Source organism: Rana temporaria, chromosome 10 (genome assembly GCF_905171775.1).
Source record: "Rana temporaria chromosome 10, aRanTem1.1, whole genome shotgun sequence".
Lineage (NCBI taxonomy): Eukaryota > Metazoa > Chordata > Amphibia > Anura > Ranidae > Rana > Rana temporaria.
In genome coordinates this window covers 128,076,060-129,123,529 of record NC_053498.1, presented here as the reverse complement: position 1 = coordinate 129,123,529, position 1,047,470 = coordinate 128,076,060, and the positions used below count along the sequence as shown (strand labels likewise).

Here is a 1,047,470-nt window from a genome sequence, read left to right as displayed (position 1 = left end):
CTTTTTCAGATTTAGTGCGATGGGGTTAATATGATCAGTGTTATACAGTTATTCCTTTTTTCCCTCAGTTGGCCATTGGATTATAGTATTATGTATTGCCCACGTCAACTTAGACCGTGGTGTATGTTAGTACATCTAATAACAGGTAGTGTCTGGTTTACATTTTCCTTGTCAGCATAGTGACACACACAAGTATTGTATACGCTGGTGTCAGTTGGAAATGATATTTGTCTTCCTTTGAAAATAGTATCAGATCCCTTCCTTACTCTGTTTCCTTTTTTCAAGGAACACATCTACTCGTATTCCTAAGCTGAATTCACTTAATTTTATTTTAAGATGTTATATTCGGCAGTCTTGATGAGGGTCTAATATCTGTACATTTGCCCTTATCTAGTTCTAATACCTATGTAGTAATAACATAAGGTTTTATATATTAAGATATATGGGGGCAGATTCACAGAGCAAGTACGCCGGCGTATCTACTGATACGCCGGCGTACTTTCAAATTTCCCGCGTCGTATCTTTAGTTTTAATCCTCAAACCAAGATACAACGGCATCTGTGTAAGATCCGATAGGCGTACGGCTTCGTACACCTTCGGATCGTAGATGCAATACTTCGGCGTCCGCTGGGTGGAGTTCGCGTCGTTTTCCTCGTGGGGTATGCAAATGAGCTTTTTCCAACAATCCACGAACGTACACGCAGTCGTCGCATTCTCTTACGTCGTCTGTAGTCGGCTTTTTCCGGCGTATAGTTAAAGCTGCTATTTTGTGGCGTACAGTTAGATTTGCCATGTTAAAGTATGGCCGTCGTTCCCGGGGCTGAAAAGCTTTGTGGATCTCCGTAAGTGCTAATTTGCATACCCGAGGCTGCATTTCGACACGAAATGCCCCCAGCGGCGGATGCGGTACTGCATCCTAAGATCCGGCAGTGTAAGTCCCTTACACATGTCGGATCTTCTGTCTAACTATGGGAAACTGATTCTGTGGATCAGTTCCATAGTTAGAAACAGGGATACGACGGCGTAACAGCAGTTACGCCGGCGTATCCCTTTTGAGGATCTGGCCCATTGTATATTCATAGTCCCACATGCAGAAGATGCACGCTGGTAAGTATCTTGTCTGTTTTAGATCCTGCCAGCTCCTATGTAGTTGTGATTTTAGGACAAAGAGGGAATTTTTGTATATAACGTTTATCAATCTATCAAAGGTCTGGCCCTCAGGGACAGTACTGGATAGTTTTGTTTCTGCTCATATCCAGTGTTCTATATCAAGTCATTGGATCATTTTCTGTGATCTTCTCACCTTACAGGACTCTGTTGTGACTTTAACAGAAGAGTGACTTTGTGAGAGTTGTGGTGCTGCCTCCTCTGTGTTCCCTTTCAGGATATTATTAGCTGTGACATCATCATGATGACATAAAGATATGATATTCTTTCCGAACTTTACAATGTATCCATATCAGAGCATCAGCGTTGTACGTGGTTGGCCCCAACCTGTGCCCGGGACCAGAATTCTCTTGCCTTTTTCTTTACTCAGCTCGCCCATCTGTAGAAACACCAACACAAATGCAGAAATAGCTTTGTGATTCATTTTTCACTAGAATAGCAGAACAGTGTAAATAAAGCTATTTATTACTGGGAACTCACAAGCTGCACAGTGCCCCCCTCCAGCATCACACCGGGTCTCATACTTTGTAGACAAAAGAATGAAATTGTGTAATAAATGGGGACTGTGAGGTGGGATCTATACAGCGGTGAGGTATAATAATACCTGCACAGGTTACAGCCTTTGTGTGCCTTCATTTTGAGTACCATGCACAAAAAAATTATTGCCCCGCTGGGTATTATATAGTTCCCATTTAATTTGTAATATGTACTTACCTCTATCTGGACCTGCTCTGATTTCGGCCCATAGTGGATCCACAGGTTCTGTTATATTTATTCCTAGACATATCCACTGATACCCCCCATTTGCATCTTACAACTTCACCCCTAGACAAGCCTTTCTTAACCTTTTTAACATTGAGGGCCTCACAATAAAACTTTCTAGTCCCAGGAAATCTATGCTAACAGCTATTCACAGCTTACTGTACATTAGTTTGGTGGTTATCGTGAGAAATGCCCCTTACACTTGTGGCCAGTTGGAAAAATCCCACACTTATGCCGCGTACACACGACCGTTTTTCGGGTTGTAAAAAATAAATTTTTTAATGGTCTAGAAAAACGGCCTTGCCTACACACCATTGTGAAAAAAAAATGCTCTAGCAAAGCGCGGTGACGTTCAACACGTACGACGGCACTTTAAAGGGGAAGTTCCATTCGGATGGCGCCACCCTTTGGGCTGCTTTTGCTGATTTCGTGTTAGTAAAAGACAATTCATGCTTTTTAGTCTGTTACAGCGTTAAAGCCCACACACGACCCTGTTTTACGACGTTAAAAACATCAACGTTAACAACATTGTGAAAAATTAGAGCATGTTCGAAATTTTTAATGCCCATTTTTTACATCGTGAAAAATGCTCTGGAGCCCACACACGATCGTTTTTAATGACATTAAAAAAAAAACGTAATTTTTTACAACACGCAGAATTGCGGCGGTATTTGGCTAGTGGCCGAAAAAGGGTTAATACCGCGGTGTCCCATTGTTTTCAATGGGAAGGAGCGGTGAAGGAGCGTTATACATACCGCTCCTCTCACCGCTCCAAGATGCTCCTTGCATGAGATTTTGTTTTTCTCTCGCCAGCGCATTGCCTCAGTGTGAAAGCCCTTGGTTTATTTGGTTTATGTTGTCAAGTGGACCAAACCTCCAAAATAATTAGGATTTTCTACATTGTAAATAGCATCTAGACATGTTATTTGTGCCTAAGCAGTACCCACTTTGTCTTAAAATCCTCCTTAAATTAGAACTTTAAAGCCTCGTACACACGACCGGACAGGAAAACTGCCAGGAGAGCTTCCGGATGTGTGTATGCTTCCTCATCAGGAAAACAGCCGGGAATCCCAGCGGGAAAATAGAGAACCTGCTCTCTATTTTCCCGTCGGGATTCCCAGCATTTTTTTCCCCCCCAGATCTACTACTTTTCCGATGGAGCATACACATGGGCGGGATTCCCGGCCAAAGCTCCATGGCAGTTTTCCTGCCGGGTTCTCGGCTTTCCCCTCGGTTTTCTCGGTGGACTTTTTACCGCCGAGAAAACCAAGCGTGTGTACAGGGCTTAAGCAAACTTTTTTTTTTCATTTGGAATAGAGTAAGGGAGGGTTATAACTAGAGGTCGACCGATATGGGTTTTTCTCTGTCCGATGAAGATATTTAGAAATTGCGGTGGCCGGTGGCTGATATATGATGCCGATTTTTTGGGGGCGATATTTTTCCTTTTCTACTTCATCTCATAAAATCTAAGGCCCCGTACACACGAGCGAGTTTCTCGGCAGAATTCAGCCAGAAACTCGATCGGAGCTGGATTCTGCCGAGAAACCTGGTCGTGTGTACACTTTTCACTGAGGAAGCCGACGAGGCCCGTCGGGCCAAATAGAGAACATGTTCTCTATTTCCTCATTGTTCAATGAGGAAAGTTGGCCCGCCGAGATCCTCGGCGGCTTCAACACAGAACTCGACGAGGAACTCGATGTGTTTGGCACGTCGAGTTCCTCGGACGTGTGTACGGGGCCTAACAGTTAGACTGGGGCTTTTTTCAGGCGCTTTTGGGCTAAAAATAGCACCTGTAATGAACCTGAAAAAACGGCTCCCCTGCAGTCTCAGTGTGAAAGTCCCAGTGCTTTCACACTGAAGCAATGTGCTGGCAGGACATTAAAAAAAGTACTGCAAGTAGCATCTTTGGAGAGGTGTATACCGCTCCTCCACCACTCCTACCAATTGAAATGAATGGGCACCTGCAAAGCGCTTCGGTGCTACACAGGCGCATTGAACCCCTTCATTAGCCGATAGCTGGGTTTAAATGCTGCATCCACCAAGGTTAGTAGGACTAGGAAAAAAAAAAAATACCAGACTTCTCTTTTAAGGGAATTCCTTGGGGACCCCCATGTCATCAGAATTAGTGTCACCAATGGAAGATTATTTATCATACTTTCAATGATAATGGTACACAGGACAAATAGAAGAGGGTGAATCTCACTGACGAGGACACAGACAGCAATAAAAACTGACAGGTGTTCTAAACCTTCTCCACTCCTATCCAAAAAAAAAAAAAGGTTGGCATTTTATTTTGGACTTTAAAACTAGCAGGGCACTTCAAGTCAATGTTGTAATCCTGAAGAGATGTAAGAGACCAATTGATAATTTTTGTTGTCAAACCCAGTGCCGATCCTGACCTTCCTGGGGTCCTAAGCAAAATTACATGTCACGGTGGGGGGGGGGGGGGGGGGGCTGCCGAAAATGACATGTCACATTAAAGTTGAGAAGGGGCGGGGGGGCGCTGCCGACAGTGACATGTCACATTAAAAAAGGGGTGTTGTCGGGAATTACATCTTACATTAAAGTGAGAAGCCGGGGGTGCTGACTTCTTACCTCTTCTCCCATGCAGCCAGCGAGTTGAGAAGCGGGGTGAGGGGCCTCTAGTAATTTGGGGGGCCCTCCACAGCTTTGCGGGGCCCTAAGTAGCTTGCATAGTGAGTCTATAGGGTGGATCGGCCCTGGTCAAACCCCCCCCCCAAAATTATTTCTGGATGGGGTGGTCCTTTAAGGAGGTAAAGAAACAGTTTATCTGGTTGCAATCACAGTAAAATGACAGGAACAGCCTGCAGGGGAGCAGAAAGTTTCAGAGAGCTGTAGTCATACATGGAATGAGTTGCCTCACATTGTCCTCACATAAAGCTGTAGGAGTCGGATCACTCAGCTCTCTCATACGTTTCATACGTGTTGATGATGAAACACAGGGACCCGTTTACTGCACCCCCTCACATTCTGTGCACACCGTGTGGGTGGTGTCTGAGCAAGGGCCTTGTCTGACAAATGCAGGTGAATCACACTCGTCTGGAGTTCTGTAGATGGCAAACAGATTGATATGAACAGCACAGCAGCATTCTCAAAGATCTGTGTGGCATCTTCTTGGAAGGACCAATGGGATCTTCTAGAAACGTCTATTCAGATGTGTCCTGAATCCTCCACAGGTTTACACTGAATATCACAGTTGTATGTGTTATCTGGGCAAAGCTCCAAGAATGGGCCTCTGTTATCTCCCCCTGGCTTCTGGAACTGACTAGTTCAGTGATAGCGAACCTTGGCACTCCAGATGTTTTGGGACTACATTTCCCATGATGCTCAACTACACTGCAGAGTGCATGAGCATCATGGGAAATGTAGTTCCAAAACATCTGGGGTGCCAAGGTTCACCATTACTGGACTAGCTGATTCTAGAAAAAATAAAAAAAATAACTGCCAAATACGTCCAGGGCTCAGTGGTCCTCAACAGAGAAATGGCCAAACCCTTAGCTCCCAACTGTCCCGGATTTTGAGGGACTGTCCCTGATTCTGAGAAATGTCCCTCATTCCTCCTCATTTGTCCCTCATTTTGGTCTGCTCTATATAGTACGGTATATAAAATGCACTTTTTATCTTTCAACATTTTTTCCAGCACTAAACCTTTCATCCAAATTCTAAATTGCTGCATTTCTAAATTTTAAAAGCCAATATAAAGGAATAGTAAGAGTAAAAAAAAAACACTTGTGGATTTAATTAAAGCGGGAGTTCACCCGAATTTTTTTTTTTAACATTAGATTGAGACTCATTTTGTGAAGAAGAATCTGGTGTGTTTTTTTAAAACAAAGCAGTACTTACCGAGTTCTCCGCCGCTTCCGGGTATGGGCTTCGGGACTGGGCGTTCCTATTTGATTGACAGGCTTCCGACGGTCGCATACATCGCGTCACGAGTAGCCGAAAGAAGCCGAACGTCAGTGCGGCTCTATACAGCGCCTGCGCACCGACGTTCAGCTACTTTCGGAAAATCGTGATGCGCTGTATGCGACCGTCGTAAGCCTGTCAATCAAATAGGAACGCCCAGTCTCGCAGCCCATACCCGGAAGCGGCGGAGAAGATCGCTCTCTAAAACGGTAAGTACTGCTTTGATTTAAAAAAACACACCTGATTCTTCTTCACAAAATGAGCATCAATCTAATGTTAAAAATTGAGTTTTTGGGTGAACCTCCACTTTAACCTTTTTCTTTGGTTAGTTCTCCTTTAAGTGGGTGTGGCAGGGGACGTGTCCTATGCCAACATGCATTTTAAGTTGATGTCCCTCATTCCTATCTCAAAATGTTGAGAGGTATGGCCAAATCAGTGACACATGCATGCTCGGTCCTAAGCCCCATAGATGCAGCCCTCCTCGTATGAGGGGTATCCAGTGCGAAAGAAAAAAAACAAAAAAGGGAAGGCGCAGGTACCTAGTGCATTACCCAAGTAAAAAGATATTTATTAAAATAAAAGGAAGCCAATAAAATGCATACTCGCAAAAATACCAAGCTGTATAGCCGGTGCTTCTAAAACCTCACATGGAGGACGCTGATGTGTTTCGGGGGCGCACCCCCTTCTTCAGAGCTGTGCAGAAAGAAGGAGCCTCAGCTAGGCTTAGCTGAAGGCTGTACTTAGCTGAAGGCTACCCTGACAGTCAGGAGCAGGGCCTGTTCAGCAGGAAGCCTGTGCAGCAGCCATCTGGTCTTCAGGATTTACTCAAGAGGGACTATGTAACCTTTATTCTTCACCATAGGCGTGCGCACAGGGTGTGTCAGGTGTGCCCAGGCACACCCTAATCACCCTGTGCAGCACAGATTCCCACTACTGCCCAGTTTCCCCCCTCCTTCCCCCTGCAGCGCTTCCAGCTTCCCTACTCTCCTCTCCCTCCAGCTGTTGCTACGGGTATGTTTTAGGATGAGTGTGGGTAGTGGTCGGTAAATATGTAACTTACTGGGCCCTTCCCTTTCATCATGAGTGATTGCTATTATGTGTTTGATCTTTGGGGTGCACACCCTAATGCATTAGGCTGCGCACACCTATGTTCTTAACCCAGAACCTTTGACAGAGGATGGGAAGCAAGGTGCAATACTCTGCTAGCCCGTAACCAGGAGATAGCTTAAAGACAGTTTACAGTCCTTAAAGCCATCCTACACCTCTAGCTTGGGTCCAAAGACAGACAGGTGCATTAGCATTTCCTTACGGATCGGCAACTGCACTTGTTGGGACTTTATTTTGCTATTGAGTGGGCTGATTCATCAATTCTACAGGAGGACAGCATATTGACACCAATTTCTAGCAGCCAGAGACAGAATCAGGTCCTCAAGTTTGTTTTCAAGTTTCACGGTTCTGGGCACCCCATTCTTCCATAAGAGCCAGTTCACACCAAAGCGACTGGTCAGGCGACTCAGCCGCCTGACAAGTCGCGCTCCGCTCTGTACAATGGAACCGTTCTAATAGGAACGACATAGAAAAAGGTTCTTGTACGACTTTGGGGGCGACTCGGGCGACTTGCATTGACTTCTATACAGAAGCCATTTTGCAAATCGCCTCTGAAGTCGTCTTGAGATCACTTGCCGAGTCCCCCCCAAAGTCGTGCCGTCCCTGTGTGAACCGGCTCTTACCCATCCAAGTTTTAACCCCTTAAACAAACAATAACAAAATACCCTAAACTGGTTCTTGAAGTCTGTGCTAATGTTGCAAAACCCCTGTTGCCTGGCTGTGTGTGCAAGGGAGAATGCAAAAATCCAGCGGCCCTTACGGGGGTTGCGCTACATCTTCAACCTGGATGTTTGCACAGAGCCCACAAATAAAATGTCCCAGGCAAGGGGAGAGATTATTACATTGATTGAACTTTCATCCTCATTTTGCTCAGGATGAGATGTGACAATTCTTCTTCCTGTCACAGCCAGGTGACAACACAAGGGATTTTTTTTCTGCAACTAGATCATTGTACAATCTGTGTGCCAGGAGAGGTCACAGTATATTTAAATAATATAACAAAATAACAGCGCCACTGATACGTATGTGTGTGCAATAATCTAAATGGACTGCAGCTTTTTCAATTATTGATGATACCAATAATAATTAGATAGGCGAACGAGAGATTAGCGCAAGTCCTCTACGTCACAGGTGTCAAACACAAGGCCCGCGGGCCGAATCTGGCCCTCCTGGCCATTTCATGCGGCCCTCTACCCTCTCCTGCAGCTGCAGGAGAGCTCCTGCCCTCCTCTAGTCCTCCTCCAGACCCCTACTTTCTGCTTTCAAGCAATGCATCAAGCTTATTCCCAGCAGCAGCATAAGGAAAGGGAGTGCACTGTGATGTAAGGGAGAGTGGGGGACTCAACTTCTGATGGTGGGTGGCTCTTAACATCTAATGTAAGGGGAGGGGATACGCTGGACATCTAATCTTACCGATACAACCGGCCCTTTTGAGGGCAATCATAGTGCTGATGCGGCCCAGGATGAAATTGAGTTTGACACCCCTGCTCTACACCATACAAAACATTCAGTGTTATACTATAAATATGTAGCGCCTGTGTACTTTATGGTACCGGTGCTAGTCAAATGTAAGGGTAAGATCAGAGTGTAGTTCGACTCTGATCCAGATTGTTAAGTGCAAAACAGAGTCTCTGTCTCAGCTTGGCTGTGCTGCGGGCTTATTCTGTTGTACTGGGGTGTTCTTCCAGCCCCAGTGCTGCAGGTGGCAGCAGTGGAGTCAAGGTTCGGGTGCTCTTTCCCAGCAGCCAATCAGGAGGGTTTGACCTCGCTGTGCATGCTGGGGAGGGGTATTTATGGGGCAGACACCATTGGTTCTGGGTCTTCTTCGTCCAGTGTGACACCCACCTTTTGGGTGGCCACGTCACGGCGCCCCGGTGTTATGGCCTACCTGGCCGAGGTGTGCGTGCTGCGCACACGGCACACCTATGCCCATCAAGCACTGAAATACAGCACTGTCTGTCCATTCTGCTGTCTGCTGTGACTTATCTGCAGTTGCCGCACTGCCAAACTTGCTGCATTTTTAGACGTTTAGGTCACGCTTTTAAAAACACAGTGCGTTTGTGTGTGCAAGAACTGCAGGTAAGTAGCATGGTGCAAAAAGAGAATGGATTTCAAGGCAACTGTATTTTTAAAATGCTGAATGCATCTTTTTTCTGCAGGAAACAAAGGCATGGCAGCCCATTCAAATCAATGGACTGCTGTACCTGCACAAATGAGGGCCGCCAAAACACATACATGTGAACCAGCCAGGCCCAAAATAAGCTGGAGGGGGGCCCAAAAAAAATGTTTGCCCAGGGCCCAAACCATATTAAAGACGGCCCTTGCTGAAAAGACAGAAAAGCGCAAATCGTCTTTAACTAACACGAAAGCAGCCCAAAGGGTGGCGCCATCCGAATGGAACGTCCCCTTTATAGTGCCGTTGTACGTCACCGCGCTTTGCTAGAGCATTTTTTTTAATGATCGTGTGTGGGCAACGTCGTTTTAATGATGAAGTTGGAAAAAAAACGTTTTTTCTAGAGGCTGAAAAACGTTGTTTTTTACAGGCCGAAAAATTATCGTGTGTACGCGGTAAACAGATGTGAACAGGAGCCATTTAAATAAATGGGATTTTGCTTGTTGGGCTTTTGGAACTTTAGAGATGAGCGTTTTACGAGCTGAAAACGCTCAGGTGTGAATGCAGCCTTAAGGACTCCAATTAACCTTCATTTAGTGACATTGTTGTGTTCTGCTGTGTACTTTTGACTGTAAATGTCACACTGCTTTCTAAGCCTAAAGCTCCACAAATCCCTAAAAAGATAAAAATACTGACAATTCTTTGAAAGAAAACACTCAGCTTTTCTAAAGACTTGCTGAGATGAGCTTGACAAATATCTGAGGATGACAATGAGGGTAATTTTCACATTATGTCATAAGCAATAGTAGCGCACATAATACGGAAACCAGCACAAAATTATACTTTTCGGCTAATCATTTTCGTGGTCTGATTATAAATACAAACAAATCTTTCACGGACTGATGAATTATAATGAATGAATAAATGAATGAACACACAAACCTCTTTCTCCTAGATATCTATGAGCTGCAGATTTACAGCAGTTGATGACCATTTAATTATTTTTAGTAGCCAGAAAAGCAGAAACTATTCCTGTGAATCATATTGTATAATTATTATTTTCAGCAACAAGGGCCAAAGGCTAAAAATAACAATAAAAAGGCTTAAAATAATAATTATAATGGAAAGAAACACATTTATTATCTTAGTGAACTGAGCCTTTTAATAAGATAAAATAAAGATTCATGACAAAACATGGCATTCAAGAAAAAATTGTCCAGCTCATGCAAAACAAGAAAACAATTATTCACGCTTAAACAATGTTTATGTTTGTGAAATAAACATGATATATGAAAATAATCATAAGATGAAATGATATGATTGTATTATATGATGGTGGTATAACAAATGGTTGTAAGAACATATCACACCATAACAGCAAATTACACCGACAAGCAACAATAAATGATATCATCACACGACATATGGGCTAGTGCAGGGGTGACCAACCTTTTGAAGAACGAGGGCCACTTAAGCAACTTGGTAATCAGTCGTGGGCCACAATGAGCGGAGCGGGCAGATGACAGGTCACGGCTACTCTATAGGCCCTCCGATCCACCCTGATGGAAGGGGACGAATTCCCTTCTGTTTTTCAGATTGGTGGTAGGCAGGCGTAAACGGACACCTGTCGGTCTATAGAGATGAATTGAGGGTCCCATTTGGTCGGGGGTAATCGTTTGAAAAGGGCCTAAGACTGCTTTCACACTGATGTGCTGTGGTTTACCCACACCGCGGGCGCAGCGTAGTGCACCTGTGTCTATCCTGCGGGTTAACTGAAATCTGCCATAGACTCCGCCTGTGGCCAAAGCCAGCGCTGTAGAGGAAGCATCGGCTTATGGGGCTCTGCTCCGCAACCACTTTCTTCCTCTACGACCAGCTTCGTTCACAACACTGATGCTCTGGGATGGTGGGTCTGCAACCCGCCATTCCAGATCAGGAGGTCGCGGGCCACATCAGAGGGCTCCGCGGGCCACATGTGGCCCCCGGGCCGCTGGTTGGCCACCCCTGGGCTAGTGTGATTGTGGACTGTCTGGGCAGTCTGCACAATTGGTGAAGGTGTGAGCCCTAAAAAATGTCCAAAAAAAATAAAAAGTACTGCTTGGTATTCACCAGTGCAGTCCACAAGGGGGAATGAGCTTTTCTGCGTGCGGATCCCAGGGTGACCCTTGAACACAACTGTGCAGATGGTAGCTGACCAGGGTAAGAACGAAAACGACATGCCAAAGTGATAAGCAATCTCTGAAATGTGGACAGGCCAAAGGTTAGGGCAGGCAACAGACCAGTGAGGTCAGATACAAGGCAGTGGTTGATAACTAAAGCGACAAGAACAAGGGACCTTTGGGACACCTGAACTCAGATACACTAGGGGGACACATGGGTCACCAGAGGCACAGAGTGCAGGGGTTACTGGAGACAGTGGGGTCACAGGGGTGTACAGAGTCAATGAAAGCACTGAGATGCTAGAATCACATTAGCACAGGGGTGAGGGTCTCTTGCAGCACTGGTGTGTTGGGAACACAGGAGTGAGGGAATAACAAAGTCACTGGAGTCATGGAGGTACAGGGATCACTGGAGGCTCATGGATAACTACTAACCTTAGTGTCACAGGAATGCTTGAGGACACAGAAACTAGGAACTCAAACTTGGGGTCAGTCAGAAGTTGGAGTCAGTCAAAAACTCTGGAGCAGGGACCTGCAACTACAAATATAACTTATTGCTCAGGCATTGGATGGCAGTCTGAGTACAGTGTAAATAAAACAGGAGATTGTAAGCCTGCACATTAAAGTGAAATTTCCACTTTCCTCCTCCTTTTTTAGGGGGGGCGTTTGTGATTACCTGATTTTTAGAGGTACCCACTGTCCCTTTTGATCGGATCCAGACAGAGAATCAACTACCCCCACACAGGCTCTTCGGACACATCACAGGTCCCAGGAGACTACGGGACCATTCATGGGGCACAGCACAGCTCGCTCATGTGCAGTGGGCAGCCGGCTGTAAGGCCACAGGGAGTCACCGATGACTGCCCACAGTAAAGATGCTGGTGCCTGGACCCAAAGGCAAAGAGCCAGGTAGGGTGAGGACATTGCTGTTGTTTTTTAAATGTCAGCAGCTACAGTCAGGAATAAGGGTGGTGGGGGCCCCTGGGCTTGAGTCACTTTCGGGCCCTACCTTCTATACATTACTTTAAATAGAACAAAATGATACATACACATACCTCCCAACTGTCCCTGATTTTGAGGGACTGTCCCTGATTTGGAGCAATGTCCCTCTGTCCCTCATTCTCCTCATTTGTCCCTCATTTTGGTCTGATCTATAGAGTTGTATATAAAATGCACTTTTTATCTATCAAAAAGTGTTTCCCAGTGCTAAACCTTTCATCTGATTTCCAAATTGCTGCATTTGTAAATTCCAAAAGCCAATATAAAGAAATAGTAAAGGGAAAAAAAGCACTTGTGGGTTTAACCAATCTTATTTTTTGTACAATTCTCCTTTAAGGGGGCGTGGCAAGGGGTGTGTCCGATGCCTACATACTTTTGCTGATAGGTGTCCCTCATTCCCATCTCAGAAAGTTGGGAGGTATGCATACACAAGCTATGTATTCTCCCACTTAAAAAGGGAATGCCTAGGGAATCAAAACAGAATACAATTAATGTGTGTATGGGGATAAATAACCCAATATCACCACAAAGAGCCTGTCAAGGAAAGAGCTTCCACTGTACCTGTCAGATGGAGAGGGATCATATAATTCCGTTGTACAAGCCGTCACATCTGTCCATCGGTAGCCGCCGCAGCTATAAATAGTGTCATTCGGATTCCCTCACATGCGCAGAAGAATGACCGGGTGTAATGATGTCATCGCGACCGCGTCGCATAATGATGACGCATAATCATCAATAGTAAACATAGCGTTGTCCCGAAGGACATGATATATACTGCGCATGGGCACAAAAAAGCACTGACACAAGTCAGAGTTCAATGTATTCAAAGGGCATATCCAGCAATTGGAGTCAAAGTAACATCATGCCACATCCAGCAAAAGGACAGACACCGGGCATAATATTGCAAAAATAGCTTCACAAGGGTAATGATAAAAGAAAGACAGTTTGTCCACTTGGACGGAGGACAAAAAGGATCAATGTCCTTAGAACAGGTAAAAATGCTAGACCAATCAACACACTTTAAATGAAAAATTAAATGACTGGCACATTATTGAAAACACTTAAATGGGAGGGCCCATGGGCTTGAGCCCAGTCAAGCCCAATGGTAAGTCCGGCCCAGGCTATTTGTAGCTACTGACTTTTAGGCCTTGTACACAGGACCAGACATGTCCGATGAAAACGGTCCGCGGACCGTTTTCATCGGACATGTCTGCTGGGAGGTTTTGGTCTGATGTGTGTACACACCATCAGACCAAAATCCCCGCGGACAGAGAACGCGGTGACGTATACTACACCGACGTTCTCTGACACGGAAGTACAATGCTTCCAAGCATGCGTCAAATCAATTTGACGCATGCGCGGGATTTCGGGCCGCTGGTTATACGTCATAACCAGCGGACATGTCCGATGAGTCATACTAACCATCGGACATGTCCGACGGACAGCTTTCCAGCAGACAAGTTTCTTAGCATGCTAAGAAGCTTTTGTCCGCTGGAAACCTGTCCGCTCGGCCGGAAAACTGTCCGCTAGGCCCTACACACGGTCGGACATGTCCGCGGAAACTGGTCCGCGGACCAGTTTCAGCGGACATGTTCGGTCGTGTGTACGAGGCCTTACAGTTTTGTTTACAGGGTGAAGATCCTCTTTAAGTGGCCATGAAGCAAAGCTATATTAATCGACATATAAAAGAGGGGGGAATGCCTTGAACTTTCAGTCTTGTGCAACAAGCAAGTAAGACCAGACCATATGTTTGTAGAACTACAAGTGACAAAACAGCCTTGCACGTTTTAGGAACTACCCATGAAAGGATAGCCATGCTGCTGATCTGTGGAACCACAAGTACCAGATCAGCTACAAAGCTGATCCATGACACCCCAACAGTATATTAGATCATCCAGTAAGAACAAATATAATAATTCATCACAACAGTACATTATATATCAAAGAAGCTCTACTACCAGTCTCTAACGTGAAGCCCTTTCAAACTGATGCAGTATATTTAGCCCCCCTTAATTCAATCCCCAGATACAATTGTATCAGTGGAGTATCCCTCACTTCATTGTTTTTATATTACATATTTGCCATGTTGAAAAAAGATACAAGTCCAGTCACGTTAATCCAATAATAGAAAACCTCCATCAGCAGAACCTTTTACCCACAGTTGGTCTGGAGGAAGGCAACAAAAACATACAAAGCATGGGCCAATTTACTCCAATAGAGAAAAAAATCTTACCTGATCTTCTAAAGGCAGGAGTCCCCAACCCCAGGCCCATGGAGCGGTCCATGGCCAATTGCTGACCGGGCGACACATGGCTATCACAGACCGTGGTTGCCACTCATCTCCTGCTGTGTGGCCATGAAACCAATTCCTGGTGCCAAAAAGGTCGGGGACCACTGCTCTAAGGCAACTGGATATGCCCTGGATCAACTACCTCTGGCGTTAGAATCCAGTTACATTCTGTGCATTTGGGAATGCATTCAGTTTTTTTTTAAAGCATTTACCAATTCATAAAGAAGCCTATTGCACAGTTTCAGAACTGTGAAGTAGTCTTGATCTATGCAAAGTTTAAGGGCCTATTCACACCAGATGCAGTTTGTTGCATTTTTGACTGCAAAATCCAGGTTATCCTATGGAAATAGTTCACATAGTTACAGTGCAGTGCAAAAAAAGTACAGCAAGTTGCATTTCTCCACACATTAAATGTGCATACATGCATGCAAATGCGCAAAAGTGCACTGCAACACGGTGCAGTGCACATAAAAACCCATAGAAGAAAGAAGACGGAATTGATGTCAAAGGAAATGCAAGCTTAGGAGTAATGCACTGCAAATATGCGTAAAATGCACATTACCACACATGCAAAAACCTGCCGTTTCTGGTGTGAATGGGCCCAAATCTTTTTTTCTTCAGACGCAAAGACCTTAAAGTGAATAAATTTGCACTAAGTTCACTAGATAGTGCATTAATGTATTTATACATGGTGAGCAAATCCTGCTTAATGGCATCTTCTCAAGGGAAATTAAATTCAGTTCAGATAATCTTTACTTATAGCTGAGCTCCACCACGTCTCTTATCAGTTTAGTTGCTTTTCTCTAAACTCGATCGGGTTCCTTAGCATCATTTTTGTGAACTGCTGCCCAAAACCAAACTGAACTGCATATTCCAGATGAGGTCTTACCAAGGCTTTGTACAGGGGCAAGATTGTGCTATTCTCTCTGGCATCTATACCTCTATTACTTTACCTCTATTACTATACCTCTTTTACTTTACCTTGCTTTAGAAACTGCAGGTTGGCATTGCATGCTATTATTAAAGCAACACTAAAGTTAAATATTTTTTTTAAAATAACACGTGTGTGGCTAGTTTTGCACACAGTGGCACCGATCCACGTCTTCTGGGGTCCCTCGGCGGCTGTCATGGCTCCCCCTCCGCAAGAGCTTTCCACCTTCATGCGAGCGAGCCTAGCCTCCGACTGCATCACTCGGCCCCGCCCCCCGGCGCGCTGCATCGTTGGATGTGATTGACAGCAGCGCCAGCCAATGGCTGCGCTGCTATCAATCCGTCCAACCGAGCCAATCAACGAAGAGGCTGGGAACCGAAGAGGATGACGGGGACGAGCGCGGGACTTTCGAGGGGAGAGGTAAGTAAAACGGGGGCTCGGGTGCTGTCGGATGTTTTTTCACCTTAGTGAATAGGATGCATTAAGGTGAAAAAACATTTACCTTTACAACCCCTTTAAGCTTAGGATCTACCAGAACACACACAGTCTTCTTCACCATTGACTCTCCCAGCTGACCTCTTCCTAGTATGTATGATGCATGCATGTGTTTAGCACCCAAGTGTATAACTTTACATTTAGCAATAAAACGAAATTTGCCACACAGTTGTCATCTTGTAAGAACTTTATGCCACTCCCTAGCTTGGTGTCATCTTCGAACACTTAAATGGTACTTTTAATCCCAAACGCTAAACAATTTATTTATATACAGGTTAAAAAGTAAGGGTCCCAACACTAAACCTTGAGGTACAGTACTAATAACTCTAGACCATTCAGAGTATGAATCATTGAACACTATTTTCTGAATACAGTTTTAAGCCAAATGTATATCTATTTACAGACTGAATTTTTGAAACCTAAAGATTTGAATTTACACAAATGCTTTTGCAGAGTCCAAGTATACTATATCCATAGCCACTTCTCTGTCTGGGTTTTTGCTTACTATCTAATAAAGAAAAAGTCGATTTGTCTGACAATTTCAGTCTCTTTTGCTTATATTGCTTTCTAGCAAAAAATGTATCTATGTAGTCCCTGATCTAACAGTCAAGTATCTTCCAGATTATAGAAGATAAGCACACAGGTTTGTACTTACTGGTACTTGATAAAGCATTTGATCCCTTTTTAGAGATAGGCACCACATTGGCCTTGCGCCAATCCATTGGTACCAAGCCTGCCATTTAAGATTCTCTAAAAAATTTAAACAATGACTTTGAAATAACAGAGCTCGACTCTTTGAAGCCACTTGGGTGTTAAGCCATCTGGTCCTGGCTGTGGTCCTACATCTTCACTACGGACTTGAGCTTCACCATTTTATTTGTATACACAGAGCTGAAGAAGGTATTTAATACATTTGCCTTCTCTTTGTCCCCAATAACTAACTTTGAGTTATTTTGTAGGAGGCCTATCTGCCCAGACCTGATCTTTTTACTATCATTTTACTTAAATACATTTTGGGGATTTGTCTTACTCTGTTTTGCAACCTATTGTACATTTTTCGTTTTTACGATCTTGATTTCCTTTTCACATAATTTGTTATATTGTTTGTAGCTTTCAAGTGACGAAAGCATTTTTTCATTTTGTTATATTTGAAAGTCGCTTTTAGCTTTTTAAACTTATTGCCCAAGCAAATATATTATGCAGTGTGTTTGCAAATATTCAATTTGAAACATTTACATTTGTGTTCTGTGTTCTTTGAGAACAATATTCAAACAATTGACGATTGATTGACTTTTGTTGAAGGGACAGACTAAAAAACTTTTGTTAATCAGTGGCTGCAGCCAGTGGTCAGTGTATTGTGGCAGTAGTGGATCCCACTATCAGAATGCAATGTCTCAGCAGAGTGGGGGGGTGCCCTCCCCTCCACCTCTTTTATGTTGATGTAGTAAAAAAATAAAACATATTGCCAGCTTAAAGCGGTGGCTCACCCTAATAAAACATTTTATTTTTCTATCATTAAATTAGGCATAGTAGCGCGAGCTACAGTATGCCTGTATTTATTTTTTTAGCCCGGTACTCACTGTGCAATCCTAGCGAGACGATTCCAACTCCCCGCGGGGAATGGGCGTTCCTATCCAGAGGCAGCATGATTGACGGCCGGCTATGGCGCGTCACGCTTCTCCGGAAATAGCCAAAATAGGACTTGGCGCTTCACGGCGCCTGCGCATAGTCTGTGCGCAGGCGCCGTGAAGAGCCGAGACCTACTCCGGCTATCTTCGGGAAGCGTGACGTGCCATAGCCGGCCGTCAATCATGCTCCCTCTGGATAGGAACGCCCATTCCCCGCGGGGAGTCGGAATCGTCTCGCTAGGATTGCACAGTGAGTACCGGGCTAAAAAAATAAATACAGGCATACTGTAGCTTGCGCTACTATGCCTAATTTAATGATGGAAAGTTGTCAATAAGGGTGAACCACCGCTTTAAGTCTTGGAAGGAAGCCCTCAGCATTGGAAATCTTTCTCTTAAAGTTAATTACTTATCTTTTTAGTGTGTGCTGGTTGTTAACATTTTTAAATTACATTAAATCATTTTATAGTCGCCGCTAACCAGAATTTCCTTTATATGTACAAATGTAAAAATCTCAACATTGTTTGAGATTAACAGATCCAGCAGAGAATCATTTCTAGTTGGGGCTTCTATAAATTGTACCATGAAATTGCCTTCTATTAGCTTTTTACATTTCCACCCTTTTACTGTTTTACCACCACACCCTTGTGAAGTCCTTATCATGAGCTGTTAGTAAGGTGGAGTCCTCTGTCCCCTGGTTTGGCTCCTTTTTTGAAGGGATCTGATGGGAAGATATCATAGATTTCCAATTTCATAGACATAAGTGAAATTATGAAGCACGTTCAGACATGTGGTGATGGATGGCAGATTCCAGCACACTTTCTCATCTTCTAGAGAGAAAAACAGACCCATTTGTGACCGTTTTACAAATTTTTCCCTGCCCGACAGCTTGTTCCATTATTATTAGAGGAATTCAGATCAATACATGTAACACCAGATCTGCATCGGATGACCAAAGGTTCATTTGGTTGTTTCTTTGTGAACCTGATACCTACATAATTCTTGGTCGCTTTTTTAGTGAATAAATGCTCAATACATTTTCTGAAGGTTCCTGAAACTTTCTGCCTGTCTGTCAGCCAGTGTCTGTTTGCTAAATGATCCTTTGCTGGATGAGGTAAAATGGAGAAGCAAATCATTCCATGACATGGTTTTACTACTGCCTTTTATTTATACTTGTTGAGGTGACTAATGCAAAATTAGTTTTTTGGAACCATACTGAGAGAAACTTACACAAATTTTTAAAAGTTAAATATGGCATGTACGGACAGACCTGCTGAGAGGAGAGTTGTTTGCTAATCAGAGATGTTTGGTCATCCCCGTATTGCACCCCAATACTGGTTTCCTATTTCTCCAATACTTCTCTACCTACTGTCCTCATACTCCTTTCCAAAACTCTTGTCCATACTCCCCCTATATTACCCTCATACTGTGTCAGCACCTGGGCTTGAACCTGGGACCTCTTCTGTGTCTGGCATTGACTCTTCCCATTGAGCTATCTGGGATGCTAGACAGCTCCATGTCTGATCTGCTGGACAAACCTACCTGATCCATTGGAATACTCTGCCCTGTGTCTTGATTGTTGTTGAACCTAAACCCCTAGCTCCTCCCATGAACTTCCTATGAAAGCCTTGTCTCAGCACTTCCCCATTGCCAGGTTATTGTGCCTTTCCAGCCAGTGCCTTGCGATTTGTCTGCTCTGCTGCCATTTGTACCTGCAACCACCCGTGTTTGATCCTCAGCCTGTTCCTGGACTACTCTTCTGCCTGATCCTAATCTGCAACCACCCGTGTTTGACCCTCGGCCTGTTCTTTGACTACTCTTCTGCCCAGAGCTTTTTTTCTCAGAATATAGGTGCAGGAACTCAACCATGACCCCGTTCAGATTTCACAAACAGTAGAAGGGTCTTAAAGGGGCATTAAATACCAGGATTGCATTACATACAGAGTGCAGAGTTCAGGGGGGGTTACACACAGTGGTTACAGTGCAGAGCTGTCACATGTAAACACAGAAACCGGACTTATGTGTTTACAAGTGATTGTGGTGAGCAGGCACCAAAGGGTCTGAGCCAGAGGTGGTGGAACTGAGTTCCCCCAAGTTCCCCCTGAAAAAAAGCCCTGCTTCTGCCTGATCCCAACCTGCAGCCACTCGTGATTGATCCCTTGGCTTGTTTACTGACCACGCTGCTGTTTCATCCTTGTCTGCTCATCCGCTACTGTACCCCGGCTTGTTCACACCCTGGTGGGGCAAACTTGAGGACTACGACCTGGTACTAGCTTGCAGCTAAATCCATCTCCACCATCAGGAGCTCTGGGGAAAACCAGCTAGTACTTAGACTCTGCACCTCAGGGGAGCCTGTATTATCTGCCAGAAGTGACTGTCTGAATACCTGTCCTGTCGCTGCTATAGCTATTGGCCTCTGAGCCTGATTCCAGATCGTGACATACTGTCTTCATACTGCCCCCCAATCACCATCTCAAAACTCCTCCCTGCCTCATACTGCCCCAGGTCACCACTCACCATCTATGCTTAGTGTATTTCTAACATTAATCCTAAAACAGGATTTATTGCAATTTTGGGAATGCAACAGGCATTTCTTTATCCTCAATTATGACAGCATCGCCTGTGTCCAGCAAGCTGGGAGAGAAATCAGAAATGTGCCTGAAATAAAAGCTGGGAGAGTTTAATATCTTACCTTATCTACTGGGAGCATAGCAGGCTATATATAGTCTCTATTTCTGGGGCAGATAACAGAACCTTCTTCCTCTGATCAGACAAGTCTCTCCGGCCCAGAAAAGCTACAGCTTCCCACTGCGATCAGAGTGATTGAGAGATTCCTCCCTACACAGAGAGACCTTTTTATATATTTCCTCAGCTAGAGGCCCTACAGTCTCACTGCGGGGTGTCTGTGTCACATTACCTGCACTGACACAACAGGCAACCCCTCCCACACACTGATATGTATGAAGTGTCACATGATCTGCACTGATGCCACTGATAGCCCTTCCCACACACTGATATGTTTGAAGTGTCACATGAACAGCACTGACATCACAGACAGCCCCACACACACACACATGTATGTATAACGTGTCACATGGCCTGGATTGTCTTAGCATTTAATATAGGTCACCCATAGGGTCAATTGACTAATCTTTATTCAGAGAGGAGACTGTTATACCTGGAAGGAGGTATTTTTTCATGTTCGCTCACACGAGTGGGCTGTTGGCAGTGTTCCTTCCTGGGGGATATTGAGTGTTATTTGTTTGCAGAGTTGATGCAAGGACAGTTTCTGATCCCCCCTAAACAAGAATAAATTGCGGGGTTGCAACTCTGACTTTTTCACACTGGGCAGAGGCACTCTTCAGGGATGTCCCCTGTCACCTTTATTATTCGTCCTAGCCTTGGAACCCCTAGAAATCGCTATTAAACAACAACCGGACATATCCGGGTATCCTATTGAATCTTCTCACTTTAAACTTTGCATGAATGCGGACGACGTTATGCTCTTTTTGACTCAACCCCGAATCTCCCTGCACAATTTATCCTCCATATTATCTAAATTCGCCTCTATCTCTGGACTTACAGTAAATATTACAAAATCTACTGCTCTCCCCATTAATATACCCGCTGCTCAGTGTGAGACTCTGAGGATCCTTCCCATTCTATTGGTTAATTGATAAACTTCCCTATCTAGGCATTTATATTACACCACAATTGTCTTCCATCTTCGCTGCAAACTATCCAGCATGTGCATCCCGACTTCGGAACTTGCTTAAAGTCTGGAGTTCCTATCGTATTTTATTTTTGGGAAGAGTCACGGCAGTTAAAATGACCCTGTTACCAAAACTCCTATATTTATTTAGAGCCCTCCCCATCACTATGCCAAAAACTTTTATTGACAAGCTGCAACAAGAATTTCAAAGATTTATCTGTCAGAACAAAAGACCTAGTTATTCTAGACACATATTGTATATATATCTCAAGCTACATGGGGACTCAGTGGTGTATTTAGGTCTTGTGCTGCCTTGTGCAACCCCTAATTTAAATATGATCCACCCCTTCCTGTCAAGGTCACACCCCTTCCTGTTTAAGACCTGCCCTGAAATTTTCCAGTGGGAACACTAGTTCTGAGAGCCTTGGGGGGACTCCCTTAATCTGCAGAGATTTCCTCTCAATTCCCGTTTGGCTACGGGGCAGGAAATAAAGAGAAATGAACAGATGGCAAATAAAAAATAAAAATAAAAATTAACAGGGACTATAACCATCACTTACTCTATCCAAATTAGAAAAAAAGTGTTGCCTATAGTTCTACTTTAAGCACACATTTCTGCTAAATTTATGGAGGACAAAGAGGATATAACCATGCCAGTGGTGTAGCAGAAAACATATAGCACAGAGATGAAGGTATGAAGGTATGTGGTCCAGGCAGTGAGCAAATGAAGGATTGGGGGCAAAAACAAATAAATCCATCTGTTTCTTTTTCTCATCAGCAATCAACAGAAATAAAATTAAGATTCCCTAATATGTACAACTGACACTAGCAAAGGATTGCAGGAGAGTCCTACTACCTACCGTGTTTCTCCGAAAAAAAAGCCCGGGTCTTATATTAATTATGCCAACAAAAGACACAGTAGGGCTTATTTTCGGGGTAGGTCTTACTATGTAATGTGATGTCTTCTCTCCCCCTCTTTATCCCTGCCTGTCAGGAATCCCCAGTGTGAACTGAGTTAAAATGCTTGTAAAATCCTATAATCCACTCTATTACAGTATTATATAATGTACAATGTGTGTGTTTCTGTAATATAATTGTGCCAAATACCTTTGTTATAGAGCCGCTCTGTGCTTCTGTTACCCGCCGGAGCTCTCTTCCCCCGCAATTATATTACAGAAACACACACATTTTACATTATATACTACTATAATAGAGTGGATTATAGGATTTTACAAGCATTTTTAACTAGGGCTTATTTTCAGGGTAGGGCTTATATTGCAGCCCTCCTGTAAAATAATGCTAGGTCTTATTTTCAGGGTAGGTTTTATTTTTGGGGAAACAGGGTACATGCCAGGTGACCATGTCAGTGTCTGCGCCATCTATATCATACCGGCAGCAGTGCGGCTGCTTTATGGGGGCACCAGACCGATTTGTCTTTGCGGCCCAGTCCACCTTATAAGACTGGCGCTGCACTAAAAGTGTAGCACAAGTCGGCGGGGACTCCTTTCATGCTGCCCCCCTTCTAAGAGCTGCCCTAGGCCCTAGATACAACGTTGCTAGGACTACCTAATCTTTGCTTTTATTTTTAGCAGCCTGCTTTTCACAGATAGCTCAATGGAATATCCCGGATTCAAAGGTGCCCTGGGTGATGTTTGAATCCAACTTCATCCGACCATTGCCTCTCATATATATTATGGTCACCCTCCAACTCTGCAAATAAACGTACCTCCCTTAATTGTTTCGTAACGCAATCTTTAATCCTCTAGAACTGCTATAAAAGTAAAATTGGCCTGATTTCATCAGCACCCCAAGGTTCATCCTTTCTAGGAGAACCCTTATTTACCACAGCTTTTGACTGTCCGGAAAGCTTCTCATGGTGGAAAACGAATTCCCTAGTCACCTTAGCAGATCTCCAATTAGGAGGTACATTCGCCATGTTTGATCTCCTCCGTTCACAGAAACAAATCCCACTTCGGGAAAATTATCACTATATGCAAATAAGACACTTTTATATCTCCCATTATAGTCTTACCCCATCCTCCCCACCTACATCCTTTGAACAGATCTAATGTGACTCTCCCATAGGTAAGGGCCTCATTTCAGTTCTCTATAAAATGACATTGGCTTCATAATTCTATAGTGAGCTTCTATATAGGATTAAATGGGAAAATGACTGTGATGCACAGTTCGCTCCGGAGGATTGGGATACAATGCTGGATAAAGCTATAAGCCTCGGAGTCATCTTTGACTCAGATATGACAATGGATGCATAAATAGGACCAGTAGTCAGTGGATCTCACCACCTTCTTCGCCTGTTGCATAGACTCATCCCCTTCATCCCAGAAGGAGAGATACAGCAGCAGTAGTTGGAACGATCATCAATTCCCGACTCGACTAAGGAAACTCCCTCTACCTAGGACTTCCCAGATACCAAATTTCACATCCACAAGTTATCCAGAACACAGCTGCCAGATTGGTAACTGGAAAAAACCTGAGGACCCTCCATTGGCTAGCCGTGAAGGATCCGGTTATATTTAAGACCCTTTGCCTCACTCACAAATGTACACAAGGAAAAGCCCAGCAATACCTCTGCGACAAAATAAAGCACTACACCCCAAGTCGCCCCCTCCGGTCAACTAACCAGAACCTCCTCCACATCCCCAAGACCCGCTACAAATCAAAAGGCGAACGAAGATTTGCAGTCCAAGGACCCCCGGTTATGGAATGCTCTACCCGCGGACATCCGCTCGGAAGAAAACCATCTGGCCTTCAGGAAGAAGCTTAAGACCCATCTCTTCTGAAGACACAGGCGGACACTGGCTGCAAAAGCGCCTTGAGGCAATTTAGTTTGTGTTTGTAGCGCTATACAAGTTACTCATTCATTGATAACCTACGCAAATGTACAAAGTCCCTGGCAGTTGGGACACAGCCTATAAGGTATTGACCAGATGGTATTATACTCCTTCCAGACTCCATGCCATCTTCCCGGGAAAGTCTGGACCATGTTTCAGGGGATGCCAGCTCCTAGGTATCTTCAAACACATATTTTGGGAGTGTGGGCTGCTTGCTCCAGTGTGGAAGAAAGTGTCTGCTATAGCTTCTGTGATTTCAGGTACTCCCCAACAGCTCACAATCTCAATGTGTCTCTTTGGAGCATCAATCCCAGGTATCTGCCGCAAGGCGGAATGTCTTATACACACTGGCCCAGATTCAAGTAGAATCGCGCAATATTTGCGTGGGCAAAGAGCAAATTTTTTTCTCTGCGCCCACGCAAATATTGCGCTTTGCCCGCGATTCACGGAGCAGTTGCTCCGTAAATTGCGCGGGCAATATGCTAAACAGCCGGGCGCAAGGCTGCCTAATGTAAATGATCCCGCTGGGGGCGGGAATCATTTAAATTAGGCGCGCTCCCGCGCCGAGCGAACAACGCATGCTCCGTCGGGAAACTTTCCCGACGTGCATTGCGGCAAATGACGTCACAAGGACGTCATTTTCTTGTAAGTGAACGTGAATGGCGTCCAGCGCCATTCACGGTTCACTTACGTAAACGACGTGAAATTTAAACGTCGCGAGCGGGAGGCGCAGCTATACTTTAGCATTGGCTGCGCCTGCTATTAGCAGGAGCAACCTTATGCGAAAGGCGCCGTACGGAAACTCCGTACCTTGCGTACGCAGGGCCCGCGCAACTTTTGTGAATCGGTGGTAGTATGCAATTTGCATACTACACGCCGATCACAAAGGCCGCGCCCCCTAGCGGCCAACGCAAGAATGCAGCCTGGGATGTGAAGGCATAAGGAGGCTTATGTTTGTCACATCCTAGGCTGCATTCGGTGTAACGAGGTTCCTGAATCAGGAGCACTCGTTACACCGGAGCAAGTAAGCACTTGCGCCGCGCAACTATGGTTGCGCAGGCGCAAGTGCTTCTTGAATCTGGGCCACTATTTGCATATCCACCTTATGGGCTATTGCCCTACATTGGAAGTCCCCAGTGGTACCCCTATCCTCCATTTTAGATAAGAGTTGATTCTGTGATGCTAATGAAGAGGATGTTGTATACCCTGTTTGAGCGTAGATGGGAAGCTTGGAAAACTCATAGGCATATTTTGCTATCACAGGACTTAGTACCAGTTTAAGTTGCCATGCCTCGCATGAACAATACTCTCAGGTATACCCCCCTCCTGCTTCTTTATATATTCGTTATTTTAGACAGTGATTAATCAGTATTTTCTAATGACTCTTCTGTATGCTTCGGAATTGTCCTTTATTTTTGGTTTTAGAACATATCCTCATGATGACAATTTTATGATGTATATTGTCACATAAGATTGTATAGTTTATATACCTCAATAAACAAAAACATATGTAAACGAAAAAATGCTGCTGACGAAATCTTTGACTAAAACTTTTTAATTGAGGAAATTATATACTGTATACTGGGGAAGAGGATCTGTTCATAGAGGGAAAACAGTTCTGTTTATAATAGTAATGCCTCGTACACACAATCGGAAATTTCCGATGGAAAAAGTCAGACAGAAGTTTTTCAGCGGATATTCCGACCGCGTGTATGCCCGATCGAACATTTTCCGTTGGAAATTCCGACGGAGTTAGAAAGAGAACATGTTCTCTTTTTTTCAGACGGAAAAGATTTCTATCAGAAATTCCATTCGTCTATATGGAACTCCGACGGAGAAAATAACACGCATGCTTGGAAACAATTTGACGCATGTTCGGAAGCATTGGACTTCGTAGTGTTGTACGTCACCACGTTTTGACAGTTGGAATTTGGTGTGTCCGTGTGTATGCAAGACAGCTTGAACGGAATTCCGTTGGAAAAAACAGTTGGAGTTTATCCCGATGGAAACTCTGATCGTGTGTACAGGGTATAAGAATGTTCTGTTTAAACTGGTGAGGAGGTTATGTTTAAACTAGTTAAGGTAGTGTAGGTTTGGTTTATCCTGGGGGTGAAATTATGTCTATACAGGGGCAGAGGTTCTGTAAATAACAAGAGATGAGGTTCTGTATATATTTGGAAGAATGCTCTGTTTATACTGGAGGGTGATTCTTTTTAAACTGGCGGGAAGGCTCTGTTTAGAGCTGGTTCACACTAGGGCGACTTGGAATCCGACTTGAAGTCGCCTCAAGTCGTCCCAAGTCGCGCTGTCGAGAAAAACAATGCAAGTGAATGGGAGCGGTTTTAATACACACGACTTGCGTCGCTCCGACTTCAAAAGAAGTTCCTGTACTACTTCAATCCGACTTGTAGGCGATTTGTACCCATTGATTTCAATGGAAGTCTGATCCAAGTCTGATCACTGTCTTAACTGAAGCGACTTTCCAGGAAGATAACATACATTTCTCAGGCAAACCTCTCCCTCCCCTCCCTCTCCCAGAGCTGATTGTTGTTTGATTGGCCACTGGAAAGACTCCTGTCCTGGAGACGACTTCAAGTTGTGTTGTAAATCTCCCCAGATCGCTCTGTGGTTCATGCTCAAGTCGTGTCGGAGTCGCCTCTGAAAGTCGTCGCTGGAAGTCGTGTCAACCCTAGTGTGAACCGACTCTTAGTCTGAGGAGAGGCTCTGTTTATATTTAGGAGGATGTTCTGCTTTTACAGGGTACAAGGTACAAGGTACTAGAGAAGGGTTTTGTTTATACCGGGAGGAGCTTCTATTCAATCCAGAGACCAGTTTCTGTTTATACTGGGAAAAGGGTTTTGTTTATAATAGGGGGGGGGGGGGTCCAGTTTTTTTAAATTGGGGATGAGGTTCTTATTACATCAGAGAGGAGATTATTACATAAGAGGACGAAGGTTCTGTTCATACTGGAAAGAAGGTTCTGTTTATAAAGGGACGAAGATTCTGTTCATACTGGAAAGAAGGATCTGTTTATAACAGGGCAGGGGTTCTGTTCATACTGGAAAGAAGGTTCTGTTTATAAAGGGACGAAGGTTCTGTTCATACTGGAAAGAAGGATCTGTTTATAACAGGGCAGGGGTTCTGTTCATACTGGAAAGAAGGTTCTGTTTATAAAGGGACGAAGGTTCTGTTCATACTGGAAAGAAGGATCTGTTTATAACAGGGCAGGGGTTCTGTTCATACTGGAAAGAAGGTTCTGTTTATAAAGGGACGAAGGTTCTGTTCATACTGGAAAGAAGGATCTGTTTATAACAGGGCAGGGGTTCTGTTCATACTGGAAAGAAGGTTCTGTTTATAAAGGGACGAAGGTTCTGTTCATACTGGAAAGAAGGATCTGTTTATAACAGGGCAGGGGTTCTGTTCATACTGGAAAGAAGGTTCTGTTTATAAAGGGACGAAGGTTCTGTTCATACTGGAAAGAAGGATCTGTTTATAACGGCAGAGGTTTTGTTTATTGCAGACAGGAGGTTTATTTTTATAATAGGGCTGAGTTTATACTGCTTTGGATGTTGCTTTTCTTGTTATGTGAAATGTGTATTTATTTTTGTGGATTTCTTTTTACAATGGTACTAATGAGAGGCCTGTTTAGTGTTTTATACCTTTTGTTCTTGTCTGTAATTTTGAGTCGTGGCCAGCACGCAGGGTGTTTGATCCTGGTGCAGTTGTATGGCTTTAGCATATTGCAGTATGAGGAAATGGAAAATCCCTGCTTGTTATGCATATTGCTGGAAGTGTGTCAGTATGACAGTATAGCAGTATGCAAAGCACTAATGTTAAAAATAAAGATGTGATCGGCAAGGTTTCATGCCCTGGGGTCCTTGTCTCAGATTCTGTGTCTATATTGTCGAATAGAAGAGGACAGGTTTGGTAAAACAAGGACAGAACAAGGTTTTCTTGTACACACTTTGATGGCATTATCTATGACCCAATACAACCTTTATCAGCCTCCTGGCGGCACACCTCTGTATGCACAGGTGTAGGCAGGTGCCGTTTATCTCCCCTCTATAGGCGGCGCTGTGTTGCTGGCCTCTGTACAGAAGGAATGGAGGATAAGAGGAGCCTCGTTCCTCTGAAGCTTCTGTAGGTGTCACCAGGGGAGCTGCAGTCTGACTAGGGTGACCGCATTTCCAATCTACCATTCAGGGACACCCCCCTTTTCAAAAATCAGCTTGTGCTGTAACAAATCACAGCCCAGTGATTGGACACAAGAGTCGGGATTTATGATTTCTCCAATCACAAGCAGGGGGCGGGGATTGTGCTTCTCCAGACATTCCCGGCCAGGACAAGTACTGTCAGTAAGTAAAGCGGTGAAGTGGCGGCCTTTTTTGGAAGCATCAGATTGGCCCAGGGGGTGGCTGTGTCAGTTTCATTCCGGGACACTATATTGTCCAGGAATAAAGTTGCCTGGAACAGACCAGCAAAATGCGGGACTGTCCCGGGCAATCCGGGACACATGGTCACCCTAAGTCTGACTGGACTCTGCAACCCCCGGGCGGCCATTTATAGTGGGGCATTGCTAATAAATAGCACTGCCCCATTGCAGTTGGTGCTTATTTGCGTAGTGTATAGTGTAGGGACAGGATCCACACTGGATAAGGGCAGTGTAACTAGCCTGAGGGAAAGGATCCTGATAAGGAGGAACTAAACAGGGTTCTTTCTGCTGGTTACACTATTGCTGGGACTCTAGAGCTGTGACAATGATCTGGTCATCGGTCTTCTAAGTGCTTCTTATACTACTACTCTGCCTAACAGCCACCCAACTACTTAAATGCTGCTCTGCTAATTGTTTATTTAGTGACAATTTTTAGTGCTTGGGTTACTCCAATGTGCTGCTAACATTACTGAGAGCCCTTGTACCTGTGATATTGAGACTCTGGCATTGCATTCCTTTGGAAGTGTGAAGTTAGTACCTTGCCACTGGTTTCCAAGTGTTAATTATCCCCACAAAACTAAGGAATAACTGTGCCATTTCCCATGGCCTCTGTGTGTCTTTCCTCCATCTCTGGTACCAATCAACTGGCCCCGCCTACACAGGGATCTGTCAATTGCACTGAAAGCGAAGAAGGGAATTCGATTTGGACACATGAGGTGGGGATTCAAGGCGTGAATTGCGTCAGTCAGGGCCTCCTCGACTGCGTTTTGTGAACAACTTGTGTGAAAACAATTTTAACCCTCCAACTGCTAAACAGTGCTGGAAATCTCATTTAGATGCAGCTCTGACAGCAGTCTCATCCTCCACCATTGTCACTCTGGAGTCTGTGCGCAGAAAATGTGGCCTGGAGACAGCCTGGTGCGGTGTATTAATAAAAACTGCTCACTTGTGGGGGGGGGGGGGTTTGCTGCTGCAGAGATTCCGGCAATGAGGTGTGAGGTAGAGGAATACCTCATAATATCTTCCTGAGATCCAAAACAGTTAAGAGATTTACACTGAATCAGTCTGCAGGCCAGCCGACCATTGCCTACCCAGAATCCATTGTGCTACAGCTCAGGAGACTGCTCACAGCAGGCATCTTTTCGGAGCCATATGGGCCTGTGAAGAATGGCAGCTAATCTGAATGAATATAAAGCAGTTACCTTACCTCCTCCCGCTAAATAATTCATGGAAATACGTAAAAAACCCAAACCAGATTTGTTTTTAGTGAGCCTAGGGAGAGACGTCTTGCTGTCTGGGTACATTAGTATATATCATGCATTGTGTCGTGTTAGATACCCAACAGCTGATTTTACAGTTAAGTCTTTCCTGTTATTTATCAAAAGTGGACCACACAGTGGCTGACCGATATCACAGACATGTCCCCATGGCCGGACAAGCTCAGGATTGCTCACCATATAATCTTACTTTACTAGGTCTAAATGCAAAATGTGAGGGTCGTCATCTGTCATTAGTACTGGATCCACTATGTGAGGGCCATCATCTGTCACTAGGACTAAATCCAGTATATGGGGACCGTCCTCTGTCACTAGGACTGATTCCATTGAGAACTGTCACTAGAAGCTAATCCTTTATGTAAGGACTGACATCTGTCACTAGGCCTGAATCCAGCATTTGAGAACCATCGTCTGTCAAGGTGTCTGGACAATCATGCTTAATTCTTTAATGGATTCTTATAAGACACAAACAACTGACGAAGAACAATTAGGGCCTTACTAAACATCATCCTCACAAACTAGAGTCAGACCGTCTGTAACTAGGTCTGAATCCAGTATAGGATGGCAGTATTTTTAATATGAAGCCAAGATCAAGAACATGGGAAAATTACTTCAAACTAGTAGGAGGAAAGTACAAAACTATACTTGGAAAGTATTATTTTACAGAAAGGGGATTTGATGCTTGGAATGGACTACCAAAAGAGTAGGCAAATGAGTCAACAGTTCATGTACACGGGACATTTTTACAACCTCTCCTAAACGATTTAACTTGACAGATAGTAACCCATGTTTAAAACTTCAGTTTTGCCGCGTTTACATGCCGCGTTTGCGTTTAGAAGACTTTAAAAAAAAAAAGGGAGAACGCCTGTAGATGAAACACGGCTAAAAGCAGGTTACTGCGTTTAGCCGCGTTTGAGTTTAGAGGCATTTCAAACGCCAGCGTCTGAACACATTTTTTTGCTTTCCAAAAAAGGCCTGTAAACTCAACTGCCTAGAAACTACTACAAACGACCCTGTGTACATGGACAGATAAGATAACATAGAGGAGAGTTCAGGGGCAGTTGAATAAAATGCCCAACCGCTCCTAAATGTCCGTTTACAAGCAGCAGTGTACATGAGGCTTAAGTGGATGCAAACATGCTTGGGACAAATTGTGATCTATACTCTGACAAAATGTTAACAAAACAATCCGTATATTAAGAAAAATAAAATGGGGCAGACTTGATGGACCACTTGGAATTCAGTTCAAGCTGTCTTGCATACACACTGTCACACCAAATTCCGACCGCCCAAAACGTGGTGACGTACAACACTACGACAAGCCGAGAAAAATGAAGTTCAATGCTTCCGAGCACGCGTCGACTTGATTCTGAGCATGCGTGTTTTTTCTCCGTCGGAGTTCCATACAGACGAACGGAATTTCCAAGAAATTTTTTTTTCATCGGAAAAAAAGACAACATGTTCTCTTTCTAAGTCCGTCAGGACTTTCCGATGGGAAAATCTCAGATGGGGCACACACATGGTCGGAATATCCGATGAAAAAATTCTGTCTGACTTTTTCCATTGTAAATTCCGATCGTGTGTACAAGGCATAAGACTGAATTTCAACATGTGATAACTGTCATCTTTCACTAGGACCGACTCCAGTATGTGTGATTTGTCACTAAGACTGAATACAATGTTGGAGGACTCTTTTACTAGGATTTAGTGCAGTATGTAAGTGGGTCTGACTCTGCTTACATAAGGGTCCAAATGTCTGTCTGTCACACTGGTAGGCACCTGCCTGTCTATAGGTGAGACTCTGGAAATTGATTTATACATTAATGTGGAACTTTGACTTTCATCCTCATCTCTGTGAGTGCCTACCAAGTACCTTTGTGGCATATCATTGATCTACAGATCCCTTAGGAAAGGTACGTGACTTTACCTATCCATCAGAGATGATGTAGATGTGTGACAGATTGCTGCTTCATATCATTAAAATGTATTTGTAAGGTGGAGTTTATTAATAGAGATAAAACTTGTGAACTGGATGTTAATTAAAAAGGTGTTTTATTTTTCACATCAATGTTGATGATGTAATGGGATCAGCGGTGAAGAGGTGGGGCGGCATATTTTAATTACCCTGGAGGAGGTCACTGCTGCATGGTGGAGCCACTATAAGTAAATAGTCCCACTGTCTCCAAACCTGTAATTGTGCTCTTATAGGGGACGCACAGACAAAGAATATGGCAGATCTTCACTACTGTACCCCACCTCTTAAGGTGTTAGCAGACATTGTACATCACACGGGCAGATGACCAGGAAGGCAACTTAGTGGATACATGATGATAGTGTGACAGTCTGGGGACTGTTCACCATACAGCATCCAGAAAGAGGGCTGAAACGCATCTGGCATGCAGCGCTGACCTGATGACGTCACCAGAAAGAGCAACGTGTCTCCGTGCATGCGTAGTGACCTTGATCAGGTATGCATGCTCCTTCACGGAACATGTATGCTCAATCTTGGCACTGCGCATGCTCGGAAATGCATTGCTCTTTCCAGTGACATCATCATGCTAGCGTTGTGTTCCAGCTCTCTTTCTGGCGGGTATGGTGGACCGGTCTTGGCTGGCGTCCTCATCACTCATAGCTGGAATATGAATCTCCTGTGGCATTTTTTTCTCCCTAGAGAAAGTATTCATACCCCTTGAAATTTTCCACATTTTGTCATGTTACAACTAAAAACATAAATGTATTTTATTGGGATTTTATGTGATAGATCAACACAAACTGTCATATAATTGTGAAGTGGACAGAAAATGATAAATGTTTTTTTTTAAATTTTGTACAAATAAAAGTGTGGGTTGCATTTGTATTCAGCCCCTCTGAGTCAACACTTTGTAGAACCCCCTTTTGTTGCATTTACAAGTCTTTTTGGGGATGTCTCTACCAGCTTTGCACATCTAGAGAGTGACATTTTTGCCCATTCTTCTTTGCAAAATAGCTTAAGCTCTGTCAGATTGGATGGACTTATAGGGCTTATCATGCCCCCCCCCCCCCTTCCACCTTGGACTCATTTTGATTGTTTTTATATATTTAGTGTATTTTTTGCCTTTACTAGGTGTTGTTTTAGGTGTACTGATCCTATTGTGCATAGCTCAGTTTGGTTTATTAGTATCACAGGGTACAAAGAGGAAACTAACTTACTGATACCTTATAAGTGTGTACAGAACATTGGGCCAGATTCACAAAAGAGATACGACGGCGTATCTCCTGATACGCCGTCGTATCTCTGTGATCCGCCCGTCCTAACTATGCGGCTGATTCATAGAATCAGTTCCGCATAGATAGCCCTAAGATCCGACAGGTGTAATTGAATTACACCGTCGGATCTTAGGATGCAATTCTAGGCCGGCCGCTAGGTGGCGAGGCCATTGCGGTCGGCGTAGAATATGCAAATGACTACTTACGGCGATCCACGAACGTCCGCGTTACCCGTCGCTCTAACTTTACGTTGTTTCCGTCGAGATACGCGTCGTAAAATTAGGGCTGAGCCCTAGGTGTTCTAAGCAATGTTAAGTATGGCCATCGTTCCCGCGTCAAAATGTAAAAAATCACGTCGTTTGCGTAAGTCGTCCGTGAATGGCGCTGGACGCCATTTACGTTAACGTCTAAACAAATGACGTCCGTGCGACGTCATTTAGCGCAATGCACCCGACGGAGCATGCGCAGTACGTTCGGCGCGGGAACGCGCCTAATTTAAATGGTGCCCGCCCCATTTGAATTAGGCGGGCTTGCGCCGAGCGGATTTACGTTACACCGCCGCAAGTTTACAGGTAAGAGCTTTGTGAATCAGGCACTTACGCTGTAAACCTGCGGCGGTGTAACGTAAATGGGATACGTTACGCTGCCGTGTAGCAACGTAAATGTATCTGAATCTGGCCCATTGTTAGTAACACTGGTACAGCCATAGATGGCTGATAAATTTAAAAAAGTGCAGGTGTGGAGACTATAGGCCATGCTCTTGGGGGAAATGTATGTAAATAACCTTCTTTAACCTCTTTCCGACTGCCGCCTGTAGATATACGTCGGCAGAATGGCAGGGTGGCGCAAAGCAACGTACCTGTACATTGCTTCGATTTTGTCGCCTCGTGGGTGTGCGCCCCTGCCACGAGCTCTGTGACCGGGGGACCCGCGTGACCGACGCAGCTGCAGAACAGGGAGATGTAAACAAGGCATTTCCCTCTTCTGCCTAGTGACAGGAAAGTGATCTACTGCTCCCTATCATCGGGAGCATTGATCAGTGTCGTGTCACTCCTAGCCCAGCCCCCACACAGAATCACTCCCTAGGACACACTTAACCCCTTCCTCGCCCCCTAGTGATTAACCCCTTCCCTGCCAGTGTCATTTACACAGCAATCAGTGCATTTTTTAAAGCACTGATCCCGGTATAAATGACAATGGTCCCAAAATAGCGTCAAAAGTGTCCGATGTGTGCGCCACAATGTCGCAGTCATGATAAAAATCGATGATCGCCGTCATTACTAGTAAAAAAAAAAAAAAATATTATTAAAAATGCTATAAATCTATCCCCTATTTTGTAGATGCTATAACTTTTGTGCAAACTAATCTATATACGCGTATTGCGATTTTTTTATCAAAAATATGTAGGGATATTAATTATAGCAAAAGAAAAAAAATATTGCTGTTTTTTCAAAATTGTCGCTCTTTTTTTGTTTATAGCTCAAAAAATAAAAACCACAGAGGTGATCAAATACTACCAAAAGAAAGCTCTATTTGTGGGGAAAAAAGGGACGCCAATTTTTTTTGAGTGCAAATTCACAAGACTGTGCAATTGTCAGTTAAAGCGACGCAGTGCCTAAATCGCAAAAATGGCCCAGTCATCGGGCAGCCAAATCCTCTGGGGCTGAAGTGGCTAAGATGATAAAGAAACTCTGGTGATATAGTCCTTTCATGTAAGCCTAACCTTCTGACCCTGAACAATGATCATGAACATGACCTTGAACACAGTTACCATCTGGACCTCACCAGAACACGGCTGATGGTTCCAGCTACAAGAGTTGCTAATGAATGGTGGATATTAGTCAAATGTATTTTCCAAAGTGACAAATTATTCCTTGCAGACGTATCATATAGTAATTATCTGGACTGCAGGGCAATTTCTGGCTAAAAGATATCTGCTACTTTTCAAAGCACAAACAACCACCAATGATCACACAATCTTACAAGTTTGTTTCCTTCTAATCTGAATCAACGATATATTCTGAAAAATCTTCCCGTCCTTCTCCTTATATTGCTTCAAGAAAACCACATTCATAAAAGTGCGGAAGGTTCTGGTTTGGCGCCAGTTTATACTGAAATCATCCAATCATGTCACAAGATTTCATGTAAATAGAGCCTGCAGAAATTTCTTGTGAAAAAAATAAAGCCTGCAGAAAGGGACTTCCTCATACATGGCACTGCAAACCTCTCATTACGTGATTGGATAATATGAGCCTCTTCATTGGCACTAATTATACACACACGCCTCCCTTCTGGAGAATGGTGGGGGGGGGGGGGATTATACAATTAGACATTGAGCCCCTCGGAACTGGCACAGCACACAAATCCTACAAACCTCTTGGTCAGCCACCCTGCTGGACTGTTTATTTCATTCATACAGTATATGGAACCAGGCAGACAACCACCCTCCAGGCCTAGAGAGCGACAGACAAATTGTGAGCGAGATTTTCTAAAGAAATGGATTATAAAAGGAATGAAAACAATTATGGCATCACAATCTGGCAGTTGAACAAAAAAATTCAAACGCTAGTAACTTTTTCATCTAGACCCGTGTTTCTCAACCGGGGGAAAGCTACATTATGACGGATGTATACCACTAAAAAAAAATTTGCCAAATGTCGTCCAAATTGTCCTTAATGCACATTGACACTGATAGCTGGATTCAGGTAGATGGGTGCATCTTTCAGGCGGCGTAGCGTATCGTATTTACGCTATGCCACCTTAAGTCAGAGAGGCAAGTGCTGTATTCACAAAGCACTTGCCTCCTAAGTTACGGCGGTGTAGCGTAAATGGGGCCGGCGTAAGCGTGCCTAATTCAAATGAGGATGAGGGGGGCGTGTTTTATGTAAATGATTGGTGACCCGACGTGATTGACGTTTTTTACGAACGGCGCATGCGCCGTCCGTGTACATATCCCAGTGCGCATTGCTACAAAGTACGCCGCAAGGACGTATTGGTTTCGACGTGAACGTAAATTACGTCCAGCCCCATTCACGGACGACTTACGATGTAAAAATTTCAAATTTCGACGCGGGAACGACGCCCATACTTAACATTGACTAGGCCAGCTATTTGTTCGACTAACTTTACGCCGGAAAAACCCGTACGTAAACGACGTAAAAAAATGCGCCGGGCGCACGTACGTTTCTGAATCGGCGTATCTAGTCATTTACATATTCTACGCGGAACTCAACGGAAGCCCCACCTAGCGGCCAGCGTAAATATGCACCCTAAGATACGACCGCGTAGGAGACTTACGCCGCTCGTATCTTAGCCTAATTTAAGCGTATCTGGTTTCCAGAATACGCTTAAATTTATGACGGCGTAGATTCAGAGTTCAGTGCGCATGAATACCTGATGGTACCTCTGTAGTTCCGGTGTTCTGTCGAGAAGTGCCCCCTATCAAATAGTGCCCGCGTATTCTCAGGACGGAGCCGCACTCCAGCTGAGTTGCCGATCAGCCGGAGTGACGTGACCAAGCCGCATGCTCCCATCGTAGGAGGTATCTCTCGATAGGAGATACCATTTCACGGGCACAATTGAAACCTATCCAAACACCGGGGGGGGGGGGAGACCGTAGTTCTCACATTGTGCCTCGCTGTTGTGGGGTGGCTTTACAGTGTGCTGATGGTCCGGTTTCCCCGCTGTTTGTATAGGTTTAAATTGTGACTGTGAAATGGTATCTCCCATCGAGAGATACCTTCTACGATGTGCACATGCGCCATGGTCATGTCAGCCCAGCTGATAGGCAAATCAGCAGGTCGTGCTATGACGTATGGCGCATGCGCCGTTCGTCCCGGACACTATTCGATGGGGGGGCACTTTGACAGAACACTGGATCCTATAAGGTCAGGGGGCGGAGCAGGGGAGGAGTGCAGAGAGCGGGAACGGGAGCCGAAGAAGGAGGATGATTTCTGTATATGGCAGCGCTGACCGGGCAGGAACATGTGACACAATCTGAAGATGACCCTTCATGGGCTCTCTCCCTCCCCTTGCACTGTGCAATGTGCTCCAATGGCTCTCCGTTTCCCCTGTGCTCTGCATTACCACAGCAATAAGAGTCTTATAGCAGCAGCAATGCAGATTGCAGGAGGGACAGGGAGCCATTGAAGCACATGGCTGGAGGTTAGAGATGGGGGGCGGGGGGGGGGGGGTGAATGGACAGAACCGGCAGAGGCACATGGCTGCTTTGGGACATGAGAGCTGCAGGAGGCACAGAGCCAGCAGGGACACAAAGCATGGATCAGGAGGTGAGAGCTGCCAGCCAGAGCAATGTGTGTCTCAGAGATAGAGCATATGTCTGGATTAGGAGGGGAATGCCCGATCTGTAGCGAAATCCTGTGTATGGCCCCGTCCAATAATGCAGGCTGGGGGGGTTAAGCAGAGACATGGAGCATGGACATGGATGAGCGAGTTTGGGGAGGAGGAACTTGACTAGCCTGCACTGAGTCCTGACCTTAACCAGATAAAACACATTTGGGATAAAATAAAGTGGAGATTGTGAGCCAGGCCTTTTCATCCACATCAGTGCCTGACCTCAAATATTCCCATAGACACACTCCTGAACCCTGTGGATAGCCTTCCCAGAAGAGTTGACGCTGTTACAGCTGTAAAAGGGTGGGCCAACTTAATATTGAACCCTACGGTCTAATGCTGGCCATACACTATACAAAAAAATCGTCCGAAATTCGGTCGTTCAGACAGTTTGTTCGTTTTTCGAACAGTTAATGGGCACAAGATCGATAATCGTCGGGACGTTTTTGAGCTAAAAAAACGAAGGACAAGTTTGGAAATGTTCTGCCGAACGAACGATAAATCGGAAGGTTAATGTTTTTCTCGTCAGAACTTTCTGCACTAGGTATATGTAAAAAAAAAAACGAACCAAATTTTTTATATTTATGTCCACTGAACGATTTATTGGTCATTACATGATGGCACTATCGTTTGCACTCACGACCGAACTTTCGTTTTTCTTAAGTACGTTCGGACGATTTTTCGTAGAGTGTATGGCCAGCATTAGACTGGGATGTCATTAACGTTCATGTGCATGTAAAGGCAGATGTCCCAATACTTTTGGTAATATAGTATATTTGACTTTGTGCAGTCTGTGGAGCATAGGATGAGCTTCCATGAGGGTGACCCAATTCAGGGCTTGAGAGCAGCATACCCTATACTTATGCCAGCAGCTGTAATGATCAGCCTTGAACCTTTGAATTCTGTTGGTCAATATCGAACACTGCAACTCAGGTCTCTGCTCTACACATGAACCTCATTAACCTCCCTGGCGGTATCCCCGGCGTGACTCGGGGTGGATTTTCGATGCTAGGATCGGTATCCCCGAGTCACGCTCGGGGTAGATGTGCAGAGTGTGCAGCGGCGCGGCTTACCTGCTCGCAGCATCCACAGACAAGTTACTCACCTTGTCCCTGGATCCAGCAATGCCACCGCGCTGTGTGAGCGAGCGGGTCCTCGCTCGATTCACAGTGTCCCCCGTGTGCCGCCAATCTCCGTTCCCTGCGACGTTACGACGCACGGGGGCGGAGAACGGCGCCAAATTCAAAAAAGTAAACAAACACATTACATACAGTATACTGTAATCTTATAGATTACAGTACTGTATGTAAAAAATACACACACCCTTGTCCCTAGTGGTCTGCCCAGTGTCATGCATGTACTTTTATATAATAAAAACTGTTCTTTCTGCCTGAAAACTGTAGATTGTCCAAAAGTGTCTTTTTATGTCAAAAATGGTTTTAGATCAGCTAGAAAACAGCGATAATAAATTATAATCACTTGCAGAATTGTGCGATAGCAATTTGTGGGGAAATTCGTCATAAAAAAATAAAAGTAATGACAGCGACAATTCTGCAACTGAGCAAATTTCAGTGATTTTGATTTGATTACATTATTGAATAATTTTTATTATAATTATATTATTATTTGTTATAATTATTTATTATATTATCATTTATAATTTTGTTTTAAAAAAAAAATCATACCCGGGATGCCTAATAGACTCTTGTTTGGTCAGATTTAAGTGAGTTATTCCTAAAAATTACAGGCCTACAGTATAAAACGCCAAATTTTATTTTTTTACCGCTTTTGGTACGTAATTCCAGACAGAACCATACCGCCAGGGAGGTTAACAGCCTATAAAGAGAACTTAGAACTAAAGCCCCCATACACACTATTAGATTTTCTGCAGATTTTTGTCTTCATGTTATATGGTTTTGGTAAATATGAGGTCAAAACTTAAAGCGGAGCTCCACCCTAAAGTGGAACTCCCGCTGATCGGAACCCTCCCCCCTCCGGTGTCACATTTGACATCTTTCAGGGGGAGGGGGGTGCAGATACAGATACCTGTGTGCACCCACTTCCGGCCACACAGTCTCGGGCAGACTGCAGGCATGACGTCACCTCCTGCCCCCCCCCCCCCGTTGTGTTCTGGGAACACTCGGCTCCCAGTACACAGCGGGAGGCAATCGGCAGGTGTAGAGCGACTCGTGCATGCGCCGCATGAAACCGGGCAGTGAAGCTGGAGCGCTTCACTTCCTGGTTCCCTCACCGAGGATGCCGGGGGGGGGGGGGGAGGGACAGCAGAGTGACGAGCGGTCGCTCGTCCTCTGCTGAGGACGGCGCTGGACTCCAGGACAGGTAAGTGTCCTAATATTAAAAGTCAGCAGCTGCAGTATTTGTAGCTACTGGCTTTTAATATTTTTTTTTTCAGCTGACATCCTCTTTAAGAGTTTCGATTTGTATGCAACCAGGCAGGCCCCTTACACTACATGGTTTTGGTAAATCTCAAGACAAAAATCTGCATTGTATACCTGTAAGTGTGTATTGGGGTTAGGATGCGCCTTCTAAAGTATAAATACAATTTTTTCAGACTACCAAACCCAATTCATTGTTATTTCCTTAAAATCCACATTGTGACTAATTGTTTTGTGTAAAAGAAGGATACTGATAGTGTCTATAGCAACAGCTCACATGGAGGTTCATTTACTAAAACTGGAGAGCGCAAAATGTGGTGAAGCTTGCCTTAGGCTGGCTTCACACCTTTGGCATTTTTAGTACTTTTTGGGGCAGATCCTCGTAGAATTTCATGGGCGCAGCGTATGTGAGATACGCTACGCCGCTGTAACTTACTTTTTAAATCTTTGAATCCACAAAGAATTTGCGCCGTAAGTTACGGCGGCGTAGTGTATCTCTTGCGGCGTACATGCGCGTAATTCAAATCGGCGAGTAGGGGGCGTGTTTCATTTAAATGAAACGCGTCCCCACGCCGAACGAACTGCGCATGCGCTGTCCCTAAATTTCCCGCCGTGCATTGCGCTAAATGATGTCGCAAGGAAGTCATTGTTTTCACGTGAACGTAAATTACGTCCAGCCCCATTCACGGACGATTTACGCAAACAAAATAAAATATTTTCAAATTTGACGCGGGAACGACGGCCATACTTAACATTGCGTACGCTACCAAATAGCAGCTTTAACTATACGCCGAAAAAAGCCGAACGGAAACGACGTAAAAGAATGCAACGGCCGCTCGTACGTTCGTGGATCGTCGGAAATAGCTAATTTGCATATTCGACGCGGAATACAACGGGAACGCCACCCAGCGGACGCCGAAGAATTGCATCTAAGATCCGAAGGCGTACAAAGACGTAAGCATGTCGGATCTAACCCAGATGCCGTTGTATATTGTTTTGAGGATTCAAAACAAAGATACGACGCAGGAAATTTGAAAGTACACCGGCGTATCACTAGATACGCCGGCGTACTCTCTTTGTGGATCTGCCCCTTTGTATTTTGCAGATTTGCACTACAGAACGTATTCCATAGGAAACCATGTTAAATGGACTGTAGTGCAAATCTGCACAATGCAAAAGGCACTAAAACTGCCTAGGTGTGAATCCAGCCTTAGAAGCCATATTTTCACAGCTTAAAGGGGTTGTAAAGATACAATTTTTTTTTCCTAAATAGCTTCCTTTACCTTGGTGCAGTCCTCCTTCACTTACCTCATCCTTCCATTTTGCTTTTTAAACCAGGACAGAGTCAGGACGCCCACTAACACACAGCTCCTTTCTCTATCTGCAACGTAGTACTCTCCAGTAGTCCAAGGGAGGGGGCAAGCACAACACTCCACACCAGGGAGAAAGCCTCGCATTACTGTGTGGAGTTACAGACAGAAGAACAGGAAGTGAGGATTTCTCAGAAGAAATAAGGACATTTAAAAGCAAAATGGAAGGATGAGGTAAGTGAAGGAGGACTGCACTAAGGTAAAGGAAGATATTTAGGGAAAAAAAAATTGTACAACCTCTTTAATTGAACAAACTAAAGTTAGAAGCTGATTGGCTACCATGCACAACTACACCAGATTTTGTACTCTCCAGGATTAGTAAATCAACCTTAAAGGGTCACTAAAGGAATTTTTTTTTTTAGCTAAATAGCTTCCTTTACCTTGCTGCAGTCCTGGTTTCATATCCTCATTGTTCGTTTTTGCTTTCATGTTGCTGTAAATCCTCTCTGTTCTGGACACTTCCTGGTTGCCTGTTTCCTGATAACCACAGTACTGGGAGATTTCTCACGGTGGTCACTAATCAAGGAGGTGTGATTACTGTGTGTAAAACGAAACTGGATTGGTGCTGAGGAGTTTTAGACAAAGTATCACTGCTCTCTATTGGCTGACTGCCCTCTAGTGGCTCTCTGTACATCAGAGAACCAGCAAACAACAGCAAAAACGAAACTACACTGCAGGCACATTATATGATTGTTTTTTTATCTATTTTTAATCATTTTTAAAAGGAATCAGTTAACTATTATGTCTCTATGCCCTGTAAACAGTCATTTCAGCTAAAAAATTTTTTTCCTTTAGTGACCCTTTAATGGTGTCATTCTAAAACAATTTGTCTTTTGTGGTTTCTCCAGTAAATAGAGACAATGTGTCTTTTTTCCACTTTGGTGACGGTCGCTGGTTTATGTAAATAGATGAACCACAGCTCAATTCACTAAGCTATAACGATTATAAACTGCCATGACAACCGTTATTTTTAGTAATGGGAACTGCAAATAAAGATCATTATGACATGTACACATGCATTATATCTTAGTAAATTAAGCCCAAAGGCATCCTCTGTGTATGGTGTATAGATAGTTCAGTTTTTTCCCTGACAAGTTGGCACTATGATCAGGAGCATGGTAAAGGTATGTCCAATCTCAATAAAAATATTTTAGTGCTAAAAAACATGTCTTCCTATCAAGGATTGCAGCCACAGCATTCAGTACACATCATACAAAATAGGTGCAGTCAATCAAACAAGGTACACACCACATACATGCCACCCAGACCTATACACAGTATGGGATCCTCTCTATCCTTCTCTTCTACCACCGTCTGTATAATTGCCTGTCGTCTGTCAAGCTTCAGGAACTCAATGCACAGATCTTCTCTCCTTCTCCTTAACATTTCATTTTCTAGTTCAAAGCCCCGAATTCCTCCGCTCTTCTGTAACTGCTAACCTCTTATTATTGTAACATGTCATTTTTCCATCAGTGCGCAGTGTACCTGAAAACACACTGTCACATCAGTGTGATAAAATGTTATTTCCTGACAGCAAAGACTGTGTGTTTGTGTGCGTATGCCTACAAGTATGTGTACTTCTACAAATGTGTGTACATTTACAGGTGTGTGTACTTCTACAAATGTGTGTACTTTTACAGGTGTGCGTACTTCTACAAGGTTGTGTACATTTACAGGTGTGCGTACTTCTACAAGGTTGTGTACATTTACAGGTGTGCGTACTTCTACAAAGGTGTACTTTTACAGGTGTGTGTACTTCTACAAATGTGTGTACATTTACAGGTGTGTGTACTTCTACAAATGTGTGTACTTTTACAGGTGTGCGTACTTCTACAAGGTTGTGTACATTTACAGGTGTGCGTACTTCTACAAATGTGTACTTTTACAGGTGTGTGTACTTCTACAAATGTGTGTACATTTACAGGTGTGTGTACTTCTACAAATGTGTGTACATTTACAGGTGTGTGTACTTCTACAAATGTGTGTACATTTACAGGTGTGTGTACTTCTACAAATGTGTGTACTTTTACAGGTGTGCGTACTTCTACAAATGTGTACTTTTACAGGTGTGTGTACTTCTACAAATGTGTGTACATTTACAGGTGTGTGTACTTCTACAAATGTGTGTACATTTACAGGTGTGTGTACTTCTACAAATGTGTGTACATTTACAGGTGTGTGTACTTCTACAAATGTGTGTACTTTTACAGGTGTGTGTACTTCTACAAATGTGTGTACTTTTACAGGTGTGTGTACTTCTACAAATGTGTGTACTTTTACAGGTGTGTGTACTTCTACAAATAGGTGTACATTTACAGGTGTGCGTACTTCTACAAATCTGTACTTTTTCAGGTGTGTGTACTTCTACAAATGTGTGTACTTTTACAGGTGTGTGTACTTCTACAAATGTGTGTACATTTACAGGTGTGCGTACTTCTACAAATGTGTACTTTTGCAGGTGTGTGTGTGTGTGTGCATATACTGATAGACAAACGTCTGTACATACACAGACCTATCAACAAGTGTGTAAATATATATATATATATTTTACAGGTGCACGTGTGTATCTACAGATGTATAATTATAGGTTTGGATCCACTGGTGTGTGCATATATTTATTAGTATTTAGCTACCGGTGCATGCATATACTTAAGCCTCTTTCACACGGGGGCCTCCGTGTAGTGGATTCTGCTTGCTCAGCGGGGGATCTCTCCGATGAGCAGGCGGATGAAAGGTCTGTATCCGCTCAGCTGTGTAGAGTAGACATGGACACAGTCCCGCTCTCCTCTATGGGAAAATCGGATGTCATGTCCGTTTCCATCCAATCCGATGGGCTGATGGAAAATAGGACTACCATCTGCCTGTTCTTTTGCGGGCAGGATTGGATCGGATGGCGGATTACATGTGTCCGCTGACATCTGTTGCTCGATAGGGGAGACTGGAGGGCCTGATCAGGACAGTCCGTGTGAGAGGGCCCTTATACCTGTGCATCTCCAGATGTGCGTGCACATATTTATAGATGTATAAATTCACAACAATAGACAATTACAGTCTGCTTAAACTCATAACACACAAAGAATTACATGTTACCATGTTTTTATTGAACACACCATGTAAACATTCACAGTGCAGGTGGAAAAAGTATGTGAACCCCTAGACTAATGACATCTCCAAGAGCTAATTGGAGTGAGGTGTCAGCCAACTGGAGTCCAATCAATGAGATGAGATTGGAGGTTTTGGTTACAGCTGCCCTATAAAAAAAACACACACCAGTTCTGGGTTTGCTTTTCACAAGAAGCATTGCCTGATGTGAATGATGCCTCGCACAAAAAACTCTCAGAAGACCTATGATTAAGAATTGTTGACTTGCATAAAGCTGGAAAGGGTTATAAAAGTATCTCCAAAAGCCTTGCTGTTCATCAGTCCACGGTAAGACAAATTGTCTATAAATAGTGAAAGTTCAGCGCTGCTGCTACTCTCCCTAGGAGTGGCCGTCCTGTAAAGATGACTGTAAGAGCACAGCACAGACTGCTCAATGAGGTGAAGAAGGAAAAATTAATTCCCAAGTTTATCAAGACATTTTGCAGGAGAACTTAAGGCCATCTGTCCACCAGCTGAAGCTCAACAGAAGATGGATGTTGTAACAGGACAGCGACCCAAAGCATAGAAGTAAATCAACAACAGAATGGCTTAAACAGAAGAAAATACGCCTTCTGGAGTGGCCCAGTCAGAGCCCTGACCTCAACCCGAATGAGATGCTGTGGCATGAACTCAAGAAAACGATTCACACCAGACATCCCAAGAATATTGCTCAGCTGAAACAGTTCTGTAAAGAGGAATGGTCAATAATTACTCCTGACCGTTGTGCACATCTGATTTGCAACTACAGGAAATGTTTGGTTGAAGTTATTGCTGAAAAAGGAGGTTCAACAAGTTATTAAATCCAAGGGTTCACATACTTTTTCCACTTGCACTGTGAATGTTTACATGGCGTGTTCAATAAAAACATGGTAACATTTAATTATTTGTGTGTTATTAGTTTAAGCAGACCGTGATTGTCTATTGTTGTGACTTAGATGAAGATCAGATCACATTTTATGACCAATTTGTGCAGAAATCCATATCATTCCAAAAGGGTTCACATACTTTTTCTTGCAACTGTGTGTGTGTGTATATATATATATATATATATATATATATATATATATATATATATATGTGTGTGTGTACCTATAGGTGTATGTGTATAATTTTTAGACGTGCATCTACAGATGTATGATTATATTTATAGGTATGTGTCCATAGGTGTGTGTATATCTACAGGTGTATATTTATAGGGGTGTATGTACCGGCGTGTATCTTCAAGGGTGTGTGTACCCCTAGAAATATTTTAGCATGCATGCATCTGACTGGTGGCTATCAGTGATCCAGAACAAAAACACTTGTATAGTACAACATCCTGCACTGTTGACTGTCCATCTAGGTCATTGGACTTCCATTGCGTTCAGTGTTGCCTGCTGTGCCCAAAGCTAGCTCAGCTCTGTGTACCAGGTATGAGACTACACATTTGTATTCTGGTAGCTCAGCGAAGGGTCTGAGAAGCTCCTGGCTTTGCCACGGAGAATGGTAACTCATTCCAAATATTGGAGAGAAAAAAAATTAGACTTCAGCAAGGAGAGGCCTTGTTCCTCCTCGGCTCCCATCAATTAGTCAGCGTAAGAAGCTTTGCCAGTCTGTCTCATAGAGTCGTGCTAGAAATATTACCGAATGTCTCCCCGCAGCAGCTGCCTATTCTTTCTTTCATTCGGTGTCTTGTTTATTTTTAATGTTGCCACCCAGTGCATTGAATCGTGCCGTATTTTGAGGCTCAGTGGGTGCCAGAACACTGACTATTAGCACACACTGTGCCCTAGAAGTGAATCACAGCCAGAATCTCCTCATACGGCCCAGCCAGGAGGAGTCAATTCAGGAGAGCCAGATAGAAACCTGCCACAAGTTTTCCCCAGCTGGAGGATGCAAGAGGACTGTGAACATTAATGGTTACCAGTAAGAGCAAATTCTAAAAGAATATACTTTCACCTATAAGGTTGTGTGTACATTGGTGATAATCCTTCTGTGCTCAATAACAGTAAACAATAAAAGCAACAGTCAGCACACAAATAATACAGTTAAACTAAAAATATTGCAAGCTGAACACAAAAAAGGTAATCACGACCTCAAATGTAGCAAATGAAAAAATATGTAAGTGCAGCGCAATAAAAGTCCATATAAAAGTAACTGAAGATGACACCCAGTGATACAGCGAAAACTCTTCAAACAAAAGTGATATAACCGCCACCAACAAGAGAAATCCTTCCTTACCAGATGGGATGGACCATTTGCGTTAACAATTGGTCAAAACAGCTTGGTCTCACCATAGGAGAGAAGACACGGATGGATCCAGCAAAGTGGTAAGTAATCCGATCAGATGGGATGGGCCATTAGCATTACCAACTGGTCAAAACAGCTTGGTCTCACCATAGGAGAGAAGACACGGATGGATCCAGCAAAGTGGTAAGTAATCCGATCAGATGGGATGGGCCATTAGCATTACCAACTGGTCAAAACAGCTTGGTCTCACCATAGGAGAGAAGACACGGATGGATCCAGCAAAGTGGTAAGTAATCCGATCAGATGGGATGGGCCATTAGCATTACCAACTGGTCAAAACAGCTTGGTCTCACCATAGGAGAGAAGACACGGATGGATCCAGCAAAGTGGTAAGTAATCCGATCAGATGGGATGGGCCATTAGCATTACCAACTGGTCAAAACAGCTTGGTCTCAGCATAGGAGAGAACATGTGGATGGATCCAGCAGAATGGTAGGTAATTCGATCAGATATAAAAAACAACAGAAAACACGATCTCAGTGTAGACTGTTTGTATTTTATTCCAAGGGTAAAAAAGTTCACTATACAGCAAAAATCCTGGACTGGACAATAGGCACAGGGAAATCCACTGGAGGACTACCGCCTGGTTTAGAGAATGAGATTAAAATCATAAAAAAGCATGGCATGTAGCCGTGGTGTACAGCTGCAAACAGCAATGGAAAGGACGCGGGTGGCATCACGGGGAGGAGCTTTGTGACGTCACCCGCGTCCTTTCCATTTTGACCATCTTCTCTCCTATGCTGAGACCAAGCTGTTTTGACCAGTTGGTAATGCTAATGGCCCATCCCATCTGATCGGATTACTTACCACTTTGCTGGATCCATCCGTGTCTTCACTCCTATGGTGAGACCAAACTGTTTTGACCAGTTGTTAACGCAAATGGTCCATCCCATCTGGTAAGGAAGCATTTCTCTTGTTGGTGGCGGTTACATCACATTTGTTTGAAGAGTTTTCGCTGTATCACTGGGTGTCATCTTCAGTTACTTTTATATGGACTTTTATTGCGCTGCACTTACATATTTTTTTCAATCCTTTTGTGCTGCATGCATATTTTTAAAAGCATTTCCACAATTCCTCTTTGCTTTTCAGCTGGTATGTTTGGGACTTTCCATCACTACAGATTTAATTCTGCCATTCAGTAAGCCAAGGATATAGGAAATGATATTATAGAACCTAACATACAGGATGACCTCTAACCTATTTGATGTAACATACTGCAGTGACCACTTGGCACCTTAGTGTTTGTTATAATGGGTAGGCTTGGGGTCCTCTTAGTGTTGTAACTCTTTCAGTGTAGCGTTAATGTCTCCCATGTCCTGTCTATCTCCAAATTCCCAACCCCAGGCTTGGTAAAGTGTTCACTGCCATACTGTGAAAGTATAGGAAATCAGCACATCTTTATTACCCCCACTTTACCATATATCTTCCCGAGTATTGTTTCCTGTGCTTCCTGTGGATGGATGGACAGAATTCTTACTTGCATCTACTGTTGAAAGACCAGCCTCTCCCCCACTATAAAAAGGTGAAGAATAATAGAGATGTGTGAATGTCTTCCCCAGTGTGATTGGGATTTGCCCCACTTAATGCCACTGTTGTTCCAGGGACAGATAAAACACATGTGGTTAAGTATGGCATACATTTTCTTCATTAACCTACCCTAACAAGCTATACAAATTGGTAATAACAAAAGTTGTGAAATGTTTCCCTTCCCTAAAGCAAGATGGGTCAAGTATCCAGAGACAATGGCAATATACTGTACTAAAATTCTGCTCATCATACTGAAATATTGTGCTCGTGTTTTGGGATGGGATCTTCGTCTACTGGAGGCTTTAGCTAAAATATATAATGGACAAATGTCTGCCCCCAACACATGACTTTCTAAAAAACACCATTGCAAAAAAGTCTAAAAACTAAGTTGCCCGGTAAAACAAATGTTGCACAATGGCACCTAAAACTTGTAGTAGACCAGTATCCTTATGGATACTGAAAACATGATATTATTTCTGTTTTACATGCTCTGGATTCACCCATATGATGTTCATTCTTGTGATTGTCTATCTGGTGCAATTTGGTTGTTGGGTGTGAAGCATTCTTGCGTCCACGGCTCCCTGCTGTCTTATCCCCCTGTTAGGATTTGTGCAACTTCCTTTGCTGATCATGCAGCTTCCTGGTTGTTGTTGCACATTGTATCCTTCCATGTGCCTAATAGAAGGTTTTGCAAAAGGCTCCTGAAATAAAGTATTTGCTGAACCTGCTTGTTTCAGCCATACTTGTAATCCACCTAGCCTGACCTTACTCCAACCCTTGGCCATGACATTGAGCTGTGTTTATCTTTGATGCACAGTTTTGTGATCTACTGCTGAGCCTTGTCGAACTCCGACCTTGCTTCCTCCTTAACCTTTGGCAATGTTTTCACTCAGCTAGTTTGATCTTTCACTGACCCAAGGACGCTCTTTGTGTTTCTCACACTAGTCCTGAATTACTTGATGTGGCTTTAGCATGTTCTGACCAATCGCTTGTCCTTCCCCTGAACCCTGTGGGTGATCAGTCACTCTGCCCAGCTCCTATATGTGCCAGAGTACTGAACCCCATATATTTCAGAACATGGCTTGCTATGGGTCAGGTTTTGGGAAGAATGTCTTACAGATTATCAAAGCTCTTTAGTAGTTGGGCAAGAGATCGTCAATCTTTCCATCCTGTGCAGTGCCAAAATCGGTGTCATGTTTATTTATCATATTGCGGCCTTTAGCATGGTGTCACCTCTCTGTAGACTCCAATCTGCTCTTCACCCAAGCTTCAGACAGAACTAAAACTATTTCCTCAGTTATTGATCTGGCTGGAAATCAATGTCAGGCATAATCACATCTGATCAGGAAAAATTGATTCCCGTCTCTCAGATCACAAAAAGTCAACCCATAAAGACATGTGAGGTTAGAGGAGTGCGCACCTCTTAGATGTCAGTTTTGGGTGGACCAGGCATTTTACCAGAGTTAGGCCCCATACACACGAGAGGATTTATCCGCGAATACGGTCCAGCGGACCGTTTCCACGGATAAATCCTCTCGAGGATTTCAGCGGATTTCTCTGTGATGGAGTGTACTCACCATCGCATTGAAATCTGCGCCGAAATCCTCTGGCGATGACGTCGGCGCGATTATGACGCGGCGACGTGCGCGACACTGTCATATAAGGAATTCGACGCATGCGTCAAATCATTACGACGCATGCGGGGGATCCCTTCGGACGGATGGATCCGGTGAGTCTATACAGACCAGCGGATCCATCCGTTGGGATGGATTCCAGCGGATAGATTTGTTTAGCATGTCAGCGAATATTCGATCTGCTGGAATCCATCCCAGGGGATAAATATCCGCGGAAACAGATCCGCTGGAGTGTACACACCATAGGATCTATCCGCTGAAACCCATTCACTGGGATTTTTCAGCGGATGGATTCTATTGTGTGTATGGGGCCTAAGATTAGCTGCTGGAACTTAAACTGCAAAGCCTTCCTATATGAATCCATTGATTAACATTAAGAAATTCTTAGATATTTTAGGTCTTAGATATCACATTTTTATATCAGAAGAGACATTTAATTGCTTTTAATTTTTAGATATTTCTGCATAGTTACAATGGTGAATATTGTTGGCGAGTGTCAAAATTCAAAATTTCGAAAATTCAAAAATGTGAAAAAAAAAACGAAAAACATTTTCGTGTTTCCGAAAATCCGAATTTCGGAAATACGAAAATTCGGAAATACGAAAATTCGGAAATTCGGAATTTCGGAAGTCCTATAATTCAGAAATACGGAAATTCGAAATTTTCGGAAGTCCGAAAATTTGAAAATAACGAATTTCCGAATTTTTGTTAAAAAACAAATTAGAAACTAAACAAATTGCACATGTCTAGAAACAACCCTGAGAACACATCCTATCCATTCACTATAAACAACCCTGAGAATACATCCTATCCATTCACCGGAAACAACCCTGAGAATACATCCTATCCATTCACCGGAAACAACCCTGAGAATACATCCTATCCATTCACCGGAAACAACCCTGAGAATACATCCTATCCATTTACCGGAAACAACCCTGAGAATACATCCTATCCATTCACCGGAAACAACCCTGAGAATACATCCTATCCATTCACCGGAAACAACCCTGAGAATACATCCTATCCATTTACCGGAAACAACCCTGAGAATACATCCTATCCATTCACCGGAAACAACCCTGAGAATACATCCTATCCATTCACCGGAAACAACCCTGAGAATACATCCTATCCATTCACCGGAAACAACCCTGAGAATACATCCTATCCATTTACCGGAAACAACCCTGAGAATACATCCTATCCATTCACCGGAAACAACCCTGAGAATACATCCTATCCATTCACCGGAAACAACCCTGAGAATACATCCTATCCATTTACCGGAAACAACCCTGAGAATACATCCTATCCATTCACCGGAAACAACCCTGAGAATACATCCTATCCATTCACCGGAAACAACCCTGAGAATACATCCTATCCATTCACCGGAAACAACCCTGAGAATACATCCTATCCATTCACCGGAAACAACCCTGAGAATACATCCTATCCATTCACCAGAAACAACCCTGAGAATACATCCTATCCATTCAACATTAAAGCGGACATTCAGTCATTTTTTTCATCTTTCTATCTATTAAATCGTTTGCCTTTGTTGTTTAACCACTTGCTTACTGGGCACATATACCCCCCTCCTGCCCAGGTGAAATTTCAGCTTTCGGCACTGCATCGCTATAACTAACAATTGCGCGGTCGTGCGACGTGGCTCCCAAACAAAATTGACGTCCTTTTTTCCCCACAAGTAGAGCTTTCTTTTGGTGGTATTTGATCGCCTGTGCGGTTTTTATTTTTTGCGCTATAAACAAAAAAGTGAGACAATTTTGAAAAAAATACAATATTTTTTACTTCTTGCTATAATAAATATCCCAATTTAAAAAAAAAAAAACATTTTTTTTTCTCAGTTTAGGCCGATACGTATTCTTCTACATATTTTTGGTAAAAAAAATAAAAAAAATCGCAATAAGCGACTGGTTTGCGCAAAAGTTATAGCGCTTACAAAATAGGGGACAGAATTATTTTTTTTTAATTATTTTTTTTTAATAGAAATGGCGGCGATCTGCGATTTTTAATGGGACTGCGACGTTATGGCGGACACATCGGACACATTTTTGGCGCCATTCACATTTATACTGCGATCAGTGCTATAAATATGCACTAATTACAGTATAAATGTGACTGGCATTGAAGGGGTTAACACTAGGGGGTGAGGAAGGGGTTAAATGTATCCCTGCTTAGTGTTCTAACTGTGGGGGAGGGGGGGTGACTGGGGGGGGTGACCGATCTGTGTCCCTATGTACAAGAGACACAGATCCGTCTCCTCTCCAGAGACAGCACCGCTGTCTCTGTGTAAAACGGCAATGAGAGATGATCTCATATGTTTACATATGAGATCCTCTCTCATTGGCCGCACAGATCGCCTCGCGAACGGCCACTCTGATTGGCCGTTCGCGGCGATCTGTAATTGGCTGTGTCCGAGGGACACGGCCAACACAGATTTTCCCCGCAGCGCGCTCTGGAGCGCGCGCGGGGACCGCCCTAAGGGGCGGCCGTCAATTGACGGCAGTTTGGAAATTGGGATCCGCACTGTAGCCGTCAATTGACGGCAGGCGGATCCCAAGTGGTTAACCTTTGGATACTAAAACATATCTTTCTGCCAGTAAATACCTTATACAGCCCATTTCCTGTTTCTTGTCTGGACATTAGCCTAGGCTTATGACATCATGTACAGCTCTCTCTCTCTCTCACTCTTGTTTAGAGTTTGCCAGGAAGGGAGGGGGGATGAGTCATAAGCGGGCCAACGAGAGCTGCAGGTGTGTCTCTGTGTGTCTGTGTAAATCCAGGAAGTGAACAGGCAACACCTTCAGCTGCCCACAGTTAGAATGGCTGCAGCCAGACTTAGTAGAAGGAGATTTCTGCAGCATATTTGGCAGGTACAGAATCACAGTATATATAAAATAATATGCAAAGTGGTTGAAGGGAAGCTTCAGAATGGCAAAGATGTTTTTATTACAAATTATGTGAGCAGACTGCAGATCCTCTTTAAAAATACAGCCTATCTATTCACTGGAGACAACTCTGAGAATACATCCTATCAGTGGCGTCACTAGGTTTGGTGTCACCTGGTGCGGTAAAACATGGTGTCACTCCCCCCCCCCCCCGAATGGTGTCACCCAAGGCTCAACCACGTCCCCCCCCCCCCCACAGGGGGAGAGCACACCACATTAAAGGGTAGATGTGGCCAAAGGACCATACAAAGGCATTGTTAAATACCATGAGTGCATTATGCCAGGGTTCAGAAGTACACTACATACAGAGTGCAGCATTCAGGAATGTGATACAAACAGGGTGCATACATTTTCTATGTACAGGGCGCAAGGATCGCTATGTACAGGGTGCAAGGATCGCTATGTACAGGGTGCAGGGGTGGCTATGTACAGGGTGCAGGGGTGGTTAGGACAGGGTGCAGGGGTGGCTATGTACAGGGTGCAGGGGTGACTATGTACAGGGTGCAGGGGTGGTTAGGACAGGGTGCAGGGGTGGCTATGTACAGGGTGCAGGGGTGGCTATGTACAGGGTGCAGGGGTGGTTAGGACAGGGTGCAGGGATGGTTAGGACAGGGGGCAGGGATGGTTAGGACAGGGGGCAGGGGTGGCTATGTACAGGGTGCAGGGGTGGTTAGGACAGGGTGTAGGGGTGGCTATGGACAGGGTGCAGGGGTGGCTATGGACAGGGTGCAGGGGTGGCTAGGACAGGGTGCAGGGGTGGTTAGGACAGGATGCAGGGGTGGCTATGGACAGGGTGCAGGGGTGGCTATGGACAGGGTGCAGGGGTGGTTAGGACAGGGTGTAGGGGTGGCTATTGACAGGGTGTAGGGGTGGCTATGGACAGGGTGCAGGAGTGGTTAGGACAGGATGCAGGGGTGGCTATGTACAGGGTGCAGGGGTGGCTATGGACAGGGTGCAGGGGTGGCTATGGACAGGGTGCAGGGGTGGCTATGTACAGGGTGCAGGGGTGGTTAGGACAGGGTGCAGGGGTGGTTAGGACAGGGTGCAGGGGTGGCTATGTACAGGGTGCAGGGGTGGTTAGGACAGGGTGCAGGGGTGGCTAGGGACAGGGTGCAGGGGTGGTTAGGACAGGGTGCAGTGGTGGTTAGGACAGGGTGCAGTGGTGGTTAGGACAGGGTGCAGGGGTGGTTAGGACAGGGTGCAGGGGTGGCTATGTACAGGGTGCAGGGGTGGTTAGGACAGCGTGCAGGGGTGGCTATGTACAGCGTGCAGGGGTGGTTAGGACAGGGTGCAGGGGTGGCTAGGGACAGGGTGCAGGGGTGGACAGGGTGCAGGGGTGGTTAGAACAGGGTGCAGGGGTGGTTAGGACAGGGTGCAGGGGTGGTTAGGACAGGGTGCAGGGGTGGCTATGTACAGGGTGCAGGGGTGGCTATGTACAGGGTGCAGGGGTGGCTATGGACAGGGTGCAGGGGTGGCTATGGACAGGGTGCAGGGGTGGCTATGGACAGGGTGCAGGGGTGGCTATGGACAGGGTGCAGGGTGGCTTTGGACAGGGTGCAGGGGTGGCTATGGACAGGGTGCAGGGGTGGCTATGGACAGGGTGCAGGGGTGGCTATGGACAGGGTGCAGGGGTGGCTATGGACAGGGTGCAGGGGTGGCTTTGGACAGGGTGCAGGGGTGGCTATGGACAGGGTGCAGGGGTGGCTATGGACAGGGTGCAGGGGTGGCTTTGGACAGGGTGCAGGGGTGGCTTTGGACAGGGTGCAGGGGTGGTTAGGACAGGGTGCAGGGGTGGCTATGGACGTCACATCATCACAGTGCAGTGTGACAGGCAGGCACAGGCTGAACTCTGCTGAGGCTCGCCTCGCCGCTCGCTGGTGGCTGGCTTAGGGGAGCGGAGGAAGAAAAAGTACACAGACACAGTCCAGATGGATGGACACACACTCGGCGGCGCTGGGCATGTCATCTAAAAAAAAATATATATATTTTTTTTTAAATCCTCAATGTCAGGATGGTGTCACCCCTCTAGCGGGTGTCACCCGGGTGCGGACCGCACCCCCCCGCACCCCCCTAGCAACGCCTCTGCATCCTATCCATTCATCAGAGACAACACTGTGAATGCAGCCTATCCATTCATCAGAGACAACACTGTGAATGCAGCCTATCCATTCATCAGAGACAACACTGTGAATGCAGCCTATCCATTCATCAGAGACAACACTGAGGATTCAGCATGTCTGTTCACTAAAAGCTGTCAAGGGTCTAAAGAAGACAACACTTCCAGCTTCCTACACATCAGGAGAACTTGTTTGGCCTGCAGGTTTGTCACACTACAAAGGGACAAGGAAATATGTTCCTGTAATCTCCTCTTTAGTCTATTTCTATTTTAAAGCAGTCCTAAACCCTACTAGTAAAACTTATCTTTTAATTAAAGCAACTTTAAGCCCTCAGTTTTTAAGCACTTTCAGCAGCTGTTTTAATCACTGAGTATGCGGGCTCAATCTTTTAATCCTTGCCTATGTTACAGTTTAAGCTGGTGCCATGACCGCTGCCCCATGTCTCCTGTTTCAGGGCGGCTCTTTTCTTCTGCAGAGTTATATGGAGCCACCTTTGCATGCAGGAAGTTGTCTCACTACACTGTGTGCATCAATAGATACACACAACCCTGTATCCTAAAAAGGCAAGGCACTCCCCTGCTCCTCCTTCCTTCAAGCTAACATACTGGCTCAAGACTGAACTATTATTAAAAGCAGAAGTATAACCAAAGCTTTTTTGCCTGTGCTTTCTCTCACAGAGTGCAGTTCGTTCTGCAGAATCTGTACTCCCGTTAAGAATCTGTACTCCAGTTTTCACGTGACATGGCCGCTCCAGGCTCTTAAAGGGGTTGTAAAGGTTTGTTTTTTATTTTCTAAATAGGTTCCTTTAAGCTAGTGCATTGATGGTTTACTTACCTTTTCCTTCCATTTCCCTTCTAAATTTTTTTTTTCTTTGTCTGAATTTCTCACATCCTGTTCCTCCTCAGTAAGCTGTTCAGTAAGTTGCTCTGGCTGACTAACCACCGCTCGGATGATGGTGGCAAGTTTACTGAGGAGGAACAGGAAGTGAGAAATTCAGACAAAGAAAAAAAACATTTAGAAGGGAAATGGAAGGAAAAGGTAAGTGAACCAAACAATGCACTAGCTTAAAGGAAGTTATTTAGAAAATAAAAAACTAACCTTTACAACCCCTTTAAGGCTCACCCAAATGGCATCAAATGCATTTTTTTGGCGCGCTAAAAACTTGCATTTTTGATGCTTCTGTTGCCTCTCCTTCTGTCCCTCCCAGCTATGTCCTTGAACTTCCTTTAGGGGGAGCTCCTTGTGTGCATCAGTAGGGACTGGCATGTGCACAGTAGGAACCACTGATGCTGCATGCACAGCGGAGGAAGCATTCCTAAAGCCTCGTACACACGACCGAGAAACTCGGCAGAATCCATCAAGAAACTTGGTGGGAGAGCTTTTTTGCCGAGGAAAACAGTCGTGTGTACGTTTTTCATCGAGGAAACTGTCGAGTAACTCGACGAGAAAAAAAGAGAACAAGTTCTCTTTTTCCTCGATGGGAGTCTCAATTTCCTCGTCGTGTTCCTCGTCGGGCTGGTTTTCGACGAGAAACTCAAGCATGTGTATGCTAAGAAACCCGCGCATGCTCAGAATAAAGTATGAGACGGGAGTAAAAGTAGCATTTGTAATGGAGATAACAGACTGAAAAGTGCAAATCGTCTCTCACCAAAATTTTACTTAACACGCAAACACATGAGATTAGCAAAAGCAGCCCCAAGGGTTGTGCCAGTGGAATTGAACTTCCCCTGCCGTTGTATGTGTTGTACGTCACGGCGTTTGAGAACGAGGAGATTTGGTCTTGACCGTGTGTACGCAAAGCAAGCTTGTCGAGTTCCTCCACAAGCCTAACAAGGAACTCGTCGAGGAAAACGATGTGTCTTTTCCGACGAGTTCCTCGGTCGTGTGTACGCGGCCTAATGCCGCATACACACGGTCGTTTTTTGTGATGAAATAAAACAACGTTTTTTAACATGAAACAAAACAACGTTTTTCGAACTTAATTTTAAAAAACGACGTTGCCTACACACCATCGTTTTTTCAAAATGCTCTAGCAAAGCGCGGTTACGTTCAGCACGTACGACGGCACTCTGTTCCATTCAAGCTCGCGTCATAACTTGCTTCTGAGCATGCACGGGTTTAAAAACGTAGTTTTACCCACACACTATCATTTTAAATGACACAAAAAACAACCGTGTGTACGTGGCATTAGTCTGCTTTTGCACTGTGCTTGCACATTATACTATATACTATATATTATAATTTTGCCCCTGTACAAATCATTAGTAAGACCTCATCTGGAATATGCAGTTCAGTTTTGGGCTCCAGTTCTCAAAAAGGATATCGGAGAACTGGAGAAAGTGCAGAGAAGAGCAACCAAACTGATAAGAGGCATGGAGGAGCTCAGCTATGAGGAAAGATTAGAAGAACTAAATGTATTCACTCTTGAGAAGAGGAGAATAAGGGAGGATATGATCAACATGTACAAATATATAAGAGGTCCATACAGTGAACTTGGTGTTGAGTTATTCACTTTACGGTCAACACTGAGGACAAGACTCTTTACGTCTAGAGGAAAAGAGATTTCACCTCCAAATACGGAAAGGTTTTTTCACAGTAAGAGCTGTGAAAATGTGGAACAGACTCCCTCCAGAGGTGGTTCTGGCCAGCTCAGTAGATTGCTTTAAGAAAGGCCTGGATTCTTTCCTAAATGTACATAAAATAATTGAGTACTAAGATTTGTAGGTAAAGTTGATCCAGGGTAAATCCTATTGCCTCTCGGGGGATCAGGAAGGAATTTTTTCCCCTGCTGTAGCAAATTGGATCATGCTCTGCTGGGGTTTTTTGCCTTCCTCTGGATCAACTGTGGGTATGGAGTTGGGTGTATGGGATTGTACTGTGTTTTTTATTTTGTTTGTTTATTTTTTTGTGGTTGAACTGGAGGGACTTGTGTCTTTTTCCAACCTGACTAACTATGTAACTATTATGGGGGGCTGCTGCTGCTTTGCCAGGCACATGTGTAGTGCAGTCACTGGTCTTTTTAAGCTCTGAAGTTGTACCCATTCAGCACATGCATGGTAACACTGTTAGAAACACTAAGCAATACAAATGCCCCAGACATAGCAGCCACACTGTTTTTACACACATGTGGGCACATGGGCACACACAGAAGAGCTGCCCTAGCATATGCACCAATAGGATGGCACCAGTGGCCCTAATGTGCATGAATCTACCAAAGCTATGAGGCAGCGGGAGCATGCACATCCGGGTAGACCCCAAGGAGACACTGGAGGACAAGGGGGTACCCTAAAGGCAGAAACAGCACACTGCAACTTTCAGAGGCTCGGAATGCTGGAATGACTGCACAAAACAAGGAACAGGTGGCAATGGTGTACAACGGTATGTAGTTACGTTTACAGTTTGATTTTTACATAGAGGGTTTAATATCACTTTAATTCACAGCAGGGACTTCTCAGTCCTTGTCAGACAGCTGAGAAAAGTGCTGTATTGATTTCTGTATTTCAGCGCTGCTCTGATCCTATTTGAAAACAGTTTTGCTTCCTTCCTGTCTCCTGCTCATACTAATCACATTAATCAACAAAGACATACAATCAAATGCTGCAGTCCTGTATGGATAACCCCAGGTGAGGCTCATAGACTGGCTGGGCTCCAGCTTCTCTTCCCTATTGCAGTTGCTGAACTACAGTGCCTTGAACAAATATTCACACCCCTTGAAATTTCCCACATTTTGTAATGTTACAACCAAAAACATAAATGTATTTTTTTAGGGATTTTATGTGAAGTGATAATTGTGAAGTGGAAGGAAAAGGATAAATGGTCTTCAAATGTTTTACAAATAAATATCTGAAAAGTGCATTTGTATTCGGCCCTTTACTCTGATACCCCCAACTAAAATCTAGTAGAACCAATTGCCTTCAGAAGTCACCTGATTATTAAATAGAGTCCACCTTGTACTTTGATCTCAATATAAATACAGCTGTTCTGTTAATCCCTCAGAGGTTTGTTAGAGAACCTTTGTGAACAAACAGCACCATGAAGGCCAGGGAACACACCAGACAGGTCAGGGTTAAAGTTGTGGAGAAGTTTAAATTAGGGTTAGGTTATAAAAAAAAATATCCCAAGCTTTGAACATCTCATAGAGCAATGTTCAATCCATCATCTGAAAATGGAAAGAGTATGGCACAACTGCAAACCTACCAAGACATGGCAGTCCACCTAAACTGACAGGCCGGGCAAGGAGAGCATTAATCAGAGAAGCAGCCAAGAGGTCCATGGAAACTCTGGAGAAGCTGCAAAGATCCACAGCTCAGGTGGGAGAATCTGTCCACAGGACAACTATTAGGCCCCGTACACATGACCGAGTTTCTCGGCAGAATTCAGCCAGAAACTGGGTCGGAGCTGGATTCTGCCGAGAAACTCGGTCGTGTGTACACTTTTTCAGCGAGGAAGCCGACGAGGAACTCGTCGGGCCAAATAGAGAACATGTTCTCTATTTCCTCGTTGTTCAATGAGGAAAGTCGGCCCGCCGAGATCCTCGGCGGCTTCAACACTGAACTCGACGAGGAACTCGATGTGTTTGGCACATCGAGTTCCTCGGACGTGTGTACGGGGCCTGAGTCGTGCTCTCCACAAATCTGGCCTTTACGGAAGAGTGGCAAAAAAAAAGCCATTGTTGAAAGAAAGCCATAAGAAGTCCGGTTTGTAGTGTGGAAGAAGGTGCTCTGGTCAGGTGAGTCCAAAACTGAATTTTTTGGCCTAAAGGCAAAACGCTATGTGTGGTGGAAAACTTACACTGCACATCACCCTGAACACACCATCCCCACTGTGAAACATGGTGGTGGCAGCATCATGTTGTGGGGATGTTTTTCTTCAGCAGGGACTTCTCAGTCCTTGTCAGACAGCTGAGAAAAGTGCTGTATTGATTTCTGTATTTCAGCGCTGCTCTGATCCTATTTGAAAACAGTTTTGCTTCCTTCCTGTCTCCTGCTCATACTAATCACATTAATCAACAAAGACATACAATCAAATGCTGCAGTCCTGTATGGATAACCCCAGGTGAGGCTCATAGACTGGCTGGGCTCCAGCTTCTCTTCCCTATTGCAGTTGCTGAACTACAGTGCCTTGAACAAATATTCACACCCCTTGAAATTTCCCACATTTTGTAATGTTACAACCAAAAACATAAATGTATTTTTTTAGGGATTTTATGTGAAGTGATAATTGTGAAGTGGAAGGAAAAGGATAAATGGTCTTCAAATGTTTTACAAATAAATATCTGAAAAGTGCATTTGTATTCGGCCCTTTACTCTGATACCCCCAACTAAAATCTAGTAGAACCAATTGCCTTCAGAAGTCACCTGATTATTAAATAGAGTCCACCTTGTACTTTGATCTCAATATAAATACAGCTGTTCTGTTAATCCCTCAGAGGTTTGTTAGAGAACCTTTGTGAACAAACAGCACCATGAAGGCCAGGGAACACACCAGACAGGTCAGGGTTAAAGTTGTGGAGAAGTTTAAATTAGGGTTAGGTTATAAAAAAAAATATCCCAAGCTTTGAACATCTCATAGAGCAATGTTCAATCCATCATCTGAAAATGGAAAGAGTATGGCACAACTGCAAACCTACCAAGACATGGCAGTCCACCTAAACTGACAGGCCGGGCAAGGAGAGCATTAATCAGAGAAGCAGCCAAGAGGTCCATGGAAACTCTGGAGGAGCTGCAAAGATCCACAGCTCAGGTGGGAGAATCTGTCCACAGGACAACTATTAGGCCCCGTACACATGACCGAGTTTCTCGGCAGAATTCAGCCAGAAACTGGGTCGGAGCTGGATTCTGCCGAGAAACTCGGTCGTGTGTACACTTTTCAGCGAGGAAGCCGACGAGGATCTCGTCGGGCCAAATAGAGAACATGTTCTCTATTTCCTCGTTGTTCAATGAGGAAAGTCGGCCCGCCGAGATCCTCGGCGGCTTCAACACTGAACTCGACGAGGAACTCGATGTGTTTGGCACATCGAGTTCCTCGGACGTGTGTACGGGGCCTGAGTCGTGCTCTCCACAAATCTGGCCTTTACGGAAGAGTGGCAAAAAAAAAGCCATTGTTGAAAGAAAGCCATAAAAAGTCCGGTTTGTAGTGTGGAAGAAGGTGCTCTGGTCAGGTGAGTCCAAAACTGAATTTTTTGGCCTAAAGGCAAAACGCTATGTGTGGTGGAAAACTTACACTGCACATCACCCTGAACACACCATCCCCACTGTGAAACATGGTGGTGGCAGCATCATGTTGTGGGGATGTTTTTCTTCAGCAGGGACAGGGAAGCTGGTCAGAGTTGATGGGAAGATGGGTGAAGCCAAATACAGGGCAATCTTAGAAGAAAACCTGTTGGAGTCTGCAAAAGATTTGAGACTGGGGCAGAAGTTCACCATCCAGCAGAACAATGACTCTAAACATACAGTCAAATCTAATTGAGAATCTGTGACAAGACTTGAAAATGTCTGTTCACAGACACTCTCCATAAAATCTGACAGAGCTTGAGCTATTTTGCAAAGAATGAGAAAAACAATTTAAAAATCATTTATCATTTTCCTTCCACTTCACAATTATGTGCCACTTTGTGTTGGTCTATCACATAAACTCCCAATAAAATAAATGTACGTTTTTGTTTGTAACATGACAAAATGTAAACATTTTTAAGGGGGGTGAATACTTTTTCAATGCACTTTAAAGGTAAACCAGATGTTTTATATTGTGTGACCAGACATGTGATGAGAATTCAGGCTTCTCATCTGTACGCAAAAACTGTAATTGAGATCACTGCCACAGAAAGAATTCACCCAACACTGCTCACCTACTGTACATCTACCAACCAAATTCTAAATCATCCCCTAACACAGTGGTCACCAACCCTGTCCTCAGGGCCCACTAACAGGCCAGATTTTATGTATTACCTTGAGGAGATGCAGACTAGAATACTGCAATCACTGAGCAGCAAATGATATCACCTGTGATGTATTTCAGTTATCTTGAAAACCTGGACTGTTAGTGGGCCCTGAGGACAGGGTTAATGACCACTGCCCTAACACACACAACACTATCCCTGCTCACCCACCACATTCTACACAAGGGGGTCTGTAAACTTTCTAAAGAAAGGGCCAGTTTCCTGTCATTCAGACTTTAGGGGGCTGGACTGTGCCAAGTAGGTGTACACAATGCCGATATTAGGGGAAGGAATAGTGCCCAATTTTTGTTGTCAGTGGAAGGAATTATGATCCATCGTTGGTGTCAGTGGAAGGAATAACGCCTTAAAGGGGTTGTAAAGGTAAAAGTATTTTTTAACTTAATGCATCCTATGCATCCTATGCATTAAGGTAAAAAAACATCTGACAGCACCGCCCCCCCCCCCCCCCCGAGCTACCGTTTTATTTTATTTACCTCACCTTTTGAAAGTCCCGGGCGTGTGCTTGTCATCCTGTTCGGTTCCCAGCCTGGCCGTTGATTGGCTAGGCTGGGCGGATTGATAGCAGCGCAGCCATTGGCTGGCGCTGCTGTCAATCACAGCGGATGGCGCGGCGTGGCGGGGGGCGGGGCCGAGTGATACAGTCGGCGGCTATGTATCACGGGAGCGCGCTCGCAAAAGCTTTCCACCATGCAAGCTCGCTCGCATGAAGGTGGAAAGCTTTTGCGAGGAGGAGCCGAGACAGCCGCCGAGGGACCCCAGAAGACAGGGTTAGGGGACACTCTGTGCAAAACAAGCTGCACAGCGGTAAGTATAACATGTTTGTTATTATCACTTACCACATTCTATATCATCATCATAATCATCATTCATCACCTACACTCTACATCATCCCCACTCACCAACCACATGCTACATCATCCCTGCTCCCTTACTGCAGTCTGCATAATGCCCGCATGCATATCGCATTCTATATCATCCCTGATCACCTACCTCACTCTACATCATCCCTGCCCAATGCCCACCTATCACATTCTATACCATCCCTGATCACCTACCTCACTCTACATCATCCCTGCTCACCTACTGCATTCTATGTCATCCTCCCTCAAATACCCACTCTACCTTATCCCTGCTCACCTACCACAATCCCTATCCACCGCACTCTCATTATCACTGCTCATCTACAGCACTCTGCATCATCCCCACTCAGCTACTGAACTTTACATCATCCCTGCCCAGTGCTCCCCTATCACATTCTATGTCATCCCTGATCACCTACCTCACTCTACATCATCCCTGCCCAGTGCTCCCCTATCACATTCTATGTCATCCCTGATCACCTACCTCACTCTACATCATCCCTGCCCAGTGCTCCCCTATCACATTCTATATCATCCCTGATCACCTACCTCACTCTACATCATCACTGCCCAGTGCCCCCCTATCACCTTCTATATCATCCCTGATCACCTACCTCACTCTACATCATCCCTGCCCAGTGCCCCCCTATCACATTCTATATCATCCCTGATCACCTACCTCACTCTACATCATCCCTGCCCAGTGCTCCCCTATCACATTATATGTTATCCCTGATCACCTACCTCACTCTACATCATCCCTGCCCAGTGCCCCCCTATCACATTCTACATAATCTCTGATTACTTACCTCACTCTACATCATCCCTGCCCAGTGCCCCCCTATCACATTCTATATAATCCCTGATCACCTACCTCACTCTACATCATCCCTGCCCAGTGCCCCCCTATCACATTCTATGTCATCCCTGATCACCTACCTCACTATACATCATCCCTGCCCAGTGCCCACCTATCACATTCTACATCATCCCTGATCACCTACCCCACGCTAGACAATCTCTATCCACTGCACTCGCATCATCACTGCTCATCTACAGCACTCTTCATCATCCCCACTCAGCTACTTCACTCTACATCATCCCACATATCATATTTAACCACATACCTGATCACCTTGCACACTTTACATCATCCCTGCTCACCTACTGTCATCCTCCCTCAAATACCCACTCTACAGTACCTCATCCCTACTCACCTACCACACTCCCTATCCACTGCACTGTCATCACCACTGCTCATCTACAGCACTCTTCATCATCCCCACTCAGCTATTGCACTCTACATCAGTGGTTCTCAACCTCAGTCCCCAAGTACCCCCAACAGGCCATGTTTGTAGGTTTTCCTTTATCTTTCACAGGTGCTTTATATCAGAGTCAATGACTTGGTATTTTGGACAGCAATTTTATCTAAGAGAAAGTCCCAAAACATGGCCTGTTGTGGGTACTTGAGGACTGAGGTTGAGAACCACTGCTCTACATCATCCCTGCCCAGCGCCCACCTATCACATTCTACATCATGCCTGATCACCTACCTCACTCTACATCATCCCTGCTCACCTACTGCATTCTATGTCACTCTCCCTCAAATACCCACTCTACCTTATCCCTGCTCACCTACCACACTCCCTATCCACCGCACTATCATCATCATTGCTCATCTAGAGCACTTCACTCTACATCATCCCTTCCCACCTACCACATTCTGCATCATCTCTGATCACCTACCTCACTCTACATCATCCCTGCTCACCTACTGCATTCTATGTCACTCTCCCTCAAATACCCACTCTACCTTATCCCTGCTCACCTACCACACTCCCTATCCAATCCACTATCATCATCATTGCTCATCTAGAGCACTTCACTCTACATCATCCCTTCCCACCTACCACATTCTGCATCATCTCTGATCACCTACCTCACTCTACATCATCCCTGCTCACCTACTGCATTCTATGTCACTCTCCCTCAAATACCCACTCTACCTTATCCCTGCTCACCTACCACACTTCCTATCCACCGCACTATCATCATCATTGCTCATCTAGAGCACTTCACTCTACATCATCCCTTCCCACCTATCACATTCTGCATCATCTCTGATCACCTACCTCGATCTACATCATCCCTGCTCACCTACTGCATTCTATGTCACTCTCCCTCAAATACCCACTCTACATCATCCCTTCCCACCTATCACATTCTGCATCATCTCTGATCACCTACCTCGATCTACATCATCCCTGCTCACCTACTGCATTCTATGTCACTCTCCCTCAAATACCCACTCTACATCATCCCTTCCCACCTACCACATTCTGCATCATCTCTGATCACCTACCTCACTCTACATCAACCCCACTCACCTACCACATTCTGCATCATCTCTGATCACCTACCTCGATCTACATCATCCCTGCTCACCTACTGCATTCTATGTCACTCTCCCTCAAATACCCACTCTACATCATCCCCACTCACCTACCACATTCTGCATCATCTCTGATCACCTACCACATTCTAGAATATTTTATAATAAGGACAATGGAAAATTTAAATATTTGAACCAGCCAGTTATGGGATGAAAGTGGCCTCTTATCTTTCAATATACCTCAGAAGCTGCCGAGAGATCTCAGGCTTCTTTTACTTATGGTCATCCCACAATCCCTCTCTTCAGCCCTGTCCTCTGGAATGGTGGGAGAGAGATCTGCCAAGGAACTATTAATATCTTCCCAGTGCCAGAGCTGCAGAGAGCGACAATAACTCTTTATGTATCCATGGTGGAAGAGGACCTGTATAATTTTATCCTGAAAAAAATAAATAAAAGGTATGCTGGTTTTTGTAGTTCAGCAGCATTGTAACGTTCCTCACATAGTCATGGCAGCAGCTAATTGCATTGCAGTCATTGTGAGGATTTTTACCATATAATAGTCACATAGACACAGACCCTTAACACAAACTCTAAACATATATCTTCTATAATATGTTTCTTTACAATAGATCTTATAAGTAATTAGCCATATCCAAAAAGAACAAAAGACTTCTGTCAAAGGTTAACCACTTGCCAACCGCTGCACACCGATATACGCCGGCACAATGACAGCGGTGGGCAAATGGGCAGACAGGTACGTCCCCTTTATTTTGCCACGCTGCGCAAACTCAATGTTTGCCGGCGGCCCACGATCGTGTCACGGAGAGGCAGAACGGGGAGATATAAACAAGGCATTTCCCTGTTTTGCCGAGTGACAGGACAGTGATCTACCACTCCCTGTCATCAGTAACAGTGATCTCTGTCATGTCACTGGTAGCTCAAACCCCCCACAGTTAGAATCACACCCTTGGACACACTTAACCACTTGATTTTTTTTTATCAATAATATGTAGAAGAATACATATCGGCCTAAACTGAGGAAAAAAATGTTTATATATTTTTTGGGGGATATTTATTTTAGGAATAAAAGTTAAATATATATACATTTTTTAAAAAAATGGTTGCTATTTTTTGGTTTATAGCGCAAAAAAATAAAAACCACAGAGGTTATCAAATACCACCAAAAGAAAGCTCTGTTTGGGTACAGCATCGCACGACCGCGCAATTGTCAGTTAAAGTGAGGCAGTGCCGTTTCGCAAAAAGTGCTCTGGTCAGGAAAGGGGTAAATTCTTCCGGGGCTGAAGCGGTTAATTGAACAAGCTAAAGTTAGAAGCTGATTGGCTACCATGCACAGCTGCACCAAATTTTTCACTCTCCAGTTTTAGTAACTCAACCCCACTGTCTCTTCATGGCTACGCTTAGACCCCTTTCACACTGAGGAGTTTTTCAGGCGGTACAGCGCTAAAAATAAATAGCGCTGCTATACCGCCTGAAAAACTCCTTCACTGCAAACTCAATGTGAAAGCCAGAGGGCTTTCACACTGAGGCGATGCGCTGGCGGGAGAGAAAAAAATCTCCTGTCAGCAGCATCTTTGGAGCGGTGAGAGGAGCGGCGTGTATACGGCTCCTTCACTGCTCCTTCCCATTTAAAACAATGGGAAACCGCGGCAATACCGCCCGCAATGTGGCTCTGCAGAGGCGCATTGCGGGCGGTATTAACCCTTTATTGGCCGCTAGCGGGGGTTAATACCGCACCGCTAGCGGCCGATTCCCACGGCAATCCCGGCGGTATAGCGCCGCTATTTTTAGCAGCGCTATACCGCCACCGCGGCTCCCGCTCCAATGTGAAAGGGGCCTTACTCTTCCACTGTAGCTATGGAGGGGCCATGGTTGTCACTAGGGATGAGCTCCGGCGTGTTCGCACAGTCCGCGTGCGAACACGCCGGGGCAGCACAGTGGTGTAGTGAGTAGCACTTTCGCCTAGCAGCAAAAGGGTCGCTGGTTCGAATCCCGACCACGACACCATCTGCCTGGAGTTTGCATGTTGTCCCTGTGCCTGCGTGGGTTTCCTCCGGGAACTCCAGTTTCCTCCCACACTCCAAAGACATCCTGGTAGGTAAAATTTGATCTTATCCAAATTGGCCCAGTATATATACAGTGAGGAAAATAAGTATTTGAACACCCTGCTATTTTGCAAGTTCTCCCACTTGGAAATCATGGAGGGGTCTGAAATTGTCATCGTAGGTGCATGTCCACTGTGAGAGACATAATCAAAAAAAAAATCCAGAAATCACAATGTATGATTTTTTTAACTATTTATTTGTATGATACAGCTGCAAATAAGTATTTGAACACCTGAGAAAATCAATGTTAATATTTGGTACAGTAGCCTTTGTTTGCAATTACAGAGGTCAAACGTTTCTTGTAGTTTTTCACCAGGTTTGCACACACTGGAGGAGGGATTTTGGCCCACTCCTCCACACAGATCTTCTCTAGATCAGTCAGGTTTCTGGGCTGTCGCTGAGAAACACGGAGTTTGAGCTCCCTCCAAAGATTCTCTATTGGGTTTAGGTCTGGAGACTGGCTAGGCCACGCCAGAACCTTGATATGCTTCTTACAGAGCCACTCCTTGGTTATCCTGGCTGTGTGCTTCGGGTCATTGTCATGTTGGAAGACCCAGCCTCGACCCATCTTCAAAGCTCTAACTGAGGGAAGGAGGTTGTTGCCCAAAATCTCGCAATACATGGCCCCGGTCATCCTCTCCTTAATACAGTGCAGTCGCCCTGTCCCATGTGCAGAAAAACACCCCCAAAGCATGATGCTACCACCCCCATGCTTCACAGTAGGGATGGTGTTCTTGGGATGGTACTCATCATTCTTCTTCCTCCAAACATGGTTAGTGGAATTATGACCAAAAAGTTCTATTTTGGTCTCATCTGACCACATGACTTTCTCCCATGACTCCTCTGGATCATCCAAATGGTCATTGGCAAACTTAAGACGGGCCTTGACATGTGCTGGTTTAAGCAGGGGAACCTTCCGTGCCATGCATGATTTCAAACCATGACGTCTTAGTGTATTACCAACAGTAACCTTGGAAACGGTGGTCCCAGCTCTTTTCAGGTCATTGACCAGCTCCTCCCGTGTAGTCCTGGGCTGATTTCTCACCTTTCTTACGATCATTGAGACCCCACGAGGTGAGATTTTGCATGGAGCCCCAGTCCGAGGGAGATTGACAGTCATGTTTAGCTTCTTCCATTTTCTAATGATTGCTCCAACAGTGGACCTTTTTTCACCAAGCTGCTTGGCAATTTCCCCGTAGCCCTTTCCAGCCTTGTGGAGGTGTACAATTTTGTCTCTAGTGTCTTTGGACAGCTCTTTGGTCTTGGCCATGTTAGTAGTTGGATTCTTACTGATTGTATGGGGTGGACAGGTGTCTTTATGCAGCTAATGACCTCAAACAGGTGCATCTAATTTAGGATAATAAATGGAGTGGAGGTGGACATTTTAAAGGCAGACTAACAGGTCTTTGAGGGTCAGAATTCTAGCTGATATACAGGTGTTCAAATACTTATTTGCAGCTGTATCATACAAATAAATAGTTAAAAAATCATAAATTGTGATTTCTGGATTTTTTTTTTTTGATTATGTCTCTCACAGTGGACATGCACCTACGATGACAATTTCAGACCCCTTCATGATTTCCAAGTGGGAGAACTTGCAAAATAGCAGGGTGTTCAAATACTTATTTTCCTCACTGTATGTATATCTGTGTGTATGACTGTGTGTCCCAAGCGTGTCGAGATCCTACGGGGTAAAATGACCGCACCAGCCAAGCAGACACTGGCTGGAAAAAGCGCCTAGAGGCGATTCAGTTCGCATGTGTAGCGCTAATCAAGTCATTCATTCATTCATTCACGTGCAGAGCCCGCCAGAAAGTCTGCACGGCGCTGCGCTAATCACAGGCAGGGAGACATTGTCCCGATGCTCGGGTGCAGAGATCGGGAAATGTCTCCCTGCCTGTGATTAGCGCAGTGCCGTGCAGACTTTCTGGGAGGCTCTGCACCTGGACTGTGCGAACACCCTGAAGTAAATCCCTAGTTGTCACACAGGCTGGAATGCACATTATTGCTTTTGTACATCTCAGTTAGCTGGTGGATTGATGGTAATTCGTCGTTTACACAATAATGAGAATGCTGCTTGTGCTTTCTTTTTTTTTCTCACAGGAAGTGACAATGACATTGCTTTTCTGGCAGGATCAACAGCTAAATTTTGTACTTGCTAAAAATGATCTTAGCCTGAAAAGATAAAACTAGAATTCCATAGGCATACTAGGTAAAGTTCTGATTTTCATATGAATGATGAAGTGATGCACAGTGCATGGAGTACTAAGAAATAGCTCCATATTTGGTGATGAAGGTAACGGCTCATATTTAGTGAACAATGGTATCAATTATAGTACTTGATATCTAGGACACATGCATGAGCGTTAGCCTGACAATGCTAAGCGATGAACAATCCTTCGCCTCTTGTACAACCCACAGGTGAATGACAGGTGCACTGACACATACTGTACAGCTTGTTATCCAATTATTAGTCATCACACAGGGGCTTGGAGGCGTTCAATCCCCCGCACAGGAATGCCCACCAAACCTCCGCATAAATGTTCTTCTCGACCTTCAGCATTTCTTCACCTCCTGCTGGGCCTGGAAGATGATGTCAGTGTGAGCCCGGCTCTTTCAGCCTTGCGACGATGAAAGGAATTCATAAGATGCTGCATATAGATACAGATGGGAAGTAAAACTAGGTGGCCCCCTGCTGGTGTCAGAGATGTGCTGCAGGGTACCAGGCTCGGAGGTTCACAGCAGTCTCTCTGGCAACGTAAAGCATCTTGCTAGAGACTCTGGAAGCCCATACAGATCTCAACGAATTGGCTCCTTGTTACTCTGCCCCACGTATGCGGTATCCATAGAAACCTTCTCATCATAGTGGATGGGTCATCAGACGGGAGTTCCATGTCCCCCATGTGAGTCGTGTGCTCATTGGATATCATCACGTAATTCACTAATAACTGACGTGCGATACTCACCCTGCTGATTGCATCTTCCTACACGGACAGAATACAGAGAATCAAGGTCCCTGTGCAAACCAGCTTCTACAGCATGCCGCACACAGCGCCCACATTGCCTGTGATTACGTCATACACCGTATTCAGGCGCCTCTGGTTATATGACACGCTGTTATTTCAGCACGCAAGAGTCTGAAATATGAAACATTCCTGATGGGAAAATATTCCTGTCCAACAGTCAGTATTTAGAGCATAGGTGTGCGCAGCCTATTGCATTAGGGTGTGCACACCAAAGCTAAAACACACATGCATGTGTAATTTACCATATATGGCAGTGGGCAAGCCAGTAGGGCAGAGATCAGTGTCAGTAGTTTATCTTTATTTGTATTATTATTTTTTTTTTTACAATTTTATTTTTATTATTATTATTTTTTAATATTATTATTATTTTTTTAGGAGCCCTGTTTGGGGGCTTTGGTGAAATATCAGTGGTCTAAACAGACCCCTGATTTCTAACTTTTGAGACAGAGTAAGGGACTGAGGACAGAGATTCCCCTGTCCCTTTCTCTGCAGCCAGGCAGCAGGGGGAATCTGCATAGTACAGGGGGATTAGGGTGTGCCCAGGCACACCTTACACCCTATGTGCGCATGCCTATGATTTAGAGCAGGGATCTTCAAACTACGGCCCTCCAGTTGTTCAGGAACTACAATTACCATCATGCCTAGTCATGTCTGTGAATGGCAGTGTGTTACAATGCCTCATGGGATGTGTAGTTCCGCAGCAGCTGGAGGGCCGTAGTTTGAGGATCCCTGATTTAGAGGCACCCCCAGACTGATCTGTGAGCGCAGGGGGGGGGGGGATCTCTCTCTTGACCTAAGTCAAATTAACCACTTAAGCCCCGGACCATATTGCTGGTCAAAGACCAGAGCATTTTTTGCGATTCGGGACTGCGTCGCTTTAACTGACAATTGCGCGGTCGTGCGACGTGGCTTCCAAACAAAATTTTTTTCCCACAAATAGAGCTTTCTTTTGGTGGTATTTGATCACCTCTGCGGTTTTTAGTTTTTGCGCTATAAACAAAAATAGAGCGACAATTTTGAAAAAAAATATATATTTTTTTACTTTTTACCATATTAAATATCCCTCCAAAAATATATAAAAAATATATTTTTTTCCTCAGTTTAGGCCGATACGTATTCTTCTACATATTTTTCGTAAAAAAAAAAAAAATATCGCAATAAGCGTTTATTGATTGGTTTGCGCAAAAGTTATAGCGTTTACAAAATAGGGGGTAGTTTTATGGCATTTTTATTAATATTTTTCTTTTACTAGTAATGGCGGCGATCAGCGATTTTTTTTCGGTACTGCGACATTATGGCGGACACTTCAGACACATTTTTGGGACCATTGGCATTTTTATAGCGATCAGTGCTATAAAAATGCAATGATTACTATAAAAATGCCACTGGCGGGGAAGGGGTTAACACTAGGGGGCAGGGAAGGGGTTAAGTATGTTCTCTGGGTGTGTTCTAACTGTAGGGGGGGTGGACTCACTAGGGGAAATGACTGATCGCTGTTCATACATTGTATGAACAGACGGTCAGGCATTTCTCCCCTGACAGGACCGGGAGCTGTGTGTTTACACCCTGCTCTGTAACAAGTGATCAGGGGTGCCCGGCGGTGATCGCGACTGCCGGGCACACGCGCGGGAGTCAGGAGCGAGCGGGGGGCGGCGGCGACCCCTAGTGGCCGATTCGAGAGCCGACGTTATACTACGTGCTCTCGCGCAGGAGAGCTGGTCGGCATGTAGTTAATAAAGACAGAGGCTTTGCATATCTTCTGGCCAATCACCACCTGTACAGCAGCACTCCTCTGAGTGGCTATCATCGATTACTGCTCATTGAAAAAAATAAAATAAAACATTCCCCCATCAAAACAGGTTAGGTGGATAGAGGAATGCTAGCCGCTGTGCTATTTCATTCTGACAGCGGGGACACCTCTGCTGTCATCACTGATCAGAGCTGCAGCTGATTGGCTACAGCCACCGATCAAATAAAAGTTTTACCAACAGTCCCTGCTAAACTCGCTAAATCTGCTAAATGTTGATCAATCTACGGCCAGCGTAAGTGATCGGAATAAATAAACAGTCTTATTTAACAAAATCTGATGTTCTACTATTAAAAAAATAAAAAATAAACATCCCTTACAAAAGATGAAAAGGTTCCTATGACCTCAGCAATTATCAGCTACAACTCAGGGGTGCCTCTTTCTCTTCTGACCATCATGTTGGCCTTAACCAAAAAAATTAAACAAAGTAAAAAAATATATATATATAATTTGAAAATGAAAATGCATGGAAATTTCATGTGGCCTACTGGTCCTTGAACCGGAGGTCCACCCTAAAAACAAAAAATAGCCAAAAAGGCTACAAATTTTTTTTTTTTCATACTTACCAGAAGTGGCTGTTACTAGGCAGATCTCCTAATCTGCCTCTTCCTTGTCCACGGTGGCTCTTCTTTCTTCTCCTCATCGCGCTGCCTCCTGGGAAATGGGGAGAGGTGTCTTCTGGGACCCTGTGTGTGTCCCAGGAGATATAAGCCCATTCACATAGCGCCGCGCGGTTCGCGCATGCGCAGTAGGGAATCGGCAGTGAAGCCAGATATGTGCAAACAAATAGTACACATATATATATATATATATATATATATATATATATATATATATATATATATATAATTAAAAAAATATAAATTGCATAAAAAAATCACATCACACTAAGGTGCACAAGTGCATAAACATGCATAATAAATAATAGTGGTAAACAGTTCAATCCTTAAAAAAATTAATGAAAAATTCCACAGTGCTTTAGTGCATGTAATCAGTAGCAGCAATCCAAGGGTGATGTATAATACAGTTCATACAGCAAAACACAGCCCAGTGAGTGATCCAAAAGTCATGCCAAAGTGTAGTCACACAGGTGCTCCCCTATGGTAATGGCCGCTCACCTTAGACCCCTTTCACACTGAGGAGTTTTTCAGGCGGTACAGCGCTAAAAATAACGCTGCTATACCGCCTGAAAAACTCCTACCCAGCAACCTCAATGTGAAAGCCGGAGAGAAAAAAATCTCCTGCTAGCAGCATCTTTGGAGCGGTGAGAGGAGCAGTATGTATACCGCTCCTTCACCGCTCTTTCCCATTTAAAACAATTGGAAACCGCGGTTTCCCATTGTTTTAAATGGGAAGGAGTGGTGAAGGAGCTAGAGGGAGTTAATACCGCACCGCTAGTGGCCGAATCCCGCGGCAAATCCGACGGAATAGCGCCGCTATTTTTAGCGGAACTATACCGCCACCGCGGCTCCTGCCCCAGTGTGAAAGGGGTCTTAGAGCGTGCGACCTTGCAGCTAAGCTTGGTCTGTGCAAGGGGATATACATCCAGCATCTGCCACATTTGGTAAAGGACTTATAACACTTCTTTATGAGAACACCATTACCCAGTATACAGATGCTGAAAACTGAGAAAATTTGCCTGCCAATTTTCCATGGCTGGGATGTGGATAGTGAACAGGGCCACAGTATGCAGTTCTGCCCATGTTAGTATCAGGTCTGCTTCTCAATAAGTGGTTTGACTTTTGGTGCCTCCTTGATGGTTAGTGTAGGTTTCATGGCATCTGACTGTTTTTTGGTCAGGTGACCAAATAGCGGAAAGGCCCAGCATTGGAATGACAACTAAACTTCCCTGAGTTCCAGTATGTTGATAGGAAGTTGAGCTTGCTTCGAAAACCAAGTCCCCAACATCAACATCCAGGTGTGTCATCTCCAGCCTGACAGTCTGTAATCTGTTGCAAGAACATTCCAAATTTTTTGGGGAAAGGGATTTTTCCAGGCTCCGGCTCCGGGTTGGAAATCTACCACATCAGGGAGAGTCTGGTCTTGCAGGTGTATAGGGCAGAATAAAGGCGAGTGTCAGGACTTGGATCACCTGCTGTTGGCACTGTGCTTCCCAAAGTGGAAGGTTATAGTTCTGGTTTCCACCAGCAGCTGTCTCCCAGCAGCCAGCAGATCCCAGTTGGGAGGGTATTTAGGTCCACCCCTACTAGTGCTTCGAACTCCAGTGTTTTGCTGCTGCCAGATACAGTTTGCCATCAATCGTGATCTTGCGCCTGCCCTGTACCCGTTCCCCCTTGTTCCTGATTCCAGTTTTGGTTCCCCCTTCCCATCCGCTCCTGCACCTCCAGTTTTCCCCGCATTCTCTGGGTTCCCCATTTTGTATAAAGTTAGTTGCTAGTTAGGCTGTTTGTTAGGTTGTTTAGTTAGGTATTCTGTCACTGGATTTTTGGTTCACTTGTAGTTTTATGTTTGCTGTCTGCTGGTGTTTGGATGGATTCTGGTTTACTGTAAATAAATCTTACTTTAAATAGATATGGCGAGGTCCCAGTTTTCTGAGCGCAGATTTGGCCATAATGCTGCTGATTCCTGACACAGAGTCTGTTTTTCTTGCTGTCACAAATATTTCTAATTGCAATATTTTTTAATTATAATAATAAACATCTTATACTTACACCATTACAAAGAGCAGCCCCGAACTTCCTCTTCTGGGGTTGCCCACCGGCGCTGTCAGCTCCCTCTCTTCTGTCTAAACAACAAGAAACTGCGCTTAGTGCTTCCCAAGTGTGTAAAATGAATCAAATAATCAACGATTCTCACAGCTGCACTCAGAAAGATAAAAATACAAATGCATAATATATAAATAAATCCCAATACGCGTGTGAATGTTAAATAAATAGTGAAACTCAGGGGCGGACTGACAACTCATGGGGCCCCTGGGCAATAAGATTATGAGGCCCCCGGGCAATAGATTATGGGGCCACACAGTATACACACATAAAGTATATATACACACACACACAGAATACACATACACACACTGAAAAGGTACTGTAGAGGCAGGGCAGGTAAAAAAAGACAGATTTTTACATACTGTACCTGGTCTTACTGAGGCTGGCAACCCTGATGGGGGACCCCTAGTGGCATGGGGCCCTCGGGCAGTGTTTGAGTGCCTAAATGGTCAGTCCGCCCCTGGTGAAACTAAATGATAAATTATGTTCATAAATTATACAGTAAGTTAATGTCCATTACAAGTGTTGCAAAAATACCAAAAACAATGAATAAGTCTGCCAAATTATATGAAGTGACAAAGTGGATAAAGTTATTCCTTTATGATCACAATAATAAAGTGTCCGTCATATCCTTAATAAAACCCAACAGAGTGTGTTCAGTGAGTCCACCACATCAACACATACAGCCGCTTATCAAATTGCCAGACCCTAACTGATAGGAGATCTAGCATAACGTGAAGCTGCGTGGGTCTTGAATCATGGATCATCCAACATTGGAATACATGCAGCAACTGTGATAGGAACTCCACTGTAATCTCCCTCTCCTGCCCCATGGAACAGCTTGGCAAAAAAGATAAGCCTCCAAAGGTGTAGTACTGTAAAATATTTATTAATTATCAAGCAAAAAAATACCTACAGAACATCTTTTTGTAAGAGCATAAAACAATAAAAACACTGCTGGTGCCATCTGCAGCAAAGCATTGGTGACGTCAGCACAAGCTCCGCCCCACCCCGACATATGTTTCATTCAAACAGACTTTGTCAAGGGGATTAGCTTGATGTGCTGATGTGCTAGAGATAGAATGTATAGGAACCGCTTCCCTACCAAAGCCAACAATATACTTTATAAGAAGATGCATTCAACAAATGCCCAATTGATAACGAAATTAAGTTTTAAACATATGTTTAAAAAAAAATCTAAAATAAATGTATTAATTAACCAACGATGTATTATCAATCAAGGGGGTATTGTCTCTTCTGTGCCTGTCCCCATAGCAAACAGCTTGCTTTGGAGGCAGACGTGTGGGCTCGATCTCCAGCGAGGCTGTGCATGTCCACAGACACACACAGTGTGGCTGAGGCCCCACCCCCACTCCCTCCTCATAGCATTTTCTTGACAGCAGCAGATGCCAATGGCTCCAACTGCTGTTTCAGAGGGGTGAGGAGAAATGCAGCTGTGCACAGCGCTGGATTGACTGAAGTGTTTAGGGAGGTGGGGGAGCACAGCAAGTTGTAAAACATTTTCACCATAATGCAGGGAATGCATTAAAGGATAAGATCACCTTAAAAGAAAAAAAAAAAAGAATAAATGCACATCTTTTTGCAGGTAAAAAAAAATGTGCATGTATTTATTTTTTTATTTGTAGTCTGGAAAGCATTGCACTCACAATCAATAAATATTATTTGCGCGATCAGCAGATCGTGGGTGCAATGCAGGATTTCTGCAGACTTGTTAAAGTGTATCTAAAATAAAAAAATATAGAATTGCGCTAGATCAATATTCCACAAAACAATCTTTCAGATTTGTCAATATAGGGGCAGATCCTCGTAGAATTGCATGGGTGCAGCGTATGGGAGATACGCTACGCCGCTGTAACTTACTTTTTGAAGCTTCGAATCCACAAAGAATTTGCGCCGTAAGTTACGGCGGCGTAGTCTATCCCTCGCGGCGTAATGGCGCGCAATTCAAATGCGGCGAGTAGGGGGCGTATTTCATTTAAATTAAGCGTGTCCCTGCGCCGTCCCTAAATTTCCCGCCGTGCATTGCGCTAAATGACGTTGCAAGGTTGTCATTGTTTTGACGTGGACGTAAATTACGTCCAGCCCGATTCACGGACGACTTACGCAAACGAAATAAAAAAAATTAAATTATAAGCGGGAACGACGGCCATACTTAACATTGCGTACGGCACCAGATAGCAGCTTTAACTATACGCCAAAAAAAGCAGACTAGAGACGACGTAAAAAAATGCGACGGCCGCTCGTACGTTCGTGGATCGTCGGAAATAGCTAATTTGCATACTCGACGCGGAAAACGACGGGAACGCCACCCAGCGAACGCCGAAGAATTGCATCTAAGATCCGAAGGCGTACGAAGACGTACGCCTCTCGGATCTAACCCGTATCTTGCTTTGAGGATTCAAAACAAATATACAACGCGGGAAATTTGAAAGTACGCCGGCGTATCAGTAGATACGCCGGTGTACTCTCTTTGTGGATCTGCCCCATAAAGTTCATAAAAGTCAGAAAGTGCGTTTAGCATAAATCCAGGCCAGGTCTTTCTCTCAATGCAAGCGTGCATCTGCACCTCTCATTCACTCATAAGGTTTATTGAATTGATTTATGTGAAAGATAAAAAAAAGCTCCATATAGCGTAAAACCTTTTTAGGATTTATAAAAAAAAAAAACACAGTATTGCACTTACATGTAGATGTACATTTAAAAGCCTTTAAGTCTGGCGTGCCGGCCGGTTCACAAACAGACAAACCTGTTCTCCGGGACACGTCGGAAAACACGAGGTGATGCCAGCGTGTCGCTATACCTTACGTGTTTCGTCAGAGACGCCGTCGTTCTGGTGCCCCTGGACACTCGTGTTTTCCTTCTTGTCCCGGAGAACAGGTTTGTCTGTTTGTGTACCGGCCGGCACACCAGACTTAAAGGCTTTTAAATGTACATCTACATGTAAGTCCAATACTGTGTTTTTTTAATAGATTCTAAAAAGGTTTTACGCTATATGGAGCTTTCTTATCTTTCACATAAATCAATTCATCCAACCTTATGAGTGAATGAGAGGTGCAGATGCACGCTTGCATTGGGAGAAAGATCTGGCCTGGAATTATGCTAAATGCACTTTCTGATCCTCTGTAGCGGGGGATCATTTGGAGCTGGTAAGATGTAAATCGTATTACTTGGTAGTGGATTCCTCACATAGGGTGGTACCCGGTGGACCATTTCATCATGAATTGTGAAATGCTTCTAGTTACAAGCACTGGTGGACTTTCATATGAACTTTATATTGACAAATCTGAAAGATTGTTTTGTGGAATATTGATCTAGCACGATTTTTTTTTATTCTATAAAGCTTTTTGTTGGCCCTACTTCTCCTATGGATCACAGGAGTGCGGGCTAAAGCCTGATGTTGGCTGACATCGCTCAGTCAGTCCAGGCTGGGGAAAGATTTTGACGTTACAGTTGGAATCCACCCATATGCCTGGACCAGCACCTGGCTCAGCCTTTCAGCGGCGCTGCTGAGAGACTGAGCCAGCTGCTTCCTCCCCAGCCCAGTGCTCCAGTGAGCCCTGGAGGGGCAGAGCAGAGAGCCAGTAACTGGCAGTCATGGCCGTCTGCTCAGAGTGGAAGGAAGAATTGAGTGATCAGTTTTGTTTGATTGCTCAGTCCCTAGTGCAGAAGTGGCAGGGGGTCAATGTTGCAGCCACCTAGGTAAGTATACGGTACTTTTACTTTATTTTCACTTTCCATGTTACAATGGTAAACATGACAAATACTGTAGAGTGCAAAAGGGATTAGAATGCTCATCAGCTTTTATTGCTGTCTGTGCACCTCTCTATTTGTCCTGTTTACTATTATCATTGAAAGTGAATGTAAAAGAAAACCCCAAATCCCGTAGAAAAGTAATAGAGGGGGAATCTTTCAATGGGAACACTAGTACTGGGGGTCCCCAAGGAATTCCCTTAATTTGCAGGGATTTCCTCTTTTTGGATTTCCTGTTTGGCTATGGGACAGGAAGGGATGGGAAATCTCCACAATGGGACATAGATGGAGGGGGGAAAAAAAAAATCGGACAGGGGTTATAACTCTCCCTTGCTCTAAAAAAAAAAGTTGTGCCTATAGTTCTAATTTAAATTGGTTCAATAGCAGCATGAAAGTATATCAAACTTTACTCACGTTTTCCTACAATCCATATGGCCACCACACGAGCACTGTGGGGGCTTCCAGGAAGAAAGTGCTGAGGGAACATTGTGGTAATACTTGAAGTCCTCCAGGAGCCCATCTGTAATCCGTATAACGTGTCATCTGCAGCAGCTCACGGAATTTATCCAATACATAACATCAACTTTACATGATTCACTTGGATGTCTCACTGACTTTATCCTGAAAAACAGCCATATTCACACAAGCCTTCCATTACAGCTACAGTAGTTGTGTGATACTTCATAAAAACACACGTGGTCGTCTATGCCTTATGCTCACATGCTACAATACAACCTTCAAATCAGAAATAAATGAATGCCTAATTTTCCTCATTTTAAACCTCTTGGTGATTGTGCTGCTCTGATTTAAAGCGGTGGTTCACCCTCCTTAACATCAGTTTAGCATTACATTCGGCATCGTAGCGCGAGCTACAGTATGCCGGTCTTACATTTTTTATCCCCGTACTCACAGTGCTATTGTACATTGAAGAATCCGACTCCCGCGGGGAATGGGCGTGCCTATGGAGAGGGAGGATGATTGACGGCCGGCTCTGGCACGTCACGCTCCCCGAAGACAGCCGGAGTAGGTCTCGGCTCTTCACGGCGCCTGCGCACAGGCTATGCGCAGGCGCCGTGAAGAGCCAAGCCTATTTTGGCTATTTCCGGAGAAGCGTGACGTGCCAGGGCCGGTCGTCAATCACCTTCTCTCACCATAGGAACGCCCATTCCCCGGAATCTTCAATGTAGAATAGCACAGTGAGTACGGGGATAAAAAATGTAAGACCGGCATACTGTAGCTCGCGCTACAATGCCGAATGTAATGCTAGAATACATTTTTATTTTTTTTTTATTTTTAATAGGGTGAACCCCCGCTTTAAGGATTTTTGACTTATCTGCAACTACGGAAGCACTTTTCTTTCGTTTTGGATAGAGCGTAAAGGGATTTGAACAGCTGTCAGGTTTGTATTGCTGTCTTTGCCTCCATTAGGGAGAGTCACCCTCTGGATTTGTCCTGTTTGCCGTTATCACTAAAAGAGAAAGTAAAAGAAAATCTTAAATTTTGGATTATTCTCAGAACAGGAATAGAGGGGAAATCCTCCAATGAAAACACTAGTTCTGGTGACCCTGACAACCAGGGATTTCCTCTTGTTTTGGCAATTGGACAGGGAATGGAAGGAAAATCTCAACAATGGTACACAGATGGGAAAATGAAACAAATTATGGGTTATAATCTTCCTTTACTCTATCCAAAATAAAAAATGTAGTTTTCTCTTTGGTTCCGGTCAAATGCCAGGAAATGTAAGTAGTGTGACGTCTATCATAGAAGCTGGTCCAGGAGGTGGGAGTTTGAGAGCAGAGTTCCACTCTGTGTGATCTGGCCGGCCGGCTCCTCTCTCCTCTCCCTTCCCCCTAGTTTCCTGGCCAATAGGCTACATTAATAGGCACTGATGAGGCTGCACTGATGGAGTTGTTTTTTTATATTTATTTTTGTAATTGAATTCTGCATAAAACATTTAACAGTGTAATTTCTTGAGATAATTTAGAAAGGGTGTGTTTAGGGGCGGGGAAGGGTAGGGATTGTGGGGCAACTGGTGGTGAGTAACTCTTAGGCCTCACACGACCGGATCTATCCGCTGGGATTGATCCGCGGATCAGTTCCAGCGGGCAAATCCAGTCGTCTGTACGGCCTAGCGGTTATTTATCCGCGGAGATTCGTCCGGCCGATCGATTTCAAGCGGATAGAAATTTCTTAGCATGCTAAGAAATCTATCCGCTTGAATCGTGTCCAGCGGATTGATCCGGTCGTCTGTACAGACTCACCGGATCAATCCGTCCGCTCCCCTCCCTCGCATGCGTCGTAATGATTCGACCCATGCGTGGAAGTATTTACCTTCCAGCGGCGCACACGTCGCCGCGTCATCGTCGCGGCGATGGCGCGACACATCACCGCGGATGTATTCCGCGCGGATTTTGATCCGATGGTGTGTACAAGCCATCGGATCAAAATCCGGAGGAGGAATCTCCGCTGGAAACGGTCTTATTGACCCTGCATCTCACCATAAAGAGTACCTGTCACAAACCATTCCTATTACAAGGGATGTTTACATTCCTTGTAATAGGAATACAAGTGATCAAAAAAAAAAAAAGACAAAAAAAGTGTAAAAATAAAATAAATTGAGTAAAATACAAAATAAAATAATAAAAAAAAAAATTGTAAACGCCCCTATCCCCGGTAGCTCGTGTTTAGAAGCGAACACACACGTAAGTCCCGCCCACATATGTAAACGCCGTTCAAACCACACATGTGAGGTATCTCCGCGTGCGTTAGAGCGCCAGCAACAATTCTAGCACTAGATCTACTCTGTAACTCTAAATTTGGAACTTGTAAAAAATAAAATAAGCGACGCCTATGGAGATTTTTAAGTACTGACGTTTGGCGCCATTCCATGAGTGTGCGCAATTTTAAAGCGTGACATGTTAGGTATCTATTTACTCGGCATAACTTCATCTTTCACATTATACACAAAAATTGGGCTAACGTTACTGTTTTGTTATTTTTTAATTCACAAAACCATTTTTTCCCCCAAAAAAAGGCGTTTAAAAAATGATTGCGCAAATACTGTGCGAAATAAAACGTTGCAATGGCCGGCATTTTATTCCCTAGGGTGTCTGCTAAAAAAAATATATAGTATTTGGGGGTTCTGAGTAATTTTCTAACAAAAAAATTATGATTTATGCATGTAGGAGAGAAGTGCCCAAATAGGCCCGGTATGGAAGTGGTTAATAAAAATGCCATAAAACCATCCCCTATTTTGTAAACGCAAAAAATTATGCGCAAACCAATCGTTAAATGCCTATTGCGATTTTTTTTTACTAAAAATAGGTAGAAGAATACGTATCGGCCTAAACTGAAAAAAAAAAAATTTGTTTTTATATCTTTTTTGGGGGTATTAATTATAGCAAAAGGTAAAAAATATAGATTTTTTTTCAAAATGTTCGCTCTATTTTTGTAGCGCAAAAAATAAAAACCGCAGAGGCGATCAAATACCACCAAAAGAAATCTCTATTTGTGGGGAAAAAAAAGGACACCAATTTTGTTTGGGAGCCACATCGCACGACCGCGCAATTGTCAGTTAAAGCGATGCAGTGCCGAATCGCAAAAACTGGCCAGGTCCTTTACCTGCATAATGGTCAGGGTCTTAAGTTGTTAATCAAGTCTATGGGTCATATGCTGCCACGTTTAGGGGAGGATACTGGCAAACAAATCTGTATATGGGATAGCCCATATATCCCCTCTGATTAACAGTAACCCTCATTTTTTTTAGCAAATAATAAGAGGATACACTAGGAGTGGATAACAGTTTGTAATAGTGATTTTAATAAAATCCCTGTAATCGACGTATGGATGCAAGGTGGAGCAATTTTTCAACAAAAAAACAGGGATGCCCCTGCAGAAGACATGAGCTCAATTCACAAAGAGGTATTTTCCTCTTTGAAATCTGAGATAAAATAGCGCATATCATTTTTCAAAACCTTTCTTGCAATTCACAAAAAAAGCTACTAAAATAAAGCAAAAGAGTTCTTTTTTCAAAATGTGAGATATTTCGCTCATGAAACCATTTGGTATTTTATTTCATGATGTGATATTCAGTCGAATGGATACAGTGGAGAAGGATTAGAATCCCTGTCAGTTTTTAGTGCTACGAAACAGGTAAAATGGTTTAACCACTTGCCTACTGGCCACTTTTACACCCTTCCTGCCCAGGTCAATTTTCATAGTTTATTAGAAAATTTCGCAGTCAGGTAATTTTTCACCTTCGCTGGATTCCAACAAAATCACTGAACCCAGACGTGGTTCATATGCGTGTTCTGACCAGGCTGAATTGCAGGGTCACACGCTCTAAGGTAAGCGCATATACAGAAGGGGGGGGGGCACCAGAGTGGACACAAGGACACGTTTTGCTATCATCATCACCAGTTGCTTTGGATTTTTTTGAACTGTGAATGGACTGTATATATTATGCTTGTCAGTTTGTAAATCAAGCAAAATAGCACTTTGCGCATAGCACTTTTGTAGTGCATGGGAACACTTTTGTGAATATTTTGAGCACAAATATACTGGATGTTTTTTTTATGACAGATGTTATTTAAGCATTAATGCATATCATTTTTATTTGAGGCACAAAATCACTTTAATTAGCATTAAGTTGTGACACTAATTAGCACTTTATGCATGTGATCTTCTATAGGCAATTAATTGAGTGTGGATACATGGATAAGTAGAGAAACTACGGTAATTCATTAATAGTTCACATGCTGCACTATAATTGAGCAGACTTACACTAATTTGAGTTAGTGGTGTCATTATAATATTTCTTATGTGGTTTTCTACAGACATTGGGGTAGATCCACAAAAAAATTACGCCGGCGTATCTCTTGATACGCCGCGTAATTTCAAATTTTGCGCGTCGTATCTTTGTTTTGTATCTACAAAACAAGATACGACGGCATCTCGGATGGATCCGACAGGCGTACGTCTTAGGATCTTTTTCGGCAGGCGCTAGGTGGCGTTTCCGTTGAATTCCACGTCGAGTATGCAAATTAGCTAGTTACGGCGATCCAGGAACGTACGTCCGGCCGGCGAATTTTTTTACGTCGTTTGCGTTTGGCTTTTTCCGGCGTATAGTTAAAGCTACTGTTATGAGGCGTACTCAATGTTAAGTATGGCCGTCGTTCCCGCGTAGAAATTCTAATTTTTTACGTTGTTTGCGTAAGTCGTTCGCGAATAGGGATTTGCGTAGAATGACGTCACCGTCGTGAGCATTGGCTTGTTCAGGGTTAATTTCGAGCATGCGCACTGGGATACCCCCACGGACGGCGAATGCGCAGTTAAAAAAAAACGTTGTTTACGTCGGGTCACGACGTATTTACATAAAGCACGCCCCCATCACAGAGATTTGAATGGTGCGCCCTTACGCCGCCAAAGATACACTACGCTGCCGTAACTTACGGTGCAAATTCTTTGAGGATTCGGAAAAAAAAAAGTTACGGCGGCGTAGTGTATCTTAGATACGCTGCGCCCGCCAGATTCTTGCGCGAAGGTACGTGGATCTGCCCCATAGTCTAGCGTGTGTATAAAACACAAAGGACGGCCTTATTGGGATGTGATCAGTGCTAGCAGCTGATTATATTAGAATTGACAATTTGTGTATGGTAGCTCGCAAGATCACCATTTTTTAGCTGCAATTACAGCTGCAAGTTTTTTTGGGGTATGTCTCTACCAGTGAAATGTTTGCCAATTCTTCTTTGCAATATACACTGCTCCAAAAAAAATAAAGGGACACTTTTGAATCAGAACTCCTGTAATATTGATCTGTTCAGTTAAGTAGCAGAGGGGCAGGGGTGTATACAGAGGGGGTTGTTAATCATGAAATTAACAACAGGTACACTAGATGAGACGACCTCCAAAACAGAAATGTTTTTTCAGGTGGAGGTACCTGACATTTTTTTCCCTACTCATTTTTTCTGACTGTTTTTCACTAGTTTTGCATTTGGCTAGGGTCAGTGTCACTACTGGTAGCACAAGGCCATACTTGGACCCTATAAAGGTTGCACAGGCAGTCCAACTCCTCCAGGATGGCACATCAATACGTGTCATTGCCAGAAGGTTTGCCGTGTCTCCCAGCACAGTCTCAAGAGCATGGAGGAGATTCCAGAAGACAGGCAGTTACGTCCTCTAGTGTACTCTGTGCTCACTACCGGACACTGTGGAGCGCAATTGGCATTTTCCATTGAACACCAGAATTGGCAGGTCCGCCACTGGTGCCCCACACTTTTCACAGATGAGAGCAGGTTCACCCTGAGCATATGTGACAGACATGAAAGGGTGTGGAGAAGCCGCAGAGAACTTTATGCTGCCTGTAACATCGTTCAGCATGACCGGTTTGGTGGTGGGTCAGTGATGGTCTGGGGAGGCATTTCCATGGAGGGACGCACAGACCTCTACACGCTACACAATCGCACCCCGATTGCCATTAGGTATCGGGATAAAATCCTTGGACCCATTGTCAGACCCTATGCTGGTGCAGTGGGTCCTGGGTTCCTCCTGGTGCACGACATAAATACGATACCATTGAATGGCCCCCACGCTCACCTGACCTAAATCCATAAGAACACCTCTGGGACATTATGTTTCAGTCCATCCGGCACCGCCAGGTTGCACCTCAGTCTGTTCAGGAGCTCAGTGATGCTCTGGTCCAGATCTGGGAGAAAATACCCCAGGACACCATCCGTCGTCTCATTAGGAGCCTAATAAAAAGGTGGTTTTCGCCCCAAAAATTAAATTACGTGTTGTAAAAGACAAGTGATAAATAAATAAATCAATACAAAAATAGGTGTATTTGATTCTAAGCTGGTCCCCTGTGAAATTGAGTGTATACCTCCTATTTAATGAATGTTTGGGTGATAGGGGGCGCTGTGGGAGATGAAAGTCACTGAAGTGATCTAGTGGTTAATAAAGTGGTGGGTGTAACATATACTTAGTAATCCCAAGCAGGTGAATTCAAACCAATTAGTGAAATTAATTGCTAACAGTGGGTTAAATAAAAGTAAAATTAATAACCAAATACTAATTATTACAAGTGCAAATAAGTCAAAGAAAATGACTATAGAGTTAAATGAATTGCAAGTGACCGATCACTATGCAAACATAAAAAACTCGACATAAGAGAAAGAAAAGTCCAAAATGAATGGTGGATTCCTTGAAGAGAACAGTTTGAGACTGTTCTCTTCAAGGTCCCCTGCAATGGAAAGACATTTATAGCACGTGCTGCCCAGTTAACAAATGGATTATGGGTAGAAAACCAAGGAATGCCCAGGGTGATGCAATCAGTTGAAAACTGATAGTCTCATGATGGTTGACCTTAAATTTGAATTTCTGAAGAACAGTTTCATGGGTAACAGGTCCTGAAGAGAAAGGGGAACCTTCATCAGCTGTCTTCATATCAATAGAGACAGGTTTATTTCTCATTTGAATATTATTGCTTTGGGTGAATTCTGTGTCCTTAAATTCAGGTCCTGGAGTCCAATTTATAGCAGAGTAAGGAATTTCACAGCCCTCATTGATAAGTTTAATAGGGATGACAAAATGAGATAGTAGAGAATTAACTTTATTTTCTTCATGAATCAATGGTGAGACAGACTGAGTAATGGAATTTATTTGTTCAGGCACTATAACATCAGTCGCAGCAATTGTTCTTTTAACTTTCACAGAGCAATTAACTGTGTAATGCCCAGAGTCCCCATGATATAGACATAAGTTATCTGAATGTCTTCTCTCTTTCGCCTAAATAGAAATGGATGTTTTAATAGCATCAATCTGTATAGGTTCAGGAGTTTTAAAATCCAGAGGAACTTTTGGATTTTTCTGAAGAAACGGACTAGCAGGGAAACGCATTACTTCCAATTATTCCTAGTCTCTCCTTCCTCCTTTCTTTAAGTCTCTGATCAATTTGGATACATAATTGGATAAAAGCCACGAGATTGATAGTCGGGCAAGTTTGGATTTTACCTGTTCCGAGAGCCCATGGCGAAGCTGACTCTTTTGCACTGCTGTGTTTCAAGTGGTACCTGATATCGAACGTTGGAATTCATAGGTATTCTTTCCATTTCTCATGAAAAAATTGTTTATGTCATTAATGTCATATACCAATTCATTCCTTTAGGAAGAAAGAAAAACACTTACCCAAAATGGATGTAGTATTGTTACTACAATGCACAGTACCAATTATCTTGTCCTGTATGCTGGGTATAATTCTGGATATTTTTTTAGCCAAGACCTTTGGATTTAGTGATGCTCCCTTTTGACTTCACTCCCTTATCATGCTATACACTATTCATTCTTATTGTGTTTGTTTTGGAGGTGAGCAAATAAGGCAGCTGCCTTGATCTTTTTGAAAAAAAAAAAAAAAGGAGGGGCAAAAAGCACATGGGCAGGGCAATATACAAAACAGTACAGTAGAAGTCTTCAGCACAATTTCAAGCTAGCCAAATAGGGACCCCATTGTACCTATTTGTATATTGCCCTGCCCATAAATACCTTTTCAAAAACATTTTTTTTTCATTTTTAAGCAGCTCAGAGAGTTTGTCGTATTAGATTTTTTGGATCTGGTGCAGACACACCAGACAAAGACCAGTGTCGCCAACCGGCCATGAATTTACGGGCAGGGTGATGACTGGGAGAGTGACACTGACTGTGTGGGGGGGGGGGGGTAGCAAAAAGGGGGCAGAGGAGGATATTACTGGGTGGGGAGGTGAAGCCGTGCAGTGGACAGAGGAGGACACTGATGTGCTGCCCTGTGGAGAGGTAAAAGGAGCACAGAAGGACACACTGATGTGGAGAGGTAATGTAGGTGGACAGAGGAGAAAACTACTGTGAGGGGGCGACGAGGATACTACCATGTCCACCTCCTGTATTATGTCCGCAGCCTCTGTCCACCTTCTGTACCATGTCCGCAGCTTTTGTCCACCTCCTGTGTTATTGTATCATGTCCGCAGCCTCTGTCCACCTTCTGTATCTTTGTATCATGTCTGTAACCTCTGACCATCGCTTGTCTTTTATCATGTCTAGAGTCTCTGAGGGGGAGTCTGGAGAGGAGAGCGCCGCTGCCGGGATGGGGGTCACATGAGGAGTCAGACGTGTGTGGACTGTGGAGAGGACACTATAGGATAAAACCAGAGTTGCCAATATGTAGCCATCTGAGCCCTGCACGGTGCACCTGAGAGGAGGTCAGTGACAGCGCCATCAGGCCAGTCTGAGGGGGCAGGAGGGGGTTGTTGATGTAAGGGGGGAGTGAATACAATAATGTAAGGGGGCGCTGATATAAAGGTTTTCCCCTATATTAGTACCCCCCCCCCCTTACTGTATTCACGCTGCGGAATGTGGTCACTAGTCACAGAGTTTCCCCATGATCGGCAGAGTTACCCTTTACATAAGAGTTCCCTTTCACTGCAAAGGGGAATCCTGCAGACTCTGATGTAATGGGGTTATAGTATCTTGACCTTCATGTCAATGGAGAAATATGGTTTTTGACTTTTGTTTAACTAGTACTAGCTATGTGTTTATAGTTTAAATATTTATATTTTCACTGTTTAGCACTGAAAACATTTTAGGTATGTTTTTGCCGTGCCAGTGAAAAATGTGGCTCAGTCAGTGAATTTCATGATTTTTTCCAGCCCCCAAAAAATTGGTCCTGTTTGTAAACTTTTGGCGTCCTGTCAGTAAACTTCACTTCGGGGGGGTTGGTAACACTGATGAAGACTCACATATCTTATAGTGTTACATATTTTTAATAATCTATAAGAAACATTAACCGAGTGATCAACGAATGAGGAAGAGTGATGGCATAGAGATCTTAAGAGTAGAACAGTTAACATGGCAGAAGACTGGGCATCAACAGCACCAGATTTGGTGAAAAAAAGTTGAATAAATGGGTTACGGTAAAAAAACTCCAACTTCTCCAGCCTGCCAATTCTTATCTGAGGTTGCCATCTGGTGGTTGAGAGGAAAGCTGTATAAAATCATTCCATCATCCGTGAAAAGGGGATGTTTAAAGTGTATCTAAAGCCAGTTTTTAATTTTTGGATGAAGTAGGAGAGGGTTAAAACTGTTGTTGAGTTATTGCCATCTTTGTGCCATAAGTATTTTCTTAACTTCCCATCCTATAGACACAACAGGAATTGAGCAAATCCCCTTGTCACTATCACATGTGCCCCCATCTAAATGTTTCCCATCTATTCCTGATGTGGTGACAATTCAAAATGTTAGATTTTCGATTACTTTCAGTCTTGGTGACACCAGGACAAATAGAGGGAATCAAAGGAGAGACAAAAAACAATAACCTGACTGAGTGTCTAACCCTTCAACCAAAAAATAAATAAAACATTTATGCCCCGTACACACGATCAGATTTTCTGACATCAAAAGTCCGATGTGAGCTTTTAAGCGGAAATTCTGACCGTGTGTATGCTCCATCAGACTTTTGCTGTCGGAATTTCCGCCAACAAAAGATTGAGAGTTGGTTCTCAATTTTTCTGACGGAAAAAATTCCTGTTCGGGAAATCCAATCGTCTGTAGCAATTCCGACGCGCAAAATTTCGACGCACAAAATTCCGACGCATGCTCAGTAACAATTCAACGCATGCTTGGAAGCATTGAACTTCATTTTCTCGGCTTGTCGTAATCTTGTACGTCACTGCGTTTTTGATGGACGAAAGTTCAGAGAACTTTTGTGTAACCGTGTGTATGCAAGCCAAGCTTGAGCGGAATTCCGTCGAAAAAAAAACCATCCGACGGAAAATCCAATCTTGTGTACACGGCATTAGTCACAGATACACTTTAAGCTTTGGGTTGCTGGTGATAAAGTTTCACATACAGGTTGAAAGATATCATTCCCTCATCTTCAGATTTAGAACACTTTCAGGTCTGTGGAAGGAGAATGAGGAACTTAATTGAAGACGGTTCCTACCATGCTGGAATCTTTTGGAATATGAAAGGTAATGATGCTGGAGAAATGGAGGACAGCTGTAGAAATGCCAGATGGCTGGAACCTTGGTCTGGAAGAATGGAGGATGGCTGGGATCTTGGTTTAAAGAATGCAGGATTTCTGGTACCTCAGTCTACAGAGAAATGGAGAATGGCAACAAAACAGAAATATGGAGGACAGCTGGGACTTTGGCCTTCTGTAATATGGTGGAATGGAGGACAACAAGGACCTTGGTCTTCAATAATTTTGAGAAATGGTTGGCTGTGACCTTGGTTTGAAGGATGGTTTGGATCTTGGTCTGGAGGACTGAAGGATGGCTAGGACCGCAGTCTAGGGAGGTCAGCTGGGACTATGGTCTTCTGTGATAAAGAGGACAGCGGGGAGCTTGGTTTTCATTTAAGATAATATTAAAGTCATGAGAATTGGATGTGGTGAAATGGTTAGATAAATGTTCCAGAAAAGTGAATTGAAGTGTTTGAGGTACATTAAGGGGTAAAACTTCAGTTGGTTGCAGAGGGAATCTTACACATTGCTGTGGTGGACTGCACAATATGGGTGCCCCATACAGTAGATTCTTCAGAGCACTCATCCAGCTACAGGTGGTGGCAGAAGGATTCATCCATAATGGTGTGGTGGACTGCACATTATAGGTAGGCCATACAATGGATTCCTTGGTGGATTGAACATTATGAGGGCTCCCAGGGTACTCACCCAGCTCTGGTGCTCTACTAAAAGGTCAGAAAAATGTCAATTTATAAAGGATGCAGAGAATTATCCCAGATTGCCTTCATATGTGCAGCAAGCTGCAAACATGTGCATTATTGTAATAAAGTGGCAAAATCTTTATATTAGCAAATACCACATCAAGGATACAACGTTTAGATTGTGCTGGAAGGATGAAAGTGTTTTTTCTTGCAAAAATTAGATAAAACAGCCAAAGCTTGTTGGCTGTACTTCTCCAATGGATCACAGGATTTGAGGTTCGTTCCTATTTTCAGCAGACAGTGGGCTTCAGCCCGCTGTCAGCTAATGTCACTGAGCCGGTGGAGGCTGGAAAAAGATCACAACCATATGGTCGGGATCTACCCACATGCCTGACCCAGCACCCGGCTCAGCCTCTCAACAAGCTGCTAAAAGCCTGAGCCGACCGCTCCCATCTCCTCCACAGCCCTGCACTGAGCACAGGGGCAGAACAAATAGTTGGTGATTAATAGTCACCAGCTCTCTGCTCAGAGCTGTGAGAACCGAGCAATTGGCGACGTTTGATCTCAGTGTTAGAGCCAGCGGGGGATCGATGCTGCATCCATCTAGGTAAGTATGATTAAAAAAAAAACTATTCCCATACTTCTCTTAAGTAGCTAAGACTGTCCAGCAAACACTGCAGCTGTACTAAAGTATGAAGTTCACTCAATTTATCTTCAAGACCAACTCCAGCTAAGGCCCCTTTCACACTTGTGCGGCTTTTCCTGCGACTTTGGACATCAGAGTCGCATGACAAGTCATACCCCTGATTCCCAATGATAACCAATCATATCTGTGCGACTTAAATTTGCACGACTTCTAAGTAGTCCCTGAACTACGTTAGTCCGACTTTGATGAGACTTGAGGTCCATAGACCTCAAGTGTACACAGGCATTGCCTGATATTGCCGCAAAATCGCGTCCTAAGTACGACCACAAAATTCCAGCAAAATTGCACAACTTTCAAGTTGCGGCAGTGCAAAAGGGACCTAAAGCATTTTTTGGAGAATTTCCATAAAATATAAGCAATTGGAAGCACACAGAAGCAAAAATCCATTTTAAGCAGAGTAGAGAAGAGGTAAACAATGGTTTATTGCTGTCTGTGTGTGATTGTCCCGGTGACACCTTCTCCCTCTGTTCTTTTAATGGGTGTCACAGGGACAATAGAGAGAAAATCTCTCCAGTAGGGTCACAGGCAGAAATATAAGCCCAACAGTGAATTTTCCTTCTTTCAATAATTTTTTATAGAAAATTATCAAAAAGATAGTGAACAATATAAACAATAATCAAAAACTGACATAAGAGTACAGCGATATGTGATGTATATATACAGAGCTCCAAGCATACATGAGGTGGAGGAAATAAACAGCATAATATAGCATATAGCGGTCGCTCCCAGGGCCCTAATACACCACCCGGGGAAAAGTGTTGAGGGGCAGGAATCACTGAGGTAATGGTTGCAAAACATACAAGCCTTGGGAGTCCAACCAGCGTAGAGTCTATTGAGCCCAGAATGAAGGTGAACCGGGGTACTCTTGAGCGACCAAGTAGCAAGCGCATAGGATTCATTGATGGAGTTTCAGATTGGGACTTTGATGTGACCAAGATCCCAATGAAGTCGGGAGAGACTATGAGAAGAGTTCCCTCCTGGACCTGCTAGTAAGAGGAAAGAATATGGGAAGTCGCTTTGAGTAAAACATGTCAGACAGTGACGTTTCCCAACTCCATCCAGAAATAAGAAACAAAATCTGAGTTCACTACAATCCACTGCAGCCAAATTACAGAAAATATAAACCTGACAGGAGTCTTAAAGCCGACCTCTAGGGACATTTTGAAATGATGCATTCCAAGGGTTGTAGACTAGTTTTTGCCTGATGTACCATTAAAAAGCATTTTTTTTTACCTTGTTTGCGCATACACATTTTCCGTCGGAAAAAACTTGGATGGTTTTTCCAACTGAATTTCGTTCAAGCTTGGCTTGCATACAAACGGTCACACAAAAGTTCTCTGAACTTTCGACTGTCAAGAACACGGTGACGTACAACACTACGCCGAGCCGAAAAAATGAAGTTCAATGCTTCCGAGCATGGGTCGGAATTTTGCACGTCTGAATTGCTACAGACGATCGGATTTTCCAAAAGGAATTTTTTTCCGTTGCAAAATTTGAGAACCAGCTCTCAATCATTTGTTGGCGAAAATTCCAACAGCAAAAGTTCGATAGAGCATACACACGGTCGGAATTTCCATTCAAAAGCTCACATCGGACTTTTGCTGTCGGAATTTCCGATCGTGTGTACGGGGCCTTATCCCTTGCTGCCCCGACAGCTGGCTCTCCATGGTTTGGACGGACCTGCAGTGTCCTCACTTACAGTGCAAGACTAATGGTCCTGTGTGGCATGTGAGGATGTCAGAGTGCTACTGGCAGTGCACCAGAGTGAAGCAGCTTTGAGCGACCAGTCATATTAAAGTGTGTGTCGGGGGGACCCACTGCAAGAGTTGTTTTTAAGATTACTTGGCGTTCTGTTGTATCCTTTCCATACTCCATCCATAACTACACAAAAGAAAAATGGTCCATACACTTGCTTCTCTCCAATGGCATTAATGGATATGTAGTGGATCAGGTCTTTGTAGGAGCTCATATCATCATCATGATCAGAGGATGAAGAGGACAATAAAAACGGCTTTTGTCTGTGACTGAATCCATTACTGACCGTCCAACCCAGTGACCCCACAGTCCCTTTCTTTCTTGACAATAACTCTATTGATCTCACCTTCAGTATGTGTGCTACAATTCTTCACTGATACTCTAGATGGCAGCAACACTGCATCTGACTGCTGAAGGCAATTGTAGAAATAAATACAATTTCTCTGTTTTTCTTCGTTCATCCCTTTAACTTGTTTTAAAAAGGTGTGGATATTCCCAGACACCCATTGCGTGTCGTTATCACAATGTTGCCATGGCAGTCATTTTACTAAAGATTTTAATTATCTTGACCAATTTATAAGCAGGGACAATCTGTACCCCCCACTCCAGACCAGGGACAAACTACACCCCTTCTCCAGACCAGGGACAATCAACACCCCCACTCCAGACCAGGGACTTTTTGTATCTCCCACTCCAGATCAGGGACTTTTTGTATCTCCCACTCCAGACCAGGGGCAACTTACACCCCCACTCCAGACCAGGGACAATTCTCAAGATGAACACCTTACACTTTCTCTCTGAACCAAACAGGGCACAGGGAATAAACAGATATGATAAGAGGTGTGTTTGGGGTACAGGAACTGGACAGCAATGATATGAGCTTGATTTATTTGTTTACCACAAATCATTTTTATTATTAATAATTTTGGCCTGACAGTACAAAAACTCAGAAAAAGAGCATAGATTGAGAAAAAAATAACAACAGAAATATATATATATATATATGCATAACAAATGTGTATGTCCAGTGTATAATAAAAAGTCGGGTAGGTTCCTGGGTGGCAGAGAGAAAAAATGTGTATCTAAGGTAGTGTAGATGGGATTTGGCTTTATTCTAAGAGCCTGTTTAGGGTTTAGTTGGCTTTGAATTCACTTTAGGTCTGTTGCCTTCAAATACAATATCTGAATGTATACACAGTGCCTTGAAAAAGTATTCATACCCCTTGACATTTTCCACATTTTGTCATGTTTCAACCAAATACATAAATTTATTTTATTGTGATTTTATGTGATAGACCAACACAAAGTGGCACATAAATTGTGAAGTGGAAGGACAATGATAAATGGTTTTCAAAATGTTTTACAAATAAATATGTGAACAGTGTTAGCGTGCATTTGTATTCAGCCCAGAGTCAATACTTTGTAGAAACACCTTTCGCTGCAATTACAGCTGCAAGTCATAGCTTTGCTCATCTAGAGAGTGACATTTTTGCCCATTCTTCTTTGCAAAATAGCTCAAGCTCTGTCAGGTTGGACGGAGAGCGTCTGTGAACAGAAATTTTCAAGTCGTGACACTGATATTAGAGTCACCGGAGTCATTTAGACTAGAAACTTTAGACCTTTTGTAGACTATTTAGACTAGAGTTCTGTAACTTTGAAGTGAGGTCAGTCCTTAGATCACATAAGAGTTAGGCCCAGGGATCAACCATTGGACCAATACTCTAAGTTCATATGGGGGGGCCACAGCTGCGGTCAGTCTTTGAACCACATTGGGGTTATCCCCTGGGGTTACTGCCTTTGGACCAATACTCTAACTTTACACTGGGTTCAGACTTTGGACCAATACTCTTTTTGCCTCACATTGGGGTTACGCCTAGGGTCTCTCTTTGGACTACATTAGGGTTATCCCCTGGGGTTACCACCATTGGACCAATACTCTGATTTCACACTGGGTTCAGGCTTTGGACCAATACTTAGTTCACATTGGGGTCAGTCTTTGGACCATTACTTGTAGCTTCACACTAGGGTCATCTTTTGGACCACAACTCTGTAGCTTTACATTAGGGTTACCTCTTTGGATCCTTCTTTGGACCAACACTCTAACTTCACATTGGAGGCCCTCCCAGTGTCAGTATTTGGACCAAAATCACATTAGAGTCACACTGGGGTCAGTTTTTGGACCATTTCTTTGTAGCTTCATATTAGGTTTACCGCTAGGGTCAGTCTATAGACCAAAACTTTATAACTTCTCTGCCAACGACATAAAGGTCAGTGCACTGCAGGATACCATGTGCTCTTTTGATTACACACCATTATCTACAAATTATTATAACTGAAAATTAGGTTTTTAATTTACTTAAACCTTTACCGCACAGATCAGCTGAATTTACCACAGACTTATTAAAATATTGATTTTATATATAAAAAAATGTATTCACAAAAATGATCACACAGGTTTCTGCTTCTTCAAAAATTGCAGCTTCTGACTAGCAATAATGAAGAGTAAGCAATAATGAAGTGTATGAGGAGAGCAAAAAGGAAAGTTGCTGGATGCAGATGAGAAATATTGAGATATGAGAAAATTATCTGAATGTGAAATCAAACTAGACCCCCATCAGACATATTCCCTTATGTTAAATTCATGCATGTTCATTAGAATGGTACATTTGCTAAAGGAATAAACATGTTCACTATGCCAAGTAAATATCATCTTAATTTGGGAAAAGAAGTGAGGCTGTGTTCACTTTGAATACCCCATGTGTATGGAAAATAAAAAAAAGAAGGAATATTACAAGTAAACAAAAAATTGTTACAATTAAAGAATAATCCTGAATCAAAGCATTGTACTTCATTTTTTCTGCACTTTTACTAGCAGTTTTTAAGCTGTTACAGGGTCTCTTGAATCACTTTTTAGAAGGCTCCTTAATTTTGGTTACCTGAGGATTCTGACTGGGGCATGCAGCATTTATGTACCTGATAGAGCTGAATACCTTTATGAAGACAAAGAGACGTATGAAAAAAACAATTTCACTGTTCAGTAAATCGGAAGAGGGGAAATCGGAGGAAATTCAGGCTCCATTTTGCTCTCTGATCCTTCATTTTCATTTGAACTCGCTCCTTTAAATGTCATATGACATTTTTGTTTGAAATTAAATTATCTAAAGTTAAAACCATTTCCCTTAAAGTGGTACTAAAGGTTCAGTAAAAAAAAAAATATATATATATGTCACCTCCACTGTGCAGCTCGTTTTGCACAGAGTGGCCCCGTTCGTCCTCTTATGGGGTCCCACAGAGGCTCTCGCAGCTCCTCCCCGCAATAGCTAGCCCCCTCTGGGAAGCTCTCTCCCTCTCGAGGGGTTACCTTGTGGTCATGCTCCCGTGTCATACACTCGGCGTAGAGTGTATGAGTTGGCCCCGCCCCCGCATCATTGGATTTGATTGACAACAGTGGGAGCCAATGGCTACCCTGCTATCAACCTATCCAAGGAAGAGCCGACAAGACGTGGGGAAAGCGACGTGGGATCGCGCCCACGGAAATTCGGGGCTCAGGTAAGTAAAACGGGGGCTCGGGGGGCCAGGCACAGCACGGTGTATTTTCATAATGCATAGGATGCATTAAGGAAAAAAAAAAACACAAGCCTTTACAACCCCTTTAAGCTTTGGACTGTGTAGCGAAGGTTCATATCCTCTAGAGCAGGGGTCTCCAAATTGCGGCCCGATGGCCACATGTGGCCCTTTGCTAGCCTTTATCCGGTCCTTGGGGCACAATTCTTCCCACTGACATGAGGCACTATTCCTCCCATTGACACCAACAATGGGGCACTATATTATCCATTGATACCAATGATGGGATACTATTCCTCCTACTAATAGAGGGAATACTCCTCCTCCTACTGACCACCAACCCTGAGGCCATATTTGTTCTCACTGATGCCAGGCCCGTGACACTTTCTTCCCTTGCTGGCCCCAATCCGGCCTTCCTAAAGTCTCAAGGGCAATAAAGTGGCCCTTTGTTTGAAAAGTTTGGAGACCCCCTGGTCTAGAGGGTTCCACGGCCACAACATGAAGTGAGAGGAAATCTCTCCAAAAATGTAACTTCTAACGGTTGTCACCAGAACCATGTCCCACACTGGGGGTTAATGATAGAGTACAGGGGATAAGGGAGAGAAGAACAATGTACAAGATATTACCTTCTTGTGTTCACCCTAGGAAATTGATCATCATGCTAGTAAATTATCGCTACATAGCGACTGGAAACACGACAATACACAAAGACATACACACTAATATCTAAACTATAACTAACCACACATTTTAAGCTGGCTGGAAATCATGCTCCTGACACATCCATTTAATACACTCAGCTGTTAACCTTCATTCAGCTCATTTCCCTACACCCGATTAAGTGAAATATGTAGAATCCCATTCTAATTGTCCATTTTCATACTGTGCATTCTGTCGCCCCACACACACACACAAATACACACACACAGGGGGAGAGTTACTCAAATTGGAGCACTCAGAATCTGGTACAGCTGTGCACAGATACCAATCTGCTTCTAACTTCAGCTTGTTCAATTAAGCTTTGACGATAATGCTGGCCATACACTCCACGAAAAATCGTCCGAACGAACTTTCGAAAAACGAACGTTCGGTCCTGAGCGCAAACGATAGTACCATCATGTAATGACCGATAAATTGTTCAGTGGACATAAATAAAATCGGCTCAAAAACGTCCCAACGATTTTCGATTTTTTTCGATTTTGTGCCCATTAACTGTTCGAAAAACGAAAGATCTTTCTGAACGACCGAATTTCGGCCGAATTTTCGTATAGTGTATTGCCAGCATTAGTCTCCGTTCACATTGAGCCTATTTGACATTTGATTTGATATGTCAAATCGCTGCCTAATGCCGGCAATGGCACTGTTTGAACTTGCACAATTTTAAACTGGTATTTCAGTCCAACTTCAGGGGCTATTTGACATCTGTGTGTGTTCATGCACATTTGTCTATTAAAGTGCAGAATCTACTTTCGGGAATTGGTGCGGCGCCGCAAAGTCTGCGTCACACCGATTCAGACTGTGCCGTTACCGGCAGTAGGCTCAGATTTGGCATGCAAAATGTCCAATCTCATTCCAAATCGGGTCAACGTGAAAATGGGCTAAAACCTGGAAGCTGATTGGTTAGACTTTTCATGCTCCAGTTTTAGTAATTCTCCCCCACAGTCTCAGCCTGAAATGTTGCTGGCTGCCAACTCATCCAAATCTGGATGAGCCCAAGTTACATATGATGGGCCCTGGTGAGGCTGCTGGCCACTGAAAAGCTGCATATGATGGGCCCTGGTGAGGCTGCTGGGAACTTGCATATGATGGGCACTGGCAGGCTGCATATGACAGGCATTGGTGGGGCTGCTGGGCACTGGCAGGCTGCATATAACAGGCATTGGTGGGGCTGCTGGGCACTGGCAGGCTGCATATGATGGGCACTGGTGGGGCTGCTTATAATGGGCACTGTTGAGGCTGCATATGATGGGCACTGTTGAGGCTGCATATGACGGGCACTGGTGGGGCTGCTTATGATGGGCACTGGTGAGGCTGCAGGGCACTGGCAGGCTCCATATGACGGGCACTGGTGAGGCTGCAGGGCACTGGCAGGCTGCATATAACAGGTACTGATGGGGATGCTGGGCATTGGCTGTCTGCATATGACAGGCACTGGTGGGGCTGCTTATGATGGGACTGGTGAGGCAGCATATGAAGGGCACTGGTGGGGCTGCATTTGACGGGCACTGGTGGGGCTGCATATAATGGGCACTGGTGAGGCTACAGGGAACTGGCAGGCTGCATATGATGGGCACTGGTGAGGCTGCATATGATGGGCACTGGTGAGGCTGCAGGTGACAGGCACTGGTGAGGCTGCAGGTGACGGGCACTGGTGAGGCTGCAGGTGACAGGCACTGGTGAGGCTGCTAGGCATTGGCAGGCTGCATATGACGGGCACTGGTGGAGCTGCTTATGATGGGCACTGGTGAGGCTTTTTGGTATAATAAATATCCCCAAACAATATATATATAAAAAAAATATGTTTTCCTCAGTTTAGGCCGATACGTATTCTTCTACATATTTTTGGTAAAATAGGGGATAGTTTTATGGATTTTTTTTTTTTTACTAGTAATGGCGGCGATCAGCGATTTTTATCGTGACTGCGACATTATGGCGGACACATCGGACACTTTTGACACATTTTTGGGACCATTGGCATTTTTACAGCGATCAGTGCTAAAAAAATGAACTGATTACTGTAAAAATTTCACTGACAGGGAAGGGGTTAACACTAGGGGACGATTAAGGGATTAATTATGTTCCCTAAAGTGTGTTCTAACTGAAGGGGTGGGACTGACTAGTGGAAATGACAGATCGCTGTTCATACATTGTATGAACATACGATCAATAATTTCTCCCCCTGAAAGAACCGGGAGCTGTGTGTTTACACACACAGCTCCTGGTTCCCGCTCTGTAACAAGCGATCGCAGGTGTCCAGCGGTGATCACGCCACAGAGCGACATCACGTTATATTATGTGATTTTGCGCAGCCGAGCCAACCTGCCGCAGTAAAACTGCGGCGGTCTGTCGGCAAGCGATTAAAAATTAAAAAAAAATATCCACTAAGCATTTTTTTGTGACTGTTTTTTAATGCAGGGTTATTTAGTCAGGCATTAATTTCTCCAAATCCTGAAAATTTCACATATCAGAGAATTTCTGAAGAATTACAAGGATGAGGGAGGACCAATCAATGCATGCTGTATCGCTGTCCATCACTTATCCTTGGATATTGACTATTAAAGGATAAGTTCACCTTTTCGGGCAGAATTTCATTTTTCATAATAAATAGAAACATTTTCCAATGCCATTTCTGACCCAGCCACCCCAACGTCCTGTTCTCTCACTTACCTAATCCACGGGAGGTTTAAAATCTTGTCAGTTTATTTGAATTCTAAAATGATTTTCACATTCAATCACTTCCTGTAGAATGTCTCTCAGCATTCACTTCCTGTAGAATGTCTCTCAGCATTCACTTCCTGTAGAATGTCTCTCAGCATTCACTTCCTGTAGGTCATCTTCTGGAAGGCTTCACTTCCTTGCTGCATCACAGAAGAGGGTGTGAGAGGGTGTGTTTACCACTCTACCACACCTCTTTTATTACAATACTAAATTCCACCAGGGTTGCCAACCGCCAGTGGGCCGGATTCAGAAAGATGCAACTGTAACTTTGGGCGCAAGTTCTGTATTCAGAAAGAACTTGTGCCCTTAGTTATGGCGGCGTAACGTATGTGTGGCGGCGTAAGCCTGCCTAATTCAAATGGGGATGTTGGGGGCGTGTTTTATTAAAATTTGACTTGACCCCGCGTTTTTGACGTTTTGTTTTGAACGGCCCATGCGCCGTCTGTAAAATATCCCAGTGTGCATTGCTCTAAAGTACGCCGCAAGGACGTATTGGATTCGACGTGAACGTAAATGACGTACAGCCCTATTCGCGAACGACTTACGCAAACGACGTATAAGTTCAAAACTCGGCGCGGGAACGACGGCCATACTTAACATTAGCTAAGCCTCATATAGCAGGGGTAACTATACGCCGAAAAAAGCCCAACGTAAACTACGTAAAAAATTTCGCCGGCCGAACGTACGTTTCTGAATCACCGTATCTACCTAATTAGCATATTCCTCGCGTAAACATACGGAAGCGCCACCTAGCGGCCAGCCTGGAAATGCAGCCTAAGATACGACGGTGTAAGACACTTACACCTGTCGGATCTTAGGGATATCTATGCGTAACTGATTCTCTGAATCAGGCGCATAGATACGACAGCCCGCACTCAGAGATACAACGGCGTATCAGGAGATACAACGGCGTATCTTGTATCTGAATCCAGCCCAGTAAATTTACTGACAGTTTGTAAAAATCAGTGATTTTTTTTTTTACAACTGCCAGTAAATATCAGGGGCTGATAATGTCATGCTGTGTTGACTTTTTACGTTTAAATCAGCAAATTACTTTGTTATAGGTATTGTCAGTGTTTCCATATCATGTTTATACTGTTCAAATATTCACTGTGTTAGTTTTCAATAGGAGTTCTGCAATTTCTCAGGTTGTCAGTAAAAAAAATGTGCTTCCCAAGTAAATCTTCCATGTTTTGTCAGTAAAAAATGCTGCAGGAGGTTGGCAACCCTGCCTTCCACCTACTTTCTACACAATCTGATTGTACAATCTCCTTTAGATTTCCAACAGCTATGTAGGACAAGGGCATGCCTGATTTGATATAAATTGAAGAGACTGGTGAGGTGGGTCCGCCTATTCCATAGTTCTGGTAAATCTAAAGTATATTGTACAGAGATTATACAATCAGATTGCATAGTGTATGGCCATCTTTATACCAGCACATAGGACGGAATGAATTGAGACACTGAGTTGTCAGGCTTTGTTCACATCTCTACGTATGGAAAACTCATTCCTGCATGCGTTCTTTTGGGTGTTTTGGAGCATTTTTTCTTGTCAAGCATATGGCAGCCTATTCACTAGAATGGGCTACCCTATGCGTGCCAATCATGCCAGAGAAGCTCCAGCAGAGCATGGTGCATTACCACAGTTTTTAGTGCATTTGCTGCTCTTGGGGAGCCTTTAACCACTTAAGCCCCGGACCATATTGCTGGTCAAAGACCAGAGCACTTTTTGCGATTCGGCACTGCGTCGCTTTAACTGACAATTGCGCGGTCGTGCGATGTGGCTCCCAAACAAAATTGGCGTCCTTTTTTTCCCCACAAATAGAGCTTTCTTTTAGTGGTATTTGATCACCTCTGCGGTTTTTAGTTTTTGCGCTATAAAACAAAAATAGAGCCACAATTTTGAAAAAAAATATTTTTTACCTTTTACCATAATAAATATCCCCCAAAAATATATATTTAGGCCGATACGTATTCTTCTTCATATTTTTCGTAAAAAAAATTGCAATAAGCGTTTATTGATTGGTTTGCGCAAAAGTTATAGCGTTTACAAAATAGGGAGTGGTTTTATGGCATTTTAATTAATATTTTGTTTTTACTAGTAATGGCGGCAATCAGCAATTTTTTTCGGTACTGCGACATTATGGCGGACACTTCGGACACTTTTGACACATTTTTGGGACCATTGCATTTTTATAGCTATCAGTGCTATAAAAATGCATTGATTACTATAAAAATGCCACTGGCAGGGAAGGGGTTAACACTAGGGGGCGGAGAAGGGGTTAAGTATGTTCCCTGGGTGTGTTCTAACTGTAGGGGGGGTGGACTCACTAGGGGAAATGACTGATCGCTGTTCATACATTGTATGAACAGACGGTCAGGCATTTCTCCCCTGACAGGACCGGGAGCTGTGTGTTTACACACACAGATCCCGGTTCTCGCTCTGTAACTCGCGGGTGCCCGGCGGTGATCGCACGCGCGTCGGGATCAGGGACGAGCGGGCGGCGTGCGCGCCCCTAGTGGCCGCTTCCCGAGGTGACGTAGAGCTACGGGCTCTCGCGCAGGGGAGCCAACCTGCCGCCGGCGGCTGGTCGGCAAGTAGTTAAAGAGGAAGTAAACACTCTTAAAAAAAAAAAGAAAAAAAAACACCTGCAAGAGAAAGGCATGAGCTAGTATGCATAGCATACTAGCTCATTATGTGGCACTTACCTGAAATCGAAGCCCCCGAAGTGCTCCTTGTTAACCCCTCTGCCACCATGTCCCCTCGGAGCTTCTTCCTGGTATCGCCGCTCCAGCGCTGTGATTGGCCGGAGCGGCGATGACGACGTCACTCCCGCGCATGCGCGCGCGACTGGCATAATCCCATTCATTATGCCGGGACGCTCAGTGCGCCTGCGCCGTAGACATCGGTGCATTTTTGTCTGCAAATATTTCCTTAACCGTGTTGGTCTAGAAGATATTTCTTGCACCTACAGGTAAGCCTTAATCTAGGCTTACCTGTAGGTGCAAGTTGTCAAAGTGGGTTTACAACCACTTTAACATGTAATGACAACACAAACACGATGCACATTTGCTGCATTTCTGAAGCGCATGGCAAAGCGCACATTTTCTGTGCAGTTTGCAATGCATCTGGAAACACACTTTAATTATTTTTGTGCAAATGCACCAATTTCACGCCCCATTCACACCTAGAGACAAACATAGGGCAGACTGTTTATTTCAGTGGGCTGCACTACACGTGGCAAAGTAGCTCATATGACATTTTGGCATAGTGCGAGTTGCACTTTTTTTACTTGTGCATTTTGCTGCATTTGTCACCCATTTTCCATCTGGCAAAATGTATGTTTGCTTCTGTAATCTGTGTGACGTTAACAATTAAGGATACTGAAAGCCCAACTAGGTCTGTGGCGATCTACGACATCTCGGACCCCTCCTCTGTCCCCCCGCTGTCTTCTGGGAGTCACACAGGTTCCAGAAGACAGCAAGGACCAATTAGAACGCAAATCGAGACTCACGCATGCGCAGTAGGGAACCTTACTGAAGATGCTGGTTGCCTCAACCCAGAGCCGAGGGACGGGTCGCTTCGGGTGAGGACATCGTGGGCGCCCTGGACAGGTGTTCTTATTTTAAAAGTCAGCAGCTGCAGTATTTGTAGCTGCTGATTTAAAAAAAAAATATTGGAGTTACTCCACTTTAAGCAGACAAATCACACATACTGCTCTCTCTAGCAGTTACAAGTAAGCTGAATCAGGCAATACCATTTATTGAGTTAATTTAAATACACACATACAGTCTCTACCTGCAATATCACTGGTCGCCACTGGAGGGTGATCCTCCCATATCTTGCAGGTTGAACACACACAGGTATACGCAAATCGCGTATAAAATCTGGTGCACTCTAAGGGGTTGTTCACACTAGCAGTTGAGGGGTGGTAAAACTCTACAAATTAGCCAAGTTTCTATTTTTTTAGTGCCCTCAAACTGATGCCCCTTTAGCTGTAAAGGCAGCAGCTGTACACATGCCATGCCCACGATGCAGCAGGAATTATACCCGTTACTTTTGGCAGCCTGCCAAGTGCGACTCGTTCAAGTGAATGGGGCAATCTCTGTAAGCACACATGGTTGTGGTGCACTAGTGCAGTGATTGAAGGTTTTAAAGTAGAAGTCCATTCAAATACTATCCTGCTTGAACCTTCTCCCACCCCTAAGCCCTAGCTACTCTGTAAAGGAAGAATGTCGATACTTACTATACTGAGCGAACTCCAGTCTGTTCACATTATTGGCTCCCAGCTCCGGCTTCAGTATAGAGGAAGGACATTTGAGAAAGGATGCCCCATAATTTATGGGTGACGTCACTGCATAGTCATTGCAGCCATTGTCGGCAATCTCTCCTTTTCACTGAAGCTGGCTGCTTGGGAGATCATGTGACCAGGCCAAAGTGCCTTCAGAATGGGTAAGTATAGACATCTTTCTTCTGCTTCTTGACTTTGATAGGGAATGTTGACTATAACCCCACAAAATCAATAGTGCCCATCAGGCATGACAAGGAGTTGATCTCAGATCTTCCTTGTTATACCCTACAAGACAAAAGTGAAGTGCCACACAATCAGAAGAGAAAATTGGATGGAAGGCGTTGGGCACTGCCTATTTATCTAAATAATAGATCAACTGTATCATAAAATAAGAGCAACCGTCTCAGCAGTTCTGCTTTGTGTAGGATGCAAACTGTTACTGCTACTCTACCAGTGGTGGTCACTCATAAGGAGCGCAGCGCCCCTAATCTCCAAGCAGGGTGCCGGACTCATAGATTTCATTTTTTTTTAAGCACATGATTACAGCCTGAGGCTCTAATTGGCTTGTGTCACTTCTATGACATTAGCAAAATAATATTCGCTAATATCTTCCTGCTTGTGCCGGCCAATCAGGAAGCGGGTCCTGAGACCCAATTGGCCAGGAGTCCTAAGAACCGATTGGCCAGGGGGGATAAGCAACTTCCAGGACATGGAAGGAGATGCAGGGGTGAAGCCGAAGCCACAACCTAGATGGGGTAAGTGCGGTGCTGGTGGGCGGCGAGCAGGCGAACAAAGTGGTGATCGATCAAGTGACCAGGGGGACCGATGGCTGCGAGTATTGAGGGGGCCAAGTTTTTTTGCTTCCCCACCCAAAAAAAAACAATTGAGCACCATCCGCCACTAACTCTACCACTACCAGAGCCAGTAGTATCAGAAAAGTACCCAAACCACCCCATATTTTAGCATAAAACTTGCATGTTTGATGCCACACAGCTTGTCTTTGCACCAACATGAAGGCCTCTTATACCCCCTTAGGGAAAGAGATCCTCGACTGATGGGGGCATGGCCAGGTGTAGGACAAGGTGGCTGAGTGGTCACCAGGGATTGGTTGTTTATGGGGGATGGGCTGGGCCTGAGCTCAAAAAAAGTATTGCCCCCAGGGAATTCTGGGTCATTCAAAGAACGTGGTGGAAGAACTGACAGAACCGACGACCCTGTCCCTCAGCCATGGATACCGAGCTCCTGTTGGCCAGGATCCTCGAACTGGCTCTGCAAGGTCAGGCAGACTGGCTGTTTGCCCTCCTCTCCCCTGAGATGGCTCCCCCCCAGGCACCTGCAGACTCTGCTGTGCGGTCCCTGGCACCTAGGGCCCAGAGGCGGACCCGCCCTCCATCTCGTTTGAGCCCCAGTCCTTCAAGGGCCTCCTATATGACTGCCTCGGTCTGCTGCACGGCATAGTCTCCCTTCACCCGGAAGGGCGGTAGACTCCTACTCCAGTCCCAGGGTGTCGACTGTACCTGCCACAGATCCTCTGGAGTCCACGGTTGTTCTTGTTGCTGCTCCGCTGCTGTCCTTGGCCGCTCGGTCAGTCAGAAGTTCGAAGCTACGGGAAGAATTTGGGTTTCACCTCTGATATTGCCAGGATCCGCTGGCTTGGGCTCCGTGAGTTACGCTGGCCCCAGGTTCTTCCGGAATGTTTGTGCCTTCGTGCTCATGTTCCGGGCCCCATCATCTTGATTCTTCATGCTGGTGGGAATGACGTTGGTTATACACGTTCCGTGGACTTAATTTCAGCTATCAAGTGAGACATCGCCCAGTGTTATGCAGCCTGTACCAACTTGGTCCTCATCTGGTCTGAAATCATGCCTCGCTTACAATGGGCTCGAGAGATACCTGGCCCACACCTGGAATGCTTCCGTCGCAAAGTTAACGCCCATGTCGCCAAGTTTGTTCAGCAGATCGGGGGGTTTGTGATCCGGTGCAAGGATTTGGAGGGTGCTAATGATTATCTGCTGAGATCGGATGGCGTTTACCTTAATGATATCGGTTTGGATATCTTTAACCTTGGCCTTCAGCGAGGTGTGGAACAGGCGCTGGCTGCGGTGGGGCGCCCATCAGTTATCCACTGACAGGCGTTTGGCGGTTTCTTGACCTTGCCAGCATAAACTGTCTGTAATGGGCTATGCCTTTGATTTAAATCGGAAGTACGGGGCCTGTCCAGCACTTATGGTAAGGACAGGCTCCACCCCCTTATGGATTTGTGTGCTCACAGTGCAACTGGCACCGGTTGAAAGGTGTTCACGTTATGCGTTGGATTTTTATAAAGCTGTGGCCTTGCCCTTTCCACCCTAATGGTTGTAAGTGTGTTTATTTAATGGGGTGAGGGGGCAAGGGGGCAGGTTTGGTTATACATCTCTGTTACATTTAATTGTACCATTGTGTCTCAACAGTCATACTTTTACAGAGGGTTTCATGATTGTCTGCTGCATGGGATGTAAGGGATATTACCCATTTTAAGATTTTATTTTTCTCTAAAACAGATTTACACATGCTCTTGGGGTTAGGAGAGGATTTCACACTAGTCTGCCAATTTTAGGAAGCAGACACTTTGGCTGGAGTTTCCGGGAAGAACACACAGGGTCTAATGAATTCCTGCTGGGCTGGTCACACACATTAAGTATTTGACCTCCCTTTCACACTGTAACGCTAAAATGCTTATGAAGATTGTTAATTAACCTTTTGGACACTGTTTCTGTATATCTGAATTAATCTTTCCCTGGATGATAAAAAATGTTTACGCTCATAAGCAAAAAAAAATATCAAAACCTATGCTCTTTTGACAGTAACATGTCACATTTTGAACATGATTATAAACCACTTAAAAACTTGACTTTCTTTAAACATAACCTTCTTCCACCCATAACCTTCACCTCCACTTTAAACTTTACAGCCTCCACTCATAACCTTCATTTCATTCTAATACAACCTTCAACCCCTCCATTTATAACCTTAATCTCCTTTTCTTCTAATTTTTACCTCATCCACATACAACCTTTATCTCTCCTGCTGTAATCTTTACTTTCTCAGCTTAAAACGATCACCTCCTCAAGTTATAATCTTTACCTTCATCTTCTCCTCTTAACCTTTGGCTCCCCCACCTACAACCTTCACCTCCTCTATTTATAACCTTCACCTCTTCCATATATAAGCCTCATCTCCTCCACTTTATAACCTTCACTTCCTCTGCTTATAATGTTCACCTCCTACACGGTTGTAAACCAATTTTATTTTTCCCAAGATAAAAAAAACATGTTATTTATTCTTGCGCTGTGCAATGGTTTTTGGCATAGAGTGGCCCTGAACCTCCTCTTCTGGGTTCCCAAACTGGCACTGTCCTCTCTTCCTCTTCTGTGAGTGCCCCCATTGAAAGCCGCTTACTTTGCGGGCACTCTTGCTAGAGCTGTGTGTGTCTATAAATAAACAATAGTGTAGATCTCAGATAAAAAAATGCATAAGACAAAGAACATATTATTATCTGATGGTACAGAGATATCGCTCTCGATACCACAGAGTTCTAAAATAAACCACTTTGACCAATATGGGAGATCAGGAGCAGTCTAAACGTGATAATCAAGTGGTAAAAAAAGTAAAAACAAAAAGTTTATGAAAACAAGTCAATAGTCCAATGAACAATAGTCCTTGTTGTGCAAGATAATCAGATGATGTCAACTGGGATGAAACGTGTTGGATGGAGTTCGTGTTCATGACCCTTTTATTTAATAATCCATGGAATTGATGTTTATTTGTTTAGCGCTATTTACAAGTGGACCTATGTAAGTGTACATTTATGTTTTAAATAAATTGTTTTAAACCGTTTTACACTATGTGTGGATGCTTGCTGTCTCCCACATGTATCTGTGAATTTAACTAATGAGGTTATTGTCCTTTGAGGATTGATTTCTTCTACTTATTTACAGTTCCATTGGATATCCATAACCGCCACTAGGAAGTGTTGGATAGGGTCGGAGTGATCTAGTTCCTTTAAAGCGTAACTTTTGTTGAGAAAAAAAACATTCCACTCTGGGTGATCTTTGTACATTGCAAAGATTATAACAACCTTTGCTGCAGATTCCTACCTTTTGTTACTCTGAAGAAATCCCTGTGTGTTTGTCTGTGCCTCTGGGTACAGTGGGTCTAATGGGAGTGGTTTCATAATTATCAGTCAGCTGTGGCAGCTGCAGGGCACTAATGAGGAAAGCTGCTGGGCCTGCATGCCTTTAGACGTGTTCCTATTGGAAATATCTCACCAAAAATGACATTTTTGTTGCAGGGGATGCCTGAAATCTGACTTGTATTTTAGGCAGACTTCTGTGAAAATGTGTGAGCCAATCACACAAGCAGGAAATTATGTTTCTGGGGAGTGGCCAGTACACATTCTGTGTGCAGAACAACTCCAGGTAGTCATAGATTTTTTCTTTATTTGCCATCTTTCATCCCCACAAAAGTGGAGTTACCCTTTAACTGCGTGTTTGACTCAATACTTGTAGTATATGAGTCCACATTTTCTGGTAAGCGTGCTGGCTTTGCACATTAGTGGTGGATCCCAGATTGATGGTGGAGTCTTTCGGTATTCCATTACCTCACGGGTGATATTAATCTAATACTTTATTGTTCATTGGACTATTGACCTTTTGTATTTATTAACTTTTTTTTTCACTTTATTACCACTTGATTATTATGTTTAGACCGCTCTTGATATCTCATATTGGTCTGAGTGGTTTATTTTATAACTTTGTGGTATCAAGAGCGATATCTCTAAACCACCAGCTAATAATACGTTTTTTTAATCTTTTGCATTTTTTTTTATTTCAGTGCTGCACTATTGTTTATGTACTATATGTCTAGTGAAGTTCCAGCAGCTACGCTCAGTGCAGTTCTATTACACATTTTCTTTATGTGTGTGTCTATAGATACAGTGCGGCTTGGCACCACACTCGGCTCTCTCCTCACAGGATTTGATTGACAGCAGCAAGAGCCATTGACTCCTGATGCTATCAGCAAAGCCTGTGTGACCAGGATGGGACAGTGCTGGATCGAGAATAGACTCAGCTAAGAGTTTGGGAAGGGGGGGGGGGTGCTGGTATTGAAAGGTATTATAGAGAATGTATAGAGAATGCATTAAAGTAAAAAACCTCTTTCCTTTGAACCACTTTAAACCTTCATCTCCTCCACCAATAACCTTAACCTTCTCAACTTGTAACCTTCATCTCTTCCACCTATAACCATCACCTCCTTTACCCCTCCGCCCATCACCTTCTCCACTTATAATCTTCATCTCCTCTGCTCAAAATCTCCTCAACTTCATCTCCTCCATTTCATCTTCCATACTTATAACCTTAATTTCCTCCACCTATAACCTATCTACTCTGCTTTTAAGTTTTGACTCCTCTACCTAGAAAAGTTTCATCTCCCCTGCTTATAACCTTCACCTCTTCAGCTTATAACTTTCATCTCTTCCACTTAAAACGTTCACCTCCTCCTCTACTTGTATATAACATTAATTTCCTCAATTTATTATCATCCCCCTCTTCCACTTTTAAACTTAATCTGTTCCACCTATAACTGTTACCCACTCTATTTATAACTTTCACCTCCTCCAATTATAATCTTCACCTTCTCCATTTATAACCCTAACCTACTCCTCCTCTTATATCTTTTATTTCCTCCACATGTAACTTTCACCTCCTCTACAAACAATCTTGTCTGTAGAGGAGGTTAACCTTTCATTTCCTCTGCTTATATTTGTCACTTCCTACTCTTATAACTTTCACCTCCTAAGACTTATAAACTTCACCTCCTCCACTTATAACCTTCAGCTCCTCCTCCATTTTTAATCTTTATCTCCTTCCACCTAGAACGATCTCTTCCTTCACTTACGACCTTCACTTCCTCTGCTTATAACCTTCACCTCCTCCACTTATAACCTTGGACTCCTCCACTTATGACCCTTGACTCCTCCACTTTTGACCCTTGACTCCTCCAGCTATACCCTTTAACGCCTTCATCTATAAACTTCACCTTTTCTGCTTATAACATTTACCTTCTCAACTTAGGACCCTTAAGTCACTCAACTATAACCTTTACCTCCTTTGCATATAATCTTTATCTCCTGCACTTATAATCGTTCAGTCCTTCACTTAGAACCTTCACCTCCTCTGCTTTTAGCCTTCACCTCCCCCACTTATAACCTTAAGACTCCTCCATCTAGAACCTTCACCTTCACTTATGACAATTAGACTCCCCCATCTATAACCTTGACCTCCACTTATGACCCTTGACTCTAAACTAAAACCTGTTCTTCTTCTGCTTATGACCTTCACCTCCTTCAATTATAAGCTTCAACTCCTTCACCTATAACCTTCACCTCCTCCACTTATAACCTTCATCTCCCCCATTTATACCCATCATCTTCTCCATTATAACCTTTACCTCCTCCATTCAAAACCTTTTACTCCTCCATCTATAACCTTCACCAACTCTGCCTATACATTTTTATTTCTGAACACTTAAACAACACTTAAACAATTGTGTACTGTCATGACACTTTTTTTTATTTGCACTAGCATTCAGATTTTCAGGACAAACTTTTAAGGAGTTCCTCCTTTCAAGGTTGAAGCAGTACTAATAAACAACATTTTAGCAGAATGTTAAAGTGATATTAAACCCAAAAGAAAACAATTATTACATTGTAGTTTACTAATTCTTCGGGGGAAGCACCGGAGGGTGGCTGGAGGGAACGTCTACCCCACCCCCCACCTGTAAAAGCAATCAGCTTGCAGGGAATCACCTGCTTAAAAAAAGCATCATCCAAATATTGCGACTTCAATCCCCGACGTCATATGACGCCAACTAGGGGGGAGTGGTTAATACAGGAAGCATCTTACTGGCCGGATCACTAGGTGAAAACAAAGGGAAAAAGCCTAAAAAAGAAAAACGAATACAGCCACAACATCTGATGATTGGTAAGCTGCAATATATTACATTTGTGGTTTGGGGTTTTATACTGCTTTACGTAGGACAATCACTGAGAAAAAGAAAAACACAGCAATGGTAATTAAACTTGAATAATAGCGAGAAAAGGAAAGCAGAGGACTATGGAATGGCTTGTCCTGAAAATTAAAATGTAAGTGCAAATAAAACAACACAGACAGTACACATATGTTTTTAATGTAAGTGCACTAACAAGGCCACAATATACTCAACGTATAACCTTAACCTCTTCAACATATAACCTTCATCTTCCCCACTTACAGCCTTTATTTCCTCCACCTATACCCATCAACTCCTCTGCTTATAGCCTTCACTTCCTCCATTTATACCTTTCACCTTCTCCTCCACTTCTAACCTTTATCTCCAACACTTACAATAATCTTCACCTCCTTCTTCATGTGTAACCTTCATCTCCAACACCTATAACAATCACCTCCTACAGTTAGAACTGTAACTTGCTCTGCTTATAACCTTCATTCCTCAACTTATAACCTTCAACTTCATCTTCCCCACTTAAAACCATCACTCCCTCCACTTATATATCTCATATCCTCCACTTCTGATAGCCTTTGACTCCACCTTTAACTTTTACTTCCACCATTTAGAATCTTCACTACCTCCACTTGTAATCTCCATGGTTATAATTAGAGGTGGTGAAAGGGAAGCTTATACACCTATAAACATAGCTTTCTCTACTTATAACCTTCATCTTCTCCACTCATGACCATCATCTCCTACATTTATAACTGTCACTTCCTCCTCCTGTAAACAATTGGATATTAACACTCTGCCCTAATTATTTCTACAATCTAACCCTGCAGCTGCTCCTTAGAGTATAATACTGTCAATACACCTACATCTTAAAACCATAAAACAATGCTGCAGCGCTATAAATAAACACCCTCTTCACACATATTTTATCATTTATTTATATTGTTCTTTTCGATTCCTCCACTTATATCTTTCACCTCCTCAATGCAGACCCTTCATTTAGAACAAATTTAGCCAAACCATTATGGGCTGAGAGGCTTGTGCTCTTAAAAATGTTAACCTTCCCGAAAATGTTATTCTTTTTTTTAAAACATATACACCGTTTCATGCTTTGTAATGTACTAAATCCCAATGAGCCCTTAGATTTGGAAAGCCATGTAAGATAGCAAGCTAAGCTTATTAATAAACAAATAAAGAGACAGAGTACAGATTTTGGATAACTTTCACAAATTAACTTTAGTTGACAAAATAAAAAATAAATTTCACCACATTTCCAGCCAATTATGGTCAAAATTGGAAACTTTAAAGGAGAAGTAGTGCCAAACAAAGCCTGTTTGGCTGTACTTCTCATGTGGATCACAGGAGTGTAATTACGGTAGTTTTGGACTCCTGTGACCCATTTTCAGCAGAGAGTGGGCTGAAGTCCGCTCTCTGCTGACGTCACAGAAGACAGTCCAGGCACTGCATCATCACAACAATGGAGTCTGGATCCGCCAGGTGCCTGGACTGACACACGGCTCGGCCTCTCAGGAAACCGGGTTACATACGTTTCCAAAATGTTAGAGACATTTCTCTGCCCACATAGGACTTTAGGACCAAAAATGTCTCTTTCTTTTCCAATTGAGATCTAGAAATTGATAGTTCCAGTAATATGAAATGTATACTTCCTGATTTTTTATTTATTTTTCTTAAAATCAGAATGATCTGATTTAACACAACTAATAACATTTTAAATACCATCAAATGTAAGCTTTTCTTAAAAACAAACTGCATTCAGATCTTGTTTTTCTGTAATAAAAGCGTCAGCCAGGTTATTGCTTTATTTCCCCATATTGTCAGCAGTAAATGACCCTTTTAAAAGTCATAATTGGAACTTGGTAAATAAGAACCATTATCGCATACAAATTGTTTTATTGCCCTACTGGGAGATTATTTAAAAAGTGGTACTCAACCCTTTATATCATGAGATTTATTCTCTATTTGAGGGAATGAGACTAAACTGGGAAATTATACTACTGTATAGGTATATTTATAAGGATGTAAACAATTGAAAAATATCCAGGCTTTAGTTTTTAGAACAATCTCAGAAAGAATATGAATATTTGTGAAACCTCAATTCAGAGCTAGCAATACTCAGATCTAGTACAAAAAATGTTCTCATGCCGCGTACACACGACCATTTTTAATGGTCTAGAAAATAAGTTTTTTTCAACCCGATTCTTGTTAAGCCGGCCTTGCCTACACACGATCATGAAAATAAAAAATGCTCAAGCAAAGCACGGTGACGTACAACATGTACGACGGCACTATAAAGGGGAAGTACCATTTGGATGGCGCCACCCTTGGGGCTGCTTTTGCTGATTACGTGTTAGTAAAAGTTTGGTGTGAGATGATTCGCGCTTTTCGGTCTTTGTGCTTTTCAGTCTGTTACAGCGTGACGAATGTGCTATATCCATTACGAACGCTAGTTTTACCAGAACGTTTACCAGCGTTTTTTTCACGTCGTTAAAGCCTATACACGACCATTTTTTACGACGTGAAAAACGACAATGTGAAAAACGACGTGAAAAAATAGAGCACGTTCTACATTTTTAATGGCCATTTTTCACGTCATGAAAAATGCTCTGGAGTCCACACATGATCGTTTTTAATGGGAAAAAAAATGTAATTTTTCACATCAAGAAAAACGGTTGTGTGTGTACGCGGCATGATAGTCTGTAGAGATGTGATCTCTGAGAGCAGCCAGACAAATATGTACAGTGCATCAGGAAAGTATTCACAGAGCTTCACCTTTTCCACATTTTGTTATGATACAGCCTTATTCCAAAATGGATTAACCTCCCTGGCGGTATGATTATTTCAGATTTTAGGTCCTGAAAGCGGTACCATTATTGTGCAAGGAAATTTGGCGTTTTACATTGTAGGCCTGCAATTCTTAGGAATAACTCACTTAAATCTGTCCAAACAAGAGTCTAGTAGACATCTCGGGTATGAAAAAGTTTGAAAAACAAAATCATAAATCATAAATTATAATATAATAAATATTTATAACAAATAATAATATAATTATAATAAAAATTATTCAATAATGTAATCAAAACAAATACACTGAAATTTGCTCAGTTGCAGAATTGTCGCTGTCATTACTTTTATTTTTTTATGATGAATTTCCCCACAAATCACTATCGCTCATTTCTGCAAGTGATTATAATTTATTATCGCTGTTTTCTAGCTGGTCTAAAATCACTTTTGACATAAAGGGACACTTTTTGGTTGCTATGGACAATCTCCAGTTTGCAGGCAGAAAGAACAGTTTTTATTATATAAATGTGCATGTAGGACACTGAGCAGACCACTAGGGACAAGGGGGATGTGTATTTTTTACATACAGTACTGTAATCTGTAAGATTACAGTATACTTTATGTATTGTGTTTATTTACTTTTTTGAATTTGGCGCCGTTCTCCGCCCCCGTGCGTTGTAACGGCGCAGGGAACGGAGCTCGGTGGCACACAGGGACACTGTGAATGGAGTGAGGAGGCACCGCTCGATCACACAGCGGAGAGGCATCGCAGGATCCAGGGACAAGTAAACCATGCCTGTGGCTGCTGCGAGGCGTTCCCGAGTCTGGCTCGGGGTTACCGCTTTTGGTTCTGAAATTCCACCCCGAGCCAGACTCGGGAATACTGCGAGGGGGGTTAAAATAATGATTTTCCTCAAAATTCTACAAACAATACCCCATAATGACAACGTGAAAGAAGTTTGTTTGAAATCTTTGCAAATTTATTACAAATTAAGGAAAAAAAAAATCAATACTCCATACTTTGTTGAAGCACTTTTGGCAACAATTACAGCATCAAGTTTTTTTTAAATACGATCCTACAAGCTTTGCACACCTATTTTTGGGTAGTTTCTCCTATTCTTCTTTGCAGAACCTCTTAAGCTCCATCAGGTTGGATGGGGAGCGCCAGTGACAGACATTTTCAGAATTCTCCAGAGATGTTCAATCGGGTTCAAGTGTGGGCTCTGGCTGGGCCACTCAAGCACATTTACAGAGTTATCCTGTAGCTATTCCTTTGTTATATTGTCTGTGTGCTTAGGGTCATTGTCCTGTTGGAAGGTGAACCTTCACCCCAGTCTGAGGTCCAGAGCGCTCAAGAGCAGGTTTTCAAGGATGTCTCTTCTCATTAATTCTGCATAAATTTTTTCCTCAATCCTGACTAGTTTCCCAGTTTCTGTTGCTGAAAAACATTCTGACAGAATGATGCTGCCACCACCATGCTTCACTGTAGGGATAGTATTGGCCAGGTGATGAGTGGTGCCTGGTTTCCTTCAGACATGACGCTTGCCATTCAGGTGAAAGAGTTCAATCTCTGTTTCATCAGACCAAAGTATTTTGTTTATCATGGTCTGAGATTAATTAAGGTGCCTGTTGGCAAACACCAAGCGGGCTGTCATGTGCCTTTCACTGAGGAGTGGCTTCCGTCTGGCCACTCTGCAATACAGGCCTGATTGGTGGAATGCTGCAGAAATGGTTGTTCTTCTGGATAGTTTACTTCCCTCCACAGAGAACCGCTGGAGCTCTGTCAGAGTAATCAACAGGTTCTTGGTCACCCGCTTCTCCCCCACTCAGTATGGCCGGGCAGCCCACTTTAGGAAGAGTCCTGGTGGTTCCAAACGTATTCTATTTATGGATGATGGAGGCCGCTGTGCTCATTGGGACCTTCAATGCTGCAGACATTTTTCTGTACCCTTCCCCAGATTTGTGTCTCGATACAATCCTGTCTCGGAGGTCTACAGACAATTCCTTGGACTTTATGGCTTGGTTTGTGCTCTGACATGCACTGTTAACTCTGTGTGCCTTTCCAAATCATGTTCAATCAACTGAATTTACCACAGCTGGACTCCAATAAAGTTGTAGAAACATCTCAAGGATGATCAGTGGAAACAGGATGCACCTGAGCTCAACTTTGAGTGTCAAGGCAAAGGCTGTGAATACTTATGAACATGTGATTTTTTTTGTTTTTTATTTTTAATAAATTTGCAAAGTTTTCAAACAAACTTCTTTCACGTTATCAATATGGGGTATTGTTTGTAGCATTTTGAGGAAAATTATAAATGTAATCCATTTTGGAGTAAGGCTGTAACAAAATGTGGAAAAAGTGAAGCGATGTGAATACTTTCCGGATGCACTGTAAGTAATGAAGAGATTCTGGGTGCTCTAACTTCTCATCACGTAGATGAGAGTAGTTGCCATCTGTAACACGGGGCAAATGGGGAAGCTGTCCCGGGCCCAGTCATTGTTGTGGGGGACAAAGCAGCTGCCCTTTGAGCCCCTTGTCTTGGAGTGTCCCGGTCGGGTGGTGGTGGGAGCAGGGGGAAGGCGAGCATTGAGGGCAGCTAGGATTAAGAGCTCTGGAGGGAAAAGACCTCCACTGCCTCCCTGACCCCCTGAGCGGCAAACAGCAGCATCCCCGGCTCCTCCCAGATCATGGACTCCTCCAACCTTATTGCTTGCAGGTCTGACAACAACAACAGGAGTAGACACCTGGAAGACAGGCTAACCAGCTAACCTGAAGGACAAGGACAGATGGAAGCACAGACAGCCAGGGACCACAGAGCAGAGGAAGGAGCAGATCACCTAGAATGAGAACGGACTTTGCCTGCTGCTGGCATGCCAGGTACCTGGCATCACACACACTTACCCACACACAGACAGGGAGAGACTGCAGACAGGGCTAGGGGGTCTGTCTCTAATCCTCCCCTTGTCACCCCGTCATCCCTCTCCCGCTTCTCTATCACCCACCTCTTTCTCACCCCCTTACTCTCTTACCCCTTTCACCCCCTTCTCTCTCTTGCCCCTCTCACCCCCCATCCCATACAGGCAGAAGGAACTGTGTGGACACTGACTGACAGATGACAGAAAGTGTCGCTGCTTCCATCCTCACACATCATTGCCACTGATCCCACCCCCCAAGCACCACCACTGATCCTATCCCCCCTCCCAAGCACTGCCACTCATCCAACCCCCCACCAGCACTGCCCCTCATCCAACCCCCACCAGCACTGTCCCTTATCCAACACCCCCAGCACTGCCACTCATCCCATTTACCCCCCACCGCCACTATTGCCACTGATCAGACTCTACACCCCCCCCTTAGCAACCAATCAGTAAGTGGTAATGATGTGCAGTAACCTCTAGCAACCAACCAGCAAACAGTAATGATGTGTTCTCTGGCAATTAATCAGTGAGTGGTAATAATATGCTGTAACCTCTGGCAACCAATCATCGCAATCACTGCCTGATCTGCTGCAAATAGTCTCAGATAGAGTATAGAATGATTAGAAGACATGATAGTTTTTTAATGCTGCCTGTGGCCCTGTTTTAGACCCCTTTCACACTCAGGCCTGCAAAGCGCCATGAAAGAGCGGCTCCATTCACTCCAGTGTGAAAGCCTGAGGAAAAATGTTCTGCTAGCCACATCTTTGAGGTCCTGTAGGAGCGGTGAATACACTGCTCCTACAGCACCCCTGCCCACTTTAATCAATGGGTCGAACCGCTGGCAGCAGTGCTTTGCCGGCGGTTTTAACCCTTTCTCGCCGCTAGCGGAGGTTAAAAGTGCCCCGCTAGCGCCCGAATAGTGCTGCGAAAACGCCCCCACCGCCACAGTTTGAAAGGGCTCTTAGTAGGTTTCTTGTTTTTAGGCTTTTTCTTATCTTTCTTCCACCATTGCTCACTTGTTCCCCGGCTGACTTTTGTAAGCGATTGTAAATTATGACATTGATAACTAAGGAACAGCTAATGCGTCCATTATCTTGAAAGGGTTTAATTATGTGGAAATTTCATATTTGCATAGCTTGCTGTCGGATCTTTTTTTCACTTTGGAATGTTTTATACCCCATTATGTGCATCAGTCTATTGTCAAAAGATATCTATGTTTGTTATATGCCCTAATCTCTCTGAAGAGATACCGTGATAAAACAGAGGATTATCTTTGTTTCATGACTGCTCTGTATTCTTTTATACTTCTTGTTTAACTAAGACCATCAAAGAAAAGATTCAGAGGCCCCAGCATCTAACATAGCAGAGAAGGATGGCCAGGCAGAGCCCTCTTTTTATACAGACACTCTTACCTAGATTCAGGTAGGTCGCCGCATCTTTAAGGCGGCGCAGCGTATTGTATTTACGCTACGCCGCCTTAAGTCAGAGAGGCAAGTACTGTATTCACAAAGTACTTGCCTCCTAACAGCCATACTTAACATTGACTACGCCTCCTAGGGGCAGCTTTATCTTTACGCGGCGTATCTCTTATGGAAACGGCGTATCTTTACTGCAACGGGCAATCGTACGTTCGTGAATCGGCGTATCTAGTCATTTACATATTCTACGCCGAACTCAACGGAAGCGCCACCTAGCGGCCAGCCTAAAAATTACACTTTAAGATACGACGGCGTAGGAGACTTACGCCGCTCGTATCTTAGCCTAATTTAAGTGTATCTGGTTTCCAGAATACGCTTAAATTAACGCCGGCGTAGATTCAGAGTTACGACGGCGTATCTACTGATATGCCGGCGTAACTCACTCTGAATCTGCCTATCTGAGTAGTTGCTTAAGGCAGAGCCAGGACACCTTTGGGGGTAATTTAAAAGGGTGTCATAGACAGCCATTGGAAACCTGTTGAGGTGCACCACTGACATTTTCAGTGCTACCACCAGATTCATGCACCTGTCCCAGATCAATAGCTGAATCTGTCTGTGTCCAGACTAAGAAAAGATTGTCTACACTGGACATCCATCCCTCCCTCCCCAGCCACTGCACTCATCACACTGACAGGCGCATGACCGAGAAACTTTGTACTAAAGTGGGCAAAGCATGATATTCAGTCCAATAGTGGCTTTTGAATCCACCCACTGCCATTAGGGTGACCACGTGTCCCGGATTGCCCGGGACAGTCCCGCATTTTGCAGGTCTGTCCCGGGCACATTTATTCCAGGACAATACAGTGTCCCGGAATGAAACGGACAAAGCCACTCCCCGGGCCGATCTGATGCCCCCCAAAAAAAGGGCGCCACATCACCGCTTTACTCACTGACAGTACTTGTCCTGGCCGGGAATGCCTGGAGGAGCTCAATCCCCGCCCCCTGCTTGTGATTGGAGAAATCATAAATCCCTCCTCTTGTGTCCAATCACTGTGCTCTGATTCGTAGACCTGAAGGTGAATTAGTCCCTTAATTCTCCCCATCAGGCTCTGCCTACCCAGTGACAATACACATTACCAAAGATTTACCCTCATAGGTCCTAAGAATATGAGAACTTCCGGTGAGGTAACTCTTTAAAATCAATAAAATGCAAAAGAAAACCAATATAAAATTGCTTTGTGCTCTACCTGTCACCATACTTATTAAATTGTCATCTATGGCTATTGTATGAAACATACCACTTATACCTCTCTAAATATATAGATATGTTAGCATATGACATCCACTCATCAGCAAGATATATCCAGGATTATTCAGCACTGAAAGTCCATAGAAATCCACAATCAGATGTATTTCCCATACAGCCAATGAAAAGGGGTTTAAACTTCAGAAGATAGCGTATATGTCACTTGTAAAAAGCGTACAGTATAAACAATTCTCATGAAGAAAAGTTCAATACTTATCAAATAGTATCAATTTCATCCAGTATATCCTTTGTTCAATAGGTGGAGGAGGGCAGCGGGATAGTCATGTCTGACCAGTTTTGCTGGCATACATGGCTGCTTCAGATATTCAAAAAAAAGGGGGAAGGACACAACAAACATGTAGTGCGGGACTTGTGACGCGTTTTGCGGACTTCCGCTTCTTTAAACCTATACAAGCAAATAATATGTGTGACTTCAATACATGTGTGTAGCTCACACCCACATAATTGTGATAAAAACGTAAAATGATGTAGATAGAATATATATGTATATGTGTCAGGAACCATGAATCAGACTGAGACATAAGAGCCGGTTTACACTGGGGCGACTCAGTCGCCTGACAAGTCGCGTCCCATTCTATTCAATAGAACCGTTCTAATAGGAGTGACGCAAGTCGCTTCGACTTAGAAAAAGGTTCTTGTATGACTTTGGGGGTGACTCGGGGCGACTTGCATCTATACAGAAGTCATTTTGCAAGTCGCCTCTTAAGTCGTCTTCAGGACGCCTTGCCGAGTCGCCCCCAAAGTCATGCCGCCCCAGTGTGAACCGGCTCTCAGTGTCGTAAAAATCACACTATTTAATAAAAAATTGTATAAACAAAGCAAGAGTAGTCAAAACATAGCCAGAGTTCGGTAACCAGGACAGGTAGTCAGAACAAGCCAGAGAAACAGGAGTCCAGAGATCACCAAAGTCTGGTGCAGCAAACAGGATCAGGAACCAGAAGGGAAGTTAGCCAAGCAAAAGTCTTTCACAGAAAAAAACAGCAGAGAGAGTCCGGATATGTTGACCAAAGGCAAAGGCACCGAAGATCTGATCCACAGAGTTTATTTAACCAGCAGCTCTAGCTGACGAGGAGGAAGTGAAGAGCAGGTCAATCACTGTGGAAGGAAGATACTTTGGCAATTAACCGACAGGTGAGCACAGAGCTCTGAGAAGGAATGGCTGACTGAGCCCAGCCCTGACAATATGTATGCTGTCAAGCTCTGGATACAGATATGCGCCCACCGGCCCAAGGGAACACAACACCAAGATATTGTAAACATCAGATATATATCAAATAATCCTATTATATCCTGAAAGCTGAGTATTCCAGAGATATTCTCAAGATTATATTCCCATCTCATTCGTTCATTGCTCTACATGACCACAATCTACATCACACCAGGGATAGCCAAAAACTATCCCTGGTATGATGTAGATAGTGGCCGTGAAAAGCAATGAACAAATGAGATGGGAATATAATCTTGAGAATATCTCTGGAATACTCAACTTTCCAGATATAATAGGATTAAGTGGATATATATATAATTTTTACATTACCCTGGTGTTGTGTTCCAATGGGTCGGTAGGCGCATATCTGTATCCGGAGCTTGACAGCATACATATACATGTATATACTATCTACATCATTTTACGTTTTTATCACAATTTTATCACAATTATGCTGGTGTGAGCTACACACATGTATTAAAGTCACACATAATATTTGCTTGTATGGTTTTGAAGAAGCGGAAGTCCGTGAAACGCGTCACCAGATCAAGCGTACCTAAGAAATATACATAATCATGTAACTGTCCAGTATTTTTTATCTATGTATTAAATTCAATAAAAATATATCTTGTTATCATATCCTTGGCATTCTATGTTCTTAGAGGCATATGTAAAGTCCCGCACTACATTTTTGTAGTGTCATTCCCCCCTTTTTTTTCGAAAATACGTTTATAGGATGATTCATCCTTAGACTACATCACATTACCTACTACTGCTTCAGATATTCTCTCTGGTGGCCACATCAAGCTATGAATAGGCACTAAAGTTTGGTGTGAAACACGTCAGCTTTTTACCCCGTCTGATGTGGCATGCTTTTTGTGTGTTTTTTTGATTTTACAATAAAAGCTATTTATTTTTGGAGTGCGGCTGTCCAGAACGTTTTTTCCTTCATTGTGCTTCTCTCCAATTTTTACTTCACTCTGTCCTTCCTCTATACCCCAACCCATTCTTCCTTCATTTCCTCTATTGTACCCTGTGAATCCTTTCCCCTCCTCCCTGCTTTATCCCATTCTTCCCTCTCTTCTCTCTGTCCCACCTGATCTTTTCTTCTCTTCATTTATCTTTGCCCTACCCTATCCACGCTTCTCTTTTTTTCTGTCAATCTCTTCTCTGCCATATCCTATGCTTCCTTCTCCTCTCTGCCCCACCATGTTCTTTCTTTTCTCTCCTTTCTACCCCATCTTATCCATTAATCCCTCTCCTCTATCATGCCTCCCATTCTCTCCTCTGCCTCATCCTGTACTTGTTTCCCTCTCCTTCCACCCCTCTCCCCCCCAGCCTATTCTGTCCTCCATTACTTTCCCCTCTGCCAAATCCCATTCTTTCTTATACAAGCTGTACACTCACTTCTTTACATTGTAGCAAAGTGTAATTTCTTCAGTGTTGTCACATGAAAAGATATAATAAAATATTTATAAAAATGTGAGGGGTGTACTCACTTTTGTGATATACTGTATGCATAGAGGAACAAAAGTAGGATGCACTAGCCTAGTGAATTAGTATCTTTAGACACCATTATAAAAGTGGAAATAGGTAATTATACTCACAAACCAATATAAAGGACATGCTCATCAATTATTCAAATATAAAGATAATACACTTGGCTGGTGCACCCTCTTTTTTGTTCTTCTATACATAGTGTTTGGACCACCCCAGTTGGAGGAGGGCATCAAGGCATGGTGAACACTAGAGAGTGAAAGTGGATCTGAAATAGTGAAAGTTTGTCTCTAAATTGGGCACCACACCTGAGCGCAAGAGGTTATATTCTGCTCTATAACTACTTATATATGCATCCCATATTCTTGGAATTCCCATTATTCTGTAAATTCTTAGCATCCTTTAATTGACTAACATTCCTAACTACTGATATTCCTAAAATTCAAATAGGGTTTTAATCTTGGAAATCTAGACAATTCCTAATACATACTACAAGAAACACTGAAGATATAAAAAGTTTCTTCCTAGGTCTCCTTGATTCCACAATATATTTGATAATAAATGATTCTTTCTTGACTACCCATTTAGAAGTTAGAATCAGAATCGGGGGTAACCCAAAGCCATGGTTACACTGCTTAGACTAATTACAAATCTTTTCTTTGACTGCTGTGAGATGATCCGGAAATCAGTACCTGACCCCTTATAGAATTTTTATTTCTCCTAGGGGTGATAAGACCAAACTGGGACCTTACTACAAGTTTTATAGAAATGGATAGATTTTGAAAGCAACAATATGAAAAACTGCAAAACCCTGACCCCAAACCAGTGATACCCAGGACTAAAGTAAAACTATGCACATACTGTATACATTTTTTTTTTATTCACCCTGTAGGCTGAACAAAAACATTTAAACACCAATCCATTCATGCTCTACAGCATGAATGAATGGATTTCCCATCCCTTCTGGCTGTGAAAATACCTGAGCAGTGGCTGCACCTGAGTGGATCCAGTTGCTGTTTTTCTCCCAGCAAATTAGTTTTTTCAATCAATAGATGTTAAGCAGGAGGCAGCCAAGGGGTCCCTCATTGAGTGAATTTCAAATGGTTGCCTGAAATTTGTTCTGTAAATGGCCGGCTTACTAATGAAAATAGTCTGTAGTGGCATGAAATGTGTTAGCATTAAGATATTAGGAGATTCTAGCTGCTTTAACTTTTGAGAGCTAATATATAACTCAAAATCTAAGGATAACTTGTTCAGTTTCCAAACATCAGGGTTTCCCCATTGACCTCCACCCCACACTATCACAATTGCTAAAATATGTTACATGATTGGGTTCTGAGAAGGGATTGTGCTCACTTATCTGGTTCTTTAATATTCCACGCTTTGATACACAACCTACTTAAAGGAAATGCAACAATCATTGCTATGATACAAAACATCCTTATAAAGAAGATGTATGCCCTATACTAGTTCTGGGACAATGTAGATGCTGCATGAGAACCTTCTCATAGATCAGTGGTTCTCAACCTTCTAGTGCCATGATCCCTTGATAACATTTCCCAAGTTGTGGGGACCCCTAACAGTAAAATTATTTTCATAGCATAGTGTGGGTTGAAAGCACCCAAGGCACGACAAGTAATTTGCGCCCCTAACCCACGGACATTTAGCGCTCCCTGAGTGCCCTCCACTCGTACAATATTAAAACCCTTAGGGTACATTTTAGGATGAACCACTCTTTCTCTTTGTTCTCCTTTCTTTCGCTTTCATCTCTCTCTATCCTAATTCCTTGTTTTTTCCCCCATTCCTCCTTTTAAATGTCTTTCTTGATCTCTCTTTTTTTATTTTCTCTCCTTTTTTCTTTGTTCCTTTATCTCTTATCTCCCTTCCTGGAAGAACAGTGCCGGCTTCAGGAACAGCCCAGGATTTGGTGACCCCTGGCAAATAATCATTTGACCCCCAGGTTGAGATCCACTTTCATAAATGTTAGTGCCCTTATTATTGTCTATGCTTTTTGTAGCTGTTTGTAATGATCTAAGGTCCACCACTCTCTACAATCGTGTTATCAGAAATGTTGGGACTGTGGGGGCACCTCACTGTTCTTCATAGAATGGTGCGCAGGTCCATACAGGATAAAAAAAAAAACATTTACATGCCATGACTGTCCTCCGGGATAATAAATACAGGAAAACCAATAATGGGAAATTTCAAAAACATTAGTGAGATAATTTTTTTACACTAACGCTTCTGAACTACATGTTTTTTTTTACATGCTATCTTTATTAGCAGAACTGAACTGCACCCTGAGAATAAAGAAAACGCAAAGGAAACAACATCTTCTTCCACTCCAGATTTATTAATACAGATACAAAATTCATTCATAGATTAAGTGTTGGATGGGGGAAGGGACCTGGTGGTCCACCATAGCCGTTACTCACCCTTCTTGGTGACAGAAGCTTCTAATACTTGTTGGATAATGATATCTACCTGTGCCAGCCCACCACACCCAACTCTCACTGTATCCTGACCAAAACATTCCCGGCAAGGCTGGAGGCAACTGTTAACAATTTAGTCCACCTGCTGCTCCTTACAGTACTCTCAGGGGGTTAAACAAAATATTTAATCAACATATAATTTACACACATGTACAATAAATTCTACAGCAGGCACTGTGACCCATATGAGCGCTGGCAGGGTTCTTGAAGATTACAGGTGGAAATGGCCTATTGGTCTTGATTTCAGTAAGAAAGTACAGCTACGTCCTAATGCTTAAGGGTTATAAGTAATTCATAATTACTCTGTGCATATTACTTACACATCATACTCATTCCTACTCAAGTGCTCCACAATCAGGAAATTCTTCATACACCAAGTACACAGCAGATGACACCCCCCTCCCTCCCCCTAACAAAAAAAAAAAAGATGACACCATGCTGTACTTGTGACTAGTGGCACATCCTGGCATTTATCCATAGACCGCCAAGAAAAGGGGCATTTGGGTAATGCTATCACTCCAAGTCACATTGTAAATGTCAGAAGACAGAAGAGTTCTTACTGTGGAGGGCAGCCAACCTCCTGTACTGCAGCAGAAACAGTAAAAGAGAAATCAGATTTTTTTTTTGTTATGGGCAGCAAGAATTGTTCTGTCGTCAGACACTTGTGCGAACCTCAAGGTAAGGAGATGCTCAATGCCTCAAGAAAAAAAAAAATGCAAAGAACCTTCTAAAATGGTGTCTTTCCACGTATGTTGGTATATGTATCAATGACCGTACAGCACCAGCGAATTATCAGATTACTAAATACATGAGGCTGAAACATTTTGTTCCTTTGTTCTCAGTGTGCATTTAAACAATTCAAAAGTCTTGTTGCTGAAATACAAAGTGTGGACATTTAGACTGATTGTCGGGAACAGAATATCTGCACTGTGGTCATATCTTCAGGGACGCCTCCATTAAAAACACAACAAACCGTTTAATCATGCCAATATGACTCTACTCAGGAGAGAACATTAAGACAGGGCAACTTTACACAGCATTGTGGTTTTGAAATTAAACATACACGTGGAGCTTTGCACATGACATTCATTTTAAAACACTCAGACATAAATGATATTGTGTGCAGAATATTTGTACAGCACTGATACATATACCCGATGTATGAACACCTATGTTTAACATGCCAGACTGTTTACACCAGATCTTCATCCTAGGGAGTATCTTTATCTGTGGGTAAGTAGACCCAAATACACAGAAACGTCTCCTTAACAGCCAAGCTTACTTTTCTGCTCGCTACGTCAAATGTCATACATGGGTAAACTTGTGCTGGTGTAAACAACTGACTTCATGTGCTTATTTCTGTAGATGGCAGTCACTGCAAAGTCACACTAGTGTCAAACACTGATCCCAAGCATCGTGAAACATTTAATATAACTGATGTCATCACACTGGATGCTGCTTTTCACCCTGCACATTGTCACTGTGGGTCTGGGTTCATGCATATATTTTCTAGCTGTTTCCATTTTTTTTTTCAAAGAGGGAATCTTAATTTACATTCAGTTGTGGACATCATGCAGTCAGCCCATTGCTTCCGTTTTTTCAGACAGTAGTCTATCCATCCCATTACAATCTTACAAGCATTGTCAACATAATCAATAGATTCTAATCTGTCTGAAGAGCGAGAGAATCGGGGCTCACCCAACAATTACAGGTGCTCTGTTCTTTACAAGAGATGTTCTTGGAGTAACTGAGAAGCCCCAACAATATACAAATCTCCCATTTTCCACCTCTTCCAGCACATGAAGGAAACCCCCATCAGATACCAAATTTCCTAAGCAGCATCCTAGCACATGACGGCACACATTCCACGCTAATAATCAACACAGTCCAGCAAAGGAAATGGAACCCCCTCAGCCCCAAAAAAAGACCTGCAGGTGACAGCTCAGAAAGTCGCAGTCACACCAGAGAGAAATATATCTTGTTGCTATGTCTCCCCCCAGCACTGCAAAGGGTAAGTATTGCTCTGCTGGATTCCCAGCAAATAATTTGACTTGAGCTATTGTCTGCAGGTGTCGTGGTTGCAGTAAGGGTGTTGACAATGAGGGTCACCCAGCAGTCCAAGGGTAATAAAGCGGATTTGATGAGATGGATTGACACTGTCCATGTCTCTATCAGATTGTGCGATTTCCTTGTGAGAATTTGCGATGAACAGAACAAAGTCACATGTTTTTGTTTTATGAGCGTCGGCTTTTGGCAAGTCAACCGGCGCAGCTCAGTCCTTGGCTCCGCCCTCCGTTCAACCTGGCCATTTTCTGCAAGAGTCCCTTCACACAGAAGGTGCAGCATGTGGTGTTTTCCCTTTTCATGATCCTTTTTTTTAACAATCTGTTGCAGTTGTGTTTTTTTTTTTTTTGTTGAGTTTTTTTGCTTATTTTTAATACTCCATAAATTTTTCGACATCAGATTTTGTAAATTCTTTTAATTACATTTGTTTTACTTTTAAGATTGTTGTTTCCCTCTTAAGAGGCTGGGCGCTGATGCTTGCATGTGTCAGAACTGAGCAGATGAAAGGAGCAGAGACAGAGGAAGCAAGAAGAGGAGAAGTAGGAGAGGTGCGCAGAGAAGACACGGAGGTGAGCCGCTGTTTCCATCGTGGACGGCTCCTGGGCCTAGAAAGAAAGAAAGACAGAGTAAAACTTTAGACACCAGTGAAGACTTAAAGAGTCACCAGGGGATACAGATCAAAAGCAAAGGCAGTCAAGGCAGCATGCAGCAAGAGAAAGAACATTAATATGAATCAAAAGGATGTGCAAGTGATAACATGGGATCTCCAGTTTGCTGCCCTTTGACAGATCTAGTGTTAAATGAAATAGAAAAGTAACAGGAAAAAAAATTGCAAATGAGAGAAAATGGCAAAAATTCAAGAAAGTGTCCAAATTATCACTTCATACCAAAAGCGGGATTGACCAAAACTGTAAAAAAAAACTCTGATTATAGCTGAGAACAAGGCATCTGATACATATCCCAAGACATTTCTTCTAAATGTATTGATAATCAGTGGAGTGATTCAAAAACTGACATGTACACATGATCTACACTTCTACATAAACGTTCCATCCTCTGCGGACAATTCCCACAACATCAGCGCCAACATCACTACTACTGAACCATTAGACACACATTACAGGACAACAGCTACTTCATGTATATTACAGATACTGTGGGAGTCATTCAGAGCTGTCAGTGAGGTTGAAACCATCTGGAAGCTAAATAAAAATCCCAGTATGCTTCCGGGAACACCTGAGTCAATCTCACAATCTGAACCCCAATCATCGGAAAGGTGTAAGCAGAATAATACTCAGAGGGTATATAAAAAGCGATTGCAGAATTATAGGGTGCAAGAAGACGGTACAAGACCGGTGAGGTTACTTGTAAGTGAATGCAGGACTTGGGGTGAAGAACAGACAAATGTTATTCTTACCGGCGAGAAATGGAGACTTTGTAGGATCAGTATGACTGACAGGTGAGATGAAAACATATTTCTTACATAATGGAGACATGGAAATGTACTGCAAGTGAGTTAAATGTAATTTATAAAGGCACTACAAGACTATTTATCCCAATCAATACAATTATCCACAATATCAAGTGATAAATGTCTCCAGCAGGAAGGACAATGTAGTGTCTCCACCATACAAGATCCAAGGCAGCTAGATACTAAAATCTATCAACCTATTGTACCTAATAAACTGGGGGGTAGATCCACAGAGCAACTACGCCAGCGTATCTACTGATAGGCCGGCGTACTTTCAAATTTCCTGCGTCGTATCTTTAGTTTGAATCCTCAAACCAAGATACGACGGCATCTGGGTAAGATCCAACAGGCGTATGGCTTCGTACGCCTTTGGATCTTAGATGCAATACTTCGGCGCCCGCTGGGTGGAGTTTGCATCGTTTTCCGCGTTGGGTATGCAAATTAGAGATTTACGACGATCCACGAACGTACGCGCGGCCGTCGCATTTTCTAAGGTAGTCTGTAGTCGGCGTTTTCCGGCGTATAGTTAAAGCTGGTATTTTGCGGCGTATAGATAGACTTGCCATGTTAAGTATGGCCGTCGTTCCCGTGTCGAAATTTGAATTATTTTTTTTGCGCAAGTCGTCCGTGAATCGGGATGGACGTAACTCACGTCTAAGTTAAAAAAATTACGTCCTAGCGACGTCATTTAGCGCAATGCACGGCGGGAAATTTCGGACCGACGCATGCGCAGTTCATTCGGCGCGGGGACGCGCTTCATTTAAATGAAATCCGCCCCCAACCCGCCCAATTTGAAATCCGCCGCCAGAAATACACTACGCCGCCGTAACTTACGGCGCGAACTCGCTAAGGATTCGAAAATAAGCCAGGTAAGGTACGGCGGCGTAGTGTATCTCTGATACGCTGCGCCGATCTATTTGTATGTGGATCTGGCCCTGGAATATTATGTCTACACATTTGTTGTGTATTACTTTATTACAATACAGTGAAAATTGTGCCTTTTTTCACAGTTCTGTAATAGAGATTTTTTTTGTAAAATTCAGAAATTACAGTTTTCAACCTATATAAGTATATAGACACCCCCTAACATGTAATTTGAAATTGCAAGTGATGTCTGATATAAGGGGAAGTGAAGTTCCATAAATGAACAAATCTATAGGAACCATAGGAGCCCCCCGCAGTCTTGCAGAAGCTTGGGTGCAATCATAGAAGGACAAACATAGAGAACCATAGAGAAGGTAGTAGGCCAGTCTGGTATAAAACCGTTTTTTATCTCTGTGTAAAGAATTCCATCTCCAGGGTTACAGACCAAATAAAATATGATTACCAGTATCACAGGGAACATGATGATCAGAGAATATAACAGGGGACAGCCTGGTCACATGACAAAAAATTCCCCTCTGATGTGAACTTTCTATTAGTATACATTTAGCCAGATTCAGATACGCTTAAATTAGGCTTAGATATGAGCAGCGTAAGTCTCCTACGCCGTCGTATCTTAGAGTGCAATTTTCCCGCTGGCCGCTAGGTGTCGCTTCCGTTGAGTTCGGCGTAGAATATGTAAATGACTAGATACACCGATTCATGAACGTACGTGCGCCCGGCGCATTTTTTTTACGTCGTTTACGTATGGCTTTTTCCGGCGTAAAGTTATTCCAATAAATAGCTGGCCTAGCCAATGTTAAGTATGGCCGTTGTTCCCGCGTCGAAATTTGAAAATGTTACGTCGTTTGCGTAAGTCGTCAGTGAATGGGGCTGGACGTAATTTACGTTCACGTCGAAACCAATGCGTCCTTGCGGCATACTTTGGAGCAATGCACACTGGGATATGTACACGGACGGCACATGCGCCGTTCGTAAAAAATGTCAATCACGTCGGGTCACCAATCATTTACATAAAACACGCCCCCTCATCCTCATTTGAATTAGGTGCGCTTACGCCGGCCCCATTTACGCTACACCACCGTAACTTAGGAGGCAAGTGCTTTGTGAATACAGCACTTGCCTCTCTGATTTACGACGGCGTAGCGTAAATACGATACGCTACGCCGCCTTAAAGATGCGCCCGGCTACCTGAATCCAGCTATTTATGTTTTTGCCTCTGTCTGTAGCCCTGATGAAGGAGATTTTTTAAAAAAATAACTGAAACACGTTGGCACCAGATTGGCCCACTAACTTTTCTTAGGTGATCTATGTTTCTTGCCCTCTCCTATTCCCCTATCAGTTGGTAATAACCCTGGAAAGAGTTCAGCCTTTCTAGTCAGTGCCATTTCCTCTGCACCGCATGCAACATGTTTCTTCTATGCTAGAGCTTATCGGTGGAAAACAGAAAAGTGTATAACCCTCTGATATTCAGGGATTGGAGCCTATTGAAAGGATCCAGATGCGTAACTATGTTAAAGACTACAATAAATACACAATGTGGTTGATTTACTAAAACTGGAGAGTTCAAAATTTGTTGCAGATCTGCATTGAAACCAATCTGCTTACAGTTTTTTTTTTGTCAAAGCTTAACATGGTATTAAAGTCTTGCTTTTTTTGTTTAAAAATAACAAACACGTCATACTTACCTCCTACAGGTGAAACTCGAAAAATTAGAATATCGTGCAAAAGTTATTTTTTATTTAAGAAAATTCGAATATTGTGAAAAGGTGCAATAATCTAGGTCAATAATCAAAGTGTCCCACTCTAGTCAGCTAATTAAGCCATAACACCTGCAAAGGGTTCCTGAGCCTTTAAATGGTCTATCAGTCTGGTTCAGTAGGAATCACAATCATGGGAAAGACTGCTGACCTGACAGTTGTGCACAAAACCATCATTGACACCCTCCATAAGGAGGGAAAGCCTCAAAAAGGTAATTGCAAAAGAAGTTGGATGTTCCCAAAGTGCTGTATCAAAGTAGATCAAATAGAAAGTTATGTGGAAGAGAAAAGTGTGGAAGAAAAAGGTGCAAAAGCAGCAGGGATGACCGCAGCCTGGAGAGGATTGTCAGGAAAAGACCATTCAAAAGTGATGGGGACTTTCACAAGGAGTGGACTGAGGCTGGAGTCCGTGCATCAAGAGCACCACACACAGACGGATCCTGGACATGGGCTTCAAATGTCGTATTCCCTTTGTCAACCTCCTGAACAACAAACAACGTCAGAAGCATCTCACCTGGGCTAAAGAAAAACAGACCTGGTCTGTTGCTCGGTGGTCCAAAGTCCTCTTTTCTGATGAGAGCAAATTTTGTATCTCATTTGGAAACCAAGGAGCTGGAGTATGGAGGAAGAATGGAGACACACACTGCAAGATGCTGGAAGTCCAGTGTGAAGTTTCCACAGTCTGTGGCGATTTGGGGAGCCATGTCATCTGCTGGTGTTGGTCCACTGTGCTTCATTAAGTTCGGGGTCACCACAGTAGTCTACCAGGAGATTTTGGAGCACTTCATGCTTCCTTCCGCAGACGAGCTCTATGGGGATGCTGACTTCATTTTCCAACAGGTCATGTTTTTAGGATTTCCCTCAGATGAAAAGGCTGTGGTAATTACTAAAGCAATGAAACTGATCAAATCACCTGTGCAAAATAATGGAAATCCTGAAAACACGACCTGTTGGGGCGCCTTGAAGACTGGAGTTGAGAAACGCTGGTCTATCTCATATATTCGTTTCACATTTTTAAGTTACATTAGTAAAATTATTGAACTTTTGCATGTTATTCAAATTTTTCGGGTTTCACCTGTATGTGCAGTGGTTTTGCACAGAGTAGCCCAGATCCTCCTCTTGGCCCCTCCCTCCTGCCGAGTGCCCCCACAGCCCCTATGGGGGCACCCAAGCCAAGCCACTGCTCTGTGTGTCCATTCAGACACAGAGCCACAGCTCAGCCCTGCCCCCTTTCTCTCCTTATTGGCTCATTGACTTTGATTGACAGCAGCGGGAGTGAATGGGGTCCGCTGTGTGTCTCAGCTAATCAGGAAGGAGAGTCCAGGTCAGACGATTCATGCAACATCGCTGGATCGAGATGGGGCTCGGGTAAGTATTAGGGAGGCTGAGGGGGGCTGCTACACACTGAAGGTTTTTATTTTAATGCATATGTAGCGCCCCCTTGCTTTCAGCATGGGCACTACGCTAAAGTTAATGGGGAATGGGAGAGTTACGTTGCTCCCATTCATGATTTGTTCAAATTCCGGGACCTCTGTCATTCCAGAATTGTCCACTGGGTCAGTCTGTGGTCCAGGTTTGCAGTGCCATCCCTGGCCGGCAGTTGCCACTAGAGGGGTTCTGGTGGAGCATGCTTTCCCAGCAGCCAATTAGAGGAGTTTTTCCCTCGCAAGGCATGCTGGGGGAGAGTATATCTGGGACAGGTGTCATGTGTTCCAAAAACCTTTGCGGGGTCCCTGTTCCAGGTGCGGTACCCACCTTCAGGGTACGCGCATCCATGGACCCCGCCAGCGCGGCCCGCCTGGCCAAAGCTCGAGATTGCATTGACCCTCATCCTGAGGAGAAAGGGGACTCCAGTGTTTCGCTGGGTTCCAGGATCTATTGAGAGAATCCCAGTCTGGGATCGGGTGTCCGGACCACTGACAGGTATAATTGCTGTCATCGGGGGGCCTGTTTAGGAAAAAGTCTGCTGGGAGGAGTTGCTCTTTTTTCACCTAAGTCCTTTATTGAAATTGGCCTGTAGCAGAGGCCCTAGAGCAAGGTCTGTGAGACAGACCTGTTCCTCCCAGACAGTTCAGAGTGACACTTCGGCTGCCAGGCCTATCATAGGTGTCTGTCCGGGGGCACTTTACCCACTCTAAGTAGAGTGGCGACGAGTTATAGAAGTTGGTGCTATACAGAGCAGTACTGACTGCTCCACTGATATCCAGGCCTGATACTGCAAGGTTTTTGTCCCTCTATCCTTTTCATCAACCTTGTCCTTCCAAACTGATGTTGATGTTGGCCGTGTTGGCCTGGAAATAAAGCATTGAAAACTCTTTAATCACTGTCTGGACCTTCGCTCACTATTTGTTTTACCACCGCACCCCCCTGGAGCCATGTCAGGGTAACTTAATTTGCCGATCCCAAATCAATCAGCGGCTCCTTCGGGGGTACACATAGAATGCATTAGGATGAAAAAACTTCTGCCTTTAAAACCATTTTACCTAAAAAAGCTGAAATTATAAGCCAATTGGATACTACGTACAGCTGCACCAAATTTTGCCTTCTCCAGTTTTAGCAAATCATCCCCTGTGTCACTGGGCTTACTTGTGACTATAAAACACCATAAAACAATTGTTTCACACATTTCCTGCATCATGAACTGAACATAATGAAAATATCTACCACACGATAAACTAGTAGAAAAAAATCAATGCAGCTTTTCCTTTCCACTTTCCACACTAACATCCTCTGCTGTAGTTTATAGAATTTTCCTACAAGTGTCTAAATCTTGCTGGGTTAAAAGGTGTATTCGGTACAACTGGTCAAATATAGTGCTCTGTGATAGGTTGTCTGGCCTTGTTGTGGTGTCCATCTCCTTTGATATCACTGACTAATTATCTTTTCTACTCTTTCAGGAAGGTGTACTGGAGGTTTACATGGTAAAAACGAGGGGGTCGACCAATACTGTTTTTTCAGGCCCGATACCGATCTTTTTGGCTGCCTTTCAGGCCGATATCAGGTGTACATTTAAAGTTTTGAAAACTGCTGTGGGTGGGTGGTTGGCTAGCTGGCATCCTGCTGTGGGTAAGTGGGTGGCTGGCACCCTGCTGTGGGTAACTGAATGGCAGGCACCCTGCTGTGGGTGGTTGGTTGGCTGGCACCCTGCTGTGGGTGGCTGCTGGCTGGCATGTCCTCTCTGGTCCAGACGTGGCGCGCACTGTCCGAGGCAAGGGGGGCAGCGCCCTTTGTTCTATCCTAGTAGAAGAAGCCTTCTGTGTACTGGCTTCTTCTACCCAGGCCGATGACATAGCGGGCCCCAAGATGATCACCGTGGTAGGGGGAGACCAGCATCGATAATATCGTTAAGTTTGTGACAATACCGACTCTTTAAAAAAAGTGAATATTGCCCCCCCGATAATCGGCCGCACCGATTATCAGTCGACCCCTAGTGAAGACCAATACAATTACATACAAGTGTGCACAGCTCAGTCTAGAGGTCATGGCTGATTGGTTTCTGCACATTATTACATTGTGTACCTCATAGTGACTGAGCCCAGTGATGGTGCTTAACACAATTCTGGACATAATAAAACAAGGACTCCCGATGCTGAATTCACCTCCTTGAATGGACACCATGATAAAAACATCAGAGATCACAGACAGATCATGTGACTAGAACCGAGCAAGCTAAATCATTCACAGACTGTTAATTCATAGCTGCCTGACATGCTAAAGGGTCGTACACGCTTTGGGCGGCATTGGCCCGGTTTAATAGCAACCAGCTGTCATTCAGCCCGTGTGTACAGCAGCGGTCCGACAGAAGCTGCCCGTTTCGCCGGTGTTCGGTCGGTAAGGGTCCCCCGTCGGATAATGCCCAGGCTGGACTGCGCAGGCGCAGCTCATGCACAAACGGAGCCGCCAAAAATCTCTGAGGATGAACAGCTGTTTTGTACCTGTAGACGGCGCATGCGCAATCAACACGCCGCTCGCTTCCGATGCTTGGGGCGGGTTATTCATTGCATACAACAAGGGACGGAAAACAACAAGGAGGCGGATGCTTTTCTCAAAGGGGTGGATGTATTTTTCAGCAGTGCTCTTTTAGGGAATGGTTTTCTCAAAAAACTACACGTCTTTGCGGGGCAGATTCTTTGAAGGACCCTCTTATTTGCACACTTTTGTAGGTACACTATTACACGCCCCGCAAAGACGTGTAGATTATTGAGAAAACCATTCCCCAAAAGAGCACTGCTGAAAAAAACCTCCACCCCTTTGAGAAAAGTATCCGCCCCTTGTTGTATGAAATGAATGACCCACCCCGAGCTTCGGGAGCGAGCGGCGTGTTGATTGCGCATGCACCGTCTACAGGTACAGAACAGCTGTTCATCCTCTGACATTTTTGGAGGCTCCGTTTGCGCATTCGCTGCGCAGTCCAGCCCAGGCATTATCCGACGGGGGACCCATACCAACAGCACTCCGGCTTCTGACAAGGGGGCATGACTGGAAAAGGTCTGCTGATCGGCATCCAATCAGTGCTCTCAGATATTGGTTGGTGTGTTCTGGCAGTGGGGGTACCGTTACCCCTGTCAAAACACAATAGCACATTGCATAGTTCGTACATCGGCTCCCCCTGAGCTGTCAGGGTTTTTTTTTCATTCAGCTTGCTGGGTTGAACGGAAAAAAAATATAGTGTGTAGCAGGCATAACTCTTTGACTCCAGTACTTTCTCTGACATGGAACGAATTTGCAGATAAGGAGTTTGGACATCAACATGCTTACATCAAGTAAGTGAAAGTACTGAAGTGTAAAGATCAGCCAAACAACCAGCATTTTCAGAAGGAAGGCTCAGAAAATTGCACATCTGGAGTTTCACTTATGCCGCATACACACGATCGGTTAAACCGATGAGAATGGTCTGATGGACCGTTTTCATCGGTCAAAACCGATCGGGTGTGGGCGCCATCAGTTATTTAACCATTGGTTAAAAAAAAGCCAACTTGCTTTAAATTTAACCGATGGATTCCTAACCGATAGAACAAAACCGATCGTTAGTAGGCACGAACCATCGGTTAAAAATCCACGCATGCTCAGAATCAAGTCGACGCATGCTTGGAAGCATTTAACTTAGTTTTTTTCAGCACGTCGTTGTGTTTTACATCACCGCGTTCTGACATGATCGGTTATTTAACCGATGGTGTGTAGGCGCGACGGACCATCAGTCAGCTTCATCGGTCCGTTCTCATCGGATGGACTGATCGTGTGTACGCGGCATTAATGTTTGTGAAATCAGACAATGGCAATGTGGATTAATTGCAGCATCAGGTGAGAATGTAACACCACAGAAATGCCAACCAGGTAATGGTAATGTCTTCAGGATATGCAGAGATCGGCCAACACGCTTTGTAGTTTAGCACGGCTCACCCATTTTAGCAACCAAACTGACACTATATATGAATGTTTATACTGCAAATTCACCCCCTCTGTGATAATCTGGTATGAGAAGATTCTAGTGATCTATGCACCAACAGATCCCATCTCAGCCTGTCCATGTCCTCAGCCCAGGAATTCATTGTCTGACTGGTGGAATGCTACCGGATGGTATTTGTGTACAAAGGCAGCAAAGCTGCAGATTTCATGCAGGTCAGAGGTCCGATGGTCGGGCGCCCTCATTATACTATTTAATGAATATTGATTACCTGATTGCTAAGTGACATTTCCTAAGATGATTTAGCTGTGATGATTCCAGTCGGGGGGCAGAGGGGGGTCACATCGGCACTAAGAAGTTTAAAGCTGGTAATGACATTATTTAATTCAAAGTCTCAGCTGCGTTTTTATTATTATTTATCTGTTTTATTTATAGAGGAAGGGGCAAAGCTGCATTGTAATACCGATACTTTTTTTCCCAAGTACTCGCCGATACCGATTACCGACACTTTTTTTTAATGTCATGTGACAGTGGCACCAATATGCAGCACTGATGATGTGTGAACTGTGTCAGTCGTTTTTATTTATAATTTATTTTTTGTATTATTTTTGTTGTTTTTACAATGCTGTCTTTTGGAGGTACATAAAAATAATATATAATAATATAATGTAAAGGGGGGTCAGACAATCACAATAATATAATATTATAATGTAAGAAGGGGTCAGAGGTTTGAATCATAATAATGTATGGGGGTTGGGGATCTCACAATCACAATATAATGTACAGTTAAAGGAAAGTGAAAATATAACGCTAGACTCATAAGGTTATCTCATAGATTTTGCCATCTTAAAGTATTGATTTTAATGTAAATAATTTAGTTTCCAGGCAGGCAGCTTCTACACCCCAGAGGATCTCTACGGTCTCCTTTGCTTGTAGTGTAATGTAACAAAAATGGAAACTAAAACATCACATCACTGCTAAGAAGTCCAGATACAACTGCATTCAAAAAAAGGCCAGGAGTTCAATCCAAAGAGTGTCCTACACATTTTGGGGGTCCAACAAATGCCCCCTTTATCAGGGCTTGATTGAACATGATGCAAAATGGATTGCACATGTAAACAGACTAGAAGTGAGCTGGACCTTTAAAGTTATTTCTTCCAGTGTGATTACAAGCACATGCCTTGTCTGCATGACAATAATGACATGACATAATGTACAGACGATCTTAATATAATGTATAGGATTGGTCAGAAGTTCACAATAGAAAAAAAAGTACAAGGATAGGTGGGGATTGGAGGTTTACATTATAAATATAGTGTACGGGGGGAGGAGGTGGGCAACACTGCCATTGGTGGCAATCTGAAAGCCGAGCAAGTGCGGGCGTGTGCCCCCCGAACGCCTGTAGAACACCTGTACCTGCATGGCTGTAAAAACGGCACAAGGGGCTGTGTCTGAGTCTGCCTGCACGTGGATGCATGGGACATCTGTGCATCCAATGCTGATAATCACCACCCTTCACACAGATGTACGCTTAAAGCGGAGTTCCACACAAAAGTGGAACTTCCGCTTAATCCACTCCTCGCCCCCTTACATGCCACATTTGGCATGTAATTTTTTTTGGGGGGGAGTGGGGGCTTCAGGAGGAGTGGGAATTCCTGTCCCACTTCCTCCTTCCGCCGAGGGGCTGCTAAGGCGAATAAGCCTAATCGCCTTTCTGCAGCCCCTCCCTGTAGGCGATCAGCTGCTGACTTTTAATAAACATGAAAACTGACTGCAACACCCCTTTAAGTATGACCGTGTGAATGAGGCCTAATATAATGTAGGGCTTAGAGGTTTACAATATTAATATAATGTACAGGTGGGTCAGAGGTTCACAATAATAATAACATGTATGGTGATTGGGTGGGGGAGGGGGGTTCAGAGATTTATAATAATAATAAAAATAATAAAGTGTACAAGGGGGTGTGGAGGGTTAGAGGGTCACAATAATAATATAATCATTGGGGAAAGAAGGGGGGTATACATATAGAATACAGTACTAGGAAATATAGTACTGCATATTGATGAAAAAGTAGCATATAGAACAGTATATAATATGAAAGATCTACCACTGAGTTTAGAGGATACAGTATAGAGCATACTGTTTGGATACAGTGTAGAATTAGTGAGAATGTGGTATTACTGTATGGTATATAAAGGGTATATTATACAGATGATCTGATTATATATATATATACAGGGCTTTTTTCAGGGGGAACTTGGGGGAACTCAGTTCCACCACCTCTGGCTCAGACCCTTTGGTGCCTGCTCACCACACATCACTTGTAAACACAGAAGTCTGGTTTCTGTGTTTACAATTGACAGCTCTGCACTCTGTGTGTAACCCCCTGAACTCTACACTCTGTATGTAATGCAATCCTGGTATTTAATGCCCCTTTAAGACCCTTCTACTGTTTGTGAAATTTGAATGGGGTCGTGGTTGAGTTCCTGCACCTATTTTTTGAGAAAAAAAGCTCTGTATATATATTTATTTTTTCATGCAAACCTTTTAGGCAAGTGTGAAAAAAAAGCTGTACATTAAAGTGGAACTTTAGGTTCTACTGTAGAAATTTGGCCATGCCGAAGCTGATGCAAATCCCGCACATTCGCAGGAGTGACGTCATCCCTGACCAGCCAATGAAAGCGGCTGGCATTTGATACCCAGAAGCCGGCCACTGTATGTTCCCTGGGTGTGTTCTAACTGTAAAGGGGGGGGGGGTGGACTCACTAGGGGAAATGACTGATCGCTGTTCATACATTGTATGAACAGGCATTTCTCCCCTGACAGGACCGGGAGCTGTGTGTTTACAGCGCGCAGGAGTCGGGGGCGAACGTGCGCGCGCCCCTATTGACGTATAGCTACGTGATCTCTCCCAGCAGAGCCAACCTGCCGCCGTATAACTGCGGCGGCTGGTCGACAAGCAGTTAAGCATACACACGACTGGTTTTCTCATCATAAAACAGTCCGACGTGAGAATCCCAACAAGAAAATAGAGAGCAGATTCTCTGTTTTTCTCGTTGAGATTCCAGGCAGTTTTCTCGACAAAAAAACATACACAAGAAAGGTTTTCTCGGCAAAATTCTCTGCCAGCAGTTTTCTTGCGGTTTCTGTCCGTGCGTATGTACGAGGCTTAAGAGTTGATACAGGTTTGAAGCCAAAGGGTAGTCACACCAAATATTGATTTGATTTAGTTTTTTCTCCTGTTCCCTCAATGCATATTGCTAAAAATAAAAATAAATAATGAAAATATATACTTTTGAAAGCATTCTTACTTTACAGCGTTACTTCACACCTGCCCACAACTTTTGTACAGTACCATATACACACACACACACATATAGGGAAGGGGAAGACTCATGTGTGGCTCACACATTATATTGGGTGGGTGCTCTGGGAATGTTTTTAGAGGCTTCAAGCAGAGACAAGTGACAAATGGCATAAAGTGGCGAAGACAAAGCCGCCTGTGTGCAAGGAGACCAAAGGCCTCCAATGTGTGAAAAGCATAGTGTGTCAGGGAAAGGGAGCGTGGAAAGTGTAAAATAGAGAGACTGTTAGAAGTGATAGATCTAAAAATATAATCAGAGGTATGGAGATTTCATACACCATGTATTCTAAAACAATCAGCCAGCCAACTAAGATCATGCAAGAGATTGTCAGCACATGCACAAAACTGTTATATCATGCGCCAGATATGACAGCTCTGCCAAAAGAGGAAGCACCATCGTCCAGAAACAGGCCTGATATTCTACCCAAATATAGACTGTTCTTTCTAAGGACTGAATCCTACTAAAGGAGAAGTCAATGTACTGCATAATAATTCAGTTAAGACAGCAGCTCATTATATTTTCTATCAGTGATTAACACCACTGTTAGCCAAAAACTTCACACGGAGAGTAGTAGAATAGAATTATGGTGTAGCTGAAGCAGGTCATACTGCGCAGGAGGTGAAAGAGAAGATATGCAGGAAGCCCAAAAGAAAAGGGGGAGCTGAGCGTTTAGCAATACTAACCTTTAAAGGGGGTCAAGGCAGCTGTGGTCTCTTCTAAAAATTAAAAACAATTCTTGATTAGGGAAGAGAGCAATAATGCTTGGCTATAGAAATAAATCAGCGTGACACTAGAGTTATATCAGCATTGATCCCTCCCCTGAGGTCATCAGAAATTGAGCCCGCCCCAAAGAGCTTGCGCCACACCCACACGGAGCACCATCACTGTACCCTTTATTTTGTATATGGACTCCTCCATTCTAAATACACAAGCATGGCCTGCCATCACCTTTCTACATATTCAATCTACACTTCTTATCACTGCTGGAAAGACCTTATGTACATCAGCACTCCTCCCTTCCGCCCTCGATACCAAGAGATGGTGAGTCTGACCAGTTAATGTTCTTCAGAAGAGAGGGTGTTAATGAATAGCAATGGAAATGTCTCACCACTGTATATGAAACTGCTTGATCAAACTATTTCCCTGTGGAGCGGATGAGCAAACCACATTCAGCCATAGTAAAGTGTTCGAAATATGGACAGAGTGCGTTAATCCTGCCCTGTAGAACAACCTTTGGAGAATGAAATTTAATTTAGATTGGTTGCTCTAGTGCAATACGGTTCATTTTTGTATCAGACACTTAGATGCATAAGAAAGCATTGAATCTGTCTGTATTGTTTTCCTGGGCAAGTCTGAAACTGACAAAGCAGCATTTTTAGTTCTTATTTCATATAAAATAGAAGATAAATAGGCATCTCTCAGTATAGACTGTTAACTGATTTATTAAATAAAAGATGTTTAAATACATTCACATTTTGTGATGTGTAATTAGGCACATCAACAATTCATGTTTGGTGTTGGGGAAGACGGGTGCTCATGCTGCAGATGGTCTGCCGCCGCTCTGTATGATCCTTAGCTGGTTGGATGTTAAGAAAGGACCAGGAACGAAAGCTGGAACACTGGTCAGGTGCAACAACGGGCGTGATGTAACTGGCGCGTTTTGGAGCATGGACACCAAGCAGTGGGAAATCAGGTGCACTCCTTTAGTCAAGCTTGGCAAAGGAACGCACCTGATTCCCCACTGCTAGGAATAAAGGAGCGCACCTGATTCCCAACTGCTCGGAATACATGCTCCTAAACATGTCGTGACCACATCTGGTGATGTCACCCCTGATGCTGCACCTCACCAGCGTTCCAGCTCTCGCTCCTGGTCCTTTCTTACTATCCAGCCGTTTAAGGTTCCTAGAGAGTGGTGGCAGATCATCCGCAGCATGAGCACCTGACTCCCCCAACACCGAACATGGACTGTTGATGTGCCTGATTACACATCACAAAATATGAGTGTAATTTAACATATTTTATTTATCAAATCAGTTAACAGTCTAGGCACTTCTTTATCTTCTATTTTACATGTTCTTTGGAGACCACTTCTACTCTCTACTAGAAGGTTTGCCCCGAAGTGTTGATTTTATTCCCTTCTCCTGCAACCCTATTCCCTGATGAACTTGCTTTCTCTTATTCGGCATTAAACCCTTGGAATTTCATAAAGACATTAAATACCCCTAATGCCTCATACATAAGGTCAGACTTTCCGAGAAAAAAAGTCAGATGGGCTTTTTTTCTCGGAAAGTCCGGCCGTGTGTAGCTTCCATCAGACTTTTTTTGTCGGAAGTCCAATGGACCTAAGATAGAGAACCTGTCAATAGTCCGATTGTGTGTACGAGGCATAAGGGTCATTCATTTGCGCTAAACAGCCTTGTGTAGTTCTTATTTCATACTCTTAAATAACTAGGTATGAAATACAAAGGTGTGAAGGTGAGAACCCTTGTTGTCTTTTACAACCAACCAGCATTTGGCTGATGGCAATCTGAGACATGGATACTTTGTTCCACCGTTTACACATGAGCTCCACAGTAGCACATCACCTCATCCATCAAGGATGAGATGTCTGGTGAGCAGCCACTTTAGATAGGGAATCCTAAGATTCCCTATCTAACTAATGCTGTACTCAGGTAAAGCTAGTTTCCTGTTCCAGGTGTATGGAGCTCTCTGAAGGTTACATGAAGGCCCAGATTGTAGCATTAAAACAACTGTTAAATAACTTTAAATTATTTATTTCAGCAGGAGGATTACTTAGGAATGATCCTGGTTCATAAGGATGTAGCTGTACAACCCTTATTTAGATTGGAAAAGCGAATGATAAAAAGAATGGGCTGACGTCTGAATAGCCACTGTGGATACAATTACAGCTACATTCCATGTAAATAGCCCAAGCGGATGTACAGTAAGTCATGGGACTATCAATAAAACATGCATGTTGTGACGGAGAGGATCTAGATCATTCTTCCCATATACGCAACACAAACATCTCCCATATTAATTTCTAGACTTTGAATGCTAACATGAGCCACATTTCCCAGATTCTTCCAGGGGAAGGACACACATGTCTGTACTGGTCTTCATCTCCATCCTTGTTATAATCTATAAAGATCCATCTCCTGTAGCCTCCTCTACAACTGATATTCTCCAGCACAAGTAAATATGAAAACCCAAATTGTGATTCATACAGCAATACAAAATAAATGTGAGAGAAAAGAGCTAAAAAAACAAAAAGCGATGGAAGGAGTAAAATCAATAAAGAAAAACATAAAAGAGAAGGAACATACAAATAAAGGAATTTTTTAGCAGTACTGGAGAATAAGGACGAAGACACCAAACACACGGACTGACCGGTTACACAACTACAATAATAGCTACAGAGGATCAACTGAAACAGTACAATCAGGTTGGGGGGCTTTGTGCTGGTCATACAGACAACAATGGGTTAAATTAGTTAATGGTCACCAACACATCAAATTAACCTTTCAAAATAAAACCCCATTGTACACACAGGTTAGAGCAAAGCATTATGGGAGACTGTGGCACAGGCAGCACACATGGGCCCACACATGGGCCCACACAGGGGAGGACACACGGTGGGGACATCAGATGGACAGACACAGCAACTCTGTACTGACCTTGCAGTAAGGGTGAGCTGGTAGGCTGTAATATCTCTACAAGTGGCAGGAGATACGGGGTGGGGAAAATAAAAGGGTCGACTTTACACAACAGAATTCAAGACTAAATCAAAACAAAGTGATTTTAAAATATAATAAAACAGGTATAAAAAATTGTTTAAGGATAGAACATTGCAAATAAAAAGCTTGTAGCAGATGACTTCATATCATAGCCTCAGTAAGATATGAATTTGTATCTACTTGCAGCAAAATGTGATGATCCCCTGGATATGGCTTGCAGAAATTGTCTACCTTGTGACATGACGATGCTGTAACAGATGATGGAAAAGCAAAAGACCTTCCAAATGTACAGAGACCATCACTACCACCCACTGCTCTTCCATTACCCAAGGGTTTCTCTCTTTCCAGCATCCTCCAGTTCTCCAACCACCACTAAGGACCACACATAAAGATGATGCTGAGATCCCTGCATTCTGCTCATGGAAGGTTCTTAGCAACTTCTTATAAAAGAGATATGACAGAGGACCGCAAGAGACACCAAGGGCGGTGAAGTCATATTGGGGACACCTGGATAGGTCTTCTTGGCCCTCAATGGCTTTATTCACCAGCCCAAGAAAAAAAGCTGAGGGGAGCCACTGTGTAGATGAATAAATGCCCAACATTCCAATTCATATGCCAGCATTTGTAAACTGAATTCAAAATAAGGACCCTCCACTAAACCCCAGCCAAAATCTGAGCTAAAACAATTCCAATCATCAAATATTTCAATCATTATATAAATTATATATACACACACACACACACACACAAACATACGTACGTACGTGCCCTAAAATCCCGTGAGATGCCGGGGAACAGCACACAGTGTGAAATCATGCAGCGCTCCTGTCTTTGTACTAATTATGATCGCCAATCATACTGAACTCTATGCAGATTGCACGCAGTGAGCAGCGGAGCGGAAAGAGGTGCAAATGATTGGAGGCTACAAATGGACTGATGATGTAGACAAAGTGAGTTTTCACAAATGTCATCAGGGATTGAACAGTACAAAGATAAACAAGTAACATAAACCTGTGAGTCAATGTATGAAATTGTCTTTTTTGGCTGTAGGTCGGAGAAGCTCTGGGGATTGTAAAATATCCGACTTGAGCCGAGCTCTGTGTGTAAGCCTCAACACCCAGAAATAAATTAGCCTTCATTGTCCACAGCTCTGCCTGACAAACCTCTTTCATCCATTCACATTTCCTCCAAATGACAAGGCAGCGAGGCTTGACCAGGCATATAGAAGTTTGATTCACATGTATAAAGGCCTGTGTGTGTGCAGACGAGCCTGTCAGTGTGGGATTAGCGTACAGTGGAGCGTGGCTGAAGACAATATAAGATGGTCGCTGTCATATATAGAATTGCTTACAGGATTTAAAGGGTTTTTGTAACACTGATCAGTGTGGGACATGACTGGAAGAGATGGTTGTCTGTGTAGAAAACTGCATTCAACAGCAATGAATGGATAAGGAGTATACCAAAATGGACAGTGGAAGATGGAAGAGGCCTAGTGTGCTTCTATGCATGACCAGTGTGAACTTTTCCTACACACTCACCGAACAAGATGACGCTGGCATTGCTGTGACCCAATCGGTTCATGGCTACACATGTATAGTTGCCGTAGTCTTGCTCAGATACATTAAAGAAAGTGACACGTGAATAGGTTTCCCGATTCTCCACCTTCATGCCTTTCCGTGACTCACTCAACCTGCCAGATATAAAACACATGTCATATGATAATCATACAAAAATGTCAGCCTACCAGCTATTTGAATAGCTCTATACCTGTGAAGTGATCGTGTACAAAGAACAGAAATCCGTTATCACCTTTCATCAATTTAGAACAGAACAAGAGCTTTTTATACCATAATCTCTGTTTTTTACTCTGATGTATTTCTATACCTGTGTACTCATGTACCCTTCGTAATCCACCCCCTCCCCCTATATCATACTCCCTTCTGAACCTGTGCTTGTGGCTATCTAACCATACACTGTACCCCCTTGTCCATGGGTATTGAGCTTTTTTTTTTTTATTCCCTTGTCCATGAGTCTTGTGCTCTCCTCTGTACCCCTATTTATGGCTAGTGGGATCCCCTCTGTTTGTCCCTTATCTGTTATGGGTATCTGGCTTCCCTCAGTAACCTTCCTCATGTGCATCTGACTTACCTTCATAGCCCTCACCCTTGAGTATCTGGTTCCCCTTGGTAGTTCCTGCCCATGAGTATCTGGTCCCCCTTAGAAGCTCCTGCCCATTAGTATCTTGTCCTTTTGGTAGCTCCTACTCCCACCTCCCATAGGTACGTGATCCCTTGGCAGATCCCACCCATATGTGTCTGAGTGCCCTCAGAATCCACTATTGGTATCTGCCTTCACTTGATAGCCCCCAACCATCAGTGGCTGACTCCCCTTGGCCCCTATCAATGAGTATCTGGCTCCTCTAGGTAGCTCCTGCCCATAAATATCAGACTTTCTTTAGTAGCTTCCCCCAATAGGTATCTCTCTCCCCTTGGTAGCTTCAGTTTATGGGTATTCTGATCCTTTCTGTATGGCATCTACTAGGTATAACAGATATGCTCAGCAGGGTTTAAGGTACCAAACAAGGCTAATTTTATAGGAATAGATACAATGTGACAGAGTACCTTTTCTCTTCCTTGTACCAGGAGAAGTCTGCTGCTGGAACAGCCAATGCATCACATTGCAAGATACCTTGATGGCCCAAGGGAACCCCGATATTCCGAGCATCCAGAATGTATGGGGGGTCTGTAAGGACACGCAGCGTTAAACAACACCCAGCAGAAAACTCCGGGGAACATATATGGATGGATTGATGCTTTCTGGGTTTCCTAGATTGTTAAACACATTCAGGTATTGTAGTTCTGTTGACACACATTTACATGTATTTATGCAAGCAAAAACTATTTTCAGCTTTCTTGCAGAGAGGAAGGTGGCAGGGGTTACTAAAAATACAGATACAGCACATCACATGCAAAGTAAAAAAAGTAGTAAGCATTGGGGCTGGATATATAATTTCTGCCTTCCTAGGCCAACTGTCAGGTCTTACACATGAGAATGTCAGAAAACTGATATGTGGAAGGCTATATGTTGCCCTGGGAGTCCTGCCCCCCTAGGCTACGGCCTATCTTGGATATGCAAAAAACTTGCCTTGATGAGCATAGATCTCTCAATGGAGAAATACATATGGGTCCATAATTATATGGTGTGTGTATAAGAACATATGGAACATCTCGTGGAAAATGATGCTTAATGTTCTGACTAAGTATACAATCCATCAATGATTTTATATTTTTTAAATATAATCAGTTTCACCATAAAATAAAGTTATATATATTTTTAACTAAACTACATAAAGAAAAAGTCAGTTGCCTAATATGTGTCACAACTTTTAAACATCATAGATGTGCAAATCTTGTAAGTGCGGCATCTGCGAGGTAGATGCGTGCTGATGATACACAATCAATATGCTAATGTACGCAGTACATGGAGAGCCGCTTGTCAAAATGCCGTACAGGCATACTAACAAGACATCTGAAACATGGGCAATAACAGACAAAAGATTAACACGGAATACCTTAATATGCTGGTAATGCGAGCTAGTGGAGCCTGAACACAATTAACATGCAGAAAGAAGCAAAATTCCTGAGCTGCATTCTAACACATCATACCTCTAATGTCTGGTACACAATTCCTAAAAGCGGGAGATAAGCTTGTGCCGGTCCCTAGAGGCATGTAGACTATGATCTCAAAGTGAAGCCATGTGCAGGGCTATAAGGTCACCCTTCTGTCATTTAAATACAGCACATTTTATCTCTGTTCTGTTAGAAAATCACCAAAAAGGTGCATGGGGAAAATATTCCCCAAAATCTCATCTTGTGTTCTCTTCCTGGTTCTGATTGAAAAATCCTAGAAGAGGTTTCATGGAAGTATTACAGTCAGTCCTGGCTTTCTTTTTCCAAACTCTAATCTTATCCTGAAATCTAAATGTACAGATCTGCAATTCAGATAATCACCCAAAGAGTCCTGGCAAGAAAACACAACCCACCTAACTGCAGTTTGAACCAAATCACTACTTGACACAGCCACATTTCCACGGCATTTGCCACTACAGAGAACAACTCACATTTCTTATACCATCATTGAGAATAGTCCAGTGTCCCCATACTGCCACCATATACAGCCCATTTTCTCTATTGTTACCATCACTGAGAACATCCCATCATTATAGCACTACAATCCAACACAGACCTCTCTCCCTGTACCACCGCTGAGAACAGTCCACCCTCATTGTACCATAACCAGGAACAACGAACTCACATTCCCTATACCACCACTGAGAACAGTTCTCTCTCCCTGTACCACTGCTGAGAACATTCCACCCTCATTGTACCATAACCAAGAAATACGCACATCCCCCATACCACCACTAAGAACAGTCCACCCTCCTTGTACCATACCCAAGAACAACGCACATCACCCATACCACCACTGAGAACAGTCCACCCTCCTTGTACCATACCCAAGAACAACGCACATCCCCCATACCACCACTGAGAACAGTCCACCCTCATTGTACCATACCCAAGAACAACGCACATCCCCCATACCACCACTGAGAACAGTTCTCTCTCCCTGTACCACCACTGAGAACAGTCCACCCTCCTTGTACCATACCCAAGAAATACGCACATCCCCCATACCACCACTGAGAATAGTTCTCTCTCCCTATACCACCACTGAGAACAGTTCTCTCTCCCTGTACCACCACTGAGAACAGTCCACCCTCATTGTACCATAACCAATACGCACATCCCCCATACCACCACTGAGAATAGTTCTCTCTCCCTGTACCACCACTGAGAACAGTCCACCCTCCTTGTATTATACCCAAGAGCAATGCACATCCTCCATACCACCACTGAGAACAGTTCTCTCTCACTATACCACCACTGAGAACAGTCCACCCTCCTTGTACCATACCCAAGAGCAATGCACATCCTCCATACCACCACTGAGAACAGTTCTCTCTCACTATACCACCACTGAGAACAGTCCACCCTCCTTGTACCATACCCAAGAACAACGCACATTCCCCATACCACCACTGAGAACAGTTCTGTCTCCCTGTACCACCACTGAGAACATTCCACCCTCCTTGTACCATACCCAAGAACAACGCACATTCCCTATACCACCACTGAGAACAGTCCACCCTCCTTGTACCATACCCAAGAACAACGCACATTTCCTATACCACCACTGAGAACAGTCTACTTTCCCCATGCAACCAATCAGAACAGAGCACTCCCCCATTACCACCACTGAGAACTGTCTACTCTCCTCATGCAATCACCCAGAACAGAACATCCCCCATTACCACCATCAAGAACAGTCTACTCTACTCTCTCCCTATCACTAAAGTCAGGATGTATTTTTGTATGTCAGAAGGAAATACTTTTCTTGTGGCCCCATAGTAACAGTACTTACCAGCCGATGCTTTGTTTTATTTTTGCAGTAAAAAATAAAAAGGAGATCTGAATGGATGATATGAGCAGCACACTCAGGACTTGTTTTAGAAATATTTGGCTATATAAGGCCCAGTCACCAAAAGCAGTCTGTTACTCTTCTGCTCTTTAAACCAGGGGTCTTCAAACTATGGCCCTCCAGTTGTTCAGGAACTACAATTCCATTCATGCCTACTCCTGTCTGTGAATGTCCGAGTTTCACAATGCCTCATTGGATGTGTAGTTCCACAACAGAGGGCCTAGGTTTGAAGATCCCTGCTTTAAACAGATGGGTTCCAATCCGCCCTAATGGTGTATTGAGGCAAATGGTTTTATCTCCTTTATTTGTTGGAACACAAAAAACAACTGAGCTTTTCCTCAAGACAAACATACTTGTTGCCTCAGAAAAAGCAGCCATTTCTCTCCCTGTCTACGCCAGGATCAGATACCATTACATCACATTCTGACTTTCCATGCAGTGTTTTACTAACACAGAACACTAGAAATCCAACAAAACAAACTAATCCAACAAAAGATTTCCTTTCTCGTTATTACATGTACATGCCCCCAGCTGAGATTATGACAGCCGCAGGACCCCAAAAAAGACACACGCTGCATCCTGAGGAAGGCAAATGGCACCTCCAAATAGCTCTTCTCCTTATCCAGACATAAAATTGGGGTCATTCCCCATTTAACCTACTGGAGAATCCATGAATAATGAACACCAGAAACCTAACTGCCTGACCCAATAAAAGGAGGAGATGGGAAAATTACAGCAGTCATTCTATTGATTATTCAATGGCGACTCAGTGTGTTTACTGAGATAAGGCTGGCGGCCTTCTAGGCTTATCTCTTTATGAGCTCATCCTAAATATTTAACTAGAGCTCTGAATGTCTTTCCTGCATGAGTCAGTAATTTCACTTACAGTTCACTGTGACTTTAACCCTTCGGACATCCGGAGAAGAGACATCATTGGCCGCGCTGCACTCATATAGCCCAGACTGTTCCCGTGTGATTCCTGTTATTTCCAGGTACTCATCTTCACTCATGAAGCCATGTGCTAGAAGAGAAGAACATACGTGAACAAAGTATTTACATGGCAAACAATATACAGAGATCCAAGGCACCCAACACACAACTGTCAAACTAACACTGTCCACAACTTGTCAAATGTAAGATACAATGTGGTCCCAGGTTTTCATTTCACTCCTTTATACTCCATTCCGTAGGTTCCCAACCAGAGATATATCCTGTGGCACTAGTGACAGGCTTAGGGTGGATTTCTGCTTGCTAACGTTATACACATATAGTATTATATTTCATATACAAAACAGAAGTAAATAAGTATTTTGGTTCTTTAAAACGTTAGGACAATGCTTGATATAATGTACACAATGCAATTATGTTGTGCAGCCAATAAATGGACACATATCTAATATTTACTTTTTTTGCGGGTTTTACAATGTGAATTACAATAGGTTCATACAGTCACTGGCCCTTTGATGTTACCAGTGTCTCTAAAAAGCAAAACTAGGAGACTTAGGCCGGGTACACACGGACAAACATGTATGGTGAAAGCGGTCCGTCGGACCGTTTCCACCATACATGTCTGCCAGAGGGCTTCTGTACGATGGTTGTACACACCATCGTACAGAAGTCCGCGCGTAAACAATACGCGGGGCGTGTCCGCGGTGTCGCCGCGTCGATGACGCGGTGTCGCCGCGACAATGACGCGGCGACGTGGGCGGCCCGCCTTTAAAATGCTTCCACGCATGCGTCGAAGTCATTCGACGCATGCGAGGGACGGCGGGCGCCTGGACATGTACGGTAGGTCTGTACTGACGACCGTACATGTCCGAGCGGGCTGAATTCCAGCGGACTGTTTTAAAACAAGTCCAGGAATATTTGTCTGCTGGGAAAAGGCCCGGCGGGCAAATGTTTGCTGGAATTCGGCCCGCTCGCGCCCACACACGACCAAACATGTCTGCTGAAACTGGCCTGCGGGCCAGTTTCAGCAGACATGTTTGCTCGTGAGTATGGGGCCTTAAAGAGGAGAAGAAAGGTGAAACTAGCATGAGCTGCTACAAGAGACATACAGGGTGGACTGTATGGGAAACATCAAACCCAGCATCCTACTGCAAGAAAAGGCTTTATTACTGGTATGTAGTTAAGATAAGAAAGGAAGCGGTTAAAGTGGGACTAAACTGAAAACGTGAAGATTTTCCATGTTATAGGGAACATAATGAGAAATGTTAATTGTGCCTAAGTGGTGTTTAGAAAATAAGTAAATAAATCTTTTGTCTGAAATTCCCCCTGAAAATAGCAGAGCACTTCCTATGCCTTGGCACTCTTGTTCTGTTGCCTCATAGCTGTATATCTGCAGTGTGAGATCATCTAAGACACTGCTGCCTCTGACCATTACTCCCACCAGATATGGAGTGAGATTTGGTAATACGATTACAGTGTTACTCACTGTTCTCCTTGCTGTAGTGGAAGCTGTACCTAAGGACCTGCAGTGCAATAATCTTTCTGTGTTTGCTTCAACCATTCTCTAGATCTGTGCTAACTCCACCTCAGACGTTACCAGACAAGTCATCAGAGGGCAGCTCTGATATGAGGAAGCAAAGCACAATCTTTACCAAGTTAGCCACTTCTACACAGAGTCACAGTGCAGAACAAGCCATGTGTAATCATTAATGGGCAAATAATCAGGAGCACGGAGATCACAGGCAATACCGGTGAGTACTTGTCCTCAATTTATCCTCTAATTGCCCTTTTTTGCAACAGCTTCCAAAGTTTGAGTTGACTTTAATATACCTTCGTCTCCCCTTGCTATTGCAAGAGAAGGAGTTAGTTACCCCTGATCTTCCCTGATCCTGGAAAGGAAATGTTAGAAAGCTCTGGCCTCCCATCGAGGTTAGTAAAGTCCTGATCTTCCTTGGTACTGGAAGGGGTTAGGAAGCTGGGGTCTTCCAGAATCAAGGGATACCAGAACTTAATTTGTCCTTTAAGGATAGTCTCTTCTAATTCTGAATGAGAAGAGGTTAGAAAGCTGTTCTCCCCGGTACCAAAAGGAAAAGGGTTAGGAAGCTCTGGTCTCTTAATGTTACTGGAAGGAAGGGGTTGGAAAGACGTGGCCTTCACCTGTTACTGGAAGGGAAGGCATTAGCAGGTCCTGGTCTCCTACTGGCACTGGAAGGCAGGGGTTAGGAAGCTATGGTCTCCTCCTATAATTGGAGGGGAAGGAATTAGCAGGTCCTAGTTTATTCCTGGTACTGGACAGGAAGAGCTTAGTAGGCCTTGGTATCACCCTGGTGAGTGAGTGAGTGAGTGAGAAACTTGTAAAGCGCAACACATGCGAACTGAATCGCCTCTGGGCGCTGTATCCATTTCATGGGTAAGGAACCCCTTAACCTAGAAGAGATGGGTTTTAAATCTTTCTCCTGAAAGCCAAGTGGTCCGACTCCAGTCAGATGGTGGTTGGTAGTGCATTCCACAGGCGAGGTCCCTGGACTGCAAATCTTCGATCTCCTTTGGACTTGTATCTGGCTTTGGGTATCTGGAGTAGGTTTTGATTGGTGGATAGCAGAATGCGATTGGGGTTATGGGCTTTTATTTTTTCGCATAGATATTGGGGGGCGTTGCCTTGAATACACTTATGTATTAGGCAGAGTGCCTTGAAAGTGATTCTGTCTTTTACTGGCAACCAATGAAGGGATCTGAGTGAAGGTGAGATTGAAGAGAAGGGTTTAGTGGGCTCAGGTCTTTCCTTTGTCCTGGAGGTTAGACAGCTCTGGTCTTCCATGGTACTGGAAGGGGTTAGACAGCTCTGGTTTCCCATTGTACTGGAAGGGAAGGAGTTATTAGACCCTGGTACAAAAAGGGAACGAGATAGGAAGCTGTGGCCTCCCCTGGTACTAAAAGGGGCTAGCATATCCTTGTTCTCTGGTACTGGAAGGGAAGAGGGTAGGAAAATGTGCCCCCCCCGGTACTGAAAGAAAAGGGGTTATTAGATTCTGCTCTTCTCCTTGTAGTGGAAGTGAAGGAGTTAGTAAGCTCTGGTCTCTCCCTGTTATTGGACGAGAAGGGGTTAGTAGGTCCTGCTCTTCTTTTGGTACTGGAAGGGTTTAGCAGGCCCCCTCCCGCTTTTAGCTGTCAGGGTAATTCTAGGTTAGAAGCGGGAAGCAGAAGATGTTCTCAAGCTATAAAAAGATCGGAGAAGTAAAATAACATTTTCTCTGTCTTAGAATTATACTTCTGCTGCTTCTGCCATTCCGTGTTTAACTCTCTCTAGACTGGGCATGTATGACTTAACTGTCTATCTGCACTAATGTTAGGTGGATAAAACAGATTTTCTTGGAGGGGCCCCCGATTACATCAAGTGGCACCTTTGTTAATCCATGAAAACCTCTTAACCCCCCCGCCCCCCACTCCCCCTGTAGCTGTCAGACTTAACCTTGAATGCTGTCTGTATTTACTTATATATTAGACTAAAATGTTGTCTTTAACGGTTCATACAGCCAATTAAAATGATGGAAACTCACATTTATCCTGTGTATAATGTAAAGTGCTGTATGGATATAATAATGGAAGAAGCCATTATGATTGGGCTCCCCTGAACCTATGGGCCCTTGGACCGCTTACCCATCTACACCCTTGTAGTTTTGCTCTGGCTGAAGGTTCAACGCACAGAGCCATCACTGTAGGTTAGGTTAGAGGTACAGGGCAGCAGTGTTAATTTCATCAACTAAAATATTTTTGTTGACAAAATTAACACTTTTAGCCTACGAAAATACGGCTAAAACTAAAACAATTCAGATGACTAAAATACGACTAAAACTAAAATGGCTTTTTAGTCAAAAGACTGACTAAAACTAAAATTAAATTTTACGTCAAAATTAGCACTGCACTACCAAATAAGAATAAGTAGGGGACATCTACTAAGCTGCTCAAAGAAAAAAATAAATAAGAAAAAGGCTTTTCTTATTTTTTTCTTAATATTTAAAGTTGGTAATATATCCAGGTAATGTGTAATGGCATTGAAGCCAATAGAGTTTACAGTTTTTGGGGCTTTTTTATATTTTAAAATGCCACTCCTGTTTGTCAAAAAGCAATATGTTGTTTTGTTCATGAAACTTGGTTTTATTCATAAGGACGTTATATATCACAACAGCTAAATCTGTGTCTGTAGTGCGTGTTCAAATCATAATACCATAAATAATAACATGTTATTCGATTTTTACTTCAGGAGTATATAATGAGTTTGGCAATTCTAGAGAAATGCTTTTTGCATTACAATTTACCTTAACCCATACGATTTTAGTAGCGCAAGGCAGCCCATTCAAATGAGCTGGGTCGAGAGAGGACTCAAGCAAGCGTTTAGTGGAAAGAACAGTCAGTGGAATTTTTTTATATCTTAATGTAGAGAATGCACTAAGGTAGAAAGCCTTTAAAGTTCAGAATCGCTGATGACTGGATGCTTTAGACAAGAAGTAGATTTGCATTTCATCCAAACAATGGAAAGCAATCATTTTAGGTGAAAGGAAGAGACCACCTTGGGTAAAAAGGAGGCCAGATTCAAAACAAACTTATTCGTGTGTTGTGGGGTTCCTTATGGGATAAAGCTGCCAACTTGAAAGACCTACAAGCCAAAGAAATGGCAACAAGGACAGCTTTTAAGAGGGTAGGGATGACCAAATCCAAAAGACCCCTGTCCTTCAGAACCTGGGCTTCAACAGATATGCTGTTAAAACCTGCCATGAAGCAGGATGGTACATGGCCCCTCAAGACAGTAGGCTGGAAAATCTGGGTTATCATTCTCAATCTGTCAAGCAATCTAGTTTGTCAGGAGTTCGCCGCTGACTCAGTACCACACCCTCCTGGGCCAATTCAATTCAATGAAAATCACTGGGATGCCCCACCCCTATCCTGCAAAGGAAGCGAGAAAGGAGCTTGGGGGGGCATACATGAGGTTCTACTGATCCCAGAGAGTCCCCAGGGCATCCACGGCAAAATCCCCAGAATCCCTAGTCCTGGAAAGTAAAGCCACAACCAGTGCCGGAAATATGGTGAAAATCCAGGGTGCTGTGGATAGGTTAAAGGGCAGAGCCACAAACTCAAAATACTGCTCGTTCGTGGCAAACTGCAGATAGAGCTGTGGGGACTGAAAAACAGGAAGGTGCATATAAGCAGCCTTCATGTCCACAGAGGCCAGAAAATCCCCTAGACCAGTGGTTCTCAACCTGGGGGTCGGGACCCCCTTGGGGGTCGAATGACAATTTGCCAGGGGTCACCGAATCCTGGGCTATTCCTGAATCCCGCACCGCTCTCCCAGCCTTTTCATGGCTACCCAGCAGGGCTGTCCCTGGAGCTTGCGGTGGCCCACTCAGCCTCTTCGCAGCCACCCATTCAGTTCACGGCATGGCTGGGGGGCAGAGACTAGATGTCAGCTGGCTGTGAGGAATGTGAAGTGGGAGGGGCTGGAGGAGACCCTATCTCCTGATTTTGGCATAGGTGTCACTGCTGCGGAGACACAGTGAGTACCATAAGGGGTTTTAATACTGTACGAGTGGAAGGGACTGAGGGAGTGCCAAGTATCCGTGGGTTAGGGGTGCAAATTACTTGTCTTGCCTTGGGTGCTGACAACCCACGCTACAAAAATAATTTTACTGTTAGGGGTCCCCACAACTTGGGAAATTTTATCAAGGGGTCACGGCACTAGAGGGTTGAGAACCACTGCCCTAGACAATGAGAGAACCACTGACAGGAGAGACCTGCGCTAATCACAGGCAGTGAGACATTTCCAGATCTCTGCAGCCGCGGATTGGGACAGTGTCTCACTGCCTGTGATTAGCGCAGCGCAGTGCCGGTGGGTTTGAAACCAGCACACAACTATCAGAATGCAGCAGCTTGTAATCAAGATTTTCATCTGCTTGTGTGTCTAGCCAGCTCGATTGTGAAGCCTCTGTGCTAGTTTGTCTCAGTGCAGAGTTTATTAGTTAAAATGTCAGAAGCAAGGTATTCCCTATGTCTGTAAGTTTTGGCTGGTGGCAGCCAGAGCTGGGACAGCTGCCTTGGGCTCATGCTAGGAGTGGTGATTTGAGGGGAATTGTGTTGGGAGGGGGAATGGGGAAAGAATATTGAAGGGGAGAGGGGATTTGTGCTAGGAGGGGATTTGTGCTAAAATAGGGGATTGGGGAGAATTTGTGCTGGGAGAGGGGAAATTTGAGAGGGGGAAATTTTTTGGGGGCAAGGATTCAAGCTGGGAAGTGGATCTCAGCAGGGGGTGGATTTGTATTGAGAGGTGGGGGAATTCATGTTTAGGAGGTAAGCATGCAGATTAGTGCTCAAATTGGCATGGTCGCCATTGTCCCGGAACTGGTGGCAGCGTAGCTATAGTGCATGTGTCGTCGTGTTTTCTCAGCTAGCTACCTAGGGCCAGATTCACGAACGACTTACGCTGACGTATCTGTTGATACGCAGCGTAAGTTGTAGTATGCGCCGTCGTATCTATGCGCTGTATTCAGGAAACCAGATACGCCTGAATTTCTGCTTGATCCGACCGACGTAAGTCTCCTTACGCCGTCGTATCTTGGGTGCATATTTACGCTGGCCACTAGGGGCGCTTCCGTTGATTTACGCGTCGAATATGTAAATGATCTACATACGCCGATTCACGAACGTACTTGCGGAAAAAGGAATAATTGCGCTAAACCCAAACGTGCACTAGAGATTAAACTAATAACCAAGTGTATGTGTAAAACCACTGTGTCCGTGTCTAACACACAAACTCAGTGGAATCAGGGGGCCAGATGGCCTCTCTGCTAGCAATAATATATATGAACCAAGTGGTCAAGGGGCTTGGTTAGTGAAATCAATTGATTGTTTGATTGTTATTGTGTTTTTATATAAAGGGGTGGCGTCCCACGCCACTCGTACCCCGAGACGAAGTGATCTTGTCACGAAACGCGTCGGGTGGAGTGAGTGACGTGTGGACGCCATCCCTTGCATTACTCCAACGAGTGGCTCTTTGGTTCCTGATACGACCGGCCGGCGTTACAGGCCAATTGCTGTCTTTTTTCAACTGAATTGTGAGTTGTTTGTACATAGTTTTACTATTATTTTAATAAATCAACCGGATTTTATGCCATGTGGAGCTCTGTCTTATTTTCTATGTCCATCGTTGAGTACGGATTGGTTCTAGTACAAGTGGAGGACTTACTGCTGCCTTAAATCTTTGGTTGAGAAATATGCTGATAGTGGTCCGGCAGGACCCAGAGTTCTGGTAAGCAGCTGCACGACTGGTGGAGGATTCACGTTTGGTGTTTGATTACTACATTTCTGGAATCTTCACGGGTGTCTTATTTGCTATATGGACCTACAACTTACCTTCCAAAAATTATTTTGGACCATATGGACTTTATATTAATATATTAATATATGTTTTGTTAATTTCTTTAACAATTATTGTGGTTATGGTTCACCATCATTTATGTTATTGACCACTTGGTTCATATATATTATTGCTAGCAGAGAGGCCATCTGGCCCCCTGATTCCACTGAGTTTGTGTGTTAGACACGGACACAGTGGTTTTACACATACACTTGGTTATTAGTTTAATCTCTAGTGCACGTTTGGGTTTAGCGCAATTATTCCTTTTTCCGTTATTTCTTTGTTTATACACAATCTAATTGCTGCTTATTAATCCCAATTATTTACCTTAGCGCAGTTGTTCCCAAACCTTTTTTCTTTATTATCTGTATACCTTCAATTGCAGCTTGGTTTGGTGACTTTTTATAAGGTCACCATGGATATTTTTGACTTTCGTTCAAAGAGGGTAGTCAATACAGTGGGGGTGTTTGATTCCACCCCATTACCCACCACTTCTGAAGTAAGTGGGCTCTTCATGAGATTGAAAAATCTTATGACAGCAGAAATACATACCCAGTGGGACGTTGTTTTTTTGGAAACGTATGTCAAGAGTGGGATGGTTCCTAGGAGCCTACGGTGGGAGGTCAGCCCTCAGACAGACGAGTCTGACTTGATCGGTTGGGCCAAATATTTCAATGATGCTGGCACTTCCTTCTTGCGCTTTCTAGCGGAGAGGAAGAGAGACAAACTGATCAAGTTAGACTCTGAGATTAAATTGGTTAAGGAATCATTGATTCCTCACAAAAAGGAGGAGGAATATCAGGATTACTCCGCCAACCTCCAAAAAAATCTCGAAAAAGAGGAGAAAGACCAAAAAGTGAAGAAGAAAAAGAAATACAACCGCGACTTAGAGGACTATCAGTCGAAGTTGGTATTTAAATGGCAGAAAAAAATTGCCACAGATGCTGAGGATAGGGAGACAATGGATACGACTCCGCAAGTTTCTGTTGCCCCTCTTGTGCCCTCACAGCGTACACTGGTTTCAAACCATAGGATGGACCAACCTAGCACCTCAACATCTTCCCAGGTCCAACAGAAACCTAGGGTTAAGGTTAAAAACTCGAAAAAGGACATGGTTCAGTCCAATACTCCCACCAGAGTCAGACAGAAGTTTAAAGGCCATAGATCGGAGTCCCAATTCCAACATTATAGGACTGACTCTCCAGTAGGTCGAGACCAAACAACCTCGTTTAGAAATTCCACACAAATGGAATTTAACCCTCAGGGTAGAAGAGATAGTACCTATGACTTTAATATCCCAACACAGAATCGCTTCTTCCCTTTATTAGATCCTATGGGGCCCTATGGGCTTGGACCCAGGGATGCTCCATATAATAATTGGGAAAGATGCTTTCCCCCACCTGGGTTTGGATCACAGGATAGGGGCTATGGGTATCTCAGACCCGAAAGTATACAGGGGCCTCCTCCATCCCGCTCTCCCTATAATTGGGGTTTTCCCAGGAGCCATCACGGCCCAGTATGGCCTACAGAACCAAGAGAGGGACCAGAGGGGGGAGGAGAGCCCAAGCATCCAAAGAGAAGAAGAGTGTAGGAGTTGGCATCTACAATCTAAGCCAACAAACACTCACAGATTCTGAAAAAGAGCTGTTAGATAAGGGTTTGAAGTTTGCACCTCCGAGAAATCTGAGCAAATTTCAAACCTTTATGGATGTTCATAAGTTCTCTAGAAAATTGAGTATTAGGAGACACTTCTTAACGAATCCTATTAATGAGGGGCCTCAGTGTGCTTCAGAATATAGGCATTCTAATTTGTCCAACGCCTCTCTGTTCAATCCCGGGACCCTACCTGCTAGCATTAGGGTCTTCAGGGACGTTGTACTTAAGGACTTGGATAAAATGAAGTTTAAGAAGGCTAGATTGAACAAAGCTCTCGAGACAGGATTAGATTCGTTGTGTTCCAACAAATCACTTGTCATCAGGCCGGCAGATAAGGGGGGTGGCATCGTCGTCCTAGATAGATGCGATTATGTTGCAGAAATGCATCGCATCGTGGACGACGATGCCACCTACACCCCTCTAAACCGTGACCCAGTCGTTAAGTATAAACGAGACCTGGAGGTCCTGGTAGATCAGGGCCTCCAGAAAGGGATTTTAAATAAAAAGGAGAGTCTATTCCTGGTGCCGGTGGCGCCTCGCACACCGGTAATATACTATCTCCCGAAAATCCATAAGAATCAAACTTGCCCCCCGGGACGTCCCATTGTCAGTGGGATTGATTCCATCACGTCCCGGGTGGGCAAGTACATTGATTTTTACTTGCAGCCTCTGGTGCGCAAGATACCGTCCTTTATTGGAGACACAAAGCAGGTGATTAATCTGCTGTCGGGATTATCCCCTAGGGAAGGTGTGTGGATGGTCACAGCCGATGTGACATCCCTGTACACCATAATTCCCCACGATCTTGGCCTTGAGGCTGTGAGATTTTATCTGACCAGAGACTCAACTCTGGCCTCGGAACAGATCGAGTTCATCATGACCCTGCTTCAATTTGCAGCGAGTCACAACTATTTTTGGTTCGACAATTGTTTTTTTTCGCCAGGATAGGGGAGTGGCTATGGGGGCTAAATATGCCCCCAGCCTGGCTAATCTTTTCATGGCCAAGTGGGAGGAGGACGCCGTCGATGATTGCCGAAGACCTGAGGTAACACTCTGGGTTAGGTATATCGACGACGTCCTCCTCCTATGGGATGGAGAGAGAGATGACTTAGATCTGTTCATGAGTTCCCTCAATGACAATTCTAGAGGCATTAGATTCACTTTTTCTGCAAGTCAGACTTTGGTGAATTTTTTGGATTTGAATATTGGCATAGTGGACAATAAGTTTGTCACCAGCACATTTTTCAAACCGACTGATAGGAACTCGTTCATTCCTCTGGACAGTTGCCATTATGGTCCATGGTTGAAGGCAGTCCCTCAAGGACAATATACCAGGATCAGACGCAACTGTACAGATGTTGACGTTTTTGATGTTCAGGCTGCTGTTTTATCAAACAAGTTCCTAGAGAAGGGTTATGATCCTTCGACATTGGACCGGGCGGTACAATCTGCCCGAGATACTAATAGGGAATCCTTGTTAAAGGTTCAAACCAAACAAGATGCGATATCAGATGCGCTACGCCGCTCTAAAGATATGCCGATCTCTCTGAATCTGGCCCCTAGTGCCTGGATTGGGGCCGTGAGGTTTCCAAGTGTTTGCCAGTGTGGCGATCGATTTCCAGGGATGGCAATTGTTGGCCGTCCCCGTAGTTCCTAGGAAACTCCAATCGGCAATCGGTGATAGAGGGTGAGTCTCCCAGCAGGGACATGGACAGCAATATAAATCTGTCAGGGGTTCCAAACCTTTCACATTCTACCCATCCAAAAAAAAAATGGCTGCAGATACACTTCAAGGAGCCCCTGGTAGGGGTCTATTTTACAGCTCAAATACTAATGATTTAATTGTTGGATCGGGAAAATTTCCCCTTCTATTAAAAAAGAGGCCATTATCATTATTTTTTTCTTTTATAATGCCTGTAAGTTGCTATTTAAGACGAAAGATGTTTATAGTCTGTAATCAATAACGACAATGAGTTATTATTTGTGGATTTGTGTTCATTTCTTCTCAGTATTATGTTTTCAGCCCTGCCATGCTGGTCTCATCATTGGCAGGCCCAGTCAGCTGTGTTATCGATGCTTTCAGGAAGAGTTTCAATGAGCGCTCATGTATACAGCAATATACGTGCTCAGTCGCAGTATCAGGGTTATGTGTAGCAGGTGTGAGGAATGCATGAAAGGAGACACTTTCTGGAGCCCAAAAAGTTACTTGTTCCTGTTTTATCTCTTTTCCCCTATTGAGTTTAGTGCCCAAAGTTTTATAAATACTAACCCTCTACCAGCTTGAAGTATACACACGTCTCATGTATTGTGTGACTGCCCCCCATGGCACCTGAATACACCAGAATAAGGATTCTTCAAGGACCTGTCCCCATTGCACTGTGGGACCATATAGCCTTCATGTGGTCTGCACTAGCGACAGCAGGAGAAAAAGATAATGAACTAGAACAATAAAATGGATGTGCATGAAGCTTCAACTCCCATCATATGGCATGTGACACAGAACATGTATGTCAGGGACACTCCAAGCGCCCTCCTGCCATCACAAAGCTGTCAGAGGACGCAGTACACCTGGGCCTGAGGCGGTGCACTCAATTAGTATGCACAGCTAGAAGGACATTTCACGGCAGGTGGAGCACAGTCATCCAGAAATGAAAATTGTCTTTCACAGCAACGCTACGGATGAAAATGCCAGAAAATACTTATTCTGCTTCATTAACCTCCTCAACGCTCAACCTCCAAGACAGAAAGGGTTAATATGTTCAGCATTCAGTGGGTTACAGAATAGATGGTGAAGGGTTAACGGGTTAATGGACAGTCACACAGAACATACAAATAGCAATGGTGGTGGGGGGGAATTATTATTTTAATCCTAGTCTAGACCTAGTCTAGACCCAAGATTCCATAGAAAGGAAGGCCTCCGCCCTATACTGATATGTCAGAGGGTAATGGTGGGAGAATAGGGACACACTGACCACACAGCATATTTATACAACTCAACTATATTGCTGAAAAGGTTGAATGCAGCATCAACAATGATAATAACCAATAAAGTCAATGAACCCAAGCTGCCTCCATAAAGGGGAACAGAAAGCACCCCGATAATCCATACAATGTAGAGAGCACACTAGTGATTGTATATAGTGTAAAGAACAGTGATAGGTATTTAATGCAGCGAGCACCCCAATGATCAGTAAACAATATAAAGGACACCCCTGTGATTGGTATACAATATAAATAGTGCAGTGATGATCAGCTTACAATGTACAAAGTGACCTAGTAATCAGTATATAATGCAGAGAGCACTCCAGTGATCAATATACAATGTTGAGAGCACCGCAGTGGTAAACAAGGTAGAGAGCCCCCTGCTGATATGTATAGAAGGTAGAGAGCACCTCAATGATTGTTATACAATGTAGAGAGCACCCTGCTGATATGTATAGAAGGTAGAGAGCACCTCAATGATTGTTATACAATGTAGAGAGCACCCTGCTGATAGGTAAACAATGCATAAAGCACCTTAATAAATGGTTTACAATGCACAGAGCATCCTGGTAATTGGTGTATAATGCAGAGAGCACCACAGTGATGGGTAGACATTATAGAGAGCACCCCAGTAAACGATATACAAACAGATAGGAGAGACTGCCGCTCCAGGTGAGCACACCTAAGGCAATCAGTGTCCACTCAAGAACCAACGGGTGCTGGCAATGCACGAAGCATGGAAGGAAAGAGAATGTATATGGACAGCCGCACTCCAGGAAGTCTAAAAAAAGACGTGCCCTTTATTGGGTAAAAGAAAAAGCACTACAAAAAAACAGCATACAGTGGGAAATGAACAGCTGACGCGTTTCACATTGAAATACAATGCTTAGTCATAGCTATAAACGATATACAAAGTAGAGGACACCCCAGTGATTGGTAGAGCAGTGTTTCCCAACTTTTTGTTATTATTTTTATTTATTTATTTTATTTTAGATAAGGTACCCTTTATTCTGCACAAGCTCAAGACACCCTGTTCTAAAATGTAAAAAACAAAACTAGTCTTGCATAATGCAGCAACATTAACACACGTAGGACACCTTATGTTAGATGTGATTTATTCCTCCAAAGGAAACATACCTTTGCACACTAGTACCGACTAGTATTCCCATGTTTCTCTTCTCCCTCAGTTTCTCTCCCTCACTCAGCTAATATGACCCCAGTGCTGAGAAGGGCGCAGGGGCAAACAAGGATTCGCCACGCCAGTCAGTAAACATTATAGAAAGCACCCAGTGATCAATATATACTGCACAGAACATAGTGATCAGTATACAAGTACAACCCCAATTTCCATAAAGTTGGGATGCAGTGTAAAGTCTACATAAAAACTGAATACAATAGAAAATATATCAAATTTTTTAAAACTAAGAAAATTTACCATTTTAAGATGGTCATTTTGAAATTGATGGCAGCAACACATCTCAAAAATGTTGGGAAAGGGCCATGTTTTTTGATTTTATTATTTTCATTACAAGGTTTTTCAGGGAAAGGGCCATGTTTACCACGGTGTAGAATCAGCCCTTATTTTAACAACACTGTGTAAACCTATGGGAAGGGAGGAGACCAGTTTCTGGAGTTTTGGAAGAGGAATGTTCTCCCATTCTTGTCTGATATAGGATTGTAACTGCTCAACAGTCCTGGATCTTCCTTGTCATATTTCTTGTTTCAGGCTGGGTTTACACTGGTATGACAGTCGTACTACTTTGGATCTGACTTTGCCCTGCGACTTGAAGTCTGACTTCAGTGAACAAGGATCCGACTTTGATCCCAACAATACCAGACACTACATTTGGTATGAATCTTTAGGAGGAACTCCACGCCAAATAATAATAATAAAAAAAAAAACATCACAGGTTCCCCCTCCAAGAGCATACCAGGCCCTTCGGTCTGGTCTGGATTTTAAGGGGAACACCAACGTTGAAAAAAGTGTAAAGATCCCCCCAAAATCCATACCAGACCCTTAGCAAACAACCTGGCAGGTCAGGAAAGGGGGTGGGGACGAGCAAGCGCCCCCCCTCTCTCCTGAACCGTACCAGGCCCCATGCCCTTAACATAGGAGGGGTGGGTGCTTTGGGACAGGGGGACACTGCGCCCTCCACCCCAAACCACCTTGTTCCCATGTTGATGAGGACAAGGGCTTCTTTCTGACAACCCTGGCTGTTGGTTGTCGGAGTCTGCGAGCGGGGAGGATTATCGGAATCTGAGAGCCCCTTTAACAAGGGTGCCCCCAGATCCCGGCTCCTCACCCTATGTGAATGAGTATGGGGAACACTGTACCCATTCACCTAAAAAAAAGTGTTGATTTTTTTATTTTTTTGAAAGATGAGAATTACTTACCGGAGTGGTGGGTTCAGGGTATAGGGTTTGTCCATTAGTGAGTAGAGGAGAGGGACCTTGACGGAGCTTCAGTCAAGGCTTGTGCCAGCACCAGACAGGTTTCCCCTACCCACCTTCCCTTCTTTTGGTATGTGAGAGCTTCCTGCCTTTTTTGAGGTGCTGGATTAAATTGTGTGTGTTCCCTGGCCTACGTTTTAGCTTGTTCTCCAGTTTTTTGGTCTTTTCTTGTATCTTGTCATAGCAGCTTTCAGGAGGTGTATTGGGTCTTTGAAGGCAATGTTGGTTCAAAATTAGGGGTTGTACATGGTAGTATGTAAGTAGTTATTTGTCCCCAAGGTGGTGTAGTAACAGCTGGGGGCCTGTTTATTGGGTGGCAGATACAACAGGTTTTTGTTGTGATTATATCTCCATCAAAGACCTTAGACCTGGCAGAAACAATTCCAATGTTTGTTTATTTGTAATACATTGACTATATTATCTGCAATCAATTTTGTTCTCTTGAATATTGTATGTAAATGGTTTTGTAAAATAAATGGGCTTTTATGGCCCATCGACTCCAAATAAATGGTATCGTCTGGTCATTTTGGGTAATGGCGAGGGGTCTAGTATTATTTCTTTCTACATAATATGAGCCCTGTCACTCTGCAAGTCCCTCAGTCAAGTACATTCTAGCCAATCATTTCTACATAATTTGAGCCTCAACACTCTGCAAGTCCCTCAATCAAGTACTAGCAAATCATTATTTTATGTGACAAAGCTGAACAAAGTGGACAGAGTCATAGAAAGAAACCAGACATCTCCACTCTATACTGCAGGACTCATATTTCAGGATACAAGATGAGACTTTCACCTCATTCTGCAAATAGGTTTTGTCCTGAGGCCACCAAAGGCTTCTTTATGTTGGCTTCACCTCCTATATGAGCCACCATTACTTATGACGACAGACGTGCCGCCAGGAAGCCATTAACTCCTCATAAATCACAGGTAATTTCTTGTGTTAAATTTGCTGAAGCTTAATTAACTTATCAAGTACAACAACGTGAAAAGTTCACAGTGGCCCACAGCTCTCTCTGTTAGGTGGAAGTACTGGAACAGCATGGATGCCACCAGCCAGCACTACGTGTGTACAGAACCACTTTACTCCAATCATATTATTAGCAGAATATCAGAGAGGATGCCGAGAATAAGCCCCTTAATTAGGATCACAGATCCAAGTTTCAGTTCAATTAAAATTGTAAATCAAGCAAATGCCATACATGGTGATAAAGAGTGAGATCATAAATTAATATTTAAATATTATTATTATACAGGATTTATATAGCGCCAACAGTTTACATGGCTCTTTACAATATTAGAGGGGGACAGTGCAAATACAATACAGTTAAATACAGAAGGAATAGGAAAGCCCTGTTCATGGAGCTTACACTATAAAGGGAGGGAGAGGTGGTACAAAAGGCAATAGCTGCAGGCAGGGGATGATGTGATGGATATGACTTGGGTAAAGATCTTAGGTGGAGGTAGAGTAGGTTTCCCTGAATAAGTGAGTTTTGAAGGCGGGCAGGTTAGGAGCTGACTGGACATACTGGGCCAAGGAGTTCCATAGGATAGGAGAAGCTCTGGAGAAGTCCTGGAGGCAAGCATGGGAGGAGGTAACAAGGGCACTAAAGAGCAGGATGTCTTGGGAGGAGCGGTGAGGACAGTTTGGGCGATATCTGCAGTGGAGGTTGGTGATGTAGCTGGGGGCAATGTTGTGGATAGCATAGCCTTGTATGTTGTGGTTAGCATTTAGAATTTTATACAATTGAGTAGGGGAAGCCAGTAAAGGGATTGGCAGAGAGAATCAAATAATGACATAAATTGTTCACAGAACACAGTACTGCCATACACAGGGTGATCTGAGGTTGGGTCAAAAGTCAGCAGTTCATCATAGAATACCACACTTATTCCTGGGGTGACCACTGCTGGAAATCATCTTGTATATAGCACAGTATAAAGTATATGTACAGACACACAGGGGCTGACCAGCTGCAGACAATGTTGGGCTGATACGGCCAATGTTCTACTGGCAGCCAGCACAGATGAACAGTAATAACACAATGTGACACTACGGCTCCAGGCTGAACACTCAGCAGGAAGTGGCCTCTATAAACATCACAAGTTTTGTAAATAAATCATCAAAGCTCGACACGTCAGCCTCATCTTGCGAGATGAAATATGCAAAGCGCGGCTGGGTGTTCATGGGAGCTGGTTCTGAGGGGAAGTATAACCTTCAGAGCGAGATGAGAGCCATCGCTGATCAAACCATGATAACTGTAATCTTCCTGGAAGCATCTTCGCCAAATTACACATTGTTCCCCCCGAAGAGACGACTCAGGCGATGATAGCGGCAACATCTGATTACCTGAGCGTTCTCCAACACCTTTCTGCGTTACTCCACACAGATATACATTATTAATGAGCACCATTGCTACTAAGTATAAACGTGAAAAGTACTGTAGTGCTACCCCCATAGGGGCCACTGGTAATAGCTGGTATTTTCCAATTAGTAAAATGGCTGCCCATCCTCACAAGCACCAGTCCATGCCCACCGGCTCCAATAACTCAGTCTAGGGGATGTCTTATTAATATTTATTGCTGAAAGAACTTTAAACAGGAGAGGGGTTAGGGCATGAGCTACTCAAAAACAGTAACAGGTGAACACAATTCCCTAAGCTCCCATACATGGATTCTGCTGAGGGCACAGGGGAATGGCCAATACTCTGAGACCCTATGGGAGTTATTTCAGTCCATAGCTATCACTGGCACTTAAATCCCAAAAGCACACAGTCATCCAGGATCACTGTTCAGGGTCAGTACTCACAGGTACCAGGACAGTTGCACACCTTCCCACTTCCATCTGTATTTCTGTTCAATAAACAGTCATTCCTTTGGTTTTGCATCACCATGTTGTCTGTGTATGATGTTTGGGGTAAAAGGACTGGTATTAGCTCTTGGTCTGCTGAAAGGGTTTGGAGGGCAGGAGGCACTGTTTGGCAGAAGCACCCAAGCGGGTGCCAAGCGGTCAGTCACATTTGGTCCAGTGGTGGGTGCTTACTGCAGTCTGGGACATCCAAACCACCACCGAGGTCTGGATAGCAGAAGAGGAGAGGTACAGATACCAGCAGCCATCGAAGAGGAATTTGGAAGGTGGCTGCAAGAGATGCGGATGCAGCACAGGGAACCAGTATCAGTGCAGGTCCTGCAGGGTTGGTATGATTCTGTCTGGCAACTCTGGAAGGAAGCGCTAGACCGAGAGCAGCACCACCAGGGAAAGCATTTTCCCTCCACCCAGGAAAGGTACTGGTCACAGTATGTAGTGCAAATGCTGTTACATACTGCGACAGCACAAGGAGTGGACAGCTTAAGCAGGCTGTTCTAGGCAGAGATGCGGCTGGACAAGAGCTACAGAGCCCGCTGCCAAGTGTTCCAGTGGACAACAACCCGACAGAAAGCTTTGGCTACGGCAGCCTGGGGCTGTTATACGAGAGGCTATCCAAGGACTCTGACTTTGGGAACGATCTGGAGTGGCGTTCGGAGGATATCATGGAGTACAGAGACTGGATGCTGAATGTCTCGGAAGTGCTCTGTGCACAGGAGGATTTGGAGGTTCTAGCTGTTCAGGAATGGGATCTGGAGACCACCTACAGACAGCTGCTGGACTCTGCCAAGCCACTGTGCTGGGCACCCTTTGCCCGGGACTATCGGAAAGTAACAGCTGACAGCTCTGAAACCCCAGCTGAAGTGTCGGCAATGGGGCAGAGTAACAGTGTGCTTTGCGCACCTCCACCTGAAGCTATGGATGGGAAGCTCTTATGGCCGATTGATAGCTGTGCCTCTCCTCTTCTGCTATCCGGACCTCTGATCCTGGTGGTGGCTTGGATGTCCTAGACTGCGGGAAGCCTGCCACCGCTGCCACCAAATGTGATGGAATGTTTGGCACACCGCTTGGGTGCTTCCGCCAAACAGTGCCTCCTGTCCTTCAAACCCTTCCAGCAGACGGAGAGCCAATACCAGCCCTTTTAAACAAAGAATCACACACAGACAAGACGTTGAGGTAAAGCCAAAGGAATGACTGTTTATTGAACAGAAATACAGGTTTTTATACACTTCAAATGTAGGACAGTCACCACATGAACAATAAAACCAAATATGACCCAAAACATCACACAATGGCTAGATAATGAGGTAGAGTTGACATTAGCTAATCTCATCATGTAGGAACCTCCAAAAGGATTAGCCAACATAAACATAAACCGTGATCTAGTAAGCTAATTAACTAGCCACCTAGACAAGCCTTTGATTAATCAAGGATCCAAGGCAGTCCGATAACAGTCTACAACAGTCTGTGAGACAAAACTCATACAATGTTCTAGCAGCCTGAAAAAGTGGAATTAAATTATCGTCATAGATTTCTTGAGGGATATTGTTGATAAATACTTCTGTCTCAAGTGGAGGAGCATCTCCAACCCAGTCTGCAGGAGGGTCACCATATTTCCACTGACCATTAACCTGTACAAGATTAATAGAATTAATATTCCTTCAACTCCAGAAGGGAATCTTTGTGGTCTTTATTCAGAGAATTAATCCAAGCCTCGCTCTCAGCGTTCATCACCTTGTTGTGCGTCATTGTAGAATTATCTGCTTTCTCCATGGGATCAGAGGCTGAATTGAGCTATTTTCCATGCTCTGACGGGAAGAAGCAGACAAAATCCCCGGTCTCCTTTATGGGTCATAATCAGTATGTAGGAGGCTTGCCCCTAGCTCCCTCCAAAAAACTCTGTCCTGGTTGGGTCTGCCACAGTCTGTACACCAACCGCGAGCCTGCTTTATACAAAGACCCTTGGGAGAGGATTTCTTGGGAGAACTATACATAAAAGGCCCCAACTTCTGTATCCCAGATAAACCCCCAATAATAAGGAACCCCTCTCCCGTCTTTCATTATCTAAATCAGCCAGACTGTCCCAACCGTGGATTATATGTTATGAGCATCTTTGGAAGCATACAAATGATTGCCTGCTCTAGGGAACACAGACAGGTCTTCTTGCAGACAAATTGATGAATAGGCCTTGGGGGTGTGTGAAGTGCAGCGGGTTAGTCAATGGAGTTGTCACGGGGAGAAGTTGTCAGCGCAGTGCTGTAGGGTGGGTATAATATATGAGTCGCAGAGGCCTCATCGATTTATAGAATGAAGTGATTAAGGGTAATAAGTCTTCTGTCTCCAGCAAGGTCACCCAGAAAGAGAAAAGCAGCTATAGAGAATGCCGGTGCGACTGTGAATAGCCGGAGGGGGAACCTGCAACTTATACCACTTGACACACCAGGACTTTCACTGCAGAAAATTCACCGTAACGCGGTTATATGCAGAGCGATTTATTAATACTCACCAATAATCTACTTTACATATAGCAAACACAGTGTCACCCAGAATGATAACTCAGGGCCATTATTCCCCACTGTATGTCTGCTATTTATACTGAAAACTTCACCCACCTGACAGCCCAATGGCATCACATACAGCAGTAGAGGAACAGTTCATATAATGGAGATAGAATAAAAATTAAGATACATGTTTCAGGAGATTCTCAGCAATAAAGACAGTCATTCTGACACTAGCATATTGAGGGGAAACATTTCCCTGAACACAGCTGACTTCCTCTCCACTCATCCGTTTCCTCTAATGGGAGCTCATAATGATCCAAATAGAGATTTTCATTTTCCATATGAAGTCAAAATCAGGGCTAGAAGATCCTCTCTTCAAAGGAAAATGTTTGTTTAGGTTTATTGGTCCTTTACATTTATTTTACTGTAAATTAAATAAAAATATAGGTCTGAACAAACCCTGGACCATGGTATTTGATCAAAAATGTTTCTACAAATGCGGGGTTAGCAACTGTGGCAATTGCACACATATGTGTCATCAGAAAAAGGAGGTTACCAAAGTGGATGGCAAAAGTCACAAGATCAAAAAGTTCATCAACTGCGACACTTAAAGCGGGGGTTCACCCTAGAAACCCCCAAAAAAAATTTTTTTTCTTCTACCATAAAATCAGGCATTGTAGCGCGAGCTACAGTATGCCTGTCCCAATTTTTTTATCCCCGTACTCACCGTGTACTCGTACATCGAAGATACCGACTCCCCTCGGGGAATGGGCGTGCCTATGGAGACGGAGGATGATTGACGGCCGGCTCTGGCGCGTCACGCTTCTCTGGAAATAGCCGAAATAGGCTTGGCTCTTCACGGGGCCTGCGCATAGCCTGTGCGCAGGCGCCGTGAAGAGCCGAGACCTACTCCGGCTGTCTTCGGGGAGAGTGAAGTGCCAGGGCCGGCCGTCAATCATCCTCCCTCTCCATAGGCACGCCCATTCCCCGCGGGAGCCGAAATCTATAATGTACGAGTACACAGTGAGTACGGGGGTAAAAAAATCGGGACAGGCATACTGTAGCTCGCGCTACAATGCCTGTCTCGATGGTAAAATCGTGTCACTGAGGGTGAACCACCGCTATAATATGTTATATACTGTATGGCCTCCTCTGCCCCTGTGGACTCTTATATGTTGGTCGCACTTCGTGACCCATGAGGACAAGAATGGGGGTGCATAGGAGTAGTATCACAACAGAAAAAGAGAACTACTCCATACAACACTTTAACCACTTAGTACCCCGCCCGCCGTTGTTATACGTCACTATTTTGAAGAGGAATACCGTTGTTATGGTGGCAGCTAGCTACCATAACCCCGATACCCTCTTCAAGAGTGGGCGGTCCTTTTTCAGATAAAAGTGGTCTCTGTGGTGGATACGCCGCAAGATCACTTTTATTGGCGGCGGGAGAGGGCTCCCCCTCCCTCCGGTGCTGTCGGCAGCGGCGGAGGTGATCGGATCCTCTCATGTCAGTGGCCTGGAGACGAGTGAGGGGAAGATGGCTCCATCCCATCTCCATACCATTTCAGGGTGGAAGCGATGTCAAAACGCCATTTCCACCGAATGCTCTTAAAGGGCCATTTTTTATTAGAATGACTTAAAAATGTATTCCTTTTTTTTCTATTGCAATTAGTCTAAATATGAGACATTTTTAAATACATTTTATCTTTGATAATGCTCAAGGTCGGTGCGCCCTCCTTTTTTCTCTATATGTTTCAGATCTAAGGATACACATTGTTCTGAGGAGGGCAGAAAGACTATTGACATTCCACCTATAGACTAAGCCCCCAAGCGCAGGAGATTGTGTTGTGTTGTTTGGACTTACTATTTTACTTCCAACCATTCTGCTATACAATATTCCTTCACAGGGTAACAGTCCAGACTTAAGATGGAAACTCAGGGCCAGATCCACAAAAGGGATACGACGGCGTATCTACTGATACGCCGTCGTATCCCTGTTTCTATCTTTGGAACTGATCCACAGAATCAGTTTCCAATAGATAGGCAGAAGATCCGACATGTGTAAGGGACTTACACTGTCGGATCTTAGGATGCAGTACCTCGGCCGCCGCTGGGGGCATTTCTCGTCGAAATGCCGCTTCGGGTATGCAAATTAGCACTTACGGAGATCCAGGAAGCTTTTACGCTTCGTTTTTTCTCCGTAAGCATTAGTTTGCAAACGCAAAATTAGGGCTGCTTTTACAAGGCCTAAACTGTTTAGGCCTTGTAAAAGTAGACCCTTCTATCCCGCGTCGCCGTCTTTTTTTTTTCAATTTTTTTTTTCCCCGCCGCAATTCGTATTTTTTTTTTTACGCCCGTCGCGATTCTCAAAACCCGGCGCAATGTAAAAACCGCGCAAAGCACGTCGGGAAAATGACGTCGTGAGCATGCGCAGTACGTCCGGCGTGGGAGCGTGCCTAATTTAAATGGGACTCGCCCCATTTGAATAGGAACGCCTTGCGCCGGCCGGATTTAAGTTACACAGCCGAAAATTTCTAGGTAAGTGCTTTGTGGATCGGGCACTTAGGTAGAAATTTTGCGGCGGTGTAATTTAAATGGGAATATTTAAGTTACGGCGGCTGGCTGTGGATCTGGCCCTCAGTCTATAGTTGGTCCTAAGAATGGGTGCCAAGATAGGGTGCTGCATCGCTCCATATCACTTCAGATCCTGCCATGTTCGTTCCTCACAAGAAGGAATGCCTCCTGCAACAGCACACTACTGCATATTCTATTTTTTCTGGTGCCTACAGACCCCTTCCTCCCTCATTTTGAGCTAGTTTGCAGACCTTCATACCAAGTGAGTAGAACAGACCCAAGAGGACAGTAAACCTTTGTTACAAGCAGAGAGGACTAGGATAGATTCAGCAGAGGGGACGCAATGACCGCACATCTGTACCCATCTCTGAGGAGGAAAATTAACTGAATCTCAGTACCTTTTCTGACCTAAATTCTGCTTCATACTATGAAGGACTGGGACATAAAAAGGACAGTGCAGGTAAGAATAGTGCCTCCTCCTTCCTGGCTGTGACGAGTAGCTTGTTTGTAGTGATAAATAATATATTAACTGCAAGGACTTACATCATTCATAACAATAAGAGGCTGTAAAGTTTTCCAATAAACAGATTCACTATATGCTGTGGAAATCTGAGCTACCGCCAGGCGCAGAGCTCTCATCGGGGAATCACACGTCTCTCTTATTATTCACATTTAACATTTCACACAGACAAAAGCCTCATGATGACTGAAAATACGCAAATTCCAATACAGAAAAAGAGAGATGCTTAATATTTAATGTGTTGGGACCCAACAGCCAGCAATCAAAATATGTTCAGGCACCAGAGCAGCACTTTTTAACAAGACAACCTCAGATGCATGCTGCCATCTGTCCTTCAGAAGATATAAGGTTGTGTTATAAGTCATTGTACACAGCTACGGATGAGGCTACCGAAGCAGAGAGAGATCTGAAATGGCATGTTCACAATCTTGACCATTCAGTAACCCACAGCAACCAGAGCTCATCTCCCTTTCAACTGACTGCAGGACATACAATGAATTGGTTGCCATTGCTTGTAGGCATTCACTGCTGATTTGCAGTGAAACATGGGTATGTATCACAGCCCCATTGAGGAAATTTTACATGAAGAAACTGGCGAGCATTAACCACTTCCTTACTGGGCACTTAAACCCCTTCCTGAACAGAGGACTTTTTGCGATTCGGCACTGCGTCGCTTTAACAGACAATTGCGCGGTCGTGCGACGTGGCTCCCAAACAAAATTAACGTCCTTTTTTCCCCACAAATAGAGCTTTCTTTTGGTGGTATTTGATCACCTCTGCGGTTTTTATTTTTTGCTCTATAAACAAAAATAGAGCGACAATTTTGAAAAAAAAAAACATTTTTTACTTGTTGCTATAATAAAAATAGCTCAATTTTTTTTTTCCGTTTTTTTTTTTTATCCTCAGTCTAGGCCGATACGTATTCTACATATTTTTAGTAAAAAAAAAAAAAAAAAAAATCGCAATAAGCGACTGGTTTGCGCAAAAGTTATAGCGCCTACAAAATAAGGGACAGAATTATTATTTTTTTTTTTTTTTACTAGAAATGGCGGCGATCTGCGATTTTTATTGGGACTGCGACATTATGGCGGACACATCGGACACATTTTTGGCGCCATTCACATTTATACTGCAATCAGTGCTATAAATATGCACTAATTACTGTATAAATGTGACTGGCAGGGAAGGGGTTAACACTAGGAGGTGAGGAAGGGGTTAAATGTGTACCCTAATATTAGTGTTCTAACTGTGGGGGGAGGGGGGTGACTGGGGGAGGTGACCGATCTGTGTCTCTATGTACAAGAGACACAGATCCGTCTCCTCTCTCCCCTGACAGCACCGCTGTCTGCGAGAGCCGGGAATGAGAGATGATCTCATATGTAAACATATGAGATCATCTCTCATTGGCCGCACAGATCGCCTAGGAAACGGCCGCTCCGATTGGCCGTTCACGGCGATCTGTGACTGGCTGTGTCCAAGGGACACGGCCAGCACAGCAGTTCCCCGCTGCGCGCTCGGGAGCGTGCGCGGGGAATGTGCAAAGGGGCGGCCGTAAAAAGACGGCCTGTTAGAGATTGGGAGCCGCGCTGCGGCCGTACAAAGTCGTACGGCCGTCAGCAAGTGGTTAAGAATACAAACAAGGGCCCCTACTGATCACCAGTGCAATGTCATGTGCTCCACTCATATTCCAGCAGATTGCAAGCTTTTGAATCACATAATGAAGATCAGAGTCAGGCTACAGCCTCGTACACACGATCGGAATTTCTGACCGTTTGTGCGCTCCATCAGACAATTGTTGTCCAACTTTCCGCCGACAAATGTTGAATGGCAGGCCAATACATTTTCCACGGACAACGGTCTGTTGTCGGGTTTTCCTGACGTGCGTTTACAAGTCCATCACACAAAAGTACAAACATGCATGCTCAGAAGCAATGCTCAAGAGCTGAAATTTCACATAGTACATCACTACGTTCGTATTTGTTGCCCCGACAATTGTGTGCCATTTGTATGCAAGACAAGTTCATGGCCAACGCCAGGGATGGACTGGCCATTGGGACTACAGGGAGTTTCCCGGTGGGCCGATGGCTCAGTGGGCCAGCTTCAGTGACAGCGGACCGCCGCCCCCCTCTGCTCCTATGTCTCTCCCTCCCTGCAGCGCTCACCTGGGGGGAACAGAGAAGCAGGGGGGGGACCAGAGGAGCAGGGGGGAAGGGACAGACAGCTGACTCAACAGCTATGGGCCTGGGAGTTTCTCACTTCTGCCTAATCTTGTCCCATAAGGAGGAGCACCAAACTGATTGAAATAATGTCTAGCTTCCCCACTGGTACTGCCTATAAGAGTACCAGTATCTAATAAAGTAGAACGGCTAGTGGCTAGTGAAGGGGGAGAGGGGGCTTGGGTGGCCGGGGGGGGGGGGGGGGGGAGTGCGGGAGGTGTCCGGCCGCCATGGGAGAGACCTGTCAAAGTGGGCCAGTCTGGATGAAGTCCAGGGCCAAATTTTTGTCCCAGTCCAGCCCTGGCCAGCGCCCTTCGGACAAAAGTCTGACGCTTTGTCTGCGGAAAATCCGATCGTGTGTACGAGGCTATAAACTCCTTGGTGGGGGTGATCTATCCTTTCAGAGTCACTAAGAACCGACCACCAGAATATTGGTACAAACTGTCTAGCGGTTGGGTTCCTAGTGTGCAGATCTGGAGTACTCAGTCCAAGATTCCACCAACAAAAATGTAATAGCCAGGACTCAGCTGGACTGCTGTGGAAGGCAGCAGCCTGGAGACTTCTATTGTTACTGATCATCAGCTTTATGATCGGTGGGAGGCTGAGCCACACCCCTGGCTGCTTCTTCATTTTAAACCACATGTAAAGGGGGGGGTTCACCCTCCAAGTATCTGGTGTATCGGCCCCTTGCATGGTCAGGGTTTGGATGGAGGAAGGTTTGTTGTCCAGAGTATCTGATAAAGATGTAGGACATGCATTAGGAACTGATGTATATGTTGTACCCTTTCACTTTGTTACAGGCCTTTGGAACTATCCGGGACAACTACAAGAGATTAGACACCACTCCTGGAGAGCATCAGCCTAATGGGAGAAGTACATAACTTGTAGCAGTGCAGTAAACTCTTCCTTCTTAGCTTTGATGGTGCAGAATCAATACTAGCACTGCCAATATTCGGAATTGGGACTTCTGAAGTTTTCAATTGGTTATATCTATGCCAATGGTATGGACTTGAACTGCATCAATAATTATGATAATTTGCAATAAATGTATTAAAAAAAATAAAAATACAAATGTGTCCTATTAATGTGTCACACAACAGCGGTACTGGACTAGGTCTCAATAAGGAAGTGAACAGAGCCTATATCGGAAAGTGTAATAGCAGCCGGCTTGGTTTAGAAGTGGGTGGTTATCAGGTGACCTGGTGGCCCTAGCAGTGGCATGTGGCAGGTTTCACAAGTGCACTTGCTAGGATGTCTGGGCCACCATTTTGGGATCCTCAGACATGGAACAGGGCTTGTCCATGGACCAGATCTGGAACCATCACCAAGGAAGCAAGATCTCATAAGGTATAAAGTGAAATGTACTCCTTATTAGGCCTATGGGCCAGAGAAGTCCTGGAGCCTGAAATAAAGCTGGTGGGAAAGAGTTGAATCACATTGCTTCATCCATGCAAAACTGTGTTTTGTTGTCACTTGGTCCAGGCACTGGCTGAACAACCTGTCCTTGGGTAGTCCATTGCATGGAACTACGTCAGCAATGCAGGAATCTGGCCCCAATGGCCCTTTCGCTCCGGTTACTAATCAGTGCAGAGCCCATTGTTCACTCCAGAGAAGTTTGTGTCTTCTAGACTCTGGGTCATGTGATCCATTACAGAGCAGCCACTATACTTTGAAGGAGATCTGTGTGAAGATTAGCATTACGTGCTGACAGTGCAGGGCTTTGAGCAGCGTAACCTGCAGCCTTAAACTGACTGAGCTTAGTAGTAATCATAAAACACTACACCAACAGCAGTCATTGCAATGACTAAAGCATCCCTATAGTCCCCAGGAGTCATTTGTGACCTCTGCATTCCCTCTTATAAACCACTGTAAACAGCTGGGCAATCATCCCATTATAACAGACACATCAGTCCCCTGCACCGGTTTCCCCCTAAATCCTCACTGCCTGTTACAAGCCACTGCGTCTCTCTGTAGCTGGAAGATAGGGCTCTGTAAAAATTGCAATGTGAACCGCAGAGTCCTGGATTCTGATTTGTTCTCACTGTAGGTGTGCAGTACAAATTGCATGGGAGAGGATATGGGGCTTAACTTTACGCCGGAAGTACGACTTACGCAAACCACGTATATTATGCGCCGGGCGCAAGTACGTTCGTGAATCGGCGTATCTCCCTCATTTGCATATGCGCATAGAGAATCCATGGGAGCGGTCAATGCGTCCAGCGTAAATATGCGCCTACGATACGCCGGCGTAGGAAAGTTACGTCGGTCGGATAAAGCCTATTTTCAGGCGTATCTAGTTTTGTGGGCACGGCGCATAGATACGACGGCGCATATTTACACTTACGCGGCATATCCCGAAATACGTCGGCGCAAGTGCTTTGTGAATCCGGGCCCAGGTCTTTTCTGGCACTTTTGTCTACACATTTAAATCAGTAATGTTTGATAGAAAATGTATTCTAATAACCCCCAAACATTATATATATTTTTTTTAACAGAGACCCTATGGAATAAAATGGCAATCCTTGCAATGTTTTATGTCACATCGTATTTGCGCAGCAGTTTTCCAAATGCAATTTTTTGGGAAAAAAATAATTTAAATGGATTTAAAAAAGCAAAACACAATATTATACCACATTTATTTATTTTTTTTGTAAAATATGAAAGATGATGTTACGCTAAATAAATAGATACTGAACATGTCACTCTTTAAAATTGTGCACAATTTGTGGAATAGTGACAAACTACAATGCTTAAAAATCTCCATAGGTGACTTTTTAAAAAATCTTTACAGGTCACCTGTTTAGACTTCCCCTCCCGATGCTTCTGAAAGTGATCCAGCAGCTAATGAGCCGCTCGGACCACTTTCGCAAAAAAGCCAGCCACTGGCTGAAAAAAATAAAATAAATACTAGGGTTATGGCTAATCGCTTTAGCCATAACCCTGGTAAACCACAATATATAAAGCAGGGAAAATAATTATTTAGTCCCCTTCCAATTTTGTAGGTTTGCCCACTTGCAAAGAAATGAAGGGTCTATAATTTTTATCATAGGTGTATTTTAAATAATAGAGACAGAATATCAACCAAACCCCCCCCCCCCCCCAAAAAAAAAAACATAAAACAAATGGTATAAATTAAGTTGCAGTTCGGTGAGTAAAATAACTATTTGATCCCCAAGAAAAACAGGACTTAGTACTTGGTGGAGAAACCCTTGTTGGCAAGCACAGAAGTAAGACATTTCTTGTAGTTGGTGATCAGGTTTGCACACATTTTAGGAGGAATTTTGGTCAACTCTTCTTTACAGATCTTCTCTAAATCCTTAAGAGTTCCTAGCTGTCTCTTTGCAGCTAGAAGTTTCAGCTCCCTCCATACATTTTCTATAGGATTAAGGTCTGGAGACTAACCAGGCCACGCCATGACCATAATAAGCTTTTTCTTGAGCCACTCTTTTTTTCCCTTCGGAGGTATATTTTGGGTCATTGTCATGCTGAAAGACCCAATCACGACATATCTTCAGTGTTCTGGCTGAGGGAAGAAGGTTCTCATCCAAGATTTTACAATACATGGCCCCTCAATGCAGAAAAGTCAGCCTGTACCTTTAGCAGAGAAACAGCCCCAAAACATAATGTTTTCACCTTTGTGCTTGACTGTAGGGATGGTGTTCTTGGGGTCATAGTCAGCATTTTTCTTCCTCCAAACATGGCAAGTCGAGTTAATGCCAAAGAGCTCAATTTTGGTCTCATCTGAGCACAGCACTTTCTCCAAATCCTTCCCTGAATCATTTAGATATTCAGTGGCGTGACTGTACATGTGCCTTCTTGAGGAGAGGGACTCGGTGTGTTTGGAGGAAGAAAAATGCTGACTATGACCCTAAGAACACATCCCTACAGTCAAGCATGGAGGTGGAAACATTATGCTTTGGGGCTGTTTCTCTGCTAAATGTACAGGCTGACTTTACTGCATTGAGTGGCCAATGGATGTGGCCATGTATTGTAAAATCTTGGATGAGAACCTTCTTCCTTCAGCCAGAACACTGAAGAAGGGTCATGGATGGATCTTCCAGCATGACAATGACCCAACACATACCATCAAGGCAACAAAGGAGTGGCTCAAGAATAAGCACATTAAGGTCATGGAGTGGCCTAGTCAGTGTCCAGAAATTAATTCTATAGAACATTTAAGGAGGGAGCTGAAACTTTGAGTTTCCAAACGACAGCCAAGTAACCTTAAGAATTTAGAGAAGATCTGTAAAGAATCTGTAAAGAAGAGTGGACCAAAATCCCTCCTGAGACGTGTGCAAACCTGGTAACCAACTACAAGAAACGTCTTACCTCTGTGCTTGCCAACAAGGGTTTCTCTACCAAGTACTAAGTCGTGTTTTGTTAGGGGAATTAAATTACTCACTGAACTGCATTTTATTATATATCATTTGTTTTATGTCTTTTTTCCAGGATTTTTGGTCGATATTCTGTCTCTATCATTTAAAATACACCTATGATAAAAATCATAGACCCTTCGGGCCAGATCCAGAGAGAGAGTACGCTGGCGTATCTACTGATACGCCGGCGTACTTTCAAATTTCCTGCGTCGTATCTTTAGTTTGAATCCTCAAACCAAGATACAACGGCATCTCGGTTCGATCCGACAGGCGTATGGCTTCATACGCCTTCGGATCGTAGATGCAATACTTCGGCGTCCGCTGGGTGGAGTTTGCGTCGTTTTCCACGTCGGGTATGCAAATTAGCTTTTTCCGACGATCCACGAACGTACGCGCGGCCGTAGCATTCTCTTACGTCGTCTCTAGTCGGCTTTTTTCGGCGTATAGTTAAAGCTGGTATTTTGCGGCGTATAGTTAGGCTTGCCATGTTAAGTATGGCCGTCGTTCCCGCGTCGAAATTTAAATTTTTTTTTTTGCGTAAGTCGTCCGTGAATAGGGATGGACGTAAGTCACGTCTAAGTTTAAAAAATGACGTCGTTGCTACGTCATTTCACGCAATGCACGGCGGGAAATTTCGAAACGGAGCATGCGCAGTTCATTCGGTGTGGGGACGCTCTTCATTTAAATGAATCACGCCCCCTAATCGCCGATTTGAATTCCGCCGCCAGAAATACACTATGCCGCCGTAACTTACGGCGCAAAATCTTTGAGGATTTGAAAGAACGCCAGGTAAGGTACGGCGGCGTAGCGTATCTCTGATCCATTTCTATGTGGATCTGGCCCTTCATTTCTTTGTAAGTGGGCAAACTTACAAAATCTGCAGGGGATCAATTAATTAATTGTCCCCACTTTATATGTATAGCAGTCAGCAACAACCTAGTGGAAAATGTAACCTCTTCCATTTCTCACCACATTCTGAACATATATATTTTTATAAAGTAACACTTAGCAGGTTAAACATTTGGTAAAAACAGTACCTAACACCTACAAAGTAAATAAAAGGCCATGTGTATTAACTTCCTGCAATGCTAAATCTACATTATGCCACATTGATGTCATGGTGTCAGCCCGTCACATCTATGCCATTGCCTAGAACTGGATGATGCTGCTACAACCAGAGCCAGGAAATCTCACACCTGATCCTTAATGTGTCGCTTTTCTCTCTAATACAAGGAATTAATTATGTGATTTACAGAACTGCCTACTAAATAGAGTCATCTATCTTTCACAGCCACCGGAGGCATGCAATCAAACGCTCTCATTAAAAATACATGTTTATTTCATAAATTGTTAAAAACAGAACAACACGCATCAAAAGTGGCAGAAGAGAGAGCGGAACCTGAGAAGAAAACAAGACACTCCAACTGGCCTCTGTGCGACACCCAGACCCCATCCTTCTGCTCAATTCATGGTGAAATATTTCACTGCCGGAGAAAAGTCTTAGCAGGCTGTGCCAAACCAACACTGCTAGCAAGACATCCAAGAGAATCAGAATGTCCTTGGCAGAATCCCTGGTGCCCCATCAGCGGACGGCACCATTTCTTTGGGCAGAAATGCTCGCACACTGATTACAGTACAATCCTTGTACAAAACCCATTATACAACATATCAGCAAAGCAAACATGTTCTCATGACGGGACCGTGGCCTCCTACATTGTTCAGATGCCTTCATAAAGATCTTTTGTCATTCACTGCAGTCTTAGCAGTGCCCTCCAGAGCTCTGGCATGGCACCTCCACCCTAAATGATGTGCATGAATGTGCTCCAAGCAGAAACTCCTCCAAGCAGACACCCCTCCAAGCACCCCACAGCCGGGAAAGGATGCAAGCAGGTGGTAGTAATGTCATTCCCACATCTGGAAATGTTTTCTGGAGGGCCGATCAACTCAAAATGGACAATTGACAGAAAAAATTGACAGTTCACCTTACTGATCATATAATATGTATTGCAGGGGTTGACAAATTTGTTTGGAATCTAGGAGCCAGCTAAAAAAGTTAGGAGCCAGAAAACGTGCCCCGTCCCGACGAGCTTGCGCGCAGAAGCGAACACATACGTGAGCAGCGACCGCTTATGTAAACGGTGTTCAAACCACACATGTGAGGTATCGCCGCGATTGGTAGAGCGAGAGCAATAATTCTAGCCCTAGACCTCCTCTGTAACTCAAAACATGTAACCTGTAGAGTTTTTTAAACGTCGCCTATGGAGATTTTAAAGGGCGAGCGGACGTAATTTTGAAGCATGACATGTTGGGTATCAATTTACTCGGCGTAACATTATCTTTCATAATATTAAAAAATTGCGCTTGTAAGACCGCTGCGCAAATACGGCGTGACAGAAAGTATTGCAATGATGGCCATTTTATTCTCTAGGGTGTTAGGATAAAAAATATATAAAATGTTTGGGGGTTCTAATTAGAGGAAAGAAGATGGCAGTGAAAATAGTGAAAATAGTGAAAAATTACATTAGAATTGCTGTTTAACTTGTAATGCTTAACTTGTAATACCAACGGCCACCACCAGATGGCGTCAGCTTTTTTTTTGCCCCCCTTCCTGGCGCCCGGGATTTGTTGGGCCCTGATGTATTGTATGTACAGTAAGGGGCATTCCTACATTAGGCCCGGGAGACATACTTTAGACCTCAGCACTCTGACAGCTGCCACCTAACATACTGGCACCGTTCTTCATGTTCAGATGATATAACCAAAAAAGTGACTTAGTTACATGCAGGAAAAAATCTTTATTCCATTCTTATCGGACAACACCTAATGACTATTTTTTCCAGAAGGTCTTCAAATTCCTGGAAAGTTGGTGACCTCTCTTCCTATTCTCTCCTGTACCTGCATTCAGGGCAGATATCATGGTACGCCTGCCCACCAACTTGTTTTTTCCTGCCTGAGACAGACGGACGGGGAGAAATTATTCACAACAGCAGCACTGCAGGAGGGGACTTATCTACAAATGACTCCAAATCTTCACACATAATAAATCTACCAGTGCCAACCAATAATTCCAGCTAATAGGGGTCATCATACTCTGCGCTTCCAGAATAGCCGTCAGAGGAAAAAGAAATATAATAGAAGAAAATTAAACTTCACAAACAAACTAAAATAACACAACAACTCTGTGTATGATGACTGAAAGTGTACAGATTGCAGGTAACAGGACCGACATCCTCTGCACAGAGTTGAGGAAATGTGAACACAGCTACAACGTATAACAAATGTGTAGTGTAAAGGGTTAGCTCGGTAGCGGGGTGTGTGACCCCTTGGATGGGGTCACTACACACTGAATTTATACAGACAGCCAGTCGAAGACGGTTGAAAACAAAGATTTTGGTTTATTCTTCCATCTTGCTGGAAACAAGTGCAAGCATCCAAAACAGCATAAACAAAATCAAACATAAAATAAACCCTGGTCACTTGGGGCATCTATCTTCACCACACAGGAACCTATCTAATGAAGTCTGGCACAGCCTAGTGCTGGGCAGACACTGCTGGTCATACAGCAGTAAAACAATAGTCTTTTGATTTTTATCACACAGAAAAATCAATCCTCTCCTCACCTCCTCAGAAGACTTTCTGGTACTGCTCTCCTTACTCACAAAGACTCAGGATGCTGCAACAATTCAGTGGTAATCCTCTGGACTACTTATAAAGGCCTTAATTGTCTCATTCTGAACAGCTGAAGTTTTTCAACGGCCTTTAGCCTTTTCTGGCTACTGTTGCAGCCGACGCCTAATAACAATTGGTGTATTGTCTAAACAAGGCAGAAATGTATGTCCCGTCTGTGACAACACCCACAGATTTACCTGACTTCCTGTCACAGTAGTCATCTCTTTAAAATCCACAGGACGTAATTTCTGAGTGTGACTGTCTCTAGTACTACCAGGACACCTTTGCAGGTATGCTGGCACAGCACACAAGCCTGTAATCATAGTTAGGGAACTAGGAAAGTATTATGTCTTGCCTGTTTGACTGTGAAATGTCTATTTTTGCACTTTTTTCAGTTAGAGATGAATGTACATCATGTACACTGACATTACAAGAGTGGAGGTCCACCTTATGGTTAAGTATTCCCCCACGGCAGTATCAGCCTCGTTTCTAGGCACTGGTGAAAACAACACAGAGCCTTGTTTCTCGAGGCAGAGGCTGCCGTGGGGGAATACTCAACCATAAGGTGGAGGTACCCCAAGTGTGTGTGTAAAGTGACCCTGTAACAAATTGCCTAACGTAGCCCAGAGAACCCCACCCCGGTGGGTAGGCCTCACAAGCGACTTTTGCTTAGCGCCCAACAAGGAGGGAAACAACCACCACCCTGCCCCTTACATCCTTTGTAAACTGGGTAGTTGGTGGTCGATAGTCCAAATGAAGATACGGCACCTCATCCCTTGGTTGAGTTAAAAGAGGGAATGGAGGAGTATGGGATTATTGCGGTGCCAACAAATAGGAACCAAACACAATACATTTATAAAAGTAAAAAAGATTTATTAATTGCAAAGGGTAAAAAATCAGTTCAAACATATAAGCAGTACATCAGAAATGTGGGAGCATAACATCAAAGTACAGGCCAGTGGTCAGATCTTCCCTTCCCTCTGACCACTGGCCTGTACTTTGATGTTATGCCCCCACATTTTTGATGTACTGCTTATATGTTTGAACCAATTTTTTACCCTTTGTAATTAATAAATCTTTTTTACTTTTATACATTTATTGTGTTTGGTTCCTATTTGTTGGCACTCCTCCATTCCCTCTTTATGCTTTGTAAACTGTTTATTCAGCCGATGTACTTTGTTTAAAACAGAAATTCAGCTGAGAACTATTTATGGAAGACAGTCATGGATCACATTGTCATTATGGCTGGGTTCACACTACTACACTACTTTCATCCTACTTTGCTCTGCTACATTGGTCCTACATTTATCCTACATTGGTCCTACATCCATCCTACTTTCATGAACAGGATACTACTTTGGTCCGACTTCAATGATATTCAATGGGCCTGAAGTAGGATCAATGTAGGACCAAAAGTAGTACAGGGAGCATTTTCAAAGTCGGACCGACTTGTGTAGGACGCTACAAGACGCTCTCATAGGGAAACATTGAACACAGAGCAAAGTAGGATGAAAGTAGTGTAGTAGTGTGAACCCAGCCTATACATAAACTTCAGCCATTTTGCCCAGGTGTGGGAAGCTTTTAGAGTGTTTCATTTCCTCCGACATCCAGACATGCAGGGATGTGATTTCCTGTTTCTGTGCATGGCCATGTTTTGGCTTGTTCTCACTGAACTGCCATGATGCAACACACAAAGCTGCACGAGTCAGTCAGACGAGGTGATATGAAGAGGGTGAGTAAAGCCACAGCATTTTTCAGGGTGTCTGGCAGTAGACCCACAACAGGTTTTTCTCCCATTATGGAGTGTTTTGTGCTTGTGCTTCTACTGCTCAGTATACATCCACCCTCCAGATCTCCCCTGAAAATATCAGAACACTCACTGTAATGGAATAAAACCTTCCAGCACTTGCTTCCCGTCCTCACAGATAAGGATTTGAACTATGAAAGGCTGTGTGTAATCCTACAGTCACAGAAAATCCCAAAGAAAAGATAAAGTCCTGGAGAAAGTCAGTGGAAATCCTATTAAATAAATCACATTCTGGATATCTGTCACCAAACTCTGAACAAAAAATCAGTTTTATACTGCACAGAATACAGCAAAACTGTCGACCTTTGTGCCCAAAGGGGATACAACCCTCTGCCATGTCCCAACAACCCCCTTTATCCACCTGCCATGTCCTTACACCCCCTTCGGACCCCCAACGCCTCTTTGTCTTTCTGCCATGCCCCAACACTCCCCTTTGTCTCTCTGTCAAGCCCAAAACCACCCTCCATCTCAAAAGACCCCTTTTATCTCTCTGCCATTCCAACATCCCTTCATTACCCTGCTGTCCCAAACACCTTCTCTGTCCACCTGCTATGCCCCAAAACTCGTATCATCCACTTGCTGTGTCCCGATATGCCCCCACTAAAATGTCCCAATGCCCCCTCCAACACCCTGTTGTGCTCTAATATCCCCCTCCGACCCTCTGCCATACGCTAATCTCCCCCTTCATCTCTTTGTCATGCCCAGTTACCTTCTTTGTCTCCCTGCTATGTGCCAACATTTATCTCCGTACCTCTGCCATGCCCCAACACCCCCCTCTGTCCCTCTGCTGTGCTCCCAATATCCCCTCCTGTCCGTCTGCTACAATATGCCCCATTATCCACTCCCCGCTCTAATATACAGGTGATACTCAAAAAATTTGAATATAGTGCAAAAGTTCAGTTATTTCACTAATGCAACTTAAAGGGTGAAACTAATATCTGAGATAGACTCATTACATGCAAAGCAAGATAGTTCAAACCGTGTATTGTCATAATTGCGATGATTATGGCTTACAGCTCATGAAAACCCCAAATCCATAATCTCAGAAAATTAGAATATTACATGCAATCAATAAAACAAGGATTGTACATAGAACAATATCGGACCTCTGAAAAGTATAAGCATGCATATGTATTCAGTACTTAGTTTGGGCCCCTTTGGCAGTAATTACTGCCTCAGTGTGGCGTGGCATGGAAGCTATCAGCCTGTGGCACTGCTGAGGTGTTATGGAAGACCAGGATGCTTCAATAGCGGCCTTCAGCTCTTCTGCATTGTTCGGTCTCATGTCTCTCATCTTTCTCTTGGCAATGCCCCCTAGAATCTCTAAGGGGTTCAGGTCAGGCGAGTTTGCTGGCCAATCAAGCACCGTAATCCCACAGTCATTGAACCAGGTTTTGGTGCTTTTGGCACTGTGAGCAGATGCCAAGTCCTGCTGGAAAATGAAGTCAGCATCCCCATAGAGCTCGTCTGAGGAAGGAAGCATGAAGTGCTCCAAAATCTCCTGGTAGACGGCTGCGGTGACCCTGGACTTATTGAAGCACAGTGGACCAACACCAGTAGGTGACATGGCTCCCCAAATCAACACAGACTGGAAACTTCACACTGGACTTCAAGCATCTTGCAGTGTGTGCCTCTCCATTCTTCCTCCATACTCTGGGTCCTTGGTTTCCAAATGAGATGCAAAATTTGTTCTCATCAGAAAAGAGGACTTTGGACCACCGAGCAACAGAGCGGGTCTGTTTTTTTTCTTAGCCCAGGTAAGATGCTTCTGACGTTGTTTGTTGTTCAGGAGGCTTGACAAGAGGAATACGACATTTGAAGCCCATGTCCAGGATCCGTCTGTGTGGTGGCTCTTGATGCACTGACTCCAGCCTCAGTCCACTCCTTATGACAGTCCCACTTTTGAATGGCCTTTTCCTGACAATCCTCTGCAGGTCATCCCTGCTGCTTGTGAACCTTTTTCTTTCACACTTTTCCCTTCCACATAACTTTCTATTAATGTGCTTTGGTACAGCACTTTGGGAACATCCAGCTTCTTTTGTAATTACCTTTTGAGGCTTTCCCGCCTTATGGAGGGTGTCAATGATGGTTTTCTGCACAACTGTCAGGTCAGCAGTCTTTCCCATAATTGTGATTCCTACTGAACCAGACTGAGAGACCATTTAAAGGTTCAGGAACCTTTTGCAGGTGTAATAGCTGATTAGAGTGGGACACCACTTTGAGCCTAGAATATTGCACCTTTTCACAATATTCAAATTTTCTGAGATTGTGGATTTGGGGTTTTCATGAGCTGTAAGCCATAATCATCACAATTATGACAAATCACGGCTTGAACTATCTTGCTTTGCATGTAATGAGTCTATCTCATAAATTTATTTCACCTTTTAGGTTGCATTAGTGAAATAAACTTTTGCATGATATTCTAATTTTTCAAGTATCACCTGTACATTTCTTTTCTGTTGCCATGCCCTAATTGCCCCCTTTATCCCTGTACTATGTCCCAATAATCCCTCTATTACCCTGCTGTGTCTATTGATCCCCTCTGTAATGTACTAACAACCCCACTGTCCCCTAACCATGCTCCATTGTGCCTTTTCACTTCATTCCTCTACTGTGCCCCAATAGTCCCTATTATTTGGCTGTGACTTAGTATCTAATAAGCCACAACTCCCTCTCTGTCCCTTTACCATTTCTCAACACCCTCCCTTGTCACTCTAACATGCACAAATTACACTTCTGTCCCTCTACCATGCCTCAACATGCCCCAATACTCCCGTATCTGTCTTATGTACCCTAATACCCTCTCTGTCCCAAATCTATTCCCACATGCCTCTTTATTGTGCCACAAAAACCTCTTCATTCCTCTATTGTATTCCAACACCCCTTCCATGTCTTTATCTTCCATCCCTTTACCATGCCCCAATAACTCACCTGTCCCTCTACCATGCGCCAAAACCCCCCAATCCCTCTATGTTGCCCCATTTTCCTGTCTGTGACTATGTTTTACCTTTGCACTCCTCTACTGTACCCCCAAAACATTCCAATACTCCTTTTCTGTTCCCACATGTCGTCCCTCTGCCATACACTAACCCCATCAAACACTTCTGTTTCTCGTTTGTGTGCAATGGTCCTCTAAACCTCTATTGTGTCCCAATAACCCCTTTGTTTCTCTACCATACATGCCTATATACCTCTACTCTTCCTGAATTTGTCCTGTGTTGGAGAAGTTACACAGCTTGTTATGTGAACTTCCTGACTTTAACACAGCTGCAGTGTTTCCTGGAGACCATCGGCAGTTCACTGACTCATTTCCAGGGAAGTAAGATGGATCTGAGGAGGAGAAAGTTCTGTCTACCTCAGATGACACTGGAGGATGAAATCTGTCAGTATTTCATAACTGTCACCATGTCCAAACTGAATTCTTTCTTCACTTCCACTTAATAATAGCATTTTTTTTGTCCCTGCCGCCCATTACAGAGACTTTTATTGACAAAAAAAATATGATTACAGCAAATAACATTGTACGCTGATCTCTCCGGCGCTTCATAAATAGAAATGTCCCAGAACTAGGACAAAGCAGATAAACAGCATAATGGAGTAAAATGGCTTCTGGGGCCACCAAGAGCTCAGTGCAAGAGGCAAAATGCCAGGCGAGGGAATGTTAATGGTAAGACATAAAGCGCTATGCATGCATGCTGGCTAATGTTAAATGCAAGGAGCCGAGCGCAGTCAGTGCAGGAGGCTGAAGAACAGCTCAGGCATAAATATTTCTATCAAAAACTTCAAACACTTCTATACAATTCAGCTCTTGTAAGCCAGTGGCTCGAGATCCTCATTCTGCTATGATGTTGCTTGGAAAAGCCCTTTAGCTTGTATCAATTAGACCAAAAGACTAAGAGCTCCATTAACAATGTATCCATTTCAAAGGTGACCTGTACACATGTCACTATGTACCGCCTTCTTTCTCTCCGTATAAACAGGATTTTCCCTCCATTCCTCAGATAACGCCAAACCCTTCATGTCTGGCATGTAATGAAAGCACTAATTATTTATACAGAATCTAAGGGCTTAATTGTTTTCTTTCTGCTTTAATTTATATACTGCTAATCATATTTTGCCTTTGTGGATAAATAGTGAATCCATTTCCAGGCGGCACTTTGAAATATTCAGCCTGCGTTGGCGAATTGTTGGATTTAGGAGGCATATGAGATTTGGCCCCCTACCAGAATTTCCTGAATAACCGGGGGTGGGGGAGGTGGGTATTGGGAACCTTTTTTTTTACAACCTCCCACATAAAACATACAGACCAATGAAACTTTCAGCAGACATATCACCAAGCCAACACTAAGGGCCAAATCCACAAAGACCCGGCGTAACAGCGAAATTCTAATTTAAGTTACACTGCCTTAAAATTTCTACCTAAGTGCCCGATCCACAAAGCACTTACCTAGAAATTTCTGGCTGTGTAACTTAAATTCCGCCGGCGCAAGGCGTTCCTCATTTCATGGGGGCGATTCCCATTTAAATGAGGCGCGCTCCCGCGCCGGCCGTACTGCGCATGCTCGTGACGTCATTTTCCCGACGTGCATAGCGCGAAATTACGTTACGCCGGGCTTTGTGGATTGCGACGGGTCAATAAAGTTGCGTCGAAAAAAAAAAAAAGATACGTCGCGAAAAAAAAATTCAAATTCGAAAAAAAACCGCGTCGCTAGACAGAAGGGTCTGCTTTTACATGGTGTACTAACTTTACACCATGTAAAAGCAGCCCTAATTTTGCGTATGCAACTTAATACTTACGGAGAAAAAACGAAGCAGAAAAGCTTCGTGGATCTCCGTAAGTGCTAATTTGCATATCCGAGGCGGCATTTCGACACGAAATGCCCCCAGCGGCGGATGCGGTACTGCATCCTAAGATCCGGCACTGTAATTCAATTACACATGCCGGATCTTCTCCCTAACTATGGAAAACTGATTCTGTGGATCAGTTCCATAGTTAGGACCAGGGATACGACAGAGTAACAGCAGTTACTCCGTCGTATCTCTTTTGAGGATTTGGCCCTAAGCTCCCACAGTGATATTTAAAGCCCAGTGTTTGGTGGTGCCGATTTACTGGTATGGTTTGGGTAGTGAAATACCGAGGGGTATTGACCGAGGTTCCAAGGAGGAAATCATAAAGAGTCTGAGGTTCTGAGAAGTGACTGATGTCCAGTGGGACAGTGCCTGAGGTTCTGAACAAGAAGTGACAGAGGATATGAGGAACATGTCACCAAGGTTCTGAGAGGGGAGTGACAAATTCTACAGGCAACATCATCAAGGTTCTTATAGGAAGTGACAGGGGTTCGGAGAGATAGTGACTGGGGTTCGGAGAGAGAGTGACAGGGGTTCGGAGGGAGAGTGACAGAGGTTCGGAGGAAGAGTGACAGGAGTTCGGAGGGAGAGTGACAGGGGTTCGGAAGGAGAGTGACAGGGGTTCGGAAGGAGAGTGACAGGGGTTCGGAAGGAGAGTGACAGGGGTTCGGAGAGAGAGTGACAGGGGTTCGGAGGGAGAGTGACAGGGGTTCGGAGGGAGAGTGACAGGGGTTCGGAGGGAGAGTGACAGGGGTTCGGAGGGAGAGTGACAGGGGTTCGGAGGGAGAGTGACTGAGGTTCGGAGGGAGAGTGACTGAGGTTCGGAGGGAGAGTGACTGAGGTTCGGAGGGAGAGTGACTGAGGTTCGGAGGGAGAGTGACAGGGGTACGGAGGGAGAGTGACAGGGGTTCGGAGGGAGAGTGACTGGGGTTCGGAGGGAGAGTGACTGAGGTTCGGAGGGAGAGTGACAGGGGTTCGGAAGGAGAGTGACAGGGGTTCGGAGGGAGAGTGACTGAGGTTCGGAGGGAGAGTGACTGAGGTTCGGAGGGAGAGTGACAGGGGTTCGGAGGGAGAGTGACTGAGGTTCGGAGGGAGAGTGACTGAGGTTCGGAGGGAGAGTGACTGAGGTTCGGAGGGAGAGTGACTGAGGTTCGGAGGGAGAGTGACTGAGGTTCGGAGGGAGAGTGACAGCTTCTAAAGAAGACGTCATAAAGGTTCCGACAGTAAAGTGACAGATGTTCTGATGGAGAAGGCATCATGGTTCTGATAGGCGAGCAAAAGAGGTTCTGAGGAGGACTGACTGAGGTTCAAATGGAGATCGCCTGTGGTTCTAAAAGGGAAAGAGGTTCTGAGAGAGAAGTCATCAAGGTAGGGAAAGGGCTACGAGGTTGACTGAGGTTTGGTCAGGGAGTGATTGAGGTCCATCAAGGTATATATAGGGAAGCAGCTAAGGTTTAGAAGAGCAGCAACAGAAGTTCAGAGGGAGAGTGCCTGAGGTTCTGGGGGGAAGTGATAGAGGTTCTGGGGGGAAGTGATAGAGGTTCTGAGGGGGAAATGATAGAGGTTCTGAGGGGGAAGTGATAGAGGTTCTGAGGGGGAAGTCATCAAGGGATTTAGAGGGCATCACATGAGGCTCAGAAAAGGAGGGACTAAGGTTCAAGGGGTGGGGTGAGACTAGGGTTTCAAGGGGGAGTGATTAAGAATTTGAGGAGGAGTCATTAAGATCCAGCAGAGAAGTAACCAAAGTTTGGAAGGGTAGTGGCCATTGTTCTGACAGGGAGTGACTGAGGTTTCTGAGAGTGGCCAGCACATGCGACACCTTGGTGACAGCAGGGTTTAGTCAATGCTCCTCATAGTGAAGTGGCCTGTCTGGGTCTTTGGGTTATTCATATTGTTTAACCTAAAGTCGCTGAAAATGCTAAAATATGATGATAATTATAATCCATCTGACTGCAGAAGGCTGAAGACATTCTTTCTCCAGTATATACATTATTAAAATATGATAAACAACTGCACAAGTCTTATTTATTTCTGAACGACAGCAAGACTCAGGGTGGGAAATATTTACAGCATACAGTACTGAGGGAAAAACAAATAAAAATCAGACAACACTGTTATATAACAGAATGCGGAGAGGAGGGGGCAAAAGAGAGGAGAGGGGGCAAAAGGGCCAGAGGAGGCAACAAAGATAGAAGATGGTCAGCAGAGGTAACAAAGGAGGTAACAGAAAGAGAAAAGGCAGGCAGCATTGGCAGAAGGGGTAATATAGAGACCAGAGGGGTAGCAGGGACAGAGGGGGCAACAGAGAGAAGGGAAGGCAGAAAGGCAGAGCAAGGCAGCAGAGGGAAGAGGTGCAGTAATTGGGGGGGGGGGGGGGTGTTGAACAGAAGAGTGGAAGCAGACACTATGATACTATAAAAAAAGTGTGACCAAACAGAGAGAAACAGTACTGAAAAAAAGAGAGTGGCAATAAAGACCAATGGGTACCAATTGTAGAAGAGAGGGAAAGTAGAGATAAAAGAGGGGCAGCATACCTGGAAGTAGGCAATTGTGCGTATAGGTTAGACCTTACAATAGGTGGTCCTGTCAGAAGATTATTGGAGAAAACTGTAATGATCACATTCTAGTGGTCTGTATTTTATGCTCACAGTGTTTAGTAAAGAAAAACAAAGCAAAAAAAAAAAAAACAATCCCCAAATAGCATCCCTTCCAGAGGCAACACAATGCAGTGTACACAGAGGACAGTTCCTCTTGTACATGAAATATAATGGGTAAAATATGCAATATTTCTACTGCTTGGATGGTGAGTTGCTGACCTGCAAGGAGGAATTGGGGTGTCCATGTCTTCCTACAAAAGAAATTAGAAACTCTATTTTGCAGCCCCCTATTTTGTCTCCATCCACATTACATTCAGTTCTTTATTATACGCTATTTTATATGTTGTACTACATTGCTCCTGGTTTTGTTTTATACATATAGCACTCTATATTCAGGCAGCACAGTAGCTAAGTGGTTAGCACTTCGATCTACCGGCACTAGGGTTATCGGTTCAAATCTCAACCACAGCACTTCCTGCCTGAGTCTGCATGTTCTCCCTGTGCCTGCGTGAGTTTCCCCAGGTACTCTGGATTCCTCCCTCACTCCAAAGATGCTGGTAGGTTAATTGGCCCTAGTATGTGCTTTTATGAATGTGAGTTAGGGACCTTAGCTTGTAAGCTCCTTGAGGGCGGGGACTGATGTGAATGTACAATATATATGTGAAAGGGCTGCATAAATTAACAGCGCTATATATATATATTTATGTACCTGAAATAAATAAATATTACACATCCAGAATATAGGACTTTTTCGCGTACATCACATTCATAATCTAGGTACAAAAATATATCTTTTTATTTACAACACATTAGACCAGGGGTGCCCAACCAGTGGCCCGGGGGCCACATGTGGACCGCGAAGCCCTCTGATGTGGCCCACGATCTACTGCTCTGGGATGGAATAAAATAGAATTCTGTTATTAAAGGTACGTTTATTACTAAAATCACAGTGTATATATGGGCATATCTGTTCTGCAGTGGTTACTGGGCTGCTTTCAAACTGATCCACAGGTACAGAGAAGTGCACCTGAGGGTTACCTGCACCGAGCCATAGACTTCTATTACCTGCGAGTTTGGTGTGCTCAAAGTAGAGTGGGCTCTATAGAGCAGAGTGGGCTGCCATCCACCCGCTCCGCTCATTGTGGCCCGTGACTGGTTACCCAGTTGCTTAAGTGGCCCTTGCTCTTCAAAAGGTTGGGCACCACTGCATTAGACCAATAATATCTAAAAATACATATTCAGGCTGGCAATTCAATTACAGTGCCTTGAAAAAGTACTCATAACCCTTGAAATTTTAATTTTGTCATGTTACAACCAAAACATAAAATGTATTTTATTAGGATTTTATTTGATAGACCAACACAAAGTGGCACATAATTGTGAAGTGAAAGGAAAATGATAAATGGTTTTCAACATTTTTTACAAGTAAAAATGTGACAAGTGTGGCGTGCATTTGTATTCAGTCCGCTTTACTCTGATACCCCGAACTAAAATCTAGTGAAAACAATTGCCTTCCGAAGTCAACAAATTAGTAAATGGAGTCCACTGATAAGTAATTTAACTACTTGCCGACCAGCCGCCGTCATTGTACGGCGACAGGTTGGCAGGGCTGCGCAAATCACTGTAGGTGTACAACAGTCGCTTTAAGAGTTATAGGGGGGCCGGCACGCTGCCAGAGCAGATGCGTATGGCTGGCGGCCGCAATGTCTGCCGGTGATGTCTCCTCAGAGATCCAGAACGGGGATCTTTTAATGTAAACAGACAGATCCCCGTTCTGTCAAAGAAGTAGAGGGAGATCTGCTGTTCCTAGTGATCAGGAACAGCGATTCCTCTCTACTCCGTCAGTCCACTCCCCCCACAGGTAGAAATACCTCCCTAAGGTAAACGTAACCCCTTGATCACCCCCCTAGTGTTATCCCCTTCCCTGCCAGTGACATTTATTCAGTAATCAGTGGCTATTTTTAGCTCTGATCGCTGTATAAATGTCAGAGGGCCCAAACAAGTGTCAAAAGTGTCTGATCTGTCAAGCCCTGGTCAGGACCTACCAAAAACTGCTCAGATGAAGGAAAACAACAGGGTTATGCTCAGTCAAGGCTCACTAATGCAAAAGGGGGGTGAAAGCTGGCCAGTGTGGTTCGATCCAATAGAAATGCTACTGTAGCTCAAACTGCTGAAAAAGTGGAAGTAAACCCTCCTATCATTTTCAACCAAGAAAGCTGCCATCTTGGCCTCTGTTTAATCTGCAACTGCCATGATGCTGCACATGTGATCAGTTATGAAACCAGCCATTGGATGGTTTGACAGTTTGGTTGAGAGCACAAGCACATGTGACAGCTAGCATTTCTGACATGCCGGGAATGTTAACTGTTTTTTGAAACTATCAAATGGGTTTACTTCCGCTTTAATGCTGGTTCAGATAGAAAGGTATCAAAACACATAGTGCATCACAGTTTTTTTTTTCCGTATGGTGCTATGTAGATGCAGACCAGCCATGGTGCCCATGCTGACCTATGTACACAACCAAATGCGTCTACAATAGGCACGTGAGCATCACAACTGAACCATCGAGCAATGAAAAAAGTTTGCCTGGTCTAATGAATTCAAGAATGGGTTGGGGAACACCATGATGAATTCACCAGATCTCAATCTAATCAAGCATCTGTAGGATGTGCTGGAAAAACAAGAGTCATGGAGATCCCACCTCTCAACTTACAGGACTTAAAGGATCTGTTACTATCAGCTTGGTGCCAGATACCATACCATACCTTCAGAGATCTAGCGGGGTCCATGGTTTGATGAGTTATGGTGGGCAGTAATGATGTTATGGTTGATTGGTATAGAACTCTATATTACAGCTCCATCTAAATTGTATACCACTCTACATTACCCCCATCTTATATACTGTTTTTATATTATGCCTCGTTCTACATTATATACTACCCTATATTACCCCTTATTTTATATTGTATGCCACTGGTCTTGACCTTGACCACCTCATTCTACAGATCACACCTCACTATATTATGCCTCATTCTAACTTATATAATGCTTTTTATTACACCTTGTTCTAAATTATAGCTCTTTATTATACTTTTCTCTAATATATTCAAATCTATATTATGCCCATTTCTATATTATATACCACGTATTATTACGCCTTGTTCTATTATATTCTTAACCCTCTATATTGCTCCCCAGGCCCTCGTACAGGAGAAGATGGAAATGCTTTTATCAAGTACCCAAATATTGCTAATTGCTCTATGAAGCTATAATGTCAGCCAAGCTGTTTATCCATTAATGACGAATTTTGGAGCACATTAGATGGGCAAGAGATGGGTGCCCTGGGAGCCGTTTTGTTGGGGGCATGTTAAATGGGGCTCAGCCATAATAATTATCCCACAATACACAGGCTGAATGCAGCCGATTGCCAGTTTATTCTCATTTTCTCTCCCGTAAATTAGTCAGATGCTTAAGAGGCCCCAATGAGGCGCCCGGAGCCACTTTACAGCGTAACGACCTCGTCTGGTGACACTTTGCATAGACTTACTATAACTCATCCAGTGATTTCGGGAAGTGCAGAGCGGCCTCCAGTGTCCCCCACGTGCCACGCATGGTCCCTACAGTCCTCTTCTGCAGTGAGAAATGGGCAGCGGGGACACATCGACAGTGCAGGGCTGATATATGGGGGATCTAGGAGGCAGCTACTGCAGCCCGGAGTGTCATTTACTTTATTATAACTGCTCACAAGTATCATTACAGCGTGATTCTCACTGGAGGTATCTGTATGATAAGTGCCATGTGGTCATCGAACACAGATTATATTATACTGTCAGAATTATTGTATGACTTCCTAATGCCGGGGGAGGTGTGAGGCCCACAAAGACTCCTGAATTGTCATTCACAGCATTAGGAGGGTGACTAGCATAACTTGCTATTTCTTATCTCCTTGTTTCACAGCCTAGGGAATCTCTCCAAGTATTTCCTTAATCCAGGCAAAGACAATCCAGACACAACTGTAGCATGGATGGCCTCCCTATTTTATAGCAACCTCTCCCCCATTTATTTGGCTCAATCCTAAACTTGTGTATTTTCAGAGGTGGAATTTCAATTGCTGATCACTGAGTAGTATAATTTAATTTCATCTAATGGCTGTGGGGACCTTTAATTAGTTGACATGATCTCTGATATCAGATCCCACAGTGTCCACCAGGAGCCAAGTATGTTATTTCCAAAAGATAAAAACAACAATGCAAAACTAAAACTTGAGATTATGGCCTAAAATGAATAGAATTCAAGCTCCAGTGTCAAAAGACTCTTCTACTGTATAATACGTGGTGTCTTCCTTCACTTTTGTCATTTTGTTTGCTGTCCATCTGTGGAAAATGTATAAAGACAGAACATATATTGTATACAAGGATGTACACACATACTTAGAGCACTGACCAACTCCCAGCATGTATTTAAAGGGTCACTAAAGGAAAACATTTTTTTGGCTGAAATGACTGTTTACAGGGTATAGAGACATAAAAGTTAACTGATTCATTTAAAAAATTATTAAAAATAGATTAAATTCAATCATATAATGTGCCTACAGTTTCACTTTAGTTTTTAAACTGGTTTCATGTTTCTGTGAAGTAAAGAGACCCACAGAACAAAAACAAACAAATCCAGGGCAGTGTTTTGTTTTTAAAATGCATCTGATTGGTTCTGTTAAGTTTTAGACACACAGTAATGACAGCTTAGACCACTGTGAAAAGCTCCCAGTACTGTGGTTATAAGGAAACAGACAACCAGGAAGTGTGGAGATCAGAGCAGTTTTACAGCAACATCAAAGCAAAAACGAGCAATGAGGACATGAAACCAGTACTGCAGTAAGGTAAAGGAAGCTATTTAGCTAAAAAAAAAATCCTTTAGTGATCCTTTAAAGGATGTGTTTATTCTGGGCACTGGAGGTATGGGGATGATGAAGGGGGCACAGGAGACAAAGACATTCTGGACTCAGCAGGACAGGGAAGGTGAAGACATTATTCTGAGCACAGGGATGATAAAAGAGTTAATCTGGGCACAGGAGGAACAGGAATGCTGAAGGGGTTATTCTGGGCATAGGAAGGACAGAGATGAGTGAGTTCGTCTGGGCAAAGCAGGGACAGGGAAGATGGTGTTATTGTGGATATAGAAGGGACAGAAATGAGAAATGTGATATTCTGTACACAGAAACGGGGATAATGAAGGCGATCCACTTTGTGTAGACCAGAGGGATACACAAAGATGGCCGATGGGGAACAGTTTTCAAGATCTATCTTTTGTTGCTCTTACAGTAAGGAAGCCTTTCACAGCTCTTACAAATAGGAACCATTTCAAAGGTCAACTAAAGAACAAAGCCATGTGCTGAAGTTCTGATCATGAAGCAATGAGATGGAGGAGCTTAGCTATGAGGAAAGATTAGAGGAACTGAATTTATTGACTCTTGAGAAGAGGAGATTAAAGGAGTTCTCTGACCTAAAAGTTTTAACCCCCGCTGTGCCCGGGCTGTAAAAAAATAGAAAATAAACTGTCACTTACCTGCCTACGATCCCCCGTTGTTCCGATATCGCCGTCCCGTTCTCCGGTCCCGGTCTCTTCCACTTCCTGGGGGTCGGTGACTCATAGTGCGCTCAGCCTATCAGTGGCCGCGACGGGACATTGCTGCGGCCGCTGATAGGCTGAGCGCACTATGAGTCACCGACACACAGGAAGCGGAAGGGGCCCGGGACCGGAGAACGGGACGGCGATATCGGAACAACGGGGGATCGTAGGCAGGTAAGTGACAGTTTATTTTCTATTTTTTTACAGCCCGGGCACAGCGGGGGTTAAAACTTTTAGGTCAGAGAACTCCTTTAAGGGGGGATATGATCAACATGTACAAATATATAAGGGGTTCATATAGTGAACTTGGTGTTGAGTTATTCACTCCACAGTCAAGACTGAGGACAAGGGGGCACTCTTTACGTCTAGAGGAAAAGAGATTTCGGCCCGGATTTAGAAACAATTTACGTTGGCGTATATATTGATACGCCGCGTGAATTCTAGCATGCGCCGGCGTATCTTCTTTCTGTATTCAGAAAGCAAGATACGCCGAAATTTGGCTAAGATACGACTGACGTAAGTCTCTTACGCCGTCGTATCTTAGTTGCATATTTACGCTGGCCGCTAGGTGGCGCTTCCGGAGATTTACGCGTAGAATATGCAAATTAGGTCGATACGCCGATTCAGAAACGTACGTCTGCCCGGCGCATTTTTTTTTACGTCGTTTACGTAAGGCTTTTTCCGGCGTAAAGTTACCCCTGCTATATGAGGCCTGGCCAATGTTAATTATGGACGTCGGGCCAGCGTCGAATTTTGCGTCGTTTGCGTAAGTCATTCACGAATAGGGACTTTCCTAAATGAACATAATATAACTGGGTACTAACATTTATAGGTAAAGTTGATCCGGGGAATATCTGATTGCCTCATGGGGGATTAGGAAGGAGTTTTTTCCCCTGCTGTAAATTAATTGGATCATGCTTTTCTGTTTTTTTTTTGCCTTCCTCTGGATCAACTGTGGGTATAGAATTGGGTATATGCGATTGTATGATATTATTATTTCTTATGGTTGAACTTGATGGACTTGTGTCTTTTTTTCAACCTGACTAACTATGTCTGTGCTGTGATGTAAGGGAGAATGGGGGGAATCAACTTTTGATGGTGGGGTGGCTCTTGACATCTAATGTAAGGGGAGGGGAATGTTCTGGACATCTAATCTTACAAACACAACCGACCCTTTTAAGGGCACTCATGCTGATGCAGCCCACAATAAAATTGAGTTTGACAACCCTGTCCTAGAGGATTCATTATCACACAGAGACAGCCTCTAAAAGTTCAGAAAAGATGTGGATTACCTTCACCATCTGAGTGCCTGAATTTACCAAGCCAGAGTAAAAACGTTAACGATCTCCAATCAACCTTGTTATAGTGGTGTATGGGATTTTTTAAGTCTCTCGACTCTTTGAAGTTGCAGCCCAAAATGGGAAACATAACCAATATTGCAGGGCATGAAGTATGCGATCATGGACTAGAAAACACCCACTGTGCCCTGACCTAAGCAGGGGAGGCCATCTACCCAAGGTACACAGCACCTAAATAGACCAGAACCAACCCAGCCAAAACAAATTTAGCCCAAAATCTACCCAGGACAGAACCAACCCAATACAAAACAAACCCAAGCTGGAACCTACCAAGGCCAGAACCAACCCAGGCTGAAACCTATCTGGCCATAATCAATTTAAACTGGAACCTACTAAGGTTAGCACTTACCAGGACCAGATGCAACCCAGGGCAGGACCTACCCAGACCAGCACCTATCCAGGATTGAACATACCCAGGCCAGCATTACTGAGTGAAGAAATGCATGTGTATGGTGCCTGGCCTGTTTAGTCGCTAGTAGGTAAGCAAACACTCTGCTGAGCGCAGGTTAATATCGGAGGTGCCGTCTGGCCGGAGTTAAATTAACTCTTTTTCATTTGAGGAGAGAAGGTAATAGAATAATAGTCATTTATATGCTAACAAGCCTTTCACAGCTAATTTGATATAGCAATAGAAGATTAAATCTGTATTAAAAAATTAATTATGCTCTCTGTGTCACACAAATTTGGCCGCCAATTAAAAATAGACTCGTCCCCTCTGCAATCTTTGCGGAGAATATTGCTTTAAATGATTGACAAGACGCCAGCCTATAGCAATTAGCTATTAATATGAGTCCCATGGTGCTCACCTAGAAATAACCCGACACCTCAGAGACATGTAATTCCCTCATAATTACAAGTAACCCTTCGTTTGCCGCAACAGACAGCATGTTCATTGTTCTCAGGAAATTCATAATTACAATACAGAACAGCGCCCGGATTCCATCTCCGCCAGAAACTCCTAATGGGCTTTTTCTCCTGGCAGGCGATATCAGTGCTTATCGGCTCCTGTGTAAATGTAGATTCTGGATTGGCCTTTAAAGCACATTAATAACCAACAAGAGCGTCTCCACTTCATTCCTTTTTGTGCGCTGTTTGCGGAGTGATAAAGAGGCCGGGACTGGGGCGGTGTGTGCGGAATGCTGTAATTACTGCACATTCTGCAAAGGAAGAAATGTCTTTCGGAAACACTCAGCACCCGGGAACTTTTGTATTTTCCACAACAAGAAAAAAATGCTTTCTGTGCCAAAGACATGCAGATAAATCTCTTCAGGAAAGACAGCGAAATAGTGACAAATGGGGCTCCAAGGACGCGGCCAGGCGCCATACACACACAGATCTGAACTGAATAGCAATGAAAGATTCAATTTAATGCCCTTTCAATTGATCAGAATTTCGTTTACATACAACACACGCCTAGAGAACACCTTCGTCTGCTTATCAGCTTTTCTTCCAAAGCAATGAGCTAGAGATTTTCCAGCATGCTGAAAGATGTCTGCATCCAACTTTTCTGGTGATTTGTGATGATTCTCTGCCAATATAATAGAAGGTGTTTGTAGAAGACTGACGCATAACACACAGGGCAAAGGGAAGAGCAGAAGGTGCAGGAATCAAATGCAACCAATCAGAACTAGCGTTGCACCGATACCAATATAGGTGCTGATACGAGTACTTCTTGATACTAAGACCTGAACCTTCAAGTCCTCGATTTGACAGTTCAAAATCGAATGACAATTTTGCACCCCATCGCCGGCAATGGAACCGTTCCAAACCTTGCGACTCAATACTGTTTTTTTTGGAATTTCATTGCGACTTGCATTGACGTCTGTCAAGCCGCAATCAAATTGCACTGACCTGCAACTTTGAAAACAAACTTTAAGCGGAGGTTCCACGGCCAATGCACGGCTCCCGGCATTCACCGCTCGTTCCTGCGCATGAGCCATGTTTACGGCGACCTGCGCCGTAAACTTCCTGGTTGCTATCACAAAGGGCGACGTCATTGAAAGTACACACCCCGTTGTGATGGCATTCGCTGGACGGCGTTCCTCATCGTCTCCTGGGAAGCATGACACTGTCCTCCCAGGAGACATTGCGGCGCTGGGGAGGAGTGGAGATGCCTACTCCCGCGGGAGAAAACCCCGGAAGTCAAACTTTACCCAGCGAATTCACGGTATTGTAAACACCTAAAAAAAAAATTGGCTTATGTAGATGTATGTGGTGCGATGATCAGCATGATATAGTGTTGTAATTTAGGGTGAACCTCCGCTTTAAGTAGAGAAAATTCAAGGACGCACCGTTGTGAACCAGGGTGTGTAAAAAAAAAATGCATCCAAGGGAAAAATAGGTATCGGTATTGACGAGTACTTGAGAAAAAGTATCGGTACTTGTACTCAGTCTTAAACAACTGGTATCAGTGCATCCCTAATCAGAAACCATTAGATTCAATTAGGTAGCTGCACTTTACAGTGTCTACTGAATAAGCCTGACAGTTCCATCCAGCTTGGAGCAATCAATAACCGATTTGATGTAAGACGAGGACAGGATGGTAGAAAAGCTCTGAGTAGGCCGACAATATCGCTGATGAACAATTCATTGCCCTTTTATCACTGTCAATGAGAGTAGAGGATTTGTGCTACTCCGACTGCGCTAAATGTTTTCTGATTTCACACCAGTTATACCAGAGGTGATCATTCCTGCAATGGTAATGAGTGCATGAAAGTTTGTGCATGGAAGAAATGAGGAACGGAACGGCTCAGTCACCGGGGATCTGATTTTAGTCACTGAGGTGATAGAGCTTTACCCAGAGTCATGGCACCAGCACAAGGAATCCTGGTGCATGCAATATGAAAGAGCGATCCTTGCAGACAGCCTGGCAGATCTGATCTTCTAGTGATCAGGGCGAGCCAAGATGTTAGGACTCTGGTGCCCAACCTGCAGCACTTTGATACTTGTTGTTTGGAGCCCTTGGACCCTATAGACTTGGCGCTTACTCAGACCAGCAAAGCAAAACAATTTTTAAGACTGGCTCCTAGGAGTTAAAAGGTTTGGTTTATTTATTTTTATATTTTTTTCCTGTGATCTTAATTACTGAATCTTGCCAAGAGGAATTGTTGCAATAGTCATTTTGAAAGTTGGCTGTAGGAAGCACAAATGTGGAATTATGGATTTGTAAAAGGCCTGTTATAGCGATGATCACTAGAAGTTTCATTTGATGTGTCTCAAGTCTATTACGGCCCAGTGTAGCACCCTCTAGTTGTACTAAGTGTAAGGCCGGGTACACACGGGCAAACATGTACGATGAAACCGGTCCGTCGGACCGTTTTCACCGTACATGCCTGCCAGAGGGCTTCTGTACGATGGTTGTACTAACCATCGTACAGAAGTCCGCGCGTAAACAATACACGGGCGTGTCCGCGTCGTCGCCGCGGCGATGACGCGGCGACGTGGGCGGGCCTGCCATTTAAAGGCTTCCACGCGGTTTTAAAACACGTCCAGGAATATTTGTCTGCTGGGAAAAGGCCCGGCGGGCAAATGTTTGCTGGAATTCGGCCCGCTCGCGCCTACACACGACCGAATATGTATGCTGAAACTGGTCCGCGGACCAGTTTCAGCATACATGTTTGGTCGTGTGTATGGGGCCTTAGTGTAGGCAAATTTCTTAAAGCGGAATTCCACTCAAAAGTGGGACTTCTGCTTATCCATCTCCTCCCTCCCTCCGGTGCCACAAAAACCATTCTAGACATGGTGGGTGGAGGTTAGGTGGAGCTGCTTGGCATATTTATGAAAACCTCTGCCAATCCCCAGTAAAGGGCTGGCAGGGGGCAGACCACTTCATAAATAGGCATTAATCATGCCAACAGGGGCAGTCGGATGGAAGATGGAGATGGAGTGCTGAGGAGGCTGTCGTTGTCCCTCAGGGGTTCCCCTCTAGTCTAGGGGAAGGGTGATCTTGAGCTGGGGCTTGAGTGCTGGAAGGATCCTGTCATAACACACAGAGGAAACCCTTCCCGGTGGCACAAGAGCAAGGAGAGAGGACAGCAGGACAGCACTACTGGAAGATCCCCTGAGCTGGGTGGGTTGGTGAGTATCAGTCTGGAGGACTGTGGTAGAGAAGTTAGCCTGGAGGGCTAGGTGAAGGGGCAGCTGCAGCCAGGTGGGTTGTCAGTGCCTGAAGAGGTGGTGCTAGGGTCAGTAGCCACAAGAGGAAGGAGTACAAGCTGGACAATTGCTGCTGCTACACAACCAAGGGGCCTTGGGTTCCTGCCTGTAATGATCCTGTGCCTTTAATGATCCAGTGCCTTTAATGATCCAGTGCCTTTAATCTGACTGAGTGACTATCAGACCTTCACACAGTGACCAACCTGTGTTCTACAAGCAAGTGTGTGCTGGAGGAAGAAGTGGAGTTGTATATAGAAACTGTATATAAGGAAGAATGTCCCTGAAGTTTTGCAAAAGTTGAGTGGGCACCCCATTCCTATCCAAGTTATAAGAGCCGGTTCACACACAGGCGGCACGACTTTGGGGGCGACTCGGCAAGGCGATCTCAAGGCGACTTGAGAGGCAACTTGCAAAATGACTTTTGTATTGAAGTCAATGCAAGTTGCCCCGAATCGCCCCCAAAGTCATACAGGAACCTTTTTCTAAGTCGGAGCGACTTGCGTCGCTCCTATTAGAACAGTTCCATTGACTACTGCGCACCGCGACTTGTCAGGCGGCTGAGTCGCCTGACAGGTCACCCCTGTGTGAACCGGGTCTTACTCTCTAATTAAAAAACAAACAAAAAAAAACAATGTCATGGACTGTTCTCTGCCTCAAGAGTGGCTGTTAAAATTTGGTGTGCGGGGTGGGGGATCCCAATTATTTGCATAACACCTGTCTCCAGCAACTCCTACAGCATGCCTGCTGTTTCTGATCAGCTCTTGTAGCATTTCTGCAGTCTTTGAGTATCTGTTATTGGATGTCCACAGTCTCTGGCATCTTTTTGCAGCATTACATTTCATGAAGATCAGATATGGCCCTTTGGTGATGCCAAGGGCCAAACTTGAGGTCGTCTATATCATGAAAGTAGACTACCGCTGGTTTACGACTTCTGCAGAGGAGTATAATAATGAGCACTCACAACACAGCTCCAATCATTACTTTACTATAGAAAGACTAGACCATGACCCAACAGCACTCATGGTTGCCTATTAGCAAGATCTGGGGGTAGATCCTAAGAATAGACAAAAAAGACAGATATCTTATCACAAATTAATGGTTGTCCTAAAGCATTCGAGTTTCTGATTCGGTGCTCCATCTGGCAGTTGATGAGAGATCACATGACCTGGTCTATAAGCTGCCTTGTACCTTGGGATACCTACAAAGGTCAGGGACATCCATGCTGCTTGATCTAAATCTGGACAACGCCTGCCATTCAATTGAATGTTGAGAAATACAGTCCCTTGAAAAAGTATTCATACCCCTTGAAATATTCCAAATTTTTTTCATGTTAAATCCAAAAGGTAAATGTATTGGGATTTTACGTGATTGGATAAAGCTAGGGAATGGTTTAGATCACAGCATATTCATGTGTTAGATCGGCCCAGTCAAAGTCCAGACCTAAATCACATTAAGAATCTGTGGCCTTGAAAATTGCTCCAATCTGACAGAGCTGGAGTTATTTTGCAAAGAAGAATGGGCAAAAATGTCACTCTCTAGATGTGCAGAGCATCCCCAAAAAGACTTGCAGCTGTAATTGCAGTGAAAGGTGGTTCTACAAAGTATTGACTTAGGGGGCTGAATACAAATGTACACTTTTTACATATTTATTTGTAAAAAATATTGAAAACCATTTATCATTTTCCTTCCACTTCACAATTATGTGCCACATTGTGTTGGTCTATCACAAAAATCCCAATAAAATACATTTACCTCTTTGGTTGTAACATGACAAAATGTGGAACATTTCAAGGGGTATGAATACTTTTTCAAGGCACTGTAAAAGTGAACACAGTAGTGAAATGTGGACAGAATGACAGAAAATAGCAACATTTCATAAAATTTATAAAAATTTAAAATAATTTTGCTCCTTTAGGGACAACCGTCTCCCCAGGGTCCATCCACTGAAAATAACAGCGTGCTTCCAATTTAAGGCGGAGTAAACAAGTGATCGATTCTTTAGTGATAGGGGGTTATTGTCACCTTAGAGAGCATCTTTCCATTAAAGCGGAGTTCCACCCACATCTTTCACTCCTCATGTAGCACTAATGTGCATCCTTAAAATGAATTGGCATTTTTTTTTGTTGTTTTCTTTTCACTTACTTGATTTATGCCTATATCTAATTTTAGTTCCTCCTTTAGGGGCCGCGACACCGTACGCCATTTTTGCATTGGTGCCTGGGAGATCTTTGTCAGCTTGGTATGGCACTGCCCCCGTAAGATTTAGCATTGATGTCTATGAAAAATCTTGGTCAGCTTGGCAAGGCTGTGCCATGTCAAGCTGACCAAGATTGCACCGCACATGCACGAGATCAGCAGGTGCATGGTGGGTAGCCAACATGCACGGAATCCAGGAAGAAGGACAATGTGGCTTCAGATGCCCACACTGGAGATGGCCGCGCTGTGCAGGAACTTCACAAAGTAAGAAAATGATGCTGCACAAATAGAAAACTGGGCATAGTTTTCTATTTAATTGAGCATACATTTATTACATTGTACGAGGCATGAGTATTCTAGGGGTACTTTTATCTTAAGTCATGTTTCAGACGGAACTCCGCTTTAAGTATATAGAGAATTCCTTTAATCAAATCAGGTCGCTCCAATCACAGAACTGACAGCTCCACCCAGAGGACAATTCTTTCACTGTCATCACACATTCCTGGAATCCTGATATGGGCGGAGCAGTGAGATAACAACTTTCCCAAACTACCACCCCCCAGGGCCGTCTTAATAGCATCATGGGCACCTGGACAAAGTAATGCGCTGGGGCCCCTACCAGTCTGCCCCAATTTTTCGCACCTACTCCCAAGAATTAAAGTATAAATAGTTGATGGAATTATACATATATTTGTTAGTACTTTAAAATTTATTTTAAACAGTTAGAAATCATGCCATAAATTAAAAGGTTAATCAACAAAAAAGGCACAGAAAGGGGGGTGCAGAAGGGCAGAGTACAAGGGTAGTCAGGAGGGCACAATACAGGTTCTGGGACGCTGCCCAGGCCATACCGGGACAGCTTAGTAAAAAGTGTGACTGTCCTGGCAAATCCAGGACAGTTGGCAAGTATGATGTAGTGCAAGATTATCATGGGGCCCCCAGGGTTGCCCATGCATTAAGACAGCCCTGCCACCCCCCATTTTCCTCTTCATGTACAGCAGGGGTGCCCAACCTTTTGAAGAGCGAGGGCCACTTAAGCGACTTGGCAACTGGACATGGGCCACAATGAGCGGAGCGGGCGGATGACAGGTCTGTGTCCACTCTGCATATGCAGAGCAGACACGAAAACAGCCCACCCTACTCTATGGGCCCACCGATCCAATCAGATGGATCTGTTCTGTTTTTTTATGTTAGTAGGTTGGATTGGAGGTAGGCGGGTGTAAATGGACACAAGTCAGTTTAAATCTGCCGCTCCTTAGAGATGAATGGAGGGTCCGATTGAGTTGGGCCGATCGTGTGAATGGGACCTAAGGCTGCTTTCACACCGATGCACTGCAGTTTACCCACACCACGGGTGCAGCACAGTGCACCTGTGGCTTTCCTGCGGGTTAGCTGCACTTTGCCATAGACTTCTATTATATCATGCAGGTATATGGCACTTTCTGAAAAACACACCAAACTTGCAGGTAATAACAGTCCATGGCTCAGTGCAGGTAATCAGTTTGAAAGCAGTCCAGTAACAACTGCAGAGCAGATATGCCCACAGGGCCGGATTCCAGACAAGGTCAACAAGGCCAGGCCTCGGGGCGGCAGTGGGTGCAGGGGCGGCACTGTGGCTGAGAGGAGAGGACATTTTCACTTTCATTTCGGGAGTTCCCCCTGTCATGTGGATGGTGAGAGGAGAGAAAACAGAGGCAAGAGGAGGTGAGATGGTTCTCGGTAGCAACACCCCCCCCTCCCGGTTCTCAATGTCATTTTGTCATTTTTGGCAGCAGCACCCAGGGCCGGCCTTTGCGCTGTGCGGGTTGTGCGCCCGCACAGGGAGCCATGAACAACAGGGGCGCCGTGCGGCTGTCACAGCTCGCAGTCAGTCAGAGCCGGCACTGCCACTAGGCCTAGAGCGCACTGCTGCCAAGGGCGCAGCCACGGCTACTGGTTCCCTCAATGTGTGACACTGACAGTAGTAGTCCTGTGGAGGGAGAGGAGGCGCTGGGAGCTTGTCACAAACGCGATCATCCAGTCAGTGGGTGGATCCATGTGCTCCCCCTCCCCCGGCTCCTCCCCTTGTCCCGCGCTCTGCGGATCTCCTGCCATGTGCAGAGCGCGGATAATGATGACTGCCGCCGCCGCCACCGCTGAGCAGCTCCTTGACCTCCCCTCCTGGATGGACAACAGCCGTAGAGTGTGTGGAAGTCTGAGAGACCTGCCAGCGATCATCGGAGAGGTACTGTGAATGACAGTCCGCTGCCCGGCCGACACTGACAGGTCAGCATCCCGTGACGTCACTGCCTGATCGAGGGTACCCCGAACATCCCCGCTGACCTCACACACAGATCTAATGCTATGATGCCACCTACTGTCCCTCCCCTGTCATCATCATGCTCCTCGGCATCCCCCTGTTTCTGGCATCCCACCACCCTACCTCTAAAGCCTGTCAGCCTTCTTTCACCCACCCCTGTCATCTCCATCCTCCCCGTCACCCACCCCTGTCATCTCCATCCTCCCTGTCACCCACCCCTGTCATCTCCATCCTCCCCGTCACCCACCCCTGTCATCTCCATCCTCCCTGTCACCCACCCCTGTCATCTCCATCCTCCCCGTCACCCACCCCTGTCATCTCCATCCTCCCTGTCACCCACCCCTGTCATCTCCATCCTCCCTGTCACCCACCCCTGTCATCTCCATCCTCCCTGTCACCCACCCCTGTCATCTCCATCCTCCCTGTCACCCACCCCTGTCATATCCATCCTCCCTGTCACCTCCCTACCACCCACCCCTGTCATCTCCATCCTCCCTGTCACCCATCCCTGTCATCTCCATCCTTCATGTCACCTCCCTACCACCCACCCCTGTCATCTCCATCCTCCCTGTCACCCACCCCTGTCATCTCCATCCTCCCTGTCACCTCCCTGTCACCCACCCCTGTCATCTCCATCCTCCCTGTCACCTCCCTACCACCCACCCCTGTCATCTCCATCCTCCCTGTCACCCACCCCTGTCATCTCCATCCTCCCTGTCATTTCCATCCTCTCTGTCACCCACCCCTGTCATCTCCATCCTCCCTGTCACCCACCCCTGTCATTTCCATCCTCTCTGTCACCCACCCCTGTCATCTCCATCCTTCCTGTCATCTTCCTACCACCCACCCCTGTAATCTTCATCCTCCCTGTCAGCTTCCTACAACCCCACCCCACCCCATTACATTTTCTGGTGCACAAAACATATGATGGACGCAGGGACAATTTTTCTCTTGATTTTACTATAGGAGGCATTAGTGGACTACAAGGCCCAGCATTTTACTATAGGGGGCATTGGTGGACTACAAGGCCCAGCATTTTGCTATAGGGGGCATTGGTGCAGAATTTTACTATAGGAGGCATTCGTGGACTACAAGGCCCAGCATTTTACTGTAGAAGCATTGGTGGACTACAAGGCCCAGCATTTTACTATAGGAGGCATTGGTGGGACTAAAATGCTAGGCATTGTAGTCCACCAATGCCTCCTATAGTAAAATGCTGGGCCTTGTAGTCCACCAATGCTCCCTGTAGTAAAATGCTGGGCCTTGTAGTCCACCAATGCCCCCTATAGTAAAATGCTGGGCCTTGTAGTCCACCAATGCCCCTATAGTAAAATGCTGGGCTTTATAGTCCACCAATGCCCCCTATAGTAAAATGCTGGGCCTTGTAGTCCACCAATGCCCCTATAGTAAAATGCTGGGCTTTGTAGTCCACCAATGCCCCTATAGTAAAATGCTGGGCCTTGTAGTCCACCAATGGCTCCTATAGTAAAATGCACCAATGCTGTAGTGTCCGTGTCTATTGTGTATCGGTCTAGGGGTAGTTTATTGTGTATCAGTCTGGGGGGGGGGGGGCGCCACAGGATTAGCTCGCACAGGGCGCCTGAACACCTAAGGCCGGCCCTGGCAGCACCCCCCAATGCTCAATATCATTTTTGGCAGCAACACCCCCCAGGTTCTCAGTGTCATTTTCGGCAGTACCAATCCCATTCCCCCACCCCCTCTCCGCTTCTCAATGCATCTCAGTATCCTGCTGAAAAAGTCCCCCGGCGGATAATGTCCCCCCTGTACTGTGTAGACGAGGGGGGCATTGAAGGACCCGGCCTTGGGGCGGCAAAGGGAGTAAATCTGGGCCTGTATGCCCATATATACATTTGGTGATTTTAATAATAAACTTACCTTTAATAACAGTCTTCCATTCAGGTATCACCAGCTGTTGCTGTCCCTGGCAGAGTGCATCACTCTGCCTGGGACAGGAGTCAGCGCTATACAGGAAGCATCGGCTTATGTGGCTCTGCTCCCTCCCCAGCCACTTGCCTCCTCTACTGCCAGCCTCTATTCACAGCACTGATGCTCTGTGATGGTGGGTCCGCAACCCGCTATCTGGGCTTGCCAACCTGCCATCCCACAGCAGGAGGTCGCGGGCCACATCAGAGGGCTCCGTGGGCCACATGTGGCCCCCCGGCCACTGGTTGGGCACCCCTGATGTACAGTATCACCCTGCACCTGATAACACACGACCTCTAGGCCAGGTAGGTGGAAATCTCATGTACAGACCACCTGCCAGCACAAAAAATTCATTCCGTAGTCTCTCTTTCTTCTCAGTTTGTTACCCCTGTGCAGTAATTACCTGTTACTTTGTCACACTGGCCAATTGTAACCATGGCAACTCTATTGGACTAAATATGCAGTGCCAGGAGACGGGTAGCTATGGCAACGTGACTGTCCAGTTCTGGGCCTTGTGTAACCATGACAATTGAGCTGTGAAGTTATTTAACCCTTTCAGTAAATGACATCACCCATATGCACACAGACTCAGGAGGTACAAACAGTGCAATCTGGACTGCGATCTGTGAGGAAGATAAAATTGTACGGTGAAGAGGAAGTGCCACATGCTACGGAAGGAATATAGAGGGTCATGTGACACGCTGTCAGCCCTGTACAAAGCCAGAGACCATATCTAACCAAGAAGCAGGAAACATGGCAGAGAAACAATACTGCACCATGCACAATGACAGTAATAACAGGGAAATGTCCCTTATCGTGGCATTGTACACATTTCATATCGATTCGATTTCATCTTCTCAACCAAAAAATAAAAGGCGTCATTTCAGAAATGTTTCTCTCTATTCTGAAGTATTTACCTGGATTCCAGGTTTGAAGGAAGGAATGAAGGGCAGAAATTAAAGAAACAAAAAAAAAGAAATGGGGGAGGGGGAAGGAAGGAAAGGGAGAAAATAGAAGGGAAAGATGGATGAGAACATAAAGGGGGAAAAAAAGGGGAGGACGAAAAGGATTAGCAGTGAGGAAAGGAAGAGAGAAGAAGAGTACAGTGTATATCTTAGAAGTCACCCCCCCCCAGGAGTACATGGTCTGCCATGAATATAGGAATTTGCCACATATCATGTGAGGACAGAGAAATAATTGTATTAAAGTCACATAATGGTCACTCAACCTATGAGGGTGCCTTCCTGGATTCCAGCAGATATCAGATAGTATAGACATGGCACGCCCATAACTAGGATGTCATGACCTCATTTATTACACCACCCAGGTGACATCACATGACCAAACCATGAGAGAGTGAGAGAAGAATTCCCATTATAAAGGATTTGGGCACAACCTGTCACCATCTGGTAGTGTATGCACAGTCAATGCCAGCAAGGGACCTGATGAGGATGGTGCAGTAAGTGAAGGGGATAACAGGGGGTTGGAAAATGTTAGGGAATTCTCGGGGGGACGACGACGATGATAGGAAGTGGCGTAGATACCCGCAGGTAATGCGGCTATCTATGCCCGGTAGTGGGAGCAAATACCTGTATTAAACAGGTTTCTGCTCCTCCCTCCCCCTGAAAGGTACCAAATGTGACACCAGAGGGGGGAGGGTTCCAAAAAAGCGGAAGTTCCATTTCTGGGTGGAACTCCGCTTTAAAATTACATATTTAGAATTTGTATAAACTAGAGTCACTTTAAACTAGGCAGTAAGACTGGCAGCTGACATTCCCACCAGAAGGTTTGTACTCTGGAAATTGCACTGGCAAACTTGCTAGTCCAATGTGACAATGGCAGCTAAACCAAGAAGACGTGTTAGGGCTGCCTCCATCCTGGCACACAAAGCCATTAACACCACCTCTGTTATCCAGTGCAGACAACAGTAAAGGGTATAATTGCTAAGCATAAACATATGGTGTGTTTCATTGCCAGGTATCATCTACAGATTTTACAGTTAAAATGTAAAAAAATATTTTCAGTTTAGAAATGTTTTTTTAGCAAACAGATCACTGGAATTGACATCTTGTTCTGTACCTCGCTTCAGAAATTATTGTAGCTTTTGTCTGGCGAAATTGTGGCTTTCTATATGGAGTCCCCCACTCTCCCTTACATCACAGTGTACCCCCCTTTCCTTATGCTGCTGCTGGAGAAGAAGCTGGATGCATTGCTTAAAAGCAGAAAGTAGGGGTCTGGAGCTGCAGGAGAGGTGCGAGGGCCACATGAAATGGCCTGGAGGGCCAGATTCGGCCCGCGGGCCTTGTGTTTCACACCTGTGATTTAGAGTTTTAGTCATACTCTTAATTGACTAATTTATTAAAGATACATACTTTAAGATCCTCTTTAGGTCCCCATCTTCAGTATTATATAATTCTAAAAAAATTGTTCTAAAATCCAAATGTTTATACAGTTACACATCTAGTAGTATGGCCATTGTAAAAGGTCAAGATATTTAGATAGAGCTCAGAGCTTTGAAATGTTATTAGGTAATTGACTAATGTACTAAAGATAAGAAGATCACACTTCCCTGATAAGAGGCTAAGGGGAAATGTCCAATAACAATGGCCATATGCTTGGGTTCAGAGACCGTAAGGAAAACAAGTTCCATTTACTGATCCTTTCATTGTATCCGCCACTGCTTCATCCATAACTACCTTACAGTAACTACTTCATCCACCTCTTTCTTCACCACTCCCTTTATAACTACCATCACTGATCCTTCTATTGATCCCTTCACTGCTCCCTCATTCCCTACCTTCCCCAATCCTTCCATCTCTCCCATCACTGCTCTTTCCAGTGCTCCCTTCAAGGCTCCTTCTAACGCACACTTCAGTGCTGCATTCATAATTACCTTATCCGCTCCCTCCATAACAACCTTCATCGCACCTTCCATTATTCCCTTAACTGCTCCTTCCATCAAACGATTTACAAATGTTTTGTAACCACCCTCACTATTACTTTCATCCCTTACCACAGTTTTCCTCTAACCGCTCCTTCCGCTCATTGTATCATTGACCGTTCTGCTCCCTTCATTGCTACCTCTAAAATGGCATTCACTGCTCCTTCCATCGCATCGTTTATCGCTCCATCCATAACGACCTTCACTGCTCCATTCATCAGTCGCTACAGTGCTCCCTTTACTGCTCTTTTTATTGCATTCTTCACCGCCCATTCTATAACTACCTATCCATAACTCACTTCAATACTCCCTCCATAACTTCCTTCAGTGCTCCTTCCAAGGCTTCCTTCATTTCTCCATCCACAACCATCATATTGACGCAATCTTTTGCCCCCTTCACCACTCCCTCCATAATTACTTTCACTGCTTCTTTCATTGCCCCGTTTACTGTTCCTTCAATTAATTCCTTCACTGCAGCCTTCACCCCCTATCTAGAACTACCTATCCATAACTCACTTCACTACTTCCTTGATAGCTACTTTAACTGCTTCCCCATTCTCTCCCCTCACCACTCTGTTCATCAATCTATTAATCACTCTGTTCACAGTTCCTTCCAATGCTCCCTCTACACTCTTTACTGCTCACTTCACCTCTCTATCCATAACTACCCTTCACTTCTCCCTCCATAACTACCTTCACTGCTCCTTCCATTGCTCCCTTCACAGCATCTTCCATCACTGCTCTTTTCATAATTACCTTCATCCTTTTCCACTCCCCATAAAGACCTTCATCTCTCTCATGTCACTGTTCTTCACTACTCCCTCCATAGCTACCTTTACTACCCCTTCCATCACTCCCTTCACGGCTCCCTCCATCACTCCCTTCACGGCTCCCTCCATCACTCCCTTCACTGCTCACGCTATCACTTTTTTTACTACTTCATTCATAACTACCTTCACTGCAATTGTTTCCCTCGCCGTTCCCTCCATCACTCCTTTCACTCTTCTCTTTTAACTATCTTTAATACTTTCCATCAATCGATTCACCACGCCCATCATTGCTCCTTCCACCAATACGTTCACAACTCTCATTCCCTTCACCATCCCCTCAATGACTGCCTTTACCATACCTCCAATGACTTCCTATACTGATCCCTCAGTCACTCTTCTCACCACTCTTTGCATCAGACTCTTCCATTGTGTCCTTTACCACTTCTTCATCTCACGCTTTACTACTCTACCCATAATCCCCCTTCTCTAAGCCTTCTATCGCTTCCTTTACTCTTCCCCCACTACCTTCACTGTGGTTTCCATTGCTCCTTTCACTGCTCTCTCCAGGACTACATTCACTACTCCTTTTATCGCTTACCTTCATTGGCCCAGATTCAAGAAGCAATTGCGCCTGTGCAACCATAGGTTACACGGCGCAATTGCTTACTTGCTCCGGCGTAGCGAATGCTCCTGATTCAGGAACATCGCTACGCCGACTGCAGCCTAAAATCTGCGCGGCATAAGGCTCTTATGCCACGCAGATTTTAGGCTGCATTCTAGCGATGACCGCTAGGGGGCGCTCCCATTGTGATCTGTGTATAGTATGCAAATTGCATACTAACACCGATTCACAAAGTTGCGCGAGCCCTGCGTACGCAAATTACGTAGTTTGCGTACGTCTGGTTTCGCGTAACGTTACACATCCTAATAGCAGGCGCAGCCAATGCTATAGGATACCCACGTTCCCGTGTCGCGACGTTCGAATTTTACGTCGTTTGTGTAAGTGAATCGTGAATGGCGCCGGACGCCATTCATGTTCACTTTGGAGAAAATGACGTCCTTGCGACGTCATTTGCCGCAATGCACATCGGGAAAGTTTCCAGACGGAGCATGCGCTGTACGCTCGGCGCGGGAGCGCGCCTAATTTAAATGATTCCCGCCCCCGGCAGGATCATTTACATTGCACGCGCTTACGCCGGGCAATTTTGCCGGCGCGCCCTCGCAATTTACGGAGCTACTGCTCCGTGAATCGAGGGCAGCGCAAAATATTTGCGTGGGCGCAGGGCAAAATCGTTGCCCTGTGCCTGCGCAAATAAAGCGCAAATCTACTTGACCTCTATTACTCTCTTCATTGCTGTATCTATCACTACCTTCTCCAAACCTTTCCTCCTCCACTTTGACCTCCGTTCAGGACTTCCTTTACCATTGCTTTTTTCAGGCACCTTCTGTCTCTCTATTCACTCCTCTTTCTATCAAATCCTTTGCCTCTACCTCCATTGCTTTTTTTCACTATTCTCTATTTTGGTTCCTCCTCCGTTCTTTCAAATGCTTACTTTACTGCTCCCTACATCTCTATCTTCATCACTCATTCCACTGTGTCCTCTATAACTCACCCTTTGCAGCTTCCTCTACTATTACCTTCATTGCCCTTTTCATTTCTGTCTACAGTGCTATTTTCCTCTCTCTCTTAAAAACTCCATCCATTGCTCCTCTCACCTGTTTTTTCCATTGCTTTCTCCATAACTTCCTTCATTACTCCCGCTATCACTCTCTTCACTGTCCCCCACAACTTCCTTCACTGCTCTCGACATCCCTCCCTCCACTGCTCCCTTCACTACTTCTTCCATCATTCCCCTCTTTGCTCCCTTCATCTCATCAGGGCTTTGTTATGAAGATCCAAGAGACAAATGCTTTGTGCTTTATCCCATTTCACTGCTACATTTTTGCTGATTCCCATAGCACATTAGCCCTATGCCAAAATCACATAGCTCTGATATCCCAGAAGGCTCTTGCTCACTCAGGAGCACAGATTATTGGAAGATCTGAGGAAGAGAGCAAGTCCCTCGAAAATGTGTTAGCCTGTTTGACTTATATTGTTCCTCCATGTGATGTGATGTTTCGAGGATTTGAAGCTCAAATTTACTTTCACAAGCGTTTATGTTGGTTTGTGAGTATATTACCTATAATTACATTTTAATAATAAAATATATATGGAGGATAATGCACTAGGCTGGTGCGACCTCTGTATATAACAGAGCTGATATTTTAAACAGTAGGGCCCGGATTCATAAAGACTTACGCCGACGTATCTTTATATACGCCGCGCAAGTCCACAGATGCGCCGTCGTATCTATGCGCCGTATTCACAGTACAAGATACGCCTGAATTTTGTCTTCCTACGACCTACGTAAGTCTCCTATGCCGTTGTATCTTGGGTTCATATTTACGCTGGCCGCTAGGGGCGCTTCCATTGATTTACGCATTGAATATGCAAATGACCTAGATACGCCGATTCACAAACGTACTTGCGCCCGTCGCAGTAAGCTACATTGTTTACGTAAGGCGTACGTCCGGCGTAAAGATAAACCACCAAATAATTGGTCTAAGTCATGTTAGGGTATGGACATCGGGAAATGCCGTCGGATTTTACGTCATTTACGTAAGTCGTACGTGAATGGGGCTGGGCGTAGGTTACGTTCACGTCTTATGAATTGAGCCGGCGTATCTTAGGGAGTAAATTCGACGTGATTCTGAGCATGTGCGCGCATGCGCCGTTTGTTCGGCGCTTCATTTACATGGGGTCACGATTCATTTTAATACAACACGCCCACTACCTGCCTACTTTGAATTAGGCGGGCTTACGCTGGCCCATTTACGCTACGCCGCCGTAACTTAGGGAGCAAGTGCCTCTCTATGTTACATCGGCGTAGCGCATATGAGCTGCGCTACGCCCGCACAAATATACGTTGCTCTACCTGAATCCGGCTATATTAGTTTTTTCACAGTATGTGAATTTTAATATTTGTATCAATAAAAATTGTTTACTTTATTTTTTGGTACATTTGTTTGAATTTTTTTTTTCCTGCAATAAAGTCCTTGGGAGAAATGTTATAGTACTTGTAGTATAATTAATAGGCTTGTGGGCACCTTTTGCTATTCATAACAATATCATTTCTGTACACATCGCCAGAACTAATCACAGCAAATTCAGAGAACAAAGTGTGACAGTGATCGGGGTCAGAAGTCTCTCTTGTTATTTCATACTTGCCAACTTTCATGGCTGGCAGAGTGTAGCTGTGACAACTTTCCAATCAGTAGAATCCTGACCACCAAAGTGCCATCTGCAGACAAGCAAAGAGAAGAGGACAACAGCCCATCTGACCAGGCCGAGAACCACCCACGCCAACCCTGTACATGGAGGATATGGAGTAACCTCCATCAGAGTGTGCCGCACTTCTCAATAAACACTGGGAGCCACCACTCATGTTATCTATTTATAAGCAATACTTAACTTTTAACTTAACTTAAGGGAAATTATACCATTTATTTCCAGGGAGGTAAGTACTGGGATAATATTGTACATTTTCTCTGATGTGACCTTGTTATATTTCAGATTCTCCCTGTAGTGTCTGGCTGTGTCAGACAGTGCAGGTAAAGCTGTTGCTTCAAAACAGGTCAAATGAGCCCAGATAAACATACTGAATACACGGGTTGCCATGCCAAGCTTGTATTGAGGAGCGTTGAAGTAAACCTGCTACTTTGCCCACTTAAAGTAAAATAACAGGTTCTCTTGACAGCACCCCATTCTTGGGTGATAATTACACTCCTTGGGGCAGATTCACATAGAATCCGCGGCGGCGTAGTGTAAGCCATTTACACTACGCCGCCACAACTTACTGGAGCAAGTGCCGTATTCTCCAAGCACTTGCTCCGTAATTTGCGGCGGCGTAGAGTAAATGGCCCGGCGTATGGCCGCATAATTCAAAAGGGGGCGGCTTGTATTTAAATTAAGCGCGCCCCCGCGCCGATCGAACTGCGCATGCGCCGGCCGTAAAAATAGCTCAGTGCGCATGCTCCAGCTCACAACGGAAAACGTCAATGAAGCCGACGTGAGCGTCATTGACGTAAAGTCCTATTCGCAAAGGACTTAGTAAAACGACGGAAAAAGACGACGCTGACCCGACGCCATACTTAACATGGCATACGGCAGACTGACGGAAGGTTACCCCTCATATCACAGGAGCCACTCCATTCCCCACTGCCTCCATCTTCACTGCTCCTTGTGAGCAACCGTCACTCCTCTGTGGCCATTGGGTGGTAACCAATGATACAACTTCTGCCACTTACCCCACACAGAGTGAACTAGGCTCTGGTTCTTTTGCTGGCTGGCTGGTCTGGATCAGCAATATGTTAAGACAGAATTATAAATCTACTGTCTTGTCCTGTGATTGGATATTCCTGTATAATCCCATTCCCTCACTATGGTCTCAGTATTTGTATAGAAAACAATAAGCTCTGTTACATTTCACTGTTGTTTGTTTCCCCAATATGGAGATTTCACCTGACTTCCTCTCCAGATTACATTGATTCCATGAGATGGAGCCATACGCTCTGTACAGGAGATGGCACTATAAATATCAGAATCTTGATGTAGAGGGGGGGGGATAGTCTCGGGGGCAGAGTTCATATACAGGAGGGCTACGTACACGTTCTGAGAGGCAAGGATGAAATCTTAGCTATGTCTGTAAAGCGGGAAGAGGCTGAAAGGGGCGATATCTACAGAGCATTCAGCGCCAGGAGGAAGAGGAGCCATGTAAATAATACAGAGATCAATGTCCTAAAAATAACCAATAAGAGCTCCATTCTGACCAAAATAGTTGCAAGACGGCAGATCGATCCTCCGCAGGGACCAGCACAGACTGCGCCATCCGTGCACATCAGGCTCTGATGGGAGAACGCTGCACTCACACAGGGAAGACAGTCTGTGCTTTCCAACAACCAATCAGATTATAGCTGTATATTTTTTGACTGGATGGAATCACATAAAAAGTTGTGCCTGTCATACTATAGACTCGTCCGGACAATCAGACTATCCGAGGGTTTTCCAGTGATCTTCTGACTCAAATGATCATAATTTATTGTGCAAAGAAGCAAATTATTGATAAAACTGAGCCTTTCAACAATGTCTGGCCTGGGGATTATAGACTTGAAATCTCAGGCCTTGTACTCACGGCAGGACATGTCCGATGAAAACGGTCTGCAGACCGTTTCCATCGGACATGTCTGGCCGGGGACTGCCCGGGGACTTCTGTTCGATGGCTATACACACCATCGAACAGAAGACCGCGCGTAAACAATACGCGGGGCGTGTCCGCGGTGTCGACGCGTCGATGACGCGGTGTCGCCGCGACAATGACGCGCCGGCGTGGGCGGCCTGCCTTGAAAATGCTTCCACGCATGCGTCAAAGTCATTCGACGCATGCGAGGGATGGCGGGCGGCAGGACATGTACGGTAGGTCTGTACAGACGACCGTACATGTCCGGGCGGACAGGTTTCCAGCGGACTGTTTTAAAGCAAGTCCGGGAAACAGTTGTCTGCTCAGAAACGGTCTGTCAGACAATTGTTTGCTGGAATCCTGTCCGCGCGGCTGTACACAAGAGGGAACATGTCTGCTGAAATTGGTCTGCCGACCAGTTTCAGCAGACATGTTTGGTCGTGAGTACGGGGCCTGAGAGTGACTACACAAGTGGAGATAGATTATCCGCCAATCACTGTGTCAGGTTCTGCACTCTTCCCATGACCTATTCCACTTTTCTCAATGCTAGGTGCTGTGTTCTGCTCACATTCTCTTTGTACAATCTCCTCTGTTGGGTGCTGCACTCTACCCATGTCCTAGTGCCCTGGTCTTTTTGCTGGCTAATGTGTATTGCTCTCTACTCACATTCTAGTCCTCTAGTCTCCCTGCTGAGTGCTGTACTCTGCCCACATCCTAGTCCACGGGTCTCACTACTGAGTGCTGTGCTCTGCCCACATCCTAGTCCACTGGTGTCACTGCTAAGTGACGTGCTCTGCCCACATCCTAGTTCACTGGTCTTCCCGCTGAGTGCTGTGCTCTGCCCACATCCTAGTCCACCAGTCTCACAAAAGAGTGGTGTGCTCTGCCCACATCCTAGTCTACCGGTCTCCCTGCTGAGTGCTATGCTCTGTCCACATCCTAGTCCACCAGTCTCACTGCTAAGCGATGTGCTCTGCCCACATCCTAGACCACGGGTCTCACTACTGAGTGCTGTGCTCTGCCCACATCCTAGTCCATCAGACTCCATACTGAGTGTTTTGCACTGCCCACATCCTAGTTCACCAGTCTCACTGCTAAGTGACGTGCTCTGCCCACATCCTAGTCCATCAGTCTCCCTGCTGAGTGCTTTGCACTGCCCACATCCTAGTCCAGCAGTCTCACTGCTAAGTGACGTGCTCTGCCCACATTCTAGTCCATCAGTCTCCCCGCTGAGTGATGTGCTATGCCCACATCCTAGTCCACCAGTCTCCTCGCTGAGCCCTGTGCTCTGCCCACATCCTAGTCCACCAGTCTCCTTGCTGATGGCTGTGCTCTGCCCACATCCTAGTAATCTGATCTTCTTGCTGGGTGCTGTGATCTGCCCACATCCTAGTCCATCAGTCTCCCTGCTGAGTGATGTGCTATGCCCACATCCTAGTCCACCAGTCTCCTCGCTGAGCCCTGTGCTCTGCCCACATCCTAGTCCACCAGTCTCCTTGCTGATGGCTGTGCTCTGCCCACATTCTAGTCATCTGATCTTCTTGCTGGGTGCTGTGATCTGCCCACACTAGTCCATCAGTCTCCCTGCTGAGTGATGTGCTATGCCCACATCCTAGTCCACCAGTCTCCTCGCTGAGCCCTGTGCTCTGCCCAAATCCTAGTCCACCAGTCTCCTTGCTGATGGCTGTGCTTTGCCCACATCCTAGTCATCTGATCTTCTTGCTGGGTGCTGTGATCTGCCCATTGCCTGTTCTGCACACAAGATTTTCTGATATCTGCTGACTCAAGAATCACCAAATCTGCCCCTGCTAGAAATACACATAAGGCAGAGTGCGTCTGTTCTGCCTGGAATGGAAAGAAATATCATTTGACACCTCCGTTGCCTCCGCTTACACAAGTCTTGTAAAACATTATCGCAGTGGGGGCCGACTGTTCACTTTGCATGAAAAGAGACAATTTTCAGAAGAAGCCGGGAATGGAGGGGTCAGGGTCGAGAGGCGGCTCAGCGCTTCCAGGGGGAACAATAATGAGAGGAGAGGGTGAGCATCATCACACAGCAGAAAGTTAAACAAGCAAGAGGATCAGACTAAGAGAATCAGAGGGTGGTGAGAGTCAGCATAGACGGAGCATCAGACACACAAGGGGCTTCTACAGACCACGGTTGGGGAAGAATTAGGATCACTCACTGAGCGCCAATATTCAAAGAGTGACTGTGCATCAAAAAACACTGCCATATTTGGCTGTCATATATAGACACAGATCTGATTATATTTTGTGCCCAGATTAGCACAGCCAATCAGATGAGGAAGATTTTGAACTAGGCACCTGCCAACAACATCTAATCAAATTTTGAATTATGCAGGAACATGTCATGGAGAAATTGTCTGGGTACATCTTACGGTTGTGAGAAAAACAGACAACTGTCACTTTCCACATAAGGCAAGTTATGTCAAAAGAACTTGTCAAGAGAGAGTTAAAGGCCCTGATATTTTGCTAAATTCTAGTCACCTGGCTAATAGTGTTGCTCACGAATATTCGTATTGCGAATATTCGGCTCGAATAGGGCATATTCGAGTATTCGCGAATATCTCGAATTTCGCGGTCAATATTCGCTATTCCGAATATTCGGATTTTTTCAATTTTATTTTTAGAACAGATCACATCCTAGTGATCTCCATCGACGTCTAAAAGCATTGCTGGTATGATTAGAGACCTTGGGCCGAGTAGCTGAAGCGATCATTTTATATTGCCGAATATTCGCAATGCGAATATTCGGCAATAGGAATATTGCGCGATTATTTTCTCCGCCCTTCTTTTGCATCAGAGCCAATCAGAGTGCTCCTACCGCAGTTGTCGAAATTCCGCAATAAATATCGCATTCGCATTTTGCGAAATTTCGATAAAATATCACGAATATTCTGAGCCAATCAGAGGGCTCCTACCGCAGTTGTCGAAATTCCGCAATAAATATCGCATTCGCATTTTGCGAAATTTCGATAAAATATCACGAATATTCTGAGCCAATCAGAGTGCTCCTACCGCAGTTGTCGAAATTTCGCAATTATTTTCGCATTCGCAATAGCGGAATTTCGCAAACATTTCATTTCGATAAAATATCACGAATATTCGAATTTAGCGAATATTTCTCGAATATTCGGCTATATATTCGTGATATATCGCGAAATCGAATATGGTGTATTCTGCTCAACACTACTGGCTAATAGATATTTTTTTTGGGCATCAATACTTTTCTGAATTACAGACAGATCAGGAAGGTCTACATATCCACCCATCTCCTGTAAGTCAATGACTTCAAGTACTAAAGAAATAAGATCAGTATGACGGTCAGCAATGTTGGCCTCCTTTTGTCCACTCATTATAAGTTACCCCTTAATGACCAGAGGGATTTCTGCGCTCTGAGAAAAAGAGATTCTGGCTTGTTTATTAAAACAATATTTCCCTCCAGCAGCAGCATAGTGGCCAACAGAGCTCTCGGTCTACCCTCTTGGGTAGATTTAGAAAACAAAGGAACGTTTCAGCAATGCTCTTCTGTCAGTAAGTCACTGTCATACTGACCCCTTACTTTCTTCTGGTTTAAGGTCCCCCGAGTAACCTAGTTCAGGGGTGAGCCTGGTTGCTCCTAGCAAGCCAACACTTTGGTGCTGATTTACTGTGCATGGGCGTTCCTCACATGCTGGTGATTGACGTTTTGACAAAAAAACAGCTCCCCCCCGTCGCGTAAGCTGCGTCACGACTGGCGAAAGGAGCCGAACGGCGAGTCGGCGCTATACTGCGCATCGCCGTTCGGCTCCTTTCGCCAATCGTGACGCAGCTTACACGACGGGGGGATCTGTTTTTTTGTCAAAACGTCAATCATCAGCATGTGAGGAACGCCCACTCCCGCGGGACTCGCAACCCCGAAGCCATGGGTGAATAGCTGTACGACGGTATGTACAGCATCAAAAAAAACATAACAGGCATAATCGTATTGTAATGTGGGGGGCCAGTGTAATTAGAGAAAGTGTTTTTTAGGGTAAACCTCCCCTTTAAGAAACTCATTCGGAACTAAACAAATTGCACATGTCTACTGTTGACCTAATGAGCCAAATGGCTCAGTTTTGTACCCTTTTCTACTTACAAATTCAATAAAAAATTAAAACTGGCCCCTTGACTATCAGGGTCAGCAACATGTAATTATAGTGTGTGTACAATGCTGGTCAACCCACCCTATTATCTATACATAAGTGAGCATAAGCCTAGGTTCACATTGAAGCGATTTATTATGCGATTTGAGTTGCATGACAAGTCGCAGCCTATTTGAGGCAATAGCACTGTTCCAATTGGCGTGACACCAATTTTTGCGGTGCTGCACCAATTTGCAAAAGTAGTTCCTGCACTACTTTTGCCGATTTCAGGTGCGACTTCAATAGACATCTGTGCATGAAGCCACACAGGTGAATTGCTCTGACCTGGCTACTTTGAAATCGCACTACTTCAAGTGAACTAATGCAACTTCAAAGTGGCATCAATGTGAACCAGGGCTAATCTTGTGTGCTGCCAGGTAGGAAAAGTTGGGTCCTGGGACAGTGAGAGGTCCTCATCAACAAGAACCCATTTACTTACTGCAGCCTCAAGGAAGACCTGTCAGGACAAAAATGCGGGAGTGGTTGTGCTAAAAAGGAAGGAGGAAAGTGCTGAATCATTCTCCAACGCTCAGTATTTCAGGGATGTTGGATAGAATGATGAAGGTAGCATACAGCATGTTCATGGTAAAAAGGGATACGCAAACTCAGATTTTTTTTTGGGGGGGGGGGGGATATTTTGTATGTAGGGTGGGGATCACATTGCAAACCTCCTATTCAGGAATCACACAGAGAATATGAAGGATTGGAGGTCTATCTCCACCCACTAGATGGCTCAGACCACTTTGATGTTGTCCATGGAAGGTGTAGTGCTGCATTCAGAGCGTTGAGAAGAAAAGTGCAGACGTGAGACGGACAGAAGCATAAACAGCCGGGAGAAATGCCATGAATTTTTCATCCTCCTCAATGTATTATTGAGCTCTGCAGAGTCCCAAATTCTCAGCTATGAAACGCTCACACAGGCTGGAGGGGCTAGGAGAGCCAAACTCCACTGTAATATGGAGGTAGAATATGGATCTACATTGCCTTTCTTATATAGAGGGGGCAGAGAGAGTCTAATGTGGAGTGAAAGCAGTGGTCTTCTAGTCACCGAGGAGCCACAAGTCTCTGCATGCTCCCTGATGTACAGACAGTGGCCCGGATTCAAGAAGCAATTGCACCTGTGTAACCATAGTTACACAGCGCAATTGCTTACTTGCCCCGGCGTAACGAATGCTCCTGATTCAGGAACCTCGTTACGCCGACTGCAGCCTAAGATATGCGCGGCATAAGGCTCTTATGCGCGCATATCTTAGGCTGCATTCTTGCGATGGCCGCTAGGTGGCGTTCCCGTTGTGCTCAGCGTATAGTATGCAAATTGCATACTAACGCCGATTCACAACGTTACGCGAGCCCTGCGTACGCAGTTTACGTCGTTTCCGTACGGTGTTTTTTCGCGTAAGGCTGCCCCTGCTATTAGCAGGGGCAGCCAATGTTACGTATACCCGTCGTTCCCGCGTCGCGAAATTTCAAATTTACGTAGTTTGCGTAAGTGATTCGTGAATGGCGCTGGACGCCATTCACGTTCACTTTGAAGCAAATGACGTCCTTGCGACGTCATTTGCCGCAATGCACGTCGGGAAAGTTTCCCGACGGAGCATGCGCTCTACAATCGGCGCGGGAACACGCCTAATTTAAATGATTCCCGCCCCCTACGGGATCATTCTAATTGCCTGCGCTTACGCCGGGCATTTTGCCGGCGCGCCCACGCAATTTACGGAGCTACTGCTCCGTGAATCAAGGGCAGCGCAGTAAATTTGCGGGGGCGCAGGGCAAAAACTTTGCCCTGCGCCTCCGTAAAAAAAGCGCAAATCTACCTGAATCCAGCCCAGTGACATTATTGGTCAGTTATGATCGGCAAAGTGCTAGGATTCATGGAAAAAAGACAGCGATACCGAAAATAAATAGGAGATGCTATAGGAGGATACAAATCTACAAAATCATTCAGTGCCATTACCAGCCTGCAGACATAGAAAGATGTCCTATTCTCAGTATATAGAAGAACACAGCAGGGCCCATCTATACCGGGACTTAGACATGGGAATTAGTGCAGAGATTAGCAGAATTTACACTGTGGGGTTTCTTCAGAAAAAACTGCTTCTTGTTATAAATACAGTCCGACCGACTGGCGGACGGCTAACATCGCCCAGAGCGGAAAACACAGAACATTCCTCTGCATAATACATAAACAATGAAAATACACTTCCTTCTATTGAGTGAAGAAATAACGATGAATAGCGCAGTATGAACGCCACTGATACAAGTGGCTGAGGCCCATTCACACATCAGTGATATTTCTACCAGTCGGCTGGTTGTGGCTGAAGATGGACGGCTGGATCCAGCACCTTAGCTGATGATAAAACAATTCCTCTCCGGGGAGTTCCGTGATCCCACATTCACTGCTCCGTGTTTTTCTGCAGTGGCAGGTGGTTTGTTCTGTAGTGCGTTTCCACACAAATCGATCTTCCTGCAGTTTGTGTCACACAATATCTGTCTCAGAGAATTGGATGAAGGAAAAGTCCCCCATGCCCAGGAATAACAAAATACCGGTAGTTTTTTCTTTATATGGAAGAAGCAAAAATAACAACTGAAAGTATTAAAACCCACAAAAGGCAGCTATAAGTCCCATACATGAGCCTCCGCAGACCACGCTAAATCTGCATTCTAAGCATACACTTGTTGGCACATATGGACACCCATTTAACACCGAGGCCGATTTAGGCTGGGTTCACACCTCCGATGGAAGTGGCTCACAGCAGGGGTCCGGTACATCCCTGTTCTCCATTTCAGGGATGAATTTGTGCCTGAATTCTGCCCTGAATCAGAGCCAAAGACGCATTGCACTCCTGTGCAAGCCACTCCGGAGCCGCAACGGACATACAGTATGTGAACCAGCTCCACAGAGAGCCGGTCACAATCTCCTTTCATGCAAATTGGATGTGGAGAAACCCACATCCAATTCACATAGGTGTGAACCCAGCCTAAAACATCCTGCAGGAGTGACACACTGGGGTTGATTTGCTAAAGGTAAATAAACTGTGCACTTTGCAAAGTGCAATTGCACTCTGCAAGTGCAGTTGCTCCAGAGAATAGTAAAATAAGGTAAGGCTTCAAGGAAAAAAAAAAAAAAAAGACGTGCAAGGAATATACCGTATTTATCGGCGTATACCGCACAATTTTTCTCCCTGAAAATAGGGGGGAAATCACGGGTGCGCGCTATACGCCGATAGCATACCTCGGAGGGGTATGAGCGCACGCCGGAAAACACCGAGCCATCATCTCCTCTCAGCTCTTATGCACAGTCCCGCCTCCGCCACCAGCATTGGACCAGTGTTCTGTCTGTCACAGTAGATGGTCCAATGCCGATGGCGGAGGCGGGACTGTGCGTGTGTGATGTGACAGCCGAGTGAGAGCCGAGTGGAGATGACGGCTCGGTGATTTCCGGCGGGCGCTCGTCCCCCTCCTTCCCCCCCGAGGTATGCCATAGGTAGGCTACTACGCTACAGTCTCGTCCAGCACTATAGCCTCGGCCAGCGCTACAGCGATGCCCGTGTTTAAGGGTTTCCCCTTCACCACAGACTGCTGAAGCCTGCTTACATATATACATATATAATTATTATTATATTTTGTTGCACATGATTGGATGATGGAAGTCAGCAGAGCTTCTGCTCATTTATTAAGCTCTGGAGCAACTGCACTTTGAAAAGTGCTGGGTCTATTTGCCTTTAGTAAATCAGCCCCACTGCTTCATCTTTTCCTGGTGATGTGATATCAACCGGGTCCAAAAGTAACGGGATACAAACCCTGCAGGGAGCAATTCATAAGTTCAGCCTTGTAGACAAAGCAACTGAATTCTGAGCACTAGTACAAGTACACTATGAACACCATCATGTACATAGCAGTGTGGGTAACCAGCTGTCACTTACCTTTAGGAGACAGATATCTCCAGGTCACTACTGGCTCCGGCCTTCCGGTGGCAATACAACTCAGACTGACATTATTTCCCTCATTGACGGCTATGTTGGAAGAGATTTCCACTATCCGAGGGGGAACTGAAAGACACAATTAGGGATAACATTGTGAAATAACAGGAATCAGAATGGATGGGTCACAACTGTCCAAATGTCACCTATAACCCATTATACAAACATAAATATGTCATTATCAGTGAATCACTCGCACAGTATAACTTCTGAAATACGACACATCTAAAATATGGAGCATTGTATTCATATACAGCCAATCCACTGAAAACTGGTAGAGTAATGATGTGGATAGAGTGATACGTTCACTTGAAGCTTTATTTTCTGCAACACATAATATAATATAATACGTATGTATAGAGGGTGGGATGCCAAAAAATTGGGTGGCTGTGCACACAGTGACAGGTCCCTTGTAAAAGACGTGGTGGAGGATGAGTGACCCATTGATGGGCATGATCCATCCCCATTACCAATCACGTGTGGATTGAATAAAATGTCCTATTTTCATTGTTGAATAAATAGAAATTCCTACAGGTGGGAGCGCAGAGCATCGTGATTCGTCTACAAATGGACTTTTTATCCATCTCTGTCTAATGCACAGAGCAGATAATAATTCACATACACCATCTCGGATAAGAACAATACACAGCAGAGAGCCTGCAAACAAAAGGCATAATGAATCGTAGGATGAGGGACAGAGAGAGGGGGGAATGGAGACAGAGGTGAAAGGCTTGATGCAGAGAGGAGACAGAGGATGGAGTGGGTGGAACTGAAAAACAAAAGAGGAATAGGGAGAGGAGAATGAGGAAGCAGGGGTCTACGGAGGATGGAGAGGGGAGAATGAGGAAGCAGGGGTGTACTGAGGATGGAGAGGGGAGAATAAGGAAGCACAGGTGTACTGAGGATGAAGAAGCCGGGTGTACTGAGGATGGAGAGGGGAGAATGAGGAAGCAGGGGTGTACTGAGGATGGAGAGGGGAGAATGAGGAAGCAGGGGTGTACTGAGGATGGAGAGGGGAGAATAAGGAAGCAGGGGTGTACTGAGGATGGAGAGGGGAGAATGAGGAAGCAGGGGTGTACTGAGGATGAAGAAGCCGGGTGTACTGAGGGTGGAGAGGGGAGAATGAGGAAGCAGGGGTGTACTGAGGATGGAATTGGGGAGAATAAGGAAGTAGGGGTGTACTGAGGATGGAGAGGGGAGAGTGAGGAAGCAGGGGTGTACTGAGGATGGAGTGGGGGAGAATGAGGAAGCAGGGGCATGCTGAGGATGGAAATGGGAGAATGAGGAAGCAGGGGTGTACTGAGGATGGAGAAGGGAGAATGAGGAAGCAGGGGTGTACTGAGGATGGAGAAGGGAGAATGAGGAAGCAGGGGTGTACTCAGGATGGGGAGGGGAGAATGAGGAAGCAGGGGTGTACTCAGGATGGAGAAGGGAGAATGAGGAAGCAGGGGTGTACTGAGGATAGAGAAGGGAGAATGAGGAAGCAGGGGTGTACTCAGGATGGAGAGAGGAGAATGAGGAAGCAGGGGTGTACTGAGGATGGAGAAGGGAGAATGAGGAAGCAGGGGTGTACTGAGGATGGAGAAGGGAGAATGAGGAAGCAGGGGTGTACTCAGGATGGGGAGGGGAGAATGAGGAAGCAGGGGTGTACTGAGGATGGAGAGGGGAGAATGAGGAAGCAGGGGTGTACTGAGGATGGAGAAGGGAGAATGAGGAAGCAGGGGTGTACTCAGGATGGGGAGGGGAGAATGAGGAAGGAGGGGTGTACTGAGGATGGAGAGGGGAGAATGAGGAAACAGGGGTGTACTCAGGATGGGGAGGGGAGAATGAGGAAGCAGGGGTGTACTGAGGATGGAGAGGGGAGAATGAGGAAGCCGGGGTGTACTGAGGATGGAGAGGGGAGAGTGAGGAAGCAGGGGTGTACTGAGGATGGAGAGGGGAGAATGAGGAAGCAGGGGTGTACTCAGGATGGGGAGGGGAGAATGAGGAAGCAGGGGTGTACTCAGGATGGGGAGGGGAGAATGAGGAAGCAGGGGTGTACTGAGGATGGAGAGGGGAGAATGAGGAAGCAGGGATGTACTGAGGATGGAGATGGGGAGAATGAGGAAGTAGGGGTGTACTGAGGATGGAGAGGGGAGAGTGAGGAAGCAGGGGTGTACTGAGGATGGAGTGGGGGAGAATGAGGAAGCAGGGGCATGCTGAGAATGGAAATGGGATAATGAGGAAGCAGGGGTGTACTGAGGATGGAGAGGGGAGAATGAGGAAGCAGGGGTGTACTGAGGATGGAGAAGGGAGAATGAGGAAGCAGGGGTGTACTCAGGATGGGGAGGGGAGAATGAGGAAGCAGGGGTGTACTCAGGATGGAGAAGGGAGAATGAGGAAGCAGGGGTGTACTGAGGATAGAGAAGGGAGAATGAGGAAGCAGGGGTGTACTCAGGATGGAGAGAGGAGAATAAGGAAGCAGGGGTGTACTGAGGATGGAGAGGGGAGAATGAGGAAGCAGGGGTGTACTGAGGATGAAGAACCCGGGTGTACTGAGGATGGAGAGGGGAGAATGAGGAAGCAGGGGTGTACTGAGGATGGAATTGGGGAGAATAAGGAAGTAGGGGTGTACTGAGGATGGAGAGGGGAGAGTGAGGAAGCAGGGGTGTACTGAGGATGGAGTGGGGGAGAATGAGGAAGCAGGGGCATGCTGAGAATGGAAATGGGAGAATGAGGAAGCAGGGGTGTACTGAGGATGGAGAGGGGAGAATGAGGAAGCAGGGGTGTACTGAGGATGGAGAAGGGAGAATGAGGAAGCAGGGGTGTACTCAGGATGGGGAGGGGAGAATGAGGAAGCAGGGGTGTACTCAGGATGGAGAAGGGAGAATGAGGAAGCAGGGGTGTACTAAGGATAGAGAAGGGAGAATGAGGAAGCAGGGGTGTACTGAGGATGGAGAAGGGAGAATGAGGAAGCAGGGGTGTACTCAGGATGGAGAGAGGAGAATGAGGAAGCAGGGGTGTACTGAGGATGGAGAAGGGAGAATGAGGAAGCAGGGGTGTACTGAGGATGGAGAAGGGAGAATGAGGAAGCAGGGGTGTACTCAGGATGGGGAGGGGAGAATGAGGAAGCAGGGGTGTACTGAGGATGGAGAGGGGAGAATGAGGAAGCAGGGGTGTACTGAGGATGGAGAAGGGAGAATGAGGAAGCAGGGGTGTACTCAGGATGGGGAGGGGAGAATGAGGAAGCAGGGGTGTACTCAGGATGGGGAGGGGAGAATGAGGAAGCAGGGGTGTACTGAGGATGGAGAGGGGAGAATGAGGAAGCCGGGGTGTACTGAGGATGGAGAGGGGAGAGTGAGGAAGCAGGGGTGTACTGAGGATGGAGAGGGGAGAATGAGGAAGCAGGGGTGTACTCAGGATGGGGAGGGGAGAATGAGGAAGCAGGGGTGTACTCAGGATGGGGAGGGGAGAATGAGGAAGCAGGGGTGTACTGAGGATGGAGAGGGGAGAATGAGGAAGCAGGGATGTACTGAGGATGGAGATGGGGAGAATGAGGAAGTAGGGGTGTACTGAGGATGGAGAGGGGAGAGTGAGGAAGCAGGGGTGTACTGAGGATGGAGTGGGGGAGAATGAGGAAGCAGGGGCATGCTGAGAATGGAAATGGGAGAATGAGGAAGCAGGGGTGTACTGAGGATGGAGAGGGGAGAATGAGGAAGCAGGGGTGTACTGAGGATGGAGAAGGGAGAATGAGGAAGCAGGGGTGTACTCAGGATGGGGAGAGGAGAATGAGGAAGCAGGGGTGTACTCAGGATGGAGAAGGGAGAATGAGGAAGCAGGGGTGTACTGAGGATAGAGAAGGGAGAATGAGGAAGCAGGGGTGTACTGAGGATGGAGAAGGGAGAATGAGGAAGCAGGGGTGTACTCAGGATGGAGAGAGGAGAATAAGGAAGCAGGGGTGTACTGAGGATGGAGAAGGGAGAATGAGGAAGCAGGGGTGTACTGAGGATGGAGAAGGGAGAATGAGGAAGCAGGGGTGTACTCAGGATGGGGAGGGGAGAATGAGGAAGCAGGGGTGTACTGAGGATGGAGAGGGGAGAATGAGGAAGCAGGGGTGTACTGAGGATGGAGAAGGGAGAATGAGGAAGCAGGGGTGTACTCAGGATGGGGAGGGGAGAATGAGGAAGCAGGGGTGTACTCAGGATGGGGAGGGGAGAATGAGGAAGCAGGGGTGTACTGAGGATGGAGAGGGGAGAATGAGGAAGCCGGGGTGTACTGAGGATGGAGAGGGGAGAGTGAGGAAGCAGGGGTGTACTGAGGATGGAGAGGGGAGAATGAGGAAGCAGGGGTGTACTGAGGATGGAGAGGGGAGAATGAGGAAGCAGGGGTGTACTGAAGATGAAAAAGGGAGAATGAGGAAACAGGGGTGTACTGAGGATAGAGAGGGGAGAATGAGGAAGCAGGGGTGTACTCAGGATGGGGAGGGGAGAATGAGGAAGCAGGGGTGTACTGAGGATAGAGAGGGGAGAATGAGGAAGCAGGGGTGTACTGAGGATGGAGAGGGGAGAGTGAGGAAGCAGGGGTGTACTGAGGATGGAGAGGGGGAGAATGAGGAAGCAGGGGTGTACTCAGGATGGGGAGGGGAGAATGAGGAAGCAGGGGTGTACTCAGGATGGGGAGGGGAGAATGAGGAAGCAGGGGTGTACTCAGGATGGGGAGGGGAGAATGAGGAAACAGGGGTGTACTGAGGATGGAGAGGGGAGAATGAGGAAGCAGGGGTGTACTGAAGATGAAAAAGGGAGAATGAGGAAACAGGGGTGTACTGAGGATAGAGAGGGGAGAATGAGGAAGCAGGGGTGTACTCAGGATGGGGAGGGGAGAATGAGGAAGCAGGGGTGTACTGAGGATAGAGAGGGGAGAATGAGGAAGCAGGGGTGTACTGAGGATAGAGAGGGGAGAATGAGGAAGCAGGGGTGTACTGAGGATGGAGAAGGGAGAATGAGGAAGCCGGGGTGTACTGAGGATGGAGAGGGGAGAATAAGGAAGCAGGGGTGTACTGAGGATGGAGAGGGGAGAATAAGGAAGCAGGGGTGTACTGAGGATGGAGAAGGGAGAATGAGGAAGCCGGGGTGTACTGAGGATGGAGAGGGGAGAATAAGGAAGCAGGGGTGTACTGAGGATGGAGAGGGGAGAATAAGGAAGCAGGGGTGTACTGAGGATGGAGAAGGGAGAATGAGGAAGCCGGGGTGTACTGAGGATGGAGAAGGGAGAATGAGGATAGGGGAACAGGGGTGGGGAGACGGGATGGAAAAAGACCAAAGAGTGGGAAGCAGAGGGAGATGGGACAGATGTCCTTCATAAACCAGCCTTGAATAAATACTACATTACAGATAACATAAGGGCAAAGTTTCCTTCTTCCGGTGGCCTGCCGAAAAAGTTTCCCCGGCGCATAAGGACCCCCCTGTACTGCGTACAAACTCAACTGAACCTCCGAAAATAGCCACCTGAGAGTCAGCTCTGCACGGCCCCTGCGCACTGACTATAACACATGCCGCACGCTCCCGATGCTAGTGCTACTCTGCAAGGGGCGGGAGTGATTTTAGCAATAAAGTACATGTCTTAGCGGGGCACATTGCAAAACACGCCCATCAACAGTGCAAAACCCACTAAGATGTGTACTTTATTGCTAAAATCACCCGCGCCCCTTGCAGAGTAGCACTAGCATCGGGGGCGTGTGGCATGTGTCATAGTCAGTGCGCAGGTGCCGTGGACAGCTGACATCTTCGGCTATTTTCGGAGGCTCAGATGACTTCGTACTGCGCAAGCGCCGCTGGGGGGGGAAATTATTCGGCAGAACACCGGCACCAATAATTGTCCAATTCTATGTAGAGGAGAAGAGGTCTCACACACACTGTACTTTCTTTTCGTCATTTATTTTGGTATTTTTCTGCGAGTCTGAAGCTGTTTTTGTTTTTTTTGCCCTACACCCCAATGCGGTTTCATGGTACGATGATTGGTATCGCTTGTGAGCTGAAGCTCCGTCAGCTGTCGGTGCAATACATCCTTCATATTTATACTGCAATTAGTGGTAACTTACCATCCTGCTACAGTAATTGTTTTCCCAGTTTTTGTTTTAAAGTTAGTTCACTGCAATTAGTTACATGAGCTTATTATTAGTATTTCGCGAGTGACAGTCACACCACAGCGCTTGTCAGTTATGCCAACGCAAAATCCCCCTATTGTACGAACACAGCGCGTTTTCTAATGACGCGACAACATTTGTAGCCACGGCGGAATAAAGCAAAATCACTGCAATAATGCAGCAACTAGGAAAGGTTAGTCATTCAATAGACTGTAAATTACGGCAAACACAGATTTTATTAATGTGTTGGCGACGTCGTTCCTTGTCTGCAGCTGATTATACAAGGTGGCAACTCAAAGCGTTCCGCTCTTTCCATTAGCAAGAATACAATGTAGCAAGTACAAGTGTGATTCATTCACACAACATCCCATGTTATAAATCCCCCAGCTGTTTACTCAACCACCAGCGGGGAGAAATCAACACACAATCACAACAGTTATAAGTTGTCTGGCTGATCGCAGGATATAATTGCCTGCGCACCATGTGCTCTGCAACACCCTCTATACTGACGGGGCGCTAAACCTGGATTCTAATCCAATTTATATAAAAATATTTCCAGACTTGTCTCAAAAATGAAGTTGTGGGCGGGACCTACTCGTCCTGCACGTGAGGTTATCTTTCCCGTGTGCGCGCTCATTAATGCCCCAGACCAGGCAGGGCCGTGTTCATGTGAACAACAAATATTATGGCGGTTCTTGGACTTAGAGATGATTTGTACACTGTGCAGTATTTAAATCAACAGAGGGCCGGATTCATGTATAATTGCGCTTTTTTTGCGGAGGCGCAGGGCAACGTTTTTGCCCTGCGCCCCCGCAAATTTGCTCGCCCTTGATTCACGAAGCAGAAGCTCCGTAAATTGCGCGGTCGCGCCGGCAAAATGCCGATCGTAGAGTGCATGCTCCGTCGGGAATATTTCCCGACGTGCATTGCGGCAAATGACGTCGCAAGGACGTCATTTGCTTCAAAGTGAACGTGAATGGCGTCCAGCGCCATTCACGATTCACTTACGCAAACTACGTAAAATTCAAATTTTGCGACGCGGGAACGACGGGTATACGTAACATGGCGGGGCAGCCTTACGTAATAGCAGGGGCAGCCTTGCGCGAAAACCGCCGTACGTAAACGACGTAAATTGCGTACGCAGGGCTCGTGCAACGTTGTGAATCGGTGTTAGTATGCAATTTGCATACTATACACTGAGTACAACGGGAACGCCACCTAGCGGCCACCGCAAGAATGCAGCCTAAGATATGCGGGCATAAGAGCCTTATGCCGCGCAGATCTTAACCTATGGTTACACAGGCGCAATTGCTTCTTGAATCTACCCCACAGTTCCTCTGTATGATCATTTGACCCCTGGAAGATTTACCCCCCTTCATGACCAGGTCATTTATTGCAATACGGCACTGCGTTATTTTAACTGACAATTGTGCAGTCATGGAACGCTGTACCCAAATAAACTTTATGTAATTTCCCCCCACAAATAGAGCTTTCTTTTGGTGGTATTTGATCACCCCAATTTTTTTATGGGCTATAAAGCAAAAAATAACCAACAATTTTGAAATAAAAAAAACACTATGGGCCAGATTCAGGTAGATCGGCGCATCTTTGTTCCGGCGTAGCGCATCTCATATGCGCTACCCCGAAGTAAATCAGTGAGGCAAGAACAGTATTCACAAAGAACTCGCCCCCAACGTTGCGCCGGCGTAACGTAAATTGGCCGGCGTAAGCCCGCCTAATTCAAAGTAGGAAGGAAGTGGGCGTGATCCATTTAAATGAACCGTGACCCCATGCAAATGAATGGCCGAACGAACGGCCCATGCGCCGTCCCATGGGCGCTTCCCAATGCGCATGCTCAGAATCACGTCGGACCTAACGCCTAGGATACGTCAAATCACTGAACGTAACCTACGCCCAGCCCTATTCACGTAGTCCTACTTAAACGACGTAAAATACGACGGCTGTTCCGTTGTCCAAACCTTTGCATGGGATGCGCCTTCTATAGGTGGAATAACTTTACGCCGGACTTACGCCTTACGTAGATTACAGCGACGGGCGCAAGTACGTTCGTAATTCGGCGTATCTCGGTCATTTGCAAATTCGACGCGTAAATCAATGGAAGCGCCCCTTGCGGCCAGCGTAAATATGCACCCAGGCTCCGACGGCGTAGGAAACTTACGTCGGTCGGATGAAGCCACAATTCAGGCGTATCCATCTTCAAGAATCAGGCGCATAAAAACGACGGCGCACCAGTGCACTTACGCGGTGTATATAAAGATACGTCGGCGTAAGTGCTTTCTGAATCCGGCTATATTTTTTTTACTTTCAGCTATAAAACATAAATGAAAAAAAAAAATCGAATTTCTTCATGACTTTAGGGCAATATGTATTCTGCTATATGTTTTTTGTAAAAGAAAAAAAAATACATATATATATATATATATATATATATATATATATATATATATATATATCCCCCAATAAACGTATATTGGGATATATATATACTGGGATTTTTTTTTTTTTTTTACTTGTAATTTCAGCAATCAGCGCCTTATAGTAGGACTGTGATAGTAATACAGGCAGTCTGACACTAACTGACACTCTATGGAAACCAGTGACACAAATACAGTGATCAGTGCTAAAAATATGCACTGTCACTTTACTTCTGACACTATTACCTTTTTTTACCACCACCCCCTCTCCTTAGAATGTAAGCTCTATGAGCAGGGCCCTCCGTCCCCTTCTGTATTGACCTGTACTGTAATTGTGCTGTCCCCCCGTCTACATTGTAAAATGCTGCTTAAACTGTTGGCGCTATTTAAATCCTGTATTATAATAATAATTTAGTGCCCTTGGGGCCTATTCCATCCACTGACAACAATGGGGCAGAAATCATCTCACTGAGACCAATGATGGAACAGAATTTCTGCCACTGACATCAAGAATGGAGCAAAATTCCTCCCACTGACACCAAGGATGGGGCAGAATTTCTCCCACCGACACCAATGATGGGGCAGAATTCCTCCCACCGACAACAACGATGGGGTAGAATTCCTCCCACTGACACCAACGATGGGGCAGAATTCATCCCACAGACACCAACGATGGGGCAGAATTCCTCCCACCAACACCAACAATGGGGCAGAATTCCTCCCACTGACACCAACGATAGGGGAGAATTCCTCCCACTGACACCAACAATGGGGCAGAATTCCTCCCACTGACACCAACGATAGGGGAGAATTCCTCCCACTGACACCAACAATGGGGCAAAATTGCTCCCACTCATACCAACCATGGGGCAGAATTCCTCCCACTGACACCAACAATGGGGCAGAATTCCTCCCACCGACAATGGGACAGAATCCCTCCCACCGACACCAACAATGGGACAGAATTCCTGCCACTGACACCAACAATGGGGCAGAATTCCTCCCACTGACACCAACAATGGGGCAGAGTTGCTCCCACTGATACCAACAATTGGGGCAGAATTCCTCCCACACCTTTCTCTGTGCGTTTTTATGAAAATGCTCAATGTGTACCAGCTACCAAAGTTTTGTAAAATGATGTACCGGGCGATGTTCGCCTAGGATGTGTGTTTGTTGTATTGTCTGTTTTGTATGTACAAAAAATTCAAAATAAAAATTTACCTTTAAAAAAAAGAATTCCTCCCACAGACACCAACGATGGGGCAGAATTCCTCCCACTGACACCAACGATGGGGCAGAATTCCTCCCACAGACACCAACGATGGGGCAGAATTCCTCCCACCGACAATGGGACAGAATTCCTCCCACCGACACCAACAATGGGACAGAATTCCTCCTACTGACACCAACAATGGGGCAGAATTCCTCCCACTGACACCAACGATATGGGAGAATTCCTCCCACTGATACCAACAATGGGGCAGAATTGCTCCCACTGATACCAACAATGGGGCAGAAATCCTCCCACCGACACCAACAGTGGTGCATTTCCTACCCCCACTGGCCTTAGTCCCGCCCTCCTAAAGTCTGAAGGACAGTAAACTGCCCCTTTGTTTAGAAAGTTTGGAGACCCCTGTGCTACATGAATCATCTGCCCTTACTCAACATGACCACAGCCAGAATTGCTAGGGGGTGGTTTTCAACAAAATAAATCATGGCCAGGGGCGGACTGACAACTCATGGGGCCCCCGGGCAATAGAAGATTATGGGGCCCCCGGGCTTACAGATGGCCACCAAGCCAGGAGGCAGTGCAGAGGCGGGGCAGCTAAAATCTCTGGATTTTTACATCAAAAGCATGTCGGGTTTCGGACATATCAGGGACAGATGTAAAAAAAACACAGATTTTTACATACTGTCCCTGGTTTTACTGAGCCTGGCAACCCTGATGGGGCCCCCTAGTGGCATGGGGCCCTCGGGCAGTGCCTGAGTGACTCAATGGTCAGTCCGCCCCTGATCATGGAGACATTGATGGATAGGCGAGTTTTCTATAAATATTAAAAATGAAATAATTAGCGCTCTTGGTTTGTGGCGCTCAGATCTGCTCTTTGTGGGCCATTTCCTTGCACACAGCGCACTTCATGTCCAGAAATCCAATTCAGACCCATTATGGGTTATCTCTGCTGAGCCTTAATTGTTCCTTGCAAACCAACGCCAAATAATTTGCCTTTTACAGAAATAGAAGTTGTTTACTTAGAAAGCTGAAGCCAAACACCTCTCTCCTCCATACCAAAAATGTAGCTCTTGGCACATATAAGGGCACCCCAACGGAAGAGTTTGAGGCTGTCATGGGTGCCAGAGGTGGGGTTATAAATGGCAGAAAATGTTCGTCAAGAATGAATAATTATCAGCTTCCCTGATCTTCCAGGAATGTCTCCTCCGAGGTGTCATTGAGCTGAATCAGGCCGTCTTCAATCTGCCCTCAATCATTCGAAAAGCTGTGAGACGTTTCTGATTTGCTTTTACAGCACAATATAAATTCTTCAACTCTGAGCAGAGTGGCTGCAGCGTCAGCTGTTTATTGATCGCTTTGTGTCCATATTAAAGCGCCGAAGATGGAAACTATCCCAAAATGAGTCAAAATGTGAACTTCATTTGCAACGCCTCCATCCATTTATGAATTATTTCACAGCGAAAATAAATTTCACTGTCACAGCACATGAATGCGCTCTGTCTCCAGCGTGATCACAGGCGGGTCATTTACTGCATCACGCCATGAATTTCGCCTAATGTACGTTTGTTGCCATAAACATGGGATGCAGAATCAGCTGGAACTTTACTGGGCAAGAAAAGAACAGACAACGCCTGAGAAGAGATCCAACAATCTCCACCTGCAATGAAAACTGTAATTGGATCTAGAACAAACATATAAATGCTGTAATCAGCTTCCATTCTGCGATTACACAGTACGGGATATCGCTAAATGCTGCAAAGCTGCAAGAACACAAGGCCAAGTACTGGGTGACTTCCCACCATTTCTGCCTCAAATATTTAGCATGTAGGCACGTTGAAGTATGTTGGTTCTAGCGAGTAAATCGCTGGCCCAGGTCGTGGCAAAGGGTTAATTGTTGACTAGTGTTATAAAAAGGGGGGAAGACTGAGGTCCAGGAGCCCTTGGTAGCCAAATTGAGCCCAATCACAGTTGGGGGTACTGGGACTGCAGCGTCTTGCAGTTCACTGAAGACACCAGGACTTGTTGAGACATCCAAGCCATGGAGAATACCAAGATGGACTACCACTTCATGGAGGTATGCCTGGGCCTTAAATTAGGCTGGTTGTCTTGTCATACCAACGGCCACCACACGAGGGCGCCAGACTCCAGATGGAAGCATAGGACTGCAGAATGCCGCAAAGCCCGTGGCCTCAATAACCGGTCAGCACGGCCCAACGCGATCGTGCCGGGGGGGTGGGTTTGCGCACGGAGATGGGATACCCCAGGTTGCTAATTCTAGTCACAAATGCGACCTGGCGCCCTGGGTTTGTCGAACCCTGCACTAAACCCACATCATAAAAAATATCAATAAATGGTGTATTACATACTGTTCATACTCACTCACTAGGGGATTTTTTCCTGTATTCTACTAAAGACTTGGTTGATCCTGCTGCTCATTATATTCACCTTGTCCATGTCCCAAATTCAGCTAGGAAGTTTGCAGTTGTGGTGGCAACTCTGCACATGCTCAGGTTTCAGTGAGTTTCTACCCTGAGCATTTCCTCCCTATCATATCTAAGCAGCCCATGTGACTATAGAGTCCCTCCTTCTCCTCCATGCCCACTAACCAGATAAACACAATTTTATTCTAAGACACAGGCTGGAGGGGTGCGATACTGGCAGAAATCCACCCACACCACGTTAGTTATTTTTACAAAATCATAAAGATTTAATTTCAAATATATATATATTTGTATGCCAATTTAAAAGAGTTTATTGATATTATTATTATTTTTTCTTGGTTTTCCAATGGCTGTTTTATTTTTAGGATTAGGAAAAACTAGGATTAGGAAAAAGTTAGAATTTGTTTCTTAAAATACGCTGTTTTCAAAAAGCAAAACATTTTGTCAACACATGAAAAACCTTATGCTATGTCAGCAACTGACATAGATCACAGAGAGATACATTTCAGTCTAACAAAGAGAGGGGGAACTGTCAATCATTTTGGCAATGCATTTCCATAAAACTGCACTGCCAACTCACTTAAAGTGATTCCCAGGAAAAGTACTATCCCTACTTACTGACCAGCTACCATTTAGTGTGCTATAGGTAGGCTGCAGCATGTTGGACCATATAGTTCCTTGCTGAACATTGGAAGAGAGAGAGTAGTTTATGTCCACTATTGGGGGTCTTTCACACGGACGTGTCCGTGTACGGTTTCCGCTTTGCTCAGCAGGGATCGCTCCATTGATCCCCGCTGAGCAGGCAGATGACAGCTCCGTCTCTGCACACTGTGCAGGGATGGACCTGTAAGGCCTCGTACACACGATAGGTTAATCAGAGGACAACGGTCTGAAGGGCCGTTGTCTTAGGTTAGCCGATGAAGCTGACTGATGGTCCGTCGCGCCTACACACCATAGGTTATATAACAGATCGTGTCAGAACGCGGTGACGTAAAACACAACGACGTGCTGAAAAAAACGAAGTTCAATGCTTCCAAGCATGCGTCGACTTGATTCTGAGCATGCGCGGGTTTTTAACCGATGGTTTTGCATACTAACGATCGGTTTTGACCTATCGGTTACCAGTCCATCGGTTAAATTTTAAATCAAAAGACGTTTATTTGAGAAAAACAATGTAAAGTCACAAACATCATCATACACCTTTACACATATTTTGAATACCATCATTGACCTATTTTTTCAGATCACAGAAAAGGTATAGCAGATGTATCTAAGCATTTTGTGCTGTTTTCTACATCAGCAAGTATAAAAAACACGTAACAGGTGTAGATTGTGCCACTCCGGAGCGAAAAAAAAAACGATTCGCGACCGGAATGTTACAAAGCAAAACAGAATTCTTTTTCTTTCCTTTCATATTTCTCCGCATAATCAACCAAAGCTACCACCTAAACGTTGCATAGTAAGGCCTTACTATAAAAGGTGAGGGTAGAATAAAAAAAAATAAAAAATAAAAAATAAAGGAGAAAAGGGGGGAGAGAAGAAGGAGAGAGGGGAAAAGATGGGGAGAAAAGGAGCGGTGAGTGGAGGGGTATGGGGATCAGAAGAATAGACATCAGTTATCCCTAGTCAGACAGAGATTTTCGTATATCGGTTAAATTTTAAAGCAAGTTTGCTTTTTGGGGCCCACACACGATCGGTTTTGACCGATGAAAACGGTCCGTCAGACCGTTGTCCTCTGGTTAACCTATCCTGTGTACGAGGCCTCAGAGCTCCGCTCTCCCCTATGGGGGGATCAGATGAAGATGGACCATAGAGTCCATTTTCATCCGATTCGATACATGGATGGAAAATAGGGTTTCCATCCGTCGGATGTCAGCGGACATGTCACCGCTGACCTCCGTCGCTCCACAGACCTGCATCTAGTGTCCGTTCAGGTCCGCCTAAAAAACTGACAGGTGGACCAGAACGGTCCACCCGTGTGAAAGGGGCCTTTCTCATTTTCTGGCAAGTTTGAAGATACAAACTGTACTGAAGCCTGACCATCAACTGGCACCATGCTGCAGCTGAAAGACACAGTAATAATGGAAAGGGTCTGGCACTTTATTGGTATGGGAAACCCCATCAGAGGATAAGAACTCTCCCAGGATGGCTACACAGCAGCCTGTCAACCCTGAAATGTGGAAGATCCCTCCCTGTGTCTCTCTCATGATACCTTCCACAGGCAGCTGGAGCCATGACCACATTTCAGGCACTGGAAGACAAGACCTCAGCAGATGGCACCGCCACCAGCGAGATCGGCGCACAACACAAACTTCTCTTCCTGATTTTGCTCGATGTATATTCTGGCGACGGCCTCATCATACGTCCTTCATAGCTGCGATTTATGGAAAAGGACATTTTAAAATAGTCCAGACTCCAGAATAAAAAAAAGTTGTGAATTCAGCAGTCGCTGTGGAAGTCTCGGGGGACGGAGAGGGAATGAATTGTCATAAACAGCACACACAGGAATGGCGCTTTTTAAGGTCAGAGCTTTGTAAAATGGATTCTGCCCGGCTCTGATGGTGGGAAGGGAGAACAGGTGCCTTAGGCAATCTCACACCTTGTGACTGCGGCACAGACCCCGGCGCCACTCAGCCGATACTCCCAGGAGTCTCCCGGCAGATGGGCAGAGACTCTCGCTGTTCCGTCCTCTGCTCCCTCAGGACCTCCGCAAAGGGAAGAAGAGAAGGGCACGTGGGAAACGCATGTCTGAGTCACATTCCGCGGCGTCAGCAGTTCGCCACAAATTTGCCGGCTATTTTTCATGGGCGGCCGCTGTCCCATGTGGGTTCAGAACAGCCGGGCTCAGCACAAAGTGACAGGACGTTCTGTAACTGCACATCCAGTCTACCGTTAACCCCGTTCATGCCTCACCGTCCCGGATACACTCCTCATAATAAATGTTCAACATCCAGATGGGCCTGCGCGTCAATACACAACATGACCAGGGCACACTGTCCTCTCTGAGTCCGGCACAGGATGGGACATTCACCTGTATGTCACAGGGCATCCTATTTCCTGACCAAAGGCAGGTGACATGGACACTGCTATGCCAGATAAGGCTGGGTTCACACTACGGTTTTCCCGTCCGTCAGCCGCATACGATTTATATGAAAAAACGTATGCGGCTGAAACGGACGGGAACGTATGGCACCGCACATATGTACGTTTTCCATTGACATTAATGTTAAAGGAAAACGTATGCGGTTGCCATACTGTTTTAAAAACGACCGCAAAACCGTGGTTGAACACGGTTTTGCGGACGTTTAAAAAACGTTTTGCCAGCAAATCGTACGCACCCGGATGCATCTGAGTGCATACGATTTGCAATGCATTCTCTATCTATACGTTTTCCCGTCCGGGCCCGTACGTTTTCAATACTGAAATCGTATGCGGCTGACGGACGGGAAAACCGTAGTGTGAACCCAGCCTAACCCTGCTATTTTTAGCAGAGACCCTAGAGAATAAAATGGCGGATGTTGGAATTATTTATGTCACACTGTACTTGCGCAGCGGTCTTTAAAATGCAATTTTGGTCTTTAAAGCGCAGTTTTGAGGGGAAAAAATACACTTCAATGAATAATAAAAAAAAAATAAACAGCAAAGTTAGCCCACTTTTTTTGTACAATGTGAAAGATGATGTGATTCTCATTTTTTCCAGAATCGTGCAGCTCTACTTTACAAGCACTTTAAGTAAAAAACCTTCCGTGTGCAGCAGCCGTCCCCCCCAGCCCCTCCCACCCCCCCAAAACTTACATCAGCCCCGTCTCGATCCAGCGATGTCCACGAGAGCCTTGCCTCCCCGGGGACTCACACTTCTGATTGGCTTTTGGCAGCAGCTAAATACAGAAGTTGCTTTTTATATGCCTAAAGGATCTATATTCGCTGATCTATACGTACAATACATTGCTGGAGGCCTTCACTAGGACTACGGACAGGAAGTGAGCTGTGCGTAGGTGAATATATTACTCCCTGAATAAGAATTTTATTTAAGGTAATCTCTGATAATGTTTGATAATTAATAGTCATTTTATACAATCCAAGTGACAGTGTGATCAGCATTGACAAGTCATCACTGTGCGAACATTGGCTGGGTGCTGACATATGTACAGTGTGTATCAGTCAGGACAGTGGATGATTAAGTAGTTTATGGAGATGGTAGTTAATGATTTGGTGTATTATTACATTGTACGCTGAATAAAAACATTAGGAGAAAAATGAGACTGAGGGTGCAGTCAGCAGATTCTCGTATGACGGATCCAATAATCCCTCGCGGCCGGTGGTCATTACATGGAAAGGAGACACCGTGCTGTTCTGATATCAGAGGGGGGTGGATAACATACTGAACTGTGTACAGCCAATACACAACAATGACAATGATACACATAGATATTGAATGAGCACTGGAGACATGAGACTAGACAATACAGAGGGAGTGGATCCCCTATCATCCTCACAAATTACGTGGATCCCCCATAATCCTCACAAAAGGGAGCAGATCCCCAATCCTCTTCACAGAGCAAGTGGATACCCTCTTTTTTATCACAGAGGGAGCGGATGCCCCATCAGTATCACAGAGGGAGCGAATCCCCCATCAGCATCACAGAGGGAGCGAATCCCCCATCAGCATCACAGAGGGAGCGAATCCCCCATCAGCATCACAGAGGGAGCGGATCCCCCCATCAGCATCACAGAGGGAGCGGATCCCCCATCAGCATCACAGAGGGAGCGAATCCCCCATCAGCATCACAGAGGGAGCGAATCCCCCATCAGCATCACAGAGGGAGCGAATCCCCCATCAGCATCACAGAGGGAGCGAATCCCCCATCAGCATCACAGAGGGAGCGAATCCCCCATCAGCATCACAGAGGGAGCGGATCCCCCATCAGCATCACAGAGGGAGCGGATCCCCCATCAGCATCACAGAGGGAGCGAATCCCCCATCAGCATCACAGAGGGAGCGGATCCCCCCCATCAGCATCACAGAGGGAATAGATCCCCATCAACATTACAGAGGGAGTGGACCCCCCCCCCATTAGCATCACAGAGGGAGCGGATCCCCATCAGCATCACAGAGGGAGCAGATCCCCCATCAGCATCACAGAGGGAGCGATCCCCCCCCATCAGCATCACAGAGGGATTGGATCCTCCCATCAGCATCACAGAGGGAGCGGATCCCCCATCAGCATCACAGAGGGAGCGGATCCCCCATCAGCATCACAGAGGGAGCGGATCCCCCATCAGCATCACAGAGGGAGCGAATCCCCCATCAGCATCACAGAGGGAGCGAATCCCCCATCAGCATCACAGAGGGAGTGAATCCCCCATCAGCATCACAGAGGGAATAGATCCCCATCAGCATTACAGAGGGAGTGGACCCCCCCCCCATTAGCATCACAGAGGGAGCAGATCCCTCATCATGATCACAAAGGGAGAAGATCCCCCATCAGCATCACAGAGGGAGCATATCCCCCCCATCAGCGTCACAGAGGGAGCGAATCCCCCCATTAGCATTACAGAGGGAGCGGTTCCTCCCCATCAGCATCACAGAGGGAGCGGATCCCCCCCATCAGCATCACAGAGGGTGGGGATCCCCCCATCAGCATCACAGAGGGTGGGGATCCCCCAATCAGCATCACAGAGGGAGTGGATCCCCCCCCATCAGCATCACAGAGGGTGCGGATTCCTCCCATCAGCATCACAAAGGGAGCATATCCCCTATTATCCAAAAAGCAGTAATGATTATTCGTGGAAAAGGGGGTACATCTCTCCACCAGTTAGACCATATACCAAGTGGTCATCACCCCAAAAAGCCCAGACATAAGATAAATGGCATACACAGACACAGGGGTGTTTAAGGATGACCAATCGATATCAGCACAAATCTAGCCATAAAAACATAAATTTATTGTTACATTTTAAAAAAACGATTTCTCATGAATCATGATTACAGAATATCAAAGACAAATAACTTGTTTCACTTGTTGAGTCTACGCGTTTCACAGACACACTTCTTCAGGACTGTGTTTCCAGCATGACAGATGCTATACACATACAACCTCAATCTACAAAAACAACCATAAATAACCATACAGTAGGTACACAACATATGGTCTTACTTGGCTTTGTTAGTGGGCAATGGGGCCAGTACTGGTGAGGATCATTCTTAGTCTCATTGAACCCTCCTGTTGCTGCCATACTCAGCATACATACATTGTAAGGTGAGGTGTTATACCGTTATATGTGCAACGGAAGTTTGGCATGTGCAAGTGCTGTGAAAAAGTATTTGCCTACTTACTGATTTTTTTTTCTTTTTTGGCATATTTGTCACACTTAAATGATTCAGAGCATCAAACAAATTTTTGATGATGAAAATGCAGTTGATTTTGTTTATTAAGGTAAAAAAGCTGTCCAAACCTCATAATCAATATAAATATAATCAGTGCAATCACCTATATTGATAAAAATAGACTACACCCTAACCTTATATGACTGCAGCCAACACTTGAGTATGTTCACCAACGGACTCTCCAAATCAATGTGTACATAAAGGTGTAGAGCAATCAATTCAATAATCGTAACCGTTTAACGACCACCGCATGTACATATACGTCGGCAAAATGGCACGGGCAGACAGAACGACGTGCCCGCACGTCGCTGCCTAGACGTGGGTTCGATCAGGACCCCCCCCCCGATACATGCGGCGTTCGAAAATCGTCGGGGAGCGATCCGGGGTGAGGGGGCGGCTATTCGTTTCTAGCCGCCCCCTCGCGATCGGTCCCCGGAGCTGAAGAACGGGGAGAGCCGTATGTAAACACGGCTTCCCCGTGTTTCACTGTGGCGGCTGCATCGATCGTGTGATCCCTTTAATAGGGAGACTCGATCAATGACATCAGACCTACAGCCACACCCCCCTACAGTTGTAAACACACACTAGGTGAAACCTAACTCCTTCAGCGCCCCCTGTGGTTAACTCCCAAACTGCAACTGTCATTTTCACAATAAACAATGCAATTGAAAGGCATTTTTTGCTGTGAAAATGACAATGGTCTCAAAAATGTGTCAAAATTGTCCAAAGTGTCCGCCATAATGTCGCAGTCACGAAAAAAATCGCTGATCGCCGCCATTAGTAGTAAAAAATAAAAAATTATAAAAACGCAATAAAACTATCCCCTATTTTGTAAACGCTATAAATTTTACCAAAAATAGGTAGAAGAATACGTATCGGCCTAAACCGAGGAAAAGAAAATGTATTTATGTTTTTGGGGGATATTTATTGTAGCAAAAAGTAAAAAATATTGCATTTTTTTTTCAAAATTGTCGCTCTATTTTTGTTTATAGCGCAAAAAATAAAAACCGCAGAGGTGATCAAATACCACCAAAAGAAAGCTCTATTTGTAGGAAAAAAAGGACACCAATTTTGTTTGGGAGCCACGCCGCACGACCGCGCAATTGTCAGTTAAAACGACGCAGTGCCGAATCGCAAAACCTGGCCTGGGCCTTTAGCTGCATTTTGGTCCGGGGCTTAAGTGGGTCATCAAAATGACATACGATATATCCAAACCTGTCCAAACCTGCCTGGCCCTTTGTGAAAAACGAATTGCCCCCTAAACGTAATAACTGGTTGTACCACCCTTGGCGGCAGAACTGCAATCAAACATTTGCAATAACTGGCAATGAGTCTTTCACATTGCTGTGGAGGAATTTTGGCCCACTCTTTATTGCAGAATTGTTTTAATTCAACCACATTGGAAGGTTTTCGTAGGTCAAGCTACAGCATCTCAATTGGATTTAAGTCTAGACTTTGAATAGGCCACTCAAAAACCTTCATTTAAAAAAAAAAAATTGAGCCAGAGGTGGACTTGCTGGTGTATTTCACCTCCCCGTCTCATTTGTTCTGTCAAATCCTCCGCCCCCCCCCCCCATCCGTCTATCTGTCGATCAGCAAACAAACCCCCGCCCCATCGCTTGCCCATCCGTCCCGCCACTCGCCCGTCTACCCCGTCGCTTACCCCATCCAGATCGCATGAAGCCTCAGCCCCTTCCCCAGCTGCTGGCCAATACCATCACTTCTTCTCTCTGCCAATTGGGTCTTAAAACCCATTTCCTGATTGGCCAGAAGGAGAAGCAGGAAGAAAATAGCGAATAATTTGCTATTGTCACACAACTGGGTGGGCTCAGGGCGCTGTGCTCTGTGCCCCGAGCCCACCCTTTTTTTTAAGACAATTAGAGCCTCAGGCTCTAATCACGTGCTTCAAAAAAACATTGATATCCAAGAGTCTGACAGCCTGCATATAGATAAGGGGCCGGGCACATTTTTTTAGGGGCCCTTGCACCCCTAATGGAGCGGCCGCCATTGGTACATGGCAATCTGCACTCCTAGCAGGAACCTAATAGATGGGAGCAGGGTCGGACTGCATTATCCACTGCATGCTGTGCTGATCTGTGGAGGAAGAAGACATTAATGATTTCCACCATACAACAATCACAGAGGCTCCTTTACAAATTTGTATTTGCAAAAAGTAAAAAAGCAGGTCATTGTCATATAAAAACGACTTTCAGGTAAAGGAATAAGAGAAACAATGAGTATAAGGAGACGATGGAAGGTGATTGCACTCCAGTCGCTGTCCAGTAAAAGCAGGAGGAAATATTTCCTGAGAACTCGGCGGTGGAGCGGAGAGGTTATCAGCGATTCGCTGATTATATTATAGATAAGAGCAGCGGCTGGTGGGACAGGAAGAATAATCTGTGACAGAGAGAGCACTGACCATCACCCTGGAACCTCCTGCAGGACAGAGATATCTACAGTTTCCATTCAGGGCTGAGAATGGCGCTGCGCTCCCGTGGAGGAGAGACGTCTCTCTCAGCCGGCGTTCTCCGCGCTCGCTGTGCACCCAAGGGACCAAGTCAGGAGAGAAACACTCCGCTTCTAATCTTCCTACCTAAAATGTCAGAGTCCTAATTATTCCTAAAATACACTTTGTACGGCCGCTCTCTTTCCACATTTCACATGTAAGCCGGAAGCTGCCGCAACTCACAATGGCAAACCAGAACAACCAGGATAAAAATCTTAATTGCTGTCAAGAGACAAAAAGGAGACAGAAGTCTCAAAACAGCTTCATAAAACTGCACAGATCTGATGAGAGCAGAAAATTAGAAAGGCGAGGGCTCGGCGTGAGCAGATAATGTATTGTACGTATTCCATCATCAGATCTCATACATGGCGGTGCCCTCTACTAGTCATCTATGCCATTGGTGCAATCAGCAGCAATGCTGAACAGCTGCTACCATTAAATCATGAAATCACCAACAGGACGATCCACATTCAGCCTTCGTTCACACTGAACACGGCATAGAAATCCTGGGTTTCAGAGCAGCATTTCAGTCTGACTTTGGGGGTTCATGCTCAGACGTCTATTGAAATTGCTCCCGAAGTCGCCAAAAGTAGTGCAGGAACTACTTTAGGAAATCGGTGCAGCGCCGCAAAGTCGCACCCATTGGGACGCTCCTATTGTCAGTAATGTCAAATCGCGCAAATGTGAACGGGGGCTCAAAGATATTATTTGTCAAGAGAGGTCTATAGAGTAAAAATAAAGCTATATTGTAACATCCTCCTATCATACGCATACACACAAACACATACATACAAACATACATACATCACCCACTGAGGATTGTTACACTCAGCTCAGAACGCTTATAATAAATGTATGTGTGTATGAGATCATATATCTATATAGATATCTCTCTATATAGATAAACATATAGAGATATTTCTCTCTCTCTCTCCCTATAGATATACATATAGATCTCTCTCTCTCTCTCTCTCTAGATATACATATAGAGATATCTCTCTCTCTCTCGCTCTCTCTAGATATACATATAGGGGTAGATTCAGGAACAATTTCCGCCGGTGTAGACTGAGATGCGCGGCGTAAATGCCAATTTGCGCCGGCGTATCTCCGTGCCGTATTCAGCAAACAATATTACGCCGTAACGTAGATTTTTTTTTTTCGTTTGGACCTTTCCACGCCGGTGCGGCGTGGGCGCCCATTTACGCTGGTCTGAACTAGCGCGGCCCTGGTTTTTCTATTTTAAATATGCAAATGAGGGAGTTGGTCCGATTCAGCAAATTACATATTGCCGGCGCAGGCTACTCCCGGTGCGTGTAACTCTGGTTTGCAGCGGAAAGTTACCCTTTATAAAGCAGGGGTAACTTTACACCACACTTGCAGAGGTCAGCTGGAGAGCAGCTAAAGCAGCAGCGTTACAAACGAACTGAGCAACAACACTTGCTGGACAACACATAGAGGCGGTCCCCATGTTGGGAGAGGCCCTCAATAATTACAGCCCTCTCCTCTGGGCTGAAATTGGTCATCCGCCCCCCTGAGGATTCCTCATCAGCCATAACTGCCCCACCACAATGCAAACCACCTAGCTTAGAAAAAAAAAGCTTCAGTACATTTGCACCTGCAGGGCGGAAGTCTGGGCTGATTCATGGACTGGGCTTTGGTAGTGGGTCGGCGGAGCTCAGGGATCACGCCGGGGCGCAGTTCTGAGCATGTGCAGATTGGGGCATTTACCCCTGGATGTCACTGAGCATGTGCGGTCTAAGATGCGCCCCGGCGTGACCCCTGCGCCACGCTCCCCGCTTCATTAGCATAGGGAGCCACCCATTTTATTCTACCCCGCCTTACGCCGTGTAAAATCCGCCACGCCGGGGCAAGAGACAGGAAAAAAGTTTCCTGAATCACTAGCATGCCTCTCTGCGCTGCTCCGGCGCAGTGTAAAAAAGATGCACTGCGCCGGACCAAAGATCCGCTGATGTTCCTGAATCTGGCCCACTGACATATCTCTCTCTCTCTTTCTATAGATATATATATTTTATATAGCCAGATTCAGGTACCTTTACGCCGGCGTATCAGTAGATACGCCGACGTAACTCTGAATCTACGCCGTCCTAAATTTAAGCGTATTCTGGAAACCAGATACGCTTAAATTAGGCTAAAATACGAGCGGTGTACGTCTCCTACGCCGTCGTATCTTAGGGTGCAATATTTAGGCTGGCCACTAGGTGACGCTTCTAAATGATTAGATACGCCGATTCACAAACGTACGTGCGCCCGGCGCAGTAAAGATACGCCGTTTACGTAAGGCGATTCCCGCGTAAAGATAAAGCTGCCCCCTAGGTGGCCTAGTCATCGTTAAGTATGGCCGTCGTTCCAGCGTCAAAATTTGAAAATTTTACGTTGTTTGCGTAAGTCGTCCGTGAATGGGGCTGGATGTAATTTACGTTCACGTCGAAACCAATACGTCCTTGCGGCGTACATTGGAGCAATGCACACTGGGATATGTACACGGATGGCGCATGCGCCGTTCGTAAAAGATGTAAATCACGTCGGGTCACCCCCCATTTACATAAAACACGCCCCCTCATCCTCATTTGAATTAGGCGCGCTTACGCTGGCCCCATTTAGGCTACGCCGCCGTAACTTAGGAGGAAAGTGCAAGTGAATACAGCACTTGCCTCTCTGACTTACGGCGGCGTAGCTTAAATATGATACGCTACGCCGCCTCAAAGATGCGCCCGACTACCTGAATCTAGCTAATAGAGATATCTCTCTCTCTCTCTATAGATATACATATAGAGATATCTCTCTCGCTCTCTCTATAGATATACATATAGAGATCTCTCTCTCTCTCTCTCTCTCTCTTACTCTCTTTCTCTCTATCTCTCTCTCTATAGATATACATATAGATCTCTCTCTATATATATAGAAATCTCTCTCTCTCTCTCTCTCTCTCTCTCTATATATATATATATATATACACACACACACACACACACACACAGTATATATTCTGTTTAAAGCAGAAAGGTGTGGCTCTGAACCTGCTGGTTGAGGGATTACCCACTGGAGTTAAAAAGGAGATGACAATTTATCTTGAAGTGGAGCTCCCCTTAACATGGCCCTAGCCAAACAGGTGACACAAGACAAGAGGCATGTAATGCACATTATCTGCTGAAGGGGGCACCACCTTTCACAGTCTGCCACTCTTTAGATTACACCACTGCTACCTTTTATATAGACTACTATTGAACATCACAACCCCAGTGGCACCATGAGTTCTCTCCCTGCCGTAAAGCCTCATACACCCAACCGGATTTTCCGCGGACAAAGCATGGTACTTTTGTCCGAACAGCTTTGGTTCAGGAACTTGTATTGAATACAAACGGCAAAGAATTGTCGGCCAACAAAACACAAACTACTGTACGTGTTTTTTCAACTCTTTAGCGCCACCCTTTGGGCAACTTCTGCTAATGTTGTGTTGTTATTATTATTATTATACAGGAGAATTGCTTCTGAGCATGCGTGTTTGCACTTTGGAGTTTGGAGTGTACACACGATCGGATAATCCGATAACACACATTTGTTGGCGGGCAATTTTAAAGCATGCTATCCAACAATTGTCCATGGAAGTCCGACAACAATTGTCCGATGGAGCATACAAACGGTCGGATTTTCCAACAACAGCTTGTCATCACACAATTCCTGTCGGAATATCCGATCGTGTGTACGAGGCTTAAGTCTGTCTGAAAAAAACTCCCTTTCTGGTCTGTCAGCCATTCTCATTGCAAGTCTGATCTCAGCTTTCAGATGGTGTTTGTGTACTCAGTATAAAGGCAGACATCAGGGAAGTGCGCTGGCTGGATTGACAAAAAAAGATTTTCTGCCTTTTGAAGGGGGGAGAGGCGTAAAGGGCATTTCAGAAATCCAGATGATTTGACGTTACCTGTATGGCCGCAGACCGCTAGACAAGCCCGGGGCCAGGTCACCTTCAGCCGGCGCCATGTTTGTCATCCAGCAGTGCCGTGTTCTGTGGTTGGCACACAGCGCGTACAGCTGAGATAATCAATAGCAAACCATCTGCTCGCAGACTTTATTGACGCGAGGCGCGGGAGATGAAACAGAAACAGCTGGAGTAATTAGAGAGGGTGCAGGAGCGACATCGCCGCACAGCCCACGCCAAATTTATGCCCAATTCATTTACACAGAAATCCGCCGCGCTTTTCATGTTTTCCCAGATCTGTAGAATCCGACAATGTGCATCTAATGCCGCCACGTTCAATGGGAACTCTTCAATTATCGATGTTACACGAGCGCATGGCTGTGCGTCATCCGGCCGAGAGGTGTTAAATAAAGAGCAAGTTGCAGCATGCTGCACCGGGGGAGGTGACAACCTGTAACACGAATATCTGTGCATCGTCAGCTCACCTTCAGTCCCTCCTCCCAACGGAGGGATAACACAGGAATCCATCTGACAGACGGCGCTGTACACAGTGCGATAACAAATAGCAACCAAACAGTGGTCTGCTCTTATTTGCTTGAGCGCTAAAGAAGATCTTACAAATCTAGGATGGGGTCACCACCACCTCTCCGAGCTGCAGTAAATGTATAGTGCCGGCATCCCTTATGCCCCGTACACACGATCGGAAATTCCGACAGCAAAAGTCCAATGCGAGCTTTTGAACGGAAATTCTGACCGTGTGTAGGCTCCATCAGACTTTTGCTGTTGGAATTTCCACCAACAAAAGATTGAGAGCTGGTTCACAAATTTTCCGACGGAGAAAATTCCTATCGGAAAATCCGATCGTCTGTAGCAATTCCGACGCATGCACGGAAACAATTCAACGCATGCTTGGAAGCATTGAACTTAATTTTCTCGGCTTGTTGTAGTGTTGTACATCACCACATTCTTGACGGACGAAAGTTCATAGAACTTTTGTGTGACCGTGTGTATGCAAGCCAAACTTGAGCGGAATTCTGTCGGAAAATACATCCAAGGTTTTTCCAAAGGAAAATCCGATCAGGTGTATGATATAGTTGCTAATCCAAGACACAAGACACAAGTTCTGTATAGAGGGGAGTTTTGAAAAGAGGCCCTGTCTGTGAGGAAAGCCTCATCATTGGTGTCACTGTTCTCTCTGCGACTCAATGATGGGTATATGAAGGCTGAACATTGCCTAATGCAGGGTTTGACAAATTTGCTTGGAATCTAGGAGCCAGCTAAAAAAGTTAGGAGCCAGAAAACGCTCTGTAACTCAAAACATGCAACCTGTAGATTTTTTTAAACGTCGCCTATGAAGATTTTAAAGGGTAAAAGTTTGTCGGCATTCCACGAGCGGACGCAATTATGAAGCGTGACATGTTGGGTATGAATTTACTCGGCGTAACATTTTCTTTCATAATATAAAAAAAATGGGGATAACTTTACTGTTGTCTTATTTTTTAATTAAAAAAAGTGTAATTTTTTCCCAAAAAAGTGCGCTTGTAAGACCGCTGCGCAAATACGGCGTGACAGAAAGTATTTCAATGATCGCCATTTTATTCTCTAGGGTGTTAGGATAAAAAAGATATATAATGTTTGGGGGTTCTAATTAGAGGGAAGAAGATGGCAGTGAAAATAGTGAAGAATAGTGAAAAATTACATTAGAATTGCTGTTTAACTTGTAATGCTTACCTTTTAATACCAACGGCCACCACCAGATGGCGCCAGCTCACACATCTGGTGGTAATAACTTGTAATACCAACGGCTCACTACCAGATGGCGCCACCTTCCAAGCCAAGTCGCCAGGACGCTATTTCTAGTCGCCATGGCGACCTGGCGACCGGGATTTGTCGAGCCCCGGCCTAATGACTCTGGAATGTGCTGAGGTTGCCAGACAACCAGCAGGCAATGGAGGACACTGCAAGAACTGAACCATTTATACAGCTCCATCCAGCAACCAATCGGAAGCTGCGTTTTACATTCTGTTGACAAAAAGCTACAGGAAGCTGAAATCAGATTAGATAGTTAAGATTGTACCCCACTGTGCTTCACACTAACATTTTTTTTCAATACACAAAGTTCTTTACCTCTGGACAAAAAACACAGGGTCAGACACTCGGTATTCAGCAGGGAAAATTGGAACATGCTGAGTGTATGGCACTGAATGTATGGCACCAGATTTGGTATGCAGCGATGGGTCTGATGTACATGCTAGACCTACCACTGTAGGCACAGTCCAATGCCATACACCCAGTGTTGTGAGCTCCAACCTGGAGCTTTATCAGGCATATACAATTAGGTCAGGAGTTTAGCACTGCGTGCATGATACTGGGTTGTATATATAAAACTGGGTCAGAGAATGGTATTGGGTATATGGCACAGAGTCAGGTGGTAAAGCTGTAGGTTTATGGTACTGGGTTGGGTATATGGCACCAAGAGTATTGAGTGTATGGCATTGAATGTATGGCACCAGATTTGGTATGCAGTGATGGGTCTGGTGTACATGCCAGACCTACCACTGTAGGCCCAGTCCAATGCCATACATCCAGTGTTGTGGGATCCAACCTGGTGCTTGATCAGGCATATGCAATAAGTCCAGGGGTATAGCACTGCGTGCACAATGCCAGGTTGCGAATAAAAAACTTGGTCAGAGAATGGTATTGGGTATATGAGTCAGGTGGTAAAGCTCTAGGTTTTTGGTACTGAGTTGTGTATATGGCACCAAGAGTATTGAGTGTATGGTACTGGGTCAGATATATGGCACCGAGTCAGGGTACAGTACTGGGTGTATAGTACTGGGTGTACAGTCCTGGGTCAGGTATCTGGCACCAGGTCAGGGGTATAGTACTGGGTGTACAGTCCTGGGTCAGGTTTATGGCACCAGGTCAGGGGTTAAGTACTAGGTGTATGGTAATGGGTCTAATATATAGCACTGGGTTAGGGGTACAGTACTGGGTTCATGGCACCGGGTAAGGGGTGTGATGCCATATATATAAATATATGGCGCAGATCTCCTCATGTCACAGCTCCGATCAATGAAAGTTTACCATCTCAAGGGTACAACAATCAATATCTTATAAAGTAATTTGTGTAGAATAAAAGTTCCTCTGGAGGGAGGAGCAGTGGAAAATCACAGTACGCTCTGAATCTGCCATAATTGCTGTGAGGAAGGCCAAACACACGTTTATGTGTTTCAATTGTGTCCTATTTTAGGGAGATGTCACAACTCACAGCATTGCAGTAGATGTGTGACATTTATAAACTGCCTCCCGCAGATGATTTCATTGTAAAATCTGGACTGACTGACCAATTATTGTACAATCATACCACACAATACAATCTGCTTAGATCTGATGAAAGAACCTCACGTCTCACCCAATCAATATTTATAGAGTCTCAGCCAGCTTTATCACTATAATTAGATCTGTGAGCTCTAAACACAAACGATTCAGCCCAGTAAATTGTGCAATCTGACCTACTATAAATACAGATTACAATCTTTTACAATCATATTGAATATGAAGTGTGAGGACCTGTCTAAACAATCCTTTCTGTCTATTGTGACAGTGTGAGGCCCTGCCACTGTGGAAATGGATATAGGAAGGACACAGGGTTTGCACTAATGCAGAGTTGAGGGCTGTAGTATGTTTTTTGTGAGAGGAGAAAATTGTGTGCATTCTCTGGGTTTTGGAATCAGGGGTCTGGAGCTTAAAGGCTTTAAAGTGTCTTGGGTGGGACACAGCCTGTAATCCTGTGTCCAGGTCTTACTGGAGATTGCAGGTTGTGTCAGTGTACAGGTGTGCAGACCCATTATAGACAAGGCTTGGGTGAAGTTTAGGGCTCCGTCCAGGAGGGGGCGTGCTCCAGTATGAGGACAGGTGTGTTATCCTCTCTGGAGACACAGGTGTTCTGCTCAAGAGGCAACACTCTAATGATGGAGAGATTCCTTGTCCATCAGGCTGACCGATTTGAGACAGCAATGAGGCCCAGATTCAGGTCCAGCGGCGTATCTCTGCGGCGGCGTAACGTATCCGATTTACATTACGCCGCCACAACTTAGACGGGCAAGTGCTGTATTCTCAAAGCACTTGCTCCGTAAGTTGCGGCGGCGTAGCGTAAATCGGCCGGCGTAAGCCCCCTCCTAATTCAAATTTGTATCAGGGTGGCGTGTTTTATGTAAAACTACTGTGACCCGACGTGATTGACGTTTTTGTGGAACGGCGCAAGCGCCGTCCGTGGAATTTCCCAGTGTGCATTGCTCCAAAGTATGCCGCAAGGAACGTCATTGGTTTCGACGTGAACGTAAATGACGTCCAGCCCCATTCACGGACGACTTACGCAAACGGCGTAACTTTTTCAAATTTCGACGCGGGAACGACGGCCATACTTAACATTGGCTGCGCCTCATATAGCAGGGGCAACTCTACGCCGGGAAAAGCCTAGCGTAAACGTTGTAACTTTACTGCGTCGGCCGCGCGTACGTTCGGGAATTTGCGTATCTAGCAAATTTGCATACTCAATGCGGAATTCGACGGAAGCGCCACCTAGCGGTCAAAAAAAAAATGCAGTTAAGATCCGACGGCGTAAGAGACTTACGCCTGTCGGATCTAATGGATATCTATGCGTAACTGATTCTAAGAATCAGGCGCATAGATGGTCGGATTCGGATTTACGACAGGCGTACATGGCGCTACGCCGTCGTAAGTCCTCTGAGAATTCGGGCCTGAGAGACTAATAGAAAGTCTGGGAGACTGAGAAGGCTGGGACAACTAGGCAAGCCCAGGGGACTGAGGGAATCTGTAATGCCGGCCATACATGGATTGAAACTTGGCTGTTTTAGCAAGGACTGGCCAAATTTCGATCCACATATGGGTGGGGAGGTTGTACAGAGGTTGATCTACCAATCAAAAATAGCTTCAGAAGAGCAATTCAAATTAGATTATACATTAGATTATACATTAAAATCAAATAACTGTTTTACAGTTTCCTAAAAATCTTTATTAAACATCAAATGCATATTTTTTTGCATTAATATTTTACAGGTGTATACTTTATCCCATCGCCATAGCAATAGGAGGACGTGGAGTTGGATGGAGGGAGTGGAGTGTCATTTACCACTGTGTATATGCCCACATGTGTAACTCTATAGTCACAGATAAGAAAAAAGAGGAAATTAAGAGCTTAATTGGGCATGCTCCGTAGAGGACACAGGCTGGTCTACACCTATCTCATCCTGCAGTAGGGACACAGAGAAGATGGGAGGTACAGCTGAAGGCAGGATCAACCAGTTATATTTCATTCTACAAATTCTTTAGTTGCTTTGTGAGTATGCACACTCTGTTACATAGCATGTGATGAGTGTTTTTCATAGTCTGTGCTTAATCAGTTCAGCTCTTTGGACGTACATTCAAAGGGTGAACCATTAATCACAGGTTTTGTTTAGCTGGCTCCCAGCTTGAAAGTGAAAGTGATATGGCAGCATCATTGCTGCCAATCACTTTCACAGAGCCGGCAGCCCGGTGCCTTCCACCCCTCCTGTGGTTCCCGGGGCTCTTCCACTCATACCGGAGCTCGGTAACATAATCACTCGCTAGGGGAGGGAGAGCGCACATCTAACCAAGCCGATCTGTACTTGGTTAGATGATGTGAAGGGCAGAGGAGATATTGGGGTCTCCATAAAATGTCTCTATTAGGTTACTTTCACACTGAAGCGCTGGGTGCGCTGGCGGTAAAACGCCCCTATTTTTAGCTGCGTTTTACCGTTTTGTTTGCCTCAATTTTCGGCCACTAGCGTTGCATTTTTAACCGCCGCTAGCGGCCAAAAAAGGGTTAACACTGCCCGCAAAAACACCTCTTTGCGGCTTTTTGCGGGCAGGTTGGAGGCTCTACCCCATTGTTTTTAATGGGCAGGGGTGCTATAGGAGTGGTATTTTTACCGCTCCTAACACGTCTCAAAGATGCGGCTGGCAGAACTTTTTTTAAGCGTGCCGCCAGCGCAACGCTCCAGTGTGAAAGCCCTCAGGCTTTTACACTGCATAAAAAGGAGCGGCTCTTTCTGGACGCATTGCAGGCGCTATTTTTAGCGCAATAGTGCCTCAGTGTGAAAGCAGCCTAAAGTGTACCTGTCACCTACCCAATGCTATTACATAGGGGTTTATTCATCACTTGTGATAGCAATCAAGTAAAAAGAAATAAATAAAAAAGAGAAAGAAAAGAGTTAGAACAATGTAATAAAATAAATAAAATACATAAATAATATATATGCTGTATATAGCCGTAACCCCTGTTGCCCTGCACACCTGCGCAAACACGAACGCAAGCCCAGGGTACTTATATAAACGCCAGACACGCCACACGTGTGACATATCGCCACGAACGTCAGAGTGAGAACACTAATTCTAGAACAGGAGCTCCTAGTTAGCTCTAAACTGATGAGCTGCAAAGCATTTTAAAACATCACCTATGGTCTATTCACGATTATCGCAATTTTAAGACATGGAATGTTTGGTATCCATTTACTCTCTGCAACCTCATCTTTTACATTTTAACCAAAATGGGTTTTCCCATTTTGTGTGTTTTTGCACAAAAAATCCTTTTATTATATTTTGTTCCTGAAAATTTGTGTTTGATAAACAGTTGCACAAATATCATGTAACATAAAAATTTGCAACTATAACTCTTTTATTCTACAGGGCCTCTGCTTTCAGAAAATATATAATGTTCTGGGGGTTTAAGTGATTTTTATGCCAACAATTAAGATGTATGTAAAAAACAAAAACAAAAAAAAATGCTCTGGAGCCCAACTGGTTAATAACACTTTTACTGTCACCCTACATTGCTGTTGGTATATCTAGAAAAGATTGTACAATCAGATTGTTACATGTATGACAGGTATAAAAGGCAGGGCCAGCATATATGTCACCCAATTGGATTCCTGTCCTGAAGATCCAGGTGAAAATTAGAGATATCCAGAAAGAATTGCATTCCACAGACATCAATGTAATATCTGCATCTGATTAACCATCCCACTGTCCATCGGAAGGGAGTGCTGATCAGCAAGTAATGTGCCCACCGATGAATCGTGTTCCCCCGGGTGGCCCATCTATTGCAGGGACACGTGTACATTGACTATATTTTGGAAGGCACATAGGGTGAAATTGGAAGGGTTGACTGCTGCTTGCCTTCACAGCACTTTATGTATTATGCATTGGATTTCTCGATACCGCTTATTTGCTTATGTATAAGTTCTTCAGAGCAGCTGGCATGGCGTCCTGAGCGCCCGCGGGCTCTGATTCTTGTCACTCACCTAGCAGCTCGTGAATTCCTGACAATCGTTAGAAGGCGTTGGGAGAAGGCTAGGACTGTGAGCACAACTGTGGAGGGTCAGAGAGAAGAGAATGAAGGATGGAGGGCAAACAGGGACCAGATAAGACACAGTACATCGCGACCACCCCCACAAAACCTTGCAAGCTCTTAAAAGCGAGCAACGCAGAATGTCGCTGTGCATTTCACAGTCTCAGCCCCCCCCCCACCCCCACCTTTTTCCTTGCTCATCTTTTGTCCATGAAATTAATGAGAAAGAAATAGATATACAATGGAAAGATGGCAATCGCTAGCATGAAACAAAAAGCGCAGAGCGAGCAGTGAGGGTTAACGAAACCGTGGTGAGCCGAGCTGGCACTGCTGAACGCTGGCCACTTAAACAAAGCGCCATCATTATTTTTATAGGCCAGTTAATTGCCGTGCTGGCGTGTTCAGCGCAGTGACTGTTATTTATGAAATCTGCCGGTTTGGAGGCGGATTAGGGCCAGGAGAGGGGGCCATCTTTGTATTGTTAAAAGTTAGGATTTTTCATCCACAATTAATATTTTAGCGCACACTGGGAACACTTATGCCGCATACACACCATCACTTTGTGTGATGAAAAAAAAAGAAATTTTCTGTGATGTAAAAAACAACATTTTTGAAACTTCAATTTTCAAAAACGACGTTGCCTACACACCATCGTTTTTTCACAGTGCTCTAGCAAAGCGAGGTTACGTTCACCACTTTTTCCAACTAGCTTCTGGGCATGCGCGGGTTTAAAAACGTCGTTTGAAACGTCGTTTTTTGCTACACACGGTCAATTTCTGTGAAGTAAAAAACGACGTTTTGAAAAACGACACATAAAATTGAAGCATGCTTCAATTTTTTTTTGTCATTTTTCACAAGACATAAAACGGCGTTTTCCCCCACACACGGTCATTTAAATTGATGTTTTTAAAAACGTCGTTTTTTTTCATCACATAAAGTGATGGTGTGTACGCGGCATGAGAACACTGGGGAGACTGCCACATTGACCACACAGGGATTTCTTGATTGGTCCATCTCTGACAGAGGCAGATCTGAGGTGAAGCCACAGGGGGGCAGCATAGAACTGACCTCCATTCCCTGGGGTGGATATGCAGGTGAAGCATCTCCTATTATACCACATGGTGACCGTTATTCACAGAAAACATGTGGGGCTGACAATGCCGATCTTCTGACAATGATACTTGTCTGGCTGTCTCTAATGTCAATCTTCTCTGCTGCACATGCAAGACAACAGACAGTATAGTAAAGTCAGAACTCTGCATAATTATTCTAGGTCTGTGACTCAGAATATTGAAGCCTAATGCCGCGTACACATGATCTGAATTTTCTGACAAGAAAAGTTCGATGTGAGCTTTTGGTCGGAAATTCCGACTGTGTAGGCCAGGGCTTGACAAATTTGCTTGGAATCTAGGAGCCAGGAACACGCCCCGTCCTGCCACGCTCGTGTGCAGAAGCGAACGCATACATGAGTAGCACCCGTATATGAAAGCGGTGTTCAAACCACACATGTGAGGTATCGCCACTGATTGGTAGAGCGAGAGCAATAATTCTATCCCGAGACCTCCTCTGTAACTCAAAACATGCAAACTGTAGAATTTTTTAAACGTCGCCTATGGAGATTTTAAAGGGTAAAAGTTTGTCGGCATTCCACGAGCGGACGCAATTTTGAAGCGTGACATGTTGGGTATCAATTTACTCGGCGCAACATTATCTTTCACAATATAAAATAAATTGGGATAACTTTACTGCTGTCTTATTTTTTAATTAAAAAAGTGTATTTTTTCCCAAAAAAGTGCGCTTGTAAGACCGCTGCGCAAATACAAATTTTATTCCCTAGGGTGTTAGAATAAAACAGATATATAATGTTTGGGGGTTCTAACTTCTAAGTAAAGGGAAGGAGATGGAAACAGGCAGGGTAGCTCCATTAACATTGCTGGTTGTCTACTCATACCAACGGCCACCACAAGAGAGCGCCAGATTCCAGAAGGAACCATAGGACTGCAGAAGGCCGCAAAGCCGCAGCCTCAATTACTGGCCGGTGCGGCCCGACGCGTTCACGAGGGGGGGGGGGGGTGCGCACGGAGACAGAGTACCCCAGCTGTGCCGCCCCAGGCGCCAGGTCGCTAATTCTAGTCGCAATTGCAACCTGGCGCCCGGGGGTTTGTCGAGCCCTGGTGAAGGCCCCATCTGACTTTTTCTGTCGGAATTTCCGACAGCAAAAATTTGAGAGCTGGTTCTCAAATTTTCCGACGGGAAAAGTTCTTGTCGGAAATTCCGACGCACAAAAAAACACGCATGCTCGGAATCAATTTGACGCATGCTCGGAATCATTGAACTTAATTTTTCTCGGCTCGTTGTAGTGTTGTACGTCACTGCGTTCTTGACGGATTGTGTATGCAACACAAGTTTGATCCAAAATTCAGTTGGAAAAAAATCCAGTTTTCTTGTTGGAATTTCCAATCGTGTGTATGCGGCATTAGGATAATCAACTTGACAAACAAAAAGGAGTCCGCTACGGAATCCTCTAATTTTTCTTAATACACATACAATTCCTTAGCATTACGCCACCCTGCCAATTTACTTATAACGTAAGGTGGACCAGATCTCAGATGCAGTGGCGGGAAAAAGTCATCTAAAGCCCAGAGCGAACATGCCAAACTGCGATCCTCCCCCCAATGTATGAGCAGAGGCCTGCACAGGGGGTGTGCCGAGTGTGCCTGGGCACACCCTAATCACCCCGTGCTCCAGGGCTTATAAGTCAGTACAGCCTGCCCCCCTGTACAGAGCCCGTGTCCTATTAGTTCAACAAGGGGGCCCGAGCACCTGCCTTATTGCAGATACTGATCCTCTTGTTTCTTCCCGGGCAGTGCTGCCAGCTTCTCCTCCTCTCGATCCCTCCGGCTGCGCTCCAGGGGGATCAGTTTTAGCATCTGCACCTCCATCCTGTCTTCAGTCCTTTTCTCAGTTTTAGATGCAAGACATAAGGGGACTGTTTAGAACCCTGATATTTCACCAAAGCCTCCCAAAAAGGAAATTAAACAAACTTTAAAAATAAATAAAATAAAAATAATTAAAAAAATTAAGGACTTGTTCACATGTGCTTTGCACTCTAACTTCTGCCATGGTTGTGAAGCATAGCATTGTTGTCTGTGACATGTATACACCAATAGCCGCTGCCTCTTTTGCAATGTGTTTAAGCTTTAGGGTGCACACCTTAATGCAAAAGGCTGCGCACACCTATGTGTATGAGCATTATGTGTCAGCAATAATACTCCCCCAAGCACAAATTCCCCCTTCATCCCATGACAAATCCACCCATCTGCTGAAATCCCCCCTCCCACCACAAATCTTTGCTGCTTATGCCCCAATGCAAATGCCCCCCCTTAAAAAAAAAGATTGTACACATCCTTAATCCAGCACAAATCCCCCTTCCTAGCACAAATACTCCCCCCTCAAAAAAATGTCCCTTCCTGGCACAAATACTCCCCACACATCCTTACTAGAACAAAGCCCCCCCCCCCCCACCATATTACCTCTTCTAGCACAAACCACCCAAATCCCCCCTCCTGCACAAATCCTCCTCTCCCATTCTTCATCCCAACACACCCCCCTCCTTAAACAACTCTTACCCACTGCCCCCCTCATATTCCCCCTCACAACACAAATCACCCCCCCCCCAATCTCCTCACAGTGCTCTCCCCCCACCTCACATGATGCCACAGTGCCCAGCGCACAGTGCCTCCTGCTTACCCCCTGACCCGGGCCTGCTCAGATGTCAACAAAAATCTCCATTGTCTGGATAGGATGGTTTTATAAAAAAGTATTGTAGAATGCCTATCAGGGCTGGGTGCTGGGTGCTGGGTGTTTTCTCTCTCTGCTTATAAACTGATTTAGTGGCCATTCTCCGTTGGGGTCCACAGAAAGTAATTTGAAAATATTGTCAACTGTGATGCCACAAACGAAAGTGCAATAATTTATTGCAACCAATGAGATCAGGGTGAATTGTAACTTCACCCAATTAGTCACCAATCCACCTGTACATACATCTCAGTGGTCAGCCTTGGCGGTATTGTGGCACTGCCAGCCTGGTGGCTTCTGGCTCAGGTCTGTGTGGCCTGACCATGAGTCTGGGCCTCCGTACAGTGAACAATGAAGGCCCCTTGACCCGCCCCACACTAAGGAAAGGGAGCCTTGACTGCTTGACGCTTGGCAAGCAAGCGGGGTGTCAACCTAATCAGGGAGTCGGAATGGCTCGGTTGGGATTGGCTACAATAGCACAAGGTAACGGGGTGGAGCCTGAACTCTAGAAAAAGCTACGCAGGGGCACGTCCCACTACTCTCCAGAGAATCTGACGTCACAAGAGTTGACCACCCACCCGCCCGTTGTGCGTTTCGTCGCAGCTTCCTTGGCAGTTTTACCTTACTAGCTATTGGTATTACTTTATGGGCTAAGCCCTCAAGTTGAATTATGGGGTCAGTTTAATGCCTGTCTCGCACTGATGATGGAGACATGCCTCTTAGACTAGACGGTTTGTTAGAGATGCTCACGATATAACCGTGACCGGCATGGCTATTGGTATTTTCTGAAGGTTGTTATACTTATGTTCAATAAAGCTGTGGCCTTGCCCTACTTCCAACCTAATACGGTTTATGTGTTATTTTTGGGGGGGCAAGGTTTTGTTATGGTTTAAATAAGTAGAAGCTAAGATAAGCCTAAGCTTCTCAGTAGTCATGTATGGCTTTAGAAGGGGTTTCAGAGACGTATTATTTGTGTCTGTCAAAAGCAGTATTGTCACGTATCCATGCACCCCTCCAGAGATGGCCATGTGTGGCATACATGTGATCGCGTGTTATGCGCACATTGCGGTCTTCAGACTCCTCACATCTATGTTGCCTGTGTGTGCGTCTGCTCCCTTTATAGAATCTATTAGCTCGCTTTGCAAATGAAAAGAGCAGATTAAATCTTTACACAGCAGAGGAAATGGCAGCTCTGCAGGACGCAGAAAAAATTCCCCCAGAACTTTCCCTTATCTACGTGGGCCACACTGCAGCCAAAATCAATGCGGCTCTCGCTGTAGCCCCAAATCGCCAGCATCCGCCTCCCTCCCCCTTCCACCTCCACAGCTTCCATGCAAAGCTGCTATGACCAGGTAATTAAGCTGCAAACAATGGCCGGGGAGCTGGAGATTAGCGCTGCTCTGGATGGAGAGGAAACTTATTTCCAGCTAACAAAGACCAAGCTGATTAGAAGAAGCAACACAATCAAGCAAGTAGATATGGGGGATAAACAGACAGGAGGCGGCTAGCATTACTCCATGTGACCTTCCCCCCTGGCATGGACAATACTTTTATGAAGTATCTGGATCCTTCCACTAAGGAAGAGCCGCTTATATGAATAATATGCAACGAAAGCGGCGGCCATTGTCCATCCCCGCCAACTGCATGATAGGAATATATAGTATTGCACACCAGGAGTCACTCAGAGAATACTGGGGATCACAATGTGTGCAGAGGAGGTTACAGAGGAGGCACCAAAGGAACACTAAGGATCACAGAGGGAACACTGGGGTGCAGAGAGGGAATAATGGGGGTCACAGAAGGTGCACAAGGGTTCACAGAGGGAAAACAGGGGGTCGCAGAGGGTGCGCGGGAGGTCACGGAGGGAACACTGGTGTGATAGAGATGACACTGTATGTCACATGGGGAATACTGGAGATCATAGTGGGGAACAATGGGGGTAACAGGGGTGCATAGGAGGTAACAGAGGGAAAACTGGGGATCATAGAGGGAACAGTTGGGGTCACAGAGGTTGCACAGGAGGTCACAGAGGGATAACTGGTGTGATGAAGTGAACACTGGGGGTTACAGAGTGAACAATGGGAGTCACAGAGGAACACTGGGGGTCACAGGGGGAACAATATGGATCACATTGGGTGCACAGGAGGTCACAGAGGGAACACTGGTGTAATAGAGTGGACACTGGAGGTCACAGGGGGAATAATGGGGATCATAGTGGCAACAATGGGGGTAACAGAGGGTGCATGGGAGGTCACAGAGGGAAAATTGGGGATAATAGAGGGAACAGTTGGGGGGTCACAGAGGTTGCACAGGAGGTCACGGCGGGAACACTGGTGTGATGAAGTGAACACTGGGGGTGACAGTGAACAATGGGAGTCACAGAGCAACACTGGGGGTCACAAGGGGAACAATATGGGTCACAGAGGGTGCACATGAGGTCACAGAAGGAACACTGGTGTGATAGAATGGATACTGGAGGTCACAGGCGGGATACTGGAGATCATAGTGGCCACAGAGGAAACATTGGTGTGATAGAGAGTGAAGACTGGGGGTCACAAAGGGAACAATGGGGGTCACAGAGGGAACACTGGGGGTCACAGAGGGAACACTGGGGGTCACAGAGGGAACACTGGGGGGTCATAGAGGAAACATTGGTGTGATAGAGAGTGAAGACTGGGGGTCACAAAGGGAACACTGGTGTGATTGAGTCATTGCAGAGGGAACACTGGGGATGAAGTTGGGTCCAGGGATATATAAGGTATAAATTGCTATCCCTGAAAATCCTGCCAATATAAAGCCTGGTGGTCTCTGAAAAATGAACTGGCCTGTGGTGGTGTTGAGGTTGTCATACACCCCCACACACGAATAATGATGAACAGACTGTTGTGCAACAACTGAATTATGAATGTGATTGTTTGTCTATCACCATCCCAAAACTACATTCTCAATATTCAAAAATGTAAGCTCCCCAAATGGCTGGCCAATGTTCTGGTCTGATCACATTGTTATCTCACCAATGATGGTCAATCAGGTTATCTTAAAAGGTTCACTTACATTTATCTAATGTATGGCGGTGCATAACTTGCGGTATTCACCTGTTAAGGTGTGTTGTTCTGGGGCATCATGTTGAATGGGCTTTCAATGCAACACATATTTTAATGCCTAAACATGTTTGTTGTGATGTACTTCAGTCCATTCATTAGTGTGATTGGGTCTTAAATGGTCTTTAAACAAAAGCTGCCCAAATAATGTCACTGGGAGGTCTGGGGACAAATGTCATCTGTCATTCAACAACCTTCATAGTCACACCATCTATGATGACTCAGAAACTAGTTGGTCACCTAATTGGCACGTGGTGAGTTGCAGATATTCATTGTAATCAGCAGGTAGCTTTGTGCCCGTCTGGTGGTTAGATAAGACAGTAATTAATCCTCAGGGTTATGTAAAGCTGGTCATTGTTGAATCATAATTTGTCTGGTTCAGCATGATCCAGCTGAATGTCGATCCAGCTATGGCTGTTCCCATTCATGGCCTGGGGGCAGGCTTTGATTGAATTAGGCTGGGTTCACACTACTACACTACTTTCATCCTACTTTGCTCTGTGTTCAATGTTTCCCTATGAGAGCGTCTTGTAGCGTCCTACACAAGTCGGTCCGACTTTGAAAATGCTCCCTGTACTACTTTTGGTCCTACATTGATCCTACTTCAGGCCCATTGAATATCATTGAAGTCGGACCAAAGTAGTATCCTGTTCATGAAAGTAGGATGGATGTAGGACCAATGTAGGATAAATGTAGGACCAATGTAGCAGCGCAAAGTAGGATGTAAGTAGTGTAGTAGTGTGAACCCAGCCTCAATCATTCTGGGCTCAATAAGTTTATGGGTTCTGTAACAACGAAGGTAATCCTTTTCACCAAGTCAATTACCAAGTCAATTACCGACTGCACTGCAGCTGCAACTCGATTGGGCGTTTCATTGGTTCAAGTAATTACTCCTCCCCTTAGAGTACAAATCACATGACTCTCAGTGACCAGGCACGCCCCCTGAAGACGTCAACCATACGAAACGTACGTCATCGGCGTAGCCTGGTCACGTGTTACTCTGTACGTCCCATCCGGCGATCTGGCTTGAGCCTCGAGCAGGTGGAACGCATGCTGCCGCGGAGGTGGAGGATCCTGTGCTATTCCTTATGAGTCTACAGGCCCAGTGCCGGGATGGGCACCTTTTAATGTAAGCGCCCATTTGTTACTTTTTAAATAAACGGTTTGCACTATCAAAGCTCTGTTTTTTTTTTCATGTCCCATCTCTGAAACGGAGGACAAGAGGTACTACATACATTTCCTGTCTATGGCAAGGTATGCAGGCACGATCCTGTTAAGCACTTGTGATCTTTTTTTAGTTAAAAAGATGCATTGAGTCTGGAAAGCACATTCCCCTTCTGTGCACTTTGGGTGTCGTATCTACAGTGTTTGGTGAAAGATTAAGATTGCACTTTCTGGACAACAAGTTTATTGCAGCAAGATTTCTGTTGTTGGTGAATGGGTTTTTGAAATTCAACCTTTATTTTTATTTTTTCATTTCAACAATATTGGGACTTTATTTGATCTTGGACTTATTCAATTATTGCTAATTGGTCAATTTTATGATCAATTATTAAGATTTTTTGTTACACATTTTTATTCACAGGGGTGATCATTTGATGTTTATTTATATTTAGTTCACTATTTATTAGTGTTTTTTCATATTCACATTAATAATTTAGCACCCCCTATCACTTACTACTTTCCAGATAGAAGATATACTCTTCATCACCAGGGAAGCAGCTCAGTAATTTGTAGTGTTTTACATATACAAATTAATTTTTGCTTTTTGGCACGGAATTAAATTTTATAATTACCTAGTATGGAGCACCAGATATGGGCACGGCAGATTCCATCAGAGACTTCTCATACAGGTCTTTTCTTTGTGACTGGTGTAAAAAAAACTGAACAGGACAGTTGCCATGTTGTCCATAATAACCAGGGGTCTTCTTCTGCATATTAGGTCTTAGATGTCTCATAAATTTAGACAGGTTTCTGCTGTACATTATTAACACTGATCTCTGCCTGATCTATCCATGTGTGCCCGTAACTCTGTCGTAGACTTTGTCACAAACCAAAGAGCTTTACATTAGGCAGGGCTGAGCGCCAGAGAGTGAGAAAGAGAAGGTCCGCCACATTTCCTGACCCTTTAGATAAATCAAGAGTCATTGAGGGTTGATTGTGTGACACACCACTATAATCATCTGGAGCGGAGGACATCGTATCTCACCGCTGCCACCATGACACAAGGTGACACTTCTTCATAATGGATCACTGAGAGCAGGGAAACACTACCGTCCGCTTCCAGACCCCATGTGCATCATGGAAGGAATGCAGCTTGACAACTTCAAAGAACGGGATTTCCCTCCAACATTTTGGGAGCTTATGCCGTATACACACGATCGCATGGTTTTTCCGACGCAATTCTGCTCAAACTTGGCTTGCATACACACGGTCACACAAAAATTATTTGAACTTTCGTCCGTCAAGAACGTGGTGACGTACAACACTACGACAAGCCGAGAAAATAAAGTTCAATGCTTCTGAGCATGCGTCAAATTGTTTCTGAGCATCCGTCGGAATTTTGTGTGCATCGGAATTGCTACAGACGATCGGATTTTCAGATAGGAATTTTTTCCGTCGGAAAATTTGAGAACCAGCTCTCAAACTTTTTTGGTGGAAATTCCGACAGCAAAAGTCAGAGCATACACAAGGTCGGAATTTCCGTTCAAAAGCTCCCATCAGACTTTTGCTGTCGGAATTTCTGATCCTGTGTACGGGGCATTAGGTTCACATTTTCAAGACAACCACTCAGTCAAATGCTAAAAATGGTGCTGATATTGGGATGCTGTCATATCCACCCACCCCCCCACCCCCTCATTGGTGCCTATTTCAGATTGACTCTGCTTTCATGTACATATAGCTGTGCAGTGTAGAACGAGCCAGACAGAGGACCTGCCCAGTGTGCAACAGGTGGAAACAAAATTCCCTGCCGGAATACAACATAACGAGATGCTTAACAGCACAGCAAGAAACAGGTTAACGGATAAGGTGTAACTAAAACATATCAGATTGGATGCAACAGATTCTTCAAGGCACGTATGCATCAGAAATAAGGCCTGTGCATATCTGTGCTACTTCAAGAGCCTGTGCATGCATAAGAAACAATACGTCATGACTTTTTCCAGTTACATTCATACAAGAGATATGAAGGGGTTGATTTACTAAAGGCAAATAGATTGTGCAGTTGCTCTAAAAGAGCTTAGCATATGAAAGGAAGCTCTGCCGACTTCCATCATCCAATCATAAGCAAGCAAAAATGCTGTTTTTTTTTTTTCCTTGCATGTGATTTGAGTATTCTTTACAAAGTGAAAATGTACTTAATTTACTAAGCACTGGAGTAACTGCACTTGCAGAGTGAAAATGCACTTTGCAAATTACACAGTTTAGTAACTCCTAATGCCGCGTACACACGGCCGGTCTTTGCAACGGGAAAAACTCTGTTGGAATTTCCGACAGAAAAATAGAGAACCTGCTCTCTATCCAAGTCCGTTGGAAATTGGGGCAAAAAAAGTCCGATGGGGCATTCACACGGTCGGAATATCCAACGAAAAGCTCCCATCTGACTTTTTCTGACGGAAATTATGACCGTGTGTACGCGGCATAAGTGTTGCATCTCCCCCTGCGGTTCTGAGCACAGACAAACCTCATACTTCTGGTCCATCATCAGCAACCAAGATCACTGCAACATCACAAGAGCAGACCGGCTTACCTTGTACGATGAGGTGTACACGGGAGGTTTTGGGGTGATTGTCTGTTTGGATGGAGCAGGTGTATGGTCCCTCATCATAGATGTCCACGTTCTGGATTTCAATGCTGTATGAGCTCTTGGTGTTGGCTATGAGAACCACACGGGGGTCTATGGACCACTTGTCGTTGCTGGTGTATAAGATGGTGCTGCGGTTCAGCCAGGCCACCCGCGTCACTCGATTGTCCACAGCGCACCTGCGGAGAGAGGAGGGAGAATAAGTGAGAATGTAAGATGGCGGGTCCGTACCATAGACAAGGCACAGAAGACAATGCAGGTCCTCCAACATATCAACAGTGGAGGTACATGGGACAACACGATGGAAAACACAAACTATTATACAAATCACAATGTAACTGACTTTGTTATCCATCTGCACACTACTGGCAGTTACATGAGAATACCAGGGTGGAGTAATGGCCCATTAAGCTTCACCTCTCATCTTTGAAAGAAAAACTGTCTGTGCTGCCACAACAGCCAAATTCCCCCCCCCCATTTATGTTTGTGGGTGGGCCTGAAAATAAATAATTAATCCGACAAGCAGCACCCACAGTTCCCCTGACAGTCACTAAAATACCCAGTTTCTGATTCCTGTACATGCTGGCACCCATTGTTCAACCTCCAACCACAACAGACTTTTTGTCTTCATCAAATACTGAACCCGGCAAAGTGAAGACTTTTCAAAGTACCATGTAGTGAAAATAATAAAGATTTAGCTAAACACTTGCAGTGGGATGACACACTTAGAGGTGTACCCTAACAAGTGCTGCAAGTGTTTAGCCGATCCTCCACTGTTCTTTAGAAAGGTCAGTGCTGTGTGCAGTCTATAGAGAGATTGGGTGCTGAAAGGGTAACTCCACTCTTGTGGGGGAAAAAAATAGTAAATAAGAAAAAAATAATAATAACATAATTGCTACAGAAGTCATATTGTAATCAAATGTTGTTAACCACCAGCCCCGGAAAATTTGGTCAATGACCAGGCCATTTTTTGCGATACAGCACTTTGTCGCTTTAACTGACAATTGCGCGGTTGTGCGATGCTGTACCCAAGCACGTCCTTTTTTCCCCACAAATAGAGCTTTCTTTTGGTGGTATTTGATCACCTCCGCAGTTTTTATTTTTTGCGCTATTAACAAAAGAAGAGCGACAATTTTGAAAAAAAAAGAACAAAAACACAATATCTTTTACTTTTTGCTATAATAAATATCCCAATTTAAAAAAAAATAATAATAATTTTTCCTCAGTTTAGGCTGATATGTATTCTACATATTTTTTGAAAAAATCTATAAAAATAAACTGATTACTGCATAAATGTCACTGTCAGGTAAGGGGTTAACACTAGGGGGCGATCAAGGGGTTAACTGTGTTCCCTCAGTGTGTGTTCTTACTGTGACTAGGGGAGGAGAGAGATCGGTGTTCATACTTATTATGAACACACCGATCTCTCTCCTCTCCCCTGAGAGAACCGAGATCAGTGTGTTTACACACACAGATCTTGGTTCTAGCTCTGTCACAAGCGATCGCGATTCCCCACCGGGCACTTGCAACGACTCCCAGTTCCATTTCCAGCCCTACCACCCTTGCGTTCCATCTCCAGCCCTGCAACCCTCAGATTCCATTTCCAGCCCCACAAACCTTCCGGGTTCCATTTACAGCCCTACAACCCTCCAGGTTCTATTTCCAGCCCTACAACCCTCCAGGTTCCATTTCCAGCCCTACAACCCTCCAGGTTCCATTTCCAGCCCTACAACCCTCCGAGTTCCATTTCCAGCCCTACAACCCTCCGAGTTCCATTTCGAGCCCTACAACCCTCTGAGTTCCATTTCCAGCCCTACAACCCTCCGAGTTCCATTTCGAGCCCTACAACCCTCCGAGTTCCATTTCCAGCCCTACAACCCTCCGAGTTCCATTTCCAGCCCTACAACCCTCCGAGTTCCATTTCCAGCCCTACAACCCTCCGAGTTCCATTTCCAGCCCTACAACCCTCCGAGTTCCATTTTCAGCCCTACAACCCTCCGAGTTCCATTTTCAGCCCTACAACCATCTGGGTTCCATTTCCAGCCCTACAACCACCTGAATTCCATTTCGAACCCTACAACCCTCCAAGTTCCATTTTCAGCCCTACAACCCTCCGAGTACCATTTCCAACCCTACAACCTTCTGGGTTCCATTTCCAGCCCTACAACCACCTGAGTTCCATTTCCAGCCCTACAACCCTCTGGGTTCCATTTCCAGCCCTACAACCCTCTGGGTTCCATTTCTAGCCCTACAACCACCTGAGTTCCATTTCGAGCCCTACAACCCTCCGAGTTCCATTACCAGCCCTACAACCCTCCGTGTTCCTTTTCGAGCCCTACAACCCTCCGAGTTCCATTTCGAGCCCTACAACCTTCCGAGTTCCATTTCGAGCCCTACAACCCTCCGGGTTCCATTTTCAGCCCTACAACCCTCTGGGTTCCATTTCTAGCCCTACAACCACCTGAGTTCCATTTCGAGCCCTACAACCCTCCGAGTTCCATTTCGAGCCCTACAACCCTCCGTGTTCCTTTTCGAGCCCTACAACCATCCGTGTTCCATTTCGAGCCCTACAATCACCTGAGTTCCATTTCGAGCCCTACAACCCTCCGTGTTCCTTTTCGAGCCCTACAACCCTCCGAGTTCCATTTCGAGCCCTACAACCCTCCGAGTTCCATTTCGAGCCCTACAACCTTCCGAGTTCCATTTCGAGCCCTACAACCCTCCGAGTTCCATTTTCAGCCCTACAACCCTCCGAGTTCCATTTCCAGCCCTACAACCATCTGGGTTCCATTTCCAGCCCTACAACCACCTGAGTTCCATTTCGAACCCTACAACCCTCCAAGTTCCATTTTCAGCCCTACAACCCTCCAAGTTCCATTTCCAGCCCACCCTACAACCTTATGGGTTCAATTTCCAGCCCTACAACCCTCTGGGTTCAATTTCTAGCCCTACAACCATCTGGGTTCCATTTACAGCCCTACAACCACCTGAGTTCCATTTACAGCCCTACAACTCTCCGAGTTCCATTTACAGCCCTACAACCCTCCGAGTTCCATTTACAGCCCTACAACCCTCCGAGTTCCATTTACAGAACTAGTGCACTCTGGAGCACATTTCCAGCCCTGGATTTGTCTTATTTGTCTGATAGTGAATTTAAAAATAACTTATCCTGTACTAAAATACGTTTGTAAAATTTAATAAAAACTCTGCCTTGAGAAGTGCCCATCCTCTAGAGTGGCCAACCACAACAATTGGCGGAAATTCTCAGAATGAATACTTCCTGATACAAAATCAATTTCCTAATTTCAAATTCATTCTGTGAGTGCAGAAATGTGTCTGGTGGGGGAAGTAAGACCTAAAACAAGATATATAGGCCCGGATTCACAAAGCACTTACGCCAACGTATCTGGAGATACGCCGCATAAGTGTAACTATGCACCGTCGTATCTGTGCGCCGTGCCCACAATATGAGATACGCCTAAAAATAGGCTTCCTACGACCGACGTAACTTGCCTACGCCATCGTATAGTGGGCGCATATTTACGCTGGGTGCATTTGCCGCTCCCATTGATTTTCTATGCACATATGCAAATGAGGGAGATACGTCGATTCAGGAAACGTACTTGCGCCCGGCGCATAATATACACGGTTTACGTAGGTCGTACGCCCGACGTAACGTTATTTCCCATATATGAGGCGCAACTCATGCAAACGTATGGACCAGGGAACACAGCCGTCGTATTCTACATCGTTTACGTAGTACGTGAATAGGGCTGGGCGTAGATTACGTTCACGTCGTAGGCAGTGATCGGTCGTATATTAGGGAGTATTTCCGACGTGATTCTGAGCATGCGCACTGGGATACGTCCACGGGACTGCGCATGCGCCGTTCGTTTTAAGTACTTCTATGACGCTTGGCCCATCATTTGCATGAGGTCACGCCTCATTAGCATGGCTCACGCCCACTACCACCTACGCTGGCTTACGCCGAGGAAACCCAGCGTATCTTTAACAGCAAGTGGGAGCGAGTGCTTTGTGAATCCAGTGCTTGCCTCTGTGCTCTGCGCCGGCGTAGCGTAAAAGAGATACGCTACGCCGGCATAAATATGCGCCAATGTATGTGAATCCGGGCCATAGTTTACTTCTGCAGAGCCAGTGAGAAAAATGTCTTCTTCTCCCCCCTTATCCATCCCCTACAGATATGGCCTCTCCCAGAATGATGCCTCTCCTTACCTGACACTAGGATACAACACCAGTATTGGATGAGAGAAGATGCAGAGGTTTTGTAGAATGGAGATGGTAGATGCAAGCTTAGAGGCTCAGTTGTTCATGACTTAGTTTTTTTTTTGGGGGGGGGGGGGTCCCCTTTGATGCCTAGGTTTTATATCAATCTAAAGGTTTGCTCCCTTTAAATCGGGCCACTGACTAAATACGGATTGTTTCTCAACTGAGCTAAATATGCCACCATTTCATGTTCAATCACGACAACATAAAATTCTCTTTGCTGCGCTATTTGGCTGTGAATTTTCAGCGCTGTCAGCGTTTTCGGGTCATTCGCAGAGAATATACCTCTGCAAAGTGGCCAAAATGTTCCACAATCTGCGCTTTGTCAGGTAAGGAAGACAGAGAGCCGCTTAATAACATTCTACCACTGAATTCCCTATCTCAGGCTTTTCTGAGATGCCTCCCTGTCAGAGCTTGCTGGATTTTTGCAAAAGACGTTTAATGGCAGATTCCTATTCAGGAAGATTCCATTTGAGCAAAAGGGATTTTCTAAATCTGATTCACTTTACTCTGGCAGCTGCTCCATCTCCTAATTCATCAAATCACCTCCATCTTTAATGGATTGACGTCCAAGTAATCAAGTCGCAGGGGACCTCAGAAATCTGAGCTCATAGAATTAAAAAACTTCTAATGGAAGGCAAACATTTATCAGATATATCCCCAAATTGTGTCTGCGAGGAACCGCGCTAAAGAAAAAGTCCACTACCAGATATAAATGCTCAGAAATGTAACACGCAGGCGACTATCTGAAACAAAACACACCGATAGTTTACAGCATACAGGTACCGCCGCGCTCCGTATTAAACTCCAGTAGAAGGTAAATGAAAAACAGACTTCAGGTGATTGCAAAGCTTTGTTTGTGTTTTTAAATACCAAACGTGTTATACTTACCTTTTGCACAGAGCGGCCCCAATGCTCCTCTTCTGGAGTCCCTCTGTGGCACTCCTGGCTCCTCCTCTTCCATGGGGGAACTCGTGCTGCTGCATCCATTGACACAAGCAGCAGGACTCTGCCACGCCCCCCCCCCCCCCGGCTCTCGTGTCACTGGATTTGAATGATAACAGCAGGAGCCAATGGCTCCTGCTGCTGTCAATCTATCCAAGGAGGACCCGAGAAAGCGGCTGGAGCTGCTGTGCTCGTCCCCGTCGCTGGAACCATCAGGTTTTAGGTAAGAAAAAGGGGGACTCTGGGGGGCTGTTTTTTCACTTTAAAGTGGAGTTCCACCCAAAAATGGAACTTCCACTTTTCAGAACCCCTTCACCCCTCCGATGTAACATTTGACACCTTTCAGGGGGGAGGAGGAGCACATATCTGTTTAAAGCAGTAGTAAACCCGCATTTTTTTTTTTTTTAAACCTGTAAGGCAAAAGGCATAATGAGCTAGTATGCCCCGCATACTAGCTCATTATGCTTACCTTAGAATGAGGCGTCGGCAGGTGATCTCGGTCCACGCCGAGGGAGCAGACATTTTCCCTCTGCGTGTCTTCAGGGTATCGCAGCTCACTTCAGACCCACCTTATAAAGATAACCAATACCCCCCTCCCCAAATACCACAGACCCCCCATTATAAAGTCAATCAATACCCCTACACACACACTTCAGACCCACCTTATATAGATAACCAACACCCCCAAAATACTGCAGTCTCCTATTACAATCATTACCCCCCCAACATACTTCAGACCCCCATTATAAAGACAAGCAATACCCTATACACGCTGCAGACCCAAATTACACAAACAATCAATACACACCCCCCCCCCCAATACTACAGACTCCCATTACGGAAACAATCTTCTGTAACACATGCAGTGAAGTCTCCCAATCTCCCCCACATATTTGTTATGGAGATAATCACATAGAACACAGTGTACTTCTTTCCCCCACACACCATCATAACGGAGATGACCATCTGGAACAAAAAATGGAGTGATGGCGCCCAATACCCCCCCCCCCCCCCACCACCACCCACATACCACGGACCCTCAATATGGAGATCATATGGAATAAATGCAGCAATGGCCTCAATTTTCTGAACGTTAATTGAGCTGTGCGTTATGTACCATAAAGTAACAAACTGAGGCTCCTTCCAAAAACTACATGGCTTCATTCACACAAGTTTTATATGGGGCATTTAGCGATTTTCCTGACAATGGCCACCAATACTCCCACCTTCAACTCTGAAGCCTAAAAAACGTGTAGAGCTGATTGGCTCCCAACTCCATATCACATATCACCATGGCAGGAGACCACTGAGAGACATGGCAGTAATAGAGGTGGAACAGGTTTTCACAATCCCTCCCCACATCAGTCCCTGCCCCAAGGAGCTTACAATTTAAAGTCCCTAACTCGCATTCATACATTCACATTCAATTCAGACAGGAGCCAATTACCGTATATATACGAGAGTTTGAAAAATCAGTGCTCCCCAGCTGTAGATCCCCCAGACAACAAACTTTGCACACTTGTAGAGGAGAAATGGGGCTACATGTGTGCCAAGTTCCTGGTCCAGAGGGCCTACGACAGGCCGGTACCAGGTCCCCAAATTCACTGGAGAAATGACAGCTTAACCACTTAAGCCCCGGACCTTTAGGCAGCTAAATGCCCAGGCCAGGTTTTGCGATTCGGCACTGCATCGCTTTAACAGACAATTGCGCGGTCGTGCGACGTGGCTCCCAAACAAAATTGGTGTCCCTTTTTCCCCACAAATAGAGCTTTCTTTTGGTGGTATTTGATCACCTCTGCGGTTTTTATTTTTTGCGCTATAAACAAAAATAGAGCGACAATTTTGAAAAAAAAAATATATTTTTTACTTTTTGCTATAATAAATATCCCCCAAAAACATATATAAAAATAATTTTCCTCAGTTTAGGCTGATACGTATTCTTCTACCTATTTTTGGTAAAAAAAATCGCAATAGGCGTTTATCGATTGGTTTGCACAAAATGTATAGCGTTTACAAAATAGGGGATAGTTTTATTGCATTTTTATTATTTTTATTTTTTTACTACTAATGGCGGCGATCATCGATTTTTTTCGTGACTGCGACATTATGGCGGACACTTCGGACAATTTTGACACATTTTTGGGACCATTTAAATTGCATTGTTTATTGTGAAAATGACAGTTGCAGTTTGGGAGTTAACCGCAGGGGGCGCTGAAGGAGTTAGGGTTCACCTAGTGTGTGTTTACAACTGTAGGGGGGTGTGGCTGTAGGACTGACGTCATTGATCGAGTCTCCCTATATAAGGGATCACTCGATCGATGCAGCGCCATAGTGAAGCACGGGGAAGCCGTGTTTACATACGGCTCTCCCCGTTCTTCAGCTCCGGGGAGCGATCGCGATGGAGCGGCTATAAACGAATAGCCGCGGCGTCTTCCTGGATCGCTTCCCGAGGGAATCCGACCGCCGCATGTAGCGGGGGGTCCTGATCGGACCCCCGACCCGCGGAAAGGCGGGGACGTACATGTACGCCCATCTGCCTGTACGTGCCATTCTGTGGACGTACATATACATGCGGCGGTCGGGAAGTGGTTAACATGGGAGTCTATGGAAGGGGTGCCCGGCTTTGAAAAATCGTTGCTCCCCGGTTGTAAGTCCCCCGGACAACTAACTTTGCACACGTGTAGAGGAAGAGTGGGGCTACATGTGTGCCACGCAAAAAGGTGACTCAAGTATAAGCCAAGGGGGGGCATTTTTAGCACAAATAAATGTGCTGAAAAACTCGGCTTATACTCGAGTATATACGGTAACCTATCAGCATGTCTTTGGAATGTGGAAGGAAACCACGCAGGCACAGGGAGAACATGCAAACTCCAGGTCGGTAGTGCCATGGTTTGGATTCTAACCGACTACCCCAGTGCTGCTAGGCAGAATTTTCATAGAAAATAATATTTTATGAAAACCTAAATACCCTTTGTCACATTAAGAAATATAAAATAAGCGAAGCCTGTATTTTCCCCACTCATCTCCCTAAAATCTGTACTGAAACATTTCTACTCAAATATCAGAGATTCCATCAAATCCTAAAAGTGGAAATGGAATTGTGTATTATAAAGATGTTGGGAGCCGACCTTGGCCAAGTCCGGTGAAGAATTGTAAACACACTCATTCTGCACAGCATAGAACAACATAATGGAAAGGGAATAGATAATAGAGAGGAGTCATGGCCATGCCTGTGACACGCTTAATATCCAAAAATCTGAAATATATGCAGAGATTCCAGCTGATAATGAGCTGCTACACAATGGTCCGCAGAATAATCCTGTAACACGGCAGATGTACAATAGTGCGGGATAGAAGCAACAGCAGGGGAGAATATCACACAATATAATAATACGTGATACAGTAAGGGACAATGTGACATGAGCGCACTCAGCATAGTGATACATGATATAATAATATCAAAGTATAAACAGTAAGCAAAATATGTGTAATTATGTATGATAGGATAGTAGAAAACATAATAGCACACACAGCATAGTACTATACACTGATCAGCCATAATTTTATGCCCTGTACGCTTGGACAGGAAGGCGGAGGCATGTAGAGGAACCAATCCATCCATGTAGCTGCTGAATGCCAGCTTCTCCTCCCCTCCCTCCTGCAGACATATAGCAGCCGCAGGAGGGAAATGGAGGGCATCAATTCCTCCACATGCCAACTTCTGCCGCCTCCCTATACATGTCCTATTGCCCCGGGCCCCTTTGTGCTGCCCTGCCTCCAGGGCTGGACTGGGACAAAAATTTGGCCCTGGACTTCATCCAGACTGGCCCACTTTGACAGGTCTCTCCCATGACGGCCGGACAATTTTTTTTTTTTCTTTTTATTCATTTATAGCTGGGGCACACTAAACTGTTTTCTATGCCTCAGTTTATGAAAGAACAGGAAGTTCTGTTCAGAGCTATTCCTGTTCATTCATTCTATGCAACTGAGGCTGCAGAGAAAGGGACTGATTAACCTGTCCTCAGTCCTTTTCTGGGTCTCAAAAATTAGACATCAGGGGTCTGTTTAGCCCTCCAATGAGTGTACTAAAAAAAATGTAAAAAATAAGATTGTAAAAAAAGTTAAATGGTAAAAAAATTAAAAATAAAAACGACTGACACCAGGGTCGCAAAGGTCACACTTTTGCGACTGGGCTCTGGCACTCCGCCACTGTGGGGGGATCCCAAGACAGAAGGAAGGAGGTCTGCTGTGGGACTGTTATAAAGGGTCCCACAAAGGGGAGTAAAGAGCCCATGGATCAGTTGGAAGGGCCCCAGCCAGGTAGGGCCCTTTATGGTTTCTTGGACCGGGGCCCTGAAGGTTCTAGTTACCCCTCTGGCTGGGGAACATGTGCATCACTTACCTGGGGAAGAGATGGCACCAGGATGCAGTATGGGAAGAAGACAAGCCTGCAGAGTCAGTGTGATGCTTTGGACAATGTTCTGCTGGGAAACCTTGGATGCTACCATTCATGTGGATGTTATTTGGCACGTACCACCAACCCAAACATTGTTGCTGACCAAGTACACCCCTTCATGGAAACAGTATTCCCCAATGGCAGGGCATTCTTTCAGCAGGATAATGCACCCTAACACACTGCAAACATGGTTTTACGAATGTTTGAGGAACACAACAACGTATATCTTGAGACTTACAGGACTTAAAGAGGAAGTAAACCCTGGTTTTACTTCCTCTTCATTTCCCAGCAATGGTAAAGCATAATGGGCTACTATGCATCGCATGATGTCACTCCCAAGCATGTGCGTGGGAGCCGCCAGTCACGGCATGGCCCACTTAAGAAACGGCATGGTTGCCATTTTTAAAGTACACCTGAGCCGTTGTCTATGGTAGACATCGGTGCATGGCTCTATTGTAAATATCTCTTAAACTATGGAGGTTTTGGAGTGATTTACAGCACCTACAGGTAAGCCTTATTCTAGGCTTACCAGTAGGTAAAAGTGGTTGTACAGGGTGTACAACCACTTTAAAGGATCTGCTACTGATGGTTCGGTGCCAGCGTACCATCAGAGGTCCAGTGGCTTCCATGCCTCAACAAGCCTGGGCTGTTTTGGTGGTAAAAGGGGCACCTACTCAATATTAGGTGGGTTATCCTAAAGTTATGGCTGATCAGTGTATATTATGGTAGACAAAATAATAACATCACCATTAAGCATAATACACAATCTACCGTGTTTCCCCGAAAATAAGACCTAGCATTATTTTCCAGGAGAGCTGCAATATAAGCCCTACCCCGAAAATAAGCCCTAGTTTAACCTCCCTGGCGGTATGATTCTTTCAGAAAAAACATGCTGAAAGCGGTACCATTATTTGCAAGGAAATTTGGCGTTTTATATTGTAGGTCTGTCATTTTTAGAAATAACTCACTTAAATCTGACCAAACAAGCTTCTAATAGGCATCCCGGGTATGAAATTTTTTTAAAAACAAAATTATAAATTATAATATAATAAATAATTATAAATCAATATAACAAATAATAATATAATTATAATAAAAATTATTCAATAATGTAATCAAATCAAAATCACTGAAATTTGCTCAGTTGCAGAATTGTTGCTGTCATTATTTTTTTTTTTTTATGACGAATTTCCCCACAAATCGCTATCGCACAATTCTGCAAGTGATTATAATTTATTATCGCTGTTTTTTAGCTGATCTAAAACTATTTTTGACATAAAGGGACACTTTTGGTTGCTATGGACAATCTACAGTTTGCAGGGAGAAAGAAACGTTTTTATTATATAAAATGACATGCAGGGCAATGGACAGACCACTAGGGACAAGGGGGGTGTGTTTTTTTTACATACAGTACTGTAATCTATAAGATTACAGTATACTGTATGTATAGTGTTTGTTTACTTTTTTGAATTTGGCGCCGTTCTCCGTCCCCGTGCGTCGTAACGTCGCAGGGAACGGAGATCGGCGTCACACGGAGGCACTGTGTGAATCGAGCGAGGTCCTGCTCGCTCACACAGCGCGGTGGCATCGCTGGATCCAGGGACAAGGTAAGTGAAACTCCCTGTACATCCAGCGAGGCGAGCCCGAGTCTGACTCGGGGTTACCGATCCTTGCCCAAAAATCTCACCCCGAGTCAGACTCGGGAACACCGCCCAGGAGGTTAAAATGCTTGTAAAATCCTTTAATCCACTCTATTTCTGGAGTATATAATGTACAATGTGTGTGCTTCTGTAATATAATTTTGCCATATACCTTTGGTATAGCTCCCACTCTGCAGTGCTCGGAGTGGGGAAAAGAGTTTCGGCGCGTCACGGAAGTACAGAGTGGCGCTATAATGAAGGTATTTGGCACGTTTATATTACAGAAACACACACATTGTACATTATATAATACTGTAATAGAGTAGATCATATGATTTTACAAGCATTTTAACTTGACTCACACTGGGGATTCCTGAGAGGCGGGGGGGAGAGAAGACATCACATTATATGGTAAGACCTACCCTGAAAATAAGCCCTACTGTGTCTTTTGTTGACAACATTAATATAAGACCCAAGCTTATTTTCGGGGAAACACGGTAGTAATGGACAATATAAAAATGTGTGATATATTAGCACCCACTGTAATAATATACTGTATAGTCTAATAGTATAATATAACATAATATGGTAAATAATGAATTCTATAGTGATATACCATGTACAGTATCAGAACACTTTTTATTTTCAGGCTGCAGAATGAGCATTCACCACAAACATTAGACATTACACATTAGTAACAATAATTCCTATTGGATCACTGGGAAAAGGTGACAGGGACTCTTTATGGCCAATCAGTCTTATAATGAGCATCATAGCATTCCTCAGCATGCTGGAAATATACTGTATATATGGCCTTTTGTTATTATGGTATTGTTAGCCACCACAACTCTGAATACTTGTTCTTTGATCCCTCCACCCCGGGGGATCTCACTTTGATGCCTGTATCCTTCACACATGTAACAAACTTTACATCTTTAATAAAGCTCAGAAATTTGGCAAGAAAATCTAACTCTTTAGGGCTCATTTTTTATATCTGTGCTTCCAAATCCCTATTGCAGCATCTTTGGTGTGTTTCCAGCAAGTGCTACACCCTCAGGGATGAACAGTACCGCATATAAAACGCATCAAAATGCAGCTCATGAAACAGGTAGAGGTGTGAGTGGGCGCCAATATGCTGCCTCCTTACTGAATATTTGTCCTATCTGCTGAAAAGTCTCAGTGTGTGGATGGCATTGTGACTAGTTCATTATGTGCCACCTGGACAGGCTCAGTCTGTGCCCGTACAGTGCCAGCGGGCAGACAGGTAGCCCAGGTGCCAGTCTCAGCATGATGTTTTCCCAGCGACTCCCTTGAGGAATTCTGCGGCCGGACCGTCTCCTAATTATCAAAGATGAGGTAGCTGTGATTGTTAATACCGTGCAGACAGTAAACGGTGGTATCATCTCCGCTGCGACCCCCCGGGACGCAGACTGAAGGCTTCAGATAATCTCCCCTTCTGGAAAGATGTCAGTAAACATTTGTCAGGAAAATAAGAGAAGGGAATACAGACTCCCCATCGCCCACTCCGTGCCAGCCCCCCCCCCTTCTCATTTGCATAACTATTAAACCCTGAAACAATACTCCATCAAAGAGGCCCGCATCTGTGCCGTTTTCACTGCCGTGGCACAAAGCGGCACATAAAGGGCACCATTCACAGGCGGTGACCTCCCCCAAAATTAGCAGGACATTATCTAGTATTTTCTTTGCCGCGCTGCAGAGGGAGGAGGGGGACTCTTCAAAATTAATAGGAAAAAAGACGTTTATCTAAACGCTGCCAGCAAATTCCAGCAGAGAGGAGAATCTTCTCAAAGGTCGAAAAGAGGCTAAAAACACAAAGCAGTTATCATAACAGAAACTTGCGAGTAACACATATCCAGATATAGATGTAAAACTGATCCAGGTACAGGATCTGCTATAGGGCCACATTCTCAGGTCTGGCACCCTCCAAGGGAGTCTGTGCCCACAGCTCTATAGATGTACAACTGATCCAGGTACAGGATCTGATATAGGGCCACATTCTCAGGTCTGGGACCCTCCAAGGGAGTCCGTGCCCACAGCTCTATAGATGTAAAACTGATCCAGGTACAGGATCTGATATAGGGCTACATTCTCAGGTCTGGGACCCTCCAAGGGAGTCTGTGCCCACAGCTCTATAGATGTACAACTGATCCAGGTACAGGATCTGATATAGGGCCACATTCTCAGGTCTGGGACCCTCCAAGGGAGTCCGTGCCCACAGCTCTATAGATGTACAGTATAACTGATCCAGGTACAGGATCTGATATAGGGCCACATTCTCATGTCTGGCACCCTCCAAGGGAGGTCATGCCCACAGCTCTATAGATGTACAACTGATCCAGGTACAGGATCTGATATAGGGCCACATTCTCAGGTCTGGGACCCTCCAAGGGAGGTCGTGCCCACAGCTCTATAGATGTAAAACTGATCCAGGTACAGGATCTGATATAGGGCCACATTCTCAGGTCTGGGACCCTCCAAGGGAGGTCGTGCCCACAGCTCTATAGATGTAAAACTGATCCAGGTACAGGATCTGATATAGGGCAACATTCTCAGGTCTGGGACCCTCCAAGGGAGGTCGTGCCCACAGCTCTATAGATGTAAAACTGATCCAGGTACAGGATCTGATATAGGGCCACATTCTCAGGTCTGGGACCATCCAAGGGAGTCCGTGCCCACAGCTCTATAGATGAAAAACTGATCCAGGTACAGGATCTGATATAGGGCCACATTCTCAGGTCTGGGACCCTCCAAGGGAGGTCGTGCCCACAGCTCTATAGATGTAAAACTGATCCAGGTACAGGATCTGATATAGGGCCACATTCTCAGGTCTGGGACCCTCCAAGGGCGTCTGTTCCCACAGCTCTATAGATGTAAAACTGATCCAGGTACAGGATCTGATATAGGGCCACATTCTCAGGTCTGGGACCCTCCAAGGGAGTCCGTGCCCACAGCTCTATAGATGTACAGTATAACTGATCCAGGTACAGGATCTGATATAGGGCCACATTCTCAGGTCTGGGACCCTCCAAGGGCGTCTGTTCCCACAGCTCTATAGATGTAAAACGGATCCAGGTACAGGATCTGATATAGGGCCACATTCTCAGGTCTGGGACCCTCCAAGGGCGTCTGTTCCCACAGCTCTATAGATGTACAGTATAACTGATCCAGGTACAGGATCTGATATAGGGCCACATTCTCAGATCTGGGACCCTCCAAGGGAGGTCGTTCCCACAGCTCTATAGATGTAAAACGGATCCAGGTACAGGATCTGATATAGGGCCATCTGATAAAGGGGTCTTAAAGTGGTTGTCAACCCCCATCCAAAAAAAAAAACCCCTGCAAGACAAAGGCATAATGAGCTAGCATGCATAACATACTAGCTCATTATGAAATACTCACCTTAGAATGAAGAACCCGCAGCGGTCCCAGCACACAACTCTGCCCGGCAACATTTCTCATGGAGTTATTTCCAGGATATCGCAGGATCTGGCCCTGTGATTGGCCAGAGCCACAATGAAATCACTCCCGCGCATGCGCGCAGGAGCCACCAGTAACTGCACATCAGCTGAAGCAACGGCACAAAGAGCCTTTGCTTCAGTGTGCATGTGCCGATGACGTCAGAACATGCTGATACAGGGGATATCTCTGGTTTAGGAGATATCCATGTTAGCTACAGGTAAGACTTATTATAGGCTTACCTGTAGTAAAAGGTGGTTAATAAGGGTTTACAACCCGTTTAATGTTTTTAAATGCAATTGGGCTTTGAGGCCCCAAGCTTGGATGCAAATAAAGGCAATTTTTTAAAACACAAATTTGGTTTATTTATTGTTTCTTTAAAAGATTACCCAATTTCCACCCAGGTTCACACTGATGCGGGTTAGAAATCAAACCGGCAATGCAGTCCCACTTCGAGGGTGATTTGACATACATCTGTGAGGGTTCATGCACAGATGTCTATTCAAATCACCCCAGAAGTCACCAAAATGAATACAGGACTACTTTTGGGAATCGGAGCGGCACGGCCAGCGATAGCCGCCGATTTGGCATGCAATTTCCCTTGTCAAATCGCATGCCAAATCATCCCAATGTGAACGTGGGCTAAAAGTCCCATATATCTTCAATCCCAGGGTTATCCTTGGGTGTAAACTACTGTATTGTTTATAAGGCTTCATTTCCAGGGACGTTTTTACAGCCACTTTTTTTAGCCTTTTTTACAGCTTAAAAACGCTGTCCATGTTTTTTTTTTTTTTGAGCTGGAGCTCAAAAACGATGTGGTAGCGTTTTTGTGCTCCAGCTCCATGGAAATGAAGCCTTATAAACAATACAGCTAGAGCTCAAAAACGCAGCGGTAGCGTTTTTTAACGTCTGGCGTTTTTACAGCTCTAACACTGGAGCTTCAGAACGCACTGGTCCTGGTTTTTTTTTGCAGCTTAAAAACGGCTCAGCCATCTACAGCTCAAAAACGTCATGGTGGGCATGAGGCCATAGACTAACATGGAGAGCCGTTTTTAAGCTGAAAAAATACGCTCAGAAAAGTGGCTGTAAAAACGTCCAAAAACGTCCATGGAAATGAAGCCTTAGTAGTCAGGCCTGTGTAAATCTCAGGACTAGATTGAGAAGACTACACAGATTTTTTGGTGAGCATAACAGACCCCGTAAATGTATTTCGATGGCCGCTTGTCTGGATTTTTGCTTTAAAGAAAGCGGGGCAGATTCTCCTAGAATGGCGTAACTTAGGGTGGGAGTAACGTATCTGATTTACGTTACGCCGCCGCAAGTTTTTCAGGCAAGTGCTTTATTCACAAAGAACTTGCCTGTAAAGTGCGGCAGCGTAGCGTAAATCACCCGGCGCAAGCCCGCCCCATTCACGGACGACTTACGCAAACAACGTAAATTTATAAATTTCGACGTGGGAACGACGGCCATACTTAACATTGGTTGCGCCTCATATACCATGGGGCAACTTTACGCCGGGAAAAGCCTAACGTAAACATCATAACTTACTGCGTCGGTCACGCGTACGCTCGGGAATTTGCGTATCTAGCTAATTTGCATACTCGACAGGGAAAACGACGGAGGCGCCACCTAGCGGACAAAAAAAAAATGCATTTAAGATCCGACGGCGTAAGAGCCTTACGCCTGTTGGATCCAATGGATATCTATGCGTAACTGATTCGAAGAATCAGTCGCATAGATACGACGGGCCAGATTAGGACTTACGACGGCGTACATGGCGCTGCGCCGTCGTAAGCCCTTTGAGAATCTGGGCCAGCATTTTCTGAAAATGCTATTTATCTGGCTGTCACGTTAATTCGCTGTTTTTAATTCTTTGCGTCAACGACCAGTTGCATGGATATGTTAAATATGGAGATTTGTCAGTGCAATTCAACACCAAACATGCCTGTGTGCAAAGGCCCCAGTGTCCTGTGTGTTCTAATATCTTCGTTCTCCAGGGAAATCTCTATTCTGTGGTTTGCACAGCAACAACCTTCAGCACCTGATAAGAGATATAATAGGTTTTTTTCCCCCACTGATGTCTAATGGCGGCATATTGCAGGTAATTATTCTTGCTGTTTATCTGTAGATATTATTGCGCCAAATAGAAATGTAAGTGGAACAATGCGTTCTCCATCTTACAAAGCGCTTGGCTCATATGTAGGCCACAGCTCGATATAATATACGCTCATAGAATCCCTGGGGACATCCCGCTTCTTAGGGCACAGGGGAAATTACCGGGAAATGGATTACCCGCTCACCTGCAAACATGCAATACAATACTAATTATGAAAATAGCACCATTAATAAAAACCCGACAAGACGCCATTTTGGCAGGCATTTGTGGTATTGCGGACTCTTCTGTTAGTAGTGCTGGGACTTGTAGTTCTACCATAATCAGACTTCTTCAGGCCTCCTTCACATAGGTGTAAAGAACAGCTGCTTGTCTCGTGTTAACAAAGCTTTCCGAACACTTTACAAAGCAAAGTACACAAATCTCACCTGGTATCGGGCTCTATAAGTTCCTATACAGCAGAGCGTGAAGAAGAAGCTGCACAAAGAGCCAATCAGCTGTGCTGCAGTGTTCATGTGCTAACAAGAAACATGCTGGTAGGAGGAAAGAGCAGAGTGACAGAGAGGTACGCTCACTAGTCCACTGCTTCTCCTTCACTGTCCAATGGCAGAGGTTAGGGGAGGGACAAGGGGCCGGATTCAGATAGGTTAGCGGATCTTTAGATCCGCGTAATCTATCTGATTTACGATCCGCCGCCGCAAGTTTTTGAGGCAAGTGCTTTATTCAGAAAGCACTTACCTCAAAACTTGCGGCGGCGTATCGTAAATCCCAAGGCGGAATTCAAATTCCGCGGCTAGGGGGAGTTTACTATTTAAATCAGGCGCGTCCCCGCGCCGATCGAACAGCGCATGCGCCGTCCGCAAATTTTCCTAGCGTGCATTGCTCCAAATGACGTCGCAAGGACGTCATTGGTTTTGACATTAACGTAAATTACGTCCGGCCGTATTCGCGAACGACGAAAATTCAAAACTCGGCGCGGGAACGACGGCCATACTTAACATAGGATACGCCGCACTTACCCCTGCTATAGCAGGGGTAACTTTCCGCCGGAAAAAGCCGAACGCAAACGACGTAAAAAAAAAGCGCCAGGCGGTCGTTCGTTTCTGAATCGGCGTAAATGCTCATTTGCATATTCAACGCGTAAAAGACACGGAAGCGCCACCTAGCGGCCGGCCTGGAATTGCAGCCTAAGATCCGACGGTGTAAGTCACTTACACCTGTCGGATCTTAGAAAGATCTATGCGGAACCTGATTCTATGAATCAGTCGCATAGATACGACTGGCCGGCCTTAGGGCCCTTTCACACTGGGGCATTTTTCAAGCGCTTTAGCGTTAAAAAAAGCGCCTGTAAAACGCCTGAAAGAAGCTGCATCTGCAATCCCAATGTGAAAGCTCGAGTGCCATTGAGGAAGCTTTTTTTAACGCCAAAGCGCCTGAAAAGCGCCTCAGTGTGAAAGGGGTCTTAGCAGCGCTTTACCAGCGTTTTTCGGGCGCTGGCAGTGTGAAAGGCCTCTGAAAGCACTTGGGCTTTCACATTGGGATTGCAGATGAGGCTTCTTTCAGGCGCTTTACAGGCTTTTTTTAAACGCCAAAGCGCCTAAAAAACGCCCGAAAAACGCCCCAGTGTGAAAGGGGCCTAAGTGTTAATGAACTGCAGACCTGAAAAGTCAGGTCTCCTTCCCTGCCAATCAGGGTTGTGCTGTGTGGCAGAGCGGTGTAAATCTCAGGACTGGATAAACACACATACAAATTCCTTGGCAACTGGAACAGACCCCACATATGTATTTTATCTGTCTGTGTGCCTGCAGTTCAGGCTATGCGAGTTCATAGTCCAACAGCGGCCGCTGTAGGCGCCGTGACCCTCTCATCCAGGTGAGGTCACTCTTTCTGAAGACATAATAGAGATCTGTAATAAATCTGCGGAAATAATGGCAAGGGGAATGAAATCTTCTAATGACTGTGAAATGAAGGATATTCTCGTAGGCAGCGCCGCACCCCGTCCAGTGACATTAACTCCTTCACCATCATCAGCACCCAGGAGAGCCCTTATCATTACCGCTCTGCGGCGTGTGACAGCGAGGTGGCGTGGACCCTGCAGCGGAGGACGGGACCGGCACAGGAAGGGTGGAATAATATTTCATGTTCCGGCAGCATTATGGTTCCCACAAAAAGTCTGTGAATCCAATTTAAGAACAGATTACCTCCTCTCACTTACTTCATTTGAAGCAATTACATGTTAATTTCCATTGAAGTTCGTCTAATGCATACCAATAGCTGCCTCCACCTTCCCGGAATATTTTAAGAAGCGTCTGGCACAAAGCCTGCCTAACACCTTCTCCTCCGGGGGCTACATCCCGCCCCCCCCCCCCCCCTACGATTCACTGGGAGGAGGCAAAGGATGAGAGAGACCACAAGATCACCAGTAAACTACCAGTACTAGCACACCCAACAGCCTGAAAGTAGTGGCACATGACTGGTGGCTTCCAGGGAATAAAGAATCTCACTTGAGTCTGCAAAACTACAACTCCCAGCAAGCCCAGAATCTCCACTTCCAACTGAACTCCCAGCATGACCAAGGCACCTGTTCTCCTACTGAACTACATCTCCCAGCATGCCCTGGGCACTTTGGCCCAGACTCTCAAAGGAGATACGACGACGTATCTCCAGATATGCCATCGTATCTCTGAGTCTGAGCCGTCGTATATACAGTATGCGCCTGATTCTTAGAATCAGTTACGCATAGATTTGTATTAGATCCGACCGGCGTAAGTCTCTTACACCGTCGGATCTTAACTGCATATTTACGCTGGCCGCTAGGGGCGTGTACGCTGATTTACGCCTAGAAATATGTAAACCAGCTAGATACGCAAATTCACGAAAGTACGCCCGGCCGACGCAGTACAGATACGCTGTTTACGTTAGGCTTTTCCCGACGTAAAGTTACCCCTGCTATATGAGGCGTAGATGCGGCGGACCAATGTTAAGTATGGACGTTGTTCTCGCGTCAAATTTTTTAAATTTTACGTTGTTTGCGTAAGTCGTTCGCAAATAGGGCTGGGCGTCATTTACGTTCACGTTGAAAGCATTGGCTTCTTGAGGGGTTAATTTGGAACATGCGCACTGGGATACTTTCACAGACGCCGTTCGTTAAAAGCGTCATTTACGTGGGGTCACATAAAATTAACATAACACACGCCCACATCTACCACATTTGAATTAGGCGGGCTTACGCCGGCCTATTTACGCTACGCCGCCGCAACTTTCGTTTGAGAATACGGCACTTGCCTTTAAAAGTTGCGGAGGCGTAACATAAATAGGATATGTTACGCCAGCACAAAGATACGCGCTTCTACGTGAATCCGGACCTTTATCTCCAACTGAACTACAAGTACCAGCATGGCTGACAGATCCCTTTGTAATTGGATCTTGGGCTGGTAAAGTACAACTCCCAGCATATCCCAATAGTCTGTAAACTGCTGATGACCTGATACACCGCCAAGGTCACCTAATAACAATTTCAGATAAATACATAAACAAGGAAGGTGCTATAGTGTTGGGAAGACATTTCCCAGAGCGCAGGTTACTTCCTGTCTACTGGAAACTGTCAGGCCTCGTACACACGACCAAGTTTCTCGGAAAAAAACAGCAAGAAATTGCTGGGATTTTTTTTTTGCCGAGGAAACCGGTCGTGTGTACATTTTTCGACGAGGAAACTGTCGAGGATCCCGTCGAGCCAAAAAGAGAGCATGTCTTCCTTTTCCTCGACGGCAATGGAGAAACTTGCCTTGTCGAGTTCCTCGACAGCCTAACAAGGAACTCGACGAGGAAAATGATGTGTTTCGCCCGTCGAGTTCCTCGGTCGTGTGTACGAGGCTTCAGATGTAGAGTGGTGCAGTGTTTGGCTCATTAAGCTGGCGTTCACTAAGCCTATTATCAGTATATAGCTGGCAGAGCAACTACCTCCTTGTTACACTCTTGTGGGTTAAATGATTTCTGCAGAGTCAGAGCTCCCCTTTAGCAGACACCGCAATGGTTTTATTATGAGCGGAGACGCCACAGATCAATTGTGACCAAATAGTTTGCAATTGAAGGGCGGATTCCTCGATGTGCTCATTAAAACGATTGCACGAGTCTCGGCAGAGTTTTTCTGGCAGGCCCGGGCGGGAGGACATTAAACCCGGAGAGGCTGTGGAGGGAGAAGAGGAAACAGAACAATAATCTGCTCGTCTAATGGACCGGAAAGTGATGCATCGCGCAGCATCGTGTAATGGAGCCGTGATGAATGGCAGCTATGCAGTAACTACAGAACAACTGCAACGCACTGCTGCCTTCTGATGCAAGAAGAAAGTGGAGGGGCCCCCAGATCACAACAAAGAGAGGCCGGGGACATAACACATCCAGGGAAGTACACAAGGGTGGGGCAATTCATTCCACTCAGTCACCAACCAGGGGACCTTAAAGTGATAAGAAACACAGGGGCCTGGATTCACAAAGCACTTACGTTGACGTATCTCGAGATACGCCGCGTAAATGTAACTATGCGCCGTCGTATCTATGCGCCGTGCCCACAATCTGAGATACGCCTAAAAGTAGGCTTTCTACGACCGACGTAACTTGCCTACGCCGTCGTATCGTGGGCGCATATTTTACGCAGGGCGCATTTGCCGCTCCCATTGATTTTATATGCACATATGCAAATGAGGGAGATACGCCGATTCACGAACGTACTTGTGCCCGGCACATAATATACGCAGTTTGCGTAAGTCGTACGTCCGGCGTAAAGTTATTCCCCATATAGGAGGCGCAACTCATGCAAAGGCATGGACCAGGGAACATAGCCGTCGTATTTTACGTTGTTTACATAGTACGTGAATATGGCTAGGCGTAGGTTACGTTCACGTCGTAGGCAGTGATTCGACATATCTTAGGCAGTTGTTTTGACGTGATTCTGAGCATGCGCACTGGGATGCGGCCACGGGACGGCGCATGCGCCAATAGTTTTAAGTACTTCTATAGCGCTTGGCCCATCATTTGCATGGGGTCACGCCTCATTAGCATGGCTCACGTCCACTTCCACCTACGCTGGGAACCCAGCATAGATTTGAGAGCGAGTGCTTGGTGAATACTGTGCTTGCCTCTCTGCGCTGCGTCGGTGTAGCGTATATTCGATACGCTACGCTGGAATAAATATGCGCCAATGTATGTGAATCCGGGCCAGGCTCTTCAACCACTTGCCTACCGTTCACTTTCACCCCCTTTCTTGCCCGGGCCAATTTTCAGCGCTGTCACACTTTGAATGACAATTGCGCGGTCATGCAACACTGTACCCAAACAACATTTTTATCATTTTTTTTTTTTTTTAGACAAGATAGAGCTTGATTTTGGTGGTATTTAATTATCACTGGGTTTTTTGCTAAACAAGTTCTTTCTTAGTTTCTGTTGTAAAATGTTGTAAATAAGTAATTTTTCTCCTTCACTGATGTGCACTGATTAGGCTGAACTGATAAGCACTTATGAGGCTGCACTGATGAGGTGGCACTAAGATGTAGCACTGATAGGCACTTATGGATACTGATAGGCGGCAATAATGAGGAGGCACTGACAGGCATCACTGATGAGCACTGATTGGCAGCACTGGTGGGCACTGTTAGAGCTGCACTGTTTATCAGGACACTGATGACCAGTGCCCGGATTGTCAGTGCAGATGTCCCCGCTGAGGAATGCTGCTTACCGGCTCTCCTCTCCTCAAGCGCTTCGAGCGCGAGGAGAGGAATGCTGATAACCGGTATTTTCTGATTAAATTGTGATCAGCTGTGATTGGACACAGCTGATCACACGGTAAAGAGCCTACGTCATAGGCTTTTTACTGTGATCAGTGATGCACTGTGTCCAAGAGACAAGCCGCATCACTGTTCGCTGTGTACCACCCCTAGGGCATACACGCACAGCCAAAAAGGGAGGACATGATATGACATCCTCCCAGAAGGAGAGTGCTCCTGCCCGCCCGTTATTTCACTATAAGGAGGGCGAGAAGCAGTCAATTTACAGTTTCCCTGCTGCTGGTCACATGTAAACAAAAAAAAAGCCTTTGGAATACAGAGTAAAAATAAATAGATAATATTATTAAACTGTTTTAAATCATCATACAGGGATGATCACAAAATCTCTGTTCTCAGAGGCAGATGATCACAAAATCTCTGTTCTCAGATGCAGATGATCACAAAATCTCTGTTCTCAGATGCAGATGATCACAAAATCTCTGTTCTCAGATGCAGATGATCACAAAATCTCTGTTCTCAGATGCAGATGATCACAAAATCTCTGTTCTCAGATGCAGATGATCACAAAATCTCTGTTCTCAGATGCATAGGGGGCTTACAAAGCTTGGAGTGAAGAAACAGCAGTTCACTGATTTGTGGGGTGAATGTCTGAGAAGTGGGGCGTGTCAGCACAAGTCTTGGCCATTGGAGGACAGGCAGGTCTGTGCTCCCAGCACAGCCAGAAAACTAACCACGCTAGGATGGATTTGCTTATATGCCTAGCAGGTCAGTCTGAAACAGGAAAGCAAGGGGATTGGTAGAGACACCAGCCATTTCACACAAAGGAAGCAATACAAAGAGAACAGGATACTTTTTTTAAAATAGTACGGCAGAGACATATCAGGAATATGAAAATATGAAATGTTGGGGAACATACTTTTTAATAAGACTGAAAATTATGGTTGAAAATATATTAGCATGGTAAAGCCTCTAGTACGTTCGAGCAGAGCTGCTTTATGACAGATATTTTAGAGTTCTAGAGGATATATAAAAAGCATATATGAGGTTTTAGTGATTGGATTTTTTCCGGTAACAATTATAATGGTTTCCTAGCTACAGGCTGCATTCACAGCAATGTTAGAAAACAGTTACTAATGAAAGACTCTTCTGAAAAAGTTCAGATCTAGGTATCCAGGAGAGGACTGAGCACAATCTGAGCCCATGCGGGGCCTGTGTACACAATATGATGACAGCGAAATAACCCAACAAAGAAACTAATATTCAATAATGAACCTCTGCTGGATTACAGAGCCGGCCATGCAGCCCTCCGCCCGCTATCATACTCATTGTGCTTGTGGCAGGCGCACGTCTCGCTACACTTTTGCCATGCACTTGAACTCGGCATAGCCAGCCCGGGTGCACTCGTCTATTAAGATGTTTGATGGCGGCCTGTCATCAGTCAGCCACTCAGCGCCCACTCTTCGTTTTACACTATTCATACCATTTTATATTTCCAATCTGATGTTTAGTCTCTGCTATCATTTCATCCTTTCTTCTATTGTGGAGCAGTCAAGTATTTTCAGTCCCTTTGGGAGCGAAACGCAAACAAAGCTAATGCTGGAAAACGACGCAAGAGAGACACGGCCACTGCTGAACCGCTTTCAATTTACGCAACATGAAATCCGGGCTGAAATGAACCTAGCTAACCCTTCGTGGGAAGGAAAAGGCTGGAGAGTCCTTCTGTATATAGAGCAGTGGTTCTCAACCTGGTGGTCGGGACCCCCTCAGGGGTCAAATTACAATTTGTCAGGGGTCACCGAATGGAAGGGAGCACTAAGGCCCAGATTCTCGTAGAATGGCGTAACTTAGGGCGGGCGTAACGTATCTCATTTACGTTACGCCGCCGCAAGTTTTTCAGGCAAGTGCTTTATTCACAAAGAACTTGCCTGTAAAGTTGCGGCTGCGTAGCGTAAATCACCCGGCGCAAGCCCGCCTATTTCAAAATAGGCAGGTAGGGAGCGTGTAGCATTTAAATTAAGCGCGTTCCTGCGCCGAACGTACTGCGCATGCGCCGTCCGTAAAATATCCCATGGTGCATTGCTCCAAATGACGTCACAAGGACGTCATTGGTTTCGTCGTGAACGTAAATGGCGTCCAGCCCCATTCACGGACGACTTATGCAAACAACGTAAATTTATAAATTTTGACGCGGGGACGATGGCCATACTTAACATTGGTTGCCCCTCATATAGCAGGGGCAACCTTATGCCGGAAAACCTAACGTAAACGTCGTAACTTTACTACGTCGGCCGCGCGTACGTACGTACGGTAATTCGCGTATCTAGCTAATTTGCATACTCGACGGGGAAAACGACGGAAGCGCCACCTAGCGGGCAAAAAAAAAATTGCAGTTAAGATCCGACGGCGTAAGAGCCTTACGCCTGTCGGATCTAATGGATATCTATGCGTAACTGATTCTAAGAATCAGTCGCATAGATACGACGGCCCAGATTAGGACTTACGACGGCGTACATGGCGTTGCGCCGTCGTAAGCCCTTTGAGAATCTGGGCCTTAATGTCCGTGAGTTAGAGTTTTAAATTACTTGCCTTGCCTTGGGTGCTGGCAAACCATGCTACGAAAATAATTTTACTGTTGGGGGTCCTCACAACTTGGGAAATTTCATCAAGGGGTCACGGCACTAGTAGGTTGAGAACCACTGATATAGGAGGGTTGTATGCAGAGGTATGCAGAGGTTTTTGGTTGAACTAGATGGACTTGGGTACTATGTAACAGCTCATGACGGTTCAAAGGGAGGACAGCATGCACTTCATGCATTTATAGAACACTGAAAAGTTATGCAGCGCTTTATACAGTACATTCACATCAGTCCCTGTCCTCAGGGAGCTTACAATATAAAGTCCCTACCTTATATTCACACTAGGGTCACTTTATACAGCAGCCAATTATGCTACTAGCATCCTTTGTAGCGTGGGAGGAAACTGGACTACCTCAGGCAAATCCACAGGCACAACATGCAAACTCCATGCACAGGATTCAAACCAAGGACCCCAGTGCATCAAGGTCAGATGTACTAGCCACAATCCATTGTGCTGCCTCAATGAGAATACACAAACTATTCGGCAGGAAAAGACTACAGAATCAGGACAGACAGATACCACAAGGAATCAATTACATCCACGCTGATTCCACAGACAGGACATGTAGTGCCTCGGTGTGATATCTGTAATTCCAACCTGTGATCACAGTCTCCACTCTTTACCAAGTCATTGATAAGTTGCCAACTTTACCAAGTCATTGATAAGTTGGCCCTGGAAAGGTATGCACTGCACTGATCAGCATCCAGAGCTACAGCTAAGGCTTCATGTACACGGGACGTTGTTCAACCTTTCCTGAACGATTTAACTTGACAGTTAGAAACCGGCGTTGAAAAACGGCCATTTAGCCACGTTTAAATATTTATTTATTTTTTGTTAAAAACGTCTGTAAACGAAATGCTGCTAAACACGAGTCACCGCGTTTAGCCGCATTTGGCGCTTGAAATGCCTCTAAATACAGCTTCTGAACAGATTTTTTGGGGGTTCCAGAAAAAACCTCTAAACTCGACTGACTAGAAACGACCCTGTGTATATGTACTGATAAGATAACAGAGGAGAGTTCAGGGGCAGTTGAAAAAGATGTCTGACTCCTCCTAAACATCCGTTTACCAGCAGCAGTGTACATGAGGCCTAAGAGCTGCAAGACCCTCGAGCAGACATACAGCCCCCTCATACACACTGGCTAATGTATTCCATTACCATTAATGGGGTAAAATCTATTGGATCAGAGGCCAGAAATATTGGATTTTTCTTTTGTTTTACAAAATTGACAATCTAATCTGTAACAAAGTCAACCTACCTGCATAATTTGGTTTGTGAGTTTCTGTTTCCCCACAGGGTGTAGGGCATGAGACTGGTAACACAAATACTGTATACTGCACCAGGATAGAGGCAGACACCTTGGCACCGCCACCACCTGAATTCAAAGTACATAGACTGTTGGACTGTAGAGAGCTTACTTTGGTGAAGGACAGAGGATCTGATGGCTGCAGGTCTCAAAATACATGGAACTGCTAAGACAGGCTTTGCTTTCTGCACTGCTGAGACTTGTAGTTCTGTGTTGCTTTCTGGACCCTCGGACTTCACTCTCTCCTCAGCTCTTTCTCCAACCACTGCCTTGCTGACCCTGAAGTGGAGGCCAAGCCACACAGCCCTCCGAGGACCCGTGATGGGTTTAAGAAGGACTTTTGCCCTCTGGAGCTCCCTTTTCCCTGCCACTCTGCCTGGACTTCATCTACTGAGGCCACTGTTGGCTGGTGAGTCCCTGAATTGTTTCCCTGTGACCGTGGATTAGGTCCTTGCTGCACTAGATTGTGGCTTGCTACTCACTGTGTATGGTTTGCTGCCTTGCGATTCTGGACTAAGTCCCTGCTGCACTAGATTGCTGCCCTGTGCCCCTGGGCTTAAACTTTGCTGTACCAGATTGTGGCCTGCAACTGTCCATGGATTGCTGCCTTGTGGCTCTGGACCAAGTCCCTTCTGTACTGCTGCCCTGTGCCTCTGGATTTATCTCTTGATTTGCCCTATTGGTGTTGGAATTACTGCCCTGCATCCTTCCTCTTATCTGACTCCCCTGCCGCCCATAATAAACAACCCCTTGTCTAGGGGGGGTGTCAATCTCCTCTTGATCTCTGTGTATGTTCGGTCGCACCCACACCTCCCTCACATCTATTAATCCTTGTAATCTGGATCGAAAAAAGAGGAAATTGAAATTGCTGCAATGAAAGTACACTCCTGAGAGGCGAGAGGGCGGAGAACTTTAATTAGGGCCCTTTAGACTCATGGGTCTGAGGACAGCTGCACCTCCTGTGGACACACTGGGGTCGATTCAGTAAGATATGCGCTTTTTTTACGTAGGCGCAGGGCACCGTTTTTGCCCTGCGCCCCCGCAAATTTTCTGCACTACCCGCGATTCACGGAGCAGTAGCTCCGTAAATTGCGTGGGCGCTCGCAATTTAAATGATCCCGTAGGGGACGGGAATCATTTAAATTAGGCGCGTTCCCGCGCTGATCGTAGAGCGCATGCTCCGTCGGGAAACTTTTCCGACGTGCATTGCGGCAAATGGCGTCGCAAGGACGTCATTTGCTTCAAAGTGAACGTGAATGGCGTCCAGCGCCATTCACAAATCACTTACGCAAACTACATAAGTTCAAATTTCGTGACGCGGGAACGACGGGTATGCGTAACATTGGCTGCCCCTACTAATAGCAGGGGCAGCCTTACGCGAAAACCACTGTACGCAAACGACGTAAACTGCGCACGCAGGGCTCGCGTAACGTTGTGAATCGGCGTTAGTATGCAATTTGCATACTATACGCTGAGCACAACGGGAACGCCACCTAGCGGCCATCGCAAGAATGCAGCCTAAGATATGCGGGCATAAGAGCCTTATGTCACGCATATCTTAGGCTGCAGTCGGCGTAACGAGGTTCCTGAATCAGGAGCATTCGTTACGCCGGCGCAAGTAAGCAATTGCGCTGCGTAACTATGGTTACGCAGGCGCAATTGCTCTCTGAATCCGGGACACTGTTGACACCTCTTACTGTGACTGGCTATCTCGGATGCTTTTTCGATGAGACATCCAATCAGAAGTGTAGAGCCAGTAAGTTTCTCATCAACAGAGAATTTGCATAATTTCCAGAGACAACCTCAAATAGAAGGAAGAGGAGTTTGCAGCTATCAATAGTTAGTCTAAATATAGGTTTGTTTCTGCCTACAGAACCTTGCAGCTCTGCTTGGTGAGACAGACGTGACTTCATCTGAGTGCAAAGTACCAAAAGGGATGTGATGAAACGCTCCCTGAGAAATAAACACAGAGGCATCTCTCTAAAGGAGGAATGACTTGTAGATATTCACCGGCTGACTTTTTTCTTCCTCTGTGCCCAGGTAGCAGAGTGGATCTCCAAGAGTGCCGCACTCTCTGGTGTCCGCTGAAGGGATCTAACCACTTGCACAGCAAAGACTTATTAATAGTGTTTATAAACTCACCGGATAAAATTAGATTCCTCCACAATACAATTCCCTGCAAAGCCACACTGATGCTTTTCAGGGTAATTATATTCTGTTTATGTTGGGCTTCCATGTACAAGAAGCATTACAAGAGCAATGCAAATTTCATCACGCTGAAATACAGAACCAGAATAGCAAAAAGGTGAGAAGAAGATAAAGACAAGATGCTAATATGGGAAATAAAGCAGAGAAACACGTTAGATACAGAAGAGAAACCATGTGTTGGCCTGATGGGGAATGGCGGTAAACTCTGAAAATTCATCATTTCATTAGTGACGGCAGAAGAAACGGCAGCATTCCATCACCTCAGAGGACTCTCCAGTCTGCGGTCCTCACTTCATGGACTTTGTATGACGGGTGAAAATTGTACATCTCTCCAGAAACTAACGTGGATTTCCTCCAGAGGGTTGTACACTCTCTCTTGCCCTGAGACGCCCTCAGGTTATAAGATGTTTACCTTTTCTTATGGCAGAAAAGACTATGGAAATGGCACCTAATTATCCAGAAGGTGAACAGCTCACAAACTCCAAAACTTGCTGATACAAAAACAGCCGCAACTCCCACGTTCACTTCACGAGGAGCTCCAGCTGTGCTCCCCCCTCAATACACACAGGGAGCTATAAAATATAAAATGACCCAGTGTGTTCAGATTAGAGTTTGGAGTTTTCTATTGCCCCCACTAGTCATGAGCTGAACATACCTGGGTTTGGTTTGGTGGCAGGTTCGGCAAACATGGCTACAGTTCAACTGCTGAACTGCTGTCTGTAAAGAGAAAGGAGATCCAGAGTCAGCAATGACCTATAGAGGACAGAGAATATAGAGTCTCTGTGGACTTCAAGACGGAGGATGGTGGATTACAGCGCTACTTTCCTACCCTGTCCCCACCGAATCCTCTGTGAGGCAGAAGAGGAACAAAAGCGGGAATTGTCAGAGCATGTAACGAGTATTCTGGCTACAGATTGCTTTTATAAGTTAATTGAACAGTATGAAGTCCCCTGTGGGGAAGATTTCCAGATTAGGCACCACAGATGATATAAAGGAGAGGTAAACCGATGAAGACAGATGTTGCAATGGCAGAATACAATCCCCCCATTAGGGCACAACCCTAGGAAGAGGTGGAAATTACCTAATCGCTGATCAAATACATGCAGGCCCCTAACAGACAATCTTCCATCAGGACCCTTCAAGATGCTTCAATCTCTTTCCAAAATCCAAAAACATATGGGAAGGTTACCTGTCTTCCACCTAAATCTGCATAGTAGTAGCAAATTGCTGTAGTAGATTATAAATTCCTTTGGTGTAGAGATTGACAAGAATGGTCTAGCGTTCTCTGTATGGCACTGTGGAATAAGACCTACAGTATATAAATGTATAATAATAGTGTATGACTGTGGAGGGGCATTAGAGTGTACATTTTTAATTATGACATTTTACAAGCTAACAGCTTAGGTCTGCATTCACACTTTGGCATAGCGGGGACAGGTGTATCTGCTAGAAATTTTGGTTGAGCGATTTTATGTGTCGCACATAGGGCAAGCGTAGTGTATTTTAAAAACAAGCGTAGCAGAAGAAACACACTGCATTTGGGCTGCCTTTAAAGAATAATGGCACCCAAAAGTGTGTTACGCATTCTGCTGCAATCCAAAGTCACGAGATGTAAATGGGGTCTAAAAAAATAAATAAAATTAAAGTTGAAATTACCCAAAAAAAGGATGTTCCGCTTGGTTTCAATTGCCCCTCCCCCCCCCCACCTCCACTGCCACATTCTGCACTTTTTTGGGGGAGAGCAAGTATCTGATTTTGCAAGGTACCTGCTCCCACTTCTGGTCAGATGCGCGGTGGCGATCTGGGCCAGACGTTCACCCTCTTCCCCCACAGCCTTTTGGGACACACATCATATCCTGGCACCCAAAGATGACAGCAACCTCAAAGACCTGACATTCCTCCGCGCCTTTATCCAGGCCTCCCGCCACCACCTGGGCTTTTCAAGATCCTAGTAGAAAAAAATACTGTGCTCATCCAACAAAATTTAAATTAATCAGCAGGCAACTATAAGTGTTATATTACACTAAAAACAGAAATGGATGCAAAAAAAAAAAAGCTGCGCTATAACAAGTGACTATATAGAGATCCCTCTCCTATATAAAAAAAAATAATATAAAAACAAATCGTGAAAAAAATGTTTTTTAAGAGTTGGAGCTAAAAAGTAGCCCGGTGATGGGTGTAAATTCTAATAAGTCCAAATATTAGCAATCCAGATAGGTGAAAACCCAATAAATGGGTTTAAACTAATTGATAAAGTGCAGAAAAAAGGTGAAAAAAAACGATCCACAACATATGAATATATGAATATGAAAACACAACAGCCCAGTGACAAATGTGTTCACAAAGTCCAAAAAATTAAACAATCCACAAAGTGACAGTGGAATCTCAGGACTGAGTATTTCAGTGCAGAAAAACTCCCAACATCCAGAAGAACGTGAGGAAAGGAAAGCCTCCACCATAGATAATACTGCCTCTTACCAGATGGAATTGATCTCTGATTAGGAGATCGCAAACGCATGAGACAGATAACTTCCCAACAGCTCTCCACCAGGGGACTCCTTATTATAGACTTTCACATGTGAAGATGTACCATGAAAAGGAAAACTTGCATAGTATAAAATCCAAGGTAACTTTTAATGATAAATAAAAAATGCGCACTTACAATTGATCAATTGTTTGGAGCATGGAATAAAATATCGAGCCGGCCGGCTCCTCGATGTGCCTGCCCGTGTCTTCCAGGTTCAGCTGGTGTCACAGTGACGTCAGAACGGGCAAAACATGAGGTACAAGTAATAACTGGGCTATAAATTAGGGTACTGGTAATAATTGAATAATAATAATAATAGTAATAATAATGGTAATTGGGGGTAGAAGAAAAATAATTTAGGGATAACTGGGGTACAGAGTAACATTTTGGGGCACAAACAGAATGAGAGAAAGTGAAATTGATGGAATACTTGGGAGTACAGAGTAATAATTGAGGACATGGGTGGCTGTAAAGGTTTTCCACGAATCAATATTCCGTGTATTCATAGTGAGAGGTGTTTATGGGGATATTGAGGTCCACCCTTGCTACAGAGGGTTTGCAGATTTGTGGCGATGTTGGGGTCCACCCTGGACCTTGAGTGTTTTATAGGGATATTGGGGTCCACCCTGGGCCCTGAGTGTTTGTGGAGATGTCAGGGTCCAACCTGAACCCTGAATATTTGTGGGGATGTAGGGGTTTATCCTGGGTCCCAAGTATCTGAGGATGTCGGGGTCCACCCTGAGGCCTAAATCTGAGGGGATGTTGGGGTCTACCCTGGACCACAAGTGTTTGTGGGGATGTGGGGGTTCATCTTGGACCCTAAATGTCTATGGGATGTTGGGATCCACCCTGGCCCCCGAGTGTGGGGATGTTGGGGTCCATCCTGGACCCCGAGTGTATTATGGGAATATTGGGGTCTACTCTGGGCCCCAAGTGTGGGTATATTGGGGTCCACCCTGGGCCCTGAGTTTTTGTGGTGATGCTGGGGTCCACCTTGGCCTCCGAGTGTGTTATGGGAATATTGGGGTCCAATCTGTACCCTGAATATTTGTGGGGATGTAGGGGTCTATCCTGAGTCCAAAGTATCTGTAAGGATGTTGGGGTCCACCCTGAGGCCCAAGTACCTGTGGGGATTTTGGGATCCACCCTAAACCCAAGTGTTTATGGGAATGTTGGGGTCCACCCTGGACCCTGAGTGTTTATGGGGATGTAGAGGTCCATCCTGGGTCCCAAGTATCTGTGAGGATGTTGGGATCCACCCTGAGGCCCAAGTACCTGTGGGGCTTTTGGGATCAACTCTGGAACCTGAGTGTTTGTGGTAATGTTGGGGTCCTCCCTGAGTGTTTGTGGGGATGTTGGGGTCCAGTACTCTTAGATAAGAAGTGTATTATAAATGTTTAGCAGTTTCATTAATGGATGCAGTTTTTTTCGGACTCTCTGGTCCATCTGATAGAGACCTGGCGTTCCACTCTATAATTAATTCTCTATTAATGGTGTCATCCCCCGGTTTGCAGGCCGCCGTCTATGCTGGCGCACTCTCCACATTCTGTCACACGCTCTCTTTTTTCTTCCTATTTCTACTTTTTTCTCCTTCTGTTGTCTCCATGGAAACAGGAAGAAAAGACGGGAAGAGAAGACGGAGAGAGAGGAAAGGAATTTAGCTGGATCAACCCATTGAGTGCCGGGCACCATCCTCTGCTTGGCACTGCCAGGGTGCAGCAACAATGAAATCAACTGCATTTAACCCTTACTGTCCTGGGAAGACTGGACACTTATGTTCCAATACAAAAGGCCTCCTGGGGAGCAAAACACATTGCCTGTTCCCCACTTTTATTCCCCAACCATACACAGAGTCATACAGAGACCACGGAGCATGCCAGGCAGGGTAAATGTTAGAATCTCTGTACACAAACATACACAAAGCATAATGAACAAACGCCATGTCGGTTTACTTTCTAAGTTGGCAACCCACAGCAACCACATTCCATCAGTTAGGACCTGCAGGGGAATTGTCAGATGATTTTTGATTGGTTGTTGTGGATTAGTGACGGCTGCAGCTGGGTTTCCTACAATCCTTATGACTGTTAGCGCTAATGAGCTCTATTGTACAGGAATGATCCTTTTACTTCTACAGCTGAGACACAATAGAGTCTGTAGGAGAGCGAAATGCGTCACAGAGAGGAATTCACTGAATAATCACGGGCATATGGCGCTTTTGTTGTTAGCAATGGTGGATCTTAATGTCCACCCAAGATGTGTCTGTAGCCCAAAAACCTGCACTGGACCCCACATCTGTCTGTATGTACAATTATTTATCTGTCCATTCAGTGAAGTAATTAAAAAATTGTAGCAATGCGTATATTTTCCTAACGCCAACGAGCTGAAATTTGAAGTGCACTGAAAAAGTGTACATGCCAGTTTCCACCCTTGCCTGTATAGTACATTGGAAATGTCAGATAGGGAGGAAGTGGGAGTTGTGGCCTGGTTGGGAAGGCTGTGGTCCCTGGCTGGGAGGGTTGTGGTTCCTGGCCTGAATGGGAGGGCTGTGGCCCCTGGCCTAAATGGGAGGGCTTTGGCCCCTGACCTGGCTGGGAGGGCTGTGGTCCATGGCCTGGCTGGGAGGGCTGTGGTTCATGGCCTGGGTGGGAGGGCTGTGGTTCATGGCCTGGGTGGGAGTGCTGTGGTCCATGACCTGAATGAGGGGGGCTGTGGTCCCTGGCCTGAATGGGAGGGCTGTGGCCCCTGGCATGGTTAGGAGTGTTCGAATCCCTGGCATGATAGGGAGTGAAGTAATCAAAAATGTGTAGCAATGTGTATAATCCACCCTTCCTGGAGTCACAGGGGAATCTGCAAATACCAGGAAGGGAGGTAGTGGGAGTTATGGCCTGGTTGGAAGGGTTGTGGTCCCTGGCCTGGCTGGGAAGGCTGTGGTCCCTGGCCTGGCTGGGAGGGCTGTGGTCCCTGGCCTGGCTGTGAGGGCTGTGGTCCCTGGCCTGGCTGTGGTCCCTGGCCTGGCTGGGAGGGCTGTGGTCCCTGGCCTGGCTGGGAGGGCTGTGGTCCCTGGCCTGAATGGGAGGGCTGTGGTCCAAGAAGGAATTGTATTATGAAGCCTCTACTGTTTATTGGTGGTATGTGCCTTGTGTTCAGCTTTAACCTATAGGACATTTACAGCGGCACACTGTCTCAAACAAACAGCATTTTTATTGGTACTGCATTTTTATTTATTTTTTAGATGGATCTGAAAGCGGTTCTAGTGTTTTCTTTTGGCCCATGCACACGGTGCAAAAAGTAAACTTGTGCTTCATTCAGATCCCTAAAATCTAAATCGAAAAAAAAAATTGTGTCCATAGTCAGTGAATGATGCATATAAATGCAAGTAAATATGCATATCCATGTACACGTATTTACATGCATATATGCACAATTTACTGACCTTGGACACAGATTTTGCACAAATGATCAGTAATTTTAATTACAGCCATGTGTATGTAGCTTTGTTTACACTGTAAGAAGGGTGCAGGTAATGGGTCAACCAAAATGGACCTCCACAGCAATGCATCATACCGACAGGAGGGGGCACCTTATCAGCGGAGGATATTTTGGCTTCTCTCGCCTGACAGTGCTGACACTTATTACTCCAGAGGCCATTTATCAAGGCCCAAGGCCGGAGGTTTTGGCGTTAAATTGACATTAATAGACGCATTGAGTATACGAGCTTCTAAACAGCAATTTATGTGAGCAGAGAGCTGGAGATACAGCGGGATGAGATGCTGCAATTTACTGCTTTCTGAGGGACGATCTTCACCCATTGCTGTGTCACTACAATCACCCAGACCATGAACTGACTGTGTCGATCCGACAAGAGAGAGCACAATGTCACCTGACAGGGAAGGAGAGATTCTCCGAGATCGGATCAACTCGGAGCTTGGCCACAATGATATTCCACAAACATGGAGGATAACATCTCACTGAAAATGCTGTTCCCTGGCTTCAGAGCTTGAATTACTTAGGCCTCGTACACACGACTGTTTTCCTCGACAGAATCCATCAAGAAACTTGGTGGCAGAGATTTTTTTGCTGAGGAAAACGGTCGTGTGCATGTTTTTCATCGAGAAAACTGTTAAGGGACTCAACGAGAAAAAAAAAAGAACAAGTTCTCTTTTTCCTCGACGGGAGTCTCAATTTCCTCGTCGTGTTTCTCGTCGGGCTGGTTTACGACGAGAAACACGTTTGTGTGTATGCTAAGAAACCCGCGCATGCTCAGAATAAAGTATGAGACGGGAGCGCACCTTTGGTAAAAGTAGCGTTTGTAATGGAGATAGCACATTTGTCACGCTGTAACAGACTGAAAAGTGCGAATCGTCTCTCACCAAACTTTTACTTAACACGCAGTAACATGAGATTAGCAAAAGCAGCCCCAAGGGTTGTGCCAGTGGAATCGAACTTCCCCTGCCGTTGTATGTGTTGTACGTCACCGTGTTTGAGAACGAGGAGATTTGGTCTTGACCGTGTGTATAGAAAGCAAGCTTGTCAAGTTTCTCCACAAGCCTGACAAGGAACTCGTTGAGGAAAACTATATTTCATTTACGACGAGTTCCTCGGTTGTGTGTACGAGGCCTCACTCAGAACAAGGACTACTGACTTTACTCTGACTTTCTTGATCTGCAAGATTGTTGCCTCTACTGGGCCCTGGGAATCCCCGGAGGAATCCTCCTTGACCCCATTTTAGGACACTGTCATTATATTGCACACAGGTCCCCCAGAAAAATCCCCCTCAGCTTTGTATAAGGACATTGTCATTGTGTTGTCCTGTACACAGGTCTCTGAGTGTCCCATTTCTCTCCTGAGCCCTTGGAATCCTCCTCAGCCCCATATTAGTTCATCGTCACTGCATTGTATTGTACAGGCAGACTCTGGCTGTCTTGTAGAGATGTAAGGGGGGGCCCCCGTAGAAGCCATCATTCTGTTAGACACATGTCAGTCACATCACAGCTCCGCTCCGACACATCACAATGATTAGCGCAGTCAGAAGATGAAGAGCAGACAAGATCCCTGGGGAGAAATATGAAAACATCATTATCCTGCAGATTCTCTACTCACATCTCATCCCCGGGAGCTCCTTCAGAATCACAGCAGAAGGGGAACCCTGCCAGCTTCCCAAAATGAAGTCTGTGGAGCACCATGTGTCCAGCCTGAAGGAGGAAACGGACTGGAATCATGCAGCACAGCAAGGGATCTCAAAGAAAATGTGTCATGAGAAGGACAAGAAGGTTGACACTGATACTAGTCCTCTGGCTTCAACACTTTCATGCCCATGATCTGAATACATTATGCAGATCAGGAGTTCTGACTGTGCTGGATGTACAGATGTTTTGGGTCAGAAGAAAAGATTAGTGATGGGTGGATGTTCAGGAGCAATGGTGGATTGTGTGACTTTTCTGAGATCATAAGGAAGAGCATCCTGGCAGAAAATCTGAATGTATTATTGAATACCCCCCTATCACACAGCACACATGAACAGAGCTGAGGCTGTCAATCAGCTAGAGCTCCCTCCCCTGTCACCATTTTTCTCTTGGTGTCAGGAAAACCTAACTAATGCAGATAGCAGAGGAAGGAAACAGCATACAGAAATCACACTTAGTGCTCTGGATTGAGACAAGTACATACTATAGAAGGATATACTTTGTTTATATTTCACGTCTGACATTTACAACCACTTTAAGTTAGGTTGGACCTTGCTTTTGCCAACTGAGATAAGGCAATGAACATGTCTGCTTTCTCTAACAACCTTTCACTATTATCAAGTCTGATCCATCCATAACTGATCTAAAAAAATAAAAAAGAGTCCACCTCCTGTGACAGGATCCAGAACACCAAACACAGAACACAGAACTGACTAACCAACAGTAAGTAAATATTACAAATACAGAAGTGAGGCTTGTAGATAGGATTATAAGACCGGGTGAAAAGTCTACAAAAGACAGCTTTTGTATTACACATGAAAATAAGCCTACCTAGGGCTCCACATGTCTGTTCAGGGGCCTCCTGTGCCTATGCTGGGGCCCATGTGCCTCTTCTGGGATCCTGTGCGTTTTCTGGGGCCCTGGTGCCTCTTCTGGGATCCCCTGTGTGTTTTCTGGGGCCCATGTGCCTCTCCTGGGATCCCTATATGTTTTATGGGGCCCTCGTGCCTCTTCTAGGATCCCCTATGTGTTTTATGGGGCCCTTGTGCCTCTTCTGGGATCCCCTGTGCATGTTCTGGGACCCTTCTGGGTCTTCCAATATTCCCTGTGTGTTTTCTGGGGCCCTTGTGCCTCTTTTGGGAAACCATGTGTGTTTTCTGGGGCTCTTGTGCCTCTTCTGGGAGCCACTGTTTTTTCTGGGGACCTTGTGCCTCTTTTTGGAGCCCCTGTGTGTTTTCTGGGGCCCTTGTGCCTCTTCTGGGATCCCCTGTGAGTTTCCTGGGGCCCTTGTGCCTCTTCTGGGATCCCCTATTTGTTTTATGGGGCCATTGTGCCTGTTCTGGGACCCCCTGTGCATTTTTTGGGGCCCTTGTGTGTCTTCTGAGATCCCCTGTGTGTTTTCTGGGGCCCTTGTGCCTCTTTTGGGATCCCCTGTGTGTTTTCTGGGGGTTTTGTGCATCTTCTGGGATCGCCTATGTGTTTTATGGGGCCATTGTGCCTCTTCTGGGATCCCCTGTGAGTTTCCTGGGGCCTTTGTGCCTTTTCTGTGATCCCCTATGTGTTTTATGGGGCCCTTGTGCCTCTTCTGTGATCCCCTGTGAGTTTCCTGGGGCCCTTGTGCCTTTTCTGGGATCCCCTATGTGTTTTATGGGGCCATTGTGCCTCTTCTGGGATCCCCTGTACATTTTCTGGGGCCCTTGTGGGTCTTCTGGGATCCCCTATGCATTTTCTGGGGCCCTTGTGCCTCTTTTGGGATCCCCTGTGTGTTTTCTGGGGCCCTTGTGCCTCTTTTGGGATCCCCTGTGAGTTTTCTGGGATCCCCTATGTGTTTTATGGGGCCCTTGTGCCTCATCTGGGATCCCCTGTACATTTTCTGGGGCCCTTGTGGGTCTTCTGGGATCCCCTGTGTGTTTTCTGGGGCCCTTGTGCCTCTTTTGGGATCCCCTGTGTGTTTTCTGGGGCCCTTGTGCCTCTTTTGGGATCCCCTGTGAGTTTTCTGGGATCCCCTATGTGTTTTATGGGGCCCTTGTGCCTCTTTTGGGATCTTCTGTGAATTTTCTGGGGCCGTGTGCCTCTTCTGGTGTTTTATTTGTCGTTTTGTCCCCCACAACAGTATATGGTGGAATAATCCATAACAATAGAATGCAGCAAAGACCAAATGGAAACAATTTGCTAAAACGGGGACCATTCTTCCTTGCAGTTACATAAAATTGTATTTATTTTCTCTCTGAGCCTGCAATCAGATGTCATATGTAAGCGATAAGCGTACTGGAATTGTGCAAGCCTTAATAAACATTTCAATGTAAAGAGGCCCTTTCTATGCGGTAATATAGCACTCTGCAATGTCAAGAAAACGACTTTCTGCATTAAGACACATTGTAATAAAATAAAGCGCTTTACTATTACAGCGAGAAATGTACGCCACATGGCGAGGGGGGATGGGGGAACCATCTACAATAAGGTGAACAGAAGAGACTCCAAGGTTTTCTGGTGATAAAAGCAATCGTAGAGACGACTCTGCCCACAGCGATATCCTTACAGTAGTCACTCCAAGCGCCATTTACAGGAAAAACCCACCCCTAGCAGTGGTGTTGTATAAATTTATAGTGGTCTGATTGCTGCTCAAACTACAAAATGCATTTTATCGCCGTTCTTTCGAAATGATTATAAAAAAACGACAGTTCACCCAACAGTGATATTGTACATTTAGGAGGGCTAAGCCTCTGCGGCAGTTCCTGGCGGAGTTCTCACCCAGGGTGCTATTTATTCATCACATTACATATAAACCCAGCAGGGATTATAGGAACCCACAGCAGGTGTAAAGACCCAGACACTGCATGGAGGAGATTTTAATGGAGTCCCTGAAAAATAGATGAGAATTTGTGGAGGGTGGAATCTAGCGCTAAATAACAGCTACAGATGGACTGACACTTTAAGGCAGGGGTCTCAAACTGGCGGCCCTCCAGCTGTTGTGAAAATACAAGTCCCATGAGGCATTGCAAGGCTGACCGTTACAAGCATGACTACTATAGGCAGAGCCACGATGGGACTTGTAGTTTCGCAATAGCTGGGGGGCCGCCAGTTTGAGACCCCTGTGATGATGCCTTTATGAACGCCATGTGCCTTGGGAGCTCTTGCAAATGTAGGTAGAGTCCTCAGCTACACACATTGGCATTTCTGTCCTGTTCAGCCAGAACTATATACACATTGGTAGGCAGGCCCGGACTGGCCATAGGGCATACCGGGCATATGCCCGGTGGGCCGTGGCAGCCCGCGGGCCACAGGCCACGTCTCTGTAATGTAGGGGGGGTCTGTACTGTAGGGAGGGAAGTCTGTACTGTAGGGAGGGAAGTCTGTACTGTAGGGAGGGAAGACTGTACTGTAGGGAGGGAAGACTGTACTGTAGGGAGGGAAGACTGTACTGTAGGGAGGTCTGTGTAACATGCAGGGGGTCCAGAACTGTTAGGGGGGTGTCTGTGTAACAAACTGGGGGGCTGTGTAATGTAAAGGGGTCCAGAGTTGCTGTGCTATGTAATGTAAAGGGGTTGAGAGATGCAGGGTGCTGTGTAATGTAAAGGGGCCCAGAGGTGCAGGGTGCTGTGTAATGTAAAAGGGTTGAGAGATGCAGGGTGCTGTGTAATGTAAAGGGGCCCAGAGGTGCAGGGTGCTGTGTAATGTAAAGGGGCCCAGAGGTGCAGGGTGCTGTGTGATGTAAAGGGGTTGAGAGATGCAGGGTGCTGTGTAATGTAAAGGGGCCCAGAGGTGCAGGGTGCTGTGTAATGTAAAGGGGCCCAGAGGTGCAGGGTGCTGTGTAATGTAAAGGGGTTGAGAGATGCAGGGTGCTGTGTAATGTAAAGGGGCCCAGAGGTGCAGGGTGCTGTGTAATGTAAGAGTCCAGAGGTGCGGTCCTATGTAATGTAAAGGGGTCCAGAGTTGCTGTGCTATGTAATGTAAAGGGGTTGAGAGATGCAGGGTGCTGTGTAATGTAAAGGGGCCCAGAGGTGCAGGGTGCTGTGTAATGTAAAGGGGTTGAGAGATGCAGGGTGCTGTGCAATGTAAAGGGGCCCAGAGGTGCAGGGTGCTGTGTAATGTAAAGGGGTTGAGAGATGCAGGGTGCTGTGTAATGTAAAGGGGCCCAGAGGTGCAGGGTGCTGTGCAATGTAAGAGTCCAGAGGTGCGGTCCTATGTAATGTAAAGGGGTCCAGAGGTAGAAGGTGTTGGAACCCCACATCCATTCATTAACCGCCGCCACGAAGCGCCGCCGCTCAGTCTGAAATGAAATGAAATGCACGGGCCTGTTGGTAGGTGTGTCTACAGTACACCATGGCAAAATAATCGCTCTGCACTTCAATTTACTGTTCCCTAGTGACCTCATTGTGTCATTACTGACAACACTCCAGCAAAGAACGGCATCTGCAGAGCTCCACAAATAAAGACCGGCCACAGACCAGCCAGACACGTGATGCATATAAATGTCAATCTTCACCCGTCCAACCTGGTATGTCATTCCCAGACAACGAAAGTGACCAATCCCCTATTAGACACAATTCTAATTGTACAATCTGCAGAGATTCTCAGCTGCAACACAGACGACAACCATGAGCTCTACAAACACATAATCTGTTCGCCATTTATCAGCCTTCGAGCTGCAATTCATTTCCATCGCAAGATTTCATTAAATCCGTCATTTCACAAATGATCCCTCTGATGCGATGTGCGCTTTCCGGCTTATTACAATCTGCCGGCCAATTTATCCTCCTTCGCGTCACTTGTCATCAGCTAAATGTGAAATTCCTCCGATAAAATTCACAAAATAATGGGAAAGGCGGGAGAAAGGAGAGTGTGGATGAAGGCATCATCACCACTTGAAGCAGAACTTCAGGCAGACGGCAGAAATACATATCTCAGAATTGGTTCACCTGCTAAAAGTAATTCTGTTCAGCCAGTCTGGAGATTAGCTAAGCCCTGCCAGACAGCACTGCCAGGTCCCTTACCTTTACTTTTCTCCGCTGCAGTTGAAATAATATACTTTGGTCATGGCCCCGCCCCCTGCCAGTGACTGGACAGTGAAGGAGCTGCTGTTCACTGATGAGGTCTTTGATTTGCTCACTAATGAGGTCTTTGATTTGCTCACTGGTTCAATCAGTGGGCTCCCTATGTTAAAGTGACAGCACTGCACAGTACAAAAGAACGCAGAACTGCAAAAATACATATAAGGGAGCTGCTTATATCTTACTTCTACCTCACTTTGTACTGCGCCACAAAAAGTAATGGCGATATTCAAACTGATAAAAAATAAAAATGCAATCTCCTTGCCCAGTATCTGTACAGGATTTTAGCCTCACAGACAACTCACTGATATTATTGCAGTAGTGGTTACAGTCTCTGTAGAGGGTTTCTGCACTGTGTACAGCAGGCAATTCACTGATATCACTGCAATGGTGGCCACACTCTCTGTATAGGATTTCAGCACCATGGTCAGCAGACAGTTCACTCATTGTCACAGTGGTGATCACAGGCTCTGTATAGGATTTCAGCACTATGGTCAGCAGACAGTTCACTCATTGTCACAGTGGTGATCACAGTCTCTGTATAGGATTTCAGCACCATGGTCAGCAGACAGTTCACTCATTGTCACAGTGGTGATCACAGTCTCTGTATAGGATTTCAGCACCATGGTCAGCAGACAGTTCACTCTTGTCACAGTGGTGATCACAGTCTCTGTATAGGATTTCAGCACCATGGTCAGCAGACAGTTCACTCTTGTCACAGTGGTGATCACAGTCTCTGTATAGGATTTCAGCACCATGGTCAGCAGACAGTTCACTCTTGTCACAGTGGTGATCACAGTCTCTGTATAGGATTTCAGCACCATGGTCAGCAGACAGTTCTCTCATTGTCACAGTGGTGATCACAGTCTCTGTATAGGATTTCAGCACCATGGTCAGCAGACAGTTCACTCATTGTCACAGTGGTGATCACAGGCTTTGTACAGGATTTCAGCACCATGGTCAGCAGACAGTTCTCTCATTGTCACAGTGGTGATCACAGGCTTTGTACAGGATTTCAGCACCATGGTCAGCAGACAGTTCACTCTTGTCACAGTGGTGATCACAGTCTCTGTATAGGATTTCAGCACCATGGACAGCAGACAGTTCACTCATTGTCACAGTGGTGATCACAGGCTTTGTACAGGATTTCAGCACCATGGACAGCAGACAGTTCACTCATTGTCACAGTGGTGATCACAGGCTTTGTACAGGATTTCAGCACTGTGGACAGCAGACAATTTATGGATGTCATTGCAGTGGTGGTCACAGTATCTGGATAAAACTGCAGCACCATGGTTAGCAGATACAGTAAAACCTTGGTTTGCGAGCATAATTGGTTCCAGAAACATGCTTGTAATCCAAAGCACTTGTATATCAAAGCATTTTTTTACAGGGTATAAAAGAGAGGCGCCTCTAAGTGTAGCAATAAGTTGCCAAATGTTGTACCTTCATTAAATGTAACCATATTGCTACACTTAGAGGATCCTCTCTTCTCTTTTATACTCAGTTGGGACATGACGCTACTCTTATATCAAGACATCGCTTGTATATCAAGGCAAAATTTATTAAAACATTTTGCTTGTCTTGCAAAACGCTCTCAAACCAAGTTACACTCAAACCAATATTTTACTGTAATTCACTGATATCACCACAGTATTGGTAACAGTCTTTGTATGGAATTTCATCACCTTGGACAGCAGACAATTCACTGATATTACCATAGTGGGGAGTCACAGGGCCAGATTCACAGAGTTCGGCGCATCTCTGCGGCGGCGTAACGTATGTCATTTACAGGCATTTTACAGGCATTTTACAGGCAAGTGCTTGATTCACAAAGAACTTACCTGTAAAGTTGCGGCGGCGTAGCGTAAATCACCCGGCGCAAGCCCGCCTAATTCAAATTAGCCGGGTAGGGGGTGTATCGCATTTAAATTAAGCGCGTTCCCACGCCGAATGTAATGCGCATGCATTTCCCGACGTGCATTGCGCTAAATGACGTCGCAAGGACGTCATTGGTTTCAACGTGAACGTAAATGGCGTCCAGCCCCATTCACGGACGACTTGCGCAAACAACGTAAATTTTTTAATTTCGACGCGGGAACGACGGCCATACTTAACATTGGTTGCCCCTCATATAGCAGGGGCAACCTTACGCCGCGCAAACCCTACGTAAACATCGTAACTTAACTGCGTCGACCGCGCGTACGTTCAGGAATTTGCGGATCTAGCTAATTTGCATACTCGACGGGGAAAACGACGGAGGCGACACCTAGCGACGAAAAAAATCAGTCGCATAGATACGACGGCCCAGATCAGGACTTACGATGGTGTACATGGCGTTGCGTCGTCGTAAGCCCTTTGTGAATCTGGGCCACAGTCTCTGTGTAGGACTGCAGCACCATGGACAGCATATAATTCACTGATATCAGAGTGGGGGTCACATTCTCTGTACAGGATTTCAGCACCGCGGACAGCAGTGATATCAGTGGTGGTCACAGTGTCTATAGGATTTCAGCACCACGGACAGCAGTGATATCAGTGGTGGTCACAGTGTCTATAGTATTTCAGCACCGCGGACAGCAGTGATATCAGTGGTGGTCACAGTGTCTATAGGATTTCAGCACCGCGGACAGCAGTGATATCAGTGGTGGTCACAGTGTCTATAGTATTTCAGCACCGCGGACAGCAGTGATATCAGTGGTGGTCACAGTGTCTATAGGATTTCAGCACCGCGGACAGCAGTGATATCAGTGGTGGTCACAGTGTCTATAGGATTTCAGCACCGCGGACAGCAGTGATATCAGTGGTGGTCACAGTGTCTATAGGATTTCAGCACCGCGGACAGCAGTGATATCAGTGGTGGTCACAGTGTCTATAGTATTTCAGCACCGCGGACAGCAGTGATATCAGTGGTGGTCACAGTGTCTATAGTATTTCAGCACCGCGGACAGCAGTGATATCAGTGGTGGTCACAGTGTCTATAGTATTTCAGCACCGCGGACAGCAGTGATATCAGTGGTGGTCACAGTGTCTATGCGGCTGATGGCATGACACAACATTCAGCCATTCACCCATGTAATGTCACACAGACAGACTATGCTTGCTTAGTGCTTTCTTATTTACAAGTAAAAATCCAGCAATATGGGGAAAAGCAAACAAAGCAGATTACAGAGAATACAGAATTGGCGTTGGGTACAGTATTATCAGTTCAGAAATGTAACATCCGATTCTATAATGAGACAGCCTGTTCCAATGACAGCCAGCAAACAGAAAATTGCTGGAAATATCTAAACACAAACACTGAGAGATCACAGCTGACACACTGCAGCTGGGGGCAGGAAATCCTGTGTACAAGCTGATTAAACAGAGACCGGCTCAACTGCCAACTTGCAGCAGCCTGTTCATCTTAGTATACTTTACATGTTACACATCTTCACTGGCTCGGATGTTCCAGAATGAAGGAAGAATATACAGCTGGCACAAGTGAGGCTGTGCTGGTATCAGTCATTAGAAAAATCTGACTTTATGGCATTTCTGTGTTCATTTCTCTCCTCTCTCTCTGTAAATATGGAATATCATCATACATATCATTATATAGCTCACATTTCACCCCTCTATCAGGGTACTTGGACATACAGTACATGCACAATCAAATTACTCTCACACTACAGCACATATGTCAACAACAAGGCCTTGAGCCCTTGCGGGGGCAACTGTTCGGCCCCTGCCTGGGCTAGTTTTGTATGCTAATGTAAACTTCAATACAAACGATTTTGCAAAAGAAAAAAACAAACAAACAAACAAGGCCTTGTCATGTGGCCCAGTTTTGCAGGCAGATAATGGCACCCTGTATGTAGCATACTCCTAACAGAAGAGTTGGGAAACTCGACAACATGTACATAGCATACTCCTGTACTTGGCACCCTGTACATAGCGTACTCCTGTACTTGGCACCCTGTACATAGCATACTCCTGTACTTGGCACCCTGTACATAGCATACTCCTGAACTTGGCACCCTGTACATAGCATACTCCTGAACTCAGAACCCTGTACATAGCATACTCCTGAACTCAGCACCCTGTACATAGCATACTCCTGTACTTGGCACCCTGTACATAGCATACTCCTGTACTTGGCACCCTGTACATAGCATACTCCTGTACTTGGCACCCTGTACATAGCATACTCCTGTACTTGGCACCCTGTACATAGCATACTCCTGTACTTGGCACCCTGTACATAGCATACTCCTGTACTTGGCACCCTGTACATAGCATACTCCTGTACTTGGCACCCTGTACATAGCATACTCCTGTACTCGGCACCCTGTACATAGCATACTCCTGAACTCAGCACCCTGTACATAGCATACTCCTGAACTCAGCACCCTGTACATAGCATACTCCTGTACTCGGCACCCTGTACATAGCATACTCCTGTACTTGGCACCCTGTACATAGCGTACTCCTGAACTCAGCACCCTGTACATAGCATACTCCTGAACTCAGCACCCCGTACAAAGCATACTCCTGAACTCAGCACCCCGTACAAAGCATACTCCTGAACTCAGCACCCCATACAAAGCATACTCCTGAACTCAGCACCCCATACAAAGCATACTCCTGAACTCAGCACCCCGTACAAAGCATACTCCTGAACGCAGCACCCTGTACATAGCGTACTCCTGAACTCTGCACCCTGTACATAGAGTACTCCTGTACTCGGCACCCTGTACATAGCGTCCTCCTGTACTCGGAACCCTGTACAAAGCATACTCCTGAACTCAGCACCCTGTACATAGTGTACTCCTGTACTCGGCACCCTGTACAAAGCATACTCCTGAACTCAGCACCCTGTAAAAAGCATACTCCTGAACTCAGCAACCTGTATTTAGCATTCTCCTGAACCCATCAATCTGTATGTAGTGCACTCCACAACCCAGAATTCTGTGCATACTGTACTTCTAAACTCTGTGCATAACATACTCCTAAACTCAGCATTCTGTACATAGTGTACTCCTAAACTCAGCATTCTGTAGGTAGATTACTCCTAAACTCAGCACTCTGTATGCAGCATATACACCTAACTCTGCACTCTGTACGTAGCATATCCCTGAACCCAGCACTCTGTACCAAATGCACTCCTGAACACTGGTGGGGAGATACGATGGTATGGTTACTAGCAGGTAATAGAATAGGTAAATCAACAGTTCTCACAGACACCGGCTAGATTGGTAGGGTCAGAGGCCCTCTATAAATGTGGGGTTGTCCATTATCTTACGATGGTTATCTTCTATTTGTTGGAATATTTCTGATGTCCTGTCTAATTAGTGTGACCTCTGAATAGTTCCTTCAACTGGGATGCCTTGTATACTCTCCTGACAAAGACAATAAAAGCCCTTGTCCCACCACAGCTCCTACACTGAGACAGCTATATTATGAGCCACAAAACCCAAAATGTCCAAACCTCCCTGAGGACAAAGCTTGTAGCTGGGGTTGTCAGCAGAAATTTGTTCATATAGGATTGTGAGATCCGAAGGGAGACTCCTATTACATTCTGCCCCTGCTGGCGGGCATTAAATGGGTTAAGCTGGCTCTCCTGGAGGAGCGATCTGGCTCTCGCTGCTCATCGCACTTCTCACAAAAGAAATTCAATTAGACAAATAGGAGTTGAAAGACTTTGCAGGCCGCGTGTGCGCGAAGTTAGCCCAGGCGTACCAATGATTAATTCATGAGATGAGGAAATCGTCAGCATGGAAGGGGAAAGTCACACGGGACGAAGGAATGTATGGAATCCATTTGTCGTATTCTATAGACGGCAGGAAATTGGGGATTCTGCATCCACAGAGCGCGACCTTGTGCCTGGATGGCTCCAGAGTGTCATAAATGATGCTAATTTCTCCATGATGTTGCTGTCTCAGGCCTCTGTCTGCAGAGATAATTCTAATAGGACACACTTCAAACATCAGAGATCTAATAACCCAGATATTAGGGACCGCAGGACAAAACGATGATTCAGCACTGGGGAATGATCTATTTTCACACAGTCAATATTGATGGAATTGTTTTATAACTGCACTATTTTTCTTCTCTTGTGTCCTTCCAATATATCAATTAAAGCGTTCTCCACTTAAAACGGATATTCCTCAGCTAGTAACTGAAGCATCACTTTTGGGTGCAGTGACCCAGGGTGCCCAGTTAGCAATTTAGAGTCCACTCCGCTCACATAATGTTCCATCCAAATATATCACAGTCCCCAGTACAGCTTCATCCTCCATCATCTACTTTTAGACATGAACTCATAGGCCCAGATTCACGTAGATGGGCGCAAAAATGTGCGGGCGTAACGTATCTCATTTACGTTACACCGCCGCAAGTTTTTCAGGCAAGTGCTTTATTCACAAAGCACTTGCCTGTAAAGTTGCGGCGGCGCAGCGTAAATCACCCGGCGGAATTCAAATTCGGCGGGTAGGGGGTGTGTTTAATTTAAATGAAGCGCGTCCCCGCACCGAAGGAACTGCGCATGCACCGTCCGTCAAATATCCCAGTGTGCATTGCTCCAAATGACGTTGCAAGGACGTCATTGGTTTTGACCTGAACGTAAATTACGTCCAGCCCCATTCACGAACGACTTACGCAACCCAGGGGCAACTTTATGCCGGGAAAAGTCTAACGTAAACGTCGTAACTTTACTGCATCGGCCGCGCTTACGTTCGGGAATTCGCGTATCTAGCTAATTTGCATACTCGACGGGGAAATCGACAGAAGCGCCACCTAGCGGGCAAAAAAAAATTGCGGTTAAGATACAACGGCGTAAGAGACTTACGCCTGTCGGATCTAATGAATATCTATGCGTAACTGATTCTAAGAATCAGACGCATAGATACGACGGCGCTAGGTAGAGATACGACGGCGCTAGGTAGAGATACGACGGCGTATCTGGAGATGCGCCGTCGTATCTCTTTTGAGAATCTGGGCCATGATCTATTCTTTCCCTTGTAAATCCTGCTTCACGTTTCATGCTTTTTCAGACACAAATGTGAATAAAACATGGAATTTCCCTCGAGCCATAGAGGGCAGGCTGAGAAGGATGGAGCCGCATGAAGGAAAGTCGGGAAAAGTTCATAGTAACCTTTCCGTCATCATGACAAGGAGTTGTAAAGGAAAACATTTTTTTTGCTGAAATGACTGATGATAGAGACATAATAGTTAACTGATTCCTTTTAAAAATGATTACAAATAGATAAAAATCAATCATATAATGTGCCTGTAGTTTCAGTTTCGTTTTTGCATGCTGTTTCGTGCTTCTGTGATGAATAAAAACAAAGAGCCAATACAGGGCAGTGATGGTTTTTAAAACGAAACTGATCAGTGCTGAGGGGTTTTAGACACACAGTAATCACACCTCCTTGATTAGTGACCACAGAGAGAAAGCTCCCATGACTTTTTTCATCAGGAAACAGACTGTTCAGAACAGAGAAGAATTACAGCAACATCAGAGCAAAAACGAACAATGAGGACATGAAACCAGGACTGCAGTAAGGTAAAGGAAGCTATTTAGCTAAAAAAAAAAAAATCCTTTAGTGACCCTTTAAACTTGATGGAATCTGGTTGCTCTGGGTTACTACTTACTCAACATTGCTCCTTATAACAAAGCAACAGTTCTATTCAGTTACTCAATTTGAGATTCTAGCCTCTTCTGCTCTCATGCCAGGACATGAACAGCCATAGGAATGCGAAGAAGAGCCGAATGATTTACCAAAGTTCACTTTGCAATAATAAGCTGATAGTGTGTGTGCGCAAGGACAGGATAAAAACAGGACTTTTGGTTTCTCACTGTCGAGCAAACATCAGTGGAAACATTTTGACACCTTAAATTTATATCCTTGAATCTATAGCAAAAAGTCACACGGACTCAGCGGCTTCACAGACACCAGATGATTCTGCAGTCGCTTGGAATTTAGTATTAGTTAGAGCCGCACGATTCTGGATAAAATGAGAATCACAATTTTTTTTTTGCTTCGAATAAAGATCACGATTCTCAGCGTAACATCATCGTTCACATTATACAAAAAAATTGGGCTATCTTTACTGTTTTTTTTTAATTCATTGAAGCAAATAAAAAAAAAAAAAAATGCTTTTGAAAAAGACCGCTGCGCAAATACAGTGTGCCATAAAATACAGACCGCCATTTTATACTCTGGGGTCTCTGCTAATGTTTGGGGGTTCTAATTAATTTTCTAGCAAACAATACTGGGCCGGATTCAAGAAGCAATTGCGCCTGTGTAACCATAGGTTACACAGCGCAATTGCTTACTTGCCCCAGGGTAACGAGTGCTCCTGATTCAGGAACCTCGTTACGCCGCCTGCAGCCTAAGATCTGCGCGGCATAAGGCTCTTATGCCCGCATATCTTAGGCTGCATTCTTGCGGTGGACGCTAGGTGGCGTTCACGTTGTGCTCAGTGTATAGTATGCAAATTGCATACTAACACCGATTCACAACGTTGCGCGAGCCCTGCGTACGCAATTTACGTCGCTTACGTACGGCGGTTTTCGCGCAAGGCTGCCCCAGCTATTAGCAGGGGCAGCCCATGTTACGTATACCCGTCGTTCCCGCGTCGCGAAATTTGAATTTTACGTCGTTTGCGTAAGTGAATCGTGAATGGCGATGGACGCCATTCACGTTCACTTTGAAGCAAAGGACGTCCTTGCGACGTCATTTGCCGCAATGCACGTCAGGAAAGTTTCCCGACGGAGCATGCGCTCTACGATCGGCGGCGGGAACGTGCCTAATTTAAATGATTCCCGCCCCCTACGGGATCATTTAAATTGCGCGCTCTAGCGCCGGGCATTTTGCCGGCGCGCCCGCGCAATTCATGGAGCTTCTGCTCCGTGAATCAAGGGCAGCGGAGAAAATTTGCGGGGGCGCAGGGCAAAAACGTTGCCCTGCGCCTCCGTAAATAATGCGCAAATCTCTTTGAATCCGGCCCACTGATTCTAACTTGTAAGCAACAAGTGTCAGAAAAAGGCTTTGCCTTTAAAGCGGAGGTTCACCCAAATAACATTTTTCTCAGAACAACTTCTTTAGACTGCTAACATGTACAGTCAGTTTTTTTTACGCTGTACATACCTTATAATCTATCTTTTCATTCCGGCTTCCAGGTACTTCTCTCCGCGGGAAAATTTTTATTTGGGTGAACCTTCGCTTTAAGTGGTTAAACTGCCCTCACTTTCAGAAGTTCACCCTTTTCATCTAAAAGAACCGAATGATACAATGTTTCTTTTTATCTCTCAGGGCTGAGCAATATTGTTAGGCCCCTTTCACATGTGCGGACTGTTCACATCCGCCTGTCAGTTTTTTCAGGCGGACTTGAACGGACGCTCCATACATCTCTATGGAGCGACGGATGTCTGCGGTGACATATCCGCTCCGCTAAATCCAGACGGTTGGAAACCCTATTTTCCATCCGTCTGGCAGGTCGGATCAGATGAAAACGGACAGACGGTCCATTTTCATCCGATCCCCCTAAAGAGGAAAGCGGAGATCTGACAGGTCCGTTTTTCCAGTGTGCGAAGACGGACTAGTCTTCCGCCGGCTCAGCAAGGATCAACAGAGCGATACCCGCTGAGCAAGCGGATGTCTAAAAACAAATCCGCACGTGTGAAAGGGGCCTGACATGAATCATGGAAATGCCAGATTAAAGTGATTGTAATGCCGCGTACACACGATCGGATATTCCGACAACAAAACTGTTTTTTTTTTCTCACGGAATGTTGGCTCAAAGTTGTGTTGCATACACACGGTCACACAAATCTTGTCGTAAATTCCAACCGTCAAGAACACGGTGACATACAAGACGTACAACAAGCCGAGATTAATGAAGTTCAATAGGCAGTTCGGCTCTTCTGCTTGATTCTGAGCATGCGTGGGGGTATTCTCCCGAGTCCTGCTGCTGCGTCCATTGATACAGACAGCAGGTTTCGGCCCTGCTCCCGGCTCCTGTGTCACTGGATTTAACTAACAGCAGAGGGAGCCAATGGCTCCTGCTTACTATCAATCTATCCAATGAGGACCCAAGACAGCTACTGGAGCCGTAATAATACCTGAGTATAATTGCCGACCATGTCCATCCCTTTATGACTACAGTGTCCTTATCTTCTGATGGCAGCAGGATAATGCACCATGTCACAAAGCCCAAATCATCTCACCACTGGACAATCAGGTCACTGTACTCCAATGGACTCCACAGTCACCAGATCTCAACCCAATAAAGCACCTTTGGGATGTGGTGAAATGGGAGATTTGTGTCATGGATGTGCAGCCGACAAAATCTGCAGCAACTGTGTGATACTATCATGTCAATATGAAGAAAAATCCCTGAGGCCCCGTACACACGACCGGTTTTCTCGGCAGAATCCAGCAAGAAACACGATGGGAGACGTATTCTGCCAAGAAAACCGGTCGTGTTTACACTTTTCGCCGAGAAACCCGTCGGGAAACTCGTCGAGCCAAAAAGAGAGCATGTTCTCTATTTCCTCGTTGGGCAATGGGAACATTTGGCTCGACAAGTTTTCTGACAGCCGAACAAGGAACTCGACGAGCAAAACGATGTGTTTTGCCCGTCGAGTTTCTCGGTCGTGTGTACGGGGCCTGAGGAACATTTCCAGCACCTTGTTGAACCTATTCCATGAAGAATGAAGGAAGTTCTGAAGGCAAAAGAGGGTGCAACCCGGTACTAGCAAGGTGTACCTAATAAAGTGACCGGTGAGTGTGTATTGTGTTCACAGCCCTTGTACTGGCACCGAACATTATGGGGTAGATTCAGGAAGATTTGGGCGGGCGTAGCGTATCTCAGATACACTACGCCGCCGTAAGTTAGAGCAGCAGGTCCTGTATTCACAAAGAACTTGCGCTGTAACTTACGGCGGCGCAGTGTAACTGGGCCGGCGTAAGCCCGCCTAATTCAAAATAGGCTGGCTGGGGGCGTGTTCTATGCAAAATACTAGTGACCCCACGTATTTGACGTTTCTAACGAACGGCGCATGCGCCATCTGTGGACGTATCCCAGTGCGAATGCTCCAAATGACGTCGGCAAATCGTCAATGCTTCGACGTGAACGTAAATTACGGCCAGCCCCATTCACGAACGACGTAAAATTTAAAAAATTTGACGCGGTTCCGACGTCCATACTTAACATTGGCTGCGCCATCTTTTTGGTGGTTTATCTTTACGGCTGAAAACCCCTTACGTAAACAGCGTATCTTTACTGCGACGGCCGGGCGTACGTTCGTGAATAGGCGTATCTAGCTGATTTACATATTCTAGGCGTAAATCAGCGTAGACGCCCCTAGCGGCCAGCGTAAATATGCAGTTAAGATACGACGGCGTAGGAGACTTACGCCGGTCGTATCTTAGCAACATTTAAGCGTAGCTCAGTTTGAGCATACGCTTAAAGTTGCGACGGCGCGGATTCGGACTTACGACGGCGTATCTACAGATACGCCCGTCGTAAGTCTTTCTGAATCTGGCCCTATCTCTTCTCTGAACACTATTCTACTGCAGCTGCTAATTCTCATCTATCACCACTAGGGGATGCCTGTGACTCATCCCAGGAATTACAGCCGGGTACTGAATACAAAGCTACAAGACAGGTGCACTTGCCCATCTCACATTTTGCAAATGTAAAAATGCCATTAGATGGCGTTTCAGCTCCAAAAAAAATCCCAACTAAGTTTGGGGTTGTGAACTTTGCGGCTATAAAGAATTCAGGAACAATATCCGACTCTCAATTACTGTTATTTTTAGGAAGAAAAAGAATGTGCGTTTATTAGCAGATACACAAAAATCTAATTAAAGTGATTATTCACCATTAAGCCATCATTTCAGCCCCATTCTGACTGGGAAGAGAACATTTGGTGTTCGGTTTCCGGGGGAGCGAGAGACGACTCTAATGGATCTCTCTGGTAGGAAATGTTTTTCATCACGAGATTTGGCCCTCCGACACCATCATGTAGCTACAAATTCATTTCAGGCCCGAAGCATTGTAAATTGTGGTGACGATCTCCATAGCGCACGCCGTTTATATTTAGAACAAGCCAATTACAAGATTTTGGCTGCGCTCCCTATTAATAGTGGAGGAACAAAAACGCATAAAGCTCGGCAGGACTTCTCTGACTGCCGGATCAAAGCGCCAGGATGGCTGCTAAGTGTAACACTTATTTCTGTGACAGGAGAGACGCACAGCGAGGAGCGTTCAGAAAGGACGCCGGCCGGATACCAGGCAGAATATAATGAGGGGGTCTTCTCCATATCTTCCATTAGGGCGGTGTGCTGGAGTTCGGCCAGATATTTAATGACTGTTGCTCTGCCTGGGGCTCACACGTCTGCCTTGGAATGTTCCCGCGCTCTGATGGAAAGACGATTAACACAACGGTGATGTAGGCAAATCAAGACAAAAGTGTTGCAGCTCAGCAGTGACAGTTAAATAAAGTTTAACAAATGACTAAAGATACATTTAAAATATGATACCAAATATGAGCCTGGGGCTTTTCTGAAAGAGAGTCTAAATACAGGGAATGCAAGAAAAAGGGAAATTGGTGGTGCAAGAGTCTATTTTCCGGTGTTCTGTCAAGAAGTGCCCCGGCTAACGAATAGTGCCCAGGGTGAACTGCGCATGCGCCGCACAGAGCCGCAAAAGAGCTGAGATTACGATCAGCTGTTGTCTCGTGTGGCCGTGGCGCGTTCATGTAGGTGAGGGGCGGATATTTACTTGGAGGGGTGGGATCTTTCAATGTTGGGCAGTGCTGGGGGCGGAATTTTTATCGATGGCCAAATAAATCTGCAAAACAAATCTTTATCTGCTATTGATTGAACACTTGTGGGGCGTGTTTAGTCAATTGAAGGGCGGCTTTTTCTATATTAAAGATTTCTTTAGTAGAGTTGATTGCCCATCAATAAAAATTCAGCACTGCCCATCATGTAAATATCTTCCCCTTTCCTACATGAACGTGTCTCAGCAACGCGAGACAACAGCTGATGTAAACGCAGCTGTTCGAAGGGTCCATTCTGATGCGCAGATCTGGTCGGGCTTGCCGCGGGTCGGATCGGATTCGAGTTGTTGAGCGGGGGGGGGGTTGCCGCGGATCGGATTGCGATGATTGAGGGGGGGGGGGGGTATTTGGGGAGGTGGATCAGACGTTTTCTCTTACCTGTGCATGTCTCCCATCACACCGGATATTGAGCGGGGGTGCCGCAGATCGGATCGGGTGCTGCTGCCAGTAAAAGACGGAATTACGTTTAAGGCACTTTGTCTGACACATAAAAGTGTGTTCAAGGAAGTGCCCCCCAATATCTATGCGAAAAATTTAAATGCCACAACACCCATCGCGTTCTCCGTTCCACTAACCAAAAACCAAAAACTAACCAAAAACTACTCCAGATACTCAAGGCCAGATACAAGTCCAAAGGAGAACGAAGATTTGCAGTCCAAGGACCTAGACTGTGGAACGCTCTACCAACCAGCATCCGAACGGAAGTGAATCACCAGGTCTTCAGGAATAAACTCAAAACCCATCTATTCTGAAGGCAAAAATACAACAGGGAATGGATACTAAGCGCCTTGATTCAGTGCGCATGTGCTCCGCTATATAAGTTTGTCACTCACTCATATGCTGCAGTGAGAGCCACAATGAAGATCAGTTCCAGTTATTCCCCCCACCCGCCGCACTTATCACCCATCGTGTCCAGATGCGCTTCCCCCTGCTGGATGGGGAAAATCAGGGGCCCCCTATGCACCTGGGGCCCGTGTGTTATCACAACCCTGAATTTGCATGCACTTTTTTGCTGCTTCTTTTACATTCCTAGTCTATAGACCTGAAAATGTGGTGAGAGAACTGTGAAACGCGTTGTAGGTGGTTTTTTTTTCACTCATAGATTTGTTATTGTTCTGCTTGCCTTGTTGATCTGTTTTATCACCATCCCCAACATGGGCCCTCTGTCATTCTTTGGGTTGGAGAATTCACAAGTTCTCTTTTTCCTCGACGGGAGTCTCAATTTCCTTGTCGTGTTTCTCGTTGGGCTGGTTTTCGACGAGAAACACGTTCGTGTGTATGCTAAGAAACCCGCACATGCTCAGAATAAAGTATGAAACGGGAGCGCATCTTCGGTAAAAGTAGGGTTTGTAATGGAGATAGCACATTTGTCACGCTGTAACAGACTGAAAAGCGCAAATCGTCGCTCACCAAACTTTTACTAACACGCGGCAACACAAGGTTAGCAAAAGCAGCCCCAAGGATGGCGCCAGTGGAATCAAACTTCCCCTTTATAGTGCCGACGTACGTGGTGAACGTCACCGCGTTTGAGAACGAGATTTGGTCTGCGTGTGTACGCAAAGAAAGCTTGTTGAGTTTCTCGATAAGCCTAACAAGGAACTCGTCGAGGAAAACGATGTGTCTTTTCCGACGAGTTCCTCGGTCGTGTGTACGAGGCCTAATGCAAAGTGGATTTAAATAAGCCCCAGTGTGTCAAAAAAGTCCCAGGCATACTTCCCATCACACACAATCTATAGAAGTATATTGTCTTTGCTAAAACATTTCTTATATTGGAGCATTTCGAGATCTCACAGCCTGGTATCACCGCTGCCATTTGGCAATGTTATGGCGATGTGTCTGTAAAAATGTTGAGCTATCTGTAATTTTTTGGGCTGTTGTCTGCAAAAACAATTAATTTTTATTTGGCAGCACAGGCCGCCCTCCAATCACCCAGCTCGTCTTCTGGCCAGTGCAGCCCCATCTGGTTAATTTCACAGCTGCTAAACTACAAATTGTCTTTGTGTGTCTGTGTGCCCAGCAGTGCGCCCGCCTGAACCAGCGGCATGATTGCAGCACGGAGAACATGGCAGCTTCGCCATCACTCTGGATGGTCGGAGAGATGCTCTGCAGATCCCGGGAACTTCTCCAGAGAGGTGAGTTCAGCGAGAATATTTCTGGGGCACAACCAGAAGAAAACACAACATCTGTCTCTTATATATATAAGAATAATGGTAGGTGTAATGGCGCTAAAAACACTAAAAAAACTTTAATACAATAAATTAATACTCATCACTAGACCCATAAAATAATTAAGATAGTTTCGTGGTGAATCCTCCAATGGATGTGAGTGAAAATGTGTTCCACTCTGGGTCAATCCTGGAATACCATCCGGCATCAACAAAAAATGTGGAGGGTATTTGTAGTGGTAAATAATAATACGTAGCTAATGATTAGTGAACAACTGTGCCAAACCACTGCACAATGTTGCATCAATACAATCAAAAATGAATAATTAGTAGCATAGTGAACATAAATGATAGTGAAAAACAAATCCAGTACGATTACAATAACCAAAGGCAGTAATCCATTAAAGTGCAGCGTGCAATGATTAAAGTGCAAAAAATACAAAGTGATCCGAAGTAATTTAAATGACATGCACCGATGAGCATGAAAATGAAATCTATATGTGAAAAAATGTCCAGTGAAAAAAACAATAGTGAAATGGTAACAATGTCTCAAATAATCCACCAATTGGGGTTAAAGTAAATCAAGGTGATATTAGCAAAGTGTCCCAGTGCATATAATAATGAAAAAAATCATAAATAAATGTTCAGTGAAAAAAGTGTGCTCCAAAACACAGATCCTTATATCCAGAGCGTTCAGTGATCAATGCTGGATGTGCATGCGTGCTTATACTTCCACCATCAGGCTTCCCAGAAATGTCCGACAGACTAGGTGTTCCAGCCCCTTACCTCAGAGCGGCTTGTAATCAAGCCTAAATGGATATCTCACAGGCAGTCTGCTGCTCATCCACTCCCTCAATCCCACGACTCGGTCACAGATGATTGCAGTCTCTCAGAGGAAATATAAAGCAAGGGGAGCCTCCATAGTGTAACATCATTAAAACATTTTATTTAAGAAACAAGTAGACACTCACATTTCAAGCAGTAAAAAGTCGGCGTGTACGATCTTTGTGTCCCCCGCTCTGCGGCCGCGAGCGGGTGACGTCACCAGCAGCTCCTCCACGTCCTCACGCGTATCGCAACTGTTTCACGTTGCTTACTCATAGGATCCTATGAGTAAGCAACGTGAAACAGTTGCGATACGCGTGAGGACGTGGAGGAGCTGCTGGTGACGTCACCCGCTCGCGGCCGCAGAGCGGGGGACACAAAGATCGTACACGCCGACTTTTTACTGCTTGAAATGTGAGTGTCTACTTGTTTCTTAAATAAAATGTTTTAATGATGTTACACTATGGAGGCTCCCCTTGCTTTATATTTCCTCTGAGAGACTGCAATCATCTGTGACCGAGTCGTGGGATTGAGGGAGTGGATGAGCAGCAGACTGCCTGTGAGATATCCATTTAGGCTTGATTACAAGCCGCTCTGAGGTAAGGGGCTGGAACACCTAGTCTGTCGGACATTTCTGGGAAGCCTGATGGTGGAAGTATAAGCACGCATGCACATCCAGCATTGATCACTGAACGCTCTGGATATAAGGATCTGTGTTTTGGAGCACACTTTTTTCACTGAACATTTATTTATGATTTTTTTCATTATTATATGCACTGGGACACTTTGCTAATATCACCTTGATTTACTTTAACCCCAATTGGTGGATTATTTGAGACATTGTTACCATTTCACTATTGTTTTTTTCACTGGACATTTTTTCACATATAGATTTCATTTTCATGCTCATCGGTGCATGTCATTTAAATTACTTCGGATCATTTTGTATTTTTTGCACTTTAATCATTGCACGCTGCACTTTAATGGATTACTGCCTTTGGTTATTGTAATCGTACTGGATTTGTTTTTCACTATCATTTATGTTCACTATGCTACTAATTATTCATTTTTGATTGTATTGATGCAACATTGTGCAGTGGTTTGGCACAGTTGTTCACTAATCATTAGCTACGTATTATTATTTACCACTACAAATACCCTCCACATTTTTTGTTGATGCCGGATGGTATTCCAGGATTGACCCAGAGTGGAACACATTTTCACTCACATCCATTGGAGGATTCACCACGAAACTATCTTAATTATTTTATGGGTCTAGTGATGAGTATTAATTTATTGTATTAAAGTTTTTTTAGTGTTTTTAGCGCCATTACACCTACCATTATTCTTATCTGTCTTGAGTGTGAGAACACTTTCCGTCGTGGCTGCTATTTATTTATTTGAGCTTCTTTGTAGTTTAGATTACCCTTGATTAGGTTGATTTGCGCATTGGTTCCCCCTCTTCTCTTATATATATAACAACCATGTCATCCAAATGGTCAAAAATCTGCAAAACCAATATGATCTGCAAAAGACAAGGGGCCAGATTCTTAGAGGAGATACGACGGCGTATCTCCAGATACGCCGTTGTATCTCTGCGTCCGGCCGGTCGTATATATGCGCCTGATTCTTAGAATCAGTTACGCATAGATATCTATTAGATCCGACAGGCGTAAATCTCTTACGCCGTCGGATTGTTACTGCATATTTACGCTGGCCGGTAGGGGCGTGTACGCTGATTTACATGTCGAAATATGTAAATCAGCTAGATACGCGAATTCACGAACGTATGCCCGACCGACGCAGTACAGTTACGCCGTTTACGTTAGGCTTTTCCCGGCGTATAGTTGCCCCTGCTATATGGTGGCGTAAGTGCGGCGTACCAATGTTAAGTATGGCCGTCGTTCCTGCGTCGAAATTTTAAAAATTTACATTGTTTCCGTAAGTCGTCCGTGAATGCGGCTGGACGTCATTTACGTTCACGTCGAAACCAATGACGTCCTTGTGGCGTACTTTGAGCAATGCACACTGGGAAATTCCACGGACGGCACATGCGCCGTTCGGGAAAAACGTCAATCACGTCGGGTCAAGCCTGTTTTACATAACACACGCCCACCTCTTCACAATTTGAATTAGGCGGGCTTACGCCGGCCTATTTACGCTACGCCGCCGCAACTTTTTTTGAGAATACGGCACTTGTCTGTAAAAGTTGCGGAGGCATAACGTAAATAGGATACGTTACGCCCGCACAAAGTTACGCGATTCTACGCGAATTTAGCCCAAGATATATACCTGCCATAGTGATACTGACATAAAGACACTTAATTTCTCCGTAGATCACTTTTATCTGTGACACCCAAACTTCAAACCGCAGACCAGCATAGCGTCCATTCACCCCCACCAAAGAATGTGAGATGAAAGGGATGACCTGCTGATCCCAAATAAACATGGAGTGCCAAAAGAGAGATGACTGAACTTTACAATCTCCTGAATCAAAAACATATACACAATTTTACATACACTGTAAACAAAGTATTTTTTTTTTTTACATCCAACATTTAGGGTTTGTTCACACCACCTTTATTCTCTGAAGAGAGATCTGCATTCGGACCCTGCCTCTGTAGCTAAAGGGGGTAGCAGTTGAGGGAAGACAGTAAAAGTGTGTCTCAACCTCAGGGTTTTACCGTCCTCCAACCCAAGTGTGAACGAGCCTTTAGTCAGAAAAACAAGGAATGTCTGAAATCAATGTTTATGTTACAATTTCCTAAAATAAGAGCTGTATGAGCTGTACTTAAAGTGCACCAGTGCCAAGTTACATCAGTGCTGGTCAATATGGCGGGGGGTCCCAAGTGCGGCCCTCAACATCCTCATATAAGTATTCAGTGTCACATGAACAGACAGGAAAGGATATAGTCAAATGCTAATTGGCATGATACAAGAGATGATGAGAGACTATATGCATGGTATAGGAGATGGTCAGAGACTGCTAACGTAATACAAGAGATGGTCAGAGACTGCAGACATGATACAAGCGATGGTTAGAGACTTCAGACATGATACAGGAGATGGTGAGAGACTATATGCATGGTACAGGAGATGGTTAGAGACTTCAGACATGATACAGGAGATGGTGAGAGACTATATGCATGGTACAGGAGATGGTCAGAGACTGCAAACATAATACAAGAGATGATCAGAGACTGCAGACATGATACAAGCGATGGTTAGAGACTTCAGACATGATACAGGAGATGGTGAGAGACTATATGCATGGTACAGGAGATGGTTAGAGACTTCAGACATGATACAGGAGATGGTGAGAGACTATATGCATGGTACAGGAGATGGTCAGAGACTGAAAACGTAATACAAGAGATGGTCAGAGACTGCAGACATGATACAAGCGATGGTTAGAGACTTCAGACATGATACGCTGAGAGACTATATGCATGGTACAGGAGATGGTTAGAGACTTCAGACATGATACAGGAGATGGTGAGAGACTATATGCATGGTACAGGAGATGGTTAGAGACTTCAGACATGATACAGGAGATTGTGAGAGACTATATGCATGGTACGGGAGATGGTCAGAGACTGCAAACGTAATACAAGAGATGGTCAGAGACTGCAGACATGATACAAGAGATGGTTAGAGACTGCAGACATGATACAAGAGATGGTTAGAGACTTCAGACATGATACAAGAGATGGTGAGAGACTATATGCATGGTACAGGAGATGGTCAGAGACGGCAGACATAATACAAGAGATGGTCAGAGACTGCAGACATAATAGAGGAGATGGTCAGAGACTGCAGACATACTACAAGAGATGGTCAGAGATTGCAGACATGATACAAGAGATGGTCAGAGATTGCAAACATGATACAAGAGATGGTCAGAGATTGCAGACATGATACAAGAGCTGGTCAGAGATTGCAGACATGATACAAGAGATGGTCAGAGATTGCAGACATGATACAAGAGATGGTCAGAGACTGCGGACATGCAGCAGAAGATTGTTGGAGACTGTGAACATGTTATAGTAGTTGTTGAGAATGTCCGACTGAAAACATATTACATGAGCATAACAGGAATCATTGCTATATCAAAAAAGTGTCACAAAGCTCCATGCAACCCCCGGGCCACAGGTTGGTCACTAGGGTGTTACATGTTCCAACTCCTGTCCCCTCTCACCCTGATCCCCCCTCTCTGTGACAGCAGGTGAGGGTTCTCCTTCCTTCTCCCGGCATCATTTTTTTAAAAAACAGCAAAGATGTGCGGAGCTCCACCCACACAGCTGTGTCATTCATTTACAGACTCCTCTGGAGCTGAAGTAGTTAAACCTTGGTGAGCTTTGTGTATTTCTTCCAGATCAGTACAGTGATCAAATATGAAACTGCCATTGTGTAGGAGTTTTCCTGTAATAAAGACCGCTCACTGCTGCTCTCTCCCCTTGTGCAGGGTGACTGGTCTTGTCTCCGCCCCTCCTGTCGTTTTTCTGCAGGCAGCCTGTAGTGGGTGGGGACTGCTGGGTCCCTCCCACAGCTCTGTTCTCTGCACAGACTATGTACAGCACAGTGATGACGTCACCACTATTTGTACGAGGTAATATTCAGGTTTTCAAAGGCATTTGGTGCAGATAAACTGGATCGTATGCTTTGTGGTTATTGAAGAATACATTTCTGTGAAGGTTTTTGTGCTTGGAGTTCAACTTCATTAAATCCAGAAAGTTTTAAAATAAAACATCTCTGATCTCTCTAGCTGCTTGTAGTGTGAGTTGTGTTACTTCTTCTCAAGGTTCATAACAAAGACTCTTCAATTGATTTTCAGCAGCTCCCAGCACCTGCTGTGTCGCTGTGTATCAGGGCTCTTGTACAAGGCCTTAAAGTGGTTCTAAAAGCTTATTTTATTTTATTTTTATCAGCACAACATTCTCTGCAGTCATTTAAAAATCCTTCTGTGCCACACGATCCCCCTCTTATACTTACCTGAGTCTGATCTTGATCCAGGGATGTGCCCGAGAGCAGTGGCTCTCTTCACTCTCTCCCTCCTCACAGGGTAGATTGAAAGCAGTGGGAGCCATTGGCTCCTGCTGCTGTCATATTCTGTAATGAGGGAGCACAGCTCGGGATCAAACACGCATTGAGTGCCCCCATAAGAAGTGGGTTCCTATGGGGGCAGTTGTCAAAGAGGTGGAGCCAGGAGTTCCGCCAGGGGACCCCAGAAGAGGAGGATTGGGACTGCTCTAGTTTCTGTTGTCATTATGATCGAAAAAGAGTAAACACAGTTGATTGATAATAAATGGCTTCAGCCAAACCCTAACCATGAGTGAAAGAAAAGTTTTTGTGTTATTATTCATATTCTCGGAAAAATGGCCAAGAAATCATAAATTCGGCCAGGGTATGTAAACTTATGAGCACAACTGTATATATTGTACACTCACATCAGTTCCTTCCCTCAGTGAGCTTACAATCTATGGTCCCTAATAGGGTTGTCCCGATACCGATATCGGTATCAGGACCGATACCGAGTATTTGCGGGAGTACTTGTACTCCTGCAAATGCCCCCGATGCCTCATGGATATATGGGGGACATTGCTGCATATGTGGGGGGACATGGCTGCATATGTGGGGGATATGGCTGCATATATGGGGGACATGGCTGCATATGTGGGGGGACATTGCTGCATATATGGGGGGACATTGCTGCATATGTGGGGGGACATTGCTGCATATGTGGGGGGACATGGCTGCATTTGTGGGGGGACATGGCTGCATTTGTGGGGGGACATGGCTGCATTTGTGGGGGGACATGGCTGCATTTGTGGGGGGACATGGCTGCATTTGTGGGGGGACATTGCTGCATTTGTGGGGGGACATGGCTGCATTTGTGGGGGGACATGGCTGCATTTGTGGGGGGACATGGCTGCATTTGGGGACACATTTAAAAAAAAGTATCGGTATTCGGTATCGGCGAGTACTTGAAAAAAAGTATCGGTACTTGTACTCGGTCCTAAAAAAGTGGTATCAGGACAACCCTAGTTTCGACGTGTACGTAAATGGCGTCCAGCCCCATTCACGGACGACTTACGCAAACAACGTAAAAATTTCAAATTTCGACGCGAGAACGACGGCCATACTTAACATTGGTACGCCGCAGTTCTGCCTCATATAGCAGGGGCAACCTTATGCCGGGAAAAGCCTAACGTAAACGGCGTATCTTTACTGCGTCGGCCGCGCGTACGTTCGTGAATTCGCGTATCTAGCTAATTTACATATTTTGACGCGTAAATCAGCTTACACGCCCCTAGCGGCCAGCGTAAAAATGCAGTTAGGCTCCAATGGCGTAAGAGACTTACGCCAGTCGGATCGAATAGAAATCTATGCGTAACTGATTCTAAGAATCAGGCGCATAGATACGACGGCTCGGATTCGGACTTAAGACGCCATACATGGCGCTACGCCGTTGTAAGTCCTCTGAGAATCTGGCCCTTAGTCTCCATAGACATCAATGTAAATCGTTCTGGAATCGCATTGATGGTTCACATATGTGCAAATTCCACCACATTACTCTCCACAAAAAAATGGAAATACACAGGAAGTTAAAGGAACACTAAAGTCAAATAATTTTTTTTGGGTAGAATAACAAACATTTTATACTTACCTCCACTGTGCAGCTCGTTTTGCACAGGGTGTCCCCTAACCCTGTCTTCCGGGGTCTCTCGGCGGCTGTCTTGGCTCCTACTCGCAAGAGCTTTCTACCTTCATGCGAGCTCCCTTGCATGGTGGAAAGCTCTTGCGAGCGCGCTCCTGTGATACAGTGGCGGCCATAGCTGCCAACTGTATCACTCTGCCCCTCCCCACTGGCGCGCCGCATCATTGGATGTGATTGACAGCAGCGCCAGCCAATGGCTGCGCTGCTATCAATCCGTCCAACGTAGCCAATCAACGCCCAGGCTGGGAACCGAACAGGATGACGGGGACGCGTGCGTGACTTTCGAGGGGTGAGGTAAGTAAAACGGGGGCTCTGGGGGGGGGCGGTGCTGTCGGATGTTTTTTCACCTTAATGCAAAGGATGCATTAAGGTGAAAAAACATTTACCTTTACAACCCCCTTAACACTTTTTTTTTTTTTTTACATTATGATTCCATTGGCTATAACACCAATGACCAACTCCTGAAAATTCGCAGTAAAATCGCGGTAAATTCCCACCGCACAGCTAGAGTTGCACTTTAAAGCGGAGTTCCGGCCACAATTTCACTTTTTAAATATAAATACCCCTGTAATACACAAGCTTAATGTATTCTAGTAAAGTTAGTCTGTAAACTAAGGTCCGTTTTGTTAGGTTGTTACAGCATTTAGACACTTTATAAAATAGAAATTGACTGGGGCCATCTTAAGTGTGGGCATCATGAAGCCAGACTGTATGACTTCCTGGATTTCAGCCTTGCAGATCTCGCACATGCTCAGTGCTGCACAAGCAGTGTCAGATCAGGTTTCAGCACCTGTACTGTCCAAGTCACATGATTCTTTGAGTCTGGGGAGTGCACAGACTCCTGGAAAGTTACACCCACTACATTCCCAGGAGTCTGTGCGGTGTAGGTTAGGAAGCATTAAGCACCTAGGTGCAGGAAGTGGGAAGATTAACTATTCTGCCTAGCAACAACACTTTGAAGGCATCTAAAAAAAAAAAAAAAAATTCGTAAAGGACTAATGACATTTTTTTAAAACTACTGATGTAATGTTATATTTATGGGTGGAACTCCACTTTAAAATAGGAAGCAATATTGCAATAAATGACGTACGTGGGGTCAGGGAAGTTCCTTTAACTTTGTGATTCCTCGGGACTTGTTCTGAGATGCTCTTGCCATCAGTTCCCGGCCCTCTAATTCTGCAGCGGCATCAGCATTCTCTATTCTCTATCACATAAAGTATTTCCCCACTGCTAGGTGCGCAGAGTGAAATATACCTCCATATAAAATAATTAAACTGTATAAATTGATACAACAGGCCGGTGGGGAAAAGGAATGGGCTGCAGATAGTTTAAATTAAGCTTGGCGAAAGTTCCCGATAACAAGTGAATGGAAATGATATTTCATCGTTACGTTTCCATGATTAATGCCTCCCTCAGCCGCACTCTTCCCGGAGTATTAATAGGGAAAATGTCGGCAGAATCAGGAAAATCACCACAAATCCACTGAGCGATATTACAGAGAAGAGATCACCGCTCCTGTCTGTAAAATCTGATGAACACGAGCCAGCAAGCGATTCTCTACCTCTACAATAGGTCATAACAGGCCTAAAGACGAACATTTAGCAAGAAAAAAAATAAATGTTCTCTGGCATTAGGAATGAGAAACACAAACGGCACGTTATTGAGATCAGAGGTTAATGAGGAGAGAGATTTAACCATCAAATCAGGAAATTGAAAGGTTTGCCAGATAAACAGCGTATGGAGTCCTGAACCGACTCCGGAGCCTCATGGAAGAGGAACATCTACTGTGTCATTAAGAGATGTCATAATTAATTAATAGTAACAATCTTTGTGCGACGAGACTGTCAAATCATACTAAACTCTGCACTGCTGGAGGACTCTGCTCCGCTATCTAAGCCTTAATTTACACATGCGGTTGAGGGTTGGTAAAAATAGTTGAGTTGTACAAATGCTGCAGCTGCAGGGGCAGCACTGCTGCCAAACATGACCCAAGTTAATGGGGCCGCGCTGCAATTGCGTGCTAAACGCTAGGCTTGTGGTTGCGGCGCTGTATCCCCCTTCAAAAGGCCCAGTATAGCCTCCTGAATGCCTCTCTAAAAAGCAGTCCACCATGGATCACTCTTCAAAGAGCGGCACAGGTGTAAACAAGGAAATGTAGCGCTCCTTAAAGGGGTTGTAATGGAAAAAATGTTCCCCCCCCTAAATAGCTTCCTTTACCTTAGTGCAGTCCTCCTTCACTTACCTCATCCTTCCATTTTGCTTTTAAATGTCTTAATTTCTTCTGAGAAATCCTCACTTCCTGTTCTTCTGTCTGTAACTCCACACAGTAATGGGAGGCTTTCTCCCTGGTGTGGAGAAAGCCTCTTGAGGGGGGGGGGGGCGAGCAGGAGTGTCAGGACGCCCACTAACACACAGCTCCTTTCTCTATCTGCAAAGTAGAGTGTCCTGACTTTCCTGCTCGCCCCCTCCCCCCTCAAGAGGCTTTCTCCACACCAGGGAGAAAGCCTTGCATTACTGTGTGGAGTAACAGACAGAAGAACAGGAAGTGAAGATTTCTCAGAAGAAATAAGAACATTTAACTACTTGAGTCCCGGGCCGTAGTCAAAAGACGTCCTCCAAGTGGCTCCATATATCTGGGAGGACGTCTTTTGACGTCCTCCGGCCACTGGGGGGCGCGCGCACCGGCGGCGCGCACCAGGCGCGTCCCCGAGATGCCGATGTGCGTGCCTGGCGACTGCGATGTCCGCCAGGTGCCCGCAATCAGCAATGACAGAGCAGCGATGTGGAGCTCCACGTCCTGTCAGGGAGAGGAGACCGATGCTGTGTCCCTTGTACATAGGGTCACAGCATCGGTCACCTCCCCCAGTCAGTCCCCTCCCCCCACAGTAAGAATCACTCCCAGGATACACATTAACCCCTTCCTCTCCCCCTAGTGTTAACCCCTTTCCTGCCAGTCGCATTTATACAGTATTCAATGCATTTTTATAGCACTGTTCGCTGTATTAATGTGAATGGTCCCAAAAATGTGTCAAAAGTGTCCGATGTGTCCGCCGCAATATCGCAGTCCTGACAAAATTCGCAGATCGCCGTATTACTAGTAAAAAAAAAATAATAAAAAAAATTTCAAAATTCTATCCCCTATTTTGTAGCCGCTATAACTTTTGCGCAAATCAATCACTATACGCTTATTGCGATTTTTTTTTTTACCAAAAATATTTAGAATACATATCGGCCTAAACTGAGAAAAATCTTTTTTTTTTTTTTTTTTAAATTGGATATTTATTATAGCAAAAAGTAAAAAATATTGTGTTTTTTTTCAAAATTGACGCTCTTTTTTTGTTTATAGCGCAAAAAATAAAAACCGCAGAGGTGATCAAATACCACCAAAAGAAAGCTCTATTTGTGGGAAAAAAAGGACGTCAATTTTGTTTGGGAGGCACGACCACGCAATTTTAATTTAAAGCGACGCAGTGCTGAAAGCTGAAATTTCGCCTGGGCATGAAGGGGGTATATGTGCCCAGTAAGCAAGTGCTTAAAAGCAAAATGGAAGGATGAGGGAAGTGAAGGAGGACTGCACTAAGGTAAAGGAAGCTATTTTGGAAAAAAAAAAATTCCTTTAAATAAATTTACACCAAAGTGTAAAACATGCATTGTATTCTTTGAACAGCCTATTTGGAAGGCAAAAGGAAAATAATCCTTCAAAGTAAGTGGTCGAGATTCACAGAAGGTTTCCACTGCAAGGTGTTGGTTTTTTTCCCCCCAATATGACAAGACAGATATAACTCTAATGAAAAGATATATATCCATTAGGGGTCCACTGCTGTGTGCCATACAACCATCCCAGAGGTGGGGATCTAAGCCGAGCTGGTGGATCGGGTCTTTCTGAGAACCATTTATGGAGCATAACTGCGTTTTTTAACCACTTAGTAGTAGGCGGTAAACTTTATTTGGAAAGAGGCTGTGTGTGCTTCTGTAGGAGGTGGCGGATTTCTCTCTGGGTCACGTTTCTATTGCATTGTGGACAAAGAATGAATTATATTCACCTTGGTGTAAATTCATTTAAGGAGCTCTACACTTCTATGTCTATTTTTATGTTTATGTTTGCAGCCAGCAAATTGTGTTAGCAGCCTTTTAATTAGATCACGTTCCAGTGCAGGTTTTGCTCTATCTTTTATACACAGGTGTAAACAAATCCTTATGCCGCATACACACGATTGGAAATTCCGACAAGAAAAGTTCGATGTGAGCTTTTGGTCGGAAATACCGACCATGTGTAGGCCCCATCGGACTTTTTCTGTCGGAATTTCTCAAATTTTCAGACGGGAAAAGTTATTGTCTGAAATTCCGATCGTCTGTATGCAATTCCAATGCTCAAAAATCCTACGCATGCTCGGAATCAATTTGACGCATGCTCTGATACATTGAACTTTGTTTTTCTTGGCTCATCATAGTGTTGTACGTCACCGCGTTCTTGACGGTCGAAAATTTGTGTGACCGTGTGTATGCGACTCAAGTTTTAGCCAAAATTCCGTCGGCAAAAATCCAAGGTTTTCTTGTTGGAAATTCCGATCAGGTGTACGCGGCATTAGGCTGGGTTCACGCCTATGTGAATTGGATGAGGGTTTCCCCTCAATGGACGGTTCACACACCTCTAGTACGACCGCGAGCCACACTGGAAAAAGTATTTTTGGCTTCCCTCAAAATTGGGCCTGGGCAAAAGACCTTAAGGCGAATCAGCCATGAAAAGCTTAGCTTAAAGTGATATACTTGAGGCAATTGTAGCCATATAAGTGCACTTGCGACAATTGAGTACTGTTTGGGATACTTTTTTTATTTGCACTAACATACAATTTTTCAGGACAAGCTTTCTTGGGATGTCCACCTTTTTAAAGGCCCCAGCAGCACTGCAAGTTGTGCTGTGACATTTAGCGCTGAGCGATTGCACCTCTGCTGGGGAACAAAATGGCTGCCATAAAAGCAGAGTGTCAGCCAACCATTAGAGGTAATTTCAGTCCCAGCAGGGGGTTGCAGATTCAAAGCTGCAGCGGATCCTTCTGACATGGCTATAAATAACGACGCCGGACAGCCGAGGCTCTCATGCACATTACTCTGTCAAGATGGGGCTCGGGTTAGCATTAGGGGAGGCCGGGGGGGGGGGGGGGGGGGGTTGTTGGGGAGAAGCACAGAGAAGGTTTTTTAATTTCCATGCATAAAATGTATGTAGGCAAAATACCTTGAGCCTTCAGAACCACTTTCCTCAGACCTGCCAGCTGGACCCAGCGTAAAGCTGAAGTGATTGTGAGAGTTAAGCCCTGTACACACGGGCCAGAATCTCGTCAGGAAAAAAAAACATAGTTTTTCCTGACGAGATTCTTGGCAAGAATCTTTTGCCGCACGAGTGTACAGACACTCCATTCAAAAGAACCGCCGTTCTTTTGAATGGCAAGAACGCGGTGACGTCATTGCGTAAGACGAGCGTGAGCACGTCACATTCGATGCTGTCGCCGCCATCTTGCTGCACCCTACCTATGTCTAGGAAGCTACCGCACATGTGTCAAGGTCATTTGGAGGATGCAAGGGTTTCCATGGAGAGGTAAGTATACACACGCTCAAGTTTCTTGGCAGGAAAACACTGCCGAGAATCTCACAACGAGAAAATAGAGAACATGTTCTCTATTTTTCTTGTCTAGATTCTGGGCAGTTTTCTTGACGAGAAACCTGAAAGCCTCGTACACACGCTCAGTTTACTGGTTCTTGCTGAGAAAACCAAGCGCGTGTACGAGGCTTAACAAGAGGGAAGGTTTAACTGAAAACGTGCCTCCATGTCATACTCCAAGAAGAAATCCCTCTGGCCTCCATCACTACCTCAGGGAAGAGCCAAGAGAGCTGTAAGGCCCCGTACACACGACCGAGTTTCTCGGCAGAATTCAGCCAGAAACTCGATTGGAGCTGAATTCTGCCGAGAAATCCGGCCGTGTGTACACTTTTGGCCGAGGAAGCCGACGAGGATCTTGGCGAGGAAATAGAGAACATGTTCTCTATTTCCTCGTTGTTCAAAGGGAAATTTCGGCTCGCCGAGATCCTCGGCGGCTTCACAAGGAACTCGACGAGCAAAACGATGTGTTTTGCCCGTCGAGTTTCTCGGACGTGTGTACGGGGCCTAATGGTTGTTTCCACACTCCCCTATCACATACTGGCTCTGGAGCACCTGCAGAGTAGCAGCACCCACTTCCACCAGGAGACACCTCCCTGTCTCTCCGTCATGCTGGAGGACTCCGCTTCATCCCCTATATATTCCACTATGGAGCCCTACCATTCCCTTGCCAATCATAAGAGAATGAGTATCAGAATATACAGTATATAATCCCATCTCCTGACACACATGGAAACTCACCATGGGGGAGATTTACTCAACTCAGAATCTGGTGCAGCTTTGCATGGAAGCCAATCAGCTTCTAACTTCAGCTTGTTCAATTAAGCTTTGACAATAAAACCTGGAAGCTGGTTGTTTTCTATGCAGAGCTGCACCAGATTTAGCATTCTTCAGTTTTAGTAAATAACCCCCCATGTGACACACACAGTTAGTAGAACTCACATCAACATGCGCTGCGTAAAGTTTGAACATTCATCACAATCACTTGGCAAGTTGTGCTGTGACATTTACCGCTGAGCGATTGCACCTATGTTGGGGAACAAAATGGCTGCCATAAAGCACAGCGTCGGCCAACCATTAGAGGTAATTTCAGTCCCAGCAGGGGGTTGCAGATTCAAAGCTGCGTCGGATCCTTCTGACATGGCTATAAATAACGACATGGGAATGAAGGACATCGCCTGAGGACAACATGTGACAATCGCTCTGCCAGTGGACCGCACAAAATTACAGCGGAGGCCACTCCGTACCGTCTCTCTCGCTTTCCTTCATGTTCAATGCATTGTAATATTTGGCAAATCGCTTACTCCATCCTAAATCTTGCAGGGAGCTAATGTGGTAATGCCACAGTGTTTTCTCTATAAATGATGTGGAGGAATCCCAGCACTGGAAGTAACATTACAAGCAGGAAAGGTTGAGAAACTACAGTGCAACCTTGGATTGCGAGTAACGCGGTTAACGAGAGTTTCGCAATACGAGGAATATTTTTTATTTCTTTTTTAATCCTGATTAGGTTTGCGAGTGTTATTTCGCAAAACGAGCAGGATTCAAGCCTCTGCAGTGTGCAGTAACGCATTTGGCCAGAGGTGAAATACTCAGTTTTCGAGTGCAGACAAACAATCTCTGAGTATTTGTGAGTCTCTCCGCCCCCCCCACCTCTGGCCACATGTGGTATTGCATGCCATTGAAGTCAATGTGGAACTAATTATTTTCGTTTCCATGGACTTCTATGGGGAAACTCGCTTTGATATGCGAGTACTTTGGATTACAAGCATTCCCCTGGAATGGATTATGCTTGTAATCCAAGATTCCACTGTATAAGTGGCAGACATCATAGAAGGCTCACAGAAAAAAAGAAGTTACCCTTTATTACTGAAAGATCTGGGTTAACTCCAACCAATGAGAAGGCCTTGGAGTTGCGACGTTTATGGGAACAAATGAAAGTTGTGTAGCAGACGAAGTGGCAGCAAATTGCGGCCTGGTGATGAACGTCCCCCAGGCTCAGAGCGCAGTTCCGCCATCAATAAACAGATGAGATTAAGGCACTTTAATTGATTTGTACGAATCCTAATGCCGAGCGAAAGGAATATACATGAAAAATGAAGTCACGCAAGCGGAGACTATAACATTAGAGCTGTTTACTCTGGCGGGGAAAAAACACACTGTTTATAGAAAACACTTCTTTAATGTACCCACGCAGCGCTACTTCCCATGCCGGCACTACAATCGGCGCCACGCTCAGAATGCAGAAGAACAATCTCAATTAAACGTTGTTTAGACATTTAAACAGAGGAGGAAAAGAAAGACAATGAAGTGAAGCGAACACGTAAATGTCAATTGTTTCATTTGTATTAATATTCATCGGGGACATGTTGGCGGGAGATAGTGACGGAAAAGGTTGGAGCGATGGATAAAGGCAGAAAATGTTTTTTTCATCAGCTTGGAAATTTCATGCATTGAAGGGCGAGAGGGAGTAGAAAAATGATTTAATATGTCATCAATTATAGCATGTTATCCTATCACCAAATATAATAGTGACTGGAATGTCAAGAAAAACATAAGCTTATGTGAAAGCCACAGAAACCTGGAGAGGCCTCCTAGCAATGAGGGGTGTATCAGCATCAAGTCTGGGGGGTCCCCAGTACAATACTTCTAGTGTTCTGCATGTCCCTGACATAAGGGCCTCGTTCACTCTATGTGCCAGCACAGTACTTCCTATTTCTAGCATAGCATGTCCCTGACATAAGGGCCTAGTTCACAGTATGTCCCAGGCACGGTGCTTCCAATTTTTAGCATAACATGCCCATCACAGAGGGACCTTGTGTACAGCATTTCCCTAGAACGATACTTTATATTTTTATCATAGCAAAGGGTCCTAGTTCATTGCATGTCCCAGACACTGCACCTTTTTCTTTATTATCCTTCAGGACCCGCTCACACTGGTACATTGTAAAACACCAAACACATTTTCTTTTAAATTCATATCACATTTTTAATGTGTTGCCTTAACGCAATGCTGAATGCTATTTACATGCGTTTTCATTCCTGGTCATTTGTAAAAAAAAATTGACATGTGACTCAAACAACACGTGTTCCCATTGACTAATGGAAATTCGTTTTTGGTGCGTTTTTTTTTTTTTTTTTTTTAAATAGGGCAGATGCAGCAAGCAGGACTCATTAAAAACGCAGTACAGAGATGTTAACAGTTAGAATTTCCAGGGAAGTATTTTTTATGCACTTTTGCCATGCTGGAAAGCTTTGTTTTAGCACATAAAAGTGGATCAGTGCAAACAGGGCTGCGTCTATTTTTAAGGCAGGAATTGTTGGCATAATTAGTCTTTCAATCTGACAAAAATAGTGGTTGGTTTGAATTAATGCAACCTGTAGAAATTAAAACCTTTTTACCAGACTCCGAAAGATATTGCCAGAAACTGTAACAACCTTATACACTGTACCAAGAAGATCGTTAATATATAAAATACATCAGCAACGGTGCCAGAAAATACCAAACTGTTACGCCTAGTTAAAGGAATCTGACAAGCACAATATATATGATCATCCAAATATCCTGAAAAGTAAAAAGGCACAAAAAATGAATGTTCATCTGATGAAAATGGACAGACGGTCCCAGCTGTACAAATTGGGTATGACAAGTCTTTTGTGTGAACAATCTTCACAAAATTTTGGTAAGACAAAGAAATGTTAATTTGACGTTGGTTCAGCCAGTTAGCTGTATTCAGAGATGTTTACGCCGGCATATCAGTAGATACACCGTTGTAACTCTGAATCTACGCCGTCGTAACTCTGAATCTACGTCGTAAATTTAAGTGTATTCTGGAAACCAGATACGCTTAAATTAGGATAAGATAAGAGTGGCGTAAGTCGTATCTTAGGGTGCATATGTACGCTGGCCGCTAGGTGGCGCTTCCGTTGTTTTCCGCGTCGAATATGCAAATGAGCAAGATACGCCGATTCACGAACATACGTGCGCCCGTCGCAATTAGTTACGCCGTTTACGTAAGAGATACGCCGGCGTAAAGATAAAGCTGCTCCCTAGGTGGCGCAGCCCATGCAATGTATGGACGTCGGAACAAGGCTATCTTTTTACGTTGTTTGCATAAGTCGTACGCGAATAGGGCTGTGCGTAAGTTGCGTCACATCGTAGGCAGTGTTCGACGTATCTTAGGCATTCTATCCGACGCATGCGCACTGGGATTCTTTCACGAACGGTGTATGCGCCGTTCGTAAAAAACGTCAATCACGTCGGGTCACCAGTCATTAACATAAAACACGCCCCCCTGTTCCACATTTGAATTAGGCGCGCTTAGGCCGGCCCATTTACGCTACGCCGCCGTAACTTAGGAGGCAAGTGCTTTGTGAATACAGCACTTGCCTCTCTGACTTACGGCGGCGTAGCGTATATGCCAGTCTTTCTGAATCTGGCTAAGTATTCTTATGTCTGTGTGGAATTTATGGTGGGCCATATACATAGAGTGATATTTCAAGAGATCCAACAAAGAAAATACTTTATCATAATAAATGTAATTGAAAGAATGATTGGGTATATTGATGTTTACTTGACAATCCCATGCAGAATAAACTTGTCTGATTGCAAATGATTGCTGCAGCTGGTTTCACACTGATGTACCGATTGGGTCCACCTATCAGTTTTTCAGGTGGACATGATCGGATCATCCATTGCTCTCTATGGAGCGGCGGATGTCAACGGACATGTGTCTTGTGTCTGTTGTCACCCGCCGACATTCGATCCGATTCTGTCTGCTAAAAAGAGACAGGTGGATGGGGATCTGTTCCCCATCCATCTGGTGGATCGGATCAGATGACAATCAAGTGGAAATGGACAGGCAGTTTGTTTCCATCTAACAGCCCATAGAGGAGAGCGGGGTGTGTCTGTGTCTGCTCTGCATCAGTGGAGCAGACACAGACCTGTTATCTGCGGAGAGATCCCCCTCTGAGCAGGTGGATCCACTGGCGGATGCCACGCCGTGTGACAGGGGCCCAAGGCTGGGTTGACCCTTTTTTTGTGTGTAGACGTCTGTTACTTTGAGTGCTAATGTAGGTTGTATTAGGTCAGCCCATTAATTTTCACAAATTGGTGCTAAAAAAGGACATGCACCACATTCATTGTGGAAAAAAGATCGCACATGTGTTGGCAATTTGTGTTGTGGTGCTATAAAGAATGCATGGCACAACAGCACCACAACATGTAATAGTTGCACTTTCATATGTTGCAACAAGTGTTCCTGCAGTGCAAAAAGTGAACCAAGCCTGTACATGTTCTGGTGCATTAACCTATTATGTCATGCGTTAACACACATTACATGATGGCATCTCATTTAAAAGAAAAGCCTAGCAATGTACCATAACGTGCGCTGCAATGCAGGTGCGTTGTCTTTGTGCATTCAGAATAGAACCCCGAATATAAAGTGCATTACTACAATGCCATATTGTAAGTGAAGCATACATTTTTCACAACTGCAATAAATTTACACCCGCTGGTCTCCCCTGCACTCCAATCTAGACACAAAGAGCGGCGATTCGGGAACTCTGTCAACATTTCCTCAGAGAAGAATAGAGAAGCAGAGACAAAGACAATCTTCAAGGATAAAATGACATTTTGGATTTACAGCGTGTGGTGGTGGCGAAGAGTCATTCTGCTCCAACAATGGAAGATAATCTTCACGCAGAATTCTGGGAGACAAGGAATTGGCTGAGGTGCCGTGTGAGTAAACATCTGTCCTGTCTCCCAATAGAAAGGCGCTGTGCTGGCGGCTTGTGGTGTCACCCCCGGGAAATTTGACGTGTTCATTTTTAGCACATAATCACAATGGATAATTTAGACTGTAGTAGGTAGTGGTTTGTTTTTATTTCTTTCACAATATCTAAACTTTTTTTCTGTAATATCCATCCCTTTTCTTATTTTATGTTTATTTTGAAATGCTGCATGTTCAGTGAGCCTTGTGATCCTTACAAAATACAGTTTTGATACTCAATGCTCCAGATCCTTAGTAATAAAGGTCCCCTTGACCCCATGGCCTCCTAGGTGAAGGGGGCCCTGACTGCTGGAAGCTTGGCAGATACGTGGGCTCTATCCAAAACAGGGATTGCTAGTTTTACCAGATTTGTTTGATTTTCTGTTTTACTTATTCTATGTTGTATTTTAATAGTATAGATGTTTTAGCGTATAGTTTTAAATTAGTTTTATTTGTACCAGTTGCTGTTATTGGTAATTTTATAGTGTCATAGTGCTTGTTCTGTTCATTATTGTGATATTGTGTGAAATTTGTTGAATGTAGCTGTATCATAATAATTCCCCTTTGGGATTATTAAAGTATTCTGAATCCAAATTTGGAGTGAGATTTGGTGATGTTACTACTGTGCTGCTCACTGTTCTCCTGGCTGGAGGGGTAACTGTACTTGATGACCTGCAGTGCAAGCTTCTCCTTGCTTCGTTGAAGCTCATGCTCCCTGCTGATTGGCGAGTTCTAGCTCTGAAAGGGAAGCATGTCAGAGCTCTACCTTTAGGCCCCATACACACCATAGAATCTATCCGCAGATAAATCCCATCAAATGGGTTTCTGCGGATAGATCCTATGGTGTGTACACTCCGTCGGATATTTATCCGCAGATAAATCTCCCCTGGAATGGATTTCCAGCAGATGGATATTTGCTGACATGCTCAACAAATCCATCTGCTGGAATCCATTCCAACGGATGGATCCGCTCGTCTGTACAGACTTACCGGATCCATCCGCCCAAAGCGATTCCCCGCACGCGTCGTAATGATTTGACGCATGCGTGGAATTCCTTATATGACAGCGTCGCGCCCGTCGCCGCATCATAATAGCGGCGACGGCGCGACACGTCATCGGCAGAGGATTTCAGCGCGGATTTCAATGCGATGGTGTGTACACGCCATCGCATTGAAATCTTCTGAAATCCTCGAGAGGATTTATCCGCGGATACGGTCCGCTGGACCGTATCTGCGGATAAATCCTCTCGTGTGTATGGGGCCTAATTAGTCACATAAAAAAGCAGTGTGGCATTTCAGAGCTCCAGTGTCTGGAGTTGGGGTTCATCCCATTACCTTCTGACACTATTAAATGGAGGCTGAAGTGTTTAGATGTTGTCAATTTTTGCCTAAGGCTGCATTCACACCTGAGCACACCATTCGTTTTATTCGAGGTACATCACCTTTTTCTTGATCCTCTCCATATAGTGCCTACATCCTTCACACACATACACCAATTTCCTTTTATAAGTTCTACTCTCAGTCATCCAGGGTTTCTCCAGCACTGCACCCTGCTGGGAAAACTCGCCCTCATGATGCTCACATCATCTCTAAAGCTTTAAACACGGTGTGAGAACTCACCTCTTCAGATTGGCCTGTGATCTCAGCTCATGCCTGCTTCATTCATCTGGGTGCAAAACTTCCAACCATATCGAGCTCTCCCCAGTAATTGCATGGGGGGGGTCTTTTGGGGGAGTTAAACTGGGTGAATCAGCAATAGAGAATCATCTGTGTGTTCTACCAACATTCAATGCCAATCTGCAGCAGCTTCTAGAGAGCAAGCAAGATACTTTCTTGTATAAAAAGAGGTCTAGACTTCAGAGAGAGACACACACATGATCTGCCCAATGCAAAAGTATTAGCAAGACCTCATTTTTGATATGCAGTTCAGTTCTGGGCAATGGTTCACAAAAGGGATACTGGAGATCTGGAGAAAGTGCAGAGAATGGCATGGAGGAACTCAGCTATGAGTGAAGAATAACTGAGCTGAAAGTATTCTCCTCTAAAAAAAGGGCATTTAAAGGGGGGTATGTTTACAATTTATGAACACATAAATGGTCCATATAGTGAACTTGGTGCATAGTTACATACAGAAAGGCTTCTTCACAGTAAGAGCTGCAAAAAATGTGGAACAGTTCACTGCAGGAACTTACAATGATGTTTCTTTATGTGGCAATTTGCTACTCAAGTGACACAATGAGATTGTCTGAAGTGACACATACTTGACACGGATATGCTCACTGTAAAGTGCTCATACTTCCTTTTTCATTTTCAATCTGTGTACACATTTGTGGAGTGGAGGAAATAAAGGCGGAAGTGATCACCTTGTCATAGATATCTCGTAACTGAAATGTAGCTGGTTAGCCAGACAAATGGGAACCAAAAGGCTCTGCCGTTATACATCCTGGATTCCCAAAAACTAAATATTATATCTGTCTGAGCACTTTCAACATAATCCCACCATGAATATAGCATGCCCCTCTCTGATTCTTCACTATGAGCACAGTGTGCCCCTCTAATTCTTCACTATGAGCACAGTGTGCCCCTCTCTGATTCTTCACTATGAGCACAGCGTGTCCCTCTCTGATTCTTCACTATGAGCACAGCGTGCCCCTCTCTGATTCTTCACTATGAGCACAGTGTGCCCCTCTCTGGATTCTTCACTATGAGCACAGTGTGCCCCTCTCTTATGCTCTCTGATCTCCCCCTACAAACAGAACAAGACCCCTCTAATTTCCAAATATGAATACAGCGTGCCCTTTTTCAGTGACCTACTATGAACACAATGCACATCTCTCCGATTTTCCACTACAAACACAATGCACACACCACTCCGATCTGCCACTACGATGCACACCTCTCCGATTTTCCACTACGAACACAATGCACACACCTCTCCAATTTTCCACTACAAACACAATGCACACCTCTCTGATTTTTCACTACAAACACAATGCACACACCTCTCCAATTTTCCACTACGAACACAACGCATACCTCTCTGATTTTCCACTACAAACACAATGCACACCTCTCCGATTTTCCACTACAAACACAGCAGCCCCTCTTTGATCTTCCACTATGAACACAGGGCACTTTATTTTATCTCCCACTATAAAAAGTATGCACCGCTTTCCGATTTCCCAATGTAAATACAATGTGCTCCTCTTCAGTCTCCCACCATGAACACAGTGCACACCTCTTAGGCCCCGTACAGACGAGCGGAGAGTCCGATGAAAACGGTCCGCCGGACCATTTTCATCGGACATGTCCGCTGGGAGATTTCGGTCTGATGGCTGTACACACCATCAAACCGAAATCCACGCGGACAGAGAACGTGGTGATGTAGACGACACCGACGTTCTCTATCGCGCGAGTTCAATGCTTCCACGCATGCGTCGAAAGAAATTAGACGCATGCGCGGGATTTCTGTCCGCTGGTTAGACGTACTAACCAGCGGACATGTCTGCCGGACAGCTTCCCAGCGGACATGTTTCTTAGCATGCTAAGAAACATTTGTCCGCTAGAAATCTGTCCGCTAGCCTGTACACACGATCGGATCTGTCCGCTGACACTGGTCGGCGGACCAGTTTCAGCGGACATGTCCGGTCGTGTGTACGAGGCCTTAGATTTCTTCATATAAATATAAATATAGTATGTCCCTCTCTAATCTTCTATTATTCTCACTGGGCCATTCCCTAATCTCCCCCTCTGATCACAACACCCCTCTCCGATCTCCCACTATGATCACAGTGCTCCTTTATGATCTCCAGCTATGATCACAGCATCCCTCACTGATCACTCCTATCCAATTTCTCACTACTCCTCTCTTATCCCCCACTAAAATCACAAACACCCCTCGCTAATTCCCCCCTATGATCACAATACTCCTCTCTGATCTCCCACTACAATCACAGCGTCTCTTGTTAATCCCCCACCACAACTTTAATATGCTCTTCACTGATCTCTTACTACGATCACAGCGCTCCCACTACAATCACAGCACCCCTCACTGATCTCTCACTGTGGTCACAGCACTTCTCCTTCTGATTTCTCACTATGAATATAGAATGCTTCAATCCAATCCCTTACTATGATCACAATGCCCCCACTGATCTCCCATTACAATCACAGCGCCTCTTGCCGATCTCTCACTATGGTCACAGGGCCCATCTCCAATCTCTCACTATGAATATAATGTGATGCTCTCCAATCTTGTACTACAATCATAGCACCCCCCCCTCCAAACTCCCACTACAATCACAGTGCCCCTCACCAATCTCCCACTGTGGTTATAGTTACCATCTCTGATTTCCTATTATGAATATAACGTGCTTTTCTCAAACCCTAACTGGATCACAGTGCTCCCCCTCCAATTTCCCACTACAATCACAGCGCCCCTCACGGATCTTTCACTACGGCCATAGAGCCCCTCTCCGATCTACAACTGTGAACATAGCGTGCGCCTCCCCAATCCCTTACTGGATCACAGAGCCCCCCTCTGATCTCCTACTACAATCACAGTGCCCCTCGCTGATCTCTCACGATGGTTAGAGCACCTTTCTCTAATTTCCCAATTATGAATATGTTGGAGATGATATGTGGGAACATACTCCTCGCCAATCCCTTACTACAATCACAGTGCTCCTTGCTGATCTCTGACTACGATCATATAGCCCCTTTCTGATCTCCCATTATGAATATAGCATGCTCCTCTTCAATCCTTTACTACGATTACAGTACTACGATCACAGTACCCCACTCTGATCTCCCACTACAATCACAGTGCCCCTCACTGATCTCTCACGATGGTTAGAGCGCCTTTCACTAATTTCCCACTATGAATATGTTGGAGATGATATGTGGGAACATGCTCCTCGCCAATCCCTTACTACAATCACAGTGCTCCTTGCTGATCTCTCACTACGATCATATAGCCCCTCTCTGATCTCCCATTATGAATATAGCGTGCTCCTCTTCAATCCTTTACTACGATCACAGTACCCCTCACTGATCTCTCACTATGATCACAGGGCCCCACTCTGATCTCCCACTACAATCACAGTACCCCTCACCGATCTATCACTACGGTCACAGGGCCCCTCTCCGATCTCCCACTATGAATATAGCACGCGCCTCTCCAATCCCGATGCCTCTCTCCAATCTCCCTTTTCTCTACCCTTAAACAAAAGTCCAGCAGAAGCCTTTCGACAATCACAGCCAAATATCACAAATGTTTTTTGTCTTCGCGTTTATCTCATCAGGATGAAAATTGCGCCGTTTTCAAGACGCACTTTAATCTTGGCGACAACTCTATGGCATTTCTGCTTTACAATGCGGTTCATAGCTGGAAAACAGTTATAAGGGGTTTATTATTTTGGAAATAAAGCTTGGAAATCAGATCTGTGCCGCCATCATCGTGGCCGTAAGAGGATTATAACAATAGATAAGAGTTGTTACATCGCCACTGATTTATTTTCACGTTTCAAGTTGATGGAGTCGGCATTTTCTTTCCCGTCCTTGTACAAGGCGAGCCGTAATGTTCATTTAAATTACAATCTGCCTGCCTGTCGCTCTTGTCTTTACCGCCTGCATGTTATTTGTGAGAGATTTCACTGCATCTGCCTCCTGCGTGTATAGCACAAAAACAGGCACAAATTTCACCATCATGTATGATTGGTTTACACTGAGAAGAGGCTGAAGATCCTGCAGAGTCACTCCACTAGAAGACAAATGTAACCACAGAAAGGCAGACATGAAACCAATTCCACAGACCATCCTTAAATGTTACTCCCAATCATAACCAATATTATAGTATAGCAGGTTGGCACCCCATATTATACGCAGCAGATGGAAGGCTGAGCTCCCTCATCATGTGCAAAGTGTCTGTATGGTGTGATGGGTCAGAAATTTAAAACCTGCTCTGTCAGTAAAACAAAATGTGGGATTCTGGGGATCAGCCAAACGTAGTGGTGATTCTACATTCAATGATGCTGCTGAATTTACACAAATGTCCAATTCAACCATACATATGTCTCTATGGAATGGATCACTGACTAAAGTGGACCAATCAGGAACTTTACAAGTCAGCAAAAATACATTCTCAGTATACAAGTGCAGCACTCTTTTTTCTTTTTTTTTTTTAGGAATGCTTCACCTTTTATCATTAAAAAACAATCTTTAAATGTGTAGGATTATTTTTCTATTTCTATTTCAATCAATGTTTAAAAAAAGGCAAGAAGTAAATGAGTACTGTATAGAGCAGCAAACAATCCTTGCATGCTCCGAATTATACAACAAGAATTGGTCGACACATGAGGGGGGAGAGAAGAAAGTCATCAGGAGTAGATCTTGGTTAAAGGGTTAGGTCTTCAATAAGTCCACAGACGAATACGGACATCAACAGAAATATTGAATGTGTGGGATTTTTTAACTATGCTGGTTGTGTATTAATATTTTATTTTTTATTTTAAAGTGGATTGAATTACATTTCTTTGAGAAATTATACACCTATAAAGACCCATTTATTGTTATTTTTTTCCTATGAACATATGAATTAAAAAAAAAAAAACAATCTTACTAAAATACGAAACACCGAAAAAGCAAAATAACGAAAATGACATCTATAATGAACGATTTGCATTACGTATTTTAAATCCTTTGTCTGTTCGTATTTTCAATTGTGTGTTTTGTAAATCCGTTTCTTTGTCTGTTCGTAAATTTGTGTACTTGTATCGTTCTTTCGATTCGGCAGTGTAGTTAGTGAGTGATGTATCTTACTTAATATCTTAGCCAATCAGCTTATCTCTTTTGTGCTGAGTCACATTGTACAGTGTAAAGCCTTGTACACACGATCGGACTTCAAACAAACTTTTCCGTGGATTTTTGTCTGAAGGGAGTTGGCCAGACTTTTGAAACCGAAAAAGTTTGTCCGATAGAGCGTACACACGGTCGGATTTTTTGGAAAACGCTAATTTTGAAGTTTGTTGGCAAAAAGTCCGACCGTGTGTACGGGGCTTAAAAGAAAGTCTATCTTAATATGGATTAGCCGCGTGTTGCTATGTATTTCCCAAAGTACAAAATTACGAATCCATTAAACGAAAATTATTATCTAACAAAATTACAAATTTCGAATCAACGAAATGAAATTAGACAGAATTACGAATCATTCAGTATAAACGAAAATAAAACTGTTACGAAAATACGAACGGGTCAGAATTGGAAATCTTGCACCTTACGAAATTACGAACGGGTCAGAATTGGAAATCTTGCACCTTACGAAATTACGAACGGGTCAGAATTGGAAATCTTGCACCTTACGAAATTACGAACGGGTCAGAATTGGAAATCTTGCACCTTACGAAATTACGAACGGGTCCGAATAGGAAAACTTGAGTCTTACGAAATTACAAAACTTTACGAATCTACGGAACGAGACGAAACGAAACAAAAAAATACGATTTTTTTTGTTGTGCGCATGTCTACTCATTAGACCGAAGGAGGTCTGGGACCCAATGACTTTAATCATCTTGCACCCACCATGCCTCACAACCCACTATACACAGAAAGATGTCAGCTATCTCTGGCCCTGGAGGTTCTCATTAGACCGAAGGAGGTCTGGGACCTTGCTATATTTCCTATTGCAGAGGCAAAACAGGAAATGAGAGAAAATCCCTCTAAAGTAAAGCCAGCCATAGATACAGGTTCAGCAGAGACTGGCCAAATTTTGATCCATGAATGTGCAGGCTGGTTGTAAACAAGTCAATCTATTGACTGGTGTATGGCCAGCCTAAGGGAATCCCTGGTTGTCATAGAAACTAGTGTCCCCATTGGAAGATGTCCCCTTTATTTCTGATCTAGTGACAACCAAACATTTCACTATTGGTAATTGTGGTAAATAGGACAAAGAGAGGTTGTGAATCTTCCTAATGTTCATACAGATAGCCAATGGGGGTTTTAATTCCACTCTATCCAAAACAAAAAAATAAAAATAAACGTCTTTTAGTTACACTTTAACCTAATAGCATTCACTTCCTATTCTTCCTTTATATCATTTCTTATGCTGCGTACACACGATAGGTTAGTCTGATGGACCGTTTTCATCAGACCAAACCAATCGTGTGTGGGCCCCATCGGTTATTTATCCATAGGTTAAAAAAATAGGAACTTGTTTTAAAATTATCTGATGGATAAAAAACCTATAGAAAAAAAACCCATTGTCCGTAGTTACGTCCATCGGTTAAAAATCCACGCATGCTCAGAATCAAGTCGACGCATGCTTGGAAGCATTGAACTTCATTTTTTTCCAGCACGTCGTGTTTTACGTCACCGCGTTCTGACACGATCATTTTTTTAACTGATGGTGTGTAGGCACGACTGATCATCAGTCAGCTTCATCGGATAACTGATGGAAAAATCCATCAGACCGTTCTCATCAGACTAACCTATCGTGTGTACAGGGCATTACCCTTAATATTGTTCTAGGACTTATTACTTCCAGTCCCTCTACTCCACCCCAACTGTAACCCTTCAATTGCTTTGGCTATGCTAAAATGTATTTGTTCCTGCCTATAGGCTTATTTGAATAAAAAAAAAATTAAACATTTTTTAGAGAGGAGAGGAAGGGGGAGAAATAAAAAAAAAAAAGGAGACCGTTGGGAGAAAGAGAGAGGAGAGAGATGGGGATAGAAAGGGAGAGAGAGAAGAGAAGAGAGAGAGAGAGAGAGAGAGAGAGAGAGAGAGAGAGAGAGAGAGAGAGACAAAAAAGAGAAGAAGAGAGAGAGAGAGAGAGAGAGAGAGAGAGAAGAGAGAGAGGAAGAGAAGAGGGGAGAGAGACGAGAGAGAAGAGAGAGAGAGAGAGAAGAGAGAGAAAAGAGAAGAGACGAGAAGAGAGAGAGGAGAAGAGAAGAGAAGAGAGAGAGGAAGAGAAGAGGGGAGAGAGAGAGAGAGAGACGAGAGAGAAGAGAGAGAGAGAGAGGAGAAGAGGGGAGAGAGAGGAGAAGAGAGAGAGAGAGGAGAAGAGAGAGAGAAGAGAGAGAGGAGAAGAGAGAGAGGAGAAGAGAGAGAGAGAAGAGAGAGAGAGAGAGAGAGAGAGAGAGAGAGAGAGAGAGAGGAGAAGAGAAGAGAGAGAGAGAGAAGAGAGAGAGGAAGAGAAGAGGGGAGAGAGACGAGAGAGAAGAGAGAGAGAAGAGAGAGAAAAGAGAAGAGACGAGAAGAGAGAGAGGAGAAGAGAAGAGAAGAGAGAGAGGAAGAGAAGAGGGGGAGAGAGAGAGAGAGACGAGAGAAGAGAGAGAGAGAGAGAGGAGAAGAGGGGAGAGAGAGGAGAAGAGAGAGAGAGGAGAAGAGAGAGAGAAGAGAGAGAGGAGAAGAGAGAGAGGAGAAGAGAGAGAGAGAAGAGACAGAGAGAAGAGAAGAGGGGAGAGAGAGACGAGAGAGAAGAGAGAGAGGAGAAGAGAGAGAGAAGAGAAGAGACGAGAGAGAGAGAAGAGAGAGAGAGAGAGAAACATGTGAGAAGGGTGGGGGGAGGTGGGGTGTATGAAAGAGAGAGAGAGGGAGAAAAAGATGGATTAGGGTTGAGGGGACGTGAATTTGGGGGGTTAGAGGGAGAGCGCCGCACTGTGATTTAAGATGAAACGCCTTTTTTTTTTCCTTGAGAAAACCCATTGCAGTCAGAAAGACACAACTGTCGGCAGCCATGGAGGGGTTAAGTAAGGAAGGTCTCCGGAGGGCGCTCAGGCAGTGCTGGGTGGAGAAGGTGGAAGGCAGACAGAGAAGGGTGGAGGACAGGAGGAGGGAGATGGAGGATGGGAAGAAGTCACACATGGGAGGGGTGGAGGAGATTCAGCTGAATTTCTATCGACTTCAGGCCGGAACAATTTGTCAGAGGCTGTAACTCTAACTGCAGCCATCCCACCGAGCCAATCGGTGAGCGGCACTGACGACGCTTTTACGAGGTCGCATAAAAAGCCGCAAAATGAAAACTCCTGGGCAGCTAAAATAGACTGCAGGGCGTCGGGCGGCGCGGAGCTTTATGAGCCGTGATGCAGCTTTATGACCCTTTACAGCTCAGACGCTTCCCAAAGCCGCTCAGAGAGTCGGGCGAATAAACGGTGAGCCGGGGGGCGCAACGCGGCATGAGAGCAAACTGCAGCCAATGTGTCTGCACCACTGAATGACCTCTGACCCCAATGGGAGAGGATGGGGAGATGGTGCCAGGTACAATCTTCTTCTGTCAGCTTAGAACTTTACAATAACTGACAATAACATTCATGAGATGTGTCCCCATCTGATGCTGCATCATCACCCCCATTCTCACCACACTCACCATCACATGACATGAGTGGTGATAACAGAAGCTCCACAATTTCCTCCTCACCACCAATAACAGAAAGCCTCCTGCGATCACCTTCATATGGATGATGCCGACATTTTCCACCCTTCACTATTCAGGGTGGAGAACTTCCTCACATCTCCACATCTGTTCTTTAAACACTGCCACTGTGTTCAGTACCAGCCTCTGATATGTTCAGTACCAGCCTCTGATATGTTCAGTACCAGCCTCTGATATGTTCAGTACCAGCCTCTGATATGTTCAGTACCAGCCTCTGATATGTTCAGTACCAGCCTCTGATATGTTCAGCACCAGCCTCTGATATGTTCAGTACCAGCCTCAGATATGTTCAGTACCAGCCTCTGATATGTTCAGTACCAGCCTCTGATCTTTACTCCCTAGAAAAAAGAAGGAAGAGAACCACCAAAGCTGCACTTCAGAGGCAGACGCACACGTTATGTCAGCTGATCCAGCAATCCAATCCAGGCAGGGCTGCTGTTAGAAACCATGGGGCCCCATACATCCAACCTGACAGACCCCCCTCCCCCCTTCAGTTATAAATGAACACAGTACATGATCAGTACTGATCACTTATTGTGTTCAGTCAGGAAAGGAAAGGGCTGGTAAATGTCACATATTTACAGGACTTTTCCCCCACTCTCCATCCTGAAGGATCCTATTATGCAGCTGCTGGTGGGAAGGAAAGAAAAGAAGCCGGGACCACTGCAGGTTGGGGCATACGGGGGGGCTTGGGCAGTATAGGGAACTTATGGTGCACAGGAAGGGTGATCAGTGTGGCAAGGGGACAACTACTAGAACAGATTTCCTGTATGGCTCTCTCTGCAGCAGCTGAAAGACAGCGGGAGGGAGAGGAAAATAAACCAGCTTCTGCAGATAGGGTCATACAGTAAATAGGTCCAGTAATCACCCCCCCCCCCTCCCCCCCACTGGGCTGATCACCCTCCTTGCCTACATTTGATTCACAAAGCCCTTTACTGTGCAATCACTATGAGGAGCCCATATAGATGAAGAATGTGTGACCAGTATTCTGGGCCATGGGTAAGGGGGTACCACTGGTCCACCTGTGTGGGGCTCAGGCCAGCAGGGGGGTCCAGGCAGTTGGGTGAATCAAATGTAGGCAGGGAGGGTGATCAGCCCAGTGAGGGGGGGATTACTGGAACAGATCCCCTGTCTTTGCAGCAGCTGAAAGACAGCGGGAGGGAGAGGAGAATAAGCCAGCTGCTGCAGATAGGGCTCTGCAGTAGATTGGTTCCCTAAAATCCCCCCCCCCCCTGGTTGATCACCCTCCCTGCCTACATTTGATTCACCCAACTGCCTGGGCCTGGCACAGGTGGACCAGTGGCACCCTCTTACGCATGGTCCGGAATACAGATCACTTTCTTCATCTATATGGGCTCCTCATAGTGACTGCACGGTAATGGGCTTTGTAGTTCTTTGTATGAAGCACTGACTCACATTTTAGGCACAGACCCTGACACGACCCCGAACCCCCAATAGACGACAAGTGTATAACCCTATATCAGGATATCTACATGTTTGGAGTATAGGCAGCCAGCTTGAGGTCTAAAACTGATATCCACAGGAACTCTACTGTAAAGCCCTGTACACACAACCGGTTTATCCGATGAAAACAGACCGATGGACTGTTTACTTTGGACATTGGTTTGTTTTCCATCGGTGAAAAAATAATAGAACGTGTTTTAAATTTTTCCTATGGCTGAAAAAACGATAGAAAAAAACGATCGTCTGTGTGGAAGTCCATCGGTCAAAAATCCACGCATGCTCAGAATCAAGTCGACGCATGCTCGGAAGCATTGAACTTCATCTTTCTCAGCACGTCGTAGTGTTTTACGTCACCGCGTTTTGGCACGGTCGGATTTTTGACTGATGGTGTGTAGGCAAGACTAATGAAAGTCAGCTTCATCGGATATCCGACGAAAAAATCCATCGGATTAGATTCCATCAGATATCCGATCGTGTGTACAGGGCTTAAAGGTTCTCCCACCTGCAGACATCTGTCCGTTTGGCCAGCAGGGTTAGCTGGGTTTATCTATACATTACAGTACACGAGTCCAGATCTGAAGGACACACATCACCATGGAGCAGAATGTACAGGGTGGGCCATTTATATGGATACACCAATGGGAATGGTTGGTGATATTAACTTCCTGTTTGTGGCACATTAGTATATGTGAGGGGGGAAACTTTTCAAGATGGGTGGTGACCATGGTGGCCATTTTGAAGTCGGCCATTTTGAATACAACTTTTGTTTTTTTCAATAGGAAGAGGGTCATGTGACACAAACTTATTGGGAATTTCACAAGAAAAACAATGGTGTGCTTTGGTTTTAACGTAACTTTATTCTTTCATGAGTTATTTACAAGTTTCTGACCACTTATAAAATGTGTTCAATGTGCTCTCCAGTGACATGCGGCGAGTGCTACGCTGTGGGCTCGTGCTGAATGAAGCTAGGACAGCCACTGATGTTTCTTCATTAGACCCCTTTCACACTGGATACGCCTATAGTGGAGCGTTAAAATCGCGGTAAAATCGCTGTAAAATAGCTGTGTTTTACCGCGATTTTAACGCTCCGCTATAGGCGTATCCAGTGTGAAAGGGGTCTAATGAAGAAACATCAGTGGCTGTCCTAGCTTCATTCAGCAAGTGCCCACAGCGTAGGCTCTTTATAAGTGGTCAGAAACTTGTAAATAACTCATGAAATTCCCAATAAGTTGGATGTGTCACATGACCCTCTTCCTATTGAAAAAAACAAAAGTTGGATTCAAAATGGCCGACTTCAAAATGGCCGCCATGGTCACCACCCATCTTGAAAAGTTTCCCCCCTCACATATACTAATGTGTCACAAACAGGAAGTTAATATCACCAACCATTCCCATTTTATTAAGGTGTATCCATATAAATGGACCACCCTGTACAATAAGTTCATATACTGACCTCCGTTACCACCAGATCATCTCCCAGGGCAGAGAGACTTTTCATCATTGTTTGTCCACCCGAAAAAATCTCTTTAACAACATGGATGATCAGCAGTCCTCACCCCAAACTTAGCAGCACACCACCCACCATGGACGGCACATGACACAGTAAGATGCCGCAGCCAGCAGAGCTTGTGAAATGCCTGTCATAAATCTAGATTTGGGGACTTTATGTCGTCTGATGCCGCGTACACACGATCGGTTCGTCCGATGGACCGTTTTCATCAGACGAACCGATCGCGTGTGGGCCCCATCGTTTTTTTTCTTATCGGTGAAAAAACTTAGAACCTTTAAAATGATCTGATGGTTAAAAAAAACAATAGAAAAAAACGATCGTCTGTGGGGAAATCCATCGGTCAAAAATCCATGCATGCTCAGAATCAAGTCGACGCATGCTCGGAAGCATTGAACTTCATTTTTCTCTGCACGTCGCTGTGCTTTATGTCACCGCGTTGGACACGATCGGATTTTTAACTGATGGTGTGTAGGCAAGACTGATGAAAGTCAGCTTCATCGGATATCTGATGAAAAAATCCATCGGTCCGTTTTCATCGGATGAACCGATCGTGTGTACAGGGCATTACACAATCCCTCCACATCCGAGTTCTAAAAACGATGAGCGCTGTGTGAAGCCTGGAAGCGGGAATGGGATTTAACAATATCTACCCCATGGGGGGTAGATAGGGGACACTGTGAGCTTTGTGACTCCCCAGAGTTCATTTCCCCATGTAACTCCAGAGATCAGGCTCATCTGTGCGGCTCCGGGAGTGTGGAGCCAGGACGTTAGAATGCCCGTTACTTGTATATGCCATCTTCTCGTCCCTTCATGCGGGGTAGATGAGAGACAGTGGGCAATCTGTGACCCATAAGGGTTTATTTCCTTATATAACTCCAGAGATCAGCCTCAACTTAGCTGCATCCCTCCGGGAGAGGCAGGAAGGGGCCTTCCCAGTAGAGCGCAGGAGCGGAAAATAGATATGGAAGGCAGACCGCCGCTGTGTGCCAGGGACGACAAAGTAGACTGATTCCCAATTAGATACGGCACATTACACTCCGCATGCAGCCTGCCACCCTGGCTGCCCCCGGTGAGTGCAACACATGAGGCACATTCTACACATTTACAGCCTGTTATGATGCGGATACTGAACCAGATTACATACGGAGCTCATTTCTCAGGAATAAATGCCAACATGTCACACAGGTTCACCATGTGGGTACCATTGATCCATCTTCTTATGCTTGATTACATGACAGAATGTCAGCGGCAGCATCATGCAGGTCTCCTGATAGCACAGGATCCTATGTTATGGGGTTTGTAGCACATGCAGAACATGCAGCACAAGAGGATCCAGGAAAACAGAATACAAATATGAACATTGTTACATAAGAAGCAACATATTTTAGTGAACACCTGACAGTGATATTAACCTCTTGACCACTGGGCACTTAAACCCCTTTCCTAACCAGACCAATTTTCAGCTTTCGGTGCTCTCACAATTTGAATGACAATAACTCATACTCATACAACATTGTGCCCATCTGAAATTTTTGTCCTTTTTTTACCACAAATAGAGCTTTCTTTCGTTGGTATTTGATCACCTCTGTTTTTTTTTAATTTTTTGCGCTATAAAAGAAAAAACACTGAAAATTCTGTAAAAAAAAAATCTTGTTTCTGTCATATTAGCAGGTATTGCGGAGTATTGGGGGTATTGCAGAGTATTGGGGGCGCGCGAGTGAAGGATTCTGGGAGGACGTCCCAGGGACGTCCTCCCAGAATAACTCCACCGCGCTGTAGACGTCTTTTGTCTATGGCGCGGTGGGAAAGTGGTTAAAGGGTTTGTAAAGGATTTTTTTTTTTATCTTAATAGCTTCCTTTACCTTAATGCAGTGCTGTTTTCATGTCCTCATTGTTCGTTTTTGCTCTCAAGTTGCTGTAATTCTTCTCTGATCTCCACACTTCCTGGTTGTCTGTTTCCTGATGACCACAGTGCTGGGAGCTTTCTCTCTGTGGTCACTAATCAAGGAGGTGTGATTACTGTGTGTCTAAAACCCCACAGCACCAATCAGTTTTGTTTTCCAAACCATCACTGTCCTGTATTGGCTCTGTGGCGCTGTACAGCAGAGAGGCAGGAAACAACATGCAAAAACGAAACTAGAAACTGCAGGTACATTATATGATTGAATTTTATCTATTTTTAATCATTTTTAAAAGGAATCAGTTAACTATTATGTCTCTATACCCTGTAAACAGTCATTTCAGCTAAACAATTTTTTTATTTACAACTCTTTTAACCACTTCCATACAGGGCACTTACACACCTTCTCGCCCAAGCCAATTTTCAGCTTTCAGCACTGTCGCACTTTGAATGGCAATTGCGCGGTCGTGCGACGTGGCTCCCAAACAAAATTGGTGTCCTTTTTTCCCCACAAATAGAGATTTCTTTTGGTGGTATTTGATCACCTCTGCGATTTTTTTTGTTGCGCAACAACTAAAAAAATACTGAAAATTTTGAAAAAAAATTACGTTTTTATTTTTTTCTGTTAATTTTTTTGTAAATAAGTAAGTTTTCTCTTTCAATTACGGGCACTGATATGGTGGCACTGATGGGCACCATTGAGATGGCACTGATGAACATCGATGAGGTAGTACTGACGGGCACAGATGAAGTGGCACTGATTGGCGGCGCTGGTATGCGGCACTGATGGGCACACATAGGCAGCACTGATGGGCACACATAGGCAGCACTGATGGGCACACATAGGCAGCACTGATGGGCACACATAGGCGGCACTGATGGGCACACATAGGCGGCACTGATGGGCACTCATGGGCAGCACTGGGCACTCATAGGCGGCACATATGGGCACTCATGGGCGGCACTGATGGATACTTATGGGTGGCACAGATGGGCACTGATAGGTGGGCACTGTGGGGTGGCACTGATGGACACTGTGGGGTGGGACTGATGGACACTTGGGGTGGCACTGATGGATTGTGGGGCAGAACTGATCTACCCATGTTGCTTGCCAGTCAGTGCCCATTTGTGGGCACTGATTGGCATATTTTTATTTTTTTAAAAGCTTTTTTTTTTAAGACTTTTTTTTTTCATTGTTTTTTTTTAATTTGCCCTTCCCTGGCGGTCCAGTGTGGCGATCCGAGGGGGGGCTGCGCTGATAAACAATCAGCGCGAACCCCCCCTGTCAGGAGAGCCGCCGATCGGCTCTCCTACTGTATACTCACGTCTGTCAGACGCGAGTGAGGAAGAGCCATCAACGGCTCTTCCTGTTTACATCGTGATCAGCCGTCATTGGACACGGCCGATCACGTGGTAAAGAGGCTCTTTACCGAGATCGGAGATGCAGGGTGTCAGACTGACACCCCTTATCACCGATCGCCGCGCTGCTCGCCCCCCACGGGCGTGCGCGGCATGAAATCCTGCAGGACGTTCAGGAACGTCCAGTCAGGATTTCAAAACCACTTCCCGGACGTAAATCGGCTATAGGCCGGGCGGGAAGTGGTTAAACTCAGAACTAAAAATGTAATGTACAGTTTTGTAAGCTTCCAAGTCTTTGGATGTGGTGGCTGCATTTGTGTTATTTTTTGGGCTTTTTTTCCCTCTGTTTTCACCTAGTGATCTGGCCAATAACACACCTCCTGTATTAGAGTGCTAGAGTGCCTCCACTCTGGATGAAGGAGCACAGGGAGCAATCTTTGGAAAGCAGCATTGTATGTCTTGGGGAGGGGAGTATACTCCAGGCTCCCTTTTCTTTTTGTTTCCTTTTGGGACAAAGATTTGACATAAATAAAAACATATCATTGTAAGCACCCCTGTCAGTGGTAAATGGGTTGTCTCACCCCACTAACTGATACATCTGCAGTTAGCCAACAGACTTAGGCAGGCCATAGATGGTGCAAACTTTTTTCACACAATTCTCCCATCAACACAGACAGTGCTGACAGAGATATCCCTCCTGCTGAGCAATTGTCTGCATCCAGGAGGGGGGCGGCTGAAGACAGCGATAAGTGCTAGCGGCTATAGAAGCCCCTAGCGGAGATTGCAAGTGAACCCTGGCAGGCTGGTTATACCCAAGTTGATCAATCAATTAGGTACATTCAGCCTGCTCACACACGGTTGGAATCTCGGCCAGTTCCTGCTGAACCAGCCCAGATTTGAACTGTCTTTGGCCACTCTTACTGCTTGGATCACTTGATGAAAGCCTAAAAGAGAAAACTACTGCAGTCACCATATCTAAGAATTGCAAAGGTTCAAAATAATAAGACCCCTTTCACACTGGGGTGTTTTTCAGGTGTTTTAGTGCTAAAAATAGCAGTGCTTTCACACGGGGCGGTGCTCTTGCAGGATGGGAAAAAAAGTCCTGCAAGCAGCGTCTTTGGGGCGGTGCAGGAGTGCTTTATACACCACTCCTCCACTGACCCTGCCCACTGAAATGAATAGGTGGTGCTGCCAAAGCACCTGTACAACATGGGCGCTATTTACCCTTTTTTCGGCCGCTAGCAGGGGTTAAACGCGTCCCGCTAGCGAGCAAAAAGCGGTTGCAGCACTGCTAAAACTAGCCACGCTTTACTGCTAACGCCCGCACTGCCCCACGTGATCACCGTGACAGCCAATCATAGCGGTCACGTGATTGGAGTGTCTGCCTCCTGGCATTTAGAAGCTCTTAAACAGGCCGGGAGGCAGCGGAAGGGGTTAAAGGATCACTAAAGGAATTTTTTTTTTGTTTAGCTAAATAGCTTCCTTTACCTTATTGCAGTACTGGTTTCATGTCCTCATTGTTCGTTTTTGCTTTGAAGTAGCTGTAATTCTGCTCTGATCTCCACACTTCCTGCTTGTCTGTTTCCTTATAACCATGGTACTGGGAGCTTTTCACGGTGGTCTAAGCTGTCATTACTGTGTGTCTAAAACTCCTCAGAACCAATCAGATTCATTTTAAAAACAAAACACTGCCCTGGATTTGTTTGTTTTTGTTCTGTGGGTCTCTTTACTTCACAGAAACATGAAACCAGTTTAAAAACGAAAGTGAAACTAGAGGCACATTATATGATTGAATTTAATCTATTTTTAATCATTTTTAAAAGGAATCAGTTAACTTTTATGTCTCTATACCCTGTAAACAGTCATTTCATCAAAAACATGTTTTTCCTTTAGTGACCCTTTAAAGCTAACACATCGAGACACAAATCTTCATTTATAAAAAGTGACAATCATTTTAACCAGTTCCCGACCCCCGCATGTAAATGTACGTCCACAATATGGCACGTACAGGCACATGGGCGTACATGTACGTCCTTGCCTTCTAGCGGGTGGGGGGTCCGATCGGGACCCCCCCCCCGCTACATGCGGCGGTCGGGTTCGCTCAGGGAGCGATCCGGGACGACGGCGCGGCTATTCGTTTCTAGCCGCCCCCTCGCGATCGCTCCCCGGAGCTGAAGAACGGGGAGAGCCATATGTAAACACGGCTTCCCCGTGCTTCACTGTGGCGGCGCATCGATCGTGTCATCCCCTTTATAGGGAGACACAATCGATGACGTCATTCCTACAGCCACACCCCCCTACAGTTGTAAACACACACTAGATGCACCCTAACTCCTACAGCGCCCCCTGTGGTTAACTCCCAAACTGCAACTGTCATTTTCACAATAAACAATGCAATTTAAATGCATTTTTTGCTGTGAAAATGACAATGGTCCCAAAAATGTGTCAAAATTGTCCGAAGTGTCCGCCATAATGTCGCAGTCACGAAAAAAAAACGCTGATCGCCGCCATTAGTAGTAAAAAAAAAATAATTAATAAAAATGCAATAAAACTATCCCCTATTTTGTAAACGCTATAAATTTTGCGCAAACCAATCGATAAACGCTTATTGCGATTTTTTTTACTAAAAATAGGTTGAAGAATACGTATCGGCCTAAACTGAGGGAAAAAAATGTTTTTATATATGTTTTTGGGGGATATTTATTATAACAAAAAGTAAAAAATATTGCATTTTTTTCAAAATTGTCGCTTTATTTTTGTTTATAGCGCAAAAAATAAAAACCGCAGAGGTGATCAAATACCACCAAAAGAAAGCTCTATTTGTGGGGGAAAAAAGGACGCCAATTTTGTTTGGGGGCCACGTCGCATGACCGCGCAATTGTCTGTTAAAGCGATGCAGTCCCGAACTGTAAAAACACCTTGGGTCTTTAGGCAGCATTTTGGTCCGGGGCTTAAGTGGTTAAACTGAGTCCAATGAGATATAAAAATTACAGCCACATGGCTGAAATAAAAAACCTCACCTTGAAGTTAAAGTTTACAAGGAGATACACACGGGGTGACAGAGCCCTGGCGCAGTGTGTACAGGGCATAGGTTTGATGTATGGGGGGGGGGGGGGTCACTTTTATCAGTAAGGGACAGTTCAGTGTGAACAGAGTTCTAGGATCCTACGGTTCCATATAGGAATACAAGCTTAGCGGGCGGCCTCTGTCTCCCGTGCTATGCTATTATCAGCAGATTTTCCTTTTCGGATAAATGTAAACATTATTTATAGTAATTAGTCTGAACGCTGCGCAGCTCAATAAGTGTTTAGTGACAATATTTACTGGCACAGTCATTAAAAAGTCAGCAAATTCCCTCCAGCACTGCAATGTGTCAAATCACAACGGCTGCAGCACACGTACCCAGACCGGGGCAAATGCATTACAGCGTGGGGGAATGTCACTGGCTGACTGACACAAATAAGAGGGAAATACCCACATGGGGCAAATTCATTACAGCTTGGGCAAAGTGTCACATAACATTGGCTTTCAGATCTGTATGAGAGAGAAATACCCCGCCTGGGGCAAATGCATTACAGCGTGGGAGAATGTCACTGGCTGACTGACACAAATAAGAGGGAAATACCCCACCTGGGGCAAATTCATTACAGCTTGGGAGAATGTCACTGGCTGACTGACACAAATAAAAGAGAAATACCCCACCTGGGGCAAATGCATTACAGCGTGGGAGAATGTCACTGGCTGACTGACACAAATAAAAGGGAAATACCCCACCTGGGGCAAATGCATTACAGCGTGGGAGAATGTCACTGGCTGACTGACACAAATAAAAGGGAAATACCCCACCTGGGGCAAATGCATTACAGTGTGGGAGAATGTCCCTGGCTTACTGACACAAATAAAAGAGAAATACCCCACCTGGGGCAAATGCATTACAGCGTGGGAGAATGTCACTGGCTGACTGACACAAATAAAAGGGAAATACCCCACCTGGGGCAAATGCATTACAGCGTGGGAGAATGTCCCTGGCTTACTGACACAAATAAAAGAGAAATACCCCACCTGGGGCAAATGCATTACAGCGTGGGAGAATGTCACTGGCTGACTGACACAAATAAAAGGGAAATACCCCACCTGGGGCAAATGCATTACAGCGTGGGAGAATGTCACTGGCTGACTGACACAAATAAAAGGGAAATACCCCACCTGGGGCAATTGCATTACATTGTGAACACATTGTCACGTCACACTGGAAATACTGCAGCTGGGGCAAACATTAACCTTGGTACAAGAGTGTCTGTGGGGTCAGAAAGGAACCATTTCTGCTTGTGGAAGAAGAGCTGGTGGTATTTTCGGCAGGGGGGTGGTGTGTATGGTCTATACTGGACCAGGCTGCTGGAGTCTGTGAGAGGATCAATGAAACGTCACCTCATCCTTATTAGTCAGGCCTGGTTGCCCCAGTTCTCGCCACCCATCAGCTAACTTCAACTACCCCAGCCAGCTGCCTCACCCTTGCTCAGCTACCCTTGGTCAGTTTTCTTGCCCTGGTGGTTTATTACCTGGGCAGCAGCTTGTGTTTCGGGTTATAACCTAAGGCAACAAATAGTGACACATCCTATGTGTCCTTGTAACAGCCTATGTGTGCAAGAACACATAGGATAACATGCTGGAGAGTTTATTGACTGTAGAAAAACGTCCAGTGTGCATGAGACCTAAGAGTAGAGATGACATTTGACCTCACCGGGCATGACCGGCACTGCAGTACAATGCACTGGCACCAGACACAAGTTACCTGCAGGCAGCTCCCTGCCGGCACACAATGCCAGTCTCTGATGGTAAATACAGCATCTCTCTGCATTGCAGCTGGAGTATTTCATAGGCAGAATGACCCAGCAGAGCTGTCCGGATGCGCTGCCACTGAGCAATGTAGTATTCATGCTGCCACACATGCCATCATGCCCTGGGGCAGCCACTAGAGGTTCTTAGAGTCCCCTTCCTTCCTCCCAGCAGAACAACAACTAATTGGCATTTAATAAGAATGTCTCTGGGGTCTCCCTATCCATTAGGAAGCAAGCGACATGTCAGGCGTTGGGGGAGCGATGGATCGTCTGCCGCTTCTTCACCGACGACTCTGCAGATATTAATTAACTGAGCAAAAAACTTCTGACACAATTAAGATATGACTCCTGTAGTGCAGCCGCTCCCTTCCTCATTACACAGCGGACGGCGAATCTCCTGATAAGGTTCAATAATTCTACATTACATGGCACCGGTGAATCTTCTGATAGGGCACAATAATTCCTCATTACATTGTAACCAGCACATTTCCTGATAGAGCTCAAAAATCCGTATTACTTGGCGAATGGCGAATCTCCTGATAGAGCGCAATAATTCTTCATCACACAATGACCAGCAAATCTAAGAGAGCTCAATAATCCTTCGTTATATAGCCACTTGCCAATCTCCTGATAGAGCTCAATCACTTCTACATGGCGACAGACAAATCGCTTAATAGAGCGCAATAATTACCCGTCACATGACAACCATCCAATCTTCTGATAGAGCGCAATAATTTCTCATTATACTGTATGGCAACCAGTGAATTTCTTGATAGAGCTCAATAATTCCTATTTCATGCCTACTGGTGAATCTCCTGACTGAGTGCATTAATTCCTCATTAGACAATGACTGGGAAATCTCACGAGAGCGCTCCATAATCCCTGGTTATGTAGCCACTGAAAAATGTCCTGATAGTAGAGCTGCACGATTAATCGCGGAGAGAATCGCGATCTCGATTCTCCCTACCCGCGATCTCCCCGTGGGATGACCTGCGATTCTTCTGTTTCACGGCCGGTTCCACGTAACCAGCGTGGAACGCAAATGGCGCCGATATCAGAACCGACGTCAGCAGCCTGCGCCGCTGGATGGATGCCTGGGCTTCTCTTGCAGATCTGTACAACTGTAGTGTGTATACTGTAGTGTGTATCCATGCGCCACCCAGTGGTTGCCGGCGGTACTGCTTCTGATGTATAAAAAAGAGACCAGTGATATGTCTATAATGTTAAAGACCATATAACTCCTATGAAAAAAGCAGAATCAAAGTTTGATTCTGCTTTTTTCATAGGAGTTATATGGTCTTTAACATTATAGACATATCACTGGTCTGTTTTTTATATATTCATATTTTCAGATAAATCACAGGTTTATTTATTTATTTGGGGGGGGGTTCTGGCATTCAGTTTTTGAGAATCGTGAGAGAATCGTGATCTTTAGTCTAAGCAAAAGAATCAGGATTCTCATTTTGACCAGAATCGTGCAGCTCTACCTGATAGAGCTCAATAAATTCTCATTATATGGCAACCAGCAAATTTCCTGATAGAGCTCAATAGTCAGGGGCGGACTGACCATTGAGGCACTCGGGCACTACTCGAGGGCCCCATGCCACTAGGGGGCCCCATCAGGGTTGCCAGGCTCAGTAAAACCAGGGACAGTATGTAAAAATCTGTGTTTTTTTTACATCTGTCCCTGATATGTCTGAAACCGACATGCTTTTAATATGAAAATCCAGAGATTTTAGCTGCCCCGCCTCTGCACTGCCTCCTAGCGTGGTGGCCGTCTATAAGCACAGGGCCCCCGTAATCTTCTATTGCCCGGGGGCCCCATGAGTTGTCAGTCCGCCCCTGTCAATAGTCCTTATTGCATGACAACTGGTCAATCTCCCCGACAAAGTGTAAGAATTCCTCATTACAAGACTGGCAAATCTCACAAGAGCTCAATCATCGCTGGTTTCGTAGCCACTGGAAAATGTCCTGATAGAGCTCAATCATTTCTCGTTACACAACAACTGGCAAATCTCTTAATAGAGTGAACAAGTTACTCATTCAATCTCCTGATAGAGCTCAATGATTCTTCATTACACAGCAACCAGTGAATCTCCTGATAGAGCTCAATGATTCTTCATTACACAGCAACCAGTGAATCTCCTGATAGAGCTCAATGATTCTTCATTACACAGCAACCAGTGAATCTCCTGATAGAGCTCAATGATTCTTCATTACACAGCAACCAGTGAATCTCCTGATAGAACTCAGTATTTCCTCATTCACAACAACCAGCTGTCCCCTTTCGGAGAGTAATCATTCCTCAATAAACAATGACCAGCGTATCTCTTGATATCAATCTCCTAACAATAGAATTCAATAATTCATCATTATATTGCTACCAGCCAATCTCTTGGAAGAGCTCAGTCATTTCATATTACTCAGCAACCAGCCAATCTCCTAGTAGAGCAATAGAGCTCACTACAGGGCACCTAGTGAATCTCCCCATTCCACAGTGACTGGCAAAGCTAATCCATTCCTTATTACACAGTGACCGGTGAATCTTCTGATAGAGCTCAATAATCCCACATTACACGACAACTGGTGAATCTCTTAATAGCGCTCAATAGATCTTCATTGCACGGCGTCCAGTGAGTCTCCTGATACAGATTAATAATTCCTCAGTACATGGTGATCGGTCAGACTCCTGATAGAGCTCAATAATTCCTCATTACATGGCGACCAGTGAATCTTCTCCTAGAGCTCAATAATTCCTCTTAACATGGTGAACAGTGAATCTCCTGACAGAGCTAAATTTCCCCATTACACAGCCACTTGTGAATCTCCTCATAGAGCTGAATAATTTCTCACATGGTGACTGGCAAATCTCATGATGGAGCTCAATCACTCCTCATTACATGCGACCAGCAAATCTTCTCCTAGAGTTCAATAATTCCTCTTAACATGGCGAAACAGCGAATCTCCTAAAAAAGCTAAATTTCCCCATTACACAGCAACCTGAGAATCTCCTGATAGAGCGTTATAACTTCTCACATTGTGACTGGTGCATCTCCTGATAGTGCCTAACCACTTAAGCCCCGGACCATTTGGGTGGCCAAAGACCAGGCCACTTTTTGCGATTCGCACTGTGTCGCTTTAACTAACAATTGCGCAGTCGTGCGACGTGGCTCCCAAACAAGATTGACGTCCTTTTTTCCCCACAAATAGAGCTTTCTTTTGGTGGTATTTAATCACCTCTGTGGTTTTTATTTTTTGCGCTTTAAACAAAAATATAGCGTAAATTTTGGAAAAAAAAACAATATTTTTTACTTTTTGCTATAAAAAAATATATAAAAAAAACAAATAGTTTCCTCAGTTAAGGCTGATACGTATTCTTCTACATATTTTTGGCAAAAAAAAAAAAAAAAAATAGCAATAAGCTTATAGCATCTACAAAATAGGGGATAGTTTTATGGCATTTTTATTAATATTTTTTTTTACTAGTAATGGCGGTGATCAGTGATTTTTATTGTGACTGCGACATTATGGCGGACACATCGGACACTTTTGACACCATTTTGGGACCATTGTCATTTTTACAGCGATCAGTGCTATAAAAATGCAATGATTACTGTAAAAATGACACTGGCAGTGAAGGGGTTAACCTGTAAAGGGCGCTGAAGGGCTTAAGTGTGTCTTAGGGAGTAATTCTAACTGTTAGGGGGCGTGGCTACGAGTGACAAGGAACAGACAATCATATGTCTAAGCTGCTTGCAACAAAAGTGAGCACACCCCTAAGGGAAAATGTCCAAATTGGGCCCAATTAGCCATTTTCCCCTCCCAGTGTGGGGTACAGACTAACTTGGGAGAGATTATTCTGGGGGACAGATGGAACTGGGGGGATGTACTGACCAAAGAGGGATTATACTGGAGGACAGACTGACCTGTTTGGGGGGCTGTACTGGGGGACAGACTGACCTTGTTTGATTTAACTACGGCCCTTAAGATTCTCCCGTTAATAACACAATTTGGCCACACCCACTGTTCATCATGGATGCTACATGCGGTGCAATAATACTCTTATTGGGGCACCCAAAGGTGTCCCAGGTCTTTTACAATCCTATAGTGTAAACTGCTAAATAAATTGCGTTGCGCCACTGTGTTCAGGTTTGGCTTAATGAAAAGGTGGCAACCCTACCCCCACCCCCATGTAACATCAACTCTGTCTCACTCTAGCACCCCACATTCTTATCAAATGACCTTTGTTTAACAGCACATCACTCTTCATATAACACCAACTACCCCTTACAAAAACATTGAATCCTCTCCAAATACCAGCATATCACCCCCTCCCCATAAAACCATGTAATCTCTCCGCATCAAGGAGCCTCCATATAACACCATGTCCCTCACCACCTTCTACTTAAAACATCTGCCTCCTCATAAAGAGTTCCCTCCCTTCACCACCCTCTATATAACACCAACCTAACTCTGCTCATAGAACCAACTGACCTCCTCCCCCTGCTCATCAAGGGTCCCCGTCATCCCTCCCTCCACACTCCATCAAATTATTATTATACAGGATTTATATAGCGCCAACAGTGCGTGCAGCGCTTTACAACATGAGGGCAGACAATACGGTTACAATACAATTCAATACAGGAGGGATCAGAGGGCCTTGCTCATTAGAGCTTGCAATCTAAGAGGGGGGGTCAAGTGACAAGGTAATAACTGTAGGGAATGAGCTGGTTGGGATAATAAAAGTGCAGTTGTTAGGCAGGGGATCCCTCTATATAATGATATCTCATTTGCCTTCCTAAAACATCATCTCACTTCCTCCCCTTATGCATAAAGAATCCAATCTTCCATATAAAATTTCACCTTCTGGTATAATGACCTCTCACTACATACTGTATATACATACATAATATATATTCATATATACAGTATCTCACAAAAGTGAGTACACCCCTCACATTTTTGTAAATATTTTATTCTATGTTTTCATGTGACAACACTGAAGAAATGACACTTTGCTGTAAAGTAGTGAGTGTAAAGCTTGTATAACATTGTAAATTTGCTGTCCCCTCAAAATAACTCAACACACAGCCATTAATGTCTAAGCTGCTTGCAACAAAAGTGAGTACACGTCTAAGACCCCTTTCAGACTAAGGAGTTTTATCAGGCGGTACAGCGCTAAAACTAGCGCTGCTATACCTTCTGAAAAACTCCTGACCAGCTACCTCAATGTGAAAGCCGAAGGGCTTTCACACTGAGGCGATGCGCTGGCGGGAGACAAAAAAATCTCCTGTCAGCAGCATCTTTGGAGCAATGAGAGGAGCGGCGTGTATACGGCTCCTTCACCGCTCCTTCCCATTTGAAACAATGGGAAACCGCGGCAATACCGCCCGCAATGCGCCTCTGCAGATGCGCATTGCGGGCGGTATTAACCCTTTATCGGCTGCTAGCGGGGGTTAATACTGCACCGCTAGTGGGCGATTCCCGCGGCAATCCCGGCGGTATAGCGCCGCTATTTTTAGCGGCGATATATATCGCCACCGCGGCTCTCGGTTCAATGTGAAAGGGGCCTAAGGAAAAATGTCCAAAATGTGCAGAATTAGCCATTTTCCCTGCCCAGTGTCATGTGACTCGTTAGTGTTACAAGGTACCCGGTGTGAATGGGGAGCAGGTGTGTTAAATTTGGTGTTATCGCTCTCACTCTCTCATACTGGTCACTGGAAGTTCAACATGGCACCTCATGGCAAAGAACTCTGAGGATCTGAAAACAATAAGTGTTCTACATAAAGATGGCCTAGGCCAGTGATGGCGAACGCGTGGCACGCGTGCCGCTCCTGGCACGGCAAGCTGTTTCGGTGGGCACGCCACACGCCATGAAAAATTGAAAAGAACACACTAAAATCCATTTGTCCCCACCGCACCGCAAACTACAACTCCCACAGTTCTCTAGGGCTATTGATGACGTGTCTGAGTGGGAGTGACAAAGAAGAAACTCCCGGGAGTGATGTGCGTGCGTGTGTGCGCACGCACTCTGATCCAATCAAAGAAGCTGTCTCATCCACACCGCACAAATCAGCGGTGACGTGACTGGGAGCACACACGGCTGGAATCAGAGGAGCCTTTCGGCGGGAATAATGAGCTGCTGGAGCAAGGTCAGACACTGGGAGACAGGAGTTAATGTGCAGTGTACGGTACAGTTATCTTGTTAGTCCTAAGCCTGCCCCACTCTCAGATATCAGGTGCTAGCTCAGCAAATAATCAATTGTGCAAAAAGAACAGCCTCATTACTGTCATTGGGAAACATGTGTCATCATTGGTGTTATTCAGCCTCATTATTGGTTTCATTAGGAAACATTGTGCCCCATCATTGTTGTCGTCATTGGTGTCATTGTGCCTCATTATTGGTGTCATTGCCTCATTATTGGTGTCATTGCCTCATTATTGGTGTCATTGTGCCTCATTATTGGTGTCATTAGGGAACATTGTACCTAATTATTGGTGTCATTGTGCCTCATTATTGGTGTCATTGTGCCTCATTATTGGTGTCATTGCCTCATTATTGGTGTCATTGGAAAACATTGTGCTCTCCCATTTTTTGTCATTATTGGTGTCATTGTGCCTCATTATTGGTGTCATTAGGGAACATTGTGCCTCATTATTGGTGTCATTGCCTCATTATTGGTGTCATTGTGCCTCATTATTGGTGTCATTAGGGAACATTGTACCTAATTATTGGTGTCATTGTGCCTCATTATTGGTGTCATTGTGCCTCATTATTGGTGTCATTGCCTCATTATTGGTGTCATTGGAAAACATTGTGCTCTCCCATTTTTTGTCATTATTGGTGTCATTGTGCCTCATTATTGGTGTCATTAGGGAACATTGTGCCTCATTATTGGTGTCATTGCCTCATTATTGGTGTCATTGCCTCATTATTGGTGTCATTGTGCCTCATTATTGGTGTCATTAGGGAACATTGTGCCTCATTATTGGTGTCATTAGGGAACATTGTGCCTCATTATTGGTGTCATTGGAAAACATTGTGCCTCATTATTGGTGTCATTGCATGTGTCAGGTAGGTGAGTGTAATAGTCGGGTAAGTGAGTGTAATGGTCAGGTAAGTGAGTGTAATGGTCAGGTAAGTGAGTGTAATGGTCAGGTAAGTGAGTGTAATGGTCAGGTAAGTGAGTGTAATGGTCAGGTAAGTGAGTGTAATGGTCAGGTAAGTGAGTGTAATGGTCAGGTAAGTGAGTGTAATGGTCAGGTAAGTGAGTGTAATGGTCAGGTAAGTGAGTGTAATGGTCAGGTAAGTGAGTGTTATGGTCAGGTAAGTGAGTGTTATGGTCAGGTAAGTGAGTGTAATGGTCAGGTAAGTGAGTGTTATGGTCAGGTAAGTGAGTGTAATGGTCAGGTAAGTGAGTGTAATGGTCAGGTAAGTGAGTGTAATGGTCAGGTAAGTGTTATGGTCAGGTAAGTGAGTGTAATGGTCAGGTAAGTGAGTGTTATGGTCAGGTAAGTGAGTGTTATGGTCAGGTAAGTGAGTGTTATGGTCAGGTAAGTGAGTGTAATGGTCAGGTAAGTGTTATGGTCAGGTAAGTGAGTGTAATGGTCAGGTAAGTGAGTGTAATGGTCAGGTAAGTGAGTGTAATGGTCAGGTAAGTGAGTGTAATGGTCAGGTAAGTGTTATGGTCAGGTAAGTGAGTGTAATGGTCAGGTAAGTGAGTGTTATGGTCAGGTAAGTGAGTGTTATGGTCAGGTAAGTGAGTGTTATGGTCAGGTAAGTGAGTGTAATGGTCAGGTAAGTGAGTGTAATGGTCAGGTAAGTGTTATGGTCAGGTAAGTGAGTGTTATGGTCAGGTAGGTGAGTGTAATGGTCAGGTAGGTGAGTGTAATGGTCAGGTAAGTGAGTGTAATGGTCAGGTAAGTGAGTGTTATGGTCAGGTAGGTGAGTGTAATGGTCAGGTAGGTGAGTGTAATGGTCAGGTAGGTGAGTGTAATGGTCAGTGTATGTTGCACAATGCATTCCTAATCCCTGCAGTCTGAGCGAATCTGGCAGAATCGTCCATTTCTAGTCCCTTGGGGCTCATTTAGATAAGTCCCAACCTCTGTACAGAGCCGCTGGAAGGTTTAATTCTGTGTTGGCACTTTGCAAGAAATAAATTGCTCTTGTGTCGCGGTTTGGGCACTCGGGCTCAAAAAGGTTCGCCATCACTGGCCTAGGCTATAAGAGGCTTGCCAAGACCCTGAAACTGAGCTGCAGCACGGTGGCCAAGACCATACAGCGGTTTAACAGGACAGGTTCCACTCAGAACAGGCCTCACCATGGTCATCCAGAGAAGTTGAGTGCACGTGCTCAGCGTCATATTCAGAGGAAATAGGTGTATGAGTGCTGCCAGCAATTGCTGCAGAGGTTGAAGGGGTGGGGGTCAACCTGGCTGTTGTCTAAGAAGGAAGCCTCTTCTAAAGATGATGCACAAGAAAGCCTGCAAACAGTTTGCTGAAGACAAGCAGACTAAGGACAAGGATTACTGGCACTTATTTGGTTCAGATGGTGTCAAGCGTGTGTGGCGGCAACCCGGTGAGGAGTACAAAGACAAGTGTGTCTTGCCCACAGCATGGTGGTGGGAGTGTCATGGTCTGGGGCTCCATAAGTGCTGACGGCACTGGGGAGCTACAGTTCATTGAGGGAACCATGAATGCCAACATGTACTGTGACATACTGAAGCAAAGCCTGATCCCCCCTTCGGAGACTGGGCCGCAGGATAGTATTCCAACATTATAACGACCCCAAACACACCTCATAGGCCCCGTACTCACGACCAAACATGTCTGCTGAAACTGGTCCGCAGGCCAGTTTCAGCAGACATGTTTGGTCGTGTGTGGGCGCGAGCGGGCCGAATTCCAGCAAACATTTGCCCGCCGGGCCTTTTCCCAGCGGACAAATATTCCTGGACTTGTTTTAAAACAGTCCGCTGGAATCCTGCCCGCTCGGACATGTACGGTCGTCAGTACAGACCTACCGTACATGTCCAGGCGCCCGCCGTCCCTCGCATGCGTCGAATGACTTCGACGCATGCGTGGAAGCATTTTAAAGGCGGGCCGCCCACGTCGCTGCGTCATTGTCGCGGCGACACCGCGTCATCGACGGGGCGACACCGCGGACACGCCCCGCGTATTGTTTACGCGCGGACTTCTGTACGATGGTGTGTACAACCATCGTACAGAAGCCCTCTGGCAGACATGTATGGTGAAAACGGTCCGACGGACCGCTTTCACCATACATGTTTGTTCGTGTGTACCCGGCCCAAGACAACCACTGCCTTGCTAAAGAAGCTGAGGGCAAAGGTGATGAACTGGCCAAGCATGTCTCCAGACCCAAACCTTATTGAGCATCTGTGGGACATCCTCAAACGGAAGGTGGGGGAGCGCAAGGTCTCCAACATCCACCAGCTCTGTGATGTCATCATGGAGGAGCGGAAGAGGAATGCAGTGGCAACCTGTGAAGCTCTGGTGAACTCCATGTCCAAGAGAGTTAAGGCAGTGCTGGAAAATAATGGTGGCCACACAAAATATTGACACTTTGGGCCCAATTTGGACGTTTTTTACTTAGGGGTGTACTCACTTTTGATGCCAGCGGTTTAGACATTAATGGCTGTGTGTTGAGTTATTTTGAGGGGACAGCAAATTTACACTGTTATACAAGCTGTACACTCACTACACAACATTGTAGCAAAGTGTCATTTCTTCAGTGTTGTGAGGGGTGTACTCACTTTTGTGAGATACTGTAATATATATACACACATACATACATACATACATACATACATACACTTTGGACAAACATACTGGGGTAGATTCAAGTACCTTTTGCGGCGGCATATCTCCAAATGCGCCGCCGTAATTTGAATTCCGCGCCCGCGTAGCATTACGCCGATTCACAAAGGCAGTTACGCTGAAAAAATAGGCTTCCTCCGCCGACGCAACTTGATTGCGGCGGCGTAGAATTGTGTGCAATATAACTTTGGCCGCTAGGTGCACTTCCGTTGTTGTCGGCGTAGAATATGCTAATTTCCTAGATACGCCGATTCACAAACGTACGTGCGCCAGGCGTTGGTTTTTTACGTTGTTTGCGTTAAGGCTTTTTCGGCGTAAGGCTGCTCCTGCTATTAGGAGGCGCAGCCAATGTTAAGTATGGACGTCGTTCCAGAGTCGAAATTCAAATTTTTTACGTTGTTTGCGTAAGTCGTTCGCGAATATGGCTGGACGTAATTTACGTTCACGACGAAACCAATACGTCGTTGCGCCGTACTTGAAAGCAATGCACACTGGGATATGTACACGGACGGCATATTATTTACATAAAACACGCCCCCCCTTCCACATTTGAATTACGCAGGCTTACGCCGGCCCCATTTACGCTACGCCGCCACAACTTATGGAGCAAGTGCTTTGTGAATACAGCGCTTGCTCCTGTAAGTTACGGCGGCGTAGCGTAAATACCATACGCTGCGCCGCCGTATCAGTGCGCGCCCCTACCTGAATCTACCCCACTGTATATGGACAGACATTTATGGAGCAACATATAGACAGACAAACAGACAATGGACAGACATATATGGACATATAGACAGACATACAGATTATGGATGGGAATATACGGACCAACATATAGACAGACATACAGACAATGGACAGACATATATGGACATGTAGACAGACATACAGACAATGGACAGACATATATGGACATGTAGACAGACACACAGATGATGGATGGGAATATATGGACCAATATATAGACAGACATACAGATGACGGATGGGAATATACGGACCAACATATAGACAGACATACAGAGAGATAAACATCGGCATCTCAGCAGAACTGAGCTCCAGTAACAGTCCTGACAGAAATATCTTGGCAGCGGAAATGTCCATTAAATAAACATTGTTTACAGTTAAATGTCCATCATGTATTATTGATGAGAGCGCTCAGACTACCGTATGACATAAAACTGTCCTAATCGCTGGAGATAAGGCATTATACCGAGGCGGCACAGATTCCACCTAGCCCCCTGCTCTCTCCAGCCTGGCAGCACCAGCGACTGTATCGAGGACAGGCTGAGGTCACCGATCCATTAAAACTTTTTCAATTTTTGTTTTTTTACTTTTCTGCTTAAGAAGTGAAACAAAGACAGCTCAGCCAACTACTGTGACTCCTTTGCATTAACAGCAAGCAAGCAAGCATGGCTGTGGAGGCTTCCCATAAACCCTGAGCAAAGATAAGGACACTAAGGGGTTAAATCTGAGTGGAAAAGGCAATGGCTGCACTGCAGGCTGTCAATGGAGCATCGCCATGTGAGCGCTCATAGGCCGCCAGCCTCAAACATTGCTCAAATCTAATAAGAAAACCACAAATCTCCACAGCAAACACAGCCGGGTCCTGCTGGATGCCACTGTGTATTTTCCAACATCAACAGAGACAATCCGGAGCAGAGAAATGGGAAGGTGAACACACAGATGTCCAATCAATTAACTCCAACTGACATGATTATTCCACAATGACAAATACCAAACCATAGAACTCCGTCCATTACTAAAGGCTCAGTGCAATATTCCCCTCATCTGTCCCTCCACTGTACCCCAATTCCACTCTGTCCCTTTATGGAAACCTCATCCCCTCCCCCTCCATCTCTGTTGTCTACCCCAATCCTCCTCCTGTCCCCCTTTTGTACCCCAATCCTCCTCCTGTCCCCCTTTTGTACCCCAATCCTCCTCCTGTCCCCCTTTTGTACCGCAAATCCTCCTCCTGTCCCCCTTTTGTACCGCAAATCCTCCTCCTGTCCACCTAAAATACTCCAATCACTGTCTGTCCCTTAGAAGCTATCCTTCCCTCTTTTGTCCCTTGAATGTATGACAGTCCCTTTCTATTCCTCTACTGTACCCCAATCTCCCTAATGTACCCCAGTCCCTTGTCGATCCCTCTATTTTACCTTAAAATCCCCTATATTCCACCCCCATGCCCTCTCTGTTCCGTTGTACCCAAGTGCCCCCTCTATCTGTTATTGTACCCCCCCCGTCTTTTATTGTAAACCAGGACCCCCTGTGTATTTTACTGTACCCCGGTGCCTTCTCTGTCTTTTATTGTACCCCAGGCCCCCCTCTGTATTTTACTGTACCCCAGTGCTTCCTCTGTATTTTATTGTACCCCAGTCCCCCTCTGTCTTTTACTGTACCCCAGTCTCCCTCTGTCTTTTACTGTACCCCAGTGCCTCCTCTGTCTTTTACTGTACCCCAGGGCCCCCTGTCTTCTATTGTACCCCAGTCCCCCAGGCTCCCCCTCTGTCTTTTACTGTACCCCAGAGACCCCTCTGTATTTTATTGTACCCCAGGCTCTCCCCTGTCTTTTATACTCCTATCTGTCCCCTGTCAATCTATTGTACCGCAATCCCCTTCTGCCCCCTATTGTACCCCAATTTCAGTTTTGCAGAAACACGCTGCAGTCCATTTAACATGGTTTCCTATGAATGTAGTTCACATGTGTGCATTTTATGGAAAGGGCCAGGGACTTTGTTTCTGTTTTTTGGTTCCATAGACTTTAACCACTTAATCCCCGGACCATATTGCTGGTCAAAGACCAGAGCACTTTTTGCAATTCGGCACTGCGTCGCTTTAACTGACAATTGCGCGGTCGTGTGACGTGGCTCCCAAACAAAATTGGCGTCCTTTTTTTTCCCACAAATAGAGCTTTTTTTGGTGGTATTTGATCACCTCTGCGGTTATTAGTGTCTGCGCTATAAACAAAAATAGAGCGACAATTTTGAAAAAAAATGAATATTTTTTACTTTTTGCTATAATAAATATCCCCCAAAAATATATATAAAAAAAAATGTTTTCCTCAGTTTAGGCCAATACGTATTCTTCTACATATTTTTCGTAAAAAAAAAAAATCGCAATAAACATTTATTGATTGGTTTGCGCAAAAGTTATAGCGTTTACAAGGGGGTAGTTTTATGGCATTTTTATTATTATTATTTTTTTACTAGTAATGGCGGCGATCAGTGATTTTTTTTTGGTACTGCGACATTATGGCGGACACTTCGGACACTTTTGACACATTTTTGGGACCATTGGCATTTTTATAGCGATCAGTGCTATAAAAATGCAATGGATTACTATAAAAATGCCACTGGCAGTGAAGGGGTTAACACTAGGGGGCAGGGAAGGGGTTAAGTATGTTCCCTGGGTGTGTTCTAACTGTAGGGGGGGTGGCCTCACTAGGGGAAATGACTGATCTTCTGTTCATACATTGTATGAGGTCAGGCATTTCTCCCCTGACAGGACCGGGAGCTGTGTGTTTACACACACAGCTCCCGGTCCTCGCTCTGTAACGAGCAATCGCGGGTGCCCGGCGGCGATCGCGCTCGCCGGGCACGCGCACGGGAGTCAGGGACGAGCGGGTGGTGCGCCCCTAGTGGCCGCTTCGCGAGCCGACGTAGAGCTACGGGCTCTCACGCAGGGAAGCTGGCCTGCCGCTGTAGAACTGTTGGCGGCTGGTCGGCAAGTAGTTAATGGATAAAAAACGTATGCAAAAAATGCAAAATGCATCTGGAATAATATGCAAACTGGATAGGTGTGAACCAGGCCTAAAGCCTGACTCCAGGAGGGGCAAAATGCACCAGCGTGGGTGGTTTGGTGGAGACATGTAGGCTGAAGCCACTCTTTATCGTTTATTTACCTGGGCTGGTCAGGAGTAGGGGCGATCATCTCCTCTTTACATTCACTAACCCCCTGGATTGGTATTAGGACAAGCCTGCACCCCATGTTCTGGGACACAGGGACATGCTTTCACCTCTACTTTAACTGGCACCAAAAGCAACCAAACAGGTTGCAAGGGTTAAATGCTGTTATGTCTGGGGGGGGGGGGTGACAAAAAAATAGAGAAATACTTACCTTTAATCAGTGCTCCAGCAGGCTCCCTCTATCTGTGTGACTAGGTACTGCTGCCTCTGCTTTAAGCTGCTCATGCTCGCCCCCTTCATGTACAATTGAGGGTCAATAGCCCTACATTTTACATGGCCCTCTTGGGACTTGTAGTTCCGCAACAGCTGGAGGGCCGTATAGTTTGAAGATCCCTGTTTTACATCATGAGAAGAGGACAGCATTGAAGTGGGCCTGAGCAGGGGGTTGGTAAGTAGAAAGTAAAACTACCTCTTCCACTACCCCCTAGACCAGGGGTGGCCAACCAGTGGCCCGCGAAGCCCTCTGATGTGGCCTGCGACCTCCTTCTCTGGAATGGAGGGTTGGCAAGCCCAGATCACAGACTGCCGACCTGCCATACCACAGCATCAGTGTTGTGAATGAATCTGGTGGTAGAGGAAGAAAGCGGCTGCAGAGCAGAGCCCCACAAGCCGATGCTTCCTCTACAGCGCTGGCTTTTGCCACAGGTGGAGTCTATGGCAAAGTTCAGCTAACCCGCAGTATAGACACGGGTGCACTACGCTGTGGGTAAACCGCAGCACATCAGTGTAAAAGCAGTCTCAGGCCCCGTACACACGGCCGAGGAACTCGACGTGCCAAACACATCGAGTTCCTCGGCCAGTTCAGTTCTGGAGCCGCCGAGGACCTCGGCGGGCCGAGTTCTCCCATAGAACAACGAGGAAATAGAGAACATGTTCTCTATTTCCTCGCCGAGGTCCTCGTCGGCTTCCTCGGCCGAAAGTGTACACACGGCCGGGTTTCTCGGCAGAATTCAGCCAGAAACTCGGTCGGAAGCTGAATTCTGCCGAGGAAACTGGTCGTGTGTACGGGGCCTTAGGCCCTTTTCACATGATCGGCCCGACCAAATGGGACCCTTAATGTACCTCTATAGAGCGACTGATGTCCGTTTACGCCCACCTACCTCCAATCCGAAAAACAGAAGAGAATTCATCCCCTTTTATCTGGGCGGATAGTAGGGCCTATAGAGAAGTCGCGACCTGTCATCCGCCCGCTACGCTCATTGTGGCCCTCGACTGGTTAACAAGTTGCTTAAGTGGCCCTCGCTCTTCAAAAGGTTGGGCACCCCTGGCCTAGACATAAGGAGCATTTAACCCTTGCAGTGTGGGAGGTACCCACTGCAAGGATAGATCCAAACCAGCATCCGAGAAAGTTCCCACAAATTGGTTTTTCAGTTTTAGTAACAATTACTGATCTAATCATCCAATCAGGAAGAATGCAATACATAGGGAGTACATTAGCGGCAGTTGATGTACAAGATGGCAAAGAAAGATTTTCATGCAGTAAAACACGAGGAGGGAAGTGATTATTTCCTGCAGCAAATCGTCTCCATGATGTGCAATATTAACAATAATCTGAGCCTGATGTAACCTGGTATAAGATACGATGATCCCAGACAGGCGAAGGGTGTCTGTGGGATAAGAGTGGGATTACATTACAGATAGATGACCCCCTCTCTCCAATGACAACTAATGGACGTCGCTACCGCTGCCCCACCGCCCCAGGAAAGGTAATACTTCCACCAACAAGCTGATCCGACGAAAAACAATTACCAATATCTGAATCTTCCATTTCATCTCATTGTAAATGGCTTATCAAATACCAACAGTTTCTATAATTTCAGGTATTTCTGACAAATGACATCCACACTGCAAAATGACAGGAAACCAACTCCACTAATGCACTTTCACCGCAGAACGCTGAGCGCCCAGAGCGGAACGCTGTGCTGGGCGATGGGGGAAAGAACACACAGCGGAGATAAGTACATCCCTCACTCCTGAAAAAAGTATTTTAAGACTTCACCCAGAAATAACACAATGAGCGCAACTATTTGTGGCATTTCTCCTGAAATGTGGCGCTGACATAACCTTTCTGAGCGCAAAGGGAAGATGACGCTCTTTCCAGCCATTACAGATGGGTCTGGCATTTGCCGAAGTGCCATTTATCTTGCTGAGTACCAGGAATTGGCTTTCTGCATTTTAGAAAAACCGGCAGCTCAAAGAGTATTTCACCTGAAATAGCCGTTCGCTCGGTGCTCCAATCCTTAACCCCAAGAGCCGCCCAATCAAACTACCCCACCATCGTTAGCAGCTTGAAGCGAGGCCTGTTCACGTATCAGGGGTAAAATATACTCCTCTATGCTTCCAGAGATGTTGATGGGGCTTCTAATATACAAATCAGCAAACTAACCGACTTAAAGTGGTTGTAAACTACTGCACTTTTTTCCCCCCTTCCTGCAAGGCAAAGGCATAATGTGCTAGTATGCACCGCATACTAGCACATTGTGTGAAACTTACCTCAAAACTAAGCATTTCAGCGATGCAATGTCATCGCTATAGACAGTGTCCATCTATGCCCGGTCTTCCTTCCAGGTTCGTGCCTCTGGCTCTGTGACTGGCCGGAGCCCTAATGACGTCACTCCCGCGCATGCACGCAGGAGGCGCCAGTCAGGCACTGCCCGTTCCTTCAGGCTAAATTCACACCAATGCAGTTTTAGTGCTTTTTGCACTTTGAACTACAGAACGTGTTCCATAGGAAATCATGTTAAATGGACTGAAGTTCAAACCTGCAAAAAGCACTAAAAATGCCTAGGTGTGAATCCAGCCTCAGAGCGCATGCGCTGGTGATGTCACTGGCTGCATGTACAGTAAATATCTCCTAAACGGCGCATGTTTACACTACCTATAGGTAAGCCTTATTATAGGCATACCTATAGGTAAAACTTAGGCTGCATTCACACCTTGGCGTATTTACGCCCGACGCTCGTGCCGCTGGAGGGGTGATTTAACATTGATGTCTATGGAGATGGTTCACATCTCCACGCCGAACGCCGAAACGCCGTACGCCTCAAGCTCAAAACAAGTCCCGGACCCTTTTTTTCAGGCCGCTTTCGGCGTTCGGCATAGGCCCCGTACACACGACCAGTTTCCTCGGCAGAATTCAGCTTCCGACCGAGTTTCTGGCTGAATTCTGCCGAGAAACCCGGCCGTGTGTACACTTTCGGCCGAGGAAGCCGACGAGGACCTCGGCGAGGAAATAGAGAACATGTTCTCTATTTCCTCGTTGTTCTATGGGAGCTCTCGTCCCAGGGCTGAACTGGCCGAGGAACTCGATGTGTTTGGCACGTCGAGTTCCTCGGCCGTGTGTACGAGGCCTTAGACATCAATGTTAAATGTTTTGAAAAAAAAAAGGTTAAAACGACTCGTTTTGTCGCGGCAAATCGCGGTACAATACGCCGCTATTTGTCGTGGCAAAATACGCCGCATTATAGTGTGAATGCAGCCTAAAAGATGGATTTTTACTTCCTCTTTAAACCCTTCAGAACCTGCAAGTGGAATGAACAAGACAACATAATGGGGTCATCTTACTAAATGACAGATAGGCTGATCACTGTTCAAGTAGATGGGATGAAAATTCACTTTGCAAAAAATACTCAATCACAAGGAAAAAAATAAACATTATTGGCCGGATTCAGAAAGCCTGGCGTTACTTTGTGCGGGCATAGCGTATCTCAGATATGCTACGCCGCCGTAACCTAGTGAGGCAGGTTCTGTATTCAGAAAGAACCTGCGCCCTAAGTTACGTATGTGGTCCGGCGTTAGCCCGCGTAATACAAATTATCCAGGCAGTGGGCGTGTTGTACGTTAATCAAAGCTGACCCCATTTAAATGACGTTTTTGACTTACGGCGCATGCGCTGTCCGTGAACGTATACCAGTGCGCATGCTCCAAATTATGCCGCAGATAGTCAATGCTTTCGACGTGAACGTAACTTACGTACAGCCCTATTCGCGAACGACTTACGCAAACGACGTAATCAATGGAAAATTCGACGCTGGCCCGACGTCCATACTTAACATTGCGTACGCCTCATATAGCAGGGGTAACTTTATGCCGGAAAAAGCCTTATGTAAACGACGTAAAAAAATGCGCCGGGCGGACGTACGTTTCTGAATTGGCGTATCTACCTAATTTGCATATTCGACGCGGAAGTCTTGGGAAGCGCCCCTAGCGGTCAGTGTAAATATTGCACCCTAGGATACGACGGCGTAGGAGACTTACGCCGCTCGTATCTAGGCAACATTGAGGCGTATCTGATTCTATGAATCAAACGCCGAGATGCGACGGCCCGCATTCGGAGTTACGACGGCTCCTCCTCCCTGATTACCCCCTGGATATAAATGAGGATTCCTCCTGTGCTGCATCCCTGTACTGCAATCCTCTCCCTCAATAGACTACACAAATAACCTCCATAACCAGAGTGCTCACTTTCTCATCAAAATATGGTCTGATGTGATTAGGGTTGCCACCTTTTCTTCAAGCTAAACCCGAACACTTTTGTGGCACAGGGCAATTGTTTTGCAGTAAACAATATAGGATTATAAAAGACCTGGGACACATTTGGGTGCTCCAAGGAGAGTAGTAATGTAGCACACAGAGCGTGCCAGTGGGTGTGGCCAAATTGTTCTTGCTGACATCATCACTCCACCCCCACCCTTCAGTGATGCCAAACCTGCCCCCAAACAGCCGCTCGCAACGGCAACATATTTGTGTATGACTATGTCGGTTACTTGGGAAACCACAGCCTGGTCCAGTACACCTTAAACCCGGACACATGATTCAAAAACCCAAACTGTCCGGGTGAATCCTGGACAAGTGGCAACCCTAGATGTGATTCCCATTTAATTGATTTTCCTGAGCACACAAACATTGCTTCTCCTTTCACCAACAATCTACCTACTGCTGAACTTCTGTTTAGCCGACATAAGCCATGGTGTAGGGTATGGGAAGTGTAAATCCAGCCACTGGGCACCCACATGTACTATGCACAGCCATTGGTGTGTGCAGACTATTGCATTTGGGTGTGCACCCTGTAGCTGAAACACACACACATTTCTGTGAGTGTATATAATATATATATATATAATAATTGCATGTCAAAAAGCTCCAGTGTGAAGCAGGGCTCATGGAGGAAACCAGCCCCCCAATACATTCTTCCTACAACTTTGCAGAGTTTTGTTTTCCCATTAATATGCTCCTCCACTGGTAGAGTATAAAAGGAGTAAGGCACATAAAATAAAGGGCACTTTGTCCAAATGGAAGCTGACAGAAATATGACCACCCACCACCAGCCAATCAGCTATGACTAGGCTAATCTTCCATTAGAAAACCACATCCTGAAATCAGCACAGAGAGGAATGAAAGTTTTGTGGCTCTCCTGGCGAGGGGGTGACTTGGTGATTGCTCTGTGATTTATCCCTGCAGTATGATCTGCAGATTCATCTATTGATTTTATTTCCATATGCTTTATAATCAAGAGCCCTCCCTGGCTGGAGCATGACATGTGGATAACACAGACCTCCATTAAAGCGGATGTAACCAGACACGAACAATGGCTTCAACATCTGCTCACCCATATCATGGACACAACCCAAACCTTCTAGAAAATCCAGAGCGGGCAGTCCCAATATGGAGGCAAAAGGATTCTGGGAAATCTCCCCACATATATGTAGCGCCCCCTTACTTTCAGTATGGGCACTACGCTAAAGTTAGTGGGGAATGGGAGAGTTATTTTGCTCCCATTCAGAATTTGCTAAATTTGGGCTGCTGTCATTCCTGAACTGTCCTGTGGGTCAGTCTGCGCTCCAGGGGTGCCGATCCCACCCCTGGGTGACAGTTAGCACTAGATGGGTTCTGGCAGAGCCACTTTTCCCCAGCAGCCAATTAGAGGGGTTTTCCCTCGCGGGACATGCTGGGGGAGAGTATATCTGTGGCAGATGCCATTTTTGCTGGTTCTTCGCGGGTTCCAGGTGCAGCACCCACCTTTAGGGTGTGTGCATCCAACATTCCCTGGCAAAATGGCCTACCAGGCCGGGGTTGCATGCTACGCGGAGCTCCATGTTGCTGAAAGGGGCCCCAGTGACTCGCTGGGTCCTCAGCTCTATTGAAGAGATCCCAAGCTATGTGCTGAACGGTGGGGGATTAGCTCAAGGAGAACCCAGAGACAGGTCATCTGAGGGGCTTGAACGAACCATCGGGGATCTGGTGACCGGGACATTGACAGGTACACTTCAACTGTCACCCGGTGACCCTGACTTAATTTACTGGGAAGATTCGCTCAATCCATTCAGCTCATCCAAGTACTAGGCCTGTGGCAGAGGTCCCTAGAGCCAGGTCTGTGGCAGAGGCCTGTTCCTCCCAGCAACCTTAAAGTAGCGCTTCGGCTGCCAAACTCGTGGCAGGAGTTTGTCCGGGGCACTTCACCCACTCTGGCTAGAGTGGCGATGAACTGTGTTTCTTACTACTGAGAGCAGGATTGCTCGCTTCATATCCAGGCCTGATACTGCAAAGTTCTCTATTACTACATCAACCTTTACTATCTACCTCATGTTGATGTTGGTCATGTTGGGCCGAGAATAAAGCATTCAGAAAACCTTTATTTATTGTCTGGACATTCGCTCACTAATCTACTCATCCACTTCACCCCTAGACAACGGTAAGGCCTCGTACACACGACCGAGTTCCTCGGCAAAAACCAGCAAGAAACTTGCTGGGAGATATTTTTTTGCCGAGGAAACTGGTCGTGTGTACATTTTTGTCGAGGAAACTGTCGAGAAACTCGACGAGCCAAAAAGAGAGCAAGTTCTCTATTTCCTCGACGGGAATGGAGAAACTTGCCTTGTCGAGTTCCTCGACAGGCTAACAAGGAAAACTATGTGTTTCGCCCGTCGAGTTCCTCGGTCGTGTGTACGAGGCTTAAGAGGTAACTTAATATGCCGATCCCAAAAGCAACCAGCGACTCTTGAGGGGGTAGCGCTATATATAAATGGAACCTTTCTATAAGGCAGAGCCGAAAAAGCTCCAATGGTCTACATCATTCCTATTTAATTTATCTCATTCTCATTTTCCTTATTGCCATGTAGACCAAAAGAATAAATCTAGAAACTCATTGCATGAACACTTGCAGACCGGCCCCAAACACACTGGTATATAACCCCTGAAACCTGGTGGCTCTCAGCTCTGGATAGACCCTTTCATTGTGACAAATAAAACATCATATTTGGACAGATCCTTATGGCTAGGTGTTCTCATTCTAGCACTCTATGAAATCTGATTCTCTCAGGCCCCGTACACACGACCGGTTTTCTCGGCAGAATTCAGCAAGAAACTCGATGGTAGAAGTATTCTGCCGAGAAAAACGGTCGTGTGTACACTTTTCGCCGAGGAAACCGACGGGGATCTCGTCGGGCCAAAAAGAGAACATGTTCTCTATTTCCTCGTTGGGCAATGGCAAAATTTGGCTCGGCGAGATCCTCGGCGGCTTCACAAGGAACTCGACGAGCAAAACGATGTGTTTTGCCCGTTGAGTTTCGGACGTGTGTACGGGGCCTCAGAGATTTAAAATGACAGCTAGAAGCTGATAGGTTGCCATGGAGTTTGGTGGCTCCAGTCTTAGTAAATTCCTTTGAATAATTTCTTTATAGCAATAGCAGTATATGGCTCATTCTATTAACTGCTATAAGAAGGTTTGTAGAGACACAAGGTACCATCATAGACAATACTGGAACGTTGACCCCTTTGTCCTGCCTTACCAGATGGAATTTAGGGAGGAGGTTGAGTTGCATAGTCAGCAGAAATTCCATGGAAAGTAGAGATACGGAAGGCTTGTTGACCATCTGGCTGTAGGCTGACTCTAAGCACAATATAAAGCATGAAATCAGCCCATAATCTTCCCCCAGAACCCAGCCACTACGCCCGGTAGAGCTGCCAGGCAGTGGGAGCTCAGAGATTTAGCTTATTATAGTAACTCAATGTAGAAAAATCAGCACGTCAGATCCCTGCGGAATCTTCATCAGGGAGAAAATTCTGCAATCCCTTCACTTTTCATGAAACAAACCAAAGTAATTTTTCACGTGGAAACTTCTCAGTGCAAAACAATTACCAGAGACACTGAGGCTGAAATCTCATTGTAGAGAATATCTTTATCAGGAACGTAATAACCTGATTAAGCTGGTTAGAAAGGGTGAGATGAAACACGTATTGGTGTGAATTCAGAAATAAAACGCTCTAATTATTTGCTTCACCAGAAATGTAAAGTCCCAGGAGGGGAAAAAAGGCATTTCATTTTATGTGGTGAAATTATATAAAACAAAAATGTACAGTATTAACAATACAGCCTATCCATTCACCCAGACAAGGAGAATACAACCTATTCATTCACCCAGACAACACAGAGAATACAGCCTATCCATTCACCCAGACAAGGAGAATACACCCTATCCATTCACCCAGACAAGGAGAATACAGCCTATCCATTCACCCAGACAAGGAGAATACAACCTATCCATTCACCCAGACAAGTAAAATACAGCCTATCCATTCACCCAGACAAGGAGAATACAACCTATCCATTCACCCAGACAAGGAGAATACAGCCTATCCATTCACCCAGACAAGGAGAATACAGCCTATCCATTCACCCAGACAAGGAGAATACAGCCTATCCATTCACCCAGACAAGGAGAATACAGCCTATCCATTCACCCAGACAAGGAGAATACACCCTATCCATTCACCCAGACAAGGAGAATACAGCCTATCCATTCACCCAGACAAGTAAAAAGAAAGACAGGAAAAAAAGCGCCTCTAGGTCATCTGGTTTAATTACATAGATGGGTATAAGTATCCAACACTTACATGAAATATTGCAGGAACAGGGGTGCAAGTGAGGATGTATGGCGTGAAGACAGCTCGTGTCTCAATCCTGGTGATGGACGAGCAGATCAGCTGGAAGAGAAGCAGGGACTGATGGCTGTGTAGGAGCGGTGCTGGAGCACAGCGCTCAATCCAATCAGGTTTGCCGGACGGTGGCCGATAGGGGCCAAAGCAGGATAGTTCAAAGTAAAATGCAGGTGCACGGCGCTCGTTCCGGAGGCAGTGACGTCAGCGGGACGGTGGCCGACAAGGGCCAATGTAACACACAACGCGTTTCAGAGCCTAGCGTCAGTCAATAGCAAGACCGCGCGCTCCTTTTTCAAGTGTAACAGGGGAAGGCCATACAGGAATATAAAGGGGAGAACATGTGATGGAAGTTGGCCAATGGGGAGCCTGGAAATACGATCGGTCTACAACAGTAGGAAAGGGAGGAAAGGAATTAAGAGAAAAGCCAGTAATGGCTGTAGGAAGAAGAGAAGTAAGAAAAAAATATATAATATGTGAATGTAAAGGATACCTAAATGAAAAGATCCATAAATGTGTATGGGGAGGACTAGGCCAATTATAGCCATACTATAAAATTTGCACGGGAGCCAGATGAAAATAATAATAGTAATGAATATATATATATAAAGATAAAATGGCACTTCTCGTATACAATTGAAAAATGGGGCAGGAAATACATAAAAGATATAAAATTCATATCGAGAATACATTCATAGAGATTAAAAATATAAAAACATATATATAAGAATATAAAAATAGAGATATAATGATATAATGATATCAGAGCATCCATGAGATAATGGTAATACCCTAGTAGTCATTTAAAACCAAAAGGGTATATGTATACATACATACACATATATACCCATATAAACATACACCTATATATAAAAACACACATATGCACACATATACAACATATACATGCACATATGCAATGGAAAAGTACTATCCAAAAATCAACTGATAGATAGAGAATCATTCATATGGTTTTGGCCGGCAAGGCTATATGAGAAATTATTAATAAAATTAATAAAATTATATATATCAAAATAATAACAGCAAGTTTTACATAATGTAAATTATCCTCATTGTAAGGGATACAGGGATTATAGGGATCATAAAAGACACCGGTTACTATTATCTATATTTTTGTATATTATAAGATGGTATTTACATCCAGTTCTTCATTTAAACCGAGAGGGGCGAGACAATTAAGCGTGAATATCCAAAAAGTTTCGCGCTCACAAAGGCGCGAAAAGCGCTCAGCCTCTGACAGTTTTTTGGGTATTGATTCAATGACCCATACCCGCAAGCCATCAGTTGACTGGTCATGGTGTTGCAGAAAATGGCGGGGGACGCTATGCTCATCGCAGCCTGCTTGGACAAGACGGCGATGTGTACCAAAGCGTTGTCTGAGTGGGTTGATTGTACGGCCCACATACAGAAGGTTGCATGGACAAGAAAGGCAATACACAACGTAGTCGGTGGAGCAGTTGTAAAAGTTATCTAGCTTGTAGGTCTTTCCATTATGGGCAAAGTGTTGTTGGCCATGGGTGACAAAATGGCAGGTTTTACAGCGAGATTTATTGCATTTATACATTCCAGTCAGAGGAGCCAGGCAAACGGTGCTGGTTAATGTAAGATCTTTCAGTCTACTTTGGGCTATTTTATTTTTAAGGGTGGGGGCCCTCCTATATGTAATTTTAGGCTTATCACCTAGAGTGGAAACTAGATGTGGGTCTTGTTTTAAGATATTCCAATGTTTAGTTAGGATGTGTTCCATCTTCTTATATTGTTCATGGTATCCTGTGATGAAACGTACAGTAGATGTTTCAAGTGATTTTTTCTGTTTTGGTTTTATTCCGGGTAAGAAAGTATTGTGTGCTTGATCAATCAATGGTTCTGGGTATCCTTTTTCTAGAAATTTTCGTTTTAGATGTTGACTTTGTGTAATATAATCACTGTCCCTTGTGCAGTTATGTCTTAATCTACAGAATTGCCCCTTAGGTATATTTTTAATCCATATGGGGTGATGACAGCTGTTGAAGTGAAGATATGAATTACCCGCAGTCGGTTTGGTATAGTTTCGTGTAAATATACGTCCATCTTCATGACTCAATTCAAGATCGAGGAAGGCCAAACTTTCTATGTTCCACACAAAGGTAAAAGAAAGGCCTAGATTGTTATCATTACAGTATTCAACAAATGGACTTACTGTAGATTGAGGGCCATCCCAAATGATGATTACGTCATCAATATATCGGCCATAAAAAATTATGTGACGTGAAAAGGGATTATCTTTCAGAATAAAACGTTTTTCCCAATATCCCATGGTTAAATTTGCGTAAGAAGGGGCAAAATTAGCGCCCATAGCAGTTCCGTGGGTTTGAAGATAAAAACTGCCGTCAAAGTAAAAATAATTATGTTCAAGGCAGAAGGTGGTAGCCTCTAAAATAAAGGCCATCTGCCTGGGGTTGAGCAAAGGATCGGAAGAAAGAAACTCTCGGACAGCTGCCAAACCTATATCGTGGGGTATGGATGTATAAAGTGAGTTTACATCGAGGGATAGCCAAGAGTAGCCATTTTCCCAGGTATAGGGGGATAAGAGTTCCATTAAATGAATAGAATCTCTTATATATGACGGGAGTTGTTGAGCTAGCGGTTGTAGAAATGAGTCTATGTATAGCGAAAAACCACTGGTGATGCTGTTCATTGAAGCCACAATAGGTCTTCCTGGGTGAAATAAAGTTGATAACTTGACTTATATTTAAATAGCACACTTACTGCTATTAAATCGATCGTGAGACAGATTCGTGAATAAAAAAACGTGTGTTTAATGTACACACTTAACATAAGTACAAAAACAGTTTAAATGTATCAAATAGCTTCAAATAAGAGTTCAAAAAATAAGAATTTCAAATGAATGAGATGTGTGTTCCAAGTCTTGCTTCTGTATGTTTGCAAAATAAGCGTGTCTGAATGTCTCCTCTTGATGTTGACTGAGGGAGTCCTTGAAGATGGCTGAAGAACGAGTTCTGCCCCAGCTGGCAGACCTTCAGTTTATATATCAAAGACATTTCTTTGTCTGAATTTCGCGCTCAGAAATATACCCTCCCAAAGGGCGTGATTTATAATGAAAACCTGATACAACATCTGTTTTACATCTATCTCAACCTTTACATAGGAAATGTCTCCCGAGAACCTAGTCTAAATATTCTGTAGATCTCAAGAGGAAATGGCTTGTTTAGGTAAGAAAAGGTGAAAGGTCTACACAGCTAAAATCACAGTCTAAACAGAATGTGGCCTAACTAATCAATCACTGAGAAACAGCCATATGAATTACCTCAATAGGAGAACACATTCCAATCAAATACAATTCTTTACTTAAAACATTAAACATTTCAAATGAACATATATATATATTTCATATTCAAACTTATACGTTTTTGGAGTTTCAAATATCGAATCCAGCGAATTTACATAAGAAAATGATTAGCTCAAACAGTCTCACATTCATTCATATTAACAAGAATATATATATTCTTTATAAAATCCTTCCGGAAGGGATTTTAGAATATAACATTCCCCTCTGAAATATGAATAATGACCATATTTCCTAATCATTTATACACCCATTTATGTCACAAACACTCTGACTTTGATCTAATAACTCCAAATGCATTGTCACCTGTCATCGAATTTGCAACTCCAAAACCTAATCTCCTTTTAAGCTTATTTTGCAACATATCGTCACCTTTCTTGATTTCATTTCTGATTTGCTTATACAGTTTTTTCATTCTAAACATTAAAAATAATTGATATATAATGCATAACATAATAATAATAAAAATAATAACTATAGGATGTGATAAAATATTTCCTGCTGCGGAAGTAATTGAAGTTTTTCCCCAAATAGATATACTGTTTTTAAATTGATGCCACCAACTGGAACCAGTTAAAGTGGACCATTGGTGAACTACCTCTTGCAAATTCCCTTGCTCATGTTTAAACGATATCTCTGCATTCCTGAGTTCTTTAGCTAGAGCCATTAATAAACCTTGATCCTTTTGAATTATGTTAACCCATTCTCTCCATGGAAACTCATCTATTTGAGACAAATTATATAGTGTCGGACTAACACTAACATTTCTCAATGATAGATGAGATAAATTAGTTCTTATACCATTTACATTTATGGCCCTTAAATCACCTTCTGCACAATACAATCCCCGTTTTAGGTTTTCTGTGTTTGTGCAAGAGGAAAAGAAAGTCTGAACCCTTTCTGTATCTTTCATGATCTGAAAACAAACTTTCCTTTTATCTACAAGAGTAGTTAATTCAGAAGAAGCTTCAAATGTTTCTATTCTTGCAGAACATAATGTATGATTATGATAACAAGAATGAAATATACTTTTATCTTGATTAGGTAAACAAATAACTTTAGACTGAAATTGTAAACATGATGACAAATCTAATTGTTCTAATTCCAAATTATCCTTGTTAAGCGCAAAATCTGTATACTGCAATTTATAAAATAATAATTGAGTATCACTAATTGGTAATCCCAAAACAGTAATTGGAACCAAAATTTGTTCTCTCCCTGCTATAGGAATCATAGAAGAACTGTAACATACATCCTGACTACATCCTAACCATTTATTTACCCATAAATCAGTATGATTTCTTGCATATGCATATTCTCTGGGTAAATTCTGCAATATACCAAGAGGGGTAACTCCACTCTGAAAAGCTTGTGCAATTATTTTAAAATTAGTGGAATATTCTGTTTGAATTTCTAAACATAATCTGGCAATATGTGAATGTTCTTCACTAGTCATTAAATTGAGAGTAATATTCTGAAGATGTAGTATGGATGGACCCATTACATTGGCTGTTTTAATAACCATATCTTCTAATATCTGATTTAAGTTTCTTTGGATCTTAAAACCTTTACTTCCCACTAAACCTGCTGACTCAAGATCAGATTTTAACGTGTTAATATCCATACTATTTGCAATGCTGCCAATTATACCTATGCCCCCTAGGGCTCCTTCGACAATACCACGTCTATTTCTGTTATGACTATTGATTCCAAACCATCTTTCAATACCCAATTCCATATTAACCAAATGTCTTTGACATTGTGGAAACCTTGTAGAAATTTTCCATTCTGAAATATTAAAGTTCCACAATATAATGACGAATGTTCCCTCTCTCAATAGAGCTCTGGATTGTAAATGGTTAATCTGAAAGGGATTAGCAAAAACACTGTTTTTACCAACACATGGAGTTTTCCCTGGGGACATGACAATTATACTTGCATTAGCACATTTCAAGGGATAGCCTTCTATTAATATGCAGCACTCATATATACCAGTATCATTTAAAGATACACCTGATTGATGATAAATAAATTTATCATTGATCCAATTCACATTACCAAAAATTCCTTTGTGAATTATATTAGTTGTACTGTGGAAAAAACTACCCAAAAACTCACCATTCCTTTTCCAAGTTAACAATGAATTTTGAGGTAAATATATCTGAGTACTACACATCAAATTCAATCCATCTTCATCTTCAATGACTTTTAAAGACTGTGGTGACACTTTTATCTCTGGAACAATAATATCTACCACAGTAATGCTAATTTTGACTCGTAACTGAGTAGATTTTCTTATTACTCTAAAATCCCATTTTCTTACAATGTCTCCTTTTTCATCTCCAATTATATTTAGATGTTCTGGGTCTAATATTTTTACAAAACATTGAAAAAGATAATAATACTGGTCTACTGGATAAAATATTTTCCCAGAGCTTATCACATCATTATTGACATCTCCAGACCAAATTGTTGAATCATTACCTTTTACAAATAATGTCCAAAAAGCTCTTTTCAGTATATTACATTCAAAAATCTTGGTTATGTTATTAGACCTATAAAATCCTTGCATTTTTAACAAAACTTGTTTTCGACTCTATTTTAACTTCGATTTCCACCTCATTACTATGAATGAAATATAATTCCATACAATGCTCATATCCCTGTCCCACAGCTATATACCCAATCAAATCATCAGCTGTATTGACATTGGTATATCTAAACCTATCCAATGTGTTATCTACATTACTATCATTGTCCACATTTCTTTTGCTTCTTAATACTGTAATGTCTTTGAGAAAATTGTCAATCCTGTTAACCTCTGCATGGCTGGAACAGTTTGTGATATATTTTACCACTGATAAAAATGTCAATAGAGAAAAAATGAATCCTGTGACGATGACGATGATGATCAACTTTCTTTCTTTAAGATTTTTCATCTCTTTTGTAGTCATCTTTCCTTCTTTGATCAATTTTTGTAAAAATCATTCCTAGAAAAAAGAAAAGCAGTATCATTTATCTCAAAATATACATTTTTATCTCATAAAATAACATTATCATCTCATAATATACCATTTCCACTAATCAATGTATATCCATATTTTTGTTGTCTACGTGCATATTCCACTGAATTGAGAGGTCTTTGAACTTCCACCATTAATCATTATGTTTTCTCTATTGCCCCTCTGTGCATCGTAGACAAAAAAAAATTCATTGAAAAACCAAATGACATTTTCCTTCCTGTCATAAAATTCACAGTGTTTCAGAAGATGCTATACTTCTGACACTACTCAAAAAAAACAAGATTAAATTACACTGTCTGTTATGTATTCCATTTTGTCCCACTAGAACTTTACTATAAGAAAATCAAACAATTATTCTTTTACCAAAGTGACCTAAACTCTCATGAATGAATTTAGTGAATTCCCTGAAGGTGTTGAGATATAACAAGACACAAAAACCCATTGAAAGTCATGACGCAACATCAACGTTCTCATGAACCATAGAAGATATCGAATCAACCTGTAGAGGAACAAAAATTCCTTTTTCTGTTCTTCAGCAAATTAGGGTATCTGTGTGTTTGTTTTCCTTGCAACAATTATACCAATTCAGGTTGAATCACCATTTCACCATGTAAAACCTACTTCCTTTGCTAAAGTCTCTTAAATAGAAACCTCAAAATACTAATAAAAATAGTATAAATATATATATATTGTGCGTATGTGTATGTGTTTCAAACTGGATCAACTTCCTTGTGTGTGTGATTTTTCAAAAGTGTGTGTGTGTGATTCCTATCAGGCTGTCAGCACGTCTGCATGTCTCCCTTTGGCCCCCACCTTTTCTTACAAAGGAGAGCTTTGGAAGCAAAACCCCGCAAAATTTAAATCACAAGGATGTATGTCACTTACTCCAAAATTACTAAGGATGGACTGTGAAGAGCTGAGATAGGAATAATATATATTGTACTCAATGTTTGAAACAAATAACACTACATACATACACATATATAAATTTCTTACTTATTAATTCGATTTCTTTTATCATTAAAATCAATTCCCTTCATGTCTTAAAAAAACTTCAATATGATCTGTTACATTTACTGCACAATGCACATCCACTACACTATACAAGTAAAAAAACAATCAATTCTGTCTCTTTTTCTAAACCAATTAATATTCCTTAAAATTTCACTTCACTTTTCATGAGCTAGACGTTACATATATTCCACTTAAAATCTCTTCTTTCATAATTGTCTGCAATTCTGCCAGAAAAATAAAATATTCAACTTTCTGATTCCCAACATGAAATCTGTCGAACTTACATCAAAACCTTATTCAATAATCCTTATGCAATACCAAAAATCATAGCCAAAAAGTCATAACCAAAAATCATAAATTCCATGCCGCTCACTAAGGAACATGCCTATTTTTTCCTCCCAGCGTAACATTAGAAGTAACAAATGGCTTATTGTACTTTAAATAATATTGTTCTTCTTGTCTAACTTGAAAATTATACCTCCTATGATTACTCCATCTTACAGAGTAAACTTCATAACGCCTTGGAGACGTTTTGAAATTACGTGACTTCCTGTCACTCACTGACCAACAAAATTTTGCCATATGACCTTTCCTGCGACATAAAGAACATTTGAAAACTTGCTTTCTCTGTGCATATGACGATGGATAAACACATTGCTTCTTAGAATGAACAAACGTAACACATTCCTTGTCTCTATTGCCTGAAATGCTTTCAAAAACATTCACTGTGTTTTTAGTAATGTCTGCTGCAATAATATTATCCTGTTTCCCTGCATGTGATATCTCCTCCATTTTATCTGAGGACTGAGCAAATTCTGTTAATACTATATCTGACTGCGTTTTTTCACTCCGCTCAACATAATTACATACAGTTCCACAATTTAAACAACTAGCTGCAGTAGATACATTCTCATGTGTTTGCATATTGCCTGCATTACCCGAAGTGTCCTCTGAATGCATTTCTGTTACCTCAGAAATCATTGAATTAAAATCTGTAACTAGTTTCATTACATTACTTAATTTCCTTTTAATTTTAGCTAACGAGAATCTCTCTGCATCAATAGCCAGATTAGATTCTAAACATTGCAAATATAACGACTTCCATAAAACAGAATAACAAATCTGTTTCGATAAACCTTGACATTCATTTGCTGAACATTTAAAACATTCCATGATTTTACTCACCGAATAAGAAGTCTTCCGTGTTCTACGAATCTTCCAGGTCATTCACGATACATCAATACTTCTAGGCTCTCGTCAAACTCTTTCCGTAGTTTCTCTCAGTACTAACATGTTCCCCCTTTCGATATAAGGGACAGTTGTAAAAAAACTGCGACAAAATGAGCGACTGGCTGATTGTTGACTTCTAGGTTCTCGTCAGACGTTTCAAAAATTACTCAATACTCTACTTCTCTCCGATAGCACTTTGAGAAAGTGGTATAAAATTTGAAAATCGTTCAAAGCCTGGCTGGCTTAGCCAATGAAATAAAGTTGATAACTTGACTTATATTTAAATAGCACACTTACTGCTATTAAATCGATCGTGAGACAGATTCGTGAATAAAAAAACGTGTGTTTAATGTACACACTTAACATAAGTACAAAAACAGTTTAAATGTATCAAATAGCTTCAAATAAGAGTTCAAAAAATAAGAATTTCAAATGAATGAGATGTGTGTTCCAAGTCTTGCTTCTGTATGTTTGCAAAATAAGCGTGTCTGAATGTCTCCTCTTGATGTTGACTGAGGGAGTCCTTGAAGATGGCTGAAGAACGAGTTCTGCCCCAGCTGGCAGACCTTCAGTTTATATATCAAAGACATTTCTTTGTCTGAATTTCGCGCTCAGAAATATACCCTCCCAAAGGGCGTGATTTATAATGAAAACCTGATACAACATCTGTTTTACATCTATCTCAACCTTTACATAGGAAATGTCTCCCGAGAACCTAGTCTAAATATTCTGTAGATCTCAAGAGGAAATGGCTTGTTTAGGTAAGAAAAGGTGAAAGGTCTACACAGCTAAAATCACAGTCTAAACAGAATGTGGCCTAACTAATCAATCACTGAGAAACAGCCATATGAATTACCTCAATAGGAGAACACATTCCAATCAAATACAATTCTTTACTTAAAACATTAAACATTTCAAATGAACATATATATATATTTCATATTCAAACTTATACGTTTTTGGAGTTTCAAATATCGAATCCAGCGAATTTACATAAGAAAATGATTAGCTCAAACAGTCTCACATTCATTCATATTAACAAGAATATATATATTCTTTATAAAATCCTTCCGGAAGGGATTTTAGAATATAACACTGGGGGGTGTAGGGAGTCCTTATGTACTTTCGGTAAGTGATAGAAATATGGTGTACTATAATAGTCTTTACGGAGAAAGGAGACTTCATTTTTGTCAATGACTGAATCTGTTAGGGCTTTTTGGATCAACGTATCGGATTCCAAACGAAAGGATGGGAGAGGGTCATTAGTAAGTTTTTTGTATGTATCTTGATTTGCCAGCAGTCTTAAGGCTTCTGATACATAAGTGGTGCGATCTTGAATAACAATACCGCCCCCCTTATCAGCTGACTTGATAGTAAGGTCAGGATTATTAAGGAAGAGTTTGAGTGACTGTCTTTCTCCCGGACTCAGGTTAGACTTATGTTGTTTGGTGGTGGACTGGAGGCAAAGTTCCTGGAGTTCCGCGAACACGACTCTATAATAAGACTCTAGATAGGGGCCTTTAGATTTAGTGGGATAAAACAATGATCTAGATTTAAAAGGGGTATGTAAAATCTTTGGAGACGTGATAAGATGCTGAGTTAAATGATTAAATTCAAGATCGGAATCATATTCATCTGAAGCAGAATGCAATATACTGCTATGGGTAGTTTCGTGAATAGAGAAGCTCATCCATTCACCCAGACAAGGAGAATACAGCCTATCCATTCACTCAGACAAGGAGAATACAGCCTATCCATTCACCCAGACAAGGAGAATACAGCCTATCCATTCACCCAGACAAGGAGAATACAACCTATCCATTCACCCAGACAAGGAGAATACAGCCTATCCATTCACCCAGACAAGGAGAATACAGCCTATCCATTCACCCAGACAAGGAGAATACAGCCTATCCATTCACCCAGACAAGGAGAATACAACCTATTCATTCACCCAGACAAGGAGAGTACAGCCTATCCATTCACCCAGACAACACAGAGAATACAGCCTATCCATTCACCCAGACAACACAGAGAATACAGTTTATACATTCACCCAGACAAGGAGAGTACAGCCTATCCATTCACCCAGACAAGGAGAATACAGCCTATCCATTCACCCAGACAACACAGAGAATACAGTTTATACATTCACCCAGACAAGGAGAATACATTATATCCATTCACCCAGACAATGAGAGTACAGCCTATCCATTCACCCAGACAAGGAGAATACAGCCTATTCATTCACCCAGACAAGGAGAATACAGCCTATCCATTCACCCAGACAAGGAGAATACAGCCTATCCATTCACCCAGACAAGGAGAATACAGCCTATCCATTCACCCAGACAAGGAGAGTACAGCCTATCCATTCACCCAGACAAGGAGAATACAGCCTATACATTCACCCAGACAACACAGAGAATACAGCCTATCCATTCACTCAGACAACATAGAGAATACAGCCAATTCCATTTACCAAATACAGAACAGAGAATACAACCTATCCATTCACCAAGAACTAAAAATGCAGCCTGTCCAAACACCAGAGACAATGGTGAGAATACAGTTTATCCAATCACAAAATGCATTATTTAGAATGCAACCTAACCACTCCAGAGACAGAACTGAGAAATCAGCCTATCCATTCACCAGAAACACTACTAGGAATACAGCCTATCCATTCACCAGAAACACTACTAGGAATACAGCCTATCCATTCACCAGAAACACTACTAGGAATACAGCCTATCCATTCACCAGAAACACTACTAGGAATACAGCCTATCCATTCACCAGAAACACTACTAGGAATGCAGCCTATCCATTCACCAAATACAGAACTGGGAATGCAGCCTGTCCAATCCCCAAAGACATCAATGAGAATGCAGTAAAGGCATAAGTGAGAATGCAGCTCATCCATTCACCAGAGACCACACTGAAAATACAGCCAATGGGAAGAAAACGATTCCACCCCCAAAGAACCAGGTTGCAAATGTCATTACTATTTCCCTTTATTCAGAAATGTTATTCATGTTCATAGCTGGCCCTAGTTTCCCTATAACACAGGTCTCATGCTATTATTGTGGGATGGATGGCAATTCAGTGTCTCGTATTTCAGGTATCTATGAATATCCCACCTCATTTCGCGGGTCCACAACGGTAGGAGAAGCGCTACTGGTAACCGGCCGCAGTCGGAGTTCATATTTGTGCAAGTGTCTGTGAGTATTTACATCAAGCAGCGATTACAGAAAATGCTCTAGCAGCTTTAATCGCTACAAATTACATCCTCTGCCGTTCAGCAGAAATAATGCGGAACTCAAACAATATTTAATGAATTCACATGATACATCATATGGGAAATGCAGCATTAAATTATCATTATCATCTTGATGCGTTTAAAATGTTTAGTGCACTCTGGGAGCACCAAATGTATTCCAGCCGAGCGTGGAAATGGCAGTTGTGCATTAATTATTAACCCTTCATCCGCTTTGATGTCGGAACTCTTTGCTGCTGAGATTTATGAAGGCAGAATGACGGTCACGCTCACCTCTTAAGGCCCATACCTCGCCGCAGCCCAGAGTTTCATCCCTGGTATGTTCATGCATCGGACGTCACCGGCATTTTATATTATGCAATGAGCCCCACAATAAAGCACATCGCCCAATCACATGATGTCATCAACGACGCAATGGGGTTGATTTACTGAAAGCAAATAGATGGTGCACTTTGCAGAGTGCACTTGCTCCAGAGCTTAGCAAATGAGATAAAGCTTCACTTTGCATAGAATACCCAATCATGCGCAAGGAAAACAAAAACAGAATTTTTGCTCACACACAATTGGCTGATGGAATTACGCAGAGTTTCTCCTCATTTACTAAGCTCTAGAGCAGGGGTCTCCAAACATTCTAAACAAAGGGCCGGTTTATTGTCCTGCAGACTCTTGGAGGGCCGGACTTTGGCCAGCGGGAGTGGAAATTTTCCTGGCATCATTGTTAGTAAACATCTGGTATTAGGGGGAGGAATAGTGCCCCATTGCTGGTATCATAGGGAGGAATAGTGCTCTATTAGTTGTGTCAGTGGGAGAAATGGTGCTCCATTGTCGGTGTCAGATGGCAGAATAGTGTCTCGTATCAGTGAGAGGGATAGTGCCCCAAGGGCCGGATAAAGGCAAGCAAAGGGCCGCATCCGGCCCTCGGGCCGCAGTTTGGAGACCACTGCTCTAGAGTAAGCAAAGTGCACAGTCAATTTGCCTTTCGTAGATCAACCCCAATGTGTTTTCTCCACCAATTTTCAGATGAGAGAACACAGGCTCAGGCCCCAGCTCATCTTTAGATGTCATCCTCAGGACAGTACTGGTGCATTTTGTTCTTTTGACTATGAACACCTTGAGGTTGATTTTTATTCTTCACTTGGAAGTGCAAATTCTCTAGATCTGAGGGGAAGCTAAAACAAGGGGAAGCTTTGCTGATTTCTATCATCTAAGTTCTGGAACAACTGCCCTTTGCAAAGTTCACAGTCTATTTTCCTTGAGAAAATCTACCCCAATATGTCTCCCTGCTGTATGGTCTATAGAGGCTTAAAGGGGGGTTCCACTGGCGATTTTTTGTTTGTTTTACAGTCAGTAGCACTGACACTGTAGCTGCTGATGTTTAACAAGGACACTTACCTGTCCTACTCCCCCCGAGGCCGATCCCTCCATCCTAGCAGCTCCCGGCACCGCCATTCTCAGTAAGGGAAACAGGCAGTGAAGCCGTGCGGCTTTACTGCCCATTTCCTACTGCACATGTGCAAGCCGCACGGCACTTTGTGAATGGGCGGCTGCTCTCTGGGATACACACAGTTCCCAGAAGGCAGCGCGCCCCATTCGACAGAAGACACCGTGACTAGGACAGAGAAAGAAGACCCACCGCAGACAAAGAAGAGGCAGATTACAGACTTCTGCATAGCAACCACTATTTCTGGTAAGTATAAAAAAAAAAGTTTTTCAATTTTTTTTTTTATCAGATTTTTGGTAAAAAAAAGATTTCAGGGTGGAACTACACTTTAAAGGGAAAGCAAAGCTTATGCCCTGCTGTGGTGAGAATGTGACCGTAGTATTAGCAGAAATAGATACAGTAAAATCTTGGATTGCGAGCATAATTTGTTCCAGAAACATGCTTGTAATCCAAAGCACTTTTATATCAAAGCGCATTTCCCCATAAGAAATAATGGAAACTCAGATGATTCGTTCCGCAACCATTTACTCATAGGTTCTTCAGTTTATAGTCCATATAAAAAGATTATAGCAATGTGATAAGTTGTGTAACCATAAAATGTCCATTCACAAATGGAAGTCTTCACAAAGGGATTAGAAGCAAAATTCAGCAGGAGCTCCAGAGTATAAAAGAGAAGAGAGGAGCCTCTAAGTGTAGCAACATGTTGCTAAATGTTGTACCTTCATTAAATGTAACCATGTTGCTACACTTAGGCCTTGTACACACGGCCGAGTTGCTCGGCAAAAACCAGCAAGAAGCTTGCTGGGTCTTTTTTTTTGCAGAGGAAATCGGTCGTGTGTACACTTTTCGACGAGGAAACCGACGAGGGTATGACATTTTTTTAAAAACAAAATTATAAATTATAATATAATAAATAATTATAAATAATTATAACAAATAATAATATAATTATAATAAAAATTATTCAATAATGTAATCAACTCAAAATCACTGACATTTGCTCAGTTGCAGAATTGTCGCTGTCATTTTTTTTTTTTTTTTATGACGAATTTCCCCACAAATCGCTATCGCACAATTCTGCAAGTGATTATAATTTATTATCGCTGTTTTCTAGCTGATCTAAAACTATTTTTGACATAAAGGGACACTTTTGGTTGCTATGGACAATCTCCAGTTTGCAGGCAGAAAGAACAGTTTTTATTATATAAAAGAACATGTAGGACACTGGGCAGACAACTAGGGACAAGGGGTGTGTGTATTTTTTACATACAGTACTGTAATCTATAAGATTACAGAATACTGTATGTAAGGTGTTTGTTTACATTTTTGAATTTGGCGCCGTTCTCCGCTCCCGTGCGTCGTAACGTCGCAGGGAACGGAGATCGGCGGCACAGGAGGACACTGTGTGAATCGAGCGAGGTCCCGCTCGCTCACACAGCACGGTGGCATCGCTGGATCCAGGGACAAGGTAAGTAAACACTGCCTGTGAATCCAGCGAGGCGAGCCCGAGTCTGACTCGGGGTTACCGCTCGCAGCATGAAAATCTAACCCCGAGTCAGACTCGGGAATACCGCCAGGCAGGTTAAACAACCACTAAGAGCCGGTTCATACAGGCGCGACTCGTCAGGCGACTCGTCGCGCTCCAATCTGTACTATGGAACCGTTCTAATAGGAGCGTCTCAAGTCGTTCCGACTTAGAAAAAGGTTCCTGCACTACTTTGGGATGACTTCAGGGCGACTTGCATTGACTTCAATACAGAAGTCATTTTGCAAGTTGCCTCTGAAGTCATGGGCAGATCGCCTTGCCGAGTCGCTTGGCAAGTTGTGCCGCCCCAGTGTGAACCGGCTCTAAGGCTGGATTCACATCGATGCATTTTTAATGCTTTTTGCATTTTGCAGATTTGCACTACAGAACGTGTTTCATAGGAAACCATATTAAATGGACTGTAGTGCAAGTCTGCAAAATGCAAAAAAGCACTAAAAATGCCTAGGTGTGAATCCAGCCTAAGTGACCATCATATATATTGGCATGGAGGGTTATTCAATCTCTTACACTACAAAACATTCAGAATCCAGATCCCTATTTCACTGCAAAAGAACAACGTTTTGGACAAATGAGAATAGCTCCACATCGACCAATTTTTGTCTTAAGTTATTATTGAATTTTTCTTGATTGCGCCTGATCTGTCGTATTGCACTCACAAGACTGTGTTTGGCTAAAGTGAAATTTTGCAATCACTTTGCCGCCTCCTTACGTCTAATAAATATAATGTCTCATATTCTCGGCTCGTTCCAAAAGCAAATGTTTCTGAATCCCACTATTTTTAGGCAATTTAGGATGGAGACGGAATTCAGGAAGAATATAACTGCATTTTAGAAAAGCAATTTTTACTGAGCGGTTTTCTGTCAGATGGAGAAGAACAGGCAGTGACTGCAGAGTCCCCGTGCTGTCCATGGTCCTGGAACCGGCAGGGTGAGCTCTCTCCTTCACTTTGACCAGGAAATCCAGGAATTAAACACATTTGCAGTGATGAGCTACTGAACCCTCAGTGAGCTGCCCATACCCACCACAGTACATGAGGAGGAACTGATTTATTATAATTATATTTATACATCTTAGGTAATATGTGTTACCTGTATGTAGGGTGACCACATTTCCAAACTACCAGGCACACCCTCCCTTTCCAAAAATCAGCTTGTGCTGTAATGAATCACAGCACAGTGATTGGACACAAGAGGCAGGATTTAGGATTTCTCCAATCACAAGCAGGGGGCGGGATTGTGCTCCCCCAGGCATTCCTTGTCAGGACAAGTACGGTCAGTGAGTAAAGCGGTGATGTGGCGGGCTTTTTTGGGGGCATCAGATTGGCCCAGGGGGTGGCTGTGTCAGTTTCATTCTGGGACACTGTATTGTCCTGGAATGAATGTGTCCGGGACAGACCTGCAAAATGCGGGACTGTCCCGGACAATCCGGGACACGTGGTCACCCTACCTGTATGTGACAGATGTGCAGCAAATGTGAATTTTAGTCCATCCTTTAACTAGCATAGGATGCAGAAGGATCCCGTTTAGCACACAATCTGAGTGTCTATCCTTGGAAGCCGCCGCTTTCTTTTTCTCTAAATTCAATATGGTATTCATTTTTCTGTTACATCATTAGTATTATTCATTCTCTGGTTTATTAATTCATAATTGGTTTACGTTAGTGTAGAAATAGGAGATGCGGTTCCGCAGCATAGAAAGTTATTTCCTGCCATCTCTTTTATTGGTATCTTAGTTGATTGTCTTCTCGGGGCTCATTTATACAATATATAAACATTTATCTCTCTCGAGGCTTGCAGAGTGCACTCTTGTATGTAGATGTTAATCAGTGAGATGTCTGTGTATTTCTATGTGTGTTTTGTGCAATCAGTCGGTGTAGTCTGTACTGTGTGTGACCTGTATATGTCTGTACTTTGTGTATAGTGTATTAATATTATTATACAGGATTAATATACCACCAACAGCTCTTGCATCACTTTACAATATTAAAGAGACAATACAGCAACAATACAATACAAGAGGGTTGGGGGGGCCCTACCCCTGGGAGCTTAGATTCTAATAGGGAGGGGTAAGTGGAACAAAAGATAATAACTGTGAGGCCCCGTACACATGGCCGAGGAACTCGACGTGCCAAACACATCGAGTTCCTCGGCCAGTTCAGCCCTGAAGCCGCCGAGGAGCTCGGCGGGCCGAGAGCTCCCATAGAACAACGAGGAAATAGAGAACATGTTCTCTATTTCCTCGCCGAGGTCCTCGTCAGCTTCCTCGGCGAAATTGTACACACGGCCGGGTTTCTCGGCAGAATTCAGCCAGAAACTCGGTCGGAAGCTGAATTCTGCGAGGAAACTGGTCGTGTGTACGGGGCCTGAGGGATGAACTGATGGGAGAAATAAAAGATTCAGTTGTTAGCTGAAGGATGGATAGGCCTTCCCAAAGAGATGAGTTTTCAGGGATTGCCTAAAAGTGGACAGAGGGGGAGATAGCTGGACAGATTGGGGTAGAGAGTTCCAGACGATGGGACCAGGGACCAGAGAGTTCCAGGAGGAGTAGACAATGGAGTCAGCGAGCAGGAGGACAGTTTGGGTGATATTTAGAGGCCAGATTGGTGATGTAGCTCGGGGCAGAGTTGTGAATGGCTTTGTATGATGTTGTTAATATTTTGCATTGTATTCATTGGGCAAAGGGAAGCCAGTGAAGGGATTGGCAGAGAAGGGTGGTGGACACTGAGCGGTTGGTAGGGTAAAGGAGTCTGGCAGCAACATTCATGATAGACTGAAGGGGTGGATAGCCTGTGGAGAGGTATGCCTATGAGGAGGGAGTTACAATAGTCAAGGCAAGAGATAACAAGGGAGTGAATAAGTAGCTTAGTGGTTGCAATCCTTAAAAAGGGGTGTATTTTGGAGATGTTAATGTGTGTTTTATGTATGTACGTTCTATGCTTGCCCCCAGGTCAGCCATCAAAAATTGTGGGGCCCCACTACAAAGCTTTAGGCCTGGGCCCCCCTCTTCAGCCGCAAGCTGAGAACCGACCGGGGGGGGGGGATGGTGCTGCCGAGTCATCTATCTCTCCATCTCACCTCTCCTCTCTCCAGCCGAGCACGCTAAGAACCGGGTGACTGGTAAACTTACAACCGCGGGGGGGGGGGGGGGGGGAATGGTGCTGCCGAGTCATCTATCTATCTATCTCCTCTCTCCAGCCGAGCACGCTAAGAACCGGGTGCCGTGCAAGCTTACAACCGTGGGGGGGTAGGGGGGAGGTGGGGTTGCTGCTGAAGAAAGTGTAAACTCTCCTCTCTACAGCCGCGAGCTGTGAAAGGGGGCCCCTGGGGACATTCAGGCCCCTTACAGGTGTAATGCCTGTACCCCCCTGATGATGGCCCTGCCTGTGTATGTACTAAGTGTGTTTTGTATATGTCTGAACTATGTGTGTTCTATGTATTTACTATGCTGAATTGTCACTGTAGTTTAGGGCAAGGCTCCACAAATCCCAGACGCCAGGTCACCATGGTGACTAGAAATTGCGTCCTGGTGCCTGGGCTTTGTCAGCGCATTCACTGTTGCAGAGATGCACAAATCGTATCGCCCGAGGCCCATGACATGCAGCTCTGGGAACCGGACAGGTTTTTTTTTTTTCTACATTTAGAACCTCCGGGAGTTTGTCAGGTGGAAACATTTGGGTTGCTCCGATGCTTCCACACATGCTGGTAAAGTGCCCCTCCACCCCTCGCTATGTATCCCAGGCTCCACTTGCCCATGTCTGCCCCCTCCCACCCCCACATCTAGGTTCCTGAACTGGAAGCTGTATTCACTGTTGCAGAGATGCACAAATTGTACCGCCCGGGGCCCAGGACATGCAGCTCTGGGCGCCAGGCAGGCTGTTTTTTTCTACATTTAGAACGTCCAGGAGTTTGTCAGGTGGAAACATTTGGGTTGCTCCGATGCTTCCACACATGCTGGTAAAGTGCCCCCCCTTCGCTATGTATCCCAGGCTCCACTTGCCCATGTCTGCCCCCCACACATCTAGGTTCCTGACCCGGAAGCGACGTGTAGGACATTACTTTCGGTGTCCCCGTTGACAGTTTTCACGAAAGAATGTAATGCAGTGCAATCAGTATTGCATTTCATTCAGTGAAGCGCAGGGGAGACATGCAGTGCCAAGCACATAACCCCCCCCCCCCCATATACTCACACACAAATGTAAACACGTGCTTTGGGGCACCTACGCAAGAAAATGTTGATTGCGATACACGTTACATATCACTGCGCACATGCACAAATTGGCTCCTAACTTTCTTAGCTGGCTCCTACATTCAAAGCAAATTTGTCAAGCTCTGGTTTAGGGCGCCAGATGCACTTTGCTGAATTGATAACATCCATAGACAGTGGAAAAGTCTTGGATTTTAGTAGGACCTGGAGGCATTGAGCTGCATGCTACCTTCAAGTGCACACTGCACTTCCAAAACCACAACACTGGGCAACACATCTACATGTGTCAAAGCAGTGCACATGATCACATTGATAATCTCCTTGGCAGTGGCTGGTCACTCACTGATGCTGTGTTCAGATGGAAAGAGATCATCTCATGTTATTCATTGTCCATGCAAGGCCTTCATAAGCTGTTAGTTACAAACTATGGTTCTAGTGTTTCCCCTTGCCTTGGCTAACCAGAATCTTCATCCATCTCTTAGTGATGTAAACCCTCCATACACCCAGTGAAGTGAACAGCCCCAGATGATACTCAGGGATGAAACCAATCTCCCTACATAGGTTTTAAATGTATATCTGCTGTCTTCACATTTATATACTGTTTAGAAAGTTCAGATCCTGTTAGGAAACGTTCTCTTCCTGTTTAACACAGAGTGTGATGTCTGGGCATATAGCCAAGATAGCTAACATTGCTGATTGGAGGAAAGGCACACACCCCTTCTCATCATAGGCAGAGACTCTTAGGCCCCGTACACACGTCCGAGGAACTCGACGGGCAAAACTCATCGTTTTGCTCGTCGAGTTCTGTGTGAAGCCGCCGAGGATCTCGGCGAGCCAACTTTCCTCATTGAACAACGAGGAAATAGAGAACATGTTCTCTATTTGGCTCGACGAGGAACTCGTCGGCTTCCTCGGCCGAAAGTGTACACACGGCCGGGTTTCTTGGCAGAATTCAGCTCTGATCGAGTTTCTGGCTGAATTCTGCCGAGAAACTCGGTCGTGTGTATGGGGCCTCAGAGATGTTTTGTAACAGGGCCAGCTCCCTGCCAATCTATTTATAGCAACCTCCCCTGACAGAAATGTCAGGCTGCTTTTATCTGAAGTGTCTGAGAATTTGTCAGGAGTTATCAGGCTGATAACAGAGGAACGGGTCAGGAGAGAGCTACGGGACTTCGCTCTTTGAAGAGAGATGACAAAATACTGCAGATGTATGTGCCCAGCTCAAATTGCATGAATTGGGTTTACATCCACTTTAAAGAAAAATGTTTAGTTCATTAAGCTATAACTTATGTATTTGCTATAATAATTGACACTTCCAATCACGTGACTGTTATTTTCTGCTCTCATTGGCTGGAAAATAATATAGCTTAGTAAACTGAGCCCAAAGTTTGATATCTTAATATATCAAACCGGATACCAAGAAAAAACAGAATTGTGAGCTACCAAAAAAATGTCTATACAACAGGGCTTTTTTTCAGGGGGAACTCAGTTCCACCACCTCTGGCTCAGATCCAGTTTAGCACACAATCTGAGTGTCTATCCTTGGAAGCTGACGCTTTCCTTTTCGACCAACTGTGCCACAGTCACTGGAGAAATTGAGAAGCCGCCATGATATGATCTGGCTAGTTGTCTGTATCTTCCAAACCATCACAGAGCGGGAATGGACAGGTCGATATGAGAAGAATGAACTCAGTTTAGTGAATGCCCTTTCTCTATACCCTCCAGGGAGAAACATGATTTCGGGGCCTTCTCTCTGTATAAAGGGACATGGAACAAGGGGGTTGATTTAGTAAAGGTAAATAGTCTGTGCAGTGCAAGTGAAGTTGCTCTGAGGGGAACATGCAGCAGTATAGAGCAGTCATGTGACTTAGAGTGTCTGGTTAAAGCTTGTAGGAAGAGTTTTCATCCCCCACTATTGTCCTATGAGAATGAAGGACCCCTAACCCTATGTCTGGACAGTGTTGATTGGTCCTGTGCTGATCACATGCACCCTCCCAAAAACACTAAACTGAGCATGTGCAGCCTGTCCCCTGGCTCTGTCAATAACAGAAGATACATTGGAGTCAAAGGAAGAAGGGGAGGATCAGAGAAGACAGGATCAAACAGCCTTTATACAAAATGAAGAAGATTAACTCCTTAGGTTCCACAGTGAGTATATCAAGCACGCATTACTGTGTATACAGACTGATTTTACTGTTGTGGGCTTAGTAACTCTTTAACCCTCCTGGCGGTATTCCGAGCGTGACTCGGGGTGGATTTTTTGTGCCAAAATCGGTAACCCCGAGTCACGCTCGGGGTAGCTATGCAGCGCTGGCTTACCTTGTTCCTGGATCCAGCGATGCCACCACGCTGTGTGAGAGCGGGACCTCGCTCGATTCACACAGTGTCCTCCTGTGCAGCCGATCTCCGTTCCCTGCGACGTTAAGACGCACGGGGGTGGAGATCGGCGCCAAATTCAAAAAGGTAAACAAACACATTACATACAGTATACTGTAATCTTATAGATTACAGTACTGTATGTAAAAAATACACCCCCCCCCCCCCCTTGTCCCTAGTGGTCTGCCCTGTGTCCTACATGTTCTTTTATATAATAAAAACTGTTCTTTCTGCCTGCAAACTGTAGATTGTCCATAGCAACCAAAAGTGTCCCTTTATGTCAAAAATGGTTTTAGATCAGCTAAAAAACAGCGATAATAAATTATAATCACTTGCAGAATTGTGCGATAGCGATTTGTGGGGAAATTCGTCATAAAAAAATAAAAATAATGACAGCAACAATTCTGCAACTGAGCAAATTTCAGTGATTTTGAGTTGATTACATTATTGAATAATTTTTATTAGAATTATATTATTATTTGTTATAATTATTTATAATTATTTATTATATTATAATTTATAATTTTGTTTTTAAACAAAATGTCATACCCGGGATGCCTATTAGACTCTTGTTTGGTCAGATTTAAATGAGTTATTCCTAAGAATTACAGGTCTACAGTATAAAACGCCAAATTTCCTTGCAAATAATGGTACCGCTTTCAGCACCTTTTTTCTGAAATAATCATACCGCCAGGGAGGTTAAAGATGTTGCCAATTGAAGACGACTGCCTAATGGCAACCAATAGCAGCCTTGTATCTGATCTCACTACAGTGCATGGGCATCTCATTGGCTGCTCCTGCTTATTGTGCTGCTTTGCACATCCTCACTGCTCTGAGAGCCAAAGGTGAGGTATTAATGGAAGTATATCATTAATTTCTGGCCTCCGATCTTCGCCTCGTTCGCTAATATACACAAACGTTCAGCAGTCACAGCCTCAGAGGAGATACACAATACTCCGTCTGGAGATAATCAGATCACTGAACAGGTAATTAAAGAGCTTCTGATGACTATATAAACCATCCGGCCTTTTCTTTAACCCCCGGAGATCCAGATCTATAACATATTGTATCTTGGCAGCACCGGAGCAGACGGTGAGAGTTCAAGGAGTGACGGCAGAAGGTGCTGCAGCCGCCAGGTACCTCCTCACACTAATCCCTCCCTGGGGGTGTCGGGGTCCAGAAGGAGGATTATCTAATAATCATCTGGCCTCTCATCTGTTCCCATCATTTTCCTTCTACAAAGAGCCATCTTGGCTGCGCTGTGCCCGCACATTATCCCATCGCAGGGATGTAATCTTTGAGCCTTCTGATGATGAGGAGCGCTGAAATAAAATGGCACTCTCTGATTCTCCTTGGCGGCGCTGGCTCACAAGGCGGTGTCCACACATTTCTGGATGGAGCCGGAGCCAAACTAAGAAAAACATGTTTATGATGCCGAAGGGAGCGGCGCAGCGCTGTGATTTTCTGGCTGCGGGTGAACAATGTAACAGCTCGGGTTTGGATGCCAAGATTTAATGGGTTGTAAAAATGGGAAGAAGAATATAATGAAACGGTTCTGGGAACTCAACACCCCCCCCACCAAACGCAGGGCGCAAAACTCAGGATGTTCCTCATCCGCGTCAGCCAAGAGCCCAAGAGGCCTGCCGACTCGGAGGAGACGTCATTTCATGTGACGAGTGTGAACACAACAAGAGCAATTATAGAATAAGGACTCGCAAATGTCTTCACTAAATCCTGCAGGCGGTGTACAGCGCCGCTTCACCGTTCTCTGCGGCAACGAGGGCGACCATGAGAACATTTCCTTGGTAAACACAGAGGGGGGAGGGGTTACTAAAACTGAAGCACACAAAATGTAGTGCATAGTAACCAATCAGCTTCTAGCTTTGGTTTGTTGAATTAAGCTTTGACCACAAAACCTGGAAGCTGATTGGTTACTATGCACAGCTGCACCGGATTCTGTGTGCTCCAGGGACTTTCAAGGGACTGTCTACACATGAGGGATGAGGAGAGCACATAAAAGATGAGAATCAGGGAAACATCGATATAACGGCTGCTAAAAACTAATAGGGTTATCTGTGTTTCCCTGATGGAAAAAAAAATGCCGATAATGGCATGCTGTGTCCCATTGACTTTGATGCAAAATCGCATCCCATTGACCTCAGTGCAAAAATGCCCCCTATTGACTTCAATGCAAAATATTGCATCCCATTGTCTTCAATTCAAAAATGAACCCCTATTGACTGCAATGCAAAATTGTGTCCCATTGACTTCAATGCGAAATCGCCTCCCATTGACTTCAATGCAAAATTGTGTCCCGTTGACGTCAATGCAAAATTGTATCCCGTTGACATCGATGCAAAATTGTGTCCCATTGACATCAATGCAAAATTGTGTCCCATTGACGTCAATGCAAAATTGCATCCCATTGGCTTCAATGCAAAAACACCCCCTATTGACGTCAATGTAAAAATCATGTGCCATTGAGTTTGATGCAAAAGCACCCCCTATTGGCATCAATGCAAAATTGCATACCATTGACTTCAATGCAAAAACTTCCCCTATCGACTTCAATGCAAAAACACCTCCCATTGACTTCAATGCAAAATTGTATCCCATTGACTTTAATGCAAAAACACCCTCTATCGACGTCAATGTAAAAATCATGTGCCATTGACTTCGATGCAAAAGCACCCCCTATTGACGTCAATGCAAAATTGCGTACCATTGACTTCAATGCAAAAACTTCCCCTATTGATTTCAATGCAAAAATGCCCCCTATCGACATCAATGCAAAAACTCCCCCTATCGACTTCAACGCAAAAAACGCTTCCCATTGACTTCAATGCAAAATTGTTTCCCATTGACGTCAATGCAAAATTGCATCCCATTGACTTAAATGCAAAAACATCCCCTATTGACGTCAATGTAAAAATCACGTGCCATTGACTTCGATACAAAAGCACTCCCTGTTGACGTCAATGCAAAATTGTGTACCATTGACTTCAATGCAAATACGCCTCCTATTGACTTCAATGCAAAATCACATCCCACTGACTTCAATGCAAAATTGCATCCCATTGACTTTAATGCAAAACCCCAGCTACATTAATTACATTTTTTTACTATTACTATTTTTAAAAACTGTGAGAATGTTTGGTTTTGTCTCGGGAATTTTGGTGTACCCCCAATTAGAATTCCAGGAACCTGCTATACAGCGTCACATAAATGAGATAAGGGGAGTGGCGCTCACACGCAGAGTATCCAGGGTGGGGGGGTGGGAAGAGCTGATTGCCACATTTATCCACCGCAGAATGTGTGTGGCTGGGGGACGATACCGATGGCGGTGGTACTGCCAGCGCTGAGCGCCAGGCGGATCCTTCCTACCATTCCTGTGCTGGATGCTCAGAGCAGCTGCTAGAGCAGGACCAAGCTAAGTTTCCATTTAGGTCAGGAATACAGCAATCAGAAAAGGGATTATGTCCACAAATCCAAGCGCTCCGCTGAAGGAGAAGCTTATGTTCTGCCGGATTGTTCCATTACCGACCTGCGCACATCCTGCAACTCAACACAAGCGTGAGCGTAATAAGATAGCAGCGGTCTGCGGGAGCACAAACAAAATGCCAACAGATAAATAATAGAGCCAAAACTAATAAACAGGCAAGAGTTGCAATAAAATCCATAAAAGCGATACCTCCAATAATGATCCTCGGCGATATTTGTCATTAACAGACGTTGGACTGCGGATGTATCCCGTCTACACAACGGAGATATACAAATAACGCGCTCGCCGCCTCCGGTATCACAATAACATTGATAGAGAGGCCACATTCTTAACGTTCCATCCGCCTCGTGATGGCTAAACTGCACCAGAAGCAACAAAATATGACTCTGCATTAGACTAGAACGAGTAATAAAAGGCGAAAACGTGATCAGCTAATACGGGGAAATGGTTGAGAAGCTCAGTAAACACAACACATAGAAAGTGCTCATTAATGGCGCCTCGCACCATCAGAAGGGGGAAACGCTCCAGCATAGAGCCGGCTGGGATTACTGCGATTGTGGGACATACTTGGAGGTTCTGTCTGAAGATGCAGCAACTTTCAAAATGATCTGAGGACAACAATACTAAAAAGGCCATTTTACGGGAAACCCAGCAAGACCCAGAAATAAATCAGCAAACACAAACTAGGTACATTTCACAGCCGTCTATAGCGAGGGGCCGGGGGACCCCCCACCAACTTCCAGGGTGCAAAACCAAGAATTACTGGCAGTATAAGTACAGTGGTCAGGAGAATGTAATGTTTAACACAATACCCAAAGCAGAGCAGTCAAAACAGTGTAACATACAGCACATCATTCATACAACAGGAGTATGTAGCGAATACCTCCCAACAAGCACGGATTCTGCGGGATTTTCCCGCACTGCAGTCCCGCAAAAGGGTTAAATTTCCCGCACTGAGAGGATCCGAGCTCCCCCCCCCCCCCCTCAGTACTGCTGGAGGAGGCAGGTGGAGCTGAATGGCAGCTGTACTATAGGAGGAGGCGGGCGGAGCTGAATGGCAGCCTATAGGAGGAGGCGGGCGGAGCTGAATGGCAGCCTATAGGAGGAGGCGGGCGGAGCTGAATGGCAGCTGTACTATAGGAGGAGGCGGGCGGAGCTGAATGGCAGCCTATAGGAGGAGGCAGGCGGAGCTGAACGGCAGCCGTACTATTGGAGGGCGCATCGATGACTACTGAGGGAGGAGACATTCTGTGCAAAGGTGAGAGGCATCCAGTTTGTCCCCCCCCCCCCTCGCTCAACAACCTCGACCCCCCCCCCCACACTCAACAACTGTCCCGCAGTGGACTTTTTAAATGTTGGGAGGTATGGTAGCGTATAGCACAATGTTCAAAGAACAGCCATCAGGAGTATGCAACATACAGTACAGTGTACAAAGAAACATGGCCTGGAGTATATGAAGGACATTATACATAGAACAGCAGTCTGGAGTGTGTAATGTACTGCATGGTATATAGAGAACCACCATCAGGAGTATGTAATGTACAGCACAGCATACAGAAAACATTGGTCAGGAGTATGTAATGTACAGCATAGCATACAGAAAACATTGGTCAGGAGTATGTAATGTACAGCATAGCAAACAGAGTACAGTGGTCAGCAGTATGTAAAGTACAAAGAGTACAGCTGTCAGGAGTATTCAATAAACAGCACAGCATACAGAGTACAGTGGTCAGGGGTATGCAATGTACAGCGGACAGTGTAAATCAGTCAGGAATATGTAACATACAGCACAACAGAGTACAGTGTTCACGAGTTTACAGCACAGCTTACAGAATTCAGGGATTGTGAGCATGTAATGTACAGAATGGCACACAGGAGTATGTAATGTACAGTACAACATACACAGTATGTAACATAAAACACAGCATACAGAGTACAGTGGTTATTAGTATGCTACAGCTAGTACAATACACATCGCTGTGTACATTAAACAGTGGTCAGGAGTATGTAACATATAGAACAGTGTATGGAAAGCAGAGGTCATGAGTATGTAATGTACAGCACAATGTACCGAGAAGAGTGATCAGGATTATTTCTTGGGCACCCAAGAATACTAAGCACAGTGTTCAGGGGTATGAAACATAAAGCACTGCATACAAAGTTGAGTGAACAAGGGCCCACTTAGCCGCCCCTTAAACCACCGTTTTTCTCTCCTGCAGTCCCATCTACCTTCAATCCCTGAACATGCAGCATTACTTATCCATGTCTCCCCAAACCACATCTATCTCCCCCAACCTTTCCAGGTTATATCTCCCTCCTGCTTACTTTCCTGTCTGCAGTACAGTGGAACCCTGGTTAGGGAGTAACGATCATTCTGAAAGACGAGCAACGAGTGTCATCTCACAAAATCGAGCAGGACTCAAGCCAATGGTGTGTGCAGTACCGCATTTGGCCAGAGGTGTGGGGGCGCCGATGACACTTAGAAACACTCGGAAATACTCTATTCCCGGTATGTTTCCAAGTTCAGCTATCCCTGAGTATTTCTGAGGCTCTCTGGCACCCCCACACCTCTGGCCACATGTGGTATTGCGTGCAATAGAAGTCAATGCGGAAAAAAATTATCTTTGTTTCCATTGAATTCTATGGGGAAACTCGCTATGATATGTGAGTGCTTTGGATTACAAGCATTCTCCTGGAACAAATTATGCGTGTAAACCAAGGTTCCACTGTATAATATGTTACGGCAGAGAAGCATTGTAGCATGCTGCAAAACCCCCTACCAGACCTTAGAAGCAGGGCAGCTCTTGGTGCACATAAGGATTCCTTCCAGACTTCCCAGTCATATAATGAGGAAGATCCTGAGGCCCCGTACACACATCCGAGAAACGTCACGTTCCTTGTGAAGCCGCCAAGGATCTCAGCGAGCCAAGTTTCCCCATTGACTAACGAGGAACTAGAGAACATGTTCTCTATTTGGCTTGACGAGTTCCTCGTCGGTTTCCTCGGCCAAAAGTGTACACACGACCGGTTTCCTTGGCAGAATACGGCTCCCATCGAGTTTCTGGCTGAATTCTGCCGAGAAACTCGGCCGTGTGTACGGGGCCTGAGAGGCTTCCTTTGCCTATGGAATGCTCTGATAGTGAGGTCACTATGAGGTCATAATAACTATGTAGGTGACTCTGCAGGGCCATGGGGTACAGGACCCACTGCTTTGACAAAACCTTGCAAGGACTCCCTTGTAGTAGTAATACTAAGTAAGCTGTGCAGGAGTCGCTAATCTACAGGAGTCGCTAACCTACTAATCTAGGGCTCAGTAGGACCCCAGGCACCCGGGCCTAGAAGTACTCCCTGGTAGTGAGAGAACACAGCGACGGTCCAATAAAATCCCCTTTAGATGACTGAAGGTTTACACCAAGATGGTTGGTGAGGGGTCGGCAGAGGTCACTGTGGGTGCGATTTACTAAAGGTAAATGGACTGTGAACGTTGCCAAGTGCAGTTGCTCCAGAGTTTGGTAAATGAGGTAACGCTTTACTTTGCAAAAAAATACCCAATCATATGCAAGGAAAAAAAACAAAACAGCATTTGTGCTTGCACATGATTGGATGATGGAAGTCATCGGAGCTTGTCCTCATTTACTAAGCTCTGGAGCAATTGCACTTTGCAAAGTTCACAGTCAATTTACCTTTAGTAAACCATTGACCTCTGCCGACCCCCCACCAATCATCTTGGGGGAAACCTGCAGTCATCTGTTAGTAAATCAAGCCCTATGTGTCCACAGATATACAGTTAGATTTAGGGATGCAATCATCTCATGTCTATGGTGAGGTTTATTTGTCTTTGCATAGTGACAGCGAAAACATAGGATGAGATCCAAAAAATACAGCAACATTCTGAGCACACAGACATACTCAGACAATGTAATAATAGTATGAATTATCAGGATACAGCAAGTGACAATCACTAAACTATGTTGTATTTCCATCACTTCCTTGTACTTTATACAATAAATAAAATATATATAATCAGACAGATCAGGTAAATTCAGCTCATCGTGTTAACGTTAATAGACAAACATTTAAAGTGGAGGTTCACCTGGAAATGTACATTTTTAACCTTAGATTGAGGCTCATTTTGTCTAGGGGAATCGGGTATTTTTTTTTTAAATCGAAGCCGTACTTACCGTTTTAGAGATGCATCTTCTCCGCCGCTTCCGGGTATGGGCTGCGGGACTGGGCGTTCCTATTTGATTGACAGGCTTCCGACGGTCGCATCTATCGCGTCACGATTTTCCGAAAGTAGCCGAACGTCGGTGCGCAGGCGCCGTATAGAGCCGCACCGACGTTCGGCATCTTTCGGCTACTCGTGACGCGATGTATGCGACCATCGGAAGCCTGTCAATCAAATAGGAACGCCCAGTCCCGAAGACCATAAACGGAAGCGGCGGAGAAGATCGCTCTCTAAAACGGTAAGCACTGCTTCGTTTTTAAAAAAAAATAGCCGATTCCCCTAGACAAAATGAGCATCAATCTAATCTTAAATTTTTTTTTTAGGGTGAACTCCCGCTTTAATATGTGTGTTTATTTGCACTACCGTCTGGTGATATCTGTGACGCTGTGGGGTTGATTTGGTAAAACTGGTGCAGCTGTGCATAGTAACCAATCAGCTTCTAGGTTTTGTTGGCAAAGCTTAACCACTTGCCGACTGCCTAACGCACATACAGTATACGTCGGTAGAATGGCACGGGCAGGCAAAGCAGCATACAGGTACGTTGCTTTGAATCTGCCGCCTAGCAGACGCGCCTGTCGCGGGCTCCGTGCTCGCGGGACCCACGGACTCTATGTCCGCCAGTGTCCCGCGATCGTGTCACGGAGAGGCAGAACGGTGGGGATGCCTTTGTAAACAAGGCATTTCCCTGTTCTGCCTTGTGACAGGACACTGATGGTCTGCTCCCTGTCATCGGGAGCAGTGATCAGTGTTGCGTCACTTGTAGCCCAGCCCCCTCACAGTTAGAATCGCTCCCTAGGACACATTTAACCCCTTCCTCGCCCCCTACTGGTTAACCCCTTTTCTGCCAGTGTCATTTACACAGTAATCAGGGCATTTTTATAGCACAGATTGCTGTATAAATGACAATGGTCCCAAAATAGTGTCGCCATTACTAGTAAAAAATAATAATAAAAATGCCATAAATCCCCTATTCTGTAGACGCTATAACTTTTGCGCAAACCAATAAATACACACTTATTGTGATATTTTTAACCAATAATATGTAGAAGGATACATATGAGAAAAATTTTTTTTTTATATATATATTTTTGGGGATATTTAACCACTTGAGGACCGCCGCACGACGATATATGTCAACAAAATGGCATGGCTGGGCACAAGGATGTACATGTATGTCCCCTTTAAGATCCCAGCCCTGGGTCTCGAGCGCGCCGCCGTCGGCACGCTCACGACCCGGTCCTCTTCTCTGTGACCGTCCCCGTGGAAACAGTGGACCCGATCACCGCCGGTGTCCCACGATTGGGTCACAGAGAGGAAGAACGGGGACGGGGGTGAGTGTAAACAAACCTCTCCCCGTGCTTCCTAGTGAGCCTGTCACTGATCGTCTGTTCCCTGTCATAGATGTTTTTTATATATTTTTTGGGGATATTTCTTATAGCAAAAAGTAAAAAAATATAGAATTTTTTTCAAAATTGTTGCTCTATTTTTGTTTATAGCACAAAAAATAAAAACCGCAGAGGCGATCAAATACCATCAAAAGAAAGCTCTATTTGTGGGAAAAAAAGGACGCCAATTTTGTTTGGGAGCCATGTCGCACGCCCGCGCAAGTGACACAGTGCCGAATTGCAAAAAGTGGCCCAGTCATTTGGCAGCCAAATCCTCCGGGGGTGAAGTGGTTAAAGTGTCACTAAACCCACATCACAAAAAAAAAAAACTATCAATAAATTCCATATTACATGCTGTTCTTACTCAGTCATTATGAGATTTGTTTTCTGTATTCTGCAAAAAAACCTGGTTGATCCTTCTGCTCTCCGTTTCCCCCCCCAGTCCATGTCCCCAATGCAGTTGGGGATTTTGCAGAGCAGTGTTGGCAGCTCTGCACATGCTCAGTTTTCAGTGAGTTTTCCCCTCTAGCTAGAATACTGACTTGTAAAATAAAAAAAGAAATAGAAGTTGCAGGGGATAAACAAACATTTTATGTGAAAAAATAATAACTGCTCGCCCCATCATGTGAATGTGTGTGAGCAGAACGTTTCAATGAGGCGTTTTTGTGAGATAAAGGAAGCCACAGTTACAATTCTTCAGACATCTTAGTGAATTGACTCTCACAATAGCATTTCTCTTCCGCCCATCTCCGAGTGTCCTCACCATGCCGAGAGCACAATTTACCGGCAGATTACTATCATCTGCTCCTCGTGGCTGGGCATCAAGGCTTATTTAAAGTAAATTGCAGCAGAAAACGCTGTTGGACATATAAGATGAACATCAAAGGCCTAATACAGCTATAAAAATGCTGATTCGTTGCTTGTGTGCGGGTGGCTGGAGGAGCATCTATAGTGAGTGATAGCATGAAATCCCTTACCCTTCGTAGTGATGCACCTACTTCTATCAATGAGATACTATCTTGGTAAGGATAATTATTAAGAAGAGATTAGACACATATACAGGGAAAGCAGCAAAACAATCGCTGGCAGAAGAAGTTGGCCTTGCAGCTCATTGGTTGGAGCATTATGAAAGGACTTCTGAGTGGTTGGTTGATGCTCTGATATCAATGGTTGTGTAAATCTGAAAGACTATAAAACCTGCAGACAATGTGCAAACTCCTGGAAAATCAGGCTTTTATTTTCAATGTGCCCGCCAAATCTCTCCCTATCCTTTCCCATTTATAAAATGAAAATAGCAGAAGCAGTGATGCAGAAATAATGCATACAAAATGCTGAAAAATATACTCGGGAAAAACAGTGAGGAAAAAAAAAAAGATTGACCTTAACCACTTAAGCCCCGGACCAATATGCTGGCTAAAGACCCAAGGGGTTTTTACAGTTCGGGACTGCGTCGCTTTAACAGACAATTGCGCGGTCGTGCGACGTGGCTCCCAAACAAAATTGGCGTCCTTTTTTCCCCACAAGTAGAGCTTTCTTTTGGTGGTATTTGATCACCTCTGCGGTTTTTATTTTTTGCGCTATAAACAAAAATAGAGCGACAATTTAAAAAAAAATGCAATATTTTTTACTTTTTGCTGTAATAAATATCCCCCAAAAACATATATAAAAAAAAAAATGTTCCTCAGTTTAGGCCGATACGTATTCTTCTACCTATTTTTGGTAAAAAAAAAATCGCAATAATCGTTTATCGGTTGGTTTGCGCAAAATTTATAGCGTTTACAAAATAGGGGATAGTTTTTTTGCATTTTAATTTTTTTTTTTTTTTTACTAATAATGGCGGCAATCAGCGATTTTTTTCGTGACTGCGACATTATGGCGGACACTTCGGACAACTTTGACACATTTTTGGGACCATTGTCATTTTCACAGCAAAAAATGCATTTAAATTGCATTCTTTATTGTGAAAATTACAGTTGCAGTTTGGGAGTTAAACACAGGGGGCGCTGTAACGTTTAGGGATCACTGTGTATGTGTTTACTAGTGTAGGGGGGTGTGGCTGTAGGACTGACACCATCGATCGAGTCTTCCCTATAAAAGGGATCACTCGATCGATGCACCGCCACAGTGAAGCACGGGGAAGCCGTGTTTACACACGGCTCTCCCCGTTCTTCAGCTCCGGGGAGCGATCGCAACGGAGCGGCTATAAACAAATAGCCGCACCGTCGTCCCGGATCGCTCCCCGAGCGGACCCGACCTCCGCATGTACCGGGGGGGGGGGGGGGGGTCCCGATCGTCTAGACCCCCCACCCACGTCTAGGCAGGCACGTACAGGTACGTTGATGTGCCTGTCCGTGCCATTCTGCCGACGTAAATGTACATGAGGAGGTCGGGAAGTGGTTAAAGGAGTTGTAAAGGTTTTTTTTTTTGTTTTTTTTCTAAATAGGTTCCTTTAAGCTAGTGCATTGTTGGTTCACTTACCTTTTCCTTCCATTTCCCTTCTAAATGTTTTTTTTTCTTTATTTTCTTTGTCTGAATTTCTCACTTCCTGTTCCACCTCAGTAAGCTGTTCTGGCTGACTAACCCCCAGGCTCGGATGACAGGGTAAAGCCGAAAATAGGGTGTGACTTGTCATGCGATTTTGAACGGACAAATTGCATTGGTGTGAACGAGGGCTGAGAAATGCCCTGCAGCCATGGCCTGTGCGTAGGAGATGGCAGCAAAGAGGCTGCAGGAGATCAGGATAAGTGACAAGGATTCTATAAAAACATGATTGTTTATGATAAAAAAGCACACAGAGTAAACTAAACATCGTGCAGTTGGAGTTTACATCTACCTTGTTTGTTTTGCTCTCAGGCCCTATTACATGCAGTTACGTCTCTGGTCTCTAGAAAGGCAAAACCTCCTTGGCTTGTTTTTTTCAACCTCGATCAAAATACAGTGAAAGCGAAGCTTGAAAATGTCCCAGAGCAGTTTTATAAATGGGCAGCACTCTCTGAGATGATTTATATGATACATATTACAGAATAAAAGCAATATTCATTCTTTTGTAGACAGGCCCCTGCAGAGCGTGCATACAATGAAAACCTTGTGATCTGACGAAGGAAGGACAATGATGGGTAAGATGTCGGCTGACACCCCTGGCCGCCCGTACATCATATGCAGTGTGATGTCCGCTTTGCAGACAGAAAACTGATTCCTCCCCACCATCCTTCATTATTTAATTCATCTCCAATATGCCGGTATTGAGTGCCAGGCTGGGGTCATCCCAGCGCCAGCTCGCGCCATCTGCTGACCCGTCACTTGCAGTCACTGTCCCCGGCACGGAAAGGAGGAGACAGGCTGCGTCTGGCACTCTGCGGCCACTGCCTGTCACTGGCCATCCGCGTCCCACTCTGGCAAGGCTCGCTCATTGGCTGCTCGGACATGGTACGAGATGTCACTTCACACATAGGTGACACAACTGTATTCCATTACAATGTGATTAGTATTTATGAAGGAGAGAGGCCGGCCACAGCTTCAATCTGTTAATCAGCAGTTTAATGTCCCGATATAGAGGCCCGAAATAGTGGAAAGACGTCCCTGTGATCTACAGACAGGCAGCGCATGAGAAGAATCATGATTTTTATTATTATTTTTATTAACATACACTGCGCAGCAGCCGAGCCAGCCAAAGAGGCATAAACCAGATTGGTGAGAAGCAATTTAAAAAGCGTAAAATAGAAAGGACATGGAGCCGGGCAGCGGGCTCACCTGCGGGAAAAGCGATGCTTTCACTGATAAAGCGTGACATTTCTATGCATAGGAGAGCAGCAGGGAGACCACCGCGTACTCAGCATCTCCAAATAAACCCAGGCGAGATACAAGTCGCCACCTCACCAGGTTATCTGCGACCGGTGACACAATAATGATGTACAGGACACCGGTGCTGTTCGCAGTTTTGGACTGTGGAATTTCCAATTATTCCGCTAGTACATCAACACTCTGCAGATTTACTCGCAGCTCGGCCCCGCTCTGCCTTCCGGCTGAAGCAAAATTATTTTTTTGGGTGAGCAAGCAATTTTTCTCCACACTATAAATAAGATCAGACTTTTCTATTTCCACAGTCTAAATAAAAGCAGCTGCAATATTAACCCAGACCGAGCTCGGAGCCCCCCAAAATCTCCCCGTCTGCCTCGTCTCCAGCTGCCCCTCTCTCTCCTGACAGTAATGATGTCTTCTTCTCTCCTCTGGTGCCTTGTGTCTTCCTGCTATGATGGACTATCAATCTCTCCCCAGAAAATGATTGTGCACTGAGAAATGGCTGCGGATGGCGCACACACTTCATACAGATCACTGCTGAGTGCGGGAAAACTGATTTCCCCAAACTATATTTGTCTTGTTCCATCTGTTCTTCACTCTGCTCACAGGTTATCCTCAGAGGAAGAGAGGAAGTGGGAGAAAAGTAAGAGAGGAGAAGTGTAGGACCAGGCAGGGGAGGAGAAATGGAGAAGAGAAGTGAGAGAGGGAAAGTGTAGGGCCAGGCAGGCTAGGGGAGGTGTAAAATTAGGCAGGAGGGGGTGAAGCATAGGGCCAGGCAAGAAGGGGAAAGCATAGGACCTGGCAGGAGAGGTAAAATGGGGAGAGAGACAAGAGAGGGGATGTGTAGAACCAGGCAGGGGTGGATAAATTCAGAAAGGGGCAGAAGAGAAGAAGAAATGTGGCAGAGAGAAATATAGGACCAGGCAGGAGAGGGTAAGTCTAGGACTAGGCAGGAGAGGGGAAGTGTAGGACTAGGCAGGAGAGGGGAAGTGTAGGACTAGGCAGGAGAGGGGAAGTGTAGGACTAGGCAGGAGAGGGGAAGTGTAGGACTAGGCAGGAGAGGGGAAGTGTAAGACTAGGCAGGAGAGGGGAAGTGTAGGACTAGGCAGGAGAGGGGAAGTGTAGGACTAGGCAGGAGAGGGGAAGTGTAGGACTAGGCAGGAGAGGGGAAGTATAGGACTAGGCAGGATAGGGGAAGTGTAGAGCCAGGCAAGAGAAGGAGAAAGGAGAGAGAAGCAGGAGATGGAAGTGTAGGACCAAGCAGGAGAAGAGAAATGAGGAAAAGGGGCAGAAGAAAAGACAAGTGGTAGAGGGGACGCGAAGGATCAGGCAGGAGAGGTGAAGTATAGGACTAGGCAGAAGAGGGGAAGCATAGAACCAGGCAGGAGAAACATAGCTACATACATCCTAAGAGAGGGGGAAAGTACAGGACGAAAAAAAATAGGTAAAGTCAGAAAGTGTGGAGAAGGGAAGGAGGGGGGAAGTGGGAGGTAGGAAGTGTAGGGCCAAGCAAGAGAGAGGAAGCAGGAAAGTGGGGAGAAAAGCAAGATAGGTATAGTTTAGTGGCAGGCGGAAGAGGGGAAGTCTAAAGCCAAGCAGAGATGGGGAAGTCTAGAGCCAGGTTGGAAAGGGGGCACTGTAAGCCAGGCAGGAGGGTAGAACATAGCTCATGATCCCTGTATAAAAAAAACAACAACTTTTAGTGCCCTATTGTCACAGTCATTTACATACCACATGAAGCATTAGGACACTTCAGCATTACCAAATCAGATATAGGTTTAGTCAGGCAGCTCCTCACAAATTTACTTGCCAGTAGTAGTTTTCCTCAATTTCTAGAGATCCATTGATTTCTCCCTAAGTTTGGCCTGGTTGTACTTTTCTCTTCTACCACTTGTACTAGACATGAGAAGGGCAACCCAAGGTCAGGTTATGGGTATATGGGGGTATCTCAGCTAATGGGCAGGGGTTTCCTTGAATTCCTTGGCCTGTTGGGAGAACCTATATATTCAGGTGATGTCAGGTGATCTATATTCTGTGTCCCATGTACGGCTGTCTGGGTGGACATGTGTTTTTTCTCGCCCCAGGCTGCTAGGCCGGAGATTGGGCCTATCCTGGGGCCATCTGGCTGCCAGGCTGTGTGAGGGTCTATCCAGAAGTAGGAGGGCAGCCAAGGTTTAGGATTGCAGCTTGCAGTCCAACCATAAGTGATGGTTCTGCTGGCCAGAGAACCTGTCACGGTCGGAGGTAGAAGGAAAGCAGTCCCCACTAAGGGACCAACCACCTTTACCAGGGACCACAGTGAGTAACTGAAGGAAGTATCGGAGCAGCATTCTCACTGAATGGGCAAGGTGGAGAATCGGGTAACAGGCCGTGATCAAGTCAGGGACCCAGTCTGCGGAGGTGATGCTTGCAGAGCAGCCTTGTGAGTCAAGCCAAAGACCAAGCCAGTTATCAGGGGTGAAGCTTGAGAAGTATTTGGAGTGCCAAACTAGGGACCCAGCAGGAAAGGGAGATACCACCGCAAAGCTTTGCGGAGCTCCAGGAATTTAGAATCAGTGAATCAGAGGGTCCAGTGAGAGACCAGGAGCCCAAGGGGCTGAAGAACTACAGGCAGAAGTTGTAGTGAAGCAAAGAGAACTAACGATTTGTGTTAGGAACTGTTAAAGACTGTTGCCATAACAGACAGCAATTCTGCATGTGCAGATATGGTACCTTGCTGGGGGCCTTTCCCTGCATGGAAGTCTCAGGCCTCGTACACACGACCGAGTAACTCGTCGGGCGAGACACATCGCTTTCCTCGACGAGTTCCTTCGTTAGGCTTGTCGAGGAACTCGACAAGCTTTCTTTGCGTACACACTGTCAAGACAAAATCTCCTCGTTCTCAAACGCGGTGACGTACAACACATACAACGGCAGGGGAAGTTCGATTCCACTGGCACAACCCTTAGGGCTGCTTTTGCTAATCTCATGTTACTGCGTGTTAAGTAAAAGTTTGGTCGGAGACAATTTGCACTTTTCAGTCTGTTACAGCGTGAAAAATGTGTTAGTAGCATTTGTAATGGAGATAACTTATCTCCATTACAAATGCTACTTTTACTCCCATCTCATACTTTATTCTGAGCATGCGAGGGTTTCTTAGCATACACACGCTCGAGTTTCTCGTCGAAAACCAGCCCGACGAGGAACACGACGAGAAAATTGAGACTCCCGTCGAGGAAAAAGAGAACTTGTTCTCTTTTTTCCTCGTCTAGTTCCTCGACAGTTTCCTTGATGAAAAACATAAACACAACCGTTTTCCTCGGCAAAAAAGCTCTGCCACCAAGTTTCTTGATGGATTCTGTCGAGTTTCTCGGTCGTGTGTACGAACGAGGCTTCAGAGTCTGTACGGCTGCCCTCCTTATGAAGTCTCGGAGTCTGCCAATTTAAATTGCAACTGCTTAAGGGTGTCCTGGTCCTAACCCTCTTTCCTCCTCAAAATATAAAAAGGACTGTTAAGAGAAATAAAACCTTTTTTACATCCACCTTGCACCCACTATGCCTCACAACCCACCACATACAGAAGGATGTCAGCTATCTTTGGCCCTGAAGGTTCTCATTAGACTGGAGGAGGCTAGAGACTTTCCTACACATATAATAATGCGAGTATAGCACTACTATTTTCTTGCCATAATTTCAAATAAAAACTGCTGCTCCTGGGCTCCCTTATGTAACCAAAGCCAAAGCAGCCTAGATTGCACTCTGGTTGTTTCATGCCATTAGAGATTGTAAAGCGTATTTGTTTTCATTCAATCAGCATAGTTCTCAATGCAAAGAGCAAATACAGCTGTTCAATTACACAAATATACTTACACACAATACAAGAAAAAAAGAAACATACTCAAATCCAGTTATGTGTTCATTAAAAAGGTTAAATAGATTTTTAAATTGAGTTAGTAGCTGTAATTTAATCTATGTTCATGTTATCTTACAGTAAATCCCTGCACAGGGAGAAGAAAAGGGCAGCATGATGACCCCTCAAAGCCCTCTTGCACTGCATATAGAAGCCTCCTGAGAGGAGGAGAACGCACAGTGAGCAGAGTGAAGACCTCATTAATGTGCTGCCGCTCCTTTATTGTCCAATCAGCACTCTAGAGATGACAAAGCTGGTCTAAGGTACAATCCCTGTATGTCAGTGGTTCTCAACTTTTCTAGTGCCGTGACCCCTTGATAAAATTTTCCAAGGTGTGGGGACCCCTAACAGTAAAATTATTTTTGTAGTGTGGGTTGTCAGCACCCAAGGCAAGACAAGTAATTTGCGCTCCCTGAGTCCCTTCCACTCATACAGTATTGAACCCCCTTGTGGTACATTCTAGGATGTACCACTCTCTCTCTTTGTTCTCCTTCCTTTCCCCTCTATCTCTCACTAACCCAATTTCTTTTTTTATTCCTCATCCGTCTCTCTTATTATTTCTCCCCCCTTTTCCTCTCCCTTCTATGTATTCTCTATTTTTATTCCTTCTCTTACTCCTTGGTGGGGGGAATGGGATGAGTGGCACTGTTGGTGGGGATTAGGGATCAGTGGAAATGCTGGGGGGGAGGGGAGTTCTGATCAGCCAACTTAGGTCATTTGCTGATCTGAGAACTGTAGTGGAGACTTTTAATGGCAACTATAATCACAGGTAGTGCTACTCACTGTCTCCGACTTTATGGTGTCTCGTAGCAGTGACACCTATGTGGAAATCAGGAGATAGGGTCTCCTCCAGCCCCTCCCACTTCACATTCCTCACCAGTCAGCTGACCTCTAGCCTACACCCCCCAGCCATGCTGTGAACTGAATGGGGGGCTGCAAAGAGGCTGAGTGGGCGGCCGCAGGCTCCAGGGACAGCCCTGCTAGGTGGCCGCAAAAATGCTGGGAAAGCCAGGAACAGCCCATGATTTGGTGACCCCTGGCAAATCATCATTTGACCCCCGAGGGGGTCCCGACCCCCAGGTTGAGAACCACTGCCGTATGTGTATTTCGTTGTTTGGGTAGAGCTCAGCTATAAAACATAATGAATAAGCCCACAAGTGGTGCAGAATAGAGCATATTGTGTATGTATTTGGGACAGTCAGTATCTGTCCTGGTGAGCCGTGTTTTCTGAAACCATTCAGAGCAGCAAAACTTTGTGAGATATTTCTAGCTGTACAATGGTTTGTGCGGAGCTGGGAGTGGACAGAGGGAAGGCTACTGAAAGCAAGACAAATGTAATTCATCAGACATCTCCTTCCAGCATCATTTAACAACGACGTTACATCGGCTTTGACACTTTCTGGTAATGTATGAAGACAACACGCTCTGCGCTGACATCCGCTTTTAATTTTGATATGAAAGCATTAAAGAGCAATATTTTCATAGCGGAGGCAGATAAGGAATGTTCCCGCTGTATTTCTGATACAATCATCGGTGACACAATAGAGTCACATCCATCTGTGTCATAATGCCTTGTTACCTTTTGTGCTGACATCGTTCATATCAAAAACGTAGAGATAACACACAGCACAGTTGTGAACGGTCTCTCAATCTGATGATGTCACATGAAGAGCACCTCCAATTGTGAGCGAGATTTAATGAGAGACAAGGATCGGACACAAACCTGAGTGCAATCGTAAAGAAGGCCCAAAACAAATATGTTTATATTCCTGGGAAATGGTCAGGTTTGGAGGCAGCTCCCGACAGATTTGTTTTATCTTTGTCTCTGCTTAGATTGATGTATGCTGCATAACTGTTCTTCTTGTTTACCACCAAAATAAAGATCTGATTATTTTACAGAGTCCATGCCTTGTTAAAGTTTGCTGAGCCCTGATGAAAGGAGAGCGTTGCTGGCCCCTAAAATGAGTTGGATATTTTATGTGATTAAAGAATGAACAACTAAAGCAATATGGACTTCTTTACGATTTCATCTGGCACTCCTGTTATATGTAATATATATATATATTGTAAGATTGGGGTTATTAGACTCCAGCGATAGATGCGTTTTCCAGTGAGTATGCCAATCCAGAACTGAGTTTTTAAGGGCCTGGTAGCCCACTTTTATTTAAAAACACGAAAGTTCACAAATACAATAGTAGCCCTCGCAGGGGGTTCCACCATTCCTGTATCTTGCAAAACTCAACAGTTTAGCCTCCTGGCTTTCACACATTTGCCATCCGGCTGTTTCAGGCCTTTAGCTTAGGCCCAAGTTCTGCTCCTCAGATCTACCCGTTTCCCAACGGTAAGCACACACCTAGCTTCTTCTGTCAGCGTCTTGCTGCACAATTTCTGTCCCTCAGTTTCCTGGAGTCAAGCTCAAACCTCGCTTTCTCCAGTCCTTAATGACATCTGCCTCCTGCAAAGATGCATCCACTCTCTGACTTCTCTCAGAGAGATTTGGGAGTCACCTGACTCCCAGCACAGACCTCCTGTCTGTGGGGTGGGGCCCTGAGCCATGTCAGATGAGAACTATATAACTGGACACACAGCTGTCCAATTAGTGTGTCTTTTTTCCCAGAATTTGGCGTAAACCAGCAATTTCTCACACAGCACAGGGTCCTACCCTCACAATATGCATGTATGTATATAGTCCCTGAAAGGTGACCTTAGGCCTGATTCACAACTATGCATTTTTAGTGCTTTTTGCATTTTGCAGATTTGCACTGCAGTCCATTTCCTATGGAACATGTTCTGTAGTGCAAATCTGCAAAATGCAAAAAGCACAAAAAATGCCATAGGTGTGAATCAGGCCTTATACAGTGTCATATACCCAGACACAATCGGGTAGATTTACTAAAGGCAAGCAGGCTGTGCTGGGTGGGGGGATAGTGTTACATAAGTGCAGTATTGTAAAAGGCTGTTTATTATTTATTACATAAAGCGAAATACACTCGCAAGATAGTGAATAAAAACACACTCATCTGTTAGTATGGTGCAGATTCCTCCTCTCCACCCCACAGGTACCACCAATGGAAGTCCCGGCACCTGTAGAAGGTGTAGGCCGAGCTGGAAAGCCAGGAGAAGAGCAGGGAGTCCACGCCAACCAGTGTGGAACGCAAGGGTGGAAGTGACATCACCAGAAGAGTAGGAGGACTACGCACATGACAGGCTATGTGCTCGGAGCTTTTCGCTCCTTTGACAGGCCTCTGCACCATACCAACTTCAGATGAGTGTGTTTGTATTCACTACTTGGAGAGTGATTTTAACCTTAAAGCGGAGCTCCACCCTAAAGTTGAACTTCCGCTCATTGGATTTTTTCGGGGGTGAGGGGGGACAGGATCAAAACGTGGGTTTTGAATTGCATTCTCACAATCCTGCGAGCTGTTCTGTCTGATATTTTTCTTGGTCTTCCAGATCTTGCTTTAACTTCCTCTGTTCCTGATGACTGCCATTTCTCAATTACATTCCGAACAGAGGATATTGACATCTGAAAACGCTTTGCTATCTTCTTATAGCCTTCTCCAGCTTTGTGAGCGTCAACTATTTTCAGTTTCAGTTTTCTAGACAACTGCTTAGAAGAACCCCTGGTGCTGTTTGTTGGGGCAAGGTCACATGAGTCTGGGCATTTAAAACCTTTGAGATTGACATCACCTGGTCTTCCCAGACGATAATTGAGAACAATCCATGACACTGGCAGGTCTCAGCTTTGCAAAGGGGGCAGTGCATGCTATAAATTCTGCAGGGTGCCCAAACTTTTGCAGGCACCTTTTTTTGTTTTCTGTAATTTTGAAAGTGTAAATGATGGAATTAAAATCTAACTTTTTTTGACATATTATAAGAATGTCTAATCTGTAATTTGATGACTTTTTGAGATTGTTCCATCTTTCCTTGGCTTCGTTATGCACATTAATACAAATTTTTACCTGGGGTGCCCAAACTTTCGATCCCCACTGTATAGATAATGTAAATTTGGGTTGCAATTTGTGTGGTGAGCCTTATACAGCCTTTGCAGCACAGCCACCACAGTGTGCATTCTCTTGTCTAGTAAGTAAGCAGTATCTTACTAAACACGGCTTATTTCTTAGGTCACGTGAATATGTTTCTTTACCGCTCAGCATGATCCAAGTCACCTAGTGACATCCCCTTAGCCTTTTAGGGCCTCCTTCCCACTGCCCGGGTCATGCAGAATGAAGCGAGCTGTCAGTCAAAGAACTGATCAACTTCCCTGTGGGCAGAAGGCATGAAAAAGCTAAAGAAATGTCATGAGGACATGTGATGTGCTGTGGCGTAGATCAGCCCCTGATCCCTGCCACACTGAGCTGTGTGGATTTGTGGTCACATGACCTAAAAAAAAAACAGATTACATAAAAGGTATCTAGAACATTATTTTATTTAGACAACCACTTTAAATCCCATGTTCCCGTATAAGAACCTACCCTTGTGATCTTCAATGTTTTCTTCTACGTGCAAATCCTTATTGGTATGAAGTGTTTGTTGCATTGCATCTTATATGAGAAACAAATACAAATATTGAAACAGAAAATAAATGTGATACAAACAGAGACTGATCCCATGAGATCTGGATTACACCTATGTTTTCTCCTGAGGAGATGTTTCATTCGAATCAATTGAAATGTATGTTAAAGGCCAAGTTAACCTTTTTTTTTTCTTCTTATAAATTCCAGCTCCCCTATGTACCAATATAGCATTAATGTACTTCTTTGCAAAAATAAAACAGTTTTTCATTTATTCTACACATGCTTACCTCACTGACTTCATAGCTGTTAAAAAACACGGTGCATCAAAAACTAAGTGCAGCAGAAGATGGAACCAGAAGCATAAGCAGAGTACACTAGCAGAGCGGCCATGATGGTAAACCAGCATGGAGCACACAGTCAGGCAGTTCCAGGAAGCCGATTAAATCAGGCATTGGGGGTACGGCGGCTACACGGTTCACCCCTTTCACCAGTCGCATGTCAGGGAGATAACACAGAACCATACAAAGGATAGTGATGTGAGCAGGCCGAACGAAAGCAGAGTAATTCCTACAGCAACCAGGGGATAAAAGTTATGGCTATTAGCATTAAAAAAAAAAACATGGCATGTGGTATAACACAAAGAAAAAGAATTATAAATAATAGACAGCATGGAACACAACTGGGTTCAGATTGGCAATTTGCTACATTAGTGCCAATATGAACCCAGTCATGATCCATGTGGTCTATTTATTATCCTTCTCTCACTTAGCCTGCTCAAGTAACTGTCCTTATATGGTTCCATGGTATCTCTCCAACTTCTGGTTTGAGAAAGAGGCATACACTGCCATGAAAGTAGGCACTTTGATGGACCACCTGGCACCCAACGTGGGTGCCTCCATCAAGATACAGCTTCCTCCACTTTTGAACTAGGTATAATAGCGGAATATTGTACTCCATTCCAGCATGTTTCGGGCAGAAGCAGGCTCTCCGTACTGGGCGAAAGCCTCTTGCATTCGACACTGGAACTCCACTTCCATGGCGACCATCTCCGGGAACACAATATCACCCGATACTGGGTCCCGGTGACCACTGTCACCAAATGTGCCAGACCCCCTGGCACCCAACATGGATGTCTCCGTCCAGACACTCCTTCCTTCACTCTGGAACCAGGAAATATACCTGAAAATTGCACCTAAGAACTAGACGACACTAGCTTTGGTGCAGTTTTAACTTGTGTAATCTGTCCACTAGACAAGTCACCATAAGACAAAACTTGTTCAATGTTCCAGCAGTCTGAAAAAGTGGAATTTATCTCCTGAGATTTCTTGAGGGAAATTGTTGATACATATTTCTGTGCCAAGTGGAGGACAGAGGAGGCCTCTCCAACTCTGTCTGCCGAAGGGCTATCATATTCCCTCTGACCATTAACCTGTGCAAGATTAACATTAAACTTTGCCATCTACTCCAGAAGGGAAGCTTCCTCGCCCTCACCCAGAAAATGAATCCAAGCCTCGTTCTCGGCGTTCATCGTAAAGTTGTCCATCATTAGAGAATTATCTGCTCTCTCCATGGGATCAGAGGCTAAACTGAGTTATTTTCCCTTGCTCTGACCAGGAGAAGCAGACACAATCCCCAGTCTCCTCCATGGGCAATAATCAGTGGGTAGGAGGCTTGCCCTTACCCCCCTCGAAAACCCCCTGAATTTGTCACAGCCACGCCCTCAATGTCTGACGTCATTAGCTTCCTGGAACTGCCTCATTTACCTGGCCTCTACACATCCACAGAGCCTTCCCATTGTTATGCCGCGTACACACGATCGGAAATGCCGACAAGAAAACCGCGTTTTTTTCCAACGGCATTTTGGCTCAAAATTGTGTTGCATTCACACGGTCACAAAAAATTCTGACCGCCAAGAATGCGGTGACAAACAACACTACAACGAGCCGAGAAAAATGAAGTTCAATGATTCCGAGCATGCATCGAACTGATTCCGAGCATGCGTGTTTTTTGCGCGTTAGAATTGCATACAGACGATCGGAATTTCCTCCAAGAAATTTTCTTGTGGTGAAATTTAAGAACCAGCACTAAAATGTTTAATGGCGGTAATTCCGATGGAGCTTACACACGCTTGGAATTTCCGACCAACAGCTCACATCAGACTTTTCTTGTCGGAATTTTCAATCGTGTGTACGCGGCATTACTCTGCAGCCGCTTCCTGTCGCTGCTCTGCAATATCCAAGCTACTCTGCTAGTGTACTTTAGTTATGCTTCTGGTTCCATTCAGCAGGGAGATACTGATGGTTACCACCATGTAGATGTTCTTACATGGGGCTATATGAAGATGAGTGTATGGATACTTTAACCCATTCCTTTTTTTAAACATCTACACTTAGCATGTGCACCTCTTATTTTTCTTTTTCTTAGTCATAATGTGCTTACCTGCATCATAACACACTGCTGTGCTGATGTACGTCTTCATGCTTCAAGATGTGTTTTGATGCATTTACATTGATTTCAATGAAAAACACATCAAGCAAAAGAGGTGTGAATCTAGCCTACTGGACTCACTAAATTACTGAAGATTGGCTGTATAAACCTTTGGCTAAAGATGAAGAAGGGTGAAGTAATGTGGCTGAGTAATGAGAAAGGATGGAGTCGGTTCAGCTGTCAGGTACAAAAAAGAGTGGAACTCTTACCCCAAACACCCAGTCATAGGGAGCTACTATAAGAGCCTCTCCTACCTTCACTATGTGCACACAATCCCTCTTCCTACAGAGTAACATTGTGCAGCCAAACATGCCATCAATTAGCAATTACCTGGTAATAAGCACGCAGCAGATTCTCTGCAGAGAAAACCCAGAATAAATTTCCTCTGTGGTAAATAGACAGGAAGACCCAATAATACTGCAGTTCAATACGGCGTAGTCATCGTTCATTTATAGAAGGTGAAATAAAACGCTCTTTTATGGGAAAAGATTCTCGCATCGTTTAGGAGTCAATTGGACGTTTGAAAGGGAAAGATTAGTAAATGTCAACCAATACGAGGCAACAACAGAGATCCGCTCCAACTACCAATCTGTACATAGTCTTCACAAGGTCTTTCCACACAGACAAGGTCTGTCCTGGAATATTTTAGACCCCGCCTCGATCTGACACCTCTCCATCTCTGCAGTGACAATGGATGGGTTCAATCAAATACAATTACAGGAGACATGTACAAGGGAAAGAATTCTATATTCTTTGCAACTTGAACATTCACACTCCAAGGCACATAAAAATACATCTGCAGTACACACGGCTGAGAATCTCGTCATAAAAGAAACATTGTTTTTCTCGACGAGGTTCTTGTCAGGCTTGAAGAGAATCTTGTCAAGCTTTCCTTGCATACACACTGTCGAGACAAAATCTTGTCGTTCTCAAACGCGGTGACGTACAACACGTACAACGGCACTATAAAGGGGAAGTTTGATTCCACTGGCGCCACCCTTGGGACTGCTTTTGCTAATCTCGTGTTACCGTGTGCTAGTAAAAGTTTGGTGAGAGACGATTCGCGCTTTTCAGTCTGTTAAAGCGTGACGAATGTGCTATCTCCATTACAAATGCTACTTTTACCAAAGGTGCGTTCCCGTCTCATACTTTATTCTGAGCATGCGCGGGTTTCTAAGCATACATACAAACGTGTTTCTCCTCGTAAACCAAACCGACGAGAAACACAATGAGAAAATTGAGACTCCCGACGAGAAAAAAAAGAACATGTTCTCTTTTTTTCTTGTCGAGATCCACAACAGTTTTCTCGACGAAAAACAAACACACGACCGTTTTTCTCTGCAAAATTTTTTTGATAGGTGGCACTGCTGGGCACTCATACGTGGCACTGATATGTGGCACTGATAGGCATCACTGATGGCACTGGCAGGCATTGGCGATGGGCACTGATTGGCAGCTGCCTGGGCAATGATTGGCATTTTCCTGGTGGTCTCGGGTGGCATAACTTTTGGACTGGAGTGGACTGAAGGGACCACCTGGCATGGAGAGAGACTGTCACTGTGACTCAGAAGGGGATGTGTTGTGTCGTGTCGGTGAGGTGGCATCATCATCTGTGCTGCTACACACTCCTGTCAGTGTCACTGTGAGAGTCAATTTCATTTGTGTGTGCGCTCATTCCAATGTTTTGCCCTTCTGAGTCCTGTCCATGAGCTACTTACTAGAATAAAAATAAAATAAGAAACATGTTTTTTGCCTTAATATCTACCTGTAGGCTCCATGCACACTGGCGTTTTTCATAAGCTCAACAAAATTCTAGAAAAAAAATGCTGGATGAAAAATGCTGATAATAGCATTTTTGTGCCAGCTTCCAGTAGCAGGTTAGTAACTTTTAAGAGCATTTAGGAGCATTGCCATTTTATTCGCGTTTTTACAGTATATGAAAAAAAATAAAAAAAAACACTTAGTAGCATTTTACACACAGACATTGTAAATACTCCACATCTCTGTGCCTAAGAAGGCCCAGCGTGGTGGTCAAGCTTTCTCCTGCCAGGGTGCCGTGCTGTGGAATAGCCTCCCTGCTGAGCTTCAGGAGGCCCCTACCATCTTGGTCTTTCGCAGAAAACTGAAGACTTGGCTCTTCACACAAGCCTTTCCTGCGTAGCCTCTCTTGTTCCATCTCTCATGTTGCTTCCACCTGCTTCTGTCTCCTCCTAGTCCCTGTTTTTATTTTTATTTTTCTCAGGGATTCCACCAAGCACGTCGGGATCCTACGGGGTAAATGACCATGCTATATCAAGATGCCACTCAACTCAACTCAAATGAAAAGCTGTGAAGCCAATACCAACCCCAGGAAGAAAAAAAAGCGGCGTTAAAAACGCGATTTTATCCACGTTTTTCATTGGCGTCAATGTATGTTTAGTCAGGCTAGCAATTAGCTGTGTTTCTCTTCCTCTATTCAAAATCAATGATTCCCTATGGGAGCCCATTGATTTGAATAGAAGATAGAAGTCGCATCAGAAGTCGGATCAAGATGATGGTGGTGCGACTTGTGTGCTAAGAATCTTGAAGGGGAACTCCGCCAAAAAGTAAAAAAAAATTGCGTGAGGCCCCCCCCCCCCCTCCCAAGACAATTCCAGACCCTTAAGACGGGTATGGATCTTAATGGGAACCCCCACAAATCCTATGCATTAAGGTGAAAAAACACCTTGCAGTGTCCGGCCCCCCAGCCCCCTTGTTTTACTTACCTGAGCCCCGAATTTCCATGGGCGCGATGCCGCATTGCTCTCTTCATGGCTTCTCGGCTCCTCATTGGATAGATTGATAGCAGCGCAACCACTGGCTCTGCTGCTGTCAATCAAGTCCAATGACTTTCCCACCAGTGGGCAGGGCCGAGTCATAGCGCACACAAGGTAACCCCTTGGGAGAGAGCTTCCCAGAGGGGGTTATCTATTGCAGGGAGGAGCCACGAGAGCCACCGTGGGACCCCAGAACAGGTGGATCGGGGCCACTCTGTGCAAAATAATCTGCACAGTGAGGTAAGTATGACATGTTTGTTATTTAAAAAAGAAAAAAAAATAACCTTTACAACCACTTGAACTTAGAAGCAGATTGGCTACCATGCAGAGCTTCACCAGATTTTACACTCTCCACTTTTAGGAAATCAACCTCAAAGAAGACTAGAAAACGATTGTTTTGTGTGTGATTGCCGTTACCTGTGATTTTCCACATGGAAATACGCCGGTCACTGCACATTGTGTGAATAGGCCTGAAATGTTTTGTTGTTTATATTTTTCAATAAAAGACATTCTGTATTCTTTCAGCTGTAAGGAATTTATCACGGCCCATTTACACTTCTCTGTGTATGGCATTAACATGCATTTTGTCAAGAGCTACCTTTACCTTATCCTGCAATAATATGTGGGTTTTAGTGCACATAAAAACATATAAAGAGTGGTGTGAATGGGCCATTAGGAATATTAATGAATACAAATGAATACCTGGAATATGCAATTAACAAGCCTCAAAGCACAAAAACATATTTTAGGAAGAATTTACTGATGTCTGGGGACATCTGTCAGATGACGACATTTCTAGTTGAAACACGTTGGGTGGACTCATCCACAACATCGCTTTTGGTACCATAACATCTGACAAGCCCATGATGAGCATTTAACATGTGAGTTTTATCCACATTTATTTGGACTCTAGTCACTTCATGCACTTTCCTGTGGTGAAGTCACCCTTATTTCCATTTGTTCCAGTCACTTTATGCACTTTCTCAATTCATTGTTATTATTTGCAAGCCTTCATTATATGTTGGCACACTAATATGTTTAGTAAGGTCACGTGGTGACACTTTAAGATTTAGTCATGTATTAATATATCTAGATCTGGTTTGTTATCTTTAGATGTAGGTTCTTTCCATACCTTTACACAGATATTAGCGCTACATTGTTCCAATTTACCTTAATTATTCTATTACAAAATTGAGTGGCGGCTTATATTTGTATTATACACAGCGCAGTTTATTCTTTATATTTTTACTCAAACTGGCATTAAATACGAAATGGAGAAGGCAGAGTCTGACGAAGCAGCTTTTGGCCCGGATTCACAAACATCGGCACATATTTATGCTGGCGTAGCGTATCTAATATACGCTACGCCGACGCAGCGCAGAGAGGCAAGCACTGGATTCACAAAGCATTTGCTCCCACTCGCTCTTAAAGATACGCTGGGTTTCCTCGGCGTAGGTGGAAGTGGGCGTGAGCCCTGCTAATGAGGCGTGACCCCATGCAAACGATGGGCCAAGCGTCATAGAAGTACTTAAAACGAACTGCGCATGCGCCGTCCCGTGGACGCTTCCCAGTGCGCATGCTCAGAATCACGTCGGAACTACTCCCTAAGATACGACGGATCACTGCCTACGATGTGAACGTAACCTACGCCCAGCCCTATTCACGTACTACGTAAACGACGGCTGTGTTGCCTGGTCCATACCTTAGCATGGGTTGCGCCTCATTTATGGGGAATAACTTTACGCCAGACGTACGACTTACGCAAACCGCGTATATTATGCGCTGGGTGCAAGTACGTTCGTGAATCAGCGTATCTCCCTCATTTTCATATGTGCATAGAAAATCAATGGGAGCGGCAAATGCGCCCAGCGTAAATATGCGGCGTAGGCAAGTTACGTTGGTCGTAGGAAGCCTATTTTTAGGCGTATCTCAGATTGTGGGCACGGCACACAGATACGACGGCGCATAGTTACACTTACATGGCGTATCTTGAGATACCTTGGCGTAAGTGCTTTCTGAATCCGGGCCTTTGTGTGCATGTTTCAAACGTGTTACCGCCACCATCCCAAGTCACTCCGCTTCGTGTGGTATACAAGCGAGGCGCGCATTCCACCGTGTCCTCAGATGACAAGTCCTACCCCGGCTTGGTGCACCATTTCCCCCCTACTGCTGCTGGTCGACCAGAGGAGTCATAGGGACAGGAACCGAGCCTCATATGCAATTATCGGCTATGCCCGTTCTTACATCTAACCTGTAAGTGCATTACCTCTTGTGGATCGATAAATGTTGTTAATACTGCACTTAGAGGCGCCTTCTCCATTTCCTAAACCTCCCTGTCATATTATCATATCCTCCACAAAGTCCAACTCCAATCTGCCCAAGGGCCCCACAGCCACGCTCCAGTACTGGGCTTCCACTTTGCCTCCCACGGTCCACACCCCTACGTTCTCATTGGCTAGGGACAAGCTGTACGCTATTTACTGAATGGAGAGGAGCACAGGGTGAAAACAGCCCAGGGGGCCAGGTCAACTTTTGTATCGGGGCCCAAAAGCTTCAAGCTATGCCTCTGGTGGGACCTCAAAGTTTTTATGGTGAATAATAAGGTAAGTGTGGGGGTATGAAGAGATGAAAAGACAGAGAATGAGGAATAGGAAGAACATTTTCCGTCCATATTTCTGCTTCTTTTTTCTCTGTTAGAGATATTTTGGTCACAGAGCGTTTCATGGCGCACGTACACTTGATCCTCTATAATTACCAGAGCTCTTATATAAACACATAACATTCTCTGAATTCTCAGCCCACTGGGTAAATTATCGGATATTCTACATTTATAAAGAACGTCTGAGCCTACACCGACACAAAGCCGAACATTGAGATCTCTTGCCTCGAAAGTCGGAGGCGACCAACAAACTGCCCACTGAGGCTTCTTCCTTTTTAATGGTTTTTGCAACAAATGTTTTTCTAACTAAGGAAGTATCAACATCCCCAAACGAGTAAAGAGCTGAAGTCAGCGTGACACCGGAGCGTGCCGTCCAGCAGAGCCAAGTATGGATAGGTCGGGGGCGTACAAAATAACACGACATTCAGGAGCCAGTCAGGGAAATCTGGGGGCTTGCAGAGAAGATTAACATCTACTGACATCCAGTGAAACGCTTCAGTAAGCAGCATTTGTCATGTCGCAGGTGCCTCCAGGAATACAGCCAGCACGACACTCAACTCTGCAGGTAAATTTTTACCATTTAAAGGGATTCTGATCTTAAAACGTTTTTGTTTTGCCTTTTTTTTTTTTTAAGTGTACCGGACAGTAAAATTCACATTTCACATCAATCAGTAGTTACCATGTAAGCATTACCTAAGTACACTATGATTGGAGCAACACGTTTGTTACTCTGCATAATCACTCAATGCTCCCAGATTGCCTCATGTGATCTCAATGCAAGACAAAGGGCCAGATTCACATAGCTCAGCGGATCTATAGATCCGCTCGATCTACGTGAATTAAGATCCGCTCCCGCAAGTTTAGGAGGCAAGTGGCTAATTCACAAACCACTTACCTCCAAACTTGCGACGGCGGATCCTAAATCCCCCAGCGGAATTCAAATTCCGCGGCTAGGGGAGTGTCATATTTAAATCAGGCGCGTTCCCGCGCCGATTTAAATGCGCATGCGTCGTCCGTAGAATTTCCCGGCGTGCATTGCTCCCACTGACGTCACTAGGACGTCAGTGGTTGCGACGTGAGCGGGACTTGCGACGCGCGTGTTCGTGAATCGGCGTACGCAAACGACGTAGGAAAATTCAAATTCGACGCGGGAACGCCGGCTATACTTAACATTGGCTGCGCCTGATAAAAGAAGGGGTAAGTATACGACGGAAAACCGCTACGGAAACGACGTAAGAACACTGCGACGGGTCCGCGTACGTTCGTGAATTTGCGTATCTCGCTGATTTACATATTATTTATCGTAAATCAGCGGGAACGCCCCCGGCGCCATTTTTAAATTTAAAAAAAGATCCGACAGTGTAACACAGTGTAACACTGTCAGATCTTAGCCCTATCTATGCGTATCGGATTCTATGAATCAGGCGCATAGATAGGACCAGTTTACGTCAGAGATACGATGGTGTATCTGTAGATACACTGTCGTATCTCTTTGTGAATCTGGCCCAATGATTCTATAGTCCCTGGCTACCCAGTGCAATGTGGATGTTTCACATCAATAGGCACTGCAAAGAATATTGTCTTCAATCAGACAGCCCTTGTATGGTAAACTAGAAGGATGAACAAAGCATGACAATTATGACTGGCCACATATACATAACTTATTAAGGCCCCATTCACACTTCTGTGACTTGTCCTGTGACCATGATATCAAATGAGTACCATTCATATATGTGCGACCTCAAGCCGTACTGACTTCAAAGTTGTCCCTGTACTACTTTGGTCCTACTTTGATGCGAGCTGAGGTCCATAGAAATTGCGGCAAAATCACGGGACTTTCAAATCGTGGCAGTGTAAAAAGGGCCTCACACTGCCTCGACTTGAAAGTCACTCGATTTTGCCGTGATTTTAGGCTGATTCACACCTGAGTGGTTTCAGCTCGTAAAACGCTTGTAAAACACTCGAAAAAGCCCAACAAGCAAAATCCCATTCATTTCAATAGCACCTGTTCACGGATGAGCGTTTTGTCACCTGAAGCAAAACTCCTGAAGCTCAATAAAGTACATTAGCTTCTTTTTGGGTAGATTATAGGTGTTTTTCAGTTTTTTAACATTGGTGACCTGTACAAAAACGCGGCAAACTTGCGGCAAAAAATGTGGTAAAAACGTGCCACCTTTTGCCTCAAAACGAAACGCTCAGGCGTGAATGCAGCCTCAGGGAGTGTAAACTTGAGGTCTATGTACCTCAACTTGCGTAAGAGTCGGACCAAAGTAGTACGGGGACATCTATGAAATCGTTGCGACTTGAAGTCGCACATATATGAATGGTACTTATTCGGAAAGTCACGTGTTTTTACAGCTTTTTGTACAGGTCAAAGCGTCACTAATGTAAAAAGCATAAAAACGCCTGTAATCTGCCTAAAAATAAGCTCATGTACTTTTTTGAGCTTCAGGTGTTTTGCTTCAGGCGACAGAACGCTCAGTTGTGAACAGCGATTTTGCTTGTTAGGCGTTTTTGAACTTTTGAGATGAGCGTTTTACGAACTGAAAACGCTCAGGTTTGAATGCAGCCTTAAAGCAGAAACACGCTTTATAAAGCAATAACACTTACTGATATGATTCATATTAAAATGTGAAGCCTCGTACACACGACCGAGGAACTCGACGGGCGAAACACATCGTTTTCCTCGTCGAGTTCCTTGTCAGGCTGTCGAGGAACTCGACAAGGCAAGTTTATCCATTCCCGTCAAGAAATAGAGAACTTGCTTTCTTTTTGGCTTGTCGAGTTTCTCGACAGTTTCCTCGACGAAAATGTACACATGACCGGTTTCCTCGGCAAGTTTCTTGCTGGTTTTTGCCAAGAAACTCGGTCGTGTGTACGAGGCTTAACATGTGTATCTAGAAAAACATTAAAACTTCAAGAATTCCTCTTCAAAAGATGTACTCTGAAGTTCATCTCTGAAGTGTATTTGTATACATATAGGCAATCCTGGAGTCTGGCCTTTCCCGGAGGGAAAGGTGTACATTACACTGACCTCTGTGCTGCACTTTTGTACATCTTCTGCCTAGTACAGCTCCCTGCAGCCTGCTACACTTCCTGCGCCAGAGTACTGCTCTCTGGCATGCTGGGAAGTCATAAAATCGCTGTAGTCTGCTTCGATCAGCACACTGCAGTGTAGGGACCAGAGGTCTGCAAAGCGGCAGGATGGATGAGGCTGAAATTGATATTAAAAACATGGTGATATGACAGAATTAATTGTACTTGTAACTGGTTCAGCCCCCCATCATCCCCTGCACAGCAGTTAGACTGTAGAATGGGGGCAGCGCTGTCAGCCAATATGATACCTGGCGAGCACATGTGCTAAGAGATGGAGAGAGCAGAGTAATGGCTGCTCAGAGTGCTGCCCCTTCACTGACTTATCAGCAGGTTGGAAGTGTGTCTGGGATTGAGGCTTTGGCTTGGCTGCCTGGCAGGATGACTGGATTACAGCATTGGAATTGAAGAATAAAAACAGTGGTCTATTTGTAATTCTAAATGTCAGACGGACTTTTTCCATCGGAAATTCCGACCGTGTGTATGCCCCATTAGAGTAATTTCATCGTAAATTCCGATGAGTTCCATCAGAGTTTAGATAGAGAACATGTTCAGTGATTTTTGTCGTACAAAGGTCCGACCGTTCGACCGGGGCTTTAGGTGAACAATTATATCCGCAGTGTTTCTTGCAATCTCATCATCTTCATCCCATCTTATCCTGGTTCTCTACTCAGAGGCGTACTAAGGGGGGGGGCGGGCCGCCCCAGGTACCACACACTGGCGGGGTGTCAGGCCGGCACCCCCCTCCGTGATTTAAATGGTGGAATGTCCGCCGTGGGACCCGCGGCACGGGTTTAGACAGCGCAGAGAGGCGAGCTATTAGTGGCGCTGCACTGTGGCGAATTGGCGATGTAGGGGGGGGGGGGGTGGGCAGGGTGTCACTGCTGCGTGACCTACTATCCCCTCCCCTCGCGGCCGCGGGCTGCCTGTGCGATCCCGGATGTCAGGCACAGCCCGGCTGATCAGCAGAGTGAAGCCTCCTTGTCCACTCCTCATTCTCTTCTCTTGTCCTCTACTTTTCCTCTTCTCTCCTGGCTCTTTCATCCTCCATTTCTAATCCTTTCCTCATACTATGTTCCTTTTTGTCCTATCCTCATCCTCTTCTTGTCCTCTCCTCATCCTCATCTCCTCTTGTCTTCTACTTATCCACTTCTCTTTTTGTCCACTTCTCATCCTCTTCTCTTTTGGCCCTTTTATCCTCCATTCTTCATCCTCTCCTTGCCCTCTCCTCATCCTTTTCCTTCTCTACCTGTGCATAACCCCCTCTGCTTATTCTCATCCTCTCTTCATTCTCTCCTTATCCTGGACCTCACCTCATCTTCTCTTTGCCCTCTCTTCAATCTCTCTTTGCCCTCACCTGGCCCACTCCTAAGGCCTATTTTCATCTTCTGCTCATTCTTGGACCTTTCTTACCCTCTCCTAATTTGTTTCTGGTCCTCTCATCCTCTCCTGGCCCTCTTGTTGTCCTCTTCTTACCCAGTCCCCATTCATTTTTTGTCTTCACCCTCTCCTAATCCTCTCCCGGTCCTCACTCTCCCCATCCTCTGTGGAATGGTGTTTTGTCACAACCTGTCAGATTTGATGGACAATATCAGCTCCCTCCATTATGGTGTCACCTCGTTGTCATCCTGTCCTCTAATTTGCATGATGCAGAGGTTAGAATCTATTCACATATACCCGCTAGCCAGCAGCATCCAATTCCTGCTGTCACTACAAGCAAACTGCCATCCCGTTTTATTATGTCCACATATGAGAGCCAATCCAAAATAACAGCAACTCATAAATCTGAATTATTCCGAAAATAAATTGCCAGACTGATACCTGTCTTCCAGATGTCATACAGAGAGAAGAGGCCTCAGGATTAAAGGGACACTCCAGGGAAAGTATAAAAACATTAGAACCAAAATTTCACACGCTCCTGGAAGTCTGAATTTGACTGGTACATAGAAGAAGGAACAAACATGTTACAGGCTTCAGGATACAGACATACCCACCAAACATATGAGGAGTTCTCTGGAACATGGCTACACAGGATTGCACACAAGAACAGGATGAATTGGAAGACAAATGCCATACACAGTTGCAGTGTTTGCTGGAATGCATTGCTGCTTACTGACTTGGCTTGTTAATGAATTGTTATGTATTACATTTCAATAATAGATACAGAGTACATGTTCGGTACATACAGCATAGAGAAAGGATCAATACAATGTCTCATAGGATCAGTACAAGAACAAACAGAGGCAGGTAATACATTTATACCAAGCAGGGTATCAAAAAGTATAAATTACCAGAGCTGATATACACATTGCAAATACGGATTAACTCTATAATAATGATAGAAACCTTGAACTACTCAGCAAAATGACTTGAAGATGGGAAAACACACCGCCCTAAGGAAAGGCCCTTCTCCACTCCACTAGACATGCTGGCTGATACCCAGTTTAGCAAGAAGTAAATGACTGGACACATTTTCTAAGGTCTTTGCAAATGTGAAATCTATCCACACACCAGACAGAGATGGATTACTACATAAAAAAGAGGCTTAGCTTTCTTGATCGTCGGCATCCCATGAATATTAAGTTTAGCCCTACAGAGAGCCCAGAATACTTCATATAGTGGCTCCAATTTATTTAAGTTGATAATGACATTTCATGATGCCAGTAGTTGTTGGTCCCATTCGGTGTGGTATGTTACACTATTCCCCGCATCCAATTCACATAGCAGGAGATTGTGTCCACCTGCTCTCTATGGAGCCGGTTCACACATCTCTGGAGTGGCTCCGGTGCGAATTGCGAAAGTCCTATGCATCTTTTGGTCCATTTCAGGTTTGAATTCAGCCCAAAATTCGGGCTGAAATTGGACCTGAAATGGTGAATGGAGACGCACCAGACCTCTGCTGTGAGCCGCTGCGATCTCCAGTGTGAACCCAGCCTAAGGAGGAAGTAAACACTGGTGGGTTTTTCTTTACTTTCTTCTTTTCCTCTGCAAAGAAAAGGCATAATGTGCTAGTAAGCATTGCATACTAGTCCCGAAGGTGACACTTACCTGCAAACGAATCCCTGCTGCAGGCTGCATCCATCTTCGCCCGTCTTCAATCCGGGGACGCGGACTCCGGCTGTGTGACTGGCCGGAGCCGTGTGACTTCACTCCTGTGCATGTCCAAGGGAGTCGCAGGTCACAGGACTTGTCCCGTCAGAAAGCATGCACCGATAACATCATCGGCGCGGTAAATAGTGAATATCTCCTAAAAGGTGCACATTTAGAAGATATTTACAGTAGTACCTATAGGTAAGCCTTACTCTAGGCTTACCTATTTGTACAAATGTTACAGGGAGGTTAGCAGGAGATTATGGGGCCAGTTCACACATCTCCGCAGCGGGTTCGGTGCAAATTGCACAGGAGCCCTGTGCGTCTTTTGGTCCGTTTCAGGTCCAAATTCAGCCCAAAATTCAGGCTGAAATCTAAAATGTTATGGTGAACGGGGACACACCGGACCCCTGCTGTGAGCCGCTGTCTTAAAGGGATGCATTTTTCTTCAGCTATTCTTGCACTAAAAGGTGCCGATAACAGCCGACAATAGATTCATAAAATTAATGAAGAAGTTGAATATAATATATACTGTGAGGGGTTAGCCCGGCAGCGGGTGTGTGTGACCCCCTGGAAGGGTTTAACACACAAAAAACATTAGGCACAGCAGACAGTGGTAGGAGGAAAACAAAAAGGTGCAGGTTTTATTTGAACTATATACAAATAAAAATATGACAGAAAACAAAAGAAATACAAAAATATATCCTGGTCAACTTGACCTGCTCGCTATAAACATTGGTGTCCCTAACTAACAACTGGGTACAGCCTTGTGCTGCCCAAGTCCCTGACTCCCTTCTGTTTAAATCTCTTAGCAATAGCCACACAGGCTTTGTCTCACCTGAACCTAGGAGATATATATACAGCATCTTGGATGCAACCAGGGGATTTAACCTGCCTACTGTCACTATATATATATTAGGGCTGTTGCTGATTAAAATTTTTGTGTTCGATTAATCAATTTTTTTTTTAATCGATTAATCGACTAATTTCGATTAATTATAACGCACATACAACTCCAACTACTTTTAGCTGATCTCCTCCTTGCAGGCTGATTCCCAGTGCAGCTACCAACCACTGGAAAAATGGATAGCAGGATACAAAAAACAGGCAGCGCTCGATGGGAATAGCATTAAAACTTTTATAGTCTTCAAGTAGGTAACAAAATAAATATTGCACTGGAGATAAAATTGATGTAGCTACATAAACTGTAAAAATGGCGGGAGTAATACCAAACGGTAGCAAAAGCAGTCATAAAAACATGTAGCCAAGTATGATACTGGTATAAAAATGTGTACAACGATACCACTGCTGAATCCAAATGAGGAGGGGTTAAAATCAGTCCGTCGGCATGTAGATGTCCCATGAAGGGAACTATCACAACTCCCAGTGGATGGTTGTAGAATCCCAGGTTGATAGAGGGAAGTGATAGAGGGAAGTGTAACAGCCCTTGCGTGGGGCAGATAGTAAGGTCCCGCCGGCATGCAGATATGAAGGCACAGCAAAGGAGCCCTTCAGATGGACACGGCAAGCCCCGCCACTGTCCGTGACGTTACTGGATCTCCGACAGAACTCCCTGAAGGCCCGGAAGCTGACGGAGAGGTGAGTACCAATCAAAAGAATTTTGATCGATCAAAAAAATGTAAGATTAATCGAGGAATTAATAGTTAATTTCCACAGCCCTAATATATATATATATATATATATATATATATATATATATATATAGATATATAAATATATATTTGCTTTTCAATTGTTATTTCTGGTTTTGGCCAAGTGCATCTTGAATTTTCTGTTTCAGCACCAAATTTCCATTTAAAGGCACCTCTTGGGAAGGGTTAAAAAGGTAGTAAAATGCCATGCTTTTTTTTTTTTTTAACATGCAAGGCAAAATTATAATGTGCTAGCGTGAATCGCATACCAGTAAATTATGTGAAACTTACCATAAAACGAAGACCTCCAGTGGTACGCTGTCATTGCTGACAGGACTTCCATCTTCACTTCCGGGTTCGCTGTGATGGACTTTTTACCTATATGCTTCAGGTTAATCCTCCCTGCTTGTTTAAGGCTGTTAATTGTAGTTACTCTTCTGCAGCTAGCCCTGTTTCAAATGTTAATTGTTTTAGCCCTGTGTTTACTGGTTACTGTGATTAGATAAGTGGCTTGTGTTAATTATGCTGATTGCTTCATTGTGATAATTATCTCTCTATATGCGGTGCCGACTCGGCTAGCTACTGAGTAGTTCAAAGAAATATCTTTATTTCAAAGGAGCTGTATTGAAGACCCCCCACTGTGTGAGGGGGGGCGGAGATTTGTCATTGTAACAGTTGTAACCACATATAAGCTCTGGTTTCTTAACATTAAACTCTGTGTTGTTCAAGCAGTAAGCTGGTCTCATGTGTGGCTTTCTGGGCGATTCCAGGGATATCCCTCCTCGTGGAATATTGGGGTGATTGTCGTTATGGGAAGAAGGGAACGTTGACGGGGATATCATACCGATACCGTCACAATTGGTTGGTAGCAGTGGGATTTTTCCCTTCTATTCCCCTTCACACCCGGATTCCAAGCAGACACTGGAAGAACTACTGGAAGTTCTTGGAAGGATTGCTAGCAACAAAACCAAGCGGGTCATCATAGCAGAATCAATGGAGCTAGACCAGGAGGAGGACGGGATTGCAGCAACGCCAGCAGTACAAGAGATGGAGACACCAGTGATTCAGGAAGAGGAATCACCAGCCAACAAGCTAATGAGAGAGAAGCTAGCGTGGTTCGGCCCGAACCCAACGCCAGATGTGGTACTGAAAGTGATGGACATGTTAGTAAACGCAGAGCTACAGTTAAAACTGGCAGCAGTCCAACAAGCAGCCGCACCTTCTACGAACAGTGAGTACAGCACAGCAGACGCAAGGAAGATTCCGTTTAGCGCTTTTAAAGCTTTTGATGAAAAGGACTGTGAGATTGATAACTTCCTGGCGGATTTTGAGCGACAATGTAACCTGCACCGAATAGCTAGAGGAGACTGGGTTGCAATATTGTCAGGCAAACTGTCAGGCAAAGCTTCTGATGCTTTCCGGACCGTGCCAGATCAGGATATTCATAGCTACGCCCGGGTTAAAGAAGTGCTCCTGGCTCGTTATGCAGTAACCCCAGAGTCCCACCGACAGAAGTTCAGGGACTCACGCAAAACCACGAAAGACTCTTATGCGGAATGGGCATGCCAATTGTCCCGGTCGGCCTCTAACTGGGCTAACAGCAGCCAGGCCACCACCGCAGAGGACATTTTGCAACTAATGCTCCTGGAGCAATTTTACAATCACATCCAGACGGACGTCAAGGATTGGGTGAGAGATCGCAGGCCCATGACTCTACCAGAGGCCGCGAAGTTGGCGGATGAATATGCAGATACTCGCAAGACGAACCAGGTCACACCACAGGAACAACCTCCACCACAAACGGTGCCCTCACACCCACCAACCGCTAGATACCAACCTCCTAACAGACCGGTGACATCTAGCCCTCGCTATCATCGCCAGGAGGGCAACGAACAACGCTGCTTCCGGTGCAAACAGCTGGGTCACTTCAAGCAGAATTGCCCCATGAATGACAACACCAGGTCAAATTGGTCTCAACCTGGGTACCGCCCACCAGCAGCAGCCCATTGTGTAGACTCGGCTTGGGATCCAAAGGAGCTGGGTCAGGAAGAACCATTGGGCACCCCTTACGAAGCCCTCATGGTACAATCTGTTATTACGGACAACAGGGAACACCATTGTCAGCTGGTCATGGGCGACAGCCCTGAGCCGGAGGGGCCCTGGAGGGAGCTGGGCAGAAAGAGGCACCGCCGGCCACCCTTCAAGAAGAAGAGGTCCTGGAAGCCGTATAACAAGCTGACCTGGGAGGAGAAGAAGCGACTGGAGGAGAGGGAGTCGCAGCGGGCGTTCCAGATGCGTGCCGAGATGTTCGCCAAGGGCCCACCGGTGGCCCCTTACACCACCACCCAGTTCCTGATGATGAAGGACCACGTGGAGAGCCTGCAGGACATGAGCAAGCAGGAGCTGATCCGTGAGTACATAGAGCTGGAGGAGTGCATAAGCCGCATGGAGGAGGAGAACAACCACCTGAGGTCACAGCGGGCTGACCCCCCCAGGCTCCATGAACTGGAGATGGAGCTGGAGAAGCTCAAAGAGGAGAACCGGCGGCTGCGGAGGGAGCAGGGGGTGGCTGACCTTATGGGGCTCTGAGTCCCCTCTCCCCCCCCCCCCCCCCGGACTCTGAGCACCAGTGCTACAGCACTTCAACAAATATAACTTTTTCTTTTTATGAATCTCCTGTGATTGTCACTTCAGAGCCATAACCTGCCCCTCCCATAGCGGGACACCTAGATGGCGGCGCACAGACCCATTCGCCATCTTCACACTGACTTCTGGTGACTCTGCAGATCGCACAAAGACTTGGGGACTGACCGGCGTGTGATCTGACGACCCGGTGGCATACCTGAGTCGGGAGCAGTTGTCAAGGGAGGTCAGTCATGCCAAACGGAGTTAACCTCGGACTAAAAGCTCTGAACCCGTCAACCCTACTGGACCAGGGAAGGTCCAACCGGGTTTGCCGGAGCAGGGAGAAGAAGGGGGGCCATTGTGATGGACTTTTTACCTATATGCTTCAGGTTAATCCTCCCTGCTTGTTTAAGGCTGTTAATTGTAGTTACTCTTCTGCAGCTAGCCCTGTTTCAAATGTTAATTGTTTTAGCCCTGTGTTTACTGGTTACTGTGATTAGATAAGTGGCTTGTGTTAATTATGCTGATTGCTTCATTGTGATAATTATCTCTCTATATGCGGTGCCGACTCGGCTAGCTACTGAGTAGTTCAAAGAAATATCTTTATTTCAAAGGAGCTGTATTGAAGACCCCCCACTGTGTGAGGGGGGGCGGAGATTTGTCATTGTAACAGTTGTAACCACATATAAGCTCTGGTTTCTTAACATTAAACTCTGTGTTGTTCAAGCAGTAAGCTGGTCTCATGTGTGGCTTTCTGGGCGATTCCAGGGATATCCCTCCTCGTGGAATATTGGGGTGATTGTCGTTATGGGAAGAAGGGAACGTTGACGGGGATATCATACCGATACCGTCACATTCGCTTTCTCCAATCGTCTGATTGGCTGTGTCACAATGATGTCACTCCCCCGCATGTACATGGGAGCCGCTATCCATGGCACAGGACTCTGAAGGAACAGCACAGGCATTCTTCAGAGTGCATGCGCTGGTGGCATCACCAGCTCATTCACAATTAAATATCTTCTAAACGGTGCACATTGAGGAGATATTTACTGTACCTATAGGTAAGCCCTATTATGGACTTACCTATAGTAGAAATGTACCATGGGAGTTTACTCCCACTTTAAGCAAATATCAAAATTCCTTGATGGGTAGAAATTGTTTGGAGAAGGGGGAATTTCTTTGCATGCAGACCACCCTAGGTAACACCCACTGTGATGGTCAGCGAGCCCCATGATTGGAAAAAAACTGAAATCCAGTGAATGTAAGGGATGGGTCAGTAAGGCTGAGGAGGAAAGCGCTAGATGAGGCTGGGTGTCCCCCAGCCAGGAAATGAGACAGTCAGGCCTCGTACACACGACCGAGTTCCTCGGCAAAAACCAGCAAGAAACTTGCTGGGAGAAACATTTTTGCCGAGGAAACCGGTCGTGTGTACATTTTCGTTGAGGAAACTGTCGAGAATCCAGTCGAGCCAAAAAGAGAGCATGTCCTCTATTTCCTTGACAGGAATGAAGAAAATTGGCTTGTTGAGTTCCTCGACAGCCCAACAAGGAACTCGACGAGGAAAACGATGTGTTTCGCCCGTCAAGTTTCTCGGTCGTGTGTACGCGGCTCCATGATCTGACTTGCTACAGTACAGTTTCCAATGCACATTGTGAGAATCATGCAGTAAGCAATTTTAGTACAGGGAGGTATCTGTGCAAGACTGAAGTGAAGGCTGGAGTTCAGCTTTAAGTGTGAATGTCATCAATCAAGAAATGTATTAATACGCTGAGTACGGAGAGCGCAGAATGACCAGCAGGAAGACTCAGAGCCACAACAAGCAGAAGACCGATGACATAGAGGACACAAAGGAAGAGACGGCTCCATGAAGAAAGAGAGCCGGAGGATGCTGGGCAGCAGAGAAAAGAACACAGAGAAGAGAGACAAAGAGGAAGAAAAGAAGGAAACGCTCACTAAAGAGGCATCGAGAACAGAGACGTCAACGCAAAATGGAAAGTTCGACTACAATGAGACGCCGCGGCGAGGGACCAACTCTAAGTACTAAAGGTGCCGCCACAGACAGACAGGTACATACCAGGCTGGATAATAGGCCCGCGACTCGAGAGAGGAAGGATGCGGGATGTGATCATTAGCGGTGGACACGGACATCTTCAATCAGGAGACAAATCTGCATCTTTACAGGAAATTTACCAACAATACGGAAAAAAAACACTGAACTTCCACAGAACTACAACATTGCACAGTACAGACTGAGAATACGCAGCTTCCATCCGCACCCGAACCTCACACATAGGCTGACCTCTGTCTGGGGTTGGGAGAAGCAGACAATCTCCCACAATGCCTCTTTCTACAGATGCTATAAAGCGGCGGAATTATTTCACTTGGTCGGTTCGATATCATTGACAGAGGAGAACTTTGTTAGATGCAAACAGTCATTAACAGACTTTCCCTGATTCAGGACACCCATAATTCCGGAACGTGACTTGTCACCAAGGCTGACACTTTAACCTCAGTCTGTGACCTTGTCAGGGAATACCATTCCAATCCTGGAGAAATACTGCAATGTATTGATTTATCCCTTAGGATCTGCAATGACAATTCAGCTAAGACCCCCTCCCCAGCATCCCCCTAGGCACATTTATTCCAAATGTGGATATGGAGCAGCTGCACAGCAAGTCTCCTATCTCCCGGTAAGTGTGAGCGACACCCTATCCCACTGTACAATGACTATTTACACCAGGGGTGTGTGCTGGTCATCCGGATATACAACTTTCATCAGAAGAAATCCCAGTTTTGGGTGGACTTCTCCGGCAGGGTAGAAATCGTTCTTTCGGAAAACAAGAGAAACATTCAGAATACTATGATCCCTACATTTCATTTTGAAGATATAATTGTACAGAAATCTTGGTGTATGTGGCACAAGGCAATCACGATGGGAAGAACCATATCTATGTCTGCTGCCTTCACACACACACACACATGTGCGACTCTGTCAGTCTGTGTGTTCATAAAGAATACAGCAGAGATACACATAGCTATTATCTCTCCACAGGTGACCGCTGCGCCAGCTGCCATCTCAGCCTTTGTGAAGAGAAATGGCATCTTCACACATCCTGATACAAAGGTGCAATCCTGCATCACCAAAGAATGTACCCTGTTAGATCTTCATCCCTCGGAGTAACATATAAAAATGACTATTCTGTGTATAACACTGGAGTCCACTGAATGGCCGCTAAACCGCGCACAAGACTTTGCAGGGAGAAAGACAATGACTATAATGTCTGCGTGTGTGCCTAGACATAGCAAACTTACCCTGGCACTGCATGTCCCCTACTGCCCCAGAGCAACCGGGCCACCCGAACCTCCCACCATGAATGGAAACCGTGCAATAATTCTTCACCAGCATCAACTAAACACAACTCCTGTACTGGGCGATATTTGCTAATAAAAGGGAAAATTGCTATGGTTTGGGACAAAAGTAAAGCAATTACATACAGCACCCCATCACGGAGCTGGTGGATGTTAGAGACCTGCACCTTCCGTTTGAGGATGCGCGAAAGATGCTCAATAGGGTTTAGGTCTGGAGACATGCTTGGCCAGTCCATCACCTTTACCCTCAGGCAGTGGTCGTCTTGGAGGTGTGTTTGGGGTTGTTATGTTGGAATACTGTCCTGCGGCCCAGTCTCCAAAGGGAGGGAATCATGCTCTGCTTCAGTATGTCACAGTACATGTTGGCATTCATGGTTCCCTCAATGATCTGTAGCTCCCCAGTGTCAGCAGCACTCATGCAGCCCAAGACCATGACTCTCCCACCACCATGCTTGACTGTAGGCAAGACACACCTGTCTTTGTACTCCTCACCTGGTTTCCGCCACACACGCTTGACACCATCTTAACCAAATAAGTTTATCTTGGTTTCATCAGACCACAGGACATGGTTCCAGTAATCCATGTCCTTAGTCTGCTGGTCTTCAGCAAACTGTTTATGGGTCTGGGGAGAGATGTACAGTATCTTACAAAAGTGAGATACTCTTCTAAAGATAATTCACAAGAAAGCCTGCAAACACCTGATCCAATGCACATCTCTCCCCAGACCCACAAACACCTGACCCAAAACACATCTCTCCCCAGACGACCCACAAACACCTGACCCAACACACATCTCTTCTCAAACATACAAACACATGACCCAACACACATCTCTTCTCAAACATACAAACACCTGACCCAACACACATCTCTTCTCAAACATACAAACACATGACCCAACACACATCTCTTCTCAAACATACAAACACCTGACCCAAAACACATCTCTTCTCAGACCCACAAACACCTGACCCAGCACATATCTCTTCTCAAACATACAAACACATGACCCAACACAAATCTGTTCCCAGATCCATAAACACCTCATCCGACACACATCACTTCTCAACATACAAACACCTGACCCAACACACATCTGTTCCCAGATCCACGACCACCTGACCCAACATACACCTCTCCCCAGACGTGCAAACACCTCACCCAACACACATCTCTCCCCAGACGTGCAAACACCTGACCCAACACACATCTCTTTCCAGACATACAAACACCTGACCCAACACAAATCTCTTCTCATGCCCCGTACACACAAGCAGGTTTTTCAACGGGAAAACTGCGAGGAGAGATTTTGGCCGGGAATCCCATCTGTGTGTATGCTCCTTCACAGTTTTTCCGAAGGCAAAAATGCCAAAAACAGCCGGACAAGAGCCGGGATTTCCGATGGACTTTTTCCCGCCGGAAAACCTGGCTGTGTGTACGAGAAAACCGGCGTTTTTTGGCAGTTTTCCCATCGGAAAAACTTAGATGGAGAATACACACGGTCGGGATTCCCGAAGAAAAGCCCTTATTTGAGTTTTCCTGACCTGGGAAAACCGATCGTCTGTACGGGGGGAAAGTAGAGAGCAGGCTCTCGGTTTTCCCCTCTGAATTTCCGACGGATCTTTTCCTGTCGGGAATCCCGCTCGTGTGTACCAGGCATTAGACATACAAACACCTGACCATACACACATCTCTTCTCAGACATACAAACACCTGACCCAACACACATCTCTTCTCAACATACAAACACCTGACCCAACACACATCTCTCCCTAGACCCACAAACACCCACCCAACACATCTCCTACAAATGCCTAACTCCACACATTCAACCCAGTACAAGTCTCTATAGCTACAAACAGTTAAGCGAATGCACATCTTTCTCCAGATCTCCAGAATTAGCACATTTCTTACAATCCTGAACCAAATAACACCAGCATTTTAAAAGCTAAGCTGTCCTCAGGGTTAAAGCTGGCTATGTTTTTTGTTCCCTCTCACTCAATTACAGGTGACATAATTGGTAAACTTCTCAGTAAGAGAGATTTTAATCAATTATAATCATTTGTTCTAACCCATTGCCGACATGTAGTTTAATTAAGAGACCCGAGTATTGCAAGTGAAGCAACTGTGAACAAAGTTCAATCTTGTGTTTTAAAGCAGTTAATATCTGACATTCTCTATGCTAAAGGACTGGACCCTCCAGCTATCTATAGATGTATAATGCATTGGTAGTCCTCCCTTACTCCATCCCTGGTATTTCACTCCACAAAAGCTAGAAAAGATCTTCTGCAATTACTCCTCCTTGTGCTGAAGAGAATATGGCCACCCGGACACTCTTTTTCAAATTTAATGGCCTTATGCACAAATAGTCCCCTTTTCTCATTTCCTTGGTCACACAAATGCAAATCTAGCTAGACCCAGCCTTGGTGCTACTCCATCTTAACATTGAACATGGTCCTCATAACCTTCAAACATTTCTCCATCACTGCTTCATTGCTGCTAGGAAGAACAATGGTGCAGCCTGGAAATGGAAAGATGCCCCAGATGAGATACAGTATGTGCCCTTAACGATGAAGCACAATTAGAACTTTTGTTCACAATTGAAAATGGTAAATACGAGTGTTTTGGCAGCAATTGAACAGATGGCTTGTGCTCCACAGCTGTACGGTCCAAACTCAAGGATCATCATATAGGTTTTGCCCCTAATTGTTTAATAGATTAATTATTCCATATTTCATAATTACATCAATAGCAAACCTAATAGTCATTACAGACAGAGGAGTAACATTACCACCCATACGGAGGCAGGAATACAGTATATAACCTCTGCCGATGTATACATTTTATTTTGAACCATTGAATCTGATGCTTTTTCTTTTTGTTATATTGAAGTTATGTTGGTGACCATACCAGATGTGATTACTAACAACTAGGATGTATGCTTGTACATTCTGCCGGGAACTTTCCATCGTTAAAGTGTCAAATTTGAAAAGTCCTTCAGTGATAAACATAAAAGAAAAATTAGAAGAATGTGTGGAATTCTGGATGGAGTACTACTGGAGAACAGAGATCCATTCTTTTCTGGATAGTTAAAAAAAGTACCATATCCTTGAAAACTGAACATCTATGTATCATTTCCATTGTATTCTTTCCATCTGTGTCAGACTTGTGTTGACTAATGTAAAAAAACATCCTTTGGTATGTAGCTGAGCCCTGAGGCCTCGTACACACGACCGAGTTTCTCGGCAAAAACCAGCAAGAAACTTGCTGTGATTTTTTTTTGTCATGTGTACATTTTTCGACGAGGAAACTGTCGAGGATCCCGCCGAGCCAAAAAGAGAGCATGTCTTATTTTTCCTCGACGGGAATGGAGAAACTTGCCTTGTCAAGTTCCTCGACAGCCTAACAAGGAACTCGACGAGGAAAACGTTGTGTTTTGCCCGTCGAGTTCCTCGGTCGTGTGTACGAGGCTTGAGGCTGCGGCAGAAAGTGTGATTTCCATTCCCATGAAATTCAGTTTCTTCCTGGCTCAGGTTATTTTGCTGTATGGAGAGTCTGAGAAGGGTCAGTAAGGTGTTAAATGTATTTATATTATAATCTCAGACATCCCCTGTTATTGATTATAGTGCCGCGATCATGCATATTTATTGTGTGACTTTGCTGTCATGGTGCTCTCCGTCAGAGATGATGTAATGATCGTAGGATCCAGCGGCGATAGCACAATCAGCACTCTTACGTTTATTTCCTACCAATGATCTTGTCCAAAATCATTATGGGGTGTTCTGTTGGTACGTCACTTGGGATTTATTGAATGACAAATGTTTCCTTTGCAGTAAACCAAAAAAAATGTAATGCAATTATTTGCAAGGAAATTTGGTGATTTGTACTGTAGGCCTGTGATTTTTAGGAATAACTCACTTAAATCTGACCAAACAAGAGTCTAATAGGCATCTCGGGTATGACATTTTTTTAAAAACAAAATTTTAAATTATAATATAATAAATAATTATAAATAATTATAGCAAGTAATAATATAATTAAAATAAAAATTATTCAATAATGTAATCAAATCAAAATCACTGAAATTTTCTCAGTTGCAGAATTGTTGCTGTCATTATTAATTTTTTTTTATGACGAATTTCCCCGCAAATCGCTATCGCACAATTCTGCAAGTGATTATAATTTATTATCGCTGTTTTCTAGCTGATCTAAAACCATTTTTGACATAAAAAGACACTTTTGGTTGCTATGGACAATCTACAGTTTTCAGGCAGAAAAAAAGGTTTTTATTATATAAAATGACATGCAGGACACTGGGCAGACCACTAGGGACAAGGGGGTGTGTTTTTTTTACATACAGTACTGTAATCTATAAGATTACAGTATACTGTATGTATAGTGTTTGTATAGTGTTTGTTTTTGAATTTGGCGCTGATCTCCGCTCCCGTGCGTCGTAACGTCGCAGGGAACGGAGATCGGCGGCACAGGAGGACGCTGTGTGAATCGAGCGAGGTCCCGCTCGCTCACACAGCGTGGTGACATCGCTGGATCCAGGAGAAGGTAAGCCAGCGCACGCTGCAGGCTCTGCATGTCTACCCCGAGCGTGACTCGGGGATACCGATTTTGGTAGAAAAAATCAACCCCGAGTCACGCTCGGGGATACCGCCAGGGGGGTTAAATGAGGTCCATCTTCTGCTAACGGGCGATTAAAAAATCTCATTGGATGTTGAGGCCAAAGCCTCGCCAACAACAGCTGTTGGTGGAAAATGAGGAAATACTGGAAAGAGAGCAACCTTTTTATCTTCTAGGAAAGAAAACGATGGGGTTGATTTCTTAAAAGGCAAATAGGCTGTTGCTCCAGAGCTTAGTAAATGGGGTAAAGCTTCACTTTGCAAAAAAGTACCCAATCACGTGCAAGGAAAATCATTTTTTTTTTCCTTGCACATGATTGGATGATGGAAGACAGCTGAGCTTTTGCTCATTTACTAACTCTGGAGAAACTGCTCTTGCAGAGTGCACAGTCTTTTTGCCTTTAGTAAATCAACGCTAAAGCTCACCATACATATCACATTTTAAGCTGGCCATAATCAGTTCGAATCTCAGCCAGTTCAGTAAGGTCCGGCCAAGTTTCAAACTATGTATGGGCAGGCTGAATGTTCACAAGTTGATCGATAAATCAACTTGGGAACAACCAGCCTGTCTGATTGTACATGTGATTACTGCTAGTGGCTAATGTAGCAGCAATCACTGTACTCACCCTATGGGTTGAGAAGTATGGGTGTAGATTGTGCTGGACTGACTCTATCAGTCAGTGATGTAGATTGGTAGGGTGTGGGCAGATGGAAAGAATACATTTCCAGAGGTCCGTGCCCAGCTGGAAAAAGGTGGTGATGAGCCCTGTATGGGCTTGGGCTGCGCCCTCTGGGTGCATCCTTACGGTCGACTCCACTTGTAATGTAGAGGATAAAGGAGTGCCCGATAACCAATGAGGTAAGAAATTTGTATTTTATTGGAAGTTTCAGCAGTAAAAATAGGCCAACACGTTTCAGGGGACTAGAAACTCTCCCTTCATCGGGGCTGCTGGTAAAAATAGTTGTGGAATAGTCCTGTTGGAGGGTGCCTTTGGCACATGACTCTGAACTGTAAAGTACCATTCACACTATCAGTTTTCCTGCAGGTTTTCTCTTCAGGTTTACCAAAACCATGTAGTGCAAGGGCCTGCCTGATTGCATACAAATTGAAACTCTTGAGGTTTGACCTCATATTAGATGGTTTTGGTAAACCTGATAGTGTGTATGGGGCTTTAGAAGTGCTCTGCGCTGGCTGTGTGTTCAATGGCAGCAGTCCTTTGAACACACAACCAGCGCAGAGGACTTCCAACAGTCCAGATTCATGTGCCAAAGGCACCCTCCAACAGGACTATTCCACAACTATTTTTAGCAGCAGTCCTGATGAAGGGGGAGTCTCTAGTCCCCTGAAACGCGTTGGACCCTTTTTTTACTGCAGAAACTTTAAATAAAATACAAATTTTGTACCTCATTGTTTACCGAATGCTCCTTCACCCTGTGGGGACGGCTCCCACCTCGTCGGTAGAACACAATGGCTCTGCTGGAGGGATTACCCCATCAAAGCTAAGGTGTCATGCACACTGGACATTATAAAAAACTTCAGTAGCTTTAGCTGTAGAATGGCACGTTAAAAACACAAGTTTTGCAGCGTTTTTGCAATTCGTTTTTTTTAGCAGTTGCATTTTTTAGCAAAACTATACTCTCACAAAAGCTTATGGTTTAAAACAGCTGCTTAAACCCACTAGTTCTGGGGGGGTTTTCCCAGCCAGAAAATGCCCCTGCCAGAAAAGCTGATAAAAGCTTGCGTGCGCATGGACATGCTGGGGAGTTTACTGGCTGCAGGAAAAAAATGCCTGAAGCCAAAAACAGCAGCTGTAAAAATGTCCAGTGTGCATTAGGCCTAACTGTGTTGATGGGGGAATTGAGCGGTTGTCTTTCCCACAACGTGTGGTTTTTAGTAGAAATAAAGCAGATTGCATGATCAGTTTGTAGTGTGAGTGATAACCCTGACACGCATCCTATTGGACTAGAAGCCAGCAGTCACTTCATAAAGTACAGAAAAGCCTGCGGGGCAGAGGGGCACAATCCCTAAATTCCCAGCATGCTATCAAGGTTAAATAAATCCCCTAATTTCTCTTTCAATAAAACATCCACATTTTCCCGCCTTTCCGACTCTCTAGATGAAACCCCACAGCCTGCTATCAGCAAACACCAGCAATGACAGAGGCCAAGCCAGGGCTGAAGGCAGCTCAGCCAGCTGCCAGTACAGACAGCTCAGAAGATGTTTACAGCATGTGTGACTGCAGAGAAAGAGAGGCGCTGGGTGACTCCAGAGGAAAGAGTACACAGCATCCTCATACATGTACAACCTTATAGACCCCATACATCTCCAAACATCTCCATACATCCCTATAGACCCCATACATCCCCGAACATCCCTATAGACCCCATACATCCCCGAACATCTCCATACATCCCTATAGACCCCATACATCTCCATACATCCCTATAGACCCCATACCACCCCGAACATCTCTATACATCTCTATAGACCCCATACATCCCCGAACATCTCCATACATCCCTATAGACCCCATACATCCCCAAACATCTCCATACATCCCAATAGACCCCATACATCCCCAAACATCTTCATACATCCCTATAGACCCCATACATTCCTGAACATCTCCATACATCCCTAAAGACCCCATATATCCCCATAGACCCCATACATCCCCGAACATCTCCATACATCCCTATAGGCCCCATACATTCCCGAACATCTCCATACATCCCCAAAAAAAAACATACATCCCTATAGACCCCATACATCCCTGAACATCTCCATACATCCCTATAGACCCCATACATCCCCAAACATCTCCATACATCCCAATAGACCCCATACATCCCCAAACATCTTCATACAAACCTATAGACCCCATACATTCCTGAACATCTCCATACATCCCTAAAGACCCCATACATCCCCATAGACCCCATACATCCCCGAACATCTCCATACATCCCTATAGGCCCCATACATTCCCGAACATCTCCATACATCCCAAAAAAAAAACCATACATCCCTATAGACCCCATACATCCCTGAACATCTCCATACATCCCTATAGACCCCATACATCCCCGAACATCTCCATACATCCCTATAGACCCCATACATCTCTATAGATCCCATACATCCCCGAACATCTCCATACATCCCTATAGACCCCATACATCCCTATAGACCCCATACATCCCTGAACATCTCAATACGTCCCAATAGACCCCATACATCCCTGAACATATCTATACATCCCTATAGACCCCATACATCCCTGAACATCTTCATATATCCATATAGACCCCATACATCTCCATACCACCCCGAACATCTCCATACATCCCTATAGACCCCAAACATCTCCATACAACCCCTGAACATCTCCATACATCCCTATAGACCCTATACATCCCTGAACATCTCCATACATCCCTATAGACCCTATACATCCCTGAACATCTCCATACATCCCTATAGACCCTATACATCCCTGAACATCTCCATACATCCCTATAGACCCTATACATCCCTGAACATCTCTACATCCCTATAGACCCCATACATCCCTGAACATCTCTATATATCCCTGAATGTCCCCATACATCCCTGAACATCTCCACACATCCCTGAACATCTCCATACATTCCTGAACACCCTCATACATCCCGAATATCTCAATAGTTCCCTGAACATCTCCATACTTCCCTGTGGAGTCCCATACATTATTATACAGTCTCATACTTCCCTGTACAGTTCCATACATCCTCATACACCCCTACACATCCCCTGCAGTAACATATACTCCCAAAAATACATTTCCATACCTCCCCATATTGTCACATACATCCCTGTACAGTTCAATACATCCTCATACATCCCTATACATCCCCTACAGTCCCATATACTCCTAAGAATCCTGATATATCCCAATACATCCTCATAAATCTCCATACATCCCAGATAGTCTTATACATCCCAGTACAGTTCCACACATCCTAATACATCCCTACACTTCCCCCTACAGTCCCATATACACCCAAACATCCCAATATATCCCCATAAATCCTCATACAGTCTCATATATCCATGTACAGTTCTGTACATAAACATCCCTATGCATTCACAAACATTTCTGTACCACCCCATATATCCTCATACATTCCTACACATCCCCTACAGTCCTATATACCCCTAAACATTCCAATAGATCCCCATACATCCCTATAAATCCTCATACATCCCTGTAAATCTCATAAATCCATACACATCCCCTACAGTCACATATTTCACTACACATCCCCGTGCATCTTCATACAATCCTATACAACCCCATACATCTGTGTAAATTCCTTTAAATACCTTCTAATCCTTTACATCTTCATAGGTACCATACAGTCCCATATCTCCTATAAAGTCCCATACAACCATTTACAATCCCTAAACATCTCTGTCCATCCCCATATATCCCAAACAGTCCCATACACTCCCCTACATACATATACACCTCTGTACATCCTTGTTCAATCCCATACATCCCTACACATTCCCCAAAGCCCCATACACTCCTATACACCCCCATATGTCCCTGTTTGGATCCATATATCTCATACTACCCTATACATCCCCATATACCTTCATACATTCCCGTTTCCAGATACACACAACGCTGGCCTGCAGCACAGCAAACTTGGCTATTTGTTCTGCAGCACTGTTCATTGAAGTGTAAATAGAACAAGCCGGTCTCCAATCATCTGTATTGTGCAGGAAAGGTTACAAGCACAATTACACGATGGCCCCGGCGGAACGTCCTCATTACAGAGCACAGCCGCTGACCCCAGAGGCTGACACTTCACATCTGCCATTCATCCTATTCTGAAGAGGGTAAGGGTAATTAATGAGGGAAGAGGGTCATTATTCCGGGGAGGAACAAGTTTCAGTCAAAGCAGGGAGAGGGACAGAAGAGGCAGAGACAGCGTGACGATAGAACGGCTTCTCCACTTCATAATGTGAGGCTGATCTCTATATATAGATGGGAGCCTTATGGAAGAAAGGCAAAGCACAATGATAATCCGAGACACACAGACCTGGATATGACTGGGGAGGGAGAGATATGAAATAGAGAGGGAGAGAGAAATACCAGACAGAGATAGGAGATGGAAAAAGGGATAGAAGATGGATAGATATGAAGTAAGGGCGAAAGATCGAAGAGCGATACAGGATGGAGAAAGAGAGATAGAGGAGTAATAGAGAGAGAGAGGGATACGAGATTGAGATAGACAGACAGATAAAGCTTTCTTCTATATTAGACATATCATTCAAAAATGATTCACTTGATATATAATGAAGTATATACGCACATAAACGTTTATTTTATGTCGTGACACACTGCTATCTTCATGGACACATTCCTAATTTCAAGGTATGCAGGAACCCAGTGGTATTTCCTTGTGAAGTTTTCCTATATACTCCACATGATAAATTTTCAAGGGACAGAAGACACATACACTTAGATAATAAATGGACACATTTGGTCTAGGAGGACTCTTCCACCATCTATACATCACACAGGGCTTTGTCCGGCTCCATGTAAAGGGCACACACCGGGTATAGGGACAGGTGGCAGCAAACAGGTTTTAGCATGGGGAGGGGTGACTTCTGTACTGCCCCACGAGATAACTTTGATTTGCACTTTATTCTACCCCCATCAGAAACACGTAATATACATTAGTCATTGTACTGAGTTCCCAGTTTGTGTGATATACAGGTGGCTGGGGACGCACAGGCCGCCACACACACACAGGGGGGGGGGGGGGTATAAGTGACAAGAGGCAAATGATGTGTTAAGCAGCCCCAGGAGAAGAGTAACTTGTAGCTGCGGCTTATTACAGCACAGCAGCAGCATGGCACATGTAATACGCCCTGTGTGCGGAGCTGGCAGAGGGGACGAGGACAGGTGACACATCACACAAAATTATGGCACACGTAATGTGCCCCATGTACACTGTATGTGAAGCTGACAGGGGACAGGTGGCACATCACCTGAACTTCTGCACAATCCCCACAGCTGAGCAACTTTCCCCTGTGTCACAATCTCCCCATATACATCATACATAGAATAGTGTACTGTGCACAGCAATTATAACATCTAAGATAAAAAGAGGGTCCTACCTGAGAATGGCGCTCTCTCCTTGCCGCACCGTCACGTTGTCCATGGCTTTGGAAAATCCAGTATCCCCGCTGCGGACTGGCACTCCTGCGGGCACAAGAAACAGCAGTCTGAGACCCAGGGCAAGTAGCCACCTCCAGCAGGGGGCAACCCCCATTGTGAAAGCACAGAAAGCGCAAACACTGACTGACTGGCTGCCCCCCCTCTGCTACATGTCCACAGCCTGGCACCAGCACAGGGGCACACAGCCTGGCACTGTGTATAGAGGAGAGAGTACTGTGCGTGATACAGTCTGCGAGCGGCTGCCTCCCTCCCTCTTCCCTCCTTCCTTCCATCCTCCCTCCATCACATCTCCTCCTCCTCCTCCCTCCACTCACCTGCAGCCTGGACCAGACAGCTTCACAGGAGCTCAGGATCCACTCTGCCACCGGCTCTCTCCAATCTAGACGGCGTCAGAGGACCACTACTCCCATCAGACACACTACCATCTCCCAGCACTCTCACACAAGGCACCAGGCTCAGCTCCACTCAGCCAGATTAGCAGCTCCCAGCATTTTCATATGTCACTGGTAGCACAGACATCAGTGCAGCACAATCCCAGCTCCGACCGCACTCAGCCAGCAACCATCACAGAAGCTGTACATCAGAGGAGCTGCCAACGCACTCACAAGCAGCAAGCACTGGGGTAGCAGCTGTCCCACCACCCTCACTCTGCACCTGGCACTCTGTGGGCTTTCGCTGGGCTACTTCACACACACCTACCAGGCCCTTGTCACTCACTCCCACTCCAAGAGGTTCTGCAGCATCAGTCACACCTGTGCTATTGTGTTTGCACACCTGAATCTTACACACCTGCGCAGTGATTTGTGTATGATGATGCTGGAAATGTATTCCCGTGGAAAGTGTGAGTTTGGATATGGGCACATGATGGCACACAGCTACTTGTCTATTGACCTTAACTCTTTCCTAATAATACCATTGGCAAGATGGCTAATTTAGGACATGGCACGCTGCGCACACACTGGACACAAGAGGACCCAGGCATGACTGCTGGACATTTATTATCACTGTAAGGATAAAGAATGCGGGAAAACCAACCCCAGAAAAGAAACCGCTAGCAAATGTAAAAAGTAATATATGTCTTAGTCTACTAGGCACTGAGCACGCAGTATGGCGTATACTGCAATAATGAATGCAACTTGTAATATCTCAGCTGTCGGATTACATTTCATCCCCGCTGAGTCTGCAGACAGTTCCCTGAATCCGAACCCAGCCACAAAGCAACTCAAGGGATAGCGAAGAAGGGAGGGAACCCATAGCAACCAATCAAAATGGCCTTTGCTGCAGTCAGAAATGTAACAAGCACCAGTTGCTAGTAGTTACAGCACTTCCAGCGGCATACTTTTTTGTGTGCAGATTCCATTGGAGCAAAGAAAGGGGCGATGATCAAGGAATAGAAGCAGCGTTCTTACTGGCTGTAAAAGGTCACACCAGGAATTTTAATCACTGGAGGACATCTTGGGCTTTGGTACACGAGGAGTTAACAGCTGTGTATTGTGCTTCAGCATAAATACTTCTTATCAGTCTGAAATCTGCATATATAATAATATTATAATACTTTCGTCCTCTAAGAGCGCATGTCCCTCCAAATCTTTCTGTATTGCACCCCCCCAAGCTCTCGCAAGTCTACCCCTTTCCTCTTCTCCGATTCTCCCCGATCTTCTCATATTTTCCCTAAATCTACCACAAAAAATCCCACCCCCCAATCTCTTTTTGTTCCCTCAGATCTCCCCCCCCCCTTCAATCATCTCCATACCTCCCTCCAGATCAACCTAACCCCACCCTGGGTCTTCTCTGATTTCCCCCTTTGAATCTTATACTATCCTCCCATAAATTTTCTGCTACACAAAGTTCGATATGAGATTTTGGTCGGAAATTCCGACTGTGTGTGAAGGCTCCATCGGACTTTTTCTGTCGCAATTTCCGACAGCAAACATTTGAGAGCTGGTTTTCCTATTATCTGTATGCAATTCCGACGTGCAAAAAAACATGCATGCAGAATCATTAAACTTAATTTTTCTCGGCTCGTTGTAGTGTTGTACGTCACCGTGTTCTTGACGGTCAGAATTTTGTCTGACCGTGTGTATGCAACTCAAATTTGAGCCAAAATTCCATCTACAAAAAAAAAAAAAAATTGACAGTTTTCTTGTCGGAATTTCCGATCGTGTGTACATTATAAAACTTTTGTTCAATTTCCTTTAGATTTACCTTCAACTATGTAGTGTGAAGGCCTGTCTGATTGCATACAGATTGATAGTGTTTCGGTTTGACCTTATTAGGGTTTTGCTAAATCTAAAGGAAGAAAAAAGGCTAAATAAAGTTGTATAGTGTGTATCCAGCTTTTCTTGCTACCACCCCTACGCAACCTTCTTACTTCTACTATCCTTCCTAATCTTCTACCATTCCCCTACACTTACCCCCATCTCCTCTAATTCTCACTATTCATATACTGTACATTCTCCCCCAGTTCCTACAAATCTGTCCCTAATATTCCTACAAATCTCTCCCTATTCTCTCAGATCTCTTCCTAATCCCACCACGGTCTCCAATCCCCCCCATACCTCCTTCCATTTCCCTCAAATTGTTTCTTATTTGGTAAAATCTCCCATCATATTAACAAACACCCCCCCCCCCCCCCTATTCCCCTAAATCAAATTCTCTTCTTATTCTCTCAAATCTCTCCCAAATCTACCCCTAGCCTCCCTAAATCTCCTCCTTATCTTTTCCTAATCATGAAAATGTCTAACCCGATCAGCTATCCCTAATTTTTCCTCTCTTCCCCCAGACATGCCTTTATCCCTCCAAATCTCCCTCTGTCTCCCCAGATCTTCCCCACCCCCCTCTCCCTGGTTCATGTTCTATATAATTATATATACCTGTATACTTGCCAGTACATTTTCTGCTTGTCTATGTACATCTCAGATCAGATTGGCATTTTATTTTTTTAGATCTTTTTTGGAGTTTTTAGGTTTGATCTACCAATACCCACAGCTGAAAGTGGCAAAACCCAACCCCAAACTCTGCATCATTTTACGTCATTTCTATAGTCCGGTTTATTGAACACATGGCTACAAATGAGAAGGAGAGATTTGTTGTAATAAAACAATATGGATAATGTAAGGAATCTATGTATGCAGTATATGATAAGCAGGAGTTACGGAATAATCTGCTAGAGAAGTTGGTTTGGATTTCGGTGACACTTGGGATGATATACTAAGGCTGGGTTCACACATGCCAATTGACAGGAAACTGTGCCCGGCTCTCAATGGAGCCGGTTCACACAGCTCCGGGGTGGCTGAAAGTCCACATTTAAAATAGGTCCTGTGCATCTTTGGTTCCAATTCATGGTGAATTCAGGCAAAAATTCTGACCTGATTCGCACCGGACCCCATGCTGTGAACCGTGGCCGTAGCATATGTGAACCCAGCCTAAAACCAAAAAGTACACAATCTGTTGCAGCTGCACGGTAGACAATCAGCATCTCAGTCCCCGTTCACATCAGCGTGATTTGACATGCGATTTGCCAGGTCAAAACGCATGTCAAATCAGAGCCTATTGCCGGCAATAGGAGCGTCCCAAATGGTGCAACACCGGCTTTGCAGCACCGCACCGTTTTCTAAAAGTAGTTTCTGTACTTTTGGCGACTTGGGGAGCGATTTTAATAGACATCTGTGCATGAACCCGCACAAATGTCTTTCAAGTCGCCCCTGAAGTCTGACTGAAATGTGACCTAGAAATCAGAACTCGCACGATTTCAAAGCCGTGTTCAGTGTGAACGATGGTTAAAGGGTTTGGAAAGGGTTTTTTTTTTTAAATAACAAACATATAATACTTACCTCCACTGTGCAGTTCGTTTTGCACAGAGTGGTCCTGATCCTCGACTTCTGGGGTCCCCCAACGGTGCTCGCGGCTCCTCCCCGCATTGGGAAACCACCAAGGAGAAGCGCTTTCCCTGGGGGTTACCGCACCGGCGCGCTCCCACTTGCACCTGCGCCCATAGACACAGAATTCCGGACTCAGCCCCACCCCCTGGCGCCCACATCATTGGCCTGGATTGACAGCAGCTGGAGTCAATGGCGGCACTGCTATCAATCAAGAGCCGAGACAATGGGCACAGAGGGTGAGTGTGTCTCGCCCGTGGGAATTACAGGGCTCAGGTGAGTAAAACGGGGGGCATAGGATGCATTAAGGTGAAAAAAACACGAGGGTTTACAACCCCTTTAACTTCAGCATGTTCAATTAACCACTTAAGCCCCAGACCTTTAGGCAGCTAAATGCCCAGGCCAGGTTTTGCGATTCGGCACTGCGTCGCTTTAACAGACAATTGCGCGGTCGTGCGACGTGGCTCCCAAACAAAATTGACGTCCTTTTTTTCCCACAAATAGAGCTTTCTTTTGGTGGTATTTGATCACCTCTGGGGTTTTTATTTTTTGCGCTATAAACAAAAATAGAGCGACAATTTTGAAATTTTTTTAATCTTTTTTACTTTTTGCTATAATAAATATCCCCCAAAAACATATATAAAAAAAAAATCCTCAGTTTAGGCTGATACGTACAACTGTAGGGGGGTGTGGCTGTAGGTCTGACATCATCGATCGAGTCTCCCTGTAAAAGGGATGACTCGATCGATGCAGCGGCCACAGTGAAGCCGTGTTTACATACGGCTCTCCCCGTTCTTCAGCTCCGGGGAGCGATCGTGAGGGGGCGGCTAGCCGCGCCCTCGTCCCGGATCGCTCCCCGCAGGTTTCCGACCGCCGCATGTACCGGGGGGGGGGGGGGGTCCCGATCGGACCACCGACCCGTGGAAAGGCGGGGACGTACATGTACGCCCATATGCCTGTACGTGCCATTCTGTGGACGTACATATACATGCGGCGGGCGTTAACCGGTTAAGCTTTGCCAATAAAACCTGAACGCTGATTGTTTTCTATGCAGAGCTGCACCAGATTTTGCACTCTCCAGTTTTAGTAAATCAAACCCACATATCAGAACTGAGACTAGTCTAGATACAAAGGGTACATTTATAAAGCAGTGAATGTGCATTTTTATTTTTTTCATATGTGTGTTTTAAATCACAGTGGTAGATTCACCTGCGGTGAATGTCTGGTGAAATTCACATGTATTGCTTTATAAACAATCCATGGAACTGTTGTCTTCAGTTTTGGGATTCAAGCTCTGGGACTACAACTGACATCATTAAAATCCCACAAAATAAGAACTGGAGGATCACCGTCTACAATTCTGCTGGGATACCAAGTGAAGTATTCGGCTCGTCTTACTTTATTACAGAAGAAAATTGTATGAAAACTGGATTTGGCTGTTCAGAACGGTTCTGCGGTCTGTAACAAGATTGGGATCTCCAAAGGGCTCAGACGGAAGCAGATTAATCTACTACCTTTCAAACAGTTTGTTTTAGTTTAATCCGTGTGCCTTTTATCTGCCTTTATCTTCTAATAAAAAAACGGTAATTAAAAAAAACCCTATTTGTAGTTTTTCCTCTGAAGTGTGTGCAAGACGGGTGGGCTGTATTCCTGAACTCTGCAATTAGCGCACCTCAGCCCTGGGACAAGTCAGGTCATATTTTAGTCATCAGAGACAGATCTGTCTCCCCCCTCCCACTGTCTATAGACGGTCCCGACCCTCGCCAGCCCCCAGCAAAACAGCCCTCCCCTCCAGCATGCAGAATCGTCATGTCACTTTAAAGAGATGAAAAGCATCCCCACCACCACAGTGACAGGCGAGAAATAAACGAGCGCATAGAAATATGAGAGGTTATTTATGGAATATAAATAGTGCTGGATTATTGAAAGCTTATTAATGGCGGATAAACATGGTAGCAGTTCACTCGTACACAGTGCAGAAGTGCTTATCCAGCCATTAATACTCCTTGTTAATGTCCCGGAATGTGCGCTCCTCGCCATCAACATCTTATTAATACTGAAATGTTGCTGCTGCCAAATTAACCCCATCGCTGATATATACGCAGCAATTACCTCTATCAATAATATCCCCATTAGGCAAGAGACCATATGGGAGTTTGATTTCAGACAATACAGCTGGATAAAAAGAGGGAAAATATCACTTAAAAAAGGTAAACAATTTTCCAATGGCAAACAAATAAAAAATGTTCATATTGAAGTAAATGTAAACCCTAAAGTACCACTCGACTGGTAATATTATTTTAGCACTGCACTTGTTTGAATTTATTGCTATTGATTTGGTTGGTCACCTATTTGTTCTAGCAGCTCCGCCTCCTGGGTGCTCACTGATATTGGGCCAGATTCACAAAGGGATACGATGGTGTATCTACAGATACACCATCGTATCTCTGACGTAAACTGGTCCTATCTATGCACCTGATTCATAGAATCAGTTACGCAAAGATAGGGCTAAGATCTGACAGTGTTACAATGTGTTACACTGTCGGATCTTTTTTTCAATTTAAAAATGGCGCCGGGGGCGTTCCCGCTGATTTACGATAAATAATATGTAAATCAGCGAAATACGCAAATTCACGAACGTACGCGGACCCGTCGCAGTGTTCTTACGTCGTTTCCGTAGCGGTTTTCCGTCGTATACTTACCCCTTCTTTTATCAGGCGCAGCCAATGTTAAGTATAGCCGGCGTTCCCGCGTCGAATTTGAATTTTCCTACGTTGTTTGCGTACGCCGATTCACGAACACGCACGTCGCAAGTCCCGCTCACGTCGCAACCACTGACGTCCTAGTGACGTCAGTGGGAGCAATGCACGCCGGGAAATTCCCCGGACGACGCATGCGCATTTAAATCGGCGCGGGAACGCGCCTGATTTAAATATGACACTCCCCTAGCCGCGGAATTTGAATTCCGCCGGGGGATTTAGGACCCGCCGTCGCAAGTTTGGAGGTAAGTGGTTTGTGAATTAGCCACTTGCCTCCTAAACTTGCGGGAGCGGATCTTAATTCACGTAGATCGAGCGGATCTATAGATCCGCTGCGCTACGTGAATCTGGCCCACAGTGCCTAAATGTAAACCCTGAAGCCTCGTACACACGACCGAGAAACTCGACAGAATCCATCAAGAAACTTGGTGGCAGAGCTTTTTTGCAGTGGAAAACGGTCGTGTGTAAGTTTTTCATCAAGGAAACTGTGGAGGAACTCGACGAGGAAAAAAGAGAACAAGTTCTCTTTTTCCTCGACGGGAGTCTCAATTTCCTTGTCGTGTTTCTCGTCGGGCTGGTTTTCGACGAGAAACTCAATCGTGTGTATGCTAAGAAACCCGCGCATGCTCAGAATAAAGTATGAGACGGGAGTAAAAGTAGCATTTGTAATGGAGATAACACGTTTGTCACGCTGTAACAGACTGAAAAGTGCAAATCGTCTCTCACCAAACTTTTACTTAACACGCAGTAACATGAGATTAGCAAAAGCAGCCCCAAGGGTTGTGCCAGTGGAATCGAACTTCCCCTGCCATTGTATGTCACCGCGTTTGAGAACAAGGAGATTTGGTCTTGACCGTGTGTACGCAAAGCAAGCTTGTTGAGTTCCTCGACAAGCCTAACAAGGAACTCGTCGAGGAAAACAATGTGTCTTTTCCGACGAGTTCCTCGGTCGTGTGTACGAGGCCTGACTTGATGGCACTTTTTTTTTCTTTTTTTTTTTATAAAATGCTGTTTTTACTGATCTCCTGCAACTTTTTTGCAGCAACTTCCTGTCTGCATGTATTCCAGCTTTGGCTGCATAGCATTTCTCAGGATGAACCATGCCTATGTGTTGAAACAGCCACTTACAGTCACCATGGGAAGCCCATGTAACAGGATGACTATTGGAATAGTTTTGCATAATTTAACAGCCCATGATATACATCAATGGTGCAGTGTTGCCAACCGTCCGTATTTTTACGGACAGTTCGTGAAAATGGGTACTTTTTTCCCCCGTTTGTAAATGTGGGTGAAAGCAGGGGGTGTTGGTGGCAGAGGGGGATCGAGGCAGGGGGTGATGTGACTAAAAAATGTGCCCTTATTATATAAAAAATAACAAAAATATATGTTTGTTTACCTTAAAGCGGGAGTTCACCCATTTATTAAAAAAAAACATTTCTCCCCTTAGATTCCTGCTCGTTCGGTCTAGGGGAATCGGCTATTTGTATTAAAATATGAGCAGTACTTAACCGTTTTCGAGATGCATCCTCTCCGTCGCTTCCGGGTATGGGTCTTCGGGAGCGGGCGTTCCTTCTTGATTGACAGCCTTCCGAGAGGTTTCCGACGGTCGCATCCATCGCGTTACTCGTAGCCGAAAGAAGCCGAACGTCGGTGCGGCTCTATACTGCGCCTGCGCACCGACGTTCGGCTTCTTTCGGAAAATCGTGACGCGATGGATGCGACCGTCGGAAAGCCTCTCGGAAGACTGTCAATCAAGAAGGAACGCCCATTCCCGCAGCCCATACCCGGAAGCGACGGAGAGGATGCATCTCGTAAACGGGTAAGTACGGATCATATTTTAAAACAAATAGCCGATTCCCCTAGAGAAAACAAGCAGGAATCTAAGGGGAAAAAGTGCCCTCTAAGGGTAAACCCCCGCTTTAATATCTACCTTAAATCACATTGCTATTTGCCTAGCGTACTTGTTTGTAGCCTAAATACTGAAATTTGCACCTAAAAATGTAATTTAGTAACTTTTGTGAATTGCTAGTAAAAACGTGGCTGTGCCAGTAAATTTCAGGTGTCGTGCCAGTAAATTTTAATCTGGTAGGTTGGCAACACTCTAATGATGGTCCTGCAAATCTGAAAATTCCTCTATCGGGATCTGGAACATCCTCCTTCCATATAAAATCATAGTGCACTCCTGAACTCTGCACATTACGCACTCCTGAACCCTGCAGTCTGCACATAGTGCACTCCTGAACTCTGCACATTACGCACTCCTGAACCCTGCACATAGCTCACTCCTGAACCCTGAATCCCAGATACACCTGGCTCTTTGAGGGCAATCATACTACTTATGCGGCACCTTGATGAAATGGAGTTTGACACCCCTGCCCTGAGTCATTTTCAATGCAGGTGTTGTCTCTGCCTCAAAACTAGCATGTCATCCAGGAGAAGCTTCCATCTCTGGCTTCTCAGACAGGTGTTTGCAGTGATAACAGAAGGTAAACACAGCAGACAGATGGGACTATAATTGTGGGTGACACAGGCTGTGTTGGGAAGACTCATTTTCTGCCCTTTTTTTGCCTCAACATCCTCCAGTTAATAGAGAAGAAAAGCATGAAATATTCACATAATTTACTGTGAGCGTCCCACCGCCTCCCGTTGTATTGCTGCGTCTCATATCAGATTCCTTTCATGAAGACGACGCTTAACCTTTCCGAACGAAGTCAGCGAGACTGACATTGACTAACGGGTGATAAGTGACAAGACTAATTCGCTTTATTATGCTTACTCTTGTCACAATTAATAGATAATCACTTGGCAGAGCTCACGGCTGAACGGCATCAGAGCAGCGGCGGCATCTGCAGCACCTCACATTACCCGGACTATGGTGAGCCATCCAATCCCTGTATAGTAAATATCAGAGACGCAAAACACCAAAATAATTTACCGAGATACACAAATAAAATCTTAAAATTGATATTCAAAAAGTGGCTCTAGCTGCAAGATTGCTGCTCACAGATTTCCAGTATTCCCAGGACAATGCGTTTTTGTTTTTTTTTGCAAAATTTTTCAACCTGTCGCACCTCAAATATAGGTGCTTTTGGTCGCAGAACCAACACCTCATTGCACTGAATTGGCAGCAATGTGGCTTTTTATCTTTTGCGACTGTTTGTAACAAAATTGCTAATACTGCAGTATTTTTAAAATAATATCTGCTAATGCTGCAGGCAATTTTTTTTTTTGGGGGGGAATAGCAAATAGAAAAAAAAAATATATATATATATTAATATAGCGCTGTAATTTTATGTAAAATACAATATGGCTACCTGAAGGTGTTCCCCCCCAGAAATGTAATTTCCTCCTTGTGCGATTGGCTTACTTATTCTACCAGAAGTCAGCACTAAGATACAAATCAGTGTTTTGGCATTCTCTGTATCAAAAATTAAATTTTTGGTGAGATATTCCCAAAGGGAAGTCACAGCCAAAGGGATGCAGACCCTGCCACTTTCCTCAGAGCCCTGCAAGTGCAGCAGCTGATTGATAATTGTAAAACCACTCCCATGCAGATTCACTGTGTACATGAACACAGACAAATACACAGGGATTTCTTCAATAACAATCCCTACAAAGTAGCTAGACCACCCAGAGGGGAATGTTTTTTCTCAACAAAAGAGTAAGGCCTCGTACACACAACCGTTTTCTTCGACAGAATCCATCAAGAAACTTGGTGGCAGAGCTTTTTTGCCGAGGAAAACGGTCGTGTGTATGTTTTTCGTCTTTTTTTTCTCTTCGGGAGTCTCAATTTCCTCATCGTGTTTCTCTTCGGGTTGGTTTTCGACGAGAAACACGTTCGTGTGTATGCTTAGAAACCCTTGCATGCTCAGAATAAAGTATGAGATGGGAGCGTGCCTTTGGAAAAAGTAGCGTTTGTAATGGATATAGCACATTCGTCACGCTGTAACAGACTGAAAAGCGTGAATCGTCTCTCACCAAACTTTTACTTAACACGCAATAACATGAGATTAGCAAAAGCAGCCCCAAGGGTGGCGCCAGTGGAATCAAACTTCCCCTTTATAGTGCCGTTGTACATGTTGTACGTCACTGCGTTTGTCTTGACAGTGTGTATGCAAGGAAAGCTTGACAAGATTCTCGACAAGCCTGACACGGAACTCGTTGAGGAAAACGATGTTTCTTTTACGACGTGTTCCTCGATCGTGTGTACGAGGCCTTACTCTTTAAATAAGTGCAAACCAATTCAAAAGGTATGGCAATACTTTTCAACTCAGACCTAATCATTTTATTTACATCTGCAATAAATTATTTTATTAGATTCTATATTATAAGATAAACATTTATCTACTAAGTTGAACAAAGCATTTATTGGCAAAATAACCTCTTTGTGGACTGATGCAGGGTCATACAGAGATTTTAGGTGGGCTTGAGAACTCCTGGCAGGCTCCAATGGGGGCTCATCAATGGCTCCGATACAGGATTCTGGCGGGTTCTGATGTGGGCCATTTGCAAACTCAGATACAGCCTTCAGTGGGAGTGTGATGGAGGTTACTAAAATGAATATTTTGTGTTATGATTAGAACCACTGAAATGTTGTTTTTCTTTTCTTATATTCTACTATTTCTTTTATATTCTTATATTGTTTTTATTTCTTTATCTATAAAAGATATATACATATGCATGTGTGAAAATATATATTACAATTGTATTATTATCCTTAAAAGAAGCTATGACAGATTATAATGTTTTAAGGTTACATGTACGTCTTAGCTTGAAGTGAAAACAGCTGTTGCTTCTACTGCACTCCTAAACTCCCTCCTTCCGGCCCACCCCATCGACTGAGAAATGAAGCCCCTGTGGGCTTCAATGGGGATTCCTGTATGACACAAGGACATTTGTGCTAATTAAAGCGGGGGTACACCCAAATTTTTTTTAACATTACATTCAGGCGAGTTTTTAGAATGACAATCGGGTGTTTTTTTTTAAATCCTTCCTGTACATACCGTTTTATATATATATGTTCACCGCGGCTTCCGGGTATAATCTGCGGGACTGGGCACTCCTTATTGATTGACATGCTTCCGACCGTCGCATACAGCGCGTCACGAGTTGCCGAAAGAAGCCGGACTGCGAGTCGGCTCTATACGGCGCCTGCGCACCGACGTTCGGCTTCTTTCGGCAACTCGTGACGCGCTGTATGCGACGGTCGGAAGCATGTCAATCAATTAGGCACGCCCAGTCCCGCAGATTATACCCGGAAGCCGCGGTGAACATATATCTATAAAACGGTATGTACGGCAACGATTTAAAAAAAAAAACACCCGATTGTCATTCTAAAAACTCGCCTGAATGTAATGTTAATTTTTTTGGATGAACCCCCGCTTTAAAGACTTTTGAAACGTGTGCAGTATGCCAAGAACAGACGTCACAGGGGCGTGCAAGAAGAAGCCACCATATATGGACTATATGAACTGACCTATCAGTATGCTTATATGTGTGATGTCATGTTGTTTATAGTGTCTCATTTCTTGCTCTTGTAATTTGGCCCAGTAGGCAGAATAGAAGTACTCTAGCGTTGTGCTACGGCCTATCTATTACAGGAGCCCCTAGCACGCGGTGAAGTGGGCTCTTACCACGCTACATTTGATGCTACCAGGTTTCCATGGAGGATCATTGCAGGCCCAGATTATGGATACTAGAATGCTCTGATGGCCGGGGCCTTCTTGGTGTGGAATCTTGTGTGCAGCCGCATATTTATGGGCAACACATTTTGTTAGTTGCGAAATTGCAAAACAGGTCACCGGAATTACAATACTATATCTGTCCCAAGATGCAAGAGAACTTGGGGGTGTTTTACTAAAACTGGAGAGAGCAAAATCTTGTGCAGCTCTGCATAGAAACCAATTATCTTCCAGGTTTATTTGTCAAAGCTTCATTTAACAAACTGAAGATAGCAGTTGATTGGCTACTATGCACAGCTGCACTAGATTCTGAGTGCTCCAGTTTTAATAAATCTCCCCCATGATAGATTTCCCTCAGGCCAGGTTCACATGGGGCTGCGGGAGTGAAGCCGTGCGATTTCACTCCCGCTGGCAGTCCCGATTTCAGGCCGCGATTTCAGAGACATCTGTGCAGGTTTCATGTAAATCGCGGCCCGAAATCGCAAAAAGTAGTACAGGAACTACTTTTTGAAATCGATGCAGCGCCGCAGATGCGGCGTCGCACCGATTAGGACGGTGCCATTGCCGACAAATGCCGCAGATTTGAGATGCGATTTTACATCTCAAATCGCTTCTCAAATCGTACCAGTGTGAACCAGGCCTCAAGATTTTTTATAATCCAAGAAGTGTTTAACTCTGCTGTCTACCCCTTTTGCCCAGGCATGCTTTCCAGGAAAAACTGTGTGCTGCATTTAGGAACATGAATCTAAGGTCTATAAACTCCATTGAAGTCACTGGCTACACATCTGCCAACTAGGCTCCTGGGTAGGACTGCACTCTCTTGTCACATGATTCTATGTCATTTGACCATCACTCATGTGGGGCTGCTATAAGCTCAAAAAGAGTGCGAAACTGGAGCCAGGCAACACACTTACTGCATTGTGTCATGCAAACCCTGAGGCTGGGTTCACACATTTGCAGTGCGAATTGAAGCTCCGGTTTCCCTGCAAAGAGTAAAATTAGTTGTTCAGCGGTTCCTGTGCGTTTTAAATGTGTATCAGCTGAGTGGGGGGGATGTACTGAGCAGGTGGAGAGAATGCCTGTTCACAACAAAATGCATCTGCAAATGCGTTCCCATAGAAGATAATGGGTCTGAATTTTCACCTGAGCCAGACTGCACTGCCTAGAAAACGCACATGTTTTTTGGGCAATGCGGAGTGCAAATGCACCGCAGATATGTGAACCAGCCCCATTCAAAAGAATGTATTTTAAAATGACCTACGAATTGGCCGCATCCAATCGGCATAGGTGTGAACCCAGCCTGAAGGTCTTTTAGAAGATGATAGTTGCTATGGTCTACTGCTCTACCATCACCATATGGAATAGAATGGATACATTTCTCAGCATAGCTTATTTAACTATGAGAAAGCAGCAGGCACCCAGTGATGAAGGAGTTAACTCTCGCCGTCCTCTCTTGTGCATCGTTAATTGCAGAGCGGGTTCAGGGACAGAGTATAAACACACAGCACCCTTTCCTCCATCTGCCGCACAGAATCGCTTATCAGAATCCCGCCAACATCGCAGATACAAAGCAGAGAGAAACCATTACTGTCGGTTTACATAGAAAAAATGTAAAGTATCTCCATTCACACTGGGGTAATTATGTGACTCACAGATACCACACAAAGTAAGAATAAAACTCTCGGATAGGTGGAGGTGACAAAGACTCTTGACAGAGGTGACAGGATGCATAAAGGCAGCAGCCAATAGAATCTCTATATTCCCTATGCATGCAAATCTTGCCTAAGAGAGTCCAAATTTACTCCCAATGTTAAATCACTTTGCAGTCAGATTATAGATATGGGACTCCCATTTCAGTCAGGAAGGAATATAAATAGGATGGTGTAGTCCAGTAGGTCCAAGAGTTAGACCCAGTGCACTCAGTAATCAGCACTAAGACACAGACCTGCTCTGACACTCCCCCCTCTGGTCATACACGCCCCTTTCTGGTCTAAGACACACCTCTCTGGTCAAAGTATCCTCAAAATTCCCCCTACTAAATCCTATACTAACTACCCTATAGAAGGAAGATGCATCTGCCCAGCAGTGGCTTCAGGGAAGAGGAGAGATCACAGACAAAGGATGAAATGCCTGAGTGATAACTCCACCCACAGGCTTACTATGGGCAGGGCTTTCTTTTCAGCAGGAACATGGGGGAACGCAGTTTAGGCACCTCCTGCACATCTAGCATTGAAGTCATGTAATTCTAATGGGTGCTGGGGTGTGCTAGAGGGTCTATTAATGCTGGCTACTGAAGGATCTAGGGATCTATTGTTGCTGGGGGGATCAATCATTGTGGGGCGGCCTATTGTTACTGGTGGGAGATCTATTGTGGCTGGGGGGAATCAATTGTTGCTGGGAAAAATGTACTGCTGGGGGAGGAGTCTACTGTTGCTGGCTACTGGAGATATATTGACGCTGCCTGTTGGGAGGAGATCTATTGTTTCTTTTGCAATTTTTTTTTTTACCATAAGTTGCATTATACAGGAGATCTATTGTTGCTGTGGTGGATCTATTATTGCAAACGTGTGTGGGGGGTGGGGGAGTTGCTGCAGGGAGTCTATTGTTCCCAGGGGGGTCTATTGTTGATAGCTGAAGTGCATCTATTTTACAAATTACTTGGTTCTGTACTCCCTAAATGGGGCCGTACTGGTAGGTGGGTAGGAGGAACCAAGGGGCGATGTTCAGGGGTGGAAAAAAAGGTGACTTAGAAGGGGAAAGTATGTGCACCTATTCTCAGAGAAAAAAAAAAAAGCCCTGATTATGGGCATCCATTGTCGGCTGTCCCTCCTCTACCATTAAGCCGATCACATGACTGGACCAGAGTACCCTCAGGATAGTTAAATATCGCATCTTTTTTCTACATGGTAGTTAGTATAGGTGTTAAAAGGAGGTGGGAGCAGATTAAAGCTAAGTCATGTCGATCCTGCACTTCCACTTTAGGTTGGCAGCTGAGCTCACTCTCTACTCTACTTTCTCTCTGAGCTTGTTCTGTGTTTACATTAGAGATTAGAAGACTGAGAGGGGTAAATGAGCTGCCAAGTCACTGCTGAGTGGGGAGGGCAGAGTGAGCTGAGCTGCAGAGTCACTACTGGGAGGAAGCAAAGTGAACTGAGCTGCTGAGTCATTGCTGGGATGCTGGAAGGAGGGGCAGTGTGAGCTGAGCTGCTGGGTAAGAGAGTGGGGGAGGAAAGTAATAAGAGTTGCCTTCCCAAAACACTGGTGTGTGAAGCAGCAGGATGAGCTAGGCTGCTATGTCCCTTATGGTTGGAGGGAGCAAGGGAAAATGAGCTGACAAGTCACTACTGGTAGGCGGGAGCAAGGGAGCAGAGGAGCTGCTAAATCACTGCTTGGGGGAGGGAGCAAGGGGAGCTGAGCTGCTGAGTCACTGGAAGAGGGAAACAGAATGATCTGCTGAAAGAAAATGAAAGTAAAGTAAAAGCTTAAAAAAGTCAGCTTGTTTGGCTGTACTTCTTCTGCGGATCACAGGAGCGCAGTTCATTTTGCTGAAGCCCGCTGTCGGCTGATGTCACAGAGCCGGTCTAGGCTCAGGAAAGACTGCAACCACATAGTCAGAATTTGCTCACATGACTGGACAGGTGTTCTGTCGAGAAGTGCGCAGGACGGAGTCGCACTGCAGCTGAGTTGACCAGAGTGCAAGCACACATCGTAGGAGGTATCTCTCGATGGGAGATACCATTTCACAGGCACAAATGAAACCTATACAAACAGCGGGGGGAGACCGTAGTTCTCACATTGTGCCTCGTTGCGGGGAGGCTTTACATTATGCTGATGGTGCGGTTTTGTCTGTGCTGCAAGGCGGGTTTTCTGTGTTGAACGCTCGGTTCTGTCTGTGTTGAAAGGGCGGGTTGCAACACAAACAAAACCAGCCCTTCAACACAGCCACTAGCCGCCCTCCAGCAGCAGTGATGCACAATCTGAGAACTACGGTCTCCCCCTACTGTTTGTATAGGTTTAAATTGTAACTCTGAAATGGTATCTCCCATCAAGACATACCTCCTACGATGTGCACATGCGCCATGATTACGTCAGCCCAGCTGATCGCCAAATCAGCTGTTGTGCTATGACGTACGGCAAATGCGCCGTTCGTCCTGGGCACTATTAGATGGGGGGCACTTCTCGACAGAACACCGGCACCCGGCTGAGCCTCTCAGTGAGCCGATGAGAGACGGAGCCGGCCGCTCCCACCCCCTACACAGCCCAGTGCTCCAGAGCAGAGAGACGGTGACTGACAGCCACCAGCTCTCTGCTCAGGGAGCTTTGAGAACTGAGCAATCAGTGGCGTTTAATTTTTCAGTTCTCAGTCTTAGTGCGGGCAGGGGACAGATGCAGCATCGGACTGTTAAGTATTAGTCTAAAAAAGCAACCCCATTCCCATAATTTTCTTTGAATTATGAGGACAGTGAGGGCTTGTTTTCAAGTTCATTTACTGGTTGTTGGTATTTCAGAACGTCCGTTACCTGTAGAAGCTACTCACTTCTAATTACAATTATAACATTTTACAGTGCGTATTTGAATAGGAATTTGAATATGTTTTACTCCTCCCTTCTGAACTCAAAAAAACAAATAGGTAACATGGGTAATAAAGACAAATACATCTGATTGGTGAAGCATCTGGAAATATTTATCAATAAGGTTTAATTTTGTGTTATCGTGCTTGTGTATAGCTTGGCAATGGTGACAACTCTGAAGATAAGACTCGCCCACTCCTATTCAGGTATCTAAAAATAATTTGATATAAACAATTTTTTTTACGAGGCGCTAGCTAGAGATTACACATTTATAAGTCATGCCATATATTCTATGTCCGGCCCCCCATTGATCGCAGGTCTGTTCTAAAACCAACATTTTTAGAGACGTCATGAAAATCAAGAATGAAAAGACTGGCTGTACACACATCAGAGTCACATCTAAAGCATTAAGTTCTGTGTGGGGAGGAACATTTTTCCCTGCGCTCTCCTGACATCCCTTCTGAGCTGCAGTGAAAGGCACAGCAGGAATTCGCAGGCAGCGGATAAAGTGAGCGGTACATGCAGCAGCCAAAGCATTGCGTTAATGAGAGAAAGCTTTTTTTTTCCCAATATTATATTGAAGCGCTTTCATATTCTTTATTATCCCAGATCTGAACCTGATCCGAGCTCTGAAATGTCTCATCTTCCCTCAATATCTCTCCTAATGCTGCTGGATCCTCTCCAAACCTCTCCCTGGAGTGAGCCGTATAGACGGAATTAACATGTATTAAGGCTAATTTATGTGGCTTTTTGTCTCGAGGTGGAATTTTCCGACACTCAGCGTATATAGAGAAGTTCGGGGTTATTACATTGTTACCGTAATCTGAGAAGGAGCTGGAATGCTCTTACCCCCCCCCCCCCCACCTTTACTGCCCACCCAGCCACTTGGTGTTCTGCGCTAGACCCTCCAAATGGTCACCACTTAGCGGAGCATAAAACCCTCTCTCTGCATAGGCGGCTGGCGACGGAGTCCCAGGAGGCGGCTGTTATTGCCTCACCTGGCACAGAGCGTGTCTGACAGCCGCTGGTCACTCCGTATTTGGCTTTAAGTGTTGTGCCTTGCTGACCTGGAACCGCTAAATACTCTTGTAATACAGACTGATTCCTTGTTCAGCAAGACTGGCAATAGCACAATCTCATTAAACAATACTCCCAACCATCATGTGATTCGGCATAGAATGTCATTACATTGTATGGAAGCGTCCAGCCATGCGGCTCTAGCCCTTTACAGCTAGTTATGTGCCAAACCAGTGCTGCTGCTCTGTTGTCACCTGATGGCTAAAATCAGCAGATGTGCGACTCTCTCCCCTTTCTACTGGCTGAAATAGAAATACCCCGCTCAAAGATATCCTTTCCTGGGGGAGTTTATGTGTTAAGCCTCGTACACACGACCGAGGAACTCGACAGTCGATACACATCGTTTTCCTCGTCAAGTTCCTTGTTAGGCTGTCGAGGAACTCGACAAGGCAAGTTTCTCCATTCCCGTTGAGGAAAAAGAAGACATGCTCTCTTTTTGGCTCGACGGGATGCTCGACAGTTTCCTCGTCGAAAAATGTACACACGACCGGTTTCCTCGGCAAAAAAAAAAATCCCAGCAAGTTTCTTGCTGGTTTTTGCCGAGAAACTAGGTCGTGTGTACGAGGCCTCAGTCATTGTCTTGTCACACCTGTGGAGGCTTTTAAAGTGTCCAAGGTGCCCAGTGCCAAGTAGTCAGATTAAAAAACAACAATGGCCTTCATTATGCTCTCGAAACAAAAACACTACCGATATTTCAAGAGCCTGTGCAGATAATTGATGCAAAGTTAAAGGGCTGTACTGCAGAAGCTGTGCGCACAAAAGGGGAGTCGAGGACAAAGGTCTAGTCACCAATGTTGCCAATACTACCCAATACCAACTTTTTGAGATAGGAACGAGGGACACCTATTAGCACAAGTATGTAGGCTTAGGACACCCCCTGGCACGCCCCCTTTCACTATTATTCCTTTATATCGGCTTTTAAAATTTACAAATGCAGCAATTTAGAAAAAGAGGAAGAATGAGGGACAGGGGGACTTTTTTTTCCAAATCATGGACAGTCCCATGAAAAACGAGACAGTTGGGAGCTCTGATGTTGCATGTGGTCTCTTTTTAGCTGATCTTTTCCTTGACTTACCAGGACTTGCCCCACACCACTGGCGCCCAACCTTTTGAAGCGCAAGGGCCACGTAAGCAACTTGGTAAGTAACCAGTCATGGCACACAATGAGCAGAGTGGGCAGAAGATAGGTCCATGTCCACTCTGCATATGCAGAGCCGACACGAATACAGCCCACTCTACTCTATGGGCCCTCCGATCCAATCCAATCTTCCCGGACCAATCCCCCTTTTATATTTTTAGCGGATTGGATTGGAGGTAGGCAAGTGTAAACAGACACGTGTCCGTTTACATCTGTCTCTCTATAGCAATGAATGGAGGGTCCGACTGGGTCAGAATAAAATAAAGACAGGTGGACCTTATCGGACTGATTGTGTGAAAGGGTAGATAAAGGAAAGCTGGTGTTGTGCCGAGAAATGCCCCCCCGTACTGCGCAGGCTCACCACCTCTGGGAATTACTACAGGTGTTTTCTACTAGATTCAAGATTGTGTGAAAGGGGCCTGAAGCCTTGTACACACGATCAGATTTTCGAACGACTGTTCGTCTGTTTGTTTGTTGCATGCTATTCTCATGTCAAAAGTGAAGAGGTCACCATACGAAAATCCTCGACCGACAGAATACAACTTCAGAAGTGACATAATGTGTTGAATAGTTTTCTATGTATATTTTTGTTTCTTAGCATATGTATTCTTGTTTTTACGGGTTTTTTTCAGATGTAAACTGCACTAGTTAAACGAAAATCAAACGTTGAATTCACGTACTATATATAGTTTGCACATCAAGCTTTTGTCAGATAAAAATCGGAATCAGCTGTCGGAGGCACCATACTAACAATCCAAAAATCGTCAGATCGTTCGACGGACACATTTTTACTTCTATTATATCCTGCAGGCGTGGTGCACTTTCTGAATGGGGAAATTGAGAAAACTTGAGGGTTTGGATATATTATCACATTTGACACTTGTGTGTACAAAGCCCTATACAGGAGACTAGTAAAGATGATTTCCTTTTCACTGTTTCATTCTTGCATAGGTTAAAAAAAAGACGACACCAACCCATTGAGATGTATAATTGGCTGTTACACTCTGCTTTTTATTATTAAATAGTTCTTACTATAAAAGAGCTTGGGGGTCTCCATTTCTCTTCAGGGGATCCCAACCTCTCCCTGGGGATGCCCTAGCTTTTTCTCAGAGGTCCCAGCTTATTCTCACCATTCTCTCCCTAGGGATGCCAGCCTCACCTCAGGGGTCTCAGAGACCCTGGAAGCCAATTAGCAGGATGTGAGCATAGGAAAGACTGAGACCCAGCACTGAAGCCCACAGCTTAGCCCGCTCAGAGAGCGCAATTCTCTCTCATCCCACAACGCCACATTACAGAAAAGTGCAATAAACTACATGTGAGTTATTAAATATCTCCAAGAGTGGCTTATAAATCTCCACTTTACAGTCTCTGATTACACATCCCATTTATTCTGTGAGCGCTAAAGGGAAGAAAAATGAAGCCTAGGAAGATTTAAAAGGAAAAGCAGATCCGATATTTCATGGTGGCCTTTTACAGAGTTCTAGGAGAAAGATGAGGGAGGGGGCAGTCTTACTCGGCTGATGGGGTTTCTTACCAGGTGAAGAGGCATTCCTAGGTAGATAGGTGGTGGGATGTAGCATTACCAGGTGAAGGGGCATTCCTAGGTGGATGGGTGGTGGGATGTAGCATTAACAGGTGAAGAGGCATTCCTAGGTGGATGGGTGGTGGGATGTAGCGTTACCAGGTGAAGAGGCATTCCTAGGTGGTGGGATGTAGCATTACCAGGTGAAGAGGCATTCCTAGGTGGATAGGTGGGATGTAGCATTACCAGGTGAAGAGGCATTCCTAGGTGGATGGGTGGTGGGATGTAGCGTTACCAGGTAAAGAGGCATTCCTAGGTGGATGGGTGGTGGGATGTAGCATTACCAGGTGAAATGGGGTATATTACCAGGTTGGGGGAGGCAAACTTATCAGGTGGGGAGGCATTCTTTACAGATGGAGGAGGGGTGGTCTTACTAAACAGTGGGATCTTTCTATTTTGTATCAGCACAGAATAGACAAACGTTTGTGGCTTTTAAAATGCAGAGGAACTACAAGTTACAGTATAGTCATTACATTGAGAGTACTTATTTTTTTCTTTTTAGGAGGGACAACCTTGTCTGCCACTTAATTACACCACCCAGTGCAGAACGCAATGTGCAGATATGGCCCTTGGAACCCAAAAAGTTTGCAAGACCATCCAAAGGGTGAGGAAGGGGCAGGGCGCTCAATACATAATGCTGCTGTTTATGTGCTCAGAGAGTAGACTTTTCAAACATGGCCGGACGGATGCTTACTTTGGTGCAACTATTTGGACTGGCTGGAGATCTCCCTTAAAGTGGTCTGAGATGGCCAATTGCCCTGTCTGTGTAGCAGTGCATTCCAGTGATGCTGAGTGCTGTGACTGGACTCCACCACACAATGGCAGACCTGTAATCAACTGACAAGTCTACCATCAAAAATGGATCAGTCTGTAAGGGGGCTACCCTATGCTATAGGAGGGTCACCTGCAGAATATGCATCACACTAAGGCCCCGTACACACGACCAGTTTCCTCGGCAGAATTCAGCTTCCGACCGAGTTTCTGGCTGAATTCTGCCGAGGAAACTGGTCGTGTGTACACTTTCGGCCGAGGAAGCCGACGAGGAGCTCGACGAGGAAATAGAGAACATGTTCTCTATTTCCTCGTTGTTCTATGGGAGCTCTCGTCCCGCCGAGCTCCTCGGCGGCTTCAGGGCTGAACTGGCCGAGGAACTCGATGTGTTTGGCACGTCGAGTTCCTCGGCCGTGTGTACGAGGCCTCAGTGTTAAAGATCAACTACATTTTTGTTTGTAAAAAAAACAAAAAAACATTCCCCTCTGGGTGATCTATGTACATTGCAGGTATTTTAACAAACTTTGTTGCAGATTCCTACTTTTTTTACTCTTAAATAGTGTTGAGCAGAATATGCCATATTCGATTTCGCGATATATCTCGAATATATATTCGAATATTCGAGATATATTCGCTAAATTCGAATATTCGTGATATTTTATCGAAAGTAAATGATTGCGATTTTTCGCTATTGCGAATGCGAAAATAATTGCGATTTTTTGATAACTGCGGTAGGAGCACTCTGATTGGCTCAGAATATTCGTGATATTTTATCGAAATATCGCAACATGCGAATGCGATATTTATTGCGCAATTTCGAGAAATGCTGGAGGAGCGCTCTGATTGGCTCAGAATATTCGTGATATTTTATCGAAATATCGCAACATGCGAATGCGATATTTATTGCGCAATTTCGACAAATGCTGTAGGAGCACTCTGATTGGCTCAGAATATTCGTGATATTTTACAATACAAAATAATTGCGAATATTCGGCAAATGCGGAAGGAGCACTCTGATTGGCTCAGAATATTCTTGATATTTTACAATACAAAATAATTGCGAATATTCGGCAAATGCAGAAGGAGCACTCTGATTGGCTCAGAATATTCTTGATATTTTACAATACAAAATAATTGCGAATATTCGGCAAATGCAGAAGGAGCACTCTGATTGGCTCAGAATATTCTTGATATTTTACAATACAAAATAATTGCGAATATTCGGCAAATGCGGAAGGAGCACTCTGATTGGCTCAGAATATTCGTGATATTTTACAATACAAAATAAAAAGTGTTTTGCATTGGTGGTGATTCTTTACTCTATCCATCTGTCACAGCCATTTGTCAATCAAACACCTTGAAGATTGAACACGTTCATGCTGCATGCTTTGGACTTTTTTTCACTTCACATATCAGACATTTTTATGAAAGATTATTTTTCTATTATTGGGACTATATTTCTTTATATATTTGTTTCACTGTGTATTTCACAAGTTATTTGCGCTTGCTTATTTTATAATTTGCCCACATGTCTTGTCACTAGACATATTTTTTATTCTTGTAGAGCGACTCCATTTTCTGTCTTGTATTAATTTATGTTGTATAACATTTTTGAGTTGCTGCTGTATTCTCCCCTTTTTTAAGGTATGCGCAATTTTTTCCTTCTTACAAAAAATAATAATATCAAACATACAAATATTCATAACATACACATACACAAAGCCCCCCCCTTTTGCATCAGAGACAATCAGAGTTCTCCTACCACAGTTATCGAAAATTCGCAATCATTTTCGCATTCGCAATAGCGAAAAATCGCAATTTTTTTTTTTTCAATTTGGCAACATAAAAGGATCGCCTCAGCTTAGCTACTCGGCCCAGGGTCTCTAATCATACCAGCAATGCTTTTAGACGTCGATAGGATGTGATCTGTTTTAAAAATCAAATTGAAAAAATGCGAATATTCGGAATTGCGAATATTCACCGCAAAATTCGAAATATAGCGCGATTTCTCGAATATGCTATATTCGAGTCGAATATTCGCAATGCGAATATTCGTGAGCAACACTACTCTTAAAGCGGGGGTTCACCCGAAAAAAAAAATTTAACATTAGATTGAGGCTAATTACGGGAAGCACAATCGGTGTTTTTTTTTAAATCAATGCAGTACTTACCGTTTTAGAGATAGATGTTCTCCCGCCGCTTCGGGGTATGGTCTTTGGGACTGGGCGTTCCTATTTGATTGACAGCCTTCCGACCGTCGCATACAGCGCGCCACGAGTTGCCGAAAGAAGCCGAATGTCGGTGCGGCTCTATACGGCGCCTGCGCACCGACGTTCGGCAACTCGTGACGCGCTGTATGCAACGGTCGGAAGGCTGTCAATCGAATAGGAACGCCCAGTCCCGAAGACCATACCCGGAAGCGGCGGATAACATCTATCTCTAAAACGGTAAGTACTGCATTGATTTAAAAAAAAAACACCCGATTGTGTTTCCCACAATTAGCCTCAATCTAATGTTAAAAATTAGTTTTTCGGGTATTTAAGAAATATGTTTGTCTATGTGCATGTGGAATGTGAGAGTGACTTTATAATTATCAATCAGCTGCTGCACCTGCAGGGCTCTAATGAGGAAAATGGCATGGTCTGCATCAATTTAGACATGATTTCCCTTTGGGAGTATCTCATCAAAAATGAAATTTTTATTGTAGGGGATGCCCAAAATCTGAGTTGTATCTTAGTGCAGACTTCTGGAAAAATCAGTGAACCAATCACAAAAGCAGGAAATTACATATGTGGGAGGGTAGACAAAATTGAGAGTATAGCCTCATATAAACAATAATATGTAAAAGTAATGTACCATCATCCCAGTTAATTGCGAAAAATGGGGAGCATGGGGGGAGGGGAACAGTTGCTGAGGCTGAACCCACAACAGCCCACACAGTTGAGTAGAAGCGGGACTATCTCGGTACAGATGAAACAATATAAAACAGGAATAGATAAAAAAAAGGGGGAATTTATTATTAAAATAGACAAAACAAATATATATATATATCAACAGTTGGTCATGGTCGACTAGTTTCGCGGAGGTTCACCGCTTCATCAGGAAACCAATCTGTGAATTATATAGTAGAATAAACATATATAATACATTTCAGCAGTACAATATGTAATGTACAAGGGAATAAAAACTTACCACATGAGTGAATTGATAAGGCACAGAACCAGGGCGCCCAAAGGATGGTTCCCCCCACGGCGGGCATGGGGGTATTGGTAGTGGAAATCTGAATATGGGCATAACAGTATAATAAATATATAGATATATAAACCAGATTGGTTGTTTTGGTAGGGAAGGAGGGAGGGAGGTGGCGGATTGTTGATAGGTAAGGAACAGGCAAGATTGGGTAAGGACTGAGTGGTAAAGGATAGAATGAAGGAAAAAGGAGAAAAGAAGGAGAAAAAAGGAAGAGAAAAAGAAAGGGAGGATAAATAGTGGGGGGGGGGGAGAAAATTGAAAAGGGGGAGAAGGGACAACCAAGGGGAATGGGGGGGGGAATAAAAGCAGGGGGGGAGGGGGCTGGGATGGGAAGGATGAGGTGAGAGAAAGGGGAATTTGGTTGGGAATTATGCCAAAGGTAATGCTTACCACGGTAGTTACATCCGTGGAATTTGAAAGCCAAGCCATGGTGGAGGATGGGATAGTCTCGGTACAATAAGGCAGCAGGCTGGTTACAGGAGCGTGGCAATGTGAGGGGATCAAAGGTGGTGCAGTGTTAAAATGAAGTCCAAAATTACTGGTGAGAACCAGTGTTGTGTCATCCATGGAAGTACCCAAAACGGAGACAATGCACTGTAGTGCATGGACAGAACCATTGAAACAAGGGACTGCACGTACATCCAAGAGGATCCCCAAGGTTGCCGTTAGACTCCAGACCTGTCACTGCCCAGACCGGGAGCCACAAGAGGCGAGATCCACTCGACTCATCCGGGGGCCAGACGGCCCTTAAATGAGCTACCCCAACCCGGAGACATCACCCACGCCGCCAATTGACGGCGCCGTGACGTCACCGGGTCAGTTTCCCCGCACTGCACAGGTGCGCAATTAGCCCTCCTGTGCAAGCGCGCTCCACCTAGGCCAGCGGGCTAGACGCCCAGCCGGGGGAGCAAGAGAGGGTGGGGGGGGGAAGGGAAACACACCCCCTCCAGGGGAAACACATGTCCGCCGCAGTGGGGAAGCACGGGCACCCCGGGACCGCACACAATGCACTCAAGGGGTAATATGGTAACAAGAATAAACAACATGATAATACAGTAAAAAACAAGGGGGTAAGTATAATAAGTGGGGGTATGAATCCCACAAACATGATTGCTAATTTATGGCGACCTAGAATATTGATCAATAATGACAGCTGCCATTGCAAAAAAGAACCTGCAAGAGGGCGGGGGATAAATAAAAGAAAACATGTGATATAGTGCAATAGGGTGGTGAAAATAAAAAATAAAGTGAAAATTAAGAAACTGGGGAGGCAAAGCCTTATGGGGCAACCAAGACTGATATCCCCTATTGCACAGAACCCAGGATGTGCTTAAATTGAGCTATAATAATTTAATCATAATAACTAGATAATTATAGTGTCTTGTGGTGAATGTTAATTGAATAAGTGAAGGTGATAAGAATAGAAAGGGTGAAAGAGAGAACGGTTGTTTAGATGTGAATACAAAACTAACCGAAGTGATACATTGTGAATAGTCCCAGAATTGGGACAAAGTGATACAAAAGTGTATTTATATAATGCCCATAGTTGTTTAAGATAACAAGGTAGCTAAGTTGGAATGCAGTAGGTTGGTATATATGAAGAGAATTAAAAAAATGGTGTGGGAAAGGATCACCACTAAATTACACCTGTAGACAAAAGCTGATATTCCCGAGGCGATGAGGGTGAACATTAGAACAATAATCTAAGTAACAAGGTTAGGGATACATGGATCATAATGGTAGATAATAGACAATTTAAGGATAAGGAAAGTTATCTAATAAATGTTAACTAATAAAACCACATGAAAAATGTGGGATGTAATAATTTCACCATGTTGGTCGGGGAAATACAGTCTAGTCAAGGTGCAAGTATATACAAAATTACATGATCATAACAATAAGTTAGATAGTAATTTGCCTGTCCCATATAGGACATGTCAAATATCCAGCCGGCACTACATACAATATCAGACCTAGGTCACCAAGCATTCATTGAAGTAATTAAATGTAATGTAAAAGGGGTAATGAGTTAGAGGCACTCAGGGGGGAAGAGAAACGGGTGTGTTATCCACCCAATGAATATAGACAAAATTGAGAGTATAGCCTCATATAAACAATAATATGTAAAAGTAATGTACCATCATCCCAGTTAATTGCGAAAAATGGGGAGCATGGGGGGAGGGGAACAGTTGCTGAGGCTGAACCCACAACAGCCCACACAGTTGAGTAGAAGCGGGACTATCTCGGTACAGATGAAACAATATAAAACAGGAATAGATAAAAAAAAGGGGGAATTTATTATTAAAATAGACAAAACAAATATATATATATATCAACAGTTGGTCATGGTCGACTAGTTTCGCGGAGGTTCACCGCTTCATCAGGAAACCAATCTGTGAATTATATAGTAGAATAAACATATATAATACATTTCAGCAGTACAATATGTAATGTACAAGGGAATAAAAACTTACCACATGAGTGAATTGATAAGGCACAGAACCAGGGCGCCCAAGGGATGGTTCCCCCCACGGCGGGCATGGGGGTATTGGTAGTGGAAATCTGAATATGGGCATAACAGTATAATAAATATATAGATATATAAACCAGATTGGTTGTTTTGGTAGGGAAGGAGGGAGGGAGGTGGCGGATTGTTGATAGGTAAGGAACAGGCAAGATTGGGTAAGGACTGAGTGGTAAAGGATAGAATGAAGGAAAAAGGAGAAAAGAAGGAGAAAAAAGGAAGAGAAAAAGAAAGGGAGGATAAATAGTGGGGGGGGGGGGAGAAAATTGAAAAGGGGGAGAAGGGACAACCAAGGGGAATGGGGGGGGGGAATAAAAGCAGGGGGGGGGGGAGGGGGCGCCCTGGTTCTGTGCCTTATCAATTCACTCATGTGGTAAGTTTTTATTCCCTTGTACATTACATATTGTACTGCTGAAATGTATTATATATGTTTATTCTACTATATAATTCACAGATTGGTTTCCTGATGAAGCGGTGAACCTCCGCGAAACTAGTCGACCATGACCAACTGTTGATATATATATATATTTGTTTTGTCTATTTTAATAATAAATTCCCCCTTTTTTTTATCTATTCCTGTTTTATATTGTTTCATCTGTACCGAGATAGTCCCGCTTCTACTCAACTGTGTGGGCTGTTGTGGGTTCAGCCTCAGCAACTGTTCCCCTCCCCCCATATGTGGGAGGGTGTTATGTACACAATCTGTGTGCGGAACACCTCCAGGTAGCCATATTGCATTTTACAAAAAATTACAGCTCTGCAGATTGAAAAGGAAAGGTCATTTTAGGTAACATTCAATTACAATATGAATTGTGTCGAAATTGTACATGATGGCATTTTTTTTATATATTTGCTATTTTTTCCCCACAAAGTGGAGTTACCCTTTAGCAATACTAGAGCTTTGGATCGGTCTTCCTGTAAATGATCTGCATTTGGCTGATCAGATATAGGACCTGTAGAAGCTGTATAGAACATCCCACAGTGGTAAAGACGAACACAGTCAGAGAGTGCCTTCTGTCTGTAGAGTGCTTGATCCTGGTCACTAAGGTCGGTGGCATAATACTATAGCCATTAAAAATTGAGACATGGTCCCGAAATGTTTTACACCAAAAACCACCAAGAAGCGAAAAACCTATGCAGCATTGACAGAGGCTTTTTAAAGTGGAGGTTCACCCGGAAATGACAATTTTTAAGATTAGATTGAGGCTCATTTTGTGAAGGGGAATCGGGTAGTTTTTTTTTTAAATCGAAGCCGTACTTACCGTTTTAGAGATACATCTTCTCCGCCGCTTCCGGGTATGGGCTGTGGGACTGGGCGTTCCTTCTTGATTGACAGTCTTCCGACAGGCTTTCGACGGTCGCATCTATCGCGTCACGATTTTCCGAAAGCAGCCGAACGTCGGTGCGCAGGCGCCGTATAGAGCCGCACCGACGTTCGGCTTCTTTCGGCTACTCGCGGCGCGATAGATGCGACCGTCGGAAGCCTGTCAATCAAGAAGGAACGCCCAGTCCCGAAGACCATACCCGGAAGCGGCGGAGAAGATCGCTCTCTAAAACGGTAAGTACTGCTTAGTTTTTAAAAAAACTACCAGATTCCCCTTGACAAAATGAGCCTCAATCTAATGTTAAAACAATTTTTTTTAGGGTGAACTCCCGCTTTAAGCCTAGTGTTGGCTGGTTCAATAGAAACGTGATAGAAACCGGCCAGTGGCCTGACTTCCGTCAAAGACTCATGACCTAAAACAGTCTGCCGACCAGCTCCTGTTCAGCGCTCTCAGCCAATGGCAGGGAGCGCTGACCGGAGTGTTCTGGCAGGGGAGCTGTCCCCCTATCAGAACACAATAGCACAGCAGGGGAGATCGCTATACTAACATTGTATTGTTAGTACAGCGTCTCCGGCCTGAAAATAAAAATAAACGAGTGATGTGTACTAGGCTTTAGACACAGCTTCTACCAAGGGAAACATTTTAAGCGAAACAACAACGTGAAGCACACAGGAAGAGTAGCGCAGGTAATAGCATGCCATTTCAGGTCAGACATGGACTGTAAAAAACATCTCCAGCTGCTATAAAGTGCACAGAGAACCTGCAGGACACGCGCAGCCAAAGTCATTTTCTTTCTACGGGAAACATCGGGTGAAATGTTATTTTTCCATCTTACAGAATACAGAGTGTAGAAGGCTGCGGCGCTCTCCCGCCAACAAGACAACAAGCAATATTGTGTGCGGCTCCAATGCTTCACCATCACAAATGTGAAGTTATTAAAAAAGAGTAAATGTGGAAAAAAGCATCCAGGTACTAAGAAAAACCAGAACAAAATGAGAAGTCCTCTGTCTGACCAACAGACATGAAGATTGTCCTGGAATAATGTGTGCCTGGAGGACTGGCCAGCGTGCCTCCATATTCAGTATTGGGAGGTGCCGCTATACAGGGTGGCAAATACAGACTCATTAATAACCGGAGGTTGGCATCATGTGTGGGCTTGAAGTCACCACGGCTAGGTTCACACCTACAGTATACAGGTAGCAGATGATGCGTTTTCCCTGTGCATCTTGGGGTTTATTACACAAATTTTTAATGAATTTTTGTGTGTCATGCAGGAGAAACCAGAAAACAATGCAGCGGAAACATATAAAAAACGCAAGCATTGGGCCAGATCCACAAACGAATTACGCCGGCGTATCTATGGATATGCCGCGTAATTTTTAAAATGCCCCGTCGTATCTTTGTTTTGTATCCACAAAACAAGATACGACTGAATCTGTGCTCGATCCGACTGGCGTACGTCTTAGTACGCCGTCGGATTGTAGGTGCATATTTACGCTGGCCGCTAGGTGGCGTTTCCGTCTAATTCTGCGTCGAGTATGCAAATTAGCTAGATACGGCGATCCACGAACGTACGTCCGGCCGGCAAATTTTTTTACGTCGTTTCTGTAAGCCTTTTTTCGGCATATAGTTACCCCTGCTATATGAGGCGTATCCTATGTTAAGTATGGCCGTCGAATTTTGAAAATGTTACGTTGTTTGCGTAAGTCGTTCGCGAATAGGGCTTTGTGTAGAATGACGTCAACGTCGTAAGCATTGGCTTGTTGCGGGTTAATTTCGAGCATGCGCACTGGGATACCCCCACGGACGGCGCATGCGCCGCTAAAAAAAACTTAATTTACGTCGGGTCAAGACGTATTAACATAAAACACACCCCCATCACATACATTTAAATTGCACGCCCTTACGCTGGGAGATTTACGCTACCCCGCCGTAACTTACAGCGAAAATTCTTTCAGGATACCAAAGATACGCTGTAAGTTACGGCGGTGTAGTGTATCAGAGATGCGCTACGCCGGACGGAAGAATGCGCCGCGCTACGTGGATCTGCCCCATTGTGTTTTTAATGTGTTTCTGTTGCGTTTTCATTGAAGTCGATGGAGCTGAAAATGCAACCTGCTGCCGGCAAAAAAGTCCCGGACCCTTTCCAAAAACTGCACTGGTCGAAAATGCACAGATGTGAATGTGACCCATAGGAAATCATGTTAAATGTGTTTCTGTAAAACTGAAAATGCACTGCAAAGTGCAGAGGTGTGAACCAGGCTTACATTCCCTAAATGAGCAACTGCTCCACCCAAAAGGGGAAGCTCCACTTGTCTGCCCCGCCCCCCCTTCCGCTGCCACATTTGGCACCTTTCAGGGGGGGAGTGGGTACCTGGTGTTCCTGCCAGACCCTCTGCTTCCCTATTAAAAACTGACCACACTAAGCAGGATAGCACACCATAGTCAGTTCTTTAGCTGTGTTGGGAATTCAAGGGTCACTAAAGGAAAACATATTTTTTGCTGAAATGACTGTTTACAGGGTATAGAGCAGGGATAAGCAATTAGCGGACCTCCAGCTGTTGCAAAACTACAACTCCCATCATGCCTCTGCCTCTGGGTATCATGCTTGTGGCTGTCAGAGTCTTGCTATGCCTCATGGGACTTGTAGTTCTGCAACAGCTGGAGGTCTGCTAATTGCATATCCCTGGTATAGAGACATAAAAGTTAAATGATTCCTTTTAAAAATGATTAAAAATAGATTAAATTCAATCATATAATGTGCCTACAGTTTCACTTTCGTTTTTAAACTGGTTTCATGTTTCTGTGAAGTAAAGAGACCCACAGAACAAAAACAAACAAATCCAGGGCAGTGTTTTGTTTTTAAAATGAATCTGATTGGTTCTGTTAAGTTTTAGACACACAGTAATGACAGTTTAGACCACCGTGAAAAGCTCCCAGTATGATGGTTATAAGGAAATAGACAACCAGGAAGTGTGGAGATCAGAGCAGTTTTACAGCAACATCAAAGCAAAAACGAGCAATGAGGACATGAAACCAGTACTACAGTAAGGTAAAGGAAGCTATTTAGCTAAAAAAAAAAAAATCCTTTAGTGATCCTTTCAGCCTGCTCTCCACCAATGATTATACTTGTCCTGACACTCCCTCCCTGTACAGCCATTCACTGGGAAGATCAGTGTGCCGCGGTTACTCCTTCCCCAGCTCTCATGCAGCTGAGAACAGAGGGAATGTGATCACTTATAAAAAATAAAGAGGAACAAAAGGTATTTTTTATGTCTTCTTATATCTGTAAACAAATGTTTTCCCATTCATTTCTATTTTAAACGGAATGGGTTGATTTACAAGGTAATTGTTTACAATCACTTCAACACTCACTGTGTGAATGACTCAACATTGTGCTGAACTCTTCCAAAAGGAAACAATGGCTTTCCATGAACTACAACCAAAAACAAGACTGATGCCGTCTGTCAGCAGCTCTATAAATACAGTTTATATTTTATCATCAAGGAATACAAAGCTACACAGGTTTGATTTACTAAAACTGGAGAGTGCAAAATCTGGTGAAGCTCTACATAGAAACCAATCAGCTTCCAGTTTTTAGTTTTTTTGGGTCAAAGCTTAAGGCCCCTTTCACACTGGGGTGGGAGGCGCGGTGGCGGTATAGCGCCTCTAAAAATAGCGGTATTTGTGCAGCAATTTTTCAAAAGCGTTCTTTAAAAAAAAAAAAAAAATCACGAATTAAAAAAAAAGTTAGCCCGATTTTTTTTTTTTTTTATAATGTGAAAGATGCTGTTAAGCCGAGTAAATAGACACCTAACATGTCATGCTTTTAAATTGCCCACACTTGTGGAATGGTGCCAAACTTCAGTGCTTATAAATCTCCACAGTCAACGCTTTTTTCATTTTAGACAGGTAACCTGTAAAAAAAAAAAAATGAGCAGAGGGCGTGGGCTAGAATTTTTGCTCTTCCTCTAGCGTTTGCGGTGATACCTCACATGTGTGATCTGAACGTCGTTTAGATATGTGGGCGCAAAATACATAAGCAATCACTTCTGCATGCGAGCACGTGGGGGCTGGGGCGTTTCTATATATTTTTTTTTTTTACTATTGTTTCTTTTATTTTTACACTTTCCCTTAAACATTTTTTTTGGTCACTTTCATTCCTATTACAAGTGATGTTTACATCGATTGTAATAGGAATGAAAGTGACCAAAAAAAATGTTTAAGGGAAAGTGTAAAAATAAAAGAAACAATAGTAAAAAAAAAAAAATAGAAAGGCCCCGGCCCCCGCGTGCTCGCATGCAGAAGTGATCGCATATGTATTTCGCGCCCACATATCTAAACGACGTTCAGATCACACATGTGAGGTATCACCGCGAACATGGCATGACAGGTCCTCTTTACAGAGAGATGTGGGGTCTATAAGGCTGGATTCACACCTATGCAGTTTTAGTGCTTTTTGCATTTTGCAGATTTGCTCTACAGTCCATGGTTTCCTATGGAACATGTTCTGTTGTGCAAATCTTCAAAATGCAAAAAGCACAAGAAATGCATAGGTGTGAATCCAGCCTAAGTCCCTGCATATCTCCTCTAGCCTGGAAAGTCTGAGATAAAAAAAAAAAAAAGTGATCTCAGCCTTCTGGTAAAACAAACGGCAGTGTTTACATCTGCCTAGGCTGGACGTGACGCCATAACGACGCGCCTGGCCTCTGAAGGTCATAGAGAGTGCCTGGGACCATCTGGTTTGTGGTATTCTCTATGGGAAACGGCAGATTCATTCTCCTGCTCGCACGATCGAGCAGGTGGAAACACCAGTGGGTGGCGGAAGGGGTTGGGGGTCCCCTCCCGCCACCTGTAAAAATAATCAAGCGGCTGAACAGGCATCATTCAGATTTAACCACATAAAGTCAAGGACGTCATATGATGTCAACCTAAAGGAGAAGTGGTTAACTCAGATACGGGCTAGATTCATATAGCCCGCCGTAAGTTTGTGCGGGCGTAGTGTATCTCAGATACGCTACGCCGCTGTAACTTAGTGAGGCTGGGGCAGGATTCACAAAGAACCTGTGCCCTAAGTTACGGTGGCGTAGCGTAGATTTGCCGGCGTAAGCGCGCCGAATTCAAATTCTGAAGAGGTGGGCGTGCTTTATGTAAATAAAACATGACCCCGCGTAAATGACGTCTCTAACGAACGGCGCATGCGCCGTCCGTGAACGTATCCCAGTGTGCATGCTCCTAATCACGTCGCAAATAGTCAATGCTTTCGACGTGAACGTAATTTACGCAAAGCCCTATTCGCGAACGACTTACGCAAACGACAAAAACGACGCAAAATTCGGCGCTGTCCCGACGTCCATACTTAACACTGGTTATTCCTCATATAGCAGGAGTAACCTTACGCCGGAAAAAGCCTTACGTAAAAAAATCCGCCGGGCGCACGTACGTTTCTGAATCGGCGTATCTAGCTCATTTGCATATTCTACGCCGAAATCAACGGAAGCGGCACCTAGCGGCCAGCGTAAATATGCATCCTAAGATACGACGGCGTAGGAGACTTACGCCGCTCGTATCTTATCCTAATTTAAGCGTATCTGGTTTCCAGAATACGCTTAAATTTACGACGGCGTAGATTCAGAGTTACGACGGCGTATCTACTGATACGCCGGCGTAACTCTCTGTGAATCTAGCCCGTATGTACACTGTTTATGCCTTCTGACAAGGACGGCACCATCTTTGTTCAGCCATCAGGTGATTACCAGTTTATGTAAAGTGTGCAATGAGAAAGTCACTACTCGAAACCGGATCTTAAACCTAATATTCCGTTCCCAAAGAAGGGAAGAATTGCCAACGGAGAACAGACTGAAGAAAAGGATGGTCATGAACACACGAGCGACCTCACAGGGCGCCAGCCGTTGTGCGCTACTCATCCACACTAGACAGCGCACTCTAATTTTACCGGCGGAGGAGATATGAAATGACACAATGCAGCCGACTGAAGAGGGATTATAGACAAATCATTTACATTCAAGCAACGCAGATTTGAATCTTTTGCAACTCATTATAAAACAATTTTCTCCCATCGAGATGTAGAGAATAACAAGCAGAGAAATGTACAATAAACACCGCGTCATCCGCCATTTTCAGACTCCAACGCTGCCAATTTGCGCCCTCCTTCGCAGACTTTGACTGACAACAGGAATGTGTATAAATTCAGATATATTTGAAATGCCAGAATGGAAATGTCACACTAAATTGTAGCGGAAAGGTCCTCGCAGACTGTCAGAAGCGTCTTATCTGCTCCCGAGCTCGGAGCCTAATATCTGCCTGTTTATGGCACCTTTGTTTGTGTTTGTATTATAATTTCTCCATGTAAAATAGAAGAGGGAGAGAGCCGGTGGGAAGCGGAGACGATTGGGGAGTAATGAGTGGAGATAGAGGGGGTCGCAATGAGCCTTATCTCAGCGCCACTCTTTTTCCTCCACCCGGATATTTAAGGATAAACGTCTCGATTTAACTATTCAGAACCGCAGAAGTAGGAAAATAGGACAGAAAAGGGACATTTGGCAGATGACAGCACTGTCATATATAGATTTATTACCTGGCTAGATTCGAAAATAAGGCCAGAATCCCCTAATTATTCACCATTCCCGGACCCTAGTGACTGAACCCTGCTGGGGATTCTGCCACATCCGGATCTGATATATGTAGATGATCTGTTGAAGCTCAGAAAAAATTATTTTCATTTATTGATTTTTAGCAAAAGGACTCTAAGGGTTTAAATACAGACTTGTGTGCTTCTGGACAGCAGGCTCAGTCTGCACCCCCTAAATGTAACCTGCTACCCCATGTGTAATCAACATGACACCCCAAACCACCCTGACCCGCTGAGATTGTAACCACAACTCGATCGATAGCCTATGCTTACAAGAGACCGACATGTCTTAGATTGTTGCTGCTATGATATAAGGCAGTGGTCTCCAAACTGCGGCCCTGGGGCCAGATGTGGCCCTTTGCCTGCCTTTATCCGGCCCTTGGGTCACTACTTCCAAAGATACAAGACACGATTCTGCCAACTGATACCGGCAATGAAGCACAATATCTCCCACTGACACCAATAATGGGACACTATTCCTCCCACTGATACTGATGATGGGGTATTATTCCTCCCCTCCCAATGATACCAAAACATTGGCACTGTTTCTTCCAAGTAAACCAATGATGGGGCAATATTCCTGCCAATGATAGGGTACTGCTTCTCCCCCCAATACCAATTATGACGATGTTTACTCCCACTGATGCCAAGAAAATTTCCACTACCACCGGCCTTAGTCCGGCCCCCCTAAAGTCTGAAGGTCAATAAACTGGCCCTTTGTTTAGAAAGTTTGGAGACCCCTGATACAAGGGACCGTAAAGCCTGGTACACACGATCGGATTTTCCACAGACAAAGTGTAGGACTTTTGTCCGAAGAGCGCCGGCTGTGAACTTGTATTGCATACAAACGGCAAAAAATTGTTGGCCAACAAACACAAAACAATGTGGTTTTTCAGCTCTTTAGCGCCACCCTTTGGGCAACTTCTGCTAATGTTGTGTTATGGTGAACATTGCTTCTGAGCATGCGAGTTTGTACTTTGGAGTTTTGTCCGAAGGCCTTGTCTACACACAATCGGATAATCCGACAATTGTTGTCGGAAAATTTTAAAGCATGCTATCCAATATCTGTTTGCGGAAAATCTGACAACAATTGTTCGATGGAGCATCCAAACGGTCGGATTTTCCAACAACAGCCTTTTATCACACAATTCCCGTTGGGAAATCCTATCGTGTATACAGGCTTTTAGAATAATGTGCATAGTGGTTAATTTACTAAAAGCTGGAGGGCTCTTTCACACGGGCGGACCGTATGTCCGCTTTTTCATCAATCCGTGTACAGGTAAAAAAGGGACATACATTGATCCCTATGAGACTGCGGTCGTCAGCGGATGAACATCTGCTGACACCCGATCCCATCCGGGTCCGCAATCCTCTGATTCTGCAGACGGAGGAAAACCCTATTTTTCCATCCATCTGCGGATCGGATGGGGTGAACGCGGACAGACGGTCCGTGTCCATCCGATCCCCCCATAGAGGAGAGCGGAGATCTGACAGGGCGGCCCCCGCACAGTGTGTGGGGACCGTCCTGTCATCCGCCGGCTCAGCGGGGATCAACGGAGCGATCTCCGCTGAGCAAGCGGAGGTTCACGGGGCGGATCATCACAGATCTGTCCCGTGTGAAAGAGGCCGGAGGGGGCAAAGTCGGGTGCACTTCTGCATAGAAACCAATCAGCTTCTAGGTTTTAATTGAACAAGCTGAGGGTAGAAGCCGATTGGCTACCATGTACAGCTGCAACAGATTCCAAGTGCACCAGTTTTAGTAACTCTCCCCCAAACAGCATATGAAAAATAAAAAACAAAAACCTTTTGGCATAAAGCTGTGCCTGGATTCAACCTCATTCACCCCACTGTTTGCAGGACTTCTAATGCTTTTCTGAGCTGGAGCACTGACATATGCAAATGAGGATTTTAAGCTAAAACCAAAATCTTAATTTGCAGGAAAATGTGTGAGATGACAGCGTGGGACGGAGTGCGACGGGTCTTCATAAACCGTGTTACAGGAAACGTAGAAAATGCGATCAGGCCGCCAATCTACAGCTGACTGTGAGACTCCTGCCGAGTTACATCAATGACTTGCATAGTTATAAAAGACCATTAGAGACTGCTGCAAAACTCCTACAGGAGACTGCTACAGAAACGCTGCTAAAAGGAGACCGGGCAGAGATTGCATTTTACAAATTAAAGGGCAACTCCACTATTGTGTGAAAAAAAAATATAATATTATATTATATATATATATATATATATATATATATATATATATATATATATATATATATATATATATATACACACACACTTACTAAAATTGGAGAGCACAAAGTCTAGTCCAACCATGCATGGCAGGTAATCATCTTCTAACTTCAGCTCCGGAAAGATTTGACCCCCTTCTTGACCAGGCCATTTTTTGTGATTCGGCACTGCGTTACTTTAACTGACAATTGCGCGGTCGTGCGACGGTGTACCCAAATATAATTGATATTCTTTTTTCCCCCACAAATAGAGCTTTTGGTAGTATTTGATCACCTCTGCGGATTAAATTTGTTTGCACTAAAAAACTAAGAAATTTGAAAAAAATTAATAAAAATAAACATATTTCTTACTTTCTGCTATAAAACAAATCCAATTAAAAAAAATGAAAATTTAGGCCAATATGTACATATTTGTGGTAAAAAAATCCAATAAGGGTATATTGATTGGTTTGTGCAAAAGTCATAGGCCCCGTACACACGGCCGAGGAACTCGACGTGCCAAACACATCGAGTTCCTCGGCCAGTTCAGCCCTGAAGCCGCAGAGGAGCTCGGCGGGCCGAGAGCTCCCATAGAACAACGAGGAAATAGAGAACATGTTCTCTATTTCCTCGCCGAGGTCCTCGTCGGCTTCCTCGGCCGAAAGTGTACACACGGCCGTGTTTCTCGGCAGAATTCAGCTCTGAACCGAGTTTCTGGCTGAATTCTGCCGAGAAACTCGGTCATGTGTACGGGGCCATAGAGTCTACAAACTATGGAATAAATGTATGGATTTTCTTTTTTTTCTAACTAATAATGGCAGTGATCAGTGACTTTTGCAGGACTGGAACATTGAGGCGGACAAATTGGACAATATGTGACACTTTTTGGGGACCAGTGACACTAATACAGTGATCAGTGCTAAAAATATGCACTGTCACTGTACTAATGACACTGGCTGGGAATGGGGTTCACAAGGGAGTAAACCCTGATGGGTTTTACTTCATTTCTTTTACTCTGCAATGTAAATGAATAATGTGCTAGTATGCATTGCATACTAGCACATTATGTGACACTTACCTGCAAATGAAGCCTGCACCTTCCCCGCTGCAGGCCGCATCCATGTTTGCCCCTTTGTGACTGGCCGGAACCATGGGAACCCCAAAGCATGGCACTGCCCTGTGAAGAAACGGCATAGGGGACCGTTTCTTAAAAGCGCATTTGTGCCAATGACATCATTGGCACAGTATACAGTAAATATCTCCCACACTGCTCACGTTGTCTTCTGGGAGAGAGCGGGAACCAGTGACAGCGCGCCGCGATCCTCGCGCATGCGTAGTAGGGAATTGGGCAGTGAAGCCGCAAAACTTCCTGATTCCCTCACTGAGGATGGCGGCGGAAGCCGCCGAGGACCGAGCGATTGCTCAGCCTCGTCTGCTGACATTGCGGGCGCGCTGGACAGGTAAGTGTTTTATTTTTTAAAAGTCAGCAGCTGCAGTATTTGTAGCTTCTGGCTTTAAAAAAAAAAAAAAAAACGTGTGGACCTCCGCTTTAAATGTGTCTAGCCTGTGCTTACTAACTGTGTGGGGGAGGTGCTTGTACTGTGGGAAGGCAAAGATCTGTGTTCCTGCTTTGCAGGAAAACAGCATCACAACCTTCCCTTCTCACAGAACGGTGATCTGCCTTGTTTACATAGGCAGACCACTGTTCTGCCTGTGTCTCGAATGATCACTGTGTCCCGACAGACATTGCGCCCGCTGGACCCGCTGATTGTTCCCGCTGTGTACAATCACAGCGGGAGCGGGTCACCAGTGGCGCGCACCCTAGACCCGGAAGTGCAGGATCACGTACAGGTAGTTAGTGGTGTAACTATGTACTACCAAAGGCCATTTTAAATTTACAGGGATTATGAAAAGCTGAGGCCGCCATGATGCCTGAGGAGCTTCACCTTCCAGCAGGACAGTCATATACTTTTCAGAACCAAGGACCATTTCCAGTTGCAGGGGACTATAGGAAGAGCAAGGATAGCTCGACGCCATCAGATACTGTGTAGCTATTGCTGCTGATCCGTGCCATCTACACAAGTGGCTATAAAACGATACAACAGGAAATATACAACCTTGTATTATTTTTATTATTAGAGTCATTCAGCGCACTATATAGATGATTGATACTTTTAATGAAATATTGATGGAGCTGACGGCTTTACAAAGATTAATTCATGGCAGATATAAACATTTCCCGTCTTTGGCTCGTGTGGAATACGGCTATATGTTTTTCCTCATTTCATTCAGCACATAAATTATCTATTAATTATCGCCATTCCGCCTCTGACTGCCGCATAGGTGACAAATTGCTGCTACAATGTCACGACAAGTGTCACAACATGCGGCAGAGATGCTAAGAATGTGCAAAAGTTGGAAAGTTCTTTCCAACTAGAAGGAAACATGTTGATTCAAAAGAAGAAGAGAAGAAAAGAATAGCGGGAAGTGTTGCCTTGTGTACACCCTGGGACACAGACGTTCGTTATACACGCTGCTTTGGGGCCTCTTGCATTGACTGCAGTGTCTGTTGTTTACAGACGGCGTTACTGGCTCAAACACCTCTATAATTGGATTTATATGCTGTGCATTGTGGCCATTCTCTGTTGTCCCAGTAAGCCTGAGACCATCCTAATTAGTCTTTTTGAGCTGTGTATTTTGCCTGGGATGTTTTAATCCTGAAACCCACGGACCATTCGTTTGACCTCTATTGGCCACCTGAAAGATTCCTGGTGTTTTGTGTGAAACCCCTGACAAAACTTCACCGTCGACATTGCTGTCGTTTATTGTGTATCATATATGCCTCATGGATATCTCCGCTGAAGGACCATTTGTCATATAAAAATCTGTTTTTCTGCTAAACATGCATTCCTTGTCTTCTTCCTGATGAAGCCCCACGGCGAAACGTGCGTTGGCGACTTCTGAGGAATATACAGTGGCTAATAATAATAATTTTTTGTAATATTATTTTGTATTATTGTTTTGTATTTATATGCTATTAAATAGAACTTTTTTAAACTTACTTCCTTGGCCTGAAAGTCTGACCATCAATGTCCACTCGTTAGATATTGTTTCCTCTCTAGAAGGAAACATGGTGACAGAAACCGAAATCTCCACTGGCTCAACCCTATGCTATCTGAGAAAAGACAACAGAACCAAGCAATGAGGAGCGGAGCACAAACGTGCTGCACTCCAGGATTATGCAAATATTGTTTAAATACATTTGTCATGTGTAGTCTTGTGTGCTTTGTGCATTTTCTCCAGATCTGTGCTGTAATCCAGTGAGAGCCTATACTGGAGCATCCTGTAATACAGACCAGTCACCGCTGTTCTCCCTCCTTGTGCAGGATGACTGGTCTTGTCTCCACCCCCTCCTGCAGCTCTCTGAAGGCAGCCTGTAGTGGGTGGGGCTTACTGGGTCCCTCCCAAAGCTCTGCTCTCTGCCCAGGGTATCTATAGCACAGTGATGATGTCACTGCTACTTTTACAGGGCCATATCTGGGTTTTTAAAGGCACACAAAAGTGGTGCACACACAGTGGCCCGGATTCAGAAAGGAGATACAACAGCGTATCTCCGGATACGCCGTCGTATCTCTGAGTGTGCATGGTCGTAACTATGCGACTGATTCAGAGAATCAGTTACGCATAGATTTCCCTAAGATCCGACTGGCGTAAGTGTCTTACACCGTTGTATCTTAGGCTGCATATTTACGCTGGCCGCTAGGTGGCGTTTCCGTATAGTTACTCAATGAATATGCTAATTAGGTAGATACGCCGATTCAGAAACGTACGTCTGGCCGGCGCATTTTTTTACGTCGTTTACATTAGGCTTTTTCCGGCGTAAAGTTACCCCTGCTATATGAGGCGTAGCTAATGTTAAGTATGGACATCGTTCCCGCGTCGAGTTTTGAAAATTTTACATCGTTTGCGTAAGTCGTTCGCGAATAGGGCTGTACGTAAGTTACGTTCACGTCTAAAGCAATGACGACTTGCGGCGTAATTTCGAGCATGCGCACTGGGATTTTTTCACGAACGGCGCGGGGTGACGTGGGGTCACAGTGAATTTAGATAAAATAGGCCAGAATCGACCCCATTTGAATTAGGCAGGCTTACGCCGCCACACATACGTTATGCCGCCGTAACTAAGGGCGTAAGTTCTTTCTGCAAACGGAACTTGCGCCCTAAGTTACGGCGGCGTACCGTATATGTGATACGTTACGCCACGCCGACAGATACTGCAATGTATCTGAATCCGGCCCACTGGCTTTATATTCGTTGTGGCTATAAATATAAATATAAACCAACCGTGCCACTTTATTAGGTACACCTGTACAATTGCTTGGTAACACAAATTGCTAATCAGCCAATCACATGGCAGCAAATTTATGCATTTAGGCATCTAGACATGGTGAAGACAACTTGCCGAAGTTCAAACCGACCATCAGAATGGAGGAGAAAGGGGATTTAGCCCAGGTTCACACTGAGCTGCGGGAGTGAAGCCGTGAGAGTTCAGCTGAACTCGCACCATTTCACTCCCGCTTGTCAGTCCCGATTTGCCTTCTGGGACACACAGGACGATGTTCCCATTCACAAATAGCCACGCGACTTGCGCATTCGCGAGGTGCGCGACTCGCGCATGTGCAGTAGGAAATGGGCAGTGAAGCTGTAAGGCTTCACTGCCTGTTTCCCTTAGTGAGGATGGCGGCGCCAGGACCCGGTCCAAGGGACGGATCTGCCTCGGGCGGCCGACATTGCGGGGCAACCTGGAAAGGTAAGTGTGCTTATTAAAAGTCAGCAGCTACAGTGTTTGTAGCTGCTGACTTTTATGTTTATTTTTTTTAAAGCCGGACCTCCGCTTTAAGTGACTTTGAAGGTGGCATGGTTGTTGGTGCCAGACGGGCTGGTCTGAGTATTTTTAAAAACTGCTGATCTACTGGGATTTTCACGCACAACTATCTCTAGAGTTTACAGAGAATGGTCCGAAAAAGAGAAAAATATCCAGTGAGCGGCTGTTGTGTGGAGGAAATTGTCTTGTTAATCTCAGGCCTCGTACACACGACCGAGTTTCTCGGCAAAAACCAGCAAGAAACTTGCTGGGATTTTTTTTTTGACCAGGAAACCGGTCGTGTGTACATTTTTCGACGAGGAAACTGTCGAGGATCCCGTCGAGCCAAAAAGAGAGCATGTCTTCTTTTTCCTCTAAGGGAATGGAGAAACTTGCCTTGTCGAGTTCCTCGACAGCCTAACAAGGAACTCGACGAGGAAAACGATGTGTTTCGCCCGTCGAGTTCCTCGGTCGTGTGTACGAGGCTTCAGAGGTTAGAGGAGAATGGGCAAACTCAAACAACCACTCATTACAACCAAGGTATGCAGAATACCATCTCTGGCCTACAACAGCAGAAGACCACAACGGGTGACACGCCTGTCAGCTAAGAACAGGAAACTGAGGTTACAATTTGCACAGGATCCCCAAAATGTGGACATTTTTAGAAGAATTTAGAAGATTGGAAAAACATTGCCTGGTCTTGATTTCAGCTGCGACACTCAGATGGTAGGGTCAGAATTTGGCGTAAACAACATGAAAGCATGGATCCATCCTGCCCTGTAACAATGGTTCAGGCTGGTGGTGTAATGGTGTGGAGGATATTTTCTTGGCACACTTTGCTCCCCTTAGTACTAATCGTTTATACGCCACGATCTACCTGAGTATTGTTGATGATTAAGTCCATCTTTTTATGACTACAGTGTCCCCATCTTCTGATGACTCCTTCCAGCAGGATAATGCACCATGTCACAAAGCTCCAATCATCTTACCACTGGTTTCTGAAACATGACAATGAGATCACTGTACTCCAATGGCCTCCATAGTCACTAGATCTAAATCCAATTGAGCACCTTTGGGATGTGGTGGAATGGGAGATGTGTCGAAAAATCTGTAGCAGCTGATGCTATCTGTCAATATGGACTAAAATCTTGAATACCTTGAAGAATGAAGGCAGTTATAAAGGCAAAAGGGGGTCAAACCCAGTAATAAATAAAGTGGCTGGTGAGTGTACTTAAATAAATGTATATGTGCCTAGAGTTCAGCCTTAAAGGGTCACTAAAGGATTTTTTTTTTAGCTAAATAGCTTCCTTTACCTTACTGCAGTCCTGGTTTCATGTCCTCATTGTTCATTTTTGCTTTGATGTTGCTGTAATTCCTCTCTGTTCTGGACACTTCCTGGTTGTCTGTTTCCTGATCACCACAGTACTGGGAGATTTCTCACTGTGGTGACTAATCAAGGAGGTGTGATTACTGTGTGTCAGCACCAATCCAGTTTCATTTTACAAAGCATCACTGCCCTTTATTGGCTCTCTGGCTCTGTACATCAGAGAACCAGGAAACAACCTGCAAAAACGTAACTAAACTGCAGGTACATTATATGATTGTTTTTTTATCTATTTTTAATCATTTTTAAAAGGAATCAGTTAACTATTATGTCTCTATACCCTGTAAACAGTAATTTCAGCAAAAAAAAAAAAAAAAAATTCCTTTAGTGACCCTTTAATTCAATATTTGAGGAAATTATGTCTAAGGGGCCTTTCACACCTGCAGCCCGTATGCCTGTTTTTCATGGATCCGTTTTTGGATGAAATACGGACATACATGTATCCCTATGGGATTGCGGATGAACATCCGCTGACATCCAATTTTATCGGTGGCCACTATGGTCCGTTTCTGCAGATGGAGATAAATCCTTTTTTTCCATTCGCCTGCGGATCGGATGAACACGAACAGACGGTCCGCGTCCATCTGATCCCCCCTTAGAGGAGAGCGGCGATCTGACAGGGCGGTCCCTGCACAGTAGCAGGGACCGCCCTGTCATCTGCCGACTCAGCAGGGATCAATGGAGCGATCCCCGCTGAGCAAGCGGATGATAAAGGTACGGATCCTCACGGGATCCGTACATGTGAAAGGGCCCTAAGGATCATCACTAAATGGTGAAAATCACAGTGAACACACCTCCTGTCATTCACTGATCACCGACAATTAGCAGCGACGCAATGCCTGGAGTGTCCATCCACTGCATACTAAAAGCTACCTTTGAGGAAACCAATTGTGGAAGCATAAGAACTGGGATAAAAGAAAAAAAAGATGACAAGATGGTACTTGGAAATCATAATAATGAATTTCACATAATGGAAAAAAGTTCCCAAACAACAATTTAAAATCTGAAAAAAGCAGGCTTTAATATAATTATCCCCAACTAATTCAGCGAGATTATTTAGGATAATTTAAATGAACAGAAGAGAAAGGTGCATTTAGGCAGTTTTGTGTAGAAAATAGTATTTATTCCACACAATTTAAGTTATTTATTCTGCGGAGCTTTGTTTTAGTGAAGAGAAAATAATTATACGCGGGAATCATCTTATTTCAGAAGTAATTAATGGAGTTGTGAGATGACGGCGGTGCATGGCGCAGGTGGTGGCGCAGTATATACGGCAGTGTGTCGGGTGTCTGCACATGAGTTGTTGGTGACCTCTTCCCCGCGCTCTCCTATTCCCGGGTCAGACACGAGACGTTAATGTAGCAGCTCCAGCTGTTCCGGCGATAAAAACCTGCAGTGCACAAACTTTCTTTATGGTGCAGCTCGTAAAACGCTGAGAAATTGCTGAAGCGGTAACCTGCTCTCTTTTACTAGCGGCTGTAAATCTGTCTTCTGCGGGCGGAATACTGGAAGGCCGTACTAACCTTTTCCCTGCTCTGCTTCTACATCCCAACCCAGCCCAGGGTACCCCTTTTTTTTCTCCTACACAGCCCCCCAATGTATTCTATCAATCCAATTCATCCCCTTCTTACTTCTCCTCCTTTTCCTAAAGAGAAATCCCCACATTTTACCATCGCCCAGTCCCTAACCCAATTACTCTATTGGCCTTGCCCTCTCCTTATCCTATAGCCAGCCCCCCCCCCCATATCTTACTATCACCCAATCTGGTCCTATCCCTTCATCAACCCTGTCCTCAGGGCCCACTAAAAGGCCAAGTTTTTATGTATTACCTTGGGGAGATGCAGGACTAGAATACTGAAATCACTGAGCAGCAAATTATATCACCTGTCATGTGTTAGTGGGCCCTGAGGACCACTGTTGTAGGTTTTTTTTTCACACAGGACGGATCCGTGATGATCCGCCCTGTGTACCTCCGCTTGCTCAGCGGAGCCAGCGGATGACAGGGCCGTCCCCGCACACTGTGCAGGGACCGCCCTGTCAGATCTCCGTTCTACCCTATGGGGGGATCTGATGAACACGGACCATCTGTCTGTGTTCACCCGATCCGATGCGCAGACGGATGGAAAAATAGGGTTTTCCTCCATCTGCAGAATCGGGGGATTGCGGACCCGGATGGGATTGGGTGTCAGCGTATGTTCTCATAGGGATCAATGTATGTCCCTTTTTCATCCATAAACAGATGGATGAAAAAGCAGACATACGGTCCGCCCGTGTGAAAGAGCCCTTACACTACAAAGACTCAACAAATTATAATCAATCACTATTTTGTCCAGCCCCCTCCTAATCCTACAAAGACCCTCCATATGATACCATCATCAAATCTGACCCAGCTATCCCTTAAAGTAGAACTATAGGCAGAACGTTTCCCCCCCCATTTTAAAAAGGAGGATCCATCCCATGCTACCTGGGTGGATCGGATTGAAGGGCCCGTAGAGTAGATTGGGCTGTGTCTGCTCACGATATGCAAAGTGGACACAGACCTGTCATCCACCCGCTCCATTCATTATGGCCCACAACCGGTTACCAAATCACTTAAGTGGCTCTCGCTCTTCAAAAGGTTGGGCATCCCAGTCCTACATAGACCCCCAAACGTATACCATCATCCAGTCTTGTCCCACCTTATTCTATAAAGATCCGAGATTATAATATTAATTTATCTGGCCCAGCTCTGTCTTTATTCTTCAGAGACTCACAAATTTTACCATCATTTAATTCAGCCAAGACCATTTTTATCCTACAAGGACCATCCATGGTTAATCATCATCTAATCTGCTCCAGCCCTAGTTTCTTCCAGAAACACCCAAATTGTGATACCGCAAAGCTCCAGAGTCCACCACCAACATGGCCCCTTTTTGGGTGCAGATCTACTACAACCTATGTTTTTCTTTGATTGTGGAACAACAACATTAGCAGGGGATAAAGCAGCAGTGAAAAAGGGTAACACACAAAGCATTATTTCTCCTGCCAATGTTAAGTCTTCAATCACACATAAGCAGCAATCCTCATATAGAAAATGCTGAAGGACGCAGCAAAAAAGGCATTTTTCGTCTTCAGTTTTTATGTATTTCTGTACTATAGCCTCTGTATTTTCACTTGAATTAAACCGATCACAAATGCATGAAATCAATAGGTTTTTGTAGACTAGCATTGATGTTATATCTCTCTGCAGACCATCCCTTTGCTTTTTAAAGTCAGACAACGGACAGATACGATGGCCCTTCCTCTGGCCACGAGTTCTGCACAATGCCGGTGGTGTAAATATTTTATCCTGATATTGGCTGTAATGTTTGTGGCATCTGATCCAGACACGAGGAACAAGGAGACCAATTTGCAGGATTTTCTCCACATTGTGCTGCCCATTAAACTGTCAATGGAAATGCAGGCATTAAAAAATACATAGAGCAGCATTGCCCCGTGTCTTTCCCCTCAATAATTGAGCCCAGAGTATCCAGCTTTAGCCTAGGTTCACACTGCTGCGAATTCAAAATCGCGGTAAAATGCGCGATTTTACTGCGATTTTGCCGCGATTTTGGCCGCAATTTAATGTGAATCGCGGCCCGAAATCGCAAAAAGTAGTACAGAAACTACTTTTTGAAATCGCAGATGCGGCGTCGCACTGATTAGGACAGTGCCATTGCCGACAATTGCCGCCGATTTGAGATGCGATTTGACATGTCAAATCGCATCTCAAATCGTTCCAAATCGTACCCAGTGTGAACCAGGGCTCAAACAGATTATGCTTGATGCAAGTTTAGGCACCAGCTGTTCGTTACCCAGAAGACATGAGATGGGCCACACAAGACACAGGCAGGTAAGAAAAATGAGCCACACAATGCAATCATGTATGTTTAGATGTAAACAGAGGGCTGATAATACACTATAGCAGCCCAGGGAATTTGGCTTTGGTTTCAGGCTTAAGGGAATTGTGCCGCACACACTAAACAGCGGATAAAATTAGCACACACACAACTGGCTGCTGGGCTGTCAGAGATGTCAATCATTTCCGCTAAGTACATTTCCAGGCTGGAGCTGAAAGCACGACAGCATAAACAAGAGCCCTACAATGTTAGGTATACAGAGCTAGAATACAATGGAAAGATCCAGCTAAGAGAAATACTGACCCGTGTGATCATAAAGGCCAAGGCTTCTCGTACAGAGTTTCTTCAAGCAGACTTAGCAATATATATATATATATATATATATATATATATACACACACACAGTAAAACCTTGGTTTGAGTGTAACTTGGTTTGAGAGTGTTTTGCAAGACAAGCTAAATGTTTAAATAAATTTTGCCTTGATATACAAGCGATGTCTTGATATAAGAGCAGCGTCATGTCACAACTGAGTATAAAAGAGAAGAGAGGAGCCTCTAAGTGTAGCAATATGGTTACATTTAATGAAGGTACAACATTTAGCAACTTATTGCTACACTTAGAGGTGCCTCTCTTCTCTTTTATACCCTGCAAAAAAATGCTTTGATATAAAAGTGCTTTGGATTACAAGCATGGTTTCGGAACAAATTCAAGGTTTTACTGTACACAAATACACACACACAGTATATCATGTTATAGTAAACCTATGGCCAAAATATGGGCATCAAGGTATTTACATAATCTTAAAGCGGAGGTCCAGTCCCCCCACCAAAAAAAATTGTAGCTACTGACTTTTAATATTAGGACACTTACCTGTCCAGCGATCCCACAATGTTGTTACCCCAGACGATTTTTCAATCGGTTTTTGGGTGCTGCTGCCACCATTTCTTGTAAGGGAAACCCGCAGTGAAGCCTTGCGGCTTCAAAGGTGGTTCCCTACGTCACATGCGCTTTGTGAATGGCCCAGCGGTGAGGGAAGGAGGAGGGGGGCCAAACTTCTTGGTGACTTTACCGTGGCAAAGTTGTGTGCAACGTACAGATTCAGGAGTGAGCAACGTACAGAGTTCAGGAGTGAGCAACGTAGAGTTCAGGAGTGTGCAACGTACAGAGTTCAGGAGTGAGCAGCGTACAGAGTTCAGGAGTGAGCAGCGTACAGAGTTCAGGAGTGAGCAATGTACAGCGTTCAGAAGTGAGCAACGTACAGCGTTCAGGAGTGAGCAACGTACAGCGTTCAGAAGTGAGCAACGTACAGCGTTCAGAAGTGAGCAGCGTACAGAGTTCAGGAGTGAGCAACGTACAGGGTTCAGGAGTGAGCAACGTACAGAGTTAAGGAGTGAGCAACGTACAGCGTTCAGGAGTGAGCAACGTACAGAGTTCAGGAGTGAGCAACGTAGAGTTCAGGAGTGAGCAACATACAGAGTGCAGTTCCAGGGGTGTCCTATGCACAAGAGTGCAGAGTTGAGGAGTACGCTACGTACAGCGTGCAGAGTTCAGGATTGCGCTGTGTACAGGGTTTAGAGTGTTTAAACCCAACACCCCCAAAGCTTCCTTGCATCTCTTTTTTCTCCTATCTGGCCTGGCTCTAGTACCTCCCTATGTCGACGGCTCTGACACCTCCCTATGTAGGTGGCTCTACTACCTGTGTATTTGGCTCTAGTAACTCCCTCTGTAGGCAGATGTGCCTCGCTGTGCAGGGACATTGTTCTCTCGCCCAGATTTTTGGAGATCTGTCCCCGCCATGAGTGCATGCAGAGATGAGTTAGATCCAGAGTCACTGAGAGCAAAGCTGTCCTTGTAAATACAGAAGGCATTGTGATAAGCTCTCTTTGTGGACAGGGATAGCCCCTACTATGGTAGATTCAACTATACTCATTACTAGGGTCTACGATTCTCCCCTGTGCACTGGAATAAACTTCCCACATGCATTAAAATAGCCACTATAATGGTTGATCCAGTTATATTAGGTGCTGGGGTCTGTGACTCACCCTGTTCTCTTTATGTGTGAATGAGTATTGGTGTCATAGAAAAAAAAAAAGTACACAATAATTCTCTATTAGAATCATGCTGCTGTTATCTCTCACCATACACTTCTCACTGACAAGTCTTTGTAAATACAGAAAGAGAATAGAAGGGGGATTATTGGGGTTTTAGCAATGTAAATAAATATGGAGTCTGTTGCGCACAATATCAGGATTATAGCAGACGACACTGCAAATTCACATGTGATGGCTGCCTAAAATCCAAAACCTTCAGCACCGATTATTGTTCCATTATATGGCTTTATCCTTGAAAATCTCAGAGAGCAAGGAGAGAAAATCCACTTTCATCTATTCTCGCTGTATAAACATTCAAAGATATTGTTCTGTGATGCCTCACTTCAGGGAAAGATGACAATCAAATAGATACACAGTTAACCAAACCAAAGTAGAGACCTGTGCAAGTCTGTTTCTGTGCACCTGCACTTGACATATCCCTGAAACCCCAACAGGAACCTGCTATCGTGTTACAAGAGACTGTAGTATGATACAAAAAGAGACTGTTGCTTGATACAAAAGACTATAAAATAGTACCAGGGTGTTATGCTTCCTATAAAAGACTATTGAATTGTACAGAAGACCACTGCATAGCCTGCTGTATGGTATACTTCTACATAGTACAAGGGGCTGCTATATGTAACATCTCTTGTATCATACAGAAATTGCTTGCACCACATAACAATCTCTTTACTACGAGGTATTTTCAGCAGTCTCTTGTGCTAATGAGTTGTAAGAGAGAGAGAGAGAGAGAGAGAGAGACTGGGGTTGATTTACTAAAGCTGGAGAGAGTAAAATCTAGTGAAGTTGTGTATGGTAGTCAATCTGCTTCTAACTTCAGCTTGTTCAATTAACCACTTAACCCCCGGACCATATTGCTGCCCAAAGACCAGAGCACTTTTTGCGATTCGGGACTGCGTCGCTTTAACCGACAATTGCGCGGTCGTGCTACGTGACTACCAAACAAAATTGGGGTCCTTTTTTTCCCACAAATAGAGCTTTCTTTTGGTGGTATTTGATCTCCTCTGCAGTTTTTATTTTTTGCACTATAAACAAAAATAGAGCGAAAATTTTGAAAAAAAATAATATTTTTTTACTTTTTGCTGTAATAAATATCCCCCAAAAATATATAAAAAAACATTTTTTTTCCTCAGTTTAGGCCGATACATATTCTTCTACATATTTTTCGTTAAAAAAAAAGCGTTTATTAATTGATTTGCGCAAAAGTTATAGCGTTTACAAAATAGGGGGTATTTTTATGGCATTTTTATTAATATATTTTTTTTACTAGTAATGGCGGCGATCAGCGATTTTTTTTCGGTACTGCGACATTATGGGGGACACTTCGGACACTTTTGACACATTTTTGGGACCATTGGCATTTTTATAGCGATAAGTGCAATAAAAATGCATTGGATTACTATAAAAATGCCACTGGCAGTGAAGGGGTTAACACTAGGGGGCGGGGAAGGGGTTAAGTATGTCCCTGGGTGTGTTCTTACTGTGGGGGGGGGGGGGTGGCCTCACTAGGGGAAATCACTGATCTTCTGTTCATACATTGTATGAACAGAAGATCAGCTTTTCTCTCCCTGACAGGATCGACAGCTGTGTGTTTACACACACAGCTCCCGGTCCCTGCTCTGTAACGAGCAATCGCGGGTGCCCGGCGGCGATTGCGCCCGCCGGGCACTCGCACGGGAGTCATGGACGAGCAAGTGTTTTTTCACCTTAAAGGAGTTGTAAAGGAAAAAAAATGTTTTGCCTAAAATGAATGTCTGCAAGGTAGACAGACAGAATAGTGTAATGATTCTGTTAAAAAACAAGTAAATACCTATTCAATTCCTTCATCTATATCACCTTCGGCGTTCTAGTTTCTGTTCTCTCATTCACTTCCTGGTTTGCGGCGCTCGTTCATGTAAGAACTACATTTCCCAGTATGCATTGCGGCACGCCCAGTAATTCACACCTCCTTGAAGTCTCTAACACGTAGAGAGCGTCCTGCCGCACAGATGTAGTTCCCAGGAGGGGGTGAGCACGTTACTGACCACCGCAGTAAAGCCTCCCATCACGGTGGTCAGTAACAATCAGACAAGCAGGAAGTGAACAGAACAGAGAAGAAATAGAGCAACTTCTGAGCAAAAACGAACCCGGAGGAAGTGAAAAGAGGAATGTCTGCAGGTAAAGGATGCTTATTATGAAAAAAAATGTTTCCTTTACAACCCCTTTAATGCATTCTATGTATTAAGGCGAAAAAACAAACTGGCTGTCACGGCCCGCAGGGTTTTACTTACCTGAGCCCGTTTACCTGCGACGTCCTCTTCTCCACGGAGTCTCTGCATTGATTGGATAGACTGATAGCAGCGCAGCCGTGGTGTACACACGGGCAAGAATCTCGTCAGGAAAAAAACGTTGTTTTCCCTGACGAGATTCTTGGCAAGAAACTCTTGCCTCCATGGTAGATAATGTGGCTCTGGCACAGACTGTCTCCAATTAACCAGCTCCATGCTGGAGAGGCCCTTGTAACAAGGAAGTGAGGTAGGGTGACCAAGTGTCCCGGATTGCCCGGGACAGTCCCGCATTTTTCAGTTCTGTCCCGGGTCCCGGGCACCTTCATTCCAGGACAATACAGTGTCCCAGAATGAAACTGACACAGTCACCCGATGAGAGAGCGGGGCTGGGAAGCTGGCGTCCCTAACAACTGATGAGTCTTCAGCTGTCAATGGGCTTTCCCGCTGACAGCTAAATAAAAAATAAAGCTGTCGGTAAAAAAAAAAGTAAAAAAAAAAAAAGGCGTGGGGTCCCCCTCCCCTAGTCCATTCCAGACCCTTTGGGGGCTTCCAAATTCTGATAACCCCCCTGCCTGCATGCCACTACAACCACCAGCCAGGGTAAGATGGGGACGTGATGCTTTGGGGTGAGAGGGTAGAGCCCGTGGGTGCTGGTATGGACTGGGGGGGGGGGGGCACTAGTTTTTTTTTTTGCTTTTGCTTTTTTTCAATAGCCGGATGACAGAGTCAATTTAAATGTGATTTGACTCTTTTTTTGAATTTTCATTTTTGCTGCAGCTGGTTCTATACAGGGTACACGTGCCCCACTTTACAGGCAGACTAAGGGGACCCCCAGGCACTATATTTAGAGGAATTCTTCATTTTTATTGTTGTACTTTAAGCATAATTAGAATCACTGCTCCTGAAAAACATTAAAATTGGCAAATTTTGGTGAAGGAGGGGGAGGGGGTGTCCCTGAATGGCAGTTTGGAAATGTGGTCACCCTAAGCAGTGTTTCTCAATTCCAGTCCTCAGGCCCCCCCAACAGGTCAGGTTTTCAGGATTTCCCTCAGATGAAAAGGCTGTGGTGATTACTAAGGCTGGGTTCACACTACTACACTACTTTCATCCTACTTTGCTCTGTGTTCAATGTTTCCCTATGAGAGCGTCTTGTAGCGTCCTACACAAGTCGGTCCGACTTTGAAAATGCTCCCTGTACTACTTTTGGTCCTACATTGATCCTACTTCAGGCCCATTGAATATCATTGAAGTCGGACCAAAGTAGTATCCTGTTCATGAAAGTAGGATGGATGTAGGACCAATGTAGGATAAATGTAGGACCAATGTAGCAGAGCAAAGTAGGATGAAAGTAGTGTAGTAGTGTGAACCCAGCCTCAGGCAGTGAAACTGATCAAATCACCTGTGCAAAATAATGGAAATCCTGAAAACCTGACCTGTTGGGGGGGGGCCTGAGGACTGGAATTGAGAAACACTGCCCTAAAGTAAGGATGAGAAGGAAGAGTCTCCACTTTTTCCTGGATGGTGGCAACAATACAGATTCACTGGCTGCAGGTAGAAATCAGGCTGCCGCAGGCCCACCTAAATAAGAACACCTATTTGTACAAACTTCACCCCCTCTCCTCTGATCTCCCCCCACAAAATGATCGATGGTACAGTATTCCCTGCTGGGGGTCGCCAAAGAACAGTCACATGACACATCCCATTTCCTGGTACAACTGCTGCTGTTGGGCAAGACAAAATTTGTAGCAGGTAACATTTCCACTCAAGTAATTCACATTCTCTCAATTCAATAAAGTTCATAAAGACGGCCAGCGGTGTTTGTATTAGGGGTGACCACTTATCTCACTGAAGTCCTCTAAAGTGTAAGCTCTTCACCCGAGATCAGGGACTCTGAGAAATCCCGGAACGCTGTAAGCTCAGGAATAACACGGGCTGTTAACGAGGCACCTCTCAGCTGCTGCAGCTATTGTAAGACACATAAAAGCTGAACAGCGGTGCCTGTGAACATTAATGTTTACAACCTTGATGTTGGTGGAGCAGACACTCCGAGACAAAGGCTCTGTTTATTCTGATTATAATAATTATCTCTTATTTATTAAACTATAGCATTCTGCAGACTTCCAGCCTGCCAGGATAAAGCACAGATTCATGGCAGGGTTTAGAGGGGGTGACTAATAAGCATACAGGAGTCTGGCAGACAATGGTGTTCAAAGTGTTCACACCCGGTCTCCTTCTGCAATACAGATACAGCATTACACCAGCTTATACTATAGAGCAAAGATGGGGTGAAGATACCTGTGTACACTGCCATCTCCTGGTGACAGGGCCTAGTGACACCCAGTGTGCAAACATTTCTCCAGCACTCAGTTCTACAGACAGAAATATGGATGAGACATTATAATACATGCAGAGCTCTTAACTGCATGCATTACAACCCACACCAAGGTGTTTTTTTTTTACATTAAGGCCATACCTAAATCTATGGGACCACCAATGATGTAAGGCACAGTATATAGAAATGGATTTGTGCTTAATATAAGTTCCCCCTCCCACATGCACCAACTTACTTATAAATGGACAAACTTGTAGGCAGGGCCGCCATCAGAGGGGTACAGGCAGTACACCTGTAAGGGGCCCGGAGGTCCCCAGGGGCCCAGATGGCAACCCCCTTCAAAAAAAAAAAAAACTTTTTTTTTTTTTTTTAGGGGTCCGGAGGCCCACATGGCCCCAGATGGCAACCCCCCCTTTTTTTTATTATTTTTTTTAGAAAAAAAAATGTTTTTTAATATATTTTTATTTTATTTTTTATTAAAGGGACAATTTTTTTTGTTTTTGTTTAGGGGTCCAGAGGTCCCCAGCGGCCCACAGGGCCCCAGATGGCAACCCCCCTTTTTTTTATTTATTTTTTATAAAAAAAAAAGAAAAATTAATATATTTTTATTCTATTTTTTATTAAATGGCCAATTTTTGTTTCTTTTTTTTAGGGGTCTGGATGACAACCCCCTTTTTTTTTATATATATTTTTATTTCTTTTATATATATATATATATATATATATATATATATATATATATATATATTATTATTATTATTATTATTATTAATGGGCCCAGAGGTTCCCAGATGGCTACCCCCCCCCTTTTTATATATATTTTTCTTTATTTCTTCTCAAATTGCGCAGCCCCCCCTGCTTCCTAATTTCAGGTGGCAGCACCCCCCCCCCCCCCCTCCCCCAGTTCTCTGCTCCAGGGGGCCCAAGTCTGAAGCTGTGTAAGGGGCCCCATAATTCCTGATGGCGGCCCTGCTTGTAGGAAAGACTTTACCTACCTCCTTAGTTTGGACCCGCCTTACAGGAAGTGACCTGTTAATCCTAACCTTCTAACAGAACAGAATATGCTGGGTGAGTGGAGTCCAGGGAAGAATGTGTATTTTAGTACTCTTTGAAACAGGCTGTAAACTTATTCTCTAAAAAGCTATCTGTGGTGGTTTTCTCTTCAGAGGGCCATAGAGCAGCATCTGGAATGAGTTCAGGAGGCACAGCTGCTGACTCCTGATCAGTGGTGGCCCATGCAAAAAGGGGCACAAGGGCACCCCCCCCCCCCCCCATGCAATAGGCATAATCTACATGCAATGGATTTGTTTTGGAAGCCCATAATTAGAGCCTGAGGCTCAAATTTGGCTTAAAAAAAAGGTGTACTCCGGGCGCAGAGCACTGCACCCCGAGCCCACCCAGTGTGGCTTCCCGGCTAATTAGGAGGCGGATTCGCTGAGGAGGAAGAGATGCAGGGGAAACTGCAGAGGAGGATACTAATAATATACTAGGGTCCTTAGTATAGTTAAGGTACACAGTGTAAACCTGACTGGGTCAGGAATTGGAGGTGCCTAGTGGAACGGGGTCTACCCTCTTGATGTTGACTAAAGTACCTCACAGATGGAACACACATCAGGTGACTTGTTCCCCCATGTCACATGGGCCCTAAGTGCATAGTGAGATCATTGGAACATAGCCTACAACCAAAAGTATAATACAAAGCCTTGTGAAGGAGTCCTGATCATATGATGATGGAGTGGACCAGGGGCAATGGTGCTGTGGGGTTTTGAACCTGCATGGCTCTGTGGCGTTTTGAACCCGTTGTCCACACACACAGTGAGCATTGATTGTCTGCTTGGGCTTTGGGGGTGGTTAGGGTACAAGGAAGATGCCCGCTGGATAGCACTGTATTTCTGTAGGCCCCTAGTAGGGCAACAACTACATGGGATAGCTAAGGGGTGACCTACCAGCTATTACTCTATCTTGCTGTGTTTGGTACAAAGATGGGTTAAGGTAGAATGTGACTGTAGGAAAGGTAGCAGCTTTGCCCCCTTCATCCCTTCGGCTGGGTTCACACTACTACACTACTTTCATCCTACTTTGCTCTGTGTTCAATGTTTCCCTATGAGAGCGTCTTGTAGCGTCCTACACAAGTCGGTCCGACTTTGTAAATGCTCCCTGTACTACTTTTGGTCCTACATTGATCCTACTTCAGGCCCATTGAATATCATTGAAGTCGGACCAAAGTAGTATCCTGTTCATGAAAGTAGGATAGATGTAGGACCAATGTAGGATAAATGTAGGACCAATGTAGCAGAGCAAAGTAGGATGAAAGTAGTGTAGTAGTATGAACCCAGCCTTCAACTGACATTGATAAGTATTGCTCTGGGCCCAGAGAAGTCCCTCATCTGCATTGTCTGCACTTACCCCTTCAGACTTAAACTGCCTACAATACACCCTGCCTTTAGAAGCTACAGGTAAGTGCATAGCTTTGACCAATAGTGTTATTTCCCTGGTACACTACAGGAGCGTGTAGGTTGCAGCTGGTCGCCTGAACTCCCACAAGGCCTTAGGCCTTAGGCTCCTCCTAGGTTGCTTTGTGGATGGTGTAGCTTTGTACACAAGAGGCCTTTAGCTGCCCTAGGCAAATCTAGATGTGGTACTGTACCTTTAGCCCTCATTCACATTGAACGCAGCTTTGAAATCGTGCAATTTCATGTGAAATCGCACAATTTCAAAGCTGTATTTCAGTGCGACTTTGGGTGCGTCTTGAAAGACATCTGTGCGGCTTCATGCAAGCTGCAACTTGTCAAATCGCATCATAAATCACTCCCATAAAGGTTTGCAATGACCCACAGGGAAGCTGTTCTCTTTTTATTCATTGCTACCCAGTATTGGCGTTCCCAATGCTGGTGCTCCCATGGATGAAGAGAGCAATGTACACAAATACCCAAGTGCCTAATATATCTTATAATATGCACAGATGAGACTCTGTTAAAAAGAGATACTCATAAAGACCACCCTGCTGCCAGTGAACATTTGTACCCAGCCCCCCCAACGCACACCACCCTGGCGAGGGCTAGGGAATATTTGTACCTGGCTCCTCACACACACACACCACCCTGGTTACCCTGAGCAAAGTGCTGTCCTTTCCTCTCTCTGCAGTAAGGCCGATGACACAGGGCTGTGCTGTCGCTGAGTAATTTATAAAAACCTATGAGGAGTTTTGGGATTTTATAGTGCGGAATAAATTCCTCTTCGTCGCTGACTACAAGCCCTGTTTGAGTTTTATTGCCCCTTTTGTGTCCATAATAAAACTGAATTAATATGGAGCATATCCTGAAGTAGCTAAAAAACAAACCTGTAATTGAAAATGGCTGCTGAGTCCTATTTCACAGGAAACGGCCGTGTCCAACTGCGTCTGCCTATTCGGAAGGAAAGTGCCAGTGGGTCCTAGAATCCACCATAGAGTCTTTGCAGTGTGTGCTGGGACTTGTTGGAGTGAAACAGTGAGGTCCGCAGGGGCGGGAGAGTTTGAAATATAGATAGTGCCAGTCACCCAGGGGAAGCGCCCCACATCTATTGCGGGGTACCCTGCTTTGCAAGGCTGCAACTCCCTGAAATTTGAATTAGTGTTCAAAGGGCTGCAGTGCTCATGTCATGTGCATTGCAGTGCTGCCCGTCTTGGGGGGGGGGGGGTCTGTACCCAAGGGGTGGGCTGTACTGGAGGGGGAAACTCTACTGAAACGGAGAACTGAGAGGGGAGTCTGTGCTTGGGGTTTGGGGATATATGTTTGGGGGAATTGGGGCAGATCTGTACTCTGTATAGTGGCCTGTGTGTTATGTACTTCCGTGCATTACACACTTTTAGCCCCTGCTCCCTCTGCGTTATGCACTCCTGACCCCTGCACTGTCTATTTCACAGCCCTGACCCCTGCACTGTGTATTACACAGCTCTGATCCCCGCAATAACCACTCCTGACACCTACACTCTGTGTTATGCACTCCTGAGCCTGCGCTGTATGCATTAAGCATTCCTGAGCCCTGTACATTAAAGTGGAGATCCACCCAAAAGTGGAACTTCCGTTTATCGGATTCCGCCCCCCCTCCGGTGCCACAGTTGGCACCTTTCGGGGGGGGGGGGGGCGACAACACAACAGGATACCTGTCTTTGACAGGTTTTCTTTTCCCACTTCCTCCAGCCACTGGGCCAGTAGGAGAGAAGAGCAGCCTCACACATGTGCAGTAGGGTTCCCGGCGTGAAGTCGAAAGGCTACATTGCCAGGTACCCTTACCTGTAATGGCGGCGGCAGTACCCGACAGCTGATGGAAACATCAGCTGTGGGTGCCGACATTGCTGGACTCCAGACAGGTAAGTGTCCATTTATTAAAAGCCAGCAGCTGCAGTATGTGTAGCTGCTGATTTTTTTTTTTTCTGGAACACCACTTTAAGAACTCCTGAGCCCTGCACTCTGTGTGCAATTTACACTCCTGACCCCTGCACTCTGTGTGTTAGGAGCTCCTGACCCTGTCTGTTAGGCCCCGTACACACGGGAGGATTTATCCGCGGATATGGTCCAGCGGACCGTTTCCACGGATAAATCCTCTCGAGGATTTGCGCGGATTTTGATGCGATGGAGTGTACTCACCATCGAATCGAAATCCGCGCCAAAATCCTCTGGCGATGACGTGTCGCGCCGTCGCCGCGATGATGACGCGGCGACGTGCGCGACGCAGTCATATAAGGAATTCCACGCATGCGTCGAATCATTACGACGCATGCGGGGGATCCCTTGGGACGGATTGATCCGGTGAGTCTGTACAGACCAGCGGATCAATCCGTTGGGATGGATTCCAGCGGATAGATTTGAAGACATGTCTTCAAATATTTATCTGCTGGAAATCCATCGCATGGGAGAAAAATCCGCGGAAACAGATCCGCTGGATTGTACACACCATAGAATCTATCCGCTGAAACCCATTCGCTGGGATTTTTCAGCGGATGGATTCTAAGACTCTTGTTTGTAATTAAAGCATATTTTTGGGTAAAATGACTGTGGCCTGTGTGTGCAATGTACACAGTGAATAGGCTCAGTTTGTGTTGCCCTTTTAAGCCCCTCCCCCTGTTAGCACAAATTGGCCACATTGCCGTATTCCTCTTCTCTGGGTGCCTACAGGTGCCCCAGGACTTTCACAATCCTGAGAGTCTGGACAAAGATCTGTCCTGCACAGACCTTGCTCATGTTACAGCTACAGTAAAGGTGAGCTCCAGCCATAATACCATATAAGCATAGACGTGCACAGGGGGTGTGCCTGGGCACACCCTAATCACTCTGTGCACACCCTAATCACTCTGTGCGGTGTCCATTTCCCCTACTGCTCAGGTTTTCTCCCCATGTTCTGTCCCCCACTGCAGTGCTGCTGGCTTCCCTCAATTCCTCTCCCCTGGAGAGTGGGGGAAGGGGCTAATCAGTAGGTCATTATCCAGCCCCCTCCTTTTCTAAGTGAACACCCTAAGGCCTCGTACACACGACCGTTTTCCTCTGCAAAATCTATCAAGAAAAATGCTGGCAGAGCATTTTTGCAGAGAAAAACGCACAGCTCCCGGTCCTGTCAGGGGGGGAAATGCTGATCTTCTGTTCATACAATGTATGAACAGAAGATCAGTGATTTCCCCTAGTGAGGCCACCCCCCTACAGTTAGAACACACCCAGGGAACATACTTAACCCCTTCCCCGCCCCCCTAGTGTTAACCCCTTCACTGCCAGTGGCATTTTTATAGTAATCCAATGCATTTTTATAGCACTGATCGCTATAAAAATGCCAATGGTCCCAAAAATGTGTCAAAAGTGTCCAAAGTGTCCGCCATAATGTTGCAGTACCGAAAAAAAATCGCCAATCGCCACCATTACTAGTAAAAAATAAATATTAATAAAAATGCAATAAAAATACCCCCTATTTTGTAAACGCTATAACTTTTGCGCAAACCAATCAATAAACGCTTATTGCGGGGTTTTTTTTAACGAAAAATATGTAGAAGAATACGTTTCGGTCTAAACTGATATATAGCGCAAAAAAAATAAAAAACGCAGAGGTGATCAAATACCACCAAAAAAAAGCTCTATTTGTGGGGGAAAAAGGACGCCAATTTTGTTTGGGAGCCACGTCGCACGATCGCGCAACTGTCAGTTAAAGTGACGCAGTGCCGAATCGCAAAAAGTGCTCTGGTCTTTGACCAGCAATATGGGTTAAGTGGTTAATATACAAAAAAGAACAAAGGGTTCAATTAAAATAATTTACAGAACATATATATATATATATATATATATATATATATATATATATATATATATTTGATAAAGTGGGTCACTGGTGTCCCATTAGGCAAAAAGGTGGTCAAAATTGGATGTCGTACCCCAACATGTTTCACCAATAATGGCTTCCTCAGGGGATTATTGAAAACATCATGAAAATCAAGTAACACAATACATTTTTTAGGGCTTCAGAGAGACCAGTATTATTTTAATTGACCCCTTTGTTAATTTTTGTATTTTAATAAAGATTATACTTTTTATATAAATTATTTATGTATCAATTATTTCAAGTACTGTCATAATCCCAGATCCTCCCTTTTAGCATATTTAGTAATATGTTGCTATATGAAGGATTCCCAGCCACAACAATGGTGGCTAAAACAACTTGTTGTATCATGTACAATGGGCTGTAAGAGGGAGGGGCATTCATAATTTGGGGAACGTCAATCCTAATTAGACTGTCAGTTCTAAGTGAGGGTGGGGGAAACCTAATTGGGGGAGGTTCAGCCCTAACTCTGGGAGGAGCAGCCATAATAGAGGGTGAAGCAGTCTTAATTAGAAGGGGGGGTGGAAATCAGCCTTAATTAAAGTAGAAGAAACATTCCTAATTGGTGATCCTGACCTTCTGTGCCCTGGGACTGCTGAAATTGTGCCATACAAAGAGCTGGTTCCTCAGGGGTTAAACACCCCGCAGTAATTTTCTGCTCTCAGTAAGCCCTGTGTCAGCAGAGCGCAGCGGATGCACTGCGTGTTTCAGAGATGTTTAGACAAATGGAACATTTTGTTCTTAGTTTACAATCTCCTTCCCCGGGGTGCCGCCGTCCCAGAGCTCAGCAAGAAATAAGATCTGTATTTCCCTTCCTTCTTCTAACAGCCCCGCACATTACCGGCGGCCCTCACCATTCATCACCCGCTGCCTGCTGACCGGACAAATATACAGACTGTATCGAACGATCAATGTGTGCAGATTGTCTACATATAGCGATAACACCATATATGTACACTTCATTTTCTGAACACATCTGTAAAAAATCCCCCTATCCATCCACCAACTCCACCCTCTTTACATCTATCCATCCCTCCCTTCATTCACCCTATTTGTCCATCCCTCCCTCCATCCACTTATCCATCCCTCCCTCCATCTTTCTATCCATTTATCCGAACTCCCTCCTCCAAACATACATCCCCCTCTCTCCATGTATTCCCCTATCCATCCCTCCCTCCATCCACTTATCCTTCCCTCCTCCGTCCACTTATGCATCCCTCCCTCCATCCACTTATGCATCCCTCCCTCCATCCACTTATCCATCCCTCCCTCCATCCACTTATCCATCTCTCCCTCCATCCACTTATCCTTCCCTCCGTCCACTTATCCATCCCTCCCTCCATCTTTCTATCCATTTATCCCTCTCCGACCTCCCTCCTCCAAACATACATCCCCCTCTCTCCATGTATTCCCCTATCCATCTCTCCCTCCATCCACTTATCCTTCCCTCCGTCCACTTATCCATCCCTCCCTCCATCTTTCTATCCATTTATCCCTCTCCGACCTCCCTCCTCCAAACATACATCCCCCTCTCTCCATGTATTCCCCTATCCATCCCTCCCTCCATCCACTTATCCTTCCCTCCTCCGTCCACTTATGCATCCCTCCCTCCATCCACTTATCCATCCCTCCCTCCATCCACTTATCCAACCCTCCCTCCATCCACTTATCCTTCCCTCCTCCGTCCACTTATGCATCCCTCCCTCCATCCACTTATCCATCCCTCCCTCCATCCACTTATGCATCCCTCCCTCCATCCACTTATCCATCCCTCCCTCCATCCACTTATCCATCCCTCCCTCCATCCACTTATCCATCTCTCCCTCCATCCACTTATCCATCTCTCCCTCCATCCACTTATCCATCCCTCCCTCCATCCACTTATCCATCCCTCCCTCCATCCACTTATCCATCCCTCCCTCCATCCACTTATCCATCTCTCCCTCCATCCACTTATCCATCCCTTCCTCCATCCACTTATCCATCTCTCCCTCCATCCACTTATCCATCTCTCCCTCCATCCACTTATCCAACCCTCCCTCCATCCACTTATCCATCCCTCCCTCCGTCCACTTATCCATCTCTCCCTCCATCCACTTATCCATCTCTCCCTCCATCCACTTATCCTTCCCTCCCTCCATCCACTTATCCTTCCCTCCCTCCATTCCTCAACATCTATCTATCCATTTATCCCTCTCCTGACCATGCATCCCTCCTCCAAACATACATCCCCTCCCTCCATGTTTTCCCCTTCCCATCCATGCATCCCCACTACACACAGTTGATGTCATATGAATATGATTTTAATATAAGAGATTTTCTATAATATATTTAACCACTTACAGACCGGAAAGTTTTGCCCCCTTAACGACCTTGATATTTCTTGCAATGCGGCACTGCGTCGCTTGTACTGAAATTGCACGATCGTGCGACGTTGTACACAAGCACAATGCCTTAGTTTTCCCCATAAATAGAGATTTCTTTTGGTGGCATTTTATCACCTCTGTGGTTTTTATTTTTTGCGCTATTAAAAAAAAAGTGCCAATTTTTGAAAAAATATATATTTTTAACTTTTTGCGATAATAAATATACCCAAATAAAAATAAAAAATTCTTCATCAGTTTAAGCCAATATGTATTCTTCTACATATTTTTAGGTTAAAAACAGGGGATAGATTTATATAACTTTTATTATATATTTGTTTTCTTTTACTAGTAATGGCGGTGATCAGCGATTTTTAGCAGGACTGCGAAATTGCGCTGGACAGATCAGACACATTTTTGGGACTGACATATATACAGCGATCAGAGCTTAAAATAGCCACTGATCACTGTATAAATGTCACTTGCAAGGACAGGGGTTAACACTAGGGGGCGATCAAGGGGTTAAGTGTTCCCTAGGGAGGTGTTTCTAACTGTTGGGGGAGTGGACTGACAGGGAGTAAAGAGAGAGATCGCGGTTCCTGATTACTAGGAACAGCAGATCTCTCTCTACTTCCCCAACAGAACGGGGATCTGTCTGTTTACATTAAGGCCCCGTACAGACGACCAAACATGTCTGCTGAAACTGGTCTGCGGGCCAGTTTCAGCAGACATGTTCGGTCGTGTGTAGGCACGAGCGGGCAGGATTCCAGCAAACATTTGCCCGCCGGGCCTTTTCCCAGCGGACAAATATTCCTGGACTTGTTTTAAAACAGTCCGCTGGAATCCTGCCCGCTCGGACATGTTCGGTCGTCTGTACAGACCTACCGTACATGTCCGAGCGCCCGCCATCCCTCGCATGCGTCGAATGACTTCGACGCATGCGTGGAAGCATTTAACTGGCAGGCCCGCCCACGTCGCCGCGTCATTGTCGCGGCGACACCGCGTCATCGACGCGGCGACACCGCGGACACGCCCCGCGTATTGTTTACGCGCGGCTTTCTGTACGATGGTTAGTACAGCCATCGTACAGAAAGCCTCGGGCAGACATGTACGGTGAAAACGGTCTGACGGACCGGTTTCATCGTACATGTTTGCCCGTGTGTACCCGGCCTAACAGATCCCTGTTCTGGCTTTCTAAAGAGTGATTGTGCATTGGCTCTGACACCCTATAGCCATTAAAGCGGACGCCGTATAGCTACGGCGATTCGCACAGGGGAGCCAACCTGCCCCCGTATAATGATGGCGGTTGGTAGGCAAGTAGTTAAAGTGGTTGCAAACCCTTACAGACCACTTTTACTTACAGGTAAGCCTAGATCAAGGCTTACCTGTAGGTACAAGAAATATCTCCTAAACCTACACGGTTTAGGAGATATTTGCAAAAGACATACACTGATGACTACGGCGCATGCGCCGTAGACAACGCACAGGCGCACTGAGTGTGCTGCTGCTAACGGCGATCAAGCAGCTAGTTGCATCACAGATGCGCATGTGCGGGAGTGGCGGCATTGCGGCTCCGGCCCATCACAGCGCCAGAGCTGCAATACCCAGAAGTCAATTCGGGAGACATGGCGGCGACGGAGGAGGCGAACAAGGGCAGCTGTGGGGGCTTCGATCTCCTGTAAGTACTTCATAATGAGCTAGTATGCTGTGCATACTAGCTCATTATGCCTTTGTCTTGAAGGGTGTATTTTTTTAATTAATTTTTTGTTGGCTTTACTTCCTCTTTAAGCACCTATGAATATGTTCACGTAATACCAGAGGTTGGTCATATAATTAGGCAATCTGTTCTAAGCAGCACAAATACACACCTTTTTTTCAATTAGCACTTAGTATTGCGGGAACACAATTTGTATTTGCAGGAGCTTAGAGGTCAATTGAAAATAGGTCACTGTATTTTATATATCACTTTGGAAGCGTGCAGCACCATTTTTCTTTATAATGCTCCATCATTGTACTGTCTGCCCTCATGTTGTAAAGCGCTGCGCAAACTGTTGGCACTATATAAATCCTGTATAATAATAATAATAATAATCATTGGTGTCAGTGGGAGGAATAATGCTTCATTGTTGATGTCAGTGGAAGTAATACTGCCTCACTGTTGGTGTCAGTGGAAGGAACGGTACCTTATCATTGATGTCAGTAAAAGGAATAGTGCCTCATATCAGTGGGAGAACAGTGTCCCAGGAGCCGGATAAAGGCCAGCAAAGGGCCGGATCTGGCTATAGTTTGAAGACCACTGTAGTAGATGATGCACCATGGCTTCTTACACCTAGTACAGCTTCTTCAATGAAAGGCCAGAAGCCCCCCCCCCCCCCCCCGCCTAGAAAAGCTGTTGTCACTTTTCGACATTTCTGTAATGCCACGTACACGCGATCAGTCCATCCGATGAGAACGGACCGATGGACCGTTTTCATCGATTAACCGATATAGCTGACTGATGGTCCGTCGCGCCTACACAACATCGGTTAAAAAAACGATCGTGTCAGAACGCGGCGACATAAAACACGACGACGTGCTGAAAAAAAATGATGTTCAATGCTTCCAAGCATGCGTCGACTTGATTCTGAGCATGGGTGGATTTTTAACCGATGGTTGTGCCTACTAACGATCGTTTTTTTTTCCCTTCGGTTAGGAATCCATCGGTTAAATTTAAAGCAAGTTGGCTTTTTTTTAACCGATGGTTAAATAACCTATGGGGCCCACACACGATCGGTTTTGACCGATGAAAACGGTCCATCAGACCGTTGTCCTCTGTTTAACCGATCGTGTGTACGAGGCCTTAGTGAGCATGTGAGCACAACGTGGGTTGGAAAATTTTCTTACACAAATTATATCAATGTGATTAACTTTTTTATATATTGATGCACAAAAAACTTTCTTGAATGAAGTGTAAACTTAAAGCGGGTGTTCACCCAAAAAAATGTTTCAACATTACATTCAGGCGAGTTGTTAGAATGACAATCGGGTGTTTTTTTTTTAAATCATTGCCATACATACCGTTTTATATATATATGTTCACCGCGGCTTCCGGGTATAATCTGCGGGACTGGGCGTTCCTAACTGATTGACATGCTTCCGACCGGCGCATACAGCGCGTCACGACTTGCCGAAAGAAGCCAGACTGCGAGTCGGCTCCATAAGGCGCCTGTGCACCAACGTTCGGCTTCTTTCGGCAACTCGTGACGTGCTGTATGCGATGGTCGGAAGCATGTCAATCAATTAGGAACGCCCAGTCCCGCAGATTATACCTGGAAGTCGTGGTGAACATATATATATAAAACGGTATGTACGGCAACGATTTAAAAAGTGATTCAGACAGTATTGAAGTGAATGGATCAGCATGACAGTGAAGAAGGTCAGGAATGGTGTTCTCCACCTTCCTGCATAGAGAAGATTTCATCCATCCTTGCTATGCACCAAGCACAGCTCACACCTCGTCTGCTGTAAGGAATACAAGATGGCTGCCAGGCCGGATGACATCACAAACTCTCAGACAATGCGTGTCACCACACATAGCGGCATCCTCCTATCCGCTTTACACAAACTCATAACTGTCTGAAAACATTAATTATGTAGAACAATGCACACAGCAAACTCGTAAACTGCACGCCGCAGACTGCATCCCCATTTAATTAACATTACACTTAATTAAACCGACGTACGTCCGCACTGTTTATCTTCGGAAGACAGGTAACGAGAGGACCGTTGCTTCCCATCGCACAGCTGTCTTCCACCATAGAACGCCAGCCAGGAGGATATAGAGGCACCCCGCCACCCACAGGGGTGCTTCAAATTCTACATTGTCATATGGAAACAAATCTGGATCATTTATTAGAAACATGAAATAAGCTCCAAGGCAATATTCCCCTACTCCAATCTCCTCATCAACTCTCGGTAGAGCAACTGGAATTAGTGTATAATGGTAGGCAATGAAATCACCAACAACTAATAAATTGTCTATGTCTCCCCCCCCCCCCCCTCTTTCACTGTAAGATTATGCTGCTGCCCGAATATGTGAGGATAAGGATGACATCCATACATACACTCTGGGACTGTCATTGTGTCTTTTCTCACCATCTTGGATGCCATTTCCTGAGCAGAGCTGTGATGTCATGTGTGTTATCATGTGATGTCATAGTGTGACCCAGTGCCATCTGGCTCCTGCCATTCAATCCATTAAAGATGGATGGCAGTAACTGTGACTGGACTGACTGATGGTGACCCTTCGCCTCATGAAATCATAGAGGAGTATTATCAGCTTTACATTACACAATAGCGGCATCCTGCGAAGGTCACTTTAGAGGGTTAATCTGGCTTTGTTTGAATTATCTGCAGCAGCCAGAGATAAATGCGAACTGCTGGCTGGGCTCCTGGATAAGAGCAGAGTGTACACCAGCAATTGGTCAATCATTATGGTCAAAATGCCAATGACCTCCCTCAGCGGGCAAATTCCAAGTTTGAGGAGAATGCCACACACACAGCAAGGGGTCACAGTGTCAATAAACCCCAACCAGGGCAAATCCTGCATAAGAAAGGGGAACTCCACACATGCACTGAAGGGTAACGTCACCAATAACCCCCCCCACAGGTAAATCCCATATATGCAAGGGGAACTCCACACATGCACTGAAGGGTAACGTCACCAATACCCCCCCCCCCCCCCACAGGTAAATCCCATATATGCAAGGGGAACTCCACACATGCACTGAAGAGTCACATCCAGGGCTGTGGAGTCGGTAGATAAATGTTCCGACTCCGACCCCTCAGTTTTTTATACTTCCAACTCCGACTCCCCGACTCAGACTCCTCTGTATTAATATGCAAATGTATTTTATACATTCCTTGAAAGAAAGAAAGGCAACATACATGTCATTACCACAGGAGTTTTTATAGCCTTAGCTGAATGACAGCAGTTTTTCCAATGGTTTACAGCTTCAGTCTTGAACTATTGACCCTCCATTCCCTTCACTTATACAAGTGTCTCTAGTGATGAAAAAAACATATTTACTTAATCCCTTATCAGTGAGAGGCTAGGTTACCCATGGGCGCTGCGTTCCCTGTAACAGCAGAACACAACACTATGGAAAGTATAAGTATTGCCGCTCCTAATTGTGCGTTGCGTGCCATATAGTGAAGCACATGAAAAGCATGCTTCTTCACGGTCACTTAACGTGTTCGTTTTGCGGTTACGTGAGACACTGCATGCATTGGTCTTTATTCTTACAGTAGAGAAGTCATTAATTATAACTTTTTGTGAATTGGGACATTTAAACTTGCTTTTTTAATTCCAATCTAAATTTAGTAGGCGTCGGAGTCGGTGCATTGTTTGCCCACTCCGACTCCAGGTACCCAAAATCTCCTCCGACTCCACAGCACTGGTCACATCACCAATAACCTCCCACGGGCAACTCCCATGTATGAAAGAAGAACTCCAGACACGCACTGAAGAGTCATGTCACCAATAACCTCCCCCCCGGCAAATCCCATGTATGAAAGGGCAACACCACACATGCATGAAGGTCACATCCCCATTAACCCTCATACATGGGCTACTCCCATGTACGAGAGTGCAACTCAATACACATACACTTAAGGGTCACGTCACCAAATCCCATGTAGGAGGGAAACTTTATACTCGGTGTGGGGTCATATAGTCATCTGTGACTTAGATGTAGAGAAGGTAGGGGGTGTACAATCGCTGTAAATGTGAGTCATCACCACAGCATTGTCAGTAATACAGGCTGTGGTAGAGGGTGATAGGGTGTACCACCTCTGTACAGCATCAGGCAGTCAGTGTCTGTTCCTCCACCATTGATGAATCTCCTCTTCTATCTTGTTTCTTCAATGCCCTCTATGGCCCGGATTCACGTAAAACCGCGTATCTTTGTGCGGGCGTAACGTATCCTACTTACGTTACGCCTCCGCAACTTTGACAGGCAAGTGCCGTATTCTCAAACCAAAGTTGCGGTGGCGTAGCGTAAATAGGCCGGCGTAAGCCCGCCTAATTCAAATGTGGTAGATGTGGGCGTGTGTTATGTAAATTTAATGTGACCCCCGCATAAATGACGCTTTTTACGAACGGCGCATGCGCCGTCCGTGAAAGTATCCCAGTGCGCATGCTCCAAATTAACCCGCAAGAAGCCAATGCTTTCGACGTGAACGTAAATGACGCCCAGCCCTATTCGCGAACGACTTACGCAAACAACGTCCATACTTAACATTGGTACGCCTCATATAGCAGGGGTAACTTTACGCCGGAAAATGCCTAACGTAAATGGCGTATCTGTACTGCGTCGGCCAGGCGTACGTTCGTGAATTTGCGTATCTAGCTGATTTACATATTTCTAGAGGTAATTCAGCGTACACGCCCCTAGCGGCCAGCGTAAATATGCAGTTAAGATAAGACGGCATAAGAGACTTACGCCGGTCGGATCTAATACAAATCTATGCGTAACTGATTCTAAGAATCAGGCGCATAGATACGACGGCTCGGACTCAGAGTTACGACGTTGTGTCTGGAGATACGCCGGCGTAACTCGTACGAGAATCCGGGCCTAGGTTTCCCCCATGTTTAAGTATCAGGTCTGAGTAGCGGAGGCCCCATTACGCCACCCTGAACGGAACTGATATTTTATATAGAAATCTTTGCTGCAGGCATCTGTATGGTTTATCATTCAGCACTGGACAGCTCCTGTCAGCCCCACCTCTGTGTTTGGGGATTACAGCTGCTTTTTTTCAATCCCCCTCTCCCCTCCGGGACGCAGATCAGCAGCTGAGGAGTTCACAGACAGACATGAAAGGTAAATGTGTGGTTTGATCGTCATCTCCGCTCTGCTCTGAAGTGTGACTGGAAGACAAAATTCTCCACCCGTACAATATCCTCTTCCTGCCACATCCAAAGCTGGGAAAGGCTTCAAAGTCTGGCGTCCAATCATCTGTCCAGCATATTCTGTCCCTCTTGGGACTCTCAAAGCTTTTCCACCACTGTCACTTCAATGAAGGAGCACATCTGACTGGTAATCTCAGTTCCTCCCGCAAAAGAAATATATAAGGCTTAGGCTTCTGAGCTTCTGCTGGTAGAATGGCATAGGGCTTATTAAAGGGGTAGCTTCGCCTAAAACTGTATTTTAAAAATGATTAGTGTCCATCTGGATCCTTTATTTCAAACCGTGACATCTCCTCATCAAAACTTTAATATTAGTGTCAGAGTTTTCTCCCTACACCCTGTTTATAGTATTGCTGTATATTCTCCACACCTCCTGAGTACTGAGGTCACTGGCTGGATAGAAAGTTTGATACGTTGCTCTCCCAACCCAATCAATGTGAATGTATGTGTAACAGCCTCAACAAGTGTCGCTCCACGAACCACATCCCCTAACGTGTTTCGCCCCACCCACTGGGCCTTTGTTTGAAAATGCTAGGGTTCTAGCTGTCTGCAGCTTCAATATTTTGACCAGAAACAAGTATGCAGTCAGGCATACTTGTTCCTGGTCAAAATATCTAAGCCACAGACAGCTAGAACCCTAGCATTTTCTGAGGTAGGTGGTCAGAACTAGCTACCTCACATTTTAGCTAAAAATGCCCCCCAGCCAACCTCCAATCCCTCTTTCCCGGAAAGGCATGGAGCCCGCTCAAAGGGCAACTCCACACAAACAAAATTGTCATCTTTGGCTATAGAAATAAAGGCTTAAAATGTCTGTCAGGTTTCCCCATTAGATGTCTGGGTGACATGACTGAGATGACATTTAATTTTATTGATACTTAGAATCCATTTTAGCTTTTTGCACTGTTACTAGCTAGCCTTCCCCATCATCAGAGAAAATAATGCAATGATCCTTTATATGTAACATTGCTCCCTGTTGACAGCTTCAGACTTATTTTGAGAGTCACCAATGACACTGACCATTGAAGACCAGACAGGGCAAAGGGACATTTCCTACGTGAGTGCGCCAATTGATAGATGACAGTAATTGAGATAAATTGTAAATTGGATTTGTGGCTTCCTGGAGGCCAGGACACTCAAGAGTGACAGGAAAATGTCTTCCCTTAGTAATTGGTGGATCCTAAAGACCATCTGTGTATAATATGTAACTTTTCATCCTCCAGCAGAACATTCTAAAAGCTCCAAGAGCCAACAAATGTTTCCAGGAAAAATCTTCAGTTTTCGAACACTCAAGAGAGGAACTCCATGGACTGAAGGAACTGTGTCATACCTGAGCTCACATTGCGCACCCACTAAGGAGGTCAATCATTATTGGATGACAGACCTCCAGGCTAGTGTAGGATGGCTCCTCTGGGTATTTTTCTATTAGGCAGTGGAGCCATTAAAATGGGCTTTGACAAAATATGTTGTGAAGTGACCCCGTGTGCAGCCATCTTCAAAGATGTCAAGTGTCAGATGATAAGCAGAGACACAACACTTGATGATCTTATTAGATCATTTCCATTGCAGCAGTGAGGTCACAGCTGCCTTTTTATGTGTCAATGACAAGCTTTATACATGGTGGCCATGTGAGGGGTTGACCATAAAATAGACAATTGTGTCTGGTGACATTTGCAAGGAGAACAATGGGGCATTTGTCAGTCATCTACAGAGGACAGAAAGACTAGAAAATCAGGACACACTCTGGAAGGCCAAATATCATCCAACTCCAAAAATTACTAGTTATTCTTCCATTAGATAAACTATTATATATGAATCCAAACAGAAGAAACAAGGTACTACTTTTGCTCTTTATTTAATCTTGCAGAACTTGCAAGATTTAATAAAGAAAAAGCAAGAGCACCTGTGCTTCATCCCCTCTATTTGGAATTTATATGTAATGAGTGTTTAGGAGCCTGCCAGGTGCAAGCACAACGACTGCTTGTCTTAGAATCCTGTGAAGATTTACCAGCTAATTTATAAATATCAGCTAAAAAAATCCTTTCTGCCCAGTTCCTTTTCTGCCTTGAGTCCCGCCTAATTTCAGTGCAGATAACAAGAGCCTCGGAAGGGGCACAATGAGTGTAGTGTGATAAAACAGTAGATAAAAAAAAAAATAACTAAAATAAAGACAAATCAAAGCTGATTTGGGGTGCTTTATGGTAAAATTATTTAAAGGTGATCTGTTATTTTTCAACCAGTTTGCTTTTGGGAGAGGTAGCTGTTTAAATGTCATTGTTGTATTGTCAGGTTTGAAGGCGCTGTGTGTTGATGTCAATCACAATGTATTTAATCTAATTAGTGTATTTTTCCTTTCTGTATTTTCACACTTATTAGCCTCGAGAAATAGGATTTGAAGTTTGGATACCAACCTCTACTAAAATTAATACATCTGTATCTGACCATCTCCAAGATTCAATCCTTCCGTCCCTCAACTTTCTCTTATGCCACGTACACACGATCGAAAATTCCGACAAGAAAACCGTGTTTTTTTTTTCCCGAACGCGGTGACATACAACACTACAACGAGCTGAGAAAAATGAAGTTCAATGATTCCGAGCATGCATGTTTTTTTGTGCGTTGGAATTGCATACAGACGATCGGAATTTCCGACAAGAACCAGCTCTCAAACTTTTGCTGTCAGAAATTCCGACAGAAAAAGTCCAATGGGGCCTACACACGGTCGGAATTTCCAAAAGCTCACATCAAACTTTTCTTGTCGGAAATTCCGATCGTGTGTATGCGGCATTACACTTTTACACAACCCCTACTACCCCCAGTGGGCAGAGGGCACCCATGGTTTGGAAGCAGATTTGCAAAACTAATGCTTTATGTTCTCTCTTCTGTTTTAATCCAGGTGACTCCAAAATCCATACCCCCTCTTGACCCGTCTGTCAGTTGTCCACTTTTACCCATGGAAGTGATAAGTGGGCTACAAAATGGTCTAATTTTCAAGGGTCTTAAGACTTTATTTTCTTATAGTCAGGTTTAGATTGTCTGTCTCAGCCGAACAGATTCCACGCATCAGTCTGGTGCAAACTTTGAACTGGGCACCTCGATGGCGACACGGTCCACATACAGCGTTGACCCTGCATCTACTGCAAACACTGGTGTTCCAATATATATTTTTATATCGCCCATCATAAAGGAAAACCCCACTCTAACAGGATAGGTTGATCCTCAGCAAGTGGACAAGTCAAAGAAATGTCAGTTAGTTCAAAGCTATGATTATACTTTCATCATTTAATACTTGTTGTAACAATGGATTCCTGGTCAGCCAATCAGTGTCAGCAGCTTCTAACCCATAGTGTCCTCTGAGGTCATGATGATGTCACTGTCAGACTTGTTAAGATAAGTATGACCTTCCATTATCTGCAGTGCTGGGTATGATGGACCCAAATCCAGACCAAGGAAGGTTTTCTCATATTTATCCTTCATTTTCTGTGGCTTCTTATTCCAGGTATATGGGATCGTCTGGTTTCTGATTGTGACTGACAGATGTCATTCCCCCACACTGGAGACAATCGTCACATCCACAGTGAGATGGTAAAAAATAGACAGAAAAACAATTGGCAGTCAAGTTCATCCTCATATTCCCGTCCCACTTAGGCCGCGTACACGCGGTCGGACAAAACCGTTGAGAATGGACCGAGGTTCAGTTTCATCGGTCCAAACCGACCGTGTGTATAGCCCATCGGTCTGTTGTCCTTCGGTCCAAAATTTTAAAACATGCTTTAAAATCGAACTGATGGCCCGCTGCCCGATCGGTCCAAACCGATGGTTAGTACAGAAAGCATCGGTTCAAAACCCGCGCATGCTCAGAATCAAGTCGACGCATGCTTGGAAGCATTGAACTTCGTTTTATTCAGCACGTTGTGTGTTTGACGTCACCGCGTTCTGACCCAATCGGTTTTTGGAACGATGGTGTGTACGCACATCAGACCATCAGGCCACTTCAGCGGTGAACCGATGGAAGTGGCCCGTCGGACCATTCTCATCGGTTTGGAACGACCGTGTGTACGCGGCCTAAAAAGATATATTTTTTGTCCATAAAACAATATGAAGATTGTGAATCCCTGGAGTGCCACGTTCGTGTTGTGTGGATGTAACGACGATAACCTCCTTATGATTGAATCAAGGTTAGAAAGCTTTGTCTCCAGGCAGTAAGTATGGCGGCACTTAGATATGCATGAGGTGCCCTCCTTTTACATGCAAGCGGCGAATCGCCATGTGCAATGAATCCGGCAGAAAGCAAATTAAGATATTACACTACAAGTGAGTTTACAGGAGTGAACGTGTAGGAACATGGCGAGGTTTATTCCCTGCATCTCATTCGCTGTTCGCTACCAGGCGGAGGCCATCATTACATTCTGAATACAGGAGTAGAAATGAGGCAGGGGGGAGACAAGAAAGGAAATGCAGGATTTATACCGCCGACACTTCACTGGAGCACAAAGTGTTAAAGATGCCATACATGGATTGAAATTCAGTAGGGACTGGCCAAATTTTGATCCATGTTAGAGCAGGGAGGTTGTACAGAAGTCGATCTACTAATATGCTTCTATATGACCCCCCTGTCAGATTTTTTTGCGCTTGATCAGAGCTGCAGGCTATAGCCTGCAAAGCTGACCAGTGTATTCTGACGGCGGGGAGGGGCTCCCCACTGTCAGAATACAATAACTCTGCAGGGAGGATTTCCCCATCCACAGTGAACGATGGTGTGTAGGCAACGTCGTTTTTTAAAATGAAGTTTGAAAAACATAGTTTTTTTTCATGAGAAAAAACAACGTTTTTTTACAAGACAAAAAAACGACCGTGTGTACGCGGCATCAGCCCCAGCAGCATTAAAGTCCCCTGCATATAAGCAGTTGTGAAATCTTTATAAATTGATGAGATATTTACAAAATCAGATGCTGGAGGACATTATGAAATGTGAAGTCTGCAGCAGATTTATGACAAGCAGGATCTCCGAATCTGCAAAGTGCGCCATAAAATGGTAAAACATCCACTTAGACCTTTTGGAGATATTTTTTGTCCAGATTTCTATCCCCCCCCCACCCCCCTCGCCCTTTTGGTTGGGCCCCCGCACCTCATGTGTGTTTATCCGCAAGCATCCATGAATTTTACAAGCGCCGTCTCCTCGCACTGCCTGAGGTCTCTGCAGCTGAATATTTTCTGTTGTAAATGATTTTCTATTCCTCACTGTGTAATTAAAATTTTACGAAGGCAGTTTTACACTCTGCGCAACAGACTTCCTCTTTAGGGCTGATTATTTTAGTACTTTTATTTTAGTTTGCTTTCAAACCTTTAAAAAAGGAAAGGAAAATCAATAGGCAGAGCCAAAAGTAATGTGGGGTGTGTGAATGCGCCAAGGGTTTAACTCATTCCCATCTGACAGAAGAATAGTGATGGCAAACACATAAGAGAAGACCCAACAGGAAGATGAAGATTGCAATCCTAATGCAGAACTACAGAACGGAAACCTGTAATTTGACAGGGGGCTGCAGAGTTACATGGCAGCGTCACAGAATTTCCCACAATCCTCATCCCCGGCATATGTAAGTGATTTACTGCCTTTCATAAAAGTCTGTACAAGATTGACTTCAAATTACAGGCAGCCTGTAGAATAAAATATGGCATCACCTGTAATGCCTTCTGGTTCACTGCACGTAAAGTCTCAGAGCTGACCCTCCGGCGGGACACTAAGGGCACAGCCATCCTTCTCAAAAGTGCTGATCATATGAATATAATTACTGCAGAACCTTCATTAGAGCATTTGTGTCATTACATTTTAGTAAGTGTACAGAACAGAAATTGGTGAGAAGCTGCAACACATATAGGCTCGGATTCACAAAGCACTTACGCCGACGTATCTTGAGATATGCCGCGTAAGTGTAACAATGCACCGTCGTATCTGTGTGCCATGCCAACAATCTGAGATACGCCTAAAAATAGGCTTCCTACGACCGACGTAACTTGCCTACGCCATCGTATCGTGGGCGCATATTTACGCTGGGCGCATTTTCCGCTCCCATTGATTTTCTATGCACATATGCAAATGAGGGAGATACACCGATTCACGAACGTACTTGCGCCCTGGCGCATAATATACGCAGCTTGCATAAGTCGTACATCCGGCGTAAATTTATTCCCCATATAGGAGGCGCAACTCATGCAAAGGTATGGACCAGGGAACAGAGCTGTCGTATTTTACGTCGTTTACGTCGTACATGAATATGGCTAGGCGTAGGTTACGTTCACGTCGTAGGCAGTGATTCGACGTATCTTAGGCAGTTGTTTCGACGTGATTCTGAGCATGCACACTGGGATGCCGCCATGGGACGGTGCATGCGCCATTCATTTTAAGTACTTCTATGACGCTTGGCCCATCATTTTCATGGGGTCACGCCTCATTAGCATGGCTCACGCCCACTTCCACCTACGCCGGCTTACGCCGAGGAAACCCAGCGTATCTTTAAGAGTGAGTGGGAGCCAGTGCTTTGTGAATCCAGTGATTGCCTCTGTGCGCTGCGTCGGCGTAAAGTATATTAGATACGCTACGCCGGCATAAATATGCGCCAATGTATGTGAATCCGGGCCATACTGTATACATGATACAAACAATAAACAAATGGATGGATGGGGAGACGAGTAAAGGGATGGATGGAGGCACAGACTGATGGCTGGAAGGACAAGGGGGCGGATGGATGGAAGAATGTGGATGGAGGAGCATTGGGCACTATACACTCAGTTCTGTCTCTGTTCACTCTCATTCCACTTTGGATAAAGAAGAGGAAAATTCTCACCCAAAGATTCACCCCAATACTTTACCGGGACCACCAGAGAGCGCAGATAGAAGAGAACCATCTGCTTCCCTTATGGTAGATAATGAATTCATTAGAGTTAAGTTTGATGAAGCAACAAAGGAAACAGAGATTCTTTGATCAATTAGAGAAGCAGAGAAATGACAGACGTCTGCCCAGATGACATACATAGAAGGAATCACAGACTCACACTCACTCAGTGTAGGCGTGCTGGGACTTTTAGTTCCACAACAGACTGATTAATCACCGGCAGACACCAAACCATGAGAAGGGTCATTCTTGTCTACTTTGCAATGACCTGCCTCACCCGATCATGACATGCCTGCCAATATAGCTGTATAGCAAGGTGGCGGAGCCAGAAGATTCACGTTTACACAAAGAATCTAAGCTGTCGATGACTCTCACCCTTCCAGAGAGTTCCTGGTCCAATTCCGTGATTTAAAAAGAACTTATAACAGAAAAATGACTTGTCGGGTGTCAGGCCCCGTACACACGACCGAGTTTCTCGGCAGGATTCAGCCAGAAACTCGATCGGAGCTGGATTCTGCCGAGAAACTCGGTCGTGTGTACACTTTTCAGCGAGGAAGCCGACGAGGAACTCGTCGGGCCAAATAGAGAACATGTTCTCTATTTCCTCGTTGTTCAATGAGGAAAGTCGACCCGCCGAGATCCTCGGCGGCTTCAACACTGAACTCGATGAGGAACTCGATGTGTTTGGCACGTCGAGTTCCTCGGACGTGTGTATGGGGCCTCGGTGTTTCCATCCTTATCTTTGGCTTCAATACCTAGTGAGTTACTACCCAGGAACAAGCATGTAGCCGGTAAAGCCCATGAAGTCTCCTATCCTACTTGCTTATTACCAGTCAATCATCAGCAACATAGTAAAGACAAGGGTCAGGATGGCAGACCAAAGCCTGCACTATTATAATCAAGTAAGCAATGCAAGTTCCCTTATTTCCACAGACAACTATTATGCACGAAGTGCAGCATGTAAGGCCTCGTTCTCACATTATATCAGTGATGGCGAACCTTGGTACTCCAGATGTTTTGGAACTACTATACCCATTATGCTCAACTATACGGCAGAGTTCATGAGCATCATGGCAAATGTAGTGTCAAAACATCTGGGGTGCCAAATTTCGCCATCACTGCTCTATAGTGTATGCACATGTTTGACTGTTTGCCTGCACAAGTGTTCCATGCATCCCCGTGCAGGCAGTCCCATCCATGCAAATTGGGATGCAGCGGCTGCACGGACACAGGTGATACTCCCAACCTGACAGCCGTGTGGATGCGGTTGCACAGCCCCAAATGCACAGTTTGTATTCAGGGGACGCACACCCGCACAGCTGTCAAACTGGGAGCAGCGGCAGTGTCTTTGCAGCTGCTGCATCTTATTAAAATGAATGGGACTGCCTGCCCTTACACGGGCGTACGCCCATGTGAAGGAGGTCTTACAATATCATATGTATAGGTCCAACAACAGTGCCAGGACATATATGCAAGTGTCCAAAATCGGTTAATGGTAAAATTTAATCACAACGACAATACCAAATACCCAGTGCGTTTCGGGGTCAGACAAATACCGCCATTTTCAGGGCTAAGAAACAAAATGTGTTGGCTGTTTTCTTTTTAAGCTCTGAAGGACATGTTTGCTTGACCTTCAAAACGCATTGGTTGTTTTGTTTTGCTGCTCCTGTGAATCATTTTTTACCATTAAAAGGTTTTGGACCCATGGCTATTTGGCTTGATGCCTTCATTGGTCTTTTTACACATGGAAGCTAGACTTTGGGTAAGCCCCATCCCCAAAGGGGACCCCTGATTTGTGGAAAGTTAATGAACCAAAGCCATTGTGCCTGGTGAAAAAATTACAAAAAAAAAAAAAAAAACTTGTATCCAGTGCCTCTTTTTTCTTTGCAGTAATGTCATAAGCCTTGTTTATGTCTCGCCAACCTCTCAGTGTCTGTAGCAGCTACATAGACTGGGACACAAGCACCGCAAGGCCACATTGATGACCACCAAGGCATTGAGCTTCATGTGGTATGGAACAATTATTATTTCTCTGTGCCGGGATAAGGTCATCTAGATCCAGCGCCCAGGGCAATGATGCCAAACTGGGATCCTACACCCAGCAGTCCCTCACTTGTTAAAATCACTGCTGCTCTCACTACTCCTGTCAGCCCTGCAATAGCAGTAAGGTGAACCCAGTGAAACATTGCACCCAGGGCAGCCTTCCCTTCTGCCCACCCGTTGTCCCGGCCCTGATACTTCACACTAACCCTGCACACCTAATACAAACACTCACAGTAACCAGAATACATATACTGTAGATCCAGTCACACCGCAGCCACACTGCTAATATGAATATACATGAATGTAATGATTCTGTCACACAGTGTGACCACACAGCATGATGGTGTTTACATATCATATTTCATTTCTACATAAACCCCTCCAACCCATTCTAGTGATGCTGACATCGGGGCAGATTCACATACAATTGCATGGGCGCAGCGTATGTGAGATACGCTACACCGCTGTAACTTACTTTTGCAAGCTTTGAATCCAGAAAGAATTTGCGCCGTAAGTTACGGCAGCGTAGTGTATCTCTCGCGGCGTAACAGCGCGTAATTCAAATCGGCGAGTAGGGGGGCGTGTTTCATTTAAATGAAGCGCGTCCCCGCGCCGAACGAACTGCGCATGCGTGTCCCTAAATTTCCCGCCGTGCATTGCGCTAAATGACGTCGCAAGGACGTCATTGTTTTGACATGGACGTAAATTACGTCCACCCCTATTCACGGACAACTTACGCAAACCAAAAAAAAATTTCAAATTCGACGCGGGAACGACGGCCATACTTAACATTGCGTACGCCACCAAATAGCAGCTTTAACTATACGCCGAAAAAAGCCGAATGGAAACGACGTAAAAGAATGCGACGGCCGCTCGTACGTTCGTGGATCGTTGGAAATAGCTAATTTGCATACTCGATGCGGAATACGATGGGAACGCCACCCAGCGGACGCCGAAGACTTGCATCTAAGATCCGAAGACGTACGCCTGTCGGATCTAACCCAGATGCCGTTGTATCTTGTTTTGAGGATTCAAAACAAAGATACGACGGGGGAAATTTGAAAGTACGCCGGCGTATCAGTAGATACACCGGCGTACTCGCATTGTGGATCTGCCCCATCATGTCTATCTCACCGGGTACTGTATGAAGGAAATAAAAACTCTTTGTGATCTTTGTACAGCCTATGGCAATTTTTTAACAAATTCATCAGCCCAGCTAGACAGCATTTGGGGGATACAAAAAAAAATCTTGCTGTAAGAGAAGCAGAGTTCTCAGCTGCAAAGAGTACAAGAAAACATGGAAACTCCACACCAAGGTGTCTCTGTATTGTGCAGTCCTGCTATAATTTATAAGAGTACTTACATTTAAAATATACTGTATAGCAATGTATAAACTGACAGAAGATTACCTGGAGATCATCCCACCCCTCCACAAAGACAAGTAACGGATATGAGATCCTAATTCTCACGATAATGCTGAAAACCACACAGGTAATTCTGCGGTATCCCCAGGTCAGCTTGCTCTCAGCATTGATAACAACCACCAGCTGCCACATAGAAAGTCAAACTCACACCAAGGACCTCTGTCTTTGTTAAATTGTTGGCTTTCTAATCTGATTCCCTTAGCAGGCAGGTAGAGCTGAGTATTGGGGAGTATTCTGTCTGCCCTAAGGGCCTCCCGCGTGCTGCCATTAATGAGGAGGAACGTACAAGCCGGAGACATGACAGATTTATCACCTGTCTGGCTGCCCATCCTCTGCCTCCTGTATAAACTGTCCATTACAAGGTAAAACTTTATCACTGCCATTACTGCTCGCCACCAGCGCCGCCACACTCAGCAATGGTTATTGGAATTTCAATAAAGCCAGAGCATTTTGTCATGCAACACCCTCCTCCGACTTAATGAGAATTTTCAGGATTGAGGACATATCTGAGGGTGTGATGGACGGGTTTATGGTGAGGTCATCCGCTAATGTACTGAGAGCTCTGCACGATTCCGCAGGATAATGGACGCCGCCATCTATGAGAATTGACGGAATTTTGAGGACTTTACTGGGGTGAAATGAAACATTTAACACAGAATAATTTGGCAGACGTTGTGGATTTTCATGGATAAAAATGTCAACACCATCCTGACAGAGGAATGATATACCGTAGTTATCTCAGGATTGGCGCATTCAATGAAGCTGTAACACTGAGTGCAACCAATCAGCATCAATGGCTGGTGAGGATGTAATGGGGGTACCAAGCCAAGTGCACCCCCTATCCTTATAAGCTGTAAATTACCATAGCTACATAGGTTTCAGGCCCTGTATTTTTTTCACCCCCCTCCTGCTAAAGCATCCAAGGTAGCCCAACTTTTCTGCCTACCCCAGCCCTGTCCTGTACTGTAAGGGAAGCGAGCCACTAACAATTAGAAGTTCTGATATTTGTCCTTGTAGGGTTTAGAAGTGATGACACCCATCTATACTTTTACAACATAGGTAAAGCTGTTTCCCCAATAGTTAACCTGCATAATCCAAGACTATCATTGTACATAGAGGGCATCCAAGAGGCGCTGGGACTTGGATACAAGTTTAAACAAGGTACTGAAAGGGCAAAAAACATTTGAAAAACCCACTGGCTCAGGTTAGGCTGCTCACAACAGGCATGGCTACCCCACTGTGGTTACACCAGCAGGTTACCAGGAGAGAAGTGATGTCACTAATCTATACTTTTACAATAGGTTAAAGCCATTTCCCCAATATTTAACTACATACTCCAAGAATAGGATCCCTTGACTATCATTGTACATAGCACCCCTTCACCTCTGCCCTGGAGGGGCTACTGCATACACCCAGGGCCACAATGACCGGCCACTAATAGACTATGTTTATCCAAACTGTTATCTGACGCCTCAAAGTACAGAAGTGCAACAACTTATATCATTCACTGGAAACCAATGAAATTCACAACTCAGCTTCTGGACACTTCACCCTAAGATTCCAATCATTGCTTTTGCAGAGCAGAACATCATAAGATCCCCAACTGCCACCACCCCCCCCCCTCCCCCTCCATTTTACCACAACTGCCTCTTTATACTATATAATAAAGACACGGGGGAACCCCTGGGAGCGGGAATTTTAGGGCACTATCAACAGAATGAAGAGGATCAGGGCTCAAGTCCTGCGGGAACGCATGGGAACGGAGTTCCTGCACTTTTTTCACAGCAGGAACGCAGTTCCCTTCGCAGGACGAGAGCAGCCGAGTGGCCCGAGCCAATCCTTCACTAAGCGGCGATGCCCAGCTCGAGTCACTGTCAGGGGCAGGCGAACCTTAGTAATCCTTTATGTTACTGGCCGCTTCCTGTATATGGATTCATCGGGTAGTGTGCAGGTATTCCGTCACTTCCTCGATGCCGCAATGTCTCCTGGGAGCTTTTGTCATTGTTCCCAGGAGACATTGCGGAGGTCTGCTGCGAGTTATCGCGGGATTTAGAAAGAACTTGCTTAAAAAAACATGCGGTTTAGTAATTATGCATATGAGCTTATCATTTTTTATTTTTTTGGTGGGGGAGGGGATATTGGGTGGGAGTTCCCACACTTTTTTCCCCAGGACTTGACCCCTGGAGAGGATGTATGAAAGTATAACAAAGTTAGTTTTATTAACAAGTAATAAATAAAACACATACAAAATAGGATACCATAAAAGTGTCATAGAAAAATATATTAATGTTCTGAACCTGTCTCTTTATACTACAGCACTTCTCTTGTCCTGTGTGCATTTCTCTGAGTCTATTCTTTTTCTGTATGTATGGACACCGTACAATACCACTTCTCTCATTTTGTATACATGGACTCTGCACAGTACCACTCTTCGTGTCTCATATACTTGATGTCATTTTCTGTATCTATTCTTATTCTTCATGTATGGACTCTACACAATACCACTTTTACTGTAATGTACGTTGGGTGTAATTATCAGTATCTTTTCTTTTTCTGTATGTATGGAGTCTGCACAGTACCACTTCTCCTGTCCTGTATGCTGGGTGTGATTCTCTGTACAGTATCTGTTCTTATTCTGTATGTACAGTAAATACACTGCACGGTATCACTTCCCTGTACAGTATATACATGGTATTGGTTGTTATGCAGGAAGCACAGATGATAACCTTAGTATTCCATGCAGTGTACATAGCAGTGACAGGTATGCAGAATTTTATCCTCCCTGATGTGCCTCTGATTCTTCCACCACGCACTAAATAAAATACGGGATTGGCAGGCGCATTCTCTCTCCCAGAATCCCACAGTCCTTTCCAGATGGCGCAGTGGCTTCTCCTGGGTGCTAAATATATTATTAAGAAGTCATTTCACCATGAAATTGACTATTCTAAACACAGGCCGCAGTTAATATTCAGGTACATTAGAGAACACACTCCACGTAAGTTAACACCTTCACTGCCAGGGAGGCCACTAAAGCCTGATCTATTTACCAAATGATCAGAATATGAACCCAAAAATACCTCCCCGTCTGAAAACACAAAAAGCCACCATTTTAGATGAGTCACATTAGAGAAGTCACAAAATGGAGTTTGTAATGTCACAACTAGATGACCGCTTATATACTTTGCAATAAATCTTGTTCCAACTGTGTGTCCCAGACATTTTATACTAAGATAAGGAACTGAAGGAAGACAGTGATGACATCAGGGCTGCAGCCTCAGTGGTGTCCGATGTTTGCACATGTGTGCATGGATGCCATGGTTGCCTGTGCATACAAAATGACATTGCATATAAGTGCACCAGCACATATCCAAACACAGGATTACGCTAGGATCCAAGTCTTGAAAAAGAGCATTGGTTATAAACGTGATCCCCTGTTGTGTTCAATCAACACTCAACTAATAACATACTAGAAGCTCTTTCATCATTCTCCTCCTCTTCAGACTACTCCGGGAGCCCCCTGGGGTACTCCACCTGACATAGAGCTGCATGCACATTACAAATAAAGTTCTAACTCTCCTCGCTGGGTGCAACAAGCCTTTAATACCATGATCTAACACATCATCTGAACTAATCAGGACCAACATATATACCACCCCTATGTACTGGCATCCATTCATATCTCTGGACCAACTACAATATATCCATCTGAATCACCAGCCATTTAGCCCTCTGGACTGTCACCCATAAACTGCATTAGAACATAAGCCACACATCCCTCTGAACTGACAGCTATACATCCCTCTGGATTCATACCTCTATAATGACATCCATAGACACTTCTGGATCTACATATATACACCCTCTAAACCCAAAGCAATACACGTCTCTGGATCGACAGCCATACACCACCCTGGACTGACAGCCGTGCACCCCTCTAAACTGATGTCTATAGCCTCCTCTGTACAGAAAACCTTAAAGCCCTCTGGACAAGCAGACATACACTCTGGACCAACAGACTTACACCCCTCTGGACTGACAAATTTACACCCCTCTCAGCATCCTCTGGTATCGGGAAATTGTTGAGTAATCTTTTTCACATTCGACCAGTACTGTTTAATTTTTGGACAAGTCCAAAAAATATGTAGCAGGGTCTCCTGTTCCTCACTGCACGTCCAGCAACAATCCGAAGCCTCTGGAAAGTATTTACTTAGAACCGACATGGTGTAGTATTAGTAATTTGTAATTGGTTTCCTGAGTGCTCGCACATATGGATGACTTCAGAGTAAGATGGATGATGGCCTGTTGGTTATGCGTGAAGGTTCTATCAGGAGCCCTCTCCCATTTGCTAAAGCCAGACATGATAAAATCATTGGGGTGGGGGGGGGGGGATTAGTAACGCATACATCTTAGACAGGGGGGTAGGGAAGTGGATCACTGTCCTCACAATATGAGTCAAACATTGTCAAGTTGATGGCAAAAGTGAGCTGGAGGTCCTAAGGTCCGAAGATAATGTTGCAACTGTAGAGCTTGCCAGTAATTTAACCCATGCCGTCCTTTCGGCTGCATCAGCATGGAAACTGAGTGCCTAGATTCAGAGCTCAAAAAATTAGAGGCTTGAGAACAACCTCTCTCGATAAGACCGCGAAACACATCGGTCGCTGTGCCTGGAGGGAGGATAGGATTTCTCAAGATGGGAAACAGTGGTGATTGGGGGGAGGAAAGTGCAGGATTCCAGCAAACTGAAGAGCATACCCGGAGTGTGGGGCCTATAAGAAAAGCCGGCAAGGCCACGTAGCACCACATCGCCCTACGCAGGGAAATAGGGCTGTATTGGTGCTCAATAATTCTTACCAGATGAGCTGCTTGGTAATATTTGAATGCATCCGGGACAGCTACTCCTCCATGGCATTTAGGCAGGGGGCGTCTACAAAGCTTGGGTCATTTCTGAGCCCAAATAAACTTGGGAAAAGGGCATTGATTTGGCGAAAGAAGGCAGAGGGAATGGAAATAGGTAATGTCTGGAAGAGATACAAAAACTTTGATAAGATACTCATCTTGATGATGTTACAGTGACCAAACCAAGAATGCAAGCCTTAATGCCACTAATCTAGAAGGGTGCAAACTTTACTAAGGGCAGCACAGTGGTGTAGTGAGTAGCACTTTCACCTAGCAGCAAAAAGGGTCGCTGGTTCGAATCCCGACCACGACACCATCTGCCTGGAGTTTGCATGTTCTCCCTGTGCCTGCGTGGGTTTTCTCCGGATACTCCGGTTTCCTCCCACACTCCAAAGACATGCTGGTAGGTAAATTGGATCTTGTCCAAATTGGCCCAGTATATATATGTATGACTGTGTGTCCCAAGCGCGTCGAGATCCTACGGGGTCTAATGACCGCACCAGCCAAGCAGACATTGGCTGGAAAAAGTACCTAGAGGCGATTCAGTTCGCATGTGTAGCACTATACAAGTCATTCATTCATTCAAGTAATGTTGGGAAATTTCAAGCACAAGATTTCCCATAGGTTTGGAGGAATGTGAGTTCCTAAGAATTTTAATGTGGCTGATGCTCATTTAAAGTTGAAATTATGTTGTAAAGTGCAGCACGATGGGGAAGGTAAGGCAACTCCAATTGCTTCAGATTTGGAAAAAAAATAATCAGGTTTGATAAAGCTCCATAACTGTCAAATTCCTCCAAAAGATTGGGTAGAGAAATATGACAGATTAGACAGGGAGAAGAGCGACTCATCTGCATAAGCAGAGACTTTGTAAATGAGTTCTCCCACCTGTAAGCCCGAGATATCGGGGTTTGACCGAACTCTTCAAAAAGGGTTCCAATTATAAGGCAAACAACATAGGTGAGAGGGAACAACCTTGTCGGGTACTGTTGGATATAGGGAAAGACTCTGAGAATACCCCATTTGCCTTAACCAAGGCTTGTGGGGCAGAGTATGCACTAGAGATCAAAATTAAGCATTTGTTCACCAAAACCCATATGTCTTAAAACTGCAAACATTAAGGCCCAGTTCACCCTGTTGAAGGCCTTCCTAGCATCTGTATTTAGAAAAACCCAGGGAAAGCTAGTGTGACTGGCCAAATGAACCAGGTTAAGGACTTTGTTAGTGTTGTCCCTCACTTCCCGAGAAGGAATGAAGCCCAGCTGGAATAACAGGGTTTGAAGGCGTGAGGCAAGGAGTTTGATAAAAAGTTTCAGATCCACGTTGAGCAGCGATATCGGTCGATAACTGCCACAGACAGAAGGGTCTTTTCCCTCTTTTGGAAGGACTAAAATATGTGCCAAGAGTGCAGCCGGAGGAAAAAAAGTACACTGTCTCAGGGCGTTGAACACTTTGAGCATGTGTGGATGGAACATCCATATGGTCCTCGCAACGTCTTACTGCAGCTTTGTGTGCTTGCAAGAATCTTTGGTAAACCCAGATAAGCATAAAGTGTGACCGCCCACACTCTGCGTGGAGACAGTCATTCCCCCAATATGCTAAAATAGGCTGCCTGATCCTAGAACAGATACAGTGGGGAAAATAATTATTTGATCCCCTGCAGATTTTGTAAGTTTGCTCACTTACAAAGAAATTAAGGGTTTATAATTTTATCATAGGTGTTGTTAAAATATCAACCAAAAATCCAGGAAAAACATATGATACAAATGTTATAAATTTGATCCCCAAAGAAAAACATGACTTTGTACTGTACTTCACGGACAAATCTCTTTTTGGCAAGCACAGAGGTAAGATGTTTCTTGTAGCTGGTTACCAGGTTTTCACACATCTCAGGAGGGATTTTGGTCCACTTATCTTTACAGATCTTCTCTAAACCCTTAAGGTTTCTTGGCTGTCATATGGCAACTCAAGGTTTCAGCCGCTCCCATAACTTTTCTATAGAATTAAGGTCTGGAGATTGGCTAGGCCACTCCATGACCTTAATGTGCTTCTTATTGAGCCACTCCTTCGTTGCCTAGGTGGTATGTTTTGGGTCCTTGTTATGCTGGAAAACACATCCACGAACTGCTAAACAGGTGGTGTAGGTCGTTAAAATCAAATGTTTAATTTGTATTTCAAGACATCAATCCCTTATCCTGTCAGGTCACCTGTGGCCAGGTGACAAGTGCACCCTGTTGGGGTCAGGGATGCACCACAGGGTAGTGAACCCAATGGCCGACTTCTGCGATTAGAGAGGAAGCGTGAACCCAGGATCGCCCAGGGCGCGGAGTCTAAGACCCAGCTTTGTGTTCACCAGAGCCTCTAGTGGTGAGGATGGCCTTCGCCGCAGCTGGATCCAGGTCGCGACCCCTGGGATCCCCTAGGTCACGCTCCACAGGGAGAGAGGGGAAGCAGCAAGCAGGAGAAGCGGTAGTGATGGGTAAGCCGAGGTCAGGGCAACAGGCAGACAAGGGTAACCAGGGGACAGGCAAAAGGTCAGGATCACAGGCAAACAGGAGAAGTCAGGGACGAGCCAAAAACGGTACACAGAAAGATAATCGAAGCACACTGCAGACAGGAACTAAAGCTAACAATGCGGTTGAACAGCAAAGCAGACTAGCAGTGCAGTGGTAAATATAGGCTTCCTGGGATGCCCTAGGGTGGAGCAATACAGGGAGGGAGGTGATAAAAGACAGTCAGGAGGGTCAGGCCTCTAATGAACACATGGAGATCAGGTAAGCTGCCAGACTTTATTACATATCCATGACATATCCATTATTTTGTATTCAAAAGTTATTTTGCGAATTGATGAAATCGGCAGGTTAATTTGGCTTTTTTTCATCATGATGAGCTTTATTGCAAAAAGATAATATGCATTTTTATCACTGACAGGACCATTCTTATGGCTCGACCTTTTCTAGATTGATACTCTAATTGGCTGCAGAACCTATAGGTATTTTACCAGCCTTGCTGGTGGAAATAGTACTTGTAGTCAATTTTATTAATAATTATTAATTAATAAAAGAGATCACAAGGCGGGAATTTTATCCTAGAAAAAGTGACCACCTTCAATGTGTGGAAACCTGCGATTGAAAACATGATGTTTGGGATGGTGAAGCAACATAAAGGCTTTCCAGAATGTAGCCATACAAGGGGTACATGAGATTATCTACTCCACCATCTTGCTTTCGCCCTACTACCTTTAGCTGTTGTGTGAGGAGTTGTTTGGTGAACAGACCTCAAACACAAATTATACATCTCCTCCTTTATATCCTAATTCCTGCAGATCTATATAGGGCACTGGATATCGCCTCTTATCTGCTAAAACTTGCTGCCATTCTACACCACTTATCAGGTGATCAGAGTAGACAGCGCTGCCACCTCTCAGCGTCTTCCAGAAAAATAAATATGTGTGGCGTGTAAACATTTGTATCGCTGGCAGAGCCAGTCCCTAATAGTGTTTGACAGTCAAGCAATTGCGGCTACGTCTTCCATAATTCATTTGCCGCCGTTCAGCTTTATTATTGGATGGTTCTCCACTTTGCTGCCCTCTTCTATTTCATTTAGAGCGCATTCATTCACGTGAAAGCATCTGTGATTCCGGAGATGAGAGACCGAGAACAGACGCAAGAAACTGTGACAAATCAACAAAAAGCTGCTGAAATATAAAAGCACAACCAGGTGACGAGAGCAAAAATACAAAGAGCCCTCAGTGTACAAGAGCGCACTGCCAGATTTAACATTTCCATTATAATGCTTCATGAATGTCCTGAAGGCAACAATACTGAGCAGAAGCAGCAGAAGAACCTCAGCAGGAGCCAATACCAAAACTTGTGGCTCCAGACAGAGCCCCACGATCACTTAATGAGCCTTTGGACTCTCAACATGATGCCTGCACTAATTTTTACTAAAACCAAAAAGATTAGAGCCCTCAGAGTGGCATCTGACAACACAAGAGGCTCCAGGAACCTGACAAACCAACCACTTCCATCTACTGAATACAAACCAATAAGGGGTCAACTGAGGTCACACAGAGAAAAAAAAGTCTTGCTCTTTAACAGTCTGAAGCCTCGTACACACGACCGAGGAACTCGGCGGGCGAAACACATCGAGTTCCTTGTTAGGCTGTCGAGGAACTCGACAAGCCAATTTTCTCCATTCCCGTCAAGGAAATAGAGAACATGCTCTCTTTTTGGCTCGTCGAGTTTCTCGACAGTTTCCTCGACGAAAATTTACACACGATCGGTTTCCTCGGCTAAAAAATATCTCCCAGCAAGTTTCTTGCTGGTTTTTGCCCAGAAACTCGGTCGTGTGTACGAGGCATCATATGGACTATCTGAGACTATAGAATTAGAATCTGAGATTAGAATACAATATTCCACGTCCCAATATTGACCACGAGGATTTAGAGCCGAAGACTATCGCTGGAGTACCCAGAACTGCTTTGCTCACTTTCAGGCTGCTAGAGACTGCAGACAGCTTGCTCTATCCCAGATGGTTCTGTTTCACGGATCCTTCAGGACTAATCTGTAAAAGTCTGTTTCCATGTCTTGAATTCCAGTGATGAGTAATCCTAATCCTCAAGCTGCATAAATGGCTCTGTATTTAGGAGGCATCTGAGCTACATACCAGGGACTCTGGATGGACTTTTTGGATAAATGTCCCCCATATTAGGCTGTATCTGTGCAATAAAGCAGCAGTTCTGGATGAACTGTTGAATAAATGGCTCCATATTTAGGCTGTATCTAAACTATAAACCAGCGATTCTGTATGTACAGTTGGATAAATAGCTCTATATTTACGGTGTATCTGAGCTATAAACCAGTAGCTCTGGACAGATGGTTAAATTGCACTTACTTTAGGCTGCATCTGAGCTAGAAACCAGCAGCTCTATATGAAAGGTATGAATATAAAGGAACAATCAGGATTATTCCTCATCGGTTAATGAGGAATAAATCCTTTAATTTTCTTGATTTGAGCTGTAAGTAATGACATTAATGTAAATTCAGGGCCAGATTCAGGTACCTGAGCTGCGGCATAACGTATCTCGTTTACGTTACACCGCCGCAAGTTTTCAGCGTAAGTGCTTGATTCACAAAGCACTTGCCTTCAAACTTGCGGCGGTGTAACGTAAATGCGTTTGGCGCAAGCCCGCCTAATTCAAATGGGGCGTGTACCATTTAAATTAGCCGAACGTTCTGCACGTGCTCCGTTAGGAAATTTCCCGCTGTGCTTTGCGCAAAATTACGGCGCCCCGACGTGTTTTTTGAACGGCGACGTGCGTTACGTCCTTTCGTATTCCCGGACGTCTTACGCAAAAAAAAAAATTTGAAATTCGACGCGGGAACGACGGCTGGTCTAAATTTAAGCCATGAAATAGCAGGCGTAAGTTTGGGAAGGGAAAACCCGACTAGCGACGACGTAAGAGAATGCGACGAACTCGCGTACCTTCGTGGATCGCCGTAAACAGCTAATTTGCATACCCGACGCGGAAAACTACGCAAACTCCACCCATCGGTCGTCGATGTATTGCATCCTAAGATCCGAAGGCGTACGAAGCCGTACGCCTGTCGGATCTTAGTCAAAAGCCGTCGTATCTTTGTTTGTGAATTACAAATAAAGATACGACGCAGCAAAATTGAAAGTACGCCGGAGTATCAGCAGATACTCCGGCGTACTTTTTCTGTGAATCTGGCCCTCAGTTTTTATCTTCTAGAAATTCTGATATACTGCACTCTCTTTTGTTGAGGGGATTTTAGCCCCCCGGTTGCTAGTCTGTCTAGTTATACTGAGGCGGTTTTTCTCTAACTCCTAGATACCCATAGGAGGGGGGAAACGGTGAAATAGAATAGGCTTTCATATTGTATTCCCATACACCAGGCTGAGACTACATGAAGCTTAATTAATTTAACGCCTGTAAAGCCCCTGGGAACATGCAGCTACCTGGATCAAAGCACCCAGAGGCCTTCCACATCTTCCCTGATCTGCAGTCATTGAACCAGAGTGACCGACAAGCTGGCTTAACCGTTAGGAACAATCTGCTTCTTCCGTGCAGTGTGCGGTCCTGCCTGCAGTCTCACTTCCCCCCTGAGCCTCTGACACGCTATTATATTAGAAAGCAGTGATGACATTGAACAAGAGGACACATTAACCACCGAAGCCCTCTCTGGCCTTCTAGATATTACAGGCTTCATTTATAGCAGCTTTTATTCTGTAGCAGAACCAGCTACTTTCCATACTATACAGTGTTGCGGTTTTCCTCTTTGCTTTTGCCATCTTTAGCCCAGATTCACAAAGCACTTACGCCGACGCATAACAAGTTACGCCAACGTAAGTGCAAATGTGCGCCGTCGTATCTGTGCGCCAGACCCACAAACTAATATGCACCTAAAAACAGGCTACACCCCGCTGAAGGTAGCTTGCTTACGCCGGCGTAGAGTGGGCGCACATTTAGGCTGGGAGCATGCTGCCGCTCCCATTGATTAGCCATTCAAACATGCAAATGAGGGAAATACAGCGATTCACGAACGTGCGTGTGCCCGGCGCATTCTACGCGAGATGCGCGTAAGTTGTACGTCCGGTGTAAAGTTATTCCCCGTTAAGGAGGTGCAACCCAGCAACAGACATGCTCAGGTCTGCACCAGGGAACACAAGACGGCAAATTGTGCGTTGGACGTGTGTATGGCTGGGCATACGTTATGTTCATGGCGTACGCAGTGATCCGGCGTAGCTTAGGCAGTTTTTCCGGCGTGGTTGTGAGCAGGCGCATAGGGGTGCGTCCACATCACGGCGCATGCCCAGTTCGTGATACGTACCTGTCTGGCGCTCGGCCCATCATTTGCATGGGGTCACGCCTCATTTGCATGGGGTCACGCCCACTTCCACCTACGCTGACGTGCGCCTTCGAAACCCACGCCACGCTAGCGCAGCGTTGGGAGGACTGGCTTGCTGAATGCAATGCTTGCCTCTCTGCGCTGCGTTGGCGTAGCGTACAGTGTGTGCTCTACGGCGGCGTAATGTGCGCCCTGCTCTCTGTGAATCTGGGCCATAGTCTCTCCTGTGTTGCTGGTTTGTGTGGATGGTGGGATTTTGTCAGCTGCCCTAGTTCTTGAGAACAATCGTAGAAGAATCGGAACTCACAATATGGATTGTAATGGAACACTTTCTCTTTGTGCATTTCGACACTAAATAATGAGTTTTGCATCCGTCAATACACAGAACGTATTTCTGTCCCTGTCTAGTAGACGTATGAACCGCAGTCTGCCAGTAACCGCCACGTCCTGTGAATTGTGGAAGTTTCAGACCATCCGTGCTAGATAGACGCCTGTATTATCCTGACCAGAGACGGGAATAGTCTATCATACTGGGACGTACAATGATGGCCATTTAGTGACCGCTCTGCAACAATAAAGACTCTATTTATAGAAATTGGAAAACTCATTTCTCCCACTGCAGCGTACTACAAGCCATTTCCCACTTTAGTTTTCTCCCGTTTAAAAAGTCCAAAAGGTTAAATGAAAAAAAGTATTTTTTGCTATAAGTCTTCATGTACACTGGCGGCTCCTGGCTAAAGTTGAGTTTGTGTGTTTGTGTTTTTTTGCCAATGCTCCTAAACTCAACTCCATAAAAGCCTATGTACACATAGGGGATGATTTACTAAAGGCAAATCCACGCTGCACTACAAGTGCACTTGGAAGTGCAGTCGCTGTAGATTATAGGAGAAGATCTGAAATGAGGGGAAGCTCTGCTGATTTTTATCATCCAATCATGTGCAAGTTAACCACTTAAGGACCCATTCACACCGATATATGTTGGCAGAATGGCACGGCTGGGCACAATCACGTACCTGTACATAACTCTTTAAGCCCAGCCGTGGGGTCGCAGTCACGAAAAAAATCGCTGATCGTCGCCATTAGTAGTAAAAAAAAAATATTAATAAAAATGCAATAAAACTATCCCCTATTTTGTAAACGCTATAAATTTTGCGCAAACCAAACGATAAATGCTTATTGTGTTTTTTTTTTTTTTTTTTACCAAAAGTATGTAGAACAATACATAACGGACTAAACTGAGGGGAAAAAAACGTTTTTTTTATATATTTTTGGGCGATATTTATTACAGTAAAAAGTAAAAAATATTGAATTTTTTTCAAAATTGTCGCTCTATTTTTGTTTATAGCGCAAAAAATATAAACCGCAAAGGTGATCAAATACCACCAAAAGAAAGCTCTATTTGTGGGGAAAAAAGGACGGCAATTTTGTTTGGGAGCCACATTGCACGACCGCGCAAATGTCAGTTAAAGCGTCGCAGTGCCGAATCGCAAAAAGGGGGCAAGGTCCTTAACCCGCATAATGGTCCGGGTCTTAAGTGGTTAAAATGCTGTTTTTTATTTTCTTGCATGTCCCCCTCAGATCCACAGCGACTGCACTTCCAAATGTACTTTCAAGTGCATTTGCAGTGCACCTGTAGTGCAAAGTGGATTTGTCTTTAGTAAATAACCCCCCAAGGCTCTTAGCAGAGTTTAGGAGTTGCTGCGTTTAGGTGAGGTTAAACCTCCCTCTTCTGAATGTGGAAGAATCGCATTCAGGATAGGAACGTTTTGAAAGCCAGACCAGGGAAAACACAAATCATTGCAAAATTGCTCTAAAAACATGGTTTGCCGTTTGGGAGCCTTTATCCCGCAGCCGTGGTCAGGGTAGGCTAGTGTACATGTTCCTTATGCCGTGTACACGCAATTGGAAATTCCGACAAGAAAACCGTGGATCTTTTTCCGACGGTCCCTGTCACCATGTGAGAAGGGGTCCTGTCACCAGGTGAGATAGAGTGGGGTATGGGATGATGTGTGGGGCATATAGGTCATCTCACTCACCATGACCAAACTGCATGGCACTTGCAGATGACGTCATGTAATAATGACTTTTTATTGTTTTAACTTTAAATATGTGATTGGTCTTTTTACCTGCTGGTCTTCTGTTTAAGTTGACCTTCATTCCTGTTGACTGGGCGTTTAAACGCTTAGTGTTTCCTGCTGTCTTCTAATATAGAAACACTAGATGGCACAGGTTTGCAGGTTTTTATTGTGCCTTTGTTTGCTAAGGCAACAGCACAGTATTTAGGCCAGTGCGGGACGTTCACGCTGATCTCTCCACCCCACGCTGATGAAGTCCCGCCCACTGCGACGTAACGCGTACGAGGGGGAGGAGTCACGAGACGTCACCCGCGTTCGCCGCCTCACGTGCTGACCTGTGTACTGTTTGTGGATCTCGCCCATGAGTGTCTTCAATTGTGAGTGTTTTAACTTTCGTTTTTAAATAAACCGATCTGCTATACAGAGAGCACTAGCCTTTCCCTTCTTCTGTATTTGCATATATTTATCCGTGGAACTGCTGAGCTGCTTGCTGATTGCTTGCCCTATTTGAGATCTGGAGGTGTTTAAATGTTTTGTGACCTAGCCATGGTCGAATGGCTGAGGTGAGAGGCCATCTTTAATCTCTGGTGGAGGATCTTTCCTATGGGTCACTGATCTTGGAAGATTTGCACATAGTCACCAGTTTATTGGAGCACGTTTGGAATTTCTTTTTCACCAGTGCACTTTATGGACTCTTTTTTGATATTATATTTATATTTATTTTTGTATTTTCACCTTAATTATTTGCACTGCACTTTTTGTTATTGAACTTATCCATGGTCACCTGGGCTCCCTCCAGCAGCAGCACTGACAGGGCGATCAGCATATCGCAAACTCCGAGAGAGATCTGTGTATGACAGAGGAAGGAGGGGGAGCTGGCCTGGAAGCTGCCTCTGCGGCCCCTTCCAAAGTCCCGCCTGTGTCCAATGGACCCAGCGGGGCTCATAGTAGGGTCGGCTCTGGATGGGGCACTATTCCTTCTACTGACACCAATGATGGGGCACTATTCCTCCCACTGACACCAACAATAGGGAACTGTTTACTCTCACTAACACTAGGTAATTTTCTACTCCCACTGGCCATAGTCCGGCCCGTCCTAAAGTTTGAAGGACAGTAAACTTTCCCTTTGTTTAGAAAGTTTGGAGACCCCTGCCCTAAAGCCTCCATATTTTTGAAAAAAGAAATGAAAAAGCATTGGCAAAGCCTGCCTACTCTGCTGCATATTGTCTTCTCCAACACTGCGGGTCCTCCTAATTGCAGTCGCCTTCCATAGGTGTACACTTTGTTTTAAGGTGACTCATTCATAGTCTTCTGCATCTTATAACCCTTGTAATAATATTATAACGTGCTGTGATGTGACAATTTAATTCCATAAACGCAGAGATAACATGCTGGCAATTGAAACCAGAGCAAATGAGCTGTGATGATCAGGGTAGGCAGGATTGGTCCCCCATAATCTCACTCCTGGGGTGCGGAGATGCATGTGACACATTGTATAATAGAGGGAGGGAATTGCCGCGAGCACTCTCACACACTAGAAATAAGGATCTTACATGCAGAATAATTGCAGGTGAACGCACCATACAAAAACTACGATAAGTAAAATTTCTTACACTGCAATGCCAGTGCACCACGGACACAATGCCCAAAGCACTAAATAGTGCTCATATTTGGAGGGTTTATGTCCTGCACAACAAATGGCACAAACTTCAGTTTGCCCATTCCAATTATTTTTACTTCTAATTCAGACATTTGATGACATTGGCCTGGATTCAAGAAGCAATTGCGCCTGTGTAACCATAGGTTACACAGCGCAATTGCTTACTTGCCCCAGCGTAACGAATGCTCCTGATTCAGGAACCTCGTTACGCCGACTGCAGCCTAAGATATGCGTGGCATAAGGCTCTTATGCCTGCATATCTTAGGCTGCATTCTTGCGATGGCCGCTAGGTGGCGTTCCCGTTGTGCTCAGCGTATAGTATGCAAATTGCATACTAACACCGATTCACAACGTTGCGCGAGCCCTGCGTACGCAATTTACGTCGTTTCCGTACAGCGGTTTTTGCGTAAGGCTGCCCCTGCTATTAGCAGGGGCAGCCAATGTTACCTATACCCGTCGTTCCCGCGTCGCGAAATTTGAAATTTACGTACTTTGCGTAAGTGAATCGTGAATGGCGCTGGACGCCATTCACGTTCACTTTGAAGCAAATGACGTCCTTGCGACGTCATTTGCCGCAATGCACGTCGGGAAAGTTTCCAGACGGAGCATGCGCTCTACGATCGGCGCGGGAACGCGCCTAATTTAAATGATTCCTGCCCCCTACGGGATCATTTAAATTGCGCGCGCTTACGCCGGGCATTTTGCCGGTGTGCCCGGAAAATTTACGGAGCTTCTGCTCCGTGAATCGAGGGCAGCGCAAAATAAATGCGGGGGCGCAGGGCAAAAACGGTGCCCTGCACCTCCGTAAAAAAAGTGCAATTGTTACTGAATCCGGGCCAGTGAGATCTGTGGCAAGGTGACCGACTGGATATGACCACAATTGCTTTTCAGATTAAACAGAATATTAATTTGACAAGGCAGAGAAATTTGTGTTCTGCTGTTACATGTATGATATGATGCTGTGATTGGTTCCAGCTGTCACTGTAGGTCCGTGTACTGAATTGTTTATAATGTGTGATAATCTTTTTGATTTTATCTAAATGAACAGGAAAAATAAACACAGCTTCCATGTAGAGTGACAGTATGGGGCGTGAACCAGACCATTGTGGCTGCAAACTGAACAAATTGGATAATGGTCCCATTGTGGAGCCCACTCCAAGATTGTCATGTATGAAGGGTTTACAAGTGTGTGTTATCCTGACCATGTATGAGATGAATCTCTGGTAAGTCACGTAGAAAGTGTCAGTGCCATCATTTCACTCTCTATCCTGACATTTATCTGAACTCTTTTTCTTTTTCATTTTTCTTTGAGAAGGAGAGCAGCAACGTTTGAGCTGACTGTGAGCGTCAGAAAAGAGATGAATATTTTGTGGCTGAAAACGCCACCGTCGGAGCAATGTGGAGCCGGCAAGACAGAGAAGGTGAAGAAAAAGAAAATGATTCTCGCTTGGAGTCACGCCAAAGCCGACAACTCAAAGGAAATCACACGCCGAGAAGGAGAAGAGGTGGACGCGGCCCAGACTGAGAAGAAAGAAAAAAAACGAGAGCGGGAGGGAGGGAAAGTGAAAAAGGGAGAGATATCATGCCAGAGGGGGGGAGAGGACAAGAGATTCGGGGGAGAGAGAGATTCGGGGGGGGGGGGTAGAAGAGAGTAAGGGCCCTTTCACACATACGGACAAACGGTCCGTTTATTACAAGTCCGTGTACGGACTTGTAATGTATCCCTATGGGATTGCAGACGTTAGCGGATGATGCATCCGCTAACGTCCGCAACCATCCACGTCCGCAAAGATCCGCTTTTGCGGACGGAAGAAAACCCTATTTTTCTTCCGTCCGGCGGAACGGATTGGATGAATACGGACACACGGTCCATATTCATCCGATTCCCCATAGGGGAGAGCGGAGGAGAGACAGGGCGGTCTCTGCACAGGGCTCTTTCACACGGAGCGGATCCCTAATTGATTTGCTCCGTTAGCCCGTTTGGCTCAGCGGGGATTCCTCCGTAAATCCCTGCTGAGCTGTCGGCGGACAGGGCGGTCCCCGCACACTGTGCAGAGACCGCCCTGTCTCTCCTCCGCTCTCCCCTATGGGGAATCGGATGAATACGGACCGTGTGTACGTATTCATCCGATCCGTTCCGCCGGACGGAAGAAACATAGGGTTTTCTTCCGTCCGCAAAAGCGGATCTTTGCGGACGCGGATGGTTGCGGACGTTAGCGGATGCATCATCCGCTAACGTCTGCAATCCCATAGGGATACATTACAAGTCCGTAAACAGACTTGTAATAAACGGACCGTTTGTCCGTATGTGTGAAAGGGCCCTAAGAGGAGGGAGGGAGGGAGGGAGAGAAGGAGAGAGTGAGAAGAAAGTGTGTGTGAGAGAGAGAGAGAGAGAGAGAGAGAGAGAGAGGGGGCAAGAGCGAAAGAAGATAGAGGGGGAAAAGAGAAGAGTGGGAGAAAAATGTGGTAGAGGAGAGGGAAAAATAGAGGACAACAAGAGAGAAGCTGGAAAGGAGGGGGTTAATAAAAATAGGTAGAGAGAAAGGGAAATGAGAGAGAGAAGAAAAACTGAATGGGTAGAGTGTGAGAGGGAAAAGATAGGGAGAGAGAGAATACAGTGCGAAAGAGGTCAGTAAGTATGAAACAGAACAGGGTTTGGTTCCATATTCTATATTATTCAAGACATGGTTGGCCATGCACTATATACTGTTTACTAGAATGTGTGCGAGCCACGCATTCCAGAAAAGCAAAAGAGGAAACAATTGACTTGCGCTGGCTGAATGAGCGGGTATAAGAGTGTGGGGGGAGGCAGACTGCCAGCCTGTTGTAGTTGAAAGGACCCACTTTACTCCAGAGCAAACTCTCATGTTATTATCCCTCTCAGCGGGCTGCCGACAAGCTGCAATTTCCTCTTAGTTAATCAGAAAAGTGCGAGATGCGACAATCGTTCGCTTGGCCGGCTCACAGAGGGCTTCTATCGCTCACAAAACGGAACAAAGAAGTGCTAATAACACCCTGCGAGGCACAAACAGAGTCGGAAAGGGGGACTCTGGTTGTACTAGCCTCCGCACCAAGTGGAGACATGGGGGTGGAGGGCTGTGATGTCTACCAGAGTGAAGACACAGAGTCAAGTCAAGGGGGAATGTGAACTGTGCTGCCCTTTTCTTAAAGTGGAGGAACAGAAGCATAGGGGGCATGTGGACTGTGCTGCTGATCTCTTTAGGGGCAATACAGAGGCAGGAGGAGCTGGAATGTTATGTAATTTCAGGTCTTCTATCATCTAAAACTTCAACAGAAAGTTTAGCAGGGGGCAACGACGACACATAACTTATCTGTATATTGTTACATAATTTGTAAACAAGGGCAATTGTGCAAATAAGAGAATAACAGTCACAGACTGGTATATCTGTGGTGCCATTTGCTAGTCTTTTTATTGGAGCTCCACCAGCATTGCCCCTACAGGGACCCCTTCCCACCTGGGGCCAGCAGGACAAACCAAATGGCTCGTGGGGGATGCTGGGACGTGCTGTTCCTCAAGAAACAATTAACTATCCATAAATAGGTTAACAGAAGGTTTAACCCCTTACACACATAGTGACATTCTGTGAGCAACATATAAAATTATATATACCGTATATATTTGAGTATAAGCCGACCTGAGTATAAGCCGAGGTACCTAATTTTACCACAAAAAAATGGGAAAACTTATTGACTCGATTATAAGCCTAGTGTGAGAATGCAGAAGCTACTGTAAGGCCGCGTACACATGGCCGAGAAACTCGACGGGCAAAACACATCGTTTTGCTCGTCGAGTTCCTTGTTCGGCTGTCAGAAAACTCGTCGAGCCAAATGTTCCCATTGCCCAATGAGGAAATAGAAAACATGCTCTCTTTTTGGCTCGACGAGTTTCCCGACGGGTTTCTCGGCGAAAAGTGTACACACGACTGGTTTTCTCGGCAGAATACGTCTCCCATCGAGTTTCTTGCTGAATTCTGCCGAGAAAACCGGTCGTGTGTACGGGGCCTGAAGTGGAAAAGAGGGTCAACAATGCCCATTTGCAGCTTCACTGTGCCCAACCTCACTGTGCCCATTTGCACGCCTCACTGTGTCCATTGCAACCTCACTGTGCCCATTTCCACGCCTCACTGTGCTCATCGCAACCTCACTGTGCCCAACCTCACTGTGCCCACTGCAACCTCACTGTGCCCACTGCAACCTCACTGTGCCCACTGCAACCTCACTGTGCCCACTGCAGCCTCACTGTGCCCACTGCAGCCTCACTGTGCCCACTGCAGCCTCACTGTGCCCGAGTCAGTGTACCTGAAATTCTTCACAGGCTGCAGGCATCCATTCATTGTTTAAAAGTCGCAGCCTCCTCCTGGTCCCTTCCAAGATAGGCATTTCCCAGCAGACACAGTTCCGCCTATCACGGACGTTCTCTCATCCTCGGACTCAGTTTCCCAGCAGACTGTGTTCAGTGTTCCGCCAATCATGGACCTTCTTTTTATCCTCGAACAAGAGGACGTCCGTGATTGGCGGAACACTGAACACAGTGTCTGCTGGGAAGCTGAGTCTAAGGATGAGAGAACGTCCGTGATAGGCAGAACTGTGTCTGCTGGGAAACACCTATCACGGAAGGGACCAGGAGACTACGACTTTTAAACAATGGACGCCCGCAGCCTGTCAAGAATTTCAGGTACACTGACTCGAGTATAAGCCGAGGGGGGGTATTTTCAGCCATAAAAAAGGGTTTAAAAACTTGGCTTATACTCGATAGCTCGGTAGCGGGGTGTGTGACCCCTTGGATGGGTTCACCACACACTGAATTTATACAGACTGGCAGTCGAAAACGGTTGAAAACAAAGTTCTTGGTTTATTTTTCCATCTTGCTGGAAAACAATTGCAAGCATCCAAACAGCATAAACAAAATCAAACATAAAATAAATCCTAGCCACTCTGGGCGTCTACCTTCCACACAGGAACCTATCTATGAAGTCTAACACAGCCTACTGCTGGGTAGACAGTGCTGGTCATACAGCACAAACAATAGTCTTGATTTTTATCACACAGAAAAATCAATCCTCTCCTCACCTCCACCGAAGACCTTCTGGCACTGCTCTCCTACTCACACAGCCTTAGGAGTGATGCAGCCATTAGTGGTAACCCTCTGGACTTCTTATAGAGGCCTTAATTGCCTCACTCTGAACAGCTGGAACGGCCTCCAACCTTTCCTGGCTATTTCTCACAGCCGACGCCTAATAATGATTGGTGTATTGTCTAACAAGGCAGAAATGTATGTCCCGTCTGGGACAACACCCACAGATTTACCTGACTTCCTGTCACAGTATATATATTGTGACAGTGGGAAATGCTGTCACTGAAAAATTGGTAGTTTGGGGGACACAGGGTGTGCACATTTGCTTGGTGAAAGATGGCAGAGCATAGATGTGGACTGCAGAAAACTGCTTTTGCAGCATTCTCCAGGTTTTGGTATTCTGTCATGGGGATCTGTAGTTTGGAGATTCCATAGTGTCTTGGGTGGGATAGGATGTTCAACCCTGTGTCCAGATTTTGTGGATGACCAGCAGGGTGTGTGTCCAGGTGAGCACAGCCCTTATAATGAGGGTATGGGAATATCTCATGGCTCCCAGTTGGAGACTGCTCCACACCCACGGAGACAGGAGGTCTCCAGGAGTCAGAGGGGCTGCAGGAGGCAGCCAGAACATGTGACTGCAAGAGGCAGTGCAACGACCTGAGGATTAAGGCCAGAGCGGAGCTGTGGGTGCTAAAGTGAAGTTGTCAGTATTGAGGAGTTCTGTGGTCTGTGTGACCAGGGTAAAGTGCAGAAGTACGACTACAGAGAGCCAGGTGGCTAGCATTTTCTGTTCTGTGAATTTGCTGGAGAAGAACCCCTGTGTGGGAAACCTTTGTTACAGACTTCTACTTTCCTGTTTTAATAAACATGGGCTACCATGCCCTAAAATATAATTCCTGACTTGCTTGAATCACTGACAAAAGCATCTACCACGAGAGCTAATGGTCCCCAATGTTACTATATATATATATATATATATATATATATACACACACACACACATATACACACACATGGCAGATTTTATACTAGGCCTTTCATTCTGTGTATTTTCCAGCCAGGTGACCCTTCATTCTCATGCTGACCGTATATTAGCGATAATACCCCACTTGGAGCATATTCATATGAAATCTTACCTATAATTTCTGGAATTTCATATTTCTGCCAGTTAATAGCATACTAACTACTCTCGCACCTCCACATGAAGCTACCATTTCCCCTGTGTAGGCGTGAGTGAATATTAATATTATTGGCTGTATAAGTGGAAATGGTTATTCTAGAAAGATCTGGGGCAGAAGGAAGAGAAACAGTCAGAGAACTCCCATACATGAATTTTACCTATAGGTAAGCCACGCAGGCTATTCCTTCAGAGTCCTGTGGCGTAAACGGCGGCTTCCGTGCGCATACCCCGGAGTAATGTCATCGTGGCTCCGGCTAATCACACAGTCGGAGTCTGTGAACCTGGAAGGCGGACCGGGTGACGAGCTGTGACAGCTCGTGGCTAGAATGGCTTTCTTCTAAGGTAAGTTTTACATAATGTGCTAGTATGCGATGCACATTAAAACTTTGCCTTGCAGGTTAAAAAAAAAAAAGACCGCCAGTACAAATGCTTTAAAATGGTTTTAAAGTCAAAAGTTTTGTATCATTATTTATACAGGTTTTGCTTGCAAGGTTACTTTTTTTTACCAGGAAACATTTATTATGCCACTCCCAACACCGCTTTAGAGCCTTCTTCTATCACCACTGATATTCATTGCGAGAGAGGAGGTTCTCCTCCAAATCATTCAGGGCTCCACCACAAATAGTAAAGGTTAAATATTACCTTGCAATATTTTCTCATTAAAATATTACTAAATATTAACAAAACAAAATAAAAATAAAAAAAGTTACTGAGACACTAATTAAATTGGCTTTTCAACACAAAAAAAAGCAGAACAGTAACAATAGCATAGCAATCAATCATCTTCCAGCATCCTAAATGCAATGTCTGTTGACTGTTTGCTATGGGTTACCACATTGTACTCACTGCTCTTTGTGCTACTAAATAAAACATAGTTGACTCTTTTTTCTGACAGTTTGTTTTCCTGCTGAAATGTCTGTCAAGGTCACCAAATCTGCATACTGAAGAGGATTTTGCTTTATCCCGCATTCAGTAGCAGAGGTGTACGAAGCAATTACTGCTCACCACACGAGAATCGTCTCAAGCCATCTGTAGAATTTACTGGAGATTGAGGATGAATTAGGGTCGGATATAGTAAATCGCCATATTATTCCTCCGCCCTCTGCAGGAAACAGAGAAGATGGACTGGGGATGGCTGAGTATGGAAAGCTGTGTTCATTTTCTAGGAAAAATATTGCTAAGTCGCCGTTCCTGGGTGCCGGCCAAGAATATGCGCCAGGAAAGTTGGCGGTGTGAGTGGGACCTGTACCATCTCTGCGGACTCCATTATCTGCCCTGGTGTGAGCCGCAGCTGGTTTTGGCACACATTCTTACAGGCGTTTTAGCAAGTTAGGAAATAATTGAGGAATTTACAGATCAGCGGTTAAAAATAAAACAGATTTATGTCTAGCAGATGTCTCGCTGTTATTCTGGAAACACCCAGAGGAACGAACACATACAATGCTAGGATGGTGGAAATGGAGGTGCGGAAAGATGCAGAGTCTGAGGAGTGTTTTGTAGAGTGACAATAAGTTGCGCTAAAGATGCTTTAAACACTGGCGTTTTTTTCTAACATTTGTCAAATGTCAAAGGCGTTTCAGAGCACAGAGCTCAACCACCAAGTCATCTCAGGTTTCTGGAAAGCAGGAGGAATCATATAAGGCCTCGTACACACAACCGAGTTTCTCTGCAAAAACCAGCAAGAAACTTGCTGGGGTTTTTTTTTTTTGACGAGGAAACCGGTCGTGTGTACATTTTGACGATGAAACTGTCGAGGATCCCGTCGAGCCAAAAAGAGAGCAAGTTCTCTATTTCCTCGACGGGAATGGAGAAACTTGCCTTGTCGAGTTCCTCGACAGCCTAACAAGGAACTCGACGAGGAAAACGATGTGTTTCGCCCGTCGAGTTCTTTGGTCGTGTGTACGAGGCTTCATTCATAAGTCTGATTTTTAAGGACAGCATGGAAAATCAACCCAATATCTAGGAAGTTTGCTTATTGACTGCTGGGAGCTCAGTGACTCCCCCTAGGCCATCCCTGGCAACCAGTTTGTAAATGGTGTGCCAAGGCAAATGAAAGTAGACCTGAACCCATATACTGTAGTAAAGATTTCAGGGACGTGCGGTGAGGTCAGTTGCTAGTGAGGCACTGGCTAGTATCAGAGTCAGTTACACACAGGTTACATACGCCTTTTTAGAGCGAAAGCAATAATTCTAGCACTAGACCTCCTCTGTAACTCTAAACATGTAATCTGTAAAAAGAATTTAAGCATTCCCTTTGGAGATTTTTAAGTACTGAAGTTTGGTGCCATTCCACACGAGTGACAAGCGTGACATGTTTGGTATCTATTTACTTGGCGTAACATTATCTTTCACATTTTATATGTATATATATATATAAAAAAAAAAAAAGTGTTTGAAAAATTGCTGTGCATATACCGTGTAACATGAAAAGTTGCAACAGGAACCATTTTATTTCCTAGGGGAGTGATGGAACTACATTTCCCATGATGATCATGCACTCTGCAGTGTAGTTGAGCATCATGGGAAATGTAGTTCCAAAACATCTGGGTGCCAAGGTTCGTCATCACTGCCCTAGGATGTCTGCTAAAGCATCATATATAATGTTTGGGGGTTCTGAGTAATTTTCTAGCAAAAAAATAAATAAAATTATGAGTATTACATGTAGGAGAGAAGTGTCAGAATTGGCTTGGGTGGCAAGGGGTTAATAACCATAAGTAAGTAATATACAAATAATTATCATATATTGTTTTTATGGTTATTTACTATAGTTTCAAAAACTGTACTTAAGCAGGTGGCTTAATGGACAAATTACTGAAGTTTTAAGTTATAACTTCAAACCAGTAATTTCACAATAAATTATTATCTTATAACATATAGCATAATAATATATGATTTAGCTTGTACCTTTTCAGCAGCAGATTCTCATTCTCCCTCTTAACTGTGTGAGAAAAACATGGATTATGGGTAAATCTTATACTCATAAACCCATGCTTTTTCCTTGTAGTTAAGAGGGCTGGGCTGGAAGGGAGCATTTGTCTTTTAGACACAGGGCCCTTCTATGATACTGCAGTGAGAGGCGTGCCTCCACAGCAGCATTTTTATTGGACAGCTGGGTCTAATAGTACTTTACCATTGATCCAAGACTCCAAGCTGTCCATTGAGCTCAGTGCCTCTGACAAGAAGTGAGGAGAGGCACTGTGAGCTCATCTTCTCAGTCTGCTGCAAACAGAGTGTGCCAGCTTGTATTTAAACTGGCCGCTCTGTATGAAAATTCTGACAGGCTGCGCAAGGAGCCCCGTATCTCCGGAACCATATTTTGTAGAAGCCCCACATTTTTACCAGTGGTGGGGTAGGACTTATGTTGCGTACACACGATTGGAAATTCAGACAAGAAAAGTTTGATGTGAGCTTTTAGCCGGAAATTCCGACCGTGTGTAGGCTCCAACTGACTTTTTCTTTCAGAATTTCTGACAGCAAAAATTTGAGAGCTGGTTCTCAATTTTTCCGACAAGAAAAGTTCTTGTCGGAAATTCCGATCGTCTGTATGCAATTCATCAGCTTGTTGTAGTGTTGTATATGTCACCGCGTTCTTGACGGTCAGAATTTTGTGTGACCGTGTGTATGCAACACAAGTTTGAGCCGTCGAAAAAAAAAAAAAAAAAAAATATATATATATATATATATATATATATACTGTATAAATACATACATATACATACAGGTATCTTAGGCCGCTGATAAACATTAATAGGGTCCTCCCTCAATCCCCTGCAGAAAGTACTCCAATCCCTTAGGAAGTATTTTTCTGTGGCATAGATAAGGTTTTGATATACATTAGACTAACAACTTTCCCTCTACTGATATCTCCTGAAGTAGACCATTGGTTTAAGAAATCCATGGAGTTATTTATACAGCATGTCCAATAAAGTGTCTGCCTATCCATATGAGAAGCTTTCAGAATAACTACTGACAAAGAACTCTAGTATATGTTTCTTGTGCAACTGTAACATACTATGATATAGCAATTAACAGGTAGCACTCGGTCTAGGTTGGGAGGGTGAGGGTCTTAATGATAATATTGGTAATACTTGATTTCTTGTATAGATAGACAGATGGATACAATGGGGCAGATCGACCGAGATCTGCACCCGCGCAGCATATCTGAGATACGCTACGCCGCCGTACCTTACCTGGCTTTAGTTCGAATCCTTAAAGATTTTGCGCCGTAAGTTACGGCGGCGTAGTCTATCTCTGGCGGCGTAACGGCGCATAATTCAAATCGGCGATTTGGGGGCGTGTTTCATTTAAATGAAGCGCGTCCCCATGCGGAATGAACTGCGCATGCGCTGTCCCTAAATTTCCCGCCGTGCATTGCGCTAAATGACGTCGCAAGGACGTAATTTTTTTTTTAACATAGACGTGAATTACGTCCATCGCGATTCACAGACGACTTACGCAAAAAAAATAAAAAAATTCAAAATAAACGCGGGAAGCAACGGCCATACTTAACATGGCAAGTCTAACTATACGCCGCAAAACAGCAGCTTTAACTATACGCCGGAAAAAGCCGACTAGAGACGACGTAAGAGAATGCGACGGCCGCGCGTACGTTCGTGGATCATCGGAAATAGCTAATTTGCATACTCGACGCGGAAAACGACGAGAACTCCACCCAGCGGACGCCGAAGTATTGCATCTAAGATCCGAAGGCGTACGAAGACGTACACCTGTCGGATCTAACCCAGATGCCTGTCATATCTTGGTTTGAGGATTCAAACTAAAGATACGACGCGGGTAATTTGAAAGTACGCCGGCGTATCAGTAGATACGCCGGCGTACTCGCTCTGTGGATCTGCCCCAATAGATAGATAGATAGACAGACAGATGGATACGATAGAACGATAGATAGATAGATAGATAGATAGATAGATAGATAGATAGATAGATAGATAGATAGATAGATAGATAGATAGATAGATATTACAAAGATTTGATTTGATTTGTTTTGTAATAAAAATTGTAGCTGATATTTCAGACAATATGCTCTGTAAGAATATCATTGGTGCCTTAAAAAAGAAAAACGATTTTAAGTCTGGTGTAAAATTATTTATGACAACTGGACACGATTGCATAGAGTATTACCTTAGGGCATAAGTGATCCATAGTCTGTATAGATCACAAAAGTATATGCCTTGGCAGTCCTGTTTTTTAAGTGATTTAATTGAATTGAATTGGTCAGGGAGCTGCTATATTGGACATGAGAATCATAGCTTTCAATGATCCTTTGGAGAGGAATTAGAAAAGAAGCATAGGTTCCCCAGGTACAAGATATCCCTGAAAATTGAGATGTTACCAATGGAAATAGATTGATAATGATCAGAATAAAAGAGGAAGCAAAATTGCTGTTACCACACAGAAACAGTGCAGAATAAGGTATAGTAGCTCAGTAATGGAGATTAAAAGTGAGATTCCCCTTTAGTATTCATTCACAGATCAGGCAAATTATCGCTAAACCTGGCCATTTCGCCCGCACATATTCCTGGCTGCTATGATTCTGGTTCAGATTTCATAAGGAACCTAATGTGTTTTTTTTGTTTTGTTATATGTAAAGTGATTGTAAAATCTTGTTGTTGTTTTTTTTTTTATAAAAATAACAACCATGTTATACTTACCTGTTATGTGCAGTGGATTTGCACAGAGCAGCCCTGATCCCCCTCTTCTCCGGTCCCTCTTCTGTGCTCCTGGCCCCTCCCTCCTGTTGAGTGCCCCCACAGCAAGCAGCTTGCTATGGGGCACCCGAGCTGAGTCACAGCTCCCTGTGTCCATTCAGACACAGAGCTGCGGCCCAGCCCCGTCCCCTCTTTCTTCTGATTGTCAGACTGACTTTGACAGCAGCAGGAGCCAATGGCACCACTGCTGTGTTTCAGTCAATCAGGAGGGAGTGTCTCGGATAGTCCAGATAATACTTGTGGACATCGCTGGACAGAGATGGGGCTCAGGTAAGTATTAGGGGATGCTGGGGTGGCTGCTGCACATAGAAGGATTTTTATCTTAATGAATTAAGATTAAAAACCTTCTGCCTTTACAACTCGTTTAAGGTGGTAAAGTAAATTTTTTTTAAATAAAATGAAAATAACAACCATCTCTATACTTACCTGCTCTGTGCAATTGATTTGCACAGAGTGACCCCAATCCTCCTCTTCTCGGGTCCCGCACTGGCGCTCCTCCTCTCTTGCTGGTGCTCCCAATAGAAAGCTGATTCCCATTCGGCACTGGTGTGGGCTCGCTCCATCGACAGACCTCGGCCCTGCTCAGACGTCACTGGAGTTGATTGACAGGAGCCATTGGCTCCCGCTGCTATCGATCTGCCCAGGGCAAAGGGATAAAGTCACAGAGCCGCAGCTCTCATGCACAGCACTGGATCATAATGGGGCTCAGGTAAGTATGGGGGGGGGGGGGAGACTGTGACACATATGTTTTTTTTTACCCTAATGCATAGAATGCATTAAGGTAAAACAAAAGCCTTGAAGCTTTAGAACCAAATAAAGAATTGTAAAAAATAAATAAAAAAAAAGTATAAAACAAGTATATCTTCCTATCTATTGCTAGCCAGCAGCATAAGGATTACAAGTAGTCAGTGTTGCTTGAGAAAGTGAAGTTCCGCTTTTATAGTCCTAATTCTTATTGCAACGCCAAGTATTTATCTACAAACACTGTCAGCATCATTTGCACATGTGTGCTGTTGCCAAAATTAAGATTTAATGACAATAAAACAGACTTTTTTCTTCCCACACAGACAAACACACACAGCGCTGCCAACCACATTCCCTCATAAAGGAGATGTCTCCCTTCCCACGTGTGTGCCCCTCCCCCATTCCCACCGAGGATCTTCACCTACAAGTACATGGCAAAGACTAGCAGTCTGTGGACTACCAACCCATCATCCTTAAAGGCAGAGTCAGCCCAAAACTGAATATAATATTTTGGCTGGGAGCAGATGGACTGAGTTTCTTTTTGCAATCTTCCTTTACTCTGCCTGTACTTCACCTATGCTCCACCTGTACTCCAAGCCACCCATACTTTTTCAGTAACCACCTGTGCTCTGCCTCTTTCTCTGTTATTCACAATTTCTGCAGCGAGGGATTCTGGGTTCCCTCTGCTCTGATAACAATAAATACATTCAATGAGAGGAAACGATTGTGACAAGTACAGTCACAGCAGAACAGAAGATGATGGCAGTGTGTAAATGATGGATGGTCCTGTATATCAACATAGAAGACATAATACCTCAATTTCCCTCTCTGGTCTTAGAGGGGGTCCTGGGCCCATGCATTCATCCAGCCTGTGGCCAGTGTCAAGGATTACATCATATTTAAGCCTCATACACACGATCTGATTTTCTGCGAATGAAGTGTAGGACTTTTGTCCGAAGAGCACTGGCCAGAAACTTGTATTGCATACAAATGGCAAAGAATTGTAGGCCAACAAACACAAAACTACGTGTTTTTTCAGCTCTTTAGCGCCACCCTTTGGGCAACTTCTGGTAATGTTGTGTCATGGTTAGCACAGCTTCTGAGCATGCGTGTTTGTACTTTGGAGATAATCCGACAACACACATTTGTTGGCAGAAAATTTTAAAGCATGCTATCCAACATTTGTTGACGGAAAATCTGCCAACAATTGTCCGATGGAATATACATATAGTTAGATTTTCCGACAACAGCCTGCCATCACACAATTCCCGTCGGAAAATCCGATCGTGTGTATGAGGCTTAAGAGTTAATAATTTCCCTGAGACCCCACGTAGATGTGGGTCCATTAAGTCGGTGACTCTGGTGAGTGCTGGTCCACATGTCTTCTTATCTTCCCTTTTTCCACTTTTCTTGTCCCATCTCTTGGTTCTCACTCTAATTCTCTATTCTCTGCTTCCTTCCCCTCTCTCAACTGTTTATTGTGTAATTATTTGTTTAGTTTTGGGACCACTGGTACAACCTCCAGTCTGTTTGACTAGTCCTGCCACCTCAGGCTTGTCTCGATTGACATGTAGTAGAGGGAGTCGTCTTGTTGCTTACTTAAGGGCGGAGACATTGGGATATATAGCCCCCCATTAGTTTGGGGGGGACCTGCCCATATGGATCGAATGTCCTGGGCGGGCGAGGTGTCCTCCTGTCCCTGTACTGTCGTGGGCTGTTACTCCCAGTTTAATGATTGCCTGAGCCCGGATTTGACGCACCCCCCCCCTTGGAGTCCCTCCTCTTTTCCCTTCCCTTCTCCCTCCCCCTTGCCCATTGCCCCTCCCCCTTCTCTCCCTCTACCCCCTGTTCTGGTCATTGTTATTATTTCGTATTGGCTTTTTGTCTGTTTGATAATGCTACATTGTGCAACTGTCAATACTACTTGAAAATGAAAATAAAGATTTTACAAGAGTTAATAATTGTTGTGGGGTCCGGTTATCAGTTTACGGCTTATTCATAGATCAGAAGGGAGTCAGCGATTCCATCTTCCCGCAGTAATAAGAGAAAAATTAGTCACATCCCGCTGACCTCTCTGTCCATTATATCACAACAATGACATTCCATTCTAATAAGTGGCGATTGTGACCATGACTTTATTCTCCCCACATCACAGGGATTCCCAGTTTCCCCAACTATGTCCATTCTTCACCGCAGTGTCTGTGTCTACACAATGAGGGGTCATTCACGATGGTGGACAAGAACAGTGCCTGCTAAATCATATGAACATCGCTGTCGATAGTCCAGAGAGCGATAATATAACCTTCAAAGAATCAAACACGTCGTTCCCAGGCGCAGAGATTTTCCAACACTGGAAAACTTTAATGGTTCCCAACTGTCCTTTCATTGAAGTGAACCCTTCATGCGAGGATCTGTTCATTAGGGCGTGACATCAAATTCAAGCAATGCAACGCCAATCCCACACAGCCCACCATTGTGTGAGACATCGGACTCATAAAAACATGATTAAAATTACAATCTATCAGAAATTACCTAATGAAAACAGTAATTTAATTGATCTGTATTTCATTTGATTGTCTGACACACACACACGCAGCTCAATTGATCAGAAATGATCAACAACATTCCATGACAGCCAAACAACTTGCCAGGATTGAAAGAAAGGGTCTGTGGTTTATGATTTCTATTGGACTGAATGATTATATCGATACATGTGTGTAATGGTCACCACCGTTTACGACCTTCCATCCCATCCATGACAGCTCATCTGACACACAGACAAATCAGCAGGCATCCCATTTTCCCAGAATCAAGACGAGACACAGCCCTGTACTTGTTCCAAATGTAATGACCAACTTTAATGGTTTCTTTCAGTCTTATATACAGTACAAGGCATTAAAGGAACAATCAACTCCCCACCCAAACACTAAGGCTAATTACTAACCATTCTAGACAGGTCGGCGCCGGCCTATAATTATCATGTCTAATCACTGCACATTCCTTCATTAACAGCATAACAAACAAAACACCATCACACACTGAGTTCCCTAGGCAGACGTTCCGTCTCCGCATACAGCTTGACACCTATTCACACCTCTGAGCATCACTAGGCTTTAGACAGTGTTATCACACATAAACAGTATTTAGCATGCATAATTAGAGTTCTGGGAGCAGACCTGGATTAACACCTGTCCGTTACAACACCTTTACACAAGGACAATGAAATGTCTCCCAGGCCCTGACTCAATTAGCATGTCACTAGTCAGGGCTAAGCATAGAAATGAGTCATAGAATATTCTTTGCAGGCATTAAGGAATATACTGTAAATCACTGTCCACGCCAAAACAATCCAACATGTGTACCCCATCTCCTGGCTCAATCTGTGCCCAAAAGTCACTCCTGTTACAATGTGTATTCACATTAAATGAAAATCTTCTAAAAAGGATACTTCATCTAGTGACAACTTTCTAAGAGGGAACTTATCTAATTTTATGTTGTGTCTACAGGACAGGAAGTGATTGGAAATCTCTTGAACTGGATTCAAATAACCACTTGCCGTCCGCCCACAGTAATTTTACAGTGAGCCGGCAGCAGCTGGAGGCACCGCGATGTACTGTGGAACCAGCGGATCACAATGCTCAGTGCCCAGCTGCTGTGAGCTGATCATCTGATCGCTATAAATAATCAGAGATCACATGATTACAATGTAAACAAAACCATAATGAATGGCTTCCATTCATGACTGTTTTGCTTACTGTTATGATGCTGTGGTTGGCCCACAGCTATCACATGGACTAATCACATCACCCTATAACATTTGATTAGCTGTAGCCAATCACAGATCACAATAGTAAGCAACCTGTCATGAATAAAAGCCATTTGGGACAGTTAAAACTATTGCTTTTAACAGGGCACGGTTATAAGCAAAAACTGTAAAAAAAAAAAATCCCCGATAACCCCCTAGAATAGTAGAGTCTCACTTTGGTGACACTGAACTACTCTGATGTCAGGAAGAAAAAAAAATGTAAAAACTATATATATATATATATATATATATATATATTTTTTTTCTTATTTTGTCTTTAACATATGGTCACCAGTCAGCATCCCTGATCACCGCCGCACCAGTCATGTGATGACGCTGTACTGCACAGTTGGCAGTATTTAAAAAAATGTAATTGTGAAAAAATAACAAACCAAACTTTATTCAATTTCTTAATTTTCCAAAAAAATGGGACAAAGTATTGCAACTTCAAAAACTTGCCATGCCTCTTACTAAATACCTTGGACTGTTTACTTTTCAAAAGGGGGTAATTTAGGGGTTATTTGTACTGTTATTTTAGGGCCTCAGGAATGGAGGCCGTCAGTACATCAGGACTGATCAATTTTCAAATATATGTTGTAGTTTTAGACTCTATAAATGTCACACATAAGGCCAGATTCACAGTCAGCGGCGTAAATGTAGGCGGGCGTAGCGTATCGTAGTTACGCTACGCCGCCGCAGCTTAGAGAGGCAAGTGCTGTATTCACAAAGCACTTGCGTCTAAAGTTACGGCGGCGTAGCGTAAATGTGCCGGCGTAAGCGTGCCTAAATCAAATGAGGAACAGGGGGGCGTGTTTTATGTAAACTAACCATGACCCCACGTAAAGGACGCTTTTTTCGAACGACGCATGCTCAGTATCACGTCGAATTTTCAAATTAAATTATGCCCGTTCAATGCCTAGTCGACGTGAACGTAACTTACGTCCAGCCCCATTCACGGACGACTTACGCAAACGACGTAAAACACGACGCTGTTCTGACATTTCCGACGTCCATACCTAACATGACTTACCCCTGCTTTATGAGGGGTAACTTTACGTTCGTGAATCGGCGTATCTAGCTCATTAGCATATTCAACGCGGAAATCTACGGAAGCGCCACCTAGCGGCCAGCATAAATATGCACCCTAAGATACGACGGTGTAAGAGACTTACGCCGCTCGTATTTTAGCCGAATTTATGCGTAACTAATTCTAAGAATCAGCCGCATAGATACGACGGCTCTCATTCGGACTTACGACGGCATACATGGCGTTACACCGTCATAAGTCCTTTGAGAATCTGGGCCATAGAGTCTAATGTCACATAGAGTCCAATAGAGTCTAATATACACGGATTTTTACAAAAAAAATGGACCAGGCTACATTATGGCCTAAATTTATGAGGAAAGATAGTTTGTTTGTAAAGTTTTATAACAGAAACTTGTTTTTTCTTTCCGAAACGTTCAGTATATATATATATATATATATATATATATATATATATATATATATACCCAGTGATAATTAAATACCACCAAAAGAAAGCTAGCTCTATTTGTGTGAAAAAAAGGATAAAAATGTAATGTAATTTGGGTACAGTGTTGCATGACCGTGCATTTGCCAGATATATTAGCACAGTGCTGAATGACAAACAATGGTCTTGTCATAAAGGGGGTAAAACCTTCCAGGGGTTAAGTGGTTAGAAAAAATTCAAACCTAAATTGGGTTTTAAAGTGGAGTTCCACCCTGATTTTTTTCCCAAAAAATAAAAAAATTCATTTGAAAAAAAAAAATTAGATTTTTTTTATATATATATATATCTATATATATATATATATATATATATATATATATATATATATATACTCACCAGAAAGGGCGGTTGTTATGCAGAACTAGCTCTTCTGCCTCTTCCTCCAACGCGGTGGTCTTCTTCCTCGTCCTCCGTTGCGGTGTCTTCTGGTGAATGGGGTGCGCTGCCTTCTGGGAACTGTGTGTATCCCAGGAGGCAGCCGCCCATTCACAAAGCGTTGCGCATGCGCAGTATGAAACGGGCAGTGAAGCCGTAAGGCTTCACTGCCTGTTTCCCTTATTGAGGATGGAGGCACCAGGACTGAGCGATCGCCGGCGAGGGGGGGGGGGGGCTGGGCGACATCGCGGGCACCTAGGACAGGTAATTGTCCATATTAAAAGTCAGCAGCTATAGTGTTAGTGGCTGATGACTTTAAAAAAAAAAAAAATTGCGGGTGTAATCCCGCTTTAACCCTCACTTACTCTTTTCAAAATGAACAAAATAAGTTTTGACTTTAGATACACTTCAACATCATTTCTGTGTCCTCCTCTCATCCAGCCATCAGCCAATCAGCTTATCTGTGCACCGTTAACAATATATTAGATGTACAGAACAGTGTGATTGGCTGCACAGTGTTTTTGTTGATAGAATCCTATAAAAAATGTGTGAGCTTTCTATCCACCAGACATGAATTATTGATTCTCATACACTCAGGTGCGGGAAGACTCTGCCGCCATGTAAGGAAAAAATGCAAATCAGCAAATTTTATGCAAAGGGAGCTTTTGGCTGTTAGTGAAAAATGTAAACGGTTGCAGCACGTTTCCATCAGTGAAAAGATTACCATTTTTTTTAAGAACATGAAGTGCAAATTCTCATCCGCTAACAAGTCTCTGTACACATTGGAGGGAAGTTATAACATTTTACTAACATTATGGGAAAGGCGACTCAGTTTTCATGCAGCAAATTCTGTAAATGGCACATTATTTATTTGCTCTTCCTTCCATCAGACATTCCCACTCAGGGATTTTTGAAATGCTGAATGCTTTTATCGAACTTCAAATTTAGTAAAAACCCAAAGGGGCAGATCCACATACCTTTCCACGGGCGCAGCGTAAGATACGCTACGCCGCCGTAACTTTTCTTTTTTTTTTTGGAATCCTGAAAGAATTTGCGCCGTAAGTTACAGGGGCGTAGTGTATCTCTCACGGCGTAAGGGCGCGGAATTCAAATGGATGTAATGGGGGCGTGTTTTATGTTTATACGTCGTGACCCGACGTAAACAACATTTTTTTTTAACTGCGCATGCGCCGTCCCTGGGGGTATCCCAGTGCGCATGTTAGAAATTAAACCGGAACAGCCAATGTTTACGATGGTGACGTCATTCTACGCAAATTCCTATTTGCGAACGACTTACGCAAACGACGTAAAAAAATTAAAAATTGTACGGCGGCCATACTTAACATTGAGTACGCCTCAGAACAGCAGCTTTAACTATATGCCGGAAAAAGCCGAACGCAAACGACGTTAAAAAATGCGCCGGGCCGACGTACGTTCGTGGATCTCCGTAAATAGCTAATTTGCATACTCAACGCGGATTTCGACGGGAACGTCACCTAGCGGCCGCCGAAAAATTTCAGCTTAGATCCGACGGCGTACTAAGACGTACGCCTGTCGGATCTAGCCGAGATGCCGTTGTATCTTGTTTTGTGGATACCAAAACAAAGATACGACGCGCAAAATTTGAAATTACGCTGCGTATCAACAGATACGCCGGTGTAATTTCTTTGAGGATCTGCCCCAAAAACTCTCTTTGCCTGGATTTCAGGCCTAAAAAAAAAATCTGTTGGCAAACAGCTAATTCTACGGATTATTTATATATATAGATATAGATATATATATATATATTATATAATACAGCTCAATCCTGTCTGGCAGGTAAGGAGCTCAGATTTTTAGTAGTTCAGGATAAGGCCCCTTTCACACTGCCGCGACTTGAATGTCGTGCAATTTTGCTGTGATTTTACGGCCGCGTTTTCAGCGAATGCCTGTGTAAACTTGAGGTTTATGGACCTCAACTCGCATCAAAGTCGAACCAAAGTAGTACAGTACAGGGGCTTAAAGTGGCACAGATATAAATGGTTATCATTGGGAATGATAGGGTACGACGTGTCATGCAGCTCTGATGTTCAAAATCACAGAAAAAGTCACACAAGTGTGAAAGGGGCCTTACACTTACGGGTATTGTTTCTCCTCCAACTAGTGAAAGCATAAGTAGCAGAATGATGAGCTCATCTCTGTCACTTGGCTCTCTCCTTCTATTAGCATGCTCATTGCCCTGCAGAAAACCCTGCGCTGCTGTACAGGGACAACAGGAGCTTGATACCAGGTCACATTCAGATTCTTACGCTGCTTACATTTAAAAAATACATTTGAAAATGTAATAATAATTACAGAGCTTCATTATTCTCTAATATTTGCCTGAAGTTTTAAGCACTTCCTTGTTATAATGTAACCCTTTCCCCCCCACAGTAATCTCAGTGACAGTCGGGAGTAATGTGCGTGTGATAAAGCGTCCATTTCTCAGCGTGGCGACCTGTTGGCCACAGCGTGCGTCCTTTGCAGGGAAGCTATTTATCGCTGCTTTCTTTGATGTGATTCTTAAGAGGTTTAATCGCGCCTTCTAAATCCAGCTAAATCTTTCATTTTCTCTCTTGTTTTGGCGAGTGACGCTCATGTAGTGCCAGGATAAAGGTCTGCAGCACTTGATGTTCTGACAAGAGGGAACATTGCTAGAGACTAATGGGCCTGAGCCGGGTATTTCTCTGAAATGTGACAATTATAGGTCAGCCTTAATCCTGCTCATCTCACAACGGGAAGACAAGGGGGGGGGGGGGGCGGAGAAGTGTTGGGGAGGGGGGCCTGTTGAGACTTGTGAAGAGGGGGGGGGGCGGGGAGACAGCGCTCAGAAAAGGACAATATTTCACCCTGTTAACCTGTTGCTGTCTCTGGTGCGTATACAGTGGACTGTTGCACTGCAGCATGCGAAGGAGGAATTTGTCACTATCTGAGATGCCACAAATGTTACAAAAAAGCACTTTGTGCCAAGTTTCCTCAAAATACCCAGCTGGTTTGTCACACAAATAAAATACATTTTCTGGGTCACCTTATTGGAATTTTTATGCCTGTGCAGCCCATGGCTGCAATATCTACATCCCCTGATGATGGAAGGAGCCCATAAAAATATTTTTGGACCTAAAAATCCTTCACATACAACCTCAACTCCTCGACCTTTATCCTGGCACTACATGAGTGTCACTCGCCAAAACAAGAGACAACAATGTGCCACACCCACAGTGTGGGTAGACCGCAGACCATCAGTGTAAAAGCAGCCTTAGGCTCCTTTCAAACGATTGGTCTGACCCAATCGGACCCTCCATTCGCCTCTATGGAGCAAGAGAAGTAAACAGACTTGTGTCCGTTTACACCTGCCAGAGGGCCCATAGAGTAGTTGGGCTGTGTCTGTGTCTGCTTTGCATATGCAGACTAGACACAGCCCTGTCATCTACCCACTCCGTTCATTGTGGCCCATGACTGGTTACTACATTGCTTAAGTGGCCCTCAGCCTTCAAAAGGTTGGGCGCCCCTGGTATAGGTCATTGGGGAGATGAGGGAGGAACTAGAGTGTTATAGGAGTTTTGGCTTATTATGTTTTTTTGTTAAACAACCTGTACACTACTTTACATTGTAGCAAAGTGTAATTTCTTCAGTGTTGTCACATGAAAAGATATAATAAAATAGTTACAATAATGTGAGGGGTGTACTCACTTTTGTGAGGTACTGTAAATCTTGAATCTGCCATAAGTGAACAGACATTCCTGGGAGCTCTTAAAGCAGAGCTTTTCACAATAGCCCAGAAAGCAGCAGTGTCTTCAGCCACTGCCGAGAAAGCGTGAACCATTCCAATCAGCTTGCTGTCTGAATCCCGTTAGCGGGGGCCTTGGAAAGCGGCGATTCCCAGATCTGTGCCGATGACAGGGCGACATGAGCGACATTTTATTGCTGTATCATAAATCCAGAGCTGAGATTCCCCATCTACAGGAAATTTTAATTTAGAGTTAGAAGTGCGGGGTGAGCAGAGGCTGTATATCAAAAGTTGCTTATCATGATGGCTGCCTATTACCGGGCCGGCATTGCGCCATGATGGCAACGCGATGAGGCCTGTCCAGCCACTTAAAGAGGAATCATCACTGTGCACCATTTTGCAATTCTATGCACTCACAACCATGGAGCTCAGTTCCATACATTCAGATTATTGGAATTTTCCATATAGGAAATAATTCAAAAATGATTCTTACCATTAAAGCCTATTTGCAGCTCTGTATGAATTTTCCAGAATAAGTGGGAATGATGAAGATCAGTCTAAATTTCAGAGAACCTCACAGATTAACTCAGATTATCTAGCTATTTCTCTGGGAGTAATCCTGGATTTTCAGGGAGAAAATGGGCATTTTTGACTCTGCTTCTATTTACAGTACAAAATATTCATAGTTATCATGAGTTATAGGATTGTACCTTCAAGTGACTGGACACTGGCAAAGCTCTCGACAACTCACCAACTGGGTGCCTCCCTCATAATCAGTTTTAAAGCAACCAATGCAGAGTAACCAAGAAATGATTGGGATTCCAGCCTGTGTCCTGTACTGTACTTGAAGATATGGAATTTACAGGCAAGTCAAAATTTCAAAATTTCTCTTATTTTTATCGTACAGTACAGGACATGGGCAAAGTATTCAAAGCCCCATGGACATCCTCAGGCAATTAATGAGAAAGGGTGGGCAACAACTACGCAAACAGAACTGTGCCAACAGGCTAAACTACAACAAGGGTCAGAAAGAACCCAACTTCAGAGTACTGCTGCACGAACATCGCAATTAAAAATGCATCTGCAGAAGACTGGACACCAGGTAGAAAATTGAGAAGGTATAAACAGAGGACCGGGCAGCGGCCTTACACAGCTGGGCTACTGAGGCCTGGTGCTGAATTGCCCACTACTACCCATCTGGTTGAATGAGCACATAAACGTGCAGGCTTTTTCTAAACCATTTTGCAATGGTGTCATGTGAGGCCTTCATAAAAGGGGAATCCCCGCTGTCTGATTGAAGCTGCAGTTTTGAGGTAGGCTCTAATGGCTAATGTAATGTCCAGCCAAAAAAAAAAGATTTCCTTAGGATGATTAGGAGCAGGGCATAAGGATGGTAAAACTGAAGAAAATATAAAAAATTCTCTCTTTTTTTCTTTCTCTCCCAGTTCACTAGTATCACTTTGGTGGGGGGAAGGGAGTATGGAGATAGGCACGTCACTCAAAGTGGCAAGTAGGTCAAAAGGACCACTAGAAAGTAAATATGGTTGAAGAGACTCTCTTCATCATAAGGTACAATTATATATATATATATACACATGTTAATACCATGGCCATTAGGCCTCTTATGAGGTTTTTTTAGAGGGGGGAGGACAAATAAACTACACAGGGATTACCCCTCTCTTTATTTTCTAGGGGTAAAACTCTCCTTTTTTTTTAATTATTATTATTATCAATTGCACTATGTTACGCTAGTTGGGAGAAAGGCCTAGAGGGCCGACACATAAACACGAGAGACTAATAACCAAACACTAGGCACTAGGTCAACAATTATTATGTATTTATCATTCAAAAACTTTTTTTTCTCATTCACAAAATAAGAATAGACACAAGGGCCAACAGTGGTCTCGTGGAAGTAGGATGGTGGGTTTTTATTTATTTATTTTTTTGCCACTTCCTTTTTTTTTTCGCGCGGGGTATAGAAGGACATAGTAGGAGAACACACGATTCAAGCAGAAGGGATGGAGGGTGTAGGGACAGAGCAGACATAGGCCAATGCAGCGAGGGGTGAAGAGGATTATACTTCAAAACATTTTTCTTTTCTTTTTTTCTCTCTCTTTTCTCTTTCTTGTTTTCTCTCTTTGGGGGGGGGGGGGGGGGGGTAGAATAATTGACAAGTTTTTGGATATGAAAATTTTAGATTTTCCATGCAATGTTTAAGTTATTCGTGTAGTAAGTAAAGAATGTACAATGCTGTATGGAATATGTTAAATAAAACTAAAAAAAATTTGATTATAAAAAAAAAGACTGAAGTGGAAGACTAATAATACCCTAGAAAAAAGGAGAGCCTTGGTGTAAGACAACCTTGCCTGCGTAAGGTACCAGGAATGGCTCCTTACAGGAGAGGGTCACAAACTCAGAGAGGCACATCTGACTAATGTGATAGCAACTACACAGGCTACTTTGCAGGAGAGATCTTTTTAGAGAATATCCCTGACGGGTTCAAAAGGTGGTTTTAGCAGGGCAGAGAAAGGCAGGTTGAGATCGCATGCTGCAAGAAAAGCAGTAGAGTGTGTGACCTATGGTGTGATGAAACACCTGGTCATCCAGCTAAATTTTCGGTTTGAGTGGTTAAGGTTTTAGTGCCAAATTTTAAGAAGTTTACACTGAAGTGAATACCACTCAAAAACTGCTCAAATCATTAACAATAAATATCAGAAGCAAAATGGAAGACTGCGTCTTACCTATCTACAAAGCTGAATTGTATATAAAGTCCAGGCTTTGCCCGTCACATTGGGCACACCCCCAAAGGGATCTTTAGGGACTGTATTCCTTTGGAATGGACCACAGCCCTAGATCTGTATAGCACCGTGCAGTAAAACGATTTGCACTAAGCACACCTCCTAAATGATTTCAAGGGACTGTCCCTGATTTGTAACAAAGTCCCTCTGTCCCTCTTTGCTCCTCATTTGTCCCTCATTTTGGTCTGATCTATATAGCTGTATACAAAATGCATTTTATCTATCAAAAAGTGTTTCCCAGTGCTAAACCTTTCATCCAATTTCTAAATTGCATTTCACAAGCCAATATAACGGAAATAGTAGTGGTAAAAAAAGCACTTGTGGATTTAATAAATTGTTTTTTTCTTTGAATTCTCTGTTAAGGGGGTGTGGCAGGGGGTGTGTCCTTTGCCTATAAACTTTTGCTAATAGGTGTCCCTCGCTCCCATCTCAAAAAGTTGCAAGGTATGCACGACGGGCCACAGTGAGCCCCCATGCAAGATACAGTGCCTGCAGCATTACAGTCCCTCCCCACAGTGTGAGATCAAGGTTTACAGAGTTGTGCTAATCTGGATGCACTGCAACTATTTGTGGCATTAGAAGGCATTGAGAAGTTGACTAAAGAATTCAAAGTTAACACAATAAAGAAAACTAAAAAATCCCCCGGGTGCTCCGGTTCCCCCCTGGATGACCTCCGATTGCAGCTCTAAGTCAGGTGTGGGCAGCCCGAAAGCCCGCTACCTCCTGCCTATCAATGATGCTTTATTAGTGCAGTCTCATTGGTGCCCTATTAGTGCAGCCTCATCCATGTCCTATCAGTGCCCCATCAGTGCAGACTCATCATTGCCCCATCAGTGCCCATCAATGTTACCTTATCATTGCAGTCTCATCAGTGCCCATCAATGCTGCCTTATCATTGCACATTAGTGAAGAAGAAAAATTACTTATTTGCAAAAAAACTGCAATAAAGAAAAAAGGATGCAGTACATTTCCAGGAGCGGATGGAGATGACAAGTCCTGGGTTAGTGGATTCGGGTGTTTTGCATTAATTTCTAGCTGTCTGCAGCCCGTTTATCAGGGAGATACAATTTCCAGCACTGTGTTTATTGTACTTAGAATAATTGTTTTCTCACCTCAGCGGGCGAGTGACCGACGTTTATATTGAGGTGACAGCTGCACTACATTACCGGCTCCCGGGGCCACCATGGACGGCTGAAATAAAACACTTTGATATTTGATCGGCCCAGAAGAGACAATTACCTCCCTGGCTGCCATATCATCACCTGAACCGTGACTGATAGGGACACAAATCCTGCCATTTACTGACAAATCAGAAATGTAACAAAAAAACATTTAGGAGTTTTACTTTTAACTAATATTCCGTTAAAAACGAAGCACTGTGTCTTTCAGGAGCAACTATCTACAATATATGTAGGGATCTTCTGCCCTCTACTGTCAGAATCTGTAAATAGCTTTTGTTAATTATCACAAAGTTAACTAGTTAAAGACAGGTACTACCTGTCCTTGCTAGTCTGGTCAGAAACCCCTATTGGAGGACTGCGATGTTATATAAAGAGGAGTTTGCAGGTAGTAGACACACAAAACTGAGCCATATTACCTTACACAGACAGGAGCTGTTGCTGTTGTTGTATTTCACCCAGACCAGAAGCAGAGACTATTATGTAAGTATTCCTACTGTATGTTCTAATAGTTTACCTGCAGCTGCCTATAGCTTCTTGAGTGTGTATCTGAATCTCTGTGGCAGAATATCTCTGTTCAATTGTTATTATCTCACTTTCAAAGTGCCAGGTAGCTAGGTCTGTGCTACCGTATGTGTGTAGTGGTCACCTTCCACCATATTAGTAGGTGAACCTGTTTATTGCAATAGAGCAGGAGTATCAAAACTACGGCCCTCCAGTTATTCATAAACTACAATTCCCATCATGCCTAGTCATGTCTGTGAATCTCAGAGCTTAAAAATGCCTAATGGGATGTGTAGTTCTGCAACAGTTGGAGGGCCATAGTTTGGAGATCCCTGCAATAGAGTTTAGATGCAGTTCCTATCACTTCTAGTCTTGGATTCTATAGCTAGTTTTAGTTTAGGGATCAAAAACCAGCATAGGCTAGAGCCAGGTTAAGCATCCGACTGCCACGTTTGGTAGAGGTCCAGTGGCATCTCAGATTGGAGACTACTAGGGACTAAAGCACAGAGTAGATAGGATAACCGAGTTCCAATGTCACACCACCATTTCTGCGAGGGGAGAATCTGCATTGCAAGTTGGCTGGATAACAGCTTGAGGGTCTCTCCATCACCTCAGATCTTTTCTTCAGGTCTCCGACACCAAGCTGCATTGCGATCTTTCTTAGGGGCCCCTGTAACTGGACTTAGATGCAACATTTATTCATTCATTCATTCTGGAGGTAGCACTATAATTATATCTACCCAGGTATATATGCACAATTCCATTAGGACTCTTGCTGGGCCCTTTGATAATACCAATACCAGTTTGTGCATTGGATGTATAAAGGTGTGCAGGGCTTAAACGTGTATAATATAGAGAGTATGGATAAATCATGCTGGAGCTGCTACCTCTGTACCATAATGTGTTCTCCTTAACCGGATGATGTGTATAAAGGTCAATATAAAAGGTATGTATTAAAGTCAATATAAACCCAATCACCAAAATCTCATAACATGTTAATGCCATTTAAAAGTCATTTTTAATGTTTTCAATTGGCAGCTTTCATTAAACTAATCCTGTGTGACTATACTTACCAACAATATGATCCTGGATACAGGGACCCTGTATCCCATAGTCTACAATTTATTTGCCTACTTCCCTGATGGCTGTGCCCAAATCATACACATTATGGGCTGGTCCCACTCAGACCCTGCCTCCAAATTTACCCAGACCTCATCACCCACTCACTGCTCTGATCCCTGCCATTTATGTGCAGATGCAAGAATAGGAAGGTTCTTGATTTTGGAAATTACAGGGTGTGCTCACCCTTACAGAGGTGGTGTATGTTTAGAGATATTAGTATCATCTTCATCTAATCATGTATAGGGGTGCCCAGGTCCGTCAAACAGAAATAAGTCCAATATATACAGTATCTTAGATGTGCAGACAGTGCAATCCAATAAGCTTAGGACACTTGTTAAATAGTCAGCAGGATGACCTTGGAAATGCAAAAAGAGTATCTGCTATGATACTTTGCGGAGGTTTAAGTGGTGAATGCTGCTTTGGCACCTCTTTGGCCCAAGGTTAGCTCCATTAGAGTTGATGAATAATGTATATTGAAGAAATAAATGTGTTTGATGGCAGTTTTACTGTAATTGATGGATGTAATAAGATAGAAGGTGTATCTCACAGGCCAAGTATCCAACTGCCCAGAATGTTTTAATGTACCACAGCAAGTGATTTTAAATTGTGTACAAATAAACAGACCTTTGATGGGGAATTCGCTCCAATGGTATTTGTCGAACAGGGTCTATGATAGTGACAGTATTTAAAGACATTCATGGTCTGTGAAAGTTTATAGGACAGGGTCCTCCATGTTTTTGAGGAATATAGCAAACTGGTATCAAGAATCCCGAATCTTTGAAGGGGTTGAATAATTACCAGGTGGAGAGTTAAAGGGGTTGTAAAGGTACAATTTTTTTTCCCTAAATAGCTTTCTTTACCTTAGTGCAGTCCTCCTTCACTTACCTCATCCTTCCATTTTTCTTTTAAATGTCCTTATTTCTTCTGATAAATCCTCACTTCCTGTTCTTCTTTTTTTAACTCCACAACGTAATGCAAGGCTTTCTCCCTGGTGTAGAGTGTCGTGCTCGCCCCCTCCCTTGGACTACAGGAGAGTCAGGACCCTCTCTACTTTGCAGATAGAGAAAGGAGCTGTGTGTTAGTGGGTGTCCTGACTCTCCTGTAGAGCAAGGGAGGGGGCGAGCACCACACTCCACACCGAGGAGAAAGCCTTGCATTACTGTGTGGAGTTACAGACAGAAGAACAGGAAGTGAGGATTTCTCAGAAGAAATAAGGACATTTAAAAGTAAAATGGAAGGATGAGGTAAGTGAAGGAGGACTGCACTAAGGTAAAGGAAGCTATTTAGGAAACTATTTACAACCCCTTTAAGCAGTGCTTACTATCTCAGCAGGTCAGAACTTAGCATGAGGCAGACTATGCTTGTGCCTACAAGAGGCAGAGAGAAAGTGGCTTCTTCACATGTATAATTTCTGAATGCACATTTTTTTCCAACAATCAGCAGAAATACAGCACTATGGCCCAGATTCACAAAGGAGATAAGACGGAGTATCTCAGATACTCCGCCGTATCTCAGATACTCCGCCGTATCTCTCAGAGTATCTATGCGGCTGATTCATAGAATCAGTTACGCATAGATAGCCCTAAGATCCGACAGGTGTAATCGTTTTACACTGTCGGATCTTAGGATGCAATACCGCAGCCGGAGTTCGCGTCGTAAACCAGCGTCGGGTATGCAAATTAGGAGTATTTTTTTCTCTTATTTCAATACAAAAATTATTAAAATGGGAGTTAAAAAAGTTTCTAGGTAGGGGTAAGGTTCTTACAATCACTGCACAATGCAAGCCTCACTTGTAAACATAGGGGTAGATTCACGTAGAATGGCGTTTCTTTGTGTGGGCGTAACGTATCCTATTTACGTTACGCCTCTGCAACTTTTACAGGCAAATGCCGTATTCTTAAAAGAAAGTTGCGGTGGCGTAACGTAAATAGGCCGGCGTAAGCCCGCCTAATTCAAATTGTGAAGAGGTGGGCGTGTGTTATGTAAATTAACCCTGACCCGACGTGATTGACGTTTTACACGAACGGCGCATGCGCCATCCGTGGAATTTCCCAGTGTGCATTGCTCCAAAGTACGCCGCAAGGACGTCATTGGTTTCGACGTGAACGTAAATGACGTCCAGCCCCATTCACGGACGACTTACACAAACGACGTAAATGTTTCAAATTTTGTCGCGGGAACGACAGCCATACTTAACATTGGTGCGCCGCATATACGCCTCATATAGCAGGGGTAACTTTACGCCGGGAAAAGCCTGACTTAAACGGCATAAATGTACTGCGTCGGACGGGCGTACGTTTGTGAATTCGCATATCTAGCTGATTTACATATTCTAGGTGTAAATCAGCGTACACGCCCCTAGCGGCCAGCGTAAATATGCAGTTAAGATCCGACGGTCGGATCTAATAGAAATCTATGCGTAACTGATTCTATGAATCAGGCGCATAGATACGACCGGGCAGACTCAGAGATACGACGGCGTATCTGGAGATACGCTGTCGTATCTCCTCTGTGGATCTACCCCATAAGCTGTCTGTTGTGCTCACAGTCACCAATCTGAATCTCACCTGGCATGAGAACAGGATGTTGAGGAACTGATAGAGTGCAGAGAAGGGAAAGAAAACTGATAAGAGGCACAGAGGAGCTCAGCTATGGGGAAAGATTAGCTGAAAATAATGTATTCTTTGAGAAGAGAAAATTACACAGGTTTTTTGTTACCTTCGTGCATTCTCTGCATTAAAGTAAAAAAATTAAATAAAGTGACATTAAAGGCAATCATTTTTTTAAATAACAAACATGTTATACTTGCCTTCTCTTCTCAGGTCCCCTTTTGACGCTCCTGGACCCTCCCTCCTGCTGAGTGTCCCCAGAGGAAGCAGCTTGCAATGGGGGCACCTGAGCAGGCTTGCTCCCAAAATGTGGCTCTGCGTGTCCATTCACACACAGAGCTGTGACTCTGCACCACCCCCTCTCCCCTTATTGGCTCACTGACTGTGGTTAACAGCAGTGGGAGCCATTAGCTGTCTCAAGCAATAAGAAGGGAGATTCCCTAGAGAGCCTAGGCTCTTGTGCACATTGCTGGATCGTGATGGAGCGCAGGTAAGTATTAGGGGGGCTGGTGCACAGAGAAGGTTTTTTACCTTCATGCATAAAATGCATGAAGAAAAAAAACTTTGTGCCTTTAGAACCATTTTAATGCTAGCACAGCCCCAGCCCCAACCTAAATACTCACCTGAACCTTATCTGGATCTAGCGCTGTGCATGTCTGAGACAGCTCTTCTCCCCTTTACTGGCTCTCACCGGCTTAGCTGATAGCAAGGGATGCCATTGGCTCCTGCTGTTATCAGTCAAAACCTGTCAGTAGACAGCGGGAGGTGGGTCCAAGCCGGGCTGTGTCTGAATAGACACAAACAGATCAAGCATGCAAGAGTGCCATGATTGGAAGTGGCTGCTCTGTGCAAAACCATTACACAGAGCAGGAAGGTATAACAAGTTTATTATTTTTAACCACTTCAACCCTGAGCCACATTTTGAGAGTTGGATTTTTCATGTTAAAAACATTATTTTTATTTTTTTTGAAAAAAAATTACTTAGAAACCCCCAAACATTATATATTTATTTTTCTAACACCATAGAGAATAAAATGTCAGTCATTGCAATACTTTCTGTCACACCGTATTTGCGCAGCGGTCTTACAAGCGCACTTTTTTTTTTCAATTTTCAATTTGTTTAATTAAAAAATAAGACAACCGTAAAGTTAGCCCAATTTTTTTTATGTTGTGAAAGATAATGTTACGCCAAGTAAATCGATACCCAACATGTCACATTTCAAAATTTCGCCCGCTCGTGGAATGGCGACAAACCTTTACCCTTAAAAATCTCCATAGGTGATGTTAAAAAAACTCTACATGTTTCATGTTTTGAGTTACAGAGGAGGTCTGCTAGAAGTATTGCTCTCACTCCAACGATCGCAGCGATACCTCACATGTGTGGTTTGAACACCGTTTTCATATGCGGACGCTACTCACATATGCGGTCGCTTCTGAACGCAAGCTCGGCGGGACAGAGCGTGTTTAAGAAAAAAAAAAATCTTATATATTATTTTACTTTTAATGTGAACATCCCTTGTAATAGAAAATAACATTACAGAACCTCTTAAATATGAGATCTGGTGTCAAAAAGACCTCAGATCTCATATGTACACTAAAGTGCAATAATAAATAAAAAAGTAGTTTAAAAAAACAAAAACAAAAAAAAAATGCCCCTTTAAGAGCTATGGGTAGAAGTGACGTTATGCAATGGTATGGAGCCGAGCGGGTACCATCTTCCCCTCATTCACGCGGCGAGGCGGCCCTCTCCCGCCAGTGATCTTGCGATGAATCCGCTGCAGAGACCACTTTTATCTGAAAGCTGACCGCCCGATGAAGAAGGATACCTGAGTTATGGCAGCTAGCTGCTGCCATAACAACGACATTAACAACGACATTCCTCTTCAAACAGATGACGTATAACGACTGTAAGCGGTTGACAAGTGGTTAAAAAATAAAAACCAAAGCTTTATAATCACTTTAAGGGCAGATGTAATCTTGGTGCATAAATACACGAATGATCCATATAGTGAAATTTGTTCAGTAGGATCAACTGACAAGGGGGCACTTTTTGCACCTGTAGGGAAAGAGGTTTAATTCCCCTCATATGAAAGGGCTTCTTTAAAGTAAGTGCTGTGAAAATGTGGAATAGACTTTCACAGGAGCCAGTTCTAGCTTCAGAAACGATGATGTATTTATAAATGCACAAAGTATAACAGACTATTAATATTTTCTCCCTAGTACAGAAAATTGGATCACGCTTTATAAGAGTTTATCTGTCATACTTAGGGGCCTCTGTGGATTCAGGTTTTAAATTATAATTCATTTTGCTCTTTGGCTGATTGCAATTGACATGTGTAGCCAATGCCCCGTAGGGGTTGCTGAAAGTTGTGGTTCATCTGTCACCCTGCCCAGCCCGGCATCCATCTCTCAGGCACTCAGAAACACAAACCAGTCCAGTTTTGTTTGTTTTCTTGTATTTTATTGAGGGGATTGTACTTGGATGGGCATAGGAAATGATGAGATGCCCAGAATAATTTAGTGCAACTTGCTTGGGACGTCTATATGCTCTCTGGTATATACACTCCAATCTTCTCTCCAGCACAACTCTTGCTTAAGACCTCTTTCCCTCACTCAGCCAGCACTTCACTTGCTGCAGACCATTACTCCTCCAGTACTTCACTTTCTGCAGACCATTACTCCTCCAGCACTTCACTTGCTGCAGACCATTACTCCTCCAGTACTTCACTTTCTGCAGACCATTACTCCTCCAGCACTTCACTTGCTGCAGACCATTACTCCTCCAGTACTTCACTTGCTGCAGCCCATTACTCCTCCAGTACTTCACTTGCTGCAGCCCATTACTCCTCCAGTACTTCACTTGCTGCAGCCCATTACTCCTCCAGCACTTCACTTGCTGCAGCCCATTACTCTTCCAGTACTTCACTTGCTGCAGCCCATTACTCCTCCAGCACTTCACTTGCTGCAGCCCATTACTCTTCCAGTACTTCACTTGCTGCAGACCATTACTCCTCCAGTACTTCACTTGCTGCAGCCCATTACTCCTCCAGTACTTCACTTGCTGCAGCCCATTACTCCTCCAGTACTTCACTTGCTGCTGACCATTACTCCCCCAGCACTTCACTTGCTGCAGACCATTACTCCTCCAGCACTTCACTTGCTGCAGACCATTACTCCTCCAGTACTTCACTTGCTGCAGACCAATACTCCTCCAGTACTTCACTTGCTGCTGACCATTACTCCTCCAGCACTTCACTTGCTGCAGACCATTACTCCTCCAGTACTTCACTTGCTGCTGACCATTACTCCTCCAGTACTTCACTTGCTGCTGACCATTACTCCTCCAGTACTTCACTTGCTGCAGACCATTACTCCTCCAGTACTTCACTTGCTGCTGACCATTACTCCTCCAGCACTTCACTTGCTGCAGACCATTACTCCTCCAGTACTTCACTTGCTGCTGACCATTACTCCTCCAGTACTTCACTTGCTGCAGACCATTACTCCTCCAGCACTTCACTTGCTGCAGACCAATACTCCTCCAGCACTTCACTTTCTGCAGACCATTACTCCTCCAGCACTTCACTTGCTGCAGCCTATTACTCCTCCAGCACTTCACTTGCTGCAGCCCATTACTCCTCCAGTACTTCACTTGCTGCAGGCCATTACTCCTCCAGTACTTTACTTGCTGCAGACCATTACTCCTCCAGTACTTCACTTGCTGCAGACCATTACTCCTCCAGCACTTCACTTGCTGCAGCCTATTACTCCTCCAGCACTTCACTTGCTGCAGCCCATTACTCCTCCAGTACTTCACTTGCTGCAGGCCATTACTCCTCCAGTACTTTACTTGCTGCAGACCATTACTCCTCCAGTACTTCACTTGCTGCAGACCATTACTCCTCCAGTACTTCACTTTCTGCAGCCCATTACTCCTCCAGTACTTCATTTGCTGCAGACCATTACTCCTCCAGTACTTCACTTGCTGCAGCCCATTAGTCCTCCAGTACTTCACTTGCTGCAGCCCATTACTCCTGTAGTATTTCACTTGCTGCAGACCATTACTCCTCCAGCACTTCACTTGCTGCAGCCTATTACTCCTCTAGTACTTCACTTGCTGCAGACCATTACTCCTCCAGCACTTCACTTTCTGCAGACCAATACTCCTCCAGCACTTCACTTGCTGCAGCCTATTACTCCTCCAGTACTTCACTTGCTGCAGACCATTACTCCTCCAGCACTTCACTTGCTGCAGCCTATTACTCCTCCAGTACTTCACTTGCTGCAGCCCATTACTCCTGAAGCACTTCACTTGCTGCAGACCGTTACTCCTCCAGACTAGCCAGCACCACATGGTTAGGCCTGACACTAACTGCACCAGGCCTCAGTGAAATTTGCCCTTTGCAGGCGGGGCCTGTGGGCCCCTATAGTGTAGAAAGTCCTTGGTAGTAACTGTCCTCTTCCCAGCTACTGATTCCAGATAGCTCTCTTTAGGCCCTGCCAGCCAGCCTGTCTGCAATGACCTGTCTCTCCTCTGTCCTTTCCACAGTCCACTCCGCACCCATCTCAAACTGCAAACTCCCAGTTCTCTCAGACGTGCCTCCCCAGTCCTCCCGACTGTGCTTCACTAACCAGCCCTCCAGGTTGTGACCAGTTGTCCTCCCTGAAGTCTCTTAGCAGTGTTCTTTCCCGCTGTCCTCTCTTTGCTCTCTCATGTGCCTCTCTCCCAGGATCTCTTCTCTCCTCCTGGATGCACCCGAGCCCAGACCAAAATCAACCCCCCCCCCCTAGACTGGGGAGCTCCCTGTGGGCCCCTACAGCCTCCACATTCTCTCACTCCAGCACTTCCACCCAACAACCCCTCCCCAGCTGGGCTGACCCTGAGTATTTGAGGAGGCCTGCCCCCTGCCAATCCAGATTGGGGATTGGTCAGGGCTCCCCAAAACACCACAGACAGCTCCACCTCTCCTCTCCTTCCAGATCTTTCTAGCAGACTCTAGAAAGAAGAGGGAGGTCCCAGTGATGCTGCCTGAGAGTCACCAGCTGCTATCCTGAGCCACTCCCAGCCCAAAATAAAAAAAATGGGGGGGGGGGGTAAACATCAGCTAGTCCTGCCTAAATGTTTCCCTACTCTGCTAGAAAAAATCCTATTTTAGCACACCCCTAACTAGAGGGTGCTACACATGCAACTTTTTAACCAGAGATTTCTATTGAAGTAAGTTGGAGGATGCAAGGGAGAGCTGACTACAGGCACGAGACAGGGGGCAAGGATGGTTCACCAAAAGAAGCAGGTTTCCAGGGTGAGGAGACTTTTCTGGGTCTTCTGTGGAGTAAACTTTCCTTTAAGCTAAGAGCACTGAGCCTGTGTGCAGTTCAGCAGGTGAAATCAGGTGACTAAAAGCTTTTTATTACCGGTGGTTTGTTGCTTTTAGAAGGCACTTTTCAGCCCTCAAAAATAAAAAGAGAAAAGCCTTAAATTGCAGAAAGGAAGACAACGTGATGAATTTCCAGTGGGTGACGGAGGCTGCATCAACAATAAACAGCCATTAAAAATAATCACTTCTTACCTCAAATTACCTTACCTCAGGCACTCAGTACTAAGACAACATTTTTGTCCCACCACTACTGTTCTTGTTTGCTCCTTTCTGTCATTGTTTTCAGCCCTCTGGCGCATCTCTAAAAACGTTTTGCTCCACAGCTTGCCATTTGACCTGTTATGGCACATTCATTGGAGCCGTTTTAACTGCTGCTGGCGTGCCTAAGGAGGAGGAGCCAGAATCCACATTGTTCTATGTGTCCACTTTAACAAAGACAGGTCCATTCCACCCTTTATCAATGTGGATTGTCAGCTCTGTGTCCGCCGACATGACAAAATGCAATACTATCAGGGAGCTGTGTGCAATCAGGGGAAGCTTTCTCTCTGGATAAGTGTATTATTGGCCCATATAAATAGATCATCAATAAAGCCTAACTCCAGTTAAGAAAAAAAAAAAAGTTGATAAATTCCAAACACGAGATAATATAAAAAAAAATTATCTTTTACTTCAATACTCCCCTGTCTCCTTCATCTTACTGATCTTCTGGGATGAATGACACCCAGTATCATCCCCCACCCCACCCCCACCCCCCACTGTGAGCCCAGGGTGTCATGGACCCAAACCCCGAACGGTAATCCAAATTTATGAAAATATAAAAAAGCCGCGCCCAATAATTTAAGTGAAAGTCTATAACACTCAGCAGGTGATATGGATGGTTAAATCCCATAAGACATTGTTCATATATTGCGGATGGAAACTTCAAAGTTGGTTCATATATTGGGATAATGGCTGATCATAAGCTCCAAACCACCAGGTGACATTCATACAGTCAGTGCCAGCCCTCCACCGTAAATAAGAGCAGCTTACCAGATGGCAAGCCTTTAACACAATTGGCTATAGCCCAGCCACGGCCTTTAAATCCCCAGGTCACTTAGTTGGAAAACTCCGTCACTAAAACACGATCCCAGGCTCAGGTATTTGTGATAAAGGGTTGCGGTTCAGCCAAAAATAAGCCCATCAGCGGAACAACAGCAGTCAAGCGATCCCAAAAGCATGTAGTGGAAGATAGAAAGGGACGCAATAGCGTAATATCGCAGGGTACAACAATGTGTTAAAAGCAGTAATGTACTTACAGCATCGAGGTTAAAAAACAGCATATAGTGAGTAAATTAGTAAAAGCCGGCCGGCTTGAAGGAGCCCTCCTCCTTGGCGTGGTGACGTCACTGACGCAGCCTCCCAGACGCGTTTCGTCACTAATTGGACGTTATCAATGGGGTAATCCAAATTTATTTAGTCCTCACTGTCACGGGATATGAGAGGAAACCATCTAATGGGGACTCAGACATCAAAAAAAAATAAAACTTGAGCATTATTCATTTTTGCCTTTAGTAGGGCCCCAAAACAATAGTGCACACAGAGGTACAGGGGAGAGCTTTAAACGTCCTAACTACCATGCAATCACTGTGAGTGGTTGTCACAGTGATCATGTGATCAGGATCAGGAGCCTATCCTACCGGTTCCCAACCAATCACCACTACATTGCTTGGAGCATTGATGCAAATATGTGGCAGCACCAAATAAGGCACCCTCTCTACTGTCACACATATATGACAGCAGAAAAGGGGTTAAAAAAGGTAAGGAAGAAACATTTAGCTTTAAAATAGACTGAAATGTATTCCTGTGTACATCAAAAAGAGTGCACTCCCTCTGCACAAGCAGAGGGATTGTATACAGAACATAAACACAAACATGTTAGAACCTTATTCCCCCTTCAGTATTTATAAGCAAGATAATGTCAGAATGCGTCGTGTTTCGATATTTTGAAGGGAGAAGACGCAGTGTGTTTTATTCATGTGAAACCCTTTTCAATGTATCGTTATAAATTGTTAATAAAGAATAGAACAGAAAAAAAACCTCGGTGAGAAGTGACCATGGCAACTCCATGTACAAAGAGCCAGCTACAATCCACAACAATACTTTGCAAACACAAATGCCGCAGTCCAGGTGACCGTGTGATTGGCTGAGGGACCATCTGATGTCACAGCAATATGACATTCCTTCTCCCCCTTCCTGATGTCAGTCTCTCATTGTGTGTACCATCTGTTGAAACATCAGTCAGAAGATCTGAAAATTCTTAGTCCGATTCCTACTGTTGTCTGCTATTTACATTTACACGAAAAGCCACATGGACTCCTTTTATGGACCAGTCCATCCATAAATTTTATTTCACTTTTGGATGGAGTCAGTTGGAGTTACCATATTGCTTCTGCCATGCAGCTTTAGTGGCCATAGTTCTTGGCTTTGTTACTTCAGAGAGCTGGGGCCCCTCATGACAGGTGGGACGACCCCGGAACCATTAGGGGAGTTACCAACATCTGTCAAGAACTGGAACATCACTTTTGGTTGGAGGAACTCTTATCTGGATCTCCCTAGTGACTGTTGATGAAAAGATTGATGATTCCTGAAGGAAGCAACACAATCCTGTGTAGGTTCCTCTGCTGTCAGCTGGAGATGTGGTGGGGATTATATAATATCTGCAGTATGGAGAAGTACAAAATCCTTGATATAATGCAACTTACAGTCTCCTGCCACAACTCCCCACAGGGCTCCATGCTAAACTGCACACTGATGGAATGTTTACTTCCAGAATTGGAAGCCCCACCAAAAATAAATCCTTTTCACAGGCTCCACCTGCAGTATTATTAGGCAAATCTGATCCTAAGGCCCCGTACAGACGACCGAACATGTCTGCTGAAACTGGTCCGCGGACCAGTTTCAGCAGACATGTTCGGTTGTCTGTACAGCCGAGCGGACAGGATTCCAGCATACATTTGCCCGCCGGGCCTTTTTCGAGCGGGCAAATATTTCTAAACATGTTTAGAAACATGCCCGCTGGAATCCTGTCCTTCGGACATGTTCGGTCGTCTGTACAGACCTACCGTACATGTCCGAGCGGCCGCCATCCCTCGCATGCGTCGAATGACTTTGACGCATGCGTGGAAGCATTGAACTGCCAGGGCCGCGCACGTCGCCGCGACGGCGCGGCCTCGTCGCCGCGTATCGAGTACGCGCGGATTTCTGTATGATGGTGTGTACAGCCATCATACAGAAATCTCCGGGCAGACATGTACGCTGAAAACGGTCCGGCGGACCGGTTTCATCGTACATGTTTGCCCGTCTGTACGGGGCCTTAGATGTACAAAAAGCAGATAATAACACAGGAATCCATTATGTGTGGTCTGGGCTCCAAGCTGCATGAAGGACATTGGAGCTTTGGATGGACCACAATGTAGGTACCCAAATGCATAAATGCAAATACATGGGGCCCCATGATAATCTTTAAAACTTAATGGCTCAAAAACAGAATGTATTATTATCAGTAATCAGAGCAAAACCAGTTTGACTGATTTTCCTTCTTGGCCGGTTTCGTTTATGCCATCCCCGACCCTGGCTACCCAGGTTCAGGACTTGGGAATCATTGTGGATTCCAAATTGTCATTGAAGGCGCAGGTAAATCAGGTGGTAAGCGCATGTTACTACCAACTGAAACTCCTGCGCTCTACATTGCATTTCATTGACGAGGTGGACAAAGTCCAAGTGATCAATGCTTTTATTGGTAGTCGGCTGGACTATTGTAACGCGCTATACATGGGGTGTCCAAAAACCCTTCTGCATAAGCTTCAACTGATCCAAAATGCCGCAGCCAGGTTATTAACGGGTGTGGGTCGTCGGGACCATATTACACCTTCTTTGAAAGCCCTGCATTGGCTACCGGTTGCTGAACGGGTCTTGTTCAAAGTGGGTTGTATCGTCCACAAAGCTATCCATAAGATAGGCCCAGGGTATCTGCAGGAAAAATGTACCTGTTACGTTCCCAACAGATCACTGAGATCTGCTGATCAGGCCAATCTGACTGTCCCTAAATTTAGAAGAACTAAATGTGGAGGGAGGACGCTGGATGCACAGGGTTCATTATTCTGGAACTCTCTACCTCTATACATAAGACGTGAGAAGGATTTATTAAAATTTAGGAAGTTTTTTAAAACTTTTCTATTTTTTCAAGTGTATGGCCCTAATTAGGGTAAGATAGTAGTATTTTTAGCTCTTTTAAATGTTATTATGTGGTTTTATATTGTTATCTTATAGTAATGAGAAATGTGTTTTGTATTTGTATATGTTGGTTCTATGAGCGCATCGAGGCCTTCGGGTAATGACTGCGCTCCCAATAAGCATTTTAAATAAATAAATAAATAAATAAATAAATTACATAATACTTTCCAACTGTACCAGATCTGCTGGCCCAGTCATGCTTTTTACTAAACTGTACTGTGCCCCTCTGATCCCAGTACAGGCAGTCCCCTAGTTTCAAATGTCCGAATTACAAACGACTCCTACAAACAAAGGGAGACCACAGGAAGTCAGAGGAAATCTACCCCTAAGAGAGAGAAATTCACTCCTGTAATGCCCTATACAAACGATCGGAAATTCCGACAGCAAAAGTCTGATGTGAGCTTTTGAACGGAAATTCCGACCGTGTGTATGCTCTATCGGACTTTTGCTGTTGGAATTTCCGCCAACAAAAGATTGAGAGTGGGTTCTCAAATTTTCAGATGGAAAAAATCCTATTGGAAAAGCCGATCGTCTGTCGCAATTCCAACGTGCAAAATTCCCATGCTCGGAAACAATTCAACGCATGCTCAGAAGCATTGAACTTTATTTTCTCAGCTCGTCGTAGTGTTGTACGTCACTGCGTTCTTGACAGACGAAAGTTCAGAGAACTTTTGTGTGACCGTGTGTATGCAAGCCACACTTGAGCGGAATTCCGTCGGAAAAACCATCCAAGGTTTTTCCGACGCATAAGAGTTATTATGGGAAAAAGGAGTCTCCACTGATGTTTTATCACACGTCCATGTTTCACTAACAACCCAAAATATTCCATTGTGAATTGTGAATATTCCAATTGTCATTGGGACAGAAAGTGAGGTGAAGTCTTCTGAACGGGGGCACAGACAGCAAAACAAATGTTACAGGGGTGATAGCCCTTCCCTATGCTATCCAAAAAGCTTAAAAATAGATTTGTTGGCTGGAGCTACACTTAAAAAAATTACCTGTTCCGACTTACAAACAGATTCAACTTAAAAACAAACCTACAGACCCAATCTTGTTTGTAACCGGGGGACCGCCTGTACAGTGCACTTCTGCCTCCCCTGTACTGTGCCCTTTGTGTTGATTAGTTTTTGATTTATGGCATGTTTTCTTATGGTTTAAAATCTATTTAATTGAAAGTACTAATACATTTATGTTTGATTCTATCAACTATTTATAATTTAATTCTTGAGAATAGGTGCGTAAATTGGGGCAGGCTGGTAGGGATCCCAGTGCATTATTTTTCCCAGGGGCCCACAATGATTTTAAGATGGCCCTGGATTCTACCATCAATACAAGAAGACTTCTTTAGAGTAAGAGCAGCTCAGCTCCTACTGCACAAGATAAAAATGACAAAATCAGTAACAGAATTTAAAATGGCATTGATTGGGAGATGTCATTGTAACTATTAATATCCTTGGGTATATTTGCCAGGAGAATATTCTGATGTGATTGGCCACGTGGAGTCAGGGAAGGATTGTGGTAAATATGGGTCAGCCATCTTTGTCCTGAAGAGGGGAGGGTGGTTGCCTCTTCTGGACCAGAACTGACGCAGCATTGGACAGGCTGACCCTTATGGATGTAAATAAAAGGAGAATTCAACCACTGAGGATTCATCAGTAGACAATCCTTTTCCTTCATACCAAAGTAAAGAGACAACACCTTTCAAGTGTCAACCTCCTCCATCAGGACTTGCAATGCTGTGTATGGTAAAGAAAAAAAGGACTTGGTTAGAAGAATAAGTTACATTTCCGTGTGGGGAAAGGTTTCAGTTAGTAGAAGGCCACTTTTTTTTCTCTTTGACAATGCCATCTATAGTATTGAAGGACCTGAAGAAATGAATGTAGTGTTGTTCCCGAAATGTGTTGTCTTTTTACTTTAGGGGGTAGATCCACGTACAACGGCGCATTATTGCGCCGGGCGTAGCGTATGTAAGATACACTACACCGCTGTAACTTACTTTTTTTGTTTTGAATCCTCAGTGAATTTGCGCCGTAAGTTACGGCGGCGTAGTGTATCTCTTGCAGCGTAAGGGCGCGGATTCAAATGGATGTAATGGGGCGTGTTTTATGTAAATACGTTGTGACCCGACGTAAACAAAGTTTTTTTTAAACTGCGCATGCGCTGTCCCTGGGGGTATCCCAGTGCGCATGCTCGAAATTTAACCGAAACAAGCCAATGCTTACTACAGTGACGTCATTCTACGCAAATTCCTATTCGCGAACAACGTAAAAAATTCTAAATTGTACGCGGGAAGGACGGCCATACTTAACATTGAGTACGCCACCATATAGCACCTTTAACTATACGCCGGAAAAAGTCGAACGAAAACGACGTAAAAAAATGCGACCGGGCCGACGTACGTTCGTGGATCGCTGTAACTAGCTAATTTGCATACTCAACGCAGATTTCGACGGGAACGCCACCTAGCGGCCGCCGAAAATTTGCAGCTTAGATCCGAAGGCGTACTAAGACGTACGCCTGTCGAATCGATCCCAGATGCCGTCGTATCTTGTTTTGTGGATACAAAACAAAGATACGACGCAGGAAATTTTAAATTACGCTGGTGTATCCGTAGATACGCCGGCGTAATCCTTTTGTGGATCTGCCCCTAGATCTCTATGATAAAATTCATGTTTATCGACACTAGAACCACTGGTTTGGTGCATGTATTCACTCATTTTGCCTAAATTCAGAAAGCACCATCTGTACATGTAGCTGGGAAACAAAGACCCAAAAAAGCCGGAAGGACAGCCGGGTTCAGGACTTTTGCTGAAACAATTGCTAAGTTCTGTACTTTTTATTTTGGACTAACACAGTACAGATTTTTTGGAAATATAAACTATACCCAACAATGTGCACAACCCAACAGGTTTTACATAATAAGAAGTGAGCGGTTTCCTGGTGGATGGGCCTCAGCCCTCAGTGCTGGGACAGGCCGTGCATAGAAATGTGCTGCATCTACGATAAATTCTGCTTAGTGAGATTAAACTGACCTGAAGATTCTTGTTCCAATAATGCAGAGATTTTCAGAGTATTTATTCTGCATTATCACCGCAATATGCCAGGAAAGCAGAGAGAATATTTCTCTAATCATTTCTCTAAGTCTTGTTCCTATTTTTTCCCCTCCTCGCCATAATCCACAATCTATACTTTCATTTCCACTAATCTCCTTTCGTTTTTTTGAAAATCATACACTTCATTGCGAGCGACACAACAGATGGCGGGTCAGGGGAAAAAAAATTATTACGAAAAATTCATTCTGACTTCTGCAAAAAGTTGATACATTTCAAAGCCTGGCGAGGATATTTGGGGAGCACAAACTAATCTTTGCAGCCCAGGAGCGAGACAGAAAATAGGCATCGTTTAACGCTTATTCTGTACATTGCCAGGACATGCAGTGCTTTCACACATCCAAAATATCTGCCCCTGTTTTCTAAAACTGTCTCTGAGCTTAATGATTCCTGAGATAAGAGAATGGGACGTGGAGGAGAGCGAGACGTGGAGGAGAGCGGACAGCTTCGACAATACGCGTAAGGAACATTTTGATGACTAAAGCAGTTGAGTCTTTTGGGACACCTTGAGGTGACAAAAAGAAATCATGTAGGGTGTACTCAGAGACTTTGAAGCCTAATGCCTCGTACACACGATCGTAATTTCCGATGAAAAAAGTCAGACGGAATTTTTTCGTCGGATATTCCGACCGTGTGTATGCCCCATTGGACTTTTTCCGCCGGAAATCCAGACGCAATTAGAAAGAGAACTTCTATCGGAAATTCCGTTCGTCTGTAAGGAACTCCGACAGAAAAAAAAAATGCATGCCTGAAAACAAGTCGACGCATGCTCGGAAGCATTTAACTTAATTTTTCTAGGCTCGTCGTAGTGTTGTACGTCACCGCATTTTGGACGGTCGGAACACTTTCAACTAAATTGCCATCATATACACTGCTCAAAAAAAAGTAAAAAAGTTAAACTTTGAAAACATATCAGATCTCAACGGGCAAAAATCTCATGCTGGATATCTATCAAAGTGAAAAAATTATGTAGCAAGCTAGTCCATTTTGCTGAAATTTCATTGCAACAACTCAAAATGGTCCTCAGTAGTTTGTATGGCCCCCCAAGTGCTTGTATGCATGCCTGACAACATCAGGGCATGCTCCTAATGAGACGACGGATGGTGTCTTAGGGTATTTCCTCTCAGATCTGGACCAGAGCATCACTGAGCTCCTGAACAGACTGAGGTGCAACCTGGCGGTGCCGGATGGACCGAAACATAATGTCCCAGAGGTGTTCTTTTGGATTTAGGTCAGGTGAGCATGGGGGCCATTCAATGGTATCATATTTATGTCGTGCACCAGGAGGAACCCAGGACTAACTGCACCAGCGTAAGGGTCTGACAGTGGGTCCAAGGATTTCATCCCGATACCCAATGGCAGTCAGGATGCCATTGTGTAGCCTGTAGATGTCTGTGCGTCCCTCCATGGATTTGCCTCCCCAGACCATCACTGGCTCACCACCAAACCGGTTATGCTGAACGATGTTACAGGTGGCATAAAGTTCTCAGCGGCTTCTCCAGACCCTTTCACATCTGTCACATTTGCTCAGGGTGAACCTTCTCTCATCTGTAAAAAGCATGGGGCACCAGTGGCGCACCTGCCAATTCTGGTGTTCAATGGAAAATGCCAATCGAGCTCCACAGTGTCCAGCAGTGAGCACAGAGCACACTAGAGGATGTCGGGCCCCCATGAAGTCTTTTTCTGATTGTTTGGTCAGAGACATTCATACCAGTGGCCTGTTGGAGGTCATTTTGTAGGGCTCTGGCAGTGTTCATCCTGTTCCTCCTTGCACAAAGGAGAAGATACCGGTCCTGCTGATGGGTTAATGACCTTTTACGGCTCTATCCAGCTCTCCTAGAGTAACTGCCTGTCTCCTGGAATCTCCTCCATGCTCTTGAGACTGTGCTAGGAGACATGGCAAACCTTCTGGCAATGACACATATTGATGCGCCATCCTGGAGGAGTTAGACTGCCTGTGCAACCTTTATAGCAGGGGTGCCCAACTTTTTGAAGAGTGAGAGCCACTTAAGCATCTTGGTACCCGGTTGCGGGCCCCAATATGCGAATCGGATAGAAAACAGGTCCTTGTGCAATCTGCATTTGCAGAGAGGACACAGCCCACTCTACCCTATGGCCCCTGCGATCCACCCAGACTGATCCCCCTTCTTTTTTTTTTTCAGCAGTTCACATCCAAGGTGAATGGAGGGTCCTACTGGGTCAGACCAATTGCGTGAAAAGAGCTTAAGGCTGCTTTCACACTGATATATAGAAAGCATTGGCCGCTTGCTTTCTCTACCGCCGGATTTATTTACAACACTGATGCTCTGGGAGTGGGGGGTCGACAGCCTGCGATCTGGGCTTGTCAACCCGTCATCCCAGAGCAGGAGGTCGCGGATCACCTCCGAGTGCTCAGCGGGCCACTGGTTGGGCACCTCTGCTTTATAGGGTCCAAGTATCGCCTTGTGCTACCAGTAGTGACACTGACCCTAGCCAAATGCAAAACTAGTAAAAAACAGTCAGAAAAGATGAGTAGGGAAAAAATATGTCAGACACCTCCACCTGAAAAAACATTCCTGTTTTGGAGGTTGTCTCATTGTTGCCCATCTAGTGTACCTGTTGTTAATTTCAATTGACAGCAAAGCAGCTGAAACTGATTAACAACCCCCTCTGTATAGACCCCTCACCTCTGCTACTTAACTGACCAGATCAATATCCTAGGAGTTCGGATTCAAAAGTGCTCCTTTAATTTTTTTTAAAAGTGTATTTTTGCTGCAGTTTGAGATGTGCAAAAGCTAGCCCAGTTTTGTTGTTGTGATTCTGCTGGTTGAAGGAACCTGTGGATGGTAGATTGCTTCAGTTGTATATATTATTTGCAATCATATATTCAATTCCCAGTGGCGGCAAAGTGGCTGAAATTGACAAAAAATTGCCACATTAATGGTTTGGCTTTCCGATCCTGAATGCTTTAGCTTTCCGATCCTGATGACACAGATGGTAATGAAAAACTGACAGAGGCTCTGTTCCATCCAAAACGAAATAAAAATGTTTTGGCTAGCGTTAGGAATTAAATTGTGTGTAAACCATAAATCTATTTTTTGTTAATACTTTTGTCACCTATAACAAGGACATATGAAACACAAATGTAAAAACGGACATAAACTGAACTGGATATGGATGTGCAAACTGATGTAAAAAGATGAAACCATATTGATCACTCACTGTTTTCATTCATAAGTGAAGCATATTAAACTGTGGATATGTTTCAGTTTGTGAATGAACAAGAAGTCGCTCAGCACAGAGCACTTTCCATCTATTCACTGTCCAGTACAGTGAGACATCAGGGGTACCCCCCCCCCCCCCAAACAGTACTCTCAAAAAGAATTGTAAAAAAAAAAAATGTAAAAATAATAAAAAATAAAGTTTAAAAAAAATAATAACAAAATGAAAAAACTACTGACACCAACCTCTGCCCTATTGATACTTTCCACTGCCCCACTGACATTGTCTACTGCTCTATTGACACTGTCCACTGCTCTACTGACACTAACCTCTGCCCTACTGACACCGTCTGCACACCATCCACTGCCTACCAACACAGTCCACATACTATATTGCAATTGGCTATAGCCCAGCCACGGCCTTTCAATCCTCTGGATACTCAGGGTGGAACACTTGTATTAAGCAGCGAGATCCAAGCCTCAGCAATAGGATGGAAAAGAGTTGCGGTTCACTCTCATTTACCCCCTCACAGGACAACAGCAATCAAGCGGTCCAGACACATATACCGAAAGATAAAGAAGGGGCACAATAGCGTAATACCGCAGGATAAAAATATTTATTAAAAGTAATGTACTTACATCAGTACGAGTAAAAACAGCGTGTGACAATAAAAGTAAAGCCGGCCGGCTTGAGGAGCCCACCTCCTTGGCGTGGTGACGTCACTGACGCAGCCTCCCAGACGCGTTTCGTCACTAATGGACGTTTTCAATGGGGGTAGGGCTAGCAGCAGTGAGACACCTTCATATAGCAGCCACTCAATGTAAACGGCGATCCATGGGAACAGACCCCGCCATTTTTGTTGAGGGAAATTTTGCCCATACTACCGCGCTTAACGTGCGCGGCTCGAGCAGAGAATGTTAGTCTTTTTTAATATCAATACCCCATTACCGCAGAGTGAATTGATATTAAAAAAGACTAACATTCTCTGCTCGAGCCGCGCACGTTAAGCGCGGTAGTATGGGCAAAATTTCCCTCAACAAAAATGGCGGGGTCTGTTCCCATGGATCGCCGTTTACATTGAGTGGCTGCTATATGAAGGTGTCTCACTGCTGCTAGCCCTACCCCCATTGAAAACGTCCATTAGTGACGAAACGCGTCTGGAAGGCTGCGTCAGTGACGTCACCACGCCAAGGAGGAGGGCTCCTCAAGCCGGCCGGCTTTACTTTTATTGTCACACGCTGTTTTTACTCGTACTGATGTAAGTACATTACTTTTAATAAATATTTTTATCCTGCGGTATTACGCTATTGTGCCCCTTCTTTATCTTTCGGTATATGTGTCTGGACCGCTTGATTGCTGTTGTCCTGTGAGGGGGTAAACGAGAGTGAACCGCAACTCTTTTCCATCCTATTGCTGAGGCTTGGATCTCGCTGCTTAATACAAGTGTTCCACCCTGAGTATCCAGAGGATTGAAAGGCCGTGGCTGGGCTATAGCCAATTGCAATAAAGGCTTGCCGTTTGGTAAGCAGCTTATTCTTACGGTGGAGGATTTGCACTAAATGCATGCATGTCACCTGGGTGTTCGAGGTTTGACTAATTCTAAGAACCGAGTGTCATTCATCAAGCAAACCAAAGGCTCCATCTGATGTTATTGTCTTCATGGGGATTTTACCAATTTCCATTTATTGACTGACATTGATTTGAATGTATTTAGATTGGCGCGGCTTTTTTATACCATATATTGCTTTGTTTTTCCAACGTCAGCTGCTGCCTATAGTCTTTGTGGTGGAAGCGCGGTTTTCTGTTTCTCCATATTTTTTTCTGATATTATTACCGCTGCTACACGTATTGATCTGGTATACAGACTATATTCAAGATGGATATTTTTGAATTTCGTGCCAAACAATTGCTGAACACGGAAGGTGTTTTCGAGTCCTATAAAGAGGACGAGGGGGATTTAAGTGGCGTATTCACAAGGCTCAAAAATGTTCTTGTCTCTGAAAACCACACTAAATGGGACATTGCCTACTTAGAATCATATATGAAGTTGGGCATGGTACCTACTACCTAGGAGCCTTAGATGGGAGGTACCCCCCCCAGAAAGGTGAACTTGACCTGGATGAATGGTTCAAGTATTTCAACACCGCTGGTATTTCCTTTCTGAAATTTTTGGTTGATAAGAAAACTACCAAATTGGAGAGACTAGATGAGGAAATCAAGGCCTTAAAGATCAAACTAGACCCCTCCAAGGAGAGTGAAGAATACAAGGATAAATCTTTGAGTCTTCTTAACTATTTAGAAAAGGAAGATAGGGACCAGAGAAAGAAAAATAAATTTAACAGGGACTTAGAGGATTATCAGAATAGTTTGGTCTTCAATTGGCAAAAAAAATAGCTTGAAGAAATAAACAAACAAAATCCGATCGAGATGGAAGTCTCGAATCCAGTCTCTGGGGAACAACTTACTATTTCTTTGGGGCCTAAGAAAAGCTTCCAGCATTTAAAGGCAAATCCTGGGAGGGCATCCCCTAGGAGAGGCCAAGGACAGTCTAAAGGCCCAACATTCAAAAATCAGAGTCGCCCACAGGGCTCATTTAGACCCTTTTCAGGGTCTCAGTACACTGGGGGTCCCCAACAGGGCCCTTCGGGCTATACATTCCCTCAGAATCTGGCTCCTCCTATTTCTGGGAGTTATTATCAAACCATGGCCCCTAGGCCGTCAGGGCCAGGTAACCGTGGTAGGGGTTGGGCTGTAGGGGGCCCTAGGGGCAGAGGTTATACCTCTGATAACAGCAATAACTGGCGTCAAGGTCCCTTAGGTGAGTCCGAATATCCCTCCCCTGCTTATTTTCAGCCTGAATCTGGACTAGGATGGGATAACAATGTACCGGTCACAAATGCATTCTTTCCATTAAGTGATAGAGACGGTCCTGAACGGCATTTGGCCCCTGACGCATCCAACTATAATGGGCCAGCAGAGGGTATGTGGTTTGCACCGCCCCCCTCTCAATACCATGACGCTCCCACTCTGTCTGGTGCATCGGTGGCCCCCAGTGGATCCTATAATTGGGGTTTTCACAGGCCAGGCCAGGGCACAAAAAGGTTAGTAGAAAGAGGAGAGGAAACAGAGGGGGGAGGAAACACAGGGTCCAAACGCCCCAAAACGTAGTTGGGAGGGGTATCTTCAATTTAAGTACCAAAACCTTGACAGACTCCGAAAAATCTTTATTGGATAAGGGGTTAAAGTTTGCACCCCCACAGAGCCTAAACAGGTTTGGTACCTACATGGATATACATAAATTCGTTAGGAAGATTCATATAAAAAGGTATATGGCTGGAATCACTCCGTCTGATCGACACCTAACCAATGGCTTTGTTCATTCGGGCCTATCTAACTCTTCTTTGTTTAACCCTCCCGGTGGAATGGCACCATCCTTGAGAACCTTTAGGGATGTCTTATTAAGAGACCTGGAGGGTATGGAAATTAAGAAGGCCAAACTTAGTAAGGTTTTACAAGAGGGTCTAGATTCTCTTTGCAAAAATAAGGATTTAGTTATCCGACCGGCAGATAAGGGGGGGGGTATTGTTGTCTTGGACAAGGTGGATTATTTAAAAGAGATGCACAACATTGTCGACGACACTGACACTTACTCTGTTCTCCCTAATGACCCCAAACTCAAATATAAAAGGGAATTGGAAATTTTAGTGGAGAGGGGATTATTTGAAGGTATATTGACTATCAAGGAGAAACTTTTTCTTATTCCTAAAGCCCCCCGGACTCCCACTATATATTATCTCCCGAAACTACACAAGGATCCAGTCTGCCCCCCGGGACGTCCCATAGTAAGTGGGATTGATTCCATCACGTCCCGGGTGGGCAGATACATCGATTTTTATTTACAGCCTATAGTAAAAAAGGTGCCTTCCTATGTTAAGGATTCAAGGCACATTATGAACATACTAACCAGTTTTACAGCAGCCTCAGGGATGTGGATGGTTACTATCGACGTAAAGTCGTTGTATACCATCATACCCCATACCTTGGGTATGGAGGCAGTCCTATATTTCCTTTCTAAAGAATCTGGGCTTTGCACTAAACAGGTGGAGTTCATTATGGCCTTGCTAAAGTTCGCTGCCGGATCAAACTATTTCTGGTTTGATAATGTGTTCTATAAACAGGACACTGGGGTGGCCATGGGGGCTAAGTATGCCCCAAGCCTGGCCAATCTATTTATGGCCAGGTGGGAGGAGGATGTCATCTATTCACGAAATGTACCTCAAGTTGCCCTTTGGGCACGGTACATTGATGACATCCTCCTCCTGTGGGCTGGTGAATATGAGGACCTCGTTGGTTTTATCAACGACCTCAATTCTAATAATAGAGGGATCGAGCTAAAATATGAGGCCAGCCAAACCAGTGTCCATTATTTGGATTTAAAGATAAGTGTTAGCGACGGTTCCTTTGCCACTTCCACTTATTTTAAGGACACCGACCGCAATGCTTTCATCCCTATCGATAGCTGCCATCATGCCCCTTGGCTCAAGGGAGTCCCTAAGAGTCAATATCTTAGGCTCAGGAGGAACTGCTCGGACCGCCAAGAGTTTTTAAATCAGGCTGGGGTCCTCACAGAGCGTTTCCTAGAAAAGGGTTACAATGAGAACACTTTAAAAGATACCCTTGACCAAATCGCAGCTATGGATAAGGATGAACTCTTGCGTGAAAGGGAACAAGCTGAAGGAAATCAATTCCTTGAGGGTGTGCCTTTTATCACCTCTTATTCCATCCAGCACCGGTCCATTTCACATCTGATTCAGAAACATTGGCATATCGCCAGGAGCGACCCGGTGCTGAGAGAAATTTTGCCAACAAAACCGAAGGTGATCTTTAAGGGAGTACAGTCCCTTAGGAATAAAATTTCTGTCAATGTTATTGACCCTCCCCTTAGGAGCATTGGCTTCTTCGACCAACTTAGGGGCTACTATAAATGTAACAGGTGTCGTGTGTGTGCCCTCAGTAGCAACCAGCGGAGATGTGTCACCACCTTTATTTCTACAGTTACCCAGAAGGAGTTTAAGATTGTGCCATGCGTTACCTGCGCCTCTACTGGGGTGGTGTATTTGGTTCAATGCCCTTGTGGGCTACAATACATAGGCCGTACTAAGAGGTCCTTTCAAGTAAGGGTTAATGAACACATCACGAATATTTTAGCAGGTTTTAGGAACCACTCTGTGTCTAATCATTACAGACTTAAACATCATAAGGACCCCTCCAATACCCTTTTTCTCGGAATTGATAAATTCAAGGCGCACTGGAGGGGTAGTAATTTAGTTAGGGAGATTTCCCAAATGGAAATGGGGTGGATCCATCGTTTGAAATCATACAGTCCCCATGGCCTCAACATTGAAACAGATATAAATGCTTTTATTAATAATGCCTGATGTGAACCTTTGTAAAGGGCTCTATGGGAACAGACACGGGTTTTAGCATTTTTATTTCTAAAACATAAAAATTTGTTTTGTTTTCACCTGTTTAGCTATATATATATATATACACAATTGATATAATTTTATTTTTCAAAAAAATAAATTTTCATGCATTTTCTCACTTATGTGGAAATGCCATTTTTAGTAAAAAAATTTCATATATTTTTTCTTTTCTTCTTTTTTCACAATGCACACATTTTTTGTGTTCTCTTCCCCTCCTTCCCCCCCCCCTTTTTGAGGTATGTTTACCCTTGAGGGTGCGGGGTAGCACGTACCGTGTTTTTTCACGTTATTACATTTCCCGACGGTGTTGGGACTTATTAAGTATAATTTTTTAATATTAAATTTATTTAAATATACTAACTTAATCTATAAAAATTATTTAAGAATTGGTATAGCAAATTGTTTGGATTATTATCACTCATTAGACCTAAAACCATTCAGCACATTTAAAATTTAAAATTTATAATTCACTTTTGTCACTTGAAGTGTTTTTTGATCTTGTTTATGTATAGGAATGTGTCTTCCCATCACAATTTATATTACTTAGGATAATACCCTTTAAAAACCACTGTCTTGTATAGACATGCAGGCCTGTGTTCTTCCTAGGTTTAAATTTCCACTAGGTTCAATCCAATAAGTGGTTTCCAATTTTCCCACAAGATGGCCACGGTGAGCACCGAGTTGTATTATCCTGTGCCGGATATAAACTTTGTGCTTCCTTGATTTGTCTGTGTGCTAATTCCAACTAGTCTCCACGGAGGTTCTATAAGTTTTAAAAAAAAAAATTTTCTTTTGTATTGCCTTTTTGCGGCGAGTGGGAGTTCACTCTGCGGTAATGGGGTATTGATATTAAAAAAGACTAACATTCTCTGCTCGAGCCGCGCACGTTAAGCGCGGTAGTATGGGCAAAATTTCCCTCAACAAAAATGGCGGGGTCTGTTCCCATGGATCGCCGTTTACATTGAGTGGCTGCTATATGAAGGTGTCTCACTGCTGCTAGCCCTACCCCCATTGAAAACGTCCATTAGTGACGAAACGCGTCTGGGAGGCTGCGTCAGTGACGTCACCACGCCAAGGAGGAGGGCTCCTCAAGCCGGCCGGCTTTACTTTTATTGTCACACGCTGTTTTTACTCGTACTGATGTAAGTACATTACTTTTAATAAATATTTTTATCCTGCGGTATTACGCTATTGTGCCCCTTCTTTATCTTTCCGTATATGTGTCTGGACCGCTTGATTGCTGTTGTCCTGTGAGGGGGTAAACAAGAGTGAACCGCAACTCTTTTCCATCCTATTGCTGAGGCTTGGATCTCGCTGCTTAATACAAGTGTTCCACCCTGAGTATCCAGAGGATTGAAAGGCCGTGGCTGGGCTATAGCCAATTGCAATAAAGGCTTGCCGTTTGGTAAGCAGCTTATTCTTACGGTGGAGGATTTGCACTAAATGCATGCATGTCACCTGGGTGTTCGAGGTTTGACTAATTCTAAGAACCGAGTGTCATTCATCAAGCAAACCAAAGGCTCCATCTGATGTTATTGTCTTCATGGGGATTTTACCAATTTTCATTTATTGACTGACATTGATTTGAATGTATTTAGATTGGCGCGGCTTTTTTATACCATATATTGCTTTGTTTTTCCAACGTCAGCTGCTGCCTATAGTCTTCGTGGTGGAAGCGCGGTTTTCTGTTTCTCCACAGTCCACATACTGTCCACTGCCCTACTGCCACTGTCCACTGCTCTACTGACTGAAACTGTCCACCTTTAAGGTAGTAAATTTATATTTTTACAGTGAAATGTATTTTATTATATTTTTTCTAAGTTTTCCCTACTATTAAATTAGGTCTTTCTAGTTAATATATTTTTTTTTTTTTTAAGGGGACCAAACCCCAGTGATCTTTGATCTCTTCCATGTTGTTCAAGTAGATCTCAAAGGTTGCCTACCCCTACTCTCTATAATATATCAACAATGTAAAACAGTGCTAAACAGTGGAAAATTCATCTGTATAAATAAAACTTTTTTTTTCATAGCAGAATTTTGCCTTCAGGAAGTCAGTGCAGTTGGATGGATGGATTTGATGCTCCAGGCAGTCACAACTTGTATTTGTCCATCTGGTTCCTTTTCTAGATTATTATACTTTCTTTTCTTGTATGAAATAAACATACAGTGGATAAACAATGGTTAGCACACCTCCCACTGTGCAATGAGGCCATTTGGAGTATCACCAATGGCTATGTAAGAGTTAACTCCTCAGCACTGAATAGTCGATATTGTCTGCAGACATTTACAACATGTTGGGAAAACAGACACAGGCACTAACTAGAGGAGGCAAAATGAAAAAGGATGATGAGATGTGTTGTCTTTCATGCAGAGCTTTGTGTTTACTATTTGACAGAAGTCAATGAAGATCCGTCAGGCTGGAAGAGGTCCTCGTCACTGTGTGACTGTCACCCAGGCGTTTAACAGAAGTGAGCTAAGCTCCATCCTTGGCAAACACTTTCTAATGAAAGAGATGGCCTTCATCTCTCAGGTTTAATCAAGTTCTGCCACCTCCATAAGCTCATTATCGAACACTAATGTAGTTTTATCTTTAGTGCTTATTTGAGATCAGCATTAAGCCCTGAAAAAGCAGGCTAGAAAAATCCCGGACAAGACCATGAAATCGGCTTCCTAACCTGCTTTAACCAGACTCTATATGAAACAAGGTCAGATAAATATTTAATATTGCTATTAATATCCATCCCCAAATTGTCTTCTCTATTTCTCTAGCCGTTAGCTGATTCCCCGTGACATGTGATCCCTCTTTAGAAGGTCGGACGGCCGCTTGGGGATATGAAAGAGATATGTTACAAGATTGAAATTAAACAAGTGAAATCCCTTTCTGAATGAATTATTCTCCTCTGAGCTCAGAGACACAGGAGAGTGAAGACCTGCCATATAGAAAACTGCAAACACTAAAAAAAAAACAGGAGACCAAACACTTGGCCTCCATTCTTCCTTTTCAGGCCAAGAAAGCTCACATCTAGAGACCCCCAATGCAGCAGGTAAGAAAAAAACAAGGCACCAACCTTTACCAACTGTGGAAATTGGGAAGACCAATAAAGAAAACTCTGTGCAACTAGGAGGTCAGGAAACCAAGCTCAGGACCAAAGAAAACCAAGTTCATTGAAAGCGGGAGACCAACAAACCTAGCCGTGGCCAACTGGAAGACAAGGTAATAGCACTCAAGGCCACAAAATACTGAGAAAAAGAGTGCAAGGCAACTAGAAAACTGGGAAACCAAGTGTTAAGAGGTCAGGAATCAAAACTCTTGACCCCAGAAGTCCGAGAGGTGGACTACATGACCCCTGAAGACCAGAAAATGGACAGGACTACAGAAGATCAGGAAACAGAGAACTGATTCCATGAAGACCATAAAACGTAGCAATGGACCCCTAAAGACCAGGAAGATGTGCCCAGAGCAACCAGGGTAGCTTGCAAACACAGATATACAATATAGAAAGGCACCAACTGCCCATAATGTCATGTGGCCCTTTCTGTTAGACTTTATGTAATATTCAGACAATTGTTTATTTGGTCTGCTTTCCACGATAAATTCAGATGCAGATACACAGCAGAGTTTTCATGGTAGATAAATATAAGCATTGGCCATGTACTGCACTCAGATCAAGCATCACATCGACATACCTCCCAACTTTTTGAGATGGGAAAAGGGGATGCCTATTAGCAAAATATGTAGGACTGGGATACGTCTCCTGCCACACTCTCTTAAAGGAGAAATATACAAAAATTGATTAGTGCTTTTTTTTTTTTACCACTACTATTCCTTTATATTGGCTTTTTAAATAAAAAAAATGCAACAATTTAGAAATTGGATGAAAGGTTTAGCACTGGGGAAACACTTTTTTGGAAAATGAAAAGTGCATTTTATATACAACTATATAGATCAGACTAAAATGAGGGACCAATGAGGAGGAAAGAGGGACAGAGGGACTTTGTTCCAAATCAGGGACAGTCCTTCGAAATCAGTTTGGGAGCTATGCAGTGACATAATGATAACCCAAGTTTAATACTTACACCAGCCCAAATTAACAATGATAAGCATCTGTACACTGGCTGGCCAGGCACTGGATGATATTTTTATTGGTTATTACTGCTATACCATTGTATAAAGCGAGCAGCTGTGGCATATATGCAGCATGAGGACAAGACGACAATAATATTCAGGTCAAAATACTGCAACAAGAAAGTCAGCCAGACCTGGAGAAGATTCCTTCATTCTAAGGCTTCATTTCCATGGACGTTTTTGGATGTTTTTACAGCCACCTTTCTGAGCGTTTTTTGCAGCTTAAAAACGGCTCTCCATGTTAGTCTATGGCCTCATGCCCACCATGACGTTTTTGAGCTGTAGATGGCTGAGCCGTTTTTAAGCTGCAAAAAAAAAAACAGGACCAGTGCGTTCTGAAGCTCCAGCGTTAGAGCTGTAAAAACGCCAGACGTTAAAAAACGCTCTCTCTCTGAGCTCCACTGCAGCTCTGCCCACACTCTGGATCATGAGAAGGAGGTTGCACAACAGAATCATGTAACAAGTAGCCGAAGCTCCCTGTAAAATTACTGTTTGCAGTATGAGTCAGGCCGACACAGACTACACAATTGTGGTAAACCCTTGAAGAATTTCCTGGTCAGCTTCAGCAGTTTATCGATTTTCTGCCTGGTCCTGCTCTCGAATACTCAGTACTGGCGCCAGATTTAGGTTCCTTTTTATAGTGATGGCTGTACATGAAAACAATCAGCATTCACCATTAGACAGAAAATGAATGACACTGAACAATGTGCTCCGGTATATTGTTATCGATCAGACGCATACATTACCAGCTGATTAAAAATGCATTGTGTATGCACACATACCACGGACTGTCCTCCAACAGGAAACTCTCAGACATGACGCAGAGTAACTCTGCGCTAAGTAATGGGGGTGAGGCGTGAATGGTGGCTGTTCCTTTAAATTTTGTATACTGTAATATGGCATTATGGGAAGCAGAAAAAAATGGGAGACTAATGTATAAAAACTGGATGTATTAGTGTAGAAACGCAGGTGTCAAACACAAGGCCCTAGGGCCGAATCCGGCCCTCCAGCCCATTTTATGTGGCCCTCGCACCTGTCCTGCAGCTGCAGGAGAGCTCCAGCCCTCCCCTGATCCTCCTCAAGACCCTTACTTTCTGCTTTAAAGCAATGCATCCAGCTTCTTCCCAGCAGCAGCATAAGGAAAGGGGGTGCATTGTGATGTAAGGGAGAGTGGGGGACTAAACTAATGATGGTGGGTTGACTCTTAACATCTATGTAAGGGGAGGGGATGCGATGAACATCTAATCTTACAGATACAAATCTGCCCTTTTGAGGGCAATCATAGTGCTGATGCGGCCCAGGATGAAATTGAGTTTGACACCCCTGGTGTAGAACATTTCTGCAAGGTCTTCCATAAACGGTGATGTGCAAAAGGCCCCAATGGAAGCTAATCATTCTACACACTGCTAAGACTTTGATGTGTCTGAAATCTCCCATTTGATCTCTCATCTCTCAGGGACAGTGCAGAGAAGTCTGTGACCCAGGACCTGCCTTGAAAATGGTCCTTCTCACCTTCACCAAGATGTCCTCCTACAACTTTTACTTCATCCAGTGCCTTTCTACCAGCCTTATGTCCTCTTTTCAGGCATGCCTCTCCATCCTGCTGCAGAGCATTACCTGTATGCTGAAAGCATACAAAGGATCGGATTGGCCAGAGGGGTCCAATCTCTGAGCAACTTAACTGATTACCCTGCTTGAACACAGCATAATGGACTCAGACAAGAGAGACAGTTTAGGAGTTGCAGGACGGACAATAAAGTGAATTGAAGGTGGACGGTCTGTGTTCAGGGGATGGTATATATGAGAATGGAGCGCATTCAGGTAGAGTTGTGCAGTGGAGCAGAAGGCCACTTTCCTAGAGAAACATCAAAGTTTCCAGGCACCTCTCTGGTGCAGTGTTCTGATTGGCTGCCTCTGCCAGACAGATTTATAATTGCGGTGGAAGTCAGGGATGGAGGGGGACGGCGGAGCTTCACGGATAATGGGAAAGTCAGCTGCCTCTCCACATTTCACAGCTGAACAAAAAGGCTGCAGGAACCGGCGCTAAAACCGAAATCAATAATCCAATAAGCAATTTAGAAGGGAGAGGAAATCAATCTCGCCTTCCATCCCAAATATTGTCAGGGAAAGCCACTTGCGTGCCGGGATTTGTGCATGATGTGTGATCACAGCCTGGAGTTTATAAACACTGACAGAGCAGAGTGTTAGCGGAGCGGTAATGGGTGCAGGGGGGACTCCCGACTTCATCCATCATAGAGACTTGTCTCTGCATCCACCTCAGTCCAACCTAGAAGATTCCTGCTTCCAATCTGACTATACACCAAACAATCTTCTGACAGGCCACTTATGTATAGTAAAGATAGGTCAAGTAAAAAAAAAAAAAAAGATAGGTCAAGTATTCAGCAGAGACACAAATACACAGAAAAACTGTTTCTAAGGCAGAATTACCAGCACTTTCAGCCTCATCCATGCTCAACAATGACTAGTCCTTCCATTGTTTATCCACTGTCAGGTCACCTGTGGCCAGGTTGCAAGTGCACCCCGTTGGGGTCAGGGATGCACCACAGGGTAGTGAACCCTATGGCCAACTGCTGCGATCAGGAGGAAAGGTGAGCCCAAGATTTGTGTTCACCAGAGCCTCTGGTAGTGAGGATGGCTTTCGCCACAGCTGGATCCAGGTCGCGACCCCTGGGGTCCCCAATGTCACGCTCCGCAGGGAGAGAGGGAAAGCAGCAACCAGGACAAGCGATAGTGATGGGTAAGCCGAGGTCGGGGCAACTGGCAGACAAAGTATAATCAAGGAGCAGGCCAAGGGTCAGGGAAACAGGCAAACAGGAGAAGTCAGAGACGAGCCAAAGTCGGTACACAGAAAGGTAAACTAGCACACGGCAGACAGGAACAAGCTACAAACAAAGGTCGAACAGCAAAGCAGACTAGCAGTGCAGTGGATAATATAGGCTTCCTGGGATGGCCTAAGGTGGAGCCATAGAGGGAGGAAGGTGATAAATGACAGCCAGAAAGAGGGTCAGGCCTCTAATGAACACATGGAGACAGGTAGGCTGCCAGACTTTATTGCATATACATGACACACTCAAATATCTGCCAGTATATGTCTGTGGCACTATGCAGCCACAGAGATCTACTACTAGAAAATAACCCCAGCCTAACATTTCACTAAGGGGAAAGGAGGAAGAAATCCCTAATGCAGCACATCCAGAGAGTGGCAACCTCAGCCTGGACTTCCATCAGGCCACGTCACCAACGCGTTTCACTCCGCCCCCAGAGCTTAGTCAACATTTCACTAGTTCCCTTCAAATCTGTTCTGCTCTACCACTGCTGCCATCATCTTGTGACACACTTTACCACCACCACTATCTACTATCTTACTGGCACTGCCGCAATTCTACTGCATCAAAGGTCACTGCTGCCATCCTATCGCACCTACTACTACTACCATCTTAGGCCCTGTACACACGATCAGTCCAAACTGATGAAAACGGACTGAAGTTCAGTTTCATCAGTCCAAACCTACCGTGTGTATGGCCCATCAGACTTTTGTCCTACAGACCAAAGTTTTAAAACTTGCTTTAAAATCGGACTGATGACCGATCAGTCTAAACTGATGGTTAGTATGCAAAAGCATTGGTTCAAAAACCGCGCATGCTCAGAATCAAGTCGACGCATGCTTGGAAGCATTGAACTTCGTTTTTTTTAGCACGTCGTTATGTTTTACGTCACCGCGTTGGACTCGATCGGATTTTGAACTGATGGTGTGTAGGCACATCAGACCATCAGACTTCAGCCTTCAGTCCATTTTCATCAGTATGGACTGATCGTGTGTACAAAGCAGGGCCGGCCCTACCATTGGACCCGATGGTACCATTGTACCAGGCAGCACTTTCAGGGGGGCAGCAAATTTGCCGCCCGCACGCCATCCCATTCGGCCAGCTCCGCTCTCCACTCCACTGTGGGGCTAATTGCCGCCCGACCGCTCCTCCCGTTCTGCTCTCCGCTCCACTGCGGGGTTAATTGCATGAATAGAGCCATAACAGGTCATTTTTATACTCCTATATACATGTATAGAGCCATGATAGGTCCACTTTAGTTATCATGATACAAAATAATGGATGTTTGGGCATTTTGGTGGGCGTAATTTTTTTTTTTGGGGGGGGGGGGCAGCATTTCATTCTTGGTACCAGGCAGCACAATGTCTTGGGCCGTCACTGGTACAAAGCCTCACTGTTTACACTGCCACAGGTGCCGTCTTGCTCATATTTTCACCACTGCCATCTTGCTCCACCATTACCACTGCCACCATCTTGTGCCACCAATTACTACTATCTTGTGCCACTTATTAAAGCTGCCACCAAGCTCCTCCACCCATTACCACTGTCAGCATATTGTGCAACCCATTACCACCATCTTGTGGCACCCATTACCAATGCATATTTTTTCACCCTTTAGCACAGCAATCATCTTATTCCACCTATTATTGCTGCCACTGCCTTCTTGCCCCTGCTCCCCACTTTAACGGGAGCCAGGCAGCTGACAATATTTTCTTACAATTCAGATTTTTGTTTTTACACATTATATGATAATATCATACAATATCGTCACATAAATCTGCAATCCAATAACGTTACAATAAACATTTCCATACACAAAGACTGTACAATCCTACCGAGGATATTATATAGATTCGTACAATCACAATACATGATACAATCTATGCTGAGCCAAAAATACTTTCAGCTCACACTATTGTAATAGATCATCTGATGATTGGGCTGTATCCTCTGTGACTCCCACACACTGATTTTGATTGTATAGGAGGAGCTTGTGGAAAAAGCTTCCATCTAAGATACATGAACTCAAAATCGGAAAATATAACCCCCAAAAAAATGAACTTGAGTTCCAGTAGGCAGACTCGGCACCGCTGAATCCCGGCGCTGCTCTCCGGCATGGCTCTGTCGCAACCAAATTTAGAATGAAGACATTAAATCGTTTATTGAATTGGTTTCTAAGTAACTGGTATGACTGTGGCTAAAAAAATCACTGTGACATTCGTCGAAGCAGCAAGCCCACACACGCGCGCCGAGTCTTAATAGATACAAGGCTCAGCATGGATATAAAAAAAACAAGATGCTTATCTTCCATTCGCTGAGTGAGTCTCTTCTAGAAAAACATGTACTATGAGGGTCATACAGCCGCCACTCAGCGCTCACCGCCATAGCAATTAATAATCTTGCTGTGCGCATTTACCAGAATATCAGCGAGAGTTCTCAGGAATCGTCTGACAAGATCAGATCTGAGAGCCACCAGATTTTGCATAACGCCGAGATGGGGGAGGGGGGATTCAACAAAACAATTATTGTCTCTTTATGGAACTTCACAAATGGAAAGACAATAGTAAATGGAAACATTTTATATTTCTCTGCTGCTTTATTGTGTCACATGTCCCTGATGGCATTGTATGTACCCCGTACACCATATATAGCACTGGCCTTGCAGTTGCAGCACCAGGTCAACGTCAACATTGCCTTCATTATTCAGTGTTCTTTACTCATGACCCAAAAACACTGATAACTCAACTATATTTTGAATAAATCTATGTGAACTGTGGTGGGGGCATTAGAGTGAAAGCTCTTCTTGTGCAGACTGATGTGACTGACTCAGTGTACATAGTACAGCACTGCAAAATATGGACCTATTTTAAAATGGTTGTAAAGGCTCAAGGTTCTTTTACCTTCACGCATTCTACACATGAAGGTAAAAACATTCTGTATGCAACAGCATCCCCCCCACCTGCCCCCCCCCCCACCCCCACCAATGCTTATCTGTGTCCCATCTCAATCCAGCGATGTGCACGAGAACAGCGGCTCTCCCGGATCGCTTCCTCTTCATTGGCTAAGACAGCAGTGGGAGCCAATGGCTGTCAACCAGTGAGCCAAAGAGGAAAGAATGGGGATAGGGTTGAGCCACGCTCCATGTGTGAATGGACACACAGAGCAGCGGTTTGGGAGAAAGTCTGCTCGGTTGCCCCCATAGCAAGCTGCTTGCTATGGAGGCACTCGGCCTGAAGGAGGGGCCAGGATCGCTGGTGGGGACTTGAGAAGAGGAGGATGTTTGTTATTAACAAACTGCCATTAACCACTTAAAGACCTCCTACTACATATTGCCTGTGGCAGGTCGGCTCTATTGCTTGAAACTACGTACCTGTGCATGATTTCGTGCAATAGCCACCGGGGGGAGGGGCGATCGTGCACTGATTGGACACAGGGGGTGCTAACCTGACCCGATGTCCGCCTGCCACCCGCAATCATTCCCCAGAATGGCGATCTGCCTATGTAAACATAGCAAATCGGCGTTCTGACAGGGAATAATATGGAAACCCTGTATTCCTGCTAAGCAGGAACACTGATCTCGGTCTTTATTCACTCAGGCCATCCCCCACGCTGTTAGTAAGCACCCCCTAGGGACACACTTAACCCTTTGATCGCCCCTGATGTTAACCCCTTCCCTGTCAGTGTCATTAGTACAGTAACAGTGCATATTTTTAGCACTGATCACTGTATTGGCATCATTGGTCCCCCAAAAAGTGTCAAAAGTGTCAGTTAGGTGTCCGATTTGTCCGCCGAAATGTTGCAGTCCCGCTAAAAATCACTGCAATTACTAGTAAAACACAACATAAAAATATCCCATTGTTTGTAGACGCTATAACTTTTGCGCAAACCAATCAATATACGCAAAAACATGTAGCAGAATACATATTTGCCTATACTGATGAAGAAATTCGATATATTTTTTTTTTAATTATTGGATGTTTTATAGCAGAAATTAAAAAATATTGGTGTGCGGGTGCTTTGCTGGTGACACTGTTGGGGATGTATTCAAAATTGAAGGCATACTGAACCAGCATGGCTACCACAGCATCTTGCAGCGGCATGCTATTCCTTCCGGTTTGCGTTTAGTTGGACCATCATTTATTTTTCAACAGGACAATGACCCCAAACACACCTCCAGGCTGTGTAAGGGCTATTTGACCAAGAAGGAGAGTGATGGGGTGCTGCGCCAGGTGACTACCTCTTGAAGCTCATCAAGAGAATGCCAAGAGTGTGCCAAGCAGTAATCAAAGCAAAAGGTGGCTACTTTGAAGAACCTAGAATATGAAATATATTTTCAGTTGTTTCACACTTTTTTGTTATGTATAATTCCACATGTGTTACTTCATAGTTTTGATGCCTTCAGTGTGAATCTACAATTTTCATAGTCATGAAAATAAAGAAAACTCTTTGAATGAGAAGGTGTGTCCAAACTTTTGGTCTGTACTGTATATATATATATATAGGATATCAGAAACAGAAACAAAGTCTTAGTTTGCATGCAGCCATTTTTTCTAAAATCCAATCTTATCTAAACCTAGGGGAAATGAAAGGACAAAGAAAAGCCGTATACCCAGAGACTGACAGACAGCACTACTGGACTACTTAACTGTATAGAAAAAGTGTCTCAAAAGTAAAATCCTGGTGTGTCTGAAAAGCCCTGTATGCCCACTCCGCATTACACATGCAGGAAAGGAAAAGGATAACCAGAGCCCAACCAGCTTGCTTAGAGATTTCTATATTTAAGGGACACTGAACCAAGAAATGGCCCATCATCTCCTTCTCCCCACCACAATTCACTCTTGGACAACTACAGTTCTCCAGAAAGCGATGCTTCAGGTTGTCCTTCACCCATCTGCCATTGAATGAGCACCAGACCAAATCTTGAAACGTTAAAGGGATTCTCTCCAGATTAATCAAACACAGATCCTCCCTTTAAACAGGCCAGGTACAAATCCTTCAAGGCCAGTGGTTTGCTCAAGGCATATTCAACAGTCCTCCTCTCAAGGGCCTTCCTAGGAAGAGATGATTTCTTCTGCCGTCACTCACCACTGCCAAAACATTTCCAAGCATGGGGCAACATAAGCCAGGAGCTTACCATGTCAGACCCTCAGGCTTTTCACTGGCCTACCATTCTCCCAGCTTTGCAGAAAAGGCCTAAACCAGGACTGAATACCAATTTTTCAAATCAAATTTTTCAAAAATATCAAAGAAAAGAAAACTACCTGGTTGACCATACTAGCCACCTATTCACCTGGGAAGGAGGGTTACACACCTCTTAACAAGTCTGTCCCCCAATAAGACCCCATTCACACCTGAGCCTTTTGTAGCTTGAAGCCTGAAGCTACAAAACGCTGGAGGGGAAAAAATCTATTATTCTCTATGAAGACGGTTCACATCTTCACTCCAAAACGCTGAAGTCAGAAGCTCCAAAACGCCTGAAGCTCAAACAAGTTCTGGGACTTATGTTTTAGGCAGATTTGGGCGTTTTCCGCTTTTTACATTGGTGACCTTTTGACCTGTACACAATCACGGCAAAAAAAGCCGCAAAAATCCCAGTAAAATTGTGCGACTCTCTGCCTGAAAACGCTATGCTCAGGTGTGAATGGGGCCTAATGCTGCGTACACACGACTGTTTATTGTGATGTAAAAAATTTAATTTTGTTTAATGTCATTAAAAATGACCGTGTAGGCTCCAGAGCATTTTTCGCGACGTTAAAAATGGGCATTAAAAATTTAGACCATGTTCTAAATTTTCGTGTCGTTTTTAACATTGTAAAAAATGGTCGAGTGTGGGCTTTAACGACGTGAAAAAAACGCGCATGCTCAGAAGCAAGTTATGAGACGGGAGCGCTCGTTCTGGTAAAACTACTGTTGGTAATGGAGATAGCACATTCATCACGCTGTAACTGACAGAAAAGCGCGAATCGTCTCTCACCAAAGTTTTACTAACACGAAATCAGCAAAAGCAGCCCCAAGGGTGGCACCATCCGCATGTAACTTCCCCTTTATAGTGCCATGGTACGTGTTGTACGTCACCGCGCTTTGCTAGAGCATTTTTTTTTCATGATCGTGTGTATGCAAGGCCGGCTTAACAGTAATCGGGTTGAAAAAAACGTTGGGGTAGATTCAGGTAGGGGCGCGCAATATGATATGGCGGCGCAGCGTATCGTATTTACGCTACGCCGCCGTAACTTACAGGAGAAAGTGCCGTATTTACAAAGCACTTGCTCTGTAAGTTGCGGCGGCGTAGCGTAAATGGGGCCGGCATAAGCCCACGTAATTTAAATGTGGAAGGGGGGCGTGTTTTATGTAAATATATGATGACCTGACGTGATTGACGTTATGTATGCGCCGTCCGTGTACATATCCCAGTGTGCATTGCTCCCAAGTACGGCGCAACAACGTATTGGTTTCGACGTGAACGTAAATTACGTCCAGCCCTATTCGCGAACGACTTACGCAAACGACGTAAAAAATTCATATTTCGAAGCGGGAACGACGTCCATACTTAACATTGGCTGCGCCTCCTAATAGCAGGAACAACCTTACGCCGAAAAAGCCTAACGTAAACAACGTAAATAAATTGCGCCGGGCGTACGTACGTTTGTGAATCGGCGTATCTAGGTAATTAGCATATTCTACGCCGACAACAACGGAAGCGCCCCTAGCGGCCAACGCTATATTGCACACAATTCTACGCCACCGCAATCAAGTTACGTCGGTGGAGAAAGCCTATTTTTTAAGCGTATCTGCCTTTGAGAATCGGCGTAACGATACGCGGGCGCGGATTTCAAATTAAGGCGGCGTATCTGGAGATACGCCGCCGTAAAAGGTACGTGAATCTACCCCGTTGTTTTTTCTAGACCATTAAAAAACGGTCATGTGTACGCGGCATAACAGTTGGAGTAAACTGCTGTAGATCCTCACAGCAAGACATTGTCAAAACACAGACAAAGCTGATATACAGAAATATCAGGATCAGGTAAGTTTAAAACAGGTCAGTCCTTTCCCTGGAAGAGAGTTTCCAGTTCTTCCAGCTGGCAACCTTGGTATCAGAATCTTGTAGCCTGCTTACATTGGACTTTGGGACATTAGACTGTAAGGTCCTCTACTCCAAAGACTGACGTGAAAGTGTTCTCTGTACATTACTAATAATAATGCGTGACTGTGGTGGGGCATGGTCAGTTATGAGAAAATCCAAGCAAAACTTTAAGGCCGCGTACACACGATCGGTTAAACCGATGAGAACGGATCGTGTGTGGGCGCCATCGGTTGGAAAAAAAGCCAACTTGTTTTAAATTTAATCGATGGATTCCTAACCGATAGTTAAAAACCGATCATTAGGCACAACCATCGGTTAAAAATCCACGCATGCTCAGAATCAAGTCGACGCATGCTTGGAAGCATTGAACTTCATTTTTTTTCAGCACGTCGTTGTGTTTTACGTCACCGCGTTCTGACACGATCGTTTTTTTAACTGATGGTGTGTAGGCGCAACTGACCATCAGTCAGCTTCATCGGTTAACCGAAGAAAACGGTTTTCATCTCTCATCGGATGGACCGATCGGGTGTACAGGGCTTAAGGGTCTGTCTGAGTCTTATCACCGACACATTTCTACTCTCATCCAAAGCACATTCATACAAAAAAAAAACGTTTTGCCTATTGTAATGAATTTTTTATAACTGTGAAATTTTCTATAAATCAATAAAAAGAAATTGAAAACATATAAGGGGGAAGAGACAGTTTAGGACACTGTTGTGATTGCAGCAGATGGATAACCTCATCTCTGTCACTCTGCCATCTCCTCCTTGCGCTGCCTCATGCCACATCTTCCGGCTCCAACCTGAGCTCTGCTGTACAAGAACTGCAAGAGGCTGATACCAGGCCACATTCAGGTACTTACATTTACATTTCATTTTACAATTCAGCTTTGGCACTTTAGGATATCCAGTGTATGATAGTTTATGGAACAACCATTGTATTCTGCATCATCATATTGTATTCATTGTTGTATCCCATCCCCTCTCACTGGGCCATACACACAACGAACGTCCACAGCCTGTCATTCCATGGTTGTCATACATCTCCAACAAACAGAAATCATTTCTACATTACGAATGCCGTCTCTGACATTTCTGAGCCATTTCAGTTTTTCCCCCTTTAAACATTGGAATGACCTACACGCTGGTACTCAAGGAGGGTCCGAGGTTTCCATGGAAACAGCTTCCTTTTTTTCTTGCATCTCGGAGAATTAGCCGAGATTGAGATAAGGCAGCCACTTACATTTAAGTACATCAGGTAAACAACAAGGGTTTTACACTCCACTGACATTTTGTAAGATTCAGTTATGGGTGGGGGGGGGGGCCCAGACCTCCAACTGAAGGAAAACAGGGAGGAAGATAAAATATCTCATCACATTAGACGGTGGAGGCTAACTGCCACCAGCCACAAGAACCTTCTTTTCTGAATGACTGGGAGCAGAATAAAGAACTATGGGGCAGATCCACATACATCCGCTGCGCCCGGCGCAGATGTAAGATACGCTACGCCGCTGTAACTTACTTGGCTTTGGTTTGAATCCTCAACGAATTTGCTCCGTAAGTTACGGCGGCGTAGTGTATCTCTCGCGGCGGAATTCAAATTGGGCGGGTAGGGGGCGTGTTTCATTTAAATGAAGCGCGTCCCCGCACCGAACGAACTGCGCATGCGCTGTTCGTAAAAACTCCCAGGGTGCATTGCTCCAAAAGACGTCGCCCACCTCTTGACAATTTGAATTCGGCGCGCTTACACCGGCAGATTTACGCTACGCCGCCGCAACTTACGGAGCAAGTGCTTTGTGAATACTGCACTTGCCTCTCTAAATTGCGGCGGCGTAGCGTAAATAACATACGCTACGCCCGCACAAACTTACGTCCCCCTACCTGAATCTAGCCCTTTATTTCTTAGTGGGAATCTCGAGTGGGACTTCAAGTGACTCAAAAAATTGTTGGTGACCCAGATGTAACAATAAAATGGCTTCATTACTGTTACATTCTGCGAGAGAAAACCAAATACACAGAAACAAAAGGACAACATTATATACACACAGTGGAACCAGAGCCCTGTTCACAACTTTTTAATGTGTGTTATACAGCAAAACAATGCATGTGTCATAATGTTTATTTGCCTTCCTTTGGTCAACTGTGGATTTTAGATTGAGTATATCAGTGGTCTCCAAACTGCGGCCCTTTACTTGCCTATTGATAGAAGAAAAAATGGATGGACAGCCGCACTCCAAAAAAAACATAAGGTTGTCTTTGATATAAAAATTGAAAAAATGCACTACAAAACAAGCAGAGAATGGGAATAACATCCTACGCGTTTCACACTCCAAATCAGTGCATAATCATGGCTTTACTTGCCTCAATCTGGCCCTTGAGGCATTATTCCTGCCACTGACACCAACAATGGAGCATAATTCCTGCCACTGACTCAACAATAGGGCACTTTTCCTTCTACTGACACCAACGATGAGATATAATTCTTTCTACTGACAACAAAAATGGGGAACTATTCCTCCCACTGACACCAAAAATCACTTCTCCTAATAGCAAAGCTCGCCATTGTTTACTCCCACTGACACCCCCCCCCCCCCCTCAGGTCTGAAGGACAGTAGACGGGTCCTTTCCTTAGAAAGTGTGGAGAACCCTGGTGTATATGGAGGTTTTCTATTTGTTTTTTTCTTCCTACTGCTTGAACCATGTAGATTGACTTTTTTTCAACCTAACTTTATAACTATGTTTTTCAGTGATGATTTCTGGATCTCTGTGGAGCAATGCACTGCTGTTTAGAAAATGAGGCATGTCTGTTTTCTATTCATTTTAATACTCTGTGATGCCCAAAAGAAAAATGCAAATGCATGTAAACTTGCTACTATAGCTAGGTATTAAATAAAAAAAAAAAGTACTATAAGAAATTATACCCCAAAAAAATTATACTCAAACTTTGCCTAGTGCATGAAAAAGACACACACACACACACACACACACACACACACACACACACACACACACACACACACATATATACAGTTGTATGCAAAAGTTCAGGAAAATCTGACAATTTCCATGATTATCATTTATAAATATTTGGGTGTTTGGATCAGAAATGTAACTTTGATCTATCAAATAACTGAAGGACACCGTAATATTTTAGTAGTAAAATGAGTTTTACATACGGTCCGTGTTCATCCGATCCCCCATAGGGGAGAGCAGAGGAAAGACAGGGCGGTCCCTGCACAGTGTGCGGGGACTGCCCTGTCAGCTGCCAGCTCAGCAGGGATTTTACGGAGGATCCCCGCTGAGCTTTTGCGGACACACGGAGCGGATCATTACTGATCCGCCCGTGTGAAAGGGCCCTTAGCCTTGAACTTCATAGACAGGTGCATCCAATCATGAGAAAAGGTATTTAAGGTGGCCAATTGCAAGTTGTTGTCCTCTTTGACTCTCCTCTGAAGAGTGGCAACATGGGGGCCTCAAAACAACTCTCAAATGTCCTGAAAAAAAAGATTGTTCTACATTATGGTTTAGGGGATGGCTACAAAAAGTTATCACAGAAATATAAGCTGTCAGTGTCCACTGTGAGGAAATGGAAGACCACAGGCACAGTTCTTGTTAAGGCCAGAAGTGGCAGGCACATCAAATATTGGAGGGGCAAAGACGAAGGATGGTGAGAACGGTCAAAAACAGCCCACGGACCACCTCCAAAGACCTACAACATCAACTTGCTGCAGATGGTGTCACTGTGCATCCTTCACCAATTCAGCGCACTTTGCACAGGGAGAAGATGTATGGGATGTGAAAGAAGCCTTTTCTGCACACACGCCACAAACGGAGTCGCTTGAGGTATGCAAACGCACATTTGGACAAGCCAGCTTCATTTTGGAATAAGGTGCTGTGGACTGATGAAACAAAGATTGAGTTATTTGGTCATAACAAGGGGCGTTATGCATGGCGGCAAAAGAACACGGCATTCCAAGAAAAGCACTTGCTACCCACAGTAAAATTTGGTGGAGATTCCATCATGCTGTGGGGCTGTGTGGCCAGTGCCGGTTCTGGGAATCTGGTTAAAGTTGAGGGTCGCATGGATTTCACTCAATATCAGCAGATTCTTGAGAATAATGTTGAGGAATCAGTCACAAAGTTGACGTTACGCCGGGGCTGGATATTTCAACAAGACAACGACCCAAAACACGGCCCAAAATCTACTCGGGCATTTATGCAGAGGAACAAGTACAATGTTCTGGAATGGCCATCCCAGTCCCCAGACCTGAATATCATTGAACATCTGTGGGGTGATTTGAAGCGGGGTGTCCATGCTCGGCAACGATCAAACCTAACTGAACTGAAAATGTTTTGTAAGGAGTAATGGTCCAAAATACATTCATCCGGAATCCAGACACTCATTACAGGCTATAGGTAGAGAGGCTTTTATTTCTGCTAAAGGAGGCTCTACTAAATATTGATGTGATTTCTCTGTTGGGGGTGCCCAAATTTATGCACCTGTCTAATTTCGTTTTGATGCATATTGTGCATTTTCTGTTAATCCAATAAACCTCATTTCACTACTAAAATATTACTGTGTCCTTCTGTTATTTGATAGATCAAAATGAAATTGCTGATCCAAACACCCAAATATTTATAAATGACAATCATGGAAATTGTCAGGGGTTCCTAAACTTTGCATACAACTGTATATGTGTATATATATATAATATATATATATATATATATATATATATATATATAAAAAAATAAATGTACTGTTGCACTTTATTTGCACTGCAGTTTTGCACTTTTGAGTAGCAAGTTTTTATATTGCACTTTTCTTAATATAAAAAAATATTTACAGAGCAGTGCAAATAAAGTGCTACAGTAAATTAATACAGTAGATATAAAAATAGCATAAAAAAAATACTTTGATTATTCATGTGCAATAACAAAACTTCAAGATCTCCTACCGCAGTGTTCCAACTTGCAGTTAACCCTTTATTCTTCCAGGTGTTCCATTCTCAAACAGGCAAACCCTCACCTCTTTTCAATGCTCTATAACCAATATATACGGCCATTGAAGAGGTTTTATCCTCAGTTAAGTCTAAAGGGTTAATAACAGGAGGGATCATTACATTACATTTTGAATTGTTCAGTTATGGTTCCAAAACATATCCACGCCAGAAAGCTTTTATTTTTGAAGTGTTAAGGATTTTAAGGTGTGAGTAGGAGTCTTTTATGTATTGTGTAGCCAGGTAGAGTCAGTGATAACCAGATACAACACGATACAGGCAGATATTGCCAGGCACAACAAGATACGGCCATGCACAGCCATATATAGCTAGGTACAACAAGGCATAGCCAAGTTTAGCCGTATAGCCAGGTATAACAAGGTATAGCCATCTACAGCCATATATAGCCAGGTTCAACAAGGTATAGTACAAACAGTAGGTTGGTTGGTTGCAGGCTGGTCAGTAAGTTGAACTGGGAATGTCTCATAGCTCCCAACTGTCCCTGATTTCAAGGGACTGTCCCTGATTTGGAGCAATGTCCCTTTGTCCCTCATTCCTCCTCATTTTGGTCTGATCTATATAGATGTATATAAAATGCACTGTTTATCTATCAAAAAGTATTTTCCAGCACTAAACATTTCATCTGATTTCTAAATTGCTGCATTTGTAACCTCCAAAAGCCAATATCAAGGAATAGTAGTAATAAAAAAAAGTACTTGTGGGTTTAACCAATCTATTTTTTTGTACAATTCTCCTTTAAGAGGGCGTGGCCAGAGGTGTGTCCTATGCCTGCATACTTTTGCTGATAGGTGTCCCTCATTCCCATCTCAAAAAGTTGGGAAGTATGATGTCTGTTTTTTTTTTTTTTTGTGCATGCATTCCCCTATATGTGCTCCTTGCTGCAAAGGCCATGTATAGGTGGGGGCATTGGCCATTTGTTTGTACTTTTGATATGCTGTGCTGGGCGTCCAGTGCGCCCCTGTGCCTTTAAGCAGGAGTGGGCTACTTTCAGGCTCATCTGCCCTCTGCCTATCCATTATTATGCATGTGCTGCCACTGTGGAGGCTCTTAAAATTTAGAGTTAGGACTACAGATAATACTGGGATGCCATAAAGGGACTCTGTAGCTTACACATGTATTTGCAAATGTGTGCAAACTAAACCCCTGTTTTTAACTCGTACTGTTAGACAGGATAATTTGGTTGGTTGCAGACTGGTAATCTCTTTGGTTTTCTTTTATAACAATTTATAGTCAGGTACAGCCAGATAGAGCCAGGTTTAGACAAGTACAGCCAGGTACAAAAGGTATAGCCAAGTACAGCAAGGTATAGCCAGGTAAAGCAGCAAGGTACAACTAGACATGCCTAATTAAAGTCACATCTAGCCAAATACAGACAGGTTTAATCAGATATAGCTAGGTACAATGAGGTATAACCAGATACAGCCAAGGATAGCCAGGTATAGATAGGTATAGCCAAGGATAACCAGGTAGAGCTGGGTTCAGCAAAGTATTGTCAGTTACAGCAAGAAACAGCCAAGTACAGCCAGTCATAGTCAAATACTGCCAGCTTTATTCAGGTATAGCCAGGTACAGCAAGGTATAGCCAGGTATGGCCATATATAGCCAGATATCACCATATATTGCAAGGTAGAGCCAAGTACAGCCAGGCACAACCAGTCAAAGCCAAGTACAGTCAGGTTAAATCCATTAAAGCCAGGTATCTCCCTATACAGCCATGTATATTTAGGTACAGCTACTGTAGGTTTTACCAGGTACAGTCATATACAGCCAGGAACCACCAGGTATTACCAGGTACCCTTGACAGTGTCAGACCTGCAATGATTGTGTGGCACTCCGCTTCGCTGCTTGGTGGGTTGGTCTCACACATAAAGTCAAAACATATTTGCATATAAAGAATAGAATATTGCCAGAGGCAGATACGTGTGTAATAAGCTCATTAGTACCAGCAGCGAAGCCTGGAAATCTGTCATGAAACAGACCAGTCTAATAACATTGTGCCCGGAAGGCATTGGCGATAACATACCAGTCGTAAGACAGAAGATATCATATCACACTGCTGGCACTCCTACAGGTGAGGGTGTCAGCATTGAGTGTGGCTGCTATACACATCGCTAAGAGACCGAGGCACCAATCAGGTGCAGCAATGACCAGAATATTTCTTAGAGGGATGACAGTGTTTGTACCTCCGTGGAATACAATGTGCTTCAATAATCAGATTGATATGTTTCGTCCTTCTAGCTGCAATGATGACGATCGCAAAATTCTGGAAAAAGACAATATACCGTATTTATCGGCGTATATCGCGCACTTTTTTGCCCTAAAAAAACAGGGCAAATCGTGGGTGCGCGATATACGCCGATACCTGCGCTTTGTTCGAACCACTGCGCCAAAATATACAGAGCGCAGTACACTCGAGTATAGTCAGGCAGGCTCGGCTCCTCTTGCGGTCACGTCGTGTGCGTCCTGTACGTCGTTTATGCGAGAGGAGCCTAGCCTGCCCGACTATAAACGAGTGTACTCCGCTCGGTATATGGCGGCGCAGTGGTTCGAACAGAGCGCGGGAAGCGGGGATCGAGCGGGGATGGCCGCAGAAGGACGCCGGACCGGACGAGGCCGCCGATGGACACGCTGGACGACGGGCAGGACGCGATGGACGACGGGCAAGACACCGACAAGGGGCATCCAAACTGTAAGTATTTTTTTTTTTTTGCAGGAATATTCCTTCAAATTCGGGGGTGCGCGTTATATGCCGGGGCGCGTTATAGCCCGATAAATATGGTAACAAAGCAGAGAGGGAGAAACTAATGCAAATGACAGAAACATGACACAAGTGAGATAGTTGAAATGAAAGTTTGACTTTGATAAAAACTTTTGTAGCAAGGTATTACCATTACAAGCAAATTAACGGACTACAATTTGTGTTTAATAGAGGTTGGCTCCCTCTGGTGTTTGCTACATGCTGAGATTGTTAAAGTTTGAACAAGGCATTATGGGCATTGTGGTACCAAAGACAGGGACCCTATTGATGTGGGCACCCACAAGGCCACTGTACTACCAAGGCGCAACTCACCTCCCGTCGGAGTCACTTCTTCACTGGTATCCAGAGAGCGGCCGTGCGGAGGACCAGAGGCCCCACGCTACAGAAAGACTGATCCCTGAAGGAAGGTTGCGGACTGAGGAAAATTAGCGAAGCAAGGTCTTGTTTAGTGAGCGGCACTTGCCCATCAACATAGTTAACTGTATCCGAGGAGTGTGACTTCCATAGATTTCACCTGTGCTTGCCGGCATCTGCAATGCCGCAAGCGGGGACACACTGCCTCCTGAGAGCGATACAACGCCTTGGGGAAATTGGCGCATGGCTTTACTATTACATTGTGGGCATCAAGCATTTGTTTTCCTAACACTCCGTTATTGGAATACAAATAAATAAGTGCACCAACGAGGCTAGCGGAAGATTAACTGACTTTTAAAGGAACAGCCACCTGTTTCCTCTTTTCCTACAAGTCGTTACTACAGGTCACACATCAGTTGAACTGTCCACTAGGGGGAGCCATACAGTTGGGAGTGTATGTGTTTCTTTTGTATAACTGTTTGTATTGCATTGTGATTTTTGCTGTTGTATGCGAGACCTGGTGGAGAGGTGTCTTAGTGCTGACATCACTGCATTGAGAGATTCTGCCACCATACTCTCACTCAGATCTGGTCCTTTGGGTCTGATTGCAGGGATATTCTGAATTGGCTGCATTCCAGTGACAATTGCAGAGGGCTGTATGTATTCAATGTTCTTAATGTGCATAATAATCGCTCTATTCTTTTTGTCAAGTAAACATCTTAACACTGGTTAAGGACAAATCGTGCGTGGGACTCTGTCTGTAGCAACTGTGTGGCAGGTGAACAACATCAAGGTAACAATATTTGATTGCATCCATTGTTGTGTGGTATCATTGTGGATTCCTATTACCATTCCTATCACCATTCGAGGTCCACAATTACATTATAGTCCATTTCTGCCAAGGGGGGATCGAGCCAAATTCAAGGGGGTTGACAGGCAGAGTTCAGGCCCAAATCTAAACCAGCAGCTCCTTTGGGGGTAGTGCTACACTTTGAAAGGTTAAAGTACACAAAATTGTTAGAGTTCCTCTTTAAAATCAGATCTGCTGTAGCAAATTTTTGGCAGCTACCTCCATTCTAAATGGGTGTTGCAAGTTTTATAGTAGATGACATGCTCTGTACACTGTGTATCATTGTCATTTTTTTTAATTAAAATCTCTGGTCAGTACACTTTGCTCTCTCTCAGATAAGCAAACAAGCTTCAAAGACCACACACACTCCTCCAGGTAGCAGTTACACGTTGGCTAACCAAGGCAATACCACTTAGTATGAAAAATCACTAAGCCCCATACTGCCAACCACCACTAGAGGGAGACTCATTCAATATCTAGCTGGCAGGATACATATTGTCTATACAAACAAGAAGGAAAATGCGCCAAACTAAGTGCAGTAAGTAAGAATTTAATTGAAAATAATTTTGTACACAGTAAATTGGTTACTCACAAAGACAGTGATAACACAGGAATGATAGGGCAAAACGGCTGGTCCAGTGTCACAGCGTATCATCTGCAGCTACAGGGGCTTCAAAAATGGCTTGTCTCATGTCATGGCACCGTAGGAGATGGAAGTCCAAAGTATTAGGGAGCCTTTGGGGGACCACAAGAGATCCAGGAGGACGCTGCTTCAAAGCGGCGTGCGTTCCAGCGTGGAACGCAACGTATCGCCGTACAAACGGAAGTGACGTGGGGACTCAGGCCAGCCAATGGGATGACGCGTTTCTCAGCCTCCGCTGGTTCATCAGATGGATCAGATGGTTCATCAGAGGTATCTATAGGCACTGCACATATGCAGACAGGGAAAGGCAGGACCCTCTCAGTATCACCTAGGCAAGAATTCCGGAAGTGCTGCCCACCCTAAAAAGGTGAAGATCCACTTTGAACACTTGGCCTGTCCTTGAAACTGTACTGTGTAAAACTGTTACACATTCTCTGAATTCGTTTTCCCGTGTTCTATTTTTAAAATCATGACAGTCATTGGCTGTGATTTTAAAAATGTTTATGACAATAAGCAGAAATATGATCCAAACCTACGCTGTCTTTTGACTGTATCATGACACCTCCTCTTTTTTCAATGACGCAAGTTTCCTGATGGTGATAACATTGGATTGTTTCTGTATAATGTGCCTTGGAATGGACAACTATAGTTTCCTTTGGAAGTACAAGATTATGACAATGCAGAAGCAAAACTGGGAGACAGAGACAAAGTATTGTCAAAAGACAAAAGGAAATGCCTGAACAACCAATTCAGTTTAAAATAGAAATGAAAGGCAAAAACATTTTTGTATAGATATAAAAAAAAAAAATATATTTTCCCTTTTTTTTATAAATGATCACATTCCATTCCCTCTGTTCTCAGCTGCATAAGAGCTGGGGGGAGGAGAAGCAGCAGAGAACTAAACTTTCCAGTGAATTGCTGTGCAATGGGGGCATGCCAGGACAAGTCTGATCATTGGAGGAGAGTACACTGAGTTCCCAGCACAACCAGAGAACTGTCCACATTGGGTTCTCCTGCTTAGTGTGGTCAGTTTTTAATAGGAAACAAGGGGACTAGCAGTAACACTAGGGATTTAACACAACGGAAGCTATATTAAGAGAACAGGAGACTTTCACATACAAGTACATGGTACAGTAGGCACATCAGGAATGTGTTGAAGTAACACAGGGGGCTGAAGCTCGCTGTCGGCTGAGAAGCTTAACGGCAGCTTCCGCCCCCTCCAAAGCTCAGTGCTCCAATGAGCGCGGGGGGCAGAGCAGAGAGCTGCTGACTGACAATCACCAGCTCTCTGCTCAAGGAGCTGTGAGAACCGAGCCATTGGCGGTGTTCGAATGCTTAGTTCTCAGTCTTAGAGGCACCGGGGAACAGATGCAGCATTGAACCGATGCCGAATCCACCTAGGTAAGTATGAATCTTAAAAAAAAAAAAACATACATCTCTTTTAATGTTAAAGCTTCAATTAGATTTTACTGATTGGGTTTACATTTACTGTACTTTAAGACACAAATGCCTAAAACAAAAGTATAGAGAAATCCGTCAGTAAGGAATTCAGCGTGTGATTTAACAGGGAAAAGTGACTACACACTGTATGCCTCTGAATTATGACCTACTGAGGTAATGGGGGTAGATTTTAGAAATGCCCCCACTCAGGCGGACCCAACAAATTACTCCAGAGTGTGAGTCAGGCAACCAGCATCTACTTGAAGCTGAGATATTAGATTTGGGCCAACTGACCCTATAATTATAATATGCATTAGTAGCAATCAACGACATTCCCCTATCCATCTATTATGGCCTGAGCAGAGAGGCACAGCAATCTGGCACTCGACACCATGCAGCTGCACATTCTCTGTCCAGACATTACTGTTTACATTTCGAACACAGAACCCCAATTAGCAGAGGGAACGTCCCCCTCAGAAGGCCGTAGCTAAGGGCCCCCGCCTGTGACCTTGCCGTCCTCTCCCCAGCCCTGAATCCAGGAAGGCTCCCGCTGCCACTACAGATGTATCGGCTCTCTCCTCCCAGAGCAAGTTGGCAGAGTTCTTAATTGCTTTCTATACGGCATTGATCGCCTGTGTGGTGTCAATTAGTTGTTGGCTGAGAGGAGTTTTTCTGTGAGTAGAAGTGACGGCACACCGCGCTGCTGGAGAGGACGAGGAATAAAATTCTACACAGAGGAAAATGGAGGCTTTACATCAACGTGGGAGACAGAGAGGAGAGGAAACCGTATCCTGATCTCCCCCAAGAGACGCCAACCAGCGCTAACTACCGAACACACCACTGCCCGGACAGCAGGGAGCTCGTCTGCAAATGAGCTCTGTAAGCCGGAGACTTGGACAAACTGTCTGCAGCCAAAAGGCTTAATTGAAAATATAAAACTGCAGAGATAAAGATGGATTTGGCTGTGACCCCTACTGTGCAATCGCAGGAACCTGGGAAGACTGCACATTATTCCTACTCTCTCAGCGATTCATTGAGTTCAAGAAACACGCGAGTAGCTTCCAGATTCACCTGAGATAACGAATACATCATGGCAGCACCACTCTGTAGTGAGGTCATATTCTACCTGCATCAAATCAACTAAGGCTTAAGGCTAATGCTTCTGAAGATGACTGTACCCCAATAATTTCCAGAAAATTGCAAGTAGTAGCAAAGCCAAACTGTCTTAGGCCTTGTACACACGACCAGACATGTCCGATGAAAACGGTCCGCGGACCGTTTTAATCGGACATGTCTGCTGGGAGGTTTTGGTCTGATGTGTGTACACACCATCAGACCAAATTCCCCGAGGACAGAAAACGCGGTGACGTGGCACCGACGATGACGCGGCGACGTGCGCGAACCAGGAAGTTCAATGCTTCCACACATGCGTAGAATCACTTTGACGCATGCAGGGGATTTCGGTCCAATGGTTAGGTGTACTAACCATCGGACATGTCCGACGGACAGGTTTCCACCGGACAAGTTTCTTAGCTCGGCCGGAAAACTGTCCGCTAGGCCCTACACATGGTCGGACATGTCCGCGGACCAGTTTCAGTGGACATGTTCGGTCGTGTGAGGAGCCAGCTTTGAAGACACATAATCACCTCTATTTCCAACACAGGAACCAATGAGGGCAAGTAACTGTACTAGAGCTGCACGATTCTGGCCAAAATGAGAATCACGATTTTTTTCCTTAGAATGAAGATCACGATTCTCTCACGATTCTCGCGGCGTAAAATCTTTTACATTTATATTAAAAAAAAATGGGCTAACTTTACTGGCTAGTTTTTTTTTAATTCATTAAAGTAATTTTTTTCCAAAAAATTGCATTTAAAAAGACTGCTGCGCAAATACATTGCAACATAAAATATTGCAACAACCGCCATTTTATTCTCTAGGGTCTCTACTAAAAAATGATATAATGTTTGGGGGTTCTAAGTAATTTTCTAGCAAAAAAAAATAATGATTTTAACTTGAAAAGAGCTGTCAGAAAAAGGTTTGGTGTTTAAGTGGTTAAACGTTCCTAATTTACATACAGAAGTCAATGTGATACAATGTTTAGACTTAACTTTCCACTGATAAAGAATGTTTTCAAAACTTGGCAGGCTGCCCAGACTTGGCAGATTGCCCAGACTTTGACTTTTGGCTGAGAGCAGAGAGGAAATTCTTTGCATACCAAAGTGCAGAGAGAAAATTATTTTCATGTCAAAGATCGTGAAACCCTGTGTCAAGAATCGCAACGGGAAAAAGATCGCGATAACGATTCTGGACGATTAATCGTGCAGCTCTAAACTGTACCCAACCCCATCCCGGAGCCAGAAAGGGCAGTTATTTTACCAAGTTGTGACCTAGGTGCCAACAGCAGCAGCTATCTGTCTCCAAAGCCAAACCCAGGGCCCAGTAAGAGCAAATAACTATACCCAACTTGGCACAAATCCCCGCAAGGGCAAGCAATTGTATATATCTCCAACCCATGAGCCAGCAAGGGAAGATAACTGTAACCAACTCTGACTCAGGCACCAGCAAGAGCTTGTCACTGACCCAGCTACAACCTAATGGTGCCCCATACACTAGATAAAAAAATCGCTCGGAAATCTGTCATTTGGATAGCTTGTATTTTCGTCTAGTTAATATGCACAAATTGAAAATCGGTTGCGCTGTTTTTGAGCCCAAAAAAATGAAAAACAAAGGTAAAGTTTGGAAAACTTCTGCTGAACAGACGATAAATTGAAAGGCTATTGTGTTTCTCGCGCATTAAAAATGTAACTGTTGGTACTGCGCATATGTGACCCAGAAGCAAAAAAGAAACTGATTCATGTATTTCCATTGAACATTTTATCATTCAACATTTGTTCATTACATGATGTCAATATCATTTGCTCTCCCTACTGTGTGTTCGATTTTCGAAAATGCGTTTGAATGATGTTTAGACTGGTGTATGGCTAGCTTTAGAGCCAGTTTCGGCAGGTATATACACCCAACTTGGATAAAGGGGACAACAACCGCAAAAAAAAAAAAAATCACTACTCAAGCCCAGGAGCTCACAAGGGCAGGTAACCATTACTAATGCATTGGCAGGTACCCACGCAACTCTAACCCAGAACCAGTGAGGGCAGATAACTCTGACCTAGAGGGAAATGGCAACTTTGCACATATATCAAGTTCACTACACAAGAACTCGTAGCACCACCAGGGCCGGATTCCAGACAAGGCCAACAAGGCCAGGCCTCGGGGTGGCAGTGGGTGCAGGGGCGGCACTGCGGCTGAGAGGAGAGGACACTTTCACATCGGGAGTCCCCCCTGTCATGCGGATGGTGAGAGGAGAAAAAACAGAGGGAAGAGGAGGTGAGATAGTTCTTGGCAGCAGCAACCCCCCTCCCGGCTCTTAATGTAATTTTGTCATTTTCGGCAGCACCCCCCCAATGCAATTTTTGGCAGCAACACCCCCTCCCCCCGCTTCTCAGTGTCCTGCCGAAAAAGTCCCCTGGCGGATAATGTCCCCCCTGTACTGCGCAGGCGGGGGCGGCATTGAAGGACCTGGTCTTGGGGCGGCCAAGGGAGTAAATCCGGGCATGAGCACCACAATATACAAAAGCCAGGAAAGAGAAATTACATCATCCCTTAACCCTCTGTTGCCTAAAAGGACAGGTCTCCACAGATGTCTCTAACAAAGAATACTGCAGAGGTAAGTGGCTGTGTCCAAAGAACAGATAAAAAAAAAAAAGATATAAAACAACAAAAATGAACCTCAGTTTCTCTCTCCCACACCCAATGTAGCTCAAAAAAAATTCAGACTTCCAGAAAGATGCGGTCGCACTTTGTGCTGCTTGGCTCTGTCCCAGGTCCTGGAGCAGTGGGAGACGTGCTAGGACACAGCTGGAGCTCCCACACAGGACTGCACAGAACCTCTGCAAGTTGTGTTAATAAATGACACCTCATCCTGGCCAGCAGGGAGTTTGTCTGCTCATTAGCGAGTAAGTCGGAGTCTTGGGCAAATTGACTGCAGCTAAAAGATTTAATTGAAAATATAAAAATGTGGAGATCTAATTTAGTGTGCAGCTCAAGCTGAAAACAAACACTAACAGCATTATAATATGCAATGGCAGCAGTGGGCCTGTGAGGAGCTGGCTGTATCCCGGAGAAGGATTGTAATTATACTTGTGCCAGTCATCAAATGTCGGAATAATAAACTCCGACACTGACTAATACCCTTCAAGAACGGGCAGCCAGGGATGCCCGTCTTCACCTGCAAATCTTTCCTTTGAATAACATCAGCGATCTGTTGTGTCTTAATACTGCAGAGGTACCGGAGGTGACGTCTGCGAGTTCGTCACTCGTTTGTTTTTATGCCTGATTACATGCTACTTTTGTGAGTACCATAGTGTATGTTTTATTGTTGCTATTAAAATCCCTAAACGATACTACACTATCGGCGTATTTACTTCCCCGAGTGAGGGTCACTATTGTCCACTAGATGTGACTCCCTAGGGCAGGGGTGCCCAACCTTTTGAAGGCCGAGGGCCACTTAAGCGACTTAGTAACCAGTCACGGGCCACAATGAGCGGAGTGGGCAGATAACAGGTCTGTGTACACTCTGCATATGTTTTTTTAGCAGATCGGATTGGAGGTAGGCAGGGTGTAAATGGACAAAAAGTCTTACATCTTCCGCTCCATAGAGGTGAATGGAGGGTCCGATTGGGTTGGACCGTTCGTGTGAAAGGGGCCTAAGGCTGCTTTTACACTAAATTCCTGCAGTCTACCCACACCGTGAGTGCGGTGCAGTGTACCTGTGGTTTTCCCGCCAGTTAGCTGCCTTTTGCTATAGACGGCTATTATATCCTGCAGGTATGGTGCACTTTCTGAAAAGCCACTTGCTTCCTCTACTGCCGGCTTCATTCACAACACTGATGCTCTGAGATGGCAGGTCAGCAACCTGCAATCTGGGCTTGCCAACCCACCATCCCAGAGCAGGAGGTCGTGGGCCACATTGGAGGGCTCTGTGGGCCACATGTGGCCCCCGGGCCACTGGTTGGGCACCCCTGCCCTAGGGGGATTTTGTTCACAGATAGAGGCTGTACCTTATTGGGACACATCACATTGGGAAACAGCTGGAGCTCCGTTGCTGTATCTGCTCAGGCAGATTTTACACATGCTGTTACCTTACAGCAGAAAGGTAAAGGGACACCCTCATCAATTTTAAAGGAAACAGAACCCTTTCCTTTTCTTCAGCACCTTCCACGTTGATGATTTGGCACAAGCACCAGCACTTTGTGTTTATCAGTTCTTGTTTTGCTGTTTATGCATGAACACCTATGTTTCAGTTCACATATGTTTCCCATGCATCACTTGTTTATAGTTATGCCATTTTGAGGACTTATGTTTGCAGCGCATGCTCTATTACAGTTGCACCCAGCACTTTGTATTTATTACATTCTTGGATTTGATGTCATTTATATTGTTATTTAATAGCAGAGAGATTTATTCTCATTCACTGATGTTTTTATGTTTTTCATGTTTATCTTACACTTGATATAGCACTTCCTCCCTACCTTAGGTTTTATCCACTCTATTTTTACAGCGCAGCATTACCTATTCACTTCAAAAAATAAAAATAAATTGGTAATATTTATTATAGCAAAAAGTACAAAATATTGCTTATTGTTTTTTTCAAAATTGTAGCTCTATTTTTGTTTATAGAGCATAAATAAAAACCGCAGAGGTGATCAAATAAGACCAAAAGAAAGCTCTATTTGTGGGGGAAAAAAAGGACGTCAATTTTTTTTTGGGAGCCACGTCGCACAACAGCGCAATTGTCAGTTAAAGCAACGCAGTGCCAAATCGCAAAAAGTGCTCTGGTCTTTGGTCAGCCAAATGGTCCGGGGCTTAAGTGGTTAATAATTATGCTATCAAAACTAGTGTGTGCTGTAAATTGCCTCCAGCATTGCTCCCGTTTCTTCTTGCTGGATGCTGCCATTTTGAGTAGAAGCTCTGCTGACTTCAATCATTCAATCATGTGCAAGCAAAAATTCATTTTTTTTTTTTTTGCATGTGATTTGGTATGCTTTGCAAAGTTTAGCTTTACTTAATTTACTAAGCCCATGAGCAACGGCCCTTGCAGTGTGCAACTGCACTTTGCAAAGTGCTCAGTCTATTTGCCTTTAGTAAATCAACCCCAATGTATTTAGACATCTAGATGTGGTGAAGACAACTTGTTGAAGTTCAAAGCAAGCATCAGAATGGGGAAGAAAGGGGATTTAAAGCGGAGTTCCGGACACAATTTCACTTTTTAAATATAAATACCCCTGTAATACACAAGCTTAATGTATTCTAGTAAAGTTAGTCTGTAAACTAAGGTCCGTTTTGTTAGGTTGTTATAGCATTTAGACACTTTATAAAATAGAAATTGACTGGGGCCATCTTAAGTGTGGGCATCATGAAGCCAGACTGTATGACTTCCTGGATTTCAGCCTTGCAGATCTCGCACATGCTCAGTGCTGAACAAGCAGTGTAATAGGTTTCAGATCAGGTTTCAGCACCTGTACTGTCCAAGTTACATGATTCTTCGAGACTGGGGAGTGCACAGACTCCTGGAAAGTTAGGCCCCGTACACACGAGAGGATCCATCCGCTGAAAAATCTCAGCGGATCGGTTTCAGCGGATAGATCCCCTGGTGTGTACGTTCCAGCGGATATTTATCCGCGGATATTTCCGATTTCCAGCAGATAAAAATTTGTTAGCATGCTAACAAATCTATCCGCTGGAATCGGCTCCAGCGGATCGATACGGTGGTCTGTACAGACTCACCGGATCGATCTGTCCGAACCCGTCCCTCGCATGCGTCGTAATGATTCGACGCATGCGTGGATTTCCTTATATGACAGCGTCACGCACGTCGCCGCGTCATCATCGCAGCGACGGCGCGACACGTCACCGCGGTTGAATTCCGCGCAGATTTGGATCCGATGGTGAGTACATGCCAACGGATCCAAATCCGCCAGAGGATTTATCCGCGGATACGGTCCGGAGGACCGTATCCGCGGATCAACCCTATCGTGTGTACCAGGCCTCACACCCACTACATTCCCAGGAGTCTGTGCGGTGTAGGTTAGGAAGCTTAAGCACATAGGTGCAGGAAGAGGGAAGATTAACTATTCTGCCTAGCAACAACACTTTGAAAGCATCTAAAAAAATATTTTTTTTCTTAAAGGACTAATGACATTTTTTTAAAACTACTGATGTAATGTTATATTTATGGGTGGAACTAACTCAAATAACCACTCGTTACAATACAAGATATGTAGAAAACAATCTCTGAATGCACAACACATCAAACCTTGAAGAAGATGGGCTAAAGCAGCAGAAGACCACACTGGGTGCCACTCCTGTCATCTAAGAACAGGAAACTGAGGCTACAATTTTCAAAGGCTCATCAAAAGTGGACAATAGAAAATTGGAAAAACGTTGCCTGGTCTGATGAGTCTCGATTTCAACTGCGACATTCAGATGGAAGGGTCAGAATTTGGTGTAAACAACGTGAAATCATGGATCCATCCTGCTTTGTATCAATGGATCAAGCTGGTGGTGGTGTAACGGTGTGGGGGATATTTTCTTGGCACTTTGGCCCCTTTCACATGGGGCGGATCAGTGATGATCCGCCCCGTGAACCTCCGCTTGCTCAGCGGGGATCGCTCCGTTGATCCCCACTGAGCCGGCGGATGACAGGGCGGTCCCCGCACACTGTGCAGGGACCACCCTATCTTTTATCCGCTCTCCTCTATGGGGGGATTGGATGAACACGGACCGTCTGTCCGTGTTCACTCGATCTGATCCGCCAGATGGATGGAAAAGTAGGTTTTTCCTCCGTCACACTTTGGCAGATCGGAGCGGGTCGGATGTCAGCGGGCATGTCACCGCTGACATCCGCAGCTCCATAGAGGAGCACGGAGTGCCCGTTCAGGTCCGCCAAAAAAACTGGCAGGCGGGCGGCCCATGAGAAAGAGCCCTTTGGGCCCTTTAGTACCAATTGAACATTGTTTAAACACCAGTATTGTTGCCAACAATGTTGATCCCTTTATGACTACAGTGTCCCCATCTTCTGATGACTCCTTCCAGCAGGATAATGCACCATGTCACAAAGCTCCAATCATCTCACCACTGGACAATGAGGTCCCTGCACTCCAATGACCTCCACAGTCACCAGATCTCAACCCAATAGAGCACCTTTGGGATGTGGTGGAGCGGGAGATTCGCATCATGGATGGGCAGCTGACAAATCTGCAGCAACTGCATGATGCTATCATGTCACAATGGACCATATATTCGTTGAATATATCAATCTTTTATTAGATTTGAATTCAATATTATACGGTAATTACATTAGTGCTTATAATACGCAGTTCTATTTATCGTATATTATATTTTATACATTGTTAATTATATTAGCCCTCACATTTAGGTGCTTATTTTAATCTTCTCTTATTTATCTCATATTATATTAATAATTATTACATTTATTGATGCTTTTTTTTTTTGCTATTTTATATTTATTTAATTTCGATTTGTGCTGTGCTATCTCTCGAATATAATAATTTATAACAGTGTGTATGTTAGATAATTCTATTATTCTTGTATTAGATGCTTTTTTAAGCCCTCATTATATTTATTTCGCATATTGGTATTATACTATCCCTCTCTAGCGATTATACAGTCATCAGCACGTCGGTTATTCTCTTTGGTAATCCTTGTTATCACCCCTATTATAATCCCCATGATTTATTGTAACAAATCATGACTCCCCCCCCATACCTTCATCATCTCCTGCCGGTGTCCCCAGCGACTGACCATCATTACATGGATCGCAGCAAATGAGCCGCAGAACAGGCGGCGATCAATGCGAGCTGAGACACCGTGTCCCAGAATTTGCCAAATACATATTTATCGCAGCAAAATATATTCCTAAAATAATTCTTTGTTTTTCCCCTAAAAGGTCAAACGATTCCCTGTTTAAAATATCCCGACTTCATAAATATTTCAAAATGTCACTGCTGCACGTAAAACCCTGGTGTAAGTGACACTTCTCGGCCTCATTAATGAGTGCGCGGAGGATCGCTGCGCCGCAACCACTCTCCAACTTCTGAATAAGAGAACAACAAGTTCTGATTTAGACTCCCCAGAGCATTTCAGGGGCCTCCACACAACCCCCCCCCCCCCCATCTCAAATTACCAGACAAATGACCAGAGGAACTCACAGATATCTAGCCTCCATGCTTTACAGTATAGGAACTCTGCGTTTCTCTAGACTCTGATGGTAGATCACAGCTTGTGAACATAGAGCGGGGGGCCGAGCTGCACTCTGTGTGTGTCTGTGGATACACACAGCGCGGCTAGGAATCAAGCCTGCACAAATGCCCACATAGCGGCTTTCTATGGGGGCACTCGGCAGGCAGCTGGGGACAGGAGGGCTGGTGGGGGGATCCCAGAAGAAGAGGATCGGGGCTGCTCTGTGCAAAACCAATGGGAAGAGCAGTGTATCGCTACCCCCGAAGGAGCCGCTGATATGAAGAGAGCAATCATGCTCTCAGTTACAGTGAAATCAGTTCGTCGCCACTCTAGCCAGAGTGGGTGAAGTGCCCCCTGACAGACCTCTGCCACAAGCCTGGCAGCCGAAGTGTCACTTGTAGATCGCTGGGAGGAAACAGGCCTCTGCCACAGGCTTAGAAATTTGATGAGCGACTGTTGGATTGAGCGAATCCTCCCAGTAAATTCAGTTAGAGTTACCGGTAGACAGCTGCACTGTACCTGTCAGTATCTCGGTAACCAGACTCCCAATGGTTCGTTCAGAACTCCTGGATAACTTCTCTCTGGGTTCTCCCTGAGCCGATCCCCCACCGCGCAGCCTTCAGCCTAGGATCTTCCTAGTAAAGTTCAGGACGCTGGGGCCCCTTTCAACATCAGGATGGAGCTCCGCATGGTGCGCAACTCTGGCCAGGTAGGCCATGGTGGCGGGCTCCATGGATGCGCGCACCCCAAAGGTGGATGCCGCACCTGGAACTCGGACCCCGCGAAGAGAGAAGAATTAATGGCGTCTGCCACAGATATACCCCTCCCCAGCATGCCCAGCGAGGGAAAACTCCTCTAATTGGCTGCTGGGGAAAAGTGGCTCTGCCAGAACCTCTCTAGCGCCAACTGTCGCCCAGGGGTGGGATCGCACCCCTGGAACGCAGACTGACCCATAGGACAGTTCCGGAATGACAGCAGCCCAAATTTAACAAATCGTGAATGGGAGCAAAAATTAACTCTCCCATTCCCCACTAACTTTAGTGTAGTGCCCATACTGAAAGTAAGGGGGGGCGCTACAGCAGGTAAGTATAACATATTTGTTATTAAAAAAATGTTTACAATAACTTTAATGTCCCACTTAAAGCGGTATGAAATCCAAAACCAAAAATGTAATATATTGCTACTTACCAATCATTAGATGTGGTGACTGCATCTGTATCCATTTTATGGGTAAGGAACCCCTTGACCTCAGAAGAGATGGGTTTTAATCTTTCTCCTGAAGGCCAAGTAAAGTCATGTTACACGAACCATGTCAGTGGACTTCTGTACTTCTTTATTTTCCTACTACTCTATCCTATCCATTTCTTGTGTTTCCCTTTTTCCAGTGTATCTTTTTGTTCTGTCTTATTTCTTTTCTTTTTTATTCTATATAGTAAATAAAGTATTATTTTGCATACTTATTTTTCAATAGTTCAGGTCCGAGTAAATAATCTATACCAGGGTTTGACAAATTTGCTCAGAATCTAGGAGCTAGCTAAAAAAGTTAGGAGCCAGAAAACGCACCCCGTCCCGCCAAGCTCGCGCGCAAAACGCATACGTGAGTAGCGCCCGCATATGTAAACGGTATTCAAACCACACATGTGAGGTATCGCCGCGATTGGTAGAGCTTCTAGCCCTAGACCTCCTCTGTAACTCAAAACATGCACACATTGATTGCTGGACATTGGAATTGGGATCAGAGCAGCATTTATTACCCTTGGTCAGGTTTACATACAGATTTGGGAATTAGCAGCTCTTCAACACAAAGTAACGAGTATCTCAAGCATACTGGCCCTTTAAGGTTTTGAGGGTCACTAGAGTACTTGTGTAGTAGGCCTCACATTACCCCTGATTGTACAAAGGAGGATGGCTGGAGTTGCAGTTAAATACTCAGGAACATCACAGCCCCCACCAACTCCTGGCGCCAATGAATTCTTCTAATTAGGCCAATTAATTTTCTGCCCGAGTTAATAAGCTGTCCAACAGGATAAATAATTACGAAGCGACAACATCTCTTCCCCAGCCATGGCGCCCCCCTCCCCATCACTCAGATCCCACTTTGCCCATATCGGAGAGCCCCCCCTCCCCATCGCTCATATTGGACAGCCCCCGTCTCTCTATCACTTAGATTTAACCGCAACCATATCTGAAAACCCCTCTCCCTATCACTAAGAACTCTCTTCAACTATATCAGAGAGACCCACCCTTCTTATTACTTAGATCCCACCTCATATGCATCAGAGACCCCCCCCCCCATCTCTCAGATCCCACCTTACCCATATCAGGGAGACCCCCCTTCCTACATCGCTCAGAACCCACACCATCTGCATCAGAGAGCCCCCCCTCCCATCAGTAAGATCCCACCTCACATGCATCAGAGACCCCCCCCCTCTCATCTCTCAGATCCCACCTTACCCATATCAGGGAGACCCCCCTTCCCACATCGCTCAGAACCCACACCATCTGCATCAGAGAGCCCCCCTCCTTCCCATTTCCATCAGTAAGATCCCACCTCGCTGTCCGGAGGAGTCTGGCCAAAAGTGGTCTTTATAGAAGAATTGTGGCCAAAACGCCATACCTCTGACGTGGCAACAAGGCTAAGTGAGTCAACTATGTGCAAAAACATAGGAACTGGGATGCAGAAAAATGGCAGCAGGTACCCTGGACTGATTAGTCAAAATGTGAAATATTTGGCTGTAGCAGGGGGCAGCTTGCTGGTGAAGGGCTAGAGAGTGATGCACAAATGAGTGTCTGCAGGCAACTGTGAAGCATGGTGGAGGTTCCTTGCATGTTTGGGGCTGCATTTCTGCAAATGGAGTTGAGTTGGAGATTTGGTCAGGATCAGTGTCCTCAAATACAGGCAAATACTTATCCATCATGCCATACCATCAGGGAGTCATGCGATTGTCCCCAAATGTATTCTGCAGAAGAACAACAACCTAAAAATATACAGCCAATGTCATTAATAATTACAGTATCTTTAATGTAAAGAAGAACAATGGAGTTCTGGAAGTGATGACTTGGCCCCCATAGAGCCCTCAACATTGTCTGTCAAATGAAGAAAGGCTTTCACTTGGCTACAGCAGACCAATGACATTATCTTATCCTAAGCAAAGGTGGAGGTCAAGGACAACTATTTAACCACTTGAGATCCGCGCTATGGTCGAAAGACGTCCACAGCGCGACTCTCAAGTGCCGGGTGGACGTCCAGCTGTTGTTGTTCCCTGTGCACGCCGCTGGGGGCGCGCAGCGGGAAAACAACGTGCCCGGCGCATCGCTCGGGAGCCGATGCAAGTGCCTGGTGGCCGCGATGTCCGCCAGACACTTGCGATCGTCGGTAACACAGCAGGACATGGATCTCTGTGTGTAAACACAGAGCTCCACGTGCTGTGAGGGAGAGAGGAGACCGATCTGTGTCCCTTTACATAGGGACACAGCATCGGTCACCTCCCCCAGTCACCCCCCTCCCCCCACACAGTAAGAACACAATGAGGGAATACATTTAACCCCTTCCTCACCCCCTAGTGTTAACCCCTTCACTGCCAGTCACATTTATACAGTAATTAGTGCACTTTTATAGCACTGATCGCTGTATAAATGTGAATGGTCCCAAAATTGTGTCAAAAGTGTCCGATACGTCCGTCGCAATATCGCAGCCCTGACAAAAAAAAAAATCGCAAATCGCCGCCATTACAAGTAAAAAAAAAAAAAAAAAACATAAATCTATCCCCCATTTTGTAGGCACTATAACTTTTGCGCAAACCAGTCGCTTATTGCGATTTTTTTTTTTTTTTTTTTACAAAAATACGTTGAAAAATACGTATCGGCCTTAACTGAGAAAAAAATAGTTTTTTTAAAAAAAAATTGGGATATTTATTATAGCAACAAGTAAAAAATATATATATATTTTTTTAAATTGTCGCTCTTTTTTTGTTTATAGCGCAAAAAATAAAAACCGCAGAGGTGATCAAATACCACCAAAATAAAGCTCAATTTGTGGGGAAAAAAGGACGCCAATTTTGTTTGGGAGCCACGTCGCACGACCGCGCAATTGTCAGTTAAAGCAACGCAGTGCCGAAAGCTGAAATTTCGCCTGGGCACGAAGGGGGTTTATGTGCCCAGTAAGCAAGTGGTTAATGATAAAATGGTAAAATAAGAAACGATAACATGAAAATGCATTTTTTATATAATCTACAGTGTAAAACTGATGTGATGGCACACACTGCCAGGAAAAAAAGGGCGTTATAGTGAAGCCCCCCCCAGTAGTGACACCCCACATCCTGTCTTATGTTCTGTGATATGTTCATACTCCTGAATCTGAATCCAGAGGATACACATGAGTCATTTAGGAGTATCCAAAAATCAGCCAGTGATAGTCTGTCACTCATAGAGGCAAAGGGGGGGGGGGGGGGCTTTATGCCATTCTTCTCCAGAGCTGTGTACAGTATGTGCTATTTGGGCTACAATTGGGCTTTCACTTCACTTATGAAAAGGGCCTCCAAATGCTCTGCAGCACAATCATCTAAAACTGGGGTCTGTTCACAATGGGGCGCTTCATTATAAATGGTGTTTTATTATGTCTCATTATGTGCTGAAGGTGCAAAGTGCTTTTCCTGCCGCCTATGAAGTGTTATTTATCGAGGTTCTTTCATCGCTTTCTCTAGCAACTAAAACATTTCTCGCTCTCTGTACACCAGCGGTTGGCAGTCTATGGTCCCATGCAGAGGAGGAAGAGCGGGTGGAAGGATCGGGGACTGCAGGCAGAGACACACGATGCCTATCAACGATAGTCCCCGAAATGAGCTCCGTGTCACCCCAAATTAATGGAATTGTCTGCGGTTAGATCCATACAGCAGTTGCAATGTCATTTCTCGCATTAGTCTTGGTGAAATATCTTTTTTACAAGTACGCCGATACTCGATTTAATTATCCGTAGTTCTGCCATGATGGGATGCTGCCCTGCGGCCGCCCCTCCTCGCTTCTCGGAGTGTTTGCGTTCCCGCTGGCTGGACGTCCTCGAAGTGAAGGACAGAGAGATGACGGCAGATCAGAGCATCTTCTGCTCCATGATAAAGCTCTATCGCCGCACTGAGATCCATCACAGCATCCACAACCAATAAACTATTACCCTAACTGCCTGTCACAGCCCACCAACTCCAAATTAACTGCCTGCAGCTCAATCCGACTACATGGAGGGAAAAGAGAGAGCTGCGGGAAGTGACGGGAGGAGGAGGAAAGGTCACAGACAACTAATACTGTGCTAATGTAATAAGAGACAAGAAGACGTATGAGGGGGAACAGACCTCCAGGGAGCAACATATTCTACCCCCCCCCCCGCCATAAGATACATACAGTAACAAACATGGCCCTAACTATGTATGATGGGGTCTCATGGCAAATGCATTACCAGTTCCCCATTACTCCTATTTAATGGAGTTCTAATAAAGTATTTATAGTACACAAAACCTATTTTTAGTATGTTTGGCATCGTGTCTTACTTTTGTTTTTTTTGCTTTTTGTTGCAAGTTTCTTATTTGTAGATCCTTTCAGTGACAGCCCTTCATGTTCAGGCTGACAACACTAGGCCACTCCCTTGTAATTAGCAAAAACATTGTCAGCCTGATATAAGTGCTCTTTCAGTTGGCCATTTAACTGCGATCCGATTTCAGACTGAATTTTTGGCTGAATTTGGACCTGAAATGGACCAGAAGATGCACAGGACTCCTGTGCAATTCGCACCGGAGTTGTGTGAACCGCCTCCATTGAGAGTCAATCACATTCTTCTGACATGTGAATGGATGCCGGGAAACCCTCATCCAATTCGCAATAGTGTAAAACCAGCCTTAGGCCCCGTACACACGTCCGAGAAACTCGACGGGCAAAACACATCGTGAAGCCGCCGAAGATCTCGCCGAGCCGAAATTTCCCATTGAACAACGAGGAAATAGAGAAGATGTTCTCTATTTGGCCCGACGAGATCCTCGCCGGCTTCCTCGGCCAAAAGTGTACACACGACCGGGTTTCTCGGCAGAATACAGCTCCGATCGAGTTTCTGGTTGAATTCTGCCGAGAAACTCGGTCGTGTGTACGGGGCCTCAGACATGATAGTCAACTAAAGCAGCACAAACACAGGCTGGTGATAATTGGGAGGCAATAGCTTAGTGTTGTCAGCCTGCAACAGGAAGTGCTGTTACTGGCAGGATCTCCACAGCAGATCTTCTTTACAGCCGAACCATGAAAAATGAATTTCTTAAAGTGGTAGTAGAGCTGCACGATTCTGGCTAAAATGAGAATCGCAATTTTTTGGATTAGAAGATAGATCACAATTCTCGCCGTGTAACATCATCTTTCACAACAAAACAAATTGGGCTAATTTTACTGTTTTGTTTTTTTATTCATTGAAGTGTATTTTTTTCCCCAAAAAATTGCAAGACCGCTGAGCAAATACAGTGTGACATAAAATATTGCAGCAATTGCCATTTTATTCCCTAGGGTCTCTGCTAAAATATATATGTTTGGGGTATCCAAGTGAATTTCTATAAAAAAATATTGATTTTAACTTAAGAAACAAGTGTCAGAAAAAGATTTAGACTTTAAGGCCCAGATTCTCGTAGAAGAGCGTAAAACTGCGGCGGCGTAGCGTATGTCATTTACGTTAGGCCGCCGCAAGTTTTACAGGCAAGTGCTTTATTCACAAAGAACTTGCCTGTAAAGTTGTAACGGCGTAGCGTAAATCCCCCGGCGCAAGCCCGCCTAATTCAAATGAGCCGGGTAGGGGGCGTAGAGCATTTAAATTAGGCGCGTTCCCGCGCCGAACGTACTGCACATGCGCCGTCCCTAAAATTTCCCGACGCGCATTGCGCTAAATGACGTCGCAAGGACGTCATTGGTTTCGACGTGAACGTAAATGGCGTCCAGCCCCATTCATGGACAACTTACGCAAACAACGTAATCGCATCGCAAATCTAACGTAAACGTCGTAACTTCACTTCGTCGACTGCGCGTACGTTCGGGAATTGCGCGTATTTTGCTAATTTGCATACTCGACGGGGAAAACGACAGAGGCGACACCTAGCGGAGGAAAAAAAATTGCATTTAAGATCCGACAGCGTAAGAGCCTTACGCCTGTCGGATCTAATGGTTATCTATGCGTAACTCATTCTAAGAATCAGTCGCATAGTTACGACGGCGCCGGTTAGGACTTAACGACGGCGTACATTGCGTTGCGCCGTCGTAAGCCCTTTGAGAATCTGGGCCTAAGTGGTTAAACTTCCTGCATTTACACACAGAAGTTAAAAGGAAGCGTTAGTTACAATGTTTCATGTTGTTACAAACTTGGCAGACTGCCCGATTTTTTCTTTACACACACACACACACCCACGATTATCCCTTTGATCTAAGAAGGAAGCGTTAGTTACAATGTTTCCTGTTAAAAACTTGGCAGACTGCCCAGATATTTTCTTTTGACAGTTGATAATTCTTTCCACTTGTTATATGAAAGAATCGTCAAACTCTGCATTGGAGATCGTCAGGGGGGTTGAATCGAGATCACGATTTTTTAACGATTAATTGTGCAGCTCTTAGTGGTAGTAAAAAAAACAGTTTTCCTCCTACAAGGCAATCTTATAATGTGCTAGTATATTATGTGAAACTTAACATAAAACTAAGCCCTCCAGTGGCTTCCATCTTCACCCATTCTTCCTTCCGGGTGGGCAGGCTCTGGTTCTTTGATTGAATGAACCGCAATGACACTCCCTTGCATGCGCACTGTTCAATGCCCAGGGCTCTGAAGAAACGGCACAGGTATGCCATTCCTTCAAAGTGCATGCACCGGGGACGTCACCAGCGGCTCCACAATAAATATCTCCTAAACTGCACATGTTTAGAAGATATTTACTGGACCTATAGGTAAGCCTAAGGCCTTGTACACACGACCGAACATGTCCGCCTAAGGCCTTGTACACACGACCGAACATGTCCGCTGAAACTGGTCCGTCGGACCAGTTTCCGCAGACATGTTCGGTCGTGTGTAGGGCCGACCGGACAGTTTCCCGGCCTAGCGAAAAGGTTTCCAGCAGACAAAAGTTTCTTAGCATGTTCGCTGGAAGCCTGTCCGTCGGACATGTCCGATGGTCAGTACGACTCATCAGACATGTCCGCTGGCCCGAAATCCCACGCATGCGTCGAAGTGATTCGACGCATGCGTGGAAGCATTGAACTTCCTGGTTGCCGCAACGTCATCGTCGCCGCCACGTTACCGCGTATTCTGTCCGCGGGGAACTTGGTTTGATGGTGTGTACACACATCAGACCAAATGATACCAGCGGACATGTCCGATGAAAACGGTCCGCGGACCGTTTTCATCGGACATGTCTGGTCGTCTGTACGAGGCCTTAGTATAAGCTTACCTATAAGTGAAAATCAACCAAGGGAGTTTACTCCCACTTTAGGAAAACTGTACACAGTGGACTTGATTTACTAAAACCGGAGCACAAAATCTGGTGCAGCTCTGCATAGAAACCAGCTTTCAGTTTGTTTGTTTTTTGGTTTGTTTGTTTTGTTTTTTTCAAAGCTTAATTGAATATGCTGAAGTTGGAAGCTGATTGGCAGATTTTGCACTCTCCAGTTTTAGTAAATCAACCTGTGAGTCATGATACCAAACATACTGAAAAATAGATTGTTTTGGACCAATCCATACACAATGATGGCGGAATGGCAGAGAATCACAGAACAGATATTTAGTAAATGTTTGTCATGATAAAATAATGTTCATCTTCTCTGCTCTCTGCCTGAGAAGTTTGGAAATGAAAAGCTCTGATTGGCCGAAATATTTTAAGCTACCGCTGCTGAGCGGGCACATTGTGGAAAAACTCTAGATTCCCAGGGCGCAGTCTTTGCCAGAGAGCATCGAAATAGTGGCTCATTACACGGCGGGGTGACACCGCGGGCGATGGCTGTTCGTTACATCAGATGGGAGAGTGCGCTGTCAGAAGCTGAGAAGGCTGGAAACTTTTAGAGCTTTGAATAATACATAAAACTGCCTAATCCTCTGAGTCACCCCAGCCCGGAGCCAGGCGCCTGTCATGTGTGGATGGCACGCCATGAAGCCCTGCGAGGGTGACAATGTATCCAGGGTGAGTGCTGGAACCGCGCACACTCATATGGAGGAGAAATGTGTGAAAAGCATCTTTCCAGCACCCTGATTCATTGCTGTCAGCTTTATCTTCATCGCCCAGAGCGCTGCCTCCACCTCTGGGAAATGATATTCTTATAGACAGCCCGAGGCGGCCAGAGTCTGACTTTCTGGGAAAGCTGGAGTTTTACATCTACTCCCGAGGTGACAAGTATGAGGACTGCTAGCAAAACCGATGCAGCTCTGAACGGCAGCCGTGTGTTCGCCCGCTGCCAGCGCTGAACTCATGTAAAAAGCATTCAGGAGCCAGTCAGCCCAATTAGCATCCATAAGACACTCCACAAGGTATATTCTGTTCGAATTGCCCTAGAAAAGGCTCACAGGGGGGATGCCTCATGCAATGTTTTAGCATAATGATGACCTGGATCAGCACTGCCATGGGGTACAAGGGAGAGGGTGGCCTGCTGAATCTTTATGGGCCCAGACCAAAGATTAGAACAAGCCTGATCATTAACCTGAGATCCAAGTTAAATCCCTGTCAGTTAATTATTTGGTATCTGTGTACTGCTGAGGAGATTTCCCTTCATTTCTTGCTCAAGAGACACAAGAGGAAGTGATAACATTTTCACCAAAGTGAAGGGAAATCCCCTTAGACAGTTGTCACCGGAACATTGCTCCTCTCCTTTTTGGTGACAACTGTAACACTTTTGATTTCCCTTCGCTTTCTATCCTAATGACAACATTCACCAGGACAAACAGAGGGTGAATCTCACCTGTGAGGACACAGACAACAATAAACATGTGACAGGGGTCCGATCCTTCCATAATAAAATAGATCTTTCCACATCTTGCTGTATGTGCCACCTGGAGTTCTATCCATCTGTAGATCCTCCTACTTACCTATGTACCTTCTGACTTGCCTGCATCTCCTACTTCAGTCCCTCCCATCTACTTGTAACCCTTCCATTCCACCTGTAGCCTCTCCTATGTGCCTATATACCTTCCAACCAGCCTATAGAACTTACTACAGCACAGCCTAGCCATGTGTGCCCCCTTCTATCTATCTTGCCTACAACATTTTCACAGGCCTGTGAAATACGGGGAGAATATAGTCTGGTCAGATGAGACCAAAATGTAACTTTTCGATGCCATAATAGACACCATGTTTTGAGGCCAAATAGCAGTGCACATCACCAGGACCGTCTTTAATATGGTTTGGGCCCTGGGCAAACATTTTTTTTGGGCCCCCCTCCAGCTTATTTTGGGCCTGACTGGTTCACATGTATGTGTTTTGGCGGCCCTCATTTGTGCAGGCACAGCAGTCCATTGCTTTGAATGGGCTGCCATGCCTTTGTCCCATGTATTTTGTTTTTAAGGCCCCTTTCAGACGTGCGGACCGTATGTCCGCAATTTCATACATCCGTTGCGGATGAAAACGGGACATACATTGGTCCATACCATATGTGATTGCGGGTGTCAGCGGATGACAATCCGCTGACACCCGTAATCACCCGCCTCCGCAAAGCTCCGCAAAATCGGACGGAAGAAAATCCTATTTTCTTCCGTCTGGCGGATCGGGTGAACACAGACATACGGTCCGTGTTCATCCGATCCCCCCATAGGGGAGAGCGGAGAAAAGACAGGGCGGTCCCTGCACAGTGTGCAGGGACCGCCCTGTCAGCCGACGGCTCAGCGGGAATTTTACGGAGGATCCCTGCTGAGCTTGACGGACACGCGGAGGTGGATCATTACTGATCCTCCCTGTGTGAAAGGGCCCTAAACGAAACTACAGGCCCACATTTTTCCTTTAGAAATGTCATTATTGCTGATGCACGTTCTATGCATTGTACAAATGTGCCACTATACAGGCAGACTAAGGGGACCCCCAGGCACGATATTTAAAGGAATTTTTTTTTTTATTGTTTCACTTTAATCCTCATTAAAATCACTGCTCCTTTAAAAACTATCATTTTTTTTCAATTGTTACATGTCCCCCAGAGCATGACCCAGGTCCCCATACACGTTTTATGGCAAATAACTTGCATACAAGCCTTCCATTAGGACTTTTGATTTTGCAGGTTCAAATCCTATTGACTTCTATTATTTTCGCATATGCCAGCAAGAGCGTGATTTTCCATTTGCATGTCTGCCCAGTTGAAGTCTTACTTGGCTACTTTCATGTACCACGCGATCACATATTCACGCTATAGTAAATGACACGCAGAGCTGCAAAAAAGCCTCATGCCAGGATTGTGGGAAGTGAGGGGCGCTGTGGTCAGGAAGGAGTTAATGAAATCTCACTTTTATTAAGTGCTCATTAGCCGGCTGCAGGGAGTGCTTTCTGTCTGTTCCCAAGAGCTTATGCTCTTCTCTGCAGTACGGCAGGCGCAGCAGAAATAGCACATCCTGGGACTGTGTGCTCCCGGCCTGGGGGACCTGCCATTTCTGCCTATAATCTGAGCTAATGAAGTGCGGCTGGGATGGCAATGCTGAGAACTCTCAGGCTGTAATGAATACCCTGGTCTCTGCTGCTAACGATGGAGAACATCTCCCCGAACATACTAATAATCCTGTATTTACTGAAGAATATGCACCATTGATGATGCATGCCGAAGAGGGGGGCAAGCTACTTGTGTCGGCAGCTTCACCTCAGAAAGGAAAAAGACTGCCACTTTATCCTGGCAAATGTTCTGACAGTTCTGTTTATAAAACTGGCCTGGATACCATATTTGGTGACAATGACTCGGAAGATGACCCGGCAACATCTATTTCTAAAAAAAATGTCCCCAATAATTCTGATCCCTATCAGCCTGAATCTGGAGCTGTTCAAAATTTTGGATGGAGGGAATCAGGAAAGGACATTGTCATTACTTTATTTTTATCACATTTTTTTTGTTTATTCCAGTTTATTCTTTAAATTTTTCCCACTTTGGTATTCAAAACGTATATATCAGGGCATAAAAACAAAACAAAAAAACATGCAATATACTGTATCTCTGCAATACATGCACAATTCCCATGTTTTATCCCTTTAAAGACTAGGGGTGCGCATCTTCAGTGGCCTCACGATTCGATTCGATTACGATTATCATGTCAGCGATTCGATTCGATTCGATTCCGCGATGCATCACGATTAGAAAGATGGAGGAGTCTGGAGATAGGGAAGAATGAATTCAAGAATAGGAAAAGAAGGATGGAGTAGTCCGGAGTTGGGAACTAAAGGATGGAAGAGTCCAGGGATAGAACTGAAGGATTGAGGGGTCAAGGGATAAGAACTGAAAGATGGTGAAATCCATGGAGATAGAATGGAAGAATCCGGTGATAGGGAAATAGGAATCCATGAATAAGGAAAAAAGGATGGAAGAATCAGAGGATAGGAATGGAAGGCTGGAAGAGTCCAAGAATATTATTAGATGAAAGAGTCTGGGGGGGGTGATAGGAACTGAAGGATGGAGGGGTAGGTCCAGAGATCATTTTGTTATTATAGAATTATTGTTTAGGGTTTAGGGTGTGGGTTGGAGCCTGTGAATGGAGGTGAGTTGGGTGAGGGCTATGCGGTGGCCATTGGTTTGAATAGGGAGGTGGAGGAGGAATGGGCTGGGAGCCATATCCGTCTGATGTGTAGTTTGAGTGATCAGGAGTAGTTTGTGACATATATAAAAGGTGGGGGGGGGGAAGTTGGGTGAAAGATAGTGGGACCTGCGGGGGGAGGAAGGGGCTGTGAAGGACATAAGGCAGTTTGGCAGCCAGCTAGGGAACATGCTGTCATATCTGCATTAAAGACAAAATAAAGTTGCCGCTGTATGATTAGTTGGCAGCTAGCACAAGGTAGTGAATATACAACTTTAAATAGACCATAAAACAAAAAAAGTGTGCAGTGCTTTGCGGTGATAAATGTACAAAAGAGTCTTATTAAGTAGTGAACAAATATAATCCTGAAATATATTTATATATAAATCTGATCTGATTGAAAGAAATCTTCTGTGTATTCAAAGTAATTCCAGTGCTGAGTGTGCTCTGCTGTGTTTAAATCATTCCTGATTTCTGGTGAATGATTTAAACACAGCAGAGCACACTCAGCACTGGATTTACTTTGAATACACAGAAGATTTCTTTCAATCAGATCAGATTTATATATAAATATATTTCAGGACTATATTTGTTCACTACTTAATAAGACTCTTTTGTACATTTATCACCGCAAAGCACTGCTCACTTTTTGTTTGTATTGCCCTATCTACATTATGGATGCAGTCTGCCTCCCCTCTTACCATGTCAGTCCTTTCAGTGTCCTCCTCACGGCCCCCTCACCTGGCTCTACTGCTGTTCTGGCTCTACCACTGTTCTGGCTCTCCTGCAGCTCCGCTTCATCCTCCTCCATCACACCTCCGGCTGGATACGCCGCGACCGGGACCAAAAGCACTGATGGCTCGGCTCGGCTCCACTCTCCTCCTCGGAGCTCCGTGCTCCATAAGCTGGCCGCCGGCACTCTTGTCAGCAGCAGGGACAGCTCCAGCCACAGCACTCCATGTTCCAGCCAACCTGCACACCGCGTGGGCTCCTCACTTCCGCATTACGCTGCCTGGAATCACTTGCTATTGGCTGATGAGAGGAGAGGGAAGGGGATTGATAGAAGGCCTCCTCTCCTCGCAGCACAGGGGGATAACGTCATCGGGAGGCGGGAAAAAACGGCATGTAACCTTCGGCTCCGCAGGGCATGGTGCGGCTGCACGGCGCGAGGATGACGTCATCCTCCATAATCGATTACTTAAAGTGACAGCATCGATGCAGCATCGTGGCCCATCTAATCTCGATGCATCGATGCAACGATTAAATTCAACACCCCTATTAAAGACCCTGCAATTCGAGAGAAATACCTGTTGATCTGCCACAACTGCAATCAGTTTCCAAGCCCTGTTGTGGGCTGACAACTCTCAGGCCTCGTACACACGACCGAGTTTCTCTGCCAAAACCAGCAAGAAAACTGATTCTTGCCGAGATTCCTGTTCGTGTGTACGAGGCTTTCAGGTTTCTCGTCAGGAAATCTGGTCAGAATCTCGACGAGAAAAAAAGAGAACCTGCTCTCTTTTTTCTTGTCGAGATTCTTGTCGGCCTGTTTCCCGACGAGAAACCCGAGCGTGTATACTTACCTGTCGCCGTGGAAACCCGCGCATGCTCGAAATGACTTTAACGCATGCGCGGAAGCTTCCAAGGCATTGGTAGGGTGAAGCAAGATGGCGACGACGGCATCGAATGTGACGAGCACATGCTCGTCATACACAATGACGTCACCACGTTCTTTCCTTTCAAGAGAACCGCGGTTCTTTTGAAATGACAGTCAGTACACTCCGGCGGCAAGAGTTTCTTGCCAAGAATCTCGTCAGGGAAAACGACAGTTTTTTCCTGACAAGATTCTCGGACGTGTGTACGAGGCCTCAGGAATTTTGGTAGACTAGGTGGTGTCAGCCTTGCCCAGTTGTCATTTGCTAAACTACTGAACCACTCCCACTCTCAAATCTCTGCAACATAGACACTAAAGCCCCATACACACTATCAGTTTTCCTGCAGGTTTTTCTCTTCAGGTTTACCAAAACCATTTAATATAAGGTCAAACCTCAAGAGTTTCAATTTGTATGCAATCAGGTAGGCCCTTGCACTACATGGTTTTGGTAAACCTGAAGAGAAAAACCTGCAGGAAAACTGATAGTGTGTATGGGGCTTAAAGCCTTGTACACACTTTTATCCGACGGGCGTTGGCATTGACTTTTGTCCGAAGGGCGTTGGCCAGGAACTTGTCTTGCATACAAACGGCACACAATTGTCGGCCAACAAACACGAACAGTTATGTACTACATGGTTTTTGCTCTATAGCGCCACCCTTTGGGGACCTTCTGCTCAGAAAATGTGTCCTTGGAAATTTTTTCGGAGCATACAAACGATCGGATTTTCCGCCAACAGCCTGTCATCACACAATTCCAGTCGGAAAATCCGATCACGTGTACGAGGGTTTAGCCTAGGTTCACACTAACAGCAGGAATGAAATTGTGCGAGTTCAGCTGAACTCACACAATTTCATTTCCGCATGTCAGTCCTGTTTCCAGGGGTGATTTCAGAGACATCTATGCGGGTTTCTGCACAGATGTCTATTGAAATCGCACCCTGGAGTCGCCAAAAGAAAAGAAAACTACTTTTGGGAATCGGTGAGGTGCCGCAAATGTTTGCGTCGCACCCGATTCGGACATTGCCGGCAAAAAAAACGCAGATTTGGCATGAGATTTGACATGTCAAGCTGCATGCCAAATCGCTGCAATGTGAACCAGGGCTAAACGAGAGTCATAAAGAAAAGTTCACAGTTAACATTTTGTTTATAAATTCTAAAGGACTGGAGGAAATCCAGATTAGGCTGCAATTTTTGTCTCGATTTTTACACATTGGTCCCATAGTGGGCAGCGAGTAGAAGAGATTATTTAGTTAGGCGATCCCTGTTTATGCTGGCGGTTGGTAATGAAACTCTTGTCGCTGAGTAAAAGTGGCGCAGGGCACTGAGAGGACGAAACACTGCCAGATCTGGAACAATTTTCAGCTATAAAATCTCACTGACAGTGTCTGATTGTTTGCAAACAAGAGATGAGCAACTGAGTCTGCTGTCCGCCGCGCCGAGTAATCTCTGCTCGTTCGGTGGAGACAGCGCTGTCAGTACGGCAGCCGACAGATACTCAGGCCTTGATTTGATGTACAGTGTAATTACCGAACAGCTGCAAGAAAACTAAACCCTGATCTAACCCGATGCCATAATTCTCGTGGGCAGGAAATGAATCCTCCGCTAACAGAAGGATCATTTCACCGTGAGAACATCAAGAACATGCGAGGGAAACGCTGCCAAGAGACGATCGCCACTTCACCTTGGCCAGGTCGTCTGCTATTGTTTTATTTTACTCATTAGTGTTTGATGATGTCTTAGTAGTTAACAGAAACAGTTTTAAGCCAGACTGTATGAGACACGCCAATGCCACCATCACAGATTGGACAGACAAAGATCTGAGTGTTTAATTATTAACCACACAGCCCAATCTTAGGCCTTGTACACACGGTCGGTCAAAACCGATGGAAACGGACTGAAGGTCTGTTTCATCAGTCCAAACCGATGGTGTGTGGGCCCCATCGGTCTGTTATCCTTCAGTCGAAAAATTTAGAACTTGCTTTAAAATTCAACCGATGGATGCCTAACCGATCGGTCAAAACCAACGGTTAGTATGCAAAAGCATCGGTTAAAAGCCCGCGCATGCTCAGAATCAAGTCGACACATGCTTGGAAGCATTGAACTTCATTTTTCTCAGCACGTCGTTGTGTTTTACGTCACCGCGTTGGACTCGATCGTTTTTTTAACCGATGGTGTGTAGGCACATCAGACCATCAGTCAGCTTCATCGGTTAACCGATGAGAACGGTTCTTCGGACCGTTCTCATCGGATGGACTGATCGTGTGTACAGGACTTAACTTGACATGCATCAGATCTGACCCTTCACATTTCTAGAGTTTTGTCTCTGAATGTGACACAAATTCTAAGCACTCATCTGTTTTTGGAAACATTATCACCAATTAAAGTGGAACTCTCATTCAGGAAAAGTATAGGAAAGTACCGTATTTATCGGCGTATGCCGCACACTTTTTTGCCCTGAAAATCAGGTCAAAATCGTGGGTGCGCGATATACGCCGATACCTGCGCTTTGTTCGAACCACTACGCCGACATATACCGAGCGCAGTACACTCAGGTATAGTCGGGCAGGCTCGGCTCCTCTCGACTATACCCAAGTGTACTCCGCTCGGTATATGTCGGCGCAGTGGTTCGAACACAGCGCGGGAAGCAGGGATCGAGCGGGGAGGACACCACGATGGCCGCAGAAGGACGCCGGACCGGACGAGGCCGCCGATGGACAGGACGCGATGGACGACGGGCAAGACACTAATGATAGACAGGGGGATGTAGTGGCGCTTGCAAATACTAAAAACCGACAATAATTTAAAACAATAAAATATTCTAAACAATGATTCCTAAAGTATGAGAGTGAGTCCGTCCTCTACTGGGGTAAAAATGTGTAACACTCGAGGTCTATGCCCAAAGAATACCATCCAACATCAATAATTAGATGTGGAAGGAACTGCGAGTGAATAAATAATGAAATCCAATGGATAAAAGTGCCTGACTGGCCGCACAGTGTACATGGGATAATAATCCTTTTTTTTTTTTTTAAATATGTGTCATAAATCCTTAAAGTGCTTGATGAAAAACAAGTGCAAAGTGCTAATAATTAAAACAATAATAGCAGTGAATGAAAGCTCCAGCTCTCCTGGAAAGTGGTTAATTACTAATTAGCAAACACATGCAGGAAAAAGCAACAACTGAAAAGAAGTCCAAAAATGCAAGTGTCCTAAAAACCTAAACGGTTCAATCATAAAACTGTTGTTTTTCTGTGCAATGAAAAGGATATAATAATATAATAATAAAATAAAAAATAAAATAAAAAAATAAAAAAATCATAAATAATAGTCCAAAAACAGATAGTACAATATCACTGCAGGATTAGTGATAGTGAATAAAACTATATCCAGTGCACAATCAAGTGATAATAAAATAAAGTCCAAAGTGCAAAGTGCATCTGTGCTCCATTCAACAATTCAGATGATCAGTGGTTAATTCAGTGAAGACTTGTTACATTGTGCTCATTCAATGAAGACTTGTTACATTGTGCTCATATGTCTGTGAATCAAACCAGCCCGATTTTCCTCAGTGTGGGGATTATTTTTACCAGCCTCTTACCTTCTTGAGGCTTTTACCAAGCCTGTAACAGGAGCTGCTCTGCAGTCACATAAATACAATCCAGGATCCAAAGACGGCTCACACTCCTCCCCATTCAGGCTAAGAAAGTGGATGAAACAGGCACATAGCAAGTAAGTGCATCCAGGAGATGTTCCAGTGGCAGGGCAGTCCCAGTAAAGCTTCCAGTGAAGTCCACGAGATAACAGCCAACTTGTGCTGTGAATGTTTAGAGGACACTAAGTATTTTTTTTTTTTTGCAGGAATCTTCCTTCAAGTTCGGGGGTGCACGCTATATGCCCGGGCGCGTTATAGCCCAATAAATACGGTATATTTGCTTGTTTTTAACTTTTTTTTTCCAAATTTCTTCAGCTACTTCCTGCTTTCCATGCCTAGGCAAATGATGTCATACATCCCATGAGCCTTCAAGAGGGGAGGAGTGGTTTTCTCAGGTAAGCACACCCTCCTGTCTGCATGCCTGAGCTAAGGGCAGATGGATTTCAGGAAGTAAATGCTACATTAATGATCTGCCCTTACTCCGCCACTAAAATAAATGCTAGGGGGTGTTTTTCAAAATTATTTCTTAGAAAAATAAAGAATGGAGACATGGGGAAGGAGGAGTTTGCTTTGAATAGTACAACATTAAATAATGTTTTTGGTTTGTGGTGCTCAAATGCAGCTTTAAGCTCTGTGCTGGCTATGGCAATATGTTGGTACTATACTATGAAAAGATGGACAGTCAGACACTAACTCCCTTCATATTAACAAAATAATTTTACTATATAGAAGCAAGCCTGCCTGGTAACATGTCTAATGCTGGGTAAGCCTTATGCAAATGGCAGTTAACCACTTAAGCCCCGGACCTTTAGGCAGCTAAATGCCCAGGCCAGGTTTTGCGATTCGGCACTGTGTCGCTTTAACAGACAATTGCGCGGTCGTGCGACGTGGCTCCCAAACAAAATTGACGTCCTTTTTTTCCCACAAATAGAGCTTTCTTTTGGTGGTATTTGATCACCTCTGCGGTTTTTATTTTTTGCGCTATAAACAAAAATAGAGCGACAATTTTGAAAAAAAAATGCAATATTTTTTACTTTTTGCTATAATAAATATCCCCCAAAAATATATATAAAAAATGTTTTTTCCTCAGTTTAGGCCGATACGTATTCTTCTACCTATTTTTGGTAAAAAAAATCGCAATAAGCGTTTATCGATTGGTTTGCGCAAAATTTATAGCGTTTACAAAATATGGGATAGTTTTATTGCATTTTTATTATTTATTTATTTTTTACTACTAATGGCGGCGATCAGCGATTTTTTTCGTGACTGTGACATTATGGCGGACACTTCGGACAATTTTGACACATTTTTGGGACCATTGTCATTTTCACAGCAAAAAACGCATTTAAATTGCATTGTTTATTGTGAAAATGACAGTTGCAGTTTGGGAGTTAACCACAGGGGGCGCTGAAGGAGTTATGTTTCACCTAGTGTGTGTTTACAACTGTAGGGGGGTGTGGCTGTAGGTCTGACATCATCGATTGTGTCCCCCTATAAAAGGGATCACTCGATCGATGCAGCCACCACAGTGAAGCACGGGGAAGCCGTGTTTACATACGGCTCTCCCCGTTCTTCAGCTCCGGGGAGCGATTGCGAGGGGGCGGCCAGAAACGAATAGCCGCGCCCTCGTCCAGGATCGCTCCCCGCGGGTTACCGACCGCCGCATGTACCGGGGGGGGGACCCCCGATCCGCGGAAAGGCAGGGACGTACATGTACGCCCATCTGCCTGTACGTGCCATTAAGTGGACGTATATATACATGCGGCGGTCGTTAAGTGGTTAATGAATAAATTCCATGTTTTCTGAGAGATTGAATGCCAAATCTTGGACTCGTCTAGAAAAGTAAAAACGCTTTCACCCCAGAAGGATTATAGAGAGACATAACTTTATAATTCACTATCTACTAATGAGAGGAGAATCATGCCTAGAATAACTCCCAGCAGCTCCTGAACTCCACTCTGTTTAAGTCTATGGTGGAGCAGATTAATGAGGATCATTTCCAAATATCATATATACAGTGGTGATCGAAAGTTTGGGCACCCCAGGTAAAAATTTGTATTAATGTGCATAACGAAGCCAAGGAAAGATGGAAAAATCTCCAAAAGGCATCAAATTACAGATTAGACATTCTTAGGCCTCATACACACGGTCGGTCGGTCCGATGAGAATGGTCCGAAGGACCGTTTTCATCGATTAACTGATGAAGCTGACTGATGGTCTGATGTGCCTACACACCATCAGTTCAAAAACCGATCGAGTCCAACGCGGTGACGTAAAACACAACGACGTGCAGAGAAAAATGAAGTTCAATGCTTCCAAGCATGCTTCGACTTGATTCTGAGCATGCGCGGGTTTTGAACCGATGCTTTTGCATACTAACCATCGGTTTTGACCTATCGGTTAGGCGTCCATCGGTTGAATTTTAAAGCAAGTTCTAAATTTTTGGACCGAAGGATAACTGACCGATGGGGCCCACACACGGTCGGTTTGGACCGATGAAACTGAACTCAGTCCGTTTTCATCGGTTTTGTCCGATCGTGTGTACAGGGCCTTATAATATGTCAAAAAAAGTTAGATTTTATTTCCATCATTTACACTTTCAAAATTACAGAAAACAAAAAAATGGTGTCTGCAAAAGTTTGGGCACCCTGCAGAGTTAATATCTTGTACTGCCCCCTTTGGCAAGTATCACAGCTTGCAAACGCCTTTTGTAGCCAGCCAAGAGTCTTTCAATTCTTGTTTGAGGTATCTTTGCCCATTTTTCCTTACAAACGTCTTCCAGTTCTTTGAGATTTCTGGCCTGTCTGTCACGCACTGCTCTTTTAAGGTCTATCCATAGATTTTCAATTATGTTGAGGTCAGGAGATTGTGAAGGCCATGGCAAAACCTTCAGTTTACGCCTCTTGATGTAATCCTCTCTTTAACTTCAGCTTTTTCACAGATGGCATCAAGTTACCATCCAAAATTTGCTGAAATTTTATTGAATCCATTTTTCCTTCTACTCGTGAAATGTTCCCTGTGCCACTGGCTGCAATACAACCCCAAAGCATGATTGATCCACCCCCATGCTTCACAGTTGGGCAGAGGTTCTTTTCATTAAATTCTGTGCCCTTTCTTCTCCAAACGTACCTTTGCTCATTCCGGCCAAAAAGTTCTATTTTAACCTCATCGGTCCACAGAACTTGTTTCCAAAATGCATCAGGCTTGTCTATATGTTCATTTGCAAAGTTCAAACGCTGATTTTTGTGGTGAGGACGTAGAAGAGGTTTTCTTCTGATGACTCTTCCATGAAGACCATATTTGTACAAGTATCTCTTTATAGTGGAATAGTTTACCACAACTCTAGTGTCTGCCAGATCTTTCTGGAGGGATCGTGCAGTCAAACGTGGGTTTTGAATTGCTTTTCTCACAATCCTGCTAGCTGTTCTGTCTGATATTTTTCTTGGTCTTCCAGATCTTGCTTTAACTTCCACTGTTCCTGATGACTGCCATCTCTTAATTACGTTCCGAACAGAGGATATTGACATCTGAAAACGCTTTGCTATCTTCTTATAGCCTTCTCCAGCTTTGTGAGCGTCAACTACATTATCTAGCCCTTTCCTCCATAGCCTGACTGTCCCTTGCCCTTCCATTCCATTCATTGATTTCAGTTCTTTCAATTATTAAAGTGGATGTAAACCCCATTCATGAAATCTGACCTGGGCACATATATCTGTAGTGTTTTCTTATGCCTCTCCAAAGCCCTGCGTCTTTCTGCTGCTCCGTTCCTCTGTTATCAGCATGATAACTTCTGACAAGCTCTCCGACACAGGAGATAAAAGAAGCTGAAAATTTGTGTCGGGGGGGGGGGGGGGGGAGAACTTAAGAGACAGATAAGCAGAGAGCTTGTCTATTCACAGCACAGCTCTGCCTATGTGGAGGGGGAATGTGTGCCTTTCCTCCAATCAGCTCACACACATCGTATGCCCAGACTCCCCTCCCACTGCTGAAACAGAAAGAACATTTTCTAACAGGATATGCACTTGCTAAAGAGTGTAGAAAGTTGAAGACAGCAGATATACTGTACATGTAAAATGTAGGGAGATTTGTTTCATCCCTGTGTATTATCTGAGGCTGTTAACTTCACTTTAAGGCTCAGCATCACATGTGGACATTACTTAGGGCGATCTGCATGCAAATATAGCCGGTCTAGGAACGCCTACTCTTTTAGACTGACATTCGCCTATCAAGCCATTTTGATATTTGCATAACTCCTCCCAAAATCTATCCCACTGCTTGCATCGGGGCTGGTTGCTCGATAGAGGAGTACTGAGGCAGGGTGATGTTTTCAGGAAGCTACTGTATTTACAGCACCCTGCCAGTCCCTCCTGCCAGTTATGATTTGCTTGCATTAAATAGAGAAGCACAGGGACCCAGTGAAGACATCACTGACCTGAAATAAAGTATGTAATAAAAATGGAAAGGTTTTATTAAAAAATGCCATTACCATGTTGATGTGGTTAGAGGGAGGAACCAGGGAAGGAAAAATATAAGCAGATTCAATTTCAGCTTTAAATTGTTTTGGATCATCAGTAAAGAAAAAAAAGCGCTGGGTTCAGATCATTTGTTTTGCTACATTGTACCTATCAGTTGATTGTATTATCCTCCATAACATGGACATTGTAATAGACAGGAGCACCTACAATGAAATGCCCCTCGTCTCTATTTCATTTTTGAGTCATGTAAAAAGCCCCCCATACAGAGCTCATAATGTAATAAACCAATAAATGGGGGGGGGGGGGGGACTCACAAGTCAGAATAATGGGGACCCTGTCCACTCCACAGAAGACGGGTGGCGGTAAAATCATCCTTTTCGAGCGAAGAGGCGGCCAGGTACAGGCGACAGCAGAAGAAAAAGAAGAGAAAATTGAGGCTCGGCACAGACAGGAGACGGATTTGTCAGTGATTTGATCTAGTGATATTGCTGGCACCGAGATGTATTCGCAGATAAAATGCTCAGTTCATTGCAAATGGAAAATGTTTAAAGGGAATAAAATAGCAAATCCATTGAGGAGACAATAGCTGGCACGTCTATCCATCTCCTCCCTCCCCAGGGCAGCCGCGCAGTCCGCTTAATGCGCCTCGCTGTGCTCCCAGGGTGCAAATCTAATAAGAGATAAGCGGGAGGTGAAGGCGGCAAGTGTGACAGGAATAAATAAGAGGCACGCAGGGAGGGGCCCCGGGTGGAGAGGAGCTGTGTCTCTGAGAAAATGGGGCGTCCATAATTCTATATCGGGTGACCCGGAATTGGGGACTGCAACGCCTGCTGCCATGTCCCAAAAATAATATATTAAAAAGAAATCTGTGTGAAAAAATGAGTAACTAAATGAGTTCTATGTCTCTTTCTTATAGCCAGGGCAACACTAGAGGTTAAGTTTTAATTTAACACTTTAAAGGAAAACTCCCCTGTGTACTATCTGCGTGTGAACTGACTATACAAACCAGATGACGTTCCAGAAACAAATCTTACAATGAAAAAAATGTTCACTGCTGGCAGGGTTCCCGTGTCTAAGGCCTCATACACACGGGCAAGAATCTCGTCAGGAAAAAAAACGATGTTTTTCCCGACGAGATTCTTTGCAAGAATCTCTTGCCGCCCGAGTGTACACACAGACCTTTCAAAAGAACTGTGGTTCTCTTGAAAGGCAAGAACGCGGTGACGTCATCATGTACGACGAGCATGCGCTCATCACATTCGATGCCGTCGCCGCCATCTTGCTTCACCCTACCTATGCTGTGGAAGCTACCGCGCATGCGTCAAAGTCATTTTGAGCATGCGTGGGTTTCCACGGCGACAGGTAAGTATACACACTCTCGGGTTTCTCGTCGGGAAACAGGCCGACAAGAATCTCAACGAGAAAATAGAGAGCAGTATCTCTATTTTTCTCGTTGAGATTCTGGCCAGATTTCCAGACGAGAAACCTGAAAGCCTCGTACACACGCTTGGTTTACTCGGCAAGAAAGCTCTGCCAGCAATTTTCTTGCTGGTTCTTGCCGAGAAAACCGAGCGTGTGTACGAGGCTTAACAGTTTCACACATAATAAAGAATTGAAAAAATAAGACCTGTGAATGGCCACTCCTCCTTCCCAGGATGTCATAGCTGCCAGTGTTGTGGGAGGAGCATAGTCCACAATGACTCCCAATGAGCTGCTAAGAATCCCCAGCTAGGAGTCATTTGCTAAGAGTCAACCACTGGATTTCCCTTATGAAAAGACAACTAATGAAAGTCTCCTCTCGATAATCGCCTACAGAGAGTCATAAGAATTGCCTGAAATTCAGCCAGAGTGGAATATTCTTTCCAGTATGTTCATTGCCTAGCTGTTCTGATGGCTTGTGAGGAGACATGGGTGAAGTTGCCAGCTTTGCAGCAAAAAAAAAAAAAAACAGCCTTAGCGGGTTTGGCCTTTTTTAAGAGGCATGATCTTCCTGCATAAATAACGTGACCGTCATCCGCATTGGTGCAGTCCAAAAATGCTTTTAAAAATGTATGTTATCACAACATGCTTAGCACAGTTGGGTTGATTTACTAAAACTAAAAAGTGCAAAATCTGGTGTAGCTGGGCATGGAAACCAATCAGCTTCTAACTTCAGCTTGTTCAATTAAGCTTTAACAAATAAACCTGGATACTGATTGGTTTCTGTGCAGACCTGCACCAGATTTTGCACTCTCCAATCTTAGTAAATGAACCCCAGTGTGTTGTGATACCATTCATTTTGAATAGCAACCGATGCCTGTTTTAGTAACGAGCAAAGAACCCATAATGCAGTGCACAACAACCAATACCAATCTGCATATCTCCTGTGACCCTCTTGAAGGGATGACTGTACTGCCTGAACCCTGTACCCCCCCCCCCCCCCCCCCCTTCAAACCCTCCGGAGGTTGAGGTAGCAAGATTTGGACAGTGTAAGCACTGTACTAAAAATATAACTACATAACTTCAAATGATGACCATTATACATGGCATATAACACACACAGCTAATCTACACTGCCACCTCCCCTTCCTGGACTCTGATCTATTCTTTATTTTTCAGAGCCTCTCCCATCCTATGGAATTCCCCACCCCAATCTGTCTGAGTATCTCCTACTATGTTTGCTTTTAGAGGATCCCTGAAAACCCTCCTCTTCAGAGAAGCTTGTCCTGCTCACACCTAACAATTGTACTTTGATTTTCTTCATCAGCTCACCTCTCAGCTATTTCCTTTTGTATCACTTGACCCTCCATCCTAGATTGTAAGCTCTAATTAGCAGGACCCTCTGATTCCTCCTGTATTAAATTGTATTGTAACTGTACTGTCTGCCCTCATGTTGTAAAGCGCTGCACAAACGTTTGGCGTTATATAAATCCTGTATAATAATAACAATAATAATATAGAGGTTTCTAAAATTTGTAATTATAAATTTTATTTAAATCTGCCAAAAGCTGTAATTCTTTGTTTAAATCACTTGGTGGACAAATAGCGCTGGGCCCCACGACAGTCATAATGTATGCTATGGCTATATCATGCCGCGTACACACGACCGTTTTTCATGACGAGAAAAATGCAAATTTTTTAATTGGTCGTTAAAAACGGTCGTATGTAGGCTCCAGAGCATTTTTCTCCACAAAATGTTTTTTCTAGAACATGCTATATTTTTTCTCGTCGTTAAAAAATGGTCGCGTGTAGGCTTTAACGACTGGGAAAAAAATGCACATGCTCAGAAGCAAGTTATGAGAAGGGAAATTTGCATAATCAGCCCAAAGGGTGGCGCCATTCGAATGGAACATCCCCTTTATAGTGCCATCCTACGTGCTTGCTAGAGCATTTTTTTTCACGATTGTGTGTATGCAAGGCAGGCTTGACAAGAATCACGTCGAGAAAAACTTTGCTTTTTTCCATGACATGAAAAATGGTCGTGTGTATGCGGCTTTAGGAACAAATTTGTAAGGCTTATTTCTGAAAGTACAAATGATGGGATAGTGGCGCTGCTAGATTAACTTTAATAGCATATGATGAGGGTAGCCCAAGTTATCAAACTTGTGTTGGGTAACCTGAATAAGGCGCAGATCCAATCTTCTACAACACACTATGGGAGATGTGTAGGTTACCCCGTTAATAGTTCCAACGAAAACTTGCTGCCAAGTAAGTGGCTGATTTGTGGTCTACCACAATGGATAGGTGTCCGTATACCAGATGGAATAGTGTTAAGGTAAATGAAGGATTACCTTAATACTATTCCATTTAATACTATTCCATCTGGTATTCGGACACCTATCCATTGTGGTAGACCACAAATAAGCCACTTACTTGGCAGCAAGTTTTCGTTGGCACTATTAACGGGGTAACCTACACATCTCCCATTGTGTGTTGTAGAAGAAGGGGGTCCACGATATTGGATCTGCGCCTTATTCAGGTTACCCAACACAAGTTTGAGAACTTGGGCTACCCTCAACATATGCTATTAAAGTTAATCTAGCAGCGCCACTATCCCATCATTTGTATATTCTTTTTATTGGTCTCTCTTTTGAGACCCTCTAGGGAGGCAGCAGCACTTCTACATCCTAAGCGCGGATTCTTATATCTTTCTTATTTCTGAAAGTGTTGTGCTCCACCTGCAAATGCATAGGTGAGAAGTGCAGAGATATACCACAGTTTGGTTTCCTTATAATGTTGATGATGTAATAGTACACTACAACCAGGTCCTCAATTCCCATCCAAGCCACCTCAGCCATGTGACCAGAGTAATCTGAGCATAGGACTCTCTGGTGTCTCCTCTGGACAGCTGCCAATTGCAGCACATGAGATGGGAGGTTCCATTCTTGCAAACATTTCTATAAACACCAACATACATGCGTTTAAATTTGGTGGCCCCCTGTGGGTCTTCAAATCACAGGCAGGGTGACATTTATTAGATAATCAAATTCTTCTCTGTTCCCAGAGTCTGGCAATGCTCCATCTGTTGTGCAACCCCCTGGAGCTTCTGCCTAACACCGGATTCATTCTCATTTCCACACACAGTTGCTATATTAGTCTTCTGTGCTGGTATGTTTTCTGGAAGAACGGGGGTTATGGAGGCGTTATTTCACCCCTACTCTACACACGTTCATTGCATACACCCCCACATAGAGTGCTCCACCATCTGCCCTGACACATAAGTGGCTCCAGTGATAGATCCCAAGTCTCTCCAATCTATCTGCACGATACATACTAAACGTCGCAGGATGGCGTTGCTTTTAAATCAGATGAAGATTACCAAGTTTATAAATCCAAAAATTATGTTTGCCAATTTCTGTCCTTGAAAATTCAACAGTTCCACCAATTTATAAAGCTACCCGGGGCAAATTCTCCCCTCCTTTCATCCATATTCCCATGGAAGTGACCTCAAGCAAACAAATGTTTCTAACTCTGGGAGATTGTAGTATGGTGTGACTCACGACACTTTGAGAAATGTATTATCTATGCGCCCCAGGTAAAGTTTGGTAAAGGGGTTTAGAAGACCAGGCCGCGTGGTGATATTTTGGCATCTCGGGGAATATCTATATATATATATACAAACATATACATACACACATACATACATACATTGGACCAGGAGATGTGTCAGGTGAGAAGAGATCGGGCAGGTCAGGTGTTTAATGAGTACCAATTTATCACAGTGCAGAAAATGTCACCTATGATAAATTGGTACAATTTGCTGCATTTTCCATCAATTGAATTTACATAATTTTCCTGCCTTGTCTGTGTCACAATCCGCCCGTGGGAGACATTATCTGAGCACACTGGGTTAGGATGGTCATGTGACTTCAGCATATGTAACACTGTGTGTGGAGGCTGAGGAAGACCCTCCCCTAATTCAATCTGACCTCCAGGATGGGACCTAATCTGCAAAAAATTGTTTTCCTAATAGTTTAAAGGGTAACTCCCCCCGAGACCTGATATGCCGGAGTATGGAGGATGCTGCAGAGTGAAACCTCCTGACAAAAATGAAAGAAAACAAAAAACAAATTTCACTAGATTATTATCATCCTGGTAAAAATACAAGGAATGGGAGAGGGTGATCTCTCAGGTATAGCTTCACAATACGAAAGCCTGGTATATTGGCATTTCCTGTGATAGAACATGATAATATAATAATTTTCAGCCTTGTCATGGGTGTGTAGTGTAAGGACAGAGGGAATGCTGACCCATGGTTGTAGTATGCATCGCCAATCCATTGCACTCACTGCCTTGTTCAGATAACTAACAAATGATGCAGATTTGGAATGTCTATGGGTCCATTTGTGTATTGCGGAGTATCTGAGATGACTGATGTGTGTCTGTGGAGTCACTGGGACCTCACGGCTTTAGGGTGAGGAAGACTAGGGCATGAGTGAGCAGAGAGTGCCAGGGACAATAGATCCTAGGCATTTACAGCCAGACTATACAGAATCACGTATACTGTATGAGCACAGCCAACCATCTTCAAGGGAAACAACTGATTGTGCAGGTGAGCTGGCTGGATCCAATCACTAATATTCCCCCTATGTACTCACCTGTTTCTATGGAATCCCTCCTATTCTATAAATATGAATGTTCGGCTGAGACAGATGTTTTTGGAGTAGAGGTGACCTGTTGTAGGTAGGGATTTAGCCAACTGGCATGCTGTGTCTATAGATAGCTTTAGACCAAAGCTTGCAAGGCTCATTCCACCCTCGATATCCATATATCTTACAGCACTGAAGAATAAAGATATTGCATTGGCCCAGTTTGTGCCCACCAGGTAAGGAACAAATAACAGAATCTGAAGAGACAACCTACCTCTTAGGCCCTGTACACACGATCAGTCCAAACTGATGAAAACGGACTGAAGTCCAGTTTCATCAGTCCAAACCTACCGTGTGTATGCCCCATCGGACTTTTGTCCTTCAGACCAAAGTTTTAAAACTTGCTTTAAAATCGGACTGATGGACGCCTGACCGTCGGTCAAAACCGATGGTTAGTACACAAAAGCATCGGTTCAAAACCCGCACGTGCTCAGAATCAAGTCAACGCATGCTTAGAAGCATTGAACTTCGTTTTTTTCAGCACGTCATTGTGTTTTACGTCACTGCGTTGGACTCGATCGGATTTTGAACTGATGGGCCCAGATTCAAGTAGAATCGCGCAATATTTGCGTGGGCAAAGAGCAAATTTTTTTCTCTGCGCCCACGCAAATATTGCGCTTTGCCCGCGATTCACGGAGCAGTTGCTCCGTAAATTGCGCGGGCAATATGCTAAGCAGCCGGGCGCAAGGCTGCCTAATGTAAATGATCCCGCCGGGGGCGGGAATCATTTAAATTAGGCGCGCTCCCGCGCCGAGCGAACAACGCATGCTCCGTCGGGAAACTTTCCCGACGTGCATTGCGGCAAATGACGTCGCAAGGACGTCATTTGCTTGTAAGTGAACGTGAATGGCGTCCAGCGCCATTCATGGTTCACTTACGTAAACGACGTGAAATTTAAACGTCGCGAGCGGGAGGCGCAGCTATACTTTAGCATTGGCTGCGCCTGCTATTAGCAGGAGCAACCTTATGCTAAAGGCGCCGTACGGAAACTCCGTACCTTGCGTACGCAAGGCCCGCGCAACTTTTGTGAATCGGTGGTAGTATGCAATTTGCATACTACACGCCGATCACAAAGGCCGCGCCCCCTAGTGGCCAACGCAAGAATGCAGCCTGGGATGTGAAGGCATAAGGAGGCTTATGTTTGTCACATCCTAGGCTGCATTCAGTGTAACGAGGTTCCTGAATCAGGAGCACTCGTTACACCGGAGCAAGTAAGCACTTGCGCCGCGCAACTATGGTTGCGCGGGCGCAAGTGCTTCTTGAATCTGGGCCAAGGTGTGTAGGCACATCAGACCATCAGACTTCAGTCCGGACTGATCGTGTGTACAGGGCCTTACACTGCCAGTGTCATTTTCCCAAAACATTTGTGGAAAGTTATAGAACTGGGATGATGTATCACCTCTGTAAATAACTCATCTAAGGCCAAATATTTAAGCAAACGATAATCTACACTTTTGCCGCGTACACACGATCGGAAATTCCGAAAAGAAAACCGTGGATTTTTTTCAGATGGAATTTTGGCTCAAACTTTTGTTACATACACACGGTATGTGTGGGATGTGCATGGGATTTTCTGGCAGGATTCACTGTGTATTATGTTGGATTTGCTTGGTGACCCCTGTTAGATAGAATCTTGTCACAGTGCTGAAACTGTCCGTGGTGCTGAAACTGAATTTAAAACATTGGGCCAGATTCTCAAAAGAGATACGACGGTGTATCTCAAGATACACCGTCGTATCTCTGTTTTTGGCCCCAGGTATCTATGCGTCTGATTCCTAGAATCATTTACGGCGTAGATCCGACAGGTGTAAGTCACTTACACCGTCGGATCTTAGATGTAATTCTACGCTGGCCGCTAGGTGGCGTTTACGTTGATTTCTCATTTGACTATGCAAATGAGCCTGATACGCCGATTCCCGAACGATTTTGCGCCGCCTCGTCGTCGTTTACGTTGTTTTCGTAAGCGTAAGGTTACCCCTGCTATATGAGGGGTAACCTTACGTCAGTCCGCCGTATGCCATGTTAAGTATGGCGTCGGGTCAGCGGCGTCTTTTGCCGTCGTTTTACTAAGTCGTTCGCGAATAGGACTTTACGTCAATGACGCTCACGTCGGCTTCATTGACGTTTTCCGTCGTAAGCTGGAGCATGCGCACTGGGCTATTTTTACAGCGGGCGCATGGGCAGTTCGATCGGCGCGGGGGCGCGCTTAATTTAAATACAAGCCGTCCCCTTTGAATTACGCGGCCATACGCCGGGCCATTTACACTACGCCGCCGCAAATTACGGAGCAAGTGCTTGGAGAATACGGCACTTGCTCCAGTAAGTTGTGGCGGCGTAGTGTAAATGGCTTACACTACGCCGCCGCGGATTCTATGTGAATCTGCCCCATAGTTTCTACATTATGTACAGCAGCGGCCCCCAAACTTTTTGGTACCAGGAACTGGTTTTGCAGCAGCCTGGATATTTACATCATTCTTCAGCCCCCCTACACACCACAACCCCCCCGGTACAGCACAGTCACCCCTTTATATCAGTGTCCATAGCCTTCCTTTACATCACAGTTCCCCTTTAAAGCAGTCCTACAGTGTCCTCAGTTCCCCTTCACATCACAGTACAGTGCCCCTTTACATTATTGTAACGAGGACTGCACAGGGAGGCTGTGATGGAAAGGGCACTACACTGTAAAGGGACACTGTGATACAAAGGGGACTGCACTGTAATGTTAAGGGGGCCGTCATGTGAAGGGGACTGCCCTGTAAAGGGGCACTGTGATATAAAGGGGACTGAAGCCCCCCCTCACATTGTCCCTTTACATTATAGTGCCCCTAGCAATCATAGCCCCTCTACTACAGTGCCCATTGCCACTTCCCCAGACACACACACTGGGCCAGATTCACATAGGTTAGCGGATCTTTAGATCCGCGTAACCTATGTGATTTAAGATCCGCCGCCGCAAGTTTTTGAGGCAAGTGGGTAATTCACAAAACACTTACCTCAAAACTTGCGACGGCGTATCGTAAATCCCCCGATGGAATTCAAATTCCGCGGCTAGGGGGAGTGTACTATTCAAATCAGGCGCGTCCCCGCGCCGATCGAATAGCGCATGCGCCGTCCGGAAATTTTCCCAGCGTGCATTGCTCCAAATGACGTCGCAAGGACGTCATTGGTTTTGACGTTTACGTAAATTACGTCCATCCGTATTCGCAATCGACTTACGCAAACGACGTAAAAAATTCAAATTTCGTCGCGGGAACGACGGCCATACTTAACATTGGCTGCGCCTCATAGAAGCAGGGGTAACTATACGCCGGGAAAACCCTTGCGTAAACGGCGTAAAGTGACTGCGTCGGGCTCGCGTACGTTCGTGAATTGGCGTATCTCGCTGATTTACATATTCTCAGGGTAAATCAGTGAGAACGCCCCCAGCTGCCATTTTAAAATTGCAGTTAAGATCCGACGGTATAACACAGTTACACCTGTCGGATCTTAGGCATATCTATGCGTAACTGATTCTATGAATCAGTCGCATAGATACGACCGACGCAACTCTGAGATACGACGGCGTATCAGGAGATACACCGTCGTATCTCTATGGGAATCTGGCCCACAGACTTTTCTCTCAAATGTGACAGTTCACCCTTTCACTCTCTGCCTCCTCTGCACAGTCCTACCTTTTGTAGGGCACAGGCAGGATTCAGCCTGTTTGTCCCCTCTCAGCTCTGCAGATCCAGACGGAGGACCGATCGTGCTTTATTAATATGTTTTAATGAATATTCATAATAATGTAATTGAGATTGCAAAAAAAAATTAAATGTATGCCCGGAACCCCACTTTAAGTAGAGGAAATGCAATCTTGGTTGAAAAATTGTGACATTTGCTGTTGAATCATGGATAAAAATCTCTTTGTTCTTGTCTGTGGCAGCAATGGTTTCTTTCACTGTTTCACGCCACTAAGTGTGATCCGTTCCTATACAAAGTTTCCCTCGGCCTTTAGGAAGTGTTCAAGTCACCATCGCTGAGCGCTCTGCGTCTAGCAGACGCCGTCTCCCGGGCTCTGGCTGTGAGAAGGACACAGCCAGTTCTGCAGCATTACCCCAGCTGTGATCCCGGGAGACTCAGCCGACAAAGCGGAAAATGAGAAATTTGAGAAGAAGCCACAGCATGTAATGTACATAGAGAGAGAGGAGACAAATCCACTACAAAACTAATAGTGTTTCCACGACACCTGGGACCCTCCGCCTGCGTCTAATGAGGTCACAACACACTACACTCACATGATGCCTCGCTAGCCTTAATATTCCGTAGAAGTACGTGGATAATAAAGTCTCCGCTATAGCGGCCTCTGTGCTCTGTGCTGCCGGCAAGAAAGATGAAAGGCAGATGATACATCAGGAATTAACCGCAGGGTGCGTGACGCCTACTGAAATGACAGCTGCCACTCTGCGCCAACATTCAGTCACCGTCCTGACCGAACCGCGACAAATGTCACCTTAACAGAGAATGACTTTTGTGTCCTCTCAGCTCCGACAGCCTGACCTGCATTGTACATCTCATCAGGGGAGAATGAATCTTTCCTTTCAGGGTTCCCGTAACTCACTGGACAAAGTGGTTCCATTCCTACACCGAGCTATCTTCCTTACATGAGGCTCAGCGACAGGACGAGTGCCGAAAGGACAGAATTCAGAGAGCCTGGACCAGAATATTACACTTGCTGTACAAGTCCCTGATCTGTATTCTTCCTCTATATAGATCCGTGTTCCCTGCTGACATAAGAAACACAAAAAGATTAAAAAATCAAGGGTTATTCCTTCTAAGCTTGGCGGTTCCAAGAGAATCCAGACCCAGTGTCAGAATTGAATAACACTTTGCGGTGGTGGGAGGGGACTCATATTGTGGTAATCAATATTAATGGTATAGAAGTGATTTTATTTTATATACCTATATATATATATTTATGGTCGTTACCCTCTGACCGAGAGTGATGTGGATCACATAAACACGCGACAAGACTTACAACATAAATAGACTTGAAGTGTGCCTTGGTGGTCTGGTCAGTATGCCAAGAAAAGGGGGCATACCCAAGGTAAGTAATGGGTAGTTAATTGAAGAAGGATATGCTGAGAAGTGCCCTGAAAAACGGAAGGGCGGGAGGGTGTCGAATGCGATTGAATGCACAGACTCGCGGACATGAGGTGAGCTGGGAAGAGTCGGCCCAGTGACGTGTATTACCGCACAATGAACCGACAAAGAGCATGTGTGAGTGGGCTGCTTAAATACCCTCCGGGCTCCTCCCGTAAACTCAGGCCACCATACTGGCCTTCATATATATATATATACTGTATATATATATATAAATATATACACACTATATTGTCAAAAGTATTGGGACACCTGCCTTTACAGGCACATGAACTTTAAGGGTATGCCAGTCTTAGTCCGTAGGGTTTAATATTGAGTTGGTCCACCCTTTGAAGCTATAACAGCTTCAAGTTATCTGGGAAGGCCATCCACAAGGTTTAGAAGTGTGTCTATGGGAATGATTGACTATTCTTCCAGAAGTGCATTTGTGGGGTCAGGCACTGAAGTTGGACGAGAAGGCCTGGCTCACAGTCCCTGCTCTAATTCTTTTCAAAGAATTGAGAATTCTTTTCCTCCTCCCCAAACTTGCTCATCCATGCCTTTATGGACCTTGCTTTGTACAGTGGTCCAAATCATATGGTGAAGGGGGATTATGGTGTGGGGCTGTTTTTCAGGGGTCGGGGCTTGGTCCCAGTGAAGGCAACTCTTAAAGGGGTGTTCCAGGCTTTTTTTAATGTTTATTAAAAGTCAGCAGCTACAAAAAGTGTAGCTGCTGGCTTTTAATAAACATACTTACCTGTTCCTCGGTCCAGTCACGTGCCGCTGGGAGCTTCGTTCTGGGCCCCCCCTTCACCGCCGGCGCCTCCACTGCAACTGTGGGCACCCGGCCGTGACAGCTTTCGGCTTCACGGCCGGGCGCCCACTGTGCATGCGCGAATAGCGCAGCGCTCCCTGATTGGACAGACGATCGCCTGGGACCTGTCACGTGTCCCAGGTGATCGCCTACAGGTTACACCTTAGTGGTCCCTGGGCGGAAAGAGGAAGTCCCACTCCTCCTGAAGCCCCCACTCCCCCCCCGCCCCCAAGAAAATTACATGCCAAATGTGGCATGTAAGGGGGCGAGAAGTGGATTAAGTGGAAGTTACACTTTTGGGTGGAACTCCGCTTTAAAGTGTCAGCATACTGTGAATCAGAAGCTCTCTGCTCTGCTTCCTTCTCGCTCACTGGAGAGCTTAGCTGTGGAGGGGCGGGAGCAGCCATTTCAGGCTTTCAGTGGTTTGCTGAGAGGCTGAGATGGGTGTCAGTCCAGGCACCTGGCGGATCCAGACTTCCATTGTCGGGATGACGTGGTGCCTGGACTGACATCTGTGACGTCAGCAGAGAGCGTTCTCTGCTGAAAACGGGTCACAGCAGTGCAAAACGAATTGCACTCCTGTGATCCATAGTGCATCCAAATGAGCTTTGGTTTGAGTTCTTCTTTAAGGTGTCAGCATACCAAGATATTTTGGAAAATGTCATGCGCCCAACTTTGTGGGAACAGTTTTGGGATGACTCCTTCCTGTTCCAACATGACTGTGCACCAGTGCACAAAGCAAGGTCCATAAAAGACATGGATGAGCGAGTTTGGGGTTGAGGAACTTAACTGGGATCTGACTTCAAGTCACCCAAAGTTGCCCCAAGTCGCGTGGTCGAGAAAATGAATGGAAGTAAATGGGAGCCTTCTTAATATACACTACTGAAGTCGCTCCAACTTCAGAAAAGGTTCCTGTACCACTTCAATCCGACTTGTAGGCAACTTGTACCCATTGATTTCAATGGAAGTCGCCTCAGAAGTCGGATCACTATTGTTTGCGTATCTGAAGCAACAATACAGGAAGATAACATACATTTCTCAGGCAAACCCTCCCCCCCCCCCCCTCCCTCCCCCAGAGCTGATTGTTGTTTGATTGGCCACTGGAAAGCCTCCTGTCCTGGAGGCAACTTGAAGTTGCCTTGTAAGTTGACTGATGATTCATACTCAAGTCGTGTCCAAGTTGCCTCCCAAAGTCGTGCTAGAAGTCGTGTTGCTCCTGTGTATGAATGAGCTCTAAGTTGTATTGTGCATGAGACTTTACTGTCATTTAACCACTTCCCGACCGCCGCATGTATATGTACGTCCACAATATGGCACGTACAGGCAAATGGGCGTACATGTACGTCCTTGCCTTTCCACGGGTCAGGGGTCCGATCGGGACCCCCCCCCCTCTACATGCGGCGGTCGGGTTCCCTCGGGAGCGATCCGGGACGACGGCGCGGCTATTTGTTTATAGCCGCTCCGTCGCGATCGCTCCCCGGAGCTGAAGAACGGGGAGAGCCGTATGTAAACACGGCTTCCCCGTGCTTCACTGTGGCGGCGTATCGATCGAGTGATCTCTTATATAATGGAGACTCGATCGATGATGTCAGTCCTACAGCCACACCCCCCTACAGTTGTAAACACACACTAGGTGTACCCTAACTCCTACAGCGCCCCCTGTGGTTAACTCCCAAACTGCAACTGTAATTTTCACAATAAACAATGCAATTTAAATGCATTTTTTGCTGTGAAAATTACAATGGTCCCAAAAATGTGTAAAAATTGTCCGAAGTGTCCTCCAATATGTCGCAGTCATGAAAAAAATCGCTGATCGCCGCCATTAGTAGTAAAAAAATTTTTTTTTATAAAAATGCAATAAAACTATCCCCTATTTTGTAAACGCTATAAATTTAGCGCAAACCAATCGATAAACGCTTATTGCGATTTTTTTTTACTAAAAATAGGTCGAAGAATACGTATCGGCCTAAACTGAGGGGAAAAAAAAATGTTATATATGTTTTTGGGGGATATTTATTATAGCAAAAAGTAAAAAATATTGCATTTTTTTCAAAATTGTCGCTTTATTTTTGTTTATAGCGCAAAAAATAAAAACCGCATAGGTCATCAAATACCACCAAAAGAAAGCTCTATTTGTGTGGAAAAAAGGACGCCAATTTTGTTTGGGAGCCACGTTGCACGACCGCGCAATTGTCTGTTAAAGCGACGCAGTGCCGAATCGCAAAACCTGGCCTGGGTATTAAGCTGCCTAAAGGTCCAGGGCTTAAGTGGTTAAAACACATTTAGTACGAAGATTCAGATGCAGTGAATGTTTGGTGAATGTAACACTCACTGTTTTATACTGTAAATGTACTCTACGGTGTTTAAAGAAATGAGTTCGGACTTACATCTACTTTCATGGCATGTTGGACTTGTCAGTCTTTTCTCCCACACACAAAGTATGGTGGCTGTTTAGCATGTCAGACAGTCGGACTGTCAGCTGCATGCTTTTTCGCGCCAGCAGAACGGCAGATCATTTAGAGAAAACTCAGCGTAGAAAGGCCTTTGTGTGTAACGCTGTTGCGATAGATCTGGAATGTGTAGAAGGACCTTTCAGCAGAATGGAAAGTGAACAGCAGGGGGATGACGCTGCTCTTATTTACTCCTGGCGCTGGCCTGGATCTGGTTATGCAGGACGATGCACAGCACTGAGCGCACAGCGGGGTGCTGAATGCAACACACAGACGCTTTCTTCGCTCTACCTTTTAAACTGCTCACTGCTGGTAAGAACATTAGGGAGGGGGTGGGGGCGCACTTTGCCTGCTCCCCGCCAGCTGACAAGTTTAGCTCAGTAAGCCGTCTGCCTGGTAATGAGGCTGGTGGAAGGACACCCAGGCCACATCTGACCCCAGGGTAACTGTAGAATATTAGCTCATTTATTAACACTGCGTAGTTCTGTCCTGATTTCTGCAGCCTGTCAGTGGAAGGGCCATCAGCCACAAATCTTTACAGCACAAATCCACATAATAACTTTACTGGAGCTGTGTAAACCAGTGCCAAACAGAACCATTACCAAGTACATTAGCCACTCCAGCCAAAGTTCCGCTTGCACAGTGACGAAGTCCCCCACAGCTGACTGATGGGAGCATGCTCTGTGATGTCCTCTATACACAAAGCCTTGCCCAATCCCCGATACTGGCTGTGCGATACATACTATGCAATCTAGGTATGTTTCCAAATAGGTGTACAGGACAGGTCTGTCCTCCCATGAGAAGCACAAAAAAAGCTTCCCTGGGACCTGTTGAACGATTTCTGGCTGAGCTTCGCCCTCACAGGCAGTGCCGAGATAAGGTCATCTAGAGCCCATGGCAAATATGCCAAACTACCCATTCTGTATCAGCATGATTCCCTCCACACAAACACCGAGCGTTAATCTGCATGCTTACCCCGAACCATAAATTCCCCCTCCTGCCAGTACAAAGCCGCCTCCTGCTGAAATCCAACCTTTCAGCACAAATCTATGCCCCCCCCCCAGCTCAAATCCCCTATCCCTAAAACTTCCCCTCCCCTCCTAGTACACATCTTTCCCCCACCCCACTTCAAATTCCCCCCCCCCCCCCAGCACAAATTCCCCTTAAATCCACCCTCCTAGCACAAACCTTCAAATCTCCCACACCCCCCCCCATCCCAACAAAAATCCCCCTAAATTGCCACTCTTAGCACCCCCCCCCATGTTTTCCCTCCTAGAACAATACTTACACATGCCACCCCCCGAATTCCCCCTTACAACACAAATCCTGTCTTCCCCCAAACTCCTTGTGGTGCACCCCCAACTCACATGATACCACAGTTCCCAGGGCAGCCGCCCCCCCTGCACACCTCTTGTCTCGGCCCTACTCCGGAGTAGCAAACCTTACCTGACCCCTCACTGATTCCTGATAACCATCAAGGGACATTCAAAACTTATCTTTAAGGGTCAACTATACCCCACTGAGATTAGGACATTAGAGGAACCTGTCCGTCACCACTAGCCCCCACATTGTTTGGGATGTCAAGTCTTGCTCATGCTCCTCCAGTTGCTGACTTATAGCCATTACGTAAGTCAGTATACATAGTGCATTGATATAAGTACTAAGAGTGTCAATAGAAGATCTCTAAACTACTGAAATCAAATTTAAAGGTCCAGTTTACTGCGCATGAGACAAGTCAATACGTTTCTAATGTAGCAAATGTCCTCTTCTTCAGGGATGGTGCTCTATACAAGCAAGTTAAAGCAGAAGTTTGGCTGTACTTCTCCTGTGGGTCACAGGAGTGCAGAGGCGCATTGCCGACGGTATAGCCGCGGTGTCCCATTGATTTTAATGGGCAGGAGCGGTGAAGGAGCGGTATACACACCGCTGCTTCACCGCTCCAAAGATGCGGCTAGCTAACTTTTTTTTACCGTCCTGCTAGCACACCGCTCCAGTGTCGGTTTGCAGACGCTATTTTTAGTGCAATAGCGCCTGCAAACTGTTCCAGTGTGAAAGGGGTCTAAGTGGAGAAATCTTTGAGAAAGGCAGAATTATAGCTTAGTGAACCTATCATACACAATACTGAAGCTTAAAAAACATCTAAATTTCTATGTCCACCCTTGTTAAGAACTCTCCTTGTATCTGTGGCCAGGTCTTGGTGTGCGGGAGGAGCTCTGCCAGGTCGCAGTGGCGGCACTGCTCTTTCACTAGACGGCGTGTGAGGACAGCAGACAATGAAATACAAAATATGGAAGAGAAAAGGAATCTGCTCAGGTAGAGAGGGGATCAGTGGAGGAATTGACGAGTACCCAGCGGAGAAGAGGAGAAGAATCCCTCCGGGAGGGGGTTCTCATCTCTGCTGACAGAATCGCCCCGCAGTGCCAGCCGCTGGGATGCAGCCTCTGTAGTTCGTTGCACAGAGAATCAAATCATAAAATATTCTGTTTTTCCTGCACAGACAACAAGACAAATCCCCGTCTCCCATTTTCGCGGCGGCATCGGGCTTTGTGCCGTTTACATTTGTTGCCGTGGAGACGGCACAGCTTAGTTCCACTCCGAATATCGGAAAAAATTCTATCAGGCATTCTGAGTCATAACGAAGAAGAGGAGAAATAAACAACTTGAGATGATATAAAAGATCTGATGAAAAACCCTGTAAAATAGAGAAAAAAAAACTAAACACACAAAAAAAACTTTCTAGTAAGTTTTATCTATAAACAGAATCATCAACATCACTATACAGCAAAGCAATACAGGAACCACATCTCTTTCAGTATATTCTTCTCATCACAGATCTATATCTAACTCTCCTCTGCTGGAGGACTCTGCACCTTCCTCTAGCGCTCCTCTCCTGAAATATTTACAGTAGCACTGCTGGAGGACTCTACTTCTTCCTCTAACTGTCCTTTCCTGATATACTCTGCACTGCTGGAGGACTCTGCTCCTTACTTTATCTACCTTTGCTCTCCTATAAATACTCTGCTCTACTGGAGGACTCTGCTCCTTCCTCTAACTCTCCTCTCCTGATATACTCTGCACTGCTGGAGGACTCTGCTCCTTCCTCTTACTCTCCTCTCCTGATATACTCTGCACTGCTGGAGGACTCTGCTCCTTCCTCTTACTCTCCTCTCCTGATATACTCTGCACTGCTGGAGGACTCTGCTCCTTCCTCTAACTCTCCTCTCCTGATATACTCTGTACTGCTGGAGGACTCTGCTCCTTCCTCTAACTCTCCTGATATACTCTGCACTGCTGGAGGACACTGCTCCTTCTTCTTACTCTCCTCTCCTGATATACTCTGCACTGCTGCAGGACTCTGCTCCTTCCACTAACTCTCCTGATATACTCTGCACTGCTGGAGGACTCTGCTCCTTCCTCTTACTTTCCTCTCCTGATATACTCTGCACTGCTGGAGGACTCTTCTCCTTCCTCTTACTCTCCTCTCCTGATATACTCTGCACTGCTGGACACTGCTTCTTCCTCTTAGGGCCCTTTCAGACATGCGGACCATATGTCCGCTTTTTCATCCATCCGTTTGCGGATGAAAAATGGACATACATTGGTCCCTATGTGATTGCGGGTGTCAGCGGATAAACATCCGCTGACACCCGTAATCACCCGCCTCCGCAAAGATCCGATTTTGCAGATGGAAGAATGTCCTATTTTTTCTTCCGTCTGCGGATCGGATGAACACGGACACACGGTCAGTGTTCATCCGATCCCCCCATAGGGGAGAGCGGAGAAAAACACAGGGCGGTCCCTGCACAGTGTGCGAGAACCGCCCTGTCAGCCGCCAGGTCAGCGGGGATATACGGAGCGATCCCCGCTGAGCTTACGGACACGCGGAGGCGGATCATTACTGATCCGCCCCGTGTGAAAGGGCCCTTACTCTCCTCTCCTGATATACTCTGCACTGCTGGAGGACTCTGCTCCTTACTCTATCTAACTCTCCTTTCCTGAAATATTCAGCACTGCTGGAGGACTCTGCACCTTACTCTATCTACCTCTGCTCTCCTAAAAATACTCTGCTCTACTGGAGGACTCTGCTCCTTCCTCTAACTCTCCTCTCCTGATATACTCTGCACTGCTGGAGGACTCTGCTCCTTCTTCTATCTAACTCTCCTTTCCTGAAATATTCAGAACTGCTGGAGGACTCTGCTCCTTACTCTATCTACCTCTGCTCTCCTAAAAATACTCTGCTCTACTGGAGGACTCTGCTCCTTCCTCTAACTCTCCTCTCCTGATATACTCTGTACTGCTGGAGGACTCTGCTCATACCGCCAACTCTCCTCAATGTTTACTTGTGTCGGTCTGACTATGGAAAAGGTTCCTGCACTACTTTGGTCTGACTTCTGTCCAAATTCAGACCATAGAATTGAATCTACATTGCAATAAGTCGGATCCTCATCTTTTTTGGATCTGACAGTACAAGAAGATTACACAGGCATTCCCTGAAGTTGCTTAAAGGTGGCGCCCAGGTCTCAGCAGTGTAAACTGAGCCAAACTCTCCTCTCCTGCAATACTCTGCTGGAGGACTCTGCTCCTTCCTCTATCAAACTTTCCTCTCCTAATGCCCCGTACACACCATCACTTTATGTGATGAAAAAAAATGACGTTTTTAAAAACGTCACTTTAAATGACCGTGTGTGGGGGAAAACGTTGTTTCCTGGTGCCTCCATGGCAGCATACCTGTGACAAGCTCCGCCTTGGCTCCTCCCTCAGGACTAGTGAATATTATAAAAGTGTTGGTTAGCACAGCCCCCACATTCTCCTTTTTTTCCTCATACCTCATGGCAGTGAATTCTGGTCGGTTGTCCTTACCTTCTGCATTCGGCAGCTTCCGTCTGGGTTCAAGCCTCTCCTGGACGCGGTCCCTTCTCTTGGGCAGCTAAATGCGCTGATAAGGTAGGGAGTCCCTTCTGTAGGATCTTTTGGGACAAGCAGTTTGTCTCTTAACTAAGAGCTCTATCTGCACAGTGGTGTTTAGGCATTTGCTCAGTTGTTGGCTACAGAGGTAGCAGCCATTTCTGCATTTACTTTTGTTTTCTCTCCAGGTTTTCTCCCAATCCTGCCTTGCACTAGTCCTCTTTGTATTCATTCCCCTTTCTTATTGTGCCTAGCCCCCTGTAAACTTTTCCAGCTCCTTAGGAGCCGCGCTCGCTTAGCGCCGGCTTTTTATTTATGTTCAGGCGTCCTCAGTCGCGTTCTGCGCATGCGCCGGCGGTGCGCGTCTTCCGGGTTCTCGTCCCGACGGTCGGCGCATGCGCGGTGGATCCGGAGGCTGCGGTGGCCATTTTGGATGAGGGCAGAGCGACGCTTTTTGCCCACAAGATGTCAGGCACAAGTCTCAAGCATTCTTCGCCTCTATGGATCCCTCTAGTGGCTTCAGTGAGACACCTAAAGGTTGCAGGAAGTACTACGCAGTCAGATGGCTCCAGGGAAACACTCTCTTCTCTTCAGGTAAGTAAAAGTAAAAAAAAAAAAAAAAAAAAAAAAAAAAAAAAAAAAATAATAATAATGTATGCATACATATGTTTTCTTTTAAAAATAAGACGGATACGTGTATTATATGTTTATTTAAGTTAAAAAAAAAAAAAAAAAGGGAAGTAGAAGAAATATAGCTTAAGTAAAAGATAATAATTAAAGATAAATACACATATAAAATAAAATATATATTTTTTCGTGTCTCCGGGAATAAAAAAAAAAAAAAAAAAATCACACCATTTATTCAGAGGTAAATCCCCAGATTAGGATCTGACCCCTGGTTTCCTCTTTATTCTTTTCTTGGCTGCTACTTCTGCTAAATCCACTCAGTGTGAGCCATTCGCCACCTGTACAAGATCCTACTCTACAGATGAGGTAAGGACCTACGTTCAGGTAAGCTTACAGATCTTAAAGGAAAAGAGTGCACTGAGGCTGGTACTTTCTTTTCAGCCCTGTACGCCAGAAGATGTCTAAGAGAACCTCAAGGCGACATGTGGACCATGGTGACTCTAGTCCACGTGGAGACGGGTCGTCCAGGCATAGGGATCATAGGAGTGGCAGGTAATCATCGGCCAAATAAACGCCGTCACTCGCGCTCTTTGAAGCCTAGATCCCCGAAATGTCAGACCCGTGGAGTCACCCCACTTCCAGACAAACCGGTCTGGCGGAATTGCCCAGTGGCAGAGGGCCAAAGCCTGCAAATGGCGGACCTACCAAATACGCGGGAGAGAGTTCCTTTGCGGATTTGGGCCCCACAATGCCGCCACAACAACCGGCATCTTCTACTCTGGAGCAATCGGCGGAGGCGTCCATTCCCGGGCCATCTTCAAGTGAAATCTCGCCCAACGCCTGTCTCTTCCTTCAAACATCAGGAAGAGAATACTATCTCAGGGGACTTCTCCGATGTCCATGATGCCTTTTGTTTCGCTTTCACCACGGTCCAGCCGTATGTGCAGGTGGTGAAACTAGCAATCGGCTGGGAGGAGACTGGCACAGAAGTCTAAATCGTGCCTCCCTTTTCTCCTCCAGATTGCCTTTTCCCTCTCATGGGCAAATTCAGGAGTGTGATTGAGGAAGAGTGGAAGAGGACGGAGAGAGAATTCTCCATTGTTCAACTAGGAAAGTTATACCTCCTCAAAAGCAGTTTCCGCAATGCTTGGAAGCCCTCCAGTAGTCGATGGAGTGGTGGTAAAGTTGGCAAAGAACGTCACATTGCCCATGTAAGACTCAACCTCACTTAGAGGTCACTGATTGTACCTGTGTAATGGGCCATGTTGGGCCTTGTTCGGCTCAGTAAATACTGGCCGACTGCTGTTTTGTTTTCTATGTCTCTTGTATAAAAAATAAAAAAAGGGGACTCGACTTCACTTAGGCACCCACTAGACAGAAGGTTGGATCTTGATCTTCCACCAGACGGTGGGCAAACACTTGTAATCCTGCGATGGCCCTGACATCAATGTCCACCCCCCTTTACGTCTGGACAGATGTGATGGAGTGCGCAATGCAACTGGATATCCCAAGGGGGATACCACCAGGGCCTTAGATGAGCTAAGCTCTAAGCAGATCTTATTGGTGAATCCGCAATCGATTCTTTTCTATGCTCCCCTGGGTCAATGCTCCACATAGTCATGGCCAAACGGGCCTTGTGACTGGAACCATAGTCAACAGATATTGCCTCAAAACAGGGCTGGTACAAGATACCTTCTGACGGGAAAGCCTTGTTTAGGGAGAAATTGGGTAAGACCATCTCTCGCATCAATGGCGGGAAATTAGGCCTGTTACCCCAAGACAGACGACCCGGGTGCTCCAGCTCATTCGCACCAAGTTTTTAATACTCCAAGAGTGAGGACTACAGACAGTCCAGACGGAAGAAGGCTGTAGGCAGAGCTAGAGAAGCAAGCATTCCACCTTCCTCAAGCCCGTATGCGGAAGCTCATGCCTACCTCCACAGGATTCTGCCAAATCCTTTTTCCCAAGGGGGGTCAGACTCAAGTACTTCTCGAGGATCCGGGTTCAAGGTGCAAGGATCCGTGGGTAGTCTTCACAGTTGAATATGGTCACTTCTGGGCGTTTATAGACACCCCCCCTCCAAATCTTATTTTTTTCCGACAAGGGTGTCGAGGTTCCCCCAGAAAATCTGAAGCACTACAGTGTTTTTTCTTCTCTCCTGTGCAGGAGCAGCAAGCAGTGGTCCCAGTACCTCTATCAGAGAGATTCTCGGTTTTTACTCCACCCTGTTTCTAGTTCCCAAGAGAAACGAAGGTTGGAGTTCCGTGATGGATCTGAAGAGTCTAACTCGCTAAGATCCTCCTGGAAATCTCTAAATGGTTTCGCTTCAAACGATTGTTCGTTTATTCCAACCGAGGTATTGGATGTTATCAATAGACTTGCAGGATGCTTACCTGCATGTACCTGTACTCCTCTCCTGAAATATCCAGGGTTTGCAGTGGGGCATGTACATCTTCAATTTTTGAGCCTTCCCATTCGGCCTCTGCACATCACCAAAAGTCTTTATGAAGATCCTAATTGCTATCATAACCCCTCCAGGAGAATTAGGACTCTGAAGTACACCACTACAGGGATGACCTTTGTCCCATGGTGAAGAATCCAGCCCAATTAGTGGAACAGAACAGTACAGTAAACTTCCCGCCTCAAAGGTAAAGTCCACTATTCGGCAGATGAAGGGAGTCAGTGTGACATCCTACCTGTGGGCATTGAACTGTCTGAGCCTAATAGGCCAGATGTGGTCATGCATCACTATGGTATTAGCATTCGAGACATTTCCAGCCAGAGTTTTGGAGGCGACAGAACAGACCGTATCTATCTCAATCCATATACCTGACGACCCTGATGCCCAGGAGTCTACATGGGTGGATGAAGAAATACACGCTTATGAAATCGCATCCATCAGGACATGTCAACTGGATCACAACTACTACCGATACCAGTGCGGCAAGTGGGGGCTCACACTAGATCCAGATCTCAGGGCAGGGAAGATGGTCCTTCCATACAACATGCCTTGTATCGAATAGCCTGGAGGTTCAGGAATCCTTCCTTTTGCATTGCTAACACTAGAAATTTGAGGTACAGGCAACCCAGTTCCCACCTCCGAATGGCCAAGAGGGCTGCAGTGTCTTATTGGCACTGACAAGAAGGAATGCACAGCAGGACCTGCTGAGGGAAGTGGAAACAATAATCCTTTGGGCAGAAAGGAATCTAAAGACTTAAAAACAGCCTTTCTGCCCAGTCATCTCAATTCAAGGGCCGTCCACCTATCTCGGGGGTTCGTTGATTCCAAAGAATGGTTTCTGCACCAGAAAGTTTTCACCTAGATAGTGGTCCAGTGGGTCCCCTCGAGCCGGACCTATTTGCGACAGCACCAAGATTTCAAAGTTCGTCCCGAGGCCTCCTCATCCCCAAGCAGAAGCAGTAGATGCGATCCCTGCAACCTGGTCTATGCCTTTTTTTTCCAGGGTCTCTCATTCCAAAGCTCCTGTGGAGCCTCATGGTAGGAACCATGACGGTGATAGCAGGCCTACCGCACTGGCCAAGACATCCTTGTTTTCCCACAACAATGTACCTAAATACCAAGCCTTCAGTCAGGGTTCCAATAATACCTTTCTCCTGTCATAAGTATGTCGCACCTATCCAGTTCCCCACAGGTTGGATCTTCACATCTGGCAGATGAAAGGGAAAGGTTCCAATCCATAGGATGTTCCAACAAGGTTATCGCAACCCTGCTCAGGGCAAGAAAGCCATCCACAAACAGGATATAGGATAGGCTTATATAGTTACATTGTTGATCAAGTTGAGAAAAGACTCAAGTCCATCCAGTACAACCACAAACAAGGTGCGGAACAGGTTCTGGGCCTTCATGATTGGCAGAAGCGGTGTTCCAGATTCTCCATCATCCTCTCAAATTCTTGAATGCTTGCAGGCAGGCTTAGACCTAGGTCTTGCTTGAGTACACTAAGGGTACGTGCAGCGGCAATTTCAGCAGCAGCCAGTTAAAATGGACAGAGGATTTATTAATAATCCAATTTTTCAAAGCCGTCAAAGAGCCGATCGCCAACTAAACAATCTTTTCCACTCGGGACCTTGCTATCATCCTAGAGTCCTTAGCCAATTCACCTCTTGTCCCTTCAGAGTCAACATCGCTTTGGAATCTAACCATGCAGCTATTCTTCTTCATAGCCATAATCTCTGGCAGACATGTTTGCAGTACTCCCAGATTTAGGAGCGGATTATAATCATATCATATTCTATCCTGACAGAGTGGAACTCGGAACTGTTCGGGGATTTAGCCCCAAGGTCATATCATCCTCGAACATGTCATAAACTTGGGCGCTTCCAACATTTTCAAGACAGGGCTCAGGTTCCCTTCACGAGCTGGACATTTTCTCCACTTTCAGGTGACATCCGCAGGCTACGGCATCCTTCAGGGACTCTACCAGGTTGTTTTTAACTCCCTAGGTTGGAAAACAAGGGCATGGAGGCGCCAGCAAGAACGATTGCCTTGTGGCTCGTCCACAAGGTGTACAGGGCAAAAGGACTGTGATCCTCTTTGGCAGTCTGGGCGTACTCCACCAGAGCGGTTCCTGCCTCTTGGGCGGCAAGAGCGAGTGTATCAATTGAAGCTATTCGCAGCGCAACGACTGGGGCGTCCCAGCATATGTTTCTGAAAAATTTGCAGAGTGGAGCTCTTTTTCATCAGTGGAGTTCGGCAGTCAGACGGCGAATAGGCCTTTTGGTTCTTCTTTTAAATGATAAAAAAAAAAAAAAAAACTCTTTGAATCATCCCACCCATCTCAGCTAGTTATTTGTCACAGGTATGCTGCCATGGAGGCACCAGGAAAATGGAAAATTGTATCATACTTACCAGTAATTTTCCTTTCCTGGTGCCTATCCATGGCAGCATACAATCCCTCCCTTCGGTATTCTATATTACGGAGAATGTGGGGGCTGTGCTAACCAACACTTTTATAATATTCACTAGTCCTGAGGGAGGAGCCAAGGCGGAGCTTGTCACAGGTATGCTGCCATGGATAGGCACCAGGAAAGGAAAATTACTGGTAAGTATGATACAATTTTCCATTTTTATGTCTTGTAAAAAACGACAAAAAAAATTGAAGCATGCTTCAATTTTATGTGTCGTTTTTCAAAACGTCATTTTTTACTTCACAGAAATTGACCGTGTGTAGCAAAAAACGTCGTTTAAAACGACGTTTTTTCACCCACGCATGCCCAGAAGCTACTTATGAAGCAAGCTTCAATGGAAAAACGTGGTGAACGTAACCTCACTTTGCTAGAACATTGTGAGAAAAACCATGGTGTGTAGGCAACTTCGTCTTTGAAAATTGAAGTTTCAAAAACGTCATTTTTTACTTCACAGAAAATGGCGGTTTTTTTCATCACATAAAGTGATGGTGTGTACGGGGCATGATATACTCTGCACTGCTGAGTGACTATGCTCCTTTTTCTTCTTCCTCTCAAATGCTTTGTGCTGCTGAAGGATTCGGTTCCTTCTTCTATCTAACTCTCCTCTCCTGAAATACTCTGTGCTGCTCTATAAACTTAAATGAATGTTTTTAATGGCTTGTTTTGAAACACAACAGGAACAGTAGGTAGTCGTGGATGGCGCTGTGATAGCAGGTAAGTTAGGCTTGTTATTTGCTGTCACTATTTTTATCTGTGAAGTGTCTGGATCAAACACTGAGCTCAGGGAATAGAAGATGTTTTTTTTTTTTTTTATGGCTGAGGATGATAAGATTTTTTCTTGTGTCTGACAATTGTTTCTTTGGTCTTCTCGCAGCACTGTCGCCCCCTGCTGGGATTTTATCTTTCTGCCCTCCTGAGCCTTTACATAACGGCGCACTGCTGCGCACATAACAATCCCCAAAATGGATCCCATTGTGCCGGCACCGCCGACCGGGAACAATAACGCTTTCTCCTGACTGGATGAAAAGAATCATTTCAACTGCATCATGTTGGCGATTTGTAAACTGCGCGTTTGCATGGGAGGCAAATGTCCCCTCCCAGAGCACCACGCTGGCTGCGCACTCTGCACTATCACCCGGCTATATTTACACAACAAGCTTCCTTATCAGCAAATAAAACAAGAGCAAGAAAACTGTATAATTTACCATCTGCAATCCTACCATCTCCATTACTATGTGATGTGTGATTACCCAAATACCCCATCATCAGGGGGGGGGGGTGCAGACAAGACCCTCCACACAGCACAGGGACAAAATTAAAGTGGATGTTCCTCCCCTCAACAACATGGTATTGATATTAAAGCAAAGTTCCACCCAAAGGTGGAACTTCCGCTTCAGGAACTCCTGACCCCCCTGACATGGCACATTTGGCATGTCATTTGGGGGGGGGGGGGCAGGTACGTAGTTTTGACAGGTCAGGTACCCAGCTCCCACTTCTGCTCGGCCCACCTAGGCGACTCAATCGGATGTTCTCCTTTCCTCCTCCCTCCCTGCAATCTTCTGGGACATATCACATGTCCCAGAAGATTGCCCGGCCATTCAAGACGCACAGCGCGACTCGCATATGAGCAGCACGCACCCGGCTGTGAAGCCACACGCTGTCACAGTCGGGTACCCACACTAGTGATGCCGACGCCGCGAAAAGGCGGGTGGAGAGATGCGAGGCTTCGGGCGGCCGCATCGCTGGACCAAGAGACAGGTGAGTTTGTGTTTATTAAATGTCAACAGATACACTTTTTGTAGCTGCTGACTTTTAATAGACACAGAAACGGCTGAAACTCCGCTTTAGGTAAAACCTGTTTTCATGACATACTTAATTTTAGTCCCACTAGGTCTTTGTGCTTTTCTATGCAATGCAGGCAGATTATTATTGGCGGGAGGGACCACCGGCATCGCGTGACCACACGGCGGCAAATTAAAGGGGACGTATATATATGCCCATTTGCCCAGCCATGCCATTCTGTCGACGTATATGATCGTTAAAAGCAATATTTATTAAAAATGGCCAAGTATGAAACCTATTCACATGAGTACAGAGTTCCATCATGTCACACTCAATGTACACACATCTATGGAGATTAAGAACATCCTCAGGTGAAAGAAAGTATGAAAGTCATCGTTCATTTACCAGAGCCGAGTCGGCAGGCACTTGTTTCGCTCCGCGCTTATGCGTTGCGTCTCTGGGTGTGGACTTCTATAGGGTAAACCCTGATACAGTATGTCCCGCTCAATTTTTTATGATTTTATGTGTTGTATGGACACATTTTTATATCAGTACACAGAGCTAAAAAATGCTAACTAGTGTGATGTTAGAAGATTGCAAGACTTATCAGTTCAGTCACATTTTTTCAAAGAAAGAATGGATGAAGTTTACAATGATTTTTTACACCCACCAGCTAAAATCCTCAACCACCAGTCCCGGAGCCAACTTTTCATGAAAAAACAGCCCATTTGTCTGTTTACATCTGTTTTGGTCTGATCCGATTTTTTTATTTTTACATGGAAGAAAAAAAGGGCTTTGTTCTATTCCAAAAAATGGATTTAGGCAGAAGTGGATGTAAATGGATGATCATCCGTTTACATTCATTTTTCCATTACGGGTCAAACAATCCGCATGTGTGAAAAAGGCCTTAGTGGACAATTCCACCAAACAGCAACAAGATTATCCCCGTACAATCACTGTACACATCATACAATCTGCTTAGTATGAATGAAAAACATTCTGGTTCGTTCAATCAAATCCCTTGATACAACATCATGCAGTTTATCCGACTGGATCTTATGTGACCCCACACACTTACATCAAGATCTCTGAACAATTTAACTTAATCTATTTAATTCATACAACCTGATTGAAGTATGTGGGGGTGAGTGAACCCTGCAGGGACCACCTGATCATCAGACCATAGTGGCAATCAAATGAGCCTCAGCATTTCCATCTCAACAAGGAGTGATTTTATTTCAGATCTGATCTATCAGATGAGCAGAATCAATTCTGTCTGAGATCTGCTTTGTATTGATTGAGTGGGACTATCTGTACAGTTATCGGAAAATCTGTAAGATCAGGTCTGGAAGAAATCATGAGTCTGTGTGATGTAAGCAGAGGGGCCCCTCATGGCACACCAGGAAAGAACATCCTAGAAATGCGAAGAATAAATCGCCGCGATAGATGATCTCCATCTGCTAGACCTGAATCTCCATCACTTCTACCCCAACACCTGACCTGACTCACTGTCAGCGCCGCAGCCTAAACCAGACAGGTCCGCAGTGCCACCCAGTGGATGAACGCTGCAATCGCCTTCCCTTTGCGGACGAGAAGGATTCCAAGTCAAGCCAAGTGCACCTGTTACATACTCACTACGAAGACAGATATATTGGCCCGGATTCACAAAGGAATTACGCCGACGTATCTCGAGATACGCCGCGTAAGTGTAACTATGCGCTGTTGTATCTGTGCGCCGTGCCCACAATCTAAAAATAGGCTTCCTACGACCGACGTAACTTGCCTACGCCATCGTATCGTGGGCGCATATTTACGCTGGGCGCATTTGCTGCTCCTATTGATCTTCTATGCACATATGCAAATTAGGGAGATATGCCGATTCACGGACGTACTTGCGCCCGGCGCATAATATACGCGGTTTGCGTAAGTCGTACGTCCGGTGTAAAGTTATTCCCCATATATGAGGTGCAACTCATGCTAAGGTATGGACCAGGGAACACAGCCGTCGTATTTTACATTGTTTACGTAGTACGTGAATAGGGCTGGGCGTAGGTTACGTTCACGTCGTAGGCAGTGATCCGTCGTATCTTAGGGAGTAGTTCCGACGTGATTCTGAGCATGCGCACTGGGATACATCCACGAGACGGCGCATGCGCCATTCGTTTTAAGTACTTGTATGGCACTCGGCCCATCATTTGCATGGGGTCACGCCTCATTAGCATGGCTCACGCCCACTTCCACCTACGACCCAGGGAACCCAGCGCAGTTTGGGAGGCAAGTGCTTTGTGAATTCGGTGCTTGCCTCTCTGCGCAACGTCGGCGTAGCGTATATTGGATACGCTACGCCGGCATAAATATGCGCCAATGTATGTGAATCCGGGCCCTTGTGTTCAGGTACATGAAAGCACAAGGCTGACATGGAGCACAAGAATTAATCACACATAGCTGGATTGGATATAGGTTGGGATGCAATCTTGAGACTCTATGACAGGGTTTGACAAATTTGCTTGGAATCTAGGAGCCAGCTAAAAAAGTTAGCAGCCAAAAAACGCACCCCGTCCCGCCAAGCTCGCGCACAGAAGCGAACGCATACTTGAGTAGCGCCCGCATATGTAAACGGTATTCAAATCACACATGTGAGGTATCGCCGCAATTGGTAGAGCGAGAGCAATAATTCTATCCCTAGACCTCCTCTGTAACTCAAAACATGCAACCTGTAGAATTATTTAAACTTCGCCTATGGAGATTTTAAAGGGTAAAAGTTTGTCGCAATTCCACGAGCAGACGCAATTTTGAAGAGTGACATGTTGGGTATCAATTTACTCGGCTTAACTTTATCTTTCACAATATAAAAAAAAATTGGGCTAACTTTACTGTTGTCTTATTTTTTTATTAAAAAAAAGTGTATTTTTTCCCCAAAAAAGTGCTAGAATAAAAAATATATATAATGTTTGGGGGTTCTAATTAGAGGGAAGGAGATGGCACTGAAAACAGTGAAAAAAACACATTAGAACTGCTGTTTTGCTACTTGTAATGTAATGTAACCTGTAATGCCAACGGCCACCACAAGATGATGCCAGATCACAGAAGGAAGCTGAGGCCTGCAGAAGGCCGCAAAGCCGCGGCCTCAATTACCGGCCGGCCCGCGCCGGTCGGTAATTGAGGCCGCGGCTTTGCGGCCTTCTGCAGCCCTAAGCTTTCCCAGGCGCCAGGTCACAATTTCTTGTCGCAATTGCGACTGCGCACCTGGATTTTGTCGAGGCCTGCTCTATGATGTACAATTAAGCTGCATGTCTATCTCCTGGCACAATCTCTGGTTACCCCTTGGCTTCCTGGTAATTATTATGTTTGATATTACACAGGCTAACCCTAATCAATGCTTGTAATGATCTGGTCTCTCAGGGGTGACCTAGAGAGTGATGGTGAGTGCCACTATGTGTTGGATAAGATCAGAATCCCTTGTCCATAGTGACACAGCAGTCTCAGCACTGCCAACAGCTGACCCATGAAAACAGAATGGGAATTTGGATGGACACACCACCTTTCCCTCTGCTGTCAGAGACAGATCTGCCATATATTCTTGATCAGGGGACAGATGAGGTATGTTTAAAAGATTCATATCTCAGTGTTATCGATCAAACTACAACAAGGCTCTTTCTCAACTCCAAAATTGGGCCTTGTCCACCATTGTCACACTTGCCCCATCCATGGAGATCTACAAATAATGTGATGGCAGCCACTCCTGTTGTAGCCAATAGAGGGACCCCCTCACCAAGCAATGAAAGAGTCGAAGAAAGGGTTACAGGTGACTTCGCAGGAACAGCCACCGGCGTCCGCCCGACAAATGAGCTGCAATCCATTTCACAGCACTTACAGTGACGGGCAGCGAATAAGCGACATGGTAACTGTAATGATTAAATCTGCAGCGATCAATAATCGGAGCTGTCTGCAGACTGATGGAAGAGTGGCAATGGCAGCTAGCGTCAGGCGCAATGTGTCGGCGATAATGTATGATGCTGAGCCCCTGCAGATTACATTACGTCTTCTCTAAATTCCTCATACTGGCTCTCTCAAAAAAAATACAACCAACAAGTAGCTGTGATCAGATTCTGCCACCAGCGTTCACACCAACAATGTCACATTTCTTGAGACGCTATTGAGAAACATATCCAGAAATGTCTTTGCTGACAATGTCTTTTTATTGAGTAAGTCACATTCCAAGTCATTGTAACTTCAAAGTGTCTGTATGCGTGTATATATATATATATACACTCGCTGTGCCAGACTATGATGAGAGAATGTCATATACAGGTGTGTATGAGCTTCCTTTATTGGTCACCGGCACATGTGATTAGCATCCCTGTCTAAAGACTGCTGAAATTAGCTCAGTTCCCCCTGTACAGTGTCTATGGTATTTAGCATCTCTGCTTAACAACTGCTGAACTGAAAGGAGCTCGCCTTCCCTTATACAGAGTCTATGGTGATTAGCACCCCTGCTAAACGACAGCGAAAATGTGTTATTTTCCCCCCAATACAACGTCTAAATTGATAAGCACCCCTGCTTAACGACTGCTGAAATTAGCTCAACTTCCCAAGGTCTATGGTGATCAGCATCTAAAATGAGCTTACAACGTCGTATCTTAGGCTGCATATTTACGCTGGCCGCTAGGTGGCGCTTCCGTATAGTTATGTGAGGAATATGCTAATTAGGTATTTACGCCGATTCAGAAACGTACGTCCCGCCGGCGCATTTTTTTACGTCGTTTACGTTAGGCTTTTTTTTCGGCGTATAGTAACCCCTGCTATATGAGGCGTAGCTAATTTTAAGTATGGACGTCGTTCCCGCGCCGAGTTTTGAAAATTTTACGTCGTTTGTGTAAGTCGTTCGCAAATAGGGCTGGACGTCATTTACGTTCACGTCAAATCCAATACGTCCTTGCGGCGTACTTTGGAGCAATGCACACTGGGATATTTCAAGGACGGCGCATGCGCCGTTCACAAAAAACGTAAAATACGCGGGGTCATCTTAAATTTGAATAAAACACGCCCACAACATCCCCATTTGAATTAGGCAGGCTTACGCCGCCACACATACGTTACGCAGCCGTAACTAAGGGCGCAAGTTCTTTCTACATACGGAACTTGCGCCCAAAGTTACAGCGCCGTAACGTATCTGAGATACGTTACGCCCGCAGATAGATATACAAATCTATCTGAATCCGGGCCTTTGTGTCATTGTTCCTATGAAATTTCATTTTTCAACAGCTTTTTTTTTCACACAATCAAAATTAGGAAAAATAGAACAATAATAAAAGTGATGTTAAAAGTTGTCTGTATGTAAACCAAAATAAAAATATGAATGATCACTTTCATTCATCCAGTTCTGCCAAAAACTGAATTTCTGTGTCGATGACCTGGCTGTGTTCCGCACTGATGGGAGATTCAGCTGTTTGTATTGGTGTCTGACAGCAGAGAAGATTTCCGTCACGGCTCAGTGGCCTCAGATAAAGGTGCACATGGTGGCAATAAGACCATCTATAGAGAGGAAGGATAAAGGGACATGGGGTGGCAGTGAGACCGTGGCATCTCTCTGGAGAAGGAATTAGGAGAGCGGACAGATCTGGATCGGTGTCACCATGTTGCAGTGACAGTCTTGTCAGCGTGGTGACCCGTATGATGGCAGATCCTCCACAATCTACCTGAGCCACCCCAAATCTAATCTGCCATTACCTGGTCTGTTGCTGCTCCAGGATACCAAAAATTATATTATTCTGCCGACCAGACGCAACAGAAGGACCTTCATCTGTGACAAATTACAGGTCTATTCAGGGAAGGCGCTTCAATGAGAAGGAAAAGGAAACTCACTGGGGTGTGTTTATCAGAATATATCAGAAAGAAATTCACCAAAACCCATAAATGTTCCTCAAACATGTATAAAGAATAATTCGGGATAATACAGCCAGGGCACTGGACACTACTTTCACAACTCCGCCACAACCAGTCACCATAGCAGTCACTTTTTTGGGCAAAATCAGGAGATTTCAGAGAAATTCTTAATTTGAGAGAAATTAGTTGGAGTCGATTAGGATGATGAAATTAAAGTGTTTTTTGGCAGCTTTTTAAGGGTCCATGGACTTTAAATTGATTCTTATGCCGCGTACACATGATTGGAATTTTCGTTCAAGAAAAGTTTGACGTGAGCTTTTGGTCGGAAATTTCGACCGTGTGTAGGCCCCATCGGACGTTTTCTGTCGGAATTTCCGACAGCAAAAATTTGAGAGCTGGTTCTCAAATTTTCCAACGGGAAAAGTTCTTGTTGGAAATTTCAAACGTCTGTATGCAATTCTGAAGCACAAAAAAACATACATGCTCTGAATCAAGCAGAAGAGCCAAACTGCCTATTGAACATTTTCTTGGCTTGTCGTAACGTGTTGTCAGAATTTCAGACAACATTTTTGTGACCGTGTGTATGCAACATAAGTTTGAGCCAAAATTCTGTCGGAAAAAAATCCACGGTTTTCTTGTTGGAATTTTCGATCATGTGTACGTGGCATTAGGGTTGCAGAGGCTTCTTTATTTTCTCTGATCACCTTCTTCTCTGCTTTGTTTTTCCTATAGAGTGTGCTTCCCTCTTCTGAAGTACTGCTGTGGTGCATTAATCACATTTCAAGAGCCAGTCATGTACTGTTTGTCAAAGTCGTTGTTATCCAGAGCGCCCTATTCTCCACGCTCCTTGAAAAGCACCACAAGGAGATCTACGCCTTCTCCTACTGCCCCCATCCACACAATATGACCTGCTGCATGTGGCTCCTGCAGTTCCCGAATGAGACTCCAGTCAAAACATGCACAGGTCTAAGCCAGTTCCACCCCCATGTGACAGCACTTGGGTATAGTAATTGGCTGTTGGGGTACAGTGTATAGGAGGTAAGGGGGGGGGGGGTGTCCATGTGTCATCTCATACCTGGAAGTACTGAATCGTTCTGGCAACAGAAAGGGATGGAAGAGCTCATGAAAGATACAAGCATGCTCCTTATTTTGTCTACTCCTGAGTCTTTTTTTATTAGATTCTTATTTAATGAGTACTGTACAGTGTAACTTTAAATGTAATATTGTAATGTTTTGTAAATGAATGAGGTAGGAATAAAATCAAACATTTACTAGAATGTCCATAGTTACCGTAATAGACAGAGATGTGTGTTTGGCTCATCAGTGTCCATTTAGAATGTTTACAGTTACTGGGCTCATCCAGCCACCAGCAGGGAAAGCACCACATGAACACAGAAGGCCAGATAAAGAAGTGTTGCAAGGAGGACCTGGAGCAGAATGAGGATACATGCACCTTGTTAATTCTGTGCCATCTTTTGACTTAAGTCAGCAAGCTGCATTCTTTTGTTGTATCATATCATAAAGGCTGTACCTTGATTTTGTGGTGCCTTTTTAGGAAAATTGCTCAGTTCATGTATTTGGCCTGTTGTCACTCTTCTAAGTAACCCCCCCCCCCCCCCCCATAACATTGGACAGACCACCTCTCTGACCTCCAGCCAAACCTGACCAACAGTTTATTCCAGGAGAACAATGATGGTGAATGAGGGAGAAGCAGACTGGAGAGTTTCTATCAGTCAAATCCACGTAGAAGAATTTCTGCTCCCCAAACGTCTCACTTTCCCAGCAGTTTATGAAAACTCCTCTACTCAGCGGGGTTTTCACAGGCCTTAAACATTCATTTAGTGCAGAATTCTGCAGCTTTGGTTTATCAAACCGGTGACAGCTGTGAGTCTAACCTCATACTGCGATGCATGAAGATTGCAGCAGATAATGAGCTTCCTGGCAGGTGCAATGTGCGGTGTGAGGGTGACACCTGCTGGACAAGTCTGTATCAGCTCTGAAGGTTCACCTGGAACCTGAATGAGACGGATATAAAGAATAAGGGGGATATAGAGGATGAGAGGGTTATAAAGAATTAGGGGGTATAGAGGATGAGAGAGATATAAAGAATGAGGGGGTATAGTGGATGAGAGAGATATAAAAAATGAGGGCGGTATAGAGGATGAAAGGGATATATATATAAAAATGAGAGGGATATGAAATATGGGGGGGGAGGAGTATATGAAGGATAAAGAGGGATGTGAAGGAATATGAAGGATGAAGAGGGATATGGAGGATGAGGGAAAAAATATGGAGGATGAGGGGGATAAGAAGGATGAAGAGGGATATGAAGGATGAGGGGAAATATGTAGGATGAGAGCTATAAGGAAGAGGGGGATATAAAGGATGAAGTGGAAATATATAGGATGAGGGGGATAAGAAGGATGAGGGGGATACGAAGGATGAGGGATATGAAGGATGAAGGGAAATATGTAGGATGGGGGGAATAAGGATGAGGGGGATACGAAGGATGAGGGGGAGACAAGGGATTAAGAGAGGAATATGAAGGATGAGGGCTATGAAGGATGACAAAGAATATGAAAGATGAGAATGAATATAAAGGATGAGGGTTATACGAAGGATGATGAGGAAAATTAAGGATGACAAGGGATATAAAGGATGAGGGGGATATACGAAGGATGATGAGGGATATGAAGGATGGGGGATATGAAGGATGAGGGGCAAGGAAATATGTAGGATGAGAGGGCTAGGAAGAATAAGGAGGACATAAAGGATGAGGAGGATGTGAAAGATGTAATAGAATATGCAGGATGAGAGGGAATGTGTAGGAGGAGAGGGAATGTGTAGGAGGAGAGGGAATATGTAGGATGAGAGGGAATATGTAGGATGAGAGGGAATATGTAGGAGGAGAGGGAATGTGTAGGATGAGAGGGAATTTGTAGGATGAGAGGGAATATGTAGGAGGAGAGGGAATTTGTAGGAGGAGAGGGAATATGTAGGAGGAGAGGGAATGTGTAGGATGAGAGGGAATGTGTAGGAGGAGAGGGAATGTGTAGGAGGAGAGGGAATGTGTAGGATGAGAGGGAATATGTAGGATGAGAGGGAATGTGTAGGAGGAGAGGGGATATGTAGGAGGAGAGGGAATATGTAGGATGAGAGGGAATACGTAGGAGGAGAGGGAATGTGTAGGATGAGAGGGAATGTGTAGGAGGAGAGGGAATATGTAGGAGGAGAGGGAATGTGTAGGATGAGAGGGAATTTGTAGGAGGAGCGGGAATATGTAGGATGAGAGGGAATATATAGGATGAGAGGGAATATGTAGGATGAGAGGGAATATGTAGGAGGAGAGGGAATATGTAGGATGAGAGGGAATATGTAGGAGGAGAGGGAATATGTAGGATGAGAGGGAATGTGTAGGAGGAGAGGGGATATGTAGGAGGAGAGGGAATACGTAGGAGGAGAGGGAATGTGTAGGATGAGAGGGAATTTGTAGGAGGAGCGGGAATATGTAGGATGAGAGGGAATATGTAGGATGAGAGGGAATATGTAGGATGAGAGGGAATATGTAGGAGGAGAGGGAATATGTAGGATGAGAGGGAATTTGTAGGATGAGAGGGAATATGTAGGAGGAGAGGGAATGTGTAGGATGAGAGGGAATTTGTAGGATGAGAGGGAATTTGTAGGAGGAGAGAGAATATGAACTATGAGGGGGGGATAAAAGAGTGAATATGAAGGATAAAGAGGGATAGGTAGAATGAGGGAAGTAAAACGAATAAAAGTGAATAGGATGGGGGGTATGCAGGATAAAAGATATACTGGATGGAAATGGGGAAGGGGGAGAGGGGTGCAAGATATGGGGGGGGTTATGCAGGATAAGGGGCATGTAGAAGATATACAGGATACAATTTGATATTTTTACAAATGGGTTGAACAAGACACAGGTCAACCTATGTGTGTGTGATTTTTATTCTCTAACAATTCCTATAGCCCTGTATATTCAACCTCCTTCGGTTTTTTGAAATTGTAGACACTCTCAGCTAGTACCACTTCCTGGGGGTGCAGGTCCAATTTTTACTGCTCTAACAGTAAAGACCCCTTTGCACAATCTAAGCTTATACCTTCTCTCTTCTAACCTCAAATTGCGGCCGCGTGGCTGTCTCAGGGGCCTTAGAATAAACAGTTTATTACAGTCACTGGATCCACCTTTATTATATGTGTACATTGTAATCATTCCCTCCTAAGTGCCTCTTCTCCAGAGTGAATAACTGTAATCTATCAAATTGATCCTCATACCTAAGGTCCTCTATTCCTCAAATTAATTTTGCTGCCCTTCGCTGAACCCCAATTAAGAAAATATTGTTCCTAAAGGATAAAGATAGATACAGAAGTAGAAAACCTTTTTTTTAATTATCTGATTTTTTGAAGTAAGGCAGATCAGCCTAATTAAGCTAATCTTATAGTGGGTTAGTGTTCTAAAATCCTGTCTGTATGTAATTATATACAGTATGTACAATAGGGGCAGTCTTCATGGTTGTACCTGACCAATCCTACCTTTTCTTACTGAGAAAACAGACCCTGTGCAGGCTTTAACCTCTTCACACTGGCCGAACGCACATATGCGGCCTCTCAGGACGTGGGCCTTCACACGCATATATGCGGCCTCTCAGGACGTGGGCCTTCACACGCATATATGCGGCCATGTGTAAAACACTTATTGAGAGTGCGCTCCCAGCACGGTAGTTGGTGGTTATCGGAAAGCTCCCAATGTGTTCTAGCGATCAGGAGCTTTCCAATCATGTCCACTGTTAATTTCGTCTACTAAAACGACTAAAACATTTTAGTCGCCTAAATGAAACACGATAGTTTTTAATGACATTTAAAAAAAACATCATTTTTTACAACCCGAAAAATGATCGCGTGTACGCGGCATAAGACTAAAACTAAATCGAAATTTGCTGCCAGAATTAACACTGCATGTGACTGCTGTGAAAGCCAATCACAGTGGTCACGTGACCTGAATGCCCGCCTCCCGGCATTTAGAACCCATTAAGGGCCAGGAGGCGGCCGACGGGAAAGGGTTAAAGTAGAACTGTAGACAAAACTTTTTTTTTTTTTCATTTTAGATTTTTGGGTAAGGCAGGGTTATAACCGCTGTTAGATATATTTTTTTTCCGCCATCTGTGTCCCATTGGGGAGATTTACCTTCACTTCCTGTCCCATAGCCAAACAGGAAGTAGGAGGAAATCCTTGCAAATGAATGGAATTCCTTGGGGACCCCCAGATCACCAGAACTAGCGTCCCCATTGGAAGATTTTCCCACTATTACTTTTCTGGGGACAAACCAAAATTTGGGATTTTCTTTTACTTTCACTTTCAATGATAATGGTAAAAGGGAACAAAGAGAGAGGGTGAATTTCCCTAGCGGGTTCACAGGCGGCAATACAAATTGGCAGGTGTTCTAATTCCTCTAAAACCAAAAAAACAAAGTTTTGCCTTTAGTTATACTTTAATGACTTAAAATAAAAAACAGCTAGTGACCATGTGCTTTTCGCCTGGGCTTGATTGAGCTCAGGGCAGGTATGATATAGCATGAAAATAGTGACGTTTAAAAAAAATTAAAATAATAATAGAATCTGGTTAGTTTTAATGACAGGTCCACTTTAATTTATCTGTGTGACTTTAATAGTGCCTGCCCCCAAATGGCAATATGGCAGACATCTCACAATGGAGAAAAATTAGCAGAACATAGAGGAATCTGACACTACTAGGATGGAGCTTTCAATGCCAAGCAATCACCAGCTGTGAGGTGACAGGTCCCCTTCAAATAGCCCCCTGCACCCGCCTGGTCTGGTGGATAGTCCATTATACAAGAGTCCTCTGCTTTGCGCAGCTAATAAGTCAGCACAACAACTCCCCTGAGCTACCAGGCAGGAGGGGGGCCTGGAAAGCACATCACAGACTAATGAGCCCCCGCGGCCAATTCTGAGAACAATGTGCGACGGACGAGTGTAGTGGCGCTTTTCTCGGTCAGGAATAAATAAGCATCACAGAGATTTTCCTGGGCACAGACTGCAATACGACACAGCTGGGAACGAACGCTGCTTTGGTTCCAGGCGACTTTCGGCCTTGTTAGCGCTGCTTGTTGATGTACGGTGTACACACCATAAGTAGGATTTTCAGATCCTCAGGGCCTGGCGGGGGATGCGGGAGGTGGTGGCGGTGTACCATCCACGGGCACAGCTGTGTATAATGGAGGAGGTTGGATGCTGCTCTACCCATAGGTCACGCATGGTTAGATATTAATGCAGTGTCGAGAGAAGGCAACAGTGACCATCAGGGGGAGGGAGACAGCCATAGAAGCCAGTCCCTGTCGCTCTGCCAAAAACTAGTTTGGAGGAACAAGGATGATTAGCATTGGCTGGAAATGACACTGGGAACGGCATGGCGAGACAGATGGCAGACCCGGGCGGAGATGGAAGGATGGGAGATGAGAGCTCTGAGGAGATGAGATACATCACGGAAGGGAAGAATGAAGCTCTATTTATCACAACAAGAAACTGAGAATATTATCTCATTAACCTATCAAAATCTTCTGTTCATTCTTTGGTTTCTGCACAGGACTGCTTTTTGAAACAATACAACTTTTTAGAGACTTTTATGCTTTTTTGGGGACTCCTGAAGAAAAAAAGAGCATCACCCATGGAAACCAGCAACAACCACACTGATAGGACAACAGATAGCACGTCATCCACAAGGTGTCACTACGAGAGCAAGATTTCAGCTCCTTCTGATCTCTAGCACTGACATGACAGGACCTCTTTATACAATCTGCTTATTTGATGAACATGTTTGGGGCTTTTTATGGGTTTCTGTTGTATGTTTGAGCTGTAAGTCTGTCTTCTGATCTCTATGACTTTTTTTTTGCTCTTTTCTCCAACAATATTAAATAGGAAGAAATCCCGGATGGATATTTGGCAACATTTTCCATTTTGTTATATGTGTGGCACCCTTCTAGATAGGAGTTAGGATTCGGTAAATTTAGTTATGGTTCACTGTATTCAGTGAAGCTGCCCTTTGCGGTTGGGAAAATGTAGTTTCTGCTCACTGTAACCAGTGTGGCTGTGTTGATTATTCTGGTGTGTTCAGTGTTTGCTTGCTCTTTCTGCTTTCTGGAGAACTGTGGGTTGTTCTAGAACATACACTATATTACCAAAAGTATTGGGACACCTGCCTTCACACACACATGAACTTTAATAGTATCCCATTATTAGTCTGTAGGGATCAATATTGAGTTGGCCCACCTTTTTGCAGCTATACAGCTTCCACTCTTCTGGGAAGGCTGTCCAAAAGGTTTAAGAGTGTCTATGGGAATGTTTGACCATTCTTCCAGAAGTGCATTTGTGAGTTCAGGCACTGATGTGGACGAGAAGGCCTGGCTCGCAGTCTCCACTGTAATTAAAGCGGAGTTCCGGCCACAATTTCACTTTTTAAATATAAATACCCCTGTAATACACAAGCTTAATGTATTCTAGTAAAGTTGGCCTGTAAACTAAGGTCCGTTTTGTTAGGTTGTTACAGCATTTAGACACTTTATAAAATAGAAATGGACTGGGGCCATGTTAAGTGTGGGCATCATGAAGCCAGACTGTATGACTTCCTGGATTTCAGCCTTGCAGATCTCGAACATGCTCAGTGCTGCACAAGCAGTGTCAGATCAGATTTCAGCACCTGTGCTGTCCAAGACACATGATTCTTTGAATCTGGGGAATGCACAGACTCCATTCCCAGGAGTCTGTGCGGTGTAGGTTAGGAAGCATTAAGCACCTAGGTGCAGGAAGTGGGAAGATTAACTATTCTACCTAGCAACAACACTTTGAAGGCATCTAAAAAAAAAAAAAAATTTGTAAAGGACTAATGACATTTTTTTTAAACTACTGATGTAATGTTATATTTATGGGTGAAACTCCACTTTAATCCCAAAGGTGTTCTATCAACTTGAGGTCAGTCCCTCCACCACAAACATGACTACGACTAGGATTCCATTAAAGTTCATATGCATGTAAAGGCAGGTGTCCCAATACTTTTGGTAATATCATGTAGGTGTGGAGCAAGGCAAATGGCAACAAGAATATATATACTGCCATGGCCAATCTATGAGGGGTGACCTAGATGTCTCCTAGGAGTCTGTATTGGTACTATGAGACACAGAGCTTCCAGGTCCTTTTCCTTAGGTGGTCACAGGGGCGTAACTAGAAATCACAGGGCCCCATAGCAAAATGTTGTATGGGGCCCCCCCTCCAAAAAAATATGAACTAATGCCATTGAACAACAGCTCAGGTCAGGTAATCAACACTCACCCCAGTGCAGCGGGCTCCTCCGGTCATCCTCATCCCCCTCCTCTTCATTGGTGCAGTCAGTGGGAGATTTCAGACTTGCCCGATCGCTCCTCCGCTGCCCTGATCTGAACTCTCCTGAGTCCCGCTTCAGCGCCGAGCGGGGATCTCAGTGTTGTGATGTGGCGGCGGCTGCGGGATTGGAAACTCCCGCCTTCTGGAGCCGGCGGCGCGTATGATGGACATCATATGTTCTGCAGGCTCCAGAAGGCGGGACCTGTGACTCGGCAGATCAGATCGCTTCCTGCTCACCGGCGTTCGTGGCTAAATAGTGTATGGTGCCCTTTTTGAGACTCGGGGCTTTTCGGGGGCACATTCGGGGCTCCAGCCCCCCAGGCCTAACGACGCCTCTGCTCGGGACATGGCCGGGCTCGCCGGGCTGGGAGCCGGCTTACATTCTTCATCCTCACCAGTGTTGCCAACCCCCTGAAGTGAAATTTACTGGCAAGGATGCCAAAATTTACGAACGACACCAATTTTTTACTGGCACTGCAAAAAACGACCTAAAATTACTGTTTTCAGTGCTAAACAGTGCAAGTAAAATTTTTGAACTATAAACATGTACTAGTACTATTAGCAATGTGTTTAAGTTAAACAAAAGTCAAAAAACATATTTCTCCATTTACATGAAGGTCAGGTCACTATAACTCTACCAGCACTGGGTTCCCCCCTTACATCAGAGTCTGCAGGATTCCCCCTTACAGTAAAAGGGAACTCTTATGTAAAGGGGAACGCTGCAGATCATGATCTAAGGGGGAACTCTGATGTGGGGGGAGGGGCGCTGGTGACCAGAGACCACCTTATATCAGAGTCCACTGCATTCCCTTTACATCAAAGTTCCCACTTACATCAGGGTCTGCAGGAACATTCTTCTGGTGACCACCAATGCAAGGAGCATTCTTTCTGGGGACCACCAATGCAAGGAGCATTCTTTCTGGGGACCACCAATGCAAGGAGCATTCTTTCTGGTGACCACCAATGCAAGGAGCATTCTTTCTGGGGACCACCAATGCAGGGAACATTCTTTCTGGTGACCACCAATGCAGGGAACATTCTTTCTGGTGACCACCAATGCAGGGAACATTCTTTCTGGTGACCACCAATGCAGGGAACATTCTTTCTGGTGACCACCAATGTAAGGAACATTCTTTCTGGTGACCACCAATGCAAGGAACATTCTTTCTGGGGACCACCAATGCAAGGAACATTCTTTCTGGTGACCACCAATGCAGGGAACATTCTTTCTGGTGACCACCAATGTAAGGAACATTCTTTCTGCTGACCACCAATGTAAGGAGCATTCTTTCTGCTGACCACCAATGTAAGGAACATTCTTTCTGCTGACCACCAATGTAAGGAACATTCTTTCTGCTGACCACCAATGTAAGGAACATTCTTTCTGCTGACCACCAATGTAAGGAACATTCTTTCTGGGGACCACCAATGCAGGGAACATTCTTTCTGGTGACCACCAATGCAAGGAACATTCTTTCTGGTGACCACCAATGCAGGGAACATTCTTTCTGGTGACCACCAATGCAAGGAACATTCTTTCTGGTGACCACCAATGCAAGGAACATTCTTTCTGGGGACCACCAATGCAAGGAACATTCTTTCTGGTGACCACCAATGCAGGGAACATTCTTTCTGGTGACCACCAATGTAAGGAACATTCTTTCTGCTGACCACCAATGTAAGGAGCATTCTTTCTGCTGACCACCAATGTAAGGAACATTCTTTCTGCTGACCACCAATGTAAGGAACATTCTTTCTGCTGACCACCAATGTAAGGAACATTCTTTCTGGTGACCACCAATGTAAGGAACATTATTTCTGGTGACCACCAATGTAAGGAACATTCTTTCTGCTGACCACCAATGTAAGGAACATTCTTTCTGCTGACCACCAATGTAAGGAACATTCTTTCTGGTGACCACCAATGCAAGGAACATTCTTTCTGGTGACCACCAATGCAAGGAACATTCTTTCTGCTGACCACCAATGTAAGGAACATTCTTTCTGCTGACCACCAATGTAAGGAACATTATTCGCACAGACCACCAATGCAAGGAACAATTTTTTATGGTGACCACCAATGCAAAGAACATTATAAGCACAGACCACCAATGCACGGAACAATTTTTTCTGGGGACCACCAATGCAAGGAACATTCTTTCTGGGGACCACCAATGCAAGGAACATTCTTTCTGGGGACCACCAATGCAAGGAACATTCTTTCTGGGGACCACCAATGCAAGGAACATTCTTTCTGGGGACCACCAATGTAAGGAACATTCTTTCTGGTGACCACCAATGTAAGGAACATTATTTCTGGTGACCACCAATGTAAGGAACATTCTTTCTGCTGACCACCAATGTAAGGAACATTCTTTCTGCTGACCACCAATGTAAGGAACATTCTTTCTGGTGACCACCAATGCAAGGAACATTCTTTCTGGTGACCACCAATGCAAGGAACATTCTTTCTGCTGACCACCAATGTAAGGAACATTCTTTCTGCTGACCACCAATGTAAGGAACATTATTCGCACAGACCACCAATGCAAGGAACAATTTTTTATGGTGACCACCAATGCAAAGAACATTATAAGCACAGACCACCAATGCACGGAACAATTTTTTCTGGGGACCACCAATGCAAGGAACATTCTTTCTGGGGACCACCAATGCAAGGAACATTCTTTCTGGGGACCACCAATGCAAGGAACATTCTTTCTGGGGACCACCAATGCAAGGAACATTATTCGCACAGACCACCAATGCAAGGAACATTCTTTCTGCTGACCACCAATGTAAGGAACATTATTCACACAGACCACCAATGCAAGGAACAATTTTTTATGGTGACCACCAATGTAAGGAACATTCTTTCTGGTGACCACCAATGCAAAGAACATTATAAGCACAGACCACCAATGCACGGAACAATTTTTTCTGGTGACCACCAATGTAAGGCCCCATACACACGAGAGAATTTATCCGCGGATACGGTCCAGCGGACCGTTTCCACGGATAAATCCTCTCAAAGATTTCCGCAGATTTCTATGCGATGGAGTGTACACACCATCGCATTGAAATCCGCGCGGAAATCCTCTGGCGATGACGTTTCGCGCCATCGCCGCGATTATGACGCGGCGACGGGCGCGACGCTGTCATATAAGGAATTCCACGCATGCGTCAAATCATTACGACGCGTGCGGGGGATCCCTTTGGACGGATGGATCCGGTGAGTCTGTACAGACGAGCGGATCCATCCGTTGGAATGGATTCCAGCAGATGGATTTGTTGTGCATGTCAGCAAATATCCGATCTGCTGGAATCCATCCCAGAGGAGATTTCTCCGCGGAAATAGATCCGCTGGAGTGTACACACCATAGGATCTATCCGCAGAAACCCATTTGCTGGGATTTATCTGCGGATGGATTCTATCGTGTGTATGGGGCCTAAGGAACATTCTTTCGGCGGATCACCGACATAAGGAACATTATAAGCACAGACCACCAATGCACGGAACAATTTTTTTTGGGGACCACCAATGCAAGGAACATTCTTTCTGGTGACCACCAATGCAAGGAACATTCTTTCTGGTGACCACCAATGCAAGGAACATTCTTTCTGGGGACCAGCAATGCAAGGAACATTCTTTCTGGGGACCACCAATGCAAGGAACATTCTTTCTGGGGACCACCAATGCAAGGAACATTCTTTCTGGGGACCACCAATGCAAGGAACATTCTTTCTGGGGACCACCAATGCAAGGAACATTCTTTCTGGGGACCACCAATGCAAGGAACATTCTTTCTGGGGACCACCAATGCAAGGAACATTCTTTCTGGGGACCACCAATGCAAGGAACATTCTTTCTGGGGACCACCAATGCAAGGAACATTATTCGCACAGACCACCAATGTAAGAAACATTCTTTCTGGGGACCACTAATGTAAGGGACATTCTTCCCACTGATGGTTCTTTTTGTCGAAGTGTACAGATATATCAGTGTTGTATACAAGGAATAGCTCTCAATATACAGATATCAGTGTCAGGGAAAACACTCAGTGTATAGATGTCAGTTATACATAAGGAATAGCACTTAGTGCTATTCCTTATGTGTTACACTGACATCTATACACTGAGTGTTTTCCCTGACACTGATATCTGTATATTGAGAGCTATTCCCTGTATACAACACTGATATATCTGTACACTTGGACACTCAGTGTACAGATATCCGTGTGTCAGGGAATAGCTCCTGGTAGATGGGCACTGGGGAAGAAGGGACACTTAGCCTGGCTGATGATCACAGACACTGACCTGCTGCCACACACAACAAGACTCCACTGTGTCTTCCCTCTCCAGCCTCCAGCTCTCTCACTGGCTTTCCCCCGCGGCATGGATGTATACTGTGGCCCCGCCCCGCTGCTGAATTCCCTAGGAGGATAGGTGGCCAGAGCGCCTGTCATTGCAATAATCCTCATGGCTCCATGATCGCTCTGTAATCCTGGCCAGCACCTAGTCCTCTCATACAGCCTCATCATCTGCAGGCAGGGTTGACATCACTCACTACCTCTGCGGTGCACAAACTTTCCTAATTTTGCATGATAAACTGTGGGCACATCCAGGGGCAGACTGAGCAGCTCATGGGGCCCCCCTGACTCTGGGGTCCTCGGTTTCTGCCCGACTGATCAGTTCGCCCCTGTACCGGACTGTTCGTAAAAAAAAAAAAAAAAAAACACGGACGGTTAGCAACACAGATCCTCACCGGGCCCCACTCAGCTGCGGGCCCCATAGCGCCCGCGTGGGTCGCTATGGCGGTAGTTCCGCCACTGGGTGGTCACAGCCTGAGGGCTGCTTTCCCCCTTGGGCCATCTTGCCATGTGCTTGTAGGCTGCCAAGGCCTCAGGTGGGCAACCTAAGAGCCGACTTTGCGCTAGTCTGGTATCACAGGGAGTGTGGAGGTGTCACATGGATGTTGTAAGGAGGCAACAAACTTTCCAAGGACATTTGTGAGTACAGACTGGTGAGAGAGATCCTAGAAACTTTGGACTATGGCCATCCCTTGTGGTTCAGAGAGTCAGCTGTATGTGTGTATATAGAGGACATAGTGTCCAGAAGAGCTTAGTCCGTTTAACTCCCAGTGAAAGGACTTTGCTTGGACTGTTTACCAAAGGAAGATTACAATCCTCAAGTTTGCTACAGGCTCAGTTCTATAGAACATACTGTGAGTGAACTCTATTTGTATATAGTTATCGGAGCATCCCACTCAATTCCCTACCAGCATCCAAGTAACCCAAAAATTAAACCCCCCAAAAAAAGAGAACACAAGAACTGTTCATCGAGTTAGAGTGACTGTGGCTGTGTGCCTGACTGAGAGGTAACTGTTGGGAAAAGGAAACCTGGGCTTCTTTCTAGCAGCTCCTAGGGGGGTAGCACTACATATGATACAAAGAAGACAATGCCAAGCTATACTATATGACTATAAGTATGTGGACTCCCCCCTTCAAATGATGGAGTGCATGTGTTTCCAGTGAAGGTAACTGTTAATAATACAGCATACAAAAGGTACTGCGTGTAGACAGGGATGGACTGGCCATTGGGACTACAGGGAGTTTCCCGGTGGGCCGATGGCTCAGTGGGCTGACTTCAGTGACAGCGGACCGCCGCCCCCCTCCGCTTCTCTGTCTCTCCCTTCCCGCAGCGCACACCTCCTCTCCCTCCCCGCAGCGCACACCTCCTATCCCTCCCCGCAGCGCTCACCTCCTCTCCCTCCCTACAGTGCTCACCTCCTCTCCTTCCCTGCAGTGCTCACCTCCTCTCCCTCCCCGCAGCGCTCACCTCCTCTCCCTCCCGCAGCGCTCACCTCCTCTCCCTCCCCGCAGCGCTCACCTGGGGGGAACAGAGAAGCAGTGGGAGGACCAGAGGGGATGACAGAGGAGCATGGGGGAGGGGACAGACAGCCGACTCAACAGCTATGGCCTGGGAGTTTCTCACTTCTGCCTAATCTTGTCCCATAAGGGGGGGGGCACCGAACTGATCCTTTCCCCCGGGTGAAATAATGTCTAGCTTCCCCACTGGTACTGCCTTAAAAAGTACCAGACGTTCTACTTTAGTGGCTAGTGAAGGGGGAGAGGGGGCTTGGGTGGCCAGGGGGGGGGGGGGGTGCGGGAGTTGTCCGGCCGCCATGGGAGAGACCTGTCAAAGTGGGCCAGTCTGGATGAAGTCCAGGGCCAAATTTTTGTCCCAGTCCAGCCCTGTGTGTAGACAATTGTGCTATTCTAACCTTGCAGTAACAGTTTTAGGAAGGCCCCCTGCGCTTCAACCTTCTGGGATGAATTGGAATACTGATTGTGAACTAGGTCTTCTCATCCAACATCAGCACCTAACCTCACAAATGGGAAGCGATCCCCACACACTCTCCGCAAATATTTGGACAGTCTTTCTAGAAGAGTGGAGGTTGTTATACCCACAAAGGAGGGCAACTCCATATTGATGGACAATTTTGGAATGGCATGTCCAATAAGATCATAGAGATGTGATGGTAAGGTGTTCACAAACTTTTTGGCCATATAGTATATGAAAACTGAACTGCTGAGTCTAGTTCTGATATGTAACCAATTAGAGATCAAGATAGTGATCTCCAAAAAGCTCCAACTGAAGCGGAAATTTTACTGCTCTTTACACTTTGCTGTATCTGGAGCCTATTTCTCTTCCTTCTCCCACTAATTGGTCAAGTATCAAGAATTTGTGCTGAGTTTGGTCACTGTTGATGAATTTTGGTCAGACTTTTGGGCAGACTATGGAGGACAGCTCTTCAGACTGGAGGAGACAGATGAGGACAGACAGCATAGTGGGATCATTTGGAGCTTTACACAGAACAGGACGGATTTTCAGGAAAACAAAGAAACACATGGCAGTTGCTGGCGTAAACCTCTGGTGAGGAAATAGAGACGGCAATGTATCAAAGGTCCGCTTAAAGCCCGAACGAGCCACCAACTCCAAATCGCCACAGACAGAACCCTGGCCGGTGGAATTTAGACAGAATTCCAGCAAGTGCTGCGCACAGACATGTGATTCCGAAGGTCGTTGAGCCACATTTGAAAGCTGTAAAATTAGCATAAATCTGCATATTAAAAGCTAAAGGAAAAAAACACACAACTGTTCTAAAGTGTTTATAATTTGCCAATTTGAGTAAATTTCCCATTAGCTCTAAGATGCCCCGATCCTGAGTATTAATTCACAGTCTAAATGGCTGCCGCACAGATGGCTGCTTTGTGAATGGGGGAAACGCCACGTGGGGCTGCGGATTTATTACGCTGATGATGTTACCTTTCACCCTGACAAAAATTAAGGGGTTAACAGGGGGGTGGGAAAAATGACAGCCCCAAATTAATGAACTTTTAGCGTGTGGTAAAACAATCCGCAGTGCGTATCACCGTGACAGAAAAACTCTGCAGCTTTGGAGTGCCGATCTCACGGATGCTGCAGATTTAAAAGTAAGAAAACTTTGCTTTTCTTCTTTTTTCTTGCATAAAAAAGTTTCTGCAAGAATTTAAAGATGATGTAATCCCAATCACTAAAAGCTCTAACATTAATGTAATTTCAAAAGTATTTTTCAATCATGTTATACCTGCAGCTGTCATTAACCCCTCCCTGCCAGCTGTAAGCATATACAGTATGTGGGAACAACGGAGCAGAGCAGAGTTTCCACTTTTGAGTTGTTTTTGAGGGTTTTTCACTCCAGAAAATAAATTAATAAAAGTTAGCGGCTACAAATCCTGTTGCCACTGACTTTTAATAAAAGCAATAAAAATACCTGTTCAGGGATCCAGCGGACTAGTTCTTCACTAGTCCCTGGGTTCTCAACACCGGCATCTTTAGTGTGGGAAGCCGGCTCTGACAGCTTGCAGCCTCACAGCCAGCTTCCTACTGAGAATGGCAAAGCCACTGTGCACTTTGTGAATCGTCCCACACCCTTCTGGGAACTGTGGCGTGTCCCAGACAACTGCAAGTCAAGAGAATGGGAGGGGGGAGGCACCGAACCTCTGTTCGCATTGCCTAGGTGATCCAACTGGAGGTGGGAGTGGGTAGCCTTCAAAACTAGGTACCTGCCCCCCCAAAAAAATATTATACCAAATGTGGTAGAGGAGGGTGAAGAGGACCTAAAGCAAAACATCCCCTTTTGGACGAAGTTCCGCTTTGAGCTGGGTTGGGTATACATCAGCCCTCAAAATTTCCACTCGCCTACTAGCATTTGGCGAGTGGATTTAAGCTGGGGGCGAGTGATGACAGGGCTGCATGACCAATCTCCCTCCAATCTGTGCCTACACTTGGTACACTAGTCCAGATGAGATTGGCCGCCGAAGAGGAAAGGTGCATGCTCGGGAAAAGTAGTCTGGTGAGCCGCGCACAGGCAGAGCAGTACACAGGTGCTCTACTTACAATTCTCATTAAGCCATGGGACCTAACAGTATGACCTCTCTGAGCCTGCCCCACTCCCCCGGGCCCCGACCAATGTAGCTGGAGAGCAGAGAGTAATGAGTGAGGTGGAGGATTGCAAAAATTACCACTCCGGTGCAGCGCTCACTGAAAGTTGTCCTGACATGAGAGCGGCAGCCTTCTAGTTTGTGCAGTTTTCTTCTCCTTGTGCTCTATGTAAGTGTCCAACAGTTTAGCCTGAGCACTGTGAACAGACTGGTCTCAATGTGTGCTGTGCGCTGTCAGTGTACGCTGTGCTATGGTGTCAATGGCTGTGCAGTTGTGTGGATCTCAGCGCTGGATTGTACTCCCTCCCGCTGTGCTGCAGCTCCTCTCCTCTCTGCCAGCCTGAATAAAAGGGGGAAGTGGGGACATGCAAGCGTGGAGCTGCACACACAGGCTCCTGATGAGATGAATGGGAGAGAGAGAGAGAGAGAGAGGATGGATGGGAGTTGCAGAGGAGACAGCAAGAGAATGGGGAAGAGACCCAGTTCTAGTGCCCTGTCCCTCTGGTCTGCCCCCAGTGCCCTGTCCCTCTGGTCTGCCCCCAGTGCCCTGTCCCTCTGGTCTGCCCCCAGTGCCCTGTCCCTCTGGTCTGCCCCCAGTGCCCTGTCCCATTTTGTTAAAGTTGTTGTTGGTAATATTTAATTTTGTAACTTGATTCTGCATAAAACATTGTCATTCCATGACATAATCTACGAGGGCGTGTTTACGGGTGCAATTAGGCGCAGGGCAGTGTATGAATTAGGTGGGGCAACTGGTGGCGAGTAATCTTGAGGCCTGGCTAGTAGCTCAGGACTTGAAATTTTGAGCCCTGGTATACGTGATCCAAATATCGGTGGGTTCAGCAGAAACTGGCCAACATTAAGTACCTGTATACAGCTGCCTGTCCAATAGAAGTTTGTCTCAGGACCAGCTTCTGTTAAATGGGCATGCTAGAAAACCAACACCCAACCAGGACTGGCAGCCAATGGCTATGACCAATGATTAGTGTGTTCTGGCATGGGTCAAATCTCAAAAGGAATTTTCTTTTGAATCGTGACTAATGCCGCGTACACACGACCATTCTTCGGGTTGTAAAAAATTACGGTTTTTTTATGTCATTAAAAACGATCGTGTGTGGGCTCCAGAGCATTTTTCACGATGTAAAAAATGGAAATTAAAAATTTCGAACATGCTCTAATTTTTCACGTCGTTTTTAACGTTGTCGTTTTTTCACGTCGTAAAAAATGGTCGTGTGTGGGCTTTAACGACGTAAAAAAAAAAAGCGCATGCTCAGAAGCAAGTTATGAGACGGAAGCGCTCGTTCTGGTAAAACTAGTGTTCGTAATGGAGTAAGCACATTCATCACGCTGTAACAGACTGAAAAGCGCGAATCGTCTTTTACTAACACAAAATCAGCAAAAGCAGCCCCAAGGGTGGCGCCATCCGCATGGAACTTCCCCTTTATAGTGCCGTCGTACGTGTTGTACGTCACCGCGCTTTGCTAGAGCTTTTTTTTTTTTTCCCGATTGTGTGTAGGCAAGGCCGTTTTAATGATGGGGTTGAAAAAAACGTTGTTTTTTCTAGACCCTTAAAAATTAAATTTTTTACAACCCGAAAAACGGTCTTGTGTATGCACTATTACTGGGCCGCAGCAATGCCCGATGTTCATGTAGAAATCCAATTTAAATGATCGGTTTGTTGTACATTTTTGGAAAAACAAAAGAGTTTCTAATCAATGATGGGAGAATAGTGTGAGGAATATAATCAAATAGAAATAAACATGAGTTGTGACCTTGAAAGAAAAGAAGATACCCGGCCATGAAAATTATTTTCTGTAGCAACATGAAGGGAAATTAAACGCTTGGTTGGTGGCATTTAGAATTAAATGGTGGCACCATCGGATCACAAAACGCATGAAATTTCTGATTTTCCAAGGAAAATTGGTTTGGAATTCAACCCATGTATGGCCTGCATAAACGTCATTCAGTTGGGGCTATTCATATACTGTAGAGATGCATCGATATATTGGCCACCAAACAATCTGCCGCAAATAAGGTTATCTGTGTCTTGCTGATATAAAAAAAAAGGTGCCAAAAATGGGCATGCGATTTTCATAGGGCATGCGACACAAAAACTGCATCAAAAAACACACCGCAACAGAAGCGCAACGAACCAGTATGAAGACATACAAAGAATTTAAAGGGAGGCATTTTCTTGAGCTTTTGTTGCACTTTTTAAATGCAAAAGCGCTTCAAAAACTATTAATAAAAAATCAAATATATTACAGTTATATATATACATTTCTTACAAACTGTTCATTTCATTTTAAGTTTTAGGTCAAGTGCATCCTGAATTTTCATTTTGGTGCACCCAGGGCCGATCCGCCCTATAGGCTCATTATGCAAGCCACTGAGGGCCCCGCAAAAAGCTGCGGAGGGCCTCCCAAATTACTAGAGGCCCCGCCTGGTGAGAAGTCATTTTCGGCCCCCTCACCCCGCTTCTCAACTCGCTGGCTGCATGGGAGAAGTCAGCACCCCCCGCTTCTCACTTTAATGTAAGATGTCATTTCCGACAGCTGAACACCCCCTCCCCCCGCTTCTCAACTTTAATCTTCAATGTGACATGTCACTGTCGGCAGCATCCCCCATCCCCCTGCTTCTAAACTTTAATGTGACATGTCATTTTCGGCAGTCCCCCCGCTTCTCAACTTTAAAGTGACATGTCATTTTGCTTAGTGCCCCAGGGAGGTCAGGGTCGGCACTGGGTGCACCTCTAGTACACTGTACCTTAGACACACTTGTTTCTCTATTCTTTATGTTTTTATGAATACATGCTGCCTGATGTTGAAAGCATGTGCTTAATATAAGTCATTTTATGACTTCTCCTGGCATCTACTACTTTTTTTTTTTTTTTCCTTAGCTCCTCTATTTTTAAGCCATACCCTTCTTTCTGTGCCCCCCCTCTCCTCCGCCTCCCACTGAAGAGGCCGAGGCAGCCATCTTTTCCGCCTACCCCTAGGCCCAGCCCTGAAGACATCCCAGACCCTTCAGAGTTTGCTGTGCTGCAGGGACAGTGCCTGAGATGTGCACACTGCTGAGCAGACAGAAGCCCAGATGACAATCATTTGATTTTTGAACAATCCAATGTGAATGCTGGCCAGGTACAGAGTGACGCACAGGCAGACTGGACCGCTGGGAGGGGAGAGAGATTAGTTGTTGGTTTTCATTTTTCAAAGATGAAATTCCATTTTGTCCCGGAGTTGCGTGGCTGTGGTGCTCTTGCCTCCACCTTGCTCTGTCTCCTGGAGTGGCGGCAGCGGGATTAACAGGCACAAGAAAGGGAGTTTTCTTATTTTCTTTGCTGCGGATTGGAGTGGTTTGACACTGGGCCTTGCTATCAGCATGCAGGCAGAGAGCCTCATTTACATTCATTGTGCACTAATTGCTTCCCAGTCTCATTAGCTGGAGTGGCAGAACACAGAGAAAAATAGTGGGAAAAAAAAGAGTTCTTTAGAGATAATCGAGATGGTTTCACTCCCGACTGGCAGGAATCGGTAGGAGAATGACGATTGTTTTGGGGTCTATAGATGGAGGGTCAGGTGTCATTAGTGAGGAGACGGATCTCACACTTAGAACAGACATTTCTCTGGGGATCACAAACTGTACAAGTTCAGGATGATCAATACAGACAGCGCAATGTGTGCTGGGCTCATAAATGATCCAATCATGAAAATGACATGTCAACAATTTTAGATGTAGGAAAAGGTTTCCTTGTATCAGACTGTAAAATGAACAAAGCTCTGCAATTCCCTTTTCATATTCTGACCATGAAAGACTTCCAGTGCAGCCTAATGATTTGCAGCTGCTGGAGGCAGCCGTGTGAACTGTGACCGCACAATGCTGCGCCCTGACCTCATATCAGATTGTCTCATATCCATTGGTCATTCTTAGGCCGCGTACACACGGTCGGACAAAACCGATGAGAATGGACCGAGGTTCAGTTTCATCGGTCAAAACCGACCGTGTGTATAGCCCATCGGTCTGTTTTCCTTCGGTCCAAAATTTTAAAACATGCTTCAAAACCGAACCGATGGACCGCTGCCCGATCGGTCCAAACCGATGGTTAGTACAGAAAGCATCGGTTCAAAACCCGTGCATGCTCAGAATCAAGTTGACGCATGCTTGGAAGCATTGAGCTTCGTTTTATTCAGCACGCCGCGTGTTTGACGTCACCGCGTTCTGACCCGATCGTTTTTGGAATGATGGTGTGTACGCACATCAGACCATCAGGCCACTTCAGCGGTGAACCGATGGAAATGGCCCGTCGGACCATTCTCATCGGTTTGGAACGACCGTGTGTACGCGGCCTCAAATATCTGCTACAAGCCACCAGGTAGATATTTTATTTTAATTTTTGTTTTTTATTAAGCCTTTAAAATATTTATGTAAGTAGTTCTTGGTTTAATTTCCCGTGTGTAGCCCAAAAATGACTAAAGACAAACCTAAGTCTATAATAGGTGAAATATTTCATTATCTAGCACTCGATGAGCTGTGGTGTGTGTAATAAGTGAGTCTGGACGCTAGGTGGCATCCTCCCCCCTTCTCATCTATCCCTGGTGCCCTCACCTCTGACTACGCAGCCTGAACCCCCCCAGTGTCCCTCCACGACAGCACTCAACATTACCACACACAAATAAGGTCAACCCAAAGGGCACCGCAGGAAAACCACAACTCTCTAACAGAAAGATTTGGTGGCTCAGTGGTTAATAATGACAACAAATACAACGTAACATAAATCTGTTACATTTCACAGATTCACATTTTACCAGTGTAATAATAGATCTCCTTGTATTCTATAAAGCCACATAAAACCCACTTAATGAATAAATACACATCCTCCCTGACAGGACCCCAGAGGTAACACTGATTACTAATTGTCACCCACTGATTGATACATGATTGTATGTTAGGGAAGGAACATAGATGAATACATAAAGCATACATAATTATAAATTCATCTAATTAGAAGAAATTCATAAAGTCTTCTGGGAATAAGATGTATCGGAATGTGTATATGGCTTTCTCCCCTCAGCGCCATGTAAAAACGTGACTTTATAATGGTTTAAAGTACTACTCACAATAGAGATCTGACCCCTCTCCCCCCATCAACATCCGCAGATCACCTGCAGTAGATCCATCATTCCCATCTGCAACAATTACCCTATCTCCGTCCTCAGGTCACATGCAGTAATTCTCCTATCCCCATGTCTCCTGAAGTAATTTCCTCATTCCCATCCGCAGGTCTCCTGCAGTCATTCCTCCACTGCCATCTACAGGTCTCCTACGGTAAGTCCCCCATCCTCAGGTATCCTGCAGTCATTCCCCCATTGCCATTCTCAGGTCTCCTCTAGGAATTACCTAATCCTCCGGTCTCCTGCAGTCATTCCTCCACTGCCATCCACAGGTCTCCTGCAAGTAATTTCCCTATTGCCATCTACAGGTCTCCTGCAGTAATTCCCCAATCCTCAATTGTTCTGCAATAATTCCCCAATCCTCAGGTATCCTGCAGTCATTTAAAACACAAAAAAACAAATTCTCCTGCACACGAGAGGATAATCCAAAAAGCCAATTGTCCATAAGGATGATACCAACAACGGAGACACTGGCCTTGCTGCCCTTCATGGATGGGGATATCCTAGTGGCAAACAAGAGAAAAGAAAACAAAGGCGCACCAGCCTGGTGTAATACCGTTAAAAGATTTTACTAAATTAAAATATAAACAAGGCCTACTCAGGTCTCCTGCAGTAATTCCCCAATCCTCAGGTCTCCTGGAGTGATTCCCCAATCCGAAGGTCTCCTGGAGTGATTCCCCAATCCTCAGGTCTCCTGGATTGATTCCCCAATCCGAAGGTCTCCTGGAGTGATTCCCCAATCCGAAGGTCTCCTGCAGTGATTCCCCAATCCGAAGGTCTCCTGCAGTGATTCCCCAATCCGAAGGTCTCCTGCAGTGATTCCCCAAACCTAAGGTCTCCTGCAGTGATTCCCCAGACCTCAGGTCTCCTGCAGTTATTCCCCAATCCTCAGGTCTCCTGCAGTGATTCCCCAATCCTCAGGTCTCCTGCAGGAATTCCCAAATCCTCAGATCTCCTGCAGTGATTCCCCAATCCTTAGGTCTCCTGCAGGAATTCCCAAATCCTCAGGTCTCCCGCAGTAATTCCCCAATCCTCAGGTCTCCTGCCGTGATTCCCCAATACTTAGGTCTCCTGCAGTGATTCCCAAATCCTCAGATCTCCCGCAGAAATTTCCCAATCCTCAGGTCTCCTGCAGTCATTCCCCTATTGCCAATTTCAGGTCTCCTGCAGTCATTCCTCCACTGCCATTCACAGGTCTCCTGCAGGAATCCCCCTATTGCCATTTACAGGTCTCCTGCAGTCATTCCCCAATCCTCAGTTGTTCTGCAATAATTCCCAAATCCTCAGCAATTCCCCAATCCTCAAGTCTCCCGCAGCAAATCCCCAATCCTCAGGTCTCCTGCAGCAAATCCTTAGGTCTCCTGCAGTAATTCACCAATCCTCAGGTCTCCTGCAGTGATTCCCCAATTCTCAGGTCTCCTGGAGTGATTCCCCAATCCTCAGGTCTCCTGCAGTGATTCCCCAATTCTCAGGTCTCCTGGAGTGATTCCCCAATTCTCAGGTCTCCCGGAGTAATTCCCCAATCCTCAGGTCTCCTGCAGTAATTCCCCAATCCTCAGGTCTCCTGCAGTAATTCCCCAATCTTCAGGTCTCCTGGAGTGATTCCTCAATCCTCAGGTCTCCTGCAGTAATTCCCCAATCCTCAGGTCTCCTGGAGTGATTCCCCAATCCTCAGGTCTCCTGCAGTAATTCCCCAATCCTCAGGTCTCCTGCAGTAATTCCCCAATCTTCAGGTCTCCTGGAGTGATTCCCCAATCCTCAGGTCTCCTGCAGTGATTCCCCAATCCTCAGGTCTCCTGCAGTAAATCCCCCATTCCTCGGGTCTCTCACAGGAATTCCCCAATCCTCAGGTAACCTGCAGTCATTCTCCCATTGCAATCCATAGGTCTTCTACGGTAATTCCCCAACCCTCAGGTCTCCTGCAATAATTTCCCCACTTCCACCCACAGGTCTCCTCCAGCAATCCCTCCATCCCCTTCCACAGGTCACCTACAGTAATTCAGACATCCCCCATGAGCAGGTCACCTGCCGTATCTCCTCCATTGACACTTGCAGGTCACCCGCAGTAATCTCCCCCCAGTGTACACACTGACAAATAGATGAATTATGGGAGGGATTGTTCAGGTCCTATAGATGTAAGACAGAATTCCCAGGAGTTGTGGGAGGACAACTTGTTTCCATAAAACATTAAAACCAAACGTGATATTTAGAATAACTGCATATTTAAGTCAGACAGAGCAATTAATAATGATAATTAGGGATAATGACGATGAATTTAATTGGTTAATCATGGTGTAATTAGAAATACTAAGATGCCAGTCGCCTTTCGGCAGTTGGAACTGTGCGCTTAATCCTGGGCAGAGGCATAAAACAGAGCAGAAATAAAAAGATATGAAAAATGGAAAATTGAGATGGAGAAAAATTAGAAGTGCTAGTCTGCTCTAGAGTACCAGTACTAGATCTGTTGGGAGTACCTACTACAACCCCTCAGGAACCTCCAAATCTGTCCCCTTCTCCCAGAATGATCTGTATACAGAGAAATGTGTCATGTACTAACACTGGGTGGAGTAAATGGAGTAAATACTAGGGGGTCAATTCACAAAACGATATTGCATGAGATATTTGGGTGTTGGGTCACATGTAACCCAAATAACTAATGTGATATGAAAAATCTTACTACACGTTTATGCAATATACACCGCAAAATTTAGAAATGGTCAGTAAATACTGCGTACACCTCCCTAAATGTCTATTCACAGAAAAAAATAAAAGTAAACTTAAACATTGGTAAATAAGTCTTGGTCTAGCCACACAGTACTTACCGAACACCAGCTGGTTGTTAAGAAGCCGGCACCCGCTGCGTCCTTCACAACCAGTGGCTCATCTTCTCAATGTAAACAAAGAAGCCATAAATTTGAAAAAAAAAATGTGCGGTCCATCCCCCCCTCCCCCCAACCCATACGGGTCAAGTATGGATTTTGGGGAGGCCCTCACGATATTTTTTTTTTTTCCTACAAAAATAGCGTGATGTGTCCCCCCCATCCATACCAGACCCTTAACCAAGCATGCACCCCGGCAGGCCAGGAAAAGGAGGGGATGAGTGAGTGCCCCACACCCCCTCCTGAACTATACAAGGCCACATGACTTCAACATAAGAGGGGCTTGTGTAACCGCGTAGGGTTACAATTAGGGCTGCAACTAACGATTATCTTGCATTTTTTTGGGGCCAATTTGTTGTTGGGCAGATTACAAAACACAAATTGCCGCAAAAACACATTACATGCTTTTCTGCAGCTTCTCCATTGAAGTATATTGAACCAATAAAAACAAAATGGCACCGTTTTGCGTTAAAAAGTCCTTGCCCTTTCCAAATACGTAGCAGCTGAAAAAAAATCATGGATGTGAACGTGTCCCATAGGAAAACATGTAAATGAACTGTAGTGTGTTTCTGCAAAAAGCACCAAAAAACCGAGGTGTGACCCAGGCCTGAGATGTTTAGCAACATAATGGGGTTAAAAAAAACAAAAATAAGTTCAAAAAGAGCAAATAATCGCTACTGTACGGGGTTATTTTTTTTTTACTGTGGGACAGTGAAAGTAATATTTACAGTAGCGATGTGTGTACTATAAAGGGCACATTTTTTTTTTTTTTAACCCTATTATGTTACTGCCCGATTAATCGATTATGAAAATTGTAATCGATTAATTTCATAATCGATTAGTTGTCGATTAATCGATTAGTTGTTTCAGCCCTAGTTACAATGTAAATGAGGACAAATGCCTATTCCCCACAACTTTGGCCCAGTGATTGTGGTGGTGCAATGGGGTGACTTATTGGAATCTGGAAGCCCCCTTTAACAAAGGGGCCCATATCCCACCCCCATGTGAATGAGTATGGGGTACCCCCACTGATTCACCAAGATCTGGGGGCCTACCTTGTTAAAGGGGGCTTCCTGATTCCAATAAGTCACCCCACCCTATATCAGGCAAGAATGAGACAACATTCCCCAAATTCCGAAACTGGTCTCCTCGGTTCCCAGACATTTACAGAGTGTTGTTAAATGAAGAGGGGATGTTACACCTTGGTGAACATGGCCCTGTCCCAACTTTTTTGATTTGCCGCCATCAATTTAAAAATTACCTTATTTTTTTCTTAAAATGGTAAATTTTCTCAGTTTAAATATTTGTTATGTTTTCTAGTGTATACAAAAATATGGGTTTATAAGATGTACAAATCATTACATTCTGTTTTCATGTACATTTTGCACAGCTTGTCAACTTTGTTGGAATTGGGGTTGTACAACCACACACCACATTTGATGAAAAATAACAGCACACACAAGCAGATTTTATCCTTTCATATCCTTAGATAACATTTTCTGGCTACCTGGTGATCCTGCCAGTTCACTATTCACAGTTTAGCATTGGCACTTGGTTTGCTCAATTTGCGCAAGCCACCCCATATATCACTTCTGCACACCATTGCAGGATGGCTCAAGGTTTGTGACTGACAGCGGAGCATTTTCCAATTGCCATCTATGGGAATATATGGGAGGAGCTCTGTCGGTCACATGATTTTTTTAAACAAAAATCTAAATGCAAATACCATTATAATAAAATAACACATGAAAGTAATGCTTGCTTTCAGTTAACAATAATGGTAGTCACATTTAGTTTGGGTTTCACGTTCATAATGCAGCAGGCCACCCGCTTAGCACAGGACCCGGAAGTAAGTGGCGATCAGTGGAGTAGTAGCACCGGCTTCTGTGTTTTCTACCTTTCAGGGGCATTAGCCAGCTATGGTTCATGCATAGTTACATTGGTCCAAGCGAGATCAGGCAAAATCATACATGCCTGGAATTCTTTAAAAAAAAAAAGCTTAGTCGGCTTTAACAGGCTTTTGAACAAGTTCAAAACATGGCAGGACCAATAAGTAGACAAAAGAGATGCCCATTTTGAGCACTTTAGCAGGAGGGGGTGCAAATAGGGAAAGATTTGCAATCTACCTCACTGAATTAGTTCACAGGGGGCAATTTGGCCTTATCTTGGTCCAGGCAGTGCTTTAAGGATTCATATTTATCATCTACAGGCTGAAGGTGGCTTCAAGAAAGCTGTTGGAAGCTTGGGGAAAGCCTCAAATGCTCTGTAACAGCTTACTGGACACCATGCCCCTATACAAACTGAAGCCATTACTTTGCCAAATTACTTTCTCACCAGAATCTGTGTCTGATATAATGTTACAAGGTGTGATATCATAACAAGGTCTGATATAATAGTGTCTTATATAATGTAACAAGGTCTGATATTATAACAAGGTCTGCTATAATGTAGCAAGGTCTGGTATTATAACAAGCTCTGATATATAGCCAGATTCAGAGAGACTTAGGCTGGCGTATCAGTAGATACGGCAGCCTAAGTCTGAATGTGCGCCCGCGCTAATTTAAGCGTATTCTGGTAACCAGATACGCTTAAATTAGGCTCAGATACGAGAGGCGTAAGTGTCTTACACCCTTGTATCCTAAAGTGTAATTTATAGGCTGACCGCTAGGTGGCGCTTCCATTGCGGTCGGCGTAGAATATGTAAATCACTACTTACGCCTATTCACGAACGTACGCCCGGCCGCCGCAGTACAGATACGCCGTTTACGTAACGCATTATCAGGCCTATACTTATTCCATCAAATAGCTGGAATAGTAATGTTAAAGTATGGCCGCCGTTCCCGCTTCGAAATTCGAAAATTTTACGTTGTTTGCGTAAGTCGTCCGTGAATAGGGATTTACGTTGTTTACGTCCACGTCGAAATCGATAGGCCCGTGCGGCGGACTTAGCCGCAATGCACACTGGGAAATGTAGGCGCACGGCGCATGCGCAGTTCCAAAAAAACGTCAATCACGTCGGGTCAAGCCTAATTATCATAAAACATGCCCCCTCAGCCTAATTTGAATTAGGCGCCCTTGTGCCCGCCCGCTTTAGGCTACGTCGCCGTAACTTATCAGGCAAGTACATTGTGAATCATGTACTTGCCTCACTAACTTACGGCGGCGTAGCCTAAATGCCATAAGCTACGCCGCCGCAAGTATGCGCTCGCCATCCTGAATCTAGCTAATAGTGTCTGATATAATGTAACAAGGTCTGATATTATAACCAGGTCTGATATATTAGTGCCTGATATAATGTAACAAGCTCTGATATAGTGTCTGATATATAGTACCAAGCTCTGATTTAGTGTCTGATATAATGCAACAAGCTCTGATATAGTGTCTGATATATAGTACCAAGCTCTGATATAGTGTCTGATATAATGTAAGAAGCTCTGATATAGTGTCTGATATATAGTACCAAGCTCTGATTTAGTGTCTGATATAATGTAACAAGCTCTGATATAGTATCTGATATATAGTAACAAGCTCTGATATAGTGTCTGATATAATGTAACAAGCTCTGATATAGTGTCTGATATATAGTAACAAGCTCTGATATAGTGTCTGATATACTGTAACAAGCTCTGATATAGTGTCTGATATATAGTAACAAGCTCTGATATAGTGTCTGATATAATGTAACAAGCTCTGATATAGTGTCTGATTTATAGTAACAAGCTCTGATATAGTGTCTGATATATAGTAACAAGCTCTGATATAGTGTCTGATATACAGTAACAAGCTCTGATATAGTGTCTGATATATAGTAACAAGCTCTGATATAGCGTCTGATATAATGTAAGAAGCTCTGATATATATTGTTACTGTACTTCACTTGTCTCTGGCACGTGATAATGTATGTTGTCCATGTTTAGTAGGTTTTGTTGTTACGACTGTATTGACCTCATCTAAGATGTACCGTGAAATGTGTTTTATAGCTCCAACCAGGGCTATTTGTTGCTGTACTCTGTGATCTTCCTTAATAAAATACTTGAACAGAAGAAGCTCTGATATAGTGTCTGATATAATATAAGAAGCTCTGATATAATGTAACAAGCTCTGATATAATGTAACAAGGTCTGATATAATAGTGTCTGACACAAAATAACAAGGTGTGATAATGTACCATAGTCTGATATAATAGTGTGTTTATAATGTAACAAGCTCTGATAATATAACAGTATCTGATATAATATAACAAGGTAACAGTCTGATATTATTATTCATTTAATTTGATATCTAATGATGATCTCCAGCACTGGGAAGATCGGTGTACTCAGGTAGAAAGCAGTGATCTGGGACCAGCAATCGATATTCTAATTTCTCTATATGAAGTGTGGGTTATGTTTGGTTGCTATGGGTTACAACACAATGACAATTTTTGATTTGCATTGGTGAGTGTGTGTGTTCCCTGGTCAAAGTGAATGAGACTGGTACATCTGCACACAGATTATACTCTATATAATATACATATATATATATATATATACACACATACACTTCTGTGCACACGACACATGTACACGCATATAAACACACATACATACACACACATACAGTATGTGCACGCATACACGCACACACACACATATGTACCTGCGGGCACGCTGAGCCCTGTTCCCTCTCCGGGGCAGAGATACTCTTTCATGGCCCAGCTTTGTACATAGCCCTCTCTGCCAGTCTCACCCCCCGCGGACACATGAAAAGCAGCGATGAAATGGAGCTCAGCACTTACCTAGGAGCAAAGAGAAACATGAATTACTAGAGAGAAAAGACAAACTCTTTCATATCCTGAAAAGTGTGAAATAAATCCCATTCCCTTCCACTAATGAGACAGAAGATGTTACATTCTGTTATAGCAAAACTCCAGGCAAACAGTAAAATGTATCACGATAAACAGTGCAATTCCTAATAAATCATAAAACCATGAAATCCCCCCTCCCCCCCCCCCCCCCTCCGCACTCCTCACGTGTCACTCCTGTTGTCGCCCTGAAAAGGCCCCTTACAAACGGGTGCAAAACCGGCGCTTTTGTAGCCATGTCTTTTTTTTTGGTTTGTTTTTTACGGATCTGAAGACAGGTGTATTCTTGTCTAAAGGGACAATGCACACAGATGTTTTAAAGATTTGTAAAGCAACAATGTAGTCAGAGTGGTAATAAAAAATAAAAAAAACTGAAAATTTTACGCTTGAGGGCAATAAATGACATGTATACACAAGTACACAGTGTATGAGATTATATGCAGAAATTACAACACAGGCAGATAGAGGAGGAATCAGGATACACTCTGTGAGAGGAGCCGCCACCCTGAAGGAAGGCCTGTGACTCCACATCCCTCAAGCCGGCCATAGACAGTTCAAATTTCCTGCTGAACCAGCCGGGATTCAAACCATGTATGGGCAGGCTGAATGTTCCCAAGATGATCGATCAATTAAAGCGGTGTTTCACCCTGCAGAACAACTTTTTAGCATAAAATTCGGCATAGTAGCGCTAGCTACAGTATGCCTGTCTTAATTTTTTTATCCCCGTACTCACAGTGTAATCGTACATAGAAGAATCAGACTGCCCGCGGGGAATGGGCGTTCCTTTCAAGAGGGAGGGTGATTGACGGCCGACTCTGGCACGTCACGCTCCCCGAAGACAGCCGGAGTAGGTCTCGGCTCTTCACGGCGCCTGCGCACAGACTATGCGCAGGCGCCGTGAAGAGCCAAGCCTATTTCGGCTATTTCCGGAGAAGCGTGACGCGCCAGAGCCGGCCGTCAATCACCTTCCGTCTGGATTGGAACGCCCATTCCCCGCGGGCAGTCGGATTCTTCTATGTACGATTACACTGTGAGTACGGGGATAACAAAATTAAGACAGGCATACTGTAGCTTGCGCTACTATGCCGAATTTTATGCTAGAAGAAAAAAATATATATATATTTTTTTTTTATAGGGTGAACCCCCGCTTTAACTTGGGTACAACCAGCCTGTCAGATTTTACATGCAATTACTGATAGCGATTACTGATAGCGACTGTTATAGCCGCTAGCAATACTCACTATATTCTCCTGGGGGGGGGGGGGAGACGACCGTTTCCCCCCACCAGGAGAACACAATGGCTCCGCAGAAGGGATCCCCCAGGAAAGAAAAACGAGGGTAGATTGGAAGGGAAACGATAGGGGTAGATTGGAAGGGAAACGATAGGGGTAGATTGGGAAGGGAAACGATAGGGGTAGATTGGGAAGGGAAACGATAGGGGTAGATTGGGAAGGGAAATGATAGGGGTAGATTGGGAAGGGAAATGATAGGGGTAGATTGGAAAAGGAAATGATAGGGGTAGTTTGGGAAGGAAAATGATAGGGGTAGATCAGGAAGGGAAATGATAGGGGTAGATTGGGAAGGGAAATGATAGGGGTAGATTGGGAAGGTAAATGATAGGGGTAGATTGGGAACGTAAATGATAGGGGTAGATTAGGAAGTGAAATGATAGGGGTCGTTTGGGAAGGTAAATGATAGGAGTAGATTGGAAAAGGAAATGATAGGGGTAGACTGGGAAGGTAAATGATAAAAAATTGGGAAGGGAAATGATAGGGGTAGATTGAGAAGGGAAATAATAGAAGTAGATTGAGAAGGGAAATTATAGGAGTAGATTGGGAAGGGAAATGATAGGGGTAGTTTGGGAAGGGAAATGATAGGGGTAGATTGTGAAGGGAAATAATAGGGGTAGTTTGGGAAGGGAAATGAAAGGAGTAGATTGGGAAGGGAAATGATAGGGGTAGATTGAGAAGGAAAATGATAGGGGTAGATAGTGAAGGGAAATGATAGGGGTAGATTGGGAAGGGAAATGATAGGGGTAGATTGGGAAGGGAAATGATAGGGGTAGATTGTGAAGGGAAATGATAGGGGTAGATAGTGAAGGGAAATGATAGGGGTAGATTGTGAAGGGAAATGATAGGGGTAGATTGAGAAGGGAAATGATAGGGGTAGATTGTGAAGGGAAATGATAGGAGTAGATTGAGAAGGGAAATGATAGGGGTAGATTGAGAAGGGAAATGATAGGGGTAGATTGAGAAGGAAAATGATAGGGGTAGATAGTGAAGGGAAATGATAGGGGTAGATTGGGAAGGGAAATGATAGGGGTAGATTGGGAAGGGAAATGATAGGGGTAGATTGTGAAGGGAAATGATAGGGGTAGATAGTGAAGGGAAATGATAGGGGTAGATTGTGAAGGGAAATGATAGGGGTAGATTGAGAAGGGAAATGATAGGGGTAGATTGTGAAGGGAAATGATAGGAGTAGATTGAGAAGGGAAATGATAGGGGTAGATTGAGAAGGGAAATGATAGGGGTAGATTGTGAAGGGAAACGATAGGGGTAGATTGGGAAGGGAAATGAAAGGAGTAGATTGGGAAGGGAAATGATAGGGGTAGATTGAGAAGGGAAATGATAGGGGTAGATTGTGAAGGGAAATAATAGGGGAAGTTTGGGAAGGGAAATGATAGGAGTAGATTGGGAAGGGAAATGATAGGGGTAGATTGAGAAGGGAAATGATAGGGGTAGATAGTGAAGGGAAATGATAGGGGTAGATTGGGAAGGGAAATGATAGGGGTAGATTGGGAAGGGAAATGATAGGGGTAGATTGTGAAGGGAAATGATAGGGGTAGATAGTGAAGGGAAATGATAGGGGTAGATTGTGAAGGGAAATGATAGGGGTAGATTGAGAAGGGAAATGATAGGGGTAGATTGAGAAGGTAAATGATAGGGGTAGATTGTGAAGGGAAACGATAGGGGTAGATTGGGAAGGGAAATGATAGGGGTAGATTGGGAAGGGAAACGATAGGGGTAGATTGGGAAGGGAAATGATAGGGGTAGATTGGGAAGGGAAATGATAGGGGTAGATTGTGAAGGGAAATGATAGGGGTAGATAGTGAAGGGAAAAAATGATAGGGGTAGATTGTGAAGGGAAATGATAGGGGTAGATTGAGAAGGGAAATGATAGGGGTAGATAGTGAAGGGAAATGATAGGGGTAGATTGTGAAGGGAAATGATAGGGGTAGATTGTAAAGGGAAATGATAGGGGTAGATTGTGAAGGGAAATGATAGGAGTTGATTGGGAAGGGAAATGATAGGGGTAGTTTGGGAAGGGAAATTATAGAGGTGGCTTGGGAAGGGAAATGATAGGAGTAGATAAGGTGACGTAAATGATGGGGGTAAATAAGTAGATGGGGAAGGAAAGTGACTGGGAGAGAGATAGATGGGGGATGCAAAATGTGTGGGTAGATAGGGAAGGGCATTCAGAAAGGGAAATGTGGGTATAGATTGGTAGATGGGGAAGGGCATTCAGAAAAGGAAATGAGGGACATAGCTAGGTACACATTATAGATGGTAAAGGGAAATTATGGGTATAGATTGGTAGATGGGGAAGGGATAATAGGGAATGTCATTGAGAAATTAAAATGATGGCAGTAGAAGGGTAAAGGAAATGAGTGGGAATAGATATGGAGAGAAATGATCGGGATACATAGATAGAAAAGTATGGGAAATGATGTGGTAGATGGGAAAGTAAAAGATTAGGTGAACAGAGAAAGTAAATGAGGGAGATAGCTAGTTAGATGGGGAAGGGAAATTATTAGGTAGATGGGGAAGGGCAGTGAGAAAGGAAATCTTGTTACAAAAATTCTAAGCGTTTTTAATTTCAGACTTTGCATGGTGAACATTTTAATTCTTCTGATGGCCGCCTTCCCCCTGACTCTGCTTGGGGTCTTTCCTGGGGCAGAATACCTTTTTGTACCCCTCACACAGCACTGAGAAGAAAGGCAGAACGATTCAGAAAGGACGGATGAAGGATATTGTACAGGATGAAAATACATATCAATATCAAAGTGTCCTTTTCCCACTTCTGCAGCAAACTTTTTAATCACAGAGCTTTTTATATTTTTTTTGTTCTGGAGGCTCTCAGGGGGCAATTATTCTCTGAGCCGCTTCACAGACAACCCCGTCGCGCGTCAATCTATTGAGGGGCCTACTTGTGAGAGGCGTGCAGAGCGTCTCAAGGAAGACATGAGTGCAGACTATTGCTCTGTCGTCAGCTGCTGCAGAAAATTAAAGAGAAAAAAAAACCTGATAACCGGCTATAAAGAAAATGTCTTGAACCGCGCGCAGCTCGGCAGAGACGTGGCGGACACCTACGCAGCGGCTTCAGGCCGGATAATCACACCATCAGACTTAGTTTCACTGCATTCTATTACAGAGTCAATCAAGTGAGTTAAAGCAAAGCACTCGGTGCAGCACCACCGCCGCTGCTGCTGCCATTACTCCTAATTTATGCTTAATCGTAGCTGACTTTTACACATGAAATCTTCCACAAAGGACACAATAGAGGTAAATAGAAAATTACAATATGTCCTGCAGTGTGTGCGGGGGGTGGCGGGTCATTGGGGTGGGTGCGATGTTCTGGAAGCGTCTTCCTGTGCGAGCACAAAGGGGTTAGAAGTTTTATGTACCAAAGGGTGTGCAGTCTTGGAATTTCCATTGGTCAGTGCATGTTGGTAAAATGCCCAATTGGCACCCAGGGGAACCCCCCACCATATACACCAAGGAGCGCTCAAAGACAAATTCATCTATTGCTCTATTAAAATTACAGATTTGTCACATTTATTATAGATGTAAATTATAATGAATGGTATTTGATTTGCATTGTGTGTGCTTGATTTGTTTTGTGTATTTTAAATATTCCCTTTTTTTTTAATAAAATCCTATTTTTCATCCCCTGTTCTATCTCAGTGCAGCTGATCTCCTGCAGCCTTTGTGCAGCCACTTTAGGTCTAAATGCACTCCAGAGAAACTGTATGGCATTTTTCAGGGCAGGCTTCCTGGTGGTGATTACAGTGGATCATGTCTGTGTAAAGCATGTTAAAACGGCAATTTGTACTCTCTGTCAGAAGTGGGGAGGTCGGCAATTTTATCTGTGTCATATCGTGTGTTTTACCCAATGTTTACTCATACATTTGTAAGCAGGCGCAGTCTACTTTCTCCACTGCAGGTGGCACACTTCCACAGTGGCACTGTTGTTGGGAGAGGAAGTCAAGAGGAACATGGTTCCTCTATGGATTTCTGGTCACTAGGGGAAACTATCCAATTGGATGCTGCCACTTCATGTGGCTCTAGAAGCCATCTTGGGTCAAGCAGAGCTTATTTAAAGCCCTGGCTCCAAGGCTTGGCACGCATTATGCGAGTGGGTAGAGTAGGGACAGGTACACCACCTGGTAAGGACAGGACCAGCGGCAGGGAAAAGTTCCTAACGAGGAGGGAAAGCGTAGGGCTCACCACTTCTCTGGATATCTTCCTGCTTGGGCACGAGACAGCCAGACCGCATTCTGCCGCTCACTACATGCTGCCCAAACCTGCTCTCTACATGCTGCTGGACCTGTGAGCGTTCCCAGTTGGGTTGCCTTCCCACTGTGTTTATTGTGAACTGTCTTTGCACATTTTTAATAAAAAAAAATGTCATCACACCTGGACTGGACCTTGTTAATGCCACCGCACGCCACTTACACATTATGGGCCAGATCCACAAAGAGTTACGTCGGCGTATCTATTTATACGCCGCGTAAGTTGTTCGATGCGCCGTCGTATTTTTGTTTTGTATCCACAAAACAAGATACGCCTGGATGTGGTCTAGATCCTAACGATGTACGTCTTAGTACGCCGTCGGATCTTAGGTGCATATTTACGCTGGCCGCTAGGTGGCGCTTCCGTTGATTTCCGCGTAGAGTATGCAAATTACCTAGATACGCCGATTCTCAAACATACGTCCGCCCGGCGCAATTTTTTTACGTCGTTTACGTAAGGCTTTTTTCGGCGTAACGTTACCACTGGCTCTATGAGGCGTAAGCAATGTTAAGTATGGACGTCGGGACAGCATCGAATTTTCCGTCGTTTACGTCGTTTGCGTAAATCGTTCGCTAATAGGGCTTTGCGTAAGTTACGTTCAAGTCAAAAGCATTGACTATTTGCGACGTGATTTTGTGCATGCGCATTGGGATACGTCCACGAACGGCGCATGCGCCGTTGGTAAAAAGCGTCAATTACGTGGGGTCATACTAGATTAACATACAACACGCCCACTCCAAGCCTACTTTGAATTACGCGGGCTTACGCCGACAGATTTACGTTACGCCGGCCCGCATATGGGAGCAAGTTCTTTGTGGATACCCTACGAGCCACTCTGATTTACGGCGGCGTAGCGCATTTGAGATGCGCTACGCCCGCCTAAATATACGCCCGTTTTTGTGGATCTGGCCCTATGTAATTATCTCTGTACACAGGAAGTCAAATGGACATACATATGCTCTGCTTTTCTTTCCCAGTAGTCATACTTTATTGTTCCTTCCTCTCAGCATAAATCTCCACCATGCTTACACAGACTTCTAACACATAATACTGTGGCACTAATTCATCAAGTTCCAATGCAATATTTCAGTCCTTGTCCTCGGGACACAGTTCACTCAGACCCCATCGGAGTGGCCCACCCAAATCCTGCCTTTAATTATGCAGCAGTCATAGCCCCTAATGACCATAATGAATGCCTGATTAGGTTGGAATAAGGGTGACACTGTGATCCTAATGCATTTCCCAGAACACAACAGCACAGCAGTCTAATGCCGCATACACACGACCATTTTTCATGAAAAAAAGTTTTTCTCAACGTGATTCCTCTCAAGCCTGCATACACACGATCGTGATAGAAAAAGCTTGAGCATAGCACGGTGACGTACAACGCGTATGACGGCACTATAAAGGGGAAGTTCCATTCGAATGGCGCCACCCTTTGGGCTGATTATGCTAATTTCTCGTCTCATACCTTGCTTCTGAGCATGCGTACACACGACCGTTTTTCACGACGAGGAAAACAACGAGAAAGAATAGAGCATGTTCTAAATTTTTAATGCCCATTTTTCTCGTCGAGAAAAATGCTCTGGAGTGGCATAAGATGCAGACCTAAGGCCCCGTACACACGTCCGAGAAACTCGACGGGCAAAACACATCGTTTTGCTCGTCAAATTCCTTGTGAAGCCGCCGAGGATCTCGGCGAGCCAAAGCTTCCATTTGACCAACGAGGAAATAGAGAACATGTTCTCTATTTGGCTCGACGAGTTCCTTGGCGGGTTTCTCTGCGAAAAGTGTACACACGACAGAATATGTCTCCCATCGAGTTTCTGGCTGAATTCTGCCGAGAAACTCGGTCGTGTGTACAGGGCCTAATACTGCTGTAGATGTCACACGTATGTAGACACAGAAGTGATGTTTGTGTAGAGTTCACCCCATAATGCTATACATATCAGATGTATGCAGACACAGAGGGGATGTTTGTATAGTATAGGATCTTCCCTTAGTACACGCCACATATATGTAGACGGAGGAGGGATGTTTGTGTAGGATCTCCCCCATCATACAGTGGAGGGGATTTTATCACCTTCTTCTATCAATGACATCAGCATTCCTCCTGTAGATAGGAGATAACTCCCAGCTATTCTCACCTATCACAGTAACATCACACGGTCCAACTACATCCCACATATAGCATGAATTTCTCCAACATTTAGAATCTAACATCACACCAATCAGGGTCACTGCTGGGAATCCTCCACATTTCTAAAGTTCTCTACGTGGGGAAGGTCGATAATCTTATCTGTGTCAGTTCATGTGTTTTACCCATCGTTTACTCTTATACACTTTGTAATTATTTCTGTACACGGGAGGTCAAACGATCATTACATACATAGGCTCTGCTTTCCCTTCACGGTGCTTGTACTTTATTGTGCCTTCCTCTCCACTATACTCAAACTGACTGCTCATACATAGTACTGTATTATTTCAGTCCTCGTCTCCGGGACACAGCTAACCCCACCCACAGCCCACTCAGACCCCATCCACTTACTGGAGTCACCCACCCAAACCCTTCTCCTAATTATGCAGGATTCACCCACTCACCGCCCCTAATAACCATAATGAATGCCTGATTAGGCTGGAATAAGGGTGACACTGCGATCCCAGGACAATGCTTGGAACACAACATCAATGAGCTCTAAGATGTGGGAATGTCACAGCAAATCTCGGACAGTTGTGATCCATGGAAAGGAAAGTGGAACTACACTTATTAAAGGGGGCTTCCAGATTCCGATAAGCCCCCTGCCCACAGACCCCACAACCACAGCCCAGGGTTGTGGAAAAGAGGCCCTTGTCTCCATCAAATGGGGTCAAGGTGCTTTGGGGTAGAGGTGCTCCCCTGCCCTAAAGCACACCGCCTTTCCTGGCCTGCTGGATAAGGGCCTGGTATGGATTTTTGGGGGGGCCCAATTAAATCTATTTTTAAATTTTGGCGTAGGGTTGGCATTCCCCTTAAGGGCCCTTTCAGACGTGCGGACCGTATGTCCGCATTTTCATCCATCCGTTGCGGATGAAAACGGGACATACATTGGTCCCTATGTGATTGCGGGAGTCAGTGGATGACCATCCGCTGACACCCGTAATCGTCCGCCTCCGCAAAGATCCGATTTTTCGGACGGAAGAAAATCCTATTTTTCTTCCGTCTGCCGGATCGGATGAACACGGACATACGGTCCGTGTTCATCCGATCCCCCATAGGGGAGAGCGGAGGAAAGAAAGGGCGGTCCCTGCACAGTGTGCGGGGACCGCCCTGTCAGCTGCCAGCTCAGCGGAGATTTTACGGAGGATCCCCGCTGAGCTTTTGCGGACACACGGCGCGGATCATTACTGATCCGCCCGTGTGAAAGGGCCCTTAAGGGGATTTCTCTTAAAATAGATTGTTTTTGTTTATTTTTTATTGCCGGCATTCTTTTTTTTACATTCAGCTGTCAGTGGGGAAGCCCGCTGACAGCTGATGACTCATCAGTCGTTAAGGAAGCCGTGGCCGACTTACTGGCCCGCTGCTTAACAACCAGTTATTCTTCACACAAAATTTGAATCGGTCAATCATTTTTTGATCAATCTGAATTGTACATGTCTACCCCTAATATTCTCTCTCCTCCCCTAGTGCCTTCTATTGGCTAAACAAAAATGCCTGAAGCTGTAAAACTCTTGTAAAATTATGCAAAAATGCTTTAAAAAAAGCTGCAAAAACACTTGAAAATTTTTCAGAAAACACCAGTAAACTGCTATGCTCAGGTATGAATAGAGCCTTAAGCCCTGTACACACGATCGGTTTGTCCGATGACAACAGACCGATTAACTGTTTTCATCAGACAAACCGATCGTGTGTGGGGCCCATCGTTTTTTTTCCATCGCTGTTAAAAAATAGAACATGTTTTACATTTTTCCTAGGGATAAAAAACCGATAGAACAATCCGATCGTCTGTGTGGAACTTCATCGGAGAAAAATCCACGCATGCTCAGAATCAAGTCGACGCATGCTCGGAAGCATTAAACTTCATTTTTTTCGGCTCGTCTTAGTGTTTTACGTCACCGCGTATCTGCATTACGAATCTGCATTACCCCCAACACCTTACCTCCTGCCCTCCCCATGAGAGGATGGAAGTCTCTGCAGAACATTCCGCAAGATATTATGCAACACAGACACTCTGGAAATTTCCAGCTGTAAAAACAGACTTGAAATAAGCTGGAGAGCGACTTAAAATGATATTAAACACCTTCATCCAGGAGGAGAGCGTCCTCCCCCCGCCGCCCCGGCTAATTAAACCATCCGCCAGCCCCGAGCCGTGTTTACTCCCCAATTAAAGAAAGTCACCTTATCATACCAAAGCAAAAGTGTATATTTAGATGGCGTGATATTTACCGCTGTGTGTTTTTTAATTAGAAGCCGGCATGTCCTGAACACATTTTATTTAATAAGTGCTTATTGATAATTTCCATCACAGGAGGAGGGAAACAGGAAAACAAATAAATAAAAATGAGGGGGGGGGGGGATTATATTCAACCCAGAAAATTTGATAGAACTACTGGATGTGGTGAGAATCCTTCAATGAGAGGGGCGATGTGGCTTTTGGCATGACAAATAAAAGGCTGTTTAACTGCGTGCTGACCAGCGCACGACTATATACGTCGACAGCATGGCACGGACAGGCAGAAGGACGTATATATACGTCCCTTTTAAGAAGCCGGCATTGTGGACGCGCACGCCGCTGGGAGCCCTGTGACTCCGACCATGGGTACCGCAGACTCGATGTCCGCGGGCATACCCGCGATCGTGTCACGGTGAGGAAGAAGGGGGGAATGCTGATGTAAACAAGCATTTCCCCAGTCTTCCTAGTGACAGGACAATGTACACAGCTTCCTGTAATCAGAAAATGTGATCACTGTTGTGTCACACACAGCCCATCCCCCCAACAGTTAGAACACATCCCTAGGCACACTTAACCCCTTCAGCGCCACCTAGTGGTTAACCCCTTTACTGCCCGTGCCATTTTTACAGTAATCAGTGCATTTTTATAGCACTGATCGCTGTAAAAATGACAGTGGTCCCAAAAATGTGTCAAAAGTGTCCGATGTGTCCGCCATAATGTGTCCCATTGCAAAGATTATTCTTCACTTCCTGTCCCATAGCCAGACAGGAAGTGAGAGCAAATCCCTGCAAATTAAAGAAATCCATTGGGGACCCCCAGGTCACCAGAACTAGTGTCCCCAATGCAAGATTTCCCCTCTATTACTTTTCTGGGGACAACTTAAAATTTTAGATTTTCTTTTACTTTTAAAGATAATGGTAAACAGGACAAAGAGAGGGTGAATCTCCCTAATGGGGGCATAGTCAGCAATACAAATCTGACAGATGTACTTATCCCTCTCCTCTGTATCCAAAACTACAAATGACTGAATGGCGGCTACAGTGCCGTTGTTCAGTTCTAGAAGGGCGTCTATTGACATCCTCCCAGAACCATGTGATCTTTGGACACAGCTGATCACAGATCGGAATAAAGGGCCAATGACAGTGGCCCTTTACCAAGCCATCAGCTGTGTACAATCACAGCTGATCACAATGTAAACACACTTGCTGGTTATCAGCATTCCGATACCCAGTCAGTGTGAAAGGGAACATCTACATTGATAATCAGGGCACTGATGATCGATGATCAGTGTCCTGATCATCAGTGCAGCCCCAACAGTGCTCATCAGCGCTGCCCGTGCATCCTCACCAGTGCTGCCTGTCAGTGCATCCTTATCAGTGCCCATTAGTGCCTCCTCATCATTGCCCACCAGTGCCTCCTCATCAGTGCCCATCAGAGCCACCTCATCAGTGCAGCCTCATTAGCGCACATCAGTGAAGGAGAAAAATGAGCTGTTTGCAAAATTGTATGAATATGACACTTTATTTAACTTGGATAAACGCAAAGCTGCTCAGCTGCGCCTGCTACGTAGACTCATCCCCTTTATCCCAAAAGAAGACATAGCAGTTGTGGTGGGAACAATAATCAACTCTAGACTCGACTATGCAAACGCCCTTTACCTCGGACTCCTAAAGTACCAAATTGCTCGTCTACAAGTCGTCCAGAATGCAGCGGCACAACTTGTAATAGGGAAAAGGCCCTCAATCTCCCCCTCCCTGAGATCCCTTGGTTGCCCGTAAAAGACCGAATTACGTTTAAGGCACTATGCCCGATGCACAAATGTGTTCAAAGAAATGCCCCACAATATCTATGTGAAAAAATAAAATGTCACAACCCCAATCGGGTTCTCCGTTCTACTAACCAAAATCTACTCCAGATACTCAAGGCCAGATACAAGTCCAAAGGAGAACGAAAATTTGCAGTCCAAGGACCTAGACTGTGGAACGCTCTACCGACCAGCAACCGAACAGAAGTGAATCACCAGGTCTTCAGGAAAAAACTCAAAACCCATCTATTCTGAAGGCAAAATATAGCAGGAAATGGATACCAAGCGCCCTGAGGCGATTCAGTTCGCATGTGTCGCGCTTTACAAGTTTTTCACTCACTCATCTTGCAAAAGATGGCAATACACTTTGGACCAGTGGTCTCCAAACTGCGACCCAGGGGGCAGATATGGCCCTTTGCTTGCTTTTATCCGGCCCTTGGGGCACTATTTCATTCACTGTCATCAATGAAAGGCAAAATTCCTCTCAATGACACCAAAAATAGGGCACAGTTCCCACCCAATGACACCAACAATGGGGCCCAATAACACCAATGATGGGCACAAATCCTCCCAATGATGGGGCACAGTTTCTCCCAATGACACACAAACGATGGGCACAATTCATCCCAATGACACACAGTGATGGGCACAATTCTTCCCAATGACACAAACAATGGGGCTCAGTTCCTCTCAGTTACTTCCACTGATGCTGGGACACTTTGTACTCCCAATGGCAACAGTCCAGCCCCCTAAAGTCTGAAGGACAGTAAAATGGTCCTTTGTTTAGAAGGATTCAATGTAGTAGCAAACTGGATTGCACAGATGGTAAGAGGCTGACGTCTTTATACTTTGTATTCTAGATTCAGGCTGATATTTATTTGAAGTTGGGGTCAGAATGTTATCTGGAATATTATTATCGTCAGCAGGAGATTGTGCTAATTTCACAGCTTGGTGACAATTTCGAGCAAAGAAAAACAAAAGAGGAAATATGATTCAGACATCAATATAAACAGGATGAAGGCTGCTGGTGTGCATAAGAGGAACAGCAGCGGTTTTCCTGAATTCATATCCGACAACTGAGAGCTCCAATCATAGGACAATACTGAGTGTATGCTCTGCGTAACAGGGGCAGCCCTGGCGGTTATTCTAAAATTCATATCCAATAATCAGATGCCAGCAGAGTTCTGATCAGGGGATGATGATATTAATTGTCAGATCTGTGTAATGGGAATGACTGTGATGGTTTCCCTAAATTAATATCCAATAATCAGATGCCTGCAGAGTTCTGATCAGACGCCGATGATACCAATTTCCAGATCTGTGTAATGTAGATGACCCTGGTGGTTTTCCTAAATTCATGTCAGATAATCAGATGCCTGCAGAGTTCTGGTTAGGAGATGATAATACCAAATGTCCATCTATGTAATGTAAATCAGGAGGTGAGGATACCAATAATACATACGCTTTTCTGAATTCATATCTGATAATTGGATATCCGCAGAGCTCCATTTCGGAGATATCAGTCATCCGGTTTGTGTGATGGGTACACCCTTGGTGTTTTTTCTTAATTCATAACTGATAATGTCTGCAGGGCTCCAGATAGGAGACAATACTGATCACCTGCTCTGCATAACAGGGACAGCCCTATAGGTTTTCCTAAATACATATCCAATAATCCGATGCCTGCAGAGCTCTGATGGCGATGATGCTAATTGTCTGATCTGTGTAACAGGGACGGCCCTGGCGGTTTTCCTGAATTCATATCCAATAATCAGATATTGACAGAACTCCAATCAGGAGATAATATCCATTGTCTGGTCTGTGTAATGGGGACGTCACTGTCAGTTTTCCGGAATTCACATCTGATAAGTGTGTAGCGCCCATGTACTTCCAAGTACGGGTGCTAGTAAATTTTAGGGGGGATGATCAGAGTGTAAGTGACTCTGATCTCAATTCTGATTACTGTAGGGCTCTCTGTTTCAGCTCGGCTGTGCTGTGGGCTCATTCTGCTGTGCCTTGGGTGTTGTTCCACCCAAGGACGACAGGTGGCAGCAGTGGAAGCTGAGATTCGGGTGCTCTCTCCAACCGACCAATCAGTAGGCTTGGGTCTTGCTGGGCATGCTGGGAGAGGGTACTTATGAGGCAGACGCCATTTTAGGCGGTTCTTTCTTCCTGGAGTGTGGCGCCCACCTTTAGGGTGACCACATCACCGCGCCCCGAGCGTTATGGCCTACCTGGCCGGGGCGTTGGTGCTACGCAGAGTTCCTTTTTCCGGAGCCAAGTTGGTCCGGAACAATTCAAGCAGAATGGGGACCCAGTGACTGACTGGGTTCCCACCTTTGAAGATCCCAAGCGAGTTTAGCTGTTCGTTGGGGAGTCCAGTTGAGGAGCACCAATTAGAGGCTGGTGGTCCAACAGCACTGGAACGAACCATCGGGGATCAAGGTACTGGACACTGAGGGATTGATTCCTCTCTGTCAGTACCCTGGCGACACTAAAGGAAGTTTCAGGCAAAACTTTACTCAGGAGGAGTTCCTCCATATCTATACTCAGGCCTGTGGCAGAGGCGCTTCTTTGACGGTCATTTAGAAGAGTCTGTGGCAGAGACACCCTTCTCAAGTTCGAGTGATACTCTGGCTGCCAGGTCGGTGAGAGAGACCTGTCCAGGTACGCTATACCCACTCAGATTGGAGTGGCGCAGAAAGATTAATTGTGTCGGAAGCAGGACTGTTTCCATATTCAAGGCCTGAATCTGCTATTCTCCTTCAAACCTTTCATCTGTCCTTTCCATCACCTGTTAACTGTTTTTACCCGGCTGGGTAATAAAGAGCACATATAAAGAGACTTTCTATTTGCGGACATTCCTTTGTTGCTATCGTATTCATCGTTCACCCTAGACACTTCACCGGAGCCATGAGGTAACATGCCATCCCAATTCTAACCAGCAGCTCCTGCGGGGGTGAGTGCTACAAGTGGATATCCACACAGCTCCAATCAGGAGATATCAATCAGTTAGTCTGTGTAACAGGGATGGCCCTGTCAGTTTTCTTGAATTTGTATCCAATAATCTGCAGAGTTCCGATCAAAAGGTAAAAAATCAGTTATCTGGTCTGTGCAATGGGGAAAACCATGGCAGTTTTACTGAATTTGTATCTGTTAATCCAATCTCCACAGAGCTTCCGATCAGGGGATGATCATACTAATTGCTTGGTCTGTAACTAGGATAGCCCTGGAGGTTTTCCTAAAATTCATACACCCGCAGGGCTCCGATCGGGAGGCCATGATACTTATAATAGGGATGCTCATCTGTGGATATCTCTTTAAAGTGGATCCTACACCTGATTGCTGTCTGACCCCGCGGCTTCCCCGGCACCCCAGAGACCACAGCCGGCTGCCTTATCTCCTAAGAAGCTTTACGGGTGAGTACAGAACAAGGGAAACACTTTTTAAAGATCGATTTATGAGAGCTGAAGAAGAGCAAGAGCACTTTATTTCCACAACAAGGAGGGGGTGGGGTGGCAATCCCAATCTGATAGGAACTCCGTACAAAGCATCAACCATCTGCACACACACAAAACTGCCTTCATCATGAACCCAACCCTGGACAACAAGATGCCATTACATCAGGAACATCATAGGGCCATTAAAGTGTTTCTTCATCCTAGGAACAAAAAATTCAAGTCAGCAGCTACAAATACTCCGGTGCCGTCCTCACCCGAGTAATTCACTCGTTTTTGCCCCACAGTGCCGGCACGTTAATTGTGGACAACTGGCTGTGACTCCTTGCAGCTTCACAGACAGCTGCCCTCTGCACGAGCCGCGCTACGCTTTGTGAATGGTCCTGAAGCCTTCTGGGACCTGTGACCTGTACCAGAGGGCTGTGGGCAGGGAAGGGAAGAGAACTTCCAGTGGATCCGCATGGCAATGGAGGGGGAACCTATCAAAACCAAGTACCCACACCCTCCCTTATAAGAAATCGGTCCAAATGTGGTAGGGGGGGGGCAGTGGCATAGCATGGGGGGTGCCAGGGGGACCACCGCCCCAGGCGCAAAATTTAGAGGGGCGCTGTCACAAGTGTGGAGAGGAGGGAGCACCAACAACAGATGGAACATATGCATAATGTCACCACTCCAGGCTTTACCAGTCATTATCAAGCACACTCGTCTTCCCTAGGTAAGTCCATGGGTCAGAGAGGTGCAAATGACTTGCCTCGCCCCAGGCACTAACAACCCACGCTATGACACTGTTCAGCCGCTAGCGGTGCGGTATTAACTCACGCTAGCGGACGAAAAAGGGTTAATACTGCCCACAATGCACCTCTGCAGAGGCGCATTGCTGGCGGTATTACCGCGGTGTCCCATTGTTTTCAATGGGAAGGAGCGGTATACACACTGCTCCTCTCACTGCTCCAAAGATGCTGCTTGCCAGAATTCTAAACCGAGATTTCATCTTCCCTCGATGTTCCATCTTGTGAGGAGAAAATTCATGTCTGTAGGCCGGAGGGACGCCGTGGGAAGGGGACAGAGGGACTACATCTCCCAGCAATCTCTGTCCGCATGGGGAACTACACCTCCCAGCATGCACTGTGTATGTAATGGGGCTTCAGCTCCCAGCCTGGAATAAGATGTTACAGGACTATATGTCCCAACATGATTTTTTCTATAGATGTACTACAGGTCCCAGCAATCTCTACATACCCCAGCCTGCTCCCCTCCCCCTCCTCAGGGGTACTTTCACCCCACACTCCTCTCCCACCAAGGGTGGTGGGTCCCCTCCCCCCAGGATAAGGGTGGGCCGGTTGGGCCTGCGGGGGAGGGGTAAAGGGCGGTGGGAGATGAGTGGGGTGGTGGGACTGGGGGGGTGCAATCCCCCACTACTTACACAGTGCATTCTGGGAGTTGTAGTTCCCCATGCAGACAGAGATTGCTGGGAGTTGTAGTTCCCTTAGAGAGCAGTTCCTGAGCAGAGGCGGCAGATTACACAGACACGTCGTGACCCACCTGTAGTCTGAACAATGGCTCCTCCCTCTGGAGCTCTGTGTGGGGGATTGTCCCTCCTCCCCCGCTCTCCACACACTGACACCCACATCTCCACTCACTTACCACCGAGGGTGGGGCTCCAATTGCCCACCCTCCCCCACACACAGGGCTGATCCAGCAAATATTCGATTGCCTCTCGGGGGATCAGGAAGGAATTTTTTCCCCAGTTGGAGCACATTGATCATGCATGGGGTTTTTCGCCTTCCTCTGGATCAACTGCCTCATAACCTAATACACCCACTTATCTACCACCAAGAGGGGACGCTACCACCCTGGGTATGGGGTGAGTGTGGCCAGTGGAACTTCCCCCCAAGATTCATCTGTCCACACTCCCCCACGCCCAGCGTAATGGTACTACCCCCTGGCCCCACCTATATGCACTCATCTACCACCAAGAGGGTCCAGAGAAAATGGGGTGCCTTGCAGATAAGTTTGGCTACATGCCCAGGTAAAAACAGGATGTTGACACTGGTCAACATACAATGACTGGCATGCACTGACCTACACTAACAGACAACGTGCAGATGTACATAAACTGACCGCTCCATGCTTTAGATAGATGCACACAGACAACAAAATTAGGAGAGAGTAGATCGCACATACAGATTATAGGATGAGGGTTACTACAAACATACATCCAACATTAGAAAAAGGATGACTAGCATCCAGTAGGGTAGCTTAGTGTAGTTAGTGTAGGTCCTGCCCTAGAAGAGTCTACCTTGCCGTGGTGGGCAGGCTTGGAATCTCTTGGTCAAAAGTGTGCCAGCAAACGGGCCAGAGGATCACTAGATCTTCACTTCTGGCCAATTGATTTTACCAAAGGACTCTTGGTTTAATCAGAGTATATATAGTTGGAAAAGGAAAAAATGTGTATAGGTCCATAATTATAATTTCATAAACACACAATAAAAATGTGGTATATTTACATTTGAATTGCTTCCTCTTTTAATTATTCCTTTCATGACCGTGATTCATTACCACTTGGATGCACAGGCCACATTTGTAAGGCTGGAAGGGGCTCTATGGCTACTTCTTCCACTTCTGGTGTGTGTAGGGATGTGTAATAGGTGTTTATGTATTAACATGTGTCCTAACCATGTACCGTATATATGTATGTACCGACAAGCCCCTTATGTGACAGTAGTGACAAGGTCCTCGCAATGGAGACATCAGGGGTCTTCTAGCTTCACCCCAAGAACAGGATATACGATTAAATCCTGTAATGAAACATTCCCCTTTACTAGGAAAAGATATCACGTTCTCAGGGAATTTTATATTATTTTTTTATTAATTTTTATTTGTATTGTATTTTCGGACGACAACTGTACTGACTAAACAAAAATCGTACGATCTGACATCGTACAAGGACATCGTGCTTGTCCGATCGAATAATATCGGATGAACTGTCGTGATCGGCTCTCGAAAGTAGTGTACACACGATCCGAAAATCGTACGATTCTTCACTCGGACGATTGTTTTCGTCCGATATTCGGATCGTGTGTACGGGCCAATAGATAGAGGAAGGAGCAAAGTACTCCAGCAGCAAAGAGTATTTCAGTAGAGGAGAGTTAAAAAGAGGAAGAAGCGGAGTCCCCCTTTTGGTAAATGGTGGCATGGATGGTGTAGAGCAGAAATCTCCAAACTACGGCCCTCCAGCAGTTGCGGAACTACAAGTCCCATGAAGCATTGTAAAAATCTTGACATTCATAGACATGACTAGGCATGATGAGAATTGTAGTGCCTGAACAACTGGAGGGTTAAAGTTTGGAGACCCCTGGTGTATAGCATACATACCAATGCTTCACCTATTATGCAAAACATTAATTGGGTATAACAGAATGGCATGCTGGGAAGTTATCTGTTTCCAGCAGAAACCATAACGCAGAGAGAATTGGTCTATATTCTGTAATAAAAGTGATTATGTTAATTTAAACAAAGCATCACATCACCCAGCGCACAGTGGTGAAAGAACATATTAATGTAAATTTCATCACAAAATGAGCGGATGGAATGCGCAGCACTCTAACTAATATCTCTTTAGTGCATTAAAAGTGGAGCTTTTCAAAGAGTTCCAGGCAAAATAGGTATTTAGTGAGAGAGTCGGTTATTTTTCACCGGGAGATTAGGACGTTTCCTATTTACATAAGAAAATGACACTGCCATCAGGGATGGTTAATTTCATGATCATTTACACATATTTTATGAATAGCGCTCCCTGCGCCCACAGGTGGTAATGGCGTTTGGTGTAGAAATGTGAAAGGTGACAATAATGTGTCCCAGTCCTGCCAGGGTGGAGGGGTTGCCTGTTCACACTGAGGTGACTTCCTGTCTAAAAATGCCAACAAGCACAGAACAGAGCAAACTAACTGCTGATTGGTTGTTGTCCTCGTGATTTAAAGCGGGGGTTCACTCTAAAAAAAAATTCTAACATTACATTGAGCCGAGTTGTGAGAATGACATTATGTTGACCCTTTTTATTTTCTTGCCGTACATACCGTTTTATCTATATTTTCACCGCGACTTCCGGGTATGTAATCCTGCGGGACTGGGCATTCCTATTCACATGCTAATTGATTGACATGCTTCCCACCGGCGCATACAGCGTGTCACGAGTTGCTGAAAGAAGCCGGACTGCGAGTCGGCTCTATACGGCGCCTGCGCACCGACGTTCGGCTTCTTTCGGCAACTCGTGACGCGCTGTATGCGCCGGTGTGAAGCATGTCAATCAATTAGCATGTGAATAGGAACGCCCAGTCCCGCAGGATTACATACCCGGAAGCCGCAGTGAAAATATAGATAAAACGGTATGTACGGCAAGAAAATAAAAAAGGTCAGCATAATGTCATTCTCACAACTCGGCTCAATGTAATGTTAGAATTTTTTTTTGGGTGAACCCCCGCTTTAAGAGGAATTTATGTTTTGGAAGATTGAAATTAAACCCTCTACCATTTATTTAAATGGACTTTTCAGTAACTTTAGAAATCTGCATTACTAAATACCTGACATGGCACAATATACAGTGGGCCAGATTCAAGAAGCACTTGCGCCCGTGCAACCATAGGTTGCGCGGCGCAAGTGCTTACTTGCTCCGGTGTAACGAGTGCTCCTGATTCAGGAACCTCGTTACACCGACTGCAGCCTAGGATATGACAGACATAAGCCTCCTTATGCCTTCATATCTCAGGCTGCATTCTTGCGTTGGCCGCTAGGGGGCCATTGTGATCGGCGTATAGTATGCAAATTGCATACTACCACCGATTCACAAAAGTTGCGCGGGCCCTGCGCACGCAAGGTACGGAGTTTCCGTACGGCGACTTTAGCGCAAGGTTGCTCCTGCTATAGCAGGGGCAACCAATGCTAAAGTATAGCCGCCCTTCCCGCTCGTGAAATTTAAATTTCACGTCGTTTACATAAGTGATTCCTGAATGGCGCTGGACGCCATTCACGTTCACTTAGAAGCAAATGACGTCCTTGCGACGTCATTTGCCGCAATGCACGTCGGGAAAGTTTCCCGACGGAGCATGCGCTGTTCGCTCGGCGCGGGAGCGCGCCTAATTTAAATGATTCCCGCCCCCGGCGGGATCATTTACATTAGGCAGCCTTACGCCCGGCTATTTAGCATATCGCCCGCGCAATTTACGGAGCTACTGCTCCGTGAATCGCGGGCATTTCAAAATATTTGCGTGGGCGCAGAGCAAAACTCGTTGCCCTTTGCCCACGCAAATATTGCACGGATCTACCTGAATCTGGCCCAGTAACTGTATCATTTTTTAGAAAAGTTGCACTTTTTAGCACTGAAGAACTGTCATTGCGCTCCAGTCAATGTCTTTGCCTAGGCTTGGATGATATCATTGGTCTTCTGCAGGCATGAGAAAGCATTTCTGCAGACATTTGAGAACACATACAAGAACTGTACAGGCACCTGGATCTACATGACTGAGTCACAGCCCAGCAAAATAGAATCTCAGTCCAGGAAGTAGATACAGGGGGGTTGATATACTAAAACTGTAGTGTGCAAAATCTTCAATATCTTCCAAATCAGCTTCCATTTTTTTATTTGGTCAAAATGTATTTGAACAAGCTGATGATGGAAGGTGATTGGTTACCATGCACAGCTGCACCAGATTTTGCCCTGTCCAGTTTTAAGAAATCAACCCCAAGTATGTTGTATTTTTCCTCAACTGGAAATTTATTGGAATCATGTCTAAGGGCCCTTTCACACGAACGGACGAACGGACTTGTAATGTATCCCTATGGGATTGCAGACGTTAGCAGATGATGCATCCGCTAACGTCCGCAACGATCCGCGTCCGCAAAGTTCCGCTTTTTCAGATGGAAGAAAACCCTATTTTTCTTCCGTCTGGCGGAACGGATCGGATGAATACGGACACATGGTCCGTATTCATCCGATTCCCCATAGGGGAGAGCGGAAGAGAGACAGGGCGGTCTCTGCACTGTGTGCGGGGACCGCCCTGTCCGCCGACAACTCAGCGGGGATTTACGGAGGAATCCCAGCTGAGCCAAACGGGCTAACGGAGCAGATCAATTACGGATCCGCTCCGTGTGAAAGGGCCCTAAAGCTATCTATACACTAGTGGAATTTGGTTCCAAATGTTTTGTTTTAGGAATATACATTTAAAGTAGAACTATAAGCAAAACGTTTTATTTTATTTTGGGTAGAGCAAGCAAAGGTTATAACCACTGTGAGATTTTTTTTTTTTTTTGCCATGGGTCCCTTTGCGGAGATTTTCACTCACTTCCTGTCCCATAGCCAAACAGGAAGTGAGTGGAAATCCCTGCAAATTAAGGGAATTCCTTGGGGAGCCCCTGGTCACCAGAACTAGTGTTCTCCTCTATTACTTTTCTGGGGACAACCCAAAATGTGGAATTTTCTTTACATCCACTTTTAAAGTTTTTCCTTTAGTTATACTTTAACGTGTTCCTAAACCCAAGACCCTGCATTCACCATGTCTGGTCTCCTACAGTACACAGAACATGGAAATGCAATTATTTTAGTAAATACAAACTGCTAAATCTTTTTCAGGAGCTAGTTTATTTTCATGTCTAGAGATATCGTGTAGGGCAGGGGTGTCAAACTCAATTTCATCGTGGGCCACATCAGCATCATGATTGCCCTCAAAAGGGCCGGTTGTATCTATAATATTATATGTCCCGCGCATCCCCTCCCCTTACATTAGATGTCAAGAGCCTCCCCACCATCAGAAGTTGAGTCCCCCGCTCTCCCTTACATCACAGTGCACCCCCTTTCCTTATGCTGCTGCTGGGAAGAAGCTGGATGCATTGCTTGAAAGCAGAAAGTAGTAGGACCAGAGGAGGGCAGAGCTCTCCTGCAACTGCAGAAGAGGTGCGAGGGCCACAGAAAATGGCCTGGAGGGCCGGATTCGGCCCGCGGCCTTGTATTTGACACCTGTGGGGTAGGGCAACTGGAAACGGTTTGAATGTGGTTAGAACCTTCAAATGGGGCCTTTTATTGCACTTTAATGGTAGAAGGTTGTACTCTACAGAGGGGCCCAGGATGGTACGTATAGCGGTGTTAATAGCACCGTGTATCTAGTTATCCGATGTGGAAGGACTAAATAAATCAGGACTTTTTCTGACCCAAACTGGAGTCTAAAGCACAGCAGGCATCAAAGAAGGGGGTACAGAGTAAACCGCCACAATAGAAGTAAAGCAGAGATCGTCCGGGTAGGGAGGTCTGTGGATGGAGATGGTGCCAATCCCTCCTGCTTCGTTGTATTTGTAAACAAAGTGGCTGTGGATTCCTTTCAACTATACTAGATCCTTATCCTAGATGAGTGTATGATATAGATGGTATTGGGGACCCCCCACCAAAAAATAAATAAAGCATTAGTTTCTCCCTATAAATATATACAAGACCCTTATCCTTGATGAGGGTCTAGCATGTATGGTTGTTAGCCCCCCCCCCCCCAAAAAAAATGGCCAGGGAGTACTGCATCCCCCAGTGTAAATAGTAAATAAACACACATACCTTTTCCCAAGTCCTTTATTAAAAAAAAACTAAGATTCAAACTGAATTTCACTTGTTGAAGTTCTGTGAACGTCCAAACTTAATGGGGTTTCACGGAGCCGAACCTACCAAATGGTTGAGACCCAAGGTTGGCCGAACCCCATTAGGTTCAGGCCTACCCAGCAGCCCACCTACATACTGAATGCTCCTATAGATATAGGCCCGGATTCACAAAGCACTTACTCCGACGTATCTCGAGATACGCCGCGTAAGTGCAAATATGCGCCGCCGTATCTGTGCGCCGTGCCCACAAACTAAGATACGCCAGAAAATAGGCTTCATCCGACCGACGTAACTTAGCCACGCCAGCGTAGAGTGGGCGCATATTTAGGCTGGGCGCATTTGCTGCTCCCATTAATTTTCTAGGCACATATGCAAATGAGGGAGATACGCCGATTCACGAACGTACTTGCGCCCGGCGCATAATATACGCGGTTTGCGTAAGTCATACGTCCGGCGTAAAGTTAGTCCCCATATATGAGGCGCAACCCATGCAAAGGTATGGACCAGGGAACACAAGCCGTCGTATTTTACGTCGTTTACATTGTACGTGAATATGGCTGGGCGTAGGTTACGTTCACGCCGTAGGCAGTGATCCGTCGTATCTTAGGCATTCGTTCCGACGTAATTCTGAGCATGCGCACTGGGATGTGTCCACGGGACGGCGCATGCGCCGTTAGTTATTCGTATCTATCTGGCGCTTGGCCCATCATTTGCATGGGGTCACGCCTCATTAGCATGGCTCACGCCCACTTCCACTTACGACGACTTACGCCTAAGAAACCCAGCGCAGATTTGGCAGCACAGGCTTTGTGAATCCAGTGCTTGCCTCTCTGCGCTGCGCCGGCGTAGCGTAAAAAAGATACGCTACAGCAGCATAAATATGCGCCGATGTATGTGAATCCGGGCCATAGTATGTGCGCGTTTAATGACCAGCGCAATGTTCTTCAGAAGATTTCCTGTTACAAGAGAGGAGAGCGAACAACCCAAACAGGCAAAAGATGATCACTAGCTGCATTGTATAGTCTCGGATCTTCCAGGAATCTTTCCGCTGATATAAAACATGATCCTTCAGGTGTCCTCCGGACCGGTTGCTTCAGGCCTGCAGGAGAGGAGCACGATAAAAGGTGCTTGATTCTGCGAGGACTGCAGAGGTTCTTTGCCTGCCGCAGAGGAACAGACGGCTCCATTACCCCGGGCCGCTGTTGCCGCGCGGGCTCATGATATATGTGTGGAACACCATGCTGCTACACACTTAATAACACATTTTCCTGCAGACAGGCCAATAATGCCCATTGTAATCACTTCTCTCCAGCCGTCAGCACAATGCCTCCGCTACATTCTCAAGCACTTCCAGCTGCTAAATTTTTCACCAGTCTCCTGTATTATTCATATTGTGTTATTCTGAAACCGATCAGCACACCGACATTGACTGTACTTTGTAATATCTCTGTGTACCTGAACAGTGGCACTCCCCGCATTCCCCTTCCCCAGCCCTGGTGATCACCCCCAGCAACACAGGTCATTACAGGGATTGGGAGGCACATTGCATCCCCTGGGGGAAGCATTGGAGAAGCTGGAGGTCATCTGGCTTAAAGCGGATGTTCCGCCAAAAAAAATATTAAAAGCCAGCAGCTACAAATACTGCAGCTGCTGACTTTTAATATTAGGACACTTACCTGTCCTGGAGTCCAGCGGCGTCTGCAGCAGAGGACGAGCGATCGCTCGTCTCTCTGCTGCTCCCCCCTCCATCCACGCTGAGGGAACCAGGAAGTGAAGCGCTGCGGCTTCACTGCCCGGTTCCCTACGGCGCATGCGCGAGTCGCGCCGCGCCCGCCGATTGGCTCCCGCTGTGTGCTGGGAGCCGAGTGTTTCCAGCACACAATGTGGGGGGGGGGGCGATGGGATGTGACGCAATGCCCGTCTTTTGCCCGTGAATGCCGGGCCGGAAGTGGGTGCAAATACCTGTCTTTAGACAGGTATCTGCACCCCCCTCCCCCCTGAAAGGTGTCAAATGTGACACCGGAGGGGGGGAGGGTTCCGATCAGCGGGACTTCACTTTAGGGTGGAGAACCGCTTTAAGAGAGGGGACCTCACCTTTCATGGAACACAACTTTTATTCAAGTGCCGTCAAAATAAGAGTCTTCACCGGGAGCGACTTTACACCACAACCAATTTATCATATCTTAAGATAGGGCAGAAATTGGCACACAAGAGGCTGAAAAACCCAAATGATGTCAATGTGGCCAAAGATGCACACTATCGCTGACCTAAAACATATGTGATCTTTTCTTCAAACTGTGCAATGAACAGCGACCAGAACCATCATACTACGCATCGATCTGGTAAATACACTATATTACCAAAAGTATTGGGACACCTGCCTTTACACGCACATGAACTTTAATTGCATCTCAGTCTTTGCCCGTAGGGTTCAATATTGAGTTGGCCCACCCTACAGCTTCAACTCTTCTAGGAGGCTGTCCACAAGGTTTAGGAGTGTCTATGGGAATGTTTGACCATTCTTCCAAAAGTGCATTTGTTAGGTCAGGCACTGGTGTTGGACAAGAAGGCCTGGCTCGCAGTCTCCACACTAATTCATCCCAAAGGTGTTCTATCAGGTTGAGGTCAGGACTCTGTGTAGGCCAGTCAAGATACTCCACCCCAAAATTGCTCATTCGTGTCTTTATGGACCTTGCTTTGTGCACTGGTGTGCAGTCATGTTGTAACAGGAAGAGACCATCCCCAAACTTTTCCCACAAAGTTGGGAGCATGAAATTTTCCAAATGTCTAGGTATACTGATGCCTTAACTGCTTGTTCACCGCAGACCCTCTTGTTCTGGGCGGACGTCATATGACGTTGCGCCTTCTTAAGCCACTAGGGGGCGCGCCCGCCGCGTCACTGGGGACCCAATGCGCGTGCCCGGCGGCCGCGATGGCTGCTGGGCAACCGCGATTGCCCAGTAACTGAGCAGGACCATGGATCTGTGTGTGTAAACAATGTTGTCCCTTGTACATAGGGACAACCATCGGTCACCTCCCCCAGTTAGTCCCCTCCCCCCCCACAGTTAGAATCACTCCCTAGGGAACAAATTAACCCCTTAATCGCCCCCTAGGGTTAATCCCTTCTCTGTTATACAGTAATCAATACATTTTTATAGCAGGGATCGCTGTATAAATGTGAATGGTCCCAAAAATTTGTCAAAAGTGTCCGATGTGTCCACCGCAATATCGCTTCACGATAAAAATCGCTGATCGCCGCCATTACTAGTAAAAAAATAATAATAATAAAAATGCAATAAATCTATCCCCTATTTTGTAGCTGCTATAACTTTTGTGCAAACCAATTAATATACGCTTATTGCAATTTTTTTTATCAAAAATATGTAGAGGAATACGTATCGGCCTAAACTGAGGAATTTTTTTTTTTTTCTTAAAGTGGATATTTATTATAGCAAAAAGTAAAAAATCTTGTGTTTTTGTCAAACTTGTCCCTCTTCTTTTGTTTATAGCGCAAGAAATAAAAACCGCAGAGGTGATTAAATACCACCAAAAGAAAGCTCTATTTGTGGGGGAAAATTATAAAAAATTCATTTGGGTACAGTGTTGCATGATTACCAAATATATGTAGATGTATATATATCAGCCTAAACTGCTGAACTTGTTTTTTTACATTTTTTTTGGGGGGGGGGGGGGGGTATGTATTATAGCAAAAAGTATAAAAATATTAGTTTTTTTTCAAAATGTTCTTGTTTATAGTGCAATAAATAATTTAAATGATCAAATACCACCATAAGAAAGCTCTATTTGTGGGAAAAAACGACGTCAATTTTGTTTGGGTACAACGTTGCACGACCGCGCAATTGTCAGTTAAAGCGACGCAGTGCCGTATCCCAAAAAATTGGCCTGGTCATTAAGGGGAAAATTCTTCCGGTCCTTAAGTGGTTAATTAGTATCAGTGTCAGTTACTGTCAATGTCCGTGTGTTTTAGGTAGGATAAAAAAAAAAAGCAAAATACGCACTATTGCTTCTGGGCTGTACTACAGGTACAAACAACAACTAGTATACACATATGAGGTATCACTGCGGGCAGAAGAAATTAGTTTGGGTTGTTCTTTGGTTGTAGGTTATGGTAGTAGCAAAAAATATATGGTTAGAATTTATAAAAATATATTTTGTAACTATTTTAGGGCAGTTTTCGTTACATAATAAAACAAAATAAAAAATCAGGAGATATCCATTACCATTTACCACTAAATGAAAGCCCAATTTGCCTTGAAAAAAAAACAAGGTATAATCCATCTCGATACACAAAGTACAGAAGTTGTGATGATATGTACAGTTGTACTAATACATGTCAAAGTTGCAAAGTTTGGCTTAGGCATTAGGATTTGTTTTATCCTTAGGCGTGAAGGGGTTAATTTCTCCCATATATGAAGAAAACAAAGGTGGTCACAGCACAAACATCAATGTGAGCATGTATCCTTTATTAAAAGCATACTTACATATGGGTAAGCGAAGGGCTGCAAAACTGTGAAGAGACGCAGCCAGACGGCACAAACAGCTGTCATGCACGGACTCCAGGACCGCCAGAGGAGCTAGGCAGTGCCTGCGGGGCTTACTGGATCAACGTAGCAACCATCGAGAGTGAAAAGGAGGCATGTACAATGCCCTGCCTCCTTTTTTAAGTTTGCACAATCATGGAAAGGGGAAGCCAGTAAAGCAGGTGGGAGAGTGAATTGATTTTGACAGATTTAAAAGGGCCAATCAACAGGCAGGGGAGGGGTGTTGGTGCAAGACATTTAAAAAACACACAAATAAAAAATAAACACAAAGGGCCAGATTCACAAAGAGTTACACCGGCGTATAAGTAGATACGCCGACGTAACTCCGAATCTAAGGCCGTCGTATGTTTAAATGTATTCTCAAACTAAGATACACTTAAACATGCCTAAGATACGACGTATCTTAGGGTGCAATATTTACGCTGGCCGCTAGGTGGCGCTTCCATTGCGGTCGGCGTAGAATATGCAAATGAGTCGTTACGCCGATTCACGAACGTACGCTTGCCCGTCGCAGTAAATTTACGCCGTTTCCGTAAGAGATACGCGGCGTAAAGATAAACATGCCCCCTAGGTGACGTATCCTATGTTAAGTATGGCCGTCGTTCCCGCGTCGAAATTTTGAAATTTAACGTAGTTTGCGTAACTCGTCCGTGAATAGGGCTGGACGTCAATTACGTTCAGGTCGAAACCAATGACGTCATTTAGCGCAATGCACGTCGGGAAATTTAAGGGACGGCGCATGCGCAGTAGGTTCGGCGCGGGAACGCGCCTAATTTAAATGATCCACGCCCCCTACCCGGATCATTTGAATTAGGCGGGCTTGCGCCGGGGAATTTACGATACGCCGCCGCAACTTTACAGGCAAGTGCTTTGTGAATCAAGCACTTGCCCGTAAAACTTGCGGCGGCGTAACGTAAATGCAATACGTTACGCCGCCGCAGATCTACGTGAATCTGGCCCAAAGACTAATTCCGCGTACAAACGATCAGTTCGTCTGATGAAAACGGTCTGATGGACCGTTTTCATCAGACGAACCGATGGTGTGTGGGCCCCATCATTTTTTTTCCCATCGGTGAAAAAACGTAGAACCTGTTTTAAAATTATCTGATGGTTAAAAAAACTATCGTCTGTGGGGAAATCCATCGGTTAAAAATCAATGCATGCTCAGAATCAAGTCCACGCATGCTCGGAAGCATTGAACTTCATTTTTCTCAGCACGTCGTTGTGTTTTACATTACCGCGTTCTGACACGATCGCTTTTTTAACTGATGGTGTGTAGGCAAGACTGATGAAAGTCAGCTTCATTGGATATCTGATAAAAAAATCCATCAGACCGTTTTCATCGGATGAACCGATCGCGTGTACAGGGCATTAGAGGATACAAATGCCCCTTGAACAATTGGTTCATAGTGTAAAAATGACCAGATGTCTGGATACAGAGGAAAGAAATATAAATATTAATAAAAGGGGAGAGAACTGAGAACAAAAACTGTAGCAAACATAACAAAATTGTATAAGAATGTGATATAAAAAAGCAAAAACTCAGCATATCTGAGACAACCTGAAACAAAATAAACAAAGGAAAATTATTGTAAACAGCAGAAGATGTTTGTAAATATTGTTATAGCTGTTTAAGATAAGCCCGTGGGAGATCTATAAATAAATGCCAGGAGAGAACACAATGAAGTATTCCCATGGATCTCAGATACAGATACAGATTCCATGAAGGATGCTAAGATAGGGAGCACAGGGGCAGAGAACGAATGGGAGACAAGCCAGTACTACCAGCGCATACTGCAATAAATCCAATCCAAGCTTCAATAGACAGATCAAAAAAAAAACATAAGAAATCTGAATTTTATATGAAGGGACCCTGAGAAAATATACTGTATATGAATAATCACAAAAGAAAGGGTAGGCATGCAAAAAATGACTACTAGAACCGCCCCTGCAGGGGCGCATTGCCGGCGGTAGAGCTGCAGTGTCCCATTGATTTCAATGGGCAGGAGCGGTGGAGGAGCGCTATACAACACCGCTCCAAAGCTGCTGCTAACAGGTCTTTCTCTACCATCCTGCTAGCGCCCTGCTCCAGTGTGAAAGCCCTTAGCAGCTGTTTAGGGTCGGTTTGCAGGCGCTATTTTTAGCGCAATAGCGCCTGCAAACCGACCCTAAACAGCTGCTGCTGTCTCTCCAGTATCTCTCCAATGGTATAGCTGCAGTGTCCCATTGATTTCAATGGGCAGGAGCGGTGGAGGAGCGATATACAACACTGCTCCAAAGCTGCTTCAGGAGCTAGTATATTTTCATGTCTAGAGATATCGTGTAGGGCAGGGGCATCAAATTCAATTTCATTGTGGGCCGCATCAGCATCATGATTGCCCTCAAAAGGGCCGGTTGTATCTGTAAGATTAGATGTCCAGCGCATCCCCTCCCCTTACATTAGATGTCAAGAGCCACCCCACCATCAGAAGTTGAGTCCCCCCCACTCTCCCTTACATCACAGTGCACAGTGTGGGCCTTATAAGTGTCATTTCTATGCTTTCTGTGGCTACCCGCACTTCAGTCTCATGCCTTGTTATTTCTGATGTGTATATTTCTTGTAGAACATGTGAACTGTGGTGTATTTTGACCTTACTTAAAGCGTATGTAACCCAAACAGAAAAAAAATGGATCCTGTTCCCTTGAAGCATGTTATACAGCACAGTGCTTGTGCCGTGTAATTTGGCCCCTTCTATCACCTTAAAAACCTGGCTGCCTGAATCTTGCCTTCCCCCTGTAAACTGACCACAGTTTATTATGGCTGCTGAGCCCTGACACCGTGGTCAGTTTACGTGCCTCCGTCACCTGCTGTTTCTCCTCTGTGCTCCTCCCCCAGCCTGTCAGCTCTGATCGCTCCACAGCAAATAATTGTGCGTGTGTGCTACAATACCCTCTGTTATAGTAACTGATGTGCCTCAGTGTATGTTTTAAAAAAAAAAAATAAGCCGCCATATATCTTATTTTATAGCACTGCTCGGCGATCATGTCACTGGCCGCCTCTCCCCCTCCTAGCTGACGTCAGCGAGGGATTCTCAGCCCCACCTGCTGTAGCTGTCAGACCTAGAGAGGAGAGAGGCGGCCGGTCACGTGAGCACAGAGCGGCGCTCTAAAATAAGGTATATAGCAGCTTATTTTTTTTTTTTTAAATATACATTGGGGTACATCAGTTACTATAACACACACGCTCAGTGGCTTAAACACTTTAAGACACTTGTTCCATTTCTCTTTCCTTGGATCATTAGCTGTTGCGGTTGTACACTTTGTTCTGTGTACTATATTGCACAATTGTGTAAAACTTTTCAAAAAAACTTTTATGGGGAAAAAAAATGGAAAAGGTGTTTCAGTTTCTGGTGCTCGGATACAGTTAGTTCCACTTTAATTCTTTCCTTTCCATCACCGGAGTCCATATGGTGGTTATCTGTATGACTGTCAAACAGGTCTCTGGCAGCATGATCACAATATGAACATACAGCACTGGGACCATTGCACTAGAAATTCTCATTCCTTTAGTTACAGCACATTACGACCAATGCACTCTGTTTTGTTTCATGTCAATCTGTATGCTGTATTTACCTGATATGACCACAATAAAGCACCTTTAATTGTTAAAGCGGAGGTCCGGTTTAAAATAAAATAAAAATGAAAGTCAGCAGCTACTAACATGATGTCGGCAGCCGAAGCCGAGCAATCGCTCAGGTCTCGGCTGCCCCGCCGCCATCCTCGGTGAGGGAATCAGGAAGTGAAGCCTTGCAGCTTCACCGCCCGATTCCCTACTGCGTGGCGCGACATGAATGGGTGATGTCTCCTGGGACACACACAAGGTCCCAGAAGACACCGCTCCCCCATTCCCCAGGAGGCAGCCGAGGAGGAGAAGAAAGAAGACGGATCAGGGATCAGGAAGTGGCAGATTAGGATGATCTGCCTAGCAACAGGCACTTCAGGTATGTATAAAAAAAAATATATATATATATATATATATATATATATATATATTTTTTTTTTTTTTTTTTTGTAGCATTTTAGATTTTTTTTTTTTTCTTGGTGGAGCTCCGCTTTAAGAAAAAAAGAAAAAATAAATTCTCATTTCTGCTCCCTGTCCATGGTGCTGAATCTGACACCCAAATCTGCATCAGGATTTATCGGCAGCAAAATACCATTAGAAACACTTGTCTTCCTCCTCCTCTCTTCATAAATGGGATACAGCCTCTAAATAAGCTGACATCATTGTGTACCTGTCAGTAAGCTTACAAACCAGCCTGAATACATTTCTGACATTACACAATATACAGCAGCAGGATAATTTTTTTGACAAACACCACTTTTATGTTTTCAGGCAGCACAATGGCTAAGTGGTTAGCACTTCTACTTAGCAACACTAGGGTCATCGGTTCAAATCCCATTCGCAGCAATACCTGCCTGAAGCTTACATGTTCTCCGTGTGCCTGCGTCGGTTGCCTTCCACATGCCAAAGACATGCTGGGAGGTTAATTGGCTCCAGCCTAACATTTTCCTAGTTTGTGTATTTATGAATATCAATTAGGGACCTTAGATTGTAAGCTCCTTGAGGTCAAGGACTGATGTGAATGTACAATATATATGTAAAGCGCTGCGTAAATTGATGGCACTATATAAGTACCTGAAATAATACATTTAGGGTTCATACGCACCCAACTTTCATATCCGTGTGCCTATTTTTTTAAATATCTGCAATACTAATAAACGTGCGTACATGCGTGCATGCCTAAATGTATTCTACTGAGTGCCTATTTCATATCTGTTTGTACCCTCTTGCTTATTTGGTATGGCAATGTAACTATTTACTGTTTTATTTCTATTTTTTATGTTTTTACTTTTGTTGATCGGGTCGCCCTCTGTCGGGTGCTTGACCCAGTTGATACTGTTATGTCTTCCTATAAAAATGACAATAAAAACTTATTGAACCTAAATGTATTCTACTGGATGAAGTGGATTGGAGGATGAATGATATGCTTCTAAACACTGTACAGCATCACATGTGGTTTTTACAATGGAAGTTTTTACCAGCTTCTGGCATCAAGATCCAGAGCAGGTATGAGTATTTTAAAAATGTCTGTGTGCATGAGCCCTTAAAGAATAAGCTCACATTTACCTCCCTCCTTTAACCCCCCTTCCCCCATGACAGTGGGTGGGGGTTCCTCCTCCCTGCAGCCGCTGTCACATTAAAAATCAGCACGACTGTGCAGGGCTCTGTTTGCCACAAGCCCCGTCTGTCACCGCGACAGGCAGGCTCGTCGTTTTCAATGGCCTGTGAGGGTAGTCCATTGACACTTCCTTCAGCTTTCTAATAGAAAGTCTGTATAGTGGTACAGACAGAAAGCCGAAGGATGTGTCTGCAGGAGCCTGACATTCCACCTACAATTCACCGATTGCAGTTACAATGCTTTGCAGGCTCCTTGGTGGGTGGTGGGGATATATACACATTTTTTTTTACTGCAAAAATATGTGTACTTACTTATTTCTAAAAAGGTGAACTTTTTACTTTGAAAGCTGAACTCTGGCTTTACTTAAAATTCCAGCTTGCAATGCCCCCTTCCACTGCAAACTGCTATATTTTTCTAATATCTAAGGAATAAGTACAATATTTGACGTATTCCTTGCGCCCTGGCGCAATAACTATATGCCGAAAAAAGCCTTACGGAAACGACGTAAAAAAATGCGCCGGCCGGACGTACATTCGTGGATCGCCGTATTTACCTAATTTGCATACTCAATGCGGAATTTGACGGAAACGCCACCTAGCGGCCAGCGTAAATATTCACCTACGATCCGATGGCGTACTAAGACGTACGCCTGTCGGATCGAGCCCAGATTCAGTCATATCTTGTTTTGTGGATACAAAACACAGATACGACGGGGCATTTTAAAAATTACGCGGCGTATCCATAGATACGCCGGCGTAATTCGTTTGTGGATCTGGCCCTATGTGTGTACCAGGCTTTAGGCTGAGATGATATCCACAGTCTGCTGCACACAACAGGAAGCATTTTCTCAATCTCCTCTACTCCAGAGAATAAACTGCACCATTGTAACTTTGCTGCAAGTCCCAAGGTGAGAGACTGCAGCAGGGGCTGATCTATGTCAGACATTTGTGAACACATCCAAGAACCACACACACACCAGAAATAGATGGTGATGCCTGAACACAGATTGACTGTCCTTCTGGAGAGAAAAGCAGATGAAGGCATTGTCAGGGGGAGTACTGTGATCTCTATAAGAGGTAATAAATACCCAGGGTTGTTACACTGAGACATTAATGATCATATATACACTCATGACATGTCAAATGTCAGCACACCTCACAAGTGAAAGGATCTGCTTTATATAACTATACAGAGCTTGTGTTTCTAAAAGGATGACAATCAGATTAATTTTATGTCATGCAGAGTTTGTTTCCTTATTGTATTCCCTTATTGTTGGTCCTGTATATGATGTCAGCCATGTATTGTGCCTGATGGGAATTATCACCCGCCGCCAGTGGGAAATGAAGGGGTTCCCCGTGGAAGTGTCTCATCTCTCTCCCGGGGTTGTGATGTTGTTAGTAGCAGTACTGACAGGATAAATCACAGCTTACTTCATCTTTCACCCTCGGTGGAGGCACCTCTAGCTGTGTGTTGGGTCTAGTGTAACGCGTAGGAGAGCGTTCAGTGTGAATTCAGTCGGAAGTCCTCCACATGAGCCCGCATACTGCCATTCTCTGCGTCCCTCGCAGCTCTGTTTATCATTGACGGCTCTTGATTTGGAAAAAGAAGGCCATTCCGATACTCAGTAAGCTGTAAACCTGAATTATTTTCTTTTTTAAGATTCCTGCTCAGTGTTCAGAGAGACTTCACAGGGAGATAAGCACTTCTGATCTCCGCCAAGAGATGCGACAATCGCAAAACCTCAAACACTTTGTCTTAAATGTCCTGGAGAACTTCTCTCCCGGCCAAGCTCGGCTAAGTGGCGGCTCCGGTAGTGACTGAAAGAGGCAATATTCAATTATTGTCAGTACATCACTGCTGCAAACAAGACCGCTTTAGACTGTAAGTACCACTTGGGTCAGAGGTAGACATGGCGGCTCCACCTAAAACGTGAAGCAGTTTTCTATCTCAAACTGTCAGCTTGTGAGAGGAGAAAATGTTTAAGGGGACTTCTGTAAGAAAAGTTCTTGTTGGATTTCTACTTTACAAATGAGCTTGAATATATTGAAAGAGAATTCCTCTTCCATTTTGAAAAAGGGTCTTTTGACTTCCCGGGCCAGTGGGTGATGAAATCGAAATCCTTAATGACCTCACAATCTGGGCCCCATTACCAGCAAGTCTCTTGGTGGTTTCCTTGTCTGAGTGAGCCAAGAAATATGCCCCTTTATAGAAATGGGCATGAAGTGGTTAAGATTAGGTGGGTTCTGCTCCTCCAGAAGGTTTGGAAAGGTGGCATATGGACAGTCAATTAAAAAAAATAGCATAGAAGATAAAAGGACACATCAGGAGCTTCATCACCACCATGTGAGAGTTGCTCATTCATATATTTGTGCTGTAGTGCAGTTTGCATGTGAATCAGGTGTGTTGTCCAATACTACAACAAAAGAGTAATATTCAAATACCTGAAGTTACATGTCACCCACATCAGGTCTAATGCCCCGTACACACCATCACTTTATGTGATGAAAAAAAACAACGTTTTTAAAAACGTCACTTTAATTGACCGTGTGTGGGGGAAAACGTTGTTTTATGTCTTGTAAAAAACGACCAAAAAAAATTGAAGCATGCTTCAATTTTATGTGTCGTTTTTCAAAACGTCGTTTTTTACTTCACAGAAATTGACCGTGTGTAGCAAAAAACGTCGTTTAAAACGACGTTTTTTCACCCGCGCATGCCCAGAAGCTACTTATGAAGCGAGCTTCAATGGAAAAAGTGGTGAGAACGTAACCTCGCTTTGCTAAAACATTGTGAGAAAAACGATGGTGTGTAGGCAACTTCGTCTTTGAAAATTGAAGTTTCAAAAACTTCCTTTTTTACTTCACAGAAAATGTCGGTTTTTTTCATCACATAAAGTGATGGTGTGTATGCAGCATAAGACCACGAAGATCTAAGATCACATGACCACTGATCGCTCAGCACTCCGTCTTTGGTGCGGAGGGCAGCGATTGTCAGTCACCACTCTCCGCTCTGCCCCTCCAACGCTCACTGGAGTGCCCTCTCTGCAACCACTTCCTATCTACTTGCATTCCAAAGATGGCTGCATGGCGTTTCTCAGGGAGGGTTTCCAGATGGTGACAACAGTGGCCCACACCTGTGCAATGTATGTAGTCTCCATCAGAAGCCCATATGACAGGGCAGAATTACAAATGGGAGACAGGGACAGTGTTGTCACCCTAAACCAGGAAGTGCCTGGAAATAAAGACATTGATGTCAGGATCTCCAGTGTTTTCTTTCTTTAAATGAAGGCTACAGATTTAAAAATACTGGAAATTACATAAAAATGTTAAAGCTTAAAGAGGAAGTAAACCACAGGGTTATTTTCTGACCTGCAAAGCAAAGGCATAATGGGCTAGTATGCATCGCATACTAGCAAATTATGTGAAACTTACAGTACCTGCAAACAAAGTCCTCCACCGATTCGTTGTCACTGCTGGAGGCCGCATCCATCTTCACCCATCTTCCTTCCGGGTCCGTGGACTCCGGCTGTGTGACTAGCCGGAGCCACATAACGTCACCCCCCGGGAGCCGCAGGTCACGGCACAGGGCTTTGAAGAAACGGCCAGTGCTCCCACTCGCTTTCAAATCTACGCTGGGTTTCCTCGGCGTATGCCAGCATAGGTGGAAGTGGGCGTGAGCCATGCTAATGAGGCGTGACCCCATGCAAATGATGGGCCAAGCGCCATAGAAGTACTTAAAACGAACGGCGCATGCGCCGTCCTGTGGCCGCATCCCAGTGCGCATGCTCAGAATCACGTCGAAACATCAGCCGAAGATACGTCGAATCACTGCCTACGACGTGAACGTAAACTACGCCTAGCCATATTCACGTACTACGTAAACGATGTAAAATACGACGGCTCTGTTCCCTGGTCCATACCTTTGCATGAGTTGCGCCTCCTATATGGGGAATAACTTTACGTCGGACGTACGACTTACGCAAACCGCGTATATTATGCGCCGGGCGCAACTACGTTCGTGAATCGGCGTATCTCCCTCATTTGCATATGTGCATAGAAAATCAATGGGAGCGGAAAATGTGCCCACGATACGACGGCGTAGGCAAGTTACGTCGGTCGTAGGAAGCCTATTTTTAGGCGTATCTCAGATTGTGGGCAAGGCGCACAGATACGACGGCGCATAGTTACACTTACGTGGCGTATCTCGAGATACGTTGGCGTAAGTGCTTTGTGAATCCGGGCCATAGTAAATATATCCTAAACAGTGCACAATTAGGAGATATTTACAGTACCTATAGGTACAATTAATCCATTGAGTTTACAACCACTTGAAATTATATTTTAGTGACTGGATTTGCATCTATTTTAAAGAGGCGAAAAATTCCTCAGTAAAGTCCCCATATCTTATAATGACGGAATAAGTCTACAGAATATATTCAGTTATCATTTTCAGCACTTCATAGAGAAACCATTCCCATAAACAGGAGAAATATATTTTATTCATGCAATCAGTTTCCTGTATGTGGCCAGACTGATTCCCCGTGTAAGCTCGGGTCAGGGAATCATCCAGAAGGCATCCTCCTCGGCTCTGCGGCAGCCTGTCACTCAGCCCCGAGTCCCAGCGTAGCTCAGCCTTGTTTAAAATTGCATTATAATTGCAGACAGAGAGGATTCTGCCACTTGTAACTGCATCTTGTCTTGTTCCATTGCAGACTCCCCTCCCTCCGGTGTCAGCGCTCTGCTTCGATAGGCACAGAATGAGCCAGTCACTAGCTGGAGGAAACTCCGCACATTGCAGCACACAGCCGCCTTCTTCCCCTCCGCCATTCCGATCACTCCTGTGCAATATGACGGCTGCTTTCTTCATCGTTTTCTACACATCCCTTTATATAAATACCCTGCAATAGTATCATTCTCTGAGGGCTGGCAGCCAGAATGAGAAGCACTTTATATTTAAATTGCACAATCAGATAAATTCATTTTTATTTGTGTGTACTTTAATCATTTATATAGCCCTGACATATTCCACAGTGCTGTACAGAAAACACTGAGCCAGTCACACTAAACTCTGCAGCAAAGGAGCTTAAACTCTATTGTCCCCCGACAGTCGTACATTATTATTATACATTTATATAGCCCTGACATATTCCACAGTGCTGTACAAGAAAAAAATAGCTAGTTACAGCCATCTTTGCACCTAAAGAGGTTACATTCTAATGTCCCACCACAGTCACACATTATTATTATATATTTATATAGCTCTGCCATATTCCATAGTTCTGTACAGGAAAAAAAATAGCCAGGTACAGCAATCTTTGCACCTGAAGAGGTTACATTCTAATGTCCCACCACAGTCACACATTATTATTATACGTTTATATAGCTCTGCCATATTCCATAGTTCTGTACAGGGAAAAAAAAATAGCCAGTTACAGCAATCTTTGCTGTAGAGAGAACTGAGACATTCCAATTAGTCTCTGCATCAGAGGAGCTTACACTCTAATGTCCCACCACAGTCACACATTATTATTATACGTTTATATAGCTCTGCCATATTCCATAGTTCTGTACAGGGAAAAAAAAATAGCCAGTTACAGCAATCTTTGCTGTAGAGAGAACTGAGACATTCCAATTAGTCTCTGCATCAGAGGAGCTTACACTCTAATGTCCCACCACAGTCACACATTATTATTATACGTTTATATAGCTCTGCCATATTCCATAGTTCTGTACAGGGAAAAAAAAATAGCCAGTTACAGCAATCTTTGCTGTAGAGAGAACTGAGACATTCCAATTAGTCTCTGCATCAGAGGAGCTTACACTCTAATGTCCCACCACAGTCACACATTCATATGCTGTAGCACTGACATTCTGCAGTGCTGTACACAGAACTCTAAAAAATTCATACCAGAAGAGCTTACACTCTAATGTCCCACCACAGTCACACACTATTATTAAAATTTTATTCTGAAGCGTTGTACAGAAAAAAAAAAAGAGCCTGTCGCTTCAGTCTGTGTACCAAAGGCGCTCGCAGGCAAATATTGTGAAGAAAAAATATTTTGCGCTACCACGTGTAGGGTGTATAAAAGTGTTAAAATAACTATATAAATACAATGGGCCAGATCCACAAAGAAGTTACGCTGGCGTATCTATTGATACGCTGCGTAACTTCTAGTTTTCTCCGGCGTATCTTTGTTTTGTATCCACAAAACAAGATACGCCTGAAGCTGTGCTAGATCCGACTGGTGTACGTCTTAGTACGCCGTCGGATCTAAGGTGCAGATTTACGCTGGCCGCTAGGTGGCGTTTCCGTCGGTTTCCGCGTCGAGTATGCAAATTAGCTAGATATGGCGATCCACGAACGTACGCCCGGCCGGCGCATTTTTTTACGTCGTTTCCGTAAAGGCTTTTTTCGTCGTGTAGTTACCCCTGCTATATGAGGCGTATCCTATGTTAAGTATGGATGTCGTTCCTGCGTCGAATTTTGAAAATTTTACGTTGTTTGCGTATAGGGCTTTGCGTAGAATGACGTTTACGTCGTAAGCAGTGGCTTGTTGCGGGTAAATTTCGAGCATGCGCACTGGGATACCCCCACGGACGGCGCATGCGCCGTTCAGAAAATACGTAATTTACGGCAGGTCAAGTAAAATTAACATAAAACATAACATAAAACACGCCCACATCTTTAACATTTTAATTCCGCACCCTTACGCCGGCAGATTTACGCTACGCCGCCGTAACTTTAGAGGCAAGTGCTTTGTGAATACAGCACTTGCCTCTCAAAGTTGCGGCGGCGTAGCGTTACTACGATACGCTACGCCGGACTAAAATTACGATCCGCTACGTGGTTCTGGCCCACTAAGTTAATGGAGGTCGCTGCTAAATCTGTGCTGTGACACACTATTATTATACAGTTATTGTATATAGCTCTAACATATTCTGCAGTGGGGTAGAGAGGACACTGAGCTAGTCATATTAGTCTCTGCACCAGAAAATCTTACACTCTAATACGGTCAGATTTAGACCTTGGAGGACCTGGGGCACTTGTGGTTCTGGGGGCTCCTCATACATAAAGACATAAAGTTGGTTCACATTTTCAATGACAGTCGCAAATTTTGAAAATGCATGACACAACGTCATTAGTGCTCTAGGTGTGGTTCGCTTGAGCTGCTAAAATTCTTTAAAAACAATGCAATAAACCAGTCTAGAGTAAAAACATTTACAGATGATGGCCAGCAAAATACTGTATAAATTCACAAAATACATTTAATAAAAGAAAGTAGGGCCAAATTCTCAAAAGAGATACGCAGACTTAACTGCTGTTCAGCCTGCGTATCTCTGTGCCTAACTTTGGAAACGATTCTCAAAAGGCTTTTTCCAAAGTTAGGCAGAAAATCTGACATGTGTAAGACACTTACACGGTCAGATTTTAGGATGCAGTACCGCATCCGCCACTGGGGGCATTTCTCATTGAAATCCAGCTTTGCGTATGCAAATGAGGACTTAAGCAGATTTTCAAAGCATTTCAGCACTTTGATTTCTGCCTAAGTTCCGAATTTGCCGGCGCAAAATTAGGGCTGGTTTTACAATGTGGAAAGTTAGCCAAACCTTGTAAAGGCCCATTCCAGCGACGGCATTTGGTATGCATTCCCGAGGGAGAACTCCACGGCAATTTTTAAATTCAAAACCGGCATGGGTTCCCCCCCAGGAGCATACCAGGCCCTTAGGTCTGGTATGGGTTGTAAGGAGACCCCCCCACGCCGAAAAATTGACGTAGGGGGTCCCCCTACAATCCATACCAGACCCGTATCCAAAGCACGCTACCCGGCCGGCCAGGAATGGGAGTGGGGACGAGCGAGCGCCCCCCCCCCTCCTGAGCCGTGCCAGGCCGCATGCCCTCAACATGGGGGGGTTGGGTGCTCTGGGGCAGGGGGCGCACTGCGGGCCCCCCCACCCCAGAGCACCCTGTCCCCATGTTGATGAGGACAGGACCTCTTCCCGACAACCCTTGCCATTGGTTGTCGGGGTATGCGGGCGGGGGCTTATCGGAATCTGGGAGTCCCCTCAAATAAGGGGGCCCCCAGATACCGGCCCCCCACCCTAAGTGAATGGATATGGGGTACATCGTACCCCTATCCATTCACCTGTAGGCAAAAAGTAAAATGTAGTAAACACACAACACAAGGCTTTTTAAAATATTTTATTATTCTGCTCCGGAGGCCCCCCCTGTCTTCGTTATTAGCTCAATTACCAGGGGGGGCTTCTTCTTCCGCTCTCCGGGGGTCTTCTCCGCTCTCCGGGGGTCTTCTCCGCTCTCCGGGGGGGCTTCTCCGGACTCCGGGGGGCTTCTTCCATCTTCTCCCCTCTTCCGCTCTTGACTCGGCGAACCCCGGTTCTTCTGCAGCTCTCCGGTGCCTTCTTCTTCAGCGCTGGCTGCCTGCTATGTTTGTGTGTTAGCTCGATTTCAAACAGGCAGCCGGCGCGGTCTTCTGTGGCGTCAGGGTCTTCTGGTCTTCTGTTCTTCCGATGTTGCCTCGTCGCCTGTTGTCGCTGTAATGATGGAAGCGCGCCTTGCATCACATTTATATAGGCATCACCGTCCCATCATGCTCCGGTAGGTACCCACGTGGTGGGTGCACGTGGGTAGGCACCCACCACGTGGGTACCTGCCGGAGCATGATGGGACGGTGATGCCTATATAAATGTGATGCAAGGCGCGCTTCCATCATTACAGCGACAACAGGCGACGAGGCAACATCGGAAGAACAGAAGACCAGAAGACCCTGACGCCACAGAAGACCGCGCCGGCTGCCTGTTTGAAATCGAGCTAACACACAAACATAGCAGGCAGCCAGCGCTGAAGAAGAAGGCACCGGAGAGCTGCAGAAGAACCGGGGTTCGCCGAGTCAAGAGCGGAAGAGGGGAGAAGATGGAAGAAGCCCCCCGGAGTCCGGAGAAGCCCCCCCGGAGAGCGGAGAAGACCCCCGGAGAGCGGAGAAGACCCCCGGAGAGCGGAAGAAGAAGCCCCCCCTGGTAATTGAGCTAATAACGAAGACAGGGGGGGCCTCCGGAGCAGAATAATAAAATATTTTAAAAAGCCTTGTGTTGTGTGTTTACTACATTTTACTTTTTGCCTACAGGTGAATGGATAGGGGTACGATGTACCCCATATCCATTCACTTAGGGTGGGGGGCCGATATCTGGGGGCCCCCTTATTTGAGGGGACTCCCAGATTCCGATAAGCCTCCGCCCGCATACCCCGACAACCAATGGCAAGGGTTGTCGGGAAGAGGTCCTGTCCTCATCGACATGGGGACAGGGTGCTCTGGGGTGGGGGGGCCCGCAGTGCGCCCCCCTGCCCCAGAGCACCCAACCCCCCCATGTTGAGGGCATGCGGCCTGGCACGGCTCAGGAGGGGGGGGGGGGCGCTCGCTCGTCCCCACTCCCATTCCTGGCCGGCCGGGTAGCGTGCTTTGGATACGGGTCTGGTATGGATTGTAGGGGGACCCCCTACGTCAATTTTTCGGCGTGGGGGGGTCTCCTTACAACCCATACCAGACCTAAGGGCCTGGTATGCTCCTGGGGGGGGAACCCATGCCGTTTTTTTCTTTGAAAATTGGCATGGAGTTCTCCCTCTCAGGAATGCATGCTGAGCGACGCTGACATTTTTTTTTTATAATTATTTGTTTTCCCGGCGCGTCTTTTTTTTTCACCCGTCGCAACTTTAGTGTCCCGTCGAAATTCTCAAAGCCGACCGGCGTTAATTACGTTCGCGCGCTGCACGTCGGGAAAATGACGTCACACGCATGCGCAGTACGGCCGGCGCGGGAGCGTGCCTCATTTAAATTTTAAACGCCCCCAGGAGAGGAGGACCGCCTTACGACGGCGGCACTTAAGTTACACAGCGTGTAATTTCTACCTAAGTGCTTTGACGATCAGGCACTTAGGTAGAAATTTTAAGTCAGTGTAACTTAACTGCTGAAATTTAAGTTACGCAGAGTTTTTGAGAATTTGGCCCGTAATTTTCTATTATTGAATATTTTATAATATTTTTTTATCGTTAGTTTTTTATATTATTTTATACCATTTTTGTATAGAGGGGGCCCTTCTGTCAGGAGGTCCAAGGCAGTTGTCCCTTTTGCCCCCCTTATAAATCCGGCACTGCAGTCTAATGACCAACCATAGTCAAACACATTATTTCATTTACAGGTATTCCTTAGCCTTTCAGAATGGATTTTTATTTTTAATTCCTTTATTACATATGAAAAGCATGTAAAGTACTTTCTTGGTAGATCGGAGTGGAGAGTCGGATTTTTGCTTTTAGTGCCAAGTTCTCGTCCATAGAGATTAGAGCTCTTGATACACATTAAAAAATAATCCAGAAACATTCTATGCAGAGCTGCTTTTAATGGATTTGTTCTATTATGTGTTATGTGTAAGATGTTTATCACGCGTGTTCCTTTTCATTCTGTAGCACTTTGTAAACGTTTTTCCTTGAAAATGTCTTTAAAAATAAAACTTATTTTTGTAATATGCAGAGTTAAAGTGGAACCTTCATTTTACCTTTGTGTAGAGTTCTGCCGCGTACACACGATCAGTCCATCCGATGAGAATGGACCGATGGACTGTTTTCATCGGTTAACCGACACTGACAGCCCCACTCATGGCTTGCCTTGTTCCCATCCCGCAAACCCACACAAGGCTCCGGCCGCTCCTCTCAGCTCTCTTGCACCCTGACATCACACAAAACGCTCAGGCACCGCCTCCGCCAGACCAGCCCCCCCCCCCCCACCCGAACACACTGTAGCAGGAACTCAGATGGTCTTGGCCAGCTCCAGACCGGAACTGTGCATGCACAGTTTCGAGCCGAGCATCTCAGGCCTCGTACACACGACCGAGTTTCTCGGCAAAAACCAGCAAGAAACTTGCTGGGAGAATTTTTTTTTGACGAGGAAACCGGTCGTGTGTACATTTTCGTCGAGGAAACTGTCGAGAAACTCGACGAGCCAAAAAGAGAGCAAGTTCTCTATTTCCTCGACGGGAATGGAGAAAATTGGCTTGTCGAGTTCCTCGACAGCCTAACAAGGAACTCGACGAGGAAAACGATGTGTTTCGCCAGTCGAGTTTCTCGGTCGTGTGTACGAGGCTTCAGCCATATTTTTTACTCAAACCCTTTTCCTGCCACTGGCATTTACTGCCAGAAGAAAAGTGCCCGTTGCTTACTGGCTTCCAGTAAAAATACTTTTGGTTGACAACACTGGCTGTCACCACTTGCTTACGGCATGGCTCTGAAGAAGCGGCATGGGTATGCATGAGTATACGTCACCGGCTGCATCTAAAGTAAATATCTCCTAAACGCTGCACCCTTAGGAGATATTTATTGTACCTATAGGTAAGGTATTGAGGTGTGGTGCCACTTTAAGGTGTGTAGAGGCCACACAACTTTTTTTCTCCACGGATACACATTTTTGTTTCCAGTCACTCCTGGAGAACTAAAAATGCACCATAATCGGTCACAGTATACTTGAGAACACCACATCTGATAACATTATCTTCCAGGTGTGAGGCAGCCAAATGGCCCTCAGGCAACCCCCCTCTGTGGGCCCCCGGATACAAGCTGCCCTGACATGCCCTACTGCCCGCTATACAAGGAAGGTTAATAGGGAGCCGTGTGCGCACATTGAAAGTCTCATCCTATGCAGAGCTGGAAATTGCCGCTCTCCACCCTGTACATGTCTTGTATATTAAAATAGGAGCTGTGATTCTTCCATTAGCAGAGCCCAGCGCTGTTTGGTGCTGGGGAAGGGGGGGTCTGTGCTGCTGCTGGATAAATTTACTGTTCGCAGAATAACTGGCAGCCTTTCTAATCCTTGGCAATTTATATGCTACAAAGCCTGGCAGAGCCGCAGGCAGGAAATCTCTCTCCGCTCTCCTTAGATCTCCACTTTATAGTTTAACCTTTCCACTCCTGGGTGCCCGCAATCCACTGCAGAGACATTACAGCAAAACCGGCAGAAGCAACGAGGAGAATGTAGGACCAAAACGGCATCTGACCGATGAGCCAGGGGAAGCAGCTAAGCCCTTTGCGTTTCCAGGGACTGCGTATCCCCCCCATGAAGTGGCTAACACAGAGGTTAACTAACGAGACGTCAATGATGGAGGCCTATAACTGCATCCTGCAATCAGGATCTCGCTAGAATCCCTTACCCCCGGCAAAGGATTATGGGATACAGACAATGACATTCAGCACACAAACACTCATACAGGTGGAGATGTTGTTCTAGAAGACGCAGCGGGGAGAGCGAGACTACAAACCGCTGACAAAACATGTTTGTGCCATAAATGTCTATTAAAAGAAGCAATTTGATTCATTGTCTCTCAGCATGTGAAGGCGCTTAGACAGAATTCTCACCGCTCCAGGTGAGCCTCGTGATGATCAGGGGTTGTTGATCAGGCGCTTCTCTTCCCAATTTGTTTGTCTTCCTCTTCTGCTTATAAAAGCTTCACCCGCTTTAGGGCTGATAAAGAGAACATTAACGCTATCAATATTCGCAGTGATAATCAATCGATGTTGTCTTGTCTAAATAAATACGTTGCTAGTCTGAGACCATTGGGATTGCATTAGGGAACGCTGGGCCCTAATTCAATGAGCTTCTTCCTGAATCAAAGTAAAGCAGCGTTCCAGAGGAAGAAGCTCTTCCGAAATGTAGCCAAATAAACATATTGGCCCAGATTCAGGTACATCGGCGTATCTTTGCATATCATATGCGCTACGCCGGCGTAACATTGAGAGGCAGGCTGAGTATTCACAAAGGACTCGCTCCCATATTTGCGCTGGCGTAACGTAAATGGGCCGGCGTAAGCCCGCGTAATTCAAAGTAGGCAGGTAGTGGGCGTGATGTATTGAAATTAACCGTGACCCCATGTAAATGAATGGCCGATCGAAAGGCGCAAGGGCGCGCATGCTCAGAATCACATCGCATATACTCCCTAAGATACGACGGCTCAATGCGTACGACGTGAATGTAACTTACGCCCAGCCCCATTCACGTACGACTTAAGTAAACAACGTAAAATACGACGCTGTTCCCGCGCCCATACCTTAACATGACTTACCCCTGCTTTATGAGGGGTAAACTTACGCCGGACGTACTCCTTACGTAAACGGTGTAGCTTATTGCGACGGGCACAAGTACGTTTGTGAATCGGCGTATCTAGGTCATTTACATATAAATCAACGGAAGCACCCCTAGCGGCCAGCGTAAATATGCACCCAAGATACGACGGCGTAGGAGACTTAAGTCGGTCGGAGCCAGAATTCAGGCGTATCTGGTTTTAAAAATACGGCGCATAGACGGTGCATCCTAGAACTTACGTGGCGTATCAACAGATACGTTGGCGTAAGTTCTCTCTGAATCTGGCCCATTGTTTCTCCAAAACTCCAGACAATGTCTTGGCAGATAAAGTAAAAAAAAAACAAAAACAAATGTAAGGTTGGATCTACATCTACGCATGTGTGTGATTTAATAGACTTGTTGGTAATCTGCATTAAACATGCATATGCTGGACGCCATTCACGTTCACTTTAAAGCAAATGACGTCCTTGCGACGTCATTTGCCGCAATGCACGTCGGGAAAGTTTCCCGACGGCGCATGCGCTTTACGATCGGCGCGGGAACGCGCCTAATTTAAATGATTCCCACCCTCGGCGGGATCATTTACATTGCGCGCGCTTACGCCGGGAAATTTTGCCAGCGCGCCCTCGCAATTTACGGAGCTACTGCTCCGTGAATCGAGGGCAGCGCAAAATATTTGCGGGGGCGCAGGGCAAAATCGTTGCCCTGCGCCTCCGCAAATAGAGCGCAGATCTCTTTGAATCCGGGCCATTGTCTACATGACTTACATGCCTAACCAAGCTTAACCAAGTCTCCCCGCTGGCTGTATTCTAAGGGAGTACCTTATCTGTTCTATGCATAGCAAAACTTTCACATGCTATCTTGTTTTTTCTGTTTAACACTGTTGAAAATCAATAAAACTGTCAGGTTAAAAAAAAAAAGTCATTATTTTTTGTAAACATTTTTATTCTAAAAGAGGGCAACATAAAACAAAAGCCATATTTGACACGGTTTATGATAAACTAACACATCAATATCTGGTTGGATTGATGTAGTAGCAATTCTCAAGGTGCCCATAAGATATTTTGGTTCTAACTTTGCCCTCCGTGTGCTTCATCCTTGAAAATGGCTGCTCACAAATATAGGTGCTGCCGAAGACTGATGACATGCATAAGGCGAGATTGTGAGGAGTGGGTTATTTTTCTTTGGGAAGATAAAACTTCTAAAATTCCACTAAACACAGGACTTGACGATTTTGTTTAGAATTTAGGACAGCTAAAAAAAAATAGCAGCCAGTTTTTAAATCAGCTGCCCAACGCCCAGAACTGCATGTCCTGGATGTCGGGCGATAAAAATTGCGCACGCCTGGTGCCAAGTAAAAGGCTGAAAATAAGATAAAAACCCAAACTTTTTTTTGTTTGTTATAAGATTTTGCAAATAAGTAATTTTTCTCCTTCACTGATGTGTACTTATGAGCTGCACTGATGGACACCGATAGGCTGCCCTAATGGGCACTGATGAAGCGGCACTGATGAGATGGTACTAATAGGCAGCACAGATGGGTGCTGATGAGGTGGCAATGATGAGGTGGCGCTGATGGGCACTCATAGTCAACACGGATGAGGCAGCACTAATAGGCAGCACTGATGAGGTAGCATTGATGGGCAATGATTAGGCGGCACTGATGGGCTGCACTAATGGGCGCTGATGAGGTGGCGCTGATAGGCGACACTGATGAGGCTGCGCTGATAAGCACTGATAGGCTGCACTGATGAGGTAGCATTGATGGGCACTGATGAGGCTGCAAGGATGGGCAATGATAGGCGGTACTGATGGGCACTGACAGGCATCACTGGTGGGCACTGACAGGACAGGCAGCACTGATGGGCACTGACAGGCGGTACTGATGAGGTGGCACTAATAGGCAGCACAGGAAAGGGTGACCGATCAAGCCCACAACCTCAAGCCCAGCTGTCAAACTGGGAAGATGTTGGAGGTGGGTGGGCTATGAGAGCAAGCTGTGCTCATCACAGCACTGCCCACCAGAGGAGGGTGCCAGTTCACATAAAAGAGCGTATGTCCCGCTCCAACAGGCCACAAAGGCTCAGCCTCAAATATCGGCCAGCACGACCTTAGTCTGCAAACCTGTGGGGGGGCAACATTGGAGGAGTCCAGACCACTACTGCAGTGTACCCCAAGTGCCAGGATGCAATTTCCAGCCGCCATTGCGACCTGGCACCGCGGTTTTGTCAATCCCCGACTAAAGACACACTGTTAAATTTTTCTTCGGCCGAAGCGTAAATGCATTTTTACCAACCAATCCCCCTCCCCAATCTACATTTTTAAATAGGTTTAGGATTCTGCGCTGGGCCGCATTCATTGCCGTCTCAGACCACAAGCTGGACCCTGTTATATGGGTTTTCTGGCGATTTGTTTTATAACATTTTCAGACCAGAGAAGTGTGTGAAATGCAGATAGACACCTTAATTTCTGCACTCTCTTCATGTTATGTTTCACAAATTCCCCTGATGCAGTGAAGTAGAGGTAACAAATCCAGACATGGCATTAAACGTTTTCCAACCGTTGAGAATGTGTTCATACAATCTGACAACATCTCTTAAAACCCCCCATAAGCCATCACTATGGGTAACGTCACTGCTTATTTGAGTTATTAAAAAAAAAAAAAAAGTGTGCTTTTTATATGCATTCCTGTATCTGCTTTTAGAGAGAAAAAAAAACAAAAAGATAAATCATGCAAATGCACAACTGTGCAAGTTAAAATACATCTATATACTAAAATGACATGTCTCTATGGGACTTGTAAGTAAGTGTAATAAAAGTGCAGCATGCAACACAACACACAGACCTACGCTATGCAATTACATAGCTCCCAACTGTCCCTGATTTCAAGGGACTGTCACTAATTCAGAACAAAGTCCCTCGGTTTCTCATTCCTCCTCATTTGTCCCTCATTTTTCTCTGACCTATATAGTTGTATATAAAATGCAGTATTTATCTATAAAAAAGTGTTTTGCCTTTCATCCAATTTCTGAATTGCTGCATTTGTCAATGCCAAGAGCCAATATAAAGGAATTGTAGTGGTAAAAAAGCACTGAGTTTAACCAATCATTGTTTTTGTACAATTTACTTTGAAGTAAGGCGTGGCAGGGGGCGGGTCCTATGTCTACATACTTTTGCTAATAGGTGTCCCTCATTCCCATTTCACAAATTTGGGAGGTATGCGATTATAGTATGGAACTCTCAGGCCCCGTAAACACAGTCGGACAAAACCAATGAGAATGGACCGAGGTTCAGTTTCATCGGTCCAAACCGACGGTGTGTATAGCCCATCGTTCTGTTTTCCTTCGGTCCAAAATTTTAAAACATGCTTCAAAACCGAACAGATGGACCGCTGTTCGTTCGGTCCAAACCGATGGTTAGTACAGAAAAGCATCGGTTCAAAACCCGCGCATGCTCAGAATCAAGTCGACGCATGCTTGGAAGCATTGAACTTTGTTTTATTCAGCACGTCGTGTGTTTGACGTCACCGCATTCTGACCCGATCGGTTTTTGGAACGATGGTGTGTACACACATCAGACCATCAGGCCACTTCAGCGGTGAACCAATGAAAACGGTCCGTCGGACCATTCTCATCGGTTTGGAACGACTGTGTGTACAAGGCATTAGATGATATAGTCAGAAAGTTCCCTTGTGCAGGGTGGAGGAGTCTTACTTGTGGTAGCAAAGCCCGCTTTGTGATTTTTACCTACAGGTAAGCCTTATTATTGGCGCACGTGCAGTGTTTCGGAGCTATTCACCCTAAAAGCAGCCAGTGACGTCATCGGCGCATGCGCTCTGAAAGGTCCAAAATACTGCGCCGGACCTTCAGAGCTTTCATGCCGGAACCAAGGGCTACCATGCACATGGGTAACATCATTGCAGCTCTGGCCACTCACAGTGCCAGAGACCGCAAACCTGAAAGACAGACCAGGGGAAGATGTCAGCCCTCTCAGCTGTGACAGCACGCCGCTGGAGGGCTTCATTCTAAGGTAAGTATTTCATAATGTGCACTAGTATGCGATGTGATGTCTTAGGCCGCGTACACACGATCGGTTAAAACGATGAGAATGGTCTGATGGACCGTTTTCATCGGTCCAAACCGATCGTGTGTGGGCGCCATCGGTTATTTATCCATCGGTTAAAAAAAGGCCAACTTGTTTTAAATTTAACCGATGGATTCCTAACCGATAGAAACAAAACAATCGTTTGTAGGCACGTCCATCGGTTAAAAATCCACGCATGCTCAGAATCAAGTCGACGCATGCTTGGAAGCATTGAACTTCGTTTTTTTTTTTTTATCTCTGCTGCGGTTTACTACAGATTTAAGGCCACGTTCACATATGTGCGAATTAGATGTGGCTTTCCCCGCATCCAATTCGCATGACAGGTGAGTTTGACCGGCTTGCAATGGAGTCAGCTCACACGGGTCTGGGGCGCCCGCAATCTGCATTACAAAAGGGTCCTGTGCCTCTATGGATGCGATCAGGTGTGAAATATGGCAAAAATTCTGATTCGATTCGCACCTGAAACAGTGAACAGGGACGCACCAGACCCCATGCTGTGAGCAGCGGCCGCACAAATGTGAACTCGGCTTTAAGCAGAGATCTTGGGTGATGGTGTGAAGGGGGATCTCAGGGCTCTTTAGATCTTATGCAGATAATGAGCATACAGACTAAATAATGTTTTGCAAAGGGAAGGGATAATTAGCTTTTCGCTTAGGCCTCGTTCACACAGGGCCCATGCAGGGCCATGTTTACTTGCATGGGAATGTACAGATGTTCCTTGCCTTCCCATGCAAACAGTCCCATTGATGTCTTTTGGGACACAACTGCTGTGTCCTAATATGACGCTCTTGTGGGTGCGGGTGCATACAGGTATGTGACCCCGAATGCACACAGGGAACACGTGTCCACACGGATGTCATACAGCCTCTGTTCCCAATGGACATCAATGAGCACTTGTGAATCCCCACACTGGGGAACGTGGTTCTGCACGAGTGTACGGCATTGTACGCCCTGTGTGAGTGAACAAGTAGCTAGATTCACGTAGGGTGTCCTAACTTTGCGGCGGCATAGCTTAGCGTGTTTAGGCTACACCGCCGTAAGTTAGCAAGGCAAGTACTTGATTCTCGAAGTACTTGCCTGCTAAGTTACGGCGGCGTAGCCTAAAGCGGGCGGGTGTAAGGGCGCCTAATTCAAATTTGTCTGAGGGGGCGTGTTTTATGATAATGAGGCTTGACCCGACGTGATTGACGTTTTTTTTTAACTATGCATGCACCGGGCGCCTACATTCCCCAGTGTGCATTGTGGCTAAGTCCGCCGCACAGGCCTATTGATTTTGACGTGGACGTAAACTACGTAAATCCCTATTCACGGAAGACTTGGGCAAATGACGTTAAATTTTCGAATTTCGACGGGGGAACGGCGGCCATACTTAACATTACTATTCCATCTATTTGATGGAATAACTTTAGGAGGCCTATCTCTTACGGAAACAGCGTATCTGTACTGCGTCGGCCGGGCGTACGTTCGTGAATAGGCGTATCTAGTGATTTACATATTCTACGCCGACCGCAATGGAAGCGCCACCTAGCGGCCAGCCTAAATATTGCACCCTAAGATAGGACGGCGCAAGCCGTCGTATCTTAGATAGGTTTAAGTGTATCTCTGTTTGAGAATACACTTAAACTTAGGTCGGTGCAGATTCCAAGTTAGGTCGGCGTATCTACTAATACGCCGACCTAACTCTACCTGAATCTAGCTAAAGGCCTTTAGATAAATAAGTGTGAGGGGAAAAAAAAGATGTGCGCAATCGTGGTTGCTAATCCTTCACAAATCTAATGACATCCATAAAAAATTATAAATAAAAACGAATAAGTGTGTTCAATGAAATCAGTTAAAAGGTAAATAAATGTCCATAAAAACAAATGTATTCTTCATGAATCTGAGTACCAGCCAATCACAGTGCGATGAGCATTTATGAATCTGAATGAAATGAGTATGGAATATTTATATTTTATCTGCCTGCCAAGCATTGGAGGGACGTCTGAATGATGGGCAGAGCGCTGCGGTTCCAGCAATGCTTCTGTGACACCAGAAAACTAATTACATAATTACTAAAACGTTATTTATACGGTATCAGCGCAGCGGATCAGACGCAGCGGTCAGACTGATATTATCGTGACAAAGTGTTGGTACGGAGTGTGAGCCGCCTGTGATTTCTGGCCAGCTGAATGTTGATGGATATCAGTAAATAAAACTCAACCCCGGAACTCCTTTGTGTTGAAGTGGACCTGTCAGTAACTCATGAAATAGGAGATATATAACAACAAATTACAACCGGATCATTTTACAGAAAATCTCCACCATTTCCTAATAAGCTCCAGTCAGTGATTTTGTTGAGATGATGTCATCATTCTGCTGCAGGCAAGCATTTCCTCAGTCTCCTCTACCCTAGTGATCAGACTGCAACAATAAAACTTTGTAATGAGGGGCTTATTTGTGTCATACTTGTGAACAGGGATGCTGTTAGAAATCACGGGTCCCCATACAGACTACCGGACAGGGCCCCTTTCCCCCGGCCAAAAGTGACAGAACATACTGTAGATTTATCAGTCCCTTTCCCTGTAGCCTCAGCTGCACATAATGAATAGGATGTGCTATGATGCTTTCTGCTCATTCACAAACTGAAGCATCGTAAACACAGTTTACGATGCTTCATTGATGAATGGCCACAGGTATGACTGGTACTGATCACTCTGTGTTCATTCAGGAATGGAAGGGGCTGAGAAATGCCCTTTCCCCACTCTCCATCCTGAAACATGCCCATGTGCCAGCTACCGGTGGGAGGAAGGACGCCGGAAGTGCTGCGGGTAAAAGGGCACACAGGGGGGCCCTGGACAGCAGATGTAGGGGTTCATGTGCAAGAACCGATTCCCCTGCAGTGCAGCCAGAGGGAGTAAGAAGAGCGGAAGCTGGCAGGCTGAAGAAGATCTGTGTCTGCATTAAGACTACAGCTGGACCCTCTGCTCTGAACTGATGAGGCCCGGGCCCAGTACTGCAGGGCTGGTTGTGCTGCCTTATCAGCGGTCCTGTTTGTGAGCACAGCCAACAACTACACAGCACCAATATTTATGGGATTGTGTCATCTCTAAGGCTGGCTTCACACTGAAGCATCAGCCGCGGTGACGGTATAGCCGCGCTATTTGTAGCGCGGCTATACCATCGTGTTTACCGCGATATTCGGGCGCTAGCGGTGAGGTTTTAACCCCCGCTAGCGGCCGAAAAAGGGTTAATACCGCCCGCGTTGCGGCGGTATTACCTCGCTTTCCCATTGATTTCAATGGGAAGGCGCGGTATAGGAGCGGTGAACACACCGCTCCTATACCGCGGTAAAGATGCGGCTAGCAGGACTTTTGGTGCGCTCCTGCTAGCGCATCGCTTCAATGTGAAAGCCTTCGGGCTTTCACATTGAAGAGTACAGGGCATGATTTTTCATGCGGTATAGCAGCGCTATTTTTAGCGCTGTACCGCATGAAAAACGTCCCAATGTGAAAGGGGCCTAAGCTTGCTTCTCAGTCCAGAATGTAGAGGTGACCTTGAATGATGCCTAAATAAAGATGGCCTTGTCTTTCTGGACAGAAAAGCGGGTGAAGGCATTATCAGGAGGAGTACTGTGATCACTGTGAGAGGTAATAAATAACTGGAAGTGTTATGCTGACTACTTATCGTGGCTTTTATAATGAAATAAAATATATGATGACAGGTGCAGTAAAAATTATACGGGGGCCTCTGCACAAGGCTGGGATGTGGATGCTTTGCATCCAAGGAACAGTTGGAAGTTCTATCAGCTTACAGCCAATGAATGGTACAGGACTGTGTCCACTTGTGTTTTGGCCACTGTGCAGCCCAGGATGAGGCTCCTCACATCACAGCGTGGGACAGGCTGCGCCTTATATAAGCCATCCTTGGGATCCGGCTCTGTTCCCGGCTATACATGACGGCGTAGAAGATGGGAGGGAGGTGGTGACAGAAATTGATTGTCTGGCTTTATGCTCTAACGAGTAATCAGCTGCCATCGCTCACTGTAATCACTAATCTACAGCAATTAGTGGCAATTATCATAAATAACAATTCCTTCCTGAGCTGTGCAGGGACCCGGGGAAAGCGGGATGTGGCAGAATTGGCTCCGATATGCAGAGCAGGAACAGAGAGCGGCTCACACTGCCCTGCACTCCATCCAGACCTTTCCATCGGGGGCCCCCCCAGCCGGTACATTATGACACAGACAATCCATTATATGCAGCCAGAAAACTGAACAGCAAAGCCATGAAGGGGGGGGGGGGGGGTGGATCCGCAGAGTCCAAACCACCACCTTACAGAGGATAGACAGAGTAAATTATGCAGGCCTAACTTATCCACCCTCTCTGACAGTGACCCCTCCACATTATTCTAAACACCCCCTGTGAAGGTGATCTTAGGACATACATCCCTTCTGAAATAGCTTCCTTTACCAGTCCTCCTTCACTTACCTCATCCTTCCATTTTGCTTTTAAATGTCCTTATTTCTTCTGAGAAATCCTCACTTCCTGTTCTTCTGTCTGTAACTCCACACAGTAATGCAAGGCTTTCACCCTGGTGTGGAGAAAGCATCTTGAGGGGGGAGGGGGCGAGCAGGAGGGTCAGGACACTCTCTACTTTGCAGATAGAGAAAGGAGCTGTAAGTTAAAATCAATATTTTTTGCTAGAAAATTACTTGGAACCCCCAAATATGATATATATTTTAGCAGAGACAATAGGGCACAGGTGTCAAACACAAGGCTCGCGAGCCGAATCCGGCCCTCCAGGCCATTTCATGTGGCCCTCGCACCTCTCCTGCAGCTGCAAAAAATTAAGTTCAATGATTTGGAGCATGCGTCAAATTGATTCCAGAGCATGCGTAGGATTTGTGTGCGTCGGAATTGCATACAGAAGATCGGAACCAGCTCTAAAACATTTGTTGTTGGAAAGTCCGGAAGCAAATGTCCGATGGAGCGTAAACACGGTCGAAATATCCGACCAAAAGCTCACATCGAACATTTGTTGTCGGAAATTTCCGATCGTGTGTACGGGGCATAAGGATCCATCCATACCTTTGGGTGTGTTGTATGTCTGCGCATTAATTTCCTAGGGGCCCTTAATGAGTTCATCACACAAAACTTGCCTGACTCAATATTGGCCAAAAGTACATGACAACATATGTATATTCACATAAATGCATTGCCATATGTTAACCACTTAAGCCCCAGACCTTTAGGCAGCTAAATGCCCAGGCCAGGTTTTGCGATTCGGCACTGCGTCGCTTTAACAGACAATTGCGCGGTCGCAAACAAAATTGACGTCCTTTTTTTCCCACAAATAGAGTTTTCTTTTGGTGGTATTTGATCACCTCTGCGGTTTTTATTTTTTGCGCTGTAAACAAAAATAGAGCGACAATTTTGAAAAAAATTCAATATTTTTAACTTTTTGCTATAATAAATATCCCCCAAAAACATATAAACATTTTTTTTTTCCTCAGTTTAGGCCGATACGTATTCTTCCACCTATTTTTGGTAAAATCGCAATAAGCGTTTATCGATTGGTTTGCGCAAAATTTATAGCGTTTACAAAATAGGGGATAGTTTTATTGCATTTTTTTTTTTTTACTACTAATGGCGGCGATCAGCGATTTTTTTCGTGACTGCGACATTATGGCGGACACTTCGGACAATTTTGACACATTTTTGGGACCATGGTCATTTTCACAGCAAAAAATGCATTTAAATTGCATTGTTTATTGTGAAAATGACAGTTGCAGTTTGGGAGTTAACCACAGGGGGCGCTGAAGGAGTTATGTTTCACCTAGTGTGTGTTTACAACTGTAGGGGGGTGTGGCTGTAGGTCTGACATCATCGATCGTGTCTCCCTATAAAAGGGATCACTTGATCGATGCAGCCGCCACAGTGAAGCAAGGGGAAGTCGTGTTTACATACGGCTCTCCCCGTTCTTCAGCTCCGGGGAGCGATCGCGAGGGGGCGGCTAGAAAGAAATAGCCGCGCCCTCATCCCGGATCGCTCCCTGAGGCTTACCCACCGCCGCATGCACCGGGGGGGGGTCCCGATCAGACCCCCGACCCGCGGAAAGGCAGCGACGTGCGGACACGTCGTTCTGCCTGTCCGTACCATTTTGCCGACGTATAAGTACATGCGGCGGTCGTTAAGCGCTTAAAGGGTCATATGCGTTGATGACTGTTAATGTACATTGGTGCCTATTCGACATAAATAACATGGCTCCAAAAAGCATGAACATTTTGTTTTAATGTTTGGCACAAATCATAAATAGCGTCATAGCTTTGTATTTCCCCAACACGTATTTCATCTCCCCCTCTAGGGATGGATCCATTCACATTGCAGTGCTGATGTTGAGGGTGATTGTGGTGCACTTTCTGTAGGGTAATGGGTGTCTTCAAAGGTCACCTTATTAATCCAACCAACCCGAATTTTCGAAACTTCAGCTCTTTTGAAAAGGAGCTGCGAACAAGGACGGTGTGATACAATGTGACCTGGATGGATACAACCCATTGTCACCATATTGTAAGAAGAAATAACCTTAAAGGGAACAATCGGACTCCTGGGAAGGATAAAAAGACCTTAATATTAAACTCTGTGCAGAACGGACATCCAACAAATCTTCTGATAACATCCAACAAATCTTCTGATGGGAACAGGATGGAAAACAGAGCATAAAGGGCTATTCAGGGAATGAACAATGTTATCATTTCTGGAACAGTAAATACAAAACTGTCCAACTCAAATAAAAAGTCCTAAAATAAAAATCCCAGAATGAAAATGGACATCATTTTGTACAAACATTTCATATCTCTTAATTCTACATCCAACATGTACTATCTGTAATGTATTGATGATTTTTTAGTTTACACACACCAATCTTGTGTTCGGAAGACAAAGCACCCCCCCACCACCACCAAAAAATCCCCTTCCCAGAAGACAATTCCGCCTTCGGCAAACGTTCCCCCAAACCAAAGAAAAAAAAATCCCCTTACCCCACTTCTGCCAGACCATCCTTCCTTGACATTTTACTTCCAGATTAGAAGAAACACACAAGACCCCCTGCTAATGTACAAGGAGACCCCCCACATGGGATCTAGCTAGTCACACACTGGGTAAGAATATACTTCATCAAAAACAAAACAAACAAGCAAGGGATTGCTGTCTGTTCTCTGTCTGTGTCAAAGAATGATAATCACAATGTCTTCATAAATAATTAAGACATGAAATGACATCAAAGAAACAAATCTTCACAATATGTGGAAGTTTATAATACAGCGGCTGTTCTCAGAGGCCCCCATGATAACATAAGTAGCCAAGGGCCACAGGTGACCCCGAAGCAACGTGATGGTTATCTGCTTTTCCTTTATCATCACTCGGTGGATTCCCTAATTTCACAGATTTACTAAGAAACAAGAAGCAATGCACAAAGAACAACTCAATGGATGTGTTGCGTGACACACCCTGCTGAATAACGAATCTGCACCCCCTGTGTATTGATACTCTGAATAATGAAGTTCCACCCCCATTAACAATTTTTTTACTATTATTTATTATTATTATGTTTGCTTTTTCTATTTTTATTTATTATTTATCTATTTTTCCCATTAACAATTTTGACCATTATTATTATTTTTGCTTTTTCTATTTTTATTTATTTTTTAACTATTTTTCCCCATTAACAATTTTTCACCCTTTTGCTAATAGCATTAGTAAATAGATAGAAAGGAGGGGAGGGGACTTTTCACACACACCCCTGCCTGAGCTAAACGCAGAAGGATTCCAGAAAATAAATGCTACATGAATCATCTGCCCTTACCCAAGATAGTTGAGACTAGAAATGCTAAGGGGGTTATTTCTAAACAAAATGAAGCGTGGAGACATGGATCGATGAGTGAGTTTGCTGTGAATATTAAAAATGCACCAAACAGCATTTTCAGTTTGTGGTGCTCAGAAATAGTTGAGCTACGCTCTAAAGCCCTGGTGTATTGTTACTGTGAATAATGAAGTTCCACCCCTGAGCAATCAGTCCTCTGAAAAATGATCTAGACCAGGGGTGTCAAACTCAATTTCAGCCAGGGCCGCATCGGCAGCATGGTTGCCCTGAAAGGGTCGGTTGTACCTGTTAGACTATGCATGTACTCTTTTTAGGGGTGAGATTTGTACAGAGTGCAAAGTTCAGCATTTATGGGCATGCTGTGTAGAGAGTTCAGGGGTGTGCAGTGTACAGAGTGCGGAGTTCAGGGGTGCGCTGTGTACAGAGTGCAGAGTTAATGGGCGCAATGTATACAGGGTGCAGAGTTCAGGGGTGCGCTGTGTACAGAGTGCAGAGATCAGGGGTGCGCTGTGTACAGAGTGCAGAGATCAGGGGTGCGCTGTGTACAGAGTGCAGAGTTAATGGGCACAATGTATACAGGGTGCAGAGTTCAGGGGTGCGCTGTGTACAGAGTGCAGAGATCAGGAGTGCGCTGTGTACAGAGTGCAGAGATCAGGGGTGCGTTGTGTACAGAGTGCAGTGTTCAGGGGTGCGCTGTGTACAGAGTGCAGAGTTCAGGGGTGCGCTGTGTACAGAGTGCAGAGTTAATGGGCGCAATGTGTACAGAGTGCAGAGTTCAGGGGTGCACTGTGTACAGAGTGCAGAGTTAAGGGGTGCGCTGTGTACAGAGTGCAGAGTTAATGGGTGCAATGTGTGCAGAGTTCAGAGGTGCATTGTGTGCAGGGTGCAGAGGTCAGGGGTGTGCTGTGTACAGAGTGCAGAGTTCAGGGGTGTGCTGCGTGCAGAGTTTAGGGGTGCACTGTGTACAGAGTGCAGAGTTAAGGGGTGCGCTGTGTACAGAGTGCAGAGTTAATGGGTGCAATGTGTGCAGAGTTCAGAGGTGCATTGTGTGCAGGGTGCAGAGGTCAGGGGTGTGCTGTGTACAGAGTGCAGAGTTCAGGGGTGTGCTGCGTGCAAAGTTTAGGGGTGCGCTGTGTAGAGTGTGTCTTTATCTGTTACATCTGGATGCTGCTGATAACAAAGCTCTGTGTTTACAAGTGACAGCAAGGAGCCAAGGGGTGGAGGTGGTGGAAAAGTTCCACTATGATCTGGTTGCAAAACCAGGTGACAGGGCCACAAAACAAGGCCTGGCATTCCATATTCTGCCGGCAGGCTTTTTGTTTGACATATGTGATCTAAACTATCCAGCTCATCGCCCAGCCCGTTTGTTGATTGAGGATCTCTGCAGGAAAAAATAAAGGAAAAAAGGTCCCAGCAGGGAACTAGTAGCTAGATTCAGTATGGAGAGCGCATACTTGCGGCAGCGTAGCTTAAGGCCCCATTAACATAAAACACGCCCCCTCAGCTAAATTTGAATTAGGCGCCATTACGCCCGCCCACTTTAGGCTACGCCGCCGTAATTTAGCAGGCAAGTACTTTGAGAATCATGTACTTGCCTCGCTAACTTTCGGCGGCGTAGCCTAAACACGCTAAGCTACGCCGCCGCAAAGTTAGGACACCCTACGTGAATCTAGCTATTCACCACCACACCAAGGAGATGGGAATTTAACTAAATGTTATTATCCAGCTGATAACAATTGTGTGCACAAGATCCTGTTCAAGGAATATTGGAATATCAATGCAATTATTTCACATACAGAGAAATTACAATCTACAAGATATCTGCTAAAACTGCGCAAGTCACATTAAACGATTGAAAAATAAAAGAACAATTTTGCTTTACATATGCCAAAGTCGGATTTCCTGTTTTCATTAAATCTCCAGAACCACTGTTCTTTGTCTGCTGATAATTATTTGCTTAATAAAGAAAAATCTGATTGTAAAAAAAAAAAAATCTCCTGAACCAATCCCTTGAGTTTCTCTTCCATATAGGTAGGTGAAGGTTTGCAGTCTCCTAGGTAACATCTTACAACCCATAGAGTGGCCGGCATTGTCATCAGAGCCGGTTTGAACAATTTCTTCTGACGGAAAACATTCCTGGGGGTCACGCCTCAAGCTATCATGTGAGATAAGACCGCAGATCAGCCAGTCATCTCTCACTTACACCAAAGAATCCAACCTATCCAATCCCTGACATTACAACACACATGTGGTGGCCCCCCGATGGCTCCAACCAAGCCCTGAGCTCTGAGCATTAGTTGGGAAGGAAGAGATTTCCGATGGAGCGCAAGGAAATTATTAAATAAAAGTGAGAATTATTCCGTTCTGAATAGATGATTGTTTGAGTGTAATAAAAACCATAACATCAATTAGATCTTCTGTGTCCTTGTTTAATCAACAAACAATGCGACGAGAGTGAATTAGCTGTGTGTTTATGTAAAATAACAATTACTGTCTCTGACTTATACATATTTACAACCCGCCGGCACGGCCTCCACAATCAATCGTCGCAGGATGTGAGCCTTTAATAACTTGGTCCAGATTAGCAATACCTAGGAAGAAAGCCTGTCTCAGAGTCATATACGTAATATTTGGGTGCCCTCGGGGGGGGGGGGGGGGGGGTACTTGCATCCCCTTCCAAAAAAAAAAACAGTTCTAAGTTTTCAGATTGATGCAGTGGTCTCTGAGGCCTGCTCATATGCTGCAGACCTCCATCTATTGCAGTGCTTCTAGTGCCTCTTCACCCCCGCCACCAAATCTCAGCTTCAAAGAAGGACCCCTACTCTCTGTGTGGAAGCAGCGGTCTTTCTGCAGAGGAGCCAACACACTCCCAGTTTAGTCACAACTATAGCACACCAGTTGGCAGCAAGCATGAGCTTTACCGATTTGGTAGCTTTATCTCTGAGGCCCCGTACACACGACCGGATCGATCCGCTGGGATTGATCCGCGGATCAGTTCCAGCAGATAGATCCGGTCGTGTGTACGGCCTAGCGGACATTTTCAGGCGGATAAAAATCCAGCCGACGGATTTTCAGCGGATAAAAATTTCTTAGCATGCAAAGAAATCTATCCGCTGGAATCCTGTCTGCCGGACTTATTCGGTCGTCTGTACAGACTCACCGGATCAGTCCGTCCGCTCCCATCCCTCGCATGCGTCGTAATGATTCGACGCATGCGTGGAAGTATTTACCTTCCAGGGTCGCGCACGTCGCCGCGTCATCGTCGCGGCGACGGCGCGGCCACGTCACCGCGGATGTATTCCGCAGGGATTTTGATCTGATGGTGTGTACAGCCATCAGATCAAAATCCGCCAGAGGATTTATCCGCTGGAAACGGTCCTCTCGTGTGTACAAGGCCTTACTCTTGTTTTGATGCATTTGTATTGCATTTGGCTGATTTAACTAAAACTTGAACTGGGCTTTAGCCCAGGTTCACACTGGGCTGCGGGAGTGAAATCGTGCGAGTTCAGCTGAACTCGCAAGATTTCACTCCCGCTGGCAGTCCCGATTTTAGAGACATCTGTGCAGGTTTCTGCACAGATGTCAATGTAAATTGCGTGCGGAAATCGCAAAAAGTAGTACAGAAACTACTTTTTGAAATCGGTGCAGCGCCACAGATGCGGCGTCGCACCGATTAGGACATTGCCGGCAATTTGCGGGCAAATACCGCCGTTTTGATATGCGATTTGACATGCCAAATCGCAAGTCAAAACGCACCAGTGTGAACCAGGCCTTTCATGTACTTACTACGGTATGTATTTCAACCATATCTGACCTGTTTGTTATGGATTTAGTCTGGCGTCCTCTGTGTACTCCTCACCAGACTTCCCCTGAATCCTTCTGTTCTTCAGCCCTGGTTCACATTGATGCTACTTTGAAATCGCGCTACTTCACTTGAAGTAGGGCGATTTCAAAGTAGCAAGGTCAGCACGATTTCAGGTGCTACTTGATAGACATCAGTGTGGCTTCATGTACAGAGGTCTATTGAAGTCGCACCTGAAATCGACAAAAATAGTGCAGGAACTACTTTTGCAAATGGGTGCGGCACCGCAAAATCGGTGTCACAGTGATTGGAACAGTGCCATTGCCTCCAATAGGCTGCAACTTGTCAATGTGATTTGATCTCGAATCGCATGACAAATCGCTCCAATGTGAACCTAGGCTTAATCCATGATATCATAGAATGTGAGTACCTATACAATTTAGATTTTTAAACCAACACCTTTTTCCTGAGCAATTGATTACATCTATCTGAATCCTTCCATGAGACTTTCTCTTATGATTTCTATAGTGAGGAGTAGAGGATGATAGCCAGGATCCAGTTTTAACTGAATTTTGGGCAGACAGGCACTATAAAGTACCTCTGAAGTTATGCAGCTACTGTATTTTGTGGGTCTGAGCCCTATCCTGGATTACTGTATTTGAAATAGCAATGAAAAGTCTCTGCTTTATAAAGAGGCAAAGGTTCATCATCTTGGAATTTATCCTCTCCAGCTCATATATATTAATCAGAGTCCTTCGCTTGCTGAAATTTGCTGGGTAATGAAAAAAGCAGAGTGCCACTGCGACCGGCTGTGTGACCTGAGAACTTGGCAACGGGTCATTGTTCACTGCATCACACAAAACCATTATTGTGATTAAGAGGGCAAAACCATGTGCAAACCTTTATTTACTATCAGAGAGAGTGCGGCGCAGAGTGCGGTAGCCCGTAGTAACCCAGCTGGGTTCATTTTTCAGAGTGCTCAATTTTACATACAGGCATACCCCGCTTTAAGTACACTCACTTTACATACACTCGCGAGTAAGGACATACCCCCGAGTGTATGTAAAGTGCCTTACAAGTACTGTACAGACATTTTGCAGCCGCAGTAGAAGGAGCTGAAGCTTCAAGAGCATAGCCCGCCCTGTTCCAGTGTGCCCCTGACACCCCCACTTCAGCCCCTGAGACCTCAACTACAGCTCCTGACACCCCAAATACAGCCCCTGACCCCCCTACTACACCCTAGAAGTGAAAAAAGGTATTGTTTCACTTTAAGTACATTTTCGTTTTACATACATGCTCTGGTCCCATTGTGTACTTAAAAGTGGGGTATGCCTGTATCACTTACTGACCACCATTATGCACTGCTACAACACGATAGATAGATAGATAGATAGATAGATAGATAGGTAGATAGATAGATAGATAGATAGATAGATAGATAGATAGATAGATAGATAGATATTTGTGTGTGTGTGTGTGTGTATATATATATATATATATATATATATATACGGTTGTGCTCATTAGTTTACCCTGGCAGAATTTATGATTTTTTGGCCATTTTCAGATAATATGAATGATAACACAAAAACATTTCTTTTAATCATAATTATTGTTTGGCTGAAGACATTTAGACCCGGTTCACACTGGGGCGACTCGTCAGGCGACGCAGCCGCCTGACAAGTCGCATCCCATTCTAGTGAATAGAACCGTTCTAATAGGAGCGACGCAAGTCGCTCCGACTTAGAAAAAGGTTCTTGTACTACTTCGGCGGCGACTCGGGGCGACCTGCATTGACTTCTATACAGAAGTCATTTTGCAAGTCGCCTTAGATGTCGTCTTCATGTCGCCTGGCCGAAGTCGTGCCGCCCCTGTGTGAACCGGCTCTTATTATCAATCAACTGTGTTTACTCTTTTTATATAATAATGGCAACAGAAACTACCCAAATGACCCTGATCAAAAGTTTACACACTCTGGTGATTTGGGCCTGATAACATGCACACAAGTTGACACAAAGAGGTTTGTATGGCTATTAAAGGTAACCATCCTCACCTGTGATCTGTTTGCTTGTAATTAGTGTGTGGGTATAAAAGGTTGACGAGTTTCTGGACTCCTGACAGACCCTTGCATCATTCATCCAGTGCTGCACTGACGTTTCTGGAGTCATGGGGAAAGCAAAAAAAATTGTCAAAGGATCTGCGGGTAAAAGTAGTTGAATTGTATAAAACAGGAAAGGGATATAAAAAGATATCCAAGGAATTGAGAATGCCAATCAGCAGTGTTCAAACTCTAATCAAGAAGTGGAAAATGAAGGGTTCTGTTGAAACCAAACCACGGTCAGGTAGACCAACTAAAATTTCAGCCACAACTGCCAGGAAAATAGTTCAGGATGCAAAGAAAAACCCACAAATAACTTCAGGTGAAATACAGGACTCTCTGAAAACATGTGGTGTGGCTGTTTCAAGATGCACAATTAGGAGGCACTTGAAGAAAGATGGGCTGCATGGTCGAGTCGCCAGAAGAAAGTAATTTCTACGCAAATGCCACAAAGAATCTTGCTTACAAAACGCCAAACAGCACAGAGACAAGCCTCAAACCTTCTTGCACAAAGTAATTTGGAGTGATGAGAACAAAATTTAGCTTTTTGGACACAACCATAAACACTACATTTGGAGAGTCAACAAGGCCTATGATGAAAGGTACACCATCCCTACTGTGAAACACGGAGGTGGATCGCTGATGTTTTGGGGATGTGTGAGCTACAAAGGCACAGGAAATTTGGTCAAAATTGATGGCAAGATGAATGCAGTATCATATCAAAAAATACTGGAGGAACATTTGAATTCATCAGCCAGGAAGCTGCGCATGGGACGTACTTGGACATTAGAACATGACAATGTTCCAAAACACAAGGCCAAGTCGACCTGTCATTGGCTACAGCAGAATAAAGTGAAGGTTCTGGAGTGGCCATCTCAGTCTCCTGACCTCAATATCATATAGCCCCTCTGGGGAGATCTCAAACGTGACGTTCATGCAAGACAGCCCAAGAATTTACAGGAACTGGAGTTTTTTTGCCAAGAGGAATGGGCAGCTTTACCATCTGAGAAGATAAAGAGCCTCATCCACAAATACCACAAAAGACTTGATTGATAATAAATGGCTTCAGCCAAACACTAACCATGAGTGAAAGAAAAGTCTAAGAAATCATAAATTCTGCCAGGGTATGTAAACTTATGAACACAACTGTGTGTGTGCCATTTTACACAATCGCCTCTGTAAAGGGGGAACTGCTTGCTCAGCTGGGGATCTCTCTGCTGATCAGGCAGATGACAGGACCGTGTTCACACCGCTATGTAGAATGGATACGGACACAGCCATACACTCATCTATGGGACAATCGGATGGAAATTAACAGCCTATCCCAGAGCATGTTGCCCAGTGGAGACACACTATGTGGCAGAAGCTTTGCAAGTAAGAACTACTGTTTTTTGGTTTTTTTTTGGATGGGATTTGGGGTGGGGCTGGGCAAAAGTTCTCTTGTTTCTCTGCTAGAAGAAAGAAGTTTGAGGTTTAGTTAGAGCTGGACAGGCCAATATGTTTTTTATGTGATATGCTTTATTACTGCCAACAATATAATAAACTGGAAATGAAGATTATGCTTTTCTAATCCCATAAACAGAAAAAAAGTCTGGTTTTGACCTGCTGTGTGATACCACTGCCCGCACAATAGGAGGCAGCTTACCCCCAAAACCCCCCGTCAAGTCTCTTAATTTTTTAGCATATTTTTGCTAAGCATATGTGTGCTATTCAGAGGCTCTGACTTCCCGTTCACACCGGGTACTACCCATGACGCCTACCATCCCAAATCTAACCATGCCACTGCTTTTGAACACTGAGGCTTTCCCACTGGTTATAGGGCTAGCAGGGAGGCTCGGCATATGTCGGGGCCTCTGGACACTAAGCACCTGGGGGAATAGTATACGTGAGGACAAGCTGAAGAATTCAGTATTACCTGCATGCACGTGATATCTAAAGTGTCGAGAATTGTATGTACGATGTGCGTGTATTTCACTATATCCCCAACTATGGATCCTCAGGAACCAGAGGAGTCTGACAGCAGAAAAGTGATCTGACAGCAAATTAAACTCCACTGGAGTAATCTGTGAACCATTGTCCCTCATTGGGGATTGCCACACTCCATTTATTCAATATCGATTATGCCGACATATCTTGTCTGGAAATGTTACCCACAAATAAAGAGCATGCTGATGAATAACAAGCTTTGAGGTTCATTATCCACATTGCCAGCACTAATCTGTTCTCATAACACTAACTAATGGTCTCTTCCTTGGCTTTACGGCCATCCAGCAGTTATTCCACATCGCATAGAGCAGTAGTACAGCACAGGATCCCAACGTTTCAGTGTCCCATACAATTGCCTGGTTATGTCCAAGTTTTAACTAACTTATAGCAAGGAAGCAGAAAAAAGTTTCCGCTCACAAGCTTACATATGTCAGCGTCCCAGGAGAGAAGGTGCAGGCAGAATAGAGATTGTCCACTCCACCCTTATGAGGATAATTCACAAAGACCAACTGCACACTGATGTCAGCATTTTAATTAAACTTTATTGTTCCAGATGAGCCCCTCCACCCGCTGACAGGCTGAGGGCCCTTTCACACTTATGCCGCGTACACACAATGATTTTTCGGCATGAAAAAAAACATTGTTTTTCAGCATGTCTAAAAAACGAAGTTTTTCCAACTTCATCATTAAAAACAACATTGCCCACACACCATTGTTTTAAAAAAATGATGAAAAAAGCGCAGTGACGTACAACACGTACAACGGCACTCTAAAGGGGAAGTTCTATTCGCCTTTGGGCTGCTTTAGCTGATTCCGTGTTAGTAAAAGACGATTCGTGCTTTTCTGTCTGTTGCACCCGCTACACCTTTTTCCTAGGAAGAAGGACTGTGTATGATCAGAGGGCACACAGCACCCGCTACGCCTTTTTCCTGGGAAGAAGGACTGTGTATGATCAGAGGGCACACAGCACCTGCTACACATTTTTCTTAGGTAGATGGACTGTGGAGGGCACACAGCACCCGTTACACCTTTTTCCTAGGAAGAAGGACTGTGTATGATCAGAGGGCACACAGCACCCGCTACACCTTTTTCCTAGGAAGAAGGACTGTGTATGATCAGAGGGCACACAGCACCCGCTACACCTTTTTCCTAGGAAGAAGGACTGTGTATGATCAGAGGGCACACAGCACCCGCTACACCTTTTTCCTAGGAAGAAGGACTGTGTATGATCAGAGGGCACACAGCACCCGCTACACCTTTTTCCTAGGAAGGACTGTGTATGATCAGAGGGCACACAGCACCCGCTACACCTTTTTCCTAGGAAGAAGGACTGTGTATGATCAGAGGGCACACAGCACCCGCTACACCTTTTTCCTGGGAAGGACTGTGTATGATCAGAGGGCACACAGCACCCGCTACACCTTTTTCCTAGGAAGAAGGACTGTGTATGATCAGAGGGCACACAGCACCCGCTACACCTTTTTCCTGGGAAGAAGGGCTGTGTATAATCAGAGGGCACACAGCACCCGCTACACCTTTTTCCTGGGAAGGACTGTGTATGATCAGAGGGCACACAGCACCCGCTACACCTTTTTCCTAGGAAGAAGGACTGTGTATGATCAGAGGGCACACAGCACCCGCTACACCTTTTTCCTGGGAAGAAGGACTGTGTATGATCAGAGGGCACACAGCACCTGCTACACATTTTTCTTAGGTAGATGGACTGTGGAGGGCACACAGCACCCGTTACACCTTTTTCCTAGGAAGAAGGACTGTGTATGATCAGAGGGCACACAGCACCCGCTACACCTTTTTCCTAGGAAGAAGGACTGTGTATGATCAGAGGGCACACAGCACCCGCTACACCTTTTTCTTAGGTAGATGGACTGTGGAGGGCACACAGCACCACTACACCTTTTTCCTAGCAAGAAGAACTGTGTATGACCAGAGGGCCCACAGCACCCGCTACACCTTTTTCCTGGGAAAAAGGACTGTGTATGAACAGAGGGCACATGGCACCCGCTACACCTTTTTCCTAGGAAGGACTGTGTATGATCAGAGGGCACACAGCACCCGCTACACCTTTTTCCTAGGAAGAAGGACTGTGTATGATCAGAGGGCACACAGCACCCGCTACACCTTTTTCCTAGGAAGAAGGACTGTGTATGATCAGAGGGCACACAGCACCCGCTACACCTTTTTCTTAGGTAGATGGACTGTGGAGGGCACACAGCACCACTACACCTTTTTCCTAGCAAGAAGAACTGTGTATGACCAGAGGGCCCACAGCACCCGCTACACCTTTTTCCTGGGAAAAAGGACTGTGTATGAACAGAGGGCACATGGCACCCGCTACACCTTTTTCCTAGGAAGAAGGACTGTGTATGATCAGAGGGCACACAGCACCCGCTACACCTTTTTCCTAGGAAGGACTGTGTATGATCAGAGGGCACACAGCACCCGCTACACCTTTTTCCTAGGAAGAAGGACTGTGTATGATCAGAGGGCACACAGCACCCGCTACACCTTTTTCCTGGGAAGGACTGTGTATGATCAGAGGGCACACAGCACCCGCTACACCTTTTTCCTAGGAAGAAGGACTGTGTATGATCAGAGGGCACACAGCACCCGCTACACCTTTTTCCTAGGAAGAAGGACTGTGTATGATCAGAGGGCACACAGCACCCGCTACACCTTTTTCCTAGGAAGAAGGACTGTGTATGATCAGAGGGCACACAGCACCCGCTAAACCTCCCTTTTCTGGGAAGAAGAACTGTATGTGATCAGAAGTAGTTAATTTGATTCTGAAGAGGAGCTGATACAGGAAAACTCTCACAAGAAGAGCTGGAGATTAAACAAAAAACTTTCAAAACATGTTTCAAATGCCTCACACACACACTTAAAAGCAGCTTTCTAAAACCTAATAAAAGCTTAGCAAGCACTGCATTAAAGGAGGATATTTGTTGGAGCTGCAAGTGTTTGTGAGCCCCTAACGATCAGAAAATGCTGCATTCTGCATCTAATAGGACACATCGAAGCAAGAGGCTACTGAGATCATCAACAAGCGCAAACACAAATGCATGGAAAGTGTGCAGAGAAAAACATCAATCTTGTTGTCCCTGTAAGGAGAGGGGGTGTCCATAAAGGTTTTCATTTATCCAGGTCATGAAATCATGACTTCATCAGAGCCAAAGATCTAATTTAATTCCCATGGCATATAAAACAATGTAATTCAGATTGAATAACAAGGTAAAATGTAATCAGGTTATCAAATCTAAAACCGCTGATGGCTAAAAACATTGAACTAATCTACTGAAAAAAACATAAAATTTCTATTAAAGTGGTTGCAAACCCCAGAAATAAAAATATGAACCAAGCATATCCCTCTATAGTGTGTACTTTTTCAGTTAGGAGCACTAAGTGTCATTTCTGTTTGCTGCCTCATTCCTCTGGTATCAGCACGAGTCACTTCTGAGGCCTCGTACACACGACCGAGGAACTCGTCGGAAAAGACACATCGTTTTTCTCGACGAGTTCCTTGTTAGGCTTGTCCAGGAACTCCACAAGCTTGCTTTGCGTACACACTGTCAAGACAAAATCTCCTCATTCTCAAATGCGGTGACATACAATGGCAGGGGAAGTTCGATTCCACTGGCACAACCCTTGGGGCTGCTTTTGCTAATCTCACGTGTTTGCGTGTTAAGTAAAAGTTTGTTAAGAGACGATTTGCACTTTTCAGTCTGTTACAGCTTGAAAAATGTGTTATCTCCATTACAAATGCTACTTTTACTCCCGTCTCATACTTTATTCTGAGCAAGCGTGGGTTTCTTAGCATACACACGCTCGAGTTTCTCGTCGAAAACCTGCCCGACGAGGAGGCACATGACGAGGAAATTCAGACTCCCGTCGAGAAAAAAGAGAACTTGCTCTCTTTTTTGCTCGTCGAGTTCCTCGACAGTTTCCTCGATGAAAAACTTACACACGACCGGTTTCCTCGGCAAAAAAGCTCTCCCACCAAGTTTCTTGATGGATTCTGCCGAGGAAACCGGTCGTGTGTACGAGGCCTGACAAGTATTCCTGACACCTAGAGAAAAATGGTGACAGGGACCTCTAACTGATTGACAGCCTCAGCTCTGTTACTGTGTGCAGGGGGGTGTCTCCCTTCCCTCCAATCAGCTGTCAGAGCTCCCCTCCCTGAGCTCTGCAGAGTGTAACTTCAGCTCTCCGCCCCCTGTTCTCTGACAGCTCAGACAAGCTTCATAAATTCGGCACTTTGAATCGCTGTAGAAACGAGAAGACTGCAGATAGACAGATAAAACTTAGGAGGATTTTTTTAATCTCTGGCATCACCTGAGGCCAGTCACTTCACTGGGTATACAGTATGTAAGGGTTTACTAGTAATAGCCTGGTAAATTTAACTGAACTTGTTTTATAACAAAGGTAACAATCATGTCACAGTATATACACTTTAAAGCGGAGTTCCACCCAAAAGTGGGACTTCCGCTTTAAGCACTCCTCACCCCCTGACATGCAACATTTGACATGTCATTTTTTTTTGGGGGGGGGGGGGGACATCTTATTAGTGGGACTTTCTGTCCCACTTCCTCCTTCCCATCTTCGGCCACCTAGGCGACTCCTCCTGTCGCCCTAGGCAGCCCCTTCCTGCCAGCCATCTTCTGGGAAACTACTCACGTCCCAGAAGATCGGCTGGCCAATAAGAGAGCGCAGCGCGACTCGCACATGCGCCAGGCCGTGAAGCCATAAGCTGTCACGGCCGGGTGCCCACAGTTATGATGACAGTGCCGAGGAGAGCAGGGGCGAGCCTCCGGGGGGCCGCATCGCTGGACCATGGGGCAGGTAAAGTTTATTAATAGTCAGCAGCTATACTTTTTGTAGTTGCTGACTTTTAATAAACACAGGTGGAACTCTGCTTAAAGTAGACGGAAGTATCTAGCTGAAATATTTCCCACGATATCTCATTACTTACCTTACAAAGTGCTAATATTACAATCTCTACATCACTGCACAGCTTCTCTGTCTAATGTAAGAACAAAAACCTAACACATTACAAAATGAGAAAAGTACCGTGACCACAGATAGATTCCTGGAGTTTTGGAAGGATGTGTGTTCCATCTGTCTTCCCATTTGGCCGGTATTATACCAGCCTGGCCCGAGGAAATGAGAACTTATCTCCAGAGTTATTAACAGATCATATAGTCTGTATCTTTCCTAAAAATGGCAGCATCCCTTTATAGAAGTCATGCCCTAAATGAAGATGATAGATGAGGAAATTTTGGCTTTCCATCATTGATACAATGAAGTAATGACAGCTGTGGACAGAGAGCGGATATGTCACCAGAATAAGACAGATCTCCCTTTGTATGGACCACCTTCAGCAACCTGCACACCTTCAGCCACGGCAAAACTACACATCCCAGCATGCCTTCAACTGCAACTGCACTCACTGGGCCGGATTCAGAAACAAGATACGACGGCGTATCTCCAGATACGCCATTGTATCTCTGAGTGCGGTCGGTCGTATCTATGCGCCTGATTCAGAGAATCAGTTACGCATAGATTTCCCTAAGATCCGACCGGTGTAAGTGTCTTACACCGTCGTATCTTAGGCTGCATATTTATGCTGGCCGCTAGGTGGCGATTCCGTATAGTTACGCGAGGAATATGCTAATTAGGTATTTTTGCCGATTCAGAAACGTACGTCCCGCCGGCGCATTTTTTTACATCATTTACATTAGGCTTTTTTCGGCGTATAGTTACCCCTGCTATATGAGGCGTAGCTAATGTTAAGTATGGACGTCGTTCCCGCGCCGAGTTTTGAAAAATTTACGTCGTTTGCGTAAGTCGTTCGCGAATAGGGCTGGACGTCATTTACGTTCACGTCTAATCCAATACGTCCTTGAGAGCTGTACTTTGGAGCAATGCACACTGGGATATTTCACGGACGGCGCATGCGCCGCTCACAAAAAACTTAAAATACGCGGGGTCATCTTAAATTTGAATAAAACACGCCCACAACATCCCCATTTGAATTAGGCGGGCTTACGACACCACACATACCTTACACCGCCGTAACTAGGGGCGCAAGTTCTTTCTGCATACGGAACTTGCGCCCAAAGTTACAGCGGCGTAACGTATCTGAGATACGTTATGCCCGCAGATAGATAGACAAATCTATCTGAATCCGGGCCACTGTGTTCAATAATAGAGCACCGGAAGATTTAATCAGATAGAGTGCTGCCAGGATCTCCAGGTGGTGCAGGGTTAAAAGATCTTATAACATCGAATCCGCCTGGATGTTAATTAAAAGCCGGGATATGAGGCAGCTCAGGCTGGAGGAGGGAGCAAGCTCTGGAGGGATTAGCGTCTGTCTGCACTTTCAGCCAATTACAGATAAGGAGCTACTGACATTTCGGACTCAGAATTCCCCCCCCCCCGATACCCCCCCCCCAGTGGCTCTGGGTCAGAGTGGGCTCAGATTCTGCCTTTTTAATTCCATTCTCCTTTCTGGAAGGAAATGATCAGCTGGAGATGTAGGATGAACAGAGGAACACACAGTCAGCTGTGGAAATATCTGAGTATTAGAAGGATCAGGGCCTGCAAACTGAACGATGGAAAGATAAACACTGAAGTCTGCACACAGATAAACAACACAAGTCTGGTGAATTCAATATGGAACAGAAAATGACAAGACTCTCCCCAGAGTCTACAGGAAATCTGCACATTATTTACCAATGTCCTCAATTTTCAACACGGCCTAAAATCTGAAGACGCGGCTAGAAATGCTCCCTCCGTCACATAGATAATGCACATGGTAGAGGTCGTATTCCATGTTGTTGAGGGTGGGCCAGAGAGCACTAAACCGCTTACCGACCGCCGCACGCCGATATACATCAGCAGAATGGCACAGGCAGGCAAATGGGCGTACCTGTACGTCCCTTTCAATTTGCCACCTAGCAGGCACGCGCGACGGTCGTGTGTCGTAGGATTGTGCTCGTGGGTCCCGGGAACTCGATGTTCGCCGGCGGCCCACGATTGCGGTGTGGAGAGGCAGAACGGGGAGATGTAAACAGTGGCCCAGATTCAAGAAGCACTTGCGCCCGCGCAACCATAGGTTACGCAGCGCAAGTGCTTACTTGCTCCGGTGTAACGAGTGCTCCTGATTCAGGAACCTCGTTACACCGACTGCAGGCTAAAATCTGCGCGGCATAAGGCTCTTATGCCTCGCAGATTTTAGGCTGCATTCTTGCGGGGGCCGCTAGGGGGCGCTCCCATTGTGTATCAGCGTGTAGTATGCAAATTGCATACTACCACTGATTCACAAGCTTGCGCGGGCCCCGCGCAAGCCAGGTACGGAGTTTCCGTACGGCTACTTTTAGCGCAAGGCTGCCCCTTCTAATAGAAGGGACAGCCAATGCTAAAGTATAGCCGGCCTTCCCGCGCCGTGAAATTTGAATTTCACTGTGTTTGCGTAAGTGAAACCTGAATGGCGCTGGACGCCATTCACGTTCACTTAGAAGCAAATGACGTCCTTGCGACGTCATTTGCCGCAATGCACGTCGGGAAAGTTTCCCGACGGAGCATGCGCTGTACGCTCTGTGCCGGAGCGTGCCTAATTTAAATGATTCCCGCCCCCGGCGGGATCATTTAACTTGTGCGCGCTTACGCTGGGCAAATTTGCCAGCGCGCCCTCGCAATTCACGGAGCTACTGCTGCGTGAATCGAGGGCAGCGCAAAATATTTGCGGGGGGGCAGGGCAAAATCGTTGCCCTGCTCCCCCGCAAATATCGCACAATTCTACTTGAATCTGGGCCAAGGCATTTCCCCGTTCTGCCTAGTGACATGACAGCAATCTACTGCTCCCTGTGATCGGGAGCAGTGATTGCTGTCATGTCAGTGGTAGCCCATCCCCCTCACAGTTAGAATCACTCCCTAGGACACACAACCCCTTGATCGCCCTCTAGTGTTTAACCCCTTCTCTGCCAGTGTCATTTATACAGTAATAAGTGGCTATTTATAGAACTGATCGCTGTATAAATGACGATGGTCCCAAAATAGCATCAAAAGTGTCCGATATGTCCGCCATAATGTTGCAGTCCCAATAAAAAAAATCACTGATTGCCGCCATTACTAGTAAAAAAAAATATATATATATTAATAAAAATGCCATAAATCTATTCCCTATTTTGTAGACGCTATAAATTTTGCGCAAACCAATCAATATACGCTTACTGTGATTTTGTTTTTACTAAAAATATGTCATTTTTTATATATTTTTGGGGGATATTTATTATAGCAAAAAGTAAAAAATATAGATTTTTTTTTTCAAAACTGTCGCTCCTTTTTTGTATATAGAGCAAAAAAAATAAAACCACATAGGTGATTAAATACCCCCAAAAGAAAGCTCTATTTGTGGGGAAAAAAAAGAACATCAATTTTGTTTGGGTACCACGTCGCACAACGGCGCAAATTTCAGCTAAAGCGACGCAGTACAGAATCACAAAAACTGCTCTGTTCGGGAAGGGGGTAAATTCTTCCGGGGCTGAAGTGGTTAAAGTGGTGTACCCTCGCATATATCCAGTGAAGGGACTGGCCTCTGGTGATACACAGAGATGAAAGAAATCCTCCTATATAAGATTTACCTGTTTATCTACAGTCATCTTTCCCAAACATCCATTTAAAATGCAGAATTTACACAGGATCTCTCAGCTCTGAAAAGCAGGGGAAGGAGAGCTGACGTTACATCAGTGAGGAGAGCTCTGAGAGCTGATTGGAGGGAAGGGACAGGCCTCCTTCACACAACATTTTTCTCTTGACTTATGCTGATAGCAGAGGAACAAGGCAGCAGACAGAAATGACACTCAGTGCTGTGGATTGAGACAAGTACATATACCTTGTTCATATTTCATGTCTGAGGTTTACAGCCACTTTAAAGCCTTGTACACACTAAACCGTCTAAACCGATGAAAACGGACTGAAGTTCAGTTTCATCGGTTAACCGATGAAGCTGACTGATGGTCTGATGTGCCTACACACCATCAGTTAAAAAAACGATCAAGTCCAACGCGGTGACGTAAAACACAACGACGTGCTGAGAAAAATGAAGTTCAATGCTTCCAAGCATGCGTCGACTTGATTCTGAGCATGCGCGGGTTTCGAACCCAAAGCTTTTGCGTACTAACCGTCGGTTTTGACCGATCGGTTAGGCGTCCATCGGTTCAATTTTAAAGCAAGTTCTACATTTTTTGACCGAAGGATAATGGACCGATGGGGCCCACACACGGTCGGTTTGGACCGATGAAACTGAACTTCAGTCCGTTTTCATCGGTTTAGACTGATCGTGTGTACAGGGCCTAAGGCCTCGTACACACGACCGAGAAACTCGACGGGCGAAACACATCGTTTTGCTCGTCGAGTTCCTTGTGAAGCCGTCGAGAAACTCGACAAGCCAATTTTCTCCATTCTCGTCAGGGAAATAGAGAATTTGCTCTCTTTTTGGCTCGCCGATTTTCTCCACAGTTTCCTCGACGAAAATGTACACACGACCGATTTCCTCGCCAAAAAAATATCTCCCAGCAAGTTTCTTGCTGGTTTTTGCCGATAAACTCAGTCGTGTGTACGAGGCCTAAGAGTTGCACTTTAGGCTGGTGTTTTCATTGAAACTACTGTACATCTGAAAAAGACTTCATGTTTCTACATGTTTTGTTCCTATTTCATGTCTGAGGTTTACAACCACTATAATGATTTCACTGGATGAAGTAATCGAAAAATTATGTCCGCTAAACTCTAATTAATTTTGCTCAATTTCGGATTAGATCCTTCCAGCTTTGGAATACAGTGGAACCTTGTATTGCGAGTGACGCGGTTAACAAGCGTTTCGCAAACACAAGCTTTTTTTTTTCTTTGAAAATCCTGACTCAGTTTACGAGTGTTGTCTTGCAAAAATAGCAGGATTAAAGCCTCTGCGGTGTGCAGTACCACATTTGGCCAGAGGTGCCTGGAGCGCCAGTGACACTTGGAGCCGTTCGGAAATACTCGGAAATCCTTTGTTCCAGAGTGTTTAAGCCTTTGCGAGTGTTTACAACTGCATCCGAACGATCTCCGAGTCTCTCCGGCACCCCCCAACCTCTGGCCACATGCGGTATTGCATGCAAAAGAAGTCAATGCGGAACAAATTATCTTTGTTTTCGTTGACTTCTATGGGGAAACTCACTTTGATATGCGAGTGCCTTGAATTACAAGCATTCTCCTGGAACAGATTATGCTCATAATCCAAGGTTCCACTGACCCCTGCATACTACAGAGTTCATCCCTCCATCCCAGCCCTTTATCCAGAAATATGAAACAAAATCTAGTGTCAGAATGGAAATGAGGTACACCCAGTCTGCCACTGAACTGGGCAAAAGCAGCCATATCAAGTTATGTAAAGAAGAAATAGGAGATAACGGGGGATCACTACTGGGGGTGTCTGTACAAAAAGAAAAAAAATCACATTTATGAAATTGAACACAATTTACTGCAACAATTGTAAATCCAGCTGACTTTTCCTGCAGTGCAAGTGCCAAACCCCACTTGAGTGCCCTGATTGGTTGCCCTCACTTACTAACAGCCAACACGGCCAATCACAAAACACTCAGGCCTCGTACACACAACCGAGTTTATCGGCAAAAAACAGCAAGAAACTTGCTGGGAGATATTTTTTTGCCGAGGAAATCGGTCGTGTGTACATTTTCGTCGAGGAAACTGTCGAGAAACTGGACGAGCCAAAAAGAGAGCATGTTCTCTATTTCCTCGACGGGAATGGAGAAAATTGGCTTGTCGAGTTCCTCGACAGCCTAACAGGGATCTCGACGAGGAAAACGATGTGTTTCGCCCGTCGAGTTCCTCGGTCGTGTGTACGAGGCGTCAGAGGAAGTAGGGAGTTATTTGGAAAGCATTTGTGCTCATTTCCCAAGAGAAGGAAGGATTACCAGACATCAGCAGGTAGTTTGGTAAAACCTTTTGTTTTAAAACTCGCCAGTTTTTGGAGTGACAAAATGACTTCTCAGGCGATGAATATAGAAATCTCTGCAGATATCTCACCCAACAATTTAATCATGTGCTGCAAATCCCGGTTATTTTAACGCGTAGTAAACTTATATTGTTCTGCCAATGCGCTACGCTGATATATGGCAGACATAACCACCAATCTCAGCTTTTCCTCCAGTAGTCTTCTTTACGGGATATTTAACGATCGTATCCACCCGAGTACCTGTGTGACTCTCTGTACAGGGAGATGCTTGCTTACCTGTAATATTGGTATTATGGCTGCAGTTCACATAATGCTCTGTCTGGAACAATATACTTTAGAGATATGGAAAATATAATTGATCAGGAAGGGGTCCAATACTTTGTCCCCTTTTTGTTTCATTTTATTTATTTATTTTATTCTATTTGTTTCTTGTTGAAATGTATACGAGGGACGTTCAAGTCAAACCGGGACGTTTGAGAAGAAATTTCAAGTGGAAGCTGCATTTCTTTTTCGGCATATTCCCCTGCTACATTTACACACTTATCCCAGTGTTTACCTAATGCCTGGAAAGCGTCGGCATAGAAAGATGTGTCAGTATGCCTTAAGCATCTTAGGATAGCCTGCTTCACTTTGTCATCAGTGCTGAAATGCTGACCTCTGAGGAACTCTATTCAGGGGGCCAAACAGGTGGAAATCACTTGGAGCGAGGTCTGGGGGGCTGTAAGGGGGATGTAGCAATACCTCCTATCTGAGTTGCTGTAAGGTGCATGCACTGCGGTGAGCAGTATGAGCTTGTGCGCTGTCCTGGAGAAACAGGACGCTCTTAGTGATCAAACCAGACCAGACCTAGGGTGCCCGGCAGCTGGTTTCCCTACTCTCTGTCTCCCGCTGGTCTCCAGGCTATGTAGGTTTTCGGTGCGGTGGTGACTGTATGCAGGGGATGCCTCTGTCTGCAGCATGTAACTAACTCAGGTGGTAGGCGCCCCGTCCGTAAGTAAGTCTCCATGTACACGGGATGTTTTTACAGCTGCTCCTAAATGATTAAACTTGACAGATAGTAACCCACGTTTAAACGTACGTTTTGCCGCGTTTACATGCCGCATTTAGCAGTGTTTTGCCTCGTTTGCGTTTAGAAGTGTCTAAAAAATATATGTACCGTATTTATCGGGGTATCGTGCACCCACGATTTTCCCCTGATTTTAAGCCGATAAATACGGTACTTTTTTTTTAAATGGGAAAAACGCCTATAAACGAAAAGCTGCTAAGCGCGTTTAGCCGCGTTTGGCGTCAGAAACGTGGAAATCTTCTGCGTCTGAACCCATTTTCCTGACCGGCTGCGGCAGAATGGCTCTCCTGGGCGAAATTCCGTATATATACGGCTTTGCCCAGGAGAGCCACCAGAGGGTGCGTGCCCGCTGCACAGCGGGGGACCCGATGCGTGTGGCCGACAAGCGCTATCGCCGCCTGCCTCGCGCGATCGCGTGCAAGAAAGCCAGCACAGGAAATTGTGTGTGTAAACACACAAATCCCGGTGCTGTCAGAGAAGACCGATTGTGTGTTTCTACAAAGTAGGAACAACGATCTGTCATCTCTCCTAGTTAGTACCATCCCCACACAGTTAGAACACAGTGAGGGAACACATAGTTAACCCTACAGTAATCAGTGCATATTTATAGCACTGATCGCTCTTATAGATGTCAATGGTCTCAAAAATGTGTCAAAAGTGGTGGTGCGGTGGTGTCTGTATGCAGGGATGCCTCTGTCTGCAGCATGTAACTAACTCAGGCAGTAGCACGCCCCGTCCGTAAGTAAGGCTCCATGTACAGTAAGGCACAGTAAGGCTCCATGTCAAAAGTGTCCAATCTGTCCGCCGTAATGTCACAATACTGTTAAAAATCGCAGACCACCGCCATCACTAGTAAAAAAAATAATAATAACAAAAACGCCATAAAAATGCCAAATATTTCCCATAGTTTGTAGACGCTCTAACTTTTGTGCAAACAAATCAATATACACTGATTTTTTTAACAAAATATGTAAAGAATACATATTGGCCTAAACTAATTAAGATTTTTTTTTTTTAAATTAGGTGATATTTATTTATTATAAGCTCTAACGAGCAGGGCCCTCTGATCCCTCCTGTATTGAATTGTATTGTAACTGTACTGTCTTCCCTGATGTTGTAAAGCTCTGTGCAAACTGTTGGTGCTATATGAATCCTGTATAATAATAATAATAATAATATTATAGCAAAAAGTAAAAAATATTGTTTTTTTTCTACATTTTCTCTCTTTTTTTGTTTATAGTGCAAAAAAATAAAACAGAAGAGGTGATCAATTACCACCAAAAGAAAGCTCTATTAGTGGGGAAAAAAGGTTCACATTTTGTTTGGGTACAGCATTACATGACCGCACAATTGTCAGTTAAAGCGGCACAGTGCCAAATTGTAAAAAGTGCTCTTGTCAGGAATGGGTTAAAAATTTTCCGGGGCTTAAGTGGTTAAAGATGCTTTTGTATTGGAACAGATTTCTGTATTTTACACATTTTTCTGGTTTTATTTCCTTTCCTTCACCGCAACGACAAGGCAGTCGTTTTATAGAAGCCGCAGTCACTCATTGGTGCGCTCTTGCTGTGGAATACTGCATACTCCCCATCCTTGCCTGTTATTAGCTCGACCATGGTTCATGCACTTTACAACCCAGGTAGAAGAAGAAGAACCCTCCGTCTTCTGCCAAACAGGAATGAAATGAGAGAAGGCCAATGACACGAAACCCTATAACAGTGACAAAGCGGCTTGACATCCCTGTGAATTGAATAACAATTGGCCAGGCGGTTCAATTATTCTCAGAAGGTGGACCCTGAGCGGCGCCCCCCTCCACATCGCGCTGACCCATGACAGCCTAATGGCATTAAACACCCTTCCAATAAAAATCAGGCGAGGAGCTCGGCCATCTGCAGTGTGCCCTCTGTCGGTCACCCCTGCGCGGATGACAGCTTTCTGGCATTGAGCGCGATAATTGTACCGGCTGTGGTCTGTTCGCAGGAAGACGAAGATCCAATCTGCACTTTAACACGCAGTAATATCTATTGATCTGTGGTGCTGGAGAGTGATTCACCCAGGCTACAGTCAGCAATCTCTCCCCACCGCCTCTGCCAGCCAACTCCCCAGAGATTGCACGGGCCCCCGCCAACGGCCCAAGCGAATGAAGAGGTCGCCTACTAATTCTTCCAGAGATTTAACATTAACCCCAATTGCCGATAATGCCTCTAACCTACAGCGCCCAACCAATTTAAACCGCTAGCTAATCGAATGGCCTGCACTCACTTAGGGCAAGACGTGCTGTTTACTTATACAGTCGGAGCCTCCGCAACGACATAACCCTGCGTCCTATACCATAAATTACCAAGATGCAACAACGCGGAGAGCCAGCATAAATTCTGCATCCACCAAAGTGAATCTTCATCCTACGAAAATAAAAAAAAGCTGCAAGGCAGAAATATGTAAGATTAAACCGATGTCATAAGAAAGACATTTTCATCCCGTGTCTCTTGACACCGAAGCAGAAATGAAACATCGCTCTCTCCGTCCTGCCGTGTCAGATGGCGATTTGGGAAGAGTCAGAAATATCATTTAGGGAACAGGAGGGCGCGAGCTTAACTCATAAAATGACAAGAATTCCATCTCATCTCCACACTGCTCTCCGCGTCGCACATAAATCTAACGTTTCCTTATTTTATCTCAATTCTCCGAGACAGAAACATCGTCTGAAAATTATCATATATTGACTCACGGCTAGAAATTAACCTCATGAATCGGCAATCAGCAAATGGCGCAGGTTTTATGGCTGTACGAGGAAATGAAATCTCGCATGCAACGCAGCAGGTTCTGGAGAGGCTTGTATGAGATGAAGAGGACCTGTCACTGGTGAAGGCAGATCACAGTGCTGTAAAGCAATCAGTGTTATTCTCATCTCCCGCAGTTTCAAGAGCTCTGGGCACCGCATTGTGCTTGTTTAATGAAAACTGTGTATATAGTATTACATCATAATGCTGGTATGGTACTGAGACAAACACCTAATTACACAGACAAAGTACATAAAAGGGAACCATTTTACCTGCCAAAGGATTTGTATTCCTGTTCATCCAATCATGAGATTTAAACAGCTCTGCCACACAGCGCAGTTCTGCCTTGCAGGACAGGAGACCTGATTTTCTTCTGCTGCAGTTCAGTTACATGTACATGTCTTTTCTCTCCCCCAGCCCGATTGGACAGTAAAGGTGAAGCAGCAGACTGATGAGCTCATTTTTCTGTCACTCTGCTCTCTCCTCTTATCAGCATGTTTCTTGTTAGAAAATGAGCAGTGCATAACAACTGATTAGCTCTTTGTGCTGCTTCTCCCTCTACTGTACAAAGACTGCAGGTCACAGTTAGGCCTCTTTCATACAGGACGGATCCGTGATGATCCGCCCCGTGAACCTCCGCTTGCTCAGCGGAGATCGCTCCGTTGATCCCCGATAAGCCGCCAGATGACAGGGCGGTTCCCGCACACTGAGCAGGGACCGCCCTGTCAGATCTCCGCTCTCCCCTATGTGGGGTGGGTTAGGATGAACACGGACCGTCTGTCCGTGTTCACCCGATCCGCAGACGGATGAAAAAATAGGGTTTTCCTCCGTCTGCAGAATCGGAGGATTGCAGACCCGGGTGCTCATCCGCTGACACCCGCAATCTCATAGGGACCAATGTATGTCCCTTTTTCATCCATACAAGGATGGATGAAAAAGCGGACATACAGTCCGCCCGTGTGAAAGAGCCCTTAAAGGATAAGTTAACCTTTGGAACATGGTACATGTACCTGTGATGAAGTTGATAAAATGATTATTTTGTGTTTATGTTATCTTTCTCCTAACCACTCAAATATTGCTTTCCTTTCTGTTATTGTTTTATTCCTTGATATATATATATATATATATATATATATATATATATATATATATATATATATATATATATATATATATATATATATATATATATATTTTTTTTGGTTGGAAATGATGGAGACAGCAGTGTGACCACTTTTCCTTGTATTTGCATGCTTTCGCCATCATAGATTTGACTCAGCGGCAGAATAGAACGTGTCCTGGAATTGAGCCAGGGAAAATCCATTACATACCAACTATTTTTAGGTTGGAACTTGTAACATTTTCCAGCATCTGTACCTTCTCCCCCCAATTCCCCCAACCTATGACAGCAGGGGGGATCCTCTCCCCTCAACTGTCTTTAAAAACAGCGCAGCCATGGGGGGCTCCTCTCACACACCTGCTTAATTCTTTCAGTTACCTGTGAATGAATGCCTACAACTACCATCAGGCATTGCGGCAGATGGCTTGTAGCTGGTGGAGGGAGCTGGTGAGCACTCTCGAAGTCCAATGATCTTCTTGCTCTCAGGTAACTGCCTGCCTGAGGAACATGCAGACAGCTATGCTTAGAGTCTGCAAGAGCCTGATGCCGCGTACACACGATCATTTTTGGGCATGGAAAAAAACGACGTTTTTAAAAACGTCATTTAAAATGATCGTGTGTGGGCTTCACATAGTTTTTCGGCTTCTGAAAAACAACAACATTTTTTTTCGAACATGCTGCATTTTTTCACGTCATTTTTTAAAATGTCGTTTTTCGTGTTGTTAAAGCGGGGATTACTTCCTGGTATAGGCGTTCCCGAAGACAAGCAAGTTGATTGACAGCCTTCGATAGCGCGTCACGGCTTCCGAAAATCCACACGAGTGACACTCGGCAATTTACGGTGCCTGCGCCTGCTCTACACGGCAGGCGCAGTAAACAGCCAAGTGTCACCTCGGCTATTTTCGGAAGCCGTGACGCACTATCGAAGGTCGTCAATCAACTTGCTTGCCTTCGGGAACGCCCATTCCCCGCAGGATTCCCCGCTCGGAGCCATAGAACAAATACTGCTAAAACGATAAGTACCAAAATAAAAAATAAAAAGACCAGCATACTGCAGATGTCAGCAGTATGCTGTATCTAACTGCAGAAAGTTGATTTTTTTTTTTTTTTTTAAATATGTTTATTAGATTTTTCAAAATATATGCATACATGTAATTTCAGTAAAGTATTACATATAAAATTTGCGTTGAAAAACGCTGATACATAAGGTTAATGAACAATTATAACATACATTACAACATGTAAATCTATTCATAGCAATGTTTAAATATACGGAAAAGGGGAAGGGAGAGAGAAGGAGAGAAAAAAAAAAAAAAAATAGGAAGGTAAAGGTCTTCCCACTCAACGAACCGGAAATTGGTCATTGTGTATTAGTGGATGTAGTTTGAATTTCCAAACTGTAGTGTATAGATTAGTTACTTTGAAAAGAAAGATCAAATCATATCAAATAATATAATCAGGATTCTAGTAAGGCACGACATTCAGTGGAATTTACAAAGTGTGTCCAACAAGACCATTTAGCGAGGTACGTCCTGGAAGAGTCTCTAGATTGACTTATTAATTCTTCCATTTTGGCAATGTGGCTTACTTTGCGTATCCAATCTGTTGTGGTAGGTGGGAGACTCTGTTTCCATTTTATTGGGACACAAAGTCTCGCCGCATTGATGAGGTGTAAGATAATGGTGTCTTTGTAAATTGAGTGGGAGAGGCTAGAGAGGTGTAGTAGGTATTGTCCAGCAGTGTAATCGGGAGAGTATGTTGTTATTTGTATGATTAGTCTATGGACTTCCCTCCAGAATCTGGCTATTATATCGCATTCCCACCAAATGTGTAATAAACTGCCCGGGGCGTTATTACATCGCCAGCATAAGGGCGACGTATTTGGGTCAAATTTGTGAATGACCAAAGGAGTTTTATACCATCTCGAGTAAATTTTGTATCCATTTTCCTGTGTACAAATATTTAATGTGCCCTTGTGTAATCGTTTGAAAACGGTTTTCCATTGATCATTAGACACAGAGATCTGAAGGTCTTTTTCCCAACGTAGATTTGTATCATTTAATTGAGGTTCAATGTCTGAGTTTAAAAGGGTGTATGTGAGAGAAATGAGATGCTTCTGAGGGCATTCCCTGTGACAAATCGTTTCAAACAGTGTCTTTGGTCTATACCATTTATTCATGGGTGCAAGTTTTTCAAGGAATTGCCCTGTCGGAGGCTTTCTCTGTGTCCAATGGGACGCGGCAGGGATGTCCATTGTCACCAATCATATTCATTCTAATATTGGAGCCCCTCCTATGTAGAATTCGAGCCAATCAGGACATAGTTGGGATACACATAGGAGATAAACAATATAAATTGGCAGCGTTCGCAGACGACGTGCTTCTATTCCTAACTAATCCTATCATTACACTCCCCAATTTGTTGAAGGACTTTGCCTTATTCCGAGACATATCTAATTTCAAAATTAATTTTGCGAAATCCAGGGCCCTTAATGTTTCCCTGCCCCCGGACCAGATTAACCTGTGCAAACAAAACTTCCCATTTATTTGGGAAGACAAAACATTATCCTATTTAGGAGTTAACTTATCCTCCAATTTGAAAGACGTATACTCTAATAATTTTTTGCCATTATTGAATGAAGTTAAATCTGACTTGTTAAAATGGGATAAGGGTCTGTTTTCATGGTTTGGCAGAGCGAACATTCTTAAGATGAATATCCTCCCAAGATTTTTATACTTGTTCCAAACCCTACCCATCTACGTACCCGGCTCCTTCTTCACATCATTTCGGAAGCTTTGCTTAAACTTTATATGGGGTGGGAAACAACCACGAATCAAATGGGACAAATTAGTGGAGCCAAAACATCTGGGAGGTATAGGAGTGCCAGATTTACGCAAATACTATTGGGCCAGTCACCTGTCCAGAATAATTGACTGGCAGGTACATGCTCAATCCAAAGATTGGATAACATTAGAGGAACTTTCATGCTTCTCAATTGCACCGATAAGACACTTGCCATGGATCAACCCAAAAAAAAAATCCTCGGTTGACTAAAACGCATCCCATGGTGGGAACAACCCTGAAAATATTCAGGTACTTATGTAAGACGAAAAATTTGTCCTCTATGTATGGACCATTTACACCGATCACCCTAAATCCTGAAATTCACCTTCCTGAATACAACACATCCCTATCCGCTGTTCTCCCAGTAATGTCATACAGGGCTGCTGACTTCTTTGACCATGGTAACCATTTTTCTTTTGATGCCTTCAAATCTATCAACCCTGATTGCACCGTTTCCAATATCAGTTATAATAAAATCTCTAAATTCCTAGAAAGTTGATTTTTGGGTGAACTCCCGCTTTAAAAATTGTCGTGTGTGGGCAAAAATGACATTTTAAACCCGCGCATGCCCAGAAGCAAGTTATGACACCTCCGTCACTCCTGAATCGTTATTCTCACTGACTTCCTGGTTTTCGGTGCGCATCCATTCTTGCTACATCACGGCCTAATGGGAACTACAGTTCCCATTAGGCTTAGCCTCCATGCCTGTGAGGGATAAGAGAGCATCTTCACGCAGGGCTGTAGTCATAGGGAGGGGGTGAGCACATTCTGCTTTCCACCATGCAAAAGGCTCAGATGCTGGTGGAAAGCAAGAAGAGGAGAGGCAGGAAATTGCATTTTCAAGCCTGGAATACTGTATTTTGGAGATCAAAAGGAAAAACGAGGTAAGTGATATTTAAATGCTCTAGCTTACAGCAATCAATTGATCTAATAAAAAAACAAACCTTTAGTGTTCCTTTAAGATACATTAATAGTTTGGTTTATTCAGCATGACATGGAGCTTAGTTATGTAGCACGAGGCTGTATATATGTATATACATTTTTGGTAAACTCATCCAATGAATCGAAGCTCTGGAAGCTGAGGTAACATGCACTGCATTGATGCATTCACACAATGTCACAGTAACCATGAGATAAAACAAAGTTCAGGAATAATCGTTGCAAATGTACACTACAAACTATATGATTGAATCGGTTCTGATATCGCTGTTTTACTAACGTGACAGCGTATTATTCTAAATAGGAAACCTTCATTTTGTTTGCAAATATAAAGAATTCTAACTTCCAGCAAGAATAAGTCCTTACATTTAAAGAGCACCTGTCATTTCTGAACCATCATAACTAGAGGTCGACCGATATGGGTTTTTCTCTGGCCGATGCCGATATTTAGAAATTGGGGCGGCCGATGGCCGATATATGATGCCGATTTATGCGGCCGATATTTTAGGCCGATTTTTTTTTTTTTTTTGTGGCACTGGCTCGTGGCACTGGATACCACTAATTGGCACTGGAAGATGGAACCAGCAGAAGGCACTTATTGGCACTGGCAGGTTGCACTGGATGGCACTGAAAGATGGTACTAGCAGATGGCACTGATTGGCAGGTGGCACTAATTGACACTGGCAGGTGGCACTGATTGGCAGATGGCACTGGCAGATGGCACCGATTGGCACGTGGCACTAACAGGTTACACTGGCAAGTGGCACTGGTTGGCACTGACTGGCAGGTGGCACTAATTGGCACTGGATGGCAATAGTTAGCACTGGCAGATGGCACTGGTTGGCATTGGCAGGTGGCACTGATGGCTTTAGTTGGTACTGGCAGGTGGCACTGGATGGAAGGTGGCACTGGTATTGGCACTGGATGGTGGCACTGGATAGAAGGTGGCACTAATTGGCACTGGATAGAAGGTGGCACTAATTGGCACTGGATAGAAGGTGGCACTGGTATTGGCACTGGATGGTGGAACTGGTATTTGCACTGGATGGTGGCACTGGTATTGGCACTGGATAGAAGGTGGCACTAATTGGCACTGGATGGTGGCACTGGTATTGGCACTGGATAGAAGGTGGCACTGGTATTGGCACTGGACGGCAAGTGGCATTTATTGGCACTGGCAGGGGGCACTGGTGCTAAAAAAAATATAGTGTCCACCCTCAGTACAACAGACCCCCTCTCCCTTCAGGATAGACACCCACCCCCCACCGTAGTACAGACACCAGATAGCGGTGTCTGTCCCACGATCGCGGGCCCCTCCTCCTCTGTGGGTGTAAACAGAGAGGAGGGCCGCCACGCTGGGTGTACCAAGATGGCCGGGGCTCCGGAGCTAGGCTGAAGCCACGGCCTTTCCTGATGCTGTGACCGCGGCGGCAATCCGCGGATTGCCGCCGAGGTCACAGCATCAGGAAAGGCCGCGGCTTCGGCCTAGCTCCGGAGCCACGGCCACCGCTGGTGGCCATGTTAAATATTGGCCAAATTTGGAGAAGAATCGGCCGATGCCGATTTCTCCAAAACGGCCAAATATCGGCCGATATATCGGTCGACCTCTAATCATAACAGCACCTGCTGCTGCCACGTCCCTCACTATGTTGTGTCACTGCCGCATCACCAGCCGTCCCATGGGACTGTCGGTGAGTGAACAGCGGGTCAGAGGAGGAGCCGCTGCTGGACAGAGATGACAGTTGCTCTTTAAAAATTGTGATTTAAATCAACTTAATTTAAATCAAATCCACCCTGTCAGTTATACCTGATAAAAATAGAAGCTAGGAGCAGTAACCCATAGCAACCAGATTTCAGTATACTGGCTTTGGATCGGCGCAGATGAGTGAAGTGTTGCTGCACTTTTCACACTGAATAAGTCTATTTAGTCACGATAAGTATCTCAGCCGCATTTACCCCAGAGATTAATGATCTCTATAACGTGTTATATCTCCTGCCACTGCCTGGTAGATGCCGCCAATGGCAACCGTTAGTAAAATAGTTTTTATCATAAGCCCGCGGCAGCTCTCCAAATTTCAGCTAAGCCAGTGAGCGGAGCGTTTCCCTTCTCCGGGGACAAGTACGGAGCTCCGTGTGCAGGAATTGTGTTATTTCTCCAGGAACGACCGCAGGCGGCTCACTCAAAGGCTTTTGTTTGGGTTTAATTTATTTGAAATTGGGTTATTTTCCCTCCGCCGGCTGCCTGGAATAGGATGAGGCAGAAAAAGAGCACGAGGAGCAAAGTGCGGAATACTGACACGTACAACCGGATCATTCTTTATACGTGCTGCCGGAACTACGCCGCTCCTCTCCAGATTTTATTACTCGGAGCAGAAAAGAAACCTCCAGCTTCCCAGTATCCAGTCCAGGGTGATAAATATCTCCCATTTCTAATGATCGCACCTCAGGTGCTCCGCTATCCGGATGCAGACCAGACAGATTTCAGCAGAAATATTTGATGTAATTGCCAATAATTAAGAAATAATCTGCAGCACAATTCGCAAGAATCTGCATATCACTGTTTGGTAAGTGTAATACAAGATTATCGCACGCTGCACTTTGTTAATGTGATTACATTTTATGGGCCCGATTCTGGTAGCAGTGCGGCGGCGTAACGTATCATAGATACGTTACACCGTCGCAAGTTTTTATCGCAAGAGCCTGATTCACAAAGCACTTGCGATGAAAACTACGCCGGCGGCCTCCAGCGCAAGGCGGGCCAATTCAAATGGGTCGTGTGCCATTTAAATTAGGCGCGCTCCCGCGCCGGACCTACTGCGCATGCTCCATTTCTTAACTCCCGCCGTGCTTTGCGCGCTGTGACGTCATTTTTTCGAACGGCGACACGCGTAGCGTAATTCCGTATTCCCGGACGGCTTACGCAAACGACGTTATTTTTTAAATTTCGACGCGGGAACGACGGCCATACTTTATACAGCAATACGTTTGCTGACTAAAGTTAGGGCACCAAAAACAACGACTAACTTTGCGACGGGAAACTAGACTAGCGGCGACGTAGCGAACGCGAAAATCCGTTGTGGATCCGCCGTAACTCCTAATTTGCATACCCAACGCTGGTTTACGACGCAAACGCCCCCCAGTGGCGGCCGCGGTACTGCATCCTAAGATTCGACAGTGTAAAACAATTACACCTGTCGGATCTTATGGATATCTATGCGTAACTGATTCTATGAATCAGTCGCATAGATAGAAACAGGGATACGACAGAGTATCAGGAGAAACGCCGTCGTATTTCTTTGGTGAATCTGGCCCTTAGTTTTTACAGTGAGTGATGCAACGGAAGCAATCTGAAACTAAATGGTAATATTAGAATGAAAATCCACCAATGTGTTTTTTTTATACCAAAAACAAAACTTCATTTTAAAGTGAACCTGTCATTATTTGTATTTGTTTGCATAAATAGTTTCCCGACTTGTCTCATTATATAGAAACAGGATCAGATTTCAGAAAAGTTCCATCTTTATCATTATAGTGAACTTCCCTCTCTCAATCAACAGTGACTATTTTTAATCATCCCTATGCTTCTAGCATTAGTAAATAGATAGGAAAGTACCGTATATCATATTTACTTGTTTTAAACTTTTTTTTTCTGCCAGTAAATACCTTATACAGCGCACTTCCTGTTTCTTGTCTGGTCATTATCCTAGGCCTATGACATCATGTACAGCTCTCTCTTACTCTCGTGAGAGTTTGCCAGGAAGGGAGGAGGGGGGGTTAGTCATAAGAGGGCCAATGAGAGCTGCAGAGCTAGAGGTGTGCCTCTGTGTAAATCCAGGAAGTGAACAGGCAGCAGGTTCAGCTGCCCACAGTTAAAATGGTTGCAGCCAGACTCAGTAGAGGAAGATTTCTGCAGCATATTTGGCAATTACAGAATCACAGTATATATAAAATAATATGCAAAGTGGTTGGAGGGAAGCTTCAGAATAGAAAAGATGTTTTAATTACAAATTATGTGAGCAGACTGCAGTTCCTCTTTAAGTTACTTCCTAGTTTCCAATCGTATGCAAATTATGTCATACATCTCAGGCATAGGCATGTCTCAGGTTGGGGAGTGGGGGAAAGGGGCTAGTAAATATGTCATTTATTGGCACCTTCCTTTTTTAAATGAACACAGTGAACACACTGGCCCGGATACACAAAGCACTTACGCCAACGTATTTCGAGATACGCCGCGTAAGTGTAAATATGCGCCGTCGTATACATGCGCCGTGCCCACAAACTGAGTTACGCCTAAAAATAGGCTTCATCCAACCGACGTAACTTGCCTACGCCTTCGTATCGTGAGCGCATATTTACGCTGGGCGCATTTGCTGCTCCCATTGATTTTCTATGCAAATGAGGGAGATACGCCGATTCACGAACGTACTTGCGCCCGGCGCATAATATACGCGGTTTGCGTAAGTCGTACGTCCGGCGTAAAGTTATTCCGCATATAGGAGGCGCAGCTCATGCAAAGGTATGGACCAGGGAACAGAGCCGTCGTATTTTACGTTGTTTACGTAGTACGTGAATAGGGCTAGGCGTAGGTTACGTTCACGTCGTAGGCAGTGATTTGACGTATCTTCGGCTGATGTTTCGACGTGATTCTGAGCATGCGCACTGGGATGGGCCCACGGGACGGCGCATGCGCCGTTCGTTTTAAGTACTTCTATGGCTCATCATTTGCATGGGGTCACGCCTCATTAGCATGGCTCACGTCCACTTCCACCTACGCTGGCTTACGCAGAGGAAACCCAGTGTAGATTTGAGAGCGAGTGGGAGCACTGGCTTCCTGAATACTGTGCTTGCCTCTCTGCGCTGCGTCGGCGTAGCGTATATTCGATACGCTACGCTGGGATAAAAATTTGCCAATGTATGTGAATCCGGGCCACTGTGTTCATTCATAAGTGAAGCATAGTAAACTTTTTATGCTTCAGTTTGTGAATGAACAGGAAGTGGCTCAGCCCAGAGCACATTTATTCACTGTTCCTTGCAGCTGAGGCTGCAGAGAAAGGCATGTGTGTTTGAGCTTTGGAGTGCACATCATAATGCAATAAGCTGCGCACACCCATGATAACAGGAGTCTTCAGTAGGGGGAGAGGCTTTCCCAGATAAGCATACCCCCAGCCGTTTGCATGCCTGAGATAAGGGCAGGTGAATTCAAGGAAGTAAATGCTACATGAATCCTCTGCCTTTACTCAAGATGGTCACAGCCAGAAAGTGGCTTTTGGTATCATGGGACCTGTTTTCTCAAGGAGGGGGGTCAAGCAGACATTGAAAGGTGTGCTGTGTGTACTCTTCTGGACAGAAGTTTGGGAAAGTGGTGCATACCGACCCCTAAGATTCGGTAAGGATCAAACCAAAATTGTAAGTGTTTCTGCACTTTAGTATTAACATGCTGTAAGATTGGTGTTATTAGACTCCAGCGATAGATGCGTTTTCCAGTGAGTACGCCACTCCAGAACTGAGTTTTTAAGGGCCTGGTAGCCCACTTTTATTTAAAAGCATCAAAGTTCACAAACACAATAGCAGCCCTCGCAGGGGGTTTCACCATTCCTGGATCTTGCAAAACTCAACAGTTTAGCCTCCTGGCTTTCACACACTTGCCATCCGGCTGTTTCAGGCCTTTAACTTAGGTCCAAGTTCTGCTCCTCAGAACTACCCGTTTCCCAACGGTAAGCACACACCTAGCTTCTTCTGTCAGCGTCTTGCTGCGCAATTTCTGTTCCTCAGAACAAAACAGTTTCCTGGAGCCAAGCTCAAACCTCGCTTTCTCCAGTCTCTGACTTCTCTCAGAGAGGTTGGGAGTCACCCGACTCCCAGCACAGACCTCCTGTCTGTGGGGTGGGGCCCTGAGCTATAGTCAGGTCAGAACTAAATAGCGGAACACACAGCTGTCTAATTAGTGCGTCTTTCTCTCCAACATATGGCGTAACCCAGCAATCTTTCCCATACCACAGGGTCCCGCCCTCACAATGCATTTATTGTGCCTTGCTCAGCAGGAGTGTATTTAGGACAAAAATGTGAGTCATTTTTTTTTTACCACTTCTGCCCTTGAGCTCCAGTCAGTGAGTATGCCTAGGCTGAGATGAGGTCATCAGTCTGCTGCAGGCAAGAGAAAGCATTCTTTCAGTTTCCTCTCTCCCAGTGATGAGACTGTAACACAATAACTTTGTAGCAAGTCTGAAAATAAGACAGATGATGATCTGTTTCAGATATTTGTGAACACAGCCAACAACAAAAAGTGATTAATGGCATACTGTATATTCTGAATGGTCTGGAGTTGTAAGTGGGATGCCCCAGGGCTCCGTCCTGGGACCAATTCTGTTTAACTTGTTCATAATTGATAAAGAGGTTGGAATAAATAGTTCAATATCAGTGTTTGCTGATGATACAACAATAAGCAGAAAAATACATTAACAACAGGATATAGCAACTTTACAAGATGAGCCAGATAAAATAGAGAGGTGGACAGCTACATTTCAGATGAGGTTTAATGTAGAAAAATGTAAAGTAATACACTTGCGACCGGACCAGGTTCTGGAGTAATCCAGACTTTACAGTCAGTAACCAACCAGATGCCAGGACAGGCCCCTGGCTCAGCTCCTCCACAGTCCAGTGCTCTAGTGAGTGCAGGAGGGGCAGAGCGCAAAGAGCGGTGACAGACAGTTACGGCTCGTTGCTCAGAGTGGAGGGGAGAACTGAGCGATCAATCAGCAGTATTTGATCACTCAGTTCTCAATGCAGAGGTGACAGAGGTCAGATGCAGAATCAGATCGATACTGCATACCCCTAGTTGAGTATAATTTTTGATTTGGAAACCCCAACTTCACTTTTAAATGTATTCTCCCAGGAGAAGAGACGTTTAAGAGGGGTTATGACCATAATATACATCATTGAATGATGACTATCATTGGGAGGAAACCATTTATTCTTAGGTCTCTAAAGAAGACACGCAGCCACACAATGATGTTGGAGGAGAAGCAGTTCAATCTTGAAATGCATAAAGGGTTCTTTATTGTTAGAGCCGTAAGAATATGGAACTCCCTTCCACAGCTGGTGGTGTCAGCGAGCCGTAAAGAATAGATACATTTAACAACTTTTAGATGTGTTTCTTAGTGAAAAGGTACAGGGGTACTGAAAAATGGTAATGACAGAGGCCCCGTACACACGGCCGAGGAACTCGACGTGCCAAACACATCGAGTTCCTCGGCCAGTTCAGCCCTGAAGCCGCCGAGGAGCTCGGCGGGCCGAGAGCTCCCATAGAACAACGAGGAAATAGAGAACATGTTCTCTATTTCCTCGCCGAGGTCCTCGTCGGCTTCCTCTGCGAAATTGTACACACGGCCGGGTTTCTCGGCAGAATTCAGCCAGAAACTCGGTCGGAAGCTGAATTCTGCCGAGGAAACTGGTCGTGTGTACGGGGCCAAACACTCAGGTTGAACTGGATATTCACCAGTCTTTATTCAAGCTTATTAACCACGTTGATACAGGGAATTTTCACCCCCTTCCTGCCTAGGCCAATTTTCAGCACTAACATTTTGAATGAGAATTGTCATTCCACACTGTACCTATATGAAACTTTGATAATTTTTCCTCCACAAAAAGAGCTTTCTTTTGGTGGTATTTGATCGCCTCTGCGTTTTTTTTTTTTTTGCGCTATAAACAAACAAAGTACGACAAATTTAGAAAAAAGCTATATTTTTTACTTTTTCCTATAATAAATATCCCAATAAAAAAAAAAAAAAATTTCCCCTCAGTTTAGGCTAATATATATTCTTCTATATATTTTTGGTAAAAAAAAAATCGCAATAAGTGTATATTGATTGGTTTGCGCAAAAGTTATAGCGTCTACAATATAGGGGATAGATTTATGGAATTTTTATTATTTATTTTTTTACTAGTAATGGCGGCGATCTGCGATTTTTATCGTGACTGTGACATTGCGGCGCACATATTAGACACTTTTGACACTATTTTGTGACCATTCGCATTTATACAGCGATTAGTGCTATAAAAATGCACTGATAACTGTGTAAATTTCACTGGAAGGTGATAACACTAGGGGGCGATCAAGGGGTTAAATGTGTTACCTAGGGAGTGATTCTAACTGTAGGGGGAGGGGACTCACAAGGGGAGGAGACAGATCTGTGTTCCTCTGTACTGGAACACACCATCGGTCTCCTCTCACCTGACAGGATGTGGATCTGTGTGTTTACACACACAGATCCACGTCCCTGCTGTGTGACAGGCAATCGCTGGTGCCTGGCGAACATCGCGGGAGCCGGGCACACGAATCGGCTCCCAAGTGACGCGGCGTGCGCACCCTCTAGAGGCCCGGGAACCCGAGGACGTCATATGACGGCCGCCCGTAGGGACAGAGTGTTCCTGCTGGCATCATATAGCTGGGTAGGGAAGTGGTTCAATTTGTAACTGCACAGGCACCAAGAACATACATGACTGTGTCATCTCTGAGCCGGTTTTCTATCAATAAGAGTCCCCTGTCAGATAGTGCCCAGCCTGGACTGCGCATGCGCAATCGGAGATCACGTAAATCTCAGAGAATGAACATCTGATCCATCAGCTGTAGTTGGAGCATGCGCAGTTAACATGCCGCTTGCTCCCGATGCTTATCCACACCGCTCGCTCTATCAGATGGGGGACCCATCATGATAGAAAAGCGCTGCCTGTGCTCACTCAATACATCCAGGAGCGGTTGGTTTTATCAAAGAGGCGGATATGATTATAAGAGGCCGCGCTCACTGAATACAAAAAAATTATGATGGCCAGTGCTCAATAATACACCCGCCCCATTGAAAAAAACATCCGCCTCTTGCTGTATTGAATGAGCGCGGCCAGCGATGTTCTATCGAGATGTGTCCCCCATCTGATAGCGCAAGCGTCGTAAATAAGCATCGGAGCGAGCTGCGTGTTAACTACTCATGCTCCAACTACAGCCGATGGAACAAATATTCATTCTCTGAGATTTCCGCGATCTCCGATTGCGCATGCGCAGTCCAGGCCGGGCACTAACTGCTAGGGGACCAATAATGATAGGACACCGGCATCTCAGTCCAGGAAGTAGATGGTGACCCTGCGTGATGCCTGAACAAAGATGGCACTGTCGCTTCGGAAAGAAAATCAGGTGAAGGCATCACTAGGGAGAATACAGTGATCTTGGTGAGATGTAAGATATCGGGAACACTGACACAACATGAAAATTACATCTAATGCTGGATCTTTTAACCTCCCTGGCGGTATGATTCTTTCAGAAAAAACATGCCGAAAGCGGTACCATTATTTGCAAGGAAATTTGGCGTTTAATATTGTAGGCCTGTAATTTTTAGAAATAACTCACTTAAATCTGACCAAACAAGATTCTAATAGGCATCCCGGGTATGACATTTTTTTTAAAACAAAATGATAAATTATAATATAATAAATAATTATAAACAATTATAACAAATAATAATATAATTATAATAAAAATTATTCAATAATGTCATCAAATCAAAATCACTGAAAGTTTTCAGGGAGAAAGAAACGTTTTTATTAATTATATAGAATGACATGTAGGTCACTGGGCAGACCACTAGGGACAAAGGGGGTGTGTATTTTTTACATACAGTACTGTAATCTATAATTCCTATATGAAACAAGTGGAATACCTTTGAACGCCTAGATTTAGAACTGTGTTCATTTAGGATCAGTGACTTCCTCGGCAGTAAGGATGAGGATGACATCGCTGCAGCCTGCACCCTTAACCTCTTCCATACCGGGCAGTTATACACCCATCCATACCGGGCCTATTCTGGCACTTCTCTCCTACATGTACAAATCATAATTTTTTTGCTAGAAAATTACGCAGAACCCCCAAACATTATATATGTTTTTTTTAGCAGACACCCTAGGGAATAAAACGACGGTCATTGAAAACTTTTATCTTGCACGGTATTTGCCCAATAATTTTTCAAACGCCTTTTTTTGGGAAAAAAATTGTTTCATGAATTAAAAAAATTTAAAAACAGTAAAGTTAGCCCAATTTTTTTGTAAAATATGAAATATGATGTTACACCGAGTAAATAGATACCTAACATGTCACGCTTTAAAATTGCGCACACTCATGGAATGGCGCCAAACTTCGGTACTTAAAAATCTCCATAGGCAACGATTTGAAATTTTTTACAGGTTACCAGTTTAGATTTACAGAGGAGATCTAGTGCTAGAATTGTTGCTGGCACTCTAACGCACGCGGCGATACCTCACATGTGTGGTTTAAACGGCGTTTACATATGTCGGCGGGACTTGCGTGTGCGTTCGCTTCTGCGCGCAAGCTACCGGGGACAGGGGCGTTAAAAAAATAAATTTTTATTTCTTTTTTTTTTTTTATATATTTATTTCTTTTTTACACTTTTTTTTTTAATTTTTTTTTTTTTTTTATCACTTTTATTCCTATTACAAGGAATGAAAACATCCCTTGTAATAGGAATGTGTGTGACAGGTACTCTTTATGGAGAGATGCGGGGTCAATAAGACCCCACATCTCTCCTCCAGGCTGGAAAGCATGAAATCGGTGAAAAAAAATTCACCGATCTCATGCTTGTGGTTGCTTAGCAGCCGCAATCGCGGCTTTGTTTACTTACGGGACCCGGGCGTGACGTCATCACATCGCGCCCGGGTCCTCCGACGGTCATAGAGATGACTGGTGACCATCTGGTCACCAGTCATCTCTATGCTTCCTGCGAGCGCCGGACGATTCGTTCTCCGGGCCCCCGATGGCACGGGAGAGCCCGGAGAAGCACCGGATGGCGGCGGGAGGGGGGGATGTCCCCTCCCGCCGCCTGTAAGAACGATCTAGCGGCGGAACCGCCGCTATGATCGTTCTTACGTTGTGCAGAATCGCCGGCAGTTTAGAAGGATATCTGAATGATGCCTCTAGCTGCAGGCATCATTCAGATATCCACCCGGAAAGCCCAGGACGTCATATGACGTCCACTCTGAACGGCAGAAGTTCTTTGTGGACGTCATTTTACTATGGGCCGGTAGGGAAGTGGTTAAAGCAGACCATGCACCCAAATACTGGGTCTGCCTAATAAATACCGCCCCCTCTTTCCCATGTCAAAACACAGGAATCCACTTTAAACAAAAAGTAGAAAAGATACACACAAGGGAGGACTATTTCACAATACTTTCCAAAAGATTCTGGGAACTTTAAGAACCTTAAATGTAGCACAGTAAGGAACATCTTCTTAAGGGAATTGGGATGCTTAGCGCTTCCAGGATCTCACTTGAAAGGGTCGTTATGCCATCTGTCCTGTGTGGAAGGGAAGTATGTTTTTAGTTTCTTACTATTTCTACACAGATTTTTGTAATGGGCTGCTGTGTTTTGGCATCATAGCTTAAATTGAATCTGCTTTATATTTTGCCTTCCCTGGTCCCCCAACCTCCCCTCTCATCAACATGCTAATGACATTTTTAAATAAAACCTTTGTTTTCATTACTACAATTTTTTTTAAACCCTCTGTATTTCTCTATGCAATGCAGGCAAATCATGTCTAGTGGGAGGGGCCAGAAGGGCATTTTTACATATCTTCCCGAAATCATCATAGTATCCTGTCTCAGTACTCCTCTCAAGAGTCCTCAGCCCTGATGCAAGCAGTGGGCGGGCTCTTAAGAGGAGTTAAAGGGGTTGTAAAGGAAAACATGTTTTTTCATAATAAGCATCCTTTACCTGCAGACATTCCTCTTTTCACTTCCTCATTGTTCGCTTTTGCTCAGAAGTTGCTCTATTTCTTCTCTGTTCTGTTCACTTCCTGCTTGTCTGATTGTTACTCACCACCATGAATGGAGGCTTTACTGCGGTGGTCAGTGACGTGCTCACCCCCTCCTGGGAACTACATCTGTGTGGCAGGACACTCTCTACATGTAAGAGACTTCAAGGAGGTGTGAATTACTGGGCGTGCCGCAATGCATACTGGGAAATGTGATTCTTACATGAACGAGTGTCGCAAACCAGGAAGTGAATGAGAGAACAGAAACTAGAACTCCGGAGGTGATATAGATGAAGGAATTTAATAGGTATTTACTCGTTTTTTAACAGAATCATTACACTATTCTGTCTGTCTACCTTGCAGACATTCATTTTAGGCAAAAAAAAAATTCCTTTACAACTCCTTTAAAGGGTCACTAAAGGCAAACTTTTTTTTTTTTTGAAATAACAAACATGTTATACTTACCTCCACTGTGCAGCTCGTTTTGCACAGAGTGTCCCCAAATCCTGTCTTCTGGGGTCCCTCGGCGGCTGTCTCGGCTCCTCCTCGCAAAAGCTTTCCACCTTCATGCGAGCATGGTGGAAAGCTTTTGCGAGCGTGCTCCCGTGATACAGCGTCGGGCATAGCCGCCGACTGTATCACTCGGCCCCGCCCCCTGGCGCGCCGCGTCATCCGCTGTGATTGACAGCAGCGGATCACGTGGACGCGCGCGGGACTTTCGAGGGGTCAGGTAAGTAAAACGGGGGTTGGGGGGAGGCCGTCGGATGTTTTTTCACCTTAATGCATAGGATGCATAGGATGCATTAAGGTGAAAAAACATTTACCTTTACAACCCCTTTAAAGAAATAGCAAAGAAATAGCAAAAAGCCTTTGGGTGGATGTCAACCTGGAGAAGTTTTGCAGCATGCTGGTAAATCCTCCTGTCTGGCCCTGCACACTTCCCGCTGTATTGTGGATTATATACATTGCTAACAAATCAGAAAGTTTACTACAAGCATTTTGTAAAAATTTGAGAAGCATTATTAAAGCGGGGGTTCACCCTATAAAAAAAAAAAAAACATTTTTTTTTTCTTCTAGCATAAAATTCGGCATAGTAGCGCGAGCTACAGTATGCCTGTCTTAATTTTTTTATCCCCGTACTCACTGTTATATCGTACATAGAAGATTCCGACTGCCCGCGGGGAATGGGCGTTCCAATCCAGACGGAAGGTGATTGACGGCCGGCTCTGGCGCGTCACGCTTGTCCGGAAATAGCCGAAATAGGCTTGGCTTCACGGCGCCTGCGCATAGTCTGTGCGCAGGCGCCGTGAAGAGCCGAGACCTACTCCGGCTGTCTTCGGGGAGCGTGACGTGCCAGAGCCGGCCGTTAATCACCCTCCCTCTTGAAAGGAACGCCCATTCCCCGCGGGCAGTCGGAATCTTCTATGTACGATATAACAGTGAGTACGGGGATAAAAAAATTAAGACAGGCATACTGTAGCTCGCGCTACTATGCCGAATTTTATGCTAAAAAGTTGTTCTGCAGGGTGAAACACCGCTTTAAAGATTTGAAAATGCCACCATAAAGAAAACACATTCCCACACTGGAAGTGTCAGTGAATGTGCAATAACATTACTCTCCCCATCCCACCACCACATTGCGTGGCTAAGTGAATATTACTGCACTCCCTAGTGGGGGCGCTGTGGTAGGGGCGGCTTTATTGCTGTAATTACACTAATCATCATCATCATTGCAGGATACGGCTTGTTTTTTCTTTAATCCATGCTAGCTGCTTGTCTGGCTAGTGAATGCTGTTACGCTTCGGCTTAGAGATGGCAAATAGGATTATGGCTTAACGCCGCAAAAGGCAGAAAATTATAGAAAGGCTTGCCAAGGCTTAATCTGAGAGGAGCGCGGCACATGACAAGTTAATGTCACTCAGCGGAAAACACGCTGCAGACGGAGGATTGAATTATCTGCGTGTCACTGACTGAGGGACCAAACGGCCCAATGTGCCCACAGAGGGATGGCATACCCGGCAAGGCTGGCATCACCATGAACTTGTATATAAGAAGGACAGACTGATGTCACATGGCAAGAACACAGTATATGAAGAAATTACATCCAAAGATAACCGTGCCCCAAGAATGGCCAGCTCCTCCCAGGGAGAAATCACGGAGCGCCATACAGCCTACCTGACCAGGATTTATTAGTCCCTTTCTCTGGAGCCTCAGCAACACAAATTAATGAATTGAAAACACTCTGAGGACTTCTGCTCATTCACAAACTGAAGCATAGTAAACACAGTTTACTGTGCTTCAGTGATAATTGGGCACAGAGTCATTTGGTACCGATCAGTCACTGTGTTCATTCAGAAGAAGGGGCCAGTAAATTACATATTTACCATACCCTTTCACTGCTCTCTATCCTGAAACTTCCCCCTGTGAGCCCACAGCAGCTTCTGGCGGGAGAGGAGGAAAGCCAGAAGCGCTGCGGCGGAAAGGGGCATACAGGGGGGCCTGGGCAGCAGATGGAAGGGGTGCATGTGCTAGGACCAATCCCCCTGCAGTGCAGCAGAGGGAGAAGGAGGAGGAGAATTGGTCAGCGTTGGAGGGGGAGGCCGACGAGAATTGGTGTCTGCAATAAAAACAGTGCAGCCAACCCTGCTGCTCAGCAGGTGCCCGGGCCCCCCTTTTGAACTAATGGTGTCCGGGCCCAGGACATTAGAGGGCTGGCTTTACTGCCTTATCAGCAGCCCTGGCTCCACCCATAATAATGTCCTGTAACAGCGGTGCCCATACCAGGATGAACAGAGGTCAGAGTGTTTTCAGCCGAAGCTGAGAAATAGATATCTGTACAATGTGGGGTGCCCCCTCCCAAAAAACCTCATAGGGGGACCAATGATCAATAAAGTCAATAAACAAACAATGGTCACTGTGTGAGCTCACCGCTACCCAACCAGAACCTTCTGTTCCAATTCATCCTCTAAAATTCTCTCTCTCTCTTAAAATTGTTTAAGGCTCCATTCACATCCATTGTGCAACTCCAAAGTCACATGATCTCTAGTGTGACTTTGACAGCAACTTTACACACTCTAGCACTAGATCGCATCAAAAGTTGCATCAAAGTAGTGCAGGCAGAGAGAAAGGATCACCGCTCAAGGATACCAATTAAGAATCGCCTCACCAAATCCGAAGCCACGGGTGCTGGCAATGCATAGGATAAGTCAAAATGAAGGAAGGATTTCTGGACAGCCGCACTCCAAAACTTGTTGCTTTTATTGTAAAATGAAAAACACAGGATACATGCCACAGCAAACGGGGTACAAGCTGTCGCGTTTCACACTAAACTTTAGTGCTTAATCATAGCTGGCTCCCCGTTAGGGGAACATTGAGGACAAGTCACCGGTTCACACATGTCAGCAGCGGCTCCGGTGAGAATTGCACAGGAGCCCCGTGTGTCTCTTGATCAATTTCAGGTCCAAATTTCAGCCCAAAATTCGGGCTGAGATCGGACCTGAAACTGTGAATGGAGACGCACCGGACTGCTGCTGTGAGCCGCTGCGTGTTTTATTGTGAACCCAGCCTTAAATTATTCTAAGGCTGAAGTTTTTGCCTGGCAACACTTTTCTGAAGAAATCTGCAACAATATACAGCAGCTTCCTAGTCTATTCCACTCATGCCGGCAAGCTTCCCTGATGAACTCTACAGATACCCGCATGGATATAGATGTGCCTTATTTTTATAAAGTGAGTGCAAATTGGTTTTTAATCTAATGTTCCAATAAAACGCTACACTTAAATGATGGCACCCCCCCTGTTCTGTTATTTACTTTCAGCTTCTATATACAGAAGATTGTCCAACACTGATTCAGAGGATCAGCAGCTATCCACGCGAATGACTCTTCCATACTGTGTTCCTATGGGGATTTCTAGTTTTTCATATAAAGTTTTTAAAGCTTTTTAATTTTGATTTGTTTTCTTATCTCCTCAGTCTTGCACTATACTATATATATTTTTTAGGTGCTTTAGCGCCTGTAAAGCGCCTGAAAGAAGCTGCATCTGCAATCCCAATGTGAAAGCCTGAGTGCTTCCACACAAAGTGCCCCAGTGTCAAAGGGGTCTTATGCCGCGTACACACAACGTTTTTTCGGGGTGTAAAATTATATTTTCTTTTTCAATGTCATTAAAAACGATTGTGTGTGGGCTCCAGAGCATTTTTCAAGACGTGAAAAATGGGCATTAAAAATTTAGAACATGCTCTAAATTTTCACGTCGTTGTTTTTCACGTCGTGAAAAAACGGTTGTGTGTAGGATTTAACGACATGAAAAAAAAAACGTGCATGCTCAGAAGCAAGTTATGAGACGGGAGCGCTCGTTCTGGTAAAACTAGCATTTGTAATGGAGATAGCACATTCGTCACGCTGTAACAGACTGAAAAGCACGAAGACTAAAAATCGCGAATCGTCTCTCACCAAACTTTTACTAACACAAAATCAGCAAAAGGAGCCCCAAGTGTGGCGCCATCCGCATGGAACTTCCCCTTTATAGTGCCGTCGTACGTGTTGTACGTCACCGCGCTTTGTTAGAGCATTTTTTTTTTCACGATCGTGTGTAGGCAAGGCCGGCTTAACAATAATCGGGTTGAATAAAACGTAGTTTTTTCTAGACCATTGAAAATGGTCGTGTGTACGCGGCATTAGCGTTAAAAAAGAGCCTGAAAGAAGCCTCATCTGCAATCCCAATGTAAAAGCCCGAATGATTTCACACTGAGGCGCTGCGCTGGCAGGGCGTCAAAAATAGTCCAGCAAGCAGCTTCTTTGCAGCACTTTAGGAACATTGAATACACCGCTCCTAAAGCACAAATTAAAGATGTGGGAACATGGGATGAGGCTCACCTCCCTGCTGCCTCACATATCCAGGTGTTGTAAGGGGTTAATGTCCATTTAGGACATGGGCATCTGAAGTCTTATAAACATCGGACAAATCCGTGGATTTTTGCCAGGAGGGCGTTGTCCATGAACTTGTTGTGCATACAGACGGCAGAACTTTTTCAGCCAACATTCACAAAACAACGTGGTTTTTCTGCTCTTTAGCACCATCCTTTGGGCAACTTCTGCTAATGTTGTGTTATGGTTGGCATTGGTTCGGAGCATGCGTGTTTGTACTTTGGATTTTAGTCTGATGGATTTGTGTACACATGATCGGATAATCTGACGGAATACATTTGTTGTCAGCCAATTTGAGTGCATGGCTATCCAACATTTGTTGTTGGAAATTCCGACAACAATTGTCCGATAGAGCGTACAGACGGTCCGATTATCCGACAAAACACGTCCATCACACAATTGTTGTCGGAATATCCGATCGTGTGTACGAGCCTTAAAGCGGAGTTCCACCCAAAAATGGAACTTCCGCTTATCCCACACCTCACCCCCTTACATGCCACATTTGGCATTTAATTTTTTTGGGGGGGGAGTGGGGGCTTCAGGAGAAGGGGACTTCCTGTCCCACTTCCTCCTTCCGCCGAGGGGCTGCAAAGGCGATTAAGCTTAATCACCTTCTGGCAGCCCCTCCCTGTAGGCGATCGCATAGGACATGTGACAGGTCCTAGGCGATCGCCTGTCCAATCACACAGCGCCGGGCCGCGCATGCGCAGTGCCATTTGCACATGCGCAGTGGGTGCCCGGCCGTGAAGCCGAAAGCTGGGTGCCCACAGTGACAATGAAGACGCCGGCCGGGGAGGGGGGGAGAGGAGCGGAGCATCGCTGGAACGCTGGAGCAGGTAAGTGTCTGTTTATTAAAAGCCAGCAGCTACACTTTTTGTAGCTGCTGACTTTTAATAAACATAAATATTGGCTGGAACTCCCCTTTAAAGGGATTGCAAAGATAAAAAAACATTTTTCCTAAATAGCTTCCTTTACCTTAGTGCAGTCCTCCTTCGCTTACCTCATCCTTCCATTTTGCTTTTAAATGTCCTTATTTCTTCTGAGAAATCCTCACTTCCTGTTCTTCTGTCTGTAACTCCACACAGTAATGCAAGGCTTTCTCCCTGGTGTGGAGTGTTGTGCTCGCCCCCTCCCTTGGACTACAGGAGAGTCAGGACGTCCACTAACACACAGCTCCTTTCTCTATCTGCAACGTAGAGAGTGTCCTGACTCTCCTGTAGTCCAAGGGAGGGGGTGAGCATGATACTCCACACCAGGGTTGAAAGCCTCGCATTACTGTGTGGAGTTACAGACAGAAGAACAGGAAGTGAGGATTTCTCAGAAGAAATAAGGACATTTAAAAGCAAAATGGAAGGATGAGGTACGTGAAGGAGGACTGCACTAAGGTATAACAAAAAAAAATAACAGCTCTAGTGACGGGCTCAACATGTAATACATGTACTGTACATAATAGGAAAGATCAGAAAAAAAACTGTTGCGACAATGCTGCTGACAGAGTGCATTGTATAATTTTTTATTATGCTCAGAAGTTCCACTTTATTGGTTTCAGTTTTCATGAACAGGATTATTTACATTGCATTCAATTTAAAATTGAGGATAATTTATTGTGCTCCATGAAATGATATTCTGTTACAGGCTGTGCACTCCTCTCTCCAATACAATACATTCTCTTTCTAGGTTTTCCATACAGAACATTGCGTCCTTCCTCTTATGTTTTACTTCTTTCCAAAGATAGCGATAATAAGCATCGTAAAAGCGCAGAACGTCACTAGAAGACCTTCATGGCGGCTATGACCGAAAATAGATAGTTTCCCTTATCGCCAAGTGCAGGACGCAATAACCCACGCTTGGCTTTACTACACAGCGATCGGTAGAAACAGATAATAGGCCGTCATTAAAGCAACTTTACAAGAGTTTGTATTTCCAATTTACAAGCTGCGTTAGGTTGGCCCTTCCAGTATTTACTATGAGTGCGTGTTGGCTGTGAAGGGGAATGAGTGTGATTTATGAAGGTTTTCTGGCCGTAATCTCTGTGTCCTGGACCTCAGACATATCCAGCCCACTGCGGCCTCTGGGGTAACATATGGACACTATCCACTTCTTGATAAATATTGTTCCTCCATTGCTGCGCCACACTCTCCCCTCCCCCCTCTCTCCCCAAGTGATTTAAAGTTGCTGAACTGCAGAACAGCCAATGGGGAGTAAATAAACAGATGTTGGATCAAAGAGTCTCTGTAGATGGAAATAAAATATTCATATAATTCCCGGGGTCGGTTTGGCTGTAAGTCGTGTACACGTTCTATTGTAAATAATTAAACATGGCTCCCTGTGAGCTTCCTGACCACAAATATACAGTGCAGTTCCCATCGCCCCCCCCAGACTGCCATTGGCACTGGTGGAATGCCAGGATTTGCCCATGGGTCACCCAGGTCAGGAGAAAGATCTACCAGGTTCTAACAACAATCTCCCACAGCCCACGGGAAAGGGACCTTTTTATTTTATTTCATAACTTAATAGAGGAAAACAAAAACGCGTTCATAAGGATCATCAAATTTACCTGTTTTGTCCCAAATCTAACGTGTCTCTGGTTCTATGATTGCCATCTCATCAGCAAATATTAAAGTGGTTGTAAAGCCTTACATATACCCAGTGAAGTGACTGGCTTCAGGTAATACAGAGGTGAAACAAACCCTCCTACATAAGTTGTACCTGTCTATCTGCAGTCTTCTCTTCTCTACATCTGTTCAAAGTGCTGAATTTATCAAGCTTGTCTAAGCTGTGAGAAAGCAGGGGGCAGGGAGCTGAAGTTACTCTCTGCAGAGCTCAGTGAGGAGAACTCTGAGGCCGCGTACACACGATCATTTTTCGCCATGAAAAAAACATAGTTTTTCAGCATGTCCAAAAAGCAAAGTTTTTCCTACTTCATCATTAAAATGAAGTTGGAAGTTGGCCCACACACCATCGTTTTTAAAAAATGATGAACAAAGCGCGCTGACGTACAACACGTACGACGGCACTCTAAAGGAGAAGTTCTATTTGCCTTTGGGCTGCTTTAGCTGATTCCGTGTTAGTAAAAGACGATTCGCGCTTTTCTGTCTGTTACAGCGTGATGAATGTGCTTACTCCATTATGAACGGTAGTTTTACCTGAACGAGCGCTCCCGTCTCATAACTTGCTTCTGAGCATGTGCAATAATTTTTTACAACCCAAAAAACGACATTTTTTTTCCAGAAGCCGAAAAACTATGTGAAGTCCAGCGTGTACGCGGCATGAGAGCTGATTGGAGGGAAGAGACACGTCCCCACTTCACACAGTACACAGGAATCAAGCTGAGGCTGTCATTCACATGCTGTGTGCTGGAGCTCTTCACCCTCTCCCCATTCCTTTTTTCTCTCTTGGTGTCAGGTAAACCTGTCAGAAGTGCTCTGGATTAAGACAAGTAGACACTATAGAGCGGGGGTAGGCAACCTTTGAGAAGTGTAGATCCACCTGAACAACATTTGAGATCAAAGATCACCAGGATACGGTGCCCTTTTTTTTCTTATCTTTTTTTAAGAAATTAACTAGCAGGGCCTAAATGAATAGTAATGAAAACTATAACAACTGTCACTGTAAAAATATAAACTTGGCCTACCTTAAAAGTTCACAGTGTCAATAGAACAGTGGGTGGTCAGTAGAGCAGTGGGCATGTCAATAGGGCAGAGGTTGGTGTAAGTTGGGCAATGGATGTGTAAGTCAGTAGAGCTGTGGATGGTTTCAGTAGGGCAAAGGTTGGTGTCAGTATGACAGTTTTTAATTTATGTTTTGTTTGAATATTTATTTTTTAGTAGCCCTGCTGGGGGGCATTGCTGAAAAAACAGGGGTTCAATTTGAGACAAAGAAAGGAGATGTGGGGACAGTCCTCAATCTCCAACTCTGCAGCCTCAGCTGCACAGAATTAACAGGAATTGCTCTGTGAAGGCCCCCTGTTCATTCACAAACTGAAGCATGGTAAACAATTTACTGTGCTTCAGTTATAAACAAACACAATGAGTGAACGGTACCAATCACTTACTCTTACTGTGTTTTTTCAGAAAAGGAAGGGGCAGGTAAATGACAAATTTACCAGACCCTTTCTCCGCTCTCCATCTTGAAATCTTTCCCTGGTGGAAGAGAGAGGAGGGGAAGTCAGCAGTGCTGAAAGGCGGAGGGGGGCCAGGGAAGCACACAGGGGGCTTGGGCAGCAGAAGGAAGGGGAACCTGAACAGGAGGGGTGGCATTTGCAGGAGCCGATCCTCTGTATTATCCTCCTGAAGTAGCTAAATGCTGGAGAGAAAGAGGAGGAGGAGAAGCTGGCTTTCAGCTACTACAGGAGGCAAATACAGATCAGTTCCAGTAAAGGCTGCCCCCACTCCAGTCCAGGTACCAGGGGTCAGCAAGAAAGTGATGTGATCTTCCCGTCACCTGCCTGCGATTAATGGGTAAAACGCGCTCGACGGGTTGCCGACCCCCCTGCTGCCCATAAAACTTTATAAAAATGGGAAAAGGGAGAACCGAGTTATGCAGAAATTGCAATACTGCACCCCATTTTCTGGAAAGATAAACCCCAATAATCAGCTCTGTGTGTCAACCCTAAAAAATAAATAAAAAAAAAGGACAATTATGAGGGACAGGAGCTTGGTCTCAAACAGGGGCTCTGTTCTTCGAGAAGAGGAATTATGGGTATACTGCCTGGAAGTTGGGAATGGCAAACAATTAGCTGCAGATTTTTCTTTCAGATAAAACAGAAAGCAGTCATTTTTTCAGTAGCATGCCAGCTCCCGACCACCTGGATATAAGAAGCAGCCTGGCACTGGAGATTGGGGTGCCACTGTGAAGGAGCGCAGCAATGCCAGCTGGGAGACGCGGTCCTCTGGGATTTGCATTATACAATTCCCTGACATTCCTTCTCTTTCCAGCCTGGCCCAGGTTCCCCTGCAAGCTGAGCAATCAGCACTTGATTACCATCAGTCAAGAATCAACCACTTTGCATTAAACAGAGAGCTGAGCTATGAACAGCAGAGACGTAAAAATAAATACATGGTATGTGCCACCATTCTTTAACCTCTTCAGCACAGAAGAGGTGTGTAGCACCCTCTCGTGTTGTCCACGAAAAATCGTCCGAACAAACTTTCAAAAAACGAACGTTCGGTCGTGAGCGCAAACGCTAGTGCCATCATGTAATGACCGATAAATCGTTCAGTGGATATAAATAAATAAAAAATTGGTTCGTTTTTTACATATACCTAGTGCAGAAAGTTCGGACGGGAAACGCATTAACCTTCTGATTTATCGTTCGTTCTGCAGAAAATTTCCAAATGTGTCGTTCGTTTTTTCGGCTCAAAAACGTCCCAACGATTATCGATTTTGTGCCCATTAATTGGCCGAAAAACGAAAGAACTGTCTGAACGACCAAATTTCGGCCGAATTTTCATATAGTGTATGGCCAGCATTAGTGTAGGAAAAACTTAGCTCAGGGCTAAGCCTAAGCTGTTGAGTCTGAGTCAGGGTTCAGTGACTGAGGGCTGGGTGACTCATCCTAACAGCTCTTCTGGTGCCACCCTGCTTCTGAGACATTGGAGAATTTTCTAGAGCTAGTGGGCAGGAAGTTAGCAGGAGCTGTTTAGAATATTTATGAGGCCTCAGCCAATCCATAGTAAAGGACTGACAGGGGGCAGGGCTTACCTCATAAAGAGGCATGAGGAGCTGGAAGGATCCTGCCACAACACATGGAGGAAGCCCTTCCTGAAGACACAGGAGCAAGAGAGGACAGAGTGAGCAGATCAGCACTGCTTACAATGGGGAAGACTGCCACATGTAGCCAGTTCTTCCTGAAGACAGCGGTGTGCTTAATGTGGGGTACACACTATAAGGAAATCAGGTGAATAATAACCCGATTTTTTGTTGTCCCAAGTGAGGAAGAAAATCATGTAAAAAAAGTCTTGTATGACAAAGGCTTTTATTTGTTGTTTATTGTTTATAATCATACACAGTCTTTCTTTCCTGATTTCTTTCCTTAATTGTACGAAAACGGTACACATTAAACAAAAATTGCTCATTCTGTTCCCGTACGAGACAAATTTTGAAGTTTGTCCCTTCGAAAAATATTTGTTCAGAAGGTTGGAATCGGCCGTCGAAAGTTGTGTACAGAAAATCATACAATTGTTCCAGGGACAAAAAAGTGCCCGATTTTATTAGTGTGTACAAACCTTAAGTTTGTAACCCTTCCCTTGGAGATCTTCTGAGAGTCAGCCAGGTGGGCTGGCGAGAGTCAGCGGGGGGGGGGGGGGGGGTGTTTGTGAGAGTCAGCCGGGGGGGGGTGTTTGTGAGAGTCAGCCGGGGGGGAGTCTGGTGAGTCAGCCGAGGGGGGGGGGGGGGGTGTCTGGTGAGTCAGCCAGGGGGGGGGGGCTAGTAACAGTCAGCCGGTCAGAGGGGGAGGGGGGCCTGGCTGGTGAGAGTCAGATAGGTGGGCTGGTGAGAGTCAGCTGGGGGGAGCTGGTGAGAGTCAGCTGGGGGGAGCTGGTGAGAGTCAGACAGTTGGGCTGGTGAGAGTCAGACAGGTGGGCTGGTGAGAGTCAGATAGGTGGGCTGGTGAGAGTCAGATAGGTGGGCTGGTGAGAGTCAGCTGGGGGGAGCTGGTGAGAGTCAGACAGTTGGGCTGGTGAGAGTCAGACAGGTGGGCTGGTGAGAGTCAGATAGGTTGGCTGGTGAGAGTCAGATAGGTGGGCTGGTGAGAGTCAGCTGGGGGGAGCTGGTGAGAGTCAGACAGTTGGGCTGGTGAGAGTCAGACAGGTGGGCTGGTGAGAGTCAGCTGGGGGGAGCTGGTGAGAGTCAGACAGTTGGGCTGGTGAGAGTCAGACAGGTGGGCTGGTGAGAGTCAGATAGGTGGGCTGGTGAGAGTCAGATAGGTGGGCTGGTGAGAGTCAGCTGGGGGGAGCTGGTGAGAGTCAGACAGTTGGGCTGGTGAGAGTCAGACAGGTGGGCTGGTGAGAGTCAGATAGGTGGGCTGGTGAGAGTCAGATAGGTGGGCTGGTGAGAGCCAGCATGGAAGACTGCTGTAGAGGAGTTAGCCTGAAGGACTAGTAAAGGGTCAGGGATCAGTGACCACAGGGAGGAAGTAATGTGAAAGTACAAGCTGTGTCACTCTACTGTGCTACACTCATAGGGGCTGCAAGTCCCTGCCTGTAGTAGGCCGTATACAGAGACTGTCAAATTAACACAGAGTGACATAGCTGGATCAAGCAGATGAGTGCTGGAGGAAGAAGTTGGAGATGTATATAGAGACTGTATATAGGAAGAATATCCCTGAAGTTTGCTGAAGTTAAAGTGGGCATCCCATAACCTCCCATCCCTATCCTAGTAAATAACAAAAACAAAGTTACGGACCGTTTTCTGTCTCTGGCGTGCCTGTGAAAATCCGCTGTGCCTGGCTGTGTAGGAGTGGGGGATCCAGTTCATCTGCTGTTCCTTAGGGGGTGCGCCACAGGTGAAATGGAGGAAACCTGTACATCATGTGTCTCTAGGTCATCATATAAGTCTAGTCCCAATATATCAGAGGAGCATTCCACCTAATGAGCCACCACCATCTTATATCGAACCCCAGACCTCATAATGATAGGAGCCAAGTAACCTATTCTTGTATATTTGGAGTGTGAGAGGAAATGTGCAATCACAGGGAGAACATGCAAACTCCATGCAGAGAGGGTCAAATCGGGACCCCACCGCAGTAGGATAATCGGCACACACATCTATCATGAATTGTAACCACAAGCAGAATGTTCAGTCACAAAGCATGCTGGGAAGATGAGCGGCTTTTAAAGCGTTGCCGTTTCAGACAGCTCTTGGCGAGACTCTAAAGCGGAGGAACTTTTAAATAATGAAACTCCATCCACAGATAAATAATAATGACACCGTTCTGCCCGCTAATGAGAGGCGTAATGTGGCTTTCTGCATAAACAGTGTCATTAATGGGGATGTTATCTGTATTTGGGGGAAACGATGACATCTGTGTACAATGCAGCGTCCGCCTTCTGCGGCAGAGGAGTATGACGAGTCGGTGGGGGGACGCAGAGCAGACGGGGAATGTCTGCTCCCGAATCGCAGACAAGATCCAGCCTCGTGCAGCTGTTACAAAGTGCTAAAAAGCGCACAGACAGGTTTTTACACCAAATGACTGTCTAGCGTGCTGCTGACCCAGCTTTTCCCGCTCTCAATCACCGTCCTGGGATTGCGTCTGCCGTCTGCACATTCACAGAGCAGAGAAGCACATAGTGTGAACTATGTGCGGGAACAATGTCACACCATCATATAAAGAATGTCCCAAATCCACAAGTTCTGTTCGTAAAAAAATAAAATAAAATTGCAAAAGTGTGTCTATTCATTCAACAGGACGAGAAATAAAAGATCTACAGTCTTAGGATTGTAATGTATAGCACAACGTTCATGGTGCAGCAGTCCAGGGATTATAATGCATTTCACAGTGTACATAAAGCAGCAGACTCTGGAATGTACTGCATAGCACAGTGTACAGGTTGCAGCAGTCTGCAAATGTAATAGCACAGTGTACATCAGGGCTCGACAAATCCCGGGCGCCAGGTCGCCATGGCGACTAGAAATAGGGTCCTGGCGACTTGGCTTGGAAGGGGGCTGGCGCCATCTGGTGGTGAGCCGTTGGTATTACAAGTTATTACCCCCAGATGTGTAAGCTGGCGCCATCCGGTGGTGGCCGTTGGTATTACAAGTTAAGCATTACAAGTTAAACAGCAATTCTAATGTAATTTTTCACTATTTTCACTGCCATCTTCTTCCCTCTAATTAGAACCCCCAAACATTATATATATTTTTTATCCCAACACCCTAGAGAATAAAATGGCGATCGTTGCAATACTTTCTGTCACGCCGTATTTGCGCAGCGGTCTTGCAAGCGCACTTTTTTTGGGAAAAAATTACACTTTTTTTAATTAAAAAATAAGACAACAGTAAAATTATCCCCATTTTTTTTTATATTATGAAAGATAATGTTACGCCAAGTAAATTGATACCCAACATGTCACGCTTCAAAATTACGTCCGCTCGTGGAATGGCGTCAAACTTTTACCCTTTAAAATCTCCATAGGCGACGTTTAAAAAACTCTACAGGTTGCATGTTTTGAGTTACAGAAGAGGTCTAGTGCTAGAATTATTGCTCTCGCTCTACCAATCGCGGCGATACCTCACATGTGTGGTTTGAACACCATTTACATATGTGGTCGCTGCTCACGTACGTGTTCGCTTCTGCGCGCAAGCTCGTCGGGACGGGGCACGTTTTCTGGCTCCTAACTTTTTTAGCCGGCTCCTAGATTCCAAGCAAATTTGTCAACCCCTGGTGTACATCATGCAGCAATTTGGGAAATTTAATGGACAGCACAGTGTACATAATGCAGTAGTCTGGGGAAGTACTGTATAGCACAGTGTGCAGGGTGCAGCAGACTGGGAAATGTCATGAATAACAGTGTAAATAATGCAGCAATCTGGGGAATGTAATATATAACACAAGTTACATAATACAGCAGTCCAGGGAATGAAATGTATAGGACAGTGTAAAGAATGCAGCAGTCATGTGAATGTAATGTATAACACAGTGTACATAGCGCAGCACCATATGGAATATAATGTATAACACAGTGCGCATAGTGCAGCAGTCTAGAAAATGTACTGTACAGCACAGCAGAGAGTGTAGCCATCTGATTGTATAACCCAGCATACAAAGTATAGCAATTTGGGGGGGTGTATGGTTTAGCACAGCATATATAGTTTATATAGCATGCAATGTGTCATTATAACTGTAGTCCGTGGAATAGCGCATCGTTGGAAAAAATTCTGATTTACTGTTGTGTTTTGCAATTTCCTTGATTTGATCTTATGTGTGGGGTGATATACAAGGGACCCCAAAGAATGCATACAAGGAACACCGGCAGTAATCCAATGAGAATCCGTATGTACAGCAAGAAAGGACTGCATCTCCTCTGTTCACAGTGCTGCTATGGAGAACACGTGGTGCTGTACCCACTAGAAGGTGCCAACTTGTACATTATTCCACAGAACGCTCCGGCAGGAGCCAGCTAAACCTAATATTACCAAATGTTATGCTATAATTGAGGGGAGGCCGGCCTTCCACAATAACATACTACTGACGCAAACACCAATTTACCAACACCACAATTTACTCTAATAGAATTTTCTAATGTACAAAGTAATAAATGATCTAAAATAACAGTTCTGTTACGTGTCCTCTATGCTGACAGAACACACAGGGCTTTAGAAAACATTTAGCTTTGTTTAGTGGGCAGTGAAATGGAGCAATTTCCAGTCTGACTACAACCAAAGCAGTAATACTGAATAGGTCAGGCCTGGGGACAGACATGGCACAAAGATGATGGCGGAGAGTCTGATGGCACCCACAGACCAACTTCTGCTCCATGTTATTTTATATGATATCACAACATGTGAAAGAATGTCCCTAGAGACACCCCCCAACAATACAACCATCCAGCAACAGTGTGACCACCCCCCAACAATACAACCATCCAGCAACAGTGTGACCACCCCCCAACAATACAACCATCCAGCAACAGTGTGACCCCCCCCCCAACAATACGACCATCCAGCAACAGTGTAACCACCCCCCAACAATACAACCATCCAGCAACAGTGTAACCACCCCCCAACAATATGACCATCCAGCAACAGTGTAACCACCCCCCAACAATATGACCATCCAGCAACAGTGTTACCACCCCCCAACAATATGACCATCCAGCAACAGTGTAACCACCCCCCAACAATATGACCATCCAGCAACAGTGTTACCACCCCCCAACAATATGACCATCCAGCAACAGTGTGACCACCCCCCAACAATATGACCATCCAGCAACAGTGTTACCACCCCCCAACAATATGACCATCCAGCAACAGTGTGACCACCCCCCAACAATATGACCATCCAGCAACAGTGTTACCACCCCCCAACAATATGACCATCCAGCAACAGTGTGACCACCCCCCAACAATATGACCATCCAGCTACAGTGTGACCACCCCCCAACAATATGACCATCCAGCAACAGTGTTACCACCCCCCAACAATATGACCATCCAGCAACAGTGTGACCACCCCCCAACAATATGACCATCCAGCAACAGTGTGACCACCCCAACAATATGACCATCCAGCAACAGTGTGACCACCCTCCAACAATACAACTATCCAGCAACAGTGTGACCACCCCCCAACAATATGACCATCCAGCAACAGTGTGACCACCCCCCAACAATATGACCATCCAGCAACAGTGTGACCATCCCCCAACAATACAGCCATCCAGCAACAGTGTGACCATCCCCCAACAATACAGCAACAGTGTGACCACCCCCCATCAATATGACCATCCAACAACAGTGTGACCACCCCCCATCAATATGACCATCCAACAACAGTTTGAACATCCCCCAAAAAACAACCATCCAGCAACAGTGTGACCACCCCCCAACAATACAACCATCCAGCAACAGTGTGACCACCCCCCAACAATATGACCATCCAACAACAGCGTGACCACCCCCCAACAATACAACCATTCAACAACAGCGTGACCACCCCCCAACAATACAACCATGCAACAGCGTGACCACCCCCCATCAATATGACCATCCACAGATAAGTCACCCCTTTACCAATCCGGGTGTACAGCTGTGTCCAGAACCATTATTAAACTGGCCATACATTATTCAATTTCCTTCTTCAATTACCTTATGTCCCCCCTCCCTCCCGCCACACTCCGCCACTGTTCCCGGGCCTCCCGTCCCACCGGGAGACCTAAGCCACCAGCCAGTGCATCCGCCGCCTTGGTTGAGACTCAAACAAAGCTGAAATTCGGCTTTGATCGCACCTCCAATGTAAAGTCCTGGAAGCGATGTCACAATCTCACTTCCGGCTTACTCGCCTGCCAATGGCGCCGATTTGAAAAGAATGACAGTATTCAGAATCGTCGATTTTGGCGATCTGAATACTTTTAATTGCAAAGTCTGACGCCATAGACTGTAGTATCAGGAAATTATTAGGAGTCAGTGGAAGATCAGAAAAGACAGGATCAAACAACCTTTTTATACAATGCGCAGAACTAACCCCTTAGGTTCCACAGTGAGTATACCAAGCATGCTTTAGCCCAGGTACACACTGCGCTGCGGGAATGAAGCTGTGTGAGTTCAGTTGAACTCGCTCGATTTCACTACCGCTTGTCAGTCCAGATTTCGGCCGTGATTACAGAGACATCTGTGCGGGTTTCTGCACAGATGTCGATGTAAGTCGCGGCCCGCAATCGCAAACAGTACTACAGAAATTACTTTTTGAAATCGGTGCACCGCCACAGATGCGGCGCCGCACCGATTAGAACGGTGCCATTAATGCCGCAGATTTGACATACAATTTGATATGTCAAATCTCATGTCAAAACGCACCTGTGTGAACCAGGGCTTACTGCATATACAGACGGATTTTACTGTTGTGGTTTTAGTAACACAATTTTTTTTTTGTTTTTGAACATTCTTTATTTAAATGAAGGTTCCATCAGAACAAAAACCATAATTTAAAAAAAAACAGACACAGCTTTGAACAATGTTTCAAAAGGCATAAGGTACAGCTCAAGTTACATAAGTCAACTGGTCAGCATAATAGTAAAAAGCAACTTAAAGCCCTGTACACATGCTCGGTTTTCTCGCCGGTAAAAAGTCTGAGTGGAAAGCCGAGAACCCGGCAGGAAAACTGCCATGGAGCTTTGGCCAGGAATTCCGGCTGTGTGTATGCTTCATCGCCAATGCCTTGCAGTGTTTCCCATAGGTAAGGCTGGGTTCACACTACGGTTTTCCCGTCCGTCAGCCGCATACGATTTATATGAAAAAACGTATGCGGCTGAAACGGACGGGAACGTATGGCACCGCACATATGTGCGTTTTCCATTAACATTAATGTTAAAGGAAAACGTATGCGGTTGCCATACTGTTTTAAAAACGACCGCAAAACCGTGGTTGAACACGGTTTTGCGTACGTTTAAAAAACGTTTTGCCAGCAAATCGTACGCACCCGGATGCATCCGAGTGCATACGATTTGCAATGCATTGTCTATCTCTACGTTTTCCCGTCCGGGCCCGTACGTTTTCAATACTGAAATCGTATGCGGCTGACGGACGGGAAAACCGTAGTGTGAACCCAGCCTAAGTAGTAGATCTGGCAGGAAAAAAAACGCTGGGAATCCCGACGGGAAAATAGAGAGCAGGTTCTCTATTTTCCCGCTGGGACTCCCAGATGTTTTCCTGACGGGAAAACTGCGAGGAAGCATACACACGTCCGGTTTTCCCGGCCAAAAGCTCTCCTGCCAGTTTTCCTGCCGGGAAAACCGGTCGTGTGTACGAGACTTAAGCCCTGTACACGCGACCGGTTTTCCTGCCAGGAAAACTGCCAAGAGAGCTTGCCGATCGAGCATATACACGGCCGGGATTCCCGGCCAAAGCTCCATGGCAGTTTTCCTGCCGGGTTCTCGGCATTCCCCTTGGTTTTCTCGGCGAACTTTTTACCGCTGAGAAAACAGAGCATGTGTACAGGGCTTAAGAGCGATGGTATGCGCCCCCCTTTGGATGAATCCGAAACTCCAACAGTTTTATGCGTTTGAGGATCCCATGGGGTGGGTGAGTAAGGGTGTTAAACTGCTCAAAGACATTATGCGAGACGGAGTACTGTTGACATTTGACCAACTCAAGACTAAGCGTGACCTTCCAAATTCTCAATATTTGTTATCTCCAATTGAGACATGCATTCCAAACCCAATTTAAGACTGGGAGTGTTGACGGAGGAGCTGGCCAAAACCTTGTCAGTGACGTATAAAGAGTTGTTTAAAACTAGCCCCAAGGCAATGCTTAAATGTAGAAAGCGCTGGGAGGCTGAGGTACCGGAGATACAGGGGGAGGATTGGGATGATATGTGGGATCGCCCATTTCAACATCTAGTGGCAGCCAGGGACAGACTGTTCCAGTTTAAATTCCTACATAGAGTGTACTATACTCCTGCTAGGTTGGCTTTGATCTATCCCTCTGTTCCTCCGGAGTGTTGGCGATGCTCATTTGCACCAGCTGACACACATCATATCTTTTGGAGCTGTCCCCAAATTCAGTTGTACTGGACAGGGGCACCTCCTGTATAGCTGAGGTCCTCCAGGTTCCGATTCCATTGACAATCAGTGTATGCCTCCTGGGTTTGGTGGAGGAGGTGGTTCCATCACAGGCTCATAGGACATTACTTAACATCTTGTTATTTTATGGGAGGAAGGCTATCCTGCTTCTTTGGAAAAAATCTGGGGCCCCGGAGTTAGCGTTCTGGAAGGGGTTGATAAACGTAATGATACCGTTCTATAAGGCAACATATTTATCTAGAGGTTGCAAGATAAAATTTGAGAAAGTATGGAGGGTCTGGTATGATTCAGATTTAACTGTGGGTTAGGAACTTTCTGAAATAGGGTGGTTGGACTGGTCCTGTAAATGTGTATGGTATTTTCATATGGGGGTGGATCCAGACCCTTATTCTGGAATCGATATGTGAAGTGGAGGAGGCTATTTGCCCATCTGGATCCGCAATGTTTGGATGAGGGGGTGGGAAACTGAGTAAGGGGGGGTGGGGGTTTTCTTTAATTTTCCGTTATTTTTAATTTCTTTGTATTCTTTTATTTCTTTGATTTTCTGTTTGGTTCAGTTGCTGTAAAACGATGGCGTGTGTTTGTATTTATGTTTCTGCCGGCCATGTTGGCCGAATTGTTTGACTTGGTGGTGTGCTGAGTCATTTACGTGTTGTATGTTATGTCTTTTAAAATCAATAAAAATGGTATGCAATAGTCAGTGAAATTATTCAAATTTCTGAAATGTTATGCCCGAGGAAAACCCCTGTAGGGCTGAAAAACAGAAGGAAGGCATATGGAGGGCTCTGACCTAAGGAATGAAATAAGGCCAGGAGCAGAGGGAAAGAAAGAAAAAAAAAAGGTGAGGGAGGGAGTTTATGTAGATCCATTCTAGACATTATCTGATATAGCCTTGCCTGAGTAGATGGATGCCCATAAGGAAATGCCTGACGTTTTAAGCCGGCCATAGAAAGGAAAAGAGCATTGCTCAATTCTCCCATCAACACAGTCAGTGTTAATGGGGGAATCCCACCTGCGCTATTGTGTTCTCACTGAGGGGGGGGTATGGCGGATGTGTGCGGGGAGCCATCCTTGCTGGGAGAACAGTGAATTGATGGATTGACTTGAGTACAATCAGCTTGCCCATAGATGGATCGAATCGAAGTCAGTCCCTGCTAAACCGGCCTAGATTCAATCCATCTATGGCTGGCTTTAGTCTCTTCACATAACAATACTTGTTCTCAAAGTGTAGAAACAGGTTGATGGAAGTTGCAAAATTAGCTTGGGCCTTCACTTTTCTGCTCCAGTTTATGCACTTTTGAGCAATCGAATGAATTGATTTGTATCAATTCACAAATATTTTCATTCATTCACTACAGAGCAGGAAGAAGGAAGTGTTATCTGTGTGGGCAACACCATTTATTATCATTACATTGATTTTATCACATTATTTGCTCCATACAGAGATGACAAGATTTGGGGTTTAGATGCTCCAATGTTCAGAAACAGAAATTAGACATTTTAGAACACGGGGTTATTTACGAAAGGCAAATCCACTTTGCACTACAAGTGCAAAGTTACATAGTTAGGTTGAAAAAAGACACAAGTCCATCTAGTTCAACCATAAAAAATAAAAATAAAACATATCGTACAATCCCATATACCCAATTCTATACCCACAGTTGATCCAGAGGAGGGCAAAAAACCCCAGCAGAGCATGATCCAATTTGCTACAGCAGGAGAAAAAATTCCTTCCTGATCCCCTGAGAGGCAATCGGATTTACCCCGGATCAACTTTACCTATAAATGTCAGTACCCAGTTATATTATGTACGAGTGCACTTGAAATTGCACTAAAAGTGCACTTGAAAGTGCAGTCGCTGTAAATCTGAGGGGAAGCTCTGAAATGAGGGGAAGCTCTGCTGATTTTATTATCCAATCATGTGCAAGCTAAAATGTTGTTTTTTATTTTCCTTGCATGTCCCCCTCAGATCTACAGCGACTGCACTTCCAAGTGCAATTTCGAGAGGACTTTGTACTTGTAGTTTGGACTTGTAGTGCAAAGTGGATTTGCCTTTCGTAAATAACCCCCACAGTTTGGTGTCTGTAAGGCAGTCTGGGCATCTGTATTGGCGCAGAGCTGGAAGGGCCACACTTGGCTTCTTTCTGTTCAAGTTTTCCATCTGTTGATTCTCCTGTGTTTGCTTCATGTCCACTAATGTGCGTTTCTAGAAGCAAATCTCAAGGGCCAACCGGTGGGACTGAATTTCCCTCTCTGCAGGCTGTAGGCACAAGAACTTGAGAGTCAAGGAACCCCCTCAGCTGGGATCACCTCTATTCCATGGAGCAGTAACTGGGTTCAGAACATTTTGAGAATCAGTGGCATAACAATAGCCATAGCAGCATTAGGTTGCTGCTATAAGTCTTGGTAGTGGGGGTTGACCCACTGACCAATAATCCATAGCCAGAGGTCAAACTAAGGAATCACATGTTGGAGAACAATCGCTTATATATCAATGGACGACAGCTGACTAATGTACGCTGGACAGATTGGAGCTCTTAGCAATGTAAGAGCCGCAATGAACGCCAACAGCCGTAAAATATTTAATAAGGTAAATGTAGCATTGAAAAGATTCATAAATGCTTAAGTAATATGAACACGTTTCCTAATAATGCTTGATGGATCTGTGTAAAGGAAATGTGAGCAGCGCCGGCAATGGGACACTTAATCTTGGTGTCACAACTAAGAATCTACGTTGGGAGGACAGGACAGCATAGAGCTTCGACAAGTCTCATCGGGATCATGATATTGAGCGCCAGGAACATCAGAGGAACCCCTGAGACAGGAGAGGTCTTGTCAGCAAATGTGTAGATCGCTACACAGGAAGTAGCACTAAAAACCAGAAATTACAGCCAATGAAAAAAAGTGTGAGGTCCCCATACTATTCACATTCTACTGAAAACTCCCTGACAGCCAGGCAACTAGCTTTTTCCAATGAGAGGTCAACAAATTGAATACCCCATATTAATCCCATGAACCCATATCCAGATTGCTGCTATTCCTCAGTTGATGGCCATCTTCTTCCAGAATGCTTAAAGTTTTATTAAAGGGTCACTAAAGGAATTTTTTTTTTTGCCTAAAATTAATGTCTGCAAGGTAGACAGACAGAATAGTGTAATGATTCTGTTAAAAAACAAGTAAATACCTATTAAATTCCTTCATCTATATCACCTCCGGCGTTCTAGTTTCTGTTCTTTCATTCACTTCCTGGTTTGCATCGCTCGTTCATGTAAGAACTACATTTCCCAGTATGCATTGCGGCACGCCCAGTAATTCACACCTCCTTGAAGTCTCTAACACGTAGAGAGCGTCCTGCCGCACAGATGTAGTTCCCAGGAGGGGGCGAGCACGTTACTGACCACCGCAGTAAAGCCTCCCATCACGGTGGTCAGTAAAATCAGACAAGCAGGAAGTGAACAGAACAGAGAAGAAATAGAGCAACTTCTGAGCAAAAACGAACAATGAGGAAGTGAAAAGAGGAATGTTTGCAGGTAAAGGATGCTTATTATGAAAAAAAAAATTTCCTTTACAACCCCTTTAAACCCACAACAGTAAAATCAGTCTGTATATACAGTAAAGCATGCTTGTTATACTCACTATGGAACCTAAGGGGTTAATCGTCTGCATTGTGTAAAAAGGCTGTTTGATCCTGTCTTCTCTGATCCTCCCCTAGTTTTACAGTCTCAATCCATCTGTTGATAGAACAGAGCATTGGGGCACTCTATAGCAATACACACCAAACTGAGCATTTGTAGAGTTTTTTTTTTAAGGGTGGGGGTGCATGTGATCAGCACAGGGACAATCAGCACTGTCCAGACAGAAGGTCAGGGGTCCTGCATTCTCATAGGACAGTCAGAGCAGAATGAAAACTCTTCCTACAAGCTTTAACCAGTGCTTGGTTGGACACTGATAGAAGTCACAAGACTGCTATACTGCTGCTGGGAAAAGTTATTTAGCAGTTTATATTTACTAAAATAATTGCTTTTCCATTTTCTGTGTACTGTGGGAGACCAGATATAGTGAATGCAGGGTCCTGGGTTTAGTAAGTTAAAGTGTAGATCCAGGAGACCCGTGTGCGGAAAACAAGAAAAGAAACAAACATACTCAATAGTCCATCTGGTCATCTTTTGCCATCGATCTTCTATAAATCTGAAACATCACAAACTAGAAATATGGTGAGAACATGATCCCATCAAATTATACTGGTCCAGTATTCCTGCTCTATATTTTGGCTCCATGTGGGAGCTTATGGCACCAGAATAGTCAGAGATCATGTTAAGGGCTCCTCGGGACCCCAATAACGAGCCTGCCATATATATTTGGGGTTCTGCTACACAGAAGCTATCTTCCCAGCCTGGCCTGGACTTCAAGAGAGATCTCATTGCTTGGATTATAGACATGGGCATGACAGGTGGATTCAGGCAACTGCAATAGCATTTGATTTAAAAAGAATAAATCCGCGCCAATTATCTAAAAGTGATTAATTCAATTAAATTATTAAGCTGCTCCTCTAATAGTAAAAAATTGAATTCTTACTACGAAGTGATAGGTGAAAAGGGAGGGCGCTAGAAAGTGATTATAAAAAACACTCATAAATATTAAATATACTAAAGTGAGAAAAATACAAATCATAAAAGTGGATAAACCAGTGATATACAATTAGTGGTAATAAATCTTTAAAATAAATCACCAAAAAGTATTGCACACATAATATAAGTCCATAAAGAAAGTGTTTGACTCTTTCTAAAGAAAAATATACAAAGCAAAAAAGATAAAAAATTGTCCCAATTGGAAAAAAAAAAAAAAAAATGTGATTAATTTCCAAAATCCATCCACCAACAAAAAACAAAATCTTGCTGTAAAAGGATTATTGTCCAGACAGTGCAAACTTGTTCCTTCACCATACGCAAGGATAAGACACCCAAAGTGCACAGAAGGGGAATGTGCTTAGCAGACTCAATGGATCTTTTTGATTAGAAAAAGATCTCATGCGCTTAGCAGGAGCGTGCCTGCACACTTGGCCATAAACGGGAGATGTGGGTATTGGCTCAAGACCTCCATTGCAGAGGTTGCAGACTCGTAAGGAAAAGCATTTGTGGTTCAACCACTTCCTCGACGGCGTGCGTTTCACCAGTCGGAAGCTCAAGCCAGATTGCCGGATGTGACGTAGGGAGTACACGTGACCAGGCAGCGTCGCGACGTACGTTTCGTAAAATTAACGTCTTCAAGCAGGCGTGCCTGGTCACAAAATTTCACGTGATTTATACTTAGAAGTCGCCGGAGTCTCAGAAGATACCTTACCATGGTTCTCCTCTTTTCTTGGAAACCGATCACAAACAGTGAAACTGGGATCCTTCACGTCAGAAAAACGCACGGTGCCATGTGGGGTCCCCCAAGGATCCCCCCTATCACCAGTGCTGTTTAATATCTATCTTCGTCCTCTCTTTGATATTATCAGTAGCCATGAACTACTTTATCACTCTTATGCAGACGACACGCAGTTGTATTTTCGCATCTGCCATAAAAAGGATCATCATCTCAGATTAGAGAAATGTCTCTCTTCAATAGAAAACTGGATGACTAAGAGTTATCTCAAACTCAATAGTGCTAAAACAGAACTCTTTATCTTCGATGCCAGTCGGAAGAAACCACCGACAACAAACTGGACACCATCTCCCATTCTGGGACAAATCATCGCCCCTAGCTCCAAAGTCAAAAGTCTGGGAGTCACGTTTGACACCTTCATGACAATGGACGCACAAATAGGGTCAGTAGTCAGCGGGGCGCACCATTTGATGCGCCTTCTACGCAGACTAATTCCATTTATCCCCAAAGAAGACGTAGCAGTCGTGGTGGGAACTATCGTGAATTCCAGACTGGACTATGCAAATGCCCTTTACCTCGGGCTACCCAAGTACCAAATCGCTCGTCTTCAAGTCGTACAGAATACGGCCGCTAGACTGGTGACTGGGAAAAAATCTTGGGAATCAATCTCACCTTCACTGAGATCCCTTCACTGGCTGCCAGTGAAAGACAGAATTGCATTCAAAGCACTCTGCCTGACACATAAGTGCATCCAAGGGAAGGCTCCTAGATATCTATGCGACAAGATCAAACCGCACAATTGCAATCGCATGCTGCGATCCACCGACCAAAATCTGGTCAAGGTTCCTAAAACCAAATGCAAGTCCAAAGGAGAAAGAAGGTTTGCTTTCCAGGGCCCCAGGCTTTGGAATGCTTTACCAACCAGCATTCGGTTGGAGCAAGACCACCTGTCTTTCAGAAGGCAGATCAAAACCCTGCTTTTCTGAAAGGCATGAGACACAAACAACAAGCGCCCAGAGGCGATTCAGTTCGCATGTGCCGCGCTATATAAGTTTTTCATTCATTCATTCATTCAGATGGAGGGAAGGAAAGTTAGTGTGGGCCAATAGTAAATCTTACTCGACTGCAACCACAGTTCTTACCTGCGCAAACCGCCGGATAGACACACAAATGCCTTGTAAAAATCTAATTGTACACATAAAAACATTTAATAAAACATTCCCTCAGCGGGCGGATAATTAAATTAGACAGGCATTAATATTATACGGGCAATAATATTAGAAACAAACCATAAATTTACATATAAAAAACCAACTCCTAAACCCACAAGAGAGAAAAGGAGAAGACATTTTTTTTTTTTTTTAATAGCATTTGATTGTTAAAATCGGAATCTTGCAAATTGTGCAGCAGGGGTGGTGACACCAGAAAGCAGCTGATGGCTTCCATTTCTATCAGGTTTCATCACGCCCGGGGCAAAGCTACTGATGGCAGGCAGACTTCGGCTATTTAGATGTGAGAGGTTCCAGAAACATTATGGCCTCACCGATCATAATTTTTCCAATAAAATTAGGCTATATGCACACAGGCATGCCAGGACCTGGCAGAAAATCCAGTGTAAAAAATGCTCGGCCTGGCACATATTTACATGCATTCATGCACCGTTTCATGCTCTTGGTGTTTATAGGCGTATGCACGTAATATCATTCTAGTGGTGGGCATATGCATGCTTATATGCATAAATTATGCCAGTACATTTCTTCCTGAACTCAGCTTTGGGCTTTTTTTTCTGCACCTAAACTTTGGTATAAATTATGAAGGTAAATAGACTGTACTTTGCAAAGGGCAGTTGCACTCTGCAAGTCCGATTGCTCCAAAGCTTAGTAAATGAGGTAAAGCTTCAATTTGCAAAGAAAACCCAATCACATGCAGGGAACATTAAAAAAAAATAATAGTTTTTGCTTACACATGATTGGATGATGGAAGTCAGCAAAACTTCTGCTCATTTACCAAGCTCTGGAGCAACTGCAAAGTGCACAATCTTTCTGCCTTTAGTAAATCAACGTCATTGGCTAATATAAAGCTGCATTCAGAGGTATAAAAATAAAGATGCTTCTAAAACCAGCATTTTTTTCTGCCAATGTTCATAAGGCCTTACACTTCTTCTTTTCTGTCTGGAATTCAACTCTTAAAGTGACACTAAAGGTTTGTGTTTTTTTTTTTTTAAATAACAAACATATCATACTTACCTCTACTGTGCAGTTAGTTTTGCACAGAGTGGCCCCGATCGTCCTTTTCTGGGGTCCCACGGCAGCTCTCGCGGCTCCTCCCCACATTAGATAATCCCATCTGGTAATCTCTCCCGAGGGTGTTACCTTGGGGGCGCACTCCTGAGTCATACACTCGGCGTCACTGGATTTGATTGTTAGCAGTGGGAGCCAATGGCTGCGATGCTATCAATCTATCCAATCAAAGTAGGGACTCTGTGGAGAGAAGGACGGTGGGGACGCACCCAATGAAATTCAGGCGCGTCACCAGTTTTCCGCAAATATCCGACCTGCGAGTCGGTTCTATACAGCGCCTGCGCCCGCCGTGTAGAGCTGACTGCGCAGGCGCCATATATAGAGCCGACTCGCAGTTCGGCTATTTACGGAAAACTGGTGACGCGCCTTATGCGCTAAGGGAAGTTTTTCACCAGACGTCAATCATCTTACCTCTCAATAGGAACGCCCACTCCTGCGGGAGCCAGAACCCGGAAGCCGGGGGGAAAATAACGATAAAACGGTATGTACGGCAAAAAAAAAACAGCATACTGTAGATGGCGGAAGTATGCTGGATGTAATGGTATATAGATGTTTTTTTTAGGGTGAATCTCCGCTTTAAGGTGAAAAAACATGAAGGTTTACAACCCCTTTAAAGCTGACACTAAAATATTTATAGAAAATTAACCAAAAAAAACGAAATGACAGTAGAGCTGAGATCCAAAATGGAAATTACATTATTCAAATCTGCGATTTGTATGATGCCCATCTACCTCTATCACGTGGTATTATATACCAGTCCTCTTCTCCATAAGCACAAATTCCAGCCAGCCCTCTGCTTTTCCTCTCTGAAATCTAAGAAATTCTTACACTGGAAATTATTATGTTTTACAAAAAAGCCTAAAAATAGCTTGATGTGTAAATTTCGTAATTCTGTAATGAGATGAGCAATGAAACCAGCAGTGATTGTAAAGACGTGAGCGGAGAAATAAGATTGTCATTAGATTCCAGCAGAGGCCCAAAGTTTAACAACCCTATAAAAAATATTAGACAAATATCTTAATTCCTACAAATAGCAGACCACCAAGTGAGAACAAAATGCTAAAAATCCAAGAAAACGGATAAAGTCATGTGTTGTCATAGAAAAATTCTGCCGCACAGAAGTGCGGCAGAATTTTTCTATGACAACACAGGGTAAAAGGTGAATTTACCCGAGGAACACCAAGACATACTGGGAGTGATTTACTAAAACTGGCGAGTGCAAAATCTGGTGCAACTCTGCATGGTAGCCAATCAGCTTCTAACTTCAGCTTGTTCATTTAGCCTAGGTTCACAGTGAATCCTGTGCATTTCCCGCACCACATTGCAATCATACGGCGTCCGTGCAATCTGCTGCGGGGGTCAATTTTTAGATCAACGACACCCCCCCCCCCCAAACAGATTGCAAAACCCAGTGCCAAAGCCAGAATCACATCGTATGGGTATGAACACCATTTTGGTGGGGATGCAATGTGATTTGAGCCACCATAAATGTAATGCACAGACATCCCATGTGAAGTGCACAGGAATGCAGTTCGATTCCTGTGAAAAACAGATGTGGTGTCTGCAACGCATAAAGCCCTGTACACACGATTGGTTTGTCTGATGAAAACAGACCGATGGACCGTTTTCATTGGACAAACCGATCGTGTGTGGGCCCCATCGGTTTGTTTTCCATCGATGAAAAAAAATAGAACATGTTTTAAAAAACCGAAAGAAAAAAACGATCGTCTGTGTGAAAGTCAATCGGTCAAAAATCCACGCATGCTCAGAATCAAGTCGACGCATGCTCGGAAGCATCGAACTTCATTTTTCTCGGCACGTCGTAGTGTTTTACAACACCGCGTTGGACACGGTCGGATGTTTGACCGATGGTGTGTAGGCAAGGCCGATGAAAGTCAGCTTCATCGGATATCCGACGAAAAAATCCATCGGATTAGATTCCATCAGATATCTGATCGTGTGTACAGGGCTTAAGTGTGAGCCCAGGCTCAAAAAGCTGGAAGCTGATTGGTTTCTATGCAGAACTGCACCAGATTTTGCAGAGTCCTGTTTTAGTAAATCTACCCCACTTTACTTGAATTGAATGACTGCCCCAATATCTATGCGAAAAAATAAAAGCCCATAACCCCAATCGCATTCTGCGATCCACCAATCAAAACCTCCTCCAGATACCCAAAGCCAGATACAAGTCCAAAGGAGATCGAAGATTTGCAGTCCAGGGACCTCGGCTGTGGAATGCACTACCAACCACCATCTGACTGGAGTCGGACCACTTGGCCTTCAGGAGAAAGATTAAAACCCATCTCTTCTGAGGTCAAGGGGTTCCTTACCCATGAAATGGATACAGCGCCCAGAGGCGATTCAGTTTGCATGTGTTGCGCTTTACAAGTCTCTCTCTCTCTCTCTCTCTGAGGCTTTCTATCAATTGACCAGTTTTTAATAAGGACACCTCAAGTTCCAAGCCTTACTATCTGATGTCCTTCAATTATGGGGGATTTCTTCCAGGCAATTTGCTGTATGTATTCAGGCCTGGCCAGCACATTTTGGGGTTGATTTACTAAAGGCAAATAGACTGTGCGCTCTGCAAGTACAGTTGCTTCAGAAGAACACCCAATCACCTGCATGGAAAACAAAAAAAGCAGCATTTTTGTTTGCGCATGATTGGATGATAAAAGTCAGCAGAGCTTCTGCTCATTTACTAAGCTCTGGAGCAACTGCTTTTGCAAAGTGCAGTCTATTTGCCTTAAGTAAATCAACCCCTATGTGTTTACTGTAAATGCCAATTATGAGCACCGCCAGTGTAAAACACTACAAGTCATTGGAATGAGACAGAAAGGCGACGAGGTTTGTGTGGAGTTAATTCTGTAATTTTACCTCTTGGTTCTTCTGTGTTCAGACCTCCAAGATGAGGGAAATTAAAATCAGACAAACGCCTCTTCAAGTCTGACCAGAGCGGAAAGACGCTGCACTACGATAATTGAGGATGATTTTCCAGTAATCAGGTGGAAGAATAGACAGAGCCCATTACACTGTGAACACCACGGTCTAAGGTGTGATTTTAGTAAACAGAAATTAGAAGGAGAAAAAAAAAATCTGTGACAACAAAACTGGCGGATGGCAGACAATGAGAGCTACGAATATATGAAAACTGAAGAGGGAACATACACTGAGCAAAATTATAAACGCAACACTTTTGTGTTTGCCCCTATTTATCATGACCTGAACTCAAAGATCTACGACTTTTTCTATGTACACAAAAGGCCTATTTCTCTCAAATATTGTTTGTAAATCTGTGTTAGTGAGCACTTCTCCTTTGCCGAGATAATCCATCCACCTCACAGGTGTGTTATATCAAGATGCTGATTAGACAGTATGATTATTGCACAGGTATGCCTTGGGCTGGCCACAATAAAAGGCCACTCTAAAATGTGCAATTTTACTGTATTGGGGGGTCCGAAAACCAGTCAGTATCTGGTGTGACCACCATTTGCCTCACACAGTGCAGAAAATCTCCTTCACATAGAGTTGTTCGGGTTGTGGATTGTGGCTGGCGAGTATGATGGCCATGCAAGAACTGGGATGATTTCAGCGTCCAGGAATTGTGTACAGATTCTTGCAACATGTTGCCGTGCATTATTATGCTACAACATGGGGTGATGGTTGTGGATGAATGGCACAACAATGGGCCTCAGGATCTCGTCACGGTATCTCTGTGCATTCAAAATGGCATCAATAAAATGCACCTGTGTTCGTTGTCCATAGCATACGCCTGTCCATACCATAACCCCACTGACACCATGGGCCTGTCAAGTCACCTGTGGCCAGATGACAGATGCACCCCGTTGAAGTCAGGAGTGCACCACAAGGTAGTGAACCCTATGGCAGACTGCTGCGGATGGAACACAGAGTGGATATGGAGGACAGGTCCACTGGAGCTTTTTTTGTCCTGTGACAGGTTCCAGAATCACATTTCTACAGATCTTTTCGCATTTCTAAAAGGTCAAAATGAAAAGCTGAGCTGTGAAAACAACAAAAGATAGAAGATAGTTTGAAGGAAAAAGTGTTCCTTCTCCAGCTTCCAGCAATGATGCATTAGAGTGCAGTTCATTACTGAAGGAATTTTGGGAAGAAATCAGGTAGAAAGTTTTGACATGCCAAAAATCAGTGTAAAAACAGATTTCAGCTAATACATTTCACCACAGTGGACATACAGTGTGGAGTGAAGAATGGCTTGAGGTGTAAATAGAAGATCACCTCAATAGAGTCTAGGAGAGACCAAAGAAACTGCCACCAAACTCTGAGATATCAGTGGAATGACCCTTTATAACTGCATTGTACCACCTTGCAGCACAGGTGAAGAAGCTCAGACAATTCACCTTCCATGCAGATCCGTTATTTACGAGAATACATACCCACCCACCCCCAGGCTGCGTTTTGCTGATGGCGCTCTAACAGCCTCCTGTCAGTTGACTGCACACACACTGAACTTTGCTGATTTAATATCGTCACTCCGACAGGGCCTCGGCTCTTTCCCTTCACACCTTTCCCTGCTCTCTGCTAGAAAATGCCGAGCCAGCAATATCGCTGGGAAGCTCTCAAGGTTTCACCGAAGATGAAAGAATTAACTCTGTCTCTTCCAGTCTGAAACCCCACCAATAAAAAAAAAAAAAGCTAGACGAAGTAACCCAGTAACTCAAATTCTTGTGCCGCAATCACCTATAGTTTTTTGTTTCAGCAAAAAAAAAAAAAAAAAAAACACTGCAGACTCCATTCAAGTGCTTCACCCCTCTGTGCTCAATATGCTCTCATCTCTATTGTTGACCCATAAGACCTTATAGGTCAAAGATACACCTTTCTGGTTTATGGGGTTATACCATTGCTCTCCCCCCTTCCAACACTTGAGACTCCTATGTTACTCCAATTACACTTTCCACCGTATAACACAATAGTAAGATATTTTGCCCTTATTTCCCAGCATTTGTATTTTTTTATTTATATTTGTCTTCATTTACAGCAGCGCAGCATTTAATTTAGGGATATAGGTGCAGTAATCCATAGCAACCAGCAGTCCAGTAGAGGTGAAATGTCTGCTACAGGTTATGGCACTTGGCTCCACCTTACGATATAAGCCATACATCTGGCCTATCCATTTATTGCATTTATTTGCTGTTGGCTATTTCAGACGTATTTATCCCCACTTCTGCAGAGACTTTTCTTAGTGGAGGAACTATTTCTGTGTCACTTCTGGAGAGGTTGCTGCTCCTGAACAATCTTCCAGCTGGGAGCTGTTATGAGGAAACTGAAGTAACAGATTCCTGGAAAAGCAATGTCAGAGGATGAGACCCTGGAAGAGACCATACTGAACTTCTAAAGGATTATATGAAAGCTGCTGACTGCCAGTTCAACCTCATAATAAAGAGGAACTCTTGCCCAGTATTCCAATATATACCGTATTTATCGGCGTATACCGCACACTTTTTTCCCCTGAAAATAGGGGGAAAATCACGGGTGCGCGCTATACGGCGATAGCATACCTCGGAGGGGAAGGAGGGGGACGAGCGCAGACGGAAATCATAGAGCCGTCATCTCCTCTTGGCTGTCACGTCACACACGCACAGTCCCGCCTCCGCCACCAGCATTGGACCAGTGTTCTGTCTGTCACAGGAGATGGTCCAATGCCGATGGCGGAGGTGGGACTGTGCGTGTGTGACGTGACAGCCGAGTGGAGATGACGGCTCGGTGATTTCCTGCGGTGATTTCCGGCGGGCGCTCGTCCCCCTCCTTCCTCCCCTCCTTCCCCTCCGAGGTAGGCAAAATGTCCTTATTCTATATCCACAGTAAGATTTAATTTTATTACAGATTAAATGGGCATAATCGATGTTTGCAGAGGGATATTGTATGTGGTATGAGTTTGTAATTATCCTTACTTTGGATATCCAGGACTTATTCTTAAAGAGATATGCAGCCTAGAATAAATTCAAAGTTTTTCCATAAAATGCTTTTTATAATGATTAGGGATGAGCAAAGGGACTTCAGTAAATATAAATTTGCTGTCAGTAAGGGAAAATTTTCATTTACTCGAATTGCTTAAAATGCTTAGTTGACATTTTATTGAGAAAAAAATATATTTATTTTTTATTAACAGTGTTTTTTAGGGTGTATGTTATCACTTCAATAGTGAATAATCCTTACTAATTCTCTTGTATTCTGCTAGACCAGGCTTGATTGCAAAATAAATGATAGTATTCGTTTTCCAGAAAATTCCCTCTTAAAATTGGGGTGCGCGTTATACGCCGGCGCGCGTTATACGCCGATAAATACGGTATATATATATATAAAGATAAAAATAAATTAGAATTCAAATTCGAATGAAAACGAAATCCTGTTGGTTAGATCATTTCAACTGTAGAAATCAGTCTAAAATTCGGAGGGGTCTTTACTGTAAGCTAATATAGCATGTTCTGCAATTCATAGACCAGTTATCCCAATATGGTTTAGGCATTAGAAGGATGGGTGCATGAAGTTTATCTGTCAGTAACTATACAAGTTAGAAAAGCCCTCCTTAAAGTGGAATTTCGGTAAAAAAATTAAATGGACGAAAAGGCAGGATTTTTAGGCCCCTTTCAGACTGAGGCAGGAGCTGCGGTTGCGGTATAACGCCGCTAAATATAGCGGCGCTATACCGCCGGGATTACCACGGGATTCGGCAGCTAGCGGTGCGGTATTAACCCCCGCTAGCGGCCGATAAAGAGTTAATACCGCCCGCAATGCGCCTCTATAGAGGCGCATTGCGGGCGGTATTGCCGCGGTTCCCATTGTTTTCAATGGGAAGGAGCGGTGAAGGAGCGGTATACATGCCGCTCCTCTCACCGCTCCAAAGATGCTGCTGACAGGAGATTTTTTTGTCTCCCGCCAGCGCATCGCCTCAGTGTGAAAGCCCTCGGGCTTTCACATTGAGTCTGCAGTGCAGGAGTTTTTCAGGCGGGATAGCAGCGCTATTTTTAGCGCTTTACCGCCTGAAAAACTCCTCAATGTGAAAGGGGCCTTAATGGCGAATAGACCCGCTTTTATCTCTTCAGCATTAAAATCACCTATTTGCCGGTCCGCCCGCGCACACGCAGCTCACTGTAGTGTTATTCCCACCCAGCCAATGAAAGCAGGCAGTGTTCAATACCCAGAAGCCAGCCACTCGAAGAGGTCAGCGGCCGGTGGGAACCTCCAGAACATCGCATTTCTGGAGCCAATAGGCTTAGAATGGGGGTGGGAGTAGATTTAGCTTTAGTTATATTTTGACTGAATTTCCATTTTATGTGTAATCTAATGGGGCTGAAGCATTTATCCATTACATCTCTCAGAATGTGAACAGGGGACACAATCCCCATACAGGGGTCCATCCTACCAGCACTGCTGGGGTTAAGCAGAGAATATGGCTTTTTTTTGTCAACTGTAATAACCACACTTCACGGCCGCAACGGATTAGAAGGCTGCGCAATCGCCTCCTCTGGTCTCATCTTCCTCCGGGCTGCTTGACATAAGCAAGAAATGCAGAGAGTTTAATTATTAAATGTGTATAGAACCTCTACCAGCACACAAATTAAATGGCTCCTCTAATTCTCCAGAGCAGATCCGCTGAGTACACCAAAATAGTGAGGGAAGATTCATGGGGTGCCAGAAGAAGGGACTGTACACGAGATAAGACGGCGTCAGGAGAGTGGTGTCAGACACACATTCTACAACCGCTTTCCATGTAATTTTAAATTTTTTATTAAATTTGTTCTTTTAGCCTTTATATACACTGACATACACAGACCATCTTCACCCTCATGTTTCATTAATCATTGTAAATGTATTTTTATATTTTAATTTAAGAATATTCTAACAACCCTGAACACTATTAAACCATCACTCCACATGTACCACGTATTACCTGGGAAAATAGTCATTTCTAACTTTAGTATTTATTGTAGCCAATAACTGGTCAGCTTTAGGGCTCATGTTGACAGGAATTCTGTTCAAATGCTGCATTTGCTAATCGAACATAAACAGCATTTGACCAAAAAAAAGGCTCTGCAATTCAAATGCTACTCAATAGGACATGCTGGGGGTTATTTACTAAAGGAGAATCCACTTTGCACTGAAAGTGCACTTGGAAATGCAGTGGCTGTAGATCCGTGGGGGACATTCAAGGAAAATAAAAAATAGCATTTTAGCTTGCACATGATTGGATGATAAAATCAGCAGAGCTTCCCCTCATTTCAGATCTTCCCCTCAGATTTATAGCGACTGCACTTCCAAGTGCACTTTCAGTGCAACGTGGATTTGCCTTTCGCAAATAACCCTCGCTGTATCCAAAGAAATGCAACCTGACGCAAACCAGGTCAATTGCAAACTCTGAACTGCCATATGAACTGTACTGCTCAATTTACGTTAATGGGATTATGATGAGCTGTGTTTGCCATTTGATTTAAATGCACGTCAGAAGCAGGAAAAACAACGTCCTTCGACAAGAGCCCCTAATCAGCTACGTGTTGGCAAACTAATTACAGATTTGTGACTGGTTACAGGCCAACCAATCACAGTGGCTTTTCTGCCATCATTCACATATAAATACCTAAAACATAATATGAAAAGATGGAAATGTGTACTCTTTATAAATGGTCATTTGGGCTTCTGAGTGGGTATTGTGTGTTACTTGTATTACTCAGACAGTACGGTACCTCTGCCCATTTGTTCACATTTCATCTACCCACTTTCCGGGCGGGTGTGCGCAAATCGCACTCACTTTATGTTTTGGTTCCACCCAGACTCCGCCTCTAAATAGGCGAGGACCACCCACACGTGGCCCTAAAACCCACAAGGAATGCTTTTTTGAGTTACTGTGCCTGTGCACAAAGTTAATGCTGTGATCCCAGGACATAATATTGGAGGGATAGTGAGCTGAGCCTTGGACAGCTATCATCTATGTGTGATTGGTCAAGGTGTTTATTATAAAAATAGAAAAGGCCAGCCTATACCTACTATAAATGGGTTTCAGAGATTAATAAGGAGCTCACAGCTAAGCCAACAGATAATGAAAGCCAGTGAGTGTGTCCACTCAAAAACCTAAACATCGCTTACAAATTGCTAAAATGACGCGCCTCCAATTAAAAGCACATATCAGGATGAGAATGTATAAAGGCTTAGAGCATGAATGTCTTTAGATGTTTGGTCCCCTTCAACATTCGCCATGTTGACAGTGACAGTGGAAGTGCATAGCATGCATATACTGGAAATAATCCACACAGCGCTATGACCACACTGAGCAAGGCAAAATGCCCATTGTTACTAGGAGAACTCAGCAGAGAGCTCCTGAATACTCCCCCCATCATTCACCACTAACAAGGAAGAGACCAGTGACACCGAAGGCCGATTCCCCATCACCAAGTGCTCCCACGTGGCCCCATTACCACACATTACAATCCCAGACCAATCGACGCACCCGATAACGACACAAAGAATGAGCGTACATCAATTACCCTCTCACCAAAGAGGAGACTCTGCGGGTAATCGCTCTGTCATACGGAATATTGTTAATTATCGCAGCCCAGCAACGAGGAGATAATTAAAATGACTGCACTGTGATTAGGGGGTGGTGGACTAGCTGAGCTCCTCACGTGGTGGGAATGATGCGATTCAATAAATCTCAGATGAGTGCAAAGACTGAGCAGAACCGGAAGAGATGGAAGGAGATGCTCCATCTCTGGCCTAACGAGTAACAAAAATGGTTTCCATAAACCGTCGTATGGCATATACAAGCTGAACACAGAATAGAATTTAGGGGAAAACCATCAAGATCCACCCATGTGTGGAACGAAGCCTTGTACCAACAATCTAAAGGCAAAGTCCTTTCCATTGATGGTAGCAGAGCTTATAAGCAAAGGACGTGCCATAGCACCATCCGCCATATTACCAATAGATGAATATTAAACATCAATAGCTCTAAAAAGACAGAAAGTAAAAATAAAAAGAATAAGAGCCGGTTCACACTGGGGCGACCTGGGATCCGACTTCAAGTCCCCTTAAGTTGCCCCAAGTCGCACGGTCGAGAAAATGAATGGAAGTGAATGAGAGCCGTCTTAATGTACACTACTGCAGTCGCTCCGACTTCAGAAAAGGTTCCTGTACTACTTCAATCCGACTTCTAGGCAACTTGTACCCATTGATTTCAATGGAAGTTTCCTCAGAAGTCAGATCACTGTCTTAACTGAAGCAACAATACAGGAAGATAACATACATTTCTCAGGCAAACCTCTCCCCCCCACAGAGCTGATTGTTGTTTGATTGGCCACTGGAAAGCCTCCTGTCCTGGAGGCGACTTGAAGTTGCCTTGTAAGTTGCCTGATGATTCACTCAAGTCGTGTCCAAGTTGCTAGTGTTGCTCACGAATATTCGCATTGCGAATATTCGACTCGAATATAGCATATTCGAGAAATCGCGCTATATTTCGAAATTCGCGGTGAATATTCGCAATTCCGAATATTCGATTTTTTACAATTTTTTTTTTGAATCAGATCACATCCTAGATATCTCCATCGACGTCTAAAAGCATTGCTGGTATCATTAGAGACCCTGGGCCGAGTAGCTGAAGCGTTCATTGAATTTTCCAGAAAGATCGCAATGCGATTATTCGGCAAACGCAATATCGCGCGATTATTTTCCTCGCCCCGATCTTCCGCATCAGAGCGATTTTTACAGTTTCATTTTTAAAACAGATCACATCCTAGTGATCTCCATAGACGTCTGAAAGCATTGCTGGTATGATTAGAGCCATTGGGCCGAGTAGCTGAAGCGATCATTTTATATTGCCGAATATTCGCAATGCGAATATTCGGCAATAGGAATATTGCGCGATTATTTGCTCCGCCCTTTTGCATCAGAGCCAATCAGAGTTCTCCTTCCACACTCGTCACAGGTTAGCAACCAATAGGAACCTGCCTGCATGGACATTATATAAGCTCACTCCCAGCACCATTTCATTGCAGATTCAGAAGCTGGCTATAGAGTGTGGAGGCTGTTTCTGTGTTCCTGGTTTCCTGTGTCTTTGTTCTTGATTGATTTAGATCATCACCAGCATTGCTATTTAGTGATTCCAGTGGATCTTTTCCAGTATATCAACTGCTTTTTTCAAAGCAATAGACCCAAGAGCTTTTTTCAAAGCTACGTTTTGTGCTGTTTTGTGCTGTTTTTTTCATTTGTGTTACTGTTTGATCCTGCAATCCTCCCTGTTCAGTTATATTTGCAAGAGATTTCAGAACACATATTGATCTGAGCTTTATAAAAGAGCTTTTCTAAAAGCTAAGTTTTGTTCATCTTGTGTTACTGTCAGATCTTGCAGGTTCGCTGTTCAGTGATATTTGATAGGCATCTCAGTTCAAATTTTGTTTAGTTTTCCCTAAAGAGCTTTTATAAAAGCTAAGTTTTGTGTTCAGTTTAGTTAAATTTTGTGTAGTAAGTGTACACACTGTTAGTGTACATTTATTTCATCTAGCTTAGCTTAGTGTGTGTTTAGTGTCTGTGTTTTGTGTTTAAAAAAAAAAAAAAAAAAAAAAGTTAGTGTTTGTTTAGTGCTTTTTTTTTTTTTCTTTAATTTTGTAGTCCTTGTCTGGTGTACTACTTTTCTTATAGTTTAGTAGCTGTCTGTGTACGTCTTTGTCTGCGTGCCTGTCTTGTAAAAAAAACACAAAAACACATTTTGTTCACATTTTCCCCCCCAATAAAGTTTAACCCCCCCACACACATATCAGCAATTATGAGCGGCATCCGTGGCCGTGGCAGTAGGGGTAGGGGAGTTACTCCCAGTGCTGGATCGCTGCCAGCACGGGGTACCTCTCGTGCCCCTACTAGTGGTAGAGGATCGGGTGCAAGGGGAGTACGCCTGATCCGGGAGTTCTTCCCATCGGGCAGCCGCCCGATATTGCCATCTCAGGCTCAAGTAGTGGTGGACTACATGGGGCACAGCAGTGCCACTGAGTCGTCGGTCCCGACTCACAGTAGTACCACCATTACACCGTTGCCTGTACTACCCCCCCCCAGCCCCCAAGAGTCCAGCATCTTACTGTTCGACAGCGACAGTGATAGGGAGCTCTTGGGGGAGGCCATGCATCAGGCAGACCTCCAGCTCTGTCCTGATGGTCAGGACCTTTTTGAAGGGATGGATGAGGAGGATGGGATACCTGCTGGCAGTATCCCAGAGACATCCCTTCAAACTGGTGCTGCTGTTTTGGTGCAGGAAACAGCAGCACCTAGTCAGACCCAGGCGTGGGTGAGGGGACAGCGGAGCCAGGCTAGAGGCTCCATGTCACGTGGTTCCCTCAGACCAACACATCTCAGCCCTTGGTCTGACATCTCTGGGGGCGAAGAGGGTGACCCATCATGGTTGCCATCTGACGCGTCGGCTCACTACGTCAGTGACGACGGGGAAGGTAGGCACCCTGGTGAAACGGTGCGCCAGGTCACCACCAGGGAGACCATCGTCAGGGTCTCCACTGGTGATGGCAGCAGGAGGTGTCAGGAGGAGGAGCAGCAGCAGCAGCAGCAGCAGCAGGCAGCTCCACCTGTGCGCACCGAATCCCAGCAGGTGCAAGTAAGCGTCACCCCATCTGACAGGAGGGCGGTGCTGAAGTCACCTGTCTGGAATTTCTTTACCCTGGTGGCAGACAACCCTACCGTGGCCATCTGCCGGATTTGTAAAGTGAGGGTGAAGAGAGGGAAGTGTTTGGCTCGGGTGGGTACCACAGCCCTGAACCAGCACCTGAGGATAAACCACTGGGCGTTGTATGAGGAGATGAAGCGTGGTGGTGGTAGCAGCGCCACCACCACAAGTGAGCAGGGTACAGCAGCCCCTGCCACATCTTCATCTGTTTCCAGCAGGTCATGCCCCCCCGCTCCCTCTAGTAGAGGTACTGGTACCGGCAGCCAGACCTCTACTTCCACAGCACCCTCCACGTCTGTGTCCCGCACTGCCGTCCGGCGCCAGGCGTCGATTTCAGACGCCTTTGACCGCACCACTCCCTTCCCCCCTGGAGACCGACGTGTGCGTTCCCTCAATGGGCTCCTGGCAAGGGTTATTGCCCAACATCTGCTGCCCTTCAACATAGTTGACAGCAACCCCTTCAGGCAGATGTTGGAGCAGGCCCAACCCCAATGGCGTGTCCCCAGCCGCCATTTCTTTGCCAGGACTGGTGTCCCTGCCCTACACCAGCACATTGTGCAGAATGTAACCCTGTCGCTGGATCACGCTGTCAGCGACAGGGTTCATCTGACAATGGATGGCTGGACCAGCAGGCATGGGCAGGGACGCTACATCAGCTTCACGGCCCATTGGGTTTCCCTCCGAGGCGTCGGTGAGGGATCGTCGGCAACCGATCTTGTGGTGCCGCCCCGGGGTGTCCAGGGGAGAACTGCTGGTCTCCCTCAAGCCACTGTCTCCGCAGCTGCTGAGCCTCCCAGCAAGCGCCCCCGTAGCTACTCAAGTGTGGGGCACGTGCGCTGTCAGGCCGTGCTCCAGCTTGTTAGTTTAGGGGACCGGAGACACACTGCAGAAGAAGTGCTGAAAGCACTTCAAGCTCAGGTCCAGAAGTGGCTGACACCCCGAAGGCTCCAGCCAGGTATGGTTGTCTGCGATAACGGCAGCAACCTACTCGCCGCCCTCCATGCTGGCAGTCTGACGCACGTGCCCTGTCTGGCACATGTCCTCAACCTGGTGGTGCAGAAGTTCCTGCGCACTTATCCAGGGTTGAGTGACATTGTGGCAAAGGCGCGTAGGATTGCCAGCCACTTCAGGCGCTCCCCAACCGCTACCGCGTCCCTGTCCAAATTGCAGCGGAAGTACAATCTGCCCCTTCACAGGCTGATTGTGGACAGTGTGACGCGGTGGAACTCCACCCTCCACATGCTGAAGAGGTTGTGGGAGCAGCAAAGGGCGGTGAGGGAGTACCTGATGGAACTAGGCACTCAGAGGGCTTCACCACAACTCCCTTTCATCGCCTGTGCGCAGTGGGGGCAGATAAACCAGGTCTGCCAAGTGTTGTCCTCCTTCGAGCAGGCGACCAAGATGGTCAGCAGTGAGCAAATTGGCCTCAATAGCGTGCTGCCAATACTGTTCATGCTGGAGAGGACACTAGATCGCCTGCTCGAGGCTGGGGAGAGTGCCTTGGTGGAGCAGGAGGAGTCAGCAATGCTCCACCGAGACCAGGGCCAGGACCAGGAGGAGGAGGAGGAGGAGGAGGATGATGATGAAGAGGAGGAGGAGGTGGTTGCTGGTGTCGTCCCGGAGTCAGGGCCTGGTCAGGAGGGAGAGCCGGTGTTGGGGGCACCGATAGTCCGGGGGTTGGGCATGTCTGAGTTTGACCAGCAGCGCCTCAGGGAAGAAGAGTCGCACCTCATTCACCTGGCCAGCATTGAGGAGTCACAGCGGGCTGTGCTCTTCCCCATGGCTGCCCACATGCTGAGATGCCTCAGGAGGGACCCCCGGGTTAAGACCATCAAGACGAGGGATGATTTCTGGATGGCCACCCTTTTGGATCCCAGGTGCAAGGGGAAACTGGAGCAGTTCATCCCAGCCAGCCGGAGGCAGCACCGGATGGAGGAACTGCAGGCAGCCATTGTCAGACGGTTGGAGCAGGCAACTCCCCGGCCTCCAGTTGTCCCCCCTCATCTCACCCAGCAGGTGGCTGCACCCAGCTGCAGCCGAGCAGGGGACCTAATGGAAGAGATGAGGATGTTCTTCCAAACCGAGCGACCCAGTACCACCACCAGCAGCAGCAGCAGCAGTCACCACCAGCGGCTGGCCCACATGGTGGCAGACTACATGGCGTCCGTCGGTGCTTCTGACAGTATGAGCACCGACGACCCCATGGAGTACTGGGTTGCCAGATTGGACACCTGCCGCGAGCTCGCTCAGTATGCGCTGGAGTTATTGTCTTGCCCCCCCTCCAGCGTACTATCTGAGCGGACATTCAGCGCGGCAGGTGGGGTGGTCACGGACAAGAGGACCCGTCTGTCCACAGACTCCGTGGACAGACTCACATTCATAAAGATGAATGAGTCCTGGATCGGCGGTGACTTTCTGGCACCCGTCGTCGGTTCAGGGCGCTGAAGGGTCCCTTGCCATGCATTCCCTGATGAAGCCCCGGACCTGATGTATTTACAGTGCTGAATATAACTATTTCAACATCAGAGAAAATCAATGTTAATATTTGGTACAGTAGGCTTTCTTTGCAATTACAGCGGTCAAACATTTCTTGTAGTTTTACACCAGCTTTGCACACACTGGAGGAGGGATTTTGGCCCACTCCTCCACACAGATCTTCTCTACATCAGTCATGTTTCTGGGCTATCGCTGAGAAACACGGAGTTTGAGCTCCCTCCAAAGATTCTCTATTGGGTTTAGGTCTGGAGACTGGCTAGGCCACGCCAGAACCTTGATATGCTCCTTACAGAGCCAATCCTTGGTTATCCTGGCTGTGTGCTTTGGGTCATTCTCATGTTGGAAGACCCAGCCTCGACCCATCTTCAAAGCTCTAACTCAGGGAAGGAGGTTGTTGCCCAAAATCTTGCAATACATGGCCCCGGTCATCCTCTCCTTAATACAGTGCAGTCACCCTGTCCCATGTGCAGAAAAACACCACCAAAGCATGATGCTACCACCCCCATGCTTCACATTAGGGATGGCGTTCTTGGCATGGTACTCATCATTATTCTTCCTCCGAACACGGTTAGTGAAATTATGATCAAAAAATTATATTATAGTCTCATCTGACCACATGATTTTCTCCCATGACTCCTTTGGATCAGTCAAGACAATTATGTCAGCAGTTATTTCACACCCTATATACTCTTATTAAGACTGCTGTACATCATGGCAACTCCTGCCCATGTGATATGACTCTGTATCAACTACTACTGTTAATACTACTACTGCTGCTTCAGCTGCTGCTGCCGCCCAGTCAATACACCTATGTCAGCAGTTGTTTAACACTCTATATACTCTTATTCCTACTGCTGTTCATCATGGCACCTCCTGCCCATGTGATATGACTCTGTATCAACTACTACTGTTAATACTACTACTGCTGCTTCTGCTGTTGCTGCTGCCGCCCAGTCAATACACCTATGTCAGCAGTTATTTGACACTCTATATACTCCTATTCCTACTGCTGTTCATCATGGCACCTCCTGCTCATGTGATATGACTCTGTATCAACTACTACTGTTAATACTACTACTGCTGCTTCTGCTGCTGCTGCTGCCCAGTCAAGACACCTATGTCAGCAGTTATTTCACACCCTATATACTCTTATTAAGACTGCTGTACATCATGGCACCTCCTGCCCATGTGATATGACTCTGTATCAACTACTACTGTTAATACTACTACTGCTGCTTCTGCTGCCCAGTCAAGACACCTATGTCAGCAGTTATTTCACACCCTATATACTCTTATTAAGACTGCTGTACATCATGGCACCTCCTGCCCATGTGATATGACTCTGTATCAACTACTACTGTTAATACTGCTACTGCTGCTTCTGCTGCCCAGTCAAGACACCTATGTCAGCAGTTATTTCACACCCTATATACTCTTATTAAGACTGCTGTACATCATGGCACCTCCTGCCCATGTGATATGACTCTGTATCAACTACTACTGTTAATACTGCTACTGCTGCTTCTGCTGCTGCTGCCGCCCAGTCAATACACCTATGTCAGCAGTTGTTTAACACTCTATATACTCTTATTCCTACTGCTGTTCATCATGGCACCTCCTGCCCATGTGATATGACTCTGTATCAACTACTACTGTTAATACTACTACTGCTGCTTCTGCTGCTGCTGCCGTCCAGTCAATACACCTATGTCAGCAGTTGTTTCACACTCTATATACTCTTATTAAGACTGCTGTACATCATGGCAACTCCTGCCCATGTGATATGACTCTGTATCAACTACTACTGTTAATACTACTACTGCTGCTTCAGCTGCTGCTGCCGCCCAGTCAATACACCTATGTCAGCAGTTGTTTAACACTCTATATACTCTTATTCCTACTGCTGTTCATCATGGCACCTCCTGCCCATGTGATATGACTCTGTATCAACTACTACTGTTAATACTACTACTGCTGCTTCTGCTGTTGCTGCTGCCGCCCAGTCAATACACCTATGTCAGCAGTTATTTGACACTCTATATACTCCTATTCCTACTGCTGTTCATCATGGCACCTCCTGCTCATGTGATATGACTCTGTATCAACTACTACTGTTAATACTACTACTGCTGCTTCTGCTGCTGCTGCTGCCCAGTCAAGACACCTATGTCAGCAGTTATTTCACACCCTATATACTCTTATTAAGACTGCTGTACATCATGGCACCTCCTTCCCATGTGATATGACTCTGTATCAACTACTACTGTTAATACTACTACTGCTGCCCAGTCAAGACACCTATGTCAGCAGTTATTTCACACCCTATATACTCTTATTAAGACTGCTGTACATCATGGCACCTCCTGCCCATGTGATATGACTCTGTATCAACTACTACTGTTAATACTGCTACTGCTGCTTCTGCTGCCCAGTCAAGACACCTATGTCAGCAGTTATTTCACACCCTATATACTCTTATTTAGACTGCTGTACATCATGGCACCTCCTGCCCATGTGATATGACTCTGTATCAACTACTACTGTTAATACTGCTACTGCTGCTTCTGCTGCTGCTGCCGTCCAGTCAATACACCTATGTCAGCAGTTGTTTCACACTCTATATACTCTTATTAAGACTGCTGTACATCATGGCAACTCCTGCCCATGTGATATGACTCTGTATCAACTACTACTGTTAATACTACTACTGCTGCTTCTGCCGTCCAGTCAATACACCTATGTCAGCAGTTGTTTCACACTCTATATACTCTTATTAAGACTGCTGTACATCATGGCAACTCCTGCCCATGTGATATGACTCTGTATCAACTACTACTGTTAATACTACTACTGCTGCTTCTGCTGTTGCTGCTGCCGCCCAGTCAATACACCTATGTCAGCAGTTATTTGACACTCTATATACTCCTATTCCTACTGCTGTTCATCATGGCACCTCCTGCTCATGTGATATGACTCTGTATCAACTACTACTGTTAATACTACTACTGCTGCTTCTGCTGCCGCCCAGTCAATACACCTATGTCAGCAGTTATTTGACACTCTATATACTCCTATTCCTACTGCTGTTCATCATGGCACCTCCTGCTCATGTGATATGACTCTGTATCAACTACTACTGTTAATACTACTACTGCTGCTTCTGCTGCTGCTGCTGCCCAGTCAAGACACCTATGTCAGCAGTTATTTCACACCCTATATACTCTTATTAAGACTGCTGTACATCATGGCACCTCCTGCCCATGTGATATGACTCTGTATCAACTACTACTGTTAATACTACTACTGCTGCTTCTGCTGCCCAGTCAAGACACCTATGTCAGCAGTTATTTCACACCCTATATACTCTTATTAAGACTGCTGTACATCATGGCACCTCCTGCCCATGTGATATGACTCTGTATCAAGTACTACTGTTAATACTACTGCTGCTGCTTCTGCTGCCCAGTCAAGACACCTATGTCAGCAGTTATTTCACACCCTATATACTCTTATTAAGACTGCTGTACATCATGGCACCTCCTGCCCATGTGATATGACTCTGTATCAACTACTACTGTTAATACTGCTACTGCTGCTTCTGCTGCCCAGTCAAGACACCTATGTCAGCAGTTATTTCACACCCTATATACTCTTATTAAGACTGCTGTACATCATGGCACCTCCTGCCCATGTGATATGACTCTGTATCAACTACTACTGTTAATACTGCTACTGCTGCTTCTGCTGCCCAGTCAAGACACCTATGTCAGCAGTTATTTCACACCCTATATACTCTTATTAAGACTGCTGTACATCATGGCACCTCCTGCCCATGTGATATGACTCTGTATCAAGTACTACTGTTAATACTACTGCTGCTGCTTCTGCTGCCCAGTCAAGACACCTATGTCAGCAGTTATTTCACACCCTATATACTCTTATTAAGACCGCTGTACATCATGGCACCTCCTGCCCATGTGATATGACTCTGTATCAACTACTACTGTTAATACTGCTACTGCTGCTTCTGCTGCCCAGTCAAGACACCTATGTCAGCAGTTATTTCACACCCTATATACTCTTATTAAGACTGCTGTACATCATGGCACCTCCTGCCCATGTGATATGACTCTGTATCAACTACTACTGTTAATACTGCTACTGCTGCTTCTGCTGCCCAGTCAAGACACCTATGTCAGCAGTTATTTCACACCCTATATACTCTTATTAAGACTGCTGTACATCATGGCACCTCCTGCCCATGTGATATGACTCTGTATCAACTACTACTGTTAATACTGCTACTGCTGCTTCTGCTGCCCAGTCAAGACACCTATGTCAGCAGTTATTTCACACCCTATATACTCTTATTAAGACTGCTGTACATCATGGCACCTCCTGCCCATGTGATATGACTCTGTATCAACTACTACTGTTAATACTGCTACTGCTGCTTCTGCTGCCCAGTCAAGACACCTATGTCAGCAGTTATTTCACACCCTATATACTCTTATTAAGACTGCTGTACATCATGGCACCTCCTGCCCATGTGATATGACTCTGTATCAACTACTACTGTTAATACTACTGCTGCTGCTTCTGCTGCCCAGTCAAGACACCTATGTCAGCAGTTATTTCACACCCTATATACTCTTATTAAGACTGCTGTACATCATGGCACCTCCTGCCCATGTGATATGACTCTGTATCAACTACTACTGTTAATACTGCTACTGCTGCTTCTGCTGCCCAGTCAAGACACCTATGTCAGCAGTTATTTCACACCCTATATACTCTTATTAAGACTGCTGTACATCATGGCACCTCCTGCCCATGTGATATGACTCTGTATCAACTACTACTGTTAATACTACTACTGCTGCTTCTGCTGCCCAGTCAAGACACCTATGTCAGCAGTTATTTCACACCCTATATACTCTTATTAAGACTGCTGTTCATCATGGCACCTCTTGCCCGAGTGATTTGACACTGTATTGTCAATGTCTACTACTACTATTACAGCTCAGTCAAGACACCTGTGTCCCAATTTTTTGGTACACTATTGACTATTATGACCACTACTAATGCTGTAAAGTATTCCCCAAGTGTTTTTATGCTATGTATTACTATTACCACTACTGCTTGTAAATCGTGCCTGTGTGATACTTAGTGGGAATGCTTTAATAAGCATTCCTAGTATGGATACCCGTAAATGTATTAATCTTAATTAGTGTGAATGCTTTAATAAACATTTCCAGTATTGATATCCGTAAATTTAGTAATCTTATTATTCCTTACGTTTTTTGGTTCAGCGTAACTTCGGCATACTTTCAGCTATTGAGACCATTCAACTGTAAAAATGTTCGTCTCTTTCAGCAAATGATGGGACTTGTTCAAGTTTTTTCCTACTTTTTACACTTTTATAAATTTTTAGCTTTTAAGACCCTTTTTTTAACATTGAAGTCAATGAGAACATCCTTTTCCCCTTTGAATTCACATGCCCTGCCAAAAGTTTCAGCTACTTCATACTTTCACTTACAGACACTGAAAAAACTGTAAAGCGGTCACAAAATATTTAGCTATCCGGCTATGACTTTTCAGATAGTTAGCGTTTACAATTTTTTGGTGAAAACGCAATTTACGTTTTGCGAATTTTTCACAAAAATGCGATAGGTTATAATGTAATCCTATGGAGGGGATTTAGAGTCTGTCATGTGACCTTAACATTCTAGATCTTTGTAATTAAAAATATCTTTACAAAAAGGGGAAACAAATTGGTCTCACGCCCACAAGATCTACTTTTCATACACAATTTTTAGATCAAAACGTAGCTATGCTTGTCTGGTTTATGGCAATGTGATCAAGTCTGCGATACGTATTTTAGTTTTAGTTATTGGAGCAACAGCCAGAAATTATGTCTCATAGACTCTCATGTTAAATTATCTAAAAAATGTTGCTGCAGAACTCACAAAGACGCTCTTTTCTAAATCGCAGACATGGCCACATTTTTAAGTTTATCTACATAAATTTCATATCGATGCGTTTACAAGGGCCGTGTATTTCAAACGGTGTAGTCGTTGTATCAATTGCATGTACGTTTGAGGATTTATTAAGCTTTGTTTGGAGGCTTAAATCATGTATTAGATCTGTGAATTAAAAGCGTTTGTAATGTTATTTCTTTCTATAAATCACTTTCCTGACCTCAGTGCAATATTCCTCCTCACTGACCTGGGGGGGAGGGGAAACCTATTGAGGGGGGAGGGGCGACCAGGAAGTCAGCATACGCTATACTTTGCAGATAGAGAAAGAAGCTGTGTGTCCTAAAGATAGTGTAGTGGTTATGGTGAATGTCTTTGGCAAGGGGCTCACCAATTAAGCTATTCAGCATTCCCACTCGCATTTTCCTCAGGAAATGCATTGTCTAGTTATATTATATTTTAATACTCCTGCTGCTGCCTCCATGCTGAGTAAAGCTTCATGACCTCTCTGGCACAGCGGATCCACCAACAGCCTCCGCTACAAGCTACCAGACCGGATCTAAACAGCAAGTGTAACTATAACAATGAACCTTATGTTAAACACTGTTTTGCGGCATTTATACTGCAACCATTGGGCTGTCTGCAAGAGCTCATCTGCATTCTCTCTCTTTCTTGCTCTCCCTCTCTCTCTCTTTGTATATATATATATATTGTTGCTTTTGTTATGTTCATTTTTCAACTGTTTATTTTGTGTTCGTCGTGTCTGTGTCGTGTGCTTTAGTTTGTCCTAGGTTACTGTTAAATAAAATAATAGTATAAAATGTTTTTGCTTATTATGAAGTTAAATGTGTTGATGTTGATTTGTTTGATGTTAAGTTAGATGTGTTGAAAAACCTACAAATCTATCTCAAAAAGAAATGAAACATTTCCAAAAAATAATATTTATTAATAAAAACATAATTTCAGATATAACTCTGATTGAGCTTCTGAAGGCGCTCCAGCTTCTCAATATTTTTTAATTGCTGCTGCTCCAGCAGCACATTTTGCTGAATAAGGTAGCGGATCTGGCGCTGATTTGCCTGGATCCTCTGGTGGGTTGTCTTTATCAGCGCGGTCTGCCTCCTCATCTTTCCTGATACTGTTAGGATATAATAAAAAAAAAAATTGGATTTAAAATAACGTTACCAAATAAATAAAATTTTTTTTTTGCTTATTAATCAATCATTATCATGTGTATACACTTGTTATGTGTCTAACACATCCCGGGAGTGCAGAATTATTAGGCAAATGAGTATTTGGACCACATCATCCTCTTTATGCATGTTGTCTTACTCCAAGTTGTATAGGCTCGAAAGCCTACTACAGATTAGGCATATTAGGTAATGTACAACTCTGTAATGAGAAGGTGTGTGGTCTAATGACATCAACACTCTATATCAGGTGTGCATAATTATTAGTCAATTTCCTTTTCTTTGTCAAAATGGGCCAAAAGAAGGATTTGACAGACTCTGAAAAGTCCAAAATAGAGAGATATCTAGCAGAGGGATGCAGCACTCTTAAAGTTGCAAAGCTTCTGAAGCGTGATCATCAAACAAAAGAAGCGTGTGGAAAAACAAAGGTGCAAAATAACTGCCCATGAACTGAGAAAAGTTAAGCGTGCAGCTGCCAAGATGCCACTTGCCACAAGATTGGCCATATTTCAGAGCTGCAACATCACTGGGGTGCCCAAAAGCACAAGGTGTGCAATACCCAGAGACATGGCCAAGGTAAGAAAGGCTGAAAGACGATGACCACTGAACAAGACACACAAGCTGCAACGTCAAGACTGTGCCAATAAATATCTCAAGAAAGATTTTTCTAAGGTTTTATGGACTGCTGAAATGAGAGTGAGTCTTGATGGGCCAGATGGAAGAGCCCGTGGCTGGATTGGTAAAGTGCAGGGAGCTCCAGTCCGACTCAGACGCCAGCAAGGTGGTGGTGGAGTACTGGTTTGGGGTGGTATCATCAAAGATGAGCTTGTGGGGCCTTTTCGGATTGAGGATGGAGTCAAGCTGAACTCCCAGTCCTACTGCCAGATTATGGAAGAGACCTTCTTCAAGCAGTGGTACAGGAAAAAGTCACCATCCTTCAAGAAAAACATGATTTTCATGCAGGACAATGCTCCATCACACGTGTCAAAGTACTCCACAGCGTGGCTGGCAAGAAAGGGTATTAAATAAAAAAAAGTAATGACATGGCCTCCTTGTTCACCTGATCTGAACCCCATTGAGAACCTGTGGTCCATCATCAAATGTGGGATTTACAAGGAGGGAAAACAGTACACCTCTCTGAACAGTGTCTGGGAGGCTGTGGTTGCTGCTGCACGCAATGTTGATGGTGAACAGATCAAAACACTGACAGAATCCATGGATGTCAGGCTTTCGAGTGTCCTTGCAAATAAAGGTGGCTATATTGGTCACTGATTTGTTTTTGTTTTGTTTTTAAATGTCAGAAATGTGTATTTGTGAATGTTGAGATGTTATATTGGTTTCACTGTTAAAAATAAATCATTGAAAAGGGTATCTATTTATTTTTTGGTTAAGTTGCCTAATAATTCTGCACAGTAATAGTAGTCACCTGCACACACAGATATCCCCCGAAAATAACTAACACTAAAAACAAACTAAAAACTACTTCCAAAAAAATTCAGCTTTGATATTAATGAGTTTTTGGGGTTCATTGAGAACATGGTTGTTGTTCAATAATAAAATGAATCCTCAAAAAATACAACTTGCCTAATAATTATGCACTACCTGTATACTTCTAGCATCAATACCATATTATGGTTCTACAATCTGACAGGTGCGCTTTATATGTTGTCCATTTTTATATCTACATTTTGTTGTTGAAATGTTATTAATCATTGTGCACATATTTACCTTCCTGAGCGAGGCTCACAGGACCGCTCTCTTCCTCCTGCTCTTCCGCTTGAGAAGTTGGGGTGGTGGGGGGGGGAATCTCCTCAGCTTGCTCCTCAGCAGGAGCTGGGGTTGGGGAGTGGGAGGGCCCTGGCTGCTCCTCTTCATCCATCTCCTCCTCTGCCGCATCCTCCTCTGCCGCATCCTCCTCCTCCTCCTCATCGGCCTGGCGCCTTCTGCGCTTGGCGCGGATAACTGGCATTGGAGCTCCTATAATAACACAATGTTCATATATTATAAAAATGTTTTCTAATGACGTATGCAAATTCTGTGTACTCTGCTGTATTGTATATGAATACAAATTGATTTATATAGACAGTTAACCAATGGGACAATGTTATATTAAAGGGTCTTGTGGGCACTACAGGGGACTGAGCGTGAGCTGGGATGCAACCATGTTAAAATGAGCTGTTTTTGTCTACTTTGTTTTGTTCAGACCATCTCATGTTAAAAAAAGGGCCTGATGGAGCACACGGGATTACTATAACAACCCCACTCCTAACACAGGAATTTAGTGGTAATCTATATATATAAAACTCAACGTGTGTGTGTGCATAAATGTATGTATGTATGTATGTATGTATGTATGTATGTTCCAGCATCACGTACAAACGGCTAAAGATATTTATATGAAACTTGGCACACAGGTTACTTATATGTCAGCCACAAACATAGGATAGGTGGTTTAAACCTTACCCACCCCCACTTGCCATGGTCGGGGTTTTTCTTTAAAGTCCCATGCAAAGCAATGGGAAAATTATGTTCCCACATAACTTCTGTGTTCCTGTCTGCTGCCCCATGTCTTTTTTCAACAGTACTATGAATACCTTGGCCGGTGGTGATATATGTTAGCACAACATGGCATCTTGGTTAACAACATCTGACCTTACATGAATTACATATGACCTTACATAACTGTCACCAAAGGAGCTGCGGTGGCTCCACGCGATTGCCACTGCACTGACAACTGATTCACCTCTGCAGCTAGGGGTTCGGATCCCGCTCTCGGCTACCTGTGAATTGAGTTTGGTGGTCTCAGCCCCGCCACTGGTGGGTGTGCTATGCGAGGTTGGGTTGGGAGGACCCCCTCACACCCGCCATTGCCAACCGGGGCATGGAGAAAGGTGGCAGATTGCCTCTGGGGGAGGCCTCCCAACTCCTGCAGGCCGGCTCCTCTCTCTTTCGAGTTCACGCACAAAATACACTTTTTTAAAAAAAAACATAACTGTCAACAATAACTTACCTGGATGATATTTAGCCCGAAGACGTCTGACATTACCCATTTGGCGCCTCTTCAGGTCAGACCACTTCTTAACAATGGCCTTGTGGTCATGTTGGCCGCCAAAGTCAGCAATTAGGGCGCTGACCACAGCCCTTTTCTGTGGCTGCCGCCGCAGCTCATCGTATCCTGTTTCCAGGAACTTCTGCAAGATGAAGAACAAAGTATATTGTAATACTTCTGTTGACAGCCTTATGGATATATGACGTAAATGTATGCTATTCAACAATTGGAAGCATTCTCGCCTTATTAATCAATGACAGGGGTAACATGAAAGATTTTATATCCTGCCATTTCGGTCGCCACCTTTTTTGCATAAATATAGCAGCCATTATCATTTGCATAATTATGAATATATTATTAACAACACAGGATACACGTATAGGGGAGATATGCGTTGCTAACTCTTTTCCCTGTCAGGAGCCTAACGCCCCGGGGGGTCAGAGACGGGACCTTTTTCGGAGGACCACTGACGTATGTACCAGTCGCAGTTTTTTGTGATGTCACTCTTTAGGTGTGTGCACATTTTTCACTGCATCCGGGTGGAGTTTTTGGGTTGTGTTTTGCACGCCACAGGCTTTTCAACAGGAAAAAAACAGCTGGAGGCAGAATGGTTGCAAAACACTACGTGTTTGTTACTTAACTCTGGGTTTCAAGACCAGTCCACCTCCAGCTGTTGCAAAACTACTACTCCCATCAGCCACGGTCTGTCAGTGCATGCTAAGAATTTTACTTTTGCTGCATTTAGGGTGCCACAGTTTAGAGACCCGTGCATAAAGGCCTGAAAAATGGGGGCCTGCAGAACTTACAATACTAGAAGTGCCAGCATTCCCAGGCATGCTGGAAGTTGTAGTTCTGCAACATCTAAAGGGCAATATGTATTCGAACGTCCTTGGGCCTTGAGGACACTGAAGTCAGGACGTTCGCATACGTCCTATGTCCAAAAAATTTTTAAATTCATTATGCTAAATAACAAGGAAAAGTGCCTAAATACACATTTGCCAACCAGGGTGTCTGCAGCTGTCCAGGCATGCTGGGACTTGTAGTTTTGTAAAAGCAGGAGACACATTTTTTGTGAAATACTAATATATGATCATATATACTAACTTTTAAACTAGACTTAAATGCTGGGCTGGGCTGGGACTTGTAGTTTTGTAAAAGCAGGAGACACATTTTTGGTTAAATACTAATATCTGATCATATATACTAACTTTTAAACTAGACTTAAATGCAGTTGAAGATGATGAAATAACAGTGGTCAAAATACTTACACAAATCAGCAACTTTTCCTCAGACTTAGTGAAATTGCTTCCAACCATGTTGCTGTGTGATTGCGCTGCGATCATAAGTTGGAAACTGGCAAGGCTCCAGGAAATGGTCGCGTGTTGTTCGCGTGTTGATTGCGCTGCTTGGACCGAGATGGGTCCATATGGCTTCGGCTGTATGGACCACAGTAACTCTTTTCCCTGTCAGGAGCCTAGGAGCCTAACGCCCCGGGGGGTCAGAGACGGGACCTTTTCGGAGGACCACTGACGTATGCAACCGTCGCAGTTTTTTGTGATGTCACTCTTTAGGTGTGTGCAAATTTTTCCTTGCACCGGGTGGAGTTTTTGGGTTGTGTTTTGCACGCCACAGGCTTTTCAACAGAAAATAACCAGCTGGAGGCAGAATGGTTGCAAAACACTACGGGTTTGTTACCTAACTCTGGGTTTCAAGACCAGTCCACCTCCAGCTGTTGCAAAACTACTACTCCCATCAGCCACGGTCTTTCAGTGCATGCTAAGAATTTTACTTTTGCTGCATCTAGGGTGCCACAGTTTAGAGACCCGTGCATAAAGGCCTGAAAAATGTGGGCCTGCAGAACTTACAATACTAGAAGTGCCAGCATTCCCAGGCATGCTGGAAGTTGTAGTTCTGCAACATCTAAAGGGCAATATGTATTCGAACGTCCTTGGGCCTTGAGGACACTGAAGTCAGGACGTTCGCATACGTCCTATGTCCAAAAAAATTTTAAATTCATTATGCTAAATAACAAGGAAAAGTGCCTAAATACACATTTGCCAACCAGGGTGTCTGCAGCTGTCCAGGCATGCTGGGACTTGTAGTTTTGTAAAAGCAGGAGACACATTTTTGGTTAAATACTAATATCTGATCATATATACTAACTTTTAAACTAGACTTAAATGCAGTTGAAGATGATGAAATAACAGTGGTCAAAATACTTACACAAATCAGCAACTTTTCCTCAGACTTTGTGAAATTGCTTCCCACCATGTTGCTGTAATATTGGGAAACTGGCAAGGCTCCAGGAAATGGTCGCGTGTTGTTCGCGCAATTGCGCATGCGCGATCGAAAAATCGCAATCGCAATATGTATTTTGGTTAAAATATCATACATATTCGATTTCAGAGTGCTGCTACAGCAGTTTTCGAAATATCTGCAATAAATTTCGCATTCGCATGTTGCGATATTTCGATAAAATATCAGGAATATTCTGAGCCAATCAGAGCGCTCCTCCAGCATATCTCGAAATTGCGCAATAAATATCGCATTCGCATGTTGCGATATTTCGATAAAATATCAGGAATATTCTGAGCCAATCAGAGCGCTCCTCCAGCATATCTCGAAATTGCGCAATAAATATCGCATTCGCATGTTGCGATATTTAGATAAAATATCACGAATATTCTGAGCCAATCAGAGCGCTCCTCCAGCATATCTCGAAATTGCGCAATAAATATCGCATTCGCATGTTGCGATATTTCGATAAAATATCACGAATATTCTAAGCCAATCAGAGCGCTCCTACCGCAGTTATTAAAAAAAATCGCAATTATTTTCGCATTCGCAATAGCGAAAAATCGCATTCAATTAATTTCGATAAAATATCACGAATATTCGAATTTAGCGAATATATCTCGAATATTCGAATATATATTCGAGATATATCGCGAAATCGAATATGGCATATTCTGCTCAACACTACAAGTTGCCTCCCAAAGTGGTGCTGGAAGTCGTTTTGCCCCTGTGTGAATGGGCTCTAAATCACAAACTGCTCTGACAAGCTAGGACTTCCTTATACAAGAGTTGTGCTATCAACAGAGAACAAATCCCATCATGTTTGTGGAGTTAGAGACAAAAGCAAGCGGTCACGTTTAACGTTCCTGGTTTTGTGACTGGATGGCTGGATTTCTTACAGAAAAACACCTCTGGGATTAGAAGCAGCTTCTGTACCTGGTCACCTGACCCCGACTGTGTGCGGTGAGCTGCGCCACCTCGCCGTTCTGCTTTCCTCCACAATTGCCTCTGCAGCACTGCGCCAGACAGATGACAATTAAACATTACATAAGGAAAACTGGAGCAGCAGACTGAGCCGTCTTGGCCTGTCACACTGACGGAGAAGAGAATCAGCAGCGGCAAATTTTATCATCAAGTTTAATACGTGTCACTGATATGAGAAAAGAGATTCTGGTGTGGAGAGGTGGACAGGTCTACGGACCGTAATAATCACCGCCTATCATACAGTATATACCTTATATATACGATAAGGGTCAGAGGTCGCACTAACAGCCTTCTTCAGCTTCATTATTAAGTGATATACTTGTCAATCATTCCCCATCCCAGACAATTCTCTTCCTTAATTATAAATCACCCGCCATAAACACTCTTTTCCCCGAATAACCACCCACAGAAGAGACATGCACTGAGCTGTGATATGGCGCCCACCATTACCCCAAGATATGACGGCTTGTGGTCTACGGGGAATATCAGTTTCAGCAGCAGAATTTTATGTTCCCACTTTCATGGGGAAAAAAATAGCAAATAAGAAAAATATATATATATAGCATATACAATTGTGACACAAGTCATATTATAATTAAATGTTATAAAAAATGGCCTTTCCTTTTCAATCTGCGGTGCTGTGATTTTCTGTACAATGTAATGCAATATGCAATATGATTGGCTCACTGGTTTTCTCAGAAGTCTACACTAAGATAAGTCAGATTTCATGCATTCCCTGCAACTAAAATTTAATTTTTTGTGAGATACTCCCAATAGCAAATCACGTCTAAACAGATGCAGGCCCTGCCACTTTCCTCATTACAGCCCTGCAAGTACAGCAGCTGATTGATAATTATGAAACCACCCCCATTCACATGCACACAGACAAACAGTGATTTCTTCGTAACAGAAGGTAGGAATCTGCAACAAAGTTTGTTAAAATCCTTGTATTGTACATAGATCACCCAGAGGGGGAAGGTTTATTTCTCAACAAAAGTGGAGTTAAGCTTTAAACATTTTTTTCAGAAGCAGATTTCATTGCATGCTTTAGTTTTTTTTTTTTTAAACGCCTATGGCGTGTGAACACACCCAAAAACTCCACCCGGTGCAGAAAAAATGTGCACACACATAAAGAGTGTTCACAAAAACGTGCAGACGGGTGCAACGTCAAGTGGTCCTCCTGTGAAGAGGGACCAAAACCCTGATCCCCCGGGGCATGAGGCTCCAGACGGGGACTGAGGTACTGTGGTCCGAGCAACCAAAGCCGACACGGACCCAACTTCCCTGGAGGGACTGCCGAAACAGAACCCTCCCAGTACTAGGTGGGGCTCCCCCGAAGGGAGACCCCATGAGAGCAAGTGAACTAAGCCAGAAGGCCATGTCCACCTACTCCCAGGACGTTCAGGGCTGGCCCGAGGACCGGCACCCTAATAATCTCACAGTGAACAAAACGTGCACAAACAAAAATAAGACAAAAACGTGACAAACATAGGCTTAAATAAAAGAAAGTGGGGGAAAGGGATAGTGAAGAGGAGAGTGAAAAGAAGTGGTCATTGTGAATAACAATGACCAGGCCCTCCGGCCAGGAATAAAAAATTCCTCCGGTCCTAGCTAAAAGGCCCGGCCCAGGAGGCAGGTACTAAAAAAAGCGTGTATCTTAGTTATCACGCCCAAATTAATTTATTATAATCAGAAAAGGCGCAACTAGTCAACATAACCCTTATCTCTAAACCCTGGTTCACACTTCTGCGACTTCTCATGCGACTTGCTGCGATGCGCGACACAAAGTCACATGAGAATTCAAAACACTAATTTCAATGGTTTCCATCTTAATGGACAGAGAAAAGGAAATGTTCCTGTACAAATTTTCTGCATCTTCCTTGTGACATGCGTGCCATAGACTGCAATGTTAACCCTCCTGGCGGTAATCCTGAGGCCTCGTACACACAACCAGTTTCCTCGGCAGAATCCATCAAGAAACTTGGTGGGAGAGCTTTTTTGCCGAGGAAACTGGTCGTGTGTACGAGGCCTGAGTGTCGCTCTGGGCTAAATTTCAGTACCATTAGTGGTAACCCAGAGCCACACTCGGGATTGCATTGCAGAATTCTGGTCCAGGTAACTTACCTTGTTCCCATGATCCTGCGATGTCCCTCTGTTGTGTCCCCCGCCAGATCCTCTGCCCCGATGCGCTGTGTGCCGGGCTCCGTTCCCTCCGAGCTTCGCAGTGCATGGGGGGCGGAGCCAGGCGGCAAATTCAAAATAGTGAAAAATACAGAACAAATACAGTACACTGTAATCTGTAAGATTACATTACTGTATTAAATCATTTCACCTCCCTTTTGTCCCTAGTGCTTTGTCCAGTGCCCTGCATGCACCTTTATATTATATATACTGTTCTTTATCCCTGGAAACTTGAGATTGTCCATAGCAACCAAAAAGTGTTCTTTTATGTCAAAAGCGGTTTTAGACCAGCTAGAAAACAGCGATAGTAAATTAGAACACTTGCAAAATTGAGCGATAGTGAATAGTGGGGAAATACATTTTATTATTAGTGTATTATATTATTATTTTTTATAATTATTTATAGGTATTTATTATATTATAATTTATGATTTTGTGTTTCAAATTTTTTCATACCCGGGATTAGGGTTGTCCCGATACCACTTTTTTGAGACCAAGTTTTGAGTACAAGTACCGATACTTTTTTTCAAGTACTCGCCGATTACCGATACTTTTTTTTAATGTGATGTGACAGTGGCAGTATTTTTTTTTTTTACATGTTTTTTCTTTATAATTTTTTTTTTTTTTTTTTTTTTAGGGGGGGGGGGGGGGGGCATTGGGTTGTCAGTGTATTTTTTTTTATTTACATTTTTATTATTATTATTATTTATTTATTTATTTTTTAATCAGCCCTGTTGGGGGTCCTTGGAGAGATATCTGACCTTTGACATCTCCCCTTTAAGACATAGAAAGGGACTAAGGACACAGATTCCCCAGTCCCTTTCTCAGCAGCCTCAGCTAAAATGAATTGAAAGAAGCTCCTCTCCATTCATAAACTGAAGCATCATAAACACAGGTTAAGATGCTCAGTTATGTGAATGGACAGAGTCAGTGATCATTCGGAAAAGGTAGGAGCCGGGTTTAGAATGAATTGGAATGAATGGGCAGTGCTTCCGAAGCGCCGAAACACAGGCGGTTTTAGCTCTTAAACGCGTCCCGCTATCGGTCGAAAAGCACTGCTAAAACGCAGCTAAAACTAGCGGCGCTTTACCACGTTTGTGAAAGAGTGTGAAAGCAGTTTGATAGTGTTCTAATAAAAAGTACATTTAAACAAAAATGAATAGCGCCACAATGTGTTGATGCACATGTTTGTGTTGGCTGTAGCTACGCTTTGACATGTGATTAATGAATGTAAGTTTATTGGAAATTTTTATGAATATTCACAAAAAATCAAAACCGAAATGTTATAAATATATTAATACAGATCAGTTAAAGGGCCACCGACTGTATCATTGATTTGATTGACAGCAGAGGGAGCCAATGGCTGCGCTGCTATCAATCAACCAATGAACAAGCCGAGAAGCCTGGCCGAGAAGCAAGTGCGTTCACGGCGCGGGACTTTCGAGGGGTCAGGTAAGCAAACGGGGGCGGGCGCTAATCCTCTGATGTTTTTTCACCTTAATGCATAGAATGCATTAAGGTGAAAAAACATGTACCTTTACAACCCCTTTAATGCAGCAGCATACAGGTGAATTGCACAAACCTGATCTGTGTCAGCCAGTCCCGGTGTATCGTTCCCCGCCCCTTGCCGAGTATGGTCATGTGGAATTGCCCTATTTACTATCAACATGTAATTTGTTAATCCTGTTTACCTATGTCTCTACGATGAAGCCCAAGTGTTGGTTAAAACACGTCAGAGTGGGACAATCCAGACTAGGTCACATTCTGACCATCTGGATCAGGGTTTCTCAACCAGGGTTCCTCAAGCAATTTCTGCTTCTCAGATAAGTTCCCACTGACACTGTTGATCTTTTTTAGCTATCTGTAAGTGGGAAATTCTTCCCAATGACCACAAGTGTAAGGAGCATTCTTCCCACTGACCATCCCACTAATGTATCATGAGTTGTAGATATAGTTACCTTTATCAGGGGTTCCCTGAAAGTTAATTCAAAAAGTAATTTCAAGTGTTCCTCTGTGTTGAAAAAAGTTGAGAAAGGCTCATCTTGATCATTAAAACTGGATGAGAATGATGGGTAATAATGTGCAGTGGTACTCCTATATCAAGATTTGTACTGGCACCCATGGAGTGCGCTTAGAGCAATATTGTGAATCATCTGCTTCTCTGTGCAATTTGTATCTATATATTTAAGAGCCGCTAGGCCATCAGAATTGGTCTGAAAGGATCAGATTGGCCTAAATTTTTCTGGCTTTTCGGATCGATTTGCTCATTAATACTCAGGGAACTGCAATTATATTTTAAACAGGTTTTGTTACGAGTGGCAGATTTTCTAATGACCAGAGAACATTCCACTTCAGAATGTAGACTGCACTGACTGAAAGACGACTAATGAGGCCAAAATCCTACAAATTTAATTACAGCAGCGACCTGCAAGTCTGCGAACCAGCCAAAGCCAATCCAATGGATCTTCTTCCTTCAACTATTCTCAAACATTTCTAAACATTTTTTTTATTTTCTAAGAAACAGAAGAAACTCAAACTAGAGTCAGGTCAAACGTGTGTCAAAACATAATTACAAATGAAAGAAATGGATAATTTGGCTTTATGAGATTACACCACCAGCAGACTTCAGTCAGAAGCACCAACCAGCAGCCCAGCTCTTAGCTGCTCATGGGTGGGAAAATATCTAAAAGCCCCACCCACTTTCTTTTACCTGCACTATAGTGCGCCTACAATGTAGGAAAATGGGGCTCACCAGTCAGGTGCTAATTGTGAATGCTATTGCTTGATCCAATTATTGAAACCATTCCTTTGCCACATCCGTAAATATTCATCAAAATTTGTAAAACAGGAAAAACCCAGAGGTCGGACTTTAAAGGCAAATTGGACCATATTGTTTGAATAAAATCCATATGTTATTTATAAACAAATATGTATAACAATTACACATAGAAGCATGCCAATAAAAACACGTATGTACAAAATATGGCCAACAAGTGCCCAATGTTTAACCACATAACCACCGGACCATAATGCTGCCCAAAGACCAGAGCACTTTTTGCGATTCGGGACTGCGTCGCTTTAACTGACAATTGCGCGGTCGTGCGACGTGGCTCGCAAACAAAATTGGCGTCCTTTTTTTCCCCACAAATAGAGCTTTCTTTGGTGGTATTTGATCACCTCTGCGGTTTTTATTTTTTGCGCTATAAACAAAAATAGAGCGACAATTTTGAATGAATATTTTTTACTTTTTGCTGTAATAAATATCCCCCAAAAATATATAAAAAAAAAATTTTTCCTCAGTTTAGGCCGATACGTATTCTTCTACATATTTTTCGTAAAAAAAAAAATCACAATAAGCGTTTATTGGTTGGTTTGCGCAAAAGTTATAGCGTTTACAAAATAGGGGGTATTTTTATTAATATATTTTTTTTACTAGTAATGGCGGCGATCAGCGATTTTTTTTTTGGTACTGCGACATTATGGCGGACACTTCGGACACTTTTGACACATTTTTGGGACCATTGGCATTTTTAAAGCGATCAGTGCTATAAAAATGCATTGGATTACTATAAAAATGCCACTGGCAGTGAAGGGGTTAACACTAGGGGGCGGGGAAGGGGGTTAAGTATGTCCCTGGGTGTGTTATTACTGTGGGGGGGGGTGGCCTCACTAGGAGAAACACTGATCTTCTGTTCATACATTGTATGAACAGAGGATCAGCATTTCCCCCCCTGACAGGACCGGGAGCTGGTCCTGTCAGCTCCCGGTCCCCGCTCTGTAACGAGCAATCGCGGGTGCCCGGCGGCGATCGCGCCCACCGGGCACCCGCACGGGAGTCACGGACGAGCGGGGGGCGCCCCTAGTGGCCGCTAAAAGAGCCGACGTAGAGCTACGGGCTCTCGCCCAGGAGAGCCGACCTGACGGCGGCTGGTCGGCAAGTAGTTAAATATGTTACATGATACCATGTGCGTCAATGCGTTTCGCTGATCCGCTTCTTCAGGACTCACGAAAAAGGGGAAATAGAAGAAAAACAGGACATACTGTATAGATGGAAAAATATATAGATATAAATCATATTCCATTACACATCTTGTGACTTTCAAAAACACATATATATCATCATTGGTTCATTATGTATATTATGTTCACCTTGCCTGGGTCAGAACGTGCATACGTTAAGAGTCTTCCTGGGTGGGCACTGGAGTATAAAAAGAGGCCACACAATGTCTATCCCACAATGGTATGCCAAGAATGGCAAGAACTGTAAGGTTGATCAACACCAAGAAAGAGAGGGGGGTGTAAAGTACAAAAATATTTAACCAAAGTCAAAAATACTACCCTCCAACACCAATTAAAAAGACAACGTTGTTTTCCACATATGCAAAGGCGCCTAAGAAAATGTCCTATGCATTCCCAATGATATGCAAATTTAATTTATATAACCATATTCAATAATATTAATTTAAAAAAGTCTTAAAATAATAGGCTATGCAATTTTTTTTTAATTTTGTCGATGTATAACATAAAGCTGCCAGAACCTCATTAATTAATCCGTTTGCTGGAGGGTATTTCCATTCCAGTTATGGAGGACAGCTTGAAATACATCCATTAACCTAAGATGATTCAAGAAGAATAAGAAGATTTAAAAAGGTAGAAATACAATTTTGTACTCCTCATCCTCACAAGATTTCGAAATGAAATCCAATTCCAATATTTTTTTATTAATCACTCAGCTTTTTCTTTCCCCCAATTAGAAGTAGTCCTTTAAGGGTCACGTGATGGGGTGTCATGTGGCATACAGAGAAAGGGTTAAAGGCGGGAATATTTTAGAAAGAGCTGCATGGTGTGCGAAGACTTATCGGACTGATTTATATGATTTCACTTTCCGCCAATCTGTGTGATGTACAGTCTGGGCTGCCCCATTCATCAATCTGATTTGTGCTTAATGTTAGGTCCCAGCGATGAATGACTCAGCCTCTCTGCTGCTGGCGGGCACCCGACTGCCTTATTCTTTCTGGGCGCTCTCTGACTCTCCCTCACCACGTGTCACCGGCTCTCACCTCATAGGGCTTCCTTTCGTGGAGCACTCTCTATATTTCATTTCACTTAGTCCCGTGTTTATAGCCATCTGTCCGCAGCTTCTAATGTACACTCCATCCCATCTTTCCGCGGCCCTCAGCTTTCCTTGCCATGGCAGAATTACAGTCTGACGATTCTTTGTTCTCATCAATCACTATAAAACCATTAGAGGAGAATGAGCACGTTTGGCCAATCTCAGCTCTTCAGCGGAATTCTCGGAAGTGTCCATTGAATTCACCATCATGAACTATAATACCATCTACCATCAGGCTTAAGTTATTGCCCCCAACAAAGGGAAAAAAAAGAACGTTGTTATAACTTCTCAAACCTTTTAAAAAACTGCCAAAAGTAGACTGGGTGTCAAACTTTAAAAATATAGGAAATTCAGTGTATGATGCTTTAGAATAAATGCCATCATTCTTGGAGAGCATGGACAGCCCTTAGTTCTGGAAAGTATGAACTGGCACCAGTCTTCAAGAGTATGGTTGGTTACTAGTTCTAGAAAGTATAGTTGGATGCCGGTACTGTAAAAAATGGGTGGTCACCAGTCCAGGAGTGCATGAATGGCCATCAGTCCTCATGAGTATGTATGGTCTCCAGTCCTGAAAAGTTTGGGCAGACAATAGTCCTAGAGAGCCCAGATAGTAGATAATTCCAGGAGAATGATTAGCCACCAGTCCTGGACAGTATGGGTGGCCCCCAGGCCTGGAGAGCACGGGGCTATCAGTCCTGAAGAATATGGGTGGACAGTACCATGTATTACATAAATCTGTGTATAATAATCAGAATTAAGAATAAAAAACTTTACTTTTACTATTCCATAATTGTAGAATTTCCAGGGTCACCTGGTGCTGGTACTGATAGTAAGGCAGCAGAGCAGTACAAACCATTCTAGAAATAATAAACTACACTATAAAATTCTTATTCTGAATTTGAAATAAACCCACACAAAGAATCTAGAAACAGCTAAGGAAGAAAAGGTGATAGCAAGAGCCGAGCCTTAGGCTGAGGCCTTTAGGCCATCTCAGTAGGCCAGGTCTATTTTTTCCTGGGTAGTAAATAAGAATCTTTCACTCTGGAAGAGTAAATTCCCCCATGAAATTCATGTTCTTATCTCCTCCTAAACCAGCGGTCCCCAGCCTCCCCAAGCCAGCACCAGGGACCGTCCTCACGGAAGACAACCCCTCTGCGGACCGTGGGGTGGTGACATGGGGTTTATTATTATGATAAAAATTTAATTATTGAAAAAAAATATATATTTTTTACATTTTATGTGTATCTGTTTGGCTGATCACATGAGCTCAGTTTAATATTAAATAGGGCTCATGTACTCAGCAAAACAGAGAGAGACATGACCACAAAGTTGAAAGGGAGTGGTATTGCTGGGAGAAGAGGAGCGGGCACCCTCTAGTAGGAGGGTGGCAGTGCAGTAGACCCAAACAAGGATCCAGATCCCCCGCAAGCACAGCAGAGCCCGCCGACGACAAGACAAGAGGCGGAGCCTAGGCAGCAACGCAAGCAATTGCCAATGTAGCTTGAGTCGCGGCCCTCGACAAGCCATGAACCGGGAGCCCGGAAGCTGGGGACCTCTATCCTAAACTACAAGTACCCTGGGGCTGTGTAAAGGTCACTGATGAAATACAACTAAACTCTGGGATTAGCAAATATAGTCTAAATACAAGAGGCATGTATTCTTACTTAAGTCTTGGTGTGCTTTGTACATTTATTCCATATCTGTGCAGTAATCCAGTGTGAAACTTTCCCTCTGTGCGGGAGCTTCCTGTAATAAAGGCAGCTCACCGCTGCTCTTGAAGTTTTCTGCAGGCAGCCTGTAGTGGGTGGGGTCTGCTGGGCCCCTCCTACAGCTCTGCTCAGGCTTTGAACAGCACAATGTTGATGTCACTGCTACTCTTTCAAGGTAATACTTTTTTTTGGGTGCAAACAAAGTGGATTTAAATCCTTTATGTTTATTGGAGAACATATTTCAGTGAAAGTTTTTTATGCTTAGGAGTTGAATTTTTTTTTTTAATTGTATTTTAGATTTTTTTGCAGGTTTATCAGTTTTAAAACTTATTTTTGTATCCGCCTAATAAGCTCTTCCTTTCAGATTGGCAGCTGATGAAATATCACATGACCCCTTCCAGCAGATAATGGCTCACAGATCACATGACCCCTTCCTTAAGCTGCCTGGCTTCTTTCTGTACATTTTTCGGTGGCTGCTGGTGGGTAGGTAATCGCAGTACAGACAGCGCAGTTTGTTTACGGCTGAGTTTATCTGCCGCCGTATGAAACATACCTAAACAAACAAGAATCTTCCAATATTTCACCCGTAAACTTCTGGCAATATTTCTTCTGCCGTGTGGATCCAATAACTTAATTTCCGCCACTTCTATCTACAGATCTCCTCCTCTCCCTCCAACCCTCTAAATCCCGACTCAAATATCACAGTGTCTTCTTTGCTTTAACCCGGCCGCTGTTTATTTATATTTATTAGCTGTACGCGGTGATGAATTCCAGCTGACATTGGAGCGAGATTCCATCCGCTTATAGCGTTGCAAGATAAAATATGGAGGTGGTGAAATAAAGGCTTCCAGAGCATACAGATTGTAATAGTGTGTGATGTTTCCAGCACCGCTAATCCACCTGATTGTAATCAGGAAGACTATTCATGCTGAATGATGCCATTATCAAATCCGCCCGTTCCTTCTTATGCACATCTGTGGTTTCTCCAGTGCTGCATTTAATGTTTCTTATGGGCAGAAATCTCCATTGTGGACTTCTGTTTACTTCCGACAACTAGGAGTGTCACAGGTGGAAATACAAGTAATGCGGTCACAGCCGGGGGAAAGGTGGACCAGACCGAGCAATAGCCTGGCTCCGCTTTCTCTAAAATTAAAGGTGCACTTTAAACAAAGTGATCTCAGAACAATCCCCCCCATCTTCTTATTTTCATTGTATTTCCAGACACGGATGTTTTAAGGGGCCTGAGCAGATCTGACCAATGTTCACAACCTGCCGCCAACACATAGCGTGTTTGTTTTTCTGCCAGACGCAATAGCTATTCTTGTGCTTTGTTGATTGCTAACCTTTTTTTTATAACTATGTTGATTAAAACCAAAGAGTCCAACAGATTTTAAAGAGTCTACATCCTCTGATTTCATCCTAATGGCTCCCTATAGAGGTCACACACACCATGGAAGATGGGAAGGTGAAATCAGGCTCTCCGGAGTTCCACTCCTCAGTGCCGGTCATAGATCTATTCATAGAATCAGCACTCCCAGCAATGAAGAAGCGCACACAATATTAATAATCATTAGGGTTAATTAATCACTTAGGATGCCTTCACTTGGCTTCTCCCATTCCACGCCATCATCTTTTCGAGCAGCTGGTAGCAGAGCGTGGGGCAGAACAGGACATTATTTCTCACCCTCCCCTTTTACACCAACCCACAAAAATCACAGCGTGCCATACTCATCCTGATGCTTCTCCTTAACTTTTTGCATTCAAATCTCTTCTGTGTGTTAGAAATCTATTTATACATTGAGAAGTGGCACTCCCACCTACTCCGCCACCATATTTCTCTATGCGATGGGACTGCCATGGGCATTCCCACTACATGGACTATGCAAAATGCCTTGTCCCCTATGTGCACGGTTCACACCGCTGCATTGCACAGTGCAAGACAATCCATTGCCATGCACCACACCACCAGAAATGGAGCTTTATGAGGTTTATGTGTAACATCTCAATAATTAATTTAAAAACGGAAAGGAGTCAAGCTCAGCACATCATCACTGCCCTAGTCTCATCACCACTGCATCACACATTGCAACGCAGCAGCTGGTGTAAACCAGCACTAAACCTGTATAGACAGGTCAGCCTGTGGGTAGGTGCAAAGTGGTATGGAAGCAGAAAAAGTCCAGTTGCAGTGAATGGAATTGTATTTAAATTGAAGATTGGCGATACATAACAAGCGCCCAGCAGGAAGGCACCTGACCGGGAACACTCTCAGGATGTAACACTGATGAGTAGTAGCAGAAGGTCTCCAGTGTGGCAACAGCATCTGTCTCGAGGGGCGAACTGCACCCTGGCCGGTCTGTACCCAAGTGAGGAGTCTTCCAGGTAGGATGGCATGCCCCTGAACTTTCCTTATTTTCCTGGAACATCTCACAGAAGCACTGTCCCTGATAGGTGACTTGTCCTTACTCTAGCCACACGCGAAATGCGCACCAAATCTGGGAGTCAAGATGGCCACCAAATGTCACATGGGGTGCCAGCATCCAATCAAATGCTGCCTCTCTGTGACCAAGGAGGCCATAGAGGAACTAGGTTACCCTCGAATTACTCCTCCACCTGCATTGCCATTGCAATAAGCACCACCTGCAGTGGAGAGAATGGACTGCACCTACCTACAAGATACATGGCAGTGTCATTAAGCAAACTGACATACTCGGCCCTGTATCAGCGGGGCAAAATCCAGTTCCAGTTTCCAATGGTTAGACACAGCATAAAAAGCTCAGGTGATGGAAGGCAGTCTGCTAATCTAATGCCGCGTACAGACGGTCGTTTTTTGTGATGAAAGAAAATGACGTTTTAAAAAACGTCATTAAAATTATCGTGTGCGGGCAAAACGTCGTTTTATGTCTTCAAAAAAACGACAAAAAAAAATTCGAACATGCTTGAATTTTTTGTGTCGTTTTTCAAAACGTCGTTTTTTGTTTCACAGAAATTGACCATGTGTAGCAAAAAACGACGTTTAAAACAACGTTTTTAAACCCGCGCATGCCCAGAAGCTAGTTATAAAGCGAGCTTCAATGGAAAAAAGTGGTGAACGTAACCGCGCTTTGTTAGAGCATTATGAAAAAACGATGGTGTGTAGGCAACGTCGTTTTTGAAAAATGAAGTTTCAAAAACGTTGTTTTATTTCATGATTTAAAACGTCGTTTTTTTTTCATCACAAAAAACGACCGTCTGTACGCGGTATAAGAGGTGATCGGCCATCTGTCGTCCCTCTAAACCTGAGTATAGGACAAGGAGTAATACAATCCACGCAAAGCAAAAGGGATGGGGATAACAGTCCAACATCACACACAGAATGTGGATGACAGTCCACACAATACATTGCTGCATTCTGCTGATTACTGAGCAGGAAGTGGACTGTGTGTCAGAATATCGTTCCCCAATAGGTCAGCTGTGTATCAGAGAACATCATCCCCAAAACATAAACTTTGATCTCACGCTGCTGTGGGAAGTTTCATTTCCTTGTCTGCCTGTGAATGTTCCTGAACAGACTTTTACATAGAGTGACTTGCGATTCCTGTCTAGTGGCCCCTCAAGCTTCACACAACAGGAAGACCACGGTTGCTGATGATATACACTGTGGCACAAATTAATTTATCGTGTTCAGCGGCTGTGCGGCACCACCCCTGGGATCGCACCTCAGGAGCTCAGAAATTGATAGCTGTTCACAGTGGAGTTTAAGAATAGAATTAAAAGCAAATGAGATGACGCTGCCAATTGCGCCAGTCATTACAAGTCATTAAATTCAATAGTGAGCCTTTAAAATGCCAACCTGGCTGCAGCTGACTAAAACCATCTTCCACGTTAAACAGAAACATGAGTCTATTACAAACGGAACCTGAAAAACAACCATCCATACAAAAAAGTCACACGAGCTCTTATTCATTAAAAATTCATATTATAAAAAGATTAATAACAGGTTATTAAAGCATTAATTTCATATTAAAACATTTTAATAAAGAGTTTATGAGATCTGTGCTGGATATTTACACAGCGCCCAACACCAACTTGATTAGAGCTTTGAGTTCCCAGGGGGGAAAGTGCTATTGAATTATTATTATTCATTATTATTATTATAATATACCCCTAAAATAGCTAATTTTAGTGAGTCATTTCCACTTTCAACACATTTAAAGCCATAAGCACCAGGGAACCTAGTTCAAATCCCAACTGGGACACTATCTGCATTGTGTTTGCATGAGATTCTCCTGGCCACTCCAGTTTCCTCCCACACCCCAAAGAGATGCCCCAAAGAGACTCCTGTCTATATTGGCCCTAGTATGTGCATGCATGCATGAGAGATAGCGACTTTCGAGTGTAAACTCCTTGAGGCTGGGGGCTGATGAGAATGTATAATATGTAAAAGTACTGCACAGATTGACAGTACTATATCAATACCTTTATTAAAGCGGGGGTTCACCCTATTAATAAAAAAAAAATAAAAAATTCTAGCATACAATGAGGCATAGTAGCGCGAGCTACAGTATGCCTGTATTTATTTTTTTAGTCCGGTACTCACTGTGCAATCCTAGCGAGACGATTCCGACTCCTGGGCGTTCCTATCCAGAGGCAGCATGATTGACGGCCGGCTATGGCGCGTCACGATTCTCCGGAAATAGCCGAAATAGGACTTGGCGCTTCACGGCGCCTGCGCATAGTCTGTGCGCAGGCGCCGTGAAGAGCCGAGACCTACTCCGGCTATCTTCGGGGAGCGTGACGTGCCATAGCCGGCCGTCAATCATGCTGCCTCTGGATAGGAACGCCCATTCCCCACGGGGAGTCGGAATCGTCTCGCTAGGATTGCACTGTGAGTACCGGACTAAAAAAATAAATACAGGCATACTGTAGCTCGCGCTACTATGCCTAATTTAATGATGGAAAGTTGTCAATAAGGGTGAACCACCGCTTTAAATAAATAAAAAAATTGTTCTTGAATTTTCACTGTTCTATTTCCTAACCCGTTTTCTTCAGAGGATAATGATAGCAAGGGACAGGACACTGATCCTGTTGGCGGAGGTCACTTCCAAAGCAACATTAATGCACTGGGAATGAATCCCTCCAGTCACACCATCCCTTCTACTGCAGTGTGTCAAACGCCCATATATTAGGCCTGGTTCACACTTATATGATTTCAGATGGGTTGCACTGAACTGAATTGCATGGCAATGGAAAAAAACATTGGGCCGGATTCAAAGAGATTTGCGCATTTATTACGGAGGCGCAGGGCAACGATTTTGCCCTGCGCCCCCTGCAATTTTTTTGTGCTGCCCTCGATTCACGGAGCATAAGCTCCGTAAATTGCGCGGGCGCGCCCTCAAAATGCCCGGCGCAAGAGCACGCAATTTAAATGATCCCGTAGGGGGCAGGAATCATTTAAATTAGGCGCGTTCCCGCGCCGAGCGTAGAGCGCATGCTCCGTCGGGAAAGTTTCCCTAAGTGCATTGCGCCATTCACGATTCACTTACGCAAACTACGCAAAATTCAAATTTCGCGACGCGGGAACGACGGGTATACGTAACATGGGCTGCCCCTGGTAATAGCAGGGGCAGCCTTGCGCGAAAACCGCCGTACGTAAACGACGTAAATTGCGTACGCAGGGCTCGCGCAACGTTGAATCGGTGTTAGTATGCAATTTGCATACTATACACTGAGCACAACAGGAACGCCACCTAGCGGCCATCGCTAGAATGCAGCCTAAGATATGCGGGCATAAGAGCCTTAGGCTGCAGTCGGCGTAACGAGGTTCCTGAATCAGGAGCACTCGTTACGCCGGGGCAAGTAAGCAATTGCGCTGTGTATCTACCCCATTGCTTCCAATTGTGGTTGTTCACTTCAATGCAAAGAAACTGTGATGAGACTTTGGGGAGGGGTCCTATGTCACTTTGGTGCAATACACTGTGGTTTTGCGGTCCATAGACCTCAATAGATTGCACCAAAGTTGAAACTACTTGCGTTTTTTTATGCATTTTTGTGTGAGATTTGTGCTTGTTTTTAGGAGCAGGCACCTGGCGGCATCCTAACAACCAATGACTGACTCATCCCTGCTGTCAGCGTCAGTCATTTGTTACAAAAAGTTGCATAGTTACTTATACTCATTTAAAAAATAAGTTACATAGTTGGTAAGGTTGAATAATGACACCTAGCCTTATTACACATTGCACCATGTGTTATTGTGTGTTACGTTAAGCTGGCCATAGATAGAAGAAAACTGTCAGGTTCAGCAAGGACCGGCTTAATTTGGATCCATTTTTAATGCTGCTCGAGTAAAGTTGATCCAATGATTGGCTTCTCTCGAATAGTAATGTTGCAAAATGTTCATTCAATCAGCACATTCAGCCAATCGCCTGCAGAACCGATCAGTGCATTATGGTAGTAACGGAGTACCTCACATGTGGGGTTTGAATGGCGTTTACATATATGGGCGGGACTTGCATGCGTGTTTGCTTCTGCGCGCGAGATAATGGGGACAGGGGCGTTTTGAAAAATATATATATATTTTTATTTTACTTATTTTTTTTTATTTTTACCCTTTTTTTTTACATTTTTTTTTTTTTTGATCACTTTTATTACTATTACAAGGAATGTAAAGATCCCTTGTAATAGGAATCAGTGTGACAGGTCCTCTTTATGGAGGAAGACCCCACATCTCTCCTCCAGGCTTACAAGCATGAAATCGGTGAAAAGAAAATCACCGATCACATGCCGACAGCCGCGATTGCGGCTTTGTTTACTTCCGGGTACCGAGCGAATCGGTCGGCGCTGCCTGGAAAGCATAGACGTCACGCCCAGGCCTCCGACAGTCATAGAGATGACTGGTGACCATCTGGTCACCAGACATCTCTATGCTTTCCAGGCAGCGCCGACCGATTCGCTCTCTTCGGGCCCCCGATGGCACGGGAGAGCCCGGAGAAGCACCGGATGGCGGCGGGAGGGATGTCCCCTCCCGCTGCCTATTAGAACGATCAAGCCGCGGAACTGCCGCTTTGATCGTTTTTATCGTGCACAGAATCGGCGGCTGAAGACGGCGATATCTGAATGATGACTGTAGCTGCAGGCATCATTCAGATATCACCGCACAAAGTCGAGGACGTCATATGACGTCCTCCGGTGGACAAGTGGCTAAATGAATGGGCTCAAATCGCATCTCATAGAATCCCACGTGAATTGAACAGGAATGTTATGCGTTTCCTGAAAGATTCACATGTGGTTCATAGTGTGAACTGAGGCTTAAAGGGGTTTTAAATAAAATATATATATATATATTTTTTAAATAACAAACATGTTATACTTACCTCCACTGTGCAGCTCATTTTGCGTGGCCCGATCCACGTCTTCTGGGGTCCCTCAGCAGCTTTCTCTGGTCCTCCCCGCAAGAACTCTACACAGTTACGCGAGCTCCCTCGCATTGTGTGGAGTCCTTGCAGGCGCGCTCCCGTATCTCTCGGCCCCGCCCCTCGGTGCGCCGCATCATTTGATGTGATTGACTGCAGCGCCAGCCAATGGCTGTGCTGCTTTAAATCTATCTGCTCTAGCCAATCAATGGCCAGGCTGAGCGGCGAAGAGGATGTCGGGGCTGAGCGCGGGACTTTTGAGGGGTCAGGTAAGTATAACGGGGACGGTATAGTCGGAAGTTTTTTCACCTTACTGAATTTACCTATGCCAGATCTCAATCCAGCAATGTGAATGAGAGTCAAGGCTCTTCTGGGTCACTTCCTCCTCATTGGCTGAGATGCAGCAGCAGGAGCCATTGGCAATCACAGCCATTAAGAAGGGAGTGGGGGGGGGCGGGGCTGATGAGCGGTCTCGTGTCTTATGGACACAGAGCGGGGGGCTCAGGAGTGAGCACACACTAGTACCCCTATAGCAATCGGCTGGCTATGGGGACATTTGGCAGGGGTGAGGAGCCAGGAGTGACAGCAGGGGACCTGAGGAGAGGGGGATTGGGGCTACTCTATACAATCCCAATGCACAGAGCAGGTAAGTAGGACATGTTTGTTATTAAAAAGAATTGCCTGTACAATTTACAATATTGGTAGACATTAGAATGCCTAAAACAAAACTGAACCAATTTCTCTTTTTTAAATAAAAAATGTTGTCGACCCTTACTGCTAAACTCGTATGTGACAGATTACTGCCACTCTCACCACTGATTGTCACTGCTGATGTATAAAATAGGTGAGATCTGACCACTACCGATGACAAGAATCTGAGGCCTTGGTGAGAAAAGAAAATCGCTCCTCCATAATACCCAATCAAGAAATTCAATCAAAATCCCGATAAGAAGGGCAAGAGGTTGAAAGACGTGTGAAGCTAACAGCGGAATCAAGACATCCACAAAAACTGCATTGTTATTATTTTTATTATTGTTTTTACATTTCAATTATTATTGGGAAGTGAAAGTGAAGGGCGATGACATGATGAAAATGGAATTTCCTCAAATTTTTGGAATCTGTGTGAGGGGGGAGGAAGCACCCAGAGGGACCCAATAATTGACACCTTAGAGCAGGGATATGCAATTAGCGGACCTCCAGCTGTTGCAAAACTACAAGTCCCATCATGCCTCAGTCTATGGATGTCATGCTTGTGGCTGTCAGGGTCTTGCTATGCCTCATGGGACTTGTAGTTCTGCAACAGCTGGAGGTCCGCTAATTGCATATCCCTGCCTTAGAGCATCAAAACATGGGTATCACATGGCCTGTTTATGGGTGTTAATGCATCATCTTTGGTATTGTAGAGGGGATCTAGGAGTGCGGTTACCAGGGCTGCCAGATACATAAATGTTTGCTTGTTGCACGGCAGACATTTCAGTGAAGAACCCTCTTCCCTTCTAATAGCTTTCTGCAGCTTGTTAAAAGGAAGAGAATCAGATCTTCAAAGGCGCCCAGCGCCCGGTGCTCGGCTTCCCCTGAAAATGATAGCGTTGAGGTTTGAAGAAACTGGCAAAGTGATTTTCTGACAGCCCCCATTTCATTGATGGCATCCTTTGCGGTAATGCGCATTACTGATAATACGAGAGCCGAAATGTGTTTGTGAGATCGGATGAAAATTGGGTTTTTAAGAGGCACTGAAGGAAGACACAGTGCAGCCTGAATGAAGGACTCCAGTCAATGGTTGATTACATGCCAAGATCCCATTTAGCCAAGTAACGGTCGGGTAATGACTTGGCGCGGTCTCTACAGGGACGCACTCGCCACGTCCTGCTTTAACAGCTCCTCGCCTCTATGGACCGCCATGTAAATTGAGGTCCTCGATGCCGGCGTGATTAGCTTATACCAGGCTAGGAATTACAGGAAATGTAGTAATTGTTGAGCGGCTCAGCTCCGCCGGAGAGCGAAAGCGTTCTCTGAAAAGCGCATATTTTCTAATGATTCTCTTTAAACTTCCTAAATTCCCTCCGATTCATCCCTATTCATGAAGAGCCAGGCTGATAAAACAGTCTTTATTAATGAAAATGAGGTGAAAGGGACAGTGGCGCGCGGCATGAATAAAGCCATTTGCATTGCGGTTATCTGCATTGTACGCCGCTACGCTCCCTGCAGACGATACGGAGTGCAAGGTTAACAGCCCTCTCTATACATGGCGTGATTGATAAAGAGGACCTGTATTATAAAACCAGAATAGAGAAGAAATCTGTGTGGTGACCTTCACTTATTCACTCTGCCGTCAAATGCAAATTCAAACATGAGGCCACAGTCTCCTATCTGCAGCGAAAGAAATAACAAAAAAATAATAATAATTATGAACCATCAAAAGTCATCCCTGAAAGGAGAATGAAAAGAGCTTAGAGCAATGATAAATGTTGAATGGGGACTAAGAGACAGCACATTGGAGGAAGCTAAATGATGAACTATGGTTGCCATGGCTTACCTTAACCTCCTAAGATGATTTAGAACAAAGTGGCCAATCGGAAATCTATAATTTATTACAATCATTTATTATAACGCTGACGATTCACGCAGTGCTTTATATACTGTACAGTCACATAAGTCCCTGCTCTCGATCTAGGATCTAGGTCCCTATCTCACACATATAGGGCCAATTAAAACCAAATTCCATCCAAAAGTGAAACTTCTATTCATTTAATTCCTCCCCTTTTTTTGGGGGGGGGGAGTGGGAGCAGATACCTATCTTTAGCAGGTACCCACTTCCAGGAGACTGGGGCCCGGCAAAGTACGTCAGCAGCTCGGTCCCCCTCCTCCTCCCTTTCCTTCTGCTGGGAGAGAGCGCAGTACGCTTTACGCATGCGCAGTAGGGACCCAGCCGTAAAGTCCAAAGACTACACTGCCGGGTTCCCTTACTGGCAATGGTGGTGGCAGCATCCGACAGCTGATGGAGACATCAGTTGCGGTGCCGACATCGCTGGACTCCAGGACAGGTAAGAATCCTAAGGCCCCGTACACACGTCCGAGAAACTTGACGAGCAAAACACATCGTTTTTCTCGTCGAGTTTCTCGTTCGGCTGTCAAAAAACTTGTCGAGCCAAATTTCCCCATTGCCCAACGAGGAAAGAGAGAACATGCTCTCTATTTGGCTTGACTAGTTTCCCGACGGGTTTCTCGGCGAAAAGTGTACACACGACCGGTTTTCTCGGCAGAATACGTCTCCCATCGAGTTCCTTGCTGGATTCTGACGAGAAAACCGGTCGTGTGTACGTGGCCTCATGTTAAAAGTCAGCAGCTTCAGTATGTGTAGCTGCTGACTTTTAATGCATAGAATGCATTAAAATAAAAAAACTTCTGCCTTTACAACTCCTTTAACATGTAGAACACTCTAAGTAACATCCGCGTCTGATGCTGAGCCTCCTTTACCGAAATACCTAAAATTCAATCAAAACAAGGGCCGAACCAGGTACTTTCAGGCTGAGGAGGGAAGTGCTAGATGATGCTGGAGGTGTTCCAGCCAAGAAATTAGGCGGGCTCTAGCTGCCTTGCTGCAGCTTCTAATGCAAACTTACAGAAGCTCACAGTGTGCAGTGACATCAGAGCAATTTCTTTCGATACAGGAGAGAAGTCTGTGTAAGACTGAAGAGAAAGCTGGTGTTCAGCTATAAAGTGGTAGTAAACCCTTTACAACCACTTATACCTACAGGTAAGCCTAGATTAAGGCTTACCTGTAGGTGCTCGAAATATCTCCTAAACATACACGGTTTAGGAGATATTTGCAAAAGAGTCGGGTGCCGATGTCTTCGGCGCATGCGCACTTTAGAAACCTTTAGATATGGTGAGTGTTTCTAAGACCCCATTTTACACTGGGGCGTTTTTCAGGCGCTTTGGCGTTAAAAAAAAGCGCCTGAAAGAAGATGCATCTGAAATCCCAATGTGAAACCCGAGTGCTTTCACACTAAAGCGCCTGAAAAACGCCCCAGTGTGAAAGGGGTTTTAGCATTAAAAAAAGCGCCTGAAAGAAGCCTCATCTGCAATCTCAATGTGAAAGCCTGAATGCTCAAAAAAAGTCAGTTTATTTGCAGTCATTTAGGAGTGTTGAATACACCGTTCCTAAAGCGCCCCTTCCCATTGAGGCACTTTTTTTAAAGCCAACGTTCCTGAAAAACGCCCCAGTGTGAAAGGGGTCTTGGCGTTTTTTGGGCGCTGGCAGTGTGAAAGGGCTCTGAAAGCACTTGGGCTTTCACATTGGGATTGCAGATGAGGCTCCTTTCAGGCACTTTTTTTAATGCCAAAGCGCAAAGGGGTCTAACGGAGATCATGCCGTGACTGTCAGCTCCCGCACGCATGCGCGGGAGTGACGTCATCCCAGCTCCGGCCAATCACTGCGCCGTAGAAACGATACCCGGAAGGAAGAGAGTGAAGGATGGAAGCTTTGTGGAGGCAAGGAATACGGGAACATCGCAGGCTTTGATTTCAGGTAAGTAGCCCATTATGCTTTACCTTTGCAGGGAAACAAAGAGGAAGTAAAACCCATCAGGGTTGACTTCCTCTTTAAAGCGGTGGTTCACCCTCCTTCACATCATTATACCATTACATTCGGCATCGTAGCGCGAGACGGTATGCCGGTCTTAAATTTTTAATCCCCGTATCGATCATTGAAGAATCCGACTCCCGCGGGGAATGGGCGTGCCTATGGAGAGGGAGGATGATTGACGGCCGGCTCTGGCACGTCACGCTCCCCGAAGACAGCCAGAGTAGGTCTCGGCTCTTCACGGCGCCTGCGCACAGGCTATGCGCAGGCGCCGTGAATAGCCAAGCCTATTTCGGCTATTTCGGGAGAAGCGTGACGCGCCAGGGCCGGCCGTCAATCACCTTCTCTCACCATAGGAACGCCCATTCCCCGGAATCTTCAATGAGCCATAGCACAGTGAGTACGGGGATAAAAAATGTAAGACCGGCATACCGTAGCTCGCGTTACGATGCCGAATGTAATGGTATAATAAAAAAAAAACATTTTTTTTTTTTTTAACAGGGTGAACCCCCGCTTTAAATACAGCTATATGAGACAATAGGGGACGCACAGTGTTTGAGTCCTGGCCGTCATTCCTTCTCAGCATACAAAGCTCACCTTACGGGTGACATGGATCTCCATCTTCCAGCACACTGTACATCTATATGCTTCTGCCACACTCGCTCTCCTGCCAGATAAGGACAGAGCGGGTAATAAATGATCAGATCGGTCCATGCTGCCTTTCCTGACAGATGATCTCTGTTCACTAGGAGGACGGCAGAGCTGACCGCCAGGAAAATCTCACAGTTGGGTCACGTTTTCATCAGAGCTAAATACACGGCTGAAACACATGTACACCAGCGGCTCTACCTGCCAATGACATCTGTGCAGCCAGTCTTGTGATTTATACCATATTCAGCTACAGGGTGACACCACCCCCCAGAGCTCAAAGCCCTGCAACTTCCTGTGTCACCGCCCCGCCTCTAGACTGCTCACTGAAGACTATTCACCTCCCCATTGAACTAAATGCAGGTTATGCTATTGTGTAGGCTAAATTCATATACGCCTTTCATCCAAAATGTCCTGATTGTTGGTGGCTATAAAGATTTATGAAATCAATTTGGAAGAATATTTCAGAACATTGGGAAATATGAGACGCCGTGCAGCCTGTGAACATTTGTGTTTATATCTCATGAATTACAGACTCTCTCCAGTAATAAACTTTCTCCGGAAAGGCAGTTATTTGGAATGAAAGCGCAGCAATGAATACAATCCAGGAACATTTCTACAGTTGTATTTACTTTCATTGCTGAGTCTATTCATTGGGGTCACAGCAGGAGGATTGCTCAGGTGGAAGGTTTTCATGTTATCCTGGGGCAGGTTGGAACCAGTGTTCATTTTGGCAGCAAATTTCGAAGTAGTTTTAGTCTTAGGACTAAAATGGCTTTTCGGTTTTAGTCCCATTTCAGTCTTCTGCAATTGATTTAGTCGTATTTAGTCGACTAAATCTCCAGGACATTTTAGTTACCGAAAGTAATTTTAGTCGACTTAAAACAGGGTTTGACAAATTTGCTTGGAATCTAGGAGCCAGCTAAAAAAGTTAGGAGCCAGAAAATGCGCCCCGTGCCGACGAGCTCGCGCGCAGAAGCGAACACATACGTGAGTAGCGCCCGCATATGTAAATGGTATTTAAACCACACGTGAGGTATCGCTGCGATCCTTAGAGTGAGAGCAATAATTCTAGCTCTAGACCTCCTCTGTAACTCAAAACATGCAACCTGTAGATTTTTTTAAACGTCGTCTATGGAGATTTTAAAGGGTAAAAGTTTGTCGCCATTCCACGAGCGGACGCAATTTTGAAGCGTGACATGTTGGGTATCAATTTACTCGGCGTAACATTATCTTTCACAATAAAAAATTGGGATAACTTTACTGTTGTCTTATTTTTTTATTTAAAAAAGTGTATTTTTTCCCCAAAAAAGTGCTTGTAAGACCGCTGCGCAAATACGGCGTGACAGAAAGTATTGCAACGATCGCCATTTTATTCTCTAGGGTGTTAGAATAAAAAATATATACAATGTTTGGGGGTTCCACTTAGAGGGAAGGAGATGGCAGTGAAAATAGTGAAAGATTACACATTAGAACAGCTGTTTAACTTGTAATGCCAACGGCCACCACCAGATGGCGCCAGCTCACAGAAGGTCACAGCTCACAGAAGGAAGAGCTTGGGACTTCACAAGGCCGCGGGCTCAAATACCGGCCGTCGCGGTCCCGCCGCAATCGCGTGGCGGTGGGGGCGCACGGAGACACGGGATCCTGTGCCTCCGTGCGCCCCCACCTCCCCTTGTAGGCCGCAAAGCCGCGGCCTCAATTACCGCCCGCTGCAGGCGCCAGGTCACAATTTCTTGTCGCAATTGCGACCTGGCGCTCGGATTTTGACGACCCCTGGACTAAAACTAATTTTAGTCATCTAAAATCGAAAAGTGTAGTTAAATTGTAATGCTATTTAAGCATTTCTCTACAATTTCCAAACTCATTATATACTGCTGGGAGTGAAAAATGTAATATGTTATTATTTATGTCATTGAGGTATTAACATGCACTACAGACCAGTGTTAATCATACAACCATCTTAATACCTGGCAGAAGGATTGGACAGAACTGGTGAGCTCTCTATTACAGACACTTGCAAATTCCAGGATGGGTGTAGCGGGTGGGAACTCTTATGAATTTATTACAGATTAAAGAAGAAACTCTATACATACATTACATACATACATACATGGAAAAGACAGACTGAATCAATATTTCTCAAATACAATTATGAAATCTAATTTAGCATTATAAATAGATCCCCTTATTTTTCAAATCCTCAAATTTGTAAGTAATCTGTTAACTGCAATGCAGCAGCAGTGTCTCTTTTCTCATTGGACATACTGATAGCCATTGGCTCCTGCTGCTGTCAATCAAATCATGTGACATGGATCGGGGGGGGCGGGGCCCGAGTCCCGCTGTCTGTGGCAATGGACGCAGCAGCAGCAGCTTCCCTGGGGGCACCCAATGAAGAGGGCCCTGGAGCGCCGGTGTGGGACCCCAGAAGAGGAGAATTGATGCTACTCTGGGAAAAAATACTGTTATTTTTATTTTTTTTAAAAAAACACTTTAAGGCTGAGCATTGGCAGACCAATTTTCTTTCTTGCAACCACGAGTCAGTCCGTGTTGATGGGAGAATCCCTCCCACGGAGCCATTGTATTCTCCCGGCGGGAAAGAGGCCCCTGCATGGAGAACACAGTGATTATTGCTATAACAGCTGCTAGCAAAAAAAATCGCAAACAATCCAACAGGCTGGGTGTACCCAAGATGATCGATCAATCAACTTGGGTACATTCAGCCTGCCGATACATGCTGAACCCGGACAAAATTCAAACCGTCTATTGCCAGCTTAGAAGATGTTACAAGATGTACAATATGTAAATTCATTCAATGTTTTAGACTGACCCCCGCACAGCACTCTATTACAGCGTATATCTCCCACGCCGGCTCCATCTGCTGTGAAGGATTCTTATCTCATGCAATAAGCAGACACTCCCTTCTTACAATAAACATCCAGCCAGGGCCATCTATTCAGCTCTGGCTAAGCAGGACTCATGTGATGCCTCTTCCAATGAGTTGAATGTGGCTTCTGACCACAGATGGTGGCTTCCATGGACATAACAGGTGCAACTAATGGTTATTTTCATAATCGATTAGTTGGCCGATTATTGTTTTGATTAATCGGTTAACCTCCCTGGCGGTACTATTATTTCAGATTTTAGGTGCTGAAAGCGGTACCATTATTTGCAAGGAAATTTGGCATTTTATACTGTAGGCCTGTAATTTTTAGGAATAACTCACTTAAATCTGACCAAACAAGACTCCCGGGTATGACATTTTTTTTAAAACAAAATTATAAATTATAATATAATAAATAATTATAACAAATAATAATATAATAAAAATTATTCAATAATGTAATCAACTCAAAATCACTGAAATTTGCTCAGTTGCAGAATTGTCACTGTCATTACTTTTATTTTTTTTATGACGAATTTCCCCACAAATCGCTATCGCACAATTCTGCAAGTGATTATAATTTATTATCGCTGTTTTCTAGCTGCTCTAAAACCATTTTTGACATAAAGGGACACTTTTGGTTGCTATGGACAATCTACAGTTTGCAGGCAGAAAGAACAGTTTTTATTATATAAAAGTACATGCAGGGCACTGGGGAGACCACTAGGGACAAGGGGGGTGTGTATTTTTTACATACAGTACTGTAATCTGTAAGATTACAGTATACTGTATGTAATGTGTTTGTTTACCTTTTTGAATTTGGTGCCGTTCTCCGCCCCCGTGCGTCATAACGTCGCAGGGAACGGAGATTGGCGGCACACAGAGGCACTGTGTGAATCGAGCGAGGTCCCGCTCACTCACACAGCGCGGTGGCATCACTGGATCCAGGGACAAGGTAAGTAAACACTGCCTGTGGATTCAGCGAGGCGAGCCCGAGTCTGACTCGGGGTTACCGATCTCTGCACAAAAATGTAACCCCAAGTCAGACTCGGGAATACCGCCAGGGGGGTTAATAACCTTTTGTAAAAAAATTGGCCAATTTGTTGTTGGGCAGATTAAAAAAAACAAATTGCGGCAAAAATGCAATAACTGCTTTTCTGCAGCATCTCCATTGAAGTATATTGAACCAAAAAAACAAAATAGCACAGTTTTGCACTAAAAAATCATGGATGTGAACACGTGTCTCACAGGAAACCATGTAAATGAACTGGAGTGCATTTCTGCAAAAAAGCACCAAAAAAATAGTTTAGTAACATAATGGAGTTAAAAAAAAAAAAAAAAAATTAGTACAAAGAGAGCAAATAATTGCTACTGTTAGGCCGCGTACACACGGGCAAACATGTACGATGAAACCGGTCCGCCGGACCGTTTTCACCGTACATGTCTGCCCGGGGATTTCTGTACGATGGCTGTACTAACCATCGTACAGAAATCCGCGCGTAAACAATACGCGGGGCGTGTCCGCGGCGTCGCCGCGACGATGACGCAGCAACGTGGGCGGGCCTGCCAGTTAAATGCTTCCACGCATGCGTCGAAGTCATTCGACGCATGCGAGGGATGGTGGGCGCTCGGACATGTACGGTAGGTCTGTACAGACGACCGAACATGTCCGAGCGGGCAGGATTCCAGCGGACTGTTCTAAAACAAGTCCAGAAATATTTGTCCGCTGGGAAAAGGCCCGGCGGGCAAATGTTTGCTGGAATCCTGCACGCTCGGGCCGTACAGACGACCGAACATGTATGCTGAAACTGGTCCGCGGAACAGTTTCAGCAGACATGTTCGGTCGTCTGTACGGCCCATAAGGGGTTACTTTTTTACTGTGGGACAGTGAAAGTAATATTTACTGTAGCGATTTTCTCTTTTTGTACTATAAAGGGATATTTTTTTTTTTTTTTTTTTTTTAACCCCATTATGTTGCTGGATGATTAATCGATTAACATTTTCATAATCGACTAATTTCCTAATCGATAAGTTGTCGATTAATCGATCAGTTGTTTTGGCCCTAGTGAATACTATTAAAAATTATTCTGTTTTTCAGCTCCATTGTAAATAATCACCAATGCAATGCTACATATCCCTCTACTGCAGTAATATTGATTATCTTCAGTGCAAGCTGATGCAGGATCCTGAACTATAAACACATATTTTATTATAGCCCATTATACAACCACAAAGAAAGCTGACCTCTGCATAGATTTACTTAATGTTCAGTTGAGCAGGGTGGTAGGGGGGGGGGGGGTGGGGTCACGGTTTCACGCACAGCCAGTGTTGCCTCCCTCTTGGGAGGAACTGCAGTGATTGGGTAGCTTTTCTAAATGTTCCTCCCAAGAGGGTCGGAGTAGCAGATTCATAGACATGAGATCAATTGATCTGGAAGAGGCTCCACCCAACCTAACTACACACGTCGCAACTGAAAAGTACATTTCTGAAATCAGACATCCAACTGCCAATTTCTGTAGACAAGCTGCGAACAACGGCGTGATCCCGAGAAATGTTTGTACGGAGATGTTACCAAAACACACGATGCATGAGAGCTGACACCACTGATGTGAATTCGGAGACATGCGGGCTCCCTTTATATTCCTTCTCCACAGCCTCCGAGCACAGAAATTTCTGACAGACCACCGTGCCGGATTCGTAGAAGCCAGAAATCAGCATCCTTCCCTTTCAAATGGGTATTACGCCGTGAACCTTTCACCCTGGCAGAGGCTCCGGGGGCCTCATTAAACTCATTCTCATACAAGCTCACTCTGAGAACTTCCATCTAACGTATCAGGTGATCCACGCCGTGCCCAGGAAGGGTCAGCTGCAGAAGCGGCAATTAATTGCGGCATTTTAATCCGACATTTACACCACCGCGGCTGAAACTGACACGCTAGATGAGGATTGAAGATTTCATCCCATCACTGCGGCCTGAATTATCCAGAATGGGATTTATTCCATCGCCCCCCCCCCAACGCACCAGCAGAAGGAAAAGGAGATCGTTAAAACGGAAATTCAGTCATTTTTTTTATCTTTCCATCTAGTAAATATTCTGCCCTTGTTGTTTTAACTTTGGATAGAAAAATATTTTATCTCTGCCAGTAAATAACTTATACAGTCCACTTGCTGTTTATTGCCTGGTAAAAAACCTAGGCTTATGACATCATGCACAGAAATCTCTCTCACTATCGTGAGAGTTTGCCAGGAAGGGAGGGGTGGTGAGTCATAACAGGGCCAATGAGAGCTGCAGAGCTAGAGGTGTGCCTCTGTGTATCCAGGAAGTGAACAGGCAGAGAAGCTTCAGCTGCCCACAGTTAAAGCGGGAGTTCACCCAATTATATATTTTTTTATCTTTTCCCCTTAGATGGATGCTCGTTTTGTCTAGGGGAATCGGCTAGTTGTTTTAAAATATGATCCGTACTTACCAGTTTTCGAGATGCATCTTCTCCGCCGCTTCCGGGTATGGGTCTTCGGGAGCGGGCGTTCCTTCTTGATTGACAGTCTTCCGAGAGGCTTCAGACGGTCGCATCCATCGCGTCACTAGTAGCCGAAAGAAGCCGAACGTCGGTGCGGCTCTATACTGCGCCTGCGCACCGACGTTCGGCTTCTTTCGGAAAATCGTGACGCGATGGATGCGACCCTCGGAAGCCTCTCGGAAGACTGTCAATCAAAATAGGAACGCCCAGTCCCGCAGCCCATACCCGGAAGCGACGGAGAAGATGCATCTCGTAAACGGTAAGTACTGCACATATTTTAAAACAACTAGCCGATTCCCCTAGACAAAACAAGCATCCATCTAAGGGGAAAATGTGTTCTCCATGGGTGAACCTCCGCTTTAAAATAGCTGCAGCCAGACTCAGTGGAAGGAGATTTCTGCAGCATATTTGGCAAGTACAGAATCACAGTATATATAAAATAATATGCAAATTGTTTGGAGGGAAGCTTCAGAATGGCAAAGATGTTTTTATTACAAATTATGTGAGCAGACTGCAGATCCTCTTTAATGAACATAAGTCGGGTACAAGTAGCGAGACAACACTGGATATCACAAAAGATAAGAAAAAGGAGATCAGGGCCAAACGTGGACATTCAGCATTTAAACAAACTCAGCAGACACGAAAATGCCACCATTCTCATCCTCTAAATGACCCCAAGTCCGAGGCTATGAAATACAGCCTGTGTGTTCCCTGGTTCCAGCTCTGCCCATCTGAGCTCAAAGACAGAGGGAACGCACTAATTCTAATAACCACAGCAATGATAAAAAGGCTGGACAAATGCAGATGACCACATTCTGCATTTCATCTGTCCACTTTCCAAGTAGACCGCTCCAATGTATTGTGCAGGCAGTGTGAATAGGCCCTTATATATGTTAAAGTGACACAGAGCAATGTAAATGCGTGCTGTGTTACTATTTATTGTCAGTTGCACCCCAGCACACCTCCACCATCACAGTGCGCACATAATGTTGTTGTGCGCGGCGCCTTAAAAATCACGCAGGACCAGTTTAGTTGTAATGTTAAGGTACAGTAACAGATCACTATAATAAAACAAACTGTCTAATACAGCACACAAAAAAATGCATGATTTGCAGTGCGCAGTTTTGTTTTGTAAATGGTCCATAGAATAATTTATTTTTTGTGCCATTTTATGAGCCTTTTCTGTTGACTATTGACGCGTTTACTTCCCGACTGTTGGCCGCCATACCAGACTCCCAGGCTCCTGAGCACTGCGATCATTTCTTCACACCTGATTAATAATAATTAATAATCATGGTCATCATCATTAACGGGTCCCGGAGTTCCAGGCCGGGCAGTATTGCGGCACACAACAGAAAAGCTCCTCTTTAATTATCCCTGAACTGTGTGCGATTTCTGAAGCTGCGTGCGTTCGGTTGGTGCGTGGGGGTCAGTTCCAGGATGCCATTAGCGGAATCACTGAGGCATCGCTTATTAATTGGAAAGCCTCCACCACCACTCCTAATGAAGGCGGTAACTGTTGCATAATTCAATATACGGTGGGCATGTCTCCCCCGTTCTGTCTGGAAGTGCGAGAGTCTGCAGCTGATCTATGAAATTAATTTTACATGCTGACAATTTAGCACGCCTCTGACCAGATAAGTACTATTCATTAATGTCTTCCTGAACGTTATCGCCGCAGATGTCTCCGTCATACGTAGAGCAGTACACAGACGAGATTGTACTGTGATTACAAATGATGAATCTGCGCAGAAACAAATACACATCTAGCGGAGGATTGCTGCGTGGAGAATTCATTTTCCTCCCTTCAATTCATCACGCCATCCATCAGGGAGGCTCCTCGCTGGGGAAATATCGGCTGAGCGAACAAAATGTCTGCCTGTGCACTGCATGAGTGACTGGTCCACTTTAAGATAATAAGACAGCCGGCGTGACAATGACAAGGAATTGGGTATAAAGACAATGTAGACCCAAATCCACAAAGACGGATGTACAGCCTTGGATGCTGCGGCGGAGTCTGGCCTGGATAGCGGTCTGAGCTGAGCCATATGTTCCCATCTCTCAGCCAAGGGGTGGCAGATCCCAACGAATTGAGCGCCAAAGATAAATGAACAATCCAGGACAATGAAAAGGCAATTCCTCGTCTACTTACTGATGGAGAAAGTCTACAATTCACAATGCAGAAGTGCAATTCCCCTACTGGTAATGACCGTGGTGGAAAAAGGGAACGCTGCACTCTCGCCCTCTCAACATTTTCTGCTTCTTTATATTAGATGTCATGTGATCAACCAGTTGATCGTCTATGTAAAGGATCATGTGTTGGAAAACACTTAAAAAGGCCATAAATGGAGCAATTTATTTTCCCTGGTTGTCGATCGATCAACTTGGTACATTTAGCCTGCCCATACATGATTCAAAGCGTCTATGGCTGGCCTAAGCAGCCCAAGAATTAGGATGACCACCCCTGGCCAAAATGAAGCTTTGCCTGTAAAGACTGGCCATTAGTCGGGCCACGCTCATCCGTCCTGGAGGGTGAAAATTCAATTATCGATATTTTACATCTTATCTCTGGTTGGCAGACACAAATCATTCCATTTTATAATTTATTTTTTAAGGGCCCTTTTACATGGGCCGTCCGATCAGGTCCGCCTGTCAGTTTTTTAGGCGGACCTAATCGGACCTTCCAGTCTCCTCTATGGAGCGGCAGATGTCAGCGGATACATGTCTTCTGACACCCGCCACCATCCAATCCTGTTCGGCAAAATCAGACGGATGGTGGCTCTTTTTCCATCCGTCCAACGGATCACATAGCATATGAGGGAAATGGACAGATGGTCCACTTCCATCTGATTGCCCCATAAAGGAGAGCGGGACTGTGTCTGTGTCCGCACCTGTCATCTGCTTTCTCAGCGGGGATCAGCGGAGAGATTCCCTGCTGAGCAAGCGTAATCCGCTTAACGGAGGCACCCGTGTGAAAGGGGCCTTAGAGCTTGTAATGTTTAGAAGGTCTTCACTTTATTTCCTGTACTGAAGATTGTACAACAGGAAGTGAGGGAAATCCCCTCTTAGGCTGATGACACAAAGGAGATATTTTATAACGGAGTAATTGCTACTACAAATCACCAATGACAGCAACATTTCATCGAAAAGGATTAAGAGCGATTGTCAATTGCGATTTTTGCCAGCAAGCCTAAATGCTCTTGAATCCCAATCGCTAAGCAGCAGAAGGACAAATCACTTACAATTTTTCAGTTAACTACTAGGGCTTAAAGGAGAAGTCCAGCCTGAGCTTTTTAGGCTGGGCTTCTCCTCTGGGTCACAGGAGTGCAATTCATTTTGCACTCCTGTGACCTGTTTTCAGCGGAGAGCGGTCTGAAGTCACTGCCATCAGTTGGGACAGCGCATAATCCCGACTTCCAAGTCTGGATCCGCCAGCTGCCTTGATTGATGGCAGTCTCAGCGAGCCACTGAGACGGCCTCTCCCCACCCCTCCACTGCTCAGCGCTCCAATGAGAGTGGAGAAGTAGAGCAGAAGCTATGCACGTAGCCCCACTCTTTTTCTACAAGTGTGCAAAGTTTATTGTCTGGGGGACTAAAGGCTGGGGAGCACCGATTTTTCAAAGCCGGGCAACCCTTCCATAAACTCCCATGTTAAATGGTAATTTCTCCGGTGACTTTGGGGACCTGGTACCGGCCGGTCGTAGGTCCCCTGGACCCGGAACTTGGCACACATGTAGCCCCACTCCCCCTCTACAAGTGTGCAAAGCTTGTTGTCTGGGGGACCTACGGCTGGGGAGCACTGATTTTTCAAAGCCGGGCACCCCTTCCGTAGACTCCCATGTTAAACGTCCGTCTAGTCATGGACACAGTGAGGCATGGGTACAGTGAGGCATGGACACAGTGAGGCATGGACACAGTGATGCATGCACATGGGCACAGTGAGGCATGGACATGGACACAGTGAGGCAAAGTGGGGCACAGTGAGGCATGCAGATGGACACCCTAGGCTTATACTCGAGTCAATACGTTTTCCCAGTTTTTTGTGGTAAAATTTGGTGCCTCGGTTTATATCCGGGTCGGCTTATACTCAAGTATATGTGTGTGTGTGTATATATATATATATATATATATATATATATATATATATATATATAAATATATATTTTTAGCAGAGACCCTAGAGAATAAAATGGTATTCTATATTGCTCTGTATTTGCACAGCAGTCTTTCAAATGCTATTTTTATAGGAAAAAATTACTTTAATGAATAATAATAAAACATAAATAAAAATAACCAGTAAAGTTAGTCCAAATTTTTTTGTATAATGTGAAAGATTTTATGCCTCAAGAATTGTGATCTTTATTCTAAGCAAAAAAATCGTGATTCTCATTTTGACCAGAATCGTGCAGCTCTATTTTATTGTAAAAGTACATTTTTGCTGTGTGGTTGCACTGTACAGTATTGTAAAGCTACCAACTTGTGTTTATCAATGTTTAATAAAAATCTTTTTGTTGCATAAAACAAAGAAATTCAGTTAGTGAACTTAAAATCATTATGCTTTTCAAAGCAACAAGTCGCTGTAACAAAACAGGTGGAAAAATCGCTGTGAGAAAATCGCCCGTGTGTCATTAGCCTTAGATCGCCACAAGATCAGGTAAGGGGGCCTACTGATGAAGAAACATGATGTAAGGGGGCACTCTGATGGGGACACCTGATACAAGAGGGTGTCCTGACGGTGGCAACTGATTTATGGGGGCACTCAATGTAATGAATTCCACTGGTAGAGGCACCTGATGTAAGGGGAAACACTATTGGGGACATTTACATTTACAGAGTATTACCAGAGCGTACGAAGGAAACAGTAAGAAAAGCGCCAGAGAGCGTGGCTTGCACCAAAAAAAAAGAAGAGAATTTTTTTTTTAGTGACCGGACCACCTTGAATTTTAATTCACTACCCCTGATATAGAGTATATTGCTTACACTGCCAATCCATATACATGAGTGACTGAAAGAAACGTGTACACAGCCACGTCATCTCCTGTATCTGGATCTGTGACACAAAGATGTGGTGTGAAGTGTCCTGTAGCTATAAGTGCGGACCACCATATCTGAGTCATGACAGAGCTCAGGGATTGTGGGTGGAGAAATTAGCTGATCATTTTCCAACTCTCATGCCGCGTACAGACGGTCGTTTTTTGTAAAAAAACAACGTTTTTAAAAACGTTAATTTCATTGACCGTGTGTGGGGGAAAACGTTGCTTTATGTCTTGTAAAAAACGACCAAAAAAAAATTGAAGCATGCTTCAATTTTATGTGTCGTTTTTCAAAACGTCGTTTTTTGTGTCACAGAAATTGACCGTGTGTAGCAAAAAACGACGTTTAAAACAACGTTTTTGAACCCGCGCATGCCCAGAAGCTAGTTATGAAGCGAGCTTCAATGGAAAAAACGTGGTGAACGTAACCTCGCTTTGCTAGAGCATTGTGAAAAAACGATGGTGTGTAGGCAACGTCGTTTTTGAAAATTGAAGTTTCAAAAACGTTGTTTTTTACTTCACAGAAAACGTCGTTTTTTTACATCGCATAAAACGAGCGTCTGTACGCGGTTTTTACGTTTTTACAGCCACTTTTCTGAGCTTTTTTTGCAGCTTAAAAACGGCTCTCCATGTTAGTCTATGGCCTCATGCCCACCATGACGTTTTTTGAGCTGTAGATGGCTGAGCCGTTTTTAAGCTGCAAAAAAAAACCAGGACCAGTGCGTTCTGAAGCTCCAGCCTTAGAGCTGTAAAAACGCCAGACGTTAAAAATTGCTCAAAAACACTCAAAAAACTTGCAAAAACGCTAAAAAACGAGTTTTTGAGCTCCAGCTAAAAAAAAAAAAAAAAAAAAACATGGACAGCCGTTTTTAAGCTGTAAAAAAGGCTAAAAAAAGTGGCTGTAAAAACGTCCATGGAAATGAAGCCTTAAAACAAACTTCATCTGTTACATAAACCTGTGATATTTTAGATTTAGTCACAATCAATCCCGAGCAATATGCCGCAGGCCAGGAATCCTTCTACCATGAAATATAGTTGTCACACATCCTGTGGCAGGTCACTGACCCGATCTGTCACCCAGATTCACTTTCTGTATGTTTTTTGTTTTATGAAAAGGTGACAAAGTGAAATGAGATCCATAAATCCTGTTCAGACACCATGGCTATAGCACAAACAATGGGCTAGATTCAGAAAGAATTTACGTCGGCGTATCTATTGATATGCCGCGTAAATTCAAAGCTGTATTCAGAAAGCAAGATACGCCGAAATTAGGCTAAGATCCGACTGGCGTAAGTCTCTTACGCCGTCGTATCTTAGTTGCATATTTACGCTGGCCGCTAGGTGGCGCTTCCGTCGATTTACGTGAGGAATATGCTAATTAGGTAGATACGCCGATTTAGAAACGTACGTCCGCCCGGCGCATTTTTTTACGTTGTTTACGTTAGGCTTTTTCCGGCGTAAAGTTACCCCTGCTATATGAGGCGTATCCTATGTTAAAGCGGTGGTTCACCCTCATTATTAACATTTTAGCATTAAATTAGGCATAGTAGCGCGAGCTACAGTATGCCTGTGTTTATTTTTTTAGCCCCGTACTCACTGTGCAATCGTATAGATAAGATTCCGACTCCCCGCGGGGAATGGGCGTTCCTATCAAGAGGGAGGATGATTGACGGCCGGCTATGGCACGTCACGCTCCCCGAAGATAGCCGGAGTAGGTCTCGGCTCTTCACGGCGCTATACGGCGCCTGCGCACAGACTATGCGCTGGCGCCATGAAGCGGCAAGTCCTATTTCGGCTATTTCCGGAGAAGCGTGACGTGCCATAGCCGGCCGTCAATCACCTTCCCTCTGGATAGGAACGCCCATTCCCCGCGGGGAGTCGGAATCTTCAATACAGGATTGCACAGTGAGTACGGGGCAAAAAAAAGAAATACATGCATACTGTAGCTCGCGCTACTATGCTTAATTTTATGCTAGAAGATAAAAAAAAAAAAAAAAAATTATAGGGTGAACCCCCGCTTTAAGTATGGACATCGTTCCCGCGTCGAATTTTGAAAATTGTACGTTGTTTGCGTAAGCCGTTCGCGAATAGGGCTGTACGTAAGTTACGTTCACGTCTAAAGCATTGACGATTTGCGGTGTAATTTCGGGCATGCGCACTGGGATTCTTTCAAAAAACGTCAAATACGTGGGGTCACAATCAATTTAGGTAAAACACGCCCACATCATCCACATTTGAATTAGGCGGGCTTACGCCGGACCACATACGATACGCCGCCGTAACTTAGGGCGCAAGTTCTTTATGAATACGGAACTTGCGCCCTAAGTTACGGCGGCGTAACGTATCTGAGATACGTTACGCCCGCAGAAAATTACGCCGGGCTACGTAATTCTAGCCCATTGTCTGTAGCTTCGTTGTCTGTAGCTTTGTACATCCAGGAAACTGCAGTAACATTCCTATGATAGGAAGGAGAAGATCTTACACCATGGTTTAATGCAGGGGTTTCCAAACTGCGGCCCGAGGGCCAGATGTGGCCCTTTGCTTGCCTTTATCCGGCCCTTGGGACACAATTCTTCCCACTGACACCAGCAATGGGGCACTTTATCTTCCACCGATACCAATGATGGGATACTATTCCTCCTACTAATAGGGGGAAATACTCCTCCTCCTATTGACCACCAACCCTGAGGCCATATTTATTCTCACTGATGCTGGGTCCGTGACATTTTCTGCCCCTGCTGGCCACAATCCGGCCCTCCTTAAAGTCTGAACAACAATAAAGTGTCCCTTTGTGTGAAAGGTTTTGGGACCCCTGGGAGGACAACCTATGCACAATATAAAGCACACATACACCATCTTCAACACACATGGTATACCACACGAACGGCATACACAGTATTCAACATGCACAGTATAAAGCACACACAATTTTTGTAGCACATGCACAGTTCACAGTGCACATACTGTGGACAGTGAGAGGAGAATGAAAACTCCCCCTACAAGCTTTAACCAGAAACTGATAAAAGTCACATAACTGCTATATACTGATGATAAGAAAGCGTATTTAGCAGTTTATATTTACTAAAACAATTGTACTGTGGTAGACCAGACATAGTGGATGTCCTGGATAAATATCTAACCATAACAATTTCCTGTGTGCTGGATGATACCAGGGACCCATTAGCTTGGCACTGACTGGTGTTTGCTCCTTTCATGGCTTTAGCAGTACTTTATATGATGGAATTGCTGGCAATCACCGAGTGTAAGCACAGGTTGCATTTTCTGTCTGTCTGCAGACTCTCAGAGATTCCGGCACACTGCCGATGTCGTCTGGCATTTTCTAGTTTATTTAATTAAATAAACCATGCAGGCGACGCTGAGCTGCATCAGTTCAGAGCTGATAATAACGGCTGGAGATTAGTCGATAAACCCCCGCGAATTCCTGTCTTCATCTCACCGCCGTGACATCACTGGATGGGGGCACCCCACAGGGAGGAGTGACGGCGGGCCTATCAGGATAACAGGGGGTGGCAGCTCGCTAATTTGTGCTTTATACTGCGGCCGTAGGCGGCTTTTCTTATTAAACCGTCTGCTACCGTACAACATAACTGCAATTCCACAATCAGATTGAACGCCGCACTGGTTAACCCTTTCCCTGGTGGCGGCGCGGAAGATGTGAGACCAGAGGGTGTGTACCGTCCAGAGATACGGATATTACTCTGTGATATGTCTCTCTCCTTCTCCCCAGAGGCAGCAGAATTAATCCAGCGGCATGGCGGGAGACGTTTCCTGTGCCGCATATTGCGCTAGGAATCACGTTGGTGTGAGAGATGAAGATTATCCATAAAACCGCAGTTATAATGTAGCTGCGGAAAAGTGTGAATGACTCCCGCACATTGTCGCAGCATCCGGCTGTATTTTCGCCTTATTAAGGTTCATTATTGTGACGTCCACATTATCCTGATTACCCAGAAAATTGGCTGTGATTTGAATGCGAAAGTGCGCTCTAAAAATGCAACTTTCCTCCCAGACTGCATAAAATGAAAGATTCCCCCCTTCTTCGGAATTAGAGGATATTACACTTTACGACTCATTCGCCGTCCTGACACTAATGTAAACTCCTCATATACATTAATCGCCCTTTGTAGCCGGAGGCAGAAGAGGAAATCAGACATTTCCATCCTCATTTCAGTTTTGGGAGATGCATGCTCCGCTGGGAACGCGCAGTGCGCCGCAGATTGTATAAACACATAAACATGCAGATAATTACAATATAAATGGAGTCTCCGCTCTCTGCAATGTACCTGTGATTTAGCTACACGCAATGTTAATATGCTGACCCCTGCACGCCAATCTGAGCGGAAAGAGCTGACATCAATGCTAATGGATTGGAGGAGACGATCCTGCAGACGATAATATATAGAGAGCATTGTAAGAGGGCAGTACAGGAACTTCTCCTCGGTTAGTAACCCTTTCTCGACCAGGAGCCGTCTCCCCTTTTGGGACCGCAGTGGAGAGGACTATACAGTGCGACCATCCATCCGTCCCTAGACGATAGGCAGAAATGGAGAAAGATTATGGCAGAACAAGGTTTAGGCCAGGCTGGTTTTTAATGTTTATTCCCAAAGCTCAAAATGCGCAAAAAACAAAACCCCAAAAGTCAACCAAAAATGTATGTGAATACACAAAGTGCACTTAGGGGGCCAGATTCACGTACCTGGGCGCATCTTTGTGCGGGCGTAGCTTATCTTATTTACGCTACGCCGCCGCAACTTAAAGAGGCAAGTGCAGTATTCACAAAGCACTTGCTCCGTAAGTTGCGGCGGCGTAGCGTAAATTGGAAGGCGTAACCCAGCCTAATTCAAAGTAGGCATGTAGTGGGCGGGCTACATTTAAATTAACCGTGACCCCATGTAAATGAGGGCCGTTCGTACGACGCATGCGCGCGCATGCTCAGAATCACATCGCAAATACTCCCTACGTAACAACGTCGGCTCAATGCTTTCGACGTGAACGTAACCTACGCCCAGCCCCATTCACGTACATTTACGCAAACTACGTAAAAATACGACTTTTTTTCCGTCGTCCATACCTTGCATGGGCTGCACCATCTTTTTGGTGGTTTATCTTTACGCCGGCGTATGTCTTACGTAAACGCTGTATCTTACTGCGACGGGCGTACGTACGTTCGTGAATTGGCGTATCTTGCTCATTTACATATTCAACGCGTAAATCCACGCACACGCCCCTAGCAGCCAGCGTAAATATGCACATAAGATACGACGGCGTAGGAGACTTACGTCGGTCGTATCTTAGCAACAGTGAGGCGTATCTCATTTTGAGAATGCGCACAAAGATACGACGGCGCGCATTCGGACTTACGACGGCGTATCTACTGATACACCGTCGTAAGTCTCTCTGAATCCGGCCCATGGTGTCCATTGTTTCCCTCCTGAGGAGGAAGGTCCCTTCCCTGACCCCTCGGTGCACAAGGCTCCTAACCGGAGTAAGGCACACTCAGATCCACGATCAGCCAAAACCTAAAGGCCGCACATCCTGCCCCTAGACTTCAGGGTAGACCCGAAGACACACATTCCAACATCAAAGTGAAAAAGAAACACATACATAAATGCAGAGTGACGCACATGTGGAGAGAAAAAATAATAGTGCAGAAATTAAAAGGTGCCTCCGAAGGTTCAGAGGCAGGCCCTAGCTGATCATTGTAAGAAGACAGAAATCACAAGCTGGGAGGAAGTGTGTTTGACTTTGTTGATATAAATGGCCTGGTCATAACAAGTACACTAGGCACATAAACATGTATGCATGTATATACCCTTTTAGCACATTTATATCTGCTCTCACTTATATCTCTCTATATACCCTTGTGTACCCTGCCTCTATAAGCACATAATGCACTTTCTATATGTACCTATAATCCCCCTACATACACATGCACACTGCTTCCTAAATATACATGTATACCCCCATATACACACATGTAAACACTTTTGTACACAAGTTCTCTACCTCTAAATGTACTGTGTGTGCTGTATACTTTTTTTAACCACTTGACCTCTGGAAGATTTACCCCCCCCCCCCTTCATGCCTGTGCCTTTTTTTGCGATGTGGCACTGTGTAGTGGTGCAACGGATTGTCACCGATTCGTGATCCGAACGGGTCACCCTGTTCAGATCGGCACACCACGCGATCCGCGGAGTGCTCCGTAGCCTTGGCCATAGGAAAGTCCCTGGCTTCGGCCTAGCTCCGGAGCGGCGGCCATCTTGGTACACCCAGTGGCGGCTGTCTCGTAGACCCTCCATCTGTAGGGAATCCATCCCACCAGTACAGACCCTCCAACTGTAGGCCATCCGTCCCACCAGTGAAGACCTTCCATCTGCAGGAATCCGTCCCACCAGTACAGACCCTCCGACTGTAGGGAATCCGTCCCACCAGTGCAGACCCTCCAACTGTACAACTGTAGGAATCCATCCCACCAGTCCAGACCCTCCAACTGTACGGAATCCGTCCCACCAGTGCAGACCCTCCAACTGAAAGGAATCCGTCCCACTAGTGCACACCTCCATCTGTAGGCCATCTGTCCAACTAGTGAAGACCTTCCATCTGAAGGAATCCATCCCACCAGTGCAGCCCCTCCAACTGTAGGAATCCGTCCCAGCAGTGCAGCCCCTCCAACTGTAGGAATCTGTCCCAGCAGTGCAGCCCCTCCAACTGTAGGAATCCATCCCACCAGTACAGACCCTCCAACTGTAGGGAATCCGTCCCACCAGTGCAGACCCTCCAACTGTAGGAATCCGTCCCACCAGTCCAGACCCTCCAACTGTAGGGAATCTGTCCCACCAGTGCAGACCCTCCAACTGCAAGGAATCTGTCCCACTAGTGCACGCCTCCATCTGTAGGCCATCCGTCCAACCAGTGAAGACCTTCCATCTTAAGGAATCCATCCCACCAGTGCAGCCCCTCTAACTGTAGGAACCCGTCCCAGCAGTGCAAACCCTCCAACTGTAGGTAATCCATCCCACCAGTACAGGCCTCCATCTGTATGTACACATTCCATTCCACCAAGGCAGACCCTCCATTTGCAGGCAATCTCCCACCAGCTCAGACCCCCCATCTGCAAGCAATCCGTCCCATCAGTGAGGACACTCCATCCATTGCCATCAACCAAATAGTATAACAGATACAGATTTCATCACCCAAGCACTGTGCTCCAGGTTTAGGGTCACTCACAGATCCAGGAGTACCTCTGATCCCTACTATACCCCGAAATACTAAAAACATTACATGTTCTCTGCACATCACTGTGAGAATATGTCAGAGCTATAAAAATGTATAATAATAGTGTGTGTCTGTGGTGGGACATTAGATTATAAGCTCTTCAGCCGCAGAGACTGATGTGAGGGGCTCAGTGTTTTCTGTAGGGAGTCATCCTCTATTACTCGCATATATATTTCCCCGGTTCCATGTTTTATACATTCCTTTATCATGAAAGATTCTTGTTAATTCCTCATTAACCTGGTTTCAGCTCATTTTAGTTCTGAATAGTTCATTGTACGTTTTTCCTTTGGGGTTTTGTATTGTGATTTTGGTACTTCTGTGAATATGAGGAATTGATGGAAAGGTTCAGCAATTTTTAGCTCTTTCATATAATGTCATTTTATAAAGAAAAAGAGAAATGAATTATCATCCAAAATTATCTCAGGAACCATGAACAATCGAATTGCACAGATATTAGTCTGATCATATAACGTTTTGGATTTTTACTGCAACTGACTATAATAGAGAACGTGACACTCATCCTCTTGGGGTAGTGAAGGGTGACCCCCCCCCCCAAAGTACTATGGAAGGCTAACTTTTCCATTTCAGGGTGGAATCCGTATTTATGGTGGGTAAACTTAAAGTTAAACTTAAAGCAGAGTTCCGGCCACAATTTCACTTTTTAAATATAAATACCCCTGTAATACACAAGCTTAATGTATTCTAGTACAGTTAGTCTGTAAACTAAGGTCCGTTTTGTTAGGTTGTTACAGCATTTAGACACTTTATAAAATAGAAATTGACTGGGGCCATCTTAAGTGTGGGCATCATGAAGTCAGACTGTATGACTTCCTGGATTTCAGCCTTGCAGATCTCGCACATGCTCAGTGCTGCACAAGCAGTGTCAGATCAGGTTTCAGCACCTGTGCTGTCCAAGTCACATGATTCTTTGAGACTGGCACAGACTCCTGGAAAGTTACACCCACTACATTCCCAGGAGTCTGTGCGGTGTAGGTTAGGAAGCATTAAGCACCTAGGTGCAGGAAGTGGGAAGATTAACTATTCTGCCTAGCAACAACACTTTGAAGGCATCTAAAAAAAAAAAAAAAATTCCGTAAAGGACTAATGACATTTTTTTAAAACTACTGATGTAATGTTATATTTATGGGTGGAACTCCACTTTAAAGATAAACGTAAACTTGCTATGTTTACACTCAGGGCCCTTTCATATGGGCGCATTCTGTTCAAAACAGCAAGGGATCTGTAAGCTGATCCTCTGCTGAGCAGGCAGATGACAGGTCTATGCCCGCTCAGTTTATGCAGAGTGGACACGGACAGACCCTGCTATGCGCTTTGGATGGCTGTCTTTGTTCCGGTCCACCCAAACAGAAGAGGACAAAGTCCTCCTCAACTTTTTTAAGCTGGCCTGATTGAACCCTGAGGTAGGCAGGTTTAACAGGCCAGTCCACAGGAATGCATGGACCTTCCGATCAGTCCCTCCTGAAAAACTGACAGGTGGACCGATCGAATTGTCTGTGTTGAAGGGCCCTTATTCGTGGGTCTGATGGAGAGCATTCCCCTTGCTTCCTGTCCTGCTGATGTTTCAAAGTGTGGTTGTGTAGTCCGAGTATTTCCTAGTCTCTCGGGTGCCCCCCCACCTCTGGCCACATGTGGTATTGCATGCCATAGAAGTCGATGTTGAACAAATTATTTTCATTTCCATCGACGTCTATAGGGAAACTCGCTTTGATATGCGAGTGCTTTGGATTACAAGCATTCTCCTGGAACAGATTATGCTCGTAATCCAAGGTTGCACTGTATTTAAAATGAATGGGCTGAAATGTAACCGTACAGAGCTGCATGTGAATCGCACAGGAGCACGTAGCACACGTCCAACTGTTTACTTAGGGCCGGTTGACATTGGGATCGAGTGGGAACATGCACATTTGCATGTGGTGCGTTTTGAGAGCCCATTCATTTGAATGGACTGCAAAACACACTGGACTACAGAAAATGTAGTGCATGCACTACTTTTAAAAACACACTGCACCAAACCGCATGGTACTGATGCTCACACTCCCTTTCACACTGGAGAGGTTTGCAGGCGCTATTGCGCTAAAAATAGCGCCTGCAAACCGACCCTAAACAGCCGCTGCTGTCTCCAGTGTGAAAGCCCCGAGGGCTTACACATTGGAGCGGTGCGCTAGCAGGACGGTAAAAAAAAGTCCTGCTAGCCGCACCTTTGGAGCGGTGTGTGTACCTCTTCTCCACCGCTCCTGCCCTTTGAAATCAATGGGACACCGCGGCTTTACCGCCATCAATGCGCCTCTGCAGAGGCGCTTTGCAGTGGTTTTTAACCCTTTGTCGGTCGCTAGTGGGGGGTAAAACTGCCCCACTGGTGGCCGAATAGCACCGCGAAATTGGCAGCAGAGCTTTACCGTCCCCAGCCCAGTGTGAAAGAGGCCTTGACAATCCATGCAGAGTGATCACCCATGGTGGAGGAACACGCCTTTTCCGCACCGCGTTCTGCTGTGAACCGGGCCCTTAGTCCTAACGGTCATGTCACACTACCCTGACCCCTCCCCCTTTTATTTATTTATTTGTGCTTCAAAGCAGCACTTCTGTGTTTTTGTCATCCTAGGCAACAATGATTTTATTTCGCCCCACCCACTGCGCATGTGCAGATGGGCCGCAGGGCTTTGGGACCTGAGAGATTCCTGCGGCACAGCTGCACATGCGCCGGTTTTCCCCAACAATCCGCGTGGGGATTCTCGCATATTTGGCTTTAGGGGACGTCCAAACTCTTTCCTATCTAAGGCTGCATTCACACCTCCGCGACAAGATACGCCGCGTATGCGAGTGTGTAACTTTTTTTTTTTTTCAACAAAGCCTTCCCATTGCTTTGTATGGCCGAACGCCAATGCCGCCTGAAAAAAAGGGTCCGGGACTTTTTTTCAGGCGGCAGGCGTCTATGAGATGTGAACCATCTCATAGACAGCAATGGGAATTCTCCCCTCCAGCGGCACGAGCGTCCGGCGTCGGGCGTTTTGTCGCGGAGGTGTGAATGGGGTCTTAGTTAGCGATTGCATAGAAAATCACCTGCACATGAACATATGTGCCAATGGGCTCTGACAGCACCCAAAGGCTAGATAGAGCTGGCTGGCACATATATACATGCGCACTAACGACGTTGTCGGGGGGGGGGGGCACCTGTGAGGTGGACTGAAGTTCTGCTTTAATCAAAAGTGACCTTTTATAAAGTTCTAATGGTGGCAGCGTGGTGCAATGCGTTAGACTGCGTCACCCCACACTGTGCATGGTGTACTGGCATGAAAGGGAAAAGTCACGATAGGCCTGAACTGGAATGAGAGGGAAAGGGGCTTCTCACCTTGGGGCTGTGGTAGGCTGTACCTGGTGTGAAGGGGCCCCTGAGTAATATTTGGCCCTCTGATAGAAGTTACAAGTACCTGGAATGGTGAGCAGAGAGTTCTTTTTGTCATATCCAACACCAGCACCTTCTCCTCAGCAGAGAACACTCCTCCACATCTTCTCCATCCTAGGCTCAGGAGAGAAAGAACTCTCTGGAAGGTTGCTCCAATCATGTATTACCCTCAGACCCACCACTGAACAAACCCCTCAGTGATTGGCTGGAAAGAATCATTATTCATAACTCAGACATTGGTACCGCCCACTTTACTGCAAATACCTCATCAACTTCAGGCATAAACAATCAATGTCCTGATTCCAAGAGAGACCTATGGAGCACAGAAAATGTAAACAAAACTCAGCCTGACTGAAAAAAGTAACACAGAAGTTAGGGCAGAACTAACCTGTCTCTGAGCACCACAACCTGAAAACACTATTTAATTCATTTTTAATATTCAAAGTTTACTCACCCATTCATCCATGTCTCCATGCTTTATTTTGTTGAGAAGTCGCTTCATAAAACACCCCCCAGCGTTTCTGGTAGTGGCCATCTTGTGTAAGGCACCTTTCACACTGGGCGGCTGGTGCGGTGGTGGTAAAGCGTCGATATTTTATCGGCGCTTTACCGTCGGAAAGGCGGCGGTATTCGGCCGCTAGCGGTGCGGTTTTACTAGCTGACGAAAAAGGGTTAATACCTCTGTATAGCCGCGGTTTCCCATTGCTTTCAATGGGAAAGAATGGTAAACACACCGCTCCTTCACTGCTCCAAAAATGCGTCTAGCAGGACTTTTGGAGCGGTCCTGCTAGCGCACCGCTCCAGTGTGAAACAGCTGCTGTTTCAGGTCGGTTTTTAGCGCAATAGCGCCTGAAAACAGCCCCAGTGTGAAAGGGGTCTAGGGGAAAATGGTTCATGTAGCATTTACTTCTTGAAATCCTTCTGCTCTTATGGGGTTTGTAATTTTTTTTTGTTTTGTTTTGTTTTTTTAAATAACGAAAGGTCATACTTACTTGCTCTGTGGAATAGAATTGCACAGAGCACAGTGAAGGGACACAAGAGGTGGGATTTAGGATTTCTCCAATCACAAGCAGCTGGGGGAAGGGATTGTGCTCCTCTAGTCATTCCCGGCCAGGGCAAGTACTGTTTGTGAGTAAAGCAGTGATGTGGCAGCTTTTTTTGGGGGCAACAGATTGGCCCAGGGGGGTAGCTGTGTCAGTTTCATTCCGGGACACTGTATTGTCTTGGAATAAAGGTGCCCGGGACAGACCTGCAAATTGCAGGACTGTCCCGGGCAATCCGGGACACGTGGTCACCCTAACTTCCGGTGACTCTCCAGCAGCAGTAATTGCAGATTTCGACGACTTGGCTGTTTTCACAGAACACCGGTGTTACGGCACACGATATAATGAGTGGACATTGCTAGCCCGCCTGCTAGTAACCAACAACATAGCTGTCTCCAAGGTGGCGACAACTTTTTTACTCCTTAAAAACAATTTTCTAACATTACATTGAGCTCACTCTCGACATTGACAGTATGCCGATTTTTTTTTTTTGCTGTACATACCTCGTATAGCTATTTTCTTACCCGGCTTCTGGGTAGTGAATCCCGCGGGAGTGGGCGTTCCTAGGCAGCAGTTAGTGATTGACTTGATGACAAAAACTACCCCCCCGTCGCATAAGGAGCGTCATGAGTTGCCGAAAGAAGCCAACGTTGAGTCGGCGCTATACGGCGCCTGCACACCGACGTTCGGCTTCTTTCGGCAACTCGTGACGCTCCTTATGCAACAGGGGGGGGTCGTTTTTGTCATCAAGTCAATCACTAACTGCTGCATAGGAACGCCCACTCCCGCGGGATTCACTACCCAGAAGCCGGGTAAGAAAATAGCTATACGAGGTATGTACAGCAAAAAAAAAAATCGGCATACTGTCAATGTCGAGAGTGAGCTCAATGTAATGTTAGAAAATTGTTTTTAGGGTGAACCCCCGCTTTAAGTATCAGTTCTTATTCTGTATGCTGGGTGTAATTCTTATTACCTGTTATCATTCTGTATGTATGGACTGTGCACAGTACCACTTCTCTTGTTCTGTATGCTGGGTGTAATTCTTATTACCTGTTATCATTCTGTATGTATGGACTCTGCATGGTACCACCTCTCTTGTTCTGTATTCTGTATGCTGGGTGTAATTCTTATTACCTGTTATCATTCTGTATGTATGGACTGTGCACAGTACCACCTCTCTTGTTCTGTATTCTGGGTGTAATTCTTATTACCTGTTATCATTCTGTATGTATGTATGGACTCTGCACGGTACCACCTCTCTTGTTCTGTATGCTGGGTGTAATTCTCAGTATCTGTTCTTTTTTTGTAAACATGGGTGCTGAACAGTATAATTTCTATTGTGCTGTATGCCATTGTAATTCTCAATGTCTGTCCTTATTCTGTATGTATGGACTCTGCACAGTACCAATTCTCTTGTCCTGTATGCTGGATTTAATTCTCAGAATCTGCATGGCAGTGTTGGACTCTCTTCCACCATGCAGCAAACAATCTGAAGAATTTGCATAGAAATAGGCGATGATTTCGGTTGGTGTCAGAGAGTCATTTCTTTGCAGGCGGATAACATAAAATAAACTTGCTGGATGTGTGAGGTGGATTTGCTCTGTATAGATGCATACACTCTGGCTGGGCCGCCATATATTATTACAGATGTGGATGTAATCATTCCCCCGTCGCTCACATACGGCTCTTTACATATTCCAGAGCGGCTGGAGATAGAAAAAGGAAAAAGCTAGGAAGGCGCTGCGGCAATCACCCATGAATGTGTCAGAAACACTAATTTATCATGAGAACGTTCTTTTCCATTCCTCATGATCACTGCCACTCTGCCCAGATCCTAGTACCACTGTCAGGGAATAAACTAACCTCCAATACTCTACTCTGCCAAGATCCTAATACCACTGACAAGGAATACAATGACCCCCAACACTTAGCTCTGCCCAAATCCTAGTACCACTGACAAGGAATACAATGACCCCCAACACTCAGCTCTGCCCAGTTCCTAGTACCACTGACAGGGAATACAAGGACCCCCAACACTGAGTTCTGTCCAAACCCTAGTACAACTAACAGGGAATAAAATGACCCCCAACACTCAGCTCTGCCCACAACCTAGTACCACTGAAAGGGATTAAAATGACCCCCAACCCTCAGCTCTGCCCAGTTCCTAGTACCACTGACAGGGAATACAAGGACCCCCAACACTGAGTTCTGTCCAAACCCTAGTACAACTAATGGGGAATAAAATGACCCCCATCACTCAGCTCTGCCCACAACCTAGTACCACTGAAAGGGAATAAAATGGCACCAACACTGAGCTCTGCCCATGTCCTAGTACCACTGACAGGGAATAAAATGACCCCCAATAATCAGCTGTGCCTAGATCTGAGTACCACTGACAGGGAATAAAATGACCGCCAATAATCAGCTGTGCCCAGACCTGAGTACCACTGAAAGGGACTAAAATTACCCCCAACACTCAGCTCTGCCCAGATCCTAGTACCACTGACAGGGAATACAATGACCCCCAACACTCAGCTCTACCCAGACCCTAGTACCACTAACAGTGAATAATATGACCCCCAACACTCAGCTCTACCCAGACCCTAGTACCACTAACAGTGAATAATATGACCCCCAACACTCAGCTCTACCCAGACCCTAGTACCACTGACAGGGAATACAATGACCCTCAACACTCAGCTCTGCCCAGATCCTAGTACCACTGACAGGGAAAACAAAGGACCACCATCTCCTCCGGCAGCTGCGTAGACTCATCCCCATTCATCCCAAAAGAAGACATAGCAGTAGTAGTTGGAACTGTCGTCAATTCCTGACTCGACTACGCAAACTCCCTCTATATTGGCCTACATAATTGTCAGATTTCGTATCTACAAGTCGTCCAGAACACGGCAGCCAGACTGGTAACGGGAAAAAAAACATGGGAATCCATCACCCCATCACTGAGGACCCTTCATTGGCTAACCGTAAAGGATAGGATCACATTCAAGACCCTCTGTCTTACCCACAAGTGCACACAAGAAAACGCTCCTCAATACTTGTGCGAGAAAATAAAGCATTACACCCCTAATCCCATTCTCCGCTCAACTAACCAAAACCTCCTCCACATCCCCAAGTCCCGCTACAAATCAAAGGGAGAACGAAGATTTGCAGTCCAAGGACCACGGGCCTTCAGGAAAAAACGTAAGACTCATCTCTTCTGAAGGATAAGGATGACACTGGATGGAAATAAGCACCTTGAGGCGATTCAGTTCGCATTTGTAGCGCTATACAAGTTATTCACTCACTCACCCCAACACTCAGATCTGCCTAGACCCTAGTACAACTAACAGGGAATAAAATAACACCCAACACTAAGCTCTGCCCACAACCTAGTATCACTGAAAAGGAATAAAATGGCCCCCAACACTCAGCTCTGCCCACATCCTAGTACCACTGAAAAGGAATAAAATGGCCCCCAACACTGAGCTCTGCCCACATCCTAGTACCACGGACAGGGAATAAAATGACCCCCTAACACTCAGCTCTGCCCACATCCTAGTACCATTGCCTGTAAATAAAATGATACCCAATAATCAACTATGCAACTAGTCACATAGGTCAGAGCAGAGGCGGCATTGCACTGACACAGTCGGGTTGATTTACTAAAGGCAAAAAGACTGTGTACAGAGCTTAGTAAATGAGAAAAAGCTTCACTTTGTAAAGAGTCATGTGCAAGGAAAAAAAACAAAAAAAACAGCATTTTTGCTTGCACATGATTGGATGATGATTTACTAAGCTCTGGAGCAACTTCTCTTGCAGAGTGCAACTGCACTTTACACAGTGCACAGTTTTGGATTTATTTACTTTAGCAGATTGGGTTCTAAGGTTCTATTTTGCACCCTCCAGTTTTAGTAAATAAACCCCATTATTTACCCTTAGTAAATCAACCTCAGTGTGTGCCATCTACATGCAATTATATGGAGCCGAGACCTCCATTTTATTATAATGTTAGTGACTGGCAGTAGATAGGTTCCTTTAAGTTAGGGTGACCAGACATCCCCAGTTTCCGGGGACAGTCCCCGGATCGAGGACACTGTCCCTGGACCAAAATCTAAATTACACACCCCCGCTCCACCGCTTCTACTGGCTTAGGGAGGTCTATTTTTTCATTATCTGTGCCCCTTTCTGATGATCATGTGCTGGTCAGAGTGGAGGGAATATTTATTCAGTTTCGGGTGCATGCCCATTCAGCTCCGCTCACATGTTCTCTACTGCCTTGGCTCAAGTCGCAGCCAGCCGCCTGCCTGCTTATCTTCTTGCCTTCCCTGGCGGAGTGATCTACCTCCACTCCCCACCCAGTAGTAGCTGGGGGCCCGGAGAGTAAGACTTGACAGGCTCTAAGGCCGGAGAGTAAGACTTGACAGGCTCTAAGGCGACAGGTAGAGAGTCGCTGATTGCCGCCATTACTAGTAAAAAAAAAATATATGTCCCCGGATTTCATTTTAAAAATCTGGTCACCTTACTTTAAGTGCCTTGGAGGAAGTCGCTTGGGCCCGGATTCACAGAGACTTACGCCGACGTATCAGTAGATACGCCGTCGTAAGTCCGTCGTATCTATGCGCTCATTCTTAAAATGAGATACGCCTGAATTTTGCCAAGATACGACCGACGTAAGTCTCCTACCCCGTCGTATCTTGGGTGCATATTTACGCTGGCCGCAAAGGGCACTTCCGTTGATTTACGTGTCGAATATGTAAACAAGCTAGATACGCCGGTTCACAAACGTACTTGCGCCCGTCACTGTAATCTACATCGTTTACGCAAGGCGTTTTTCCGGCGTAAAGTTAAACCACCAAAAAGCTGGTCTAAGTCGTTTAGGGTATGGATGTCGGAAGTTCCGTCGGATTTTACGTCGTTTTTGTAAGTCGTACGTGAATGGAGCTGGGCGTAAGTTAGGTTCACATCGTACGCATTGAGCCGTCGTATCGTAGGGAGTATTTGCGACGTGATTCTGAGCATGCGCGCGCATGCGCCGTTCGTTCGGCCATGCATTCACATGGGGTCACGATTCATTTGAATACAACACGCCCACTGCCTTGCTACTTTGAATTAGGCGGGCTTACGCCAGCCCATTTACGTTACGCCAGCGTACATATGGGAGAAAGTGCTTTGTGAATACTGTACTTGCCTCTCAATGTTACGACGGCGTAGCGCATATGAGATGCGCTACGCCTATCTAAAGATGCGCCGATCTCTCTGAATCTGGCCCTATGTGTTTATAATAGGAAGCCCCTCCCACATGCCCCTCTCCTGTATGTATTGGTTGATCATACACAGGTTTAAAACTTTCTTTGGTTTGGCGTTGCCAAACCGTTATGCACAGGGAAACCGAAGGGCGTTCTTATATACAATTAAGAACAATTTTAATGCAGGTTTTTTTTTATTATTTCTTGCCATCAGCTGACTCAAAGAGATGCAAGGTGGTGACGGAACATCACATTTGGCTATCGGACATCTAATAAGTTTGATACGCCATTCTGTTATAGGCATTTCCTGTCATCACGTATAATAATTATTTCCCTATACTGTACGCTGTTTTTAATTTCAGTGGTGGTTATAAATTTAGCAGATTGTACGGTGGGATACAGACATAAACGCCCTTCCTGCCACGGTCCCCGCGTCCTACGCCACGCAGCCTTCCCTAAGCCACCCACCGTATACGGCGTAACACTGCAGGGAGAAGCAGACAGCTGCTGCGGCAGAATCTGAGCGCAGAAGTTGAAATATTTGCTGAGGGTAATTATTGTTTATTAACCTGCATAATGCTCCCATCAAGCCGTGACAAGGCGTCATCTCTCTTCAGAATAGATGTGTGCACCTCAGATCATTCGGTGAGCGGGGAGAGGTGCGGAGATGTGTTGGAGCATAGAGAGACAGAAATGAAAAACAGAAGGTTACACGAGCATAGGAAAAAAACAAAACAAGAAATAAGAAAATAAAATAGACGCCGTCTGGCAGAGCTGCCACTTCACAGCGTCGCTAACAAGCTGTGCAGGGGCGGCGGCGGCGCTCTGCGCCTGGATGGAGTGTGTACATCGCAGAGTAATTATGGGTGACAAATAGGTAAATTGAAAAGTGAAATCAAAGTGAAAATCTCGTCTGCAGCAGTGAATTGGGTCATATCATTCCTCCCCCTCCCGATCGCTTCCCCCCACCCTATACGGCCTGCGTGCCTTTCCCGCGTCCTGTGTTTATTCCTCCTCCCTCCCGGATGGCTAATGACATAAATTCTTGTCATTAGGTTGTGTGGTGCTGTGCTCGCTGTAATGGATGTCAGGGGGATAATAATGATGCTGGAAAATTCATTCTGCGTCTTCTATTTATAAGCAATTCAGGTGGGAAATAAACGTGAAGAGAGAGGAGGGCCATGGGGTCCTGACCCTCCACAAGTGGTGGCTAAGACTCCATTAGGACATCGTTACTGCCGCTAATCTGTTCAATTCCAGGAGGCCGCGGAGGGGAGCAGTCGGCGGTGGTGTGACGATGGCGGAGGTTGTAATGTACAGCGCAGAGGTGACTGATTGCATTCAATGAGGTGACATCTGAATCCCGCTACAAGGAGTCAACCGGAGCCACATTACAATGTAAATGGAGGCGATTACAGCAGAAGCAATTACGGTGTGTGTGGACGCCGCCACTTACTGCCTGCTGCAACCCGAGCGCAAATCATCCGGGGTCACTTGTTGGGGTGATGGAATGCAAAAGCGTTTGGAGGAGGCCAAAAACAACATTTCAACCTGTGCGTTTGGCCCGGGTCCTTGAATCTCCCCTCTAATATACCCTAATCAGAGCACTCCATACATTCCTATATTACGCATTTCTATATTACACTCATTATTGTATAAATATATATTATACAGTATATATATATATATATATATATATATATATATATATATATATATATATATATATATATATACATATATATACTGTATATATATGTGTAGCGCCGGGTTACTTCTAAGTACCGGTGCTGATAAAAGTTAGGGGGTGATCAGAGTGTAGGTGACTCTGATTTCAATTTGAATTCTGAAAGGGGTCTCTGTTTCAGCTTGGCTGTACTGTAGGCCCATTCTGTTGTTGTTGGGGTGTTGTACCACCCTGGGGACGACAGGTGGCACCAGTGGAGTCGAGGCTTGGGTGCCTCTTGCCAGCAGCCAATCAGGAGGGAGTGTTCTCTCACGGGGCATGCTGGGAGAGGGTAATTCTGGAACAGACGCCATTGAGGCGGGGTCTTCTTCCGGTGTGGCACCCACCTTCAGGGTGTCCACACATCACGGCTCCGGCGAGATGGCCTACCAGGCCGGGGTGTTCGTGCCACGCGGTGCTCCTGGTTCCGTGACCATGATGGTTCGGAACGTTTAAGCTGTGACGGGGCCCCAGTGATCGACTAGGTCCCCAATCCTGAGAAGATCCCAAGCGTTGTTCCTTTATGAGGAAGCTGACCGCCTGAGGAGAGCCAAGAGAGGCTGGCCTTCCAACGTCCTGTTCATAATGGAGTAAGCACATTCATCACGCTGTAACAGACATAAAAGCGCAAATCGCCTTTTACTAACATGGAATCAACTAAAGCAACCCCAAGGGTGGCGTCATCTGCATGTAACTTCCCCTTTATAGTGCCGTCATACGTGTTTTACGTCACCGCGCTTTGCTAGAGCATTTTTTTAAAACGATGGTGTGTGGGCAACGTTGTTTTAATGATGAAGTTGGAAAAAACGTTGTTTTTTTTAATGCCGACAAATGATTGTGTGTATGCGCATTAGACTTCACGTGCATTGCTGCCGGTAAACGGATGTTTAGGAGCAGTTGGGCATTTTTTTCAACTGCTCCTGAACTCTCCTTTATGTTACCTTATCAGTACATGTACACAGGTTCGTTTATAGTCGTTTCTAGGCTGTTGAGTTTAGAGCCTTTTATGGAACCCCCAAAAAATGCGTTCAGAAGCTGTGTTTAGAGGCATTTCAAGCGCCAAACGCGGCTAAACGTGGCTAAATGCGATAACTCGTGTTTAGCAGCATTTCGTTTACAGACATTTATCGATTTAACCAAAAAATAATAAAACAATTCAAACGCTTCTAGATGGAAACGCGGCTAAACGCAGAAAAACGTGACTAAACGCGGTATGTAAACATGGCTAAATGAACGTTTTTAGATGCTGGTTTATAGCTGTCAAGTTAAATCGTTCAGGAGAGGTTGAACAACGTCCCGTGTACATGAAGCCTATAAGTTAATTTTCTTTAGAAAACAGCCACAGCCAGAAAAATCTATGTCTCGCTAGCAATCCTAACTAAGGCCCCTTTCACACAGGGCTGCTCGTTTTGATAGGCTGCGCTTGCTAAACGGGGAACGCTCCGTTGATCCCCACTAAGCCGGAGGATGACAGGTCCGTCTCCGTTCACTGTAGAGAGACGGAGAAATGGAAGAAGAGAGACTACCTGGGAGTGAATCCTGGAGGTCCTTGCCACATCCCAGAATACAGAAATTTTGGAAGGGATGCCCCAGGGACTATGCGTAGTCCGCATAGTCCCTGGGGCATCCCTTCCAAAATTACTGTAGAGAGACGGACCTGTCAGATCTCCGTTCTCCACTATGGGGGATTGGATGAAAACAGACCTTCTGTCCGTTTTCATCGAATCCGATCCGCAAGACGAATGGAAAATAGGGTTTCCATCCATCTGGATTCAGCGTATCGGAGCGTATCGTATGTCAGAGGACATGTCACTGCTGACATCCGTCGCTTCATAGACCTGTATGGAGTGTCCGTTCAGGTCTGTCTAAAAAACTGACAGGCTGACCAGAACGGTCCGCCCCCGTGTGAAAGGGGCCTTTCTGTCTTTGTGGAAGCAGTGCTCTCTCTGCAGAGGTCCAACACCCCCCTTCTTGCTTGAGTCAGAGCCAGATCTTTCCAATCAGCAGGGAGCTTAAAGCGGTTGTAAACTGCATATATAATTTTATTTTTTTAAAACCTGCAAGGCAAAAGGCATAATCAGCTAGTATGCACCGCATAATAGCTGATTATGAAATACTTACCTCGGAACGAGGTCAAGAACACTTACCTGGTCCACGCCGAGCGAGATGCCATCTTGCTCCGGCGTGTCTTCTGAGTATCGCCGCTCCAGCGCTGTGATTGGCTGGAGCGGCGATGACGTCACTCCCACGCGTGCGCGCTGGAGATTTCAAATCGGCAAGGTCCAGCGGCTGCCGGTCCTTTCGCCGTGGATTCCCCCTGCGCATGCGCCGCTGCAATCAGCGGCGCATTGAGAGGGGAATATCTCCTAAACCGTACAGGTTTAGGAGATATTCTTTATACCTACAGGTAAGCCTTATTATAGGCTTACCTGTAGGTAAAAGTGAAAAATAGGAGTTTACAACCACTTTAAGGTCTGATTCAGTAGAATACAATGGGGTTGGATCGCTAAAACTGGAGAGTACACAATCCGGCACAGCTCTGCATAGAAACCAATCAGCTTCCAGGTTTTATTGGCAAAGCCCAATTAAGCTGAAGTTAGAAGTTGATTGGCTACCAATAACATGCACTCTGCTGAGTCAGACCTATAACACACCAATCAGTAGGAAACATGGGCTTTGCTTATTGGATAGCTCTGACTCAGCAAGAGGCATGTCCAACCTCTGCAGAGAGATCACTGCTTCCACAACAGTAGCAAACGATCCTGCAGCTTGCTGGCACTGGGCTTTTCTATTCAGGCTGTGACTGCGTTTAAAGAAAACCACACAACAAATATTTCCCGCAGGATCATCTTCCAGGTCCATGTGTTCTAAATGATAGTTATTGACAGAAAATGTTTGGTGAAAGTCACATCCCCTGCTTTAAAATTGCCCCCCTATGTGATGTAGTTCTGGCTACGGTTGTACAGAGGAATTCTGGAAACATGAGAAATAACCTTGAGCTGAATGAGTATAAGAGGAACTGTGCGCCGTACTGCAGGCGGAGACTTTAATAGAAGCGGCAGCATGAAATCCAAATGTAAAATTGATTTTTTTACTTTGTTTTCAGTCTTCTCTACAATACTGGGATCTTACTTCATATGTGACAGATTTACTTTAAAGTAGAACTAAAGCCAAAACTTTTTTATTTATTTTTTAAGTTTAGATTGAGTAAAGGGCTGTTATAATCTCCTAACATGTTTTTGCCACAATGTCCATATTGAAACTTTTCCAATCTTTTGGTGACAACCCAAATGTTGGGAATCTATTTCACGTTAGCTCTTGGTAATAACAGTACATCAATCAAATCCAGGGACACTGGGGGCGGGGCCGAGTCACGATGTCTGGGGTAGATTCACGTAGAATGGCGTATGTTTGTGCGGGCGTAACGTATCCTATTTACGTTACGCCTCCGCAACTTTTTCAGGCAAGTGCCGCATTCTCAAAAGAAAGTTGCGGCGGCGTAGCGTAAATAGGCTGGCGTAAGCCCACCTAATTCAAATTGTGAAGAGGTGGGCGTGTGTTATGTAAATTAACCATGACCCGACGTGATTGACGTTTTTCACGAACGGCGCATGCGCCGTCCGTGGAATTTCCCAGTGTGCATTGCTCCAAAGTACGCCGCAAGGACGTATTGGTTTCGACGTGAACGTAAATGACGTCCAGCCCCATTCACGGACGACTTACGCAAACTACGTACATTTTTAAAAATTCGATGCGGGAACGACGTCCATACTTAACATTGGTACGCCGCAAATACGCCTCATATAGCAGGGGTAACTTTACGCCGGGAAAAGCCTAACGTAAACGGCGTAAATGTACTGCGTCGGCCGGGCGTACGTTCGTGAATTTGCGTATCTAGCTGATTTACATATTCTAGGCGTAAATCAGCGTACACGCCCCTAGCGGCCAGCGTAAATATGCAGTTAAGATCCGACGGCGTAAGAGACTTAGGCCGGTCGGATCTAATAGAAATCTATGCGTAACTGATTCTATGAATCAGGCGCATAGATACGACCGGCCAGACTCAGAGATACGCCGTCGTATCTCCTTTCTGAATCTGGCCCTTTGTGTTAATGGACCTGGTAGCAGGACTCTGAAAAGGGTGCCCCCATGGAAAGTGTCTCTTCGTGGGGGGTACCCGATGAAGAGGAGGAGCCAGGAGCACTGCAGGGACACCCCAAAAAAGGAGGATCGGGCCCGCTCTGTGCAAAACCCTTGCACAGGGCAGGTAAGTGTAACATGTTTGCTATTTTACAGAAAAAAAACAAAACTTTACAATCACTTTGAGCTTCCACCCTCCGACACAGGCCTGAGCCTGATTAGCTGACACATTAGTAAATGATGCAGAGGAATTACCATCTCTCTAGAAATGTCCCAATTCTCTTGTGTCCCATCAATCTGCTCCCATCTCTCTGATTGCTCCGATTCCCCCCTGACAATGACTGAGCAGAACATCAGGGAGTGCGGACAGGGGAGCTCCGCAGCCGAACACCTACAGGACTGACAGGCTGGAGAGCTGCCTGCGGCAATGAGCCCCCAACAGCCAACCAGACAATCACACTCCATCCTGCCAGGTAAATGGCGGGCAGGCGGCGGGAGCGATAAATCTCTGCAGTGAAAAGATGAGTGTGTCACCTCTGCAGACACAGAGAATTACGCTCCCTCCGAGGACAGACACACACACCTCAATCACCCGTCTGCAGCTCAGCAAATCACTTTCTGAATGAGAGGCTCAATACGATTGTACAGGGTGACCCCAGAGACACCAAATCCCTCCCCCCTTGGAGTGTGCGCCGCTATTCTTGCAGGGGGATGGAGATGACGGCACCTGGGAAGACAAGGGAAGGGAACCTTGAAGCAGTATTACAGCGCTATTTTGATTTAGATGCACTAACAAATTAAAATCAAACGCCTGCTCACACTTTATTATCAATTGCATTTTTTTTTCTTTTGGGATAAGGACCAGTTTGCACCACATTTTTCTGCATTAAAAAAGCATAGATAGTAGGTTACTGTATTTATCGGGGTATAGCGCGCTCCCGCGTATAGCGCGCACCCCTAAAGTTGCCCCGAATTCCTGTGGAAAAAAGTTTTTTTGTACTTACAGTTTTGGTGTCTTGCACAGTGTCCATCGGCGGCCTCGTCGGGTGCGGCGTCCGTCTGCGGCTTCGGGTGTCCTCTTTGTCGGGTCCGGCGTCCTTCTGCGGCGTCCTCGCGTCCTCCCCGCTCGTTTCCCGCACCGAGTTTGAATACTGCGCCGACATATACAGAGCGCAGTACACTCGTGTATCGTCGGGCAGGCTCGGCAACTCTCGCGCTGACGTCCTGTACGTCCAGGACCTCAGCGCGAGAGGACCCGACACTGCCCGACAATACACGAGTGTACTGCGCTCGGTATATGTCGGCGCAGTATTCAAACTCGGTGCGGGAAAGCGGGTATCGGCGTATACCGCGCTCCCACGATTTTGCCCTGATTTTCAGTAAATACGATAAATACGGTATATGGTTTCCAATGGCATAGTTCACACCAGTGCTTGCAGTTCCAGTGCGTTCCAGTTCCAAAAAAAAAAAGAGTTGAACTTGCTGCATTTTTCCTGCACTGTACTGGAACACAGTAAAACACACTGAAATGCACTGGAATGCATCAAAAATGTATCAAAAACACACTGAATCCTAGTATAGTGAAAACAAATGGAAAAAGGAAGACAAAAAGCACCTGCAATGCATCCAGAAATGCATATAAAACGCACCAAAAATGCACATGCAGAAACAGATCTGAAGTGCTTTTTTGTGGTGTGAACTGGCCCTCAAGGTTAAGAAAAAAGGAAAATGTACTAGGCTGCATCAAAAACACATCAAAAATGCACTGGAACGCATCAAAAACACGCATGCAAAAAATGCACGTGGGATGCATCCGGACTGAGTTTCTATGGCGTGAACTGGCCCTAAATGTTTTGCATGAATAAATAAATGCTGACATTTTAATCGTCCCTAAACAACAAACATGTTATACTTACCTCCTCTGTGTAATGGTTTTGCACAGAGCAGCCCTGATCCTCCATTTCTGGGGTACCCCGCCAGCACTCTAGGCCCTTCTCTTTGGCGAGTGCCACCAGGTAAAGCCACTTACCCTGGGGGCACCCATGCATGCTCGCTCCCAAGCCACCCAGTATGACTCTATTGACACAGACGTGGTGCCCCCTGCTCCCTCCTCACAGCATTTGATTGAGAGCAGCGGGAGCCACTTCCTATTGTAGGGTGACAACGCTCAGTCTCTGCCTCCCAGTTGTGCTCCTGTGTTGTCACCCAGTTATATGGGCTTCTGATGGAGACAACAAGTGTCTGCTTCAACACACATGACACAGGCATGGTCCACTGTTGTTGCCGCCAGGAAACCGGACCTAACAAATGCCATGCAGCTATCAGTGAAGTGCAATTAGACAGGAAGGGGTAGATTCATGTAGGAGATACGACGGCGTATCTATGCGCCTGATTCATGAATCAGTCACGCATAGATTTGACTAAGATCCGACCGGCGTAAGTCTCTTACGCTGTCGTATCTTAGTTGCAATTTTAGGCTGGCCGCTAGGTGGCGCGTCCGTATATTTACGCGTCGAATATGCAAATTAGGTAGATACGCCGATTCAGAAACGTACGTTTGCCCGGCGCATTTTTTTACGTTGTTTACGTAAGGCTTTTTCCGGCGTATAGTTACCCCTGCTATATGAGGCGTATCCTATGTTAAGTATGGACGTCGTTCCCGCGTCGAGTTTTGAAAATGTTACGTTGTTTGCGTAAGTCGTTCGCGAATAGGGCTGGACGTAATTTACGTTCACGTCGAAAGCAATCAGACGATTTGCGGCGGAATTTCGAGCATGCGCACTGGGATTTTTTCACGAACGACGCATGCGCCGTTCGTAAAATACGTCAGATGCGTGGGGTCACAGTAAATTTAAATAAAACACGCCCACACCATCCACATTTGAATTACGCGGGCTTACGCCGGACCACATACGTTACGCCGCCGTAACATAGGGCGCAAGTTCTTTCTGAATACGGAACTTGCGCCCTAAATTCCGGCGGCGTAACGTATCTGAGATACGTTACGCCGCGCGGATAGATACTCCATTGTATCTGAATCCGGCCCGGAGTGGCTACAAAAAGGCTGCTGTCGATTGGCAGCATTAAGATGCTACAAAGGAGGAAAAAGAGTGAAAACAATGATTTTATTGTTGTTTATTTGTAAAGCTGGTGGTTAACATTTGCGCCTTGCTGCACCACAATTCTCAGTTCAAATCCCACCTGTCTGCTTCCTGCATGGAGTTTGCATGTTCTCCCCGTGTGATTTTCCTGCTGGTAGGTTAATTGGCCCTAGAATGTGAATGTATAGATGTGAGTTAGGGACTTTAAATTGTTAGCTCCCTGAGGGCAGGGACTGATGTGATTGTACAATATGTAAACGCTGTATGAAATGACAGCAGCACTATATAAATGTCTGTAATAAATAAAAGCTGTCATCATCAGGGGATGTGTTATGTATTTCTCAGCAGTAAAGATTCTAATCTGACACACAGCCCAGGCTGGGGGCCTTCAGCACTCGGGACAGCTCCATACAGCAGGTGGAATACTCTGAAATGAGGACTGCCCCTGTTCCCTAACAGCTTTTCATGCTCTCATCTGCACTGTAATGGCTCTTTCCCATGGGAGGGGGGGGGGGGGGCTGTGTCTACCACCCTCTGAAAAGTGACCAGCAGTTTATAGCTTTTCAGAGGGTTGTAGAGCAGTGGTTTTTGTTTTACCCAAGGAGGATTTGGCATTAAAATACAGCACAACAACCGCGGGCCATTTGTTTGTCTAGCAGTTGCGATGCACTTACAGTAACCTTAAAGCAGTATTAAACCCAAAACCAAAAATATTATATATTGCAGCTTACCAATCATTAGATTGCGGCTGCATTCGTTTTCTTTTTTTATGCTTTTTTCGCCCTGTTTTCACCTGGTGACCTGACCAGTAACACACCTGCTGTATTACAGTGCCTCCACTCTGGATGAAGGGGCACCTTTGGACAGCTGCATTGTCAGTCTAGGGGGAGGGGAGTGTTATGCCGCGTACACACGATCATTTTTCGGCATGAAAAAAAACGACATTTTTATAAACGTCATTTAAAATGATAGAGTGTGGGCTTCACATCGCTTTTCGGCTTCTGAAAAACGACAAAAAAAAAAATCGAAGATGCTGCATTTTTTTATGTCGTTTTTCAAAATGTCGTGTTGTAAAAAATTATCGTGTGTGGGCAAAACAAACGTTTTAAACCCGCGCATGCCCAGAAGCAAGTTATGAGACGTGAACGCTCGTTCTGGTAAAACTACCGTTCATAATAGCGTAAAAGCACATTCATCACGCTGTAACAGACAAAAAAGCGCGAATCGTCTTTTACTAACAAGGAATCAGCTAAAAGCAGCCCAAAGGCGAATAGAACTTCCCCTTCAGAGTGCCGTCGTACGTGTTGTACGTCACCGCGCTTTGTTCATCATTTTTCAAAAACGATGGTGTGTGGGCAACGTCGTTTTTAATGATGAAGTTGGAAAAACTTTGTTTTTTGGACATGCTGAAAAACTACATATTTTTTCATGCCGAAAAAACGACCATGTGTACGCAGCATAAGATGAACTACCGGTAGCAGATTTAAAGCGGAAGTCCGCCAATTTTTTTTTTTAAGTCAGCAGCTACAAATACTGCAGCTGCTGACTTTTAAAATAAGGACACTTACCTGTCCTGGGCGCCCGCGAGGTCAGCACCCGAAGCCAGTCGATCCCTCGGCTCTCGGATGCTGCCATCTTCGATCAGGGAATCAGATCAGGAAGTGAAGCCTTGCGGTTTCACTTACAGGTTCCTTACTGCGCATGCGTGACTCGTGCTGCGCGATGCCACTGTCTTCTGGGACCTGTGTGTCTCCCAGAAGACAGCGGGGGGGGGGTTGTGTAGATACCCGCCGGTGGCTCAGGTTTCTATGCCCAGAAGTGGGAGCAAAATACCTGTATTACACAGGTATCTGCTCCCCCCTGAAAGATGTCAAATGTGACACGGGAGGGGGTGGGGCTTCCGAAAAGCGGAAGTTCTATTTTTGGATGGAACTCTGCTTTACCTACACTATTAAATTGAAGCCAAACTTCAGCTAATAATAAGGCCATTAGTACTTGGTGGTGCCGATCCAGGCTGAGTTGTAAGGCCCTGTTGGCACTCAGGATAGTAGGGATGCCAGCGTAAGAAAAACGTATCCAGTGAGCAATGAAGATATAAGCATGAAACCACTGCTCGCCATAGCTGATCCTAGTGTGGATGTATTTAGACAAAGCTGCCCCCGACATGTTACGCCCCACCCACCGGGGTAACCCCTTATGATTAAGCCCCTGTGGGTGGGGCGAAACAGCGGCATTGTCTGAGACTTTCCCATGAATAACTCCACACTAGGATCAGCTATGGGGGTGAGAGGCAGTTTCATGCTCAAACTTTGGCTAATACTTTATAATCAGTTACAGAAAACAGTTTTGTTCCTTTTAGGATATAGACGTTAAAAGCTGATCATTGTAAACACCACTGCCAGTGTTAAATGGTTTGTCTTATCTCTGTAACTGATACTTCTGGGAGAGAGCTTGTTCTTTTGACGAATAGCAGACTTAATGGCTAGATCACAAAATTGAAATAGAAGAAAGTCTAAAAAAGAAAACAAATGTGGCCATCAAGTCTAAGGCCCCGTACACACGACCAAACATGTATGCTGAAACTGGTCCGCGGACCATTTTCAGCATACATGTTCGGTCGTTTGTAGGCGCGAGCGGGCCGAATTCCAGCAAACATTTGCCCGCCGGGCCTTTTCCCAGCAGACAAATATTCCTGGACGTGTTTTAAAACCGTCCGCTGGAATCCTGCCCGCTCGGACATGTACGGTCGTCAGTACAGACCTACAGTACATGTCCGAGCTCCCGCCGTCCCTCGCATGCGTCGAATGACTTTGACGCATGCGTGGAAGCCTTTAAATGGCAGGCCCGCCCATGTCGCTGCGTCATCGTCGCGGCGACGACGCGGACACGCCCCGCGTATTGTTTACGCGCGGACTTCTGTACGATGGTTAGTACAGCCATCGTACAGAAGCCCTCTGGCAGGCATGTACGGTGAAAACGGTCCGACGGACCGGTTTCATCGTACATGTTTGCCCGTGTGTACCGGGCCTTAGAATTGGCAAGCTGCAATATAATAAATGTTTGCTTTTATGTTTAATACTGCTTTAATAACAGGCTATGCCATGATAAAAATTGCCATGGCATGTGCACCCCCCCCCCCCTCATCTGGCTGCAATAGTAGAATTTAGCTGGGTGACTGTGGGAGGTAAAACCACGGCTGGACCACCTGTTTTTAGCACCCTCTGGCCGCCCTTGTGCAAGAGTACAAAGAATCATACCAGCAGTCATTTCAGATTCTGCAGCACTTGACAGAGTGGACAGCCGCACACTCACCCAGCCCATGTCCCATGATGACGCATCCACATCAGGCCATGTACTGAGATTGTAACATACAAACAAAAGGGGGTTTTATGGTCGTTTTTTGGACGGCACCACATCCCTTACAATTTGTGCAAAAAGAAAAGAACCTAACCAGATTGAACTGCTACCAGTAAGGAACGATTGCACAATATATAAAAAATTCAATTTTATTACAAACATTTATAAAAAAAATTACAAAAACGGAGTTAACAGTATCCTGTGCCATTGGCCATAAAACTATGCCAGCCATAAAAAGTGCAATGGTGAAGCACCGTCAGTATACTTTGCAGGTGTGATATAATAGGTTCACGTGTTTCGCTCGTAGCTTCATCAGGACAGTGTCATCTTGACTACAAAGGTAAGAAATAAAAGGCCTGGCCAAGAAAAAGACACAGTATGCTATAAATGCAAAACTATACTATGTACATATTACAGGTTGCTTACTTTGGGGCAGATCCACGAAGATGTTACGACGGCGTAACTTCTATTTTGCTCCGGCGTATCTTTGTTTTGTATCCACAAAACAAGATACGCCTGAAGCTGGGCTAGATCCGACTGGCGTACGTCTTAGTACGCTGTCGGATCTAAGGTGCATATTTACGCTGGCCGCTAGGTGGCGCTTCCGTCGAATTCCGCGTCGAGTATGCAAATAAGCTAGATACGCGAATCCACAAACGTACGTCCGGCCGGCGCATTTTATTACGTAGTTTCTGTAAGGCTTTTTTGCGACGTAAAGTTGCCCCTGCTATATGAGGCGTACTCAATGTTAATTATGGACGTCGTTCCCGCGTCTTTTTTATGAAAATTTTACGTCGTTTGTGTAAGTCGAATAGGGCTTTGTGTAGAATGACGTTCACGTCATAAGGATTGGCTTGTTGCGGACTGGGATACCCCCACAGACGGCGCATGCGCCGTTCAGAAAAATAGTCATTTACGTTGGGTCAAGTAAAATGAACATAAAACACGTCCACATCTTTAACATTTGAATTCCGCGTCCATACGCCGGCAGATTTACGCGACGCCGCCGTAACTTTAGAGGCAAGTGCTTTGTGAATACAGGGCTTGCCTCTCAAAGTTGCGGCGGCGTAGCGTTAATACGCTACGCCTGCCGAAAATTAAGATCCGCTACGTGGATCTGGCCCTGTGACTTTTTCTTAGCCAGGCCTTTTATTTGTTACCTTTGCCGTCGAGATGACAATGTCCTGATGAAGCTATGAGTGAAATGCGTCAACCTTTTATATCACACCTGCAAAGTATACTGACGGTGCTTCAACATTGCACTTTTTTGGCATAGTTATATGGCCAATGGCACAGGATACTGTTAACTCCGTTTTTATCTATTCTTTTATAAATCATTCCTTTCTGGTACCAGTAAAGTCCCATCTGGTTAGGTTCTTTTCTTTTTGTCGAGATTGTAACATCTGACATCAAAGACCCTACATCTGTGCTACAAAATATAATATGTACAATAGTTGTGTAATTCTAAACCCTCTTCCCTCCATTCCCTTGTGTTATAATAAGCAATGATTTCATTTTATTATATCACTAGGCACAGATCACACGGCATGAAAGCCCGCTCTCTCCTGATTTATACTGTGTTTATAGATCTCTACACAAATATCTCCCAACAACTGCGCTGTGAAAGCCGCATCCACAGAAGAGGTCATTGGAAGGAGGGAGACCTCATCACCGCAGAACGCAGCTGAACGCCAGCCAATTACACAGCAATTTTAAGGCTAATGTTACAAAGTGCGCAAAAATGGGAGAAATGAGAAGGAAAAGATTCACTGACACAAATTGTGGTTGTCGCCTATATTAGTGTCCCGGGATGGAACCTGCACATAAGATTACAAATGATGCAGAAATAATATTACGGCGGCCGCGGGCTGACCTAATCTGGTGCTGGAACTAAAGCTGCTGCATCGAAATATTAAAATTCGTAGAGTGAAGATGATACAGCGCTCACCCTAAATATTTATAGGAAAGGACTAAGGGCCCATTCACATCATAGCATTAGAAAATGCACCTGCCTTTTCCTCAAAGCCCATAGTGAGGTTGAATAGCCGAGCGTTTTCTGGCTTTCCCGTGCAGCGGCGGCACATGCGCAGTGTGCCTGTCGGGGCCGGCAGCAGCCATTTTTTTCAGGTGCCGCAACCGATGCGTTGCTCCTCACCCAATCCCAGGGCAGGGGGACCTGGCAGCGCGCAGGGAGACCTGGCAGCGCCTGCTGCTGTGACTCATAGGAGTCGGACTCCTGTGATGATCATGTGAGTAACTGACTGCGACTCACATTCTGCAAGCTGTGATGGCCGCACGGCGCCCCTGTTGTCCATGGTGCCATGTGCGGCCGCACAGCTCGCACACCCCAAAGGCCGGCCCTGCACACAATGAACAGGTCTTTAGAAGCCAAACTAAGGTTAATTTACATGACAGTAGCAGACTTAATTACCTATGTTCCACATTGAACGAATCACTGTCCTATTGACCTGTTGGGTTCAGAATTAACCACCTGTAATATTTCAAGATATCCTGCAATACATTGTGAATTGTGAATTATCATTACTGTCCCATCTCATGTAATTCAAAATATCATTTCTCAGTCATCCTATGCCCCTAGTGGACATAGGATGACCCTAGACACAAGAGTCATTGGTGAAGCTGAAACAGGAGTACCCCACATCCTTCAAAAGCCTCTGGGTCCCACGGGCCATACCGTTAGAGTCATGTTCCTTCATCTCCCTTCTCTGTTCATGACCTCTTAATTTTTCTCTGGTTTTCACTCCCGACAACACTGTTGCTGGGTCCATTGGCATCTCACAAGGGGGGAGAGTTGAAAATCCTGGTGCACACATAATCTGGTACAGCTGTGTATAATACCAATCAGATTCTACGTTTTATTGTCAAAACTTTAACAAGCTGAAGTTAGAGGCTGATTGGTTATTACACACAGCTTCACCAGATTCTGTGTGCTCCAGTTTTAGTAAATCTCCCCCATAGTGTCAATCATCAGGTCTAGTTTAGAGGATTATGGTTTAGCAATAGCTGCAACCTCATGTAGGGTTGTGATGTACCTATGAGTGTCAACTGTGGTAACCTTTTTCACTTTGCCCCTTGTATTTTGCGAACCTAATAAAAACTGTATCCACTGTAAGCAAACATTTATTTAATATATGTAATAAACAAAATAATATATCCAGTGTCAACTACAACTCTGCTCCTAAAACACCAACTGGTGAAGCCAGACCTGAAGAAGTGAACTTTGTTTCACGAAACACGTCAAGAGAATATATCAGTGCCTGGTTGATTTTGTATATCGTTGCTGTTACGTAATTTACAGGTCATTACATGGCCATTACAAGGCAATATACATCAATGTATACTTTTTAATGTTTGTCTATATATACTGTAGCCTATATTTCGCTTTTTAAATGTTAATATGAAGTTTGAATAATAAAGATGTAAAAAAAATTGTATATCATGTTTTTAATTTTTATGTAACTCTCCCATGGGCATCTGTTTCACGCTAAGAAATTCAGTTGTTTCAGGGACTGAGTTCCGCCTTCATCTGTGCACTCAAGCCATTATTTCATTTAATTGTGTCCTTCACTTGAAGGTCTTAGCACGTATTTTAGATCATCAACATCTTATAACAAACTTAGATCCAAATGGTCTCGTACTTGTTCAACTCAAATAATCCATCAACATGTATATATCCTCAATAAAAGGAAACATTGCTCATAGTATGATACTTTATTTAAAATAGTTAAAATGAATCCCCTTAGAGCCCTCACGTATAATGGTGCTTAAGAGAGTACCAAACAAGTAACCATAAAAACTGCAATCCTCCGATCTCTGTAGCAGCATATTACGTGATGGCGTCACATCCTACTCAAAACATTTCATCAACTGGGGACTTTGTCAAGGGCAAAGTCCTTGCTGGAGTTGGGCTTTATAAAGGGAGTATCGTAAATTTTATCATCATGGCTTAAATTTTATGGTCATATAAATTTGTTTCCAATGAAAACTGCAATGTCTATTATAAATCAACTTTGTATATTGTTTATATTACCTTTTATTACTTATGTGCTGAAAGAGACTCATAATCTGATCCACCCTCCCACCACCACCATATTCAGCCTGGCAGCACCGGTACCCATCCTCAGCTTCCTTAATCCCAGGAGAAAGAATTATCTTCATCTCAGCTGCTTTTAGATGCCTTTTGGCACCGAGGTGTCAACAGCCCAGCAAATTGGAACATCAAGCTCCAAGAATGATGGATTTATGGGCGAGCATTACTTGTACTTTATGCCATCATGTCAGCTGCCAATTTGCCAAGGTCTCTGCCTTGTAAACTACCCTTTTAATTAGCATCTAAATCTGCGGTGGAGTACAGGAAGCCGATTACCACCAATCTCAGCTCTGAAATTCCTCTAATACGACGTTATCTCCCGACCTGCCTGCTGCACAGCGACCATGCGTAGGAAGAAAGTGCATCGCATTACGCCGTCACACTGCTCTAGCCTTGCTAATGGTCACTGCTGGCCCTGTGCCATGTCTCTGTCACTGCCAAGTGAGGAACCAAACTCAGCAGAGAAAATGAGAATCCCAAAACTGCAGGAGCCAATCATTGAGCAGAAAATACTTACAGAGGTACATAGACTTTCTTTTCACAAATATGGTTTATTAAAGCATAAAGAACACTACAGTAAGTACTGCTGGTACAATCAGAACAGCAATATACACAAAAATATCATAAAAAGAACAGTGGGCCAGATTCTCTAAGATCCTGCGGCAGCGTCGCGTAAGCTATTTACACTACGCCGCCCCAACTTACAGGAGAAAGTGCTGTATTCCCCAAACACTTGCTCCGTAGTTTGCGGCGGCGTAGTGTAAAAGGCCCGGCGAATCCCCGCGTAACTCAAAGGGGGCGGCTTGTATTTAAATTAAGCGCGCCCCCGTGCCGAGCGAACTGCGCATGCGCCGGGCTTAAAATAGCCCAGTGCGCATGCTTCAGTTCTCGACGGAAAACGTCAATGACGCCGACGTGTGCGTCATTGACGTAAAGTCGTATTCAAGAACGACTTAGGAAAACGACGTACCCGACGGGAAAAGACGACGCGGACCCGACGCCATACTTAACATGGCATACGGCGGACTGGCGTAAGGTTACCACTCATATAGCAGGGGTAACCTTACGCTTACGCAAACGACGTAAGCGACGGCTACGCGACGCAAATTCGTTTGGGAATCGGCGTATCAGGCTCATTTGCATAAACAAATGAGACCTGAACGTAAACGCCACCTAGCGGCCGGCGGAGAATTAAATTTAAGATCCGACAGTGTAAGTGACTTACACCTGTCGGATCTACAGCGTATCTATGCGAAAATGATTCTAGGAATCACTCGCATAGATACGCGGGTCAAAAAACAGAGATACGACGGTGTTTCCTGAGATACACCGTCGTAACTCTTCTGAGAATATGGCCCAGTGTGTTGGGTCGGAGCGGCCGAAGCTGTTACATCAATACATATGGTGGTAGATGGCAAAAAGGCAGGAGGTAGATAAACAAGTGTTACATATATCAAAAACCCAGGGTTATGAGGGGGGGGGGGTCGAGAGGAGGAAAGAGGGTGGAAAGGGGGGAAGCTCTAATCCTCTTCTTTTGGGTCCCCCGCCGGTGCTCCTGGCTCCTCCCCCTCCCCCAGAGAAAACCCTGGGACCACCGATGTGTGCTCGCTTCCGAGCTGCTGCTCTATGCATCCATAAGACACAGAGCCGCTTCACCCCCCTCCTTTTTTTTCCTCATTGGCTCACTGGCTGTGATTGACAGCAGCGAGAGCCAATGGACTCCCGCTGCTGTCTTAAGCAATGAGAAGGGAGAGTCCCAGGACAGCCGAGCATCACTGGATCGGAGGGAGCTCATCTAAGGATTGGAGTGGCTGACGCATTGCATGCAGAAGGTTTTTATTATATGCATGAAGGTAAAAAACCTTCAGCCTTTAGAACTACTTTAGAAAAGATCTCCCTACGGGCATAAAAGGAGGCCAAAAAGGCAAACAATTTGACATAACGGCCTAGCTCTGGAAATCAGTACCACCAAAAGCAACACCTTGGGGTCTAAGCTAAGTGTTAGGTCATACGTATGGTTAATAACTTCCACAACAGATGCCCAGGACTCTTACATTTTGGGTCACGCTCATACCATATGATGGAAGGTGCCTGCAATTATTTGACATCTAGTTCATAGAGGAATTAGGCCCCTTTTACACAGGCACTTCCGCAAAGCGGGACCCAATTGCTTATTCTTGCTGAGCAGCCGGATAACAGGTCCGTGTCGACTCTGCTATGCAGAGCAGATGTGGACACAGCCCGCTCTTGTCTATGGGGCAATCAGATGGAAACTGACTGCCTGTCCGTTTCCATGCAATGCCATTGGATCAGCCAGACGAATGGGGAATAGGACCCCCATCAGTTTTTTTTTTTTTTGGAGGACAGGATCAGATCAGATGGCAGCGGACGTCAACGGACATCCACTGCTCCATAGAAGAGACTGGAGGGTCCGATCAGGTCTGCCTAAAAAACTCAAAGGTGGACCTGATCGGATCGCCCGTGTGAAAGGGGCCTGACTGTAGGGTAAATGGCAGCCATCTGAACAGAAGTGTAGTAAGCTCTATGTAGGAAGAGTTATATAGATTTGGTAAATTTGGGAGAGTATCCAAAAAAAATTCCTTTCCCCCCCCCCCCCCCCATATTTATCAGCTCTTATCATATGAACATAAAACCTGTATGGTCTGAGCGGGGGTTAGGTGGGAATAATCTCAGTGGAATTAATCCGATGAAGGATCAGCACACATTATACACCGATATGATGAAGCAGGTGGTGAGAAAATGTGAGCAACTGACTTTCTGTGCTCCAGGCAATCTGGTAATGCTTCATATAACCTCCATCTGCCACCATTGCTGCAAACCAGTACAGGCACCATTGGCGGCAGATGAAAGTTATATTGTAGTACCTGCGTAGTGCATGGCCAAATCATTGTCACCAGTCATAGGGCTTTACAGGGGACCCATAAAGACTGAAATATAGCAGATTCCACTGCAAAATCCGGGGTCACTCTCCTGGAAAGGAGAGCAAATGTTTCAGTCATCCCTGGCCTTCATAAACAATGATAATTATTTTATCCTAATAGGCTAACTTTAAAGTATAACTAAAAGCAATTTTTTTTTCATAAAAAGCTTTGCATATGTATAAAAATGCAAAACTTATTAATACTTATGCAACGATTTTTGATATTAGGCCACTGTCCCTTGAACCATCTTCTGGCTGCTGGGTTGTCCGGGAAGGTCCTGGTGGTCTCTGCATAAATTTGGTCTCCAGTTGGCACATTGTGATTTCAGTTTGAGAATGTCATATTGTTTCTTATGTATACTGTATACAGGGCCGGATTTGCTCTCCCTGCCACCCAAGGCCAGGTTCCGCAATGTACCCCCCCCCCCAAATCAACGGAGAATGGTAACCGGATGGCAGGGGCGGCACAGTTAGTTCAAATATTTTTTGCTTCTCTTCTTTTTGTAGCTTGTCGTTTACTTTTTTTTTTTATATATATACTTTTCGTTTTTTTTTAATATATATATATATATTATTTTTCTTATTCTTCATTTTTTAATTACTTTTTTATTTTATTAATTGAATTATTATTTTTTTTTTTTTTTCACACTTACTTTATTGCTATCACACAGGAGAAAACAATTCCCTGTGTGATAGCAATTGGAGGTGACAGGTTCTCTTTATTGACCCTGTCACCTCCAAAACAGGAGTCCTAGCACTGTGCTAGAACTCCTGTCACAGCTGAGATGGGAAGAGCACAGCTCACCCCTCTCACTGTGTACATCGGAGGGAGGGACAGGAGACGGACTCGACGGCTAGGGGGAGAATGGAGTCCTGAAGACAGAGCCAGCAGAGAGAGGTATGTGGGGGGGAGGGGAGGACGGATGGCAGCACACATTTTACAAGTGATTTCGGCGACATCGCCACAATCACTTGTTAATGAGCGAGCGGATTTTGCCACACTACATTTAGCCCTGCTAAAAAGCAACTTACCGCCCTTAACTGTATGTTCCAGCCGTCGGGGGACTCCATGCCGATGCCGCCCCTCTGTGCCCTGCCCCCCCGAGGCCTGGCCTTGGTGGCCTTGTGGGAAATCCGGGCCTGACTGTATATCTAGTTTTGATTTACTTGTTGGCTTGCAAGGTTCTGTCCTGGGACCAATCCTGTTTAATTTGTTCTTAAATGACCTGGAGGACGGGGTAAACAGCTCAGTCTCTTTATTTGCGGACGACACTAAGCTAAGCAGGGCAATAACTTCTCCGCAAGATGTGGAAACCTTGCAAGAAGATCTGAACAAATTAATGGGGTGGGCAACTCCATTAATTTAAAATAATGCATTTGGGTGGCAAAGATATGAATGCATTCTACTCACTAGGGGGAGAACCTCTGGGGGAATCTTGGATGGAAAAAGGACCTGGGGGTCCTAGTAGATAGGCTCAGCAATGGCATGCAATGCCAAGCTGCTGCTAACAAAGCAAACAGAATATTGGTATGCAATAAAAAGGGATTAAATCCAGAGATAAAACAATAATTCTCCCACTCTACAAGACTCTGGTCCGGTTGCACCTAGAGTATGCTGACCAGTTCTGGTCACCAGTCCTCAGGAAGGATGTACTGGATGAGAAGAGAGGTAACAGCTCAAGAGAACCAGAGAATCTGTCTTCTGGGATCCAAACCTAGGGTGCAGGCAATGCAATCAGAATGCAGATTTGAATAAAAGAAAGGGCTGGGACAGCCGCACTCCAAAAAACTTCTCCTTTAATAAAAATGGGTCACAAAATGACATGCCACGGCCAAAAACAGAACAAAAAACTGACGCGTTTCGCACTGTATCTCAGTGTTTATTCATAGCTAGAGGAAAGGTTCATAGCTTATGAGGAAAGGTTGCGAGCACTGAACTTATTCTCTCTGGAAAAGAGGCGCTTGAGAGGGGATATGATTTCAATTTACAAATATCGTACTGGTGATCCCACAATAGGGAGTTTAATAAGACACGTGGCCACTCACTAAAAGTAGGAGAAAAGTGGTTTGACCTTAAACTGCGTAGAGGGTTCTTTACTGTAATGCCGCGTACACACGCTCGGAATTTCCGACAACAAATCTTCGATGGGAGCTCTTGGTCGCAAATTCCAACCATGTGTAGGCCCCATCGGACATTTTCTGTCGGAATTTACGACAACAAAAATTTGAGAGCTGGATCGTAAATTCCGATCGTGTGTAGACAATTCAGACACACAAAATTCCACGCATGCTCTAAATCAAGTATGAGACGGAAGCGCTCGATCTGGTAAAACTAGCGTTTGTAATGGAGATAGCACATTTGTCACTCTGTAACGGACTGAAAAGCACGAGACTAAAAAATGCACGAGACTGAAAAGCGCGAATTGTCTCTCACCAAACTTCTACTAACACGACTGGTATTGAACTTTCCTTTAATAGTGTCATCAAACAAGTTGTACGTGACCGCATTCTTGGCGATCGGAATTTCCGACAACATTTGTGCGACCGTGTGTATGCAAGACAAGTTTGAGCCAACATCCGTCGGAAAAAAATCCACGGTTTTGCTGTCGGAATGTCAGATCGTCTGTATGCGGCATAAGAGCGGCAAGGATGTGGAATTCCCTTCCACAGACGGTGGTCTCAGCGGGGAGCATCGATAGTTTCAAAAAAACTATTAGATAAGCACCTGAACGACCGCAACTTACAGGGATATACAATGTAATACTGACATATAATCACACACATAGGTTGGACTTGATTGACTTGTGTCTTTTTTTCAACCTCACCTACTATATGTAACTATGTAACATTGCAGACATCCATCTGATTGTCTAAAAGAACCCCCCGAAGAAGACTTTGAGTTGAAACGTGTTGGAGTCCCTCTCTGTCATTTATGTTGCTTTGACGGATGGAGATTTTCTCTCTCACTGTATATATTATGTGCATGTAAACTGTATACATTTTAACCTGCACACTGGTTTTTAGGTATTTACAGACATGTATATAATAAACTTTTTGCATTTTATTATAACATTGGTTTCCACTGGTGCCTAAAAAACCCTTTCCATAGCATTACTTTTTTAGTTTGTTTTGGGATGCGGCACTAATGTGGTTGGGCAGTTAAGGCATATCTGATATACCGTGTTTCCCCGAAAATAAGACCTACCCCGAAAATAAGACCTAGCATGATTCTTGGGGAGGGCTGCAATATAAGCCCTACCCCGAAAATAAGCCCTGGTAAAATGAGTTTAAATTTTTTTTAATCCACTTTGCAGAATGATTGCAGCGGCTCCCCCTCTCCTCCCGCCCGATGCCCACAGCCCCTCCGTCCTCAGCACATGGAGCGGGCAGACGCCAGTGGGACACTGGCTCCCCCCTCCTCCGCTCTCCCCCCGCCTGATGCCCGCAGCCCCTACCTCCTCAGCGTACAGAGCGGGTCGATGCCAGCAGGACACCGGCTCCCCCCTCCTCTGCTCTCCTCCCACCTGACGCCCGCGGCCCCCTCCCCAGTGCACGGAGCAGGCAAGGAGCAGGCCGACGCCAGCAGGACACCGGCTCCCCCCTCCTCTGCTCTCCGCACGTCGCCTGCGGCCCCCTCCCCAGTGCACAGAGCAGGCCGACACCAGCAGGACACCGGCTCCCCCCTCCTCTGCTCTCCTCCCGCCCGACGCCCGCGGCCCCCTCCCCAGTGCACGGAGCAGGCACAGAGCAGGCCGATGCCAGCGGGGATCCTGGAGCAGAGAAGAGCCCAGGCAGACCATGCGACAGCCAGGGAAGCTGCAAGAAAGGTACCGTATTTTAAGATGCTTTTTACATCAAAATACTGACTCCTGACCTGACAGGGAGGGGAAGGGGAGAAGACAGGAGACACAGGAGATCTATCATGCTTTAAAGGAAAAGGATTTATTTTCTTTAGGATAACAACCACTTTAGGATCATTGTACATACCATAGTTAAATAAGACACCCCCCGAAAATAAGCCCTGGTGTGTTTTAGGTTGCCAAAATTAATATAAGACCCGGGCTTATTTTCGGGGAAACATGGTAACTGATCAGCCTTTGTACTTGAATCGAGTTGGGAGGTCAAATCTATTCAGATTTTGACCAAATCGATTTTTATTTTATTTTTTCCATAGGACCGGCGCTCCGCGGACTAGGCCCAAGCCGCAGCCTCGCCTAAAAAATCCTGCCCGCAGCTCGCCGCAGACCTGGGAAAAGGCTTCTAGGAGAGATAGCCAAACGTCCTGTGTGCATGAGGCCTAGAACCTGTAAATGAGGAACACTGGATGACCGAAACCATTCAAAAATAAAAAGCGGCAAAATCAGTTATGGTCACTAGATGGCATCCATTCCCACCAGACCAAGGTAGTTTATAGACCTTACTAAGGCGGATATGCTCTATACATACTGCGTGTGGCATATATAGAATGTGTTTCTATATTTCACAGGTTGAGGAGGTGAATCCCTCACTTCTGATAATTCCGACTCTCTGTGACCTACGCGGCCCTCCGTCCTGACCTTGGTCTTCTGCCACCTCAATAGAGGCGGCCTACCATAGCCTTCACCAGCTCTTCACTCCGCTCACGTCTCTTGTCACAGGCCATCTCCTCTCATTTGTGAGGCGGCTCTGGGAGAGGATTACATCTCATGGAGGGAGAAACAGCATTGCTACAGCATCCTTCTAACATCTTGCAGAATCCTCCAGTCTTGTGTTGTGTCAGAGCTCTGCAGCACTTCAGGGCTTTGGAGGGTCTTAAATAAACATCCTCAGAATCGTTCGCTCTGCCTGAAAGACACTTCTGTGATTTCGCCGTCACGCCGCCTCTACACTGCTGTCAACAGAATCGACTTGGAATATGCAGAAGACTGAGAAGAGAAGGAAGAGTGTGTGTGGGGGGTGAAATCTCATATAATATTCCCAAATATTATAATTATTGACAAATTGTACATAGCTACATGTGACCTCTGTATTGCGTCAACCACAAAATGACATGGTAGGCTCGGCGACAACACAGATCGGTCGATGAGGGAGGATGAGATCAGCACACCAGGTCTGGGTCCATTCAGGATTAGCTGGAATTATGCTGTTAGTGAAGTTACGAAGGGAATCTTCTATGTATGTCCATACAGAAATCATGGCGGGATGGGTGACGAGAACAAAGATCATCAGAACATCTGATGGCTCAGAGTGCACCATCCATGTCAAAGCCTGAGGCCCTGTACACACAGGCCAGAATCTCGTCAGGAAATTCTTGGCAAGAATCTCTAGCCACCCGACTGTACACACACTCCATTCAAAAGAACCGCGGTTCTTTTGAATGGCAAGAACATGGTGATGTCATCACGTATGACAAGCATGCGCTTGTCACATTCCATGCCGTCGCCGCCATCTTGCTGTACCCTACCTATGCCTAGGAAGCTACCACGCATGCCTCAAAGTCATTTTGAGCTTGCGCAGGTTTCCACGGTGACAGGTAAGTATACTCACTCTCGGGTTTCTCGGCAGGAAAACACTGCCGAGAATCACAACGAGAAAATAGAGAGCAGGTTCTCTATTTTTCTCGTCAAGATTTTGGGTGAGAAACTTGATGGCTTGATGAGAAACCTGAAAGCCTCTGAGGCCCCGTACACACGTCCGAGGAACTCGACGAGTAAAACACATCGTTTTGCTCGTCGAGTTCCTTGTGAAGCTGCTGAGGATCTCGGCGAGCCAAGTTTCCCCATTGACTAACGAGGAAATAGAGAACATGTTCTCTATTTGGCTCGACGAGTTCCTCGTCGGCTAGCTCGGCCAAAAGTGTACACACGACCGGGTTTCTCGGCAGGATACGGCTCCAATCGAGTTTCTGGCTGAATTCTGCCGAGAAACTCGGTCGTGTGTACGGGGCCTAACACACGCACGGTATACTCGGTAAGAAAGCTCTGCCAGCAGTTTTCTTGCTGGTTCTTGCCGAGTAAACCGAGCATGTGTACAAGGCTTCAGTCAGTAACAAACCAAGAAACTCCACCATAAACAGAGCCTGTATTCAACGCTGTATCCTGGCCTAGGCCAACAAGGCCCAAGCCTAGGGCAGCACTTTGCAGGGGGGCAGCACGGAAAGAGTCCCCGCCGGTTAGTGTAGCGCCAGTCTTATGGGGCAGACTGGGCTAAGTGGCAAATTAGTCTAGTGCCCCCGTAAAGTGGCCGCACTGCTTCCGGTATGCGGGCAGCCGGCATTCCGCAACTGTGTGAGGGGGTAGGTGGCGCTGCTTCTAATTTTGACTGTCCTATCATCCTGGACCACAAGCCTTCCTCACTGTGCTATATGTTTTCTGCTGCACCATTGACATGGTTATATCTTCTTAGCCCTCTCCATAAAATTATCAGAAATTTGTGCTTAAAGTAGAACTATAGGCAACACTTTTTTTTTTCATTTTGGATAGAGAATGTTGTCATTTTACAGAAGACTGGTAGAGAATGTTGTCATTTTACAGAAGACTGGTAGAGAATGCTGTCATATTACAGAGGACTGTTAGAGAATGCTGTCATATTACAGAAGACTGTTAGAGAATGCTGTCATATTACAGGGCACTGTTAGAGAATGCTGTCATATTACAGAGGACTGTTAGAGAATTCTGTCATATTACAGGGGACTGTTAGAGAATGCTGTCATATTACAGAGGACTGTTGGAGAATGCTGTCATATTACAGAAGACTGTTAGAGAATGCTGTCATATTACAGGGGACTGTTAGAGAATGCTGTCATATTACAGAAGACTGTTAGAGAATGCTGTCATATTACAGAGGACTGTTAGAGAATGCTGTCATATTACAGAAGACTGTTAGAGAAGGCTGTCATATTACAGAGGACTGTTAGAGAATGCTGTCATATTACAGGGGACTGTTAGAGAATGCTGTCATATTACAGAGGACTGTTAGAGAATGCTGTCATATTACAGAAGACTGTTAGAGAATGCTGTCATATTACAGAGGACTGTTAGAGAATGTTGTCATATTACAGAGGACTGTTAGAGAATGCTGTCATATTACAGAGGACTGTTAGAGAATGCTGTCATATTACAGAGGACTGTTGGAGAATGCTGTCATATTACAGAAGACTGTTAGAGAATGCTGTCATATTACAGGGGACTGTTAGAGAATGCTGTCATATTACAGAAGACTGTTAGAGAATGCTGTCATATTACAGAGGACTGTTAGAGAATGCTGTCATATTACAGAGGACTGTTAGAGAATGCTGTCATATTACAGAGGACTGTTAGAGAATGCTGTCATATTACAGAAGACTGTTAGAGAATGCTGTCATATTACAGAGGACTGTTAGAGAATGCTGTCATATTACAGGGGACTGTTAGAGAATGCTGTCATATTACAGGGGACTGTTAGAGAATGCTGTCATATTACAGAAGACTGTTAGAGAATGCTGTCATATTACAGAGGACTGTTAGAGAATGCTGTCATATTACAGAGGACTGTTAGAGAATGCTGTCATATTACAGAAGACTGTTAGAGAAGGCTGTCATATTACAGAGGACTGTTAGAGAATGCTGTCATATTACAGGGGACTGTTAGAGAATGCTGTCATATTACAGAGGACTGTTAGAGAATGCTGTCATATTACAGAAGACTGTTAGAGAATGCTGTCATATTACAGAGGACTGTTAGAGAATGCTGTCATATTACAGAGGACTGTTAGAGAATGCTGTCATATTACAGAAGACTGTTAGAGAAGGCTGTCATATTACAGAGGACTGTTAGAGAATGCTGTCATATTACAGGGGACTGTTAGAGAATGCTGTCATATTACAGGGGACTGTTAGAGAATGCTGTCATATTACAGAAGACTGTTAGAGAATGCTGTCATATTACAGAGGACTGTTAGAGAATGCTGTCATATTACAGAGGACTGTTAGAGAATGCTGTCATATTACAGAAGACTGTTAGAGAAGGCTGTCATATTACAGAGGACTGTTAGAGAATGCTGTCATATTACAGGGGACTGTTAGAGAATGCTGTCATATTACAGAGGACTGTTAGAGAATGCTGTCATATTACAGAAGACTGTTAGAGAATGCTGTCATATTACAGAGGACTGTTAGAGAATGCTGTCATATTACAGAGGACTGTTAGAGAATGCTGTCATATTACAGAAGACTGTTAGAGAATGCTGTCATATTACAGAGGACTGTTAGAGAATGCTGTCATATTACAGAAGACTGTTAGAGAATGCTGTCATATTACAGAGGACTGTTAGAGAATGTTGTCATATTACAGAGGACTGTTAGAGAATGCTGTCATATTACAGAGGACTGTTAGAGAATGCTGTCATATTACAGAGGACTGTTGGAGAATGCTGTCATATTACAGAAGACTGTTAGAGAATGCTGTCATATTACAGGGGACTGTTAGAGAATGCTGTCATATTACAGAAGACTGTTAGAGAATGCTGTCATATTACAGAGGACTGTTAGAGAATGCTGTCATATTACAGAGGACTGTTAGAGAATGCTGTCATATTACAGAGGACTGTTAGAGAATGCTGTCATATTACAGAAGACTGTTAGAGAAGGCTGTCATATTACAGAGGACTGTTAGAGAATGCTGTCATATTACAGGGGACTGTTAGAGAATGCTGTCATATTACAGGGGACTGTTAGAGAATGCTGTCATATTACAGAAGACTGTTAGAGAATGCTGTCATATTACAGAGGACTGTTAGAGAATGCTGTCATATTACAGAGGACTGTTAGAGAATGCTGTCATATTACAGAAGACTGTTAGAGAAGGCTGTCATATTACAGAGGACTGTTAGAGAATGCTGTCATATTACAGGGGACTGTTAGAGAATGCTGTCATATTACAGAGGACTGTTAGAGAATGCTGTCATATTACAGAAGACTGTTAGAGAATGCTGTCATATTACAGAGGACTGTTAGAGAATGCTGTCATATTACAGAGGACTGTTGGAGAATGCTGTCATATTACAGAGGACTGTTAGAGAATGCTGTCATATTACAGAGGACTGTTAGAGAATGCTGTCATATTACAGAAGACTGTTAGAGAATGCTGTCATATTACAGAAGACTGTTAGAGAATGCTGTCATATTACAGAGGACTGTTAGAGAATGCTGTCATATTACAGAAGACTGTTAGAGAATGCTGTCATATTACAGGGGACTGTTAGAGACAAAGTCTCAGTAGAGTTTTCTCCTGGTCCAGCTGTCCTGTCCCTCCCGATACCTGCAGTACCCAACCCCTTGCAGGGCTCCAGGCAGTCTGTGAGCGCTTAGTTATTTGTTATGAAGGTGATTGATCTGCTGCCTCTCTGGCCAGAATCTCCTCATTATTTTCCAGCTCATCAATAATCCTCATATCCGTCACACTGAGGGATCTCTGCGGACGCAGCAATCTACATTGCAGACTCTACACAGTTCCTGCACACGTGATGGATGGATGTTTTATGTGTGTTGTATATGACAGCCCTCAATTCTTTATTCCAGAGGTTGCAGCCTCTCCGATAAGAGGCACCGCTGACAACCCCAATTCAGGATCTGTCCCTGGAAGTGTCCATCCCTTGGGGACCGGGACTGATGTGAATGTGCATAATGGAAAGCACTGTGTATATTATTGGTGCTTTATAAATACCTGTAATAAATGAATGTAAAAGACGCTCTCGTGTATCTTGTGACACTGACAGCCATCACCGCATACAATGACAGGCTGGCGTTTTTCATGTTGGCTAATAGAACACTATCATAGAAACACACAAATCCATAGCTCTGTTTAAGACTGGCCTTCCTTATACATGGGGGCTGGTCCTTATCCACTTGGAAGATTTACCCCCCTTCATGCATTTTTTGTGATATGGTCCTGCGTTACTTTAACTGACAATTGCACAGTCAGGGCCGCCATCAGGGGGGTACAGGCAGTACACCTGTAAGGGGCCCGGAGATCCCCAGGGGCCTGGATGGCAACCCCCTTTTTATTTTTTTTTATTTTTTGTAAGGGGCCTGGAGGTCCCCAGGGCTTCTCAATTCGCGGCAGCCCCCCCGCTTCTCAATTTGAGGCGGCAGCACCACCCCTGCTCCAGGGGGCTCATGCCTGAAGCTGTGTAAGGGGCCCCATAATTCCTGATGGCAGCCCTGTGCACGCACGGTCATGCAACGCTGTACAACACTGTACACAAATAACAATTATGTCTTTTTTTCCCCATTAATAGAGCTTTCTTTTGGTGGTATTTGATCACTTCTGCGTTTTTTTTGCACTATAAACAAAAAACGACTGACAATTTTGGGAATTTTTTTTTTACTATCTGCTATAAAACACATCCAATAAAAAAAAATGTAAGATCTACCCTTGTCCTGGCCCTGCTTGTGAGCAAACCAGGAGCAGTTAAATGCATCAAGGAATATTTTTTGGGTGGAGACATTACTGTGTGCAGTCAATTCATCAATTATTAAATAATACTGCAGGAGGAGTGCAGCTGACATGCTTTTAAAAAACTATCATACGTGCATTTTCATGTGCTACCTTGACTTCTATGGGCTTCAAAACACATAAAAGCACACAAAAAATGGACTTGAGCTTTTTTTTTTTTAAATCTGCTGCAGCTCACAGTTGTGAAAAGGCCACCAAAGATATTTCCTTTAATGACATAGGCATTGGATATGTTTTATAGCAGAAAGTAAAAAAATATTGCTTTTTTTTTCAAAACTGTCGGTCTTTTTTTGTTTATAGCGCTAAAAAATAAAAACCTCAAGCTCTGTTTGTGGAAAATAAAGGACATAAACTTTATTTGTGTACAGCGTTGCATGACCGCGCAATGGTCAGTTAAAGTAACGCAGTGCTGTATCGCAAAAAAAATGGCCTGGTCATGAAGGGGATAAATGTTTCAGAGGTCAAGTGGTTAAAGACGAGAATGCAAAGGGTTAAATGCTTGGTAAGTCCAAGGGGTTGCAGAAGAAGCTGTATTGCTTACCTTCTCCTTACTCCAGCTGGCTCCCTCAGTCCTTGTGTCCTGCCCCCCCCCACCTCCTTCCGTATGGTCGCACGTCTTCCTCCACCACATACAGTACAAGCCCTGCACTGTACATGATGACGCTGAGGCTTCACCTACAGACTGGAGCTTCAAGTGAGCGAGTGAGTGAGTGAGTGAGTGAATAACTTGTATAGCGCTACAAATGCAAACTGAATTGCCTCAAGGCGCTTGGTATCCATTTCCATCCTTATCCTTCAGAAAAGGTGTGTCTTACGTTTTTTCCTGAAGGCCCGATGATTTTCTTCCATTCAGATGTTAGTTGGTAGCGCGTTCCACAGTCGGGGTCCTTGGACTGCGAATCTTCGTTCTCCTTTAGACTTATAGCGGGACTTGGGGGTTTGAAGTAGATTTTGGTTGTTTGATCGAAGAACGCGATTGGGGTTGTGGTATTTTATTTTCTCGCATAAATATTGGGGGGCGATTCCTTGTGTACATTTGTGAGTGAGGCAGAGGGCCTTGAATGTGACCCGATCCTTTGCGGCTAGCCAATGAAGGGTCTTTAGTGACGGGGTGATTGATTCCCAGGGTTTTTCCCCGTTATCAGTCTGGCTGCCGTGTTCTGGATGACTTGTAGCCGAAGCCCCGGTCTGGATTTGGGGCTGCCGCCGCGCAGGAGGGCACCGCTCCGTTCAGACCCCCACCCAGTTGGAAGCCTGTGGAGCAGGATCTGTGACTGGTGAGGGAGCCAGACACCAGGGTGGCCGGGATACAGTGCTGGTGGAGAGGCTGGGAGGAGCAAGATGGGCACCGATCCGAAGACTAGGCAGAAGCCGCTGCCTATAGTAGTGGCTGCCACCGTGCGGAGGAGCGTCGCACCGATCAGGTACACTGACTCGAGTATAAGCCAAGGGGGGCATTTTCACCCTAAAAAAAGAGCTGAAAAACTCGGCTTATACTTGAGTATATACGGTAATCCCAGAAACGCGGTGGAAATGACGTCCACCCACCAGGGGTGGACTGACAACTCATGGGCCCCCGGGCAATGGAAGATTATGGGGCCCCCGGGCTTACAGGTGGCCACCATGCCAGGAGGCAGTGCAGAGGCAGGGCAGCTAAAATCTCAGGATTTTCACATCAAAAGCATGTCGGTTTCGGACATATTAGGGACAGATGTAAAAAAAAACACAGAATTTTACATACATCCCTGGTTTTATTGAGCCTGGCAACCCTGATGGGGCCCCCTAGTGGCATGGGGCCCTCGGGCAGTGCCCGAGAGTCCCAATGGTCAGTCCGCCCCTGCCACCCACCGAGCTACAGACAACAGACCCACCCACAGGATCTGCAGTTTTTCAGTTCTTATAACAGACAGAGGGTAGGGTGACCATATTTCCAAACTACCATTCAGGGACACCCCCCCCTTCCCAAAAATCATCTTGTGCTGTAACGAATCACAGCACAGTGATTGGACACAAGAGGCGGGATTTATGATTTCTTCAATCACAAGCATGGGGCGGGGATTGTGCTTCTTCAGGCATTGTCAGGCAGGGAAAGTACTGTCAGGCAGCCTTTTTGAGGGCATCAGATTGCCCCGGAGGAGGGGGAGGGGGTAGCTGTGTCATTTTCATTCCGGGACACTGTATTGTCCTTGAATGAAGGTGCCTGGGACAGACCTGAAAAATGCGGGACACGTGGTCACCCTAACAGAGGGGAGACATTTGACAGGTGAGGATACATGCAGGAGGCATCTATATCCTTATAGATCAGCACTATGGCAGTAGCTTAGAAAGGATGAGAGTGGGTTTACATCCACTGTTCTGCAATAGAACTTTAAAAAGACAAACGTGACTGGTACCCAATATCTCTCCTTATTTTAGGACCCTGGGGTGAAATGCTAGCCTGCGCCTGGCCTCTGGAGGTGATATCCTGTATTTGAAGTGTCAGAGGGGTGCCAGAGAAATACACAACGCACGGCAAGCAAGCTACAGGCCAAGAATTGCCACCTCTGGAGCCAGTGGGAGATGCCACCTATGTCTTTAATATTTCATAGAGTATAAAATGTTAATTGAATGTTTAATAATATAATAAACACAAGAGGCACTGCGGCGGAACCGCTAAAAGCTTGATGTTTCCATATATGATATAATTAATGTGTCACACAGCTCAATCACTGACAGGAAGTGTTCATAATTCCAATATACACCGAGCACCTCGGGAATTTCCAAAGCTTTTAAAATGTCTCTTGAAACCTCCAGCGAGACTGAAAGTTCAGATTAGCGAGAGAAACTTGGAAGGTTTTTCGGCCCCCGGCTCCCAAGACGCGCGGTGGGATTTTTATGTTTTCTCACATGAAAGACGGAAAAAAAAGGAGAAGATTTTTATTTCTGCTAAGAAGGAATTGGAAAGTTGGCGGCTGGGTAAGGAACGGTGGCGGAATCCGCAGCGTGGCGATCAGGTCAGCGTTATAAGAAAACTCCTCTAGACTTCAATAACAAAAAAAACATTTGTTGTAGCAATTTAGCCATTTCTATCGGATAAATAAAAGAAAAATCTCCAGCAGGTGGGAGCTGACTGACGCATTCTGGAGCCCCAATTATCTTCCGTCAGGACAAACAGAACCTGACAGCGCCCGGACAGACGATGCCATCTGATAATGTGCAATGTCTTCCAAGATCTAAGACAGACACAAGACAAGAACTGAAGTGTTCTTACAGTGGATCTGTCACTAACTTTATGGCCTCATATACACGAGACGTTTTGCTATCTCTCCTGGACTCCTTTCCTCTTGGCAGAAGAGTTTTGGCAGAAAAAGAAATGCTTGACGCATATAAACTCGTGTTTACACGCAACAAGTGTTTGGGCGTTGAGGGCCAGATTTACGTACATTAGCGGCGGCTTAACGTATCCCGTTTACGTTACACCGCCGCAAGTTTTCAGCGTAAGTGCCTGATTCACAAAGCAATTACCTGTAAACTTGCGGCGGTGTATTGTAAACACGTCCGGCGCAAGCCCGCCCAATTCAAATGGGGCGTGTACCATTTAAATTAGGCGCGCTCCCGCGCCGGACGTACTGCGCATGCTCCGTTAGGAAATTCCCGCCGTGCTTTGCGCGAAGTGACGTCATTTTTTTGAATGGCGACGTGCGTAACGTACTTTCGTATTACCGGACGTCTTACGCAAAAAAAAAAAAATTGAAATTCGAAGCGGGAACGACGGCCATACTTTAACATGGCTCGTGTAAAGTTAAGGCAGGTAAAACGAGCCTTAACTTTGTGACGGGAAAAAATTACTAGCGACGACGTAACGAACGCGAAAACCGCCGTGGATCGCCGTAAATGCTCATTAGAATACCCGACGCAGGAAAACGACGCAAACTCCACCCAGCGGCAGCCAAAGTATTGCAGCCTAAGATCCGAAGGCGTACGAAGCCGTAAGCCTGTCGGATCTTAGCCAAAAGCCGTCGTATCTTGTTTGTGAATCACAAATCAAGATACGACGCAGCAAATTTGAAAATACGCCGAAGTATCAGCAGATACTCCGGCGTATTTGTTCTGTGAATCTGGCCCTTAATTCCTATCTTTGGCCAGAATAATTTATTCTGGCCACTGAAGTGAATTAAAGCTTCAAAGTTACCTTCAGTGGCGGTGCATCCATAAGGGGCACACGGGCATTGCGCCCCCTCTCTCCTGGCACCGCTCTATCACCATAGATAGATGCATTGCATTGCAATTTCTGGGTACAGTGGCTGCGTTTGATGGTACATTGGTGGCAATTGATGGCACAGTGGCTTTGTTTGATGGTCACAGTGGCTGTGTTTGATGGCATAGTGGCTGTGTTTGATGGCATTGTGGCGGCAATTGATGGCACAGTGGCTGCGTTTGATGGGCACAGTGGCTGCGCTTGATGGGCACACTGGCTGCGCTTGATGGGCACACTGGCTGCGCTTGATGGGCACGGTGGCTGCTTTTGATGGGCACATTGGCTGCGCTTGATGGGCACAGTGGCTGCTTTTGATGGGCACAGTGGCTGCAATTGATATTTTTTTTTTCAGTTTGTTTGGCCCCCCCCCCCCCCAAAAAAAAAATTAAGAACCAGCCTCCACTATTTAGCTTGTTCAATTAAGCTTTGTTAATAAAACCTAAAAGTGGATTGGTTACTATGCAAAGCTGCACCAGAATCTGTGTGTACCAGTTTTAGTAAATTTCCCCCATAGCCATGCAGGGGCATTTAGAGGCAGGTAAAAAATATATAAAAAAAATAACGCAGAATGACCCCATGAGCAGCAGAAAAAAAATCCAGTGTGCATGAGGTCTACAAGTCTCAGTTAAAGAGGACCTCCCCCCTACCATCCCTACTCTATAAACATTTAAAGTGATATTGAGCCTAGGTTCACATTGGAGCGATTTGCCATGCAATCGGCACTATCCCCGCACCAATTCCCATAAGTTGTTTCTGTACTACTTTTGGTGACTTCGGGAGCGATTTTAATAGACATCTGTGCAGGAACCCCGCACAAATGTCTCTGAATGTCCCTGAAGTCGGGCTGACACGTGGGTATGAACGATTTCAATCCCACAACAGTGTGAACCTAGGTAGGAAGGCTGCCGCTCCAGGTGAGCACACTAGAACAATCAATGTCCACTCAGGAACCAATGGGTGCCGGCAATGCACGGGATATACAAAAGAAGAGAGATATGGACAGCTGCACTCCAATTTCTTAAAAAGACGTGCCCTTTATTAGGTAAAGGAAAAATGCACTACAAGTATCAGCACACATTGGGAAAAACTTCTGACGCGTTTCGCATTGGATATCAATGCTTAGTCATATCCAATGCGAAACGCGTCAGATATTTTTCCCACTGTGTGCTGATACTTGTAGTGCATTTTTCCTTTACCTAATAAAGGGCACGTCTTTTTAAGAATGTGAACCTAGGCTCTAAGCAGATTTGTTTTTTTTATAACAAATATGTCATACTTACCTGTTCTGCACAGAGCAGCCTTGCAGCCTTGATCCTCCTTTTTGCGGGTCCCCCAATGACACTCCTGGCCCCGCCCCCCTGCTGAGTGCCAAGCAGGCTCGCTTCTGAGCTGCTGCTCTGTGTGTCTATTCACACACTGAGTTTGGCTCGGCCCCGCCCCCTCTCTCTCCTTATTGGCTCACTGGCTGTGATTGACAATAGTGAGAGTCAATGCCTTGGCCAATGAGGAAGAAGAGACCTAGGAGCCAATGTTCTCCTGCACATCTCAGGTAAGTATTGGGGGGGGGGGACTAGTGCCTTTTCAATCACTTTAAACCTGACTAGGGGGGGAATAAACAATCATACTTGCCCATATGTTTTGTCGTCCACAAAGGATCGGCCGTTTTTCTAATTGCGCTATGCAAATTATCTTTTGGCAGTCGCAACAAAACGCATTTCGTGACTATTGCAATGCTATTGGGATCTCGAGCAGAATTACATTCTAGATTCTCCCCAAGATCCCAAAATGCCAGATGGGAACGGGGGTCTTAGATTAGGGGAGGGTTACGTATTGGATAAATCATCCAGCATGCTGGAAAATCTCCCTCTCTCGGTATAACCTTGTAAAAATAGAGCTCTAAAAGGGAAAGGAGTTTAAATTATAATTTCTAATTTCTCAGAGACCTCATCATAGCTGCCACAATCGACCCACGTCTGGACAAACATTAATTCATAAGCATTTATATTCTTGTAATATTATATATAGTGGAACTTTGGATTACGAGCCTAATCCATTCCAGGAGAATGCTCGTAATCCACAGCAAGCATATCAAAGCAAGTTTCTCCATAAAAGTCAATGGAAACAAAGATAATTTGTTCCGCATTGACTTCTATGGCATGCAATACCACATGTGGCCAGAAGTGGGGAGGTGCCGGAGAGCCTCGGAAATTCTCTGGGACAGCTCGGCTGATCTCGGAAACCCTCAAGAAAGGTTCGGAAATACTCTGGAACTGAGTATTTCCGAAAGGATACAAACCGTTCCGAGTGTCACCAGCGCCCCCCGCACCTCTGGCCAAATGCGGTACTGCAGACCCCATTAGCTTGAATTCTGCTTGTTTTGCTAGACAACACTCGCAAATCGAGTCAGAATATAAGCAAAAAGTTGATTGTCTTTGAAAAAACACTCGTTACTCGTAAACCAAGGTTCCACTGTATATATATATATATATATATATTTGCAATCAGGATGCAATCAGGATGAAGGAGGGATGGGGTTGGGGTTGGGGGTAGGGTGAGATATAGAAAAACTTATGAAACTTTTGAAATAATTATCTATACAGATTCACTAAAAATCTGGACCCTCAAAAAATTTTTTTTAAACAAAATAAAAACTTATCAATAAAACACATGCAGTCAAAGAGTTCTGCAGAGCATCTCATTGCAGGGGGCAATGCTCTGCAGATGATCGCTATCTACGTTCCAATTTACTGATGCTAAGAGCATACATAGAACCACTGACCCGAGCCGTATCTGACAAGCCCCACCGCTAATTAGTGCGCAGTGACCCGCACTGAGACCCGTCAGGCTAATTACTGTCTATGTGTAGGAGACCATAAATCAAATGATATTTACACCGCGGGTCACCTTACAGCGCTGCAATTGCTGTTAATAAACATCGACACAGAAGATGGGTGACCCACGGATGTGACCTCTGTGCAGAATTGGAGTTGTGAATTTCCGCTTACGGACGTACAGACGCTGGGGAAAAAAAAGAGCTGTTCAAAGCAAGTTGAAGCCCAACTCCACCCAGAACTGATATTTCTGTTATGTGTCGTCAATATATTCCCTATATTATTCAGGGATGAGAGCTCCCCGCACAAATGCTCACTTCATATTACTGATAAGTGCCTGCTATACCATTTACTTTTATGAGAAAGTATACTGTTTTCTTTGTATTGCTTCCTTTGTGTGAAATCCCTGGTGTTCCTGCTATTCCCCTTGCTTTCCTATTAAAAACTGGCCACACTAAGCAGGAGAGCACAGCATAGTCAGTTCTCTAGCTATGCTGGGAGCTCAGCCTGCTCTCCTTCATTAATCACACTTGTCCTGACACACTCCCCCTACACAGCCCGTCACTGGGAATCTCAGTGTGCTGTTGTTTCTCTTTTCCACCAATCTTTTTGAGCACTTTAGGAACTCGGTGTAAATTCGGAGTCCTCCTACCCTTCTACCAGCACAGCAAGAGGTGATGTAATAGCTGAGGAGACACTCTGAGATTCCACAGGGGAAGACTATATTAGACATACAGCAGGCGTGTCACTAGAAACCAGGGTCCTGGTGCAAAAAAACACAAAGTGCCCCCTGGCCCCTGGCCAGTGCCCTTCCCACTGATCCCCGGCCCTTTACTCCCATCAAGGGACCCTTTTTTTACGGTCCTGCAGTGGGCCCCGTTCCTGCTGTCTTGGCGTCCCTCCACAGTGGGGGAATGCCAGGGACCAGTCACAAGTGTGACCTTTGCGACCCTGGTAGTTACACCTCTGGTGTCAGTAACTTTTTATTTTGTTATTTCATTTTTTTATTATTCTTTAAGAGCCGGTTCACACTGCGGCGGCACGACTTCGAGGGAGACTTTGCAAGTTGTCCTGAAGACAACTTCAGAGGTGATTGGCAAAATTACTTCTGTATAGAAGTCAATGTAAATCACCCCGAATCGCCCCCAAAGTCGTACAAGAACCCTTTTCTAAGTCGGAGCGACTTGCGTCGCTCCTATTAGAACGGCTCTTACCATTTTATTTATTTTTTTACAATTTTTTTTTCTTTTTTTTTACAAAATTCTAGGACCCCGTTGGGGGTCTTTGGTGAAATATTAGGTCTAAACAGACCTCCGACGTTTCAGCCTTGAGACAGAGAAAGGTCTCCATCTCTGCAGCCACAACAGCACAGAATGAATGAACAGGAATGGTTCTCTACAGAGCTTCCTGTTCATTCATAAACTGAAGCGTATTAAACACAGTTTACTATTCCTCAGCTATAAATGGAAAAAATAATTGTTACCAATCACTGACTTTATTGATTAAAGGGGTTGTAAAGGTTCATGTTTTTTCACCTTAATGCATCCTATGCATTAAGGTGCAAAAACATCTGACAGTTACAGCCCCTCAGCCCCCCCGTTTTACTTACCTGAGCCCATTCACCTGCTGCGCTCGCCCCCGACGTCCTCATCTCCGCTCAGTCTGGCCGTTGATTGGCTAGAGTGGATGGATTGATAGCAGCGCAGGCATTGACTCGCGCTGCTGTCAATCACATCCAATGACGCGGCACGCCGGGGGGCGGGACCAAGTGATACAGTGAGCGACTATATCACGGGAGCGCGCCCGCAAGAACTAACCCCCATGGGAGAGAGCTCCCACGAAGGGGGTTAGTTCTTGAGGGGAGGAGCCGAGACAGCCACTGAGGGACCCCAGAAGACCAGGATCGGGGCCACTCTGTGCAGAACGAGCTGCACAGTGGAGGTAAGTATAACATGTTTGTTATTTAAAAAAAAATTATCCTTTACAACCCCTTTAAGATAAGGAAGGGGCCGGCAAATGACACATTTATCGGTTCCTTCCCCGCTCTCCATCCTGACAGTATCCCCCGCGGGTGTGCGGGGGCCAGGGTAGCACAAAGGGGCTAAGGGCAGCTGCGAGAATCGTGATCTTTATTCTAAGCAAAAATATTGTGACTCTCACTTTAGCCGGGATCGTGCAGCTCTACTACAAACTACTGCAGGAGATCTCACCATTGTGGGAGGGGCAGAGACACAAACTACTGCAGGGAGATCTCACTATTGTGGGAGGGGCAGAGACACAAACTACTGCAGGGAGATCTCACTATTGTGGGAGGGGCAGAGACACAAACTACTGCAGGGAGATCTCACCATTGTGGGAGGGGCAGAGACACAAACTACTGCAGGGAAATTTCACCATTGTGGGAGGGGCAGAGACACAAACTACTGCAGGGAAATTTCACCATTGTGGGAGGGGCAGAGACACAAACTACTGCAGGGAAATCTCACCATTGTGGTAGGGGCAGAGACACAAACTACTGCAGGGAAATTTCACCATTGTGGGAGGGGCAGAGACACAAACTACTGCAGGGAAATCTCACCATTGTGGGAGGGGGAGAAACACAAACTACTGCAGGGAAATCCCTTGAATGTGGGAGGGGCAGACACACAAACTACTGCAGGAAATCTAACCATTGTGGGAGGGGCAGAGACACAAACTACTGTAGGGAAATGTCAGCATTGTGGGTGGGGCAGAGACACAAACTACTGCAGGGAAATCTCACTATTGTGGGAGGGGCAGAGACACAAACTATTGCAGGGAAATGTCACAATTGTGGGAGGGGCATAGACACAAACTACTGCAGGGAAATCTCACCATTGTGGGAGGGGGAGAGACACAAACTACTGCAGGGAAATCCCATGAATGTGGGAGGGGCAGAGACACAAACTACTGCAGGAAATCTAACCATTGTGGGAGGGGCAGAGACACAAACTACTGCAGGGAAATCTCAGCATTGTGGGAGGGGCAGAGACACAGCTTTCACAAGGACGTGAAGTCGTCCCAGGAAAGTGTTTCTGGCTTCTAATTTTATTTGTGTCAGGCGCAGAATTTAGCACTAGGAATGCCACAACCCTCAACAGTTTCAGTCAGGGGACTCTTACTGATGCGATTATATTAATCTCTGTCCAAATGTATTCATTCCATTTTACTTTGTTTAACATATCTGAACTCCCACTCAATGGTGATCCGGACTCTCTATAGAGACGCATTCATCGAGCTGCAATTGTCTGCGGAATTGGTGGCGGCTTTGTGTCCAACGTCAAATACACACCAGTAAACAGTACTAGTTTTCCGCATGAGAACATTGCAGAATTAGCTAAATGAGGAATTATCGCCGTGAATAACACAAACAAGGAGGACGCCAGGTAATCCGTTCACTGCCAGGAAGGAGACTTTCTTCTCTTGAAGTGAACGCCGCTAAATTTGATGCAGCGTTCTGCGGAGGCCTCGGGGGAACAATCTTCCCGTAACCTAATTCCTGCAATGGAAGCCGAGGCCTCCATAAATCTCACCGCCAAGCAGACGGTATAAGTGGCGTGTTAACCTGCAAAAAGCGCAAACATTTCTCAGGTAACTGTTACGACACATCACACGCCAGGAACACTCATGGTAATCATGCTAACGGCTGCGGCCGAGCCAGTCCCGCACCAGGGGAAGACGCCAAGCCGTTCATAAACAAACCAACTCCTACTATTCAGAGAACATTTAACAGTCTGATAAAATGTTACAGATACTTCCCTGGCATCTATATATACATTTTATCATATTCTGGACAAAAAAAAATAAAACATTTTTTCCAGGTATATAATGTAATATATACACTATATTTAAATATGTGTGAAGTAATTGCTACAAATAAATAAACAAATATTCTGAAAGCTGGATTCCCTCTATTGCATATATGTACTAATTTGTCTATACCTATAATTAGCTAGTATATTAAGACTCTGATAACCACAATAATATAGGGTTATCTATGAAAGTAAACACACTGCTTAGTAAAACAATATCTTTTATTTATTTCCCAAGAAAATAGGAATATGCTAACTTTAAAAAGTATAACAGCAGAACATCAAAAATACTTATCATAATCCTCTAGACATATGCCGCGTGCAGACGATCGGACATTCCGACAACAAAACCGTGGATTTGTTTTTCTGACGGATGTTGGCTCAAACTTGTCTTGCATACACAGTCACACAATTGTTGTCGGAAATTCCGAACGTCAAGAACGAGGTGACGTACAAGACGTACGACGAGCTGAGAAAAATGAAGTTCAATAGGCAGTAGGCTCTTCTGCTTGATTCCGAGCATACGTGGAACTTTGTACGTCGGAATTGTGTACACACTTGTTGTCGGAAAATTTGAGAACCAGCTCTCAAATTTTTGTTGGCGGAAACTCCGACAGCAAATGTCCGATGGAGCCTACACATGGTCGGAATTTCCGACAACAAGCTTCCATCGAACATTTGTTGGCGGAAATTTAGATCGTGCAATAGTCTCATCGGCTGGGCTCAGGATGGCAAAAAAGAGCCAGAGCCATGAGACTTACACAAGCAGGCCAGGAGCCAGAAATGGGAAAAGGGATGATTTCTCTTCTGTGTGCCCTTTTTTACACATACATTCATACCCACCTATAACCACTCCCACTTGCCTCCTGTCCATTAAGATATTGCCAAAAGGTAGTCCTTCTTAATAGATTATATTACTGTCCGTCTTGCCATATTGGCCTCTAGGGGCAGCATTGTTCAGCTGCTTGTTGATTTTTTGATCTTTGTCATCAATCATCCTGGCAGCCATTGCTCTCTTTAAAGCTTGCTTGCAGAGTGGTAATCAATGATTCCCATCCTCTCGCCCTAGCTGGACCAGAGCCTGGCTTTGTAGTACACAGTTAGAGGCGTAATTGGTTACATTCTAACTTGGGGGCCATCTGCCTGTATCCTCTAGGAAGTGAAATACCAGAACTATGATATTAAACCACATGTTGCCTTCCAACAATGTGTTATGGCACTAACTCATATAAAACGTACAAAATATAATCATAAATTCATATATAACATCCAATAGTTAAAAAATATATAGGAGCTTCCTGATGACGTGTGTTACACAAAATGCATAGAGGTTGCACATCCACGTTCTGCTGGGTTTTATTTAAGTATCCTGGAGGACTGGAGAAGGGTCACCAGCTGAGTGGATCTGAATAAAGATCACAGATGAGCATGTATTTATGAGCTTGAGGTGAGCAGGTTTTTACACCTGGGGTGTGGAGGTGCAGGAATCGCCGGAAGAGTGACAGAGATAGAAGATCAATAATAATTTTCTGGTCTTTACTTGTTTTTAATTAATTGCTCTTTTTTTATTTATTTTTTGAGTCACGATAACATTTTAGAATGGTTGTTTCGGACCTCACTAATTCTATGAATTTGAGATTTAAATGTATATAAAATGCACTATTTATCTTTCAAAAGGGGTTTCCCAGTGCTAAACCTTTCATCCAAACTCGAAATTGCTGCATTTGTAAATGTCAAAAGCCAATATAAAGCAATAGTAGTGGTAAAAAAGCACTTGCGAGTTTAACTTTTTTTTTAAAAGCTGAACATTTAATATAACTTCATTAGGTAGATTTAATAGATCAAAAGAGAGCTTCATCATTAAAGGGTCACTAAAGGAATTTTTTTTTTTAGCTAAATAGCTTCCTTTACCTTGCTGCAGTCCTGGTTTCATGTCCTCATTGTTCGTTTTTGCTTTTAATGTTGCTGTAAATCCTCTCTGTTCTGGACACTTCCTGGTTGCCTGTTTCCTGATAACCACAGTGCTGGGAGATTTCTCACGGTGGTCACTAATGTGATTATTGTGTGTAAAACGAAACTGGATTGGTGCTGAGGAGTTTTAGACAAAGTATCACTGCTCTCTATTGGCTGACTGCCCTCTAGTGGCTCTCTGTACATCAGAGAACCAGCAAACAACAGCAAAAACGAAACTACACTGCAGGCACATTATATGATTGTTTTTTATCTATTTTTTAATCATTTTTAAAAGGAATCAGTTAACTATTATGTCTCTATGCCCTGTAAACAATCATTTCAGCTAAAAAAAAAAATTCCTTTAGTGACCCTTTAAAGTTTGCTCACCCTTTAACCACTTGCTGATTTCCTCCTGCAGATATACGTCGGCAGAATGGCAGGGATGTGCAAAGCATTCCTGCTGCAAGCTCCATGACCGTGCCCACGGGACCCGTGGACTTGATGTCCGCCAGTGTCCCGCGATCGTGTCACGGAGCTGCAGAACAGGGAGATGCCTGTATAAACAAGGCATTTCCTTGTTCTGCCTTGTGAAAGGACACTGAGCTACTGCTCCCTGTGATCGGGAGCAGTGATCAATGTCGTTTCGCTAGTAGCCCAGCCCCCACACAGATAGAATCACTCCCTAGGACACACTTAAATCCTTCTTGTCCCCTAGTGTTTAAACCCCTTACCTGTCAGTGTCATTTACACAGTAATCAGTGCATTTTTATAGCACTGATCGCTGTATAAATGACAATGGTCCCAAATAGCGTCAAAAGTGTCTGATGTGTCCGCCATAATGTCACAGTCATGATAAAAATTGCAGATCGCTGCCATAACTAGTTAAAAAATATATATATTAATAAAAATGCCATAAATCTATCCCCTATTTTGTAGACGCTATGGGGCAGATCCACAAAGAGAGTACGCCGGCGTATCTAGTGATACGACGGCGTACTTTCAAATTTCCCGCGTCGTATCTTTGTTTTGAATCCTCAAAACCAGATACGACGGCATCTGGGTTAGATCCGACAGGCGTACGTCTTCGTACGCCTTCGGATCTTAGATGCAATTCTTCGGCGTCCGCTGGGTGGCGTTCCCGTTGTTTTCCGCGTCGAGTATGCAAATTAGCTATTTCCGACGATCCACGAACGTACGAGCGTCCGTCGCATTTCCTTACGTCGTTTTTTTTCCGGCTTTTTCTGGCATATAGTTAAAGCTGCTATTTGGTGGCGTACTCAATGTTAAGTATGACCGACGTTCCCGCGTATAATTTTAAATATTCTACGTCGTTTGCGTAAGTCGTCGTGAATGGGGCTGGACGCCACGTTGAAAACACGTCATGCGACGTCATTTAGCACAATGCACGGCAGGAAATTTAGGGACGGCGCATGCGCAGTTCGTTCGGCGCGGGGACGCGCTTCATTAAAATGAAACACGCCCCCTACTCGCCACATTTGAATTAGGCGCCCTTACGCCGCGAGAGATAGACTACGCTGCCGTAACTTTGGGCGCGAATTCGTTGTGGATTCGAACCAAATCTTAAAAGTTACGGCGGCGTAGCGTATCTCAGATACGCTGCGCCGGGCCAGATCTTTGTGGATCTGCCCCTATAACTTTTGCACAAACCAATCAATATACACTTATTGCGTTTTTTTTACAAAAATATGTAGAAGAATACATATCAGCCTAATATGTGAAATATTGATTTTTTTTTTCAAAATTGTCGCGTTTTTTTGTTTATAGCGCAAAAAATTAAAACCACAGAGGTGATCAAATACGACCAAAACAAAGCTCTATTTGAGGGAAAAAAAGGATGTCAATTTTGTTTGGGAGTTACGTCGCACGAGCGCGCAACTGTCAGTTAAAGCAACGGAGTGCTGAATCGCAAAAAATGGGCCGGTCATTGGGCAGCCAAATCCTCCGGGGCTGAAGTGGTCAAAATGACAAATCACCAGTAAACCAGATGGTCTGGTAGTGTACCCTTGTTGTTTAATTTCCGTGCAGGAAGCTGCAGCAGAATCCACACTGACTGCTACAGGTCCCTCCAAAAAAGCAGAAAGCACAGATTCAGTGAAGGATCAAACTGCATTGCATGCAATGGCTAGTGGTCTGGATGCCACAGGAGTAGCTAGGAAAGGATCAGCCGAGGAGGTGATTCTGCTGTGAACAGATCGGTAAATCTCGCTATGGCTGGAAAAGGATTTCAGCGGAAATAAATGGCTGAGCCCAATTATACTTCATTTTACACCTCACTTGTAAGGATGAGATTGTGCAGACTGTTTTCCTGTAAATCGGGAATTATTACACATGTAGCGCTGGCTGAGCGGGACCTTTATCAGGATAATGTATTGTGTGTACATTGTGTGAGATGATGCATGTAATAGGCCTGTATGAGACATTAAACAGGAATATCTAAGTGGGTGCCGAGTATTCCATACAGCCAGGAATGTCGCCTTGACAGTCACATGGTCCCTCGCTGACTGCGCCAGTCCAAAATCCTCCCAACATGCACTGAGAGCCCATCACAGACATAACATGGACCATGCGGGTGTTGCTGGCTCTGTGGATGCTCTGAAGAGACACTATATGGGTCAGGGAGTAGAACAGACGATATTTATAAAGATCTGTAAATAACTGCTTTATATTTCAGAGCTCCTTGAGATCTGTTCACAAATATGGCCAATTCCCTGTTCTCTGTGTTTTCTGCAGAGTGTATGTTCTCCACGTTGTCCTTGTTCTAGAGAGATCACTGTTGTCCCCATTTACTAAATAAGATATCCACAAGCTTGACATTGACATATTCTTCCTAGCAAATGTACATAGCAGTGATCCCTGTAGTGCGCATTGGCTTTTTTCTTGGCAATCCCTCCAGTTGGCTGGATTTACAAATACCCAATTCTCTGCAGACCTGAAAATTACAGAATCATAAATTCAGGCACTTAGAAAATTCACAATTTGCAGAAAATTATGAGAGTCAACGAATCCAGCCAAATAGTGAAGCAATTCACTCCAATGTTAGAACTGTCACTATTTGAGACGAAGCAAAAACATTCAAACAAAATGAAACACAGAGAACATGGAGCACAGACATTTTAAAGAGAACAAGGACAACATGGAGAACATAGACAACACAGGAAACACAAACAACATGGACAACACATGGAACACAGACAACACAAACAACATGAAGGACAAGGACAACTAGGAGAAAAAAGACAACACAGGAAACACAAACAACATGGACAGCACATAGAACATAGAGAACACAAACAACAAGGAGTACAAGGACAACTAGGAGAAAAAAGACAACACAGGAAACACAAACAACATGGACAGCACATGGAACACAGACAACACAGGAAACACAAACAACATGGACAGCACATAGAACACAGACAACACAAACAACATGGAGGACAAGGACAACTAGGAGAAAAAAGACAACACAGGAAATACAAACAACATGGGCAGCACATGGAACACAGACAACACAAACAACAAGGAGGACAAGGACAACTAGGAGAAAAAAAAACAATGCAGGAAATACAAACAACATGGGCAGCACATGGAACACAGACAACACAAACAACATGGAGGACAAGGACAACTAGGAGAAAAAAGACAACACAGGAAACACAAACAACATGGACAGCACATAGAACATAGAGAACACAAACAACAAGGAGTACAAGGACAACTAGGAGAAAAAAGACAACACAGGAAACACAAACAACATGGACAGCACATAGAACACAGAGAACACAAACAACATGGAGGACAAGGACAACTAGGAGAGAAAAGACAACACATGAAATACAAACAACATGGGCAGCACATGGAACACAGACAGCACAAACAACATGGAGGACAAGGATAACTAGGAGAAAAAAGACAACACAGGAAATACAAACAACATGGGCAGCACATGGAACACAGACAACACAAACAATATGAAGGACAAGGACAACTAGGAGAAAAAAGACAACACAGGAAACACAAACAACATGGGCAGCACATGGAACAGACAACACAAACAACATGGAGGACAAGGACAACTAGGAGAAAAAAGATAACACAGAGGACATGAACACTATAGAAAACATGAACAGCACAGAGAACACCGACACCATGGAGAACACAGACCACATGAGGAACACTGAGAACACAGACATCACAGACAACATGTGGAGCACAGACAATACAGGGAACACAGACAACACGGAGAACACAGACAACATGTAGAAGACAATCATGGAGAACATGGAGAACACAGACAACATGGAGGACATGGACAGTACAAAGAACACAGATAGGGTTGCCACCTTTTCTTCAAGCCAAACCTGAACACTTTAGCTGCCTGGGACACCTTTGGGTGCCCCAAGGAGAGTAGTAATACGGTGTGCATAGTGAACAATGTGTGTAAACAAATTTCTCTTGCTGACATCATCGCCTTGCCTCCCAGTGATACTGAACCTGTCCCCAGACAGCCGCTCACAGCTCCTAGATGGCAACAGATTTGTGTGTGACTATCTTGGTTACTTGGGGAGCCACAGCCTGGTCTGCCTGAAACCCGGACACAAGATTTAAAACCCTAACTGTCTGGGTGAATCCTGGACAGGTGGCAACCCTAAACACAGACAACATGTAGAACACAACCAACATGGGGAGCACAGACAACATGGAGAACACGGACAACGTGTAGAACTTGGACATCACAGAGAACACGGAAAACAAAGAGAACACAAATAACATAAAGAACACAGAGAATAAAAAAAATATGGAAGAACAAGGGCAACGTGGGGAACAAAGAGAGCACAGGGGACAATATCAACACAAAGAATATGGACAACATATAGAAAAAAAGACATCATGGACAACACAGACAACACAAAGAACATGGACATAATGGTTAATGTGGGGAACATGGACAACACAGAGAACATCCTGGACAGGTGGCAACCCTAAACACAGACAACATGTAGATCACAACCAACATGGGGAGCACAGAAAACATGAAGAACATGGACAACATGGGAACAGTGACAGCATGGCGAACACAGACAGCACGGGGGAACACAGACAGCACGGGGGAACACAGACAGCACGGGGGAACACAGACAACACAAAGAACATGAACACTTTGCGAAAATGGACATAATAGAGCACATGGATAACAGGAGGAACATGGGCATAAGGGACAACACAGAGAATATGGGCAATGTGGTGATTGCAGAGAACGCGAACATGGAGAACATGGAGAACACAGACAATACAAACAACATAAAGAACACTGACAACATGGAGAACACAGACAATACAAACAACATAAAGAACACTGACAACATGGAGAACACAGACAATACAAACAACATAAAGAACACTGACAACAATACAAACAACATAAAGAACACTGACAACATGGAGAACACAGACAATACAAACAACATAAAGAACACTGACAACATGGAGAACATGGAGAACATAGACAATATAAACAACATAAAGAACACCGACAACATGGAGAACATGAACATCCCTTTGAGGAGGGAATTTGTTATCAGCAAAAAAAAAAGGAAAAATCGGAAGGGGGAATTAATTGGCCTATTTATCCAGCCAGTAGTTTTCCTGAACCTGGAAACCACATTTCCCATAAAAAAAATTCAATGACAGCCTTTATAGCAAAGCCCCGCGGAATCTCACTGATCTCTCACAAGTACGCTGCCAAAATAAAATTAATTTGTAACCTGCCATTGCTGAACTCCTTATGATATACTACATGCCCAGCTGTCTCTGCTTTCCAAACTTTCTGAATTACCGACACAGAAAGCACATGCAACCAATGGAGTGAGCTTAGATTTTGCATACATGTCTCTAAAGGCAGCCAGGCATTTAGATTTTACAAAAATTTCCTTTAATCTCCACATCCAATGTCCACATGGCTGCTGCACTATTCTCAAAAAAGTGACCGATCATCGCTACGATTCAGAGGAGCATGCCTGTAGCGAAAGCCTCAGGTACGTCATTATCAAATAATCACACTGATTACAACAATTGTACGGAAGGCTTGAAAATGAAAAACAAGCAACATTTAACTTTAAAAAGAGAACTGAAGGCAACATTTTTTTGCAATTTGTAATTTTTTACAACCCGGAAAACAGTCGTGTGTACGCAGCATAAGATTAGATGTCCAGCGGATCCCCTCCCCTTACATTAGATGTTAAGAGCCACCCCACCATCAGAAGTTGAGTCCCCTACTCTCCCTTACATCACAGTGCACCCCATTCCTTATGCTGCCGTTGGGAAGAAGCTGGATGTATTGCTTGAAAGCAGAAAGTAAGGGTCTGGAGGAGGACCAGAGGAGGGCTGAAGCTCTCCTGCAGCTGCAGGAGAGGTGCAAGGGCCACATGAAATGGCATGGAGGGCCGGATTTGGTCCGCAGGCCTTGATTTTGACACCTGTGCACTAGACATTAGAATAGTATACAATGTTCCATATGGATCGCCACCCCCCACTGGCCAGATATGGTATTTTAAATATGTAATACAATTTAAATATATGCACATTTTTGTGTGTATATTGTTTCCTTTTCAGTTAAATTATATTTTTGTAGTGCAGCAATGATTTAGAATGTTTTCTTTTATGGCAAATATAAAGCTTCTGTTCAGTATTAGGAGACAGCAGAACATTTGCACAATGTATATTTTACCCCAGCAGTGTGACGGTAAATACAGGCCATGAAATTGGGGCTGAAGAATTATTTGCTGTGGGAAGCCAGCGAGAAAATTTCAAACTCCAATAATACGATTTGCACACATTAACCCCAACATGCAATTACATAGCGCCACTGAGCCGATGACAAGGCCCTTTCACACAAACAGCCTCCCTGCTCGCAGCAACGCTAATTTTCGCAACTTCTGCACCTTTTCATGGCACAAGAAGCTTTCAGAGGAAAAATGGAGTCCGTGGGGGCGAGCATCAACCTCCCGATGGAACTTCAATTAGCCGAAGCACAGAGAACACTCTTTAACACGGTTCAGCTGGCTAAAACACCAAAGCTACTATAACACAAGCTACACTGCTGCTTTAAGAGCCGCGGTCCATCAGCAATAATTGTAGGAATAAAGCCCAGCAGGGGAGCAATAATTAGTTCTTTCCTTTTCTCAATATAAACAGCTCCAGAAAGCTTGTGCCGCTGCGTCTTCGTACAATTAAAGCCTCATGGTATGTTGTATAACCTTGGCTCTGCTGTCAGCAGGTCGGAAAGGCAGCCTAAAAGGGCCTCGGAAACACAGATGGAGAGAATATCGGAGAGGAATTTTCCGTGGCTCGGGTTGGCGTTTGACGAGGAAGCCAAGGCTACACAAGACTTGGGATGGAGCCGCAGACTGCTGGCTGATCTATAATCTGAGCAGAGACGTCACATTCTCTGACACTGATTATCTTCTCTCTCTGTGAAGCGTCTGTGTTTTCACTGCTGCTGCTGCTAAAACGCAACGCATGAACAATATAACACCTGAAAAGAAGACAGGCCATCCCATGCTATCCATGGCCAGAAAAACCTGCTCTGATAGCAGCCTTGTGTGAGCTTATCTTGTTCTGTATCAGAACGAAGCAATACAAGGCCACTTATAGAGGACCCAGCAATACAAGACCACTTATAGAGGACCCAGCAATTATGGAGGACCCAACAATACAAGACTACTTATAGAGGACCCATCAATAGAAAGGCCACTTATAGAGGACCCAGAAATTATGGAGGTCCCAGAAATACAAGGCTACTTATAGAGGACCCAGAAATACAAGACCTCTTATAGAGGACCCAGCAATACAAGACCACTTATAGAGGACCCAGCAATACAAGACCACTTATAGAGGACCCAGCAATACAAGGCTACTTATAGAGGACCCAGCTAAACAAGACCACTTATAGAGGACCCAGCAATTATGGAGGACCCAGCAATACAAGGCCACTTATAGAGGACCCAGAAATTATGGAGGTCCCAGAAATACAAGGCTACTTATAGAGGACCCAGCAATACAAGTCCACTTATATAGGACCAAGCAATACAAGGCCACTTATAGGGGACCCAGCAATTATGGAGGACCCAGTAATACAATGCGACTTATAGAGGACCCAGCAATTATAGAGGACCCAGCAATACAGGGGCACTTTTAGAGAACCCAGTAATACAAGGCCACTTATAGAGGACCCAGCAATTATAGAAGACCCAGCAATACAAGGCTACTAGTTGAGGACCCAGCAATACAAGACTACTTATAGAGGACCCAGCAATACAAGGCCACTTATGGGCACCCAGCAATACAAGGCACTTATAGGGGACCCAGCAATCCAAGGCCACTTATAGAGGATCCAGCAATACAATGCCACTTATAGGGGACCCAGCAATTATAGAGGACCCAGCAATACAAGGCTACTTATAGAGGACCCAGCAATCCAAAGCCACTTATAGGGGACCCAGAAATCCAAGGCCACTTATAGAGGACCCAGCAATACAAGGCTACTTATAGAGGACCCCGCAACCCAATGCTCCTTTTAGAGGATTCAGCAATACAAAGCTACTTAGAGAGGACCCAGCAATACAAAGCCACTTATAGAGAACTAAGCAATTATAGAGTACCCAGCAATACAAGGCTACTTATAGAGAACCTAGCAATACAAAGCTAATAATAGATTACCCAGGAATAAAAGGTCACTTATAGAGGACCCAGCAATACAAGGCCACTTATAGAGGACCCAGCAATACAAGGCCACTTATAGAGGGCTCAGCAATACAAAACCACATGGAGGACCTGGCAATACCAGGCCACTTACAGAGGACCCAGGAATATGAGGTATCTTAAAGAGGGCCCAGCATTAACAGACTTCTTACAGAGGACCCAGAAATATTAGCCACTTACAGAGGACCCAGGAATATTATAGAGGGCTTGGCAATATGAGGCTATCTATAGAGGACTCAGCAATACAAGACCACTTAAAAAGGGCCCACCAATATGAGACCTCCTACAAAGGACACAGCAATACAACCCTCCGGCTGTAGTAAATCAACTCCAAATCCTCCTATAGAGGGCCCAACAATATGAGACAGCTTAAGAAGGCCCAGCGATACACAACCATTTATAGAGGACCCAGCAATACATGGCCTCTTATAGAGAACCCAGCAAAAAAAAAAACCTTATAGAGGACCCAGCAATATGAGGCCTCGACAACATGAGACCTCTTATAAAGATGCCAGCAATACAAGGCCACTTACATAGGTACCAGGAACATGAGGCCTCTTATAGAAGACCCAGAAATATGAGGTTTCTTATAGAACACCTGGAAATATGAGACCTCTTATAGAAGACCCAGCAATACAAGGCCTCTTTTAGAGGGCCCTGGAATAGGAGGCTTTTTATAGAGGACCCCAGCAACACAAGGCCTGTTATAAAGGGCCTAGCAATACGAGGCCTCTTATAGAGGGCCCAGCAATACAAGGCCTCTATAGGGGCCCAGCAATATGAGGTCACCTTTAGACCGCCCAACAATGTTACCTAGAGAGGGCTAAGCTTTAGGAAGCCACTTATAGATGGCCCAGCAATATAAGGCCCAGCATATGAGCTCACTGATGGAGGGCCCAGCAACACAAGGTCTCTTATAGGAGGCCCATTATAGAAGGATATTTAAAGAGGACCCAGCAATATGAAGCCTCGACAACATGAGACCTCTCATAAAGATCCCAGCAATAAAAGGCCACTTGCATAGGAACCAGAAACACAAGGCCTCTAATAGAAGACCCAGAAATACGAGGCCTCTTATAGAAGACCTGGAAATACAAGACTTCTTATGTAGGACCCAAAAATACAAGGCCTCTTTTAGAGGGCCCTGGAATAGGAGGCTTTTTATAGAGGACCCCAGCAATATGAGGCCTGTTATAGAGGGCCTAGCAATATGAGGCCTCTTATAGAGGGTCCAGCAATACAGGGCCTCTATAGGGGCCCAGCAATATAAGGCCACCTTTAGACCGCCCAACAATACAATGCTACTTACAGAGGGCTCCGATTTAGGAGGCCACTTTTAGATGACCGAGGCCTCTTATGGAAGATCCAGCATATGAGCTCACTTATAGATGGCCCGGCAACACAAGGCCTCTAATAGGAGGCCCATTATAGAAGCCATTTACAGAGGACCCAGCAATATGAGGTCTCTTATGGAGGGTGCAGAAAAAATGCCTTTTATAGAGGGTCTCGCAATAAAGGACTTTTTATTTATAAGCTATAGGGGGCCACCTATGGAGGGCCCAGCAATATGAGGCCACTTATAGGGGGTTCATGATAGGTCACCTCTAGAGGTCTCAGCGCCTCATACAGAAGTTCCCCCAACTATAGTCTGATGGACTTATTAACCACTTCAGATTTCACCACTTGACAGCTTTCACTGATTAATTTCACTTGTTTACTTCCAATTCATATTTATGTGACATGGAATTCTAATGCATAAATTGTTACAATGAAATGGCAAAACATATATTTACAGAATGGTGGGAAAAACATTGAAACACTTTAAAAATTACTCCAGAGAAGTAATATAAAGTAGATGTAAACTCTAATTTGTATATATATATATATATAGAGAGAGAAATATTTATATATATATACATATATATATATATATATACTTTTTTGCAGAAAGCTGCAGATTTAAAAAGATTTAAAAAAATACTTTTGAAAAGACATTTACATGTTAAAGATTATATTGGATTTAGTGATTGTGTTTACATAGACTTTAATCACTTTAGTTTAGAGTGGCCTAAATTATCAGGGGTATTTTTACTGAAAAACAGAATGGAAGTCTTTATGAAGTGGAAACATTTCTCTAAAAGATTCTGCTGGATTATTTTTATCAAAACATGGCGACATGCCCAGAGCAGATTGATTAAAAGGTGAAACCACTCCTGATCGATATTTCCCATGATTAAAAAACATTATGTTTGAACTTTTATAACTCCGTCCTCTGGAATTAATCTAGCTGCAAGTGTCGGGCCCCAATTTTCTAGGGCTATACAAAAGAGGATTTTAGGGGGTGTCTGTCGGGGCTGTACAAAGGAGGACCTTTGGGCAGTTTTATATTAAAGAGAATGATGACCGCTAATGATTTGGGGTGGAAGCCATTACAAATTAAGGACAGTCTGGCCAGGACAGGTGGAGGTGATGGACACACCTCCCATTATAACATGACTAGTGCTTTGTCCAGTGCCCTGCATGCAATTTTATATTATAAATACTGTTCTTTCTGCCTGGAAACTTGAGATTGTCCATAGCAACCAAAAAGTTTCCCTTTACGTCAAAGCAGTTTTAGACCAGCTAGAAAACAGCGATAATAAATTAGACTCAGGCCCCGTACACACGTCCGAGGAACTCGACGGGCAAAACACATCGTTTTGCTCGTCGAGTTCATTGTGAAGCCGCCGAGGGTCTCGGCGAGCCAAGTTTCCTCATTGACTAACGAGGAAATAGAGAACATGTTCTCTATTTGGCCCGACGAGTTCCTCGTCGGCTTCCTTGGCCAAAAGTGTACACACGACCGAGTTTCTCGGCAGAATATGGCTCCGATCGAGTTTCTGGCTGAATTCTGCCGAGAAACTCGGTCGTGTGTACGGGGCCTTACTTGCAGAATTGAACGATAGTGATTTGTGGGGGAATTCGTCATCAAACACTGAAAGTGACGACAGCGACAATTCTGCAACTGTGCAAATTTCAGTGTTTTTGAGTTGATTACATTATTCAATACATTTTATTATTATTATATCATTATTTTTGATAATTTTTTATAGTTATTTATTATATTATAATTTAGGATTTTGTGTTTCAAACTTTATCATACCAGGGATGTGTACTAGACTCTTGTTTGGACAGATTTAAGTAAGTTATTCCTAAAAATTACAGGCCTACAATATAAAATACCAACATTCCATGCAAAACAATGCTTTCAGCATCAAAAATCTGACATAATCATACCGCCAGGGAGGTAAAATGCTTTTGTTAAACGTTAAAAAAATGTGTTTAAATGTAAAACATGAAAACAATTTAAAGAAGCTTCCTTGACCCTCAGGATTTATTTAAAGGCCATTACGCTCTTAAACCCCCCCCCCCCCCCTAAAAAAACACCCTTTAATTCACCTTCCCTATTCTCTACAGTACATTTCCCGGAGGTTACACTTCTGTGTCAATGAAAATCTGATTTTGGTGAAGGAAAACGTCTCTATTTCACTCATCAATGATCCTGATTTCTGGTGCTGAGCAGATAATTATTTTGTTTTCTAATTACTGTTATAACTGTAACTAACCACGCCGTGTGCCAGTGACAGATCTGTCCTCATTGATTATTGATTAAATGTCCACATAGATTATTCTGGTACAATGGGTCAGTAACCAAGCAAAGGAACAAGGATCAGGATGACAGGCCCAGATAACACACAACATGAAATACGAGTGATCCATAGTAACTTCCATATTTTTATTCTATATATCTCCAATGACAAGTGAAAATAGGGAAACATTAGTGGAATACAAGGAGAGGCTATTTTGTATAAGAACATTTCTACAGCTATGAATGTTAATGTGCCCAAGTTATGTTCCTGAAGATATCCCTGATATACAGTAGCTGAAGACGTCCCTGGAGGGGTCCCCAGATCTGTCTCTCCTAATATCCGGCCATACTTAAAATGGCAAGTCTAACTATACGCAACGAAATAGCAGCTTTAACTATACGCCGGAAAAAGCCGACTACAGACACTGTAAAAAAATGTGCCGCCCACTGGTACGTTCGTGGATCGTCGGAAAAAGCTAATTTGCATACCCGACGCAGAAAACGACGTGAACGCCACCCAGCGGACGCCGAAGTATTGCATCTTAGATTCGAAGGCGTACTAAGACGTACACCTGTCGGATCTAACCCAGAAGCCGTCGTATCTTGTTTTGAGGATTCAAAACAACGATACGACGCAGGAAATTTGAAAGTACGCCGGCGTATCAGTAGATACACCGGCGTATTGGCTCTGTGGATCTACCCCATAGTTTGAAATTCTTGTATGTCCAATAGAAGCATACCTCCCAACTGTCCCTGATTTCGAGGGACTGTCCCTGATTTGGAATATTGTCCCTCGTTCTCCTCATTTGTCCCTCATTTTGGTCTGATCCATATAGCTGTATATAAAATGCACTTTTTATCTATCAAAACGTTTTTTCCAGAGCTAAACCTTTCATCTGATTTCTAAATTGCTGCATTTGTAAATTCCAAAAGCCAATATAAAGGAATAGTAGTGGTAAAAAAAAGCACTTGTGGGTTTAACCAATTGTATGTTTTTGTACAATTCTCCTTTAAGGGGGCGTGGCAAGGGGTGTGTCCTATGCCTGCATACTTTTGCTGATAGGTGTCCCTCATTCCCATCTCAGAAAGTTGGGAGGTATGTAGGAGTGCCCGACCAATTACCAAGAGCCCAAAAATGTTGGTTGCTGTTCATTTAACAAGATAATATAAAAAAGGCAATGCTACTGCTTTGTTGCTCCTGTGCATTTTTATCTTCTCTTTGAAATAATACATGTTTGTGATTCTGCCATTTTTTCAAAGAATATACAATATCTAAGCCCAGAAGAAGGGAGAAACCTTTAAGCCCCCGAAATGTGTCTTGTTGAATGTTTGGTAATATGTACGTTTTTGAAGTCAGCGTACAACTGTCTGCCTCTCTCACCCATCACTAAACATTTCATATTTCTGTAATGTGATCACAATGCTTCTGTGTATTTCCATTTCCCACAAAGAGATGTAAATATTTTACATATAATACCAATTAAAGACGGCATAATTACACATTTTCATTAAATACCTGACAGTGAAAATCTCCTCTCTGTTCTTCACAAATCAAAGCAGCAATAAAAATTCTAATCTCGTCTAACTTACTTAAAGGGGACCTACTGGGAAACATTAAAGGAACTGCATATTAACATTTAGCCTGCGTGACACCATGAAAAGAAAAGGAAACCCTCCAAATCAGTGCTGTGTTCTATATTAAGAAGAACTCTGCGGGGCAGATCCACATACATAGACTGCGCCCGGCGCACATGTGAGATACGCTACGCCGCTGTAACTTACCTGGCTTTGGTTTGAATCCTCAACGAATTGGCGCCGTTAGTTACGGCGGCGTAGTGTATCTCTCGCGGCGGAATTCAAATTGGGCAGGTAGGGGGCGTGTTTCATTTAAATGAAGCACGTCCCCGCGCCGAACGAACTGCGCATGCGCCGTCCGTAAAAACTCCCAGGGTGCATTGCTCCAAATGACGTCGCAAGGACGTCATTGTTTTCAACGTGAACGTAAATGGCGTCCTGCCCCATTCACGGACGACTTACGCAAACGACGTAAAATTTTCAAAATTAGACGCGGGAACGACGGCCATACTTAACATTGAGTACGCCACCATATAGCAGCTTTAATTATACGCCGGAAAAAGCCGAATGGAAACGACGTAAAAAAATGCGACGGCCGGTCGTACGTTCGTGGATCGTCGGAAATAGCTAATTTGCATTACGACGTGAACGCCACCTAGCGGACGCGGAAAAATTGCATCTTAGATCCGACGGCGTACGAAGACGTACTGTACGCCTGTCGGATCTAACTCAGATGCCGTTGTATCTTGTTTTGTGGATACCAAAACAAAGATACGACGTGCAAAATTCGAAATTACGCGGCGTATCAAGAGATACGCCGCGTAATTTCTTTGAGGATCTGCCCCTGCATCTCTCAAATACTCTTTTATGTGTCTCTGCTGATTTAAGAAAATGCTTATAAAACAACAGCGCAGTCTTACACATGTGCCTCGATGCGCTGGTGCAGAAGATCTTGGTGTCTGATTGCAGGAGATCGTTGCCCCAGATAGGACAGCCCTGCTTTAATTTGTCATCATTTAACATAGACGAGTTGCACATGCTGACCGCCCCATAGCACATTTACTGTTACAGGCTGGCTGCGCTGTGCAGGATCGCTTATATATACGTGATCCTGCACTTCCGGGTATTGGGTGCGAGTGTGCGCTGCCGGCAGCTCGCGCCCTCTGTGATTCTACATAACAGGTCCCACGGACCCAATGTCCCCTGGCACTCACTGTTTGTTTTGTACACAGTCAGAATGGCAGTCTGCCTATGTAAACAAGGCAGATTGCTGTTCTGTCAATACAGAAGGCGTGGATCCCTGCGAAGCAGGAAAACCGATCCATGCCTTCCAATACTAAAAGTATCTCCCCTACAGTTAGAAAACACATTTTAGGCACACTGACAACCCTTTGATTGACCCAGATGTTAACCCCCTCCCAACCAGTGTCATTAGTAAAGGAACAGTGCATATTTTTAGCACTGATCACTGTATTATGCCACGTACACACAATCGGTTCATCAGATGAAAACGGACCGATGGATTTTTTCATCAGATATCCGATGAAGCTGACTTTCATCAGTCTTGCCTACACACCATCAGTTAAAAATCCGATCGTGTCCAACGCGGTGACATAAAACACAACGGCCCAGATTTACAACGGAGATACGACGGCGTATCTCCAGATACGCCGTCGTATGTCATCGTTGTGCCGTCGTATCTATGCAACTGATTCTTAGAATCAGTTACGCATAGATATCCATTAGATCCGACAGGCGTAAGTCTCTTACGCCGTCGGATCTTAACTGCATTTTTTTTTGGCCCGCTAGGTGGCGCTTCCGTCGAAATCCGCATAGAGTATGCAAATTAGCTAGATACGCGAATTCACGAATGTATGCGCGTCCGACGCAGTAAAGTTACGACGTTTACGTTAGGCTTTTCCCGGCGTAAAGTTGCCCCTGGGTCTATGAGGTGCAGTCAATGTTAAGTATGGCCGTCGTTCCTGCGTCGAAAATTTAAAAAGTTACGTTGTTTGTAAGTCGTCCGTGAATGGTGTTGGACGTAATTTACGTCAACGTCAAAACCAGTGACGTCCTTGCGACGTCATTTAGAGCAATGCATGCTGGGATATTTTAGGGACGGCGCATGCGCAGTTCGTTCGGCGCTGGGACGCGCTTTATTTAAATGATACACGCCCCCTACCCGCCGAATTTGAATTCCGCCGGGTGATTTACGTTACGCCGCCGCAACTTTACACGCAAGTGTTTTGTGAAAAAAGCACTTGCCTGAAAAACTTGCGGCGGCGTAACGTAAATCAGATACGTTACGCCCGCCCAAATTTACGCCCATCTACGTGAATCTGCCCCAACGACATGCAGAGAAAAATGAAGTTCAATGCTTCCGAGCATGCGTCGACTTGATTCTGAGCATGCATGGATTTTTGACTGGTGGATTTCCCCACAGACGATCGTTTTTTTCTATCGGTTTTTTAACCATCACAAAATTTTAAAACAGGTTCTATTTTTTTTAACCGATGGGAAAAAAACGATGGGGCCCACACACGATCGGTTCGTCCGATGAAAACGGACCGTTTTCATCAGACGAACCGATCGTGTGTACAGGGCATTAGTGTCACTGGTTCCCAAAAAGGAGTCAGTCAATTGTCCGCCGCAATATCGCAGTCCAACATTTTTTAAAATATATCCCATAGTTTGTAGATGCTATACTTTTGCGCAAACAAATCAATATAAGCTTATTGGGATTGTTTTACCAAAAATATGTAGCAGAATACATATTGGCCTAATTTGATAAAGAAATTCGATTTTTTTACATTGGATATGTTTTATAGCAGAAAGTAAAAAATATTGTTTTTGTTTTTTTGTTTATAGCACTAAAAAATAAAAACAGCTATTCTGTGAAGGTATTGTATCAATGTAATACTTCAGAATGTGCATTGTTTATTGTATTGTTAAAAGTTGTTGTTGATAAAATTATTCTGATTTGAAAATAAATAAATCATTTCTTTTGTTTATAGCGCAAAAAAAAAAAAAATACAGAGGTGATCAAATACCACCAAAAGAAAGCTCTATTTGTGGGAAAAAAGGACATCAATTTTGTTTGGGTACAACGTACCCGCGCAATGGTCAGTTAGGCCCCTTTCACATGGGGCAGTGGAGGTGCGGTGGTGGTATAGCGCCGCTAAAAATGGTGGCGCTATACCGTCGGATTTGCCGCGGGATTCGGCTGCTAGTGGTGTGGTATTAACCCCCGCTAGCGGCCGAAAAAGGGATAATACTGCCTGCAATGTGCCTCTGCAGAGGCGCATTGCGGGCGGTATTACCGCGGTTTCCTATTGTTTTAAATGGGAAGGAGAGATGAAGGAGCGGTATACATACCGCTCCTCGCACCGCTCCAAAGTTGCTGCTTGCAGGAGATTTTTTTTTTCTCCTAACAGCGCATCACCTCAGTGTGAAAGCCCTCGGGCTTTCACATTGAGAATGCTGGGCAGGAGTTTTCAGGCGGTATTTAGGCGCTATTTTTATCGTTCAGTGCCAAACCTGATCTTCCTGGGGCCCTAAGCAAAATTACATGTCATGGGGGGGGGGGGGGCTGCCGAAAATGACATGTCACATTAAAGTTGAGAAGCGGGGGGGGGGGGGGGGGGGGCGCTGCCGACAGTGACATGTCACATTAAATAGGGGGTGTTCTGCTGTCCGAAATTACATCTTACATTAAAGTGAGAAGCGGGCGGTCCTGACCTCTTACCTCTTCTCCCATGCAGCCAGCGAGTTGAGAAGCAGGGTGAGGGGCCGAAAATGGCTTCTCACCAGGCGGGGCCTCTAGTAATTTGGGGGGCCCTCCACAGCTTTGCGGGGCCCTAAGCGGCTTGCATAGTGAGCCTATAGGGCGGATCGGCCCTGTTAGCGTTGTACAGCCTGAAAAACTCCTCAGTGTGAAAGGGGCCTTAAAGTAACACAGTGCCGTATCGCCAAAGATGACCTGGTCAGGAAGGGGGTGAAGTATTTTAATTGTATTGATTCGTCATTATGGCATATACAGTAAGAAAAGAGAAAACTGATTATAAATGTTGTATATTGTTCTTTATATAAATGTTATATTTTGATCTCTAATTTTCTGTGATTTATAATGAGATATGTATTAAACGTAACCCTTTCATCTCATTCTACTGGTGACAAATACGTTAATTGTCTTTTAAGTTCTTAAAATATATAAAAACAGCAAAGAAACAAATCTGGAACTTTTCGGGTACTGTAACTGATATTCAACATACAACAGAACTTTCTAAAAATGTTCTCATAATCATACAAAAATATAAAATGAAACAAAAAAAGAAAGGAAGGCCAATCTATGTTTCCACAGACAATATAGAATGACAAGGGCTTATCAAACCTTTACTTCCACATGAGATATCATCAATACCTCATCGTTCAGCTCATTTAATAAATTCCAGTGCCTAATGGTCTTTTCACTTTGTCTAATGCTGTTCTTTTTTAGCTTTTTTTTTTATTTTTTATTTAAAGCAGACCTTCACCTCCTTTTTTTATTATTTATTTTTGTATTACAGATATTTATATAGCTCCGATACTTCACACATTGCTTTACATATCTCACCATTGTGGGAGGGGCGGAGACACAAACTACAACAGGGAAATCTCAGCATTACTATGTTGGGTCCCTGGAAATATGATGGGGGTTATCTGATACTATTTTGGGGTCAATGTAAATATTATGGGGGTTATCTGATGCTACCTGGGGTCCCTGTAAATATTATGGGGGTTATGAGATACTACTTTGGGTCCCTGGACATATGATGGGGGTTATCAGACGCTACCTGGGATCCCTGGACGTATGATGGGGGTTATCTGATACTACCTGGAAAAGATCCCTGGAAATATGATGGGGGTTATCTGATACTACCTGGGGTCCCTGGAAATATGATGGGGGTTATCTGATACTACCTGGGGTCCCTGGAAATATGATGGGGGTTATCTGATACTACCTGGGGTCCCTGGAAATATGATGGGGGTTATCTGATACTACCTGGGGTCCCTGGAAATATGATGGGGGTTATCTGATACTACCTGGGGTCCCTGGAAATATGATGGGGGTTATCTGATACTACCTGGGGTCCCTGGAAATATGATGGGGGTTATCTGATACTACCTGGGGTCCCTGGAAATATGATGAGGGTTATCTGATACTACCTGGAAAAGATCCCTGGAAATATGATGGGGGTTATCTGATACTACCTGGGGTCCCTGGAAATATGATGGGGGTTATCTGATACTACCTGGAAAAGATCCCTGGAAATATGATGGGGGTTATCTGATACTACCTGGGGTCCCTGGAAATATGATGGGGGTTATCTGATACTACCTGGAAAAGATCCCTGGAAATATGATGGGGGTTATCTGATACTACCTGGGGTCCCTGTAAATATGATGGGGGTTATCTGATACTACCTGGGGTCCCTGGAAATATGATGGGGGTTATCTGATACTACCTGGAAAAGATCCCTGGAAATATGATGGGGGTTATCTGATACTACCTGGGGTCCCTGTAAATATGATGGGGCTTATCTGATACTACCTGGAAAAGATCCCTGGACATATGATGGGGGTTATCTGATACTACATGAGGTCCCTAAAACTATGTTGAGGGTTATATGAGGCATCAGCAGGTCCCTGGAAAATACTTGGGTTGTTATACTGTGAGGGAAAGTAGGAAATCTCTCACTGACAGCTGAAGGAAGAAGATTCATGTATTATTCAGGATAATGGCAGAGCAGTCAGATGTGGCAGAGACCTTCGGCTCCTGGTCAGCCAGTAATGGGGAAGTTCAGACCTTCCATTTGTTCAGTGATAATTTATCGCACTCCTTTTCAATCCACCATACACTCACCAACAGCGGACAATCGACAAGTGCTATTACTGGTATTTAATTTAAGGATGACTCCACCAGACAATATTTAAGTTGAAACTGGAAATCACTAGTTACAGTATCTTCTCTTATCTTTTGAAGAATCCAAAAATTAGATATCATTATACTGCTTTTGTTTCGACCCACTCATAATTGGTGAAATTTCCCTGCAGTAGTTTGTGTCTCTGCCCCTCCCACAATGCTGAGATTTCCCTGCAGTAGTTTGTGTCTCTGCCCCTCCCACAATGATGAGATTTCCCTGCAGTAGTTTGTGTCTCTGCCCCTCCCACAATGCTGAGATTTCCCTGCAGTAGTTTGTGTCTCTGCCCCTCCCACAATGGTGAGATTTCCTGTAGTAGTTTGTGTCTCTGCCCCTCCCACAATGGTGAGATTTCCCTGCAGTAGTTTGTGTCTCTGCCCCTCCCACAATGCTGAGATTTCCCTGCAGTAGTTTGTGTCTCTGCCCCTCCCACAATGATGAGATTTCCCTGCAGTAGTTTGTGTCTCTGCCCCTCCCACAATGCTGAGATTTCCCTGCAGTAGTTTGTGTCTCTGCCCCTCCCACAATGGTGAGATTTCCTGTAGTAGTTTGTGTCTCTGCCCCTCCCACAATGGTGAGATTTCCCTGCAGTAGTTTGTGTCTCTGCCCCTCCCACAATGATGAAAATTCCCTGCAGTAGTTTGTGTCTCTGCCCCTCCCACAATGGTGAGATTTCCTGTAGTAGTTTGTGTCTCTGCCCCTCCCACAATGGTGAGATTTCCCTGCAGTAGTTTGTGTCTCTGCCCCTCCCACAATGGTGATATTTCTCTGCAGTAGCTTGTGTCTCTGCCCCTCCCACAATGGTGAGATTTCCCTGCAGTAGTTTGTGTCTCTGCCCCTCCCACAATGGTGAGATTTCCCTGCCGTAGTTTGTGTCTCTGCCCCTCCCACAATGGTGAGATTTCCCTGCGGTAGTTTGTGTCTCTGCCCCTCCCACAATGGTGAGATCTCCCTGCAGTAGTTTGTGTCTCTGCCCCTCCCACAATTGTGAGATTTCCTGCCGTAGTTTGTGTCTCTGCCCCTCCCACAATGATGAGATTTCCCTGCCGTAGTTTGTGTATCTGCCCCTCCCACAATGGTGAGATTTCCCTGCAGTAGTTTGTGTCTCTGCCCCTCCCACAATTGTGAGATTTCCTGCAGTAGTTTGTGTCTCTGCCCCTCCCACAATGATGAGATTTCCCTGCCGTAGTTTGTGTATCTGCCCCTCCCACAATGGTGAGATTTCCCTGCAGTAGTTTGTGTCTCTGCCCCTCCCACAATTGTGAGATTTCCTGCAGTAGTTTGTGTCTCTGCCCCTCCCACAATAAAGAGATTTCCCTGCAGTAGTTTGTGTCTCTGCCCCTCCCACAATGGTGAGATTTCCTGCAGTAGTTTGTGTCTCTGCCCCTCCCACAATGGTGAGATTTCCCTGCAGTAGTTTGTGTCTCTGCCCCTCCCACAATGGTGATATTTCTCTGCAGTAGCTTGTGTCTCTGCCCCTCCCACAATGGTGAGATTTCCCTGCAGTAGTTTGTGTCTCTGCCCCTCCCACAATGGTGAGATTTCCCTGCCGTAGTTTGTGTCTCTGCCCCTCCCACAATGGTGAGATTTCCCTGCGGTAGTTTGTGTCTCTGCCCCTCCCACAATGGTGAGATCTCCCTGCAGTAGTTTGTGTCTCTGCCCCTCCCACAATTGTGAGATTTCCTGCCGTAGTTTGTGTCTCTGCCCCTCCCACAATGATGAGATTTCCCTGCCGTAGTTTGTGTATCTGCCCCTCCCACAATGGTGAGATTTCCCTGCAGTAGTTTGTGTCTCTGCCCCTCCCACAATTGTGAGATTTCCTGCAGTAGTTTGTGTCTCTGCCCCTCCCACAATGATGAGATTTCCCTGCCGTAGTTTGTGTATCTGCCCCTCCCACAATGGTGAGATTTCCCTGCAGTAGTTTGTGTCTCTGCCCCTCCCACAATTGTGAGATTTCCTGCAGTAGTTTGTGTCTCTGCCCCTCCCACAATAAAGAGATTTCCCTGCAGTAGTTTGTGTCTCTGCCCCTCCCACAATGGTGAGATTTCCTGCAGTAGTTTGTGTCTCTGCCCCTCCCACAATGGCAAAATTTCCCTGCAGTAGTTTGTGTCTCTGCCCCTCCCACAATGGTGAGATTTCTCTGCAGTAGTTTGTGTCTCTGCCCCTCCCACAATGCTGAGATTTCCTGCAGTAGTTTGTGTCTCTGCCCCTCCCACAATGGTGAGATTTCTCTGCAGTAGTTTGTGTCTCTGCCCCTCCCACAATGGTGAGATTTCCTGCAGTAGTTTGTGTCTCTGCCCCTCCCACAATGGTGAGATTTCCCTGCAGTAGTTTGTGTCTCTGCCCCTCCCACAATAGTGAAATTTTCCTACAACTGTAAATTATAGTGGAGAATTCTACTGTCTGGAGTGTATTCTGCCACCATCTGCCTTGGCACTGCAGGAAGAGATACAGACTAATGATGGTACTTTGTAATATGAAGGCAAACCTGTACAATCCAATCGATTTCTATCCAATCACAAAGGTCCTTACATAGTTGTTAGTAGATCTAACAAACTTTGGGCCAGATCCACAGACAGAGTACGCCGGCGTATCTACTGATACGCCGCCGTACTTTCAAATTACCCGCGTCGTATCTTTAGTTTGAATCCTCAAACCAAGATACGACGGCATCTGGGTTTGATCCGACAGGCGTACGGCTTCGTAGGCCTTCGGATCGTAGATGCAATACTTCGGCGTCCGCTGGGTAGAGTTTGCGTTGTTTTCCGCGTCGGGTATGCAAATTAGCTATTTCCGTACGAACGTACGCGCGGCCGTCGCATTCTCTTACGTCGTCTCTAGTCGGCTTTTTCCGGCGTATAGTTAAAGCTGCTTTTTTGCGGCGTATAGTTAGATTTGCCACGTTAAGTATGGCCGTCGTTCCCGCGTCGAAATTTAAATTTTTTCTTAATTTGAAGTCGTCCGTGAATCGGGATGGACGTAAGTCACGTCTAAGTTTAAAAAATGACGTCCTTGCGACGTCATTTCGGGCAATGCACGGCGGGAAATTTTGAAATGGAGCATGCGCAGTTCATTCGGCGCGGGGACGCGCTTCATTTAAATGAAACACGCCCCCTAATCGCCGATTTGAATTCCGCCGCCAGAAATACACTACGCCGCCGTAACTTACGGCGCGAAATCTTTGAGGATTTGAAAGAACGCCAGGTAAGGTACGGCGGCGTATCGTATCTCTGATACGTTGCGCGGGTGCAGATCTATGAGGATCTGCCCCATTGTAAGCAGATTGCACAGTGTATGGTCAGCATAATGTGAACTATATAAAATGTCTTTGTTCTGATCCTTGTTGGGATGGGATCCCTTGGATTTGATGATAGGGATCCCCGATGGGATCAGTCTAGGACGTTGTACCCTGCAATCTCTGAGCCAGAGTTCCATAAAATCTCCATAAAAAAGGAAGCAATAAAGCGAGAATTTACATTTTTTTTGTTCCATTTTAATGCGATGAATCACAACCCCCTCCAGCACAAAGCACAACCAACTTCTGCATCAAACCCGAGAAATCGCACAGCTGTCCAATAATAAGTGCAGGACGCCGAGCCGCCAGAGGAGAGCGCCGTACCTGGAACAGACCCGGCTTCCTGAGACGCTATTTGTGTCAATAGAACGTGAATAATTCGCCAGGTCTGGCACGCCGCCCCTCCGCCGCATTCATCTTCTATAGTCACTTAATGCCATCTACAGATGAACAGACGTGTTTGTCAATATTTCACATTTAACTCCGTCTCTTCCAAGTCGTCTCTCGGATCGCGCCGCCAGCCTAGCCGGTAATGGAAGGGTTAAGGGTCGCTGTGTAGACGCGGTGACCGGAGTCCCCTCCCCCCCCTCAAGGTGAATGACACAGCGACTTGGTTCAGTGATGAATGGACTCCATAAATTACTGGCAGCTCGTTATAGTGACAGCCGAGTCAGTATATATTCACCTAATGTACTCCAGAAGATATACTGCGCAGTCTGCATAATTCCCACCAACACCGCAGGCCAAGTCAGCGCTCTCTGTACCTCCGTCCGTGGCGGCAAGGAGCGGCGCGCACTGCGCACTAACCCACCGCAACTACAAAGTGTGAAACGTATCCTTACTCTTCTTTCCAGTAAGTGGGCCGGTGCCTAAGATTAACATGCAGGCTGGGACTTCACTGGCTGCATGCTTAAGGGGTTACTAAACCCACAACAGTAAAATCAGTCTGTATATGCAGTAAAGCATGCTTGTTATACTTACTGTGGAACCTAATTAATCCTCTGTACTGTATGAAAAAGGCTGTTTGATCCTGTCTCCTCTGATTCTCCCCTTCTTCCACTGTCCCCAATATATCTCCTGATAGAACAGAGGCTATGGGGGCAGGCTGCACATGCTCAGTTTGTATTTGTGTATATTGCTAGAGTTTTTTTGTTCTTGGGAGGGTGCATGTGATCAGCACAGGGCCAACTAGCACTGTCCAGACAGAGGGTCAGGGGTCCTGCAGCCTCAAAGGACAGTCAGAGCAGAATGGAATCTCCTACTACAAGCTTTAACCAGACACTGATAGAAGTCACCAGACTGCTCTAACTGCTGATGAGAAAGGGTATTTAGCAGTTTATATTTACTAAGATAATTGCATTTCCATGTTCTGTGGGAGACCAGATATAGTGAATGCAGGGTCCTGGGTTTAGTAACACTTTAAAGCCGCAATTCTGCCCGAGAATTCAAATTGTGCTTCAATTGCGGCAAACCGCAGTGTGTTTCGCCACAATTGTCATGCAATATATTGCTCTACAATTGCAGCAAAACACATTGCGTGAAGCATGTCCCCCCCCAAAAAAAAGTTTAGGAGCCTCTTTTTGGCGACATTCTTCACTCCATGTGTTTTGCCGCAATTGCAGATCGATTTTTGGCACGGCAATCATGGAAAAAAACATTGCGCAAAGCATGTAGAACAAAAGAGGCTCCTGAACGTTTTTTTTGGGTGACGAGCTTCAAGCGATCCGTTTTGCCGCAATTGAAGCACAATTTATCACGTGACAATCGCAGCAGAAACGGACCGTGTTTTTAGGTGCCATTCAAATCTATCAGTTTCCCCCCTTATATTAGTGTCCCCATCATTCTCCCCCCTCACATCGGGGTCACCATCAGAATCCCCCAATACATCAGGGTCTCCATCAGTTTCCCCCTTATATTAGTGTCCCCATCATTCTCCCCCCTCACATCGGGGTCACCATCAGAATCCCCCAATACATCAGGGTCTCCATCAGTTTCCCCCTTATATTGGTGTCCCCATCCTTCTCCCCCCTTACATCGGGGTCACCATCAGAATCCCCCAATACATCAGGGTCTCCATCAGTTTCCCCCTTATATTAGTGTCCCCATCCTTCTCCCCCCTTACATCAGGGTCACCATCAGAATCCCCCATACATCAGGGTCTCCATCAGTTTCCCCCTTATATTAGTGTCCCCATCATTCTCCCCCCTCACATCGGGGTCACCATCAGAATCCCCCAATACATCAGGGTCTCCATCAGTTTCCCCCTTATATTAGTGTCCCCATCCTTCTCCCCCTTACATCGGGGTCACCATCAGAATCCCCCAATACATCAGGGTCTCCATCAGTTTCCCCCTTATATTAGTGTCCCCATCCTTCTCCCCCCTTACATCGGGGTCACCATCAGAATCCCCCAATACATCAGGGTCTCCATCAGTTTCCCCCTTATATTAGTGTCCCCATCCTTCTCCCCCCTTACATCGGGGTCACCATCAGAATCCCCCAATACATCAGGGTCTCCATCAGTTTCCCCCTTATATTAGTGTCCCCATCCTTCTCCCCCCCCTTACATCAGGGTCACCATCAGAATCCCCCAATACATCAGGGTCTCCATCAGTTTCCCCCTTATATTAGTGTCCCCATCCTTCTCCCCCTTACATTGGGGTCACCATCAGAATCCCCCAATACATCAGGGTCTCCATCAGTTTCCCCCTTATATTAGTGTCCCCATCCTTCTCCCCCCTTACATCGGGGTCACCATCAGAATCCCCCAATACATCAGGGTCTCCATCAGTTTCCCCCTTATATTAGTGTCCCCATCCTTCTCCCCCCTTACATCGGGGTCACCATCAGAATCCCCCAATACATCAGGGTCTCCATCAGTTTCCCCCTTATATTAGTGTCCCCATCCTTCTCCCCCCCTTACATCGGGGTCACCATCAGAATCCCCCAATACATCAGGGTCTCCATCAGTTTCCCCCTTATATTAGTGTCCCCATCATTCTCCCCCCTCACATCGGGGTCACCATCAGAATCCCCCAATACATCAGGGTCTCCATCAGTTTCCCCCTTAGATTAGTGTCCCCATCCTTCTCCCCCCTTACATCGGGGTCACCATCAGAATCCCCCAATACATCAGGGTCTCCATCAGTTTCCCCCTTATATTAGTGTCCCCATCCTTCTCCCCCTTACATCGGGGGTCACCATCAGAATCCCCCAATACATCAGGGACTCCATCAGTTTCCCCCTTATATTAGTGTCCCCATCCTTCTCCCCCCTTACATCGGGGTCACCATCAGAATCCCCCAATACATCAGGGTCTCCATCAGTTTCCCCCTTATATTAGTGTCCCCATCCTTCTCCCCCCTTACATCGGGGTCACCATCAGAATCCCCCAATACATCAGGGTCTCCATCAGTTTCCCCCTTATATTAGTGTCCCCATCCTTCTCCCACCTTACATCGGGGTCACCATCAGAATCCCCCAATACATCAGGGTCTCCATCAGTTTCCGCCTTATATTAGTGTCCCCATCATTCTCCCCCCTTACATCGGGGTCACCATCAGAATCCCCCAATACATCAGGGTCTCCATCAGTTTCCCCCTTATATTAGTGTCCCCATCCTTCTCCCCCCTTACATCGGGGTCACCATCAGAATCCCCCAATACATCAGGGTCTCCATCAGTTTCCCCCTTATATTAGTGTCCCCATCATTCTCCCCCTTACATCGGGGTCACCATCAGAATCCCCCAATACATCAGGGTCTCCATCAGTTTCCCCCTTATATTAGTGTCCCCATCATTCTCCCCCCTCACATCGGGGTCACCATCAGAATCCCCCAATACATCAGGGTCTCCATCAGTTTCCCCCTTATATTGGTGTCCCCATCCTTCTCCCCCTTACATTGGGGTCACCATCAGAATCCCCCAATACATCAGGGTCTCCATCAGTTTCCCCCTTATATTAGTGTCCCCATCCTTCTCCCCCCTTACATCGGGGTCACCATCAGAATCCCCCAATACATCAGGGTCTCCATCAGTTTCCCCCTTATATTAGTGTCCCCATCCTTCTCCCCCTTACATCGGGGTCACCATCAGAATCCCCCAATACATCAGGGTCTCCATCAGTTTCCCCCTTATATTAGTGTCCCCATCCTTCTCCCCCTTACATCGGGGTCACCATCATTCTCCCCCTATACATCAGGGTTGTTTATGATGCACAGAGCAAAGTAAGTGTCATCCATTTAGGGCATACAAATCTGTTGTGTTGTGTTGTGCCGCCACACCAAGGTACATATGCTATTGGCTGTCCTACAGGAAAATCAGATGCCAGCTGCAGTCTGATTGGTTATCAGGCAGTGCCGTCAGTAAGAAACACTGGATTGGTCCCCTGCCTGCCTTTACATTAGAACAATAGGGAACATCGAATTATTACAATATAATTGTCCGTAACTTATATCTTGGGGATTTCTAACAGCTGCCGATCTCTGTACATTAATCACAGAACATCAAAAATGCAAATGAGCCAATTATACATAAAATCACAAATTTTTATTACATTTACCTTAAACGCATTCATTAAAAACACAACCAAACAGCGGGGGTTCTGCAAAAAGCACGCGATGACTGGTCTGCGTAAATAATTCATGTATATACAGCAGTCATTGTACATGTCACCCCGGGCCCCGCACTGCGCTCTGCTTTTTATTAAACTTTTTTGTGTATAATTGCTTTATTTGCATTTTTTCACATTCTGTAATGTATGTGAGGCGATCTGCAGCCATAAGAAATCCTTCAGGAATAAATTATGCATCATTCCGTTTACTGTTGAACCACCTCCATGGCTTTAATACTTTAGCGCTGACTTTTCTCCCTCCCTCCCAGTATGATGTATACAATGGTGATAGCGGAGCACGCCTCCAGGAAAGTCTGCAGCTTGAATTGTTTCAACTTAGAAAAAAGAAACATGATACTTATGCCGCGTACACACGATCAGATTTTCCGATGAAAAAAAAGTCCGGAAATTCCCATCGTGTGTGGGCCCCATCAGACTTTTTTCCATCGGAGTAAAAAAATTAGGGTTGTCCCGATACCACTTTTTTAGGACTGAGTACAAGTACCGATACTTTTTTTCATGTACTCGCCGATACCGAATACCGATACTTTTTTTTAAAATGCAGCCATGTGTCCCCAAATGCAGCCTCGTGTCCCCCCCCCCAAAAGCAGCCACGTCTCCCCCCCATATGCAGCCACGTCTCCCCCCCCATATGCAGCCACGTCTCCCCCCCTCATATGCAGCCACGTCTCCCCCCCATATGCAGCCACGTCTCCCCCCCTCATATGCAGCCACGTCTCCCCCCCTCATATGCAGCCACGTCTCCCCCCCATATGCAGCCATGTCTCCCCCCCTCATATGCAGCCATGTCTCCCCTCCATATGCAGCCATGTCCCCCCCCATATGCAGCCATGTCTCCCCCCCATATGCAGCCATGACTCCCCCCCCCATATGCAGCCATGACTCCCCCCCATATGCAGCCATGACTCCCCCCCCATATGCAGCCATGACTCCCCCCCCCCATATGCAGCCATGTCTCCCCCCCCATATGCAGCCATGTCTCCCCCCCATATGCAGCCATGTCTCCCCCCCATATGCAGCCATGTCTCCCCCCCATATGCAGCCATGTCTCCCCCCCATATGCAGCCATGTCCCCCCCCCATATGCAGCCATGTCTCCCCCCCATATGCAGCCATGTCTCCCCCCCATATGCAGACATGTCTCCCCCCCATATATGTCTCCCCCCATATGCAGCGATGTCTCCCCCCATATGCAGCAATGTCTCCCCCCATATGCAGCCATGTCTCCCCCCATGTGCAGCCATGTCTCCCCTGCCGTCTAGCTGATCGGCGCTCAGGCCAGGGAACATAACAGCTTTCATTTGAATAGCTGCTGTTCCCCGCCGCGCGTCGTCATGTCCCCTTCCCCTTGTCCGGGCACTTTGATGGACAGATCACCTGTCCAATCCTGGGAAAAGTGCCCGACAAGGGGGAGGGGCCATGACGACGCGCGGCGGGGAACAGCAGCTATTCAAATGAAAGCTGTTATGTTCCCTGGCCTGAGCGCCGAACAGCTAGACGGCGGCAGCAGCAGCAGCTCTCCTCCAGTGTGATGTTATACATACCTGGGGGCTGCTCTGCTCTCCGCCCTCTCTCCGATTTCTTCTCCGCCTTCCTCGCTGCCCCCTCAGTCTCCTCTCTGATCGGTTCCCGCCCGCTCTCCGCCCGCTCTCCGCCCGCTCTCCGCCCCCACTCCGGAAAAAAAAAAAAAAGTATCCGGATTAGGCATCGGGAGCATTTGCGCGAGTACAAGTACTCGCGCAAATACTCGGTATCGGTCCCGATACCGATACTGGTATCGGTATCGGGACAACCCTAAAAAAAATAGAACATGTTTTAAATTCTTCCGATGGAAAAAAAATCTGATGGGAAATTCCGATCGTCTGTGTGGAATTCCGTCTGAGAAAAATCCACACATGCTCAGAATCAAGTCGACGCATGCTCAGAAGCATTGAACTTAATTTTCCTCGGCTCGTCGTAGCGTTTTACGTCACTGCGTTTTGGACGGTCGGAATTTAGCTTGCACGTAATGGAATTTCGATGAAAAAATCCATCATATTTTAGACCATCGGATACTCCGATCGTGTGTACACGGCATTAGAGTTCATAAAGATATTGTATTGCTTTCTATAGGTGACAGGAGGAAGAGAGTGACAAATATCCAACATGTTTCAGGAGGCAAAAAAAAACTCCTGCTTCATCAGGGCTTTAAAATATTTCTGAATATTACATGGACTCTGAAATAGCTGTTGGAACAGTTATTCTAAATTATTCAGATCAACAATTTCATGACTATTTCAGAGTCCATCAGATATTCATCACCATCACCATCAGAGTTACCCTCCCCCCCCCGGTCCCCGTCAGAGTCACCCCATACATCAGAGGCTCTATCACTGTCCCCCTTTACATCTCTGTCCCCATCATTCTTCCCCTTACACCAGGGTCCACATCAGAGATCCCCCATACATCATGGTTCTCATCAATGTTCCCCCTTACATCATGGTCCCCATCAGTGCCCCCCTACTTCAGTGTCCCCCTTTCATCAGTTTCCCCATCAGTGCCTCCCTTATGTCAGTGTCCCATCATTCTCCCCCTTAGATCAGTGTCCCCATCCATGCCCCCCTTACATCAGTGTCCCCCCTTTCATCAGTGTCCCCATCAGGGCCCCTTTTACTTCAGTGCCCCCCTTACATCAGTGTCCAGGGGCGGACTGACAACTCATGGGGCCCCCGGGCAATAGAAGAGGATGGGGCCCCTCTGGCTTACAGATGGCCACCACGCCAGGAGGTAGTGCAGAGGCGGGCAGCTAAAATCTTGGGATATTCACATTAAAAGCATGTCATTTTCGGACATATCAGGGACAGATCTAAAAAAAACACAGATTTTTACATACTGTCCCTGGTTTTACTGAGCCTGGCAACCCGGATGGGGCCCCCTAGTGGCATGGGGCCCTCGGGCAGTGCCCGAGTGACTCAATGGTCAGTCCGCCCCTGTCAGTGTCCCATCATTCTCCCCTTAAATCAGTGTCCCCCCATACACAGGGTCTCCATCAGAGTTTCCCTATGCATCAGGGTCTACATCACTGTCCCCTTTACATCTCTGTCCCCATCATTCTTCCCCGTACATCATGGTCCCCATCAGTGACCCCCCTTACTTCAGTGTCCTTCTTACATCAGTGTCCCCCCTTTCATCAGTGTCCTCATCAGTGCCCCCCTTACACCAGTGTCCCATCATTCTCCCCCCCTTAGATCAGTGTCCCCCCATACATCAGGGTTTCCTTCAGTGCCCCCCCCCCCCATACATCAGGGTCTCCTTCAGTGTCCACCCCGCTTACATCACCATCAGAGTTACCCCTCCCATTCCTCCCACCTTACACCAGTGCCCCATCATTCTCCCCTCTTAGATCAGTGTCCCCCCTTACATTAGGGTCCCCATCAGAGTTCCCGCATACATCAGGGTCTCCTTCAGTGTCCACCCTGCTTACATTCCCCCCATCTTACTTCAGGGTCCAAATCAGTGACCCCCTTAGACCAGTGTCCCATCATTCCCCCCCCCCCTTAGATCAGTGTCCCCCCCCCCATACATCAGGGTCCACATCAGAGTTCCCCCCAGACATCAGGGTCTTTGTGATATGGGGACTTCTGCATTCTGTGTGTGTGTGTATTGTGTGTCTGTATACTGTGTGGCAGAATAATCTATTGCCTGGGGGCCCCATAATCTCCTATTGCCCGGGGGCCCCATGAGTTGTCAGTCCGTCCCTGCCCTGCATTGAATGCTCATTTAGGCCTGGAGGCCAGAAAAAAAGCAGTATTACTTCCCTGATCCTCCATTCATCTGGCACTCCCCTCTACTCCTCTACGCTCCAGCAGTGGACTGTCCCTTGACATCCTCAGGTCCAATGCAGGGCTGTGGGCTCTGAATTGGGTTTGATGACATCAGAGGACCTGTGACCAATGGAGTATAGTGCAGAATAGGCGGAGGAAACATGCAGGAGCGGAGGAAACATGCAGGAGCGGAGGATCGGATAAGTAAAAGTACTTTTTATGGCCCCTAGACCTAAAAAAGTATTTAGCCCCTGTATGGGAACCCTTGCAAATGGGTTATTAATTATTTCCCTGCAGTTCAGCTTTAAGGAATTTTGCTGTCATCAATGAGGATTTTGTATCCAGACCCTTATCTCCACTTTCCCCGAGGAATTATGTAGATTGAATTGTGACAGTGGAAGAGGAACAGATCTTCTTCTATATTAGTGACAGAACGTCATGGAGGAGAATGATCCCAACATGGACAAGGAGTTCTCCAAATCCGCCCCATCGGTGACCCGGCTAATGTGGCCTTGCAATCCACTTTGCTGCATCCGATGATCACTAAAGGCATAAAGACTGTTCACATAGCAACCTGGATGTTCACTTAGCTTTGTGGATGAAGGGGTGAGGCTGTCATTACCTAATCATCTGCAAGAGGAATTAAATAAACACGGGAAAACAAGGGAAAGCAGCTTCACCTTTCTGCTCCATTCCTTTAGCACAAGTGTCTCCAAACTTTTACGTATATTTGAAAAATAACGCCATTAAATAAATTAATAGATACAATTTAAATGAGCCAAGAATTAACTTGATCACAGAAGTCCCCCTTCACATCAAAAGCTTGACCAGGACATCAGAGTTCCCCCTTACATCAGGGTCTCCATCAGGGTCCCCCCTTACATCCCTGTCCCCATCATTCCCCCTACACCATGGTCCCTATCAGTGTCCCCCCTACATCATGGTCCCTATCAGTGTCCCCCCTACATCATGGTCCCTATCAGTGTCCCCCCTACATTATGGTCCCTATCAGTGTCCCCCCTACATCATGGTCCCTATCAGTGTCCCCCCTACATCATGGTCCCTATCAGTGTCCCCCCTACATCATGGTCCCTATCAGTGTCCCCCCTACATCATGGTCCCTATCAGTGTCCCCCTTACATCAGTGTCCCCCTTACATCAGTTCCTACCTTACATTAGTGTCCCATTATTTTCCCCCCTTAGATCAGTGCCTTCCCTTACATCACTGTCCTCATCAGAGTTCCCCCATACATCATGGCCCCCATCAGTGTCCCCCCTTACATTATGGTTCCCATCAGTGTCCCTCCTTACAACATGGTCCACATCAGTGTCCCCCCTTACATCATGGTCCCCATCAGTGTACCCCCCTTACTTCATGGTCCACATCAGTGTCCCCCTTACATCATGGTCCCCATCAGTGTCCCCCCTTACATCATGGTCCCCATCAGTGTACCCCCTACATTATGGTCCCCATCAGTGTCCCCCCTACATCATGGTCCACATCAGTGTCCCCCCTACATCATGGTCCCTATCAGTGTCCCCCCTACATCATGGTCCCCATCTGTGTCCCCCTTACTTCCGTGTCCCCCTTACATCAGTTCCTACCTTACATCAGTGTCCCATTATTTTCCCCCCTTAGATCAGTGCCTCCCCTTACATCACTGTCCTCATCAGAGTTCCCCCATACATCATGGTCCCCATCAGTGCCCCCCTACATCAGTATCCAGATAAATGTCCCCATCAGTGCCCCCCCCCCCTTACATCAGTGTCCCATCATTCTCCTTCCCCCTTATATCAGTGTTCCTATACGTGTCTCCACTTACATCACTGTACTCATCAAACTCATCAAAGTTCCCCCCTACATCATGGCCCCCATCAGTGTCCCCCCTTACTTCATGGTCCACATCAGTGTCCCCCCTTACATTCTGGTTCCCATCAGTGTCCCTCCTTACAACATGGTCCACATCAGTGTCCCCCCTTACATCATGGTCCCCATCAGTGTCCCCCCTTACATCATGGTCCTCATCAGTGTACCCCCTTACATCATGGTCCCCATCAGTGTCCCCCCTTACATCATGGTCCACATCAGTGTCCCCCCTTACATCATGGTCCCCATCAGTGTCCCCCCTTACATCATGGTCCCCATCAGTGTCCCCCCTTACATCATGGTCCCCATCAGTGTCCCCCCCTTACATCATGGTCCCCATCAGTGCCCCCCCCTTACATCATGGTCCACATCAGTGTCCCCCCTTACATCATGGTCCCCATCAGTGTCCCCCCTTACATCATGGTCCACATCAGTGTCCCCCCTTACATCATGGTCCCCATCAGTGTCCCCCCTTACATCATGGTCCACATCAGTGTCCCCCCTTACATCATGGTCCCCATCAGTGTCCCCCCTTACATCATGGTCCCCATCAATGTCCCCCCATACATCATGGTCCCCATCAGTGTCCCCCCTTACATCATGGCCCCCATCAGTGTCCCCCCTTACTTCATGGTCCACATCAGTGTCCCCCCTTACATTCTGGTTCCCATCAGTGTCCCTCCTTACAACATGGTCCACATCAGTGTCCCCCCTTACATCATGGTCCCCATCAGTGTCCCCCCTTACATCATGGTCCTCATCAGTGTACCCCCTTACATCATGGTCCCCATCAGTGTCCCCCCTTACATCATGGTCCACATCAGTGTCCCCCCTTACATCATGGTCCCCATCAGTGTCCCCCCTTACATCATGGTCCCCATCAGTGTCCCCCCTTACATCATGGTCCCCATCAGTGTCCCCCCCTTACATCATGGTCCCCATCAGTGCCCCCCCCTTACATCATGGTCCACATCAGTGTCCCCCCTTACATCATGGTCCCCATCAGTGTCCCCCCTTACATCATGGTCCACATCAGTGTCCCCCCTTACATCATGGTCCCCATCAGTGTCCCCCCTTACATCATGGTCCCCATCAGTGTCCCCCCTTACATCATGGTCCCCATCAGTGTCCCCCCTTACATCATGGTCCCCATCAATGTCCCCCCATACATCATGGTCCCCATCAGTGTCCCCCCTTACATCATGGTCCCCATCAGTGTCCCCCCCCTTACATCATGGTCCCCATCAGTGCCCCCCCCTACATCATGGTCCCCATCAGTGTCCCCCCTTACATCATGGTCCCCATCAGTGTCCCCCCTTACATCATGGTCCCCATCAATGTCCCCCCATACATCATGGTCCCCATCAGTGTCCCCCCTTACATCATGGTCCCCATCAGTGTCCCCCCCCCTTACATCATGGTCCCCATCAGTGCCCCCCCCTACATCATGGTCCACATCAGTGTCCCCCCTTACATCATGGTCCCCATCAGTGTCCCCCTTACATCATGGTCCACATCAGTGTCCCCCCTTACATCATGGTCCCCATCAATGTCCCCCCATACATCATGGTCCCCATCAGTGTCCCCCCTTACATCATGGTCCCCATCAGTGTCCCCCCCTTACATCATGGTCCCCATCAGTGCCCCCCCTTACATCATGGTCCACATCAGTGTCCCCCCCTTACATCATGGTCCCCATCAGTGTCCCCCCTTACATCATGGTCCACATCAGTGTCCCCCCTACATCATGGTCCCCATCAGTGTCCCCCCTTACATCATGGTCCACATCAGTGTCCCCCCTTACATCATGGTCCCCATCAGTGTCCCCCCTTACATCATGGTCCCCATCAATGTCCCCCCATACATCATGGTCCCCATCAGTGTCCCCCCTTACATCATGGTCCCCATCAGTGTCCCTCCTTACATCATGGTCCCCATCAGTGTCCCCCCTTACATCATGGTCCCCATCAGTGTCCCCCCATACATCATGGTCCCCATCAGTGTCCCCCCTTACATCATGGTCCCCATCAATGTCCCCCCATACATCATGGTCCCCATCAGTGTCCCCCCTTACATCATGGTCCCCATCAGTGTCCCTCCTTACATCATGGTCCCCATCAGTGTCCCCCCTTACATCATGGTCCCCATCAATGTCCCCCCATACATCATGGTCCCCATCAGTGTCTCCCCCTTACATCATGGTCCACATCAGTGTCCCCCCCTTACATCATGGTCCCCATCAGTGTCCCCCCTTACATCATGGTGTCCCCCAATGTAGCCGAGAGCAATGATGTGTCAAAGAGCACCAACCAATTAGACATCCCATTTCCAGTGTATGGAATAAAAAAATAAAAAAACACAAAATGAAAGCTGCTCCGTGATTGGCTGCTGCGTTGAGTTCTCCAGACACGACCCTCATTTAGCAGAAGCCGTCTGATAATTAGTGTTTTTTAATGGCCGGCTGAACGGACATTTTACAAGCTTTGCTGAGCCAAGTGAAAACTCGACGATAAAACCCAAACAAATCAGCCAAACGAGCCATTAAACGGGAGAAGATTTGACGGGAGTCGCCAGAGATCCGGAGGAGAATATTAATCAGAATCCAGCCCGGAGGTCAGTCACACACAATGCCATTCCGGGGGCAACAGATACCCACTGAATTCCAGGCTTATGTTTGTGGGTCACGTCTGAAAAACATCTGTCTGTCTAAGGCTGCCCATACACTATACAATCACATTGTACAATCTCTTTTAGATACAAGTGTGTAGTGCAAGGGCCTGCCTGATTGGATAGTATGGGTAGGTCTTTGCGTTATTTAGATTTGGTAGATCTAAACTTAAGTGTAAACAGATTGTTTGGTTGGATTGTAACGTGTATTGAGGGTCTTAAAGTGACTAAAGGGAGAACTGTCAGTATTGCTGATCAGATTCCTCCATTAACCACTTCAACACTGGTCACTGTCACCCTCTTCCTGCCCAGGCCAATATTCAGCTTCCAGCGCGGTCACGTTTTGAATGACAATTGCGCGGTCATGCAACCCTGTACCCAAATTACATTTTTACGATTTTTTTTTCCACAGATCATTCTTTTGGTGGTATTTGATCACCACTGGGGTTTTTTTATTTTTTGCTAAACAAACAAAAAAGTCAGAAATTTAAAAAAAAAAAAACTTTTTTCTCAGTTTCTGTTATTAAATTTTCTTCTTCACTGATTGGCACTGATAGGCTTCAATAGTTGGCTGCACTGATGTGCGCTGATAGGCTGCAATGATGGGCACTGATAGGCTGCAATGATGGGCACTGATGGACTTCACTGATGGTCACTAATGGGGCGGTACTGATGAGGCAGCACTGATGAAGAGGCACCGATGAGGCTGCACTGATATGCAGCACTGATAGGTGGCACTAATGGGCACTGATAGGCTGCAATGATGGGCACTGATAGGCTGCAATGATGGGCACTGATAGGCTTCAATGATGGGCACTGATGAGGCTGCACTGATAAGTACTAATATGCAGCAATGATGGGAACTGATAGGCTGCAACAATGGGCACTAATGGGGTGGCACTGATGGGAACTGATGAGGCAGCACCGATGGGGAGGCACTGATGAGGCTGCACGTATATGCAGCACTGCTAGGTGGCACTAATGAGGCGGCACACATAGGCTGCAATGATGGGCACTGATAGGCTTCAATGATGGGCACGGATAGGCTGCACTGCTGGGTACTGATAGGCTGCACTGATGGGCACTGATGAGGTGGCACTGATGGGCATTAATGAGGCGGCACTGATGAGGCTGCACTGATAGGCACTAATATGCAGCAATGATGGGCACTGATAGGCTTCAATAGTTGGCACTGATAGGCTGCACTAATGGGCACTAATAGGCTGGACTGATGTGTGCTGATAGGCTGAAATGATGGGCACTGATAGGCTGCACTGATGGGCACTCATAGGCTGCACTGATGAGGTGGCACTGATGGGTGTTAATGAGGCGGCACTGATGAGGCTGCAATGATGGGCACTAATGGGGCGTTACTGATGAGGCAGCACTGATAAAGAGGCACTAATGAGGCTGCACTGATGGGCACTGATAGGCTGCAATGATGGGCACTGATAGGCTTCAATGATGGGCACTGATGAGGTGGCATTGATGGGCACTGATGAGGTGGCATTGATGGGCACTAATGAGGCGGCACTGATGAAGCTGCACTGATAAGTACTAATATGCAGCAATGATGGGAACTGATAGGCTGCAACAATGGGCACTAATGGGGTGGCACTGATGGGAACTGATGAGCCAGCACTGATGAGGAGGCACTGATGAGGCTGCACTTATATGCAGCACTGCTAGGTTGCACTAATGAGGCGGCACATATAGGCTGCAATGATGGGCACTGATAGGCTGTACTGCTGGGTACTGATAGGCTGCACTGATGGGCACTGATGAGGTGGCACTGATGGGCATTAATGAGGCTGCACTGATAGGCACTAATATGCAGCAATGATGAGCACTGATAGGCTTTAATAGTTGGCACTGATAGGCTGCACTAATGGGCACTAATAGGCTGCACTGATGTGCGCTGATAGGCTGCAATGATGGGCACTGATGGCTGCACTGATGAGGCTGCACTGATAGGCACTAATATGCAGCAATGATGAGAACTTATAGGCTGCAACAATGGGCACTAATGGGGTGGCACTGATGGGAACTGATGAGGCAGCACTGATGAGGCGGCACTGATGAGGCTGCACTGATATGCAGCACTGCTAGATGGCACTAATAAGGCGGCACACTTAGGCTGCAATGATGGGCACTGATAGGCTTCAATGATGGGCACTGGTAGGCTGCACTGCTGGGTACTGATGAGGTGGAACTGATAGGCTGCAATGATGGGCACTATGTAAATTGAAGAGAAGGAGAAGTGGCTGTGGTTCAATATGCTGCCCCTCTGAAAGTGCTGCCTGGGTACAATGGACCCACTGGGACCCATGGTAGGGCCGGCCCTGATCTGATCATACAATCCTTGAACATTGAACCCTAGATTTACCAAAACTATGTAAAATGAGGACCTACCTCATCTAACAATTGGTTAGTACACAATCGAGCAGATTCTAGTTTTCGGTGGATCTCAAGGCGAGAATATAACCTGTGCGGTGAGATTTATCATAGACCTGATGTATCAAAGTTGCCACAATAAGAACTGTCTGTCGTGTCACAGCCACCAATGTCCTTTATACCCGACAGCTGAAAGCCAAAAATGCCAAATCTGGTGACTGGTGGGAAAACACATAATCATGATACTAGGGGCCCTCAATGGAGGATTGTGGCCCTCAGGACCCTGAATAAAATTTCTTCAGTACAAATGCTGACTATCCTCAGCTTCAAGGGACAGTCCTTTTTCTCATCACTGATGTTTAAAGACTGTTACTAAGAAGAGGGAAGGAGAGGTGAGAAGGACAAATCATATTTCTTGTTTCATTTGAAAGACAAATCCCTATTGGTGCTCTTCTTCCTCTAGCAATCATAAATTGGATTTGATGGAAATGTGTCTTTATTTAACAATGTAACTACAATTACAAGTACAATGTATGGGGATCAGAGTCTCAGCAGCAACCTGACAAATGATTCTGTGCACACCATCAAGAGGACCTGTCCCACCCAGGTATGAAAAGTGGGTGACCGCACTCAAATGTATGAAAACTGCAAAAAGATTTATTGGTAATCCATCAATACAAAGATCACAGCTACTGCAGGCAGGGAACAGCGTTGAAGCGTTTAACGCTACATGATTAAGCGCATGTAGCATGAAACACTTTCCAAATTGATCCCACCCAGACTCCGCCTCTAAATATTCAGAAAATGCCCTCCATACCTTCTTTCCCAGTTGGTCCCACCCAGACCCCCCCTCTAAATATGCAGAAAATGCCCTCCATACCTGCTATACAAATTTATCCCACCCAGACTCCACCTCTAAATATACAGGAAATGCCCTCCATACCTGCTTTCCAAATTGATCCCACCCAGACTCCGCCTCTAAATATACAGGAAATGCCTTCCATACTTGCTTTCCAAGTTTGTCTCACCCAGACTCCACCTCTAAATATACAAGAGAAGCCCTCCATACCTTATTTTACAAATTGACCCCACCTAAACTCCGCCTCTATTCAGGAAATGCCCTCCATAACTTATTTCCCAGTTGGTCTCACCCAGACCCCTCCTCTAAATATGCAGAAAAAGCCCTCCATACCTGCCTTCCAAATTGATCCCACCCAGGCCCCACCTCTAAATATGCAGAACATGCCCTCCATACCTGCAATACAAATTGATCCAACCCAGACCCCACCTCTAAATATTCAGGAAATTCCCCCCTACCTGCTTTACCAATTGAACCCACCCAGACTCCGCCTCTAAACATACAGGAAATGTCCTCTATACCTGCTTTACCAATTGAACCCACCCAGACTCCGCCTCTAAACATACAGGAAATGTCATCTATACCTGCTTTACCAATTGATCCCACCCAGACTCCGCCTCTTAACATACAGGAAATGCCCTCTATACCTGCTTTACCAATTGATCCCACCCAGACTCCGCCTCTAAACATACAGGAAATGTCATCTATACCTGCTTTACCAGTTGGTCCCACCCAGACTTCGCCTCTAAACATACAGGAAATGCCCTCTATACCTGCTTTACCAATTGATCCCACCCAGACTCCGCCTCTAAACATACAGGAAATGCCCTCTATACCTGCTTTACCAATTGATCCCACCCAGACTCCGCCTCTAAACATACAGGAAATGTCCTCTATACCTGCTTTACCAGTTGATCCCACCCAGACTCCGCCTCTAAACATACAGGAAATGCCCTCTATACCTGCTTTACCAGTTGGTCCCACCCAGACTCCGCCTCTAAACATACAGGAAATGCCCCCCATTCCTGCTTTACCAATTAATCCCACCCAGACTCCGCCTCTAAACATACAGGAAATGCCCTCTATACCTGCTTTACCAATTAATCCCATCCAGACTCCGCCTCTAAACACACAGGAAATGCCCTCTATACCTGCTTTACCAATTGATCCCACCCAGACTCCGCCTCTAAACATACAGGAAATGCCCTCTATACCTGCTTTACCAGTTGGTCCCACCCAGACTCCGCCTCTAAACATACAGGAAATGCCCTCTATATCTGCTTTACCAGTTGGTCCCACCCAGACTCCGCCTCTAAACATACAGGAAATGCCCTCTATACCTGCTTTACCAATTAATCCCACCCAGACTCCGCCTCTAAATATTCAGGAAATGCCCTCCATTACTGCTTTCCAAGTTGGTCTCACCCAGACTCCGCCTCTAAACAGAGGCAGAAGCCATCCAATAGTTGCCCCGATCCCCACAATGAATTCTTTCTTGAATTACTGTGCATGTGCAGTAACCCCAATAACTTGAATGCTGTGATTCCAGGACACGGCCCGGGACACAGCATCAGCAGGTCAGAGGACCAAGATGTGGGACTGTCCCGCCAAATCCTGAACTGTTGGCATGTATGTTACTGCAATACCTGATGGCATCCATGGGATGGAGCATTTACAAAAGAAAATAGTGCAGGCAATTTCATAGCCAGCGGGAGGGAAGACATTAAAGCCGGCCATAGATGGTTGGAATATCGGACGATTTAGCAGATTCGAACCTTTTATGGGCAGGCTGATTGTACCCAAGTCGCTCCATCGATCAACTTAGATACAACCAGCATGGAATTTTGGCATGCCATTATTGCCAGCAGCTATAGATGCTAGTAATAATCACTGTGCTCTCCCACTCTCTAACAACACTGCCCCGAGGAGCAGTGCACAACTTCCATAGGTTCTTCTTACAGGGTCACTCACAGTCCTGACAGGCCGCTGCAAGGACCGGTCAGTACCCGCTGCATATCTGTCAGATTTCTCCATATTCCATACCGATCACACATACATAAGAGGAGAAGAAGAAATGTAAGGCTGATCATACATTATACAATCTGATTGTACAATCTCATTTAGATTGAATCTACCATTAACTATTTTGTGCAAGGGCCTGCCTGACTTCATAATAACCTGGGTCTGTTGTTTAGGGTTGTCCTCATATTACATAATGTTGGTAACTCTAAAGGTGGCTGATAAACTACGCAATCGCCTTTAGATCTAACATCAACTATTTAGTGCAAAGGCCTGCCTGGTTGGATACAAATTGAATCCATTATTTAGGTCTGTCCTCATGCTACATAGTTCTGTCAGACCAAACAGAGATTGTACAATCTGATTGTATAGTGTATGGCTGGAATGTCACTTCTGCAAAAAAATAAACGTATCTGCCTCTGTAAAATGAACACTGAACTGGGCATGTGCAGCTCAGTTTGCTTTCCAGCACAGTGCCTGTGTGTGAGTTTGACTGCACTCCTGCACGTCTGCAGATTGATGTCATCAAGATGGTCAAAGACTGGCACCTGGAAGAAGCTGGGGAGAAGATGCCCACATGGGCGGAGAATCTCGTGAGCATTGGACCTTTAAAACAGATGTATTCTTGGCTTTATTTACCCTTTAAGGAAATAATACAGAGATTCTACAACCAGATTGTAAAGTGTATGACCAGCTTACCCTTCTCCACATGTCAGTCTGCGAATTCTAAATCAGCAAGCTCTGACTTCCCATTAGGCAGAGTAGGCTGATGTCTACAGGCAGCAGAGGGAAAGGGACAGCTCTTCCCTGTATAGTCACTAAAATATTTCCCCCATCAAAAGAAATAATTCAGATGTATCACATGAGATAATACACACACACACACTATGACAATGTTCTACAACCAGGCCAGCCAACTGCGTTCTGAGTACAGAGCGGATCCCCAGTGGGGGAAGGGGGGTGACTGCGCGCACATCAAAAGTTTTACATCTACTGGCAAATGGTGCCATAGTCTAGAAGGGGTTAAAGTGATTGTAAAGCTTTAAGGTTTTTCACCTTAAAAGGTGAAAAACCTCCCGTGATGTAGCTCCACCCCCAAGACCCTCCCCTTTTAGTTACCCGACCCCGATCCGAGCCAGCGATGTGCAAGAGTGCAGCAGCTCCAGCCACTGTCTCTCTCCTTATTGGGCAGATTGATAACAACAGGAGCCATTGGCTCCCACTGCTGTCCATTAAAAGCTGTGACGTGGGGGTTAGGGCTGAGTCCTGCTGTCTCTGTCAATGGACGCAGCAGGGGGACTCGGGAGCGAGCCCGCACGTGTGCTCCCGGGGGAAATCAGATTTCCCTCTGGGCCCCCTATGAAGAGGAGCCTGGAGTACCGGTGGGGACTCCAGAAGAAGGGGATCGGGGCTGCTCTGTGCAAAACGATTGCACAGAGCAGGTAAGTATAACATGTTTGTTAATTAAAAAAAATTATAATTGAATTTTTACAATCACTTTAATTCACTACCAGACGGGGAGTATCATGAGCCATACAGCAGATCCCTGGCAGGACATGATTTCCATACTTTCAGGTAAGCGCACAATAAGGATCATCAGTAAGGCTGGCCATACATTATTCAATTTTCCTTTAGATTTACCAAAACCATATAAAAGGAGGTTTAACCTAAACACTTTCGATGTGTATGCAGTCAGGCAGGCAGGCCATCGCAGTACACAGTTGTAGGGATTGGCCCAACGACCCCCTGTTCGGTTTGCACAAGAACTTCCGAAAATCGGGAAAGTTTTGAATAACAGATCCCATTGAAATCTATGGGAACCGAACGTGAAAAAGCAAAAGTGCCCATTTTTAAGGCTTATATGCAAGTAATTGGGCATACAAGGGCTATGGGGTGTTCTGTGCCCTGATTGGGTGAAGCTTTCATTGCTTCAGCCAATAAGACCAGACATCATACAAAGATCCTGATAGAGTGACATAAGACAACGAGGGATGCAAGAAATTTAAATTCGCAGCACAACGCTACACACACCATCTGACTGGCAGGGCCGGTGCCTCCAGCCAATCAGAGTACTGGAGCTACATCCACTGCCAGGGGGTTCTCCAATAGAAGATCAGCAATTACAAACCACTGAGAAAAAGAACTGGTCATGGTGGGGCCGACACAAGAATGTGAACCAATCAGAACCCTGCAGGCTGACCATGACTTGTCTCCTGGTCAGCCTGAGTGTCGGGGGTCAAAGGTCACCTGACCTCTAAAGCCCAACACCCCTTTTCTGATTTGCGGTTTCCTGTTGAATGTTTTAAAATGAATCAAGTTCCATGCAGATGCGCATTACTGTGTACTTTGTATGCTCAGGTCCATCAACACACATCTACATGTGTTCCCATGTCATGATGTGCATTTGTGTGTTGTGGTGTGTGTTCACATGTCTATGTGTGTGTTTGTGCAGTCATGTGTTGTATGTGTCTGTATGTCATGGTGTGCTATTACTGTATGTGCCTTAATGTGGGTTCACGTGTCATGATTTGCGTCCGTGTGTCATGATTTGCGTCCATGGGTCATTATTTGCGTCCGTGTGTCATGATTTGCATCCGTGGGTCATGATTTGCGTCCGTGTATCATGATTTGCGTCAGTGTATCATGATTTGCAGCCGTGGGTCATGATTTGCAGCCGTGGGTCATGATTTGCGTCCGTGTGTCATGATTTGCGTCCATGTGTCATGATTTGCGTCCGTGTGTCATGATTTGCGTCCGTGTGTCATGATTTGCGTCCATGTGTCATGATTTGCGTCCGTGTGTCATGATTTGTGTCCGTGTGTCATGATTTGTGTCCGTGTGTCATGATTTGTGTCCATGTGTCATGAGTTGCGTCCGTGTGTCATGATTTGTGTCCGTGTGTCATGATTTGTGTCCATGTGTCATGAGTTGCGTCCGTGTGTCATGATTTGTGTCCATGTGTCATGATTTGCGTCCGTGTGTCATGATTTGTGTCCGTGTGTCATGATTTGCGTCCATGTGTCATGATTTGCATCCGTGTGTCATGATTTGTGTCCGTGTGTCATGATTTGTGTCCATGTGTCATGAGTTGCGTCCCTGTGTCATGATTTGTGTCCATGTGTCATGATTTTTTGTCCCTGTGTCATGATTTGTGTCCATGTGTCATGATTTTTTGTCCCTGTGTCATGATTTGCATCCGTGGGTCATGATTTTTCGTCCCTGTGTCATGATTTGCATCCGAGGGTCATGATTTGCGTCCGTGTGTCATGATTTGCGACCGTGTGTCATGATTTTTCGTCCCTGTGTCATGATTTGCATCCGTGTGTCATGATTTGTGTCCCTGTGTCATGATTTGTGTCCATGTGTCATGAGTTGCGTCCCTGTGTCATGATTTGTGTCCATGTGTCATGATTTTTCGTCCCTGTGTCATGATTTGCATCCGTGGGTCATGATTTTTCGTCCCTGTATCATGATTTGCGTCCTCGTGTCATGATTTGGGTCCATGTGTCATGATTTGCGTCCATGTGTCATGATTTGCGTCCGTGTGTCATGATTTGCGTCCATGTGTCATGATTTGCGTCCATGTGTCATGATTTGCGTCCTTGTGTCATGATTTGCGTCCGTGAGTCATGATTTGCGTCCGTGTGTCATGATTTGCGTCCCTGTGTCATGATTTGCGTCCGTGTGTCATGATTTGCATCCCTGTGTCATGATTTTTCGTCCCTGTGTCATGATTTGTGTCCATGTGTCATGATTTGCGTCCATGTGTCATGATTTGCATCCCTGTGTAATGATTTGCGTCCGTGTGTCATGATTTGCATCCCTGTGTCATGATTTGTGTCCGTGTGTCATGATTTGCATCCCTGTGTCATGATTTGCATCCGTGTGTCATGATTTGCATCCGTGTGTCATGATCTGCATCCGTGTGTCATGATTTGCATCCCTGTGTCATGATTTGCGTCCCTGTGTCATGATTTGCGTCCGTGTGTCATGATTTGCATCCGTGTGTCATGATCTGCATCCGTGTGTCATGATTTGCATCCCTGTGTCATGATTTGCGTCCGTGTGTTATGATTTGCATCCGTGTGTCATGATTTGCATCCCTGTGTCATGATTTGCGTCCGTGTGTCATGATTTGCATCCCTGTGTCATGATTTGCGTCCGTGTGTCATGATTTGCATCCGTGTGTCATGATCTGCATCCGTGTGTCATGATCTGCATCCGTGTGTCATGATTTGCATCCCTGTGTCATGATTTGCGTCCGTGAGTCATGATTTGCGTCCGTGTCTTGATTTGCATCCCTGTGTCATGATTTGCGTCCGTGTGTCATGATTTGCATCCCTGTGTCATGATTTGCGTCCGTGTGTCATGATTTGCATCCCTGTGTCATGATTTTTCGTCCCTGTGTCATGATTTGCGTCCCTGTGTCATGATTTGCGTCCATGTGTCATGATTTGCGTCCATGTGTCATGATTTGCATCCCTGTGTCATGATTTGTGTCCGTGTGTCATGATTTGCATCCGTGTGTCATGATCTGCATCCGTGTGTCATGATCTGCATCCGTGTGTCATGATTTGCATCCATGTGTCATGATATGCGTCTGTGTGTCGTGATTTGCGTCCCTGTGTCATGATTTGCGTTCGTGTGTCATGATTTGCTTCCATGCGTCATGATCTACGTCCATGTGTCGTGATTTGCGTCCCTGTGTTATGATTTGCGCCATGATTTGCGTCCTTGTGTCATGATTTGCGTCCTTGTGTCATGATTTGTGTCCCTGTGTTAAGATTTGCTCCATGATTTGCTTCCCTGTGTCATGATTTGCATCCCTGTATCATGATTTGCGTCAATGTGTCGTGACGTGTATCATGATTTGCGCCATGATTTTCATCCAAGTGTCACAATTTGCATCCGTGTGTCCTGATGGGCGTTTACATACATGGCATCATGCGCTGATGTGTTCTGTTTATTTCAAAGGAGAACCCATAAGACAGAAGGTGTGCTTGCTATATGTCCTCACACTGTCTCCCAGCCCCGGAGTGTACATAGTGTGACGTCAGACAATTGTCAGCTTTCACGTGGCCTCTGATACTGGAGCAGAATGAGGATTAATGATGTCATGTCATAGCTCAGTCTGATATAATCATATAGGATAAGTTCAGAAATGACAGGTTCTCCTGGATCAGCGCAGAGCTCCGCACATCTCATCCACAGCGCGGAGCGGAAATCAGGGAGAGGAGATAGCTGATTGGCTGCTGTAGTTGGACTAACTGTTGGAGAAAGGAAGACTGGGCGATCCGACTCTACCGACACCGCCATCGGGTCCTCGACCCACAGCTGCGCCTATTCTGCGCCAACACAGCGCCTCTCTGAGTCCCTCCCTCCACAATGTACACCCAGATCCCACCCGCCACCCTCCCCCGCGGAGTGCGGACCCCGATCCCTGTGTAATTAGCAAGTGAGGTGACAAGGGGCGAATAATAAGAGGGGGGGGGCTGGGACCCAGGGGCTTAATGAATATAGAGAAGCCTAAAGGGTTGAGAGGTAAAGGGGGATGGAGTACTGCCTTGTAGTATTGGGGGGGGGGGTGATGGGATACTGCTGGGGGTAGGGGGTGAAGGGTAATAGGGGGAAACCTAGGGTAGATGGGTAAGGGGGATGGAGTATTGCATTGGGGGAGGGGGGGGTTGATGGGGATGGAGACATGCCTGAGGTGGGTGAGGGGGGGGGGGGTTGAGGGGGATAGAGTACTGCTCGAGGTAGGGGTTGAGTGAGATAGAGGGAAGCCAATGGGAAGGATAAGGGGGATGGAATACTGCCTTGGGGGGGGGGGGGGGTGGAGTACTGAAAGGGGTGAGGGGATAGAGTGAAGCCTAGGGAGGAGGAGAGGAGGATAAGCGGGATGGAGTACTACCTTGAATCATGGGGAGGTGGATTGATGGGGATGGAGAGATACCTGAGGTGGGGGGGGGGGTACTTCTCGAGGTAGGGGATGAGGGGGATAGAGGATAGCCAATGGAGAAGGATAAGGGGGATTGAAGACTTCCTTGGGGTATGGGGGGGGGAGATGGAGTACTGGAAGGGGGGTGAGGGGATGGTGTGAAGCCTAGGGAGGAGGATAAGGGGGATGGAGTGCTACCTTGGGGTATGGGGGGGGGGGAGTACTGGATTGGAGGGGGGGGGGGTGAGGGGATAGGGAAGCCTAAGGTCTGGGAGTGAGAGGGATGAAATACGAATTTTGGTTTGGGCATGGGGGGGGGGGGGGGTGTGGAGAATTTCCTAAGGTAGGGGGCTGGAGGTGGGTGATGGAGTACTGGAGGGGGGGTGAGGGGATGGAGGGAAGCCTAGGGAGGAGGATAAGGGGAATGGAGTACTACCTTGGGGTATGGGGGGGGGGGTGGAGTACTGGAAGGGGGTGAGGGGATGGAGGGAAGCCTAGGGAGGAGGATAAGGGGAATGGAGTACTACCTTGTAGTATGGGGGGGGGGTGGAGAATTTCCTAAGGTAGGGGGCTGGAGGGGGGAGAGATGGAGTACTGGAAGGGGGGGTGAGGGGATGGAGGGAAGCCTAGGGAGGAGGATAAGGGGAATGGAGTACTACCTTGGGGTATGGGGGGGGTGGAGTACTGGAATGGGGGGTGAGGGGATAGAGGGAAGCCTAGGGTCTGGGAGTGAGAGGGATGAAATACTATCTTGGGCATTGGGGGGGGGGATGCCCAAGGTAGGGGGCTGGAGGGGGGTGATGGAGTACTGGAAGGGGGGTGAGGGGGTGGAGGGATGCCTAGTGAGGAGGATAAGGGGGATGGCGTACTACCTTGGGGATAGAGTACTGGAAGGGGGGTGAGGGGGTGGAGGGAAGCCTAGGGTAGGGGAGTAAGAGGGATGAAATACTATCATGGGGTATTGGATTGGGGGGGGGGGCCCAAGGTAGGGGGCTGGGGGGGGGGGTGCCCGGAGTAGGAGGATTATGTCTGGGGCTGAGGAGGATGGAGAGATGCGCAGAGGATAGAGATTGGGGGGATGCTTGCGGTGGGGGAGAAGATGTCAGGAAAGTAGAGAGAACATATAAGTGCTAATTGATGGGGTGTGCCTTCTGCTCAAACTTCTGCCAATCATATCGGTGTCACCATCAATGGCAATTTGCCAGAGCTGACCGATCTCCGGGCTGGGAGGAGATGATCGGACAGACTATGGAGAGCGAGTATATCGGATGGATACAGTGTATGTGTGCTGCAAGTATACATGATAAGTCTATATCAGATAGATAACGGTAGGTGTACACAGGATGGATACATTGTATGTATGAGATACAATTGATGCGTCGATTGGATACAATGTATATGTGAAGGATAGCCGTATACATTGTTTTTATTTATATATCGGATACATTGTAGATGGGAAGAGTAGTTGGATACATTGTAGATGGGAAGGATAGTTGGATACATTGTATAGAGAGGAGAGGGATGTGAACACAACAGGTTTCTCTCGCACAGCCGATCCCCGCACACAGGCGGTAGGTAGGTTTTTGGTTGAGCTCAGGTATGTAGCAGTGCCTGTGCGCTCTGTGTACACTGATCTCCCCGGCCATTCACTGACCCCCCACCCCCCCTCCCCCAGTGCTCAGTACAAGGGGGGCTTTCATCAGCATCCTGGACCTTTAACCCCTTCATAGCGCCCTCTGCTCCACAGATCAGGGCAGGATGTTGGCACTGCGGAGTGCCAGGCTATTAACCCATCCTGTGCCAGGCAGGGGAAGAGAACGTCACCTGATCAGAGACTTCACTTAACCCTTCACATTCTGGAATGCAAAACCAATAACTACACAGCAGGAGGGGGGGGGGGGGTGTCAATCACTACAACCCCCTTTTCTACCCAGCCCCCTCACATGCAGGTGGACAGAGGACTGGGGGGGGGGGGTGCCCCAAATACACTCGTCTCCCACTATCCAGGTAGCACAATACACAGCAGGCACAGTGAGCTGCAGAGCTTGCAATCACTCCCCTGGCAGGGGCAGCTGGGTTTCTCCCTACCTTGCAGGAGGCACAGGGCAGTCATGGCACTCAGGATGAGCCAGGAGAACGGGTGCAGCAACATGTCCAGAATCAGCAGACAGCCAGAGATCCGGATAATCCAGCAGAGGCTGCAGAAGATGAGAATGGATGTGATCACAGCACTGCCAGCCTCAACTGCAGCGGCCCCGCCCCCTGCACTGCGATTGGCCACAGCGTGAGCAGAGTGACAGCTGAGAGGAGAGGGTACCAGCCTGCAGGTGTAGCACTGACTGACACAGAGCATGCACCAACACTGACACACACAGCATACATCATCACTGAGAAACAGCATGTATCAACACTAACACAGAGCAAACACCAACACTGACACACACAGCATACATCATAACCTAGAAACAGCATGTACCAACACTAACACAGTGCATGCACCAACACTGACACACACAGCATACATCATCACTGACCAACACAGAGCAAACACCAACACTGACACACACAGCATACATCATCACTGACTGACACAGTGCATGCACCAACACTGACACACACAGCATACATCATCACTGACCAACACAGAGCAAACACCAACACTGACACACACAGCATACATCATCACTGACCAACACAGAGCAAACACCAACACTGACACACACAGCATACATCATCACTGACCAACACAGAGCAAACACCAACACTGACACACACAGCATACATCATCACTGACTGACACAGTGCATGCACCAACACTGACACACACAGCATACATCATCACTGAGAAACAGCATGTATCAACACTAACACAGAGCAAACACCAACACTGACACAGTGCATGCACCAACACTGACACACACACAGCATACATCATCACTGATAAACACAGAGCAAACACCAACACTGACACACACAGCATACATTATCACTGATAAACAGCGTGTATCAACACTAACACAGAGCAAACACCAACACTGACACACACAGCATACATCATCACTGATAAACAGCGTGTATCAACACTAACACAGTGCATGCACCAACACTGACACACACAGCATACATCATCACTGACACACACAGCATACATCATCACTGATAAATAGCATGTATCAACACTAACACAGAGCAAACACCAACACTGACACACACAGCATACATCATCACTGACACACACAGCATACATCATCACTGATAAATAGCATGTATCAACACTAACACAGAGCAAACACCAACACTGACACAGTGCATGCACCAACACTGACACACACAGCATACATCATCACTGATAAATAGCATGTATCAACACTAACACAGAGCCAACACTGACACACACAGCATACATCATCACTGACTGACACAGTGCATGCACCAACACTGACACACACAGCATACATCATCACTGAGAAACAGCATGTATCAACACTAACACAGAGCAAACACCAACACTGACACAGTGCATGCACCAACACTGACACACACACAGCATACATCATCACTGATAAACACAGAGCAAACACCAACACTGACACACACAGCATACATCATCACTGATAAACAGCGTGTATCAACACTAACACAGAGCAAACACCAACACTGACACACACAGCATACATCATCACTGATAAATAGCATGTATCAACACTAACACAGAGCAAACACCAACACTGACACACACAGCATACATCATCACTGATAAACAGCATGTGTCAACACTAACACAGAGCAAACACCAACACTGACACACACAGCATACATCATCACCGATAAACAGCATGTATCAACACTAACACAGAGCAAACACCAACACTGACACACACAGTATACATCATCACTGAGAAACAGCATGTATCAACACTAACACAGAGCAAACACCAACACTGACACACACAGCATACATCATCACCGATTAACAGCTTGTATCAACACTAACACAGAGCATGCACCAACACTGACACACACAGCATACATCATCACTGATAAACAGCATGTGTCAACACTAACACAGAGCAAACACCAACACTGACACACACAGCATACATCATCACCGATAAACAGCATGTATCAACACTAACACAGAGCAAACACCAACACTGACACACACAGCATACACCATCACTGATAAACAGCATGTATCAACACTAACACAGAGCAAACACCAACACTGACACACACAGCATACACCATCACTGATAAACAGCATGTATCAACACTAACACAGAGCAAACACCAACACTGACACACACAGCATACATCATCACTGATAAATACCATGTATCAACACTAACACAGAGCAAACACTGACACACACAGCATACATCATCACTGAGAAACAGCACATATCAACACTAACACAGAGCAAACACCAACACTGACACACACAGCATACATCACCACCGACCAACACAGAGCAAACACCAACACTGACACACACAGCATACATCATCACTGACACACACACAGCATGTATCAACACTAACACAGTGCATGCACCAACACTGACACACACAGCATACATCACCACCGACCAACACAGAGCAAACACCAACACTGACACACACAGCATACATCATCACTGAGAAACAGCATGTATCAACACTAACACAGAGCAAACACCAACACTGACACACACAGCATACATCATCACTGAGAAACAGCATGTACCAACACTAACACAGTGCATGCACCAACACTGACACACACAGCATACATCACCACTGATAAACAGCATGTATCAACACTAACACAGAGCATGCACCAACACTGACACACACAGCATACATCATCACCGAGAAACAGCATGTATCAACACTAACACAGGGCAAACACCAACACTGACACACACAGCATACATCATCACTGACACACACAGCATACATCATCACTGACACACACAGCATACATCATCACTGACACACACAGCATGTATCAACACTAACACAGAGCAAACACCAACACTGACACACACAGCATACATCATCACTGATAAATAGAATGTATCAACACTAACACAGAGCAAACACCAACACTGACACACACAGCATACATCATCACTGATAAATAGCATGTATCAACACTAACACAGGGCAAACACCAACACTGACACACACAGCATACATCATCACCGATAAACATCATGTATCAACACTAACACAGAGCAAACACCAACACAAACACATAGTATACACCAACACTGACACAATGTATGCACTGACCCACACAGCATACATCATCACTGACACACACAGCATGTATCAACACTAACACGTCGTCGAGTTCCTTGTTAGGCTGTCGAGGAACTCAACAAGGCAAGTTTCTTCATTGCCGTCGAGGAAAAAGAAGACATGCTCTCTTTTTGGCTCGACGGGATCCTCGACAGTTTCCTCGTCGAAAAATGTACACACGATCGGTTTCCTCGGCAAAAAAAAATCCCAGCAAGTTTCTTGCTGGTTTTTGCCGAGAAACTCGGTCGTGTGTACGAGGCCTGAGACTGGATTGCACTTTCAGAGGCTACAGTAAGAAAGCAATGTGATGCCTCCTCACCGCCTGTTTTTAACCGAATTCTTTGACAACAGACAAGCCACAGCCACATGCATTGCAGGGTATTTACAGCACTTTCCCATTTGCCTTAGTGGTTTTCTGCCCACCTATTGTTACATGTCGAGTAAATTTCACAGCGGGGATGAAATCCTGCTAAATCGGGTGAGTGGAGGAGAAATATTTATTAGGCTGGTTTGCAGCGGTTAAATGATTTGGTTTATTTCTTGCACATTATATTATTCTGTGCGGTCCATTCCCTTTTCTCTTTTTATGTTTTTGTTCCTCTGATCTTTTATAATGGATCTTGCTGAGAGAAATATCAAATGTGGCGCAAGAAATTTTTAAGTGGGCTGCAGGGAGCAGAAATGTGGAAGCGTTAATTTGTAAAAGGTCTATAATACCGGCGATCTCTAGCAGTTTCAGGTAACCTTTTTTCCAGTCTATAACTGTGCCCTGAAGCATATGCTCAGTCTCCAACACCTCCTATATAGCATGTCCGCAGTCTCTGATCTTCTCCTGTGGATATCTGCATCTCTGACAGCTTTCTGTAGTAACTTAGCAGTACATTCAGTGAATATTGTGCGATGTCAGGGGCCGCGCCATAGGACCCCCGTATCAAGAAAGTTCATTACTATTTCAAGAATTTATCTGTTGACATTTCTCTATTTAGCATTTAGCTTTTAGCTTTTCTATTTAGCATTTAGCCCTCGTTTACACTGCTGCGGGATTTAAATCGTTCGAGTTCAGCTGAACTTGCGCAATTTCATTCCCGCATGTCAGTCCGACTTTGGGGGTGATCTCAGAGATATCTTCTGTGAGGGTTCCTGCACAGTGTCTATTGAAACCGCACCCAAAGTCGCCAAAATTAACACAGAAACTACTTTTGGGAATCGGTGCGGCGCTGCAAAGTCGGCGTCGCACCGATTCGGGCGGTGCCATTGCCGGCAATAGCCGCAGATTTGGCATGCAATATGACATGTCAAATCGCAAGCCAAATTGCATCAATGTGAACCTAGACTCAACAAAAAAAACCTTGTCTGTATAATAAGATAATGATAACAGGAAGAGAAACAACAACAAACAAGAAAATACGATTCTTTATCTTTATACTTGATCTGTGTTTAACATTCCCACACTGGAGCTGAAGGTACTGAGGTAGCAATGACCACTAAACAGTAGGGATGAGCTTTATGTTCGAGTCGATTTGGGGTGTTCATGGCAAATTCGAAAAGCCGCGGAACACCCTTTAAAAGTCTATCAGAGAAATCTAAAGTGCTCATTTTAAAGGTTATTTTAAAGGTTATTATGCAAGTTATTGTCCTAAAAAGTGTTGGGGACATGTATCAATGCAAAAAAAAGTTTTGAAAACTTCAGTTTTTTCAGGAGCAGTGATTTTAATAAGGCGTGAAACAATAAAAGTGAAATGTTCCTTTAAATTTCGTACCTGGGGGGTGTGTATAGTATGCCTGTAAAGTAGCGCATTTTTCCTGTGTTTAGAACTGTCCCTGCACAAAATGACATTTCTAAAGAAAAAAAAGTCATTTAAAACTGCTCGTGGCCATTCATGAATAGTCGGGTCCCAGCAATACAGATCAAAGTCATTGAAAAAAACGCCAGGGGTCCCCCCCACCAGTCCATTACCAGGCCCTTTGGGTCTGGTATGTATATTAAGGGGAACCCCAAACCAAAAAACAAAAGCGTGGGGGTCCCCCCCAAATTCCATATCAGGTCCTTCAGGTCTCCGCACCAAAACGTAAAATAAAATGGCGTAGGGTCCCCCCAAAAATCCATACCAGACCCTTATCCGAGCATGCAACCTGGCAGGCCGCAGGAAAGGAGGGGTGGGGGGCGAGAGAGCATGGGGAGGATGCCTCCTCCCCACAACCCTTGCCCGGTGGTTGTGGGGGTCTGCGGGCGGGGGGCTTATCGAAATCTGGAAGCCCCTTTAACAAAGGGGACCTCCAGATTCCGCCCCCCCCCTATGTGAATTGGTAACGGGGTATATTGTACCCCTACCATTTCACAAAGAAAGTGTAAAAAAAATAAAAATAAAACACAGACACAGTTGGGATAAGTCCTTTATTAAAAAAAAACAAAAAACTATTCTAGCGATGTAATCCTGTATGTCCCGCGGTGATCCGATGTCCAGCGATGCTGCAGTCTCCACTCCACATGAAACCCCTGTGACGTAAGAGGGGGCGGGGTCACCCGTCCACATCATAGGGTAAGCCCTGACTTTCTCCGGCAAGCGGGGCTTACCCAATGATGTGGGCAGTGACCGAGCCATGTGCGTCATGGTGCGGGGTCACCTGCCCACGTCATTGGGTAACCCAAGAGGGGGTTACCCAATGACGTGGGCGGGTGACCCCGCCCCGTGATGTCATGGGCAGGGTCACCCATCCACATCGTAGGGTAAGCCCCAGCTTTCTCCGGGAAGTGGGGCCTACCCAATGACATGGGCGGGTGACCCCGCCGTGTGACGTCACAGGGCGGGGTCACCCGCCCACGTCATTGGGTAACCCCCTCTTGGGTTACCCAATGACGTGGGCAGGTGACCCCGCCCTGTGATGTCCTACCCATGTATTTGGGGAAGCCCTGCTTGCCGGAGAAAGCTGGGGCTTACCCTATGATGTGGACGGGTGACCCCGCCTACTCTTACGTCATGGGGGTTTCGTGCTCGAGTGGAGACTGGAGCATCGCTGGACATCGGCTCACCGCGGGACATAGAGAACAACGCTGGACAGACGGGATTGCATCGATAGAATAGTTTTTTGATTTTTTAGGTATTTTTATAAAAAGGACTTATCCCAACTGTGTCTGTGTGTTTTTTTACAATTTTTTACACTTTCTTTGTGAAATGGTAGGGGTACAATGTACCCCGTTACCAATTCACATAGGGGGGGGGGCAGAATTTGGTGGTTCCCTTTGTTAGGGGGATTCCAGATTTCGATAAGCCCCCCGCCCGTAGACCCCTACAACCACCGGGCAAGGGTTATGGGGATGAGGCCTTTGTCTCCATCAACATGGGGACATCCTCCCCATGTTGAGGGCATTAGGCCTGGTACGGTTCAGGAGGGAGGGCGCTCTCTCACCCCCCCTCTTTTCCTGCAGCCTGCCAGGTTGCGTGCTCGGATAAAGGGTCTGGTATGGATTTTTGGGGGGACCCCACTCCAATTTTTATTTTTATTTTGGTGCCGGGTTCCCCTTAAAATCCATACCAGACCTGAAGGGCCTGGTAAAACATTGTACCTGTCAAAACCAGGTACAAACTTCCGGGTAAGATTGCCGCACAAGAATCTACAACATTTCCGGCCCCTCCTACTTCCCCCAGGTCCCAGAAGACAGCGGGACCATTCAGAAAGCGTAGTGCCACAGGCGCGTGTGCAGCAGGAAGCCAGGCTGTGAAGCTGCAACGCTACACTTCCTGTTTCCCTTGGTGAAGATGCTCCCACAGGCAATGGACGGGTCGGCTTTGGGTGTCGGCATTGTGGGATCCCTGGACAGGTAAGTGTTCTGATATTATAAGTCAGCAGCTAAAGTATTTGTAGCTGCTGACTTCTAATTTCTTTTTTTTTTTACAGGCTGGAACTCCTCTTTGAGGCAACATTAAATTGCCCCTAGAAATAATGGGGACAACATAGCATATCATAGAATATTAAAATGCAGGTATACTGGCATAAAACTGTATAAGGTGCAAGAACACAAGAGTAATAACAGATGCACAAAAGAAGGACAATCCAACGCGTTTTGACTTTCTAGTCTTCCCCAGGGGGTTAGCATCCATTAGTCGTCTAGAAGGATCTCTGTAACAGTCAGTGTTGATGGGGGAATCAAGTGATTTTCTTTCCTTCCACCCGTGAAGCAAGGTGAGAAAATCAAATAATCTATAAGTCTTCTTTCTTTCTAAAGAACAAGCTGTCCTGCAGATGTAGCAGTTAGAGGGTTAAGACAAATCATATACCACCGGCAGTGGTGCTTACAGTGATCAGCTTTTATTTATTTATGTAAAATCTTTTAACCCAAAAGGAACACAACTGTTGTCGTAACTGCTTAGTTACTGTATAGTTTGGTTTGTATCTAAATCTGCTAGTAGATCTAACACCCCCTCCCCCAGACTGACAATGTCCGAAGGTGTCTCTGTTGCCTCTCATCCAGAGTGGGGGCACTCTAATACAGAAGGAGTGTTACTGGGCAGACCACCGGGGGGGGGCCTAAAAAAAAGAAAACGAATGCAGCCACCACATCTAAGGATTGGTAAGCTGCAATATATTACATTTTTGCTTTAACCACTTGCCGACCAGCCGCCGTCATTATACTGCGACAAGGTGGCGCGATCCCACAAATCACTGTAGGTGTATGTCAGCTCGGGAACTCCCATTGGCCAGCAGGGTAGCCAATCAGTTAACCGGCCAACCACGATCGTTCCCCGCAATGACAGAACAGGGATCTGCCTGTGTAAACAAGGCAGATCTCCGTTCTGACAGGGGAGATCACACAGATCCTGGTTTACTGCTATGCAGGAAGATGGATCTGTGTGTTTCCCCAATCACACAGTCCTCCATACAGTTAGAAAACACCTGCAGGGAAGACAGTTAACCCCTTTGATTGCCCCTGATGTTAACCCGTTCCCTGCCAGTGTCTTTAGTACAATGTCAGTGCATATTTTTAGCACTGGTTACTGTAATATTGTCACTGGTTCCCAAAAAAGTGTAAAAAATGTCAGTTAGGTGTCCGATCTGTCCGCCGCAACGATGCCGTCCCGCTAAAAATCACTGATCACCATTACTAGTAAAAAAAATAAAAATAAAATAGAAATGCCCCTTTTTTTGTAGACGCTAAGGGCCAGATTCACAGAAAAAGTACGCCGGAGTATCTGCTGATACTCCGGTGTACTTTCAAATTTGCCGCATCGTATCTTTATGTGTAATTCACAAACAAAGATACGACGACTTTTGGCTAAGATCCGACAGGCATACGGCTTCGTACGCCTTCGGATCTTAGGATGCAATACTTCGGCGACCGCTGGGTGGAGTTTGCGTCGTTTTCCGCGTCGGGTATGCAAATTAGCTGTTTACGGCGATCCACGAAGGTACGCGCGTTCGTCGCATTCTCTTACGTCGTCGCTAGTCGGTTTTTCCCATCGCAAACTTACGCCTGCTATTTCATGGCTTAGATTTAGACCAGCCATGTTAAAGTATGGCCGTCGTTCCCGCGTCGAATTTCAAATTTTTTGCGTAAGACGTCCGGGAATACGAAAGGACGTAACGCACGTCGCCGTTCAAAAACCACGTCGGGGCACCGTAATTTCGCGCAAAGCACGGCGGGAAATTTCCTAACGGAGCATGCGCAGAATGTTCGGCGCGGGAACGCGCCTAATTTAAATGGTACACGCCCCAATTGAATTAGGCGGGCTTGCGCCGAACGCATTTACGTTACACCGCCGCAAGTTTACAGGCAAGTGCTTTGTGAATCAAGCACTTGCGCTGAAAACTTGCGGCGGTGTAACGTAATGAGATACGTTACGCCGCAGCGCAGGTACCTGAATCTGGCCCTATAACTTTTGTACAAATCAATCAATATACGCTTTTGTGATTTTTTTTTTACCAAAAATATGTAGCAGAATACATATTGGCCTAAACTGATGAATAAAGTTGTTTTTTACAACAGAGTAAAGTAAAGGTAAAGTAAAAAAGTAAAGTAAAAATTTTTTTTTTAATTATTTTAAAATTGTCGCTCTTTTTTTGTTCATAGTGCAAAAAATATACAAACCAAAAGAAAGCTCTATTTGTGGGGGAAAAAAAAGGATGAATTTTTTTTTGGGTACAGCGCTGCAGGACCGCACAATTGTCAGTAAAAATGGCCTAGTCAGGAAGATGGTAAATCCTTTCGAGGCTGAAGTGGTTAATGACAGGTCCACTTTGCATTCTATAGACTTCAGAGCTGTTTTATAAAGAGGTGAACGCTGGAAACCATCTGCACAGCTGCCATGTGAGCGCCGCCATAGAGAGACTCCCAAAGAGTTACATTGGCGCTCGGTCCGTTGACCGATCTTACAGAAGTGATGTCCGGAGGAAGAACACCACAACAAAGGTGACGCGGGGACATCGGGGGATTTGTGGTTCTCATCTTCCTCTTAAAGGATTATTTTGCTGCATAGTCTTTTGATGGTGGCACCCCCCAGCCCCGGGAGTGACTTTGTATTACACGGTGATGAAAGTGAGGAAGAATTCAGAATTTTGATGTGATTTATTCCCCTGAAGGGCCGAGACTGAAGCGTTTTCTCTCGGCTTTGCTGGTCTTGATGTGCAGCGAAACATCTTGAAGCTTTCGCTGAAGTCTCTCTCGTTTGAAGATGTTCAGTTTCTGTGTGCGGAGAGGGACGGCGGATGGGGGGGAAATGGCGGCTGCGTCCGTGTGAGTGATACGTGATCTTACGGTGGATGCCTACCATAATGAATGGTATGAAGGTGACAGCCAGACCGCGGGGCTATCCCTCCACATCTCAGCCTGACTTCGGGGGTCATTTACTAAAGCTGGAGAGTGCAAAATCGGGTGCAACTCGCACAGAAACCAATCAGCTTTCAGATTTTAGCCTGGGTTCACACTTGTGCGAACACAGACATCGCATGTGATTCGCAGCCGCACAGTGTGAACTGCCTGCAGGAGAGATGCAATGCGGGAACCGGCGCTGTAATCGCACTGGTTCCTGCATCGCTACAGTGTGAACCTAGGCTAATCGCCAAAACCTGAATGAAGAAGCTGAGGTTAGAAGCTGATTGGCTACCATACAGAGCTGCACCGGATTCTGAGTGCACCAGTTTTAGTAAATCAACCCCATGTGCACGTTTAGCTCCGAATTCGTTTTTTAACAGCAGAATTAACGAAAACCCATTTAATATTTTTTTTACGAATATTCGTAAATTAGAAAATTCGGCAATTCGAAAGTTTGCAAATTAGAAAATTCGAAAGTTCATAAATTAGAAAATTCGTAAATTTTAAAATTTGTAAAATTCATAAATTCGTAAATTCAAAAATTCTTTCTTATTTTCGGATTTACAAATTTTTGAATTTCCGAATTTATGAATTTTCAAATTTAAGAATTTACAAATTTACGAAATTGCGATCATAAGAAATGACCCGAAAAAAAAATAATAAAAAAAAATAATGAAAGAGACTAAAACAAAAATGTGTAGGTTATTTATATATAAAGGTACAGACCTATAGGCAGATTTACGAATTTACAAATGACCTGAAAAAAACAAAAAAACAAAAAACTAAAACAAACACATTTTTCGGCAGTGTACATGTCTATTATGTTGGGTTATTTTTCTATAAAAGTACAGACCTATCGACAGTGTTCCCCAAAAATTGCAATTTGTTGGTTATTATTAGTTAGTCACTTAGTTATTCTTTCGAATCTTCAGATCTTCGTTCTTTCGAATTTTCAGATTTCTTTTTCTTATTTTTGGAAGTTTGGATTTATGAATTTATGATTTTATGATTTTACGAATTTTCAAATTTACGAATTGCAATCATAATGAATGACCCGAAAAAAAAAAAACGAAAACACATTTTTCGGCAGTGCACATGTCTATTATGTGTTGGTTATTTTTATCTAAAAGTACAGACCTATCGGCAGTGTTACCCATAGAATTGCAGATTTGTTAGTTATTATTAGTTAGTTAGTTATTCTTTACAATTTTACGTATTTATGAATTTTCGAATTTACAAGTTTATGAATTTTCAAAATTTACGAATTTACAAATTGCGAAATAGAATGACCCGAAAAACAACAAAAAACAAAAACAAATGAATTTAAAAGTAAAACAAACACATTTATTGGCAGTGCACATGTCTATTTTGTGTAGGTTTTATATATATATATATATATATATATATATATATATATATATATATATATATATATATATAAATAAATATATATATATATATATATATATATATATATATATATATATATATATACATATAAATATAAATATAAATAAATATATAAATATATATATATATATATATATATATGAACAGACCTATAGGCAGTGTTCCCCTATAATTGCAGATTAATTTGTTATTATTAGTTAGTCATTCTTTCGAATTTTCGGATTTTCTTTCTTATTTTCGGATTTAGGAATTTATGAATTTTCGAATTTACAAATTTATGAATTTTCAAATTTACGAATTGCGAAATGGAATGACCCGAAAAACAACAAAAAACAAAAACAAATGAATCTAAAACTAAAACAAACAAATTTATCGGCAGTGCACATGTCTATTATGTGTAGGTTTTACTTATTTTTATGTATATAAATGTACAGACCTATAGGCAATGTCCCCCTATAATTGCAGATTAATTTGTTATTATTAGTTAGTTAGTTATTCTTTCGATCTTTCGGATTTTCGTTCTTTCGAACTTTCGGATTTTCTTTCTTATTTTCGGATTTATGAATTTAGGAATTTTTCGAATTTACAAATCTATGAATTTTCAAATTTACGAATTTGATCATAACGAATGACCGGAACGAAAAAAATAAAAGAAAACAAAATATTTTTACGAAACCGAACTAATTTTTCGACAGTGCACATGTGTAGGTTATTTATATATAAAGGGACAGACCTATAGACAGTGTTCACCGAAAATTGCAAATTTGTTTCTAAAAAGATAGAACCAAACATCTGCGGCGTGCAGCTGAACTGAATTTGGTGCAAAAAATGCACTAAAAAAATCGCAGCACGCATAATTACGTATATATGTGAATAGGGGTAATTATGTACATATAATTACGTTCACAGCTCTATACAGTAAAGTCAGCAGGGGTCCATTACATTGATATATACACAGGGCTGGCCTATAATTCTGCAAAAATATTGCCACCAAATTTACATCGAAAATCCTCAATAGCTGTGCACAGTGATTACATTTTTTTTTTTAAATGTGTGGTTCCCATTAATATTCCAATCAGACCCTTATCCAGGCAGTGGCGCATAGCCGGGGTGGCCCAGAAAAGGAGGGCAGTGAGTGTGAACCCTCCCCCCCCCCTTCTTGTACTAGACCAGCCTACACACATTAAGCCCAAAACCAAAGTTGTATTATATTGCAGCTTACTATTCATTAGATGTGGTGGCTGCATGATTACCCCCTAAGCATAAATTCCCCCTCTTCTCAGTGCAAATCGCCCCGCCTGCTGAAATCACCCCTCCCAGTACAAATCTTTGCCCCCTCATTTCCCCCCAGCACAAATTCCCCCACCCCAAACCCTTTCCCCCTCCTAGCACAAATTCTGCACCCCCTCAAATTTTCCCTTTGAGTACACATTTCCCCCCCTCTCCTTCAAAATCCTCCTCCTAGCACAAATTTGCCCCCCCCTCCTAGCATAAACACCCCCCAATCATCCCTACTAACACAAATACCCACCCCCCAACAAAAAAATATTTCTCCTTCTAGCACAAATCCACTCACCCTTCTACCATATCACCTCTTCTAGCACAAACCCCCCAAATCCCCCCTCCTAGCACAAATTCTCTTCTCCGACCCCCCCTGGCAACACAAATCCTCCTGAATCACCACTCCTAGAGCCCCCCCTCAATTGCCCCCCAATCCCCTCCTCCTAACACAAATTCCCCCGAATCCCTTTGCGGTGCCACCCCGCCACCTTAGATGATACCACAGTGCCCAAGACATGTAGCCGCCCCCTCTTTCCCACTCCTTGTCTCAGCCCTGGGTATTAGTGAGACACAGCTCTGGAGGAATGAGATTTAAAGTGGAGCTCCACCCTAAGGTGGAACTCCCGCTGATCGTAACCCTCCCCCCCTCCGGTGTCATATTTGACACCTTTCAGGGGGGAGAGGGGTGCAGATACCTGTCTAAAGACAGGTATTTCCACCCACTTCCGGCCACACAGTCTTGGGCAGACTGCGGGCATGACGTCATCTCCCCCCCCCCCCCCCGTTGTCTTCTGGGAACACTCGCCTTCCAGTACACAGCGGGAGCCAATCGGCAGGCATAGCGCGACTCGTGCATGCGCCATAGGGAACCGAGCAGTGAAGCCGGAGCGCTTCACTTCCTGGTTCCCTCACCGAGGATGGCGGGGGGGGGCAGCAGAGTGATGAGCGATCGCTCGTCCTCTGCTGCGGACGGCGCTGGACTTCAGGACAGGTAAGTGTCCTAATATTAAAAGTCAGCAGCTGCAGTATTTGTAGCTGCTGGCTTTTAATATTTTTTTTTTCAGCGGACATCCGCTTTAAGATGTAAATCCAGTGCCAATCACATCACCCAGCGAGGTAATTCACGGCAATCTCCATGACCGGCCGACATTCCGATCAGTTCACACAGCACTCCCGTCACTAAATGACAGATTCACGGCTGCAGTCATCTGAATTTATAGCTGGGAATTCCGGGTGATGTCATGGACCAAATTTGGTCAGCGATGTCACCTGGAGTCCGCCATTCAGCAGTGGAAGAGCGGTGCGTACAACCCACCGGATTTCCGGTATCAAGGACTTCCACGGAATTCGGATTCTGGTTCAGGATTTTGCCAATTTTTGACTTGCCGGGCTGAGCAATACGATCTACAAGAAGATCGAAGACCAATTTGACAGAAAAGTTGTTACCAATGGATAAAAGTGCCCAGTAGGCAAGCGGCTAAAGTTCATCTCTGGGGAAATGTGTCTCCTTGCAGTTGGGCTGTCCCCACACTGCGTGGGTTAAATGTTGGTTTAAGTTTGGGGACGCTAAAATCACTTTTAATTACCCAATCTTCCTCTCCCCCGCTCCCCTTCTATACTTTCCTACACTTTGGCAGTGGACTGTTCCTCGGAGTTAGGCCAGGACAAGAGGTGGGCACAGGGCAGTCATCACAAAATTTGGGGCCCCTTACACAGCTTTAGGCAAGGCCCCCCTGGAGCAGAGAACCCTCCTGCCGCAAGATGATAAGCGCGGGGGGGGGGTTTGTGGTAACAAAAGTGTCATCTCTTCTCTCTCCTGCTGCAAGATGATAAGCCGGACGGTGGGGTTGGTGATGACGAACAAAACAAAGTCAAGTCTTCTCTTCTCTCTCCTACCGCGTGTTGCTAAAAGTGGGGGGGGTCAGACAAAAAAAAATCAAATATTAAAAAAAATATTAAAAATCAAAAAGAAAAACGGGGAGGGGGATGCAGGCCCCTTACAGTTGTAATGCCTATACCCCCCTGATGGCGGACCTGGGTGGGAAGGAGGGACAGCTGCACTGGGCACAGTGAAGCAAAAGGGCAAAAAAAAATGGATGCAGGGTGGTACACCCTATTCTATGGCATGTATTAACAGTGGAGGAGGGGGGCGCAGTTCTGGACCCTTGCCCTGGAAATTGGACAACCCTGTCCTGGTACTGCTCGCCATCCTCACATCCAATGCCCTTAGTGGGATCTGATCACTGGAGCATAGGGGAGGAGAGGCTGCGGGTATATTTCTTATAGTGAAGACAGAGCATGCAGGAGCAAAGGATTTGGTAATTAAAACTGCTTTTTGCGGCGTCCTAGAACTAAATGAGCACTTAATTAGGATCTTCAGGCAGTATGAAAAAAAAAAAAGCCAGCAGCTTCAAATACTGTAGCTGCTGACTTTTAATAAAAGGACACTTACCTGTTCAAGGTTCCAGCGCCGTCTTCACTCAGGTTGGTCCTTCACCAGTTTTCGGCTCCCTGGCGCCGGCATGTTTACTAAATAAAGCCAGCTGTGACTCTGCGGCTTCGGTTGTGCCTTGTGAATGGCCCCGCAGCCTTCCCCTCGGATCACTTGGGCGACCTGAGTGGAGGTGGGAGCGGGTACCTGTCAAAACCAGGTACCCGCTCCCCACCCCACCAAATTTGTATTTATTTAAAAGTGATAGATTAGGGGGAGGAGGTGGAAAAGTGCAACTTCCCCTTTTGGGTGACGTACTGCTTCATCTCTTGCAGTATGGGGGGTCTGCAAGGAAGATTTTTTTATTTCCTTGGGCTTCAGCTTTAAAAAAAATAAAAATAAAATCAGAGGGTCATGGGTGGTGGGTGGCAGTCTTGGACCATGAATGACTCCGGAGGTACAGATCATCAAAGGTCTCTGCTTTCCAGGACCTGAAACATGAAATAATGTGTCTGCTTCACGCTCACATCCAGCTGTAGATTTATTCATTATCTTGTTACACTTAAAGCACTTAAAATTAAATTATGTAAAATCATATTAAAAAGAATCTCATAAAAGTGTACATCTGTGAAATGATTTTGCAGCTTTCCCCATTATTAAATAACGGTGTGGAAAAAAAAAAGAAGCTCTGTAATGAGGAAAAGAGAGGCTTGTATTTCAGTAATGAAGAGCCCCCCCATGGGGGTAACCTACAGGGGGCAGGAGGAGGTATGTTGGGGGCATGGGGGTGGAGCCATGGACTATATGACACCTGTCATTGGCTGTTAAAAATGAGCTGGCCATAAATAGCTGACCTGGCTGTTAATTTGTCCACTTACAAAGAAATGAAGGGTCTATAATTGTTATCATAGGTGTATTTTATATGATAGAGACGTAGGGCCAGATTCAGAAAGACTGGCGTATTTTTAGGCGGGCGTAGCGCATCATGTATACGCTACGCCGCCGTAACTTAGAGAGGCGAGTACCGTATTCAGAAAGAACTTGCGCCCTAAGTTATGGCGGCGTAGCTTAAATGGGCCCGGCGTAAGCCCGCCTAATTCAAATTGTCAAGGCAGTGGGCGTGTTGTATTACAATGAGCCGTGACCCCATGTAAATGAGGGGCCGAACGAACGGCGCATGCGCGCGCATGCTCAGAATCACGTCGCAAATACTCCCTAAGATACGTCGGCTCAATGCTTTGTCGACGTGAACGTAACCTACGCCCATCCCCATTCACGTACGATTTATGCAAACGACGTAAAATGCGATGCTGTTCCGATGTTTCCGACGTCTATACCTTAACATGACTTACCCCTGCTTTATGAGGGGTAAACTTACGCCGGACATACGCCTTACGTAAACGGCGTAGCTAAATCCGACGGGCGCAAGTACGTTACTGAATCAGCGTATCTAGCTCATTTGCATATTCTATGCGTAAATCTACGGAAGCGCCCCTAGCGGCCAGTAAATATGCACCCAAGATACGACGGCATAAGAGACTTACGTCAGTCATATCTTGGACAAATTCTGGCGTACCTGATTCTTTAAATCAGGCGCATAGATACGACGCCTCACATTCGGACTTAAGACGGCGTATCTGGAGATACACCGTCGTAAGTCCTTTCTGAATCTGGCCCAGAATATCAACCAAAAATCCGGAAAAAAACACATGATACAAATGTTATAAATTGAGTTGCAGTTCAGTGAGTAAAATAAGTATTTGATTTCCTACCAACCAACCAACAATAATTCTGCCTCCCACAGACTGGCTTAAAGGGGACATCCAGATTCGCATAAGCCCCCCCCCCCCTCTCCGCAGACTCTCACAACCAAAGCCCAGAGTTGTGGGGAAGAGAACCTTGTCCCCATCACAATTGGGGCAAGGTGCTTTGGGGTGGGGGAGGCTGAGCCCTCCCTGCCCCAAAGCACCAATCCCCACATGCTGAGGAAAAGGGGCCTGGTATAGTTCAGGAAGGGGGTCTCTCTTGTCCACCCCCTTTCCTGACTGGCCAGGCTATATGCTTGAGTGAGGGTCTGGTATGGATTTTTTTTTTTTTTATTTGGGCTGTTTTTTTTTTACTCATTTTTTACCGGCAAAAAGTTTTTTTTTTTCAGCTGAAAGCCCATTGACAGCTGATGACTCATCGGTTGTTAAGGACGCTGCGGCCTGCTTCCAAGCCCAGCTCCTAAACAACCAGCTTTTACTGCACCCTGATTGGGCAAAGCTTTGTCCCATCGTGTACGAGGCTTAGAATGCAGGGCTCTCGGCGGAGGAGAAGACCCTGCAAATTTGAGTGTTCCCCGAAGCGAACTCACGCTCGGGCCGAACCGTTCGCCCAACCTTCTCACTGATTAACAGAATTGAAATCCAATGAACGGAAGGAGCACAGGGCCAGATTCACAGAAGAGATACGACGGCGTTTCTCTGAAACGCCGTCGTATCTCTCAGAGTATCCATGCGACTGATTCATAGAATCAGTTAAGCATAGATAGCCCTAAGATCCGACAGGTGTAATTGACTTACACCGTCAGGTCTTAGGATGCAGTACCTCGGCCGCCGCTGGGTGGAGTTTGCGTCGTATTCCAGCGTCGGGTATGCAAATTAGCAGTTACGGCGATCCATGAAGGTTTTTCCCGTCGTTACGTCGGCGCAAGTCTTAGTTTCCCGTCGCAAAATTAGGGGTACTTTAACATGGTGTAAAATTACTCCACCATGTTAAAGTATGCCCGTCGTTCTTGTTTTTCCCAGCGTAAGTACGTTACGCACGTCGCGATTCACAAACACGTCACGCCGCCGAAATTTCGTGCAAAGCACGTCGGGAAAATTGCGAACGGAGCATGCGCAGTACGTCCGGCGCGGGAGCGCGCCTAATTTAAATGGTACCCGCCCCATTTGAATTGGGCGGGCTTGCGCCGGACGTGTTTACGATACACCGCCGCAAGTTTACAGGTAAGTGCTTTGTGGATCGGGCACTAACACTGAAAACTTGCGGCGGTGTAACGTAAACGGGTTACGTTACACGGACGCTATTCTATGTGAATCTGGCCCACAGTGTGCAGTGAAACCAGGGTAAGCAATTTCAGTACAGAAGAGGATCCTGTGCAGCTGCGCAAGACTGAGGGAGAGGCTGGAGTTCTGCTTTAATTTATAGATCTTCCTCCCTACGCCTATGGAGCTCTGTAATTTATGGTACAATAATTCTTCACTCCATTGCTATTACGGCTGATCTATGAAACAATATTGATCATTATCTGTATCCTTTCACTCTTCCCACAGAACACGCCATCACTTAATTCAGCCGCTATAAACCCACCAGGATTCGCATTTCCGCGCATCACGTGGCTCATGTCTCCCGCACAGAAGGACACTCGGAGGGAGTCGGAGCTCTTCTGCAGGTGATTAAAGTGTAATGTCAGCCGCTATCTGCTGGGGGAGAGAACGCAGACACAAACACGCTTCATGAAAGGAAAACTCCGGCTTTGCTTGGAAAAATCACTGATATCATCTGAAACTGCTACACTAGCCGTTTAAGGTTATTAAAAAAAAATTCCCCTTTAATCTGAAGCTCACAATGATGTACAAAAGCTGCAAAAACAACCCCGAAATCTTCTCTTCATTTGCAACCATGGCAACTGTACTCGGTGTGTAATCCGGATTTTCCAGGATGCTCCTAGAGTTGGCTCTCTGCCTTTTTCTAGAAAAGGTTGGTTTGCAGCCAACCTGTTGCGTGGAATTTGGCATCCACAGCGCAAAAGTCTGGGCAGATGCTTCATTTAAAGCAGCTGTGCGTTCCTTCAAAAATAAATTGAAAATAATGTGAAATTCGTTTCGTTCCGAATTCTTTTTTTTCGCCAAAATTCTGCATTTTCGTTCATTTAGAAGCATCCGAATGAACGAAAGACTATTTAACAAATTTTTTCGAAAACACATTTTCTTAAAGAACGAAAATTCGAAAGAACGAAAATTCAAAAATTCTAAAATCATAAAGAACAAAAATCCGAAAATCTGAAAGAACGAAAAACATTCGGATAATTTTGTTTTTCATATTTTCTATTGAATTAAACTATTAAACATTCAACCCAGATCGCCATACTAACATAAGCAATGTTGGTGCAGCGATCTCCCCTGCTGTGCCTTTGTGTTCTGACAAGAGGGCTCCCACCTCCAGGAGGACACACTGATCAGCGCTCGCAGCCTTTGTCTGCAAGCTCTGATTTTTGCTGGACTTCCGAACAAGTTGAAGGAGGGGACTTACTGTATATTAGTTATGAGCAAAATGTATTTTATCCAAGCATGCAGCCTGGCAGGCCAGGAAAGGAAGGACAAGCGTGTTCTCCCCTAAACCATACCAAGCCATATGCCCTCAATAAGCAGGGTACTGGCTAAGCAACATGTTCCCATGTGGAGGAGGACAAGGGCCTCTTTCCCACAACCCTGGCCTGGTGGTTGTGGGGGTCTGCAAGCAGGAAAGCTTAACAGAATCTAGAAGCCCCCTTTAAGAATAAGGGGGCACCCAAATACTGCCCTATGATTCTGATCATACCTAGGGTTGGATCAGCGAACATGACTAAAGTTTGGGTGATAAACAATCGGGGGGGGGGGGGGGTTGTACCAAAGCAAAGAAATCTTTAAAAAAATCATTTTGACAGGGAGAAACACATTTTTAGTAATAGAGTGAAGCAATAAAAATGCATAACTGCAATAAATCACATGCCCCAACCTTGCCCGAGAAGTGGCACATCTGTGCGATGTATACAGCCTATTACAGCAACACTGACATTTA

At 44.9% G+C, this 1,047,470-nt stretch overlaps 1 protein-coding gene across 6 annotated transcripts; it reads right to left on the bottom strand.

Moving 5' to 3' along the window:
- Positions 1-124,550: 124,550 nt before the first annotated feature.
- On the bottom strand, positions 124,551-1,027,657 carry LOC120915600 (neurotrimin-like). Of its 6 annotated transcripts, none has more exons than XM_040326247.1 (10): positions 1,027,520-1,027,657; positions 465,407-465,491; positions 270,174-270,406; positions 227,015-227,140; positions 149,820-149,954; positions 146,014-146,134; positions 144,931-145,082; positions 143,333-143,368; positions 140,339-140,371; positions 124,551-127,377 (listed from the first exon to the last, which is right to left on the bottom strand). In XM_040326247.1, the coding sequence occupies exons 1-10, from the start codon at positions 1,027,581-1,027,583 to the stop codon at positions 127,259-127,261; spliced, it is 1,104 nt and encodes a 367-aa protein (XP_040182181.1). In that variant the 5' UTR covers positions 1,027,584-1,027,657; the 3' UTR covers positions 124,551-127,258. The 6 variants fall into 6 exon arrangements, with proteins under 6 accessions (XP_040182181.1, XP_040182185.1, XP_040182180.1 ...); XM_040326251.1 differs by lacking the exon at positions 1,027,520-1,027,657 and adding an exon at positions 465,782-465,881; XM_040326246.1 differs by lacking the exon at positions 1,027,520-1,027,657 and having other exon boundaries at positions 465,407-465,689.
- Positions 1,027,658-1,047,470: the final 19,813 nt, after the last annotated feature.

Coding starts and splice junctions, on each gene's coding strand:
- LOC120915600 (XM_040326246.1), bottom strand. CDS start 465,561: ATGGGGGTTGCCCCCTGCTGGAGGTGGCTACTTGCCCTGGGTCTCAGA. Junction 146,135..149,819: donor GGTTAAAGTCACAGTGAACT/GTAAGTGAAATT, acceptor GTGTCCTTACAG/ACCCCCCATACATTCTGGAT. Junction 127,378..140,338: donor TGCCTTGACCCCCTTTAAAG/GTTAGTATTGCT, acceptor CTTTCTTTCTAG/GCCCAGGAGCCGTCCACGAT.